The sequence below is a fragment of the Capricornis sumatraensis genome, chromosome 10 (genome assembly GCF_032405125.1).
Source record: "Capricornis sumatraensis isolate serow.1 chromosome 10, serow.2, whole genome shotgun sequence".
Lineage (NCBI taxonomy): Eukaryota > Metazoa > Chordata > Mammalia > Artiodactyla > Bovidae > Capricornis > Capricornis sumatraensis.
Genome location: NC_091078.1, coordinates 84,685,363 through 85,838,795, shown reverse-complemented (window position 1 = coordinate 85,838,795; position 1,153,433 = coordinate 84,685,363). Strand labels below are relative to the sequence as shown.

Sequence of the window (1,153,433 nt, the reverse complement as noted above, 5' to 3'; positions counted from 1 at the left end):
CTCTACAAGTAGAGTTGTGCAATTGAAAGAACATGTAGAGTCCCAAAGCCTAAAATATTAACTGTCTGGCCCTTTATTGAAACAGTTTGCAAACCCCTGAGATAGAAAAGAATCCACAGAAACAAAAGTAACAAACACACTTGGAAATGTTAATTCAAGTATGACTATAAAAACATATGCAAATAATGACTATAAAAAATCTCTAAAGGAATTTAACCTAATGGTAGTTGTCTGAGGCACCATACACTCTCCCAGCTTCACTGGGAGGTTCATTTTTCCAGCCTCAAGTAAGGCAGTGGTAAGTCAATCTCATCACAGGGATTTATCACATCTCAACTTGAGCAGCTGCCTTCCAACTCACATTCACAGAAAGGAAGCAACACAACATGTCCACTCCATATTCACTGCACAACTTGGTTCTTAAACAATAGGAGTTTAGTTCCAGCCATGGTTTCAAACCATTTTTGTTCATTTCCAACTATACTGTCTTCTCTAAATATTTTCTGGTTCACGTGCACATGATCAATTATGAAAATGAATTCCTGTAAATAGCCCAATCTGGGTAGATAATGAATTTACATCATCAAGTTCAATTTTTACAGTACAGGAAAAAATATTACTTTTCCTTTCCAGTCTTCAGGCTACAAGGTTGAAGGCTAGAGGGCACATGCTATATGAAACATCTCCAGTTTTTCAAATGTCTTGTGACAATACCTAATACTGATCTCCCTGCTTCTTTGTCATTTACTTGTGTACTGTCATCCTCAAATATTGGGTCATTTTAGACTTTTCAAAGGTGTAAGTCACAAGGTAATACTTAGGGCATACACCTTAACTTGAAGATGGCCTTCACCTTGTAAGATTAAAAAAAAAAAAAAAAATGTTGCACTTCAGTAGAAAACTAGGCATCATCTATAGCATACCCTTCCTAGCTGTCTGATTCTAGCCCTGTTCATGACCTTTGAACTACAGTGCACCACTTTGTAAGTTGTAAGTGACTGATAGATACATAAATTTTGTTCTGACAGTTAAATGTTTTAATTTACTTCCACCTCACTGTGGAAAACCAGTTTTATCTTGATCTGTGACTCACCTCAATATTGGTTTACTCTATAAACATTGGTCCTATTATAACTTTTCCTTTAATCCAGTTATAACATCTGCCCAGTTTCCTCATATCATATAAGCAAAATAAAATCTTTAGCACATCCTCATTTTTATACCTACATGAGAATATGTTTACCTTTTTCTGAAAATTATTTTTTAACACCCTAAAAGGTTGGTACGAACTCAGATTCATTTCAAATGCTACTTTTAAAAACTTCCAATTTTGAGTGATATTCACCTTAAAGGTGAATTTAGTTGTAATATTATATTAGTTAAAACCACACAGAAAAGTGAAATGTAATGAGGAATGTCTTTTTTGTCCCTTTCTACTGCTTTTGATGGAGAAGGATATGGCAACCCACTCCAGTAATCTTGCCTCAGAAATCCCATGGACAGAGGAGCCTGGCAGGCTATACAGTCCATGGGGTGGCAAAAGAGTCGGACATGACTTAGTTTTTTATGGGCTTCCCAGGTGGCTCAGTGGTAAAGAATCTGCCTGTCAATGCATAAGACATGGGTTCAATCCCTGGGCAGGAAGATCCCCTGGAGAAGGACATGGCAATCCACTCGAGCAGTCTTGCCTGGGAGATCCCATGGACAGAGGAGCCTGGTGGGCTACAGTCCATGGGGTTGCAAAAGAGTTGGATACAACTTGGTGACTAAACAATAAAAAATATCAGCTTTTGAACTGATATAAAATGAAAATTATGCAGAAGGGCAAGGAACAGGTGTTAGACAACAATTGTTCTGACATTTCTTACAACAATAAGGGAAACTTTATGCAGGACTACTGCAATACAGGAGAAAAACCAGCCTCAACTCCAAATACAGCAACGGCAGCTGGAGATTTATAGCCAAGGAGCAAAGTGAGGAGGTCAGCACGTAGAGAACCAGCAACAGGAAACATCAAGAGTAGGGAGATTCTGGCTAAACTGGCTTAACAGGGTTCATGATTAGGATAGGCCTAAGACCCAGATATCAAGGGTGGGAGACGAGAATCATCATCAGATATCACTTAGCAGGATTCTTGCTAAACCTGGGCTAGGGAGGTCAAAGACAGGATGGGGCCATGACCAAGAAGGCAGCTGAGAGAAGCCTCACTAAAGTCTAGTCAAGGAGAGAGTCTTCATCACAGGCAATTTTATAAGAGAACAATTAAACAATTTTTGTACTCAAGGAATTTACAGTGTAACAAAAGAGGGAAATAAATCACCTAACTTGGACACACTATCTTGGCTTTAATTTGAAATTAAATTTTATTCCCAGAAGGATCCACAGGTAAATAATTTCTTCAAAGAAACATGTAAAATAAGTCAAAAGCTGTTTCAAGCTCTGTAATCTTAAAGACTAAAATAATAATTGATATTATGCTAGCTTATAGATAGCATCACTGACTCATTGGACATAAATTTGAGTAAACTCCAGGAGATAGTGGAGGACAGAGGAGCCTGGCATGCTACAATCAGTGGGGTTACAAAGAGTCAGACATGACTTACTGACTAAAGAACAACAACAAACATGCCAACTTAAGTACATGATATGTCTAACCAAGGGTTTGATAAAATATACTGAAACAAAAACAAAGCATATGTTATTTATCCTACTTTTCATGTAGGCCAAAGATAACACTGTTGGCCACCAAATTCACCACCCCTGCCTGAAGAACAGGGTGGTTGTGGATATTTGTGAAACACAAACAACACTGTATCTATGAAATCAAACAACACTATATACTTTATTTATACAGAATGGCAACAGAGTTCTACAGGTTTTGTTTCTCAAAGTGTTCTCTGCCCCTGCAACCTGGGAGACTGCTAGGAATGCTAAATCAGAATCTGCACTGTAACAAGATCCCCAGATAAGTTTTATGCACATTAAAGTTTGAGAATCACCTACCTGGAACTGTGGGATAACATATTTAGCCCTAAAATTGCTACTGTTAGCACATCCCATCAATTACCCCTTTTTTATATAGGTGACTTCTTTTGAAACAAAGGAAGAGTGAGAAAAAAAAATTTTCAGGTAGCCTGCATTTTGAGCCTGGGGATGGAAGTTTCATGTTGATCACCCAGTCTTATAAAATCCAAGTCATGAGGAAAAGGGAGAAGTTGCAAACACAGGTAGACTATGCACTCTTAGAATTTTATTAGTGGAAGACTGAAAACATGTAAATTACACATACAGTGTATATACTCAGTACAGTAATGGCTGAGTAAGTTTGGATACAACTATACAAGAGAACATCATGAAAGCATTAAAGAGAATAAGATTGTTCTTGTACCATTACACAATGATCTAAGACGTGCAATATGCTAAGGTAATCTTAGCTTTAAAAATCCAAAACAAAGTAGTGCAGGGGCAGCACAGCACATACAGTGAGTTATCATTCATGCAAGGAAAAATATCTAAGTGTGCACATACATAGAACATTTCTGGAAAAACATAAGAGCACAGGATTTGCCTCCTAAAAAGCTGAGGCGTGAGAGACAGAAGTGGAGGTAGACTGACTTCCCATTGTGCATCTTATAACACTTTTTTAAAATTATGTGACTATATTATTCAATTTAAAAAAATGTTTATTCTGAGCATTGAAGAGTTCCTTAAAGGAGATACAGTCTCCTAAGGGAACACAGGAATCCTTTCTTTAGTTTCCTAGATAGGTGGTCATCTGTGTCCAGACACTTTAGGTGACAGTCTCTAGGCTGAGAACTCAAGTATCTAGAAGTCATTCCGACACTGAGCTAAAGCCCTAGAATGCTGCCCCGCCACCCCACGTCCCTATCCCTAACCCCTCTCCACCCTGGGCTGATGATAGTTCTCTGTAACACAGAGTAAGGTTCTTCCTCTTTCAGCTCCTAACAATATTTGCGTGAAGTTATTGTAGTTTTCCTGAATAAGAGGTCACAAATAAGAGTTGACAGGGCAGGCAGGCAATGTAAACGAGTAAATCAGGTCTAGACAAGACAACACAGGCAGCGCACCCCTTCACGTGGAGACAAGGATGTCTCCAGTGATGGGAGTGAGCCTCATGGCCAGGAGACTGGGAGAGGCAGCAACAGTTCTTCTCCAAGGAAAATAATGCCATGGAAGAAAGATGGCCGAATCTTGCCATATCTTCCCAGGATTTTAGAAACCAAAAAATGTATTTTAAATACCTGAAACTTTAAATACTGACAACTAAACTGATTATTTATAACACTGTGCAAACCAAACAAAATACATGTGCACTTGTGGCCTGCGGACCGCCAGTTTATCATGCATTCTGCCATCTCCCCTCCAGGCAGCACAAGAACGTCTCTTTTCATTAGATTCTGGTTGGATTTTATGGAAAAAAATAATCTCTTTCAAAAAATGTAGTCAGTTGTACTTTGATTTGGTTTGGCAATTTACTATCCAGCTAGATAATTCATTTGCCAGTAACTGTGCTTGCCTAAGGATTGAAAATAAACACTGTGTGTGTGTGTGTGTGTGTGTGTGTGTGTGTGTGTGTGTGTGTGGACTGTTCTAAAGACCTTTGATATTTATTATTGTCTTTGGTGTCAGGAACTGCAAGGTATTTTCCATGGACAGTATTTCACAGTTGAATATATGTGTACAGAGCCCATTATACTGCTGGGGTTTATTTGCAAAACATGATTTTCATTTCCCAACAAGCTTTCAGTGGAAGAACATTTCATAGAGGAAATACAAATTTCCTACCACGCTACCCTGTGAAAACCTAAAGAGACTATTAGGCTATAAAAAAGGAAATTGAGGGATAAATTTAACACTTAAAAGTGACTCTTTTAGCAGGAGGTTTGGGCACCCAGCCAGGTTAAGGAGAAGTAGCTTTATACACACATCATAATAGCAGCCAAATCTCTGATATTCACTACCCCTTGTTGAAGCCCAGTAACCACTGAGTCATCACAGCCAGTGTGTCCCTTCTAACTTGCCATCTGCTTATTGTCACAGTGTCCTCGACTCTTAACTGTAAAACTGTTTTCTCTAAACGAACGGCAATGGAAAACAGGACCCTAGCGGTTGAATCCTGACCAGTACCATTTGAGGAGGACCCCACAACCCTTGCATAAAGTTGATGGAGGTTGAGATGGGACCCACTACCAAAGGCTGGATGCAGATGAGTGGCTAAAGGAACTGCAATTACTAGAAAAGGTGCCAATGTACACCTTTCCCCAAAGATTCATGGACTCAGGACTGCATTGTTTATACTTTCTACTCTCCTTTAAGTAATGTAAAAACAAACTAGGAAACTCTAGAGCTCATGGTACATATAAAATACGCTTACATTGACTGTGACTTAACTCAAAAGTAAATACAACTAACAACTTTCTCAGAGTCTCAAACCCAAGGACTACCATGATAAAACAATTAAATTGTAATTCTGAGGAAGGAGACATTTAATTATAGATATTTATGTAAGTAAATATAATCCCTTTAAATTTCTAAACAAATAGGCATGTCATTAAATATAAAGCATCAGGAAAGGATTACAGAACCTGTACACTTGCATACATTGGCAAATATGAGCTATAGAGGGTTTGCTCCCGGGGGGGAAAAACCCTCAAAATTCTATCTTTACAGCCCAATGTTGGTTAACTTCCAAAGGAAAACACTTGATTTGGCATGTATTGTCTGTAGAAAGTGGATTTTTCGCATGATACAGTCATGCCAGATTTTGTGTTCTGTTAAGACACTGGTGTATCTTTCAGTCTTTTCTACTTGTTAATTTCAGGAGGTGATTTGCAAACATTTCTCAGAATATTTTGGTATTTTAAACACCTTGCAAATGTTCTGTCTATATAAATTAAGTGAACAATTAGGATGTCACCATACAATTCTATGCACCTACTTATAAAGGGATGCCTGAGAGGGTCCCGTTATCCAAAGTGGCCTATGTATCAGTTTTTCTAAAGCATTAGAGGTGGGAGTCAGACAGTTCCATCGAGTCCTGATGGAAAGCACTGTATGATCTTACAAAAACCACAAAAGCACATCTTTCTATGTTTCATTTCCTCACCTGTGAAATGTAACCTAGCAGACCCAGATACTAGCAGGCTGCTGTGAAACTCACAAGAAAGAATGACAAAACAATAAAGAACATGACAAAGATAAGATTACCTACTGTTATTGTGGGAGGAAGGCGAAAGAAAAACAAACCACTAAGGCATATAGAAACCTTACAGTCTCTTACACAAAGCACATCTTAAAAATGCAAGCAAAATAATTAAATGCAGTTTAAGCAACTTAAACGTATATTCTCTCTTGAAAAAAAGTGTCACGTGGATAAAATACATTCCTAACCCAGCACAAACTCTCCTAAAACCTCTCTCTGTCCCTCTCTGGCACTCTCATATCTTCTACCTGAGAGTGGCTTGACCCTTCCATCAAAGTCATTGAACAGTTCTAAATTTTTTTTTAATTATTAAATAACAAACACATAACAGGTACTATCAACTCAGTTTGATCTTACAACATAGGTAACTAATTAATCTACATTCCCAAACTAATGTGTTTGTGACGTCCCTTGAAAAAGCAGTAGCCAAGGTCTCCCTTCATCTTTCTATAAGCCAATTGGAGTTGACAAATACCAGTATCTCACAGTGTTCAACAAAGTGACTGGCAGGCAATAAATGTTTAGATAAGTGACAGATGTACAGAATGAAAAAGGTTGATTTTAGTTTTAGATTTCCTGAAACCTCGGTGCATTCTTGACCAAGGACTCAAGCTCCTACCTGAATAGCTATCTCCAGAGTCTGAACCACTGAGGTCCATGGTGATAAAAATAAAAAGTGTAGTTGAACTCGTCAAATAACAGATCAGCAACTCATGCCCCACTGATGGTGGGTCAGTGCTGCAATCATCTTATTCCAAAGATAGCATAAAGATTTACACAGATGTCAAGGCTACACGTTGCTCTGCTGCCAGGGAGCTTCCTGTGTGAGTCATACAAAGAAATCAACACCTCGGGAAACACAGCTTTCTGGAAAACATCAATACCTCTTCTTTTCATTAAAACATTTTTTAATGGCTCTTTCACTGCAATGACTTATTTTTAGAGGCCATGAATTCTGAAATTATTCTTTTTAAGAACAACCTTGAAAGCTTTATCGTTTATGAAACGTTCCTTTTGTCCAATTCACTTAAGAATCTGTAGTATGGGCTTCCCTGGTGGCTCAGTGGTAAAGACTCTGCCTTCGAAGGCAGAAGACCTGGGTCTGATCCTTGATCTGGGAAGATCTCACATGCCGAGAAGCAACAAAGCCCACGTACCACAGCTACTGAAGCCTGCATGCCTAGAGCCCGTGCTTCACAAGAGAAGCCACCACATGAGAAGCCTGCAGACCACAGCTAGAGAGTGGCCCCTGCTCGCCACAACTAGGGAAAGCCCACACAGCAACGAAGCCCCGGGACAGCCAAAATAAACAAATGAATTTTTTAAAAGATTCTGTAGTATCTACATTCTTGAAACTTGATTCCACAGCTTATTCCAACTAGGTGTCTTCTTTAGCTTTCCAGATACCATCTAACCATCTAATCATTCTCACTGACCCAGCAGCATATTTTGAATAGTCAGAGAAAGACTGACATGATGCTGATAAAGCTTTATCTTCAGGGCTCCAACTGCATGGACTCCAGGAATGCTGGGAGTCAGTGGTCTAGGCGGCAGGAGATACGAAGAAGCATTTTTATGCAAGCATTTCTGGTAAAGAGATCATGACAGAAAGGGAACCAAATCAGCTAACTGAACCACTGAAACAAGTACCTTGGTGTCTAATTTTGTATTCCTAATTTTCCTTGGGTACATGTATACGTATGGCTGAGTCCCTTTGCTGTCCACCTGAAACTATTACAACATTGTTAAACGGCTATACTCCAATACAAAATAAAAAGGATTTAAAAAATAAATTCTTTTTTTCTCTTTGTTTTCCAAATAATAATAATAATAGTTCTTCTTTTTCTTGAAGAAGACTCTACAAACTATATAAGCATCTGATCCCACAAAACCTGAATCTGCCCTATACAGAAGAGGGAATGTAAAAGTACTTCTCTATTTAGAACTCTCCATTGCTCAATCTGTAAAGAAAATCCTGATCTTCAAAAATGATAATAAATAAATAAAGGCAAGGGGATGGGAACAGGTGATTTTAAATGTACATCTTTAGGACTGCTGACTGCACTATGTATTTTCCAATACCAAAATATAAAATAAACCGAAATCTGCAGATCTTGGTCCCTTTGACATTTCTTCCCAACAACCTAAAACTTTCAGATGAATGGGTCATCTGGCTTCTGAAGTATGCATTATTACTGCTCCCCACAACATCAAGCCTAAGTGATTTCTTTTATGTTTAGACTCGTGAACATAAAAAGTAAACATTTCTCACATGACTGATAGGTTTGCCTTTAACAAAAACAGCCCTGGCCCCAAATTATTACGAAACAGATCAGCAGCCCCATTGGACTCTGAAGCAATGTATTTAGATAGTCCAACGCTACATTTTGTCAAAAAGCTCTGACAACCTAATAACCAGATTGTCATCAGACAGACATTGAAAAATGATGTGTGTTTGTTTCAGCATTAAAATGCTACTGCTTCCTGGAGCTTTTCTTTCCTTCAAAAAAAACTTTTTTTTAAAATCTGTGAGGGGTGCTTCCCATTGGTCTGGATGGTGTTTAAATGGGCCTGTTGTGCTTGAGGGAAGGAGGAGCGAGTTTTGTTTTTATTTAAAGTTTAACAAAGAACTGTACAGAAGACTACCAACTTGATTTGAATTATTTAAATTCTACGTGTTACGAGGAATGGTACAAAAGGCAATGTTTGTAACAGTACTAACTAGTATCTATTAAGCATAAATGTGTTGCTAGACACCATGTTTGTTCTCTGTCTTAACGGACTTCTTCCAACAACCATCAGTGAGAGGAGGAGGGGCTCGTGGAGGCTACAGAAGCCAGACTCCACCCCAATTCCGGTCTTAGCCATGGCAATGTACTGCTGAGAAGAAAGGGTTTAACTTGGTTTTTCTTTTAAACTTGGTTTTGATGAGAGTCGAGAGGGGTGCTGGGGTTGAGAGATGTTCTTTTCAAGAAAATTATTATATATTTGCCCTCCCAAAAGAAGGTTATCCAGTGCATAGTCTGAGATGTAAACCAATCCACACAACCCATAATATGACACTGGAAGAGAAAACGTTATAGATTCTTCACACAGATAAGCAATTAAAAACAAAAAGAAATATTAAGATATAGCCTTAGGTTTCAAAATACTATAGCTTCCATTTAATTAGTCAATTATGAGAAGTTATCCACTAACCTGTACAAGAATAAACCTTAGGGAGAACATTTCTTAGATGACCTTTGGAACCTTAATACCCAAAAAAATCTTACAGTTTTGTCTATTAGGATATAAATGTGTTATTCCATGTAAATTACTGTCAAATTTGCACGTGCAAACTGTGTGACTAAACTAGTCAGTAATAATTAAATGACACCAATTTTTTTCACAATGTATGAAAATACCCCAGACAATTTAAATACCCAGTCAACCAATCCAGCATTATAATTCTATGGAGCTTTAAATTTTCCAAAGTATTTTTCCATCCTATGGTTTCATGTGATACCCATGAGCCTATATTCTTTCCTAAGCATGAAAAAAAATTATTCCAAATTTATGAACATACATGGTAAGCAAAAGAAGCCATTATACAAAGAAGTCCATACTGTATGATTCCATTCCTATAAAATTCAAAACCATGGCAAAACCAAATTGTGATGTCAGAGTCAAGATAGTGGTGGCATGGTTGGAAGCAAGGAAGTAACTGGAAGATGGCATGTGAGGGTCATGTTCTACATCTTATTCTGAATGCTAGTTCCTTAAGTGTGATCACTGTGAAAATTCATGAAGATATATACTCTGGATTTGCAAGTATATAAATCCCGTGTGTTATATTTCTGTAAAAGGTTGACATGAAATCTTCCTTCAGCAGCTTGTCAGCTAGACCAGAAGAACAAACACATCAGGCAAGAAGGTGGGCAGTCTGAAAACACAAAGAAGTTTTTGCTGACTATGGAGCTGCTGCCAGAATGCTAAAACCTCTTAGCATTGCTTTCCCATGCAGTGTCAAACAGTTCATACAGCAATCCAGTGTATTAATTGCTGTGAATGAAAGTGAGAGGAAGCCCATAGTCAATTACACCTATGTTTGCTAAGATTTAGGCCTTTAATGGCTCAGTGGGCAACTCATAGCAATGAAGTGAACTTTGAAGTAACAGCTCACTAACAATTGCATTTAAATATAAACACTTGATACATTTTTAGAAACACCAGGGCTGATTAGGTTTATTTTACTTTAAAGTCTTAGATAATAAGATAAACAGATTTTTCATTTTCTTCTCTGTAAACAGTCAATTCATTAAATAGTAGGTTAAAACTTGCTTTCTTTTTCCATAAATATGAAATACAAAGACAATGGGAATCCTTCTTCCGTTTCTCTTACCCAAATCAGATGTCAGTTTTTAGGGAACATGGTTCTGAGCTCTGTTTTGCATGTCTTCCAAGACTAAATATCAAGGTTATGCTTAAATAGCTATCTAGATAAATCCAATGCTATTCCAAGAAGTAATAAGTAATCTGGTCAGAAAAGTCCCAAGCAATCTATTAGTTGATTCAGTTGCCCTATTTTTACTTAAAGCAGGGCTTCCAAGGTGGCTCAGCAGTAAAGAATCCTCCTGTCTATGCAGGAGATGCAGGTTCAATCCCTACATTGGGAAAAATCTCTAGGAGAAGGAAATGACAACCCACTCCAGTATTCTTTCCTGGGAAATTCTAGGGACAGAAGAAGGAGCCTGACAGGCTATAGTCCATGGGGTCGCAAAAAGTCGGACTGACTGTGCACGCATGCAGGGAGACCACAAGAACTATAGAACAGGGACCTTATCAATAATGTTAACAGCTATATGTCCAGCAGAATCGCAGACTGACACTGCATGATTCCATTCACCAGGCTTGATGCCAAGTGAAGGGTAATCAGTTACCATTTTAGGCTTAAGTTCCTTTAAGTTATCAGTGTAATATTTTTATAACATATATGCGTTTCAAGTAACTTTATTTCCACAATTTTTCAGTAATTTGGATTATTTTCCCTTACTCAAATATAAGTGAACAATACTAAGTTAAAGTAATATTCTTAGCTCTACCAAACAACTTTTGGTGACATAGCTATCTAAATTATCTGAAAGTAATTAATCGTTCTTTGCCAACAGAAAGGATCTGGGCCCCAAACTTTATAAAACCCCAACCAAGTAATGACCAAGAATGTCGATCTGTCTCTCGCTCATCAACTATCAGCAATCTTTAATAAATAAATAAACAAATACATACTGTGGAAATGTCAGTGTTTATCTCTACAAAAAGAATAAAGAATTACTTTGTATAGTAATAACCTCTCCCCTAGATTAGGAAAAAATGTTAAAACAGACCTTCAGGAATGAGCAATCTTTCTGATGCTTCCAGGAAGACCCGATCAAATAAACATCTTGTGGGACTGGAAAATCCAGAATCACAGGGCCAAAAGGAGCCACAATTTCACCTGACCAGTCCTGTATAGAACATCAGCAAGTTTCATTTAATTCCACTATTTTTTTCATTAAAAAAAAAAACAAGTATAATTGATTTACAATCCTCTACTAGCTTCAGGTACACAACAAAGTGATTCAGGTATATATATATGCATATATATGTGTAAATATGTACATACACATATATATTCTTTTTCAAATTCTTTTCCATTATAAGTTATTACAAGATATTGAATATTGTTCCCTGTGCTATACAGTAGGCCCTTGTTTATCTATTTTATATATAGTAGTATTTATATGCTAGCACAAAATTCATAATTTATCCCCCCTGCTTCCTATTCTGTTTGGTAATCACAAATTTGTTTTCTATGTTTGTGAGTCTATGTCTGTTTTGTAAATAAGTTCATTTGTATCATTCTTTAAGATTCCACATATAAGTGATGTCATATGATATTTGTCTTTCTCTAAGCTGCTTCACTTTGGAGAAGGCAATGGCACCCCACTCCAGTACTCTTGCCTGGAAAATCCCATGGGCAGAGGAGTCTGGTAGGCTGCAGTCCATGGGGTCGCGAAGAGTCAGACACGACTGAGTGACTTCACTTTCATGCATTGGAGAAGGAAATGGCAACCCACTCCAGTGTTCTTGCCTGGAGAATCCCAGGGACGGGGGAGCCTGGTGGGCTGCCATCTATGGGGTCGCACAGAGTCGGACACGACTGAAGCGACTTAGCAGCAGCAGCAAGCTGCTCCACTTAGTATAATCTCTAGGTCCATCCATGTTGCTGCAAATGGCATTATTTCACTCTTTTTGATGGCCAAGTAATATTCCACTGTGTATATGTGTGTGTGTGTGACACACACCATGTCTTCTTATCCATTTATCTGTCGATGTACATTTAGGTTACCTACACACACACACACACACACACACACACACACACACACACATATTACTCAGCCATCAAAAAGAATGAAATAAATGCCATTTGCAGCAAGATGGATGAACCTAGAGATTATCGTACTAAGTGAAGCAACTTAGCCATATTTTCGCTAATGTAAATAGTGCTGCTTATGAATACGGGGGTGCATGTATTTTTTTGAATTAGAGTTTTGGTCTTTTCTGGATATATGCCCAGGAGTGGAATTGTTGGATCATATGGTAACTCTACTTTTAGTATTCTAAGGAACCTCTATACTGTTCTCCATAGTGGATGCACTAATTTACTTTTCCACCAACAGTGTAAGCAGTTCCCTTTTCTCCACACCATCTCCAGCATTTATTGTTTGTGGACTTTTTCATGATAATTCCACTATTTAAGGCTGCTCTTATTCCCAAGTTCCCCACTCTCAGCTCTGCCTTAAGACAGACCCACTCAAACACCAAAAAACCCTACCAAGTAGTCTAATGCTAGCAAGCCATGGCACCCCACTCCAGTACTCTTGCCTGGAAAATCCCATGGATGGAGGAGCCTGGTGGGTTCCAGTCCATGGGGTCGCTAAGAGTTGGAAACGACTGGGCGACCTCACTTTCACTTTTCACTTTCATGCATTGGAGAAGGAAATGGCAACCCACTCCAGTGTTCTTGCCTGGAGAATCCCAGGGATGGGGGAGCCTGGTGGGCTGCTGTCTATGGGGTCGCACAGAGTCCGACATGACTGAGTAACTTAGCAGCAGCAGCAAGCCCCTGAATCCCACCATATTGGGTCCATTACAAATTACAGTCATTTGTACTCTATCATGGCTTAATTGTTATTTCAGAGAAAAATCTCTGTTTGGGCAATTTTTCCTGTCATTCAGAAAAACAGTTCAGGAATAAACTCAGGTGCCACTTTGGGTACGTGAAATAAACATTCTATTTCTATTCTATAATTTTATGGTTAGATAGTTTCTACTGTTCATTCTGCTGCTTTAGATACCATGTCTATTTTGTATACTCAAACCAGCATTGGTCCATGCACACATGAGCATTTAATGAAGAATCCTGTGACTACAAGCCTCATAGCTACACCAAAATGAATGCTACAGAGAAGGAATCACTTTCTCTGAAATGTAACCATTAACTAAAAGAGAAAAGCCTGGAGTGACACAAGTGATCTGTAACACAGGTGAATTACAATCCTGTAGCATGAAGCACAGAGAAGGCAATGGCACCCCACTTCAGTACACTTGCCTGGATAATCCCATGGACGGAGGAGCCTGGAAGGCTGCAGTCCATGGGGTTGCTGAGGGTCGGACACAACTGAGCAACTTCACCTTCACTTTTCACTTTCGTGCATTGGAGAAGGAAATGGCAACCCACTCCAGTGTTCTTGCCTGGAGAATCCCAGGGACAGGGGAGCCTGGTGGGCTGCCATCTGTGGGGTCGCTCAGAGTTGGACATGACTGAATTGACTTAGCGGCAGCACGAACCAAGTGGCCACCTAGAAGTGAGACTTCAGGAGTGTTCTCTCCACCCAGATCAATGCAGCTCTCTTCCTATGAGTTAAAGTCTGAAATGCAAATTCAGCCAGGGAACCTGTTCTAAAACTTCAGTCATTCACATACTCCTTTTGTGATTCTTAGATGACCTGTGAAGCAATATTCTGTCATTAATACAATATTTTTCTTTTAATCAATTTGATTTTGCCAAGCTCATTTTTTTGAAAGATAGTTTCATATCACCACTGTAAACATCCAGCATCACTTGTGTTTAGTCAATATCACTTGCCATCAATGGAAGAAAATCTAAGAAAAAGTAATGCAACTAATCAAAAATGTGTCCACTCACATATTATGTAAAATCACCTCATGTACCACATGAAATACTGTAATAAATTGGTCTAAATTCGCACTAAAGAGTAAATGAGTGATATCAGTGTTGTCAACACCCCTCTATCTTGTTTCTGATTAACGGAAGACAGATCACCAAAAAGAGGTAGGAAGGGCGCTAAGAATTCGAAGGAGAATGGGTGAAGGCTGGGTGCTTGGGGAAAAGTGGGGTGAATGCCCCAAGCTATGAGAAGTGAAGGGACAAACGAGCAGGCTGTGACCCACTCCCTAAGTATTTATTTCTGGGGCTGTCCCTGAATGTGTCATAAAGGAAGTCTGCTGTAGTATTCGACACGAAGGTCCTTCCTCCTCTTCTATGCACCATCTCTTTTAGACGTACAAGTCCGAGCTCTCAAATCACTCATCACAAAGAAATTGCATGCTGTTAATAGGTTTCTTCATTGTGGCTGACAATGCAGAACAAACGCCCATCCCTGTGCTGAAACCAAATTTCTGGAATACTAACAGGGGTTCCCAATAGGAGAAGACACATTAGGTAGAGGTCACCCCCAATAACTCCAGGAGGAAGCTCCTGAGTTCTGCTGCTTCTTGCCACATTCACCACAAAGGGCCATATATTCTTGCTCTGCCTGGATAGCCTCCTCTCCAATCAAATCCTCAACTCTCTGATTATTTTTCTGTTACTTTTAACACCTAACTCTCATTAAAGCAGATGGCCAATCTACAGAAAACTAAAGGGCATGAATCTGAATGAATCAATCATAATGAGTGAATAAAAGAATGTATGACTATAGACCAGCTTTGCAGAAAAGAACACTGCCTAAGACCTGTCACCAAATTATCTCAGCTTTGTCCAAAGTTACCAGGAAAAGAGCACGAAATCCATCAGTATGCCTTTTCAGAGAAAAGATAAGTTCTCCTTCCCTTACCCTAACTGGACAAAGATATACTACAGTTTCTCTCTTTTAAAGTCCTTTTGGAACCTTCCTGGTGGTCCAGTGGTTAGGACTTCCGGTTTACACTGCAGGGGACACAGGCTCGATCCCTTTTTGAGGAACTAAGATCCCACCTGCCACACAGTGTGGCCAAAAAGTAAAAAATAAATATTAAAAAAAAAACAAAGTGCCTCCTTTTCACAAGTTGTACAATCTTGGTCAAGTTACTTAACTTCTCTGATCTTCCATTCCTGCACCCATTAAATTCTGAAGAATAATATCTGCCCCATGAATTGCAGTAAAGATTAAATAAGAGAATTCAAGAAAAGTGACCTCCACATTGCCTGGAGTATATTGTAAGCTTAAATATGCGGGCTACATTTTTAGACTATATCACATACCATGATAAATATCAATGATAAATATCAATATCAATGGTGTGATGATTTCGTGTTGTTACAATGTAATACCCACATGCTTTCATTTACTGTCCTAGCATTAATATCTTCCCTGTTTGTCAGCATCACTGTTTTTAATGTTTATGTGGAGAATGAAACAGGATAGCAGTCTTATTGGTATCAAGGGCACCAAATCATGTGCCAAGAGTTCCTCATGAATACATTTATCTTACAAATTATTTACTTATTTGGCTGCTTTGGGCCTTAGTTGTGGCATGCAAACTCTTAGCTGCAGCATGTGGGATCTAGTTCCCTGACCCAGGGACTGAACCTGGACCCCTGCATTGGAAGCATGGAGTCTTAGCCACTGGACCTCCAAAGAAGTCCCCATGAATGCATCTTAACCAATATATCCTGGGTTGATGATGACCACAATTTATTCCCATTTTGAAGGCCCCTGCATTTTTTAGCTCTTTCTTGCTCTGAATCTCCTACCCATCTAATACTCATAGAACTTCCCTCATTTAAAATCAGAGGCATGAGCACCCGCAGCCACAGAAGGGGAGGTTTAGGATCTAACGCCTGTAGTGTTTTTCAGACAGAAAACACTCTCCCAATGCCTCTACCCAGGAGATGGTAAACTACTCTGACATCTCAGCTGTTGCCCCTCCAAGCAGATTCACACACCTCTCGGCTAACACCCCCATTGGGTAGCCATCGTATCATGTTTACAGTTATTCATTATGACTGACTATATACAAGTAGTGCCTTTGGTGTCAAACCGAATGGCCCTGAAGACCCTCAGTCCAAGACAGCTGGAAGATACAGACACACATTAAATAAGACACAGGCAGAAGAATCACATTCACTTCTTGGAGATGGAAGAGACTGAAGCGACCTGCTAAAGACCTCCAGGGCTCCCGGGTGGGGACATCCACAGCTAGCAGAGTGGGATCAAAAATCTAAGGTGCTTTGCTGTTAGACAGCTTGCCAGAACAGCTTCTGTGGGTGTCTGCAAGCAAGTATTGGCATGGAAATACACACGAACTGTTTTGCAGGGGAATCATCTCAAACCAGAAGGATCAATATGAATCTAAGTGCCAGGGCACATTCTTGCACCTCTAAGCTAATGCACACCTATGGCAACTGCAGGCACCTCTCTAGAAGATTCTTTCCAAGAACACAAAGGAGAAAAGTGCCCTTCACCATCTGTGATCATCTGAATCGAGAGTCTTTGTGTGTGGAGGGTGGGGGGAGGGATGTATTGGGGAGGGAATAATGATCTGAAGAGATGACCTCTAGTCCTCAGAATCCACCATAACGAACCCTCTGTGTTTAAAGGGGAGCTTGCATTTCCTCAAAAGGCATTTAGACAGAGTCACATACTTGGGAATGAATCTAAGAACTCTAGAAAGAGCAGCACATTTCCCCACTGATGCAGCTGTACTGAAAAATCAACCCATGGCTCAAGGGGAAATGAGAAAACACAACTGGTGATTTCAAGCACGGCATCCAGTCTTCACTTTTGTGATCCTTCAATTCTTGGTTCAGTTCTTAGTTCAAGTATACACAGACTTTTTTCTTTCCCTGAAGTAGGAAAAGGATTAAGTAGGCAGGACACTTTCAGAGTTCTGTGTAGCACACGTTCATAAGCTATCCTTCTGTAGCACTTATGGATTCATTCTGGAGTAGGGCTAAGCCGGAGCAAAGTAATTTGGCATGCTTGCATTTGCTTTATCAGGAGGAGCAAGTTCCAGTCTGCAGGGGCTGCCCTGACCTGAGTGGCAGAGAGGCTTCCTGGAACCCTGAGGGGGAATGCTGATTATTTTCCTTAAAAAGGATGCTCAAGCTGAGCCCTCTTCCTTGCAAAACAGCAAATGAGCACGCAAACCATCCTCAGGCAAGTGATGGCCTGGGGAAAAGGAGTGATCATTATCACACAGACTTAATTTCTGACCCACAATCACCTTGCAATATCTGCCCTGCTACACAACCTTGGATTTGGCATTCCAATCCATCCCAGCCGAAAGACTGCATCCAGCAGCAGATGGGCTTTCCAAATCTGTATATCCACTTCTTTTTTAAAAACAATTTTATTTATTTATTTATTTTGGCTGGGCTGGGACTTCGTTGCTGCTTGGGCTTTTCTCTAGCTGCAACGAGCAGGAGCTACTTTCTAGATGCAGTGCATGGCTTCTCATTGACGTGCCTTCTCTTTTTTCAGAGCAGAGGCTCTAGGGCTGCAGGCTCAGGAGCTGAGGTTCCTGGGCTCTGGAGCACAGGCTCAATAGTTGTGGTACACAGGCTTAGTTGTTTTGCACCAGGTGGGATCTTCCCAGATCTGGGAATGAACTGGTGTGTCCTGCATTGGCAGGTGGATTCTTTACCACTGAGCCACCAGAGAAGCCCTGTACATCCACTTCTATATGCTGTATCAACGTGCGGGAATACAGTGCAGTCCTTAGGGGTGATGTGGTAGAAGAATTTTTATTGTTCACAATACAATATTAAGTGGAAAAAGCAGTATGTACAATTTTTCCAAAAGATATATCTACATGGAGAACTGATTAGAAAGAAATATTCACAAACACCACAGGTGTCCACCTCCGAGCAGAAAGGTTATAAGAAGTTTCTATTTTCTTCTGTTTTGCTGATATGTTTTCCCAAATATTCTAAAATGTATTACCTTTATAAAATGAGTAAAGTAACTATAAAGTGATTTAAAGATATATTAATAGACTGGTGAGGGTGACATCACCAAGACGGCAACATAGGTTGTTCATGACATTGCTCTGCTGTTAAAGCAGAGGGTGGGACGGGGTGGAGGTGGGAGGGAGGCATAAGAGAGGATGGACATGTGTATGCATTCATGTTGTTGCTGGCAGAAACCAACACAACATTGCAAAACAATTATCCTCCAATAAAATATTTAAAAAAGAACACCTATTTAAGAATCAGACACCACTCAGAGAATCCTAGAACATGGCAGGGGTGAGGCTGAAGCACACTCCATGTACCACAGAGACCAATAGAGATTGCATTAGAAGGTAAGAGAAGTAGCTACACGTTGACCACATTGCCCCTCCCCTAGGTCAGCATAGCATCACGTGGAGAGGTCTCCCCTGAGTCTCCAGTTCCTCCAGTGTGAAGGTGAACACAGTGGATACAACCAGCATCCCAAGCATTGTGGATCACTTTACAGGAGCCTCTACTCAACCTCATACCATGGAAACTGCAGGAGAATCTTCGGGACTCAGTCAGTGGGACTCAGTCAGTGACTGTGATAGCGGTGGAAGAGGGGCTTGTAACAGCCAGCACAGAGATCGTGGCAGACCAAGTCCATACCTGCAATGCCCAAGTAGTAAATCCAGAGGCTCTGCCCATGTACAGACCAAGCAGAGAGCACACTCTGATCAGGGAACTCCCACAGAGTACAGATCTGTTGATCTTCAAATGAGGAATTCTACTAGCCCTAAAGCCCAGTTTGCCCACACCCAGACAAAGAACTGAATCACAGCCTCATCCACTGTGGAGAGCATCTTCTGGTCTCATCTGACCAGAAGGGCTGGAGAAAACTGCAAGCTGAGCAGCCCAGCTGTGCTCAAGCCAAGAGGCAGGCAAGGAGAGCTGACCCACCCCAGAGAAAAGCTAGTACCAGGCACAGAGCATTGCCATGCTATGGACAAGCAGGAGGATTAACTCACAGCCAAGGCTGCGGGTAGCTCACTGCCCCTCCCAGCCAAAGAGATGGTTTAGGAAATTGAGAGGAGCCTGGAGTGATCCCCTCCTGCTTCAAACCAGGCAAGGGATTTTGGCCACTTTGGAACATGGTATTCTGCTAAATCTGATCAGAAGAGCTAGAGGTAACTCTTGGAAGCTATGTAGCCCAGTAGCACTTGAGCCAAGAGGTAGCTAGAGCCAACAGTTTGCAGAGCAAAGCCAGTGGCCCTGTTCAGTCAGACAACTTGGGGTGCAGGTTAGCTCGAATTAACATGACAAAGAGCTCTAGCAGCTTTAGAGCTGCTTCTCCCACTGCACCCAGGCAGGAACTCTGATTCATATCTCTGCTCCTTGCTGAACACGGCCATTAGCCTCTCCAATCAGGGAATCTACCCAGGGCACACAGGAAGACGCAGAGCCCATTCAATAGCCCCACAAATACTGGTGCTAGCACAGCCCATGGCACCCCCCAGCTGCAGAGCAAAACTGGGGGCTTAAGCTGACCAAGGGTATATTTCACACTCTGGACTGATTCAGATGCCCAAACAATGAGCTGTACAGGCCCTGGGTCCTATCCTGCTACCCTGCCAGAGCAAGGAAGCAACTATTCAATAGTTGTGCCAACCGTCTATCTAGTAAGCCTGACCAGTGGATCCAGGCAACAGTGGAGACAAGCAGATAGCCTCACTTGGGTAAGAAACTAAGCCAGCAGTCCTATCCAACTGTTCTCAACCAGCTGTTCTCAGCTCATCCCCATTCCCATCCTCAGAGGTCAAACAGTTGCCCTGCCCCAAAATGGATCATAATAGTAGGTCCCAGCTGCCCAAGGACATCATTTGCAGACATACTCAGAAACCCAAATGGAGCTGACTGGTGAAAAACCGTCTGTGCCAAAGCAAGTCTGTAAAATCCAGAAAAGGAGTCTGATTACTCAAACAAGCAGATACTGACATAAAGAATTATGGATCAAGAAAACCAAATAAATATGACACCACCAGAATAATTTAAGAACAGCAAGATAAAAGAGAGAAGTTACATACAAAGGAACTTTCAAAAGATTATGGGCAGATTTATCAACAGAAATTTTTAGACCAACTAAAAAAATGGGATCACAAAATCAAAATATTGAAAGAAAATAACTGTCAACCAGGAATTCTATGTTCAGTGAAGCTGTCCTTCACAAAGGAGAAACACTTCCTAACAAATAAAAGTTCATTACCACCAATCCTGCCTTACAAGAAATGCTAAATGGAGTTCATTGAGTGGAAGTAAAAGAACACTAATTAACATCATAAAAACAAAGAAAGGTGGTATGAATCTCACTGGTGATGATAAATACAGTCACAGATTCTGGAAGTGATAGTGGTACATAATTCACTTAAAAACTTAAATTTAAAGTTTTTCTTTAAGGCAGTAAAAATAACCACAAGCATAATAAGCTGTTATTAGTTAGTATATAAAATGTGAAGGGGAAGAGAAGTAAAAGTGTAAAGTTCATGAATTCTACTCAGGTTAAATTGTTATCAGTTTAAAATAGGGTGCTATAAGTTTAAGATATTTCATCTAAGCCTTAAGGTAGTCACAAGGGAAAATCCCATAATAATCACAAAAAGGAACACAATAAAGAACTTAAAACATATTGATATCAAAGACACTAAAAAAAATCAGAATAAGAAACAAGGAACAATGAATCTACAAACCAACCAGAAAACAATAAACAAAATGGCAAGAGGTTCTTCAGTTCAGTCACTCAGTTGTATCCGACTCTTTGCGACCCCATGAATTGAAGCACGCAAGGCCTCCCTGTCCATCACCATCTCCCACAGTTCACTCAAACTCATGTCCATCGAGTCGGTGATGCCATCCAACCATCTCATCCTCTGTGGTCCCCTTCTCCTCCTACCCCCAATCCCTCCCAGAATCAGGGTCTTTTCTAATGAGTCAGTTCTTCACATGAGGTGGTCAAAGTATTGGAGTTTCAGCTTTAGCCTCAGTCCTTCAAATGAACACCCAGGACAGATTTCCTTTAGAATGGATCTCCTTATAGTCCAAGGGACTCTCAAGAGTCTTCAACACCACAGTTCAAAAGAATCAATTCTTCAGCGCTCAGCTTTCTTCACAGTCCAACTCTCACATCCATACATGACCAATGGAAAAACCATAGCCTTAACTAGATGGACCTTTGTGGGCAAAGTAATGTCTCTGCTTTTGAATATGCTGTCTAGCTTGGTCATAACTTTCCTTCCAAGGAGTAAGCGTCTTTTAATTACATGGCTGTGATCACCATCTGCAGTGATTTTGGAGCCCCTAAAAATAAAGTCTGTCACCGTTTCCACTGTTTCCCCATCTATTTGCCATGAAGTGATGGGACCACATGCCATTATCTTCGTTTTCTGAATGTTGAGCTTTAAGCCAACCTTTTCACCCTCCTCTTTCACTTTCATCAAGAGGCTTTGTAGTTCCTCTTCACTTTAGCCATAAAGGTAGTATTATCTGCATATCTGAGGTTATTGATATTTCTCCTGGCAATCCTGATAACAGCTTGTGCTTCTTCGAGCCCCACGTTTCTCAAGATATACTCTGCATAGAAGTTAAATAAGCAGGGTCACAATATACAGCCTTGACGTACTCCTTTTACTATTTGGAACCAGTCATTTTTCAATGTCCAGTTCTAACTGTTGCTTCCTGACCTGCATATTGATTTCTCAAGAGGCAGGTCAGGTGGTCTGGTATTCCCATCCCTCTCAGAATTTTCCACAGTTTATTGTGATCCACACAGTCAAAGGCTTTGGCATAGTCAATAAGGCAGAAATAGATGTTTTTCTGGAACTCTCTTGCTTTTTCCATGATCCAATGGATGTTGGCAATTTGATCTCTGGTTCCTCTGCCTTTTCTAAAACCAGCTTGAACATCTGGAAGTTCACGGTTCACATACTGCTGAAGCCTGGCTTGGAGAATTTTGAGCATTATTTTACTAGAGTGTGATATGAGTGCAATTGTGTGGTAGTTTGAGCATTCTTTGGCATTGCCTTTCTTTGGGATTGGAATGAAAACTGACCTTTTCCAGTCTTGTGGCCACTGCTGAGTTTTCCAAATGTGCTGGCATATTGAGTGCGGCACTTTCATAGCATCATCTTTCAGGATTTGAAATAGCTCAATAGGAATTCCATCACCTCCACTAGCTTTGTTTGTAGTGATGCTTTCTAAGGCCTACTTAACTTCACATTCCAAGATGTCTGGCTCTAGGTGAGTGATCACACCATCATGATTATCTGGGTTGTAAAGATCTTTTTTGTACAGTTCTTCTGTGTATTCTTGCCGCCTCTTGTTAATATCTTCTGCTTCTGTTAGGTCCATCCCATTTCTGTCCTTTATCAAGCCCATCTTTGCATGAAATGTTCCCTTGGTACCTCTAATTTTCTTGAAGAGATCTCTAGTCTTTCCCATTCTGTTGTTTTCCTCTATTTCTTTACATTGATCACTGAGGAAGGCTTTCTTATCTCTCCTTGATATTCTTTCAAACTCTGCATTCAGATGCTTATATCTTTCCTTTTTTCCTTTGCTTTTCACTTCTCTTCTTTTCACAGCTATTTGGGAGGCCTCCTTGGACAGCCATTTTGCTTTTTTGCATTTCTTTTCCATGGGGATGGTCTTGATCCCTGTCTCCTGTACAATGTTACAAACCTCCGTCCATAGTTCATCAGGCACTCTATCAGATCTAGTCCCTTAAATCTATTTCTCACTTCCACTGTATAATCATAAGGGATTTGATTTAGGTCGTACCTGAATGGTCTAGCGGTTTTCCCTACTTTCTTCAATTTAAGTCTGAATTTGGCAATAAGGAGCTCATGATCTGAGCCACAGTCAGCTCCTGGTCTTGTTTTTGCAGACGTATAGAGCTTCTCCATCTTTGGCTGCAAAAAATATAATCAATCTGATTTCGGTGTTGACCATCTGGTGATGTCCATGTGCAGAGTCTTCTCTTGCGTTGTTGGAAGAGGGTGTTTGCTATGACCAGTGGGTTCTCTTGGCAAAACTCTATTAGCCTCTGCCCTGCTTCATTCCGCATTCCAAGACCTAATTTGCCTGTTCCCCCAGGCAAATAGGTCAAAGGCTTTGGCATAGTCAATAAACTTATCAACAATTACTTTAAACATAAATGAATTAAATTCTCCAATTAAAAGACACAGAATGGCTGAATGGATAAAAAATAAGATCTAACAATATGATGCCTTCAAGAGGCTCACTTTAGCCTTTAAAACATTCATAGACTAAGAGTGGGGAAAAAAAAAAAAACAGAAAAAACATTTCAAGAAACTATAAAAAAGCAAAACAAAACAGAGATAGTTATACAGCTATCCCTCAGTATCCACAGGGAATTGGGTTCAGGACACTTGCAAGGATACCAAAATCCAAGGACACTTAAGTTCCTTATACAAAATGGCTTCAGTTCAGTTCAGTTCAGTCACTCAGTCGTGTCCAACTCTTTGCGACCCCATGGACTGCAGTACGCCAGGCCTCCCCATCCATCACCAACTCCCAGAGTTTACCCAAACTCATGTCCATTAAGTCAGTGATGCCATCCAACCATCTCATCCTCCGTCGTCCCCTTATCCCCCTGCCTTCAATCTTTCCCAGCATCAGGGTCTTTTCAAACGAGCCAGTTCTTCACATCAGGTAGCCAAAGTAATGGAGTTTCAGCTTCAACATCAGTCCTTCCAATGAATATTCAAGACTGATTTCCTACAGGATGGACTGGTTGGATCTCCCTGCAGTACAAGGGACTCTTAAGAACCTTCTCCAACATCACAGTCCAAAAGCATCAATTCTTTGGCATAAATAAAAATAACCCATTGTAAAATGGGTTAATAAAATGGCATAGTATTTGCATATTACCTACACACATCTTCCCATTTATTGATACTTTAAATCAATTCTAGATTACTTAAAATACCTAATACAATGTAAATGCTATGTAAATAATTGCTGCCACACAGCAAATTTCTTCCTGATTTCAATCTATACTATATAGCTAAAGTCACCAAAACAGTTGTTTTTATGGTATTGGCCATAAAAGTAGACCAATGGAGAAGAATTGAGAGCCCAGAAATAAATCCAAGCATATATGGAAAACTAATATTGATTTTGACAAGGGAGCCAAAAATACTCAATGGAAAAAACAGTCTCTTCAATAAATGCTGCCAGGATAATGCACATGTATAAAAATGAAAGTCAACCCATATCTTATACAATCCACAAAAATCAACTCAAAATGGACTTAAGACTTAGATGTAAAACCTGAAATAATGAAACTGCTAGAAGAAAACATAGGAACAAAGCTCCTTGACACGGGTTGTAATAATGATTTTTTAGATATGAAACCTAACGTATAAGCAACAAAATAAAAAATAAGCAAGTGAGAATATATATAAAAAAAATACTTCTGCACAGCAAAAGAAACCATCAAGAAAAGGGAAAACAACATACTGAATGGGAAAAACTATTCACAAACCAATATCTGATTAGGTTTAACATCCAAAATATATAAAACAGTCCATATAATTCAATTGCAAAAAAGTCAAACAAATCAATTAAAAAATGGGCAAAGGAACTGAACAGATATTTCTCCAAAGAAGAAATACAAAAGATCAATGGGTATGAAAAGATGTATGGCATTATTAATCATTAGGAAAGTGCAAATTAAAACCACAAGACATCACCTCACACATGTTAGAACGGACAATGTCAAAAGATGAACAATAACGCATGCTGACATGCATATAGAAAAAAAGGGTACACTTGGGTACTATTGGTGGGATTTTAAATTGGTATAACCATTATAGAAAACAGTATGAAGAAGCCTGAAAAAAAAATAAAAGGCAGAGTCGGACACGAGTGAGGACTGAACTGAACTGAACTTATGATGCAAGAATATTACTTTTAGAAATATATCCAAAGGAAATAAAAATACTAACTTGAAAATATATCTTCACCCTCATTTTCATAGCAGCATTATTTATAATATCCAAGACATGGTAACAATTTAAGTGCCCATCCATGGATATATGGTATATTTATACAATAAAATATTATTCAGTCATAAAAAAATAGAAAATCCTACCATTTGCAACACCATGGATAGACCTTGAAGGCATTATTGCTAATGAAATAAGTCAGAGAGAGAAATAAAAATGCTGTATGAGTTCAATTATATGTGCAATCTTAAAAAATATAAAACTCATAGAAATAGGGACCAGACTTGTGACTATTAGAGGTGACGGATTAGGGGAGAAGAGGAACTGGAGGATGATGGTCAAAGGTACAAACTTCCAGTTATAAGTTAGTACCAGAGATACAATGTACAACATGATGAACACAGATAACACTGCTGTACAATACATAGGAAAATTAAGAGAGTAAATCTTAAAGTTCTCATCACAAGGAGAATTTTTTCTTTTTTTTTTCTTTTTATTGAGAAGATATGTGTTACTGAACCTACTGTGATAATCATTTCAAAATATATGTAAATCAAAGCATCCTGCTTTATGCCTTAAACTTATCTGTGATGTCAATTGTTTTTAAATAAAACTGGGGAGGGGGGAAGATATAGACTGGCATTCTAAAAAGTGATTTTTATCCACAAAACAAAGAAGCATTCTCATTAAAATAATTTAACTGCCTTACACCATTGAGAAAAAGCTCTTATATATATTATCACTACTGCTAACTATCGGGTTACCATTTGAATGCAGATTTCCAAAGAATAGTAAGGAGAGATAAGAAAGCCTTCCTCAGTGATCAGTGCAAATGAAGGGAAACAATAAAATGGAAAGACTAGAGATCTCCTCAAGAAAATTAGAGAAACCAAGGGAACATTTCATGCAAAGATGGGCTTGATAAAGGACAGAAATGGGATGGACCTAACAGAAGCAGAAGATATTAAGAAGAGGCAGCAAGAATACACAGAAGAACTGTACAAAAAAGATCTTCACGACCCAGATAATCACAATGGTGTGATCACTCACCTAGACCCAGACATCCTGGAATGTGAAGTCAAGTGGGCCTTAGGAAGCATCACTACAAACAAAGCTAGTGGAGGTGACAGAATTCCAGTTGACCTGTTTCAAATCCTGAAAGATGATGCTGTGAACGTGCTGCACTCAATATGCCAACACATTTGGAAAACTCAGCAGTGGCCACAGGGCTAGAAAAGGTCAGTTTTCATTCCAATCCCAAAGAAAGGCAATGCCAAAGAATGTTCAAACTACCGCACGATTGCACTCATCTCACACACCAGTAAAGTAATGCTCAAAATTCTCCAAGCCAGGCTTCAACAATACATGAACCGTCAACTTCCAGATGTTTAAGCTGGTTTTAGAAAAGGCAGAGGAACCAGAGATCAAATTGCCAACATCCACTGGATCATACAAAAAGCAAGAGAGTTCCAGAAAAATATGTTTCTGCTTTATTGACTATGCCAAAGCCTTTGACTGTGTGGATCACAATAAACTGTGGAAAATTCTGAAAGAGATGGGAATACCAGACCACCTGAACTGCCTCTTGAGAAATCTGTATGCAGGTCAAGAAGTTAGAACTTCATTTAGAACTGGACATGGAACTAGACAACACAGGATGCTTGGGGCTGGTGCATGGGGATGATCCAGAGAGATGATACAGGGTGGGAGGTGGGAGGGGGGGTTCATGTTTGGGAACTCATGTACACCCGTGGCGGATTCATGTCAACGTATGGCAAAATCAATACAGTATTGTAAAGTAAAATAAAGTAAAAATAAAAATTTAAAGAAAAAAGAAAAAAAAAGACTCAACCATAAGCTGCCTACAGTGAACTCATTACAGATTTAAGAACATACATATACAAAAAAAAAAAGAACTGGACATGGAACAACAGACTGGTTCCAAATAGGGAAAGGAGTACGTCACGGCTGTATATTGTCACCTTGCTTATTTAACTTCTATGCAGAGTACATCATGACAAATGCTGGACTGGATGAAGCAACAGCTGGAATCAAGATTGCTAGAAGAAATACCAATAACCTCACACATGCAGATGACACCACCCTTATGGCAGAAAGTGAAGAGGAACTAAAGAGCTTCTTGATGAAAGTGAAAGAGGAGAGTGAAAATGTTGGCTTAAAGCTCAACATTCAGAAAACGAAGATCATGATATCCAGTCCCATCACTTCATGAGAAATAGATGGGGAAACAGTGGAAACAGTGTCAGACTTTATTTTGGGGGGTTCCAAAATCACTGCAGATGGTGACTGCAGCCATGAAATTAAAAGACACTTACTCCTTGTAAAGAAAGTTATGACCAAGCTAGACAGCATATTCAAAAGCAGAGACATTACTTTGCCAACAAAGGTCCATCTAGTCAGGGCTATGGTTTTTCCGGTAGTCAGGTATGGATGTGAGAGTTGGACTATAAAGAAAGCTGAGCGCCGAAGAATTGATTTTTTTGAACTGTGGTGTTGGAGAAGACATTTGGGAGTCCCTTAGACTGCAAGGAGTTCCAACCAGTCCATCCTAAAGGAGATCAGTCCTGGGTGTTCATTGGAAGCACTGATGCTAAAGGTGAAACTCCAAATCTTTGGCCACCTGATGCGAAGAGCTGACTCATTTGAAAAGACCCGGATGCTGGAAAAGATTGAAGGGAGGAGGAGAAGGGGACGACAGAGCATGAAATGGTTGGATGGCATGACCGACTCAATGGACATGAGTTTGGGTAAACTCCAGGAGTTGGTGATGAACAGGGAGGCCTGGCACCTGTGGTCCATGTGGTCACAAAGAGTTGGACATGACTGAGCGACTGGACTGGACTGAACTGAACTATTGGCTTGGCCAAAAAGTCCTCAGGTTTTCCATGTTACATGAAAACTTGAATGAAATTTTGACCAGCCCAATACTTCTTAAGTATGTGCTGTATGCAGTACTCTGCAGTAGGCGTCAGTGCTCAGCTAAATAACTCAGCTAGTAACTAAGTTATTTACACCACCAGGACTCTACCAGTGGTATTAAAATTGGAGAACCTAAAAAGCAGCATTTAACAGGAGTGTTAATCCATTCACCTGCCCTATATTCCACCTTCTTGGAAAATCTCTCCTAATCCCACTGAATAGGACTAAGTAGAACTAAGTAGGCAGCCAGTCAGGTGACCTTGTGCCCAGGACTCAAGGGACTCCATCAAAGGTGGGAATCTGACCTCAGCAAACCATTCAGATACCCTCCCCCAGGAAAGAGGAACTGGGATGTCGTAACTCCAGCCAGTCTCCACCACCCTCTTGAATGGGGCAGAGGGAGCTGCAGGGGCAGTCAGGGTGGATGGGACTATGCAGGGGACCAGCCAGTACACAGGGAGAAGCAGAGAAGAGAGGCTCTGCAGCTCCTCACACAGTCACTGCGCTTTAGGATACAGACGCTGAGACTCAGTATGGAGCAGACATGTGTATCCATTTATCTGTCCTGCTCCTGTTAACTGTTGAGGGTCAAGCACTTCCTGGCCCATTGCCTCAGGAAGCCCACCGTCCAGCCTGCCCTCAAATCATTAAGCTGTCCTGTGGTTTTACAGCAAGGGTCCTATCTTTCATTGTTTTGGGGTTTTTTTTTGCTGTTTGCTTTGTTTCTTGAAACTTCTCTGGTGGCTCAGATGGTAAAGCATCAGCCTATAATGTGGGAGACCCTGGTTCAATCCCTGGGTCAGGAAGATCTCCTGGAGAAGGAAATGGCAACCCACTCCAGTATTCCTACCTGGAAAATCCCATGGACAGAGGAGCATGATAGGCTACAGTCCATGGGGTCACAATGACTCGGACAATACTGAGCAACTTCACTTTCTTTCCTTGTTTCTTGAAAACAAATATAAACCCTCTTTCCCTGTTCTGTATGACTGATTGTCATACACACATACATACATATATATACATCCCCTTATTCTTCTTTCAGGTCTTAACTAAAATGTCATTAATTCAAAGAAGCCCTCCCAGATCACTCCATAGGAGGAGGTTTACTCTGTTTTGCCTTCTGTTGTTTCCTGTATAAGACTTAACATAATTTTTAATAATGCACGCATTGTTTATTTAATAGTTATGCTCGGTCTCCCTCCCTAGGGTGTAAACTCATCAGCAGGGACCATGTTTCTTACACTTCATACAGCACATTCCTGGCACACCACAGGAAGGCAGTGGGATTGAGTGCATAGCTTAGTCTCATACACAAGTACATATTCATTCATTTGATATACAGATAATTACTGCGCACTTAAAATTTGCAAGATTTGGCCCTTTCTCAACAAGGCAATAAAGAAGGGCAGTAGGTATATATGCAAAGACAGGAAACATCCACACTGCAGACATAGCTGAGGGTCTATTGAACAGCATCCCCTCGTCTACCTTACAGGTAAAACCCCAGTTTTATGGGGGTGTCATATCTCCACAAAGCCAAGTGCCTAGGAAAGATGAGATTATCCCACTCAGGAGTAAATCCTGATTAGTTGAAACCAGAAAATGGGTTATAGCTACTCAGATATCCACCCCTTTAGTCCCTAGGGCAGCCACTCAGGAAGAGTCAGGGCAGCTAGAATCCCCACCCACACCCTCAACACACACACACACACACACACACACACACACACACCTACACACACCCAGTCACCTCCAGCTATAAGCAGCCTATTCCATTTACTTAATGTTCTGACCAAATGTTATCATTTTCTATATGTACCATGCCATGAACAAACTTAGATTGGTAAGCACCAATCTAAAGCAATCAAGGTAATCCCATCCCACATGCCAGTGTCTGGAAGGAGTAGGTAGCTGCAGTCAGCCAAATGCAACCCGAGGAGAAGCCTGCTGGAGCGGTTACCAGAAAGGGCCCTTGCATTTAAAAAGGACAGACAGTCCTTTATAAGAACAGACAGTCTCTTATACCAGTGGATGGTACTGTATGGGAGATGGCTCCCCAAAATGAAGCAGCCATATTAGAACCATGAGGGCAGCGAGTCTGAGGACCAAGTCAATGCACTGAAGACGGCAGAGGAAAAAAATAAAGCAAGAAATGAAGGCTTTAAGGACATTGTTGAGCCGCTGAATTAACAAAACCTGAAACTGCCTCCCTCAGGATGTTTAGCTCCTTGAGAAAATTCATTTTGTTTATTCTGATGGGTTTTATTTTGTGTTCAAATGTAAGTGAGTAGAGAGGTTCACAAAATAACCGACAATGCTCAGCAATCTGTCAACAGCTGAGTGCTCAAAATCCTTCCCCTACTGCACAGTGACAACCATCAAAGGCACCCTGGTGGGTCCCCAGTTGCTTGGCACCAGGGAAAAGTGGATTGAGGTTGGATTCCAGACACTCAGAGTCAGCGTTCTGTAATGCCTTTCCATCAATCATGACATCCATGGGGCTCAGCAGGTAGACATGGAGAGTGTAGTTAGCATCTTTTTTTTAATTCCCTTATTGTTTAAACCCTTTTGAGTAGATTTTTTGATTATTTGCTGCCAAACCCATCTTCACCAATAAATCTAGCTTCATATAATTAGCAGCAAATTAATGTGACCTCCTTTGAGCAAATGCCTCTGGAGAAAATGGTCTAGAGATTCATAATTCTGCCCACATCCCTCCAAATCTTCAGATGATGGGTCTTAAGTGAACTTTTCCCCAAAAGGAAGACAACTGAGATGCCAGGGAAAGTATTAACCCCGTGATCCTCCGACACACTCTCTCCATCATGAGAGTCATAAAGCACTCCGCGAATGCTGACGCATCACCTTGTCTCAGTGGCAAATTTGGGGCAGCGTAATTTAAAGAGATCAATTTGTGCATTTTGTTATCCCTCCTGTGTATATTCTTCCCTTTCTCATCTCAAGAACTTCGACAGACTTTGCATTCTGCACTGGGGGCATGTCCGAAAGAAGAAAGCACTAGAAGAAGTATTCTCCAACCTTTAAAACTCCAACCTTCACTAGTTTTTTGTTGTTGTTTTTTTTTTCCCCAAAAGCCTAAATTCATGGTGCTAGATACCAGCAGAAAAGATAGGGATAAAGACAAATTTCGATTGTTCTGTTTCATTTAAACTGTTCTGTTTCCTTTGATCTTATTTCCATAAAATCAGACTTTCTCAAGACTGAGGAGAGGTTAGAGGTTTTCCAGTTCCTTCAAGTAGTGAAGGTTGGTACCCTGTTTCCTAACAGAAAGTCTAGAGAAGTGATAAGACCTTTCAGTGGGAATTGTGAGAGGATTCTGGGAAAATAAATACTGAAGCCCTGAAGACACAGTGAAAGATCCTGTGTCTGTGGCCTTTGCACTGACAGCAGGGTCACCTGATACTGCACAGAAAGAGCTTCCCAGGGTGCCCGGTGTGGACAAGAATTAGAAGGGCTTTTCCTGGCTGTTCTATGCAAGGGCAGACATGCAGCACTTCTGCATCAATGACACTAAGTGAGCCAAAACCCTAAACACTACTGATTAAAATTCATGCATGTAACATTCAAAACAATTTTTCAAAATTAAGCCTTTAACTCAGAATGCAAACTAGGTTTGTATTTTTAACTGGCTTGACATGTCATGAGCTCTCAAAGGACACCATTCTATCAGGCCAAGTTCAATGTATAACAAGTCCTGCTACCTTAAAAAAAGAAAATTAACTGTGACATAGACAGTTCCATAGCTGATGAATACTACAGAACATTTTCAAAATGTCCAAATACAAAGCAATAAAAGAATGCTTTTATTTTAATTTTTTCTAAATAATGCCACACCCACTCATGAGAAATGACTATATTTCCCTCAATGTGCCAGGAATTAATGAAAATTAAATATAGAGAAAAGAAGTGCCCTAGATGCAAGGCACTTTATATGGTTTGAGATTCCCAAATAACACAAAAGCATTTTCAAGTTACACATGGGATATGAAGTGAAAATGTTCTTGGAGAAAATCTTCTCTAATAATACTTACCTACTTCAGAGGGTGCTGGGAAGCTCTATTAACACTTTTAGATCTTCAAATAAAAGAACTGTAGAAATGCAAAGTATTATTATTATAGTTCTGAAATAATTTCACACCTAGGGATGAGAAAACCCCAGGCCGAATTTTACTGCTTCTCTCCTGCCAGATAAACAAGAAATGGCACAAGCATCAGGGAGATGGGGAGCATGGAAATCAAACAGAACAAAGACATAAAAAATTCTCCTTTATTTGAGCTCTGTATTTCTCCAGATGTCACTGTTGGGAACTCTCAGGAAAAAAAAAAAAAAAGGAGTCCCTTTAAGGTCAGGGTTAAGTACAGGTACAATATTCTCATGGCCATTATAACAGATAAAACAACAAACAGCTGAGCTGCAAAAATTACCCTGTCCACTTCTATGGGCACAGTTCCTCCCAGAGCACTTGCCAAACTTAAAAATGACTGGATAAACTGTTACCTGAATCACCCACCAGTGTGATCTCACCTAAGAGGTCAAAAAGCAGCTGCTTTTTTGGATACAGAATTTCTACTCAGCTACTGAGCTGCTAAGTCACTTCAGTCGTGTCCGACTCTGTGTGACCCCATAGACGGCAGCCCATTAGGCTCCTCTGTCCCTGGGATTCTCCAGGCAGGAATACTGGAGTGGGTTGCCATTTCCTTCTCCAATGCATGAAAGTGAAAAGTGAAAGTAAAGTTGCTTAGTCATGTCCAAATCTTAGCGACCCCATGGACTGCAGCCCACTAGGCTCCTCTGTCCCTGGGATTCTCCTGGCAAGAGTATTGGAGTGAGTTACCATTGCCTTCTCTGCAGCTACTGAGAGCACTGTGCAAAACTGTCATTTGTTGCTGCTGATGGAGGTGGTGGTGATGCTGGTGGAGATGGAGATGTTGATGATCATGACGGTAATGAAGGTGATTATGATAATGGCATGATTATACAACTGAAGTTCTCAAAACCTGATCAGTGGAATCAAATGGAATGTGTATTTTAAAAATACAGATTCTTGATCCCCTCCCCAGAACTACTGATTCTGAATCTCGGAAGCTAGAACTCGAGTCTGATTTTATTGGTTCAGGGTGGAGGGGTTTCTTGTTTTGTTTTTTTTTTAATGTAGCCATTAAGATAACAGCTGACCTGACAGTGTTTGTAAATAATGTCATGATTAGGAATGCAAGCTTTGTAGGCAGACTCAGTTCAGTTCAGTTGCTCAGTCGTGTCTGACTCTCTGCGACCCCATGGACTGCAGCACACCAGGCCTCCCTGTCCATCACCAACTCCCAGAATCTACCCAAACTCATGTCCATCGAGTCAGTGATGCCATCCAGTCATCTCATCCTCGGTCATCCCCTTCTCCTCCTGCCCCCAATCCCTCCTAGCATCAGGCTCTTTTCCAGTAAGTCAACTCTTCGCATGAGGTGGCCAAAGTACTGGAGCTTCAGCTTTAGCATCATTCCTTCCAAAGAAATCCCAGGGTTGATCTCCTTCAGAATGGACTGGTTGGATCTCCTTGCAGTCCAAGGGACTCTCAAGAGTCTTCTCCAACATCACAGTTCAAAAGCATCAATTCTTCGGCGCTCAGCTTTCTTTATAGTCAGTCCAACTCTCACATCCGTACATGACTACTGGAAAAACCATAGCCTTGACTAGACAGACCTCAGTTGGCAAAGTCTCTGCTTTTTAATATGCTATCTAGGTTGGTCAGAGTAGGTAGACTAGCTGGAGTCTAATTCCAAACCTAACACTTAATAGCTGTGTGACTCTAGGCAAAATACTTAAGACTTCCTCAGTTTCGACAACCATAAAACAGAAATGCCATTACTACCTACCTCATAAGGTAAGTATTGTTTTTAAAGCATATGTTAATTCCAAAGAAGATAAAAGGTTATATGTTAAAGAAGACATTACCAACTCTAAAAACATAACAATGTAAACATTATATTAATTTAAACAAAAAAATTGTAATATAATCATTTTAGGAGGCTGTAGTGACCAAAGGAGTGGAAGTGTCAAAGAGCTACTGCTAAACTTGTAATATCAGGGGAAAAACGTAAAAGCATGTTACTCAAAACAGAGAGAGAAATGCCAGAAGTATCAGAGTTTAAAGTTGCAATTTAGGGAAGTTAGAAGGGGGGGGTGTGGTTTTTCAATATTTGCTTTTTAGTGCTGTTTTATCCAAACGATGTAGGCATATTGCTACGATAAAAATAAAAACGGATTTTAAAAGATAATTCACCATGTGTACAAACATAATCCTGGGTATCTTTATATACTAGGAATAACATAGTTTTTCAATTTACCAAAACTTGCTTTTTAAAAAACTGATTGATATAATCCCTCCAACTGTACCACCAAAATGTCCAGTTCATAGTAAGTAAATATTTACTACGTCCCTGGCATACTGTAAGTCCTAGAAAGACATTTGTTGAATTGAATTGAGAATAGCAGAAAGAAATACAAAGAAGTTCCTTTGTGCTATCAAGGTCACATCAGGGTAAAGACAGCACCTTCACCTGGGGTAACTGGGGTGAATTTAATGAAGGGCGTGGGCAAGGTTAAGGGAAACCGAGAAGAGACAACCGGCAGCCGGAGGTTAGCAGAAATAAACTGTTCTCCCCCAGACTTAGAAGGGCAAAGGGAAGGAGCAAATGGTAGAAAGAGCTGCAGCTGCAGGCAGAAGCCAGGCCCTTGACAGGAACCCTGGTGGCCTTCCTTAGAGGAATATAGCCAGGGCTGCAAGGAAGGCAGAGGACAATATTTCAACCTTGCATTCTCGGATTTTCACCCTGTGCCTTCCACGGACTACTCGAGTGGAAAACCAGGGAGCATGGGAGCCTGGGGAATGCTGACAATAGAAGCTAACCTCCTGGGACACAGAGCCTTTCAGAGGAATGAGAACTGGAGGCACAGACAGAATTCCAGCACAAGCACTGTGCAGAGTTTTTTTTCTATTTTTCTTTTTTTATCCCCCCTCTTTCCTATTCAGTCTCATAAAATAAGCCTTCGAATTTTCAATGTTTAATAAATATATACCATAATAATCACAAAAATAATACATGGATATTACATAGCACTTTAGTTTCCTAAGCACTTTCACATATATTGTTATCCTGAGAAAAGCCCTATGCAGTAGATAGGATAAAGGTTATCCTATTTTACAGGTGAGGAAACTGAGACTGTAAAAAAAAATGTTGCGTTTCTTGACCAAAGTCATAAAGCAAGCAAGCGGCAGAGCCCAAACTAAACAGCATGTTTCCTAACACTTCGGCCAAGGTTCTTTCCACTACACAATGCTGCCATGCTATTTAATCACAGTAGGAATGCAAAATTGATGTTCCTGTGGAAAAAAATCATTAACCAAATTTGTTCTAGGCACCACACAGAACACAGGAGTAGTCAGCAAACAGGACTCAAGGGGAAATAGAGCAAACTTGTCCATTCCATTCTCGGGGAATCATGAGTAACATCAGAGACTTAAATAATTGAGTTTTCCATCACATTTTACACATCATTGAAAAGAAGGTATTCAGTAGGGCAAGAGAAGTGTTCAAAAGAGGAATAAAATTTCAGAGGAAAGTAGAAAAAGATATCTAAAGAGTTTTGTTTTGGGATGATGGGATAAGTAGAAGGAAATCACAGTCCCTTCACAATCTCCATGCCACAAAGAGATCTGGGCCCCAGAAACTGAAAGGATGACCTCCTTGCTTCTCACTTCCAACTCTCCCCCCACATATACACATATCCTTTGAGAGCTTGATAAACAGCCAAAAGTGATTTATTTTTACCAAATGTAAGAGTAGTGAAGAGTCCAGCAAAAGAGCTCATTTTTGAAATAATTGAGAACTCTTCACCTTATCTAATCTACTGCAAAATGTTCAGCTTTTTATACATGATGGAAGAAAGTAGTGACTGGTATTTTAATTGTAAACTTATAATCATGCCCCATTTATTCCAAATTTAACTCCCTAATGTGTAAAGTAGTCTATCACTTAATTCTGTGACTGCAAGCAACAGAAACCAAATGACTAATGTAAGAAGGATTACAGAAAGGAAATTTGAGGCTCAGCAAATCCATGAAAGAGTGGAAAATAAGGGTGGGAGACCATCAATGACCAAGACAGAAGTGGAAGCTAGGAAACGGGAATGGCTACAGTGGTCTCATGGGAGGTACTGTCAGGGCAGAATGCCCCCTGGGAGAAAGGAGAATCCTTTAGCTTAAGATTCTACTTCCAGAGAGGAAGCACCCATTTACCCAAGCTTGTGGTCATGCACCTATCCTGAGGCTGAATGTAGGGCCCTGAGTAAGGTCTCTGAGTACAGTTTCAATCAGTGCAATTATGTCAAAAGAAAATAAAATGTAGTTAAAAGGAGAAAACAAATACATCGAGAAACAAAAAGGGGAAGGAGCAAAGAAGTCATCTAAACTTACCAAGGCTTTCTTCAAAAATGCCTCCATGTAACTAGGTAGCAAAAGATCACTTGCTTCTTAAGACTATATTAGTTAGTAGCTGCCCACACACAGTCAAAGACAGTGTTTACCCTCATGTCTGCAAAACTTCAGCTTTTTACTTACAGAGGCCTCACTTGTCTTATTAACCAAAAGTTATCTTTTCACTCCACTCCTAAAGCCAAAGCAGAATTCACCCTTCTTTAGTTACAACATGATAGTTTTCAAAACGTTATCCTGACACTTCCAAAGAGAATAGACACCTCAAAACACATAAGGATGCAAATGATGATGATGATGACAGTAATATTCGCAAGAGTAGCAGCAGGTAATAGCTCTTGAGTACTTATCATGGACCAGGACCTGTTCCAAGCCCTCAACACATAATAATGCATTTAATCGCCACAACAGCTTTCGGAGTAAAATAGTATTATTATCCCCATTTCACAAACTAAGAAACTGAGACACAGAGCAAGTGAATAACTTGCACATGGTCCAATAACTCATGAAAGTCAAACCAGAACTAAATCTATGCCTGACTCCAGAATAGCAGAATAACAAAAGGTTTTCACTGAGAGTAGAGGAAATAAAACTATACCATTGTGAAAACATTTTCCAGGAAGAAAGAGAGCACCATAACTCTACCTAAAGATCGCAAGGTTCTGAAGGCTGCTACAGCATCACTAACTTCAACAATTTATGAGAATTTATTTCTAAAAGCTATCAAATATGGCTTTTTTCCAAGATGTGGCTCAATGGTCCAGAGATATGTAAGTTACACAGCCGAAAATAAGAATCATCTATATCTTAAGATATTTTTTTCTTCACTGGTGGCCAACCATTACAGAAAAGTCCCAAGCCAACTAGCTGTCATGCACTTGAGTTTAGTCATCCCAAAGCAAACAAACCCTCAAAACAGTATTTTTATAGTTTTGATTATTCAAAAGGGATTTTCTCCAATTTCCCTGTAAAATTGCCCTCAAAATAAACATTTAAAAATCAGCTCCAGAACTAGATTTGTCACAAAGTTAGGAATAACTTAAAGCATAAGGTAAATCAAAATGGCTTTTCCAACTTGAACTAAAGTGGTCATGGTCATGATTGCTGTAATAAAAATGACAGGAAAAAACCTATAATTGTCAAAAACATAATTGATGATGAAAACAAATGTAAAATTATGGCATATTTCACCCTGGCCACCAAAGACTCTTGATGAAACTGCAGCCCTATAATTCCCCAGAATGAATTCTTTAAATTAAAATACTTCATGCAGAACAGAAATTAAACAATGAATCAAAGAACAATGCTGTACAGAAGTATGCTTATAAATATACCTAGGAAAAAGGAAACGATTACATTTTTTCCATGTAAAAACCAACTTGATTGTAATGTTTCACAGGAGGCTGAGTAGGTACTTTCTCCATTGCTTTGAACTTGGAAGTTCATTTCCTGTAACTCACTTAGTGTCCACAGTGACTGCGAGGAATGAAATTAGCTACACCAAACTGGCTGGCTTTCTCCTTTCGACAAAACCAGCTCCTCTACACAACAGCACATCTGACTTTCATGATAAATCTCACGCAACCCAATTGAAATGCCACTTTGCATTTTATCTTAAATGCTTTATTCAGCCAGCTGGTTTTACTTAACTATTGACCAGAAGTGGTACAAGTGCATTCTTTTTCCATCTAGCATTAATCTTAGTAAACTTAGTGCCACTGGAATGTCTTAACTGCTGAGAAGAAAGCAGAAGTCAGCAAGCATACAATTGCATTTGGCCACCCTCAGCACATCATTTTATTTCCTCCTTCTCCCTTCTAACTATTGCTCAGCACTTTTGCCTGTGAGGGAGGACAAGCAGGTGGTTAAGGAAGTTGTCCTGTCAGCTATATCTTTAATCCGAGTGTTTAAATCTCTGAATAAAAGAAAAATCAATGTTGTAAAGGCAATGTTTGTCAAGGCCATGTAATAAATACACTTACCTTTACAGACTGTTCTCAATGGATTTCCCTTCTTTGCTGAGCTTCAAAGCTACAAAGAGATAAAAACGAAAGCACTGAGTTATCTGCGAGTAAAACAGCAAACATTTTCTCTCCATGTCTTTAAGTAGAATTTCCATATGCCATTTTACGTGACGCTAGCCAAATAAACCACTGATAATATTCGTGCCTCATACCTCCTGCACAAAAGGCCAATGAGAGACACAGTCGTAAACTGAAAACAGCACACACATCTACCCAGGATTGACTCACACAAACCTAGCCAAATCTACAGTCTAATCTTTTGGGGTGTGAACTCCTTAACAGAAGGGAGTGAACTTCTCAACAGAAGCCTTATAAAGTGAAGAAATGAAAATCAAATCAAACATTATGTAGCACACTTGATCTGACCAAGCATTTTGTATTCTTTAGCACCATCTTTCCTGCGCACACAATTTCCATTTCCCTGGAAGTTTTACTTGGAATAGCTTCTTCCATTTATATGAGGTGTATGTGTTAGTCACTCAGTCATGTCTGGCTTTTTGCAACTCCATGGACTGTAGCCCACGAGGCTCCAGTGTCCATGGGGTTTCTCCAGCAAGAACACTGGAGTGGGTAGCCATTTCCTCCTCCAGGGAATCTTCCCTACCCAAGGATCGAACCTCTATCTGTCTCCGGCATTGCATGCAGATTTTCTACCACTGAGCCATGCAAGGTGCATGGCCCTCCCAAACCAGACCTCACCACTTGCCTCTATGAGTGTATGTGTGCAAGCTTACACATACAATCCTCCTTTCTCAAGACAGAGTGTAGCCTTCTCTCAGGAGAGAGAAGCTCACAAAACAGAGTAAGCTACATTTGGCATTTTCAAATCAAATCTAGACATGTTAAATTAAGCTGCCAGTGACCAAAACAATGCACTAACTGCACACAAGTCAACATGATAAGAAAGGTGGTAAAGCATAGCTGCTAAACAGTAGCAAGAATTTAAGGTTTCGAGGGGCTGATTCTATAATGGTCCACCATTACTCATATGTTGATTCCATAATTAAAAATAAATGGCGGAGCTTCCCTGGTGGTGCAATTGTTAAGACTATGCCTTGCAATATCAAATACCGGTTCAATCCCTGGTCTGGGAAGATCCCACATGCTGCAGAACAACTAAGCCCATGCAGCATGACCACTGAGCCAGCCCTCTAGACCCTGCGAGCCACAGCTACTGAGTCCATGTGCTGCAACTACTGAAACCTGAGCAGCTACAGCCTGTGCTTTGAAACAAGAGAAGCCACCACAATGAGAAGCCTACACGTGACAAAGAGGAGCCCCTGCTCACTGCAACTAGAGAAAGCCCACACGCAGCAGCAAAGACCCACCATAGCCAAAAACTAAATAATTTGTTTTATTATTACAAATAAATAAATAAGTAAATGGTGACCTAGTTGCTAAGATTCTGAGCTCCCAGTGCAGGGGGCATGGTTCCATCCCTGGTCAGGGAAGTAGATCCCACACGCCACAGTTAAGAGTTTGCATGCTGCAACGAAAGACCCAGTGTAGCCAACTAAACAAACATGTTTTTAAAAGAGAGATCACTCTGTATTAAACAAAAATAGAATATGCCTATTTCTCTCATTTGTGTCTAGGTCCTAGCATCTCTCAAGGTGTAGCAATTGGGAACGGTCAACAATTCCATGGTTTTCTCATGTTTCTCTTTTTTGTCCTTCAGTGCCCTAGGTAACTGCTTCAGGCCCGACTGGGCTATTTCTCTTCACAGCCCCCATCAAACCACAGAACCCATCATCGCAGATGCATGACCACCAAAGAACAAGGCCAGACTTGGGGGCTATGATGTAAACTTTAGATTGTTAACGCAGGAGATAAGATGCCTCTACAGAACAACATCAAAATTTCTCCTTCCAGATACAGATGGTCAGCAAACACATGAAAAGATGCTCAATATTCCTATTAGAGAAATGCAAATCAAAACGACAATGATGTATAACCTCACACCAGTCAGAAAGGCCATCATTTAAAAAAATCTACAAACAATAAATACTGGAGAGGATTTGGAGAAAAGGGAAGTCTTTTGCGCTGTTGGGGGAATGTAATTTGATAACATTCATTATGGAAAACAGTATGGGGATTTCTTAAAATACTAGGAATAGAACTACCATATGCCCCAATAATCCCACTGCGGGGCATGTACCCTGATAAAACCACAACTGAAAGAGACACATCTACCCCAATATTCACTGCACAGTACTTTTTATAATAGCTAGGACAAGGAAGGAACCTAGATGTTCATCAACAGATGATGGATAGAGAAGCTGTGGTATATATATATATATATAATGGAATATTCCTCGGCCATAAAAAGGAAGGCATTTGAGTCAGTTCTAATGAGGTGGATGAACCTAGAGCCTATTCTATGGAGTGAAGTAAGTCAGAAAGAGAAAAACAAATATCATATATTAATGCATATACATGGAATCTAGAAAGATGGCACTGATGAACCTATTTTCAGGGCAGCAACGGAGATGAAGACATAGAGAACAGACTTATGGACACAGTGCAGGAAGAAAAGGGTGGGGCAAATGGAGAGAGTAGCATGGAAACATATATATTACGACATGTGAAATAGACAGCCAGTGGGAATTTGTTATATGACTCAGAAAACTCACAGTGGGGCTCTGTGACAACCTAGAGGGGTAGGAAAGGGAGGCAAGAAGCAGAGAGGTACCAGAGGGAGGGGACATATGTATACCTATGGCTGATTCATGTTGATGTATGGCAGAAACCAACACAATATTATAAACCAATTATCCTTCAATTAAAAATATTTTTAAAAAACTAAAAGAAAAAATTGTGGTACATATATACAACAGATTACTCAACTATAAAAAGAATGCATTTGGGTCAGCCCTAATGAGGTGGATGAACCTAGAGCCTATTGCACAGAGTGAGGTAAATCAGAAAGAGAAAGACAAATACTGTATATTAATGCATGTGTATGGAATCTAGAAAGATGGTACTAATAAGCCTATTTGCAGGGCAGCAATGAAGAGGCAGACACAGAGAACAGGCTTGTGGACACAGTAGGGGAAGGAGAGGATGGGATGACTAAAAAGAGTACCATGGAAATATATACACTGCCATATGTAAAATGGATAGCAAGTAGGAATTCGCTCTGTGACACAGGGAGTTCAACCCAGTGCTCTGTTACAATGTTGAGGGGTGGGATGGGGTAAGAGATGGGAGGGAGGTTCAAGAAGGAGGGGACAGATGCATACCTGTGGCTGAGTCATGTTGATACTTGATAGAAACCAGCACAAAATTGTAAAGCAATTATCCTTCCATAAAAAATTTTTTTTAATTTCTCCTTCCCCCTAGGCTATGTGGATTGAAATACTGTTGAAAGAAACATAATTTGTGGAAGACTAGATAAAACAAAATACTACATTCTGAAAAACCTGAGAGATTTATGGTCTAACACCACAGAGATTAAGCAGTACCCCTTTCTACTCCAACCACATAGAAATGCTTAACAAAGTACAGTATAGCTTAAAAGAAAGAGATAAGATCAATATGAAAAAAAAAGAGTGAAGATTTTCTAGTATGAAAGATATGAATCCTCTTGAAAAAAGCATACCAAGACCTCAACAAGCTAAGTGAAAGCAAATCTACAGGTAGATACAATAGAAGGAAACCATAGCACCAGAGATAGAAAGAAAGCCTTAAAGTGAACCAGTGAGAACAACCTGCCTCCCAGTTTCTGAGAAACCAGGCTCCACTTGCTTGAATACCTTGTCTTGAATAAAATGATCATAAATGGCAAAAAAAAAAAAAAAAAAGCATGGCAGCAGTGAAATAATGTGTCTTAAGTTCCAAAAGGAAAAAGTTCAGGGAAAACTCTATAGCATGCTAAACTGATTATCATTCAAGAATGACAGCTAGGTTATTTTTCCGAAAAATAAAAAGTTGTTTCCTGCTCACAGTAGTTTACTTTTGCTGAGAGGATACTAAAAGATATCCTTGAATAAGAAGGAATTGATCTCAGAAGGAAGGAAAGAGGAACAAAAAGCAATGCTCACCAAATTATACTAGCATGTATGGTGGTAAATCTAGTAAATTCAATAACAAATAATGGATATTGGATAATAATTAATAAGGACTGGTTGTTAACAAAAAAACAAACCTATAATAACAACCACTTTTAAGGGTTTTCAAATAAGATGAAATAAGCAAAGAATCTTCCTGTAGTGCAGGAGCCGCAGGAGACGTGGGTTTAATCACTGGGTAGGGAAGATCCCCTGGAGGAGGGCACGGCAACACACGCCAGTATTCTTGCCTGGAAAATCCCATGGACTGAGGAGCCTGGAGGGCTGCGGTCCATAGGGTCACAAAGAGTCGGACACTTCTAAAGTGACTGAACATGCACAAATGGTTGGCTAGAATTATATAGAACAAAGGAGCAGAGGATGAATTGTTTAGGAGGAAGACATTCTGCTTCAGTTGCTACAGATATGCATTAAGCCTACTGATGAACTTGTTGAGGAATATTGGCATTTCTTTCTCTGTGTACATAACCAAAGGCATCCTTTCATATATGCTCAAAGAGAAATGTTTAGATTATCAATGTTAGGATGCCAAGAGACAATGAAGACAATGGAAACATCTATCAACAGTACAGTGAATAAACATATTTACATTTGTACAGATTCTTACAATGGAATATTATACAGCTTTAAGAAATCAATGAACTAGTTACAGACATCAACATGTATGCCCTCAAAATTATGGTGTAAAAGAAAAGAAACATGTCACAGAAGACTGTATATATTATTCCACATATAAAATGTTCAAAAAGGCTAAAATAAATGCTATCTTGTTTTGAAATACAACATGAAAGTGGCAAAAAACTATGAAGAAAAGCAAGAGAATGAATGATGTATACAGAATTCAGGCTATATTTATCTTGAGAGCAAGATAAGAGTTTGTAAGGATGGAATTCTCTAACAGGATTCTGGAATGTGACAATGCTCTACTTCTTGGCTTGGGGAGTGGTATCTGGATGTTTGGCTTATTATTGTCTTTAAATTGCAGATATACATTTTCAAAAATTATTTTATATGCATATTATATTTCACAGTTTTAAAACACATAAGAGTAATCATCAAAAAAACAGAAACATTCAAACCAGTGAAGGGAACAATCTCTAGATAGAAAACACAACCAATTCTCTTTTTTTAGAAAATTGGAATAGAATGGGGAAAGAAGCAAAGGAAAGCACAGTAAATGGAAAACACAAATGTCAGGACCAGCCCAACAACGAACGGGCCTGTAAAATAAGTTTAAGCATGTCAGTAATCAGAGTAAGCAGCTTAAATGCATCTATTAAAATAATTTCTTTTCAAAATGAATGTTTAAAAACCTTGCGATCTGATGTTTGTAAGAAACACATCTAAAACAGATTTTGAAAGGAAAAGTATAGAAAACTATACACCAAGCAAATAGGAACTGAAAGAAAGTTGGTGGAAATTAGTTAATATTCGGCAAAGTACAAGTTAGCAATAATAGAATAGGTATTTGCATTGGCTATGTATTGATTCAGTTCAAACTACTTAAAATGACTTCATAATAATCATTTAATATCTATTATGGTTTCTAGGGAACAAGAATTCTGATGCTACAATGCCTGAGGCCTCAGGTGGAAGACCTGAAAAATGGGGCATGGAATCATCTGAAGGGTCATTCCCTCAAGCGTCAGCCAAGTGCTGAGGGTTAGCTGAGGCTGTAGCTGGGGCTATCAGGGGAATACCTCCGGTGGCCTCTACATGTGGCGTGAGTCTCATCACAAAACGGTGGCTGGGTTGAAGCTGTTACCACTATGGCAGTGTCCAGTTGCTGCCGCCTCCATGGTCCGCGACCCATGGAGATGGCCCTCCACTGCCATCTGTCACAGGGGGAGAGGGGATGGGGGAAGAGATTCACTGCTGCTTCAAGGCCTGGGTGCTTGAAAAGCTGCCACTGCTTCCCGTGGGCGGCTGTGACGAGGTCTAGAGTTCTGCGAGACACAGCCCTCGGTCTGTCCCTGGGCCCCTCAGCTCACCTGCCGGCAAGGTCAGGTTCTGGAAGGCCTTGGGGAGAAGGCAGAGACCCGCTGCCCACCACACTGTCCCGAGGACCACTGTCAGGCTGACTGAACAAGAACTCTGCCACGCTAACGGTCTCCCGCTAATGGTCACACAGAATGGTCTCGTGCAAACTGTCTCGCGATATTGGTCTTGCACCAAAAGTCCCATGCTAACAGCCTCTCACCCTCACAGCTTCATGCCAGCTCTACCCCTTTTACAATGTGAAGGTCACTGAGGAACTGAAATGAGAACTGTTTTGTGATCTGGGACAGAATTCAGTTTGGAATCGGTTAAGAAATAAGTGGAAATCATTAAAATGAAGACAGTGAGTAAGGACAGTATTAGGCATGTTCAGATGTGAAGGGGAGGAAAGAAAGTAGCATCTAGAAGACAAAGGACTCAAAGAGGGTTTCTCTGCACTGTCTGTAAACTGTACCCGCTGAGCAGGTGTCAACGTGATGGGAAGATCCAGTTGGGCTCAAGAGGCTGAAAGCAGAAGAGTGAGAAAGAATAGCTGATACAGAAGGCTCATTCCCAGAAAGGTAAGACCAGTCCCACGAGGTGGGACTGGTCTTAAAACAGAGCTTTGTTCTCACCTTAATCATATAGTGCCTCGTGGTAGACACGCATGCTTTCTTTTTTTTTAAGTTTTTTTTTTTTAATTTATTTTTGACTGCATTGGGTCTTAGCTATGGCACACAGAATCTTTAGTTATGACATGCGAAATCTTAGTCGTGCCGTATGGGATCTACTTCCTTGACCACAGATGGAACCTGGGCCCCCTGCATTGGAAGCAAGGAGTCTTAGCCACCAGACAACCAGGGAAGTCCCTATTGTCTTAAATTATTATTTTCTCATGTATTTATGTTTTATGATCTTAATTAATGTCTAAACTCTTTAAATAAAATCTATGGCTTTTATTGTTCAAGCAAACCTCACACTGCCTACCTAATCTGAGCCCCAGATTTTATACTAGCACTAGTCAGTCGGCCAATACTTGTTGAATAAACAAGTACAGTTGACCCTTGAACAAGTGTCTGAACTGCATCGGTCCATTTATACATGGATTTTTTTTTTTCAATAAGTATGTACTACAGTACTACATGATCCATGGTTATTGAATCCACAGAAACGCAGATACAGACACTCACAGAAGGCAGACAATAGTTATACACAAATATATACCGCTAGGTCTCCCTAACCCCTCCTTGTTCAAGAGTCACCTGCACAGTGGACTCCACAGTTTTTGTATATATCTCTGATACTCAAACATTTGTCCGTATACCTGTGCTAGATATCTGAAGTAGGACAGGTCAAGATCAGAAAACTTATTCTAGTGTCCAAAGTACTTATCCCTGGACAAAAGTCAAGCATATTTGCTCAAACTTGTCCTCTCTTTCCCATGTTTGTCTTGACCCCAAAATTCAAGGACCTAACCTTCTAACAACAGCCATGAGAACATTTTCACCTGCAGCTACAACGCCTTCTCCCATTTACACCTACTCCCACTCCCTTCCTATGTAATTTATCCCCATTTTGTTCTAGAGCAGGTGGACTCTGTAACCTTCATGTGACCTCCTGTAAGACACAGACTAGATTTAAATGGATCCAAACAGGTTTAGGGTTTGGCTGCTCCTGAAAGACATGATCATGGAGGCAGAGTGGCACAGGCCAGTAACACAACTGATTTATCTTAGTGGCTTTTCAGAGGATCAGTTCAGTTCAGTCGCTCAGTCGTGTCCAACTCTGTGACCCCATGAATCGCAGCACACCAGGCCTCCCTGTCCATCACCAACTCCCACAGTTCACTCAAACTCACGTCCATCGAGTCAGTGATGACATCCAGCCATCTCATCTTCTGTTGTCCCCTTCTCCTCCTGCCCCCAATCCCTCCCAGCATCAAAGTCTTTTCCAATGAGTCAACTCTTCACATGAGGTGGCCAAAGTACTGGAGTTTCAGCTTTAGCATTAGTCCTTCCAAAGAAATCCCAGAGCTGATCTCCTTTAGAATGGACTGGTTGGATCTCCTTGCAGTCCAAAGGACTCTCAAGAGTCTTCTCCAACACCACAGTTCAAAAGCATCAATTCTTCAGTGCTCAGCTTTCTTCACAGTCCAACTCTCACATCCATACATGACTACTGGAAAAACCATAGCCTTGACTAGACAGACCTTTGTTGGCAAACTAATGTCTTTGCTTTTGAATATGCTATCTAGGTTGGAGTAAGCGTCTTTTAATGCCATGGCTGCAATCACCATCTGTAGTGATTTTGGAGCCCAAAAAAGTAAAGTCTGACACTGTTTCCACTGTTTCCCCATCTATTTGCCATGAAGTGATGGGACCAGATGCCATGAATCTTCGTTTTCTGAATGTTAAGCTTTAAGCCAACTTTTTCACTTTCATCAATAGGCTTTTTAGTTTCTCTTCACTTTCTGCCATAAGGGTGGTGTCATCTGCATATCTGAGGTTATTGATGTTTCTCCAGCAGTCTTGATTCCAGCTTGTGCTTCTTCCAGTCCAGCATTTCTCATGATGTACTCTGCATACAAGTTAAATAAGCAGGGTGACAATGTACAGCCTTGACATACTTCTTTTCCTATTTGGAACCAGTCTGTTGTTCCATGTCCAGTTCTAACTGTTGCTTCCTGACCTGCATATAGGTTTCTCAAAAGGCAGGTCAGGTGGTCTGGTATTCCCATCTCTCTTTCAGAATTTTCCACAGTTTATTGTGATCCACACAGTCAAAGGTTTTGGCATAGTCAATAAAGCAGAAATAGATGTTTTTCTGGAACTCTCTTGGTTTTTCCATGATCCATAGCTGCCCAGGAAATCTTTATCACCACCAAGCCCCCTCACTGCATTATCCAGCCCCCAGCTCCCTTAAAAACTGATCTGAATTTAAAGAAACATTTTTCTCAAACATTAAAAAAAAAACCTTTTGTTTGTGATTTACCTTCCTACAATTAAAACCTATCTCTGGGAACCATCAGTTGCACCTTCCTTAAGGCAGCATTGCCTGGAACGGAGCAATTTGCCTTCACCATTGCATTCTGCAGTCCTCATATAACTCGACTGCCACATTAAGCGATTGGTTATCGACCTTTAAGTCTTTTAACAATTATGCACATACCTAAGAAAGAAGTCTGTTCACCCAAGAATGAAGACAAAGGAATAAATGAAGACAATGAATAAATTCAGCCCTGGTTTACGGTTCTCATGTTCAGTGAGCTGTTACTGCAGACAAATTATTGCAACATTCTTTCAAATGACAGTCAGTTTTCAACTAAGAGAAGATTCTTAAACCATTTTCTACATATTGGTGAAAACCAGGCAGTTGGAAAACATAGCCTTGGTTAAACTATCTGATGATAAATGATTATTTTAAACACATAGAGTTATTTGAGAATCTGCATACTGATTTAGCTCAATGGTAGATCAGTCGGGAAAGAATCTGCCTGCAATGCAGGCAGGAGACCCAGGTTCAATTCCTGGGTCCCCTGGAGAAAGAAATGGCAACCCACTCCAGTATTCTTGCTGGAAAATCCCATGGACAGAGGAGCCTGACGGGCTACAGTCCATGGGGTCACAAGAGTCAGACACAACTTAGTTACTAAATCACCATCTCATCATCACCATACTGATTTAACCTCACAAGAAACAGCAGAAAAGATCCCCAAAACCTGACACTTTTCAGATATATTCTCATAAGTTTTATTTCAATGTATATGTGTGTGTTTCTTATATTTTCAGAATTTGTGAAACTGATATATTTAGAGTTGAGAGGGGAGATCAGAACATTCCTTAGTTTTGGGGTTTTTTAAAAAAATATTTGTAGCTATTAATTTGACTATGTTGGGTCTTGCAGCTCTTGGGATCTTTTCAATTAACTATGGCTGCTCTGGGTCTTTGGTGCTTCTCATAGGCTTTCTGTAGTTGTGGCAAGTGGGGGCTACTTTCTAATTGCAGTGTGCATCATCGTGACTTCTCTCATTGCGGCTTGCAGGCTCTAGAGCACAAGCTCAGTAGTTGCGGTGTGTGGGCTTAGTTGCCTCAAGGCATGTGGGATCGTCCCAGATCAGGGATCGAACATGTGTCCCCTGCACTTGCAGGCAGATTCCTACCTCTGGACCACCAGAGAAGTCCAGCATCTGGGAACTTGCAACATTAGTTGCAACTTGTGGCATGCAAACACATAGTTGTGCCATGTGCAGGATCTTCCATCTTTGTTTGTGACATGTGGGAGCATACAGCATCTACAGTTGTGGCCTGCAGACTCTTAGCTGTACACAGGTTCTAGTTCCCTGACCAGAGATGGAACCCGGGCTCCCAGCAATGGGAGTGTGGAGTCTTAGCCTATGGACCACCAGGGAAGTCTCCATTCCTTAGTTTTGTCATTAACATGGATAACTGTCAATTCAGTTCAGTTCAGTCACTCAGTTGTGTCTGACTCTTTGCGACCTCATGAATCGCAGCACCCCAGGCCTCCCTGTCCATCACCAACTCCCGCAGTTCACTTAAACTCGAATCCATCGAGTTGGTGATGCCATCCAGCCACCTCATCCTCAGTCGTCCCCTTCTCCTCCTGCCCCCAATCCCTCCCAGCATCAAAAGTCTTTTCCAATGAGTCAACTCTTTGCATGAAGTGGCCAAAGTACTGGAGTTTCAGCTTTAGCATCATTCCTTCCAAAGAAATCCCAGGGCTGATCTCCTTTAGAATGAACTGGTTGGATCTCCATGCAGTCCAAGGGACTCTCAAGAGTCTTCTCCAACACCACAGTTCAAAAGCATCAATTCTTTGGCGCTCAGCTTTCTTCACAGTCCAACTCTCACATCCATACATGACCTCTGGAAAAACCACAGCCTTGACTAGACGGACCTTAGTCGGCAAAGTAATGTCTCTGCTTTTGAATATGCTATCTAGGTTGGTCATAACTTTCCTTCCAAGGAGTAAGCATCTTTTAATTTCATGGCTGCAGTCACCATCTGCAGTGATTTTGGAACTATTGTTATTTTCACAGATAACAATACTGTCAAAATGTACATGAAAGTTTTTCCATTAGATTCTAAGTTCAACAAAGGTACAGACCACATCTTTCATTTTGTCAGTACCTCATTTTTATCTTAAACAAAAGCACTGAATATAGTAACCTTTCATATGCAGCTGATACAGACCACACCTTTCATGTACCTTGTTGAATCCACATCCTCCAGGACAGTATCAAGCATGTAACACTTAAGGAAATTTGTTTTAAGAAATTATGTTTGTGTTATTATTAAAACTGAAAACTGATTGAAAATTCTTTAGTTTTTTATTTTTGTTCCCTTTTCTCATTTTCTCAATTTGTACTCTAGGCTTTTTTAAGGTGAAAAGGTATCTCTCTACAGAAGTCTATACTTCAATGGCCTGAGACACACACAAACATGTACACACAAAATATAACACAACTCATCCTCACTACACTTGTTCAATGCTGTAATATTTGCTAGGCATTGGAAAAATAAATTTGCTAAGTAGCATGAGCCCTGGAAAATCATTAGGTGACATCTGGGGAGCAGAATACCAATCAACCAATAATTAGCATCTTAACATTCAGAGAGTTCAAGACAAATCAAATTCCATGAGATCTCAGGGAGCATGACCCTGGCCAGGTTGGCGCCCTGGCTATGGGAAGTCACTGGATTTGTCTGACCACAAGACAGGGCTGGAGGTACCGTGGCTAGTCTAATCCTAGGAGGAGACACTCTGACAATGTGACATTTGCACAGGGATGCCCTAATGTGGCCTCAGTATGTTTTCTTAGAATGAGATGACATTTCAAGTCAAATAGCTCTGTTCCCAATAGCACAAACCCTTCCTGAACTCTAAGAACCTGAATTGGAGAAAAAGAGGTTCATCTCAGAGAGAAACTAAGGTTGTACAGAAGCAACGTTAAAATAATCAACTTTTAAGTAAGGTTAAACCAGACATTCAGTGTTTAGCCTCATTCATTATTATTCCATTTCATAGACCTCAAATGACCTTAGTCTTAAAAAACAGTTCTCATTTGAGCAAAACCCTATTCCTGAAGTATCCATACGGGATACTTTTCAATGAATACAGAATCTCATTACAAAATCATGCTACCAAGAAGTGTGGGGAGTGAGTGTCACTGCACCCCGTCTCGCCAGACCCCTGCTGCCTGCAACTGCTGTCCACATGCAAGTCCATCCAAGAATGTAGGGTCACTGCTGCTCCGACTGCCTCCTGCCTATCTAAGGTCACCTTTCCTACATGGCTGATTCATTCCAAAGGAAGAAACAGGTTAGAGAACACCAATTCCCCATTTGGTTTTTGCAGCTATCTATGTGACTTGGGGAACTCATCCTTTAAGAGCAATCCAAAATGGAGGGCCCTACCTCCAAACAGCCTGCCAGTCCTAGGGATAAAATGCTCTGCTTCCACCATGCGGCCTGCATGTGCCTGGTTTGCAAGCACTTCCACCCAAAGCCAGGGGTGGCTGTTCTGGCGGTCCCCACTCCACTCCACTGCAGGGTCAGGCAGCAGCTTGCCCTCCTCCTGGCTCCTGGCCCAAGGCCTGAATGGCCTGGCTACGTCACTGCCGAGAGGGAGTCTGGTTGTGCCCTCCTCTGAACTCTCCATCTGGAAGATTCTCTGGCCTCCTTCCCTCTCGTTTTTAATCTGACAGACACTGCTGGACCGGGAAACTCAGAGCAGACCAAAGTTCATCTTCTCTTCCCCGCTTCTCGGCTGGCATAATTGCAGGGGCAGAACAAGGTTGGCAGGGACCAGGATGCCAGGAATTAAATGAGGGTCCCTGACCACTGGACCACATTGGCCCTGCCTTCCAAAGTCTTAATTAGTCCTCTTCTGCTTGGCACACCCACTTGCCTTTGGAACCCAGAGAGGTAGCCGGGTAAGATGCCATGCTCACAGCAAGTATTCAACAAAATATTGGTTGAGAATGGTGGTCACAAATGCCTGCTGGCTCAGGGCTTTGCAGCAACAGTCAGTTTTGAGGTCTGGGCCCCAGTGGCAAGATTTCTGCTCCTCTTTCTAATGCATACAGTTCGAGCAGCAGTATTCTGAGTGATATTCAGTCACTAGCTCAATTTGGAAGCAAAATGATCTTAACAAACGATGGCAGACTTGACAGACAGGCTGTTGAGCCCGGGGACCAAAACAAAGGACAGAAAGAAAAAGAAAGGAAGGGTTGATGGTAAATGGAAGATAAGAAAATGAACACTGCAAAGAGAATTGAGCAGGATTACAGGGCAAGAGAGCTCAGTTCTACAAGTCTGAAATGAGCTGGAAACATAACAACAGACTCAGAGGCGGAAACAACAGGGTTGGGGGGAGTCACACAGAAAGGGGACAGAGCCCAGCAGCTTTTGGGAATTCTGACGTTGGGACACACTTGGGCTAGAGCAGTGGAAGATGCAACAGTAAGGAACATTTGAGAGGCTTCAAAAGACAATGACTCTTAATTCTGTCTTGTTTTGCCCCTCTTGAACTGTAGTGATACACCAAAATTTGCTATTTTTCTAAGAGGACCTTGACAGATACAATGGAAACTCTGAGTACATTTTTTCCCTCTGCATTCATTATCTCTGGCCCTTATCCACAGGCCTATTGCAGACTAAATTGGATTTTGGATCACTGGTACTGAGGCGCTGCAATTAATTAACAATAGAAACATAATATTTATATCCCAGCCTAACAACATCTGACATTTAAACTATTCTGCCAGTCGGGCAAATTCCATTCAACAAATTTTCATTTTAATGAACATGACAGGCCACAGTTTACATGACAGGCCAAGAAACAGAGCAGAGGTGATCTCTCAGCATGTGCTTTTAAGGCCTGGCCATGCTGCAGGAGAAACAGTGGGGGAAACTGTCAGAATAATAGAAAAACCAGATCCCCAGTTCTGCTCAGACACACCAAGGACACATGTCCCCGCAACAAAGATTCTGGTACGAAACTGTCCCGCGAGCTCAAAGTGAAACACCTATTGCCCCTGATGACCCAGTGGATGATTTTTCCTTCTTTGGGCTGTTGACATTTTCTTTGGGGTACTAAGCTCCTTCAGTCCTTCCTAATTCAAAAGTGATAAACGTTTTGCAAGGCAACTAGTAATGTGCAAAGTAACCAAGAGTTGGAACTGATGCAGCTTTTTCAGTTGGCACAAGACTGGCCTTCCTTATTTTGCCAGATGGTGTGTCTCAGTAAGTCCCCAATCCCTGACTCAAGCGAGGGACACTGTCAATATCATGCTGAAGCAGAGACTTCTTAAATGCTATCTTATTTTGCATTAAACTAACACCAAGAAGGCCTAACATTTTCTTCTTGCTGAAACTTTCATAGTTATAGAAGTTTTCATTTTCCTGTGACTCATTATTCAAGCAGACATAAGATGGTTTTTCACTGACTCATCTGTTTCTCATACCTTTTAAGCTTCTCTCTAATTGCCTTGCTCTCTCTACACTTTCCTTTATATCCACCATTTTGGGGTAGTGTATATGGGTTTGGAGAAATCCACACCATGTCACCTGACCAGTAATCCATAGCGGAGTAATAGGAGGTCAGGCTATGAGATCCAGTGTTTGCTATTGGTTTTCAGCAAATCTACATGGTTCTGTTGAGGATGGAAATTTCTCCTCAAGTGCACCAACAACAAATGTCAACAGGAGCCCTTCTTATTGGAAAGGTTGTATATTTCTATCTCACATATTTAAAACACTCTTTAACTCAGTTTTTACATCAATTTAAAATAACTGAAATAAAGTTTCACTTTAAAAGTAAAGACGTCTTTGGAATATGGATCTGGTTCCAATTTCAGCAAGTGAAGTAGCCATCTTCACAGTGATCTCTCTTCAAGCTATAACTCTGAATAGATACAAAATGATAACTATGTTCCATGTCACTTCTAGATATGGTCACGATATAGGAATATTAAGTCCTGAAAGGAGAACAGTGTTTTCATTATTATAACCAAATTTACAATCAGCAAGTTTCAATCAAGTCAACAACATATATGTAGTGTGTGGACACACACACGCAAATATGAGTTATAATAAAAATCAGGTTTTTTGAGTTCTTTACACACATCCCCTCATGTATAACACTATAGTACTGATATGAACTCAATTACATACTGAGGAAAGGATGATTAGAGTTACCTGGTTTTCCTAATAGGCAAAGTCCAAAGTCACAAGCAGTAAGTGGAAGAGGCGAGGTGCAAATCCAAGTCTGTCTCCCCCCACAGCCTGTACTCTACACAACCCAGTGGCATATGACGGCATCCGCAAGGGAGACAGCATGAAGGAATTGATTTCTTTTGGCAGTAGTCAAAATATCTTTAAAATATCAGGTATAAAACATTTTCAGTCCACCAGATGCTTATTTAATTTTGAAAAATCAATTTTTATGAAGCTGCTCTGAGAAGCAGTTTTGTGTTTGTTAATGCCTGATTATATTCTTGAAAAAGTAGAAGCTTAATGGCAAAAAAAAAAAAAATACATTTCTTAAAGTCAAGAAGAAAAACAAGATCCTAACCGGATTGAATTGATAATGTTTGACAGAACACAAATGAATAGAATCTGTAACTTTAACAGGGCTTTGCAGGAGGCATGTACTAAAACAGTCATATCAAATTCAGGACACAAAAGATTTAACATGCTTATTGCTGTAAACAAAGGCATTTGGTTAAATGAAAGTTCCATCAAAGCTTAATAACCAAATTCAAGTGAACACAAAGTAAGGGGTTATATACTTTCTGCGGTTTCAGTAATAGCTAATCTAATAATGGTAAATGGAGGGTTATTGTTGATTCTTTTGCCTCTGTTTCATAAATTAGATAAAGCAACCTGGCAGTTACAGTACTTTAGAGTTTTATTCGACTAAGTGATTTGAAAGCTATCTTGAAATATAACGAAGTCATGACGTGAATGACTGCTGAACTGTACTTTGTACATTAGTATTTTCGACCAGTGCTAAGTAAGAAGCTTCCTGGGAACTAAAACTATTCTACAGAGCTCTATTTGTATGTACAGGACCAACGATTTAGAAGGCAAAGCGTTGCTGACACAGTATTATCCGATATTCCATTGCACCAAGACCAAGCTTGTAAAACACAGACTAGAAGAGCAGTCAAGTGTTATTATTTCTTCTGATCCAAAACAGGAACAATAGAATTTCTCTGGTTAATGGTTTTTCATAGCACATTTCCAGTTTTCTACTATACTTTATTGATCTGGAATATTAAAATGGTTTTCTTCCCTGGCTGAAGAATACACAAAGCCTATGTCTTGCATCCAGTGGGAAATACTTCCAAAGGCCCATGGTGGTGGCATCTCAACAGGCGACTAAGGGATGGTAACATGAACCAAGGCATCTTCTTTACTGAAAAAATGTTCTGGTCGAAGCCTGGGCCTTTTGATCACAGAAAATGCTTCCCGAGCCTTTGCACTTGGAGGCGCGACAACCTGTGGTTCTGAGAACAGATGAGCTGCCCTTCACAAAAGCAGTCTATTTTCCTGCATTGTCCCCCTGTGCCCTGAAACGGTTACTTTCAATTACTCTGATAGCCCAGGAAGAAAAATATCCCTCTCTTCATATTTCATTCACATAATAAGAATCTGCAAGCTGTTCTGTATGACAGATGAGGACTGTGAGCTGAAGCAACTTGTTCCGCCTGTCAGCCTCCAAGAACCCACAGCAATGAGATACAATCGTGATGACATTACTAGAGAAGAAGTGGGTCAAATACATGGTCACTTTAAAACAGAATGTCAACTGTTCTTTCTACTTCAGTAATTTGATGCAGTGGTACCCAACCCCCACCCCCAAAAAAGAAAAAGGAAAATAGGAGCTCATTGCTATTAGCTTGGTGCGCGTGCGCACACACACACAAACACAAAGAAATGCAAATATTGTTAAAATTATTGTTTCACATAAGCCCTTAAATGACTTTTGTCAACATCAGTCAACAAAAATTCACTAAGCATCTCCTAAGGGCCAGACACTAATGTAGGGAAAGTGTTGAAAACAGACACAGCCCCTGCCTCATAGAGTTTACAGTCTGGGAGTAGACAAGTTGTAGCAAGGTGATTGAAACTGATGTAATGAAATTTGCAAATGAAGTACAAGGGGGCTTATAAAACAAGAACTAACAGTCTTACCAGTCAGAATAAGTTATCCTGTAGAAGAGACTTTTAAGCTAAGACCTCAGGTAGAAATGGTAGCCAAGTAAGGAGTGAGGGGGAGGCGTTCCAAGCAGAGGACTTTCTCTACAAAATGTTTCCTTTCAAAGAAACTGGGCTTCAAGAGGTAGAAGTATAATGGAGTAAATGAAGCCATGGAGTCCACCCCTGGGAATTATTATCTTTTTCTTGTTTTAACCTCTAGTTTAAAAAATTGATTAAAAGAAAAAAAATTAAAGCATTAGTATGCCTCTAGTATGCCTTGGTCCTATCTCATTATGTACAGGCGAAAGTTAGTCATAATGACATCTTCTTGCTGATCTAAATGTTATGGTGGATTTTACTTTAAAAAAAAAAATCTAATTTGTCTTGGTTAAAACCCATGGGTTATTTTTAAAAACATGTTTTGACAGCAGTGAAACTTGCAGCACATACAACACCGAGCATAAATCTGTCCAGGGTACAAGCACATGAAAATTAACACAAGTATTTGGTAAACGGGATTTAAAAAAAAAAACTCTAACCAACTTCAGGCCACAACAGGTAGAAACTGAGAAGAAAAAACTCTCTTCTCTAACACTTGGTCATGAAAATTCTGATTCATTCTTGCAAAAATTATACTGGATCATCACTCACATCTGTTAAAAAATACAACTGTTTTCCATGGATTGAACAAAATGGAATGGAGAGAAGCAATGCTTGCCCTTTCTACTAAACCCTAGAATCTGACTTTTGGACCATTTTTCTTTCTAAATTCAAAATCCATCCCCAGAATCCAAAATCAATAAAATTTGTGTTAGCATAACTGAGGCTGTATTTGGCCCTAAAAACTCAATGACTTAGTAAGTCTACTAGTACGGCAGAGTTTTCCTCTGTTTTTTTCTTTGTCTTTGGCTATTAACTACCAGAAATGACCTTTAGCACCTACTCTAAAGTAAATACAACCTAGAAGTACTTTAAAAAATATGGAGTACAAACCAGGAGAATTAATAGTCCCTTTCTACCCCATTGGACTTCCCTAGTGGCTCAGACAGTAAAGCGTCTGCCTAGTATGCAGGAGACCTGGGTCAGGAAGATCCTCTGGAGAAGGAAATGGCAACCCATTCCAGTACTCGGATGGAAAATCCCATGGACACAGAAGCGTGGTAGGCTACAGTCCATGGGGTTGCAAACAGTCGGACATGACTGAGTGACTTCAGTTCAGTTCAGTTCTACCCCATTACTTACATCTTGCCAAGAGTTCAGTCTGGAAGTCATGAAGAAGACTGACCAAATCAGAAAGTACCTACAGGATGGCAACCAGAACAGTGGGGCTTCTGAACTTCACATAAGGAACAACTGAAGTACCTGGGGAATATTCAGCCTGGAGAAAAGCAATAAGAGATATGAAAACTGCTTCCATAATTTCTATGGAAATTCAGTGTTTAAAGCCATTTCATTTTACTGAGCACTTCCTGTGTACAATGCAATAAAAAAACAACACTGAATGAATAAGCCTTAGTCCTTTACTACCATGTGGAATAGAAAATGGACTTTCTCTGTAGCATTTCACAGGATATGATCTAGCAAGGAAGAGTACAGATTCTGAAATCAGAGCCCTAGACTCAAAGCCTGTTGTGAGCTAAATGGTAGCCCCCCAAAGATACATCTCCATCAAATCTCTGGAGCCTGCAAGTGTTACCCATTTCAGAAAAAGAATTTTTGCAGATAGAGTTATGAATCTTGACATGAGGTCATTCTAGATTATCTGGGTGGGCTCTAAGAATAATGACTGGTGTTCTTGTAAGAGAAAGACAGAGATTTGAGACAGAAGAGGAGAGAAGATACAGAAAAGCGAAAGTGAAGGACATTTGTTATGGAGCCACAAGCCATAGGATGCTCAGAGCCATCTGAAGCAGGAAGAGGCAAGGAAGGGTTCTTCCCTAGAGCCTCTCAAGGGAGTATACAATACATCTGGCCTTCTGTAACAATGAATTCATTACAAAGCAACACAGGATATAATTTCCTATAGGAGCCATCATCCCTTGGATAAGAATGGAGGGGTTATTCTTTACCCAAACTAAAACATGAAAATATCTCACAATCACAACTAGGAGAGAAGGACAAACCAGCAGTTCTTCAAAGAGGATAAAACCTACCTGCGCAATTCCCTCCCCTCTTAGATAAGAATATTTCAGACACTGCCAACCACACCTGGGAGGCTAAGTCAAAATGTGCAGCTAGCCAGGCAGTAGGTTTAGGAAATTCAGATAAAGCTGCTTACTCCTATTTGTGGTCTAGCTGCAGGGCCAGAATAAAATGGTTCACTTGGGCCTGGTTTCCCTAAAAAGACACAGGTTTCAAATACACCTAGACAGGAGAACAGACAAATAAAACTATGGAATATTCACATAATGGAACATTAGACAGCAGTCAAACCAAATAAAGCAAGATACAGAACGGTGTGCTATTTTTGTGTAAGAAAGGAGGGGAAATAATTTATATACATATTTGTCTGAATGCATTAAAAAATACTGAAAGGATGCAAAAACCCCTAGTCAGTGGTTAACATATAAGAGAAATGGGGGACGACATGAGAGTATGGGGACAGGAACAAGAGTAAAATTTCACTTTATGCCTTTTGTTTAGGTTTTTGAATCAGACAAATATACTACCAACTCAAAAAAACAAAGGCCATTAAAAATAAGAAAGTAAAACAAGGTTATAACAACTCACGTTGCTGGTAGTAAGTAAAATAGTCCATTTGAAGAGGGCAGTTTCATAATATAAATCAAGGACCATAAAACTGGCATTTCCTTGGGCCCACTGATTTCACTTCTGAAAGGAATTTATCTAAGGATATAAGATTTGTGTACACATACACACACACAGATGTTCAATGCATATTATTTGTCACAGTTAAATTTTTTTTCAAATCTACATGTAAAATAATAGCAATTCATTGAAATAAATCATCAAACATTCAAACAAATGTGGGATATGCAGCTGTTAAAAATTATACTATAAAATACTGAGTGTAAAGACTACTCAGAGATACAGAAAAATAATATGCACAGTGTATTTTTTAAATTATTCATAGAATTTGCAGTGAAATCTTTAAACCATCTACCCAGTGCAATGCAGTGAGATAGATGCCAATTTTAAAAGCCAGTTATGAGGCAGTACATAAATTTAAAAATCCCACTTTTTGTGCATTTTTAACTAAACTAGAAAGATAAACACCAAAATGACAGCAGTGATTACTTCTGGATGGTAAGATTATAGGTGAAATATATTTTCTATAATGAACATATATTATTTCTGCAAAAAGAGAAAAAAGTACCACTTTCTAAAATCAGGCTAATAACTCACAGAATCAAAAATGTGTCTCATTCATCTGTCTCACACCCCTTCCCTGACTCCCAGAACACAAACATGATACCTGCCTCACCCACAGCCATCTTGTGACCATTTAGAAAAGACCAAGAACACTGCAAACACACTCTACTTAACATCTCTGAGCTGCTGAACTAAAGCCACAGCCACCACACATTTCTAAATTTATTTTCTGCTGCTAAGTCTGCTAAGCCACTTCAGTCATGTCCGACTCTGTGCGATCCCACAGATAGCAGCCCACCAGGCTCCGCCGTCCCTGGGGTTCTCCAGGCAAGAACACTGGAGTGGGTTGCCATTTCCTTCTCCAATGCATGAAAGTAAACAGTGAAAGTGAAGTCGCTCAGTCATGTCTGGCTCTTCGTGACCCCATGGACTGCAGCCTACCAGGCTCCTCCATCCATGGGATTTTCCAGGCAAGAGTACTGGAGTGGGTTGCCATTGCCTTCTCCAAATTTCTTTTATATATATATATATAATTTTTTTTATTTTTTCATTTGGCTACACTGGGTCTTAGTTGAGGCAGGAGGGATCTTTAGTTGTGGCATGTGAGAACACTTGGTTGCACCATGTGGGATCTAGCTCCCTGATTAGGGACTGAACCCAGTCCTCCTGCATTGCAAATAGTCTTAGCCACTGAACCATCACAGAAGCCCCCCAAATTTCTTATTTTGTGGAAGAAATAACTCCCTACTTTTTAAAGCCCCCATAAGTCAAGTTTTCTGTTACTTGCAGCTGAAAGAATTCAGAGCTGATGGTTAAAATATTAAATACAGGATATGTTAAGGCTGGTACCAGAAACCCAACATGTTTATTTTGATCATGAGTAGAATCTGAAGACTGATGTTGTTAATGTCCCACCAGCTTCCTGCTCCGTAGTTTTTTCTCTGAACTTCCTGGGAAACGGAGCCCAGGAGATGCTGTTAGTGGGGATTCTAGGTGCACAAGGGACCACTGCCTGCAGTGAAGCAAAACCAAATAGTTACTCCTACAGCTTACCATGTAACTCAGCATTTCCAATTCTGAGAATATATCTTAAGAAAAGAATCATAGATGTGACTACAAATATATGCAAATATTCTTCACTAACATACATCAAAGAGCTTCTCAGATGGCCCAGTGATTAAAAAATCATGCCTGCCAATTCAGATGTGGTTTCAATCCCTGTATCGGGAAGATCCCCTGCAGGAGGAAATGGCAACCCACTCCAGTATTCTTGCCTGGTCCCAAGGACAGAGGAAGCCTGGTGGGCTACAGTCCATGGAGTTGCAAAGAGGCAGACACGACTTCGTGACTAAACAACAACAACAAACTTATATTGGAAGCAGAGGTGGGGAAACCTACTGTTAAACAATTAGGGTAAGTTGCAGGTTCTAACAGAAAGAGTACTTCGTAATCATTACTGACATAGGAAAATGAACATCACAATACACTGATGAGTAAACAGATAACACAACAATATGTAACCTGTGATCTCAATTTAGAAAACTAACAGAAAAAATACACATATGCAATAAAAAAAAAGATGGGAAGGGTATTCATTAAAATATTGATAGTGGTATCATAAGGGGACAAAATGCCAATATTACTTTATTTTTTGAGCATTTTTGTCTTTTTTATTTTTGAAAATGAATTAATTTTCTTATGCAGTTGGTAAGAAAAGTTTTGGCTTTTAATTTTTTTTTCAAATAGCACCTTCTGATAGAATAATCTAGGCCCTCTGACCAAGATGCTGACCTCATCGACAGTAACTCTGTCTAGCATTTGTCTGCAGACCCAAAGGAGTTAACAAGAACAATTTATTTTTGTGTTTTAAAAATAGACTGATGCCAACAGCTGCAAGCTAAGCTACAGAAAGAGATAAAGAAATCTTGTTTCCAAGTGAATTTGCATTATATAAATGCAATATGTTTTAATTCCATAAATATAGTTTTGACGCTGCCAATTTGAGAAAAACATTGATGTTTCCTTAAATAAGTCTATTTCATATTGAAATTCATCCCCTTATATGAAATGGAATGATCCTGGAAATAATAAGAATGAATATTAATCTGCTATGTCATTGGTAAAAAGCAAGTCCATTTATATCCTTGTCTTGGTCCATCAGACTTCATTAATACAGAAAGAGTAGCCACCCGGCAGGTTTGACCTCTTGACTAGCTGAGGACTGGTAGAGCTCAAGCTCTCTCCCACGTCAAATGACATGGGTCCACGTGTCAGCACTACCACTTGCCAGCTGGGTGTCCTGAAGCATATATCTAACCTCTCTGTTTCAGTTTTCTCATCTGTAAAAAATAGAGAAGAGTATCTATTCCCTAGAGTTGCTGTGAGGATGAAATGAGAGAATCCCCACAAGGGCTTAGTTTAGGGTCTGGCCCATAGTAACCTGATAAAAAGTAAGGTCTCTTCTAACTAATATATGTCATCCCTATGTGGACATACATCATGGACCTGGAACATTAGTTTTTTCATTTTTCACTTTTAGCAAAATAATTCTTGTTAATTAATAGTGTAAATGGTTTAGCTCAAAAGGAAATACATAGACTTTAGGGGGGTAAAAAATCTCTTGCTTCATTTCTTCCGACTTTCCAGCTGTCATCCCAGAAGTATCATGTTCCACTATTTTAGTTGTCTTCTATTTCTCCATTTCTCCACTGTATATATATTACCTTTGTTCCCAGTTTTATTGAGAAGTAATTGATATATATCACTGTATGAATTTAAGGTGTACAGCATGGTGGTTTGATTTACATCTACTGTGAAATGATAACCATAAGTAGATTTAGTTAGCATTCATCATCTCATAAAAATACAATAAAAAGAAAAAAAGAAACAAATTTCTCCTTGCGATGAGAACTTAGTGTCTATTCTATTAAAAACCTTCCCATATACCATAGAGCTCTGCCAACTATAATCATCATGTTCTACATTACAACCCTAATTTTTATTGTACAATTGAAGTTTGTACCTTTGATAACGACAAATCTGATCTTTTCCTGTGAGTTTGGTGTAGGTTTGCAGTGGGGGAGAGGTGCAGCTTTCCTTTTTTCTTTTTTTAACATTCCACATGTAAATGAGATCATATAGGATTTGTCTCTGTCTGACTTTATTTCACTTCATATAATGCCTTCAAGATCCATTAATGTATCAGAAATGGTAGAATTTCTTCATTTTTTATGCCTGAATAATATTCCATTGTATTATAATACCACAATTTCTTTATCTATTCATCCACCAGTGGCCACTTTGGTTGTTTCCATATCTTGGCTATTATACATAATGCTGCTATGAACATGGGAATGTAGATTATCTTTTCCAATTAGTGTTTTTGTTTCCTGTGTATGTATATGGAACATTTGATGTTAAAGAGACTACAGCATCCAGGTTTAAGAGCTCATGCTGGATACATATAGCTTACTCCTAAGTACAGTTTTGACATTATTTATTTACTGTTCCCTGTGATAAATGAGATGCTTAGGGAAAACATGGAATCTTTTAGACAACTGGGAAATGTGCTTCAGCATGTGTATTAGAGAAGGTAATTACCCCCAATCACCTTTTCTTATCTAGTTCTTTTTTTAAGATATTGCAACTAACTTTTAAAAAAATGATAGCTAAAATAACTGCTACTATGTATCTGGTATTTTATACCAGGAAGCATCCCATGTGTTTTCATGTATTATCTCATTTAACACTCACAATTAACCAGTAAGATAGATTCTCTTATTATCTCTAATTTTTAGAAAGAAAAAACTGAACCATAAAGAGACAGGAAAGTGCTGAGTCAAGATATAAACATAATAATTACAGTAACAACATAATAACATAATAATAACATCAAAACAGCAGCATCATTAAATTCCTCAGCACTGAATGCTTTCACAATCATCTCCTATTTACAACAACCTTGTACTATTTCCATTTAGTGGATGAGAAAACTGAGTACTTAAGTAAATTAGCTAAGGCAAGATGCAGGTCTATCTGGCCCCAAAGAGTGCCTCGCCAGGCAAATGCCCCTTGGCAGAGGGTAGCGAGAAGGCTTATCAGATCCCTGAAGCTCTCCACCTGGTCACAGGATATTGGAGAGCCCAGGACTTCAGAATTATCAGATCCAAGTCCCTCACTTGAAAGGTGTGGAAAGGGAGGCCCAGAGAGAGAGAGGACAGAACTTGCATAAGGCAGTGAGAGAGCCAGAACTAAAACCCAGGTCTCCCAAACTCCACCAGGACTGTGTTTTTGTGGTGACGTGATGAGGCTCTCTCATGCTGAGTCAGCCAATCTCAGACACTGAAAGCAGGAAGGGGGGACCCTGACAGCTGCAGGGTGATGGCACCAGTCTGTCAACTCTCCCTCTGCTCCCTCCTGACCATGCAGGATGATGTACATGGTCCTGGCACATTCAGAACTAGATAGAGTAGAAAAGCAAAGCCAGGAGGCACCCTGGTGCCCTTCCATAATCTACCCAGAGCCAACTTCCCAACATGCTTCTCCTAAAATAGATAAAGATCAATGGAGAAGGATTGGCTCAGGCGTATCTAGGTCTCCCTTACAGACATAAAACATAACAAAGCCCAGGTCTTTGAATCAGCAAATCTCCTGAATTTTTTCTGACTAAATGCACATCTTTCCTAGTTTGTGTACTGGATAAAAACAAACTGCCTTACACAGAAATCTTAAAAAGAGACTTTTGGAGGTGCTGAATTAAAATTCATTCAGGATTATGTAATCGTTGAAATACAACAGTTGTTTGCTCTGCTTTGATTTCTAAGCTTTCCTTTGATGACAAATATTAATATTTATCATTTTTCTGATGTTGGGCTAATGAGAATCTTAAGTGTCTCACTTCTTAAGTGAGAAGGCATTTAAATATTACAGCATGGTAGATGTGTTTTCTAACTTACAGTTCTTTGTATTGAACATCAACCAGCATTTATTTTTTTGTGTGCTGAATTCTGGAGAGTTGTTCATCAACATTTTTGGTAAACCTTATATGGCCAGAACCGCTAGCCTCTCCATTTATTTCATTGCCAAATATGAGAATTCCCCCCAAAACACAATAAAATGAGAAACATCTAGCTATGACCTTCAAAGTGAAAACTAGGATAACTACTTGCCAGGAAGTAGACAGAGCAAAATTCGAGATTTAATGACAGTGCCCACGGGTAATTTATTGAGTGCTGACTACACATCAGGCACTGTGCAAGGCAGTTTTTATATCAGCACATCTCACTGAATCCTCACAAAAACTCTGAAGAGTTACGTAGTATTATCATCTTTGTTTTACAGAAAAATGAGACTCAGAGAGGTTGAGTACTTTGCTCAAGATTACACAGCTAATGAGAAGCAAAGCCAGCAGTCAGCGCTCAGAACCAGACAGTAGTCTCCTCTCCATACTCCCTCCCTATGAGCCCCTCCTTGACTCCCCAGCATTTGACAATTCCTATTATCTGTACAACATCAATGACCCATCTGTTTGGAGCAGCAGCCACAGCATGACCCAGACTTTCAGATCTTGATGGTAATGAGGAGCCAAAACTCATTCTGTCTACCATGGGCCGGGGGATAGGACCAATGAGGTCCCTGCCCTCGGGGAGCAAACTTTCTCAAGAGGGAAAAGAGACAATATTAACCCAATATACAAGGTGTAATCTCCAATAAAGAGAGGAAATGAATTTCTGTACACATTCAGAGAAATGATAAGAAGAACTTAAGTCTGAGACTGCTGTAGATTTTACTTACTGTACTCCCCATTCTGGTATGACCTAAATCAAATCCCTTATGATTATGCAGTGGAAGTGACAAACAGATTCAAGGGATTAGATCTGATAAGACAGAGAGCCTGAAGAACTATGGACGAAGGTTTGTGACATTGTACAAAAAAAAGTGATCAAGACCATCCCCAAGAAAAAGAAATGCAAAAAGGCAAAGTGGTTGTCTAATGAGACCTTACAAATAGTTGAGAAAAGAAGAGAAGTGAAAAGCAAAGGAGAAAAGGAAAGATATACCCATCTGAATGCAGAGTTCCAAACAATACCAAGAAGAAATAAGAAAGCCTTCCTCAGCCATCAATGCAAAGAAATAGAGGAAAACAACAGAACAGGAAAGACTATAGAGATCTCTTCAAGAAAATTAGAGATACCAAGGGAACATTTCATGCAAAGATGGGCTCGATAAAGGACAGAAATGGTAGGCACCTAACAGAAGCAGAAGATATTAAGAAGAGGTGGCAAGAATACACAGAAGAACTGTACAAAAGAGATCTCAATGACACAGATAATCATGATGGTATGATCACTCACCTAGAGCCAGACATCCTGGAATGCAAAGTCAAGTGGGCCTTAGGAAGCATCACTACAAACAAAGCTAGTGGAGGTGATGGAATTCCAGTTGAGCTGTTTCAAATCCTGAAAGATGACGCTGTGAAAGTGCTACACTCAATATGCCACCAAATCTGGAAAACTCAGCAGTAGCCACAGGACTGGAAAAGGTCAGTTTTCATTCCAATCCCAAAGAAAGGCAATGCCAAAGAATGTTCAAACTACTGCACAACTGCAATTATGATAGCAAAGTAATGCTCAAAATTCTCCAAGCCAGGGTCCGATAGTTCATGAACCGAGAACTTCCAGATGTCAAGCTACGTTTAGAAAAGGCAGAGGAACTAGAGATCAAATTGCCAACATCTGTTGGATCACAGAAAAAGCAAGAGAGTTCCATAAAAACAACTACTTTTGCCTTATTGACTACACCAAAGCCTTTGACTGTGTGGATCAAAACAAACTGTGGAAAATTCTGAGAGAGATGGGAATACCAGACCACCTGACCTGCCTCTTGAGAAATCTGTATGCAGGTCAAAAAGCAACAGCTAGAATCGGACATGGAACAATGGACTGGTTCCAAATTGGGAAAGGAGTACGACAAGGCTGTATATTGTCTTGATAAAAGTGAAAGAGGAAAGTAAAAAAGCTAGTTTAAAACTCAACATTCAAAAAACAAAGATCATGGCAGCCAGTCTCATCATTTGATGGCAAATATATGCAGAAACAATGGAAACAGTGACAGACTTTATTTTGGGGCGCTCCAAAATCACTGCAGATGCTGACTGCAGCCACAAAATTAAAAGACCCTTGCTCCTTAGAAGAAAAGCTATGACCAACCTAGATAGCATACTAAAAAGCAGAGACATTACTTTGTCGACAAAGGTCCATCCGATCAAAGCTATGGTTTTTCCAGTAGTCATGTATGGATGTGAGAGATGGATCATAAAGAAAGCTGAGCACCGAAGAACAGATGCTTTAGAGAAGCATGTGTTGGAGAAGGCTCTTGAGAGTCCCTTGGACTGCAAGGAGATCCAACCAGTCCATCCTAAAGGAAATCAGTCCTGAATATTCATTGGAAGGATTGATGCTGAAGCTGAAACCCCAATACTCGGGCCACCTGACGTGAAGAACTGACTCACTGGAAAAGACCCTGATGCTGGGAAAGATTGAAGGTGGGAGGAGAAGGGGACAACAGAGGATGAGATGGTTGGATGGCATCACTGACTCAACAGACATGAGTTTGAGTAAGTTCCGGGAGTTGTTGATGGACAGGGAAGCCTGGCGTGCTGCAGTCCATGGGCTCACAAAGAGCTGGACACGACTGTGCCACTGAACTGAACTGATACTCCCCATGCAACCAGGACTTGGCCAACCAGAGAAGGAATAGAGGATGGCCAAAAGTCATGTGGTTCAGTGCAAAGTACAACACTGAACTCCAAATTAGGGACCTGGTGTGCGTGTGTGCTAGTTGCTCCACTCGTGTCCGACTCTTTGTGACCCCATGGGCTGCAGCCCACCAGGCTCCTCTGTCCAGGGGATTCTCCAGGGAAGAGTACTGGAGTGGGTTTCCATGCCCTCCTCCAGGGGATCTTCCTGACCCAGGATTAAACCCAGGTCTCTTACGTCTTCTGCATTGGCAGGCAGGTTCTTTAACACTAGCACCACCTGGGAAGCCCAAGGACCTGACATGGACCACACACCCTGCACAGGGGCCACATGCTGAGGAGGCAGCATCAGCAAAATAGCCACGACTTGTGCCTTAATGGAGCTTACAGTTGAGAGGGAAGAGAGGCACTGATCAAAAATTGAGTTGAAATGAAAGATATAAAAATGTTTAAGAGGATATTCCTTCAAAGAAGACATATACAGATGGCCAACAGGCACATGAAAAGATGCTCAGCACTCCTAATTATTAGAGAAATGCAAATTAAAACTAAAATGAGGTATCCCCTCACACTGGCCAAATGGCAATCATCAAAAAGTCTACAAATAATAAATGCCGAAGAGGGTGTGGAGAAAAAAGAACTCTCCTACATTGTTGCTGGGAATGTAAATTGGTGCAGCCACTATTAAGAACAGTAGGGGGAATCCTTAAAAAGCTAAAAATAGAGTCACGATACAATCCAATAATTCCACTCTTGGGCATATATCCAAATAAAACTATAATTTAAAAAGATACACACACCCCTGTGTTCACAGCAGTACTGTGCACAACAGCCAAAACAAGGAAACAATCTAAGTGTTCATTGACAGATGAGTGGATGAAGAAGATGTGGTGCATATATGTAATGGAATACTGCTGCTGCTGCTGCTGCTGCTGCTAAGTTGTTTCAGTCGTGTCCGACTCTGTGCGACCCCATAGATGGCAGCCCACCAGGCTCTGCCATCCCTGGGATTCTCCAGGCAAGAACACTGGAGTGGGTTGCCATTTCCTTCCCCAATGCATGAAAGTGAAAAGTGAAAGTGAAGTTGCTCAGTCGTCTCCGACTCGTAGCAACCCCATGGACTGCAGCCTACCAGGCTCCTCTGTCCATGGGATTTTCCAGGCAAGAGCACTGGAGTGGGGTGCCATTGCCTTCTCCGGCAATGGAATACTACTCAGCCATAAAAGAGAATGAAACACTGTTATTTACAGCAGTACAGATGGATCTAGTCATTAAGTAAAGTAAGTCAGAAAGACAAATAGATAATATCACTTACATGTGGAATTTAAAATATGATATAAATGAACTTTCTGAAATAGAAGCACTCATAAACATTGAGAACAGACTTGTGGTTGTCAAGGGGGAGAGGATGTGGGAAAGGAGCGGAGTGGGAGTTTGGGGTTAGCAAATGCAAACTATTATACATAGAATGGATAGACAACAAGGTCCTACTGTATAGCATGGGGGACTATATTCAATATTCTGTGATAAACCATAATGAAAAAAATACAAAAAATATAATATAAATATATATATGAATGTAATTTAACTTATTTAACTAACATGCAGAGAAATCATGAGAAATGCTGGGCTGGATGAAGCACAAGCTGGAATGAAGATTGCCAGGAGAAATATCAATAACCTCAGATATGCAGATGACACCAGCCTTGTGGAAGAAAGCAAAGAAGAACTAAAGAGTCTCTTGATGAAAGTAAAAGAGGAGAGTGAAAAAGTTGGCTTAAAACTCAACATTCAGAAAACGAAGATCATGGCATCTGGTCCCATCACTTCATGGCAAACAAATGGGAAACAGTGGAAACAGTAACAGACTTTCTTTTGGGAGGCTCCAAAATCACTGCAGATGCTGACTGTAGCCATGAAATTAAAAGACACTTGCTCCTTGGAAGAAAAGCTATGACCAACCTAGACAGCATATTAAAAAGCAGAGACATTACTTTGCCAACAGAGGTCCATCTGATCAAAGCTATGGTTTTTCCAGTAGTCATGTATGGATGTGAGAGTTGGACTATAAGGAAATCTGAGCACCGAAGAACTGACGCTTTTGAACTGTGGTGTTGGAGAAGACTCTTGAGAGTCCCTTGGACTGCAAGGAGATCCAACCAGTCCATCCTAAAGGAAATCAGTCCTGAATATTCACTGGAAGGACTGATGCTGAAGCTGAAACACCAATACTCTGGCCACCTGATGTGAAGAACTGACTCACTGGAAAGACCCTGATGCTGGGAAAGATTGAAGGTGGGAGGAGAAGGGGACGACAGAGGATGAGATGGTTAGATGGCGTCACTGACTCAATGGACATGAGTTTGAGTAAGTTCCGGGAGTTGTTGATGGACAGGGAAGCCTGGCGTGCTGCAGTCCATGGGGTTGTGAAGAGCCAGACACAACTCAGAGACTGACTGAACTGAAGAATGTAATATTTATATATATAAATATTGTTACATTTTACCTACTTCCCAGGTGGTGCCAATGGTAAAGAATCTGATTGCTAATGCAGGAGACCTAAGAGACACGAGTTCAATCCCTGGGTTAGGAAGATCCCCTGAAGAAGGGAATGGCAACCCACTCCAGTATTCTTGCCTGGAGAATCCCATGGACAGAGGAGTCTGGTAGGTTACAGTCCATAGGGTCATAAACAGTCGGACACTATATATATATATATATATATATATATATATATATATATATATCTGAATCACTTTGCTGTAGAGCAGAAATAAACCTAACATTGTAAATCAACTCTATTTTAACTTAAAAAAATAGTATGGCAACACAGTGGAAGCTACAAGGATCTAGAACACTGCTATTCCAACTGTGACCCATGGTTCCACATCTGCAGCACCTGGGAGCTTAGCTAGAAGTGCAGAAGCTTCTGGCCAAACCATGCTTGCATATAATTCCAGGAAGGCCCTGACACACAAGAGTTGGACTCAGCTGTTCATCTGCAGTAGAAAGCCAAACAGAGCTAATTCCTCTGGGCCAGGGAGACCTTGGTCTGTTGCCTTGTTGGAAGTTCAAGAGATGCTTAGAGGAAGTGTTCTGTCCTGCAGACAGAGGCCAAGAGAGGGCCTCAGCTGCAGATTTATCTGTGGCCGCTGTCTACTGGCCTTGCTTTTACCCCCTCAGCTGGCAGAACCCAGCAACTGGGAGCCACCTGTTGTTTTTGTAGCCCCAGCATCACTTCCCTGTTGATGAAGGTATCAACACTTCACATTAATCAGGCCTCTCTGTGTGTAGAGCCATGTGAGCTGTGCCCAGCACAACCTCAGAGGCACCATCTACATACATATTTGTGGAATGAAAAACAACCTTCCCTTCCCCTCCTCCCAACCATCCTCTTGTTGATTTACCCCTTCCATCCCCTCCGCATCTGTTTCTCTTTCTCTCTCTGTATCCCTCTGTGTCTCTGTCTCTCTCTCCCGCTTTTCTCTGATCTCCTGCAAATTACTACCTCTTCCTGCACTAGGCTTGTTCCTGGAAGAGGTTGGACAGAGACTGACGGCACTTCAGGGTTTAGAGAAACAATCTTATTCTAGCAGGTTCTAGCCCCTTCCTCTGCCTGTCCTCAGGGCTCCAAGCACACACACAAAATCCAGCCTCAAGGCATCACTCAAGCATCTACTGACATGACCAAATAGGTTCTGTCCTGCAGTGGACGTGGAGGAAAATAGCAGTGAGTTTTTTGGTTTTTTTTTAACTGAAGACACACAAAGGAGACTTCACGTCTTGCAGAAAATAAAAATTTTGTTCTTATCACATAAAACAAACTTTAGCAATTAAATGACTGCAGACCATACTCTTCTCTAGCCTGTGCCCAACTAAAATATGCATGCAGTAAACCTCACGAGGAAGCACTGATACTTCAACATTATCTATGATGGGTTTTAGTTCCAAGAGCTGTGAGCCTGAGAAACTGAAAAATATACTGAATTTTAATGGAACTCTGATTGTTAATAAAAAGAAGTAAATCCATAATGAGGAACACTAGCAAATACAAAATGATTCAGAGTCTTTTAAGTTCCAGAATACAGTCAATGAATGCCTTTTGTGAACCTCTTAACCAGAATTTCTCAATTTTCTTTTATTTTCCTTCTTAGTTATCATTATAAGAAAACCTTAGGATACATGTAAATTCACCCAAAATATGTAATATTTAAATTGTATTAAACCCTCCAGCAAATCACTTTTCCCTTATTTTTCCCTCAAATTTAGAAAGAGCTTAGATTTTTTGGCCATCAAATTCAGAGTCAATTGCTGCAAGAAATATACTTCTTTGCCCATAAAGCTCAAATTTTTACAAATGATTGGAATAAGTTCAGCACTTCACATGTGAGACATGAGCAAAAACAGCAGAATTAAAGGAAGCCTATCTATTTCACCTAGTATTCAAAACATGATAAGGAAACATGGAGCAGGATACAAAATGTGGTTTTTTACTAGTAACACCAAGAATAAAACCAAAGCTGCCATGTACTGAATGCCAATTACTGTATCAAGCACAATAACCCTTTCCAGGGGTGACCTCATTCAAAATTTAAAACATGATTAAAGGAACAAATTATTACCCCCCATTTCACAGAGAATAAGGAAATTGAGGCTCAAAGAGATTAGGTCACTTCCCCCAATGTCACACAGCAAGTAAGTGATAAAACCAAGTTTAGAATCCAGGACTTCTGCTCTCTAGAGTCCATTCTCTTAATCACCACAGTCTCTCACCTAGAACACTGAACAGTCTCCTAAGTACCTGCTTGCTACTCAAAGTATAGTCCACGGACCAGCAGCATCAGCCTGTTAGAAACACTGAATGTCTGGCCCATTCCAGATCTGCTGAATCAGTCTCTGCATTTTAGAATTAGCAGGAGATTCAAATGCACATTAAAAAAACGCAGGCCTATCTGCTTTTCTCACATCAACTATGACCTCACACAAATTCATCATATATACTGCACCCAAACTCTTTAAAAAATAAATCAAATAATTTTATTTGTCCCCTTAAGATTTCCCTGGTAGCTCAACTGGTAAAGAATCCACCTGCGATGCAGAAGACCCCGCTTCCATTTCTGGGCTGGGAAGATCCCCTGGAGAAGGGATAGGCTACCCACTCAGGTATTCTTGGGCTTCCCTGGTGGCTCAGCTAGCAAAGAATCCTCCTGCAAAGAGGGAGACCTGGCTTCGATCCCTGGGTTGAGAAGATCCCCTGGAGAGGGAACTGCTACCCACTCGAGTATTCTGGCCTGAATGTGGACTGTTTAGTCCATGGGGTCACAAAAAGTCAGACACAACTGAATGACTTTAAAATATATATATATATATATGTTTAAATAGTCTCACAAATACCTTTGAATAAAGTCTGGAATTCTTTTACAATACAGGTAACTGGACTCTGCAAACTATCACCCATGCCTGCCTCTGCAGCCTCATCTCTCCCTTTCAATGATTTGTATTTCCCAAGCACAGAGACCTTTCTGCTCATCAAACCCCAACACACTCTATCCTCCTTCCTTCTCCCCTTCAAGTTCTTCACTGCTTAGGATATACAACCAGGATCACCTCTGTATCAGTAGCATTCAAGGCTGTATCTCCAATACACAGCAGTGCAGTGCCTGGCACAGAGCTAGAAGCAGGATACATGTGCTCAGTAATTACATTAAGATAACTCGACTGAGGGCCTTGACTGTTTCCTTCATTCCTCTTCTCTTTGCTCTTGCTATGATCTTCATTTGTTGGTGGTGCTTTAATATTTATATAATTGGATGCGCTGGGCCTTAGTTGCAGCACGTAGGATCTTTAGTTGCGGCATACAGGACTCTTAGTTGTGGCATGCGGGATCTAATTCCCTGAAAACCAGGGAGTAAACCCAGGCCCTTTGCACTGACAGTGTGGAATCTTAGTCACGGAACCCCCAGGGAAGTCCCCTATGATCCTCATTCTGTTTCTCCTTTCCTGTCCCCTATATCACCAGTTTTCTGGGACTTCCCTGGTGGTCCAGGGGTTAAATCTCTGTGTTTCCACTGCAGGGAGTGTCAGTTCAATGCCTAGTGGGGGAACTAAGATCCCACATGCTGCCTGGCCAAAAAGAAAAAGAGTAAACCCTTTCTCCGTCAGTAACCTCATGACTATTGAAGTTGTCAGCTTTAGAAAGCAGCACTGCCGTTGGCCATTGCCCTGGGCTTACTCATCAGCTAGATGACAACTGCTTCACTTTAACCCTGAGGCTCCTGAGATAGGCCCAGTCCTTTCTAGAAGTGGACACAAGGCCCCATTGACAGTCAGCCGCTTTTCAACCCAAGATTTCATATATAGATGAAACCAGAGATCAGGCACCTCTCAGCAGGCAATGCAGAGCCAAAAGCTTCACTATCTGCCTACACAAGAGAGTTTCACTGGGCTGACAAGATGGGTCATCAAGAGTTGCAGTTAACTACACTTTTTTTTCTAAAGATTTATTTATTTTTGGTTCTACCAGGTCTTTGCCGCTGCATGCAGGCTTTCTCTAGTTGTGGCTGGGGGGGGAGGGGGGGCCTACTCTTTGTTGCAATGCATGGGTTTCTCACTGCAGTGGCCTCTCTTGCTGTGGAACACAGGCGGTAGGCGCATGGCCTTCCGTGGTTGCAGGGGCTCAGTAACTGTGGCTCCTGGGCTCCCGAGCACTGGCTCAGTAGTTGTGGCACACAGGGCTTAGCTGCTCTGCGGCATGTGGGAACCTCAACAACCAGGAATCAAAGCCCTGCATTGGCAGGCAGATTCTCAACCACTAGACCACCAGGGAAGCCCTAACTTCATATTTTATATGTATTTGCCAAGCTTGCTACTCTAAGAAAACAAATGAGACACTTTTATCAAATAGGGATCTACCACTAGTTTAAATCTTGAGTAAATATATTTTCATAAACAACATTAATAATAACAAAAATAAGATCTATTCATCTATTGAACGCAAGCTATTGAGTGCCTGAAAATATACTCAAAGCTTTAAACACACTATCTTATTTAATCTTTATCATCACTTTATAAGGTACAAGTGCATATTATCCCTATTTTACAGAAGAGGAAACCAAAAGTTTAATAACATGCTGAAGAGGCAGGGCTGGGATTTGAATCAGAGGCCTTCAGACTACTCTCTGTGTTTTGCTATTTGAATCACTTTCTCATCTTAGAAGTCACAGACCTGGACATTCCCAAAGAAACAGTCCCTCAGAGGATGACCTCAAAGGCTGAAAATTTTCTCTGCAATGTAGACATTGAAAGCAACCTGCTACAGCTTATATTTCAAAGCTGCATTTCAACATTAAAAGAGAAAACTGAGATTCAAGGGGGAAATGTGAGAACAGAGCTCAAATGTGCTTATGAATGCAATTCCACAAATACTTTTTCAGTGTCTACCAGTGGTCAAGCAGTATGCTGGAAGATGATTGATCAGACTGTCATTTAGAAAAAAGCTGGTGGTACAGGGGTGATAAGCAGAACATGTCCCATAGTGACTGTCTCAGGAAGGTTTAGCCAGTAATTTTAAAAACTGCTGCTTTAATTTTTATATGTATTTATTAATATTTGGCTATGCATGGTCTTAGCTGTGGCAGGTGGCATCTTCGATCTCAGTTGTGGCATGCAAGATCTAGTTCCCTGACCAGGGGACGAACTCGGGCCCCCTGTTTTGGGAGCAGAGAATTTCAGCCACTGAACCACCAGAGAAGTCTCTAAAACTGCTACTTTATTATCTAATCATGCAGAAACCATCTTTCACACATGAGAGGTGAGAGTCACCTACTTTATTATCTGTGAATACATAACTGAAAGGACTAATGTGTCTTCTAAAACAAAAGTTTTGTATAATTCAAATAACTCGTGTTCATTTACGATCACCTGTGTTAAAGGATTAGATTTCAAATGTATGTGAATGCAAACACAATGTCAGATTTTGTTATCGTGTCTCAAAGGACAAAAGAGAAAAGAGTAACAGCCAAAACAAGATTAAATTCCCCAAATACAAAAGGAACATCCTGAAGCTGCATGTACATAAAAAGACAGGGACACAGAAACAGTTCCTAAAGCATTCCACCAAAAATTACAGGAACAAGGCAAGGCCAAGGGAACTAAGTAAAAGAAAGCGTGAGCCTAAAAGTTTACATCATACAGTACTATGGGGGCTTCCCTCATGGTCAGACAGTAAAGAATCTGCCTGCAATGCAGGAGACCCAGGTTTGATCCCTGGGTTGGGAAGATCCCCTGGCGAAGGAAATGGCAATCTATTCCAGTATTCTTCCTAGAGATTCCCATGGACAGAGGAGCCTGGCAGGCTACAGTCCATGGGATCGAAAAGAGTCAGACACGAATGAACGACTAATACCGCTACTACTACTACGGGACTCTGAGCCTGCAGGGTCCTGTCTCCTTGCACAGACAGAATATTTCTGACAAAGCCATGAGATGAGGACTCTGAAACATGATGTACCTCACTCTCCGCATTTTTTTTTACTTCCCTGATTTTTAAAATGAAAAAGTTAATTAGATTATAAGGTCATTCTAGCCCTACCCCTTAGCTACTTTTCATCCATGAGGCCCTATATCTAAAGAGAGATAAGCATATAAAAATACTCAAAAAACATTTACTGAATTAATGAAATATTACAACCTTACCAATAACAAGAGCGGGCACAAAGAGGGCCGAGAGGAGCTACTCCACGTTCAAGGGCAGGAGGGGCGGCCATGAAGAGGTACCCTTCGTCCAAGGTAAGGAGCAGCGGCTGCACTTTACTGGAGCAGCCGTGAAGAGATACCCGACGTCCAAGGTAAAAGAAACCCAAGTGAGATGGTAGGTGTTGCGAGAGGGCATCAGAAGTCAGACACACTGAAACCATAATCACAGAAAACTAGTCAATCTGATCACACGGACCACAGCCTTGTTTAACTCAATGAAACTAAGCCATGGGGTATGGGGCCACATTTCATTATAGGGGACTGGAATGCAAAAGTAGGAAGTCAAGAAACATCTGGGGTAACAGGCAAATTTGGCCTTGGAATATGGAAGGGAGCAGGGCAAAGGCTAATAGAGTTTTGCCAAGAAAACACACTGGTCATAGCAAACACCCTCTTCCAACAACACAAGAGAAGACTCTGCACATGGACATCACCAGATGGTCAACACCAAAATCAGATTGATTATATTCTTTGCAGCCAAATATGGAGAAGCTCTATACAGTCTGCAAAAACAAAACCGGGAGCTGACTGTGGCTCAGATCATGAACTCCTTATTGCTAAATTCAGACTTAAATTGAAGAAAGTAGAGAAAACCACTAGACCATTCAGGTATGACCTAAATCAAATCCCTTATAATTATACAGTGGAAGTAACAAACAGATTTAACGGACTAGATCTGATAGACAGAGTGCCTGATGAACTATGGACGGAGGTTTGTGACATTGTACAGGAGACAGGGATCAAGACCATCCCCATGGAAAAGAAATACAAAAAAGTAAAAAGGCTGTCTGGGAGGCCTTACAAATAGCTGTGAAAAGAAGAGAAGTGAAAAGCAAAAGAGAAAAGGAAAGATATAAGCATCTGAATGCAGAGTTCCAAAGAATAGCAAGGAGACATAAAAAGCCTTCCTCAGCCATCAATGCAAAGAAATAGAGGAAAACAACAGAACAGGAAAGACTAGAGATCTCTTCAAGAAAATTAGAGATACCAAGGAAACATTTCATGCAAAGATGGGCTCGATAAAGGACAGAAATGGAAGGCACCTAACAGAAGCAGAAGATATTCAGAAGAGGTGGCAAGAATACACAGAAGAACTGTACAAAAAAGATCTTCACAACCAAGATAATCACGATGGTATGATCACTACCTAGAGCCAGACATCCTGGAATATGAAGTCAAGCGGGCCTTAGAAAGTATCACTACGAACAAAGCTAGTGGAGGTGATGGAATTCCAGTTGAGCTATTTCAAATCCTGAAAGATGATGCTGTGAAAGTGCTGCATTCAATATGCCAGCAAATTTGCAAAACTCAGCAGTGGCCACAGGACTGGAAAAGGTCAGGTTTCATTCCAATCCCAAAGAAAGGCAATGCCAAAGAATGCTCAAAGTACCGCACAATTGCACTCATCTCACATGCTAGTAACCCACTCCAGTACTCTTGCCTGGAAAATCCCATGGAGGGAGGAGCCTGGTAGGCTACAGTCCATGGGGTTGCAAAGAGTCAAACACGACTGAGCGAAATCACTTTCACTTTCACATGCTAGTAAAGTAATGCTCAAAATTCTCCAAGCTAGGCTTCAGAAATACATGAACCGTGAACTTCCAGATGTTCAAGCTGGTTTTAGAAAAGGCAGTGGAACCAGAGATCAAATTCCCAACATCCGCTGGATCATGGAAAAAGCAAGAGTTCCAGAAAAACATCTATTTCTGCTTTATTGACTATGCCAAAGCCTTTGACTATGTGGATCACAATAAACTGTGGAAAATTCTGAAAGACAGATGGGAATACCAGACCACCTGACCTGCCTTTTGAGAAACCTATTTGCAAGTCAGGAAGCAACAGTTAGAACTGGACATGGAACAACAGACTGGTTCCAAATAGGAAAAGGAGTGTGTCAAGTCTGTATATTGTCACCCTGCTTATTTAACTTATGTGCAGAGTACATCATGAGAAACGCTGGACTGGAAGAAGCACAAGCTGGAATCAAGACTGCCGAGAGAAATATCAATAACCTCAGATATGCAGATGACACCACCCTTGTGACAGAAAGTGAAGAGGAACTAAAAAGCCTCTTGATGAAAGTGAAAGTGGAGAGGGAAAAAGTTGGCTTAAAGCTCAACATTCAGAAAACGAAGATCATGGCATCTGGTCCCATCACTTCATGGCAAATAGATGGGGAAACAGTGGAAACAGTGTCAGGCTTTATTTTGGGGGGTTCCAAAATCACTGCATATGGTGACTGCAGCCATGAAATTAAAAGACGCTTACTCCTTGGAAGAAAAGTTCTGACCAACCTAGGTAGCATATTCAAAAGCAGAGACATTACTTTGCCAACTAAAGTCTGTCTAGTCAAGGCTATGGTTTTTCCTGTGGTCATGTATGGATGTGAGAGTTGGACTGTGAAGAAAGCTGAGCGCCGAAGAATTGATGCTTTTGAACTATGGTGTTGAAGACGACTCTTGAGAGTCCCTTGGACTGCAAGGAGATCCAACCAGTCCATCCTAAGGAGATCAGTCCTAGGTGTTCATTGGAAGGACTGATGCTGAAGCTGAAACTCCAGTACCTGGCCCCCTCATGCAAAGTGTTGACTCACTGGAAAAGACTCTGATGCTGGGAGGGGTTGGGGGCAGGAGGAGAAGGGGACAACAGAGGATGAGATGGCTGGATGGCATCACCGACTTGATGGACATGAGTAAACTCCGGGAGTTGGTGTTGGACAGGGAGGCCTAGCGTGCTGCGATTCTTAGGGTCACAAAGAGTTGGACACCACTGAGCGACTGAACTGAACTGACCTGACCAATAATAAGAAACAAGACTTTAGAACAATCGGTACTGGTCTGTGGCCTAAAAGAACAAATTAGGAGAGAAACCATTATCTAAACATCTTCACATCTGGTGTTCCTGCTAGTTGACTGTTAGTAGAATGAAAATAATCCAGGACTTGGAAAGAAGACATTTAGGTCTAGTCTGATGTCCGACACAAACCGACTGTGTGACCTCTGGCAAACTGCTTTACTACCTGGGCCAGTTACCTGTTCTCTAAAATAAGGGTATTATAAAACTATTTATAGCTAACATTTGTGAAACGTGTACTATATGCCAGGAACTGTTCTAAGATTTTTGCCTCAGATAAATGAAGCGATACCATTTAGTGTCTAACTACAGAGACAACATGGTATAATGGAAAGATTCCAAATTCCATACTCTCAATGGATGGGCTCCCTGTACGTTTTTCTAAGCAGAGACTGTCAAGAAGACAGGGTTACAATGTTGGTACTTCTATTCACAAGCAAGAGGAGAAGGGGACAACAGAGGATAAGATGGTTGGTTGGCATTACCGACTCAACGCACATGAGTTTGAGCAAGTTCGGCAAGTTGGTGATGGATTGGGAAGCCTGGCACACTGCAGTTCATGGGTCCCCTGGGGTCGCAGAATCGGACACAACAGACTGAACTGAACTGATTCACTAGATGAGTTAACTTCGCCACGCTGCTTACTTTTCGTAGCCTTAGATTTCTAACATGGAAAATGCACATGCCAATGGCCGTTCCTCTCATATAGCTCTTGTGAAGATTAAACTATAATAACTAAAAATAATGTCTATTTATAAGACAGATATTACATTTTATTACTAGATGTGTGACCGCAATTCATCTTTGCAAGTATTTTTTACTCATCTACAAATGTAAGATATAGTATTCACTATTTGCAAACATGCATAATCCCTACCTAATATACTTAGAAGAGCGTATACAATAATCTCCTATACTTAGTACTTGGAAGAACGTAAACAATCAACAAAAACACATTTTTACTAAATCTTTCTCAATAGACTCGGCTCAAGATTGGCAGCCAAAAACGCAGCGCCAAGTGGAAGTTGTAGTTCCAAGTCAAGGAGCTGCTCCATGCAACGGCTGAAGTGACACTTCATCTACCAGGAGACACCTCACTCGCCAAATGGCAGGCTGCGAGGTGGAGTACCAGCCCTCCGGGAAGCAAGAAGAGGGACTGCAACTCCCAGAAGCCTCCGCGGTCCGGGCCACCGGCGAGAAGATGGAGCCAGAAAGTGGAGAGTTCAGGCACACCACCTTAACAGGCGCGAGCTGGGGCCGCCCGCGGTAGTCCGGGACCCGGCAAGTTACAGACCCTTTCTAAGACAACCTCTGGCCGTTTTTTGTGCTGGTTTCCAGCACGTTTTTCAGAGACCCACAGTAATAAAGCTGTAAGTTTGCAAGGGGCACGCTTTCACAGGCAAGAGACTTCATTTACATTTCAACTCCTTGGCAGCTCCTTAGGCCACTTGGGCAGGGAGCGTTGAGCTCCTTTTTCTTAGGTATGCACTGTGAGTGGCTGGTCATACCGCAAAAGCAGAATTTCATCCTAGGGAGGAGACTGCAAATCCAGCTCCAGTTTCACTGACCGACCTTTTTTCCCTTACATGAACATACCTTTAAAATCCCCACGTTTTCATACATTAAGCCATAAAAAGATGTAAGGAAGTCCAACAAAGTCCTGATTTTTCTCCTCCTATAATGAATTATTTTTTTGTGTTTCTTAAATACTAAATGTAAAACTATCTCCCAAAATACTGCCTGCCCTGTACCCTGCTCGGCTCTTCTCCTGGACACGTGTTCAAACCACCCCCTCTCCACCGTGGGAACCAAAAGCTGGGTGTTTTAACACTGACCCTTATCTGTTGCACCAGAAGGTCCTGGTTCTTAACAATGAAACTGAAAAACCATCTAAAGTGACCAGTGCCAACTACACCAGCACGGCCGGGAGCTGGGGCCTCCCTGGAACCGCTGGCGTGACCCCATGCCTCAGTTTACCCACTTATAAAATACAGCAGAAGAGGGGCAGGTTAGGATTAGGGCCGGTGCTCAGGAACAAGCCACGTAAAGCCTCGGTGACGTGGGAAGGTCCTCCGGACAGACCCCCACCACGTCCCAACTAGCTGCGAGGACCCAGTTAGACTCCGCCCCACTGGGCCGCCGGAGTAATGACCAGACGCGTGTGGAAACCCGGGCCTGCGCCACAGAAACGCTGTTCGACTTGGGCTTGCCCACAGCCCCTACCTTCCAAGATCTTGGCAGCTGAGAAGTAAAGGCAGAGGGAGGGAGCGCGGGCCAGGAACAGCGCCTGGGCTTGTGCCCACGGGGGTGGCTGCCTGACGTTCCCGGGAGCAGAGGGCAAAAAGTCCCGCGACTGGACAGAACAGAGCAGGGACTACAACTCCCAGATGCCTGTGCAGTATGGAAGGGACGCAAGATGGCTACCCGTCCCGGGACAGGGCCGCGGGCCAATAGGCGCAGAGCATGCGCCTACACCGGGCCAATCAAAAGCTATAGCAACAAAATCCCTGTTTAGGGGCCGGGAACACTGTCCCTCTCTGAAGAGAAGCTGAGGTGAGAGTCTCCTCATTAGGAGTTTCGTCATAGTTCACACAGTTTTTTTTTAACCAAATGTAAAAAGTAACATCATTGTTTAGGCTGTGCTATATTTTTGTTTCCTTCTTTCCTCCCCAATGCTTTCAACTTACTCCGCTCACTATTCCTCCTTGTCCGAATTTACTTTCACTTCCTCTCCTCATTCCGGATCTTTTTGATTCCTAAAGCCTTTTCTTTTGTTTCTCTCAGAACGCGGCCCTCAGTCCTTACTTTGATCCAGTTTACGAGTGAACTACGCCTTCCCTGGTATCTTAACTAAAATTGTACCACAGATCCCCTTGTCCATTCCTTTCTTCTTTTTGTATGTTATTTTTCTCCTTAGTTCTTGCCCTTAACCAAGCATTGTATATAATTTATCTTTTTTATCATCTTGTCCCCTAGAATGAGGGCTTCCCTGATAGCTCACTTGGTAAAGAATCCGCCTGCAATACAGGAGACTTCGGTTCTATTCCTGTGTCGGGAAGATCCGCTGGAGAAGGAATAAGCTACCCACTCCAGTATTCTTGGGCTTCCCTTGTGGCTCAGTTGGTGAAGAACCCGCTTGCAATGGGGGAGACCTGGCTTCGATCCCTGGGTTGGGAAGATCCCCTAGAGAAGGGAAAGGCTACCCACTCCAGTATTCTGGCCTGGAGAATTCCCTGGACCATAATCCATGGGATCCCAAAGAGTTGGATAGGACTGAGCAATTTTCACTCACTCAAGCCCTTAGAATGAAAGATCTGCTTTAGATTAGGCGCTTTTTCCTGATCATTGCACTGTTTATAGCACTGTTTTTACTAGAAGTATAAATACAGTATCAGAAATACATATAGTGTAACATTTTATATGTATTAAATTTATATAAATAACAATACAAATTGATATGTTTGTATACTATAAAATTTGTGTTATAATAATTTTATATATTATATATAACCACCCATACTATATATATTACACACAGTGTATATATATATATATATATAGTCCACACTCAGTAAATATATTTTGAGGAATTGAATTATTCTCTATTCTCGCTTGCTTTGGTACAGATAAATTTGTCTGTGACCATCGTGGGGCCCTTGTGCTTGCTCTATTTAAATTCAGAATCAATCTTTTCTGTGTATTCTGTGTCCAGTGCCGTGTAGGTACTGGAGAAAATGAATCATTCTCAGTTCCTAACCTTTAGATGCTCCTGGTCTAGTGGAGGATGAGAAACAAACTTGGCATTAAAATAAATGCAATTGAAACTTGCAGAACAGCTAAATAGTTTTCACACAGTCATTCAGTTCTTAAACAGGAACTAGGTCCTGGTCTCCAGACTATACGATGCTGCTTTTTATAGAGACCTCTTCTTTAATACTGCCTCCTTCCCTTTCCTCCCAGTCCTACTACCTAGGAAAAAGAGATTTTTGCCAGTCATCTTTTACATTTAAAAGAGAGAAACAAAGAGCAGTTACACTTGGACAAACACTTGGATTTGTCCCTGCTTTCTCTGACACCATTTTCTTTTCTACTTTTTTTTTTTTCCTCACTTTTTTTGTGGCCTGCTTCATTACATGCAGGTGATTACACCAGGTCTTAGATCTCTCATCCTTTCTGATGTTTGAACCCCACAGAGAGTAGCAAGGTGTCCTACAAAATGTCCTGGTGTGAAATACTGATGTCTTAGGAAGCTTGACTCAGAGACTGTCACAGTGGATTATGGTCAGTTTACAGAGTATCACACAGACACCATGGCCACATAAAATAATAGAGAATTGTGGGAAAACTATGTGAAATTGAAAACAATTACAGATAAACAACAGGAATGTGATCAATATGTGTACAGACTAATTTCTTGCATAGGGATTAAAACCCCTGTTCAGGCTTCCTAACCTAATCTTATGTTAATTTGGGATTGTTTCCTATAATATGACAGTTCTTTGTAGCTTTTATGAGCATAGGCTCAGCTCAGCAGTCCCAGCTTTTCTGAGGCTGATTGGCATGAGACATTTCAACACAAATGTCAGCAGCCAGACTAAACCTGGAAGAAATCACTGAACCATATGAAACTGGAAAGCTCAACAGCTAGACTCTTCTCCTGAGGAAGTATCAGCCTTTAATCATCGCATCTTCTACTTAGCTCCTGCTGCTGCTGCTAAGTCACTTCAGTCGTGTCCGACTGTGTGACCCCATGGACGGCAGCCCACCAGGCTACCCCATCCCTGGGATTCTCCAGGCAAGACCACTGGAGTAGGTTGCCATTTCCTTCTCCAATGCATGAAAGTGAAAAGTGAAAGTGAAGTCACACAGTCGTGTCCAACTCTTAGCGACCCCATGGACTGCAGCCTACCAGGCTCCTCCACCCATGAGATTTTCCAGGCAAGGGTACTGGAGTAGGGTCCCATTGCCTTCTCCTTCTCCTTAGCGATCAAATGCAAATATCACGAACAGACTTTGGATCTAAACAGTGATATCTAATAATTATTAAACCATTGTCAAGCAACCTAGTATGAACATATACATGTTCAGCTGTGGATCATGACCTTCAGCAGTACATTTACAAAAAACTTTAGGTATGGCACTTGCCTTGGAACCAAGACATCCAAGTGTCAAGACCGTCAGTGAGGTGATGACGATTTGATCTGTAGCTTCATTAATAATCACCTAGAGATGGCATCTTACTTTGTGTTCTCCCAACAGATATACCCTGAGAGAGGTGTTCAAGTCCAAGTAGTTTATTTAGGAAGTAATTGTAGGAAACACCAGTGAGAGAATAGAAAAGTGAAATGGGGAAGGGAAGACAGACAATAAGGTGTGCTATCAAGCATGTTACTGCTCAAGTGATCAGAGCTTAATCTTCCAGGAGAACTCTGGGAAATAATGTAGAATCCAGGCCTTACACTGAGCTTTCCCACCAAGGGGGCAAAGAACTGAGTTACTGGGTTGTTTAAATGACATCTTCCACCAGTAAATAATTAAGAGCTGTTTTCAGGGGCTGTGAAGTCCGTGGTTTCTTAGTCATACTGTACAAAAAGGGCAAATTTGCTCAGTGGCCTGAGGAAGCCAGAGATGCAGGTGCTGCCACATACTGATGGGGCACCAAAGCATACAGGTGGCTTTGGTTCACCACAAACTTTTGTCACTGAGACTAGCAGAATAAGAGTAATTCAAAATTAAATAAATACATATAAAAAGAACCAAACAAATGGACCAAAAAAAAAAAAAAAAACCCAAGCAGCCTATCACCTTGTATACCTCATCATGTGAGCAATTAAAATAGACAGTACTTTATAAACCCTCACTAAGACAGACAAAAACTACAGCAAAAACCTCTTTTACACTGGGAAAACTTTGCGGACTTAAGAAGAGGATTTAGAGGGACTAGGGTTTAGTAGAGAGAGGAGGAAGGAGATCAAGAAAAGGGAAAAAGAAATATTGCTGGAGACAATGCATTGTTTACTTCATGATATTGAAAAAGACACAAAGTTTTTGAAAAGTTAGCATTAAGTTCATAGGCTGTGTCACTAGACCTAAAAGACAGTTTTTTCCTCAGTTTTATTGAAATATCATTGACAGACATCACCATATAAATTTAAGGTTTACAGCATAATGGTCTGACTTACATTTATTGTGAAATGATCACCACAATATGTTCAGCTAACATTCATCTTCTCACTTAGATATAATAAAAATAAAGAAAAGAGGGAAAAAATTATCCTTGTGATTAGAACTCTTTATTTTACTTTCTCAACAACTTTGCTATATATCATACAATAGCATTAGCAGTAGTCATGTTCTACATTACAACTCTAGTACTAATTTATCTTGTGACTGAAAGTTTGTACCTTTTGAACATCTTCCTCCAGTTCCCCCTCTCCCAAACCCCTACCTGTAGTAGCTACAAATTTGATCTTTTTGTATGAATTTGGTGTGGGGTTTTTGTTGTTTGGGTTTTTTTTTTTTAGATTCCACATATAACTGAAATAATAGAGTTTTGCCTCCATCTGACTTATTTCACTCAGCATACTCCCCTCAAGGTCCATCCATGTTGTCACAAATAGTGTTTTCTTGTGTTTTTAATGATTGAATAATATTCCATTGTAGGTGTATCCATATATACATACGGATATGTATGTATATAAGAACTTTTTTATCTGTGTCTTCATTGATGAACACATAGATTGTTTCCATGTCTTGCCTATTGTAAATAATGCTGCTATGAACATGGGAATGCATATATCTTTTTTGAGTTAGTGTTTTCATTTCCTTTGGATACATTCCCAGAAGTAGAATTGCTGGATCATATGGTAGTTCAATTTTTAATTTTTTGAGGATCCTCCATACTGTCTTCCATATGGCTATACCAGTTTACAGTCCCACCAACAGTGCACAAGGGTTCTCTCATCACATCCTCCCCAGCATTTTTTACCTGTTGTCTTTTCGTTGATGGCCATTCTAAAAGGTATGAGGTGATACCTCATTGCGGTTGTGATTTGCATTTCCCTAATGACTAATGATGTTGAGCACCTATTCATGTATCTGTTGGCCTTTTGTATGTGTTCTTTGGAGAAATGTAGAGGACAATTTTATGAAAACTTTCTGTGGGTTGTGCCATAATAGCACTTCTTCATAGCAAGTATCATTACTTGAAATTACAGTCCCTATTTACTTGCCTTTCTGTTTATCATCTATCACCTCCAAATAGAATGTGAGCCTCTGAAGGCAAGAACTTTGTTTTTCGCTTATTCAATGGTAAGCAATCAATAAATATGCATAAAAGAATGACTATATTATTGCTACCAAAGCAAACAGGGTAAGTACTAGAAGGGCCCAACATTTGTATTGAGTTGGCCAAAAAGTTCGTTTGGCCAGCAAACTTTTTGGCCAACTCAAAACCACTCATTGCATTCAGCTAAGCCATAAAGTGAAGCGGTAAACGTAACCCAGCAATAACCTCTCATTATCACAAAGCTTAGGACCATTCTGATGTGTGAAAACCCTGGTCGTCACACACTCTTCTGCTTTAGTCAAACAGTCCAACAGCTCACAGGACCTACAAAGAAATCTTTACCATGAAAACAGAATTTCAGAACTGGAAAGTCCTAGAGGTCAAAGTGTTGAACCCCCTACGTAATTCATCTCAGCCATATATTGCAGTTATAATGCAGACTTTTGGACAAGAATCTTAGGGGTATTTTTTTAACTGGGAAAAAATCATATCTAATAGGAAAATATAGTATTGGAATAAAGAAAAATAATGCATTGTTTTTGTAATAAGAGTATAAAAAGGTTGGGAAACTCAGCTGTACTCAAATGTTCCTGCCTCCTTCACAAATTTCTCACCTCATAATCACTCAGCTTTTTGACTGCTATAAGAGAATTCTGATTGTTAATAAGAGCCACCTGAAAATTCTAAAATTTTCCCCTTTTTAAAAAATTCTCTCATCATATTTATCCAATTGTTGTTCTGTATTACATATATTCCTTGTTCATCAGATTTGTTCATCAGATATTTAGAGAGTAGTCTATTCCCTATAGTTAGTGAACATATGCATATTGTCTCCTTTTAACTATGCCTCATAAATAATCACATTTAATCCTTCTTACTGCCATCCTTTGCAATCATCTTCCACTTACCTAGAACATAAGGTGCATAAAACTAAGCTCAGTGTCCAAGCTGTGATCTCACTAGGGTGGCTCAGAGATAAGCTATGATTTTTCATCACTCTCCTTCAAGAAATTATGCCTCTAAACATATTCCCCTGGTTTCACTGCAGCTTTAAAGGCATTTCTTCATTCTAGAGGATAAAATCCACTGCAAGCATTTCTTAAAAAGTATATTTCCTTAGTAGAGAATTTACTTCAGAATGGGATACAACTTCAATTCAGCTTACTTGTTCATGGATTGAGTCACTGTGCAAGGGGCCAGGAATCAGCAGATAATCAGACGCAGTCCCTGGCGTTATACTTCATTGGAGGCCATAAACACATAAATAGGTGAGCACAGCAATGTGATACCATAGAAGTCAATACCAGAATGAATCAATCCTGCTACATACAATGGAGGAGAGAGGGAGTTCTAGGCAGAAGCAAAGGTAGCATATGGCAAGTGCCAGAGCTCAGACGGTAGATTCACCAGTCCCAAATCTAGAATGGAGTTAGGGCAATGGGGAAAGAGGCTGGAAGCGTCCCAAGGGTCAGCTTATGGGGCCTTGTAACTATTAAATAAATTGCTAGACTCGGAGGCAAAAGAAAAATTGAATTTGATAAATACTTATTGAGCACCTGCTGTATATCAGGCACTCTTCTAAGTGCTAGGGATGCAGTGGTAAATAAGTAATAAAAACATTTCCTACTCATATGGAACTTCTAGTGGAAAAGATAGACCATACACTAGTTAAAACAATTCATGATATGTCATAAATTTTGATTTTGTTTTAATGCTATGAAAAATAAGCAGTGTGAGGGACTAAATGATGGATGGCCTTCTCTTGGATAGGGTGGTCAGGAAGGCCCCATTGAAGAGCAGTCACTTGAACAAACATCTCAGTAAAGTGAGGAAGCCAACCAGGAGGGAATCTATGGAAGAATTCCAGGCAGAGGAATCAATGTAAAGGCCTTAAATGGGAACAAGCTTGACAGGGTGGAAAAAGAGCAGGGAGGCCCATGTGGCTGGAGGAAAATAAATGAGAGGAAAAGTCATGAGAGATGAGGTCAAAGGTCACAAGAAGCCAGACTGTGTAGACCATGGTAAGGTCTTCAGGGAAAATGTTGAACTATTTCATAAATATATTTGCCAGGTGGTATATATGGAATGATCTATTAATATAAACAAAAGGATTATGTGTTACAAAATTATCAAGATCCATAATCACTCATCTAAAATTCTGTGGACAGGTCAGTTTTGAAAATGATTTTTTTTGTTGTTGTTGTTATTTGAAAGGTGATATATGCTCATAGTCGGAGAAGGCAATGGCACCTCACTCCAGTACCCTTGCCTGGAAAATCCCATGGACAGAGGAGCCTGGAAGGCTGCAGTCCATGGGGTCGCTGAGGGTTGGACTTCACTTTCACTTTTCACTTTCATACATTGGAGAAGGAAATGGCAACCCACTCCAGTGTTCTTGCCTGGAGAATCCCAGGGACGGGGTAGCCTGGTGGGCTGCCGTCTATGGGGTCGCACAGAGTCGGACACTACTGAAGTGACTTAGAAGCAGCATATGCTCATAGTACCTAGTGTTTAACATTCCTGAAACAGTCTTGGGATAGGACCCTGTCATCAAACATTAATACTTCTGCAATGAAACACATACAGGATAAACAAACACTATAAGTACCCCCATTGGTTTTCAGCCCTTTTTGGAATTCAGAATTACAGATATATTGGATTGTGGATTTGTGCTTGCACGTGTATGGAAAACTGCTGCTGCTGCTGCTAAGTCGCTTCAGTTGTGTCCGACTCTGTGCAACCCCATAGACGACAGCCCACCAGGCTCCTCTGTCCACAAGATTCTCTAGGCAAGAATATTGGAGTGGGTTGCCATTTCCTTCTCCGGAAAACTTCTGAGAGCATCCCAAATGTCTTTGAATAATGATTGGAGCACTAAGACGGGATTGGTGGCATAAGTATCTTTTATTTACTTTATAATGTTTGTTTTGTGATTTCTGAAGTTTCTTTTTTAACCATACATTAGTTATATCATTGAAGTAATACTTGTTTAAATTAAAAATAAAATGTGGATGTTAATGTTTTTATTCATGTAGTTTTTGGGTAGTCAACAATATGGATGGCATGAATGGAAAATACTTTAAACAAAAATGTAATAGAAAAGATTTCAAATATACATTACAAAATTGCGTTTAAATTTGAGTATTTTAGTCATGACATTCAGCTTTTACTGTGTCCTCTGTATATGCTTTTCATATTTTCATCTTTTAAATATATTTATGGAGAGAATCATAGTATCAAGATGATTTTGTAAGGGATAGGAAAAACCTGTATTAAACATATTTTTTAAATTTATGGTAAATCATATTTCCTCATGTTTCAAGAAGTTTCTTCTGTTTCCATATAGAACATGGTCCATTCTCAGGACTTGTGGTTGTTTCTGTTTTGTTTTTAAAGCACATCTGTGGGGGTTTTTTCTGTTTTGATAACAGGATGTCATGCTTGTGATAAATACTTGCCTGAAAGAGATTTATAATGTACAAGCCCCTAAAATATTTAGACATTTTAAAATTGCAATTTGCAACCTCCCTATTTCCTACCACTCTCCCCCAACAAAAATTCAGAGAGATGTATTTAACAGAAGCCATGTTTCATGGTGAATGTTATTGGCTGTGTGGCTGAAAACTGTAATTAGCCATGCCTCACTGATTCATACATGAATCGTTTTGAGGTTTATTATTCCACTGGAATGTTAATGAACATGAATACAAAATACTCTGAGAGATTTTCTTTATATCTTTGTAAAGTACGTATGGTAAGGGGGAAAAATTATTTAAAATAATTAATGAAAAATATTTGATGTATATATATAACTAGATCCTTTATTTTTTGAATAGTAAATAAGACTGCATAATTTATTGAAGGCTCTTCTCTATGTACAATGACTTTACATACATTAATTAAAAAAACTTCAGGACCCCTACCATGTAAATGTTAATAAAACCCAGGAGTCCTAACTTTTCTGACCATCACTTTAGTTTCCAGATGAGACTCTAGCCAACTAAGATGGCTCTACGTCTTTGTCAACAAAATGTCCATGAAACCAACATTCAGAGTTCAGATGTCATTTATGAGTAGCATTCTCTCATGAACCTAGTTGAAAATAAAAGTAATTTAGGGAAAATGATATTTCAGCACTGCCTTAATCTAGGAGGGATTTTCTTATTGAGAAAATTAAACCAAACACAAACTGGAAGTATGACTTAACTGGGCCTGCTTCTGCATTTAGGGTCACCAAAGCATACTGTAAATGGAAATCAGATTGCTTTAGAATCCAAGAACAAACTCTACTTTTGACCTTTAGAAAGCTCATGATGTATATGCCCACAAAATAAACAAAATAATTTCAAAGTAAATTCGTTGAGTGCACCTGACCTTTGAAACAGAGCAGGTGATGTTAATCAGATTTGTACAACTTTAATCTAGCTCAGCCTCCATCTCTCCATGTAGTTTTTAAAATATAAAGAAGAGTCTCACAAAAGGGAATCTTTCAAATCAGAATAGATTAAAAAAATGGAACAGGATGTATGACCTTGCTTCCAACAATGAAGTACAATTCAGACATGTAAGCAAGTGAGCATTATGACTGCAAACCAATATACTATGCTCTTGAGGAAAAGTGACTTTTAAAAAATATTAACCTAAGAACACTGTAGGCAGTTCTCCATATTATGATAAAATGTGGTTTGAGTCTTGATGATGTATAAAGTACCTTTGGGGAATTTTGAGTTGAAAATGGCCTGCATATTTTAAAAAGGTGTTCCATCTGATCATTGCATCTGTTTTTCCCTATCCATATCATTTCTGCATTTTGGACCTCAAATGTTTGAGCAATGGCCTTTCTATATGTGAAGTAACTTGGTAGATGCATGCTTATCTTCCCAAGATTACCTCCTTTGAGTAATCAACCCTGGCCTGTAACACAGTAATCCTTCTCAATCCAAAGTGTCTCTGATGGGACTAACCACATGTGTTCCTTCCCAAAGGAGCAGGTGAAGGGGGTGTTCAGAGGAAACAAGCTTGGCCAAACAAGCTACTTGGCCACATGATTGGTTCAGAGATTTGCTATGGCCCAAGCAGAGCCAATTCCTTCAGACGTTTCATCAGAGACCATGAAAGATGGTCCCTCCTTTTGTTTGCTCACAAGTTATACCATATTTACTATGTGGGGCTACTGGCTATCTTGCCCACCTAGGAATTAAGTCAAACAGGGACACACAGAGATGAAGAGAGATGAAAAGAGCCCAGGTGGTATTGCATCCCAGACTCCATCTTTACCTGAAGCTACCCCTTCAATTTGCCAGTTAAATGAGACTTGTCTTATTTAAGTTGGTTTGTGTTAGCTTTTTGTTGCTTGTAGCCATAACTAATTCATAAAGTTCAGCTTATAGATAAATTCTTAAGCTAACCAGAAAAGGAAAGTGAAATGAAAAATAACCAGATTGCTTTAGAAAGTCAAGAAATCCAAACACATCAACCTCTGCTCTACCAGCACCAAAACTGTGCAAGAAACACAGTTTAGTCATCTGAAGAACTGGAGATATTTAGCCTAAAAATGAGAAGATTCAAAATAAATTTAAAAAATTAAAAATTTTTTCAAATAAATAAAAAGAGAAGACTCAAGATTTTCTTGCTGGGCTCAACCATGGGAAGATCTATTTTGTGAAAATGGAGTTGAATTCATTCAGTAGAGTTAAAACTCAGACCCACAAGTGCTTGTCACTGAGATAAATTTTCTATTCAACATGAGGGATAAATTTCTAACAATGAAAGTTATCATAGAAAACATAAGGTGACCCTCTACCAGCAACACCACTTCTTTTGCTAAATGAGTGGTCAGACAATGTGACATCTAAAATCTTGTCTAACTGTGACTCCCTGATTCAGTCAAAGTTTGGTCATGATGATTATATTTGTAATTTGTCATAAATCACCTCAACCTTTCAGCAAATCAAAAATATGAGTCAATTGTACAAAAGGAGGCATAGAGGAAGGAAAGCATCAGAGAAGATTTCCTTGAGGGGATGATACTTGCAGTTTTAAATACAAATGGGACTTGGTTTATATCACACAAACCATGAAACTATTTGCCCCTGTAATAGTTTACTTTAAAACATTAAATATATATATATATATATATATATATATATAATGACAATATATTAAAGAGTACTATTGTAAATAAATAATTTTCCATATCTTTTTCTTAAATTTTACTTACTTATTTTTATTTTTGTCTGTGCTAGGTATTCGTTGCTGCCTGGGCTTTTTTCTCTAGTTGTGGCTAGCGGGGCTGTTCTCTGGTTGTGGTGCTCAGGCTTCTCAACAGTTGTGACTCCCAGGGTCTAGAGCACAAACGCAATAGTTGTGGCGCACGGGCTTAGTTTCTATGCCGCATGTGAGGATCTTCCTAAACCAGCAATCGAAACCAGGTTTCATGAGTTGGCAGGTGGATTGGCAGAATCCACCACTGAGCCACCAAGGAAACCTGCCCGAGTCTTGAGTATGTTTTGAGGCCTATAGCTGCCTATAAATAAGCATTAACAAAGCAATTGTTTCTAAACCCTCTCAGCTGATGAATGTGAACTCCCTACTATTGCCCTTTACCATTCAACTTTGAGTAGAGTACCAGTGTTTTGAGTATTAGAAATTTATTTTTTATCCTCAAAAGCATCTTTGACATGCAGTGCTTAACTATACATAACCAAGTGACAGCGCCATGCTAAAATGCAAGTACTGAAGTTCAAGGTGCCTTCAAGAAGTGTTTGAGAAGACAGAATCAGGCAAATTGGGACTTACAGATATCTTTTTGGCACTGTGAAGGGAAGTGTAAACACAGCTGTAGCCAAGGAGTTTGAACAAAAGTTTTATGAAAGTTATTTAGAAGAAATTGTTATCAGAAGGCACACTGAGATTCAGGGGTTTTACAGAGAGCAGAAGTGTAGCTGCCATGTGAGGGGCTGGAACAGGTCTCCATGGGGACAGTGATAAGAAGGTCTAATACAGTGCTGATCACAGTAGCACACTTCCATTTTCAGAAATGGAACACTCTGTCCATCTCCTGCCTTCTCTCTAAAAAGGCTTTGTGAATGCTGTAAACCAAGAGGGGAAAGGCATTCAAGAAAGAATAGTGTGTGGAAAAGAAAAGAAATGTGAAGCAGGCATTTTAGAAAACTGTAAATGACTTAATTTTCCTCAGAGGAGGATATGGGAAAGAGGGTGAAAATGAGACTGGAAATGTAAGCAAAAGATTATTATGGAAGGGCTCATAAAATTCCCTAGACCAAGGACTTGACCTGCTAAAGGATGGGGGACCAGTGATTGGCCTTAGTATGCAAGAGATTCGATTAAGTTTGAATTTTAGAGATAAATCTTTCTAGCAGCACTGTGGGGTCTTAATTGGAATTGGGATATGGCTCCAGAAAGATCAGTGAGGAAGTCATTGTTAACAGTTAGACAATTTTTTGACCTGACAAATGACTAAATAATGATGATAATAATACTCACCCCAGTAGCATAATAAATGGGTAAACTTGCCAAAAGCTATTTGAAATATGCAAGTCAACTAAAAACTTTTTTCTTTGGATTAACCAAAAGATCATACCCTCTGACCCAATCATGCTATTTCCAGGAATTGACAGTTAAGAGAATAGAGGTACAGATAAAATTATATGCTCAGTGATGTTTCTTCCCACAGTTTTGTTTCTAAAAAATTAGAAATTATTTTAATGTTCAATAAAACAGCAATGGTTAAATAAATGAAATAAGTTACTGTCATTTAAAATGTTTCTAAAAATGTTCAATAACATGGATAATTGCCCAAGGAATACTATTAAATGAAAGTTCAGAGAACAAGATTAAATACATGGTATAAGCTCAGTCTTCAAAAAATTATATACATTTGAAAAATGAGAAACACATAAAACTGTAATTGCTGCTTATCCTCAGGTGGTGAAATTATTGATGATTTTCATTTTCAACTTTCTATCATTTTGTATCTTTGATATACTCTCATGAACATGTATTACTCTTGCAAACAAGTATAAGGTTGAATTGTTTGAAATCACCTTCTGGGGACTGAAGTGTGTCCCCTAACCCATTCATATGTTGAGATCCTACCCCTCAATAGATGATATTGTAACTCAGGTTTTCGAGAGATAATTAAGTTTAAAAAAGATCATAAAGGTGAGGTCTGCATGATGGGATTCAGTTCAATTCAGTTCAGTCTCTCAGTCATGTCCGACTCTGCGACCCCATGGACTGCAGCACACCAGGCTTCCCTGTCCATCACCAACTCCCTAAGTTCGCTCAAACTCATGTCCATCAAGGCAGTGATGCTATCCAACCATCTCATCTTCTGTCATCCCCTTCTCCTACTTTCAATCTTTCCCAGCATCCGGGTCTTTTCAAATGAGTCAGTTCTTCACATCAGGTGGCCAGAGTATTGGAGTTTCAGATTCAGCATCAGTCCTTCCAAACAATATTCAGGACTGATTTCCATTAGGATGGACTGGTTTGATCTTGCAGTCCAACGGACTGTCAAGAGTCTTCTCCAACACCACAGTTCAAAAGCATCAATTCTTTGGTGCTCAGCTTTCTTTATAGTCCAACTCTCACATCCATATATGACTACTGGAGAAACCATAGCTTTGACTAGATGGACTTTTGTCGGCAAAGTAGTGTCTCTGCTTTTTAATATGCTTTCTAGGTTGGTCATAGCTTTTTTTCCAAGGAACAAGTTTCTTTTAATTTCATGGCTGCACTCACCATCTGCAGTGACTTTGGAGCCCCCCGAAATAAAGTCTGTCACTATTTCCATTGTTTCCCTGTCTATTTGCCATGAAGTGATGGGACCAGATGCCATGATCTTAGTTTTCTGAATGTTGTGTTTTAAGCCAACTTTTTCATTTTTTGAATGTTAAGTTTCAAGCCAACTTTTTCACTTTCCTCTTTGACTTTCATCAAGAGGCTCTTTATTCTTCCTTGCTTTCTGCTATAAGGGTGGTGTCATCTGCGTATCTGAGGTTATTGATGTTTCTCCCGGAGATCCTGATTCCAGCTTGTGGTTCATCCAGGCCGGCATTTCACATGATGTACTCTGCATATAAGCTAAATAAGCAGAGGAGGGGACTTCCTAGTGCTCCTGTGGTTAAAACTTCATCTTTCAATGCAGGGGGTATGGGTTTGATTCCTGGCTGGAGATCCCACATACCTCTCAGCCAAAAAACCAAGACATAAAAAAAATGAAACAATATTGTAACAAACCCAATTAAGATTTTGGGGGAAAAAAAGGAGAAAAGGAAGAGACATCCCAATACTTTCTCTCTGCATGCACTCAGAGAAGAAGTCACGTGAGCAAGTGAGATTATGGCCACCTACAAGTCAGGAAGAGATCCTCACCGGAACCCAACCATTCTAATACCTTAATATTGGAATTCTAGCATCCAGAACTATAACAAAATGAACCACTATTGTTTAAGCCACTTAGTCTTTGGTATTTTGGTTATGGCCACTAAGTTGACGAATACACTGCTAAAACTGACTCCAGAAACTGGCAATGCCATATATGACTCAACCTACTTAAAAGAGAAATCAAACAAGAGATAGTCATTGAAAATGCCCTTGAAATGGATGCTAAGGGTCAGAACTAAAGCAATAACAATAAAGATGAAAATGGAAAGGATATTAAGATAATAGAATCTGTAACTTCATGATGGAGTAGTGTTAGTGAATAAGAAAGAACATCTAGAAAAAGAATCCAAAGCTTTTACACTAAGAAACTGGGTGATGGCAATGGTATTCAAGACAAGAAGTTTTCAGGAAAACCTGTTTGGGAACTAGCCTCTAAAATGCCCCACAGTAAGTCCATAAATCCAAAATAACTCTAAACAGTAGATCTCTAAACATGTAACAACTGATTAATCACATGAATGCTTGGACACATGACAGGAAAAAGAATGCAATGGACTGAATGTTTCTATCTCTCCAAAATTCATATATTGAAATCCTAACTCTCAGGAAGTGGGCCCTTTGGGAGGAAATTAGGGCATAAGGGTAGACCCCGCCTGATTGGGATTAGTGCCCTTATTCCAGAGACCTCTCTAGCCCTCTCTTTCCATCATGTAAGGCTACAAAAAGTTGGTAGTCTGCAGACTGGAAGAAAACCGTACAGGACCTGACCATACAGGCATGTAATCTTGGACTTACAGCCTCTAGAACTGTGTAAAATAAATTTCTGTTATTTATAAGCAACCCAGTTTATGACAGTTTGTTACAGCAGCCTGAACTAAGACACAGAAGATGTAATAAAGGGAATCAGTCCATTTAAGCCTGAGTATATAGACCATGATGTCTCATCTCTAGTATGGTACTAAAATAATCCTATAAATACATACACACACAAACACACACATTCCAGATTTTACAAAACTAACTCATATTCTTTTCACCCGAGGGCTCAATGAAAAATAGAAGGAATTTGTGAATTTCTGGAATACACAGTACGCCTGATGAGAATGAAATCAGAAAAGTCTGGGGTGTTCTTCAGAGATCACTTTATTAAAAATTAAAAAATGAAACTCTCACATTCTAGCCAAATGTAAGCAAAGGTTCACAAGAAACATTTCTGTCTCTGGATAAAACCACAAAAGCTAAGAAAGAAGAAGCAGGAAGGGCACCAAATTAATCCACTGCCCATCTAAGGAGGGATTGGATCTTGCAACTCTCTCATTTACTAAAGTCTAGTTTCATTTGCAGAGAAGGCACCCACTCCAGTACTCTTGCCTGGAAAATCCCATGGACGGAGAAGCCTGGTAGGCTGCACTCCATGGGGTCGCTAAGAGTCAACTGAGCGACTTCACTTTCACTTTTCACTTTGATGCATTGGAGAAGAAAATGGCAGCCCACTCCAGTGTGCTTGCCTGGAGAATCCCAGGGACAGGGTAGCCTGATGGGCTGCCGTCTATGGGTTTGCACAGAGTCGGACATGAATGAAGTGACTTAGCAGCAGCAGCAGTTTCATTTGACCTCTCTTCAGCCACCCAGCTCTCATAGAGCTTGGTTCAAAGACTACCTAATTAGGTACAACAAATAAGAACTTCCCTTCCAGAGTGTGACTGGTTTTTATTTTATATCATTTCATAATTCACTTTGATATTCCTTGTACTACTTCCATAAAATTTGCAGCTTTCAAATAATGGAAGGTAGTTAGCATTATCATATACATTCCATTTAACTAAATCATAGTTGGGCAGCTTTAACCTCTTTTAAAAAGAAATAGATTATCTTTGACCTTATATCTTAACTGTAATTAAGATATCATCTCCAGTGTTTTCCTCTAGCAAATCAATAAATAAAATATGAATTTATACAACAAATTCATTCATACTGAAAAATAAATAACAGTATTTTTCATCATTCTTTTGCAGTCAAACAGAAGGACTCCTGGCTGTGTGACCTTTAGAAAAACATTTAACCTTTCTATGATTTGGCTTTCTAATCTGTAGTAGGGCAATAGTTCCTGTTTTTAAGATTGTTTTGAGGACCAGTGAGATTATATGACTCTACAACACAAGTAGTAGTATCTGTAATATCTCTCAGGGATGAATAAAATTATTTGGATTTCCTTTTTCAAAAAGAGTTAATATTTCATTAGTGCCTCATCACCTAAAACCCTTATAAAAAATTTTTGTCTATTGAATTCTTTTTAGATTTTGAATTATGAGCAGCTACCAAGTTGCAGCTTCCCAAGATGCAGTGGACAGCACCATGATAGGAGGTGTACATAAATATACATGTGTGCACACGTGCATGACTATATATACATATACATACATTTGCATAGTATATTCAAAAGCAGAGACATTACTTTGCCGACTAAGGTCCGTCTAGTCAAGGCTATGGTTTTTCCAGTGGTCATGTATGCATGTGAGAGTTGGACTGTGAAGAAGACTGAGCGCCGAAGAATTGATGCTTTTGAACTGTGGTGTTGGAGAAGACTCTTGAGAGTCCCTTGGACTGCAAGGAGATCCAACCACTCCATTCTAAAGGAGATCAGCCCTGGGATTTCTTTGGGAGGAATGATGCTAAAGCTGAAACTCCAGTACTTTGGCCACCTCATCCAAAGAGTTGACTCATTGGAAAAGACTCTGATGCTGGGAGGGATTGGGGGCAGGAGGAAAAGGGGACGACAGAGGATGAGATGGCTGGATGGCATCACGGACTCGATGGAGGTGAGTCTGAGTGAACTTCAGGAGTTGGTGATGGACAGGGAGGCCTGGCGTGCTGCAATTCATGAGGTCGCAAGGAGTCGGACACAACTGAGCGACTGAACTGAACTGAACTGAAAAACACCACCAATGGAATGTGGTAAAGAAAGACAAATTTATACTGAGGCAGATTCGGTTCAGTTCTGTTCAGTCATTCAGTCTTGTCCAACTCTTTGCAACCCCATGGACTGCAGTACGCCAGGCCTCCCTGTCCATCACCAACTCCCAGAGTTTACCCAAACTCACGTCCATTGAATCAGTGATGCCATCCAACCATCTCATCCTCTGTTGTCCCCTTCTTCTCCTGCCTTCAATCTTTCCTAGCATCAGGGTCTTTTCAAATGAGTCAGTTCTTCACATCAGGTGGCCAAAGTATTGGAGTTTCAGCTTCAACATCAGTCCTTTCAACGAACATTCACGACTGATCTCCTTTAGGATGGACTGGTTGGATCTCCTTGCAGTCCAAGGGACTCTCAAGAGTCTTCTCAAACACCACAGCTCAAAAGCATCAATTCTTCAGCACTCAGATTTCTTTTTAGTCCAACTCTCAGATCCATACATGACTACTGGAAAAGCCATAGTCTTGACTAGATGGATCTTTGTTGGCAGTGTCTCTGCTTTTTAATATGCTGTCTAGGTTGATCATAACTTTCCTTCCAAGGAGTAAGTGTCTTTTAATTTCATGGCTGCAGTCACCATCTTCAGTGATTTTGGAGCCCAAAAAATAAAGTCTGCCACTGTTTCCCCATCTATTTGCCATGAAGTGATGGGACCGGATGCCATGATCTTCGTTTTCTGAATGTTGAGCTTTAAGCCAACTTTTTCACTCTCCTCTTTCACTTTCATCAAGAGGCCCTTTAGTTCTTCTTTGCTTTCTGCCATAAGGGTGGTGTCATCTGCATATCTGAGATACTGATATTTCTCCCAGCAATCTGGATTCCAGTTTGTGCTTCCTCCAGCCCAGTGTTTCTCATGATGTACTCTGCATAGAAGTTAAATAAGCAGGGTGACAATATACAGCCTTGATGTACTCCTTTTCCAATTTGGAACCAGTCTGTTGTTCCATGTCCAGTTCTAACTTGTTGCTTCCTGACCTGCATACAGATTTCTCAAGAGGCAGGTCAGGTGGTCTGGGATTCCCATCTCGTTCAGAATTTTCCACAGTTTGTTGTGATCCACACAGTCAAAGGCTTTAGCATAGTCAGATTACTTGTATATTTATCTATTTGGTTGTTCTGGTTTCAGGAAGACATGATTATTCCTGTACACAGTCATTGTTGTTGTTTAGTTGCTAGCTTGTGTCTGACTCTCTTTGTGACCCCATGGACTCACCAGTTCCTCTGTCCATAGGTTTTGCTAGGCAAAAATACTGGAGTGGGTTGCCATTTCCTTTTCCAGGGGATCTTCCTGACCCAGGGATTGAACCCAAGGCTCCTGCTGCGTCTCCTGCATTGCAGGTGGATTCTTTATCATTGAGCCACTGGGGAAGCCCTGTATACAGTCATAACTAAGAAAAAAATAAATAAATGGTTCCTCTGTGAGCTGCCCTTTCTGCTGCCAAAGCATCTATTGCAGACAGTTTATTCCTTTGCCTCTTCTCTTTACAGTCTTATTTCTCATTTCCCTGAAAGAGAGCTTGAGCTAAATTCATGAGGGGCAGAAGAGTGAACTAGGAGAGCTCAGGCTCTGAAGCCCCTTTGATTTGCCCTCAAAAACAAACACTGCTACTTCTAGCTATAAAACTGTGGCTAAGTTGCTGACTATCTGAGCTCAGTTTACCCTTTTGCAAAATGGAAATAAAGAGACAACTCATCTCCATACAATTATATTGAGTATTCAGTGCTATAACATGTGAAACACAGTGCCTAGCACACAGTAAGCCCTTAAGGAAAGGTGGTGTTGGTTGTTGCTTGAGAAAGGATATGGGCTCCAGCTGTTACAATGAATACCGAAGACCGAAATAGAACAAAGGTTTAATTAAACAAGACAGAATTGTATTTCTCCTCACACACAACTGACATGGAAACTCTGTGGCTCCTTTTTTTTTTTTTTTAAGGTGGAAATATACTTTTATTCAACATAGGTTCTTAATTGCTATTTTGTGAATTTATAAAATCTTAATCGGATTTTATAAATTTCAGCCTTTATACCCCTCCTTTATCTCTCTTTTTTAAAATTAATTCATTTATTTTAATTGGAGGCTAATTACGCTACAATATTGTGGTGGTCTGTGGCTCCTTTTGTCTTGTCTTTTTGCATAATGAAGCGGTAGCTTCCTTCTCTGAGTTCAAAACGGCCACTCCAGTTTCTGCCATCTTGTCCACATTTCACAAAGGGAAAGTGAAAAGAGGTTGGGTAGTCATGTGTTCATCTATTTTTCTAGCTATATATTTTTATGTAATAAAAAAGTGACATAGAACAACAATTAGCCATCTGTCATCGATTCTGTACCTTCATGACAAGCCATCATGAAGGGCACAGCCAAGATGGCTTGTCTCTTTGTTCCACAATGTCCAGAACCTCGTCTGGGAAGAATCAAATACTGAGGGTGAGTCAGTGGCTAAGGGATTTAGTCATCTCTAGGGCTTCCTAATTCCTATCTCTGACAGTGGATGCTGGCTACCAGCTGGGACCTCAGCTGAGGTTATTAGCCAGAACACCTCCATTTGGCTTCTCTTCGTGTCTTCTTGGGCTTCCCATGTGTATAGTTGCTGGGTTCTAAGAGAGAACAATTCAAAGAGAAACAGATGGAAGCTTCACCTTTTTTATGATCTAGCCTCAGGCATAAATAGCCACACTTCCGCTGCAGTCACAAACCTGCCCAAACTCAAGAGGGGGAACATAAACCCCACCTCTCAAAGGGCAGGGTGTCAAAGTCACAGTGAAATAAGATCCTAGAGATAGGAGATTGTAGTGATCATTTTTGGAAATACGGTCCGAGACACTCAGCCTGTGAATGACACAGCAACTTTATGGTAGTTATTATTTGTTCATTCATACTTTTAACTGATATTCTTTTGTATTTTTTAGCTGTGTCGGGTCTTAGTTGTGGCTTATGAGATCTTCCTTGCATCGTGCCAGATCTTTTACTGCAACACATGGACTCTAGTTGAGGTACGCAGGCTTAGTAGTTAAAGTGCATAGGCTTAGTTGCTCTGCCAGCATGTGGGATTTTAGTTCCCCAACCAGGGATCAAACCTACATCCCCTGCATTGCAAAGTGGAGCCTTAACCACTGGACCTCCAGTGGTTAAGTCCCTTAACTGATATTTTTTGGGTGCTCGCAATTGTGAGGCACTGTTCCAGGTTCTAGGGATACAGGATGAACAAAACTGAGTCCCTGCCCTCATGAGTAAATATATTCTAGTGGGAGAGACAGACAACGAAAAAATAGATATTAAACTGTTGAGTAGCAATGAATGCTACAAAGAAATTAAAACAGAGTGAAGGTATGGAAAATGACAGCATGTAATGTTATGTAGATAGTATGGTAAGAAAAGACTTTCTAAGGAAGTGATAGGTGAACAGGGACCTCAGTGGTTAGATGGACCAGCCATGCAAGAGCTGGAGAAGAAAATTCTAGGCAGAGGTAATTTCCCAAGTAAAGATTTGAGGTGGAATACATCTGGCTTCACATAACCCAGCAATGTACACATATACACATGTACTTCTCATAGTACACATAGCAGTGGAATATAAAGATTCTGTAGATGAGAGTCAGAGCCTACCAACAAGAAGGTTTTTTAAAAAGAAGCTCATTCTGGCCACTATGTGAGAGACTAAGCATGAAAGTAGAGGTTATTCTAGTAGTCCAAGCGAAAGGTGGGAGGGTCACCCTGGAGATGAGAAGTAGCAGCAGATTTGGAATCTATTTGAAAGGTAAGGGCAACAGGACTTATTGATGGATTGGGTGTGCAGTATGAAAGTTAGAGGAACATAGAGGATGACTATTAGGTTTGAGGCTCTGGTTTGCAATGGAAGTCTCCATAGCACATCAAAGCTAGAGGCAGTGTCATACAGTGGCAGTATCCTAAGCCTTCATACAGAGGCTCAAGGTCAAAGCAAAAAGATTGAGACAGCCCAGCAGTGACCTTAAGTTCCTTCTATTCCAACCAAGCAAGGTCAGAGCCAGCCACACACGCTGAAGTTTAGCCAGCAGAGGGAGGAACTAAGCCTCTTAGATGAGGAGAGAAGAAAGGAAGCAAAGGAGTGGGCCAGGAGTATGGAAGACTATTTTTGCAGTAGCAGTGGCACAAAGGAATCAGGCCACTCCCAGAGCAAAGCACAATGGAGCCCTGCAGAAATCAGGCCTGGTAATTCTCTCAGAATCATGGCCTTTGCTTCATTTATGCCAGGCACCCAGGGGCACTCCCTAAACACCATTGACCACAAAAGTGATGTTGTTGACTGGGCAGCACTGCCACTCATTTGACCAGTGATTTATGATCATTCAGCTGATTTCCCTCTCTGGTAATAGTCTTCAATTTTACTGCAAACACAATTAGGGCACACCAACACAAATGCTTTACCACCACAAAAATAGATCTTACCTCCCACTGGATACCTTTATGCACTAAACTTGTGGCTAACAGACCCACTATCAAAGTCCCGGGCAGTGTTCTCCTGCCTGCAGATGAAGATGGTTGTAGGAAAAGTCAATAGACTGAGGTCAGCCATACCAGTGTAGGATGGAATCTACATTTTCTTTTTTAGCGATCTTAGTCCATCTACTTCTTTCCCATCATTTTATTATAACCTCCTAATATATATATACATTTTTTTCTTTCATTTCAAATACCAAATCTCAACTGATCCAGAATGGCAGACTTCTTACTATTTTTGTGCTCTCTGTATGTCTTTCTCTTATGTTTCACACTCAAGTCAAATTGAGGGAAAAAGTTTGAAATTATATAGTTCTTTAAAGTCATAAAATTGAATCTTTTTTCCTTAGAATGTCTTTTTCCCCCTTTCCAGATTTCCTCCTAGTGTTTATCTCCTTGGTATGCTTATGCTTATGAAATGTTGTTTCTTTCTTTTTGGCTGCCCTGGATCTTCATTGCTGTGCGTAGGCCTTCTCTAGTTGCGGCCATCAGGGGCTGCTCTCTCTAGTTGTGGTGCTCAGGCGTCTCATTGCAGTGGCTCCCCGTGTTGCAGAGCACAGGCTCTAGAGCTTGGACTCAGTAGTTTGGGACCATGACCCAGTTGCTCCGCGGCATGTGAGAATCTTCCCAGACCAGAGATCAAACCTGTGTCCCCTTCATTGGCTGGCGGACTCTCAACCTCTGGACCACCAGGGAAGTCCCTGGAATGTTGTTCCTTGATGTCAAAACATTTTGCAGCTTAGATCCTACATATATCACTACCTTTCTTGACCAGCCATAACTGACAGAAAATAAAATAAGACAAGTGCAGATCCAAAAGGCTGGCTTCCCTTTGGGCTACAGTGCACCCACCCATTTCTACCCCAGGCCCCTTAATTCACACATAACCAGGGAAATCAACCTTCTAATAATAATTCCAGAATACATTTCAAACAAGAAAAGAACTGTGAATTCTCTAAATTTTAATATCTAGGGCCAAATGGGAAAAAAAATGGGGATAATCCAAATACTCTCAGTTGGCACTGCTAATCAATATTTGATTTATATTTCTTTGAGACATTTAAACCATAGATTTTCTTCCCTTCCTTTGAGATTTATCAACAAACTCTGCAAAACTACCCTATGTGTGACAAATAATCTCAACTATTTCTCCTGGATGGATGGTCTAAGCTTCACTAGTTCTCATTTAACTGTTTTCAGTTTATTTTTTAGATCAATAATTAAGGAATACCTATCTCATCAAAATTGGCTTATTAATATTTGTGAGTGAATAAATAGCTGATTGATTCTCTAAACTTAAGAGACTGAAAGCTTAGTGGTTTTCACAAATTGAGACTCTAATCCTTACCCTCGCCTGATTTCCCTCCTACCCTAGAAGTAACTCTTACCTGCTCTACTAGACTCTCATTGCCCTTTAAACCATATCTCAATTTACACATTAGTTGCATGTCACAATAATGGTAAACTAAGAAAGAAAACATAGAATCAAAGTACGATTTCCATAGTCTGTTGTAGTTTTTAAATATGTTCATAATGTTTCAGTTGGGATGGACTTGCGACTCACTTTCAACAAAGAAAATATGCACAGATGTCTGTGTGTGACTTTCTAGATCAGGTCATGAAAGTCATTGCCACTTCCACCTTGGATTACTTCCTTGGGAAGAGCCCAGTTGCCATGGCATAAAGTCACTCAAGCAGCCATGAAGAGTATTCCAAATGACAAGGAACCAAAGCTTCTTATGAACAGCCATGTAAATGCTCCATCTTGGAAATGAATCTTCCAGCCCCAGTCAAGCTTTCTAATGGCTGCAGCTCTGGACAGTGCCTTCATTGCACCATAATGAGAGACCATGAGCCAGAAGCACCCAGCAAAGCTGCTCCCTAATTTCTATCCCATAGAAACTATGAGATGATAAATATTTATTGTTTTAAGCTGATAAGTTTTGGGATAATTTGTTGTGCAGCAGTAGATGACTAATATACTGATTATTTCACTGATGCATTACCTCTTCCCTATTTGTTCATACATTCAGTTCAGTTCAGTTCAATTCAGTCACTCACTCGTGTCCAACTGTTTGCAACCCCACGAACTGCAGTATGCCAGGCCTCCCTGACCATCACCAATTCCTGGAGCTTGCTCAAACTCATGTCCATCGAGTCTGTGACGCCATCCAACCATCTCATCCTCTGTCGTCCCCTTCTCCTCCTGCCTTCAATCTTTCCCAGCATCAGGGTCTTTTCCAATGAGTTAGTTTTTTGCATCAGGTGGCCAAAGTATTGGAGTTTCAGCTTCAGCATCAGTCCTTCCAATGAATATTCAGGACTGATTTCCTTTAGGATGGACTGGCTGTATCTCCTTGCTGTCCAAAGGACTCTCAAGAACACCACAGTTCAAAAGCATCTATTCTTCAGTGCTCAGCTTTCTTTATAGTCCAACTCTTATATCCATGCATCTTATACTTACCTTTCTATAAGCTCCTCTAGTCATGACAGTTGACTATGGCACAGAATATCTGTGCAACATTTAATTGATTCAAAAATATATGCAAATCTGTATATTTGTCAAATTAGAAAAATGTCTTTTAAAATATTTATTTGGCTGTGCCAGGTTTTAGTTATGGCACCCAGGATCTTTGATCTTCCTCGTGGCATGCAGGATCTTTAGTAGTGGCATGCAAACTCTGAATTGCAGCTTATGGGATCTAGTTCCCCCACCAGAGATTGAACCCAGGCCCCCTGCATTGGGAGTGCAGAGTCTTAGCCAGTGAACCACTAGGGAAGTCCCCTAAAATATTTTTTAATTATCATCTCTCTGATAGAAAATCCTAATAATAATTATCGTTGTTCAGTAGCTCAGACGTGTCCAACTCTTTGCAACCCTATGGACTGCAGCAAGCCAGGCTATTGGCTATCAATGTGTCTGAGGCAATTATGTTATATTTATAAATACTATATAATTATACATTAGAAACTACATTATAATTTTATGTTATATGTTATTAAACTGTTATAAAATTATTTCATTTCACACTCATCACAGCCTTTGCAATTGGCGTCTTTATCCACATTTTATAGAGGAGAAAATTAAGTCTCAGAGAAGTTGAGAAACTCAACTGCTTAATAAATGACAAAGTTGAAACTCAAAATCATATCTTGGAAGACCACATTTTGTGCTCTTTTTTATGACCACCTGAAGATTCCTACTTTAAAATCTCCACCTGATGAAAGAGTAACCCATTACATATATGTGACTTTGAGTTTAAACACATACCTTATCAGACAAGGTTACTCACAGTCTTACAACAACACAATGATCAAGAGCCTAAATTATTATATTATTGTCTTCATCCAATTAGATTATTTTTGCATCCTTGTTAAAGAGTTTGAAAATATCAAATGAATGTAGGAACTGTTCCTCTTAGCTGCCCCCAAATTTACCTCTTGCAGGAAGGAAAATTCTTTTATACTTTAATGAGCTTACTGGTACCACTGTTAACCAATTTCATTTTCTATTACTCTCACATAGACTATTAAAATATTAGCAAGTTGTTGGGATAATTCAAACATCTATATCATGAATGGTAAAATAATGTTTCTTTAGAAATCTATCTCAATTTCTGAAATAAGCTATATGGAAATGCAGTAGAATATATGGATGTTTTTTCACCATCAAAATGATCCTTCAGTTAATGCTGCTCAAAACAAGAATAAAAGTTGAGATGCTGGTTAGAATATTTTTTTCTCAAACTACTCTATTTTTTTCACATCAAGACTGACAATTAGCAATGATTTCCTACGTTCACCATGTTCACTAGTGAATTGTTTTCTATCATTTCTAAAAGAAGTAACCCCAAATGAAGTATTTCTAGAGAGCTATATTATTGTGTTTGTTTTTCTAACTTCACATTTTTTAAATTGAATCAAAGACTAAAGGGATTTTTAAATTTTTTAACAATGGGTCTCATTGTCTTACATTTTTATTCATGCAGTTCTTCATACTAGCAGATTTTTTTCCTTTCATATTTTCAGTTTGACACTCCAGACTGTTCAATTTGTTGAAAGACAGCAGACTTAAGAAACACATTCATCTGTTTTTCTGAAACTGTGGAGCTCCTATAGTCTCCTTCTAAAATATGCATAATAAAAAGTACATTAGTATTTCTGGGAAATAAAAAAATTTCCAAGTTTAGCTATTAGAAAGTTTCTTCTGCATTTCTCAGTACAGAAAAAAAAAAAAATTTAGTAACTGGAAGATCAAACTAGGAAAACCCAGTTATTGTATAGTAAATCCCTCTACCATTTTACTTGCAACTGATCATTTAAGGACATGTACCATCTTACATCTTGCTCTGGATTATTTATATAAATGTCTATTTTCTTCTCCAGAACATTATAATCAGTGTATAAGCAGGGCTCTTCTTTCAGAAGTTTGGATTTTCTTTAGCTCCTAACTGATATGTAAAATTAAATATCTCTCAAATTAAAAAGATCTTTTTTAGACATTTAGCCCTGTAGGATTTCAGATGCAATGTTAACCAAAAAAAGAAATGGAATTGGCCTCTATGTAAAACTTTTGAAATTTGTTACTTACTCACCCATTCTTAAAAATTCTCTATGGTAGATTAAATTATTGGTTCCAGTTCTTCACTCTCCTGTGATAGAATTAACCACATAAGTGTACATGTCTCTTGTGTACATTTCTCTCCCACTGTGAGTGAAGCATGATTCTCTGCCGTGTTGATATTACATTTGGGTCATTGGCATACTTGCTTTTGCCAGCAAAACATTAGTGGGGGTCATAAATGTGGTCCCATAAAATTGGCTTGCTTCTTGCTATCCATCCATCGTGTGAGGAACATTCTAGGGGTAGATTCTGTTTCAGATAAGAAGAAGAGAAATGTGGAGTAAATTTGCACCCAATATGTAGATTGGAACCAAGGTCAGCTAACGCTGACCAAGCACAGCAGAACCTTAGCCAAATGTCAGTCCATGAGCAAAACAAAATTAAATGCTTCTATTATAAGCACTGAGATTTGGGATAGCTTGTTTCAAAGCACTATTATAGCAATAACTGTCTGTTACAGTATCATCCCATTAGTTATACTGTCTTCATTGAAAAGATTAATAAGTTAATACATTTCAGGCCCTCAGTAAGTATTGTTTGCTGTTATTCTGTCTAGCCCTAATATGAGTATAAGCAGTAAATTAAAAGACACCAAACCCCAAATGTGCAAAAGTATGTTGCCTGCTGCACTGCCCAAGTAGTACTATCCACTCATACTCATAATATGATGTAGTGCATGGCACAGCTAATATCAGAGACAAATGAATTTTATTACAGGATAATTGAGATGTAGTACAGAAAACAAAAATCTAAGTACAACCTCAACTACTGAGAAGCGACTTTCTTAAAATCACAAGCAAAAACATTTTGTAAGGGAAATAGAGTTAAAAGGTGGACATTGATATGACTTCATCTAAATATCAATTCAGCTTCAACAATCTGTCTACAATAAAGCAAAGAGTTAATTTCTACTCCTGCTGTGCCCAAAGATTTATCTCTATAGTTATCTCAGCATTATTTTAAAAGTGAAAATGTTGGAAACAACATAAATGTACAATAGGAAATTAATTAAATAAATTTTGATATAGATATAGGATGGTATAGTACAAAGCCTATTGTAGAAAAATGTTGCATAATATAGAAGCATACCCATTAACATTGCTTAAGTGAAAGAAAACTATAAAATGTTATTTGTGGTTTGATTCCAAATTTTTTAAAAAGCATATACTCAAAATGTGAAAAAAATGCTCAAGTTCATGCCTTTATGAAAAATTTAAATTATAACTAGATAAAGAACAATTTTCACTTATTGGATTTCCGAAGATCCAGCGGTCAGTAACATATTATGGAAGGTTAAGGGAGACGGTATGTTCATCCATTGCTCATGAGAGCTATAAATTGCTACAGTTTTTATAGAGGATAAGTTGGCAATATCTGTAAAAACTACAAGCATACCTCACCTATCTGAATTCTAGAAATTTATCCCTGAATACACTTTTATTATGTGCAAAGTGATGTATACAACAGGTATTATAGGTTGAATTGTGTCCCTCTCAAATTTTTCATATTAAAGTCCTAAATACACTACCTCAGAACATGACCTTATTTGGAGATAGGGTCCTTAGAAGGTAATGAAGTTAAAATGAGAGAATTAAGGTGGGTCCTAATTCATTATGGTGCACCCCTGGTGGCTCAGATGGTAAAGAATCTGCCTGCAGTGTGGGAAATTAGGGTTCAATCCCTGGGTTGAAAAGATCTGCTGGAGAAGGGAATGGCTACCCACTCCAGTATTCTTGTCTGGAGAACTACATGGAATAGAGGAGCCTGGCGGACTACAGTTCATGGGGTTGCAAAGAGTCAGACATGATTGAGCAATTAACACTAATCCATTACGACTGGTGCAAAAAGAGGAAATTTGAACACAGAGGCACAAATAGAAGGAGGATGATGTGCAGAGACATAGGGAAAGATGGGTATCTACCAGCCAAGGAGAGAGGCATGGAGCTAGATCCTTCTCTCAGAGCCTTCAGAAGGAACCAATACTGCCAGCACTTCAATTTTAGATTTCGAGCCTCAGAACTCTGAGATAATAGATTTCTATTGATAAGCCACCCAGTTCATGGTGCTTTGACCCAGCAGCCCTAGTAAGCTAATACACAAGATCACCCATTGTAGAATTACAAAAACAGAAGGTTGGAAACAAATAACCATTAATAGGGAACTGATTAAATAAATTATATATCTGCATTATATATTGAATCCTATACATTTTAAACAGAAGACATATTGTATTAATATGGAAATATCTCTAAGATAGATTATAAAATGAAAAAAACAAGGCACAGGACAATCTGAATATTAAGCTACTATTTGGGTTGGGAAGAAGAAAAATATATACATAAAGTTATTTAAATCTGCTTAAAGTATCTCTGTAAGAAGAAAGAACAGAGAACATTGGAGCCTCCATGGAAAGGAGCTAGAGAACTGAGGTTCTGAAGGAGGAAGATTTTAATTTTCTAACATTTTTATCTTTTGAATTTCGATCCATGAAACTGATTCAGATATAATCCATGTGTATGTGTGCATGTGTATACTACATTAGAGAAATTAATTGAAACATACAAGCATATAATCTTAAGACAGTGAGCTACAAAGGTTTTTAAAATTCTTTTTTTAATATGAATTTATTTATTTTAATTGGAGGTTAATTACTTTACAATATTGTATTGGTTTTGCCATGCATCAACATGAATCTGCCACAGGTATACACGTGTTCCCCAACCTGAACCCCCCTCCCTCCTCCCTCCCCGTACCATCCCTCTGGGTTGTCTTAGTGCACCAGCCCCAAGCATCCAGTATCATGCATCGAACCTGGACTGGCGATTTGTTTCATATATGATATTATACACGTTTCAATCCCATTCTCCAAAATTCTTGTCTTCTTTTTACTTAAAGTACTACCCTGGCAATTAGATAAATGACCATATTTTTAAAATACTATGTCACTTAAAAATAGGAACATAGAAACAATAAGAAGAGGACTGTTTTGTTTTGCTTTGCTTTTTAATCAATATGGTAGCTGGAAGTACACTAATACACGTACTTTAGGAAAAAACCTCCCAGCCATATTTTGGCTTGAGAAACAGAAAACAAAAACAAGATTAAATAATTGTCATGGTTATTGTAAATTCTACTTGTACTAAATCAAGGAGGATCTTTTTTTTCAATAGATACAAATACAACAACATAGCTTAATTCATTTGCTCAAAATACATAAAGTGAAAGTTGCTCAGTTGTATCCAACTCTTTACAACCCCATGTACTATACAGTCCATGGAATTCTCCAGGCCAGAATACTGAAGTGGGTAGCCTTTCCCCTCTTAGGGGATCTTCCCAACCCAGGGATCGAACCCAGGTCTCCTGCATTGTGGGCAGATTCTTTATCAGCTGAGCCACCAGAGAAGCCCAAGAATACTGGGGTGGGTAGCCTATCCCTTCTCCAGAGGATCTTCCCAAGCCTGGAATCAAACTGGGGTCTCCTGCATTGCAAGCAGATAAACCATTATTCATTAGGATGCCACTAAAGTAAAGCTGACATGCATATACTCTGTAATTTAGTCTACTTAGCACTACTTTTAACCTAATACTACAAGTGTAGTAGTAGTGAGAGTTGGACTATAAAGAAAGCTGAGTGCCGAAGAATTGATGCTTTTGAACTGTGGTATTGGGAAGACTCTTGAGAGTCCTTTGGACTGCAAGGAGATCCAACCAGTCAATCCTAAAGGAAATCAGTCCTGAATATTCATTGGAAGGACTGATGCTGAAGCTGAAACTCCAGTGCTTTGGCCACCTGATGCAAAGAACTGATTAATTGGAAAAGACCCTGATGCTGGGAAAGATTGAAGGCAGGAGGAGAAGGGGACGACAGAGGATGAGTTGGTTGGATGGTGTCACTGACTCGATGGACATGAGTTTGAGCAAGCTCCAGAAGTTGGTGACGGACTGGCGTGCTGGATTCCATGGGGTCACAAAGAGTCAGACACGACTGAGTGACTGAACTGACTGACTACAAGTGTGAAGAAATAGAAGTCTTACCTTATGTAAAATATATTAACAAACTGTATCATATCTGAAAGATTGTCTCTCAGAAGAAAGAAATAAAATTAAGGGCAGGTAGTTGAGCCCTTATCAGTTCATTAATGAACTAGCAAACTCTTCTGCATAATAGATAACACCACAGGGCCCACAGAGCTAAAGCCAGCTGTGATACTATTGTACATGGAGCAAAACAGCTCCCACAGGCACGCTCTAAGATAAACCGTGAAAAAGAAAACTCTGAATAATGTGAATTTTAATGTTGACTTTGAAAAGATTTCATTTTTCTATAGGATAATCTAGGTCAGCAATAGATCTTTACAGTTTTGCTAGTATTAAAGGTCTATAGAAGGAAACTGCTTATTTTAAAAAAAAACAAGATGGCACAATGTGTATTCTCTTGATTTTACAAAGCAGACAACATATCATTCATGGCCTCATATTTATCTTTAATATGCAGCTATTCAAAAATGAGGTAGTCCAAATGGGTTAGAAATAAAATCTTGTCAAACCCAGTAGAGAATTTACAGAACACTAGGTAAGATTGGTTTTGCATTACAGGTAGACTTAACATCCCAGTTTCTTGAGGCAGATCCAAATGCTTCTCAGTTCTTCTTGTCCCCCTATAGCAACTGGAATAAAACTTTTGGCTGTGTTTCAAACGAGAAGACACTTGCAGTGCCCTTTGTCATGGTTTTAAAACGTGTACAACTTTTTTGACACTCTTCCCTTAAGAGATGAGGGTCTGGGTCCCCTCCTCCGAATCTGCACTGCTCTTAGTGATGTTGTACCCACAAGAATGCTGGGGAAATAGTGCTGCACAATTCTGAGGGTAGGTCGAAAAGGCCACACAACTTCTGCTTTGTTTTCTTAGGATGCTCATTCTGGGAAAGTCAAGTGCCTTGTAAGAAATCTGACTACCTCTGAGATCACCATGCAGATGCCATGTGTAGGCAAACACAAGGTAGACAAACTTGCTGAGCTCCCAGGCAGTAGTCAACATCAACCGCAGCTGGGTGAATGAACCATCTTGGATGTCCTGCCCAGATATCTGTGTCCCAGCCAACACCTGACGTAATTACATGAGAGATCCCCAAATAATAGTTGCCCAACTCAAGCCTTCCCTATTTCCTGACTCACCCAGTAAATGAGCAAAATAAAATGATTGTTTTATGCTATTCAGTTTGGGGGAAATTTATTACAAGGCTGTAACAGTCAGTACTGCTTTACAAAAACTATGAAAAAAATAGATAATGGTTCAGCCTTTTAGTGTATATAAAATCTAGGATCTGTAATCAACCTTCATTCTCTAAAAACCAGTTGTGTCTTTCCAGCTCTGATACACCTGAGTTCTCAATATTCCATTGGTACTCAAATCTAGAGTTTAGACTGGACTAGAAAAGATTGGGCTGAGATGCCAATAACTTCAAGAACAATTGTTGGTCTCATTTACCAGCCAATAAAATCGATCATTCATGAAAGCTGAACAAATGCTACTTTTGCAAGAAATCAGCACAGAGGAAGCCATCGTTCAGGATATGCTCAAGGGTCTAAGAATATTGACTAGCTACAAATACCTCACTTGAGCAGAAACATTACTCTCATGTCTTTTCTTATCTCTTAACATTTTCCGTTCTCTATCTATATTATTCAAGGTCAAAATAAAGTTGGGAGGTTTTTTATTGGCCCCAAAGTATAGCCATTTCTAAGTATACAGGGCACATCTAGAGATGGCAGAGTTCATGATAAAATTTAGATAATGGCCCATGGTTCATCCATATAACTGATTGTTGAAGGACATTTAAAGCCCCAAACCTAGATTTATCCTGCATAAAAGTGGGATGGTTAGATAGATTCAGTGAGCTTCACTTCTCACTTGATTTGCCAGTGAAGCTAAGAACTTCCAGAGATGGGTGAGCATTTTTAAATGATAAATGACAGAGCACCTTGGCCACATCCATTTAGATAACCTCTATACAGCGCTAGAATGAACTTGGGCAAAATAGACTGAATTTTACAGTTCCGGGTCCAGTTCACTTATGACATTTGGCTCATCATAATGATAAATTTTCAAGCAGATAAGCAGAGGAGCCAAACCTGTGTCTCGGCTACAAAGCGATTTTAAGAATCTTCCCTGAGTTGTAATAATCTGTATGAATGATGTACTGCTTCAAAGATGTTCTGTTGCAAAGAAGATTCAGATTTCTTCTTTACAGACATTTTAATGATTTTCAATCACATAACCTCTTTTTTAGATCACTTTCTCTACATATAATATGAAATTCAAGTTATTGGTTAAAGAGCTTATTCAAAATTATTCAAAAAAAGAGGTTAAAATTACAAATCAGTTTGAGTAGTTTCAGTTTAGGAAACTTTCAGATAAAGAGCCCTGTGTGATACATGCTAAGTCGCTTCACTTGTGTCTCACTCACTATAGACTGTAGCCCACCAGGCTCCTCTGTCCATGGGTTCTTCCAGGCAAGAATACTGGTGTGGAATACATGCCCTCCTCCAGAGGATCTTCATGACCCAAGGATCAAAACTGTGTTTCTTTCATCTCCTGCATTGGCAGGCAGGTTCTTTAGCACTGAGAGAGCCATCTGAGAAACCAGGTGATGTGATATTTATTACCTGCTTACTGCCCTTAATAACTCATTTATTGATTGCCTATTGGATGTCCTTGATAACTGATGAAAGATGGACATATACTGTGTTTTCCTGACCTGCATTCACCTCTGCTTATACTGGCAACAGAACCCTTATTTTCACTGGGGGAAATTACCCTTTCTTCATTCATATGCCATACATTTTGCATGGCGTAGACCCTGCTCCATCCCCTCCATTTCCACATGTAGACATGTATATGAGCCAAGGCTTGCCAATCAGAATTTTGGGAGTAGTGAGGGTATCACAAGTGGTGAGTGATGAATAAACAGTTCCTTCAGAGGGGTAGACGCAGGTGAACACAGGATGAACTCCATGGAGTCTGGAATTCAGGGGAGGGTGTGGAAAAAGGTAAAGGATGGTGGCCTTGGCTGTCTGCTGAGGAGTTTGGAATATGTTCTGGGAGCCATATGACAGCTTTCAACAGGGAAGACAGGAGATGGTAGATGTGTTTTTGTAAAGTAACTCAGTCTGCATTGTGGAGAATGATTTTTAGGGGACCAAGATAGAATCAGGGCGACAGTTGGGGAGATAGCTGTAGTTGTCTCAGATGTGATCATTATGTGCTGAACCAAGGTTCTGATAATGGGGAGGAAGATAAGAAATGTTAAGGCGGGAAGAGCCGGCTGTGATTGACTGAGGAGAGAGGTGAGGGGAGGAAGAAGTACACACAGGCTGCTTAGTTACAAATCTTGAATTTGTTGTCAATCTCTTGGGGTGGGACTCATGTGTGGTTCTTTTCAGTATCTCTCATTTAGGAAGGGCTTGTTTGAATCCAATATAATGGGGTACTTAGGAGCCGAGATTCCCAAGCCAAACAGCCTGTGCTTGAATCCTAGCTCTGCCAGTTACTGACTGGGTGACTTATGCCTTTGATGCCTCAGTTTCCTCATCTGCAAAATGGAGGAGATACCAGTAGCTACTTCACAGATTAATTGTGCATATTGAAAGAGCTATTCCATGTGTAACACTTAGGACAGTTCTGGAACATAGCAAGTACTCTACGAGTATTACAGTTATTATTAATATAGTGTACTTATAATATGTGACTCAGTGGTAAAGAATCCACCTGCCAAGCAGGAGACATATATTTGATCCCTGGGTTGGGAAGATCCCCTGGAGAAGTAAATGGCAAGCTACTTCTGTATTCTTGCCTGGAAAATTCCATGGACAGAGGAGCCTGGTGGAGTATAGTCCATGGGGTCACAGAGTCAGACACGACTTAGTGACTAAACAGCAGCAGCATATTTTCAATAAATATTATAGTAACCAATTGACATTCTCCCCAAACACATATATTCCAGGGGAAAATAAAAAGATGTCTTTTGACATGATGTTTATCTTGGTTATCTGTTTCTTGGTGCTGAAAGTTACAAGTTACTTTCTGCATATATATGTATATATCTATTATTATTATTTTAACAAGAAAAAAATGACAGAATGAAAAAATAGCTGCTAACAGGCCAGAGTCAAATTGGGAAAAGCAAGAAGCCAGAAGGCAAAAGCTGAAGCACAAGCTATTTAATATCTTTATTAATGATCTGAAGCACAAAGTAAATTGTACATTATTCGTATTTGCAGAAAATCATAAACAGTGAAAAATAGATCAACAGTACAGAATAATCTAGAGACCTTGGAGAGGCACACACGTTTAAGTGTGATGAGTTCAATTTACAAAAACATAAAACAATACACTTTGGGGAAAATACAATGAAGCACAGACATAAACTGAGAATTCTTCTAAAGAGCAAAAAGGCTTAAGAGGATTTGGGATGAGAGTTGATAACAAATTCACAAGAGCTTACAATGTGCTGCTAGTAGCAGAAGAAAAGGCAGGGGAGGTAAATAGCAGAGGAGCAGTGTGAAATTACTGAAACTGAGAGAACAGAATAATACTATGCAATAATCTAAGTTATTCCAAATCTCCCCATGATTTTCCAATTTCTGGTTTAGAAAAGTTCCTAGCAATATATCCCTCACTATGAAAATGTATGTCTTCATCTCTGTATTCCTGAAATAGCAAGGGAACATAAAAAATAACCCTGAGCAAATGGAAATAAACAAGACTTTTCATAGTGGAAATAGGGCTCCCAGATAGTAATAAAACTTGTCCTTTACTTTAAGGAATTTGGATGAAAAATAATGTAGCACTATTAGAAGCTAGTTAGTGTCTACAAAGATGTAATTATTGCAGACATTGGGTTTTGCCATCATTATCTGTAAGGGAAAAATACATTGCCTTCATTTATTTATGTGGTCAGCAAATTTTATTGAGAAATAATATAAATTATAATGAAGCCAGATGTTGTACAGTGCACAGAGATCAAAAATGAATGAGATATAGTTCTTCTGCAAGAACCATGCCTTTCAAGCTGTTCATCGTAATCCTATGTGGTGAATCTACTGACAGACATACAGACAGGAAGGAATAAAGCTTTCAAACTGCATGGTGGGGACAGCAGCACGAAGCAAAGGTGGGAAATGCTCTAAGCAGCAGCAGGTCTGGGCTGAGAGATGTGAGAAGTCACACTGAAGAGCCACCAGGTCCTTAAGGAGTCACTGAAGAGTGTTAAGCCAGGAAGGATAAGAGGCAGTTTGGGGTTTTATGGGGGTCACTCTGCAGCCAGCACGGAGGCTGAATTTGAGAGAAACAGGTTTGGAGATAAATGACGTCTAAGATCCCATGTATCGGGTATTACAAGTAACATCTGGTGTTTTTACCTGTGCTGTGTCCATGAGTGGACACCTTCCTTTGGTAAGAGCTGCTGGATTTCCCTTGGGGAAGATCCTTCCCCAGTGGCTTCAGACTTGATGAGGACATGTGGGTGGAAGACTCAGGCTAGGCTGACCATACTCATCCTTTCTCTCCAGAATTTGAATCATGAGGCAAGGGACAAATGAACTGAAAACAAAGGGAATTTCTTTACCCTTACAGCAATGTCCTCACGAAATTTTTTTTTCTCTCCTATTTCCCCTGCACCCCCTTACTGCCTTTCTGTGCCCTTGCTGGCACCTCCATAGGCCTCAGCTTTTCCCCCTGGATTCTGAGACCCACTTCTTTTAAGTTTTTGGTTTCAGTTAGCCAAATTCCCATTATGTTACCTGCAACTAAAGGAGACAAACTAATAAAGGTCTGAGAAATAGTTAAAATAACCAGGGCACAGGGGCTCCCCTGAGGGCTCAGTGATGAAGAATTTGCCTGCCAATCTCTGACCTGGGAAGATTCCACGTGCCATGGAGCAAGTAAGCCTGTGTGCCGCAGCTACTGAGCCTGCACTCTGGAGCCTCGCAGCTGCAGCTCCTGGGCCCTTATGCCACAAGCTGAAGCTCGTGTGCCTAGAGCCTGTGCTCTACAGCAAGAGAAACCACCGCAATGAGAAGCCTGCACGTGGCAACTAGAGACTGGCCCCTGCTTGCTGCAACTGCAAAAAGCCCGTGAAGCAATGAAGAGCCAGCATAGGCAAACTTAAATAAACAAATAAAATTATTAAAAAAGGAAAAATAAGCAGGCCATACTTTCTATGTTTCAAACTATTCTTTATTAAGAAGTATGGCTAGAAATATATACATTATACATACATAGTTTTATATATATATATATACACACACATATATATATACATATATACTGGAGAAGGAAATGGCAATCCACTCCAGTATAATGCTTGGGAAATCCCATGGACAGAGGAGCCTGGAAGGCTACAGTCCATGGGGTCGCAAAGAGTCGGACACGAGTGAGTGACTGCACTTCACTTCACTTCGCTTCATACATATATATATATAGCTATATATAGAGTCTAAAAGAGTATGTACAGTTTCTAAAAGAGTATATATATATATATATATTTCTTTTTTTTAATTTCTGATAGAGTATATACCAAATTGCAAACATTACAAAGTTCTACAACTGGCAAAAAAAAAAAAAATAGCAAGCATTCATAAACTATTTCAAATGCATTATTCCAAAAAATTATTTGTGAAATTCCTGTTTTTAAGGCACAAAGTAATTTAACTTTCAAAGATATGGGTTTTCCCAGCTAGCATTAGAAAATGTTTAAAGCTCTACTCCAAATGCCTTAAAAGCATATTGAAGGGACATGTAAAATCAAGTCATGATATTAGAACTATTGAACAGTGGGCTCCCCAAGCATTTTCCCTTAGGGAAAATAGGTAGAGTACTTAAAATTATTTTTTCCATTAGGTATAGAAATGAATGAATTTGAAATTATTGAGTACCCAACATTGCAGCACAGAGGAATAATGTTCTGGAAGTCTTACTTAAATTACTGACATCAGATATTTGAAAATGAATGACTATGAAATCTGCCTACAGGTAAGACACCATGTATGCAATTATTCGTTCAATTTCAACTAGAGAGACGTGCTTTTAAAAGCTTAAAATGAAAAGTTTTTAAAATTACATTAGCCATTGTAAGTATAATTGTACAATCATGGACACAGGGCCCTTCTCTTTCTCTAATAATTGGATATTGTAAAGTGAAAGTCACCCCCGTCCAGGAGTTAAGTACCAGCAAAATATGTTACATCTGGCTATGCTCTTGTTTAAAAATCTTTAAGGATTCTCCATTTCCCTCAGAACTAGTTTACACTCTTTATATGTAACTTTCAAGGATGTCTGTCAATTAACAAGATCTTTCAAATCTTGAGCTGAGGCATTGACCAAAATGTGCTCAATCCTACCCTACTCTCTTGCCCCGGGATCCCTTTCCTGTGTGCTCTTCCCCCACTGCCACTGTTTCCATCTGTCTGTCTGCATAAAGCCAGTCAATCCTTTAAAGATCACCTTAGAGTTCATCTCCTCTACAAAGATCATTGCAGCCATCAAACCACTCTGATTTATTTTTCTTTAAGCTCTTCTTACCAATCACTGGCATGGATCAAACATCATTTTGTGTCACTATTTTTTCTTTGATCATATCATGTGACATGTAGGAACTTACTTCCCCCAACCAGGGATCGAACTGCTTTTGAGCACAGCATCTTAACCACTGGACTACCAGGGAAGTCTGCTATCTTTCTTGTTACATGTTCACCTATCACTTCCATGACTAGAGCATTTATTCATTCATCAAATATTGCCTGAATTCCTACTCTGTGCAGACGTGGTCCTTCATACAGAGAATCCAACAGTGAGCAAATAAGATATAGATACATATAATCTGGTTGGGGAGAGAGATGGGAATTGATCTTTTTTATTAAATAACCAAACAGTTGAGAAAGAATTTTATTGTACCCATGAAGATAACTCTAGCTTCAAGTGACAAAATCTTCACCTCAAACTGACAAAAACAGTTTGGACATTTGCCACGTCTCAGGGGACATTTGACAGTAGGGTGACTCCACCTGCTTGCAGATGTCTCATTGCTGCCTGCCTCTTTCTGTGGTCTCCATCCACAAGCTGGCAGGATAGCACGAGAGCAGAAGCTGTTGGAGGCAGCTCATTCTGGTCAGCAGAGGCAGAAAGATACTGTTTCCTCCTGAGTCCTCTCCTTAACAGCAAGAAACACTCCCCACAGCCACCTGGCACACATCCCTTTCCATTTCATGGTCCAAAACCTGGTTATGCACCCATTCCTTAACCAATCCTTGTCAAGGAGATTCACTACGAGATGGAAATAAGGTCATACTCACCTGAGTCACATAGGGAAGGGCAGATCCCTGAACAAAATTCAGGCTTTTTACTAAGGAAAAAGTTTTAAATAAATGGTGATTAGGTACCTATCTGTGCCTGATGCAACTATCTACCAACCACGACTCGGTGCCATGACAGGAGGAAACATGATGTCATGAGAATAGCACAGGAACAGGACATAGACTGAAGGACTGTGGAGTGAAGTGGTCAGATTCGCGAGAGATTCAGGAGGTGAAGTTGACAGGCCTCAGTGAATCGGACACCGTGGTAAGAAGGATAGCAGCTTCAGAGAAGATGACCTCCAGTCTTCTGGCTTGCACATACCTTGAATAAGTCAGATAGAACTGGGGCCTTTTCCCAAGCTAGAAAACACTGGAAGGAGACCAAGTTTGGAAAATAACTTTATTATTTTGTTGCATGTGTGTGCTTTATTATCCTTTGAGACATCCAGGAAATAATGTCCACAAAGCAGTCGGGTGTATGGGTTTGGAGTTAGGGGAGTGATCAGGCTGAAGAGGTAAATTTGTGAAACATCTGTTTGTAAGAGGTCATTGAAGCTGTGGGCATGAGTAAGATTTTCCAGACAAATAAAGTGAAGAGAGTAAAGGAGGTGACTCAGGACTGAGTGCTGAGGAGCCTCAACATTTAATGGCCAGAAATAAAAACAGCTGAAAGGGGGATAGAGAAGGAACTGCCGGAAGGTAATGCCCTACATGCCCTACACAGTACACGTATATCATATTTCTTGATTGACTATGGTTACTCTTTCCATTTAAACTCAATTAATGATCATCACAATTAGCACCTTTGAAAAGTACTGTTATTCTCAAATTATCTCCAGTGTACAATTTAGCACTTCATTTTACCCGTATGCATTACAGCTGTGTAGAACTGCACATCTCCTGCATGCTTCTGCTTATTTCCCAACCAGACAGTAAGCTCTCCATTGGCAGTGACCAGCTCTTATGTTTTATTTCCTTTGCTCTCAAGATCATAACACAATTTTCTTCCCACAGAGGACATTCAACAGATAATTAAATTAATTCTAACACATCCCATACGTTTATTTTTATTTTATTTTGTTTGGCCGTGCTGCACAGCAGGCAGAATCTTAGTTCTCCAACCAGAGATGAAAACTGTGCCCCATGCAGTGGAAGCGTGGGGTCTTAACCATTGGACCACCAGGGAAGTCCCTCTCGTACATTTATAATGTCCTTCATTCTAGGCTATGGAAAAGGCTTACTCTTCTTGTTCTGAGTTTAGTACCAGGCCTACCTGATGGTGCAGTATAAAGAACTAAGATAAGGAACCAACCAGTCTGTTTCTAATCCATACCCATCACATTCCCAATATCAAGATTATCAAAAGGCATTTTTTTTTTACTAACTATGCCTTTGCCATTTAATCTGCAGCTTCTCATTATTTTTCTAATAGAATGGTTAATAATTTACAAAGTACAAAAATGAAGATTGTGACTTCCAAGAAACATGACCCCTCCCTTTTTTAACTAGATAAGAATTGCTAATAACATTAGACTGCTGTCACTATTCTAATTTTATGCTCCTAAAATGCGTTAGAACTCATTTCTTCTCTGCCCCTTCAATGGCCAACTTTTCAAATTAATTTTAGAAACTCGATGGCCTCGACTGTAGGCCATCCCACTGTTAAGAAGCTGGGTCTTAAACACAACCTGTGGTCATTCAGTCAACATCTGTCCACTTTGGCATCTCCAGTGGAGACATAACAAAAGCAGTTGTCTCAGGAACCTTGGAATCATTTTAAGTAAAGCAACAGGAAAATCCCTATTCAAATGGGCAACATAAAAACATAAAAATGTCACTGTCTGAAGAGGGAAATTAAGAGGGAAATATTTTCACTCCAATCATCAGGAAAACAGAGGAGACATGGTAAGGTCAGCAGTGAAGAAGAGTTAGTGACCACTGCTAGCAGGTCTTGCCATGAAAATAGCCAAGCCAGAAACTCCAGAAGAGTTCTTGCCAAGTCTGTTGAAATTCCATAGCAATATCTCTGACAGTTTAAAGTAGGGGGGGGGGGGGAAACTGCCCCACATTTTCCTCATTTGTAAGGACACAAACACAGAAGTGCAGGGTGTGTTATAGATGCGTTGTTGTTGTTCACTCCCTAAGCCATGTCTCACTTTTGCGCCAGGCTACAGCACACCAGGCTCCTCTGACCTTCATTATCTCCCAGAGTTTGCTCAAATTCATGTCCATTGAGCCTGTGATGCCACCCAACCATCTCATCCTCTGCTGCCCCCTTCTCCTTTCACCTTCAATCTTTCCCAGCATCAGGGTCTGTTCCAATGAGTTGGCTCTTCGCATTGTGGCCAGAGTATTAGAACTTCAGCATCAGCCCTTCCAATGAATATTCAGGATTGACTTCCTGAATATAGACTGGTTTGATCTCCTTGCTGTCCAAGGAACTCTCAAGAGTCTTCTCTAGCACTACAATTCAAAAGCATCAATTCTTTGGCACTCAGCCTTCTTTATAGTTCAACTCTCACATCTATACACGACTACTGGAAAAACCATAGCTTTGACTATACCAGCCTTTGGTGACAAAGTAGTATCTCTGCTATTTAATACACAAAGTTTGTCATAGCTTTTCTGCCAGGAAGCCAGTGTCTTTTAATTTCATGAATGCTTTGTACCAACCTGTACATTTACCTGCTTCGTATCTTAAAGCTCTGTGCCCAGTAGGCCATCAGTTAGGCTGTCAATCAATCTGCACACCAATATTGAGAGCCTTCTGCAAGTCCATGTGGAGAAGAGGGAGGTGAGGCTGTGGAAGCAAGTTTTCCAATCTGGCGCCTTTCATTAAATTCCAGAGTCACTTGTCTTTGTCTCTGTATTAAAAGAAATGATTTCATGTCCAGTCCCTCCTTGAAAAAGTGACAGAACTCAACTATGCAATATTCATTAGGTCTTTTTGGCAATCCCATTAAGCTAATGGAAAATCAGGTACATTTATATGCAATTATTAGATATTGAAAAATTAGAAAATGTCCAACGTCTCTTTTTATAGCACACACATATTTCCAGGTTTCCCTCTAAGGTTGTGAAATAAACACATGCAGCTGAGACATGTCTGTTACCCACTGTAGAACTGGTAGGTTTTCAGTTTGCTGCATTTACCTGCCATGTGACAAGCAGTCAGTTAGAATTGCTTTTGTTGGTTTAACTTTCCTGTACTTTTTCAAGCAAAGCTATGCAATTACTAACCCCAAATTTACCCAAAGTAGGAGAAGGTTTGAGGGGTCGCCTGAAGTGGGGAACTGTGTTCCATTTCTATACTTCTTGTCATGGCCACCAAAAGGGCAGTGATTGAGAGACAGGTCTGCATTAGTGGTTAACAGTGCTCACCCTGGAGACACCTAGGTTCACCCAGGTGACTTAGAGGCATCTGCTTCATGTGTCTGAGCCTCAGCCTCTTTATCTGTAAAATGGAAATAATATTAGTGCGAGAGCCAGGCACATTAGCCTCAGGAACAAAAGTTAAGAGGATGCCCAAAACTCAGACATCAAGGAAAATCACATTTTAATCCAATATTTTAAGAAATCAAATTGAAAATCTACAACCACCTATTTTTTTTTACTTTATTTATTTTAATAGAAGGATAATCTCTTTACAATATTGTGTACAGCCACCTGTTTTGGTACATAAAGTTTTATTGAAACAAAGGCCAGCATTAGAGTCTAGCAAGTGAGTCAGGGTCATACAAGTCCAGGCTCAGTTCTGTCTTTATTTAAAATGTTGACATTTTGTTTAGCATGATTTGTAGACATGATTATGGGATTTTAAAATACTGTCTTAAAATATGATTTATCTCAGTTACTGTTTTTCGACAGTCACTCACTTGACTGTAGCCCCAGTTGTCACTAGTACCCACAGCCTGGTGTTACTGGAAAGACTGAATGAGACAGTGCCTCTAGATATTAGCTGTTGGCCGCTCTTGTGACCCCATCATTCTGTCCACCCCCCCCACTCCCAGTCCTCTTGGTCCACCCCAACTACAGTGCACAGGGTTCAGACGTGCTGACAACTCCCCACCTCAGGTGCCCGGTCTCTCTCCTTCTCTCTCTGAGGCTTCTCTCCCACAACAGGGGTGCTTACATAGCCTTGAGTGAGACATTCAGAGATGCCAGAAATTTAATGCCTCTGAAGGGAACCCTCAACCAATGAGAGCAGTTGGTTGGTGGACAAATAGGCCATGGGGACTTCCCTAACAGTTCAGTGGTTAAGACTCCATCCACATTTCCAATGCAGGGGGTGCTCGCTTGATCTCTGACCAGGGAGCTAAGATTCCACATGCTGTAAAATATGGCCAAAAACAAAAAAATAGGTCCTTCGTTATGTGGAGGTTTCTTCCTACAGGCTGTTGACAAGCAGGACTAGGATGAAACAAGTGAGGCACTCTCTGAGGAGCAAACGTTAAGGGGGTACCCCAAAACTCAGTGTCAGGATAGAGATTTTCTTTTTTTTTTATTGTTATAATTGACATATTAGTTTCCGGTATATAAATAATCATTCAGTATTTGTACACATCACAAAGTGATCACTGTAAGTCTAATTAATATCCCTCACCATGCATAGTTACAAAAAATTTTTTTCTTGTCATGAAAAGTTTTAAGACCTACTCTCCTAGCAACTTTCAATATGCCTTGCAGTGTTACTAACTGTACTATGCAGGACATTACATTCTCTGTCTTATTTTATAATTGGAAGTTTGTACCTTTTGACAGCCCTTCACTCTTTTTTCCCATCCCTCACCATCTCTGACAACCAACAATCTGTTCTCTGTGTCTATGAGCTTGATTTTGTTTGTTTGTGGTGGTGGTGGTTGTTTAGATTCTATATAAAAGTGAGATCATATCATATTTGTTTTTCTCTGTCTGACTTATAATGGTGAGATTTGTTTTTATGACTGAATAATATTCCATTGTATGAATATACCACAACTTCTTTATCCATTCACCCACTGATGGACCCTTAGATTGTGTTCATGTCTTGGGTACTTGCCAATTATGCAGCAATGAACATGGAAATATATATATCTTTACAAGTTAATGTTTTTGTTTTCTTTGGACAAATGGAAATTGTCCCAGAAATGGAATTGCTGCTTCCCAGGTGGTACTCGTGGTAAAGAACCCAGCTACCAATTCAGGAGACTTAAGAGACACTGGTTCAATCCCTGGGTTGAGAAGCTCCCTTGGTGGAGGGTAGGGCAACCCACTCCCTTATTCCTGCCTGGAGAATCCCATGGACAAAAGAGCCTGGAGGGCTACACTCCATGGAGTCGCAAAAAGTTGGACATGACTAAAGCAACTTGCCACATCCCGTGGTAGTTCTATTTTTAACTTTTTGAGGAAACTCCATATTTTCCATAGTGACTGTGCGAATTCACAATCCTACCAATAGTACACAAAGTTTCCCTTTTTTCCACATCCTTGCCAACACTTGGTATTTTCTTTTTGATAATAGCCATTCTAACGGGTGTAAAGTGATATTTCATTGTGGTTTTGACTTGCATTTCCCTGATTATTAGTAATGTTGAAAATATTTTCATCACCTATGTGTCTTCTTTGAATAGAAGTTTAAAAGATATTTGTTTATTTGGCTGTGCCAGGTCTTACTTGCAACATGCAGGATCTTTAGATGCAGCACACAAAATCTCACTTGGGGCATGTTAGATCTAGTTCCCTGGCCAGGGATCGAACCCAGGCCCCCTGCATTGGCAACTCAGAGTCTTAGACACTGGACCACCAGGAAAGTCCCCTTGAATAGAGTTTAATGCAATATTTAAAAAATAATGAACCATAATATTTAAGAACAGAAACTAAGATTGATTTGAGGTTGGTACAAGTCTTACACTCCACATCCTTTCATCTCAATCCTGAAAGGAGAGCTAGAAATTTAGAGTTTCAGAATTAATATAAGAAAGAAATGAGGAGAAATAATGAGAGAAAAACTAAGCTCCAACATGCCAGGGATTCTCTTCATTTTCCATTCCCAACATCATAACACATTTCCCTAACAACAAACTACTCATTACATATGAAAATTATGACTGCAGTGCTTTTGCAAAGCAGACAATGAGGTGAGATCAAACACATTTGGCCCCAAAAACAATTTTTCCCTTCAGCCAAAAATCCTTTTTTTACTTCCTTGATAAGAGAAGAAAACAAATTCACATACGTGAAGCAAATGAAAGGTCTCCATGTGTGTTTTAATTACTTAGTTTCTCCAATTCAACCTAGTTTTTAAAGAGAAGCCAAGTAGAGCCTGTCAAGAGCACGTATGGTTTGCGTAGTTCAGTGGATGTTGAAAGCTAACTCTTTTCTTGTTTATACTCAATGCCTGACAACTTAAGAAAATCTAAACATAAGACTTTCCTCTCCACAATCCTTCACAGTGGCACAGGATTTTAATATTTTTCTTGTTCTCACCAGTTTTACCTCACTCTGACATGGAGCCAAGTGCTTGGGAAAATCAGTGCTTTTGCTGCCAAGGGGGATTGGAAGGGCTGTCTGGAACAGAGATGCATGGGAAATGTAGTTTGTTTTATATTTACCTCTAAGATTTCCATAAAAAAACACATTAGCTTAAATAATCCTAGAGGGCTTGGAATGTAAAACATATGTCTTTGCTCTGTCAGAAGTGCAGCATCTTCGACTGCTTCTTGATCTTGGCACAGTTTCCTCGGAGAACCTACATTCATTCATGTAGCACCTCACTGAGCTCTTTCTATTCGACCTAAGACATAATCTTCCTTGCTTCTCCACTTGTTTTCCACTGCTGCTGCCTCTATGATTATGACACAACCAGCCAGCATTTCTTTCAACTCAGGATATTAGCTTCATCCTATTTGCATCTAAAATCTGAAGACGCATTCCCAGGAGAATCCATGCAGAAAGCACTGATGAAAGTCAATAATAAATAAGACTAGCTGTGATGGCCCACTAAATTCAGCAGTCCTCTGGTAAACTTCCTGAAAATAAATGCAGGTTGTAAAGGGGTGTTTTTTTCTCAAATAAATTTCAAAGTATTTTAGTCAAACACTCAGTAAGATATTAAAAGATGAGCAAGATTTGGTTTTTCTTCTTCAGCAAATATCATATCCTATTAAGCTACATTAACTTGGTATAAAATAAATCCTATTTTAATACAAGTTAGATATCAAAAACAAATCTTTTTTTTTAAGGAACTAGGAAATATGTTAACTAAAATGCTAACCACAGTGAAATACTCAAGTAAATGGATGTCGTATTGTCAAAATGCATAAAAGTTCAACACGCTTACCTAAACACAAATGTTGCCTCTGAAGAAAATATTAAACAATTATACACCTTGAAATCTAAGCCATTCTAGTGTAGTTGGAGTCATTTGTGGAGAAAACCAGTTGGAAAATTAGTCTTAAAAGCAAGTGTTAAATTAGTGTTATAAAAGTAAAATCTGAAACTGAAGAAATTGGCTAGATTTTTTTAGAAGATTGAACAAGCATGATCATATTGGAAAAACTTGTATTGGTTGCTTAGTTTTTGTCCTGTCAAAATTAGAATTTCCTTTAAACACTCTTGAAGTCTCTTGTGAATATTTTTCAAAATATATTAAGGGTGGATCAATCATATGGCTTCAGGAATGCCATATTCTGGTTAATTTAACCAGAAAATCTTTTTGCTCCAACGCTTACTGTTGAAATTCTTACTGAAATGCCTTTTTAAGGAAAGTGTACTAAGTTTCACCTTCCCTTGAGAATCTATCATCTTGGATGACTGAGCACCACACACAGCTCAGAAAGTGAAGCAAAGATTTGGTTGCACAGGTACAGATATCAGGGTCTATTTGGGGTTGAGGGGTGATGGTATAAGCCACTCATGCCCCCTACTCTCCCTCACCTTATTGAGATTTTAAAAGCCTGCCTGACCTATTTGCAGTCAGATTTTTTAAAGGCGGAAGTGGAGGGAGTACTGTATTAGTCAGGGTTCTCTAGAGAAACAGAACCAATAGAGAATGAACAGATGTAGTCTAAGAAGTTGGCTCCTATGGTTTTGAAGGCTGGCAAGTCCAAAATCTACATGGTAGTTAAGCAGGCTAGAGGCCCAGGGAAGAGCTGAAGTTGAAGCTTGAGTCTGGAGGCAGATTTCTGTCAAGGGAAATCAGTCAGTTTTAGGTAGGGCCCTCCCACAGTGCAAAGGGTAACCTGCTTTACTCAGTGTCTACTGGTGTAATTGTTAATCTCATCTAAAAATAACTTGAGGGCAATCTCTAGATTAGGGTTGGACCAAATACACTTGACCCTTGAACAACATAGGTTTGGACTGCATGGGTCCAGTTACATGCAGAAATTTTTTCAGTAAATATCCAGAGTTCTAGACAATCAAAGATTTGTTGAATCTGTGACTATTATGCAGATTAGCCAAGGGTTTTGTTTTTGTTTTCTTTTAATTAGCTGGTTTAACTATCTCTTTACAAGCCACAAAGCATTGATGATGTGCATGATGAGTGTTCTAATGTTCCATAGTTTTGCTCTGGAAATTTTGTGAGACATCTGGGAAGTGGTAGAAAGATATCCTGGTGCATAATAATAATTAGTAATAATTGAGTACTAAGATGATGCTGTGAAAGTGCTGCACTCCATATGCCAGCAAATTTGGAAAACTCAGCCATGGCCACAGGACTGGAAAAGGTCAGTTTTCATTCCAATCCCTAAAAAAGGCAATGTCAAAGACTGCTCAAACTACCGCACAATTGCACTCATCTCACACGCTAGTAAGGTAATGCTCAAAATTCTCCAAGCCAGGCTTCAACTGTACATGAACCATGAAATTCCAGATGTTCAAGGTGGATTTACAAAAGGCAGAGAAACCAGAGATCAAATTGCCAACATCCACTGGATCATTGGATCACAGAAAAAAGCAGGAGTTCCAGTAAAACATCTACTTCTGCTTTATTGACTATGACAAAGCCTTTGACTGTGTGGATCACAATAAACTGTGGAAAATTCTTAAAGAAATGGCAATAACAGACCACCTGACCTGCCTCTTGAGAAATCTGTATGCAGGTCAAGAAGCAACAGTTAGAACTGGACATGGAACAACAGACTGGTTCCAAACAGAAAAAGGAGTACGTCAAGGCTGTATATTGTCACCCTGCTTATTTAACTTATATGCAGAGTACATCATGAAAAACGCTGGGCTGGATGAAGCACAAGATGAAATCAAGATTGCTGGGAGAAATATCAATAACCTCAGATATGCAGATGACACCACCCTTATGGCAGAAAGCGAAGAAGAACTAAAGAGCCTCTTGATGAAAGTGAAAGAGGAGAGTGAAAAATTTGGCTTAAAGCTCAACATTCAGAAAACTAGGATCATGGCATCCGGTCCCATCACTTCATGGCAAATAGATGGGGAAACAATGGAAACAGTGACAGACTTTATTTTGGGGGGCTCCAAAATCACTGCAGATAGTGACATTACTTTGCTGACAAATATCCATCTAGTCAAAGCTATGGTTTTTTCAGTAGTCATGGATGGATGTGAGAGATGGACTATAAAGAAAGCTGAGCACTGAAGAACTGATGCTTTTGAACTGCAGTGTTGGAGAAGACTCTTGAGAGTCCCTTGGACTGCAAGGAGATCCAACCAATCAATCCTAAAGGAAATCAGTACTGAATATTCATTGGAAGGACTGATGCTGAAGCTGAAACTCCAATACTTTAGCCACCTAATGCAAAGAACCGACTCCTTGGAAAAGACCCTGATGCTGGGAAAGATTGAACGTGGGAGGAGAAGGGGATGACAGAGAATGAGATGGTTAGATGGCATCACTGTCTCGATGGACATGAGTTTGAGCAAGCTTCGGGAGTTGGTAATAGGCAGGGAAGCCTGGCGTGCTGCAGTCCATGGGGTCGCAAAGAGTCAGACACGACTGAGTGACTGAACTGGATTGAATTCAGTACACAAGGCACCTTCTGTGCATTACCTCATTTTATCTTTCTAACAACTCTCTGAAGTAGATAGTACTATATTTTCATTTCACAGATGAGAAAAGTAAGAACTAGGGAGGGAAAGATACCAGCCCATGCTCATCCAACAAGGAAGGGGCAAAACAGTGAGTCATAGTCAGGTCCACAGAATAGCAAAGTCCATGTTCTTATATACTGTACTCAATTGCATCTCTGTTTTCCTTCATTAATTCTCAAGTAGGTATTGATGGTGAACTATAAATAAACTGTGTGCTATTTGGACTACAAATAAATAGGAAATGACAAGCTGAGAAGTATTGCTGCTCTGTTCCCTTCCCCTCTCTCTTCTGCTTTCCCACTTAAGAAACCCAGCCAGGCCATCTACTGCATGCCGATTGTGTTGTCACTCCCTCATATATTTCCTTGAATGGTTGCTGGAAAGTAAAATGAAATCATCATTCGGGCACAGAAAGGCAATTTAAGTATAAACAGCCCAAATAGGCAATACTGATCAAGGGAGCTAAATGTAACATGTATAGCATGAAATACTGTACATGGGAGGGTTCAAAAGATGAAAAGCCATCATCCAAAGTCTAACTTGCACACAAATGAAAATCATTCTACTCCTTAAGTGTTCATGGAAGAGTGGATCAAGGGAATAATGCATTTATGCTCTCAAGAAGCTCAGACTCTTGTTGGAGAAATAAAAGTCTCCTGGATTAAACTGTTAAGGGAAAAAAAAATCATTCAGTCATAGTTCAGTACCAATAATAAGTGTTTCAGAGGTCTCTGGGTAAGAAAGGAAGTGTGATTAATAATTGGCCTCAGTCTTCTAGTTTCTCCAAGACAACCTTAAGTAAAGCTGGACTCCCACCAAGAGGTGATGGAAATCAGTTTGCTTTCAAAAGTGGCATATCTCTGCCAGAAACTTCAGGTCAATAAAGCACTGAGAACTTCCTGCTATGACTCTCCAAATGGTTGTCTTCTCAAGATTTGCCTCCACAAGCGGCACCCAAGGAAATAAAAGCAACCATGAGTGTCATCAACGTTAAATAATAATATGGCCAGGTTGGTGGTGGCGCTGGCTCTGGTCTCTAGGACCTGTGGGATTTGGACATAGACCAGGGCATCCTGCCACAGCTTCTAGATGGCCCATGAAGGCAGGGTCTGTGTCTGGTGCGCTCCTCTGCCCCCAGTGCCAGAGGCATTGCCTGGCATGCAGGGAGCTCTCAATAAATCAACCAAATGAATGAAGCTACCCAATCCAGTGGAAAACTAAAGACTAGTTTGGGGACAGTATCCACTTCTGTAGATTCTTCCTATGTCTTTATGATTCTCATTTGAAGCAGAGAGCCAGACTTTGGGCTTTCTTGTCTCAGGGGAGATCTGACGGCAGCAGCAATTCCTGTCTTGTGTGGAAACCCAAGGACACTGAAATGATTATTGTGGGTTTTCTGGAATTGGTGGAGAGGAGAGGGAAGCATTTCTCAGAGAAGATGGGGAAGAGGACAAATGCTGGGGATCCTTTGTTTAGTTGGGATATAAAGCCTAACCATGACAGCATTCTGGGAGCACTAAGATCTCAGAGAGTCCTACTCTGAGGTGCTTAAGCAGGCTGGAAGCCAGGTGCCCAGGTTCCACCTCTGCCCCAACTCTGGTGCCTTAGCCTGAGAAGGCCCTGCAGCATAATAGAATGGTACCCCATGCTCTCTTTAAGACCATGGGAGACCTTTGCACAGCATCCTTGGTACAGGGTGGTGGGAGGGGATATGAGGAAAAAAAGTGTTCTGGTAATAACTGAGGCTGAAATTGGACAAAATATGGCAAGATGAGAAAGCTTAAGCAAAGATTTAAGAAAATCATGAAATACAATCATTCTTCCACATGTGAGATTGTAGGTGGCAAGTCATGACTGACATAGTATACCAATTGCAAGCGTGTGTAAAGTCCCCAACTGCTGATGCACTTATCACTTGGTGAAGCCTGACAAGTTGATAAATATCACTTAGCAGGAAGCGCATCCATGCAGAACTGTGCTGGGGTGTGAGGATGCCAACATCAACTCTGCTGTGGGACAAGACTGACAGAGGGGCCTGGCTTCAGTCACACAGGACTCCAGTTTGGAGCCTCAGGGCAGGATACTCCACAGGAGGCCAAATCCAGCAGTTTCTTCAGCCCCTTCTTGCCTGACTACTCAAGTTGTACATCAACTCCCAAGGATTTAGACGTTCATTTTGGTGCTGGAATTTATGCTTCAGCATTGCAGCCATTCCACTGCCTAATGATTGGCACCTAATTAATGCTAATAATGAGGCTTCCTAGGCCTCTCAGTGGTAAAGAATCCACCTGCCAATGCAGGAGACACAGATTTGATTCTTGGGTTGGGAAGATCCCCTGGAGAAGCAAATGGAACCCACTCCAATATTCTTGCCTAGAAAATCCCATGGACAGGGGAGCCTGGCAGGCTACAGTCCATGGGGTCTCAAAGAGTTGGACACGACTTAGCAACTAAACAACAACAATAACAATTAGTGCTAATAATAGCAACACAACCAACAACAACAATGATGAAAGTAACAAAAACAATAATAGTGATAATATTGCTGAATTCATACTATTGCCAGGGAATGTACCCATCTCTTTACATGATCAGTCAGGTGAAAAACAAACAACAAGAAAACCCTCTTATGTTACCATTTTACAAAGGAGAGGATTAGTTTTATCTCCACTTTGAAGACCAAGAAATGGAGACTTTGAACTGCTTAAACTCCCCCAAGGTCCCAAATAAGCAGATAGAAAAGGCAGGATTATGATCCAGTCAGTCTGATTCCAGAGCTCCTGGTTTTAGTTACTACAGAAGATGCCTTTGCTTTAGTATGCAGTAATTAACAAATAAATAAATGCTAATGCTCAGAGATGACCCCAGGTTCAGTGTAATGTACTTTGCAAACTACAAAGATTGACACAGGCCAAACATGCCGTTTCCCCAGATTCCCCAGTTTCCCATGAAATGCTGGCAAGAAGGCAGTCACTATCCACCTTATCTCCCTGCCTCCAGGTAAACTTCCTTTGGTCTAAAGGAATACTATTCTCCATCCAGACATACACTGCAGCAACCAAGGGGGCGTTCTTCCTCCCGTGACCCAGACCACTCAGCTTTAGACATTTCCAAGAGGGGCTGGCGTGTGGGCTTGGGGTAGCTCCCCTGGGAAGACGTATCACATCTGCAGGAAGGAGGTAGTTTAAAGTGCAAAATATAACATTTTATATTAAAATACAAAAACTTCAGTATTATTTATTTATAAAAATATTTTTTGAAAAGTACAAATCACATACTGTTTTATAACATATCCTATGTGAAAGACCCTATGGAAAAGACTCTAATGCTGGGAAAGATTGAAGGCAAGAGGAGAAAGGGGTGGCAGAGAATAAGATGGTTAAATAATATGTCCATTCAACGGACATGAATTTGAGCAGACTCTGGGAGATAGTGGAGGACAGAGGAGCCTGGTGTGCTGCGGTCCATGGGGTCACAAAGTTAGTGACTGAACAACAACAAAAACAAGAGCTAACACCTCTATGAGGGGAGCCCTTATCTTAGTTTGGGTTTCCAAAGTAAGAATTTGTGTGAAAGTAAAGGAAATGGCAACCCAACCCAGTATTCTTTCCTGGGAAATCCCATGGACAGAGGAGCCTGCCGAGATACAGTCCATGGGGTCACAAACTGAGTCAACTCAGTTGGATGCAACTAAGCAACTAAACAACAAGGGAAGAGGAACCCTTATTTTAATTTGGGTTCCCAAACTCAGAATTTCTGGAAAGTGTTAAAGTATTCCATGACTAGTAGGTGTGGAGAGAGAAATGAGGAGGCAGAGTAGGGAAGGGAAGAAGAGGGAAGAAGATTGCTATATAAGCAAAGTCTCCACTCAAGGAGGTGGTTCGCCCCTCAGAGGAGCTCTGGAGATCATGTATGTCAGTGATTATCAAAGTGTGGTCCCCAGACCAGCAGCATCACCCAGAAATTTGTTACAAGGGCAAATTCTCAGGTCTGCACCCCAGACCTGCTAAATGAGAAACCCTGAGGTAGGACCAGCATGTTGGACTTTACCAAGCCCTCCTGGGATTGTGATGTAGGACACCTCAGAGTTGTCCTGATTAGGCAAGGGAGCCAAGAGTGTTTAGACCCCACAGCTGTCCATAATTAGTTCTGTGCTGGGTGGCCGGAGTGGAGGGAATGTTTAGTGGGAGAGAAAACCCACAAGCAGCGGGTGGCAAGAGATTTCAGAGAGACTCGGGGTTAGGGAGGTCCCGTCTTTTCAAATTGGTCAGTGAGGCAGTGTGACTTGCCCAAGACCACACAGTTGATCAGTGCCAAAGTCAAGATTCACGTCTACTTCCATCTGACATGAGAACCAGTCTTTTAATCAAAACACCACAGTGCTTTCAGAGGGCATGAATGAAAAAATTGATGGGCAGATACCACCGCATCAGCTCAGGGGCCCCTCTTCTCTCCCCCACCCCACCCCCACCTCTAGCTCTTTTCCTCAAGTAAACACTACGAATGAATCCGTCACTTAGGTTTAAACTATCAATGAAGTAAGTAAGTAAGTGTATCTACCGGCCTATCACCAATAAAGCTGCATTCCTTATTTAGAGTCTGCCATGGTCTCTACCCTAACAAATCGGTGAAGGCAGAAGAATTTTTTTCTTACTTTGGGAGTGTGAAAAAGACATTCTAAACACAATACCAGAAATAGAAAGGCTTGCCTTCTAGTCCTACCTGTAGTGGGACCTATTTATATCCTGATGAGAGGAAACATGTAAAATGAAGATTATATAAATTGGTTTTGCAAGTAATCCAATATAACTGCTTGGAAACAATCATGATCTGTGGAAGATTTTCTAAATAATAACTTTTATAGTGCTAATGTAGCAACAACCAAGGAAACTGGGAGAAGAGTTACTTCATAAATGTGAATTATTGATTGACAAACTGCCATGTAACATGTACTGCAATTTTTCTCAATTTGGGTTTCATAGGCACCCCAAGAGTTCATAGACTTTACATTGCAGTTCACATGTTACACAAGTATTTTATATTTTCACCTAAATTATGATCTAAATTGCAATGATGTTTCCTAAATGAAAGACAGTTTAATAGAATTAGATTCCAGTTTATTCGTGGTGTTTCTGTAGGCAGCGTCCCAAGATGTCCACCTCTATTTTCTAAACAGAGTCCATATAACACTCAAACATGGGAACCACTGTAGCTTAAACAATTGCTTCTCAAACTGTGGTCCCCGGATCATCAGCATTGGCATCTCTAGGGGATGATTAGGTATGTACAACTCAAGGCTTCCTCCTGCATCCACGAATCAGAGTCTGTACTGTGTTCCAACCCAGACAGTGCAGAGGTTAGATCCCAGCTCCAGCACTTAACAAAATTTTATTTAACCTTTTTCAGCCTGAGGCTGTAACTGAAGAATAACATAAAACCCTATTTCATAGGTTTGCTATGGGGACTAAATGAAAGAATGAACATAAAAGTGTCACTCATACAGTATAACCCAATACTCTCAATAAATACTAGCTATTGTATTTTCATCAAAACAATAAGAAAGAATAGAAAAATACTTTATCAGAAAAGTAACTTTCTATTTCAGCCAATAAAATGACGCATCTCCAACAATGCTTGTGGCTGACATTGCCTTCAGTGTTCAAAGAAGAAATGCTCACATTTCCTACTAATTTGTTAATGGATGATAGACTCAATATTGATTTGCTTAATGGCAACATGAAACCTAATAGCTTATCAAATTCTTTGTGTAGTGAAAGTAGATTTCCAGAAACAGCATTTAAGCTCTGCTTCATAGAATGCTCTTGTTTGATAGAGAAATGAAGATAGTAAATTGGAAGCTCTCTTACTGGCAAACTCACATTCACATGAAAACTCAGTCCAGACAATTCGTATTTACATCTTTGCTTCAAAACCCCTAACCCTAACCCTAACCCTAAAATAAGATAAAATATTGACTCATTTTAAAATATGACGTCAAGTCAGATTCAGTGTGACTGAAATTAAGCCACACAGACAGCCTCACCATGTCGTTATGGCAACTTCTCACACAACTTGTCCTTGTAGTCATTGAACAATTGCTAATTTCCTTGCTTTGTGAGGAAGCCTGTCTTGCTTTCTCAGAAGGCTCATCCTGGTAACAAAGGAAATTCTGTATGATGGTGATAGAAATGGTCACAATAGTAACTTTTGTAAGAATAGTATTTCATTTTTAGTCACACTTTGCATTTAAATTTGTTTTCTTCTTCAGCATGCCATTTGTGTTGGTGTTGGCTTCCAATAGCTCAGCTGACTTCAGCAGTAAAGGGCTTGGTTAGAACTTTGCTTCCTTTTCTAAAACCCAGGGTGATAAGAAAAAAAAAAATGAAAATATCTCTAACTAAAAAAGGATTTTAGACGAGTCTGTGATTAGAAGCTGAGCATCTTCAAAGCTGAGAGAGAAGCTTTCTCTTCTTTATATCCTTCAATCTAACCACCATGTTTACCGGATGAACAATGGAGAATCAGTGAAAATCTAGGTGCATGGGCTTTCCAGGTGGTGTAGTGGCGAAGAATCTGCCTGCCAATGCAGGAAATTCTAAGTGTATTTTGACATTATTTCCATCTTTTTCAGAGTGCATAACGATTATTTTAATATTTTACTTTTGCAGGGTTCCCCGGGAATAATTCACTAAATAAATTGGAAATGCTGAATGTAAAGGTAAAGATGTTTAACACAAACATCTTTACTCATCAAACACTAAAAAGTCTAAGGGTTTGTTCTAGATTAAAAGAAACCAAAGAGACATGGTAACTAAATATAATGTGGGATCTTCAGTTAAATCCTGGATTGGAAAAAAAAATGGTGGAGGGTGGGGGTTATGACCCAGAAAGGATATGACTGGGACAACTGGACAAATCTGCATATGTGCAAAACACTAGATGGTCTTAAATTAAGGTTAAATGTCCCAAATATATAGTCATTGCATATTGTCCATTATGGAGGAAAATTTCCTTGTTCTCAGAATATGACTGTTGAAGGATTTGTTACAATGTCTGCAGCCAATTCTCAAATGGTTCAGAAAAATTATGTATATATGCATATATACTTTACACATACACACATGCACACACATTTACACAAAGATGTATTACAGAAAAACAAAGAAAGGAAATGTGGCAAGGTGTTAACAACTGATGAATTTAGGTGAATAGGATAAAGTTGATTGTTCTACTACACTTACAGATTTTCTCTTAGAAACAAAAGGTAAGGGTGGGAAGTCCTTGATGGTGAAAAGCTTCAAATCTGTAGGGAGAGAAATGACCAAAAAAAAAAAAAAAAAGATTTGTGGAGACCAAAAGCATCCATATAAGGTGAGTCTCCATAGAGACTACATTAGATCCTAAATATATAGATTTTATTACAGAGATAAAAACACCTTAAAAATAACAGAACTAAAGTGCCATAATCTAAGACTTCTTATCGAAGCACCAGAAATAGTCAAATAGTCATTAAAGTCAAGAGAGAGGAATAGATATCTTGGACTTGTTTTCTTAGATAAGGAGTCCATAGACAGAGGACTGGCAAAGCCTTCAACCACTCATGTCAAGTGACTGACATCAATTGCATAACCTCTTGCAAAAATGCCTGCTGCTGCTGCTGCTGCTGCTGCTGCTAAGTCGCTTCAGTCGTGTCTGACTCTGTGCGACCCCATAGACGGCAGCCCACCAGGCTCCCCCATCCCTGGGATTCTCCAGGCAAGAACACTGGAGTGGGTTGCCATTTCCTTCTCCAATGCATAAAGGTGAAAAGAGAAAGTGAAGTCGCTCAGTCATGTCTGACTCTTAGCGACCCAGTGGACTGCAGCCTACCAGGCTCCTCCGTCCATGGGATTTTCCAGGCAAGAGTACTGGAGTGGGGTACCATTGCCTTCTCTGGCAAAAATGCCTAGTCCCATGCAATCACTAAACTTATGAGCTCATAAGCTTTCTAAACAGAAGATCCAATAAACCAATATTATTTCTCAAATTCATCTTAATAATGGATGTAAATCTGACAAATGCTTCTTCTATACATGTCTGTTCTTGTAAATTGTTTTCAGATTTAAAAAAATGATCAGTCTATTTCTTCTTTCAGTTACATTTTTCAAAAATCATTAATATGGCAATGTAATAGACTGGTAAAAGGTATGGGCTCTGAAGTCAGGCTCTCAGAGGTTGAAATTTACTAGCTATCAGATCTTTTAACCTGAATCTTCACATCCTCATCTGTAAAATGAGAAAGAGAAATACTTGGAATCTCACAGACTTCCTGTGCTAATTTAAAGTGATGCTTTGAGGACTTCTCTGGTGGCCCGCTGGTTAAGAATCCACCTGCTAATACAGGAGACATGGGTTCAACCCCGTCCAGGAAGGTTCTGCATGCTCCAGGCATCTAAGCCAGGGTGCCACAACTCCTGAGCCTGCACTCTAGAGCCTACAAGCCACAACTACCAAAGCCCAATGGTGCGGACTATAGGCTTTAGGAAGTGTGCTAGCCTCAGCTAGCATTTATAACTCATTTCAGTGTATCTACATTCACATATTTTCTAAACCAAAAGACAGGAATATTTAAGGGCTACACAGGGACCCTGGTGTTCCAGTGGTAAAGAATCTGCCTTCCAGTGCAGGGAACTTGAGTTCGATTCCTGGTCAGGGAACTAAAATCCCACATGCCTCAGGGCAACTAAGCCTGTGCACCACAGCTAGGGAAGCCTACAAGATGCAACATAGAGCCTGCACATTGCAATGAAGACCTAACAGGGAAAGAAAATAACGCTACACATAGCAGAATACCTTGCCTGTAGTAAAAAAGACTAATAAGAATACTAATTCATAATTATCTACCTGGCTGCCATATAGACTGGGGGAAACTACATAGGCTTTGGAGTTTTAGAAACCTGAGTTTAAATCTCTAATTGCTTCTCTTTAGAAACCTGAGTTTAAATCTCTAATTGCTTCTCTTTAGCTATGTGTTCTCTGGCAACTACTTAAGATCTTTCTGGTTCCATCTCCTCATCTGGAAAATAGGAATAATATCACCTTCCCTATACTGAGATGACAAACTATACATACAATGCCTGTCCCACTGCAGGCAATCAAGAAATAGAAACCATGATCATTCTCATTCTACCAGTCTACTGAGCAGAAAAGCTTATCCAGTAACAAGCATACCAAATTTTAATAATAAAAATATATCAGATAGTCTCAGATATAGTCCATAGCGACTGCAAGTGTTTATTAAAGATTTTAGTAACTGACTTTGTAAACACTGTAATTGTTTTGTTTTGCTTGGGCCAGTTTTTTAAGTGCACTCATCACAAGGGTATAGCTTGATCTACTTTTACAGAATGCATACATACACATCCATATACGCAACACCCAGGATCTTCATCCTATAGAACACATTCAGGATCTTCAGGACCTTTCCACTCATCCCCAGGGGTAACCACTACTCTGACTTCTGTCTCCACAGTTCAGTTTAGCCTCTTCTTGAAACACATAAATGTAATGGTACAATGTGTGCACTTTTTTTGTAGTAAACAGTATGTACCCTTTTGAAAAACATATTCGAATTCCCAGCATGTTTCTAATGAGGTATATTCCTGGGCTCTTCCCCTTTGTATTTTTATTTTTTTTACTTGTAATTGGAAACCCCTTGTCTTGGTTTCATATTCACTTGCTGTTTACTTTCAGATCAATTTTCTGGACATGCTTTGAAATTAATGGAATGCATCCAACCATCTTTCAGGAACTAAATGATAACTACTTGTGTTGTTCTGTTGAAAGGAACAACATGGGTGTGGGCATTCAAGTACATCCTCTAGAAAAAGAACACACAAGTGGCTTGTGGGTGCTATTATATAACCAACAGGCATATTCTGGTACACAAGGTTTAAAGAATAAATGTTTCCTTTTGGGGAAAGAAAAGCAAAAATCCAGTTGTGTAGAGTTTGGGAAAAAGGATACACAATATGAAGAAGATGTAACTCCAGGAGATGGCTGAAAGGAGATGACTTAGAGATGTGAAAGAAGCAAGAAATTATAGCAAAGCCTTCTAAATATAAAATAGGATGTTATGCCCAAGACAAACATAAAAGGCTACTTTTGTGAAACCAAGGTTGAGAACATATTATGAAAGATGCAAAGAATAGTGAATATGGAACTACTCTCTTGTCTCTGCCTTTAACACAAAGAATGAAGGAAGTAGGAGCTCAGCAAGATAAATATTAATGAGTCTCTGGGAGTATCAAGAAACGGAATTAATGAGAGGCAGGTAAAAGAATACTTATACAATTTAAATATTTATAAATCAGCAGAGCTGGATGAGATTCATTTGAACACATTCAACAAACTGACTAAGGCAGGACATACCTCCAGGACTAGTGTTTGTCATGGAGACTTATGTATCAGGGAAATTTAAGCAGGCTGATTTAGTGTTGGAGATAAAGCAGCCAACAGCAGATCCGGGAAAAGGTGGGCTAGTTAACGTATCCAAACTACCAGTCAAAACCTTAAATGAAACCATAAATCAGTCCATGAGCACCTTGAGGAAAATAACATAGTAAGTAATAGCCAGAGAGGTTCATAAAAAATAAAACCTGCCAAAGCAACTTAATCCAGTTTTGGATATGCTAAGAAATTTGGGGAAGGTAATGGATGTTACAGACGTCGTTTAGGGAGGCCCTGCAGATACCACCAGACCATTCATTTTGGACCCATATCGTTGATGCCATCGCTGTTGTTCTCACACTTCTCAGCCGTGAAAGGCGGTTTTACTTGCACGTTTAATATGTGGGGATAGGACTGTCATTTATTCCCTGTGACACCCCAGCATGGAATTTAGTTATTGAGTAAATGCAGTCTGTACCTAGAAGTACAAAGTAAATGCTACCTAAATGAGAATGAGAGATAGAGATAATACCGGGACAAACTGGACTGACATCTTTTGGAAGAATTGTGTATCGGTGGGGAGGAGGGGTGTGGTGTGTGGTGTGTGTCTGCAATTATCAGCATAACTGAGGCAAAACCAAATGTTTTTCTTTGAATTCTCATATCATTATAAAAAATATAAAAGAATGTGGAGAAAAGACTCTGTTAAAAAATGGGCAGATCTGATCATATCAGCAGGTCTTGTTGAAACCGAACACTGACTTCCCATTTCTCTTAGACCAAAATGCTTAGCCTGCCCAAAAGGTCTGCCTAGCTGGCCTGTACTTACCTCTCAGCCTTCCTCATTTCCCACTCCTCCTCCCCATCCTCCTCCTCCTCCTTCTGAGCTAGCCAGTTTCCCTGGCCATCTTTCAGTTCTTCCAAGGCAACATGTTATTCTTGCCTCTGGGCCTTTGCACAGGGTATCCCTTCTTTCATTTACTTATTCATTCTTCAGCTTTCTACCCAGATCTCACTTGGTGGATTGGGAAACTTTTTTAACGTCTCAGACCATGTGGTTCCCATTGTATTTTGCTCTGATAAAATTATATATCCTTCCCAGAAGTGGTGTTTTTTTGGGGAATGTTAATTTAATACTTATTTTCAATAATTAATATAGTCCTTCCCCACTAGACTATAAGCCCCACAAGAGGAGGGACTGACTAGGAGTTTTTTTCAAAATTGTATCCCTAAGACCTAGTATAGTATCACGCACAGTATCTGTGACCTGATAAAAGAAAAAAAAACTAAAAATATATACACAGAGGAGTTCCCTTCATAAACAGTTAACTAGAAAGAACATCTCTCCATCCTGAATATTATAATATTCTCCAGTCTTCTTTTCAAGTAGAATAATGGGGGAAAGTCTTTAATGAGGGTCTTGTTGACAGAGGTGTAAAAACACGAGGCCGTGAAAACTCAAATTGTTGAATTCTACATTTGCACATTATATTTACCTCTGATGTGTTCCAAAATTTCATTTCATGGTGATAATGAATCTGTGGGAAATTAGCATTCTATCGCTCTTCACATAAGAGTGTTAGTGAAGGTTTTCCAAGCCCCATATCATGCAGGAAACGAAATACTTTTCGGGTAACTAACTTTGTAACACATCCTTGCTGCTTCAACAGTCTTCATCTTTACACCTGGGAGGGATGGAAACCTAGAATTAGAGAGAGCCATCAAGCTGGAGACAACACTTTGTTCTAAAATCAATCACTGATGGGGAATTTTCTCTTTTTAAAATAACGCTTGGATTTGAGATTTTTAAAAAATATGAATTTGTAAGTTCATAAGTAATCAAATGACTGTATGTGAGGTTTTGATATAGTCAAGGTCGCCCAGAAATTAGTGATCCAGAGGAGACTAGAATTCAGCCTTCTAGATTCAGTCTACTGTTCTTTCACGAGTTCCTTCCTTCATTCAGCAAATGAGACCTGAAGGGCTCCCATGAGTCTGGCACTGTGCTAAGCACTGTGGAAACAGAGATGAAGGATCTTTCCTTGTAGAATTCAGTACTCTATGGAAGAAAGCAGGCAAGAAGGAATGATTTCGTACTGACAGCTGTGATAAATGCTGCTTGTAGCTGCATCGGCTGGAGCCCCAGGCTGAATGCTCTCAGTGCTTCTCTGACTTCAGCTGCGTCTGTGGTGGACAGCTCCAAGCCTGCTGGTGGCTTCCTGAGCAGGAGCTCGCTTAGCAGGGAGGGATGTGACCGCCCTGAAGGACAGCCCTCAAACAGAGGATGCTGCAAGTTGGTGGATGTATGTCCCATCCTTCAGAAGGAAAAATCTGAGAGGCATTCTACGCAGTGCTTCAGAGTCCCCTGGAGACTGAGCCTCAGAGTCCACAGCAATAACCAGTTCAATAATGTGCCTTTTCTGGCTTTTTGTCCATCCGTGGCTTGCTCTCTCCACTCCTGCTTCCCTAGATCACCTTCCAAACAAGCTCCCTGCACCCAAGCCTTTGTTTCAGGCTCTGCTTTTAGAGGAGTGGATGCCACCTCATAGTAACAGTGAATGAGCATGTGAACACGTTAGTGAATGCAGAGGAGGCACTAGGGCCAAGGTTGCAAACTGCAGCTTCTTTTGTTGGCTGTCCACAAGGTCACTGTCCACAGTGCATTGGTTTGTGTGTGTATGTGTGTGTGTGTGTGTAAACCTCCTTGAAGATCATGTTGTTAAGTGTTGGGTGTGGGGATGTACGATTGGAGCATCCGGGTCAGAGGTGAATTGCTCTCCTAAAGAAATAGATACATATGTGTGGGAGGAAGAAGATTCAGGAGCAAAGAAGGCTGGGCTGGCGCACCAGTAGCCGAGATGGGAAATGGACGGGGACAGAAACAGTGAGCAGAGGAGAGGGTATAAAGGATCTGGGTACTGAGGATTGCTTTTGGTAGGAGTGTTGTGGTATAAAATCCGCTGACCTCTCCCCAGGCATAGACTGGACACTGTGTGCCCCTGAAGCTGCCGGGACCAGGCACACAGGACAGGGTTGCAGAGTCACTTCTGTGACTCCACTCTGAGCTTGTGGGAATTACTGTTGCTTACAAGAATCCCTACCAAACAAACGACACTGAATGAGAAATCAGAGGACAAAGGTGGAATAAAATGTCTGGTGAGGGCTAGCATTCCTTAGGCTTTTTTGTGAAAACTAGTGCTTATTTGCAAGTCATGCCTTACAGGACTGGAATAAAGATTTAGCCTCAGGGAAGTACTCCCAATCAACTGAAACTGGATCTGGTCATTCCCCAGTGATGCTTTCTGTCATATTGAGATGCTATCTGCATTGGTGCCCCAGCACCCAGCGTGGTACCTGGCACACAGGTACTCAATATATATGTTTATGAAACACAACTGGAAGAAAAGGAGGAAGGGAAAGAATCAGTAGTTAAACAATTAATGCATCATCAATCAAAAGATTGATGGAACACTGGTGGAGACTCAGGAAACTCAGGATCGATGCCCTGAACCCAGGAAATCAAATCCTCTGAGGACAAAGGCAATAACATAATTAAGGATCTCCTTGAACCCTGCAGTTGGAGATGGCTATGGGGACTGAGGAGTCGGTGGAGGAAACACTGTTCCTGTGAAGAAGGTAGAGAGGTGATTTTTTTTTTCATTCAGAAAACATCAGTGCTCTCTTATTGGTAACGAGACATGGGCTTCTTTCCAGAGAGTGACAGAGATCCTTCCAGCAAATCTTGTTGTCTTTGATGTGAGCTCTGCCGAGAAAATACCTTCCGCTGAGCAAGGATGGGAGAGAAATTTGAAGAAGGTGTTTTATGTTCTCCTTGCGTCTTTGATGTACACAAAGGATTTAGTCCTGGAAGATGAAGACTTAATCCATTTTCTTCTTGCTGAGGAGAGCTTTGTTCCATGTTTCCCTGTTAGGTATGATCCTGGTGAGCAGGTGACAGATAATTATAGGATTTTCTCATTATCTAAGGAACCATTACACAAGTCCCCACAGGTAACAGGTTGCATAGAAAAGCAAAAGTCATTGTAACACAAAAAATATACTAATAAACTTATCATTTATAATAATACCTCTAACTAAAATATGCCCTGTCAGTTACAAATATCCATGTTACACTATAAATTCAAAGCAAATCAACAATGAAGACAATCTCAAACTCTTTTAAAAGATACAGTTTCATAAAGTCAATCAAGTGATCTGGGAGAAGCACTCCAAGTACAGGCAAAGCTTTTGTCAAACAACACATCAGCCTACTTAAACTAGTTACCATCTGGCAGGGGGAGGGGGGCGAGGGGGAGAAAAATAAAGGGGATGACATAATAGCACTTCAAAAAGAAAATAACTGAACAGCAGAAAACGATACCCTTGGGGAAACTGACAAACCCCAATATGTACCCCAGATGATCTCCATTATGAACTCATTGCACAACCTAAACATGAAGTGAAATGTCATTGAACTGTTATAAAATTTGTGTTGAAAATTATGCCCTCTACACTCCTGATTTATTCACCTTAAGCATTAGTTCATACTTGTGATTATAAACTTTAAAATTACTCGACATATTACAGTGGGTTTTAAAAAATTGTTTATTTATTTATTGGGCTGTGCCAGGTCTTAGTTGCGGCATGTGCGATCTAGTTCCCTGGTCTGGAAACTAGATTCCAGAAACCCCTTCTTCCTCCTGTAATGTGACCTCCTTAATCAAGTCCACCATTGTTTCTCACTTGGATTATTATTAATACAATCACCTCCTTTCGCTCCTGCCTCCTGGCTTGCCCTTCTCCAGTTCTTCCTCCTAGTTGTAGCCGGATGGCGGTTTCTAAAATACAAACATGAGGATGTCTCTCCTCTACTTGCAGTCCTTTTAGGTGGCCCATCTACCCACTGTGTGCATGTGTCTTAGCATATCTTGCAACGCCTTCATCCATCTCTTTCCAGCATCCTCAGCCCTTGTTCCAGTGCTGCTCTGCTCTTCATTTCAGCTTCTCATCATCTCTAATGTACTACTGTGCCACAGATCTGGCCATTCACAAGCCTAATGCCTACTTGGAGAAGGCAATGGCACCCCATTCCAGTAGTCTTGCCTGGAAAATCCCATTGACGGAGGAGCCTGGTAGGCTGCAGTCCATGGGGTTTCTAAAAGTCGGACACGACTGAGTGACTTCACTTTTACTTTTCACTTTTATACATTGGAGAAGGAAATGGCGACCCACTCCAGTGTTCTTGCCTGGAGAACCCCAGGGATGGGGGAGACTGGTGGGCTGCCATCTATGGGGTCGCACAGAGTTGGACATGACTGAAGTAACTTAGCAGCAGTAGCAATGCCTACTCAGTTTTCAGTTCTCACCTTAGAGATCAATTCCTTCAGGAAGCCTTCCCAGATGACTTGGGTCTGATGTGTCTCCCTTGTGGTCAGTCCCACAGCATCCTGCACTAACTGTACCAAAGCTCTTATGAAACAATATTACTGTCAGTAATGGATGAGGGCACTGGAACTGATACTTCAAGAATCTACAGCTCAGCATCTGGCCCAGAGTACACACCTTAGTCCTTGTGTGTGTGTGTGTGTGTGTGTGTATGTATGTGTGTTTGTTGCCCAGTTGTATCCGATTCTTTGTGACCCCATGCACTGTAGCTCACCAGGCTCCTATGTCCATGGAATTCTCCAGGCAAGAATACTGGAATGGGTTGTCATTCTCTTCTCCTGGGGATCTTTCTGACCCAGGAATCAGACTCTGCCACATTGCAGGCAGATTCTTTACCATCTGAGCCACCAGAGAAGCCCACTTTAGTCCTTAGTATATGCTTAATTAAAGGAATTAATGAAAAAGTGTAGCACCGAGCAAAGCAAAACAAAATTGACAGTGTCATGAAAGCAGTAAAGCCTTCCAATTAAACTGAGACATTTCCAAGTCTGGTAGGTAAATAATACGAAAGTTAAGACATCAAAACTCTTCCCAGAGGTCATTTCTGGGGAGTGTGACTGAGATAGCGCAAAAAGGGAATTTCGCCTTTTTACTTTATATACCTAACAGTTGATATTGCTATAAGAATGCATTACCAGTATAATAGTTTTTTTTAATAAATGCCCATAACCAAGTATTTACTGCTAGTTATTAAATAGCCTCTGATCTTCTTGTCGGACATGACTTAGAGACTAAACAACAACAACAAAATCTTCTTCTTGTTTTTTTGATCTTATTAGAGTTGATTTACAATATTGTGTTAATTTCAGGTGTACAGCCAAGTGATTCAGTTATACATATAAATGTATTTGTTCTTTTTCAGATTTTTTTTTTCTTGTATGGGTTATCACAGAATATTGAATAGAATTCCCTGTGCTTTACAATAGGTCCTTGTTGGTTATTTTATATATGATAGTGCATGTTCATTTATAAGTCTGTTTCTGTTTTTTAAATAAAAATTCATTTGTGTCATTGTTAAATTAGATTCCACATATAAGTGAGATCACAGGACATTTGCCTTTCTCTAACTTACTCCACTTAGTATGATCATCTCTAGGTCCTTCTGTGTTGCTGCAAATGACTTTCATTTTTTATGGTTGAGTAATATTCCATTGTGTATATATAACACATCTTCTTTATCAATTCCTTATCAATTCCTCTGTCAATGGACATTTAGGCTTCCATGTCTTGGCTATTGTAAAAATAGTGCTGCAATGAACATTGGGGCACACATATCTTTTCAGATTATGGTTTTCTCTAGATATATGTCCAGGAGTGGGATTGCTGGATCATACAGTAGCTTTTAGTTTTTTAGAGAACCTCTCTACTGTTCTTCACAGTGGCTGTACTGATTTGCATTCCCACCACCGGTGTAGGAGGGGTCCCTTTTCTCCATACCCTCTCCAGCATTTATGTTTGTAGACTTTTTGATGATGGCCTCCTCTTCTTAATTTGGATAGTTCCATTTGTTAAGCTTTTTTCTACAAAAAAAAAAAAAAACCTTTAAAATGAAAGCTATCCTAAAGAAATGACATGTTCTGAACAATTTTAGCTTACCTGTATAAGATGTTTATATAAAATCTTCACAATTTCTGCTTGTCATAGAAAGTTTTAGGATGTTCTGAATAATTATGCGTAATGAGAATATAATCTTGTTTCTTCAAGAGAGTGCAATTGACTTAGGGGGAAGAATATACATTTGGAGGGAAGGAACTTTTACTTTTCACTGTATTATTTTTCTGTACCACTATTCATTATTATCATCATTCTCTCCTATTCAAAAACTTTCTAAGAAGCTCCTATTACCTTTATAATAAAACAAAAACTAATTAAAAATTTTAAAGTGAAAGCATTTTATGAAGCTTTTAAAAAATACATTAATATTCTCGGCAACTTTGCAAGGTAGATATAATCATCATTTTAAAGATGAAGAAACTGAGACTACAAGAAGGTCTGTGACTTGTTTAAGGTCAAAGTGGTAATAAGGGGCAAACTGAGGACTCAACCCCAAATCTAATTTTAACGCCAAGATATAATTCTTTAAAAATGTAATATACTCTGTTTTCTTGTTTTATTAAATAAGTAAATAGTCGTTTGCTAGAGGATAAGTGTATTACTTTAGGGATGGGGAGAGATTTATTTCCTTAGTTTAAGGCAGTAGTAACGCTTAGGGATTCAAAATAAATGCTTTCCTTGACCAAGGTACCAAAGAGAAATCACATTAGCTGCCAAATTGAAAACAAATTTCCTCCTAACATTCTTATTAGTATCTTAAACCTTATCATATTTCCTAAATATTCTTTCTCATCTTTACCAACAACAAAGCCTTAGACATAAAGCCTTAAATAAAGAAAGCAATCAATATTGACTTCAAATTTGTTAAAGTATAAATGTGTGTGTTTTTATGCACATGTATGTGTGAATGTTTTCATACAAGTGTGTATTTGTATAGTGTAGAAAATACATATACCAGATGTTAACTGTTGTTATACTTGACTATTGAAATCATAAATGTTTTAATTTCTCTGGAATTTCCTGTATCTGTTAATTTGTCTAAAAACAGACAATTTACTAATTTGTAATAAGAAGGAAAAACAGTGGGGATTGTTACACAAGATAATGAGATTAATTATAGAGTCATAGTAACCATGTATACTGGCTCAGAAATAGACCAACTGACCAAAGAAACACAATACAAAGTGTAAAAATACACATAGAAATTTGATATATGAGAGGTGATATGGTAGCCATGTGGGATCAGGGGAGGAGGCAAGATAATTCAGTACATTGAACTGGAAAAAAAAAAAACACAGTTATCCATAATAGAAAAATATGATTTTGGATCCCTAACTCAAATCATACTCAAAAGTCAATTCCAGATAGAGTAAGGACTTAAACGCCAGAGGGAAACAGAAAAGACTGAGAGAAATTCTTAAATTAGATATAAAGAGTGCTAATCATAAAAGAAAAGACTGATAAGCTCAATTCCATTAAAACTAAGAACTTATGCTAAGATACCCTAAAGAAAGTGAAAAGACAAGTCATAAGCAGGGAGAAAATATCTGAAAAGATACAAATACCATATTAGTCAGGGTCCTCCAAGAAAAAGATGTGTGTACATATGAGGAGATTTATGACAGGAATTGGCTCACATGATTATGGCAGCTCAGAAGTCTCACAATCTGCCTTCTGCAAGCTGGAGACTCAGAAAGGCTGGTGCTGTAATTCAGTCTGTTCCTGAGGGCCTGAGTACCAGGAACTCAGATGTCTGAGAGCAGGAAATGATGGATGTCCCAATGCAAACAGAGAGCAAATTTTCTCTTTACATTTTTATTCTATCTAGTCCCTCAAAGGATTATGTGATGTTCATCCACCCAAAGAGGGTGAGCTTATACTCAGTGTATGCATTCACATGCTAATCTCTTACAAAAACACCCTCACAGACACACCCAGAAATATTTTATCAGCTATCCGTGAATCCTTTGGCCCAGTCAAGTTGACACATAAAATTAACTATCATAACGACCAACAGATTAGAGTAAAATACATATATATATATATATATATATCTCAAGTACTTCTCTACAAACCAATAGGAGAAAGCAAACAAATCAATAGAAAAGCAAGAGACATGAACAGACATCTCACAGAAGAGGAGACATTTACGGCCAATTAATACAAAAAGAGGCCATCGACCTTATTAGCAATCAGAAAATACAGATCAAGATCAAAATACCATTTTATACCTAAGAGCTTAAGAAAGGGGCTTCCCTGGTGGCTGCGGTGGTAGAGAACCTGCTTGCAATGCAGGAGACCCAGTTTCAATCCCTGGATGGGGAAGATCTCCTGGAGAAGGAAATTGCTTTAAAAAAAAGAAAACAAAAATACCAAGAGTAGGGGAGGATGCAAGTCAACAGGAAAGCTTACACATTCTGGTGGGAGTATACATTATTACAGTCACTTTGGAGAATAATTTCATATTATTTGGTGAAGCTGCACATTCATTTATCTCCAATCTAGCATTTCTACTCCTGAGTGTGAACTCCTGAGAGAAAATCCTCTTTATGTGCCCACGAAGATGTGTTTGAGAGGTCCACAAGAGAAGAACTCTTCATAACAGCAAAAAAAAAAAAGAAAAGAAAGAAAGAAAGAAAGGAAATGACTAAATTGCACACTGAGAAGAGAACAGGTAAAAGTAAGTATCTAACAGCCATCTGGCACATAGTAAACAATCAATAAATGGTGGCCTTTACCATTAGCCCTGAGTATCAGTTTCATCATGCTAAATACAGCAATCATAATACCTATTTTACAGTAACATATAAAGAATTAAATGAGAAACAGATGTAAATCCTTGGCACACAGATAGCATTTGACAAATGTTACTGCCTCCTTGTGGATCTGGGTGAAGTTCGGGAGCTATCAGCTTGGTAATGGAAGAGTGTGTATATGTGATGCTGCCCAGCAAGGCCTCCCCTTAGCAGGCTTCCAAGGCTGGCTGTTTTTGTCTTGAAGAAACATAGAGTATGCCTACTCCATGTCTGGAAAGCACCTTCTGACACGGTATTTTATACTATTGTTTCCATTGCACTGAGCCTTGAGCAGTAAGATGACTTGCCTCAGGTCATCCAGCTCAGAAGCAGATATGGATTTGAACTCACACTATCTGATCCTCAATACCAGCACCCTCTGTGTACTAAGTTGTTTCAGCCGTGTCTGACTCTGTGTGACCCTATGGTCTGTAGCCCGCCAGCTGTCCATGAGATTCTCCAGGCAAGAATACTGGAGGGAATTGCCATTTCCTTCTCCAGGGGATCCTCCCAACCCAGGGATTGAACCAAAATCTCTTACTTCTTCTCCTGCATTAGCAGGCAGGTTCTTTACCCCTAGTGCCACCTGGGGAGCCCATCAACACCCTCTACTGCTTTCCAAATGCTACCAGATCTCAACATCACCTCTAACAGAAAGGCAACATAATCTCAACTGGCAGGGATTCCAGAACCCTTCTTCCAGTTCCAGTTCCTGTCCCCACCTGAGGGGGAGAGTGTGTGTGTGTGTGTGTCTGTGTGTCTGTGTGTGTATGTCTGTGTGTGCGTGTGTGTGTCTGTCTGTCTGTCTATCTGTGCTGGGAAAGGGAGAAGACCCAGTCTTGACAACCAATGGGTGACCCTGGAGCAAATATCAGCTTGGAAGAGCAGAGGCTACAAATGGTTAATGGCATTATTCCCTGAAGGGCACCAGAAAGTCAAGTAAACCATTCTTGACCTTTCAGAAGCTATTATGAGGAAAACATAAAGAAACAATTCTGCGGGCTTAATGAAGGGATGCTGTGAAAAGTGTAATGGGCTATTTGTGAACATCTCAAAAGCATCATATAATTTGCCACAATTGGCAGTCTATTCTCCAGCAAGGCCAAGCAGTGTGTTGCTACTTTAGGCCCATAAGTGCCTTGGCAAAGCCAGGACCCCACCTCCATCCCTTCTCTAAAGCCCAGGGTGTCTATGATTTAATTTCCAAGGCTTAAACAGCAGCTGCTGAAACGAAATGTGGCACTGGCTCATTCATTTTCCCCAAGTGCTAAAATATGTTTTTTTGCTTCAAAATATGAGCCCTATTCTGGTTTTGGTATTTTTTTCCCACTACACACGCAGAGTTCTTCTTCTTTTTAAAGTTACATTTTCAAGCAATTAGTTTATTCTATTGACTCAGCTCTTCATGACTTTGGTGGAGGCTGGTAGAAGAGTGAAGTGGTAGAGTACTTCATTATTTTTAAAAATGGTTATTGGCCATGCTTGGCTCTCATATTTCATTTCCAATTTCATAAGGGCATTTAGTATGCAGAGTCTCTGAGTAAGACCATCAGCTGCCACATTAGCACAATGGCTCTTTGGAGTCATAACAGTCTACCACAGAAATGATCCGTGGATTATATAAACCTATAAGTTCCAATACACTTACAGTTTTTAACTCTTCTCCATTATTTATTCCTCGTTAGGCTTCCCCCTCCCTTTTTTCTGCTCTTAAATACAAATGCAAAATTAACATGCAAAACCAGGAAGAGATACACCCAAAGTATGTTTAACTAGAGCTGCTGCTGCTGCTGCTGCTGCTAAGTCGCTTTAGTCGTGTCCAACTCTGTGCGACCCCATAGACGGCAGCCCACCAGGCTCCCCCATCCCTGGGGTTCTCCAGGCAAGAACACTGGAGTGGGTTGCCATTTCCTTCTCCAATGCATGAAAGTGAAAAGTGAAAGTGAAGTCACTCAGTCGTGTCCGACTCTTAGCAACCCCATGGACTGCAGCCTATCAGGCTCCTCCATCCATGGGATTTTCCAGGCAAGAGTACTGGAGTGGGGTGCCATTGCCTTCTCCGTAACTAGAGCTAAGAGAAGGCTAAGAAAATGATTCTACAAAAGCAATAATTTTCAGTTAACCCTGACCTTCAGCCTATGTTATGCCCCAGCAGAGTTTCTGTTCACATTTCATATTGCCTCCCAAATAGAGGAATAGGTGACTTTGGATGCCAGGGTTTCTAGCTTTTTGTAGTCTGTTCCACAGTCTGGGAAACTGTTGTGTGACTTCAATAGGGTTCCTAAGTTGACTGTGAAAGATTTGAGTCTATTTCAGATTCCCAGCTGTTCTAAAACTGAGTGATAAAGGTAAGAAGCAAAACTGATAACTGTGTATTCCGATAACATGGGCATTTGTAATCAACTTACTTAAAAGGTTAAAAATGGTTATTGGCTGTGTTCAGTTTCCAGATAGAAAACTTGGTCTTAAGATGCCAGAGATCAGTGGGCAGAGAGCAAACTGAAATATTCTCAGTGGCTCGAGCTGGGCCAGGACTAGAGTCCAGGTTTGCTGAAGCCATAAACAAAGGCAACAAAGTGAATTTAATAACAGAAACATGTCCTGGACAACTGTCACTGCTCATATTTGATTTAGATAATTCTTTACCAGCGGTACAGCCTTGCCATTCACTTCTGACACCAGAGAATAGATTGTTTTCTTAGAAACAGAATATTCAAGTGAAAGATATTTTTAGACATCTGTAGAAGTGCATCCACCAGGAACAGAGGGTTGACCATCAACATTTTTCATCTCTCCCTGTCAAAATCCAATGAATGATAGTGAAAGAATGAACCCATAACCAAGACAAGCACAGAAAGGAGGCCATCAATGAATAAGGCACCTGGACAAATTTCTGATGGATGGGTTGAGGGTAGGAGGCTGTCGATGGACGAAGAAGGCGCAAGGGAGTCGCTACAGAGTTTGCCGGAAGAGACTCCGGAGAAAGGAGACATGACTTAGGGGAGCACTAAAGAAACCACAGTCAGGATGGGCTGAGTCAGCAGAGGCTGGGAATGAGAAAGAGGTTGACTAAAAAGGAGATCCAACCAGTCCATTCTGAAGGAGATCAGCCCTGGGATTTCTTTGGAAGGAATGATGCTAAAGCTGAAACTCCAGTACTTTGGCCACCTCATGCGAAGAGTTGACTCATTGGAAAAGACTCTGATGCTGGGAGGGACTGGGGGCAGGAGGAGAAGGGGACGACAGAGGATGAGATGGCTGGATGGCATCACGGACTCAATGGACGTGAGTCCGAGTGAACTCCGGGAGATGGTGATGGACAGGGAGGCCTGGCGTGCTGCGATTCATGGGGTCGCAAAGAGTCGGACACGTCTGAGCGACTGAACTGAACTGAACTGAACTGAAAAGTATTTTTGGAAGGACTGTTCCCATCGGCTCCCTCTCTCACTTTCCCCCTTCCCAATCCTGCTGCAAACAGAGCAGCACTAGGTTGATGGAGCAGTTGTGGCTCCCACACTCCCCTGCAAGTCCTCCCGTCCCCAAGCAAGCTCAGTGTTGCCCTCCTGCTGCCACTTTCCAACTGCAGTACTTTGCCCCCAGGCTGAAAAACTAGAGATTCTTATCTAAAGAAGCTGAATAACTGCCTAGAGAGGAAGAGATGCTTGGGCAGATGGAGGTCCTACATACAAAAGTTCCCTTTGACATTTGAGAACCTTAATTAGCATCCACGCCCACACTGCTGAATTCATTCTCTCCCTGAGGTGAAATCAGCCCAGCAAGAATCCTTGCCCTTATCCTCAGAGCTTCCAGGAAGCTTGTCCATTCAAAGGCTAACAGTACAGAGACCTACCCAGGCCACAGTCAGTAGTCATCCCTGAGGTCGTCATCAGTGTCATCACCACCATCAAACACTTATTCAACACTGACATCACTCTAAGATCAAAGTGTTAGTCACTCAGTCGTGTCCCACTCTTTGAAACCCCACGGACTATGGGAGCCCACTATGTTCCTGTGCATAGGATTCTCCAGGCAAGACTACTGGAATGGGTTGCCATGCCCTCCTTCAGAGGAATTTCCTGACTCAGGGATCGAACCCAGGTCTCCTGCATTGCAGGCGGATTCTTTACTGCTGAGCCACTGGAGAAGCCCGATAGAACTGTTGCAGTGTTGTTGTTGTTGTTGTTGTTTTTTAATGTGTGCTCCCTTAAAAAAATTAAATACAGAATTATCAAATGATCCAGCAACTGCACTTCTGAGTATATACCCAAAGGAACTGAAAGGAGGGGCTCGGGCAGATATTGGCACAGCCATGTTCACAGCAGCATTACTCACGATGGCTAAAGAGCAGAAACAATCCAAGTACTCATAGTCTGAAGAATGGAAAAATAGAATATGGTATACACATACAGTGGAATATTACTCAGCCTGATAAAGGCAGGACATTCTGGCATATGCTACAACCAGGATGAACCTTAAAAACATTACACTAATAGCCAGTCACAAAAGGACAAATATTGTATGACTCCACTCCCGTAAGGTACTAGTCAAATTCATATGCACAAAAAGTAGAATGGTGTTTGGCAGTGGCTGAGGGGTTGGGGGAATAAGGAGTCACTGTTTAATGGGTACAGAGTTTCATCTGGAGAAGATGAAGTTCTGGAGATGGATGGTGGTAATGCCTGAACAGCACTGTGAGTGTATTTAATACTACTGAATCATATACCTAAAAATGGTAAGAATGGCAAATTTTATGTTATATGTCTACCAATAAGAAACCTAACAACGAACCCACCCAAAATAATACAATTTGCTTTAAAATCATGTGGTGAGGGGAAAGGCTGAGGAATGTAAGGGAAATAGAGGGTGAGGGGTGGGAAGCTGACACAAGACTCTCCAAATACAAAATCACTGTTAACTGTGATGGTATATATGGGTGCATGATATGCGTATACTACTTTGCATATGCTTGAAGTTTTCCATGAAAGGAAAAAAAGTTCATTTCATTTGACACACTGTACGGTTTGCAGGATCGTAAGTTTCCTGATCACAGACTGAATTCACGCCTTTGGTAGTTAAAGCACAGAGTTCTAACCACTGGACAACCAGGGAATTCCCTTGAAAAATCTCATCCCAGTAGATAACAGGACAGTAGCTGTCATCGTATTTATTAAACTTTCAAAAAGAGACAGGGCCACGGAAGGAAGCTTTCCTCTCAGCCCATTCCACGATGCTCCTGAGAACATACCCAACTGCTCACCAGGAAGGATTTCACCCTCAGAGTCCCTTAGAGAACTCTCAGAACCTTTACTGTCAGCAGCTGCCCACCCAAGGTGATTTCAAGGGTTGGGAGAAATAAAAAGTATTTCCTTCTAGTGAACTATCATGCACAGAAAACTGTTTCATCCTGTAATATACAAAAAGGAAAATGGCAGAGAAGGTCCACATCAAGAATCTCACCTAAAAGGTGCATCTGCTTCATGTCATGGGACTCATCAACTCAACAACAACAACAAACCATATTTTAAACTATAAAAGTAAGGAATCCAGGTCGCTGTGAATGTATTGTTTCTGAGCTTTCTTTCACACACACACACGCATGCCATCTGCCTTGACCAAGCAATCACAATGAGTTGGGAACTGGTCACATAAGCAAATAGTGAACACTCTACTCATTGCTTCCTTTATTCATGTTTTAACAAGTATTTGCTGAGTACCATTGGTAATTAAGGCATAGTATCAATACTGGGTGCTAGATGATGTGCAGACCCACTCAGACCCTCAGAGTTGATATGAAGATCAATTGAACTAAAGACGTTTGAGATTGAACAGATCCAGAAAGAAGCCTTTATTTATTTAGCTGTGCCCATGAGGGATCTTTAGTTGTGGTATGCAAACTCTTGGTTGCAGCATGTAGGATCCAGTTCCCTGACTGGGGTAAGACCCAGAGCTTGAAGGTGGTGTCTTAGCCACTAGACAGACCACCAGGCAAGTCCCCAGAAAGAAACATATTTTGGACCCTTACTTACCTGATTAAAGGCAGACACTCCTGGAAATGAGGCTGTCATAAATACCCTTTGGGGCAGCTTCACTCTGAAGAAGGAAACAGAGCAGAATTGCCACAAATCTTCTCTTGGGGTGGTTTTTACTAACTAGAAAGAAGTGGGAGGTGAGTGCTTGCACCCGCATTAACAAACATAATCACAAATTTTCTATCTCCCATTTTGTTCTCCTAAAAGCCCATCTGTCTTTCCTAAAGAAAACTCATTTGTTCTTCCCATTAAATCTTTTGTCTCCCCTCCCTTTCCCATTATTCAGTAAATATATAAGTCCCTATCTTCGGCTGTTTGTTGAGTCACATTTTCTCTGTTAACTCCCATATCTATAACTGAATAAAAATCTGTCTTTTCTAATGCTAATCTCTGTCAGTTTAATTCACAGGCCCTCAACCACTGAATTTAAGAGGGCAGAGGAAAAGTTTTTCCTCCCTGACAGTGACAAAGACAGAAAAATTCTGGCTCTCATGGAAACTACATTCCGTCAGGGAATATACACAGAAGGAGCAAATGCACAAATATTTATTTACACTTTGTCATTATTGCCTGATCAAATAATGGGTCAGTTAAGAGTTGGATTCACCAGTTCTAATGAGGTGGATGAAACTGGAGCCTATTATACAAAATGAAGTAAGCCAGAAAGAAAAATACCAATACAGTATACTAACGCATATATGTGGAATTTAGAAAGATGGTAACGATAACCCTGTATGCAAGATAGCAAAAGAGACACAGATGTATAGAACAGTCTTTTGGACTCTGTGGGAGAGGGTAAGGGTGGGATGATTTGGGAGAATGGCATTGAAACATGTATAATATCATATGTGAAACAAATCGCCAGTCCAGGTTTGATGCATGATACAGGATGCTCAGGGCTGGTACAGTGGGATGACCCAGAGAGATGGGATGGGGAGGGAGATGGGAGGGGCGTTCATGGTGGGGAACACATGTACACCTGTGGCAGATTCATGTCAATGTATAGCAAAACCAATACAATATTGTAAAGTAAAGATAAAATAAAATAAAAAATGAAATCAGAAAAAAAAAAGAGTTGGATGCACCTGGTTAGCCTCAGTACAAGAGAACAATGTTAATACTGGAGTCTCTTCTGATCTGTTGTATATACGTACATCATCACACTAGGTGGTCTAGAAAAGCCTCTCCAAGGAATGATACTTAGGCTGAGTCCAAAAGCATGAAGAAAAAACAGTATTAGGAGATGTGAAGAGGAGCATCCCGAACAAACGGAGGAAAGGAAACTCACACAAGACATGGCAGTGTTTGTGTGTGTGGAGGAGTTCAGAATTTGTGAGGGTTACCACCGAAATCATGATTCTCTGTGATGGGTGAGGCATAGAGGGTGGGAGAAACTCACACTTACAGACAAGTAAAGAGAGATTTAAAGTTAAATTGAGAGTAAAGATGACAGAGAATATCCAAGATTAGGAGATCAAGTTAAGTATTAAACAGTAAATTCAACAAATAAGACCTGATGGTAGCTACAGACATCAATTAAAAAGTAGGGGACTTCCCTGACGGTCCAGTGATTAAGACTCCACGCTTCCAATGTAGGAGTTGTAAATTCGATCCCCTTACACCCCCTAAGTGGGGACTAAGATCCCACATGACTTGTGGTGCAGCATAAAAAAAATAGAAGTGGTAGCTATCTCACCCCATAGAAACTAGGGAGGGTTGAGAGTCTAGCAGGCAGGGAAGAGTCCTTATAATTGTTTTGGCCACTTCATCCCAAGGCCTTACAATTTCATCCTATAGTTGGCTCGAATCCTAAGGAGGGGCCAGATGAAGCTGAATCCACAGGCAGAAATATAAAGATCAGGTGCATTTATCAAGCCATGCAATATGGTTCACAAATATTTCACCCACTGTTGTGTTTTGGTTTTACTTTATAGGAAGAATATAGAAAGGCAGATTCACACATTAACTTCAGTACTCAAGAAAAATAATACTAAAAAGTAAAGTTTCATCAAATAAAGTCCTGATTTCCCCTGGAGACAGGCCCTAGAACCCTAGACTGTGGGCAGGGCTGCTTTATGCCATATATTTACATGCAGCATTGGAGGAAAGAGTCCACAAGAACACAACTCCATTGTTCCTAAAATCCGGTTCATAGTTGTTCAGTGAAGACTTGGGCTTACTTTTTCTAAAGGAGAATGAATTTTATGTCATCCTCCAGGAAATGCAATATTTAAAGTTAACCTTATCACAGGAGGAATTCCTGGAAAAATATAATAAAATCCAACAGTTGGTGGATTCAAGCTGGAGGTCACCCTAATTAACACAGTAAAGAGTAAATGGAATGCAAACAATCCTATTTCACACTAAACAATTCAACGTGGGGAATCATCTTAACATAATGACTCAAGGGTAGATTACATTCCCCCTTGCATAGGTACAGCCCCCATTGCCTACCAGCGAAGGCACTGATGCATATCCAGAAACAGTTTGAGACCTAGAGGCTGGTGAAATAAATTGTGTGAATCAATTTAAAATGCAGCCAGATGTTTTTTTTTACTCCAAAAATGAAAAGACAGGGGTGGGATGGGGGTGGGACTCCACAGAGCCCACATGTCAGAAGACTGAGGCATACCCAGTTTTAAAGTCAGCCATAAATTTGTGAACTTGACCTCTTTTCCTATCTTGCTATCTTTTTATTCTGTTTAAGGAATAAAGCATACCAATAAACTATTTCATTTTTAAGCATTTTGGGAGGCCTCTTAAGTTTAAAGCACTCAGGAAAACAGAGATGGACTGACCTGAATGCTGATGTCAAGAAGTTCAAAACTTGGCTAATGAGTGAAATGATCTGTATGTGTACAAGATTAAACAGGGAAACATTCAGAAAATAGTCACAGATGTGTGAATAAAGTTGCCTACGGGGATTTCATGGAAGCCATTATTGTAGTGAAAAACTACTCAGTAGAGAGTAGTTAAGAGTCATATTTTTTTAACCACTCCCTATTACCTTTTCTTTAGGCTGCACTGCCTGGCATGCAGGATCTTAGTTCCCGAGCCAGGGATTGAACCCTTACATCCGGTAGTGGAAGCACAGAATCTTAGTTTGCAGCTATTATATTAACGTAGGAAAAAACATTTAAGGACTGGAACACTGTTGATGAAATATTAAGTTTAAAAATAACTAACCAAATACTGTGTACACTGTACTCCATTTTTTAAAGAAAAAAATATTTTTGTTGACGCAGTCCAAACACAGGTTGGAAAAGAATTTCCCGACACATAGCACTTCAGAAGGGAGTGAGTTTATTTAAAACGAAGAGCAATGATAAGGTGGGCACTGCGAGCACAGTGGGCCAACTTCCTCACAGACCAGGGAGAGTCGACTTTTTGTGAGTTAATAGCCAATTTTTATAGCCTCAAGACAAAGAAAATTCCTCCCGGAAGCGTGGCATTAGGTGATTGGTTAGGGGGCTACAGCATGGTCACTGGAGTGGGCATCTTTGCCTAATCTGGAGTCAGGAAGCTTATTGGGGATGATCAGGGGCTTTTGGCAACAGTTACAAAGGGACTCAGTTAGCTTCAGAGGTGACTTTGGTTCTGGGCTCCACTTCTGTGGTCTTGGTACAAGGCTTCACACCTTGGCCTGGGGAAGGACTCAACAACTTTTACATTGGTTTCTTTGTACAAGGAAGAAACAAGTATTTATTTAGAGAATATTAACAATGCGTATCTTCTGGTGGTATCACTGAGTGGTTGTTTACTTTCTTTTCACTTTTTCATAAAATCATCTCTATTTTCTGCAATAAAAATACGTTATTTTTGATAACCAAAAAAGAAAAATCAGAGTTATAGGGACAGAAATACAACACAGAGGAATTTACAAGAGGGAGAAAATGTCAGCGTGTTTCAACAAGGATCGTCCCTAGTGGAGTTGCTTGAGCCAATAGAACGAGACCTAAGTTCAGTTCAGAAGAAAAGGTAAGTTCCAGTCTTAGATCAAAGAATGAAGAGGGGCGAGCTCTGGCTCTAGAGCACACGCAGGTAGGGCTGCTTTATAGAGGTCTTGTTCCCCAGGACGGGGCAAACTTCTTGTGGCTCGGCGCAGAGGAGGACACAGGCAGGCACCACTGTGCTGCTTGTGGTCCAGGTCACAGTGCCGCGCGCAGCGTCTCTGCACACAGCCTGCTGCCGCCATGTTGAACTGAGCGGTCTGTGGCTTCCGCACACAGCCGTCAGCTTGAGGGGTCGGCACAGCCGTTAAGCGCCAGGAGCTCTGGTCTGAAGTGCTGGGGCAACAAGGCCTCTGCATGTGGCCCCCTATGAGCTAGTGAAACTAGACTAAGCACAAAGGAAAAGAAAGAGGAAAAAATGTCAGATTTTATTTTGTTACCCAGATTCTACTTTTATTCCCCGGAAATTGTTAATGGGCTTTGCCAGTGACAAATCCCTCATCTGGCTTTCCTCCTGCTCCTCATTCTTGAGGGGCTCTGAAGGGGAGTGGTCTTCCGTAGCTGCTTCCTGCACTCACATGTTTCCTCAAGACTCTGGCATCTAGATCTATAGCATGTCTGCAGAGCACTCTGACGCTATGTTCACTGCCAGGCCCTTTATCTCCTGGTCACATCTCTGTTGTTTTCCAGAAGAGAAGCTTCAGATTAGAGAGAGGGTCGCAGAAGCAGTTAGTCAAGGGTGTCCCTTGTTGCCCAAGGTTCTCTCTCTGGAGTTTGGTGCTTGGTGGTGGGGGGGCAGGCGGGGTTGTCTCTTCACTTAAGTGCTATGCCCCCATGAGTGAACCCCAGCAGCTTCAGGACAGAACGGGTGATGGGATCACAAGTGGAGCCCATTCCATTCAGGAGTGAGCGGGTCTTGCTGGCTGATGGTTTGTCAGGTTTTTAGGTCTCAGGCTGGAAGCCATGTGGGGCCAGACTGGTGGGTGCCGGAGCACCTGGTGACCATATTCCGTGAGAGCTTCCATGGTTTCTTCTACCTGGAGGATATTCCTGAGTTGTTCCATTGCAACGGCTGTTCCTTCTCTTGGGCTTGGGTAATGGGCCTGCCACATAGGAGTTCAGAATGTCATCCACCTACTGATCTCTTAGGTCTTTTGCTTAAGCTTCCCCAAAGATGGTGTGGGAATTTTTGAACACTTGAGACAGGACTCTCCAGCAGTAGTTGTTTTCCTGTGTGTCTGACTCTTGCCTTTCAAAAGCCAAAATGTCTTGTCACGCTGGGCTAATGGAATACAGAAGACGATGTCTTTTTTTAAAGGTTTTTTTACTTATTTTCGGCTATGCTGGGTCTTCATGACTGCAAGAGGGCTTTCTCAAATTGTGGGCTTCTCATTGCGGTGGCTTCTCTTGTTGTGTGGCACAGGCTGTAGACACTTGGGCTTTAGTAGTTGTGGTACGTAGGCTCTGGAGCACAGGTTCAGTAGTTGTGGCACATGGGCTTAGTTGCTCCATAGCATGTGAGATTTTACCGGATGAGTGAACCTGTGTCCCCTGCATTGGCAGGTAGATTCTTAACCACTGGACCACCAAGGAAGCCCACAAAGGCATTTTTAAAATGTAACACAGAATACCAGGCCCCTGTGGACAGCAGAGCACCCTGTAGGGTGTAGATTGGATGTATATCCTCAGTGGCTTTCAGTACCATTCAGTATTCCCCACTGGGTTTCCCTACAGGGAGAATAAGGATATTACAGGCTGATTGCCATGGTCTGATAAGACCCTAATAGGGGCAGTGCCCAGCAAAGCCTCCTGATGGAGAAGGTACTGTTTTTTATTGGATCATGTATGTACTTCTCCAGTTACACAGATCAGAAGTGGTAAGTGGGATATGTACCTAGATAAGCCCTCCTTCTTCATTGGGAACCTGCCTCAAAAGGAGGTAGGTCCTTTGTACTTTCCCTAGTGGGTGTTGGACCCTGGCTGGTAATTAGTCCTGCTTTGTGTAGTTGATTAACTGGGCTATGGCAGAGGAGACTTGTATGGAGGGAATCCCTGGGGCCTGGGGCCTAGGTTGGGACACAGGAAGGAAGAGGGTAGGGAGGGAAGAGTAGGAGAAGGATTAATGAAGATATCAAGAAGGTTCTCAGGGGGAGGGTCAAGCACCAGTATTATTGCAGTGGAGGAGAGCCCAGATCCCTTTGGAAATTTTTTTTTTTGGTGTGCTGCACAGCATGTGGAATTTTAGTTCCCCAGGCAAGGATTGAACTCACAGCCCTTCCTTGCATTGGAAGTGTGGAGTCCTAATCACTGGGTTACCGGAGATGTCTGAGAAGGCCACTGTTCTAAGGCCATAAAAAACGACAGACATAGGGAAATTCATCCCGTTTTTTGTCTTTGGCATAGCAGATCCAACTGAAAACCGGTGTTTATTAGAGACCCATTGATGGATCAACTTTCTCCATCTCCAAGCCCCATACCGGGGCCAACTGGTAAAACATAGGAAGATAAAATGTTTTGGGGTTGAGGGTAATACTGGAAAAACTTCAGTTCTGCAGGATACACCCCAAGGGGCTATCCTTTTGTATTGTAGACATTTGGTTTCCCATACCTTAGATGTTCTATTTTTGATAGGTTTCCAACTACTGGTTGAGGGTGGGGGAAGCAAACGTGGTAAGATTTGGCCCAAATAAGAATTCAGGTTTGGGAAATTTGGAACCAGCCCCAAACTGTTAATGGATTCCTTGAAAGACCAATATAGGAAGCATCCAAATGTCAGGAACTCTGATGTAACTGGGGTCTTTCTTGAATGTATAATGGCACATGCTTGAGGTAGGCAGAATGTCCCACAGGAGGTGAGACAGGACTGCCTCTTGGCCAGAGCAGCTTAGCCACGTTAGTTCCTAATCTACTTGGTCTGTTAGTGGGTGGCACACATGTCAGAAATGGGGGTCTTCTCTTTCCTCCTTTTAGCCAAAAAGGAAGAGTTCATGGACTTCCTTGCGGTGAGAGCTAAAAGTATAAGGAATTCCCATGCGACACTCACCAGATCACTGGGGCAGCTGGTATTCTGTGTTGATAATGGGAGGTGTACCTGGGGAACTTTAACTGATAAAGAAAGGATCATCCCAGATAGGGAGAAGAGGTCAGACGGTGGTGTTTCCTGTTCTTGCCAGCAGCTCGCAGTGTTCCTGGAAGATGGGGTTCCTGGTCTTGCAACCAGCTCACAGGGCTCCCCAGCTCACTTCAGAGAAACCAACCTGACCAGAAGAGGTCAAGTCATGGGCAAACCTACCTTGGAAACATTTTGCATTCAAGTGTCCCCGGTGCCTTTTCTTCAACTCAAAGCCCGTGTCCTTGTTTTGTTTTGTCAGGCGGTCTTAATTACCTGGGATTTTCCCAGTCATCTCCTAGCTCACAGGTCTGGCCACTTTCCTTTACCAAACTGAAAGTGACTATGGAGAATGCTATTGTTGGCTCCTGGAGGTCTGCAAGGTGGGCAACAGGCCCTGACATGGCAACTAGTGCCTTGTACAGAGGACAGCACTACTGGTGAGGCAGAAGCAAGACTGCCATGGCTCCCTCACATCCATAGGTCCCATCATCCCCAGATCTTTTATCACTGGAAGGCCAGCCAGAGGCGGCAGGGAGACATGCCCGAGTTTCAGTCTCTGATCCCCAACGATGCCACAGGACGGGGGCTATGCTGTATGAAAACCACAGCCAGGTATCAGGTTGCTGGGCAGAGTTGTTCTGAATTTGGCTAAAGACTGTTGCTGTTTTCACCTGTCAGAGTGTGCTCAAAGACCAGAGGCAGTCATTCCCAACTGAACCTTCAAAGCCTACACCATCCATAGACTGGAGCCCTAAGCTCTAATGAGCCCAGAGCTAAGTGAATCGGTACAGATGAAAAAGCCATCTGGGTTGCCAAAAGTTGATCCTTTTGAGTCAGGTCCCAGGGTCCTCCTGCCTGGTGTCATTTGAACCAATAAAACGAGTCCAAGTTCCATTCAGAAGCAAAGCAAACTTTTATTCTTTGATGATCAAATCGAGAAGTGCAAGCTTGAGCTCAAGAGTACATGTTTTTTCCAAACGGCCGTTGGCAGGGCTGCTTCTTGGTGCTGCTGCTCATGGCTCCAGATCCAAATGCTAGGTGCAGCACCTCTGTGCTGGTCTGCCATTGCCATCTTAAAGTGCTGTGTACAGCGTTTCTGCACATAGTACCCCAAGTTTAAGTGTCAGGCGCAGCCATTTTGCATGAGGAACTCTGGTCTGAGGTGCTGGGTGCAGGCACCCTGTGAGTTAAGTGAAACTAGCTTAAGCACAAAGGAAAAGAAAGAAAAAAAGGTTAGACTTAATTTGATTTCCCGGATTCTATTTTAATTTCCTGGAAATCATTAAAGACCTTTGCCAGTGACAAGTTGAAATGGAACTGGGAATCAGGGGTGGAATTGAAGGATGTCATGTTGGAGCTGGTCAATGAAGGAGAGACAGAACTGAAGGCAAAATGTCCAAAGTTGATTTCTCTCACCAAATTTCCAACCACTCCTGTTTTGTGGCCTTACTATAGCAGTAAGTAGGCAGGGCCACCGTGCCACAACCATTAGAGAGCACCATCTACGTTGAGTCCATGTACATACTCCTCGAGTACAACCTATATAGCCCAGTGGAAAAATTGGCTCCTTTTAGAAGTTACGGTCCTTGCTCTTACATACAAGCAAAAAGCAAAAGAAATCCAGCCAGCCAGCCAGGGAAATTCCAGTCACTTTATTGGTCTAGATCTGTAGAGACTAGGAATCCACTAAGATGCCTCATGGGCATCAGGCAGAGACAGGCTTACTGGGTAGAATTCTGGACTAGTCTCCCCCAACCCCACTTCCATAGCTGCAGGGTTCTGAGCAAAATGAAACGTGAAATCCCTTCCCTTTCCAAAAACCAGGGGGGAAATGCAAGTTATTTGAAAAGACTCAGAATATACCACTGTAGCATAAATATAACTTTGAGCTGAAAACATCTGAGAATCAACAGATGCAGGAAGAGGTTTTATTTGTGCTCTCATTTTCTGTCTAAAACAGAGGCTTCCAAAAGAACTCAACTGCCAAAAACCCCCCTCCAAGGGACATGTCCTGTATCGGGGCAAACAGTGACTCCTGTCGACTTTAAGGAAAAATGCACATCGTCGAAGTTGTGAGTTTAACTTTTCTGCAGCTTTTACTGACAGCTATCACCTGGGAAACAGTCCCCCAGTAGCTCTGCTCCAAAGAGGCAGGGGAACAACCAGCTTACCTATGATTCTGGGCTAGTGAAAACATGCAGTCAAGCATTTTTCTCTGTAAAAGATTATGGCCAGTTACAAAAAACAGACATCTCAAGTTAATAATTTTAGTACTTTTGTACATATGGCAAGATGCACAAATCTGGGTTCATTAAAAATACTTCCTGAGATACACATCTAACTTTGTAAGGGGCTGGTCTTCTAAAACACAGAGCACCTCATCCTGTTTTTCATCCTAAATTCCTCTCAAGGGGCATTGTTGGTCAGCAACAGCAGTATATGATAACGTAATCCTGTAGAACTGGGTACAAGCAACCAGAACTCTTTGTTCTTCTTTGGTCTTCTCACCTCCTGTCACCAGGTGAGAAAGATGGCACTGGGGTAAGAAATTGTATAAGTAGGCTTTACAAAAGCAAAGCTTACCTTCTATTAATTTTCCCCCCTCCATATATTTCTCTGTGCCTACCATTTTCTGTCCCTTGAAATCCTAACCCTTTTCCTTGTAAAGATGGTATATACACCCCAAATTCTAGCCATTTCTTCATCATAGTTTTCTGTGCACTGTTGTATATGTATATGAATAAAGATCTGTCTTTCCTTTTGCTAGGTTAACCTGTCTTTTGTCAGTTTAATTTGCAGGCCTCCAAGCATTGAAGCTAACAGGGAAGATGAAAAGTTTTCCTCCCCCCCAACAATATTAAAATATAAAACTCTTTCTTTCTTCTTTGGCTTCTCTTTTGCTTTGTCATAGTGTCTTTAGTTGCTTTTTAGTGCTACTTTATATAAAGAAATTTAAAATTTAAATTATTAACATAAATTGTACCATTTACCTTTATATTGCACAGTGTAGTTTTAAGTGCAAATATAAGCGCATTTGTGCAAAAATCACTGAAATTATACAATTTATATTTTGTAGCTCATTCATGCATATGTATTTTATTCTTATAAGAACAATGGAAGAGCTGCACAAAACTAACTCAACTGTTTTATATTTTACTTCTTGATGTTCACATATTCTATTAATACCAATACTCTCTTCCATGACTTACGGATGACTAAGGCAAGACTGCTAAGAAAAACAACTATGGATTGCTCATCTTTCCCTTTCTTTTTCTGTAATTTTCAGTATAAGTGGTTGGCTGATACAGAGAAGTAACAAGAGAGGATATGTTAGGGTTCCTTGATCACTTAGGTCTCTTAGACTGCCACAGCCTTCTTTCAGAAGTAAGTTCTGTTTGAATGAAAAATGTGGCTTCAGCCTCTACTTAGTCATAGATGTAAACCACTCACCTTGTAATGGCTTTGAGCTCGCTGAACTCCCACACATCTCTGGTCCATCAGAATTCTGTGTTCATGTGGCATCATCTGACATTATATGCAAATGCATGGCAAGAAACTGAGGACCGTATATTGCACCTGTCTCCTCTGCTCATGTGTGCACCCTGCTGTCCCCGTGGACTTCACCTACAAAACATAAATTCAAATGTAAAATTATTAAGAATTTTCAGGGTGATTTCAGGGCCCAAGACATTTAAACCGCGGGCCCCTTTTGAACAGGGCAACCTCTATAACTGCACAACTACATGTGGCTAGTAGTTACCATGTTAGATAGTACAGGTCTACAATACATAAGGAATTCTTTCAATTCAATAACTCCTATTAGGTTCAATAGCTGCATTGGGAAGATCCTCTGGAGGAGGAAATGGCCACCCACTCCAATGTTCCTGAAGGGATAATCCCATGGACAGAGGAGCCTGACAGGCTATAGTTCATGGGGTTCCAAAGAGTTGGACATGAATGAGTGACTGAGCATGCACACAATGTCATTTCCCATAGGAAAATGGGTAAAGGATATGAATAGGCAATTTACATGAGAGAAAGTACTACTAAGATACAAAAAGATGTTCAAAATTATTACTAAATTCAAAAACTCAAATTAAATCCATGAGCCCAGAAAATCACAAAGTTGGACAATGCTAAGGGTTGGTGAGGGTACAGGTATAAGGTGTCGTCATTTGCTGGGGGTAGGGGAGGATGGACTAGTGCATACATTATGAACAGGGACTTAGTCAAATTAAATACATGAGAGCAATTAATTCTGCTGCTAGCTATTTATCCTAAAAAAACAGACATTTCTTTTTGTGTTGATTGTCTTCTCCACTTGACTGTAAGCTCCACTGAGAGCAGGGACTTTATTTAGGTCATCCAGCTCAAGTGGTAAAGAATATGCCTGCAATACAGGAGACACAGGAGACTAGGGTTCGATCCCTGGGTCAGGAGGATCCCCTCGAGGAAGAAATGCCAACCCACTCCAGTATTCTTGCCTGGGAAATCCCATGGACAGGAGAGCCTGGCAGGCTACAGACCATGGTGTCACAAAGAGTTGGACATGACTGTGTAATTGAGCGCACACACACTGTCAAGTCCAATGTAGAGATCAGGGCTGGCACACAGTAGATGCTCAATAAGTACTTGCAAAATGAATGAATGAATGCTGTAGTCATTACAGAAACCCAATGAAGCATGTGCTTTACAAATGAAGAAAATGAAGCTCAGAGCTACCGTCATGATTCCAACATCATATGTCCAGTTGGAGGCAGAGCTGGCATTAGCAGAAAGTCCCAAAGGCCTGCTCCCAGGCATCATCCATTCATTATTTCAACATTTCTTACTGCGTTTCTCAGGGAAAATCAGCCTACAAGTAACTGGAGAGAGCAACTGCACAATCACAATTTCAGGGTTTAAATTTGAGCCTTCTCAATATAGAAAGAGTCTACTATGTCAGGCTTCCCTCTAATGCCTTCCTGAGTTCTTGAGTGGTGCCTTTTCCAAGAGTTGCTACTTTTTTAAAAAGAAGAAAAAGGGATACAAGGAAAGGGAAAGATAGAAAGCTATATAATAGACTTTAGGTTTTAATTTTACTGCACATATTCAGCCGTTCAGAAACAAAACAGGCAGTCTCAGACAGAACCAATTCACAGCTTTATGTTACAGCTTTAATGTTAAAAAGGGTTAACATTTACCCACCAGCTTGTTTGCTTTTTGCCTTTCACTTTCTCTCTGTAGTTTTGTTGAGTTATCTTTTGAAAATAGTTTGAGTACTTGCTTCAGTTCTCAGCTCTTTTTGGCCATCCTTCCCTTGGCAGGTCGCACCTTATTTGGGTCTAAGTCCTCATTCTACACCTTCTCTCCACCCGCTATTTCATGAATTAAGTGTTCACTAAGTTTGTAGCAAAACAAATCCATCTGGAAATTGGCATTTATACGATGTGTTCCTAAAACTGCCGTTTATTATTCCTGGCGTGTGCGCGTGTGTAAAAAAACTCGGAATAATTTAAAGCAGGAAGCGCTGAAACGGCTGGGTGTGCGTCTAGAAGCTGGAATGCATGCCAGAAGGGGAGGGCATACACTGACAGCTCTAAAGGTTGAATGACTTCCGTTGGTATCAGGCATGCTAAATATTTGACCATTTTAACTAAACGCTGTTAGTCTGAACATGTTCTATCTTCTCTATTTACTAAAGGATTATTTTCCAATTGCAAAAAGGATTACAGTTATACCAAGTCAAAATACATAGCCTCTTTTCTTCATTAGTTAATTTATTTATACCCACCCTGCTTATGGCAAGAGGATTTGAAGTAGCTCAAACATGGTGTGATGGACTGGATTATCTGGGGAAGCATTCTTTTCCTATGCTGATTCCTACTTCCAAATGGACAGTAGTAGTAAAATTAATAACAAAATAATGATTCAGAATCACTAATATCTTCTGAGTGCCCATCATGTGCCAGGCTCTTTGCCAAGTACTTCCCATATATTTTCTCATGCAGTCCTCACAATGAACCAGGAGAAGACACTACTTTTGACTTCATTTCATTGATAATAAAATGAGGTTTAGAGAAATAGAGTGAGCAACAGCATTTATTATAATGCAAGTGATGAAGATGGGAATGAATGCAAGCCTGTTCCAGGAGGTTTCCTCCTTACCAGCCCTATTCAGTACAGTCCTGGTGGAAGATGTCCTGGCTGGAGGAGAAGTTCATAATCATTCACTTGAATCCAGGGGACCCTTACTGGCAGGTCAGAGGAGAAGGACAACTAAGGCTGGAGGCACAGAGACAAACTGTGTGGTTACCTCAACTTGCTCATATCCAGCGGGGGGAATGTAACAAGTTCCCAGACACAGTTTTCCCCAGGGAACCTCTCTGAGATTTTGAATAGTGAGCCCATCTATTATACTGACCAGTCTATCCCCTGGAACATTTGTGTTCAATAGGTATTTGTTAAATGAATGACTATACCACTGGGTTCACCAACTCAGAAAAGAAACCTTCTTAGGAGGTGAATTAATACCTTCAAGAATTAAAGAATGGAGCAGGAAGACAAGTGAATTTTCCTCTAGTAGACAACTTCTAAGAATAAATGTTTCATATTTCACTTTCTGTGGGTCAGAAGCATCCAACTAATGCCTGTATTCCAGACTCACAGAGAGTGTGAAATATGAAACATTTATTGTTTCAAACAGATAGGTTTCAGTATAATTTGTCATGCAGCAAAAAATAACTGACACTTTTCCTGATAACTTCGACAGTAAAGAATCTGCTTGCAGTGTAGGAGACGAGACGCAGGTTCAATCCCTGAGTCAGGAAGATCTGCTGGATATTTGCTGGAGAAGGGAATGGCAACGCACTCCAGTATTCCTGCCTACAGAATCCCATGGGTAGAGGAGCCTGGTGGGCTTCCCCAAGCATGGGCTTCCCTGGTGGCTCAGATGATAAAGAGCCTGCCTGCAGTGTGGGAGATCTGGGTTTGGTCCCTGGGTTGGGAAGATCCCTGGGAGAAGGAAATGGCAATCCACTCCAGTATCCTTGCCTGGAAAATTCCATGGATGGAGGAGCCTGGTGTATAGTCATGGGGTCGTAAAGAGTTGGACACGACTGAGCGACTTCACTTTCACTTTCCAATGTAACAGGACTATAAAAAGGAATTGAAGCTATGAAAATGGTATAAGACCATTTATAACTGACCTGTTTATTATTTCCTGGTTGATTTACCCAGAATAATTATCTGTAAACATCCTTACAACAGAAAGGGGCAATGTACTTATTTTAAGAGGCAACAAAAGGGAGGGGAGCCCTCAGGACCCTCAGTCCCATTCCACAGCCAGTCCTAGGAAGAAAGGACCCTTAAGAAAATGAACATGTCATCATAGCTTTGGAAAAAAAAGATAGCCAGGCATAGGGAGTATGTCCAAGAGTAACAATTGCTCTATGGAAAAATTCATCCTGGTTTCCAAATACTCTTTAACACTGAAGTTGGGTGACTTATCAACTGGATTAGGTTCAGCTATGTAAAACAGAAAGCTCTCAAGTAGCACAGGAAAATGATCTTGCTTCTCAGTTACCTAGAATTCTCACATAGGACGAGGTCATTTGCGGGCTGGTCTAGCAGCTCTGTGATGTCATGCAGGTCCAGTCTCCTCCCATTCATCCCTGAGGAGATGCCTAGACGGCAGCCTCACTCTCCCAGTCCAACATGGCTGTTTGATTTTTGTGTGTACATCGTTGTTCTTACAACAGGATGGAGGAAAGCGCAAGGAAGAGTATACTCATCCATTTCAACAGACCTCCTAGAGTCCCACATGACTCTTCTGTTTATTTCTTATTGGCCAGAACTTACTCACGTGGACGCGGACAGCTGTAAAGGAGGTAGTGAAATGTGTCCAGATAAACATCAAGATTCTGTTACTAAAAGCAAGGGGAGGCAAGCAGTAACCTTTGCTACAGGTAACAGGACTGTCAGAGCAGCAGATGGCCTGTTACTCCAAGATTTCTAGGATTTGACCCATCTCACATTTTCAGTTCTATCTCTCACCTTTAATTCTATTAAACAAGACTAGACACCACTCTCTTTGCCTTTCCCTCTTCATACGTCTGCCTTTGCTGGTGCTGCTGCTGGAGTCCCAGCCCCCACCATCCATATTCATCCAGCTCCACTGTCACTTCTCCTGTGATTCTTTTCTCAGTCCTCTCCCGCTTCTGAAAACTCACAGCACTGATTTGTACTTTTACCCACTTACTAGAGGAAATGAGTATTACCATGTGCTTTTCAACTACTAGATATTCTGTTAGGAATGCAAATATGAATTAGGTAAGGACCCCGCCATTGAGAGAATGTTTAATAGTCAATTGATAAATGTTTGCTAAATAACAAATGACTAATCTGCTTTGAAGCCTCATACTAAGACTTGATTATGTATGGTTTTCATAGTCATATGCATTATGAAGGATGAAATGTGGCCCATGTAGATCTAATTGAATAGGATTTCTTTAATACCTCCTGTGTGTTTGGTAATGTGTTTTGCACGTGACTCATCCATCCTACACTCACATGTTTAACAACAATGTGGCTGACATTGTGCAAGGTGCGTGGCATAAGAAGAAATGCCTGATCCTTTTCCCTTAGAAACTCAGGGAATAGATGAATAAACAGATTATTACAACCTGCTGCAATAAAGAACTAGGCTGGAGACACCTATGGAGTGATAACAATATGAAACCTAGCCTACAAGGGGCAAAAAGCCCCAATATGAAAGTGGCATTTAAATCTGAAAGATAACTAGAAAGTGGCCAAACTCAGAAGGAAAGGGTTGAGGTTGAACCCTCACTGCAGGGTTGAGGGAGCATCTCCTCCAAAGGCCCAGTGGTGAACAACAGAACATGGAGCATTTATGGTACAATAGCATGGCCCCAAATCAGGATTCCAGGCTGGAAACAATAGGAGATGAAGCTGGAGGTGTGTTAGGTAGACAGCTGTATAAAATCATAACAAACTGTATTTGATCTGAATAACAGTCACCCAAAGTGTGTCTTAAACAAAAAACTATATTTTTCTATTTAATTGTTTACTTTCTCTAGCTTTATTGAGGTATAACTGACAAATAATTCATATTTAAGGTATACAATGTGATGTCTTGACATACATATATTCTATGAAATGTTTACTGAAATCAAGTTAAATACCATATTCAACACCTTACACAGTCACCCTGGTTTTTGTTTTTTCTTTTTGATGAGAGCAATTAAGATATACAAAGCTGATAAATTTCAAACATACAATAAATACATTATTATCGACTATAATCACTCTGTTGTACATAAGATCCCCAGAACTTACTATCCTGCATATCTGAAGTTTCATATCCTTTGGCCAACTTTAAAAGTTTTGATTTTTTTTCCCCCTAGTACAATGACTCCCAGGTTAGGCAGTTTAGGACTGGTATAGAAGCATAATGGTGCCACAAGGGACTCAGGGCCCTTCTGTCACTCAGCACAGCATCCTTAGGACATACTTGACCCTTGTGGTCACAAGATGGCCATTCCACCTTCAGCATCTCCTCAACCACCAGAAACTAGGCAAGAAGCATGAAGCAATACTCCCTCAGAGCTCCCAGAAGGAACCAAGCTTGCTGACACCTTGACTTTGGACTTCTAAATTCCTGAAACGTGAGAGAATAAAGTTCTGCTGGCTGGACCACTGAGTCTGCGGTAATCTGTTACAGCAGCTAATACAAGACTTAAAGAAATGTTAAAGAGACTAAATCAACAAGACTGAGTGGGCATGAAAAAAGATTCCCTGCTTTCTGGTTTGACCAACTAGATAAATGGTGGTGCTTTTGCTGAGGTGAGAAACACAAGAGGAAGGTCAGAATCGGAAGCACAAAAAAAGGTTCAGCTATAGACAAGTTGCTTTGGAGATGCCTAAGGGACATGGAGGCGACAGGTCTGGGATGGAGACTAGATGCAGCACACCTGAAGCCATTAGAGCGGATCTTGCCTGCAAGCTGCCTAATACTTTTCCAGAGGGAAGAGACTTGCACACGTGAGGTGATTCAGGAACACCCGAGACAGTGTGTACTAAAATGCCCAAATGTGGAGCATAACTATTTCAGGAAGCCTGAATTAGGGAAAATTAATGTAAGGTGGAAAAAATGGCCCATGATTCTATACTAATGAGCAAGGTTGTTCCATTTTTATTATTAATTGGCACAAACGCACATTAGCCTCTGACCAAACAGGCTGTACCGACTCAAGAGGTTGGTTTTCATCACACGTGTGGATGCTCGCAGAATGTGAGAACCAGAGATGACATGCTGTTCACCCTCCTCCCCTCACAGATGGAAAAGCAGAGACTCAAGGAAAAGCACTTGCCGAAGTCAGTAAAGAGGATCAGATGAGATCCCAGCACAGGCTTGACCTCCACCCTGAAACTCACTTTAGAAAATGAATCGTGAAAATATCTGAAGGAAAATGATGCATGGTTTGATGTATAAAAGTCGAATGAGGAGGAAAATGAGCAGATGAAAATATTGTCAGGCTCCAGAGCCAAAAAGACCTGGTTTCAAACCCAAATGTAATCAGGGCCTATCTGTAAGAATGCTTTTGGTTTTGTTTGTTTGTTTTAATCATAAAGATAAGATGATTATTGGTTGGCACAACTGAATAAGCCCAGTGGCAGGGAAGACTTTGAGTGTGGTTTAAGCAGGGCTCCAATTTTGTTTCTGCTGCAAAGTTTTTCTCTGCCCTTTGCAGTTTCACTCTCAGACTAGTTCCCCACTGCAGCTGTACCTGACTGCATCTCACCGCCCAGAGCACACAGCCACTGTACAGTGGTACACTGAGAGCAGAGAGCAGGGGTGGTCCACACGTTAACTGTAGACACTTTTAAAACAGCAATGAAACCAATGAAATTGGATCTATTATTATCATTACAGTACAGAGGCACTTTGAGACAAGGTCAGTGATGAAATGTCCCTCCCACCTAAGCCAACTGCAACCACACCCAATGCATGGCACCCCAGTGTATCTGTGCCCCAGAATTTCCAACACAAATCAAGAAAGCCATACTCACTTGTCTAGATTAAACCACCTGCCTACTCCTAAACCCAACCATGGCCAATGAAAGTATGGGATGTGCTGACTGGCCTAGTGTAAGTTATAGGCTGATTCCTGAGATGGAATCAGCTTTCTCAAACTCCTAAAAGTTCCCAGTTGAAACCTGGAATGGGTGAGATAGGGAAAGATGAACAAAGGCTGGTGAAGAAGCCATCAGAAGTTCACTACACCTTGTGACCTTAAGAAAGGTCACGAGTCTCAAATATGTGCTAGATACTATCTTAAGAGCTGCACGTGTAGGTATCAATACATTCTAACCTAGGAGATAGCTATTCTGATTATCTGCATGTATCAATCAGAAGCCTAACAGAAAGCAAACAACAAGCTTAAGTTAAAGCACTTTGACAAGGGCTTATTTGCAGAGACTATTTACAAAGGTGTAGGCTGCGTGTGATCACGATGGTGTGATCACTCACCTAGAGCCAGACATTCTGGAATGAGAAGTCAAGTGGGCCTAAGGAAGCATCACTATGAACAAAGCTAGTGGAGGGGATAGAATTCCAGATGAGCGATTTCATATCCTAAAAGATGATGCTGTGAAAGTGCTGCACTCAATATGCCAGCATATCTGGGAAACACTGCAGTGGCCACAGGACTGGAAAAGGTCAGTTTTCATTCCAATCCCAAAGAAAGGCAATGCCAAAGAATGCTCAAACTACTGCAAAATTGCACTCATCTCACATGCTAGCAGAGTAATGCTCAAAATTCTCCAAGCCAGGCTTCAGCAATACATGAACCGTGAACTTCCTGATGATCATGCTGATTTTAGAAAAGGCAGAGGAACCAGAGATCAAATTGCCAACATCCATTGGATCATGGAAAAAGCAAGAAAGTTCCAGAAAAACATCTACTTCTGATTTATTGACTATGACAAAGCCTTTGACTGTGTGGATCCCAACAAACTGTGGAAAATTCTGAAAGAGATGGGAATACTAAATCACCTGACCTGCCTCCAGAGAAATCTGTATGCATGTCAAGAAGCAACAGTTAGAACTGGACATGAAACAATAGACTGGTTCCAAATCGGGAAAGGAGTGCGTCAAGGCTGTATATTGTCACCTTGCTTATTTAAATTATATGCAGAGTACATCATGACAAATGCTGGACTGGATGAAGCACAAGCTGGAATCAAGATTGCCGGGAGAAATATCAACAACCTCAGATATGCAGATGACACCACCCTTCAGAAAGCAAAGAGGCAGAAACCAAAGAACTAAAGAGCCTCTTGATGAAAGTGAAAGAGGAGAGTGAAAACGTTGGCTTAAAACATTCAGAAAACTAAGATCACCGCATCCGGTCCCATCACTTCATGGCAAATAGATGGGGAAACAGTGGAAACAGTGACAGAGTTTATTTTGGGGGGCTCCAAAATCACTGCAGATGGTGACTGCAGCCATGAAATTTAAAAGCTGCTTGCTCCTTGGAAGAAAAGTTATGCCAACCAAGACAGCATATTAAAAAGCAGAGACATTACTTTGCTGACAAAGGTCTGCCTAGTTAAAGCTATGGTTTTTCCAGGAGTCATGTATGGATGTGAGAGCTGAACTATAAAGAAAGCTGAGTGCTGAAGAATTGATGCTTTTGAACTGAGGTGTTGGAGCAGTCCCTTGGACAGCAAGGAGATCCAACAAGTCCATCCTAAAGGGAATTAGTCCTGAATATTCATTGGAAGGACTGATATTGAAGCTGAAACTCCAATACTTTGGCCACCTGATGTGAAGAACTGACTCCTTGAAAAAGCCCCTGATGCTTGGAAAGACTGAAGGTGGGAGGAGAAGGGGACGACAGAGGATGAGATGGTTGGATGGCATCACCGACTCAATGGACATGAATCTGAGTAAACTCTGGGAGATGGTGATGGACAGGGAAGCCTAGTGTGCTACAGTCCATGGGGTCGCAAAAAGTCGAACACGGCTGAGCGACTTAACTGAACTGAACTGAGGCTGTGTGTTAGACAAGGAAATGGCAACCCACTCCAGTATTCTTGCCTGGGAGATCCCTAGGACAGAGGAGCCTGGTGGGCTACAATACATGGAGTCACAAGAGTCAGACATGGTTTAGCAACTAAACAACAAAAACAACAAGTTGAGTGTAGAAAACTATGAAGGAGCAAGCCGGGACCTAAGAATAGGAGCAACAGAGTTGTCACCACCCTTAGGCCTACAGGGACAAGGGGAGGGAGAAGTTACCGGAAGCTGAAAAAGAGAGTAAGATGTAAAGAGATGGTCTCAGAAACTTGACAGAAGCCATGGCATTTGGCTAAGAAGACAGTTAACCCAAGGCAGGTTCACAGCAAGAGAACCTAGGAAAAGAATGCTCTCACCTCACTCCTCTTCCTCCCAGCTACGGTGGAGGCGGTGTGCTGGTCAATCTGAGCAGGAAGCATAGGGTGCCACAGCCTGCTGATGACAGCAGACAGTCTCCTGGAGTGGAAATCAGAGTAGAAAGGGTGGAGAGTAGATTTGGAGGGACAGAGGAAAAAGCATCCAACCCATTCCATTTTACAGATGAGGAAACTGAGACTGGAAAGTTCAAGTTACTTTTTGTGGTCCAGATTATATACTTTTTTTTTCTTTTTTCTAGCTTTACTGAGGAATACCTAACAAAGAAGAGCATATTCTTTTAATCACTATGCTACGTGATCTCTCCGAGCAAGTAAAAATCCAGGCAGAGTGCCATATACATAAAACATGCTTCACAGATGTTATTTTTCCACTTCATTTTAGCCTCCACTGGCAAAGAGAAACCACTGATAAAATCAGAGTGTCCAGATCTTCCGTACGCAGGGTGCTCCCCCCAGCAAATGAACTAAAGCTCCTTCCTAGGGAGTCAGCCCACATCTCGCAGTCCACACAGTCCCAAAGCACCAGGGAGGCCACAATATAAATGTAAAAGACATGCTGCTTTTCCTCTCTGCATTTCTAAACTAACTTGAATCACTGGCTGTACCACAAAAATAAATAAAAATGTGAGAGTTTGTGAACAGTTGCCATTCAAGGTGCAATTGATTTGTTACACAATGCACACAGTAACCAGAGGCACACAGACCAAGCAAACAGGGTGTCTGACAATGTGTGCAGACTCTGGCAAGCAGCGCCTGCACAGGCCCTCTCTAAGAAAATCAAAGCACTTGACTGGATTCTTCTTAATCCAATTCATGCTCTTGCTTCACTCTTGTCAGGAAGGTGGGTGGCAGACATTATTTATCATTCCAGTGTCACTAGTGGGCTCAGAGAGTGACATGATTTACCTATCATCAAAGGAGTTTTCAAAACAGCCTAACTCCATTTGACACATTCTTTTCAGCAAGCGAAATATGCTGTCGGTCCATACCTTGAATGTGTCAATATTATTTGTAAGTGACACCCACATCCCCATCCCATGTGATAGAGTTAGGTTAGTCACTTGAAAGAGTTGATAGGGAGGTTATTCAGAAAAGAGGAATGCTGGAAAATTTGTACCTTGGGGGCTATGCATCACACGGATGAGAGACTGATAATTATAATGCTGATACGTACAGGAGATGGCTGCAGGCAGGGAACCTCAAGTAAGTGTGTGTACGACCTCACTTAAGGCTCAAAAGCACCACAGGAAGGGTTAGTACTGTCTGTCTCATTTTACAGAACAGGAACATGAGTCCAAAGAGATTAAGTAACTTGCCTGGAGACAGGGTTGGATTCTTGGAGATGCAACTTTAGAAGGGCTCTACTGTAGACATCATGAAATTCCTAATAACTTCTAAACAAGGGGACCTGCATTTTTATTTTGACTTGCATTGTATTTACCAGGCCCTGCAAATAATGTAGCAGGCTCTGCTTGGAGGTATCTATCCTATAAATACCTACAAGTTGTCCCAGGAAGAGGGGAATGACGAGATGTTCAGGTCCCTGGCCTCACAAAGCTGCCATTCCAGCTTAAGATAACAAAGGAACAGCAAGATAATGACAGACGGTGATGACTGCTAAAAAGAAAGTAAATAGGTGGGGTGAGATAAAGTAAACGTGGATGGGTAGGTGCTACTTTATATAGGGTGATCACCTTTGGACAGGTAACACTTATTAATGAGACCTGAGACTGAGAAGGAGCTAGCCTGTCAGGACCCAGAGACAGGCTCAGAACAAGGAAGTGCAGGCAAGGGTAAGGACCAAAGGAGGCAGGAGTGGGGCATGTGTGGAGGGGTCCAGGAAGAGTCCTCAGGCACTTCACTTGTGTGATGGGAGTTGAAGTGTGGATAGTGAGAGGAGAGGTGCAAGTTGAAGTTAAGGATTAGGCAGAAATCATACCACAGGGGGCTTTTTAGGACAAGATTAGGAACTAGGATTTGAAGCTCCTGCACTGTGAGGTTAGCAAAGCATATATTAATCAAGGGCATGAGACTAGGTGATGCAATTTTAAGATCACGCAGGCTATTATGTGGAGAACAGATTGGAAGAGGGCAGGAAACCCAGAAGTAAATCACAGCTATAATCCACCACCACACAGCATGGCTTCCAACAGAACCAGTCAGAAGGCATGGGAGGATTTCAGCAAGGGCTCCAGAGAATCTACGTGAAACTGAGTCACATTTCATGTGCATCTGTGTGTACTTGCACTCACACATGCACACTTATAAGGCATCTGGAGAATCCATGTATAATTGATTCACATTTCATGTGTATAAAGATAAATTTTAAATAAAATGTTAAAAAAACAAAATATACACAAATATATCATATTCCAAATTTACATTCATTAATTTGTGAAGCTGGATTAACTCAAATTTGTATATAAACCTGAGATTTAAAATTCCTTTGCTATCTCTGCTTAGTAGAAGAGTCTCCTAAGATTACATGATGAGATAATTAACACCATCACTATTTAAAAACATTATTAAGTGCTTCCTAATACTGTACAACCAGAACAAAATAAATAGGATGCTGCTGGGACCAACAGAAAATTGCATCTCTTATCCAAATTTCGCAATTTCACATTTGGTGATCCCGAGCTTATCACTGGCTATTTTTAAAGAAAGGAAGATGCTATGTATTTAAAGGCATATACTTGTTTTGTATTCTTAAAGAATGATTTCTCTATTTAATGTTGACATAGCAAATGATAATGAATACTGACACATAAGGCAGATCCATTCCTAAAGTTGTGCATATATTCACTCATATAACCTGAAAATAGCGGAAAGATTCTATTATTAGCCCGCTTTTCATAGATGAAGAAATTGAACTATAGAGAACTTAACTCTTCATATTAATAACTGAATACAACGCTGCTTGTGTGTGCTCCGTCGCTCAAGTGTATCCAACTCTTTGTGACCCTGTGGACTGTAGCCTGACAGGCTCCTCTGTCCATGGTATGTTCAAGCAAGAATACTGAAGTGGGCTGCCTTTTCCTCCTCCAGGGGATCTTCCCGACCCGAGGATTAAATCTACATCTTCTGTGGCTATGACATTGGCAGGTGGATTCTTTACCACTGAGCCACCTGTGAAGCCCCAAATAACAAGGCTGCACTGCTTATAAGCAGTAGTTTCAGAAGAAACACCCAGGTAGTCCAGTTGTAGAGTTCATGCTGTAAAGTACAGGTTGGAAGATATGGGTGGTAAACTACAGCCCATAGGCCAAATCTGGTCCTCTGTTTTTGTAAATAAAATCTTATTGGAACAGCCACACTCACTGGTTTACAGGTTGTTCAAGCCTGTTGTAGCAAACCTGATTTCACTACACCAGCAGAGTTGGACTGTCACAGCAAAGATCATATGGTCCAAAAACCCTAAAATATTTACTACCTGGTCCTTTACAAGAAAAGTTTACTGAACCCTGCTCCAAACTACTGCATGTACTACTTGTCAGGCACTGTTCTAGTACCAGGGATGACACGCACATGGAACAAATGAGACTCCTGTTCTCATGGTGCTTATAATTATATAACGGATTTTGTAAGATTGTATGTGTGGGTGTGTGTGCATGCATGCGTGCACACACTTGTTTGTATATGGACACATGCAGGGGAGCAACAGTCTGCTGCTATAAATTTTGACCATCCAAATACAGATGATCCCTTACATTTTATGCCTTTGTTTTAAAAAAAAAATCTCATTTTATGCCTTTGTTTTAAAAAAAAATCTAGTAGTAGCAGAGCCTTGGGTGTCTTAGAATTGCTTTGAAAGCGAAAACAATTGATATCATTCTAGGGCCTTCTGTCACAGGCAAGTTACAAAGAGCATGGCTCTGACACAGCAGAGTAATTCTCATGTATAAAATACACCTGCCTATTAGAACTGTACAGCTGCCTTGTTCTTGACAAGTATGCCAATAAAAGGCTAATTAACAAAAACAAAGATTGCTAAAACTGATAAATGTTTATAATAACCAAATCTGAGCTTGCAACTGAAAAGGAAACCTGGCTAGTACTGGAGGAATTAAAATATTTCTCAATCAAAACTCTACCTGCAATATTTATTTTTTCTTTACACCCTTAGTAGACGCTATTAAGATTTTGTGATTGTCAACATTACCATGGCAACCTGTTTGAGAAGGGATGCAAAAAGATGCACTTAAGGCATCTCTATAGCTGATACTCACCAATAGTGCTCATCTTTGATTAAAAGGGTGAAGTACAAATTCTTGATGTAACCAGCATCCTATGCCAAAGAACTTGCTCTTTTTTTTTTTGGCAGATTATCAGATAATTAAGAATTTCATTGAATTCCTAATACGAGCTGAATCCTGGTAAAATTTCACACTTGTAATCAAAGTGTGGTGAAAATCCATCGTTAAAGAATAGTTTGCTGATCATATTATCATAATTGTTGATTGATAGATGACATTAACAGTCTAAACACAGATTTTCTTCTCTCTTTAAAAATGCATTCTTAATTCTAACATGTGTCCTTACCTCATGAATTTTGAAACCACTCATCTAGAATTTGTGATTCAAATTCAATCAGAATGCATTGAGTTCCTACCAGGTGCCTTCACAAGCATCTTTTATTGACTTCTCTCAGCTACACAACCATTCTTGGAAGTAGACATTCTCATATCTATTTTGTAGATGAGTAAATAGAAGCTCAGAGAGGCTAAGTAACTTGCTGAAGGTCACCCAGTGGGAGAAGGGCACAGCCAAGAGTCAAATACTACTCTGTTTATGATACGTTCAGGCCCAAGCTAATGTCTATCATTCCTTAGCAATGTTTTCTTAATAGACTGTAGATTATATATAGGACAGAGGAAAGGGCAATATTAAAATAAGTGAGACAATTATTTTCAAGAATCTCAAGCTCTTTAATATCTAACACCACTATTCAAATCCCTACATGTTTGATGATTATAAATAGTTCTCTTACTTCTTAAACCTTGAAACAAACTGCTGATTATTCTCCAGTCATCCCTTCAGACACACCCTCCTTCATTTTCCACCCTATTTCATGCTATGGGAGGCCTTTGTTACCCTCTAGCTTTCTTGTAGTTTCAGTCAATGGACAGCACCACAGAAGATCAAAGGACAGAAAGCAAGGGGTATTTATTCCCCTGCCTTCCTACAAGTTGGCAGTGGCTTCATTCCTTTGATAAATGTCAAGCACCTCCCAGGCCACTTTATCCTAGAGCTGCAGTTCTCACCAGATTTCAGCAGAAACTGTCTGCTTCTGTGTCTCCAGGCCTACAGGGTGACAGTACTTTCTTACCATTGCTATCCTGAGGTGCTTCACCACACCATCCCTTGTGAGTTTCCTTTAACCCAGCCTTTTATCAATAGTCCCTTCACTGAGTGCTATTCAATCAAGGCTCTTCAGGTGAGACCTTCGATTACTCATTTAAGATCTTTCCTCTTTTCTAAAATAAGCATTAATGCTATAAATTTTCCTCTCAGCACTGCTTTTGCTGTGTCCTACAAATTTGATATGAATTCTTTTATTCAGTTCAATGTTTTATTTCCCTTGAGGCATTCTTTTTCAACCACAGATTATTTAAAAGTGTGTTGGTTTAGTTTAAAATTGTTGGAAGATTTTTCTGTTATCTCTCTGATACTAGTTTTCTGTTCCATTTCTGGTCAAATACATTCCACATGGTTTCAGTGCTTTTAAATTTATTGAGTTTTGTTTCATGGCCCACGTATAGTTTATATTAGTATATGTACCATGAGCACTCAAAAACAATGTGTATTTTGCTTCGTTGGGTAGAGTGTTCTATGTATGTCAGTTAGATTACTGGTGAGTGGTGATGATGAGTTCTTCTTTTTTTTTTTTTGCCAACTCTTTCATTTATTTATTTATTTATTTATTTTTAAATCTTTAATTCTTACATGCGTTCCCAAACATGAACCCCCCTCCCACCTCCCTCCCCATAACATCTCTCTGGGTCATCCCCATGCACCAGCCCCAAGCATGCTGTATCCTGCGTCCGACATAGACTGGCGATTCGATTCTTACATGATAGTATACATGTTAGAATGCCATTCTCCCAAATCATCCCACCCTCTCCCTCTCCCTCTGAGTCCAAAATGATGATGAGTTCTTCATTCTTGCTGATTTTCTGTCAAGTTACTCTATCAATTTTCAGTTATAATCATGGATTTGTCCATTTCCTGTCTCAGCTCTATCATTTTTGTTTTGCTTATTGTGCATCTCTGTTGCTTTGGCACCTCAGTTATCACCTGGTGAGGATGGGGCTCAGTCCCTTAGTCCATCTTCGTAGGTGGGAATAAGGGTAGGACAGTAATTTTTTTCTGTACAGCAGCTGTCTTCTAAAAGTTTTTTCTCTTGCTAGGCTGCCCTTTTCCAGTCTTTAGGGTAAAGAAAGCAGGCTTTTGTTGGGGCTCATTTTGCCTGGACCCATTGGTCATTTCAAGTTGCCAGTTTCTTTGGCAGCCTGTCTGGGATGTGGGAGACAGAACAAACAAATGCACAAAACCCAGGAGGCTCACTGCCATGTTACTATTTGGGTCCTGAGGTCTCTAGTCAGTCTGCCTTTCACAGTATTCTTATATATTCTTTGTATTTGTAACATAATGCATGATAATAATGATTATACATATATGTAATTGACAATATATGTAGTTAGTATTTATAGAAATGTTAAATTACATTATTTTTAGGGTTTTTAGTTATACTAAGCAGAAGGAATAGGACAAAATATGTCTATTCCATCTTCCCTGAAGCAGAAGTCTTCAGGTCAGGTAGTTTGAAACAGAAAAGTTAATACAGGAAACTAATTACAAAAGGTTGGATGAACTAAAAAGCTAAACAGTGAATAAGGAGACCACCCAAAGATTTGCAACAGCAGAAAATGGCTTCTACCCTAGGACTAACAGTACACACACAGTACATGTTGTAATCAGAGCCGAAAAGTTGGAGCTGCCCAATGGGAGACTGGAACACAGAGGGGAAGGACTGTCCAACAGAGAGTCTGAAGGAGCTGGAGACCAGTTATGGACTACCCCCAACCTGAGGAAGAGACAGACGGTGAAAAAATACATTGGCTTCTCCCCTGACATCTCTTCCTCAGTCCCCTTCCAGTGCCTCCCAATGGCCAAAACAGCTGGAAGCCCCATGTCAGAGGAAATGTCATTTACAGAAGTTAGAAATCTTGGACACTGAGTAGAGAAGGGTGAGGCAGGGAGCAAATATGGAGGCAATAGATGCCTGGCAAAAAGATGAATAGTTATTTTAGAGCTGCCTTGGATCTGAAGTCAGCAATTCTTAAGTATGTGCTAATGGCAAGAACATAGTAAATATCTCAGAAGCTACAAGAATGTATTATTGGGTAGCCTGTGTGTGTCTGGAGGAGGAGGAAAACCAGCCTAACATACCCTAAAACATCCAAATGATTTCCTTAAAATCCATCCACTTTACTCTGGCTATAATGTCGTAGCCTGAAAGATAACCACAAATATTTATTCTTGTGACTATGCTGTTTTTAGACTCTGGTGTTCTGATAACTGGGGAAAAATAAGCACAAAGGTATTGCTGTGCCCACCTCAGTAATTATTCTTTATTCAGCTAGAAGGCTCGTGATGTGTTTTGTTTTTTCCATTCATTGGTGAAACTAACTACCTGCATGGTAGTTTCCATGCACTGAGATGATCTGAGAAGCTGGCTATGTTCCCCTTTCAGGTGGATACATGAACTTAAAAGGAGCACTAGAAAATGTTCTGTTTGAACAGGGAAAAGTTTAACAAATAGATGTTCCATGCCTATGAGTAGATCAACCCACAGGGAAGACCAACAGATTTTAGACGGACAACTACCACTGCATCAGTGGTGTTAATTTGGTGACAATCCATGTGAAATGTCTTGGAAAGGTTCTGGTAGAAAGTTTAATTCAGCACAGCCTATAAAGTTAGCAATGAAGAATGATGAGTGGAAGAACTTAAGCCAAATGTTGTAAAGAATGCATTCAAAGAACCCATTTTAATGAACAACTACTCAATCCATCTAAATTCTTATCCTTTCACTATATTTTGAGAATATATTTCTAAACCTGGAAGACTAAATCAACATTCCTATACAATTATTTTATAGCTCAGACTTGTTATACTCCTCTCAGCAGTGTGTGTGTGTGGAAGGGTTATGTAAAAGAACTTATGTATAGGACAAATAAGCTATCTCTGCTCTCACAAATGAGTAATTGCCTTGACTGTTTTTTCCCAATTAGTATAGCAACCTAGAGCTGACTGTACTAGTGTTAGAAGACCAGTACATAAATTATCCTTCAACTGTCATTCAAAACAAATATCAAGACAGAACTAAATATCAGGCAGGGGGAAAAAAAGCATGGTATGCATGGTTTAATAATAACATACAAGGATAGCCAGCACAGTACTTGAATAAGATGGAGGAGACAAAAGTCAATTAAAATCTTGGGACAGTTTTTGAGATTTGGAATATTAATTAGCAAAAGCTACAACAGAATACCGGCATACACAGGCACCCATTTTGAAATCTTGTTTGTAGTTCAAGAAGCCACTTTTTAAAGAGCACTTGAGAGACTGGAAAGATGCATCTAGAAAAGAAAGCAATTAAAATAATTCAGAACTGGAAGACTTTAGGTCAGCCTGGCACACGTAATACAAAAGGATATGGTGGTCAGCAGGGCATGACAGGAAAACTAGTAGGACAGCTATTTCTGTGGGACCCTGTAGTGTTTATTTTTTTCGGGCAAAAGCCACTTTAAAAACACAAATGTGAGAAAGTCCGTTACAAGCCTATAGTGTTGTAAACCATTATGAATTGCCTCCTTCAAGCATAAGTGAAAGAAAGGCCATTTCTGCTCTGGTTAAGCAAATCATATTTGTCCACAATAGGATTAGAGATGCCACAGACCGGGTAGTTTGGCTCTATTTCTGTGACAGGATGTCTACCCTGCAAAAATAAAAATAACTAACATCTTTCAAGAGCCTTCTGTATACCAGGAACTACAGTAAGCTTCTAAATGTGTCAGTCCTTCCAAAATGTAAACTACAGGAAGGCAGGGAAACTTGCTTGTTTTAAACATTATTTCACTCTTACAACCAGCACATAGTAGGAACTCAATATATATTTTATCAATGAATGGTGTTTTTTTTCAACAGTTAAATTTTTATGTGTTTATCACTTCTTTAATCAGGAAAAAATAAATTGTGGTTTACTACCTCTAGATAGCAGCCATGAAATCAAAAGACACTTAACTCCTTGGAAGTTATGACCAACCTAGATAGCATATTCACAAGCAGAGACTTTATTTTGCCAACAAACGTCTGTCTAGTCAAGGCTATGGTTTTTCCTGTGGTCATGTATGGATGTGAGAGTTGGACTGTGAAGAAGGCTGAGCACCGAAGAATTGATGCTTTTGAACTGTGGTGTTGGAGAAGACTCTTGAGAGTCCCTTGGACTGCAAGGAGATCCAACCAGTCCTTTCTAAAGGAGATCAGTCCTGGGTGTTCATTGGAAGGACTGATGCTGAGGTTGAAACTCCAATACTTTGGCCACCTGATGCAAAGAGTTGACTCATTGGAAAAGACCCTGATGCTGGGAGGAATTGGGGGCAGGAGGAGTAGGGGACGACAGAGGATGAGATGGCTGAATGGCATCACTGACTCGATGCACACGAGTTTGGGTGAACTCTAGGAGTTGGTAATGGACACGGAGGCCTGGCGTGCTGCGATTCTTGGGGTCACAAAGAGTCGGACACGACTGAGTGACTGAACTGAACCGACCTCTTGATAGTCATGCCTTTGTGTAAGTCTCTCTCCTTGAGGGTGGGCTGGATCAACTGGCTCACTTTTAACAAGAATACAATGAAAGCAATGGAATGTCACTTCTGAGATTAGCTTAGAAAATGACTCTGATTTCTGTCTTGTCCTCGACTGCTCTTTGACTTGCTTATTCTGATGGAAGCAAGCTGCCATGCTGTGAGTCACCCTACCAAAGGGTCCATGTGACAAGGAACTGAGGGAGGCCCTGCCAACAGCCAGTGAGGAAATGAGGCCATTAGTCCAGGGGCTCATGAGGAACTGGATTCTGTCACCAATGACATGGGAGAACTTGGAAGTAGACTCTCCAGCCTAAGTGGAGTCTAGAGATGACTGCAATGCTGGCCATGAAATCTTGTGAGACCCTGAGCCACAGTTACCCACCCAATCCATTCCTGAATATCTGACACACAGAAACTATGAGATAAAAAGCACTTGTTTTGAGCTGATAAGAATGCATAATTTATTACATAGCCATAGACAGCTAATACATAAATCTATAGAAAAACATCTTCTGTCACATTTTTCATTCCCCCCCCCAAGGCATTGTCATTATCTACTTTCTGCTCTTCATGAAATTACTTCTGTCTCTTAAAAATTAACCTGGCAATGTGATAACAGCTGCTCCTTCCATGACCATGGAGGCTGTAATACAACTGAATGTTTTCTTATTTTAATATGGTACCCTAGCATATTTACAAAGGGAGTTTTAAACAGTTCCTGGAAAACTATAATTAAATCAAAGTTTAGAAGCTACTTTAAAATCCATTAAGTTTATTCATTAAAACACTGTACATATCACAATGATACTAAGTGTTAAAATTGATCTTCAGCCTCCTTCCTATTGAAGTTAAAATGGGTTCTCCCTATCTAGTTCCATCTATGGTATAATGACATCCATCTGTTTTCTTTTTAATAGCCAGACAACAGCTGTACAAAAGAGTCCTAAGGATTCACACCAATTCACCATTCCATTCTAAATATAGTTAACACCCTCTTGTCTGGCGCCCAAATTCCAATAATATGTACACATTACAGCTAACTTGTGCATTGGCAATGTATAACCCCTTAAATTCTGTAAGATACATCTAATACTAAAATGAAATCATAGTAATATAACCTTTGAAACTGGAAGGGTCTTATGAGTTGTCATTACGAATAGAAATGAAATGAAATAGTTGCCATTATGAATAGAAATAAAATAGAAATTATTTTATTTCACTAATGTGGGTCTCTTATAATGTAGCTTTATCACAGGCCTTTTGCTTATCTCCCCGGACTGTAGATATTCTGTTTTATCCCCCAGGGACTACCTGATATACAGTAGAAACTCAGAAATATATGCCTAATGATTTAATACATGAACTCTACCATCATATCTTCATTCAAAGATATTTCAGCATGGTCTTAGCTCTCAATAATTGACAAGAAAGGGGAGGAAATACACAAATAACTATGATGTACTGAATAAAGCAGTAATAAGAACTGCTTTGGAAAGTATTCAAAATGATATTAGGAATTTATTAAAAACACAAATTCCTGGACCCCAGCCTCCAAGTGAATTTCTAATTTCATATGTGAGGGAGTTGCAAGCAAATTTTTCTTTCTTTTTTTTTCCCCCTAATGTTTATTTATTTGTTTGGCTTCATTGTGGGATCTTCAGTCTTTGTTGTGGCATGTGGGCTCAAGTTCTCTGACCAGGGATCAAACCTGGGCCCCCTGCATTGGGAGGGTGGAGTCTTAGCCACTGGCAAACTTTCCTTATAAAACAGCCATAAAATAAGTATTTGAGGCTTTGCCAGCCATATATTTCTGCTGCAGCTAATCAACGCTACTACTCTAGTGTGAAAATATCTGTAGACAACAGATAAGGGAACAAACATGCCCAGATTCCAATAAAACATTATATGTAGACACTGAAATCTGAATTTCAGAAATTTTTCACATCATATTGTTCTTTAATTTTTTTTAACCATTAAAAAAATATAATAACCATTCTTTGCTCCCGGACTGGCCATATTTGGCCTGCAGGCCATAATGGCAAACCCTTGGCACAGAAGAAAGAGCACAAACTCTGGAATCTTTGTGACCTAAGTTAGTATTCCAGCTCTGCGCCTTTCTAGCAGAGGACTTGGGCAAGCTACTTCCCCATATGCACTTGTCTCTTCACCTGAGAGATGAGAGACTTTAGTAATATCTACTTCATCCATAGGATGACAAGAAACTTGAAGACCAAAAAAAAAAAAAGAAAAGAGGCTAAAAGGCCTGTCTGCTAAAACAACAACTGTGCTACTTGAATTATCATAGTAAACATGTTTTCTTTTAACATGCCAATCAGAGAACTAATTTGGACATGGGATTTAATTAAATGCAGTTGGCTGCATCACTAATAAACTCCTCTCTCTTCATCACATTCTATTACACAGTAGTCACTTCTTTCTGGCATTTGTTATTGTAATGTGATGAGACCTCACCATAGCGTGTCATGGAGTGCACCAGGCAGCATCTTTTATTTTTATATGACTAGGTTTTAATGGGATTTTACAATTTAGCTCTAGGATGTCTAGCTTGCCAAATCATTCAGCAAATGCTAAGGAAATTGTCTTAACTAGCATACTGCAAGTAAATGGTTCAATTTAATACATCATAAAAATAATAAAAAGAGGAAAATAAAATGGATAGGAAAAAAATCATTTTGGAGAAAAGCCTAGTTTCCTACTGAATTAAGATGTTAAGAAACAAAGTTTATCTTTTATTTCTTCCATTTATAGAGGGAAAATCATTATAGCTACTGTGATCACGATTCCCTGCAAACCCCTCCCCTCCCAAAAGACACGTTCTTAGTATAATCACATTTACTTTACACCAGGCCTGACAAGTAGTCAGTCATCCAGCCTCTTTTCACCATCTTTCCCTGATAAAGAGAAGTCTTAAAGGAATGCTTTAACTCAAGAAAATGAATATCTAAATAACAGAACATTATGCATTAGACTACAAGCAAGTATGCAGTGGTGAGGGTAGTGAGACAGTACAGTTACAGTTAGAAAATAAGCCCACCTCTGTTATTTGTGGGACCCAGGGAAGGAGCGCAAATGGAGAACACATAGCATGTTGAAATATTTAGAAATTATAAATCAAGCAGCATCTCACCCAAAGTACTAGGCCCAATATCTAGGACTTGCCCTCCAGCCTGGATGTTAAAAGCCTGCTGGACTGTGTGATAGCACAGATATGCTGGGCAAGACAGGATGAAACCTAGACTTTGGTTCCCAGCTTGGACTTCTGAGTGGTAACTGGACTTAAACACCATTAGAACTGATGATCAGGTTCAGCAAAGTCACAGGATACAAGATCAATGTGTAAAAATCAATGATCTTTTGAGACACTAGCAATGAAAAATACAAAGCCAAAATTAAGAAAGCAATTCCATTCACAGTAGCATCAAAGATAAAATACTTAGACATAAACTTAATAAGTATCAAGTGTATACTCTTTAGGAAACATTTTTCAAAGAAATTAAAGAGGACCTAAATAAATGGAAAAGACATTCTATATTCAAGTATTAGTAAAGTAAATACTGTTAAGATAGTAATACTGTCTAACTTGAACAGATTCAATGCTATCCATATCAAAATCTCAGCTGGCCTTTTTGCAGAAATTGACACCTTGGTCCTACATTTCCCATGGAAATGAAAGGAACTCAGAATAGCTAAACCACCTTTGAAAAAAGAAGAGCAAATTGGAAGACTCAGTTCTCAATTTCAAAACTAACTATATAGCTGTAGTAATCAAGACACTGGTAACAGATGGACAGATGTATAAATCAATAAAATAGACTTAAAAATCCACAAGTGTAACCTCAATTGATTTATGGTCAGTTGATTTTTCACAGGAGTACCAAGACAATTCAATGGGGGATATACTTGTCTTCTCAACAAATGGTTTGGGGATAGTCACAAAGTAAAGAGTCACAATCCCTCCCAAAATGTGACTCAAAACGGATCACAGAACTAAATGTAAGAGGTATACTATGAAACTTTAAAAAAATATATAGAAGTAAATCTTTATGACTGTGTTAGGCAAAACCTTCTGAGATATTACATCAAAAGCACAAACAACAGAAGAAAAAAACAGATAAATTAGACTTCATAAAAGATTAAGACCATTTGTGCTTCAAAGGACACCATCAAGAAAATGATAAAACATGACTGAGAAAAAGATACTTGCAAATCATATATCTGATAAAGGACTTGTGTTTAGAATATATAAAGAGCGCTTACAAATCAATAATTGAAAAGTAACCCAATTTAGTAATGGGCAAAGATTTTGAAGAGACATTTCTCCCAAGAAAGTATACAAATGGCCAGTAAGCATTTGGAAAAATGCCCAATATCATTATTCATTAGGGAAATACAAATCAAAGCCATAATGAGATACCATTTCATACCCACTAGAATGGCTATAACCAAAAGACAGAAGAAAGATAATGTTGGAACCCTCAGACATTTCTGGTGTGAATATAAAATAATGCAACCACCATGGAAAATATTTGGCACTTCCTCAAAAAGTTAAACATGGAGTATCATGATGCAGAAATTCTACTCCAAGGAAGCCAAGAGAAGTAAAAATGCATAGACACACAAAAACTTGTACATGAACATTCACAGCAACATTATTGTTAATAGCCGAAAGGTGGAAACAACCCACATGTCCATTAACTGAAGAATGGACAATGGAATATATGTCAGTAAAAAGGAGTGACATAGCTGTATGTGCTATGACATGATGAGCCTTGAAAACATTACGTTAAGTGAAAGCAGTCACAAGATACCATATATTGTATGATTCCTGAAATAGGCAAAGCTCTAAGGACAAATAGTACATTAGAGACTGTCTAATGCTGAGGTGGTTGGGAGGAAATGGGGAGTGGCTGCTAATAGATACAGGTTTTGTTTTGGTGTGATGAAAATGTTCTAGAATTGGTTGTTGTGATGGTTACATAACTGTGAATACACTAAAAACCACTGAATTGTACATTTTAAATGGATGAGTTGTATGATATATGAATATATCTCAAAAAGTTGTTTTAAAAAAGCCCAAAATTATACCACCTGGTTATCTGAGGAACATGGTCCATCTAGATACCTGCTTATTTATGTATTCATTTGATCATCAGATGTTTATGATTGCCCACTATGTACAAAGTATGAGACTGGGACTTTGTGGGCAGGAAACTCTGGTCTTGCTCACCCCTGTCCCTGGTGTCTAGAACTGTGCCTAGAACAGAGACTGTGACTTTCTCCCAGCCCTCACCTCCCACACTTGCAAGATTTCAGTCTTGCATCCTCAAAGGTCATTCTCTTCCTTAGTTGCCATACATTCAACTGTTTACTCAACTTTCTTACAAGAGTGAAAAGAAAAAACAATCTTAGTGCCTGGATATTTGTCATATGTGGGATCTTTTAAAATTTGGTTCTTCTCTTGCTTGTGTCTAACAGTGGAAAACCATCAGAAACTTTGGGGGTGTCCACTACAGCACATGGGCAAGGCAGTCAAATAGTTACTGGACACTCAATAAACTTCTCTTTGTTTCTCAGAGAATGTGAAGGACTGGTAATGTCCTCCTCTCATTGGAAGGCTGAGCATCACCAAGTAGATTAGTTCACTTGACCCCCACACTACTCACCCAGGCCCATGAGTCAAGATCTCAATGTTCTTTAACTTAAATCCAAAGACAATCTCACCGATCTATGGTAGAAACCGGAAAACTTTTTCTTAAAAGGACAGACATCACACATTTTAATCTTGAGGGACACACATCTAGTCTGTGGCTGCTTTCCGCTACAACACAACTTAAACAAATGGGCGTGGCTGTGCTCCAATAAAATTTTACTTATAAAATCAAGCAAGGGCCCTAGCAGCCTAGTTTGCCAATTCTTGGTCTTGGGGAGCTCTGCACTACGTTAAAACCAATACTTCTAATGTGACAAGGTACACAGGTTCAGAAATCATCTGTAAACCACCTTGGTATTTTTCTCCTAACCTCCCTGGAGTGGAGGCAAGGCTTTGTATTTTGGAGAATTCAGAGCTGAAATCTTTGTTTTTAAAAACCTTCATATCACACAGCAATATAATGATGCTTATAATAATAGCTGTTATTTACTAAGTGCCAGGCACAATGGAAAGTAATCTTTAAGACAAATTAACTCATCCTCACCACAACCTTATGCAGTAGGATTTATTATCATTTCCATTAGCTAGGAAACTGAGGCTTAGGAAGGTCCAAGACAAAATAGCTCTGGAAAAAGTTGACAATTTCAGCCTGGGCAGAGCCTATGATTTTAACTACTACGCATACTGGAATGCGAGAACCTCACTGTGGCCCAGACATAGCTTTTCAAAAACTGAAGGGAAGGAAAGTAGCCTGATCCCTTTAGATAGCTGGATCCTCCTAAAATCAGGGAAATGGAAGGGCACATTAAAGATAAAGATGCCCCATATCCACACAAACCCATGGGTAAGCAAAAGCTTTGATGGGGTGAGTATACAGGACTGAGCATCAAGCTTAATGGTATTGAAAGATGGTATGAAGCTCCAATAGCTAAGTCTGGCATGGCAAAAGGGGATCTTCAGAGCTACCCTCCGTCAAATGAACCCAGGTTAGGGAAAAGTAGAACAGTCACTACTGACTGGTTTTTCTGGACACTCAAGTGCCTGGGACCATTTTCGAGCCCTGCAAAGAGGGCTGAAAACAATGCTGATTAGACATCATGCCAACTAGATTGCTGAGGTCTGAGTTAGACCCAGTGTAGTTGGGCAAACTACAGAAATACGTTTCCTTATAATGAAGGATCACAGAACAAATGCCCACTACAAAGTTTGGGGGTAATGAAGAGGAATAATAAAGAGATGTTATCTTGTGACTGAACAAAAAGTAGAAGGTTTAAGTTTCTTACATGAAGGAATCGAGTAGGTCACTGGAGGAATTAGCTTTGAGAGATGAGGTAAGGAGGTGATGTGAAGAACCTATTTCAATCTTTGTGAATCACACCAAGAAGTTACTCAACACTGTCCTTAGCACTCAGACCAAACTTGATTTCTGCTTCTGTGCTAGACAATATTAGAACCAAACTATAAATAAATCATTTGCTTCAACGAATACCTGCTCCTGAGAGATACGACTCAAGTAACTTACCAAGTCAAACATCGTGCTCATCAACATTTGCTTTAAAATTTCATCTTGTGCCCACCAACCCAAAATAAGTATCCCACAAAACTCAGCCCAATTCCAATCAGTTTCCACCATGCAAGTCTTGCCTTAAAATCATCCAGAGCTCTATAAAATAGTCTTCTCTGACCTTACCTTTCTAAGAAACTGGTAAGATTCTATGACAGTGTTCTCCCTACTACAGTAATTCTAATAAGTTAATTTTGCTTGATCAACAGATATTTCTGGTGGTCTGCTGAATCTTCAGTCAACGATCCAAAATGGATAAATTAAACAGTTGTAGGAAATGAATGTTGTTATATTTAGATATGGCGTCCCTGATAGCTCAATTGGTAAAGACTCTGCCTACAATAAAAGAATCACCAGCTCCATTCCTAGGTCAGGAAGATCCACTGCAAAAGGGACAGGCCACCCACTCCAGTATTCTGGCTTGGAGAATTCCATGGGCTGTATAGGACATGGGGGTCCCAAAGAATCAAACACAACTGAGAGACTTTCACTTCACTTTCATATTTAGATATATTGAAGTAATCGCTTAAAAACAGAAATGGCTAAAAGAGTAGTGAGGAAGAGTAGAGGAGGGGACAACGGCATTTCATGTTCAGTCTTTGATTTTTGAATTTGTTTCAACATGTGTGCATATTACTCTGATTGTTGTTGTTCAGTCACTTAGTTGTGTCCGACTCTTTACAACCCCATGGACTGCAGCACACCAGGCTTCCCTATCCTTCACCATCTCCAGAGTTTGCTCAAACTCATGTCTCTTGAGTAGGTGATGTCATTCGAACACCTCGTTCTCTGTCATCCCGTTCTCCTCCTGCCTTCAATCTTTCCCAGCAACAGGGTCTTTTCTGGTGAGTTGGCTCTTCACATCAGATAGCCAAAGTTTTGGAGCTTCAGCTCCAGCATCAGTCCTTCCTATGAATATTCAGGACTGATTTCCTTTAGGAGTGACTGGTTTGATCTCTCTGCAGTCCAAGGGACTCTCAAGAGTCTTCTCCAACACCACAGTTCGAAAACATCAATTCCTCAGTGCTCAGCCTTCTTTATGGTCCAACTCTCACATCCATACATGAGTACTGGAAAAATCATAGTTTTGATTATATGGACCTTAGGAGGCAAAGTAGTATCTCTTTTTTATAATATGCTGTCTAGGTTGGTTACAGCTTTTCTTCCAAGGAGCAAGCGTCTTTTAATTTCATGGCTGCTGTCACTGTCCACAGTGACTTTGGAGCACAAGAAAATAAAGTCTGTCACTGGTTCCATTGTTTCCCCATTCTATTCTGGACCAGATGCCATGATCTTCACTCTTTGAATGTTAAGTTTTAAGCCAGCTTTTTCACTCTCCTCTTTCACCTTCAACAAGAGTCTCTTTAGTTCCTCTTCACTTTCTGTCATAAGGGTGGTGTCATCTGCATATCTGAGGTTATTGATATTTCTCCCAGCAATCTTGATTACACCTTGAGCTTCATACAGCCTAGCATTTTGCATGAGGTACTCTGCATATAAGTTAAATAAGCAGGGTGACAATATACAGCCTTGACACACTCCTTTCCCGATTTGGAATCAGTCCATTGTTCCATGTCCAGGTCTAACCGTTGCTTCAGTTATTGTTGCTGCATACTGGTTTCGCAGGAGGCAGGTAAGGTGGTCTGGTATTCCCATCTCTTTCAGAATTTTCCAGTTTGTTGTGATCCACAGAGTCAAAGGCTTGCGCATAGTCAGTGAAGCAGTAGTAGATGTTTTTCTGGAATTCTCTTGCTTTTTCTATGATCCAACGGATCTTGGCAATTTGATCTCTCATTCCTCTGCCTTTTCTAAATCCAGCTTATACACCTGTAATTTCTCGGTTCACGTACTGTTGAAGCCTAGCTTGAAGGTTTCTGAGAATTACCTTGCTAGCATTAGCATGTGAATGAGTGCAATTGTGCAGCAGTTTGAACATTCTTTGGCATTGCCCTTCTTTGAGACTGGAATGAAAACTGACCTTTTCTAGTCCTATGGCCACTGCTGAGTTTTCCAAATTTGCTGGCATATTGAGTGAAATATTTTCACAGCATCATCCTTTAGGATCTGAAATACCTCAGCTGGAGTTCCATCACCTTCACTAGCTTTATTTGTAGTAATGTTTCCTTAAGGCTCACTTGACTTCACACCCCAGGATATCTGGCTCTAGGTGAGTGATTACACCATCATGGTGTATTCTTCCCACCTCTTCTTAATATCATCTGCTTCTGTTAGGTCCATACCATTTCTGTCCTTTATTGTGTCCATCTTTCCATGAAAATTCCCTTGGTATCTCTAATTTTCGTTAAGAGATCTGTAGTCTTTTCCATTCTCTCGTTTTCCTCTATTCTTTACATTGTTCACTTAGGAAGGCTTTCTTATCTCTCCTTGCTATTCTTTGAAACTCTGCATTCAGATGGGTATATCTTTCCCTTTTTCCTTTGCCTTTCACTTCTTTTCTCAGCTATTTGTAAAGCCTCCTCACACAACCATTTTGCCTCTGCATTTCTTTTTCTTGGGGATGGTTTTGGTCACTGCCTCCTATAAAATGTTACAAATCTCAAGCCATGGTTCTTCAGGCACTCTGTGTATCAGATCTAATCCTATGAATCTATTTGTCACTTCCACTGTATAATTATAAGGGATTTGATTTAGATCATACCAGAATGGTCTAGTGGTTTTCCCTACTTTCTTCAATTTAAGTCTGAATTTTGCAATAAGGAGTTCATGATCTGAGCCACAGTCAGCTCCCGGTCTTGTTTTTCCTGACTATAGAGCTTCTCCATCTCCAGCTGCAAAGAATATAATCAATGTGATTTCAGTATTGACCATCTAGTGATGTCCATGTGTAGAGTCTTCTCTTGTGTTGTTGAAAGAGGGTGTTTGCTATGACCGTGTGTTCTCTTGGAAAAATTCTTTTAGTCTTTGTCCTGCTTCATTTTGTACTCCAAGGCCAAACTTGCCTGTAACCCCAGGTATCTCTTGACTTCCTACTTTTGCATTCCAGTCCCCTATGAGAAGACATCATTTTGTCAACAAAGGTCCATCTAGTCAAGGCTATGGTTTTTCCTGTGGTCATGTATGGATGTAAGCGTTGGACTGTGAAGAAAGCTGAGCACCGAAGAATTGATGCTTTTGAACTGTGGTGTTGGAGAAGACTCTTGAGAGTCCCTTGGACTGCAAGGAGATCCAACCAATCCATCCTAAAGGAGATCAGTCTTGGGTGTTCATTGGAAGGACTGATGTTGAAGCTGAAACTCCAATACTCTGGCCACCTGATGTGAAGAGCTGACTCAATGGAAAAGACCCTATGCTGGGAAGGATTGAGGGCAAGGGGAGAAGGGGATGACAGAGGATGAGATGGTTGGATGGCCAACTCAATGGACATGGGTTTAGATGGACTCCAAGAGTTGGTGATGGACAGGGAGGCCTGGTGTGCTGTGGTTCATGGGGTCGCAAAGAGTTGGACATGACTGAGTGGCTGAACTGATGATGAAAAGGACATCTTTTTTTTTGGTGTTAGTTCTAGAAGCTCTTGTAGGTCTTCAAAGAACCATTCAATTTCCACACTTCAGCATTAGGGGTTGGAGCATAGACTTGCATTACTTTGATATTGAATAGTTTGCCTCAGAAATGAACCGAGATCATTCTGTCATTTTTGAGGTTGCACTCAAGTACTGCATTTGGGACTCTTGTTGACTATGAGGGCTACTCCATTTCTTCTAAGGGATTCTTGCCCATAGTTGTAGATATAATGGTCATCTGAATTAAATTCACCCATTCTAGTCTATCTTGGAGAAGGCAATGGCACCCCACTCCAGTACTCTTGCCTGGAAACTCCCATGGACGGAGGAGCCTGGTAGGCTGCAGTCCATGGGGTCGCTGAGAGTTGGACACAACTCAGTGACTTCACTTTCACTTTTCACTTTCATGCATTGGAGAAGGAAATGGCAACCCACTCCAGTGTTCTTTCCTGGAGAATCCCAGGGATGGCGGAGCCTGGTGGGCTGCCGTCTATGGGGTCACACAAAGTCAGACACGACTGAAGCGACTTAGCAGCAGCAGCAGAAGCAGTCTATCTTAGTTCGCTGATTCCTAAAATGTCAATGTTCACTCTTGCCATCTCCTGTTTGACCACTTCCAATTTACCTTGATTCATGGAGCTAACATTCCAGGTTCCTATGCAATTTTGTTCTTTACAGCATTGGACTTTACCTTCACCACCAGACACATCCACACCTGGGTGTTGTTTCCACTTTGGCTCAGCCTCTTCATTCCTTCTGGAGCTATATCTTTGCTCTTCTCCAACAGCATTTTGGGCACCTACCAACCTGGAGAATTCATCTTTCAATGTCATATCTCTTTACCTTCTCATACTGTTCATGGGGTTCTCAAGGCAAGAATGCTGAAATGGTTTGCCATTTCCTTCTCCAGTGGAACACGTTTTGTCGGAACTCTCCACTATGACCCATCTATCTTGGCTGGCCCTATAAGGAATGGCTCACAGTTTCACTGAGTTAGATAAGACTGTGATACACGTGATCAGTTTGGTGAGTTTTCTGTGACTGTGGTTTTTATTCTGTCTGCCCTCTGATGGATGAGCATCAGAAGCTTATAGAAACTTCCTGATGGGAAGGACTGGTTGTGGGGAAAACCAAGTCTTGCTCTGGTAGGCAAGGCCATACTCAGTAAATCTTTAATCGAATTTTCTGTTGATTGGGTGGGGCTATGTTCCCTCCCTGTAGTTTGGCCCTAGCATAAACTATGGTAGGGGTAATTATATATAAAAATATATAAAACCATTTAAAAATATTAGTAAACAGTAAAGCAGTGGCTAAGAGGCAATTTCCCTAACTTTTGTATAATATCAGGAGAGCTGGCATTCTTTGTTTTGAATTTAGCCCTGAAAACGTAATACTGAGCTAACAAATAAACATTACTAGTTTACACAAACATAAAAGTCAAATAAACATTACCTGTTACACAAACATAAAAGTCACAGTATGATAGGCATGTTTTACAGGCAGAGATGAGGCCAAGAAAATTGAAAAAGATAATTGAAAGAGTCCATATTACTCTTCATGTCTTGCAGTGGGACTTCCTAGGTATTATGTCTTATGAACTGATCTAAACAAGTTTGGGGCTGAGTCCCTCTTTGCCTGCCTGCTCTCAACAAGAAAATATCACAAAGGAAAAAGTCCTTTTTCTTGTAGGACAGACCATTTTCCTGAGCCCAAATTAGTTTTTAATCTTAAACCTGAGAGAGGAAATTACCTTTTTAGATTGGAAACTGCAATTTCTGCCTAGCTCCACTTTGAGTTTACATATGAAGTACATACTCTGCTATGAGATGGTATTGGGAAGGTTGATGGGAGAACTGAGAGGGAGTTATGGAAGTCATTTAAGTGATCTCAGCAGACCAAGTGCAAATACATTACAGTTCAAAGAATAAATATGTGTGTGAAAAACTTCCAAATTCCCTGCTACAAAAAGTCCCAATCTAGTACTTCACACATAGTGGGCACATCATAAATATTTGATGATTAAATGGATCAACAAAATGTTCTAAAAATTTAAGTCAGAAGATAATAAAATCACACTTAAGCACTAGAGTTTTCTAATCCTTTTAAAATTTATTTTTAAAGCTGGGAAAATATTCATTTCTGAGAAGCATCATAACACTCTTAGAGAGATACAAACTCCACACACAACTTTATTTAAATATATACACACACACATATATATATCTCACTCCATAAGAAGGAAAAATCTCTAATGCAACAATCCAAAATATTAACTGTAATTTCCTTTAGGATTAGACAGTATTTGTTTTTATATTTTTACTTTTCCATCTTTTAATTTTTCTATACCAAGCATACATTCTTTGAATAAGAAGGGAAAACTATTTTAAAAAGAAAAACATTTCTATCATAACTCTTCACTTAGCAATGGAACTAAAACCTTCAGAAACATACTGGATTGACAACTTTGCCTATCAACAATATGCTCAACACCACAAGACAACTTTTTTTTCCTCAAATTTTTTCTCTCCCTGGTGAGGAAGTTCCTAATTCACAGAAAAGGAACTTGCAACTCTTCCTCCAAGAAGAAACCAGAAAAGAAAAAAGCTCCATAGCACAGAATCCAGAAAACAATGAGGAGCTTGTCTAAGGCAGCATATACCTGACACAAGGGAGCTCTTCACACTCACAAAGGGTTGGCAACATTGTCAAATGATCTCTTGTTATTTTTATTTCATCTGTTCCCTAACTCATGAAACTCATAATAGTATATTTCATACCCAGTTTCTATAAAAAGAAACTTTCTTTAAAACATAAATGGTAGGTATCACAGAATAAACAGATGAGTGGGGTGCCATTGCCTTCGTTAGCAGCAGCAGCAGCAGCAACAATTACAAGAATAGCTAATGTTTCTGCGTGCCTGCTATGTTCCAGGCACCATGCCATCTACTGTGCACACCATGCATGCATTATTTCATTTAATCCTCAGTGCCATGAAATAGGTACTGTTATCTATCACATCTGGAGATGAGGAAACCCCAATAAGGAACTCACGCCAGATCACAATGCTGCATTAAGAGGAGTCTTCAAACCCAGGTCTAAGTCCATCTCATATTCCTAATGATTGAGTCTTAGTTATTTACTATTATTTTTCTCTTCTTGTACCACAAAAAAATTTTCAGAACATGATATTAGACATTTCTTTCCAAAAACTGAGAAGAAACACAAGGTTTAAGCAGTTAGCAACCTCTGTTTATCCATTTAGCCATGTTTTCTTCATTTTTTTTCCAAGAAAGTGATTCTTTGAGGGAAGGAAACATGCTAAAATTATTTTTTTTAATCTGAAAAAGTTAGCTGTAAAATGATATGTGATCATTTCCACATCATTTTTTGTCTTGTATTTTATAATGAAAAAAATACATGCCTTGGTATTTCCACCATTCTCAAGGCATCTGATATATAAAACTGTGTAGGCAGAAAAATACTCCTTCTGATGAATTTACTGCTTCAACGTGACATTTAGAATGTAACAGAAAGAATCAATAGGCATATACTCTTCTTGGGAGTCATAAACGTTTATTTAAACAAACTCAATGTTCCTTTTGTGTATATTCAACACATAAACAGCTTGAAATTGACTAGAAAAGGAACTATACTCTTAAAAATCTCAGATGAAATACTAGTGAATGGGAGAACGGTATGACAAGAGTAGCGTATATACACTGCGGGAGCATGAGTCTTTTCTGTCACCTGATATTTGTACAAATGCGGTAGGTCAGTTTTGGATAAAATGTTAGAGCAAAGAGCAGTAGTTCACAACCTCAGGGCCCTAAAGAAAAATTGAAACTCATTACCTCACATTTCAGGGAGTCTGCCTGCTCTGGCATCTGACAATCTATACTTGACAGGTGTCCCCCGGGATGGGGATGCAGGTGGCACATGATTCATACTTCCAGAAATACTGCTATGAATAAGAGCAAAATAAGAGCGTGGGCTCCAGAGGCAACTGTATCAGTCTGAACCATGGCTCCCCAGTCAGGCACAGAGTGTCCTTAGTCAAGCAGCTTAATCTCTCTAAACCTCAGTTTCTTCATCTGTGAAATGTGAGAACAGCAAGAGTATCGTCCATAGTTGTGAGAATTTTTTAAAAGATTGCACAATATCTTTATGTATCTATCTGTCTTGAGATACACACACACACACACACACACAAAGAGAGACAGCGAAGGGAAGAAATTTCCCATATTGCACAACAAAAAGTAAATGTTCAAGAACTGTATCTTGCTGATATTAAATTACTGTTTTAAAAGACAAAGCCCCAAAGCTCTAAAACCTCTCCTGTCACGCTCTTTACATTTCTCAATCTCTTCTCAGCGATACTGAGTCACCTTCATATTTTCTCTTAGTTAACTCTTCCATGAGTATTTGATTGTGAGGTGCTGGCATTTTGTAAAAGCACCATTAAGCATTCAAACAGTTCTTTCCATATTTTAAAATATTAGAACATCAGGACAATCTATGGCCCAATTTGGCCTTAGTTGGTACAATAATTGCAACTGGTCTCCCTGGATCCAATTATGCTATGAAAGTGAAAAATGAAAGTGAAATGAAGTCGCTCAGTCGTGTCCGACTCTTTGCAACCCCGTGGACTGTAGCCTACCAGGCTCCTCTGTCCATGGGATTTTCCAGGCAATAGTACTGGAGTGGATTGCCATTTCCTTCTCCATGGGATCTTCCCGACCCAGGGATTGAACCCGGGTCTCCTGCATTGTAGACAGACGCTTTACCGTCTGAGCCACCAGGGAAGTCCCAATTATGCTGTGAATAAAATAAATCCCAGAGCACGGAAAATTGATTAACTAGTTATCAAAGTACTGTGCAGATATTTTCTACCAAGATTATTCTATATATTGTTTGATTTGTAAAGGATACACATATGCACACAAGAATAGACACTCAACTGTTTCTTTCCGTTATCTTTGAATAATACAACAGCTGCACTTTCCATTTCTAAATCTTATAGAATTTTTGCCTAAAACATTTTGTTATAATTTGTATTATTCAGCAGAGAGGGTAAAAATATGTTTTAATTTTTATTGAAATTCAGGTTTCCAGGGGAATTTGTTTTTGACCTTTTTATTGATAATATTCATGCAATTAAATGCACAAATCTTAAGGGCACTGCTCAATGGATTCTAACCAAGTTAACACATTCCTGTAACCACTAGCGAGGCTGAGATTTAGAAAACCAACACCTCAGAAAGCTCCCTCTTACTTCTCTAAATCACTACCTTCCCCACAGTTCAGTTCAGTCGCTCAGTGGTGTCCAACTCTTTGCGACCCCATGGACTGCAGTATGCCAGGCTTCCCTGTCCATCACCAACACCCAGAGCTTGCTCGAACTCATGTCCATCCTGTACCTTCCCCATAGGTAACCACTATTCTGACCTCCATCACCAGTGATCAATTTCATTGGCTTTGGAACTTCAAATAAATGGAACCAGAGAGTGTGCATTTCCTCTACAACATTAAGTCTGTGAAATTCATTCATATTTTTGTTTCTAACAGTAGTTCATATTTTTATCATCAATATCTAGTGTTTCATTGTATAGCTGTGTCACAAGTTATCTATGGACATTTCTGTGTGGGGCCACTATGAGTAAAGGACTCTGAACATTCCTGTCCATGTTTATTTAGCACACACGTGTACTTAAACTGCTGGGTGGTAAGTTGGCTTACCTCCAGTCCTAGCTTACACTGTCAAAAAAAAAGTTTACAATGATGATCTTAACAATTGATACTCCCACTGACAGAATATGAGATTCCATTCACTCAGCCAGTTTTGCTATTGTCTGTCCTTTCCATTTTAGTTATGTTGGAGGATGTGTAGTGGTACTGCATTGAGGTTTTAATTTGTATTTTTCTCATAAGTGATTATATTGATCATCTTTTCTTGTCTGTATTGGACATTTCGATATTAGCTTTTTTTAAGTTCCAAGTTTTTGCTTATGTTTGTACTAAGCTGTCTACCTCTTTTAATTTTTAGAAACTTTTGGGGCAGTAAGGACAGCTTCAGATTTACAGAAAAGCTGATATGAGAAAGATGGAAAGTGATAGGATATGCAAACACTAACTAAAAGAAAGGTGTTTACCTGTAGCAGTGGTAGACAAAGTTTGATCCAAGAACTACTACTAGAGATAAAAAGGATCATTTCATAATGATTAAGAGACAATTCAAAAGGAGGATATAACAATGTCAAATTTGTTACAGCTAAAGTCATAGACTCAAATATACAAAAATGAAAACAGATATAAATAAAAGGAAAAATAGACAAATCCATAATCATCATAGAGATTTTAATACATTTTTCTCAGAGAATTTAGTAGAGATATAAAATATTTGAGTAATACAATTAACAAACTTGCCTGTGTGTGTATGTGTGTGTTGTATACCATGCACCAAACAAATGCAAATATACACATTCTTTTTCAGGTGTACATGGAGAGGGCAATGGCACCCCACTCCAGTACTCTTGCCTGGAAAATCTCATGGACGGAGGAGCCTGGGAGGCTGCAGTCCATGGGGTCGCTAAGAGTCGGGCACGACTGAGCGACTTCACTTTCACTTTTCACTTTCATGCACTGGAGAAGGAAATGGCAACCCACCCCAGTGTTCTTGCCTGGAGAATCCCAGGGATGGGGGAGCCTGGTGAGCTGCCGTCCATGGGGTCGCACAGAGTCGGACACAACTGAAGCAACTTAGCAGTAGCAGCAGCATGGAACATTTATTAAAATAAACCATCCACTGAGTCATAAAGCAAGTATTAACAAATGTCAGATTATTCCTTCTAAGACCCATAATCTCTATCCAATCATAAGGAAATTATCAAACTGAAATTCAGGGACCTTCTACAAAATACCAACAGATACTTCTCAAAACTGTGAAAGTTATAAAACCAAACAAAGAGGACTGAAAAATTGTATGGACCAGGGGAGACTAATGAGACATAATGACTAATTACAGTATGTTAGCCTGGTTTGGATGATGGAAGAGAAAAACAATAGTATAGTTCTTACATTTAAGGCATGTCTCTTGTAAGCAGTATATAGTGTTATTTTTTTAAATCCAATCTGACAATCTTTGCTTTTAAAAATGTCTCACTCATTTACAGTTGGCCAAAACGTTCATTTGGGTTCTCCTGTAAACTGAAATGAAGTCGCTCAGTCGTGTCCGACTCTTTGCGACCCCATGGACTGTAGCCTACCAGGCTCCTCTGTCCATGGGATTTTCCAGGCAATAGTACTGAAGTGGATTGCCATTTCCTTCTCCATGGGATCTTCCCGACCCAGGGATCGAACCCTGGTCTCCTGCATTGTAGACAGACGCTTTACCGTCTGAGCCCCCAGGGAAGTCCGTTCTTCTGTAAGGTGGTACAGAAAATGATAAAAATTTGGGAAAACCCAAGCGAACGTTTTGGCCAACTCAATATCTGCATTTAAATCTACTGCCTTACTATTTGCTTTCCGTTTGTCCCATCTCTTTTGTGTTCCTTTTTTTCTGCTTTCTTGCGTACTTTCTGATTATGCGAGTAATTTTTATCATTCCATTTTAATTTTTTAATCAGATTGTCATACATTTTTTTTGTTTGTTTAGTATTTACCCTAGATATTGCAACATATATCCAGGACTTATTAATCTACCTTAAATTAGTAACCATACCACTTCCTAGATAATGCAAGAATCTTACAACACTTCAATGACTAATACTCTTCTCCTACCTTTTGTGCTATTGTTGTCATGCATTTTAATTCTGCACATAGTTTAAAGCCACTGGACCTTATTGTTTTATAAAGCCAACATTTAGACTTTTAAATATGTATTTACTTATTTAGATATATTTATCTTTGCTGTTGCTCTTCATTCCTTCTTACATTTCCATCTAAGATCATTAACTTTCTGCTGAAAAATACCTACCTTGTAGTGATTATTTTAGTGTGGGTTTTCTAGTAACAATTTCTCTCCATTTTTATTTGAATGAAAATGTCTTTATTTTACCTTCATTTTTGAAGGATATTTTCACTGGGCATAGAATTTTTCTTTGGCAGTTATTTTCTTTCCGTTGTGTATATATACATCATTCTTTATCCACTGGCTTTCATCATTTCTTTTGAAAGGTCAATTGTCACTTTACTGTTGCTTTTTTAAAGGAAATTTATCTTAGATTTTCTGTTTATAGGTGTCATTACATTTTGCTGTGATACTTTGTATTTATTTTGTTCGAGGTTTATAGGGCTTGGTGAATTTGCAGTTTGTTATCTTTTTTTAGTTTTGAAAGATTTTGGCAAGTTTATCTTCAAAGATTTCTTCAGCTCCATTGCCCCTCTCTTTTATTTTCCATTCATTTTTATTCTCTGCACTTCTAATTTAGTATTTTCTATTTATTTATTTTCAGCTCACTAATTCTCTATTCTGCTGTGTCTAATCTGCAGTTAAACACATTTTTGACTTTTAATTATTTCTGCTTTAGAACTTTCATTTGGTAATACTTCCACAGATGCTAATTTTATGGTGGCAGTCTCTATTCTTTATCTACTTTCTTTAACTTAATAATCATATTTATTTCAAAATTTTATTTTTATTAACCACAATATCTGTATTACATATAGGCCTATTTTTCTTGTTATTTTTTTATTGCTTTTGTTTGTTTTTCTTGGCTGTGCCCTTGGCAATGAAAGCACAGAGTCCTAACCACTGGACCACCAGAGAATTCCATAAAAGCCTATTTCTACTGTCAATTTTTTTCTCTTAGCTTTTGTCATTTGGTCTTATTTCCTGGCATAGCTGGTAATTTTGGATTGAATGCTGACATTAGCATGAGTGATTTCAGAGACTATGGATGATGTTATATTTCTCCAGAGAATATTTTATTTTCTTCTGCCTGACAGGCAGGAAACCTTAATCCAAACAGAAACTGAAATAATTGGAGGTGGTGTTTAAGACTTTGTGAGGCCTCATCTATTACTAATTTACCTCTATCATCAGCTGTAATACTTCAGAGGGCTGTTTTAAAAGCTTGAGGAATTTACTGGGATATATTCTCCTTGGCAGTTTCTAAATTGTAATGTTTGTCTCTCCTTAGAATTAAAAGCTAAGATGGCCAAAAGTTGTGATTATTTTTTTAGTCCCTCGCAACTACTTTTTGGTGTTTCTTAGCCTCTCACTCCACTTATGCCCAGCTTAGGAATTCGCTAATTCCTTGAAGGGAAATTGCATAGAGAATTCTGGATCACTTCTCTGAAGTTCCCATTTCTTCAGATTTTTGGCTCCTTAAGTCTTGGCTATTTAAATAGCCCTGAAGTTAAGTTTGAGGTTCCCCATTCTAGTAATATTGCTATCTCTGCTTTCCCTATTTTGGTTTCCAAGTCCTGCAAGGCAAATAAACAAAGGTTCTAAAGGTAAAAGCATCAGTATATGTAGGACTCACCTTATGCTTTTCCCTTCTCTTTGAGATAATCACCCTTCAAGATTTAGGCACCTTTATTGTCTGATGGCTTCAAACAGCTGTTATGTTGAATTTTACTGAGATTTTATCACTGTTCTCAGTGGGAAGGGCAAACTAATGCTAGAGAATTTGGTTTCAGTTTACCTTACAACTAGCTCAACCACTAACAAAACTGAAGCCAACCTTTGAATAGGGTGATATCATATCCCAGTTTGTATGGGATGGTTCTGATTCATGGCTTTTATTCTGGAACAATGATTACTAGTGCCCCCTTTCATGTTCAAAAGTGTCCAGTATGTGCAGTAAATTATATGATCACTTTACCTTCAAAGGTGATTTTTATCAGTTTTCCTGCCTCCATTAAAATAACTATTAATTACTTATAAAAGAATGCCATATGACTAAACAATTAAAAAACAGAGATTTCATATGTATTGTTTGTATGTATCTTAGAATTAGCATTTCTTCTATTTACTTGTATGTCTGACACATCATTCTGAAGCCAAACAAACAAAAGGAATTTTTATTTTTAAAGATCAAGGAGATTTCCATAGACTGCATAATCAATCCCAATGTCTAAAACCATAACATCATGCATGTAGACATAAACATGCATATAAATACAATGTGTTCCTTTGCAAAAATCAACTCTTTTCCTGTATGTATAATTTTCATGGTCTTTCAGGACTAGAAGAAACCTCAAGATGACTGAACTCTGCCATATATTCCTTTTACAGAAAAAGACCCTGAGGTCCCAAAAGTTAGTTTAGGATGACCTAAATGATTTATCCAGCATCACAGGTATATTCTGAACTGTCTTGGCTCCTAATTCAAAGTAGTTCTCTCTATATACACTACTTAACCCAGTGTTTGTGTATCAGCAGAATCTTCCTGCTCCTGTAACAACCAATACCTCCCGTTCCTATATACCAGTATATAAGGATAAAAGGACTTGGGAATCCTTCCATGTTGGGATATAAAGGGCAATATTTGGATCTTTAATACTGAAATGTAAAGGGAAAAAGCTCTTTCTGTGAATTTTATAAAGTAACCATTTACATTTTATTCACTTAATGTTTGCCAGATTACCTACTGAGTAGTCCCCAAGGATTTGGAGTTGCAGATGGTTCATTAGGATTCTTCGTTTATTTCAAATAGAAGAATTCACAGAGTACATGATTTATTAGGTAGCTGCAGCAGACACATCTGGTGCCCTGAGTCACATCCACTTAGACTTATGCCTGATTTTAGCCAGGTTGGAGTAGGTAATTCAATGCAAGATTAGATCTGTTTCCCTGATAGCATCTCACCTACAGCCAAGACTGAGTATCCTTACTTTCTGTCCTATGACCCTCTTGGATGTTGGTGGGAGTTTTTGTACATGCGTGGAAACAGCAGGGGCAATCTTGACCAATGAACAGGAGTTAGTGAAGACTTAGTAAATAAACACTCCTGCCTGCAAACTACTGTAGACAATTCTGAGACTCATTCTTCTTAGGATGTTCATGTGCTTCTTAGGATGTTTCCATGGAATTAAGCCCTGTTGCCCAAATATCACCCTAATGTTTCTTTTTTCTTCTCTCCAATCTCATTCTTCCCGCTCCCTCATTCTTGCCCCCCTTCCTCAACATCACCTCTCAAATACATTCACTCACACATCTTTGTGTCAAAGCATGCTTTTGGAGGAACCCAAATTACATCATGTTCACACTCTATAAATTCTTCCACTTACAAAATCTCCCGATTTCAAACCCCTCTCAACTTCAGACTCACATGTGAAGACTACTCCTTAGCTCCTATTGCTATGCCATGTCTTCCTAGACAGTAAAGGATAACTATAATGAATGTGTTCTATTACACTGCCATCTAGTGGCAAGGATGAATCAAAACTCATGGCATCTAAGTGACCATCCTGTAAATATTAAACTTAAACTGGTAATTTCACATTATACAGGAAAGATAGATGTATTAAAGAGCAGGCAATCTTACAGTTCCATTGAAGGTCAAAAAGATAAATGTTTGTGACAGGGTATTAAAAGGTTGGGATAATTTTATGATATGTATGTAACACAAGCTAAAACACTGATAAAGATAATCAAATCTCATGCATGAAAAGGCAAAAGCTAATCGCCAACAAGGTCAGGCAGAGGTTTACCTCTGTGTTTTGATTTAGCTGAGCACAAAGCCATATTAAACATACAAAGTTGGTTCACACAGCATAGAAATCTGCCCCAACGGGCAGTGCTTAAGAGATCTCAGGACAGAAATGAGAAGTAACGCTAAATAATAATTACAATAATAACAATAAGAACAACAGCTACCATTTACGGAGTACTTGCTATGTTCCAGGCCCTATGCTAAACATTTAATCCATGTGGGCTCATTTAATTTTTACAACAGCCCTATAAGGTAGGTACTACTGATACCTTCATTTTTTAGATAAAGAAAAGTAGGCTCAGCATATTGGTGAAGTTCTCAAGGTCACATACCCAATAAAGAGCAGAAGGAGATTCAAACCTACTTGTGCCTGGCTACAAGGTCTGTTATTTTATCCAGTTCACATTTCACGCTGCATCAGAAATGATGACCAATTTTATGCCAAGTACATTGTGAGTGATTGTTATCAGTAACAACCCCCCCATTTTACAGATAGAGTGATGAAACAGTCATGGTTAAATATGTTGCCTTAGGCCACCTGGAAATCAGTGACCTGACTGAATTAAGATTCTTTGGTCATTAGACTCCAGTCAAAACATATATTCTTTCTCTTGACTGACTTCTGTCAGCAATTAATTTATATCCCTAAGCAAAAGATCTGATTGCCTTATCTTACATTGTGTAACTGAAAATGCCATTATTAGATAAGATACTCTACAGAACTATGGGAAAAAAATCTGTCCTAGAGAATTTAATTGTGTGCCATCTTCTGAAAGTGAGTTTCATAGTTCAACTAAGTTTTGGTAAATTAGAACTCAATGGTTACAATTTATGGTCCCAGTAATTCATCCTAACACAAGAATCAGGGATAAGATGGACTTATCATCAAAGGGCATATGGACCTTGATCATGACCGAAAATAGAATCTTCTTAGTTATATAGGCATGACTCACTGAAGAAAGAAGAAATATGCTTTTGGATTCTACTGAACAATCATTAGTACAACTTTGGGTAAGATATTTAACCTTTTGGGGCGTTAGTTTTTCTTCTTTGAAGAAGAAAAATGAAACTAGCTTCACAGAGTAGTGGCGGTGGTAAGGATTCAACCAAGAATAACATATGATACATGGTAAAATTTAAACAGCTTTTCTTTTCCATCCTTTCTTTCTTTCATAAGTATGTTTAAGTTGCTTATGAAAATAGTCTCAAAAAATGTTTTCTCTCTTCTTCCTTCCTCTGGTTCAAAGAAGAAAAGTTCTTCCAGCAATCTGAATAGTGTAAGGACCTAATAAATAAATACTTCTGAAATACTTGGACTTGCCAGTGGAGGAAAATTTAGCAATATCTAACAACTTATAAATGCAAATACTATTTGATCTAGCAATTCTACCTGTAGGAATCTATCCTACACATAAATGGTTTATATGCAAGGCTATTCACTGAAGCATTAATTTAAACAGCAAAATATTTGTTAAAATCTGAATGTCTATCAACAGAAGATTGTTTACATAAATTATGATACATGGTACATCAATACAGAGTATAATATGCAACTGGAAAAATATTACAGGATATACTTTTAAGTAAGAAAGCAAGGTATAGAACATTATGCATAATATATTACTACTGTATAAAAAGAGAAAATAAATACAAATTAGTATTTGTTTGCATGTGCACAAATTCTAAAAACACACCCCAAAAATTGTGGTTTCTAGTAAGCAAAGTGCAAGAAAACTAGATCCATGTATAGAAAGAAAGATTTCACTGTTTCACCTTTTTAAATCAGTGGCAAAATTTAATAAATTAACTACATTTAAAACATGTTTTGTTGGGCTTGTACCCACTTCCAAAAGCTAGTAAGATCTTAAAGTCTGCCTCCTTATCTCACATAGTTTATAATAGACAGATGAATAAACTGAGCCATAAACTACCAGATTTCCCCATAGTTTTTTTAAAAATGAGAATTTAGCAAGATTATAGAACATAAGGTCAATATATAAAAATTAATTGTATTATTCTATATTAGTGACAATTAAAATTTAAAATACTACTTGTAATAGCATAATAAACATAAACACTTATGAGTTTAAGGGAAAAAAAAGTACAACCTATACACTGAAAACAATACAACATTGCTGAGAGAAATTAAAGGCACAAATAAATGAAGAGACATACCATTTTCATGGATTAGAAGACTCAGTATTACTAAAATGTCAGTTCTCTTTAAATGAATCTAGATGCAACAATCCTGATCAAAATCTTATCAGGATTTCTCTTGTAGAAATAGACAAAGTAATTCTAACATTTATTTGGAATTTCAGAGTTTAGAATACATCTGTAAAAAGACTCAATTTAAGACTCTCATCTGATTTCAAGACTTACTGTAAACCTACTGTAATTAAGACACAAATAGCAAGATAATTCAATGGGGAGAAAAAAGGAGTTGTTTCAATCAACTATGCTGGATCAAAAGTATACTGTATGGGAAAAAAATGAAACTCGACATCTGCCTCACACTATATACAAAGTTTACTTGAATTTACTTGAAATGAAAGATAGACCTAAACATAAAACTAAATGATGATACTTTTAGAAAAAAAAAGTAGAATACCTTCACAAATACCTCATCTTTTGTGGTAGGCAAATATTTCTTAGATAAGATAATGGAAAAGCATTAATCATAAAAAAAATTAGTGAACTAAGCTATAACAAAATTTAAAACATAGCTCTTCAAAAGATCATGGAGAGAAACTGAAGAGGCAAACTCAGATTGAGTGAAAATATTTAATAAAGATCTCAAATGAAGAATAAAGTTATCAATGAACTGCATACTTTACTAAAATGATAAATTGTATGTTATGAATATTTTAACAATAAAAATGGCAAAACAAGGAGAATATATACAGCACTCTTAAATCGCAATAATAAAAAGATGCTCAACTTTATTAGTGACCAAGAAGATGTACGTTAAAAATCACAAAAAAATGCTATTCTACTCCTCACAGGATGGTTAAAATTAAAAAGATTGACAATACCAAGAGTCGACAAGGACACAGAATAACTGATACTTTCATACCTTGTTGCTGGGAATGCAAAATTGTACAATTTCATTATAAAAGAGTTTAGATGTCTCCTTAAATTTTAAATATGTACCTAAACCAAGTTTTCTCAGCCTCAACACTACTGAGATTTTGGGTCAGATGGTTCTTTGCTATGGGAGCTGTCCTGTGCCTTCCAAAATGTTTTGAAGTATTCCTGGCCTCTACTTGTCAGATGCTACTAGCACATCCACATTCATGACAAAAATGTCCCCAAACACTGTCAAATGTCCTCCAGAGTGCAAAATTGTCCCCAGCTGAAAACCACTTAGCTATTCTATGGCCAAGCCACTGAACAACTAGTTAATTACTGAAAAAAAAATACATCCAAAAAGAGACTTGTGCATAAAAATCCATATCATGTTTTCTCTTAATAACTAAAAAAATACAGAAATAATCCAAATGTCCCTTAACAGGTAAATGGATAAGCAAATTGTAATACATTCATTCATACAGTATACAAGTATCTGTTTGAGACTGTATTCTTAATTCTTTGGGGTGTATACTTGGAAGTGGAATTGCTAGGTTACACAGTAATTCTTTAACTTTTTGAGAAGTCTGCAATAACTTTCAAAAGTATAAAAGGATCTGAGATTTTTTAAAAGTTGAGAACTGCTGTCTTGGAACATTCCAGCTTTCCCTGAATAATTTCTGCTTGTATATTCAACATAAAGACAGGTATCATTTGCTGTGTTATGAGCCCCTCCTATGTGTAGCTTATGCATACCTTCATCTTGGCTCTTGGTATGCTATATTTTAATCACCTGTTAGCTCCACTCTCCCTCTCTAAACTATATACTCTTTAAGGCTGAGATTCAGGTCTCTTCTATTTGTGTGTATACCCAATGTCTGGAACGTAATAATGCACAAGAAGTATTTGCAATATATTTTTGAAGGAAATTAAAGATAATTATTTGAAATGTTCTATAGAAGAGGATTGATAAAGATTTCACTCATATGTCATCTCTAATTGCCTAGTAATGGCTGCCTGCAGGTCTGTTGAAAAGGATCCTGGGGTCATCTACAGGCTTAGCAGGAAGGAATGCAGAGACTAATTAGCAATGTTACGGAGATGTGGAAAAATTCATACTTACACTGGATGCTAAATCCCCTCTCAGTTCTAACATTCCATGCAGGAAAAGCAATTATTTTTGCCTTCAAATCTCATCCTTATTAATTTAGTCTAAAAATCTGATACCTCTTTTATTAGTAAATTAAATGTGACAATGTTGCAAAATCCACTAGATAAGAAACACAAATATTCCCTCTTCAGTCTGCATCCCTACCCCTGGATCCTGTCAAGATCAAAAGCCCCTTATAGAATTCTTCATAGATTTTTACAAATACATCAACACAATTTTATGATAATATGAGGTTGTTAGATTTGAAATGACTCATACTGCTTTCATCTGGGGACTCATTCCTTACCCAAGTAGCATTCGGAGAAAAATATATACAGCCTACATTTTCATTTTATTTCTAGTTTCATGTCTTTGGTTTTATTTATAAAAAGCTACACATTGCTAGAAAATGAAAATCATTCCACTGTATTATTACATTATTTCTTCAATCTCTTTTTGCAGATGGACAGCTATTTGAGTTAAAGAAATTACTGGCTAAGATTAGAAAAAATAATTATGACTTAGAAAGACTAAGAAGATACATTTGAATGGGGAGTCTGAAATCGTTATGGCCTCCATTTCAGGAAAAAAAGGTGGGGGGAGAAATCTATAAATTAAGTGTGGGTATATTATTATTCACATAGGTGACATGTGGATATATCATGGTATTAATTTAATGACACTGACCCAAAGATGTTACTCCCAGAAAGATCCTTTCATCTGTGCTGTTTAGATTTGTGCAAAGATGACTAGGCCTCAGAGAATGAGCAATGTACTTGTCTTAAACTCACCCTGTATGGTATAGAAACACTAAATGGGGAATTGAGAATTTCATGACAGTCTAAATGATGCTACCTTCATAAAGGAACAGAAATTTTTCTAGTTTCTTGAGGATAGAGAAAGAGCAGCAGGAATGAATGCTTTTTCCATATGCATATGTGTGCAGAAGAGCTAATAAACTATGACTGTGATACAAAACAATTTTGCAGCCCAGGCACAAAACAATACTACCTTGAATTTTACAGCACTTTTTGCTTTTTAAAAACATACTCACATCCATTCTTCATTTGATCCTCCCAAGAAACCTGTGAGGTAGGTAAGCCAAGTTTCATTATCTCCTAGATTTATCTAACACTCGTGCCACTACTACTTTATGATAGGGTTCATGCATCCAGAGAGAAGTAGTCCTTGCATTACAGCCATATTAACTGACTCAGAAGAATCAGAGAAATTAAGTAACAAGTATGAACATTATAAGGGACAGGGATGCTCTTTCTTAACTTGGAAGTTGACTTTCCCTTATAAATATTCTACTAGCAAAAATTAGCAATAAATACATTTGTTCTGGTGTATTGCAGTGGGGATTTCCACGCAAACCACAGGTGACTTGCCAGCACAGCACAGGGTGATAACTATATAAAAAGTAACACCCATGACTATGTGCAACCAAAGCACTGGCTATTTATTTCTTATCCTCTTTCTCTTTTTTCTTACTTAACCTTCTTTCTGGCCTTTAAAAGATCAAAATCTAAGAGAAGGAGCAGTTTAGGTAAGACAATGCGGTGAATAAAAATTGCCATCGTGTAGACAGAGCCCATGATTCTATTTAATGTAAAACTACTGTATGTATTATTTAGTCCATGCCTTATTAGAAATCAAATGAACAGCACTTATTTAATGCTAATAATGTAGCAGGCAGAGTAAAGAAATTTGCTTATAAAAACACTACCTAAAAGTTTGTTCTTCTATCACAGTGAAGAAAAGCATTTCTTTAGGAGTTGGAATAAAAAGAGGTTTTGGTCAACTGTGCTTATCAATATAGCCCGTTCACTTGTTTATCTCCAAAGCATTTCATCTCTGTGTGTAAAGTAGAGGGGGCCACTGCATCCAGAGGTCTCTGCTCTAGACCCCCAGGCTCTGACCCCCACAACTCCCTCTCAGCAAGTTCATATCTGAGATGAACGTGGCTAAGAGACTGTCCTCTATACTGGCTCTTAGAACCAAACTCAGTTTTTCCACTGATGGCTTATATTTTTGGGAGGCAATGAGAATGGTATGCAATCATATTATATAGTAAGACACAAAGTTAAATTTGACAATATTCCAGGAAGCCTTCATGAACTGTTGTTTTTACCTATAGGTGAAAATATCTAGCCAAAAGGTTTTCAGCTCCTCCATTATCTCCATCAGCTCAGGATGGTTAGACAGTGCTGTCTGGACACAGTGCAGCTAGAACTTTGTTTGTTGGCAGCAATTCACCCCTAAACAATGAGAGGGGAATGCTACTTTCTCTCCCTTCCTCACCCCGGCTATGTCTGGGATTTGTGTTCCAGCACCTCTCCTTTCTGACTTTAGAAAATAATTTATGTGGGCATGAGTTTCCTGATCTGTAAATGAGGATTCTGAAAGGCCCTGCCTCACAGGGGGTTGTGAAAATAAAATGAGGTCATCTTTAGAGCAGAGTGCCCAGAATGGTGTAAGTGCTCAATGTTAGAAGGGTACATTTACATAGTTAAAAACATAGTTTTTTTCGATCCTGACAGCAGGCAACCCTAGGAGAGGTGAAACTTGTTGTTGTTCAGTCACCTAGTCGTGTCCAACTCTTTACGACCCCATGAACTGTAGCATGCCAAACTGCACTGTCCCTCACCATCTCCCACAGTTTGCCCAAGTTCATGTTCATTGCATTGGTGATGCCGTCCAGTCATCTCATCCTCTGCCATCCTCTTCTCCTTCTGCCCTCAATCTTTCCCAGCATCAGGGACTTATTTTCTGACATCTTTTCAGACAGGGCCCAAGGTGGGTATGTATCTATAGTGTTGACTTCTGAAACCATGCTAAAATATAACACTGCTTTTTTACACCTTATGTAATAAATTCTTTCCTATTTCAATTTTCCATTGTACCTCACGTTCGCCTATATATCATTCTACACAACTGTCCTGTTCATTATTTTGTCCTATCTCAGAGAATGGGCATGTGAAGAATGGAGATATTTTACTTAATGTTAGTTTCTGCTACTCTACCTCCACAGAAGTTCTTACACTGATTGCCTAAGATTTCCATGGTGCCCATAACCAAAATATTTTTAGTCCTGACTTTTCTGGATCTATTTCTCCATTGCACCCAACCGACTACTTAGGGTTTCTTGAAACCTTCAAGAAGCTACTTTTAGCTAATACTCTTCCTACCTCCCTTCCAGCCACCAAATATTAGTACTACCACTGGGTAGCAGCTTAAAAGGAGGAAGTAGTTCTGTTTGTGCTGATGTAGATAAATTTCTAAAGTATCGCACAAACTTTTAAAAAGAGATATTTTCACTTATCATTAGCTTTCTATCTTTATTTTTATATAACCCAACCATGTATATTACTTTTGTGGGGCTGTTATGACAAAGAACCATAAATTGGGTGGATCCGCAATACACACATTTATTTTCTCATAGTTCTGGAGGCTGGAAGTCTGAGAGCAAGGTGTCAGCAGGGCTGGTTCCTTTGGGGAGGCTCTGGGGGAGAATCTCTTGCTCGCCATCTCCCTAGCTTCCAGCCTTGCTGTCAGTTCTTAGCATTCTTTGCCTTGTAGATCCAACACCCCAGTTTCTGCCTCTGTTGTCATATGGCATTCACCTCTGTGTGTGTCTGTGTCCAAATTTTTCCTTATCTTACAAAGACACCTGTGACTGTATTAGGATCTTCCCCGTCTGATCCCATGTGAATGAATACATCTTAACTTGATTAAACCTGCAGAGAACCTGTTTCCGATTAAAATCACATTCACAGGTCCTGGGGGTTAGGATTTCAATGTATCTTTCTGAAGAAAACAGTTCAACCCACAACGCTATGCTTAACTTTTAACTGGTTTAAATGTTAACAGAGGTAATCCAAGCAGTGGGTTTCTACAACTCATTTTCTTTTCTTCTGTGTCTTGTGTATTTTTCTTAATCTAATATTACATATATACACACAAATATTGATACCTACATATGCATGCATATATATTGACATAAAATAATTAGTACCTTGTAACTTTCTATCCTTGGGTCACCTGGGTCTCCATTCTTGGGTCAACTTCCTTTCTTTCTATTCACTCAGCAGTTTCATCCATTCTCATGAATTTAGTTCTGGCCTAAAAGATGCTTACTCCTTGTAAGGAAAGTTATGACCAACCTAGACAGCATATTCAAAAGCAGAGACATTACTTTGTCAACAAAGGTCCGTCTACTCAGGGCTATGGTTTTTCCTGTGGTCATGTATGGATGTGAGAGTTGGACTGTGAAGAAGGCTGAGCGCTGAAGAATTGATGCTTTTGTACTGTGGTGTTGGAGAAGACTCTTGAGAGTCCCTTGGACTGCAAGGAGATCCAACCAGTCCATCCTAAAGGAGATCAGTCTTGGGTGTTCATTGGAAGGACTGATGTTGAAGCTGAAACTCCAATACTCTGGCCACCTGATGCAAAGAGCTGACTCACTTGAAAAGACCCTAATGCTGGGAAAGATTGAGGGCAGGAGGAGAAGGGGACAACAGAGGATTAAATGGTTGGATGGCATCACTGACTCAATGGACACGGGTTTGCGCAGACTCCGGGAGTTGGTGATGGACAGGGAGTCCTAGCGTGCTGTGGTTCATGGGGTCGCAAAGAGTCGGACACAACTGAGCGACTGAACTGAACTGATGCACTAAAGACTCCCAAATCAATGTCTCTAGCGTTAAGAGTTTCAAATATGTATCATTTAATATGTCCACAACAAAATTATCACTGGCTTTTCCTTTCCCGTCCTCATTCTGCCCAAACCAGACACCAGTGAGTCTTTCCTGAGGCCTCCTTCTCCCTCAGCTCTCACATCCAATCGAGCACCACTCTGCTGGTCCTTTTTCACTGACATCTCTCAATCCAAGTGATCCTCTCCATCCAACTGCCATTGCCTAAGTCCAGGCACTCATGATTTCTTACCTGGGCTATGAAATAGCTTACTAACTGCTTCCCCTGCATCCAATTTTAACCCTTTAAATCCATCCCTTTCAGGGTAGGCAGAGTTAGCTGTACATGTGTGTATCAGGTGCTCAGTCGTCTGGCTAACTGCAACTCCTTGGTCTGTAGCCCGCCAGTCTCCTCTGTCCATGGGATTCTCCAGGCAAGAATACTGGAGTGGGTTGCCATGCCCTTCTCCAGGGACTCTTCCTGACCCAGGGGCTGAACCTGGGTTTCCTGCACTGCAGGCAGATTCTGTCCCATTTGAGCTACCCGGGAAGCGCCAGAGTTAGATATTTGAGATGCAAATTAGACTATATTGCTTTGCTGCTTAAAACCTGTGTCCTCTAGTTCCTGAGTCTGCACACAAGACTCTCCATCACTGTCCTGCCTATCCCTTCAGCCTTGTCTCTTGCTTCCTTGCTTTCAACCCTCACTACTAACATCAGATGGCTTGCTAATTCTGCTTCCCACTTCTCTGCTGTGCTAGCCCCTCTGACAATAAAGCCCATTCTTTCTCTTCAGGATGCATTCCAGGCATATCGTGTCTTCTGAGAAGCCTCTTTGAAACCCAGGTAAAGGAGTGTTCTTAGTATGTATGACCAGAGCACCCTGTGACATTGCTCTTTTAACCTCTCCCATATGTATTAAATGCCAAATTTTATGACTGTTTCTCTGACTGTAAGCAGAACAGTAAATGCCAATTATTTTCACCTAGTGTCTACAGTGCCTAGTCCAGTGCCTGGAATGAAGGAGAGGCTAAAGAAATGCTGGTTTAGTGAACAAAGGAAGGCATTTTACTATTCGTGAATTTCCATAAACTTGATTAACAAAGGAATAAATTACCATTTAGTTTTATGTTAATAACATCTCAAAACACTTAATTTATACACAACAGGGTCTCTTGACCTTGGTACTAGTGACATTTGGCTGGATAATACTTTGTTTTAAGAACTGTCCTAAGCATCACAGAATGTTTAGCAGAATCACTGGCCTCTACACACTAGATACCCATAGCTCCCCAATTCCTAGTTGTAACAATTAAAAACTATCCCCTAATATCCCCTGGTGGGAAAGGAGGGACAGAATTACCCCAGCTAAGAAGAACTAGTATAGATTGATATTTAGTATAGATCTTAAATTTTATAACATCTGTGAAGGCAGGATTTCCCATCACATTTTATTTGATCCCAAGGGATATTAATTATTCTTTGTAAGAGGAAATCTGCCATTGTTTATTATATGTTTTAAAAGGCATTTAAATCAACTCTATGTAAAACTTTAAAGCACTTTTCCAATATAATTACCATGTAAAAAGATGAGATCATATCACTTATTGTTCTATAAAAATATAGGTTTGCTTTAAAAAAAAAACATATATATGTGCTAATCCTCATTTGGAAAGGAAAGATGCTATCCTCTGGCTGTGAGAGAAGGAAGGAGAGAGAGAGAAACGGTATAAGGGAGAAGGTGAGGGAGAGGCTTGTTTTAATTCAAAATTCAGGGTTTTTTTTAATGTTAACTCCCAATTTCCTTTGCTCTCTGCATGATTCTAACCCACTGTTATTGACCAGTGTGGTCAACATTAAACAAAGAACAGTGAACTCGATTACACAGCCTAGTCAGGCAAAGGTCAATCCAATATTCCAATTGACAGAGTTTCCAATATTCACAGTATTCTACTATTCATAAACACCCTGAACATGAAAACTATATGAAAATAGTGTAGAAATTCTTTAAGGCAAGGGGAGCAGGAACTATATGCCCAGGAACTATAGATTTTTTTTTTAATGAGCCACAGATATGAGCTCTCTTCTCTGAAAGTTTATTGTCTAGTAGGTGGATATAAAAGTTAATGAAACAGTCACAATGATGGGGGTATAATTAGAAACTGAAAAAGTGCTATGAAGGAAAATAATTGAAGAACATGACCTGAACTTAAGGAAGTGACACAAGATCTAAAGAAGGAATCAAAGGAATTAACTAAAAGTGACAGAAGACAACCAGCTGCAGGTGGAGGGGAGAGCATGAGTAGCTGCCCTTGGCAGCAGGGAGCATTTTAGAATGCAAGAGAACAGAGGAGCCCGAGGGAGCTGGGGAGCTGGGCCAGGGCAGCCAGGTAGGGCCTACTGGGCCATGTCGAGGGTAGATAAGAGACAAAGGCCATCAACTGACGTAGATGAAACAAATCATTCTGCTGTGGTGTAGAGAATGTATTGGTAAAGCAGAGCGGAGAGGATGCGTGGAGACTGGCACCAGCATCTTACCAAATCACTATTTCTTAAAAGCTCAGGCAAAAAGAGTTCCAGTTTTACAGCATGGATGAGCCTTGAAAACATGATGCTGGACTTCCTTGGGGGTCCAGTGGATAGGAATCCGCCTGCCATTGCAGGGGCTGCGGGTTCAGTTCCTGGTCTGGGAGGATTTCACATGCCGCAGATCAGCTAAGCCCATGCACCAAGAGGCTGTGCTCCGCAGCAGGGAAAGCCACTGCAGTGAGAAGCTGACACTCTGCAACAAAGAGTAGCCCCTGCTGGCCACGAGAGAAAGCCTGCACACAGCAACAGAGACCCAGGGCCAGCAAAAATCAAGAAAACAAAATGCTAAGTGAAGAAAGCCAGTCACAAAAGGCCACACGTTGAATAACTCCATCTACACGAAATGTCTGCAATAGGTAAATCCATAGAGACGGAAAGATCAGTGGTTGTCAGGGGCTGGGGTGAGAAGGGACTAGAGCAGAATGCTAGTGGGTACCGAGTTTCTTTATGGGAAGATAAAAAATGTTTTAGAAATAGATAGTAACAATGGCTGCACAACTTTGCTAATATACTGAAAACCAATGAACTAAACATTTCATAAGGGTGAATTTTATGGCATGTGAATTATATCTCAAAGCTGTTAACCCCCCCCCAAAAAAAGCCCCTCTTATTATGTCATGGGAGAAAACAACTTCTATCTAAATCTCTAAGCAAAAACAAGGTAAAGAACTGACTTTTAAAAGTCTTTAATTTTAAAAACATGTTTTTTAAAATGCTTCTTGCATTCTAAAATTCAATGAGCCAAAATTTAACAATTATATTGAAAAAGGCATTTAAACAAGAATAGCTGATCAATGATTTAGAGAGAGAGCCCTGTAATTCCCAAAGAATAGTTTTTGTTTTTTTAATCTAAAAGCACCAGCCACTGGGAATTAGATCAACTGGAATTTTACTATTTTGTCAATTCAGTCAAATAGTGGATTTTAACTTTTAGCACGATTTTAATTTTCTACCCAGACAGCCACTTAGCAGATATGTGATATCAATCCTGATTTCCAACTTCAGCTTTCTGTATGAATTTAATGGGGGAAATAATTGTGCAAGAATGTGTTTTAAAACACAAATCTCAACTACCCTATTATTACATTTACAGCTGATTACCGTGTGAATTGCTTTTATGCTATGCTAGAATATCACTAATACTGTTCTTTTAAGAAGTACAGCATGAAGTAAAGGATGTATGCAACAGCCTCTAACAACAATGACACTGGCTGACACTTAGTTTTAAATTCACATTTACATTAAAATTATCATCTAGGAAAAAGTAATGTGTGGAGCATTTTCTACATCAGGACTCTTTTTGGTATATGTGAAAATCCAACTCAAAACAACACAGTGTATTGGAAATACAATACACTGACTTTCTTAACTGCAAAGTACAGTGGTGATGCTTCCATCACCACCGGCACAGCTGGATTCAGAGCTCCCAGGCTGGTTTTCTGACAGACTGGTTTCATTTTCAGACCCAAAGGTTGTCCCTCCTGATGGCAGGATGGGAGCAGCAGCTCCTCCCGACACTCTCCCGCATTCGTAAGAAAAGACTCACTGTGGCTGCCAGGTTCTAACTGAACCCTATCTTCAGTCTTGGACCAACACAGCAGGATGGAGTATGTTGACTGATTCAGGCCTGGGTCACACACACAGCCCTGCAGGACAGACTGACAATAGGGGAAGAATGAATCCTCTGTGGTGGGGCAGGGGAGACAGCAAGTATTGTTGCTAGAAAAAAGGACAATGGAGATTGGAACAGAAAATAACAAATGTCCCCTTAAAAGACGGGGACATTTCCAGTTAAAGATGGGCCAGCAGATAGGGCATGGGGAGGCAAACTGACAATGAGTTGGGAAGTACAGTGGACCCTTCTGAGGATATCTTCTCATTGGTGTCCCTCTCGGAGAATTTTTCCATTTGCCTCATGGTTTGAACCAGATTCTTCTATTTGCCTCTCCAGAGCCACGCTGCATCCTTCAAGCCCTGCTGTCTATTCCAGAAGCTTGAACTGAAAGGATGACAAAAAGAGTTTCTGGACCCTCTCTCTGACTTTTGGTTAGGGTTGGTAAGTGGGGAACACCCGCAAAAGATCTAAGGGAAGAAGGAAGGGGTCCTTTCAGTCTTGTTCTAACTTTCAACCAACCATCATAGCTCCTCCCCACCCCTATCTTCACGGAGATATAACTGAAACGCGACACTATGTAAGTTTAAGACGGACATGATGGTATGAAACACACATCTATATATCAAAATAATTACAATAAGGTTAGTTAACATATCCCTCACCTCACATAATTACCTTTGTGGTTCTGGTAGTGGTACTGAGAACATTTAAGATCTACTTTCAAGTATACAATATGGTATTATTAACCACTGCCACCTTGCTGTACATTTCATCCCCTTTTATGACTGCCCTCTATACTGAAACTTTTCTTCCTAGATCTGGTAACCACTCCCCAGGTTGTCCTTTTAGGCCTAGACATGATCAGGACTTCTAGAGTACTACATTATTTTTTATGAGTTTTCCTAAACCGTGCCCAAAGCTTTGAAAATGGTCCCATAATTAAACCCTCTTTGAATTATCACATTTGAGTGCACCATCTGTTTCCTGCTGGGACCCTGACAGATAAGTAATAAACATTGCAGCCATATTCCTTAATGCATGACCTCAATTTACATATTATTCTGAATTCTCACATTTGTTCAGTGAAATAGGCATTCTTAATCCTATTTGATCTATAAGGGAACAGAGGCTCAGAGAGGTTAAGTACCTTGACCAAGATCCCAAAGCTACTAAGGGACCCAACAGACACTAGTCTAATTTCTCATTCTGTATGTCCAAGATACATCATCTCTGGCCTGGATCATGACTTCCACTCTTTCCTTCTTATAGTCTTTCTCCTCACAGTAGCCAAACACCACCCATTAGATCTGCCAAGGCTGTTATCAAATGTCAATGAAATAACAAGCAATAGCAGTAAAGTGCCTTACAGATTTAATAAATTAGCTCACTGAATATATATGTATTTGTGCAGGGGTATATATGTATGAGTGTGTGTGTGTGTGTGTGTGTGAATGAGAGATTGATCCTCCAATCACTTTCAGAATCAGACTCCTTGAAGATGGAGGATGTGGAGGAGACTTTGGAGGAACTGATTCTAGGGATCCAATCCTTCTGTACTCAGCTCACCCATCATCTTCTCTTGGAAGTCTTTCTGATACCCCAGGAAGGGTAAGATAGCCACTCTATGCTCCCATAGTATTTATCCTACCCCAGCATTTATCCCATGTTAAATAATTATTATTTGCTTTCCTTCTTTTATCCCACATTCTGCTCCATTATAATTGCCCATGTGTTTATCTCTTTCCAGAGTACAAATTTCTAGAAGGCAAGAGTCATATCTATTATTTCTGTATCCCTAATGTCTGATATATACCTTTAGCTAGGTGCTAAATAGGTATCCGTTAAATGAGTGACAATATACTTCTGAATAAAACCCATGAGAAGGAGTTCCCCAAAATGGTCTGTCAGGGACAATATTGAAGGGATTCCCTCAAGAGGAAGAAGAGAAACTGTGACTGCTGAGATGACATCTAAACTCTAAAATTACATGATTCTGGATAATAGAGCTCCACAAATTACAGGAAACATGTTTCTTTCTAGGGGTAACAGTTAATAATTTTAAAACCACCTCATGTCATTTTTGCTAACATTGATCAAATAACAAAAGATAACTGTAAATAATAAAATCTAGTTTTTCACTGTTGAAGAAAAAGACTATAATGAAAAATCTGATGGAATTTTAATAAGATCTTTAATGTAGTTAACAGTATAACACCAATGTTAATTTCCTGGTTCTGATCACTACATTACAGTTATACAAGATATTAACACTAAGAGAAGCTGGGTGAGGGATAATGAAAACTTTTTAAAATTTTCCAAAATAAATTTAATTTATTTTTGACTGCACTAGGTCTTTGTTGCTGCACGTAGGCTTTCTCTAGTTCTGGAAAGCAGGGGCTACTCTCTAGTTGGGGTGCTCAAGCTTCTCATTGTGGTGGCTTCTCTTGCTGCAGAACACAAGCTCTGAGGCATGGATTTCAGTAGTTGCAGTTCAGTGGCCCTAGAGAGTAGGCTCAGTAGTTGAGGCACACGGGCTTCATTGCCCTGGGGCAGGTGGAATCTTCCCAGACCAGGGATTGAACTATGTCCCTTGCATTGGCAGGCAGATTTTTAACCACCGCTGGACCACCAGGGAAGTCCGAAACTTTTTTTGAACTATTCACAAAACTTTTCTCTAAGTCTAAAATAAGTTCAAAATTCAACTGTCTATGGTACATTCTTTTAAAGTCATACTCTAAGAATCTAACAAAGGTGATAAAATTTCACCAAGAAGTACATGGGGGTATAACACCTTAATAGCTTTCTGTGTTACTCAGAATGACAGAATTTTACAGTTTAAAATAAATCTTGGCAGTCCCAGTCCATTATTCGACTCTTGAGGGAACCCCCTCATTACTATCCCTGACAGCCTAAAGCCTTTGCTAAGATGTCTCCAAGGACAGCAGTGTGCCTCTATCCTAAAAATGAGTTACTGGAAGCACAGCTTGAATTGTTAGAAAGATCCTCCTCCTTTTACCCATCAAGGTGAAATTAGCCTCATGTTGATTCTCTGGACCCCACATGGTGATGACCAGATTCATGAAAACAGTCAGCATCATCCCACCTGTGGTTTTTCTTCTTCAAGTAAAACACCCCCAATCCCTCTCCAGATGATATAATGATGCTTTAACAGGGGCCACTGATGCTTTGATGTAGTCATTTCTAAACTTTTTTCTCAGCCACAGAACTCCTCATCAAAGAAATCCTCAGGTAGAAGTGAAAGTTGCTCAGTCATGTCCAACTCCTTGCAACCCCATGGACTGTAGCCTGCCAGGCTCCTTTGTCCATGGAATTCTCTAAGCAAGCCCCTCATGTAAAAGTCAGTATGTAAAACAGATAAAACTTCTCTGCTGAAGGTAGTAGGTGAGAAGACCAAGGGTTATCTGATCCTCTCACCCCTTCCCTTCCCTAGTGGTCCTTGAAGCACAACTGTTGGAACGTTTAAAACTTCCAGAATACATAACAAACTCTTCCTTAAACCAAAGGCACGAAAGAGCATGGGCGCCTCAGAAACCAAGGCAGGTGTGTAGGGAAGATGTTTTGAGTACATGCTTTCTATTGTCTCCAAGTTATACCACGTGGACAATCCCTGACTTACCTGTTGGGCCACAAGTGGTAATGATCATGATAATAAGAACTAAAAGTTTATATGTATTAACTGAAGAATCCTATGATGCAGATCTTAGGCATATCCCATGTTATAAATGAGAAAACAAAGGCATGACATAGGTAAACCAACTTATTCAGTAGAAGCGGTAGAACTGGATTTATAACCCATATCTCTCTGACTCTGAACTATGCGCTTAACTGCTGTATTCTGCCTCTCTGGAACAGAAATCTAAATGGATTATGGGACTCCAGCCTACTCATCTAGCATCCTTACCTATACAGCAGTCACTTTACAACCTGGAATCATCTTGGAGGGGATTCACTAGGGAATCCATTGTAAACACTCTACTCCTGACATCAAGCCTCTACAATATAATCCGTCTCCCTTGCTTCAGACATATTTCAGTTCTCAATTTAACAATATCACCTTGGAATCTGAGGTCTTGAGGATTAAGCATTTTGGAATGGTCGGTCCATACGTAAGGAAGGGTCATCTATAGATACTCTTAGGCTAATGCCCAGCAGAGAAATGGCTTGCAAGGAACCCAAGCATCCCGTGTAGTTCTGACCTATGGCTGTTTTATGCTTTTACACAGAGCAGATGCTTGGTGAGCCTCAGTATGCAGCCTTTCCTCCCCAAGTAAGAGCTGGGATGGTGTTCATTTGTTGTAAATGCCTTCCTGTGTTTCCTTTCGGTGGAAACCCCCTACCTTAACACTTCAGCATTTGGCGTTTGCATCATCAGACCTCACTTTCCAAGTTCCACCCCAGAGCACATAGTTGCCTGAGCCCAGATAATTAGCATACTAACAGTTCCATGTGATCCTAGCTAGACCAATAAGACTGAATATCAAGACGTGGGAACCATTGGAAAAACATGTCTTTTCCCTAGGACCTCTGAGTTAAGAGACTGCAAATCCAGCAGCCATCTTGTTACTGGGAGACCACCAGCTCAATGTTGAAACCAAAGAGAAGAAAGCAAAGTCAAGATATGAAACAGATTTCAGAAATCTTCACTTCAGATACCACATCCAGCTGTGCTTAGGGATGGACTCATTATACTTATGTGAACTAATAAATTCCCTTTGTAGCATAACCCATTCCAGTTGGAAGTATGACCTTTGAATTCTCTATAAGCCTCTCCTGCTCATCCTTTATAAAATTATAACCTTCACCATACTGTGGTGCTCCCTAAACCCCTTCCTACACTTATCTTTTTTCCTAAGCACTTATCTAATACACTACAAGCTTTACTTATTTGCCTCATTTATTTTCTGTCTCCCCAACTAAACTCCATAAAGGCAGAGCTTAGGCCTACTTGTTCATAGCTTACCTTGAATGGAATGATCCCAGAATATAGCAGGTACTCAATAAATATCAATGTTTGTGAAATGAGTGAGTGAGAGAACTTGGAAATCAGATAGTTCTAAATGGTTTATATGGAAATTCTCTTTGAGCATTATAAAGTCAGGATGGAAGCTTCCTCTGTGACCGAACATGAGGCAATTTCTCTTCTCATTTCAAATATATGTTTAATAAGCATGTACTGAGCACCTATCTAGCTCATCACTGTGCTAAAGTGAAGTCGCTCAGTCGTGTCCAACTCTTTGCGATCCCATGGGCTGTAACCTATCAGGCTCCTCTGTCCGTGAGATTTTCCAGGCAATAGAACTGGAGTGCATTGCCATTTCCTTCTCCAGGGGATCTTCCCAACCCAGGGATTGAATTCCCGTCTCCCGCAGACAGACGCTTTACCCTCTGAGCCACCAGGGAAGTCCACAAAGATAAATACAGTCCTTGCCCTCCAGTAGCTTTCAAAGTGATGCTACTGTCTTGCACAACAGCCAGTTGGGGAAGCACCAGCTTTCAAGTATGAACATCCTTCCAGGGGAAGGCAAGGTAGTCTCTGGCCTGCTCCTTCTCCCTCTCCTATGTTTATAGGGTGATCTACAAACTCAAAGTGAAGACTCACATATACCCCAGTCTGGAAACTGTGAGACAAGCACAGAAGGCAATGATACAGCTTAATTAAGGAGAGAAGAGGAGAAATAATAATAATAGAATCTCATCAAGAACAGTGGAACTGACGCTCCTCATGAGGACTGAACCGGACTGCTCTGGAATCTAAGACACCTTAGCCATCTGGTTATCTTGTGGTTTCCTCAGCGCTCCCTAGAGTTCTGCTGTTGGCATAACTCAGCCTTTCTTGGTCAGTCTTTGTTTCTCTTGGTTTGCTTGCTCTCACATTCACGCCCTCTTTCCCCTCTTCTTCCCTCCTCTTTTCTTTCCTCATTTGCTTCCTTTCTTCCCTTCCTCCTCCCTCTCACTCTCTTTTTCTTCCTTCCTTCCTTCACTTTGCTGAGTTATAACTGACATATTTAAAATTCACTTTGCTGAATTTTTATATATACACACATCTGTGAATTTATCATCACAATTAAAAGAGTGAACATATCTGTCATTCCTCAAATTTCCTAAATCTTTGCTTAATCCTCTTTGCCTCTCTCTACTTCCTCTCGCCACCCCCATGCAATTAATTGCTCACATGCAGTTTAGGTTGTAGTTTCTGAACTTTCTTATAAAAAGAATCATGCAGTATGTACTCATTTGCCTGGTTTCTTTTACTCAGCATACTTATTCTGAGATTCATCCATGACATTGCCTATAGCAATATTCCATTTCTTTTTCCCTGTGGCCTGACAGTATTCCACTACAGGGACATAACCACAGTTTTTTCATCCATTTACCTATTGATAGCTATTTGTATTGTTTTTAGTTATTTGACTAGTAATGAATAAGATTTCTATGAATATTTGTGTACAGTCTCTGTAGAAACACACATTTTCATTGTGATTCAGTAAATACCTGGGATTGAAACAGCTGAGTCTCATAGGAAGTGCATATTTAAACTGCTAAGAAACTGCTGCTGAACTCTTTTCCAAAATGGTTGTACCATTTTACATTCCCACCCAATGTATGGGAGTTCTAGTTGTTCCACACCCCCACCAACACTTGTTATGTCAATCTTTTCTTAACTTTAGCCATTCTAATCAGTGCGATGCTACTTACTTGTGGTTTTAATTTGCATTCTCTAGTGAATAATAATGTTGAGTATCTTTTCATGTGCTTAACTGCCATCTGTACATCTTCATTGCTGAAGTACACATTCAAATCTTTTGCCCACTTTATTAGATTATTTGTTTGCTTGTTGTGCTTTGAGAATTCTTTAGGTATTCTGGATATAAATTCTTTCCCATGTATGTGATTTGTTAATATCCTCTCCCACTCTGTGGTTTACTTTCTCATTCCTTTAAAATAGAAGAAAATCATAATTTGATGAAGTCCAATTTATTAATTTTATTATGGTTCATGCTTTTGATGTTATATCTAAAACATACACTGAACTCAAGGTCACAAGGTCCTCCTGCTTTCTCATAGAAATTTTACAGTTTTTGGTTTTACATTTAGATCTGTGGATCATTTTCAGTCAATTTTTGTATATAGTATGAGGTATGGATTGAGGTTTATTTTGTGGCACATGGATATACAATTGCTACGCAACAATTTGTTGGAAAAACTGTTCTTTCTCCATTGAACTGCCTTTTGAGGGGCCTTTGTCAGAAAGTCTATTAATCAGATATGCTTGGGTCAATTTCTAGAGTCTGTATTCTACTTCATTAATCTATTTATCTACCTTGGCTTCAATACCATACTGTCTTGATTATTATAGCTTTATAGTAAATCTTACAATCAGGTATGTTAGTTTAATTCTTTTTTTTTTTAATTTCTTTTGGCTCTTAAAACAATCTACTGGAATTTCAAATGGGATTACAAAGACTATAGTTTAATTTGGGGAGAATCAGCACTTTAATAATGAATCTTCCAATTCATGTAATGGATTCTCTCTTCATTTTTTGTGTATCACCTGTAGTTTCTCTCAGCAATGTTCTATAGTTTTCAGTATACAGATCTGGAACATCTTGTGTCAAATTTATCCCCTAAGTATTTTATTTTTCCAATGCTGTGTAAATAGCATTGTTTTTGTAATTTTAATTTCCAGTTGTTTTTTGCTAGAAGAATTTCTTTTTGCTTCATTTCTATTTAAAGCAGATCTTATAAAACCAAGCCATTTCTTAAGGCACTGGCCCAAGTTGTTGTCTGAGATGTGGAATGAACCCAGTCTAGTCAGCTACAGCTAAGAGTGCAGAGTCATATGGTACAGATTAGGTACATATCTTTGCTCACCTCAGGGATGGCCCAAGGTCACTGACCCTCAGCAGGATTGGCCCTTGATGAACCCATTCTATACCCTGTGTTAAATGATCACGAACAAATCAGTAAAATGATGAGATCTAAATGTTAATTCTGTCCTTTTAAATTTTGCACAGGAAACTTATATGGCTGTTTGGGAGGGCCAGCAAAAAAAAGAATCTTGCATTGGAATTCAAGTATTTATTTCTGTTGGCATCTCTAAATACAACCATATGGTCCTAGAGGCCAGAATGTTACAAATTCCACCTACTACAGGAAGATCTAAATTCCTAGGAGACCATATGTCTAATGATGTATCCCAGCCCCTTAATTTACACTCTCTTTTACCATAAACTCTGCTTTAACTGGTCTGCTAAGCTTAGAAGGCAGCAAAGTCCAAGGGATGCCCAGGGTAAATAGCAGGACTTAGAACTTTGTGACCATATGACTGCCCACTAAAAAAGGATATATTGAGCCAAATACAATTTTAAAGGAAGGCATTTTTAAGCCCAGTTTTCTTAGTGAATTATGTTTTTCAGCACATGCTTATGCCTTTTTTTTTTAATTCTCATGCATTCATTCATTTTTTCATTCAGCAGTTGTCCATGTAAAGCTAATGTGGATCTCAATGCTACAGTGGTGGTAGGGGTGGGAGGTAACACCAAGATTCATAATGCAGGATTCCTGTTTCTAGGTAGGAAAACACAGACCAGTACAACATGAATAAAGATACAAAATGGAATATTTGGCACTGTGATTTGTAAAATATAAGGCAGTATTCCAATGTCTGTTATTTCATAGCTCAGAAGCAAAGACAGGACTGTAGAGAGTTGAGAAAGGCCTTCTAGAGAATGAAGGGAGACATGATCTGGTTTAACAGATGCAGAGGAATTCCTTAACCAGGTGAGAGGAAAATGTCTACCCATTTCTCCAAAGAGCTCAGTGTATTGTGCTGGAGGAACACTGAGAAGAGAATGTGATAGAGGAATGTGATCAATCACATTTTCTAAAGATGGCCACACTCCTCATCATGAGACAGAATCTAATTCTCTCCTTGAATGTGAGTGGGCTTTTGTGACTGTTTCAACCAGTAGCAAATGGCAGACACAATACTACTTGGAAGATTCAGTCATAAAATTTCACATCTGCCCTTTTCACCAGAACACTCTTCCTAGAGCCCTGAGCTACTGTGGGAGAACTCCCACAGCCCTGAAGGTGCCATGCTATGAGGAGGCCCAGTCTACTTGATCCAAAGACTGCATGGAGAAACCCTGAGAAAGAAATGTCTAGCTGGCCCTCAGATGCTCCGGTTCCAGTCATCTCTGACTGCAACTGCATGAAACACTCTAAGCCAAACTGCCTAGCTGGGCCTTTCCCAAAGTACTGACCCCGAGAAACCATGACAAATAAAGAAACAGCTACTCTTGTTTTAAGCCACTAACTTTCAGGGTGATTAGTTACACTCAGTAGTAGATGATCAGAACAAGGAAGTAAGAAATGACGTGGCTGCTTTTAGTTTTTCTCCTTTCATATCAGATTTGGGCTGCCTGGGACTTGATAACAAGTCTGATTCCATAGTGCAAAAGAGGTAGTTAGAATATACCCAAGAGTAGAAGTAGTATCTAGATAACTGGTCAACAAGATGGTAGAGAAACAGGCTCTACAAAGCTTTGGGGACAAGACAGAACTAACACGGAAGCAGGTTGCTAAACTGAGAACCACAAGAGGGTCTCACACAGGAGGCAAAGGCAGAGACTCCACCACCCAAACCCATGACAAGACCACATGAAAATAAGCAAGTGAAGCTTGAAGAAGTAGATCTAGTTACAGGTTTCTCCCAGCAAGGGATACAGAATGATCTCAGAGCCTGGAGCGAGATGGGATCTTTGATACCACCTGTGTGGATTAGATGGGAGTCAGATCAGGGGAGGTGCCAATCATCCTGTTTCCAGTCAGCCCAGTTTAACTGCCTATCCCACTCTACCCTACTTCTCTACTTGGAGAAGGAAACGGCAACCCACCCACTCCAGTATTCTTGCCTGGAGAATCTCCATGGACAAAGGTGTCTGGAGGGTTACAGTCCATGGGGTCACAAAGAGTTGGACACAACTGAGTGACTAAGCATCACTCTACCCATCCTCCAGCAAAAGGAAAAAAAGAGGCCAGAAGACCAAGTAAGAAAGTAAGTCTAAGAAAAAAAAAGAAGGCAATATGCAAAAGGGGAAGATATTATGGATGGCATTCTGGTATAGCACACATCCAACAAAAAATCAAATTAGGGAACCTATATTAATTTGGCAACATGCATCAAAACATTTCAGGCAACATGCCTGAAAACATTTTTAAAAGACAGAATAGAATGCAAACATTTAAGTAACTGAAGAATGATCAATTTGATCAAATGTTTACAACAGCTACATTCACGCCTAAAAGGGGAACATCCAACAATCTAATTGTCCAAGAGATTAGCTAAATTGCAGAATAGTATGCAGTCTGTTTTGAAAATTATGTTATACAATATGAAAAATATTGTTTAGTGTAAAATTTTTCCTAAATAGCATGTTCTAGGCCTGTTCCTTTAAAGATGCTTGTACAAATTCCTCATACCAGTTGGTACTCAAGAAATATTGGTTCCCTAAATGAATTCTGTAATTTTCAGTACTGACCTATTACATGCCAGGCATGGTTTTATGTTCCCTCCACATGTAGATCTCTTTCACCTCCACATAATCCTAGGAAGTAGATACCATTACCAACCCTGTTTTGAATGGGTGAAAACAGTGGCAGAAGATTAAGAAATGTGCCCAGTAAACGGTAACACTGGGGCAGCTAGGGACACACAGTCTGGGCCCAAAATACAGTACTGTCTCTTAAGCTAGACAACTCCTAAAATAAGTGATCTTTGAAAAACCAAAATTTAGTTTTGTCCCCATCAAGACTTTACCCTCAATCATCAAGGAAAAAAAGTAATAATATTCACGAGGTCTCATGATTATTGGCAACAAATCTTTCAGAACTAAGGGCAGAGGGAATGGTAACCAAGATTCCCGCATTAAGAAGGAGAAGGTGGAGGGATCCAAGTATATTCATTATTTACATTTTTTTTCATTTTCTTCACTGGCCTGGGGAAATAGAGAAAGCAGAAGGAGAGAGGATAAAAAGGAAAGCAAATGTTACTAGGTACTTTGGAACCATTATACGGGAAAGATGTCAGTAAAAACATTTTAAATGCATTATCTTGGGGTCTTCTAGTTGCAGATTCATTTTATCTCCCTACTTATCTGTATGCATTTGTTTCAGCACCGATTACACTGGCGTAGACTGTCATAAATTAATTTCGGTCTGTTCAGGAAATGTTAAAAATCTTACCACCAAGAATTAAGATGAAATGAGAATAAAGAATCAGCTGATCACTGTCCCCTCAAGAGACTATCTCATGCTGTTTCTCAGTTGTTTCTAGACTCAGGTTAAGACCCCCAGCTGGAAAACAGGATTAGTGCTACATGCCCATTTGCTGCTTGAAATGGGGATGGCGCCAGCAAGTCGCTATTTCCCTCTCACACCTCCCCATTTCTCTGTCAGCATTGGGAATTGGGACTGACTTGAAGTGTGGGTGGTGGAGAGTGGGAAGTGTTAACCAAAATTCCCCCTCCCTCAACTTCGGCATGGCACTCATGCATGTATTATGCCACCTTAACGCTCTCCATATTGTCCAAGGGGAGAGCATATGGAGCCTCGCAATATATTTTATTTCATTTCTCCCTTCATTCTCACACTCAGAAAGAAACGGGTAAGGTTAGATAAAATTGCTACTTAATAAGGTGTTACTGAGTGTGTAATTGCTCCCAGAGTGTTTTTAGAGTGATATTCCGCCGGTAGGAGCCAAGTTTGCTATAAAGAATCTCACTAAACTGCCCAACGACTGCAATTCCATTCATTTGACGTTGAGGAACACACCAAAGATTAAGCAGTATCTTTTACTAAAATACTTTCCCTCCCACCTCATTTCAAACAGGTCAGCAAATTCAGAAGTTCAAGGTTTCGGTCCTTGAGTTGTGAGGGTACAGGTTCTGAAGTTAGTGCTAGAGAGACTTAACCTTCTTTCAAGCAGCAGAAATTTACTAGCAAGCACATGTGATCTTCAGCGGGGCTGCAGACAGAATCAAGGCACTGTATAATTTTTTCAGAGATTAAGAAATCTTAAAGATCATGATTGCATTCACGTGCCCTATTTCACAAAGTAGATCACCCAGATGGAAGTGGATGTTAGTTCTGCTGTTAACTTACTCCTCTTCCTATTTTCTCCCCAACAGAGGCATGGCAGACCAGGAACAATGTCGTGGTGGGCCGAGGGATGGGCATAGTCTGACTTGGCAGGTAGCCTTCTGCTTAAATTGACACAATTCTCACTCGGTATTAATGTTGCTCTTGATGAAAACCGTGCCAATTTTAGAACCTCAGAAAGGTTTTTAGTCCTTCCCCACCCCCACCACCACCCCCTTGTAGCTTTCAAGCCTTGTAGCTTTCAAGCCTTTCCTTCAAAGCTCTGTCTGGAGGGTGCCTGGTGGGGAGTGTCCAGGGCTCTCCATTCTCCTGTTGGACAGTCTTGGAGGTAGCGTAGAGCGACCCTAGAATCCCTGAGTTTTCGTTTCCTCTTGAAGGTGTCTAAATTGCAGAGCTCACATCAAGGTGTTCATTGGAGAAACACCGCCTGGGAAACGGCGGCTGTTTCCTCACTTCCGGTCATGGGACTTTCACTTCCGCAGGAGATAACGTTAGCTCTTCACGTCACGTTCACTTGCTTTCCCAGTGTCCTTTTCAGAGTGCTTTGGTCAGGAGTGCAGCAAAAGCAAGGAAACGCACTGGTTTACCTGCATGTCGAAGTTACGGAGTCTATGAGAAGCCTAAGCTTTTGTAGACTCCTGTCAATTTCTGGAGAGTGAGATAGATTTAGAAATGGGGACTACACCCCTGCCTCCCACAATCTTTCCAATCACTCTAAAGTCTTGGAGGAGCTTTTTTTTTTTTTCTGCTTTGGGAGTTTTCTCCAGAGCCTCCACTCTGTGGATTTTATTACTTTCATTTAACCTCCTTTGTTCTGTTGCTTTAGGTGAATTATTTTTGCTTATTTTTACAGTGTTAGTCCAGGCTATCAGGTCAGTTCAGTTCAGTCGCTCAGTCGCATCCGACTCTTTGCGACCCCATGAACCCCAGCATGCCAGGCCTCCCTGTCCATCATCAACTCCCAGAGTTCACTCGAACTCCTGTCCATCAAGTAGATGATGCCATCCAGCCATCTCATCCTCTGTCGTCCTCTTCTCCTCCTGCCCCCAATCCCTCCCAGCATCAGAGTCTTTTCCAAAGAGTCAACTCTTCGCATGAGGTGGCCAAAGTATTGGAGTTTCAGGTTTAGCATCAGTCCTTCCAATGAACAACCAGGACTGGTCTCCTTTAGGGGAGACTGGTTGGATCTCCTTGCAGTCCATGGGACTCTCAAGAGTCTTCTCCAACACCACAGTTCAAAAGCATCCATTCATCAGCACTTGGCTTTCTTCAAAGTCCAACTCTCACATCCATACATGACTACTGGAAAAACCATAGCCTTGACTAGACGGACGTTTGTTGGCAAAGTAATGTCTCTGCTTTTGAATATGCTATATAGGTTGATCATAACTTTCCTTCCAAGGAGTAAGCGTCTTTTAATTTCATGGCTGCAGTCACCATCTGCAGTGATTTTGGAGCCCAAAAAATAAAGTCTGACACTGTTTCTATTGTTTCCCCACCTATTTCCCATGAAGTGATGGGACCAGATGCCATGATCTTCGTTTTCTGAATGTTGAGCTTTAAGCCAACTTTTTCACTCTGCTCTTTCACTTTCATCAAGAGGCTTTTTAGTTCCTCTTCACTTTCTGCCATAAGGGTGGTGTCATCTGCATATCTGAGGTTATTGATATTTCTCTCAGCAATCTTGAGTCCAGCTTGTGCTTCTTCCAACCCAGCGTTTCTCATGATGTAACCTGCATATAAGTTAAATAAGCAGGGTGACAATATACAGCCTTGACGTACTCCTTTTCCTAACAGAAGCAGAAGATATTAAGAAGAGGTGGCAAGAATACACAGAAGAACTGTACAAAAAAGATCTTCACGACCAAGATAATCACGATGGTATGATCACTCACCTAGAGCCAGACATCCTGGAATGTGAATTCAAGTGGGCCTTAGCATCACTATGAACAAAGCTAGTGGAGGTGATAGAATTCCTATTGAGCTATTTCAAATCCTGAAAGATGATGCTGTGAAAGTGCTGCACTCAATATGCCAGCAAATTTGGAAAACTCAGCAATGGCCACGGGACTGGAAAAGGGCAGTTTTCATTCCAATCCCAAAGAAAGGCAATGCCAAAGAATGCTCAAACTACCACACAATTGCATTCATCTCACATGCTAGTAAAGTAATGCTCAAAATTCTCCAAGCTAGGCTTCAGCAATACATGAACTGTGAACTTCCAGATGTTCAAGCTGGTTTTAGAAAGGGCAGAGGAACCAGAGATCAAATTGCCAACATCCACTGGATCATGGAAAAAGCAAGAGAGTTCCAGAAAAACATCTATTTCTGCTTTATTGACTATGCCAAAGCCTGTGACTGTGTGGATCACAATAAACTGTGGAAAATTCTGAAAGAGATGGGAATACCAGACCACCTGACCTGCCTCTTGAGAAACCTATATGCAGGTCAGGAAGCAACAGTTAGAACTGGACATGGAACAACAGACTGGTTCCAAATAGGGAAAGGAGTACGTCAAGGCTGTATATTGTCACTCTGCATATTTAACTTCTATGCAGAGTACATCATGAGAAACGCTAGACTGGAAGAAGCACAAGCCAGAATCAAGATTGCCGAGAGACATATCAATAACCTCAGATATGCAGATGACACCACCCTTATGAGAGAAAGTGAAGAGGAACTAAAAAGCCTCTTGATGAAAGTGAAAGAGCAGAGTGAAAAAGTTGGCTTAAAGTTCAACATTCAGAAAACGAAGATCATGGCATCTGGTCCCATCACTTCATGGAAATATAAGGGGAAACAGTGAAAACCGTGTCAGACTTTATTTTTGGGGCTCCAAAGTCGCTGCAGATGGTGACTGCAGCCATGAAATTAAAAGACGCTTACTCCTTGGAAGGAAAGTTATGACCAACCTAGATAGTATATTCAAAAGCAGAGACATTACTTTGCCAACAAACGTCCGTCTAGTCAAGGCTATGGTTTTTCCAGTGGTCATGTATGGATGTGAGAGTTGCACTTTGAAGAAAGCTGAGTGCCGATGAATGGATGCTTTTGAACTGTGGTGTTGGAGAAGACTCTTGAGAGTCCCTTGGACTGCAAGGAGATCCAACCAGTCCAGTCTAAAGGCGATCAGCCCTGGGTGTTCTTTGGAAGGAATGATGCTAAAGCTGAAACTCCAGGACTTTGGCCACCTCATGCGAAGAGTTGACTCTTTGGAAAAGACTCTGATGCTGGGAGGGATTGGGGGCAGGAGGAGAAGGGGACGACAGAGGATGAGATGGCTGGATGGCATCACCGACTCAATGGACATGACTTTGGGTGAACTCCGGGAGTTGGTGGTGATGGACAGGGAGGCCTGGCATGCTGCAATTCATGGGGTTGCAAAGAGTCGGACACGACTGAGCAACTAAATTGAACTGAAGCTTTTTTTAAAATCCATGGAGCAAAAATTGGCCATATAGGTTCTGTAAGATAAAGCCCTTTGGGTGATCCTTAATTTTATTTTTTTCTGTTTTCTGAATGGTCTTACACCCAGTCCTCTGCCTATTTCACATCTTATAGTGTAGCTTGTACAGAAATAATCCTAGCACAATCAGAGTGGACAAACCATTCATTTCAGGCTGTAAAGAATAATGAAATTGTGTTGAGATAAAATCACCAGCTAAAGCTAAGATAGTATTTTTGACTGGAATATAATTGCTTTACAATGTTGTGTTAGTTTCTGGTGTTACAACAAAGTAAATGTGCATACATATATCAGCAATGTGCATACATATATCCACTCCCTCTTGAACCTTCTTCCACCCACCCACATTGACTGTGGTAGCTTCTTCTTCATCTGCATGGCCCAGATGACCAGTGAAATCTTTCCCCACAGTATAAATAATTTATTCATCTGGGGAGGTATTTTACCCACACTGATATTATAAGGACCATTTCCTTGCTCCACAAAGTAGAACCAGCTGGTCATTTCAAGCATCCATAGAAACTACAATGTAATTGCCTAATACAGAATGCCACATTATTGTATATAGAATGTACATTACATTCTTCACTAATATATATCATAATGCTTCTATAATATCTTTCCATGTAGAAGAGGTTAAGCCTGAAAATGACATAAAGAAATGAAAGCGAAAGCCACTCAGTTGTGTCCAGCTCTTTGCAACCCCATGGAATATACAATCCATGTAACTCTCCAGGCCAGAATACTGGAGTAGGTAGCCGTTTCCTTCTCCAGGGGATCTTCCCAAACCAGGGACTGAACCCAGGTCTCCCCCATTGCAAGTGCATTATTTACCACCTGAGCCACCAAGGACATAAAGATGTGGAAATAATCAAAATATTAATCAGTCACCACTCATTTCCTGAGTGGTAAAGGAGGATGATGTTGATACTGATTTTAAAAATAGCAATATCACATCTAGATATTTTATAGATACTTTTATAATTCAATTTTTAAAATTACTCTTATACATTCAGTTGACCATAACTCCAATCTTGCAACTCAAACAGTGCTTGAATACATGATTTGAAAGTAAGGAATTATTCAACTGTTCTATTCTTTCTACCCTTTGCCATGGAGTGTTGTGCTCTAAATTTTTTTTAAGTTTTTTCCAATTTCATGGATAAATCATAAATTATGCCAGGTATGATATAAAGAATATTGACCTTTTTTTTTGGTCACAACACACAGCTTGCTGAATCTTAGTTCCCCTGATCAGGAATTGAACTTGGACCACGGCAGTGAAAATACCAATTCCTAACCACTGAACCATCAGAAAATTCCCTAAAACTGACTTTAAAAGTAAAATATTTTGTGAATGCCCTAAACAAGTTGATTAGTTGGGTTTCAAAAAATTTAATGTATATGTAAGTATGCATATATAAATATGCATTCAATGTGTATGTTTGTATGGTCTTTACTCAACTGCTCCAGATGGTATGATATGGGTCCCTCTAAGATTTTTCTCTCTGATGATCAAACTGAGCCAGTAAATGTTTGATTAATTCCTATGGTGATCCCCACAAAGGGCAGTCACAGATAGACAAGATAGTTAAGGAGGGAACTGCTAGTTAAGGAGATTTTTTAAGGCTTAGAGTCTGGAGTGAAAAAGAAAAGAAAAGGATTAGCATCAAAAGAGAGTGAAAACCCAAAAGCACTGGTCTCAGTCTCTAGACATGCACAACAAAAATTCCCCCAAAAAACAAAAGAAAAAAACAAGAGTTGAAAATTCTTAAATGCAAAGACAAATAATAAAATGTTTCTTAACTACAGAGCAGCTTGAATATATTATAACTCAGGAAAATAATGAACTTATACGTCATAAATCAAACAGAACATATTCCTTAAGGCATGATGGATGGAAAACAATGGAATGAACTTATTAAAAAGTTCATTACAAAAACAGAAGTATTTCAATGGTAAACTGATTATACTTCCTGTTTATCACGTGATCTTCCCAAATGAAATAGATCTTGAAACACATTTTTCAAATGCTGAGATACTGATCTTCCTACATTAATGGAAAATGAAAAAAGAAAATATATCAATCAAGCCAAAACATTACATGACTTAATGTCTTAGGGACATAATGGAATTAGAAATAAGTCTGAAATTGAGGTGTCTGTCTTTAAGGGTTAGTATGCAAGATATTTATCTTTATCTTTTGTGTTTAAAAGATACCTGAGTTTAAAATTAAAGAGTTGGAAATAATCACATTTTTTGAAAATGGAAACCGCTTTTAAACAGTATGGGAATGGAGGAATATGTATTTGAGAGTTTATATACTATAAAATCAGAGAAGGCAATGGCAACCCACTCCAGTACTCTTGCCTGGAAAATCCCGTGGCCGGAGGAGCCTGGTAGGCTGCAGTCCATGGGGTTGCTAGGAGTTGGAAACGACTGAGAGACTTCACTTTCACTTTTCACTGTCATGCATTGGAGAAGGAAATGGCAATGCACTCCAATGTTCTTGCCTGGAGAATCCCAGGGATGGGGGAGCCTGGTGGGCTGCCGTCTATGGGGTCTCACCGAGTCGGACGCGACTGAAGGGACTTAGCAGCAGCAGCAGCAGCATACTATAAAATGGCACTAATTTGGATTAATGAGTATAAAGCTGGTCTAAATTAGTAAAATGTAACAGGAAAATATTTGAAAAGAAAATAAATGCTTTTCTAGTACATGCCCTTGAAATGAAAAAAATGGCTAACAAAGTACTGGGCCTGATATTAGAGCTAGTTTAATTGGTATATGAGACATGTTTGTAAATGTGCATTAATTGCTTCTTTTCACCTGTATTAATCAAGTTTTTACTAAGGTCCTTACTCAATGCCCACAAAATGCTGGGAAAGACATCAGTAAAATGTAAGAGAACTTTGTAAATCTGGCTTTCTTAGGGATGATTTATTGAGTAGCCCACCCAATCAGAGGGTCAAGTATTTACAAAATAGTCACAGACCCTCCCCCTAATATTAAAAAGAAGCTATTTCATAAGCTAATAAGATAATCATTGGCATTTGTTGCACATGTACTACCATTCAGTGGGACTTACAAGAACTGTTAGGGAGCAAACAGTCCCTGAAATATTTTCAGTCACTTGATGTCTTGGTGTCTTCTTCAACTACTGCTTGTATGCCTTTAGGAACAACCCTGCTCCATTCTAATTTACTGCTTACACTCTCCATTGTAATGGAAAACCGCATAGTTTCCCATTTTATTTCCATCTGAATCATTTTCATTACTTTAATCAAATCATGATTTAATTATTTACTGATAAGTTTGTTTTTATTTATTTTCAAAGTAATAATTATAATGATAACAACAGATATTCCTATATGATGCCAGCCTCTGTGTTAACCTTCTCTGATGAACATCTGACTTTTGTCTACAGGCATCCATTTCCTTTTCTTTTGAAAACAGCATCTAGATTTCACTTTGCTTGATTTAGGTGAGTGGACTTGTGATACAGGTTGGCCTTCTCAAAATATTCCATTTCCCCGATTACGGTCATTAGTCAGGGCTGAGCCAGACTGATCCAAGAGAATTGCTCCCTGTTTTGATGGAACTTTCTGGAGGGAGATGATCTCCTTCTACTATGATGACTAGCTATAAGAATAATAATGAAAACTGGGAAAGTTCTTTTGAAAGTGAAGCCAACACAGAAGAAAGCAAAAGCTAGATATGGAAAAAGAGGCTGAATCATGACAACATTAAGTCCTCTGGATTCAGCTATACCTGAAATCCACTCCTAGAGTTTTCAGTTATATGAGCCATTATAACCTCCTTTGGGCTTATGCCATTTTGGGTTCTGTTTCTGACTCTTGCAATTATAAATACCTGCTTAATAGACATTCTCTATTTCATTTGTTCTCTCATTGCCAGGAGAAGATGTTGTATCAATAATTCTCTGTATTTTAGGTATCAGAAATCTGAGCCTCACAGAGATTAGGAATTTTGCCCGTGACCCAGCCATTAAGTGATATAGTCATTGCTGCTGCTGCTGCTGCTGCTAAGTCACTTCTGTCGTGTCCGACTCTATGTGACCCCATAGACAGCAGCCCACCAGGCTCCCCCATCCCTGGGATTCTCCAGGCAAGAACACTGGAATGGGTTGCCATTTCCTTCTCCAATGCATGAAAGTGAAAAGTGAAAGTGAAGTCGCTCAGTCGTGTCCGACTCTTCGTGACCCCATGGACTGCAGCCTACCAGGCTCCTCTGCCCACGGGATTTTCCAGGCAAGTGTACTGGAGTGGGTTGCCATTGCCTTCTCCGGATGTAGTCGTTAGACAGACTCAAATCCATGAGTCATTAGATAGACTCAAATCCATGTCTATCTAACACCAGTATCCATGCTCTTAACCCCTGCAGCCATCTGCCTTCATGCTTCATTTATCTGTCTCTCCAGCATTTAACACAAGTTCTGACATATACTCAATGTTTTGTCAATGTTTTATAAGCTAGTTGGCATTAGAGGAGAGAGGAACAGACTTTCCTGACTAATGGACAAAGACATATAATAAAATAGCATGAAAGAAGGTAAATTGGAGAGTGGAAGATTTGAAGGAGTGGGAAATGTAAAAAGACAGATTAGACTATAGCAAAAAGTTTGGGAGAATTCCTGGAAACTGGCCCAGTTAAATCCTTAAAAAACAATTGATTCTCAAAAGTGTTTAAACGTTTACCCAAATTAGCTTATTTATCTGACTCATTTACTTTATAACCCCATATTTCATAGATAGTACAAAAAAACAATGGTTAAATTTGCCCAAATTCCTAACAAGTAAAATCAACATATTCTTCTCCATATTTAAGATAAGCTTTCCACTCTGTTACTGTGTTATGACATAGCTTTTTTTTTTAACCCACACTAGTTAATGATCTTGAAAGAACTTACTTTTTGCTCATGTTCCAAAGGCTGTGATGCTTATCTGAGAGCAAATCTCTCACAGAGTTGAAAGGGAACTCATCCCTCAGATATGCTCTGTGGAATTGTGTAGCAAGATAAGAAACAACCTCTTAAATGAACATGTCGACAGGTCTGTCCTAATTAAATAATACCCCATGTAGCCTCTGGCTTTATCATATCACCAAATGCACCACAAATATCACTTGCCCCAACATAAAGACAGATATTTGAGGACCAGCACTGTGACACTAGGGAAGAATGTACAGTGTGAGAATGGTTGCTAAATTATATCCATGTCATGGATCTCTGCCAAGGATGGCTGACAAGCCTCACCTGTCTGGTTCACTCATCCTTTGCAGGTCTGAGTCCATTAGCCAGATGATGGGGGAGTGAGACTAAAGCAAACTGAAGATATTAAGGGTCCATACATCCATGAAAATGGATAATTGCATGGAGATTCCATCCCAAATGATAGCCTGGGAGGCAAAGAACTCTTTGAAAAACTCCATAAATTGTCCTTATTATTTAGCATATGTAAAATATATGAGATCATACTAGTAGTTTCAACTCACTGAAGCTTGCTGTAGTCAAGCACTTTGCTAAGCATCCTGCATTCCTTATCCCACCCTCATGACTATCCAAGGGTTTGTTGCTGCTGTTAATCATGCAGATTCCAGAGCTAGGGAGGGTGAGGCTTAGTGAAGTCAGTAACTTATCCAAGGTCACACAATTCATAAGTGATGGGGTTAAGGTTCAGTTTTACAGCTGGCTGTCTCTAGAATGAGGATACTTTTTCATCAAATTATACAGCTCCTATGAGAGACTGCACAGAACATTAAAGATATCCTCTGGAACGTAATTTGCTTCAATTGCATTCCTTTTACTTTTTTTTGTTGTGGGCAAAATATACATAACCGATGCCTTATGTGTCTAGAACATGAATCATCAAACTTAACATTTGAAGGCCAAATCCAGCCCTCTACCTGTTTTTGTATGGCCTATGAGCTAAGTATGGCGTTTGCATTTTTATATGGTTGTAGAAAATTCAAGGGAATACTATTTCATGACACATGAAAATTATATGAAATTTTTATATAGTGTCCATAAATAAAATTTTGCTAGGAAGCAGCCACACTCACTCATTTACATCTCGTCTGTGGCTTCTTTCATGCTTCACCTGGAGAACTGAATAGCTGTGACAGAGACCATCACACACACAAAGCAGAAAATATTACTGTCTAGTATTTACAGAAAAGTTCACCGATTCCTGCTGTAAAGTCCGATCACCGCCAGCCTTGAACTGTTATGGGAGCCCCTCAAATTTAAGCTAATGAGAGTTCAATTTCTATTGCTTTCAACAAAGTGTTTCCCAAAAAATATCCTCTTGATGTGAAGGATGAGAAATATGCAAGTTAGAAGGACAAAGTGACTGGCTTGGTCATATAGTTGGTGGCAGAACTGAACCCTCTTAGCCCACTGCTGTATAGGCTGGCCTCGTGGTGTACACCTGTACAGTTGCCCAGGGTCCTCTCTCCTCTCGCTGAGACAGTTCTGCACTTGGATTAGTGTGCTGTTATCTTTTTAATTAATTGATTAAATTGGCTGGCTCAGGTCTTAGTTGTTGCATGTGTGATCTTAGTTGCAAAGTATGGGCTTAATTACCATGCAGCATGTGGGATCTTATTTCCCTCACTAGGGATCAAACCCACATTCCCTGCACTGGAAGGTGGATTCTTAACCACTAGACTGCAAGATGTCCCCGTGTTGTTGTCTTGATCTTGAGGTTCTTAATACATTTCAAATGAGGAGTCTTGCATTTCACACTTTATACTGGGCCTACAGATCATGTCATAATGCCACCCACACAGCCTTCCAAACCCTACAAATCTTACTGTTTCCTAATCCTAGTCTACATCCGCAGTATAATTTTCAATCACCTGAGCACATTCAAATTAGAGGAAGTCACAGTGTAATGCCTCTATGTTTTAATGCCAACATGGTTTATATATAGTTGAAAAAGCACATTTTCCTACCTTTATAAACCAAATTATATTTCTCCAGGATTCAAGTAAAATAGCTATACTTTGATTTTTCATGTGATTTAGTCATTCTCATCACCATCATTGTTTTGTATTTATTTTTGTATTTCACTTATACTCTGAGAGTGGTATGGCCCAAGAAATGGATTCAGTGATTCTACAAGTTCATAAACTGTAAATATGATTTCAAAAATCATGCCTGTTACAGAAGCATCTGTCTGCAGTGATACTTAAAACATTTATAAAGTGGTTAGATATCTCTGTAGCAGAGCAATGTGTGGGTCAAGGATTTTATACCACAGGGCAAATCACAAGGTTTATTTGCCTAGTCAAACCTAAATCCCTTGTCCAAAACAATTGGAGCCACACACACACACACACAAAATGAACCTAAGAAATATAAGAGAAAGAACAAGTTAAATTACACAGTATACAATATTGTCCTCCATCTTTTCAAACACTGGCCTACTCAGGCTATATTAGGTTTTTATGTTTCTCTTTCTCTCTCTCTCTCTCTTCTCTTTCTTTTCTTATCACTTTTTCAACTTTTACTTTACCAAAGTAATGTAGGATATTTTTTAAGTAAAGGTAAGGAAAAATAAGAACATAAAACCACCCATGGTCTTACTACCCAAAATAGCCATGGCTAACATCAACTTCTCCATTGCCAATGTTTTGAAGATGTCCTTTCTAATCAACTTTCTATACACACATAAAACTTTAGAAAATGAAATCTCACTGTATACACTATTAGGAATGGGCTTGTGAGCATTTCCCGATGTCTTCATTCTTCTTCATTGCCGTTTTAATGACTACACTGTACATCACTGTGATGGTTAATTTTATGTGTTAGCCTGTCTGGACTAAGGGGATGCCCAGAGAGCTGGCAAAACATTATTTCTGGGCCAGTCTGTGAGAGTGCTTCTGGAAGAGATTAGCATTTGCGTCAATGGGGTGAGTAAAGATCTGTGCTCTCCAGTGTGGTGGGCAACCATGCAATCTTCAAGGGCTCAAATAGAACAAAAAGATGGAGCAAGGGCAGATTTTCTCCTTCTCTTCTGAAGCTGACACATCCATCGTCCCCTGCCCTCAGACATCAGGGCGCCTGTATCCAGGGCTTTCAGCCTTGGATTGGGAGTTACATCATCCGCTCCCCTGGTTCCCAAACATTCTCCTTCAGACTAAATTATACCACCAGCCTTCCTGATTATGCAGCTTGAGATAACATATCATGGGGCTTCTCAGCCTCCATAATCCTGTGAGGCAAATCTGACAATAAGCTGCCTCTTACATATCCATATATACCCTACTGGTTCTGTTTCCCTGGAGAATCCTAATACAATCACTTATTTAACAAATACCCAATTGATGGACGTTAGGGTTGTTTCCAATTTTCAGCTATTCGAAACAGGACTGCAGTGTTTAGTACAGCACTAATAGCTGTATTGATAACTACACCCATGTTTCTTTTCTTCATTTCATGTGCTGGGCTGTGCTAAGTCGCTTCAGTCGTCTCTGATTCTTTGTGACCCGATGTTCTGTTGCTCACCGGGTTTCTCTGTCCATGGGATTCTCCAGGCAAGAATACTGCAGTGTGTTGCCATGCCCTCCTGCAGGAGATCTTCCCAACCTAGAGACCGAATCTGCGTCTCTTATGTCTCCTGTATTGGCAGGCAGATTCTTCACCACTAGCGCTACCTGGGAAGCCCCTTTGAAAGGTGAAGTCGCTCAGTCGTGTCCGACTCTTTGCGACCCCATGGACTGTAGCCTACCAGGCTCCTCTGTCCACCAGGGAAGCCCCTTTGTTTCATACTAAAGGCTGAAAGAAATGATCCTTAATCTATATAATCAAACAAGTTTTATTTTGGCAACACTATTGACAAAGTAGCTTGGATGAAAGTATATATTAATATAATACTAAACAGTTGCATAACATAGTGTCTACCTATAGTATTGGCTCAACAAATGGTGGCTGTTAAGAATGCCAAGGTGGAATTTCCTGGTGATCCAGTGGTTTAGGACTCCTCCCTTCCACTGCAGGGGCTGAGGGTTTGTTCCCTGGTCTGGGAACTGAGACCCTGTATGCAGTATGGTGCGTCAAAAAAAAAAAGCTCCAAAAATGAGTAACGTTTCTGACATCAAACTCAAAGAGCCACTTTCCTTAGCTGTCATATAAACTTTGACATAGCATTTTTTTTAAAGCAATTTGAATGGTTGTGTTAAATCATTCTTCAGGAAACAGGTTCCATTAATTTAGTACTTATATGAAAAAAAGATTTCCTTTGCCCAACCTATATTTCAGTATCCCACTCCTCCTGGTATTTCAAGATTAAGATGAGTTTATTCTTAACTCAAAGTACATATAAAACTTGTAAACTTACGGGGACATATTATATGCAAAACAGAGTTCACTATTGCTTTTTTTTTAATGGATTGTGATACTTTTAGAAAGAAAAATCCACTCACATCAATAGAAATTAATAAATGGGACTTAGGACTTTCACTTTTAGTGTGAAATATATCTAAAATATTTTATTATAACTAACAGATAACTTTAATTTTTTAATTGGATTAAGTATTGTTAGTAAGAGGGCTAAATGTCTTCCCTATGTGGTTCAATATCTTACAAAGGACTTGTGTCTTTTAGACTTTCAAGTAACCAGGCTTTCAACTTGGCAAATCTTCATTTAGATGTCAGCAAAGATTTTCTATAATCACAGGTTTTTGATGAATGTCTAAAATAATCATCCCTTTAGGCACAATAAGGACTAGTTTGGAGAGTACTATAGCTTAGTGCTCAGCTTGTGTGTGTGCATGCTAAGTTGCTTTAGTTGTGTTCAACTCTTTGCAACCCCATGGACTATAGCTCACCAGGCTCCTCTGTCCATGGGATTCTTGAGGCAAGAATACTAGAGTGGGTTGCCATGCCCTCCTCCAGGGGATCTTCCTGACCCAGAGATCAAACCCACGTCCCTTATGTCTCCTGCATTGGCAGGCAGGTTTTTACCACTAGAGCCACCTGGAAAGCCCAGTAGTGCTCAGCTTAGGTCCTCGTATGTAGGTAACAGTTAAATTTTTATTAATGAATGAATGAGTGACTCTATGTCACCAGGTAATGCCCTTGACCACTAACATCCTTTATTCCTTCTCTTTATTTATCATCACCATTGATTCATAACTTCCCTTGGTTCTCTCATCTATAAAATGGGAATAGTAATAGTGCTTTGCATAAATGTTGTGGGCATTCAGTCATGTCGTACATGTGAAGCACCTGCAGCAAGCTAGGTACTTGATAAGCCCTCAACAAATATTAGCTGTGTTTCATTAACAGTAGGACAGTCATCATCATTATCATTAACAGCAGCATCATCATCATTCTGGAATGCAAATGCCATCTGTCCTGCTCTCTCTTCAAGCAGGCTTGAGTCTTATTTTCTCTCTGAGAAGAAGGTTATTAGACTACAGTGGAGCTTCCAATACCTTCCCCACCTAAGGGCATGATGTGGAAGAGAGTCAGAATGTGAGAGCTGAAGGAGAAAGGGAGCCCATTATCTTGGGAAAAGCAACAAGTTCCAGAAAATCTTGGCCTAGTGTATGGGGAAAATGAACTTAGTAATTACAACTGTTATGAAACTTTCTGTTTTATAGAGCTACAGGCTAGAAGTGTACAATAAAACAACTCTGAAATATAAAAACATCACTTTGGGTGGACTGCCAAAGGATTATAGACATGACTTTTATATTGAGAGAGATTGTCTGGCATTGAATCGGAAGAACTATATGGTTTGAGCAGCAGAATATCAGTAGCTAGTTTAGGCTTAAATTTTAAAAAAATTGAAAGTGGCAAGTCAGTACAGCGTAAGCAAAACCTAAGAGATTTGTTATGTACAGTGTAAAGTAAGAGAGAGTTCTATAAACATCCAACTCTGGAGGAAAATGCTGGAGATTTTTATTTAAGCTATTTCTTTCAGCACACTGAAACTTTTCAAGGACTTAATTGATTTTTAGGGAGACATTTAACATTACAATCTGTAGGGGAATGTTCATCAAGTTAATTTAGGAGGGAATTTATCATAAAAGCTCATTTTTCTAATTATTGAGGGGAGAGTAAAAAAAGATTGCAGGTTGGAAAGAGACATGGCAGAGCCCAGTTTAAAAAAAAAAAAATCTCTGCAGTTTCCTAACCCAAAAGGAGAAAGAAAGCACAGAATTGTCCTTCATTGAAAGCCACACCTGTGAAAATTAATGAGAATATGGCATTGTTATGTCTGTGAACTACTGATATTTGATAGCACCTAGTTCAAAATGGAAATAAAAGCATGCACAAGTTTTAACCCATATTTGGGCAGCTTCCAGAATTTAGCTTGCTGTTCCCTCTCCTCAAGACAGTCTACTTGCCATTCAAGTTCTAAATTCATATTTGTAGCAACCATGGCCATTTCTTATCCACAAGAATGAAACATATACCAAATATACAGTAGGGTGGCGAAATGGAGTTATGCCTTGGGATTCTTAGAAGCCAAGTGTTTCGTTTAGTCAGGTAAATTATGAAACAGAGGAGGTTATCAGTACTAAAACTGAACACAAACAGTCCATCATTTCTCCCTGGAAATTTTCAAAATGGCTTTTGGCAATGAGTTACTCTATTCTAACAAAGAAGAGAGTCCTGGGCCTTGTAAATGATGTTAACCTGTAGACAGCCATCTTCAAGAAACAGACTTTCATAATACTAGCACATTTGAAATGTTATGATTGGAGTCTAGTCCACCTAGGGTGTTAAAAATAGAAGGCTTTTTATGTTACAATCTTGTATACTAAAATGTCCTACAACCAAACCTGTTTGACTGGAGATTCATCCATTGACTTCCCAGTCTTTCCAGAATGTCTGAATGACTGCTTGATTGCAGCTAATTAGCTCAGCTTCAGCCAGTACATATACACGTTTCCAGCCTAGACTCTTCTATCAGTGTTGGGGAGAAAATAAGAATTCTCTTTTTAAACTCTGACTAATCTTGCTGTCACCAACCTTACCTCCTTGTATCAATCCTACACAGTGCCTTTAGAGATACCTTTCTAAAATATAAATCTGATATTGTCAGGACTCTGTTTTAAAAATCTTTAGCGGCAAACCACTTTCTTACTGGATTAAGTCCAAAATCCTTATAATAACAATTTGTAAAAACCTATATTCTGGGCATTTTATAAACATTTCATTTAATAGCATAACAATTGCTGTATTTTTATAAACTACTAAGCAATGATTTTTTTAAATTTCTCTTTAATGATGTGCCCTGTGGCTTTTCATCTAATGAATAAATGGCTCTGGTTTTTCACGAGTGGAGCAGATACAGAGTAGAGCAGTGGTTTTCAACCAGGGATAATTCATCCCCCAGAGAATATGTAATGTTCAGACATTTTTGATCGCCACAACTGGGAAGCGGTGACTTGTCTCTAGTGAGTGGAGACTAAGGATGCTGCTCAATGTGCTACAATGCATAGGACAGCCCCCCACCCCTACCCAACAAAGTATTGCCCAGTGCAAAATGTGGTTAGTGTTGAGGCTGAGAAACCCTGGGCTAAAACAATAAAATATATTGCTCAGCTATGACCATGAAACTTGGGTTTGGAGTTTCATGCTACAAGGGTGGACCTTAGAGGCTGATGGGTGGATCCCTCTGGGAATTTCCCTTTGGTTCATTCAGCGATACAATGAACACTAAGGAAGGATTTGGGACTATATTGCACCAATACATATGGCACACCTGGTGGGTCAGAATCTCCAGATAAGTCAGGCAGGAAAAGAGGTCAGTGTGCCTGCCTGTTCAGTCCCTCAGATGTGTCTTGACTTTTTGTGACCCCATAGACTGTAGCCCACCAGGTTCCTCTGTCCATGGAATTTTTCAGGCAAGAATACTGGAGTGGGATGCTGTTTCCTTCTCCAGGGAAAGAGGTCAGAAGAGTTAGAAAAAAATTAGAATGGCAAAGGAGCATCTCATATGGGGGAGACTCCTCACTTAGCACAGTTAGGAGCATTCATTGCTGTAGGTTCTTATGAAAAACTTGGGGGAACTGAGAAGCCATCCCTCTGCGAGCATGCAGTGACAAATTCTGCTCTAGCTAATGGTCTGTTTCTACATTCTTTGCCATTTAAGATTCTTACATCATCCAACTTCATCTGTTGGTGTTTCCATTAATCACCATCTCTTTAGGACATGACGCACCAGTGAAACAATGATTTTTGGAAGCTAGGCTGAGTTGAGAAAGAAAAGGCAGTTCTAAAATCTCCTTTTAATGTATCAAAGATTAAGCTTTAACATCAGACTACACATTTTTAACACAAGCTATAGGAACCTGGAAATTATGATATGACATAAGGAAATTTCCCAGCAGCCCAGACAGGCAATGAGAATATTTTCATAATAGGGGAATCTGGAACTAATGTGGAGAAAGAGGAATGGAGGCCAGTGGTCAGGCACAAGGGTGACTTCCCTTCACGATCAAGAGCTTAGATGATTTGAGGGAAAGGCAGTAAAAATGCCAGATACAGGGTCACGAAGAGTCGGACACGATTGAGCGACCTCACTTTCACTTTTCATTTTCATGCATTGGAGAAGGAAATGGCAACCCACTCCAGTGTTCTTGCCTGGAGAATCCCAGGGACAGCGGAGCCTGGTGGGCTGTCGTCTATGGGGTCGCACAGAGTCGGACATGACTGAGGCGACTTAGCAGCAGCAGCAGCATTAGGTGGGAGCTGAAAGTTTCAGGGATTTGCAACCCACTTCCCTCTTGTCATTCTGGAAGATCATTTTCAGCATTCTTCTGACGAATGTACACCAGTGGAAGAGAAGAAGAAAAGCATGGCAAGGTGGTGGCAGAGATGGCATGGGAGGAATCCAGATGTGTCGCAGGCACCTGGTGAGGAATACAAAAGGATAACTAGATTATCCCTCCAGGCTGAGTCACAGCAGTTCAACGAGAGTTGACTTTATAGAAGAGGCTAGGAGCGGACAACCAGACCAGGCACTCAGATGCAGGATGTTGCTGAGGTTCAGGGGATCTGCATCAAGAAAGCCCACAGCAGCATAGGAAGGGAGGAACATACACCTAGGAAAACTAACCAAGAAAATAAGACACAAGTTTTACCATCTCTCAACTTCAATGACGGTTACCAAGTAGGACCAAGGAAATCTTCACAAACCCAACAAAGTCCTGGAAGGACCAGCCTTGTGGATTTGCAATCCAGGAGTCTGTCCATGGCAATGCGTGTGATACATATACACAGGCACCAGCTTAGGAGAAAGAGGAAGGAAGGTAATGTTTTGAGAGAACCAGAACTGAAAATCTACCCAAATGTCTAAGCAAAGGTAAGCAAATGGGCACTCAATTTTAGATAAATTATGGGAAATAAAGAAGCTATTTTCTTGGTATATCTAAATTATAGTAGTTAAAATGTTGATACTCATTTCAGTAGAAAGCTCTACAGATAGAATCATGAGGAAACTGGAGCACAAAAAAATAACCTAACTTGCCCCAGTTCACAGAACCGGTATGTGGAGGAGCTCTAACTCCAAAACAAAGGATATATCCACTGTGCCCCCCTTTAACATAGCATCTCAGCAGACCCTTGGCAGTCTGGCCTCATTTACCTCTACAATCTTCATAGCCCCTTTGTTTCAGTCATGGGATTATTTTCCAAAAAATGGCATGCATTTTCCTGCTTCATGCTTTTAAACAAGTTTTCCCTGCTGCTTTAATGGACTTCCAAGCTACCTTTTTTTTTCTTCCCCCTGTTGATTTTTTCTTCCATACAACTTGACACCTTTTGGTAGGTTTGAACCCTCTTCGTTGGCGAAAGGTGAAAAGTATTGAGAAACCTAGACAGCATATTAAACAGCAGAGACATCACTTTGCCGACAAAGTTCTGTCTAGTCAAAGCTATGGTTTTTCCAGTAGTCATGTGTGGATGTGAGAGTTGAACCATAAAGAAAGATGAGCTCTGAAGAACTGATGTTTTTGAACTGTGATGTTGGAGAAGACTCTTGAGAGTCCCTTGGACAGAAAGGAGATCAAAGCAGTCAATAAATCATAAAGGAAATCAGTCCTGAATATTCACTGGCAGGACTGATGCTGAAACTGTGAAGCTGCAAAACTTTGGCCACCTGATGCAAAGAACTGACTCACTGGAAAAGATCCTGATGCTGGGAAATATTGAAGGCAGGAGGAGAAAGGGAGAACAGAGGATGAGATGGTTGGATGGGATCACCGACTCGGTGGACACGAGTGTGAGCAAGCTCCAGGAGTTGGTGATGGACAGGGAAGCCTGGCGTGCTGCAGTCCATGGGCTCACAAAGAGTTAGACGCGACTGAGCGACCGAACTGAACTGATTGAGAAACAAGCTGACAAAACTTAGTTACCCAAGTCAGTTCCCAGAGAGGGCTGCTGTCTCACCCAGTTCAGTTTCCTCTGGGCAGAAGCTGCCATGTCAGCAGACAAGACCACCCACCTTGTTTTCAGCAGCTTCTGCCATATCAGCAGAGTCTGCAGACCTGGTGAGTTCTCAAGCTCAAAGAGGTGGATCAGTCATCCTGCTTAAAGCCCCACCATTCCTTTGACATTCATCCTTCTTCTGGATCACATGCCTCCTCAATTTCTCCCCTCCCCAGCTTTCCTTCACCATGAAACTAGCCAGCCCACCAACAATTCCTGTTTATCTGTTTGCACATGGCCTTTCTCCTTAGAGTGTCACTAATATGACATGAAAACCCCTCCAATCAGGCAATCAGAAGTGTGTCAGTCAAATCCTCTGCTTTACTTGGTTTATCTCCATCTGGCTCATCTCACTCTCATGGTCACAAGAATCTAGGCACCCCACGACCTCTTCTCCTACTGACCTTCATGAGGTCTTCCTACAGCTGCTTTGATCAACTCTTGTTCTGCTAAAGCCAATTAGGTTAGTACAACACTTTCCAATAGAACTTGCTATGGTGATGGAAAATTTTGTGTCTGAACTGTCCAGTATGGGACCCACTAGCCATATGTGGCCACTGAGCCTTTGAAAGATGGCTACTGTTATCAGAAAACTTATTTTTTTTACATTTTAATTAACTAGAAATGTAAATAGCCATCTGCAGCTGGTGACTACAAGACTGGACAAACACAAGATTGGAACATTCCTGTTTGACCAATGTAACGTAAAAAATATTTCCCAGTATATATTCAAAGCACTCATGATATATTTATATAGGCACTAACCAAATATATCTTACGTACTTAATACTTAACCTAAAATATTTTCCTTCCTCTGATACAGTAGATTTTCCTTTTCTTCAGTGATAGCTATCAGCTATTCAGTTCAGTTCAGTCGCTCAGTTGTGTCCGACTCTTTGTGACCCATGGACTGCAACACGCCAGGCCTCCCTGTCCATCACCAACTCCCGGAGTTTACCCAAACTCATGCCTATCAAGTCAGTGATCCCATCCAACCATCTCATCCTCTGTCGTCCCCTTCTCCTCCCACCTTCAAACTTTCCCAGCATCAGGGTCTTTTCCAATGAGTCAGCTCTTCGCATCAGGTGGCCAAAGTATTGGAGTTTCAGATTCAACATCAGTCCTTCAGATGAACACTCAGGACTGATCTCCTTTAGGATGGACTGGTTGGATCTCCTTGCAGTCCAAGGGACTCTCAAAAGTCTTCTCCAACACCACAGTTCAAAAGCATCAATTCTTTGGCACTCAGCTTTCTTTCTAATCCAACTCTCACATCCATACGTTCAATTCAGCTCAGTTCAGTTCAGTCGCTCAGTTGTGTCCGACTATTTGCAACCTCATGAATCGCAGCACGCCAGGCCTCCCTGTCCATCACCAAATCCTGGAGTTCACTCAGACTTGCGTCCATCGAGTCAGTGATGCCATCCAGCCATCTCATCCTCAGTCATCCCCTTCTCCTCCTGCCCCCAATCCCTCCCAGCATCAAAGTCTTTTCCAATGAGTCAACTCTTTGCATCAAGTGGCCAAAGCACTGGAGTTTCAGCTTTAGCATCATTCCTTCCAAAGAAATCCCAGAGTCGATCTCCTTCAGAATGGACTGGTTGGATCTCCTTGCAATCCAAGGGACTCTCAAGAGTCTTCTCCAACACCACAGTTCAAAAGCATCAATTCTTCGGCGCTCAGCCTTCTTCACAGTCCAACTCTCACATCCATACGTTACTACTGGAAAAACCATAGCCTTGACTAGACGGACCTTAGTCGGCAAAGTAATGTTTCTGCTTTTTAATATGCTGTCTAGGTTGGTCATAACTTTCCTTCCAAGGAGTAAGCATCTTTTAATTTCATGGCTATTATAAGTAAGCAAAAATTATCCCCTAAGCAAAGCTTCCCTGTCACCACTATAGAAGCAGTCATCACTCTGATACTCACACATCATTTTATGTGTACGTATCTATCACAGAACCCACCACAGTGTGTTAGATCAGTGTTTACATTTTGATTCCCCCCATCTCTAAGAGAATGTAAGAAATGACCTAATATGCTGTCCCATCCCTCTTGTTATAGGGCTTCCCTGGTGGTTCAGTGGTAAAGAATCCGATTACTAATGCAGGAAACAATGGATTCGATCCCTGGGTCGGGAAGATCCCCTAGAGAAGGAAATGCCAACCCCCTCCAGTATTCATTCTTGACAGAGGAGCCTGGCAGGCTACAATCCATGGCGTCTCAAAAGAGTCAGACAAGGCTTAGCAAGCAAACAACTCCTGTTAGAATGTGTTCTCTCAGAAAGAGGGGAGATGCTCTTTTATTCCTCTTGGATACACCAATACCTAGAACAAGAGTGGACATAGGAAACATAAACTGTCTGATGAGTAAATGAATGAAAAATAACTAAAGGCAAGATTGGTAGAAAGGTTACAACTATTTTTTTTGAATGAACACAGGAAGGATAAAATCTAGCTGGGGCAGAGATAATTAAAGTGTCATCTGTTTTATGTCTTTTTTTCTTCCACATTTCTTTTTATGGGAGTCACTGTGATCTATTTGAGAGATGATATAGAATTCTAATTGCCAATGAGAGCTCTGTGGAGGCCAGCATTAAACAGTACTTGAGTTGTCACTTAGCAAATGTTGGTAATAGATGGGAGACAACATGCCTGGTGGAACAGTTCTCACCACAGTTGTCATCTGCTACACACACCAACCCAAGACATTTCTCTGCAGACTTCTGAGTCACAGTTAATATACTGGAGTGTTGCCATCACTCCAGCCCCCTCTAATCCTTTTTTCGACACCACTTCGGTGGTCTTTTAAATGCAAGTGATAGTGGGTCATGTCCGTGATTAAAATCTACTGCTGCCCAAACTCCTTCACATGAGTTGCAAAACCCTGTGTGATCTGATACCCAACTCAGCTCTCTACCACTCTAGCCTTTTTTAGCCTCTTTGCCGAGTTCTTCTGGCCTCAGAGCATGTGATATTTCAGTTCATGCTCCCTAGAATTCTTTTCACTCTCTTTTTTGCCTAGTTATTGTCAGCTCGGACATCACATTTCTTGATGCCTGGACAAGGCTTATCATAAATCACACTTACCTCTCCATATTAAAAACACTCATCACTGATGGTTTTACATTTATTTGTGAGTATTTGATACAAGTCAGTCTCTACCCCCAAATGCTTAGATCCACAGAGACACGAGTATGTTCACTTTTGTGACCATGTGACTGTCTCTCTCCTAACACTGCCTAGCACAAAGTAGACACTCAGTAAATGTCTGTTTGATGAATTAATGAATGATTGATACAAAAAAACTCCCTTAAGAGCATAAACCCAACAACTAAATATTGTTAAAGATCATGACTCAAGTGCCTAAAGATCACAAAGGTTAGGTCCCTGATAAAGAAAAAAAAATACCAATCGTGGCCTGACTTTTTTTCTAGTAAAAGACAGTAATGACTCTCAGGCAAACGATAAGGTTCCAAGATCACTTAACAGATTCTATCTTATTCCAGGAAGTGACTCACCTCGGTGTGCATGCTAAGTCGCTTGATTTGTGTCCGACTTTTTGTGACCCCAAGAACTGTAGCCCACCCAGCTCCTCTGTCCATGGAATTTTCCAGGTAAGAATACTGGAGTAGGTTGCCATTTCCTACTCCAGGGGCGCTTCCCCACCCAGGGACTGAACCCACTTCTCTTCTGTCTCCTTCATTGGCAGACAGGTTCTTTACCACTAGTGACACCTGGAAGCTCTCACCTAGAGGTCACAAAATCAGCACACCACATCACCATCTACAGTGACCAGACAGATGCTTCCAGGGATAACTAGAAGCACTGATGTGAAAATATCCACAAATTTCCATTGTGGAATTTACTTCAGGGGTCAAGGATATGGACCTTTTAGCTTAAATGTTTCCTGATTGTTAAAACAAGAGAAATGGCAAATCCCACTCTTCACATTTTGCATCTGGTTTTGGATATACTATGAATTTTGTAAACATGCAGTAAAACACATTGATTACATACTGACAGTCACTCATTCACTCATTCATCAACTATTCAATGACTCATTAGTATTACCCAGCCATGGTAGAAACATAGGGACACTGTGTCTGGTCTCATGGTGCCTACACTCCAGTGGATGATAACAGCTAACATTTATTGGGCGAATGCTCTCATTCCAAGCACTGTGCTAAGAGCTTTACATGCATTACCTCATCTTAATGTTTCTGCAAATCATGTAAGTTAATATAATAGGCATTGTTTGTTTGTTTGTTTGAAGACTGCCTAGAATCCACAGTTCTTAACAGCCACTGTTTCTCTTGAGAAATTATTCTTCCCAGAGACATTCTCTAGTTGGGACCATTAGACAAAGGTGCCACCCACCCCAGCCAAGTGTCAAAATGTAACCCAGGCAAGTGCTCTAAACCAAGCAAGTGCTCCCTCCCTGGAATCTGAATATTGGGCAGGGAGAGAATGAGATGGAAATGGGCTGCATTCAAACCAGACTTCTGTGATCAAGACATAATTTGGGCTTCCTTCTTCTTAATGTCCTGTGCATGCTGCCTTTAAATCCATGATATCATCATAATTAACTATTTTTGCATAAGTTAGAGCCAGTTTCTGTTGCTTATAACTCAAGAACATTAGTTATCACTGAAAAGATGACAAGATGGGTTGAGAAATGTATCCAAGGTCACACAGCTGGAAAATGGTGGGGTTAGAAGAAGGCAATGGCACCGCACTTCCAGTACTCTTGCCTGGAAAATCCCATGGATAGAGGAGCCTGGTAGGCTGCAGTCCATGGGGTCGCTGAGAGTTGGACATGACTCAGTGACTTCACTTTCACTTTTCACTTTCATGCATTGGAGAAGGAAATGGCAACCGACTCCAGTGTTCTTGCCTGGAGAATCCCAGGGACGGCAGAGCCTGGTGGGCTGCCATCTCTGGGGTCACACAGAGTCGGACACGACTGAAGCAACTTAGCAGCAGCAGCAGCAGGACAGAAATAGAACGAGAACTCATGCAGACTGATTCTAGACTCATTCTTACTGGAAATGAAGATGCTGTCCATAGGTGCCATTGCTCGTAAGGTAAGTTCCAACAGTTTCTATGCTGTCCTGTCTTGATCGAGGTTTTATGAATGTACCACCATCAGCTCATAGTGAAGTCCCTGCCTCACATCCTTGTTTGAGTGTTTGAAGGGATTTCTAGAGCAGAACATGGAGGTTTCCTCTATGCAGTAGACTGGTGGACATTTGTGAACAGAACTAGCCAGAGTCTCCAAGACACCGACTCCTATCACTTCAAACTGGACCCAGCGGCAGATGAGCTGGCCACTGGCAGTTGGTAGTTTCCTCTGCATAGCACCCAAAGTGACCTTGGAACAGAATCAGCTACAGGTCTAAATGGAGCCTCCCTCTCCTTTCCCCTGTTCCCTAGCCAGAGGTTTATCAAGTTCTAGGGAGGAGAGAAACTCACTCCAAAAACATGCACCTAAAAGCCAGAAGTCTCTCTCTCTGAGTATTAAAGTCTTTGCTGCAGCTTCCAAAGTGAGTGAGTCAAGCCTGTGGGAAGGAAAAAGCCTTGGAGAACCAGCAAGGAGGCACAGGGGGAGGAATACCACCAAGCCAGGGTTATAATCCTGCCCCATGACCTTAAGGACCTTGTCAACTCATGAGAGGAGGAAACACATATAAATACGTTGTTGGAGTCCAGTGAAGAATCCAGGAGAATTTTTTTGGCTGTGTTGGTTGTGATTTCTCATGCATACAATAACAAGTTTCTGGCTTCCCTGGCACATATGCTTGAGCAATGTGTTGCTGTGTCTCTGACAGTTGGTGACATTTCCTTTGCAGTCAGTCAGCAAGATTCTTACAGAGGCTGTGTGTCCAATGAAGAAATCAACATCCTGAGTCCCATATTGGCTGTTAGTCATCATTTGTACCTCCATCCAAAACACATTCATTGAACACCTACTGTGTGCTCAGCCTAGGGAAAACAAAGATGGATCTGAAGCATTTCCTGCTCCCTCAAGGAGATGACACATGTACTTAAATAACTGTATTACACAGTGATGTTATTAACTAGAAAAACTGCAATTAACATTTAATTGTGCCAAGAACTACTCTAAAATATTTTGCATGCAATATTTCTTTTAACCTTCACAGTAGTTATGCTATTATACCATTTTATAGATGAGAAGTATGGAGAAAATGTGTAATTTCCCCAAGATCACACTAGTACAAAAAGAACAGGGGCAAAGTACTTCTGGATTACAGGGCAAAGATGTTAGTTACATAGAAGAGTAACAGGAAAATTTTGTAGTGAAGACAGTGTGTGAACTGGTCCTGAAACTCTATCATCTATTAAGCTGATCTTAAGGAAACATGATCATATTTCTATTGTGATTCTTACCCTCAACAATCATTGTTAACCTACATTCTGCATCTGAGAATTTCTTTTAAATCTGCTGGTACTGACAACAGACTTAACATGAAGGCTTTAGACTTATATTGATCTCTTTTTCAAAGCTTGAAAAAGTTCATTTTATTGTTCTGCTGTGTTTGAGATCTGAGAATTCAGTAAATTGATTAAAAAATTAACACAGAGTTAGAGGATCAATTGAAAACCTGATACTTTGATGGATTTATCAATTGGCCACAAGGCCATTCGATAATGAGAATCTTTCCACCAGGTGAGACTCTGGACATAAACCAATCCATCACTTCCAATTTAAAAATGAAAGAATGAAGACACATAGAAGTAAAAGAGACTTGTCCAAGGGTACACTCGGACTTTGTATAAGAGCCAGAACTGGCACCCTTGCCTTCTAATTTTTAATCCAGCATTCTTTTTTATTAAAAACAGTAGCTTAATTTACTGAAGTATAATTGAAAGACACAAAATCATATATTTTAAAGTGTACAATTTGATCCATTTTGACATGTGTATAACCTCTGAAACCATCACTAGAACAGACATAAATATTTTCATTGTCTTCAAAATTTTCCTTATGCCTCTTTATCCCTCCCTGTACCTCCATTCCCAGGCAACCAATGATCTACTCTCTATCACTGTAAGTTTTCTTTTTTGGGAATTTTATATAAATGGAACCATAAACTATGTACTTTTTTTTTTGGCTGGCTTCTTTTACACACATGGTTACTCTGAAATCCTTCCACACTGTGTGTGTGTCCATAGCTCATTCCTTTTCAGTGCTGAATAATATTCTATTATGTGACTATAATGCAATTGTTCAGCCATTCACCTGTTAATGTACACTTGGGTTGTTTTTGATTATGAGCTGTTGTAAATAAATTCATGGTAAATATTCCTGTACTTACATTCCTGCAAGTGTTTGTACGGACAGATGCAGTTATTTCTCTTGGACAAACACCTAGGAGTACGGTGGTTGAATCGTATGATAGCTGTATGTTTACCTTTTTCAGAAACTACCAAACTGCTTTCCAAAGTTGTACCATTTTACGTCCCCACCAACACTGCATGTGAGTTCTACTTGCTCCCCATCCTCTCCAACATGTAGTACCAATTTTCTCTTCAGTATTATTTTTACTAGCTGATAATGATTCCCATCACAGCTGATTAGTAAAGTCTTTAATGCTGCTCAAGTAGAGGAATACCTTTCAGTGTCTGAGTTCTGATGTGATTTTCTTACCCCCTCGCCCTTTTCTTTTCTCTCCTCATTGGTTTTGGTAGGATAGCCTTTGCTCAAGTTGAGAAAAAAAGAGTAGCTTTTTTTAGAGGAAAGGTCAATGTAAAAAAGAGAAAGCTCTGACCTTCTTAGAGGTGCTCCCCTTTGGTGAATATGAAAGCTTGCTCACTCCGCACACAGGAAGAACTTTCCATTACCACCAGACTAGAGCTAGGAAAAACTCACCGACCTGAGGCTAGGAGCCTAAAGGGTCCAATGAAGGGGAAAAAAAAGCAGGGAGACCAATGAGAAAGCTCTCCATATCCCAGTCCGGTAGGATCTTTACAGACCAAAAGGTAACCACCTCTTTCCTTCTGGACGTCTTCTCTTGGTTACCCCTGTAAGAAATCCGTAAATACCTAGCATTAGTTATTAAATCATAATAACTACTACTAAATTAGCAGAGACCTCATGTCAGGAACTGTACTAAGAATTTCTTTCTCAGAACAACCATGTGAGGTTGGTACTCCAAATCTTATTTGACATACGAGGAAAGTGAAACAGAGATGTTAAGTGACTTGTCCGTGACCGTCAACCTAGTAACTGAATAGAATTTGAACCTAGTTCTGACTGATTTCAGAACCCAAGTGCCTAACCACTCAACCACCTTTTTCAATGACTGAATATGGATGTTGTGAACATAAGTGAATAGTAAGTGAGTATGACCCCCCACTTCCAAGTCTAACCCTCAATGAGTTTATTCTGTGGTGTCATGGATTGATTGCAGGCTTTGCATGCCAAATATTCAAGGAATTTCTGCAATCCTTAAATGTGTGCCAAGAATAGGTCCTTCATGCTTTCTGAAAAATTCTGGAGGGAAGGGAAAATCCATATTTAGAACTTCGGTTACTAGCTGCATTGATCTTTTCTGCCTACTCATTCAAGCTCATACTTCAGAGATTGCTGTAGTTTTTTCCGCTCTGAGTACCCCTGCCCACAATGTTCAGTGATTCTCCACTTTTGATATATGTGTCTCACCTCCGGAGCTCGTTAAAAACAAAAATGTCAGGGCTTCACATTCTGAGATTCTCATTCCATAAGACAGGTTTTGAACACAGCATCAGTAGTTTCAACAAGCATCCTACCTAAAGAGAGAGGCAATTGTTACTTTGTAGCTGCCATTTTCCATTTCCTAACCTAAAATCAACCCAATTTTATTTGAGAGAATTACTTCTATGCTGGGCTTGATCCCAGTGAGAGGGTAAATCCAGGCACTCATTCTCATAGAAGCCAAACCTCTTTTCCCATCGGTTGGTTTTGCTAAGGAATTTTCAGGTAAACTAAGGTTAGCCAATCGTGTGGAGTCTCGCAAGACTTTGAATTTTCAGGGAAGAAAAAAAAAAGGAAACGTTGCGGCTCAACAAAGATGTCCTACTCCATCCAAGAGTTTCCTTGGACCTAACTTGTCCTTCATCCTACTTGCCCAAATATCTTTTCAACAAATATTTCCTGTTCAAGTTACCCAATCAGTTTCTGATGCTTGCAACTAAGGTGATACTCTGTTAGTAACACAACTTTCACAATGCAGGTTGTGAAAGAATTCACAGAAATATTAGCAAGAGGAGAAAAGAGAGTTTTTATTCACTTTCCAAGAGAAGAAAGGGACAAGACTCATAGAGTGGCATTTGCACTGAAAGAGGGGTTTGAGTCTTGTATTGAGCTTCAGAGGGCAAAATGCAGGAAAAGGGGGTGGGTTCATTTCTATTTTGGTCCACAGTAGTACTCAGCCTTGCTGTGTCTCTATAGCATGTCGTTTTTTGGAGAATAGACTTGCAGTCTACAGTAATTTTCTAGTCCATGAATGCCTGAAAGAGGCTTGATAGAGACTCTTGTGCTGTTCTATTTTGAACAATGTTAGATGCATTGACATGTGGGTGTTAGTCGCTCAGTCTTATCCAGCTCTTTGCAACCCCATGGACTGCAGCCCTCCAGGCCCGCTCTGTCCATGGGATTTTCCAGGCAAGAATACTGGAGTAGATTGCTGTTTCTTTCTCCAGAGGATTTTTCCGATCCAGGGATTGAACCCAGGTCTCCTACACTGGATGCAGATTCTTTCCCATTTGAGCCACCAGGGAAGCCCAGGGGTCTGCATATTCCATGATAACTCTGGAAAGGGAGCCAAAGACGCTTTGAGAAACAGGGCCTTCAATTTTTAGTACTTCTCTACTTGGTCATTTTGGAAAAGGGCCTGTAATCAGTTCTAACTATCTCTAGCCATCATTCCCACGTGAGTAAACTTGTCAAATCTTTTCAAAAACAAAAGGATACCCGGTGTTGACAATATTTTAATCTTTTTCTTTTGTTGTCTCTGTATATAGTGAGGATCCTTTTTTTTTCCTTTTGTCCTGTTCACTATTAAATAAGAACTCCAACATGCTGTTCTTAGGCTGACAAACTCACAATTACTCTTACTAGCTTTTCTCTGTTTGTGCACATCAGGAGCTGCTATGATCCTAAAAGCAGAGAAACTGAGTGGACATCTGACAAGCCACTAATTAGGTGGCTGGTGGTGTGTTGATGTAGGCCAGGACCTCTAGGAACTGACTGCAATGTGAAGATCCATAGGAAAGCATGGAAAACCAAAGGAGTCATGTTATTAGCAACTCTTCATGAAATGATGACATTCCAGTGATAACAATAGATGCTAATTGTTCCCCCAAAGGAAGTTTCTATGGTAATGAGCACATGGTCACAGATTTTTGGCTAAAGAGTTAGTCATTGCAGAACAAATTGTAGCTGAAAAGAATAAGGACTGTGACCCTCATTTCCTCCAGCTAAGGCGATCTTATGTACTTTTGTGTTATGTACTGTTGTTAACAAACTAGTTCCGGATGCCGCAGTTATCTTGCTCTTCAGAAGAATGAGCTTCTAGTGGGTTGTGGACCTCTGGGGTTTTAGCGAGGGGCGGGCAGGGTGTAATATTTCTTTATTTGGTAGTGCCAGGCCTTAGTTGCAGCACTGGAGATCTTCGATCTTCATTGTGGCATGTGGGATCTTTAGCTGTTAGTTCTGGCATGTGGGATCTAGTTTTCTGTTCAGGGATCTAACCCCCGCCCCCTGCATTGAGAGCACAGAATCTTAGCCACTGGACCACCAAGAAAGGCCCCTCCGGGGTTTTTGACTGGCCAACATCTTTATTTTTCCCCTTCTCTGAAAGTGACATCCAAATATGCTTCTGGGAGACTACCATTTGCCCATCATAGTCTGTATCTGTTCAATGAGGGTAACACCACCTCATCATTTCCAAGAATGGGAATAGAACCTAGGCCTGGCTAGTCAGGGCATTCCATTTCCCTGGCCAGAGTGACTGATCCAAGCTAGACAGTATGGCAGAAGACAGAACACTGCCCCTCTTAGGCTAGAGCCTTTGGGAAATGGTGCTTTCAGCTGAGTTCATTACGCTAGTTAGACCCAGGCCATTTTTGCCATCAGGAAGGGAGAGGCAATATCAGAATCAAATCAACTCAGAGAAAAGCGGAACCAGCAGACTGAGAAAGACATATTCCTGGTATCATTGTAGGAATCATTGAATCCAGCCATGACTGAAGTAGCTCTACCACTTGGAGTTTTCAACTATACCAGCCACCAAATTCCTTTTTAATTTTGCTTAAGTTATTTTTTGAATTGGGTTTCTGTCACTTGCAACTACAAAAACCTTGAGTAATTCACATGAGAAACAATATTTTGACGCCCCCCCCCCCAACCCCCGCCCAACTTTCTGAACTACTCTTTCTGGTCTAGGAGGAAAAGTAGCATAAGCATACGGGAAGGACAGGAAGCTCTTATAATTGAATTCTCCTGCTACAAACACGTTCCCACACATTTCCTAAGCTCTTCAGCAAAATCTTGTTTCCTTGCCTTCCTTCTGCACAATGTTTTCAAATTCAGAACATATGCTGAAACATTCCAAATGAACTTGACTTCTGCTGTTTCTCTCTCTTAATGAAAGCATTTCATTTTGTGTGAATGACTGGCCTCCTCGTCCCCTGATGCCTTTCTTCCGCTTGTGTTTTTCTGTAAGAAGCAAGAACAGCTTCCTATGAGGCCAAGGTCATTAAACCCACCATGGCCACCCAATACTTCAGGCAAAGTCTCCATCAGAGTGAGTCACAGAGAGAAGACTCAGAGAACACAGGTCAGGGTCACCTCCTTGTATCCATCCTAATGTGCACACTCCACTTCTTAATGCATTCACACCCTAGTGAGGGACACTAGATCTCTGATATATAATGGCTTTTCTGATGTGATGAGATGAACTAGTGAGTAGTCCAACATGCCTCATTAGTATGAAGTTATAAAGTCAGTTTGCAGGTTATCACCATTCTTGACCCCTCACAAGTAATTTATAGCCAAACCCTGTGATTTCTGTCAAGAAACTTAAAAGAGAAGCTCAGAATGCTTAAATGAAAACACAAGGGGACTTTCCTGGTGGTTGAGTGGCTAAGACTCCTCGGTCCCAATGCAGGGGGACTTGGGTTCAATCCCTGGTCAGGGAACTAGATCCCATCTGCAGCAAAACAAAGATCAAAGATCCTACACCTGCAACTAAGACCCAAATCAGTCAAGTAAAGAGATAAATATTAAAAAGAAAAAAGAAAAGAAAAAGAAAACACAGGGGATTTCCATACCACTGGACCATAGTTTACTTGGCCCAAAGAGCCTCTGCTTTACATCAGATCAGATCAGATCAGATCAGTCGCTCAGTCGTGTCCGATTCTTTGCAACCCTATGAATCGCAACACGCCAGGCCTCCCTGTCCATCATCATCTCCCGGAGTTCACTCAAACTCATGTCCATCGAGTCAGTGATGCCATCCAGCCATCTCATCTTCTGTCGTCCCCTTCTCTTCCTGCCCCCAATCCCTCCCAGCATCAGAGTCTTTTCCAATAAGTCAACTCTTCACATGAGGTGGCCAAAGTACTGGAGTTTCAGCTTTAGCATCATTCCTTCCAAAGAACACCCAGGGCTGATCTCCTTTAGAATGCAATGGTTGGATCTCTTGCAGTCCAAGGGACTCTCAAGAGTCCTCTCCAACACCACAGTTCAACAGCATCAATTCTTCAACTCTCAGCTTTCTTCACAGTCCAACTCTCACATCCATACATGACCACTGCTTTACATACATAACAAAAATAAAATCTAAAACCTTACGGAGAATGACTACAGATGAAGAAAAGATTGGGGGAATGTGAAAGAAAAAATAGTAAAATCTGGCAAAAACTGGACTGGGAATACAAAGAAAAAGACAAATTAGAAATCGTTCTGGAGTTTGTTGCTTAGGAAGCTAGTCATAAAGTAGAAAATAGCCATAAATTAGAGCTCACAAATTTAAAAGTATTGCTTTCATTTCTTTTACAAAAAGAATGCTGTTTTAATTGTAGAAATAGAAATTCCCTATAATCACACTGCCCAAAGACAAACACAATTAAAACTTCAGTGCATTTCTTTTTTTTTTTTTAATTGGGGTATAATTACTTTACGATGTTGTATTCGTTTCTGCTGTGCAACCATGTGAACCATCGATATGTATACATATATCCCCTTCCTCTGGAACCTCCCTCCTTCACCTCCCTCCATCCTTCCCCTCTAGGTCATCACGCAGCACCGAGCTGAGCTCTCTGTGCTATAGAGCAGCTTCCCACTAGTTAACTGTTTTATACATTGGGTAGTACATTTCTTTTATAACCAAACATACACACTGATTTAGAAAGCTATGATTATGTTAGCATTATTTATTACAACCTGTTTGTTTAAACATAATATTTTATGATCATTATTCCACATCATTAAAAATTCTAAATGCTACTTTTAAATTTTATTTCTTCAGTTAATTATTCAACATCTCAGATATTTGAAGAGGCATAAGGAACAATACCATGAGCACCCTATACCCACTCCCCAGCTTAAGAAATTAATTATTACAGACTCAGTTGAAGCTTTCTGTATAAACCTCTAGAGTAACATTCCTATCTTCTCTCCAGTAAGTAGGGAGTTTTTCTGGGTGCATAATGTTCCCTCATAGAAATGTATCATAGTCTATACATAATCAATGTATCATAATTAACCATTATTTTTCTTTAAAAGTTTTTAACTTTTTATTTTGTATTTGGGTATAGCCGATAAACACTGCTGTGATAGATTTAGATGAACAGTGAAGGGACTCAGCCATGTGTACATATATAGCCATCCTCCCCCAAACTCCCTTCCTATCCAGGCAGCTACACAACCTCGAGCAGAGCGTAATGTGCTGCACAGTAGGTCCTTGTTGATTATCCATTTTAAATATAGCAATGTGTAATGTCCATTCCATGGATGAGCCAAGAGATTGTCATATTGAGTGAAGTAAGTCATACAGAAAAGGAGAAATATTGTATGACATCCCTTATATGCAGACTCCAGAAAGAAATGATACAAATGAACTTATAAAACAAAAACAAACTCACAGTCTTAGAGAATGAATTTATGGTTGCCACTGCTAGAGAAAGAATGGGGGTAAGGGACAGTTAGGGAGTTTGGAATTAACCAGTTTTTTATTGCTGTTTTTCACAATTATGTATATTAGTGCAATGAACATCATTAAATATACATTTTTTACATACACATATCTCATTATTTCAGAGTTCTCAGGTGGCACTAGTAAAGAACCCACCTGCCGATGTAGGAGACATAAGAGATGCGAGTTCAGTCCCTCAGTTAAGAGGATCCCCTGGAAGAGGGCATCGCTACCCACTCCAGTATTCTTGCCTGGAGAACCCCATGGACAGAGGAGCCTGGTGGGCTACAGTCCGTGTGGTCACAGAGTCGAACACGACTGAAGTGACTTAGCACGCACACACGTGTGATTATTTCCTTAAGACAAATTTCTAGAAGTAAAATTGCTTTTGCCCAATAGTAAGAACATTTTGCTCCATATTGTTAAGTTGCCACCAAAAAAAGTTCGGACTAAGTACACCCCATCTCACCTGAGCATTGTATGAAAGAGCTTATGAGACAGCTGCACATGGAATATTGAGTAAGCATCATAAATTTTGTTTCTATACCATCTTTTTACCTGGTCTACAAAGTGTCTGTTTCTGGGCACAGATTCTATATGCAGCACTGGAGATACAGAAGTCAATAAAGGTCTGTCCGTTTAGCAGGGAACAGCACCGGAGTGCGAGGCAGATGTGGATGCTGGAGAGGCAGCCTAGCAAAGTGATTAGAGCACTACTTTGGCAGCCAGGCTTCCCACTTGGGCAAGTTATTCAGCTTCTCTGTGTCTCAGTTTACTTATCTATGAAATATAGGCACAACAAATCAAACCTGTCCAGTATAACCCATAAATCTAAGTCTGTAAGTGAAAGGGAGAGTCATTTCGTCGTGTCCGACTCTTGACGATCCCATGGACTATACAGTCCATGGAATTCTCCAGGCCAGAATACTGAGTGAGTAGCCTTTCCCTTCTCCGGGGATCTTCCCAACCCAGGGATTGAACCCAGATCTCCAACACTGCAGGCGGATTCTTTACCAACTGAGCTACAAGGGAAGTCCAAGAATACAGGAGTGGGTAGCCTATCCCTTCTCCAGCGGATCTTCCCAACCCAGGAGTCAAACCGGAGTCTCCTGCCTTGCAGGTGGATTATTTACCAATTGAGCTCTGAGAGAAGCCCCAATCTAAGTCTAGAAAGACACAATGCACAGTACCACTTGATTGAAATGCAGGGTTACTAATTCACGTACGGGGGTTTCCTGGGTGGTGCAGTAGTAAAGAATGTGCCTACCAGTGTAGGAGACATGGGTTCTTCCCTGGGTCAGGAAGAGCCGCTGGTGTAGGAAATAGCAACCCACTCCAGTATTCTTGCCTGGAAAATCTACGGACAGAGGAGCCTGGTGGGCTACAGTCCATGGAGTCCCAAAGAATTGGACACGACTGAGTGACTGAGCACACACGTACACAACTCACCTACATGCACAGCATCCTAGGAAAACGTAAGGGATTGAAAGGAAGGGCAGAGAAGCAAGTCAGAAAATAAAAACAAAGGGAAGATGGGCAGGAAGGACAGCAACAAGGTTTCTGCCCACGGCACAAAAACTCACTTACTCTCCTAAGTAAGGGGGCCCAGGAAATGCCCCACGACAGTTCTCCTGGGTCCCTGCCTGTGTGTCACCCCCAAAGCAGATTAGCTAAATGCTTCATCACTGTGATCCACTCTGCCTGCCTGAGGCTTCCTCTGAGCCGTGCAGAGGCAAGTTACTATAAGGGCTTTGGCTCCCATGAAGAGGAGTGTATACTCTGCTGACAAGAAGAAAGGAAAATATGCCCTCTCATTGCACGTCCAGTGTAATCTCCCACATACCATCACATAGAAAGAAAGCATGCTGAAGACAATATGCTGCATGTGATCACATGTATATACATATGAAACTATTATTCATTCATTCACACAGTAATTCCTTCAACAGTCTTTACTGAGGCCTTGTTACGTGCCAGGCCCTGTGCTCCCTGCAGAATATGGTCATTGTTGTAGGGGAGTTTCCATTCCAGTGGCTGAAACTGACAGCAATATCTTATATACTTGAGACCACTTGATTTTTTTAAATAACAATTAGGTATTACTGGACTAATGCAAACAATTTTTTTTTTCGCTTTTGGAATATGAATGGTCTGCAGCAGCTATTAAGACAGAGATAGAAGAAACAAAGGAAAGCACAAAACAAAGCAAGAAATAAACCAGATCATGGGGGTGAGAGAGAGGTTCAAGAGGGAGGGGATATTTGTATACCTGTGGCTGGTTCGTGTTGACATATGGCAGAAACCAACACAATACTGTAAAACAATTATCCTCCAACTGAAAATAAATAAAAATAACTAAATTTAAATAAATAAATAAACCAGGTCAAAGAATACTAGGAAAAAACCCACAGTTGAAAGGAAAGCAGGCAGTTTAGGAAGGACAGGGGATTAAAATGAATCTGCTGTTCAAAAGAATCTTGTTTAGTGATCTATTCTAGATAAGTAGTCAGTAAACTTTTTCTTTAAGGGGCTTGATAGTAAATATTTTAAGCTTTTCAGGCTACCCAGTTCTTGCTGAACTATTAATACTGTACTCAACTCTGTCATGGAAGGGTTGAAGCCAGTCAGCAACAATACATTGATGGATTGGCTTGGTTATGTTCCAAAAAATCTTTATGAATGAACATAGTGATTTGAATTTCATATGATTTTCACATGTCCTGAGACATATTTCTTCTTTGAATTTTTTAACCATTTAAAACTACAAAAAATCTTTCTTAATTCCTGAGGCAGATTTGGTCTATGGGCCATAGATTGTCATCTGCTGATTTAAACAATAGCCCATTCCATGGGTACTCCAAAATACTTTGACCAGATCCCCAGCTGGTGACATCTAGATCATTTCCATTTTTTCCCTATTACGTGCAGTGCTAGGATGAGCATCCTTATACATGTACCTTTTGCATCTTTGAGTGTGTAAATAACTATCTTCAGTCCCTGAATCCATGCCTGTGTCCCCAGCAGGAGCCCATTTGAAAAAATTATATGGGAGGGGTTCTTAAGACAGTCCTGCTGAGCTCCAAATGCTAAGGCTCATAATGGCTCTTTTATTCACTAACCTAATAATTCCATTTTTAAAGGGCTGTCAAACTGTCCAACATGAGTTATTTCCTGTGAAAACTGCTGCTCGTTTTCAGAAATCCATCGTCCTCAGTGTTTGTAGAATTGTCAAAATGGGCTTCACAGTTTCCTCCAGGAGGCTGTCAGAAGCTTCCTATGTCCACTCCCCAGTCCTCTCTGCCTCACTGAGACACCCCCTGCCCCCAGCGTCTCTCCCCAGGCTCCTCACCCTGCCTTCGTTTTAAACGTTCAGTCAGTTTGACACGCGATTACCCTCCCACTTGCACTGTGACTCAGACACTTGGATAGGTGTTTGGTACATTTGTAGATTTTTCCCCCCAACGATCCTCAACTTCTACTTATATATACACAGCAATCTCCATCGTGTCTACACAGTTTTCCGTTTTTTTCCCTTTGTTTAAATCACTTCCTGTTTTTTTTTTCCAAAAAGTTATATTTTAAAATTATTTTTGCAAAAGGAATACCAGCTTGTTGTAAGAAAAATAAATGCAAGCTCATTAAACTTCATAAAAGTGTTAGTCGCTCAGTCGTGTCCAACTCTCTGTGACCCCATGGACTGTAGCCCACCAGGTCCATGGAATTCTCTAGGCAAGAATACTGGAGTGGGTTGCTATTCCCTTCTCCAGGGGATCTTCCGGACACAGGGATTGAACCTGGGTCTCCTGCACTGCAGGCAGATTCTTTACCATTAGAGCCACCAAGGAAGCGCTCACCTTCATAAAATGGAATGTAAAATTTTTCCCTTCTCTGTCCCACCAATAACTCCCAACCCCAGAGGCAGCCATGATTCTCAGACAAACTGGGGCTTTAGCTGCATAACTCCTTATCTTTGTGAACTGAGACAAGTCACTTAACTTCTCTGAATCTTAAGGTCTTCATTTGTAAAAATAGGAGTGATAATTCCTATTAGCACAGATGGGAATCATACTTGTGAAGTTTAACCCGTAGTACAGTGCCTGACTGTAGAGAATGCTCAGGAAACAGTAGCTATGTTAGTATTCTTGATAGTTACAGCCTTACATTTCATTCCTCTGCAAATGTGGTCATAATTTTTCAACACAGCATCTGGTTTTTAATGCAGATGGTATCATTCTGTGTGTGTGTTTAAAACATTGTCAGTTAATTTATCTGGGACATCTATCTTTATTTTGGCTGCATCAGGTCTTAGTTGGGGCTCGCGGGATCGTTCTTTGCAATGCCTGAACTCTTTAGTTGTGGCCCGCAGCCTCAGCATTCTCGGTGCTTGGGCTTAGTTGCTCTGCAGCACGTGGGATCTTAGTTTCCCAACCAGGGATCACCCCAGCGTCCCCTGTATTGCAAGGTAGATTCTTAACCACTGGGACCACTAGGGAAGTTCCCTGGGACACCTATCTTAATCTTTTTAATACATTCTAGAATACCAATGCCTTGATATTCCATTACTTGCTTAATCATTCCATTATTGACAGTTATTTAGGCTTTCAAATTAGGTTCTCAGTGCTGAAAGGAACATTCTTGAACACAAAGGTTTGAGTTTCTATGGGAGTGTTTTCTCAGTGGAATCTCAAAAATGGAATTGTTGTGTCCATTTTTAATTTTTATAGTTATGACCCAAGGCAGTCATCTGTTTCGCTCCCAGAATATTTCCAGCTTTCTGCCTTCCAAGGCCTCATGGGGGCTGCACCTTCTGGTCCCTTAGCCAGTAGAAAAGCTATGCGACTTGATCAGTAAACTGTGAGTACAAGGGACACGTGTCATCACCATTCTATTGCCAGTCTGAAGCCTTGCAGGCATCCTTTATCTTCTGCCACAGTGACCAGCAATGTTCCAGATAGTGGCTGCTTCACCAGCCTGAGTCCTGTAGTGAGGACAGTGTGGACCAAAGCCTCAGCTCACTCACCAAGAACACACAGGATCAGTGAGGATAAACATGCGTTGTTTCAAACCACCATCATTTCGACTGTTGGTTACTATGTCATTATTTGATACACTGCCAAATTTCTCTCTGGAAAAGTTTTTTTTTTTCAATTTACACTCGTACATAAAGTAAGTAAAATAGTCTCATTACCATGTACTCCTTGTGCAATTTTTCTTAATTTTACCAATTTTCTCTTTTTGATTAGTCTTATTAGATATGAACCAAAAAAAGGGGGGGGTTAATGCCTTAGGCACTTACCAAAGCTTTATTAATTTCACCCCCTCCTTATTTGTTAGCAAATCCCTTTTTTTTTTCAAAACTACCCTACATGCTAATATGCAGCTAAAAGTCCTTTTCATACACTTTAATTCCCTTTTCCCTCCACATTGCCTAATTTCCTTTCTGACAGCCTCATCTTAAATTTGCTAGCCTTAACAAGTGCATATCCCATCCATATCTCTCCCCTACCACCTTGATTTTCACATGATATTTTTCCCCCCTAGAGAACTGAGGAGTCACTCTATTTTATATGTGACTGTCTTGAATGGTCCTTTTGAAAAATTCACTCTAACTCCATACCTCTTACCTTTATTCTTCATCAGTTCAGTTCAGTTCAGTTCAGTCGCTCAGTCATGTCTGACTCTTTGTGACCCCATGAATCGCAGCATACCAGGCCTCCCTGTCCATCACCAACTCCCGGAGTTCACCCAAACTCCTGTCCATCGAGTCGGTGATGCCATCCAGCCATCTCATCCTCTGCCGTCCCCTTCTCCTCCTGTCCCCAATCCCTCCCAGCATCAGAGTCTTTTCCAATGAGTCAACTATTCTTCATAAGGCGGAACAAATGTTAAGTGTGTATCCAGACCCTGGCCACTCTTTAAGAACCAGCTCAAATGCCACCTACTTCTTTAAGCCTCTCCTCTATCATCCCCAGCTCAAGGCAAGGACTCTCTCCTCGAAACACCCATGATTTTTCTATATCTCTTTCAGGTCACTCACTTTGTTGAACTGCAATTAGAAAAGTCTGCTGTGCGAACTGACCCTTCCTGTGTCCCTTTTGAAGCACATCATTCACTTACATGTAGCGTATTTTGCTATCACTGCATTACAAAGTGGCTTCATGGAGTAGCAGCTCTCACTGGGAGAGAGGGAAGGCAAGTAATCAAGACACAAGTGTGAAGCCAAGGTCTTCCAGAGAGGTATTTGGGAAAAGCCTAAAACTTTAAAATATGAATGCTCTCTCAAACTTCCAGGACATTCTTGTATTTGTCTCATGGAAATTGTTCTACTGATAAAATCCAGGAAGAGAAGAAACATAAGGTGTATTTTATAACCATTGGTGTCGAAACAAGTCTCCTCTGGGATGTGTCTATCTCTGGCTTGGGAGTATATAGTAACGGTGTGAACTTACTCAGGTCAATTTGCTTAAGTACAAACTACTAGGTTTATTTAATAGAATATAAGTTTCAGGAAGGGACATAATAGTTGTTCAGTAAGTAATTTTTTAATTGGAGTATAATTGCTTTACAATAGTGTGTTCGTTTCTGCTGTACAGCAAAGTGAATCAGCTATGTGTATATACATATTTCCTCTTTCTTGTACTTCCCTACCCTGCTATCACACTCCTCTAGGTCTTTGCAGAGCTTTGAGCCTGTTTTACGCGTGGTAGTGTATATATGACAATCCTACTCTCCCAATTTACCCTCTCCTTCCTGCGCTGTGTCCATGTATCCATTCTTTACATTCCTGCCCCGCAAACAGGCTCATCTGTACCATCTTTTTAGATTCCTTACATATGCGTTAATATACAATATCTGTTTTTCTATTCCTGACTTCACTCTGTATGACAGACTCTAGGTCCATCCGCATCACTACAAGCGACCCAATTTCCTTCCTTTTTATGGTGGAGTCATATTCCATCTTCTTTATCTGTCTATCTGTTGGTGGACATTTAGGTTGCTTCAGTATGTCTTTTAATAGTTAGAGGTAGGTAAGTATAAACTGCCTCCCCCAAACCTTGCTGCAATAAAAGTATATCCATTACTATGTTCAATCCCGCAGACATTTGTTAGATAAGTATTTATCAGCAAAGAGGCACAAAACAGTCAAATAATCTCTAACCTTGATAACATTCCTGCTCTCTGTTCTTTAATGTGTTCCAATCATTCTTTGCATGACAAATTATCTTGAGATAAACACAACGTCCTCAAGGAAAGATTCAGTAAGCTTCCTAGAATCATCAAGCAAGCAGAATCATCTCACTTAGTGGCTGGAGATAGGACCATATTAGAGTCAAACCACAGGCATCGTTTTGAAAGTTGGAGGATAAAAGACTCACTAGAGTTGTAGGTCTTCTTCATTTAAGATTGAGAAATATCTCTAAAACATTTTAGCCAGTCTACAGATCTTGAGCACCAGTCATTTTACTAGTGAAGACCCACTTCTAACATTGTTATACTAATTAATGAGACCTTTGGTATTGGTCAAGGATAAATATAGTTAAAGCACTTGTGATTAAATTCATCTGGAGTGCGGTCTTATGAAGAAATGAAAACTGGCCATCTCTGGAACACATTCCCAATCAGAGACTGACTGCCCCTAGGATGTAGCTTAAACTAATCAACCACATGCTTAGATCATGCTATTTCAGCTGACATAATGTAAAATCAATGACAGGCACCAAAACACAAGGGGTCACTCATGTCAGATTCTCAAGCACAGAAATTAGAGTGTTGAAACTCAGCTTCTGAAACCAGGAGGAGATGAACAATAGGCTCAGTAGGCACCTCTCTGTTTGTCTCTGGTCATATTAGCTTTTGTGACTGTGAAATAAAAAGGAGAATTTGATACACCAGGAGGACAGTGCTCCCGATAAATTGACTGTATATAATGGAAACAGCTAAGAGTGAGCCTCAGCTCTCCAGATTTCTCAGACTCTATCCCATATGTTTCTTCCCACCCCCACCACCCCATCTCATCGCAAACTCTGGAAGATTTCTAACACACAGCTCTAAAACTGGGGATAGAGGGCACTCGATGCTTCATTCCTTCTTCGTTTTCTGTGAGAAGGATATAAAGGAGAAAAAGACCTTCTCTTGGCCCTTCACCAGCCTGCTCCTTCTCACCCACGTGCGTCTCCTCTCCCCAGTACAGCTGTGAAGTTGATGTGGAAGCAGAGATGGAAGAAGTGGCTCTGGACAACCCTTACTCTCCTCCTCTCCCCTCATCGCGCCTCACAGTGAAGGATATACTCTTTACTTCCATGGTATTTTGTGCAACATCTTACTGGACCCCTAAAATTCCTCCACCAAGCCAAAGCTCAACATTTTAAGGTGCAAATGATTGCGCATGGCCTTTTATTTTTCCTTCAGTATTTACATAATGCCTTTTAAGTGTTTTTAAAATGTGTTTTAGGTCAGTGTTCATGGATAATAAAGTGTTGAGTGGTCAGGCTCTGAGCATGTGTCTAGATTTTTTACAATTCTTATGGAAATAATTTCCCATTATAAATCTTTGCACTGTGAGTTGCATGTTTCCCAAGATACAGCCTTGACATGTGATACAAACTCCCTGTCTTCTCAGGCAAGTCTTCTCTCCCCATCAGAGTGTAACAAGAGCAGAATCCACGCCTCGTTTTAGCTTTGTGTGTCCAGCTTCTAGATCAGTGTAGTGTAACACAGTAGGCCTTCAGTATGAATTTCTGGGCTTCCCTGGTGGCTCAGTGGTAAAGAATCTGCCTGCCAATGCAAGAGACTCAGATTCAAACCCTGATCCGGGAATTTCCCACATGCTGCGGGGCAACGAAGCCCATGCACCACAACCTGTGCTCGGGAGCCCAGGAGCTGCAACTGAAGAAGCCTGTGTGCCTAGAGCCCATGCTCTGCAACAAGAGAAGCCGCTGCACGAGGAGCCCCAGTCCCTGCTCTCCACAAGTAGAGCAAAGCCCACGCAGCAACGAAGACCCAGTACAGCCAAACATAAATTAATAAAATAGATAAAATTCCAAAAAACATGAATTTCTTGAGTAGGTGGATGGATACTTCTGTGATCATGAGCAATTGGGGGCTGTTTGTGTTTAGCTGGACTGTGATTCTGCGTATAGACTTACCTTTGTTCTGAAATTATTTTCATAGTTCAACATATTTAACTGTATCCTAAGTGCACATAGAAGTTTAGAAGTGTGGTTATTTTCTTTTTCTCCAATATTAATTCTACATTTTTATAGAAGTATGATAGGCATTATGCCAACCCTACATTATTTTTGCATAAAATTAATTCAGTGTAGTTGCCATTTTTTAAAAAGACTCCAAACTGTGAGGAGAATTGGTAGCTAAGCAATTTTATAACTAGAGGAAAACTTGGAGATTATTTAGTAATACTGGTTTACATCTATTGTGTACTGACTATAGTAGAAGGCTTTGTGCTAAATACCTTACAAGCAGGGTCTGATTTAATCCTTTTTCTTTTTGCCTCAGACTCCAAAACAGCACTATTACTGATAATATCCTTATTGAAAATGTTCATGATAAACTTTTGCATTACTTTTGGTTTTTAAAATATGGTATTAAACCATTATTTATCTTGACTGCTGAGTGTTTGGCATCCCCTTACATTTTGCACTCTATTCTTGGCAACAGCCTTAGAAGGTGAGGACTATTATTTCTCCCTTTAGAAATGAGAACCCTGGAAATCAGACTAGTTACACTCGCCCAAGGGTTACAGGTGCCAGTAATCGTGGAACCAAGATAGGAATCCACATGATCGAGACATATCAGCTTTCAGCCACATAATTTCACAGATGGGAATACTGAGAAGCAGAGAGACATAAGAATGCTTGGAGTCACTTGACAGCTCTGCCGTAGAGCTAAACTAGAGCCCAGAGTTCCTCACCTGTCACTGAAATATGGCATCATGAGCCATTCATTGCGGATGCATTGTACTTATTCTCTAGGCTGCACCAGGCTGTACAATTTATTCTGTCAGTAACTGTTTACTAAGCATCTCCTAGTTGCTGCACACTATTTACATGGTATAATGATGGCTGACTTCCTGGGCAAAGAAGCTAGGAAAAGGAAGTCTTGGAAGGTTTTGCCCATTACTAGGAAAAGGAAGTCTTAGAAGGCATTCATTTATTCATTCACTCTACTGTGTGATATACAGTGGAGTAAGATTCAAAATGTTCATTGACAAAGGACACAGATATACAACTGAAAATTTGGCATAAAGTATGATGGCATCACCAACTCAACGGACATGACTTTGGGCAAAGTCTCGGAGATAGTGAAGAACAGGGAAGCCTCACGTGCTGCAATCCTGGGGTCGCAGATTCGGACATAATTTAGCAACTCAACAACAACAAAATGATAGGCACCACCGTGGAAGGGTTCAAAAGTTCAGATTCTGTCCAGAATCTGCAGTTGAATAGCTTTAGTAAGTACCTTCAGAATTTAAAACACTGTGCTAATAAGATAAAGAGATTTACAGTTGACTTGAAGAAAAAGATCATATCTACACGTGTCCTGTATGTACCTGATCTCTAATTAGGTAGTTGACACTTTTAAGAATTCTTGTAGTTTATAGCACTTGCCTGTCATGCAGTCATTCATTCTTCCCTTCATTCATTAAGAATGTATAGTGTGCCTACCTATGCCAGCCATTTCTTTAGGTATTGGGGATACAAGCATGAATCAAATGGGCAGGGCCTCTGTTCTCAAGAAGTTTTATAAACAAAGAAACTAGCTTTGTATAACAATGAATACCCAGGGACTACCCTGGTGGTCCAGTGGTTTAGAATCCACCTTCCAATGCATGGGACATGGGTTCAATCCCTGGTCTGGGAACTATGATCCCACACACCACGGGCCCCCTAAACCCAAGCTTCACAACGAGAGAGCCCTTGCACTGCAACCACTGGACGTGCATGCTCTAGAGCCTGTGTGCCGTAACTAGGGAGAAGCCTCTGCACCACACTGAAAGACCTCGCACGCCACGACTGAGACCCAGTGCAGCCATATTAAAAAAAAAAAAAAGGCAATAAATACCTAAAATAAGGCAAAGAGACAGCGTGGCCAAGGAAGTCTTCTCCAGGCGTTGATGATTGAGCTGAGGCCCAAATAATAAGAAAGATCCATTCAGTGGTGACGTGGAGTAAGAGCGGAGGAAGCAGCAGATACAAAGACTAAGTAAGAATGAGCATGGCTATGCTAGCAGGAGGATGTGAGTCGCTTGGTCAAATGCAAATCTTTGTGACCCCATGGACTGTAGCCCACCAGGCTCCTCTGTCCGCGGGATTCTCCAGGCAAGAATCCTGGAATGGGTTGCCATTCCCTTCTCCAGCAAATCTTTCCGACCCAGGGATTGAACCCAGGTCTCCTGCATTGCAGGCGGATTCTTTACTGCCTGAGCCAACAAGGAAGCCCTTGGTAAGCACAAGGAGGAAGGCTGAAGATAAGGTAAAAAGATAGATAAGGACCAGACCACATGAGGCCTCATAGGCCACAGTAAGGACTTAAGATTTTAGTCAAATTTATCCATCTTATAACTATTCAACATCTACCCTCCAAACCAGAAAATAAGATCCCTGAGGACAGGGCTTTGTTCCTTTTGTTCTCCATGACATTCTCAACACTCAGAGTAAGAAATGGATAGAACTGGTACTCAAATTGTGTCATTCTGATTGAAATTGTAGACACATATTCCCCCACCCTTTAAATGTTTCTTTTGACTAATTTATTTTTAGCATTTTTTTTCTTCCCCTCAAATGCCAACTTGAATCATCATCTGTGTCTCCATGTGCAAAAATGATACAAGATAGATGGTAGTAGAGTAAATGTTCTCACTGAAACGTCTAAGCCTTAGCATTTGACTTAAGTAAGAAGATGTATGGTCTGCTCCAACATGAGGTTTTAAGAATCTAGTAAATATTCAACCTAGGTATAAAGGCTGGGCTGTTTGAGCCTAATGCAGTATGCATGATAGTCAATACTCACCTTAGAATTCCCCACCAGGCTGGATGAAAACTGCGTGGGAATCTTCTTCCTTTTACCTGCCCTGCTTCCTCCTCCTTTTTTTCACAGTTTTGATCCCTAGCAAACATCTTGTACGCAAAGCTCTATCTTAGCATCTGCTTCTGGAGAACCCAACTGGTGACATATTCCAAATGCTTGGGCCACTTCCTAGTACATGGATCATAAGCATTCAAAAACATTATTATTGTTATTATTATTGTTATTGGCCCTAATGAAGGCAAGAATAAAACTGCTTGCTTGTACTCAATATGATTTTTTACAACTGTACTGAGATTAAATATTTTCAGTGGCGTTACCAGGAATTTTGAATCTAATTCATCTTCGCTCTCTCTCTTTCTCAGAGTGCATGTGGATTCATTTATTTATTCTAAACCATGAGTGACTGCTATGGGCCACCCTCTGAGCTATGCCAGAAATGAGAATAATACAACCAGCCTTGCAAAGCATTTTAATTGGCCTCAACTAGACACTAAGGTGAGTGTGGGACTTACTGCCCTCAGTAAGTGATCTTTTAAATGTTGTTTATCCCTGAAACATGGACCCCAATGAGGAATGGAAAGGAAGCAGGGGCTCCACAGAATATGATAACAGTAAATTTTTCTACCTCTGTTGACACAAAGAGAAAAGTTACAGTCAGCCAAGATAGATGCATCTTTTACTGCCTCCCTTGGTTTTCTCTCAAGTTTATGCATAGAGGAAGCATATAATTCCCCAAGCAGATGGAAACTCTGGTTTCAACTATGGCGAAACTGATGAAGAATAACATGGAAATAGGAAAGAATATAGAAACACAGTGGAAAAAGAGAAAAAAAAAAACTCTTCAAAGACAACCAATTATTTCATTCGATCATTTCATAAGCATGCTGGATGCAAAGGCCAGCTATGATGCTGGGTGTAAGAGACACAGAAATAAGTAAGACAGCTCTTAGCCTCAAGAAACTCAAGGCTCTTAAGTAGACACTGAGACCTATACAGACTTACACTACAGAGAATAGAGCATTTCTAATGGGTGTTTGTGTAAGAGCATCACATATGCATGAATATAAGGTAACTTTTAATTTTCTCAAATGTTTATCCACCAAAATGAAGAGAGTTGACATGTATTTGAGTCCTTATCAAGTCTCTCAATATAGGACATGTGCTCAAATATTTTAATTTGAAGAACAAATTATTAAAACAGAACCAATTTCAACAATGTTGGTTTGGGTTGATTATGGAGGTCACCTGATAATGTTTTTTAAAACAAATTAAAAGACAGAGAAATTTAAGACAGATTTAGAAAGTATTCCTAAGTGTATAACTTCACAAATCCAAGAGTTATATTATTTATAAACAAGTCTTTGAGAGACCATTTTAGAAACTAATTCAGGACTTTGATTTCAGCAGGGCAGACACTAAATAAACAACACTGCTGAATGAAACGAGTAAAAAGCTGGATTAAAAATATAAAAACCATCTGTTTAAGTGCTTCGCTGGACTGGAATGGAAAGACAGATTCTCCAGAGGCCAAGAACAGAAAAGCAGGGTACCTGGGAGACGTTCTTCTGAGACTATAGACACTGATTTTTGGCAATGAAAACAGTTCAGAGTGAGTTCCTGAGGGGATGGGGCTGGGGGTATAGAGGGTTGCTAATTTGGTGTACCAGGTGAAGGTGTATAAAGTAGAGACCCAAACAGGTTGTACTTTCAGTGCAAGGAGCAAGGAGAAATAAACCTGTGTACTGAAAGGAATACAGAAGAAAACAGCTCTGGGTGAACAGGGAAAAAAGTTCCCCTGAGAGTCTGTAACTACAAGCCAGACTTCACCTGGGTTTGCAGTCTGAATTCTACCTGTGTGATCCAACAACACTTTCAGAATAAAATTTAACACAAAATAGGACAGGATAATTTAACAGCTGTGTCTTTTCATCCTTAAAACTACAATAATTTTTTAAAAAACATTCATTTTTATTACACAGGTACACTTAACAATCATATTTTTTTAAACAGAAAATGCAAAAAGAAAAAAAAAAACCATATGAACAGTTTTCAAGAAAAGCTATGCATTCATCTGAATGAATTAGAAATCATAGAGAGTTTTAAGGACAGCACCCAAAGGTAGCTATGACAGCAAGATGTTGAAAAGTAGCTTAACATAAAAAATGTCTGAACTATTTTCCTAACTCTCTTTTTTACTTTTTTTTTTCCCCTTTCATGTGAGAAAAATGAGATAAAACTTTGGGGGATATTTTGGAGCAAAGTGAAATGATGCTTCTTGTTAATTTGCTAAATTAATAAGAGTTCATACTTTTCTTTAATTATATCAATATTCAGGCTCACCAGAAATAATAATAGACTTATCTGGGCACTGGGGAAGCATTTAACACCAGGAATATCTCAAAAGCTTGTATAAGACAAATGAAGAAGAGGAAAAGAAGTTAGATCCCTACATGTATTCAGGTCACCAGGGATAATTAGTATAAAGGGAATAATTACCTTGACATATCCGTGTTTTCCTCTGATAATTGCACACTTTCAGATGTTCAAATTTGCTTTATTTGTTCAAAGAGAACCAGTGAAGGCCACAAAGCACATCATTTAAATAATCAGGCCCTGAATTTCATCCAAATGGATTTTTTTTTTGCCTCTATTACATGTTTTGCCCACCCTTCAATATTTTTTTACAGACATTCCTAATATATATAATTTCAAGTAATTCAGGCATCACCATAAATTTATCTATTGATGGACAATGAAATGAGGCTAATGTTCACCATTGCCTAAATAATTAGTAGCTCTATTCTGAGGACATTGCTTGGAAGTCTGGATGGAACTGTTTTAAATCCAAAATCAAGAGTCTCAGCATGATTCCATTCAAACTATAAAAACAGGTCTGTGCAGCATTTCATTAAACATAAAGATAGTTCTTTAATGAATTAATATTAATCTTATCTTTCTGATGGATGTCTTCAATAGGAAAAGCTAGAGCCCACCCTCTTAATTGGACTCTTTGTGTGTTTGCTCATTCGTGTAGAACTGTTTGCGACCCCATGAGCTGTAGCCCACCAGGCTCCTCTGTTCATGAGATTCTCCAGGCAAGAATACTGGAGTGGATTGGCATTTCCTCATCCAGGGGATCTTGCCGACCCAGGGATGAACCCACGTCTCCTGCATCTCCTGCATTAGCAGGTGGATTCCTTACTATGAGCACCACCTGGGAAGCCCTTTATCTCTAAGGCAGTCTAAAATAGGTTGGTGGATGACTGCTTTCTAACTAAAGCCAGACATCTGACCACACTCACCAAAACTTGCCAAAAGGTGTATTGCACTGCAGTCTAGGGAAGACCATGAAATGAACATGCCTTGAAACAGAGGCAGTTTGGAGAGAACATATTTTGGTTGCCTTATCCACGTACCTTCTAGCCTTCTCTCTTTAAAAACAAAAACAAACCCACAAACTTCTCAGTCATGAGATTTGTCTGGAATTGAACTCTCCTAAGAATCTAAAGACAGGCTGTTCAACCTGTGCTTGCTTCTCCTAGCTGGAGTGACTGGTTTTTTTTGGAGGAATTCTGAGAAAGAAGTGTCCTCTCTTTTCTGGAGAAGTTACTAAAATAATTTTTTCCCCTCTCTGCTAAAACAGAAGAGTGTGGGCTGTATCCCTGCTTCCAGCCTTTTGTGGACATCTTTAAATGAAAAGACTTCCCTGGCGGGCCAGTGGTTAAGACTCTGTACTTCAGTGTAAAGGGTCATGGGTTCAATCCCTGGTCTGGGGGCTAAGATCCCACATGCCGTGTGTCACGGCCAAGGAAATATGAAAGGAAAAGGGGGGAGCAGAAAGAAAGTGAAGATGGGAAGGACAATATGGAGAAAGAAAAAGAAACTAGGCCCCTAGTGATATGAGGGAACTACTAGAGCAATCTATACCTGAAGTTTGCACCACTACTCAACTTTTCAGTTAAACAAGCTGGTAAATCCCCTTTATTGTTTAAGCTAATGCAAATTGGGCTTTCTGTTACTTGCAACCAAATAAATGCAAGTAACAGATACTTGTAATTTAGCTAATTATTAACAGAAGCTGAAACCAGATTAGAAGAACCTTAAAAACCCACAGAGTTGAATAAAATTATCCGGATTCAAAGCTTAGACAGTGTAGGGTATTTGACTTGACAAGCAAATGTAGCCTGATTTTTAGAAAAGTTTACTTTATTACAATGAAAAGATTTTAACACTAGCATGTAGAAAAGTCTATTATTGCTTATAAAATGGCACATTTTGTTAAAACATTTTAGTTCACTGTGAAAAAAAGAGCTGAGGCTAATACCTCAGTCCATTCACTATGCATGGGCTGTGAAGAAGAAAAAGAACAAGCGTATAATTTCCTCTATCATCTCCATGGCAATTTGCAGTCTCCTTCATGAAATGTTTAATCCAAGAACACTATTTTGTTTTGTTTTTAAGAAGAAAGATAAGAATTCACAGAGATATTCTTTGAATAACCAAGATAAAACAAAAACTGGTTTTTTTTTTTTTTTTGGTTTTTTTGTCTGCTTCGTTTTTCCCTTTTCCTATTTAATACCACCAAAAAGTAGCAGATTTACAGGTTTCTTTGACATATCATATACCAGATTGTCTGGCCAACGTCTACCACCTGACCCCTTTTCTCTATCCACATGGTCACCACGCTGGATTCCTGGCAACTGTGGTTAGCCCTGCCCACTCTTGTTCAGTCACTCTGTCACATCCAGCTCTTTGAAACTCCATGCACTGCAGCAAGCCAGGCTTCCCTGTCCTTCCCCATCTCCCGGAGTTTGCTCAAACTCATATCTAGTGAATTGGTGATGCCATCCACCCATCTTCATCCTCTGTTGTCCCCTTGTTCTCCTGCCTTCAGTCTTTCCCAGCATCAGGGTCTTTTCCAGTGAGTCAGCTCTTTGCATCAGGTGGCAAAAGTATTGGAGCTTCAGCTTCATCATCAGTCCTTCCAATGAATAGTCAGGGTTGATTTCCTTTAGGATTGACTGTTTGATCTCCTTGCAGTCTAAGGGACTCTCAAGAGTCTTCTCCAACACTACAGTTCAAAAGCATCAATTCTTCAGCACTCACCCTTCTTTATGGTTCAGCTCTCACATCTGTATGTGACTACTGGAGAAACTGTAGCTTTCACTATACAAACCTTTGGGTTTAGTTTATTAGGCCTGAAATGTATGTCCATTGCAACAAGTCAAGGGCTTACCTTTAGAAATTTGACTTTGGAACTAAGAGAATGTCAAGTTAATTTCTTCACTGTGACTAATGCAGAAACCTATAAAATCAGTAGGACTGAGTGGTCATTCTTAACTATACAAACTGGAAAGTTAAGAAATCAAGTCTGCAGTCACATGTTGTATTAAGAAGAATCCAAAGAACAAACAGTTGCTGAGTGCTTAGTAAGTAGCAGGCTCTTTGATAAGTCCTTCACGTGCATCACTGCTTACTGCTAAGAATCACCTTTGAGGAAGCTGCTATTATGTCCATTTTGCAGGTGAGCTCACTGACTTAAGTAAACTGTTCAAGATCAGAGTTGTGTCAGAGCAAAGATTCAAACTCAATCTGTCAGAGCATTTGCTTTAAACCACCACACCCCTTCTCTCGTTCCATTTTGTCCGTTTCGGATGTGTCGCTCTCTTTGCATGCTATAAGAGTCACTCAGTATTTCTGTCATAAACTCTCCCATTTTCTTTAGTTTAACGTGGCTTCTGTTTTATGCAGCCAAAAATGTCTTAAGGAGCACATTAGTGATAATCAGACATCAAACATTTGTAGTTCCTAAGAAGTTGATAAACAGTGAGTAAACAGATAAATGAGCAAATTAATGTCTTATTACCAGAAATCCCGCTTCACTGCAGGCTACTGGACATTGTAATTTGTAACAACTTCAGACTCAGATTCTCTGATCAGTGCTTCTTATTTGTGCCCTGTACAGAACAGATGCTCCATCCCTGGGCATTTTGGTAGTAGGTGGATAATTTCCTGGAAATTAATCAAGTTCTTCATGTTCTTAAGAGGTGGCAGAGATGATGCCCTCCTCTGCAGTCTTGGCATTTTGAAGGACAGATGCAGGATTCAGTCAGTAGTTAGGATCCAGGAGGAAAAGACAGTTAGGTTAAATGTTTTAAAAATAAAACCATATTACTTATGACAAGGTTAACTCAAAGCTGAGAACCGAGCTTTGGAGGCAAGCAATTCTGATTATGAACTCCCACCATCTCCACCCCTAGGAGCTTTCTGACATTAGACAACTTTCTTAATGTTTCTCTAACTTTTATGCATTTTTAAACTATTGCTTTGGGAATTTAAAAAGTACCCCAAAAAAGAACAAAGAAAGAAATAATAATGAGCAATACTTACCCCAGAACTAATTGCCATTACATCTTGGCTTGGGGCTTCCCAGGTGGTGCTCGTGGTAAAGAACCTGCCTTCTAATACAGGAGATGCAAGAGATGGGGGTATGATCCCGGGGTTGAAAAGATCCTCTGGAATAGGAAATGGCAACCAAGTCCAGTATTCTGGCCTGGAAAATTCCATGGCCAGAGGAGCCTGGTGGGCTACAGTCCATAGGGTCGCAGAGAGTCAGACATAACTCAGCACATACACAAACAATCACACACGTCTTGGCTTACTTTCCCCCATTTTCCATGTTTGCTTTCTAGGTTAGTTGGTTGACTCAAGAAAAATCACAAAATGATGTTCACAAAGAATGATATGTGTTCAATATAAAGAATCCAAACAATGCAGGAAAAAAAGAAGAAAGTTTATTTTAATTACACTAAATTTCACCATCTAGAAATCATTATTATTTACATCAGGTGAACAATATTATGGAAATTTTTCTACGTGTGTACACTGAAAGGTTGGCTATATAGATAAATCATTTGAGAAATACTTTATTAAAATCAGATAGTTTCAATAGTTTTTAAATAAAATATTTGATTTTATTTGACTTCAATAGATTAAATTAACTAAGGGGACATTAGAGGAATTATTCTTATAATTTTTAACTTCTAATTTTCTTAGCTTAAAAGCCTCAAATTCCAGCTGATGCTTATGTAAATATCTCTACACTCCCTCACATTTACGTTTCCTAAATTTCAGAAGAAATAAGACCTTCAGATTGTCCCATGGTATTTTTTTTTAATTATGGCAAACTGTACATACCATTAAACTTACCATTTAAACCACTTTAAAGTATACAATTCAGTGGCATTTAATATAGTCACAATGTTGTACAACCACCACCTATTTCTAGTTATAAAATATTTTTATTACCTCAAAAAGAAAATCCTACAACCATTATACATCCACTCCCCACCCACCTCCCTCTAGGAGGAAGGATAGGCTCTCCCCAAAATATCTCAAGATAGTCATGGACACAGGAAAGTACAGGAGCCCCTTTCCTCAATATTACTGGTTAATAGGTAATTTAATAATTCAATCTGACAAATATTAACTCATTTGCTAAGTGGTCATTGTGAGCCAGGCACTGACTCTGCATTTCACACAATTCTCCTTGAATCCTCACCATAACCTTACAGTTCAGTAGGCACTATTATCATCCCTTTCAGGTTAGAAAACTGAGGCTCAGAATGGGCTTGCTTCTTCTCAGCAGGTGGCATAAGTAGTGTTTAAATACATCCTCAGTCTGATGCCAAACTCATGCTGAACTTCCCGAAAAAGCAAGTTTTCAAACACAATACAAAAATGAGTTCAGGAGAAGATGCCTCTGAGAAACTGATTTGAGTATATTGACAAGGAAGAAGTGAAATGAAATGTCGTTAACCCTGATACAACCAACCCATGAGCTTCACCAGAAGTTAGATGGTGCAGGTCAAATTGTATTATCTCCAAATACATAATACATGACCTAACAGTGTTCAATCTCATTTCTTTCCAACATGTTTCAACATAAATAAAAACAGATGTAATCATGCTATCTTTTAATCATTTAAGCCACATTCATGGACCGCTACTCTGTGCCAGGCACTGTGCTGGGCAGGTGACCCTTTTAAATCTGTTGAAAGATGATTTATCCCACATATTTAACTACTAGATATGCAGTAAGTCTCAGGAAGACCAGTTGTAAGGAGGACCACTGAATGTGCTGTAGTCACAGTTTTCTTTTGAGGGGCTTGGTAATTAGATACTAGGAATGAAATTAAAGAGGAATTTGAGTAAGTATTTAAAACTTTTTTCAGTATCTCCATCAATATTATTGTAATTTGATTAATCCTTATCCCTTTTCTAATGCGAAAATTAAATGTCAGCTAAGCCTAAGAATTTCACATAAAAAAAATCAAGTCAATATGGAACAATTCAAGCATGTTATCAGAATGAGACTACACATACAAGTTCTTACATCCTTGTTGTGGAAGGCAGAATAACAGCTCCCAAAGATGTCCACATGCTAGTCTGTGGAACCTGCATATATGCTATTTTGCACGGCAGAAAGGATTTGCAGATGCGATTAAGGGTCTTGAAACGGAAAGATTCTCCTGAATTATTCAGGTGGGCCCATAGTAATCACAGGTGTCTTCATTAAGAAGGAGACAGGCAAGTCAAAGAGAAAAGTACATAAGATGAGAAAAAGAGAGTTCCAAGTGATAAAGGGTCATAATTCAAGGACGCACACAGCCTCTAGAAACTGGAAAAGACAAGGAGATGGATTCTCCCCTATATTCTCTAGAAGGAAGGTAGCCCTGCCAACACCTTGATTTTAGTACACTGAGACTGATTGTGGATCTCCATATCTGTACTGTTTTAACTCACTTGATTTGTAGTAGTTTGTTACAGCACCACTAAAAAACTTGCAGACATACCTTTCTGAATCACGCGATGGTTAGCTTTTGTCTGACTGCAGTATAGTTGCTTTACCATGTTGTGTTCATTTCTATTGTACAGTAAAGTAGATCAGCTATACAAATACGTGCACCCCCTCTTTTCCGGATTTCCTTCCCATCTAGGTCACTACAGAGCACTGTGTAGAGTCCCCTCTGCTATACAGTAGGTTTTCATTAGTTATCTATTTTAGGCATAATAGTATGTATGTATGTCAGGCCCAATCTCCCAATTCATCCCAACCCACCTTTTTCTCCCTTTGGGATCCATAAGTTTGTTCTCTATTTTTGCTTTGCAAATAGGTCCTTCTGTACCGTTTTTCTAGATTCCATAATATGCATTAATATATGATATTTGTTTTTCTCTTCGACTTACTTCACTTTGTATGACAATCTGTAGGTCCATCCATGTCTCTGCAAATGGCACAGTTTCATTCCTTTTTATATATTCCACTCTATATATGTAGGGGTGGTTAGATGTTAAATTACGTCTGAATGTAAGATCATCATTTAAAGAAAGAAAAAAAGGTGTCTTTTCATACTAGTCTTTTTAAAATCTTGAGAAAATGAAATGCTCCCTTTGTGAAGGCAAAGGGAAAAGGAAGGCAGCATGGCACGAGGGGAAGCCTTACCTTTCAGAGAGCTTAGGACATTGTCTATAAAAATGGGGATACTATGAATTTAAAAGACTGCTATGAGTGTAACTCATACAAAATCTACACAAACCCCTACTATCTGGTCCAGTTTCAACACAGACTCATATTCAAAGAAACACAGATAAAAATCACAATTCAGAGCAACTAAAATCGTGATGCAAATTTTCAAGGAGATTATAAAGGAGAAAATTTATTAATAACTTCTCAAAAATCTATTCAAAAATCTGTAGCAGAGGCTCAGAAAATTCTCCTTTTTCTCTTCTACCCCCTAAAATTGTCCTCATCACCACTCTATCACCTGGTGACGCTCCCTCTCCCCTCCAGTTCTCAGTCCTTAAACACATACATCTGTATTTCTCAAGTAGGGACTGGGGTGCCACTAAACCCCTACGATGCATAGGACAGCCTCCAAAACAAAGAACCATTTGGCCCAAGACATCAAGGTGTCAAGGGTGTAGATGAGTCTCTCCATCTCTTGATTTTCTTTTCATTTTGGAACACCTGGACCCTGCACTACAGAGGTAGCTCCCTAACCAATGCAGCAGCCTTCCTCTTTTAGAAACAGGGGAAGGAAATCACCCACAATCTCTTATAATTCAATGTATTTTCTTTATCCCTATCCTGTAAGAATAAATTCAATAACATATATAAAGTTCCCCGCATGGTTGTTCAAACCATGGATGGTAATGGGTGCTCAGAAATTATTAGTTCCCAACCCTTTTCCAGAAAGGAATGGAGGATCCAATTTATTCTTAATATGGTGTCCCCAACATAATAGCATCTCCTTACTGTGTCCTCCCACCACAAAGTCACCTCAGATTTTTGAATATTTAAATTATAGACACTGCTCATCTGCTAAAAAGGAGTAATACATTCCCCAGGAGAATTATGTTTTAGAAATAAGAACATCAGAAAAACAGCAGAGAAGAGGATTACTGAAATCCTGTGTTCGGCTGCTGAATACCGAAGGCTTCAGTTAATGTTCCGATATTTAAAATAAACAAAAATTTTATCCAGTTGCAGTCACAATGCATAAGAAGGGAAATGATTTATACCTGTTTTCAAAAATGTCTCATTTTTATTGTGATGACCGTGAAGCTCTTAAAATTTGTCTGAATATATGGAATTTCAATTTGTATAGATTTTTTTACATTGAAATCATATACCATTGTAACTATTTTCCAGTGTACAGTGTAGTGGCATTGTGTGCAATCAATCACATCATTGGGTAAACATCAACATCATCTATGCTCAGAACTTTTTTCATCTTATAAAACTAAAACAATAAATCCCTACTTCCCCTCCCCCAGTCCTGGCAGTTACCATCCCATTTTCTGTCTCTATGAATTTCATTATTCTAGGTACCTCCTATAAATTGAATCATACAGTATTTGTCCTTTTATGACTGGTTTAATTTCACTTAATGTCCTCAAGTTTTATCTGTGTTGTAGCACGTGACAGGATTGCATGTATATACTACATTTTGTTTATCTATTCATTCATCAGTGGACACTTGGGTTGCTTCCACCTTTTGTCTATTGTGAATTATACTGCTAGGAATATGGCATATTTTTTTAAATGCATGTCACAACGATTGTGTTTATATTTGTACATGTTTAAGGAAAGTTAAGGAAAGTTATGACCAACCTAGACAGCATATTAAAAAGCAGAAACATTACTTTGCCAACAAAGGTCCGTCTAGTCAAGGCTATGGTTCTTCCAGTAGTCATGTACGGATGTGAGAGTTGGACTATAAAGAAAGCTGAGCACCAAAGAATTGATGCTTTTGAACTGTGGTATTGGAGAAGACTCTTGAGAGTCCCTTGGACTGCAAGGAGATCCAACTAGTCCATCCTAAAGGAAATCAGTCCTGAATATTCATTGGAAGAACTGATGCTGAAGCTGAAACTCCAATACTTTGGCCACCTGATGCAAAGAGCTGACTCATTTTGAAAAGACCCTGATGCTTGGAAAGATTGAAGGTAGGAGAAGGGGACGACAGAGGATGAGATGGTTGGATGGCTTCACCAACTCAATGGACATGAGTTTGGATGAACTCCAGGAGTTGGTGATGGACAGGGAAGCCTGGCATGCTGCGGTTCATGGGGTCTCAAAGAGTCGGACATGATTGAGCGACTGGACTGAAACTGAAACTGAAAACATGAAATTCAAGTTTTACTTTTACTGGCTGGTCAAATATTGCAACAAGTTAAGTTTTCTGAAACAAAATTAAATAAAACAGTGTCAACTAGAGATGACATAACTACAGTAAAGTCAAGAATATCTGTACAGTATTTTAAGGGTTAAAAGGATGGTGCTCTTTAGTGAGTGTGGCCACATGCAACTCTGGGTGAGTAACTTCATCTTCCAATAATAGTTTTCAGTTTTTATTGAGTAGTTACTAAACAGCAGATTTTTTCCAGAGTTTGTTGTGGTCCACACAATCAAAGGCTTTGGTATAGTCAATAAAGCAGAAGTAGATATTTTTCTGGAACTTTCTTGCTTTTTTGATGATCCAACAGATGTTGGCAATTTGATCTCTGTTTCCTCTGCCTTTTCCAAATCCAGCTTGAACATCTGGAAGTTCACAGTTCGCGTACAGTTGAAGCCTGAGTTGGAGAATTTTGAACATTACTTTACTAGCATGTGAGATGAGCGCAACTGTATGGTAGTTTGAGCATTCTTTGGCATTGCCTTTCTTTGGAATTGGAATGAAAACTGCTCTTTCCCAGTCCTGTGGCCACTGATGAGTTTTCCAAATTTGCTGGCATATTGAGCGTAGCACTTTCACAGCATCAACTTTTAGGATTTGAAATACTCAACTGGAATTCCATCACCTCCACTACCTTTGTTTGTAGTGATGCTTCCTAAGGCCCACTTGACTTCGCATTCCAGAATGTCTGGCTCTAGGTTGGTGATCACACTATGGTGATTATCTAGGTCGTGAAGATCTTTTCTGTATAGTTCTGTGTATTCTTGCCCCTTCTTTTTAATATCTTCTGCTTCTGTTAGGTCCACACCATTTCTGTTCTTTATTGTGCCTATCTTTGCATGAAATATTCCCTTGGTTTCTCTAATTTTCTTGAAGAGACCTCTAGACTTTCCCATTCTATTGTTTTCCTTTATTTCTTTGCACTGGTTGCTGAGGAAAGCTTTATTATCTCTCGTTGCTATTCTTTCAAACTCTACATTCAAATGGGTATATCTTTCCTTTTCTCCTTTGCCGTTCGCTTCTATTCTATTTACAGCTATTTGTAAGGCCTCTTCAGACAACAATTTTGCCTTTTTGCATTTCTTTTTCTTGGGGATGGTCTTGATCCCTGCCTCCTGTACAATGTCATGAACCTCCATACATAGTTGGCTTAAAGCTCAACATTCAGAAAACTAAGATCATGGCATCTGGTCCCATCACTTCATGGCAAATAGATGGGGCAACAGTGGAAACAGTGACAGACTTTATTTTCTGTCTGAAATCACTGCAGATGGTGACTGCAGCCCTGAAATTAAAAGATGCTTGCTTCTTGGAAGAAAAGTTACAACCAACCTAAATAGCATATTAAAAAGCAGAGACATTACTTTGCTAACAAAGCTCTCAAAGCTATTGTTTTTCTAGTAGTCATGTGTGGATGTGAGAGTTGGACTATAAAGAAAGTTGAGCACCAAAGAATTGATGCTTTTAAACTGTGGTGTTGGAGAAGACTCTTGAGAGTCCCTTGGACTGCAAGGAGATCCAACCAGTCCATCCTAAAGGAAATCAATCCTGAATATTCATTGGAAGGACTGATGCTGAAGCTGAAACTCCAATACTTTGGCCACCTGATGTGAAGAACTGACTCATTTGAAAAGACCCTGATGCTGAGAAAGATTGAAGGTAGGAGGAGAAGGGGATGACAGAGGATGAGATGGTTGGATGGCATCACTAACTCAATGGACATGAGTTTGAGTAAACTCCAGGAGCTGGCGATGGACAGGGAGGCCTGGCATCCTGCAGTCCATGGGGTCACAAAGAGTCTGACATGACTGAGTGACTGAACTAAACTGAAACAGCAGATGTTGAAATAGACACTGACATGCATTAACTCTTGAAATGATCATAACAGTGCTATGAGAAATACAGCATTATTATCCCCATTGTACTAAGCCTAGCAGTTGAGATAAGTAGAGCCATACTGCCTAGGTCTAAATCATAACTCCTTTACCTACCAGCTATAAAACCCTGGTTAAGGTAATTAACTGTGCACTAACGTCCTCAAAGGTAAGATAGAAATGATATTATTACTTTAATATGCTGTTATAAGGATTGAAACAATGCATGTGAATTCTTGTTTCAGGACCTTGCATGTATTTAGTACTCAATATATATTACATGTTAATATTTGCATCTACTCTTCATAGAGTGAGTACAGTATTTGCAACCTACTTTTTTTTTAATATTTTTTTTATTTTTTTTTAACCTACTCTTACTTTAGCTTAATCCAAACATAATTAAGAAATGTTGGGATTCTCAAGGTTGATATTTATGTCAAGCATTGGTCATCAAAGCTCTATGAAATTCTATTTTTGGAAAGCTCTATACCTTTGGATCTAACCTAACAAGGTTAGGTTTCATCGAACAATATCATGCCCTAATTCCCTCAACCCCATTCAACAGAAAGGAAACATGACCAGTGTATGTGTGCAGTGTTAGTCGCTAAGTCATGTCCAACTCTTTGCAACCCCATGGACTGTAGCCTGCCAGGCTCCTCTGTGCATGTAATTCTCTAGGCAAGAATACTGGAGTTGGTAGCCATTCCCTTCTCCAGAAGACCTTCCTGACCCAGGGATCAGACCCAGGTCTCCCACATTGAGGCAGATTCCTTACTGTCTGAATCAACTGATTGGATACATGTGCAAAATAAAACCTTTTCATAAGGATTGGATTCTGTTGAGTTAGTAAGCTACTCTTTGAAAAATAATTTCCACTCCCTCCAGCAAGAAATCCCTAGACACTTCCCTGGTGGTCCAGTGTCTAAGACTCCACGCTCCCAAAGCAGGGGTACTGGGTTCGATCTCTGGTCAGGTAACTAGATCCAACTTGCCACGACTAAGACCTGGCACAGCCAAATAAATTATTTGATTTTTTTTTAAAAGAAATCCCTAGATGGCCTCTGTACAGAGATGACTCTTGGTCAAGTGTATCAATGGTCAAATGCTTCCTATCTCTTCACCATTATGAATGAAAGAGCTGGCATATTGAAGTTTTGCTCACCAGAAGAGCATGCACAAAGCCTGCAACAGACGGATTTAACACCCTCTGACTTCCCGAATTCTAGGCCTTTTCATGTGCCATTTCATCCACCAGGCATATCCTTCCTTGCCGTGGAACTACTATCCATCTTTCAAGGCCCAGTTCCAACACCATGTTCCTCCATGAAATCTTCTAAAGCCTAGCAATTTGTAGGGTTCTTTCTCTGTTCAGCTGCAATAGTATTAATTCATGCATATCTATTGATCTTTATCATATACTTCCTTGCTTGATTTGCATATGTCTGTCTAGGAAACTTGCCTTTTTCATCTCCAGAATCCTCCTAGTGCTTAACTCGGCATGTTACAGATGCTCAACAAACATTGACTGGTGGATGCTATCTATAGACCATCTGCAGCTTGGTGCTACCTGTGAAATTGAATCTGGTAATTTAATGCATTTATCCCATTCATATACCCCACAGTCACCCTCTGAGTCACCGTTAGATTGATTTATTTTGAACAGATTATTTATTTTGGATTATTTTCACACTGTTTAAACCTCCTTGGTCAGAAAAATGTGAAAATGAGAAACGCAGAAAATCAGGAGCATCTTTGTTTCCCCAGATGGGAAAATCTTCTCACATTTGATTCAGTGCTATTTTTAATCACTTAAAGAATGGAAAAACAGACATCGACTGGATGACTTCAATAGTATGCTGTGAAGCTTCCTGAAGATAAATAATCAAAAAACAGATGATTTCAAAAGTCATTATGAATAATCTCAATGGACGCTGAACTGGGCCAGATGTCATTGCCAATAAACAAGTTTGCATAGGAAGACTGGTTGGAGATACTCAAACATGGACCAATACCAATTTGCAACTTCTGTGAAGAGAAAGTGGATGGCCTTTTGGATTTATCAAAGCTATTTATAAAGTCCATGAGGCTACGAATTAAGCATAAAGAATTAGGGAATTGGCAAGATATAAAAATCCATTGGCTGATGCTACCCAGAACTGAGGAGCTCACCTTAAGTGTTGAAAGGTGTCCCTCTACTTTACCTTGAAGGACTGAGTGATACATAATACTCAAGGAAGAAAGTCACACACAATCAAAGATGGGAATCATCAGCTTCACTATAAACCAAGATGTCAATTGGCAAGCAATATTTGTCATAAATAATTAAATCTAGAATTGGCTGAAGTCAGATTCCAAGTAATTCCTTAATGTAAAATCAAATTCACTGAATAACCTCCAGGGAACTTCCCCATGTGTTAGATGGAAATCAGAGTCCTGGGGTTTTGGACACAGCTCTTGGAAAGAAAACAAGCTGGCTACATTTCTGATGTTATCACCATAGAGTCCTGCCCACAATCTCAGTGGGTTAGATGCCCAATATTTCTATTTTTCTCAAGTTGAAATCGTATAAGTATCAAATGATCATTGTACTTTAACCAGTTCAGCATATTCTATTAAAGACATTTGTACTGGAACAGCTCATACAACTCAGCAACAACAACAAACAGATGACTGGGTTTCCCTGGTGGTTTAGTGGATAAGAACCCACCTGCCAATGCAGAGGACACGGGCTTGATCCCTAGTCCAGGATTATTCCACGTGCTGCGAGGCAACTAAGCCCATGCAACTACTGAGCCTGTGAGCCCCAGATGCTAGGCCTGCTTGCTCCAACTGCTAAAGCCTGTGCACTCTACAGCCTGTGCTTCACAACAAGAGAAGCCACTGCAATGAGAAGCCTCCCCACTACAACTAGAGAGTTGCCCCCACTTGCCACAATTAGAGAAAGCCTGAACACAGCACGGAAGACCCGGAATAGCCAAAAATAAATAAATAAATAAATACAATTAAAGTGGGCAGATTCTAAGAGATTTCTCCAATGCATCTACATTTAATTTAAATACTATTGTCAATTCCTATTAAAAAGAGGACAAATTTAAACTGGGATCATGTTGAATTTATAGATAGAGTGGTATGAATTGACATCCTAATAATATTTAATGTTACAACCCATGAACATGGTATTTGTATATCCATTTATTTAGGTCTTTAAAATATCAGCAATATTTTCATTGTAAAAGTCTTGGATAGCATTAGCAGATTTTCAAGAAGTTTGTGTTTAGGAGCACTACTGTACATGGAATTTAAATTTTATATTTTATTTGCAACCCTGGTGGCTCAGATGGTAAAGAATCTGCCTGCAAAGCAGCAGACCCACATTTGATCCATGAGTTGGGAAGATCCCCTAAAGAAGGAATTGGCTACCCACTCAAGCATTCTTGCCTGGAGAATCCTCATGGACAGAGGAGCCTGGCACAGTCTACTGGGTTGCAAAGAGTTGGATACAACTGAGTGACTAACATTTTCACTTCAGCAAATAAATGCCCCATTTGGTCATGATATCTGATCCTTTTTATATTGTTGCATTCAATTTGCTTATTTTTGGATAACAATTTTTGCATCAACACTTCTGAGGGATATTGATCTGTAACTTTTTTTTTAGTAATGTCTTTCTCGGGTTTGGCTATTAAGGTTATGCTGACCTCATAAAATGAGTAAGGACGTATTCTCTCCTCTCTTTCTTGAGAGAGATTGTGTAATAGTGGTTTTATATCTTCCCTAAGTGTTTGATACCATTCACCAGTGAAATCATCTGGGCTTAGGGAGTGTTTCATTTGTGGGAAGAACTTTGATAATATATTTCATTTCTCTAAGAGAAATAAAACTATCAAGAGTTTCTGTTTTGTCTTGTGTTAGTTTAGGTAAATTGTATTTTTCATAAAATTATCAGTTTCATCCAGCCTGTTGAATTTGTTGGCATTAAGTTTTTTATAATATTATATTATCCTTTTATTGCCTGTGGGATCTGTAACAAAAATATCTATTTAAATCCTGATGTTGGTGATTTGTGTTTTGTTTTTCCATTGATCATTCTAGCTAGGGCGTCATCAATTTTGTTGATCAATTTCAAGACTCAACTTCTTGATTGGTTAATTCTCCTTATTCTTTATCTGTTTTTATTTTACTGATCCCTTATCTTTTATTTTCCCCCTTTTGTAGTGTGTGTGTGTGCATGGGTGTGTTAGTCAGTCATGTCCAACTCTTTGTGACCCCATTGTCTGTCCATGGAATTCTTCAGGCAAGAATAATGGAGTGGGTTGCCATTCCCTTCTCCAGGGGATCTTCCTGACCCAGGGATTGAACCCAGATCTCCTGCATTGCAAGAAGATTCGTTACTGACTGAGATACCAAGGAAGATCCCCCTTTTTTCTTTAGTCTAGCTACTTGTAAATATATGATTTTTGGTCACTGATGAAAAGTGAAAGTGAAAGTCATATCCGACTCTGCAACCCCATGAACTACACAGTCCGTAGAATTCTCCACGCCAGAATACTGAAGTGATAGCTTTTCCCTTCTCCAAGGGATCTTCCCAACCCAGGGATCAAACCTAGGTCTCCCACATCACAGGCAGATTCTTTACCAGCTGAATCACAAGGGAAACACAAGAATGGTGGAATGGGTAGCCTATCCCTTATCCAGGGGATCTTCCCAACCCAGGAATCAAACCACGGTCTCCTAAATTGCAGGCAGATTCTTTACCAACTGAGCTATGAGGGAAGCCCTTTGGTCACTGATATAAACATTTAAAGTTTTATCTTTTCACCTAAATGCTGTTTTGGCTTCATCCTACAAATACCTGTTCAGTTCAGTTCAGTCGCTCAGTCATGTTCGACTCTTTGTGACCCCATGGACTGCAGCATGCCAGGCTTCCTTGTCCATCACCAACTCCTGGAGCTTACTCAAATTCATGTCCATTGAGTCGGTGATCCCATCCAACCATCTCATCCTCTGTCGTCCCCTTCTTCTCCTACCTTCAATCTTTCCCAGCATCAGGGTCTTTTCCAATGAGTCAGTTCTTTGCATAGGAGGCCAAAGTATTGGAGTTTCAGCTTCAGCATCAGTCCTTCAATGAATATTAAGGACTGATTTCCTTTAGGATGGACTGGTTAGATCTCCTTGCAATCCAAGGGACTTTCAAAAGTCTTCACGTCACAGTTCAAAAGTATCAATTCTTCGGTGCTCAGCTTTCTTTATAGTCCAACTCTCACATCCATACATGACTACTGGAAAAACCATAGCTTTGACTATACAGACCTTGGTCGGCAAAGTAATGTCTCTGCTTTTTAATATGCTGTCTAGGTTGGCCATAGCTTTTCTTTTAAGGAGCAAGCATCTTTTAATTTCAGGGCTGCAGTTACCATCTGCAGTGATTTTGTGCCCAGGAAAATAATGTTTCTCACTGTTTCCATTGTTTCCCCATCTATTTGCCATAAAGTGATGGGACTGGATGCCATGATCTTAGTTTTCTGAATGTTGAGTTTTAAGCCAACTTTTTCACTCTCTTCTTTCACTTTCATCAAGAGGCTCTTTAGTTCTTTGCTTTCTGCCCTAAGGGTGGTGTCATCTGCATATCTGAGGTTATTGATATTTCTCCCTGCAATCTTGATTCCAGCTTGTGCTTCATCCAGACAGTAACAAATACCTGTTACATGTTCTTTATCATATAGTTCAAAATATTTTCTACTTTTCTCTGTAATTTCTTCCTTGACTCATGAATTATTTAGAAGTATGCTGTTTAATTTTTGAATATTCAATATTTTCCTGATATTCTATTGTTATTAATTTTAAAATTAATTCCTCTGCAGTCAGAAAACATCTTTGCATGATTTAATTTCCTATACACTTATTGAGACTTGTTTTATGACCTAGCTTATGGTCTATTTTTAAGAAAGTATAGTGAGACCTTGAAAAGAATGTGTACTCAGCGTTTCCTTGTATATTCCTATTATTAATCAGACCAAGGTGGTTGGTAGTGTTGTTATTCTACATCTTTACTAAATATTTTGGTCTAGTTTTTGTTTCAGTTCTTGTGATAGAGTATTAAAAATTAGACCTATAGCTGTAAAATTATCTTTCTCCCTTTAATTCTGTCCTTGTTCCCTCATGTATTTTGAAGCATAGAAATAAGAAACAGCAGGATATAGTTAGGAAACCTTCATTCAAAGCTGGGTAAGGCTGGGCATGGAGCAATGTTAGAGCTATTAATTTTCATCTTTATTAAATAATGGTTGCATGGGTAGCAATAACAACATTAGCATGCTGTTCCCAGCTCAGCCTGTAAAACTTTATTACAATAAAAATAGTGTTATCAGGAGAATCTGCAGGCACTTCTGGAACAAAATAACATTAGATGGAGTTTAAATGAGATTCTTTATAGAAGATTATCTTAAAATGTATAAACACAAGTAGGAGTTATAATCATCATCATCATTATAAAATCATAGTCCTCTTCTATCCAATTCCATCCTAAAAAAGGTTATGTTCTATCAAGACTTTAGTATTCTTAAAGTTTATTAGAGCCATTTTAAAAACTCTGTAAAGAGTCATTATAGTGTTAGTCAAGAGGAGTTCTTTTCTATGGAAAAAAAAGGGGAGTGGAAGATAAAAATATTCTGAAAATTGCAAAAGGTACATTATATGAATATAATATTTGATAATAAATTAAATAAGTTTATACATAAGCATATGGAAAGCTGAGTAGGGTATACTGGTAAATTTTTTAAAACAGTTGTAGAACAATACATAATGTTGTTTTTTAAAAATTCATGTCTATAAATGCATATTTATATTTGTATAGGCCTAGATCAAGAATTAGGCTTTCCTGGTAGGTCAGCTGGTAAAGAATCCACCTGCAATGTGGGAGACCTGGGTTCGATCCCTGGGTTGGGAAGATCCCCTGGAGAAGGGAAAGTCTCCCCACTCTAGCATTCTGGAGAATTCCATGGACTGTATAGTTGGACATGACTGACTGACTTGCACAGATCAAAAATGAAGTTATTAATTGTGGGCAGCTCTGTGAAGGGGTCTTTTAGGATGGAAAACTGGCTGGGGTGCAAGGGGTGCGAATGAGAGAGGGGCACTTTTCCTTTTAATTTTGTGTTGTTTTATATTATTTGTATTCTTTATTACAGTGAACATGCATTGTTAAACAATATTTTTTATTTAAAGATTTGAACAAATCTTTATCCTGTGTCTCTCACTGACCACTCCATCCAACTAAGTCCTGATTCAATGTTGCTCTGACTAGGGAGCCCTATGTGTCTTACTCCATTATGCTTCTGTAGAACTTGTGACCCCCCTGAGCCAATTTAATTTAATTAATCTAATAAATGACAGCACAGGAGAAGGTTCTTTTAACAATTTAATTTAAATGGACCTAGGTTCTTTCCATCTTTCTGCTCTGCCATTTCCAGTGTATCAGTGAAAGGTATAAGAAAGCTGCTACAGTAGCAAAAAAGCAACAGTGTCAAAAAGCAGGAAGAAAGATTTCTTTCAATCATTTCTTTGTTCATCCCAGAAAATATCCCCAGAAAAAAATAATTTAATTTAAGCAATTTATTTGCACAAATAACAATTGATCAAAAAGGTGGAAAATATGCAAACATAAGTTAAATTTTCTAATATTAGGACAGAGCAGAATCTTGAATAAAAACAAAGAGGAATTCTTCAGTGAATTTACCTCTAAATTCCAAGGCTGGATAAGATTACTGGAGTATTTTTTTCAGAAGTACATGAAAATAATCTGCTCTGAAATTAATGAAAATTATACCTGTAACCTGTTTGTTTTATTGAATTTTTAATCAAACTTAAAAAAAATAAGCAAATACAGAGCTACCTCCTGAGCATTGCAGCAGAAAAGCAACCTTCTCCTGTGCTGTCATTTATTAGATTAATTAAATTAAATTGGCTCGGGGGGTCACAAATTCTACAGAAGCATAAAGGAGGAAGACACATAGGGCTCCCTAGTCAGAGCAACATTGAATCAGGATTTAGTTGGATGGAGTGGTCAGTGAAAGACACAGGATTTGCTTGCAGACTGTAGCATCTTTAAGCAAATTCATTTTATCCCAATAAGCTATGCCAGCCTGCTCAAGTATGGTCTATTAAAATGTAAAGTGATTAGATAACAAAAACTGCAATTACCACTGGGTCAAAAAGCAGACAGTTTTAGTTGCCGACCTGACAGCCATTTTCCTACCCTCTTTCTTGCCGGCAGAGCCTTCCTGTATTCCAAGAGAAGCTGAAAACCCAAATGTTTAATATCGGAGCCTCCTTGAAGTTAAGGTATATTGTGACACAGGCCTGTCCAGTAGGACTGAAAGGGCAATATTTTCTGAAATGAGGAAAGAAATGATTGAAATAAATCTTTCTTCCTGCTTTTTGACACTGTCGCTTTTTGCTACTGTAACAGCTTTCTTATACCTTTCACTGATACACTGGAAACGGCAGAGCAGAAAGATGGAAAGAACCTAGGTCCATAAATCAGCTAGAGAACTCCATCTTGAAATCACGTACTTCCATACTTCTATTTTGCTTTGGGAGATAGAGTAGTCTGTGGTCAGATCAGGTGTTGACCAGAAATTGGGGGCAAATAGGAAAGGTCAGGTGTTCTCCACCTCTTTGACACAGCTTAGAAAATGGCTACATTGTTGCAGCAGAGGTATCAGATATGTGAACAGGGAAAGCTCCTGAGTCATCCATTGCAGTCTAGGAAGGTACTGGAGACAAGGCAGCTGGAAATGGCAAATGAAATCCCCGCGGGGCAGCCGGCTTCCCATCCCAAGACAGGGTTGCATTTACAAGGGGGAATTGCATCTGTCAGGCCAATCAGGAATGAGATAACACCTACTTACCTGGTTGTTTAAAGCAGATGCCAGATCCATCCAATCTACCTCTGGGCAAGTCATTCTCTGTGCAGAATTTCTCACTGTTGTCGTCAAGACCACACATCCTCCATGGTTTCACTAAGAATCCTCACAGCCTTCTATGATCCCAAAGAGGTAACTCTGTACCTCTCTGTTACTCCCAGCTGATGGCTCTAACTCCTGGGCAATAATAATATAATAATGAAATAGCTAGCGTTTATGGAGCACTCATTCCATGCCAGATGATATTTTAAGTGCTTTAATGTGTGTGTCTGTGTGTGTATGTTCAGTCTCTCAGTCATGTCCGACTGTTTGCGACCCTATGGACCATAGCCCCCCAGGCTTCTCTGTCCCTGGATTTTCCAGGTGAGATCACTGGAGTAGGTTGCCATTTCCTTCTCCAGAGGATCTTCCCAACACAGGGACTGAACTCGCATCTCTTGCATCTCCTGCATTGGCTGGTGGATTATTTACCAGCTCACAATAATTCAATAAAAAGGATTCTATACATGTGAGGAAATTAAGGTGCTGAGTAACCTGCCCAGCTCATATTTAGTGGGTAGCAGAGCGGAGCTACAATCCCTGGCAGTTTGGCTCCAATGCCTGCATATCAAGCCCCTACACAAAACTGACTCATAGAAATAAGCCTGCTTCAGAAGGAAGAGGCGGAAATGAGGAATTAGTCCAAAGAACAGATGTGTAGAAGTGACAGTGTAGGAAGTCAGAGAGGCTCCAAGTGTAAGAAATAACACTGGAAAAAATGACTAACAGTGTGAGAGACTTTCCCCGTGTCACCAAATCATTCTAAGCGCAATCCTCCATATTCCCACTTTTGTCTGAAAAAGCAGAGAAGGCACCATTGTAGTCAAAATATCTCCCTCACCAGCTTGCCAAGGTCACCAACCTCTTCTCCCAAAACTCCTACTTTTATGCTGTCCATTACTTCATTACTCTTTGTTTAATAATGTATTTATCATCTGATAGACTTCAGGTGTAGGTTGCTGTTTTACTTATTGTTTTGGAGACACTAGACTGTGTCAAGGACTTGGTTTTAGTTTTCTTAAACACAAAGGAGCCACAACAGTGAGAAGATATATAAGAAATGTCCCTTTTTCCTAGTGTTTGTCTCACCTAAGCTCACAGTCAACATAACACTAGTCCCCAAACATTAACTCTCTCCAGCAACACCCATTCACATCCACTTTTCCCAGTGAGAATCCTGAAGCACCAAAGAGACTATATCAGAAGTGGTTTCAGTAGAACTTCCCTTAAGATAGTGATTGTCAGCACCAAGTACTGTTAGGATCACCTGGGGAGCTTTAAAAAAAAAAGGACAAACAGAGTGGATGCCAGTCCCAGGTCAATCACATCAGAATCTTTGGAAGAGGAACCAAATAAAAAGAGAGTCCAGAGATAAATACGGATAGAATTGAACAAGCCTGTACATTTCTAGTCAATTGATTTTTGACAAAGGTGCTGCTGCTGCTGCTGCTGCTAAGTCACTTCAGTCGTGTCCGACTCTGTGCGACCCCATAGACGGCAGCCCACCAGGCTCCCCCGTCCCTGGGATTCTCCAGGCAAGAACACTGGAGTGGGTGGCCATTTCCTTCTCCAATGCAGGAAAGTGAAAAGTGAAAGTGAACTCGCTCAGTCGTGTCCGACTCTTCGCGACCCCATGGACCACAGCCTACCAGGCTCCTCTGTCCATGGGATTTTCCAGGCAAGAGGACTGGAGTGGGTTGCCATCGCCTTCTCCGGACAAAGGTGCTAAGACCATTCAATGAAGAAAGAATGGTCTCTTCAAAAATTGATCCTGGTAAAAACTGATTACCCACATGCAAAAGAATTAAGTTGGACTTTTGACTCATACCATATACAAAAATGAACTCAAAATGAGTCAAAGACCTAAAGAGCTAAAACTATAAAACCTAGAAAAAACATAGGAGTAAATCTCCATGACTTTGGAGTTGACAGTGTTTTCTTAGATATGACACCAAGAGCAAAAGCAGCAAAAATAACCAAAAATAAACTGAACTTTATCAAAAGAGTGAGAAGACAACCCACAAAATGGGAGAAAATATTTGAAGATCATATATGTGACAGGAGTTTATTTAATGTCCAGAGTATATAAAGAATACTTATAAACTCAACAACAGAAGGACAAACAACCCAATTTAAAAATAGCAAAGGACTTGAAAAGATGTTTTCCAGACATACAAATGGCCAACAAGCACATAAAAAAAAATGCTCAATGTCATTAGTCATTAAAGTAATACAAATTAACACCTCAATGAGATCACATCCACTAGGTTGGTCACACCCTTAGAAAAGGAAAATAAATGTTGACAGGAATATGAGGAAATTGGAACACCTGTGCATTGTCATTGGGAATGTAAAATGCTATAGCCACTATGGAAGCCAGTTTGGTCCTTCCTCAGAAACTTAAACATAAAATTGCTACATAATCTAGCATTTGCAGTCCAAGGTATATACCCAAAGGAATTAAACACAGATATTCAAACTAATAGGAGAAGGCAATGGCAACCCACTCCAGTACTCTTGCCTGGAAAAATCTCATGGACAGAGGAGCCTGGTAGGCTGCAGTCCATGGGGTCGCTAGGAGTCGGACACGACTGAGCGACTTCACTCTCACTTTTCACTTTCATGCTCTGGAGAAGGAAATGGCCACCCACTCCAGTGTTCTTGCCTGGAGAATCCCAGGGACGGGGGAGCCTGGTGGGCTGCCGTCTATGGGGTCTCACAGAGTCGGACACGACTGAAGCGACTTAGCAGCAGCAGCATTCAAACTAATACTTATATGAGAATGATCACAGTACCACTGTTCATGGTAGCCAAGAGGTGGAAGGAACCCAATGTTCATCAACAGATGAATGCATAAACAAAATGGGAGCTGAATGTTCGGTGGAATATTACCCAGTTATAGGAAGGCATGAAGTACTGATGCATGCTGCAACAGATAATCTCAGAAACATACTAAATGAAAGAAGCTAGACACAAAAGAAATATCCAGAGCAAGCAGCTCCATAGAGACAGAGGGCAGACCAGTGGTTGACAGGAGCTGGGAATATGGTGGAATGGGGATTACCTGTTAAACGGGTACAGAGTTTCCTCCTGGGGTGATGAAAATGTTCTAGAACTAGATAGAGGAGACTGTTGCACAAGATTCTGAACATACTAAATTTGACTAAATTGCACACTTTAAAATAGTTAATGGTTAATTTTCTGTTGTATAAATTTTACCTCAATTTTTTTTTTGCAGAATTGATTAATGTCCAACAAAATCATAAAGTATACCCGTAATGGTCTTCTGTTCTACCAGATAGAATTTAATTTCATCTGGCTAAATCCTATCAGATAAAAATATACAAAATCTCTGCCTCCTATGAGTGATGAAATGTCCCTGACAGTGTAAAGTCAGTTTAAAACTGAAATAAACAACATTTAGGAACACCTTTCCTATTTCTAAATTTGAGATATTTTTTTGTTGACTTACATGTAGAGTTCACATTATCAGTTCAGACTTCACCTTAATGAGAGTTACTTTCACCTTTGGAAAGGGATGCCCTTTTTTTTTTTTTTTTTTTTAACTCAACTGGCCTCATTCGGGGCCTCCCCAATCAGTTAGAAATGTTGAACATACTGAAACTTGGAAGGGAAAATATTAGTATCCGGATAATTTTCCTCCCTAATTGCACTCATCTCACACGCCAGTGAAGTAATGCTCAAAATTCTCCAAGCCAGGCTTCAGCAGTACGTGAACCGTGAACTTCCTGATGTTAAAGCTGGTTTTAGAAAAGGCAGAGGAACCAGAGATCAAACTGCCAACATCCACTGAATCATGGAAAAAGCAAGAGTTCCATCTATAAATAAAAACATCTATTTCTGCTTTATTGACTATGGCAAAGCCTTTGACTGTGTGGATCACAATAAACTGTGGAAAATTCTGAAAGAGATGGGAATACCAGACCACCTGATCTGCCTCTTGAGAAACCTATATGCAGGTCAGGAAGCAACAGTTAGAACTGAACATGGAACAACAGAGTAGTTCCAAATAGGAAAAGGAGTACATCAAGGCTGTATATTGTCACCCTGCTTATTTAACTTCTATGCAGAGTACATCATGAGAAACGCTGGGCTGGAAGAAGCACAAGCTGGAATCAAGATTGCCGGGAGAAATATCAATAACCTCAGATATGCAGATGATACCACCATTATGGCAGAAAGTGAAGAAGAACTAAAGAGCCTCTTGATGAAAGTGAAAGAGGAGAGTGAAAAAGTTAGCTTAAACTTCAACATTCAGGAAACGAAGATCATGACATCTGGTCCCATCACTTCATGGGAAATAGATGGAGAAACAGTGGAAACAGGATCAGACTTTATTTTTGGGGGCTCCAAAATCACTGCAGATGGTGATTGCAGCCATGAAATTAAAAGACGCTTATTCCTTGGAAGGAAAGTTATGACCAACCTAGATAGCATATTCAAAAGCAGAGACATTACTTTGCCAACAAAGGTCCGTCTAGTCAAGGCTATGGTTTTTCCAGTGGTCATGTATGGATGTGAGAGTTGGACTGTGAAGAAGGCTGAGCGCCGAAGAATTGATGCTTTTGAACTGTGGTGTTGGAGAAGACTCTTGAGAGTCCCTTGGACTGCAAGGAGATCCAACTAGTCCATTCTGAAGGAGATCAACCCTGGGATTTCTTTGGAAGGAATGATGCTCAAGCTGAAACTCCAGTACTTTGGCCACCTCATGCGAAAAGTTGAATCATTGGAAAAGACTCTGATGCTGAGAGGGATTGAGGGCAGGAGGAGAAGGGGACGACCGAGGATGAGATGGCTGGATGGCATCACCGACTCAATGGACGTGAGTTTGAGGGAACTCCGGGAGATGGTGATGGACAGGGAGGCCTGGTGTGCTGTGGTTTATGAGGTCGCAAAGAGTCAACACGACTGAGCGACTGAACTGAACTGAACTGAACTGAAGGATTTTTTCATCATCTTTGGCTGCAAAGAATATAATCAGTCTGATTTCGGTGTTGACCATCTGGTGATGTCCATGTGTAGAGTCTTCTTTTGTGTTGTTTGAAGAGGGTGTTTGCTATGACCAGTGCATTCTCTTGGCAAAACTCTGTTAGCCTTTGACCTGCTTTGTTTTGTACTCCAAGGCCAAATTTGGCTGTTACTCCAGTTATCTCTTGACTTCCTACTTTTGCTTTCCAGTCCCCTATAATGAAAAGGACATCTTTTTCTGGTGTTAGTTCTAGAAGGTTTTGCAGGTCTTCCTAGACCTGTTCAACTTCAGCTTCTTCGGCTTTACTGATTGGGGCATAGACTTGAATTACTGTAATATTGAATGGTTTGCTTTGGAAATGAACAGAGATCATTCTATCATTTTTGAGACTGCATCCTAGTACTGCATTTCAGGCTCTCTTCTTGACTATGAGGGCTACTCCATTTCTCCTAAGGGATTTTTGCCCACAGTAGTAGATATAATGGTCATCTGAGTTAAATTCACCCATTCCAGTCCATCTTAGTTCGCCGATTCCTAGAATGTCGATATTCACTCTTTTCATCTCCTGTTTGACCACTTCCAATTTGCCTTGATTCATGGACCTAACATTCCAGGTTCCTATGCAATATTGCTCTTTACAGCATTGAACCTTGGTTCTATCACCAGTCCCATCCACAACTGGGTTTTGTTTTTGGTTTTGCTCCATGTACACATAAACACCAAACTTTGCAGACTTTTTTCTAAATTTCAGATGGCTTTATACTTCCAGAAAGGCATCCAGATAAAGAATTCCTCTTTTGGCTGCCCCAAGCCATCAGGAGTGGCCAAACAACCATTTTTAAATGTTCTGTGTGATCTGCCAAACTCATCTGTGGACAAAACCTTCAACATGTATCTTTCATCTTTTTGGAAAGATCTACAGAATATATAAAATTGCTCTCTTTATGGAGGTTCCTGAAATGAGGAAATAAAATTGTGAATGGGCAGGAGGAAGCATGAAAGAGGAAAACTTCATAGACTCACTTTTTGGAGCTGTTTCATTATTTTAACTAATAGCCAACTACTGTTAAAGGACATTTGTTTTTAAAAACTTATATATTTTGCTCCACAACATTTTTTCACTCAGTGTCACTCTTATGTACATAGATTACTGGCTAATGGAGTCTGGAACAGCTTTATTCAACACGCATTTTAGTTTTAAGCTGAAAACTCAGTGAGCTCTCCAGATCAACTTCTAACTGAAATTAATCTTCACTTTTTTCTTAGGTTGAGTACATTTATAGCCCTCTCTTCCCCTCCCACTTACAAACTCATTATTTTCATCTGCTAATTTACTTTTTAATTACTTATTTCTACCATACTATACAATTAGATTGAATGGTTCTTGACTTAGTAAACGTTGGACTATTTCAGAATGGTATATTTTCTTTTTGAGTCTAAAATTAAAAATAAGATTTACTTTGCATGCACCATTAAAGGTGATAAATCTTCCAGCTTCAGTTAAGAACATAGCAGCATCAAATGTCGTAGAAATTCTTTCTTTATGCCACTTATTTCATTTTGAAATTTAAAGTAGAAGTTAAGATCTTTTTAAAAAGGTCATGGAGTTGATGAACAGAGCTTCTGGAAAGATAAGGAAAGCTACAAAACCAGGGCTAGTAATCAGCTGCCATGCACCAGTACCCAGTGTGGGGTTTCACATAAAGTATCCCTTCTCTTTGGGCTTCCCAGGTGGCTGAGCGGTAACAAATCTGCCTGCCAACATAGGAGACGAAGGTTCGATCCTGGGTAGGGAAGATCCCCTGGAAAAGGAAACGGCAACTCACTCCGGTATTCTTGCCTGGGTAATTCCATGGACAGAGGAACCTGGCGGGCTATAGTCCGTGGGGTTGTAAAGAGTTGGACATGACTGAAGCAACTGAGCAGGCACATGTCCCTTCTCTTTGGGCAGGTGTCCATTCTAATTGATTAGGCATCTCCAGTTTCAATGCTGAAAATCCAACATCTTGGAAACCCTTTTAGTTCTGGGGAAACTGGGACAACTGTCACTCTAATGAACCATTTCAGCAAAACCCAACATTATTAATTTAAAAGCATCTCAAGTCAACATTTTGTATAAACAATTGACCCTCTTCAGGTTTGTAATACACACCAGAGATTTCTTTTTTAATACCAAAGACATATTTAAGACAAGAATGGAAATCACATGAGTATCATGTCAGAGAAGCCTGGTAGCAGAGAGACTAATTTGCATTGGCATTTGTAATGGAGAAAATTTACATATTACTTGTGAAATTAAAAATAAAGATTGTTTTCAGAGACAGATTTGGAAATATGCCTAAAAGTTGTTAATCTGTGAGGAGTACAGAATAGAATTTCTTCTGAAGCTGAGATGTGTTATTGTTTTAAAATTTGAATTGTATTGATTGGAGTAGATGTAAATTTACGTAGCAGAAAAGTTCAAAGGAACAAACAGAAAATGAGCAATGAAGCATCTTTCCTCCCACCCTTGTTTCCCAGCCATTCCACTGCCTAAACAATTGTTACTAATGTCTAACAATTGTCCAGAGATATTTTGTGCAAATATAAACAAGGAAATCGAATTTTTAGAGCATAAAATAATTACTGAAGATGAGATCAGAGCAGTGCAGAGATGCTGAGTTTGGAGTTGAAGGATAGGAGTTAGCCAAGTCGAAAAAGGCAAGGAAGAGCAAAAGAACAGCGTGTGTGAAGGGATAGAGTATGAAGTATCTTGGAGCACTTAGGGAACTGCAAGCCTTCAGGTGAGAGCTAAGGTACAAAAACAGGGGCAGCACTGAGAGATTAATCTGGAGAGCCTGCAAAGCTAACACAATTTTTTCATGATGAAAATATAATTTTCATTTTAAATGAATAAGAACCAAAGAAAAGCAGCTTAAGTCTTCAAGGCGGTGAGGGTGAGGGTCTTGATAGGCAGTTCTCCAAGTCCATTTTGTACAAACCTCTGGATGATATTTTAGATAGTTTGGAGGGGAAGGATATCTACGTTCAAGACCAAACTGAGTTTCTTCTGAGGCTGATATCCATCTCTGTTAAGTGAACCACCAGCAAAGCTTTGGCAACGGTAGACATCAGAGGGAATCATTTCAGCAAGGGCCTCTACTTACATGCAGAGTGCCTTGACAAACACTGTATATCCTTAAGAGTGTTGGAAAGTGCTGCTTTATACAGCTCCCATGAGCCCTGCCTCCCACAGTCTTAGCTCAACAGATGTCATAGCTGTGATCTTCTAGAAGGTGTTCTCTGTGACTGAAAGTCTCCATTTGAGAAGCTTAGGGGACACTATCCTCACTTGTGGCTTCCCTCTGCATGTCAATAGACTTCTGGCAACTGGAAACATGTTCCCAGTTACTGAGCCAACAAATAGGGACTCCTGTTCTAGAGAGAATGACTGGCACCATTGCATAGTAATTTCTAAGAAAAAAGAGAGTTGCCACAATGCAACGCAGGAATTGCTTAACCTGGCTCTTGAAAGTTAAAAGCACACAACACACAAACCCATAATTCAGAAAATTAAAAACACACAACACGCACAAACCCAGAATTCAGGGCACCAACTTTGATGTCGGAATGGAGAATGAGTAGTAACTGCGTATTTTTAAAAGAGCACCCCAGAGATTATAATGATCAGTCAGATTGGGGAGACTCCATCTATTAATTCAAAATGGGACACTCCTCAAACACTCTTTTGTTATCTTGGACTCATTCCAAACGAGCCTGATTGCACTGAGGGTGTTGAAAGGTATTTAATCACTTAGGTTGTGAGACTAACTTCTTGGCAATTTGGTAGTCTCCACAGCAGAGGAAATGGCCAGTGGAGAAAAACTCACTGGTGATGGGTCATTGAACTGTATTGGTGTACCTTAATACAGTAAATGTGTTCCAGAAAAAAGAGTGTATGAATCAAATTTTTATAAGTGGAATTTTTTTCAAGTGTACCACTACAAGACCTAAAGATTTAAAGGGATCATGTAGGGGCATTTTTCAAGTCAGTATTTTATTTTAAATTTAATACATGCTCATGTTTGTTTTTTTTTTTTTTAAAAAAAAAAAACCTCCCACTTACAGGAGAGAGGAAAATAATATGAAAAATAATATCACCCCTTTCTCTTCTTATTCTTCACAAATAGTCAGTTTTAATACTTTCTTGTTTTCTAGCCACTTTTGCTGCATATTTCAGTATGATTTTATAGAATATTTGCTTTTTAAAATTCACCTATATGTGATAAACTCCACTCCATGTTAAGACATAGAGAACCCCCTCATTCTTTCAACTGCTGAATGGATGTACTGTGTACAATCTATGTTAGTACTGCTCTACCTAGGGAAATTTGGGTGATTTTCCCTCTTTCTTCTCTTTCTCTTTCTCTGTCTCTCTCTGTCTCTCTCTCTCACACACACACATACACACAGAGCAATGCTCCAATAAATAGCCTTGCCCACATATGCAAGTATGTCTCTAGGATAATTACCAAATAAAACTGCTGAGTGAAAGAGCATGTACATTTTACATTTGGTAAATGTTTTCAAAATATATTCTTCAAAAGAATATACCCACTTCCCCTGCCATCAGCAGTGTATGGGTCCCTATGCTCCCCCTTCCTCTCCATTTTGTCAAATAGTTTCATCTAGGTCATTTCATTGGTGAAAAATAGTATCTCATTCTTACTTTACTAGTATTTATTTTAGTATGAGGGAAGATGAGTGTTTCTTCCTATTTTTACCGGCCACTTAGATCTCCCTCCAATCTTGGCCCCAGTCTATTGAGAATTCTTTTGCAAAGACTCATTTTTCAAAGTGATCCTTCAAGCACCATGATTTATTTCGCTTTAAGTTTCAGTCATCACAAATCAGCCTGAATAAGTCTTTTCCAATGGCTAACTGCACACAGGTCACTCTTATTTTGAAAAAGCCATTATTTGATCCTATTCACATCCCATTTCTCTCCTTTGCTTTGCTACCAAGAGGCTGGTTCTTATGTCCTCTCCATCAGTACCTTCCTCAGTCCCCAAGATCTGGTGTCTCTCCCCACCACTCTATTGAACGAGCTCTCTGGAAGTCACCAAGGGCTTCCTTATTGCTAAACCCACAAACTCTGCTCTATAATCATCCTCCTTCATTTGTAGAGGCACGTGGGTACTTCTCTGCTCCTTAACCTCTCTGGACCTCAAAGTCCTCAAGAGATACTGATAATACCCTTTCTGTCTTGGGTTTATTCAGAGGTTGAAATGAAAACATATTAATGTGCTTCATAAGCTATACAAAAACTACATAAATAAAAATTGCCATTATTGTTTGCCTGTGCCCCTGTGTTTTCCTTCATTGGCTTAGATGTTAAGAGAAGGCGGTCTACTGAGGCACTCCCCTAGATCCCTCTCCTGTTCCCCTCCTCCCTCTGATAAATTGACTTTTATTAAGCACCTACTGTGTGCCAGGCAGCATGCAGGATGCTGCGGAAACAGCACTAACCACTTATGGGAAACGTTCGGTTAAGTATTGACAATGTGCCAGTGCAGTTCTTAGAAGCCCATAGGGATAACAATGCTTAGTCCTTATATTAAGACTCAGAGTCAAGTATTATTTTACCTTTTTAAAAAAATTTTTAAAGATTTGTATTTCTTTCTTTATTTTTGGCTGTGCAGGACCTTTCTTGCTGCAAGGCCTTTGTCTCGTTGTGGGGAGTGTTGGCTACTCTAGCGGCAGTGCATGGCCTTCTCACTGCAGTGTGGGCTCTAGGAAGTGTGTACTCAGTAGTTGCAGCTGTGTGGACTCTAAAGCTCGTGCTTCAGTAGTTGTGGTGCACGGACTTAACGACACATTGCTATGTGGGACCTTCCCGGATCAGGGATCGAACACGTGTCCCCTGCACTGGCAGGCAGATTTACTGCACCACCAAGGAAGGCTCCTTACCTCTGTTTTAAAGTTAGGAGTCTGAGACCCAGAGAGGTTAAGCAACTTATCTGAAGCTACACAGCTAGTAAGTAGGGAAGTAAGGATTTAAATGCAAATCTCTATGGCTGCTCTGTATAATGGCCATTACCCTGCATCCTGTCTTATGTGGCTGTAGGTGGGTGAGATCATGTAAGTGTTTAATGAGATGATGTAGATGGGAATGAGATGTTGTTGTTCTTCAGTCATTAAATCGTGTCCAACTCTGTGACCCCATGGACTGCACCCCATGGACTGCAGCACACCAGGCTCCCCTGTCTTTCACTATCATCTCCTGGAGTTTGCTCTAACTCATGTCCATTGAGTTGGTGATGCTATCAAACCATCCCATCTTCTGCTGCCCTCTTCTCCTTTTGCCTTCAATCTTTCCCAGCATAAGGGTCTTTTCAAATAAGTCAGTTCTTCCCATCAGGTGGCCAAAATATTGGAACTTCAGCTTCAGCATCAGTCCTTCCAATGAATATTCAGTGTTGATTTCTTTTAGTATTGTTCGATCTCCTTGCAGTTCAAGGGACTCTCAAGAGTCTTCTTCAGTACCACAATTTGAAAACATCAGTTTTTTGACACTCAGCCTTCTTGATGGTCCAGCTCTTACACCTGTATCTGATGACTGGAAAAACCATAACTTAATTATATGGACCTTTGATGACAATGTGATGTCTCTACTTTTCAATATGCTGTCTAGGTTTGTCATAGCTTTTCTTCCAAGGAGCAAGCATCTTTTAATTTCGTGGCTGCAGTCACCATCAGCAGTGGTTTTGGAGCCCGAGAAAACAAAATCTGTCACTACTTCCACTTTTTCCCCATCTATTAATATTTGCCATGAAATGATCCAGCAGATGCCATTATCTTAGTTTGTTGAATGCTGAGTTTTAAGCCAGCTTTTTCACTCTTCTCTTTCACCCTCATCAAGAGGTTCTTTAGCTCCTCTTCACTTTCTGCCATTAGAGTGGTATCATCTGCCTATCCAAGGTTGTTGATATTTCTCCTGGTAATCTTGGTTCCAGCTTGTGATTCATCAAGCCTGGCATTTCACATGATGCACTCTGCATACAAGTTAAATATCAGGGTGACAATATACAGCCTTGTCATATTCCTTTCCCAATTTTGAAACAGTCCGTTGTTCCATGTCTGGTTCTAACTGTTGCTTCTTGACCTGCATACAGATTTCTCAGGAGGCAGGTAAGGTGGTCTGGTATTCCCATCTCTTTCAGAATTTTCCACAGTTTGTTGTGATCCAACAGTCAAAGGCTTTGTTGTTATTCAGTTGCTCAGTCTTGTCCGACTCTGTGACCCCATGGACTGCAGCACACCAGGCTTCTCTGTCTGCTTTAGCATAGTCAATGAAGCAGAAGTAGATGTTTTTCTGGTATTCTCTTGCTTTCCCTATAGTCCAACGAATGTTGGCAGCTTGATCTCTGGTTCCTCTGCCTATTCTAAACCCAGCTTGTACATCTGGAAGTTCTCAGTTCACATACTGCTGAAGCCTAGCTTGAAGGATTTTGAGCATAACCTTACTAGCATGCAAAATGAGCACAATTGTACGGTAGTTTGAACATTCTTTGGCACGGCCCTTCTTAGGGATTGGAATGGAAACTGACCTTTTCCAGTAGGTGCTAATGAAGGTAGACTCTTACTAGCAAGAATGTCTACACGGTTAATTCAAGCAAGAGCAGATCCCAGACAAGATTGGCAGAGGTGGTGTACAGGCCTGGGGTGGTTGGAGGGGAACTTTGACATTCCAGATGAGCATAACAGCCGCACTGCATGAAGACCAGCTTGGGCCACAGCCGTCACCTGTTTCCTTCTCTGCCACAGGAGTCCACGGTGATTCTGTCTCGTCCACTCATGTATTGACCTCTCACTGGAGGGAACAACAAAGGGCTCAGATGTCACACCACAGTCCCAAGTCCCAAGACAGGCTTTTGAATTAGGTGCCGGCAAGCAGAGAGAGCAGCCTGCTTTTTCGGGGGAGAAACTTAAGCACGTTTTGTGTGGATAGTATTCTTTTGAAGCAGGCACTCAGAACTAGGGACTCTGGGTCATTCTGCAGACTCATCTGCTAGGTCAAAGAGAGACAAAATTCACTGGCCAGCCTCCACTCCAAACAATGAAAAAACTACCTAGACATTGCTATACGGTTCTACCAAGGATACACAAGTTCTGTGGCACAGTAATCTGGGTGCCATTATGACAGTGACGGCTGTAGCCATTTCTCATTCAACCCTAAAACAGCATGAATTGTACAGCATGCTACTTTTTAATGCACCACCAAGAAAAAGGGCTTCCCAGGAGTCTTAGTGGTAAATAATCCACCTACCATTGCAGGAGACACAGGAGATGTGAGTTCTATCCTTCAGTCAGGAAGATCCCCTGGAAAAGGAAATGGCAACCTAGTCCAGTATTCTTACCTGGAGAATCCCATGGACAGAGGAGTCTGGTGGGCTGCAGTCCTTGGGGTCCCAAAGAGTTGGATACAACTGAGCATGCATGTCACAACTCAACAACCAAGAAAAAGCACTACTACTTAACTTGTTGTGTGCCACCGATTGTGAGATGCAGCCACATTTCTGAAAAGGTTAAAAATGGGGAAAAAACAATGTACGTGTAAGAACTGACAAAACTGGTAATAGTAAGAACAGCTAAAATGTTAGCAGGCATTCTGGCTGGGGAGTCTGGCAGGTGCTTTGGATAACTTATGTTATTGAATCTTCAGAAGCTTGTGAGGGAGGCCTTACACTTCCCCTTTCACAGGTGAGGACACCTTGTGAGGCTTGGAAACACCCACTTCACACACACCAGAACACAGCCATGGCGGAACCCAGACCCGTCCACACCCAAGCGCTCTTTCTGTTATCTCCCTCTGTCGGTTTGGAAAAGGTCAGTGCGTCCTTTGCAATGCCCAGCGGGCAACGTAGCATCTCTGAGACCAAGTTGGAGAATGAGTGGTGATGGGAACAGTGCCCAGAGCTGCCACCTGCCAAATGAGCCTGGGACGTGTGGCAGACGACACATGTGGCTTCCTGAATAGTTTCCCCAAGGTCGTCTAACACGAGAAAAGTTCCAGATGAGTTCTGCAATGTAGTTTACTAACAGGCCATGATTAATCTCAAGCAGTGACATAGTGAGGGCGACAGCGAGCACTATGGGTGGAAGGGACTCAGCCCCTCCTAATTTCACTTAGTGTAGCTGAATTCTGGAAGGCTAGGAGCATCCACAGACAAGCCGGGCTGGTCAGATAAAAAACAGAAGGAAGCACGCTCCTTTTGAACATGTTCTCTGAGACACTTCGAATGAATACCCTAAAAACAGTTGGCTATAATTGTTTGTCTCTATTATTAAATCTCCTACAAACTGATACTTTTGAATTGTGGTGCTGGAAAAGACTCTTGAGAGTCCCATCCCTTGGACTGCAAGGGGATCAAACCAGTCAATCCTAAAAAAAATCAACCCTGAATATTCATTGGAAAGACTGATACTGAAGCTGAAGCTCCAATAGTTTGGCCACCTGACGTGAAGAACTGACTCATTGAAAAAGACCCTGATGCTGGGAGAGATTGTGAGCAGGAGAAGGGGGCAACAGAGGATGAGATGGTTGGATAGCATCACTGACTCAATGGACATGAGTTTGAGCAAACTCTGGGAGATAGCGGAGGACAGGGAAGCCTGGTGTGCTGCAGTCCATGGGGTTGCAGTCAGTCATGACTTACCGACTAAACAACACCAACAACATTCTGAGCTCAACCTCTCCACATCCTTGCATGGAGCCCCTCATCCTCACTGTTATAGCTGAGGAAATGGACAAGAACAAAGTCATCTAAATAGCGGTCAATGGGAACTAAAAATCAGTTCCCCGGCTGCCCAGTCCCATTCAAGCCTGTTGGTCTCTAGAGAACAAAGAAAAAAAAAATGGCTGAATATTTTTGCGAGGGAAATCAGTTCCGTGATTAATAAGGGGCAGGAAGGCCCTCAGGCAACTCTCCCAACAGACCTAATCTTAGGGGTCCGCTGGGCAATCTCATTTAAATTGCTGGTGCTTGCACCCTCTCCTCCCCTGTGCTCTAAATCAAATTATCTAAGAATAGATCTAAAATTTGTATTTTTTTTTAAAGAGTGCCCTTGGTGATTCTTCTGAGCTGGATAGTTTGGAAAACCTTGCCCCGAGGGCAGTTCTTGTTTCAATAGTTGGCAGGTCATTGGAGCAGGGTTACCCTGGGTGGGCGAATAGATGGAATGCATACCAGTCCTCTGGACAAATGGAAAATGGAAAGTTGTTGATTCTTTTTTTTTTTCCAGTTTTATTTAGTGTTGTATTTTTGGCTGTGCTGGGTCTTTGTGGCTGTGCGTGGCTTTCTCTAGTTGCAGCGAGCAAGGTCTACTGTAGTTGCAGCGCACTGGCTTCTCAGGGCTGTGGGTTCCTTTGTTGCGGAGCACAGGTTCCAGGCACATGGGCTTCAGCTCACGGGCTCTGGAGCGTGGGCTCAGCCATTGCGGCACACAGGCTTAGTTGCCCTGCACCACGTGGGATCTTCCTGGACCAGAAATTGAACCCATGTCCCCTGCATTGGCAGGTGGATTCTTTACCACTAGACCACCAGGGGAAAATCCAGCTTGTTGTTACCATTATTTTCTCTTAAAAAAAAGTCTTCCAGCCAATAACCTGGACATGGGTGAGGATGAGTTGTACCGTTAAGTGGCTACAGCACAAAAAGAATATTCGACTGTGAATCAGGGACTGTTTTACTGGCTACCGTTACTCTTCATGAAAACACTTGGTAGTTGGTATGTTCTGTTATCCTTCCAATTTTACAGATGAGAATTCCAAAGCCCAAAGAGCCTCCTGGTGAGGAGTCAAGTGCGAACAAAGGAAATGGAAGCTGAAGAGATAGGAAGGAGTCTAAGCTTGAAACTGTCATTCAAGTAAATCCAGTTTCTGCTTGGAAATCTTATCTCAGGCTTTTTAAAAATCACTAGGCTTTGAGTTAAGAGGCATAAACCCTACTCTAAAGTAAATTAGCGTCCAACATGTCCTGCCATTTTAATTCACTTGAAAAAAAGTGACCAAAGCCCCAACATGACCAAATATTCTAAATTTTCTCCAGGTGTCACCTGATAATTTTTTTAATTGGCCCACTGCCTTATCATCCTTATTAATAAGGATGGAGAAGATATTCATTGCACTTCATCTATACCCATTTGTGGTTCTAATTGCAAACTTACAAGAAAACACTTCAACTTCTACACAAAGAACTTTAACTTCTATCCAGACAAGACTACTCCATCCTTCTGAGTGTTGTTAAAATAATTCCTTAGTTCTGTTGATTGAAATTCAGTGTGCAAAAGAATCCTTGTGCAGTTTGTCTAAAATGCACATTCCTGGACCCCAGATCCTGCAATTTTAATTCAATAGGTTAGGTTTCCAGTGAAGCCCAGAAATGTAATAATCAACTGCCCAGTTGAATCTCACAGTGAAGTGAAAAGTGAAAGTGTTAGTAACTCAGTGGTAACTGACTCTTTGCAGTTCCATAACTATAGCTCACCAGGCTCCTCTGTCCATGGAATTCTCCAGGCAAGAATACTGGGAGTGGGTTGCCATTCCCTTCTCCAGGGGATCTACCTTACCCAGAGATCAAACCTGGGTCTCCCGCATTGTAGGCAGACTCTTTACCATCTGAGCCACCAGGGAAGCCCACAGTGAGGGCCCATTTATGAGAGTCTGTGTTAGTAAAACTTGTTTGTAACTGCTTTCTACGCTTACTGTTTTCTTTCACTGCAAGGAAGCCTCTTTTTACATTCAACTCACAACATGTCAGAGGTGGCATGAGTTTGAAGAACAGGTGAATTACCAGCAGAGTGATTTATAAAGTGAAATAACTCCCTCATTTAGGCAAATCAGCTCCCCCTTGTGGAATATGTTCTATGGAGGTTCAGGCCTCATAAAGGAACCATAGGTCCTGTTCTGAGTTGATCCATACAATTCAACCACCAATATTCTTATGGTTATTGGACCTGGAATTCTGGGAAAGCCATTTGGTTTCCAGTGTCCTGTTCCAGCAGGACACTGGACTTCTTGCATCTGAGTTGATGCTTAGAGTTCCTGTTTCACTGATGGCATGAATAGAAATTAACTGAATTAGCCAGTCTCCAGTTTTCATTTGCACAAATTCACTTTGAATTTAATTCTGCAACGTCTGCCTTCCTCAGAACCCTCTCTTTTTAGAGGTATACTCCCTAGATAAACAAACCACCAACAAAAAGGTTTTCCCCTTGGCTATTTCCAAAGATAGATAAGCTAAAAGAATTTCATACAATAGGTTCCATCATTTCTCAAACCAGTATTTTTTTTCTAAAATCTCTTAATTCTATGATAATCTCTTGTAATGTGTGTTTGCTGTATTATTTAAGATTGTTCAATTCTGCAATGGAAAGTAAGAGAAGCAAATAAGGAGAAGAGATGAAACTAAACATAGAAGCAAGTAGTTTATGAGCTACATTAGATGTAGATAAATGAAGTAGAGGAATATACAAGCTAAACATGGACAGGAAGCGAGAGGAAAAATTGAGAGGCACCAGATATTCCTGCTATACACATAAGGACAAGATTTTTTTTAAGGGTATTGTGTAGGAAATTACACTGATGCAGTTGCCTCCAGGTACATGAATCATGCACTATTCAATCTGTGAGGTCTTAATTGCTTCTTATTAATGACACTCATCCTGGTTCCAGGGTTTCTGCCCCAAAATAGGCTTTCTGCTCCTCTGATTTTCTGGAGTACAGATGTTGACCAGGGGTACTTGCAGGCACCTCAGAGCAAGTGTGTGGCTTGTCCCTGGTACCTTTCATTTTAGGGTATTTTATTCAAACCTCACTTCTAGTTCTCATAAACACACCATTGCCAGGAAGACTGCTGTGGCAGAGACAGAGAGAGAAGGAGAGCGAGAGTAAGAGAGAAGGAACACGCAAACATGGTTTGAACCTTTCAGCTCTTGGGTTCCCTATATTATTATGTTAGTCTGTCCCATCTTGTCCCCCTTGCTTTGCAATGTGTTTTTTTTAATCTTTATTTTTACTTCTTTATTTATTTCGCTGCACTGGGTCTTAGTTGAGGCACATGGGATCTTCGATCTTCACTGCAGCAGGTGGGATCTTTCAGCTGTGGCATGCAAACTCATTAGTTGCATGTGGTATGCAAACTCTCGGTTGGGGCATGTGGGATCTAGTTCCCTGACAAGGGATCAAACCCAGGCCCCCTCCATTGGGAGCTCGGAATCTTAGCCACTGGACCACTGGGGGAGACCGTGCAAAGTGTGTTTTAAATTGCTTCAATAAGCCACATGATTTGAACATCTTACTTGGTATATAAGGCTTTTAGTTAAGTACTCTCTGAGTTAGCTTGCCTGGCAGTTTCTTTGGAGACTATCATTGCATCCAGGTCATTTCCCACAAACATCTGTTATTTTTATATTGTAACTTGTTTCCAAACATGTCAGTAGAGATAGTTAAGAGACATAAAGACAAAGGGGATTTCCCTGTCAGTCCACTGGTTAAGACTTCACCTTCCAGTGCAGGAGGTGTGGGTTCAATCCCTGGTGGAGGAACTAAGATCCCATATAACTCAGGGCCAAAAAACCAAAACGTAAAGCAGACACAATACTCTAACAAGTCCAGTAAAGACTTAAAAAAGACAAAAAAGTGTATGTGTTATCTATGTGCATTGCCCAAGGTGTGGTGAATTACCATACAAAGTACAGTAAGCAAGAATCCCCACTCAGTTGGCAAGGAAGGATCTTAATCAGGAAGCAACACACTGGAAAAACCCCTTCACCCAGAGCTTCAAATATCCCTAACTGAATCCACACCAGAAGTTTCATTAATTAACATAGGAGATGTTAAAAATAAGTTCTTGTGTGTGAAATGATGTGAAGTTGGCAGGAAATTTTGTACAGGCAATTCATTCTGGCGTGGATGAGGTATAATTATCTGGTGAGCCCAGAAGCCTACCGCCCCCTGAGTGACACCTGAAGTTTATAACTCAGTTCAGTTTTGTGTCACCTAGACTGACTTTCTGGAGGATTCTTTCATCCAATTCAGCTAGAAGGTTAGTCGATCCTGCCATTGCAACAAAGTCACATTTATCTCGGAATAAACCTTTCATGTGAAATGCTATTAATATCAATGGGCCTAAAATGACAAAGGACGGGGACTTTACTGACTTCAGAAGGCTCAATGTGTGATTATTTTGTTTCTACTTGTCTCCACCACAGAATTAGATATGAGGTTAGCCATCGTTTTTTTGTTCAGTCATATTGTCAGAAAGAATTAGAGCCCTCACCTACTCTAATTATTGAAGGTTACCAATATCCGTCAAAAAGAACACATGAATTGTGAACAACCAAATTGACAGGTTAATTTGAGGCATGTATTAGGGTGGCAGAGGATGAGATGGTTAGGTAGCATCACCAACTTGAATTTGCACATGAATTTGAGCAAACTCAGAGAGAGAGTGGAGGATGGAGGAGTCTGGCTTGCCACAGTCCCTGGCTCGCAGAGAGTCGGACACGTCTTGAACAATTGAACACCAACAAATTAGTTATCTAGTGCTATGTAACAAATTACCTCAAAACTTAGTGGCTTAAGAAAATAAGCATTTTATATCTTTCCGTTTCCATGGGTCAGGAATTCAAGAGTGGCTTAGCTAGGCAGTCTTGGCTCAGAGTCTCTTACTGAGGTTGTTGTCAAGATGTCAATCAAAACTGCAGTCACCTGGCTGAGTTTGGCAGGTCTGCTTCCAAGGTGGCTCACTCACACGCCTGGAAGGATGGGACTAGAGGGTGGCCTCTCTCCGTAGGAATCCTCGAGTGTCCTCAGGATATTGAGGATGCCTCTCCCAGAGTGGATGAGCCAAAAGACAGCAAGGTGACAATGACAATATCTCATACAATACAGACGTAGGAATCACACATATGGCCACTACCACATTCTATTCATTAGAAGTAAGTGATTAATGGTGCAGCACAGGAACTCTACTCAGTGCTCTGTAGAACCTAAATGGGAAAGAAATCCAATAGAGAGGGGATGTATGTACGCAGATAGCGGATTCACTTTGCTGTACAGTAGAAACGGACACGGCAGTGTAAAGTAACTATTTCCCAATTTAAAAAAGAAGTGAGTAAGTCTGTCCCACACTCAAGGGGAGGAGAATTCGTTTCTACCATTTATAGGAAGAAGTGCGAATTAACTTGTAGACTTATTTGAAAACCTCCACAAGGCACTTACTTGATCTTCATCTTTGCAAGTCTGATAGAGTTTGTTCTATCCATGTTCATACAATAAATATTTATCAAGCAATTACTGTGTGCCAGGTTTTGCCTTAGAAATTTGGAATACATCTCTAAACAAAGCAGATGAGGTAGGAGGTGGAGCAGGGTGGAGGAGACCACAAACCCATGTTTAAGGAAAGGGAGGTGACAAGTATCAGTTCAGTTCAGTTCACTCTCTCAGTCGTGTCCGACTCTTTGCAACCCCATGAATCGCAGCACGCCAGGCCTCCCTGTCCATCACCAACTCCCGGAGTTCACTCAGACTCAGATAAGAATATGTAATAGTTGTTGTTCAGTCACTCAGTCATGTCTGACTTTTGTGACCCCATGGAATGCAGCATGCCAGGCTTCTGTGACCTTCACCATCTCCCGGAGCTTGCTCAGACTCATGTCCCTCGAGTCAGTGATGCCATCCAACCATCTGGTCCTCTGTCATCCTCTTCTCCTCCTGCCCTCAATCTTTCCCAGGATCAGGGTCTTTGCAAATGAGTCGGCTCTTCACATCAGGTGGTTAAATTATTGGAGTTTCAGCTTCAGCATCCATCTTTCCAATGAATATTCAGGATTGATTTCCTTTAGGATTGATTGGCTTGATCTCCTTGCAGTCCAAGGGACTCTCAAGAATCTTCTCCAACACCACAGTTCAAAAGCATCAGGTTTTGGCGCTCAGCTTTCTTTATGGCTGAACTCTCACATCCATACCTGACTACTGGAAAAACCAACCAGGTTGGTCATAGCTTTTCTTCCAAGGAGCAAGTGTCTTTTAATATCATGGCTGCAGTCACCATCTGCAGTGATTTTGTGCCCAAGAAAATAATGTCTCTCACTGTTTCCATTGTTTCCTCATCTATTTGCCATGAAGTGATAGACCGGATGCCATGATCTTAGTTTTTTAAATGTTGAGTTTTAAGCCAGCTTTTTCACTCTTCTCTTTCACCTCCATCAAGAGGCTCTTTAGTTCCTCTTGATTTTCTGCCATAAGTGTGGTGTCATCTGAATATCCGAGGTTATTGATGTTTCTCCCGGCAATCTTGATTCCAGCTTGTGCTTCATCCAGCCTGGCATTTAACATGATGTACTTTGCATCTAAGTTAAATAACTAATCAGCATGACAACATATACCCTTGATATACTCCTTTCCCAGTTTTGAACCAGGTGATTGTTCCATGTCTAGTTCTAATAATTGCTTCTTTACTTGCATACAGATTTCTCAGGAGACAGGTAAGGTGGTCTGGTATTCCCATGTCTTTAAGAATTTTCCACAGTTTGTTGTGAGCCACACAGTCAAAGGCTTTAGTATAGTCAGTGAAGCAAAAGTAGATGTTTTTTTGTATTCTCTTTAATCTGATTCTGCTTTCTCTATGATCCAGTGGGTGTTGGCGATTTGATCTCTGGTTCCTCTGCCTTTTCTAAATCCAGTTTGAACATCTGAAAGTTTTCAGTTTACATACTGTTGAAGCCTAGCTTGAAGGATTTTGAGTATTACTTTGCTAGCAAGTGAAATGAGTGCAATTGTGTGGTAGTTTTAACATTCTTTGGCATTGCATTTCTTTGGGATTGGAATAAAAGCTGACCTTTTCCAGTCCTGTGACCACTGCTGAGTTTTCCAAATTTGCTCGCATATTGAGTGCAGCACTTTCACAGCATCATCTTTAAGGACTTAAAATAGCTCAGCTAGAATTTCATTGCCTCCACTAGCTTTTTCATAGTGATGCTTCCTAATGCCCACTTGACTTCACACTCCAAGATGTCTGGTTTTAGGTGAGTGATCACACCATCGAGGTTATCTGAGTCATGAAAATCATTTTTGTATAGTTCTTCTGTGTATTCTTGCCACCTCTTCTTGATATCTTCTGCTTCTGTTAGGTCCATACCATTTCTGTCCTTTATTGTGCTCATCTTTGCATGAAATGTTCCCTTGGTATCTCTAATTTTCGTGAAGAGATCTCTAGGTGTTCCCTTTCTATTGTTTTCCTCTATTTATTTGCATTGTTCACTTAGGAAGGCTTTCTTATCTCTCCTTGCCATTCTTTGGAACTTTGCATTCAGATGGGTATATCTTTTCTTTGCTCCTTTGCCTTTCACTTCTCTTCTTTTCTCTCTTTTCTATTTGTAAGCCCTCCTCAGACAACCATTTTGCCTTCTTGCATTTCTTTTTCTTGGGGATGGTTTTGGTCACTGTCTTCTGTACAATGTTATAAACCTCCATCCATAGTTCTTCAGACACTCTATCAGATCTAATCCTTTGAATCTATTTGTCACTTCCAGTGTATATCATAAGGGATTTGATTTAGGTCATACCTGAATGGCCAAGTGGTTTTTTCCCTTTCTTCAGTAAATTCTGAATTTTGCAATAAGGAGTTCATGATCTGAGCCACAGTCAGCTCCCGGTCTTATATTTTGACCATTTAGAGCGTCTCTATCTTCAGCTGCAAAGAATATAATCAGTCTGATTTCGGTGTTGACCATCTGGTGATGTCCACGTGAAGAGTCATCTTTTGTATTGTTGGAAGAGTGTTCACTATGACTAGTGTTGTTCTCTTGACAAAACTCTGTTAGCTTTTGCCCTGCTTCATTTTGTACTCCCTGGCCTAACTTGCCTGTAACTCCAGGTATCTCTATTTCTGCATTCCAGTCCCCTATGATGAAAAGGGCATGCTTTTTTGGTGTTAGTTCTAAAAGGTCTTATAGGTCTTCATAGAACCATTCAACTTCAGCTTCTTCAGCGTTACTGGTTGTGGCATAGACTTGGATTACTGTGATACTGAATGGTTTGCCTTGGAAACAAACCAAAGTCATCCTGTTGTTTTTGAGATTGCACCCAAGTACTGCATTTTGGACTCTTCTGTTGACTATGAGGGCTACTCCATTTCTTCTAAGGGATTCCTGCCCACAGTAGTAGATATAATGGTCATCTGAATTAAATTTTCCCATTCCCATCCATTTCAGTTCACTGATTCCCAAAATATCGATGTTCAGTCTTGCCATCTCCTGTTTGACCACTTCCAATTTACCTTCATGAACCTAACATTCTAGGCTCCTAATCAATATTGTTCTTTACAGCATCGGACTTTACTTTCTCCACCAGACACATCCACACCTGGGCATTGTTCTCCCTTTGACTCAGCTTCTTCATTCCTTCCATAGCTATTTTTCCACTCTTCTCCAGTAGCACATTAGGCACCTACTGACCTGAGGAGTTCATCTTTCACTGTCATATCCTTTTCATACTATTCATGGGGTTTTAAGGCAAGGATGCTGAAGTAGCTTGCCATTCCCGTATCTGGTGAATAACATTTTTTCATAACTCTCCACCATGACCCATCTGTCTTGGGAGCCCCTACATGTAGTGTAATAATAGGGATGGGTGAAATGGAGAATATGTAACCTATTAACAGAAGGCATTCTCTAACAAGTCACATGGGACAATATGCGCTCAGTCTACCCAGATCTTCTGATTTTTCAAGAGACAGTGAAAAATAAAGACCTGTGTATGAAATTTCCAGAGTTTTAATGTTAGTAAATCGTTCAAATGTTATCAAAACACTCTGAAGGACAAAAGTCAATGGACCTAATTCAACCACAGTTTGCCATTATACAATGTCTAAATGTTTACTAGAAAACAAAATTTCTGGATGACATGAGCAAAAGTAGGGATATGATACTGTTGCTGTTTAATCACTAAGTCATGCCCAACTGCTTTGTGACTCCATGAAGTGCAGCCCACCAGGCTCCTCTGTCCATGGGATTTCCCAGGCAAGAATAGTGGAGTGTGTTGTCATTCCTCCTCCAGGGGATCTTCCTATACCTGGCATATGGTAATTGCTTGATAGATTTTTATTGTATGAATGTGTATAGAACAAGTATCATTCGACTTGCGAACATGAAGATCAAGCAAGAAAGGACATGATAAGCAAGGTCTAAATGATAAAGTAGCACTTTAGCTAAGGTGGGGAAAGATGAGATGTTCATATATAAATCTCAAATAGACAGAAGTATTCACAGAAAGCTCTGCTGTCATCTTAGTGTTACTAATGGGCTTGTACACTAATAGATGCCTATATTTTTTAATGTTATAATGTTTTTAAGGCTTGCCACAAAAGTCTTCGAGAAATAGAGTAGGAAAAAATGGTATCTGGAAGAAATTGAAATCTTCTGCATTTCAATAATATGAATTTACAATCAACTTTATAATATTCTGGATAATTTTTGCCCTTTCCTTTTATTGAAAATAAAGCAATTATGGTATTTTTTAGAAATAGATGGAAATAGGGACTTCCCTGGTGGTCCAGTGGTTAATTGCTTCCAGTGCTGGGGTTGAGGCTTCAGTCCCTCGTTTGGGAACTAAGATCCCTGGTTTGGGAACTATGATCCCATGTGACTTGCAGCATGACCAAAAGTCAACAACAACAATAATAAAATATACCCCATGTAGTCAGCTAGAAGTAAGGACCATATACATTTCTCTGGTACTAGTTCTGAGTATAATATGTAATATTTCAATGAATAATGGATGAACAAGTGAAAACTGCCCTTTAAAAATAGATGAAATTAGAAGTAGATAAAGATATAGAGATACAGATATGTCCTAAACTCAGATTTAAATATGAGAGCTATTGGAAATTCTCTGGTGGTCCAGTGGTTAGGACTTAGCTGGGGGGTGGTTCAGTCCCTAAGATCCCAGAAGCCACAAGACATGGCTGAAAAAAATAAAAGAAATAAAAATAAGAGCCATTAATACTCTTGCATGATCAATGTCCTTGTCATTCTCTTCATCTCCAAAATTTATTCTGTTGTAAAATGCAGCTTACAATTAAGAAATCGAAATAATGATGTAGGATGTCTTGCTTTAACAATGTGAACTATGGAGCCAGTAAGATTTAATCTACCAGGATTTCAAATTTAAATAAGAAATCATTATGACTGACAGTCTGTAAATGAATCAGAGTGGGTGTGGATATTTGGTTTAGAAGGTGAAAGACATCTGCAGATATAATCACAGGATTAAAATCACGAGGGTATCAGTTAGAATTTGAGTTTTTAGCTGCAGTTTCTTGGTTCAATTTTAACCTTTAGGCAGATTGTTATATCTCTGTAAGTTTTTTATTTTTTAATTTGTAAAATGGAGATAATAAGGTGCACAATTCATCCCATTGGAGAGATAATGAGGTCAAGCAAGTAAAGTTCTGCCCATACTATCAATGTTCAAAAAGTGTTAGCTATGGCTATTGCTGGGCCGTTTGTCTTCCAGATGGCCGCCTCCTGGGAAGGAAATCAACCTGCCTTGTATAGCTCTTCCTTACCCTCAAAATCCACAGGATTCATTGTAGGACTCAATTTGGGCCAACAGCTGCTTTCTTCAAAGGCAGTTTAACATCACCAGGTGGGTGTTTGTTAAGCCCCTGAAAAATTGCCTTAATGGTCCTTGTACAGGTTCAAATCCTTGGAATTCTGTCTGTGACCTCTTCTCTCAGAAAGGGTAAATCACTTAAATTCTCAGCTTGTTTGCCTGGAGAAAAGAATAAAAAATCACTTCCCCAACTGTGATATTAATTAGTAGAAGTAAAGTGTTTGGAAATGCAGAATATGGTTAATTTTTAAAGGGTAAAACATAAATGTTAAGTCCAAAGGAATTTTATCATACTGTGGAAGGAATGTAACTGTTTTAACACTTTTTTTTTTTTTTTTCAGCAAAACATGGATGGCAATGATAATGCTTTACTTTTGGGAGTCAGGATTCATTTTGAGCAGAGCCAAGAAGAGCTTTGGAAGATGAGGCAAGTTTTTTTTAATTTATTAATTTCTTTGGCTGGGTTGGGTCTTAGTTACTGCACGCATATGGATCTTCATTGCATCATCTGAGATATTTCCTTGTGGCACATGGACTCTAGCTGTGGCCCTCAGGCTTAGTAGCTGTGGCGAATGGGCTTAGTTGCTCCAAGGCATGTGGGATCTCAGTTCCCTGACCAGGGATTGAACTTTTATCCCCTGCATTGCAAGGTGGATTCTTAACTGCTGGACCACCAGAGAAGTCTCAGGAGGCAAGTTTTTAAAAATTGGAGGGGAAAAAAAAAAGCACCAGGAATTTTACATGATTGCTTTCTCCATGAGATCCCTTTTGTAAAAGTGAATTTTTTTTTCCAGTTTCCAAAGATTCCCAGAACTGAATACCTCTAGTTTTTAATATGGGCATAATAGCACTCAAATTTCCTCTTTGTCACAAAGAGGCTCTCTGTTGAGTATTAAATTGCTCATTTTACTTGTGGAAGTGAGAGTCCCTGAGTCACCAAGTCAATGTAATACATTTTACGATCTGGTTTAGATTGGTGAGGTGTTCCAGAATAATGAATTGCTTAAAGAACTCTTTAGCCTTTCAAAATGGAGGCATTATCCATTCGACCAATAAAGTGCACAAAGAAATCCCGAATGAGGGAATCGTTGCCACGGCCAATGTAAAATAACTGTTGCTTATGAGCAAGAAAACTCATCTTTTTTATTTTTTATTATACCAGCCTTTAAAAATCCCTTGTGGAATACAAGAGCACTATTGTCCCCATTGACTGGAGGAAATCGGGGCTGTTGGGCTTGGTGACTTTTCCTGAGTCTGTGATGGAAGCTAATGAAAGAGCCAAAATTAGAATCACTAAGTTCCTGCACACTCTCCTTCGGCTGCCTCTCCTGAACCCCCACCACTCCTGGCAAAAGCACTTCACTTTACTGTTTCCTGTTGGGTTTTGGAGGAGTTCAGCCCCTCCCTGTTCTTTCTCCTTTTGTCTGACCTTCCTAAGACAGGAACATTCATCAAAATCCTCTCTCCAAATGATGTGGTTGACACTAACCACTTTCAGATTTACCATGAAGAACAGCCTGGGGGCACCCCAGTACTTGGTGGATTTGTTTCAGAGGGACAGTGTGCCTCCAAAAAGAGACAGATCATGATGAGAAGGGGTAGGGAATGGGTTCTATGAGAGAAGAATGAAATTAGTTGAGGAAAGGAAAATAAAATCTAAAGAAAGCCTGGAAGAGGAAGTATTAAGGAAAAAGAAACATAGTAACTGATGTTCTCTAGGGACTGGGAACAGAGCTGGAAATCAAAAGATTTAAATTGCAGGAAAGAGGTTAAAAGAGTAGGAAATGTTCGCTTTCCTGGCTCAGGGAAGAAAGCTGGATAACTTGATGACAATAATGCCATCATTAGGACGTAGAGAATTTGAATGCAATGCTGCCTGGGGCAAGGGGGCAGACTAAGTGGGTCTGTCGGGTTTGGTTAAGCCACAGGGTTTCAGGCAGTGCAAAAAGTTGAAAGATGAAAGTTGAGAGGCAAGCAGAGGCACAAGGATCTTGGTCAAATGCAGAGTCTGGTTTAGTACCCCTGAATGGGGCTTAAGCTTACATTTCTTTTTCTTTTGATTTGTTATTATTTATTTATTCGGCTGTGCCGGGACTTATTTGTGGCACTGCAGGATCTTCAATCTTCGTTGTAGCTTGCGGGATCCTTAGTGGCAGCATGTGAACTGTTAGTTTTGGTATGTGGGATCCAGTTCCCAAACCAGAGATCGAAGGCAGAAACCCTGTATTGGGAGTGTAAAGTCTTAACCACTGGACCATCAGGGAAGTCCCCAAGCCCACATTTCTAACAAGCTTCCAGAAGATGCTGTTGCTATGGGTCAGTGGGTCACATTTTGAATAGCAAAGCCCCAGGCTACACTGTTATATGGAAATATAATGGGAACCACGTATGTAATTTATGGTATTCTAGAAGCTATCTTATAAAAATAAAACAGAAATTAATATATTTTATTTAACCAAATTTATTAAAAATATATTTTAACATGAACTCAATATAAAATTATGATTTTTTTTTCTCTATTAAGTCTTTGGAACCTGATATATATTTCATATTGACAGAACATCTCAATTTGGACCAGCCACATATGCTGATGGCTTCTGTTTGGAGCAGTGCAGGTCTAGCCAACCTTAGCAAAAACTTAGCCAGTCCAAAAGCTGAGAAAAACTGTGCTTTCACCACCGGAACCCACTCAAGTAGGATCCAAGAATTCCCAGAGCCTTAATGAATTCCCTGCTATGGAACAGAAGTCCTCAAAATATGATTATTCAACAGGACAAGGTTAAAATACAGATTCTTTGGCTTTACCTCCAATTATTTTTTAAAAATCTTTTTATTATAAAAATGTTAACAGGGGATTCCCTGGCAGCCCAGTGGTTATCCTGCGCTTCCATTGCAGGGGATATGGGTTGGATCCCTGGTTGGGAAACTAAGATCTCCCATGCCACAGGGTATGGCCAAAAATTTTTTTCTTAAATATGAGCATCTGTACCCTGAAACAGAGAAACTGGAGTATCAGATGTCTTCCGCCTTTGTAATGCCACTGATGTGTCTGTTAGAGAAACTGGGTTGCCACTCCTTGACTTGGAGGGTTGCTTCCCTATGGCGTTATTTCGCTTGTCTTTCTATTACCCGCATTTCCTGAAAGCTGGCTTTCATTGCTGAAGAATTCATGAGATGTAGGTCCCAGAGATTCTAACTGGGGCAGAGGTTCTCACTCCTGGCTCCACATGGGAAACAACACAGAGCTTAAAAAATGTCATGTGCCAGGGTCCCTCACCTAGAGCTTCTAATGTAATTGGTATGGGGTATGGTCTGCACATAAGGCTTTTAAAAAGCTCCTGATGGTTTTAGTAGAGAAAGGGTGGAGAATCACTAGATGAGACTAAGTGGCTTGAAAAAGAGTCAAGGGCTCTGTAAAGATCTGGAAACAGGCCTTCTCTCCCTTTTCACTCACCTAAACAGCCTTGCAAGGTTAGCCTCAGAGACTGCTCAATGCTAAGAATTAGAGTCACCTGGGGAACTGAAACTACTCTGAATGTCCAGATTTCATGACCAGAGAATCTGATATAATTGTTCTAGGATGGGCTCTGGTATCCTTCAGGTATCCCCTACTTTAATGGTGATTTAATGTATAGCAAGCATTTAATTTAAATATTTCCCAGGATTTAATGGTTTTTCTAATATGTAGCAAGGTTTGAGATCTGAGACAGTGCTCCAATTGTAATGAGCATATCAATCAACTGAGGATTATGTTAAAATACAGATTCTGATTTTGCAAGTTTGGATGGATACCCAGGTTCTTCATTACTATTGAACCCCCAGGTTGTGTTGCTGCTGGGACCAGTTTGAGGAGCAAGGGTGTAGATGGAAAATGTCTACTATAGAACCAGAAAAAAACTGGCTTTGAACTCTGCTTTTGCAGCTTACTGTCTTGTGTGGCTTTTTAGTACTTCACCTCTGTGAGCCTTTTTCCTCATCTACGAAATTGGGTTCTATAATGATACCTACATTTACCCATCCCATGCCAGGTGTTCAGGAAACAGGACTCTCTTATACTGACTGATATCAGTAGCACAGGACCCTAGTTGGATGTTGAGTCTTTTTCCAAGCTCTTATCCACTGATGCTAGATCAGAAATCTGGGGAAGTTTGTTTGCTTTTCGATTGATCCTTTGTTTGAAATCCACACTAGATTTCACCAAGGACTCTTTTTAGACCTTTGCACATGCCATCCATTCATTGTGCCTGGAATACCCTTTCCCTGGTGGCTCAGATGGTAAAGAATCCCCCTGCAATGTAGGAGTCACAGGTTCAATCCGTGGGTGGGGAAGATCCCCTGGAGGAGGAAATGGCAACCCTCTGCAGTGTTCTTATGGAGTGCTTAGTAGGTGCCAGACAAAGTACAAAATGCTTATACATGATCTAATTTAGTCCTTATTCATGCTCAGTCATATCCACCTCTTAGCAACCCTGCCAGGCTCCTCTGTCCATGGGATTCTCCAGGCATGAGTACTGGAGTGGGTTGCCATTCCCTTCTCCGGGGGGACCTTCCCGACCCAGTGATTGAACCCGGGTCTCCTGAATTGCATGTAGAAGTTCTTTACCATCTGAGCCACCAAGGAAGTTTCATGGACAGAAGAGCCTGGCAGGCTGCAGTCCATGGAGCTGCAACAGGATCTGATATGACAGAGTGACTGAGCAAAGGGCTCGTATGAGGCCAGCATCCGTATTCCTCTCCTTGTTGCCAGGGTTTCTGCCTGGCAAAGTGGAATTTCAGGTTATCCATGGCCTGTCTCTTCACTTCTAGTCCTCCCTACCTTGGATTGGTTTCCCTCCCACTCTGCTTTCCCCAGCACTCTGGATGAATTGTCTTTATGTCACTATAAATCACAGCTGGCACCACTTATTTCTATGACTATGGTGAAATAAAACCCCTTTTCTCACCATCTCCCTGACTTGCCCCCACATCTGAATCTCAGCGGGTTCTTCATGCCACGATTTTCAGGGCTCAGAACACATGCCAAAAGGAAGGCATCTATCTTGAGTTTGAGGGAGAAAGCCTCCTGTTAACATCTTATGAACTACCAGTTCAGATTCTCCATTTTTAGCCCCATGGAACAATTTGGAACCCCATAAATGACATCACCATGTAAACTAAAGTAAAACCACCTCTTTCTCACACTTAGAAAAAAGTTTATACTTTTTTTCTGTTTTCTAAAGTTGACAGACCAGAAAATAAAAGTTTGCTGTGGCTTTCTGACTTTACAAATGTGTCTTCCAGAGGCTTTCAACATTGTTCTGAGTGTTAACAGTTCCCAGTGGAAACTGATTAACACCATTAATAGTCTTCCAGTTCAACAGCCCTCTCCTGTCTGAATGACTTTTAATATTTGTTTCTTTCCATGTGCTCCCCACTCAGGAGCCTGACTTCCTCTCAGTTTCAAGTTTTCATTGTGTCTTTTGAAGAATCAAATAAATTGAAAGACTTTTTATTTGTTTCCCAGTAGAGATGTCCTATGCTAAGTAAAGTGACTGAAAATGTATTTTCTTTTCAAATTAGAGGGGGAGGAAAAAATACTCTCCCTATCAGTATTTTCAAAGCAAACTATTTATTCACTGATTCAGTAAGCAATTATTGGATGTTTGCTGTGTTAAGAATGTTGTGCTGAGTGCTAGGGAGGGCACCTACAGAGATGAAAATAATGACAATAAAGTCTGTCTTGAAGGACCTGAAAATCTAGGAAGGGAGAGAAATCTACATATATGAGCACCTATAATATGAGCACAAAATGAAAGATGTTTCTCAGAGCGTTTGGAAGTCCCCTGAGATCTTCCGTGTACACTCTGTTCACAATGTAAATGTTAACCGCTGCGTTAGTTTTGTTTTGGTTTTAAGGGAGCCCTTCTACACTGGGGGTGGGAATGTAAGTTAGTGTAGCCACTATGGAAGAGAGTACGGAAGTTCCTCAGAAAACTAAACATGGAACTACCATATGATCCAGCAATCCCACTCCTGGGCATATACTTGGACAAAACTATAATTCAGAAAGATACTTGCCTCTCTGTATTAATAGGAGCACTGTTCACAATGGCCAAGACTTGGAAACAAGCTAAATGTCCCCTGGCAGGTGAATGGGAAACCACTGTGATTTAAGCACTTCCCTAACCTATGTCTTGGAGAAGGCAATGGCACCCCACTTGCCTGGAAAATCCCACGAATGGAGGAGCCTGGAAGTCTGCAGTCCATGGGGTTGCTGAGGGTCGGACACGACTGAGCGACTTCACTTTCACTTTTCACTTGCATGCATTGGAAAAGGAAATGGCAACCCACTCCAGTGTTCTTGCCTGCAGAATCCCAGGGATGGGGGAGCCTGGTGGGCTGCCATCTGTGGGGTCGCACAGAGTCGGACACGACTGAAGCGACTTAGCAGCAGCAGCAGCAACCTATGTCTCCTTGGCAGGGCTGTAAGGACTCTGAGGTCACAAGTCTTATTTCACTACCTCTCTGGTTTAAGCAGATTCTAAGGTGCTGGATGAAAGAACGGGGTGGGGGAGGAGAGAGCGTGCGCTAATGGCAGAGCGGGGACCTTAAGGGTAAGAAGTTGTTCCTGGGCTCCAGACATTCAACGCTTCTCTGGAGAGGGAGGTAAAATTTAAGTCAGATTTTCAAGTCTGGGAAGAATAAAACTGGCTAAAAATGAGGGAAAAGACACTCAGGCTTAAGAAATGATATGAGGAGAAGAATGGAGGCAGGAAAGTCAGGGCTCATCTGAGGAATAATTCCTGTTTGCTGCTCCTATTAAACCCAAGATAGAGACATTAAGAAATGTTAAGAGAGTGATTAAGAAGCAGAAACCCTCAGTAGCGGAATGCCAGTGACTGAGCTGGTAAAAAGCCTGGTGGCTATCCCTCTTTCATTCATTAACCCAACATGTTTAATTGTACATATTGAGCCCTAATTATATGCATGTTGTAGTCCATGTTCTGAGGGCTCAGCGGTGATCGATTCAGATTTGTGAGTTTCCTGCCTGCATAGGACTCATGCTCCACTGGAGTAAATAAACCAACAAAACCAGACACATATATCATATGCGCTAATTTACTGTGAAAGAGATAGTGTGCAGCGACAGAAAGAGACCAGTTTGATACGGTGGTCAGGGAATGACACTTTAGCAATGATTAACCTGGACCCCACAGCTGTTGTAAATTATGATTTTGGGTGGATAAAGTATTTCTTTTAATAACTTCAAAAAAAAGCCCAAGTCATTGTTTTTGGTTGCTTTTCCCAGCTCTCTGCTATTCCAATAACAGAGCAAAAAATTATCTCTTCTGAGAGCTTGAAGAAAAAAATGTCCAAACAATTGGCCCGTTCATTCTGTGGATCAACAAAATTCCTGTAGTGAAGAGGAATCCAGAAAATGGAATTTTCTTTAACCTTGTTTAATCCAGTTCTTCACTCTTCTGTCATGTATCTTTATGGCTCTTTTGCCCACCCAAACTGCTAATGTGGGAAGAAAGACACCTTCGTTACTGAGAACTCAGACATGATGGATGATGATGTAATGATTGATTTGCCGTTGCTGGAACACTGAGCTGTACATGTTAAAACCTCACTGGAGAGAAGCAAGATTAAACAAGAATGTGGCTATTAATGTGGTTCAGAGAAACATGAAATAATGTGCCTTTAGAGGCTTTTAATGCACAAACGTATAGTTTTAAAAACATACTCATAAATACTTAGTTATCAGTCATTCTATCACTCATGTATGCTACAAATACTACTGAGCACCTACTAAGTTGAAAAAAAAAATGTGTATGATGTTAGAATATAAAAAGAAAAACAAGACAGTAAGAACTTGGTTTCAAAGAATGCATGGCTTATAACTGAGGTATGGCATAGGCCCAGCAGTCCCCAACGTTTTTGGTAGCAGGATCCAGCTTCATGGAAGACAATTTTTCCAATGGACTAGTGGGCAGTGTGTGTGTGTGGGGGGGGGGGCACACATGTTGGGGAAGTGGTTTCTGGATGGCTCAAGTGTATTGCATTTATTGTATACTTTATTTCTATTATTGTTATATCAGTTCCACCTCAGATCATCAGGCATTACATCTTGGAGGCTGGGGACCCCTGACATAGACAACAGTGTATAGTATAATCCAAAATTAAAGAAATGCTGGATGGAAGACAGGTATCTATAATTTCTGCCTGTCTAGCATATATTCTCTGTATTTTAGTAATAGCAAGTTGATTTTTCTTCAGGGAGCAACAGCCCCCACATCCTCCATCCATGTGGACTGGATCAGTTTGGCTCTCACTTATCCTTATGCCCCTCATTGTTGTTGTCTCTCATTCTGATAGTAGTAGGCATATGACCTGGCTGAGCCAGTCAGCATATTCCATCTTTTGGCTGAAGGGTGGCTTGGTCCAAAAGTCCAGGAAGACAATGGACTCAAGTTGGTCAAATGCTAGTCACTTCCATCAAAGGGAAGGCCAAGCTTAGAATAAATCCAGCCTAGAATAAGAGAGACAAAAGCTGGAGAGTTCAGTTCAGTTCAGTCGCTCAGTCGTGTCCGACTCTTTGTGACCCCATGAATCGCAGCACGCCAGGCCTCCCTGTCCGTCACTAACTCCTGAAGTCCACCCAAACCCATGTCTGTTGAGTCGGTGAGCGACTTTCACTTTCTTTTCTTTGCTTGCATGGGAAATGAACACAAATGTATGGTAGTTTGAACATTCTTTGGCATTGCCCTTCTTTGGGACTGGAATGAAAACTACTCTTTTCAGTCCTCTGGCCACTGCTGAGTTTTCCAAATTTGCTGACATATTGAGTGCAGCCTTTTAGGATTTTAAATAGCTCACCTGGAATTCCATCATCTCCACTAGCTTTTTCATAGTAATGCTTCCCAAGGCTCACTTGACTTCATATTCCAGGATGTCAGGCTCTAGGTGAGTGACCACACCATAGTGGTTATCATGGTCATTACAACCATTTTTGTATAATTGTTCTGTGTGTTCTAACACCTCCTTTTAATATCTTCTGCTTCTGTTAGGTCCTTATCATTTCTGTCCTTTATTTGGCCCATCTTTGCATGAAATGGTCCCTTGATATCTCTGATTTTTTTGAAGAGTCCTCTAGTCTCTCCCATTCTGTTGTTTTCATCTACTTCTTTGCATTGTTCATTTAAGGTCTTCTTATCTCTCCTTGCTATTCTCTGAAACTCTTCATTCAGTTGGGTATATCTTTCCCTTTCTCCCTTATTTTCTCTTCTCTTCTTTTCTCACATATTTGTACAGCCTCCTCAGACAACACTTTGCCTTCCTGCATTTCTTTTTCTTGCAGACAGTTTTGGTCACCACCTCCTATACAATGTTACGAACCTCTGTCCATTGTTCTTCAGGCACTTTTGTACCAGATCTAATCCTTTGAACCTGTTCATCACCTCCACTGTATAATCATAAAGAATTTGATTTAGGTCATACCTGAATGGCCTAGTGGTTTTCCCAAGTTTCTTCAATTTAAGTCTGAACTTTGCAATTAGGAGCTAATGATCTGAGTCATAGTCAGCTCCAGGTCCTGTTTTTGCTGACTGTATAGAGCTTCTCCATCTTCGGCTGCAAAGAATATAATCAATCTGATTTCGGTATTGATCATTTGGAATGGCAACCCACTCCCATACCTTTGCCCGGAAAATCCCAAGGACGGAGGAGCCTGGTAGGCTACAGTCCATGGGGTTGCAGAGTCGGGCACTACTGAGCGATTTCACTTTTTCACTATGTGTAGAGTCATCTCTTGTATTATTGGAAGAGCGATTTGCTATGACCAGTGCGTTCTCTTGGCAAAACTCTGTTAACTTTTGCCCTGCTTCATTTTGTACTCCAAGGCCAAATGTGTCTGTGACTCCAGGTATCACTTGACTTTGTACTTTTGCATTCCAATCCCTACCAGCAACAGATGAGAGTTTCGTATGCCAGGCATCCTACCCACTACTAGGTACTGTCAATCTTTATTTTTTTTAAGTCATTTTAATAAGTATACAGTGATACCTTATTATAACCTAATTTTCATTTTCATAATGGATTATAGTGTTGAACAACTTTTTACATGTTTACTTGTCATGTATATATCCCTTTGGTGAAATGTCTATTCATTTGCTCATTTCTGCTTGTTTCCTTGTTGAGTTTTGAGAATTCTTTAAAAATCCTAGATACAAGTGTTTTGTTGGATATGTAATTTGCAAATATTTTCTCAGAATCTTTAGCTTGACTTTTCATTCTCTTAACAGTATCTTTTTTATCTTGATGACAAGTTTTTTATTTTGATAAAGTCTTAGTAACCATTTTTTCCTTTTTATGGACTGTGTTTTGGTGTCTTATTGAAGAACTCTTTGTCTAACTCAAGATGGAAAAGATTCTGACCTCTAAATTTTTTATTATTTTATGTTTTACCTATAGATTTATAACCCATTTTATTATTTTATTTTTTAATTCAAGTTTAGTTGATTTACAGTGCTGTGTTAATTACTTCTGTAATCAGCAAAGTGATTCAGTTATACATGGATACACTTTTTCTTTTTTTATATGCTTTTCCATTATAGTTTTTCATAGAATATTAAATATAGTTCTCTGTGCTAGGCAGTAGGACCTTGTTGTTTATCTATCCTATATTAAAAGCATACATTTACTATCCCCAATCTTCCACTCCAGCCCTCCCCTGATTTCCCCCCTCCCCCACAACAACCACCATTTTGTATTTATAAACCATTTTGAGTTAATTTTTGGTTAAGGTGTCAGGTTTAGACTGAGGACTTCTTTTTTTTATGCATATGGTTGTCCAATAGTTTCATTTCATTTGTTGAAAAAACTGTCTTTACTACTGACATTATAGTCTTTGCAGTTCTGTGAAAATCAATTTGCCATGCCGATGTAAGTCTATTTCTGGGATCTCTGTTCTATATATTTTACTCTTCTACGTATATATACCTCCACTGATATCATATTGCCTTGATTAGTGTAGTTTTATAGTACATCTAACAATCAAGCAATGTGTGAACTTCCAACTTTATTCTTCTTTTTCATAGTTACTTGCTTATTCTATTTCATTTTTTCCCCGTAAATTTAGAGCCACCTTGTCTGTATTTACAAAAAGTCCTGCTTGGATTTTGATTGGAGATGCATTAAATTAGTAGTCTGGGATTAAAATATACACACTACTATATATAAAACAGCTAACCAACAATGACCTATTGTATAGCATAGGGAGCTATACTCAGTGTCTTGTAGTAACCTATAATGGAAGAGAATGTAAAAATGAGAATACATATATTTTTTACATATATGTATAACTGAATCACTTCGCTGTACACTTGAAACTATCACAGTATTATAAATCAACTATGATTCAATAAAATGTTTTTTAAAATAAAAAATGTTAAAGAAATGCATTAAATTTATAGATTTGTTGAAAATTTACATCTTAACTGTAATGACTGTTTCAATCCATGAACATGATATGTCTCTCATTTATTCAGCTCTACTTTGATATCTTCCATCATCGGTTAGTTTTCAGCATACTAATCTTGCACATTTTGTTAGATTTATACCAAGGTATTTCATTTTCTTAGATGTATTGTAAATAAGTTTTTGAATATCAGTTTTCAGTTATTCACTGCTTATGTGAAAACATAAAAGTTAATTTTGTAGGTTGACCTTGTATCCTAGAACCTTTATAAATTGATTTATTAGCACCAGAAATTTTGTTGTAGACTCCTTGGGCTTCCCAGGTGGTGCTGGTGATAAAGAACCCACTTGCCAATTCAGGAGACATAAAAGACTCAGGTTCGATCCCTGGGTTGGGAAGATCCCCTGGAGTAGGGCGTGGAAACCCACCCCAATACTCTTGCCTGGAGAATCCTGTGGATAGAAGAGCCTGGCAGACAACTGCTGCTGCTAAGTCGCTTCAGTTGTGTCCGGCTCTGTGCAACCCCATAGACGGCAGCCCACCAGGCTCCCCCATCCCTGGGATTCTCCAGGCAAGAACAAACATGTCATTATCAAAATAGGGGAAGTTTTATTTCTTGCTTTCTCCTTTTTTGCCCTGTCTAAGGTGTCTAGGATAATGGTGAATAAGAGTGATGAGAGTGGATATCCTTGCCTTGCTGTGTGCCTTGAGGGCAAAGAATTTAGTCTCTTACAATTTATTCTTTAGTTGTTGATTTTTTGGTAGATGCTCTTTATCAGATTAAAGAGTTTCCCTTTTTCCCTAGTTTTATAAGAGTTGTTTTTTTTTATCATGAATGGTTGTTGAATTTTGTCAAATCCTATTTCTGCTTTAATTAATATCACCATGCAGTCTTCTTTAGTCTGTTAATAAGATGAAATATAATGACTGATTTTTCAAATATTGAATCAGTCTTGTATTCCTGGGATAAATTATACTTGAAAATGGTATATTATTCTTATTATACATTGCTGGACTCAATTTGCCAATAGTTTGAGTAAAGTCCCATTTTTTTGTTTAAGCCAATTTGAGTTGGGTTTCTGTAACTTATGAGTCCTGACTAGTATTTATAGTTTCAAACAAATACTGTGACAATTCCTAAGAAAGTACAATAATTGCTGAATGTTGTGAATAAGAAAGCTTACACAAAAGAGAAAAGTTCTCTCCTATTTCACAAGCAGTGAATATAGAAATTATACAGTAAAATTAAATCCCTGTGTAAGTTTCTACAGTTGTTTTAGTAAATATTCCTAGACTTACATCACAGTAGTAAATTGTTTCTAAAGTTTAGAAATAGCTTTATTTTTGAGATTATACGTGTAGTATATACAAGTTATAAGAAATTTAAACAGCAAAATGTAAAAAATAGTATATATAAATTACTTGCAATATTATATTATATTATCACATAACCACCTTAGTAAAATTTTGTATGTACTGTCTATAATGGTATTTATCAAACATTGCTGCAAATTAGAATCACCTAGGAAGTTTTGAAAATATTGACGTCTGTGATCTACCTGTAAAGATCAGGGCTGTTACTTCTGACTCAAGATTTTTGAAAACTCTTTCAGTGACTCTAATATGCAGCCAAGTTTGGCAAACACTGCTCTAGAACTTAGTTCTTATGTGTACCCAGTAACATATGCATGTGCTTGTTACTGTCTAAAAATGGAATCAGATATTCTTTAATGTTTGCAACTTATTTTTTAACAATTAAACATTATTTTCAGATAATTGTATACTGATACATAGTTATAACAAATAACAGAATTCCTCAAAGTATAAAACATAGTTTTACAGTATGACCCAACAATTCCATTCATTAATATATACCCAAGGGAATGAAAACATATGTCCACACAAAAATCTGTGTACAAATGCTCATGACAGCATTATTCATAATAGCTGAAAAGTAGAAATGACCCAAATAGCCATCAACTGATGACTGGATAATCAACCAATGAATGGATACAATATGGTATATCAAGAGAATGAAATAATATTCAGCCATAAAGAGAAACGAAGTACTGATATATGCTATAAGGCAGATGACCCTTAAAAACTTTATGCTAAGTGAAAAAGGCCACACACAAAAGGTCACATAGTGTATGGTTCCATTTATATGAAATAACCACAGCAGACAAATTCACAAGACAGAAAGCCCATTGGGGCTTGCAAGAAGCTAGAGAAGATAAGGTGATGGGGGATAGGGAGTAAGTGCTTAATAGGTATAGGGTTTCTTCTGAGGTTGATGAAAATCTTCTGGAATTAGATAGGAGTGATGGTTGAACAACCTTGTGAGTATACTAAAAGCCACTGAAGGTGACTTGCACATTTTGAATTTAAAAATTTATGATATGTGAATTATATCTCAATGAAGCTGCTGTTAAAAAGTAAAACAGAAAAATAATAATGTGAGGTCTCAGATATCCTTTACCCAGTTTCTCCCACTGGTAACATCTACTAAAACTATAATAATATAATATTAGAACCAGGATACTGATGGTGATACAGTCAGGATACAGAAAAATTCCATTTGCTATCTGTATATTCTCTTGGGTGAAATGTCTCTTCATTGCTTTTGTTCATTTTCTAATTGGTTTATTTGTTTTTACTCTGGAGTTTTGAGACACCTTTAAATATTTTAGATACTAGAGCTCTGTTGGATATATGGCGTGTAAATATTTTCTCTCACTCCGTACCTATCTTCTCAATCTCGTCTTATGAGTTTTCAGAGAGAAAACGTTTTAAATTTTTGATGAGGTCAAATTTAATCAACGTCTTTTTTTTTTTTTTGGATTTGGCTGTTGGTGTTGTTTCTAATAACTCTTTCCTTAGCCCTGAACTCTGAAGGTTTTCTCATTTTTCCTCTAAAATTTTATACTTTTATATTTCACACTTAAATCTATGATCCATTTTAATTAATTTTTGCAAATTATAAAGTTTAAGCATAGGTTTATTCTTTTTATAGATATATATAATTTTTTAATGGAGGTATAATTGATTCACAATCAATGTTGTGAATCAACTGGTGTATAGCAAAGTGATTCAGTTATACAATAACTACATTCTTTTTCAATATTGTTTTCCATTATGTTTATCACGGGATATTGAATATAGTTCCCTGTGCTATACAGTAGGATGTTGCTGTTTACCCATTCTATATATGTTAGTTTTTATCCACTAACCCCAAATTCCCACTCCACCCCTCCCTACCTCCCCCTTGGTAAACATAAGTCCATTCTCCGTGTCTGCAAGTCTGTGTCTTTGTTACTAGATAAGTTCATTTGTGTCCTACTTTAGTTATATTTACAATTAAATTAAATTTATTGACTTTAAATTTAATATTATATATATATGATTAAACTGTGGATATACAACTGCTCCAGCCTTTTGTTGAAAAGACTGTCCTTCCTCCGTTGAATCGCTTCTGCACATTTGTTAAATATATCCTAGTCTAATCCAGTAGAACTTTCTGCAGTGATGGGAATGTTCTACATCTGTACTCTACATTACAGTATATTCTATCCGTGTCTGCTAAGTCAATTTGGCTGAAAGAATGGTTCAAGTCTAATATTTCATTGTTGATTTTCTGTGTGGATGATCTGTCCATTGGTGATGGGGTAAATTGAAGTTTCCCACTATTATTGTATTGCGTGTTTCTCCCTTGAAATCTGTTAATATTTGCTCAACATATTTAGGTATGCTGATATTGGATGTGTATATCTTTATGATGGTTATTTCTCTTAATAAGTTGACTCCTTTGTAACTATATAATGCTCCTCTTTGTCTCTAATTACCTTTTTTTTGCTTAAAGTCTATGTTGTCTCAGTATAGCTACCTCCGCTTTCTTTTGATTTCCACTTGCATAAAATATCTTTTTCCATCCACTTACTTTGAGCCTATGTGTTTCCTTAAAGCTGCAGTGAGTCTTTTGTAAGTAGTACATAGACAGGTCTGCTTTTTTTTTTTTTTTAATCCATTAATCCAGTCTTTAGATTGGAGAATCCAATTCATTTACATTTACAGCAATTACTGATAAGTAAGGGTTTCCCTCATAGCTCAGTTGGTAAAGAAATGCAGGAAACCCAGGTTCAATTCCTGGGTCAGGAAGATCCCCTGGAGAAGGAAATGGCAACCCACTCTGGTATTCTTGCCTGGAGAATCCCATGGACAGAGGAGCCTGGCAGGCTACAGTTCATGTGGTCTCAAGAGTTGGACACGACTTAGTAACTGAACCACCATACCAAGGAGTTACTGCTTCCTGGAGAGATCAGCAGGTAAAGAATTAGCCTGCGACACAGGAGATGCAGGATTGACCCCTGGGTCGGGAGGATCCTCTGGAGGAGGGCATGGCAACCCACTCCAGCATTCTTGCCTGGGAAATCCCTTGGACAGAGAAGCCTGGCGGGCTATGGTTCATGGGGTCACAAAGAGTTAGAGGCGACTGAAGCAGCTGAGCATAGCACCTAGTCCTAATACCTAATCCTAGTATAAGGATTCTCTTCTCTTTACTGCTTGTGAATGTATTGTAGATTTTTGCTTTGTACAGTTACTGTGAAGCTTCCATGAAACATCCCATAGCTGTAATATAGTCTATTACACACTGGTAAGTACTTAATTTCAAACACATACAAAGACTCTACCCTTTTATTCCCTTGCCTTTTATTGTTTTTGTTTTTTTGGTTTGGGGGTTTAGTTTATTTCATTTTTTATGTCAAAATTTATTTCTTTCTGTATTGTGTATTCATGAAAAAATTATTATAGCTATGATTATATTTAATACTCTTTTCCTTTAACCTTTATACTAGGACTAGTTGGTTAACACTTCAGCAGATTGTAATATGATAGTATTCTGAATTTGACTGTATACTTACCTTTATCAGTATGTTGTATATTTTCATGTAACTAATTATCACCCTTCCGTTTCAGCTTAAAGAGTTTCCTGCAACATTTCTCTTAAGGCAGATCTAGTGTTCTTGCCTGGAGAATCCCAGGGACGGGGGAGCCTGGTGGGCTGCTGTCTATGGGGTCGCACAGAGTCGGACACGACTGAAGAGACTTAGCAGCAGTGGTGGTGAATTCTCTTAGCTTTAGTTTGTCTAAGAAAATCTTTCTGTCTTCTTTATCTCTGAAGGACAGCTTTGCTCATTAAGTACTCTTGGTTGTTTTTTTTAATTTTTTTCTTTCAAAACTTTGACTATATCAACTCACTCTGTTTCGATGTATAAGATTTATGTTGAGAAATCTGCTGGTAACCTTATGGGGGATCACTTTAAATTACAAGATTTTTTTCTCTTACTGCTTTAAAGATTCTTTTTTAAAAATATTTTACAATTTTATTATAATGTGTCTTGGACAAATTCTCTTCAAATTGATTTAGTTTGGTTTATTTGGTGACTTATGAAGTTCGTGAAGTTAGATATCCAAATCTCTGCCCAGATTTGGAAAACTCTCAGCCATTATTTCTTTAGGTAAGTTTTCTTTCTCCCTTTCCATCTGGAACTTCAATAATTTGCAGTTTGCTTCTTTTGCTAGTATCCCACATGTCATATAGGCGTTCTTCATTCTTTTGCATTTTTCCCTCTTTGCTTCCCAATGATTGGATGTCAATGTTCCTGTCTTCTGCCTCAGAGTCTTTATCCTGGCTTGATCTATTCTGATATTGATACACTCTGTCACAGTTTGAAGTTTTATTCATTCTATTCTTCAGCCCTGGAATTTCTGTTTGATTCTTTTTTTTTTTTTACAATTCCTATGTCTTTACTTCGTTATTGTTTTTCTGACTTCAGTGAATTATCTTTCTGTATTTCCTTGTAGCTCACTGAGTTTCTTTAAAATACCTATTTGAATTCTTTATCCAGTACCTTTCTGATCTCCATGTTTATGGCTTTGGTTATAAAAAGATTTTTGTGATTCTTTGAAGATTTCATGTTTCCTTGATCCTTCCAAGTTCCCTAATGTTTTTGTTTCTGTCTTTGCATTTCTAGTGGAAATGGCAACCCACTCCAGTACTCTTGCCTGGAAAAATCCCAGGGATGGAGAAGTCTGGTAGGCTACAGTCCATGGGGTTGCAAAGAGTCGGACATGACTGAGCGACTTCACTTTTGGATTTCTAGCAGGAGACACCTTCTCCAGTCTTTATTAATTACCCATTCCAGTGTGCCGCACTCATATATATATATATATATTTTTTTTTTTTTTCCTCCAGTGGTATGCTGTAACTTCTCCTCTGGAAGCATGAACTCTCATATAGGCTCTGTCATTCATGGGAGATTTTCCAAGTGTTTTCCAGGAGTTCCCAAATGTCGCTGAGAGGGGCTGAGGCGTGTTCACAGGCTACTTCAGTCACAGTCAGGATTGAGGCTGGACTATGTATTACCCAGTGCATGGCACCTGCCAGGTGCCTTGGTGTATAGTGCTGGATCCCACAACCCTTTTGTGGATGAATGCCAAATTTTTGTTGTTTCGGGGGACAAAAATGAGGGATATCTTATGTTGCCACTACAAATGTTTCTGTTTTTAAAAAATAAGTTTCTCATAGAAAAGTGCAAATGTGTTAGAAATGTAAAGAAGAAAATAAAAATCAGTGGTAATTTTACCAATCTAAGATAAACATTTAAAAGGTTGCAGTGTATTTTCTCCCGATCATTTTATATATATAAAGTGTCTTTGTAAACATCATTTAAATGGCTGTGCAGTAATCTATAGTAGGTGTTTCAACATACTGTTATATACAACTTGGATTATAAGTGTTTTTGCAAAGGATATCTTTGTAAATATTTTTGAGGCATTTATGGTTATCTCTGATTGTGTGTGTGTGTGTTTGAGTGTGTGCACTTTGTCACTCAGTCATGTCCAACTCTTTGCAACCCCATGAACAGTAGCCTGCCAGGTTCCTCTGTCCATGGTATTTTTCAGGCAAGAGGAGTGGAACCAGTTGCCATTTCCTACTCTAGGGGATCTTCTCGACCCAAGGATCTAACCAGAATCTCTTGCGTTTCTTGCATTGGCCAGTGTGTTCTTTACCATTGAGCCACCTGGGAAACCCTGTCTCTGATTATCTCTGTTTTAAGTGTTAGTTAGTTAGTTGCTCAGTCGTGCCCAACTCTTTGCGACCCGATGGACTGCAGCCCACCAGGGTTGCGTGAGATTTGTCCATGAGATTTTCCAGGCAAGGATACTGGAGTGGGTTGCCATTTCCTTCTCCGGGGATCTTCCCAACCCAGGGATCAAACCTCGGTCTCCTGCACTGCAGGCAGATTCTTTACTGACTGAGCTACCCTTGTAGCTCTAGCTCAGTCTGTTTTAAGGGTACTAAGTTTAATTTGGGGTCAAATAATATGAATGTTTTTGAGGCTTTTGATACACACTGACCATTTGTCTTTCAGAACATCTACAATTTGTCTTCCACTGATATATAGGAGTACCCTTTTCACTGCATGTTACCAAAATTTAGTATTATTAAGGAATACCTTATTTAAGAGCTCCCCTGGTGGCTCAGCAGTAAAGAATCTGCCAGCAATGCAGGAAATGCAGATTCAATCCATGGGTCAGAAAGGCAACCCACTCCAGTATTTTTGCCTGGAGAATCCCATGAACAGAAGAGCCTGGCAGGCTACAGTCCATGGGGTCGCAAAGAGGCCTATCCGACTAAATAGACTGAACACATACACACACACCTTTTTTAGACAAATGTTTGCTTATTTATTTGGCTGCACTAGGCCTTAGTTGCAGCAAGTGGGATCTTGTTGCACTCTGAGGGATCTAGTTTCCTGATCAGAATTGAACCCAGGTCCCTTGCCTTGGGAACCAGGAGTCTTACACTACTGGACCACTAGGGAAGTCCATATATATACATATATATATATATACATATAAAGGAACACTTTATATGTAAATTTTCTTCCTTGTTTGCTTTTTTAAGAGGTTGGGTTGCCAAGACATTTTGTAGGTCTGAAAAATCAGCCATTTCAGAAAAAAATAGGGATTCTTCTTCACTAATAGAAAAATATTAAACAGAAAAAACTTAACCCACTGCTTTCACATTATTTCTTATTTTTTTCTCAAATTGTCAAAAAGATTATTACAGCTGTATGAAAAATATTTTAGCGTTTAACACATTCAATGTCAAAGCATTATTATGAATAGCAGCATAATATTCCACTAAACAGGGAAATAATTATTTAATTGACCCCCCCTCCACAGTTGAACATTAATTTTTTTCTACTCTTTACCTGGAAATACTGTGATGAGGCTTCTTGTTCATGAATTGTTATCACCATCTCTGATTACTCTGGATCTATGATGTTTGTGAGTCATGTTATTATGATTTTTGGCTCTGACTCCTTTAGCATTTAGGTCTGGTAACTAGGTTTCAGAACTTATATCTGAGCCTAAGTTACTCCAGTGACCGAACTGCTTTAATCCCCAGCTCCTTGTTAGCCTCACATCAAAGTACCTAACCTCTCAATCCTTTACTTTTCATCTATAATTATTCCCATTGTTCCCTTAAAACAGGGATAATAATCTTTCCAATCTGAAAAGACTGTTGTCAAGAAGTTTCTTTTCTGACTATCCTTCTTTGTTCTTCTAATGTGATGGAAATCAAAAGGGAGCCCTGCCTCCTCCGTCACCAGGCTGGTCAAGTCCAGTACTTTGGTCCAGGCAGTTATGGGACCCAAGAGAAGGATATCAAACTATATCCAGGGGAATCAATATCGACACTGGGGAAGATCTTTTTTTGAGAACAGGAGTCACAGGAGCCAGTTAAGGAAATCAAAGTAAGGGAAAGCAGAACCAAGAGATCTTAAGCAGGTGCATGGAGGCATCACTGGAGCCCATGCATCCAGTCTAACCCAAAGTCTTGAGTTTGCAAGCAGTGTCAAATCGATAACTTCCTTTCTTGGCTCCAATTGACTTGTTTTAGGCTTCCTACTCACTAAAAAAAAAGAGCCTCATCAGTCATGTTTGCTGTTAGTATGAATCGGACTTCTGAAATAGTATATTAAACTAGCCCCACTACTTGTTTATTCTGTTTAGGCAGCTGGATATAGAGTTTTATGTAATAATGGATATCATTATTATTAGAGGACTTTGAGGTTTTTCTTTGTCAGGTTTTTCATAATAAGCAGTTATGCTAAGTCTAAATTTCTTTTCTCCTAAAATAAAACATCGCCTCAAAATGCAAAGTCAGAATGACTAGAATAGGTTTTCTGTACAGTTTTGCAAACATTCATTTGTGAGGTGGAAAATATGGTCACCACTGTGATTTGTCTACACATGAAAATCATTTAAGGGCTCTGTTTAGAGTTGCTGTAACAAAGCACCACAAATTGGGTTGCTTAAAACAACACAAATGTATTGTCTCAAAGTTCAGGAGGCTTGGAGTCCAATCAAAGTTTCGGCAGGGCCATGCTCCCTCTGAAACATGGAGGGGAAATCTTTCTTACCTCTTCCTAGTTTCTGGTATTTGCCATCAATCCTTGGTGTTCCTCAGCTTGTAGATGCCTCCCTCCAGTCACATGGCCATCTTCTTCCCATGTGTTTGCACATCATTTTCCCTCTGTGCCTATCTGTTGCTGTTGCTCAGTCATGTGTGACTCTTTGGGACCCCATGGACTGTAGCCCGCCAGGCTCCTCTGGCCATGGGATTTACCAGGCAAGAATACTGGATTGGGTAGTCATTCCCTTCTCCAGGGGATCTTCCCAACTAAGGGGTCGAACCCCCATCTCCTATGTCTCCTGCACTGGCAGGCAGATTCTTGACCACTGTGCCACCTGGGAAGCCTACTCCCCTCAAGGACTAGGGCCTGTTTCACCTTCCCCTGCATCCGGGCTTTTAGACTTGCTTTAACCAACAAAATGCTCTGGAAGGGACTTCCCTAGTGGTCCAGTGGCTAAGACTCTGCGCTCCCAATGCGGGGAGCCCAGGTTCAGTCCCTGGACATGGAATTAAATTCCTCACACCGCAAGTAAGCCCCAGCACAGCCAACTAAATAAATATTTTAAAAAAATGCTGTGGAAGTGATATAATGCCACTGCTAAGTCTAGATCTCAAGATGCCTTGCAGCTTCTACCTTCTGTCCCACTGGCCCGAGAGTTCTGTGTGAATAAGTCTGAGAGAGGTTACTGAAGACGTCATTGGCTGAGATCTGAGGGGCCTCAGCCAACAGCCACCACCAGTTGGCAGGCATGTGAGTGAGGCTATCTTGTCCTGTGCAGACCTAGTTGAGCCTCTGGAAGCTGGTGCCATAGCTGCATGTGTGACCTCAGACAAAACTAGCAGAGCTGCCTAGCTGAGCTCAGCCCAAATTACTGGCCTACAGGATCAAGAACAAACAGAATGGCTATTGTTTCAAGTGACTAAATTTTGGACTGATTTTTTTACACAAGAAAGACATGTTTGCTACTGTAGGTTGGGTGTCAGAAGCTCGAGTCTTCTGTTGTTTACTATCTCAATTACCTCAGGTAAATTACTTAATTCTAAGAGCTCCTGCTTCTTTCTCTATAAAAAAAATAAAATAAAATATGGATATTTCACTAATCTTTCGCCGTGACTCCCAGGTTTCAAGTTTTTATTTCCAATTGAATAAAAACCCAAATTAAATAGGTAAAAGGAATAAAATGAATTTAGCAGCTTAAGAAACTGAAAAGTCCAGCATCTGACCTAGGTTTAAGTAAGATTAACCCAAAGACACAAGTGATGATATCAGGGGTTTGTTGGCCCCTAGCACTCCCACACCCCACCCCACTTTCCTCTGCGTGTCAGCTTCACCGCAAGCAGGTTCTTCTCAAGCCTCCTTGCTTCTCGAGGCTGAAGTTCATCCAGCTTGGATAAACCCAGGAGGAAATTTGACTTTCATTGGACCAGGTAGAAACACATAGCCATATCTAAGTCAGTCAGGCCAGAAGGTTGAGATGGTCTAAACAGTCAAGCTGGGACAGGTGACGGGAGCCAGTGAGGTGGACAGGCAGCGGGTAGAGATGTGGGGAAGAAGGGGTCAGGCTTTCCAAGACCATATAGGAGATTAGCACAAAGGAAGCTGGAATGCATTTTTTAGAAGCAAAGAAATGGGAGCTGAGCAGGTAAAAAAATAACAAATGTTCACTCCTATTTTTAAAGCTTATTAAAAAGATAACAGTAAGAGTTTATGTTTATTAATTGCTTATTAGGAATCTGGCACTGCTCTAATTACTTTGTTCTGTTTAACTCCTTCTAATCTTCTCGATTTTAAGTGTAGGTGTAGTTATTATTCCCTGTTGACACATGAGGAAACTGAGGCACTCAAGTGATGAAAAGTTAAGTGGTTAAGTTGCCCATAGTCAAGCAGATGTAAGCATTAGAACCCAAACAGACTGGCTTGGGAGCTGTTGCCTTTAACTACCAATCAGTCTGTACTCAAAACAGGGGCTTTCCAACTGCTCTGGTGGTAGAGAATCCAGCTGCCAAGGCAGAAGACACAAGAGATGAGGATTCGATCCCTGGGTCAGGAGGATCGCTTGGAGGAGGAAATGGCAGCCCACTCCAGTATGCTTGCCTGGAAAATCCCATGGACAGAGGAGCTTGGAAGGTTACAGTCTGTGGGGTCGCAAAGAGTTGGACACAACTTGGTGACTGAAGATGCAATACTCAAAAGAGATCAACAGCACTATGATAGGAAGAATTCTAAGATGATCCTCAAGATTCTTACCCTTGGTATATAACCATCTTCTTATATGGGTGAGACCTGTGACTGTGAAAGGATAGTCACTCCTTAATTAGGTCACAAAGAGTTTGACACGAGTAAACAACAGCAACAAATACTAATTCTGTTTTCAATTTTTTTAAGGAGCCTCCATATGGTTCTCAGTAGTGGCTGTATCAATTTACATTTTCACCAACAGTGCAAGAGGGTTCCTTTTTCTCCACACCCTTTCCAGCATTTATTGTTTGTAGATTTTTAAACTAGTTCTGACAGGTGTGAGGTGATACCTCATTGTAGTTTTGATTTCCATTTCTAATGCAAATTGATTAGTTGAGCATCTTTTGATGTATTTAGTTATCATCTTTTCACGTGTTGGTTGGTCATCTGAACATCTTCGGAGAAATGTCTATTTAGGTCTTTCACCCATTGTTTGATTGGCTTGTTTGCTTTTTTGATATTGAGCTGCATGAGCTGTTTGTACATTTTGGAGATTAATCCTCTATCAGTTGCTTCATTTGCAAATATTTTCTCCCATTATGAGGGTTGTCTTCTCATTTTGTTTATGGTTTCCTTTACTGTATAAAAGCTTTAAAGTTTAATTAGGCCCCATTTGATTATTTTTGTTTTTATTTTAATTTCTCTAGGAGGTGGGTCAAAAAATATTTTGCTGCGATTTATGTCAAAGGGTATCCTGCCTATGTTTTCCTTTAGGAGGTTTATATATATTGTTTTACATTCAGGTATTTGATCCATTTTATTTTGGGGTTTGGTGTTAGGGAGTGTTCTAATTTCATTCTTTCACATGCAGCTGTCTAGTTTTCCCAGCACCACTTATCAAAGACGCTGTCTTTTCTTTATTGTCCTGTTGGTTTTAAACAGGTAAGATATTACATTGTTAGGGGGCCATGTGGCTGGGACCAGAATGCAGCTTCTAGCTGAGACATACTTCTAGCCAACAGCCAGCAAGAAAATAGGGACCTCTAAACAACTCAAGTCATAAAATGAAAGCAAGAAACTGAAATCTGTAAATAACGTGAATGAGTTTCGAAGAGGATCCTGAGCTCCAGAGGAGAACCCCTGGCCAACATCTTGATTTTATGCTAGGGAGACCTGGAACAGACGCACCCAGTTACGCTGTGGCCCAGCTTCTGATCTACAGAGCTGTGAGATAATAAATGGATGCTAGATTGTTTTAAGCCACTAAGTTTGGGAATAATTTATTACCCAAACCAGCACCTTCTCTCTGCAGCCTTATTTTCACATGGGGTAGATAAGCACTCCCAGGGCTGTTCACACCTTTGTTGGCACTCACAAGATCCTTCACACCAACCATCCTGGAGTGCTCACTGTGTGATGCAGCCCCTATCATCACCTGGGGGGAGGGGGTCGTAATCAGCAGGTGAGAGTCAGGTCCACTGCCTGTCATTTTGTGCCGCTAACACTTGATAGAATATCTGGTGTGTAGTTGGTTGTAGAATGAATGAAAAGGCTTCTCATGTGGTATGCCTGTAACATTCTATTTTATTATGGAAACTGATGGGGCCTGGGTCGTGGGCTGGTGCTTCCAAGAGCACTTTTTGGTATACTTCATTCTAGGGCCACCATAGTCATCAGCCCTGACCTAATTAAATATTAATTTTGATTGTAGGCCTTCTATATTGTAACAGTATTTCCCTACTCCAGAGTCATTCCTCCTCATCCCACATTTCAGTGTCTTCTCAAACCATCATTTTTTTGCCTTTTCACATCTATGGAGGCAGACAGACCTGAATATCTTAGCTTTGAAGGCCTAGCCTAGCCTAGAAGGCAATGGTGACCCACTCCAGGACTCTTGCCTGGAAAATCCCATGAACTGAGGGGCCTGTTTGTTAGGCTGCAGTCCCTGGGGTCCCTAAGAGTCAGACACGACTGAGCGACTTCACTTTCACTTTTCACTTTCATGCACTGGAGAAGGAAATGGCAACCTACTCCAGTGTTCTTGCCTGGAGAACCCCAGGGACAGGGGAGCCTGGTGGGCTGCCATCTATGGGGTCACACAGCGTCAGACACAACTGAAGCGACTTAGCGGCAGCAGCAGCAGCAGCTGGGGATCTGTTATTTTACTCCCCTGTGCATGGTTCCTTGTCTGCAATGGGGAGAATAATTCTTACTGCTGTAAGAACTGTTGTAGGGTTGTGAGGGAGTGAATCCTTACTTTGGAAGGTCCACACAGGTCATGGGCCTCCTCTTTTTGTTCATGGGTGTGTCCCCTTCCCTTCCTCAATAATTGCTCAATGAATTTATAGAATGAACAATTTAGAGAAAGAATTTAGCACAGTAGCTGGTAGATAGTAAGCATTCCACAACCGGCAGTTTTTATTGTTATTTTGCAGAGGAAAGTCACTTGGGTATGTCTATTCAGGTGTTCTGTCCTGATTCAAATTCCAGAGATTTCCCCATTTTATCACTCAGTTTTTAACGAGCTAGTCAGACACGCAGGGGTCCTACGCACCTCTCTGAAAACTCCTACTAACCAATGGACATACCTTAAATACAACACTCCCAAGAAAACTGACCCTCTCCGAGCATTTATGGGGGAGTCGGATTCGAACAAAACCAGGAAGGACCAAATGCCAAAGCAAACAAACGACTGATTCTCCACCCTGGGGGAGTGTTCACCCCCGTTTTGCTAAAGATAGAGCGCGGGCCCTCCCCGGGAACTTCCTGGCTTTTATTAGTTCGTAATCCCAAATGCAACTTTTCAAAGGTTTTTCTTCTGGAAGTGTGGGTGTGAAAGTGCTTCCCTAATAACATCTTGGGGGAGGCTCTGGAACATCTGTACATTTGAAAACCGAGCATCCGGTTGGGCTGTTTGGGTGGGTGGGGGACCCTGCGGGGTGGGCTGAAGCAGCAGGGGCAAGTTAAAAACAAGTCTAGATGGCGTTTAAAGAGAGGCAGAAAAATTAGGCAAAAATTACAAATGGCTAATTACTTTGGCTCAGTTACACGTTTAATCAAAAGCCCGCCTCCCCCACTTTAGCACCGGCGTTAAGAGGGGAAAATAGGGCGCTTAGAAGTCTAAGCGATAAGGATCTTTCTCTCCACGAACTAAAGGACAAAACTCATTACAGATAAGCCCTGTTCTCCCATTTCCCTCGGACGCCTCTCCACGATTGCTAAAGAGGTTGCCGCTCCCCGCGTAGCTGCCAGGAAATCGGTCCAGCCCCGGGGCGCAGCTTTCACCCAGCGAGGGGTAAGAGGCGCACTTCCTGCGGCCTCCCCGCCACCAGGCTGGAGTGCGGGAACCCTCCCTCCTCCCGTGAAGCGGCGAGTTGGGAAATCTCGGCCACTGATCAGCCGTGCCGTGGGGAAAGGGGGCGTGGGACTCGAAAGAGCTGGATCTTGCAAGCCTAGGCTCGGTATTCCTCCCCTCCCCCACCCCTCCCCAGTCGGGAACAAGGCCAATGGAAGCCCGAAAAGGGGGGAAAAAAATTAAATCGCAAAGCGGAGCCGGAGTGCAAAGGCCGCTCGGCTTTGTTTCCTGGCGGGGAATTCATCGGGCTGGGGGCGCGAGCAGGGGACGAGCAGGGCGCGCCCCGCCGTGGCGCTGCCAGGGCGAAGAAACCCAGCATGAAACCTTGCCTCCTTATAAACGCAGCCGGCCGCCCCTTCCTCTCCTCGGACCCGAGCCGGGGTCCCCCCGACTCTCGCCATCCGCGAGCAACGCAGACGGGGGCGGGGGGAGACCGAGCCAAGCCCGCTCAAAGAGTGGCGTCTTTAAGAGCTCGAGAGACGGGAAACAGGCAAAGACTCGCCAGCCCGCGAAAGCAGTCGTCCTCCTCCCTCTCTCCGAGACCCGACCAGAGCGGGTCCCCAGTCCCGAAACTGCCCCGGCCGGCTCAGCAGCGCGCGGGGAGAACCTAGCTGTGGGACGCCCGAGGAGGGAGCCCCGCGCTGCAGCTTTAAGAGCTCGCGGCGCGCGCACCCGCGACCGGCAGCCCGGCTGCGCGTCCCCGCGCGCCCACTGCTCGCGCGCCGCCGCCGCCGCCGCGCGTCCCCTGCTCGCTCGCTCGCCGGCTTTAAAGTCTCTGCCAGGATCCATGCTCACATGTTACTTCCTGTATGGAGGCATGGCTAGTTTCCAGCCCCGCGCTCCCCGATCCTCCCCAGCTCGCGCCAGAGCCACAACTTTCAGGAGCATGGACTGAAGGCGCCCTCGCCCTTGCGCCCCTCTGAGAGCCTTTGTGTTTTCCTCGGTTTCCTCCGGCTGTTCTATTTTGGGGGCTCTTCGCTCTCCCCCCGCCTCTACCCTCCCCTTCCCCGCTTGCAAACATGCCTCCTTCCTTCCCGGGGCCCTGGAAGGAGCTGCCTGCCTGAAGCCCGGAGACGCCGCGCCGCGCTCAGCCCCGCCGCCGCCCGCCGGCTCTCGGGCTCTGCTGCCGACTCAAGTTGGGGATCTTCGGCTACTCGCCGCCGCCGCCGGCGGTCTCTGCCTGCCCGGGGCTCCGGGCATCGCCGCCGCCCGCCGACTCCTCGCTCTGCCCGCTCGACTCGCTCCTTTTTGAACGTAAAGCAGCCCTTCTCCGCCGAGGATCGTCCGCAGCGTGGCTCCGCGTTCTCGGCCACTTTTTGAGATTTTCCGGGGGGCGCTCGGCGGCTTCCCAGATTCCAGAGGGGGACTCGGGCCGCCGAGCGCGGGGGCCCCGTAAAGCAGGCGAGCAGGCGAAGAGCCGGGGCATAGCGGAGGCTCACACCGAGGCAAGAACTTATTCAACAAGTTTAGCCCCCCCCCACCCCGCCTTCCTCTTTTCGATGTGCGTTTTCGGACATGCGGAGGTTACTGGAACCGTGTTGGTGGATTTTGTTCCTGAAAATCACCAGTTCCGTGCTCCATTATGTCGTGTGCTTCCCCGGTGAGTGCTGACCGCCGAGGGGACGCGGCCCTGGCCAGCGCGCGAGGGGGAAGCGGAGTTGCCGCTGGGGCATGGAGCTCAGGCGCCCGTCCCGGGGACCCCGGAGAGGGTTAAGTGGGGGTCGAGCACCCGGGGAGGAGAGAGGGATCCGCTCCGCTGACTCTGGCGGCGTAATTTAGGGAGGCTTGTGGTTGGGGAGGGTGGAAGCAAAGAGCTGGCCGGGGAGAGGAACGGGAGCCGCAGGGGTCTATTTCTCGCTCGGCTTTGGGGGCCTGGGGGATCCGGAGTCGGGAGAAGACTCGTTCCGCTGCTCCGCCACTGTGCAGGAGAGCTAGAGCTCTGAGGCTGTTGGGGATAGTGGGGCCATGGGGAGGATGCCTCTGTGGGTTTGTGGGGGCCCTGGGTGCGTTCCCCGCTCAGGCGAGGATTGAAGGAGCTCAGAAGGGGGGATTGCATTTGTTGCTCCACGACTCTTTGGAGGGGCTGATGTTCGTGGAGTGGAAGCTCGAGGCTGGCCGTGGAGGATTGGGGATGTCGGGAGCAGCCTGCGTTCGGGTCTCGGGGGTCAGGGACGACCTCAGCTCGGGGCTGGGGCGCGGGCTGCGCTTCGGTGCCGGCGCGAGGGAACCTTCCTGGCTCGGGGACCTGGGCGCGGTGGGAGAGCAGGGAGCAGGAGGTTTAGGGAGATCCGTGACTCCCCCATCCCGGGCCCGCGGCCCCCTTTGCTTGGCTGGGCTGCTCGGGTTGGGGGCGGGCGCGGGTCGGCGGCTGGGTTGCTGTTCGCTCCCGGGCGGATTTTTTTTCTGTCTCGCGTCTTGCCTACCTGCATCTTTGCCTTTTTGCAGGCTGTTAGCAGCTGGCGGACCCACACCCTCACCTTTCTGGTCGGGTTAAGATAGGAACACTGTTGACCACTGATGAAGATAATAAATCACCACACGCAGGGTGTGCGGCTCGGCGATCCTCCACTTCCAGCCCTCCATCGGCCGACCCGCCTTCTTCTTTCTGCTAGGGGAGGGCAGAGGCCAGCTGCCTCCCTCTTCCCTCTTGCAGCCCCCTTTACACCAGGCTGCAGCCTCGAGCTCCCCTGAATCTGTCCGACCCCCCTCTCCCTGGTGGAGGCCACGTCCCCTCTCCTAGTCGGGGAAAGGGTGGGAAGAAGGGGACCATTCATTTTTAATCCTTTGCTCTCCTAAGGACAAGGAAGCCCCCGTTTTTCTGCCTTTTCATCCACCAGCTCCTGGATATTCAGAGGTGGGGGTTATCCAGAAAAAAGGAACGTGCCCTCCCATGTTTATGGTCCCGCTGGTCACAGCCGCCTGTCCCCTGGTGGCCCGAGCGCAGATTTTGGTGCAGCGGGTCCCCCAGCTGCGTCGTGCGCCCTGGAGCAGGGTGCGGGCGCTCTTGCTTGCTCTCGGGGATTGGCAGCGAGGGTCTCCTTTGCAGGCAGGTGGGTGCCTCGAGGGGCAGAGAGGCAAAGCATGGTCTTGTTTCGGCACCCCGCTTTTCCCTTTGCGCATCCTCCTGTCCCTGGAACCGCACAGAACTCCTGCCACAGTCCTGAATCCCAGCTCGGATGCGGAGCCAGGATGTGTGTCCACACTCGACCCGAGGCCTGGGTTTGTCCACCAGGCTTCTGCCTCCACCGGGGGCTGGAGGCGGTTTTGACATTTACTCCTAAACATTCCCTCCACCACCACTCAGCATTTGTGTTAACCATTTGCCCCTTCTAGATTCTTCTTTGCCTTGGACTTGCCGGCAGAGTGGACTCAGGCGCATACACACTGGGGTTTAGCTTTGTAAGGGTCACGCTTAAATGGGGGCAGTGGGAAGCAGCCAGAGAGCAGCCTAGCAGCCTTGCGAAATACAAGGAATTTCTGATTCCACTTCTGGCGTTTACTTTACACTCGGGTGTACAGTCAGTGGGCCAGGCGGGATTTTTCTTTTTCCTGATGTCTGAGGAAGCCTAAAATCCAAAACTGGACCGCCAGTGATGCCGCCTGTTTCGAGCTGGGACAGTTTTCATCTTCCACATTTCCTATGCCTGCCCTCGCTGCGAGGTAAACAAAGAGCCCATTCCGTAGTCCGGGAGTCAAAGGGTGTCTAAAAGGGAAAGGGCAGCGGTGCCCGGGGAAGGAGTGTTGTGGTTTGGAAGAGTGCCGCCGGAGAGGGTGCAGCGGCAGGCTTTGCAATCAAAGTTAAAATGTCAGAGCCGGAGACGTCGGCTTTGGGGTTTCCTAAAGTGCCGCGACGCCGCTGGACCTCAGGGGGCGCCGCCGAGCCGCTTGTCAGGCTCCCGCCACCTCCGCCCGTCGGACTCGGCCGCCTCGGTGCGGTTGGGGCCGCGGTGGGAATGGGGCTGGGGCGCTCGGCTGGCAGCTGCAGATGCGCCTGGGAGCGGAGACGCGGTCTCAGCTCCGCCCTGCTGCTCCTGGGTGGCTCTAAACCGCCTAGGAGCGGTGGGGACCTGAGTTCGCTTTGGGACGCCCCCCTCAAACCTGGAAAGCGTTTGTCTGGTTGGTACCAGGGATAAAGATGCTTCTGGTTTGAGTTAGGGTCCTCCTTGTGACATGTTAACCAAAATCCCTTGTTATTTTGTGTTCCCTCTCAGAATCGCGCCAACTTTTCTGATAACGTTTTGTTCTCAGCTCCTGTTCAGGATACAGGGTAGCTGTGATTTGAAAATGTTTTGGAAACATCGTTCTGGCGTGAGTGTTTCTCCAGAAGAGGGGAAACAACGGTGTGGGAGCTGTGGGATCCGCATCACCCTTAGTGTTTCAAGTGATGTTTTCCACTTTGTGGAGCATAAGGGTTATTTACATGATGTAGTGCATAGTATCTTGTTTTCTGACATCTTAAAAAAAATACTCATATGGAAAATTTTATGAAAGTGGAGAAACTTAAGGGGCCCCTGAGAATCCTCTGTCCAGCTGTAACAATTGCAACTCAATTTTTGCTCTTCCATTACCCCCCTCCCCAAAACCCCATTATTTCAAATCTTATCCATAGTTCATATAGGCATTTGGTATATATGTCTAATCATTGGGAATTTAAGTTCATCTTACAGCATATACATTGTTACTTGAAAGGGTTAACATTTTGTGTATTTTATATTCTTAAGCTTTCAAAAGAAGCTTACAAAAAAATTTCTTCTAAATTGATTTCTCTTTCCACCCTCAGAGAGAAATCCTTCTCTATGATTCTGGTATGTTTTGTAGGATAATTACATCTAGGAGGCTGATATTGGAAATGTTTTAGATGGATAAGCTCTGCTGTGTACCTTGGATGTGTCAGAATCAGAGGGCCTGTGATTGATGTCTCGAGAGTCTCCCTCTGAGCTGGCTCTTGGTATATTTGCATGTACATGCTTTGGTCCTGGTGGCCATCCTTCATGGCCTTATTAGAAAGACACATAAGTAATATAAATCACCAGTCTTACTCTTGAGGGATGGAGTGAGAAGTCACGCACCTCCAACTCCTTTCCTAAAGTGTCTTGTTTGAAAACGAAGGATCTTTGTCTAGTCTTGAAACTGGGTCCCTTTGATGCCGTGATGGAATAAACTCTTTTGTTTCCTTCTAAACAGTGTTCATGTCACAGACTTGATGAAGTTAGAATATTAGTACAAATAGACATGACAGAAAGAAGTAGGGAAGTTGCTCTTGGTGGAGGCAGAAGGGTTATTGGGAAGGTTGGCTGAAATGAGAAAGAAAACTAACCAATTGTGAAGCTCTGGGCAATTCCCCTTAATTATGGACCCATTTTCACAGAATAAAAGATAATGTTGTTTACATGAGGCAGTACAGGGAATGCTGATATTTTAACACAGCTAAATAAAACAAAAACCCTTTCTGATTTCATCTTTCTATTTCTATTCTGAAAAACTCCCAAGTTTACGTGGTATAATCAGTTACATATCAGTGCACTAATTGAAATGAACCTTCTCGCCTCTCATGAAAGAGCATTTAAGATGCCCCAGAGCAATTGCTGTTAGAGATCTCCTCCTACTTCCTTTCTTTTCCTCATTTTCCTAGAAACTTCTTGACCACAAGGACAATCTGGACACGTCAGCCAGACCTAGGGTGAGGAAAGAAATTAAATGTTGCTGGTGCTTTGTTGCTTTTCCTATTTTCTTTTATGGTAAAATTAAAAAAGAAAACCTGAATACATAACATTCAACATTTTAGTTACAGCATGCAGGACAATGCAGTGTCATTTCTAAGCAGGATAAAGTGGTAATAGGGGTGTGCTTTCCGAGTTGCAAAACTGAAAAAAATTGTGATTAACGTTTTAATCCTAGGGCATATCTTTCTTAGAGTCACATTTCAAAAATTAGTTTATGTAAGCTCTTCCTATGCTTTGGTTATAGGTTGAGCATTATTAGGTGATGGGTGGTAATGACCTGAAACTTCATTTTTGATTGTCTGTGTAGAGAATGTGCCCGGCCTGCACTTCTCAGTTCTCTGTCTGAGCTTGATTTAGGCAAAGCTGGTAACTACTCAGGGAGGGCCTCGGGAAAGTGAGACTTCTTCTGAGAAGAGCCTGCCCCCAACAGGCAGTGAGAACTGCTTGTGGAATTCGGCGGCTGTTGCGGAACCAGAATGAGGCATTGGAACCAGAATGAGGTTGCCTGGGCACACATTAGGCCCTCAGTAAGTAATCCCAGATGATTAAATGATCTGATACCTTTGTTTGCCTGAGAAATGGGAGCGATCCTCTTGCTTGTATAAGGTCCAGGCCCAGAACTATGGCAGTGTTCTGTGCCCTCAGAAGATCAGATACACATGTGAAAAAAAGTTACCTGTTACAGACTGTGCTTTGACTCCTGAATGTTTTAGTTTCCATGGAGGAGAGCACACATCCTTCTACTCCACCATCTTGAACCACTCTTATTTTTGTGCAGTTGTAACCTAACAATCGCTTGAAAAATGATATATATTTTAAATACCCTGTTTACTTCTCCCTGCTTTTTTCCCTACAATTCCTTTTGATCTAAAATTTTCAAGACCAAGGATTTGTTTATGTCTTAAAAAAAAAGGAAAAAGGTCTGAAGGTAATGTAGGTGGATTTCATTTTCAAAAGTCTGTGATGACCGAAATATATAACAGGCAAGTTTGTGGGTTTTCTCCTCTGATGAGAAGGGCAGTGAGGTTTATCACCGACGGATGTGCAAGATTGCTTGAGGTAGCTAGAGGGCTCCGTGTGCAAGTCTCCTCCTGTAAGGACACCTCTAATCGGAAAGGCCATTTCCTTGGTATCATTCATAGCAAAATGTTTGGTGTTTTGACAGAAAAAATTTTGTATGTGAGTTGGCTTGTCGGGCCGTTGCAGGCTCGAAATTTCTTAGGACTACATACAGCACTTGATATGACTACTTTAAAAAACATTGTGAAAAGTGTTTTGAGGGCTGGTTAGGGGAGTGCCAGTCAGCTCACTGGGCTCTAGATGTGCCTGATTTCTCTTTTCGAAGCCCACTTAACTGAATTGGGTAGTGTTCCTGCTGAACTGCCCACTCCAGTATTCTTGGGCTTCCCTTGTGGCTCAGCTGGTAAAGAATCCGCCTGCAGTGTGGGAGACCTGGGTTCGATCCCTGGGTTGGGAAAATCCCCTGGAGAAGGGAAAGGCTACCCACTCCAGTATTCTGGCCTGGAGAATTCCATACATAGACTATACAGTCCATGGGATTGCAACGAGTTAGTCCCAACTGAGCGACTTTCCCTTTCCCTTTCATTTGGCTGCTGTACTTTGGGTGGACAATGGGAGGCAAGTTCCACATTGCAGGAGAATCACTGTGCTGTCTTATCTGCTTATGGAAAGGAGAAATCCCAGTTCAGTTGCTTAGTTGTGTCCGACTCTTTGCGAACCCATGGACTGAAGCACGCCAGGCTTCCCTGTCCATCACCCAACTTCTGGATCTTGCTCAAACTCATGTCCATTGAGTCGGTGATGCCATCCAACCATCTCATTCTCTGTCATCCCCTTCTCCTCCTGCCTTCAATTTTTCCCAGCATCAGGATCTTTTCCAATGAATTGGCTTGTCATATCAGGTGGTTAAAGTATTGGAGCTTCAGCTTCAGCATCAGTCCTTCCAATGACTATTCAGGACTGATTTTCTTTAGAATGGACTGGTTGGATCTCCTTGCTGTCCAAGGGACTCTCAAGAGTCTTCTCCAACACCACAGTTCAAAAGCATCAATTGTTTGATGCTCAGCTTTCTTTATGTTTCCATTCTCATATCCATACATGACTCCTGGAAAAACCATAGCTTTGACCAAACAGACCTTTGTTGGCAAAGTAATGTCTCTGCTCTTTAATATGCTGTCTAGGTTGGTCATAACTTTTCTTCCAAGGAGCAAGCGTCTTTTAATTTCATGGCTGGAGTCACTATCTGCAGTGATTTTGGAGCCCCCCAAAATAAAGTCTATCACTGTTTCCATTGTTTCCCCATCTATTGGCCATGAAGTGATGGGACCGGATGCCATGATCTTAGCTTTTTGAATGTTGTTAATAGTGTTTCTTTCCTTTCTAAACCAGGTAGCTATGGAAAGTTATTCAAAATACATCAGAATATCATCTCAAGCCAGTTGGTCTGTGCCATTACTGGCTGTACTGCTTTAGATGAGTCACTTAACCTCTCTGTACCTTGCTTTTTCCCCCCTCTCTTCTCTGCAAAATGGCATCGTGTGAGGACCCTGAATTCCAAGGTCTTCATGAGGCTTGAAATGAGCATGCTTGCCAAAGGACTTAGCTCTGTGCATGGTGAACAGCAAGTGCTCAATAAAGTAACCACGTTTATTTTTTGTGTATCAAAGAGAGTTGAGTAGGAATATAAATAAAGGAGAAAACAACTAAAAAAACCAACTGTATGTAAAAACAAAAACATTTTCAAAAATTTATACAAACTTGCATGATAAGTTTTGTGCCTGGATTTGCTCTTGAGGGCAAGCTAGGCTGGCACAGGGACATTTCATGTATAATTAGTAAAATGGTTAATGTTTTGAGGTTTAGAGAAATGAGGCCGCCTCTGTGAAGTCTAAGATACCTCCTTACTCCCACCTCAAAGGAGGTCTGTTCTTTGCTTGCTTAAAGATGAGACATGGTATCTGCAGGCTTAAAATGTACCATGTGAATCTTCCAGGTCCTTGTGTGGTGTTACGCATTGTAGAAACTGTTGCTTGGTCTTGCACCCTGGAATGCCCATTCCCCCTTTAAGGCCTCTGTGCTATGTGGTATTTAAGGAGAATGGATCTACCTGTGACTGTCATTTCTGGATTTTAGCTGTGTGCCACTACCGGAAAGCAAGCAGTAGTCTTTGGGTGTTGCTTTTATTTTGTATTTGAATGACACTTGATTCATGCCCTTGTCTCCATATCTTCATGGATTCAGACCTGCGGCATATATAAGAGAGAAGCATGCACTGTGTGTGCAAAACTCCTGCCCTCTAATCAGGTTTTTTCAGACAAATCAGCATGATGGTTTTCTGACCAAACAACAGAATACAATTTAATCTACTCAACTTAGCTATTTCAGGGCTGCCGCAAAGTGACACAGTTGGCTGCTGAAATTTAGCAACTAAGAAAGAAGCAATGAAAGCATAGTTCATGGAATATGTAACACTTCCATGTAAGAAAATAGAACAACTGGTCTTATTTTTGGGTCTGTGATACTGTTTTCTTAACGAGGAGGAGGAAACAGGTTGCCAACTGATACTGCAGTGGGTATACTTTTGAGGAATCCATATGAGCTATTAGATAAATCCAAGAGGTATTTGATTTCTGACACCATTTCAGCCACATGAATTTCACAGTGTACTTAAATCAGATAAACTCATCAGTGTGGAATAATTTGGATAGGAGACATAGCTGTTAGCCATTTACCAAATATAAAAGCATAATCCAGATTAATGAGGAAATGTCATTGACTTTTCAAGAGTCAAGTTAGTCACGAGTCATCAAAAGGATTTATTTTCAAAGCCATAGTTATTTATAACAAATGAGTTCTGTTCTTTTTCTTTTTTTAAATATCACTTTTCCTGAAGTGTTTTGATTCAATGAATGTGAAGGTTAAGAGCTGGCCATGGCCTTGGCTATGTCACTGGTTAGCTGGCATGTCACTATCCCACTGGGCAAATTCCTCAACATCCTGTTGAAGTGGGGTTGGGTGGTAGTGGGGATGTGTGAGTCCCAGTTATACACACCTCTTATTCAGGAAACTACACTAGGACCTCAGAGGTCCAGGTTGAAATTCTATGTTAATTCTATGTTATGTTGAGAAAATTGCCTCATTTTTTTAATCTCTAAAGTGGTGACATTGGTTATAACAGCCCATACTCACCAAGCACTTGCTGCTGTGTGTGAGTTTTTTATATTCCTTTAATCCCCTCTGGAAGAAACCATGAATATCCTCACTTAAAGATGAGGCAACTGAAACCAAAAGGAAGTTGTCCCTTGTTCAAGGTTACCTTTGTTCTTAGTGAGAGTAGCTAAAATATGTCTCTCTAATTGTCTCTCAGAATTATTTTGAATCAGAATGGTTTCTGTTCTTTTGGAAGATGTTTTTCCTAATTCCACAGGAAGGCAGATTAAAAGACCCAGCCTTTTGTATTTCATGCTACTGCTTTTCCTATAGAAGCCAAGTACCATAAACACTGGGTGAAATAAAGGTGTCTTCCTGTATTTGCTACAATTAAATAAGGAAGTAATGCAATTAGTATAGGATTTTATTTGGTTACATTGAAGAGATGACCTTTCAGCAAATTACTTTAGCTTCTGAATAAGCTGATAATAACTGTGCATAGAGTGAGTTTGTTGGTATTTTTTCTGATTCCTCTTCAAAAGGATCTAAATTGGTTTAGTTTATAATTCAAGAACTTTTGTTTGGGGTGTTAAAGATGGTTATGTTATAATAATGGGGTATTATTATCATCCCATCTGTCATTTAAATGTGGGCTGCAGGCTCAAGTTATGACTTCAGGAAAATGTCTAAGGGAAGTTGTACTTGGCTGGAGAAAGTTTGGGTTCTGGATTTTTCCTCTGGAGTTGAGAACTCACCATGGAAGCCTGCCAAGCCAGCTGTGGAATCTGGGCAAAGACCCTAGGTTTCTTTGGGGTCGTCTTCCTCACCCTTAAAGAAACATTCTTCTGGAATTTTAGGGATTGTTGATTCCACACTGGATGGTTTCAGAGGTTGTGACTTCTGTGCTATGCTCAAGTCCAATGCCCAGTCTATATTATAATGTGATTTGTCAGGGGTCCTTCTGGTTAGTTTTACTCTGACAGTTGGCTTTTTTAAGGCACTAAAAACCCTTTCATTATTTCTCAAACCCTGCTGCAGAATGTCCTGAGGGAATTAGCAAATGGGATAGTGAGTGGATCTTGGTTAATGAAATGCCTGTAAGCTGTTTTTCTTTTTTTTTTGAACAGGAAACCTCATTTCTCCTGGAGTCCTTGTTTAAAAAAAAAGATCGGAAGTTTGCTCATGCCGATGAAGTTATGCCTGGCTTTTAAAACTTACTGAATGTGATTTAGGATTGGGAGAGTGGTGGCAGGGTTCTTTATAAAATGAACCACCCAACCTAGTTCCAGAACGTGCTCTGGAAAAGAGAAGCGGAGAAGGGACAGTCATTTGGGTTATCTGGAGCTCTGCAGGGGGCATCTGGCATTTTTGGCTGTACTGTGTCGAAAAAAAGGTTGAATTAAAAATTGGAGCATTTCTCATTTATGTCATCAACAAGTGTGTCCTGAATACCTGCAGCACACCAGGCACTGGGGAGATAGTGGTGACGAAAACAAATGGAGAGTCCTGCCTTCATCGTGAAAAAATCTAGGTCAGTTCAGTTCAGTCGCTCAGTCGTGTCCGACTCTGCGACCCCATGATCGCAGCATGCCAGGCCTCCCTGTCCATCACCAACTCCCAGAGTTCACTCAGACTCGCGTTCGTTGAGTCCGTGATGCCATCCAGCCCTCTCATCCTTGGTCGTCCCCTTCTTCTCCTGCCCCTAATCCCTCCCAGCATCAGTCTTTTCCAATGAGTCAACTCTTCGCATGAGGTGGCCAAAGTACTGGAGTTTCAGCTTTAGCGTCATTCCTTCCAAAAAAATCCCAGGGTTGATCTCCTTCAGAATGGACTGGTTGGATCTCCTTGCAGTCCAAGGGACTCTCAAGAGTCTTCACAATTCAAAAGCATCAATTCTTTGGCGCTCAGCCTTCTTCACAGTCCAACTCTCACATCCATATGTGACTACTGGAAAAACCATATCCTTGACTAGACGGACCTTAGTCGGCAAAGTAATGTCTCTGCTTTTGAATAACTCCTGGAAAATCGGCAGGTACAGCAGCCTAGGGCACGTGTCTTCCTTCGAGACAGTAGTAAGCTGGAATTAAATAGTGGCTGCCCCTTGAGAGAGGGGCACTCACCTGGCCCGCAGTGGTTATTTACAATGCTCAGGTGATCCCTGGAGGTGTTTGCCACCAGCATGCCTGATTTCTAGATTTCTACCCGAGGGACACTCTTTTTTTTTTAAAAAAAAATCTTACTGCTTTTGCTTGTTTGGGGTTTTCTATTGCCCAGATTGGTTGTGTGTAAATATGTATGTGTGCACATGTGCTAGCGCGACGGAGCCCATCATTGGCTGAAGCCGTGTGTCATTCCTGTCTGCCTGAAGTTCAGCCGTCCCGGGTCTGTCCTTTTTCGGCTCTGCACGTAGGCTGCTACTTGGATGCTTCATCGTAATGTGGCAGATTTCCTGCTGATCTAAATCGCAGTTGGCTTGTTCAATTTAAAAAAAGTTACTTTTTTTTTTTTTTTTAACCAAAGTTTCACTTTGAAGAACTAGGGCCTTGGTTGCTTTGTTGTGACCAAACTACCCAAGACGGGGATGATACGGGAAGGCCGGTGACCACTACAGTGGAATGTGAGTAAAGTAATATTGGAGATGTCCCCTTCCCAAGGAGCTTAATTTTTTCACATAAAATCCCTGACCCAGTAATATTTTCATGTGTGACACCTATGTATGGATTTCTGATACATGACAGAAATATCAGGAATCTTAATTTTTCCAACAGCAACATAGGAAAACCTAGACTTTGGATGGAGTAGTGTGTGCTGCTTTTGATGTGAGCAGTTGGAAGGTTGAGAAGGTGATTTCTTCACCCTAATTCCAGCTCCTTTTGTCATTATAATATGCCATCTGTGTAAATTGTTCTCTTATGATTTAGAGCCTGATTAGATTCTGCTGTTTGCCCTCTGAGGGCAGGACTTACATCCTTCCTCTACCTACTGAATCCTCAGTGTCTAGGTGGTGGTAGTCATATTTGACTACTGATAAAAAAAGTGAAAGTGTTAGTCACTCAGTTGTGTTCAACTCTTTGTGATCCCATGGACTGTATGGTCATCTGACCATGGAATTTTCAAGGCAAGAATCCAGGAGTGGGTAGCACTCCAGGGCATCTTCGCAACCCAGGGATTGAACCTGGGTCTCCCATGTTGTGGGTGGATTCTTTACCATTTGAGCGGTCAGGGAAACTGAACAAAATTACAAAAATTAGAAAAATTGCAAAATTACAGGACGTTGTATAAGACAGTGACATCCTTGTATGTGCTTTCTAGAAATGTCACATTGTATCCTCTTAAAAGACACATTACTCAAAGCCAGTATCTTTATTAAGAGAATTCGGAATGTATATAATATATGTTGTCGTGGTGTCTGAAGTCCATCTTTGAAAACAGAAGCTAAATGTGTGCTTTCTGTTACTCATCACCAAGGTATTTATTGCTGAAAATGACATATTCTAATTAAAGGTCAAATGTCTTACATGGCAGCAGGACTAGGTTTTGATGGTCACAGATCTTTGGTTTTCTTCTCTTATGGACTGATTGAGGCTCAATTCTGTGAATCTGGTGTTCGTTTGCATCAGAAATGCCCTTGGCTGTAGGGTTGACCCAGAAGAATTAGGCAGTCTCGTTTCTGCTTGGGTTGTCCTGCTGACAGTGACCCTAGATCTGTGGAGGACAGCAGAGCTTCTGAGAGCCGAGTGTAATCTGTTGCTTGGGAATGGCTTTGGGCAGATTGATCTAGGAGAAGGACCAAACATGACCACTTGGGCTTGCTTGACAGGTACTGCTTGACTATCGTGTCAGTTACCCTTAATTAATCAGATGTTGACTGTGCATCATGTCATTCCAAATATGCTTAGGCAGAAGTTAAGTTTTCTAGAACACACTGCCAGTCGATGCCTGCCTTCTTTCATTCCTCTCCCAACTAGTTGTTTTCTCTTCTAAAACTAGTCATTTTCTCAGCTTACATGTGTGCAAGGGGCCATATGTGGAGGGTGTGGAAAATCACTTGACAGTTTTAGGCATCAGCCCCTCATTTTCTCAATTGGTCAATTTGTGCAGAAGCTGCTGAAATTGTTTTATGTGATGGAGGGTGGCTAAGTCTGGCAGGAGAGTTCTTCCTGAACACTTTTTAGGATGTGCTCTTTAAAAGAAAAACACCTCAGTTACTGCAGTGAATTATCCGACTTGAGGGAGCTGCTGGCTCCGGAGGTTTCTGCCTTTGCTCGAGATGCTGAGCGGAGGGAAAATTGATTTTTGGAGAATCTGGGGGAACTGTAAGCACTCTGACCAGATAAACAAAGCAGTTTGTGGAAATAACTCTCAGATGCCTGGGGACCTTTAATAGGATTTTGAGAAAATGAGACTTGAGATGGGTGGATTCAGATGAAAGAAGCCAGTGGCAAATGCATGTTCTTAGAATTGCACAGATCTGTCAGTCGGGTTAACTGGCTCAAGTTAGTGAATCTTAGTTTTGGCCTGTACTAACTTGGCCCTGAACCTACCTGATTGGTTTTCTCATCTGTAGAATGGGGATAATGAGAGTTTAAGTCTCCCAGAGTCCTTGTGAAGATGGAATGAAATTCTGTATGCAAAGCACCAGGAAAGCATTAAGCACATAGGACAGTATCAGTGGTACCTTTTTTTAGTAGCTCTTGGTTAAGATTTGTGAAAGAAGCACTTGCATTACTGTCAGTTAACCCCACGCAACCCTGAGAAAAGATAGGAGGGCTGGAGCTCGGGGAGAACAGAGATCCCCAGTTAATGAAGTAGCTCAACAGAATTGAACTTGGCTTTCTGGATGATATCATGTTCCTTCTCTGCTAGCAGAGTACGCAGTGGATGAATTAAGGTACACGTGGCCACTGAGGAGCATTGTCTGTTGACAGTCTCTGTTAGCTAGCATCTCTGTTAGCGTAGGCTGTTCACATCCGTGGGTAGGATGTACATACCTTGTGTATCTCTGTTAGTATGAGGCTATTCACATCCCCTGTGTGCGTACAGATGGAAACATTCAGTGGCAGTCTGTGTGTTTTTCTCTTTGCTGCCCTTGTGTTATTTTGTAGTTTTTTCTACACAGGGATTGCAAATTGACATGTGAGGCCCTTCATCTTTACCTGTAGCCATGGCAGATACTGCTCATTGATCACAGAACTCTTTCCTGCCTTTGCAAGGTTTAAAGGAGGGGACTTTAGTGCCGTCCCTGTGCTAATACCGAGACATGTTAGCCAACCTGTGAAAGTAGTATAAGCAAAGGCAGATGTAGGGAGCTTTTACATCCTTGCAAATATGTTTGCTGCTATATAAGCAATTTTAAAGCTATATAGCTATTTTGAAATTGACCCGAAAGAGCAGGTATTGATAGCAAGTACCTTGTGCAAAGGTTTTCTGATCCATGAAATTGATTTGGGCTTATATTTGACTCACATTCATTTATTCAGGGGAAAGGAAGTCCAATCTCTAGGTGGTGGTTACATCATATTCTAATGGCAAGCCTTACTAATGGAGATTTGGGGATCTAAAATTAGTTGCTTATTTTTCCTTTCTTCAAAGCCCAGAGGTTTTGCATCATATTATGGCTTTTGTAGGACTGTTTATATTCCAAAGCAACACCTTTCTGAATTCTTAGCTATTTAAGTAAGTGTTAAGTATGGCTTGGTGACAGCAGCTTTTAAAACTGTGACTGAATAAATGGATCCTTTCCCTCTGTTGTTTATACCTGGTAAAGTGTCTTGTATTTACTGTGAATACATTCATTGTTTCCTTTAGGGTAGCTTGTTTCTCAAAATTTGAGTGGTCCTCTGATCAGTATTGTTTCTGATAAGGAAATTGGAGAGTTAGGATAAAAGGCAAAAGGAATTCTTTTGTGAAGCTGACATCAGATAACTTTATGATGTTCTGAATGCACCAAGTATTAATACTTGGGTGACCCCAGGTGAGCCCGTATTTGTTTCCTGGGTGTGGATCTCCTCCCCAGAGATCCCTTCCAATGTTTAGTTGCACAGTCATGTCCAAGTCTTTTGCCACCCCTTTGGGCTGTAGCCCTCCAGGCTCATCTGTCCATGGGATTATCATTTCCTTCTCCAGGAGATCTTTCAGACGCAGGGATCAAACCTGCATCTCCCGCATTGGCAGATGGATTCTTTACCACTAAACCACTTGGGAAGCCTTCTACTGTTGTACAGCTCAGTTAAGTCGTATCCGACTCTTTGTGAGCCCATGGACTGCAGCACGCCAGGCCTCCCTGTCCATTACCAACTCCCAGAGGTCACTCAGACTCATGTCCATCGAGTCAGTGATGCCATCCAACCATCTCAGCTTCTGTCATCCCCTTCTCCTCCTGCCTTCAGTCTTTCCCAGCATCAGGGTCTTTTCCAATGAGTCGGTTCTTTGCATCAAGTGGCCAAAGTATTGGAGCTTCAGCATCAGTCCTGCAAATGAACTCTCAGGACTGATTTCCTTTAGGATGGACTGGTTGGATCTCCTTGTAGTCCAAAGGACTCTCGAGTCTTCTCCAACACCACAGTTCAAAAGCATCAGTTCTTTGGTGCTCAGCTTTCTTTATAGTCCAACTCTCACATCCATATAAGACTACTGGAAAAACCATAGCCTTGACTAAATGGACCTTTGTTGGCAAAGTAAAGTCTCTGCCTTTTAATATGCTGTCTAGGTTGGTCATAGCTTTTCTTCCAAGGAGCAAGCATCTTCTAATTTCATGGTCAACATCTGCAGTGACTTGGGAGCCCAGGAAAATAAAGTCTGTCACTGTATCCATTGTTTCCCCATCTATTTGCCATGAAGTGATGGGACCGGATGCCATGATCTTAGTTTTCTGAATGTTGAGTTTTAAGCCAACTTTTTCACTCTCCTCTTTCACTTTCATGAAGAGGCTCTTCAGTTCTTCTTCGCTTTCTGCCCTAAGGGTGGTGTCATCTGCGTATCTGAGGTTATTGATAGATCTCCCGGCAATCTTGATTCCAGCTTGCGCTTCATCCAGCCCGGCATTTCTCATGATGTACTCTGCATTATAAGTTAAATAAGCAGGGTGACAATATACAGCCTTGACATACTCCTTTCCCGATTTGGAACCGGTCTGTTGTTCCATGTCCAGTTCTAACTGTTGCTTCTTGACCTGCATACAGATTTCTCAGGAGGCAGGTCAGGTGGTCTGGTATTTCCATCTCTTGAAGAATTTTCCACAGTTTGTTGTGATCCACACAATCAAAAGCTTTGGTGTAGTCAATAAAGCAAAAGTAGACGTTTTTCTGGAACTCTCTTGCTTTTTCAATGATCCAGTGGATGTTGGCAATTTGATCTCTGGTTTCTCTGCCTTTTCTAAATCCAGCTTGAACATCTGGAAGTTCATGGTTCACATACTGTTGAAGCCTGACTTGGAGGATTTTGAACATTACTTTGCTAGCGTGTGAGATGAGTGCAATTGTGCGTTGTACTGTTGATCCTTAGCTAATTTAACAGTCTGTACAATTGAGCCTTTGCTAATTTACTGTGAAATGTCTGTGAAGCTGTGCCGTCCAGTATGGGGACCCCCCAGTCACATGTGGCCATCGAGCAGTTGAAATGTGAGTTGTCCAAATTGAGATGTGCTTTAAGTATAAAAAACACCTTGCATTTCAAAGATACATGAAACAAGTAGGTGTGTGCTTAGTTGCTCAGTCTTTGTGGGTCACGAAGATCCCCTGGAGAAGGGAACAACAACCCACTCCGATATTCTTGCCTGGAGAATCCCCATGGACGGAGGAGTCTGGCAAGGTGTAGTTTATGTGACCCCATGGACTGTAGCCTAGCAGGCTCATCTGTCCATGGGATTCTTCAGGCAAGATACTGGAGTGGGTTGTGTTTCTCTTCTCCAGGGGATCTTCCTGACCTAGAAATTGAACCTGGGTCTCCAGCATTGCAGATGGATTTTTTACCACCTGAACCACCAGGGAATCCCTGAAACAAGTATGTGTAATATTAAAATTTTACATTGTCTATTGAATGTTTTAGATATATAGGGTTAAAGGTACAACATTAAGATGAATATCACTGCCTTTTTATTGTTTCACATGACTATCATAAAATTTAAAATAATACATGTGGCTCCCATTCGTGGCTTGCACTGTCTTCATTGGATAGTGCTGGTCTAGGGTGCTCCTTCAGACTTTTCCTGACCTTTCACAAGAGCATGTCATAGCTGTAGTCCCTGTGTGACAGCAGTCACATCTTCCGTTCCTGCCCCTTGAAGCCACAGGCCCAAGAGAGACCTTTGTCATTGATAGAGTGTTTCCTTCTGAAAAGCACTGTCTCTAGGAAGCACTGGAGCCTGGGTGGTATCAGGATAGAGAGGGCTGGGGCTTTGTTTGCCTGACTGTGAAAGGGGGTAATAGTCCCTGCTCCGTGAGGTTGTTGAAGGAGTAATTGAGGTAAGTCACGGAATGCATTTGACACAGGCCTAGCAAACACAAAGCACTTGAAAATAATAGCCATTATCGTTTTAGCTCCTGAGTGGGCATTTAGCAGAGCTCCAGACTTCTGTGTCTCCCCTTTCTGGTTTCTAGCCGGTGATGCCCTGAGGGGCCTGTGGAGGGTTCCAAACAGGCCTGAATGCTTTTAAGATGCCAGCCTCTGCTACAGAGGGAATCTAGAACTGTATAGAGTTGAGCATTCTGATTGCATGCTTGCTCAGCAGTTCAAAAAGCAGAGGGGACCTTAGAGAGCTCTCGAGATTGCAGGGGTCCGCAGAAACTCCCTGATGAGACTGCTAATGGGTCACAGTGCCCATTCTCTTCTGCTGATTGGAGAAGCCATAGAATGCTTCCTCACACAGCCTCCCAGGCTCTTGCATTTACTCTCCTGGGTGTTCGGATTTACTGTGGCCCAAGTTCCCATTTTTAGCCAATCTCATACCAGATCCGAACACTGAACTCTGCATATTACCAGGGAGCGATCCAAGCTTTAACACAACTATGGAATTGTTGAGGTGGATTGGGTGGTGTCTCTGCATTAGTACAGTGTAGAGACTTCTAAACGTCCCTAGAGCTTGTTTGATTCCTTCTTCCAACAGACTGTTAAAGTGAGAGGCTCATATATGGATATGAGAGATGGACCATAAAGAAGGTTGAGCACCAAAGAATTGATGCTTTTGAGCTGTGGTTCTGGACACGACTCCTGAGAGTCCCTTGGACTGCAACGAGGTCAAACAAGTTGATCCTAGAGGAAAGCAACCCTTAATATTCATTGGAAGGACTGATGGCCGAAGCTGAAGTTCCAATATTTTGGCCACCTGATGCCAAGAGCTGACTCACTGGAAAAGACCCTGATGCTGGGAAAGGCTGAGGGCAGCAGGAGAAGAGGATGACAAAGGATGTGATGGTTGGATGGCATAATCGACTCAATGGACATGAGTTTTTGCAAACTTTGGGAGACAGTGAAGGACAGAAGCCTGGTGTGCTGCAGTCCATGGAGTCATAAAGAGTAGGACGTGACTGAGCTACTCTGAAGAAAAAACAAATTTGCCAACCTACTGCTTAATTTCGATGTGGAAAATAGGGTGAATGCAAGAAACTAACATACTTGTATCAGAAAGCTCAGGTCTGCCTACAACGGTTTCTAGCCAGGGTCCTGCATGTCCCTGCACATGTCCAGGACAAGAATTTGGGCAGGAGATGCTGCTGCTGGGGAGCAGAGCAAGCAGTGAGCTGGCTGGGAAAATCCATCCCCGTTTAACTTTTCTTTTGGGTTGTGGATGGGGCCACTTCCTTCCCAGGGGACGATGGGCATGGTGGACACATACCCTTTGGTGCAGCTGATAAGAACCTGGACTTCAGTTGTAAGTTTGTTTACGAGGGATAACCAAGGATGTTGAAATCTTCAAGCTAGGGTATTGAAGGGGTGTCAGTGGCTCCTCGGTCCCCACCCCCACCCCCTGCCCTGAGCTTGCCTTGGAAACCCAGGGGAGAGATGAGAGCAGCTGTATGTACCCACTGGGGAAGCGGAAGACAAGGAGCTCCCGATGGACCTTTTCAGTCTCTTCAGCAGAGCCAGATTTCAGGGTGACTCTTAAAGGCAAATAGCCCTCCAGGCCTTTCTGTCCACAGAGAGCTTTAGTGTTTCCCTTGCTGGATTAAGGCAAGTCTGTCCCTTTTCAGGGATGGTGTGATCGCCCGTGTGTGCCGCTGCTGACAGCTGCCCACTTCCTTGTCCTTTCCCTGGGTCTGGGAGTTTTATTCCTGGGTAGTATTTCCTGCTTCAAGCCCTGATTTCTTTTCTCTCTTTGTTTTTTGGCTGTGCTGGGTCTTCGTTGCTGCGCGGGCTTTTCTCTAGCTGGGGAGAGGGGGGCCACTCTTTGTTGCAGTGCGTGGCTTCTCCTTGCGGTGGCTTCTCTTGTTGCAGAGCATCGGCTCTAGGGCGCGTGGGCTTCAGCAGTTGTGGCCCTGCGGCTCTAGAGCACAGGCTTTACAGTTGTGGTGCACGGGCGTAGTTGGCTCTTCAGCATGCGTGATCTTCCTGGATCAGGGGTTGAACCCATGTCTCTTGCATTGGCAGGTGGATTCTTTACCACTGATCCCTCAGTCAAGCCCCAGGCCCTGATTTCTAGCATGAACACCCTTGTGCCCAGCCAATTTTCCAGGGAAGAGGGAGGGTATCTTGAAATTCTATTACTCCTGCAGATGTGTTTACTGTGTTGTTGTTGAGTTGCTAAGTAATGTCCGACTCTTTGCATCCCCGTGGGCTGGAGCATACCGGGCTTCCCTGTCCTTCGCCACCTCCTGGAGCTTGCTCAGACTCATGTCCATTGAGTCAGTGATGCTGAGTGTGGTACGGCCATTTATTGAGCAGCTGCTGCCAGCATGGTGAGCACCATGCTAGGGGCTGGACCCATCTAATTTCAGATTCATCCTTGTCCTTCCCAGATGAACACATGGAAGTTTGCTTAATTAAGAATCTTACCCAGCATCAGATACCTTTGAAAGTGGTGGAACCAGACTTCTGCCTCCAAAGCTAGCGATGTTTTTCCTAACAACCTGTTACTAATACTCAGATGGTAAAGAATCTGCCTGCAGTGTAGGAAATCCAGGTTTGATCTGTGGGTCAGGAAGATCCCTTGGAGAAGGGAAGAGCAACCCACTCCAGTATTCTTGCCTGGAGAATTCCATGGACACAGGAGCCTGGTGGGCTTCAGACCATTGAGTTGCAAAGAGTCAGATATGATTGAGGGACTAACACTTTCATTTTCACTGTTATTGATACTTATTCATACATAGATGAGTACCTCCACGCATATGAATTGCACTTACTGGATTGAACTCTGTGTAGTTTGAGACTGATATCTGAGTTCTGAAAAGGGGAAAGGCCAGGTGAGTGAGAACTGAAGGTCAAGTTGGACAGATGTCTTCATTCTGTCATTCTTGGCCACTGTATGGAATCCACTCTGTGTGTATTCTGACGGAAGGTGGGTGAAATGCTACATTGCATTTTAAACTCAATAAATGATAATGTGTGTTAATAGAAGTAAGGAAAAAAAGCCTTACTGGGTAAGTGTATTTTATTCCTATGGCTAAGAATAAAAAAATAAAAGGACTTAGAGACTATTCTTTTGGCCGCAGAAACCTTTCAGGAGTTCTTGGTAAGTTACCTTGGGTAACAGGATATAATTATACTTTCCATCTGCGGAGGGCATGTTTGCAAGTTAGTGTGTGATTTGTACTTAGTTTCTGGAGGTTTCTGAGTAGTTAGAAAAGTATTGTCTTAGATGGAGGTAAAGTATTTGTGCTTCCTTCATGGTTGTCTTACCCCAGAGCCTGGCAAACACATGTTCTCGTCCTCGATTGCTCCTGGGCTTCAGACTTCTGCCCAAATGTTTTTGTCCGGGATGTTTGGGGCACCATCTGTAGTCAAGGGAACCATCATTTAGTTGGGGGTGAAGTCTTAACTTTTGCTTCTTGACGGTGGGTCCTTTAAAAGCCTGAATAGGTGGACTCTGTGAATAATGAACTCGCCTCACTGAGTTCTCTGCCAGTTCTGTCCTAAAGGAGCTGTTGTAAATCTAGGCTCATCAATTCCCTGAGAGAAAGTTGCCAGGGTTTGTTTTTTCCCTGCTTTCTTTCTTGCCACACCTGTTAATTAGTTCCAGACACTAGCTAATCAGCAGGCAAGCGTGAAAGCTCAGGGGTGAGAAGGAAGGTCAGATCAGCTTTGTCTCCTTACCACCAAAGCCCTTGTTTTAATAGAAAGGTTTTTCAGTCTCCTTTCTCCTCTGCTCCTGCCTCGGTGTTTGAGTCATTTCTGAGTGCAGGGCTACAAACAGCTGTGGGGCTTTTTCCGCTGTGATGTAAGATTTGTGCTTAGCAGTTTGGGAGCACGTGGCCACAAGAATGTGAGCGGGAGAGAGCAGTGGCGAAGAATGCAGAGGGTAAATGAGAGCACCCAGAATTGTGTCTTTTATCTTGGCGGTTGCTGTGTGCCTATCTTTTTAACTGGGAATGCTATTGAATATATAAAATACTCAGGTATATTACAACATATGTATGTATGTGTGCGTGCTCAGTCATGTCCGACTCTTTGCGATCCCTGCCAGGCTTCACTGTCTATGGAATTCTCTAGGCAAAAATCCTGGAGTAGGTTGCCATTTCCTCCTCCAAGGGATCTTCCTGACCCAGGGATGAAACGCGCATTTCCTGCATCTCCTGCGTTGTAGGCAGATGCTTTCACATTGAGCCACAAGGGAAGCCTATATTATAGTATATCAGTGTTAAAAACCACAAGGGTATCAGTAGATTTAGGCAGAGTGATAAATTTTTTTTCAATACATTATCTCTCATCGCATTGGAATGACTCTGAGATGGATACTCCTTGTCTTGGAGGGCAGAGAGACAATAAGACATGGATCCATTTGGCCACGAAGGGAAAATGCAGCCAGGAAGTAGCATAATTTGAACCCAGCCAGCGTTTTCCTATGTTTGACAAGAATGGGATCAGTGTCGAATTAAACCATGTACTCCTGTGTCACTGAGATGCTGGGAAACAGAGGATGACCAGGCTCACTCTTGGGTGAAATCAGTGACTTCTGGACTTTACTGTTTTGAGTCCATAGATAAAAAAACGAAGGCCTGAGCTGTTCAGTGGGGCAGTATGTTTTTTAACTTCAAAAGGGGGGCATCCTCTTGCACGGTATTGCAAGGAAAGTTACAGGTTCAAGTCAAATGTAAATGGAAACTTCACATGTATAGATGTGCTTGGTGTTACGGGGGTTCTAAAAATGTGTGCAAATTGGGAAAATAAAGTGAAAGCCACTAAATCCATATGATAGAGCTCCGGAATACTGATTCAGTCCCTTAGTGTTCAGGAGCAATAGAGTAATGAGAATGATACCTTCCTGGTAGTAGGTACTTGAAAGCTTGGATACTATTTTATATATATACCAAGGGAACTGGTGAGCAGAGGCAGTAATGAGCTGGTGAAGGTGGTTGACTAGTGGGCCAAGTAATGCAGTTCTGGCACTCGGACTGGTTCTACCTTGGATCTTAGCTACTTCCTTATGGCATAAAACCATTAGTGACTGTCGTCTTCATTGTGGACACTGTTGAGATTTGAGAGGCTCTTAATGTTGGATGCGTTGACCGGACTTTGAATGCCAGGCTTAGGCATTTGGGCTTGAATTTGGTGGCGCTAGTGGTAACGAATCCACGTGCTAATGCAGGAGACCCAAGAGATGTGGGTGTGTTCCTTAAGTTGGAAAGATCTCCCGGATTAGGAAATGGCAACCTGCTCCAGAATTCTTGCTGTGAAGATTCCATGGACAGAGGAGACTGGTGGGCTACAGCCCTTGGGGCCACGAAGAGTTGGACACAACTGAGTGACTGAACAAACACCCATTGTTGTCTGGAGACCGTAAGTTAGCACATGGAACAGCTGAATGACTTTCTACGGTGTTCCTGTGTACTCAGACTGCAATGTCATCTTGCTTTGTCATGGACTGTCTTTGTGTCCTTTAGCCCCTATCTCTCCTTCTACAAGGTAGAATAATGATTGCTTTCTCATAGAGTTGATGTGAAAATTAAATGAGAATATAAGGCTCTGATCCTAGCAAGCACATGACTGTCATTAATTGTTATTTATCTATTTGTTTTTGTAGCGAAACACGTAAAGTATTTATTAGGAAGACAGAATACATGTGGGTAGACACAAGGGCTGGCTCAGAGAGAGAGAGTCGCCTTATTATTATTGTGCCCTTGTTTTTGCCTGCCCAGCATTCCTTTACCATTTCTTTCCCTCCTCTTTGGTTATTGATTCCTCCTCCATGGTCTTGAGGGGACCTTTTGCACATCAGGGAAATCCTGGATTTCCCTGGTGGCTCAGATAGTAAAGTGTCTGCCTACAATGTGGGAGACCCGGCTTCGATCCCTGGGTCGGGAAGATCCTCTGGAGAAAGAAATGGCAACCCACTCTAGTACTCTTGCCTGGAAAATCCCATGGACAGAGGAGCCTGGTAGGCTACAGTCCATGGGGTCACAAAGAGTCGGATACAACTGAGCGACTTCTCTTTTGCACTTCAAGGGGCTCTTGAGGTTCAGAAGCCAGGCTCGGCCAGTCATACCTTCTCGCCCTGGAATTGGACACTTGAGGCAAGTGACATGAAGATCTCTCTCTCAGTTCTCCTGCCTGAATCCCCTGAGCTACTCTGTTCCTTGCCTTTCAGAAGCTGAATTATTTGATGGTTGATTGGATTTTTTGAGATGTCCACTTCAGTTCAGTTGCTTAGTCGTGTCCTACTCTTTGCGACCCCGTGGACTGCAGCACAGCAGGCTTCCCTGTCCATCACCAACTCCCAGAGCTTACGCAGATTCATGTCTGTTGAGTCGGTGATGCCATCCAACCATCTCATCCTCTGTCGTCCCCTTCTCCTGCCTTCAATCCCTCCCAGCATCAGGGTCTTTTCAAATGAGTCAATTCTTCACATCAGGTGGCCAAAGTATTGGAGTTTCAGCCTTAGCGTCAGTCCTTCCAATGAATATTCAGGACTGATTTCCTTTAGGACTGACTGATTTGATCTCCTTGCAGTCCAATGGACTCTCGAGAGTTTTCCAGCACCACAGTTCAAAAGCATCAAATCCAGCACCACAGTTCAAAACCAATTCTTTGGCTTTCAACTTTCTTATAGTCCAACTCTCACATCCATACATGACCACTGGACTTGACTAGATGGACCTTTGTTGGCAAAGTAATGTCTCTGCTTTCTAATATGCTGTCTAGGTTGGTCATAGCTTTTCTTCCAAGGAGCAAGCATCTTTTAATTTCATGGCTTCAGTCACCATCTGCAGTGATTTGGGAGCCCAGGAAAATAAAGTCTGCCAGTGTTTCCACTGTTTCCCCATCTATTTGCCATGAAGTGATGGGACCGGATGCCATGATCTTAGTTTTCTGAATGTTGAGTTTTAAGCCAACTTTTTCACTTTCCTCTTTCACTTTCACAAAGAGGCTCTTTAGTTCTTCTTTGCTTTCTGCCCTAAGGGTGGTGTCATCTGCATATCTGAGGTTATTGATATTTCTCCCGGCAATCTTGATTCCAGCTTGCACTTCATGAGCCCAGCATTTCTCATGATGTACTCTGCATATAAGTTAAATAAGCAGGGTGACAATATACAGCCTTGACATACTCCTTTCCCGATTTGGAACCGGTCTGTTGTTCCATGTCCAGTTCTAACTGTTGCTTTTTGACCTGCATACAGATTTCTCAGGAGGCAGGTCAGGTGGTTTGGTATTCTCATCTCTTAAAGAATTTTCCACAGTTTATTGTGATCCACACAGTCAAAGGCTTTGGCATAGTCAATAAAGCAGAAGTAGATGTTTTTCTGAAACTCATTTGCGTTTTTGATGATCCAGTGGATATTGGCCAATTGATCTCTGGTTTCTCTGCCTTTTCTAAAACAAGCTTGAACATCTGGAAGTTCACGGTTCACATATTGCTGAAGCCTGGCTTGGAGAATTTTGAGCATTACTTTCCTAGCTTGTGAGATGAGTGCAATTGTGCGGTAGTTTGAGCATTCTTTGGCATTGCCTTTCTTTGGGATTGGAATGAAAACTGACCTTTTCCAGTCCTGTGGCCACTGCTGAGTTTTCCAAATTTGCTGGCATATTGAGTGTAGCACTTTCACAGCATCATCTTTCAGGATTTGAAAGAGCTAAACTGGAATTCCATCACCTCCGCTAGCTTTGTTTGTAGTGATGCTTCCTAAGACCCACCAGACTTCACATTCCAGAATGTCTGGCTCTAGGTGAGTGATCTAGGTGGTTTTCTGGGTCATGAAGATCTTTTTTGTATAGTTTTTCTGTGTATTCTTGCCATCTGTTCTTAATTTGTTCTGCTTCTGTTAGGTCCATACCATTTCTGTCCTTTATTGTGCCCATTTTTGCATAAAATGTTCCCTGGTATCTCTCATTTTCTTGAAGAGGTCTCTAGTCTTTCCCATTCTGTTTTCCTCTATTTCTTTGCACTGATCACTGAGGAAGGCTTTCTTATCTCTCCTTGCTATTCTCTGGAACTCTGCATTCAGACAGGTATATCTTTCCTTTTCTCCTTTGCCTTTTTCATTTTTTCTCTTCTCAGCTATTTGTAAGGAGATGTCCAAGAATCTTTTCATACATTGTTTTTCTGCTTATGTTAACCAAAGATTGATTTGGATCATTTTCAATCAAAGAACACCAGGATCAGCTAGAAAGTACATCAAAGGGAAGGTAACTAGGTACATGGAGAAGGACAGGAACCATCTTCCTTGCCTGCCAAAAATAGTCCTTTCATAATGGCTTCATTTCTCCCTTTGATTTTTCGAGTTCATTCATTTTGAGCTTTTTATCTCCAGGAATAGGAGGACTTTTATTTTGATGCAGAGGACAGCCTCTCGAGGAGACATGCTGATAACACTTAGCCTTAACTGCGTCTCTTGATTTTATTTGTAAATGAGAATCCTAAGGATCTGTAAGGAAATGAGTAAAACTTAATTGAACAACATTTAGAGCTGGAATTTAAAAAAATAATAAAAAGAGTCCATAATGGTAAGAGGCCCTGGAGGATGAGATGAATGGAAAACGGTGCATCTGGGTGTCTGTTCTGCCCGCACCTAATCCTGTCCATCACGTTTTAACTACAGCTGACACCGGAGGTTGGCCGAGTATCTGATGGCCTCTAGAGTTTGTCTCCTTTATCATATCTTGTCCTCACTCACGATTTCCTTTGCTGGCGTTATTGGACAGCAAGTGTTCCAGCCTAAATTAAAATCAATAGGAAGCAATTTCATTTGTTTTTAACTATGGAGACAAGCGCTTCCAGCAGAGTACTGTACTTCCAAGTAAAGTTCAGTTGTGTTTTGGTTTGGTTTTTTTTGCTTCTTTCTGGCTGGAGCCCAAAAGGCATTCCTTTTTCAGTGTGGGCTTTGCTAGTGTTGCCCTGCTTTGATTTAAGGCCTTGTTACCATCATCGTCTCTTTAAAACTGGGATTGTTGGCATCTGAATTACTTTTGTGTTTTATAGAGTCTTGGCAATCAAAGCGCCATTGGGTTTGTCCAGCTATTGCGTGGGAGCTTGTTAGAAATGTCATTCTTCACCCTCACCCTAGACTAATGAACTGGAATTTGTCTTCAGCAAGACCTGCAGGTGACTGGGGAGCACCTTGGAGTTTAAAGACTGCTCTCTGTTTGAATGAGAATGTTATTTTCATCTACTTGGCTTTCATTTTTTTTCTATAATAGAAACGTAATAAATGTTCATCGTAGAAAATAGAGGAATTCATAAAGGCACGTAGGAAAAAAAAGTCATCTGTAACTTCAACACATTTATTTAGTTGTTGGTCTACAGCCTTTTGGTGGGTTGTTGGTGTCATTTTGTGAAAGATATTAAAACATAATAAATTCAGCATAAAGCTTAATTCTTAGCAAATGAAAGATGAAGGTCCAAGTTCTCCTTTGGTCAAGGACAGGAGATTCTTAGTGAGAAAGAGCTTCTCCCTGATGCTGCTGCTGCTAAGTCGCATCAGTTGTGTCCGACTCTCTGTGACCCCATAGACGGTGGCCTACCAGGCTCCCCCGTCCCTGGGATTCTCCAGGCAAGAACACTGGAGTGGGTTATCATTTCCTTCTCCAGTGCATGAAAATGAAAAGTGAAAGTGAAGTTGCTCAGTCGTGTCCAACTCTTAGCAACCCCATGGACTGCAGCCTAGCAGGCTCCTCCGTCCATGGGATTTTCCAGGCAAGAGTACTGGAGTGGGGTGTCATTGCCTTCTCTATCTCTCCTCCCTAATCTGTATCATTTGTTAGGGACCTGCTGTGTGCCAAATACTGCTACCTGCCTGTGGGACCCATATGTGGGTAGTCAGAGAGTAAGATGATAATTAAGACACTGACTGGGCTTTTGAACCCTATCATGCATTTTCTGGACAGTTGAGACTATGGGAATTATTAATAAGGCTTACTTTTTGCTTCACTTTCCTCCTTTTAATTTTTTTTTGTCTTGTTTTGCTGCTGTGGATTTTGAATTATTTGCCAGTTTAATAGCTTTCATTAGGTGATAGATTCCTCTGATTGAGCAGACCTTTCCATCCGAAAATATCTAGGATTTGAAACTTAAGGTCAGGAAGGACAACTTCTCCAACGGGGGAGGGGGAAAAGGGTGGTTGTCTTGGCAGCGGAAGCTTGCTAATTACACTGCCAGTTGTAGTATCTATTTATGATGGAGGCACTGGAGACCCAATTAGCAGGTCATTCTCATGTGAGGGTTTTGGAATTGAACTCGATGTATGAAGATGGTATGGCAACCAGTGTGCAACTTCTCAGTGCTGGGGAACTGGGGATGGTTTCAGATCCTGTTGCCTGGGATTGCCACAGGTCACTGATGGGAAACAGAAGCTCTGCTGTTCCTTCTGTCTCTCTCAACCCACAGGTTCTAAAGTTGGGTTGTCTGCAGGGCCGCTAGTGTGAAAAAGTTACTACTCTTGAGAGAGGCTGCCTTCCCGGAAAGGAACTGGCCATGTGATGAGAGGAGGCCAGGAGAGTCGTGAGAATCAACAGACTGGAATTAAAGGAACGGGACCTGCTGGGGGACAGTCCTTCGGGACTGGGTTCCCATTTGTCTTGGGTGGGGTGGGGGTGGTAAGGGAAGGAGACTCCCTTCCCTGGAAGGAATCTACCTGGATTCTTTGACTAGTGTTATTAGGTAAATGGCAGGACATCAAGAGACAAGACTGGGTAACCTTTTTCTCTCCTTGTTTATTCCTTTATCATTTATGGGGCTAGGTATCCCCCAGGTAAGTCTGTTAGCTTCCACTCCTCCGCCAACAGGAGGGGTGTAGAAGGAATGAGACTGACCTGGTGGGTGCCCCAGGCAGAGCGGTTGTCTCTGATGGCCTCACTGTTAGGGCTTGAGGGTATTTTGACTTGTTCTTAGTCTTGTGAAGGGCTTCCCTGATAGCTTTCTTCGTAAAGAATCCGGCTGCAATGCAGGAGATCCTGATTCAATTCCTGGGTTGGGAAGATCCGTTGGAAAAGGGTAGGCTACCCACTCCAGTATTCTTGGGCTTCCTTGGTGGTTCAGCTGGTAAAGAATCCACCTGCAATGCGGGAGACCTGGGTTGGGACCATCCCCTGGAGAAAGGAAAGGCTACCCACTCCAGTCTTCTGGCTTGGAGAATTCCATGGACTGTATAGTCCATGGGGTTGCAAAGAGTCGGACATGACTGAGCAACTTTCACTTCACTTCAGTCTTGTGAAGACATGAGACACCGTCTTGATTTTAGCTGACTTATAGTTGTTAGCTGATTTATAGGAGTTGGTGATGGACAGGGAAGCCTGGCGTACTGCAGTCCATGGGGTTGCAAAGAGTCAGACATGACTGAGTGACTGAACTGAACTGATAGCCGTTTTTTGTTGTTGTTTAGTCACTAAGTCATGTCCAACTCTGTGACTCCATGGACTGCAGCATGCCTCACTTCCCTGTCCTTCACTGTCTCCTGGAGTTTGCTCCAGTTCATGTCCATCGAGTCGGTGATGCTATCTAACCATTTCATTCTTTGACGTCTTTTTCTCCTTTTGCCGTCAGTCTTTCCCAGCATCAGAGTCTTTTCCAGTGAGTCAGCTTTTTGCATCAAATGGCCAAAGTATTTTTTTACAGTATTTAATAAGTAAAAAAATTTGCAGTGTTAATGGCAAATGTCACCTTCCAAAGGCAAATTTTTGCCTTCTATTTTGTGAAATAGAAACAACAGAAAGCAAGTAAGCATGCTCTTTATATAAGGTCTTTAGACAGAGAACTTGCTGGAATCATTTATTCTTAGTCTTTATATTTTTAAATTTTGAAATGATTTCAGATTTCCCGAGAAGGTGCAAAAAATAGTACAAGGAATTTCTGTATCCCCTCTGCCCAGAGTATCCAAATATGAAATTTACCACAGGTACTTTCTCTTTATTTTCTTCTGGACAATTTGAGAGGAAATGGCAGATACATATTTATTTATATATATGTGTATATACACATACATGTATATGCATACATATGTGTCTGTGAGTGCTTAGTTGTTCTTTTTTTTTTTTCCTTCAAGTAGCCCAGTGCTGGAGACTCCTGCAACATCTAGGAGTTAACAGTTGTTGTTTAGTTGCAAAGTTGCGTCCGACTCTTTTGTAACCCCACTGACCGTAGCTCATCAGGCTCCTCTGTCCATGGAATTCTCCAGGCAAGAATATTGGAGTGGGTTGCCATTTCCTTCTCTGGGGGATCTTCCCAACCAAGGGATCCAACCCGCGTCTCCTGCGTTGTCAGGCCAGTTCTTTATTGCTGAGCTGCCAGGGAAGCTAGTTACATCTCTACAGACAGGAAAAACTTGTTATATGATGGGAGTCTCTCTACTTCGTAAGATTTCTTCTAATACAGGAGTCAGCAAACTGTAGACTGGGCCTGAATCAGACCTGCTCTTTGTTTTTGCCCAAGCCAGTGTGCCAAGAATGTTATTTTACATTTTTGAACTGTTGAAAAAAAATTAAAAAAATAATTTGAGACCTGAAAATACGTCATTCACATTAGAGGTCAGTAATTCATGTTTTATTGCAGCGTAACCACACTTGTGTGCTTACAAGCAGGAGTGTACTGTCTGACCTGCAGGCTTAAACTATTTCATGTGTATAATATATAAACTATGACCCATTAAAGCAAACGTTTGCCAGCTCCTCCCATAATACCACGTTATTAATGAAACTACCACTTGCTGAATAATATGTTCTGGGTCATGAACTTAGAGCTCTGCAGGTATTAATTTAACCCTCACCACAACCCCATGAGGGAGAGGTCGCCTAAGATACCTCCTTCCAGAATATGGTGTCCATCTAAAAATGAGAACCTTGGAGCTTTGAAGAGAGCAAAATTTTCCCTAGTTACATAGTGAGGTGAAGGGGCTGGGGTTTTGAAAGCAGCTGTTCTGCACCTTAGCCGTTTGGTGGTTCAGGCTCACTTTGGACTTGGAGAATTTGGGTGCTTACTGGGATGGGTTGGGTGTGGATGCAGGTAGCCTGGGCCACTAGACTGGTCTGTGCAGTCGGGATAGTCTTCCCCGTTGCTGTGTCTTTGGCATACTGGGCATGGGGCAACTGCTCGGTGTGAAAGGATGGATGAATGGATGGAGAGATGACGCCCAAACCCAGTCTGGAAAGCGGAAGTGGAATACGGGGCTATGGTCAGGGTCAGTCTTTAGACCAGCCAAGAACAGCCACTCTGCGGTGGGCTCGATGAGCGTCTCATAGCCTTAGGACATCTGAGGCAGGAAGTTGAGGAGGTAGTGAGAGATGAGGCTGGAGGCACCCAGGGTGTCAGACCTAAGGTTTCCTGCATATTCGAGTGAGTGGTGACCGAGGACAGCACAGTCCTTTGCTAATGCCTGGGTGTAGTCTCTGTTTCAAGGACTGGTTCTTTCTCAGGATGCTGACATCTTATGTTTCTGATAGAAATAATGGGCCAGGAACACGGAACATCTACTGTTGACTGTTGACACCCCTGTCCTTTATTTTTTTCTTAAAAAAAAAATTGCATATAATAACAGGTTCTTTCTTAGAACATTTCAGCCAAATCTTTAATCTGTTGACTACTTCTTATCCTGCCTTCCCAGAGTGTGAAGCTATTTTAATAGATTTACATATAGTTATAAAAATATATGGGCTTCCCAGGTGGCGCTAGTGGTAAAGAACCTGCCTACCAATGCAGGAGACATGAGAGACTTGGGTTTGATCCCTGGGTTGGAAAGATCCTCTGGGGGAGGGCATGGCAACCACTCCAGTATTGTTGCCTGGAGAATCCTATGGACAGAGGAGCTTGGCGAGCTGCAGTCATTTGGGTCACACAGAGTTGGACATGACTGAAATGACTTAGCATGCAGTCACACATGCAAGAATCTGCCTGTGATCCAGGAGAACCAAGTTCAGTCCCTGGGTTGGGAAGATCCCCTGGAGAAGGGAATGACAACCCACTCCAGTTCTCTTGCCTGGAGAATTCCATGGACAGAGGAGCCTGGCAGGCTACAATCCATGGGGTCACAAAGAGTCACACACGACTGAGCAACTAACCCTTTCACACACACTTACAAATATATAGATTCTTTTTACATAAATAATATATTGTATATATCATGCTGCTGCTTTTTGGAGGGATTCAGCAATGATTTAAAAAAATTTTTTTCATGGATGATGCCTGATAATTTTAACACCGTCCTGTTACTTGCAGTGTGGGATTCCATTGTTAAGAATGGGCTGCAGAGGTAATGAGGTACTTTCTTGCTGGTGGTCCCTGAAGTCACTTGACACAGAATAGGCTTTATGGATATCTCTTTGTGCACATGTGTCAGTATTGGCTTATGGTCAACACACAGAATTGGAAGTGCTGGGTCATAGGTTCGTAGAAATGCAAGTCTTGGTAAGTTCGTCCCTCCCCCTGGTCTTGGACACCCTAGGGTATGATTCTGTTTCTTTTTCTTTGTGGAGGTTGAGAGCGCAGGAAGATAAGCTTGCTGTGGTGTTTGCAGGCCGTGTGTGCAGGAGTCCAGGGCTGCCCCCTGTACTCCGTCATTGGCCTCTTGATGGATTTCTTCCCTCGGTTTGTTATGTTACACAGGTGTGTCACATTTGCCTGGGCATCCTTGCCTTCATGCCGACCTGTCTTAGCAAGAGGGGCCCAGAGGTGTCCACCTCCACGTCAGTGGTGTGAAAACTAGCTGAAGAGGCAGTAGAAAGAGGGGGAGGCCAGTGAGGGGTGTGGAGGAACTAGAAAGAAGCTGCAGGGGACAGGTTTTGAACTTGGCGGTGAACGCATGATCTGTTCCTCTTTAGAAATGCTGTGCCTGCTAAAGCACCAGGATACAGTTGTTGGTTGGGAGTGGTATATAGGCTTTGGAAATGGGTATCAAATTTTGTTTGAATCCTTTTTTTATGTTTAACCAGCTAAGGTAGTCATCCTGCTCTGAACCCGAGTTTCTGTGAGGATCCTTGAGAATTATTCCTCGAGGGTGAGATTCCAGAAGATAATGGATGTGAAGGGCCACGCGCAGTTGCCTAACATTTACTAAGTGCTAACTGTTAATTCTATGCTCAGTCCCAGTTACTGAGCTTGGTGCTGAGGTTAGAAAGGGTAACTAAGACTTGTAACTAAAGGAGCATATGCGAAGTTTTAAAAAAAATAATGAAAGTATTAGTCCCTTAGTTCCATCTGACTGTTTGCGACCCCATGGACTGTAGCCTGCCAGACTTCTCTGTCCATGGGATTCTCCAGGCAAGAATACTGGAGTGGGTAGCCAGTCCCTTCTCAAGGGAATCTTCCTGACCCAGATTGAACCCAGGTCTCCTTCATTACAGGTGGATTCTTTACTGTCTGACTCACCACAGTGAGCTCAAAAGAGGCAGAGAAACTGCTTGGAGTCCTCTGTTAGAGGCACTGGAGAGAAAAAACAAAACAAAGCATGACTGAATCTTCTCTCTCTCTGCAGCTTAAACTGTGGTAAAGCCAGTGGTTTCTGCAGCATACCAGTTTTTTTTTTTTTTAAAATGTGAAGCTTATACCTAACCAAAATGATTTTAAATTATTTTCTTAGTCATTGTAAGAAACACCCCTCTTGGGGGAAAGGAGATGGATCTGTCCCCTCTTGTGAACTGGGTACACAGGTTGTCTTTGAAAATCGCCTTCTCTTTGTCGGTACACCCCAATAAAGCTGCGGGGGGTGGTGGAGGAAAAGAAACCACCCTCGTACATCTTCTTGAAATCTGATTGGTTTGCTGTAGTCCCACAGTAGATGCTGGGCAGGCAGAACCAATATAGGATAGTTATTCTAGACAGTTCCAAATCTTAAGAGCCAAAGTGGTGGTGTTTGACCAGCAGCATCAACATCACCCAGGAACTTGCTAGAAATGCAGATTCTTAACAGTCTCAGCCTCCACTCTGGATCTGTTCTTAGCACAACTGCCCAAGTGATTCCTTAGCACATGGAAAGTTTGGAGAAGACGGGGCCACGTGGCCCCCATCTGTATGTTCCTTCTCTGCAGCATTTCCCCACATAACCATAGGCACCTCTGTCCCCCATCAGGACAGACACCGTTGAGATCCTAAAACTGTGTGTGTGTGCCAGGAAAGGCCCAACTGGGCTGAACTACTTTTAGGAAGCCCGGTACTTTCCTTCACTTTCCAAGGTGGCCCAATGGTAAAGAACTCATCTACCAATACAGGAGACGTAGGTTCAATCCCTGGGTTGAGAATGTTCCCTAGAGGAGGAAATGGCAACCCACAGCAGTAATCTTGCTTGGGGAATTTCATGGACAGAGAAGCCTGACAGTGTGTGGCCACAGTCCGTGAGGTCACAAATGAGTCAGACACAACTCAATGACCAAACAACAGCAATACGTTCCTCTAGCCCAGGAATCAGCATTTCCTTTGTCGACTAGATAAAAATAATTAAATTACCAAAAAAGGACAAAAGGTGGTCCTAACTGTTAAAAAAAGAGCTGTAGTGGCATAGGTTGCAATCACTGCTTCAGACTTAAAAGTCTACTCCTTAAAGGTAAGCTGTGTAACTGTGTAACTGTATATATATATATACAGTTGTCTTTCTTAGCTAAACAAAATGAAATGGGATTTTGAAAATTGGGGATAGATGAGTGAGGTCTTTATAATAGTCACTTGCATTTAATCACTTGCATTTACTCTTCAGTTCTTGTTCTTGCTCTCTTCATTTCCTTTCAGATGGAAGCATTTTTAATGAGATAAATTGGAAAAAGGGGGTCAGGGAAATGAAAAGACAGAAAAATTCTGCTGAGCTTGGTAGCTGTTCTCCGTTCTTAAAGTGCTTGAAAAGTAATATTTTGTTGCTACTAAATCCTATTAATAGCTAGCTGGTACTCATCAAGACCTCATTTCTTTCAACCTGGAAGGCAGTTGGAAAGATACACAGATCTGTGTATTATCACAGCAAACTAAGTCTCTCTTTTTCCCTTAATGACTTAGAGCTTCGGCAGCGGATAGACAGCTGAGTTTAAAAAATAGAATGCATCTCAGGGTGTTCACTGTGGCATGTAATAAAATGAGTATTGATAGAATTACTTAAAAAAGGTTTCGAAATTGGAATCTAAACTGTGTACCAGGCAGCTCTGATTCTCAACTGAGTCTCCAACCTGAATATTTGGATCAACAAGTCTTTGGGAGCCTATTCTCTGCCCAGCGCCGACTAATCAGAATGCTGTGGACCAAAATGGATTTAAACACAAAGAGAGGGTGAAAATGCTCATCCGGGAAGGGGGGGGGAAGGCGGGGATTACAGTGCACAGCCCTGCATCTCTACTGATGTGGGGTGCAGCTGTGGGCTGTTAGTGGCGAGAGCATCTCCTCCATTCTGAGCAGACCAAGTATGAATTTACTGGGTTAGCTGATGTGCTGCTGGCTCAAGTAAAGCAGCTCAGGCCCTAATGGTAGCGGTCAGACATGGCGAGTCCAGGCAGAAGGGAAGGGGCAGCAATTGCAAATGCTGCTTAGTTCAAGGGCCCGAGCTGCTTCCGAGGGCTGCCTGAGCACCCTTCTTCATTCACCACCTCCCTCATCCGAATCAATTATTTCTGTTAAAGCACACCCAGGAGTGGATGATGTTTCATATTTGTCAGGTGGAGTGTTCCTCAGTTTGGCAAATATTTGTTAAGTATCTACTTTGTGCTAGGTCCTTGGTGTAGCAGTTTAAGCCTCAAATCCACCATTTGGTTTGTCACGAGAGCACAGCCAACATCCATCAGCGCTTTGCATGCCTGTAATTTATACTATGGTAATAATCTGGCAGCCCTGCTTTCAAGCCCGACTCTTTATCAATAAAGCATGACAGAGAAATCTGCACAGTGTGTTTGGGGAAATAGCTTACAGGAAGAAACACGATGTTACAACAAAATTGGCCTGATCCAAGCATAGCTAAGGTCTGACATGGACAGGGAATGGTTACAGTTAATTAAATTTTTTTTTGTCGTTGTTAAATCATTTTTAATCTGTTGTGGGAAAATGGACGTTTTCCTTAATCCAGATGAAAAGTGAGAAAGTCTGTCAGTTTGCAGATGTTTGTCATTTAGTTCAAACACACAGATGATAGTCTGCAGATTTTGGTTTCCATCTGGACATGCTCCGTGTGCCTGAGTGCAGAGCACAGTGGTAACTTTGCACCTCCCTGGACAGAACTGAGCAAGGTGTCAGGTATTTCCTTTGTAGCCTGAACGTGCTTTGCCATCTGTGTTACGGTGGACGTTGGGATCAGTACAGTCATTAACGTGTGAAGAATTTTATTCATTGTTTTCTTACCTTTTGCCTATAGGGAGAACAGTCTGATTATATACTGTTACCGCTCAAAGAAATTAACTGAGTAAAACCATGGAAACTCTATCATGTCTTTCCTTACAATTGGGAGTGTGGCCTTAAAGTTTGGGTGTTCTCCATGCTGGGTCAACAATCTTGCAGGTCCAGGAAGGGGACCAGAACCTTTGGTAAATGGATATTTCTTATTGCTACTTGAGGGAACATGTAAGAGAATTTCATTTATAACTTGGTATTTTGGCCCTAAACCTTGACCCTTCTACTAAATGAAGTAATATCATATTCATAAGCTATTCAGTAGAAGGCAGAGCCCCATTTATATACACATACCAGCTCTGTAGCTCCTGGTGGACCTGTGTTTGAAGATTTCTGTATAGGATTAGATCTGAGTTTTAGTCTTGTATCAGTTTTGTAGGTTTGGGTAGCTGGTTTATATAATGAATAAGAAGTCTAGTTAATATTCGCCTCAAGGTAAAGGTTAGAAAATTTATTTAGTACCATTATATTCTTTAGCACAATCTGAAAATTAAAATATTTTTTAAAAGAAAGCATCTTTTCTTTTAATTTATGCACCTTCAAGGCAAAACCTAGGCAGGTGGACGATTCGTTTTGAAAACAAATCTGAACACTCTTCATGCGAATTGAGTATCAGCAGGTATGGCAAAAGGTATGATTTTTAGAACAATTTTCAGTAACTCTGGCCAAGAAACATCTCAAGAGAAAGTTTTCTTCAAAAGTTAGTGTGAAATGCTTGGGTTAAGGCAAAAATTCATCTCTGGTCTCTTCTTTCTTGAATTCCCCTAAAATTAATTTCAGCTTTGTTTTATCTCTGTATGTGAAGACACTGGATACCACATTTAGCTTAAAAATAAGTGGAATCTTGAAGTTCACATTACTTGTGTGATTGTGAAACAATATACACATTCATTTCTACAAGTTACTTTTGAAAAAAAAAACAAACTTACCAGTGGGTTTCAAACTTTTTTTAAAGCATAGAATACTTCCTTCAAATCTTATTGTTCTTGTTAAAGCACAGAATATGAAACACATAAAATGCCTTATTTATTTGGCTTATTTGCGAGGCTGCTCATGAGACCCTTGCCATCTTAGAGTTTACAATAGGTACTGTTTTTTTTTTTCTTTCTTTCTTTCCGACTGCATGGGCTTTCCTTTCTCTAGTTGTGGTGTTCGGGGGCTACTCTTTTGTTGTGATATGCAGGCTTAGTTCCTCATGGCATATGAAATCTTCCCAGACCAGGGATCGAACCTCTGTCCCCTACATTGGCAGGTGGATTCTCATCTACCACCAGGCAAGTCCCAGTATTTGTTTTTGATATAGGCCAGCCCTTCCCCCCCTTTTTTTTTTGATGAGGATAGTGAGGTCTGAGGTGTCCGAGACTCATTCAGATTAGTGAGTGAGTGGTAGAGGTGGGTTTGAACCTCACAACTCTTAGTTGCTATTCCTGATTATTTCCTCTGACAGATAGAAAGGATGATGAACAAAAATGATAATTGGACACATACAATTTCAGAGTCTCAGCTGTTTTTCAGAATTGAATAATTTTCTCAAGGGTTTTATGCCATTTAACTCAACTTGTAGTAACTATATAAGTGATTGATGTAAATGGTATAGAACATTTAATGTCAGTTTTCACTTTTCCCCTGCTCTTTTAGTGGTATGTTATTGCCAACTGCCTACCTTGTCTAAAGCAGCCAAGTTCATTTGTTAAAAGGTTTGATTTACTCTTTTCACCATGTCAAATCTGGTATTAGGTCATTGTCTTGAATTTAGAAAACTTGTTTTAACAGCTTATGTGTTGTTTGCTTATAGCATGTTTATTTAAAAGTATTAAAATGGACACATTTGCAAGGGCATTGGAGATCCTGTATGTCTTTGATAAATTTGCGAGCCATTTAATTGTTTTATTTTAGCCTTATAGTGATATTTATGTCAAAATGCATAGACAGAGTGCTTTGTGTTAGTAATTAGAGTCATTCTCCTAATATGAAACTTATCCCCTTAAAGCCTTTGGAACCATTATCTTGGAATATAAAACATAAAACATTATTCTAGCCTGGGAAATCCACTTAACGGGCACAGTTATTGCCATCGTTTGTTTTTCTTTACCAACTAAGATAGGCCTTTGGAACCAAGGGACATTGGCTATGGGAAGGACCACTGGCATGCAGTGAATAGAAATTTTACACATGCTTGTTTTGAAACTAGGCTACTTCTGTTCAAGGTTGACTGGTCTCAGTGGTAACAAGCTTAAAATGAAATAATGCCTTTTTACCAACACCGTCTTGATTCTTCTTGTATGGACTTCTTGAGCCAATGTAACACATAATGTAGAGCACAACAAGGAATCGATAAAGCCATTAAGCGGCTCACTGTCTGGCCAGGATTGTTGATGAATGGGTTTTCATTTCCCCTTGGGTGTTTTTATTCACCACGGGAAGAAAAGGAGCTGGCCAGCAAAGTAGAGAAATTGAGAACGGCTTTCCTTGCGTGAGGGGACAGTGCAGTTCGCGTCTCTGTCTGTCCCCTCGGAGACTCCTTTCTCTTACCTGTGAGCCAGGATATGGGTTGCTTATCGTGTGCTGCCCCCATCCTGTCCCTGACTTTAAGGTTTATCGGTGGATGATAGACTGGAGTTGTCAGACACACTCAGTAACTCGTGAATCAGTTAAATTGGTAACTTTGCTCAGAGTCATAAGACCAGGGCCCAAGAGCTTGGGTGCAATGGCCTGTTGTGGGACCACGGGAGAAAATGTCGGTTCGGTTGTCGTATTCGTTTGCTTGGGCTGTAGTAAACAGTATGGACGGCTTACACAGTAGAAATGTGTTGTCTCATTGGCTCGAAGTCCAAGATCAAAGGGTGGACGGCATTGGCTCGTTTTGAGGGCTGAGAGAAGAGTCTAGTTCCTGCCTCTCTCCTGCCTTCTGGTGGTTTGCTGGCAGTCTGACATTCCTTGGCTTGTAGGAGCACCACCCTGACCTCTCCCTTCGTGTTCGCATAGTGGTCTCCCTGTGTGGACAGTTCCCCTTTTTTATAAGGGTGATAATTGCATTGGATTAGGGTCCACCTCATGACTTCATATTTAAAAAAAAATCAATTTCTTTATCTTTAATTATTTTTGGTTGTGCTGGGACTTTGTGTCATGGACTTGGTTGCTCCGGCATGTGAGGTCTTCCTGGACCAGGGATTGGCCTGGTGTCCCCTGCATTGCAAGGTGAGTTTCTTAACCACTGGATCACCAGGGTAGCGCAATGACTTCGTCTTTAATTACTTCTGTGATGACTCTGTTGCTAGCTGAGCCCATATTCTGAGGTGCTGGGGAATTCGGTCCTGGGGTTGGACTGTATGAGTTTGGGGAACGCAGTTCAAGTGGTAACATGGCTGGTTTTATGTCTTTAAAATTACAAGTCAGAGTGGTTTCAGTCAAGCCATCTACAGATTGAAAATGAGTAAGCATACACTGTATTTCATGTTTTTTTCTAGGAAAAAAAAAACAGGTTTGACATAACCTGTGTTCCTTACTATAGCAAACAAATATATTCATGCATATGAAGCTAGTACAGACTTCATAATGGAATAGAATTCAGTAAACCCTGTAGATGAGCAGGAACTCTCTAGAATCTTCCCATCTGTTTTTTTTCTGGGTATCAAAAAGCATAATAGTTTGCATGAAGACTTTGATTTATTTATGCTCAGTAGGGGGGACAAATGTTGGTGTTATGCAATATGTGTACAATGTTATAACATGAAAACATGCTCTGCACTTTTCGGGTGATTTCAAGGAAATTGACAAGGATACTTCTGACTCTTGTTGAAACCTTGTACACTGACTTTTGAATGTAACCTCACTACCCTATCTGGTAATCCATGCTAATTAAGTGAAAGTTTGATCATGATGGGTGTTTTTTTGATTGGGGGTGCAAAAAATAGTCTTAAGGTCGAGTGTTTGCAAGTCTGCCATTAGCATTGGAACTTATTTTGCAAATAGGACAGGCAGCTCACTTGCCTGCATAATCCTGTTTGTGTCCCACAGTAGCCCCGTGAGGGTAGATACTGTAATGATTAAGCTGAGGCTCAAGCTGTCCAGGAGTTTCCCTGGTGGCTTAATGGTAAACAATCTGCCTGCAATGTGGGAGACTCAGGTTTGATCCCTGGGTCAGGAAGATTGCCTGGAAAAGGAAATGGCAACCCACTCCAGTTTTCTCCATGGAGAATCCCATGGACAGAGGAGCTTGGCAGGCTACTGTCTGTGGGGTCAAAGAAAGTTGGATACGACTGAGCGCCTAAGCATGCCTGCATGCTGTCCAAGATCAAGGGCCTTGGCAACAATGGTGGGATTCCAGCCAGGGGTGCAAGATGCACCAGGCTCATTGAACCCATGTCCCTCTGTGACTGTGTTAATGGGACATTCTTAGGCCTCTGTTTCAGGTCCCCCTCGCCTTTCGCCAGCCTGTGTGTGCCAGAGGGGCTGAAGCTGTATCCATCTTGCTCACTCATCAGAGCGCGTAGCTCGTAGCTGCTTTGGTGATGGATCACGGTGTTCAGAGCAGGGGAAGACCGGCTTCCTCATGGTGGCTTCAGTCAGGCATGCAGCTGTGTGGTAGAATCCTGGAGCATGCTTGGCTGGGGCTCGCGGCGGCTGCCTCGCATATACGGGCTTCTGATTTTCTCTGTGGGTCACACTAAATAGTCCATTGTTCATCAAGGAGAGGGGAAATTGATTTCGAATTACTCCTGTATTGGTTAAAACCCAAACTGCCATGAATGCTTTATGGGATCAGGGAGAAGATAGGCCCTGGGTTTTAGCGGCACTAAAACCTGCTTAATTAACCGAACACTGTGTATTACCATCCGACAGCAAGTGTGACTACTCTTCTGCAGAAGGGCTTGAATTAGAAGACCGAACTTCCGAGGGCCAGGAGTGGCTGAGGCCTGTGCGGGCGGAGGATTGATGCTTTGTGTGCTTCCCTTCTGCTCTGTGCCTCCTTGGCCTGGCGTCAGGAAGCTGCTTCTGCAACCTGGGGAGAACTGGTGCTGAAGGTCTCGGGAACTTTGTGAGCTCGTTATTAAACAGTCTTATAAAGCAAAACATTATGTAAAATTTACAACCAAATCATATTTACGAAGTAAAAAATACTGCTCAATTCATTATTTCAGTTTAAAATTGTATTTATTTATATTTTTTATTTTTGGCCGGGTTGGGTTGCTGTGAGGGTTTTTCCTCCAGCTGTGGAGGGCAGGGGCTACTCTCGCTGCGGTCCGTGGGCTTCTCATTGCCGTGTCTTCTCTTGTTGTGGAGCGCAGGCTCTAGGACACGAGGGCTTCAGTTGTTGAGGCTGCTGGGCTCTAGAGCACAGGCTCAGTAGTTGTGGTGCAGGGGCTGAGTTTTCCTGTGGCACGCGGGATCTGCCTGGATCAGGAATCGAACCTGAGCCTCCCTCATTGGCAGGCGAATTCTTTACCACGGAACCGCGCGCGAAGCTCCCCAAGTATTTGAATGCGTTTTACTGTTGTCTGTGCTCTTGAGCTGCTCTCTGGTGTATCTGTAGGTAGAGATGCTGTCTGATGATGTGCTGCTCTAGGTCTCTTTCCTCTTCACATTTAATGCTGCCGCGTGAGCAGGGTGAAATGAGTGTGGTGGGAATATTTACACGATGGTCATCAGCACATGCTACAGGGGAACACTCTATTGACATTTCAGCTGGAAAGGAAAGAAATTGACACGAAGTAGCTCAAGTGGATAGAAGAACGTACTGATGCCATACCGTAAGGGTATACCAGGTTCAGGCAAGGCTGGGTTCAGGTCCTCCACCCATGTATCAGGTCTCTCTTTTCCTTTTTAAACTACCCTTTTGGGGCAGTTCTTTTGATGTTGATAAATGGCCACCTTCAATCCCCCAACATCCACAGACTTTGTTGACATAGTGCTCCATATTGCTTTTTTTTTTCCCCAACAATGACAACAACAAAATTCTGTCCATGCTGCTTGTCATGTGAGATCCTAGTTCCCCAACCACTGCCCCCTGCATTAGAAGCATGGAGTCTTAACTACTGGACCACCAGGGAGATCTATTCTCTCTCTGTTTTTTAAATTAATTAATTTTTTTTATTGAAGGATAATTGCTTAATAGAATTTTGTTTTCTGTCAAACTCAACATGAATCAGCCATAGGTATACATATATCCTCTCCCTTTTGAACTTCCCTCCCATTTCTCTCCTCATCCCACCCCTCTAGGTTGATACAGAGCCCCTGTTTGAGTTTCCTGAGCCATACAGCGAATTCCCTTGGGCTATTTATTTTACATATGGTAAGTAGTCATGTATGGATGTGAGAGTTGGACTGTGAAGAAAGCTGAGCGCTGAAGAATTGATGCTTTTGAACTGTGGTGTTGGAGAAGAGTTTTGAGAGACCCTTGGACTGCAAGGAGATCCAACCAGTCCATTCTGAAGGAGATCAGTCCTGGGTGTTTGGAAGGAATGATGCTGAAGCTGAAACTCCAGTACTTTGGCCACCTCATGTGAAGAGTTGACTCATTGGAAAAGACTCTGATGCTGGGAGGGATTGTGGGCAGGAGGAGAAGGGGACGACCCAGGATGAGATGGCTGGATGGCATCACCAACTTGATGGACTTGAGTTTGAGTGAACTCTGGGAGATGGTGATGGACAGGGAGGCCTGGCGTGCTGCAGTTCATGGGGTCGCAAAGAGTTGGATATGACTGAGTGACTGAACTGAACTGAATGTAAGTTTCCATGGTACTCTTTCCATGCGTCTCACCCTCTCCTCCCCTCGCCCCATGTCCGTCAGTCTATTCTCTTTGTCTGTTTCTTCACTGCTGCCCTGTAAGGGAATTCTTTAGCACCATTTTTCTAGATTCTGTATATGTTAGAATACTATATTTATCTTCTTTTCCTGACTTACTTCTCTCTGTATACTAGGTTCTAGGTTCATCCACCTCATTAGAACTGACTGAAAGGTGTTCCTTTTTATGGCTGAGTAATAATCCATTGTGTATATATACTGCAGCTTCTTTATCCATTTGTCTGTTGATGGCCGTCTGTGTTGCTTCCATGTTCTGGCTATTGTAAATAGTGCTGCAGTGAACAATGGATACATGTGTCTTTTTGAATCTTCTCCATATTTTTACAGAGAAGAAATCTTCCTGAGCCTAGATACCATGTCTTACTCTTAATTATCAAGACCTGGGTCACATTTGGCTGGACTAATAACTGGACAGGCTCAGATAATGTCCTCACCACTGTGACTGAGGTAAAAGGTAACGCCCCTACCTTAGCCTGTTGGAATGGATTTCCCTTACAAAAGATGGGTCTTTACCAGTGGAAGAGAGAAGGAGCATTGAACAAGTGAAAGTTCTTCTTTGGACCCTGGAGTGACAGACACATCCTGAGTGAATGCCCCTGATAAAATTTCAGGGGTCTGGGCGTGGAATTTCTTATCCCTCCTTCCTTAGCACCTTTGCCAGTGAAACAGAAATGGTTTGGACAGCTGCCTGTGAAATACAAGCTTTGAGTAATGGGCAGTCCCTGGTAGGTTTTTATTTTTGTGTAAATCCTCCATCTACTTGACATGGGCCTCCTTTAAAGACTTATAAACACTGTCCTGAGAAAATGCCACATGAATTCAGAAGTCGGATCAAGCTATGTTCTTTGGGATTCATTAAAGCTGAAATGCCTGGGGCCAAATCCTAGCCAGATGGATCAAACGTTGCACCAAATCTGAGGCTGTACAGAGTGAAGCACACTGACGTGCTTGTTTCATAGGACTTTTCTTTGCCCTGAAAGGGCAGCTCCACAAACTCTTCAAATCTTACATGACTTTGTTTTCAGGGGGTCTGAGAATGTAGCTGGACATTTTTGATTAGGAACTTCTCTCTCATGCTTCTCCTTAGAATTAAATTCCCCGTGAGTCAGCCTGTCAGTTTAGTCGCTCAGTTGTGTCCAACTCTTTGCAACCCCATGGACTGCAGCACACCAGGCTTCCCTGTCCGTCACCAACTCCCAGAGCTTGCTCAAACTCATGTCCATTGAGTTGGTGATGCCATCCAACCATCTCATCCTCTGTCATCCCATTTTTCTCCTACCTTCAATCTTTGCCAGCATCAGGGTCTTTTCCAGTGAGTCAGTTCTTTGCATCAGGTGGCCAAAGTATTGGAGTGTCAGTTTCAGCATCAGTCGTTCCAATGAATATTCAGGACTGATTGCCTTTAAGATGGACTGGTTTGATCTCTTTGCAGTCCAAGGGACTCTCAAGAGTCTTCTCCAACACCACATTTCCAAAGCATCAATTCTTTGGTGCTCAGCTTTCTTTATGGTTCAGCTCTCAGTCAGTCAGTTCAGTCACTCAGTCATGTCTGATTCTTTGTGACCCGGTGAACCGCAGGATGTCCAGCTCTCATATCCATATATATTAGCCTAGAGGCAGACATTATTCCCCTTGATGAAGTCACATTTGAGGAGGGCCAACCTGGAAAGGAAGGGAAGAAGCTGGATTCTTGCTGATGTCTTTGAGCTGCTGAATCTACCTGAGGCCTGCCCTTCCAGTGGACTTTATGTGACATAATAAATTCTTCATTGTTAAATCAGTGCTGGTCAGGCTGAGAAGTTGACCAGGGAGAGGGCCTTAGTCCATTTGTAGACCCAGTGAACTGATGGTGATAAAGTAGGGCTCTAAGCACCCCCACCATCTTCCATGATGCTGGGCTGCGCTGTCAGTGATGGAGGGTTAGATGCTGAAAGAATGTCTTATACCTTTACTGTGATCCCTTGTTATTGGTTGCCTGGCTCTGTCTAGTGTTATCGAAATGATACTGCATTCTTTTGTTGAGAAGGATGAACTCAATGGGGAAGGGGGGCTTTGTCAGTTACACCCACCAAGGGGGAAGGAGGTTCAGAGTGAGAAGTGGGGAGCAACACTGTATGTTGGCCATGTGGTCAGATTCAGCCTGAACACGTTACTGAGGTCTTGGGCCTCTGTAGAGGGTTTCGTATAGATTAATATAATGAAACTATGACCTTTTCCATTTATGACAGTTATTCTTGAGGTTTATAAGCCTTCATGATGGAAAGAGCCTCACTCTTTACGAACCCATGGACTGTAGTCCTCCAGGCTCCTCTGTCCATGGAGTTCTTCAGGCAAGAATACTGGAGTGGGTTGCCATTTCCTTCTCCAGGGGATCTTCCTGACCCAAGCATCAAACCCGGGTCTCCTGAATTGCAGGCAGATTCTTTACTGTCTGAGCCACTGCTGCCTCCATACCCAAGGAATGACTGAGTTGTGTTTAATGTAATCTAGAAAGTTTCAGGCTCTTGGAACAGTGCAAAACAGAAAGAGGTCCCTATCTGATCTTTACTGTGAAGGAAAATTGGCTGGAAGCGTCCCCACCATCTCTAAACAGTTCAGATGTTTCTTTTTCCTTTTTCAAATAAGAAATAACATTGCATTTTATTTATTTATTTTAAAAAATACTTATTCATTTATTTGGCTGCACCAGGTCTTTGTTGCAGCATGCAAAACCTGGGCTCCCTGCATTGGGAATTCGGAGTCTTAGCCACTGGATTACCAGGAAAGTCCCTAACACTGCGTTTTAGAGAAAATGTTTTTTGTTATTTTTATCAGTTTATGTAGGTTATTCTCACAGTCTATTTCTAATTAGTTAAAAACTAAAGATAGTCCTTCTCCTTGTAATAATATAGGTAAGCCTGGTTATGCGCCGTGGATTTTCACATTTAAATGTTTTGTTCTGACCTGATGTGGAAATGCAGTGAGGTGTCCACTCCCATCTGTACTACCTGGTTTTGAATCCCGGTTCTGCCACCTGCTGGCTGTGGGAGCTTTGCAAATTGCTTAATTTCTTTTTGCCTCAGTTTCCTGATCCATAAAATAAAAGCAATTATAGTGCTGACCTTGTAGGGGTGTGCAGATTAGCAGTTTAATACATGAGCCCATTTAAAGTGTTTGGACCAGTGCCTGGGACACTGTCAGTGCTCCGTATATTTGGTACTAGCCATCATCACAATAATGATAATAAAATCTGCAAGACTGCTGCTACTGGCTGTATCATCAGGTTTCGTTAAGAGATTTTGAAAGACCTGAATCACTTGGTAGATGTAGTGTCGCTCTTTCTTAGATTACGAGTGATTTATCGCTGGATATAAAAAATTGCCCTGGGAAACAAGCATGGGAGAAAGAGTCCCCATAGGGCAGGGATGCTGGTCCACAGCCAGCAGTCCTCATAGCAGATGGATAAAGAGATTATGTACTGTGTTTGCCTAGGATGGATTTGGCTGTACTCAGGGTGATGGTAAGTACAGGAACTGATTGTTACTTAAGAGCTCAACACTAAAGCATGCAGCATTTAATAAAACAAACATTTGTCTGTTAAATGGCTGTTCCTTTCAAAGGTAGCTCATTCTCTCATTTTATTCACTTAAATGTTACTTACTCTCTTACCTTCTCATTCATTTTCTCTGGATGGCAAAAGCAGTATGAGTTTTTGAACAGAAATCCTAGTCACCTTGTAATAGTTAAAACATATGGGGTTGAGAGCTGACAAAACCTGGGTTCCAGGTCTGAAGACACATATTCTGCCATGATCTTGTGAGGACATTAGGCAGCCTCTCCTGGGCTCAGTCTCCTCATCTGTAAAATGGGGATAACCTGTCCTCAGAACCTTGATGTGCTCGTCAAATGGAATCCTGTATGTAAAGAGACTAGCGCAGTGCCTTCCTTGTTAATTTTTTTTTTTGAGCAAATAATTTAAATTTAATTTTTTCCCCCAAATACACTGAAGAATCATTCAGTGCTGCAGGCATTTGATGGCAGTCCTGGGCTGTAAGTCTGCCCATTCCTTTTCAACTTGTCCTGTGATGGCAGAACCGGTCATCTCACCTTTATTGTTTACTACGACCTCTGTGTTACCTTCAGAATAAAGGACCACACCGTCTTTTCTCGAGTCTGACCTCTGTTGTCACATTACCACTGCTGGATGTACCTTCTTTCTGAGCTCTGGTTTGCCTTTCTTGAGCGTGACCATCACCATGTCACCCACACCAGCAGCAGGAAGTCTGTTCAGCGTCCCTTGATCCCCTTCACAGAGATAATACACAGATTTTGGCTTCTGTGTTGTCAGCACAATTGATCATGGCCCCAGCCGGAAGACAGAAAAGTGTTAGTTGCTCAGTTGTGTCCGACTCTTTGTGACACCATGGATGATAGCCCTCCAGGCTCCTCTGTCCATGAGATTTTCCAGGCAAGAATACTGGAGTGGGTAGCCATTACCTTCTCCAGGAGATCTTCCTGACCCAGAGGTCAAACCCAGGTCTCCTACATTACAGGAAATTCTTTACCTGCAATGACAAACACTGGTCCACTGTCTTCTTTCTGCCTTCAAGCTAAGAATTATTATATTTTTTTAATGGTTAGGAAAAAGTCAAAAGAATAATATCTTGTAACGCAGGACAGGTTTACGTAGTTAAAATTTCAGTGTCTGTAAATAACATCTCATTGGAACCCTGTCATGCCTGATCACTGACGTATCTTCCTTGGTTACTTTCAAGCTACAAAGGAATGAGTAGGTACTGTTGCGATGCACAGCCTAGAAAGTAAAAAATCTCTACGTGGCTCGAATTTGCAGATGCCTGCCGTCTGAGCCACCAGGAAAGCCCCAAGGAAATTGGGAATTTTGCACCAGAGGACTCACCATGTCCTTGCTTTGACATCTTGAATGCCAGAAAGGGACAGAAAGTTTCCTTATCATTTAAAAATTTTATCTTTTCTGCCGCTTTATTTCAAACCACTGTCTTGCTACCAAATCAGCAAACTTAAAAGCTTTTCTGGTCGTTTTATGTACACTATGCCATATTTTGCTAAGTCTTTTGAGAAGGGAGCCTAGTTAGTGGGTAGAGAGCAGTGTTTCTTTCATATTTTTCTAGTTTGAAGCTGTTTTCCTCAAATCTGTGGGTGAATTACGGCAGGCATCCATAAACTCTGTCAAGAGCCAGGTAGAGGTGTTTGACTTTCTAGGTAGCGCAACGAAACTGTATCCACTCGTTTCCTTTGTAGCTTGAAAGTAACCAGGGAAGATATGTCAGTGATCAGGCATGACAGGGTTCCAATGAGATGTTATTTACAAACACTGAAGTTTGAATTCTGTAAACTTTTCCTGTGTTACAAGATGTTATTCTTTTGACTTTCTTAACCATTAAAAAAAAATAAAAACCATTCTTAGCTTGAAGACTATGAGAAAGGAGACAGTGAATCAGTGTTTGTCGACTCTAGCATTTAAGTTTTGATAAATCATTTTATAATGTATGCAGTGATAAGGGCTCTAGAGCTTGTCTGGCCAGCGTCTTGGAATCTGAAGCATCTTTCAGTAACATTTATGGTGATTCTGCAATTTAATCACTATTTTCTCCGATGGCCTTGGTCCAGAGTGAGGTGCCCGCCTGCTTCTGGTTCAGGGTACATGTGGCCTATTTCCAGTTAGGAAAGTTAGTGCTGTGAGCCTGGGTAGCTGCTGGGGATGAATGCCTGCCTGAAAAGTTGTTAACATCTCCACTGCTTTTGAAAGGAACTTCAGCTTTATGCATTCTCCAGCCTGTTTTGTTCCTTGTTTTTTTTTTTTTTTTCTTTCCCCCTCCTGTCTTCTCTACATTAAAGGTGCATTAGTGTATTCTCAGTGCAACACTTTAGAATTCTTGGAATGGGCAGTGAGCAGTTATATCCCATAATAGCAGGATAATCAATGGAAAGAGATAGATTGCCAGGTTGTAAATGATGTGAAAGAATTTGATGATATCAGCTTTGGGGGGAATGGGATCTTATTACTTGTTCTGAATTCTCTGGTTCCTGGAATTAATTTTTTTCTTTTTCTTTTGTATCTGTAATCATTTGATGGAACAGCCTTTGCTGTGAACCAGAGAATGACAAAGAACAGGTCAGCTGTCCTGCACACGCTCTCCTTTTCTCTCTATCTGCGCTTACCCTGTTATAATTTCAGATCTGGAATGTGGAATGCTGTTACTATAGCCATGGTCGGCACTGCAGAGTGGAATAGACTTAGGCTGTCAGAGTTGAAAGAACATTTATTCCTCCATATTCAAAAGTGAAGAAAATCACACCCTTCACACTAGGACACTCAAAAAATCTGGCAGCATTCTAGCAAATGCAGTTAACCAGCAATAGAAAGCGAAGGACTTTTTTTTCCCCCTCTCTCCCCGTTTTTAAGAGAAGTAGACTGTGTCTTTTACTTTTTGACTTAAAGCAGAGAGATAAAAAAATGCTAAAGATATATATATTTTAAGGCCTAAACCAGAGGCATTTTGGAGTCTTTTCATCTAGCAAATCCAACTTCCCTCTTTAAAGCAGAGCATCAGGATTGCTTCAATATTTAGGTATTAATATTCCCTTGTGGCTCAGTCAGCTCTTTGAAAATGAATTTCTCGGCAGTGCTGTCACAATTAAGGAAGACATGCTGAGGTGAAAGGGAATTTGTGTGTTTCTTAGATTGGAAGGATGTGTTGAGTCAAATGAACATTCCTTCAAGGTTAAATTATCTATTTAAAACCCTCCCAATTACAGTGCCAGGTATAATCTTTGATGAGATTCAGGCAGAACAGATGACTTAATCTGTGGGAGAGAGATTCTCTGTGTAAGGAAGAAAGCTGGGAGATCATAATGAAGTGGACATTGTTTATGATCAGGGGAAATAGTTGCATAGATTGAGCATGGTGTAGTCTCGGTAAACCGTGCGCCATTATTGGATCACTGAAGGCCTCATAATACAAAAGGAGGGGTGGGTTCTTTGTCCTGTTTTTTCTTTTTTTTTTTTTCTTTTAAGAATCAGGAGATGATCATCATCAGAAAAGCACCAGCAGTATACTGTGACCTGTATGCACTCTGACCCAAGGAACCAGGATGGTATATACAGTTTTGTTTAGAAGGTGGACTCATAACCTGGCTTTCTAGAACAATTATCCATGTCCTACTGGCTTTACCTCAAACATAAGTCTGGCCAGAGCTCTCTGTCTCGCTATGATATTGACCTGGTCTCGGCCACCATCCTGCCTAGGAGACAGCCTTCTAAGTGGTTGCCCTAGTTCAGAAGCATCTTCTGTGACACATGATAAACCGAGATTCTCACCTTTGTTCCTGCTTTCCCGTACATCATCTTGGACTCATCCTCATCCACTCCCTCCCTCCCTTCTTCCAGTTTTGTGGCTAGGATGGTCCTAAAGTTCTGGCTCCTTCCTGTCTCTGCATCCTAACAGTTAAGTTGCCTGGGGTTGCCTTCATGGTGTAATACTTAAGTATAGACCTTGGAGCCACACTTATAGGTTCAGATCCTGGTTGTGCTACTAACTAACCTGGATGAGTTACTGAAGCCTTTGTCACAGCTTCCTCATCTTTAAGTTGGGTGTAACACTAATTCTACTTGAAATACTTAATAAAAATTCTACATAAGGTGGTTGTGAGGAATAAATGAGTTAAAATGTGGAAAGCACTTAGCCCATTGCTTTGCACTCAGTAAGACTGCATAAGAGTTAGATGATGATACCATTTTCTTGTACAGTCAGCGTCATAATTGTCTTCTCTACCCCTACGATTTTTTGGTGTTTGGTCCTTTCATGTATATCTCAGCACAAGTGTCCTTTCTGAGTGACCTTCCCTATTCACTTTCTGAAAGTGCTCATGCCTTCCATAGCCACCTTGCAGTCTACCCATTACAGTTAAAAATTTTTTTTCAACCGTAGAAGAAAAGACAACCTATGGGATGGGAGAAAATATTTGCAAACAATGTAACTGTTAAGGGGTTAATTTGCAAAATATACAAACAGCTTACATAACTCAATATGAAAAAGCAAGCAGAGACTTGCCTGTTGGTGCAGTGAGTAAGAATCCGCCTGCCAATGCAGGGGACATGGGTTCGCTCCTTGGTTCTGAATGATTCCATGTGCCACAGAGCAGCTAAGCCAGTGTGTCATGATTTCTGAGTCCACACTCTGGAACTCCCAAGCCACAACTGCTGAAGCCCACGTGCTCTAGAGTCTGCTCTGCAACAAGGCAAACCACTGCAATGAGAAGCTTGCATAACACAATGAAGAGTAGCCCTCCACTCCTTGCTCCACGTAACCAGAGAAGGCGGGAGCAACAGTGAAGACCCAGCATAGCCAAAAATAAATAGACAATTAAATAAAAAACAGAATTCTAGTTAAAAAATGGACAGAAGATCTCAGTAGAGCCATTTCTCCGAAGAAGGATTAAAGGTAGTCAAGAGGCAGATGAAAAGATGCTCAACATCACTAATTATGAGAGAAATGCATAGCAACGGTCAGAATGTCTACAAACATTTGTTTATAGAATTTACTGTCTAGAAACAATAAATGCTGGAGAGAGTGTGGACAAAAGGGAACTCTCCTACACTGTTGGTGGGAAAGTAAATTGGTGCAAGCACTATGGAAAACAATGTAAAGGGTCTTTTAAAAACTAAAAGAGAGCTACCATGTGATCCAGCAATCCCATTCCTGGGCATCTATCTGTAAAAGACAAAAACTCTCATCCAAAAAGATGCATACACCCCAGTGTTCATAGCCACACGGACGACTAAGACTTGGAAGCAACCTAAATGTCCATCAACAGAAGAATGGATACAGAAGAAATGGTACATCTAAACAGTGGAATATTACGCAGCCATTAGAAGAATCAAATCTTGCCATTTGTAGCAGCGTGATGCAGCCAGAGAATATCATACTGAGTGGAATGAGTCAGACAAAGACAAATACTGTGTGATAGCACTTAAATGTGGAATTGTAAAAGAATACAAATGCATTTACTTACAAAATGAATGGCCTCATAGACATAGAAAACAAACTTAAGGTTACCAAAGGGAAGAGGGAGTCATGGGGGACATAGAGGATTAGCAGATACACACTCTGTATAAAATAGATACACAATGAGGATTTACTGTATAGCACTGGGAACGATATTCATTATGTTATAGTAACTTCAGTTGGAAAATCTGAAAAAGTGTATAAATAAGTTTGCTGTACACTTGAAACTAACACAATACTGTAAATTAATTGTGAAGTGAAGTGAAGTTGCTCAGTTGTGTCCCACTCTTTGCGACCCCATGGACTGTAGCCCATCAGGCTCCTCTGTCCATGGGATTTTCCAGGCAAGAGTGCTGGAGTGGGTTGCGATTTCCTTCTCCAGGGGATCTTCCCATCCCAGGAATCGAACCCAGGTCTCCCGCATTGCAGGCAGATGCTTTACCATCTGAGCCACCAGCAAAGCCCCCAAATTAATTATACTATAATTAAAAAAAAAAAAGGGCTTCCCTGGTAGTTCAGTGGTGAAGAGACACGGGTTCAATCTGTGATCCAGGAAGATCCCACGTGCTGTGCAGCAACTTAGCCTGTGAGTTTCAGCTATTGAGCCTGTGCTCTCCAGAGCCCAGAAGCTCCAACTACTGAAGCCTGAGTGCCTAGAGCCTTTGCTCTGCAACAAGGGAAGGCACCGCAATGGGAAGCCCACAGACCACAACTAGAGCGTAGCCCCTGTTCTCCACAACTAGAGAGTAGCCCCCACTCGCTAAAACTAGAGAAAAGGCCTCGCAGCAATGAAGACCCAGCATAGCCAAAAATAAATCAATACAAAATAAAAAAAAAAAGAAATTGCAACGAATAAAACTTACCCCCTGCAAACCAGTTTGAATTTATTGCCAGCCTCGTGCCGTCATCTCTGAATACTTGTATATATTTCCTAGATACAGGGATACTCTCTTGTAGTGCCACACTATGTCGATCACAACTGAGAAATTAACTTTGATACAGCATTGTCATTTAAATATCGGGCCTCATTCAAATGTGCCCAGATTCTCCCAATTAATAACAGAGCCATTTGAGATCATGTGCCAGCGTCCTTTATTTCTGGAAGATTCCTCAGGCTTTCTTGGACTTTTGTGATCACTATTTTGAAGTTAACAAACCAATAGTTTTGTAGACTGTCCATCAATTTGGGTTTATCTGAGGACTCTTCACCAGTAAATTTGGTTTATGTGTCAGGGCAGAAGTATCACTGAAATAATGCTGTGTTCCTTTCACCCAATCTTAATCAGGTGGCATGTGATTTCCTTATGTCCCTTTGCTGGTGATGTTGATAAAGACAACATCTTCCAGCCTTCTCTGTTGTAAAGTTACTCCCCACTGCCTTTAAAGTCTTTATTAAATTTATTACAGAATTGCTTCTGTTTTACATTTTGGTTCTTTCACTTCGAGACACGTGGAATCTGAGTTTCCTGACCAGAGAGTGAACCCATACCTCCTGCATTGGAAGGCAAAGCCCCAGCCACTGGACACCAGAGAAGTCTCTTTCCCCCACTTGAAGGCCATTCTCTTTTTAAACTTTCATACTGTTTTTTTATACATCAGTTGGAAGTCATGAATTTCTATTTCACTTAATGGGTTATAATCTGTTACTATCCTTATTCTGATGCTCACAATCCCCCCACATTTAGATAGTGGGTGTTGTTTCTAGCCAGCTCCTGTGTCCTTTTGACATGTGTTGCTATCATTATTTCAGTGCTTCCTTACTTTCTGGAACAAGAAGTTCTAGGTTTCTTTTGTTTGGCCAAGGTGTTGAGGAGCCATGGAGCTCTGATTCCTTTTAGAGGAGAATGAAATTGAGAAACCAAGAACTGGGCATTATATGGAGGTTCATTGCTCCTGAGATGTTACAGTTCCCAGACCCTCTTAGTGGACACAAATAGGGATTGTATAAGTCTGTGTATGTGGCGCTTCCCCCTTAGCACTACTGGTAAAGAACCTGCCTGCCAATGCATCAGACATAAGAGATACGGGTTTGATCCTTGGGTCAGGAAGGGCATGGCAACCCACTCCAGTATTCTTGCCTGGAGAATCCCATGGACAGAGGAGCCTTGTGGGCTACAGTCCATAGGGTCACAAAGAGTCAGACATGACTGAAGCAATTTAGCATGCATGCACAGTAGTCTTATCCATTCACACACACATTTATATCTATGTATTACTGGGTTTTTATGTATTAGGAATCACAAGTTCACTACCTCCAATTCCATTTTGACACCACATGGTTCAATTGAGTTTTCTCCTTTCTGTAACTCCCCTTCTCTGGCAGTGAGAAACTCAGAGTAACTTGAATATTGTTAGTTATTCAGTGACTTGCTCCCTCTGTTGGGCCACTGTTCCACACAAACATCCTTTTTAACTCTCAGATACCAATAGCCCATCCAAGTCCTTCACCCTACCCCTTTCGCTCACTCCCCTCTATCCTGCAGATCCAGAAGCCGCCTTCACTATACTTGGGCACCCCTTGTGAACAGATTGTACTTTTATGGAAAGAAAATGGTAGCTCTATCTCCTGGCAGAGAGCAGCCCTGTGCCGAGGTACTCAGCTTGGCACATGGAGGATGTGGGCTGCATTTCACTACTCTAGACTGACCTTTGTCTTGTACATCGAGTATCCAAGTTTATGTGGCTCTTGATGAGTCTCCTGCTGGGCTACACTGGATTGATCGATGGTGGGCTCCTAACCCACTGCTGTTATTCTCAGAGATTCACTGCTGTGTTGAACCAAGGAGATTTGAATATTGGAGGATGTTGGCTATTTGAGAAAGGAGTTTACTGGTAGCTGACTTCTTGCCTTTGGCCCTGGAAGACAAGAAAATTCCTAGAGGAACTGAGTGCCTGATCTCGTTTGTGTCTGAGGCTAGCTGCTTCCCTGTTTTGGTATTGAGTGACAGCCCCATGTTCTTACACTAAATTCACTCTTGAAGTTAAATTACCTCAATGCAAGTCTTAGGTCCAAGCCCCAAGTTAATGGACAGAGAAGTTCTCTGTGGAACTGCACAGACTGGCAAAGAACCTGGATGCAGGGGTGAACCATCCAGCCCACCATGAAGAGGTCAAATTGTTCGCCAAAGGCTAATCCATTAATAAGTGGCAGAGCTAGGAATCAAATGAGGTCTGTCCAATTAGGACGTCGGCATTTAATCACTTTTGTATTGCTTCTGGATATGAAAGTCAGGGACTTGATTTGCATGTGGGTTTATCAGTGTGTGCAGGCAGTTTAAAAGGGGATTGCTCTCCTTGCTCTCTCGTGCTCTGTTGTTTGTAGGAAGTTTACTTTCAAGAAGATAGCGTTAGTCAGATACAGACCTTCTTCCAAGAACCAGATGGCCTTCATTTCTTTCTTCCTGATTAGCTATAGAAAGCTAATTGTCCAACTGAGAGAGGCTTAATTTTACAGGCTTACATGGGAGGCGTGCTTACCGATTACAGCTTTTCACCCCTCTCTTGCCTTCCTTGCCTGAGGCTCTGCTCCAGCAGGGAAACCTGAAGCTAGTGTTAACGAATTTTGGAAGTTGGATTTTTAGAAAGAATCATCACATACTGGAAAGATATGAGAGCACTTCTCTTTAATTCTGTGGGTTAAAACCTGGCACGTGTTCTTCTGAGGCGGTCCATTCTGTGTCTTCTTTCATTCATTTGTCTCATTTTAAGTGGCTTCGACCGACGGCTGGAGTTTGTGAGGTGGTTTTCAGATAGTGTCTGCATGAATGTTCTGTAGCGAGAGGGTTGATTGTACTGGAGACCATATTAAGGAGTTGTAATATAAAAATTACACCAAATTATAAACATGCAGGGGCACCTTATTATAACTAATTGCTAAGCTTACAAAGAGGCCAAGTGGTGCTTGGTAAATCTTATTATTTAGTGTGGTGGAAAAACTGTTTTCCATCAGTGGAAATATTATACTGAAACATTATGCCTTTTATGCAGAGTAAAGATAGTAGTGGCTGGAATGCAGGATCAGCCATGTGCTGTGTGAAAGATGACAGGCTTAGAAAAACTATTTGTATTTCTGGGCAAATTGTCTTAACATAATCCTTATGCCTTTCTAATTTAAAATATGAAAGTTAAAGTTAATACTGAAGTTAATACATTAGGAAACTGGTAAAACAGTTAAGTCTCCCAAGCCTAGAATCTAGTGTGGGGCGTGTGTGTGTGTGTTGCTCACATAGGTATTGTGAATTCACATTGCATTCCCTTGTAAGGATTTGCCGTTTTTAATTAAGACTAAAACATGATGGGGTATTCTAAATGAGGCTTGATTATAATTGTAGATAGCAATTGAGCTTTTGGAAGCTGGTTTCTTTAACAGTTAAATAAAAATTGTCTTTTTTAGTATTGGTTTGTAGAAGTTCAGCAGTGGTTGGGGAGAAAAAAGCAACACTTTTACAAAACTCTTCATTTCCATTAAACTGAATCTCACAGTATATCCATCTTCTGTTAAGTGGGTTTGACTCTGAAAAAATTTTTCTGAGGGCTTTTCTTGAGAATTGATTAAATAAAAATTTTTGGCCAATAAAACTGTACTTTACGGGGATTTTCTGTTGTTGAATATGAAGAACTGTGACAGATATTTTCCAAGTGTTCTTCTCTGGATAGTTATTGATCCAGTGCAGTAATAAAGTGGCAGTTTTTTTTTTTTTTAATTTTAAGATAAAGAGAATCTTTCACTATTTGTTGACCTTTCAATTCAGTTCAGTTCAGTTCAGTCGCTCAGTAGTGTCCGACTCTTTGAGACCCCATGAATTGCAGCACGTCAGGCCTCCCTGTCCATCACCGTCTCCTGGAGTTCACTCAAACTCACGTCCATCGAGTTGGTGATGCCATCAAGCCATCTCATCCTCTGTCGTCCTCTTCTCCTCCTGCCCCCAATCCCTCCCAGCATCAGAGTCTTTCCCAATGAGTCAACTCTTCGCATGAGGTGGCCAAAGTACTGGAGTTTCAGCTTGAGCATCATTCCTTCCAAAGAAATCCCAGGGTTGATCTCCTTCAGAATGGACTAGTTGGATCTCCTTGCAGTCCAAGGGACTCTCAAGAGTCTTCTCCAACACCACAGTTCAAAAGCATCAATTCTTCAGTGCTCAGCTTTCTTCACAGTCCAACTCTCACATCCATACATGACTGTTGGAAAAACCATAGCCTTGACTAGTCAGACCTTTGTTGGCAAAGTAATGTCTCTGCTTTTGACTGTGCTATCTAGGTTGGTCATAACTTTCCTTCCAAGGAGTAAGCGTCTTTTAATTTCATGGCTGCAATCATCATCTGCAGTGATTTTGGAGCCTCCCGAAATAAAGTCTGACACTGTTTCCACTGTTTCCCCATCTATTTCCCATGAAGTGATGGGACCAGATGCCATGATCTTCGTTTTCTGAATGTTTTAAACCAACCTTTTCACTCTCCACTTTCACTTTCATCAAGAGGCTTTTTAGTTCCTCTTCACTTTCTGCCATAAGGGTGGTGTCATCTGCATATCTGAGGTTATTGATATTTCTCCCGGCAATCTTGATTCCAGCTTGTGCTTCTTCCAGCCCAGCGTTTCTCATGATGTACTCTGCATAGAAGTTAAATAAGCAGGGTGACAATATACAGCCTTGACGTACTCCTTTTCCTGTTTGGAAGCAGTCTGTTGTTCCATGTCCAGTTCTAACTGTTTCTTCCTGACCTGCATATAGGTTTCTGAAGAGGCAGGTCAGGTGGTCTGGTATTCCCATCTCTTTGAGAATTTTCCACAGTTTATTGTGATCCACATAGTCAAAGGCTTTGGCATAGTCAATAAAGCAAAAGTAGATGTTTTTCTGGAACTCTCTTGCTTTTTCCATGATCCAGCAGATGTTGGCAATTTGATCTCTGTTTCCTCTGCCTTTTCTAAAACAAGCTTGAACATCTGGAAGTTCATGGTTCACATAATGCTGAAGCCTGGCTTGGAGAATTTTGAGCATTACTTTACTAGCGTGTGAGATGAGTGCAGTTGTGCGGCAGTTTGAGCATTCTTTGGCATTTCCTTTCTTTGGGATTGGATTGAAAACTGCCCTTTTCCAGTCCTGTGGCCACTGCTGAGTTTTCCAAATTTGCTGGCATATTGAGTGCAGCACTTTCACAGCATCATCTTTCAGGATTTGAAATAGCTCAACTGGAATTCTATCACCTCCACTAGCTTTGTTTGTAGTGATGCTTTTTAAGGCCCACTTGACTTCACATTCCAGGATGTCTGGCTCTCGTTAACCTTTACTGATAAAAATTAGCTTAAGCTTCTTCTATTTGGTAGGCAAACTTGACATTGTTCAGTGTCCCAGAAAGGTTTTATAGTTGTGATAGACATTGCTTGAGTATGTAGTGGATTTTCATTTCTTGTTCCCAGTGTAACCAGGCATTCACAGTTTTGTTCCCCCCCACCTCCACCTTTTTCAAGGGGATGTTTGGTAATGCCTGGAAACGTTTTCAGTTGTCAGAACTGGGAGGTAGTGATACTGTCTTTTGCTTGGTTGAGGCTCAGGAACTGCTAAAGGTCCTGCAGTGTACAGGCCGGCCTCCCACAGGGAAGAATTATCTGGTGTAAAATGTCAGTAATGAGGCACTAAGCAGAAAACTTATCCTGCCTTTGTTTCCCACTGTCAAAATGGGTATGGATTTTCCACGGACCAGCTTTCCTGGTGGCTCAGATGGTAAAGAAGTTGGCTTCAACCAATGCAGGTGACCCGGGTTCAGTCCCTGGTTTGGCAGGATCCCCTGGAGAAGGACATGTCAACTCACTCCAGTATTCTTGGCTGGAGAATCCCATGGACAGAGGAGCCTGGGGGGCTGCAGTCCACGGGGTCACAAAGAGTTGGACACGACTGAGACACTCACACACACACTCCATCTTAACCTCCCAGTGCGGTGCCCGTGGGTAGTGCAGTAAAGTAAAGATGAATTGTTAAGAAATAGTGTTTTCTGGAAGAATTCAGCAAGGAAGTTGATGGGAGTGATGAAGCAGGTATGTGTGGCTTGGAGACAGCCAGAGTTTGTGTAACCAGCCTTGGGGGCAGTGGATTGCTTTTGTCTCCTCTTGGAAGTCTCCCTATATTAAAGTAGATGTCACCCTTAAATATTAACTTATACATGGTAGATTCATCAAAAGTTGATGATGAAAACATCCTAATAAACAACATTACACAACTGTGTTCCTCCTTCACAATGAATTCTGCCTAATGAAGATTGGCTGTGTATAGCCACCACTGCTTAATTTTGTTGCATTTTGTGTACACAGCTCAGAAAATTAAGAGACCAGAGAACTAGTCTTGAGCAGAATAATAACAAGACTTTCTTGAATGGCAGCACTTTTGATGTGTTTTTTTTTCTACCCCTGACATACGTGACTGGAGGAATAAGCGAGGAAGATGTCATGGGACTTATAAACAGCTGATAACAACAGGCTTCATTTACATTTTGTAGCTTGCCTAGCCCCCCCTGCTCCTTCAAGCACATGTGTAGGGAATTGAAATTGCAGTTTGCCTATTATGTGTTGGCAGTAATCTTTCCAAAAAAATTTTATGTTTCAAAATTAGGCAGCCAACAGCAGTAGCCAGTGATATATGGAGCTATTGATGTGAATTGAATTTGCAGAGGGAAAATGGGATTTGGTTGCAGTATGAACTCGTAATGAGGTGGCCCCACAGATTTGTAATGGTCAGCCATTGTTTGTGCCCAGAATCAGCTAGGAATCAAATACCTTTCAAAGGAAGACCGAAATAAACCTTGAGTTCTCTCACTCTCTCTCTTTTTAAAACTAGCTAATGGAGTGGTTCCAAAGTGATGTCACTTAGTTTGGCTCTTGAGGGCACAGGAAGTTAAGAAATTACCCTTTTAATAATAAGCATGTGGACCAGTGGTCTTCAGTGATCTCATTCATTGTCTTGTAAGAAAAAAATTGGACCCTTGCCCTCATTATGTGCATAGTCATTTTTCTCATTTATGTATATGTGTCGTTGCACTAAAACATTGTATAAGTTCAAAAATGTGAAACACTGTAACACATGAAGTAAAAACATTTATGGGAAGAGGTTGCATTTTTCTCATCCCCGAGGAATCATCTTACGTACCCCTGGGTGGCTGGCGCTGGAGACGAGAAGCGCTGGTATCGCCTTAGGTGGCGTTGTCAGTACTGGGGAAGATTGGGCTGCCTTCCTTCCATATTGCAGGCGTCTCGTTAAAATAAGTGACTTAATCTTGAAACTTTACTGTGATTGTGTGGTGTGAACTGCAGATGAAATTGGATTAATATTAAAGATTCAGAAGTGGTTCGCCTCCCCAGTTGCAGAGTGTGGAACAGAAATAGAGTAAGTCAGCTAAAGCTGACCTCATGTTTTAGCTGAATTCTGTGCCTTAGAAGTTTACCTCCTGATTTATCTCAGTTATTTTCCTTTTTTTTTTTTTCCTTTTGGTCCCTACCTCCCTAACTTCTTTCCTTTTTTTTTTTTTTTTTGGTGCTAGGGGAAACTGGGACACAGTAATTCCAAATATATTTCTTCTCTGAGAATCAATTAGATTTTGTAGGTTAAGAGTAGAGGGTTTGGGACTTCACAGGTGATCCAGTGGTTAAGACTGTGCACTCCACTGCACAGGACATGGGTTCAACCCCTGGTCAGGGAACTAAGATCCTGGATGCTGTGGATGCGGACAAAAAAAAAAAAAAGAAATAGGAGATTTCAAGTTAAAATAATTACAGCCAATGAATAGTGGATGTAAGAATTAATAGATTTACCCCTTAGTGAAAACTATGTTGCTTAGATGATTTTGGTGGGCAGGCTGGTAAATTCCTCTGATTCTCTGTTTCTTTATCTGTGAAGTGGGGATCATGGCTAACCCCTGTAGTTTTCTGTAGTGTTAAGTGAAGTGTGTGTGAAATAGCCAGCAAGGGCCTGGCATTAAGTAAATGCCCATTTATTTATGGTGTAATTATTCTCAGCAGTTCCTGTTCTTTTGGACTTCTTGGAAGTATTTCTCGAACGTCTTCACTCACTCTGACTAACACTGATTTCCCCGACCTCTGTCTGAGCTGTTAGACACCAAAATGACTAGTGCTACAGTGTAGCCGGGCACAGTTATCACATCATTCACGGAGGTGTTCTTTTCCTTTCCTTCTCCCCAGGTAAATTCAGTTTCTGGAGGGTGGAAACCAAGTCTTCACCTCACCTTTTCTTGCCTCCCTCCCCAGCACCAGGCTGAGTGAGTGATCTAGGAACTAGGAACTGTTAGTTGTGAGGTGAAAAGGCATGTGTGGAGTCAGGAGACCTTGCTTTTGTTTTTATCAGAAGACCTACTTTGGAATTAGAGAAAGTGAATGAGTTGTGGGGAGCTGAAAGAAGGATTTCAGAAAGGAGATTTTGCTAATTGCAATTAGTGCTGAGCAGAAGTTGGTACACTTCTGTAGTTTCCTGTTGTCAATCACATTGGATGATAATTTTTTTTTTTTTTTGCTATTATTTTTAAGTGACAGATTGCAGTACATATTTTAGGACCTGCCACCCATTTTGATATGGAAGATTATGTTGTTAGAATTTTAGACAGTGCAGGTAAAGAGCTAATTTTACTAAGTAACAGGGACTTGAGAATCTTGTAAATTGCTTTCCTCTTGCCACGGAAAGTGTTTTTCTCTGATTTATTATGCAAATTATGGCAAACCCTAGAACTGAGCAAAGTAAAAACTTTTCATGTCTTTTAGACTCTGTTTTCTGGTTTTGTTTGTTCTGTGACAGTCTTGCCTTCATAGGCAAGAAGTATAAACTGTGTGGACTACTGAACAAAGATAAAGGATAGTATATTTTGATTATTTCCAGTGAGCAACCAGCCTCTTAATGAATCAGATTAAGTGCCTCAGTCACTTTTTCTTTTACAAGTTGTCTTTAGGAAGGCGCATTTGTACCCTATGTGGAAGGCGCATTTTTACCCTATGTACAATAAAACCAAATTAGTATTTTGCTACTTTTATGAAAAGTGGTAATATTGTTTCCCTGTTAAAGAATTTCAGGCATCACCCCCCTGAAGCTGAGGGAGAGGCTAATTTTCCATGATGTATCTTAATATCAGGGAAATATCTCACATACATATCAAACTGATAGAAGGAGGTTTTCCTGATTGCCAGCAATGGGATGGATTCTGAAGGACTTAGTCAAAATTTGGCTTTGGACGGGCACTACAGGTTTATTCCCAGGATGAAGGAAAAATGCAATCACTGACTTGGGAACACCTGGAACCAGGACAGGGAGCTGATGACGAATGGGTCTTGGAAAGAATCGGCCCCTCCTGTGTCTTGTTTTTAGGGAAGATGCTCTGCTCAAGATTAAGATCCATTTCTCGGAGAGGTTCTGGTTCACTTGGCTGGGCAGGACAGAATGCCTGCATGGGTATTGCAGAGGAAAATTGGGGGATCATGGCAGACAGAAGGGGAAAAAGTAGAAACAGTGATGGATTTTATTTTCTTGGGTTCCAAAATCACTGTGGACGGTGCCTGCAGCCATGACATTATTAGGAAAATTAATAGAAGATAGTTACTCTTTGAAAGGAAAGCTATGACAAACCTAGACAAGCATATTAAAAAGCAGAGACATCACTTTGCTGGCAAAGGTCCATATAATCCAGGCTATAGTTTATCCAGTGATCCTGTATGGGTGTGAGAGAGAGTTGGATCATAAACAAGGCTGAGTGTTGAAGAATTGATGCTTTTGAATTGTGGTGCTGGAGAAGACTCTTGAAGAGTCCCTTGGACTGTAAGGATATCCAACCAGTCCATCCTAAAGGAAATCAGTCCTGAATATTCATTGGAAGGACTGATGCTGAAGCTGAAACTCCAGTATTTTGGTCATCTGATGCAAAGAGCTGACTCATTGGGAAAGACCCTGATGTCGGGAAAGCTTGAGGGCAGGAGGAGAAGGGGTCAACAGAGGATGAGAAAGTTAGATAGCATCACTGACTCAATGGACATGAATCTGAGCAGGAGATAGCGAAGGACAGGGGAGCCTGATGTACTGAACTCCATGGGGTTGCAAAGAGTCAGACACATTGAGCGACTGAACAACAACCTGGACAAGTGAGTGGAAAGGACCATGAGGTTAACTACAGCCTGAGATGTCTTTCTCTTAAGGTTATCCTCGCTGTGGCTACAGTCAGAGTGGATTGTCAAATGTTGGAACAGGAAGGGCTCCAAGCCCCTCAGGGGAATGAGTGGGTGACTTGTTCAGGGGGTGCTACTGCTGTGAGTGAGGCTCAGCTTAGTTTTTATTACCTTTACATCCAGCGTCAGGCTAAAGAATGTAGTTCCTGAGTAATGTTATCTAACATTGGGGAAGGAAACCTCTTTGAGTTAGCAGAGATTGACAAGGAAAGTGGATGGGATGCCTATAAATGCAAGCCTTCTATGATTGGAAAGGTGCAGTTAAAGAAGATGTGAAGAAAACTTCCAGTTACTGTTTGTAGAAGCCAAGAAGCCAAGTAAAGGACTACCTGCGAAAAGCTTCACCTGTTTGAGGATTATAAATATTACTTGACTAAACAAACATCCAAGGGATTAGTAGCCGGCAGGGTAGGTGTATTCCTAGATTTTACTGCCAAGCACTGAATGAAGCCTCTAGTATCGGGTAGGCCAAAAGTTAACTTGGGTTTTTCCGTAATGCGTGAGCAAACTTTTTTGCCAACCCGGTATTTATGCAGAAAACACTGATGTTTGAGGGCACATCTGAGGGACTCTTGGCCCTACAGCTTTCTTGGATACTCAGGAGTTCTCACTTTACCCAGAAACTCAAAAGGAGAGGTCGCTGAGCTCAGGAGCCACTTCTGGGATCCTCAAGTGACTCTTAACTCTTTGTCAGTTAGGACTACCCTTTCATAAGGTTTCGGGTTTTTGGAGAGTTGCAGTATAGCATGGTGGTTCCAGGGATGGTGCCGCTTAATGCTTGTGAACTTGGGCAAATTTCTAAGCTGCTAGGGCCTCTGATAGATTTGCTTTATCAAGATTCATTCTCTCCTTCCTTCTGATGGAATCTTTGTACCATTGGGGATTGCAGTAACCCTAATAAGAACCCTTCATTTCTTACCTTCCCCTGCCAATAAGGATGGTTGAATTACAAGTGGAAGTTATTTTTTGGGGTTTCCAGGAAAGTTGTTCTGAAGGGATTCATTCATTTGGGAAGTGTGTGCTTTTTGATATTTCATAGTTTGCATTCCTAATGTGAAATACAGATGTGATAGCTTGGAGTTGCAGCATCCGTTTTAAGACCATGAGGGAAAGGCCAAGGGAATTGCAGAGACTGAGATATCTTTCCCTGCAGGCCCCTACCTCCAGACTTGTTATATGAAATGACTCTAGTGGGTCTCTGATAGTAGCATCAGAATATAGTTCCTGCCTACTACACTGTGAGAATGTAAATTGGTGCAGACGCTGTGGAAAACTGTATGGAGGTTCCTCAAAAACTAAAAAATAAGAGTAGCTGTATGATCCTGCAGTCCTTTCTGGGCATATATCCAGCGAAAGCTGTATTTTGAAAAGATACATGCACCCCAGTGTTCATTGCTGCACTATTTACATAGCCGAGACATGTAAACAACCTTAATGTCCATTAACATAACAACGTGGTACATGTATACAAAGGAATACTATTCAACCATAAAAAGAATGAAATAATGCCACTTGCAGCAATATCTATGGACCTAGAGATTACCACACTAAATCAGAAAGAGAAAGACAAATAGCATATGATACCAATTATATGTAGCATCTAAGATATGACACAAATGAGCTTATCTATGAAATAGAAACAGAGTCACAGTTCTCCTTGACTAGGAGATGGCTGTCTTCTCTGTGTATGCATGTCTGTGTACAGATACCCCCTTTTTTATATAGACACCAGTCATAATGGATTAGGGCACTCTAAAGAACTCATTGTAACCTGATCACCTCTATAAAGATGCTGTCTCCAAATAAGGTCATTTTGTTAGGGACTGAGGATATATCCAGTATATCCTTTGTAGGGTGGGCATAATTCAGGTTATAACAGTACATGTGTAACGTGTTATCAGTTAGGTTTACAGTTTCTCACCCTTTTTCTGATAACAAAAACTTCAGCAAAAAAAATCAGATGTTATTTATGAGAAATTACCCCCAAGTGTCCTTTTTTTGCTAATGACTTTTAACTTATTTATTTCTAGATCCTGGAATCAGCAAGGGCTTCCAAATTCATTGTCGGTTTTGGGCAGTCGTTTGTTTGTTCTTTGGAGAAGGACATGGCACCCCACTCCAGTACTCTTGCCTGGAGAATCCCATGGATGGAGGAGCTTGGTGGGCTATAGTCCACGGGTCGCGAAGAGTCGGACACGACTGAGCGACTTCACTTTCACTTGTGTGTTCTTACAACTCTCTTGGATTTGGGTGTTCTCTTGGGTAGGTTGCAAGCTCATTACTGAGAAATACAGTAGTCTACTGTGCATCAGTCCAGAGATTTTGGAATTCCTTAGAATATTTAATTTTTAAATGTTTTCTTTCTTTATGTGGCTACACAGTATCTTTGGTGCTGTGTGCAGGCTTTCTCTAGTTGGAGCCAGGAGGGGCTACTCTTTAGTTGCTGTGCCTGGGCTTCTCATTGTGGTGGCTTCTCTTGTTGCTGAGCTTGGGCTTCAGTAGCTGTGGTGCGTGGGCTTAGTTGCCCCGTAGTATGTGGGATCTTCCCTGACTGGGAATTGAACCCATGTCCCCCTGCACTGGATTCTCAACCACCGGACCACCAGGCAAGTCCTAGAATAGAGTATTGATGTGGCTACAGTCATACACGTGGGCTGTTAGTGCTCTTGGTGAATTCATGTGACTGAGATGTCCCAGAATGTCATCTACTGTGTTTCAAAGTCTCGATGCCCCAGGCTACAGCATCTTTAACAATACCCGTGAACAACTCAGATTACGGTGAGTTCAGCAACAGAGGACCTGTTTAAATCCTATTCTGAGCATAATTATTTAAAAATGCTGAAGGTTCCACCATTGGAGAATTTCCTCAACTCTCTTTAAATCTGGAAGTAAGTTAAGCTAGTGTTCTTACAGCTGCTTTCTTTTCTTTGCAAATATTTTAAGCATTTACCTCTGGAGTGAAGCAGAGTACTTTATGTGTTACATAAATAATTTTCCTGTCCCAACAGGGTTTTTCTTTGAAGCTCACTTTTAGGTGACTTTACGTGTTTTCAGAGGGTTGTCTTCAAATAAAAGGCATAACTGAGCACAGCTGAATAGGAATCTAGAGTGGGATTCAAATATAAGGTAAAATTGATGACATCCATTATTGTTTTGTAGATGTTACTTTTATGGTGGCCTAGTTCTTCCTAAGGGCCTCCCAGGTGGCTCAATGGTAAAGAATCCACCTGACAATGCAGGAGATGCAGGTTTGATCCCTGGGTCTGGAAGGTCCCCTGGAGAAGGAAATGGCAATCCACTCTAGTATTCTTGCCTGGGAGATCCCATCAACAAAGGGGCCTGGTGGACTACAGTCCATGCGGCTGCAAAGAGTTGGACACATCTTAGCAACTAAACAGCAAGAGCAAAGTTCTCAATAAAGCCTTTTTAAAAAACACAAAGTGCATTTTTCAATGCTCTTAATTGTCCATGCTGACAGCAGCCCCAAAGAAGGGCTGCTCTTATCCCCTTCCTTACCATTTACAGTAGACATTGCTTATTTCTTGAAAATCTATTTTTACCTGCTGATTTGCCATTAAAAAGGGATTTTGTAACCTGAATTCCATTTTTAAAAATTTAACATAAAGTGTTACATTTTCCATATTGGCAGATTGTGGAATAGGTAGGTGACTTGAATGTGGTCTTTTTTTCATTGGGTGTTACTGTTCAAAATCTGTGTGTGCAAGGAACTGGGAAGGGTTTACGTGTGAGCAGGAAGATGATGATACTGGGGTTAGTTCTCGGCATCCCCCCAGTTACTAAGCTTCTCATACTAGGGAGCTCAGCCCGGGGAGGAAGACCGCCCCTCTTCAACTGATGTGCTATGTTTTGCTGCTGGGTGCCAATGTTCCAGCAATGTCAGGAGTAAAGACTTGGTGGAGGGGAGGAAGTCAGATTGACGAGACATTAAATTGTCAGTTTAATTTATATGATCCATCTCACCACTTACGATGTATTTTTGGAAAAAAAAAGAGTAAATGGAATCAGATCAAGCTTCTCCATCAGATGCTGAAGATAGAGCATGATGTAAAAGGGCAGACCTGGCATGCCATCAGCAAAACTCAGAATGAGGGAAATTTTATACTTTAAACCACCCACCTTCGTTCAGCAGATACTGGGTTGGCCAAAAAGTTCGTTCTGGTTCTCCTGTAAGGTGTTACAAAACACCCGAACAACCCTTTTCTCTAATTCAATATATTGAACAGTTTAGAGAGACAGAGAACCTTTGGATTAAAAGAGCTTAAAGGGACGTAGCAACCAAATGTAGTCTGTGAACTTTGGAAGTTAGATCCTGGCATACTCAAATCAATGTTAAACTTTTTCTTTTTTTGTTTTTTAAGATGGGGAAATTTGAATTAGATATTATCCTTATCATTTAGTGATAGATACTGAATTAGTTATGGGGGAAATTATGATATCTGGTACTTTGGCCATGTCATGCGAGGAGTTGACTCATTGGAAAAGACTCTGATGCTGGGAGGGATTGGGGGCACGAGGAGAAGGGGACGACAGAGGATGAGATGGCTGGATGGCATCACCAACTCGGTGGATGTGAGTCTGAATGAACTCCGGGAGATGGTGATGGACAGGGAGGCCTGGCGTGCTGCGATTCATGGGGTCGCAAAGAGTCGGACATGACTGAGCGACTGAACTGAACTGAACTGATGATGTCTGGAATTTGCTTCAAGTTTATCCACTTGGAGCAGGGAGTGGATCGAGGTAACAAGAAATAGGATTTTCAATATATGATAATCGTTGAAGGTAGGAGATAGGTATGTGGGGACTCTAATATTTTTGAATGTTTGAAATTTTCATAGCAAATAATTGAATCGTATGAATGACCTACCTGTCTTCTATTCTTCATGATGGCTGTTGACTTGATAAGACCTACTTCTTTTTAAGTTTTCTTGGGATAATGAATATTTTAATATATAACCTTTTCCCTCAAAGTAATCCAGATATAAATATGGTCACTAACTGCGGCAGCCCAGCCTCCAAAAATTGTCAGGTTTTGCTTAATGACCCATTTTCCTTCATTTGAACTCAGCCCTGTGGAATAACAGGAATGTTTTATTCATCAGACTTCACTTTTTATAAATTTTCAGATGGCTTGGTAGGAATTAGCAGGTGTTTAATTATCAATGGGAGGATTCTTTATTTGCTGAATGCAGTAGAAAGTCATTAAAAGAAGTTTGAAATATGGAAGAATCAAATGGGAGAACTTGGTGGGGGTAGGGGCTGAATAAATGTTCTCTTGCGTCCTGGGTTTATTAAGGTCAAATGAGGTGCGGCTTAATGTTTTGCAGCTTCATTGTAAACTGAGCCAAAAGGAAAGGTTTTCTGCCCTTTGGTCCAGCATTCCTGTGTGAAGAGAGCAACAGCTACAGTGGAACACTGCCAAAGTATTTTTTTTTTTCCTCGTGTCATACCTTAGACCTTACGTTAAGATGGTTGAGATAAGCCGGGATTTATGTACAGATTTACTCCCTTTCTCAGTGTTGAGGCATTATTTCCATTTTTCCATTTTCTTTCATGCTAAGTGGTTTTTTGTTGTTGTTGTTGCTCTTTTGTGTGTGTGTGAAGTACCCGCTGTGTAATCAGCTCTGGGCTAGGCACTGAAGAACAAAACAAACTGAAATCAGAGTTTTCTGCTCTTTTGTCTTAAGTTGGTTGTAAACTGTCTTTTGCACCTTCTCATCTCTCCCCATTGCCATTGCCTGCATTCTCTTGTCTTTGTTACTTTTCTCTTTTTCTGGCAACATTGCCCCTTCAGTTTGTAATGACTAAGTTTGTAATCCCTTATCTTAGTTTGTAATCCCCAAGGTGATGCTCAATTATTTGGATCTGGGATAAAGGCATGATTAAGTTGAAGCAGTTTAGAGTTGGGTGGGGAGCTAACATGTATGTGCTCTGAGCCTGTAGCAGGTACTGTCCAAAGAAATACCTCCTTTGTGCCATCCCCAAATCCTGCAAGTTTAAGAATCACTCGTTTTACAAGGAAGGAGAGGAAGCTCAGGCAGCCTGAGTGACTTGATCAGTCCTCATGACTCCTGAGTATCTCTGTTGGTCAGTGTGTCCTTGTCTGTGCAAAACGGTGCTTTTAACCAACTCGCCGTGTACGTTTCCCGGGGCGAAGGTGATGAGGGCAGTTTTTCAGTGAAACCTCAGCCTTTCGTTTTCTCTATGATGTTCCTTCATATTGATTCTGTATGAGAAGTTGAATGGCAGGGAGAGGGGTCAGGCTTCTGTGCTTTCACTTTGGACACCTGCATGAATTTCAGGTTGGCCTAAATTTGATGTTTAACTGAAATACCTTCTGGACAGAACAGGGGCACAGGAAGGACAGACAGACACCGGTGACTTGGGTACTGTAAAATAGATGGGCTAGCTGCTTGTTTGCAGCACTGCTTTGTCTCAACCAGAGAGTTGAAAGGGCCTCCATGATGAGATCTTTGTGAACATAGATGCTTATGAGCCTTAGGCATCGCAGAATAGCAGTATCTTCTTTTCAAAGAATTTTAAAAAATTATGTACTTTTAAGTTTCTTGGCTGCACCATGTAGCATGTGGGGCCTTAATTCACCAGCCAGGGATCGAATCCATGTCTCCTGCATTCGAAGCACTGAATTTTAACCACTGGACCACCAGAAAAGTCCAACAGTATCTTCTTAAGGCTTGCAACTGGTGATAAATTTTGTGGTCTCTGGTAAGAAGGAGATAAAAAGAGTAAAGTTTCCTGGAGATTGTTTTGAAGGCCTGGGGTGTTGTGAAGTGTAGTAAACAAATTCTAGTTGATCTAGGAGCTCTCTACATTAACCAGTGTTGTGAGTGTGCCATCTTCAACTTTGGGCTCCTTTTGCCTTCAAGACCTCTTCTGTCAGGCTGGTGAGGAGCATCGTGCCAGGAACGAAGCCTGGTGTTGGAGCAGAACGTTTGGAAACAGATGGAGACCAGCAATTTCAAGTAATGGACACTAAATCATCAAATTGGAGAAGTTACTCTAGCTGGGATGCTGTGCCCGAAGATGCCAAGCACAGGCTGATGACGGAGACGGGCGCTTAAGTAGTGTTTCTTGGCCACGGGGCAGCAGGAATTGGTCAGCTGGATGTGTGCTTTAAATGGATGGTGTTATTAAGGAAATAAAATGATGGGGAGAGAACTGGAGGCTTGCTTTCTGGATCTTACTCCAAATCTGTTCGATGGAGTTGTTGGCTGGAGCAGATTTTGAGAAAGTACTCATTTAGATAAAGAGGTTGTCATGCTCCTAGTCTGAAAGAGTTTACTTGAGCTAAGTCACTTAATATGAACAGATTCCACTGTGCTGGTAGTCCATGTTCCTATATGAATTAAAAAGCCACAGAGAAATAAAACTAACCTCTCTTCAGTGTTTTAGGTATTAACCTGCAGGATGTCTCTTTAGGAATATAGTATTCCATGCTTTCCTATGGTAGTGACTTTTTTTCCCAAGTCAAAGATTCTTTGTCTTGTCATCCACCCCCAGTCACAAAAAGGAAGTTACTGTCTTGGTTTTTTTTTTGGAGAGTTCTTTGCAGGGGGGTGGGGGGGGGAGAGTCTTTTAAAAGACTGATTCAGCGGAAGAAATTTTCCAACTCAGTTGACATTTTTTGCAATGTGTTTGTAGTTTGGCGTGGTTGAAAATATGTATCCTGTCAAGTTTCTTCAACAACAAGGGTAGGAAGAAATATTAGTGTGCTTTCCCCAAAGTGCTCTAGTAATTGTCCACTACTTAAGAAATGTATCTTTAACATGAGAAGAGGACATCTTGCCGTTTGTGATGACGTAGATGGACGGGCCTTGAGTGCATTATGCCAAGTGAGATAAGTCAAGCAGAAAGACAAGGACTGTGTGATATCTACCTGTATGTGGAATCTAAAAAAGCCCAAGTTAACAAAACAAAGATATCTGTCTAAAGGGAATTCCCTGGTGGTCTAGTGGTCGGGTTCTGTGCTTTCACTGCTGTGACCCAGGTTCAATCTCTGGTGAGGGAATTGATATCCTGAAAGCCACGTGGTCAAAAAAAAAAATCAGTAAAAACTCAAATTCTTTATCTCAGTTAGTAATCCCCTAAAGCAATAGTCTTGTGATATGGAGAAGGAAATGGCAACCCACTCCAGTGTTATTGCTTGGGAAATCCCACGGACCGAGGAGCCTGGCATGGGCTACGGTGTGAAAAAGAGACACAACTTAGCGACTAAGCATGAGTGCATAGAAGTACCTGTATCTCAACTTCCATGCAAGAAACCTAACTCACAGAAATGAAGCAACTTGCTTGTGGACACAGAAGTACTGATTATGCTCAGGTGTTAAGAACCAAGGACACAGAAACTATTTGTGTCAGTTCTTTCTCTGACTGAAATCTCCAACCACTGTGTTATCCTCGTGTTTATGATTCTGGCTTCCTTGTATTGTCTGGTTTCTAGACATTCCCCAGTGTTTCCTTTAGACTGGCTAAGTACTTAACTGTGAAATAAGTTATGAACATCAGATCAGGGATTTTATCGAAGATTTAAAACATCAGGTACCACAAACTTTTTGCCTCTTTATAGTCTAAATTAAAATCTAATGATTCTAGTTTTCTCTATCTAGAATGCTTATTTCACTTGTTTCTTTTGGAAATTTGTTAAAAGTTTTAATTGAAGCATAGCCTCCTCTGTGGATTCTTTTATGCTACCCTAAGATAAACAAGTTCTTATCCCCCATTGCACATGACTTCACTGAAACATAATTGTTCTAACAATTATTTTCCTGAAGTTTGTGAGTTCTGTGGAGTGTGAGAGGCCCTTTTTAATTTGCATAGCACAGTGGTTCTCAAACTTCAATATGCATCAGATTTATCCGGGACTCTTTAAACACAGATTGCTCACTCCCCCCATTCTCCCCACTCCTCTCCCACACCCCCGAGATTCTAACTCTGTAGGTCCCGGATGGGATGGTGTTTCTCATATCACTGTTGTTGTCTCTAGGCTGGTCTGGAATTTGAGAACTGCTCACCTACCAGCAGATACATAAAACTGTGTGAGATGAACACCTGGCTGTAGATGGATATTTATTCCTCATGTTGCTAATAAGTTTTCAGTATGAAAAGGATGAGCTATTAATAGTATTGATTAAATAGTATTGATTAATGAGCTATTAATAGTAATGATCAGGCATCATTCCTGCCCAGCGAGAAGGGACCTCAGGAGAGACTGGACGTTCACTGAGTTTCATCTTCATCTCCAGTCTTCCTGCCCCGCTCTTTCCAACTGAATAGAAAGAGTCTGACTCCTTGCAACCCAATGGACTGTAGCCCATTAGACTCCTCTGTCCATGGGATTTCCCAGGCAAAAACACTGGAATCGGTTGCCATTTTCTTCTCCAGGGGATCTTCCTGACCCAGAGGTCGAACCTGTGTCTCTTGTGTCTTCTGCATTGACAGGCAGATTCTTCACCACTAGCTCTACCTGGAAAGCCCAAGAAAGCAGAAAGATAGACTCCTAACTTAGGAAAGAGGAGCTTCAGCTTTCTGTGTCTTCTGCTTTGTGTCTGTAGGTACTTTGATGCGTCTGTCTGTTTGCATAATTTTGGTGGGGTGGATATCACTCAATAGGAACTGGATTTTAAACATTTTTTGGAAATCATTAGATTTAAAATAATTGTGCCTAATTATTTGGTGTTTTTCAATAAAATAACTTACATTTTGTATTATTAAAAAAATAAGTATAAAAACCACACTCATAAAAACAGAACAGTGGTTACCAGGAGATGAAGGTGGGGGGATAAGACAGATGTTTAAGGATACAAGCTTACAACAAGTAATAAATAAGCCCTGGAGATCTAATGTACTCTAGTGACTATAGACAGTATTTTGCTTAATCAACAAACTTGCCAAGATACTAGAACTTAATTATTCCTAAGATACTAGAACTTAATTATTCCAGCCACTAAAGAAGAGATAATTATGTAATGTGATAGAGGTGTTAATTAGCACTGCAATGATAGTCATATTACAACATATGTGTAACAAATTTATGTTTGTTCTACACCTTAAATTCACACAATGTTATATATCAAGTATGTTACAATTAAAAAAGATTATATCTTTAAGATTAACTGAAATCCAAATCTTGAAACTGTGGGGTAAGACCTATTATTGTCATTGAGGAATCAGAGCTAATGGTTCTTGTTTTACTAACTTGAAATTGAACAGTGATTAAAAAAGGGTAAATGAATAAGTCGCTAGCAAATTTTAATTCTCAGATTTGTTAAGTGAGTATAGTATTTTCAAAAAATTATGCTTGCTATACAGACAGATGTTGCCAAAGTTTTCAAAGTGCCCCCTTTTAAAAATTTTTGTTTGGTTGGTTGTGCTGGGTTTTAGTTTCAATGTGTGAGATCTAGTTCCCTGAGCAGGGATACAACCCAGGCCTCCTGCATTGGGAGCTCAGGGTCTTAACCTCTGGACCACCAAGGAAACCCTTTGTTTTTATAAATAGTTAGATTACTATCAGAGTCTTTATTCTACTAACATGTGATGCTTATTCAATAGAGAAAAGGAATATTGTAGACACATGGAAAGCATACCCTTGGTTTTTCAGTGATGTAGTTAGTGGTGGTATAGCTTTGAACAAGACATGAATCTGTCCTTGAAACAATTCATAGTCTGGTGACAAAGAAAGACAGGTAAATAATCAATTGCAATAAAGTGATACAGATGCTCTGCTTGTAGTCTAGAGTAGAAGCAGTAGAAATGAGTAATAGGGAGTTATCAGTTCTGCCAAAGTGAGATTTGAGTCAGCAATCTAACATCTAGAAGAGGTGATAAGATACATAGATAGCGCTTACAATATTGAAAAAAAGGTGATATGTTAAAAGAGGTAGACAATTAAAGTGCTCTGTTTTTCGAGAAAGAAAGTACTTTTGTTTTAGAGTAAGGATGCTTCAGTATGATTAATGATAATTTTGCTGTACTGTGCAGCAAATTTCAGTTGGTATCGAACTTTCAAAGTATTGCATTAGACAAAAAGTTCATTCAGATTTTTCTGTACCATTGTATGGAAAAACCCAAATGAACTGTTTGGCCAATCCAACATATCATCAGCTAGTTCCACAGAAAATCTGGGAGGCAGTTGAGATATATTAGATATTGGCCCAGAGAGGTAGGGTGACATACCGAGGGGTCACACAGCAGGTGATTACACAAGCCTGTGTTTGAGTTTACCATTTCTGACCTTTATTCCACAAAGAACCAGAGTTAGCACATCATGACTTCCATTGTTTTCCTCTCCCCTCCTTGCCCAGAGCTTCAGCGGATGAAGCTTTCACTCTGGATCTTGGCCTGTAAGGCTCCATATGATGTGCTCCTATTTTCTACTAGGACTAGCCTCGGACAAGTTCCCGAGGCCCTCCCCCCGCCCCCTCCCACCCCGACCCTGTGTTCTGGCTGTTTCAGGAACATACCAGGCTTGTTTCCACCACTGCGTTCTTTTTTATTTATTTATTTTTGGCTGTGCTGGGTCTTCTTGCTGCTAGGGCTTTTTTCTACTTGCGACACGCAGGGGCAACTTTCTAATTGCATTGGGGTGGGCTTCTCATTGTGGAGCACGGACTCTAGGGTGGGGGGCTTCAGTTCTTGTGTCTCGTGGGCTCAGGAGTTTTCACTCCAGGGCTCTAAGCAGTTGTGGTGCACGGGCTTAGTTGCTCTGCAGCGTGTGGAATCTTCCAGGACCAGGGATGGAACCGACATCTCCTGCATTGTAAGGCAGATCCTTTACGACTGAGCCACTAGGGAAGCCCCACCCCAGCATTCTTACACATGATTTTCTAGTTGCTTTGAAAACCAACTCCAACTGCCTTCTTGCTTTGGTTCGTTGTTAAAAAACCTCAGGGAGACTTCCTTGACCTGTGCATTTTAAAGCTCCCCCTAGCTTCTCATCAGCCTCATTCTCTGTTTTCTTAGCTACTTTTGTGACACTTAGCACTATCAGAAGTTTTAGTTTTCTGTTTATCTGTTGAATGTCTTATATTCCCAACTGGAATGTGAATTTCATAAAGTGGGGTGGCAGAAATTTTTTTTTTTTTGTTCACTGATGTTTCCCTTGTGGCTGGGATATAGGAAATACTTGGTAAGTGTTTACTGAATAAACAAGTCTTTCATTGCTGAGGGTATGATTGGAATAGTTTTCCAAGAGCCAGAAATGAGTAGCACTGAAGTGACTTTATAATTTTCTGGTTATAGATTGGAAATCTGGAGTTTAATCAGGATAAGTTTGATGTGAAACACAAACTTTTAATTTTCAATTGTTCATTACTGATGTATAGAACTATGATTGATTTTTGCATATTCATCTTGTATCCTCCCACCTTGTGGAACAGTTAGCTCTGATAGGTTTTTTTTGGTGGATTCCTTAGAATTTTCTGTATGCAGGATCATGACACCTGCAAATAGATAGTTTTGCTTCTTCCTTTCAAGTCTTGAAGGCTTTTTGTTTCTTTCTCTTGCCTAATTGCCCTGCTTAACACCTCCGTTGTAGAAGTGAATCACAGTGGCCCCCGGAATAGAAGTGGTTTGGGAGCAGACACTCTTACCTTGTTAGCATTGGTGGGAAAGCACACAGTTTTTGGAATATGATGTTCTCCGTGGGTTTTCCATAGACTTCCTGTATCAGTTTGAGGAAGTTCCCTTTTATTCCTCTTTTTGCCAAGTGCTTTTATTATGGAAGGGTGTTGGATTTTGTCCTATGATTTTTTCTGCAGAAAATTAAGCTTTTAGACTACAGCACTTCTTTTTAAAGCACCGCTTGTAAGATGCTTTCTTGACCCCCACTCAGCAGAGGTTTAGGAGTTTCCACGTTTCCTCCCGTGAGCGCCCTGTCTGGAACATCGTTTGTCACGGGCTGCACTGTCCGAGAATGATGCCTTGTGTTGCCCTCTGGGAGCAGTGCTAGTGATGAGATGTTTCCCTATATGTCTGGGAAACAAACTGCTGGACTGTGATGCCATATCCGATGTGCACGCGCTGCCACGTTTGTTTTTCGGGTGTGATACTGTCAAAGCACTGTTGAGTGAGTGGATTCCGAGCTGTTGATATAGTTCAGACCTTGGCAGTTCTCTAATCTCCTTGAAGCTTTAGTGTTTGATTGCGTTCGTTTGCCCTGCAAATAGTCAACGGTGTAAGTGATCTGAGAGAGAGAATATATCTAAAGCCTGTATTTATAATAGACAAGGTTCGACGGAGAGTGCAGGCCTTGTAAAACACACAGATGGACTTCCTGAACGAGTAATAAAGACTTAACTTCTACTTGATAGAGCCTGTCAAACAGCCATATTACAGGCGTGATTGGGTTGCATGAGACTACCATTCGTGATGGTAAAATAACATCCAGGAAAGTGAGTTGGTGAAAAAAACAAGCTGTCAAGCCTGAGCAAGAAGGAAAAAGGAGGATATCTGTATAACTGTGTCATGTTAATTTAGTAAGATCAATAGTTTGACATTAGTATTTTTGTTAGGAACATTCTACTGTCCAATATGATACTGTGTTTTCATTGCAGTATTAAAAAAGCACTAATATTTTTTAGAACTTTTGGATATATATTGGAAAAATATGTATATGTTGGGATCTCTGTTTAGGAGAGGGTCCCATCCCTTTTAATTAGTGAATGCTACTGGGTGGTATTTTTATTTTAGTTAGAAATTGTTATGTAGTTGATGTGGTGGTACTAAAAATATTGAGAGGTTATGGTGATGGCTCATAAGGTTAAAATTAAGTGAGATGCTCTGGGAAAAGCCTCATCATCATGTTGTTGGTTTTTACCAACTGTCCAGTCTTGATTTATGTTTTTATTGACTCCATTTTTTTCCCCCATGGAAGATACAGTTTCAGCTTGAATCCATTCTTTTTAAAATCAACTTAAAAAAAAATTTATATTTTAATTGGAGGAAATCCATTTTATAAAACAAAAAACTGAGTTTTGAGCTGATTGCTTCAGTAAGGTCATACTGTTAAATGGTGGAGTATGGGTGTGATTCCAGGCAGCTCCCTCGTGGCCCAGTGATAAAGAACCCATTTACCACTGCAGGAGATGCAAGAGACTTGGCGTTTGACTCCTGGGTAAAGAAGATTCCTGGAGAAGGAAATGGCAGCCCACTGCAATGTTCTTGCCTGAAAAAATCCCATGGACAGAGGAGCCTGGAGGGCTGCGTACAGTCCAGGGGGTATCAAAGAGTCAGACGTGACTGAGGGCATGCACGCACACACGCACGCACACACGCACACACACAGCTTGCCTCCACATTTAGTACTTAAAACAATTGTTTTTGTTGAAATATAGTTGATTAACAATGTTGTGTTAGTTAAAGATGTACAGCAAAATGATTCAGTTATACATATATAAATATATTTTTAACGTTCTCTTTTATTAGAGCTTGTTACAAGATAATGAGTGGTTCCCGTGTCATACAGTAGGTTCTTTTAGTTACCTGTTTCATATATAATAGTGTGTGTACTTCAATCTCAAACTGCTAATTTATCTTCTTCCCCTTCCCCTTTGGTAACCATAAGTTTGTTTTCTATATGTGTGACTCTTATTTCTTTCTTGTAAATAAGTTCATTTATATCATTTTATCAGTTTTTTCAATTCCACATAAAGGCAAAATCATACTATTTGTCTTTCTCTGCCTAATTTATTTTATCAATACAATAATCTCGAGGTCCATCCTTGTTGCTGCAAATGGTATTACTTCATTTTTTACAGCTGTATATGATATCCCTCTGTGTGTGTGTGTATGCGTGCCCGCCACATCTTCCTTATCCTTTCATCCACTTGCAAAAGTAAACTGAAAATGGATTAAACATTCAAATGTAAAACTGGACGCTATAAAACTCCTACATGTTTTGTACTTAAACATTCTTAATTCAGTGTCTAATTCTGCAATCACGTAGGTGTCATCCATGACAAATATTAGAATTTTAGTATTGTAGAGACAGTTTCTTCCGGCTTTCAGCCCACAGTTGAAATAAATACCTTTGGCTGTAGTCGGACTGAAATGTCCAGTAGTCCCTGCTTAAATTCTTTCAGTGCTGAAGAACTCACTACAGCATGTCGGTGATCTTTTTCACTGTTGTGAAGTTCTTTCTTACTCTGAGCCAATCTGAGTGTCGTTAGCTTTCTTAACAATTATAATATATTGCTGTCTCTATTTAAATTTATAGGCACCTAAATACTCCAGATTTTTTTCTTTTGGAGAGGGGTGTAGTTCAGCTATATTGACACAGAATTTATATGCCATGTAATTCACCCATCTAAACTGTTTTTCTTATATTTACACAGTTGTGTCACCACCGTTCCTTTTTTATTTTAGTTGCTCAGTCATGTCTGACTCTTTGTGACCCCGTGGACTGTAGTCTGACAGGTTCCTCTGTCCATGGAATTTTCCAGGCAAATGTACAGCAAAATGATTCAGGTATACATATATATATATATATATAATCAGAGAAGGCAATGGCACCCCACTCCAGTACTCTTGCCTGGAAAATCCCGTGGATGGAGGAGCCTGGTAGGCTGTAGTCCATGGGTCCCTAAGAGTCGGGCACAACTGAGCGACTTCACTTTCACTTTTCACTTTCATGCATTGGAGAAGGAAATGGCAACCCACTCCAGTGTTCTTGCCTGGAGAATCCCAGGGACGGGGGAGCCTGGTGGACTACCGTCTGTGGGGTCGCACAGAGTCAGACATGACTGAAGCAACTTACCAGCATACATATATAAATATATATGTATTTTTAACATTCTCTTATACTATAGTTTGTTACAAGGTAATGAGTATAGTTCCCTGTGTCATATAGTAGGTCCTTGTTACTTAGCTATTTTATATATAGTACTGTATAAAATACTACTGTAGCCATTCCATTCTCCAGGGGGTCTTCCTGACCCAGGGATCGAACCTGGGTCTCCCACATGGCTGCCCTACCAGGGAAGCCACCACTACAAGGTTCAATTTAAGAACATTTTCATCACCCTCAAAAGAAACCTTTCTTTTCACGTTTTCTCAGTCATCCCATCCTCATTTTCCCTTAATCCCTCCTAGCTCTAGGCAGCTGCTTATCTATTGTATTTTTATAAATTTGCCTATTCCAGACACTTCCTAAAAATGAAATCATAAATATGTGGCCTTTTGTCCCTGACTTTTTTCACATAGTAGAATGCTTTTCAGGGTTCATCTGTCTTGTTGCATGTATCAGAACTTTATTCCTTTTTACGGACAAATAATAGTCCACTCATGAATATACCATGTTATGTTTATCCATTCATCACTTGATGGGCATTTGAGTAGTTTTCACTGTTTGGCTGTTAAGAATCATGCCGGTATTAACGTTTGTTCCAGATGCTTTTTTGACTGAACTGTTCAGTCAAAAGTCTGTTCTCTTTATGTTTCTGGACTGCATTACTTATTGATCAATCTGAATACAGTATTTTATATGGTTAAAATCTCCTATTGTTGGTTTTTAGTCAGGTTCCACTTTGCTGGATTCTTTGACATTTTGGTTCTTTGATTGATTGTGTGATCTGTTCATTTCAACCTTGTATACTGTCCTTTAAATTTCCAGCCTTTGGCTTCATCCAAATTGTAGATCAAAATACTGTTCAGTGTGGGGTGGCTTCTCAGTCACGTGACTTGTTAGTGTGGAGGAGGTAACATCTCCAGCTACTGGTCTGTGTGCAAATAGGGAAACAAAAAAAATTATCTAGAAGACTATTTTTTAGTGGCATTGCACAACACATAGGATCTTACTTTCCCGATCTGTATCGAGCCTGGACCCCCTGCTTTGGAAGCATGGAGTCCTGACCACTGGACCACTATGGAAGTTATGGAACTGGTATTCTTTTATGCTAATATGAAGTATTTAAGGCTTTAAAAATGTCCTTTTATTTTTTCCAGCACCAAGTTGTTTTGATATGACAGGGTTATCTGTGCCAATTTCTTATATTGAGTTGTTGCCTATTCCAGCTCAGATGAGAATCTGAACCCTGACTCTCGCACCGTTTATTATCAGAATGACCTTGGGCAGGTTCCCTGAAGTTTACTTTGGTTTATTTTCTCATCTGGAAAGTGAGGCCAATAGGAGCACTTATTTTACAAGGTTACTGAATGAACCGCATGAAAGGATCCTTACCAGCTGTTCAGTGTGTGGGGGGCACGTTGGTAAGGGCTGTATTTCAGGGAATAAGATGAAGGGTAGAGAACTTTCTGTGGCTGTCCCAGTGTCAGAGCTGGAGCCACACAGATTAGGCAGGTCCTGTGGCTTGGGAGCCTCTTTCCCTTAGGGCTTCGGCTTCTGAAGGAAATGAAGCTGTTGGTGATTGTGGAGCACACACCTGTGGGCCTTCTGATTTCCTGGGAGTTGCTCAGATTCCAAGGCTTCCCAGGTGACTCAGTGCAAAAGAATCAGCCTGCCAGTGCAGGAGACACGGATTTGATCCGTGGGTTGGGGAGTTTCCCCTGGAGGAGGGCATGGCACCCCTCTCCAATATCTTGCCTAGAGGATCCCCATGGACAGAGGCGCCTGGCGGGCTGCAGTCCATGTGGTCACAAAGAGTTGAACATGCATGCACGCAATCCTGGTTTCCAGTGCTGTCCAGCATTTTTGTGTGTGTGTTTATCATTGTTGCCCTTGTGCTGCAAAGACGTCAGTCACATCTGAAACTCAGCTGATCACTATGTCCAGAAAAGTTCTGCACTAGAACACAGTCCAGGTTTGACTGAGGATCTTATCTGCTTGTGATGAGGATAAACCAGGATAGCCACTTTTTCATTCAAATCTGAAGTTGTTATTTATTCACACTGGAATAATCTTGTTAAGAAAACTGTATATAATCTGTGCATTATAATTGGATTTCAGTTATCACTTGGAGCTCTGACTCAGTCTTGTGGAATTTTAAGGACATAATTTAAAGAGGACATTCCTGGTTGCCTTTTAAAACGCACTTTCTTGTCCTGAGATTTGTCAAACCTTCAGCTGTAGTTTTGTGGTCCTAAATTACCATTTGTAGGTATTCATTTAGCCTGGTCCTTTGAGGGCTTAGAAAAACCAAAAAGCCTGAGGCATCTTTTTACTGATTCTCTTTAGATACTGTCATGGAAATGATTCTGAGTTTTTTTTTTTTGGTATCCAAGATTAAGATTATTTAAATTAATATCTGTATGTAGATGATTTCTTTCTGTTTAGTGAAATGTCAAAACTGTACAGAGAGTAGTATTTCTCAAATTTACATACAGACCCCTTATCAAAGGGGGAAATACTTTGCAAGAACCCTGTGAATTTATCCAAGCCCCACAAACAGAAGATGCTCGTTGTACGGCATTGAAATGTCTTTTGACTGCCATTTATCAGAGTTCTTGCTTGGTTTGATGTTCATAAATAGGGATGCTTTTTTTTTTTATTATCGTAGAACTAAAAATCCTTGAACTTGTTTTGAAAATATCCCAGTGGTCTTTCGACCCCGTTTTGAGAAACCTTGCCCCAGAGATGAGCCTTTTGATAGAAAGTGAGGGATCTGATTGTTTCCGGGAGATTGCAGGCTGTACATCCATGAAACTCTGGTTATAAGATGTATTCTTTTCTGTGATTTTGTAAACCAGAGGTTTTCAAGTTTGCAGGTAATTAAAACATAATTAAATGCATATATGTGTGTGTATAATATAAATAGGTATTTATCAATCTCAAATATCTGTCTTATCCACAGCCAGCATCCATGTTTTCTTTGAGTTCAGTTCAGTCGCTCAGTCGTGTCTGACTATTTTTGACCCCATGGACTGCAGCACAACAGGCTTCCCTGTCCATCACCAACTCCCAGAGCTTGCTCAAACTCATGTCCATCGAGTCGGTGATACCATCCAACCATCTCATCCTCTGTCGTCCCCTTCTCCTCCTGCCTTACATCTTTCCCAGCTTCAGAGTCTTTTCTTTACATACCTGATGGTCCTGTTGTACCATCCTTGGATTCTTTCCTGGCCCTTTGAGCTGCCCTGTTGCTCTGTTGCTTTCTGACACAGCTCTTTCCTTCGTACTTGCCTGGTTGAACTTGTGACTCTGAGGCTAATAGAGAGGAAAGAAATGGTGACTCAGCTCTGTGACCTTGTGAATGAGGTAACTGTTTTAGTTTCTTAGGGCACACCTGTTCTCTCGCAGATCTGGAAATGTGAAGTCAAAAGTCAAGGGGGCGGCAAGGTCCTGCTCTCTCTGAAGGGTCTCGAGGACAGTGTGTTGTTGGCCTCTTTCAGCTGCTGGTGGTTGCTGCATCCCTTGACTTGTTGCTACATCTCTGTCTCTGTGATCCTCCCCTGCCTTGGCTTCACTCTTACAAGATTACTTGTTAGGGCATTTAGGGCCCACCTGGATAATCTAGGATAAATACCTCTTCTCAAAATCCTTAATCACGTCATTTGCTAAGTAAAGTGATATTTACTCTTTGACCATGTGAGGTGACATTCCCAGGTTCTGGGCGTTACTGTGTGGATTTATCTTCTTGGTGGTGGGATAGTACTGTTCAGTCCACTTCTGTAAACCTGAAGCATTGGATTGTTTCTAGCTGACAAAAGCCACCACTGGTGTATATAATGAGTAAAGCGAAAGTGAAGTCGCTTAGTCGTGTCCAACTCTTTGCAACCCCATGGACTGTAGCCTACCAGGCTCCTCTGTCCATGGGATTTTCCAGGCAAGAGTAGTGGAGTGGATTGCCATTGCCTTCTCCAGGGAATCTTCCCGACCCAAGGATTGAACCCAGGTCTCCCACATTGCAGGCAGACTCTTTGCCCTCTAAGCCACCAGGGAAACCCTATATAATGAATAACCTGAAAGGATATATTATACAACACAGGCAATATAGCCAGTATTTTATAGTAACTATCAATAGAGTAGAAACTTTAAAAATTGTGAATCCCTATGCTGTATACCCGTAGCTTACATAATTTTGTACATAAACTATATTGCAATTTAAACAAATAAAAACAGCAAAAAAAAAAAAAAAAGGATCAGTGTACATTACTGGATGCTCAGTGGAAGAATATCACTCACTCTTGAGAACTGCCACTTTTCTTTCCATGGATCAGGGTGATGTGTTGGTTTCCTGTTGCATCATTTTCTGTTTTTTGTTCAGTAAAAACTTAGCATGTACCAGGCTCGGGGGTAGGCATGGGGGGATGCCCTTCAGAGCATTCGAGATGCTATGCCTGTCTTTAATTGGACCTGTATTCCTCTGGCGATGCTCAGTGTGTTGCCTCCTACCACTTGCCAGCCTTCCAGACATTTCTCTCACCCTGTCTTCCCTCTCAGAGTGTCCTGCCCACAGTCCACGATTGACAGCCTCGTTTCCCGGTTGAGCGCTTCACGTGAACATAAAAATTCATAGCAGCCTTAAGGGAGGAAATGAAGCTGAAGCGGTTGGTGGGCAAGGGACAGCCATCACTGTCTTGTCTCTTCCCCAGAATGAAAGCTACCCTCTGGAGAAATCAAGAGTTGGATCCGGGGTATATAACCTGGGTGTTTCCAACACTAAAAACAGGCCCTCTCTCTAGTGTGTGAGAGAGATGCGCTCATCGTCTTCATCCTCATTGTCATCTTCCTCATGTTCATTATTCTCTTCCTCCTGCGGAACACAACTTGTTGAGCATGTGTTGGGGTCAGACTCTGTTCTTTTTGTACAGTATCATATTGAATCCTCATATGACCCTGCAAAGGGGCTACTGTTACCCCATTCAACTAAGGAGGCAGACAAGGCTTAGAGGAAAGAAGTCACCTGTTGACGCTGCTTGTGATGCGTGTGTCTGCATTGTTCGCTTCACAGCCTGAGTTTTACCATTATACAGTCCTCCTTTTTGTTCATTTTGGATTTCAGGTTTTTAGGAAATGAATCTTAACACAGAAATAGGGCCTCCGTCTTTGGAGCTCCTTTCCTCCTCCTCCAATGCTTTAAGAGGGAAGGTGTTTGCAGATCAGAGAAGCTGATGGGTTGCATGGTGCCCCTTCACTGTGGCGGGGGGCGCTGAAGAAGATAGTGTGGAGATTGACAGGAGATCGGAGGAAAGCTCTGCCAACTTCAGCTGGAGAAGGTCCAGGCAGGTTTTCTGATTTCATGAAAATGAAGACTTATTTGCAGAGAGGAATCTGAAGCTTAGCTCTTTGGCCGTCTCCTTGGAGTATCCTGTTAGCTCTGAAATACCCCTGATTCTAGTGAAATGGATAAAATTCCTGTCTCCCTTCTTCATTTCCCTACCTTTTCTCAAATATGTAGAGAACACCCACCATAAAGCTTTATTCCTGCAACTGAGATAGGACAATGAATAGAGGCAGATGGAAACCTTTGCCCCTTTGAGTGCTTATGTGAACGTGTGTGTATGCTCAGTCCTGTCCAACTCTTTGCGACCCCCTGGACTGTAGCCTGCCAGGTTTCTCTGTCCATGGGATTTTCCAGGCAAGAAAACTGGAGTGGGTTGCCTTGTCCTACTCCAGGGGATCTCCCTGACCCAGGGATCCAACCTGGGTCTCTTGTGTCTCCCGCATTGGCAGACTGATTCTTTGCCACTGTGCCACTTGTGAGCTGCCTTTGTGTGCATGGTACAAAATGAAAACCTCAGGAGAGCAGGAAGCCACAGCATGTGGCTATCCTGTGGAAGTCAGGTGCATTGTGAGTGGTTGGTTAGCTAATAATTATGTATATTAATTTGATGAAGAGAGATCTTGCGAATGTTCATTCCTCTTTGCTTTCTTCTGTGCCACCCTTTTTCTTAATTTTTGAAGGAAAAGCACTGAGTTTGTTCTGACTTTCATTTAGGTAAATGTTTCCAGCTCATTTAAGGCTTACCATCGTTTCTGTTTTGACCTGCTCCAGATAGGCTTGTGGTTCTTGTTTAAAAGGATGGTCCTTTAGTATTTATATAGAAACTTAATCCGGTTTAGGAGTGTCAGCAGATGCCCCCTGAAATGTGACAGTGATTAAGAAAAACCATTTCTTTGTTTGGTTTGGGAGGAGTGGAGCCCAAATCTAGAGGCATACTCCTGGGCTATTAGAATTTTGTTGCTTATGCCTCTTGGAAAAATTAAAAGCAGGAAGTAAATTCTGCCTGCTGCAAAGAGCTGGGATTTAGGATGGATGGGTCTAATGTTTTGCATTTATATTTAATGGCTCGGGCCCCTTCCTGTGGGCTGGTGTACATGTAGCTAATGAATGCTTTCTGAGGAGACCTGGTGGACAGTAAGGAGGGCATGGCCAGCCTCCCCGTGGAAGCCCGAGAGAGGGATCCTGTGGGCTGGCCGCGGAAGCCAAGGTAGGCCTTACCTGTGGTGGTGTTTTCATGCTCCCCACTCGCCTGTATTGTTAGTTTATAGAAATCAAAGGAGCAAGGCAGAAGCCCGTGTGCTGACCCTGAGTTATTAAGTCTGCTCCTCTGGCCATGTTTCACAGCCTTGGAGCTGCCCTGCAGCCGCAGAACCTGACCCAGTGGCGGGGTGTGCGTTGTTCTTGCCTCGGGCCCGCCAGCCTCTCGATTTGTAAAGCCGTCGTTAAATTGCATTGCAACTGTGGATTCCATTTTTCTCATGTACAGTTTGTCACTTCTCTCTGCTCTGTTGCCCTCCTGCGAGGACTTTTCTCTGCTGGCCTCTGGGGATTTTCTGTGTGGTTCGTGATGCTTGTTTCCGATTCGGGGTGTAGCCCAGGGTCCTCTGAGGGTTCTGGCAGAGCCATGGAGCAGTGGGCTGTTTCCCAGAGCTGGACTCAGCTGGGCCCATGTCGGGGAGAGGTGGCCCCCCCATCCCTAGCACACGTCTGCACTGTGCTGCCGGGCACTGCGGAGAGTGAGTTCCATGTCGATTCCATGTGTGTGCCCTAGGCTGCCCTTTGAGCTGTGTGTAACCCGGCAGGACCCGCTGAGGCCGTCCTGAGACAGGCCCTTCCCTCATCCCCTCTGCTTTAGCTCCTCTCTGAAGTTCTTAGATCATAATATCAGGCACACATTTCCTGAGCTGTTTTACAGATGCTAAAACCCCCCCCCACCAAATGCAAGAGATAAACTATTTGATGACCTTGAGCCCCCAGACCTAGTGGAGACAAAGGATTGATCACGTTACTAGCCTCCTGTGACACCATCCACGAATCAGAGAATTGTGCACCGGCTGATCACAACCCTGGGCCCCTCACTTTGCCTTTAAATATGCTTTCCTGAAACTCATGTGAGAGTTTAGGCTTTTTGAGTATTAGCTGTCAGATTCCTTGTCCTGGTGAAAGTGAAAGTCGCTCAGTCATGTCCAACTCTTTGTGACCCCATGGATTATACAGTCCAAGGAATTCTCCAGGCCAGAATATTGGAGTGGGTAGCCTTTCTGTTCTCCAGGAGATCTTCCCAACCGAGGGATCAAACTCAGGTCTCCCACATTGCAGGCAGATTCTTTACCAGCTGAGCCGCAAGGGAAGCCCAAGAATACTGGAGTGGGTAGCCTGTCCCTTCTCCAGGGGATCTCCTGGTACGTTAGAATAAATGCTACACTTTCCTTCTCCACTACCCGGGGTCAGTAGGCTGGCTTTACTGTACTCAGGCGAGTAGACCCAAGTGACTTAAATTCAGGTATGTCCATCCTGACCTTTTGGGGAACGCTTTGAACTCCAGATTTGACTTGACGGTAATGAGGCTTTTGGTTGGAGCTTCTGATCCTTCTCGGTGTATTGGAAGCTTAGATATGCATGTATGTATGTATTTTAAAACTTAAGAATAGCTCCTAATATTGAGTAACCGAGTTGTGCTTGAGGGGATGTTTTTCTTCTATGAAATTGTTGTAGCTAAAAACAATGAATGATTCAGTAACAAAAATTGAGGATGGCCGTTTTGCATTCCACTTAGGAACGGACGGATCGAGGCATAGAGCATCAACGTGTAATATCATGGAGGGAACAGAATATGAGCCTTTAATAGTGGAACACATTAACCTCTTCAGAAGTACTCTTGGAATGCCCTGCTCCTCCTGCCATAAACAAAACACCTTGACCTGTTCAAGTGTCCCAACTACCAATTTCCAGGAATTAGAGAGGACTGAAAAACATGGTAAATGACACTGCAGGAATACAACAGGCAAATTCCAGACTAGCCAAGGATCTGGATTTTTTTAATGAAAAAATTGCAAGGGCAAATGAAGAGGAAAATCTGTAAAGATTTTAAAAAGACATATCAATGACTCTGGATAGACCTTACTTGAATCCTAATTCAAATGAATTAACTAGTAAAAACTAGGCATTAGAAATGGGACAGTATTAGGAAGCTATCTTTAAATTATTAGGGGGTGATAATAGTTCTGGTGTGTGTGTTTTTAAAAAGCCCTGTCTTTTAAATATTTTTGGATGAAATTATATAATGCAAATTTTTTTAGAGACTCTTTGTTGTGTGTGCTCACTCGTGCCCAACTCTTTGTGGCCCCATGAACGGTAGCCCACCAGGCTCCTCTATCCATGGAATTTACCAGGCAAGAATACTGGAGTGGATTGCCAATTCCTCCTCCAGGGGATCTTCCTGACCCAGGGATCAAACCCACAACTCCTGTGTCTCCTGCTTTGTAGATAGGTTCTTTACTGCTAGTGCCAACTGGGAAGCCCATAATTCAGGTAGGTTGCCAGTAATACTCAGGAGGGAATATTAGGTAGGCATTGTGGAACATGATTGGCTATGGGTTCATGGTCTGTGAGGCTGGGCCTTGAGTATATGGGGCTTCTATTTATCTCAGTGTTGGAAATTTTCCATAATTGGAAATAAAAAGACAGATATGCTAAGATCTCTCCAAAAAAGCTTTCCCTTGTATGAAAGCCATATGTGTTCATTTTAATAAATGCAGATAAAATCATCTATCTTTGGGTTAGTTGCTTTGAATATTTTTGTTTATTTGTATCTGTGTATGTGTCTAGGGTTTTCTTTTTTGGGTGAAAGTGAATACTGTTATCCTCCATTATAACCTGCTCTTTTAAGTGAATTGTTTATTTTCCATATTGTCCTAGGCCATTAAATACTGTTTAAAAACTTGGAAAATTGACTGTCAAGAAGTCTTTAATGCTTGCATTTAATCTTTAATGATGATTTTATGGAACAATTTTTTTATTGTTAAATAAATGATACTTAGGATTTTTGTATTATAATGAATGCTGTAATTAAAATTCTTCTAACTAAAACTGAGCACATATCTTTCTTTCCTTAAACAGATTCCTTGGAAGTGCTAAGGCAATATCCATCCATCCCCAGTGTTTCTGATAGCTTTTGCTTACATGCTTTGCATGTGAAGTGTTCTTAATTTTCTTCTGGGTAAATTTCTTTTTCCTTCCAGAATAGTAAGCTTCTTGAATTCAGGCCCCATATTTTCAGTATCCTTGTATCTTATAAACTTGTCTAGGTGTCCGTGAATATTCACACAACTACCTTTTCCCTGGATTTTCAAAAGAAACAGTATTCTTATTGGAGCCTGGCAAGGAAGCTGCCATTTCTGTTAGTTACAATTGGCCGTGTAGCACCTATGAAATGTACTGAATATTCAATATTTTCATCCAGCTAAAAGCAATGAGCCCCAGCCTATGCTCTCATATGTGTTCATCTGAAGGTAAAATTCCCTTTGTAAGAATGGAACTGGGCTGGAAGAAGCACAAGCTAGAATCAAGATTGCTGGGAAAAATATCAATAACCTCAGATATGCAGATGACACCACCCTTATGGCAGAAAGTGAAGAGGAACTAAAAAGCCTCTTGATGAATGTGAAAGAGGAGAGTGAAAAAGTTGGCTTAAACCTCAACATTCAGAAAATGAAGATCATGGCATCCGGTCCCAAATAGATGGGGAAACAGTGGAAAAGGTGTCAGACTTTATCTTTTGGGGGCTCCAAAATCACTGCAGATGGTGACGGCAGCCATGAAATTAAAAGACACTTACTCCTTGGAAGGAAAGTTTTGACCAACCTAGATAGCATATTCAAAAGCAGAGACATTACTTTGCCAACAAAGGTCCATCTAGTCAAGGCTATGGTTTTTCCAGTGGTCATGTATGGATGTGAGAGTTGGACTGTGAAGAAAGCTAAGCACCGAAGAATTGATGCTTTTGAACTGTGGTGTTGGAGAAGACTCTTGAGAGTCCCTTGGACTGCAAGGAGATCCAACCATTGCATTCTAAAGGAGATCAGTCCTGGTTGTTCTTTGGAAGCTGACATTCCAATACTTTGGCCACCTCATGTAAAGAGTTGACTCATTGGAAAAGACTGATGCTGGGAGGGATTGGGGGCAGGAGGAGAAGGGGACGACAGAGGATGAGATGGCTGGATGGCATCACCAACTCGATGGACCTGAGTTTGGTTGAACTCTGGGAGATGGTGATGGACAGGGAGGCCTGGCGTGCTGCGATTCATGGGGTCACAGAGTCGGATATGACTGAGCGACTGAACTGAACTGAAGAATGTGTGTTAATCGCTCAGTCGTGTCGACTCTTTGCGACCCTATGTACTGTAGCCTGCCAGGCTCCTCTGTCCATGGGATTCTCCAGGCAAGAATACTGAAGTGGGTTACCATTTCCTTCTCTAGGGGATCTTCCCAACCCAGGAATCGAACCCAGGTCTCCTGCATTACAGGCAGGTTCTTTACTCTCTGAGCCACCAGGGAAGCCCAAACTGAAGAATGGAATACTGAAAATGAAACTGCAAGATGACTCTCAGGCGCTCATATTTCATGCAGGTTTGGAAAAAGACTCACTGTTTCTAATTGCTTTGCCTTGGGTGGCTTGGTTGCAGCCAGCTGCTAGGGTTGTTTAGAGACTTTGTATAAACTTTTAGTTTGTGATGAGAGTTCTGCCCTTTGCATATCTCTGTTCTATTTTCTCCTTTTCTCACGCTGGTCTGAATGTCACGCTGGTCTGAATGTGGGCCTTGGTCATCCTGAGAAGGATGGATATGACATTGGTTTGTGTTTCCAAATTCCCCCCAAGAGCCTGTTCATTTCTCATCTCTGCAGAAGGGAACTTTAGTAACTGTAGAGTGAGATGTTTGGTTTGGACATGGGAGGGTGTTGAGAGAGGTTTTTTTTGTGCCTGTATACAACAGAAACATTATAGGAGGCTTATTTTATTTTTTAATTTTTATTTAACAAATATTAAGAAATTGTTTTTGACTGTTCTGGTCTTAGTTGTGGCAATGGGATAGTGATCTTTGTTGCGACTTGCAGGATCTTTTAGTTAAGACATTTGAACTCTTGGGTGCGGCCTGCGTGATCTAGATCCCTGACTAGGGATCGAACCCAGGCCCTCGGCCTTGGGATCATGGGGTCTTAGCCACTGGACCACCAAGGAAGTCCCATTTTAAAACATGAAAGGCAGTACTATCGAGAGATGAAGTCAGTCATTTAAAGTCACAGTACTGATGGTGAAAGCATGACCCCCAACCAAGCCTTTTGTGCAGGGAGCCCAGCAAACAGGGGGTCCTCAGGGCCCCTCCTTAGCCTTATAAACCCCTTGTTGTGGGTTCTGTCAGAAGCCTCAGAGGACAGTGGTGAACTCTAGCTTAGTGGTTAAAAGCAAAGGCCGTCGTGTACATAGAACTGAGTTTGGAAACTGGAGTGCCACGTGTAGTTTTGTGATTTTGACAAGACACATGAACCCGTGCCTCCGATTCCCCATATGTAAAATGGTGGATAAGAATTGGGCCCACCTCACAGGGTGCTTCTGAGGAGTAAATGAAATAATAAATGAAATACTGCGTGTGTTTGAAGTGATTAGAGGGATGCCTGGTATGTAATAATGGCTTTATAAATAATTATCGATACAGTGGCTTTCTGAGAAGCATTTAAGGCATCTGTTGTAGCACCGGGGACTGTAGTGGGCATATGCATGTTACATGGTCAGTCTCATTGTATTTTATGATACTTTAGTTTCCTCTTCCAGATCAGCTGGGACACCGATCCTGCCTGAGTTGACCATTTACACCCTGAAGAAAAAGATTAGGCTCCCAGTCCTCCCAACCCCGCCACCACCCTTGCCCTTCAGGCTCTGTGAAATCAAATCCATCATGTATACAGCACCTACCCTAACAGATAATCACAATCACATGTAAATTATGTTGTGCACCTACAGAGATTCAGCAGATGTGTGAATATTTAGTTATTAATAACTAATTGGGTGCTAATCATGTGCCCTGGAGTTCTTGGAGCTGATAAAGAGGTGTCACCTACTGTGTCAAGCCTCTGCTCAGCTCTGGAAAATCATTTTTGGCAGATGTGCTGAAGTTACCTTTGGGCTTTAAGTTTTGAATGTTGTCTCCCACAACTCTTGGTTTTATCTTTTTTTGGGGTTGTGGTGTCGTCCTTTGAAGTTGACGTGGCTTCCCACGAGCAGAAATTCCATGCCCCGTTTCTGAAGAGGAGGGTCGCTGATATGTGACCATAGTTTTTCATCTCTTAAGGAAAGAGAGGGACCCCATGAACTATGAGTCATCCCGGGGAAGAACGAAAAGCTACTGAAGGGAATTCAAGGACAATTCTAAAACCCAGTGGGTGTTGATGTATTTTGGGGAGATGACTATATTTGAAGGGCCTTGATCTTAGATCTTGTAAGATTTGGCTTCAGCACTGAGGATATCCATCTCATATATGCCCCACACCAACCTCATCCCGTCAGTAGTTCCACCTCCATCCCAGTTGGTAATAGTTTGGCCTTCATTAACTGGAAGTTAATGAAATCTTTCAGTTAGGAATCCTAGATGTGGAATATGATCCATGCTATCTTAAGGTTTATGGAACCATATAAAATGAAAGGATGCTGTGAATGAGATAATCTTTGAAAACACCACCTTCTCCCCCCCTTTGTCTTTCTTTACTTGCAAGCATTACGGGGCCTTTTTGCCTCCTGCTTTGTACAGACAAGATAGTCGTTTGTCTTAAAGTCAATCCAGGAGAGAAGACGGTGTTGCTTTATGGTTGACAGAACCTGTTTGCTGCTAGGAAGTTGTTAGAACATTAAGTCTGCCTGGTTTGCTCTGTCTTTTAAAATTAGTTTCATAAGCACACACACTTGAAGAGACTCCTGAACTTGAATATTGCCTTTCCTGTCTACCCAACTAAGAGCATTTAAAATAATCGAAGCATTTCTAGACTAAGGATAAAAAATGTAAAAGATATAAGGAAAAACTGAAAATGAAAGTACACAAATAGAAACCCAGGCTTAGCAAATATTGACAACAATTAACACCTCTTATTGGTCAAGTTGGCAGTAAACCCAGTGTTTGGGTTGAACCGCAGAAAATAATAACTACCTAGTTGGGTTGTGGTTGATGGTTTTGTCCACACTCCACATCCCTGTCCTCTGTTGTGTTTTTGGCTGCTTGCTCTCTGAGATCACTTTCTTGATTGGGCTTTCCCCATTCTATGAGTCCTGGTGCAGGCATAGTCTGTGTGATGCTCAAGTTTCCAGCCTCCCTTGCAGCTAGGGTGGGGACATGTAACCTGGACTCAACCAATGACATACAGCTATTCTGGACTTTGGATCTGTTGCTAGTTTTGCAGAGACGAAGTCACCAGTTTTGTCAGTGACTACAACGGTGGTGGCAGTGGAGGGGCCTAACTGACTTCACTGGTTTGGTTCCTGAGCTTGGTTATCTCTCTCTCACTTTAAAAAAATTTTCTTGGCACAGCATGTGGGGTCTCAGTTCTCCTACAGGGATCAAACCTGCACCCCTTGCATTGCAGGTGTGCATTGTAACCACCGGATTGCCAGGGAAGTCCCCGGAGCTTGGTTATTGAGCCTAGGGGTTGGCTTGTGTTTGTTTGTTGTTTTCTATAAAAGGCCTCCTAGTAAATATTTCAGGCTCTGTGGGACATACAATCTTTGTTACAGCTAATCAGTTCTGCTGTTACAGTATGAAAAGGACTGTAGACCTTGCATGGATTTGGCTGTAGTTTGCCAATCCCGAATCGTGCCTGCCCAGTGATCCTGGGAGATGAGCTACCTAATGCTTTCCATAAATTCTTTTTCTTAGATTGGAGTAGATTTATTTTGCTTGCCTCTAGGATATGCATTTTTACTTCCAGATTCCTTAGGTTTAATTTACTACGTGTAGGGGCTGTAAAATCCTACCTGCTTTACACAGACACAAATAGGACTGTCCTGTCTCCAAAGAGATGGCAGCTCTTTGAGAGTAAAATATGGCGCTCTCTCCTTATTCTCTGCAGTACCTAATTTAAATCTTAATTGGAAGTATTCTCTTTGCTCAAAGCTCTGGAGTTACGTATCCAGAAATGCTTCCATTCAAGCATTTTCCCCTGCAAGGGTCCTGGATACACAGTAGCCAGTCTTCCCTCAATGGTGCATTCTTTATAACTGTAGTATATCAAAACCAAGAAATGGACATTGTCACATCCACAAACCTTATTCAGACTTCACCAATTTACACGTACCCAGTTGTGTCTGTGGGGTGCGTGTGTATGTGTGGTTCTCTGCCTTTTTGTTTTTAATGGCTGCAGTGAGTCTTTTTTGCTGCTCATGGGCTTTTCCTAGTTGTGTTGAGTCAGGGCTGCTCTTCATTGCTGTGGGTGGGCTTTTCATCGCGGTCGCTTCTCTTGATGTGGAGCATGGGCTGTAGGGGCTTGGGCTTAAGTAGTTGCAGTACTCAGGCTAAGTAGTTGTGGGGCCTGGGCTTTGTTGCTCCGTGGCATGCAGCATCTTCCTGGACCAGGGACTGAACCTGTATCCCCTGTGTTGGCAAGCGGATTCTTAACTGCTGTACCACCAGGGAAGCCCAGTTCTTTGCTTTTTTTATGCGTAGAGTCATGTAATCATCACTACAAGTAAGGTATAAGACTGTTCCACCATCACAAAGATTCCTTCTGTTGCCCTTTACAACCACATGGAGCCCACCCTTGACTCCTGGCTCTCAGTTACCTATTGTCAGTTCAGTTCGGTTCAGTTCAGTCGCTCAGTCGTGTCCGACTCTTTGTGACCCCATGAATCGCAGCATGCCAGGCTTCCCTGTCCATCACCATCTCCCGGAGTTCACTCAGACTCACGTCCATCGAGTCCGTGATGCCATCCAGCCATCTCATCCTCTGTCGTCCCCTTCTCCTCCTGCCGCCAATCCCTCCCAGCATCAGAGTCTTTTCCAATGAGTCAACTCTTTGGATGAGGTGTCCGAAGTACTGGAGCTTCAGCTTTAGCATCATTCCTTCCAAAGAAATCTCAGGGTTGATCTCCTTCAGAATGGACTGGTTGGATCTTCTTGCAGGAGTCTTCTCCAACACCACAGTTCAAACGCATCAATTCTTTGGCACTCATCCTTCTTCACAGTCCAACTCTCACATCCATACATGACCACAGGAAAAAGCATAGCCTTGACTAGACGGACCTTAGTCAGCAAAGTAATGTCTCTGCTTTTGAATATACTATCTAGGTTGGTCATAATTTTTCTTCCAAGGAATAAGCGTCTTTTAATTTCATGGCTGCAGTCACCATCTGCAGTGATTTTGGAGCCCCAAAAAATAAAGTCTGACACTGTTTCTACTGTTTCCCCATCTATTTCCCATGAAGTGATGGGACCAGATGGCATGAACTTTGTTTTCTGAATGTTGAGCTTTAAGACAACTTTTTCACTCTCCTCTTTCACTTTCATCAAGAGGCTTTTTAGTTCCTCTTCACTTTCTGCCATAAGGTGGTGTCATCTGCATATGTGAGGTTATTGATATTTCTCCCAGCGATCACGTCAAGCATATTGGATGGATACAGTCATATAGTGTGTCACCTTTTGGAGCTGGCTGTTCACTCGGCAGTAATTCATCTGACTGCTAGGTTGCTGGTCCTTTTTTTCCCCCCCTTAGTGATATTCTGTGGTACAGATGGATGTAACTCAGTTTGTCCCATCATTCGTCTGTTGAAGGACATCTGGGTTTTTCTAGAATTGGAATATTGCAAACAAAGCTCCTATAGACGTAAGTTTACAGTTCGTTGGAGTTCAACCTAGTTGTTTGTTTCTTTGAGATAAATGCCTGAGAGTGCAATTGCTAGGTCAGGTGGTAAATGCATGTTCAGTTTTATACGAAACTGCCAAACTCTTAGAAGCGTGTGATAACTTGAATGGGCAGTTTTTGAAATGTTCTCTCTTTCGTTTTCCTCTCTTTCAAGCCATTATCTCAATTAATTTTCCCAAACAGTGATTGCAGTTCTCCTACATCACAGATATCATGCTAAGCACCGTAACTATCCTATCTTGTTTAATCCTCATAATAACTCTCCAAAGGAGGGTTGATACCATTACTTCTCTAGAGAGGGAAACTGAATCGGTGTGTGTAATTAACCTGTTCAAGTTCATCCATGTCATCAAGAGGCAGGTCCAGCAGCTCACATTCTGTCTTGGAGTCAGTGTTGTTAACCGCCTTGCTAGACTGCCTTCCTGCAGTGCACCAGATGCATTGAGATGTTCCCTTACAAAGTGTCCTGAAGCTCCTTATGGCCTTTGTGGTGCTGAGTTGCTTCAGTTGTCCCCGACTCTTTGTGGCCATATGGACTGTAGCCCGCCAGGCTCCTCTGTCCTTGGGATGCTCCAGGTACGCATACTGGAGTGGGTCGCCGTGCCCTCCTCCAGGGGATCTTCCTGCTCCAGGGGCTGAACCTGCATCTCTGGCATTGCCTCCTGTGTTGCTGGTGGATTCCGAGGTAAGCCTCGGATGGCTTACCACTGAGCCACTGAGGAAGCCCCGTGGCCTTTTTAGGGGTCCATTATAGCCTGCCCACCTACTGACACTCCCTCTCACCTATCCACGAATCCTCTGCCACTTTGGATTCTATTTGCCCTTTTGCTTTTGACGTAAATGACACCCAAGGCATTCCATTAGTTTGCAAGCGGAGGCTTAATGTTTGGCCTAACAGATCCTGCTACATGATCATTTGAGAAGGTCTTCACAGTGAAGTAGTGAAGAATTACTGTTAGATGTTGTAGTCAGGTACAGTGAGAATGAAGACTTTAAGAGATTCAAATAATCCCAATACACTCCTGCAGCTTGTAGGTTTATTTCCCATGTGATCCTGTTTTGTGCCCAAGCCCTCATATCTAGCTATCAGTACCTAAGCATAGAAGAGTCCCTGGCTTACCCAAGGAACCCATCTTTCCTTGAATGCCTTCATGTGTTTCAGACACAGTTCTAGGCTCCAAGGATCCAGCCAGAAGACACTTAGCCTGCCCCTCTCAGGGTGCACACATTCTCTCCACGAAGGAGCCATGGAAACTGAACAGTAAGAGAGTATCCAGGGAAAGAAGGAAATGCTCTCAATTGCTTATGGGATAGGAGACATTTTCTTCTGTAATGCACATGTTAAAATACCTAAATTCCTTTATCCTGAGAAAAAAGGCATTTCATTTTGTGCCAACAGCTAAACGCAGTTTTTTTTTTTTTTTTTAAATTGGGATGATCCTAGGCTAATGGACCAAGGGTATGCCTGCATCTCCTCTGTGTTCTGCTGCTCAGCACACACTACTGATCACCCATTTGGCTGCCATCTGGAATACACTGCTTCCAAAGAGAGGGGGTAGAAAATATTCTCTTAGGTTCTATTACACAGTATTGGAAGAAGAATGGCATATTGTCTGACTGTTTCTCCAGAGACTATCTTCATGTGCTCCTTGTGTATTTCAAACTCCAAGTAGGAAGAGTTGTGGTGGCCGTGGTGAGTGAGGCTTGGATAGTGCCTCTCCACGTTAAATTCTGGTCTTTGCTGAAGCAATAGACTGTCCTTTCCTTGAAGTTCCACAGCAAGCCCACAAGCTTAAGAAATGTGTGCAGGTTTAATATAGTATATATAATGATGCTAAGGACCAGTCAGATGTGAGTTTACTACCAAAGTTTAAAAAAAAAAATCTAGTGGCAACTTTGGTTTCCATTGGAACAAAAACTAGAGATGCCTTGTGCCAAAATGTAACACCAGGTTCTTTGGTTGTATCTTGAGTCCTCTCGAGTAGTTTGTCCTGTTTTATAGATTAGCAAAATGACTTAACATTTTAATTTTTCTGCTCAGGATCATATGGCTGGTGACAAGGCTTGTATGAATAACAGGTAGAGCTCTGGCTTGGAGTTTGGACCTTGCTTTGTGATGTCCTTAAGCTTGTTACTTCAACCAGCAGTTGATGTTCTGGCTCATCAAAAGCAGATTATAAATAAAGATCACTCTTTACAAAAAATAGCCCCCAAATCCTAATAAACGTGACACTGGGTTTTACTCCTAAACTTAGTGAGTGGCATCTCTGGTTTCTCATGATGTCTCCTTGTTCTTAATTCTCTCTTTTCTTCCCAAAAGAAAAAATAAAGCTTTTAAGCACCAAGGGTTACAGTGCTGCTGCTAAGTGCTGCTAAGTCGCTTCAGTCTTGTCCCCGACTCTGTGCGACCCCATAGACGGCAGCCCACTAGGCTCCCCCGTCCCTGGGATTCTCCAGGCAAGAACACTGGAGGGGGTTGCCATTTCCTTCTCCAATGCATAAAAGTGAAAAGTGAAAGTGAAGTTGCTCAGTCTTGTCTGACTCTTAGCGACCCCATGGACTGCAGCCTACCAGGCTGGAGTGGGTTGCCATTGCCTTCTCCGTTACAATGCCGAGCAGTTGTGTTTTTCCCAGTAGAAATGTAGTGGTGCAGAGTGAAAGTATGAGGGGCAGAGCTGCATGCTGCTGTTGAGAAATGATCTTTTGATGCATCTGAGTCATAAAACCCAATCAAGACAGTTAAGAGTGGAGGCTGCATATACCATAATCCTAAAAACGTTGAATGCCAGCGAAGGATTACGGTATTGGCCACTGCCACATCCCCGGGAACATCAGCTGGAATGTGTAACACAAGATTTTTGTCGAAAGAGACTAATGTTTGAAAAGTGTGGTGGAGAGTTCTGTGCAAAACTGCTGAGAAGCAGCCAAAAAAAAAAAAGGAGCTCATGAATGATTGAGCCCCGGCCAGGAGAAGGGGAATTTGGCACCTAATTTAACAGGATGTGATAGGTCTGCAACTGCTAGATGCGTCTGCAGTTTTCATGAGGAACACCGTGGGACCTCAGGGTGATGACTGTGCTAGCAAGAAGTTTCGTGTTTGAGCCCATGTGTTTCTAACCGGCAGTGTTCTTTGCTGCGGAATAAATGTTTCCAAGCACTAGTGTGAACATATAATCAAATTAACTAAACATCTCATCATCAAATATGCAGTCAAGTTTTATTCTAAAATTTATTAATGCCATCAATTTTTGCTGCTTTGTGTTGACTCTTGACTTGCAAATGCGCTTCTTTGTCAGATGTGTCCCTTTGCAAGGGACTTTCACCAGTGTTTGGCTTTATAGCTTGCTTTTTTAATTTACTCTGTGCTGTAAACTTAATTTTAACTACCAATAAAAGTTTTAGGAATCCTATTTACATCTGAACAATGATTCAGCAACTTGAACATATATTTTTTGCCGTGGAATTGTCTAGTAAAAAATTTATATGATTCAGCTCACTGTAATGACTTAGATGAGTTATACATTTATCTGTGTGTCTGTTTATATTTCTTTCCTAATTGCCTTATACTTTTAGGACCCTATTCATCAACCTCAATTATACAGGTGTATGTGGACAATCTCTTCCTCTCTTTTTATTTTTAAAGGAAAAACGCAATTTCTGTTTGCTTCCAGATGTGTGTGTTGGCTATAAGATAAAAATCCCAAAATATTTAGCAGACCATCTGGTGTCTTGATGTTGAGTTTATTAAGTCTTTGATTACTGATTTCTAGTCTTAACAGAGGTAATCTTACCCCCCTTTAGATTTCTACTTTAAAAAAGTTGTTTGTATTTTGTCCTATTGTTAATCTTTTTTTTAGAACTTTCATTAGCAGTTTTGGTGGTAGATAGTACACGCCTTGTTTATGTGTTGGTGCATTTCCTAGTTGATTGGTGATCGGATGTCTGAAAAGGCCCAATGAGGCTGGAGGATTAAGCTCATGGGACATAACTTTCTCGAGGAGATGGCACCTGGTCTGTATGGGAATCGACTTTCCCTGGATTCATTGGCATTGAGCTTGAAGCTAAGCAGTTTCCATTCACCCTCCTGTTGCAAGTTTGGGGGTATGTATGTTGAACTTCGTGGGTCACTTCTTAATGTCGAGGCTCTTGTGTATCTTGGACAGTGTTAAAAGCTTCATAAACATTATCCCCTGGAAGTCATATAAGAATTAAATGAATAGTGCTCTGATCCTCATTTTGCAAATACAGAGTGTGTTAGCTGTTGTCAGAGCTGATCTTCAAGTTCCGTGTGCCTGGCTTTGCAGTTGGAATTTTCTCTCCAGTGCAACTCCGTGTTCTCTTGGATGGGGCACGTGCTGAGCCCCAGCTCTGTGGTGTGGACAGTGGTTAAGGGGCCATAAAAGAACAGATGTTTCCCATCTCTGTCCTCGGTAAAACTTGCTCTGCTGGTAATGAAGCATTTTAAGGACAGTTAATAGTAATTTTTCTTTTCCTCTTTCTTTTTAGGATAGGCCTTTAGACTCCCAATAGAAAGATTTTCATCCTTAAAGTCTCAGATGGAGTTCCTTAACCTCGGCACCGTTGTTGTTGTTGGCTGTTGTTATTGTTTAGTCACTAAGTCATGTCTGACTCTTTGCAGCCCCATGGGCTATAGTCCGCCAGTCTTTCCTGTCCTTCACCATCTCCCGGAGTTTGCTCAAACTCATGTCCATTGAGTAAGTGATGCCATCCTACCAAGTCAGCCTCTGCCATTCTCTTCTCTTCCTGCCCTCAGTCTTTCCCAGCATCGGGGTCTTTTCTGAAGAGCCGGCTCTCCGCATCAGCACCACTGGGGTCCAGCAATTGTGTGTTGTGTGGAGCTGTCCTGCGCCTTGTGGGATTTTCAGCAGCATCTCTGGCCTCTACTCAGTTGATTCCTCTAACACTTCCCCTGCCCCTCAGATGGACACCAAAAGGATCTCCAGGCACTGCCAGGTGTCTCCTGGGGACAAATGCCCCCCATTGGGGAACCACTCTTCTAAAGGAACTGCCAGCTATTTGAAGGGTCAGAAGCCTGTTTTGGCAGCTGCAGAATCTTCCTGTCAAAGGAGGGGAGATTTAACGGCACAACCTCCACATGTCATGGAGGTAGGAATTATGTCAGCCAGCAAATTCGTATTCATGCTAGAACATTTTATAAATATGAGATAGGGGAAAGGCAATTTTTAAAAAGCACTTGTAAGTAAAACACAGAGGAACATTTAAGAAGTCATCTCACCAGCTAGAGAGAGCAGTGGCTTGGCGTTTTGCTCTTCATCTTGCTAGTGTTCTATCTGTACGTATTATGTCTGAGAAAGACATGGTCTCCAGACAGGCATAGAAGGGATATATTGTCCATGGTGTTTTGCTGTCTACTCTTTCACTTTATGTTGTGAACACTTCTCATTTCTTTTAAGTCTGCTTCTGCAGGAGGGTTTATAATGGATAGTACACCTTCTCAGCTATTGCTCGTCATTTTTAACAGCTGCAATAGTAATCCTCAGTTAACGGAACAATGTCTATCTTTCTGCTGGACATTTAATTTTTTTTTAGGGTTTTTTTTTTTCCTTGTTCCTAATAATGCTTTGCTTTATTCCCCAAGTGTTCATTTATAATGTTCTAGGTAGCAAGCATTCCTATTTTAGGTACCCAAGAGAGAACAAGTGAACAAAAACAACCTCTGCCCTGAAGGTTCTTACAGTCCAGCTGGTATCTGTAGCTCGCCATTGTACGTATCTTCCTTTGTTTGTTGGGGTTCACTGTGCCCTATGCTTTCTCCTCTATCTGTCTGTCGTCTCCCACTCCGATTTCCTTTGCTCTTCTGGACAGCAGCTTTGTAGTGTAAAGGCTCAGCCTCAGTGAAAGGAAAGCTGTAGAATCTGCTTGCTTGTGAGATTAGAATTAGCCTTGACTCAGACCGCTGCCGGTTTTTTAGTGAAATCCGCATGAGTCAGAATCTACGGGAAATAGCATGTGTATGCTTGGTTGACCGGGGGAGCTGTCAGGAAACATGTAATGCTAATTAAGGAATTTAGTCTGTTATTATTACACGGAGAGTGACTGAATGGTGTCTTTCTTGACCTGGTTTTCTTGGCTGGCCTTATGGGAAGCCCTGTGCAGCACGGGAGAGGCCTGATGAGGGTGTGAGGTTGCATGCCTTTCCTGAGTCTTTGACCTTGGCAAATAACTTAGACTCTTTGGGCCTCAGTTTACTCTTGTGCCTCTTAGAGTTGTTGCTAGATGTGGATCGGATGTGGGAGTTGCATTAGGAATGGGGTCTGGGAAGTGGTGATCACTCGAGGAAATGGAGACTGGTCTTGTTCCCATTGGACAGCATTTGGCATCACCCTGTGAGTACCTGCTGTGGACATGCTGTAGAGCAGATATTTGCCATTCTTTCTTCCTTTTTTTTTTTTTTAAATGAACTATTTTTTAAGTCTTTATTGAATTTTTTACAATGTTGTTTTGGTTTTTTTTTTGGCCTTGGGGCATGTGAGATCTTACCTCACCAAACAGATTGAACCCACACCCTCTGCATTGGAAGGTGACGTCTTAACCACTGGACCACTAGGAAAGTCCCTTGACATGCATTCTCATAGCAGATCAACATAGGTGGAATTCTGTCCATTTTTGCTTCATATATTTTGAGGCTCAGTTGTTAGTGAATATACATTTGTAACATCTTTCTGGTCTGTTGACCATTCTGTCCACGTGACCTAGGGCTTGGTTGGTTTTAACTTCCAGCTTCTGACAAGGCTTCCTCTCTGCTTTCTTATCCGCTTGTCTAGATGTGAGGCAGAAGGGACCCTGGTTGCCTAGTAATCCTGCAGGTGGGATGGTTAAGTCTCTGAGGCCCAGTTGGTCCTGAGTTTCACATGGCGTGTTGCTGTAGTTCAGTCACTTAGTTGTGTCTGACTCTTTGTGACGCCGTGGCCTGCAGCATGCCAGGCTGCCTTCTCTTTCCCCATCTCCCAGAGCTTGCTCAAACTCATGTCTGTTGAGTCAGTGATGCCATCCAACCATCTCATCCTCTGTCGTCCACTCTCCTCCTGACTTGAATCCCTCCCAGCATCAGGGTCTTTGCTAATCAGTCAGTCTTCGAATCAGGTGGCCAAAGTATTGGCGCTTCAGCATCAGTCCTTCCAGTGGATATTCAGGACTGATTTCCTTTAGGATGGACCGGTTGGATCGCCTTGCAGTCCAAGGGACTTTGAAGAGTCTTCTCTAGCCCCACAGTTCAAAATCGTCAATTCTTCGACGCATGGCATAGCACTGCCTTAAAGACTATTCTCTTTGCCTCCACTATTTCTCCTTATTTCATCTCTGATGCTCCTCTTACCAGCATTTCACCACATTTGTAAGTTACATTTTTTCACGTATTTGTTGACCTGTTTATGGATCTTCCTTTATCCTGTGGATTAATATAGGATTGACAGTATCCATTTTGTTCATTTCTATACTGTGTTTTCCTGTAACAGTGCCTGATACCAAGTAGGTGCTTGAAGATGTGATTGAGTGAATGCTATTATTGAAACATCTCAGTCAAGAAGGAATGTCAGTTCAACTCAACTGTTTCTCTTCATGGTGTGTTCAAGTTGATACATGCTAATGCCTGGGTACACAGTTTGGTTGTTTCGCTCTTACTGGTGGATGCCATTTATTTCATCAAAGGGTTTCCATCAGCATCCCACTCCTGATGCAAAAGGTGAGGTGACTCATAAGTGGTCCAAGTCTTGGGGATTAGGAAATGTAGGATTGAATTGCTTGTTTAACGTCTAGTTTATATATGAATAATTTAAGAGCTGATTGTTCCACAAAATTGGAAACCAGCAAGAATGCATTTTAAGGAACAAATCCTGTGGTAAATGGGTTTCCAGAGCAAAGAGGATGTAAGCTAGTGCCGATTACTTTAATGCTGGCCATTCCCCTTTGTTGACATTATTTTTAAAAATTAACTTTTAAGAGTTTCTTCTCCAGGTTCAACCTCGTAATAGTTCACCCAGATTTTGTTTGATGAATCTATTAGAAGTCAAATTCTTTGTGATTTTGAAACATTAATTTTATGTTTTAGATGGATTACCTGGATAGTGCTCAATATTCTTGTGTATTGAAGATATTTTCTTGTTTCTTTACTTTCTAGCCTCACAGACTTTATTTTTTTTTTCATCATTTTTTTGCTTTTTGAAGCACTGTTTTTACTTATTCTCCAGATATTATTTACAACCTACTTTATACCAGGCACCCAGGGTAGAACAGTGAACCAAACAGATCCTGCCCTCGTGGTGTGTATATTCTATTTAATAGTACAAGTTCACAGCTAGATCACTGTCTGTATCTTGGGTTTGTTTTCAGAGAATTCATTATGCCCTCTTCTCCCTTGGATGTGCTCTCTCCCTTTCCTCCAGCTTTTTTAGTTTAAAATGAAAACAGTTGGTTAAAAATGGAATGAATATAGGCGCCTTTGACGCAGTTATTCACAATGGTGCATTCGGATTTTCCCTTCTTAGAGAGTGTGGTTCACAGGGCTGCTCACAGTGCTGTGCGGGTCTCCTTGTCCTTAGGCCGATAGTCAGCGGTCAGCAGTAGAGATGCCTGTGCTTTGCTTTCTGAAAAGTGGGCGGCTGAGCAGCTGGGCTTTACTTGGCTCGGCCTTTCTGCTGTTGGTCCTGTGAGTGTGCACTTCCACAGTGGTTGCTGTGCTGTCCCGGGCACATACACTGGGTACCCACCCTGTGCATATCTCCATGAAGAAGATGTTTGGCAAATACAAAAACTCCAGGCTCTGTAATGGGATGGAAAAAGGACCTAACTTGCAGGGGCTGTGAAAGCTGCCAGGATAGGAATGTTCTATCCTGGACCAAGTAGATTACCAATGCCTGTGTCTTCAGAGCTGGTCTTGCAGTTGGACCTTGTGAGTCCAGATGGCCCCCGCAGGAAGGTGTCCCAGGGGAGTGACTACATGAAGTCTCAGGAACAAGTACAGGGTTATAGGAAGCATTGTGCTATCCTGATCAGGAGCTTGTACTGGCCCTACAGTCAGGTAGGGTTCTGCCATTACCTATTTTCTGTGACCTTGGCAAAGCTGGAGGACACTTTGAGCTCATGTTCTGTTTCTCCATCCCTCAATAGGGGTCTAAATGTCTAACTTAGCCATCCTGGTTCCTATTGCCCCCCAACCCACCCCCATCAGTCACACTTGTGATTTCAAGTTTTATTTATCATTTATAGCCAAGATAGGTGTTTCTTGTTGTTCTTGTTTATTTCTCCAGCTTGGATATAAATTCTTTGAGAGTCAGGGACTTTATTCACTTTTTTTTTTTTCGCTGCTCTATCCCAGCACCCAGCACGTAATAGATAAAATATTTGTAGAGGAAAGGAATGTTTGCTAAAGGCTTGTGGTCATTATGCTGTGTTCCTTGGCCCATGTTTCTTTGCTGCTTGCAAGAAAGGATCATCTTTAAGTAAGAACTCAGCCCATGTCTGTGTTTTAGACATGGATTCTGCCCATCATGTCCTTGGTGTTTAACTTCTGAGTCTGTCTTCAGACCAAGAATGTAACACTCATTCTCTTGGCCTGCTCTGGAGGGTGTCTTTGGGAGTAGTTGCTGACACTTCTCTGCATGAGTTCTGCTGTCTTTTCTCCTGCCACTGCCTCATCTCTTGTCTCTGTTTTTCTGACATTGCCCCACGGCCTGGCAGGGGCACCCTAGGACTCCTGCAGCTTCAGAGACCTGCTGATCCCTTACTTTTAAGGGTCCTGAGCTGCGACCTGATGAACATCAAAGGCAGAATGCTGGTGGGGTTTTTTTTTTTTTTCAACTCCACAGATGTCAGTTTGATTAGATGTTCTCAGGGCTTCATATAGGCATCAAAAATGTGTATTTTCTTTCATCAACAAAGGAAATGATTGTGCAAGTCCAAACAGTGCCTCTCAGTTGAGTACTTTCTAGTTCAATTTTCGATAGCTCTTGACCGACTGCATTCTGTTCTGTTGGAGAGGAAGATGGTTTGATGGTGCCGAGTACGTTTCTTAAAGTGAAACAGGCTTCGCAGATAGTTTCTCCAGGCAGTGGAGCATAGAAGAGAGGAGAGTTAGAAAATAAGGACCTGTGTCCTGATTTTGAGCAGTCGCACTCTCCAACTCCCCACCCTTCCTAAAAAAACCCCTCAAGCAGATAAACATTAAAAAAAAACCCCGCAAAACTTCTAAGTGTTAAATTCTTCCTCTGTCTGAAGAGTGGATAAGATTCTATATAGTTTGGCTACTAGATTTCATTTTGCATGTCCCTGGTGGTTAACAGGTACAGACTGCCTGGAACATTATGCTGAGAAGGATTCTGAAGTCATATCTGAAGTCATACCTGGATGTCATGTAAAATTTCTTAAAAAAATAAAAATAAAAAGGACAAAAACCAAGTTCATTTCATTGGAAGAACTGAATTGGCTTTTTAAATAAGGGGATAGATGTGAATTATAAGGGAGCATGTCGATATGGTGGAAACCATGAACAGAGTCTGAGAGAGAATGAAATTCTGGAAACATTAAGTAGATGAATGTTAACTTTCCTGACAGTTTCCTGATTGTTTTGGGGGTTTTAGGACAGGTGAAAGTTTGTGATTTCTAAAAGTACAACTGCGTTCTCAGTCGTGTCTGACTCTTTGTGACCCCATGGACTCTTATCCCGCCAGACTCCTCCGTCCATGTGATTTCCCAGGCAAGAATATTGGAGTGAGTTGCCATTTCTTCCTCCGGGGATCTTCCCACCCAGGGATTGAAGCCACATTTTCTGCATTGTCAGGCAGATGCTTTACCACTGAGCCACCTGAGAAGGCCTTTTCTAAAGAGTGCAGAGGCATTGTGTTATGTTGAGTTTCTTTTTTGACTGAGGTTAGATCTGAACTCAAAGCCTACTTAATCACTCTCTAAGAGGCCTTGGCACCCCACTCCAGTACTCTTGCCTGGAAAATCCCATGGACGGAGGAACCTGGTAGGCTGCAGTCCATGGGGTCCCTAAGAGTCGAAAATGACTGAGTGACTTCACTTTTCACTTTTCACTTTCATGCATGGAGAAGGAAATGGCAACCCACCCCATTGTTCTTTCCTGGAGCATCCCAGGGACGGGGGAGCCTGGTGGGCTGCCGTCTATGGGGTCACACAGAGTCGGACACGACTGAAGCGACTTAGCAGCAGTAAGAGGCCTTACATACAGAGGCCTGACATACAGCGGTGAGGAAGAGTGGTCAAAAATGTGCGCTCTGAAGCTGGATTGCCTAATGAATGTTCATGTACCTAGTGAGTGATCAAGTTATTTAACTGCCCTGTGCCTCAGTTTCCGCTTCATGAATATGGACAAAACAGGCATGCCTACCTAGTGTTCAGTTACAACCAAGTTCAGTTAGCTTGCTAGGCTCCTCTGTCCATGGAATTCTCCAGGCAAGAATACCGGAGTGGGTTGCCATTCTCTTCTCCAGGGAATCTTTCCAACCCAGGTCTCCCGCATTCCAGGCAGATTCTTTACCGTCTGAGCCACCAGGAAAGCCCACATTCGACCACATGTTGACAATAATGAGGATTATTGGACATAGGAAACTTAGAAGGATTCATTAAGCAGGTTTGAACATCCCCCCCCCCCACTTTTAAAAAAGCTAACTTGATTGCTGATACTATTCTGAAGTCTAACATTTTATTTATTTTTTGAAAGTTGGCCTTTTTTGTTTAAAGGAGTTATTTCTGGATGGAGGAGTTGCAGATCTTGACTTTGGTGAATATGTTATTTCTCTCCTAGTTTTTATATGCTCTTTCTTGTGCTTGTATATGTCTTATTTATCTGGCTGCCTGAGGCAGTTCAGAATATGTAAGTATTTATGCAGCTGAATATTTCTGAGAATTATGGCATCTTTGGTGAATAACTCTAGGCTGAGACATTTTATTATGCTATAAATATCAAACACTAGAAATTAAAAAGTAAGTTTATTTCATTTTTGTTTGTAAATCCTACCCCCTTTATTTTGCAGAAAATAAGAGACTTTGTTTGCAAATCACTTAGCTTTTATTGTCCTTTCTATAGAGTGAGTAAAAGGTAGATATCCATTTGTGCATAGATATCAGTATTCTTATGTAAAGAATTCAGTCTCAGACACTTAAAAACCCAGCACCTATGAAATAGTTCTGAAACATGACTGTGGAAAAGAGAATAATGGTTTAGGAGCAATGGTCTGTCATAAAAACCAATCTCTTTCAGTTTCTTTTCAAAACACCAATAATTTAAATTTTAATAAGTTTGGGCCTAAAGTCCCATTAAGGATGAACTTCTTTCCTTGTAATCATACACACCTCGGTGCAGCTAACTTTTAATGAGATCTACTTAGCAGACCAACCAAAAAAACCAATTCTAAACTTCTAGGTCTTAATTTCTGGTTAATAGGCTTGAGTTTTCCTGAAGCTCTAATTTATTCTCATCTTAGACAGGGTTATAAGTTTACAGTCATCTTAAAATATGTCCACAAATTCTTTGATATTCCTTGTTTCAGGAGCTGAAGTTAATTGTCTTCTTTTGAGTATGGACTGGACTTAATGACACGGTTCTAAGGAAAAGAATATAGGTGATAGTACCTTTATAGATTCAGTCTCTATAAAGAGACTTGGTTTCCTCAGTCACTCTCTCTGGGGGAAGCCACCTGCTCGAGCAGCCCTTAGGCTCATGTGCTGAGAAGCAGGCCTTCTGCTGAGCCATGTGAGTGTGGAAGTGCGTCCTCCATTCAAAGTCAGCTACTTACACTACAGCCTGGCTGACACCTCAACTGCAACCTCATGAGAGCTCCTGAGCCAGAGCCACCCCCACCCCTGCCTCAACTAAACTGCCCTGCAATCCATGACCCATAGAAATGTGATAGTGTTTGTTGTTAGAAGACATTCTGTCCCGGGATAATTTGTTACACAGCAGTAGATAGCTAATACAAGTTAATGGTTGGGCCACATAGATAAGAACAAGCAGTCATCACTGAATCCATAAGCAGATTCCTTTCCTTAGCATTCTCTTTAAATGGAAGCCAGCAATGGTGGGGACCCTGGGAAGGTCCTTTCGAGAGCTAGAGCTGAGATCGTTTTGGGGTCAGATTTAGTCCTTTGCACACACAACGAAGATCTCTTCCAATTGCAGTTTTTGATGATCTCCTGTCTAAGAGACGATGGTGGCTTGACACATCTGGCTGTCAGTCTGTAGGTAAACAAGGGAAGGCAGAGCAGGTGCTCTAGATGCAGAATACAAACATTGGCTTCTGGTTTATCTTGAAATCTCCAGTTGCTCCTGAAGTGATGCATTTATAGTTTTCAATCTCATTGGAAATAACTAGAATATTGACATTCCACTCAGACTTGAATTGTACTTGCCACCAAGAGCACAGTGTGTCTCTGTCATTAACTTCTGAACGTCTGCTGTCATGGAACATGGAATGGAGATAATCATGTGATTTTGAGCTGGTGATGTAATCTCTTTGAGCCTCCATCTTCTGCTCTGTGTAATGGGCATAACTAATTCCTATCTCACAAGGTTACTACAAGGTCTGGAGACCATGTGTTTAAAGCAGGTCTTGGAATGAATGGCCGACAGGAGGTGGGCATATATTTCTCAAAGTCCTCAGAATTAATTCTGGTTGTGTTGATCTGAGAATGAACGTGAAACTGTTCATGTTGCACTTTCTGCTTTGGCAGAATGAGTCTGGGTATTTTAGTTCCTTCAATTGTCAGTGATGAGCTCAGAAAGTGAATGGAAGGATTTGATTTCATATATGTATCATATTAAGTGGGTTATCACCAGGCTTCCACTCTCCAAGTTCCTTTCAGTGGAGCTGATGTCACACACCCTTCTCATTTCCAAGAAGATTAACATGGCAGCTCTGAGTCATAGTTATCCACAGGAAGGGACATTCCTGGGTCTCATTTATGGGACGACTGGGAGCTGAGCTGTCAATACTGATGGACCATCTCCTGTTCTTACACTCTTCAGTCCAAGAGGCTGCCCAGATAATTTTTCTTTCACTAATATTGTTTTAATCAAGTGACCTCGTAAAAATCTTGGATATTCAGTAAAAACAGTTCTCCTTTTTTGCTGTGAATAATACGAATGATAGTTTCAGTTTCAAGGTTAAAAAAAGGAAACGTGAAAAAATAGTAGGAATTGTCTGTCTAAAGGGTTATAAGAAGTTTAAGCAACTGGACATAGACTATTTTTGTGTTAGTGATGTTTGTTTTGGTACTTCTGGCGAATGACTTTCTGATAATTCTTAACACTACTATTAGTATCACGCCTGTTTGAATGGGGATTGTCATAGGGGGATTTGTATTTAATGTCAGATTTTTTTTCTTAGTATCTGTATATCTTATTGAACTACAGTTGACTTACAATGTTTTGGGTGCACAGCAAGACACCCCAAATTCATTATACATATACACATCATACTATTTTTGAAATTATTTTCCATTGTACGTCATTGCAAAATATTGACTATAGTTCCCAGTAATCCTTTGTTGCTTGTTGCATGTCTATTTTTTTTTAATTAGAAATCTAGCATCCTGTTCATATTAAATAAATCAAACAAGTGGAATCAAAATGTCCAATTTTTTAGTTAGAAAAAAATTGGTAAGTTTTCTAAAATATATATATTATACATACTATTCCCTGGTGGCTCATTTGGTAAAGAATCTACTTGCACTGTAGGAGACCCAGGTTCTATCCCTGGATGGGGAGAATCCCCTGGGGAAGGGTATGGCAACCCACTGCATTATTCTTGCTTGGGGAAGCCCATGGACAGAGGAGCCTAGTGGGCTATAGTCCCTAGGGTTGCAAAGAGTTGGACACGACTGAGCGACTAAGCATACAAATGCATGTATATTATTTATACATGTGTGTACAAAAGCTTTTCTACTATTCTTGATAAAGGCCTGGGAATGTCAGATTTTGTTCTCTGTGTGTGTGTGTGTGTGTGTGTGTGTGTGTGTGTGTGTGTGTGTTTTGTATCGCTGGCAGTGAGGTTAGGGGTGGAATTCTGAGGAAAGGAAATCTTGTGTAGTAGGTGGGGGTCATCTTGATTTGCGAGCTCTTAGCTTTGTACTGTTTCGAACTGGAGAACCTAGAAGAGGTAAGAAATGTGGATCCAAGAAATACATTGTCTGACCTTCCGCAATACTTGCCTTTCTCTGTGTTTTCACTGTCCTCTTCCTGGAAATGTGATTTTCAATCTACTGCAGAAAGCTAGAGAAATAGGTTTGTTTTAGCCAGTGGTTCTTTTATAAAGATGTGTGTACCTTTTATGGAAGCTCAGTTGCAAGTTTGGTCTGCATTCTGACTTTAAAAGTATAAAGCAAAGACACTGAGTTAAAACACACAAAGACATATTTAAAGGTTTTATTTTTCTAAAAATCAAATGTACAGATGAAGCTCTTTTACTGGGAATTTTATGTGTGAATTCAAGAAGTCCCCAGAATCACATCAAATAACATTATATTGGAAAGGATTGAAATCTGGTTCTTGAAGTCTCACTTTTCTTTGCGTTAGTGACTAATTACACAGGGAACCAGAGGCAGGTGGCTGTGTATCTTACTTGGTAAATAAAGAATGAGGTTAACCTCTCCACAATGCTGGTGAAGATTGAGTTTGAGCAGAAAATCCTATAAAAGAGAAGGAGCTGCAGAGTGTAATAAACTCGCAGGAGCTCAATAAAACCTCTGTTCGTCTTATGCTGGCTGGTCAAGATCAGGGCACCACTGCTGAGCTGTGGAAGGCTCCTTCCTTGTTCGAAGGTGATGAGTTTTCTCCCCTCCTGCTATCTGTCTGAATTACTTCTGGACCTGATGGAGATGGGGACTTTCTTTTGATAGCAGTTCAGAGACTCTGGATATCTTATTTCTCTGAAGTTAGACTTACCAGTCTTCATTTGCCAAATAATTTCCACTTATGCGAAGAGTGTGTAGTAAACCTGCCAAGGTTGTTTTCAGTTCTCTGCTGTTAGTTGCTTTGGGTCCCTGATTTCTGGAGGAGGCAGACCACCCTCACCCCTCTCTGTGCCATCTTTTCTGACGTCTGCCAGTGGGCTGAAGGGAAACCAACTTTGTAGAGTTGTTATGTAGGTGAAATGAAGTGATAAACACATTGTACTTGATAAGTGATTTCTACCATTATTGGTTTTCTCAAAGACAAAGCAGGGTTTCTCAACCTTAGCACCATCTTGGGCAGGATAATTCTTTGTTGTCATTGAGTACCATATGTACCATGGGATGCTGAGCAGCCTCGCTGATCTCTTTCCACTAGATTCTGGTTGGAACCTCCTTCCCCCTACTTGTGATACCAAAGATGTTTCCAGACAGATTTGGTTATGATCGCCTATGACAAGGTACTTTGGAAAGTCTGATGTCAGATTTTCCCCTTTGATCCAAAATGGTGTAGAAGTTGGAATGAATGGGGGACTTTCATTTACTATTACCTCCTGTATTTAGTGAAGAAATTCTGTAATGGTAATATGTACTCATTCATTCAATTGATGATTTAAAAGGTGATTTTATTAATACTTAAGCCAAGCTGTCTGCTACTTCCTCTTGCTTGAGTTCAACTAGCATTAATTGCTTTGGGGTGGACTTTGAAAATAATAGGAGTAATGCTCTCCTGTGACTCCAAATAGTACTAGAAAACTCAAATCCAAAGAGAATCATAAAAATCTTAAGAGTAAGTTGCAAAAGGTAACCTCATTCCCAACAAACTGAAAAAAAGTTAGTTTCGTTTGCCATTTTAACCTCCATAAATCTCTTTAAAAAATTTGTTTCTCAGAGGGATGAAGAGAAAATTTCCAACTTCTCCTAGAAAGTCTGGCATCTTTAACATAGGCATAGTAGAAATAAAAATATATGTATTTGGTACTGATTCTGGGATAAAGATATTAGTCACATTAAAAATAATGCTTATAGTGAACTTTATGGTACTTAATATGTACCAGCTTCTATTTCTGTATTAATTCTCTTCTGTATTATTCTCTCTTCTCAGAATAATCCTATGAGGTAGGTTCGGTCTTGGTGGCATCTCTCTCTGCATTTTATGGACAAGGAAACCAAAGCCAAAAAAAAGTAACTTGCCCACATTTACTTCATATTAAGTAAATGCCATATTAAGTGGCAGCTTATATCTTTAACCTCATTTCTATGAATTCTAAGACTTGATTCTCAAGACCTTGGGTTGGCAGATCACAGCCAGTGGGCAGACATCTGGCCCCCTGCTTATTTTTGTTCATAGCATTTCATTAACACAGCCATACTGTTTGTTGACTTGCTGTCTGTGGCTGTTGTCTTGCTACAGTGGTGAAGTTGAGTGGGTACGACAGAGGCCGTGTGGCCACCATCTGGGTTCTTTACAGAAAAAGTGTGCCCATTCCTGCACAAGATCAAGACCGTTCTCACCCACTGATGTGGTCCATAAGGGTAGGAAAATGAAAGAAATCATACTTCCGTTAACTTGTAAATAGGAGTTAGCTAACATTCATCTTATATATTGAAGGTCAAAGTATTTGGTGTCATTCTTAGAGTTATGGTGGATGTCAAAGTGTTTATAGGCTGCATCTCTTCTTCAGGGCATTCCCAGCAGTTCTTTCTGGGATAGGGGAAAGGAATACATAGAGTTAAATATGTGAAAAATGGAAGAGAGCTTGGCAAGACACATAGAGAGACACTTGTCAGTGAGTGTGTAATTAAGGCACTGCAGAAATGGGAATGGGTGTGGACAGAATTGCTTTACAAAATGGGCTTCAACTCCTTGCAAAATTTGAAAATCGCCCTCTTCAGGTTTCCATTCTTCTTCGGGCTTTTCTGCAAGAGCTTCAGAATAGAAACTGATGGCCTTTTTTTTTTTTTTTTTTTTTGTAAAGTAAATGGCAGCCTGAAGGGTGGATCTTTATAACACCATGGCTCAAGGTTGGGGGAGGGAGAGACAAGAAATGAGTGTCTTTTGTCAAATCAGAAATTATGCAAATTTTACAAAAAGTATTAGAGGAAATGTGTAAAGCTTTAATTGGTTTTATGGTTTTATCGCTTTCTTTAAAAGGTTACTTTGTGAGCATTACCCTCTGCTGAACATTGTAGACACTTCCTGAAGTTTAATGAGATCTTTTAGTAAAAGCAAAACAAATGTGACTCTTCAATATTTTCAAGAGACGATATTATTTTGGGCTAAAAGTATGTTACGGGAGGCTTCATTTACCAGGAGGATTCACTCCACCACACAAGCGCTTCGTTATCTGAAATTACTATGAGCTGCAGCAATAAGGCTTTCTGCTCACACCTAATTCACGGAATACTTATTTAGTATATATTAAATCAACGGTGGCCTAATTTTTTTGGCTCCTTTATTACGCTGACTTTTACTTAATGTAGAAATGCTTTATAATTATACTTCTGTCCCTTGGTAAAACTAACACTGTGCATTGCATTCTTATTATTGACAACTCCTCAGTGCTTGTGAGTGAAGGATTCTAGCCACTCTCTTGAATTGGATATTTGCAGTTTCTATTTATGGTTGGGGGGGGGACTCATCAAAACTGATCTTGTGTAGATCAAAACAGAAATAAAAGTGCAGAAAGGTTTGTTTCAGCGGAGATTTTTTCCTTTGCCTCCCTTCCTCTGGGATTGATGGATGGTGTTTGTAGTTCAGAGCTTGAGATGTTACGGGTCGCTCACTGAGACCCAGAATTGAGTCAGAAGGACCAGTTCCAAACAGAGTGGCGTGCTCGGGTGCTTGTCTCGTTACTGAGAGGCTGGGAGGAAAGCTCATAGTAACGACAGCACAGTGACACCTGCTGCCTGCCCGTGGCTGTCAGCGTCTTCAGGAACCTCCAGTCCTGCTCTTCTCACGCCCGTCACAGCCTGACCACCACAGTTAATTGCAGTTCTGTGTCTATTTCAGATAGTCAGTCTATTTAAAAGTTTACTAAGAGACCCCAGTACCTACAGTATACTGTTGAATGTATGAGTGTTTGGACGGTTTCTTCTTTGAATGAAGGAATTTGCTGCTTATAATCAATTACATCGTATAGGTTTATCACAACATTTTATAGAACATGTAACTTTTTTGAGGTATGTGCCCTTCATTGCTGCAAAAATTAGACAGACTGGCACAGATTGAGAAGAGACGTGTCATGTCCTGGCATCGCAGGTGACTGGTTGGCAATGAAGAGGTGGCAGGTGGGGCTGGGAGGTCCCACGGGCCAGAAGGTGTTTAGTCTGGGAATGAGTGCAGGGGTGTGCGGCCGCTCCTGCTGGCCAAGGGGCAGCTTGATAAGGTGCTTAAAGCCTTAGTCCTGGAGTCCAGCCGACCTAGGCTTCTGTCCCAAACCCAGCTCACTGGCTTGTTTGACCTTGGACAACTTTATTCAACTCCTTTCAGCATTAGTTTCTATTTCAGGCCATTTGGGCTGCTGTAACAAAAATATCATCAACCATGTGGCTTATGAACAAGTTCATTTCTCACAGTTCCGGAGGCTAGGAAGGCCAGGTTCAAGTTGCTCTGTGGCATATGGAATCTTCCTAGACCAGGGATCAAACCGGCATCCCCTGCAATTGCAAGGCAGATTCTTAATCCCTGGACCATCAGGAAAGCCTTGGGGTCTCAGTTTTAAGGGCACTAATTTCAGTGACGAGGGCTTTGCTCTCCTGGCTAAATCCTCCTCCTGGTTGTCCTGCTACCATCACTTTGGGGGTTAGGATTTCAATATAAGACTTTGGGGGGACACAAACACTTAGAGGATAGTCTCCTTGTCTCTTTGTTGGGGTTAAATACCTGCCTCATAAAGCATCTCGGGACGGTGTTACTAATGAAAAACTGTACGGGGTCTGCTTTGCAGTAAATGCTCTCTAAACGTTAGCTTTTTAAATTTGAAGGATTGGGACTCAAGTCTGTAGGTTTGTGGCTAATCTTCAAATACTTGGGAAGACCCACAAGGGGGTTGACTTATCCTAAAATCAAGTTCTTCTTGAAATTCAGGCCAGCAAGGTGTCATCTAAGGCTGCTAAAGAATTAACTCATTCTCAGTGGTCTCAAAATGTTACCATGGCTTTCAGATATACCAAAGTTATTCTTAAGAACACCTTGCTTGGGAGGAGTGCGTTTTGTAATATTTGTTTAAATTATTTTACAAAGCTTTGCGGACTTGTAATCTGTGTTCAAAACAGTATTATCTGCCCCCATATTGATCAGCATCACATCTTTTACTTGCTTATCTCTGCTTGCCATATGGTCAGAATCCAAAGCTAGACCTTGAGGAGACGCACTAACTCATTAACCTCTCTGACGTGAAATATAAACCTTCCTGAAGGGGACTGGCTGTGAGAGACAAGAGTATTTAAAATCTCTTTCCGAGTTCCTGAGTCTGCGTGTTCCTGAGTCCCAGTCAGAGGCATTAGCCTTAGGGCAAATTCTCATGCAGCAGGCACAGATTTGTGATGGGTGGGTCTATGCTGCCATTTAAAAATGGTTGCTTTGTTTTTTTGAGACCTAATTAAGTAGAACAGCAGAGAAGACCCTCTCCTTGACGTTTTTTGTTCTCATTGTGGTTATTGAAATCTCAGCCTTCTCTGGACTCGCCCTTACCTGGGGGAGATATGAAGGAAAAACACTGGAAAAGTGGAAGAATTGGGCCAGGTAAGGCAAGGTTCAGTTGACTCCAGCTGAGAACATGATGGTCTCCAGGCTGAAATGGGATCCTCAAGAGACTTAGATGTTCATGGGAAGCCATTTTTTTCTCAGTGATTTGACTATTGTTTGAGGTCTTAGAGTTTTCCTTCATGTGGGATGAAAGCTTTGCAGAGAACACTGTTTCTTAGAGCACCTCATGGTTTGAAGAATGAAAGTTATCAGTGGTGTCTGTGTACGTCACTCAGTTGCATCCTACTCCGTACGTAAAGCAAAGGTTGTCCCTGCTTCTAAAGCCAGTTCTTCCTACTTTCTCAAAGGAACTAAAATTTCTGTGGAGTCATGGCTTGGTCAAGGTTCTTTCTAAAACTCTGAATTTTGGGGTAAATAACCAAGAACTTGAATGATTCCATGGGATAAAATACTAGATGTGAGACTTTTCAAAGGTGGGATCCCATTGTGATATTTCAGCCTGCTAAATGAGGGCGATACATGATAAAAATGTTGCTATGTGGGCATGCTCAGTCATGTCAGACTCTTTGCAACCCCATGGACTGTAGCCCGCCATGCGCCTCTGTGCATGGGATTTTCTAGGAAAGAATACTAGAGCAGGTTGCCATTTCCTGCTGTAAGGGATCTTTCAAACCCAGGGACTGAACCGTCATCTCCTGTGTCTTCTACATTGGCAGGTGCATCCACTGAGCCATCTGGGATAATTCAGCATTGAGTGCAAACTTGGCTTTAGGTATCAGATTGAGTAGAAAGTAAAACCTTATGAGTGATCATCTTCTTAAATGTGGAACTCTGAAATAGCACTTGACTGGATGGGAAATGTTGACTTGAGTAGAACGATCTGGATACTGATTCCTATTACCTCCTCTTTCAGTGTTGGGTTTTACTATTACCTTATGTAGCTAAAGCCAGAATTTGTTGCTGTTGTTTCATTGCTAAGTTGCTAAGTCACGTGCAGCTCTTTTCAACTCCATGGACTGTAGTCCACCAGGCTCCTCCATCTATGGAATTTCCCAGGCAAAAATATTGACGTGGGTTGGCATTTCCTTCTCCAGAGAATCTTCCTGATCCTGGAATCGAACCCGAGTCTCCTTCACTGGCAGTAGATTCTTTACTGCTGACCTACCATGAAGTGTAAATGCATACTCTATTTTTCTTTTTTTAAAATTAATTTTTATTAGAATATAGTTGTTTTATGATGTTGGATTAGTTTCTGATGTACAGCAGAGTGAATCAATTATACATGTACCCACTGGTTTTTAGATTCTTTTTCCATATAGGTTCATATAGTATTAAGTACAGTTCCCCTGTGCTATACAGTAGGCTCTTATTAGTTACCAATTTTGTATACACTAGTGTGTATATGTCAGTCCCAATCCCCCAATTATCCCCCATCCTTTCCCCTCTGTAACTATAAATTTGTGACTCTCTTTCTGTTGTGTAAATAACATACACTATTTTTATGGAGTAGAGGTAGAAAGAGAAGAGTCCTCATTCTTCCAAAAAGTTAGATTGATGTGGTGCTGGTGTCTGTTTATTTAGCGCCTCTTTGTTGCACACCTGTTTGTTGAATTGGTTGCAAATAAATTTAAAATAATTTTATCTTGACCTTTAATTTCCTTTTTGCAGTTTCTCTGTCACCTTGTATGAAGTAGTTGGAGAAGTCCTGGAGTGTCTTTCAAACTCTGAATGGGAATGACTGTTTAGAAGCTGCCAGCTAGTGTCACTAGGTGATAATTCTCTGTGTGTGTGTCATGGTTACAGGCTGCTTTTTTTTTCCCCCCTCTAAAAGAACAATTATATTCAAGAAATTTTCTGGCACATTTAAAAACAGCTGGGTGAAAGTCATTTTAAATCCCCAAATCCAACACATTAGTTCTTTTATGCATTTAATTAAGCAGAAGTTAAAATAAATTAGAACAGAAGACATTCAGTGCTGATTGTTGAATCAACAAAGCAAGAAACAGCCTAGCATTACCCTACCACAGATGTCTGTCACTCAGCACTGTTGCCCTATAAATGTGCATCAACTCTTAACATTTTTTGAATAATGATTTCTTTTCTAGTAAAAACTGGCACGTGATGTATAGGAAGCAAGGTTATTTATACAAACTTCATGTCTGCATTTGCGTTCTTGCCTGCGTACATGCGGTTTTTTTTCCGCTTATAATACCTTTACATTGCTGGGTCCTTTTTGGGTAGGGGAGGGGGAGACTAACCTAGAATGGTAAGGTTTGGAAGACTTAGCAGATAAATAAGATATATCAGTACATTTGGATTATTATTAGTGGAGACGACTGCTGAGATTGTTTCCTTTTTAGTATTAAAATATTCTTAAGGACAAGATGAGTTTGAGTTTGAGTTTATAATGTAAGTACTGTATGATTGGTTCATTATAGGAGTAGTTGATTAAAAACACACCATCTGGAAACCTAGCCCTATATTCTCCTCACCCATAGCTATCAGTGTTACCATTTGGATGACATTTACTTTTTTTCCTAATATGTATGTACTTTTGACTTTTTAAAATACAAGATTATGCTTTATAAGCAGCCTTAAATTACCTTTTACCTCCATTTAGTAGAGTTTCACAGTTGATATGGTATCTGATATTGCCTTTCAAATAATTGAAGGGCACCATGAGGGTATGTCTAGTGTTTCTGCTGAAACAAGATTTAGGCTTGATTTTTCAAAAACTTTCTTCAGCTGGGTAATGGGTACATAAAGATTTTCCACAAATTTTGAGTTTTCTTTAATAAAATAACTTGTGTGTGTGTGTTAGTCATAAACATCTTCCCAGGTCTATAGATGAAGAGTGCTACCATTCATTCATTTGAACCACATGTGATACTGTTAACAGCATGGACCCTAATTTGTAGCATAGTTATAATGTAACCATCACTGACTTGTTAGATCACAGTTTTAGGGTCATTCTTGGAAATGGATGCAAACTTGTTTGGTCATTCTCTTAAGAATTTGTTGGTTAAAATCTTTTTTTTCATTAATCACCAAGGAATCTTAAGTTCTGATAACTATAAAGATGAGCACCAGAAATCTTTATTTAGAAAAGTTAATAAATTTATGTTCATTGAAAGGACTGATGCTGAGGCTGAAACTCCAATACTTTGGCCACCTCATGTGTAGAACATTGGAAAAGACTCTGATGCTGGGAGGGATTGGGGGCAGGAGGAGAAGGGGACGACAGAGGATGAGATGGCTGGATGGCATCACTGACTCCATGCACAAGAGTTTGGTTGAACTCTGGGAATTGGTGATGGACAGGAAGGCCTGGCGTGCTGCAATTCATGGGGTCGCAAAGAGTTGGACACGACTGAGCAACTAAACTGAACTGAACTGAACTTGTGTATACATGGGTGATTGAGAATTCAGAGTGAGGAATATCATGTATTCCATGAACCTCAAAGTTAATTTGGGTAAGAATATATTGTAGTGACTTTCCTGGTGGCTCAAACTGTGAAGAATCGGCCCCCAATGCAGGAGACCCTGGTTTGATCCCTGGGTCGGGAAGATCCCATAGAGGACATGGCAATCCACTCTGGTATTCTTGCCTGGGAAATCCCATGGACAGAGGAGCCTGGCAGGCTACCGTCCACGGGGTTGCAAAGAGTCAGACATGACTGAACAACTAAGAATGGCTGGTGGGCTGGTGGGTGAGAAGTCACCTTGCAAAGCAGAGGATGTGGGTTTGATTCCTGGTCAGGAAGCTAAGACCCTCCCATGCCCCAGGGCAACTAAGGTCACGAGGCACAACTAGAAAGAACCCTGCATGCCACAGCGAAGATTCCACCTGACACAGCTAAGACCTGACTCAGCCAAAAATAAATAAATATTATAAAAGGAATATTTATTACTACTTCATACATGAGCTTAAATATGGGACAGATTCTGTGCTATATATGGTACTTGTTCATCCAACTGAATCTTCACAGTGGTCTCAGAGGCAGTTTCTAGTCTAAGCATTTTTCAGATGAGAAAATGAAGCTTAAAGTGGTAAAGCAACCTGCTCAGTGAAGGCAACCCTGCTAAATACAGATGTTTGAACACTACGCGTGCATGCATGCCAAGTTGGTTCAGTCGTGTCCGACTCTGTGGGACGCTGTGGACTGTAGATTGCCAGTGTCCTCTATGCATGGGATTCTCCAGGCAAGAATACTGAGTGGGTTGCCATGCCCTCCTCCTGGGGATCTTTCCGATCCAGGGCTCGAACCTGCATCCCTTATGTCTGCTGCAAGGGCAGGCAGAATCTTTATCACTAGCGCCACCTGGGAAGCATGTAGTCAACCCGTTTAGTAGTCTGAATCAAAATCTCAGTGGATCTGTGGTGAAGGTTTGGTTGATGTGTATTTGCTTACTAATTATAATGTATGCAAATAGAGTGCCCTGGATGTTAGCCCTGGGATTACCTGTCTAAAAGTTTTTTTCGTATTCATGCCTCAGTTGCTAAATCTTACCCTCATTCCATTGTCATTCTCTCTTGATTTGGAATAAATCTGACTTCTAAAGTGCAGGGTCCCAGAGTGGTAAAGCAACTTGCTTGTGTGTTAGCAGTTTCTGAAAACTGGCAGCCCCCTTTGATGTGGAAGACCTAGGACAGACATCAGTTATAAACAGTGTTTATGATTACTGGGCCATGTGATGGGAGGGGAAGGGAAGTGACTGGCAGAGTTTTGAAAGGTAGCTTCTGTTCAGCAATTTCTCCGAATTAAAATTTATGAAGGTTGTTTGGGAAATTCAATACCCAGAGGTACAGACACCTTGTTTGGAAACATTGCTAGCAGTGCACAGGGCCTGAGCAGAGCCTCATGTAGAGCAAATGGGATGCTTAATCATCATTAGACATAGGGTGCAGGCCAACTGGTCCACTGGGGCTGTGGCTGGGAGTAGCTGAGTCCTCTTGAGCAGCTTCCAGTCATCGTTATGCCAAAGCCATGACCGCCCCAGAGCTGAACGAACATGGATGATACATGTAAAATACCTGTCTTTTTGAAAACCAGTAGCTGTGAAAACCGTTGAAAATACCTGACAGGGTAGCCTGGTGAGTTTTTAAAAATGGATGAAGGGGTAAATAAATGTTCATGTCTGCTCCAGGGAAGAAGTCATCAATGTGTGTTTTAAAATGATTGCTCAGTATTCTAGATCTTTACAAATAAAGTTGTCTGAGTGCACAGAGTGAGAGTCAAGAAAGGGAGGAGCCAGGTAGGATTAGAATTGTCAAGTACAGCCTGATGGGATTTCCCTGCATCCTCATCTTCATTTTGAAAGAAATTATGTCCGTTGTAGCTTTCCCCTTTTTCTTTGGGTCTCTGAGCTTTCTAGCTCAAGGTATCGTTCAACAAGAGGGACACCGCCGAAATAAAAAGTTCACTGACTCAGAACCCAAAGTGCATCTCCCATCTGGGCTTCCAAGTTTCTCACTTTGTCATCCCATGTTTTCAGAAAAAAATCTCCTGAGCTATTTTGCAATCCTGTTATAACCACGTGCCACCCCTAAGTTATGGATGCCTCTGAATGTCCACTCTTCAATACAAATCTCTGTATTAGATTTTTGTTTCCTTTTTCTTACTCATATACTTTTCTGGAATAGTGTCCTTCTTTTCTCCCCCTTTAATGAAGACAATCATCGCTAAGTTAAGTTTAAATGACTAGGAGAAGGAGAGAGATTTCACAAGGACCCGATACTCACCAGGCTGCGGTGGTTGTACAGTCTGATAGAAACACTGCAAGACTGTGCCATAGTCAAATTGCATACTCTGGAAAGCTTGCTGCCTTAGGGATGGACGTGTATGAAAAGTCCCAAACGGGTACATTAATTGATTTTGATTACATGACTCCAAAGCTTGAGCGTTTCAAACTGTTTTCAAGCTAATGGCTGCCGCATTTGGTAAGGGATCCAACTGTGCTTTGAGTTTATTATAAAAGGAGCTCTTGATAACTCATCAGGACGACAGGATGCGTGCTAGGTTTTTTGAGGAGTTGTTTAGTTTCAGTGGAGCTTGTATTGTTTTTCCTTAAAGGATTCTATACATTTTGCACCCCTGCCACCAGCCAAATGAGAGTGACTGTGGTTGGCACTCGAAGAACCTAACAGTGTGGTCGCAAAGTTTCCTCGTTCGATTCCAGCTCACTTCTGTAATCAGAGGTTCACTAGGTTTAATCGAATTCGATGGAAAGTTTAGGAAGATCCCCAGGAGAAGTAAAAATCCTTGACACTTTGCCCCCTTCATCTTGTCCCACTTTTCCTCAACTGCCCCACTCCTGGAACATGTTCTCAATTTCGATTGTCCCCTCAAGCAATGTACTAATTAGACATTACAGTTTCCCAGCCTCTCAATCCCAAAGCAAAACTGATGAACACAGCAAACCAAAGCATTCGGGCTAGAAAAGAACAAAGACGTGCCTGCTGCAGAGATTTGAAGCTGGAATCAATAGTGGGAACCTGAGTAGGGTGACCATATGTCCGGATAATGCCAGCTTGTCCTGGTGTCATCATTAACAGTCCCTCCTCTTCACACTCAAAGGCATCCTGTTTTAGCTAATTACTTGGTCATTGTAGGAAAGGGTGAGGGAGAGGGAATAGGCTGCCAGGGGGTGTATGGATGGGTCCTCATCTTGAGGGGGCGGTGTGTGGTGGTGGCTGGCACTCTATTGACCAGCACTGCCCTGGCTGGTTGTGTGCCCAGTGCTGCCCAGTTGAATCTCAAGAGAAGTCAGAAATCTGGATTTTTAGGGAAAGCTTTTAAAGCTTTTCAACTGTTGGCAATTATTTAGCTTTATAATTAATTTTCATTAATTAAAATTACTTTATAATAAACTGTGGGGCAGGCAAAATATGTGGGTGACCCATTGGCTGCTTTTGAAGAAAGTCCTCTATTTCCTTCAAAAACCGAAAGGCAAAGCAAAACTCAGGAAACCACAGACACAGGTGATAAAGAGGGAAAAAAGAAGACATGGATAGATACCAGCCTCTAATATGGGATTCATTGGTGAGCAGACTTTTCCCTTGCCTATTTCTGATCATTAGCTTCTGGTACAAAAGTGCTGGGTGGCAATGACTAGAGATGCAGGATGCTGTAGAATAATACTGGTACCCGCGTGGCTTTGGTGTCTATGTATAACCTGCTGGGTGGTGGAAATTTGTACATGGCACATGTCTGGTGCATCATGGAATGTGTTTAATGGGAAATAAGAGTGGAATAGAAATCATTATTTTTCAAATGTGGCCATGGCTTGTAGGTCATGAGTTTTTGTTTCTTTCCACAACGTGTTTTAGGTGAACAGCTTTGATTTTGTGTCCGGTTGAGTTAATCTCATATCTTTATGTTCTTAGGGGAAAAAACAAAAAAAAAGGCGTAGTAATGTCCTGGCATCCCTGAAGCCATTTCTGTCTTTGTGAAATAGGCGATTTAAGGTCTATCCCATCCTAAAAGCTTTTAGCCTGTGAAAAGCTTCTTTTCTTGCTTTTAAAACTTGTGCTCTCTGTTTAGAATAAATGGCATTCCTGGATCTGTTAAATAGGCAGTTAATAATGCCATAGAAGCTGCCCATTGTACAGCCAACTGTAAAACTTGCTCCGAAGGCAGGACATGTATTGGAATATTCTGTAATAATCAAATGCTGAAACATTACAATCAGCCGTGACCCTACAATCTGCATTCTTAATTGCAGTCTTCATTTACAGTGCAGTATTGATCTGCTTTTAGTAGTTTGTCCTGAAGGTTGACTGGATTTCGGTAATCTATTCATGTCAGAGTGCCTGCTAGGACCAGCTTTGATTCAGCTCCTTAGAGGCATCCTTGTCATAGGGATAAGTCTAGGTTTGTTTCACCTTGATGTATTTCCTAATATATGTTTCGTTCTCTGGATAGTTTTTCATTCCTCTTTTATAAAAGGTGGATTGTAAGCACTCATGCCCCGTGTGGTTTTTTTATTCACTTATGGCTGTGCTGAGTCTTCGTTGCTGCGTGAGCTTTTCTCTGCTTGTGGTGAGTGAGCGCCTCTCTCTAGTTGTGCTGCATGGGGTTCTCATTGTGGCGGCTTCTTGCGTTTCGGAGCACGCGCTCTCTAGCGGTGGGCTTCAGGGGTTGCGGCACACAAGCTCAGTAGTTACAGCTCGAGGGCCCCAGAGTGCTCAGACTTCAGTAATTGCCTTGGGCTCTAGCGGGCAAGCTCAATAGTTTGCACTAAACCTGGTGCACAGCTTTAGTCACTCTGCAGAGTGTGGAATCTTCCCAGGATTGAAGCCCTGTCCCCTGCAGTGGCAGGTGGATTCTTGTCCCCTGTACCACCATGGAAGTCTGAGTTTGTTGTTTTTTTAATGAGGCATAAATGAGCTAATTCATATAAAATGTTTGATATGAGAACATAATAGGCATCAAATAAATGGTAGCTGTTTTGATTTCTCTTACCCCAGATTTAACTTTCTTTCTTTTTTAAATCTTGAGTTTTGAGTTAATGATTTTGTTGACCAGTGAGGAGAGTTAAAAAAGTATGCTGATTTCATTTTCTTGATTATTGAGATATGAGCTCGTAATGAAAATAAGCAGAACATGTTAAGAAGAGGTGGCAAGAATACACAGAAGAACTGTACAAAAAAGATCTTCATGACCCAGATTCCTAGACATCTCGGAATGTGAAGTCAAGTGGGCCTTAAAAAGCATCAACATGAACAAAGCTAGTGGAGATGATGGAATTCCAGTTAAGCTATTTCCAGTCGTAAAAGATGGTGCTGTTAAAGTGCTGAACTCAATATGCCAGCAAATTTGGAAAACTCAGCAGTGGCCACAGGACTGGAAAAGGTCAGTTTTCATTCCAATCCCAAAGAAAGACAATGACAAAGAATATTCAAACTACCGCACAATTGCACTCTTCTCACACCCTAGCAAGTAATGCTCAAAATTCTCCAAGCCAGGCTTCAACAGTCCATAAACTGTGAACTTCCAGATGTTCAAGCTGCATTTAGAAAAGTCAGAGGAACCAGAGATCAAATTGCCAACATCTGCTGGATACACCAAAGCCTTTGACTATGTGGATCACAACAAACTTTGGAAAGTTCTTCAAGAGATGGGAATACCAGACCACTTGACCTGCTTCCTGAGAAATCTGTGTGCAGGTCAAGAAGCAACAGTTAAAACTGGATATGGAACAACAGACTGGTTCTAAATCGGGAAAGGAGTACGTCAAGGCTGCATATTTGTTACCCTGCTTATTTAACTTACGTGCAGAGTACATCATGCGAAATGTCAGGCTGGATGAAGCAAAAGCTGGAATCAAGATTGCCAGGAGAAATATCAATAACCTCAGATACGCAGATGACACCACTCTTAACGGCAGAAAGCAAAGTGGAACTAAGCCTCTTGATGAAAGTGAAAGAGGAGAATGAAAAAATTGGCTTAAAACTCAACATTCAAAAAACTAAGATCTTGGCATCCAGTCTCATCACTTCATGGCAAATAGATGGGAAAACAGTGGAAACAGTGAGAGACTTTATTTTGGGGGGCTTTGGGGCTCCAAAATCACTGCAGATGGTGACTGCAGCCATGAAATTAAAAGACACTTGCTCCTTGGAAGAAAAGCTATGACAACTTAGACGGCGTATTAAAAAGCAGAGACATTACTTTGCCAACAAAGGTCCATCTACTCAGAGCTATGGTTTTTCCAGTAGTTATGTATGGATGTGAGAGTTGGACTGTAAAGAAAGCTGAGCACCAAAGAATTGATGCTTTTGAACTGTGGTGTTGGAGAAAGCTCTTGAGAGTCCCTTGGACTACAAGGAGATCCAACCAGTCTCTTCTAAAGGAAATTAGTCCAGAATATTCACTGGAAGGACTGATGCTGAAGGTGAAGCTCCAATCCTTTGGCTACCTGATGAGAAGAACCGACTCATTGGAAAATACCCTGATGGTGGGAAAGTGAAGGTGGGAGGAGAAGGGGACCAAAGAGGATGAGATGGTTGGATGACATCACCAACTTGATGGATGTGAGTTTGAGCAAGCTCTGGGAGTTGGTGATGGACAGGAAAGCCTGGTGTGCTGCCATCCATGGGTTCACAATGAGTTGGACATGACTGAGAGACTGAACTGAATTGAATGAAAACAAATGCCATGAAATTTGAAGGATAATTGAAATTCAAATATAGACTGTGAATTAAGTTATGGCAATATTTAAATTTCCTGAATTTGATAGTTGTACTATAGTTATGTAAGAGAATGTGCCTATTCTTAAGAAATGTACTGATGTGTTTGGGGTTGAAGGGATATGATGCCTGCAGCTTGCTTTCAAATGGTTGAGGTAGAAAATGTGTATGTAGAGAATATGAAGCAGGTGCCGCTAAATGGTGACAATGATGGGTGTGGGTGAGGAATGTATAGGAGCTGTTTGTTCTATTCAAAGTAAAATTTTTTTTTTGAAACGGTGAGACGGTGAAAAAACATATAGCTGGAACTTATTCACCAGGTAAACCTACTGGTTCAATTAAGTTCTCTTAGAGCCTCCCATCCAAAAGTGGTTTCTACAGTGAACCCTTGTTTATCTTATATGTGATAGTGTATATCTGTTAATCCCTTACTCCCAATATGTCCCCACTTTCCCCCTTTCTCAGTTGTGTCTGATTCTTTGTGACCCCGTGGACTGTAGTCCACCAGGCTCCTCTTTATGGGATTTCCTAGGCAAGCACACTGGGGTGGGTTGCCATGCCCTTCTCCAGCGGATCATCCCGATCCAAGTATTGAACCCGAGGCTCCTACGTTGCAGGTGGATTCTTTACTTTCTGCGCTACAAAGGAAGCCCTCGCTTAGTATAATAATCTCTAGATCCATCCATGTTGCAGCAGATGGCATTGCTTCATTCTGTTTTATGGCTGTGTAGTATCCCATTGTGTTTTTATACACACACCCCTCCCCACATCTTTTTCCACAGCACAGGCAGCTATAGTCAATATCTTATAATAACCTTAATGGAAAAGATTCTGTAAAAGAATATATATGTATGTATAACTGAATCAAACGTTGCTGTTCACCAGAAAGTAACACAATATTGTAAATCAATTATACTTCGATAAGAAAAAAAAAAGTGAGTTCCTTCCTGTTAGAGCGTTTTCTGATCTGCTTTCCTTTCCTACCCTTCAATTCTTCACTCCCGGGTATGGTTATTTGAAAAGTGGAACTTCTTTGCCCAGTGGTTAATGTTCCTGCTGTTTCATTTCCAACTCCAAATCATAGTCTTTTGTTCCTGACATTATAATCATCACCACAAGTGGCTAATTGTGATGTCACAAACAGGGGATTATGACTCAAATGAGGAAGAAACAGCAGGGGCGGATTAATTTCTAAGCAACAAAGAAGATTCTGTTTGGTGCAAATGCCCCAGGGTAATAAAATTGAAAACCAGAAAAAGGCAAGAGGAAGACAAAGCTGAACATATGTGATCTATTAGCCAAATTGCCTTTGAGTGGAAAGCTTTTTTCCCCCTCTTCCCCTCCTTACTTAATTTTCCATGTGGTGTGAATAGCTCCTCTATGGCAGATAAATGGATTTGTTTTTAGGTCTAACGAAGCTCAAGGTGTCTTGCTGACTAATTACAGGGATGTCACACCTGGGCTGAAAAAGTAAGTCATTACGGAGCCATCGAGGTGTGTTTATTTTCTGTAAAGTGGAGTTGCTCTTTGCAGTCTGCATCGGAAAAGTCGGGCTATAAAGATGAATACAATGGCTTCAGACAGCTGGGCTGAGCATTGACAGCCTCCCCAATCTGGAAGCCCGGGCGCTTATGGCCACAGCAGAATCAAAAGGACACCCGTCGCTCAGGCTCAGGACAGTTTTCTGAATGGGTGACATGTAAATGAAGCGGTGATAACAGCTGTTGCTATGGATTGGCCTAGAATTAGTAGTCAATTCTCCGTGGAACTGTAATTTTCAGTTCCAAGTCAAGGATGTATTTTTTTCCCCTTTTAGGAAATGTGTGGTTCCCATGCTCTTTGGTTAACCAACATCCAAATTCTGCTGCAGATGACAGTTAACAGCTCCTTTATCCCTGGGGTTGTTTGGCTGTCTCAGGAGTACTCTTGAAATTTGCGGCCTTTTTAAAAACCATGGTTTCAGTAGCCAAACTAAACTGGAAATCCCTTTGAATTTTTTTTCTTCCCCCTCATCAGAGGACATCATGTTCCCTTCTCCCGTCTGTTATGGTCCGTTGCGCTCTTGGAGCCCTCTCTCCAGTTAGGACTTAACCCTCTTCTGAATTTTGGAAGCTTTCTTGAAAAACACCGAGGAAAGAGTTGAGGTTCTGGTTTGGCATCAAGTGAGCAAATAAACCCACATTTTAAAAACATGGTAAATTTAGTTACAAGAAAGACTTCCTGTTTGAGTCTAGGCATTTAATAATAACCTTGCTGCACAAAGTAGGAATTATGTGATTATTATCTTGGGGCTGTGATTAGAATATGTTGTTATGTTGGTGACGTTTACAAACGTCGTAACTTCATCCGTGGTTGAGATGAGACTGCTCCGTGGTACCAGCAGACACGGCATGACTTGGTCTTGTCCACACTGTTGTGACGTTCTCCGGGGTAGAACAGCCATGAGAAACCAGGCCTCCACTTGCCACTGTTTTCTCCTGACTTCTGCAGTGATTGGAGATGTTTTCTGGATTTTTCAGAGTAGCTCAAACAGAAGGGTTGCTTTCTGTCTTAGGAGGCCATGCCATCTCCCCTGATTCTCACGTGGGTGTGCGGTTGGGGTGTGGGGGCAGGGGTGGTTTTACCTGCTGTTTCCCGATTAGCATACTGTGGTCAGCGTGCGGGGCTGTGTCTGTGTGTGTCCTTCGGGAAGGGGCCGGCTGTTCTTTCAAGTGAACCTACGTTTAGTTTTGCCTTGGAGGATTTTGTTTGGAGCATTTAAGGCTCTTCAAAAATACAGTCATTTGAGTGTGGGTTTTCTGTGAGCCAGTAGTTACCCCACTCCAGAGACTTTAGGAAAAACACAGGAAACGTGTCCAAGTCCAGAGGGGCTCTCTCTGCACGTGACAGGAGCTTCCAGACCTGGTTCCTATTGTGGGAAGTCTCACACCAAGTACTGCAGGAAATGAAGAGTCACAAAAGTGGTGGCCTCCCATCCGGGAGTGTTCACAGGTCCGAGTGGGAACCCAAACTAGACCATGGGAAGCCTCTGAGAACAGGTTGAAAACAGAGTCACCAAATGTGGATTAATGTAGATTGCCTGTGTGAGTCCAGGGACTTGTGGATTTCAGTTTTTTTGAGAAGGATTCCTGGAGTAGCTGGGTTTGGGTGAGTGAAAGTGAAGTCGCTCAGTCATGTCTGACTCTTTGCGATCCCATGGACTGTAGCCTACCAGGCTCCTCCGTCCATGGGATTTTCCAGGCACGAGTACTGGAGTGGGTTGCCATTTCCTTCTCCAGAGGGTCTTCCTGATCCAAGGATCAAGCCTAGGTCTCCCGCATTGTAGGCAGACCCTTTACCGTCTGAGCCACCAGGGAAGTCCCAGGGTTTGGGTACCAAGTTTTTAAAGACTTTGCAGAAGACAGTGAAGATGGTCACGATCTATGTCACCAGAGGTGTGAGTTCCTTCTCTGCGGTTGACTGAGCCTGAGACACAGTATTTAACTTAAGTCTAGTCTTCTGGAGGTGATTCTCTCTTTCTCTCTCTCTCTCTACCCCTCCTCTCTCATTTTGTCTCTGTTTCCCTGTTTGTACTCCCTCTCGTTCTCCTTCTTGCACGCAAGAGTACCTGCCTCCCCCGTAAGGTGATTTTGATGATTACTTGGGCCATTGCCTGTGATGAGTTGGGCAGAGTGCCTGCACTTATTAATTGAGAATTTGGCATTATCGGTGGATGCAGAAAGTGGGCAAGATTGGGAAGCTGGCATGTATAAACAGGAGTGCTCATGAAGAAGGCTGAGACTGAGAGCCCTATTTTGGAGGGTGGGTTAGCTCGGCTAGAAAGGAAGATCTGATGAGGAAGGTGAGGAGGGTTTGGTGTAGATGGAGAGGGTACCCTTGATGAACCCAACAGGGTACCCTGTTCATGTCAGTTCAGGGGTGTAGACGCTGAGCTCCTGGTGCAAGGAGTTCACAGCGGGAGAGAGGGAGTTACTTTGCAACAGATAAAGGGACAGGAGGCAAGATTGAATAGGGAGAGCCTCCGAACTCACTGCAGACCTGACACAGTGCCAGCCCTCCCCATGGGAAACTCGGGAGAAAAGCTGGCTCACTGTTTATTACATGAGTACAGCTTTGGGTGGAAATGACCAAGCCCCAGTACCCCCACCCTCTGTAGCCCCTTGTCTTGGCCCCAAAGTTGCTTGGATCTTGAAGGCATCTTGCAGCTGAGTAGCAAGTTTTTCCTTGACAGGGTTTCCAAGTGGCAGGTGCCCCCTTCCCAATCCTCCCTGCTCACTGTAGCCACTCTGCCTATACTGGAGTCTCTGTTCTTAGTTTCCATCTTGTTTATCTCCTTCACAGGCTTTTATCATCAACTGTAATAAAAACTGTGTACACGTTATCTCTCCTACCAGAGTGTGGCCCCGTGCCTGTCTAACTGGTTGCCGGCACACCTTATGGGCACAGAGTGAGCATTTCTGGGCAGCCGGGCATTGAATGAGGTCAGGTGTCTTACTGCCATGCTCTCTGGGCTTGGAAGGATTACTTACCTGTGGTTGGACGCAGCCATTGGGAACTCTGGCTGAGCTTCATGGGGCCATGCTTTGTGGTTGTCTCGTTTAACCCTCCCTGCATTCCAGCATGGGGAGGGACCAGCTTGTAGTTGTTTAGTAGAAGGATACATGTGTGTGTGACCACTTTATGGAGGAGGAAACTGAGTTTAGAGAACTTAGATATTCAGACTCTCCAGGTCACTCAGCTTAGGAGTGGCAGAGGTGGGACTTCAGCTCTTTCTGCCCGCGAGTACTGTGATCTGCATTGCTCTGCTATCTTGAAGCAGCTGGGATTGGGAGTTAGTGGAAGGAAGTGAAGGAAGTTTTGGTCCACACCAGTCCCCTGAACCTCTCATTGTTCTCTATGCATGCATAGCTTTTTCGGATTGACCTCTGCTGGTGAGACTGTGGGGACTTGGGTAACCTCAGTTCTCACTGGCAGGGATTTGAGATTGGTATGGTTTCTGTGAAAGCATTAGGCTATATTCATCACCATTATACATACACATGACCTTTTATCGAGCAACTCTGCCCCCAGGTGCTTTTCCTGCATGTGATCTTCCACAAGTACAAAATGACTAATTCCAGGGTGATTCATTGTAGCAGTCTTTGGACTTGAAGAGGTTTAGAAACAACCCGATAGCCCATTACTAGGGGCTGTTTTAGAAAATTGTTGTTGTTTACTCTGTCAGTCATGTCTGACTTTTGCGACCCCGTGGACTAGGCTGTGAGGCTCCTCTGTCCATGGGATTTCTCAGGCAAGAATACTGGAGTGGGTTGCCATTTCCTCCTCCAGGAGATGTTCCTGATCCACAGACTGAATGCACGTCTCCTATACTGGCAGACGGATTCTTTACCGCTGTGCCACTGGGGAAGCTCGTTTTATTAAATTGTGGTAAGCTAAATAATGGCATATGTGTCGCTGTTGAAATCAGTTAAGTAGCTCTATATGAATGGATACATATGTTTATCCAAATACCCCTATCTTTATTTCCCTGCATATCTTGTTAATTGGTGCAGGGCTGGGGGATGGAGGGGGGAAGCAAGGTCCATAACAGTACCTGGATTAGGTTACTTTCCCCTAGCATCTTGGTAGTAGGTGTTGCCATGAGGGATGTATTGGAAGGAGGTGAGGGAAGAAGAGAACGTTTCCACTGTCGATTTTGACTTTGACTTTTTAAATATGTGTGTGTATGATCCATTCAAAAAACTTCAATTAAGAAATCTGCCCAAACTAACCCAAAATGAATTAGGTATTGACCATTAGGACTAAAAAGAAATCATATAAAGTTGATCAGTTAGACATTGACATAAAAGGAAAGCTCCCTTTATTTCCAGTTGAAGGAAAAGCATCATGGAGATTTTCACCAAATTTGGAGGAAATACTGGGAATAATTCCACTTGAAAATCTTTTTATCTGGCTTGTCTGGAATTTGCTCTGGGAGACCTTCAGTGGCACCTCAAACTGGAATGTAGCCATTTGCCAGGGTGCTCACAGACCCAGATTTGCAGTGGAGGATCATGTGCTGTCTGTGTTAGCTCTGTTCAAGATAACAATGGTTAATTCCGGGCTGGGTGGGGACCATCCAGATGTGTCTCTCAAGACCATAAATAGACTTTGGGGTGGACGTTAGGGAACCTCACCTGACCTGAGTAGAGGTGGCTTTGGGACCCTTTTAGTTTTTTTTTTTTTTTTTAATTTTAAAATTTCTTATTGAAGTGTAGTTAATTTATACGTATATATGGGGGGGGAGCTCATTGGAGCGACTGGTGTTGAAGCTGAAACTGCAATCCTTTGGCCATCTGTTGCGGAGAGCTGACTCATTTGAAAAGACCCTGACGTGGGAAAGATTGAGGGCAGGAGGAGAAGGGGACGACAGAGGATGAGATGGTTGGATGGCATCACCGACACAATGGACATGGGTTTGAGTGGACTCTGGGAGTTGTTGATGGACAGAGAGGCCTGGTGCGCTGTGGTTATGGGGTCGCAAAGAGTCAGACACGACTGAGTGACTGAACTGAACTGAACTGATGGGGCTTCCCTGGGAGTTCAGCTGGTAAAGAATCCTCCTGCAATGCAGGAGACCTCAGTTCAATTCCTAGGTTGGGAAGATCCCCTGGAGCAGGGCATTACAACCCACTCCAGTGTTCTTACCTGGAGAATCTCCATGGACAGAGGAGCCTGGCGGGCTACAGTCCATGGGGTTGAAAAGAGTCAGACACAACTAAATGACTGAGCACAGCACAGCGAAGCATGAAAGTGAAGTGAAGTCACTCAGTCGTGTCCGACTCTTTGCAACTCGTGAACTGTAGCCCACCAAGCTCCTCAGTCCATGGGATTCTCCAGGCAAGAGTACTGGAGTGTGTTGCCATTTCCTTCTCCAGCGAAGAATACATATCTATATATATAAAGGGAAGCCTGGCAGGCTGCAGTCCATGGGGTCACAAAGAATCAGACATGACTTGGCAACTGAACAACAACAAAACATACACAGACACACACAGACACACACAGACACACACACACACACGTGTGTGCTGCAGTCCATGGGGTCACAAAGAATCAGACATGACTTGGCAACTGAACAACAACAAAACATACACACACACACACACACACACGTGTGTGTGTGCTGCAGTCCATGGGGTCACAAAGAATCAGACATGACTTGGCAACTGAACAGCAACAAAACATACACACACACACACACACACACACACACGTGTGTGCTGCAGTCCATGGGGTCACAAAGAATCAGACATGACTTGGCAACTGAACAACAACAAAACATACATATATATATACACACACACACACACACATATACACACATATGTGTGTGCTGTAGTCCATGGGGTCACAAAGAATCAGACATGACTTGGCAACTGAACAACAACAATACACACACACACACACACTCATATGTGTGTGCTGCAGTCCATGGGGTTACAAAGAATCGGACATGACTTAGCATCTGAACAACAACAAAACATATATATACACACACACACACACACACACACATTCTTTTTATACTCTTTTCCATTATGGCTTATTATAGAATCTTGAATATATCCTATGTGCTATACAGTAGGAGCTTCTGTGTTCCATTCTATATGTAAAAGCTTACATCTGTTAATCCTAATCTCCCATGCTATCCCTCTCCCAGCCCCCTCCCCATTGGCATCCACCAGTCTGTACTCTGTGTGGGACCCTTTTGGAAGTTATTGGTTGATGTTACTTTTTCTCCCAAAGTGACTGCGATGAAAAGAAAATGAAATTGTGAACTTTCCTATTTATACAGAAGTATGAAAAAGAATGAGAAGTTAGGAAAGCGTGAATTATTTCTTAAGTAGGACTTCACAGCTTCATTGGTCATAGAAATCTTCTTATTAACACATTAGACAAATTCTTTAGAGGCCAATTTGCATTCACTTAGAGAAACATTTGCGGGGGTGGTGTATACTATGCAGCCATACCTGCTGCTTTTCGGGAAATCAATTTGTTAAATAGCTCTCAAACTATGACAGCTTTATGGTAGGATTATGACTTTTTTTGTTTCCATGTGTGCTCAAGGGCTAACAGAATAAGACAGTTTAATCACATACCATTATGTTGATAGGGGTGTGGGAAGCTCAGATGAGCCTCCAGAAGTGGAATTGGGTACCCGGCTTTTACAATCTGCTTCCTAGCAGGAGTGGCTGAAGTACAGCTCCTCGATAATTACATGGTTTGGGGATGTATCCACTGAGGCCCTTTTTCTAAGGGGGTCTGACCTTACTGAGCTGTGGCTGACATCAGCTTCTCTACCCAGAGCCCATGGAGGTGGTTTTCAGGGATCTTGTATTGCTGATGCCAGAACCTTAGCTTCTGTGTATCTGTGGGCGTGCTTAGTTGCTCAGTTGTGTCCGACTCTTTTGTGACCCCATGCACTCCAAGCCAGGCTTCAGCAGTACATGAACCGTGAACTTCAGATGTTCAAGCTGGTCTTAGAAAACGCAGAGGAACCAGAGATCAAATTTCCAACATCCGCTGGATCATGGAAAAAGCAAGAGAGTTCCAGAAAAACATCTACTTCTGCTTTATTGATTATGCCAAAGCCTTTGACTGTGTGGATCACAATAAACTGTGGAACATTCTGAAAGAGATGGGAATACCAGACCACCTGACCTGCCTCTTGAGAAATCTGTATGCAGTTCAGGAAGCAACAGTTAGAACGGGACGTGGAACAACAGACTGGTTCCAAACAGGAAAAGGAGTATTTCAGGGTTGTATATTGTCACCCTTCTTATTTAACTTATATGCAGAGTAATCCATATTTTCAGCCAGATTTGTATTATTTACTGGGGATTAGGCAAAGACCAGGATTTAGACCAATCTTGCCCTGGAAAATAGTTACCTGACCTCAGGTCACAAAAGGGCTATGTCCTGACCAACCTAGGAAGCAGGTCCCCAAGTGGCAACCTAGACTCTGTATCCAAGAGTTTGTCATCCCAGCTGGGGATCTTTGAGGAAAGAGAGCAGGTAAAGCATGTGCTCATCTGAGGCCCCGGATCCTTGGCCGCCTCCATCTTTCCAGTGACTCAGAGGCTCCCAGCCGTGAAAGTGGTCTTGACCTTTGTCAGTGATTAGCCCTGCAGTGGGGAAGGCCCTTTGTGTTTGCCTCTGGCCCGGGGCTCTTTGATGGATTTGTTATTCAGTTGCTCAGTCATGTCTGACTCTTTGAGATGCTATGGATTGCAGCATGTCAGACTTCGCTGTCTTTCACCATCTCCCAGAGCTTGCTCAAACTCATGTCTATTGAGTCAGTCATGCCATCCAACCATCTCATCCTCTGTCGTCCTGTTCTCCTCCTGCCTCAGTCTTTCCCAGGATCAGGGTCTTTTCCAGTGGATCGGCCCTTTGCCTCAGGTGGCCAAAGTATTGGAGCTTCAGCCTCAGCATCATTGTTGCCATCTGATCTGGCTGCTCACCGAAAGGGATGTGGGCAACTCCAGGTCCAGCCCTCCATTCCTAGTGTTTTCCTTGCCAAATGACATAACTTCTTACGTTTGCAGAATTCAGTTGTGAGTGGCCTTGTCAGCTGCTACTTTTGATTCGGTGTCCTTTTCCTTTTTCTGGGTCATAGCCTAGTAAATGGCAACATTGCCATAGCCCAGCTTTCTTTTTCTAGGTGGTTTTGTGTGAGGCTTGCCCATAGCAGAAATCTTAGGATGGGTTGACCTTGACTTTTGCCTGCAGAATTCATGAATTGTCCTACCTCGAATCTCAGTGCATCAGGGGAAATATCCTAACATGTTTGGTGTAACCTTTCACTTTACTGGGAGGACCAAGGTTGAGGGGGTTTGGCAGTGGACCCTGCCATGGGTTAAGGAGCCCGTGTTGGTACATTAGACCTTCCTCAGCCCTGGGATCCTGAGTCCTGTTTGAGGACTTTTATTACCATAATAATCCATCACCCTGGGCTTTATGTTCTAGGAATGAAAATTATATTTACCATTAGCCTTGGGAAAATATTTTGCAATTCACATTTGGAGCTCCTGTAACAAAGATCCCTAATGCCAGCCAGAAGTGATTTGATGATTGGAATAACCTATTTGGGGGAATGATTAATATAACTCTATCATCATCATCTATCTACCAATGATAATATAATATAACTCTATCATCATCTGTAATAAAGAGTTGAAACTCTGTATATATTCACACACGTGTGTACACACACACACACACACACACACACGCACACCATGACAGTTTGTTTACTCAATCTTAGAAAAACTCTAGAAGGATTTTCAGTAAGACTGCATGCATATTTATGATAGTTTGTGGCATACATGAAGTTCACTGTGGAGGGGCCATTGGGAAAGCACCACCCAATAAATAGATAATCAGCTTCCTCTAGGGCAGCTGGAAGGGAATGAGACTCAGTGGCGATGATGTTGACTGCCCAGCTGGGAAGACTGGATCTCTGTGATGTGATGCTGACACCATAGCATCCTTGGAAATTTAGGCACCAAAGCTGAAGTGTCAAGGGCAAATGTGAATGGCAGGCATTGGTTTTCATTGTATCTCCTTCTTTCAGGGGCATTTCTGTGTCGCATCAGAGATTTTAGGCTTTCTATTTATTGACAGTGAATAATTTTCTCAAGCAATGAAGGCGAACAGGCTAGTAACAATAATCACAGTGATGACAGAATAGAAGTCTGCCTCCTTGTAGAGTGTCCTTATTCCATCATTGAATTATTTGATCAGAGAATTTGAGGCTTTAACCAGCTTTTAATTATTTTTACTGGAAGGGTTTTAGGAGGATCAGTTTGTGTTCTGAAAAAAATCCTCCAGCTATTAAGTGGGGTTCGTAGAGTTAGAAATAGCGTTCTCTCAAATGCTTTGGATTGAAAGCACATCAGCAGAAGGATCATGAGCCAGGGAAGGGGCGCGCCTTCTGCTTGCCTGCTTCCTGCCTCCCTCTGGGCACTGTCCAAACCCTCCCCTGGGTTAGGAGATAAGGGAGAACTTTGCCAGGCTTTGTTCTGGCATTAGTCCCAATTGGGCAGGGGACTTCGCTTGTTGTGACAACTTGACCAACCTCTTATTGTTTGCACATGTGGTTTGGGTGGTTGCTGTTACTTTTTGTAAGTGCAGAGGTTCCTTGGTTCTTCCAGGCCACTAAAGCCAAGAAGGGAGACAGAGTGAGATGGCAGAAACCCATGAAGGGGCGGAGTCACATTCCCTTCTTAGTGTTTATTTCAGGGTAGCCCATCAACCTGTTCTCTCCAGGACAAGAGGCAATTGCTTCATCATCCCTGTGCTTGATGGGGACACATGGTACACACACCAGGTGTTTCAGGACCTTGTCGTTCTTGTTTTCCATCTCTTGGACATCTGATACATGCAAAGTGGAGGAAATGTGCAAAACAGTGGAAGGTGGGTTGAGCAAACACGAACAAAACCAGGCAGAGCCTGGGACCCTAAAACCACTCAGTGTGTCTTCACTCTTCAGGTCCACGAAATGTTGAATTGATGCTTCCTTCTCCTAATCACCACTCATAAGGCCAGCATTGTGCTGTTTATAGGTTACACATCTCAAGAGAAAACCATGCACTCACAGTTTGGTAGTTGACTCCAATTCTGTTTGAAATGCCCTTCAAAGCATTTGACCGGAAACAAAGCTCTTTGAGTTAGAACAACCCTCCGTCGGCTTTTTAGCTTCTGTCAGGGTTTTGCTAGGAACTATGTTTTTTAAAGGAGATTAATAGACAATATTCAGTGCCTAGCAGTTTTAGATTTCAGCACCATCTTCATCGAAAGCCATGTTAGTATTTTTTGTGTGTGTGACCTCAGATGAAACTGCTTAGAGAATGATTGATTTTTGTAGAGAATTGCTGTTTTTACATTGACAAAATAAAATCACTCTATCTGTCAATATAGGAATGATTAAATAAACTATGACACAACAAAAATGTGGAATATTAGGCACTTTCAGATGATATTAGTCTGTGTATACTGACTTGAAAAAATTATTGTATTGTTGGATGATAAAAGCAACTTGTACAATATAGAGTATAATCCTATTTGTGTTTTTGAAAGGGTTGTAAAGACCAGCCTATATATGTATATTTCTGTGGTTGTGTTTGTGTATGTATTTTAAACATATAGAAATTTCTGTGTATATATTTGTGTGTGTATTTGTAAACACTTAGCTGTAAACTAAACTGTGTTCTTTCAGAAACATGAAAGAGCACTGAGTAGAAGGGGACAAACGGTGTCCAGCATACTTCGTTTGGACCTATGTATTGTCCTGATGTTGCGCAGCAAGGATATATTTATTCACCATTGCTGTTGTTCAGTCGATAAATTGTGTCTGACTCTTTGTGACTCCTTGGACTATAGCATGCCAGACTCCTCTGGCCTCCACTATCTCCTGGAGTATGCTCAAATTCATGTCCATTCAGTCTGTGATGCCATCCAACCATCTCATCCTCTGCCACCTTCTTCTCCTTTTGCCTCCATTTTTTTTTTTCCCAGCATAAGAATCTCTTCATTGTGTCCCTTCTTCTCATCAGGTGGTCAAAGTATTGGAGCTTCAGCTTCAGCATCAGTCCTTCTAATGAATATTCAGGACTGATTTCCTTTAGGATCGACTAGTTTGATCTCTTTGCAGTCCAAGGGATTCTCAAGAGTCTTTTCCAGCACCACAGTTCAAAGGCTCCCTGAAAGCTCAGTGATAAAGAATCCTGTCAAACAGGAGAAGTAGATTTGATCCCAGGATCGGGAAGATCCCCTGGAGAAGGAAATGGCAGCCCACTCCAGAATTGTTGCCTGGGAAATCCCATGGACAGAGGAGGCCTGTAGGCCACAATCCATAAGGTTGCAAAGAGTTGGATGCAACTGAACAACAATATGTGTATATACTCAGTTCAGTTCAGTTGCTCAGTTGTGTCTGACTCTTTGTGACCCCGTGGACTGCAGCACGCCAGGCTTCTCTGTCCATCACAAACTCCCAGAGTTTACTGAAACTCCTGTCCATCGCATTGGTGATGCCATCCAACCATCTCATCCTCTGTCGTCCCCTTCTCCTCCTGTCTTCAATCTTTCCCAGCATCAGGGTCTTTTCCAGTGAGTCAGCTCTTTGCATCAGGTGGCCAAAGGATTGGAGTTTCAGGACTGATTTCCTTTAGAATGGACTGATTGGATCTCCTTGCAGTCCAAGGGATTCTCAAGAGTCTTCTCCAACACCACAGTTCAAAAGCATCAGTTCTTCAGCTCTCAGGTATCTTTATAGTCCAACTCTCACATCCACACATGACTACTGGAAAAACCATAGCTTTAACTAAACAGACCTTTGCTGGCATATGAATTCTGGAAAGTATCCCAACAAGACTAATGCTGTCAGTAGTTTGTCTTCGGTTACCATTTGGGTTCCCACCAAGAACAGAGAGAACACCAAGCATTTTGGGGTAATTTTAATACCCTGAAGGTCAGGTGGGGCTTTGCTAAGAACTGGTAGGCATTTTGGAATAATATTAATAAAGAGGAATAATCTTTGAAGCCCGACTTACAATGAATTTACTTGGGGGAACAGAAGTGGCATATTACTTCATGTACAGATTGAAATACTTTTTAGGTTATGAAGGCTACAGAAGATAAGAAAGATAAAGAATGAGCATTCCATTCTGTATTTATAGTTATTTTTCCTTTTGTACATTCTATTGCCAAACTGTGAATAATATATGATAAATAACAAATTTTCTTCTGCTCACATATAGTATCCTCTCTCTAAGGATTCAGCTGCCCTTCAGTATATATGGTGCTACTTAATGGTTTGATACAGAGGTTTGTGTTGTACATAAGTCACAAAATAACATTTTTAAAATTTGAAAAGATAGAGAACTGGCAGTTTGTAAGAAACAAGGGTGGTGCTAAAGATCATGCCCTACAGATTTGGACAAGTTATCGGTCAAGTTTCCCTTGTACAACTTGCGCTACATTCTTATAATAAGGTTTCAGCTGGAGGTTTTCAGCTCTGAGGTGTGATTTAAAAAAAAAATCACGTAACTGTATACAGTTGATGGAAGTATTACATGAAGTAGTGTACAACATAAGTACAGTTTATGACTGTGTTGTTGATAGCTGTTTACCTGCTGTTACTGTGGAAATGATCGGAAGTGAAAAATTCTTGGCAAATGTTAGCTACTTCTGTGTAAGCACATGTAAAACTTAAGAGTATGGTGTACATTTTATTCAGTATCTTCACAGTCCTTTCGTTAATCATTGTTTTTATAGCAATAGGATGTGAGACTAAGAATTTTTATTAATCGGTTGCTATTCCTTGGAATCAAAATGAAGAAAAGATTAACAGTGAAAGAATATTAAAAATGCAATTTGCTCATTTGTTACATTAGATGATTCAGTTTTATGGAGAGGTAGGCATTGCATTAATGTCCAACTATTTAGCATGATGTATAAATGATTAATATATGAGAAATTCTGAATTTAGCACCTGTCCAAAACTTGTTAGAATAAATGATTTTTATGTTTCCATTAGGTTTTGTGATGGGAAATAATATATTTTATGTTAGAGAATATTCAAATACTCCTGCTTATTACCCATGAGATGTCCTAAAAGTTGGCAGTGTATTCCTTATCTGCTAATATATTCTGAACTCTTATGGTGAAATGCCTAGGTAACGTGTTAGAATTGAATATATATTCATTATCTGTATTGTCTGTTAGCCAGGATCCAGTAGATTAAGCAGGCATTTTCTTTCCATTAAGTGGCTGGATTAGAGTGCTAATGAACCCCCAAAGAAAGTTGATCCTTGTCCTGGAAAGGTGGGCTGAAATATCCCAAGAAAAGAGACCGATGAGTAATCTTCTGCAGAACAAAGATATTAAAAACTGTCTGTGTTGGAGTTGGTGAGGGAGAGGGGGAAGACAACAGTGAAATCGGACTCTGCTCGGGCTCCTGGATGGAGAGGAGGTAAAGGAGGCAAGCTGTTCAAAAGTAAGTGAAGTGTGAATTGTGTAGGAAATGACGTGTGCTTGAAAATTCTTTCTGCTATAAGATGAATAAACTGTGAAGACCTATACATGTTTTCTGTCTCTTACACACACACACATACACACACACACACACACAAATACATATGTGAGTTCATGGATGTGTTAATCAGCTAGAAGGGGGAGTCCTTTCACAATGTATATGTGTATAAAATCACCATGATGTACACATTAAATATAATTTTACTTGTCAGTAATAGCTCAGTAAAGCTGAAATAAAAGAACTGCTAGGTAAATATAATTTTTCATGACCCTTACTCCAGCCTTTCCTGATTTGGTAGCTTGTGTTTTCTAGTCTCTTAATTTTTCATGTTCCTGACTCCAACCTTTCTTGATTTGGTAGCGTGTGTTTTCTAGTCTCTTCCTCTCCAAACTAGATATTTGAAAGGAAGGAGAGTGATTTTTCTTCTTTCCTACTAAAGTTGAATTCTATCATACTGTTTAACCATATATTATACCTTTCAGTTCAGTCCAATCACAATTAATATCGCTTTCAATAGTTAATATAAACATTTCTTAGAATGTGTTAAAAGCTGGAGAGGAGAAAAAATTAAATAGAAGATATTTATAGTTTTAGTCAACATCAATCCATTTTATACACATACACAGACATACAGACTTCTGCCTACATCTTTCTGATGACTAATTATACTCTTACATTCCAACTCCACTTTTTCTGATTTCACTTTTTCTTTCCTCTTCTGATCCAGAATCGACCAGAGTTGTTTTTTTTTTTTTTTTACTACCTTGGTGTTTGATATTTAGGAAAAAAATTAAAGCTGGTAAGGGATGATATAGGAATGGATTTTCTAAAATTCCCTTACATATTGACACTCTAGTGAGATAACTTATTATTGAGTGGCAAAGAACAACATGTTTGATAAAACATCAAATTAGTTAGACTGTGGATTAAAAGTACAGTTTACCCTCGAACAATGCAGGAGTTAGGGGTACTGACCTCCTCACCTCCACTGAACACGAGCGTATAACTTTGCAGTTGGCCCTGTGTTTACACAGTTCTCTGTATCCACAACTCCTCATTAGTGGACCATCTGTAGGTCCTGTAGCACTGTAGTATTTACTATTGAACAAAATCTACGTATAAGTGGACCCATGCTGTTCAAACCCATGGTTGTTCAGGGGTCAGCTGTATTCTTACTATGTACCTTCACTGGGCCTAGAACAGTGTCAGTGGAAATAGATACTTGGTTCTGTAATCTTTGAAAAACAGTCTGTAAGCTTCCACAGAAAGTGAAAAATACACATATGTGTTTGTATTTCCCACTTGTGGGAATGGTAGGAAATACACATTCCCACTTACGGGAATTTATCCTGTGATAAATAAACTTGCATATCTGTACCAAGATTTACGTTCATTGATAGTAAATGCAGCCATTTGGGGGATAGCATGAACCTTGAAACAGCCTGAATACGCATATTTGGGGTTGTTGCTTGTGACATACTTGTATATGGTGTGTTATATGTAGACATCTTGAAGCGAAGAGGTGACTGTGTACGTGTTGGTTTAGAATGATTTCTGATCTAGGTATGGAGTGAAGAACGGTCACGTGCAGGATTGGTATGATAGTCTAACTTTTTTTTTCTCAGTGAAGGTGTAGGAGAGAGGAACATTCTGGTTCTCTTATGTCTCTATCTTCATCTCTTTCTGTCTCTGTCTTCCACACACACAGGGTCTTTGGAAAGATGTGAAATAAATATTGAAGAATGGGGAGGGACTCCTGCTTTTCACTGTCTACTCGTTTGAACTATTTGGATTTCTGTTACTGCGTACTTTGGTTTTGCAAGTTTAAAGATAAACATTCTGGGGGGTGAACAAGATGACGGAGGGGTAGGTGGACGTGGAGTACGTCTCCCTCCATGGATACATCAGAAATACGCCTTCCGACGCAGAAGTGTGTGCAGAATGCCTGCTGAGAGCGGACAGGAGGAAGAGAATATAGAGAACCACGCGAAACTCGGTGGGAGGAAGGAACTAGAGGGGAAACCAGGAGTTGTCAGCAGCACTGGACCTTCCCTTGGCGGGTTGGGGAACTGAAGCAGGGGTCCAGTCCCCACATCAGGGCAGTTGTCAGAGTCAGAGGAGAAACATTTAAGGCTGAGAGTGAAGTAGCTGATCTGTGGCAGGCTAAATGGAATGAGAATCAGACAGTCCTTGCCGCAGCCATGCACACCCCGGACAGGGACCCCTGGAAGGCGCAGCTGCTGGGAAGCTGGAGTTTAGGGATTATGGAGCAATCCCAGGGCTAGGTCGCTGTGGAGCGACAGATCCAGGGATGTGAGGGAGGAGACTGTGGTGGGAAATGCCTGTGAAGGAAAGCCAGGCAGCCATGGAAGCAAGGGGATACTACTGGGTCACGTGTAGTGGGTGGGGCCATCACCGTAGCCCCTCTCTCTCCCCACATGCCAGCATTGGCAGCTGAACAGTAGAGAGGCTGGCCCATTCAATGCCTGATACACTGATCTACAGACCAGAACCCCACCCAGGGTGCTCCTTTAAGTGACTAATGCGCTCATCTGTGGAGTAAGACCCCAGCCGGGGGGCCCTTCTATGTGCCTGACACTCCGAACAATAGAGAAGGACCCCAGGCAAGGGTGCCCTCTAAATGCCTGAACGGGTAGAGCTACAGAGAAAGACTGGCCAAAGAGGCCTTCAGATCGCCAGCTACAAGAGGCTTGAAAAAAGACTCTGATAGGGCCATAACTCCTGCGGCAGAGGCAGTGCGTGTTCCTGCACACTTGGCGCTGCCAGGGTCCCCACAAGCCAAGCAGCGGTGCCACCTTCATGCTCAACTCTCCCTGGTGCAGAGCTGCCACAGGCAAAAACGTCTTTTGTCTGTGCATGCAGAGTTGCTTTGGTTGTGTCTGATTCCTTGCGACCCTGTAGACTGTGGCCTGCCAGCCTTCTCTGTCAGGGAGAGGAGTTCTCCAGGCAAGAATACGGGGGCGTATTGGCCAGTACTGGTTGCCATACCCTTCTAGAGCACTATATTTTGTGCAGCCCTAGCTGCCAGCTCCCCTGAGTGCCTAGTGTTGCCAGAACCCCTGCGACCCAAGCAGCTGCACCACCTCCACACTTGGCCTCACAGGAGCAAACCCTAGTCCTCCAGGGCAGCCTCAGGAGCAAACCCCAGTGGACGACTCACATGCAGAGGTGGAAATAAAACCACAATTGAAACTCAGGGGCAGTGTGACTAAGGAAGAAGATCCAAAACATTCCCACCATCTGTATAAGCTACAGATTAAATCCACATGATCAACTAGGCAGACTCTTGTCTATGGAATAAATAAGAGGTCATTGAGAGCTCCCACAAAAGAAAACTCACTAGTTCTGATAGCTGTGGACACCGGAGGCAAGAACACACAGGAGTAGGGCCAGATTAGAATCTGAGCTGCCCGCATAGCAGGTCTGGAGATCAGCATAGTGTTGGAGGGAATCTTAGGGAGGTGAGATGGATTGTGACTCTCAGAGAGGGAAAGGACTCTGACAGCAGTGACTCAAGAAAAACATTTATTATTCTTATGTTTTGACTTGTTCTGTAGATTCCTTTGTGATTTTTTCTTTTTTCCCCCACTTTCCCCCCTCTGTTGTAGTTGTTGATTTTATTGGCACTATGAAATCTAATTAAGCTTTTGAGCTTTTATTTTTTTCCTCAGTCACATTTTTTATTGTTGTTATAAACCTCTGCCCCTGTGTTGGGCTTTTGCAGTTCTGGGGAGTGTTCCTTCTTCTTCTTTTTTTTGAATTTTAGTTTTTAATTTTTTAAACCTATTATTATGTTTTCTACATTTATTTCTTTGTTTGCATTTTCTTCTGTTCTTTTCCCTTTGCAGCTACTCTTTATATAAATCTTCATCTGCCTCTATTTCAGTTTGCATCTCTATTCTTTCTTTTCCTCTCAACATATTTGTTAGTTTTATTTTCATTGCTTTATTTGTTTTCCAGTTTGTGCTTTAGTCAGTTTTGTTCTGGTAGATATAATTTTTGGTTTCCTTTGTTTGCCAGGTCAATCTATTGTACTTTATTTTTGTTGGACTGTTTTGACTTTACTTATTGCAGTATATGTATATGTGTATATTCAGTCACACTTTTTATTATTGTTAAAAACCTCTGTCTGTATGTTAGGCTTTCACAGTTATGTGGCGTTTTCCTGTTTTTTTTTTTTTTTTTTTCTTTCTCCTGTTTTTTTTCCTCTTTTTAAAATTTTAATTCTTTATACCTATCATACTTTTCTACATTTATTCCTTTCTTTGTCTTCCTACTGTTCTTCTCCCCCTTGCAGTTAATCTTTATTTTCTTTTTTTTTGCAGTTAATCTTTAATGTATATAAATCTTTACCTCTAACTTTGCATATGTATTCTTTCTTTCTTTTCTTTCCTTTCCTCTCAACATATTTGTTAATTTTGTTTTCGTTGCTTTATTCCTCACTTGGCACTTTGCTTTAGTTTTGTTTTCCACTTTGTGCTTTAGTCACTTTTGTTCTTAACTGGTAAATGTAATTTTCGATTTCCTTTGCTCACCGGGTCAATCTACTGTACTTTATTGTTGTTGGACTGTTTTGACTTTGCTCATGGGTGTATATGTATATATGTATGTTCCATTATTTTAATTATTATTTGCATGATTTTGTAACTACCATTTTTGGGGGGTTCATGTTTGGTTTTTGTTTTTGGATATTTGTTTTAATCTCACTTAATGCTGTAACAAACCACTTGTGGAATCTTCATTCCTGACCAGAGATCAAGCCCTGAGCCTTTGGAGCGGGAGCACTGACTCTAAGACCCTAGACTACCAGAGAACTAACCCTAGGGAGTATCAGATAGTGAGAACTCACACAAAGGAAACCACTTGAATACAAGACGTGGCATCACACAACCTCCAGTAGCACCCTGTGCAGGACGCCTCATCTAAACAACAAAGAAAACAAAAATACGAACCCAGTCTTCAGCAGACAGAACTATCACCTCACTCAGTCTTGCCCATCAGAGGAAAAACAAACAAACAAAAACTCAGCACAAATCTCACCCTATAGGAAGCTTACACAAACCACGGGACCAACCTTAGGAGGGCAGAAACCAAAAGGTTTGAATTCAACCTTGATTCTTGGGAAAAAGAGACCTCAGACACAATAAGTTGAAAAAAAATAATGAAAGGGCAGAGAAATACTACACAAATGAAGGAACAAAGTAGAAACAGAAGTCCAAATAAATGATGAGGAAACAGACAAACTACCTGAAAAAGAATTCAGAATAATCATAATAAAGATGATCAAAAACCTTGAAAACAAAAATGGAGAAAATGCAAGAATCAATTAACAAAGACCTAGAAGAATTAAAGAATAAACATACAGAGACAAACAACATAATTACGGAAATTAAAAATACTCTAGAAGGAATCAGTAGCAGAATATCTGAAGCAGAAGAACGAATCAGGGAGCTGGAAGATAAAATGGTGGAAATAACTTCTGAAGAGCAGAATAAAGTTAAAAGAATGAAGAGACCTGCGGATAATCTCAGCGACCTCTGGGATAATATCAAACACAACAACGTTCGAATCATAGGGGTGCCAGAAGAAGAAGAGAAAAGGAAAGGGTATGAGAAATTTTTTGAAGAGATTATAGTTGAAAATTTCCCCAACGTGGAAAAGGAAATAGTCAATCAAGTCCAAGAGTCACAAAGAGTCCCATACAGGATAAACCCAAGGAGATACCAAGACACATACTAATCAAACTAACAAAGACTAAAACACAAAGACTATTAAAAGCAGAAAGGGAGAAGCAACAAGTAACATACATGGAAACCCCATACGCTTAACAGCTGATCTTTCAGCAGAAACTTGGCAGGCCAGAAAGGAATGGCAGGATATATTTAAAGTACTGAAAAGGAAAAATCTACAACCAAGATCACTATACCTGGCAAGGATCTCATTCAGAATTGATGGAAAAATAAAAAACTTTACAGACAAGCAAAAGTTAAGAGAATTAAGTACCACCAAATCAGCTTTACAACAAATGTTAAAGGGACTTATACAGTCAAGAAATACTAAGGAAGAAAAAAAGATCTACAAAATCAACCCCAAACAATTAAGAAAATGGCAATAGGAACGTATATATCAATAATTACTTCAAATGTAAATGGATTTAATGCTTCAACCAAAAGACACAGACTGGCTGCATGGATACAAAAATAAGACCCATATATATGCTGTCTGCAAGAAACCCATTTCAGACCTAAAGACACATATAGGCTGAGAATGAGAGGATGGAAAAATATATTCCCATGCAAATGGGAAGCAAAAGACAGCTGGAGTAGCAATCCTCTTATCAGACAAAATAGACCTTAAAGTAAAGAAGATTACAAGAGATAAGGAAGGACACTACATAATGATCAAGGCCTCAATCCAAGAGGAAGACATAACAATTGTAAATATCTATGCACCCAACATAGGAGCACCTCGATACATAAGACAAACACTAACAGACATAAAAGGAGAAATTGACAGTAACACAGTAATAGTAGGAGGCTTTAATACCCCACTCACACCAATGGACAGATCATCAAAACAGAAAATTAGTAAGGAAAGACAAGTTTAAATGATTAGATGAGATGGATCTCATTGATATATTCAGGACAGTCCATCCAAATGCAGAAGAATACACCTTCTTCTCAAGTGCACATGGAACATTCTCCAGAATAGACCACATCTTGGATCACAAATCAAACCTCAGTAAATTTAAGAAAATTAAAATCGTCTCTCTTCTCTGACCACAGTGCTATGAGACTAGATATCAATTACAGGAAAAAAAACTAAGCAACACAGACACGTGGAGATTAAACAACACATTTCTAAATAACCAACAGGTTACTGAAGAAATCAAAAGGGAAATAAAAAAAATTTCTAGAAACAAATGACAATGAAAACGTGACAACTCAAAACCTATGGGATGCAGGAAAAGCAGCTCTAAGAGGGAAGTTTATAGCAATACAACCCTACCTTAAGAAACAAGAAAAACATTGAACAGACAACCTAACTTTACACCTAAAACAACTGGAAAAAGAACAGAAAACCCCCAAAGTTAGTAGAAGGAAAGAAATCATAAAGATCTGAGCAGAAATAAATGAAAAAAGAAATGAAAGAAACAATAGTAAAGATTAATTAAAGTAAAAGCTGGTTCTTTGAGAAGATAAAATTGACAAGCCTTTAGCCAGACTCATCAAGAAAAGAGAATTAAATCAACAAAATTAGAGATGAAAAAGGATGGGTTACAACAGATGATGCAGAAATACAAAGGATTATAAGACACTATTATGAACACTACATGGCAATAAAATGTATAACCTGGAAGAAATGAACAGATTCTTAGAAAAGTTCAATCTTGCAGGACTGAAACAGGAAGAAATAGAAATTATGAACAACCCAATTACAAGCTCTGAAATTGAAGCTGTGATCAAAAATCTCCAAAAAAACAAAAGCCCAAGACCAGATGGCTTCACAGGAAAATTCTATCAAACATTTAGAGAAGAGCTAATACCTATCCTTCTAAAACTCTTTGAAAAACTTGCAGAGGAAGGAACACTTCCAAACTCATCTACGAGGCCACCATCACCCTGATACCAAAACCAGACAAAGACAACACACAGAAAAAGAAAACTACAGGCCAGTATCACTGATGAACATAAATGCCAAAATCCTCAACAAAATTTTAGCAGAGAGAATTTGGAAACACATCAAAAAACTCATACACAATGATCAAGTTGGGTTTATTACAGGAATGCAAGGATTCTTCAATATATGCAACTCAATCAATGTGATACACCTTATTAACAAATTGAAAACTAAGAACCATATGACCATCTCCATGGGCCTTTGACAAAATTCCTAGATGTCCATCGACTGATGAATGGATAAAGAAGTAGTAGTACGTATACACAATGGAATATTAGTCAGCCATAAAAATGAACGAATTTGAGTCAGTGATGAAATGGATGAACTCAGAACCATTATACAGAGTGAAGTGAGTCAGAAAGAGAAAGATAAGTATCATATTCTAACACACATATGTGGAATATAGAAAAATGGTACCGAAGATTTTATTTACAGGGAAACAATGGAGAAATAGACATAAAGAATAGACTTACTGACGTGGGGAGAGGGGAGGAGACGGTGAGATGTATGGAAAGAGTAACTTGGAAACATATTACCATATGTAAAATAGATAGCCGATGGGAATTTGCTGTATGGCTTAGGAAACTCAAACGGGCTGTATCAGTCTCAAGGGGTGGGATGGGGCAGGAGATGGGAAGGAGGTTCAAAAGAGAATGGATATATGTAAACCTATCGCTGTTTCATGTTGAGGTTTGACAGAAAACAAAGTTCTGTAAAGCAAATATCCTTCAATATAAAAAAAAAAAAACCTTAAAAAAAATTCCTGCAATTGGCATGAGGCTTCCTGATATCTTAAAACTGTTATACTTTGTGGGTTCAGTTATATCCCATGCTCTGCTGCTTAATTTAGTTTCTAGGTCTCAATTTTCTTCCCTTGAGAAGGAGTGCCTCTGACTAAAGGATTTCTTTGTTCCTTTGTCATCTCTGAAATCCTGTGCCTTGTGGGGCCTCATTTACCCTCTGCATTTGAAACATTGCTTTCATATTTCAGATTAATAATACAGTATTATAGTAAATACACACTAAATTTAAGTACACATTAATAGATTCCTGGTTCAAAAACGGTAGTGAGAATGAGTGAATGAATATTATTTTGGCAAGATAGTTGGATATAGGGATTTAAGGAAACATTTTGTGAACGTTCTGTTGCCCCATCACTGTGGGGCTGAGTTGGTTGGAATATGAACACCGATTATTTTTGATGGAAAACATTCATTCGTTTTGGCTGTGCTGGGCTTTGGTTGCTGTGTGCGGACTTTATCTAGCTGGGGCTCCTCTCCAGCTGTGGTGCTTGGGCGTATTGCGGTGGCTTTTCCTAGAGCACGGGCTCTAGGACCCGTGAGCTTCAGGAGTTGTGGCTCATGGGCTCAGTCGTTGCAGCTCGCAGACTCTAGAGCGCAGGCTAAGTAGTTGTGGTACACAAGCTTAGTCGCTCGGCTGCCTGTGGGATCTTCCAGGACCAGGGATCGAACTGGTGCCCCCTGCATTGCCGCTGGTGCTGCTAAGTCGCTTCAGTTGTGTCCAACTCTGTGCAGCCCCATAGATGGCAGCCCACCAGGCTCCCCCATCCCTGGGATTCTCCAGGCAAGAACACTGGAGTGGGTTGCCATTTCCTTCTCCACCCTGCATTGCTAGGTGGATTCTAACCACTGGACCACCAGGGAAGTTCAAACATACAGCTTTTAAATTAAAACTTTGAGGGTCTTTAGAGGACAAGCCCCATCACATGGTTCTATTCATGTTGTAGAGTTTATAACTCCCTTAGTGCTTCTCTGGTTACGGTAAGCATTTTTTCTTGTTACTGTAGAGGGCTACACATTGACATCTTACGTGCATAGCCATTTAAAAAATTCAAACCACGTGCTCTATTCTTTTTTTAGCAGTAGAAGGAAATTTTGTTAACCTTGTTAACTGTGTGCTAAGTTGCTTAAGTTGTGTCTGACTCTTTGCCACCCTGTGACCTGTAGGGCACCAGACTCCTCTGTCCACAGGATTTCCCAGACAAGAATACTAGAGTTGGTTTCCATGCCCTCCTCCCGGTGATCTTCCAAATCCAAGGATCAAACCCGCGTCTGTCTCCTGCATTGGCAGGTGGGTTCTGTACCGCTAGCGTCACCTGGGAAGCCGAACCTTGTAAGTAGTCCTTCCCAAAAGTGTAGAAACAACATCTTATTCAAGGCCAATATTAAAACTTTCCCTCAGAGGTCAAGAATGGCAAAGGAGTCCTATTATCATCACCACTATGACTTCCTCCTTCTCCGAACTTTGCTGTGGTGTAATTGGTATACAAAAAAAAAAAAAAATCCATGGTCATTTCTAATGTGATACTGTTCTTCGTTTTAAAGGCTTTCTCACTGATGGGTTGTGTCGACCAAGAGACGCAGATGGTTGAAACCAAACGAAGACTTTTATTTCAGGGCATAGAAATTGCAGAGATACAGATTTGGGTAACATAAAAAAGAGTATTCTGGTGAAAAGAGTCACAAAGACTGTTCTGTCATAAAGTCGAGGAGTTATGAAGGTATTGCCACAACTTTGTTAGAGTTGTCTGGCCATGATTGTGATGGACTTTGACGCAAGAAAGGGAATATTTGTCCTTCAGGCATAGGCTGTCAGGAGTTACTTTAGGGTAAAGGTTCCAATAATTATCTGGAGTTCTAGAACATTGAGCAAATGTTCTGGATGCCTGTGTTACACAGTAGTGTTCAAAGTTTGCGTTTCCATTTAGGCTGAGATGTGCGTAAATCATGCTTCCTCAGTGACCTGCTGGTTCTGTGTTAGGGAACTCTCTCAGCAGTACTGATTCTCATTTTGATTTTCCTTTCACAAATGCATGGAGCCCCTGCCTTGTGTGTGTAGACTACGTAGGAAGCATGACTGGCATCCTGTGCTCTCTTCAATGGAAAAATATCTGTTCCTGGCTTTTGCTAGTGTAGGGCGGTGTACAAAAAAGAGTTATCTTTTTTTTTTTTTTCCTCCCTCAGAGAGTGTTTTGAAAAGCTAGCCTGTTTAGTGTTTTCATGCTTCACTTGTTCATGGTTGATCTTGGAGTCACACCTGGTTTTGAATACTGCCTGCTCCAGTGATACAGTCCTGTGATCTGAAAGTGCCTTCACCTCTGAGCTTTCCGTGTTTCATCTCTCTAGTGGGAGTGTGGCAATCTGCCTTCATGCCTTTGCTGGAAGGGTTGATGGGACCCATGGAAAGTGGTCGTGACACAGTGTTTGGCACATGGGATATGGGCACTTATGATTGATCAGCCATTGCTGCCGTCATTGTTATGGTCTGTGCGTGGGTTGGAAAAGCAGTTCCAGACATGAGACAGAATGAGAGAGGAATACAGGTTATTAGAGTGGGAGATACTCTTAGAACAGCAAGCCATCCCCTTTCGTGAACTAGTTGCTAATTTTTATAGCCTCAAGACAGGAAGGGTGGCATTAGGTGACTGGTTAGAATGCTCCGGGGGGGGGTGATAGCGTGGGTATTTTACCTCATGTGGGGTCCGGGAACAGGATGGTATAGATCCAGAGGCTCACAGCAGCAGTTGTTACGGAGCTCGGTCAGCCCTAGAGATTTTTGTCCCGTGCCCGTGGTTCAGGGCTCCACGCCTGTGACCTTGCAGTGCTGCTGCAGAGTCATCGTCATCGTCTTTTTCTGGAAAGGGCCAGGTAGAGGGTATTTTAGGCTTTGTGTGCCTTACTGTCTCAGCACAACTGCTGAACAGCCATGGATGATACCTCAGTGAATGGGTGTGACTGTGTCCTAGTATATTAAAAAGCAGAGACATTACTTTGCTGACAAAGGTCCATCTAGTCAGAGCTGTGGTTTTTCCAGTAGTCATGTATGGATATGAGTTGGACTGTAAATAAAGCTGAGCACCAAAGAATTGATGCTTTTGAACTGTATTGTTGGAGAAGACTCTTGAGAGTCCCTTGGACTTCATGGAGGTCAAACCAGTCAGTCCTAAAGGAAATCAGTCCTGAATATTCATTGGAAGGACTGATGCTGAAGCTGAAGCTCCAATCCTTTGGCCAACTGATGCAAAGAACTGACTCGTTGGCAAAGACCCTGATGCTGGGAAAGATTGAAGGCAGAAGGAGAAGGGGACGACGGAGGATGAGATGGTTGGATGGTATCACCAACTCAGTGGACATGAGTTTGAGCAAGCTCCGGGAGTTGGTGATGGACAGGGAAGCCTGGTGTACTGCAGTCCACGGGGTTGCAAAGAGTCAGACATGACTGAGCGACTGAACTGAACTCATGTCCTAGTAAAATTTTATTCATTAAGAACATTTATGAAACATTTATAAAAATAGACTGGATTTGGCTCATATATACTATGTAAACAGACGAAGCTGTTTGTCAGTAACACCTTACATACAAAAGCAGGCAGATTAAATTTGGCCCATGGGATGTGGTCTGCTGATCTTTTGTAGTAGTAGTTCTCAAACCTTTTATACTCAGGAGTCCTTTATAGACTTAAAAATTAAGGAGGACCCCTAAGAGCTTTTGTTAATGTGGGCTGTTCCTGTTGATATTTACTCTATTAACATTTTAAATTGAGCTATTTAAAAGTTATTAAGTCATGAAAATAACACCAATAAAACCATTGCATGTTGACATAATTTTCATGAAAAGCAACTATTTTCCAAAGCAAGAAATCTTACTGGGAAGAGTTTCACTGCTTTACATTTTTACAAATCTCTTTAATGTCTGACTCAATAGAAGACAGCTGGATTTCCGTTACTGCTTTTGCACTCAATCTGTTGTGATGTTCCAAGCCATATAGTTTCTGAGAAACTCACAGTCTATCTCCTGAAAGCATCTTGGGAACCTCAGGGGGCCATTTTGAGACCCCTTTGTTTCTTAAAGGATACTTTGAGAATCATTGTTCTATTGACATTGTTAAGAGGAATTAAATTAGGTATTACCTTATAAGCGCCAGCTGCTTTTACCTGTTATTTCCAAGTTCCTTTGTCATCTTGTTCTGAGCTGGAAGTGCAGGCTGCAGTGTTTTCCCCTTCTTCCTGTCACAGAAAGCATATTGAAGTCATGTGGTAAGAGTTTATGAAAGCGGGCTTGCTTTATTTTCTGAAATGATTGTCACCTTAGCTTAAATTGTCTGCTGCTGCAGCACAAGGGAATTTTACTACTGTAGAGAAACAAAAGCCTGCAGATAGTCTGAATTCATTGGAGTAAAAAGGAACAAAAGAGAGAAGCTTCCGAACAGGAAAAATGCCTCTGATGACAGAGAAGCCTCCAGGAATTATTTGCATAAAAGTGAAGCACTTGAAAAGCTCCCAAAAATTAAGGTTAAATACAAAAGGAGATTCAACCCTAGAATGGCTGCTTTTGAAAGTACTTTTCAGGATTTTCAAGAGCAAATGTTTTGTACTTTAATGTTGAGAACCCTTGAACTCTAGGGCAAAGACACCTGGAACTGTGGATTCTTTGGGGAAGAGAGTGTGTTTTCGTGGTCTTCTTGGGATTAATCCTTATTTAGTTAACTTGGAAAACCTCGGGAGTGTTCATATCTGTTTTGTCCGTATTCCTCTGTGCAGCCACTGCCACTCAAGGGTTTCCATTTGCTTGTAAGATTTGACTTTTGAACTAATAAGTTGACTCATGGGTTGCTAAAACCATTCTGTGAGATGTTAATATAATCCCTTAAATGTGAGATTTTCCTTGTAAAGGTAGAATTACTTTGTCCAGAGTAGTTTTTTTTTTTTTTTTCTTGGGTGTTTGGGAATAAAACTACAAATAAGCTGAGAATGTTCAACAGTGAAGTTGCTTGTAGCAATGACTAGACCGAAAAGATGATGAAAGTAATTCTGCACAGGGCTAAAAGCCTGTACCTAAATTGCCTTTTCCTTATATTTAGCTTAACTTTAAGGGAAATTTATAACTAAATTGGGCTCCATGAATTCCCTGGTTGCCTAATTTTATTACACATCATAACATATTTTTGTTTGACTTACCTCATATAGGCATTGATATTTGGGTGAGAATATGACTATGTATTCTGGAGATAGTGAATTTGACTGGCTTTAGAGGTTGAACTCTAGGGTGTCTGTTAAAAAAGGGAGGTGGGGCAATGAAACAATCCTCTGTTGTTCCAGAGTGTTCTCATTTTGGGTTTTCTCTTCTCAGTGTGGAAGGCTAAAATACCCTCATTTTCTCAGACTCTTTTAGCTGTATCACTTTCATTCTGTGTAGCCTCCCTTTCCCCATTTGTTACATCTGTTCCTTGTATTTGCCCTGCCTCTGTGAATGCTACATGGTGTGCTTTTATACTCCACGGGAAATACATGTAAAACACGCTAACAACTCTGATAGAAACAGCTGCACGTCCCCATTGTTAAAGCTACAGCCGCAAGCTTTGCCTCCAGCTGGGTCAAAAGGCCTTGCCATATAGGGAACCCCAGCAGGCAGCCACCCAGGGCAAACAGTGCAGGAGGGTAAGGCTCCTGGTGTTCTGGAAACGTGTGCAGTGGAAGATTTAGGCTGCTATCCGCCCCATCCTATCCCTGCCCTTCTCGTTTGCCCTTCAGTATGTTTACTGCTGGTTGCAAGTTTCATCCTGTGTGTTGATGGCGCCCTCCGCCATCAGACCATATGGGCTTTCTCCTCTGGTGATTAATGAGTCTGCTGCTGGGCAGTCTGATCTCTGGGGACTTGTTTCCTCATGGTCTTGTCAGAACATGCAGAATAGCAGCGTGAGACTTCTCACATTTGCACCTACTGCTAACAAGGTATCTGGCAATTCCTCAGCAGCAGCACCTTGATCGTAGGGTAGGAGCTGCAGTTGGAAGAGTCTGGTCTCATTTCAAAATTTCTGGTAGGTCTGAGTTGAAAGCGGCGCTGGTGATATTTTCTTATTTATGGTGTGTCTCTAGTTACATATAATTATCACAATAGTTTATCTATTCTGTTTTTGCTGAGTTTTGTTGTGAACCAAAAGATAGGGGTTTAAAAAAACCATAGCCCACATTCAGTGCTGCAGTATATTAATGACCTGAAATAAGTGCAGAAATATCTTTAAGAATTGTTATCTATCATCATAATGATGATAGAACTCATAGCAGCCTGTGTGTGCTGAGGGATCATGGTAAGATTTCACTCATCCTTACCCTGGTCACAGTTTTACCACCCCTTGATAAGAAAGGGAACTCTAAAACGTTATCTCCATTTTTGAGACTGGGAATTTGAGGCCCCGGAAGTTAAAATCTCGCTTTCAGTATCTGAGGTAGTAAGTAATAGCTAGATTTTTTCCTTTGTCCTTTTCTTAAACAATTAAAAGTTAGTTTTGCAATTCAATTAAAACATAGGTTGACATGCAAATCAATTTATATATTTATAGGCAAATTAATGCATTTGTATGCAGATATGCATTTGTAAGCAAATTGATTTATAACATGAATTATACTAATCATAATATTAATATTAGCATTATAGACAATATATTATAAATATGCACTGTGCTTAGTTGCTCAGTTGTGTCCCACTCTTTGCAACCCTGGCAGGCTCCTCTCTGTCCATGAGGATTCTCCAGGAAGAATACTGGAGTGGGTTGCCATGCCCTCCTCCAGGGGATCTTCCCAGCCCTGGGATCAAATACAGGTCTCCCGCATTGTAGGTGGATTCTTTTTATCATTTGAGCCAAGTATATAACATATAAAATAAATAAAAATATTAATTAAAGTATTTCTTGTATGTGTGCAGCACATTTGAAGTGTGTGGCTGGAGATATTCATATAGGTGAGTTACTGTTTTCACCTGAGTGGTCACCTTCCAGATGAGACCATTTTCAGCTCCCCAGCCGCAGCAGTCACTCCTTTTACCCCCAACAAAATACCTGCTGTTACTCACCATAGATAAGATATGATTGTTCTAGAACTGCAGACAAATGGAATCACACAGTATGTCCTCTTTGGTGTCTGACTTCTTTTGCTCAGTATAGTGCCTGTGAGTCATTCATGTTGTGTGGGATACTTTGTTTTCTTGTTGTTGTCATTGTTCAGTCATGCCTGACTCTTTGTGACCCCGTGGACCGAAGCACGCCAGGCTTCCCTGTCCTTCACCTTCTCCTGAAGTTTGCTCAAACTCATGTCCATTGAGTTGGTGATGCCGTCCAACCATCTCATCTTCTGTCACCTCATCTCATCCTGCCCTCAGTCTTGCTCCTGAGTTTTCATTTAATATGTGCATACATCACAGTTGACCTTTCCTGCTGGTAGACCTTTGGGTTCTTTCCAGTTTTTAGGAATCAACTACAAAGAACATTCTTGTAAATGCCCATCGGTGCACATTCAAAGGCAATTCCCTTGGGTTCCTGCTTTTGGGAATCATATGGTGGGTGCAGAGCTTGGATTTGAACCTTGGTCCTTTATCCTCAGAGGCATGTCAGTGTACCACTGCCCTTTGCTGGTGCCCATAGTTTAAAAATCTCCTGAGGTGATGGAGTTCTGATTGCTCTGGTGAAAGCTTGGTGAACTGGTCCTTGGAGATGTGGGAAGATGGTAATCTGTTGACTCCTCTCCTGTCTGCTGTTGCCACAATCTCACAAACTTGCACCAGACATAGGAATTTCTCCCCGCCAAGCAATTTATCCTGTTCTCTGCAGACACTAACTGGCTGTCCTACGATTTAATTCAGTCTGCTTGGAGATGGCATCAGATGCCACAGGATCAATGCTTAGTCCCACAAGCCAGGTCCTCCTTGCTCCACCACACACACACACACAGACACACACGTATCAGATGACAGGTGGGCCCCCAGGTTACCCAGAACTTCTGTCCAACTTGGCTACAAGATGGAGCTACTCACAACCCCTTCCTCTGATTTAATCATTTCCTATTTGATGCTTTCGAATTGTGGTCTTGAATTAAGACTCTTGAGAGTCCCTTGTCCAGCAAGGAGATCAAACCAGTCAATCCTAAAGGAAATCAACCCTGAATATCACTGGAAGGACTGATGCTGAAACTCCAGTACTTTGGCCACGTGATGGGAAGAACCAACTCATTGGAAAAGACCCTGATGCTGGGAAAGGTTGAAGGCAAGAGGGAAAACGGAAGACAGATGGTGAGATGGTTTGGAGGGCATCACCGACTCAATGGACATGATGAGTTGGAGCAAACTCCAGGAGATAGTGAAGGACAGGGAAGCGTGGCGTGCTGCAATCCATGGGGCTGAAAAGAGCTGGCGTGACTTAGTGACTGAACAACAACAGGAATGGCTCACAGAACTTGGGAAAAGATTTACTTACTAGATTTCTAGTTTTATTACAGAGGATGTATTAAAGCTTATAAATGGAGAGTCAGGTCAAGAGATACATAGGGTGTGGAAAGGTCCCAAGAATATGAACTTCTGTCCCTATTGAGTTTGGAGGCTTGTCACCTTCTTGGTACTTGGTTCCATCCTGGTTCACCAACCTGAAAGCTGTCTGCCTCCTCCTCTGGGGATTTTATTGAGGCTTACTAAAAAGTCGCCTCATTAACATAAGCTCAGGTGTGGTTGAAAGGGGCTGGTTATGAATAGCAAAACACTGCTTTCATCTTTATAGCTTTTATCACTTAGGAAATTCCAAGGGTTTTAGAGCTTAGTGTCAGGAACTGGGACAAAGACCAAACCTCTATTTGTTATTATAGGTCATAACATCACAGATGTTTCTTAGCAACTTGTGTTTGCCCCACTTTTACCAGACCATTAAACTGTTTATCATTTTCAGGTTTTTTTCAACCTGATGCTTTTTTTGTAAAATAAATAAGGAACACGGGAGGACAGCATCTTATAAGTATTGCTTGTTTAAAAAATGGTTTTGAAGTTTCAGTTATAATAATGTCCAACTCCACAAGATTAGAACTATGTAACTGTGTTTAACTAGACTGATGCTTTTTCTATTATGACTTTATTTTACTTAATAGTAAGCCTTCGTACTAAATGTTGAGTGATTCATATTCAGAAAGGAGAAATGATGTTTCTAAGATATTCCCTGATGCTGGGAAAGATTGAGGGCCAGAGGAGAAGGGGTCGTCAGAGGAAGAGATGGTTGGGTGCATCACTGACTCAATGGTCAGGAGTTTGAGCAAACTCCGGGAGATGGTGAAGGACAGGGAAGCCTGGTGCACTGCAGTCCATGGGGTCACAAGGAATTGGACATGACTGAGCGACGGAACAAAGGCAACAAGACATTCCACGGACTGGGGGACTTGACATCATCTATCGTATGCCTCCTTTTTGCCAGTTGCTTGTGTGGCCTTGTGAAAGCCACTTCCACTTCCTTTTAAAAATAAGATGTATGGAATTCTCTCTGAAGTATTTTTATGCATTTATTGTTGGCAGTGCTGGGTCGTTGTTCCTGCGCCAGCTTTTCTTTAGTTATGGAGGTGACAGTGAATACTCTTGGTTGCAACACATGGGCCTCTCTTTGCGGTAGCTTCTTTTATTGTGGAGCACGGGCTTAGTTGCTCCGAGGCATGTGGAATCTCTCCATTCAGGGTTCGAACCTGTGTCTCCTGCTTTGGCAGGTTAATTCTTTACCACTGAGCCACCAGGGAAGCCCCGAATGTATAGAATTCTTCACCTTGCCTTGGTGGTTCAGATCCCTTTGGTAATCTGAAGGGTGACTCTCTCCTTTGAAAACCAAATACGAATTTCTGTTAAATTTCATATGAACTTGTTCATGCATATTTGCTCAGGATTTCTTGATTATAAAGGATATTTCCAATTCTAATATTAGATGGAAGTTCACCTCTCTGCATTTGAAGGAGAAATCTTTTTTTTGTATCAGATTTTTTGCCTGGGGGATGCCAGTATATACTGTCATTACCAAAATGAAGATGATATTCCGTAGTCACCCAGTAACCAACGTGAACTGGATGCAGTCGTTGGTCCAGTCTCTGAGGACTACTACTCCGAGGCAGCCTTGTGCTGGGGTTGTGGAAAAGTAAATAAACCGTACTCCAATCCTGTCTCTCTGAGGATTCCTGTTGGAGTGGAAGGACCTGACTTGGTGAATGACTGCCTGGAGGTCAGACAGTGCCATAGTCAAGACCACAGGTTCTGGAGGTAGACACAGGTAGACCAGACTGGCATCTGTGATCTACACGGGCCCGTCATTTAACCCTCTCTATGCCTCAGTTTGTTAATCTGTTAAAGAGTATAATAACTCTACCCACCCATAAGGATGGTTGAGGCTTTACACGAATCCGTGCCGGGGGACCCACCCGTAGTCGTGTGACACTCTGGACCATATCGTCGTTCTGGAGCCACTGTCCTGCACGTTTTAGGATGATTCGCAGCATCGTTGGCCTCTCCTCACTAGGTTCCTTCATGTGTAGCAATCAGAAATGTCTTTAGGCATTGTCAGCTTTCCTGTGGGGTGCCTCTCCTCAATCCTTCGAGAACCACTAGTCTTCCCTTACAGGCCTCCCAGATGGCTTAGCAGAAAAGAGTCCACCTGTAATACAGGAGATGCGGGTTCGATCCCTGGGTTGGGAAGATCCCCTGGAGAAGGAAATGGCAACCCACTCCAATATTTTTGCCTGGGAGATCCTATGGACAGAGGAGACTAGCAGGCTACAGCCCTTGGGATCACAAAGGCTTAGTGATTAAACAACAACAGCAAAGTGTTCTGTTAAATTCCATTTTCTAAATACTTTGAAGAAATTATTAGTGACACTTCCTTTAAAGGAAAAACTCCTTTGAATAAGTCATAATTCCTTCCCTGATGCCGTCTTGATGGGAAACGAAAACAAAATGCTAACAAAGCCCAGTTAACAAAAGTCTGTTTGTAGCCTGCTGACTGAATTGTTGATGCACTCTATGAGATGAACCACATTGATTCAGGTGGGATTACTACCTACCTGCCTCTTGGAGAACAGTAGGTATCTCCTGGCGCCTGCTCCTGGCTGCTCTGTGTAATGTGATGGTTTCTGTGACCTGCCCGTTTGCAGCTCAGCCTCCTTGGCATCCTGCAGACAGGGTTTGTTCTTGTCCTGGCTCAGAACAGACCTCCTAAGTCACGATAGAGCCAGGCTACTTTGCTGAGAGCACTAACCTGTTGGGGGGTGTGGGCTGTGACAGGCAGCCGGTGAGCTTAGCTGACACACACAGCAAGGACTTGGGGTGACTGAGACACAAGCAGTGTTAACCACCACACACCCCAGAGGTATCAAAGTGTCTGGGCCACCTGGGGCTTGGAGTTGGTGAGGATGCCCGTGAATGGATGTGAGGAATAGGTGGAAATAACAGTGCTGAGAAAGTGCTTGGAAACTCAGGAGTGAAATAGCAGGTTCTGATGGGTTTTGGTTGTTGAGGGGGAGGGAGTCAGATGTCGGAAGATGCATGAGTAGATTCGGATTCTTTCTTTAATCACCCTTTTTTTGTTCAAGGATATTATTTGGTTTCTGGTTTTGGATTTTGTGGACCAATTTAAGGTAAAATTGGAAGACTGATGTAAAGTGACTAGTTTTTAAGATTGTTCAATAAGAATGTTTAAAGGGAAAAAAAAGTTACTATGTATTGTCATCAGCCTTGCACAAAGGAAAAAAATGTTTTGTCACCAAACAAGTATGAGGAACATGACTATAGAATAAAGAGTTGTTTCTGTTTATGTTTATGACCAACCTAGATAGTATATTCAAAAGCAGAGACATTACTTTGCCGACTAAGGTCCGTCTAGTCAAGGCTATGGTTTTTCCTGTGGTCATGTATGGATGTGAGAGTTGGACTGTGAAGAAAGCTAAGCGCCGAAGAATTGATGCGTTTGAACTGTGGTGTTGGAGAAGACTCTTGAGAGTCCCTTGGACTGCAAGGAGATCCAACCGGTCCATTCTGAAGGAGATCAGCCCTGGGATTTCTGTTGAAGGAATGATGCTAAAGCTGAAACTCCAGTACTTTGGCCACCTCTGAGAAGAGTTGACTCATTGGAAAAGACTGATGCTGGGAGGGATTGGGGGCAGGAGGAGAAGGGGACGACAGAGGATGAGATGGCTGGATGGCATCACGGACTCGATGGACGTGAGTCTGAGTGAACTCTGGGAGATGGTGATGGACAGGGAGGCCTGGTGTGCTGCGATTCATGGGGTCGCAAAGAGTCGGACACGACTGAGTGACTGAACTGAACTGAACTGTTTATGTTGAACAAATACAGGATTATGGAATGTTGCCAGCGGTCCTAACTTTTTCTTCCTCTACTTCGGCCAGGTAAAGATGTCATCGTGGACTGCTTCGTTTCTTTTACTGCCTGAAGAGGGGGACTGGTTTATTAATGAACCAGTGTTTTTTATTTGCCAGTCTTGGTGACGACGGGTGGTTGAGCAGAGGCTGTGTGGCGCCCAGTGTATTTGAACCAGCCTGGGTCAGGGCATTCATCTCTCATTTTCCCTGCCCTCCTCTCTCTGCCCTTGTCTTTGCCCTTTCTGGAGCTGCCCTGGCAAAACTGAAGCAATACACAAGCATCCCTCTGCATCCCAAGATGTGGCAAGTCTCTCTCTGCCTTTCGTTTCCCATTGTTCGTATGTACCCTCCGGGACAGGGGTGTTGCCAAGGAGCGAGTCCCCTGGTGTCCGCCCCACCCAGGTCTGGAGAGGGATGGCTGATTTGAAAGCCTAATGCAGTCAGGATTCAGTGCTTGTAGCCTGTTCACATTCTGAAATGCTTTGGGCACTGAGGCTTAAAGGAAAACTTACAGAGTTGGGGGTACCTATGACTTTAAAAAATCCATTAAAAAAAAAACTTGGGCGAATTACCAGGATGCAGCTGTGCGCTGACCCCTTGAACAAACGTCTAGTAGGAACTACCTCTGCAATCCTAACCAAGGCCCTGACCTGTTTTTTTTTTTATCGTAATTAATAATATGTAGTGATGTGGAATCTCTAAAGCTGTAAGCAATGGAAGACCCTAATTTCTAGCTTTGGATAATGAGCATAGAAACAACATAAACTCAGTTTCTTTCCTTGATTTTTTTTTTTTAGTTATTTGCGTGGCATGTGGGGTCTTTGTTTTCAAACCTGGGATTGAACCCCGGCTCCCTGCACTGGGGGGGGATAGAGTCTGAACCACTGGACCCCAGGGAAGTCCCTCTTTCTATTATTTTTATCTTTCTGTTTTTACCAGAGTATTAAAATTTTGATTTTTTTTTTTAGTTAAAAAAGTAATCTCTGAATAGTTCCCAGTTTAAAGAATACTAACAATAGACAAATACACCTGCCCAGCCCCTCCTAATTCCAGACACTTCTGAAAAATAAATATGAGTTTTGTGCCTACCCTGTGCTTTTACATTCGGAAAATACCTTATTTTCAATTACATAAATCATATATGTGTATTGTTAGACAATCTGTGTGTTTTCTCCACTTAATATATCTTTGAAATTTCAGAGGTCATTCTGTAAATAGTGTCCACGTCTTTCTTAACTGCCGCATTTTTTTCTACAGTATAGCTATTCCATGATTTATAGAGCACATAGCTGTTCAGAGTTGTATGCTACAAATAATGGTGCAGTAAAAAGATTGACTTAGTACATGCATCTTTGTGCACCTTTGTATTTTTATCTGTGATTAAACATACAGCAGATGAGCAGTTATTGCTGCTGCTGCTGCTGCTGAGTTGCTTCAGTCGTGTCCGACTCTGTGCGACCCCATAGACGGCAGCCCACCAGGCTCCCCTGTCCCTGGGATCCTCCAGGCAAGAACACTGGAGTGGGTTGCCATTTCCTTCTCCAATGCATGAAAATGAAAAGTGAAAGTGAAGTCGCTCAGTCGTGTCCGACTCTTAGCGACCCCATGGACTGCAGCCCACCAGGCTCTTCCATCCATGGGATTCTCCAGGCAAGAGTACTGGAGTGGGGTGCCATTGCCTTCTCTGGAGCTGTTATTAGGGGTATTTTAAATTTTTTAATGTATATTATACCTCCTCCAAAATGCTATGTCACCTTATGTTATTTCCATCAGCGATGACTGAGAAGATCATACTCCTTTCTCCATATTCTAGCCAAATGGTGATCAAAGTTTGTTATAAAATATTGAGTCACTGGGGTGTGGTGACTTGAATATTGTTGATCTGTAAGAATGAGGCGAGTGTTGTGGTTAGGTCATCACTTGAGCAGTGACCACCCCCCGCCACCTCCAGAAGTGGCTGTGTATCTACAGTGACACTTTCACACCCTAACAGGTAGACTGTTAATTCACCAAAACCTTGCTTTGTTGGATCTTTCCTAATGAGCTGGCTCTTAATTAAATGGAGCCGTCTGTTAAGTTTAAATCACAACAGAAACCAGTCTGAGTTTCTTAAAATGTTTTGGAAACATACTATTTTTCATGTGGTTACTTATAAATTGCGTTTGAGGGCCTTGCCCTAAGAATAAGAATCATACTTTGTAATGATTTTAGAAAGTGTCACTAAGTCTGGCCAGTTTGGATTCTTAATCTGTCAGAGAAAATAAACACCCGTGGTGAAACCATTGTACAAACAAAGTAGAAGGTAGGTTATTTCCTCAATAAGCCAGTGGATGGCTGGGCTGTTCTTGTTTCCATTTAGTGTTTTACTCTTTTCTGCAGCCTGATGGAGTCAGAGCTATCATGTTTCCCACTTTGCAGGCGAGTCCACCGAGGCAGACAGGAAGCAGCGTGCATGCTGGGGATACAGTTAGTAAGGGGTAAGCCAGACAAATGCATGTGATGAAAGTCTGCCTAATTCCAGCTCCTGACCAGGGATCAACAAATGTGACCCACCACCTGCTTTTGCACAGCCCACCAACTAGGAATGGGCTTTATATTTTTAAATGGTTGCATTTTAAGGGATTAAATAAATGCCTACATTGTCTTGATTTTGTCTCTTGTCCCGTAGAGCCTAAGATGTTTAATATTTAGCCCTTTACATGAAAATTTTGCAATTTCTTGACTATTAGTCCTTAACTTCCTAAGACTGAAAAGAAATACCTTCACTCAAGTGGGGAAGTTGGCTAAGCTAGTGGTTCTCAAATATTAGCATGGGTCAGAAGCACGTGGTGGGTACGGGGTGAGTTCTGACACAGATTTCTGGGCCTGTCCCTGAGATCTGCAGTGGGACTGCAGAAGTGGCATTCTAACCGCTTCCCAGGGGGTTGGACACTGCTGGGTGGACCACACTAGAAGCAATAAGCAAGGGGGACAGAGTGGAATTAGGGATATCGGCCGTGGAACTGTGAGAGGGTCTCAGCCCAGTTATTTGCAATTGTAGCCCCTCCAAATTAGGGCCCTAGGCTTGTAGACCAACAAAATGTACATTCAGCAAAGAAGGCTTCTGTGTTGAGGAGGAAAAAATTTAACCTGTGTTGGCAACAGCTGTCTGAAAGTGGAGATAGAACTTCAGAACGTCAACTTTTTCATTCATTTAATCGTAAATATTGAAGGTATATTTAAAAATCTTATTTAAGCTTCAGAACGTCAACTTTTTCATTCATTTAATTGTAAATATTGAAGATATATTTAAACACCTTATTTAAGTGATAATTGGTATCAATTAACTGATAATTTGCTATGTACTCTGCTCTGTACAGAACTTTTATAATAATCCTCTGCAGTTAGATGATAGTGTCGTCCTTTTAAAAGTAAGGAAGGACTTCCCTGGTGGTCTGCTGGTTAGGACTCTGTGTTTTCACTACTGAAGACGTTGGTTCGATCACTGTCAGGGAACTATGATCTCGCAAGCCATGCGGTGCGGCCAATATAAGATGTAAGAAGGAACTTCCTGTCACAGTTGTGTGGCACGTGGCCACAAATAGTTTAGACTCTTGTCTACGATACAGCTTTCTCCCCTGCATTCACCCTCCACCATGGCTACCACATGAGAACTCTATCTATCTCTTTTAGCTTACAAAAATGTTGTTCTGGAGGGTAAAAGGGCCCATTTGGCAAAATGTTGTTAGCATTATCTTTTTCTTAGAAAAAGCTTCTGTGACTACTGTAACTGTCATAATTATTTTTAAAACTTTGAATTATGGAAAACTCTTTACTAAGAGAAAATACACCATTCACTCACAGTTTGCAGATGTGACTATGTTGTCACTGTTTGTATGGTCAGGCCACTCATGATGGCTGTTCTCTTGCTCTCTGTCCATCCGTGATTGACCTTCCTGGGTACCTGCCACAGACCCCAGCTGGTGATTGTTCTTATCAAAGGGGTGGTGAGCTGCACGCTTCCTTACTGGTTTCCCTGGTAACAAATGAGCCCACCTGAAGTCAATGTCAGTTCCCTTCTAACTGGTAATCCAGCCTCCCCCTCCATCCCTCTGGGAGAGAAGACTGCCTCCATGTTCCCGCCGCTGTCTTGCACGAGGTGAGATGTCGCTTAGACATGTAAGCTCCCACATTCATTTAACTCCTTATGTTGCTGTTGCTGACTCTGGACTCTTTTCTTTGATCTTGAAGCTGGGCTAGCTAGGGCAGGACTTGTAGGCCTACGGGGTGCAGCCCAACACAGTTGTTTAAAAGATTTTTCTTTTTTAAAGAGTTAACACTAGAGAATTGTTAAATCCCTAAACATCTTTTCTCTTTCCTTTCCTACCCAAAATGATACCTGGTTTTGTGTATGCCTATTTACAGATAACTAGCCCCTCAGTCCGGAGAAGGCAATGGCAACTCACTCCAGTACTTTTGCCTGGCAAATCCCATGGACGGAGGAGCCTGGTAGGCTGCAGTCCGTGGGGTCGCTAGGAGCAACTTCACTTTCACTTTTCACTTTTATGCACTGGAGAAGGAAATGGCAACCCACTCCAGTGTTCTTGCCTGGAGAATCCCAGGGACGGGGGAGCCTGGTGGGCTGCCGTCTGTGGGGTCACACACGACTGAAGCGAGTTCGCAGCAGCAGCAGCAGCAGCAGCAGCCCCTCAGTCATGTCTGCCTCTTTGCAACCCCACGGACTGTAGCCCAGGCCAGAATATTGGAGTGGCCCTTTCCGTTCTCCAGGGGACCTTCCCAACTCAGGGGTTGAACCCATGTCTTCCTCATTGCAGGCAGATTATGTACTGTCTGAGCCACTGTGGAAGCCCATGCATACTTATATATGTAGCAGAACTAAAATGCAAGGGAAGTCATATGCTTCAGCATACGACTTTAGAGTTGGTTGTGTGTTGACAATTTATTGAGTAAATACTCTTGAGAAATTAGATGAGTCATGTTTTCTGATGTTCTGGGGATTTGAGGCCAGTGTATTTACAATCTTATACCAACTTCAGGAATTCCTGTCTGGCACCACAGATCCCCCTCTTTCATAATAATATTTTATTGTTGTGATTTTCTGGTGTCTTGCAAATTCCTAGAATGCATGTCTTTGGTTTTCGGATCTTTAAGTTCTTATCAGAATTTTGATAGATCCTTCGAAGCTACAAATATTTTGGCTCTCTGTGGGTTCCAGGCATTTTGCCAGACTGGGGAGGATACTGGAGAGAGTGAGAGATATGACTAACCCTCCCCCATCGAGCCTATATTCAGGTGTTTACAATTCTCTTCTCTGTTCCAACAATTTATTGTAGTATGAGTTTTCTAGAAATTAGTAATGAAAGTGTATTAGTCGCTCAGTTGTGTCCGACTCTGTAGCCCCTCCAGACTCCTCTGTCCATAGAATTCCTATAGCCCAGGAATACTGGAGTGCATAGCCGTTCAGCAGTACTTACAATCATTTCTGTGTGTGGCAGGCAGTGTCCCAGTTTTTGGTTCATAGAAGGTGGTCACCTTATCTATTATGTGGTAATGAGGCATCTACGCTCTTATTAAATGCCTTGCAAAAGTTATGTGCCCATTTCCCTTTGTTATTAGACATTGTGCTAATTGCATGGGTGATTTAAATGTTAAAAAGGCATTAAAGCATTTGTTGTAATAATTAACAAAGGATTGGTAGGTTACAAATGAATGATAATGCCATATTTTTAAAATACAGCATTATGTATCTCTGGAAAGTGGGATATGTTATGAAACATTAATATTCAAATGAGAGATTTGAACTGAACGCTCTCTAAAATCCTTTCCAGTAAGTTCTTTCTGGTGTTTGAAAGTAAGACCTCCACATGAATGGTGTCACACTTCTGAAAACCTCAAGGAGAGGCCACAGCCTGCCTTTTGAACCTTGAATAGTGGTCTAGAGATTGCTGATTCTCTTCTTTCTCAGAAATAGAAACTCTGTTTTTCTCAGGGAACACAAAGCTACATGGACTAAAGACCAGACTTCTGCTGTGGTAATTGCATGTGATTTTAATTTTGCTTTATTTGAATATAAGTGGAAATAACATGCAGTTTCCAGAAAGTTTCCTTAAAGGGAAGGAGGCAAGTCCTTCATATCTTCTTCTTTGCTGTTGGCTGGAATGTGGACATGATGGCTGGATATTGAGCAGTTTCTTAGGACCTTGAGGTTGGTATTTCAGGCAGAGTCACAAGATAGCAGTACAGGCGAGGCTGTATACACAGTGTTCTTGCAGAAGGGCCTCTGGCTGAGAAGTTGATTAAGAGCCTGAAGTTCATCCCAGACTCTGCTTCTCAAGGAGTGCACATGGGGAAAGGTTGGGCCTTCTCCTTTATACAAAAAGATCATGTGCTTAAAAATCTATGTACCTGCAGGACTACTTTCAACTGGAGGGGTACCTTTTTTCTAATTTATTCAGAGGTACCATAGGAGCCCTCTTACTATGGAGCGCCGCCTCATCTCCAGACCACCCTGTATGCCATTAATGGTAGACAGTAGTAATCCTGAGCTTGTTTAGCCTTTCTTGGACCATTGTACAGACATAGGAGCCCGCTGGGCTACAGTCCATGGGTTTGCAAAGAATCAGATACGACTGAGCAGCTGAGCAGCAGCAGCTTGTTCAGCCACTTTGTTTTGACATTTTCATTACTGGTGAAAGTGAAAGTAGCTCAGTTGCGTCTGACTCTTTGCAACTCCGTGGAATTCTCCAGGCCAGAATACTGGAGTGGAGAGCTGTTCCGTTCTCCAGCGGATCTTCCCGACCTGGGAATCGAACCAGAGTCTCCTGCACTGCAGGCAGATTCCTTACCAGCTGAGCTACCAGGGAAGCCCATTAGTGGTAGTTGGACCTCAATCTGGTCAGTAGATCACTGACTTTTTCTTTGATTTTTGGGGGGTCTATGTTTTGCTGATTTGTGAACAAAAGACACTACCTCTGGGCAATGTATGTTGATTGAAGTGTTTTGCTTTTTTTTTTTTTTTGATGGGGATATAATTGCTTTACAATGTTGTGTTAGTTTCTGCTGTGAACCATGTGGATCAGCTAAATGTATACATGCCTCCTCTTCCTCTTGAACCTCCCTCCCATACCTCTAGGCCATCACAGAGCACCAAGCTTAACTCCCTGTGCTCCATCCATCCACAGTTCCACAAATGACCCAGTTCCATTCCTTTTTATGGCTGAGTACTATTCCATTGTATATACATACCACATCTTTATCCATTCATTTGTCAGTGGGCATTTAGGTGGCTGATTGAAGTGCTTTGCAAGGTTATCAAGAGCCCACAGGATAGAGAGGCAGCTGAAATAATCAACACTGGCTGTGGACTGGGAGCAAAGAAGTTAGGGGAGGTTAGGAACTGAGTGCTGAAGGTTGGTGCCTGCAGGGCTGGGAGTCTGGTCAGAGGCGCAGCTCCTGTTGTCTGGGACAGTGAAGTACAGCCTGGCCTTTTCTCCTTCAGGAGCTCGTTCTTGATTCAGAGCTGCCATGAGAGCAGGGTGTCCATGTGTCAAGGTGTGCATCACGTGTCCTGGCTCTTTCCCTCTAGCTCTGTACTGGGCACATGCTCATCTGGGTCAACTATATATATAACTATATACCTACAGTGAAGGGCATGTACTTTCCCCAAAAAGAATTGAAGTTGCTGCTGAGCTGGGGGATGGATGATGCGTATCAAAAAGAAATAAAAGGCAAAAAGAAGAGAAAGAAGTAAAAGAAGATAGTGACAGTACGTGACCGCACCACCATGCGATCTGTAAAGCAATGGAATGTACACTGATTTCCCACCAAGAGTCTACTTTTCGGTATTTAATTTCCCACCCTCAGGAAGTGAGTGCTGAGTCTCTTTCTGTGTTCCTGTGTGATTGCCTGCTGTGCACAGCGTGCTGTGTCAGATACGAGGGGGATGTGATGACGTAACAGATGGAGAGGGTCCTCCCTGTGGTGATGTAGCCTTGGGCTCCCTAATATGCATTACGTAATGGCATCACATGGGTGGAGGGAAACTGTTACATGTAGGATGGATAGACAACAGGGTCCTTGCATATTCAGTATCCTGTGATAAACCATAATGGAAAAGAATATTTTAAAGGAATACATATATGTATGATGGAGTTACTTTGCTGTACATAAGAAATTAACACAACATTGTGATTCTACCATATACAATAAAATGAAAAAGCAGAATCACATGGAAACTGAGGAAATGGCTTTGCTGTCTTTGCTCCACTGCCACCTGCCACTCCCCTTCCCTTTAGAACTCTTTGGGGAATGGTTTGTTTGCTCTTTTCCCAGAAAAGGGGCTTCAGTCTCAACTCGTAAGAATCTAATGTCATCTTGAGCCCTGCGGAGGTATGTTTCTGGCCTCTGAAGTGCTATTTTGTGATAATTTTATGGTTTTTCTTTATGAATAATTTACCCGCAGAGTCCTAATATCTTTGGAAGCCAGTGAATTTTGGTGTTTATCAAGGAAATGTCTCAACCTGAAGAGAGAAATCAATTTCTTATTACAAAGCAAAGCAGAACGTATGAGGTCATCTACCCTATGGGAAAGCAGTATATCTTGCAAGTGTTATTTATTATTATTAAGTCAGGACCTCAAATTATTGTCCCTTCTTATAAAGACATTGTATGTTCATTAATCTCATTTGTGTCCTCACTGTTTACTCTCTATTTAGGATTATGAAGCATTTTATATTCACAGCATTTTAGGCCTGAAAGGCCAACTTGTGCTTAAACCATTTTGTAAAAATATTTGCCTAATCTTTTTATAAAAGTTCCCAAGAATGTTGACTCCATAACCTATCTTGGAGACTTCTTTGTCTCAAGCTCTTCTAGCCTTTGTTGCAAGAGATAAATGATACTCCTGTCCAATTTTCATAAATGTTTCTTGAAATCACGTGTTGTAAGAAGTTTTTATGCCTCTCAAACAGTCCAGTGTAGCTATTTTTCTCTTCCTCCTATTATTCATCTCTGAACGCCCAAAAAATAGTAGGAGTAGTAATAGTCATGGTTACAACTTACTGTCTCCTAAGCAATGCATAACCGTGACCATGGCCCAGTGAGATATAGTCTGTTGTTATTTCCATTTTATGGATGAGGAAACTAGGACCCAAGTTCCCTGGACCAAAGGTAAGAAGACCCAGAACTTGAGAGACCTCTGCCTCAAAACTAGTTCTCAGTTCAGTTCAGTTCAGTCGCTCAGTCGTGTCCAACTCTTTGCGACCCCATGAATTGCAGCACGCCAGGCCTCCCTGTCCATCAGCAACTCCCGGAGTTCACTCAGACTCAGCCCATTGAGTCCGTGATGCCATCCAGCCATCTCATCCTCTGTCGTCCCCTTCTCCTCCTGTCCCCAATCCCTCCCAGCATCAGTCTTTTCCAATGAGTCAACTCTTCGCATGAGGTGGCCAAAGTACTGGAGCTTCAGCTTTAGCATCATTCCTTCCCAAGAAATCCCAGGGCTGATCTCCTTCAGAATGGACTGGTTGGATCTCCTTGCAGTCCAAGGGACTCTCAAGAGTCTTTTCCAACACCACAGTTCAAATGCATCAATTCTTCAGCTCTCAGCCTTCTTCACAGTCCAACTCTCACATCCATCCATGACCACTAGAAAAACGATAGCCTTGACTAGACGGACCTTAGTCGGCAGAGTAATGTCTCTGCTTTTGAATATACTGTCTAGGCTGGTCATAACTTTTCTTCCAAGGAGTAAGTGTCTTTCAATTTCATGGCTGCAGTCACCATCTGCAGTGATTTTGGAGCCCCCAAAAATAAAGTCTGACACTGTTTCCACTGTTTCCCTATCTATTTCCCATGAAGTGATGGGACTGGATGCCATGATCTTCGTTTTTTGAATGTTGAGCTTTAAGCCAACTTTTTCACTCTCCTCTTTCACTTTCTTTTTTTTTTTTTTTAATTTTAAAATCTTTAATTCTTACATGTGTTCCCAATCCTCTTTCACTTTCATCAAGAGGCTTTTTAGTTCCTCTTCACTTTCTGCCATAAGGGTGGTGTCATCTGCATATCTGAGATGATTGATATTTCTCCCGGCAATCTTGATTCCAGCTTGTGTTTCTTCCAGTCCAGTGTTTCTCATGATGTACTCTGCATAGAAGTTAAATAAGCAGGGTGACAATATACAGCCTTGACGTACTCCTTTTCCTGTTTTGAACCATTCTGTTGTTCCATGTCCAGTTCTAACTGTTGCTTCCTGAACTGCATACAGATTTCTCAAGAGGCAGGTCAGGTGGTCTGGTATTCCCATCTCTTTCAGAATTTTCCACAGTTTATTGTGATCCACACAGTCAAAGGCTTTCGCATAGTCAATAAAGCAGAAAGAGATGTTTTTCTGGAACTCTCTTGCTTTTTCCATGATCCAGCGGATGTTGGCAATTTGACCTCTGGTTCCTCTGCCTTTTCTAAAACCAGCTTGAACATCTGAAAGTTCACAGTTCACGTATTGCTGAAGCCTGGCTTGGAGAATTTTGAGCATTACTTTACTAGCATGTGAGATGAGTGCAATTGTGTGGTAGTTTGAGGATTCTTTGGCATTGCCTTTCTTTGGGATTGGAATGAAAACTGCCCTTTTCCAGTCCTGTGGCCACTGCTGAGTTTTCCAAATTTGCGGGCATAGTGAGTGCAACACTTTCACAGCATCATCTTTCAGGATTTGAAATAGCTCAACTGGAATTCCATCAAGGTAAATCAAAATCACTCCTCTTTGTCATGAACAGTAAATTGTTACATACTTTACTTTTATGCTTGAAGGAGAAACATGCCTGTTATTGTAGGAAGTGGTTTGTAATTTTTTATAGGTATTAGAATATATTAAAGCTCTTGTTTGAATCAAAACACAATTCATAAAAAAGTAAGGCTCAGAGAACCATAACAGATTGATAAACTTCTTCATTTTCTTACTGTTTGTGTATTGCATTCAGGGAAGAGTTTGTTAATGACGTTACTTATTTTATTAAAAGATTCTTTTTGTATTCTTAACTGTGCTTCACTTTAGCCCTCTGCAGTGGTGGGTGTAGAAATGAATGGCAAAATGTCATGTAGGTTCTTATTGTGTGCTGGGAAAGGCAGAATTCCACATGTCATATCCACTTTAATGCATTTTTGGTTTTAGTGAGTTAAAATGGTGTGATGTCTTGATACCACCCTTTAGCTTTTAAATCCTGGGCATTTTTATATTTTTTATGAAGATTGAAATGGAAAGCAGGGAAGCTGGAAATTTTGCCAGTATCTCTGTTGCTCTGAAAGAAATCAGAAAAATTGGGTGTGTCCTGAATAGGAGCTTGGGGACGAGATTCGTGCTTAGTAACTTTTCTTTGGCAACTAGAAACCAGGTCCTTTGGAAGACAGAGGGCAATGACGTGGCTCAGAGATTTCTAGGACAGCTTGATGAGCTTGCCTAGGAGAGCTGGATTTTCTTTTTTCTTTTCTTTCTTTTAAAAGGCTGCATGGCCCAGCATGTAGGATCTTAGTTCCCCCACTGGGGATTGATTGTGCACCCCCTGCAGTGAAAGTGACCAGTTGTAACCACTGGACCCCCAGGGAAATCCTGAAAGCTGGAGTTTGCAGCAAGGTTTTGATGTCCTTTTGGCCCGCTGCTCTGTCCCTCTCATCCTGGTCCATTTGTAATAGAAACATGGAATTCAATACTATTGACTGGGAGCAGTTGTTGAATTGTGATGTGTGCAGTTAATTTGAAGCCTGGGTCTTAAGTTGAATGGGGATAAATAATCAACATTGAATGCTTACCTGTTACAGCTTTATTGGTTTTATAAATTGTCCCTAGTGAGCCCTCCTAAATGGTACAGACAGATACTAGCCATCAACCTGGCTTTACTGAAAATTCTAGAAATCCCTAAGCCTCATTTTAGGCAAAGATCTCTGTTTTAACTCTTGTAAAAGCTCTCATAAACGGCATGGATTCCATATATGTACTGTTATGTTGCTTTGCCTGCTGTTCAACCATAAAATCTTACCATGGAGAGAGACCAAGGGCAATTGAGTATGACTCATACACACTTTGGGGAAAGAATTTCTTTGTTCACTGATGTTGTATGTGACACTGGTGTTGTATATGAAAGTATAATCAAGGCAAGACTCTTGAATTAAAAGGAAAAGAGTCCCAGAGTTCTCAAGCATTCATCAAGGGGCCTTGACCTTGGCGTTGTGGGGGTGGCTGAGGTATGGAGGCCTTTTCCTACGAAAGCTGCTGGGGAGTGGTGTCCTCAAGAGCTCATGTCCTTTATGCTGCGTGGTTGCTATAGGCTCTTCTAGGTCTGTGTGATCCAGCTGTGGTGCACCCTGAGGTCAGGGCTTTGGTGGCAGGCTTGGTGTAGTGGTCAAGAAAGGGAACCACAAAGAGGTGCAATAAAACTCTACAGTGGTCCGTCTTTCTCCATTTTGTTTCCTTACCCTTTTTATCTTCTCATGCCATTTTCTCTTCAGAGTGGTTGTGTGTTCATCAAGTCTTGTTTCTGAACTGAGTCTGTGTGTGAGGCTTGGGGAAGGTGGAGCTAACAATTGAATTTCTCTTGATCATCACTTTTTTAGAAAAAAAAAAAAACTTTATTTATGATCATGCTGGATCTTAGTTGAGGCACACAGGATCTTTAGTTGTGGCATATGGTATCTAGTCCCCTAACCAGAGATAGAACCAGACCTCCTGTACTGGTAGCATGGAGGCTTAGCCAGTGGACCACCAGGGAAGACCCTCTCTGATCAGCACTTCAATGGATCTTTATTGAATGACAGAAAAGTGTTATGCGGGCAGGGAGAGCAGCAAGTTCTTTCTTTTTTGCTTCTCTTCTCTCTTGCATTCCTTCAAAAACTCCAAGATGTCTGTTGCTTCTTCATTATTGCAGTGCGTCTCCATTGGGGGTGATTTTGTACTCAGGGTACGTTTGGTGATGTCTGGAGACATTCTGGGTTGTTGTATCTCAGGGGGAGGGGCATGCTAAATCTAATGCTTCAAGGCTATCAATGCTGCTTAACATCACACAACACCCAGGACAGTCCCCAATGAAATATTAGCCTACCTCAAGTGTCGTAAGTGCCCAGATGGAGAAGCCCTGCTATACTGACACATCTCTCTGGCCAACGTATGGACCTGTCTTGCCTGGCACATGTTTCACTTGCTGGTTTATCTGTCTGAAGTATATCAAAATACATCAAACTGGTTTCCTAACCTAGTTTATCATGTTTGTTTTAATTTGGATTGCCAATCCTTTTCCTAGACAAGGCCAAACTAATCATTGCCCCCAAAGAATCACAATTTCTAAATTAGTGGGATCAGAATTAGAGGTCTTACTCCTTGAGAGTCATGCGAATTGTGAATCATCTTCAACAATCCACAGTGAACTTCTCCAGCATATTATGGGTTAGTGAGTAAGAGGAGAGATTTGGCGTTTCCAATGCTAGTCCAGCTGGAAGCTGTCATCACTTGGGTTCATCACTTATGTGCCAAGCCATGGACTTTGTTATATTTCTGGTCTCGCTTGCCCCACACCGTTTGTTCCATTGGCCTTCCCTTGGCTCTTAACTTCCTCCAGGAAGCCTTCTTTTCTTCCTCAAGTTTAGAGTCATGCCTCCTCCCATGCATCTGCCCTTTTGGTACCATGACTCTTGACTCCTTGGATCATGATGGCCTGTTGTCGACTTTGAGGGCCAGCCCCTGCTACCTAATTCCCTCCTGCCTGACACATAGTAGGGCCTCTGTAAATACTTGTGGAATGACTGAACGGAGGAAAACTGAAAGCTAGCAGTTTGCTTGGTTACAAAAAGAAGTGTAGAGGAAAAAAAATAAAAACTCAGAACCAGAAAACATGTGCTTTGGTGTTGGTTCTCTGATTCTCACTTATCAGACAAGTGGATAAATATGTGGGTTGAACGAAATGATTCTGAATGGGGAGGCTTTGTGTTTCTCGTGAGCACTCTCTTGTGTCCAGTGCTGTCACAATGAAAGTTGATCTGCATTATTAAAAAGCAAAAGGATGTCTGTGTATCTGGAATCACAGCAAGCAGAGTATTGTTTAAACATCAACTCAGATCTTGTCGCTCCTCTGAACGACACCCCTCTTCCAAGTGACAGTTCTTACCATGTGCGTCAAGCGTCTATGCCGCCTGGTCCCCAGCCCCTCTTTGACTCCCCCGCTCCGGCCCTTACTTCTCCACCTCACTCTGCTCCAGCCACACTGGCCTCACTCACTGATCATCATATGCCCCAAGCACCCTCCTACCTCAGTGTTTTGTAATTGCTTTTCCTTTGGCCTGGAATGATCTTTGCCAGTGAGCCCTGCATGGCTCTTCTGGACTACCTGTGGGTCTTTGTTTGGGTGTCCCATGTTGGGATTGAAGGCAAAAGGAGAAGAAGGCGGCAGAGGAGGACATGGTTGGATAGCATCACTGATTCAAGGGACATGAACTTGGGTGAACTCTCGGAGATGGTAAAGAACAGGAAGGCCTGACGTGCTGCAGTCCATGGCGTCAGTTGCAAAGAGTCAGACACGACTCAGCCACTAAACAACAGCAAGCCGTGCTTGGAAGGCCTTCTCTGGCCACTCCATCTCAAATTACAGCCACTCCCCAGTTGTTTTATTTCCTCTCTCTGATGTGCTTTTATCCTCTGAGCTTCTTTTGGCATTCTGTCTATTTAACTTATTTCTTATCTCTTCCTCTGTCCCCTCCACCTCCAACCTCCTTAGAGTACACGTGTCATGATTCCATTCATTTTTATTGAATGGCAGCAGGCAAATGTAAAAGTTTACATATTACAGTGAACTCAACATATGATCACAATCTGAATATACCCATATATATAACTAGCCACCAGTGACTCGGTGATAAAGAACCTGCCTGCCAATACGGGAGACACAGGTTTGATTCCTTGGTTGAGAATATCCCCTGGAGAAGGAAATGGCAGCCCACTTCAGTATTCTTGTCTGGGAAATCCCATGGACAGAGGAGCCTGGCGGGCTTCTGTCTACAGGGTTCTGAAAGAGTTGGACATGACTTAGCCACTAAGCGACAGCAGCAGCACAGAAAGCCCCATTCATTCCTCTTCCTAGTCACTTCTTTCCATTTTAAGGGCTACTGCCATCCTGAGTCCCTGGTAGGGACTTTTCACTGCTGTATCCATAGCACATGGCGGGCACAAAGTCAACAGTAGTTGGGTTTATTAAAACCACTGGGAGAGAAACCTGTATGTCTAGATTTCTAATGCTGGTCTCTAATTGTAGATTAATCTCAGTCATTGGAAAATGTAGTTAGAGGCTTTTGAAGTATCTGTTTGCCAGACACTGGCTACTATGACTTAGCCTATTAGATGTGTCACTTGTTTCTGCTGTGTTGGCCTTGATTATTTAAGTATTTTACCTGTGATCTCTGTAAGTTCACTCTTCCTGCTCGTAGTTTTAATTTACTGTCTATTCTGTTTGCTAGGCACTTAATCAGACATCTCTCTGGTGATTGTCTTACAGGATTATTTAACTTCTTCTGGCCTTTCAACTACATTGTAAATTCAGCCAAGCGTAATAAATTTGTACCAAAACTTGCCCTCTGGTCTTGATTCTTTCCTAGCTGAAATTATTGCACATTTCTGTTCCTGGTTACTGGCCACTATCTGGGACTCTGGGAGTGTGGGTTTCTCTTCCAGTTGGATGCCTGTGTTAGGATTGCAGCTACTGTAAAGTCATTAAAGATCAAAAAGAAAAGCAATATATTTTAGGACCAATTTTGTGTTTTTTTTAAAAACCATGTCCTGTGTACTTGATTCTCTTAATACTTACAGCACACTCCGACCCCTCTCCGCCGCCAGCCCATAGGGCTGTCCTGTAAGCAAGACCCAAGTATCACTTAGAATGCTCTCAGCCCCAAGTCAGGAGAGACTCAACCCTGAGCAGTGAGAAAATATAGAAAAATGTTACCATTCATACTGTATATCCAGAGGTGGTAGATTTCCAGGTAATCAATGGCCAGCCACTGTTCATTGTGAATGCAAATGGTTTCCATCTTTCTGCTCTGCCATCTGTTTTTTCCCCAGAGGTGTTCTTTTCGAGGTGGCAAAATGGAGCTGTAGAAAATCTGCCATCCAAACCCACAGATAGTGATAGGCCCGTTAGGCCCATGTTACCCAGAGTTGAGATATAGGGCAGCCTCTTTGAAGCTCACAGCTGAGTGGTGGAGGATGGACTCAGGCCAGTGAACCTGGGTTCTGACCTGGAGGAGGAAGAGGGGTGAGGAAGGTGGGGGACACATGGGCCTTCATCCCACTTGCTTGGATGAGAAGTGGGCATTTGGAGCATTTTTTTGGAGTGAACTCAAAAAGTAAAGAGTGAACAACTTCTGAATGAACCTGTTAGTGTGATAGTGTGATTGGGGAATTAATAACAGTAAATTCTTTAATATCTATTTTGGTTAACATTTAAAACTTAGATGTCTTAAAAAAAGGATTTAGTTTGCTATCTGGCACACCGATTCTTAGTATGTTAAGTGTGTGAAGGTGCTAGCCTGCAGATAGTAGCATTGTTTTAATTTAAATGATCTGGGGGATAGAAATGGGAATTTAAAGATTTGGGTACATTTTGAGGAGAACAAGAAAAATGAAAACTCTCATGGTCTCCTTGGTCCCCAACATACATTTTGCCTGATACGATTTCCTTACTTCCATGTGGAGTTATCAAAATCGGTTGGTTAAAAAGCAAAAAGTGTGGCCATCGTTAGATGATCTGTCAGACGTGTTCACACGCTAAACACAGAAGCATTCAGTTTTGAAATCACTGCAGGTTTACAGAACAGCGTAAAACCAGTACAGAGCGCTTATGTGTCTTCCTTACCAGGTTTCGTCCATCGGTTCAATCGTACATGATTATAGTTAAGTATCAAAAAGAGGAATTTGACCTTGGTACAAGGTGTGTATCTAGTTCTCTGCTATTTTATCAGTGCAGATTGCTGTAACCACTGCTGGAATAAGATACAGAATGATTGCATCATCACAGAGATCTTCTTTCCCTCCGTTGATAAGCACACAGTTGTCCTCCCCACTGTCCCCAGTCCACTAATCTGCTCTATGTCCGGAAGGCAGCTATGCTCACCGCTATACCACTGATGTCTGTGTTTGTAGTTCTGCGTGGTTTTGTCATTTTGAGAATGTTAACACGTCTGGAATTGTATAGAAGGGACCTTTTGAAATTGGCTTTCGTCACTCAGCATACTGTCCCCGATCACCTTCCAGGTTGTTGTGGGCAGTGATTTTTGAGCAGTATTCCTTCATGTGGATACACCCAAGTTTGTATAAACATTCACCTTTTACAGAAGATTTTTTTTTTTTTTGCCTAATTCCTGGTGGCTTCTGCACAAAGTCAATTATTAATAGGTGCATACTGATGTTTGTGGACATTAATTTTCACTTTTCTGGCCTTAATACACAACTACAAATGGTAAATATATTTATTTATATTTTAACAAAACTGGGAAACTGTTTTCTAACAATACCTGGACCATCCCATATCCCCACCTGCTGTGCGTGAGAGGTCTGTGGTTCCTGCATCCCCACCAGCTCTGAGTTGTCACTGTTTTTCATTTTAGCTTTTCCAGTAGGTATGCAGTGGTATCTCATCATGGCTGTAATTTGCATTTCCCTTATGGCTAATGGCATTGAATATCCTTTCATGCGCTCATTTGCTATCCTCTGGTGAAATATCTCTTTGTGTCCCTTGCTCACTTTCTAATTGGATTTTTTTTTTTTTTCCCTATTGGGTCTTGAGTGTCTGTATACATCCTCCAGATACTAGTCCCTTGTTCTATGTGGTTTGCAAAATATTTTTTCTCTGTCTGTTACCTGTCCTCATCATCCTTTCCACAAGCCCCTTAGAGCAGATGCTCTTAATTAATATTGAGGAAGGTTAACTTACTCATTTCTTTGAAGCCTACTTTTGATATCATATCTAAGAACTCTTCACTAAGCCCCAGGTCCAGAAGATCGTCTCTTATTCTACCCCCTAAAAAGTTTTATATTTTTTAATCTAGTGTTGAAATTTATGATCTGTTTTGAGTTAATGTTCGTACAAAGTATGAAATTTAGGTCAGTGTGATGCTTCTTTTTGTTCCACTTCCTCCTCCCTTTTCTTCCTTTCCTTCCTCCTCCTCCTCAATTCTCCCGCCTCCTATTTTCCTTTGTCATATGCACATCTAGTTTATTTCATGTTATTTTTTGAAAAAGACTGTGCCTCCTATATTGAATTACTTTTGCTCCTTTGTCAAAAACCATTGACTGCACGGTGCTGGTCTCTCTATGGGTTCTCTTTTCTGTTCCATTGATCTCTGTGTCTCTCTGTCTACTAATACCTCAGTATTGATTACTATGGCTGTGTAACCAGTCTTAAACTTGAGTGGACAGATTTCTCACACGTTTCTCCCCTCCGATGATTATAGTCTCTTGAAGATTTGATTCTCTGTCCTCCACCTTTTGCTTTTGTTGCCTGGATTGATCACTGTGATCAGCGCAGATGACTTCCGTGTGTCGGTCCCCCCAACCTCCCGGGAAGTCCTGACTTTAACGTGGCATATTTCATCCTGAGGGTTACTTCCAGTGGATTAGTGATGTCTGCTTACAGTCTGGGACACTTTGTTCTCTTTCTGGAATCCAGTTGTGCTGTGAAATGTGAGCACTGCCTGCCTTGCGTTTAGGATGGGCTCATGGAAGAGGCAACGCTGGGTGTTTGCCTTCTTGGTATCAAATAAGGCACTGTTGGATCTCAGCTGGAGAGGAGCCAAAAGTTTATGACTGTGGCTGAGGTGGGTGGTGGAGGGCAGGCCTTGCCCACACATTTAATCTAACCTAAATATTTCCAGTGAATCATCCTCCTCTATGACCTTGTAACATAAATCTGAGAGGAGCTGTAGTTCTTATCTTCAAACTGCAGCCAAGTTTCATTACTGTGGCGTATGTGTCGTGGCTTTGTCTTCCGGGCATCTGGTTGTCCTTTTGTCTGCTGTTTAAAATCCCTTTCAAGTGAATGGGATTCTCTGATATCTCTTGATTTCTGACTTGATGTTTTTACCCCCACCCCCACCATGGGTAGAGGTGTACATGGATTAATGGTTAAAAACCATTCGTTGTTAAAGTATAGCAAGAAAAGTTGGATGAGTAATTTTAACAGAAAGTACTATCTGATCTCATTTGTGTTAAGGGTTTTTGTATTGAAACTATACAGCCATTAAATAGAAAGAACCATCATATTGCTAAGCATGATTGTAAGTAGACAGTTTTCTACTTGGGATGAATAAGATGTTTGTAAGACCATTTTATAATCTATTAAAGGCTAGTGGTTGAATTCTGTTGTCTTTAAATTAGGATTGTTCATATTTATTTGCATGGCTAGAAATCTTCTCTATTAGACAGTCTTATTTTCCTTGAGATTCTGATATGTTAAGGTGTTCCACATACTAAGATTGGGGTGTAAAATTTAATTTTAATTTTCTGTGGCATGTTTCTATTTACAGTAGTTTGGAAATGGAAGAGAGGAAAGAGGCACTTGGAGTCCTAGCTACTCAGAAAAGTGGTTTAAGGCATTGCAGTATCAAATTATTATATTAATTTAAAAAATTAAAATCATGACTCTTACTCAAACAGAATTAACACATATAAAATTCAAATAGTTAATGAGATAGTAATATGGCCAAGCTGGTTGGAAGGGCATTTGGAAGCAGTATTTGTAGCTCACAGTGAAAATGTGATTGCTAGCTTTGATTCAATAGTAGTCAGTCTCCTACAGAGTTATAAAACCATAACCTGTTTCTCTTTCTTGAAACTGGTTCCCAATCTACAAGTTAATCTGTAACTTCACTGAGCCTGGTCTTTAATTGTAGTGAATAGCAAGTCAAACAATGATACCTTCCTGTAGAAATTGTAAATAATTTTGAGATGACTTTGTTAAATACAACTCCAGTGACATTGAAAGGACATGCTGCATTCTCTTTACCTTATTTCCACGTTTGGGATAATTTTTTCTCATCAGCTGTTTGTGAGGCACTGTCACACCATGGAGACGGGCAATGCCTGAGTTTTATTTACTTTACTCTAGTGTGGACGGCTAGTCCACCTGTCCTAAAGGTGAAGCCGTTTACAAGGTTGTAGTTGAACTGTTTGTGATATTTTCATTACTTTCCCCCTTTTCTGTTGACTTACAGTACTTTCAGTCTTATCCCTATCCTCACTTCCTTCTTTCACTCTGTTAGAAAGCATTCATGTCTTTCCTATTGACTTAGCTTATTCTTACTCTTAGAAGAATGGGTGATTGGAGAAGATTGAAGTATAGAGTCCTGAACGATTTACTTACTGTGCTGACCTGGACTTGGGCATGACTTTGTCATGTCCGTTTCACATATGTTACCTTGAGCACATCAGTTAACCTCTAAACCTCTGTTTTGGTCATCTAAAATGGGTTGAACAGTGGTGCTTACTTTGTAGGGATATTCTGATAATTGAAAGATGAAAGGATAAAAATCATGCTTAGCACAGTAGTATGTGTTTGATTAAGATGATGTCTAAGTTAGCTGTATACAGACATACATACGTATATTTTGGGGAGTAGCTTGTTGTTTTATACACTAGATGTTCCCTAGACGGTTTGCAAACTCACTCGCTTAAAAGCACCAGGGGGGCACACAGTAACTTACTGAAAATAAGACACGGGAGCAGGAACAATTGGCCTCCCAGCTGAGGGAAGATGAGTGATTGGTGGGGACTCTGGTGGAGAGTCCTGAAACTGTGTCTTGGGCCAGCTGTTGTCATATGGTTCTGTATGACTTGATATTAACGTTTTTAAACAGAGAAGTAGAGCTTGGATTGTCACATGTCCTTTCCCTTTTGTAAATGTTGGAACTGATCAGCATACATGAAACATTGAACATTGTGTTCTGGGCTGTATGTAGTGGGCCATCAGTTTGCCGTGTTTGCCTTTGGTTGCTTTAGATTATTCCACAAGAAAGGTAAAGTTGTTCACGGTAGACCATGTCACAATTTAAAGTGATCACAGCATTTTCCTAGTCTTCCTGCTTTTTTTTTTTATGAGACAGTTGTGTTTGGGTGGAGTCATGTGGCCCATTAGTGGTGGTACTTACAATTTTTATGAAAATAGGCTATATTTGTCCATATTCTTCCACTTAAGGGGTTATAAGGTTTAACACATACTCATTTTTGAAAGATTTGCCACACATTAAAAAAAAAAAAGGCATTGATTATTGAAACGGGTGGGAAAGAAACCAACACTGTAACAGTGGTTATGGCTATGTTTATTTTCTTTTTTATGGTTTTTAATGTACTCTCTTGTCTGTTTAATGTACTCTGCTCATTAATGTACTTTGCCTAATGTGCTTCTATGACAAATATGTATTGCTTTTATAATCAGAAAAAGCAATAAATGCTATTAAAAAAAGAATATATCATGGGAATGCCTTGACGTGTGATAATATGATTATTGATCAGTTTCATGGCCCCAAGATTGTTGCTAGAAAAGTAATGATTCATTATTTCATTTGCTCCCTGAAAATGATGGTGCATCTTATTGTGCTATTTAGGTATGCTTAGATGGGTCTTCCTAGGCCTGTGGTGATTTTGTTGCTGGAATGGGTTTGTGGTTACCGTGGGGCATGTAAGTTGCTGGACCTGCTCCTGGGCAGCTGGCCTGCAAGGGGAGACCGTCTGTTTTGGCAGAGCCAAGGGCTGTCCTACTGGGCTGTAGCCCACCAACTGTTGCAGCCACAGTGCCTCAGCTGTTGTGCTTTTTTACACACTGTTATTAGCCGTGCAGACCTTTATGGTTCAAACCAGGCCACATCTGTTGTCAGTCCCATGACCTTCAAAACCCAAAGCGGAAAGAAATGCAGAACACACTTTTTATCTGAAGCCTTTCTGCAGACATGTCAGTTAACAGGGCTTAGTTAAAAATATTTTTCTAAACTTATTTTGTAAAAGATTTTCATTTTCTTTGCCCTCTTTAGCAGTGGCTTTTTAAATTAATGATGATTTGAGCAAATTAGTACTCCTTACAGTGTGGTCTGTTGATCTCCTACACTTGATCCCACAAGGAGTTGGTTAAAATATTTATTTTGGAGCCTTACTGTAGACCAAGAGAATTGTGATCTTAGGGGTGTATTCCTTCACCAAAACTTTAAACCAGAGATTTGGACTTTCGGCTTCTCTGGTGGCTCAGACGGTAAAGAATCTGCCTGTAATGCGAGAGACCCGGATTTGATCCCTGGGTTGCAAAGATCTCCTGGAGAAGGGAAGGGCTACCCATTCCAGTATTCTTGCCTGGAGAATTCCATGGATAAGAGGAGGCTGGTGGGCTACAATCCATAGGGTCACAAAGAGTAAGATACAGCTGAGCGACTGACAGTTTTCACTTTGGGCTTTTAGGGTTGTGTGATCCCCAGGCAGCTCCTATTGTATCGAGGTAGGCATGAAGTTAGAAAGCCAACACCGAGATGCAGGCAACTGGGCACCTTCGGGAATACCGAGGCTTCTTAGAAAGTTTGCTTTTGGATGTGAGATTTTGGGAATGATCCTAAAGGCATGTGCTGTGCTTAGATGCTCACTCATGTCCAACTCTTTATGACCCCATGGACTGTAGCCTGCCAGACTCTTCCGTCCATGGGGATTCTCCAGGCAGGAATAATGGAGTGGGTTGCCATGCCCTCCAGGGGATCTTCCCAACCCAGGGATCAAACCCAGGTCTCCCTCATTGAGGGCGAATTCTTTACCAACTGAGCTACCAGGCAAATGCTGATGGTCCTTGCAGAAAGAGCAACTGTATTCCCAGGGTGAACATGGTGATTCATTAGTTACGTTTTCTGGAAATAGTAATGTCTGAATTGAAATTGTTCTCTTCTCTGTATATGCTCTGTGTCCTTTCAGCTTAGGTCTTCTGAAAAACAGAATGGTCCAAATGCCAAATTCTAGGATTTTTTCTTTTTTCCTATATTCTTCAGTGCCAAGGCATCAGACCTCCAGGCATATTCATGAGCCCTACATTTGCAAAGCTAGAGCAGTGCAGAAACCAGGGGACCAGATCGCTCTATAAAAATCCATCCTCCACAACATTCCATTGGGTTAGCTTCTTACCCAATAGAAGAGGGAAAAAAGAAGCAATTGAGTTCCTCTAATTTGTGGGACTGGGGTCGGTAGAGAGAAGGAAAAGGAGGGTTTCACCGAATGAGTCTAGGTCACCTTTTGTCTTAGGGGCAGGAGTGTTAGGAGGAAGTAAGCAACATGTTTCCAACAGTTTAGGTGGAGATTCATTTTATACAGTACATTCAAAATATCATTGTGAAATGTATCCCAAACAAAATACTAATGAGATGCTTTATAATAATTTTTTTCTTACTAAGCATTTGAAATCCTTTTGTGTGTTTTATAGCACAGCAGAGTTCAGGGTTGCCCCAGGTGACTCCTATATTTGACAGTATAGTTGGAAGGGTTTCTTCTCATCCCCAGTTCTCAGTTCAGATGTGAACATATGCCTTTGTGGAACATCCTATTTTTCTGTTGTAGCAAGAATGAGTTGTTTTCTCAGCAGTTGGTTGGTGTTAGGATAATGCCTTCCTGTGTAGGCTGTAGTGTTAGAATTCTCTTTGCAAGCTCTTGTAATAATTTTCAGGAATTATCACTTTTATCATAGTATTTTTAGTTGCAACTAGAGAGTTTTATAGGAGATTCTTTCAGTGTGAAATCTCTTAAAGGACAATAGAAAATACACTGTTTCTTCTGGGGGACACAGGTTGGGGCAACCTCAGTATCTTGAGGGGTCCTTGGAACAGAATGTGTAATATGAGAATGGACCCCAGGTTCAAAGGTCACTGTAGCAGTCCAAACATGTTCTGTGTTAATGTTTAGGTCTCTAATTTTTTTTTAAAAAAGGACTAAATATGCACCATCTATTTCCCTGTTACAGGCCCTCAGACTTTGTAGGGAGGTCTCAGTGGAGCTTCATTTTCCCTCTTCTGTCTCTTTAAAGTGTCTGGGTTTGAATTCCTCTCTCTGTCCTGTCCAGTGTAATGTGACTTTGACAAGGTTTTTAACAATTTTGTGCCTTGGGAACTAGAAAGCTGGGAGGATTTACCCCTCAAAGTTCTGGTGAAGATTAAATGAGATCATCCAGCTGAAGAATGTGGTACCTCCCAATACATAGTTAAGTATTAAAGAAATATTAACTATCTCAGCATCTTTATTAGTTATTTTTGTTAATTTTAGAGACACAACAGTGCAGGAGGAATTATAGGAATTTTTTTTTTTTTTGATGTTGAGATGTTAAAAAAATACTTCTTTCTGAAACATATTAACAACCTTTTTTTTTTTTTTTCTTCCACAGTATCTTTAGCTCCACTCCCCCATTCCATTACTGTTTTGTTCTGGGTTTAGCATCCTTCTACTCTCGGTAAAATGATTTTAATATGAACTCTCTGCTTATAGCATCTCTATTAAAGTCCGTTCTCCCATACTGAGTGAAGGGAAAAGTCCTTAATGCGTTTCACAAAGTCCTTTCTCGGAAACATTGATTCCTGAATAAAACCTGAGAGATCGTATATGATTTCTACATTGCCTAGAATATGCAGCCTTTTTGGTTCCATTGTGGGAAATATCAGAAAAATGGTTTGGCGACTGTGGGGTGGTACCAAAGGAAAACCTGAAGTTTCTGCCAGCTTCTAACCCCATCCATTTGTCTCACATTTTCACTTAATGCTCACTCACTGATTATGCAGAAATGATATTTAAGAGTGAATGTGTTTAATAAACCTCTGCAAGCAATATTTAAAGGAGTGTTTATTTTTCAAAATTCACTCAGGATTTCTGTAATCTTCAGGCCTGTAGTTCTGGTACATGGTTTGTACAAATTTGTTTCAGAGTGTTTTATGGCATATCTTTCTCATCTGCTGTCTAAAAATCAAAGGAACAGTTTGTTCCGTTCAATTTGCCTGATAGGAGAGCCTCCAAAGATATAAAGTTGCCTTTCGGCATCATTATATTAAAAAAAAATAAAGGAAACTGTCTTTTTATTCCCCCTCCTAACCCCACTTTGACTATATTGCAGAGTCATAAAAGGATTTACATTGAGAATTGAAATTGTCTCCTTGAAATTGATTTTATTCACCCTCTTGTATACAAATAGGAGAGGAGAACAGAACTGAACTTTCAATTTTGAACTTAACTCTTCTAAAGTCATAAAACTGCTTTTCCATTTGACTCTTAAAATAGATCTTGCAGTATAATTGGTCAGAGTCAGATGTTTTAGAAAAGGCGCAACCAAAAATGAAAACAAGAATAAAATTGCTTATTTAGTAGTTGCCAGTTGTTCATCAGAAACAGACTTTGGGTTAAATACTTCTTTTTCATAAAAAAGCAAAATGAGTCTTTTTCATACAATTAGTTGAAGCCGTTGCTTATAGAGCTAGTTAAAGCTGATTTAGGGATAAATGCTTTAGCCATCTTGATGGGATCTGATGAAAATTTCCATGTGGTTAGAGTTTTTAATTAAATCATTTTATTTAAGATTGTAATAGCCCTTTTAAATTATTTTCCTTGAGACTTGCTTTATGTTATTTGAAGTTAATAACTCCTCTTGAAGCAAAGCAGAATGCACAATATTTCTTCTGATGATTTCTTTCTGCAGTTGAGAACAAAGCAAACCACATTATTGCTGGAAAGGAAGTGAAGCTAATGCTTAATACAAATGGAGATAACAGAAATCACTTGAAGCCCTGGGATATTCCGAGTATCAACATTAAAGTGGTTGCCTGGGCAATACTACCCTATTGCTTGGGTAATTTTTTTCTCTTAAATTCCAGGGGCAGATCTACCTTAATTAAATCAAGCCTATGGAGAAGGAAATGGCAACCCGCTCCAGTATTCTTGCCTGGAGAATCCCATGGACAGAGAGGCTTGGTGGGCTACAGTCCACGGGTCGCAAAGAGTCGGACACGACTGAGTGACTTCACTTTCACTTTACTATGGAAGGTTTGATTCTCAGTATTTCAGGAAGTAGAAATGGTCCTGTGTATGGACTTAGAATAAAGAAGAGAGAAGTAAGTTGGCAATTTATTGCCCTACCAGTCACAAAGTATATTTGTCCCTGAAAACGTTTTTGTAACTATAGACATTCCTGGATAGTTACTAAGAACAAAATTTCTGTTCTTGTGCAAAGATGAACTTCAAAGTGATCCCACCATTAGTTGCCATCCATTACCGTGAAGTTCACCCCTACACCCCTGTCCCTGTCCCTGTGCTTCCTGCTGCTGCTACTGAGACGCTTCAGTCGTGTCCGACTCTGTGTGACCCCATAGACGGCAGCCCACCAGGCTCTGCAGTCCCTGGGATTCTCCAGGCAAGAACACTGGAGTGGGTTGCCATTGCTTTCTCCCCCTGTGCTCCCTAGCCTCCTGCTTTTGTATCTGTGATTTTTGTTGTTTTATATTGTTTATTGATTTGTTTTGCTGTTTAGATTTTATATGAGTGAAATCATAGTGTTTATCTTTTTCTACCTTATTTCACTTAGGATGATACCCTCAAAGCCCACCCATTTTGTTGCAAATGGCAAGACTTTCTTTTTCTTTAAGGCTATGTTATATTCCATCACCTTCCCAGGTGGTGATAGTGGTACAGAACCTGCCTGGAAATTGAGGAGATGCAAGAGATGCAGGTTGGATCTTTGGATTGGGAAGATCCCTCTGGTGTAGGAAATGGCAGCCTGCTCCAATATTCTTGCCTAGGAAATCCCATGGACGGAGGAGCCTGGTAGGCTGCAGTCCATGGGGTCGCTAAGAGTCGGACATGACTGAGCGACTTCACTTTCACTTTTCACTCTTATGCATTGGAGAAGGAAATGGCAGCCCACTCCAGTGTTCTTGCCTGGAGAATCCCAGGGACGGGGGAGCCTGGTGGGCTGCCGTCTATGGGGTCGCACAGAGTCGGACACGACTGAAGCGACTTAGCAGCAGCAGCAGCAGAGCGACTTAGCACACAGTCTTCCATGGTGTATCTGCTACATCTTCTTATCCATTTATCTATCAATGAACACTTAGCTTGTTTCCATACTTTGGCTGTTGAAAATAATACTGCAGTGGCCATAGCAGTACATATATCCTTTTAATTAGTGTTCTCTTATTCTTCGGATAAATACCCGGAAGTAGAATAACTGGATCATAGGTAGTTCTGTTTTTAATTTTTAGAGCAATCTCTGTACTAGTTTCTATAGTGGCTGCAGTTTCCAATTCCACATACAACGTAAGAGTTCCCTTTTCTCTACATCCTTGCCACCACTTGTGATTTGCTGTCTTTTGGATGACAGCATTCTGACAGGTGTGAGATGATATATCACTGTTGTTTTGATTTGCATTTCCCTGTTAGTGATGTTGAACATCTTTCCACCTTTTATCTGCCTCTTGACTATCTGTATGTCTTTGGGAAAAAGTCTCTTTGGCCTCTGCCCATGTTTTAAATTGGGTTCTTTTGTTGTTGTTGAGTTACATGAGCTCTTTATTTCTGATATTAATCTTTATTGAATACATCATTCACAAATATCTTCCCTCATTCATCTGGTTACCTCTTTGTTTCATGGATGCGTCCTTCACTGTGCGTAAGCTGTTTAATTTCATGTAGTCCCATCTGTTTATTTTTGCTTGTGTTTCTCTTGACTTTGGAGTCATAGCCCCTCCCTTTAAAAAAAAAATTCTTTAAGACCAATGTGAAGGGGATTACCGCCTCCGTTCGCTTGTAGGAATTGTATAGTTTCAGGTCTAATGTTCAAGTCTGCAATCCAGTTTGAGTTCACTGTTGTATATGGTGTAATATAGTGGCCTGTTTTAATTCTTTTGCATATGGCTGTCCAGTTTTCCCAGCACCATTTTTTTGAAGAGATTGTTCTTTCCCCATTGTATATCCTTGACTCTTTTGTTGTAAGTTAATTGTCCATATCTGTGTGGGTTTTTTCTGGGCTCTCTAGGGTTTCATTGATCTGTGTGTCTGCCTTTATGCCAATATAGAGGGTTTTTTTTTTTTGAGAATCATTTGGGGAGGCAGAGAGAAGCCAATTGGGCTCAAAGCCATATGCTTGTCCATGTTTAAATGATGATAAAATTGCTAAAAATATTAACCCACCTTCAATATCTATAGTAGGGCAGTGTATACCTCTGCAAGCATTATATATAGGCAGTTATATATAATTTTTTTTCTTATTAAGATACTGAGAATATAGTTATGCACTATTTGGCTCTAAAAGAAAATATAGTGATAATAAGTATTCTTACCTTCTTTCTTTTCCTCCATTGTGTTTGTAAATAGATGTTTCTGATTTGCCTCTAATTATCTTTTTGCTAATTGGACATGTAAAAGCAATTAATTGCTTGATTAAACTAGTGCAAATCCTAATTCAGGTGAAAAGGTGCAAAGGGGAAAATTGTAGAAAGTAATAGTAAAATAAAACTGAAAATAAACCAAGTAGGCTTTTGGTCAGGTGTATGTGAATATTAGGCTACTGTTTGTTTTAAGCTTTCTCTCCATGAACAACCCTTTCCCACCACCGCCCCCACCCTCGACACAGGTGCAAATGTACATTTTATGAATGATGTGTCTTCATTCACCCTGGGGGCCTAGGTGATGAGCCAGTGTTTTCTGCTCTTGCCAGTATCCCAGCCAGGGCAGAGTCACCTTTTCAAAGCATACATTGAGGAAAATGTTATACAGTTAGATTATGGTAATGGTTGCACAGCTCTGTAAATATACTAAGGCCCATTATGTATCAAGAAAGCTGTTTTAAAGGAAAGCACGTATGAGACATTGATTGCTTACTTGGAGTCTTTCATTGCTTTCCCAGACTGACTCAGAGCTAATCCTGCAGGGTCTTGGATGTGTTCCTCCTCCTCCTCCTCCCCCCTCCCACTCCCCCTCCCTCTCCCTCCTCCTCCCCCTCCTCCCCTTCCTCCTCCTCCTCCCCCTCCTCCCCTTCCTCCTCCCCCTCCCTCTCCCTCTCCCTCCTCCTCCCCACACCGGCTCACTGAGCTTCAGCCAGGCTGGCCTCCTTACGCCACCGTCTTTCCTGCCTCAGTATCCTCATCCATGCTCCCCCCGCCCCCCATCTTGACCTCTGTCCTCCCATATGGTGTATTAGTGCCTTCAACTAAAGTGATATCTCCTTTATTGATTGATCTTTTTACTTTCCTTCCCTACTAGTATTTTTCCTTATTGCATCATGCTTGTTTCACTTATTTTTTGTATTTGTTTTACCATGTACACAAATGATAGTTTATTTACGGATCGATTGAACCTGCTAGTGGAAAGAAAGCTTCAAGATGGTGGGGGTAATGTTCAGTTCAGTTCAGTTGCTCAGGCGTGTCCGACTCTTTGCTACCCCATGGACTGCAGCACGCCAGGCTTCCCTATATGGTGTGTGTTGTTGAGTTCCTTGGTGTTGTCGTATTCTGCCTTGGAAAGACCAGGGATACCTGCCTTACCATGTTTGCTAGAAATCTTCCTTTTGGCAAGAAAGGGTTAGGAGGTCGAGTGGGTATTTTGTTGCCTAGCAGTACAGAACTCTGGAGACATAGACAGCTGGGGGCCACGGGGTGGCTGGCCAGCCAGGATTTATGTAGTGCCTGTGACGTGGCCCCAGAGGCACCGGCTTCTGGGTTCACTAGGCTAGTCAGGTCTGACCACACTGTGACTGACTGGTGTCTAGGGGAAAGCTGTGTTGTGTCTGGAATGCCTCTGTATGTGACCCTGGAGCCCAGGGCCTGAGGGCTTGTGCCTTCAGTGTGTTTCTACCATCTTCTGTGGTCAGGAATTATCTTAGTGGGTATTTCTGTCACTGTGGAGCTTACTCTTTCCGAATTCTGGAAATGTGCATTATGGCACATTTTGCCAGACTTGATATGATGTGCCATAGTTTTACAGTGGGCACCCAACAATACTTGAGTTTTTTTCTTTGCCGGTTTCTTTTTGTTCTATGAAAAATGCCCATCTCACTGAATATTTTTCATTCAATATTTCATAGGGACTATATGTATATATATGCCTCAGCTATGTAAAAGGCCCAAGTTCTAAAGTTTATTCTTTGTTTCTCGGGGATACAAAGTTGTCAGGCAGTCCCAGCTATAAATTTTAAACAAAAGAAAATATGAATGAAGGAAATTTATTAATTAGTGTCTCAGTTTGTTTCCCTAACTGAAATTTAACTTTGTTTCTTTCTGCTTCAGTGTAAGAGACTTTCTTTTTACAGACAAATTGCCAATGTTTGTATAATTATAATTGGATATTTTCCACATCATGTTAGGAAAATCAGTCTACTTTTTTCTGGTGGAACTATCAGAACATGATTTTATCTCAGACAATTGGCAATAGTGGTGGGAAGAGTGGCTTTGACAAATTCTTTCTTTTGAAATTGTTAGGGTTTTAGTTTTCAGAGGCCCATGGAGAAACTGTATCACTTGTGATGCTTATTTAGTTTTGAGCAGGTGGAGTAACTATTAATTCACAGATGTTGTTATGAATCCTAAAACTCAGTTTTGTGAAGAATTGCTGTAGCGTAGGGTCAGTTATGCAGGCTTGAGAGGAATATCTGGTTCAAGGCTATCTGTTCACAACAAAAGTTACATGCCTTTTTTGAATAATTGTACCTAAGCCACAGCATTATTGGAAGAAGTATGTGAGTCACTATGTTGATGGTACTTTTAATAGTGTCTTTTTCATAGACAAAGACTGAGTTAGTAACTAACTTATTACTGAGTTAGGCCATGGGTGGAAAACGCAGATGCCTATAGAAACTAGATAAGAAATATACATCACCAATGGGACTGGATGGGGTCATGATTCTTCTCTGAAGACCTACTCACTGCTTATATAGCATATTTTTTTTCTGTTTGAGAACAAAGTTCAGATTTCTCATTAATAAATACAGATATTAGAGTCCTTTCTCAGACTTTCATGTTGACAAGTAGTTAAACACATGTATACACATACAGTGGGTGAAACAAAACATCTGAGTCCATGCCTGCATTCACCATGGTGGCCACCAGTTGGGATGGCTAAGCTGAATCTGCCAGTTCTGTTGATCACTAAGGATTCAAACAGGTGGCACAGTTGTAAAACGAGAAGTACAGATTTGTGGCAGTTGACATTATTACAATATTATCTATGTATGATCTTCCCAAGAATTTTGAAGAATCTAGAGACTTGATTCTTTGAGAACCAAGCAGTAGTAAAATGGATTGAGAGGGTTGCTTATTTCTGTATGATGTCTGAAGTCAGGAGGCCAGTTCTTTTTTAGGAGGGTGCCTCTGAGCAAGAGTGAACGGAGATATTTTTCAGATTTTCATCACACATGTGATGAGCCCCCATTTAAATCAGTTTAAGTGTACCTTTTCTCAGATCTACTGTGAAGTGTGTTTTTTTATTTCTGAACTTTTAAAAACTGACATAGTGGAGAGCAGATGAATCACTCTAGTTTTTTGGGTCTCTTTTAGCTCTGTCAGATTTAAAAAGAAAAAAATTCTTCCTTTTTTTAATCAGTGTTATTTTAGTGTAAAATATGGAAGAGAAGTTCATTATTTTGCCTCTCTACCTGTCTGAAGCCATTTTTACAAGCCTGTAAAAATGTTTTCTATTTCCTAGCCCTAGGATACTATATTGCTGTGTGATTTCTTCTTTCTTTGAACTGCCTTTGAGTTTTAGTAATCTGTTTTACTTAAAAATTTCATGGCTCTTTATTAGGTATCTCTATCACTTTAGATGATGAGAAATACTTTTTTTGTTATAGTTGGGACAGTAAGTACATTTGTATGTGATAAAATAGGTAATCTACTGTAATAGAATCTATTGTATTTGAGGTTAGCTCAGTATCACAAACAACTGGAGGGAACATTTGTAATGCAGTAGTTACAAAGGAATGCACTTTTTGATTCTACTTTTTGGAAAGCTCACTAAGTACTTTTCCTGCAATTAATTGAAATACAGTCACAAAAGGAGATGAGAGCCTGATGGAATATTTAATTACTTTAACTATAATTTGATACTTTTGCCCATTGTAGTCACAAAAAAGATAAAGATTTATTCATTTTAGACTATTGTGTGGGACTTAATGTTCTTAAATGCACTCTAAAATTTAGAGAAAATTATACTTGATAGAGATTACAGCATCCTTGAGGGATCTTTAATTTGTTTGTTGTATGAGCAGTTATAATAGATATAAACAGGCTGCTTAACTGCTTGTCTGCCATTCTGGAAATAGACATTCTGCATTTGAAAATGTGAGTGCTTATTACTAGTATTGTAGTGGGCTGCTTTTTGGCAGTAACTCTGACAGAGAACTAGGACTCTTAATATGAGAGCCATCCGTCCATCGTCCTAAGTAATTCTCATCCTGGCACTGGGGAACCAGAATTTCTTTGACGTTTTCATTTTTGGATGGAAGCTGACCAATTCTCCCAGGCTTCTAAGTCCCTTTGGAATTACCTAGAACTGGACATATAGTTAAGTGGAAATACCCTCAAGTGTCACTACACATTTTGGTTTGGATACAAGATATGTGACTGTGTTGTAGATGGAGTTTGGAGCTGTTCTCTTCATAAACAGACTCTGGTTTCCCCTTTACATAACTACCATCACACCCCCGTTCCCCTATATCATAACATTGCTGTGCTAAAGTGGACATTGTTATTCGTTTTGGTAAGATGAAACAGTAATGTGGAGGAAGAGTGTGGTCATTTTGAAAGACTTGGTGGCCACTGTTTTCCTTTCTTTGGAGGCACCTCTGACTTTCTTTCATTTTCACATATATAAATGCATGTGTAAATGGAATCCTTTTGTCAAAAACAGACATTAATTAACAGACTCTGTAATTTCTGTTTACACATTTGTGATTTTGAAAGAGAACATTATTTATCCATCCGTAACTATTTATTCGTATGTAGCTTCAGTGATCTTTCTCTCACAGGGAAACCTATGGAAAGACATCTATGTCAGGAACGTTATTTAATATGGTGTTAAATGAGCTGGTCTCTTTGTGTGAGAAATATTCAGCCAGCAAGTTAACATGGCTTGAAACTTTCTGTCCCCTCCCAAGTCAACAGTTCTGTAAAATACCGAGAGTAAAGAATCACACCAAATCCTTCTGAAGATATTGTTAAGGCAGATGGGATACACAGCTGCCTTTATATTCCCAGAATAAAAACATTTATTGTTACAAACTCTGTCCGGTGGCTCTGGGAAATTAAATCATGCACATAGGAAATCATTTTGTTGATATCTTCTGTGGTAGGTAAGCTCTTAGGATATTTTTGTAGGAAAGGATTGGGCCCTTGGGTCTGGAAACGTTTTTATCTTTTTCGCTTTAGGCTGGAAATGAGGTAGGCTCTGTAAAGTTGTGAGAGGTGATAGAGTTTATGAAGACTCCCTGATGAAAAGAGCTGTCACTCAGTCAGCTTTCTGCATAACAACCAACTTAAGATTCCCCCTGCTGAGTGAGACCTGGGAATCATTGGTTAGTTAACGCTCTTGGTTTTGAAATCTCTACTTTTATCCTGTCAGCATTGAGAGACACATTCTCCTGGATGATGGGAGTAGCTGGATTTTCCTTTTGTAAAATTGTCTTGTCATATTATTATACTATCCAGACTCTTGAAAGCTTTCCGAGTTTAATACTCCTCATGTCCAGGTTTGTTATCTGTGTGTGTGTGTGTTGGTTCAAGTGTCATCAGGCACAACCTCTTTGAAGAGGAGTGCATAGCAGTATATAGTGTTGGGCATTCTTTCTTTCTTCTCCACCTGTTATATCACTGTGAACCCAACCACTGCAAGCTCTTCTGAGCTTCTTGCTCTCAAATGACTTCACCTCCATAAACCACAGTGGGCTTGGTGCTGCAGAACTCAGAAGAATATGGAATATATGTTTGCATAATATCAACTCCTCCTTCTTAATAGTCACCTGATAACCATAGGCAGATTTACACTTCCTGTCTGTTCTAAGAAGTAAAACTGGATATTTTCATAAGCATGCACCATTTTTAATTGTGTAATTAAGTTGCTGACATAAGCAAGTAAGCAATTTCACATTAAGGTAAGGATCCGTAAAGGCATGCATTTACATAATTTAATTTTCTGCACAGAAGATATTGAAAATCAATAGCATGATTCATAACCTCACCATATCATTGCCATGCTGCCGTTGGTTGGCTGTTGGAGTTCAGAAGAGTGCAGAGAGTATTAAAATTGATTGAATTTGGTATGCTGAGTCTGTATCTTTACTTGGGAACCACAGATTGTTTCTTTTCGTAAATCTTTGCTCCTTGCCAATGAGACGTTAGGTTGCTTAATATACTCTGTATACAGTTTTTGACTGCTGTTCAAATAATTTTTAAAAGTTGCTTTTAGGGAGCACTTTGTCATATGATCAAAATACATTTGAAGAAGGGACTTGAAATTGTGTTTTCAGTTATGTGATACAAGTAATACATGATTATGTTATCATGAGGGGGAAAAATCACACACTACTGACATAGATAGAATAAAAGGAAATACTAAATATAGTTACCTTTAATGAATAGTTGCTGTGTTAAAAGAAATCTGGTGCTGGGGTGGTAAAGATCTTTGCCACCTGGTTCATTTCTGAGATGCTTCCTAAAAATTGCCTGTTAGATCCTCCAGCTAGTTCCTTCTGGCTTCATGTTTTAGATGTTTGCTCTTTCTGATAGGTGAGCAGTGATTAAAAAGCAAAACACTAGGGAAGAAGACAGTGTTTTTGCTTATGGCTCATGAAAGCACACATTAACACACACACACACACACACACACACACACACAGACTCTAGACTCGAACATAGACACCATTGGTTTTTCTGGTGTTTGTGTGTTCATTCAATTACTCCAGTCACTCATTACTGAGCGCATCCCATATATCAAGCTCTGTCGTGTGAGGTAGGTTGAGAGCCTCTTGTCTCAGGGACCTTGGCGCTCTTCATAGGTTATACAGCATGTCCATCCAAAGCAAGTCTTCCTGCTCATTCTCACCTTGCTGGGTTCAGCCTATGTCATTCGTCAGTACTTTGGGGTATGTGATGACCAAGTTAACCCACCTTCCGTGGCATGCCCTCGCCCTCTGTCACTTCTGGTCTGTTTGTCTTTATAAGCAAAGCCATGCCCCTTACTTTTGGCCCAAGCGAAACCCCCTTTAGACAGACAGTCCCACTGCCCAGAGCCGATGCCTTGCACTACCTTGGGATGTGTTTGGATGGCTAGGAAAATAACTGCACTTCGGGGAATGGGTTCTGTTACTTCACACAGTCAGGGGAGCATCTTCTGATGTGTACCTCCCTTGTGTCTTGAGTTGGACATATCTTTGTAGACGTGCTTTATCACTAATAGTTTAGTGGGCTTGGAGAGCTGCCGGGTGTGAGACCCTAAAACCTATGGCTTCTATGCAGTCAGTTAAAGAGTGTTGGGATTACCGTCTCCTTCTAAGTACTTGGCTAAAGTACTTAACCTGATGAAGCTTTGGACTCTAGCGCCACACTGCCGGCAGGATGGGTAATGCAACTGCTGGTGGGCTTTGTTCTCCTTTGCTGCTCCCTAATATTCTCAAAGGTTCTGAGAAATAAAGGGGCTTCCCAGGTGGCACTAGTGGTTAAGAAACTGCCTGCCAATGCAGGAAACACAGGAGATATGGGTTGATCCCTGAGTCAGGAAGATCCCTTGGAAGAGGAAATGGCAACCTACTCCAATATTCTTAGGGTTTCCCTGATATCTCAGTTGGTAAATAATCCATCTGCAATGCAGGAGACCAAGGGAAAGCCTACCCACTCTGGTATTCTTGGGCTTCCCTTGTGGCTCAGCTGGTAAAGAATGCTCCTGCAATGTGTGAGACCTGGGTTCAATCCCTGGGCTGGGAAGATCCCCTGGAGAAGGGAAAAGCTACCCACTCTAGTATTCTGGCCTGGAGAATTCCATGGATTGTAGAGTCCATGGGGTCACAAAGAGTCAGACACGACTGAGCAACTTCTACTTTTCACTTTCCAAATCCTGTCATGGACAGAGGAGCGTGGTGGGCTACAGTCCATAGGATCACATAGAGTCAGACATAACTGAATCGACTTAGCATGCACACATGCTTCATGTATGACTGACTGAGAAATAAAACACTTTCTAGCAAAAAAACACACACACACACACACACACACAAAATAACAACTGGGGATACTAGGTATGGAGACTATGATTTTAGTGGGTCTGGTATAAAGTGTATAAATTAATATCCTTGATAACCTCATTCCTCCTTTACTTTTATACCTGGTTCATTTGTTTGTGAGCATAATCTGGCTGGAACTCTGGTTCGGTTCAGATTTGTCTTAACTGCTCAGGGTGACGCCACACTGGTGTGATTCTTGCAGTAGGCTATTCATTTCTTTGGCCAGGTCTTTACTAAAATTAAGATAGGCCTATTTAACCTGGCAAGTTACAGGCTGTGAGCGTGAGTGGACAGTGTCACAATGAACAGGGCCTAACGTCCAGCTCTGCAGGGAGGTTTGTCATTCTTATCGCTGGTTGAAAAATAGAATAGCCTGGAAAATGTTTAGCAACAACAACAACAAATACTGCTATTTTGCTTCCACATCTTAGACTAAAGATGAATCTCTGGAGGCAGGGTCCAGTGCATAGGGTCTTTATTTTTTGTTCTGTTTTTAAAGCGGCTTGGGTTGAGAGAACTCTAGTCCAACAATAGCATTTTCTGCATGGAAAAATTGATTATTGGGTATTGTATCCTGTTTGAAGGTCACCAAGGTCATGTTAGTGACATTGGGGGAAAAGTAAGCATTGGTGGGTAATTGGTCATGTAACTATAAGCCTTCCAGGGGTTGATTTCAAATTGGCTTTGTCCTGATCTTCAATTTTTTCAACCAAATTGATCCATAGATTTTGCATTTTCTGGCTTGGTTTCCTTTTGAGCACCTTTGCTGATCCTGTGCTCGACCCTCAACCACCCCCAAGAGCCTTCAACTTTTGTCATAATACCTTCAGCAAGAGAGAGAAGACTCTCTGACTGGCTGGTGTCCCCATTCCCAAACATATATATCACTAAGCTAAACCTACCAGCCTCACAAGATTGGTATAAAGGATGATACCAGGTACTATGACTAAAGCATATTTTTCAGCTCTGGGCATGTGGTGCTTTTTAAATACCTGATAACATAGTCGAAATTTGTTGCAGTGTCTCTGTTTTTGGTAATCTCCAAACCCTACTCCACCGGCTAGGTCACAAGTCATGGATGGGACAGCCAGTCCTGTTGCCCTGGCAGCTCCGAAGGTGGGCTTTGTTTGACTTACTCTCCTGAATCACTGCAAACCATGCCCCTGGCCCCAGTGGTATGTATAGGAACGGGGGCACGGTTTTTACTCATTGTCCTCATGCAAAGAGGAAGGATTATTTGGGAGTAGTTATTTAGAGTGAATTAGCTCTAAGAACGGAGAAGGCAATGGCGCCCCACTCCAGTACTCTTGCCTGGAAAATCCCATGGACGGAGGAGCCTGGAAGGCTGCAGTCCATGGGGTCGCTGAGGGTCGGACACGACTGAGCGACTTCACTTTCACTTTTCACTTTCTTGCATTGGAGGAGGAATCGCAACCCACTCCAGTGTTCTTGCCTGGAGAATCCCAGGGATGGGGAAGCCTGGTGGGCTGCTGTCTGTGGGGTCGCACAGAGTCGGACATGAGTGAAGTGACTTAGCAGCAGCTCTAAGAAGTGTAGTAAACAGATACATAAAATGTCTCCCATATACACAGAAATAAGCTGAACAATTTAGGAAACTTTTTAATGGTTATTTGGCTATGTGGGTGAACCTCAGTTTCCCTATCTGTAAAATAGAGCTAAAAATAGCAACCTCATAGGGTCATTATGAAGATAACACAAGTTACTATGAATAGACCATGAAGTCAACCAACTAATTTGCTTTAGTGGAGGAAAGAAATAGATGAAGAGATGGGAAATTTTGTTTTTGATCCCTGGAAACTTAGAATGATCCACTTCCTAAGATTCTGAATGGCTCACCTGCAAGAGTGTAGGATGGATTAGATCATCCGTACCTAAACCGTCACCATTCTTATAAAATGGTTAGTACCTTAGGTTTTGACTCTGTCATTCAGGACCAAACAGTGGGCATACATGACGCCCGGTTTACTTTGCTGATGTGTGTTTGGATTTTATAAGATTCTCACTTCCCTCCAAAGGGCTTGTATTTGTGGAGTAGCTCTTGTTCAAGCTTTATTTCTTTTAAAGCCAGTCCTGGCAACTGACATGCAAGCATAAAGTATAATACTTACATATTTCCTGATTTTCCTTCATGACCATCACATTGTGGACAAAATTAATGCCATCATGATGAAATTATTATCACTACTCTGGCTAATTTGTAATAGAGACTGTATTGTGCTTTCCTGGTGCCTTCAGAATCTTAAACTGAATATATAGTTCCTCTAACCATTTTCCTTGCTTTTCAAAGGCACACTTGATTTTGTTTGGGTACATTTAAATATTAACACAGACAGCTGGGATGTATTGTTTGAAGTGTAGTTCCAATTCATTTTGGATTCTGGGCACCTGTGATACTTGTCTTCTGACACATCAGTGCAGTCAGGTGTGGGCTCACCACAGAAGAAATTTGCATCCATGAAGTGGTTGGGAGGGGAGGGCTTTGAACACTATAGCAGGCAGATGGAAGCTCTTGATAATGGGGTAGAAAATTGGATTCATTTTGAGTTTTCAAAGGAACGCATCATTAAACAGTGCTTCTTTTCTGAGCATTGCTGGCCTTGGAGGGTTTCAAGTTACATATCTTCAGATATAATAGGTGACTCTCTGGGATCCAGAGTTTGTGGAGGACTGGTTCTTAACCATGGGGTGGCGCCCAGGCCTGAGACTGTGCTGTGTTTGGATGGTAGAGGCCCGAGCTTTGCGGCATGCATGCTTATGTTGGATTCCTTGATCTGCTGCATACTCAGTGTCCCTGAGCGTTCATTCCTCCATCTATAAAAGAGATGGAATGACTCCTTGCTCAATGAATATTAAATAAGGCTGGAAGCATATTGCACCTAGGATATAGGCTTATACACACAGTTGGAGCCAAAACTGCGAGTTCCAGGTCTACTAGCTGTTAAAGTTACTCAACTACTCTTAAGCTTTATTTTGCTTATCAATAGAATGGGTTACTGAAACACTGCATCTGTTGCATGGTGGTGTGTTGCAAATTATATAAGATAATGCATGTAAAGGGTTTAGTGCACCTCGGGTTCATGGTACGGAGAAAAGTTTCACTGTAGTTTGGTCAGACGGTGAAGAATCTGCCTGCCGGTGCAGGAGACCAGGATTCAAACCCTGGGTCAAGAAGATCTTGGAGAAGTGAATGGCAACCCACTCCAGTATTCTTACCTGGAAATGCCCCCGAACAGAGGAGCCTGGCAGGCTACAATCTATGGGGTCGCGAAGAGTTGGACATGCCTGAGCGACCTAACACATAGTAGTATTAATGATGGTCCTTGTAATCTCTTGAGGTTCTCCTGTAGTTGTTCTTCTATGAAGTCAGGAAGTTCTATTCAGCTACCGCAAGGTCTGTGCTTCCAGGCGGTCACAGGGTTGTGTGCATTTGACACCACTCCCGTGTGCGGCAGGGTGACGGTTTTGACTCACTGTGCCTCTCCTGTCTTGCAGCGTTGACGGAGGGCTACGTGGGGACCCTGCACGAGAACAGACAGGGCAGCTCGGTGCAGGCACAGATCCGCAGGCGCAAGGCTTCCGGCGACCCATACTGGGCCTACTCGGGTAAGTTGCCTTGTTCCCATTGCGATCATACGGCCAGTTCACGTCCCATTACACTCAAAGGCACACTTTTAATCAGTTTCACACCTGATTTCTGTTTGTTCAAACCTTTTGTAGTTCCCTGAAAGTTGAAATATTCAAGCCTGTTTTTCCTCAAGGTGATAAACCTTAATTTATCTCTCCCACCTGTTTCCTCAACCACCTTTTCCCCTCAATTTGCATTTATTTCTGAACTTTACTTGTTAATGAGTTATTGTACCAAACTTGTAATTTTCCGAAAGACGTGGCCTTTTCTTGTCTCTTCCCAGAGGCTGTGATTTCAGAGAGCAGAAAATATAAGCTTTGTCTCGAGCTGCTAAATATCTGCTAAATATTGCAAAGCATCACGTATCAAAACGACCTATTATGCTTTAATCTAAGAAATGCAACTTTATTTTCTAATCAGATCTTGCTAGTTTTATATATTTCAGCCCACTGCGATATTTCTGTAGCTTTTTTCAAGTTTTGTTTTCACTTTTCGCCTTCGAGTCAGTGAAGAGAGAGTACATATTGTTACAACTCTGAATACTACTTTGGAAATAATTTTCTTAGATTTTAAGGGGCAGAAAAAAAAATCTGCAAGAATATACAGGCCTTTCTGGTTTATGCGTCTAACAACTATCAAAAAGAAGACGGGTGGATTGTTATTTCTAAAAGAGATTCTGATGCTCAAAAATATATGGGAGATGTATTTTTAGCTAATTAAGGAGCAATTCTTGAGCAAGATAGACCACTTTGGAAATCACTATAGCACTGAATAATTCAAAATTTTTTATGAAAGTGCTTGGAGGCACAGAGTATTAGTCTCAATAATAAATGTATGCATTTTCTGTGTTGTTGCTCATAGAACTGAAAGGTATTATTGTCATGATTATACCTTGGTCTTAAACCCTGAATTTCCACCTGCAAATCCTGTTAAGTTTATGTCAGTATAAAATTTATAGGCCTGATCTTTAATTACACCTTATCTATTGGCTTTTTGCATCCTTTTGTCTATTGATAAATCTCCTGCCCCTCCAGGGAGAATAGCCTATCTGTTTTGTTTTGCAAGAACAGATAGTGATTCTGAAGTCTTCCATCACACCCCATTCCTTGTGATTAGAATTATCTAATTAGAACTTTTTTGTCACCATTTCTGATAAATGAAGGAAATTGGGAGATGAAGGCTGAAATTACATATATATATATAGCTTCCTGCCAAGAAACCCAAAGAAAATTTATCATTTTGTTCTCTGTGTCTCTGATAGAAGTTAAGAAGAGGCATAAAGTGGCCTGATGTTTATAGTTCATCCATTTTGAAAATAATGCTGTTGGGAAATTGGAAATTATATGACATCAGCATGTACAGCTGCAGATGGCAGTGACTTTTCCCATTATTTAGTTAAGACTGGGCATAATTAGTAGTGTGGACTTGGGGTAGAGCAGTGGTTGATCCTCTTAACCCTGGGCTTGATGAATCTCCATTTTGTATTTCTGGAATGCATTGTGTCTGGATTTGAAAACTGCTTCTGTCGGTGGAAAAGCTCATAGTTTATCTTCATTGGGTTGGCATGCTCTTCATAAGAATCTGGTAGTCTTGGGCTTTGCAGGGCTGCAACCTCTGTTGCAGCTATTCAACTCTCGTCGTAGTGCAGAGGCAGCCATAGGTAGCTGGACAAACTTACCTGTGTCCTCACAGAAATTTATTTATGACAATGAAATTTGAATTTATTATAATTTTCATGTGTCAGGAAATCTTACATTTTAGTCTTTTTTCCCTCAACCTTTTAAAAATAGAGAAACCATTCTTACTTTGCAGGCTGTACTAAAATTGTTAGCTGGTTGGATAGGGTCCACAAGCTATAGTTTGTCAACCCTTGTTTTAGTTGAGCTTTTTTCTGGAGCCAGGATAAGGCAGTTATTTGAAGAATCCCTTAGAAGGGTATAGACTGGCTTAGAAGAACCACTGAAGTAACTTGCTAGGCATAATGGGAAAAACAAAAGTAAAAGGAGAAGAAAAGCATAAGAGAGTTACCAGTTGAGGTTGATAGTCATCTTCTGGAACATTCCATGGTATCAATGGTTATTTTCAGCCAAGTGGTGAAATATTGGTTTTCACGTCAAGAACTCTTAGGGTGTTCTTTGGCACTTGAACTGCCGAATGAAAGGTCATTATTTGCAGAGGGAAATGGTTTTGAATTGAGCAATAGTGAAATAGTCCACTTCATGAGAGAGGGGTTTAATGGTCCAGATGTTAACCTCATGACTGTAATTCACAAATTTGTATTAGTTCTTCCTAAGATAAGGCATTGTTATACTTTGGGCGGGGGGCGGTGTTGTGTGTGACAGTGTGAATTTTCAAGTCACGTATGTAGACTGTGGTTCAGATTAATATCTACCATTAATACCTCTTAATATCTTCATGATGTTGGGAAGGCATTTAACTGCTTGGAGCCTCAGTCTTCCCATCTTTGAAAAAGGAATAATTAATAGCACTTCCCTCATAAAGCTATTAATGGGAATGAAATGAGATGTGTGTGAAAAATTTAACAAATTCTGGGCATAAAGTGCCTAATGTTACTTTTTGCTGCTTTTCACACTATTAGTACTTTTGCTACTGGTGATACTGTTGTTATTGGAATTCTCTTTTGGGTGCTATGATTGTTACGGGGAGATCCCTAGGTAATACTTGGAGCTCAGCAAGCTAAATTATATTAGCCGTAATTCATAAGAGTCGCCCATTTGAGATTTGGGAGTGAAGGTTCAGCGAACAAACTATCCTCCCGTTCGGGGCTTGGCAGACTACAAACATCCACCTGTATTTGTGTGTACTTTTATTGGGACACAACCATATCCATTTTGTTGGCTATTGTTGATGGCTGCTTTCCTGTTAAGACTGCAGAGTTGAGTAGTTACCACACAGAACTTTGACCAAGAAGCCTAGACTATTATCAATTAGCCCTTTACGGAAAAGGTTTGCCAGCTCCTGATCACACTGGTGCAGCCTGGGGTTTTGAGCAGATGTTCAGTTCAGTTCAGTCGCTCAGTCGTGTCCAACTCTTTGCCACCCCATGAATCGCAGCATGCCTCTCTGTCCATCACCAACTCTCAGAGTTTACTCAAACTCGTGTCCATCGAGTCGGTGATGCCATCCAGCCATCTCATCCTCTGTCGTCCCCTTCTCCTCTTGCCCCTATGAGCAGATGTTAGCCTGACTCAGAAACAAAACTGTGTGGAGATTGGGAACATGTCTCTCTTTTTCTTCTGGCCTTGCATTTCCCTTGAGCTGAAATGTCCCCAGCAAATGTTCTAGTTAGCATTCTAGTGATCCTTGTGTTCCTGCTTTTGCAAAGTTCTGGGAAGAATACAGATGAGGAAGTGATATGTTTTAGGAGGTGGAACAGGGAGAGGAGTCAGTGTTGGTGGGCCTGGGGCCCCTGGGTTCTGGTGTCCTTCTTCATCATTAGGTTGCCTTTGGGTACAGGGTTGGGTTTGGTGAATGATGCTGATCTGGTTATTCTGGTAGCAGCCCACCCAGTCAGCCCACCGATCACTTGAGGAGAGTTACAGAAGTAGTTGAGCTGTGGAGAACTTGTTTTAAGGATATTGTCATGATCGTACTTCGTTAATAGTGTGACTTACCACGTTAGACTATCTAAGTGATTTCAATGTCACTGCATCATCTTGGATAATGTCTGCAACTGATTTATATTTGAAAATGATCAACAACCTTACTCATAGGCTTATCATATGATGCCACTGTGAACACCAGCAGCTTTAGGATAGAGGACTGTTTATTGAGGAGCCTGGAGACTGGTGTTTTAGTCCCATTGTGCCCATCTGAGGATAGACTGTCTCTCTGGTTCTTAGTTATTTCTACTCTAAAAAGGAGTGGTCATAATGTCTGAGTCTAGTGTGAAAACATCATGCATTGGAGAAATGAAACAGAACATAAATGTAAGATTATCATCATTAACTGTTAATGTAACTTCAAGATTGCTTTATATCTTTGGATATATTTTCTTTATACCAAGAACAGGAAAAAGGGGGGAACACCTTTTGGTGTAGTTCATACAGAATTACGCTGAGAAAAACAGTAACAATAATTTAGGTGTCTACTGGAAATATTAAAACACCTGCAATGCAGGAGACCTGGGTTCGATCCCTGGGTTGGGAAGATTCCCCTGGAGAAGGGAATGGCTACCCACTCCAGTATTCTGGCCTGGAGAAATCCATGGACTGTATAGTAGGAGTCTGACACGACTGAGCGACTTTCACTTTTTTTTACTTCTCTTCTATTAGTTTTCTTGACTAAAATACAGATATTTTTTCTGTGTTATTTGAGGTGATGACAGCTCATGAATTTTGGAGTTCACCCAGAACTTCTGTAAGTATTACACGAAAAGTAACACATGCTAGGTAGGTCATTGTTGCCGGAAAGGGAAATGAGAAACAAATTTGCAGCAAGTTCAAGTAGACATTTGAGGCATTTTTATAAAGCTTTCTGTTTCCTCTCCGCCCCCTCAAAGACTTAGGGAAAAACAGGTGGTGGGTTTCTCCTCCCATGCCGTTTTAATTTATCCTCCTTGGTGGTTTTCTTCATTTTTAATAATCTTTATCTCATGTTCTTTTTTGTGTAGATAGATTCTGTGAATCAATACAAGGGGGGAGCATTTCTCACTTTTAGAGGACTCCAAAATTGAGACATGCCATGACCAAAATTCCTTGCAAGAAGTGTCTGGTGCTGCACTAGGTGAAGGTCAAGCAGGATTGCTCTAAGAGGCATTCCTTCCTTGCCAGAAAACTGTGGGATGAGATTTCCAAGGGCCTTACTGATTGTCCTGGGGTTTGGTGACTTGCTCAGCTGTAAAATGGAGATGACAGGACATACCTTATATGGCTCTGAGAGCTAGCAGTAATATATGTAATCACCTGCTATGGCTGTTAATCACATGGCCGCCCCACTGCACTGTGCATATGAACATCTTGTTTTATACCATGCATGTGTGTGTATGTTTGTGTGTGAGAGAGAGAAGGAAAAAGGGAAGGGGAAGAGGCAGAGAGAGAGAGAGTTTTCCTGAGCTAAACGTAGAGTTTTTAAGGACAAAGATTATAGCTTATTATTCCTTGTTTTTCCTGCTGTGTGCCAGAATATCTCCTCTTGTATATATTTGGAACATATTTTTCAAGTAGGTGAATGCATGGATGGATAAATGAATTCATACCAGAGTCTGTGCTTGGTTGGGAACTCACTAAGGGGATCTTGCCATGAAATCCAGATAACTTAGTGGGTGATTTACAAAAGGTTTCACTGTTGGATCCTTTTAAGTAACGAGCTCCCCTGGTGAACTTAAGACATAATTAAATTCCTAAAATAACATTTCCATGCCTATTTTTAATAACATCTATACGGGGTAAAGCAAAATACACAAATGCCTGCCCAGGTCTGCTTCTGTCATTAGAAGAATGGAAGGCGCTGTGGATCCTTCCAGTGTACTGTTAATGTTGTCATATCGTGTGCCCCCCTCCTGACACCTCCTAGGAAGTCTCCTAAGGGAATCATTTCCCCGGAGACATTCCCTTTGCAGTAGAGACCTTCTGATCTGATGGGACCACACTGTTGAGATTGATTCTCGTTAAGTCCTGGCTCAAGGGTATGTCTACCTGACCCCACTCTCTTCACTGATCAGTTTCCTCTTTATTTTTGACAGTGAATTTCCCTCTTCTTTACAGTTCTCTAGTAATCTGTTTACAGTTTTAAAGTAGAAGTTATTGTGTGCCAGGTGTTGTGGTGTAGTGGGAGGGGCCAGAGAAATTCCTCAGAATGGCTCCTGGCAGGTTCCCTTAGAGATGGACAGGTGTTTTCCAGGACTGCAGAAGCCTGGAGGCATAAACAGCCTAGCCTTGACTGGGGAGCTGGAGTAGTACCTCAGTGGGTCTGGGGCGTGTGGTCAAGTGGAACAAGTTAAGGAATAATGCAGAGTATCGGAAGTAGACCAGGAGGGGTCTAACAGAATTCTCCTAGTGACCTAGAACATCTTTCTGAGGGACTCACTTAAGGATTTTATGGTGAAAATGATCTAAGTTGGTTTTATGTTTGAGTGAGACCTCAGGTTGTAGCATTAAGGATTGGTCAGCAGGGCAAGAGAGCAGAAACGGAGAGAAATGTTGAGGTTGTATCGTCAGGAATTTGAGATAAGAAAGAGCCCGTGGGAATTGATTACATTTTGTATATGAAAGAGAAAGCAAATGAATTGTCTGGGATGTTCCCCAGAATGATTGAAGAGGGCATTGCATTTAATTTAAATGAGTATGTGAGGAATGGTGGGTTGATTGTAAAGATAAATTTGGACTTGAACCTATTAAGACATGGTATAGTCTTTTGTTCATATTTCTTACACCCTTTAAACTTTATGTTCCTTGAGCAGAACCTTTGTCTGTAATTAATCTTTGTATCTCCCTGTTTCTACCTTAATGTTTTGAAATAGAAATAGTTTGTAGGACAAAGTACAAGCTATTTTTTCCTGTAGGTACTTGTTTTTTGTTTGTTTGTTTGTTTTTTTCTTTTTGCACTTGATCTGTGATTACAAGGATAGATAGAGTGAGAAAAAAACACATGTGGTCACACAGTAATCAGGACTTTATGTATAAAAGAGAAAAATGTGGTGCCATATGCCTAAGGTACCTTGAACATTTTTCAGTGAAGACTTTGGCTTTTTTCTCTTCCATTGTTTGAACGAAATTATTCTATTAACTTAGAGATGTGTTCTTTATCTTCTTCTTTTTAACTTTGTTCTAATCTGTGCTACTTGAGTGCGAACATTTCCTAGCATCTTCTTTCTGGAGGTGGTTTCACAAGTGTTTGTAAAGCTAACAGATGTTATTGTATGTTGTAAGAGGACATCAATAAACTCCTTAGGGTCCTTGTGACCCTTGGCAAAAGCGTATTAGAAGATAAAGTTTTATTCAGGGTTGGGTTGGTATCAAGTGCTGTGTAACAGTGATAAAAGTTTCAATTGTTGCTATGATGAGATGTTTAAAACATGGGTAAATGGAAGGCTGAAAGTTTGGGTTTTAAATCGGCCTTGAAGGTAGCAGGTTGATGGAGCCTTTTTTTAAGGACTCTGGCGTAATCTATGAAGATATTGAATGTTGATAGGCTTTGATCTAGCGCCTCTGCTTCTAGGAATTTGTCTTTCAGAAACACTTGTGTGTATCCCCAGTGTGCCACTGTGAGTGTAACAGCCTAAATAACCATCAGTGGGGACTTGGGTAATTTTAGTACATCCTTATCATGAAATGCTTAGTAAACATGTACCAATATGAATGAGGTTGAGCTACAAGATGTATAAAATAATTTGGGTAATAAGGTCTCATCAATAAATAGAACTGAGAAGTTGAGAGACTGTACACAAAGGTTGATTGTGATTATCAGTGAGAAATGATGGATGCTGCCTTTTTATATTTATATGTATATAATATAATATAGGATTATATCTGGAATATTTTATTATGCCAATACATCCATAATATTTCCTAAGATAATTCTTTTATAATAGATGGCTGAGTTTCATCAAATTTGGACAGCTTTCTTTGTAACTATTAATATTTCGAGGGGAGAGGAAGAAGAAAAAACTGCAAAGAAAGCCAGAAGGAAAGGAAAAGCCTTTTTTGTCTCTTTAATTGGCTATATCTGCATTTTTCAAGAGAAATATTTTCACTGGCATTTCAAATTTTATGAGATGCTGATATGAGCCATGCAGAAATTAATGCACTGATATTGATGCAGTTTGAACATCAAGATTTATTGTACAAAGCAGTAAATATTGATGCAGGCAGAGGTAAGGTCAATATTTGCTTTGATATAACATAAATCTTAACATTTAGTAATCTTTACATTTAGTGGGCCTACAGAAGGCATATAGAGAATTATCTATAAGTATGCATTTTGCATACCTGTGATGGATCAAAGTCAGACATCTTTTTCCCTGGTCATAAATTTGAAAGGATGATACTCTCTCCTTTAAAACTGGTATCTTTGGGGCAGGGGCCGGGTGAGTCTGAGTTAATAGAGGAACATGATTAATTTAAAGAGTCAAAGGAATAGCATACCTAGCCTTACACATGCCTAATAATTGGAGAGCCAGTGATTTGCAATGTGCTGTGTGATTTACTTAAAGGCTACTCATTTTCCTTTGTAAGCTAACAAAATGTACTCATTTATTATATACAATTTGATTCGTAAAACCCACTTTCTGACTGTATAAAAGAGAGGAACGTTTCTGTCATTCCCTTTGGGTATTGTTAAGTTCTGTTATGTGGAATTTCTTGGCAAATAAAATATTATTCATATATATCTTGCTGAGTAACATTTTATCGGATTTCCCTTACAATCATTAAGATGAACTACACTCTTATTCCTTATCTTGTCTCTTCTCTTGCTGAGGCGAGCCTTACAAAAGTAAGGGAAAGCTTACTCAATTTCATTAGCTTTTGAAATTTTATCAATAGTATTGCCATTACATGGCTGAAATCTCTACCGTGTGCCTAAAGAGAGCTATTCTATTTGTTTACATATAGACAGGAACTTAGTTTAAGCTCAAGTTTAATCTTGTGTTTGAGCAAAAGTGTTAAGTGATATATGGTTGTGTTGTGGTGAGTCCACCGTGAATATTGCTCCTGTCTGATACCCATGCAAAATGCTGTCTTTGGTCTTCAATAGTTTGTTAAGTGATCCTGAAATTAATCTCACTTCCATCTCTCAGCTGCTAATTTCCCATGACTCTATTTGAGATCAATAGCATTAAACATAGTACATCTTCTTGGTTTTCTTTCTTGCTATTAAAAGTTAACCTTTCCTCCATTTCAGTTATATTAAACTATGTATTTTATCATGTAATTAAGACTTTGTTTAGGTGAAAAAAAAAACCAAATCAGTAGTAGGTGTATCATGTGGAACCTTGCCTTTTTGACAAATGCTTTCTGGTAACTTTAGGAGTCCTTGCTTTTCGTTAATAATACTACAGTGTGTAATAAATAATGTTTTCCCTGAGTGTAGTATTAAATGTGATTTTTATGTCATGTGAAAAATGACTCTACTGTGTCATATGCTAAAGTACTTGACTTTAGCATAATAAAGTCATTTCTTCTTAAGTTCTCTATCAAGGAGAAACTCACAATTTAGTGCTAATAGGTCTATAATAATTGTCTGTCACTTGCCAATATCACTTTTTGAAAGAAACAGGTCTTGCCCAGGGCCTTCACCTGGAAGGGTATTTTAGAATTTGATCCTGTGACTTTCATTATATCCTGGTATCCCTAATTTATGAAAGGCTGTGCTAGTTTTCTGTTTTGGTGTGTTAAGTTTCCTGTTAATTACATATTTAAGATTTTATAAAAAGTTAGCCAGTTTAATGATAAAAGTCAGCAATTGTACAGCTGGGTGTTCCAATATCACAAAATAAGTCTTCGCTAGGAGATGTTATCACTATTTTGGAAGCATTGAAAAGCCTCTTATATGCCATACAATCAACATGCATCTCTGCTGAGAAAAAAAATCACGAAGGGTATAGAGATTCTTAAATTGGCTTAAAAATTTAGGAGATTATTTAGTGTCCTAATTTTAAGAAGTATAACTCTTTGTATGTCCTGGCTCTGGTACAGCCATGTAGATGATTAAAAATCCTAAAAACACACTGGCCCAATTCCCCTGAATTACCCCTTCATCTCTGCCTCAACCACTCCTGTTCTGGGACCTTAGGATTGAATACCTGCCCTCTACTGTCCATTGTTAGTGTTCATTGCCTCTGATTTGTTAAACATATTACATTATCATCCCTGCATCCATGATGGAGTGAATTTCAGACAGTGAATGTGTGGACTGTGGGCTGTTATATGTTATCCTCTGCAACCCACTTAATGAATTTTGGTTACCTTGAGATCTTCACTGAGTTTGGGAAGCCACTGGATCCAAATTTCCTGTTTGTGTTAATCCACATTCTCCCAGTCTGATGGCCACTCCCTGGGAGGAAAACGAGCTTCTTCTTGAAACTGCATGAAAATTTGCTGCTCCCAAAGGTAATCATTTAGTTGCTCTGTCCCAATTATTGTTGGCCTCTTTCCTTCCTGGAAACCAGTGTGTCTCTCTGCCACCCTTCCCCCTAGTTCCATGTGTTAGGACAGCACTCTTTCTTTGAGCAGGGTGTGCTTGCCATTAGTACATTTGGTATTGATTGGTTGTTGAGAAACTTTAGCAGGAAAATGAAATATGAGCCTGTAGTAACTAGACTCTATGATGAGTGTCTGCAAAGATGAGAGAAGCCATTTGTGGTGTGTTTCTGCTTCTGGGGCTCTCTGTGATAATGGGAGGTATTTTTTCCTCACTGTTGCGAAGTGCACAGTCCACACTCTCCTCTCGGGAAGTGATTTTGACACTTATTGAATGTCCTGTGGCTTTTATATTCTTACACCACCTCCTAATGAGCTATCTTTATAACATCCTTTTTTGTGTAAAGTTTGCCCTTTCTCTCACCATTCACTGGGGTGTGAAAAGGACGTTTCAACACTTATGGTCAGTTGGACCATGGACCTGCTGTGCCAGCAAGAACAAGTCAAGATTAGCTTCTTTTGTTCTGAGGATTCCTGGCTGGCAGTATTGCCAGGATTTCTCCCCAGTTCATAATGCAGTCATTTCCAGGGGCGTGTTTGTGTATAAGGATTTGCTTTTGTATCGCTTACCACGGTTTAGCATCTGGAAAAGACCTGCGGACTCTCCTGTCTTAATAGTAAGAGCAATGTATCTCTAAAGTTACGTGTCTAGAGGGCAGAGCACCTTTGTACTCTGCCATCTGTAAGGTACACTCCATGCTGTTTGTTATACTAACCAACCTTAGCTGGTAGAGTTGGTACTTTGAATCCCTTTCCTCATGGCTGTAATATGACTTGTGCAGTTGCGGAGGTCAAACGCTGAGGTATGACGTCCAGAGAAAGAGAAAGTATCCCTTTCCGATGTCTCTGTTTAAGAGCAAGTAAATTCTACCTCAGAGCACCCCGCACTTGGACTATCAACCCTTCCACCTCATTGGTCAGAACTGAATCACGTGTTCAAGATTCATCCAGTCACTGGCAAGAGAAATGGAGTTAGCTTGATTGGCTCAGACCAGTCAGTGTACCTAGAAGAAGCAGGGGGCATGCCTGGCAGTTGGCTGGTTAAGCACTTGGTGCTTGCTACCCTTGTTGTCCTTTCAGGTCTTAAAAGCTAAGTGATCTCATGGAACTTAAAGGAAAAGAGTTACAGGGAAGACATTTTTTTCCTTTTGAGCTGAGTTCTTGATTTCAGAAGTCTGAAGTGGTTGTAAATAAAGTAATAAGTTTCCATGAATCCGGGAATCTTTATAACATTCAGGGTTGTACTGTCTAGTTAATCCTGTTAACACTGGTTATACATGGCTGCTGCTGCTGCTAAGTCGCTTCAGTCGTGTCCGACTCTGTGCGACCCCATAAACGGCAGCCCACCAGGCTCTCCAGCCCCCGGATTCTCCAGGCAAGAACACTGGAGTGGGTTGCCATTTCCTTCTCCTTGGCTATTTCCATTTAAATTAATTAGAATCAAATGAAAAATCATACTAGTTGAAATTCAAATTCTTGGTAGCCACAAATGGCTAATGGCTACCTTTTTATACTGCTCAAGATACAGAATTTTTCCATCTTTGCACAAAAGACTTCTGGACAGTGCTGTTCAGAGGAGTTATACATTACAGGGAAGGCAGCAGTTAACATTTACTGAGTCTGTCTCAGGCACTGGGGGGAATTGCTTTGTCTCTGTTGACTGCTGTTCACATCAGCCCTCTGAGATACGCCCTTTTTACAGAAAGGAAAGTCTCTGTGGGGAAGTGGCTTCCCAAGGAGCAAGTTAGAGGCCTCTCCTGAGTAGTGACCCTTGTCTGCCTGTCCCACCCTCCTAGTCACTGGAGCTCAGTTTGAAAGTGGGACAATCTGATACTTGCATCCATTCCCCTAAGTGGAAAGCATTAGGTGCAGATGCTTATTTAAGATCTTCCTGAAAAACTTGGCATATGCTACAACTGTTCAAGATTGTTTCACTTTGTCGGTCTTGGGGAGTTCTAGCTCTTAAGCATGAATTTTGCCAAGAATCTGTATCTTTGCCTAAAATAAGAACTGACAGTGATTGACTTGTGTATGTGTGTGTGTGCTCTCCGGAGTTCAATGTATTGAATTTTTCACTGAAAGGGTGTTGCTCAAAAACTGGCCACAAGGCATGCTTAAGTCCAGGTTCTAGGGTCACAACAGAGAATAAAATACACAAAATTCCATTTTTACCTGGTGGAGACTGACAGTGTTACATGCACAAAATAATATGTAATCTCATCAAATAGTACTATAAAAAATACTCATAACTCCAGCAAAGGGAAGCGAGGCCTACATGGGGCATTCCTGAATCTGAGAAGCTTGTGTATGTCTGAAAAGCATGCATATGTCTTGGATCATACGCACATTTTTTCAGGAAGCTCTTAAATCCACATCTGTACTTAATGCGTTCCGTTTATGAGAATGGATGCCAGTATCAGGTTGTCCGATTTCCAAACTTGGCTCCAATGACTAGGAGGGTGGGGCCGGCAGACAGGTCATTGCCTGGGAGAGGCCTCTAGCTTGCTCCCCAGGAAGTAAGATAAGGCCAGCAAGATTCATGACCCGGAGAGAGGTGCTATTTCAGAAGGGGAAGCTGGAGAAGGTATCTGTGATGAGCTGGTATTAGAGGAGCAACCTTGTATGTGATGACCAAGGCAAGTAGATACTCAAGCCAGGCAATGAAGGCAGAAGCAAAGTGGAGAGAGCACGGAACTTGAAAGCTGACTCTGTTACCTTTAGTTGGGACTTACTCTAGAACTTCCAGTCGCCCAGGGTGCTGCTTAGTGTCTTACGATGCACAGCACAGTCCCCACAAGAAAGAGTTATCTGGCCCCAAATGTCATAGTGTCAAGGTTGAGAAACTGCATGTTGGAGGCTTGCCAGAGTTCCTTGCTTTCTTAAAGTCTTCCCCCACGATGCTATAAGAAAGAGTTGCCCCTTTCTAGCTAGCAACGGATCCATTTCCTGAACAGAGCAAGTATTCTATGATGAGCTTGTGGCAGGCTGTGTTGTGCAGATTTCCTAAGGCATTACAGGACCAGGTGAGTGGCATGTTGTTCAGCCCTCTCTGAAGACTGGAGAGGAGAAATAGAAAGCTTGACAAGTTGACCATTCTGGAAGTCTTTGCATGCAATCATAAAGGAATGCATCACCACTCTGGTTGTGGTGAAAAGCCCACATCTCATATTGTGTGGAGGCAATGAATGATAGCCAGGCTGCAATAAAGAGGTGATGAGATTGCTTTCATTATTACTGTTGTATTTTTGAGGTCCCTGGTGACTATTCCGTGTGCCAATCCTTTGACCTAAGAGGCTGTTATGAAATAATACCTATCTCAGTATTGCTAACCATGAAGGACCCTCCAGAATACCTGATCAAGCTGCTGTAGCATCATGAGAAAATTTAGTTACCTGGTGTGAACCGTGGTAAGTCACTTCAGAGTTGAGCAGGGCATAGCACACTTTCTTGGGCAATCACTTTTAACAAAGGGAGTGGAAAGGAAAATGGAGCTGTGAATGATGACAGACAGGTAATCATAAACCAGCTTTTTGTCAGATATCAGCAGCTAAGTATTTTACTTATGTACCTGTTTTAATAATGACCACAGGTTCCTCCTAGAATGGATTCCTTACCTTCTGTGTATGGCTTAAACAAAAAGTGTACTATATGTGGAGGGGATATAAGAGTGTGTAATGTGTTTGTACATGTCACGGTGCCCTTAACTTTCTATAGAGCACATGGTTATTATCTACTTGCTGTGTTCCAAGCCCTCTTGTTCATGTTTAGATATAAAGACAGATTCATGTGGTCACTGCCTCTAGGAGGTCAAAGTCTCTTTTCTTCTCTGTTTTGAAAATGAAATCCATTATCAGTTATAGTCAGTGACTTAGAAGGTTGAACATACTGACATTGAATATATTTATCCTGATATTTCTATGTTACTATAGAAGTATTACTCTCTACTGAGAGCTTGAAAAGGTGTAAGGTCATTCATACACCAGGGTGACCCAGAAATACTCTTTCTTTAAATTGGAATGATAACATCTTATGTAAGTATTTACATCTCCATTTAAATTGTGTTCAGACTTGCATTATTGCAGCTCCCTCCATCTCCAATTTAGGATTCAAATCCAGATGCCTATTTATGCTGAAGGTCATGTGAGAAGCACATGTCTCCCCAAAGAAAAGTTGGAATTATCATTGTCTTTTTCCTGCCCTGGATTCTCTCTCATATCCAAGACTGATTCCAAAGGACTTTGTCATTACTGTTGACAGGAGACTTTGTTTTTGGAATATTCTTTTACTCTCAGTTTTTTCTCCTAGATTTTTGAATCTAACAGCTCTGATTGATGCCAACTTTTCCAGGTCTCCATCTATATAGAAAAGGGGTAGATTTGGGATTTTCCAACCCTCTGGTGGAAATGCAGACTAAATTATAAAAAGATAGTATGCTTCTATTACAAATGTATTATTTAACATCACTATTATATTAAAATGTTTTTTCCAATTAGAAATGTTTAGTATGAAACAGCTGTTTATTATTAAAATTTTACTTAAGATAACCATACTCCATTTTTTAAAGTAAGTAGTCTTTTGTAGTAAGAAAGGAACACCATGCTCTTTTACACTATCTTTTTTTGGCTTATTCAGATACATCATGATTTCACTGTAGTAAATTATTTTTCCTAATTTCATCATGCAGATGATGACAAAATACATAGATTCTCAATTAAGTAATTTGTCTAAAGGTAGCTGCAACTGAGTGCTGCCCTTTGCAGAATATGTTTTACTGGATCTTAAGAGCATTTAAGATACCTTTTTTCATAGGAATTGCTTGACATTTACATATTTTAAGTGATTTTCATGAATCAAGTGCAGCTGTAATATAAAAGTTAGAAAATATACACTTTCAGGGTTCAAAGACACTTCAGTGGGTTGTAGAATGCTTAAAATACAAGTTCAGATGAATATTTGGTATTTGATTTTGAGTTCTCATTACAGAACAAAATAGATTTATGCAGTGAGGACAGGAAATATAATAATGAAAAATATATTAATTGATTTCAGATTTCTGTCTGTAAAGTCTTGGTCATAAATACAGTTATTAGAATCCATGTTTATGGTCTTGAATTTGATATAGAGAGAGTTATTCATCTGAAAAGCCAGCGGTCCCACCATTTATCACAATGGATTGTGAATTTATATTTCTGGAACTTACAGGTGTGATGTATGTCTCTTTTTGGTCAGGGCATTTACTGCAGGAATTAATTTTAGACATTGGGAGACTTATGACCATTTCAACTGTTAGTTACTTGAAGGTTTAAATAATTTTACTGATTTCTTGGTGTAGCCTTTTCGATAAGAGTTTCTGTGAACAAAGAGAGTGTCATCAGTATGGAATCGTTTGAGTGTCTCTGTGTTTCCTTCTGAACTGAGTTTCATTGTAAGCAGTCTTTGGCAGAGGGCCAAGTAAAGGTAATTGTTCAGAGAGTTTTACCAAGTCTATGCCACCTGTGTTCAGTAGGTGGTTAAGACTTTTTATGGCAGGAAAGTCCTGGTGGCAAGGAAGATCGGGAATCGCTGAGGTGAACATAGTAGGTATTTTTACTGCAGGATTTGTCATAACGTTTAATAATCCACTCTTACTAAAGAATTGGACACGTCTCCTTCATTGTGTACTCATACACTCCGTTAGGAAGGGAGGGGAAGACAAAAGAGGCAAAGGAGTCTGGGGTGGGGAGTATGTGGGTTAGAGATTGGCTCTCCTGAGCCAGATTATATTGGGAGAAAAAAGGAATAGCAGGTCCTCAGATTGAGACGGTAGAACACATTTCCATACATTGCCATGAGGAATGAGGCAATGTAGATTCGCTTTCAATTGAGAATCACTGCTGTGCTGTGCTTAGTCACTCAGCCGTGTCCGACTCTTTTCTACCCTATCGACTGTAGCCTTCCAGGCTCCTCTGTCCATGGGGTTCTCCAGGCAAGAATACTGGAGTGGGTTGCCATGCCCCTCTCCAAGGAATCTTTCCAACCCAAAGATCGAACCCAGGTCTCCCGCATTGCTGGTGGATTCTTTACTGTCTGAGCCACCAGGGAAGCCCAAGCATTAGCATTAGCAGTAAGTCACTTCAGTCGTGTCCTACTCTTCACAACCCCATGGACTGCAGCCCACCAGGCTCCTCCATCCATGGGATTTTCCAGGCAAGAGTACTGGAGTGGGGTGCCATTGCCTTCTCCTAGGGAAGCCCAAAACATAATGATAATAGGTCATAACAGAATAGCATATCATGGAATTTTTAGATGGCAAAATTGACTATGGTGTTTGACCTGACAAGCTTTTTAAGATAATTGTGAAAAGTTCCTTATTGCAAGTGGGTGATTTTAAGTATTTCTTACCTTTTTTGGGAGGGTGGGGTAACAAATGTGGCATGGATTTCATTTCCCTTTGATTTCTGCCATGTCAGCCTTGGAAAGCATGGATGAAATTGATTGTAACTCACACTGGAGACAAAGAACAATGATTGGTTGCCGAATTAATCCCTGGGTTGGAAAGAGCCCTTGGAGGACAGAGTGGCAACCCATTCTGTCCAGTTTTCTTGCCTGATAATCTCATGGACAGAGGAGCCTGGCTGGGCTGCAGTTCATGGGGTTGCAAAGACATGACTGATCATGCACACACACTTACATGTTCACCCCTGATCTGTATAGTTAAAAGATGTTGCCTGAATTCAATCACAAAAGTAGACAAGCCCATACTATTACTTATCCGAGTATGTTGGCCTGCCGCATATGCAGCCATGCATACATATACTTTTTGGTGGGTCTGATTGTGGGCCTAATTTTTTGGATGATTTTCTTAATTTTGCATACACTTTTTCCCCCTGCATATAATCTCATTCCATTCAGAACATCTCTAATTTCGGTGGAAATGGCTTCATAAAGAATTTAAAATGAGCTGTGATTTGAGATCTTCTTCTAAAAAAAAAAAAACCCGGAAATTAGATTTATCCAGGTTAGAATTTTATCTAGTATTATAGCTTAATAACTCTTAATATTTTCTAATTCATATGTGAATGCAATTAAAAGTTCGCTTTTTAATTTTGGGAGTGTAAAGGGAGCTTTTTAACTTTTCTTTTTGCCTACCAGAGCATCTTTTTTCTTGGCATGGACAGGAGTGCCCTCTGTCACACCTTTTTTTTTTTTTTTTAAACCTTTTGCCCTTGGGTCCTGGGGCTTTAAACTCTGTTGGCAGAATGTTCTCCCTTCCCCACTTACTTTCCGCTGGACCGTGAGGTTATCGTGCTCTCTGACTCGTTTCTCTCTTAAGACAGCTGCACCTCAGTATCGGCCGTGGTCCTCTTTACTTCTCCTACTTACGCCTTATATTTGGGGAGGTTGATGCAGGTGGGGAGCGAGTTCAGTGAAAAGAAAGTGAATTCTTTTCTCTCTTTTACACTGTACAATGCCTTTTTAAAAAAGCAGAACAAAGCGAAAATAAGATACATTATGATGAAACTCTGACACTTGACCATAATTAAGCTTTTAGTTCCCATCATGTTGAGTGGAGGCTGGAAAATCTGCCAAACCTCTTATTCTGTGTTCAGCTTAAGTTTGCTCTGGCACCTCAGAAGGAAGAAAAAAAGGGTTGCAGAAACTGGAGGATTTTATCTTATCCTTTAAAAAAAAAGCTTTGTGTGCTTTGAATGGCATATTAATTTCATATTCTGGTAGTTCTTTGAGTTTTCTTTAAACCATGCAAGCTGATCATATGTGACTTCTGTCTGTGTGTTAATGCACATTTAAAGATCCTTAAGGTGCTAGGGGTTAGTACTTGAATCCTTCAGTTTCCCTCATAACGTATTTTGTTTTTGCAGTTTAGTTACCATGGAGATGAGATATAAATCTAATACCAAAAATAATTATTGTACCTACACAACTCAATTTGCCACCTTGCCTGAGTTAGTGCGTTCTTTGCTACTTCAGTGAACTGTTTTTGGAACAATGTTAAAATGATACCATGTTCCTGTTTTCTCTCTTTCTCCATTTTCTTTCCTAAAGGATTGGGGTAGCTTGAGCAGATAGAAAAGCTGTGATAAATATTTTAACTTTCGTTCACACACACACACACACACACACACACACACACACACACACACGTGGTTTTCTTTTTTAAACATTTGATTTTTGGTAACATTCTGTTAATCTAGAATAGATAATTTATCTGGATCAATATATAAAAATTCACGTTAAAAAAAAAAGAACCTGATGGACTTCCCTAGTGGTCCAGTGGTTAAGAATTCACTTGGCCAAAGCAGGAGACATGGGTTCATTCCCCGGTCTGGGAAGATCCCACATGCCATGAGGCAGCTAAGGCTGTACGCCACAACTACCAAGCTGGTGTTCTAGAGCCTATGCTTTGCAACAAGAAAAGCCACCACAGTTAGAAACCTACGCACTGCAACTGGAGAAGTGACCCTTGCTGGCTACAAACAGAGAAAGCCTGTGCATAGCAATAAAGATCCAGCACAGTCAAAAATAAATAAATTTATTAAAAAAAAATCATATCATTCTATCATATAGAGGTAGACAGACCGTAAGTTATCTGAGCATTCCTCACTGATCAGCATTTGCATTGTATCCAGCTCTCTGACACCACCACAGTGCCCTAGTATTAATCCTGACGTGCTGATGCTTTTAGTTTTATAAAAGACGGTGTCAAAAATAGGGCTGCTGGATCAAGGAATATAGTATTATTTTTTTCCTGTGCCCTTTGGTACTTGGCTTTTAAGATTTGATTCTTTATCACAAAGAATGGAAGAAATGAGTGGAACAGCTCCATAATACAGAGGCTGAAAACAAATCGATCAACCATGAAAAAATTGCTTTTATTGGCAAACATCAGACGTTGGTTTGCAGAACAGGCGGTTGCTTGTCTTATCAAGTATATGTCTTGAGGGCTGGTATAGGATACTGTGGCAGGTATGTTTCTCTGGGGGAACTGAATCTATGCTATAAACTCTTTGAAAGAGTTTCCAGACAAATGTAGTCATGTGGAAACTATTCAGAAAAAAAGTGACAGAATCTTTACAATAACAATTACTTCGAATTAGAGACTTAGGAGAAATTTTATCAGATATGATATTTGAGACATTGAAGTGATCCAGTAGTTTGCTTGTTTTATTGTATGCTGTTCATAGCTTTGAAACTATTTTTTACTTGAGCTGAAGTTAAAGGAGGGAGAAATAGGAAAGATTAACCTATTAATCTTTTGATTAGTTCACCGACCTATTGATCAATGATAGCAAAGTAATAAAGAACTCCAGTTTGATAGAAACGGTGGCGAATTCCAGGGTTGCTGTTGATTTGGAAGTTTGATACATGTAGCCAAAAGGAGAGCCTTTGGATTGAAGGTGTTTATTGGGAAAATATTAATTTATTGAATATTACTTTTGTATATAGGTGTTTCAGGTGAATGATGTCTCTTAATTTCTTCCATAAGTCTGGAGGGGAGGGCATGGTTACTATGGTGACCTTTAGGTTTGAAAATCAAGGAACACAGAGTTAAGTAGCTCGCCCTTTGCGTGTGGCTTTATACTCAGATCCTAGAAAAGGGCTTATTAGCACATAGCAAAAATTTGGTCTATGAGATAAGAAAACTTCAAAGCTTCTACTTGTCTGTCCATGCCAGGCCTTGAGAGTGTCTAAGAGATTCCAGTCCTTCCCTAAGGTGGACCACACAGAACAGAGCAAAACATGACGCTAAAGGTTTTTTTTTCCCTCAAAACCTAGCTAATTTTCCAATGCAGAGTCTGAATGACTTTGACCAAGAGGTCTCCACAGTGTGAGACACTCATGCTAGTCTGGACAGTACACTGGGACAGGACCAGACAGCATCATTATTCATTTACATGCTTCAGCTAATCCTTTTTGCAGATAACAGTTCAGGTATATATAAATGTCTCACCTGGAGTCTGTTGCTGGCACTTGGAAATTTGGCTCTTTATGTAAGTAATCTTTATGTGAGAATCGGTGCTGGAGCTCTTGTGTGAGTCTCACCAGAGCAGCACCAGACCGCACCTGAGGCTCACCGGTTTTGTATTCATTACACTGGGTATGTCTTGACCACTCTCTTGGGAGGTTTCAATGTTAAAATCGTTGTTTCATAATCTGCGTCAATATAATCGACACCCGGAATGTTGCATGGGTTTGTGCAGGCAGCCAGCAGGGAATGAAGTGTGCCTGCCTGCTCGTGTCTGCTCCCTACTTCCTGTCCACAGGTGACTATTGAGCAACTCCTTAGGTTATTGTGAAATCACAGTCCTATAAAGGTTGTTAAAACAAGATTGAGATCAATGCCTTGGTGAGCCAGGGTTTGCACTGTATCTGATCTTGTCTTCTAGTGAAGAGTTTATTGTTTCATAATTGTCCGCCTTGTTCCAAGTTGGACTCCTTTTTGTGCCGTCTGTAGTTCTCAGTTCCCAGCAAGTGTCCTCTCTCCTCACCCCCAATTAATCATTTTGATCAACTTGTCATTATGTCTGATGCTTTTATACCTCAAAGAAAATTCTTTCAACTTTTTAACTTGCAAGACTGTAGGAAATCTTGTGAAACAGCATAGATATGGCTGCCTCATTTCCTGAACGTGTATGTGTCTTCTTAAAAGGAGGGACTTCCCAGTGGTAAAGAATCCACCTGCTAATGCAGGAGACGTTGGTTCGATTCCTGGATCGGGAAGATCCCCTGGACAACGAAATGGCAACCCACTCCAATATTCTTGCCTGGGAAATCCCATGGACAGAGGCACTTTGCAGGCTATAGTCAATGGAGTTTGAAAAGAGATGACTGAGCAACTCAACAACTTTTTAAAAATACTAAAATAGTGTTGCTAGAGAAATGTTTGGGAAATCTTCCTTTTGATAACTTAGCTGATATAAAAAGATAAGCTCAGTCTTATCAAAGGCTCACCAGCCTTAACAATAGCTTCACATATCTAGCTCATTTCTATGTAAAACAAACACTATAAGATCCTGGCTGAGTTGAAGGTTCTGATTGCAGTGTATTAGTTTGGTCTGGATCCCTACTGGGAGTGATGTGGAGGCCAAGAGATACTATTTGCTAAGGGAAAGTAGTATTAGACAGTACTGCATTAGTATTAGAAAATCAGAAAGAGTATTTTCTAATACTTTCAAACTACTAGAAAATAGTATTTGATGGTACTTCTGTCCTGTCTAAACGTACTTTTACCAGTTTTTTTCCCTTTCAGTGAATGAGAGTCATGAAATTGACTTACTTCTTTAAACAGTTAGACGATTTCTGTTAACCCCAAGTTCCCATTATGATTGGAATTTTAAATTTAGTGTTCTTGAAAAGGTTGTTACTGACACAGGTCCTTCCCCTGTTGCCAGAGGAGTAGAAATTCTAGGTATCCCTTGATGGTTATGGGAAGGACCAGTTGTGTCTGTTATTTTCTCTTGATCACACTAGCCCCTCAGACTTGAAACTCAGCAGCTACCGTTGAGAGGGAGCCAGGAAGCTACTTTCTGCCCTGGAACGTTACGAAGGGCTGCTCCACGTTTTTTCTATGCCACAAATCCTGTCCCTTTAGCTGGATGCTCCAGTTTTTTTGATGTTCTGTGGTTGTGATGATCTGTAGCCTTATATTTTGCCACTCTTTCCTGTACTTCATACTTCAGCACCAGCAGTATTTGCTGTTACTAAACTTTCTCTGATTTTTCTCTGCAGCTGAATCTTAATTTACACAGATTTTTGAATCTGGAATGGCTATTTTTATTGTCTCTTAAAATCTTTCCTGTCTTATGTGTTTCAAAAACCACTTCTTTGCCTAAATGTTGCCAGATTTTAAAATTTTGATCCAATTTGACCTAATGACTACATGCTTCTATAACTTTCCTTATTTATTATTTTTGACTGAGTTTTTAGCTAGTTATTGACTGGACTGCTTTGCTTTGCATACTTGTTTGTGAAGTTCTTGAGAGGCAAGCTTCAAGTTTCCTTCCTCTTTGAAAATTTGCTGGGCCTGGCTTGGTACCACACAGAGAGAAGTTCCTAAATAAATATTTCAAGGACCTTATTGAATTCGGGGTCTCTGTGGAACTCAGAAATAACATTTCTTCTAATCAATAAATAATAAAATATTTACTTGGCAGCTTTAATCTGTAAAGATACATATCAGTACTGTATAGTAGAATTCTTTTTGATGATGGAAATATTCTGTCCTGTGCTAACTAACACAGTAGCCAGTAACCAGATGTGGCCATGGAGCATGAGAAATTTGGCTAGTGTAACCCAGAAACAGAATTTTAAACTTAACTTAGTTTTAATTAACTTTAAATTTAAATAGCAGCTATTGGCTAGTGGCTACTATCTTGTACTGCACAGGCAGAGAAATATTTTAATTTGGGTCATTTCCTTTTTCATTTCAGCCATCTTTATTAAATACCTATTAGGTAATGCTTTTTCTAGACCATGAAGATACCAGGTACGTTTATTAATTCCAGGACTCAGGAAGCCCTTGGAATACTGCAGAGAAGCTGACAAGATCCCTTAGTCATTGATACAGGACACAGAGTGTGAAGCTGTCAAGATAGAATTGGGAGCATATAGAAGAGGGTGCTATAAATGTATGGATCATTTGTAGCTAAAATCAGGAAACTGTGGGCAGTACTGGAGAGGTCAAGGTGGGCATCACAGAGGAGGGTCGCTTGAAGTGAGCCTGTCTACTGGGACACCGGAAGAGTGCATTAGCAGTCTGTTTCTAGATGCTTGAAACATGGTAGATGTTCATCAAGCAACTGATTAACTGTATCCGAAGAAGACTCCCATCGAAGTCCTATTACTTCATTCTTTATCTCTAAGTTGTAGCACTTAAACTTCCAAGGCTTCAGGTACCAGGTGTACTTAGTTTGTATAGTTGACCCTTGGACAACCAAAGGTTTATCTGAGTATAATTTATAGTTGGTCTTCTGTGTCAGCGGTTCCTTTGCATGCGAGGATTCAACCAGCCATGGGACCATGTAGTTCATTTCCTATTGAAAAATGCTCACCTATAAGTAGACCTGGAACAGTTCCAACCACCATTCTATAGGGCCAACGGTAATTGAATCTTCAGTGTCTAACACAATGCCTGTCATGTGGAAGGGGCACAGGAAACTCATTCCTTCGCTGATTCACTCATTCGTCTATATGGCAAATACTTGATGGTCTGCTCCCGTCCAGGTGCTGGGGCCGCACTGGAGAGCATGACCCTTTTGGTCCCAGGTCCCATGAGACCCACTTTAGTGGGTTATTTGGGCAATAAATTCCTGAATATCAATAGATAAAAGTGCTCTACTGTAGCCATGAAGGAAATGAATGGGCTTGTGATAGACAGAAGCTATAGGTAGTCTATTTTACGTAGACAGTGAATGAAAATCTCCTAATCATATGATGCTTAGGGAGAAAGAATTCCAGGCTGAAAGAGCCAGTCCAACAAAGATCAGGTGGTGGGAGAAAGTGCATGGGTTGCTCTAGCATCGAAGACTGTGACACTGAGTAAAGTAAGGGAGATTGGCATCCTCTGAGTTGAGGCCCCAGAAGGAGCGAAGGAGACAGGCAGGAGCCAGATTTTACAAAATCTTCTAGGATGTATTACACAGAATGAATCCTAAGGAATCTGAGAAATCATTAAGGGTGGGCAGTATTTATATTTATTTCAAGAAGATTTATTTGCATACACACACACTCAAAAAGATAGAAGTGTGCAGAGTCTTAGTTGATCTTAAAATTTCCTGTACACTTGTGGTCACTTGCGTTGCTATTTTGAGGTAGCCTTCTCTTGGCCTTAGATGAAGATCCATTAAGAAACTGCACAGAGTTCTACATTGTCATGGGAGTGCTTGAAGCTAAGCAGACTGGGGGAACATCTGATGAATCCTTGGAGAAACAAAAATGGAGGACATAGTACTGCACAAGTAGGTTTTGACTCCTGATCTAATTTTAAGTGTTAGGAGAGGCAGTAATTGGCCAGAAGAGTGTGATTGTCCCTAATTGCCTACCTAATTACACATGCCAGTGTTGGGAGGTAAAGACCTGGTTCTTGTCACTATATGTCCCGGGTGACTTGTCCCTAGAGAGAGAAAACTAAACTATCTCCCAGGGATGAGCCTTTTTTAAGTCCTCCAGGCAGTGGGGATGCTGACAGGGGGAGCTGAGTGATGTACATTATGTAGAAGGACTTTGCAGGAAGGGAGACATGAGCCAGCTCAGAGAGGACCCATCCGGTCAAACCTTCTAGCTTTAGGAAGATTATGTAAGCCTTTGCCATAATCAGTAAAGTATGCCAAGAAGTTGAAGTAGCAGAGATGCTGTTGCATTCTGTTCATATTTCCTCTTCTCTTTTCCAGGCCCCCGTTTTTTGTTTTGTTTGCTTTCCTTTTTTGCATGCTGGCGTGCATTTCACCTGCTGGCACCTGCAGGTCTTTGCTTGAGGGTTCTCCAGGGCCATAGGAACCTGCACATGGCAGTTGGGGAGGGCTGGGGAAATCCATGCCCTGGAGCCAATAGCTTTCAGCCATTGATCGAGCAGATTTGAATAATACTCCCTGTCTCCCGGTTGTTTCCTGGGTCACCTCTCAAATGAAGTACTGCTACTTGAGTCTTGTCTTCAGGGTCTGTTTCTGGGGAATCCTAGGCTAAGAAGATATTAAGAAGAGTTGACACAACAACTTCATGGCCACAAAACTTCATTACCAGATAAGGAAGTCACATATGAAACCAAGGTTGCATTTCTCTGAAAAAGACAAAGTCAGGATTATTGTATAAAGTATAATCAGGTCATGAGAATTTACTGGAAATTAGTCATTTAATCAGTAGCTCTAGGTGATGCTTTTGAACTGTGGTGTTGAAGACCCTTGAGAGTCCCTTGGACTGCAAGGAGAGCCAACCAGTCTATCCTAAAGGAAATCAGTCCTGGGTGTTCATTGGAAGGATTGATGATGAAGCTGAAACTCCAGTACTTTGGCCACCTGATGCAAAGAGTTGACTCACTGGAAAAGACCCTGATGCTGGGAAAGATTGAGGGCAGGAGGAGAAGGGGACGACAGAGGATGAGATGGCTAGATGGCATCACTGACTCGGTGGACATGGGTTTGGGTGGACTCTGGGAGATGATGGACAGGGAGGCCTGGCGTGCTGCAGTCCATGGGGTTGCAAAGAGTTGGACACGACTGAGCGACTGAACTGAGCTGAACTGAAGTGCTTGGAGCTGCTTCTTGGTCCAGCCACTGAGGTGGTCATCACCGGTTGTATAAAGTCCACTTTTCGTTGCACATCACTGATCTGATCAATAAATGGTTCGTTATTGTTGCATAGAACGAAAAGGCACTTCAAAACGATCAGTTTTTTTTGATTTGCGATCAGTTCGTGTGACACCAGAGAAGGCAATGGCATCCCACTCCAGTACTCTTGCCTGGAAAATCCCATGGATGGAAGAGCCTGGTGGGCTGCAGTCCATGGGGTCGCGAAGAGTCAGACACGACTGAGCGACTTCACTTTCATGTTTCACTTTCATGCATGGAGAAGGAAATGGGAGCCCACTCCAGTGTTCTTGCCTGGAGAATCCCAGGGATGGGGGAGCCTGGTGGGCTGCCGTCTATGGGGTTGCACAGCGTTGGACACGACTGAAGTGACTTAGCAGCAGCTAGGTGATGACAGTTAGACTTTCCTTTGGCATTTTGCAGGAAGGACCGTTTTGTAAAGTAAAACTGGAAGATAGAATATTGAGTGGGAGGCAGGCAGACATTTAGGCACTTTGTGAAAACTTTGGGAGTGCTCCATGGAAGCTGTCGTGAGTGTCCTGTGTGACACAAGGCAGAGGCAAACTAGATTCTACTTCATTTGGTCTACAAATTGTGTGTCTGTCTTTAAACTAGTTTCTACTTTTTATTTAAAATTAAAAAAAAAATTTTTTTTCCCCCCACTGTGTGGCATATGGAATCTTAGTTCCCCAACTGGGGATTATCTATGACCCTTGCTGTGGAAGCACAGAGTCCTAACCACTGGACTGCCAGGGTATTCCTAGTTTTCCAACTTTTAAAAATTGGGGATTTTCATTTAAAAGGCCACTATTAATGTCTTCCTTCAATGAAAATCACAGTGCACACATTCTAAAAGGAACTGTAAAAGTGAGAATTTCTGGCCACATGGAGCCCTCATTCCTGCAGAGCTATAGTGCTTCTTTCTAGTCCCACCCTGCTGCTCAGCCGTTTCTTTCACTGGGCATTTTCCATTATCTGTCTGGTCTAGGGAGACAGTTGAATTTGCATCCAGCATCTGAGAATCTGTTTTCAGTTCATTCACTATTTGAAAAACTTAATTCTTAAGTCACTCCTGCAAATTAGCTTTCAATATGAAGATAAAAGATCTGTGAAATTAAAATGCATCTCTGTCCATCCTCTTTGTTTTAGAGAGCAATCTACTTAATGGTGTGATACTATGAGTTAATGTTAACGAAAACATTGGTTAGCTCAGAGCTGTCCCAGAACACCCCTCCAGAAGGAATGGAGAGGGATTTTTGTTATTATATAGCTCTTAGAATGTCTAACTTGGGTCTCTAGTTAGTTAATTTCAGCTGACTTCAGAGTGTCTGCCAAAAAGTTGAGGGAACGTATAGATATTAAAAGGGTTTGGATAGAAAAGGTTCTGTGATGACCTCTGTAGGGAGAAGGATGCTGTTGCTGTTACATACTGGGAAATTCATCATTGATTTCCTTCTACCTCCACTTAAAATGTTCATAAACCTTTAGGAGTGAAAGAGCCAGTGAAATGGACCCTGCATAGTGGTTTCTATAAAATTGGTTTACTTGTGTGTGCATTTCAGTTAAACCATTGAAGGATGACTGGGTTTATGAGCATTCAAAGTCTTGTTTTTTTCTAGGCATAAATGATAGGAAAAAAAAAAACCCTTGTAACTTCAGTTTGAGGATTGTCCTTTGAAAGATCATTGTTTCAAGTCCGTTGTATTTTCTGGAGACTGATGAACAACAGAGACCGTGGAACAACAGATTTGGGACACATGTCATTTCTTCTCCTGTTTTGGTCCCTTCACTGAAGAAAATTTTGTCTGTCATGATGATAGGCTTTTTACCAGCATGGTAACAAGATTTAGTTATAAATATACGCAAAGAGTTGATTTTCAACTGAATTGTGAGGAGTGTTGATTACTTCAGTTAACTGAATTTGTTAATAACTCTTCTTCCCATTTTTCTTAATAAATGTGATTTAAATCTGTCAGGGCTTCTGCTTATCAGCAGTTGACCAGTGGTGCCTCTGAGTGAATATAATTCCCGTTGTGAGCAAAGATGCTTACATCTTTGTAGGTAATTTGTAGAAGTGCTGTGTTAAAAGGGAAACATCCATTCCAGCATGACTTTTTAGGATTTGTACAGCAAGGAGCAAGGTCCTTCGTGCTTCCATCTTTCTTTCGCTTTCATTGAAACATTTTTGTAAATATTGTTATTTACTTGGCTGTGCCAGGTCTTGTCTGCGGTACGTGGGAGCTTTAGTTGTGGCACATAGGGTCTAGTTCCCTGACCAAGGATCAAACCTAGGCCCCCTGCTCTGGGAGCACAGAGTCTTAGCCACTGGGCCTCCGGGGAAGTCCCTAAAACTTGTTTTGCATTTGCTAAGTCAGGCATTGTTTATTTTCCAAACTATCACTAGGCTAATTTGACAAAACTATCAGTGCTAATTCAATGATAGATGATTACAGTGCTTTATGCACCAGTTGAATCATGTGTTAAATCAGTCAATAAATTGAGGGTGAACCATTAGCTAGGCCAGTGAACCCTGCCTTCCTACTCAGGTGGGATGGAAGATAGACATGAGACAAATGATGTCACCACACATTGATTTAGAGGAAGAGTTTGGTGTGTAGTTAAACAAGAGTGTAGGGTGAGCCAGAAACTGTAAAGTGTTAAGGAATAGAGAAAGCAGTGGTGGTAATTGAGGTAGGGTGGTCTAGAGGGACAAGGATCAAAGAGAATATTTAAGAAGAAGATGTAACCTAGTTGACCTGGGTCATCACAGAACTCTTGCTTGCCAGTATGATATTTCAGCTCAAGGTTATATCCAGGATGTGCCGTTTCTTCCTAGGGTAACCATTACATGAGTGTCGTTGTTTGTATCATTTTGTAATTCACTTAAAAAAAATATATATATATATATATATCATCCAGTTTGTGCTAACCACTGTGCTGGATCCTCAAGGACTTAATGGGTGTTCATTGTAGTTCAGGTGGGAGACACAGAGGACAATTCACATGTGATAAGTGCAGTACTATGAAAGTGTATATGGGGTTTGGAACTGAGCTAGAAATTGTCCTGAGGTATTAGATGGTGGACAAAGAAAATTTGTGGGTAAGAAGGTGATTCTTGTCCTCAGTCACAGGCAATAGCTAGAAGTCACCTGGCTGAGAAATATTGGATGAAGTGTGTTGGCGTTTGAGAATGAGATTGTTTTTAGTGGGATGGGACCTGTTTGCAGCAGATTTGATGCAGTGGACAAAGTGTGAGGAAGATGTGGAGATCAGAGCTGGCCAGGTTCACACTGGGGAGACGCAGCCATGCCCCAAGCCCTGGAGTGAATTTGAGGGCAGGCAGTGGAGGTCCACGAGCTTGGATTTCCAACCAGGAGCCTTCTTGTTGGGAGCCTTTTGTGCTGTGTCTGGAAATTTGAAATGGAGAACCAAGCACTGAATCTGTGCAGGAGATTGACTGGGTTAATTTGGGGGTGCTAGCAGGGTGTACTATTGGAAAAGTACAGCGGGCCATTGGCTATTTGAGCCTGAGGTTTGGCGTGCAATGAAGACTTGGGATTAGTTAAAATCATTGAAGGGTAATTTATAGAGCAACATTCCCTTTGATAAATACAGATTTTTAAGGAGCCGTTAATGGGAGAGAGACCTCAAAAGAGAAGGCTAGAGATGGTGAAACATGCATAGTGAGATTGGAGTGTTGAGTGAAGCACAGACTGTTTCAGAAATTTTAAGGAGGAGCCTTAATTGGTGCCACTGGGCCTGACTCACAGGAGTCTGCCTCCTTTACTGAGCACTTGACCTGCACGGCAAAGCTACATGATAGTTGGGGTGATGGTGGGGGTGGTGTTTATTGCTAAGTCGCTTCAGTCGTGTCCGACTCTTGTGTGACCCCATAGACAGCAGCCCAACAGGCTCCCCCGTCCCTGGGATTCTCCAGGCAAGAACACTGGAGTGGGTTGCCATTTCCTTCTCCAATGCAGGAAAGTGAAAAGTGAAAGTGAAGTCAACTCAGTCGTGTCTGACTCCTAGCGACCCCATGGACTGCAGCCCACCAGGCTCCTCCATCCATGGGATTTTACAGGCAAGAAATAGCTATTCTCTAACTAATAGTTTTCCAAATGTGTATCGTCGTAGATAAATGTTTTTGATTTTGCAAAGGCATATTTTTAACCTCAGAAATATGTCTCTGTGTGTGTGTGTGTGTGTGTGTGTAAAAGGTATCATAGGTTATTCCTGGAAAGGGTACCGTAAATAGAGAAACTGAGGCAGACTTACAAGTGGCCATCTGTGTTTTACCATTAGCTTTTATGAGGCACAAAACAGGTGTAAGTTTGTTGATCTTCATAGTTAATCATTTTTAAGTTTCTTGTGTATGGTACTGGGAAATTAGAAGCTTGATGGTATCATCCAGTGATCATGATCTGTTTCTTCTGCCCCACCCCCACCCCACCTTTGTTACATGTAGAAGCAAATACCATTAACAACCAAAATGACCCATTTGCTCTCATTATGAGATACAATTCTTTTCAAGAATTTTAGTATGCATATCCTTGACCTTTTCTTGGAATTAAAAATTATCTTGAAAATTTACCTATCCATCTGTAATTTCTGTGGTGTGCTCAAGAACAGCTTAATAGTCTGAAAACGGATGAATTTAAAATTAGAGAGTTGAAGGTCGTAACCCAGCAGTGATAACTCAGCTAATGAAATATTCATTTCCAACTAGGAAGTGGCACCGTATACCAACATGTTGTCACTGTCTGTCATTGTTACGTAGAGTGCAGGTATATTTATGCATTTATAAATAGCAGAGGGGAAAAAAAAAGAGGCTAATTACATGCAAAACTGTGATGGAAATTTTCAGGGCTGTGCTTCTAACAGGCAACTGCAAACCATTTTTCCAGGCCACGTTTATGAATTAAGTATAGGTTCTGCACATTAACCTCTGCTGTATTTGGTTTGCAGAATGATGTAATTAGACAGAGGACAATTCAGGAGATACACATGCTTTTTTAGGTCATATCCACACCAGGGGTTTGTTTATACAAGTGTAAAATGAAGTGCAAAATTTATCACTTACCTCAGAAATTTAAATGAGAAACCCTTTGGGTTGAATAATCTAGAAAATTGTAGAAGATATATATTTATATAATTAGCTTTACCAATTAGGAATGAATTTACTTTAGCAAAAATCAATGTAATTATCCAGATAATTCAAGCTAATTAAAGTCTTTCCCAAATCCTTAGATCTTCATTAGCTGCATATTTCTGGTAAAAGCAGATTTAGGGGTGTTAAATTAGCTTTATAATTTGTGTCAGTCTTGCTCTATTTTGAGGTAGACCTGGCTTCAGTTGATAGTGCCCTCTTGAACAACGGATGTTCTTCAGGGACAAGATACAGTGGGAAATATGAAACATTACCTATCACATCAGAAGCCTGCTTACCCTCATATTGATAAACCTTAGACTACAGCAGCATGTTTATATCAACATATACACAGACAGCAATAAAGAATTCATTAGAAGTCATATAAACAGGAGTGAACACATATGTAGTGTTGTGATAATATCCTAATGAACAGACTGTTTTACATACACACACACGAGCGTTCACTGGAAATGAACTCAACCTCATCTCACCCCTTCACACACACACACACACACACACACGAGCATTCACTGGAAATGAACTCAACCTCATCTCACCCCTACACACACACACACACACACACACACACACACACACACACACACACACACACACACACACACACACGAGCATTCACTGGAAATGAACTCAACCTCATCTCACCCCTTCTCTTTCTTTGATTTCTGTACTTCCCTTGGCCTGGTGGGAGCCTCCCCTTTCCCCTCATTGTAGCTACCCATTACCCTTTTCCTGTAGGCCCCTCTCTAAACTGACAGTGACAGCCAGCAGTTAGATTTATAAATAAATGCCACCTTAAATGGATGTCCTATATAGATTCCCAAATCGTATGTGCCTCTAGCCTTTTCTTTCCTTCCGCTGTGGAATTTCAGAAAACATACTTTTCCCCGGTTATCTGAGGGAGGTGGAGTAGGTGGTGTCAGATGTTCTCATCATCTTGGTTGCTCAGAAATTAAAAGAGGAAAATTTGCCTTGGGCAGTTGTTACTTTATTTTAGCTTCTGGAAATTTCATTTTGTTCTTTTTCTTCTGTCTCGTTTCCAGCTTCTAACATGAGAAGGGAACACAGCCGGTGGCTTGAGCTCACCTGGTGACCAGGAAGGCATAATACAACCACACTTAGTTCTGTACAATGTTTGGCTGTGGGCTGACCTGACAGCTGAGCCTTAGAAACGGTTTTGTTATCAGTTAGTCATTAGTTACGGTCCTTTCTCTTTGGAGAGCTTTAAGAAAAACTGTAAAATGACCATTTGGGTTTGTCATAATTGTAGGAATTCAAGGGTGATTGGAGAGTCAAGGTAGGGGAGATCTGGTAAAGAGGAAAGGCACGCACCCCATAGAGGGAGTGTTAGGGACAGGCAGGAGTATGAGTTTTGGAGGAAAGGGCTGCGTTTCCTTGCATGGTCCTTCTCTTTTTGTATTTGTAGCTAATGATTTTTATTTAAACATAAGGAATGACATCTGCCTATCAAGTTTTGGAATTATAATATATTTTGAAGGAATTATTCTCTGTCTTATTATGTCAATTTAGAATATGCTAAATCTGAGGGAAATTAGCATGTTGTCTCTGAAATGTCCCACTGGGAATAGAAGTTGCACACACTGTACCTGTGCTTAAATGACAGGGGAGAAAGATGTGCTGAGTTCTTCCTGAGTTACCACCGTGGTGATGTTCCATGTCTCACTGCTGGCTTTTCTAAGCAAAGTACAGTTTCAGCTTTTAACATATTTCCCTGAGGGGTAAATAGTAGGTAATCTGATGTGCTCCCCACCCCTGTCTTGCTTCTCCCTCCTTTTCTCTCCCCATAGTAACCACTAGGTTGTTCTCTATTTATATTCCTTATGTTTCCTCTTGATGATGAAAGTTAAGGAAAATGACTTTGGAAAGAAACTAGCAACGCGAAGAACTCTGTACAAGGAATATTGAATTCATGCTGTTACTCCCTTTTCTGCCTTTTTTCTGAGCGGACCTGATTTGGTCTGCTCAAAACATTTTCTCAGTTTGAGAAAACTTCTCTGTGTTTAGTTTCAGTGGATCAGTTACCTCCTCGGCGTTTGAAATGGTGGAGGTTCCTAGTGGTATCATTACTGTTTTCATCTGCAGTGATCTGTGGAGTAAAAGGTCCCTGTGAACACAGAACTGTGTGGACAGTAACCAGGTCACTGGGATCTGCTTTATTAGATGCTTCTGGGGGGCACATAATGACCCCATGGACTATAAATGTCTGCCTTTGCCTGTTCTGGACCTTAACCATCATTCCTTATTAGAAGCCTTTCATTTTGATGTGCTGGACCCAACGATATCATAGTGGTTCCTATGGAGTTGTTAAAGTCAATTTGTTCTTTGAAACTTCTTAAAAAGGCCGATTTATTGACTTGATGGGCTGTAAAGCTACTTCCATCTATGACAAGAATTAGAGTTTTAGGCAGGCATTCATGCCCACGATGGCTGTACCTTATTACCCAGTGGAGGCCTGTTAAAGTCTTGAATGTAGGCTGTTTATTCCCCCAAGGACACTGTCTGCACTGTTGTACTTGTTTCTTGAAGATGGTGCCTGGTGTGCGGAAGAGTACCAACAAGTGGGTCTGTCTGAGAAAAATAAAGATCTGTACTGGTTTAGTCGCTCAGTCATGTCCAACTGTTGTGACCCCCTGCCAGGCTCCTCTGTCCATGGGATTCTCCCGGTAAGAATACTGGAGTGGGTTGCCATTTCCTTCTCCAGGGGATCTTCCTGATCCATGAATCAAACCCGGGTCTCCTGCATTGCAGGTAGATTCTTTACCAACTGAGCTACAAGAGAAGCCCTAAAGATCTGTAGCAATAATCAAAGCAACTGAAGACAATAGCTCCCAGTTTCAGAGACTCCTGCTGCTTACTTCTTGTGTCTTAAGAATTGGCTTGTTGGCCAACTTCTTCCCTTTCCCAGTTTAATAGCTATTTATTCCCATGGTTCCAACTCTTTATTTTTCAGCATCAGAGGGTACAATCTTAGTATCAAGGCTGGGATTCACATTTCATGCCACTTACATTCATAATCAATATTTTTAACTGCAGAAATCAGAGTAGGTAGTGTTTCAGAGGGCACTGCTAGTACTGAGACAAAGTATTACAGTTTGTGATTTGGTAATACATGAACTGTTTTCAGAAATATATTACCTAATAAGATCTCATGTGAAGTGAAAGTTGCTCAGTCGTGTCCAACTCTTTGCAACTCCATATTCTCCAGGCCAGAGTACTGGAGTGGGTAGCCTTTCCCTTCTCCAGAGGATCTTCCCAACCCAGGGATCAAATTCAGGTCTCTTGCATTGCAGGAGGATTCTTTACCAACTGAGTCACAAGGGAAGGGAACAAGACTCCAGGTCATTTCAGCCAGCCTGGTACTTTCCAGATCTCATAGGAGGTCTGACAACTATGTTGATGTAGAAGTTGTCATGAATGCACATGACATTTTGAGATTCCTGCAGCAGCTGTCATGTGAATGGTTTCTGATGATATATTCTCAAGTAGGTACTGCTAAAAGTACTGTGGTTTTGCTTAGGTTTGTAAATGGAAAGAAATGCTTAATTCAATGACCAGTGTAATGTTGTTGAGAATAAAAACAATTGTTTTTTTCCTTCTGAGTTCTTACTGCAGGTTGTTCTAGACCAAGATCACAAACTTTTCCTGTAACGCCAACATGATAAATACTTTGGACTTTGTTGGGTATATAGCCACTGCCACAGCTACTCAGCTCTGCCTCGTGAAAGCAGCCAGAGGCAGTGCCTCAACCAGCGATCACGGCTGTGTTCCAAAAAGACTTGATTTAGACACACAGAGATCTGACCTTTGCCCCTGGCCATTGTTTGCTGCTCCTTTTCTGGAGGAAATTTCTTCTTGCCAAGACTCACTTATCACCTTTGGTGACAGATCCTCACTTTGGGCCTTAATCACTGATACTGCTGTGTTATGCACGTGACTTTCTTGTTGTTGCTGTTTGGGTGCTGTGTCCATCTTACATTTCTTTTGCACTACATTCAATTTAACGAACATATGCCTCAAGCCCTGCCGTCTCTGGTTTCTTAAAATACAAAAAGATGATGAAGACATACTCTCTGCTCTTACAGAACCTTAAACTAGTTGGGGAAATCAACACATAAATGGCTGACTTCAGTGTTATTATTGCTACAGTAGCTATGCATAAAATGTTACTGGGTCCATCAAGAGGACAAAAATTAATACCACATTTCTTCTTCAGGTGACTTCTCAGTCCCTGCACTCAGTCCTTTTTATAGGAAAGAGTTTTACCTTTTCATGGCCTGATGTATCGGAAAATCAATCTATATCTAAATGAATGTTTTATTTAAAAAGAGCAGAGAGTTTAGAAATCATAGGTGTCTAGATTATGGTCATGGAGGATTATTCACAGATAGTGATAACAGATTACTTTGGATATGCTTTGTTTCAGAAGAGTGGGTGTTAATTTTAGGTTTCTCTTTCCAATGAGGAGAGGTAAAGATGACATGTAAAACATAGTCCTCTAATCTGGGGGAGTGAATTTTGTGTGAAGAGTGCATTTCCACAGCTGGTGTATGCTACCTTGGTTAAGATCCTGTTCATCAGGTTATTCAGAGCTTCGCTTTGAGCAGCTCTTCCCTGTTCCTGTCAGGGTCTCTGTGGCCATTGGGTGTTTATCTGCTGGGTTTACTCCAGTGGATGGTGTTCACCCGAGTGTGAAGAGGTCACAGGCTACACCTGAGCTCTGTGGGGTAGACGTGCGATCACTTGGTGGGTTCTGTCCTGGGTGGCGGGTGGAGGATGACTGCCCTCGCCCTAGCTCACACCTAAAGTGCAGGAAGCCCGAGGACTGAGTGTTTTTCCATGGATCGAATAAGTCTTTATCCACTGAGGTTTGGGGATGTACTGCTGCGTGGTGGGCTAGTAGGATGTGTATGGTCAGGCCACTCGCGATGGCTGTTCTCTTGCCCTCTGTCCATTCCCTGCCTGACCAGTGCTTGCTTCACCTGTACTTAGGCATGTGACTGATCTTCCTAGGTACTTGCCCCAGGCCCCAGCTGTGGACTGTTCTTATCAAAGGGGTTGTGTGCCATGTGCACCTCCACTGGTTTCCGTGGTAGCTAATTTGCCCACCTGAAGTCAATGTCAGTTCCTTTATTACTGGTAATCCACCCTCCCCTTCACACTCCTGCTCTCCGTGTATTGCTCGAGGTAGGGTGTCGCTCCAGGACCTTGCTTCACACCTGTAAGCTCCCACATCCGTTTAACTGTTGATGTCTCTGTTGTTGACTCCAGGTTCTTCTTTGGCCTTTAAACGGCACAGGCACAAAGCTTGTAGACCCGCTGGCTGCAGCCCAACAAGTTGCTGGTTTCTTCCTTGCATTCTTTTTGTCACAAGCCCAGGGTCCATGTGAGAGCTAGCTTGTTCACAGCTATCCTAAGACCTTATTTATCATGAACTTGGAGTTGAATAAAAGGTGCTTTTGTCCAGTGGTTTGGTTTAAAATCACACTTGATGGCAAAACTCAGGCCAGAAGCTATTTTTCTGAAAACAACATTGAGTTTGTTTCAGCTTCAGGAGTTAGAATAAGAACTATTGTGGAGAACAGAATTGCTGCTGATATGTTACTGACCTTCATGGTTAGACTCTGGATCAAATATTTCTTCTAAAGTGATGAATATATAGTGTCTATACATGTGCGTGCATGCTAAGTCACCTCAGTAATGTCCAACTCTTGGGGACCCTATGAACTGTATCCTGCCGGGCTCCTCTGTCCATGGGGTTCTTCAGGCAAGAATACTGGAGTGGGTTGCCATGCCCTCCTCAGGGGGGTCTTCCCAGTCCAGGTGTTGGAATCCATGTCTGTTCTGTCTCCTGCATTGGCAGGCAAGTTCTTTACCACTAGCACCACCTAGGAGGCCCCATATGTTTACATGTATAAGTGACTAAATGCATCTGGAGTACTGGCCCCTTACAGCTACTTACTTTGCCATTGATGTCACACTTTCCTTCACTGAGACAACTTCTCAGCCTCTGAATGCCTTCCATCTCTAAACTACTTTGGCTTCTCTGATTTTTTTTTTTTTTTTGTAGTTCTTTTCCTGGAATTCAGTTTTTCATGTTGTGATTTAATTATTTTATGTAGGAAAGTATGTCCAAATAAGTCTTTCATCCCTTCCATAAATAGGTATAATGATTGATTTGTTAAGTCTCTGAATATCAATAAGATGCAGATCAGGTAAAATCTGATCTTTTGATCTGTCGTATATTACCAAAGGAATTCTTGGTTGAGATGAATTATAAATAATCACCACCTCTGTTTTCCTCTTACTGTATTAAGATAAGTCATGGGTCATCAGTTTAAAATAACAGTCCAGTCAAGTCCAATCAGTTGTTGTAAATTCACCTTGAAACAGGGAAAAGGAGTATGATGTGATGGGATTTTTGTTATTTGATTTTACTTATGTGCATGTATTTATGCAATTAATCCTGAGCTCTTAGATCTCTAGCTTTGGGGGTGGCTCTGAGGAGCCTGAAACCAACTTTTTTTAGTGGGCGGGATGAACAAAGTCAGCATTTACGTGGGATGCTTAGAATGTCTTGTTTCTTCGATTTGTAATTCAGGTTTGCTCCCACAGAGATTGGAGATGATTTCCTATTATAAAGAGTTCTTTGAGACATGTTCCAACCTTTGATTCCACATCATAAAATAGCTGGAGTAACTAAAACAGTCCTGTTGCATAGATAATCTGCTTGAGGCAGAGATTGGGCAGGTATTGGTAACAGTTTCAGGTTCTCAGGACAGCTTGATTAATAATAAATGTATCTGTATTCAGCGGTCATTCTGCAAACTGCAGGTCTGTGTGCTAGCTGTGATGTTAAGGCGTTCTCTCGTATTCAGGGGTAGTTACTACTGAATTTATTTTAATCTTATCCCATTTTTTGGATTTAGTTAATGATTTGCAGAGCTTTAAGAGAAGAAGAAAGCAGGAAAGTACATATTTAAATGCATCTTCATGAATAATAAGCGGGATCCTGAGTTCTAGAGGCTGGAGCGCCTCAGTCATTAGAGCTCATCTTCTGCTTGGGTTGCTGTGGCCTCATGGCACAGAGCTTTGCGGGGCCAGACTGATAGGATCTGTAGCCTTACAGTTGGTGCACTGTCACCAGAAGGGGCCCCAAGGACAGGGATGCTGAGCCCTAACCCTGTCCTCAGCCCTTGAGACTTTCTGGCTTCGCTCAGCCTTGAGCCTCCCGTTAGTGACCTCCTGTGGGCACACGCCATGTTTCTCGCAGATCTTGGCCCTTTCCCACCAATGAATTCAGGAATTTGCGTTCAGATCTCAGATGTGTTTTAAACATTCTCTTTAACTCTTTTCTCCATGAAACACTTTTCTCTGTTTTCTTCTCCCAGCCCACAGCTTACCATTCATTCATTAAATAGCATATTGAAAGAAAGGTGTTGAGTTGAGAATGGCACAAGAAACTAGTGGAGGAAAGGAGGGGGGGTTGAGTGGGCATCACTGTTGGCAGCATCTCAAGATCTGTCTCTCGTGGTCCAGTCTCCCTAGGTCCATTCCCTAGGTCCCCTCTCCATCCCACCCTCTACACAGTTCTAGTCTGGCTGTCCATCACATGGTTCAGAACAAGTGTGGGCCACTTAACTAGCCCAGTGGTAGTTGAGAGGTAGTTGAGACATGTTGTTCCAGCCTTTGCTACAACATTATCAGGAGGAGCCTGGTAGGCTGCAGTCCGTGGGGTTGCTAGGAGTCGGACACGACTGAGTGACTTCACTTTCACTTTTCACTTTCATGCATTGGAGAAGGAAATGGCAACCCACTCCAGTGTTCTTGCCTGGAGAGTCCCAGGGACGGGGGAGCCAGGTGGGCTGCCGTCTATGGGGTCGCTCAGAGTTGGACACGACTGAAGTGACTTAGCAGCAAGGAGCTAAAATGATTCTATTGCATAGATAATCTGCTTGAGACAGAGATTAGGCAGGTATTTGTAACAGTTTTGGATTCTTGGGACTACTTTATTCATATTAAATGTATTTTGTTCTGGTTGTATATCCCAGGCGAGACTGATAAGTGTCTCACTTTAGTTGGCTGGATGGACTCCTTACAAACAAGAGAGTTTATCTTCTTTTCATGTGTTTATTATCCAGAAGAGAGTGTGTTTCAGTTTTGGCTTCCTGAGGTCAGCTCCTTGGCCTGAAAATTACAAAGGAAATCTGCAGCCTCTTGAGCCAGCCATACCTGAAAGCTCATATCTTCAGGTTCCAATTTAAGTCAGTTAATTCCCCTTATCTCCTCTTTATCCACTTATATTCATGTCCCTTTCAATCAAAAGCTACCCAAGTATTATACTAGGGAGAGGGGCACACAGTCACTGATTAAAAAAACAACAACAACAACAAGCTGGTATTCCCAGCGCAGGACTTGAACCTGCAAATTGACAGGGGTCCAGGTTCAACTCGCTGGATGTGGTCTACTTGTCTTTGCTGTGGCAGCCACCATCACCACCACCCCACCCTTCTTTGCCAGTTTCCTTTTAGCTGAAAGGATCAAAATTAATTCCAAGTTTGGCCAGGTTGTAAAAAAGAAACTGTGAATCATGTACTCTGTTTCTCCCTGCTGTACAGAAATAAATACCTTTTTGATTATTCAATTGTAGCCAAACGGATGTTTTCCCATGGCACGTTGAAGTTGTTCCCACCAGATAATGTTTGTGGAGTGAACTGGTGGTCACGGAATGGTGACATCCTCCGCAGCGGGTAATGACCCAGTTTCTGTGTATCTGCTTAGTCCTGGAGACTCACTTTTGTCTTTCCTTTGCTCAAGGGCCTCATGGCTCTGTGAGCACAGAAGACGATTTTAGTTAAATGCTTTTATCTAAATAAATCCTATCTTTTTTTCTTTTTTCTACGACTTTCTACTGTTTTTTATACTCACCCCCATTTTACTATTTTAAAGAATCAGTAAAATTTATGATGATTAATTATTATGAACATGTCTTTGGGGTATCTTTTTTTAAAGGACATGTGAGTTTATTGTTAATTTTAAAATTTTCCTTGTCTTTATTTTTCTGTTGCCATCTGTTGGTTTAAATTTTCTCAGACTGTTTACAGTTCCAATTTTCCCTCCATACATTCTCTGGCATTTGGCCCTTCTTTCCTGACACAATAGGTCAGGTTTTCAAAAATCTGGCCCCTGTGTAACTTGACTTTGTCCGTAGTCAACACACTCCCTATGTGTTCTGAAGTCTTCCATCTCTTAGGTCTTTGAGCAGATGTTAACTGTTTAAATATTTTGTTGTTTGGGTGTAAAAAAATTGAAATGTAAGATGTCAGTGATAGCATGCTTTGCTTATACCCGAGCAGATTGCTGCCTTCAAATTAAGCACGCACACGTATTTAAAACATGGAGAATTCCCCTTATGCATTTTAACCATAATCTACAGGTTGTATACTCTGAAACATGAGTTATATCCATCAGGTTATAACGGAGATTTTGTTGCTCCCAGAGGATATCTAAAAAGTGGTTTATTTATTCTCTGAATTGGTTTATAACAATGGGCCTTTCCTGGTGATGAATTCAGACTTCCCCATGGGAATGAGAAAGGAATTTGGGTGTGGTTTATGCTCTGGTTTATATATTAGTGATGGTATTTGGTCATCACATGCATGGCTAAAATAAAAGAATAGTAAGTTAATGACGTATAGTCAACTGGGGATGCAGTATTGCCCTTGGTAGTGGTAATGGGTTGAGTAGGATCAGTGACTAGCTTCATGGTCTACTTGACACTGTGCGCAGGGTCCCATTGAATCCTCCAGACAGCTCGCGTGTGTTGATCCCTAGATGGCCCCATTTGAGCGATGAGAGAACTGAGGGTGAGAATGGTTAGCTGGTTTTCCTAGGTCATACAACCAAAAAATGGGGGACCTTGGGCTTTAGCCTGGGAGGTCTGAATCCAGTCTCTGCATTGCACTTCTGTGTGGTGTAGACTTGAAGAGCACCGGCTGTGAAGTTGAGGAGGACTTGGAGCCTCTCAGTCTTAGGTAAAGTAGATGGAAACAGTAGCTGCCTTCAAACTGAGGTTAAATGACAAAGTACAGATGCCTGACTGGTAAGTGCTCAGTAAATACTACTATTATCATTGTAATTAAGGCTATTGATTAGTATTGTCTATAGAAGTAGATATATATTGTGCCTCCTCCTGCCCTAACCCCACCCCACCATGATGTAGAGGCCTCAGGATAGTAAAAGTTCATTATAGCTTTGAGTGTAATCATATCTTCAGGTAGATAATGCATCACTACCTCTGTCGTACATGATCTATTAAAATATTGAACAGCAGTAGATTTCTCCTTAACTTTATTCAGATTTCGTCCTTGGCCTGTTCGCCACCAGCCAAAATGAGGAGAAATTTGTAGCTTGGTCCCTCAAGTTGAAGTGGGCATTAATATTAGCAAATTCCCTTTAATAATCACATTAAATTTGATGACCAGAGGGGACATCCTTCTAGCTTATAACTGAAAATAATGTCTCTGGGAGTTGAGGGAGCGTTTCCCAAATGTTCACCACTGAGCAAGATTAAAGAGACCAGAGACTGGGGCGCCCGCTGGCTGGTGTTATTAATCCAGTGATCCCCACGCAGGTAACTGGCTTTGGGTTTCTTGAGCATCAGTGGTCCTTTAATCTTCACTGCAGAAATAGAAAACAAGGTTGTAGAAACCTGTCTTGGAGCAAAGATTATTGATACTTTTTCCTCTTACATGACTCAAAACAAAAGAGGGCTGTGATAAATAGTGACTCTTGATTCTTGGGGTTATTGAAGAGGAATCATTAAATCCAGCAGTTTAGAGAGCTGATAGCTGCCCATTCGAGAGCCTGAATGGGTAGAACCTGGTTCCTTGGGGCAGATGAAGCTCAGAGAGAGTGAAGGCCTGTGTGGCCTCTGGGTGAGAAGTGAATGTTTGGCGAGGTGGCTGAATCCTCTCTCTTTGCAGTGCAAGCAAAGTGTTAGTTGGTCTAATCGGACTCTTTGAGACCCCATGGACTCCTTTGTTGCCCACCAGGCTCCTCTGTCCATGGGGATTCTCCAGGCAAGAAGACTGGAGTGGGTTGCTATGCCCTCCTCCAGGGGATCTTCCCAACCCAGGGATCAAACCTGCCTCTCCTGCGCTGCAGGCGGATCCTTTACCTCCCGAGCCCCCAGTGCAGCCCAGGTTAAATGTGAATTCTTAAGTGTGGCCCCTCCAGAGCACTCGTACCTCCGTCTGCCACTTTGTGTCGTTGCTATCACCTTGTTTATTGTTTCTGCCTCTTACTAGACACCAGGTAAGGACTTTGTCTCTCCACTGTCTACTCGGAATCACTACAGGGCCTGCTGACACTTTGTTCTCAAAAACGATTTGAATGCTGGCATCAGTGATTGGTTTACTTCATGATACCACTGTTTTCTCCCAGTTGGAGGGTTAATTTTTGGCCCCACCTTGATAAGTGTGGAAGATATCAGGGTGAAGGGCCATAGGAAAAGGCAGAAAGCACATCCCTGTTCTCTCAGGTTGTTAGAGACCGGGGATCACACATGTGTTCTTGTTACTCTCCGTGACTAACATGTCCATCATCAACTCTTTGAGCCTGATTTCCATTTTATCCCTGAATGGCAGAGATGATGTTTAACATGTTGCAGTCTTCACCTGAGGACTAAATGATGTCATGGATTTCATTGATGCTGAGGATTTTCCCCCTTCTTCTTCACCTTCATCACTGAAATCAGGATGTAATTTCCATCTAGTAGTGTTTGAAAACTATTGTCTAGGGCTTTTTTTTTTTTAACATTTGAACATCAGTGGAATTGGGATGGTATTCTCAACTTCATGAAATAAGGTAATTACTGGAGGTGTATAGCTGTTAGACCTGTAAATGTTTGTTTCCTTATCTTTGTCCTCAGTAACAAAGGAGACGAGAACATTGGTGCAAACATCACTGAGAAAGAAAGGCGCCTTCCTGTGGAAGGAGAAGCACAGGCCTGGGGACTGGGAGGCTGGTTCCTTTGCGGAATCAGCATTAGCTGTAGACGGTAGTCATTCCCCGTCCCTCTGCCCGGTTTTGTCAGGCAAGGATCTGGCTTTGTAAAGAGGTTCCCTCTGTAGTGCCGCTGTTTACCACTGGCTCGTTGGAGCTGTTTGTTCGGAGTTGTGAAGCCAAGCCCCAGGACTGCAGGCAGATGTCAGAGTTGCTCATTGCTGACTGCCGCGAGCCTGATGTGCAGAAGAGCACTTAAGAGCAGCCAGCATTTCCACTCCTGGGTTTCCTGGTCTTCAGCTTTAATTTGTAGTGTCACAAAGACAGAGAGAAGATGAGTGGGGCCCTGGGGCTTGAAGAAGGAGAAAATGAAGGAAGGTTGAAGGAAGAAAGGAAGGCGAGAAGAGAAAGAAAAGAAAAACAGGGCATATGGAATTTTTCCAGCATAAAGTACAAGAAGTCAGGAATTTGAGACTGTCTGCTCAATCTAAGCATGGAGTAGTTTGGTTGGGACACTCGGTTACTTACTTTTTTTTTTTTTTCTTAAAATATTTCTCTGCATTTTAACATTGAGATAATTGCATGAACTATTTCTTATAGGAATAAACTTTTATTGTCTTCTTTTTCTCAAATCTTACCCTGCCCAGTTTAGTTTGGGGCTTCGAAAGGGTTTACTGGCTGTGATGTGGGAAAGAAACGTTTCAGATGATTGTGAGAAGTAATGAACACAACTGGAAATGTACATTCTAACTCAACATTCTAGACCCCCTTCTCTCTCATAAATTCCCACCAAAATACTATATGTGACAGTAAATGACAACTAGTTAATTTTGGGGGGTAGTTAACAAAGGTTCATTAGGCGTTGAATATAATGTCAGGCATAAAATTACTGTGCCAACAAAGGTGCATATAAGTCAAAGCTATAGTTTTTCCAGTAGTTGTATATGCATGTGAGAGTTGGACCATAAAGAAGGCTGAGTGCTGAAGAACTGAAGCTTTTGAACTGTGGTGTTGGAGAAGACTCTTGAGAGTCCCTTGGACTGCAAGGAGATCCAACCAGTCCATCCTAAAGGAAATCAATCCAGAATATCCATTGGAAGAGCTGATGCTGAAGCTGAAGCTCTGATATTTTGGCCACCAGATGCAAAGAGCTGACTCATTCATTGGAAAAGATCCTGATGATGAGAAAGATTTAGGGCATGAGGAGAAGGGAAGACAGAGAATGAGATGGTTTGACGGTATCACCGACTCAATGGACGTGAGTTTGAGCAAACTCCAAGAGATAGTGAAGGACAGGGAGGCCTGGTGTGCTGTCATGCATGGGGTCACAAAGAGTCGGATACAACTGAGCAGCTAAACAACAACCACCACCATCAGTGTAGCGCTGGTTGAAATCATTTGCAACTTACTGCCCTTCCTCTGAGGCTTGTGTACAAAAGCTGGCCCAAGTGGGAGTTAAGAATTTTCAGTCCGCTTGCTTTTTAAAAAGCCTGTTCTTGGCCACCCTCCTAAGACTCTCAAAGTGTTGTTGCTTTAAAATTTTTTAATCTTTGAGTTTTAGCTTTGTATTGGAAAGGTCCCTTAAGGAAGGTTGTTTCTTTTCATTTTTAAAAGTGTTCAGTTGATAGTTGGCTCAAAAATAGCCAGTGTACTAACTCAAGGGTGGGGTCAAAGGACTGACTAGTGACTTAAATTACCAGCTTTTATGAATGAGTGACTAGAGAATGAAGCTGTCAGTAGAACAGTGTGGAAGCAGGATGGGTCTTACAGTGCCTGTTGATAAGGCAGTGCTGTGCAGTCACGCCAGCCTCTGCTCCTGAATACAGTTCCCCAGTCCAAGGACTGGAACTTTGGAGGATTTCTTGACTTGTATATACTTTTCTTCCAGGTTTTAGGGACACTGTTATCAGTCGCTAAGTAATGTCCAACTCTTTGCAGCCCCATGGACTGTAGCCTCCTAGGCTCCTCTTTCCATGGGCTGTTCCAGGCAAGAATACTGGAGTGGGTTGCCATTTCCTTCTCCCGGGGATCTTCCTGACCCAGGATTGAATCCATGTCTCCTACACTGGGAAGCTGATTCTTTACCACTGAGCCACCAGGGAAGCCCATTAGAGACATAAACAATTATAAACATGTTATTTTAGAATACTTTTAGGTTTAATGGAAACATTGAGAAAATCTCACAGGGTTCTCACGTACTCCATATCCAGTTTGCTGATAATATTGACCTGTTTATTTTATCATATTATTGAGCCAGAGTTGATCCCTTGTTACTAAACTCTCTACTTACTCATATTTCCTCACTTTTTACCTAGTGTCCTTTCCTGTTCTAGGGTCTCATCCAGGATATGGCAGTACACTTCGTTGTCATGTCTCCTGAGCTACTGCTGGGCTGTGACATTCTCTCTGACTTGCCTTGTTTCTGATGATCTTGACAGTTTTAAAGAGTACTTGTCAAGTACCTCATAGACTGTCCTTCAGTTTGGGTTTTTCTGGTGTTTTCCTCATGATTGGATTGGCGTTGCAGATTTTTGGGTGGTAGGTCACAGACGTAAAGTACCATTTTCATGACTTCATATCAAAAGTGCATTCTGTTAACACTGTGACTGTTGATGTTGGTGCTGTTCACTGGCAGTGTTTGTTAGGTTTCTTCACGGTAAATTTATCCTCCACCCCACTACACACACACGCACTATATTCTTTGGAGAGAATTCAGTCATGACTTTAAGGAGCTGGGTGTTTTGCTCTACCTTCTTGAGAGCTCCTTCTCCCCCTCCTGAAAAAATGTGTATTGATTAATAAGGAGTTAATTTGATTCTTAATTTGAGGGGTAGAATATTTCTTAATTTGGGAGGTGGTATCCTATTATAGTTAAGATGATCAAGCCAGACCAGTGGGATGTGAATTTCATCTCTGCTATTTCCTGCCTGTATAATAGGGGTACAAGGAGATCCAACCAGTCCATTCTGAAGGAGATCAGCCCTGGGATTTCTTTGGAAGGAATGATGCTAAAGCTCAAACTCCAGTACTTTGGCCACCTCATGCGAAGAGTTGACTCATTGGAAAAGACTTTGATGCTGGGAGGGATTGGGGGCAGGAGAAGAAGGGGACAACCAAGGATGAGATGTCTGGATGGCATCACTGACTCGATGGGCTGAGTCTGAGTGAACTCTGGGAGTTGGTGATGGACAGGGAGGCCTGGCGTGCTGCAATTCATGAGGTCGCAAAGAGTCGCACATGACTGAGCGACTGAACTGAACAGAAGTATAGAGACCACGAAATGAAATATTCTATGGTACAGTGCTTAGCCTGCTGCTGCTGCTGTCGCTTCACTCGTGTCTGACTCTGTGCGACCCCATAGACGGCAGCCCACCAGGCTCCCCCGTCCCTGGGATTCTCCAGGCAAGAACACTGGAGTGGGTTGCCATTTCCTTCTCCAATGCATGAACGTGAAAAGTGAAAGTGAAGTCCTGTCAGTCGTGTCCGACTCTAGTGACCATGGACTGCAGCCTGCCAGGTTCCTCCGACCATGGGATTTTCCAGGCAAGAGTACTGGAGTGGGGTGCCATTGCCTTCTCCATGCTTAGCCTAGGACATGGCAAATTCTTAATATGTATTGCTTAATAAATACCACTGTGATTATATAAACAAACTAGTTTCTACATGTCTGTTCTTAAATTGATTTTGATGTGTTTTTTCATAAAGGCAATTTTGTAGAAGGTGGTAGGATTTCTAGGTGAGTTGAAGACAGGTGACAGGCTGCTGCAGTCCCAGTTTCAAAGTTGAGAACAATCAAATAAGAAACCGTGGTTTAAAAATATCCTGAGCCCTGGTAGAAACTAGAGTTTTCAAGAGAAGGGGAGTAGGTGTCGAGACTACATAGACTCTCGGAGATGCGTCTCAGTGCCTTTGCTACTTTAGAGGTTGGTGTTTCTTGATGAGCAAGCCTCCAAAGCCTGAGAGTTCTCTGTGAGGTTGTCCCAGCTCTCTTTCCCGTCTCAGCTCTCTTTCCTGTCTCTCAAGATGGGTGTTTCAAGCTGGAGGAAGAAAGTAACATTTCCCCGAGGTGTTAGGATGCAGAGAGGACTGACCTGTGCTGTCAACATAACTCTGTAACAGTTCTTTTATGGAAGGAGAAAGATTAGAAGGAAACCAAAATGTGTTCAAAGTTCTATTTGAGAGGTTTCTAGGTGGGAGCCCCCGACCCTGCCCTGCAGGTTACAGTGTCCATCTAGGAAGTGACTTTCTGGTGAGGTACAGAGTGTGTGACGAGCTGTTCCTATAAACAGATGCACTGGCAGCCCATGGAGGTACTTGGGAGGTGGGAAATGGTTCCTGACTGCTTAACATAGTTTCAAGAGCATGTATATTTTCATGATACTTCCCAGTGGTCTGTACCTGGAGGGTATAAAAGTATGTGTGCGTGTCCTCAATCTCTCAGTCTTGTTCAATTCTTTGCAACCCCATGGACTGTAGTTTGCTACAGTCTGGATTTTCCAGGCAAGAATAATTTAGTGGGTTGTCATTTCTTCCTCCGGGGATCTTCGTCTCCCAAGGATGGAACTTGCGTATTTGTGTCTCCTGCATTGGCAGGTGAATTCTTTACCTCTCAGCCACCTGGGAAGCCCATAAACACCCATAGACCTTCCAGATACAGATCGCTGGGAAAGAAGGGGAGGAAGAGGAAGGCGTTGGTTTTAGGAATACTCCATTGACTAGTTAAAGCAGAAACTCAACCCAAGTCAGTTTCAACAGTAAAGGAAAAAGATAAACTTTGTTGTCCTCAGTTTTCATTGGTTCCAGCTGCTCAGGACCATGGCGAGAGATGCTGTCTATTTCTGTCTCTGGGCTCTGCCACCCACAGTGTCTGCCTCATCTTGATGCAGGCTCCCCATTGTAATGGCAGTGTTGCTGCCCACAGCAGCTGGTTATCTTAGGCTAAGTGAAGTGCATCTGCAACCTGGAAGGCTGGGTGTAACCTTGCAAATTAATTTTTAAACTATGAAAATGACCAGTAACACACAGAAGTCAAGAGAGTAATGTCCCAGCCCTCATACTCATTATGTAGCTTGGGTGGAATGGTTTTAATCATGAGGTCATGATTTGGATAGGGAAGGTGTGGCCAACCTCGACAAACTCCATCACCCAGACATGTTGAAATTGGTATCAGGAAGATGACCAGAGGGTGTGGAAGCCCACCACTGTGTTCCTTCCACAGACACTGGGTAAGGCCAGCCCCAAGATGTGTCAGGCGGGGTTTATTTAATAGTCATACATGGCGCTGCAGAGGGCATGGCCCCTGCTTTCTCTTCTTGTTCATGCATGCATGCTGGGGAAAGTTGACCATGTTTTCACTGTAGGGCTAGGTTTCTTTATCAGTAGGAATCAGTTATATACTTTCTGATGGAAGTTGACTAATCCAAATTCAATTATTAATTAAACCTCTTTTTCTGCCTCAGAAATGATATGGTTTGGGTGACTAATGATATGAGTCAACTGATGTAGCCCTTGATAGAAACTCCCGGTTTCTGATTCCATGACCATGTGGCTCTTTGGCGTGCCGCTTCCTAGGACATCACTTTCACAGAGGGAGGCATGCACATGGTCCTGGGATGAGGGAGGCCAGGTAGACTTGGAGAGTGATGGGGGACCATGGGATTGGAAACAGCCAGGCCCAGTCTAAAGATACTCATGTTTAGGTTTGCTCAAGACTCATGCTGGATATAAAAACGTATATGCGACTCAGTTCATATCACATGCCCTTGATGTATTCATCTTCCTCTTTATAGGGAACTGTTAATGATCTGGTCCCTGAGAAGGAGGCAAACTGGGCCTCACAGGCCAGATTCATCTGCCTGGTTTGCAAATAAAATGTCACTGGGACACAGCTGTACCCACTTGTTTTTATAGTGTCCATGCTGCTTTGGCACCACATACAGAGACAGAGTCTAAAATATTTACTGTTGGGCCCTGACAGTTTGCCAACTCCCATTGTAGAACAGCGCTTCTGTTAGGAATCTCATGGGAACCATAAATTGAGTCACACTTGTAATTTTTCTTTTTTCTTTTTTTTTAATATATATATATTTTCTAATTTTAAAATCTTTAATTCTTACATGTGTTCCCAAACATGAAACCCCCTCCCACCTCCCTCCCCATAACATCTCTGTGGGTCATCCCCATGCACCAGCCCCAAGCATGCTGTATCCTGCGTCAGACATAGACTGGCGATTCAATTCTTACATGATAGTATACATGATAGAATGCCATTCTCCCAAATCATCCCACCCTCTCCCTCTCTCTCTGAGTCCAAAAGTCCGTTATACACCACTGTGTCTTTTTTCCTGTCTTGCATACAGGGTCGTCTTTGCCATCTTTCTAAATTCCATATATATGTGTTAGTATACTGTATTGGTGTTTTTCTTTCTGGCTTACTTCACTCTGTATAATCGGCTCCAGTTTCATCCATCTCATCAGAACTGATTCAAATGAATTCTTTTTAACGGCTGAGTAATACTCCATTGTGTACGTGTACCAAAGCTTTCTTATCCATTCATCTGCTGATGGACATCTAGGTTGTTCACACTTGTAATTTAAATTTTCTAGTGACTTCATCCAGTTCAGTTGCTCAGTCGTGTCCGACTCTTTGCGACCCCATGGACGGCAGTGCGCCAGGCTTCCTTGTCCATCACCAGCTCCCGGAGTTCACCCAAACTCGTGTCCATTGAGTCGGTGATGCCATCCAACCATCTCATCCTCTGTCGTCCCCTTCTCCTCCTGCTCTCTATCTTTCCCAGCATCAGGGTCTTTGCCAATGAGTTAGCTCTTCGCATGAGGTGGCCAAAGTATTGGAGTTTCAGCTTCAACATCAGTCCTTCCAGTGAACACTTAGGACTGATCTCCTTTAGGATAGACTGGTGGAATCTCCTTGCAGTCCAAGTGACCTCATTAGAAAACTAAAAAAGAAAAAAAAGTGCAATTAAGTATAATAGTATATTTCATTCAACCCAGTATTTTCAAAGTACTATGATTTCAACATATGATTGATCAAAAAATTATCAGTGAGATGTTTTACATTCTTTTTCTTGCTAAGTCTTGGAAATCTAGTGTGTATCTAGCATTGTAATGACACCTCAGTTTGGACTAAGCCACATTTCAAGTGCCTAATCGGCCATAGGTGGCTCGCGGCCACCGTACTGGATAATGTGGTTCTAGAATGTATGTTGGAAGCCTGTCTCTGAGGGTGCTGCAACTCAACAGTACCTTTTCAATTTATGTTCATGTTTTATTGAACAGTTGACGAGGTGTTTTTCCTGCAAAGATTTTTCTTATTGCTTCCTGAATATTGCTTTTGTACAAGAACAGTGTGGCAATGTGAACATCCATTGGGTCAGCTTGGCTCTCTTCACTGGTGATATGATGTCTGGGAGTGGTTTCCTGGTGCTGGTAAGTCATTTCTTCCTCAAGAGGATTCAAAATATCTATTTGTCTTAGATCTTCTTGATCTGTTAGAATAATCACCAAGCATTTGGGAAGTTAACAGTAGCAACACCAGGGTCTTTTTCACTTCCTCTAGGATGGAACTGCCAGGTATGAAAAATCTGCCATGGCTGGATCCATTTACTGTATTAACCACTACCTTTCCCTTGGAGTTGATTCATGGTTCAGTGAGAAGTTCTGGAAAATGCATTGTGCAACCAAGACCACATTCATTCATGGAGAATTTGGAATACAGATTTGAAGAATAAGAACAGTGTCCAGGGCCCTTAGCAAAAAGTGTTCGGTCACTTAATTTCCCATGAACTTTCTGTAAGAACCTTGAACCTTGTCCCGTGTATTAGTTTTGTAGCATCTTACACACAAGAGAAGGGGAGTAGTGTTAATTATTCCTGGCCAACTCACTATAAAAGGTACCTTTGGATTACTCCCAGGTTGCCATTGCCATTAAAATTTTTTTTTAAATTTATTTACTTGGCAGCACCGGGTTTTAGTTGTGGCATGATATTTGTTGAGGCAAGTGGGATCTTTAGTTGTGCCGTGGAAACTCTTAGTTACAACACGTGGAATCTAGTTCCCTGGCCAGGGATTGAACCTGGTCCCGCTGCATTGAGAGAACTGAATCTTAGCCACTGGACCACCAGGGAAGTCCCACCATTGTCATTTGAGCTCTGATACATAAAGACTTGCTTCCTAGACTACATTTCTTATTAGGATTCTAACTTTGTGGTGCAGTCTCGGGTTAATGATTAGAACTAGATTAAGCATTCTCTTCATTGGGCTCTGAGTTCTGTCACCTGAATAACTCAGTTTGTTGGGCGGAGAGGGTAATCTCGTGTCCTAGTTGGATGTGGTTTGCGTTAATATCTCCCAACAGGTATTGCAACCATCTTTATCCCAGTGCTACCATGTGGTAGACTGTATTCAGCAACCTCTTCTGCCAAGGGGTTAAAATAAACCTGGTCATCAGTGCCTTTTGGTTGAAGGGTAGTTTAAAAGTGCTGATGGTCAGCTTTACTTTCTTGTATGCTCATTCTTTATTTTTACTGCAGGAATTACTGACTTTTTTTCTGTCTCTCAAAAAAATCTTTATTGATACATCAAAAAGATGAAAAGACATTGTCAATGTACTTTGACTTTTTCATTTCTTTGTGGCTTCCCTCTCCCCAACTTTTAAAAATAGGTCTCAAAGCATCAGGCATTTACCAGAGCAGCAGTTTTAAAGCCTAGAATCTCCCTCTTTCCTGATGTATGAAGGCTACGTACCTCTTGGCATTTGCCTTTTGGGGGGTTTCAGTTTTTTGTTAGCACACATTGTGAAGAGTTTGGCAGATCATTTAGGTAAAGATAGGTGTGTACTTTTGCCTGGAAAATCCCATGGACGGAGGAGCCTGGTGGGCTGCAGTCCATGGGGTCGCTAGGACACGACTGAGTGACTTTACTTTGACTTTTCACTTTCATGCATTGGAGAAGGAAATGGCAACTCACTCCAGTGTTCTTGCCTGGAGAATCCCAGGGACGGGGGAGCCTGGTGGGCTGCCGTCTCTGGGGTCACACAGAGTCAGACACGAGTGAAGCGACTTAGCAGCAGCAGCAGCAGCAGCAGCAGCAGTTGCTGTTTTTGGTACCCTGCGTACTTGGTGATGGTGGCAGAGGCATTGGATATCCACAGAGACTGGATGGACCTGCAAATGCTCCTCAGCAATGCTAGGAGTGGCCTAAGTAATGTTAAAAGGGACTATCCCGTTAGCTCTAAAGCCTTGGTTGTCAGCTGGGGCCATTTTCTGTCCAGGATGATGTTTGACAACGTCTAGAGACATTTCTGGTTGTTCCAACAGGGCTCGGGCTACCAGCCTCTAATGGATCGAGGCCTGAGATCCTATACAGCCACATGGTACAGTACAGCCTCCTGCAGCAAAGAAGCATCTGGCTTGAATTGTCCCTGGTGAGGAGGTTGAGAAGCCTGGCTATAAGGATGCTTTCTAGGGTCGAGCTGTGGCCTGTGTGTTTGTTTCTCCTCTGTTCTTCTGTTTCTTAAATATGCTAAAAAGTGAAAAGCCACCAACTATATCCATAATAAATTCCATCTTAAAGGAAATCCCAAGTCTACTTTTCCTGCAAAAAGGAGAGGAAAACACACACACACACACACACACACACACACACACACACACACACACACACACACACACACACACACACACACACACACACACACACACACACACACACACACACACACACACACACACACACACACACACACACACACACACACACACACACACACACGGCCCCATGGTACGAGTTACCCATGGATGATATTAAATCTTTCCCTCTGAGGGCTGTTTTCTGGGTTGCGGTAATTAACAGAGCCCAGAAGGTCATGAAGTCTCTTCTAAAGGGCGTCACAGATTTGGTCCCCAGATGAGCCACCCCACTAGGAAGTGTAATGGTAGAAGCTGCAATTATACCTCATGATGTATGTGTTTTCTATTTTCTAGAAGCAGTGTTCTCTAGTCATTTGTACTAAAGGAAAACTCATGCTTTTTTCATTTTAATGTGTGCTTTCTTGTGAATGGTAGGTGTTGGATAGCGAAAAGGGGGGGAAATGAATTTACAAATGTTACACTTTGCAAAGTGTGACATGACCTTTTGTTTTTACCTTGTGGAACTGTGTTTTCTATTAAGCCGTCAATCTTATTCTCTCTTTGCCATTTCAGAAGAGACCACAGACCATTTTGCAGATTTGGATGCATAGTGAGACTATTTGGTGGGATGATTGCTAAAGTTCTAGGATAGACTTTTGGACCTACTTTTTTTCTTTGAATGGACAAGTATCAAATGTGCTAAGTATGGTGTTATGTGCCTGCGTGTCTAGTAGGGTTTGCATTCATGGGACAGGGAAAACTTCAATGATACTTCAGCATTACCATTTTGTTCTTTGAGGAGGGAGGGAGGCAGGGAGAGAGAGAGCGAATCCAATTATAGCAAGAACACTTGATTGAATAATCTTGGAGTGGACTTTGTGGGCAATAGTGGTGTTGGGTAGAAACAAAGTTGGGTTTCTAAAGTTAGTGAATGTGTCCATCTGTCAGAACAAGTGCATGTGGGCAATCTCCTTCCAGAATAAATCAAAGCCTATTTGCAGCGGATGGGTTTAAGACTTTGTTTCTCCATCCTCCTCTTCCAAGTTCTAAATACATATGCCCTGTCTGTTCTGGGACTCATTTAAGATGCAACGAGTGGAAAATTGAATTTAATGATTAAGTCCCTTTGATTTCTGAGTCGTGGAAATTCTTGTGATTTTTGTGCTTTTGGATTTATAGTGCATCTTAATGAGTATCTCTTTTTTTTCCTCCTTAAATGATCTTAAAAATATGATTGAATAGTTAGTGGGTTGTGCTGGTTATGTTCATGGCCTAATGAAGGGAGAGGAGGTGAGAAAATAGTTTTCCATGAGCCCTGGCTGAATCAGAGAGTGGTAATTATTCTTCAAATACTAAAATAGAGTTTTGCTTATTAGAAGCATAAAACCAGCATCCACCATCTATCTGATTTTTGCTGTTGATGTAATTTTAGGAAATTGAATGAACCGAGATGGAAATTAGGTTTCATCCTCAGCAGCTTGTGTACCTTGAGTTCTATTAGGTTTAACAGGAGTTTTGCAGGTGGAGACACAGCGGGACCACAGCTTTTATCACTTCATAAAGAGAGAATACAGGATCATCCCCTTTATCTTGCTTTTAAAAATTCTTCTTTTTCTGCACCCAAGTTATTTATCACCTGCTTGGAGTGGACAATTCAGGATATTGTGTTTTGAAAAAGAAAAAGAGAAGCCATTCAAATTCCTGTTAAAATGAATGGCATGAGCTGTATATCACTTTCTAATTTCTGAGTCTCCTTATAAATCACAGAGAGAAAAAGGGCATTCTACCATGGGTCAGTGGGAAAATGGGAAATTTAATAGTTTGTCAAAGATTAATAAGAAAGGATTACTGCTTGGAGAGACCCTGACTTAGTAGTGAGCAAGTTCGTTTTGAAGTTCATCAAGCTCATAAGCAGATGGAGAGTTTAATTAAAGTTACTTGTCGTTACTCACGTTTGCTTCTCCTCAGGCCCTGGGACAGACGTGTGTTAACTGTGCCAGGGTCATTTTCAGAACTTAGGTTTGACCTCTAGAGGTGTGGGTTTTTCTTTTTATCCTCTTTCCATGCTTCTTGTCATGATTTAGGAGGTGGTGACTATCTCTTAATCTTGGTTACTTCTCTGTCACAGGTGTTAATCAATATAAGACCCGGAGGTTTTAAGTTTATTAATGTATTTTTAATTTATTTTTATTATTTTGTTTTATTTTAATTTTTATGGAGTATAGTCGCTTTACAGTGCTGTTAGTTTCTGCTGTATTGATAACAGACCAGATGTGTGTGTAAATATATGTGCGTGTGTACACGTATGTTTATATGTGTATATTTGAATGCTATTGGGATGATATTTACTCTTTCAAACTCTGAACCACATATTGAGGCTGTTCATACCGTTCTTACAAGCAAAGCTGTTTCTGTCTTTCGCTGCAAGCGGCTTAGAGAATGACTGTATCTGTGAGGACGCAGTTTTGATCTTGTGTGGAGCAAGGAGCACTCTGACATACGGTTCAGCAAAGGTGCACGGGCTTAGGTGGTCAGCACTTGCGGTGCTTCTATTAGCACCTGTTTATCAGATTATTGAAAGGCAAGCCTGCTTTCCTCAGAATCTGCTCCCTGAGTTTATGTAATCCTATCCAGGCAGCGTCCTGATATCCAAATACAATCAACTCTCAGCACGTGTTCCCGGAACTCAGAGTAGATTCTTCAGGGTCAGGGCTTTTGTGTGGATGTAACCAAATATGCAGGAGACATGATGACCTCTGTCAGGAGCTTTTCAAAACTGTAGTTGCTGGAGACAAAAGCCAAAAACAATAAGAGAATCCACTCATCGTTTTTTTTTTTTTCCCCTGCACAGCTATTTTCAAGCAAGTAAGGTACAAAAGTGTTAGTGGTTAAGGTGTAGAGTAGACTAGAATCCAGGAATCTCAAGTCTTGCACCCCTGGGGACCTTTGTAAGTGACACCCCTCCCTTATTCCATAACTATGAAATCTGTCCCCCCCCCCCGCACAAGCATCCCAGAAAATTTGTATGCAGGTGGTCCCTTGGTTTGATTTGGGAATCTGTAATACAGGTTATCAACCTTATCGTAACATTCTCTGGCAGGAATTGATTTCTTTGAATGTAAGTCATTTAAATTCCATAATGCGATATTGGATCTTAGAGCAGATTTAATTATGTAACACAGACTGCTGTTTTTCATGAGACACACAAAGTGAGGCCGACAATCTTTGGAACATACAGAACATTGAACACAGGTTTGTTGGCCTAGATAACATTGAATTAAACTCCACCCTTTCTTGCTCTCCCACACAGAAATTGGCTTCCCAGTGAAGGTTATCCTCAAATCCAAGCCTGTTATTCATATCTGGCCATGAAAAAGGCTTTTAAACTTGATTCCTCTCCAAATGGAGCTTTTTGATCCAAGTGGTTTGAGTTAGATCCTTTGTTATCTTAGTTAATGAAAACTGGAGTGTTAATATAATATTAAAGTTATTTCTTATGGAACCTCTTGGGTTTGAATTTTTTATTCCATTAGACATATAACCTTAGGCAGGTAACTCTACCTTGCCACACCTTGTTACCTCCCGATAGAGATGAGGGTAATAGAATTTGTAAAGATATCACAGGAATAAATAAAAGAATGTGTAAAGCATTATCTTCTGCATAGGAAAGACTCAATTAATGTCATCTCTTCTTACTATCCTGGGTGGCGGGGAGATTACAGAATGAATGTGTAGCTGATCAGATTGTAGTCAGGAGCTTGCAGCCTGAAATTCCATGTAAGGTATGGGTAAATTACCATAGTACAAGTAAGAAGGACTGAAGGCTATAAAGGGAAAAGAGAAAACTGATTGCATTTTTTGTCAGATTCAGTTCAGTTCAGTTGCTCAGTCATGTCCTACTCTTTGCGACCCCATGAACAACAGCACGCCAGGCCTCCCTGTTCGAACATCACCAACTCCCGGAGTTTATCCAAACTCGTGTCCATCGAGTTGGTGATGCCATCCAACCATCTCATCCTCTGTCGTCCCCTCCTCCTCCTGCCCTCAATCTTTCCCAGCATCAGGGTCTTTTCAAATGAGTCAGGTCTTCACATCAGGTGGCCAAAGTATTGGAGTTTCAGCTTCAACATCAGTCCTTCCAATGAACACCCAGGACTGATCTCCTTTAGGATGGACTGGTCAGATCTCCTTGCAGTCCAAGGGACTCTCAAGAGTCTTCTCCAACACCACAGTTCAAAAGCATCAATTCTTCAGTGCTCAGCTTTCTTCACAGTCCAACTCTCACATTCATACATGACTATTGGAAAAACCATAGCCTTGACTAGACGGACCTTTGTTGACAAAGTAATGTCTCTGCTTTTTAATATGCTGTCTAGATTGGTCATCAAGTTCTCTTTTTATCAAAGGAAAACACAATTGCTTATGGTTTTGCAACATCTTGTGAGAAGAGGTGACTTTCACCTTTGTGATGTGGCTTTTTGAGCTAAGCCCAGAGGGAGTGGTCTAAAGGAGTAGGATCATTAGAAAGATAAACTGGTTGTGGAAAGGATAGGATGTATTAGTGTCTGGCTTTCCTGGTGGCTCAGAGGATAAAGCGTCTGCCTGCAATGCGGGAGACCCGGTTCGATCCCTGGGTTGGGAAGATCCCCTGGAGAAGGAAATGGCAACCCACTCCAGTATTCTTGCCTGGAGAATCCAATGGACAGGGAAGCCTGGAGGGCTACAGTCCACAGGGTCGCAAAGAGTTGGACACGACTGAGCGACTTCACTTTCTCTTTCACATAGTAGGTACCCAGGAAACAATGGTTGAAAAGTATTGGGCTTTATGGAGAGAAACTTACATTGAGTTCTTGTCCTGTGATTTGTGTTATGGGTGTGATAACACTGACCACCTTGGGTTGTATGGAGTAAGTTAGTGAGTACTGTATGTAGCGTGTTTAGCAGGCCGTTTGGTGCATCATAAGCTCTCGGTACCAGTGGTTAGTCATACAGTTATTCCCAACTGATGTGAGGGGAAATAGACATCAGCTGGCAAGATGGATGTGCCCTGGATAATGAAGGCATTTTAATACTGACCTCAGGAGTTTAGGTTTTGTTCACTTGACAGTTGGGGACTAGGGAAGCATTTTGATCAAATGCAGAGACCTTGATGCTCTGTCCTCTCATGATTTCAATACAATGCCTGGGAGAATATCAGAAAAAGAACAGTTTCTTTCCACAGTTATCTTCCTGTCAGGAAGTCAGACCTTCTCCAGAAACCCCATTGAACATTCCACCTTGGGTCCCTTCTGCTTGAGATTGAATCTCCTGCCCATCTCATGGCTACAAAAGAGGTTCCTGGAATGTGGTGATGCAGCCAGTGGTATCTGCCCCAAATGGCATGTTGGAGCCCAAAAGTGTGCTCAGTAGGAGATGCAAGAGAAAGGAAGAAAATACCATTTATAAAGAGCATATGGGCAGTGGTAGAGGGTTGTGTAGAGTGCATTCAGGGGGAAAGTAGGCTATCCAGGAAGAAGTGGTCCACAGGCAGGAGAAATTTTGGATTTGAGTGCACAGCTGCAAGTATTGATCTGGAAATCATTCACTTGAAAGGTTACAAAGAAATACCAAGATTCCCAAAGAAGGAGAGATGAGAGAGGGATGGATGAAAAACAAATAATGAGCCAAAGGAAGTGATTTCTTTTTAGGCGGCTTCTCAAAGGCAGTGATGTTGCTAAAGGGAATCTTCACTTAATATTTGTAAAGAAAAAAAAGATTCCATTAGTCCCCAGTCTCCTTTGAGACACATAGCCTCAGTAAGAACAGTGATGTGCTAATTTTACAATCTGTGCTAGAAGACAAGTTTCTGGGTCTGGGGGCCCATTCCTAGACTCAGCTCTTTGGACGGATTTCTCCTGTCATCACCGTCTAGATAGAAATTCTGTTGTTGCCACTGTGGCCTCTTTACAGACCATACTGGCAAGTGGCAGAGCCGCTGAAACTAATTGGAATGAGTAGGCATTTAATATGATGAATTATAGGGAATTCAAGGACAAAGAAATTTAGTCACCAAGAAGGACTATAAATAGAACAGTTGAAGTTGCTTTTGTGGACTATATTACGTTAGGGTTCTATCACCAAGTGAACATCAGAGAGAGAGAGAATGAGGATCTGAATGGCACCTGTCAGCCAACGAATGGATTTTTCCTGCGTCCCACGTCCTCTTAAGCCTATTTCCATGTACCTGTGGTGGAAAATGAGAGGCTGTCAGCAGGAGGGCAAGCTCAGGTGAATTGTGCAGATCTGATTATTGTGTGTGGGCAGAACTGATTGTTGTGCAGACTGGATGCTCCCTTCCTATAACTGCCCTTGCAGCCCCTTGGCTGAGTGACTCTGCTCTGCCTCCAGGTAGGTGGACACTTTTCTGTCCCCTAGAATTTGGACTGGACTTTGTCCTGTGGGATATACTGGAAGCATGTGGGCAGAGGGCTTCCATGTCCTTGCATGATGTTTCTTGGTCTCTCTGCCCTGCCGCCTGCCTTAAGTGGACCATGACCCGGGTTGCTGCTGGTCCCACAATGAGAGATAGAGGGCATCCTGGCCCCGACCTTTAGCTTTATGCATCATGATGTCACCCAGTGTACCTGAACCCCAGTGATCAAGAAAGCAGCCTTTCTGTGGTCCACTGCCATGCTTCTTTTCCTTTTGGGGGAGTCACACAATATTATTAGAACAGAAGTGTGACCTGTTCAACAGCCAAGTTAACTCATAAAGTATCTGTTCTTTGTTCAGAAAACTGAGGAGCGGGCATGGTGAGCCATGTGGGAAAATGAATCCATCTCTTTCAAGGTCACGTAACCTGCTCTCTGTTTGACCGAAGCTGAATTCCAGTGAAGCCCCCGCGTCAATCACGCCTGTTTTCAGTACTGCAAGATGATCTGCTTTTCCATAAAACACAACTTTAGCTTTCATATTCTGATTAACAAAGGCTGGTATGCATTATTAGACTTAATTTAAAGGTATAATCGGCTGTGTCAGTCAGATAAGGAAAAAAATAGTGCCGTGGACCGTTTCCAAATTCCCGCAGGCTTTAGATATAAAAACTCCCTCCAGAGTGCTGCCAACACACCTTGCCTGTTATTACAGCTTGGGTGTTTTTTTGTTCCTCTGCCAGAACCAGAATACCATTAGGTTACAAATCAGATCTAACAGGTTAGATTATTGTTCATCTTGAGCGGTGTGCTTTCTCTCCATTAGTTGTGGCATAACAGAAGTAATTTAATTTATTATTAGGCCATCTTCAAAAGAAGCTTTTATTTCACAGTGTGCTCGAGGACATAGTGGCGAGAACCATGAGTGTTTCCTCAGTGTCTCGAGAGGGAGAAGTGCTAGCATAGAACAGATTTTAAAATGTTTGTGGTTTTGCAGGATGAAGAGATGTGTGTACCCTGATAGAGCACATCCTTGCTGCAAAGAACAGATTTCCTGGCAGCTTCTTTTTGGTGGTTTTAGTTTTGTTTGTTTGTTTTGTTTTTAGTGTCATAGCAATGACATTAGATTTACCGTCCTCGAGGTAATTGAGCAAGGGTTCCTGCCGTTCACTCATTCATTCGCTGTCAGTCCATTTGTTAGCCATTCAACAAATAACAAATATTTATTCTCCACCTTCATTCCAGGGCACGATCAATTTTCCTTTTGTACATAATCATCTGTCATACAAGGTTGAAGATTATTCAAAATGGATATGGACATTTTACAGTGCAATGAAAACTCACCAGTATTAACTCAGATTTGTTATTAGATTTCCTAAGCTTGTATATATTGCCTCGAAGAGCTGCTTTCTGCAGTAGAGGTTGAGGATTCTTCTACAAATAGGTGTCTTTGCTCACCAACTTAAACTCAGATTCAACATTAAATTTCCCAAGTTTTCAGGGAGCTCCTCAATTAGCTGCTTTCCACAGTACAGGGAAGCCTGGAGAGCTGCAGTCCATGGGGTTGCAAAGAGTTGGACATGACTGAGTGACTGAACCACAGCAACAAGAACAACCACGGTGCAGATTCTTACGAGGCATCGTGCATGCTAAGTCACTTCAGTCGTGTTTGAATCTTTGCGACCCCATGGCTTCTCTGTTCATGGGATTCTCCCGGCAAGAATACTGGAGTGGCTTGTCATTTCTTCCTCCAGAGGTTCTTCCTAAACCAGGGATCGAGCCCATATCTCTTACTTCTCCTTGGCAGGTAGATTCTTTTCCTCTAGTGCCACCTGGGAAGTCCCTAAGGGGCAGCCTCATCACCTAAATGGCTCTGGGTCTTCAAAGAAGTTCTGTGCCCTTGGGGCTCTGCTGATAATCCACCTTCTGTAGTCCTTCCCAAGTTGGTCAGAGCCTGGAGTTAAATGGGGTGATACAGATAAAAGTGTGGAAGTGTTTGAGGTCATTGAAGCTGATAAAAATGCTGTGAACAACTGTTTTGTTGGTTTGATGAATATTTAATGTGCACCTACTGGTTCAGATGCTGGATTCATTTAAATGTGCATACCTGTCTTATGGTCTTGAATGCCCCATGCCTTATGGAGAAATTTAAATTTTAAATCCAAAGATCAGTATTGTTACACTCACTGAATAATTGCTTAGATTACCTTAAGCAACTTTTCATCCATTATTGTTTAGCAAACACCAGGGTCTTGAGACACTAGGGCACGTTAGTATGGTTTGGGACATAATAAACCCTCTAGAATGAGGTATTGCGTGGGGCTCAACTTAATGGCACAGGATGGGGAACAAGGTTTTAGAAAGAGTGAGGAATAAAAGAACTAAAATGTGTGTGTGTGTGTGTGTGTGTGTGTGTCTGTGTGTGTCTGTGTGTGTCTGTGTCTGTGTACATGCTTACTTCTACTGATTCATTTTTCAGCTGTCTTAATTTTGAAGAGTTCTGGATGCCTTTAAAATAACAGTAGTAGTTGTATTTGAAGTGTTAATAGTCATTTATTGAACTAATACTGTGGTCCTGGCCCAGTGCTATACACTTTACGTGAACTATTATGTTTGATTTATCCCAACAATCTAATGATGAAGGGGCAGTTAATATTCTCACATGACAAAGTGTTTCTTTATGTCCCAAACATTTACATAATGTTTTAGTATGTGCCAAGCTTTCTCCTAAGTGCCTTTCAGGTATTACATTAATCCTTACAGAAATCTTCTGAGATATTATTTTTAAAGACAATGAAATTGAAGTGGAGAAAAGTTAAGGCACCACCTGTCCAAAGTTACAGTTAATAAATGATGGAGGAGGATTTGAACTTGGGCCTTCTGGCTGTAGAGTGGGCTCCTCAACCGTGTCCATCATTAACTAACCCAGCATGGACATCGCCCTGGGATTTGTTCTTGGACCATCTTGCAGGGGAGCTTGTATTCAGTGGTTGTTTAGCTGCTAAGTCGTGTTCGACTCTTGGTGACCCCGCGGACTGTAGCCCGCCAGGCTCCTCCATCCATGGGCTTTTCCAAGCAAGAATTCTGGAGTGGGTTGCCATTTCCTTCTCCAGAGGATATTCCTGACCCAGGGATTGAACCAGAGTCTCTTGCATTGTGGGTAGATTCTGTAGCCTGGAAAGAATTTGTATTCTATAGCCATTACAGTATTCCAACTCTTGTATAATAGAACAGATTCAAGGACGGACTTTGCTTGTTTTTTAACAGAAAGCAAATCTGAAATTCACCAAGAGAACTATGTCTAGTGGTAACTTTACTTCATTGAGATTTGATCTGCTGTGGTTCAGCCTCGCTTTAGTGGCCCCATATGTTTTTTTCACTTGGTTTTTGTTTATCCTTTAAGATCTGCTCTTAAAGTCTACTTAGACCTTAGGGAACTGTGAGTTATGTGGAAGGCTACTTAAAATTCTGTTAAGTTTGGTTTAGCTACCTAGGGTGTGTAGTCTTTTATGTATAAGCTAAAGGAAAAAGATGTACATATGTAAAAACTTACATACCCTTGTGGAGTATCTCTCTTCTTTTCTACTTCTGTCTTTTTTTCACACCATTATGTATTTATCTAGGATGATTGGAAGGGACTCTGGAAGATAAATTTCATTGCATGTATATTGCCAAGTGCTTTGTGTGCCTGATCTCATTACCCCAGGCAGCAACTCTGTGAAGGAGCTACAGTTTTTATCCCAGTTTTCTCTAGATGCTCAGACTTAGGCCAGTAGGGGAGGCAGGGTTCAAACTTACATTTGCCCAGCTCCAGATCTAGTATATATTCCCCTCTTGCAAGGCTATTTCAGACTCGAGTTCTGTGACCTGCCTCCTAGTTTGATTGTTAATGGCTTTTGGTTTCTCAAACTTAGTTTTATTATTAAAAGAAATCCCATTGCTTCTTTTTACTGGTTGTAATTCCATTTCTACTGCAGGATGGAGATGGGCATTACATTGCAGTGCAGATAACCATTTCCCAGTGCCATCTCTGATTCAAGCTAACAGGAGAATATGAGCTTATATTTTGTTAAGGTTTAGGAATTCAGATGATGGGGCCTCATTGTTTCACTGAGCAAAAAGGAGTTTATCAGTTCCGTATTGCCAGAGCTTGTTGAGAACCATATTGCTCTTTTGATCTTGGTCATTACCAGACAAGATGAACAATACTGTGGCTTTTATTAGGTTTGGAGAGGCCAATTCATCCATCCAACAAATACTTACAAAGCTCCTGTTACATGCTGGGCAGTGTTAACAGGCACTGCAGATACAGACGTGAACAAAGCAGATCACTTTTTTAATTTGCTTTGAATCATGACTAGTGCTTAGAAATTCTAGAATGTACATCTAATTATTTTATTATTTATTTAATTGCAGTTTGTTTCATAAAGATAAAGACTCTGCCCACAATGTGGGAGACCCAGGTTTGATCCCAGGGTCGGGAAGATCCCTGGAAAAGGGAATGGCAACCCACTCCAGTATTCTTGCCTGGAGATTTTCACAGATAGAGGACCCTGGCAGGCTATAGTCCATGGGACCGCAAAGAGTCAGACAGGACTGAGGGACTAATACTTTCACTTTCACACTTGCTTCAGAAACTCAGTGGTTACTGACCATCCTTAACCCCTGAAAATATTAATGCAAATGAAGATCATTCAGTAGCAGAACTCATGCCTTTAGTTTGCTAGTGTTCCTTGCCTGCAGTCAAATAACTTTTTAAAGTTTGTTACGAAATCTATAAAGATGACTTCAAGATTGTCTATTGAAGTTTTTACATTTATCTGGTGAGGAAATTGAGACCTAGGGATGTGGAGTTCAGATAGCAAGGTAGCTTTACTTTAGTTCAGAGGAGAAATTTTGACTTGTTGCTGTTTTGTGTCCTGAAAAGAATTCATAGTACCAGAAAAATGGCAGACTGTTAAGCTGTATCCCATGAAAGGTACAATATAGCTCTACTGGTTTTTAAGGTTTAGGAAGCCAATTATTCCTTGGACATCTCCCCAGAAAAATACTGTTGTGTGCCAGATCTCATTACCCCAGGCAGCAACCCTATCAGGGAGCAACAGTTATCATCCCAGTTTTCTAAAGATGCTAAGACTTAGGCCAATAATGGCAATAGAATTGAAACTCATGTTTGCCTAGCTCCAAATCCAGTACGTTTTCCCTCTTGCAAGGCTGCTTTAGACTCAGATTCTGTGTGCTCCTTGCTGGTTTGGTTGTGTATTCTATTTGTTTATATATTATTTTAAAATGGATTGAAGAGGGATATCGGTGCAGTTCAGTCCAGTCGCTCAGTCGTGTCCGACTCTTTGAGACCCCATGAATTGCAGCGTGCCAGGCCTCCCTGTCCATCACTAACTCCCGGAGTTCACTCAGAGTCACGTCCATCGAGTCAGTGATGCCATCCGGCCATCTCATCCTGGGTCGTCCCCTTCTCCTCCTGCCCCCAATCCCTCCCAGCATCAGAGTCTTTTCCAGTGAGTCAACTCTTCTCATGAGGTGGCCAAAGTACTGGAGTTTCAGCTTTAGCATCATTCCTTCCAAAGAAATCCCAGGGCTGACCTCCTTCAGAATGGACTGGTTGAATATCCTTGCAGTCCAAGGGACTCTCAAGAGTCTTCTCCAACACCACAGTTCAAAAGCATCAATTCTTCGGCACTCAGCCTTTGTCACAGTCCGACTCTCACATCCATACATGACCACTGGAAAAACGATAGCCTTGACTAGATGGACTTTAGTTGGCAAAGTAATGTCTCTGCTTTTGAATATACTATCTAGGTTGCTCATAACCTTTCTTCCAAGGAGTAAGCATCTTTTAATTTCACGGCTGCAGTCACCATCTGCAGTGATTTTGGAGCCCAAAAAATAAAGTCTGACACTGTTTCCCCATCTATTTCCCATGAAGTGATGGGACCAGATGCCATGATCTTCTTTTTCTGAGTGTTGAGCTTTAAGCCAACTTTTTCGCTCTCCTCTTTCTCTTTCATCAAGAGGCTTTTTAGTTCCTCTTCCCTTTCTGCCATAAGGGTGGTGTCATCTGCATATCTGAAGTTATTGGTATTTCTCCCGGCAATCTTGATTCCAACTGGTGTTTCTTCCAGTCCAGCGTTTCTCGTGATGTACTCTGCATAGAAGTTAAATAAGCAGGGTGACAATATAAAGCCTTGACGTAGTCCTTTTCCTATTTGGAACCAGTCTGTTGTTCCATGTCCAGTTCTAACTGTTGCTTCCTGGCCTGCATATAGGTTTCTGAGGAGGCAGGTCAGGTGGTCTGGTATTCCCATCTCTTTCAGAATTTTCTACAGTTTATTGTGATCCACACAGAAGAGGGATATAGATGGCTGGTTTTGGTGACTTTGGTGAGAGATGATGAAAAGTTTGGTTGAGAATGGCAATGGGATAAAGGGTAAGCAGGTTTGAAGGCTGATGTCTGTGTGCTGATTAGAACAGTTTCACTTGAAAATGTGAATGGAAATGGATATTTTTTTGGGGGATAATTTGTTCACAACATTAAATTTAATGCTCTAAAGTTTATTGGTAGGTACATAAAGATATTATTAGTTGATTCTCTTGTGTGTTTGTGTCTTTCATGATGAATTTACAAAGGGCCAATGATAATCTTAGAAAAACTTATTGCTAAATCTTTTAGGTTTAATCTCTAAAATAATTTTATGTTGAAAAGCAAAAAAATCATGGAAAACATGAGGAGGTGGGGGTCTTTGGTTTAGGGGAAATTGGTATATTTTAATGTACTTTTATTATCTATAAGAAATACTAAAAGTTTAATTGGTTGGTTTTCGACTCATTATAAATTGAGTTTCCAGTGAGTTCTGGGAAGTGATACCAGTGGTAAGAGTTTTTAAACCTCAAACTTCTCCATGAAAAAATTGCAGCAACTAGGAGAGCTAACATAGAAACCCACACACAATATTTGCTATAAAACTAGGATTTAAGGTATCTTCATTAGTCTCAGAGTATGTGTGGATGAGACAAAACAGTGATAGCTGTAAGACCTGTGTAGGAATTGGGCATGGAAGGGAGTGAATGATCCAAAATCCCCCAAGTCAGCTGCAGATCCCAAAGAAAAGTGTGATGAGCCCATAGGAATTACGTAGAAGAGCTGAGAGTTGTAACAGGCTCTCTAGTTCTAGGGCGAGTTCAAGGAGACTGGGAAACAGTAAGGTCTGGTAATCTCTCGGCTCTGTTACTTTATAAGCTAACATCCTGAATGTCCCTTCCAAGGTAAGAGTCAGCATCAAGGGAGAAGTGCTGGGAGTAGAGCCCAGATTGAATAAAATTGGGCAACGAGGGTCCAAGAGAAAGAGGGTTTCGGTAAATATGTGGGCATTGAAAAGATAGATCTGTAAAAGCAGAAGGTCACAGCTTTTGACTTTCGTTGTGACAACACTTCTGTTCATTTGAAGAAGAACACAGCTACAAACCCTTCAAATATTGGGGGATATTTATTTTATAGGAAAAAAAATGGGACGAGGATAATAACTCCATACAAAGTTATAGTTAAACAGAAAATAAGGAACAATACTCACAAGAGCTGAAAACTGTATACCTGATATTTTAAAACGGGACAAAGTATTTGCATGATGGAAGTGTGAAAGGTCATTAGAGAATCAAATGGTCTGAAAAGAAAGATGGGAGAGTTCATGAAAAAAGTACAGATAAAACTGATTTTTAGAAATTAAGAGAAAACTAGAAAAATACACAGGAGCAAGTAAACACAACAGTTTATATTTTGAGAAAAGTAGAAGACGAGATGAAATGTTTTAACAGTTAAACGAAAATATAGTAATGAAAAGAATTTAAGGAAATATTGTATAGAAACTACCTAAAGAAGAACCAAGTATGTATAACAGGAGACCTATAAGATGAGATTGAAATCAAACAGAAAAAAAGTAATATAAAAAAACCATTAGAAAACTTTATTGAAGAAAGGGTCCTTGAAGCTGTATATTGAAAGGGCTACTTTGTTCCCCATGAAATCGTCTCAAATCATCACTGAGACATAGTATAGTAAAAGTATGGCCTTTAATGCAAGGAAAACATACCTTTGAGCATGCAAGCAAAAAGACTTCATCACTATAAGGAAGAAAATTAGGTTCTCATGAGACTTTTTTTAACAGCAGTGCTTTATGCCAGATAAGCAATAGAACATCATAAATAAGATAATCATGGAAAGAAATGTGAACCATGGAATTTATAACTAACCAAGCAGATCTTCAAGTATAAACCAGCAGACATATTACTGTGACTGTGATAGAAATGAGGGAATATTATTCCCATGAGCTTTTCCTGGAAAGTTTAGTAAAGTCTTAGCTTCTTTGTGCTCCTTGGTTCAGACAACCTTAGAGCCTGAAGAAATGCTGATGAAATAAGTATACCCAGGTAACTAAATGGACTTCCTAGGTGGTGCAGTGGTAAAGAATTTGATCCCTGGGTCGGGAAGATCCCCTGGAGGAGGGCATGGCAATCCACTCCAATATTCTTGCCATGGACAGAGGAGCCTGGTGGGCCATAGTCCATGGGGTCTCAAAAAGTGGGACATGGTTGAGAGACTGAACATGCCCACACCGGTAACCAAATGGTCGGTAAAGAGCCTTTCTCTTTTAGAAGTACTTCAGATAATACATCACACTACTGCCTTTAAGATTACTAGAATTATAGTTTCCAGCGGATTCAGAGAGAATTGTGCCAGTAGTGATATAGTTTTGCCACCCCTGATAAATTTGCAGATGTAGGCAATGATCATTGAGGGCTTCTATCATTATAAATATGGGAACACCTAAACACAACGTACTTCTTGGTAGGTAGTTCAGTTCAGCTCAGTTGCTCAGTCGTGTCCGACTCTTTGCGACTCCATGAATCGCAGCACACCAGGCCTCCCTGTCCATCACCATCTCCCGGAGTTCACTCAGACTCATGTCCATCGAGTCAGTGATGCCATCCAGCCATCTCATCCTCTGTCGTCCACTTCTCCTCCTGCCCCCAATCACTCCCAGCATCAGAGTCGTTTCCAATGAGTCAACTCTTCTCATGAGGTGGCCAAAGTACTGGAGTTTCAGCTTTAGCATCATTCCTTCATCAGAAATCCCAGGGCTGATCTCCTTCAGAATGGACTGGTTGGATCTCCTTGCAGTCCAAGGGACTCTCAAGAGTCTTCTCCAACACCACAGTTCAGAAGCATCAATTCTTCGGCGCTCAGCCTTCGTCACAGTCCGACTCTCACATCCATACATGACCACTGGAAAAACCATAGCCTTGACTAGATGGACCTTAGTCGGCAAAGTAATGTCTCTGCTTTTGAATATGCTATATAGGTTGATCATAACATTTCTTCCAAGGAATAAGCGTCTTTTAATTTCGTGGCTGCAATCACCATCTGCAATGATTTTGGAGCCCCCGAAAATAAAGTCTGACACTGTTCCCACTGTTTCCCCATCTATTTCCCCTGAAGTGATGGGACTGGATGCCATGATCTTCTTTTTCTGAATGTTGAGCTTCAAGCCAACTTTTTCACTCTCCTCTTTCTCTTTCATCAAGAGGCTTTTTAGTTCCTCTTTCCTTTCTGCCATAAGGGTGGTGTCATCTGCATATCTGAGGTTGTTGATATTTCTCCCAGCAATCTTGATTCCAGCTTGTGCTTCTTCCAGTCCAGCGTTTCTCATGATGTAGTCTGCATAGAAGTTAAATAAGCAGGGTGACAATATACAGCCTTGACGTAGTCCTTTTCCTATTTGGAACCAGTCTGTTGTTCCATGTCCAGTTCTAACTGTTGCTTCCTGGCCTGCATACAGATTTCTCAAGAGGCAGGTTAGGTGGTCTGGTATTCCCATCTCTTTCAGAATTTTCCCCAGTTTATTGTGATCCACACAGTCAAAGGCTTTGGCATAGTCAGTAAAGCAGAAGTAGATGTTTTTCTGGAACTCTCTTGCTTTTTCCATGATCCAGTAGATGTTGGCAATTTGATCTCTGGTTCCTCTGCCTTTTCTATAACCAGCTTGAACATCAGGAAGTTCACGCTTCATGTATTGCTGAAGCCTGGCTTGGAGAATTTTGAGCATTACTTTGCTAGCATGTGAGATGAGTGCAATTGTGCGGTAGTTTGAGCATTCTTTGGCATTGCCTTTCTTTGGGATTGGAATGAAAACTGCCCTTTTCCAGTCCTGTGGCCACTGCTGAGTTTTCCAAATGTGCTGGCATATTGAGTGCAGCACTTTCACAGCATCATCTTTTCAGGATTTGAAATACCTCAATAGGAATTCCATCACCTCCACTAGCTTTGTTTGTAGTGATGCTTTGTAAGGCCCACTTGACTTCACATTCCAAAATGTCTGGCTCTAGATTAGTGATCACATCATCATGATTATCTGGGTCGTGAAGATCTTTTTTGTACAGTTCTTCCGTGTATTCTTGCCACCTCTTCTTAATATCTTCTGCTTCTGTTAGGTCCATCCCATTTCTGTCCTTGATCGAGCCCATCTTTGCATGAAATGTTCCCTTGGCATCTCTAATTTTCTTGAGGAGATCTCTAGTCTTTCCCATTCTGTTGTTTTCCTCTATTTCTTTGCATTGATTGCTGAAGAAGGCTTTCTTATCTCTTCTTGCTATTCTTTGGAACTCTGCATTCAGATACTTATATCTTTCCTTTTCTCCTTTGCTTTTCGCCTTTCTTCTTTTCTCAGCTATTAGTAAGGCCTCCCCAGACAGCCATTTTGCTTTTTTGCATTTCTTTTCCGTGAGGATGGTCTTGATCCCTGTCTCCTGTACAGTGTCATGAACCTCATTGCATAGTTCATCAGGCACTCTATCTATCAGATCTAGGCCCTTAAATCTATTTCTCACTTCCACTGTATAATCATCAGGGATTTGGTTTAGGTCATACCTGAATGGTCTAGCGGTTTTCCCTACCTTCTTTAATTTGAGTCTGAATTTGGTAATAAGGAGTTCATGATCTGAGCCACAGTCAGCTCCCAGTCTTCTTTTTGTTGACTGTATAGAGCTTCTCCATCTATGCTGCAAAGAATATAATCAATCTGATTTTGGTGTTGACCATCTGGTGATGTCCATGCGTAGAGTCTTCTCTTGTGTTGTTGCAAGAGGGTGTTTGCTATGACCAGTGCATTCTCTTGGCAAACCTCTATTAGTCTTTGCCCTGCTTCATTCCGTATTCCAAGACCAAATTTGCCTGTTACTCCAGGTGTTTCTTGACTTTCTCCTTTAGCATTCCAAATACAACTCTTATCAATGGAGTAGTCTTGCCAGAAATGAAGCTTTAGTGTGATCAAGCCTCTAGGTCTGTCATTTATAGAAAATAAATAGTGGTAACAAGTTAAATGACACCATGGGGATATAATGAGTAATACTGGCAAAATTCAGACCATGGAAACTTTACAAAAGACTTAAGTCTTAAAACATAGTGGGTAAAGGAGATAAAGGGGAACTTATAGGTTAAAAGAGATTTAGGATTGCCTCAGTTTATATATGGACCTTTTTTGGATCCTGGATCAATCCACCAAATTGTGAAACAGAGAAAAAGATCTATTGAAATTGGGAAAATGTGAATATAGGATTTTGTTTTGAATTGGTCACTCATATTTTTAAATATTTTACTATCTTTTGGCTTTTGTTAGTAGTAGTGAAAAAGAGTAAATTTTGCGGAAAAAGTCTGGGCAACCAGTTAGAGATTATAGGATTTTGGTAGATGTATTAGAGTGAACAGAATCAGTAGGATGCGTTTAAATCAAAGTTAAACCAGATAAATGAAAGTAGAAAGATTTTTTAATATAGGACTGGCTCACATGAATATAGAAGCTGAAATGTCCCATGAGACCCAGCAGAGCCTCTGGTATAAGCTCCATCTGAGTCTGAAGCCTTCAGAAGAGCAAAATCCCAGCTCAGCAGTCAGGAAGAGCTTGATTTCTTGTTCCTCGGCCTTTTTATTCTATTCAGGTCCTCAACAGCTTGGATGATGCTCACCCTCATTGAGGAGGGCCATCTGCTTTACTCAGTCTATGGATTTAAATGCTAATCTCATCTAGAAGCACCCTTATGGACACACCCAGAAAAAGTTTTTCACTAAATATCTGGGTAATCAACTTGAGATAAAACTAAAGCATTTTTATTTCTCATCCCTGTCGCTCCTTTTGTCCTTTTGGCTGTAGGTGATCACACAGTAATTCATTGGTGTTGAATCACTGTGGTCCTCAGAAAAGAAAAAGCAGGTTTTGCTATTCAGTAAATTGAATCTCCTGGTGCCTGGGGATCACTCCAGTATCAGCTCCAGTGTTCATCTTCAGGGGTCCATTTTTTGCACTTTCTCTGTTAAGGGAGTGGGAAATTGAATATGAGTGAAATTTCCTATATTTTGCACACCTTTTGGTGAACTTGATTACTTGTTACCTCTTGCACCTTTATAAGATATGTTTGTTTTGACTCACTGTGGACATATATGGGCTTACTCCTTTTTGTACACCGAGGATTTCAAATATTGTTTTCCTTAGTTTTTTAAGTTTTTTTTAATGTTTATTTCTTTATGGAAGTCTAGTTGATTTACATTGTTATGTTAGTTTCAGGTGTGTAGCAATGACTCAGTATTTTAGTTATACTCCATTTTAAAGTTTTTATGAAATACTGGCTCTATTGCCTGTGTTGTACAATATATCCTTGTAGCTTGTTTATATGTAATAGTTTGTACTTCTTAATCCCCTACTCTGTTTCTTTCCTCTCCACTTCCCTCTCGCCTCTGTCTGTTCTCTGTATTGTGAGTCTGCTTCTTTTTTGTTATATTCGTTCATTGGTTTTATTTTTTAGATTCCGTATATAAGTGATAACATGCGGTATTTGTCTTCTGTGTCTTTCTTAGAACTTTTAAATGCCATTTTGAATAGACTTTACATTTTGTCGTATTCATCTCAATGTTGGTTTTCTGTAGCTATTGAGGGCTACTTCTTCACCTTAAGAATCTTACATTCAGAAACAGTAACACTAATAACAAAATCATACTTGTTTCATTTTCATTTGTTCCCCCTAAGTTCTAAATTGCTTGCTCTTCTCAGATGGACAGAAAACCTGATAAGTTTTACATTTTTGACACTACTTAAGACTCTGGAAGGTCATATTTCTTTCATTTGGAACACCAGAAAACTGGAGATTAAGTGATAAGTGACTTGTTATGAATAAAATCTAAAGGGAGAGAGTTAGATTGAACCTAGGGCGACTCTAAAGAAGCATGCGAAGAGGGAGAGACAGAAATGTTAAAAAGTGTAAACTTTAAGGAATAGTGTGTTGTGAGCAAGTTGGTGAATGAGGGGCTTCCCAGATGATGCTCATTGTAAATGGGTTCGATCCGTGGGTGGGGAAGATCGGCTGGAGGAGGACATGGCAACTCACCCCAGTATTCTTGCATGGAGAATCCCGTTGGCAGAGGAGCCTGGAGGGCTACAGTCCATAGGATTGCCAGGGGTTGGACACAATGGAAGCAACTTAACACTCACCCTCATGTGAATTAGGAAAACTATAAGTGCTGACAGTACTAATGATCATAACGATAGATAACACTGTTCCTGGAAGGATGCTCAGACCTCCTGGATTTCATAGTACCTCTATCAGATCACCACCTTTATTTTCTCCATTTTGCAGATGAGTAAATGGAGGCACTAGGATTTATGTAAGTTGCACTGGGTAGGCTTAGCCAAGAGGTATGGGGCCATGACTCAGTAATGTTAATTCCTGTTACACGTCCTAGTGACTTTTCCAAATCCTTCTCCCAGGGATTAAGTGCCCCAGACAGGTTAAGCAACTTCCCTAAGCACTTAAGTTTCCATCAATGGCAGAGCCAAGAAAAGCTTGCTTGTTTTCTGACAGGGAAGCATTATTTTGACTTTTCTCAAATGAGTTTGCTTGTGGAATAGCTCCTTTAAGGCCACAGTCTTGTCTTCTCAGTACAGTTTCTTTGACTTCCTTGCCAGTTTGTTACTGTTCACCTCTTCACTTTCCATCTGAGTTCCCAAGTATGAAGTAAGTAACAGTTGGGTTTCACACAATAATTGCAAAAAATAAAAGGTAATTGGAAAGTAATCTGGCCTGTTGGGAATGCCGGCTTGACGTTGAAAAACTTTCGTTCTTGTCCCTGACTCGAGGCTTAACTTTCCTGGTAATGAGTAGTAATGTGTTGATGGTGTCCCTGAACTTTATTTGTGAAAACTCACCAATGCGAGCTCTCACAGCCAGCACTGGTGATGAATGTTCACAGCGACCTTCTGTAGAAAAGGAAAGAAGGAAATCTTTTCTGTTCTCACAGGAATCTTTCCTGTTTGGAAAAACCAGAGGGACAAAATAAATAAATAACTAAATGAGGCACTTGAAGGAAAGGAACTTCATTCTTGAGAAAGTTGTGTTTGTGAAAGTGCGAGTAGCCTAGAGATTTTCTTTCCAATTTAAGCACTGAGCAATTTTCCAATGTGAAGTCATTTTTCTTATGGCCAACAGTCGGGTATTTTTGGCACTGTTCATTGCTGCAGCGATCCTTACTCTTCTAGCTGTACACAGCAGGAGAATTTCCTCTATAACTGTGTCCTCAGACCTTCCCCCCCAAAAAAGGAGACAAGGAGAAAGGGAGTATTGGTTTTCGACAGATCCTTCCCATGGCTGAGGGTGTGTCTCTTCGGGGAAAGAGAACAAGGCTGCAGAGGGCAAGCTTCTGTACAACATTCTTTGTGCTACCTTTCCTGGTCAGGACTTCTCAAGGCATTTTATTATCCTTGGTCGAGTATGTTGTGCCTTATACTTGGTCCTATTTTGTGCACTTTGCTCCTCACAGTTTGGCTGTGTTTGGAGATGGATGGCATTAGAGGTAATGGTGAGTTGTAGAAGGGTTATTAATTAATGGAATCTTATTACTCAATGCAAAGGCAAGTAGAGCTTAACGGGCTATGCATTTCTGGTGTGAGAAGTATGTGCAATTAAAATAGAGTAAATTTGAGCTTAAGAAAAGTGATGGAAAACGTAAAAGTTGTCATTATTTATAATATTTTTATATTGTAGACAGCAAAACAAATACAGATACAACAAAACAAATTATAACCCCCTCTTCCTGAGAAAAACCCCTGATGATCATGAAGATAAAATTTACGTGGATTCAAAATGGAAGTAGAAATTGATGAAGCAGAACGTGTAGAAATATCTTTAGCTCTTAGATTTGTCTGTGCAGCCAATTTACTGATGATATATATCCGTGGGTTTAAAAAATATTTTTAATTTAATCTTATACTTTAAATTTAAGCTTAAGTGTGGTATAATTGACAAAACTGTAAGATACCAAGTATATGCTATGGCAATTTGATGTAATATATCAGCTTTTTAATGAGTCTAAAACATTGACACTTATGAGATTTGGGTCAGAGGACCATGAATTTTTTCTCAAACCAGACCAAGTATTCCTGTTGAGTAATTTGAAAATATCCCTGGACTTTTTTTGTAGCGAATACTTATTTCTTAAATGAATATGTTCATTCTGTCTGGGAATGGGAAGCGAGTTGAACTTTCATATTTTAGCTTCCTTGGCTGGCAAGATTGTACTTCATAAGACAGTAGGTAGCTTTCACCCACAAACAATATAGAGCCTTCTACCATGTAGAGCCTTCTACCACCAGGCTGCTCAAGTAGGACAGTTAAGTCAAAGCAAACCAAAATTTACACTGAAGATAGTTCCCCATGCAGTAGGGTAAACCTGGCTGCAAGTTCATTCCACTGTGAGAGTTTCCAGCGTCAATGGGATGCTTAAGTAAAATTGTAATTTCTCCACAATCAGTTGTGTACGAGATAACCTAAAACTCCTTTGATATGTTCATGCTCGTAAGCTATACAGTGTCTAGCTGGCGTACTTAAGACAGAGCCAGGACAGGAGGGGAGATATGCTTATATGCTCTTGGAGGTCTTATTTCATGAAGTATGGCCCAGAGTCTTCTCCTGAGGTATGAACAGTGACAGAATGGCAGACAGATGTCAACCTTCCAGAGCAGTGATCAGGAGACATTGTCCTCCAGCCCTGGCTCCCCAAGTGTCTGATCTGAGAATGATGTGTGAGAACAGTCAGAACCCTGAAGATGGACCAGGAGGCTTACTTCCATTGTTTCCAGGGTCTGGAGAGATTCTGGGGTGTTCACCCTTCTAAGCGTCTCAGCACTTTTAGAAATCATCAAATAAGAGAAACCCAATGAGGTTACTGTTTTCTCAGATTTTATTTTATAGCCCAGAAAGTTAAATGCTTCAAGTAGAAGGCTAGTCCAATGGAATATAGTATAAATGGGACAACTTCAGAAAAATGCAAATAGATCCTTATGGTCATCTAAGAGGTGGGTTTTCTTCTGTTCATGATCCATAGAAATAGTATAGTAAAGACTCGAATATACAGGGAAGCATGGACATTTAAGTATTTCATATATAATTATTTGGTTTTACAATATGTATTAAGAGTTAAAAGTGTTTCTTACATAGGAGACAATATCATGTGGTAGCTAAATTTCACAAAATTTGATTAAGACCAAGATTTGATCTCATATCTTCTATTCCTGATTCTATGATCTTGTTAATAAAATGAAGATAAAACTAAGAATTGTGTAAGATTCATAGAAATACTCTGTATATTGCTTAGTGTGCATGGCACATAGAGTGCTTAAAGTTTCTTGACCACCATTGTCATTAACAAGCGTCTGTATACTTTTCAGAGGATAAATAGGTTTCTGAAATTTTTAGAAAAATCTTAATTATTGATGAATGTAGTTTTTGGATGGCAGGGCCTGGAGAAGCTTCTTCGTTTATTTCTTTCTTGAAGATTCAGTTTGTATATGCTAAAAACATTCATCCCTTTTCTGTCAAAGGAACCTGTCTCCCCAATGATGAGTTGCATATGGTGAATATCAATGTATTGATATTCAAGATTTGAATACATTCAAATCTTGGAGGCACCAGAATATTAACCTGCAGTGATGCTAAGTGGATCTGACATGATCCTGACACGGAGGTCATTGATGATTAATGTAGGTCACAAGGGATCATGGGGAAATGCATTTGTCCTCTCACCCGACCCTCCCACCCCTGCAGATGTTTTTGACAGTAGGTTTGGGATCACCCGGTGTTATTTGGGCACATCTTCCAGAACTTAAGCATCTGATGTCTTTACTGTTTTCCCCCTTTCCACTATGGCTAAATGTTTCATGTTTATGTTAATGTCAGCCTGAACTTAAGTAAGATTCTTTTATGGTGATAAAAATACTTGTTATCCTATCACTTGTTTTTTCTCCCACCCTGTATAACCTTTTCTGTAAGCAAAGATGAGTGACTCCACATACCATCTATTTAGGTACCCTAGGTCTGAAGTCCCCAAGATACATGCTCAAATATGAAAGTTTCTGAACATGGAAATGTTAAGAAATTGGTCAGTTCAGTTCAGTTGCTCAGTCGTATCCAACTCTTTGCTACCCCATGGACTGCAGCACGCCAGGCCTCCCTGTCCGTCACGAACTCCTGCAGTTTACTCAAACTCATATCCATTCAGTCGGTGATATCATCATATGATTGCAAAACCTAACTTGTCCTGAAATTATTTGGTGACTGAAGTAGTAATTACTGTGCTTCAAGAAATGTTTTGAGCTCTACACCCCTGGGCAGATGATAGCACTACATGTCCCTGGTCTCTTCTGAGGTGGATGTGGTCCTGGAACAAGTAGAATTTCAGTAGATAGGAGCCCTGCTGCCTTAGGTGGAAACTTTATTAAGAACGAGTGAGGGAAGTGCAGAGACCTGAATGAGGATGGTGTTGAGCCTGGTCTTCCTCACTGGCATATGTGCAGCAGGAGTGAGAAAGCATTTTGTTGTTTGAAGTTTCTTTTTCAGAGAACTGCTTATTTCTTCAATATAAACTTACTCACCCTGAGAAAAATGGTGTCAAAAATAAGACTTCTATTTTTCGTCTTTTTTTTTTGCTATTTTTAATTGTAATATAACTGCTGCATAATTATTACTTAGTCTCTGCTATGCAACATCATAAATTAGCCATATGTGCACACATAGGTCCCCCCACCCCCCCACCATTATTTTTCGTCTTTAATACGAGTTTTGATTCCTAGTTCCCGCTGGAACCTTTCTGTGCTTTGTTGCTTCATGGCTCCTCTTCTCCCTCCACATCACATAGCAGGACAGAGGAAGGCAAATGGAATCTGGGTGCTAGTCTTACGGGTCCAGAAGTAGATATCTTCTTGGTCCCATCTAAGCACTGCAATTTTTTCCCATGGCTTCTTGACATACTGTGACATTCCTGATCTGTCCTTTAGTTCACAGAAATTTTCCTGGCTGTAGGAATAGTTTCTTGACATACATGTATATGTATGTGTGTATGTATATATATGCATGTGTATACATGTATGTGTGTATGTATATATATGCATGTGTATACATGTATGTGTGTATGTATATATATGCATGTATATATATGTATGTGTGTGTGTATATATTGATACACATGTGTATAAAATATTTTCATATCTGTCTGTCCAGAAGACTCTACCTTACCTGTCTCTTTCTCAGTATTAGATTACGCAGCTATCAAAATAATATTAATATCAAGTAGATAAAATGCAAAGATTTTGTCTTCTGAAACAATACCTTGTCACTGGTAGTTCTGTCGTTATAGAGCTAGTTTAGGGACCCAAGGAGATACTGTCTACTTAGTAGAATTATTTCAGAAACAGAGTTCATGCTGTGCTCATTTTACAGTACCTTAAAAACATCTTTATTAAGAGATAATAAGTAGTGTATTATCTCAGGTACTACTTGAAGAGAGATGTTGAGCCTTACTTTATTTGAAAGTATTAGGTGTTGTTCTTACCAGTGAACTATGTTTTTCCTTCAGTTGTTTCCTTAAATCAACTCATGATCCTTGGACCAAGTCAATTATCCTCAATTGGCTTGTGTTCCACGTACAATAATTAGTTTTGCTTTGCTGTGAATACTGAATCTCTGCTACATTTTTGCCAAGAGTATGTGAATTTACTCTTCTGTGTGCCTTTTCTCTGTGTATCGAGACACATTACATGGATTTTATACTGCAAGCATTTTTATGAAATAAAATAACTGTCATTCATATTTTAAAGGTTTAAAAGCCTAGGATTTGAAACAGGTAAGTCACTTTTCCATATGCAGCAATCAAACCTGGGTGACATGGTAGGAAACATATTTCATATATCTACCTGTCCATCCTTGCCCATAGCCACGTGTTGTGTAACTGGAGGTACCAGGCATAGTCGGTTGCATCTGGGAATACATAGATGAAGAAGATCTCTCTGTTCCATGGGGAGAATTCAGACTAGAGTGAAATGAGGTAGACAAGGTTTGCACAGTGCCTGACAGATAATTCGCACCAAATAGTGACCAAGTGAATTTCAACTCACAACAGCCAGTTGCCACACCCCTGATGTGTGTTTTATTTAGCCTCTCAAGGAGCCACTGTGTGAACCCAGAGGAGGGAGTGACTGTACACACACTGTTGGGGTGGGATGTGTTAGAAAGGCTTCGAGTAGAATGATACTGGAGTTGAGCCACTGGGAATCGGCTTGGTGAAGGCTTATGGGAGAGGGTGAGAAGTCTTGCCTGCAATGACAGCAGCTTGTGTGAAGGGCCCAGTGGCAAGGATTATGTGGAAAAAAAAAAAAGATAAACTGTGGTTATCACTTCCCTGAGGAATATCTTTATTTGGGCCAACATTTTTTGTATTTCTTTTGTTCCACTTGGTCGTGGGTGTAACATAGTTACTTATGTGACTGACTCTTAACTCAGAACAGGTCAAGGCTCAGAATGGACCATTTCTCCAGTCCTGTCAGGATTATGTTTAGTTAGTATCTGCTTGCATTGACACAGATATACGACCTTAGCCCATGCTTGTGTATGTGTGTGTGTGTGCGCGCTCGCATGTGCACATTTGACTGAGGAAAAACAGACTTGGTATGCTATACCAGTAAAGAAGACATTTGGTGTTTATTCAGACCCATTCACCCCAACAAAGGAGAAGATCTGTGGTATCCTACATAAAACTTGAGGCACTAAATAATATCAAGGGAGCCTTTCTGAGCCCTCCACGAAAAGTACATTAATGTCAAGGAAGTGTCGAGGAATTCCCAGAGAGCATTGTAGTTCAGTAATGACCACTATTTATCACAGATGTACACTCTGTTTGTTCACATCGGGTAATGAATGACCTTTCTGTCTCCATGGTCAGGGCCAACGGGCCTGTGTTGTCTCTGGTGCAGACTGGGGGCCGTTCTTCACACTTCACTTAGCCTACTGCTGCTTTGAGCCCTACCACCAGGGAAAATATTCCTCAGGCTTGAAGGATCATTCCAAAACAACGTCTCTGTGGGTTAATCACTTTAAAGGCCAATACTGCCTGACCCTCCCTACTGCCTCTGTCTCTGTCTTACAAACAGAGACACAGATTTGACTAGAGTTTGAATAAAGGCACTGGATAGTGTTGTCAAGAAGCGAGTCTTACCTCACCCCAGAAGTCTATGTCCAGCATGAATGACCCTTGCAGAGTTTGTTGTTTTATTTTGTCTGGCACAGTTGCCTGTAAAGATTTTCTTTTTCCGTTGAAAATTTTTATCCACCTTCAAAGGATAGGGCTGAAGTCCAGAAATTTGCTTAGTTAATTTAATTAGCTGGTTTGTCATGACCCTGAACTTGGAGAAAAAGGCACTTTTGCTTGTGACTTATTTGACTCTGTTGGTTATGCATACAACTAAGGAAGACCATTCCTTTCATTATAGTTTGATAAGTACATGACGGTATGGTTCAGAGAAGACAAAAATCTTTGCATGGGATGGTCATACAGTGCAGTGTGAAGATAGCATCTTTCTTATACAACAGTAATTGTCCCCAAGTGTTAGATTTGCCTCAAAGCGTGGTCAAATTTACTCATTTAAAAATGTATTTAAAAGCTGCTTCTGAGAAATGCTGTGATGTCACCTGGCATAACCCTGGAACACTGCCAGTTCTGAGAACCTGAGTAGCAAATCAAAAGTATCATATTTTTGGAAGCCTCAGATTGCTAGGCTTTGGAATTATATGCTGTGAGCTGTCTTTACTCTCTCTTAGTGAAGGATGCTATCGTCTTTTAGGTTAATAATGTTTAATTTAGTTGTGTGGCTATATTTCAAGTGTAAAACAGAAAAGAAAACATACATATTAAATATATGTGTCTGTACATTTTTAAAAAATGGAAAGTGGAGAGTCTTCTCTAGTATTGCTGATCCTTGACAGATTTGTTGACAATTTTGCTCTCTTTTTTTGACTGCATCGTTTAAAACTGGTATGGCTCTCCTCATCAGAAGCTAAGAGATAAGCTACATCATGGTTTGTCGAGCCAAAGTGAAATTTTTGCTTTGATTTTGCTTGGTGGCTTCCTTTCTGTTTTAAGATTCAATGAGAGCATTTAACGCAAATACTTCTAGTTCAGCCTTTGAAGCCTTACCTTTTCAGGCTGGTATTCCCAAGTTTTTGAAGCCTGTCAGGAGAGGGGAGGACATTTAGCTATAAAGTATATTTTTTAAATGATATGTATACTTAAAGCTGATGTAATACCATTTGTATATCTATCATATTTTAATGGAGATATCAAATTCATAATATTTCTAGCTGATGTTATAGACTTTTCCACTGAAATATATTAATAATATATGTAAAACATTTGCTTTACAAACTTTATGAGACAATAAAATACCCATTTATGATGAAGAGAAAGAATAAGATGATTAAGACATCTAGCAGTTAAATGAACAGTCTGTCATAAAACTTGCATAACATAATAGAGAATTTTTACCTATTAATATTGTAAGCCTATCACAAACAGAATGGGCCTTTGGTTGCACTTTTTATTTCAGGTGACATCTGCTTTTTACTCCATATCACTTCTCTTGCTTCATGCTCAACCCAGGTGAGAGTAAAGTCAGACCATTCATTCCTCTTTCATCAGTCTCATTCATCTGTTATCCTTTTGTGTTGTTAATCCAGTTGCTACATTTATCAATGTTTCCTACTTGGAAATATCAGGAATGGGTCAGTTGGGACAATGCCAGTGACCATTTAAACACAGACAAAGCACTACCAATTTTAGGGTGTTTTTTTGACCTTTTATGGGAGATGACAGTTTTGACACTTTTTCCTCATTGGAAAAAGGATAGATTTTTAATGGGAATTGTTGATTCTAACAGTGTGTATGTGTACATATAGTTACACACACAGAGACATACATTAACACTGATATGATGGATATTTATGGTGGTAGGATTTTTCTAATTGCTTAGGGTAGGAAAACTAAAAAACATTTATTGAAGGAGAAAAGAGGATAAACTCACTTTTAATTATTTATACCTGTTCCAGGTAGAGTTAAAAAAATGTAATATTTTAAAAGATATTTCCAGATGAAGAATTTATCCATTGATTTCTTATAAAGTATCCTAGAAAAAGTCAATCAAGAAATTCTATCTGCCAAAATAAATGTAATCATGGTGTTCAGCCTAACAAGAATTAGGAGGTTCTTTGCATGCACAATTCCATGCAAATGAATTCACATTTCCATCTCGCTGTACCGGGCATATTCTCTTCACAGCTGTGCTTTTAGTTTTGACATGGTGATAGAAGCGCCACTTTGAAAATTATTCGATTTGGAAATAGGGTTTGGAATTTGAGTTTCCTGCCTAAAATAATGTCTATTAAATTTTTTTTTTTATGTGCCAGGCATTGCTGAAAACCCCATGCCTGTCCTAACTCATATAAATCTGCTAGCAACCCAGAGGCAGGTTCTGTTACAATCTCCTTTTTGGTGAGAGAGTCTTCAGGCTTAGAGAGGGTGAACATTTGGTCTGGTGCTCATACAGCTGGTAAGAGACGGGTCTGAGTTTGAACCTAGGCTTTTCTGGCTTTAGAGGTCGCCCTGTAATCTGCTGCCTTCAGGGTTCAGGCCCTTAACTCGCATCATCTCTCCTGGTTCCCCCAGTGCCCTTATAGGTTAGGTGTTGTCTTCATTTTACAGCTAGAAAACTGGGATGCAGAGTAATTTCACTGGGTCCAGAGAGTTGGTGGTATTCTTATCTTCTCTATTTTCCTGTTTCTTCTTACGGGATGGGTGGAGTAGAACTGGGTGAGGTGTAGGTGGAGTGCCTTGATTGAAAGTTTTTAAGTGAATTCTGCACAGAGACAAAATATTCTATAGGGCATATACCGTAATAGCCATAGTTTTGCAGGGCAATTTGCTGCATCTATCAAAGTTAGGCACATCCTTTTGGTGTAGCACCTCGAGTTGAAAAATTGCAAAAGAAACTGCAAGAGCATTTACTAGCTTTTTACTGATTTAATCCAGTTTTTTCAGAAATTTAGGTTTTATTCTCAGATAGTGTTGGTGATGGTTCTACACTAATGCAGAGACCCTGCGAGGTTGTTTGCAACCCAGGTATGCGTCCTCCAGTGTGACTTCTATTCCCAACCCTTCTCTTACATCCCTGTGTACCTCTTGTCTTTAGCATGGCAGTGTTTTCCGTGCAACCTCATCTATAAAAAGATGGCTCTACCTAAATGTTAGGTATTATTATCCACAAGGTTATGGGTTTTCCTAATTTCTTACCTCCGTTCCTGGTTCAGTTAATAACTACTTGTAACCACCTATGATTAGTGAAGTGACTTCAGAAAGTAAGGAAACATTACAGATAGCTTATTATATCCTTTCTTTTAGCTTCTTTGTCAAAAAACGACATTTGCCTTGAAAGGAAATTATTTGTTATAGTATCTTCTTTTGACATGCTGCCTCTCTGAAGTCATTTTTTGACCAAAAACATCTGCAGTTAAAATTGTTTGGATGAGTTTTGATAAAAAATAAAAATCGGTCTTAGTGTCACCTGGAATATTTTTATTGTCAAGTTTGTTCCTGAAGATTTCTTTTTTGGTCTTAAGATGATTTCTTTTAAAAATATTCTCCCTGGTAGGCGGTCAGTTTAAAGTAAAGAACTTTCTTTACTGTTGAGCTTAATTTATTTAGAAATCTGATTCTGATACATGATGCTGAGTTTGGTTGCTCATCCTGAGAGTTTGAACAGTGGATATATCAGGAATCCAAGGCTCCCGGCTTGGGTGGTTTTATTTTAGCCAGATTGTAATTCCAAGCCTTAATTTGGAGGCTTACATATTTATATTTTGGGCTTTCTTTCCTACTAGCGTAACTTTTGCCTGTGTTTTCCATCATTAATTCAATTAAATATCATAGTCCACCATCATAACTATCAGGTCTACTGAAAGATTATTTGCCTTTGTGTTCAGAATTATCTTGAGAAGTTTGGCAGTTCCTTATCTCTATCGCATTGGGTGAGAGGCTTTCTGGCATTTGGTAGCCTTGTTGCTGTGATTCCACCTCAAAGTTTTCTTGGAAGAACAGGAGTGAGATTATTCCATCAGCTTCTGGTCAGCCCTTCCTGAATCTGATGTTCTGTGGTGGAGTCAATTTTCTCAGTGAGGCAAGTCACGTCATTGCCACCATCCAACTCCTTGAAGATCAGGCCTCAGTGGAGCTCGAACTCTACCTCAGTGGTTCTCAAAGTGATTTACCATCAGGATAACTTTGAGCATGTGTGAAAAGTACAGATACTCTGGCCCCACAGCAAGCTCTTTGGTTGTTTTCAAGCGTTGTTCTTAGATCTGTGACTGGAGTCCTTCCTGCCCAGTCTTCTCTCCTCTTTTCAAACCTTATTCTCTGTCTGTGACTATGAATCTTGTCTATCTCATCCACTAGCCACTGACCTTTCAGGTCGAGGCACTCCTGACTTCAGTTCAGTTCAGTTCACTTTAGTCCCTCAGTCGTGTCCGACTCTTTGCGACCCCGTGAATCGCAGCACGCCAGGCCTCCCTGTCCATCACCAACTCCCGGAGTTCACTCAAACTCACGTCCATCAAGTCAGTGATGCCATCCAGCCATCTCATCCTCGGTCGTCCCCTTCTCCTCCTGCCCCCAATCCCTCCCAGCATCAGAGTCTTTTCCAATGAGTCAACTCTTCGCATGAGGTGGCCAAAGTACTGGAGTTTCAGCTTTAGCATCATTCCTTCCAAAGAAATCCCAGGGTTGATCTCCTTCAGAATGGTCTGGTTGGATCTCCTTGCAGTCCAGAGGACTCTCAAGAGTCTTCTCTAACACCACAGTTCAAAAGCATCAATTCTCTGGCGCTCAGCTTTCTTCACAGTCCAACTCTCACATCCGTACATGACCACAGGAAAAACCATAGCCTTGACTAGATGGAAGTTTGTTGGCAAAGTAATGTCTCTGCTTTTGAATATGCTATCTAGGTTGGTCATAACTTTCCTTCCAAGGAGTAAGCGTCTTTTAATTTCATAGCTGCAGTCACCATCTGCAGTGATTTTGGAGCCCCCAAAAGTAAAGTCTGACGCTGTTTCCCCATCTATTTCCCATGAAGTGATGGGACCAGATGCCATGATGTTTGTTTTCTGAATGTTGAGCTTTAAGCCAACTTTTCACTCTCCTCTTTCACTTTCATCAAGAGGCTTTTTAGTTCCTCTTCCCTTTCTGCCATAAGGGTGGTGTTATCTGCATATCTGAGGTTATTGATATTTCTCCCAGCAATCTTGATTGCAGCTTGTGCTTCTTCCAGCCCAGCATTTCTCATGATGTACTCTGCATATAAGTTAAATAAGCAGGGTGACAATATAAAGCCTTAACGTAGTCCTTTTCCTATTTGCAACCAGTCTGTTGTTCCCTGTCCAGTTCTAACTGTTGCTTCCTGACCTGCATATAGGTTTCCCAAGAGGCAGGTCAAGTGGTCTGGAATTCCCTTCTCTTTCAGAATTTTCCACAGTTTATTGTGATCCACACAGTCAAAGGCTTTGGCATAGTCAGTAAAAGAGAAATAGATGTTTTTCTGGAACTCTCTTGCTTATTCTCCAAGCCAGGCTTTAGCAATATGTGAACCGTGAACTTCCAGATGTTCAAGCTGGTTTTAGAAAAGGCAGAGGAAGCAGAGATCAAATTGCCAACATCTGCTTTATCATCGAAAAAATACCCCTGACTTACCACCTTGTTTTTGACCATGTAGCACACTTGGAAATAAACGGCTGGAGGGAATGCAGATTGAGATTGTAATATTCTGAGTTGTAGGGTTGGTAATCAAGGGTGATAGACCTAATTCCAGAACAAGTCACTAGGTTTTCATCTCTCCTGCTGCTGCTAAGTCACTTCAGTCGTGTCCGACTCTGTGTGATCCCAGAGACGGCCGCCCACCAGGTCCCCCATCCCTGGGATTCTCCAGGCAAGAACACTGGAGTGGGTTGCCATTTCCTGACTGCCAGCCAACTTCATTAAGGTTAGTGATCCTAAGTAGGCATGTGTGTGCTCAGTCACTCAGTCATGTCTGGCTCTTTGTGACCTCCATGGAATGTACCCTGCCATGCTCCTCTGTCCATGGGATTTTCCAGGCAAGAATACTGGAGTGGGTTGCCATGCCCTCCTCCAGGGGATCTTCCTTATCCAGATATTGAACCTGCATTTTTTGCATCTCTTGGGTTGGCAGGCAGATTCTTTACCACTGTGCCACCTGGGAAGCCTGTTACTAAGTATTCAGTTCAGTTCAGTCACTCAGTCGTGTCTGACTCTTTGCGACCCCATGAATCGCAGCATGCCAGGCCTCCCTGTCCATCACCAGCTCCCAGAGTTTACCCAAACTCATGCTCATCTAGTCGGTGATGCCATCCAACCATCTTATCCTCTGTTGTCCCCTTTTCCTCCCGCCTTCAATCTTTCTCAGCATCAGGGTCTTTTCAGATGAGTTAGCTCTTCACATCAGGTGGCCAGAGTATTGGAGTTTCAGCTTGAGCATCAGTCCTTCCAATGAACACTCAGGACTGATCTCCCTTAGGATGGACTGATTGGATCTCCTTGCTGTCCAAGGGACTCGCAAGAGTCTTCTCCAATGCCATAGTTCTAAGTTTAGCAACGACTATTTATGACACTTATATTGTCTTCTAGACACCTTTTTAGTTTCCAATAATGAGTTCTTCAGTTTTGGGGAATCCACAAAAATAGGTGAGGAAACTGTACTCAGGTGCATTGGACGGCCATACCAAAATACCACAGATGAGGTGGCTTATACAACCGATTTTGTTTTCCCACAGTTTGGGAGACTGGAGGTCCAGGTTCAAGGTGTGGGTAGGTTTGGTTTCTCCTGAGGCCTTTGTCCTTGGCTCGCTGGCTGCTCTCTGCTCACTCTGTCCCCATACTTCTTTCATCTGTGTGCCTCTTCTCCTTATAGAGACACTAGTCCTGTTGGCTTGGGGCTCCGTTCTGATGACTGCATCCTTAATTACTTCTGTAAAGGCTCTGTCTCCAAACACTATGATGCGCTGGCTTAGGGCTTCAACTTATCAATGGTGGAACCTAAGGCTAAGTCACATCAGTCGTGTCCGACTCTGTGCGACCCCATAAATAGCAGCCCACCAGGCTCCCCAGTCAATGGTGGAGGGGCGGCCTAATTCAGTCCTTAACCCCAGGGGAGGTTAAATGACTGGCCTGAAATTCCAGATACTGTGAATGAGAGGGAACTGGACCAAGAAGTCAGAAATTTACCAGAAACCTTCTGGGAAATGTACCAGAAGCATTGTCTTCAACTTAGTGCGAAGCAGTTACTGTTGTACTGCTGGGAAGGTTGTACTGCTGGGTGGCCTTCATCCGATCCATTGAAGAGTTTTCTTTGTATTAAATGATTAATTCTAGAGGTTATAGCTGAGTGTAAATAAGGGCACCATAACTGCACAGGTGTATATGTGTGTCTGTATTTGGTCTGAAAGGTCCCTTTTTGATTGAATTACAAAATAACATTGTCAGATTTAACCTAGTGAGTTTTAGCATGCCATTGAGCTTTCCATGTTCTTGAATCAGTTAAACTGCTTCTGCAAGCTTGCCTAAAATGAATGGAGTGCCTCAAGTGTGGTATTCTGGCCTGCGTGGTGATTAAAACCAGGCTTTTCCTTTAAAACTCTACATAGGAGTTTATAACTGCAAATCCCTTAAGTAATAAAGTAATATACTTAAATATGCTGATATGGACTAAAACTTTTGAGGCAAACCAAGTTAGAAAAACTCTTTAAAAATAGCTGACCAAGTTTTATTTCAATAGCATCATCATATTTTATATCACGTGACTGATCAAAAAATTGAGAAATTGAGTATTCTTATGATTCTCCCTAAGGTTTTTCTTTTTCATTTGCTTTCTTCTGCTAAAACTGTCATTCGGAATTAGTTTTTGTCTTGTGTTTCTGTAAATAAAATTGATAGCGTGTTATTAGTGTCTTTGTTTCCAGAAATCTGAGAGATTGCATTTAAAAGGGAGCTATAGAAAACCTTAAGCTTTTCATGCTTAATGCTTAATGGGCTGGTCTTTTAAAAGTGAACAATAGTGTGAAGTTAGCACATATTAATTAAAATGTCTGAAAGACTAGTGCTTTATGAATTCAATAAAGACAGAGAGAAGGATGCAGGTTTCTGATTTATGTGTTACTACCAGAGAATTTTTAATGTAAGCAGATCTAAAACCAAGAAGGTCTATCTCTTGTATAAGATAATAACTTTCATTTACAGGTTTTAAAAAGCTGAATTGTGATACAAAACATCATTGTAAAGAGAAATAGGATTTTTTTGTTTCACAGGAAACTGTCCTTTTTATTAGTGGCAGGTGAAGCTTACCTGATGTGTTAACTATATTACATAGCTCTTGAGTTGATTATAGCTGAAAAATATTTGCAGTTCAATAGATCTAAGTTTGGCCTCTATAAAATGAAAGTCAGCCTCTTATTTCAGATGCCTTGGGCATGAGGATATTTTCCAGTTTCTTTAAAAACGTCCAGCTGCTCATGGAAGCCTCAGATCAGCATGGAAGATAAATGCAAAAACAAACTTAAGTAAAACAGTAAATATTCTTCAGCTGCCAGAAAGAGTGGAATTTCTAGGGTGTACCAGCTCCAAGAACTTTGGCCCAAAATGTAAACTGAGCTTGATCGAGTTGGGGCTTGAACTGAAAAGATAGGAATTTGGTTAATACAACTTTATAGAAGCAACATTACTTTTCTCATTTGAAACAACACCTTGAAAATATTTTTGATGACGTTTAAGGTTAGAGGTAATGAGTGCTCAATATAGAGAAGTGGAAAAGAAAGAAATACAGAGAAATAAAAAATGCCAATGAATTTTATTAAGGAAGAAGAAATGCTTTTGCCAGTTTGTGGATTGTTTTTGCAGCAGCTTTTTCCTACCAGGCACTCTTTCAGCTCCCAGCTCTTACACTTTCATCATTATAAAATCACCCTTCTCAAACATTTGGATTGTTTTGCAGTCCTAATGTGTCTTAGAGTTGTGTGTATTTTATGTGGTGCTATTTCTTTTTTCTCCCCAAAAAAGCTGCTATTAAAACGACTGAATTTCAGAATTCATGGAGTCTTGGAATTTAGGGAACAGAGCACACATATATTTATAGCCACACTTAAAATTTATGTGCATGTATATATTTCAATGTGTCCCTGCATTTTTATCCCTTGATATTGTGTATGTGCATTCCCTAGTAGTATTAAGGTCTTACCAACACTTTTAACAGCTCAGCATTATTACTTTGTATGATTGTGCATACAGTGATAAGATTCTGCTTTAGTCATTTAGGTTGCTTTTATAAAAGGTTAGACTTTTAAATGTAATTAATTTCCTTAAGGATGTTCTTTGTGAATTCTCTGTCTAAATATCCATGACCTGTTGTGTTGGCATTCCTCCAGGTACTGAATCTTTAAAGTTTAAAATACTAGGGGTTGTAAACTCGTGTTACCTAAAAGGTGAACATTGAATTATGACTTGGGCAAGTTTATCATATTTTAAGGCAACAAAAAATTAGGTTTTCATTTCTTAAACTAAGTAATTTAGTAAGTACGTAACGAGGACGATTGCTTTTTGTTATAAATAATGTCAGAATGTGAATTGTGTAACTATTTTTTGCTTTGGTCATGCTGATTTGAACGTGGGATAAAGAGTCTTTTATTGAGTAAAGAATTATTAATTGCATAATGCTGTCCCAGACACTTTGTAGGTGTGAGTGAATGAGAGAGTTATTTTTTTTTTAAGTTGCCATTGGAGGAGGGAAGAATGGTATTGAGATAAAGAATATGTTAGCAAACAGATATAGAAGATACAGATAATTTCAGATCGATGTTTCTGGTTTTTTCTTTTTTTTTTTAGGATACCTTTTATCTGTCCATTGAACATTTCGCTGAGTAGAACAAATAGGAAAATATTAAAAACATCCACTCATGCATTGCGACTGTTTAGAAGCTAAAACAAAAAACCTTAAAGAGGTATTTTATGTGTCTATAAGAGAATGCCATTATATTAAGGAGACAAAAGGAGAAGAGGGTGGCAGAGGATGACATGGTTAGGTAGCATCACCAACTCAATGGATATGAACTTGAGCAAACTCTGAGAGAGATTGGAGGACAAGGAGACCTGGCATGCTGCAGTCCATGGGATTGTAAAGAGTTGGACATGACCTAGCAACTGAACAATGACAACAACAACTTTTCTTTGTTTTTGCAAGTCAGCTGCTGGTTGAATGGACATGAGTTAAAATGAAAACTTCCAGTGCATGTTCTGGGAGGAGAAATTAAGATAGTTGCTTCCTCTCTAGTAATTTTAGTTTAATGGAGTTTCTTTCTTTGAAAAGAAAAAAGAAAAGATCTGTCTTGTAGATATAAAGCCATTACTGAGACTAATGAGGCGTTGAACTACAGGGTCGACTCTATTTTAAACCTTTTTATTGATTCCTTTTGACTGTCAAGTTAAAGGAGATGTGATTAAACTTAGCCCTCTTCACCACCACCCTCTTGCCCCCAAGATGTGTTTTCATGCTTAGGGAGTGGCACCAAGAGAAGAACAGTTGTGTGTTTCCATCCACTGGCAGTTTGCTAAGTGAAATTAAGAGACTGCTGTGGAGTAGTGAAGCTTCTTGGGTACCAGAAGCCCCGTAACCAAAGGACCAGAGTGGATGTGTGACATGGGGAAGGGAACTAACTCATTGTGGGTGGGACGCTCACTTTTCTTGCAGCTTCAGTGTGAGATTGACTTAGGAGCCATGGTCTACTTGAAAAGCTACTCTGAGGTCCTGGAGACAGCTGCTGCCAGAGCCCAGGGCAAATTCTAGAGGCATAGTTGGAGTGGGTCAAGTATTTTTTGTAGAATCAAGGAAGGCAAGTGTGGACTGCCAACAGACTCAAAGCCAAAGAGAGTTTAGCTAGGTGGAGGGGAAGGGGTGTCAGAGTCCGCAGGAAGGGTAGGACCAACAGTGAGCCTTTTGGGATGCTCAGAAATAGGCTGACTGCTTGCCAGGCTGGTGGTTTAGGAGCCTGGCCTAAGTGTCCAGTGTCAGGGTGGACAGAGGCATCCGTGGAAGACAGGGTAGATTGGGAACCCACATATTGGATTTCTTAAAATTAAAGCTAAAAATTAATGTGTGAATTCTATGCAATCCCAGTGAAAGTACCACCATGACTTTTTATAAAGATTGGCAGCCTATTCTTAAATTCATTGGAAACACACGGAATCAGAATAGCCAAAACAAATTTGAAAAGGAAGAAGAGTTAGAGGACTCAAACTACTTGATTTCAAAACTCTGTGTAGTGATTCAGTGATTAAAGCAGTGAGGCCCACAAAAACCTCATTGAGACTGACGCAGTTGGTAAAAACCGGAAGCAACTCAGTTGTCCATCAACTGGTGAGTAGAAACTTCGTGGTGTATTCATACAGAGAAATTCAGCTCAGCAGTAGAAAGGACCATGCTGTGAACACACGCAACAGCATGAATCTCAGAAACATCACGTGTGTGAAAGAAGCCAGACGTAAAAGACAGTATACTTCATGGTTCCCCTTTATAGAATTCTAGAATAATGGAAATCATTATTATAATGGAAATCATTTGGATAGTGTGCAGGTGTTAGGGAGAAAATTGACCACAAATGCATTAGAACATATTGGGTTATGGAAATGTATAACTTGATTGTGCTGCTGCTTATACAGTTGCCTTTTTTATTAAATAATCAAATTGTACACTTAAAGGGGTGAATCTTATTTTATGTAAATTATCCTTAAGTTGATATCAAATGAAAACGAGAGGTAGACAGACTTCCAAACTTTCCTCTTTGAATTTATCCCTGAAAGGAGGGTTTGGAAAAATGTTTCTTTGAATAGCTGTAAATTATTGATTTTCTAAGCTATCCATGGTATGAACATAAACTGCAATGTTGTTGTACTTTTCCTGTGATTTGTGGCCTTTTAGTGCCTGGAATTAATAACTTTGGGACCTTTTTTTTTTTTTTTTCCTAAGAAACATTCAACGTTTAGGTGATTTTCTGCTTCAGTACCTGGGGTATCAGGTGTTAGCGTCAACTAATAATGTATTTCACTGTAGCTCTGTTAGAGATTTTAGAGTAGTAAAGGCAAAATCGTTTCTAGTCAATGGAATCCTGCCGATGAAAGAAATACTTTTGGTTTGGTAATAAAAAAGAGGAAAATTGCCTTGGGGATAGATCTCATGGATTTGGGGAGGACTGAACAATTTGGGAACTGCCAAAGTTATTAAAATATCTTACATACAAGCACAATCAGCAGTTCAGCTTCTTCACCAAAACATTTCAGTTACTTTTCCCTACTGTAAGTTGTCTCAAAATACTCCCCGAAGGTAAATACTATTTCATATTCATTTATAATTCTCTCAGTTCCCATTTGTACATGGGGCTGTTCTAGGCCCTGCATGTATGTTTTGTTTATCTATTAGCTATTGCTTTGTCAGTACTAAATATAGAATGTACTTTCTATAATGAGATTGCTTCATATTTATTTTCCTTCTTTCAAATTGCTTAATGGTGCATGAGCTGTACATTTAACCTAGCCATTTCCAAACATTGGTGATAATGAAGGAATTGGAGGCTTATCGAAGTTTAAATGGACACATGCTGCCAAATTAGGTTTTCTTTGCAGAATAATTCAACATGAAACTGGTATAAAAGAGACTTTTACTCTAAAATGGAGAAGTGTTCTAAATTGTGCTGGAGGGACAGAGTCATAAGAAAGATTTCTTTAAATTTCATTTCATGAAATATAACTTAGATTTCCATTTGCATTGCAAAAGCTTGAGTATATCTTAATACAGTAGTGGTTCTAACAGGTTGTTCTATCATCCACAGACTAAAATTTGTTTTTAATGCATGCAAAGTTAGTCTTTCAAGTCTTGGTTCTCATGAACACACCCAGGCTCCTCCTGTCTTGTAGCTCAGCTTCCCCCTCTAGCTTGGAGCATTGTAGAGGCCAGTTCAAGAAGCTGTGCACATCACATTTGCTTTCTATCGTGCACATAGGTCAGTACTAATGAAGGAGTTTGGGAAATGCACTCGATTTGGATCCACAGGAAGAAAAGGAAACCAGGTTTATTGGAGCAGTGGATGTCTCTGCAGCATTTAAGTCAGTGCCCAGCACACACTGACATAAATTGGGTTACTTTAATGAGGACCCTGAGTATATTGCCTCTCTGGCTCTGGAATAAAAGTGACACAGAATGAAGGTAGATTTGGACCGTTTTCCCTTGAGTACATTTCTGGTACCGACAACAGTCAAGCATGAAGATTGAGCCAAGGAATGCTGCTCACCAGGCTGGTGCTAGGAAAGATTGAGGGCAGGAGCAGAAGGGGGTGATGGAGGATGAGATAGTTGGATGGCATCAGTGGCTCAGGGGACATGAATTTGAGCAAATATGGGAGATGATGAAGGTCAGGGAGGCCTGGCATGCTGTAGTCTATGAGGGTCACAAAGAGTCGGATAGGACTTAGCGATTGAATGACAACAACAGGCTGGTGAGAGAAAGTACAAGTGTATCTGTGTGTATGTGTGCATGTATGTGCTGCAGAGAATCTACTTCCTTGAAGCATGTGGCACTCTCTCTAGAAACAGTAAGAAATTTTACTGCTGGCAAGTGATGAACGCACACAGACTTGATGAATGTTTGGAGGGGCAGGTTGCTAACCTTGACTTATTTGAATTAAATGTGGCATAGAGTGTGATAGCATACTTAAAGACAGGCTTATTTATCTCTTGTCCTGTTCAATAGTACATTGTTTTCTGTAACACATTTGTCCAGAAAATTTAGAAACCACAATCCCATAAACAAAACATTAAACCTTTCATTGTTGGTTCATCCAGGGAATTCCATTCACAAGCGTCACGGTATTGGATGACGACCCAGGTTCTCTTGTTGTATGTTCCCACCATTTATACTGAGGATTGTTACGTACTATTTTGCCTAAAATTCTTAACTCTTAGGGCTCTGGTACAAAAATCTATATATTTCCTGTTTGTTTTATATCCTTTTATTGGTTAAATGATGTGTTAGGTTTGCCAGATCCAATGTAGGACATACTTATTGTTGTTGTTTAGTCACTAAGTCATGTTTGAGTTTTGTGATGCTGTGAACTGTAGCCCGCCAGACTCCTCTTTCCATGGGATTTCCCAGGCAAGAATACTGGAGTGGGTTGCCACTTCCTTCCTGGCCCTCGGATTGAACCTTGTCTCTAATGTTGGCAGGTGGATTCTTTACCACTGAGTCACCTGTAAACCCTAGGACATACTTCACAGAAGAATAAAAAAAAATCATTTGTCATTTATCAGAAGTTTAAATTTAACTGGTCATGTGTATTTTATTTGCTAAACCTGGCAAACTAGTTTCATCATATGATTTAAAAACAGATTTTAAGTGCTTTGACACTTTGGGGATAACTGAATTAAATATTGCAATACTGACATGTTAAGACTGAATAAACTTGGATAAGCCTGTATCTCATTTGTTTTCTTTGTTCCTAATTGTACTGCAATGCTTGTCACGTAGTAGGTGCTCAATATCCATTTCTTTTTTTAGAAATCATTTATTTTAATCGGAGGAGGATTACAGTATTGTGATGGTTTTGTGATCCATCAGCATGACTGATTAAGGAAAAAGTCCTTCATTCGTTTCTTTCTTTGAGGTTTCTAACACCTTCCCTGGTAGCCTGTTTTAATCGCCTTGTGGGTGGAGGTTGTTTCATATTGTTTGTGTTTGTTTTCAACTGTATGAGTGATTTGAAAGGCACCTCTGTACATAATGCACACGGACTGCATGCAAGGAGAGTTGCCAGTCAAGGGTGTTTAGTGGATGCATAACCACTGAGAGGGGATTTTTTTGGGAGAGCAGCTTGTGATTACCATGTGGAAGTGTAACACGGAGAATGTTAGACTATAGATGTGAACAGAAAACCTAACAGTGAGGACGATTAAACTGTGGGGTGGCCTCACAAGGCAAACTGCGGAGACTGTTGCTTTAGTCAGTTGGAGGCAGCGCCTCCAACTGGGAAGCTGTCTATTGATCTTATTATCTGGGGACTTGAAATAGGGTTTCAATTTTCCCCTTGAAAAGCCATGATGTTGTTTATTTATTTTTTTAAATCACATGCTTCATCTTTAAACTCTCATGCAAAAACCATTACTTGAGCTAAACCTTTCTTGCTAGAAATATCTTCAAGGAATACACTTGGCATAAGGATGTGTATTATAGAAGGTTAGAAAAAAGAGTGTTTTGGTGCTCTGTGTTAGATGGCAGGGGCTCTTGGCAAGGCGAATGCCTTTGGAACCTGTGAAAAACTTCGTGTAATATAGTCTTTTCCATTCTTTTTTACTGGTAAATTAGTGTATGTATTAATAGGTTGTATGAAATCATATGGCAGCCTGGTTCAGGGAGAGGGTTTGGGGATCCTAGCAGATGTGAGTTGAGAACTATTCTTTAGTTTTGTAACCTGAAGCAAACCGTTTAACCTTTGAAAGCCTCGGTTTGCTCATCTACTAAAGTAGGGACAATAATAGAAGTTAATGAAATTGAAGGAAGTCTGTATAATGCCGTACTCACTTCAGTGTCGAACATCTGAGAAATGCTGTAAAATTTTCAGTTGCCATGTTTTATTTATGCACATACTGTTCAAGAGATAATTATTGTTACATTGTTTAAGACCCAAAACTCCAAAAGCAAATGATTAATCCTTATAATAGCAATTAATATCTGAGTGATGCATTATCTTCCCATAAGAAACAGCTAGGAATACAGTCCTCAATGTAGCTGCTGTGTGTTCCAGGACAGTTTCAGAAGTTAAAGTGTAATGGAAGCAGCTGCTGTATCAGCACAAGGCATGGGCCTGTGTGAAGTAAGAAAATGCCACGTGTTAAATCAAGTCCTAACTTACAGGATCTGTGTCTTTGGACAAAGTACACATATTTACCCTCTGTAAAGTTGAAAGTGAAAGTTGCTTAGTTGGGTCTGACTCTTTGCAACCCCATGGACTAGACAGTCCATGGAATTCTCCAGGCCAGAATACTGGAGTGGGTAGCCTTTCCCTTCTCCAGGGGATCTTTGGAACGCAGGGATCGAATCCAGGTCTCCTGCATTGCAGGTAGATTCTTGCCCAGCTGAACCACAAGGGAAGCCCGACTCTAAAGTTAGGCTTGGGTAACTGGTGGTGATGGTACCTCCTATGCACTGAGCTTCACACAGTGCCTGGAATACAGTAAGCCATGCACGAGGTGAGTACAGTGAAAGAGAAGAAATATTCTGGGCCTATGCTGTCCAGTACAGTAGACCTAGTCACAAGTGACACGAATTAGAATGAAATAAAAGTAAGATCCTCAGAAAACCATACTTGGAAAAGACACATATATCCCAATGTTCATTGCAGCACTATTTACAATAGCCAGTACATGGAAGCAGCCTACATGTCAATCAGCAGAGGAATGGATAAAGAAGAGGTTGTACCTATATACAATGAAATATTACTCAGCTGTAAAAAAAAGAAGAGAGCGCCAGTTGTAGCAACATGGATGGACCTAGAGATGATCATACTGAGTGAAGTAAATCAGACATGGAAAGACAAATATCATATGCTATCCCTTATATGTGGAATCTAACATAAAGAGTACAAATTTACAAAACAGAAGTAGAGTTACAGATGTAGAAAGCAAACTTACGGTTACCAGGAGGTAAACAAGGGGGAGGGATAAATTGGGAGATTGGCACTGACATATGATGCACGACTATATATGGAATAGGTAGCTATTATTGATAGTAAGAGCCCACTGTATAGCACAGGAAGCTGTACTCAGTACTCTGAAATGACCTATATGGCAAAAAATAAAAAAACGAGGGTGTGTATGTGTGTGTGAGTCACTTTGCTGTCCAGTAGAAACTATCTTTGTAACAACATTGTAAATCAACTATACTCCAACAAAATTTAAAAAATAAAAAAAGATCCTCAGACTTTTGGTTTGAATTGCATTCTCTCCAGATTTATGTGTTGGGGTCCTACTTAACACCTCAAATGTACTTATTCGGCAATAGTCATTGCAGGTGTAATTAGTTAAAATGAGATTATAATGGAATAGGATGAGCCCTTAGTGCAGTGTGACTAGCTTCCTTATAAAAAAGAGGGATTTGGACACAAATGTATATATAGCGAGAATGCACGTGAACCTGAGGGCAGAAATTAGGGTGCTGCTTCTACAAGCCAAGCAACACTGAAGATGGCCTACACACCACTGGGAGCTAGGAGAGGTGCCTGGGAGAGGTTCTCCTCACAGACCTCATGAGGAATCCACCCTGTTTGCTCCTTGATTTCAGACTTCTAGCTTCTAGAATCATGAGGCAGTGAATTTTAGTTCTTTAAGCCAACTACTTTTTGTTGTTGTTGTTGGATCATAATTGCTTTACAGTGTTGCCCTTTGTTTCTGCTGTACAACACGGTGAATCAGCTGTATGTCTGCATACATGCCTTCTCTCCCCACCTGTCCAGGTCATTGCGGAGGTGGAGGTGAGCTGCCTGTGCTGTATGGCCGCCTCCCGCTCGGCATCTGTTCACAGGTGGTAGTGGATATATGTCACTGCTACTTTTCAATTTTTCCCATGCCCCACTTCCCCCTCTGTGTTCACATGTCCGCAGCCTTCTTTCTACCTCTGCATCTCTGTTCCAGCTCTGCAAACAGATTCATCTCTATCATTTTTCTAGAGTCTGTATATATGCTTAATGTGCAGTAAGACCACCCACTTTGTGATACTTTGCTACACTTGTCTCACTTGCCACTTCCAGGCACTGAGTAGGCACATGTGCCTACTGTATTGGATGGTGGAGACACCGAGCATTGCTGTCCTTACTGAAAGCACTCTTGGATAATACTCTTCAGGGGATTCCATGCTGTTCAAATTTTAAGTTAAAAAAAAAAATATGAAAGGTTGAATGAGTTATATGAAGTATGTTCCTTGTGCTAAAATTCAGGACAAAGCACGTGAGTGATGTAAAAGGTAAAAAAAACAAAAAAACAAAAAAAAAACCCACTCTTCTTAAATATGTGCTGGTCAGACAGCCAAGTATTCATGGGGACTTCCTGTTCTGGGGGAGATGGAGAAACCGGCCAAGGCAGCCTTGTCTTCTGTGCAGGATGAATTTCTGATTCTGCTTCCCTGGTTAAACTCTTACATAATTGCATTCTATATATAGAGCTTTCCTTTGTATCCAGCTCTATTTTCCCCCCTTGTTTTCTTCTGCAACTATATAAGTGTTTGCAAGATGCTTTGCATCTCTCTGTCCCCTGCTCCCCCAACCAATGAACTGTAAATAGGGCTTTTCGTCTCCCTGTCCTCCCCGCTCTCCAGTCCTCCCATGAGCTGTAAATAGACAGGACAGATGAGGGTTTGCTGCTCCAGTTTTCTAAGTGCTTCACCATGTGGAAGGGTCACGGAGTCCTTCCTAGTTCCCAGCCATGGCTGAGACATACTGTGAAATTTTCATGGCCCCTTTACTTTGGCTGTAGAGTGAGTGCCTGAGAACCTGTCTGGGGATGGGGCTGGCAGGGAAAAGCCTCCTTGGAGCAGAGGTGAAAACTTCCCTGTGGGCGCTGCCCTTCATCCTGGAGGGGATGTGAATTGGCTGGCAGTGGTTGTGACCTCTGGTGGGGCAGAGTCACCATCCTTTCTGCAGTCCGTGCCCTCTTTTCAGGAGGTTATACCTTGGATGCTGGGACAGCGCTGAAAGTCCTTGATCCAGGGAAAACAGTTTGTGTACCTGATCTCCCACCTGCTCCTTTCGACCCTGAAATGCCTCCTTTGGGAAACTTGGCCTTCAGTGAGTCAAGTGAGAAAGAGGCTGAGAAATGTTTGCATTTTTTTACCTTTTCAAGTTAAGGAAGGTCTTTTGAAAGTGAGGTGATACTTCAGTGTATTTTTAATATCCCTTTTATAACAACTAATGTCTTGAAAAATTATTTTGTCTTTTCATATTAGATTTGTTATTTCAGACCACTTTTCTCATAAGTTTTGTTAAGTTGAAGTCATTGCTATAATGAATATGGAATGCAAAGTAACACCCTTCCCTAAATAGCTCAGTATTCTCTTTCTTGGGTTGTTTTATACTCAATCTAATATTCTATTTATGGGAAAAAAAAGTGTGTGTGTGTTATAAAACCATCATCATGCCATAGTGTGTGCCAGGCATTCTGCTCAGCTCAAGGCATTTATTTTAACCTTTAGCAATAAATCTTCTAAAGAGGCAGCTATAATAATTGTCTTAAAACCAAGATGAGGAAACTGACATTTAGAGAAGTCTCATAACAGATAATAGGGCTTCCCCAGTGGCTCAGTGGTAAAGAACCCTCCTGCAGTACAGGAGATGTGGGTTCGATCTCTGGATCTGAAAGATTCCCTTTGAGGAGGGCATGGTAGCCCACTCCAGTATTCTTGCCTGGAGAACCCATGGACAGAGGAACCTGGTGAGCTACAGTTCATAGGGTTGCAAAGAGTTGGACATGAGTGAAGCAAGTGAGCACGCGTATACACATAACAGATCCACCCGCTGGCGATCAGCAGAAAGCTTATCTGACATCACAGCACAGCACCACCGCCCCCCACCCCCCGACCAGAGAGCTTGTGAACAAGCAACTCCATTAAGTATTGTTCAATTAAAAATTATGTTTGTTCTTGGAGTCTTTGGAGTACATGGGGACCTTTTGCAGTCGGGACAAGCCCATTTCCTTTCTCAGTGGGAAACACTCCCAAGTATTCCTCTTGAAACAAAAAACGCCAAGGATTATTTTTGCAGACTTCTGTAGAGTGGTTTTTGGACAACACCCTGGAACAGGAAACCACAGTTTCTCCTAAATTTGTACAGGATGGAAATAGATAACATTCTTTAGAAAACCACTGCCACAATTAGTGCTTTCAAATCAGCATAATGGTGGACGGTTCAGTTTATACATTTCTTACCTGAATAAAGTATTGGAACCTGCTGCATGAGAAATCCATGATTATTTTTCCAGAGCCTTATTTTATTAACTGGAAATGCAGCAAAAAGATAGGGGTAGTTGAGGGAAAGGAGTGTGGTATGATTTAAACTATTTGAAAGCTTTCCCTAGAAAATGGATTTGAAATAGAACAGGACGCTGTAGCATAACTGATGAGAACACAATTTGCTGTGACTTTCCTAATGCCCAGAAGCTGCTTATTGTTATTGAAAGGAATGAATGAACTCGATGAAATAGGAGGCCATGATGTGTGAGGGACATTTACACATTAAGCAAAGAAAAAAACGACTGTCTTTAGACACTGAATTTTTTTTTTTTTTAACGAAGATACAGTAGCCAAAACTGCATAAAACATACGGTTGGTATACTCAGGCTTCCCTGGTGGCTCAGCAGTAAGGAATCACCTACAATGCAGGAGACATGGTTCGACCCCTGGTTTGGGAAGATCCCCTGAAGGAGGACATGGCAATCTGCTCCAGTATTCTTGCCTAGGAAATCCCATGGACAGAGGAGCCTGGTGGCTTATAGTCCACGGGGGTCACAGAGTCAGACACACCTTAGCAGCTCAACAGCAACAGCAAGGTATACCCATGACAACTCCAGAAGTATTGGGGTTACTTAACTATCTAATCCCAAGTCTTCATGCCTAGAGTCATCTTTCCATAGTGGTTGAAACTCCTTTTACATTTTGAGTCTGTTTCTGCAAAGTTCTGATAGCTGAATTGAGCTTTTTCAGATTACTATACTTTTCTGATTAGTTTTTAATTGTTGTAAGCAACACATGGTTATATACTACTGACAAGAATGGAAATGACTTGCACATACTTCATTCCTTGATTCTTTCCCGAATCCCAGGCCTCCCTTTTTGTCCTTCCTCTGAAAAGCTATCACTTTTGTAAATACTGCTGTTTTGCTTTTAATGTGTTATTTGAATGTCTTCATATCTCTTTGGGAAATATTTAATATCTTTTTTTCTTTTAGCTGTGGAAGGTGTAATCTGTATGATTCTGTGTATGGTTGTGTAAATATTATGCTTTTAAAATCTGTCCCCCCTGTTTGTGCCTTTCATTTTTGCCCACATTGGTTCATATTTGCTTGCGTCATGTTTTAAATTGCTCCAGAGGTATTTCATTACTGTGGCTGTTTCCTGGTGGTTTATTTGCTTATCCATTGCTTGATGTTTACATTGTTTCTATTTTATTGACGTTAAGAAAGAAAATTGACTGAACATCTGTCTACCCTTCCCCCTTGTACACATGTGCTATTTTTTGGGGGGAGGCACATTTAAAATTTTAGTAAACACTGCAAAAATGAGACCACCACCTTTCAGCAATTTGGGGGGACTGTTTGCAAAGTGAAATGTGCCTTTGTGTGAAATAGGATGCATTTAAAAGTGGATCTCGGTTTTGCTTCCCTGTAAGATGCCTGTTAATGGAAGCTCCCATGGGTGCCTGCCGCTAGGTTTCTTAAGAGTGGACAGCATCTGTGAGCTCAGGTCCATGTAAGGTGGGCTTTTCACAGCGCAGACGGTTCCTCTCGCTCTTTCTGCTGCTCAGTGAGTGCAATGCCCTGGCTGCTGCCCATCTGCTCCATGCTGCCGCCACTGTGTCCACAAATAACAGAAAATTAACTTGGGCTGCATCGGTCAGTATTGCAAGCAACAGAAGTCTACTCTGGCTAAACTTAAAGATGGGCTTTATTGCAGAAAGATAGGGGACCTGGTGAAAATTCTGGCAAGGTGAAAAAGTCCCTCAAAAAGTAATTATTTGGGGGGATGAATCTGCTCTAGACTTACTCGCAATGTCTGTGTCTAAAAGACATTGGTTACATGATGGGCCTAGTGTAGGAGGTGTATATCCTGCTTGCATGGTCCATCAAGAGAAGACCTAGCTGGGAAAAAAAAAGTTAAAGCAGAAGGAAATCCATCTACTTTGAGCAAAAGGCAGAGAAGACAGATGCTCGGTGGCCAGAAAACATACTATCTGCTGCCATTGAATACGTTGACAAATATATTTTATAGCTTAAGTTATCAAAATTCAGTTTTCACATATAATACTTGTTTACTTGCATAGCTGGGGAACTGCTTGTTTGAAATAAACACTTTCAAAGAATTAGACTAAGATGAAGTGCATGTAACACATTTGAATTTTTAAATGACTGAGAACTGGCGTTAAGTGGCTTGGAATTATTAGGCTCTTTTTGATGGATCTGTGATTCTTTATTTAAAATGATAGAAAACAAATGTTCTGATTGGGATTCTGGTAGAGCTAGCATGCTCAGTTTGTTCTTTTCTTTTGTCCTTTGATGGCATAATTTTGAAAGTAAAAAAATTAGAAAGTATGGTTAAGAAATAATAATTTTAAATTGGAGCCACTTGATTGTCTATGATTGTGATTATGTAGATAGGATGACCCTCAGAAATGGTGAGGTAATAAATGTTAGTGCTTTGAAGTTATGAAGTTTTCAGGTAGTTTGTTAAATAACACTTGGTAGTGAATGTGGTACTGACACAATTGAGGCTATACTCTGGGTTGACGGGAACATTTCTGATTTTGGGACTCGATTTTAGAGAGTTTTAACAAAACCATCTGTGTTAACAGCCTTCTTTCTAAGATGTTTAAAAGAAAATACTAAATATTCTGTTTTCTCTCTCTGCCGCCACCATTTCCTAAATAATAACCTTTGAAAAGGAGCATTTTACATGTTGTCCACTGTGCTTTTCCAAGAGTTCTGACTTTCTCTTGTTCTGGTCAGTTCCAAAGGACTGTCCTGAGGATTGTTTTGACCTTTCTTGAGGGTCAGTCTTGGTGGATTTTCTTCCAAGCGTGCTGTACAGAGAGTAGAAGATGGGGCCAGAACCTTGGATAACAGTTTAAAACCTAAATTGCTGTGTGTGTGTGTGTGTGTGTGTGTGTGTGTGTGTGTGTGTGTGTGTTTCTTAGTTGCCCTACTAGGAGGACTGTACTAGTGTACTATGTATTATATGTGTGTGTGTGTGTGTGCTTATGTATACACACAGACATGTATGGCATTAACAATGTGTAGGCTTATCAAGAGCTATTCTTAGTGGACAGACATTGGTAAAGACATAAACCGGTCTTTTCCTGTATATAAGCATTTCCAGTGGGCAGACTTACCTGAGGTTTTAAACCAGGTGCCAGGTCAGAGTATTATTCTATGGAGAACCATATATCCTAACAATCTATGATGAGGAATGTGTAGAGAAGGGGAATAATGTCAGAGCAGTGGAGAGGGACTTGCTATATTTCTAGTTTCCAAAAAGAGCTGAAGGTATATCGGCTTTAGTGGTTAGTTGCTTGTTCATGTCCGAGTCTTTGTGACCCCATGGACTGTAGCCCATCAGGCTCTTCTGTCCATGGAATTCTCCAGGCAAGGAAACTGGAGAAGGGTTTCCATTCCCTTCTCCAGGCGATCTTCCCAACCCAATGATCAAACCCAGGTCTCCTGCATTCTAAGCAGATTATTTAGCGTCTGAGCCACCAGGGAAGCCCATATCTACCTTATGTATATCTTACACTTTAAAGATTATAAGATACTCCATTTGTTTTAGTCTTTCCCCACCCTTGCTGCGAATCAAATATTTGCATTAACTTTTCTAGTGAAGCTGGAGAGCTACTGGTTTATAGAGGTATGGATTTCCTTTTTTAAAGATGGCTATGATTTAGCTTTTTCTTATTTTCATTTCATTGGAAGGAGAGCACAGTTACTGTACGGTTCTCATGTTTGGTAACAAGGCATTCCTTGTCCATGTTGTGCCCAGATCCATGTTTAGGGCCCTAGAAAGACTGCTAAACTCTCTGGTCCGTACTGACATGAGCACCTAGGGGACGACAGTAGTAAGATGAAAAGCTTTCACCAGTGGACAGCTGAACTGTTTCTATTGTTCTTCTCTGCTGGGTTTTTGTTCCCTCCTCCCCCCGCTCCCCACTGGACTTCTGAGATTCATGGATTTTATGATCATGTTGTTGCAACTTACACATCAGTCTTTTGAAGTTAACCTCTTCCCTGTTTTCATGGTATAGATGGAGATGCTCTCGTCTTTCTAAAAACAACAGAATCTTGCCCAGGCCTGGTGGTTTTCAGAGTGTATCCTAGAATGCTCTGACTCTTTGGAGTCTTACAGAATCTTACTTCCTTTGTTTTGGTTTTCTATTTACAACTTCAAAACTCAGTTTGAAATAGCTTTAAGAAGTTCGTGTTAAAGTAGACCTGAGAGTTCTGTAATGTTTTACTCAGGGAACTACAGTAATTATGACAGGCGAGACCTTTTAAAAGTAAAGAACATACATAATTATAATAATTTCTTTTACTTCTCATGTTCTTGGTTTGAATAGTGCTTCAAGCCTCACAAAGGGATCTTGCTGAGGCTAAAAGCCTTGGGTTGTTTGAACAGTGTCTGGCAGGGGGTTCGTAGAGAACCTGGGGCAGAATTGACAAGTATTAAACCAAAGAAGGTTGGAGGGGAGACACTTACTGGATCTTCGGGTGTTATAGAGCCTGGGGTTGGGGTTACTGTTAGTTATAGGTAAACAAATATCTAAATATCCTTCTGGGCTCACCTGGGTTTCCACCTCTTTCTGCTCCTAGAAGAACTTACAAAGTTCCTTTCCTCCCGTAACTGTTTCCTTGGTTGCTTCAATATCTGCTGGTGGAGGTTCTAGTGACCACAGTCTCTCTACTTCCACAGAACTTGAAGATCAAGAATTTTTAAATTGTGAAAATTCCATTCCTTGATAGTCTTAACGGTTAGGACTACATGATTTCATTGAGGGTGTAGGTTCAATCCCTGGTCAGGGAACTAAGATTCTGCAAGCTATGTTGTGCACCGCACCCCCCCACCCCACCCCAAATACCTAGAAGAGTTTTTAAATTGAAAAATACATATAACATAAAATTTACCATTTAAGCAATTTAAAATTGTGCAGTTCAGGGGCTTAGTTCTTTCATGGTGTGGTATAGCCAGCACCATTATCTAGTTCCAGAACTTTTTCATCACCACAAATGAAAACTGCTTACCTATTAAGCATTCATTCTCCATTTCCTCCTCCCCCCAGCTCCTGCCAGCCACTGACTGACTTTTCAAGAAATGTTGAAGGTAATTGAAAATTAAAAACATTCATCTTTTTAAGCTACAGCATAAGAACTGGCCCAAAGAACAAATCTGAAGTGAATCCCACAGTGTGACCCACAATTTCAGTTTTCTTTTTACCACTCTTCTTGTGCCACCCCAATCACAGTGCTAAACATTTTGGAATGTGTTTTCACAGTGTTTGTTTGTTTGTTTGTTTTTAATAGCCTTCACACACATGTATTCACATATCTTTGATTCATTTCCTTATTGCTTATGCATATGGGATTGTAGTATACACATTTCTCTGCAGCTATCTTTATATAGGGGCTTCCCTGGTGGTTCAGACAGTAAAGAATCAGCCAGCAACGTGGGAGACCTGACTTTGATACCTGGGTTTGGAAGATCCCCAGGAAGAAGGCATGGCAACCCACTCCAGTTTTCTTGCCTGAAGCACGCCCAAGGACAGAGGAGCCTGGCCGCAGTCCATGGGGTCACAAAGAGTCAGACACAACTGAGTGACTGAGCACAGCAGCATATATATATTATGAACATCTCTCCAGTCTGTTGCGAGCAGCTCTAACTCATTCACTTTGCAGCTCTGTAATATTTCATAGTTTGGATCATCCATAAATTACTCAATCATGCTGCTCTTCGTGGCCCTTTGAAGATTCAGTAATTAATTTAAAGAAAGTCTTGTGAGAAGGGCTGGGCAATTGCAATTAGCCCTTTTTGTATATAAAGAGACTAAACCTCAGAGAGAGATTAAATTATTTAAGTCACAGACATATTACTGCTCTATGACGTGATTACTCAAAGTAAGGTCTTAAGAATCTAATTGCAGTGAGTTTTCTCCATAATTGCATGCTGTTCCTTTATTTTTTTGAAGATAATGCCCCTTTCCATTGGACATTTATTTTCTGGTGAATTCCCATCCTACTCTCCTATTCTTCTGTGTGGCTAGTCTTTCTTCTTTATCTGCATAGCCTTAGTCATTTAGTATTTAGCAGTTCTGCAGTTGAAGTGCAAAGTACCTTATTACTCTAGAAATGCTATATTGTAACATCTTACTTAGAATTAGAATTAAAAGACTCTTTAAAGATTCCTTAAGGAATGTTATATAATTGAAGGAAATGGACCCAGAGAGCTTATGTGACTTTGAGTTCATGCAGCTCTTCAGTGACGAAGGCGAGACTTGAACTCAGTCCTCCTGAAATCATATCTCATCATGGATATCTGTAGCATCTCCCACGCCAGTTCCATGGACTGGAGCACCGCATAAGAAAAGTTGAGACTTTGATCAGTTAATGATGCCTGCCATGAAGGGGAGAGGAGACGACCAGCTGTGGTAGACATGCCATACACTGTGCCCCAGCATGCCATACTGACAAGGATGATTCTTAAGTATGGCTTGAGAATTGAGAACCCTTATTACATGTCAAGGGTTCCAAGAGTCAGCTTCGGAGACCAATCACAAAGTCAAGTTGAGGTCTTATTCCTTACATGGATTTTGGATCAGTTGGCCAACATGTGCTTTAGTGTGTGTGTGTGTTTTAATGAGTATTTGAATTATAAATTGGTCATGGGTGGTGTTATCATATCTTTCTACTAGTCTTGACAAGAGTAATGTAATTCCTAATATTTTAACCACTATTAATTACTATATTGCTGTTGAATGTTGAATTTGTGAAATTGGCTTTTTTATTTTTTGTTCTGCCGTCATATATGGCCTTCTTTTGACTTTGGAAGAAAGGATATACTGGTTGTAATTAAATCTGGGTGTCTAAACATCAGTGCTATGGGTATTGAGACTGGGTAATTCTCCCTTGTGAGGGGGTGTCCTGTGCAGTGTAGGATGCTTTACCAGCATCCCCAGCTTCTACCTACTAGAAGCCAGTATCCTCACACCTCAGTCTTAACAACTGTGTGTCTCTCCAGACATTGACAGATTCCTCCGGGAAAAAGATCACCCCTGTATGATAGCCACGGAGTTAAACTGATTCATGCTTGAAGTGGGTTGTAATACATTTTTTAAAAGGTTAGTTTCTCTGTAGCCCATTTGTATTTCAGGTGTGGGAAGTGACAGGAAAGAAGGAAGGAAAATAAAGACTCATTATCTTGAAAAAGACAGTAGGATGCTTTGCTTCCCTGTAGAAAGAAATAGGAAATCTTCAAATACAGAAGCTCGTTTTGTAACAATAGGTGGCACACTACTACCAAGAGCTGCTGCAGAGAGTTCATGGAGAAGATAGGTGAATGAGTAAATATATTTCAGTCCATTTTTATTAGTATCACCAACTCCTTTTATTTCTTTCCAAAGGATATGCAACTTTAGCAGTGCTTCTGCAGCTGAATTTATTCTTGGAAATGAATACAAATTGGCCACTGAGTGGGAAAAGAACAACCTATAATAATATAGTATTTATAATAAAAAGATTGTATCATCATGGTAGTCAACCAAATTAGCTTTGATACGTCAGGTATCTTCTCAGTGTGGTATAGAAAAAGACATTTTTTGTCTTCCCTATGAGATTAGGTATTTTGTCCAATTTTTGAAACAGATAAATGAAGGTTTACTCACTTTTAGCACTTTTAGTTAAGCTCACTAATATAATACATGGCTTCTGTTGAAAACATGTCATGAGATGCCAGTTGGGGTTAGCTGAGTTGTGGCAGCCTAATGCCTCTTTTATACTGGTGAAATAGCCTTAACTTTTAATTATGATGCTTTTGTGTGTAATTGGATCCGACTGTAAATTCAATTTTAAAGATAATAACCATGGTGTGTACATTTTGCATGATAGACTAGCTCATTACACACTTCCTTTTAATAAACTGTCCACTAATAAATTTAAGAATAACGACTGTCCTTCTTTGCCTGGTTTAGCAAACATGACTTTCATTGTTTTGTATATACAGGTCGTGATGAGAAAATAAGAAAGTAGAGACAAAAAATTTCTTGAACTAATACTGAAATTTTTATGGTTGTGTCTTATGACTCGCTTAAGGGTTGGTTTTTAAAAACTTGAAGTGAAGCAGGTTAATCTAATGGAGGCTCTTAGAAAGAGCAATAGCTTTCTTCTGCAAAATAATTAAGTATATTTTAACATGAACTTTATAGCTCCTGGGATCTTAGTTCTCTAGCCCCTAAGCAGTGAAAGTGTTGAACCCTAACCACTGAATGGGTAGAGAATTCCCAGTATTAAAGTTTTGAAGATTTAAAGATGCTTGGGAATTGTTGATCATCAGAATTGATCATTTATTATGCACCCACTATGTGCCAGGCATTAAGGCCTTCGGGGCATTGTCTCACTGTAATCCATATAATAATTTTGTAGGAATGTGGAAGTTGAGACACAGGGAAAATTATTAAATAGCTCCTGTTACAGTGTTATCTGAATCACAGACCTGAGATTCAAACCAGGTCTGATTTAAAATTACCTTTTATCTTAAATCATGGAATATCACATAAGGAAAAATCAGAATCATCATGAAATAAAATTATACTTCTTCCCATAGCTCTGTCCTATATACATCTGATGTAAGGAGAGCTTCTTGCTTGTAGCCCTGGTAAGGAATCCATAGTTTTGGTTGCTAGGAGTTTGCTTGTCAACCAATGAAGTGGTCGCTGGTCAAGACTCTTGTTTTGTTTGTTTGTTTTAAATAAGGGGAATAAGTTAAGAATGGGAAGCTGGTGAATGACAGGCACTTGGAAACAGTTGTAAGAACTAATGACCTGAACCCAACAACAGCTTATCTTACATCCTTAGTTTTGATCAATAGAGCACATCATTTGTTAACTAGCATATCATTTTTTAAAAAATGTGAACCATTTTTAAAGTCTTCATTGAATTGTTTTGAATATTATTTTGTTTCTACATTTTGGTGTTTTTTTTTTTTTTGGCTGCAAGATATTTGGGATCCTAGTATCCAAAGTAGGGATCAAACTAGCCACCCCTTGCATTGGAAGGCAAAGTCTCAATCACTGGATCACCAGGGAAGTCCCACGTTTCCTTTTAAAATTTAATAAACTCTGGAAAGACACTGAGGTTTTCTAATTTGTACATCAATCCATAAAATCATGCATGATTGCTTTGTCATGTTACTAAAGACAGTGAGATAATAGAGGAGGAAACATTCTATGCTTGTTTCTGAATGAAAAGTTGTGCCTCAAGGTAAGGATGCAAAATTGAAATCGTTGATATGAGTGATGTCAACTCATAATGAGTTGATATCAGTGCTAGACTGAGAAGGAAATCCTTTTCTTAAATTTTAACATGTCCCCCAGTCATACTTTATTTTGCTGACAGTTGCTCTTGTCCTTTTCTGCTGCCAAAGACTCTTAGATGATTCCTTCTTTGCCTTTAGTAAAGGGTGGGGGAAAGGCTTTTTTTTTCCCCGTCTAGGATATAGAGGTACAGCTAATTTTTTAAATAAAAAATTTTGAGGTAACTGATACTTCATGTACAGTTGTCTTTCTAGTTTCTTGCATTGGTGACATTTTGCAGAATTAATGTGTAATTGTACACCCAGGACATTGAAATTGGTAACAATCCACCTGTCACATTTAGTGCTAAGATTTTATTGTATTCATTTGTGTGTGTGTGCGTGCATGTATGTGTACAATGTGCATTAATGTGTGTGCATATTAAAATCCTACATGATTCTATCACCTTTGTAGGTTTATGTATACACCACCGCAGTCAACAGTTCCAACCCCGCAAGGATCCCTGGTGTTGCCCTTTTATACCCACACCTACCTTCTTCCTAGTCTCCAGTCCCTATCCACCTCTAATACAGCTCCATTTCCAAAGTTTTGAACATTTTCAAAATGTTATGTGAATAGAATCATACAATAAATCACCTTTTGTTTGGTATTGGCTTTTTCTACTTCAGTCTGCCTTTGTAGTGAGTCACCCCAATTGCCGTATATCAATAAGTGGTTTCTTCTTATTGCCAACTGAAGAAAATGTGAACTGCTATTTTAAAATGGTCCTTTAGAAAACCAGCTTTTGTTATGATAGTTTCAGTGACATAAGGTGTCAAGTACAGACTGTCTGCTATAATTGTCATTCTCCAGAGCAGCTTTTATTTAGCCCCCCAAATTGGCACAGACATCACTCTTCAAAGCTTGTATCAAACTGGGGGCCCACAAACAAAACCCTGCGAAGATGCTGATCAAAGACACCAGTGTAGGAGTCAGTCCTTGAGGGCAGAAAATGCTGTCTGCCTTTGACTTTCTTGCCACGGTGCTTTTCTTGGAGTCTTGTCCTTTGTCTTCAAAGCTTTGGAGAAATGCTCCACATAAAAGAAAATGATGCAGGGGCCAACAAAGGGGCTTGCCTTTGTTGTTGTTTTTGTGGAAGGTATTGTTTTCTGCTATTGGCAAAGTAATTTTCATCTCTAGGTGAGCCCAGGTCAGTTGCAGTGATTTTCACAAGCCTTAAAAGAAGGCACAGACTTAAAAGAAGGCACAGAGTGGTGTTAATTAGAGGTGGCCGGAAGCTCCATCACCTTGGCGTTCCTTCTGAAGACTGGGGCACTCCTCGGCAGTCCTGGCAGTTAGTGCATGCCAATGCCAGTGGGTTTTATCACACTATTTAGGTTTCTGCCATGTATCCTTATGATTGGAATGCACTAATGGTTTTGACATCCTTTGTCTGCATGTACAGTCATGTCTCTTTGTGACCTCGTGCATTGTAGCCTGCCAGGTTCCTCTGTCCATGGAGTTTTCCAGGCAAGAATACTGGAGTGGGTCGCGGTTTCCTCCTGCAGGGGATCTTCCCTATCCAGGGATCGAACCCACATCTCTCGCATCTCCTGCCTTGACAGGTTGTATTTTTTACTACTGAGCCACCTGAGAGGCCCAGATCTATTATGTGCTGTCAGATTAGATTGAAAGAATCTTCTAGGGGCAGAATTAAGATAAGACGTAAGCAGAGCCTGATGGGGTTTTTATACTTTGTATTATCATATAATAAATGTCGTGGAAACTTTTTGACATCGTCACCTAGAAGAATGGTCTTTCTTGAACTTTGGCTAAGGAGCCCTAATTGGTATTAAAAGGTCGTTGGTAATAATGTGAGTGTTTCCCAGACTCTTATTTTTTGTTGGTTTATTCATTCATTCATTGACTTTTGGCCACTTCGCTGCTTCCACAATTGTAGTTCTCCGACCAGGAATTGAACCTGGGCCCATGGCAGTGAAAGTGCCAAGTCCTCCCCACTGCACCACCAAGGAATTCCCTCCCAGACTTTTGAAAGAGTACAGTTGCATTTTGCTCGTTAAAACCTGTTGCAAAGCATTTCCCTCCTGTTGGCTTGGTTCTTATCTGCCATCAGGCCAATTTGTATTTTAGGAAATACTCCAGGTATCTTATTGGAGAGTTTTAATTCCTGCAATTATGTGATCCATATGTGATCCTATATGGCATTTAACCTGTTGAAATCTTATTTGCCTCAAGTTTAAAATAAAAGACTAGATTTCACTGGCTGACCCCTAAACTCCTCTTCAGTTCTAGCAGTGAAAGTAAATCTGTGGGTATAAAGTAGAAGACCTACTGGCCTTCTCTGCATTGAAGGTGATGAGACGATATGGTTGCCTGAAGTTCTCTATGGAAGCCAGTCCCGTCAGGTTGCCGGTGCTCAGGTTCAGACACGGGGTGGACATGTCTGATGATGAGTTCAGAGCGACCTGCTGCTGTGGCTGCACCTTTCCTCACCCCTCTCCTGCCTCAACTGTGCATCTGCCGTGGTGATGTCACGGAGAGCTTTGAGGTGGTGGGCATGTAGGTGTCCACTGTAAAAGTACTTCCAGTTTTGTATGTTTGAACACTCTCAAAATAATAGGAAGGGGGAGAAAAACGTAGTGGGAATTTTATTGCTGTAACTTTGGGACCAAAGCAGAGTGTGTATTTAGGCACAGGTCCTAGTAGCATAGACTTAATTCCTGGCTGTGGCAGGCTCATCAGGGCTCACCTCTGGAGTGACAGGTGTCTCCAGGGCAAGGATGTGTAGTGGGCGAAGGATGTCTCCACGTTCCCTGTGTCTCCTCTGCCAATCTGCTGTGTAAGGCAGCGCATCCCAGTTTCCCATTGTGGGGCTCCAGAACGCCTGTGTTACCTTGAGCAACACGACTGTGGGGCCCCACGATAGGCCTCAGCTCCTGCTTGCTCTTTTCAAGCCTTGGGGTGAGTCCCCCCTGCCCTGGGATGGGAGGGGGGTCATCATTAAATTCTGAACACGTCATTTAAACATTTAAAAGAAAGGTCAGATTTATATAGATAGTGAACCCCAATTCAACTGTTCTCCACTTTCACTAGAAGAGAGTTCAGTAAGAATATTACCTGGAATGAACCTCAGAGGTGCCTTACATGTTTAGCAGAACTCATTCATCTACACCAGCTCTGAAGAGGTTGTCCAAGGTTATGTGCATGCTGGTTAAGAAAAACAGCAGTAAGATCCAGGTAGCTCCGGGTCCCAACCCTAGGTCGTGCTCTCCCTAAGTTAATGGAACTTTAGACAAATCAGTTAACTCCTTTGCATCCCTCATTCTTCTCTGTTGTAAAGTGGGGAGAATAAAATCACTTACCACGTGGGACTTTTATGAGAACAAAACCAAACAGCCCTCCCTGTGGCACCTGTCATTGATAAGGATCAGTGCATGTTAGCTAGGGTGGTAGAATTCTTCCTGCCACATAATTACAGCCTATTCTTTCATATTACTCCTTCGTTTACTCACCCAGGACTTCAGTGCGGTAGCCCAGAAGACGAAAGTGTTCCACTGTCTCACAGCACTGTTGGGACTTGGCCTTGTGATGCTGATCTCTAAAGATGTCCGTCTTTGTCTGTCCATCAGTCAATGGATCACGCCCCCCCTGACACCTAACTGCCGGGCGTGGAGACCCTCAGTCTTTTAATGCCACTTAATTGTAAGCAAATCAGTTACCCTGAGCATCTCGGGGATTCAGGGGGAATTAAGGCAAATCCCAGGGGGATTAGGGAACCAGAGTCATTTGCTTGTCACTTGATTTTGCTCTAAAAATCTATCAAGTTCAGCTTTGTGTAGTGAACTGAGTTTGTTTCAGCTCTTGATTTTTCACCTTGTAGCTGTAATTTTCTGGCTGCCATTGCCCTCTTAAAATCTGGTTCAGCGGTCACCTGGAGTGTTCAATAACCCAAACGTTTTAAGGTTTTCTCTTCAACATCTGTGCTCTGCAAATTGAGAGGAGACGACAGATTCGAAATACACTCTGAAGGAGACTCCAGGATCCAGCTCCTTGTAACATGCAGTGTTGGTTTCCTGATCTTCCTCGATTGCTCCCCGATGTTCCTCTCCATACTATCTCAGTGGTTCTGCAGAAGGTGTCTTGTGAGGTTTCAGTGTCTTGGAAGGGCCATTTGTGTCAGCTTGCCAGTGTCAAATTGTCATTCCCTTGCCGCCCCCCTGCCGCCACCCCAGCTCTGTCCTCTCCAGTCTACAGGTTCATAGCTGTGTCCAGGTATCCAGAGACCATGGATCATTTTTGCTGATCACTGGGGATGATGATGCTTTTTGTCCTGAAGCAAGCTGGGGAAGTGCACCATGTATGTGACCAGTGAGTCTGTGGGGTCAAAAACAGTACAGCTTAGAATGCCGTCATTCAGTGTCCGTTCTCAACCCTGTTACACAACCAGCGCCGCAACAGTGATGTTAAGAATAAAGCAGCTACCAGTTAGACAGCTACATTGTTCTCATCTTCTCTAAAAGTCACTTGAGGAGAGTACTCTTACTTCTCTCCTTTTCTAGAATCCCAGGGATGGGAGCCTGGTGGGCTGCCATCTATGGGGTCACAGAGTCGGACACAACTGGAGTGACTTAGCAGCAGCAGCAGCAGCTGAAAAAAACTGAGTGTTAGAGGTTTCAGTCTGAAGCACATACCTACTGAGTGGTGAAGCCAAGATGCAAACTCAGACCACCTCTGCCTAGTGTCAAGTGGGTACTGACTGTGCGCCATCCCCTTACTCTCTGCAGTGGAGTAAGTGGGGCAAGGTTTCTTCCTGCTCCAGATGGCCTCTTACCTGATCATCATAAAATCATCCTGTGTTGGCCTAGGGCACCCCCCCTCCCCCGTGCTGGCAGGGCAGGTGGCAACACGCTGCTTGTACTCCCATGAGCAAGGCAAAGCATGTTTGCCTTCTCATTAACTAAGTTCTCCTACTTTGCTATATCTGCACCATGTGCCACTGGGGCCAGATCTCTGAGCTGAGCCCATTACCCCAGGGATAAAGTATATCTCCTCAGACGGCCATGTAGCCAGGACAGCCACAGAAGGCTTGGGGTGTTGTGCTGGGGTTAAAGTCAGTGGAGTTCAGTCAGTGCTGATCCAGGCTTCCTTTGCCGGACAGAGGGACTCTGGTTTGTCCATAGGTCTAATCTTCAGCCTTTTATGGCCAGTATAAGAATATGGTGACCTCTGATGGGGCTGCTTGTCAGGGGGTTCATCTATCCCTGCTTCCATGTACAATGGGTAACTCATGCAGCGCCATTCGCCTTACATCCAGGAACAGGCTGAATTTGCTCTGTCCACTCTTTAGAAACACTGCCTCCTGTTGCTGTCACTGGCTATTAGTTTATTATTTGACTCTTTCTATTAAACATCTGTACTTCCTTTCCCCACTCCTGATACATGTGAAGATGCATTCTTCATTTTGTTCCTGGTCATACACACTTTTTGGCACTTGACTCTGATTGCTTTCGGTAACTCTCATGTCAGAGAGAGGCAGAAGGTGGTGGTTTAGTAATTGGAAGGCTTTTAACCCATCCTGTCCAGGCTGGTGAGATTGAGACAGGGGCTAAGGACTAGAAGGAGGAAGGGCAAGCACATCCCCATCTTAGAACACCTGGCTGGAAGTTAGCACAGAGAAGTGAGCATTGCTCCTTCCTGTAAAAATTACACTTCACAGGGTTTTCCCCTTTTCGGAACTGGGTGCTGTTTTATCCTACTGGAGACGTGTCTATGGGAAGAGAGACTACAGCAGCACTGGGGCCCAGGTCATATGAGGCTTGGATGTGGGTCATAGGAGGCTTGTTGGCTGGGTGGAACATCAGCCTCCTAGCCAGGCGTCATGCTTTGTCAGATTGCCCAGGATTGGGACAGCAGCCCTACCAGATGGCCTCCTGGCCCCAGAATTTCCTTCTGGAACCCGTCAGGGTGTTCTTGTCACTGTGATTCAGCAGCAGCAGGCTTGATGGTGCCCCCGCCGGGGGCCTGGCATGGCTTCTCCCCGCTGCTGCCCGCAGCTCGCCTCCATGGCCAAGGAGTGGCTGCACGTGGAGACATACCAGCGGCCCCCGTTGAGCTGACTTGGTTGCCTGAAGTGAGAATGGTTAAATGGGTAACTGATGGAAGGAAAGCCAGGGGAGGCATGTCCCTGCTGGGTAGCTGGTTCACTGTGAGGGGATGTGTGTATGTAGCAGGCGCGGAAATGGGTGACCTTTGCAGAACGTGAGCCTGTCCCCTTCTCTTCTTTCCCTCCCTTTTGTTTCATAATAATAACTTTCATTCTTCACTGCTTTTTATGAACCATACACTATAGCTCTTTTCATCCATTACTCACTTGATCTTTTCATGACTGATCTTCCTAGTAAAACTAGGGAATCGGGTCATTTTGGGGAGTGACAGAAGTGGGCCTTGGGTGGGTCTAACTCCCTGACAATTCAGGCCATTATGCTGCGGCTCTTCCCCATCTCGCTGTGACCCCTCTCCCCCTCCCTTCCTCAGGGGTCTCCCTGGAGCATGCATCCTATATCAGGCTGCTGATGGAGCTCATAGAGATAGGGGAAATAGCCCTGCTCTTAGTGCATGTGTGTGTGTGCTCAGCTGTGTGTGACTCTTGGTGACCCCATGGACTGTAGACCACCAGTTTCCTGTGTCCATGGAGTTTTCTAGGCAAGAATATCGGAGCAGATTGCCATTTCCTACTCCAGGGGATCTTCTCAATCCAGGGATCTAACCCTCCCCTCTTCCATCTCCTGCATTGGCAGGTGGATTCTTTACCACTGTGCCACTTGGGAAGCCCTTTTAAAAAAACTCACAGTTAACTTGTCATAGGACAAACACATGCTTCTGACCCTTTGAAGATGAGACTGTGTGGGGCTCATTGATGAGCTCCTGCCTGAGCCTGGGGCCTAGAGGTGGGTTATAAAGTTTGAGCCCAGTGCTCTGTCTTCCACTGAGAGTCTGAGCCCTTGTGGCCTTGCTGGACTGAGCACCTTTTCCCCAGCAGCCTAGAGCATGAGATATAGGAGTGGTTGCCTTCTTCTGTGACTGTCCTGTGGGTGTGGTTGAACAAGTAGGGTTGGCTAGTACACCCCTGTTTTTAAGATCTCCTGTTCTACTTAAGCTTCCTCCTTCTGCCCTACCCCCAAATAGTCCCTTCACCAAGGAGAAGAGAGGGTACATGTCTTGAGAGACCCAGGTTTGTGCCAGGCTCTGGGTTAGACATGCAAATCGTTAGTTATCTCATATGATCCTTACACAGACTCTGTGCAGTGAGTCATGTTCTGTCTTACCTGATGATGAAAGAACCCCAAGATCAGGGATTGTCAGGTATCTTTTATGTAACTTCTTTGCCCACAGTCCTCCTGGGATTCCTTTCCTTTCTCAGAATTGATTCCACAATCCCTAAGTTTTAGAAGAAAAGGCCTTCTGTGGGCTTACCCCTGGTGGGCTTGCTGATTTTGCTTCTTTCTGGTCGCCCCCCACCAGCCCCCTGCACCCTGGCCTCCCCGCTATCTTCTTGGCCTCCTGGGCTCCCCTACCCCGGGCCTTGGATTTCACTGCCCCCTCTTGCCTTCCTCTCCCTCTCCTTTCTCCTCTTCCCACCTTCTGGGCTGTCTCACCTCTCCCTGTTACGTTTTTGCTGTGTGAGTTTGATTCTGAAGGTTTTGTTGGGCAAAGTGAACACATTTGGCATGTAGAATTTCCCTGAGGCTAATTTGTAACAAAATTATTAGTAAAGCTATGGGGCTTTTTTGGTGGTTTGAGTAAGCACAAGTAAGGCCAGCAATTCAAGGTCAAGGTCAAATGCTGTGTCTTGCAGTTTTTGAAGTTTCTAGGGCCAGGCTCTCTAGATCTCATGTTAGTTTGAATTCCTTTGGTCACTGGTCTTTGTACCTGAAATAGCCTCATATTTAATTCAGCAGGCACATTTATAACAAGGTCTTATTTGATGACTTGCTTAGAATTTTTTTAGATTTTAGCAGGATTGTAGAATCGCTGGCTTTGAAGTTGGTTATCTCTAGGAACATTTTTGGTAAATTAAGCCTATTCTCTCTGTGGCTTCCCTGTTTTGCTTACCCTGAGGAGGGTGGAGTTTGGTAGTCCGATGGCTTTTTCTGCTGTGGGTTTTATTTTTGCTCTGATGTACCTGTTATTGGGCTCCAGTAACTCCTGGGCTCCAAACTCACTGCGGATGGTGACTGCAGCCATGAAATTAAAAGATGCTTGCTCCTTGGAAGAAAAACTGTGACCAACCTAGACAGCATATACAAAAGCAGAGACATTACTTTGCCAACAAAGGTCCATCTAGTCAAAGCTATGGTTTTTCCAGTAGTCATGTATGCAGGTGAGAGTTGGATCATAAAGAAAGCTGAGCACCAAAGAAATGATGCTTTTGAACTGTGGTGTTAGAGAAGACTCTTGAGAGTCCCTTGGACAAGAAGGAGATCCAACCAGTCCATCCTAAAGGAAATCAACCCTGAATATTCATTGGAAGGACTGATGCTGAAGCCGAAGCTCCCGTTCTTTGGCCACCTGATGCAAAGAACTGACTCATTGGAAAGGACCCTGATGCTGGGAAAGATTGAAGGCAGGAGAAGGGGAAGACAGAGGACGAGATGGTTGGATGGCATCACAGACTCAATGGACTTGAGTTTGAGCAAACTCCGGGAGATGGTGAAGGATAGGGAAGCATGGAGTGCTGCAGTCCACAGGCTCGCAAAGAGTCAGATGCAATTGAGCAACTAAACAACAAGAACATGCGTTGTATAAAGTGAACTCACTTCCACTGTTCAGCAATGATACATGTGCTGAGATGCAGGTTGCAACCACGCGGGTGGGTGCAAAGACAGTTTCTGGTCCCTCATAAGGATTCCCTTGTACCTCTTCCTTACCTATAAACTCCCCTCTCCCTGAGGGAAGCACTCTTCTCATTTTTGTGGCCATTGATGACTTTTGCCTGTTCTTGATCTTCCTACAAATGGAATCATACCATATGTACTCTATGTTTCGGGTGTTCTTTCTTCGTGTCTGTGAGATTTGTCCGTGTTGTTACTTATACTTATGTAGTCTGGTGTCTCATTTCCTTTGTCCTATTTTATTGCATCTTTCTACCACGGTTTACCTATCTGTGCTTCTTGTTGATGGGCACCTGGACTGTTCCAGTTTATGACTACAATTAATAGATCCGTTGTGAACTTAAGTTTGCTTGGTGAGTGTCTGCATTTTTATTTCTCTTGATATGTAAATTAGTATCAGTCTTCTCTGATAGCTCAGTTGGTAAAGAATCTGCTTGCAGTACAGGAGATCCTGGTTCAGTTCCTGGGTTGGGAAGATCTGCTGGAGAAGGGATAGGCTACCCACTCCAGTATTCTTGAGCTTCCCTTGGGGATCAGCTGGTAAAGAATCAGCGGAAATAGTTTTATCCAGGTGTGTGCATATTACAACTTCTACAGTTTAAAACACTTAAATATGTAGTTCTAAAAGTTAAATACAAGTAACTTTAAATGAGGGAGCAGACTACATGTTGTGTATTGTCTTATTTAATTTAAAAGTTATAATTTAAGATCATCCAAGCAATTGTATATGTGAAATACAGAATTCTCAGCATTGTCCTTTGTATCATTTTAGGAAAAAAGTGTCTATATATGCTATTGTATAAATACCATTGTTTTCTTGCCTTTTGCTGGAAATACATGAAAATAGTTTTAATACACAATATACTTTACTGACTGAGATTTCCATTGTTAAGTGGAGAAAATGATTCTTACTTCTCAGTTTTGTGACAGTGCTGTACAAACTGCAAAGTTCTTTTGAAATGTTAGTTAAAATAGAATTGTAAAAATTAACAATAACCAGGTCGTGTGTGCCTTACATCGTGAAATCAATTAATACAATAAGATCCCTTAATGAATATGTCTATGAAATTCATTTTAAAACATTGCTGTTTAGAAATCAGCAGTGAAGTAGAGTTACAGATGACGTTCAAAGCAGAGGTTTTAGGAAAAGAAGGGAATAGTTTGTTCAGGTAGTCAGTCTCTGTGTACGTCAGTTTCCTGGCTTCTAGAATGGAGGGTTGTTAAGTAGAGCATCTTGAAGGTCCCTTCAGGCCTGCAGTTTCTTCCTGCTTTCTTTTGTTGTTAAAAAGCATAAAATTGCTGACTCTGAACTGGGTGCTTGATTCTAGTAGGGAGAATACCATCCTCTGGGCCCAGTTGGATGAAGGGATGGATCATTTGACAGAATCTGTAGTGACTTCCATGAAATGAAGAAAGTTTGACTGCTTAAAAAATATTTGCTCTGTCTCTCTTGCCAGGACTGGGCTGTCATGTTCGGATCTGTTGGGTTCCAGCTAAGTTACCTTAAAAGTGACAGGTTTGCACGGGGGAAAGGGGAGAGGCCTGTTTCTCTCTGACTTTACGTTTTAGAATTCATCTTGGGTCCCGCTAACCGATCGATTCTAGGGTAGGAGTCGCAGTCATCAGGGCAGTCAGTTCTGGGAGTCACCGAGGCCTTTTAGAATCGCAGCTCCCAAGCAACACTGCTGGCTTGCGGTCCATTTTGAAGGAGATAAATGACTGTTTCTCACTTTCCTTTCTGTGTCTCAGCACAGCTGTTTAACTTTAAAGGCCACTGGCATTCAGATTGCAGAGATCTGTATTTTATACCTGAGTGTTTTCACCCAGCGTTTCTAATGCCCAGCTCAAAGCTCTCAACAGCTGAAAATACCGCATCACTCTGTAACCAATAAGCAGACAGCGAATTCTTGGATCACAGAGCTTTCTCCATATATTTCATTTACTGTTGGAACCTCAGTAAGAGAAAAACTGGTCAAAAGGTCTGGCTATGGAGTAGACTGAGCCAAAGAAACACACTTCCTGTGGAAGTAGCATGCACTTGCACTAAGTCCAGTCTCTGTACTGAAGTGGGTGTTTGAAACGCAGTGTCGTTGATTTGGGAGTTAGGATGAGTTGCTTTTGTAGTGTTTGGCTCCGTGACTTGCTGGCCTTATGATCTTGGACAAATTCCTTATTCATTGTGAGCCCCGATTTCTCCATCTATAAAATGATATCACACTTAGTGTTGAGGCTGGTTTGGTGATTGTATCAGTGCTTGGCTGGTCTGGCCCTTCCTTCGTGCTCACTTAGCATATGGCCCAATCATCCGTGAGGTGTACCATTGTATATGTGTGGTGGTGGTAATTTAGTCTTTAGATCTTGTCTGACTCTTTGCGACCTCTTGGACGGTAGCCCGCCAAGCTCCTCTGTCCATGGGATTTCTGAGGCAAGAATAATGGACTGGGTAGCATTCCCTTCTCCAGGGAAGGCCCCGTATATGTGTGAAGGGTCACAACAGTTTTTTCTCAGTGAGCTGGGCCAGGGTGTATGTGAGCCTTCTGCGCATCTAGACTGTGTGTTCCCAGAGGAATCCAAAGGTCATGGCGGAAACAGAATACCCAGCTTGGTAAAACAGCTATGTTTGGAAAGAAAGAGATTTTCCCTGATATTGTGTTTCTCATTTGCAGTTCCATCTTTAGAAAATCTGAGGAATTTGTTTTGAATCAGAACCATCCATCTCTGGAATGACAAAGAGTTAAAGAGGGAAGTAATTGAATTGCCAAATGTGGCTTGGGTTTTCCTCCCCTTTCAAGACAGGCATTGGCTGGGAGCAAATGGATTCCACCATTTGGGGAAGTTCTTCAGTCAAGTTGAAGATTTCTCTGCTTTTTGATCAAAAAATTCCATTTGTAGCTGAGAAAAACTCTTCATAAGTAGCCTGGGTGACATGTCAAATACTCAGCACAATTTGTGATGCAGAAAACTGGCTACAACCTCCAATGACTTTCACCATGCAATTGGTGAATTCATGTGTTACATTCATACCTTGGGGGACCAGGCAGCTGCTGAAATGAGTAAATAAGATGCATAGGTCAACATGAATAAACTTTTAGCTTTAGCTTTACCTGTAATATTTCATTTCCTTAATGTTAAAGCAAATACTATGGAGAAGGAAGTGGCAACCCAGTCCAGTATTCTTGCCTGGGAAGTCCCATGAACAGAGGAGCCTTGCAAGTTATGGTCCATGGGGGTCCATAAGAGTTGGACACAACTTAACAACTAAACAACAAAACATCAAAAGTAAATATACTGAAACATTGAATCCTGTTTAAATAGTGGTAGCAATATGGCCATCAGTTATATTTTTTTCTGAACATGAGAAACATTTTTCAACTTTAGGTAGCTGGTAGAAAAAGAAAAGTACTGTAGAATGGCTTTGGGGTTGCATTTGGCATTTATTTCATGTTATAAAATATTATTTCCTTCAGGAAAGTAAATCGGTAATGTGTGGTATAGTGATGAATGTGGGTGTATGTTTATGGGAGCGCCGAAGGAAGGTAGGGTTTTCCACCTCATTTCTCTTACTTATCAGGAAGACGTTTTTACCGATTAGCTCTCTAACGTGACTAAGAGTGAATGACATTTCCGAAGGCAGTGTAGATGAGCAGCTAAGTGATCAGGCCGCCGAGCCAGCTTTTCTGGGTTCGCGGCCGTTCCCACCCCTCCTGACTGCGCGGTGAGAGGAGAGAGCCTCAGTCGTCTTCTGCCCTGCTGCCTCTCTGTCAAACAATGTCCAGGAGAGCGGTGGGTCGAGAATGGGATTATTTCTGTTGATTCAAATCCCAGACAGCGTTTGACACAGTAGAAATGTCAGCTGTTTCTGGTACTATGGGTTTTGGTGGGAAAAGGCACTCTACCACCAGCTGTAGACCCTAGCAATGAAAGCTGTGGATCGGACCGTCCCCGGCACAGGAATGCAGAACAGCGCCCTGAGTCTGCGCCTTTTTCTCCGTCATCTGCTCACCTTGGCAGCTCAGGCGCTCCCCGGCCAGTGTCATCAACAAGGGCCGTCCCCCGTTTTCTATCTGTTTCAGGCCTTGAGATGTGGGCTTGGCCTGGCGGCCTGTGCTGTTTTCTCTCCACCAACTTTGGGGGAGCTTATCTCCTCAAGTTTGACTGGGTCTCATCACAAGTTTTTCTTCCCAGGATTTTATCTACCTTATGCAGACTGGTTTTCAGTGTCCTGATGTGTTCTGTATTTACTATCTCCAGGCTAATTTCACATTTATAGGGACTTACAGGATGGGGGTGCTTTGGGGGCCAGAGAGGTAAATTGTCTTCCTTTTCACCTAAATATCCACCATACTTTTTTCTTTTTCTCCCTTTCCCTTTTCCCCCTACCTTTTTCTTTGACTATCCCAAGACTTTAAGAAGTGTAGGAATCAGTAGGAATAAAAAGTCGTTGCCTTTAGAAATTTTCCTTCCTCTTTTCCTTCTGCCACGTGCCCTTATCTAAAGAAGGGAGATTCACAGTGGATAAAGATCTCACAAAATCTCTTGCTCTGGGTTTTGATCCCTCTTCTGATTTTCTTCCTCTCTTTTCAGTGTATAGAAATCATATGCCAAAGCACAAGACCGGCTTAGAATACGGAGTGTTTGTAGAGGCTGCAGCCATCTTTCTCGGCATCCTGTTTCAGCAACTGACACTTGAAGAAGTGGTTCCCATTGATACCACGCAGGGAAGCGCTTCAGAAGGCCTCTGGGATTGCCTGGGGATGGTGTCAGGAGTACTTGAGTGCCATCTGTGAGGCAAAAGGCTTTGAGAGAGAGAGGATCCTCCTTTAAAAGAATTATAATGTTTTTAATGATAACTACACCGTCTACTTGGTTAATCAGTAAAAGTCTATCTCTGTAAAAGAGGGGAACTGGGAAGTGTTTCAAAGGAAGGTTACCTAGTGTCTCGAAAGAAGTGTTGGCTCCGTATTTGTGTTTTGGTGTTTGGATAGTTAGTGATTCAGACATCTATCAGGTGGAGGGTTCCCTGCTTGGAGGTGTGCCGCAGTGATAAGCACACGTTTCATAGACTGGCATCAAGCCTTTGCCAAGGGGCTTTCTATTCCTTTCTAGGGATGTAACCATCTCCTTGCAGAGATGGTTGACTTTTTTTCCACTCCCTCCATGTGCCTAAAATCAGGGTGAAGTAGGGCCGGATGCCCCCTTGATACAAAGAACCAACCCAATGTGAGGGACATGAGTGGTGATGGGGAAGCTTTACAACTGAAATCCATTTCCTACTTTTTTGAAGTCTTAACCATGATTCAGTAAAAGCAGTTTCTCTCTCTCTCAAAAAAGAAAAAAAGGGCATTACAGATAATGCTAATAAATGTGAGCATTTAATACCCAATATCAGTGAAAGATTCTCTTACAATTAGAAACAGTAATCAGGAAGGCTATACTATTAATTCTATGGTATTCGTGCCAAAAATGCATAATGTCACTCCAGTCCTGGGATGGTGTCAGATACCCCAGACTGAGGGACATGCTGTGGATCAAGATTCTTCTGTTGAGATGGTGCGAGATCAGGGAAGACGGAGAAACCGTTAGAGACGGGAGGAGACTAAGGAGATATTACTGAATGCAGTATGGGATTCTAGAACTAGAAAAGATATGAATGAAAACCTGGAACATTTCATGTAAGGTCTGTCTTTCAGTTCCTTGTGTCTTGCCAATGTTAATTTTCTGGTTTTGATCATTGGAATGTGGTTATATAAGATGACATTTGGGGAAGCTGAGTGAGGGAAATGTTACTATTTTTGCAACTTTTCTATAGTTCTAAAATCTGTTCAGTGTAAATTGGTTGCTTTCAAAAGCAGTAATTATTGTCTAGAGTGAAACAAGTTAAATAGTTTCTGTTGTTTGCTCATCCAAATATAGTTTAAATGCCATTTCATATAAATAGTTCACAAATGTGTTAGTTTTATGAACTATAAAACCATGGAAGTATCAGTTCCAAATATTAAATGGCGATTTTTTTTTTTTTTTACAGTGGGGTACATTAGGAAACTTCCTGTGTTTAGTACTTGGAATGTAAAAAAAATTATAGAAGTAACAGGCTTAGTGTGAAAAATTAAATAATGAAAAGTAGAAACAAGTGTTCTTAATTCCTTTTTCCACTCTGCCTTACTTACAGCTCACACCTCCCTTTGTTAAAAGTGAGGTACAGATTCAGGATTTGAAGTTCACCAGTGTCTGTCTAGGTAATATGTATTAGATAGAATGTGATCACATTGTCAAAGCCTTTCTATAACTTACCTTCCTCTGCTCCCACCTAACCGTAATTCATGGCTTTCTTCAATACCCGTATTTCTACCTTATGTCATTTATTTTCTGTCAAGTAGTACTTCTTTTGCATTTTTTATAATAATGTGTTTTGTTCAGTCGGTAAGTCATGTCCAACTCTTTGAGACCCCATGGGCTATAGCATGCCAGACTTGCCTCTCCTCCACTATCTCCTGGAGTTCCTTCAAACTCATGTTCACTGGTTCAGATAATAATGTGTCCGACTACTTACTTATTGGAATTTCAGCTGTCTTCCAGTTATATTCATGAAGTGTTAACATCTCTTCCTCTCTGTGTATTCTAATTTTTTTTAATATTAAGAAAGGTAGCTTTTAATTCAGGCCTACATTTTTATATCAGAAAGAATTTTTATATCAGAAAGAAAGTCTGGGTCTTTGCCTTATGCAATCTTTGTATTCCTTTTTTAAACTTCTTTTGTATCTGAAGTGTATCTAAAATGTAAATTCCTAGACATCAAATGCCTGGATCCAAATATAAGAACATTTTCCATTCAGTCTACCAAGAAGAAAAGGCATATTTAAATTATGTGATTCTTAGCTTTTATGTAATTTTAGTTCAGTGTGGACCCAGAAGCACAGAAGCATGACTTTGTATCTTTATTGCTATTCCCTAAGTATTGAGGTTGTGAATGTTCTGCATCAGTGGATGGGTATTTGACAATGCTAACCTGGCCCTCAGAAGTTAATTTTGTGTTTTTGAACTTTGGTACAAATGCTTAGGTCCCCAGGAGGGGGTTAATATGTAAACTGCAGAGAAACCACACAGGTGCCTAATTTTGGTTGTTTTGTAGCTTATCATTAAGCCAGAAATGAGGAGGAAACAGCTGACCAAACAGCTTGCAGAAATTTATCACCTTTGAGTGTTTGATAAAAATACACTAAATTAGAATAATGTTCAGTAGTTGTGTGTAGGCCTTGGTAGTAAAAGCATTAATTGTTCAATTGCATGTCAGAAACACACTCGGGGGATGTTAATGTGTTTACATATGGAAACTTCTGATGCAGTGGGACAGAAACAATGAAAACAATGGCAGCTAGGAGAGAGTGTAGAGTGAATGCTAGTTGGTGAAATAAAATACCTCTCCGTTTCCAAAATATTTGAACATTGAGCAAGCTGTGTGTTTGTGGAATTTATTGGATTAGCAGTGACAACGTTTAACATGAGGAGGGCCTTTATTTTGAATATAGAACACTGGAATAATTACTGAAAGTACAGTAAATGTCCCGCTCATTCTTTCGGTTTAATCTGAACATAATTAGCTCCTTGCACAATAGAGTATTTAATTTGAAACACTGCCAAGGCTTATTAAGTGAGAGAAGTACTTCCTGAGATCTCTGTTGTTAAATTTGGGACTTTCTGTAGGAGATAATTTGCACCCGAAGTGTCAGGGTATCAGAATTGTTGCACATATTCTGGCATTTATCACCAAAACTCACTGAAACACTTAACATTTTCAGTTTTATTGATGGAGCCTTTTATGAATATTGGCGAATTTGCTGCATCTCATGGAAAGAAATTAATTTTGGGAGACCTGACAAGCCTGAGTGATAGATCCCTTTGCCCTGGAGAGCCTTCTTCATTCCGTGACTTGGGTAGTGATGATGAGCCAGTAGAATTTCATTTTTTTTTTTTCCTGCTTTCGGTTCTCTTTAATGGTTCATTATAGAGTCAGTCATATTATAGGAAATACAATATGTGAACACCAGTTTTCTTTGATTTGCATTTCTCGTTTTGTTGTTACTTGACATTTTCCCTGGACTTGTAAAGCACAACAGAATTATCCTGCATTTTGAAGTTGGAGTGCAAGACATTTAGTTGCCTTGTCAGTTTGCAGACGTATCCAGTGACATGGTTTCACCAGCAATGCCTGTTATTCTCTAAGATCACCAACCTGTGTATCAGAATTCCTTGGTCTTTTCAACTACTGCCATGTAGTCTTAGAAAAAAGTCTAATTAGGGTTATAAAAACTGCAAAGTAGCCAGTGTAGGTTCACCACGAATAAAGCCTGTGGAATTTACCTCATTTCCTATTTTGATAGGAAAGAAAGCAAACATCTGAAGATTTCTTATGAAAATCATTGGAAAATGTGGTGTTTACATGGGCTTCCCTGGTGGCTCAGAGGTTAAAGCGTCTGCCTCCAATGCGGGAGACCTGGGTTCGATCCCTGGGTCGGGAAGATCCCCTGGAGAAGGAAATGGCAACCCACTCCAGTACTCTTGCCTGGAGAATCCCGTGGACTGAGGAGCCTGGCGGGCTGCAGTCCACGGGGTCACAAAGAGTCGGACACGACTGAGTGACTTTACTTACTTACTTTACTTACATGGTGAGCAAACCATTTGAACCTTGATCAATAAGGCGATTAAAACGTTAAAGGACAGCTTTCTTTGTAGGCTTCTAGGCTGTCTGTCTCTGTGTCTTCAGAATTAGTTCCAATTCAAACACTGGCGTAACTTAAAGTCTGATGTGTGAACAGGGGATGCCTGTCATTTTACTTAGGCCTTTAATTGCTTTTTATGATTTCATTGTAGTTTTCAATGCAGTGGTCTTATACTTGAGTAAATTTATTCTGAGAAATTTTGTTCTTTTTCCTGTTCTCAATTTCATTTTTGGACTGTTCATTTCCAGGGTATAGTTTTATATATTTATCTTCACTCATTTATTGGCTCTAATCATTTCTGGTGGTTTTCTTTGAAATCATCTATATGTAAGATTGTATCTTCCGTGACTGGAGGTAGTTTTACTACTTCCTTTATGATCTAGATGCATTTTATTTCTTCTCTTGTATTCTTGCCTTGGCTAGAACTTCTGGTACAGCATAGAATAACAGTGGTAAGATTGGCCATCATTGGCTTCCTTAGGTATTTTAAGGTGTGTTTTTTTTTTGCTTCCCAGATTGTTTATATAATCTTACATGGTATTTTTATAATTCTTCATGTTAGAATGAAACAAACTCAAAATAATTTATAGTTGAGGATGTAGAAGACTGAACTGGAGGTTGTTTTCACTGTAGCGTACCACCTTTTTCTGGACTTTACCTGTTCTATGTTCATGTAAAAGTTGACCTGGTGATGATTCTGGTGATAGTCTAATTTTTTGTATGTCTTCATTGTATTGTACTGTAAAAAAGGAGCATCACACTCTCTGGCTTTATTAATAGAATGGTCACATCAGGCATACTAATCAGGATTTAAATATTCATCTAGTCAGCAAATGTTTATTGCATGCTTACCAAATCCCAGGCATGATCGATATTCCGGAGAAATAGCAGTTCGTAAGAAGCTTAGAGGCTGTTTGCTGGAGGCAGGCTGATTAACAAATTGATCGGTGTAAAATGTGTTTTGTCTGTTTGTCCCCTCCTCACCCACCACCTTTTCTAGAATTTTTATTTTCAGGTGCCTTCAGGAAAGGCCGTATGGCATGGTGAGAAGGTATAAAAGAATGTATTGTGAGGAAGAGCCAGCAGCATCAGAAAATGATTGCCTGCTGTTTAGCCCAGAATCTTGGGATGTGGGTGAGGAGAGAATGAAGTTACATAATAATGGTTGCAAGTATTTGTCCTCTGGACGCAGGAACATACTGATGAGCTTTCAGACTGGTGGCCAATGGGTGGACGTTAAAGTGAGAGAGATTTTAGTCTCTTTAAATAAGGAGATATCCACTGGGTCAGTGTCTCTTTGGCTGCAGCCAGTTAGATGGGTAGCCACTGACTGCTTTAGATAGAGCATGCTTTTTCTCCCCTACAGTTCTTCCATTCCTTATTCTCTCCTTTTGGCATGTCTCACTCATTGGATACCTTCTTGGCATCCTTGTCATGTTGTTTTACAAGGAGATTTTTCTAGCTGTTCAAATGATCCGTGGGCAGAATAGGGAGGAATTCAGTGGCAGTAAGAGTAATAGCCTCTTTTCAAAAGAATATTTTAGTTACCATTTTTCTTGGAAATATAGAGTTGACTAGATTGATTATTTTAGGTGTGGAGTACTTCGCTCAAATACTTACATACAACACCCTTACTCCCCAGTATACATAAGTGGAGAGAGAATTTTAATCCAGATCTGTATCCTCTTGGCTTTCATTTGCTTAGATAGCTCCCAATGGACACAGAAAGTCACTGGTTCTGATAATCCTTGGAGATCTGCATTCCTCTATAGTAGTCTTCCTCAGCCTCAGCATTATTGAATGTTGCTGGTATTGTTCAGTCGCTCAGTCATGTTGGACTCATTGTGACCCCATGGACTGCAGCACACCAGGCTTCCCTGTCCTTCATCATCTCCTGGAGTTTGCTCAAACTCATGTCCATTGAGTGAGTGATGCCTTCCAATCATCTCGTCCTCTACTGTCTCCTCCTCCTGCCTTCAATCTTTCCCAGCATCAGGGTCTTTTCTAATGAGTCAGCTCTTTGCATCAGGTGGCCAAAGTATTGGAGCTTCAACTTCAGTGTCCGTCTGTCCAATGAATGTTCAGGGTTGATTTCCTTTAGGATTGACTGGTTGGATCTTGTTGCAGTCCAAGGGACTCTCGAGGGTCTTCTCCAACATCACACTTCAAAAGCATCAATTCTTCATGTTGACATTTGGGTCCATGTAATTCACTGATTGGGCTTCTCTGTTGGCTCAGGGGTAAAGCATCCGCCTGCCAATGCAGGAGATGTGGGTTTGATTCCTGGGTCAAGAAGATCCCCTGGAGAAGGGCATGGCAACCCACTCCAGTATTCTTGCCTGGAAAATTCTCTGGACAGAGGAGCCTGGCAGGCCACCGTCCATAATGTCACAAAGAATTGGACACTACAGAGCGATTAAGCACACACAGACACAATTCACTGATTGGAGTGGAGGCTGTCCTCTGTACTGTAGGATGTTTAGCATCATTGGTGACCGTTGACCCACTAGATGCCAGTATTTCTTTGCTCCTCAAGTCATGATAATCCAAATGCTTCCAGACATTGCAAGGGTTCCCAGGGGCCAGAGATGGCTGGGACGTCAAAATCGGCCCTGGTGGAGAACCACTGGGTCTATATTAGTGCCGAGGTCCAGCCTCAGCAGAGTCCAGGGATATCCTCAGGATGGACGACGTCAGCGAATGAAGAAAGATAGATATAGAGATAAAGAAAGCGACACGGGGTGACCAAGCTTCTTCGAGTGAGGCCCATTACTTTATTCTTCTCGGGGCTTTTATTTTCTGAGTTATACATACAGCAAGGTGAAAAAAATGCAGAGTCAACTCAACATTCCATCAGTAATAACTTTTGTCAATATCAGGTTCCTTCTTGTAAGAGTCTTATTCTCTGTACATCATCTTCTGTTCCGGAGGCCTGTTGATATTCCATGACCTTGTTTTGATAAAGGTTGGTCAGCCAGAACACCAGAACAATGATTTTCCCTTAAAGTGTTTCTTCTTAAATTCTTAGCCTGTGTCACCCTTAAGTACAGAGTTACATTTTTATGGCGCAAAGATTTAGCAGGTTACAGCAAAGAAAGAACTTATTAACTCAAAGTCTAATGTTGCTAATGCTAAGGCTATTACTTGCCTCTTCTACATCCTGACTGTATGCACTCCCAGGAACACAATGGATAAGGGATGTGAGAACTTGGCAGCAAGCATTGCATAGGCTCAACAATGTTGCAAGAGTCTGGATAAAGCTGTCAAGTAAGCTAGAATGCTAACAGGGGGTTTGAAACACTCCTTTCATGCCCAGGAGATTTAGAAACTAAAGCCCTAAGTTAACTCTTTCCAGAAAAATGTGGTCGAGGAAGCCCCCTGTTAATGTCAGAGGAGTTGATGAAAGGCATAAAATAGTAAGACAGACAGATTCTGATTTGGGGTAGATGCTCGAGCAATTTCAGGAGGTCCCTTGAGTCCTGATCTCGCCTCTGCCCGTCAGGCCTCTTCCTCATGACCTTTGCCATGGGTGGGATTCTCCACGCTGGCTCCCGGCATATTAGTTTAGTTACGACTTTGCAGTCTTTACTACCCAGTTGAGGATATTTATAGTTTTTAGTGATGAAGCGTCAACTTTAGTAAAAGACTGATGGTGGGTTTCATTCCTCCATGATTTATTTTTAAAATGGATTTTAGTAATACCTTTCTCATAGGACTCATGAGAGTAAATACAGACAGAGCACATGGTGTAGAACTTGGAAACAGAGAACAAACACTATAATAGATGGTTTTATTAGTGTGTTTATTTCTAATTTGTGTGTGTGTGTGTGTATAAGCAATTTCTAAACATTCTTGTAACTCCTTTGAAAGAAATGTTTATTTCAGGGTTTTAATCTTCATTCGTGCTACCCACTCCTATGAAATATATTCTTAAAACCTCCTACCTCCACCCCCAGTCAACATGCAGATAACAATAGGCACATATAAAAGAATACTGCTTCCCCCCTGCTGGGAGTAAGGACTTCGTGTGATGGGAAATTCCACATTTGATTGACCCCCAGCTATGTGGCACTGGTACCGATACTGTCCCTCCTTCTCAATGAAGTACATGCCAAATCTTTCATTTCCTGGGAACATAAGCTGGGAGCAATTTTCCGAATGGAAAATTTGTTTGGCATTTTGAAACATAATTAAAGAGCATCTGGGTAACTCATAAATTGTGGGTCAGTCAACTGCATGTATTATTTCCACAGTGCCAGTGACTGGCTGGCTGGAAAGCTCTTTCCCCTGAACTTAATGGCTTGCTTAGATGGATTTGCTTTCTGCAAGGCTAGGTTTGTTAAATCGCTTTATACCCTTTGGGAGGCCGAAATGTCCTGGAAACTGTGCTGTCCTGATATGACATGCTTTGAAACTACTCGAATGCATTTACTGTGGCATCCTAATTGAGTTAGGTAGATGAGTCATGCATCTCGTATATAGACGTAGGTTTGACTTGATCCGATCTTGGTGACACAGCATGAAGTGTAAGGGCTTTCAAGCTGTGTGCTACTTGTCTCTCTTTTTTTTTTTTCGAAAGAGTTTACAAGCCCCACACATTCCCATGGACGGCAAAGTTCGTAAATTGTGGATTCACGTGCTTCCCTGGTGGTTCAGCGGTAAAGGAGCCCACCTGCAATTCAGGAGATATAGCAGGAGATGAGGTTTTGATTCCCCTGGGGGATGAAATGGCAGCCTGCTGTGGTATTCTTGCCTGGGAAGTCCCATGGACAGCCCTAGGGGTTGCAAAGAAGTCATACATGACTTAGCAACTAAACAATAGTAAAAAGAATTGTATGTCTAAATACCTTCCCGCTCACACTGGTTGACATCTTGGTTTTCAGAGCGTTTCCTCTCTGGATTCATGGTGCTCTGGGTTTCCCTCTGTTGGAATCCCTGTTAGTGTTGTAATGGCCTGTTCACTTGCTTGTCTTTCCCGTGGTTGTTGGGAATAGTTGTGTTCGCCTGTTTCTGTGTCACGTGTGTACGCACAGGAGGTGTTTGCTGATTACAGGGATGACCCAGGCTCCTCTGTCTCTCCCTCCTAAATCTGTTCCAGTGGTTGGCCTCTGACTTCCATTTCATCTGCTGCCATCTCAGGCCTCTGCCTTTGTGGCTGGGCAGCTTCAGGAGATGCTTGATCATCACCATAAGGCCAGGCTTCCTCTGAGCAGATAAAACTCACTTTATAACTTTCAGTCTTCTGAACTTGTCTTAAAGGCTGTTCATATACATGGGAGGTCACCAGGTCATCCTTGGAAATTCATTGGGACAGAGGTTTTGAGGCTGGACCAACAGTTGTATCCTTCTTGAGGATCAAAAAAAAATTAAAAAAAATTTACTTGTATAAAGTTAATAGAACCTTTTGGGTAAAAAAAAAAGGAAGAAAAATGATATGAAACTTACATGCTGAATTATATTTCCTGTTTCCTGTCTTCTAAGCAAGTCACCCCTCAGCTTCTCTCTGTTCTCATTAATGTGTCAGACTGTCGGCCACCCGTCTCCTGGCAGGGCTTCCTGGGCTCCCAGTTCTTCTTTTAGTAATTCAGCAGTCACCTTGTTTCCAAAAAAAGGAATTAAGGTGGTTTACAGGGTAAGGGTCAATAAACATTTCATAGGGACAAAACCCAATATCTTTGAGGGTTAGTACATAAAATACAGCCAGAGATTATGTCAATATAAAAATACATGTTATAAAGTTTGAGATACCTGTTACAGGTACATATGTATACATAGATACCTGTTACAGGTTACTGGACTTAGCTTGTTATATTCTCAGTAATATTCTTACTGCCTTCAGTTTTTGGTGCTTTGCTTTTGGTGATTCATGTGGCAGAAGACAGTGACAGTGCCTGACATCTTCTGGACACTTGCAGCTCCATCTCTCCTCTTGCCTTCCCTAAATCGTTTTGGGAGTTGCACGTTTTTTTCTCCTGCCCTCCTCCTCTCATTCCCCTTTTCAAACTGACCTATATGATTGATAAATTGCTATATGTGTTACCCAATCAAATGCAGTAAGAGACAGAATATTGATTTAGTAACTGAGTTAAAATCGGTGTTTTTCACTTGCTACGAAGGCATATGATGTGTCAGCTGCATGTAATCAGCTTTAAGGTTATAAAATGCTGGATCTGCCCTAGAATTGAGTCTAGGGGGCAGACTGCAAAAGATAAGAAATGAATTAATTAAACCAGGGGTCCCCAACTTCTGGAGTCTAATACCTGATGGTCTGAGGTGGAGCTGATGTAATAATAATAGAAATAAAGTGCACGGTAAATATAATGCGCTTGAATCATCCCCAAACCATGCTCCCTCACCTCTTAGCGGAAAAGTTGTCTTCCTTGAAATTGGTCCCTATTGCCAAAACGTTTGGGGCTGTTTGCATTAAATGGTTGGAGATTGTGGTGAGACCTCTGGAGTAAGAGTTCTGAGAGTTGGTCTGTCTTGAACAGAGGTTGTAGAAGGTCTTTTCACAATGCATATAAGCTGAACCATGAGGTGGGCGTGTTGTCTCTGGCAGAGAGAGAGAGAGCAGTTTACACAAAGGCCTCTATCCGGCCTGGCAGTAGCTTGATAAGTTTAAAGAACTGAGGAATGTCTATGTAATCGGAGTAGTAATTTAAATGTTTTTGGAAAATTCAACATTGTCTTTAAAGAAATGCACTTTTTGTGTCTGAGGGCCCTACTCTCTTTTTGGTTTGAAAAATCAGGTGTTTGTTTATATAAGGCCACACGGTGCTTCAAGATTCCCACATGCCACTTCTACTAAACTCTAAGGCAGTGATCTTCACATTTGATTCCTGACAGATTTTAAATGCCCCTAGCAAAAGAAAACCCGAGGGAAAAGCATGGTTAAAGTTTGGGAAAGAGGGAAGCTCAAGTTTAATCGGAAGACCTGCTCTTCTGCCCAGAGCCGCTTATGAGATCTGTCCTGCATTGGTAGTTGGTAAATAATCTTGACAAGGGTGCTTGCTTTCATTGTCGGCTGGAGCAAAATGTCATTTATTTCCATCTGCCAATTTGAAAACCACGCTCTTTTATGAAAATACAAGCAGATGAGGTGCACAGGGGGGATTTTTGCTATCTTTTCAACCGATCTGTAAATTTCATAGATCAGATAACACCATAAACTGTGACAGTTTTGCTTAAAACCAGCAAAAACTTATCCGAAGTTTTGCCTGTAAAATCTCTATCCTACCGTACTGTTTCTGAAAACAGTTGTATGGGTTTCTTTTCAATATGGTAGAATATTTGGAACATACTCCAACTGATTACCTGTTCTCCTGCCACCAAGGGCTGGCCATCATTGGTGTGTTTTTTTCCTAGTTTCTTTTTCCGTACATGCATATTTACATGAATTTATGTAAGAACTCATGCGTGTGCAGTCTTATTATCCTTTCTTGTTATCTTTTCACCCAGCTTTGAGATAAAGATCAGGTATCAGATCAAAACTGTTTAATCAAAAGCAATGCTGATAGGATGTCACCATTTGTATCTGCGGTCAGTGGAGCATCTCTATACTTCACATTAAGTGCACGTCTTAGGACCATGAGGAGATGAGGCATGCAAGGAAGAGCTAGACAACACTACAGGAATATGTCGCATGTTTCACACCACTTAGAGAAAGAGAATAAAATGAATAAGCTATCCTCAAAGTTAGAGACCCTGTAAAACAGTCGACTCTACTTCCTTGTCAGTATACAAGTTACTTCTCCTTTTGCAGGAGAGTCATTGGTGAGGGGATGTGATGGAGAAATTGCTACTCTTTTATAGGGAAAGAGCGTAAAACTATTTAAGTTCAGTTCAGTTGCTCAGTTGTATCTGACTCTTTGCGACACCATGGACTGCAGCACACCAGGCCTCCCTGTCCATCACCAACTCCCGGAGTTTGCTCAAACTCATGTCCATTGTGTTCGTGATGCCATCCAACCTTCTCATCCTCTGTTGTCCCCTTCTCCTCCTGCCTTCAATCTATTTAAAGATATACATAAAGGTCCATCTAGTCAAGGCTATGGTTTTTCCAGTGGTCATGTATGGATGTGAGAGTTGGACTATAAAGAAAGCTGAGCGCCAAAGAATTGATGCTTTAGAATTGTGGTGTCGGAGAAGACTCTTGAGAGTCCCTTGGACTGCAAGGAGATCCAACCAGTCCATCCTAAAGGAAATCAGTCCTGGGTGTTCATTGGAAGGACTGATGTTGAAGCTGAACCTCCAATACTTTGACCATCTGGTGCGAAGAGCTGACTCATTGGCAAAGACCTTGATGCTGGGAAAGATTGAAGGTGAGAGGAGAAGGGAATGACATAGGATGAGATGGTTGGATGGCATCATCGATTCAATGGACATGAGTTTGGGTAAACTCTGGGAGTTGGTGATGGATAGGGAAGTCTGGCATGCTGCAGTTCATGGGGTCACAGAGTTGGACACGACTGAGCGACTGAACTGAATTGATAAAAGTAAGCATTTCCTGACTTTCCTGGTGGTTCAGACTCTGAAGTGTTCAGCGCAGGGGGCATGGGTTCAATCCCTGGTTGGGGAAGTTTCACATGCTGTGCAGTGTGGCAAGAAAAAAAATGAGTAAGCATTTCCTCTTGGAATTTTCCAGTTTTAATGTCATATTTAATGATTATCTAATAGTTCATTTACTTACCGGCATTTTGACAATACCTTTTTATGTTACTTTTGTTTTATTTAATTTTTTTTTTTTTGAAATCCAAAGGAAACCATTGCCAAAAAAAAAAAACCATTCCCTGGAATAAACAGGAGAGTGATCAGAAACACTTACATCTGATGTTGGTTGCTCCACATCTTGGGTGCCTGCTAGAGCCCACCTGTAGGTGTTTGGATCCCCAAGAATGAAAGAGGGAAAGGTAGACAACTTGAATCACATAAACAGAAAGTGTGTAGATTATTTGACAAGAAGACATGTGCTTGGGGGAATATTTCCTGGTTAGTCATGAACCACAATCATCTTGTGCTTTATTAACTACCCTTTCTATTTTCTGTTTCTTTTCAGATTTGTGTTTTATAATCTTCCAAATAGAAGGGTTTTATTTTCTGCTTAATTGAGTGTAAGCAATTGATTACATGTTTGCTTCATAGACTCTGAGTGTTGTGGTATTTTTCTGCCATTAGAGAATTGATCAGGAAGAGGACTGGACTTCTCTTTCTTTTTTTTCAAGTGAAGCTTTGATGAGGGATGAAGTCCAGCAGCGCTCAGTGTTCATGGATGATCAAGCAACGCAATGAAGCATCTTTCGTGCTCTGCTAATAATAATAAAGAAAAAAAAACAAACACCTCTCCAACTCCACTTTTCTGATTGTCTTCCACTTAAACATTATCTGGAAATACTATTTTTAAAGTATAAATAACCATAGCATCTTATTTTTTGGTGCCATCTTTAATACCCATTTCAGCCTGCTAAGACAAATTCAGCCCTTTCTGAAGGGATGTAAAGAAAGTGAAAACAGATCTGCAGGATGAAACTCTGCTGTGATTTCTAAACTGCTGGCAGTCTTTTCTTCACCCTAACCAAGAGTCATTAAACCAATTTTAACAAGACATCTAGACACAGTGAAAGACACACGCTAAGAAGAAAGAGTCCAGCAAAACTTTAGAAGATTTTCTCACTGAGAGATTTCCCAATGCATGGTTTACAAACATGTCCCAGTCTTGAAGTGTACTCGGATTTCTTAAGGCAAAGAGAGACTAAAAACACACTCACCAGAAGGGACATTTACTTACCAATTAATGAAATTGTGAGGACTGTGTATGTGAGCTGCTGTTTAACCTTTTGTTGGATTTAGGGGTGGCTTTGAGCTATAATAGCATTACATGGTTGAACTCCTGCTGTTTTGCAAATTGTAAGCCAAGTGTTACCAAGCTTTAATTATGGATGATTGCTTTTAGTAAGCCAAAGAGAGAGAAAAGGGGGAAAAGAGTGAAGAGTTAAATCATCCATGTTTATTTAGGCCAGAAAAAGAGGTCCTCAGAGTATCTTAGCATATATTTTCCACTCTTAAACAAAAATTAATATACTACTTATCTAAATATTGCTGAGGTCACATTCCTGGAAATGCAAAGATTTTAAAGGAACATTACTCAATCTAATTTTTCATAGGAACAATGATGTAGATTGAATTAAAGAGTTCTGTAGATTATCAAAATGGATTGATGTAAAATCAAATCAGGGATATGTGTTAATAAAACAGAAGCAAACAGTCAGAGATACAGAAGGTATGTGTCTTGTAACTGGGTAATCATTTGCATCTTTTTCTGTGCCCTTGAGAGTTTTGGGTGGGGGAGACCTTTTCTTGTTTTTGTTTTTAAATCATTTCAGTCTTCAAAGAAGTTGCAACAACTGTGGAAAACCGTTTTTGTATCTCTGGTCCAGATTAACCAGTTTTTTTTTTTAATCATTTTTTCCCTCTGTATGACACTGTGTGTATGTATGTATTTTATATAACTAACAATATGCCCAATTAGTTACAAATAATTTATTATTTATATCCTAGGAATAAGAATGTTTTCTTACACACCAATAGTAAATTATCTAAATCAGGAAAATTTGGTGTTGCTACAACAGTATTAGGTTTCCTGGTGGCTCAGCGGTAAAGAATCTGCCTGCCAATGCAACCCACGTTTGATCCCTGGATCAGAAAGATCCCCTGGAGGAGGAAATGACAACGCACTCCAATATTCTTGCCTGGGAAATCCCATGGACAGGGGAACCTGGCGGGCTACAGCCCATGGGGTCACAAAAGAGTCGCGCGCGACTTAGCAACTAAACAGCAAGCATGACACTATTACATAAAGTCACTGTCCGTGGTCAGATTGTACTGTTTGCCCCTATTACGTCCTTTATGACTGTTTGCTCTCCAATACAGAATCATACATTGCCCTTTTTTGTCATGTCCCTTTAGTCTCCTTTAACCTGGAGCAGATGAGGTTGACATCTTGAAGAGCATAGACTAGCTATTTTTCAGAGTATCACTCAAATTAGATTTCCCCCAGTGTTTCCTTTGATTGTATTTAGGTCATGCACCTAAGGCAGGAATTATCTTAGGTTATGCTGTGTTTTTTCAGTGCGTGTCGTCACAACAGATGGTGATGTGGATTTTCAACATTTAAGATGAAATCTTGTGTCCACCAGATTTCTGAACTTTAAAACTACTCCTTTCCTGAGTTATTTGTCAAATGATACTTTGCAGCTGTATTAATATGCTATTTTTCATCAAATGTTTCCTATTAGTTTTAATATCCATTGATAATTGCTGATACTACTATGAAAATGGCCAAATGGTGGTGGTTTCTAACTCTGCGATTCCTTTGTATTTCTTTCTCTGTGTTAGTTGGCATTCTACTAAAAGGAAGTACTTTCTTCCCCAGTTATTCCCCACCCACTGATGTTTATCATTAGGGCTCATACATTATTTCTTTATTGAATGGGATGTAATCTATTCCTGTGATTATTTTGGTGCTGAAATTGATTGTTCCAGATTTGACCAGTGCGATCGCTTTAAGCTGATGCCTGTATCATTTGTCTGTGTCCATATTGTGTCTGATTTGATTAGGAAAGTTGAAATTTCACACAGTAGAGGCGTATTTCTATACGATGTGAAGACTTAACCTTTATCGTGTTGTCCTGTTCTACCAGTATTTTACTTTGTGAGTTCAAAAGGCTGTTATTATTTCTGGTGTGTATGTTGGAGTCGTTAGCTGATTTAGACATTAGCATCTACTTAGAGTTAATTAATGTTGTCTTAAAGTGGAATTTTCCAGTAAGTGGATGATTCTTATGAGGATGGCAACATGCTCTGGCCCAGAAGTCAGTCATGCCCTGCTCAAGTATTTCCATAATGAACTGCAGATGTGACTGTGTGTGTATTTCCTTCTTGTTGTTTTAATATTTAGCTTATTTCCCTCGTCACTTCTGCAGCAGACCCAGATTCATAATCTAGATTTAATTAAAACACAGAGACTTCTAATACAGAGGCATACCTGCAGACAAGTTACAGAAGTGATGTCTGAGAAGCCGAATTGGGAGGATTCTCTCTGAAACATGTGGCAGGCATCATTTCAGCAAGCGAGCTGCTGAGGTGCCGGCAAAGCCTGAGATTTTGCACATAACTATTCTCATACTTTCTGAAGAAAGATATTTTCAGTTTCTCCCACTTCAGCTTTTCTGCAGGGTGTATGGGGCCAGCTGTTGCATTCTTTTTAGTAGCAGAGTATGATTTATTTTGCTGTCTGAAGGTCAGACTTGAAACTCAATTACTATCTTTGAGGTATTTATTGGATGGGAAATAATCCATGGCTTGATATTTAAGGTTAACCAGATTGCCCAATTTAACCATAGAAACAACGTAGCAAAGCATGTCATCATTTCTGTTCTTTTGATTATTCTTTTCTGCCTTTTCAGTGAATACCTGTCTTAGCGTGTTGGATGAGCCAAGCATTCAGCATTTTTCTACCCAAGGTGATGGTTGATAGGGGTACTTATGGGGGTTTGTGGCCTTTTCATTGTAAGGTTTTGTCAATTTTTAAGCCCTAACTCAGTAGCTCTGCAGTCTTTGAGCTAAGACATCTGGAAGCTTTACCAACAGTGAAATTACAGGCATTCCTTGAAATAGTTGTGTTACTCTGCTTCATCCTTTTTTGTTCCAAATGTGCAGAGGGTTGAAATCCAGTCTTCATGAACTCTTGCATTTGAGAAAGGGTATTTGGTATAAAAATGGGCTTTTACTGCTGACTTGGACTCAAACCCTGTTTTAGCCATTGAGTTTCTGACAGAAGACATAGCTAACATCAGCATGAGGAAACACGAGGGTGTTTTTGCAAATTGTGTTTGCACTATCTGTACTTTACATCAGTGTAAAATACCTCTTTGTTTTATAATTAGTTGTGTCCTTTTGCAGAGTTTGACCAGTTTAATATCATGACATTTGTTATTGAAAATTCAATATTTTTATGGATAGAAGCTGTTGACTTCCAGTTTCTGTTCTATCTGTTTTAAAACATATAAAGGCTAATCTCCCTGTGGCTTTTCTCATCCTTCATTCCACTGTGCATTTGATCTCAGCTGGCTCAGGTCTACCCCCTAAGCAATCTTTTTCTTCTATTCTGAATGACAGGAGTCTACATGGGTTTTTTAATGTGCAAACAGTTTACTTTTTGTCTTACAGTAGGAAAGGCAGGTCTTCAGGCTAAAGTCTTAGTCATTTTTTGGTTAAGTCAACTTGGCAATGCCCTAATGATGGTGAACAGATACATGATTTAGAGAATGAAGATCTAGGTCAAGAAATGTTCGTATGTAGATGTCTATATTCTGGAAAGAGCATGGGGTAACTGAGAGCAGTGGAGAGAACCAGAAGTTGGTTTTAAAGTGGAAAAGGCATATTCATCTGGAATCTTAGGGAGATGGTTCTAGTACAGGCCAGTATGATTTGTAAGCCAACGATTTATACATCTGGTACTTTTTTACCTTACTATGCAAAACACTGACTTTTTCACTTTAATGAAAATTGTTGATATAAGATGTTCACCCATGTAAGTGTCAATCCTTCTGCAAGCTAGCACTTTTTAAAGTACACTTGTGTGACTTCTCTAAAATCATTTTTATTTTTTGGCATAAATGAATTTAGCTGAGTTTTCAAATAATTTCATAGTAGTCTCTATGAAAATAATAATAGCTTTGTTTTACTGGTTGTGAATAATGTGCTCAGCGCTGTGCTGTTTTTAAGAGATAAATTTATTGAATCCTTCCAATAGCTTTGTGAAGTAGTATTGTTATCTCCATTTTACAGGTGAGAAAATAAGTCTCAGAGAGCTCAAGGAACATTTTCCAATCTGTCCAGTTAGTCAAAGTAGAAGAAATTTTAGATGTCCATTTATCACCCTGTGTGATTGCAACGCTGACGGAGCTGAACCCTGTTGTTCGTTATCAACATCTACATGCTTCATTTAGTGGGATAAAACATTAAGCTCTGTTCAGTTTTTAATAAGATGATCTTAAGGATTTAAGCTGGCAAGTAACTAGGAGAAGATATAATACAGAATAAGAATCAGACCTGATGTGTTCAAGGCATCCATTCTCAGTTTCTAAGGTAGCAAGGCAGCAGATGTAGTTGCATTTAGACTGTTAGTTTGATGGGTGGCACATTGCTATCGCCACCTGCTGATGAAGTGCAGATGCGTCCTGCTGGGAGCTGTATGCTGCAGGGGCATGGGGAGGGAAGTTCTAACTGGAGTGCTCAGAGTGTGGAAAATTTAAGAACTTACTGAGGTTTTAGGTAGCATGTTTTGGGAAAGGGTATGTGTCTACAAGCTGCTGAAAGACGTTCTAGTAGATGCTTGGAAGAATCAAGAGCTACAAAAGGCCAAGGTTGTAAGATTCAAATTCCTTTGCTAATAAGCATAATAATAGCATCATTGATTACCAGCTAGTATTCAACTGCATACGTAATAACAAATTAGATCCTCGTAAGAACCCCACAAGGTAGGTACTTTGGTTACCTATTTTCAACAGTTGAGTAAATAAGACCCAGAATGGTTAGATTATACCAACTGTACCTGGAAGAACCATAACCTGGCTTTGGTGCTTGAGTTCTTAACCAAGTTTCTGGGTTCAGCCGCCTTGGTGGTTTGATGTTTTTGCTAAGATCCACTTGAAGACTGGATGGTATTTCCTGTAACAGGAAGGTTTTCCTTCATCCGATTAGTTACCCTGTTGCATTTTTAAGTCTTAAGATAGAAACATTTCTTTTTAAACCTTGAAGGAGCTGTGCCTGTGTGTTCACCATTTTATTCTTAGTATCCAGCGTTGCCAGTCCCTCAGTGGCGCGTGATAAATATTTGTTTGCCAGACTTTGAATTCTGAGCTGAGGCATCTAGTTTGCATCGTTAGGGTCCAAAATAAGCATTTTATTTATATAGACAACTCTTTAGGAATGTAACTGCAAAACTTTTAGTCTCAAGTGTTCTGAACTGCTTTGATCATAGAAAAGGTGTTTGTCTCATAATGTTATCCCTTATATAAGAATATTAGTGAAGTGAGTTACGTGGCTGATAAAGATGCTTAGTGGGGTTTTTCACAGAGAAAGCAAATGACACTAAGTATATGTAATGAGAAATGGGCAGCTCTTACTGAGTACTGGAAGAGAGGAAACTAAGCTTAAAAAGTAATCCGATTTATCTTGAAAAAGACGAGGAATCAGAAGTGGTTGACATTGTTGGTAGCTAAGAAATAAAAAGATAGTGGGGTGAGAAAGGGAGAAAACTCATTAGCAGTAACAAATATGGTTTCTTTGACACTCCATATCTTATTTATTTTCCTAAGAGCTCTTAGAAAGAAGAATATCTATGTTCCTTTCCATGTAATAACTGAGACAGCAAACATATTTTGGAGAAGGCATGGCACCCGACTCCAATACTCTTGCCTGGAAAATCCATGGACAGAGGAGCGTGGTAGGCTGAAGTCCATGGAGTCACTAAGAGTCGGACACGACTGAGCAACTTCACTTTCACTTTTCACTTTCATGCATTGGAGAAGGAAATGACAACCCACTCCAGTGTTCTTGCCTGGAGAATCCCAGGGACGGGGGAGCCTGGTGGGCTGCCATCTGTGGGTCGCACAGAGTCGGACACGACTGAAGCGATTTAGCAGCAGCAGCAGCAAACATATTTATCCAATGTCACTCAGATATTACAGGGCAAACCTGGAATTTCAACTTGGGCTTTGTGGCTTGAGAATCAATGTTGTTAAAATAATGGTCAAAAAGAGCATCATCTTCTTGGAGTTGAATCAGAAGATGGAGGACTAAGAACCACCTTTGTCCTGGAGGTCACCTCCACTTGATAGCTCTAAGTTATTGGCTATAAATAGCTCTAAATATTTGTCCCCTTATTTTACATTGTATGTGAGTATTCCTCTGGTTAGACCCAGTTCTAGTATCCCTCTATGTCAAGGAGTTTAACCTCAGCACCAATAACATTTGGCCCCCATTATTCTTGGTTTGTGGGGGCTGCCGTTACCCTGCAGAGCGTGCAGCGCGTCCGCGGCTGCCCCTCCCCAGGGGCCAGTAGCACAGCCAGCCCCGCCCTGCTCCCCAGCTGTGATGACAGAAATGTCTTCAGATTACTATCTGAAGGAGAGACCAGTGAATTGTAAGCAATTGCTTAAACAGGGTCCTGTGACTTCCATGTGTATAAAGTCACTTGATAGCTTCTTCACTGTGATTCTTTTTGAGCACTACTGTGATTTAGTTGGTCCGGGCAGGAACTAAGGAAACTGCAGTGATTTATGTGGGTTAGTTCTTGATCCTGTGTTTGGAGGAAGTGCCCCCAAAGAGTTGACTCATGTCCTTTCCTACAAGCCATTTGTGCCTCCAGAGTGTAGTACCTTTGTGGGTATCTAAATGCTTTTCTCCCTGTCCTTTTAATCTTCCTTAGATCTGCCGGCCTGTCTTGCCGCTGATTAAGTTTACAGTTCAGCTAATGATTTGCTTCAAATTCTCCAGCTTATAAAATTGCATGCCGTGCATATAAATGTGTAGGATTTTGATCTTACGAACTGAATAGCAGTTATCGGCATATCTTAACACAGAGGAGGCCACCTTTTTACTTTGAAAATACCACCAGAAGGACGTTTTATGTTAGGAAGTCAACTTTGGTGTTCCTAAATATCTGTTTGTGGGGCTTTCTTGGTAGCAGTTCACGGCAAAATTTTAGTATGAATAGAGGTTGAGACCATTGATGAAAATGAGACCTGGGATTCAGTGATGTGCTGTGACTCACCTCCTGTGGCTGCAGATAAGCAAGAGTTGCTTCTTTGGGTGACTTCTGTTAGTATCTAGTATTCAGTATTCTGCTAGCTAAATCTCAATAGAAAGAGTGTTGTATTGGAAGTGATCCTCCGCCTTTAAAGGGAGTCCTTGGCTTTTCAAAACACACTTTGGGCTTGGCTTTGATGAATTTTAAAGTGATACGCTTCAGGTTTCTCAGTCTATATCCTTTTAAAAAATTTAAGCCTGTATCTTTTTTTTTTTTTTTATTAAAATTTCTTTTGAGATTGAAGAGTCACATGCCGTTGTACAGAATAATACAGGGACCTCTTCCATCTTTCAGTTGCTTCTCCAAAAGGTAACATTTTACAAAACTGTAGCATATCACAGAGTGTTGACATTTTATCATGTGTGTGTGTGTGTTCTGTACAGTTTTATCATCTGTTTAGGTTTATGTATCCACCACCATAGTCAAGATGCTGAAGAGTTTCAACACCATTAAGATGTCTGGTGTTTCCCTTTTATCAACCACACCCAGCTCCCTCTTACCTCCTGCCCCAATTGCTGGAAACCGCTGATCTGTCCTCCATTTTAAAAAACTTTATCACTTCAAAAGTTATATAATTGGAGTCATTGGAGTGTAAGCTAGGGATCAGCTTTTTTCACTCATTAATTTGGTGGGATATACAAGTTGTGTGCATCGGTAGTTTATCTCTTTTTTACTGCTGAGTAGTGTTCTTAGATCGGAGAAGGCAGTGGCACCCCACTCCAGTACTCTTGCCTGGAAAATCCATGGACGGAGGAGCCTGGTGGGCTGCAGTCCATGGGGTCGCGAAGAGTCGGACGCAACTGAGCGACTTCACTTCCACTTTTCACTTTCATGCATTGGAGAAGGAAATGGCAACCCACTCCAGTACTCTTGCCTGGAGAATCCCAGGGACAGGGGAGCCTGGTGGGCTGCCGTCTCTGGGGTCACACAGAGTCGGACATGACTGGAGCGAGTTAGCAGCAGCAGCAGCAGCAGCAGCAGCAGTGTTCTTAGATAGGGGTGTTCCAGTTTAACCTGTTACTTGGCAGGTTATCTGGGCTTGTTATAGTTTCTGCTATAAACTGCTGTGCTTATTCCTGTACATGTTTTTGTGTGAACCTGTATTTTCATTTTTCTGCGATAAATGTTCCACGTCTGCAATTGCTGGCTTGTATGGTCATCACGTGTAGTTTCATAAGGAACTGGTGAATGGCTTTCTAGAGGGACTGCACCATTTTACAGTCTTTACAGCCCTGCACATTCTTTACATTCTTTATGAGTGATCCGGTTTTTCCTGCGTCCTTGCAAGTTTTGCATTGTCCCTGTGTTCCATCTTATCATTCTAATAGGTGTGTCGTGATCAGTGTGGTTTTCATTTGCATTTCTCTGATGGAAGATGATGTAGGTCATCATTTGCTGTGCTTGTCTTCCATCCTGGATAGTGTCTTCAGTGCAGTATCTTTTCATGTCTTCTTCCCAATTTCTTTTCTAATTGGCCTTTTTTTTTTTCTTTTTACTTTGAATTTTGAGAGTTCTTTATGTATTCTAAATATTAGTCCTTTGTTAGATTTGTGATTTGTAAATATTTTTCCCAGTCTGTATCTTGGCTTTTTATCCCCTTTGTATGGGTTTTCCTTCATAGAGCGAAAGTTTTTATTAACTTTGATTAGCTCTAGTATAGCAGCCCTTTATCTATCTATCTATTAATTTATTTATTTATTTTTCAGCCCTTTTTTAAAATGAATCATACTTTTGATTTCAAGTCCAGTAACTCTTTGCTTAGTCCTCGATCCCAAAGATTTTCTTGTATTTTCTTAAAAGTTTTAGCATTTTACCTTTAGGCCTGTGATCCATTTTGAATGAAATTTTGTATAAGATGAGGGGTTTCGATCACTATGCCTTTTTTTTTTTTTGCCAACAGGTGTCTAGCTTTAGCAGATAGTGCATCTGAAAACACCATACTTGCTTAATTCTAAGTCTTTGTTGAAAGGAGTCGAATGTCTTCGTGTGGGCCTATTTCTGGGTCCTCTCTTCTGTCCCACTGATGTATGTATCTGTCTTTCCCCAGTGCCACACAGTCTTGATCTCTGTGACTATATAGTATGTCTTAATATCAGGCAGAGTGATTCTTCCCTTTTTATTCTTCTTTGTCAAGACTGGTTTAGCTCTTCTAGGGCTTCTGCCCTTCCATATGAATGTTACAATAAGCTTGTTTATGTCTACAGAAACTTTGCTGGGAGTTTTATAGGGATTTCATTAGCGCTATAGATCAGTGTGTGGAGAATTGGCAGTTTTACTATGTTGTGTCATACAGTCTTGTGAACACAGTGTGTCTCCATTTGGTTAGGTTTTCTTTGATTTCTTTCAGTGCCATTGGAATTGTCAGCATACAGACCCTGGACATGTTTTGTCCAGAGTGTACCTAAGTATTTTATTTACTTTGGGATAATTGTAAATGGTATTATGTGCGTTTCTGTTTGCTGTGTTAGTATATAGAACTGTGTTGTATTTTTCTGTGCTGTTTTTTTTTTTTCCTGAAACCTGACTGAATTCACTTATTTCTAAGATGTCTTCTTTTGTATAATCTTTGAGCTTTTCTATATGGGTAGTCATCTCATCTTCAAATGGAGGTAGTTTTCTTTCTTCATGTTCTTTCTGTCTTTCCTTCTTTTTTGTGCATTATTTTAGCAGCTAGAACTTGGTACCATGATATTTTAGCAGCTAAAAGTTGCATTATCTTGAGTTGCCTTGGTGTCAGTTTTAGAATAAATATGTTCAGTTCTTCATCCTAACTTCCTTATTTTTTGGTAGATGCTGTGTATTACATTGGGGTAATTCCCCTCTATTTCTAAGTTCCTGAGTTTTTATCATAAATGCATATTTAATTTTGTCATGCCTTTTCTATGGCAGTGAATATGATCACATGATTTTTTTTTTTTTGGTTTAAGTTGATTCCATGGCCTATATATATATATATTTACTTACTTATTTTTTTGATATTCAGTTTCACACTTATTTTCATGACATCAGGCTTCAGAAAGGAAAGTCACGAAGCCTACATCTTTGTCAGCGTTGCACAGAGATACACTTGCTTTGTTGTTTGCCTTTGTGCCTCTTCTAATTCTGTCTTCATCTTGTTCTGACTTTATCTTTGTTTCTCTTGTCATATTTATTCAAGTTACGCTTCAGATAGTCCAGGCCAGAAAAGTTGAAGGAGGGTACTGTTAGCTTGAGACATCTGAATCATCTGAGTCCGTATTTAAAGCTAGCCTTTCTGATTTCACCCTGAAAATGAGTGTGACAGGTTTCACAGCATTGTTTCTTCCAGCCATTGCACTTCTTCACTATGTGATTTTCCCGTGGTTTAACAAACAACAACAAAGAAAAAGAAAAAGTGGTTGTGTTGTTTCTCGGGTTTGGTTTGAACCTGAAATCTGGAATTGATATTGGTATGTCCTGGGGCAACTTGTTTAGCCTCTTACGATTTTTTGAAATCTGTGAAATGGTGCCATCTCTCACATGGTAGGTTTAATGAAATGATGGAAGTCACTTGTGCTGCCTGGTGCTGAGGAACCTTGTATGCTCACTTGAAATGGTGCTGAGTTCTGGTCACAGTGTGTTTGCTGTACGTGGAATTGGTGAATAATTCTAGCAGGGAGGAAGAATGAATAGGAGAGGTGGTCACAGAATGAATGCTGAAACGTAATTGCTCCTTTTATCAGGTCAGAGGCTCCTAAGGGACATTTTTTCAGGATAAAAGCCAAAATACTTGAAACAGTTGTTTTGAGAGGGAACGTGTTGAAGGCATGTGACTTGAAAGTGATTTCTAATGCCTTGGCTTCTTGAGAGGGAGCTGCCAGTTTCTGCTTTGGCCAGGTCTCAAAGTGGAGGTGTGGTGCTAGTGGTAAAGAAGAGACGCAGGTTCAATTCCTGGGTTGGGAAGAGCCCCTGGAGGAGGGCCTGGAAACCCGCTCCAGTATTTTTACTTGGAAAATTCTATGGACAGAGAAGCCTGGTGGGCTACAGCCCGCAGGGTGGCAAAGAGTCGGACACGACTGAAATGACTTAGCATGCACGCACAACTTGATTATGATGGTGCTGATGGTTCTCAGCTGCTTTGCAGGATGAAGGGGTGAACCTTCCCAAAGAACCACCAACAGTGGTTCCCAAACTAGGTTGCCCTGCAGACTCATCTGGGGAACACCTGTTCCATGAACAGGTTTTCAGAATCTGCTTGCTGGATTCTTTAGGAAGTAGGTTTGGAGGAGGGCCCAGGATGCTTCATGTACTACTTGAGACAAAGATCCTCAAAAATTATGAAAGAAAATTAAAAGAAGGAGGATGAGAACCACTGGGATGACATCATCATTAGACATTTAGCAGTTGTCATAGCTTGGTAAGTTCCATTACCAATTTTGTGTGCAATCCTAGGAAAACCGCTTAACCTTTTTGTATCTTTCTTTTTCTAAATTAATTATTTGGCTTCACTGGTTCTTAGTTTTCAGCACATGAGATCAAATTCCCTGACCAGGGATTGAACTTACGGCCCCTCCATTGGGAGCATGTAGTCTTAGCCACTGAACCACCAGGGAAGTTCCCTTTTGTAACTAGTGTTTTGAAAGAGGAGGCATGAGGGATAAAACTTCAATTTACTTTACATGGTTGTTGTAAAGAATAACTTGAAAAAACAAACAGACAAACTGGAAAGCGCTTTGCAAATAGGAATTGTTCTATACATGCATTTTGAAAGAAATGTAATTTTCTAACATAGTTTTAAACACAGTCTTGTCAAGTGCATCAGCTCAGATTATAAGTATCCAGTGACATGGTATCACGGTGGCCAGAACCCAAAGTTTAGAGACATCAAGGAAACAGCACAAGGTGGTGATGTCTTCCTTTATTTGTTTTGTCATTAAAAAATAATGCTGATGCCAACCTCTAAAGTTCACATTATCCCTTCTGGCTTGTTTTGTATTTAAATAGGCCCCTCCCACCAATTTGAGAATTTAATTGGAAAAATAAATGACTTCTGTGATTGCTGCTGTCATGTTCCTCCTCCCTTCCCCAGTCTCTCAATTAAAGGCTTGCTCCCCCATCACAGACACATCTGTGGGTCTGCTAGACGTCTATAAATGGGGGCAGTGTCTTTGCAGTGTTGGCAGAGACGCTCTTGGTCCTGTCCCCTGATGCAAGGTGTGTTCTCCTGTCGTTCATTCATCCTCGTAGGAGAGCCTGAAAGTGCTCCCCGGCAAATATGCCCCCGCGCTTTCCCCACACCACCCCTTTCTCTGATAGTAAGGCAGTGGAAGCTCATCAGTGCAGAGAAGCAGAAGTTACACCTGGGATTTACAGATTGTAAACTCATTTTCCACCCCCAGAATTGCTGGCAGAGTTGTTGAGGTTACATCCGATGTCAGACGGGTTAGATAGGAATATCCGTAGGAACTCAGAACACATTGTTTTAGACATTTATCTCTATATTCATGTCCTGTAGTTTTAAAAAGAAATGTAGGTGGCAGTATAGAATAGTTGCCTTGAGATTGGACTGGCCAGTCCCAAGAGATGTCACCTCACCAAACGTCCTTTACCTCCTCTTTAATCTGGGAAGGCTCCCAGTAATTATCTCACAGAAATGTTGTGAAGATCAATGGAAATAAGCATAGAAATTTCTTCTTTGGAGGCTTGGCGCGTATTAAGTGTTGCACATTGCCAAGAAGGCCTATCGGCTGATAAATGCAGTGGTCCCTTATAGGAGTACAAAGTACGAGCATGTGGATCTCAGAGGTCGGATTGGTCTGCATTGAAATATTGTTAAACCCAGGAACCAACAAATGTATCTTATGTGTATTTTTTCCATTTTTACAATACTTTCTCTTGAATTATAGTTTGAACGTGGGGGATGTGTGTTTGCGGTTGTCAGTACAGATGGAAACCACACAAGAGTGATGCTGTTGTATGGATTTTTTTCACATTGTGTTTATAGGCCAGTGAGCATGAAGGCTGGATGGGGAAGTGAAGAGCTGCCTCTTATTTTTGACTTTTCTTGTCAAAAACGTTATCACATGGCTGTCCAATCAATGGATGTCTCTGTCGATAGTTGATGTTAGGAAAGTGTTATCAGTTGCTCCCTTTGGGTGCAATATATATTCAGATCAGGTAGAATTAGAAGGAAGAAAACTTTAGAAAGCAGAGCTTGAGCTCCCTTGCAGAAGGTAAATCTGCAGGGTAGGTGTACAGTCTGTGTGCTCCCCAGTTTCTACTGGAGACCCCTCAACCTGCAGAGACGTGGTCTCCTGTTGCACTGTCCCTTGAGACTGCAGCAAGTGTGAATAGCGGCCCAGAATCTCAGTCCAGGAAGCTTAGAGACTTTTCACACTGCCTTGCAGATAAACCAGTTTGCCACCTGTTCTCCCACGGTGACCACCTGCTACCACGGTCTAAACCATCCTGTTTTAGACATATTCAGTGTCCACTTTGCTGGAATACCTTCTCTTTCTTTTATGTTTTAACATGGATATCATTGCCAGATATTTGCTTCATTAAAAGAGCAAAAAGAATCTACTTAATAAAAAAAATGACATTTAAAAATAATACTGTGTCATAGGTATGATCACCCAGTTTTAATGCCTTTCTTTCTCATTGGAGATTTTTCTCTTGTGATGAAACATGACAATAAAGAGCAAATTGAAGGGATAGTTAAGTAGTTTGGATGGTCATGTACACACTACTGTATTTAAAATGGACAACTAATAAGCAGCTACTGTAGAGCACAGGGAGCTCTGCTCAAAGTTATGTGGCAGCCTGGATGGGAAGGGAGATGGGGGGAGAATTGGGTACATGTATATGTATAGCTGAGTCCCTTCACTGTGCACCTGAAACCATCACAACATTGTTACTCAGCTATATCCCAATGCAAAATAAAAAGTTAAAAATGTAGAGCAAAGTAGATAACAAGGTACTGTATTCTTCTATCAGCTTGGCTTGGAAAGAGTGAACAGGTTCACGCTGGTTGGTTGGTTATCACCCAGTATGAGTTGCCCTCGTCTCTCCCACCATGAGGCACACCAGGTGCAGACCTGGGAGCTTGCTCTTGAGGTCTGGGGAGAGCTTCCCTGTGTTTTCTCGTGGGCTGATGAGAACTGAGAAAGATGGCACGGCAGTCAGGGTAGCTGTGGAGAATCTTTGTGCCTGCTTGGAGGGAAGCATGTGGTCAGAGAATAGACAGAGAAAAGCTTTTCATAGTGTGGCTGTTGACTCATTACTGACTGGGTGAGTTTTGCACTATGCTTATTTCCATTGATCTAACACCTGTGGCCTGCAGTGGATGTACGTGAATATTGAGACACTCTGGTGAATAACATTTGGAAAACAGAAAATGTATTAAGATATCTCTGGTCAATAACGTGTTAATACTGCAGCGCTGAGAAGCATAGTGCTGAGTAGCACATGCCTGGACATGTCTAGACCCAAGAGAGCAAAGTTAAATTCATGGAGCCTTAGTTTCTATCACCTGTACCTTGGGATTTACTAATCCTTTTATTGTTTCATCAAATTGGTCATTAACTATACTTATATTTATCCACTTAGGTTTATCCACTGTTTGTAAAACTTAACCATTCTTTTATGTACCACTAAGAAGGAAATCTCACTACTAATTTACCTATGACATATTGCAGTGAGTGGGTTTTCCTGGTAGCTCAGATGGTGAAGAATCCACCTTCAGCGTTGGAGACCAAAGTTCGATCCCTGGGTTGGGAAGATCCCCTGGAGAAGGAAATGGCAACCCACTCCAGTATTCTTGCCTGAAAAATTCCATGTACAGAGGAGCCTGGCAGGCTACAGTCCATGGGAAAGAGTCAGACACGACTGAGCAACTAAGCACACGTTGCTAAGGATACTGTCAATTCTAGAATCTGTCCTGATTTCAGGGAGATAGGGTGTGAGTTCTCGAATGTGTAAGGAATCATATCACAAATTTGTAAGGACCATAATAGTTAAGACATTGCTCGTACGTTACCAGTATTAACACATAGGGAGCGCTCAGTCATCATTAACTTACTGCTGTGTCCCAGTGGGGTTTTCTTCCTAATCGGTAAATCTTTTTTGAGTGTATAATACATGTCTGGTGTGTTCTTTGTATTTAGCACATATCAGTGAACAAAGTAGACATATATCTTACTAATGGTGCAGCTTGCAGTCTACCTTGTGGGCAAAAAAGGACCCTCTACCTCCTTAGTAAGCAGCATCGTTGACCCCAAGCTAAGCTCCCCTTTTCCACCAGAAAGAGCTGCTTTTCTTGGCCATAACCTTATGGTTGAATGTGTGTGTCAGTAGCATGTATACATACAACATCTGCCAAGCTCTTTACAGTTTTGTTACCTTCCAGCATCTTCTGTGTACCTCGCCATCTGGACACCTTATCTCTTACACAAACCAGACCATGCCCCAGCTCTCTCCTTTTCCCCTTGCTCTTTGTCCCTCCATCTTGCCCTTAGCCATGGACATGCAAGTTGCCTAGCAGTCCCAGAAGCTACCTCTTCCCCTAAGCCTTTGCTAGTCCATCCATTTGAATGCAGTTTATCTTCGTAGACTTTCCCCCTGTAGTTCTGTGCCCTTGTTTCTGTGATGGTACCCCCTGCATGTAATACAATAGCCACACAGATACAGGTTGCTTTAAGAAGCCCAGTGAAAAACAGTTACACCCCAGAGGTACGTGTTTTTGTTAACGCACATCAGCAAGTCACACCGAATTACACCGATGAATATTCTCTGGTTTCACCAAATGAAGTCCACGGCCTTCCGATTGGGTCATATGGCAGTCCTGCGCTGACTCAATTATTTTTATATTTTATTAACAGGAAGCATGTCATTAAAATCTGAAGGCCCTCTGCCACCCCTTTCCTTTTTATATGTATGTGTTCTGTCTTCTCACATTTCTGGACTAACTTAAACTTGTCATCTGGAAAGACGGATGTCATTCAGGTACTGGCAGCAAGAGTAGCTTCTGTAATAGTCTTTTTCACATCTGGTTGTTCAGTTTCTCCTGCTGGTGCTGAGAGAATCTGATGATCTTTGGATATTCCCCGTCCCACCCCCACCCCCACCGGCCCATACCCAGGACAGATCCAGCCCGGGCCGCTCTCTGCCTCCGCACCGGCAGAACCTCATTCTGTTCTTCCTCGTCTTCAGCACCCAAGTGCAGCTGTGGGACTTCCTCAGCCTCAGACCTGCCAGTCCCCGCCACTTGAAACTAGGCCTTGCTGTGATTTTAAGTCTCCATCCAGAAGGAGCTGAGTAGGTTGTTTTTTTTTTTTTTTCTCCTCTACCCCACCCCCTGCCCGCTCCCACCACCACCCTGCAGGATTCAAGAGACTGTAAAAGTCTCATGAAAAGGAAAAATTTTGTGCCAAGAGAAAGAAGTGCAAACACCCTCTGTTTTCTGCCTCTAAAAGCAGGGCCTGTGGTTTCCGCTGTGTGTTTTTTTTTTTAATGTCATTTGACTAACCATTTCCCTACAGGCCCAAGCAAATGTGGGCAGTGCTAATGCAGCCTCCCAGGATCCTTTGAGACTTACTGTGATACAGTGTTTTGCCGTTTGCAGCATGACTATAGATTGCCTCTTTTATAGGATTTAAAACCTTCCTGTCAGATGCCCACAGGCCTCTGGCTCATATCTACCTAGTTTTGTGGTCAGCTTTCTAACTCTTACATAATCGCCAAGCATACAGCTGGGGTTTTCACTGCATTTAGATTGTTACTCAGAATTTAATGTAGTCTTTTTAAAAAAGCCAACCCCTAGGTGGTTTACAAAGGTGTAAATCCAGTCTGTAAAAGACAGGAAAGGCATATATATGAGTATAGTTGGCATTTAAATGTATATGTATATATAGGCATTTCACATACGTATGTATTTGCAGTTGACAAAAATCAACCTCATAATTTTACACTTGGTTTTCATCTCAGGCAAGTAGATTGTTAAATATTACCAAAGTATAAAGTGATCTTTGATTTTAATCAGAAAGACTTTCTTTTTGATGCTCAAGAGCAAAGTTGTAAACGGGTGGAAAATTGTGCATTTGGTTCCTGCTGTCTACCTTTCCCCGCACTTTGATGAAGGAAGGGCTTTTATCAGCGCTAGGAAGACCTCAAAGAAGCCCCCCCTCCCTTTTTTTTTTCCTTAAAGGAAAAGATTCCTCCCTGCTCAAAAGGTGCTGTACTATACATAATTGAAAATCAGATGTAATCATTTGAAGAGGATTTGGGTAGTCTGACTGCAATGACCCCTATAGTATATGTTACAGTCATGTATATGTTACTCGATGAGAGCTAAGCTGGGCATGTCTACTTCATTAGGGTCAACTGAGGTTAGAGAAGTATAGGGGCTTGCCTATGATCATAAGGCCGGTACCCTGTGAACCCAGGACTCCAAGATTAATTTCTGCTCCTTTAAATAGTCTTACCATGTACTTTCCAGGAGACACATTAGAATCTTCTGTCCAAGCACATGTCTGGTGACTGTTTAGTTCTTTTAGGATCGCTTCCCCTTCTGTCTTCTGATTCTGTTCAGTCCTCAGGATTCTTTGTCTGCCTTCCAAACTTAATTTCCCAGATTGAACTTTCCTCTTCTCAGGATGTAGGTGGTTCTTTAAGTAACATTTGCTTGCCATAGTTTCCTAGTTCAACCATTTCTTTGTCATACACTTAACATTAATCCCCAGAACTCAAGTGTCTTAAGTGAATCTTGGAGAATCTTTTCCAAGCTTTGGCATTTATCTGAATGAAAGATCTATACATTCTGAAATGAAACCTACAGAATTCAGATATTTGCCCAATTGTAGTTGATTTTCAGTCTTGCTCTTGTGGGATAAACAGAGGTACTATTAGGGAACTTTCAGTGCTGTCAGTAGAAGTTAAAGAAAGAACCAATAATTCTTTACTCTTTTCAGTGTCCATTTGACTTTCCAAATACTTGTCTAGAAGAAGTGAAACATATTTAATATTTGAATACTCACTTCAGATAGTCTTTGTGTTTTCAGGAAGCAAATCCTCTGTGTTTTGGAGGAAATATGCTCTTCAGAAAGAACCGTGTGAATATTAATTTTCTCATTAATGTGTTTAATTTTAGAGAGCCCTAAATGTACTTAGCTTTATTTCTTAAGTTTTCATTTAGCTTCAAGGTTGCATGTGTTATCATTAGAGTTGGAAAGAATTTTTCTTTATCATGGAGAAAGTAAAGTTTTAGAGAAACTAAATCATATTTGAAGAAAACATTTTAGTTCCTGAAATTTTTATATCATGAGATTGTATTCATAGTAGTCAACCTATTTGAGTTAGGTTTTTAAAGGTCTGACTACTGTTACTTCTGGCTTAAACATTTTAAGAAAAGTGTTGAGCTTTCTTTTTGGAAAGAGCTCTGTTTTTCTCCCTTAATAGGAAACAGAATTGACTGATCCACTAAGTGATGTGATTGCACGTTTGAGTTGGACAATTGAAAACACAAAGTTTGAAATTATACAGCATTTTCTTGAGCAGTTGTTTTGGGGGTAGCCTTTTCTGTTTCGGTATGCTCCTGCCTTCTCAGTTGTCTTCTCTTCTTTCATATGAATGGCCTTCCATAATCAATACTCATTACAGAATATGCCTGGTTTGTATTGTTGCTGAGAAAAGCTTAAGAGTGAGTCTCAAAGATTCATTTTAAACCCAGCCACTGGAAAGACTTAATCCTAGATTAATCCTACAAGTATTTCCTTTTTCTCTGTGCTCAAGGAGGTGAAAGTGAAAGTCACTCAGTCCTGTCTGACTCTTTGCGACCCATGGACTGTATAGTTCATGGGGTTCTCCAGGCCAGAATACTGGAGTGTGTAGCCTATCCCTTCTCCAGCGGATCTTCCCGACCCAGGAATTGAACCGGGGTCTCCTGCGTTGCAGGAAGATTCTTTACCAGTGGATCTGTCTTCCTAGCAGAGCCCGATTTACCTTCCTAATTCTTCTCAGCATTGCTCTGCACGCTGGCTCCCTGCTGAGATGAAACCTGCATGTCATCTTTGAATGCGTGTATCTTTATTGTAGGTCATTTTATTAGGCAAAACTCTCCTGAAGGGAAGCGCAAAAAATTACTCTATTCTACAAATTTATATTTCCAGTTTGGATGGCTACTCCAAACACCAGGTAGAACCGTAAGCCAAGTGCAGATCAAAGCTCCTGTAATTAGAACACAGATGATCACGCTCCACCTTGGAAAATCCTGAGCTGCTCTGATTTTATCTGAAATCAGACTTGTCTCTGGAACTGCTTTCTCAATTGTAGTAAAAGCTAAAGAACTTGTTTCCTTTCTAAGTGTTCAACAGGGACAGGTTCGAATCCATATTTAAAATCAGTATCCTAGAAATGGAAATCTAGTAATGATACATATGTTCGGGAGGGTCACAGGGTGCATTTGACCCCAATCCTGGGTATAAACTTTGGAAGGCATGGTTAGAATCGTGAGTAATTTAGGATCAGCAGTTCAATCCTGTATAATTTAGTGACTCAGCACAGTAATAAACCCTGGACCCTTCTGCTTCTGTGTTTCTTCTCTGCAGGAATTAAGGGCAGATAGGAAGAAAGCAAACATGAATTAATTTGATTTTTATGTGCTTAAGCAGACATAATGAGAATCTGTTGGTGAGGCAGAAGTTACCACCAATCTACATAAAAATGAATAATACTGACATTAAAAGACAGAGCATTAATTATGTTGCTGTGGTTGCAGACTTAAATCATTTCAGGGGCTCGTGCTTACACACAGGGCCCCAAGTCCCTGAATGCTGGACATTGTGTGAAAACTGACAAGGCAGGGGCCCTGAAACATTGCCCTGCAATGTGACACCCCATGAAACGTGACATGGGCTGTTCCTTTCCTTAACTCTCCTTGGCACTTAATACCATCTTTTCTCAGAAACTCTAAAAAGGCTTTTGTGTTTTCGAAGAGTAATATTGAAATGGCTTTTCCCACCCCTTTTGAATAACCAGGTACTTTTAATAGCAAGGCTATTCTTGGCATCAGTCCTTGGCCGATTTTGTGATAATTTTTTGAGCGTGTTGGAGCTCACATACTCTGCGAAAAATCAGAGATCAGTTACCAGATATTTCAGATTTCCTGTTATGAAGTCAAGGAAATGATACAAGTTACGTAAATATTTTCTGGGACCATAAGGGAACTGTTCTCTCAGGCTAAATGTACCCTTTCTAGCAAGCTAATATGAATCTCTGTCAGCTCAGGTTTTTACATTTTTAGTACTGGGCAGTTTAGATGTGAAAGGTAGTACAGTCATTTAAAAAAACCTTGAATTGGTAAGATTTAGTAGAAAAATACAGTTGGTAATATTGGTACCATGATATTTATCACTGGAAAATATTAAAGTTAATTTCAAAATAATTTAGAAATTTAACTTGTAAAATTTGGGCCTAAGATTCAGAAGGCATCAAATACTTAATGTTGTGTTATCATACTCAGTTTGTGAAAAGATCCTACATGTTATATTCGTTATTTTTTTCCCTTCATTCTGATTGCATTTTTTCTTTTCCAGAGAACCTCACTAGTAATGGTTTTAATTCACCTGCATGTTTTGTGTTTAGAACTCAATTTGTTATTGTGCGGTTTCAATCAATGCCAGCTTTGAAAATTTCTCTCCACTGTTTTATGTGTTCATTGCTTTCGATTGTTGTGCAGTGTTCCATGCATCCATCCACCCCATTCTGCTTACCCATTCCTACAGGAAAAGGCCCCTTGGTTGTCTGTAACTTGTGTTTTTCATTCACAGTGCTCCCATGAGGATCTTTATACCTGTTGCCTTATGGACCTTTTATGTGTAAAGATGTGTATGTGTAGAGGTGCATGGCAACACTGACTCCGATGGACATGAGTTTGAGCAAACTCCAGGAGTTGATGAAAGACGGGGAAGCCTGGTGTGCTGCAGTCCATGGGGTTGCAAAGAGTCGGACATGACTGAGTGACTGAACGTGTGTGTCTGTGTGTGTGTGTCTGTGTGTACTTCCCTGATGGCTCAGCAGGTAAAGAATCTGCCTCCAGTGCAGGAGACATGGGTTTGATTCCTGGATGGGACAGATCCCCTGGAGGAGGGAAATGGCTATATGTGTGTGTGTGCATGTTTGTGCGTTTGTGTATTCATCCATCCAAAATGGGCTTCTTGAGTTTTACCATTGACTTTGGTTATTACCGAATTTCACCACAGTCTACTTGGTCCTTAGCTAAAATGACCACGCTGCTGCTGCTGCTTACTCACTTCAGCTGTGTCTGACTTTGTGTGACCCTATGGACTGCAGCACACCAGCCTTCTCTGTCCGTGGGATTCTTTAGGCATGAGGACTGGAATGGGTTGCCATGCCCGCCTCCAGGGGATCTTCCTGACCCAGGGATTGAACCCGGGTCTCATTCACTGCGGTGGGATTCCTTACTGTCTGAGCCACCAGGGAAGCCCCCCAGAATGGTCATATCACTCTATTATGCTTTCATCCTTTGTATCTGGAATTCAGTGCGTGTACCAGTTACTTGCCTGATTTTCTAATGGTTACCAACCCAGTGGGTATGAAATGGTAACTCATTCTTTTACTTCTACCTTCCTTGTGTTGCTCTTGAGGTTGAACATAATTTTATATCTTTAACCATTGCATTTTCCCCTCTTGGAAATTGCTTGCTTAAATCTATTTCTATTTTGAATGTTGTGTTTCTCTTCCTTTTCTTGGAGTAGTTACTGTATTTTCTTGACTGTGTTGAAGAAGCTGAACACGAACTCATTCCTGCAGGACTTGGGGCTGACTTTGTGACTGCAAGATACCCCTGAGATTAATCCGAGCCTTTCTTTTTGCCTTGAACAACCTCAGGTCTTGCTCCTCCTGTGCCCCCGCTCCTTCCATAAGCGACTGCCTCCCTGCAGCGCAGCCCAGCCGAAGTGAGCAAACCCTGTCAGGTCCCTGCTTTGCTGAAAAGCTCCAGTGGCTCCCCTTGGCTTTTAGGGGAAAGGTCTGCATCTTGGCTGGGTCTCAGTGTCCCCCCTTGTTTAATCCTTGAGTCTGGTCATCCCCTATGCCTTGTTCGCAGCCCCAAGAGGCTACTTCCTTACCCTTCCAGGGACTTCTCCGGCCCCACCTACTGTGCCCCGTGCTCTCACTGTTGAGCTGTTGCGCCTTAATAAGGACTCCTCCCGATTTCTCACTTCATCTCCAGGAAAGCCCTCCTGTATCCTCATACGAGGCGAGGTCTCTCCGAGTTCCCCCATGGCAGCCTCTGCTTTCTTCTTTGAAACTCCTTCTATACCTGTGATATCTAATCCTTTTTCTGCTTGAAGACAAAAGGATGAGGACAGAGGCATTTGGGAATTTGATGAGGTCAGTACCTGTGTCTTTGTTCTTTCCTGTTGTTTCCCAAGCATCTAACTTAGCACCTGAGACACGGAAGTGCAATTAATCTTAGTTGATACGGGAATAAAAATGGATGCACATTAAATGCAAATTTCTTGACTCTGGCTTTGTGACTCATTTTCACTAGACATTTGGATGGATTTATCCATTTGAGCCTTCTTTCAAGGCTACCTTTTACATTTACGATATAAAATACCTTTAATTGCATTTTCCTTGCTGATCGAATATGTTTACTTAAATACATTTCTCTGTTATTAACACTAGCTATAGGTTGAATTTTCAGTAGGGTTGTGTGTGCTGAGTATTAGCTTAAGTACCGTCACATAGGGTGCTGCTGTGTCGTGGTTTGTATAATTGTTCCGCTATTTTGAAGCATTAGGTTGTCTTCAATTTCATTACTCTATAATGAAATATAATATTTCTTGGTATAAATTAATGTCTTTTTTCCCCGAGTTATTTCTTTGGAATTACTGCTTTTGAACAGCTCTTATTAAAGGCTGCTTGATCATTAAGAAAGATTGAAGTTGGTTTCATTGCCAGGCACTGTGTACCTGTTTATCTAGAGCTCCACCAAAATTGAGTTTTATAATTTCATTGTATTTTAATACCTCTGAAGTGTAACTCTAAAGCTGTTTCAATTTACATTTCTTTCTCTCCTGGTAAATCTGTACGTTTTCCACCAGGATGATTTACACCCTCTCTTTCCTCTATTTAAATTGTTGGTATGCATCCTTTGATGTCCTCCCAAAGTAATCAAATCTCTCCTTTCTGTGAGTGGCGAAAGGTACAGGTAGTCAGGACCCCATCCTGATTTCTGTGTTTTAGAGTGTTTTTGGAACCTTGCAGGTATATTTCTAAGAATATTCTCTGATACTTTTCAAAAATATGTAACAATATACAGTCAGCTTTGGAATATGCTCCTTCTTTATGAATAATTCCCATTTAAATATAGTCATGGCCCCTTAGCACTGCTAAAACTAAACCCAAACAATAGGGCTTCTGTTCATTTGGGTTAGAAATTTTCCCCTGAAAAGATCGAAATTCATATATCAGAGAGTGTGTTTTCTTGGTTCCCTTTTAAATGTAAAAATTATTTATGGATTTGCATTCCATAGTATCTCAGCATCATTTAGAATTAGGCTTTGCTTACTGAACTCAAACTGCAAAGTTTCACTTAAGCATGACTCAATTACCCTTTAATGTATCAAAAAAAAAAAGGGCAAAGAAAAAAATCCATCGGAATTTGTCATTATGATTGATTCTGGTGCACAGAAGACTGGCAGTCTTTTCCAAAACTTTCATGGTTGTTTTTTTGATCTTTGCCTTTTTGTTTGATATACTTGAATAATCTGCATAGTTTTGATATTTAATTCCCCTTTTTCTTGTCAATTGGGAGCTAGGTTTGGGAGGTTGGCATTTCTTTATTCTCCATGCAGTTGGGGGTTTCTTCTAAAGCATTTAAATTATGCAGAGCCTAGAGTTATTCCAAGAGTGGTTTGCTAGGGTATTTTGGGTTACCGGGAGGAAACGGACTACGTGGATTTGAAACAAGTCATAGCTTGATGGCTAGGTTTGAAGTTACTTTTTTTTCCCCCACCATTTAAAAATATTTCTTTTTCTTCTAGTTTCTTTTCTCTTTACTGATTTCTCTCAGGCTGAAAATAACATGGACTTTTACATGTGAAAGAAGGGCTGTCGTTGACAGCTGGGCAGGATGGTCACTGTACAGGAGCAGTGCCCAAGGGCAGATGAGGGCCACATTTCAGAGCAAGGGGCACTTTCCCCTACCTCATACAAATATACTGTGTGAAGGTAGAGCCACCCTACAGATACGTGACTTCAGCAGTTGCTAAAAGAGTTTTCTGGGTATTTCTATCAGGGTTTCTTTTCCTTTGTCTTTTTGCAGTCTTGCTTTCATGATCCTCCAAGAAGGGATACCCAGTGGTCTGGACCTTTTTTGTTGGTTTTTCTGTTTATAGCATATTCCTCAGTAAGTTAACACCTTGGCTAGATTCTTGTTGTCCTGTTCATCTAAGTTCAAATCAGTGTCCTCCATTATGTTACTAACCTTTGAGGGAATGCTCTCAGCTGTCAGTTCTTTCCAGCGCTTTCTCGTCACCACTGGGAATGTCTGGTTTTTTTCAAAGCCATGTAAAATGAGAGGTATGGTCTTATGAGAAAAGCTCAGCTCTCAGAGATTAGCCCAAAAGTTCAGCCCTCAGAGATTAGCCCAAGTCTGATAGTGTTTCCTTTTGTGTCTGTGCTATAACAGAAAGAAAACTTCCTCCTTTTCCAGGCTAATTGGGTGTATTTCACAGTGGGAGCACAAAGGCTCCGGTTTATTCCCTCTCTGAATAGAAACTGGAGTGGTGGAGCTGCCTTGCTTCTCATCGGAGGCATTTCAGTCCCCATCTTCAGTGGACCAGGTCTCAGGCAGATGGTTCTGTCACAGATGTTAGATCAGAAATCGGATGAAGGTCAAGATAAAGATGCCACTGATACCTGGCTTTTAAAGTCCTCTGACCCACTTTTCTTGTGTTGGAAGGAGTTCATTTTACTTGACGTATATTTCTTTGTGATTTTGCGTTGGAATCAGATATAAGGTTCATTGATGTTCTTGAAGATGAGTCTTTTACTCTAAGACCCAGTTCAAATCAGTGCCTCCAGGGATTTGAGATTTCTGCTCCTTGCTCATTTTATAGGCCCATGTTGGGGACGCTTGGCTCTGTTCAGCAGTTCGTTGCCATCTGGTTGTCATCATTGTCGAGGTTTCTTTTCCTGCTGTAAAGACAGCCGTGTAGGAGGGAGGTATCTGCCCATCCCCTTGTTTTCCTGTTTAAGCATCTGATAGTATTCTTCCTAAGTCAGAACCAGCTTTATCATCATGAGTAAAGATGTTGTTCTGAAATGACATGAGTGTCTTTTTTCTTCGAAGTGAACTACCTGCCTGATTTTATTAGCTCAATCTTCTTCCTAGCTTAATACCAAGTGAAAGATGGATTCTCAAGAAAAGATGTGTTACCTTAATATTTAAATGAGTTATACAAAGATAGGGCTTCCCTAGTGACTCATACTGTAAAGAATCTGCCTGAAATGTGGGAGGCTTGGGTTCGATCTCTGGGTCGGGAAGATCTTCTGGAGAAGGGAATGGCTTCCCACTCCAATATTGTTGCCTGGAGAATTCCATGGACAGAGGAGCCTTGAGAGCTGCAGTCCATGGGATTGCAAAGATTTGGACATGACTGAGCAACTGACAGTAGAGAGATAAGGAAATGTGTATGTGTATGTATATGTACACATACAAATACACCCAAAAAATTGCCACCTTTGCCCTGAAGAGGAGGAGCAAAAGGGTGGGGAAGAAGAAGCAGGCTTTATAAGGGATTCATTTTGGTTTCATTAAACATGACTAGATTAACTCTTTTAAAATGAGAATCTGTTTCTTACAAAATAATTTTTATGTGGGCAGAATTTTAAAATGCATTTTACGATAAAGAGCTCTATAGATTAACCCTGCCTTCCCTGCCCTTGCAGCGTGTTCTGAAGGAAGGCAGTCTTTCTCAACCACTTGGTTTGTTCTGTGTTTACAGATTATTTCAGAATATCTCTCATTTTTCTCTTGTTGGCTGGAGCATGGCAGTGGTGAGGGAGTTGAACTGAAATCCTGATTAATGTATTTATGTTTCTTTACCGTTCTTAGCAAGAGATGGCTTCTACTTGCAGGAAGGCGTTGTTCTGTAAATAGAGCTGCGGAATATATCTTATTTGTCATCATCTTATTATTCCTTGGCCTGTTTCTAGAGATTAGCACAGCAAAGTTTGTGAATCCTTCTTCAGAAGCTATAGTTTTGGACTTTGCTGAGTGAGGCTTAATAGGAACTCCCCAACCCCAGCCCCGCAAGTTCAGGGAGTGTTATTTTTCAGATAGGCTGGAAATTGAAATTAATTTTTCAACGAGAGCACTACATCTTAGGAGATGTTATTAGAGTTTACCAAGCTTCATTCATATTATCATTTGATTTAAAGTCAGATACCTGAAACTGAATGTAGCACATGGGAAAGAATCTGCCTGCCAGTACCGGAGACAAAAGAGGTGGGAGTTCGATTGCTGGGTTGGGAAGATCCCCTGGTGTGGGAAATGGAAACCCACTCCAATATTCTTGCCTGGAAAATTCCATGGACAGGAGCCTGGTAGGCTACAGTCCATGGGATTGCAAACAGTCAGACATGACTAGGCGAGTGCACACAGACACACACACAAATCTGAATAATATAGGAAATGCCACATAGTGACTCTGAATTTAAAGTGGCTTAGGTTGCTTTCACAGCTCCTAAGAGAACAGCACAGCCCATTCTTGAATGAACGTGACTAGGTTTGTGTGACTTAGCACATATAAGGGGAAAATTGTCAAACTATTCAACTGTTGATTCTTCTGAATGGAATATATACAGAAAGCACTGTTCAGTCAGATAGGAATATTATGGCACTTCAGTCCCTCCGCCTGAGTTGAATCAGTTGCATTTGACATGGAAGAGATTTTAATTAACCCTTTAGTCAGGAAACTGAAGGAACGTTCTCTCTTGAGCCATTAAAAGCTGGCTCTGTATTTTTTGTTGTTGTTGTTGGCGTTTGTAAATTGAGTTTTTACCATGACCTAGACTTCCTGTGGGCTCTGTGTAGAGAGCCATAGTATTTCATGAAAATATAGCTTGATTCAGGACTAGGGAAGTGTTGGAAATCATTTTAGTTCGAAGATTATTATAGTTATAAATTGATTTTGAAAATCCTAATTTTAGTGCTAAGTGGCACCCTAGAGACCATCTATTTTGACCTCCCCGTCCAGTGTTTTTTATAAATAAATTCTACAGGAGAAGCCATGGCAGAACTGTGCTGAGAAGAAAATCTCCTGTTCAAATCAGGCACCTTCTTTTGTGTCCTGTAACATGAAATAGTGATCATTTAGGTTCCAGAGGGAGTTCTGTACTTGTTGTCTAGTTATTTCTCTTTAAATCTGTTTTGGGAGAAAACTCCCATGTAATTGCTAGTATATGTTTCTGTAGATAATATATACATTACACATCTGTATCTATACTGTACATTTTAATCACTAGCTTATGTTAGGCTCCATACATGTGTAGAATCCCTGTGTATATTTAAATCTTCATCCTAGTCTGGGGCAGTGTAGACACTTTTATCATGCCCATTTTTTTAAATGAAGAAACTGAAGTATAGAAGTATTAAGTAACTTGCCTTGGCATGTGATGGATCGATTTCCATTCCAAATCTCAAGCTTTTAAACACTAATTTTAAACCTCTAGCCAATACCCTCATGAGTTTAAACATGCTGAAATTTAAAAATTTAAGTCTAAAAATGTTTTTAAAATCTTAAAATGTGATGTGAAAATAACAGAACCCAGAGTGATGGTGAAGGACGTCCTTCCCTGTGGAAAATCTTTCCTTGTGTTCTGAGCCATTCGTTCTCCGTTTAAGCCTTTGACCTGTCTTTGCCCTTGTGACGCTATGGAATCAGCCATCCGGGCTGATGGCAGATGTGTTTGGGGTCAAGGTGGCAGCCGATGCTTTCTGGGGCTCCTGCAGCTGTGCAGACAGTCTGAATCTGCGGTGGAGGTCTGCCAAGTTAGATGCGCGAGGCTCCTCCTTATGCTTCAGGAACTTACACTTTGTACAAACCTCCTGCCCTGCAGCGGCTCACATCAGTGCATTGCTATGTCAGGCTGAATAATTCGCAGCATTTAGCACTTAAATTGGCTCATTGCAGACAATCCAATTAGAATAAAGTCTATTATCGTTTGGGTACCTTGGAATGAAATGGAGTGTTTAAGGGATGAGCATGCCACGTTGCCTGGCAGTCGCTCTGTGCCCAACTCATCTTCTTCGTCTTGCAGGTTCTCTGCGTCTGGCTAGAATGACACCCTGCCTTGGTGTGAGCCATGTATGAAGTCTGGTAACACACTTTCCTCCTACAAACTTTCTCTGGATATGTTAATATTGGGAGGATCCTGAGAGCTCCACAAACACCTCTTCAAATAGCGGTTATGTGCATCTTGCTCACAAGGGCTGTTTAATTAAGGATGCTTTTCAGATTGAAGTCTAGAACCCAAACAGATATTGATCCAGGAGGTTATCACACCCTGAGAAAAGATATAATGCAGTGTTAGTGATCAGTAAAATTGAGGCAGGAAAATTTTGAGTAATAAGCAGTTTATAGCAGCAGTTCCGACCTTTTTGGCACCAGGGACCGGTTTTGTGGAAGACAGTTTTTCCATAGACGGGGCTGGGGGTGGTTTTGGGATGATTCAAGCACTTACATTTAATTGTGCATGTTATTTCTATTAGTATTATATCAACTCCACCTCAGATCATCAGGCACTGTATTCAGGTGGTTGGGGACCCCTGGTTTATAGAACTCTTGTATTTCCCCTCCTATATAGCTTGGCCAGTGATGAATGAGAAGCAGGGAAGCAATGAGTAGAGGCAGTGTGCTGGAGATATGATTCAAGAAAGAAGCTTGACAGAAAGTCTTTGCATTGGGTGCAGAGAGAAGGATGGTTTCTACGTATGCTGGTCGGTTTGTGGGCAGAAATTTTGATGTCAACATCAAAGGGCAGTGCGTTGTTGGGAGACTCACTTGGAAAGAAAAGTTGTTCCTAAATGATGTGAGGACACAGATGTGTTTCTACTCATCAGGTTACAAATGAGGATGAAGTCAATATTTGACTGGAGATAAATATTTTTATTAATGTATTTATATTTAATTACCCTCAGATGCATCATGGTACTCCTAAAAAACCTGGATTTGACATTCAGCTCTATCGTTTTTTAGTTGTGTGATGTACCAGCTAGAGAGATAGCAGTGACTCTTTCCCAGCTTCATCTAATAAGGAGTATAACATCCCTCTGAACAAAGAATAGAGAAGATAGGAAATAGTATGTAACTACTGTATGCCTTTAGTAAAATCTGCAAACGTCTGTCTGTTTCAGCTGTGAACTCAGAAATTACATGGACAAGGAAGATGTCTGAAATAGAGTCCTCTGCCCCTTTAAGGTTTTGAAAAGGCTGTACTTGAATTAGTCACCATGAATGGATTGGAGGGCAGGAGCGGGAAATGCCCTGCCATCCCCTGAATATGGCTGTGATTTAAACCATCTCTCTCTACCTCTCCTTTCTTTTTGTCTAACATATACTTTATATCGCTGGCCAACTGATTCTCATTGATTTCCTTTATACTGTGAGTCAAAAAGCTACCTCATTCCCTGGGGAAAGCCCAGTTCTCTAAATATCCTTTTATCCTTCTGTAAATGCTGTTAATGACTTCTTGAGGAGAACTCTATGGCTATGAGAATGGGACTGGGAAATTTTGCAGTCTGCTCCCACACTATAATAGGTGAGTTGGTTTTTCACTTGGTCCCCAGTGGTGGAAATGCTCCCGAAAGGTCAGGGCATTGGTGCTTGTAATTCTTGTGATCCCCTGCTTTTGAAATTACAGACTTGAACCAGAAGGGTGCTGTCCTTGGTAACCAAGGCTTTGGAGCTGCAAAGGGAGTGTTTTTAAAGGAAGTCTGGTTGACAGATAATCACTTCTCTTGCTGCATTCCAGGTGCTGTGTGGAAGGGATTGGAAAGAAATGCAGATGTGACTGGTTGCGTGTGGTCACTTGGGAGAGTACTGTAGGCCTTTCCAAAGGAAGGGATGTAATAGAAATAGCAGGACACCTAGAGAGTGGTTAAATGGTTAGTTTTAGTGTATGCCGCAGCAGCTAGAAAGCCAATAAAGAACCAGATCATACCCAAATTTCACTTATTCATGGACCTAGGTAGAGTGAGGTGAAGTCGCTCAGTCGTGTCCGACTCTTTGCGACCCCGTGGACGGTAACCTACTAGGCTTCTCCATCCATGGGATTCTCCAGGCAAGAATACTGGAGTGGATTGCCATTTCCTTCTCCAGGGGATCTTCCCAACCCAGGGATCGAACCCAGGTCTCCCGCATTGGAGAAAGACGCTTTAACCTCTGAGCCACCAGGGAAGCCCCTACTTACTCACTATTCAACTGTCATATTAATTAAAGAGGCCATGAGACTGAGGTGGGGCTGATGCCCTAGTGGCCTGTGTAGCAAACCCAAAGCCAAACCTGCACATGCCTCAGGGTTATGAAATTGACACTTAACACCAACCAATCACAAACAACTTGCTGGGCTTCAGCCAATCAGTAATTTCCTTATTTTGTTTCTACTTTTTCTCTATGAAAGCCTCTCCTCAGCTCCTGCCAGTAAATATTGTCCTATCTGAGTTGACTTTTGATTAAATAAACTCTTAAAATTTTTTTAATGCTTCAATTTATCTTTGAACACTACCCACCTTATAAGAAGCAACCTTAAAAAAGAAACTGTTTGCCATGCAGCACGTGGGATCTTAGTTCCCTGACCGGGGGTCTAACCTGTACCTCCTGCATTGGCAGAGCTGGATCTTAACTATTGGGCCACCAGGGGGATCCAGGAGAGCAACTTTTTTGAATAAAATGTTGTTACCCTTGGGACTTCCCTGGTGACCCAGTGGCTGAAACTCAGCACTCCCAGTGCAGGGGGCTCAGGTTTGATCCCTAGTCAGGGAACTAGATCCCACGTGCTGCAGCTGGAGTGTGAACGAGTAAGTATGGAGGGAGTAAGTGTGCGTGTCATTGTCCTGGGACCCAAGGAGAACCCTTCTTTGGAACAGACTCACTAGCCTGCTCTTACTCTTTGCTGTCTGGAGCACGTTTCCCTCTTCACCCTGTACCCCGACCTTCACCGCAGGGCACGGAACTTTCTCTTTCACTCAGTTCTTGTCTCTGTTCAAACTTCACCTTCCCAGGAAGGCCTGCCCATAAGCCCCCGTCGGACAGCACTCCTGTCTGCTCTGCGTCATTTTCTGCACTTCCTTTAATTGTCTTCAGAGAAATGATCCCGCCAGGCATTTTTACCATGTTCCACTCTTAGGACTTAACCCTTTGAACCACATTTTCTTAGTGCCTAGAGTTTAGTGGGAACTAATTACATTTATTCGTTACCTAAAGCTGACACATCAGCTCAGTCCATTTCATAAACTTGAGCCCTTTAAGACACTTTCTTTCTTTCCCCTAAACATCACAGTAACATCAAGTAATTTATGTTTTACTCTTAACCAGCTTTCAGGTTTCTAGGCATTACTATACCCCTTTCCTTCACAAATTATAAAACTAGTACAATTGTGGGAAATGAATGGGATCCAGTTACGCTGTACTTAAAACCACTTGTATTTCTTTTGCCTAGTATGTGGTTTTTAAACTAGCTAAAAACCCGTAGTATTTGTTCTGTCTTCACCTCCCTTCATTAAAAGCCCTGATTCAATTTTGGTGTTGAGAAGGAACAAAATCCAGGCCCATCCCAGTGCTTCTGCCCCTCAGCACCAGGGCCGAGCATGGACCTGGTAAGGGGGGCACAGTGGACATCCACCCAAGACAGGGAAATGACGATTATGAGGAACTATGAGTGTAGTACTCTTGCCTGGGAAATCCCATTGGTGGAGGAGCCTGGTAGGCTGCAGTCCATAGGGTCGCGAAGAGTTGGACACGAATGAGTGACTTCACTTTCACTTTTCACTTTCATCCATTGGAGAAGGAAATGGCAATCCACTCCAGTGTTCTTGCCTGGAGAATCCCAGGGATGGGGGAGCCTGGTGGGCTGCCGTCTACGGGGTCGCACAGAGTTGGACACGACTGAAGTGACTTAGCAGCAAACATCACAAAACTAAGCTTGTGTCTTGAAGGTGCTTAGGTTGTGACTCTGACCTGTGTAATGAGAAATAAAGGCTTTAGAGCAGTGCTAGCAGTGGGCTCAAAGATACATGATATTTGCTGTTCCTGGGTATTTCTTTACTTGCCGAGTGAAGCTGCCAACCTTATCCCCAAAGGAAAGGCCTCATATCGAAATTGTCTATTTCTTATTCACATTTCTTTGAGGAAGAATATTGAGACATAGCCTGGCATAGATTAATGATCCACTATATATTACTGAGACAGGTGGGACAAATTGGGAGAGTAACGTTGACGTATATATACCACCATGTATAAAATAGATAGCTGGTGAGTAGCTCAGGGAGTTTACCTCCATGCTCTGTGATGACCTTAGAGGGGTGGGATTGGGAGGTGGGAGGGGGGCTCGGGAGGAAGTGGATATATATATCCTTACAGCTGATTCATGTTGTCCAGTAGAAACAAACAAGACTGTAAAACATCTATACTCCAATTAAAAAAACCCAACTATATATAACTTTGTAGGCACAGGTATATAATACAGGGTAGGGGAGACTCCTTTTTGATAATGTCAACAGTGTGTAGGGAAAGATAGAAGTAAAATTTTTAAAAGATAAAGGTTGCTAGGTAATGTATTTCAATGATTTCTATGTGTTCTTTACTTTAAAAACACCAACAATGATATATCGCTACCATCTATTGAGTATTCACCTCAACAAATGTGTAAGAGAAGTGTTAGTATTATGTCTATTTTTTGGATTAGAAAACTGAGGCCAAATTATTTCCCCCCATCCCTAAAGCAGGAACTCTAGCCAAGTTCCAGCTCTATACTGCATGGTTTTTTGTTGTCGTTTTTTTTCCTTCTTCATCATTGTGCTATTAGGCTACAAAAATACAGTAAAAGGAATGTATCAACTGCTAATTCTGTCAAAAAAACTCGTCATCTTCGAAAATAACTAGTAAGCATCCATTTCCATCATAGCATTTTGCAACAAGATACTTCTCTCATAATGTTCAGGGTTCTCTGTAGGATATCCTCTGGTAGCTCTTTTGCTGTAGGAAGCTGGGCCTTTTATCATCCTGGGGTCTCCTACTTCTTTTTCCTTTTCTTCCTTTATTCAAAATTTATGTTTCCTCTTGGGCTCACAGAAGGCCGCCCACTATTGTGTGTTCTCTCTGCTGTGGACTCAAGTTGGCTGGAGAGCAGGCCGTCCATCCTGCTGTTGGCCGAAGGACTGGCGATCATGCAAATTCTGACCTGGACTTCCAGGCCCCGGGCTGTATTACTTCTGGATACAGTGAGTCCGGATTTGGCAGCCCCATTCTGTCCTGCCTGTAACCGATCGGAGAGGAAGGAAGTGGTATTTGTGGAGGATGAAAGGCAGGTTATTGCTATTAATAGGAGGTTATATTAAGAACTGTCATTTTTAGCATAGTCTAAACACTGAATATTGAGCCAGAGAAAGGAGCACAAACTTGCAGATATCTTGATTAAAACATTGGAGCTTAATTACAAATTTCACAACTCATTGTGCAGCCCCTATGGGCCTGGTACTGTGCTCAGAACTGGCAGATAGTAGTAAACAAGATAGCTAAGGAGTGTATTGTCCAACAGGGGAGGAGGCTATTGCAGCAGTCACGCTGGTGAAATGCAGGATGGCATGAAGCATATGGGGAGTTGATTTAACGATCTAGGCCAGGGGTCAGCAAACTTCTTCCGAAGAGGGCCTGGTTATAAACACTTGAGGCTTGGAGAGCCATATGGCCTCTGCTGCAACTTCTCATCTTTGTCACTGAGGCATAAACCTAACCATAAACAGTAGATGGATGGGCATGGTTCTGCTCTAATAAAACTTTATTTACAAAAACAGATGGCAGTCTGTATTTGGCCTGTGGCTCATAGCTTTATTCTGTGGTCTTCTGTACATGCCCTTTCACCTCTGTCCTTGGCCTTCAGATGGTTCCCTCGGCCCCCTGTAGCCCAGACTCACATGGCAGAGGCTGCCGCAGGAGCGAAGCTGGGAGGGAAGTCCAGCTGACTTCCCCATAAAAATCATTGGCTCAAGCTGGACCTTGTGCCTACCCTACACCTGTTTCTATCAGAGAGGACTCCAGTTCCTGGGACTGGGTTGGCTCCAGCCTGACTCAGCCCTCAGGTTAATTAGGTTGCCGCTCTTTGATAAGACAGAGAAGGCTGCCCGTAGGGAGCCCACAGTGTTTCCATAGTTACCGAGCTCTTGGCGCTATGCACAGCTTGATCTTTGGACCAAGGGCATGGGCATCTCCTGGAAACTTGTTGGAACTGCAAGACTTGGCACCCCACCCAGAATCAGAATAGAAACTGCTTTAAAACAAGAGTCTCAGGTGGTTTGCAGACACTTTCAAGTTGGAGAGGGTCTCAGGGTCATTTTGAGGCCTCAAAAAAGGCCATTTTGAGGATGGTTAAACCAAGAATGGGCGATGGAGTGGAATGAGTGGTTGTGGTTGGTGAATCTCACCTTGGCTCCCGAATAAGCACCTGAATTGTGCTCTTATAATTCCAGTTTGTAACGTTATTCTGCATTTAAACTCTTGGTACTTTTTATGGTGTTCAGTGTTGAAAGTGGACTACAGTTATTTAGAGGACCTATCTCATTCCTTCTCCCCAGGAAGTCCTAGCAGTGTTCATGGTGGTATCGGATTGAAAATAAAAACAAAGTGGAGAGAATAAAGCAAGATTTGTAGACATTGTCATTGCTTCTGTTTTGACCCACGTTATAGTGCACATAGGTGACATGCCGTGTCTAGCTTTTATCTTGAAAATAATTTGCCATCTTTCATGACAGGTCACTGCATGAATTCATATGACCATCAAGTGTCTGGATTCTATTTTTGATGACAGGAAGCTCCACAGTTAAGCAGCCGAATTGCATTTCAGGATTCTGTTTCTATTTTTTGTTCTGTTCGTTTGATCTTTTCCATCAGTAGGCACGTTAGCTTCCCAGGCATGAAGAAAAAAAAATTGATTTTTTTTCTAGCTTTCTTCTATTGAAAATGCTGAGAGTTTCCCCAGGAAATTAAAGCCTGCCTAACTGGAAATATGGCTGGCCTCCTGGTACATCTGTCGGATCCGGACAGCAGGTCTGTGCCTGTTGTCATTTTTGTAAGACTCGCCCCACATTTTAAGGCAGAACTCTCAACTGACCCTTGGAATTCCATTAGCCAGTGTGTTTTGGGAGCTCGGTGTGGGCAGAGGCCTACTGAAGACTGTCTTTGCCAAGCGGGCAAATCTCCCACTTGGGTGTTTGGAGAAGGGTTATATCCTGTACCGTTGAAGCAGGATGAACTTGGCCATGAGTGTCAGCCAGAAGCCCTCTATCCCATTTATGCGGCAGTGCTGGCTGGGTTCTGAGAAGTACATGATTTCATTGGGGAACTGGCTGTGGTTTGCTGCTAACCATCTGAGTCTGCAAAATGATGCCTTTTTAGCATGACCGGACAAAATAACCCTGGGGCTGTATTTGGTGTGGTTTGTCTGTTAGGTTTAAAAGCTCAATATAGGATTTCCTTGCTTTATAAAATTGAGGCCTCCTTTAAAGTTGTGTCATTTCTATGGTTTATAAATCGGATTATCTTCTTCTTGTACTGGCGGTCGTTTACATTTAATAGAAACAGGAGATAAGATTCGTCTATAAAGATCTCAGAATTATTTGGTTAAGTTGGGTGTTTTCACTTCTCGAAGTGCAGGGTACTTGTACTCAAAATGAAGGGGCCTGGGAGGTCGTGGGAGAGGGCTCTTTCAGAAGCCCTCTGTACCTTGGGTGTTCTTTCTCTGTCAGCCACCCATCTGGTTCTGATGGAGAGTTTTCCATGTAGTTGTGGAGGAAGATAAATGAGCCAGGTGATAGATTACTAGCCATTCTTCTGCTGCTGTAAGGAGTTATGAGGCGAGAGGTTAAGTGACACAGCTCATTTCTCAATGGAGGACAACGCAGAGGTGCATAGCTCACTCTTAACGCCTCCACCCCGCTGCTTATGCTGTTGACTCTTGACTCTCTTTCCCCTGAGAGCATACCCCCAGAAACCTTGCAGGCATGCTGACATAGCATGCCTGGTCTGCCCTTCTCTAAGGCAGCTCCGCCATGAGAGCTCAGGAAAACCAGAGGTGGCAACAGGCATGTAGACGTAAACCACACGGGATGCGACCATTTTCCATCTCAATTGAACACAGGCTGAAACCCAGTCATATTTTCCAAATTAAACTTGTCATTTTGCCTCCTTGACCCTTTTGTTTTTTTTTTAATCCCTGACTTTCTATTGGGCAGATTACATTACAGGGATTTATTGAAAGAAAAATTGTAGCAGGTGTCAGACTGCAAGAGGAGGGAATTTATTTATCTTTCAGAAATGGGACCAATGTTTCCTAGACCCAGTTACTGAAGTTTCTGAGCTTTTACACGATAGGATGTTGTTTGGTGGTCTCCATAAAATGTAAGCTTTTTTTTTTTAATCACCCCTGTGATAATAAGAGTGGGAGACCAAGACACTGGTGGTTTCTCTCTTTCTTTCTTTCTTTTTTTCATTTTAGTTTTCCCTTCTGTTTAAAAAGTTTTAGATGTGTTTTACAGATTACAAAGATGTTGGAGATAAGGAGGCTGAAAATGCCTTATCTCTTTTCAAGCTTGATATGTTTTTATAAGGGTATCAACTGTATTGTGACAATCTTCAGATGTAATCAAGTGACATTTAAGTATAAAACAGTATGATTGCAGTAGTGCAGTCTTCTCAGTTAAAGGTGATTTTCTTGTTTCTTTCTTGCCCTGCTGAAGACATTTGGCACTGGTGACATTTGTGGTTATCAGAATAGGGAGGGATGTTGCTGCTGGCACTTTGTGGGTAGAGGCTGGAGATGCTGCCTAAAGTCCTACAGTGCACAGGACAGGACCCCCCCCCCCCCCACACACACACCAGCGAGTTAATGTGGCCAGAAATAAGAATGCTGCTGCTATTGAGAAACCTTGCGGTGTCATAACCAAAACCGAATGCTCTGTCTCTGAGCTTTCGTTCTTCAGGTGACATTTGGGACATTACCAAAAGCATGTCCGGAATGCCACACATCACAGGGAAAAAGCATTGCTTTCTACCATAATAAGCATGAGACTTCTGAGCCTCATTGTCTCGTAGAGCTTGTTCTCTCTTTAGGGAAGGCAGACTGAGATTTTTTCCTTTTACGTTACACATTCCTGGTGTATTGTGAAGCCTTATGTTTAAGTTTTTTAAAATAACATTGGTTTACAAAGGTGGACTTTGCAAGATTTCTTTGGCCATATTCTGTTAATTCAGTGATTTCCCAACGAACCCATGCTTAGTTCTCGGGTTCGTTTCCCATACTGGAAGTCAGCATTTCATTGCAGAGAGAACACGCTATGCTGGTTCCATATGCTTTTCATCATGAGCGTCTTCTGAGAAAAGCCCATTAATTGAGCCAAATTGTCCTCTGGATGTGGGTTTTTCAGTGTGGATCCCTGCCCAAAAGGTTATGAATTGAATTGTTCTGCCCATTGCAGTTGTGACCTGAGATGAACAAAAGTGCATTTGAAAAATGAGGCACAGGTTGTTGTTCAGTCATTACATGAGCCCCATGTCTTCAGACTCTATACAGGTATCATGGCTACTCCAGCCCTTCGGCTGCAGTGTCTGAGGAGAAAGATGGGTGGGTTCTTTGCAAAGTGACGTCCTTTTGACCTTGAACAGCATTGACGTTTTCATACGTACAGTTTGAACTGCCTGATTTTTATTTTCTTTCGGTATGTATCCTATGGGAGCAGATTCATGTATCCCAGTTTCTACTCAATAAAAGGGCATTGAGTTATCAGTAATAGAATATCAACTTGTAATTAAAGTTTTGCCCTTTCTTGCTCTGGGTGCATAGATATTGACACATTTATGATAGAATAACAGACAGTGTGGTATTTTTTTTAACGCCTACAAATTGCTTTTAATTCCCCATGATCTGGTTGACAATTGCCAGTGTAAGTATTTATAGAGAGAGATAAAGAGGGAGCTACCTACACTGTATCTATAAATACAGCCGAACACACAAAAAGTGATGGTGACAGCCATCTTGGCTGTATCAGATGTGTGTGTTTTCAAGATTTCAGTGTAGATCTGTATTTATATAAATTAATTTTCATGTTTTGTATGAGTTTTTACTTTTAAGGGTGACTTTGGAAGAAAATTTGACTTGTGACACCAGAAAATTAGTTGCAACAAATTTCATCTGGAAGAATGCTTGTGATTTTTGGATGATCAAAGTTTTGGCTCTTTCTGTGTGTGTGTGTGTGTGTCTGTGTCTGTGTGTGTGTGTGTGTGTCTGTGTCTGTCTGTCTCTCTGTTTCTATCTCCCTCTCTCTTCTCAGGAGTGTCGTGAAGAATTACTAGCCCTTAGTTCACTTTGGGGTATAGGATTGGATGTTACCAGTTACTTTTGACTTTTGACTTACTCCTAACAACTATTTTCCTTGTCAGATGGCTAGAGAAAAATTCTAAACAAGACTGGAGGAAGAATGCTACAGGGTTTCTGAAAATCAAATCACCTCAAAACTCTGAATGGACCGTGGCCTGTGATTCTTTTTGTGTGGGGCTGGACATCATCTCTGGATGTTGCAAAATTTAAGTTAAGTTATAAGGGTCATAGTGCTGTTGAACCACTGCAGATGGGACCTATAAGAGAAGGCGTGCCGTCTTCATGCATTGCTGGGAAAGGATCCGAAGTCTCTGGGTACCCAGTGAATCTTGCCATCTGGCTCCCGCCATACCCCCTCCCCACCGACTTAGCCTCCCATTACCGGGTCTTTGCTCTCCATCTCTCGAAGTTGCTGCTCCTGGCTCTTGCCAGTTGAATTTCTTCTCACCCTCAGCATCTTCTTTTAAAGGCTCGTTCCTTGTAGCTGTAGTCACGTCAGTATTATTATTTTTTACAGTTCTGTATCAGGAATGTAAATTCTGTGAAGGAAGTTATTGTGCTTGCCTGGTCCCATCCTCTATCCCTCCGACTTCATGGAGTGAGCACTCCTTAAAAATCTAGTAAACAGATAGATACAATTTTCCCCCAGATTATTTACATCATAATGATGTTAACGTTTAAAGGAGTACACATCCGGGAATTCCCCGGTGATCCAGTGGTTGGTGCTGTGTGCTTTCATTGCTGAGGTCCTGAGTTCAATCCTGGTTGGGGAAGTAAGAGCCTCTAAGCCATCTAGTGCAGCCAAAACAAACAAACAAAGCAAAAAAAAAAAAAGGAGCAGACATCCATTTTTCTGGAGTCTTGCTTGACAGTGTTTGATAACTAGACTATTGTTAAGCACAATTTGGGCTTCCCAGGTGGCTCAGTGGTAAAGAATCAGCCTGCCAAGCAGGAGACGTAGGTTTGATTCTTTGATGGGGAAGATCCCCTGGAGAAGGGAATGGCTTCCCGCTCCAATATGCTTGCCTGCAGAAGTCCATGGATGGGGGAGCCTGGCGGGCTACAATTCCATGGGGTCCCAAAGAGTTGGCCACCACCGAGTGACTAAATTACAAAATCACAAATTCCTGTTTCATCCCATTTAATGCTGGGAGGGGATGGCATGTCCCCAGACACTAGGTTTCTTCCCTACTTAGTTCTGCCCACTGTGCCCTCCACGCTGTTCCTCTGGAGTAACGTTCAGCTCACTAGATCTTTTGGAAAGCCTGCGATGTGCCTGGCTCGAGCTGGGTTGTTGCTCCAAGTACAGGTCCTGCCTCTTCTTAGAGCTGCCTTCCCAGCCACCTCATGACCAGGCTGCGTCCTCATTTCCCTTGGCCCAGGGAGGACAGTGTTTAAGTTTATGTTCCCCCTTGATTGCATTTTTCGGGAGCACCAAAGCAGCGATGGAGTCAGCGCTGTGTACTTTGTAGTATAATCCCCCCTCACCCCGACCAAAAACCAAAACCAAAGACCATGCCAGGAGATTGCAGAGAGATGACTGTGATGGGATTTCCCTGGTGTTCTGGTGCTTAGGAATCCGCACTTCCACTGTAGGGGGCGCAGGATCCACCCCTGGTCAGGAAACTAAGAACTAGCATGCTGCGTGAAGCATCCAAAGAAAAACGAGTGATGATCCTGTAAATTCTACTCAGTGTTTCGCTCCCTGTAGGTTCTTGAGTGAATACCGTAACAACCTCATGGTGTTCTGTTCTTAGCGCCAAAGGGAAACCTTTCAGCCTAACATTTAAAAATTCTTGAATCATGGCTCATCTATGTTGCTGTCCTTTCTTATCAATTAGCAACATTTATTTTATCTTAAATATGGCAATTGTTCTTCATTTGCATTTTTCATGTTTCACTGTGTGTTTTTGCTATCTGGAACACATTTTTTTGTGTGGAAAGCATTTCCTCTGCCGAAACCTGCTTCTTCCTTTTAAATGAATAACATCAGAATTACTCTCCAGGTCAATTAAAAAGCTATTGCTAAGTGGCTGTAAGATGGGGTCTACAGATGTGGGGCTGGCTTGCTCCGTTTTTTATTTTTTTTTAATCTGATAGTTTGGTAAAGCTTTGTTGGCCTGGGAACTGCATCTCTGGATTGGATATTGCATAAATTCTTGTTCCACAGCACCGCATGGAATTATCCCAATGTGGGCATTGGTGTTGAACACAGCCGACCATAAAATTCCATTTTGTTTCTGTTGCATAAACATAGGATCACAAATAGTGTGATTATTTCTGGCAGCCTCAGGCATCTTAGCTAGGAGGAGGATGTAGGAAAATATGAAGCCTTAAATGTATTATGAGCTTCCCAGCATGAGCTGACCAAGTGCCTTTGGCACTAGCCTTTAAAAGGGTCAAGTAGAAAAACATCTAATCCCCATCATTTGCTGAGTTCTGACCGTGCAAGGCACTGTTTTCATGGTTCATTTGCCTTATCACAGCTGGTCCTCACCATAGTACTGTGTTAGATTCGTATTTTATAACTGAGGGGATGGCGGCCCAGAGAGGTCAAGAGACTACTTACAAAAATTGTATGGAAGGAGAAAGAGGTAGGATTTTAATCCATGTTCTTTGACTCCAGAATTTACAGAGCCACAAATGCGATGCAGCAGTCTTGGTCACAACGTTAGAACTAGTTGACTTGTCTCGCCATTTCTTTGATCGTTATTGACTTTCTCTTGGAGATTTCCGGGGGTATCGTGCCCTGTTCTTTTCCTCGTCCCAGTATCTTCTGAGAGGCAGGCGGTCTCTCAGGCCGAGGGGGAAATCTCATCTTGACCAGATCAGAGTTGGAAGCAACCCCCTCACTTGCTGTCTTTCTTTATGTTTATAGAAGCTAATATACAGGATGGTTATGCCGTCTGTCTGGAGAGCGGACTGCCAATTAGGAAACCCATATGGCTAAGGATTTGTGGTCAGACAAGCAGAAGTGTTTGAGCAGAGCCTCTGCTGCAATTCTATGATTGGGGTTCCAGAAACAAATAAATATCTGCAGGAAGGTCGGTCAAGGATGATAAATACCTCACACGGGGGAGTTAGGAGACCAGAGGTGGCTGGAGCCCTAGCCTATATGGTAGGATGAGTGCTCCTTTTAAGTTAATAAAGTAACAAAGACAAAATTTTTAAAACACCCTAGCAGATCTGAATGTTGCTAAGATCCAAGTTCATGCTTTCTGCAGAAATAATGTTGGCCTGTGAAGTCAGAGACCTTGTCTTTTTTTAACCTTTTTTGCTCACAGTTACGAATTGTACACGGTACTCATTAACTTCATCGTGAATAAATTGTAAGCTTTAGTTTCCTCATCTGTCAAATGCCCATCCAGACTAACAGTTTGCAGCGCAGGATTGTTGAGGGGATAAACTGTATGTAGTACACTTTGCTTATCATGTCCTGTGAACGTAAATGATAGCTCAAATGTTGGCTTTTAGTAGTAGTTGCCACTCATTGATTATTGCTTCCTACCACATCACTCCTTGCTTTACGTGCTAGCAAATAAGCTTGTGGAAGAAGTCATCTGAGTCCATCCAGCTAGGATTTCCTTTGACAGTGGTCATTGTCACCCATCTCCTGCAGCTCTTTTAGTCCCATTGTTTCCCTCCATTTTGGAGGGTATTTTTCAGACTCTGTATCTCACCCATAGTAGTAAGATAATCTAAGAGATTTCCCTCTTGTCTCAGTGATGCCCGTGTTGTTTTTCTTTGGCATTTATATCAAACATGTAATCAGTAGATCAGCTAGTTTGAAAATAGTCTCCACTGTAGAAAATCACCCCATTAGATATCTGTGCCATCAAGCCCAGGGAAAAGCAAATTTCCTCTCTGCAAGTTAACCACATGTGGGTCAGCCTGGGGTCCCATCTCTCACTCCTGCACCTGTGTTTTCGTGCCTGAATATTTTATGGACTCAAACATGCAGTTATAATTACCTCGCTTGTGAGAACATTTAGCTTGTTCTACTGGGTGTTTTGAGTCTCACTGATGGGGGAAATGTATGCAAGTTACATATCCTCGTTAGAGCTTAAAAAAAAAAAAGGTATCAATCTTAAACACAGCTTTCATCACATTAAGTTCTATATATGTATATATATGTGTGCATGTATATGTATTTATATAAATTAGAATCTCTGACATTACATATTCTGCTGAATATTCTGAATGCCCCTTGAGAGGGATGTTTAGGTAATTTACAGACTAAATTATGTTCTTGCATTTGCTCTGAAACTTGAATTTTCTAGTACTGGTCTGTCATTCACAAAATCACAGTGTCTTTTCTAGGCATCTGTATTTGGATTTTTGTTCATCTGTTATAACAGTAGCCCTAGTAGCAGTGATTTAAACAGTCTAGTGGATTTCACTCTCATGGAATAGTCTGTGTGTGTGCTAAGTCACTTCAGTCGTGTCCGACTCTTTGCGACCCTATGGCCTGTAGCCCACCAGGCTCCTCTGTCCTCGGGATTCTCCAGGCATTAATACTGGAGTGAGTTGCCATGCCCTCCTCCATGATGGAATAGTCTACACCCAAGCAGTTGAATGTTGATACGGTGAAAGTGTCGGAGACCCAGGCTGCATCTCTAGTAAGTCTCATGATCTCAGGTGGTTGCCCCAGCTCCTGCCCTGCCATTGTATCTGTCCTCCAGCCAGCTGGAGGGTGTGTAGGGGGAAAAGAAGGTCTGAAGTGTACATGCTGCTTTCACTCTAGTCCTGGTGATCATCCTTGCAAATACATTCCTAGCTGCATAGGATGCTGGGAAAGGTAGTCATGAGCTTGGCTGGCCACCTGCCCAGGTAAAACGTAGGAGATCTATTACTCATTTCTTTCAATTAAGTTGACTTCTCTAAGCTTCTCACTCAGCCTATTGAGTGACATGATTGCTGGCACGTCATCCATGCATGTATTGCTTGAATGAATGAATAACATGGAGCCCAGAGCCCACCTCATTTTTGGAACTTCCTGTGTGGATTTCCACGCAAATCTCTTCCATCTCCTTTTTGTCGCTCTTTCTATTCCAGGGTTTTATAGAATGACTCCATCCCCCATCCCACGTATGTGTCTTTACTTGGTTTAAAGACAACTGCCAAGTGCAACTCCCCCCCTCCTCCAGGCCCAGCACCCACATTTCTTTTAGCTGTTACACATTTTTGTAAGCATTTCCTGAGGTCCTTCCGCCATCCTTGTCTCTCACCTCCGAGTACATTCCAGTTTTGCTCATTTCTCATTTAAAAGTGTGATCTACAGAATGGAGCACAGCTTCTCAGCTTTGCAAGTAACAGATGGACAGAAAGCGGTCTGTTTCATGTGCTTTTGATGGACACCCTGTCTTCTCCAAATTCTTGACTGCTGCTTCTTTCCATGTGGCTCAGGGTGGCAGAGATATGTATGTGCGTTCATACCCACCCACACACGCGACCCTGCCAGAAATACACATTACGTAACCTCCATAGCACATGGAGGCAATGAACTTGCTGGACCCTTCTCTAGAGGCTGGAAGAAGCACCATTTAAGCACTGCAGAGAGTTTGGGCATAAAAGCGGCTTGCTCAGTGGTGCTTTCCATATCACTTTTAGTGTAATCATACTGGTGTAGGGTTTTTGCTGCTGATTTTGTTTCCTTTTTCCTGCCCTCATTCTTACATGCTCTCACATTTTCAATTTCTTAATGTTTTGATTTCTGCATATTTGCGGAATGTCTCGATTGTAAAGAGTTGCTCTTTATGTATATCTTAAGATTATATTACTATCTGCCACTCCCACCTAACCCTGAGTAAGACCTGGACTTTGGTCTAGGCATTTCGTTTGGAATATTTAGTAACCTCCTAGTGGAAGGGGTAGCATTTCCATTCTCTTAGAGAAAACTCAGCCTAAGCAAGGCAAATACCAGCCCAGTTTTTTTTTTTTTTTTCCTTCAGAGATGAGATTCAGTACCAGGAGGTCTGATTCTAGACCTCATGCTTTTGATGATCATTAAGCTCCACTGTATTCACTTGCAGCTTTGGAGCTTCGCTTTTACCAGGGCACCCCATGGCTGGCATACTAGTTCACTGCATATTAAAGAAATGATAAATGAACGCCAGACAACAGTCGCAGCAACCCTTGCTCTTCCTTGGTGAGTGTACCTGAGCACGTACACACGTGCATGTACCCACCAGTGAAAACAGAACTGAGCCTGGTTTACTGGAGATATGAAGGAGGACCGGACTGAGGAGCTATGTGTTAAAAAGGCCTTATTTCCATGGCAGCTACATTGCTACAACCACATCTCTCTGCTCTTCCTTAACATGTCTTTATGAAATAAGGATAGTCACATTTGGCCATTTTTAACACTGTGAGCGAACTAAAATGGACTGGACTGGGTGACTTTAACTCAGATAACCATTATATCTACTACTGCGGGCAGGAATCCCTCAGAAGAAATGGAGTAGCCATCATGGTCAACAAAAGAGTCTGAAATGCAGTACTTAGATGCAATCTCAAAAACGACAGAATGATCTCTGTTCATTTCCAAGGCAAACCATTCAATATCACAGTTATCCAAGTCTGTGCCCCAACCAGTAACACTGAAGAAGCTGAAGTTGAACGGTTCTGTGAAGACCTACAAGACCTTTTAGAACTAACATCCAAAAAAGATGTCCTTTTCATTATAGGGGACTGGAATGCAAAAGTAGGAAGTCAGGAAACACCTGGGGTAATGGGCAAATTTGGCCTTGGAATACAGAGTGAAGCAGGGCAAAGGCTAATAGAGTTTTGCCAAGAGAACACACTGGTCATAGCAAACACCCTCTTCCAACAACACAAGAGAAGACTCTACACATGGACATCACCAGATGGTCAACACCGAAATCAGATTGATTATATTCTTTGCAGTCAAAGATGGAGAAGCTCTATACAGTCAGCAAAAACAAGACCAGGAGCTGACTGTGGCTCAGATCATGAACTCCTTATTGCTAAATTCAGACTTAAATTGAAGAAAGTAGGCAAAACCACCAGACCATTCAGGTATGACCTAAATCAAATCCCTTATGATTATACAGTGGAAGTGAGAAATAGATTTAAGGGCCTAGATCTGATAGATAGAGTCCCTGATGAACTATGGAATGAGATTCGTGACATTGTGCAGGAGACAGGGTTCAAGACCATCCCCATGGAAAAGAATGCAAAAAGGCAAAATGGCTGTCTGGGGAGGCCTTACAAATAGTTGTGGAAAGAAGAGAAGCAAAAAGCAAAGGAGAAAAGGAAAGATATAAGCATCTGAATGCAGAGTTCCAAAGAATAGCAAGGAGAGATAAGAAAGCCTTCCTCAGTGATCAATGCAAAGAAATAGAGGAAAACAACAGAATGGGAAAGACTAGAGATCTCTTCAAGAAAAGTAGAGATACCAAGGGAACATTTCATGCAAGGATGGACTTGATAAAGGACAGAAGTGGTCTGGACCTAACAGAAGCAGAAGATATTAAGAAGAGGTGGCAAGAATACACAGAAGAACTGTACAAAAAAGATCTTCATGACCAAGATAATCACAATGGTGTGATCACTCACCTAGAGCCAGACATCCTGGAATGTGAAGTCAAGTAGGCCTTAGAAAGCATCACTACGAACAAAGCTAGTGGAGGTGATGGATTCCAGTTGAGTTATTTCAAATCCTGAAAGATGATGCTGTGAAAGTGCTGCACTCAATATGCCAGCAAATTTGGAAAACTCAGCAGTGGCCACAGGACTGGAAGAGATCAGTTTTCATTCCAATTCCAAAGAAAGGCAATGCCAAAGAATGCTCAAACTACTGCACAGTTGCACGCATCTCACATGCTAGTAAAATAATGCTCAAAATTCTCCAAGTCAGGCTTCAGCAATACATGAACCATGAACTCCTTGATGTTCAAGCTGGTTTTAGAAAAGGCAGAGGAACGAGAGATCCAATTGCCAACATCCGCTGGATCATGGGAAAAGCAAGAGAGTTCCAGAAAAACATCTATTTATGCTTTATGTGGATCACACTAAACTGTCGGAAATTCTTCAAGAGATGGGAATACCAAACCACCTGACCTGCCTCTTGAGAAACCTATATGCAGGTCAGGAAGCAAGAGTTAGAACTGGACATGGAACAACAGACTGTTTTCAAATAGGAAAGGGAGTACATCAAGCCTTTATATTGTCACCCTGCTTATTTAACTTATATGCAGAGTACATCATGAGAAATGCTGGGCTGGAAGAAGCACAAGCTGGAATCAAGATTGCCAGGAGAAATATCAATCACCTCAGATATGCAGATGACACCACCCTTATGGCAGAAAGGGAAGAGGAACTGAAAAGCCTCTTGATGAAAGTGAAAGAGGAGAGTGAAAAAGTTGTCTTAAAGCTCAACATTCAGAAAACAAAGATCATGGCATCTGGTCCCATCACTTAATGAGAAATAGATGTGGAAACAATGTCAGACTTTATTTTGGGGGCCTTCAAAATCACTGCAGATGGTGACTGCAGCCATGAAATTAAAAGACGCTTACTTCTTGGAAGGAAAGTTATGACCAACCTAGATAGCATATTCAAAAGCAGAGACATTACTTTGCCAACAAAGGTCCGTCTAGTCAAGGCTGTGATTTTTCCACTGGTCATGTATGGATGCCAGAGTTGGACTATAAAGAAAGCTGAGTGCCAAAGAATTGATGCTTTTGAACTGTGGTGTTGGAGAAGACTCTTGAGAGTCGCTTGGACTGCAAGGAGATCCAACCAGTTCATTCTGAAGGAGATCAGCCCTGGGTGTTTTTTGGAAGGAATGATGCTGAAGCTGAAACTCCAGTACTTTGGCCACCTTATGAGAAGAGTTGACTCATTGGAAAAGACTCTGATGTTGGGAGGGATTGGAGGCAGGAGAAGGAGATGACCAAGGATGAGATGGCTGGATGGCATCACTGACTCGATGGACATGAGTTTGGGTGAACTCCGAGAGTTGGTGTTGGACAGGGAGGCCTGGCGTGCTGTGATTCATGGGGTCGCAAAGAGTTGGACACAACTGAGCAACTGAACTGAAGTGAACACTGTGATGGCTCTGAGTTATCTCTCAGAGCTCTAAATTCTTAAAGTGGAAGTCGTGTAGTTTATAGCCAACTCGTGAAGAGTATTACCAAAAGCGATAATGGGGAGGGAATACCTTCTGTGCTTTTTTGTACCGTCTTCTCTAAAGACAGAACATTGTTGCCCCCGTCACTTCGATGAGATACCCAATCAAAAGAAAGTGCTCAGCATTTCAGCTGCAAATGTGTTTCCTTGAAAGATGGAGGACTTCTAGTCTATGAAGTTCAGCTCAGTCGTGTCCTACTCTTTACAAACCCATGGACTAAGGCATGCCAGGCCTCCCTGTCCATCACCAACCCCTGGAACTTAGTCAAACTCATGTCCACATCGTCGGTGACGCCATCCAACCATCTCATCCTCTGTCATACCCTTCTCCTCCCGCCTTCAATCTTTCCCAGTATCAGAGTCTTTTCCAATGAGTCAGTTCTTCATTTCAGGTGGCCAAAGTATTGGAGGTTCAGTCTTTCCAATGAATATTAGTCTTTCCAATGAATATTCAGGACTGATTTCCTTTAGGGTGGACTGGTTGGATCTCCTTGCAGTCCAAGGGACTCTCAAGAGTCTTTTCCAACACCACATTTCAAAAGCATCAGTTCTTCGGCACTCAGCTTTCTTTACTGTCCAGTCATCCATGCATGACTACTGTATATAGCTTTGACTGGATGGGCTTTTATTGACAAAGTAATGTCTTTGCTTTATAATATGATTTCTAAGTTGGTCATAGCTTTTCTTCCAAGGAGCTGTTAACTTTATGGCTGCAGTCACCATCTGCAGTGATTTTGGAGCCCCCGAAAATAAAGTCTGTCACTGTTTCCATTGTTTCCCCATCTATTTGCCTATGAAAGTGACTGCCTTTTTGAGAGTCAGCAAGTGGAGGGATTCAATATGGCTGCAGATTTGGCTTTCCTGCCAGTTCACTTTAAGAAGGAATTGCCATCCATTTCACTTTGACTCTGGTTTCACCAATGTTGCAAACCGTCTTTCTGAATACCAAGGGTGCTCCGACAGGACACACTGCTTTCTCCCATCACAGACATTTTGCACTACAGTCCTTATCAACTAAACCCAGAGTCTTACCCAAACCACCCTTAGATACTGGTTGTCAGATACAGTGTCTTCGAAACGATTTGAAATATCCTTCTCCTTACTGAGAATTTAAAGCTGATTGAGTTCTGTTCTTTAAAACAAATGCTGCTGCTGCTAAATCGCTTCAGTCGTGTCCGACTCTGTGCGACCCCACAGACGGCAGCCCATTGGGCTCCGCCATCCCTGGGATTCTCCAGGCAAGAACACTGGAGTGGGTTGCCATTTCCTTCTCCAATGCATGAAAGTGAAAAGTGAAAGTGAAGTCGCTCAGTCGTGTCTGACTCAGTGACCCCATGGACTGCAGCCTACCAGCCTCCTCCGCCCGTGGGAGTTTCCAGGCAAGAGTACTGGAGTGGGATGCCATTGCCTTCTCCAAAACAAATGCTTAGAACCGTAAACCCAATTTACCTTTGATGAATGTAGCTGAAAAAGCCCCCCTTTATGAGTTCTCTGTTCAGATCTGTGTAACTTGGAAACTTGGAGAAATTTTCACAGCTTTTTGCTTATTTTAGAGGCAAGAAACATGCAGTCAGAGTGATCACATTTTTAGATTCATAACAGGTGACAGCAAACAGAGAGCTGCTGGTGCCACATCCAAGTCCCAACTCCGGGATATTTATTAACATTTTGAGCAAAGTCTTAAAATTATCTGTTAGGCACAATTTTTCACCCTTTCTGACAGATTAGTGGTGCTGCCAAGAAGCTTTTAAGCTGTAAATGAGAAGAAAAGACAACCTGCATTTGATCTTGACTTTGTTTTCTTCCTCGTCTTTGAATTATCTTTGAATAGTCATTGGCTGTGGGTGCTTTTATTGAAATTTAAGACTATAGTACTATCTTTTACTTCTGGGTGGACTTAAGATTCCCCACTGTTCTAAGGCTGCATTTGAAGTTCTCTATCTTACCTTGATAAAGGTTTTAAAAGTATTCTTCATTTTAATCTAAATTTCTTCTCTCTGTAGTTAGCCAAGTCTGAGTGGCTCGTGCTAAGAAGGATTTTTTAAATGTTTGTTTGTTTTCTTAGGTGTATTTTCCCTCTTTCTAGGTCTCCTTTTTTTTTCTAACTTCCAAAATTTTCTCCATATTTGCTTAGATAACCATGTGGTCTGCGTATATAAACTTGTGTGTGTATCCGTAAAGCTTGAAAATGGGTTTTAAGAAAGTATTTACATAGTCTTACCCTGTGAATTAGAGACTTTCTGATCTAGAAAAGAACTTAGGGTATGTCTCATCTATTTCCCTGGAGTTTTATGTAAATTGAAATTTATTATGAATCAAGTTCTGTTTTAGGTATTCTTAAGGAATCTATAAATGCCAGTAGAGAAGGGAAATTGATTTAGCATTCGGGATGTGATGAATATCATCGTGTTTGAAATGTGTAAGTGCTCTCCTTATATTGACTATATTTTCCTAATAACCTTTCAGAAGTGCTGGCTAATGAAAGCTGTTGCCAGTTCCTTGTTTAGGGTGCGGTCAGAGTTTAAAATGGAAAATGATAGTTTTTATTATCATGGTCTGTTTTTCTAGAAAAAACAAACAGGTTGATATTCTGGGATGAGAAGAGATGGTAGCATGGCTTCACGTTTTCATCATTCAATATCTGGGTGTTGCTGGCGTCCAGATTCATGTTTTGGGCACGAAAAGCTTCATGTGTGGCTTTGTGTTCCCACTGTGTTTCTGCGAATGGAACGTCAATTCAGACATCAACAACAATTACTTGAAGTGGCCCGCTCCAATTCAGTGTAGATGTGTCATTTCGGTTACTACACATGGAAATTACCAAGACTAGTTGCAAACCAGAAATTGGTACTGCTGCCTTGTGCATACTCGCCATCTTTGCAGTGGTTTGAATACTGTGCAGACTAGACCAAATTGGGTGTCTCACTGGCAGTGTGTTTTGGATGGGTCCTTTTTGCACAAACTAAGGAAGTTTTAAAAATAAAACCTTGTTTTCTGGTGTAGACACCTTGTAGTTATACGGGGATTGCAGTGCTCTGTGTAATAGGGTGACATCAGACGACTCCAAACAAACCTTAGATAAGCTCCTTTCCTCCAATAAGTCTTACAAGAGGGTGCTTACATAGCACAATTGAGTAAATATGTGCAGAACTCATAAAAAGTCAAACGTGATTGAACCTAAAGAAAAAGCCAATGCTTAATGAAATTGCAGTGTGAAGCTGCACTGCTTAATCTAGCCTCAGAGCAAAATGCCAGGCAAAATACACAGAAATTTCCTAAGACTTTATATGATTTCTTTGAGTTCTCTGCATGTAAAAGAAGTAAGGTACTTCATTTTAGAGAAAGTAATCCATACTCTGTTCCTGAAATCACAGTCTTCCAGTTTTTATTAATAATAAACTAGTAATACTTTTTATTAATAAAGTGTTTTGTATTAATAGTTTTTATTAATAAAATGTTTTGAGAGATTTGCTTAACTTCTCATGCTTTAAGATGAGGGTCCAAGTCTTACTGACTTTTATTTAGAAATAATAATTGTCTGTTTTGGAATGTTAAATAGCAACCTCCAGCTTGCTGTTTGATGAAGAGTTGGAGTTTCTGCTCCATGTGCTTCCCTCTGACCACAGTGCACATGGTTGGTGTCCACATGATAGATGTGGAAATAGAACAAAGGAAAATGCTGGACACATATTGAATTGAATGAAATCTGGACTGGGTCCACATCTTGTCTTCATCACCAACTTGTTTTTAATGTGGTTGTGTTGCTTAATTCCTCTCTACTCCCTGTAGCTCTAAAAGAACACGAGTCATTTTATAGGAAAATACTGCTTACCTAGGTGGCACAGTGGTAAAAAAAAATCCGTCTGCCAGTATAGAAGATGCAAGAGATGCAGGTTTGATCACTGGTTCGGGAAGATCCCCTGGAGAAGGACATGGCAACCCACTCCAGTACTCTTGCCTGGAGAATCCCATGGACAGAGGCACCTGGCGGGCTACAGTCCATGGGGTCACAAAGATTTGGACATGATTGAGCACACACAGTGCACTGAGGAGATAAATCATTTAGGTGGTGGTTTGGTAGGGCACCAATTGAAAGGTTACACATGAATGAATGAAGTTTGAATGACATTGGACTTCAGAACTTCTAGTTGCAAAACTTTAGGAATACTGTGAAAGCAGTTCTGAGATTTCGTTCTCATCAGTTGGTGGCTTCTGCCCTAATTGTCACTGTACCTGATTTGGCATTTGCTCATATACATCTTGTGAGTCTTTACAGTTTTATTATATTGATAGAATTCTACATTTTTCTCCAGAAGAGACCAAATTTTATTATTATTATTATTTTTTATTGTGTTCTCTGGATTGCTAATTGCTGTATATGGTGTGAAACATATGTGGTCCATTGGAAGCAATTTTGCACTTGAGGTTGGACAGATTGGCATCCTAGTCCCAACAGAAGCCTTTGGTGCTACTTGAGCAAATTGACAGCTCAGCACATTCATCATGTATGACACGGGGAAAGAAAAGTCTTCAAAACTGTTGAGTGGGTCAAAGATGACAACCCACTATGACTCTGTAGGAACCGTTTTCTGGTAACTCCCTAACACATCATTCATATAAAGGGCTTAGCCTCATTTCTGAAAAATAAAACTTTATAATTTTAAAAATAGAAGAAAAAGAAGCTAGTGATTTAGGGGTGCCATAAAATAACACTTTGTACTGAAATGATCGCTTAAATTTAGCCAACAATCATTCCCCACCCCCCCACACCCTTTTTTTTTCTTTTTTCGAATAGTTTCTAAATTGTCCATCTTGGACATATAGGGCTCTTAGTGTGAATCATACTTTAGTTAATACTTTGTTTTCAAATAAATGTTTGATGTGTTATCCCACAGGTAAAAACAGATTTTTATTTTCTGAAATAATCATAGTACTTTGCTTGCATCATGAGAAATATTAGAGCCAAGTTGGTACTCTTCTCTTTACCTGGACATGTGCTATCATGTTTCATGTGATAACAGGATAGGTCAGGTCCCCATCTTTACCTGCTGAGCTCTGAGTAAGAGGCCACCAACTTAATGGTTATTTGTCACCACACATGTGGTGTTGTTTTCCAGGTAACAGGACTAAGAAGTGAAATACCTGTGTTTTTTATCTCCTGTTTAGTATTTGCCATGACCCTCTTCACTTCATGGTCATTTTAGTCATTTTGATTTTGCAGATGTTATTAGCAGAGAAAAATCAGGTTCAGCTTTATGCTACGTATCTCATTCAACCACTCAGTCTTTGAAATACATAATGATTATTATCATTATTTCACTTTAAGAGATTAAGAATTAAGGCTCAGAGAATATTGTGAATGAGCCTGAATTTACTCAGCTCTAAAATAGAAGAGTCAGACAGTTAATTTTTTGTTTCTGCCACGCCAGGAAAACTCTTCCCCCCATCTTGAACCAAAGAAATGGTCAAGGGAAACAGTTATTCTCCAATTAAAAATCAGTTTTTAAAGAATGGTCAGTTTTTATTTAAATGTTAAAAATAACCCAGAAAGCATTGCTTCTTTATTAACTTTGTTTTTTAAAAAAACAATCCTTGGTATGGAAATGTGACTTTCTCCATAAAGTCTTTGGGACTTTCTTCCCAAAGCTAAATGAGGATGGGAAATAAATGGTGAAATCTCTTTGGAATAGACATTTCAGATTTTAAAGCTATTGTTTGCTAGTCGGGAGAAGGGCAGTCTTCATCACTGGAAGAAGGAAACTGGTACACAGATTTTTGTCATGTGGCTGAGAGTGGATCTGCTCGCCAGATGCAGAATGTTGTCTTTGCCTTGCAACTAGCTATACCAATGGGTCACATGTGTATAGGTCATTGTGTTTTCGTTTCAAGTTTTCACCCCCCCTGCCCTGGTGTTAACGTACCAGATGTGCAGAAGAATCCCCATATAAAATGTAGATACCTTAAAAAATAATTATTTGTAGTATGAAGAGAATTGAATTTGGGAATGGGGTTTGGGAGGTTTTGGGCCTAATAACCATATCCTACTTGGGATTTGGGTATATCATTTTATTGTACTAAGCCTGCTTTCTGAACATGATAATAAAAATGTGTAATATTGGGTTGGACAGAAAGTTCTTTTGGGTTTTTCCTAACCAGCTTACAAGACCTGAATGAACATTCTGGCCAACCCAAGGTTATAGTCCTTCCCTTGTAGGGTTACAAGGCAATACTAAGGACCACAAAGCAGTACATAATTGTATTTATTTCTGGCCATACTGGGTCTTTGCTGTGCGGGCTTTTTTCTAGTTGCAGTACATGAGCTTCTCATTGTGGTGGCTTCTCTTGCTGCAGGGTGTGGGCTCTAGGGCGTGCAGACTTGAGTAACTGCAGCACATGGGCTCCGTAGTTGTAGCTCCCAGGCTCTAGAGCACAGACAGGCTCAGTAGCTGTGGCACATGACCCCACTGGCTCTGCAGCATGTGGGATCCTCCCAGATCAGGGATGCAAACGTCTCCTTCATTGGCGGATTCTTTACCACTGAGCCACCAGGGAAACCCCAATAGATTCTTAATAAAACATATTTTCCTCATGTCATTGATTTGCCACCGCCATCGTCATGCCCTAAAATATTTCATTGTCTTGATGGAATACTTGGAAATTTTTCATACCAGTCACTTTGTGGGTCCTCCTAAACAAAGCCTGAATGAAATGAGAAGACATACACTCTCAGAGGATTGGGTAGCTGCTATTTAGCTCATTGGGTGGAAATGATCACCAGTCACCAAAAGTGGAAAACAGAAAAAACCAAGAAGAGTTTTGGGGGCAGTCTCAAAGGTGCGATTATGCATTGTATTTCCCCCTTGTTCACATTTCATACATCGATCAACGGCTGTATGTCTGGAATGCAGCAGCAGACAAAATATCATGTTTCATCGGTAATAGCAAAGTTTCACCTGAGCATTGCTGACATTTTGTGGCTTCTGTCCTGTGCTTCGTAGGATGTTTCACAACACCCTTGGCCTCTACCCACTTGCCAGTAGTATCACCTCCCAGTTGTGACAGTCACATCTCTCCAGACATTGTCCAGATGTCCCCTGGAGAATAGAAACGCCCCTGCTGGACAGCTGCTGAGTTTCATGATTCACGCTTTTCATGTACTAGTCATCCTGTCATGGGGATGCATCTTAAACAAGTTATGTCCGACCCTCTGTAAGTAGTTGGCAGGGGTGATTCCTCGTGGTGTGTGGATGGAATTGTGTGATGGATGAACCCAGTGCTTCGGCAGCAGCATCTTTTCCTCTCACCCCATTCTCAGAGCTCATGGTCTCCTGGCTGCAGTAGAAGTCTGGAGACTAGACTAGGTGAATTGAAGTTCCTCTCAGTTTGAACTCTGTGACTTTTTCACAGACTGACTCTCCCTTTTCCAAAGGGTCAGACACACAACGATCAATTGTCTGTCCAGCCCTTTGAATTCATCAGGGAAGATGCCTGAGATAGTTGTCAGGCTCTATATTGCCCAAGTATAATCCTGAAAAATTGTTTTTCAGCATATTCCTGTGAAATGTCATAGATTGAATCTGGTTTAAATCCAGTCACAAGTTGGATCTGGTCTAAATATTTTTTTAAGTGCATGATGTTGCATTTATGTGTGTGATTTTAGCTACTGAATGAAAACTTTTGGGGACCCAGATAAGATGGCCAACTGTGATCTCCCCTCCACACCCACTTCTCCCTCCACCCCCTGCTGAAATCCCCATGGTGTTAAAGCTGTTTTGTAAAGTGCTCCCTGAGTTCTGTCCTACAGACAGAAGTGAGTAGACTGAGAAAAAGAGTAATTATGTTTCTTCTCTAATTCACTGTTCTCATCTGTGAAACATCCCGGCAGTGGATAACAAAGGGCAGAGCTGACTTTGTGACCGTTAAACAGACTGTCAGTACATGTTTCAAGCCATACAGTCTTGGCTGACAAATTGTAAGCAAAGTACCAGAAACATTCTAGTTTAGTAGCAACCCCTGTATTCTATCACAAACATCTGATGACTTACCTGATCCCGCTGACAGGGAAGGCCCTTGGAAGAAAAACTTTAAATTGAGGCACATCTGGGAAATTGTGGAAACTGACCTGAGCCACAAACGGTTCGTCTACATGTTTCTCTGGGAAACTATGATGGTAGACGATAAGCATACATTTACTTACTTTCTATGTGTTTATTTATTTGGCTGTGCTGGGTCTTAGTTGCACCATGTGGAATCTTTATCTTAATTCTAGCACTCGGGACACTCAGTCTTCCTTGTGACATGTGAACTCTTACTTGCAGCTTGTGGGATCTAGGTCCGTGACCAGGGATCAAACCTTGGCCACCTGTATTGGGAGTGCAGAGTCTTAGCCACTGGACCACCAGGGAAATTCCATTTATTTTCTCTATTCAAGTAGTGTTGCTAAATTCTTAAAGTTTGCAAGAGTTACTGTTTGTGGAGCACCTAATGTTTACCCAGACGCTGTCCTGAGAACTCTGAATATAGAATTAACACTTACAGCATCCATAAGGCTAGTCTCATCAGTAGGTCGACCTGATCCCCAATTCTGTCTCAGAGATGAGGGATGTGAAACTCAGAAACGTGATGTGGCTTTCCCAAGCTCTACACGTAATAAACATCACCGTTGAAATGGTTTCTGGCCTCTCTTGCCAGGTTTTTTGATGGAGCCATTCACACTGTTTGTACTCTCGTCTCTCCCCTTTGTACCCAACCATAAAGTGTTACTTGGAACATTGGACTTGTGATTCGGTTACTGAATATTCAGACAGCACCAAATTAAGAGCTCATTTCACTGGAAGATTTTTAAGACACAGGGGAAGATTAGTATTTCGTGTCTGCTTTGTCCAATCCTAAAGTCAGCTCCACCCTCAGTATCAGCAAATGAAATTATATGAGATAACAAGTTTGAGATTGTCTGTCTGTCAGATGTATCAACAAGGCTGTGCTCTGAGTCAGTTCACAACTGGCTGGAGCTGAGAAACAAAATACAGTTTTTCATGTGATAAATAAAAATGTTAATTCCGGCTCTGCCTCAGAGGTTTGGAGTGGGGAATAGAAAAGGATTTCACATAGGGAGCGAGAAAGATTTAATTTAGAAATGATTTCATACAGATCTCGGTTATAATTAAAAAGAATGAAGGGAGAGTGTCAGGCCCTCAAGCCCACACTTTTTGGGGATGTGTTTTACAGGGAGTCTACTTCTCTCTCCAGACATCTCCCTATTGCAGGGATATCTGTGCATTTTCATCCAGATGGGAAATTTATCTGCAACTAAGACAAGTACAGGTATATTCCATTGCTATGCATTTAGCTCTGTCTCAATTTTATAATTGAGAGGCCAAAAATACCTTGCTCAGTAATTAGTATCGCTTACTGCATCCGCGTGCTGTTTTGGCACTGCTGTCTTCTGTTGCAGAGACGTGAAGACATCTGTTTACTTTCAACTCTGGAAGACCTTTTCAAGCACAGGAAATATGTAGGACACGAGCTTTCTGAGGTTGAGTGCCTTTCGGTACCTCATCTCTTCTAGAACATTTCTACCAAATTATTGAAAATGAGTGCAAACATTGGAACAAATTTAGACATGGTATGATGAGAAATGACAGCTTCTAATAAAGGAAAGCGTGTTCATCTAAAAATCTCTTTTGGGGGGAGGTGTGATCTGGTTAAGTCAGGCAGGGTTTCAGAGGTTTCCAGCAGAGATTTAGTCCTTTAAAGAAAAGGCTCAGGTTTCTTTTTTAACAAAGGCACCAAAGAGGGCTGACTGGGATGATGGCGCTTTTATTAGCGGTGATAATTAGTCCAGCTTAATTATGTCAGCAATTGGGGTTTTGATCCCCTGCTAATTTGTGGGCCTGTAGAAGGAGATAAACTTTTGCAGACTAAAGGTCAGTTTTGCAGCTGGCCTGTGTAATGAGCATCTCTTCAAAGCATATAGAATGATTGTTTAAAAATCCACAACAATTTCCAAAACTGCCTTACAGCACAGAGTGAACAGTTCTTGATTTGTTTGTGAGGAATTACAGATAAAATGTACAGGATACCAGGGATGGATTGATTTGAGTGGGAGGGTTCTGACCAACAATGCCTGGGCAGTGGAGGATGAGAGATTGAGATCAAGTGCGAAGAGGTTCTTAGTGAAGGAATTTGGGTGATAATTAGAGAATCTGCAGATTTGGGAGGGCCCAAATGAAGGTGAGAGGAGGTACATGTATCCTTTTGGACTTGTTCAGGAGTGTGTAACAGAAAATCCAGGACATACTTCACTGGAGCAAAAATGGCATGTATTGATTAAAGTAACTGGAACGTTCGGGACTGGGTCTGAGTGGGTTGAGATTCATTTAGCTTGAATGTGTCTTTATGCCTCTCCTGGCGTGGCTTTCTTTGTGGTGGCCCCTGGCCTCCATAGGCTTAAATCATCCTAATGGCTTGCAATGGCAGTGTCACGAGAACTTGTTTCTCTGCTGTTCCATGCAAAGCCCTTGGACTCCTGCGTCTGGAGGGATGTGTCTAGTTACCAGCTTTGGATATCTGTCTGCCTACTTTTTCAGAGGACATCAGGCTTTGGTTGCCTTTTTCGAGAAACACTGAGTATGGATTAAGGAGATAGTTGCCCAAAAGGAAAGATGAGTGTGTCATCAGAAGGGGAGGAATTGATGCAGGCTGCATCTGAACACCAGCCATTTTGTAGGGAATCAAAGAAGAAACTGCGGTCTGATCATTCATTCATTCACTCATCCTTTCAACACATACTTATTGGGCACCTATCATGGCCAGGCATCATTCTAGGCGCCCAGAGTCTAGTGATGCACAAAACTCTCCTAAATCCTTTTCTTTGTAGAGCTTATTACATTTTCATGCTGTTGTTGGAAGAGGCAGGAATGGAGTATGTTCTCCAGATATGGAGTGGTGGTTGCTATAGATACAGTAAAGGGCAGAGGGATTGACTGCTTCTCAAGTGGCCAAAATAATCAAGGAAACAGGAGATGGGGTGTATTAGAGACAAGGAAAGAAAGGATGGAGAGATGATTGAATGCTGCCAAAAAGGAGGCTGACATCGGATACCTCGAGTATTTTATACAGCACAGAGGGATTTAGCATAAGTGTGTGAAGAGCCCCTTTGTTAATTGGGAGTGAGAGTTAATGTATTTACCTTTGAGGAGGCAGTCATGATACTGTGTTATTTTAGATACTTTGCCTGCCCTGGAAGAAGCACCAAGTTGATGATCTAATAGCTTGTTACTGCAGTTAATGTCTATGATTATCTTTGTCACAGTGGGAATATAGCTGTCAGGAAAAGAGAAAGGCATTTCTTGTTCACTTTCAGTAAGGGAGCTCAACTTGCTAACACTCCAAAGAAGATGCAAAGGTAGTTCCTGAAATATATAAGCAAAATCATGCCCTGGGGCATTAACATGTGGTGGTTTTTAATGGGAATGCCCAAAGGATCTCACTAATGACCTGATTTTCCCCCCTCAGTGGTCTTTTTTGTTTAAGAGTCTGACACAAGGACTTAATAGCAGCAACAGAATGAGTGTGATGGGGGCTTTTTATAACTGAGAAAAGAATCAGATTTAAATGAGCAGGTGGAAGAATAAAAAGAAGACAGTTTTGCTTGTTGATGGTAACAGAATGAGACTTCTGTAGCTGTTTATTTTTTGAGAAATGTACAAATATGAAGGGTCTGATACAGGCTGATAAGGATAGGAACATCAGAAATCAAGTCTGTGGAGGAGAATTAGGTATGGGTATCTTTGAGGGGGAGAAACCATAGTTCAGGTGAGGCTTTGAGTAACTTGAACCTTGTGCCTCTTGCTTCCCAAGAGCCTGGAGTATCTTACTTTACGCTCAGCTCACCCTGCCTGGAAATCAGTATTTTCCTAATGGTACATGTGAGCTTCCCTGGTGCCTCAGCTGGTAAAGAATCTGCCTGCAATGTGCTGCAAAGACTCTGCATGGGTTCGATCCCTGGGCTGGGAAGATCCCCTGGAGAAGGGAACAGCTACCCACTCCAGTATTCTGGCCTGGAGAATTCCAAGGACTGTATATTCCATGGGGTTGCAAAGGGTAGAAAACGAGGAATTTGCAATGGAGAGAGGTTATGGAGCTAAGTTTCCACTGGTGACAAATGGCAGTTCAGACAGAGAAGGTCAGGACATTTCTTCTTCCTAAGCCTTTGGGTTTTAGCCACTGCCCTGAATTTCTGAAAGCATCTGGTAAAGTTTGCAAAGGTGATCAGGTCCCGGCCTCTAAGAATTCCCTGAATGACTCTGCATGGTCAGAAAGATAAAGTCTCAAATTGCTTCACCTGGATGACAGAGTTCTGGCTGAACCTGCTCCATCATGTGGTCCCCACCTCTGCACAAAATCGTCCACTCCTTCCTGACCTCCGTTTTGTTCCCACCTCCTTCTATTTCCAAATTATTGCCATCTTGTTTGCTGCTATGCCCTGCACTTTTGCTTTCAGCTCTGTTATGAGAAGGATGCCTCCAGTTGTATTTTTCTGTATTCTTCACTGTGGGAGTTTTAGGGGTATTCCAGTCTTGCAGAAGTTGTATCTTGTTATTTTTTTTCCACATAGTAGATATTTGATGAAGTGAATCTGGAAAGAAAAGATATATGGTAGATTTGAGAGGGTTTGTAATTGTTGGTATTTCTTCTCAGACTAAAGCCCCAAGAAGAATTTTAGGAGCAACAATCTTGCTTTAAATGGTTTTTTATTAATATTAAAAAAAAATCAACTCTGGGTTATTTTTGTATGTTTGTATCAGGAACCGATTACATTTACTTTCTTGTGCTCCTAGTAATTGGATGAAAAAAATCTTCATTCACCTGAGAAATCTTGATGCGTACCTGAACTGGCTGATTGAATCCTTCCAGTTATTTCACCGTGTTTATGCTTGCAGTGAAAATGTGAGATTGGATATTTTTAGGTCCTTAGGTTTAAATCGTTAATATTAGGAATCAAACCTGGAAAGAGAGCTCAGGTGATACATGACATGCTATGTTCATAAACATTTTCATGTTGATAAATACCATGTCCTGAGATAAACCATGGGGGCTTAGCAATAATTCTTTGTCTTGTGGTATAAACAAGGAGTTCTGGAATAGGTGAACCCAGGAGTCTCCAAGCCATATCATTTTTCCCTTCCAATGGACTAGTTTTGTGAAACTTGCAGGTGCTTAGATCCAGATAAAAACTAATTTTCTTCAGTAGTAGAAGAGGTCATAGATTGTCCCACTAATCATTGCACACCCATGCAGAATTTAGGAATGTTTTTGTCTTTTTCAGCTAGTTCTCATTTTATCTTTTCTATTAGAAAAGAATTTTCTTTCCTCCCAGTTGAACTCTTTCTGCTAGTTACTAGAATCAGAAGTGCCAAATCACGTCTAATCCAGTCTGTCCACTGTTTTCTATGAGCCCTTTCCTGTCACTATTGAGGAAGGGCAATGCTGTTTTCTAGTGACCAGGGAAGCCCTTCAAGCTGAAGCTTCTCGCGGTCGTGGTTTTGTAATAATCCTAGCTCTTCAAGAGTGGCTTCATATTCCCATTTCTTTAGCCTCTGTTGACCATATCTTCGTGCTGTTTTGGAAATCGATTCTTTCACAGGCTATTGTAGACTTCACATCAAGGCTGTATTTTTCTTCAGGCAGCCTTTTCAGAAACACTGTTCATCTTCGTGTGGTGGTTAGGAATTCTTCACCTGCGTAGATCTGGATCATTGGCAGCAGGATGTATTCCAGTCTACCTTCTTTGATCTTCCAGAGAGGACCCCAAATATTCCTGGGTATATGCAGTGTCTGGCTGTAAGGGAGTCTTCACACCGTGTTCACAGGTGAAGGTGCAAGGATTTCTTCTTGGCAACAGGAGAGTAACTACTGGTTTTGTAGGAAATGCTGAAAGCCGTTACTGTGTTGCTGATGGGGTTGTTGATCTGTTCCATGACTCAAGCCCAAATCAAAAATGCCAGAGTTAGAATGCTGCCATTCCTTGGACCTCCGAAGTGGACACAGGTCCTGCTCGGCAGCATTAGGGAGAATAGTAACCCCAGGATCCGTGGAGACCACTGCTGACCTTGTGGGCCCACCTTGGCACTTGACCCATCAGCCAGGATTTTAAAGCTTTTGTGACAGTTTTGCTTTGAGCAATACAGGAGGACTCTGCGCAGTTTTATGGCCTGGGAATGCACAGAAGTCTGGAGCAGCTGTTAAAGGTGGAACTGTGACCACGCGACTCCTATGTTGACAGCCTTTCAAGTGATTTTTCCTTCAGTCCAAGGATCCATTCCAACGGTGGCTTTTCTCTGTGACGTCACCCTGCCTGCCTCCCTTGCCATGCATTGGTACACAGTTTCCCCTGGGAGCCCTTCATCGCCATCTAAGTCTGCTGGAAGGTCTTTTCCCTCCTTCCAGCCTTTCCTCTCCACTGTCACCTGGTTAGAGTCTAACTCAGCATCAAGGCTCGGCTTAAATTACTTCTCTCACTTGCCGTCAAATCAGAGCGTTTTGCTCGTTCTCCCAACACCCTACATTGTTGTTCCACTACTGATGGTCAAGGTTTGCTTGAGAGGGGCAAAAACGGAAGGAAAAGAGATACTGATGTAGGGATTCAGGCCAAAGGGAGGGAAAGGCTTGTCCTTGTTGACTTTGGTCTTTGGTAATTAAAAACCTGGGCTTCACTTGAAAAGGCTATACTATATGATTCCAGCTATGTAACTATATGATTCCAGCTATGTAACATTATGGAAAAGACACAGCTATACAAACAGTAAAAAAAATAGACCAGGGGTTAGTGGTTGGGGTAGGGATGAATACTTGGACCACAGAGATCTTTTAAAATTTGTTTATTTGGCTGTGCCGGGTCTTAGTTGTGGTCTGCAGAATCTTCGATATTTAGTGGTGGCATGTGAACTCTTAGCTGCCACATGTGGGATCTAGTTCCATCATCAAGGATAAAACCTGGCTTCCCTTCATTGCGAGCATGGGGTATTAGCCTAGTGGACCACCTCTCCCAGGGCAGAGAGGACTTTTAGGGGAGTGAAAACATTCTGTGTACTACTGTAATGATGGATACGTGTTATTATACATTTTTCCAGTGTGAAATTTGTGCACATTTATTTACGGGTGATGGTAGTGTGGACAGAGTAGTCCGAACAGGCAAGGGTGTGGAATCAATCATAGGGTCCCTGACTCTCTGGACTGGGAAAAGCTATGAATACCATCTGCTCCCATCACCTCGATGTACTGTGTAAGGTGAAATGATAGATAAAAGCAGAGTTGGCTCGTAGAGCTTTTCTATTTAATGAAGTAAGCAATAGGGACCTGCAAGAGATTCATGCGAGAGACATTTCTTACAACCCTGAAAAATGGCACTGTTTGGCAGGCAAGATTGGAGAGGGGAGCCCAGACTCAAGAGAGGCAACGGGGAGAATTTTAAGATGGAAGATTTTTCAGAGGCTGACACTCATAAGATACTTCCCTTTATCCCTTATGAAATCCAAAACTATACCCATTATTCTTTCTTGAGCTCAGATATAGCAGAGGTCCACTGGAAATATTTTGTGGTGAAATGATGGGAATTCTGCTGCGTAAAGTAGAAGGATCAGGGGACGTTCAGGGGAGGACATCTCAATGAAGTGTGGGGCTGAGGGCTGAACAAATCAGATGGGGAAGGAGATGCTGAAGAGAAATCAATTCCAGTAAAAAGGGATGCACGTGTCAGACTTTGATTGAACAACACCAACATATCCTGGGAAACTGCCCTAATAATGATCTGATCGAATCATCTTGTGATACACTGCACTGTTATAATCATAGAGTATCACTTCAATTTAATGACCATGCGTAATGACATCTCTCAGCAGTTAATCTAACATTAACCCCCATCCTAGGTCTTAGATATAAGCTGTAGTTTAGGCTGAAAACATGATGGATAAGAATTACTGACTGTTCTGGACTTATGTATATGTATCATGTCATTGAACTTTATTGTTATTATTTTTTCTAGTTCCATCTTTTTCAAATCTTTATCACTGAGAGCCAGTCTTTATTATTTGTGACTCAGTAGGCTGTTAGATGTTTTTTAACTAGAAAGTGTTAATGACCATTTTTTTTATGAGAAGTAAATGTTGTATAAATTGAATTTTAATGTTCTCATTGTCCCAGAGGAAGATGAAAACCATTAGCTAATGATATGGTAATGTTCACATTGTTTTTAATTTTAAAATAATATTTATAACCTGTAATACTATGCTGTCTCATTTTGGATTTAGAAAAAATTTATGAACATCTACGTATATGTATGTGAATTAGGCACCAGGAAGAAGACGGCTTAAAAGAATAACTATAGTTTAAATCTATTTATATGTATGTTTGGAACTTGAACAATATAGCTCTCTGGCTAGAAGCCTACCTGCTCAATTATGACTAAATGTCAGATTCCCCTACAGTTACCCATTATTAAAAATATGCTGGTCTTAAATTTACTTTGGCAGGGGAATGTACCTGTTAGTTATCATACTGTGTTACTCTGGGGAATTCAAGATAGGTATTATGTTTCAGTTCCACTGAAATAATAGCATTTGCAGGCACACACACATCTGTGTGTATATACAAATGTGCTTGAGAAAGTTCTCCTTTAACAATAGCTGATGTTAGTATTGTCTGAAGATGAATATGCTTTGCTTTATGTCACTGTGGAATATCCCAGAATTCTTGTTTTTTTCTTCATTCCTAAAATAGGTAACACAATATAATATGTTATGCTCATTAAAGAACAAAATTTCAGTTTCTGAGACAGAGTTGCCAAGTTCATTATTTCTTTGGAAAGGAATAAATACCCTCTCTTAGTTTAACCTGCTGAATGAAAGTATATGAATTTAATGAAATGTATTTATTAAAAAATTGAATTTTCTGCCTTGCAGTTATCTTGTATGTCTTTAGTTCTAACAGACATGTGATGACCATCTGCCCAAAAGTGCCATGAGGAATTATGTTTAATTTTTGTTCAATTAATTATTTACATTGATTCTATCCTCCTGGCACCCAGCTTTCATACAAGTACACATCAACATTCATGCTCACCATGTGCTCAGACATTTGTTCCAAAGGAAAAGGAAGAAATGGAACAAGAGACAAGGTTTGATACTGATAGTGCAGCTATATGCAGAATGAACTCAGAACCCTTCTTGCTGCAACTTTTGGTTTGACTTACCATCTGTGTCTTTCAGTGTCACTATTTATTGAGGAAATATTTAATGAGGATCCAGTAGATCACAGTCTAGTTAATTTCAAGTGATCTAAAAAGGCTGGTCATTTGCCAGTTTCTATTCTAAAAATGAGTTGAATATTCAACTCAATGGATGCATCAGGCCCTAAATCTAGAGATGAAATGTAGGGAAATGAAATAACCTAAGGATGATGTAGTGTGGCAAAAAGGACTGTTACTGGTCTGTTAAAATGAAAGAATATTCTAAGAAAGACTCCCACATCCATATATTGAGCTTTTTGTCACCATTGAAAGAGGAAGAAGGCTTGCCTTTATCTTCAGAGGCATCTCAGGCAGGACATAGGGACAATTCTGACCAGACTAACAGTGTGACACCCAGGCGGGGGTTTTAGTTATCGGCTATTTAGCTGTCTGTCTTTGTCCTGGAATAGAGAGCGAGTGAGTTCTAAGTCGCTTCGGTTGTGTCCGACTCTGCGGCTCCATGGACCGTAGCCCACCAGGCTTTGTGCGTGGGATTCTGTAGGCAAGAACACTTGAGTGGGTTGCCGTGTCATTCTGCAGAGGATCTTCCCAGCCCAGGAACTGAACTGTTGTCTCTTGCACCTCCTACATTGGCAGGTGGGTTCTTTACCACCAGTAAGTACCACGTGGGAAGGCCCCCTCGAGTAGTACCTCAGTGCACCTGTCCTTCCTCCTAAACATTGACTAATGAAATTGCTTTGTGTCATTGCCATTTCTATGATTCGCTTCCTTTATTCTGTTAACTTGTTTAAGGTAAATGGGAAGTTGGGTTGGAAACCTGTTAGTATTCCACATTAATATTACCTCCAAGTCTGTCCCTCATATCACTGAATTACTACAAATAAAAACTGGTAGTGTGATGTATGTTGTTTGTCTATAAATATCACCTGAAACAGAGAGCAAATAAAGCCGTGTATGTTTAACTGGGAAGAGTTGAAAATTAATGCGAAATTAAAATATTGTCACACAGATTAGTAGAGGCATCCTCACAGTCAGTCAGTCTCTGATGCCTTTCCCTTTACTGTGAACACTGAATAATAATTATTTTATGAAGGCAGTGCATTGTAAATATTTATAAACAGAAATGTAAAACAGTGAGACCACAGTGAATAAATTATTTTGAAATATTTTAAAATCCAGTTTTTATATGCTTTTTTAGTAAAAATTATTCATGGTGATCAATATTTCTTTCTCACTTGCCATCTGCTCTGCTTCTTTGGCTGTGCAGTTGTAGGTGAATGATGCACTGTGCCGTATAATGCACTCCACCAATTTATTGACTTGGATGCTGCATTTTTACGGAGAGCATGCAAACATGTAATTGCTGAACATAAGTCTTCTGGGGTGGGTAATTGCCAATTCTTCCCCATCCCTGGGAACAATTAGGTAATCATTACATTTGCCATGAAATGCCTGTCTCCTCTCTTAGTGCAGGTGGCAGTCAGTAGCTTCTCTATTAGGAAGGTGGAAGAAATTCACTCCTCATTTTCCTAGAATGCACAGGCATGGTCCAAAAGAATTGTATGTATTGGTGTGTTGCAGGCAATTTTTATATTTTTCCTGTTGCATCTGTTTGTGAAGAGGCCCCATTTTCATGCAATTCCATTTTCATTGATTTTCAGCAGCCAGTTTTGCACTATTGAAAATCACTCCCGCCTGAAAGCCTCAGATAGGGTCTTTGGGCTAGAACAATGGCACTTAGGTGGTTTGGCCACCTCTTTCTTAATCTGAAAGCAGATGTCTGTAGCCAGTTTAATAGTGTGTGACTCTTGTTCTTTACTTTTTTTATCTGAGGATTTGCCTTAATGAGGTTTATGGGTTTTGCTGGTTTGTTGGATACACTTTCCATTCCCCCAAGCAAACCATTGTAGGCTTTATTATTATTATTTTTATTTCTGCCTGCCATTGGGCTGGCTTCTAATTTTTAAGGAATTTTCTTGAATCTGGTAAAATAATAGCAACACAGTGATGTGGCCTGTGTTTTCAGACAGATGAGGATCAACAATTTTTTATACTTCCTCTCCATCATTGAAGCCATCATTGATTCTCGTAGTTTAAATAACTAGCCCTCTTTTGGATCCTTCCATAGTTATGGATTATTTTTTCCCCCTGTTACCTTCTTCCATGAGCCTGCCCTGCAAAAGTTGCCATATTTATGACCATCTCCCTACTGCATGTCAAAGTTTTCTGAGGCAGGAACTGACTCTCATTCATCTTTGCTTTGCTCTGCAGAACACAGAATACGTGCTTGATAATTGTGTGTTAAATTGGAGATGGTCAGATTTTCTAGACTGAATGCCCCCCAAATCCTCATTGTACCAGTCAAGGATCACTGGGTGGGATGAATGAAAACCCACATCCACTGTCTTTGGGCAAAGGCAGGGGTTTATTTGGAGGATTCAGGGGCTTCCCTCAGACACAGGACTGGACAGTAGATTTGGCCAGGACTCAGGATGGAATCCCATGGATAGAGGAGCCAGGAGGGCTATAATCAATGGGGTCACAAGAGTCGGACACGAGTTAGCGACTAAACCACCACCACCACCACAGGATGAAACAGAGACCATTTATGGGAAAGCCCGGCCAACTCCATTCTCTATCTGTATGTGGGTATCTCTTGAACTGGTGGTGTTGCTGTTTCGTGATCTCAGCCTCTATGGAGTTCTGTCTCTATAGTTCTTTTTCCCTTCCTGGACCAGTGGAGCGCAGAATAATCTTACTCTTCTTACAATTTTTAGAGAAATACACAGAGGCGTTACTTTGCCAACAAAGGTCCATCTAGTCAAGGCTATGGTTTTTCCAGTAATCATGTGTGGATGTGAGAGCTGGACTATAAAGAAAGCCGAGTGCCGAAAAATGGATGCTTTTCAACTGTGGTGTTGGAGAAGACTCTTGAGAGTCCCTTGGACTGCAAGGAATTCCAACAAGTCCATCCTAAAGGAAATCAGTCCTGAATACTCACTGGAAGGACTGATGTTGAAGCTGAAATTCCAGTCCTTTGGCCACCTGATGTGAAGAGCTGACTCATTTGAAAAGACCCTGATGCTGGGAAAGATTGAAGGCAGGAGGAGAAGGGGACGACAGTGGATGGTATGGTTGGATGGCATCACCGACTCAATGGACATGAGTTTGAGTGAACTCCAGGAGTTGGTGATACACAGGGAGGCCTGGCGTGCTGCAGGCCATGGGGTCGCAAAGAGTCGGACGCGACTGAGCAACTGCACTAACAGTTCCTTCGTTTCACATCTGTTTTCTGCCCATCCCTTCCCTGCTCCCCAGCTCTCCATGCTGCTCTGAGGTTTGTCTTCTGCATCACAGCTTCTGTTGGCACTCTTCCACTTGTCCGGAATACTGCTCCCTCATCTTTTGTATAGAAGATTTGTCTATTTATCCATTTATGGCTGTGCTGGGTCCTCGCCACTGCACACAGGCTTTCTCTCTAGTTGTGGTATGCGGGCTTCTCATTGCAGCAGCTTGTCATACTGTGGAGCGTGGGCCCTGGAGCATGTGGGCTTCAGTAGTTGTGACTTCCGGGCTCCAGAGCACAGGCTCAGTCATTGTGGTGTACGGGCTCTGTTAATCCCGTGGCATGTAGGATCTTCTCGGATCAGGGATCAAACGTGTGTTCCTCGCATTGGCAGGCCAACCCTTCATCACTGAACCACCAGGGAAGCCCCACTTCCTTGTCTTTACTTGTCCATCCAGGCTCAGCTTAAATGTCACCTCCTGAAGAGGCCCTGTATTATGTAAATTCTCCCCACCCCAAGAGTTTTACTTCACATTCAATAATTTCAGATTCTTTCTCATAAGGTGCATTTACATATGGGTATGCTTGGTGACTTGTCCTATGCCTTTCTCCCCTGCTGGAAAGCAAGCTCTTGAAGGCCTAGGCCATCTCTGCCTTGTGCAGCTTGGGTCCCAGTGTTTGGCATGCACTGGGCGCCCCATAGACGTGGCTTTAACCTGTGCTTGTCTAGCTGTCATCCATCTCTCAGAGGTATGACACAGCCTCTTCTAGAACAACTGAAACTGAACTGTGCATCAGGCCATTGGTATCAGGGTGATAAATTCCCTGTTTGTGTAGTCAGCTGCCCTGCCACGAATACAGCACTCTGTAATGTGCATAATAGAATCATTTAGCTTTTGGGGTTGTTTTTCTGCATCATTTGATAAAGTCATAAACTTAAGTTATGAAGTCAACTCTAGAGACTAAGTCTAAGTAAAACAGATCAATGGGATCTGTCTCAGGAGCCAGAAATTTAATACACTCCACTTGACAGCCAACTAGAGTCATTGTTTTTGCTTCCCAAATGCAGGGCTAATCGTCCAGATATGACAAGGGTGGTTTGTATTTCTGCTGAGCAAAGTAAGCAGTTTCGTCTTCCTTGCTTCTGGGTCAGAGGATGAGATGGTTTGGGCCTTCTGGTCTTGCTGGTGAGAAATAACCACTTGGTAGTACGACTTGGGGGGTTTATGAGTCCCTGTGTTTCTGATTCAGGTTGCCAAGTATCCCAGCTTCTGAACTCTTAGAATTAAGGGCAGCTAGTGGTGTGGTTTGCCCACTACAGACTGGGTTCAAATCCCAGCCCCTCCACTAATCAGCTTTGTTATCTGCAGCAAATAATTTAATTTATCAGCCTCCTTCCTTCTTTTATAAGACAGGGATAGCAATAACACTGTCTGTGCAGGGATCTAGTTACAGATTCAGACGATTGGTACCGTCAACACAAAATTAGCAGTTGAGTGTTGTGTAAGCTTTGACATCACCACCAGCATCATCTCTCAGAAAGATCCTTAAAAGGAGGCACAGATAATACCTGGAAGGAGGCCAGGAGGTACAGGGTGATACTGAAATGGGTATAAACATTATCTTGGGAAAGATAAATATTTATAAATAGGAGTTCGTTTATTACTCACTGCTTTTAATTTATCTTCACCTGTTGTTTCTGAATGATGCCTTTAGGGGTTGATTGTGGGGACAGACCTGCGCGCCATTGTCCCTCAGCTGCAGGGATCCCTTATGGCTGAGATACACGTGGTCATCTTAAAATCCAACAAGTCCCTTGACTGTGTAGAGCAAAAGGAAACCATTTTATGTCACTTTATTCCCCACATCAGACTGGGTTCTTTTTCCTTGGGGGAAGTGTGACTTGATGCTTTGTTTTGTCCCCTAAATGTTAATAATCACTTTTAGGCACATCTTTTCTCAAGGGTTAGACACTCTTGGTTGAAGTTTTGTTCTGCACACTATTTTAAAGATAAACATTTAATGGGAAAAGTCAGTCTTGCTTGAAAGGTATGAAAGTTTTTCTGGGTCTCCCTCATTTAGTTTCAACAATGGGCTGGAGCTGAATGGAAGCTGGTCTGTTGAGATTGGTCTCAAAGTGTGGTTCCTGGACTAGCATCACCTGGGAACTTGTTTAGGAAAAAGAAAAAGAAAAAAGAGTACATTTCCAGATTCCTGCCCAAGGCTTCTAAGTTTGAAATTCTGAGACTCTTTTCTGTTCTGGTAATGTCCATAGAACTAGAGTTTGAGCAGCATTATTTAACTTGTGACCTGATATTTTCCACAGTCCTCCGTCTTCTCTGTTATACACCCAGCTTTACTCCCTGCATTAAATGATCTCCCTTGTACCTAGAGGTATTTTTGTCTGGGGACTGGTTTGGCTTATAGAGTTTGGTTGCCTTGTGGGCTGATTTACATTCAACTTCAAACAGATCTGACACCTTAAGCTTTTCAGTCCCCTGAGCTTCTCTAAGCCTGAGTACGAATTTCATGGTGAGAGGGATTTATCTCTAAGAGTCTGTTTAACGTTGTGGAAGACTGTTGACAGCTGTGTTCACTCTCAAGACAAGATCTGGATAATAGACTGCCTAAACACAGTATATTAATTTTATTCTTTCAGATAGAAGAGAATCAGTTCTTCCCAAGTACCCTGGAGAGCTGGGGTTTGGATAAGGTACAGTTGGTTGGGATATTTCAGCTTTGCTCCTTAAACTGCAAGGCTTAAATGAATACTTTTAACGTCTCTGAGCACAGCTTTGCTCATCTGTGAAATGGGTATAATACAATCAATATCAAATGGTGAGAATTCAGTAGTATGCATACAGGAAATGTCTTTAATTCAAGGTTCATTTTTTATGTTCACCATCAAGCTCTTTATAGTCAGAATTGGTGAACTTATTTCTCGATTAATCAATAAGCCATATATTTCATAAATCCTACATGACTCATTTTTGTTGATGTGTTTTGAATGCTTACTTGGTACTGGGCACTGTTCTAGAAGCTAGGATAACACAGGAAACTAACTGTTGAGACAAGATCCGTGCATTTATGGTGCTTCCAACTTGGAGATGGAGGGAAAAGACAATAAACAAGCATAAAAATAAATGAATGTTGTGATTTTACTTATGCTCTCAAATAGCATTGTTTACAGTGCTTTAGCAACAGTAGCTCGTTCAAAGTATCCAGGAAAGGATAACTTGCCAGGAATCAACCATGTGGCATCTGCTTTGGAAGGAGCAGACCACAACAGTTACTGTGTGATCTTTTCAGGAATGTAAAACTAAGTTCATGAGACGGAGCAGACACTTTCATTCTGTCATCATAACGTGGGTCGGAGACTTTCCCAACAATATCGCCAAGATGGCTTCATAAACAGAAACTGTGACTTAGAGAGGGTGAGATTCATCAGTAGTCATCACTGAGGTGTAAAGTGGTGAATGAGGTGGGAAACACCCAGGGGAAGAGTCTTTTTGTACATTTCGAGAATTTCTTGAATGGTCCTCCCCATAGTGTCCACTCCTGGGCAACACTGTCCTTTGTATTTATTGTGGGGTTATGAGTTAATGGTCACTGCATGTGCTTAGTTGGAGATCAAAACCCCATGTCCAGTGTTGCTAAATTCCAGACATCTGAGCTGCCTTTCACTGTAGGAGAAAATGATAACGACCTCCTCCAGATTTCTCCAGGCGCCTCTGCAGCCGATAATTCTCTATTCATGTGTCTCCTCATCTTTATTGCCTCAGCCTCTTTTCTCCACACTTTATTGTGGTTTCTTTGTCTGTCTTGCTGTCTCATGGCTTTACACACGTGGCTCAGCCTGATCTTGAGGCTTTATTCTCTCTGCTTTTTTAAAAAAGACTTTTTGCTGGTTTGCTGGGTAGTTCCAACCCTCACTATTGTCATTTGATCACCTATCCTTTGATTGCCCTCGACTTTCAGAGGAAAATGCAGTCTAGATTAGTGTCTCACAGAATTATTTGGCCTTTCAAAGAAAAAAAAATTCAAAATGAGATAACTGTGTAGTTTGTAAGGAGTCTAGACCATGCACAATGTTCATTTGACACTCTTCGAAGGGACCTGTATTGATGAGTAGAGAATGTATGAGTTGTTTGGATGTAGGTTCCGTCTTAAGTATCTGCAGAGAGAAAGTTTTACTTTTGCACGGTTATGTTGGGGGCCTGCTGTGTGTTCCATATTGGATATTAATAATGTTCTGGGAAAAGACCCTGATGCTGCGAAAGATTGAAGGCAAGAGGAGAAGGGGATGACAGAGGACAAGATGGTTGGATGGCATCATGGACTCGATGGACATGAGTTTGAGCAGGCTCCGGGAGATGGTGAACGGCAGGGAAGCCGGGTGTGCTGCAGTCCATGGGGTCACAAAAAGTGCGACGCCATTGAACAATAACAACAGATGCTCCGGGTACTAATAGTTAATACTTCACATGTCATATGCTCAATGTTGGCAAGGCATCATTTTAAGAATTTTGCTTCATTATAGCACTGTGAGTTAGGTATTGTAACCTTTCCCATTTTACAAATAAGAGAACTGAAGTGCAGAGAAGTTAAGTCACTTGCTCGAGGTCATTTACCTATCAAGTGGCAAAGTTCAGATTTGATTGTCTAGCTCTAGAATTCATGATCTTTACCCTTAGGTTATGCATGGCTTCTTTTCTTTTTCTTTTTTATAATAACTTTATTTTATTTTTTAAATTAATTAATTTATTTATTTCACTTTATAATATTGTATTGGTTTTGCCATACATTGACTTGAATCCGCCATGGGTGTACATGTGTTCCCCATCCTGAACCCCCCTCCCACCTCCCTCCCCATCCCACCCCTCTGGGTCATCCCTGTGCACCAGCCCCAAGCACCCTGTATCATGCGTCGAACCTGGACTGGTGATTTGTTTCATATATGATAATTTACATGTTTCAGTGCCATTCTCCTATATCATCCCACACTCGCCCTCTCCCACAGAGTCCAAAAGACTATTGAACACATCTGTGTCTCTTTTGCTGTCTCACATACGGGTTTATCGTTACCATCTTTCTAAATTCCATATATATGCATTAGTATACTGAATTGGCGTTTTTCTTCCTGGCTTATTTCCCTCTGTATAATAGGCTCCAGTTTCATCTACCTCATTAGAACTGATTCAAATGTATTCTTTTTAATGGCTGAGTAATACTCCATTGTGTATATGTACCATAGCTTTCTTATCCATTCATCTGCTGATGGACATCTAGGTTGTTTCCATGTCCTGGCTATTATTGAAGTGTTAATGTTAGTTGCTCAGTCCTGTCTGATTCTTTGTGACCTCATGGACTGTAGCCCTCCAGGCTCTTCTGTCCATAGAATTCTCCAGGCAACAGTACTGAAGTGGGTGGCCATTTCCTTCTCCAGGGGATCTTCCAACCCAGGTACTGAACCCGGGGCTCCTGCATTGCGAGCAGATTCTTTACTCTGAGCCTACAGGAATGTTCTTTGCTTATTGAACTTGTCATCTATTTGAACCTATCCCATACAGTTTTATTTCCAGGACTCTAAGTATACCTTTCTTCCATAACAGAAGCAAGTTGTTGTTCCAGCTCTGCATTGCCATAGGTTCCAGATTAACAGAGTTCAAAGAGATTTAACCATAGTTATCATGCCGCCCCAGCTGACATATGACTTCCGTGTCAACACGGTCTTCCATATTGAGTGACACTTACATGTGATACTTGGTTATCGAGTTTAAGTCAGGAAGCAGCTTGCATGCTTAACTACCTGCTGCTGAATTTTCCAATGCCATAGCATGTATCAGAGCCAGTGGAGCATTGCGAGTTAATTACCTGTATGCACAGCGGGCAGTGCTGCAGATGGGCAGCCCCCAGTGATAGGAAGATGAGAGACATTACTTGAGATAGCTGACACTGGGCTGTTAATGAGTCATCTTGATGAGATGGGGCATGTCAAGAGGGCTAGGTATGCCTTGTTCTGATGCAGTGTTGAGCCTGTGAACCGATGTTTTAAGTAGGTGTGCTGATGTGAGGTTGACTTCTGGCGGCACTCGTACACTTGTATGACCGGTGTTTATAATGCCGCTTGCAATGCCACGTCAATTCCATATGAAGAAATGTGTTCCGAGCAATAGAGCTTCTGATTTAGTTTCCACTCATCTATTAGTTTGTTTCTCACTTTATTCCATCAAGAAGGATTTACTAGGTGCCTGTTATGTGCCAGATGCTTTTACTCTCCTCTTGGGAATAATGAGGAGCAGAATGGGCAGGTGGCTCTAGAATTTTTATATAAGGTTCAGCCACTACAGCCTGGGCGGAAGTTGGAGCTATTGGAGTTTGTCTTGCAGTAATCGTATGGCAGGCACTGTGCTTTTATTTAGCTCGTATGTTTGTTTTTTAAACAAACATTTGTTGTTCGTTTGTTTCGCTGTGCCGGATCTTAGGTGCCCATAGGCATGAGGAATCTTTAGTTGTGGCATAGACTCTTTCAGCTGTGCCATGGGGGAATCTAGTTCCCTGACGAGGGATCAAAGTTGGGTTCCCTATACTGAGAGCACAGAGTCTTAGCCACTGGACCAGCAGGGAAATCCCAGCTTGTCTGTTTATTTAGGTGATCTCAGAGAGGTCCACATGCAGAGGCCTCTTGTAGCTATTTGTGAAGGCTGCCGTGACACTTAACAGTCGGGTTGGTGGGAGGCTGGAGTTGTTATGAATAATATAGGCTTAAATTCTTTTAGGAGAATGAATGAAATTTAAGATCAGCAGTCCCAAAGGAAAGGAATGTGATTTTTCTGCAGTTTATGACCAAGTAAACTGACCTAGAAATGGGCACCAAGGACGAATTCCTTGAATAAAGTCTCTTGAGCTATAATTTTTACATGCGACCCAGAGGCTAGGCCTGCGCTGGCCACTAGGGCACTGGACAGCAGCTCTACCACAGTGTCTTGGCTAACCTGTATCCACATTGCTGGTGGTGAAATGGGTCTGTCATGGGGACTTCTGATTGCCTGTGATTTGATTTCTCACATTGAACTGTTAAAGCCTTTTTAATAGACTAGGCAGAATGGAGTGTTAAAAATCTCTGTGAGAAAAATTTTATTACTACTCATTTTATCAGTAAGACCTTCAATTCATCTCAGCGTTTTCAGCTCCCTAATCTTTGCTCTACTTGTCAGCAGTGGTAGGAAATATTAACCCACCATAGGAATGGTCTCAAGCCTTGTTTCAAATGTTAGTAATGCATCAACACCCTAAGCTGCATTTTAGATGTCTAAATTCATTCCCTCATTGGGAAGAGAAAGTAGATCGTTTAAACACAAAAACGGACTAATGATAATTGATAATCATGACCTTCTGATCAGACACAGTGCCATTCTCCTGAATTTAGTGCAGGTGAGTGCTGCACTAAACTTAAACTTCGCTGCTTGAGACAAATGATTTCCATGTTAATTAAGGGAGCCATGTTTGTCTCTGACTAATGTTATAGAAAAATGTTCTTGGAGTGGAGTTCATGGATCAAAGTCAATGGATGTTTTTAAAGATGCTTCTGTAAAAGGGTGCGTGTATTTTGTGAATACATAGGTATTTACGTGTATATAAATGGCTTTTAGATTTTCTCTAGTGAGCATGTCAAAGAAGTATTTCAAATAGCAATAAAAATGCTATATGACTAACATTCAATATAATATCGTGGTCTTCTTGGAGAATGTTTATGTTAATGTTTCAAGTGTGCCTTATTGGAAGTTGAATTTGAATGAGGAGAAATTGTGCCACGAAGATACCTTTTTCTTTCATGAAATAACTGTTTCTAGCATAAAGCTAAGTGGTTGATGCCATTTTGATCCTGTGAAAGTACTACATTTAGCTAATAAAATGTCCTGGACCCTTAAATGTAAAGTGTGTTATTTTATCAAAGCTTTGTGTTTTTTCGTAGAGTCGTGATGGATAGTTAATTTCACATTGTTTTTCTGCTTTTCAGTATCATTTCTCTTGCTGAATGGCCTTCCCAGCTATGTTTTAGAGCTATGTTATATTCCACCAAATGATTACAGCCTCTCATTGTTGGGCCAGGAAGTTTGTTCTTCCTTTTAGCAGTACGAATCAGGAGATGAAGTCTATCTATGCAGATCACCCTCTTCTTTTATTAAACTGGGTGTTCCTGGATTCTTAGATTCCCACATAAAGACCCACTAGATTTAAATGTGAAGGTTGTGAAGGCATTAAATACATATTGTAAGAATTCTGTCCAAAATATATGTGGTGCCTCTGGCATTGTCTGAGGGTACCTCTAGCCTCGTACTCTTGATTAGTGGTAGCTTTCCATTGTGAGAAGATCTGTTTGATAAAGGTTCTGACCATGATAAAACCAAGGTGCTACCATTTCTGAGTTGCCTTTGGGCTGTTCACTGAAGCCCTCTTCCCCGTTGAATGGGAAATGAGGAAGGCTATGGTGAAGGATTATGATGTGGCAATGGCACCCCACTCCAGTACTCTTGCCTGGAAAATCCCATGGACGGAGGAGCCTGGTAGGCTGTAGTCCATGGGGTCGCTAAGAGATGGATACAACTGAGCGACTTCACTTTCACGCATTGGAGAAGGAAATGGAAGCCCACTCCAGTGTTCTTGCCTGGAAAATCCCATGGACGGAAGAGCCTGGTAGGCTGCGGTCCATGGGGTCGCTAAGAATCAGACAAGACTGAGCGACTTCACTTTCACTTCTCTTTCATCGATTGGAAAAGGAAATGGCAGCCCACTCCAGTGTTCTTGCCTGGAGAATCCCAGGGACAGGGGAGCCTGGTGGGCTGCCATCTGTGGGGTCGCACAGAGTCGGGCACGACTGAAGTGACTTAGCAGTAGCAGTGGCAGTACTTCCTAGGATCAGTGGTGCTCTTTAAGGGGATTATACAAAGTAAATGTGTGGTAACAATTAATCCACCTTAAAGAACATGTGATAAGAGGGCAGCAGGGGATGAGATGACTAGACAGCATCATTGACTCAGGGGACGTGGATTTGATGAAACTCCAGGAGATAATGGAGGACAGAAGAGCCTGGCATGCTAGCATGCAGTCCATGAAGTTGCAAAGAGTTGAACATGACTCAGCAACTGAATAAGAACAACAAATGAACGTGTGCAGGGTAATTAGTTCCATGCTGCTAAGTCACTTCAGTCGTGTCCGACTCTGTGTGACCCCATAGACGGCAGCCCACTAGGCTCCTCTGTCCCTTGTCCCTGGGATCCTCCAGGCAAGAATACTGGAGTGGGTTGCCATTTCCTTCTCCAGTTAGTTCCATAGCATACCCTCATTTAAACCCTTAATTTCTTCTGAGACATGGTGTCTGCTCCACACATTTTATCAAAAAGCAGATGTCATGTATGACTGAGTACAAATGAGTCATAGATTCACTGGGATTTGTATTCCTACCCAATGTGACTTGTTCATGCATCAGTTTCCACATCTGTATAATGGAAACGCAGCTATATTTGACACAGGGTGGGGTGAGGAGTAAAATGAAATGTTGCAGGCTGATTGTCTGGTTGAGTGAATGGTTCACTGCTAGCAGCAGCCGGGTAGTATTAATGTATCTATTGTGGCAGTGGTTGTAGGCGCAAGAATGTGTTTTCTATTGAGACAGAAAACTTTATCCCTCCACAGAGTTCCAGTATACCTGGATGCAGAGCTCAGTAAAAATGAGCCCTGGGGTGGGGGGGCGGGGAGAAACACCCTTGAATGTGATATTTGCATCAATGAATGCGTGATGGGGACAGTAAATGATTATCAATGTGTTATGAGAAGGTTAATTATTCTTGCAGAATTCTAATTATTTCCACAAAACAACAGTTTGGCACACAGGAGTCCAGTACTGAATTGTGTGATTCAAGTTACCTTTCTCAGCAAAAGCATCAGGAAGATGGGAAAAGCTTCTTTTAGAGGGGCAGGTCATGGGCAGATTGGTTAGTGGAGGGTATTCAGAAAATACAGTGAGGAGGTGAGATGAGTCTGTGCTTCACAAACTACAGCGCGTAGATTGATCATCCCACAAATAGGCTGCAGGCTCAATGTCCTTCGTTTCCTCCGGCTTGTGTGTGCTTCGGGGACCCTGGTGAGCACATCTGGCCATTCAGGACTGAGATGTGTGGCACTGTCTACCTGCACGGCCAGCCTGGGGAGCTGAGCACCTGGCCCAGCATGCCTCGTGACTCTGATGGGGGTAGAGAAATACCTGGATGATGTTTTTCCCCTTGAAACACTGCAGTGGGGATATGGAACTCACCCATGTGCCTTCTCTGTGATATGTGTAACATCGATTTATTTACATGAGTGTGCAAATTAATATGAAATCAGGGAGGTTGTTTTTGAGATATTTCAAAGTAAGCATGGGATAATTGGGAAGCTGTTCTATCTCAAGCCATAGATAGATTCCTGTTGTTTCGTTTTAGCATGGATAATCATTCATTTGTCTTTAGCCATAAATTTCTTGAGCAGGTTAATGAAGCGCTGAAATGCCACTTTTTTTTGGAATTGTGTGAGGTATATCTCCCAGTTGTTCATGTTTATAATGTCAATTCAGGTTACCTTGATTCATTGGAACAGAATATTTGGGTGACTTTTGGGATGGTGTTGAGAAACTACATCTCCCATGAGGAAAAGGAAAGAATGATTTTAATTCCTTTGTAACCTCTGCCTTCTGTCTGTGTTTTAGAGTTGGGGAAAAGACCATTCTCAAGGAATTTTCCTTTCTCCCTTGTCTTAAAAAATAAAGAAATGCAGGAGACAGGAAGGAACATCTCTGTTTAAAGAGGCCTGAAGAAAACAAAGTTGCCTTATCTTCAAAATTGGTTTTACTATTTGCTACTTTTTGGAAGCCAGTTTAATAGCTTCATCTGCTGTGAATAGTAATACTTGAAAGATACCCAATGTGTTTTGCTTGTGAATTTTAGTTGTTAATGTGTAACAAATTATCTATAAATATGCAAGGGAAAAAAACACCTTTGGGATTAGAAAGAGTTGTTTGACATAACTAATAATGGTAGATCAGTTTAGTTGCTCAGTCATCTCCAAGTCTTTGGGACCCCATGGACTGCAGCATGCCAGGCTTCCCTGCCCATTACCAATTCCTGGAGCATACACAAACTCATGTCCATCGTGTCAGTGATGCCATCCAAACATCTCATCTTCTGTCGTCCCCTTCTCCCACCTTCAATCTTTCCCAGCATCAGTGTCTTTTCCAAGGAGTCAGTTCTTCCCATCAGATGGCCAAAGTATTAGAGTTTCAGCTTCAGCATCAGTCCTTCCAGTGAATATTCAGGACTAATTTCCTTTAGGATGGACTGGTCAGATCTCCTTGCAGTCCAAGGGACTCTGAAGAGTCTTCTCCAACACCACAGTTTAAAAGCATCAATTCTTAGGTGCTTAGCTCTCGTTATAGTCCAGCTCTCACATCTATGTATGACTGCTGGAAAAACCATAGCTTTGACTGGACAGACCTTTGTTGTGAAAGTATGTCTTTGACATTAAAAATGTCTCTGCTTTTTAATATGCTGTCTAGATTGGTCATAGCTTTTCTTCTTTTAATTTCATGGCTGCAATCACCATCTGCAGTGATTGTGGAGGCCCCCAAAATAGTTTCTCACTGTTTCCATTGTTTCCCCATCTATTTGCCATGAAGTGATGGGACTGGATGCCATGATCTTCATTTTCTGAATGTTGAGTTTTAAGCCAACTTTTTCATTCTCTTGTTTCACTTTCATCAAGAGGCTCTTTAGTTCTTCACTTTCTGCCATAAAAGCGATGTCATCTGCATATCTGATGTTCTTGATATTTCTCCCAGCAATCTCGATTCTAGCTTGTGCTTCATCCACCCCAGCATTTTACATGATGTACTCTGCATAAAAGTTAAATAAGCAGGGTGATAATATACAGCCTTGATGTACTCCTTTCCCTATTTGGAACCAGTCTGGTTTTCTGTGTCCAGTTCTAACTGTTGCTTCTTGACCTGCTTATAGATTTTTTAGGAGGCAGGTCAGGTGATCTGATATTCCCATCTCTTGAAGAATTTTCCAGTTGGTTTATGCCCTCTGATGGATAAGGATAAGAGGCCTATAGAATTTTCCTCATGGGAGAGACTAACTGAGGGGGAACTGGGCCATGCTCAGTACATCTTTAATCCAATTTTCTGTTGATGGGCGGGGCTGTGTTCCCTCCCTGTTGTTTGACCTGAGGCCCAGCTATGGTGGAGTTAATGAAGATAGTGGTGACCTCCTTCAAAAGGCCCCATGCCTGCACTGCCCTGGACCCTGCAGCAGGCCACCATCAACCCGTGCCTTCACTGTTGACTCCTGGACACTCGCGGGCAAGTCTGTCAGTCTCTTGTGGGTCACTGCTCCTTTCTCCTGAATCCTGGTGCACAGGGTTCTTTCTGTGCCCTCCAAGAGTCTGTTTCCCCAGTTCTGGAATTGAACCGGGGTCTTCTGCATTGCAGGCAGATTCTTTAGCAGCTGAGCTACCAGGGAAGCCCAAGGTGGATTAATAGTGGTTTCTTAATTGTAATTTTTTAAGGTGGATGTTCAGTATTTATTTTAAACTCTCCCTGAAAATTCTAGTTTCTGAATCTGGATCTTAAAGTCATATTTATTTCTTGCCTTTGAACTTGATAGGGCTGAAATCGCAGGTTTGGAAGAAAACACAAAGGAAAGGAATTTGATCCAAGTTAGTTCAAATATAAGAACTTCTACCTGCAACTTAGACTGTATAAGAACTCTTACCTCCCACTTAGGCTAAATTTAAGTATTCAAAAACTCTAAGGTAAAAAGTCCTATATTGATTAACTTTTTATTTTCTGTCCCTTGATTAGTTCATTAAAGTGTCAAGGTGGCTTGAATGTTAGTGAATAATAGTTTCAAGGAGCACTTGATTTCCTAAAGTGTAGGTTGCTAACTATAAACTCCTGATCATGGGAAGTCATAGCCGGGCAAAACTGAGCAAAGAATAGTTGAGGAACCAGGTCCCACTGGGAATATATCCAACCATTCAGTGAAGATCTTTTCCCCATTTGATAGAGGTAATGTTAGGAATTCAGTGTTTTTATGGTAATTTCCCATATGTATTACCCATCTTTCTGGTTAAAGAACAGGATTCAAATTCTGCTCATCTTCCATCAATTTCAGTGATCTGGGTACTGTATATGAACGAAAAAGAAATCAGCATTTTGAAACAAAAGGAAATTGTAGATTGATGAGTACCAGTAGTTCATGAACAGGTTACTTCATATTCAGTGTTCCTAGAAGTTTGATTGTGTTGTATAATACAACAAGGGAGATGTCACGGAGGTGACAATTAAAACTTCCAATTAAAACTTCCACTCCAAATCATTTGCTATAATGGAAGTGATGTGAAACTGATTTGTGGTGGTTATTGTAATAAATTTACAGCGTTATGCAACCAATAGTCATTGAACTGTATGCTTGAAATGGTTGAAGTTAAGCATATATGTTATATACCTCCATAAAATTGTTTAAAAACTCTATTGTAAACTAAGACTACATGGTTGTTGATATTTGTCAGGCTATTTCTTGACCTGTGTATATATAGCAAGGCACCTAACGTGTTTCCCTGTCCTTGTAGAGTTTGTATTTCAGAGGGAATGGTGAATAGACAACAGACAGTAAATAAATGAAATAAGTATGTTACAATATGAGAAAATAAGTGCAATGGATGAAAAGATAAAAAAGAGCACATAGGCATGAAGGATGCAGTTTGAGTGGCAGGACTTTGAAAATAATGACACGAGTTACGATCTCAAGAAGGTGAGGGGTTACTTGTTACCTTAGATAGGACAGCAGTAAATCCTTGACATGTTCAAGGGACAGCCAGGTGGCCTGTGTGGCTTTCATAGAGTCAGTGCGGAGAGAAGTGGAAGCTGTGATCAGGAAGGTAATTGGGGGCAGGGAGCAGATGTGTGTGGTCTTGCAGACTGTTTTCCAGGTCTCAGGCTATTCCCTCTCAATGTCAGAGGATGCTATTGCAGGATTTTAAGCAACCAAGTCACATGATTGGGCTTATGTTTTAGTAAGATCACTGGCTGCTGGGTTGATACTAGAGCAATGAGACACTGTGGAAGACAGCTATAGCAGTCCCTAGGAGAGGTGACAGTGACTTGGACCAGAGTGGTAGCAGGTGAAAATGAGCAGAAGTAGTCAGCTTCTGGATCTCTGTGAAGGGTAGAGGTTAGCATTTTGCTGCTGAATCTGTTGAATACTATCAAGAAGGAATGAGGAAAGACATCAAGGATTTGCCATGAGCATTGAAGGATGCTTGTAAAATAGTACAGACCACATTGTGCCAAGTTTAGGATAGAGGAAAGCTCTGGAAACTTTTAGGTTTATGCTTGTAATACATGAGATGGGTTCAAGACATGGGTTTTGTGATCAGTTGTCCCCAAGGGGCTGCAGCTTCTGCTGCGCGTCTCATGAGGGATTGGAACAGTAGCCATCCCAGCTTGCAGGGAAGTGTTAGGCTGAGGTTAACAGAGATTCCTTTATCCACCCCTACTCTCAGATTTACCCATGCCCATTGGGGTGCAGGACCTTTCGCATTATCAAGAACTTCAGGGCAGGAGCAGTGCAGGTATTAGGCTTTACTGCTATTGGCTTTGATCGTGTGTAAACAGCCAGTGGAGTAGTTATTTGATTTCCCTTGCTATCATGGAATTATTTCTCTTTGGGATCTCACCCAAGGGTGGAAACAGCCCTAATAACACATATTGCAAAGCAAATTCAGAATGGAATATTAAGTATAGTACTTTAAGTGATCCTTAGAACCACAGTAGTTTAGGGGTTTGGTCTTGTGATCTAGTAAACATGGTTAAGAGATGGCTGCTTAAAGAACTAGTCTTTTCTTTTGGAAAGTTTTTTTCCTTATTTTTCTGATGTAGGTGTTTTTGGAGGAATTTGGAGAGAAAATTTAGTGCTAATAAATGAAAACCACCTCTTTTACCTAGATATTCAAAAGGTCTACATTCCTTCCTTAGAAGGTGGTCCCACAGTTGACTCTATAAAGCTTGCAAAAAGAATGAAAGCTGATTACAGCACATTCCTCCTCTTTGTCCAACGTCTTCTGAAAATGATAATTTTTTATTAAGTCTTTGCCTGCATTAGCAACTTTATCTGCAAGAAAGGGACTTCTAAAATGCTAATTAAAGAGCTTGTTTTTCACAACCAAGAGCCTATTGTTTTGGAAATCACTAAAACATTCTCTCTGGAATGTAAGGTCCTGAAGTAAAAAATTCCCACTAAATCCATCATGATGGTGGCCAGAACTCCACTTAAGCTTGTATTGTTCATGGTCAGAGTTCTAAAAGTGCAAAAGGAAAAATGTATGTTCTGTCTCCTGCTTAATCCCAAGCTGTGGATCCTAAATTCAGTTTCTTATTAGTCATATTTCTTAGGCATCTTGCCAAATACAATTCTTCATTCAGTTCTCTGAAAAAACAGTTTCTCCTCTCTTTTTCGTTAAGCATTTTATATGAATAGAAAGTCCCGATGTAACTGTGAAATTGTGCTCTGTCTTCTTAATAATGTACCTCAAATGTAATCAGAAGGAAGTTTTGGTTTTTTTTTCTCATGGTATTACCAGTACTAAATCACCTATTGAAGAATTACAAGACCAACACTGCACATCACACCTTATGCCAAAGTTTGTTCATTTCATGCACATGTGTAACGCAGTTATTTGCTTTGATACCTTTAAAAGTATCCTTTAAAGTGAACTGATAATGTTTTAAAAAACTTTTATTACCTGAAATTGGGTAGCCCCTCTTTAATATGCATAGGTATGTGATTTTTCTTTCAGATACTCATGTAATTTGCCCATCTGTTATTCCTTCAGTCTTAATCTCTCAGTGTTCATGGCATTAGTCTTCTCAGGTTTAGTAGGGGAATTCTGGGATGTTAGACCTTTCTGTGACCATGGTTGCTTACTTACTTCATTTCCCTAATCAGCCTGCCTAGCTTTGGGCCCCACCTACAGACACATGGTTTTTACTGAAAAATGTTAGTACTTTGATAATGGAATTTTCTTTGCTGACTATGAAGAACCAAGGTCAAAGCTACTAGCAGGCTATTCAAAATTTATGGAGCAGATTTTTGGACCTGGACACATAATCTGAGTTGAAGTTGACCTCTAGATTTGGCTAACATCAGAACTGTCTAGAAGTATCCACCTATTCAACTATTACTATAGGAGAATATTTAAAGAGTTGTCTGTCGAGCCATATAAGTTTGACTTCTGGCTCCCATTACTTACTAAATGGATTGACCTAAATACCAGATAAATAAACCTTTCTAGGTGTAGTATCTTCATCCATAAAATGAAGATAGTATTGTCAGGAGCAAATAAGATAATCCATGGATTCTGATAACTTGTCAGTGGCCTATAAATGTTAATATATAAAGAATGCATCTGAAATGGGGGTTAAAAGCTGCTTACTAGAGGGATCATTTTGAGCAGATTAGAATACCCTCTGATCTTCCTCATAATTTTGGGTTGGCCAAAAAGTTTGTTTGGACTATTTTATAACACCCTACAGAAAAGCCTGAATGAATGCTTTGGCCAACCCAGTATATAATAGGATAATAAGGATAATAGTGAAGTTTATTGCTTACATTAGATTTCAGGAGATGATTCTTGAAAAGCACAATGTCTTTTGTGACAGTATCAGTTCTTAATACTGTTCCTGGCTATTTTCTGAATTCTCAAAACAGTTTCCTTGATCCCGCTCTGTAAGGTGCTGATATGAGAGCTCAGAAATATCAGTTTTGTTTTATTTTTTAAACTTTTTATTTTATCTTGGAGTATAGCTGGTTGAGAATATTGTGATAGTTTCAGGTGGACAGCAAAGGGACTCAGCCATCTTTCTCCCCCAAACCCCCTCCCATTCAGGCTGCCATGTAACACTGAGCAGAGTTCCACGTGCTATACAGTAGGTCCTTCTTGGTTATCCATTTTAAGTATAGCAGCATATACCCGTAGAAATACAGGTTATATTTATTTCTTAAAAATTTTAATTGCAAGATAGTTGCTTTACAGTATTGTGCTGGTTTCTGCCATACATCAGCATGACTCAACCACAGGTATTCAAGTGAAGTATATGTATTATTTTTAACAAAATTTTATTTTTAATGAAATTTTCTGGTTATCAAGTCCATCTCTGGGCTTTGGGTCATCATTTTGTAATCACTGTTTCTATCATTCTTGGCCATCAGTGGGCTATCACTCCCTGCTACTTAAATCCTGAAATGAAAGTGTGTTTCACCTGAAGATAAATTCCTTGCTGTTTTTCCTGTACACTTTTGGTTTTCACAGTGACCACTTTCTTTGCTGCCAATATAAATAGATCCCATCTGTCCCTCCTACATTTGTCCCTCCTTGGATTTGTTTCTTCCTCATCACTGATCAGTTTAGTCCCTAAAAGTGTAATAAGTAAGTAAGTAAGTGAAGTCACTCAGTCATCTCCAACTCTTGCAACCCCATGGACTGTAGCCTACAATGCTCCTCCGTCCATGGGATTATCCAGGCAAGAGTACTGGAGTGGGTTGCGATTTCCTTCTCCAGTAGTGATTCCTAAAATTGATGAGATTTTCATCAGGAATCTTACTTTGATCACAAATTCCTGGCAGAATGAGCAACAGAGTTGGCCATTTTGTCATCTCACTGATTTGCTCTTTTTGTATATTCCCATTCTGTGCCCCATTTCTGCAACCCTTAGTTATCCACTGCCTGCTCTTCCTAGGATGGGTCACAAGGGTGAGGAAATTAAAGTATGTCCTGCCCTCAAAGCACTGTGTGCTGATATTTGCAGGAAAGGTCTTTGTTAGCACCCCTACCTCTTTAAAGCTCTGCTATGTGTTGAACACATTGCTGAATTTTCAGGCACAACCAACACAGGCATCTGTATTTCAGAGAAAAGCCTTGACATCCTATCTCTTGATATTCTTAGAGTTAAGATGGAGAAATGAGGATTCATGGTAGACTGAAAAAATCTTCCCAGGGAATTCTGGATAATACACCACTGTAATGATGGAGAGTTCTATCTTGGGCCCTGGCCTTTTGAGCATTTTTATCATTGACTTGACAAAGGAGATGGATTTATTAAATTTGTGACTGGCATGTTATTGGGAGGCCTACGTCTCAAATTAGATGACAAAATCAGGATCTCCCCAGCTCCTGTGAGGCAGGAATGATGGCTGAAAATTCAGTAGGATGTAGGAGAGAAGCAACAGGCAGTGCAGCCAAAATGAAGAGTTACAGTTGTGCAGCTGCTGCTGCTGCTAAGTCGTCGCTTCAGTCGTGTCCGACTCTGTGCGACCCCATAGATGGCAGCCCACCAGGCTCCTCTGTCCCTGGGATTCTCCAGGCAAGAGTAGTGGAGTAGGGTGCCATTGCCTTCCCCACTTGAGAGTGTACTGCTGCTGCTGTTGCTAAGTCACTTCAGTCATGTCCGACTCTGTGTGACCCCATGGATGGCAGCCCACCCGGCTCCCCCGTCCCTGGGATTCTCCAGGCAAGAACACTGGAGTGGGTTGCCATTTCCTTCTCCATAGTTGTGCAGACTTGGGTTCAAATCATAGCCTCAAGTACTTGCACTCCAAGTAAGTGAATCTCAGTTTTCCTTTTGTAATAATGGGTATACTAGTGGTATTATTAGTATATTAGTATTATGATGGAATAATGGGAGATAAACTGGAATAATGGAGGATAAAATGGATTGATAGTAGAATGATGAAAACAGTTATTCCAAAATGATGACTGAAAGACCAGTACTGGACTTGATGACTAGAAAACTTCATTAAAAGTGAAACCCATATTCCTGCAGGTATGCACTGCTATATTTACAGTGGATAATCCTCATATACCATAGGGTTTTCCTATGGGTTAATGACATAAAATTCAGAGAAGGCATTGGCACCTAACTCTAGTACTCTTGCCTGGAAAACCCTATGGATGGAGGAGCCTGGTAGGCTGCAGTCCATGTGGTCGCTAAGAGTCGGACACGACTGAGCGACTTCACTTTCGCTTTTCATTTTCATGCATTGGAGAAGGAAATGGCAACCCACTCCAGTGTTCTTGCCTGGAGAATCCCAGGGACAGGGGAGGCTGGTGGGCTGCCTGCCGTCTATGGGGTCGCACAGAGTCGGACACAACTGAAGCAACTTAGCAGCAGCAGCAGCAATGACGTAAAATTACAGTGAGGAACGTATGACTTCTCAGTAGTATTGGCTTTTTAAATAGCTGCCTCGGTTTAAAGTTAAAATAGAAGTTCTACTTTCACATGGATCTGACTCAGCAGTCACATGAGAAAGACCTGTGGAGCACTCAAAGCCTTGCTCTAGGACAACCCAGAGGGATGGGATGGGGAGGGAGGTGGGAGAGGGGTTTAGGATGGGGGCACACATGTGGACCCGTGGCTGATCCATGTTGATGTGTGGCAAAAACCACCACAATATTGTAAAGTAATTATCCTCCAATTAAAATAAATGAAGTCATACAAAAAGAAAAAGACTTGAGGATCTGTTTTGCCTACAGAATTCTTCAATCTTTTTCTTCTCAACCTTATTTTCTGTTACTGCCGACTGCCTAATTAGATATTTTTACAAGAGAGTTTTTGTAAAACACTGTCTTTTGTAGTAGTTAGTACTGTGTCAGCTCATAGTAATGTTTGTGACTTTTTTCATTGTTCTCAGAAAAGCTTCCTTGATCCCACTCTTGAAAGTGCTGCTATGGGAGCTCAGAAAAATGGATTTTATTTTTAATGAGGTTTTAGATATTTTCCCCCTAATCAGCCCTTAACATGTGAACATTATGGATAACATCCCCTTAATCACCTCCATCTGATTATGCATATACATACATGCCTGTGCTTTAAAGATGAAAATAGTAGTTTATTTTCCCACAGAGAACAAACTTTTACCCTACTGGGGTCCCTGTTAGAATGATACCGTCATGTTATAAGACCCCAGGACTTCCAGAGTCCTTCAAGAATATTCTTAGGTCAAAATCTCAGAAGTGTGTCCAAAATTAAAAAAAAAAAAAAAAGAAATTTTTTTTTTGTTGTTGTTGTTAAATAAAGCACTACATGTATCCTCAAAATAAATATCTTTTATTCATGTGCAAGTACTTTATTTGATGTTCACTACTTGGGTGTTCATTTCAGCCTTCCACACACATTCATGTATGTGCATCTTTTGATTCCCATCCTGGAGCTAACCACCATTTACAGTTTAGCAAGCTTCTTTGTAATCTTTGTTTTTTGTCTCTGGTTTTAATTTTATTTAACTTTTTTCTGTACATGATCTGATATACTTCTATAGTATTTGCTGTGTAATATTACCACTGAATGATATCAGGTACTCCTCCATGCATGTTAATTTTCTGTGTGTTCTTAAGTTTAACTTTCAAATAGGTTAGTGAAAAATATCCTGTTCTTATTTCCCCTTCATTTACTAGGATTATGCTTTCTGAAATATGCTTCCAGGGGTATTTTATATACCTACAGTAAGAATATATGTGTATACATATATAGTTACATATATGATCATTTATTTTCTCATTTTTTAAAACATAAGCCCACCTGGACCCTCTGTCCATGAAATTCTCCAGTAAGAATCCTGGAGTGGATTGCCATGCCCTCCTCCAGGGGTCTTCCTGACCCAGGGATCCAAGCTGTGTCTCTTAGGTCTCCTGCTTGTCAAGCAGGTTCTTTACCACTAGCGCCACCTGGGAAGCCCCTAACTAACCTTAACCTTAACTTGTATGAATACAAGTATACCTGAAGAATTAACACTAGGCTTAAAGGAGTGCACATTTTTCCTTTCAATGTACATGTGTGTACTAAGTTGCTTCAGTCATTTCTGACTCTCTGCAACCTTATGAACTACATATAGCCTGCCAGAATCCTCTGTCCATGGGATTCTCCAGGCAAGAATACTGGAGTGGATTGCCATTTCCTTCTCTGGGGGATCTTCCCAACCCAGGGATTGAATTCACATATCTTGCATCTCTTGCATTGGCAGGGGTGTTCTTTACCACTGGCACCTTTTGGGAAGCCGTTTCCTTTAAACACTTGTTATCCAATTTTCTTTTATGAAGGTTGTTTCAGTCTCTCTGTGGCATAAATAAATATACTTATTCAAACACATCAGTGTATATTCAAACATCTTGGTGTTTATAGATTGAGTGAGTAAAAGAATGCATCTATGCAATTTTAATTTGTGTTTCTTAGTATTAGTGTGGCAGAGCAGCTTTTCTTGTGTTAAGGGGCCATTTGTGTTTTCCTTTTTTATTTCAACTGTTGATTCATATCTGTTGCCCATTTTTATGTCCGGTTTTGGGTTTATCAGTTTCTAGAATCCCTTGGTGTAATAAAGACATTTTCCTTTTTGTGGTTTGAATTGCAGATGGTTTTGCAGATCATTTGTTTTTAGTTGTTTCTTATGGTGCATTCTGCTATCAGAAAATTAAATATTTCTTTAATAAATTTGATTTTATTAGTCTTCCTGATGCTTAGGATTTTACGTATGTAGAAATACTTTTCCTACTTCAGACTTCCTCACAACTGCTTCTTGTACTTTTACTTATTTTAAATATTTAACACTTGTAACCATTGGGAATTTATCTGAGAATAGGATTTGTCTACTTTTGAACTCTTAAATATGAAAGTGGTTTGCTTAGCAAGGCCCTACTGTTGGGTATTTACATTATTGCCAGTTTTTTCACTTTGTAAACAGAAGGCTAGATGGTAAATATTTTAGAGGGTTTATTTTTTTGTCTCTCTTAAGATTTTAACTCTGGAGTTACAGTCTGGGAAAAACCATGGATAATACATATGTGAATGGCTGTGGCTGTGTTCCAATAAACCTTTATTTACGAAACCAGGGGGTGGGCTATATGTGCCGCACATGCCCTAGTTTGCGAACTCTTTGTTTCATAGTACGGGTTATTCCCGTATATCTAAAATTGACTCCATGCTCTGTCACTATGTCAGGGCAAGTTTCTTGGCTTCTGAGCTTCAATTTCTTAACCCGAGAAACAGAAACATATATACTTGAGACAAGTTTTTTTAAAGGCTCAAAGAAGATAAACTATAACATGTTTCATCACGATGCCTGGCACAAAGTGACTATTCTCCAAATGGATTCTCCTTAATGATGTCATTTGATGGCTGTATACTATTAAATATCGCTCAGTCATTTTTAGTCGGGCTGGGACTAGAGTGTCAAAAAAACTCAGTAATCAAGAGACATTACATTTTAATGCAATATTTGCGATTGTTGGTTTTCCCTTTTGCCTCAGACTCCAATAGGATTTTGTATAGGACTTTGTTAATAATATCTTTATTTTTTGAAATATTCTGCTCATCATAGGTTTTTTTTTTTTTTTTTTTTTTTGGCATTCACTTCAAACTTTAAAATACTTCATTGGAATATTTTCTATTTTGGTAAGTGAGTTTGGGTGAGTGCTTCACCTTAATACTGGTCCTTTTGATACTTATTTATTGAGTGCCTTCTGTGTACTGCGTGAACCAAGTAGTCAAGTATTTAACATCATGGAGGTTATTTTCTCACGAACTGTATACTCGAAAGAAATGCACGGGGTCAAGGAAATACAGCTTGGATGAGAAGACTATTTTAAATAGCTAAGTTAGCAGAGTGTCCTGTGATTTGATGCACTGAAAGGAGTTAATGTTCTTTTTTTCTCTGTTGCTTCTGCTGATTTCTCCGGGTTTTCCTTATAGATCCCCTTCACTGGATGTTACCCACACTATAAATTGGTTGAAATAGAGGAGAGTGTAAGTTGAAGTGAACTCTTCACAGTGTGTCACAGAGGCACAGAATCCATCATGTTGTTTTGGCGTCACCTCATAAATGTGGCACTTTACGTCTAGACATTTCCCCGGATGGCACTCAATAGTTAATACATTTTGGAGCATACATTCCTCCTTTTATAGTTGTTGCAGGAAGGGTGTGAATCATCCTGTCTCTACCCTCTGAAGTGCTTCCCAGACCCACACACCCCCTCCACCCCAGCTCAGCTGTTGAGTGAACACCTCATAAAATGATTTTTAATTCCTTGTTCTTTTCCTCTCAGCCCTTATATCATGGGGTTGGTCTGTACACTCTTAGCCCTTGCAAACACCAAACTCCTAAAATGTGTCTGGAAATGTTTCCCTGTTACTTCTCATGATGGGGATTTCTCATAAGCTGAAGTAGTTTCTGTTCTACAACACAGTATGAGACTAGGTACTTACTGTAGAGAGAAATGGTGTGAAAAAGGCCTTCCACTCAAAGACAGGAAGTTCCAGCACTGTCTGAGCCAGACTGAACTAGATCCTAATTGTCTGTCTTGTTTGCCCCGCCCTGAGATGAAATTGTGACCTTTGGGAATCAAGCGCGGTCACCTTGGCAGGTCTTCCCTAGGTAGTGACTTGCGTTGTGTCTTGTCTCTGAGGCTGAGGACTTCAGAGAGAGGCATCTGGTCCCATTAAGTCAGGGATTCCTGTCCCATGACCTCTGTTTTACCCATTGTGAATTTATAGTCAGGGACTTCAGGACCTGTTCCCTCTTCTTTTGTCTAAATGAGATCTTAAAAGCCTTACCCAAATTTATCCTCTCCTCTAGGGAGAGAGGAAAGGAAGGAAGGGGAATCCGGAGATGTTATCCTTATACATTCCATCCAGCATGTGTTCCTGATTTTTATCTTTATAATTTGACATTTTCTTCCTAGTGATGAATGGGGAAAGCGCTGAGTGATTTAACTGTTGGTATTTTCAAACTAACATTCTGATTATCTCCTATATTTCTTCCATCACAAATAGCAGAAAGCCTAATCAAGAAGTTTTGACTACAAAGACACTTAAAATTGAGAAGTCTAGAGATCAAATTTGAATCTCAGCATTTGTTTGGTCAGGTCCTACCCCTTCTCCTCACCACCTGCCTTTTTCCCTGTCAGCTTTGGCCTCCTCCTCATTCCTCGCCTCTTCTCTGCTCCCATTCAAGGAGGAGGTAGGTTGTTCCCTCAGACTCAGAACAAAAATCTGGAGCCTGGTTTTGAATGTTGTTGTTCGGTCGCTGAGTCGTGTCTGACTTTTTGTGACCCGATGGACTGCAGCATACCAGGTTTCCCTGCCCTTCAGTATCTCCTGGAATTTGCTCAGAGTCTTGTCCATTGAGTCAGCAATGCTGTCTAACCATTTCATCCTCTGCTGTCCCCTTCTCCTTTTTCTTTCAGTCTCTCCCAGCACCAGGGTCTTTTCCAGTGAGTCAGCTCTTTGTATCAGGTGGCCAGAGTATTGGAGCTTCAGCTTTAGCATCAGTCTTTCCAATGAATCTTCAGAGTTTATTTCTTTAAGGATTAATTGGTTTGGTCTCCTTGCAGTCCAAGGGGAGAGTCTCAAGAGTCTTTTCTAGCACCACACTTCAAAAGCATCAATTATTCATGCTCACCCATCTTTATGATTCACCTCTCACATCTGTTTATGACTACTGGAAAAGCCATAGATTTGAATATACAGACCTTTGTCGCCAAAGGTTACATTGAATCCTATCAATTCAGTTCAGTTTTGTCATGTGCAACTCTTTGCAACTCCATGGAATGTAGCACGCCAGGCTTCCCTGTCCATCACCAACTCCCAGAGCTTGCTCAAACTCATGTGCTTTGAGTCAGTGATGCCATCCAGCCATCTCATCTTCTGTCGTCCCCTTCTCCTCCTGCCTTCAATCTTTCCGAGCATCAGGGACTTTTCCAATGAGTCAGTTCTTTGCATCAGGTGGCCAAAGTATTAGCGTTTCAGCTTCAGCATCAGTCCCGATGAATATTCAGGACTGATTTTCTTCAGGATTGACTGGTATGATCTCCTTGCAGTCCAAGGGACTCTCAAGAGTCTTCTCTAAACCTCCCACCTAAAACATTTCCTCTGAGCAGGAAAATCCCCTCTCCTCAGTGGTTTAGTCCTGGATTAATACTCCTTCCTGAGTCAGTCTTTTGTCAAGGACAATGGAATTAAACTAATGGCCAGATGAGCAATCAGGTGCTATTTTTGGAGCCCTGGAGCAGGGTCACATCATCCAGAATTTAATTTTGGTTGTGGTTTCCAGGTGAAAGTACAGATAATCATGCTTACCGAGCACTATTAGTACGTGCCATGTACTGGCGGATGCACTCTGTAATTATTTGTGTAATCCTCACCAGATCTGTGGTTACTTTCAGGACTGTATACAGTGAGAGTGAATGTTAGCTAAAATGTCAAGAAAATTTAATATGCCTGTTTGATTCTTTCAGGTGTTACAGGAAGTATTCTTGTAACATTTAGAACTCTTTGGAGTTTTAGAGATGATCTGGAGATCAGCAACATGAATGCTTTTTAGTCCTTTTTCCATTTTTCATGTATACAGTGTTTAACTTACAACACGTAGTTAGCTACCAGGGGTGGAAAATGCAGAATAATCATAAGTTAAGTCACATAAACTTTTTAAATTAAAAAATAGAACAGTTTAAATACGTGTTTTAGATTTGGGAGAAAAAACATTAATTATACTGTTAGGTTAAAAAATACATTATTTTTGGATTGTTGCTGTTGGTTAAAAGTAGACACCAAGATGCCTGGATCAAGGTAATGCTTTTAATGTAAATTCCTTGAGGGAGGCATTAATAAGCATATTTGACTAGTAACAACATATAACATGTATATTAGTTTTGTTTTTAATTAGATTTAGACAGAATTCATTATTTTTAATGGCTTTTCATTAGTGAATAGAAACCATTATTTGGATATATTAGTAAAATAAATTCAAGGTGTATGCTTATTTTCTGCAAAGAATCTCTTATGTATTTAAAGAAACCATTGTTTGGAATAGACATTTGAAAGTCTTTGCTTTTAGACACAAGTATGATTTATATGCTCTAAAGATAGCATTTTTGTCTCTTTTTCTCAGCTCAGGTATTACTAGTGAACTACATTGAAGTGAGATGGTTTGCTTACACTATAGAAAAGTCGTATTGCTAACCAGTTATATTTGCTCCTCTTAGTTTTTCAAGTAATATTGTTGGAGATGTGGAGGGGGTTGAGATGTGTCTCTCAGATTTTTATTTTTCTTTGAACACATTAGCTTAGTTTGGGTTCAGAATTTATGCATGTCAACTGAGTTCTTTGAGTTAAATACGCCTTAAAGAAGCAGTGCAGATTAAGCAGGATCTAAGATGTGAACCCAGATTTACAGTATTTGCCATTATTTTCACAACCTAGTTCTTTGAGTTAAATATGCCTTAAAGAAGCAGTGCAGATTAAGCAGGATCTCAGACGCGAACCCAGATTTACAGTATTTGCCATTATTTTCACATGGGGAATTGTCTGCCTTAAACAGGCCAGTTGGAATTAATCTCCAGTTGTGTGATTTATTTACCCTCCTGTAGAAATACGTTTTCTTGGTGCTAGTCTACTGCATTGTAAGGATCTCAAAATGAGAAAATAGAGTGACTTGTTAATGGTGCACCGTGGAGGTAGAGGTGGGTTCTTTTCATGCACAAGCCATAAATTAAGCTAATAATGTTTTTCCTTAGCTATAATTTGTCCAACTTTTGAAGATTTTTATGTAACCTTAAATAATGAAATATCCTTTAGGCCACCTCTCTTTTCCTTTGGCATTGCTCTGTGCAAATTTCTTTCTTACAAAGAGGGTATGACAATAAGCACAGCATTATCTGTAAATCAGTATCCATCTCCTTCATCCACTAGAGCTACCCCCAAATATGTAACAGTAAAGTCAGTAAAATCTAGATATTAAAATGTAGCCCACTTAACAACACTTAGGTTTTATTTGCTTTCTGTGAGTTTCGTAAATATGTCTTCCTCTTTCTTCCAGCCTTTATTCAGAGCTCATGGGTTTTCTGACTAATTTCCATGTTTGGTTCCATTATTCAGTCTCAAATACCACATTGCAGTTTTGGTCTTGGCTCCTAAATCTTCTTTGGTTTGTGACAGTTTTTTATTGTCTTTCCTTGCTTGTCATTATCTCAAGGTTTTTTAAGGACTATTGGCCATGTGTTTTGTAGAATGTTCCATTCCTCAGTATGGGTGTGTCTGATGTCTTCCTCGTCATGGGGGTTATGGATTTTTAAAAAAGAATCCATTATCCAGAGAGATGATATGGAGTGGGAGGTGGGAGGAGGTTTCAGGGTTGGGAACTCATGTACACCCATGGCAGATTCATGTCAATCTATGGCAAAACCAATACAGTATTGTAAAGTAAAAGTAAAAATAAAAATTAAAAAAATAATAAATAAAAATAAACAAAAATCCAAGAGTGGTTCTGTACCCTTCTTACCACATCCTGTCAGGATGTGCATGATAACCCGTGATACCGAAGGTGGGTTTGACCTCCATCACTTGGCTGAGGTGCTCTTTACCAGGCTTCTCCATTGAGAAGTTGCCTTTCCCCCGCTTTTCTGCCTTATTCTTGGGAAGCTAGTCCCTAAATGCAGCAGGTGCTAGGATTAAACTTCACCTCCTGAAGGGATCAGCTGTACTTCTGACTCTTGTCCTCTGCCCATGTGGGAAGCACTTCAGTTCAGTTCAGTTGCTCAGTCGTGTCCGACTCTTCGTGACCCCATGAATCGCAGCATGCCAGGCCTCCCTGTCCATCACCAACTCCCGGAGTTCACTCAGACTCACGTCCCTCGAGTCAGTGATGCCATCCAGCCGTCTCATCCTCTGTTGTCTCTCTCTCCTCCTGCCTCCAATCCCTCCCAGCATCAGAGTCTTTTCCAGTGAGTCAACTCTTTACATCAGGTGGCCAGAGTACCGGAGTTTCAGCTTCAGCATCACTCCCTCCAGAGATATCCCAGGCTGATCTCCTTCAGAATGGACTGGATCTCCTTGCAGTCCAAGGGGCCTGGTAAATTTCTCTCCACTTCTGATGTAAATTTCTCTCCTTCAGGTGTCTCTCCTCTCTCCCTGTGTAGCGCTTAATGCCCGCCTACCGTAGTCCTTGCTTGAGTGCACGGTTATTTCCTTCATTATATATGGTCAGGTTCTTGAGGAGGGATTGCTGTGTATTTTATAACACAGTAACAGTGCCAATAATCACACCAACCACCATGCACCGAGTTTCTATTGTTTTTTTCTTACACTGAGTATCTTCTGTGGCTTATCTCATCTGATCCTCATAACCAGCCTTTGAGGTCTGATCACTGATGTTCCCCGTTTGTTGGACAGATGAGCTGACAGATGAGCTTACAGAGGCATCCGTCGCATCTCCACCCCTCAACCACCATTTCTTAGCACTGAGCCTGGTACTGAGCATTTGTTGAGTCAGTATTGAAGTGACTTTGTTGATGAAGTAATGAGCAAGACTTGTTTCCTCCTTGATTGACCTTTGATTAGAGAGCTCTGCTAAAGCGTAGAAAAAATGAGCATCTTAAGAATAATCGGTTCCCAAAAGGTTTAGAAAGCAAAGTTTTATCACATTCCTTTCTTTTAAAAAACCTTAATTGCCGTTGGTGGACTTGTTAAGTTTGCACATAGGTTCTATCCTGCACATCATGTCTTTGCTGATAACACTGTATCACTGTTCAGATTTGTGTAATGTCTTAATGAAGAAATGAGTGTTTACTTTGAGAGCTGACATCTTGAGTCCAGGAAATGAAGACTTAGGAAGAAATCAGCAGATAGAAGTGTAAAATTAAAACCACAGTAATGACAGAGAACATGTCATGAGAAGACAGACCTATGGAAGATTGCTTAATGTCATCTTCCAATTTATGTATTTGTGGTAAAAATATGTATACTAGGAGCTCATTGTCTATACAGTTCTATGTAGACAGTAGAATGAAGTCAAACAATGTAGAGAAGGAACCTGTTCTCATAGAGTAGTGAGCTGGTGGGGAAGCCAGACAGTAAAGAGTAAATAATTACACTGATGATCAGATGTCCTTAGGAAAACAAGAACCCATTGCCAGGAGAATACAGACCCCTGTGCATTTCTCACGAAAGCCTCCTTGGCAAGGGGATATTTACACTGAGGTCAAAACCTTCAGCCAGGAGTTTCAGATGTATGCATTGAATTTATTAAAAGGAAAATACTGGGAATTCCCTGGCAGCCCAGTGACTAAGACTCCGCACATCTACTGCATGGGGCATGGGTTCGAGCCCTGGTCAGGGAATTAAGATCTCCCTTGTGTCCAGCCAAAAAAAAAAGAAAATATTTCTCATTCTAGATTGAGGGAAAGTCACTGTTAAATTCCCTTGGTACTAATATGTTGGCAGTATGTCTCAATGAGATCTAATTCATACTAGACTCTTAACAGGTGAACAGGGAGTTGCTCTTGGCAGCCAAGCTACCCTGCGGTTTCTACCTCTGAGCCCCATGCCTCCCCTTTTTTGAGAAGATAGCCTTGCATATTAGATGGTCATGTCGGGGTTGGTCCAGCTGTTAAAATGCAGATATTCTGAGAAAGAGTCAATAAGAGGAAACAACAATGCACGTGACTTTTTCTTCTTATTTTAGATGGGTAATCCCAGACCTGAGAGAGGAAGGTGAAGGTGAAGGTGAAGTCACTTAGTCGTGTCCGACTCTTTGCGACCCCGTGGACTGTAGCCTACCAGACAAGAATACTGGAGTGGGTTACCATTTCCCTCTCCAGCGGATCTTCCCGACCCAGGGATCGAACCCAGGTCTTCTGCATTGGAGGCAGATGCTTTAACCTTTGAGCCACCAGGGAAGCCCAAGAGAGGAGGCTTCTTGCTAATTGTTTTCCCTCCTTCAAAACTAGGTTTCAGTTAACCACAGTGGTTTTGTTTTGTTTTGAGTCATGTTTTTAGCTTAAAGGCATTTACTCATAGTTTTGAAAAACAAAGCATTCAATGCTTTGAGACTTGTGCATCTGGAAATGATTAATGATATAATTCTCAGTCCTTTATAAAGTGTCTGAACACTGAAGAGATTTATACAGTGTGGAACGGCAGTGGTGCTTCAGCGTGAGAATAGGTAATCGATACCTGCAAGCTTGGAAAAAGTGTTCTATTTCCTCCACTAATGACATAAGGGGTTTTTGCAAAGCAAGGGTGTCTGGAGCATGAAACACTCCAAAGAAGAATTAATTTAAAATCTGAAGTGGAAGATCAGTTTCAATTAAAATTGCACTTGAGCATATATTGGGTAGAAGTGTGAAAGCAAGCATGGTAGTTGGCTTAAATCTTCAGATTGTTACCAGTGAACAAATGAATCTCACTGATATGAACCCTGATTATATTTTTATAGAGTGCTAACTTATATTTCACCCATGTCTGGCAGGTTATGAGAAATAATGTGAATGGCAAGTATCTATCAGAGATTACAGAGTATTTTTTTTTAATTAGTGGGATAACTACCAGGTGTCTAGGTGTTTTTACAAATGATGGCTTGTGTTCTTAGTTCTTTGGAGTCACGTGTGTTAGAATTGATTTTTTACCATGCATTCTTTTTCCATTGAGTGTAATTTTATTGTAGTAGTGAGTTTCTGAAAGACATTGTATACATACATACACACACACAGTATTCTAACACTTCAGTTTCCATATTTCCAACATACAGGCCCAGTTGTAGCTTAGCCAGAATTAACATGGTGCTCAGCTATCAAATACATCAACGGCACTTTATTCATAGGAATCTTTTTGGTATGTGGAAGAAAATCTAGAGCAAATAGGATATTTGCAGCCATTCCTGTCCGCTTTCCTCTCCTTTTTTTCTTCAAGTATATTGATGCAAGGTGAAACATACGCAAATGCACATTCTGTTCCTTCGTGACTCATCTCACTCAGTCTTAGGGAATTTGACCAAGAGGTGACATGGCATGAGGAAACAGCCCTTGACAGTTCCTAATGTAGCTGGACTCGTACAGTAAAGCAAGTGGTGATGCTAACTTTTGGCACTTACAAGTAATTTTGAAATGTGACCTGCGGTCGCTGAACCTCTGCCCATCAGTGAACGTGTTCTTTCTGGTAGTCTTTTATCTTAGTCTTTGGGATATGGATTAGGGAAAAGGACCCAGGAATAGAGTGAGGCTGAGCTCTTTGCCAGACAGCAAGCATTTGAATCATTTTGGGGGCAGCTTTGTCAGTTACTCTTGCAGCCGTGAAGCTTCCATTACTGTGACTGAAAAGGTTTTTTGTGGTCACCCCTTTGTTCATGGGACCCCTATTTGTATCTGCTGTGAGCTGTATCAGACTTAGTTGCTGCTGCTGCTGCTAAGTCACTTCAGTCATGTCCGACTGTGCGACCCCATAGACGGCAGCCCACCAGGCTTCCCCGTCCCTGGGATTCTCCAGGCAAGAACACTGGAGTGGGTTGCCTTTTCCTTCTCCAATGCATGAAAGTAAAAAGTGAAAGTGAAGTTGCTCAGTCGTGTCTGACTCTTTGCGACGCCATGGACTGCAGCCCACCAGGCTCCTCTGCCCATGAGATTCTCCAGGCAAGAGTACTGGAGTGGGGTGCCATTGCCTTCTCCAGTATCAGACTTAGGGGAATGGGGAAATCCATGGTCAGTGAGTGTGTGGTGGGTGTTGGGCACAGGTGTGGACTCTTACTTGGTAGCAGGGAGACCTAAGATGTCCTCCTGTCTTCCATCATGCAAGGCTAAGTATGGAATGAGGCAGAAAGGAATGGGTTCATGGATGAGTTTATCACCTAAAGTTACTTTGGCCATTCATCCACTTTTACTTGATATGTGAAGAAATTTAAAGCTAAAAAAATCCTGCTAGGAATACAAGTATGTATATATGTTTATTTATACACAAACTAAACTGTATTGATTGAGAAGTCTAAGTTTTATCTTCTAATTATTATGCAGTTATTATATGCTGCTATATATAAAACAGAATTAAGAAGGACCTATGGTATAGCACTGGGAACTACTCAATATTCTGTAATGACCTCTGTGCAAAAAGAATTTGAGAAAGAATATGTATATATATATATAATTGAATCAATTTGCAGTATACCTGAAATTAACACAACATTATACATCAACTGTACTCCAATATAAAATGAAAAATTGGAAAAAGTATACCTTTTAGACCTCTTCTATATCTGGTTTTCAAACAAAAAATGTATCTTAATCTCTCTAGTAAATGATTTTTTTTCTAGTTGACTACTTCTGCTTTGTCATGTCACAAAGCTTGTAAAAATTTCTCTCCTTATATCTGCTTGATCATCAGGGTTATGCATGATAGCTGCATTCTCTTTGTCTATTTCTGTGGCATATGTCCCTCCGAAATCTTTATTTATATGAATGTTGAGCCCAGTCCTAAGGTAGTTTTATATCTCCATCTCCTATGAAAGAGGAGCTGAATGAGAAGTGGGTGCCTTAATACATACATGTTCAAACTGGCTACACTGAAAAATCTCACAATTAGCCAAAGGAAAACCATATCCTATTGACTACATTGTTTGTGGTGACTCTCATCCAGTGTTGTGTTGCTTTTAATTTTTTTTCCAGTTCAGAAATTCCTAGAAACATAACAAAAAGTTGTGTTTCATATAATGTTCACAATAGCAGAACATGTTAAATTGATAAAGGTGTTTTCTTGTGAATAAATGCTATTTATTTTAGGAAAAATATTTTTAAAACAATTATTTTAATGTGAATAACTCTTGACAACCCTTCTGCTCAATTTTCTTAATTGGGTAACAGAAAAAAACGAGCAAATATTTGGTTACAAATCAAGAAGCAAAACTGTCTGAAGTAACATTTTTTATTTACATTTTCTTGCCCTTCGGAGCAAGTGGCTTGGGCTGATAGCTTTCCAAGGCACTAACATTGTTAGGGTGGGTTTACATAGGAGAATGTATCTTGGCAGATGACGTGCTTGACTTTTGTGTGTCTTATTCATTCCATCCATGTCCTTTGAGCCACAGGAGTTGAAATCTTATTTTCTCTTAACAGGTGCCTACGGTCCTGAGTACTGGGTCACGTCCAGTGTCAGCTGTGGGGGCCATCAGCAGTCGCCTATAGACATTTCAGACCAGCATGCACGTGTCAGTGAAGAGTACCAGGACTTGCAACTCGATGGCTTCGACAGCGAGTCTTCTAACAAAACCTGGATGAAAAACACAGGGAAAACAGGTACAGCATCTTCTTTACCTGTCTGCAGGCCAGCATGAAAAGTTTCTGGTGTCTCTGGTCTGTACCTTAACCATGACTTGCTGCTTTAGCTGTGCACGTTCCTATAAACGTACAGCTGAGTGAGAGCTCTGGATTTGATCCTCGGTTTAAGAACCGCTGCTTGCTTTACTAGCTGTGTGATTTTGGGCAAACTGCCTAACCACTTTGTGCTTACAGATTTTTTTTTTTTCAGTGTGATAGGGAGGCAATGGCACCCCACTCCAGTACTCTTGCCTGGAAACTCCCATGGGCGGAGGAGCCTGGAAGGCTGCCGTCCATGGGGTCACTGAGGATCGGACATGACTGAGCAACTTCACTTTCACTTTTCACTTTCATGCATTGGAGAAGGAAATGGCAACCCACTCCAGTATTCTTGCCTGGAGAATCCCAGGGACGGTGGAGCCTGGTGGGCTGCTGTCTATGGGATCACACAGGGTCGGACACGACTGAAGTGACTTAGCAGCAGCAGGGTAAAAATATAAAGATAAAAACGTATATGGATAATGAAATTGTATCAATCTCATAGAATTGTAAAGATTTGAGTGGGTCAGTCCATGTAAATTATATAGAATGAACTTTGAGACCTCTGTTTTAGTATGGGGACCACTAGCCATATGTTAGCTATATTTAAATTTAAATTAATTAAAGCTCTGTAAGATTAAAATTTATTCCATGTACAGTTTTGTTTTTGTTTCCTGCCTTCTTAGGGTGTCTGTCTGCAATGTTGGAAAGCAGAGGAGACACACGTTCAGATCTTTGTATTTTGGGGATAAAGATAGGGTTACCTTTATTTTTTTCAGCTTTGTTAAGATATAGGGCTTCTCAGATGGCGCTAGTGGTAAAGAATCCACCTGCCAGTGCAGGAAATGCAAGAGACATGTATTAGATCACTGGGTCAGGAAGGTCCCTGGAGTCAGAAATAGCAACCCACTATAGTATTCTTGCCTGGAAAATTCCCTGGACAGGGAAGCCTGGCAGGATATAATCCATGGGGCTGCAAAGAGTCAGACACAACTGAGTGCCTGAGCACACATTAAGATATAATTGGCATATAACGTTTTGCCATTTCATTTTATTGGTCATTTCTTTTGCAGTGCAGAGCTTTTTATTTTGGTGAGTCTCATTTGTTTGGTTTTCTTTTGTCGCTTGTTCTCTTAACGTCATATCCAAATTATCATTGACATGACCAATGTCAAGGAGCTTTCTCCCCAGGTTTTCTTGTGGGAGTTTTATAGTTTCAGGTCTTACGTTTATGTCTTTAATCCATTTCAAGTTACTTTTCATGAGGGATGTGAGGTCCAGCTTCATTCTTATATGTGAATGTCTCATTTTTCCAGCACCATTTATTGATGAGGCTATCCTTTTCCCGTTGAGTATTCTTGGCTCTTTTTGTCAATTATGAGCAAATATTCCTATGCGTGGGTTTATTTCTTAGAATCTAGATTTTATTTCATTGGTTGATGTGTTTATTTTTATTCCAGTTCCATACCGTTCTGATTATCTTAGCTTTGGAGTATCACTCGAAATCAAGAAGTATAATGCCTCCAGCTTTGTTCTTCTTTCTAAGGATTCCTTTTCTTATTCAGTGTCTTTGGTGGTTTCATAGGAATTCTAGGATGGTTTTAACTTATTCTGTGAAAAACATTGGAATTTTGATAGGAATTTCAAAGAACCTATAGATCTCTTTTGGCAGTATTGTACTAGCCCCGTTTCATATGTTCAGTAGCCATGTATAGCTAATGGCTACCATAACAGGCCACACGGTCAGAGAACATTCTGTCATTACAGAAATTTCTACTAGACATCACCATGCCAAATGCACAGATGGAAATGCATTTCTTATCTCCCTTGAGAATTTGATTTGTTAATATTTGTTTTGTATTATAATACAGATGAACTCTGTCTTATCCCTTTGTGTATCAGACCAGCAGTTTGATCCTCCGGCTTCATTTTACCTACCTCACCTTTCACTTAGGGTCCATGAGTATGAAATACCACATTTTCAGAATTGCTAATGCAAAATACTTCCCTCTTAATCACTACCATGCAAATAACAATTACAGATTGTTGATGGAAGTAGCAGAGATTGCCTTGCTCTGCCCCACTGTTTGATTTGAAAATAAATGCCTGGGTTTTATATTACATTTGTGCCTAGTGTTAACTGGGATTCTGTGGTGCTAAAGGTATTTTTTATCTTATTTTTCTACTTTTATAACCCAACCCATTAAAACTGACTCACTCTCTCTCTCTCTTTGAAATGATCCCTTTGTAACCAAGGATGTCAGTACAGAGCACTCTTAGCAATCCCTCCAGGAGCCTTGGCTGCCTGAAGCCCTCATGCGAAGCTAAAATGACTTCATTATCTGTCTTTTGGTCCCATTCATGTTGTGGGTCATTGAGTTGCCTTAAAAGAAAAAAAACATCTAAGTGGCTGCACGTACAACTTTAGGGCTCTATTTTCTTTCTCTGAACCAGCATTTTTCAGAGATTTTTTTGTGGCTGATTGCTTTGGGTTGGTCTGACTTGATCTTAGAATTGTTTTCCACTCAACACAGTGGTTCCTGGCTTCGAGCTCTTTTTCATAATGTCCCCATAAACAGGTCTTCGCATTATAGCAGGCTACCTTCTCCTTTACCTCGATTCATCCATTTGAGCATTTGCTCAGGACAAACTTGTATACTGGTGATATTATTTGTACACACCTTTTCACCTGCACCTTTCTACTCCCCGAGTTTAGATGGTGTGTTTATAGTTACAATTCAGATTTTTTCTAACAGTAGCTCTGCTTTGTATTTCAAATGTGAGTATCCTTTGGAGATCTGTGATGGGAATATTACTCTACAGACAGTCTGAATGTGGTGGACGAGAGCTTTGCTATGCTGGGGTAATCAGATCTGGGGGTTGAGTGCCACCTTGGTGCCACATTCCGGAAGCCTGCCAAAGGCAATTTGCTGGGCTCTGTGATATGGTTTTCTACTTGACTTGCAACGCTTGACAGCCTTCTGCAAAGATAACATGTTTCAGTGACAGCTTTCAGCTTGGTATCTCCAATGACAGGTTTTAGACAAGTGTAGGGTTCACTCAATGCAAGTTGATTCATGACCTTGGTCTTCTAGAAGCTGATTATCAATCTCTGTCACTCTCCGGGCCTCCAGAGTGACCACAAGTTGTTGCCTGTCTGTGGGCGCATGCGCCTGACTTTAGAGCACAGCCATCCAAATATGAATGCATCTGTCTCTGAAATTCAGAAGCACGGCTTTCTGAGAAGCCGAAATAAATCTTTGTTATTTCTCAAACTGTGCTTATGACTTCAAAATTTATGACATCATGCTAGAGAGGCTAATAGCCCATAGATAACCAATCTAACATGATTCCGCAGAAGTGATTTTTTTTTTTTAAGTACCAACCATTAAAAAACAATTATTTATTTATTTTAATTGGAGGCTATTATAATACTGTGGTGATTTTTGCAATACATTGACATGAATCGGCCACGGGTGTACCTGTGACCCCCATCCTGAACTCCCCTCCCACATCTGTCCCCTTCCTATCCCTCTGGGTTGTCCCAGTTCACCAGGTTTGAGTGCCCCGTTTCATACATCAAACTTGAACTGGTCATCTATTTCACATATGGTAATATACATGTTTCACCGCTCTTCTCTCAAATCATCCCACCCTCATCTTCTCCCACAGAGTCCAAAAGTCTGTTCTTTTTAATCTGTGTCTCATTTGCTTTCTTGCATATAAGGTCATCGTTACCATCTTTCTAAATTCCATATATATGTGTTAATATACTGTATTGGTGTTTTTCTTTCTGACTTACTTCACTGTGTAGAATAGGCTCCAGTTTCATCCACCTCATTAGAACTGATTCAAATGTGTTCTTTTTAATAGCCGAGTAATATTCTATTGTGAATATGTATCACAACTTTCTTATCCGTTTGTCTGCGGATGGACATCTAGGTTGCTTCCAGGTCCTAGCTATTGTAAACAGTGCTGCAATGAACATTGAGGTATGCAGTGTTAAATGTAAACATCAAGTTGTATCTTCAGTTCTCTTAAAAGAGTTTCAATGTATGTTTCTCTAGAAACTTGGGTGCTGGAAAACCTGTCCTTTTTTTTTTAATATTTATGAACCTAGGAACAGCTTTATTCTCCTGTTCTTAAAATGCCAGATAAGTTCAAAAATATTCCAGCATTTTTAGAGAAATGAGGGTCCATTTGCTTTGTCTATGTCTGGATCATATAAACTGAGTTGAACACAGTACAAATACAGGGCAGGATGCTGTGTATCTGAATTAACTGTGGGAGTTGATAATACCAGCAGTGAATAGTGTTGATAGGCAAGCTGGATAATGTTAGTTTAAAAAAGTGCATATCATTGTACTTTAGTTTTAAAAGATTTGACCATTTGGGGAAACTGAATAAAGGGGACACAGGACCTCTGTATTATTTCTTAGAACTACGCATGGATCTACAGTTATCAGGAAGATTTAAAAAAAAGTATATTATAAGCCACATTGTCTGTGTTATCATCATTCATTTTGGATCTAACTTTCTTGCCTAGATGCCAAAAAAACCTTATTTTTCTTCAGTCATTAATTTTTGAGCCCCAAAAGTCTTTTCTTGAAACTTGCACTTCTACAAAATAAACTCAGGAAGAGCTACTTCTTTTTTCTGTTGGAAATTTACAGGTCACTTATCTGTAAAATAGACTGTGTTTTGGATATTAAAATATGAATACAGAAAGTTAATATTTAAAGCGGCCTGTTACATACAGACAGTAACTTTCCCATAAAACAGTTTTAATGTTCGTATCTGTCTTAACCTGTGAATAGGATCATATATCCAATCGAGCATAATCAATAGAGCAATGTGGTTGTCTGTAGTCCACTTCTCGAAAGTTGTCTAAAATACCTTTAGAAGACAGATAACATCTCTCTGTTTCTTTCCGAACAGCCCTAACTCTCTATCGTGCCAGTTCTCATTTGATTTCGTCTAAAGTTATTTCCCTTTCTTTCATTTTTGTAGAATGAAAAGATAATGCATTCAGTAAGAACATTTCAAGAAAATCTTACTGTTCCTAGCATTTGCTTCTAAATAAATGATTGGAATTTAAGATGTAGATAGTGGTTCTGGTGTATGTTAATAAGCCATGATCTCCTGTGAGTTTTAACTATTTGGAAGGTGTTTATTTTTCCACCTCTTTTTCTGTTACCTTACACTAAGGACAAACAGTAAATACATTTGCCAAAATGCACATTACTCCTATTGTCACACTTCATATTGATTTGCTCTATTTTTCCTTTGCCTACATTCTTTCTTATTTGTCTACGTATACCTGACATAGAGGATTAAAAAAGTAGCTGTTAATAAAAGTCGATCAACAATTGGGAAAGTCTGCATAGATAAATTGTGGAGGAACCATGTCCTAATATGTTGCTGAGCCCATATAATTCAGACAAAGATCAGGAGACAGTTGCATCTACTCTATTTCACCTAGTCCTTGGAGCTTTTATGATAAAGCAGTTCCATAAAAACCTACAGACTTAAACTAAGTCTCAATGAACAGTCTCACTGCAGCCTGGTAGAAAGAGAAAAATATACTGTCTTAAAAACAACCTCAGTCATTTCCACATGCTGGTTCCGTGGCTGAGCATGTCACCCCAGCTCAGTACGAGGAGCATTTGACACTGCTTCTCTTTTTGCTCACCTGGTAAGCCCCACTCCACCCCAGCCAAGCGAGTGTCTGACCAGAAAGGACACTCTACGTTCATTGCAGTTGCCGCTTGATCAACTGCTGCCTCCATGGTGCCCTGAAGAGTCAGGGTTGTGAGCAAGGTTGGTGGAGAAACTGACGCCAGCCTTACTGAGAGCCATCATGGGCTGCTTACAGGATTTCCAGTGGTGATTTTCATGATGCTTGATTTCTGGCCAAATTCACGGGCTTCAGTGCTCAGCCCTCACTCAGGAGGGAGTTCCATAGTTTCAGCATGACTGTCCAGGTATCACACGCATAGAAAAGCCTTTAACAGGTCTGAGATTGGTGGAATATTCTAGGAATTCTCTGTGTGCTTGTCTTCTTGACTCTCACTGTTTGCGCTTCCTCTTCTGTTACTATTGTGTACTTCTTTTACTAATCTATTTCTGCCTGTTCATGAGTATATCTCCACATGCTTTCGATTTTTGTGGTTTCGCCCTCTCCCATCTTTTCTCTCACATCTCCCTGAATTTCCCCTCTCCTGTAACAAGACTGGCTCTTGCCTGTTGGTCTGTCTTTACTCCCAGCTCCTAACTTTGTCCCCTTTCTCTCCCTTCTTCCTGTTGTCCTTATAGCTAGTCGCAGATGAGAACCACGGTTTGAAAAGGGGTTTTGCTTACTCTGTGTACGGAGTAGAGTGTCCAGCATTGATGGTGAAAATCTAAGTGTGTCCTCATTTCAATAAAACCTCTATTCCTGGCATATTGATGTAGGATAGGTTTTTGGAACAAGTGAAAATACAGTGATCTCCCAAGTCCATGTTCTTAGGGTTTCCAGTTTGGCTTGATAAGAAACCACTACTTATTTTTATTCTATCATCCACAGCCTATTGCAGTGGTATTGCATTCACCTTATCTTAGTGATCCTTGATAGGTACTGAAGAGGGACTGGCACTGGAACTTTCCCCCTAGATCACATTTTCTTCTTCAAGCTGTGAGTTTTATTTATGCCGTTAATGAATTGGTCGTTTTGCTCACAAAGAGGCTGCCAAGCTTTCTGGTTAGAAGCAGAGCATCAGCCAAGTAGACAGATGTTTGAAAGCATCTGGGTGTTCAGCAGCATTGACACTGGGCCTGCCCAACCCTGTCTTTGTCATACCCCCTGCAGCACCTCTGGTTAGCTCAAGGTTGCCCAAAAAAGAAAATTTAAGTGTAATTAAGAAAAAATTTCGTTCTTCTTTGGGGGATGCTAAATGTGCTTTGGCTTTTCATTTTAAAAATTTTCCTATTTGAAATATCCAGATCCCTTATTATTTAGCCATTAAAAAGAGTGAGATAATGCCATCTGTAGCAACGTGGATGGACCTAGAGATTGTCATACTGAGTGAAGTAAGTCAGAGAGAGAAGGGGAAATATCATATGACATCCTTTATATGTGAAATTTAAAAAGAAATTACACAAAGGAACTTACTTACAAAACAGAAACAGACTCACAGACTTGGAGAATGAACTTATGGTTGCGGGGGAGAGGGATAGTTAGGGAGTTGGGGATGAACATGTAAACATTGCTATATTGTAAATGGATAACCAGCAGGGACCTACTGTATAACACAGAGAAATCTGCTCAGTGTTATACAGCAGCCTGGATGGGAAGGGAATTTGGGGGAGAACAGATACATGTGTATGTACGGCTGAGTGCCTTCACTGTTCATCTGAAATTATCCAATATTGTTAGTTGGCTATACTCCGATACAACATAAAAAGTTTTTCAAAAATCAAATATCCAGATTCTTGGATTCTTGTCAGCCTGTTAGCTTTCAGTCTGAACCCTGAAATTCCAGTTGGAGCTATTTCCCCAGGTCTCTCTTTGCAAGACACACTGCAAGCTCTGTTTCCTGCCTGCCAAGCTCCACATCCTTTCTGTTATTCCCCCAGCCCTAGCCCTCGCTCAGGTAGTAGCAGCTATCTTCTGGGTAAACTGAAGCTTAATTTACCAATTACAGAATGGGCAAACCAGCGCTTTGTTATATAACTAGACTCATGTAGATTTTGAACTTGGAGGATAATTTTTAAAGCCCACTTTGCTATTTTAGGGCATAGAACCTTCTACTGGGTTGTCATCCAACATAGTTTATGATTAAAGGGTCAACTATTCTGCCTTGTCCATCTTGCTTAGTTTCAGTTCAGTCACTCAGTTGTGTCCAACCCTGCAACCCCATGGACTGCAGCACCCCAGGCCTCTCTGCCCATTGCCGTCTCCCAGAGTTTTCTCAAACTCATGTCCATTGAGTCGGTGATGCCATCCAACCATCTCATCCTGTGTCGTCCCCTTTTCCTCCCACCTTCAATCTTTCCCAGCATCAGGGTCTTTTCTAATGGGTCAGTTCTTTGCATCAGGTGCTGGGACCTGTTTTCCCCACCAACTATACACTCTGAGGGCGGGAGATAATACCTCATTTAAAATCTTTCCTTTTCTTCCCAGTAGGTACAGGTACATATTAGATAAATTAAATGCTGGTGCCTATAGGGAAGTCAGTAGAAGGTTAGCACTTGAGCTTGTGTGTGTTGATTTCCAGACCAGGGAGTTTCTCTTTTGACCAGGAGCCCCAAAGCATTCCCTGATGCACACTGGAATTGTGGGTGGTTGGAGGTCTCAGCACTAATGATCCAATAATGGTAGTCTTTCCCCATCTTGTAGTGTTGAAAGCTGGTTGACAAGTGGTGGAGGTAAGATACTGAGGGGCTTATTTTCCTTTTCACATCAATTTTTTAAAAACTTTTGGCATCTGATGCTACTTAGTCAAATTTTAGTGAGAATACTTGCTTTGCTACTGCTGCTGCTAGGTCGCTTCAGTCATGTCCAACTCTGTGCGACCCCATAGACAGTAGCCCGCCAGGCTCCCCTGTCCCTGGGATTCTCCAGGCAAGAACACTGGAGTGGGTTGCCATTTCCTTCTCCAATGGATGAAAGTGAAAATAGGCCAGCATTATTTAGACACGTTGAGTATAATTTATTAACCGTTAATGGATGTCCTGCAAAGAATGCAGCGAATGCCTGGTCCTCAGTCACCCCGTCACATTCAGAAAGTAATTCCTTGTCCATGGTGTGACTCGTATGTCTCCCCTGCCCCTATACAGAGCATTTTTGCATTATGGGGAGCCCTGGACACAGGGGGAATCTATGAAAGCTGTGGATCCTCTTCCTGGAAGAACTGTTCTAAACAGTAGTTATACAATGCTGTCTATTTTTAAAATATAATCTTGAGGTATTCAGTATTATGATCTGACATCTGTATACACTACAAGCTGATCAGCACCCCAAGTCTCATTACCATCAGTCACCGTACAGTTGATCCCCTCCACACATTTCACCCAGCCCTGGTAACTGCTCCTCTGATCTCTGTATCAATGAGTTTATTTTCATTTTAGTTTTCTCATTTTTTTTGTTTAGTTTCCAGACATAACTGAAACAATGCACATGTGTCTTTCTCCTTCTGGCTTATTTCACTTAGAGTAATATCTTCAAAGTCTATCCATGTTGTTGCAAATGGCAAATGTCTTTCTTTTTCGTGGCTGAGTAGTATTCCATTGTGTCTACATACACCACGTCGTCTTTATCTGTTCATCTCTCTGTGAGGCCTTAGGTTGTTTCTATATCATGGCTGTTTTAAACATAGAGGTTCACATACCTTTTCAAATTAGTTTTCATGTGCTTTGGATAAATGCCCCAGTGGAATAAGTAGGTCAAATGACAGTTTTGTTCTTACTTATTCTTACTGTTTTCTATAGTGAAAAAATCCCCACCCGCAGTGCCCAAAGTTTCTCCTTTCTCCACACCAGTGCCAACACTTACTTCTTGTCTTTTTGGTGCTAGCCATTGTAGCAGGTGCCAGGTGATTTGCACTGTGATTTTGTTTTGCGTCTTCCGATTAATTAGTCATGTTGGACATCTTTTCACGTGCCTGTTGGCCATCTGTATGTCTTCTCTGGAAAAATGTCTACTTAGGTCCTGTACCTAATTTTCAGTCGGATTGTTTGTCTTGTGGTCATTGAATTCTGTGAGTTCTTTGTATTCATCCCTTAGTGGGTATACACATTGCAAGCACCTTCTCCCCTTTAATAGGTTGCCTTTTCCTTTCTTTTAAATCGTGTTTCCTTTTTTGAAAGCTGTGTGTTTATTTGTTGTACGGCTGCACTGTGTCTTCATTGCTGTGGAGCACCCTTCTGGAGTTGCAGCTAGTGGGAGCTGCTCTCTCGCTGCGGCGTGGGGGCTTCTCACTGCAGGGGCTTCTCCTGTCATAGAGCACAGCCTCGAGGCGCAAGGACTTCGTTAGCTGTGACTGCCGGGCTCTAGGGCACAGTTTCAGTAGTTGTGGGATACAGGGTTAGTTGCTCTGCGGCATGCGGGATCTTCCAAGAATGGGGATTGAACCTGTGCCCCCTGCATTGGCAGGCGGATTCCTAACCAATGAGCCAGCCAGGGAAGCCCCTGCCTTTTCATTTTGATGGTGGTTTCTTTCTCTGTGCAGAAGCTTTTCACTTTGATATATCCCCATTTATTTTTGCTTTTGTTTTTCTTGTCTTTATAGTCAGATCCAGAAAAGGAGTAAGACCCGTGTCAAAGAGTTGACCACCTATGTTTTCTTCTAGGAAGTTTATGATTTCGATCTTATATTCAGGTCTTTAATTCATTTTGAGTTAATTTTTGCATATGATATGAAATGGTAGTGTTCATTCTTTTGTATGTGACTGCCGAGTTTTCCCAACACCATGTGTTGAAAAGTCTATCCTCTCTCCATCATATGTTTTTTGCTCCTTGTAAATTAATTGCCCATATATGTATGGATTTATTTCTGGGTGCTTACAATGCCATCTTCACGCCGTAATGTGGTGAATGAATTACTCTTCTGGGCATTCACCCTATGTCAACTATTGTGACCCCACAACAAACTTGTGAAGTTGCTGTTGTATTATTCCAGTTTTAAGAATAGGAACTGAAGCACCCAGAATTGCAGTAACTTTGTCAAAACTGGATAGTGGCAGATCTAGGTCTGAAATCCAGACCCAAGTGGCTCCAGAGTCCAACTCCATTTGTGTCCCCATGCTCAGAATTTTACTTCCTATTTTAGGAGGGCCTAGATGCCCAAATCTGTGAGTAGCTGTTGCTATGGACTTTGGACTCCAGGTTAAGGATTCTGAATTTGAAACCTGTAGCTTCTTCCACATCCTCCATCATTCTGCTTTGACTTCATCAAAATCCATGTTAGCAGTTGAACAGCCAGAGGGACTCGTTCTGTAAAGTCCACTCCTGGGTAACTTACCTGCCTCCTCATCCTCTTCTAGCCCATCTTTCTCCAGTCTTTAGTTGTTGTTTGCTACCTTCTTAAATGTCGCCTTACCCAGATTCACTTTTTTGTGCCATTGTTTTAAAATTTAAATTAAAATGTACTTGTTTATTATTATCATAGTTTCATTTACCTGTCCTACTATATTACTTTTTTTTCAGTTGACTCCCTTCATTTTAATTAAAATGAATTGATTTTAAAACAAAACATTTTATCAACACCTTAATGCAAAAACCCGTGCTATTTGACATGTGATAGACGTATGTAAAAAATTATGTCTATATGCTGTGAAAGTAAATCAAAGGTACCAGTGTTATTATGTTCTAGCTTAAATACATCTGGTAAAAGGGGGAAATGAATGAGTATCATTTGAAGTGTGGAGTGCATATTAGACATCCAATTGAGATTATCTTTTCCATTGATAAGCCCAAAAGGATAAAAATAATGGAAATATGTTTTTTACTCGATGCTATAGTAAATTCAAAGGAGCTACTCAGCACTTAACATCTCAAGTATTTGGGCCACATCTGCCTTTGCTGTTTGTTGTTTCTGCTCAAGGACACAGTTTTGTTTTGTGGGAAAAACAATATTGCTTTAGAGTGGAACTCTGTCTGAAAGTGAAAGTACAGGTGTGGTCACCCATCTGAGCTGTATATAGTTTGACAATAACCCACATTGACCGTGCACTTGCTGAATTGCTGGCGCTGTGTTCAGCGCTTGCTGTGTGTGATTTCCTTCAAACATCAAAACAGCCTCACCAGGTAGGCATTGTTAATGCCATTTGAGTAATGATGGAAACCGAGACACAGGGAAGTCAGATAACTTGCCCAAGGTCTCCCAGCTTTTAAGTGGCAGAACAAGATTCTCTCCCAGGTCTGTCCGTCCTCTGAGCTCGAGGCTCTTAGCACATTCTGTGCTCCGCAGCAACTGCCTTTGGTACATTTTGTTGTGAAGCAGAGCTGTGTTATCTGTGGTCGGCAGAAACTTGTTGCATGGTAGCTGGGCAAGTTGTCTCTTCCCAGTGTTCCATGAAAACAAGAATGTCAGCCGTAAGCTGCTTTCGGGAGGTGGGGGCAGTACGTGCTTGTAGCATGCTGTGTTCTCTAGTGAGAGATACTGTAAAATGAAAAATGAGATTAGTGTTTCAGGTTGTACGGTTGCCTAATTATGCTTTTAATTATTCATGTAAAACAAGTAAAATGACCCCTGACAGGGACATAAATGATTTAGGTAAAATCAAATATTTATAAGATGCTGCTGAGTCCCTGGATGTATTGTAACAGATGCACTCCAAATGCTTTGCCTCCGTCCTTTGGATGCAAAATGGTATGTATAGAATCTGTAACCGGCTGAGAGTCATCAGCAGTGCTTAGGACACTACTGAGCTAATTCGTAGGTATTTTGGCTTTGGCACACAGGTTCAAAATAATAGTTTGTCTTCTAAAATATATTATATCCTAGAGATCACCCACTCCTGTGTCCTTGCCTGGAGGATCACAGGGACAGGAGAGCTTGGTGGGCTGCCGTCTATGGGGTCGCATAGAGTTGGATACGACTGAAGCGACTTAGCAGTAGCAGCAACAAAGATCACCAAATGACAACCCCCTACTGCTTGTTCTTACGTTTTTTTAATGGTTGAGCAAATTTAAAAAATAAAAAAGAATATTCCATAACCTGTGAAAATTATATCCAAATTATAGTATGGATAAGTTTTTATTGGAACAAAGCCTCACCTGTGAGCATTTATTTACTGTGTTTCGCTGCTTCTGTGTTATGAACACTGTTAAGTAATTGAAACAGGAGCCATAGGACCCACCAATCCTTCAGTATGTCTTATCTTAACCTTTTACAGAAGAAGTTGGCCAACCCTTCTTCTAAACCATGATAACAGAAATAAAGGTGGAACAATGCTGTAGCATATTCAGCCTAAGAAACACTTTTATTTCATCTTATCCTTTAATCTCCGTTCTACTAATTGAATATTTTTCAGAAGTTGGAGGAAAACTGCCTTTTGAATGCAGTAAAAAGGGATTTACACCAACAGGTTTCCTTCACTTGCTTTTAGTGCTCCAAATATAGAGAAGTGCAGAAACTAATTATACTTGTTTTAGAAATGGGTCATTAGTTTAGTCCCTATCTTTTATGGAGACCTAATTTTCATGCAGGATTTCTCTCTAAGACTCGAACTGGGATCTCTTTAGGAAGAGCAGATGATGAGGATATGAAAGGTTTTCCCTGCCTTAAAAAAGCTTAGCTTTTGATCACAAACCATTTAATATATTGGTTGGAACTTAATGTGTATTTAGCAGCCAATAAGTGTTTGAATGAATGAATTCAGTTCAAACAACAAGGAAGGGGAAATATGTGACTTACAAAATAAAATCTTTTTTATCCATTTGAGTATTACGTTCCTTTTAGAAAAATATTTTTTCTGCTAGTATAAGTCCGTGTTTTTTGTTCTTGATTTTTCTTTTCCAGGTTTTAAGGAAGAGAGATGTGGTTTTGAAATTTATTATTTGAATTGATTGACCTTTTTTCAGATGGCCTAAGCAAAAGTTTCTTAGAATTAAAAAAAATAGTAACCTACTAAACTGCAGTTATTTGAGTGACTTAATGAGAATTTTGACTGCACTTTCCTGTACACCATCAGTTCAGTTCAGTTTAGTCGCTCAGTCATGTCCTACTCTTTGCGACCACATGAATTGCAGCACGTCAGGCCTCCCTGTCCATCACCAACTCTGGAGTTCACTCAGACTGACGTCCATCGAGTCCGTGATGCCATCCAGCCATCTCATCCTTGGTCACCCCCTTCTCTTCCTGCCCCCAATCCCTCCCAGCATCAAAGTCTTTTCCAATGAGTCAACTCTTCGCATGAGGTGGCCAAAGTACTGGAGTTTGAGCTTTAGCATCATTCCTTCCAAAGAAATCCCAGGGTTGATCTCCTTCAGAATGGACTGGTTGGATCTCCTTGCAGTCCAAGGGACTCTCAAAAGTCTTCTCCAACACCACAGTTCAGAAGCATCAATTCTCCGGCACTCAGCTTTCTTCACAGTCCAACTCTCACATCCATACATGACTACTGGAAAAACCATAGCCTTGACTAGACGGACCTTTGTTGGCAAAGTAATGTCTCTGCTTTTGAATATGCTATCTAGGTTGGTCATACCTTTTCTTCCAAGGAGTAAGCATCTTTTAATTTGATGGCTGCAGTCACCATCTGCAGTGATTTTGGAGCCCCCCAAAATAAAGTCTAACACTGTTTCCACTGTTTCTCCATCTATTTGCCATGAAGTGATGGGACCGGATGCCATGATCTTCATTTTCTGAATGTTGAGCTTTAAGCCAACTTTTTCACTCTCCTCTTTCACTTTAATCAAGAGGCTTTTTAGTTCCTCTTCCCTTTCTGCCATAAGGGTGGTGTCATCTGCATATCTGAGGTGATTGATATTTCTCCCGGCAATCTTGATTCCAGCTTGTGTTTCTTCCAGTCCAGCGTTCCTCATGATGTCCTCTGCATATAAGTTAAATAAGCAGGGTGACAATATACAGCCTTGACGTACTCCTTTTCCTATTTGGAACCAATCTGTTGTTCCATGTCCAGTTCTAACTGTTGCTTCCTGACCTGCATACAGATTCCTCAAGAGGCAGGTCAGGTGGTCTGGTATTCCCATCTCTTTCAGAATTTTCCACAGTTTCTTGTGATCCACACAGTCAAAGGCTTTGACATAGTCAATAAAGCAGAAATAGATGTTTTTCTGGAACTCTCTTGCTTTTTCCATGATCCAGCAGATGTTGGCAATATGATCTCTGGTTCCTCTGCCTTTTCTAAAACCAGCTTGAACATCAGGAAGTTCACGCTTCACGTATTGCTGAAGCCTGGCTTGGAGAATTTTGAGCATTACTTTACTAGCTGGCTGTCTTCCCTTTATTTTTGCCTTAATATTGGTTTCTTGTCGCTAAGTCGTGTCCAACTCTTTATAATGCAATAGACTGTAGGCCACCAGGCTTCTCTGTCCATGGGACTTCCCAGACGAGGATGCTGGAATGGGTTGCCATTTCTTCATCCAGAGGATCTTCCTGACCCAGGGATTCAACCTGGATCTCCTGCATTGGCAGATGGATTTTCTACTGCTGAAAAGCCCACCTTAGTATTTGTAGACCCTGCAAGTTTTATTACCTGATATGTTGCTTAAGTTTTGTGATTGAAGAAACATGTCTTTTGCATCTGGCTTATGTGTATTTCCCGTCTGATTCCAGAGTGAATCTTTCAGCAGGTGAAAGAAGGGAAAGTGTGAGTCACTCAGTTGTGTCTGATTCTGCGATCCCATGGTCTGTAGCCTGCCAGGCTCCTCTGTCCATGGGATTCTCCTGGCAAAAATACTGCAGTGGTTTGCCGTTTCCTTCCCTGGGGGATCTTTCCAACCCAAGGATCGAACCCGGGTCTCCTGCACTGCAGGCAGATTCCTTACCATCTGAGCCACTAGGGAAGCCCTTGAAATCAGTGTTTAAGAAAGAGAAATAATTTTGATCATCAAGCAGATTTAGGAGGCCTGATTCAATGTAACTTACTCTGTCATTGTCTGTGGTTTGTGGGTTTTTTTTTTTTTTTTTTCTTTTCTTTTCCAACTATGAAATGAATAAATTCTGAGACCATTCCCTGGGTATTTTCAGGAGTTAGAGTCAACTGACTCTTGAGAACTTTCTTCACCTAGAATGTGCTAATGTATGCAAACTGATGTTTTTGGTTTGCCTTTTACCAGGTACACGAGGAAATAATTCACATCATATAACCATGAGCTTCATCCACCAGAAGATATCTTTTAAGTTTGGTTTGGAAACTCATTGTTCACCTCTGCACCCTATTTTTCACAGTTGCCATCCTGCTGAAAGACGACTATTTTGTCAGCGGTGCTGGCCTGCCTGGCAGATTCAAAGCTGAGAAGGTGGAGTTTCACTGGGGCCACAGCAATGGCTCTGCAGGCTCTGAACACAGTGTCAACGGCAGGCGGTTTCCCGTGGAGGTGAGTGCAACCTGAGATTTCAGGGACAGCCGTGTCTTGGGCCTTGGCGTTAACAGAGTGCTTTGTCTTTATCCCCCAGACATTTTGCTAGTGAAACTTGTACCATTCTTTCCTTGTGCCTGGAAATCCTACATATACAGCATGACAGAGGAATAGCTGTTCTCAAATTTCTCATCTTTGTTTAATGGGTGCAGCATATAGAAGTTACAAACATTGTGGTCTGAGTCGACTTAAACCTTTGGTGGATGATTTCAAACCCTTGGTTTCATTTGACATGATTTCTTCTCCCTGTCCATTTCTGAAACCCTGCTTTCTAAAAGTGAAACTCTGTCTTCGTTTTGACATTTTACAAAAGCGAAGAGGTAGTTTATATGTGAACGGGAGTCTCAAAACCATCTCTCAACAGGGAAGATGCTTGAAAGGTTTGTGTGCTGCTGAAGAAGATGCTGTGACCACTGGTCATATGACTCACTGTTACCTTTTTGGGATCGATGGTGTCATTTTGCCTCCTCTGTCTGTTTTCTCAGAGATCCATGCAGACGGAAGGGTGGGTGCGGTAGGTCATGTGTATCCTTTGGGTGAGAGAGGGAAGGAGCAGTTCTCCAAGCTCGTGTTTTAATCTTGGTGGGGACAACGCATCTGCTCTATTGCTAGCCTCATTTTTTTATATCTTTAATCACAGTCAGGATGTAAATATTCCTCCCTTCGGACAAGCATATTTGTTGATTATTTGGATGCCCACATGGTAAGCTTTACAAATTTGTGAAAGAAGTAGGTAGGCTTGTACCCCGGCCTGTGACTGAACTCAAAACATGGAATGACAACTCTCTTCGTTGTTTTATGACTTGAGTAAGTCATGACCTACTTGGGTCATCTGATGAATACTTTCAGTCCTTCTCCATAGAGAAAAGATATAAATGTGTACACACGTATTTGCACGTAATCTGTAGGGTTTTGTCACTCACCCTCACTCCTCAAGCCCATTCATGGGCCTTTTAGGTAACTTTGAAGCTTAGGTGAAAAATCCCTACAAGAGGTGGAGATGAATAGTATTTCTTTGCTGATACATGTTTATGTTCACATACTGGTTTGTCTCTTTTCCATGATTGCTGGAGAAACCAGAGATCACCATTCTGAGAAAGTGCTGCGTATTTGTTGTTGTTGTTGTTGAGCTGATGAACTCACAGTATTAAAAATTCTTTCTGCATTAACATTCCTCTATCATGGGACTTCCTGTCCTAGTCACATTAATGTTATGCCTTATGAGTAGACTTTCTACTTAATGGGCTCTTTTTCTCCTTTTATGTTGAATGAATCATTTCTTAGAAATCGTAGCTTGATTTGTACTTGGAAAACTTGATTCCTAGAAGCCAAGTTGCATCCGGTTTTGAAGTTTGGGGTTTCTCTTTTGTTCCTGTTGGCCATTTCGCATTGGCAGTGTAGCTGAAGGGAAAGTTTCTGTCCAGCTAGGTTTGCTCTAAAGCTTCTTTATCTTAGAATCAGCCTGCCATTTGTCTAATTAATGTTGATCTGGACAAAAGACCTGTACTTGAAAGTTTGGGAAACTTAATTTGGCAGCTGGCTTGGAAAAGACAAACTCTGAAAGAAAAAAAACTGGAAACGCCTGCCTCATGCTGAAATCACATTTCCTAGTGCCTATCTCCTCCTTCTGTTTGATTCTGGAAAGATGAATAGACTAGATACATATTCTTTTCAAAATTTATTGCTTTAAATGAATTTTTTTTTAACTCAAAAAGGGCCATGAAATTTAGAAACTAATTAGAAATGGCAGCTACAATGCCCAGACTGTTTGACCAAGCTCTTTGAATTTATTTCTTCTCAGTAATGTCAGATGGTAAGCTGCCTATAGTAATTGGGTGCTTCATTGAAACCCATCTGGTTCCTAACTTGTTTTTCTTTTTAATGTGATAAATATGTTAAATTACTTAGTGGTTGTAGTTGAAGGAACTTGAATTTCAGAGATCAAAGGTAACGGGATCAAATTTAGTTGTAAAATATGCACAGAAATGTTGCTCAGTTTTGCACAAGAATTAAATTGCTTTGAGCTCTTGATTAACACTAGTTCTTCCTGAGATTTTTACACTGTTTGAACATCTCAGGCTTGGTTTATATCTTCCCACATAACTACACTGCTTTTCAAGAGGTTAGAAAGAAAGGGAGAAAATCATAATGTACCACATGGTAATTTATCAGCATTGGGGATATTATTGGTCTTTTATAGAGAGCCAGAAAAGGAAGAGCCATTGTGGGCGATTGGGCTGGGATTGGTCAAATACACCGTTGATTCTCCACTGGAGATAGCATCCTCCCCTGCAGAGGACATTAGGCATTTTCCGGGGACACTTGTGGTTGTCACCGTTGTGGGCAGTGGTGTGCTACGAGCATCTAGTGGGCAGAGGCCAGGGATGATGCTAAACATCCCAATTCATAGGACAGCCCCACTGTCACTCTTGGGAGACTCTCAGGACGAGAAAGCTGTGTGTGTAGTGGAATCCAGCCTTCCTTTCTTTGTGTGGCATCATTTTAAGTAGATTTGACTAAAGAAGCCTCATGGCAGAGTTGTTCCATCCTCCTGCAGTTTTTAGAGATTAAATTGCCTCTCTTGCCTCCTGGGTCAGAGTCTTGCCGGTCCTGGTTCCTTTAGATTCCATTTGGGATAAAGTCATGACCTTGAGTGTTTCCTGTTTCCTCAGTTGCCTCGGCCCCAGCGCTACAGGTTGGATTTTAAGTTTATGCCCCATGAGATTCTGGATCTGCTCCCTCAGGGTAAACTGCTACAAACCCAACCTTGGATGTTTTGGTGCTTCCCAGGAATTCTTTGAGGTCATCTGCAACAACTTTGTACACATTCAGAAATTAAGCCTCTCCGTGTTTTCCTGGCTGAAATCCTGGCCTCAGCCTTGTCGTTCCTGCGCTTAAAAACATCCAGCCTAACAGAAGAAATAAATGTCCTTGTTAAAACAAAACAAAAGCCTTTCAATAGTGGCATTCTTTACAGCTCTGTTAAAATTAGAAAAGAAAGTCAAAATCAGATGATGAGGCTAGGGAGACTAGACCCACTTTGGGCCCTCAGATGTACTCACCTCCTAGTATTCAGCTTTATCTCTTGTCTAGAAGCAGATTTGTCTGGAGTGCCTTCTGTCATGTGGATGCTGGGTTACAACAAAGAGGCAGAGAGCCCTTTCATCGAGATAATTATACTCGAGTCACGACACAGATATTGACCAAACACTCACATATATGAGTTTGTAATATTGGTTGTGAAACAGTCTCTGAAGGAGAAGGGCATTTTGTCAGGAGATGGAAGACATCAGTGGAGACAGGTATTTATTAAGAGGGAAGAGATTAATTGGAGCCTGCCCAAAGAACAGAGGTGTGCAGAGTCCCTGAGACAGGTAATACTTAGTTGCTTACAGGTACCTTTAAGCAATTAAGAGAGATCAAGTTGGGGTTTTGATAGGATAATACCCTCCCCCCAAACAATGTTCACTCACTAATTTCTGAAACCTGTGAACTTATTTGTTACTTTGTCCAGAAAAGGGACTTTGCAGATGTGATGAAGTATCCTTAAAGTCAGAAGGTTTAAAATATTCTTATGATTAGAACAGGGGTTCTGTTTGAGTTTTTCCATGGTACTCCACTTTATCTGTCCAGTCAGTTATCTGTGATGGCCCTGTCTGAATATTCTCCCTACTCCATACTCATTCCCTGTTTTAAATAAAGGTTCATGTAGCACTAATAGGAATTGAATCATGCCGTGTTTTCGCTAATAACTGAAGTTGGAGTTGATGCAAAGAGAAACCTCCAGATGAAACCCTCTGAGAGCTCCATTAAGGTGGAGGTTCATTGCATGCTTATTTTCTGAGGTAATTAAAATCGTGTTTATTACAATAAGAGATCATGGGAATTGTTGATTCAGACTTATCGGTGCTTTATGAGTTGAAGTCTTCAATAAGCTTAAATGATCCAAATTGATTGTGTGTGCCCTTTCCAGTGAAACTCACAGCTGGTTCACTTCAGTTCAGTTTAGAGCATCTTAGCAAGTGAGTAGAAGCAAAGACATTTTTCCTAATCCATACCGTGCACACGCTACCATATGGCGCAGGTCTGCAGTGCCTTAGCTGAATCTCTTGAGGCCAGATGTTTTAGAATTCAGTATCTTTTTTAGAAAGGCATGATGGTGCATATGCCATTTATATTTACAGAAGACACATAGTGGGGTCTGGGACTATACCCCTTGAATGCATTTATATTTCTGCAGCATACAGATGAATATTCACACAAGTAGGAAATATCAAGATTCTAAATAGCTTCACATCTCTCCACCTCCGATTTTACTACTGAATTAGTTTTGTACCAAAATTATAAATATCGATAATAACAACTTTGATCTTGGAAGCTTTTGAGGTTTCGTAGTCACTGATAAAGGATTTATGGACCCACATTTTAAAAACTGGTCCACAGTGTGGCACTGGTTTATGTTCTAAAGAGTGTAGGTTATTTCCACCCATGAGACAAGCACACACTAAATTCCTTGTCCCCCTGATGGGCTGTGTGTGTCTGGGTACCCCTCTCATCCTGCTCCCTGCTCTGCTCGGCCATGATACCATACAACATTCTTAATCAAAGTTAGGTTTTGTCCAGGGGGCAAGAAGGTGCTAGTGTTAGCCTGACCTTAGTGTGTGATTCAGTCCCATTTTAACGTTCTATTTTTGCCTGCATTCTCCTCCAGTATCCATGTCTCTAGATGTGTAACCTGGACCTACTGTGTATTCATTCTTGTCTGCCCAACACCTACTTTTGTGCTTAGAGTCAGCCTGATGATTTTCCTTTCATTTTGTGAAATGCATCTTGCTCTTCCAGTGCTTCTGTCCTATTCTGGTTGGATAGTTGACTTACCTTAAACCCCTAGGTTATGTCCAGGTAACTCACATCTGCCTTCCTTCTCCCAGGTAAGATGCTAAAAGCAACCTCAAGTGATGACAAGAAAAACAGTGACATAATGTACAAGTAAAATGAATCCTAGTTAAGATTTTGGAGACATTGGAACCCAGATTCTCGAGTTCTAACATTGCACTTCAGTCGGGGCACTTAGCATCCCGGAAGCTCAGCCGTGCCATCTGTAAGATGGGTGTGATAAGAGTACACTCGTGCTCTTGTGACACCACAGAGGCCTCACACTCTGTCACCGTCTCTCCACTCATAGAAGCATGGCAGCTACTGCATAACTTAGATGTGGACCAGTCCAGCCGGGATTCGAACTGCCACATGGAGTCCTAGCTACAAGCATGATATTCTAGAAGAGGACTAAGTGGGCTGAAGGCAATTTGCCCATTACTCTTGTATGAATTTCTTTTTTTATGCTGGAAATAAAGGTTGACATATGAAATGCCTTCTTGAAGACTTACTGTATGCAATGGCATTGCAAAGGCTATTAGAAGTCATCCATTGAGGAAATGTGTTAGAAAAGTGAAAGTGAAGTCGCTTAGTCGTGTCCAACTCTTTTTGACCCCATGGACTGTAGCCTACCTGGCTCGTCTGTCCATGGAATTTTCTAGGCAGGAGTACTGGCGTCAATTGCCATTTCCTTCTCCAGGGGATCTTCCCGACCCAGGGATCAAACACGGGTCTCCCACATTGCAGGCAGACACTTTACTGCCTGAGCTACCAGGGAAGTGGAAATGTGTTTACCTTTGTTTAAATTGGTATTTTTCTGAACTTAATAACTACCGTCTCCCTCCTTTGTTCGTGTAAGTTAGGCATATCACTCTTTCGGAAATGAGGTTCATAACTTTCTCCTCTCCTCCCTCAGTCCATATTCCTTGTAAGAAGTTGAGTCCTCTTCAAATAAATATTTTCAGAGGACAGACAGGATGATTTGGATTTCTGTCATGTTGAAAACTATAAAACCGGCAAGGCTTGTTCACAGAACAGTTGTTTAGTGTCTTTATAAAGTCGATGCTATCTTGCTTTGTCATTACAGAAAACTATCATTAGGAGATTGAGACATTTTCTACTAAAAATAATTTTTGCAGTACCATCCTTTTTCTTTGGCCTTGCCTTGTTCTTGACGTAAACTCCTGCAGTTGTTACAGGTTCTTGGAACAGTTGCGTTGTAGGCAGAGCTTCCTCAGTAGGTGGAGCTCAGGAGAGGGCCTGGTTTCCTCGTCTTGCCCCATCCTGGAACACAGAAGGTGTTCAAGAAATTGTTACCTGTGTTGGCTCTTCGGCGATGTGTCCAGTCCTGGTTTTCGTTAGTGGCTTCCATCACATGGCAAGGGAATTGGTTGGACTTTAAGTAATGACTTGATTGAAATAAGGATTCCATGAAATATTTAATTTCCATCTGGATGGTTTTTTTTTTTTTGGAATGCGTATGTCCCATGTTAGTTGGGCTTCTTTCCCTGGTGGCTCTGCAGTAAAGAATCTGCCTGCCAGTGCAGGAGATAGAGGTTCGATCCTTTGGTTGGGAAGATCTCCTGGAGAAAGAAATGGCAACTCACCCAGTATCCTTGTCTGGGAAATCCCACGGACAGAGGAGCCTGGCGGGCTAGTCCATGGTGTCGCAGAAGAGTCAGACATGACTGAGTGACTGTGCAGACATGCACACCTGTGTTCATGAAGAAGAACATTGAAGGAGGCCCCAGGACTTAATGCTTATCCCCAAGGACAGAGGAGCCCGGCCGGCTATAGTCCACGGGGTCGCAAAGAGTCGACACGACTGAGCGATTGAGTACACACAGTAGCTAAAGTGTGCTCCGTGGAGAAGCTCCGGCGTGGCTGTACAGAGCCGGAGAGTGGACTTTGTGAGATGGAAGCAGTCTCGGTCCCCTATGTGAAGGTGTCCGTGGTGCCCAACAGTCCTCACCACGCACTGTCATCGTGAGATCTGAACGTGACTCAGGGCTGCCTGATGCTGTGTCGCTGCCATGTGGGGTCTGGCAGCTGGGTGCCCCGCACTGAAAAGCTCAGACAAGCAAAGGACACTCTGTGAAAAGCACCTTGGTTAAATTGAAAACATTCTCAGTATAGAAACATGAAGACTTCGTGATGGGGGTCGGGGAGGGTGGCATGGACAACCAAAAAAAAAGACTTAGGGAGGCCATGATGGTGTCAGACATGGGGCTGCTGTTACCGAGTCAGGTCCTTGGACTCGTGATTCAGTAGAAAGTGATAAGGCCACGGGTGGAATTTAAGCATCGCTTCACTGGAAATTAGTGCTGAGGGAACCTGAGGAGGTTGGGCTGGTTCTGTGAAACGGGTGAGGGTAAGGGCAGATTGGTGGGCCAGGCTGGAGGGTTGGCTTCGGTGGTGGTCTGCCTCGCCCTGGGTGCTGCTGCACACAGGGACCACACCTTGCTTTTGCTCTTGCCTCTCAGCAATGGCAGTTTGGTGTTTGGCCCTTTGGTATCTTACTGTTAATAATTGTTACAATTGGGACTGCTGCATTCATGCAGTTCTTTTCATTTTTTTTTTTAAATTTTTTATTTCTGGCTGCACTGGATCTTCTTGCTGCATGTGGGCTTTCCCTAATCGTGGGGAGCAGGGTCTCGTCTGCTGTGGTGCACGGGCTTCTCATTGCTGTGACTTCGCTTATTGCAGACCTTGGGCTCTAGACCTTGTGGGCTCAGTAGTCGCTGCACACAGGATTAGTTGCTTTGTAGCACTTGGGGTTGTCCCAGACCAGGGATCAAATCCCTGTCTCCTGCATTGACAGGTGGATTCTTAACCACTGGAAGTCCCTGGCTATTTTTAGACCCTTACAGTTTCTCTGTATTTTGTTGCTTGAGGAGACATTTGTCCAAGTGTAAGCACTGAAGCTAAGGGTCCCAGGTTCCAACCTGTCTCACTGGTAGTTATGATTGTGTAACAGCGATACTATGGACACCATTTAATAAATGTTACTTGTGTCTAGAATGTTTCAGGTGTTTAATTTTCTTATGTGCCTTATGAAGGCGGTGCTCTCATAATAACCATCTTACACAGGGCACAACTGACCTTCTGGGACGCTAAATGGCTTAGCTGAGGTTTACTGTTAGTACTCCGAAATCTTGGTTCCAATAATGACCATTCATTTTACTGGATAAGTTATTTCACTATTTTTCTTATCGTCACTTTAGGTTGTTTTTAGTATCACCAGTAGAAATAGTTTTGTTGACATCATAACCACTGTTTATTATATAACAGGAGAAAAAAAATCAAATAACTTAAAATGTCCAAAGATGATTGAACCAGCAGTAGAACATAGAGGTAAAAAAAAGAAAAAAAAGAGAGAAGTGAACAGAAAATGCCATCAGCTCCTTGCCTAGAGATATCTGTAGCAAGCACTACATGTTTTATCTGGCTTTACCACTTTAGTCTATTCTTTATCATGTAGAGAGCAACACTGTCTGATAGAAAGTATAATATCGCCTTACACTGTAATTTAAAATTTGGGGGGGCTACTTTAAAAGAGGTAAAAAGTGTTTTAATTTTATTTTAATAATTCATTTTATTTTCTATAATTTATATAATAATCACTGTTACAATTTTAATTATCTATTATTTTCACCAAATTATTTAAAAATTTTGGGCTTCCCAGGCAACACTAGTGGTCAAGAATCCACTTGCCAATGTAGGAGATGCAGGTTCAATCCCTGGGTCAGGAAGATCCCCTGGAAAAGGGATAGGGCTACCCGCTCCAGCATTCTTGCCTGGAGAATTCCACTGACCAAGTAGCCTGGTGGGCTACAGTCCATGGGGCTGCAATGAGTAAACTTTTACTATTTCAACATGTCGTTGTTTTCCAGTTGCTCAATAGTGTCCGATTCTTTGCGACCCTATGGACTGTAGCACACCAGGCTTTTCCTTCCCTGTCTCCTGGAGCTTGCTCAAACTCATGTCCATTGAGTTGGTGATACCATCCAACCATCCCATCCTCTGTTGTCCCCTTCTCCCCCTGCCTTCAGTCTTTCCCAGCATCAGAGTCTTTTCCAATAAGTTGGCTCTTTTCATCAGGTAGCCAGAGTATTGGAGGTTTAGCATCAGTTCTTCGAATGAATATTCAGAGTTGATCTCCTTTAGGATTGACTTGTTTGATCTCATTGCCCTCAAAGGGACTCTCAGGAGTCTTCTCCAATACCACAGTTAGAAAGCATCAATTCTTTGGCACTCAGCCTTCTTTATGGTCCAACTCTCACAGCAGAACATCACTACTGGAAAAACCATAGCTTTGACTATACAGACCTTTGTCGGCCAAATGACGTCTCTGCTTTTTCATATGCAGTCTAGGTTTGTCATAGCTTTTTCTTCCAAGGAGCAAGCATCTTTTAATTTCATGGCTGTAGTCACCATCTGCAGTGATTTTGGAGCCCGAGGAAATAAAGTCTGTCACTGTTTCCAGTGTTACCCCTCCTCTTTGCCATAAAGTGACGGGACTGGATGCTGTGATCTTCATTTTTGACTGTTGAGTTTTAAGCCAGCTTTTTCACTCTCCTCTTTCACTTTCATCAAGCGGCTCTTTAGTTCTTCTTTGCTTTCTACCATAAGTGTGGTGTCATCTGCATATCTGAGGTGATTGATATTTCTCCCGGCAATCTTGATTCCAGCTTGTGCTTCATCCAGCCTGGCATTTCCCATGATATACTCTGCATAGAAGTTAAATAAGCAGGGTGGCAATATACAGCCTTGATGTATTCCTTTCCCAATTTGGAACTAGTCTGTTCCATGTCTGGTTTTAACTGTTGCTTTTTGACCTGCATACAGATTTCCCAGGAGGCAGGTATGGTGGACTGGTATTCCCATCTCTTGAAGAATTTTCCACAGTTTGTTGTGATCTATACAGTCAAAGGCTTTGGTGTAGTCAATGGAGCAGAAGTAGATGCTTCTCTGGAATTCTCTAGCTTTTTCTGTGAGCCAGTGATTGTTGGCAATGTGATAGCTGGTTCCTCTGCCTTTTCTAAATCCGGTTTGTATATCTGGAAGTTCTTGGTTCATGTACTGTTGAAGCCTGGCTTGGAGGATTTCAACATGTAATCATGATTAAAAGCTGAGATATTTCACATTCTTTTTTTTTTTTTAATCGATGTGTATTTTACATTTAAGAGATCCTCTCAAGTCAGACTGGTTGCATTTCAGAGGCTCAGTTCAGTTCAGTTCAGTCGCTCAGTCGTGTCCGACTCTTTGCGACCCCATGAAGCGCAGCATGCCAGGCCTCCCTGTCCATCACCAACTCCCGGAGTTCACTCAGACTCATGATCCACATATAGCTTGTGGCTACTGTACCTACAATGTAAAAGAGTTGATGGCACCAGACCTCGATAGCAAAATATAGAAAATAAACTGGGGTTTCCCTGGTAGCTCAGCTGGTAAAGAATCCATCCTCCTACAATGCTGGAGACACCAGTTTGATCCCTGGGTTGGGAAGATCCCCTGGAGAAGGGATAGGCTACCCACTCCTGTATTCTTGGGCTTCCCTGGTGGCACACCTGGTAAAGAATCTGCTTGCAATGCAGAAGACCTGGGTTTGATCCCTGAGTTAGGAAGATACTCTGGAGAAGGGAACAACTTCCCACTCCACGGTTGTTGCCTGGAGAATCCCATGGACAGAGAAGCCTGGTGGGCTATAATCCATGGGGTCTGAGAGAGTCGGACAGGAATGAAGCAACTTAAAACAGCACACACAGTTAATAAACTAGCCAAAAGAGTAGCAGGGATTCTTTAAGAGGAATCTTTGTGCTGAATTTCTGGTAATTTTTGCACTTCTGCTCTCCCAACAATAAAACAGACTCTGTAGTTCACTTCTGTGTTGGGATCTGAGTTGGTTGTCGAGAAGCCTTCCCCTGGATGTGATATAGGATTTCTTTTGTTCCTTTATAGACTTTCAGGTCTTTTCCCATTGTTTAATTTTACAACATTCATTCCTGGGGCTATGAGCACTATTCTTCTCAGAATCCATTTCCAGGCTGAGGAAGTCCAATAAAGCTTACTGGGGAGACCTTTGTGCCCTGGGGGCAGGGATGGACCTCAGGCAGCCAGATTGGTTGCATTGTAAGTTCAGGTCAAGCGCGATTTATGGACACTGGACTCAGAAACACATACCATCACAGACGGACACCACCATCACTTTTTTTTTTATCCTGTCAAAATTTGAGCAGGAAGGTTTCAAGTCATCTTAAATCTAAAGCCTTTAGCTAGTTCTTTAGTGTCAGCATCTCTCACAAAGGACAGTCGGAAACATTTATAAGGAATAGAAAGAAGTCAGGATTGAAAGAAAGTCGGTTTCCTCCCTCCCCTTAAAGTCCCTGGCATAGAATTTCATTGCATCCCTCTTTAATGAGATGGGAGCAGATCCGTACAGCTTCCTGCTCCAATTGCATGGCCTGGCACCCTGTCTGTGCAGCAGAGATACCAGTCTGGGTACATTTCCTGTGATGTACTGAGGCCAGCTGGGCAAAGTCACCAAAACCCCATTTTAGTTAAAAATGCAAAATTTTATCTCCTGAGTGTTTGAGGATGTCTTAGAAGACTGGGCTGTAAAACTCAGGTTAATACATGAAAGATACTTGGGTTAATAGTAAAATACCTTCTAAATCCCAGCCCTTTCTATTCAGACTGAGCTTCGGTTTTTTAATTTCCCTATTAAAACCTTTACTGCTTCGGTTAATAAAGTTCAACATTGATGGAATCTTCTTAATATATGCTTCGGTGTTGGCCATTCTCTGGTCAAGAAAAGCTCAGGGTGAGGAAAAAGGAAAACTCATCCTGTGATTTTCTGACATTGCTCATGCTGCCTCTGACTTTAATTTTGCCTGTCTCTATCTCCCTGTCTCTTTCTTTTTTCTTTTCTTGTTTTTCATCACTTATTTATGTTTATTTTTCTGGCCAATATGGGCTGAAATATCATAAGTATACATAGGCAGTGCCCTTGGGAAAATATGCCCTTGGTCTATTTTCTAGATTGTTATTGTTTCATTGCTAAGTCGTGTCTGACTCTCTGTGACCCCATGGACTGCAGCATGCCAGGCTTCCCTGCCCTTCACCATCTCCCAGAGTTTTCTCAAACTCGTATGCATTGAGTTGGTGATGCCATCCAACCACCTCTTCCTCTGTCACCCCTTTCCTTCTTGTTAGTGGGTCTAAATGTATAAAAAGTGATCTGTGGTCAGACAGATGTAGGAAATCCTGCTTGATATATCTTCCTCTTATATTAATAGCTTGAGGGTAAGCTAATATGGTAATACTTGAGGAATATTTCAGTAGAGTAGCCTGCTTAATTTTCATCTGACTTGGACTTTCCTGAGCTCAGGTGAGCACAGAACTCCTCTTATTTATGCCTTCTGATAAACTAATGAGGAGAAGAATAAATACTTGGAGACATGCAATGTCACATAGTTCCAAGGACAGCTCCTTCTGACATCTAGCTGCTCGCTATATAAACGTTTAAATAACTTCCTTTATGTTTCTAAATTATCACAAGTATTTGCTTGTTAAGTTAGCGGACAGAGCCTTCTCTACATGGACCAGAAAATGCCCTGGCCTCAAGGAACCTTTATTTTAGCAGGTGCTATGGCCCTGAGACAGAAGCTTGCCTCTCCTGCTTGAGCAAGCAAGGGGGCAGAGTGATAGGAACAAAGTCAGCAAAATAATCAAGGTCTTGATGGTATGACCTCTCGTGGACTGTGTGCAGCTACATGGCTTTATCTCTAGGTGAGTAACCAGAGGAGCAACATTATCTGGCTTATATTCGAGAAGGATCTTTGTGGCTGCACTTGAGTGTAGGGAACACAAGTCAGAAGATGGTTGTAGTATTCCAAGAGAGAGTATCCTAGCATGTGTGTGCCATAGATGGCACCAGTAGGAAGAGGCTGAATTTTGTTTGAGGCTGAATTCTATTTGATGGAAGAATATGTTAATCAAGGGAGATATAATATTGCTGTTATCTCAGGAGAAAAAATTTGTATGTCTTGATTAGGAGGAAAAAAAGACAATTTGAGGAGAGAAAAACTGTGGATCAGTCACTAGTCTGTAGGATTTTCTTGTATTTAATTTAGCTTTTAAATATGCTTTTATATCTTTCTTGAATGTTTTATTGTATTCAAATGGTATTTGCATAATAGGTGTTACATACCAGTTTTGAGTACATACTGTTCAGTTCAGTTCAGTCGCTCAGTCGTGTCCAACTCTTTGTGACCCCATGGACTGCAGCATGCCAGGCCTCCCTGTCGATCACCAAGTGCTGGAGTTTAACCAAACTCATGTCCGTTGAATCAGTGATGCCATCCAACCATCTCATCCTCTGTCGTCCCCTTCTCCTCCTGCCTTCAATCTTTCCCAGCATCAGGGTCTTTTCCAATGAGTCACTTCTTTGCATCAGTTGGCCAAAGTGCTGGAGTTTCAGCTTTAGCATCAGTCCTTCCAATGAATATTCAGGACTGATGTTTAGGATTGACTGATTTGATCTCCTTGCAGTCCAGGGGACTCTTAAGTGTCTTCTCCAACACCACAGTTCAAAAGCATCAATTTTTTGGCACTTAGCTTTCTTTATAGTCCAACTCTCACGTCCATATATGACTACTGGAAAAACCATAACTTTGACGAGATGGACCTTTGTTGGCAAAGTAATGTCCCTGCTTTTTAAAATGCTGTCTAGGTTGATTATAACTTTTCTCCCTTTAATTTCATGGCTGCAGTCACCATCTGCAGTGATTTTGGAGCCCCCAAAAATAGTTTCTCACTGTTTCCACCGTTATCCCAACTATTTGCCATGAAGTGATGGGACCGGATGCCATGATCTTCGTTTTCTGAATGTTGAGCTTTAAGCCAACTCTTTCACTCTCCTCTTTAACTTTCATCAAGAGGCTTTTTAGTTCCTCTTCACTTTCTTCCATAAGCATGGTATCACCTGCATATGTGAGGTTATTGATATTTTCCCCAGCAATCTTGATTCCAGCTTGTGCTTCATCCAGTCCAGCATTTCTCATGATGTACTCTGTATAGAAGTTAAATAAGCAGGGTGACAGTATACAGCCTTGACGTATTCCTTTCCCTGTTTGGAACCAGTCTGGTTTTCCGGGTCCAGTTCTAACTGTTGTTTCCTGGCTTGCATATAGGTTTCTCAAGAGGCAGGTCAGGTGGTCTGGTATTCCCATCTCTTGAAGAATTTTCCACAGTTTATTGTGATCCACACAGTCAAAGGCTTTGACATAGTCAACAAAGCAGAAATAGATGTTTTTCTGGAACTCTCTTGCTTTTTTGATGATCCAGCAGATTGTTGGCAATTTGATCTCTGGTTCCTCTGTCTTTTCTAAATCCAGCTTGAACATCTGGAAGTTCACGATTCACGTACTGTTGAAGCCTGGCTTGGAAAATTTTGAGCATTACTTTACTAGCTTGTGAGATGAGTGCGATTGTGCGGTAGTCTGAGCATTCTTTGGCATTGCCTTTCTTTGATATTGGAATGAAAACTGCCCTTTTCCAGTCCTATGGCCACTGCTGAGTTTTCTAAATTTGCTGGCGTATTGAGTGTAGCACTTTCACAGTATCATCTTCCAGGATTTGAAATAGCTCAACTGGAATTCCGTCACCTCCACTAGCTTTGTTTGTAGTGATGCTTCCTAAGTATATTCGTAAGTATATACTGTTCAGTTGAGTTCAGTCGCTCAGTCGTGTTCGACTCTTTGTGACCCCATGAATTGTAGCACGCCAGGCCTCTCTGTCCATCACCAACTCCCAGAGTTCACTCAAACTCATGTCCATCGAGTCCGTGATGCCATCCAGCCATCTCATCCTCTGTCGTCCCCTTCTCCTCCTGCCCCCAATCTCTCCCAGCATCAGAGTCTTGTTCAGTGAGTCAACTCTGCATGAGGTGACCAAAGTACTGGAGTTTCAGCTTTAGCATTATTCCTTCCAAAGAACACCCAGGACTGATCTCCTTTAGAATCGACTGGTTGATTCTCCTTGCAGTCCAAGGGACTCTCAAGAGTCTTCTCCAAACCACAGTTCAAAAGCATCAATTCTTTGGTGCTCAGCTTTCTTCACAGTCTAACTCTCACATCCATACATGACCACAGGAAAAACCATAGCCTTGACTAGATGGACCTTTGTTGGCAAAGGAATGCTTTTGAATATGCTATCTAGGTACTATTAGGTATACACTAAGGAAGAACACAGCATAGAGAAATGATTAAAGATGACAAGGATGTGAAACAAACCCCATCCTGGAAGGCTGCCTTTGAATTAGATGCGGAGTGCTGCAGCAGAACTGGAACATTCTACGAGTATGTTCGATATTCCCCGTTCCCCTTATTATGTGCAAATCCACTCCTTCTATGTGGCCGCAGATCCTTAATCCATCTGTGTATTGTCTTTGCCACTGTTTGCACCCAGGTTTCAGCCATCCACATCTCTGACTTTGACCATTGCTGTAATTTCTTCTAAGGTCTGTCCTGCCCATCCACCCCTCTCCATAAACAATCCACTCCTTATTCAGTATCGACAGTTTTACATCCTTGAATTGCGTTACATTTTTTCTTTAAAATCTTCCAGTGGTTTCTGATCCCATGTTGAACAAATCCCCCAATCCTGCCTCGCCTTACAGACTCCCACTTCATCTGGCTGCTACCCTCCTGACCCCTCTGCTTTCACTGGCTGCGTCCTCAGTGGAGAATATTCCCTCCCTGATTATCCCTTTTCCTTGCTCATTCCTTCCCTAATCCTACCCGTTGCAACTACCATTGCCTCCTTACTCCCCTCCCAACTCAGCCACTTTCTTTCCTATTAACCCAGTTTCATTTTCTTCATAACGCCTATCACTTTTTGAAATTGGTTATTGATTTGTTTACTTGTTGATTAACTTACCACCTCCCCCACCCCTGTATGCGGCATGTAAGCTTCTGGAGGAGAGAGGAGTCTGTCTTAGTCACTGCTTCATCTTCAGGCCCATGGATACAATGGCATAAAAGGTTGAGCAGAGGACATATTAAGCAACCAACTCCTCATATTGTATCTTCATCTTGTCCTCTCAGTGACTTCAGGGTGAGGAAACTCTAATCCCTGAGAATAAAAAGTTACAATTCATTCCTATAAAGGACATACAAAGAAGCAAATCCTACCCTCCCCTGGCAGACTGCCTCTTGTGTTAAGGATGTGAAAGACCCAAATGAATTAGTTACTCCCCAATAAACACGTTCATTCCGTTGCCTCATGCTGCTAGGCTGAGGTCTAGTCATACAGCTTGGAAAAAATGATCTTTGTAAGGTCTCTTCTGCCAGAGTGGGGCTCTTATATTAACAACCATTGCATGTACATATCAGGATAGATTGTTCCAATTAGTCAGTGAGGTCCAGGTTTTTGAGAGCTGTTAATATGTACATGAGCAATTACTGTAGCAGAGTTAAAAATGCGTGCCTTTGGGAATTGTAGATTGAGATTATCAGTTTCATTCATGAACTAAAGCAGGACCTCTGAGAATTAAGTGTAGCATTTCTCCACCAACTTATTTGCTAGAAGGTTCTCCTGTATCCACACACAAGAATTACGAGGTTGCCAGTTCCCCTCCCCTGCCTCACTCTCACCCGCATCCTAGACCAGTGCCTTCCTCTGTATTTGTCTATAACTAGACACTGTGTTGAGCATTAGGAGATTTCGTGGTGAACAAGATAAACAAGCCCCTTGACTTCAGGCCACCTGAGAGACCAGCAGAGAGAATCTCAACTGGTATTTACATTAAAATCAAGGCAGCATTTTTTAATTTTCCTAAACCAAGTTCAAGTGGTTTCCACTCATTCCTAATTAATGGTAAGTGAAGGAAAAAAAAATTAAAAATGCTTCATTGATTGGTATTTTGACATTGCAGTAAAATGCCGCGTATTCCTCCTGTGGGCACCATACTCTCCCCTGTGCTGAGATGCTCACGTACTCTGTCTCCTTTGTAGAGTTTACTAGAATCCTGTGATGGAAGCCAGCACTGGATTTGGAGTTAAAAAAAGAAAATGATTTGTAGATCCTGGGGGTGATACAGCCTCTTTTAAGAAGGCCAGTCTCTTTGAATGATTGTGAATCGCCAAGTTTATCTTAAGGTTTGGTGTCTCAAATTCTTCTGAGTTCAAGTATTGCTGCCTCTTCAAATGCTAATATAAGGGAAGAGCAATATATATATGACAGTTTTATCTCTTGAACACAGGAAAGGAACTGAACATATCCTGCTTCAGAGGTAGCTCAAAAAGAATAAGATGCAAAAGAGGGCCTTCCCTGGTGGTCCAGTTGTTAAGACTCCTCGCTTCCAATGCAGGGGAGGCGGGTTTGATTACTGGTCAGGGGACTAAGATCCCACATGCTACGCTGTGCTACCAACATAAAAGATGCAAAGGAAGTCAACTCTGAGTGAGCAAAGGTGGACAAGGCTTGATACAGTGGTTCCCGTGGGAGAAGGAACGTCTGGATTGGATATATGAATGGGGGTGTGGATTGGAGAGAAAGTGAAAGTTGCTCAGTCGTGTCCGACTCTTTGCGATCCGATGGTCTTCTCCAGGCCAGAATACTGGAGTGGGTTGCCTTTCCCTTTTCCAGAGGATCTTTCCAACCCAGGGATCGAACCCAGGTCCCCGGCATTGCAGGCAGATTCTTTACCAGGTGTGCCACCAGGGAAGCCCAAGAATACTGGAGTGGGTAGCCTATCCCTTCTCCAGGGGATCTTCCTGACCCAGGAATTGAACTAGGATCTCCTGCATTACGGAGAAGACAATGGCAACCTACTCCAGTACTCTTGCCTGGAAAATCCCATGGATGGAGGAGCCTGGTAGGCTGCAGTCCATGGGGTCGCTAAGAGTCAGACGTGACTAAGCGACTTCCCTTTCACTTTTCACTTTCATGCATTGGAGAAGGAAATGGCAACCCACTCCAGTGTTCTTGCCTGGAGAATCCCAGGGGCGGGGGTGCCTGGTGGGCTGACATCTTTGGGGTCGCACAGAGTCAGACACGACTGAAGCGACTTAGCAGCAGCAGCAGCAGCAGCAGCAGCAGCAGCAGCATTGCAAGTGGGTTATTTACCAGCTGAGCTACCAGGGAAGGATTGGAGAGAGGAGGCCTTCAAGCCAGCAGTGATTAGGCCTGGCCATCAGTGAGCCAGCCGCGCCTGGAGAGCAGATGATCTGACTGAACAGTGGGGTGTGCTGAGTGTAAGAGTGTCTCGATATTTGTGGACGGAGTCTCACTGAGTCTCATTGGGAGCCCAGAATGGAACCAAGACCAATAGAACTGAGCCTACTAAAGAAACTGGTTATAGCTCAGGCACAGCACGCAAGCCAGGAGCAGGTACCTACCATAGCTGCTTCTGTATCACATAATTCAGGGGGGATTTTTCAACATCTAATTTTCTCAGTCCCTCCAGGGAACTTCTGAGTCAGATGTTGAGAAGTAAAAGCTACCGTCCCAAGTTCTGCCATCAAAAACTGCACCTGGGATGGTAAAGATGGTTAACTTTGCCAAAAGTACTTCCTGTGTATACTTAGAGTGTTCTTCACATATTATGTCATTCAGTAATCACGTATTAAAAATATCCTTCTATGAAAACAGCAGTTAATAGCAAGTATCTCTATTTTTCTGGTAAGAAAAATGAGGTTAGAGAGGTCCTGAGACACATCTCAGTGTTTCCTGAAGTTGTCTTGGTAGAAATCATCTACGAAGGCTAATAGTCTGAGTTAAATGCTATTTTCTACTGATCACAGAATGATCCCTGTTAACATCTGGATCTGTTTCCTTCCAATATTTAGCAGGAGGGTGAGAAAAGATATAACTATGGTCAGTATGAAAGTGAATACAATCATCACCTGCTTTATAACTTCACATATTGTGAACATTTTCCAGGTTTTGAAATATTTTTCACTCCTTCAAAAATTTTAATTTTCTTGTCATTGCTGCTGTCTACCAATTTTTCATAATTAATACATTTTACTTTAAGATCTGGGGGAGAAAATAAGCAGAACAATGAATCTAATTTAATGTCATTTCTGAGACCTATTTTTTCCTAAGCAGAAACAAGTACAAAGGCGGCATATTGAAAACATAAGTATTTTTTCTTAATATGCAAATAGTTTTGTAGTTTTTTGATTTTCGAAGTAATATATGTTCATTATAAAGTAACCCAAGCAATAGACTAGTTAAGAAGAAAGGGCGTGTTTTTCTGGCAAACACGTAGCACTCTTTAAAAATGCCAATATAATGTGCATAGTTTTATAGGCTCATTTCCCCTTTTAGATGAAAGAAGTCGCCCATTGACAGTAAGTAGCTCTCTACATCATGCTAGTTAAACGTTGCCTAGCTTGGGTTCTGAGGAAGAATATTGGAGTTCAGATCTCATCACTGCCATTTGGTAGCTTTGTGACTTTGGGGAATCTACTTAATCCACTCCTCTATCTGTAAACCAACATTTAGTACTACTATCTATCTGATGAGGATTTTTGGAGGAATTAAAAGTACTATATTTATAAAATACTTGTTTTAGTGTTGCACAGTAGGATGATAGATAAATGTTTGCCTGTCCATGGTGTGAATGTGGCATTAATTAGTTTAGCAATGCTTTGTTGATGGAACTTTTGGCTCTTTCCAGTTTTCCCTGTTAGAACCATCACAACTATTTAAAAGCATGTGTTTGAGATTAACTCAGGTTCTCTAGCGACCAGCTATGTGACATGAATGTGAAAGACTGGAATTGTCCTAAATGCTATTTGGCTTGTTGACATTTGAGAATATAAAGCAACATGAGTCAGAACTTTTGGCTTTTTCAAAAGAAGCTGAAAGTCTCTGGTTGAAAAGGCCCAAATCTCTGCATTTATGTGGATGCTACGCTGTTTATGTAAAATGTACTCTCTTGGTCTTCACAACTTACTGGTGGGCTAGAATTGATCAGTTGAATTTCATTTGCAGGATGTTTACTCTCAAAGATCAAATTCCTTGTGTTACAGCTCACTCTGCCTTTACCTTCATGAAATAAGAATATTTAGGATGTTATAGGAAAAGCTGGATCTTGGCTCCCTAACCAGGGACTGAACCTGCACCCCCTGCATTGGAAGGCAAAGTCTTAACCACTGGACTGCCAGGGAAGTCCCTATGTGATTTTTTTTAATGGATGGCTTCCTTCAGACTCTAGTATTGTCTTCTGATTCTTTTTCTGACCCTCACCCCTGAAAGAGTGAAGAATTTGGAAAGAAACCAAGATTTTTTATAGGACATTTGTTTTTTTGCTTTCTTACATTTAGAATATATAAAGCTTGCATAGTTTTATTCATAACTTCATTAGTAGTCTCATGAATTTTCTAAAGTTTTGAATACTCACAGTGAAGGCAGACATGAGTGGCTCTTCTGCCACCATCCAATGGACAAGGACCATCATTTTCTCATTAATTTCTATACTCTCAGCACCAAGCACAGAACACGGGACATCATTGGTGACCTATGTAAATTTTTTGTAAAGTTAAAGAATGGATCCATTGCTCTTTATCTTAGTTAATACATACAAGGAGTCTTCCAGTGCAGGTTCACTAGAACTAGCTTATAAAACCCGTCTTTTAGTCAAAGCTAGTTCTTGATGCACCCAGCATCAGTGCCAGTCGGGATTGTGTTTTGACATAGTGAGTGTCAGGTACAATGCTTGTCGCCTTCTCTTGGCTCAACGAGGATGGAAAGTTGAGCAGGTCATACTCAACCGGCTTTGTTCAACATGAGTAGATTATAGAGTGAACGATGGAGAAGAGGACGGGCAAAGAGCTGGAATTTGAATAGGAGGTTTTGACATGTCTAATGTTCTTATGAATGGGGATGCAACCTTGGTTTTTGGTGCTAAGTAGAAAGATTGGCTATAGAATTGATAGAGTCTTGGATGGATTCGTAAGTTGATTTGCTAAGAACTAGAATGATAGACCTTTTTGGTCTGAAATTCACCTAGCAGCAGCTTAAGATAACAAACCTAGTGTCACTAGTACTTCAGAGGCATTTTGTACATTAGCTATAAGTGGCTTTTCTGTAGAACTATTATTTCTACAGAAATACAAGCTAGTATTTTCCTTAATAAAAATAGGTAACTGATTTCTTGGTGACATATTGCTTATCTGAAACGCTTTATTTTTCCTGGCTGTTCTTTTTTGAAAATATGTTCTTTAACCTTCTCATTGCATATTTATTAAAATTATATGATAAATTCAAATGAAAAGGAACTCATTACTTAGTAAGATACTTCACTAATTAATTAAATTTAACCTACACAGGCTGCAGTTAAATTTTACTGATACATATGTTTTGGTTAAATTACCTGTTCTAAATAGTTTAATAAAATAGGAAAAAGCAATAGTACCTATTATCTGTTCAGTGAATTAAACCTTTTTATTATATTTACCTGAAGGTAAATATGTAACCCTGAATCAGCCTCAGTAATAATATATTAATAAGCAGATACTGAGGTTTTTATCTTTATGGTCCTATTGAAATTATCAAGAAATCAGAATTTTCCTTGGCTAGAGATGGGATTGATCAAAAATAGATTTATGATGACATTTATGTCAACTGTCCGTTAGCACCAGTACTACAAATATATATATTTCCTCAGTGTGTAGCTTTTTGGAAATTTCACCCAAAGCCCTCCCTCTTTTCCAGTTCTCTGTACATCTTCTTGATAGGATTTCAATAACCATTTTTATTTTAAAGTTATTAGTATGTGGTCCATGTGGTTCAGAATATTTCTTATTGCTATGCATTTATCCAAGTATTATTTTAAAATAGGTATTACTTTTCTCTCTTCATCATCCTTATTTACTTCTGTGTATAAATATATTTTAAAGAAAATAATTTCCAGCCTAGGTTACCTAATATAACTTAATTTTCTGAATTATAGAAGTATCCAAAATCTGCCCTTTTTTCTTTTTGTTTCTTTCTTTTTTTCTTTTACTAATATGGAAGCCCAGAGAGGCAGAGTGTTTTGAGATCCCAGGAACAACTTTGGCAGTGCCGAGACTTGAATATGAAAAGGTTAAAACATAGGGTCCTAGTTTATGGTAAATTTAAAGAAGGTGCTAGTTTCTATAGTGTTTTAGAATATAGTAAATGCTGAAAAAATAATTGTTTTATAAAATACTAAATTGTGTTATGAATCATATTCCTCATTGGAAATATTTAAATCTTCATTGAAAAGCAGATTTATCTGAGGTCATATCATAATTGCCTTCACAGATATGAAGAGGTTCAAGGAAGTCTAGCTTTGGTCATTACTGGAAAGATGAATGAAATGAGGTTACTTAGAGAGTGTCTGTGCAGTGTTACCAGTGCTTTCTAGACACTCACTGTTATCTTTTTCCATGTCTTTTTCATCTTAATTCAGTACACTTGGTTTAGCTCAACCTGGTGGTGGTAATGAATTGAGCTTTTTTTAATATCAAGTCACTGCTACTGATTCCCATCTCTTCACTTTTCCATAATGTGATTAATTTTGGTAATAGTTATAATAAAAGTTCACTTTATTATCTTTTGGGTGTTTTAGTACTAGAAAAATGCCAGCTAACATCTAAAAAACATTTGACTCTGTTACTATCATTACCTGTTTTGTTTTTCCATTCCATCAAACTTAGGAAAACAATGCTAAAGTCTGAATGAAGCACTAGATTTAAAAAAAGAGAAAAAGACACCTCAATATACTTTTAAGCAGAAATGGAATGAAAAGTAGACCAAATTAGAGTTGATCAGAATTTCATCAGCTGCTTGTGGATTTTCTAGCTGTTTACTTCGCTGTGGAATCTTTTGACAATTTCATTGCTTGTTACCCTTTATATCAAGTGAGTATTTGAAGAAAGTGAAAAGTTTTGGGTTCAAGTCTTTGCTTTCTAACCCCTAACATGTTCTCTGATAGGTAAAGGTTGATAGTTAATGAATGGATTTAAACTTCATAGATCTGATAAATGCTTTAGATTTGAATTCATGCTACTGGGTTTAGCATCATAAACAGGGCTTTATTTTGTGTAATTCATTGTGAGATTTTCTTATTTCTCAGTGTCAGATAATGGGAAATTATTTTCCATATTTTCAGTAATAATCTGTTTTTAAAAACAGATTGCTACCTTTGTCATTTAGACCTCACTAGAGCAATATCCTTCTGTGCATTGTTGTTCAATCGCTAAGTCCTGTCCAAGTCATTGCGACCCATGGACTGCAGCATGCCAGGCTTCCCTATCCTTCATTATCTCCCAGAGTTTGCTCAAACTCATGTCCATTGTGTTGGTGATGCTATCTAACTATCAGATCCTCTGTCACTCCCTTCTCCTTCCCACAGTCTTGCAGCATCACGGTCTTTTCTAGTAAGTTAGCTGTTTGCATCAGGTGGCCAAAGTATTGAAGCTTCAGCATCAGTCCTTCCGATGAATATTCAATTCAAGGTTGATTTTCTTTAGAATTGACTGGTTTGATCTTATAGTCCAAAGGACTCTCAAGACTCTTCTCTGGCACTACAACTCAAAATCATCTATTCTTCAATGCTCAGCCTTCTTTGTGGTCAAGCTCTCACATCTGTACATGACTGCCGGAAAAACCATAGCTTTGACTGTACAGCAGTCAAAGTGTTTGTCAGCAAAGTGATATCTCTGCTTTTTAATATGGTGAGTTAGTCATAGCTTTTTCCCCCCAAGGAGCAAGTGCCTTAATTTCATGGCTGCAATCACCATCTGCAGTGATTTTGGAGCTGAAGAAAAGAAAATCTGTCACTGCTTCCATTGTTTCCCCTTCTATTTGCCATGAAGTGATGGGGCTGGATGCCATGATCTTAGTTTTTTGAATGTTGAGTTTCAAGTCAGTTCTTATACTCTTTTTTTCACACTCAAGAGGCTCTTTAGTTTCTTTTCTTTTTCTGCCATAGAGTGTTATCATCTGCATATCTGAGATTGATATTTCTTCCGACAATCTTGATTCCAGCTTGTGAGTCATTAAGCCCAGCATTTTACATGATGTATTCTTGCATATAAGTTAAAATAGCAAGGTGACAGTATACAGCCTTGACATACTCCTTTCCCAATTTTGAACCAGTCTGTTGTTCCATGTCTGATTCTAATTGTTGCTTCTTCTTCTTTTTTTTTTTTTTTTTTACTTTATTTTACTTTACAATACTGTATTGGTTTTGCCATACATCAACATGAATCCACCACAGGTGTACATGAGTTCCCAATCCTGAACCCCCCTCCTACCTCCTTCCCCATACCATCTCTCTGAGTCATCCCAGTGTACCAGCCCCAAGCATCCTGTATCCTGCATCAAACCTAGACTGGCGATTCATTTCTTACATGATATTATACATGTTTCAATGCCATTCTCCCAAATCATCCCACCCTCTCCCTCTCCCACAGAGTCCAAACGTCTGTTCTATACATCTGTGTCTCTTTTGCTGTCTCGCGTACAGGGTTATCGTTACCATCTTTCTAAATTCCATATATATGTGTTAGTATACTGTATTGGTGTTTTTCTTTCTGGCTTACTTCACTCTGTATAATCAGCTCCAGTTTCATCCATCTCATTAGAACTGATTCAAATGTATTCTTTTTAATGGCTGAGTTGCTCTTGACCTGCATTCAGGTTTCTCAGGAGATAGGTAAGCTGGTCTGATATTCCCATCTCTTTAGGAATTTTCCACTGTTTGTTGTGATCCATATACTCAAAGACTTTAGTGTAGTCAATGAAGCAGAAGTAAATGTTTTTCTGGAATTCCCTTGCTTTCTCTATGATCCAGCGGATGTTGGCAATGTGGTCTCTGATTCCTCTGCCTTTTCTAAACCCAGCTCTGGAAGTTCTGGGTTCACTTAGTGCTGAAACCTAGCTTGAAGAATTTTGAGTATAACTTTGCTAGCATGTGAAATGAACACAATTGTAACAGTAGTTTGAGCATTCTTTGGCATTCTCCTTCTTTGGCATTGGAAGGAAAACTGACCTTTTCCAGTCCTGTGGCCTTTGCTGAGTTTTCCAAATTTGCTGACATTAAGTATAGCACTTTCACAGCATCATCTTTTAGGATTTTAAGTGGCCCTGCTGAAATTCCATCACCTCCACTATTTTTTAATAGTAATGCTTCCTCTAAGGCCCACCTGACTTCACACTCCAAGATGTCTGGGTCTAGGTGAGTGACCATTCCATCATGATTATCCAAGTCATTAAGATCTTTTTTTTTATAGTTCTGTGTAGTCTTGCCACCTCTTCTTAGTCTCTTCTTCTCTGCTAGGTCCTTACCATATGAGAGTTATCCTTGTGAAGTATAAAAGCTATGATTGTGGCTCCAGTTAGAAGGGAGACATTTATGTAATAGGTTGGGAGGTAGACCAGAAGGCTTTCAATATGTGGGCAGTGAAGTCAGTTAAACACTATAAAAGGGAGCAGGATGAAGCACTAGAAATTTTTAATATGTGATGTCTTAGCTGTCACGCTGCACCTCTGCTTAAGAGAAAAACTTATTATAAAAAAATTACAGGTCTGAATGTGTATATATAGCAACAAACATATTGTTAATGCAGATGTACTGTTACTATGGGGAACCTTGTTTTACGTTTCGCTTTGGTGTTTGAAAATTCAGCTTTGCAACCTTGGCAGAAAGACTGGGACTCGGGAATGTTTGGTGTTTGTGTTTTTCTACCTATAACTATTTTTTAGGAATTCTCAGTTCAGTACAGTGGAAAATCATTTTTTAGTTCTTTTCATGACTGTTTTTCCTTTGTTTTAGTAACCAAATTTTCATCTGTATTTGAGTTGATATGACCTGAGTTTAAGACTTCAGAAGGGATCCAAGGTTTTGTTCTGTTGACAAACATGAAATGTAGCTGTTCTCAAGCAATTTTTTTCTTCTTTGAATTCTTTCCAGTTGATGTCAGTTATTCTACTGGGTTTTCTCTTGAGTATCTACCTATCCTTAAAGATCATCCAGTTTCAAAACAGCTCCGTTTTGAACTAATGGAAAAAAAGCATAAATGTTTTAGCATAAAGACACAATAAAAACTAATCTGATTTGAAAACATTGTTGGATAGGCTATGTGTAGACTTCAATGATAACCTGACTAAATCTAATCAGAGTTGTAAGAGAAAACCCTAAGCAGTGTCCTCATCAATATTGGTGTTTAAAAGGCAAAATCGTTTTTATATTCTTTTTTATATTTTACTGATACATTTCTAAACACAAGTTTTCCAAAAAGTTAATAAAAATTGCAGTGCTTTATTGCCATGATGCTTAAATGATTTCTTTTTCAATAAAGTGTATGTTATTAAAGAGAAAAATGATTTTGTAACCCATGCATTAAGAGATGCAGTGCCATCTGTCTTAAGGCTTGGTAATCAATGATGTAAGTGAGGCTAGTTTATTTGTCATAGATTTACTGGTGTCACTGCATAAATAGCCATAATGGAATTGATCTCTTAGGGCGAAGCAGCGTTTATCACATACAAGGGTTTGATGATAACTGTATTAAACATTGGCCTTTGATTATTAGGCTTCCCTGGTGGCTCAGATGGTAAAGAATCTGTCTGCAGTGTGGGACACCTGGGCTTAATCCCTGGGTTTGAAGATCCCCAAGAGAAGGTAATAGCTGCGCATTCCAGTGTTCTTGCCTGGGAAATCCCATGGACATAGGAGCCTGGCGGGCTACAGTCCATGGGTTCGCAAAGAATCAGACATGACTTGGTGACTAACACTTTGATTATTCTTAATCTTTCTTCGATACAGAGGTTCCAGAACTTTATGGTTATAGGTTGAAAATGCACATTTTTTACATTAACTACTAGTCTTTAATACTACTTCCTAGACACGTCCTTATGTTGCATGTCTCTGGACTTTTCTATACCTCAGTGAAGTGCTGTGGTTACCCTTACCATGGCCATCTCCATTGTGTTCATTTCAGAGGCACAAAGAATGGGGTGGTGAGCAAGTGTATAATATTTGAACTCAGACGTGTGTGCCTGGGTTTCAGGAGTGCCTTCATTCCTACTTGTTTGACCTGAGCAAGTGACTTGATTTCTGCAAGCCTCTGGTTTCTCATTTTAAAAATGGATATGGGAATTTCCCTGGTGGTCCAGCGGCTAGGTCTCAGCGCTTTCACTCAGGGACTGGGTTCAAATTATAAGCTGGGGAGCTCTGATCTTGCACGCCTAGCTGTGCTGTCAGTTAAAAAAAAAAAGATATGAAAATCCTACTTATAAGATTGTTATACAAAACAAAGCAAATATGTATTGATCATACTTGGCAGAGTGCCTCACATAGGGGCAAAGTGAAAAGTGAAAGTAGCTCAGTCGTGTCCAACTCTTTTCGACCCCATTGACTATACAATCCGTGGAATTCTCCAAGCCAGGATACTGGAGTGGGTAGTCATTCCCTTCTCCGGGGGATCTTCCCAACCCAGGGATCTAACCCAGGTCTCCCACATTGCAGGTGGATTCTTTACCAGCTGAGCTACCAGGGAAGCCCCAGAACATAGGGACAAATAAATGGTAAAAATTCTTAATATTGTTATTACTACTACTACTATTATTATTATCTGCTCTTATTATTTCTACTACTGAGTCAAAACAAGACTTATCACAGTAATCATTTTGAGGCCACATATGTATTTTATTCTCCTGAGAAAAAAGGGAAAAAAAAGTAACTATTTTATTCCATTTTCCTGTGGTGTAGTGTTTTTTTACCATATGTGGCTATTTAATAGGGTACATTGGGGATGACTCTCATTGTGTTCATCCAAAATTGTTTCTCTGAAAGAGATTTAAAAAAAAAATCACCAGTGAATAAAGCAGAAAAGGCCTCCCTTCTGTGCAGATCTAGGTCTGGAGAACACTGTGAGGACAAGGGAACCTGTGTTCCATCCACTGCTCCCAGAGCAGTCCTGCCTAAACTGGCCTCCACAGTCTACTCTTTATTCTGGTCCTGGAAGGTGACTGACTGGCAGCTTCACTCCTGTTTGCTGGCCCCCGTGTGCCTCCTGCCACCCCTACCCCCTTTGCTGCAAAATGCAATTCCTGCCCAGCGAGCTTGTATCTGAGGGCACTGTCTCCTCAGACCCCAGTGAGCAGTCAGACTGAACATTGAAGATGTTCCAGGATCCTGGCTGAAAGCAAGTGTCTGCTTGAAAATAATCTGTCCCTTACCTGAAAAGGCCTCTTTCCCATGCTAAACCTAATTTCTCCAAATATTTTTGACTGCTGACTCCTATTTTAAGCCAGGCAGCTGACAAAAATTTGCCTGTAGGCTAGCTTCATCAGACTGTAACCTAGTCTGAGGCCCAGCCAAAGAAAGAAACTTCTTTCACAGGAGAGATTTTCAAATCTGTCAAAACGTGTGCCTCGGGTCCCGTGTGAATTTATTCTTTTAAAGGGATTTGCTAAATAAGAACCCAGGAAATATGTGCGTGCGTTTATAGGACAAGGCCAGTGGTTAGAAGAGAGGCACATTTTTGTGTTTCGGTAAGTAATTTTCCTTGTTATAATAAAAAATCACATCCCTTGTTGGAAATCTGGTCAGTACCCGAATGCTCCAGGCAAGTGTTTTCAACTCGTGATTATTTATTCCCCGGATCTGTTTAAATGTGCTATGTGTGAATCAGCCCAGCCTGCATTTAAGGTTTGAAAAATGTTCTTTAGGATTCCTTGGTATCAAAGCATCCATTAATTACTGAAAGGATAAGCTAGTGGTTTACGGGAAGTCGAAATCTGCGTGGCTTTTTGTTCTGACGGGGTGAAACAGAGTCTTCCAGAGAAAGCAAAACCACTTTTTAAATTATCCTTTTAATATCCTCTTGAAAGAGACATATTTTTCAGTTATAAAGAATTTTTTCAAAATGATCTTTCTGTAGTGACATCCATGTTATACTGGAAAATATTCCTGTGTTTCTGGCAATGATACACTAATTACTGCCTTTACATTTTTAATGGCATAATTTGTCATATTCTAGGAGGGAAGTGACTCCGACTCCAAACAGGTGAAATGCATGACCAAACACGTTACACAGTATGTGGTTTCATCAAATCCTGTTTTTAATTCAGTGAGAAGAAAATTGTTTAGTTCATCAGAGGAACAGGAGTGCCAAGGTAGTATGATTGCATTTCCAAATATGCACATACCTTACTATCCATTGTCAAATTTTGTCATGATAGTCTAATATACTGCTTGGGAGCTTCAGAAAAAGGAAGACCTGTCACAGTTTGAAAGGAAAACATTGTCATAGATGGTAGTTCTGTTAGTACTCATGGGTTGCATAGAACAGAAACCTACTGAAGTCAAGTTAAACATAAAAGGATAGTTTATTATAAATACATAGGAGTGTCTCATGGAATTCAAGGGCACAGATGTGACTAGAAAGCAGTGGGACTTCTGCTTTGTGTCTCCATGGTTTCTTGTGTATCTTCTGCTGTGAGCAGGCTCTCTGCCTCTGTGACACATTCTGGTTCTTGATACTTCCTGAGTTTGTGGATGATGGGTTGATACTCACCCATAATCCTTTGGGCCTACCACCAGAGACCCAGAAATGACAACGTGATTGGTCCAGTTGGGTCAGGAGGTCCATACCTTTTCTAAATCTCAAGGGGTAGTAGTCTTGCAGTAACTGTGCCTCATCTGAACTCGGTCTAGCAAGCGTGACTGACCTGGGTCTGTGTTAGAGTCAACCAGGAGACACTGCTTATCATTTCATTCTCACAGATCCATCTCCCATCTTCAGAAGCTTCAAGCTAGCCTCCTTAGAACAGAAGAGAAAGATATCTATTATTTAAAGACGAACTCATTATCGAAAGGTTACCAGGGATGTCCTAGCTGCAATTCACATTCCTAGCACGCCCTTAAGAACTGCTAAAACATTAGGTATTATTTATGGACGAGTCAGAATAGCAGCATGTCCTCTGAAGGGATGCCTAGGTTATTTATTTATTAATTTATCTGTCTCCATCTGAAAACTTACCATCTGGATGTTGTCCACATTGAAGAAACACATAAATTAAAATCTAAGGCAAATTGACTACAACATGGGTGACCTTGAAACCCCTCCCATGCCAGCCAGCCATTTCTTGTTCTGATTGCACTGAAAGGAAGGAGAAAAGAGGAGAAATACATATACACAGATTTGTCTGCTCCTGTTTATTCGGTGGGATCAGATCTTCCTTCTTAAGACCCTGCGTTTACTTTAAACTTTGTATTATAGATGATGATAAAATATGAAGTATGAATACCACACTAAGGTAACACTCTGGCAACAACACAATGCCTCTTCTCTTGCCTGGCCCCCCTTCCCCCTTCACAAGGCATTGTCCAATCTGATTTTCCATTCTGCATTTCTGGCTCTGCTTGAATGACTGCATAAATTGCTTTTATGATTATCCTTAAGGTCTGTGAAAGAATACAAGTTTGATGAGTAAATACATTGTTTACAATGCTTCTATCATTTCTGTATTCTGAGCTGCTCGCTTTTAAATTGCATGAGGTTTTTAGGGAAATCATGTGTATCCAAACACAGGTTTTAACTTTTTGCAGCTATGTGTGGTACATAGAGAAACAGTTCTTAAATGATGGAAGGGGATGTGCTGCCAGTCCAGTGGTTAAGACTTTGCCTTCCAAAGCAGGGGATGAGGGTTTAGTCCCTGCTGGGGAAGCTAAGAACCCACATACCTCATGGCCAAAAAATCGAAACAAAAGCAATATAGCAACAAATTCATTAAAGGCTTTAAGCATGGCCCACATAGAAAAATAAGAATAAAATAAAGTGATGAAAGAATTTTCCCTCTGTTTTTAAACATACGTCACTTTCTTCATTTCTTAAAGTCCATTTAGACATATTATCCCCCCAAAAAAGCTTAGTTTATTAAAAAACTGTTTTTGTTGTTACTGATACTTGTATGAGAACTTAATTTCACTCTCAGTGTCAAAATTCTCATCAATTAATTAACTGTAAGAACAGTCTAATTGAAATATTTCTTTAGGGAAATGTTAGGGGTAGGTAAGAGGACAAAATATACATAAAACTAATTGACATTTTTCAATAGATGGTACATTTCTATAAATCAGAACTTTCAGCCTAGGGATTTATTGTGGAATTGTGGTTAAATGGGGATTAGTCAGCTTGAGCATGTTTCATAATGATGAGTAGAAGGAATTGGGTTTTTACTAGAAATGCCATCATTGATCAGTCAGTTGACTTTCAAATTAGTCTTGAGGAGGCATAGGTCTTTGAGTGGTGGTGGTGGGGTCAAACATCATAAAATCCAGTTTGGGATACAAGACACCATCCTGAACAGTTAATGTGTAGCAAACGGGGTGAAATAAAGAATTTTGTCTGCATTGCAGACAAACCCAAGGAAAAGATGTGAGTGTCTGTAGGGGGAGTAATTGTGCAAAAATCTGAACAGGACAAGGAACTGTCATTGACTTCTTTTCAGGTGAAGGCTACTTGACCTGTGGAATGGGGCAGTAATTTAGACTGAATCCCACTGCCTTGGTGATAGTCCGCGAAGGGGCACGGAGCACTGACTGACCAGGGCAGAGCTAGTACTGGTTGTTGTTCAGTTGCTCGGCCATGTCCAGATTTTTTGTGACCCCCATGGACTGTAGTCTGCCATGCTCCTCTGTCCATGGGACTTTCCAGGCAAGAATACTGGAGTGGACTCCCGTCTCCTTCTCCGGGGGATCTTCCAGCCCAGTGACCGAACCCGTGTCTCCTGCATGGGCAGCCAGTCCTTTGCCACTGAGCCACGAGGGAAGCCCCGGCAGAAGTGGAGTGAGTGAAAGCCGCTCATTTCGTGTCCAACTCTTTGCAATCCCGTGGACTATACAGTTCTTGGAATTCTCCAGGCCAGAATACTGGAGTGGGTAGCCTTTCCCTTCTCCAGGGGAGCTTCCCAACCCAGGGATCGAACCCAGGTCTCCTGCATTGAGGGTAGATTCTTTACCCGCTGAGCCACAAGGGAGGCCCAGTACTGGAATGGGTAGCCTGTCCCTTCTCCAGCGGATCTTTCCAACCCAGAAATGGAACTGGGGTCTCCTGCATTGCAGGCAGATTCTGTACCAACCGAGCTATCAGGGAAGCGCTGGAAGATATAATACTCATTAATAATTGTACTTAAAAACCAACAGGTGACCTATGGTGAAAGAAAATGACCTGAGTCATCATCTAGCCTAGAAGCTCAGAGACTCTTTCCTGAGAGGACTTACATATTTCCTTGAAACCTGAAGAATGTAGAATAATCGGTGAAGGGAATCTGGGGAAAGGGAGGTTGTAGGCAAAGGGAAGAACAAGTGAAGGCTGAGAGTTTAGGGAGAGAATGACATACATGAGGGGAAAAGTCTAGGACAGCTAGTTGAGTGGACAGAGTCACAACGTGTTAAGAAAGAAGCCTAGAGATGCCAACACAGGGATTTGACATTAGTGAATTTGGATTATATCCTAAGGAAAATGGAAATTCTTTAAAGTGCTCTGAAGGAGGAGAGTGGTGTGATCAGAGTTATCTCTTAGGTAGCGACTAGGACTCTGGCGTGAACGCTGCACTGCAGAGTGAGGTCCCCTGGGGAGACTCCGGAGTGGAAGAGGCACATGATGGTGGATCTAACTGGAGGCAGAGGCCTGGAAGGAAGTGGGTTGATTGGAGCGCTGTTTGGGAAGTGAGGTTGACAAGTCTTGGTGTTGGATGTGGAGAGAAAATAGATGATGTCAGTGTTTAGGTTTGCACGTGTGAGTCCAAGACAGTGCTCTATTGAAACCATGGGCCCTATGGAAGGGGTGGGATGTGTTCTGGTCTAGAGTCACAAGGTGTATTCGACTGGATGTGTCTAAGAAACCAGTTGGTTAGATGGATCTGCCACTCAGGATACAAGTCTGAACCAGAAATAAAGATTCGAGAGGCATTTGCACACATGTGGAAGTGAATGGCTTGGTGCTGATGAGTGTGACAAAGAGGCCATTAGGTTAGATGAGAACCAGTCTTCCCAAGCCACCAGCCTTTAGGACACACCTAAGGGAAGAGGTACCTTCAGAGGGGACAGAGATGTATTGGCCCAAGAAGTCAGCAGAAAACCTGAGCATACAGATATAGCTAGGGACAGACACATTTGTTCTGAGTGTCAGGTGGGAGAAAACTGGGATGGAATTCAGTTACAGGAACACTTAGTGGTGACCCCCACCCCGCCCCCAAACAGTTGCTTTAGATTTAATCAATATGGATTTAAACAGAAATATTCAGTGTATCATTTGCTGAACCAACCTGAATAGTGAATACACAATTACAGGAAAGGCTAAGGGTCCCAGTGGCTACAGTGGCAACACCGATGGACCCTTTGTGGCCAAGGAAGGAATGAAGCAACGGGGCTCTTTTGGAGAGTATTCCAATTTCACAAAAGTATTGAAGGAAGGAGGGAAGCAACAAATCTGATTTAGTGAAGACATTCTCCTTGACAGCAGGATTTACTCCTGGGTTATAAATTTGCCATGATCGAGACTAAAATGCAGTGAAAGTTAAATTTCACCTATATCTCATTCAACGCCTAACGTGATTTAAATGACAAGATTTCAAAAGTGACATGTAGCCTTGGATCTAAATATATTTTTTATGGCTGGAAATCTTAATTTCAGATCAGTGAAAAATCATGACGCCTCTTCATGTGTAAGAGACTTAAAGAGTGGAGCATTAGGCCAGTGCAGATGGTTTTGTCAAGCAGAACTATTAATGCTAAGGGGAGTCAGATGGCAGAATTTGCACAGGCTTATCTATAAATTCGCTCCTGCCCTGCAAGATAATATTGAAATGGTTGAATGACCGACCTGGTTCTAAGATAGAGACACGATGAGTTCATCTTGTTTTAACCTCACATTGGATGTTCAATTTGCCCATGACATGCTGGTGCAGATATCCTATATAAAAAGTATTACATGTGTGTGACCCCCGTTCCTGCCTCCCAGCCCAGCTGCATCTGGAAATAGTTTTTCTCTTATTATTTCCGCTCCAGTTTCAATGGCCTTTTTCCTTCCAAGGGGTTTGCTTCTTTCTGCCTCAGGACCTTTGGACTTTCTTCTCTCCTGCTTCCCCCTTTAAAAATCTCCATTCACCTTGTCACTCTTGGTGGACGCCTTTTCTCTCACTTCCTTCTTGAGTTATAAGGTCCCTATTATTTATTAATTTTTATTATTATTATTTTTAACCATGCCACATTGCGTGTGGAATCTTTAGTTCCCCAACCAGGGATTGACCCTGCTTGCTGTACATTGGTAGCACAGAGCCTTAACCACTGGACCGCCAGGGAGATGCAGGTGCTTGTTATTTACTCTCATTGTCCCCTGAGCTTTTGTGAGTGGTGGCACATTAGGGAGAGAGGGAACAAGGGAGAAAATTTGGTAACAGCCAACCCTGACTTCTCTTGACATTTTCATGACCCTTTTTGTTAGCTAATGATTTTCATAGAGAAGATGATATTATGAGTCAGTGTTTATTGGGTGCTCATTGCATGCTGAGCATAGGGATTATCTGAATTTTTACAGGAACCCTTCAGTGTTGGTACTCTCTTCCTGCATGCTATATGGGGAAACTGAGGCACAAAGAGGGTGCGTCTCCCAGCTAGTAATAGTACCGAGTGGCATTTCAGACCTTGGCGTGGCTTCCTCAATGAGGTCTGATGGTGGAGTTTTTCTTTTTAAAGGCAGCTACTCTCAGCCGTGTGCTGAGTCACTCAGTAGGATGTCTTTTAAGCCCCTCTCTCTTCTGGTGTTTTGAGCTCTTCAAAGTTACTCTTATTTAGCAGTCCATTACAATTCTCTGTCCGTTAGACTGCTCTGTTGTGATGGTGACTAACCCAGTCAAGTGACTGAGACAAAGAAATTCCAGCAGTCAGCGCCCCCTCCCCTGAAAGAAAGTTTAAAAATATCCATCCCAACAGAAGAAAACTATGAATGATTTTAAAATAAATAAGATCAACACCATGTCTTTGCTGGGTTTTGCAGATGATGGTGTGCGGTGGACTTGTCACTGGAGATGCTAGTTCGATAAATGTAATGGGAGCAATCTCACTCTATTACTTTTAAATTAACTTACTCTGTGTGGTTGTCCTTGTCCGTGGCTCACTCTTGGGGAGTGGGGCGGTACCATATTGATTCAACTGATGGATGAGAATATTAAGCGTTCACAGGCAGTTATGAGGGACCGGCATCGCGGCCTCCACCGTGTGCAGACCCCTCGCTTCTGAGTAAGTCAGTGCCGCTGGATAACAGAACAACCCGGGGGGTAGACTTCAAGTTGAAAGCTTAACATTAACACTTTGGTTGCACCTTGAAAATGACAATTTTGAGACTCTGCATTTGGGGGCTGTTTTCTGTTTAAGTACAGGTCGAAGCTAGAACAAAGTGACGTGAATTCCTGGTCATCAGGCAAAACTGATATTTCATGATCTTCCCAGCACCTGAAAACAAGAAGATAGCTCCTCCAAACATAAAAGCCAATCAAGACAGTTCGGCTTTCATGCCCAGAGAAATGGCCAGGGTGGGGTGGGTGAGATGGTGTTAAGGTTCTTCCAAGACATTGCAGAGTAATTGTAACAGTAACACATTAAAGTGTCAGGAGGGGAGCTGATTAATTGAATTTGCCTTCATTTTTCTCATCTATTTGCTTTTGGTCCTGTCTTCACTGTCCTCTATTTAAAAAAAATAATCCAAATTGTCCTGCTTTGCCCAGTCCCCAGCATTCTCTCTGAAGTCTTTTATTATTGCAAAGCGACATATGTGAAACCTTGCCACTGACATTCATAGACGTATAATCCTGCTCCTTCAATTGCTTTATTAATGCCTTGGCTTTTAGCATAGAAGCCAGCACATTGAAAACCACAGAAAATTTCTGATGATGACAGTGACATTTGTCATTCTCTAATGGAGGAGTGGTAGCTTCCAGGTGGAAAGCTGGGGAGTGCATTCAATGCAAAATTCCTCCTTTTAAATGCATTCCTTACTGAGAGTAGCTGTTCTCTCCCACTGGAGTATTCTTAAGCCTCACACAGTTGTAGGTGCATGTCTGACAAATTGGTGGGAGCACTGTTAATAACTTTTAACTATTGATTTTATGGGTGAAGAATTGATGCCATGTTAACACATTATTGACTGGGGTATTTGTGCAGAAACCAACGCCTATGGCTAGGGATTTGTTACGTAAGTGAATATTGAAACACTGTAGTCAGTAATGTTCACGGGACAAAAGACACATTAATATGTGTCCGGTCAATAAGTTGTTAGTTCAGTGATGTATCTAACATATTATAAGTGCTTCCTGTGTGTCAGATACCATTATATACACTTGGGATATGTCAGTAAATAGATAAAAATTCTTTTGTCCTACATTCTAGCAAAGGGTAGGCAGACCAAAAACAAACAAACAAACATGAATTATCATATGTTAGAAGGTGTTAAGTATTAAATTTGGGGAGACAATAGAGTAAGTAATGCAAGTTCATTGAGCCAGGGACTTGTTCCTGCTTGGGAGTTACAGCTTAAGAGGCATCATTGAGAAATTGACATTTAGGCAGAGGCCCTGAGGGAAGTGAATCTGATAGGTATCTCAGAACTCTTACAAGGAATTCCAGATTATATGGGCAAAAAATTTAAAAAAAATCCACATTGGAAAGTAATATATCCTGGGTCACTAGAACCTGAAAATCTTTTCCCTTTTTTCCTTTTCAACTTGAATTCTCTTTTCTTCTGTCCAAGCCCTGGCATTATTTGGGGACAGTGGCCCACCCTCTGCCCTCCGCCCCACTGACAGGAATAGGATGAAATCCTGAGAATTCAGAATGTGACCTTGGTGTGTGACATTCACAGATTGTCAGGAAATCCATTCAAGAGTTAAACAGATGGGAAGGGGTGTTGGCTTCAGGCATGCTTTTGCCTCACTTTTATTGGCGTTTACTGTGATTCACTGACCTGATTCAGTTCTAATGGTTCATTTATACATGCAGCTTATTGGGAAGGAAAAAGATAAAAATGTCCCCAGAGCAGTTTTACTGAGATTTTGGTCCAAAAAAAGAAACAGTGTAAATAAACAGCAAGAAAAGCCTTGTGCTCTGGAACAAGCGAGAGACAAATGCAGGGTAATTTGTACCATCCTCTGATTAAATGGCCATGAGCAAATCCTGGAGCCTCCAGGGCATCTCCTTTTCTCTTGGCTGGGCAGTGAACGGGCTTCCCAGGTGGTGCTCATGGTAAAGAATCTGCCTGCCAATGCAGGAGACTCAGGAGATGCAAGATCTCTGGCTTGAGCAGATCCCCTGGAGGAAGAAATGGCAACCCACTCCAGTATTCTTGCCTGGAAAAGTCCGTGGACAGGGGAGCCTAGCAGGCCACAGTCCATGGGATCGCAGAGTCAGAAATGACTGAGAGACTGCGCATACATGGGCACAGCTCAGCACTGAGATAACTCAGGCTCAGTTGCTACTACTCCCCAGCACTCTTAGTACCATACCCAAGCCAGTTACTATCCTTATCTAATAATCTGAGTGCATTATCTAATCTCTCAGTAATCTCATTAAAGCAGTGCTTTATTTTTCCCCCCCTTTTTTATAGCTTTTATTTTATTTTGGTCACAGCTTTATTGAAATATAACTCACATACCATAACAATTCACAAATTTAGAGTGTATAAACTCAATGATATTTAGTATATTCAGAGTTGTGCAACCAGTTAAGTATTCGGGCAAAAATGGGTATGATGTATGGATACATGCTCTAACATTGATGAACCAGATACTAAGAGAAAGAAGTCAGTTGCAAAATACCATGTATTTTGAGATTCTGTTCAGATTAATTGTTCAGAATAGGCAAATCTACAGAGGAATGCATTTTTTTAATCCTCAGTTTATAGATGGATTTGGTGTGGAAATGCGGACAGCTAGGCACCGTAGGTCAGGCAAGAATACATTCAGTTATATCCAGTTAAATCCTTTTTATTGACATGATGCTAGACAATAGTGTTCATGGAATTGGTCTCTTGATGTTCTGCTTCTTGATTGGCTGATGTAACTTCTCAAGCCCTCCTCTTCTCTTACCTTTCATCTACCTCTCCTTGCTGGTGTGTCCTTTTTACACAGATGACCCTCTCCTTCCTCTAAAAGTCTGATGAGTTTGGAGCTCTTTTTTGGAGGGGTGGGGCGAAGGCTACCATGCTGCTTACAGGATCTTATTTCCCCAGCCAGGGAATGAACTCAAGGCCCTGGCAGTGAAAGTACCGAATCCTAACCACTGGGCAACCAAGGAATTCCCATGTAACTCTTTATAATGTTGGTCACCTTTGCCCACTGTAATTTTCTCATAGTGTTTCTGGAAAATCTTAATTCCTTTTGCTGACTACAAATGTATATGGAGAAAGACCAGTACATGCATTATTTTTTTTTTCTTTGTAGCTACGGGTAGTGCCTGGCAGAACTCAGTATGTACTTGTTGAATGTACCTAGATCCTCTTTCAGAAGTGTTTGTCCAGGGTCTGCTATGTGTCAGGTAGTGCTTGGGAGCAAGGGCTCTCAATGCAGCACCACTGACGTTGGGCATGGTGATTCTCTCCCGTGAGGGGCCATCCTGTGATCCGAAGGAAGTTAGGTAATGTCCCTGGCCTTAACTCAGTAGGTACCAGTAGCACCTCTTGCAAATTTTGACAATTAAGTGCCCCCAGCTTTGCCATAAGGACAGAATCACTCCCTAGTTGAGGCACCTGTGGTCTGGATGGTCAGTTTACACAGACCTGCTCTCGTGTGCCAAAATTAAACTTTTCATCTCCAGTCCAACTTTTCATTTATCTGGAAACTGTTCCAGGTGGAACAGTTGTGGCTGAGTGTCTTAGTCAGTTTGGGCTGTCATAAACAAATACCAGAGACTGGGTGGCATAGACAACAGACATTTATTTTTCACAGTTCAGAAGGCTGGGACATCCAAGGGCAAGGTAAGGTTTGTTCTGCAACCTCGTCTCTTGGTTTCTAGGCAGAAGCCATTTCAGTCAGTGCTCATAGGGCCTCTTCTTTATGCACTTGGGGATAGAGAGAACAAGCTGTCTGGTGTCATCTTACAAGGGCACTAATCTTACTATGAGAGCCCCACCGTCATGTCAGCATTTAATGCTGATTACCTCCCAAAGGCCCGTCTCCAAATCCCCTCATATTAGGAGTTAGGGCATCAACATGTGAATCTGGGGGAGACAGACCATCAGTCCACAGCCCTGAGCCTCAGTATGTTGAAAGGATAAAGAAAGAGCATGAAGTCAAATAGATAAAAGTACATTCATGTTCCAGCTTATTTAGACATGTTATTTAACCTTTCTTAGCCTATTTCCTGACCTGCTATTAAAAAATGGGGATAAAATGATTTGCTTCATGGGTTTGTTTTGGAGATTAAATGAAACAATCTAAAGGGTCTCATTTTTACTAGGAAAGAGGTATTTGGTCTGTTCTCTCCTAAAGTCTCCTCATACATGCCCTGGGTGGGTGATGAAGGCCTACTTTCAAATTTCAAAATACATACTAGCATTTTTTTTTGTAGTTTGTAGCATTTGGTGTAGCCCTTGCATAGCATTTTATTCAGTTCAGTTCAGTTGCTCGGTTGTGTCTGGACTCTTTGCGACTCCATGCAAAGTGTATTATAATGTATGCAGTGAAAAATTATGCTTTATTTCTTGGTCACCATAATTGTTACACAAATAAATGGGACAGAGAGAGAGTGATAGAGAAAGAAGGAGTGCTTAAATGTATTACTTAAGTAAAATAAAAAAATACATATATACACATACATATATATATATACACATATGCAAAAAAGAAACTTCTGTAAAGTTTCTTACCATATCTGTAAGAAACAGTGCTTTCATGCAATAGGGGAAAAATCCATTTTCCTCTAATAAAGCTGTGGAAATAAGATGAGTAATAGAAACGTGACAACATAGGGTGTTTTCCAAATACTCTGGTGTTTGTCCCACATTTTCTTTCACTTCAGGCAGATCATGGCCTTGTACACAAATAATGAACTTCAGAGCCATTTTTAGTAGATATGAAGAGAGTCTGTGTACAGAACTGTTGTTTGCCATCCTAAGGAATTAATTTCGTAGACAATGGCTAAACAAATGTGGCTGTATGTTGGTCTCAGAATACATTTCGGGCGATCCGCTATGCAGGGACTCCTACAGCTCTTGAGCCTTTAAATGTACTTTATAATCGTCTCTGTCTGCTGCCAGCACAGCTGTAAACACTTGGCTCCTTTGCTCTATAATAGTTAACAGCACTTGCCTTTTTTTACCCAGCATTAGAACAGGACTAATCATTAAGTATGTTTAATAAAAAGTATCTTCCCAGCCTCCAAGTGACTCTATGTGTTAAATATTTTAAAAAGTTACTGCACTCAGTGAGACACTCTTGACATTAAATAGATTTAATAAGAAATTGTTGGTTTCTGATGGTTTTCAGTCTTAAGTATTTTTTATAGGTAGTTACTTTTCCAGCTGACAGCCAGCTCCAAGTCTTCAATATTTAAAAAGTTGCTTTTATAGCTGCTTTGGTGCGTCTGTGTAGAAAACATAACGTGAGCATTGCCTCTAAATTTTGAAAGACTCCCCTTAATGAACATAAGAAGAAAGCATTTTCATTTTCTAAGTAGGTTTATATTTCATACACCAAAGGAGATTCCAAGTTGCACAAATTGGAGACAGTTTCCCCCCAAATATCAGTTTCGTGTCTTGTAAGATGCCACACAAAGCGGCACACTTGAAGAAATGTATTTATCTAGCGTTGAGTACCTATGGGGAATGTGCTGTGGGTGATGATTAAGGCATATAATTTTGTTTCCCATGGAAGACATCGCAGATAAGTTAATCTGTCTTCACAGAGTTTATTCCAACTTGCACATGCTTCTTGTGAGTAGATATTTAAGGGGGAACACAGGGCAGTCAAGTATAGGAATTCAGATCTTACTCAATGATTGCAGAGAAAGCTGGGCCCACTCCTTGGATTCTGTTTTGAGAGCTTCATCCTAGGCCTTTATAGTGTTCAACTCAAAGTTAGGATGAACTCTTTACAGAGCATTGTTGCTAAGTCGCTAAGCCATGTCTGACTCTTCGTGACCCCTTGGATTGTAGCCTGCCAGGCTCTTCTGTCTATGGGGTTCTCAGGCAAGAATACTGGAGTGGGTTGCCATTTCTTTCTCCAGGGGATCTTCTTGGATCAGGGATCAAACCTGTGTCTCCTGCATTGTCAGGCAGATTCTTTACCACCGAGCCACCTGGGAAGCCCCATGTTCATAGTAGTTGTCAATAATTTTGTCAGCTTTGAGATGGGTTAGCTGACTTCAGCTAAACCCTGGGGTTGATCTGTTGCAGGAGGCAAGTGTAGAGAGTAGACATAGGGGATGGTGATGGATAGAGTGAGCTTTGAGATCTAAGTGTCCACTTTGCTGAGTGTGTTTGGGTCAAGGCACTTAACCCCTCAGTATGTCAGCCTATTGCTTTGTAATATGTGAATAATGGTATCTGATTCTTGTGGGTTTTGTGAGAATTAAATTAGCTGATGCATACTGAGATTTTCTATTCAGCATTGACAATATATTGTATTTGTTATTTACTGTTTTATATTGTGTTTTTGCCATTGAATTGCAGAGTTCATTCTTTGCAGCCATGCTTCACAAAAACACTGACCTGTAGACTTAGGAGCCTCTTCAGTGCCAAATATGATCACTCCGGTACACACAACTTTGTCACTTTCCTTATAGGACTTGACAAACATCAGTATATTTTCCCACATGTGAGCAGATTGGTGTCAGAAGTTTAGGATGATACCATGTGTGAATTCTAGGGATATATGGGATGCTCACCCTGAAATTAACAAAGGTCTGAGAATGTCTCTGGACATCTTCCCCATTGTGAAAGTTGCTCAGTCGTGTCCGACTCTTTGCGACCCCATGGGCTGTACAATCCATAGAATTCTCCAGGCCAGAATACTGGAGTGGGTAGCTTTTTCCTTCTCCAGGGGCTCTTCCCAACCCAGGAATCAAACCCAGGTCTCCCGCATTAAGGGCGGATTCTTTACCAGCTGAGCCACAAGGGAAGCCTTCCCCTTTGTAACTCAAGGAAATTCTCCAAAATCTCTTCCCTCCGATGAAAGATGTGACCCCTTTTTCTTCATGTTCATATTTCTCCTACTTTGCTTAGAATTGGCCTTTTTGTCATTTTCCCCAACATCTGACACTCTAGGATGTTCTCCTGGACTAATGTGGTGAGCTAAAAAGATCTCCTCATATCTGCCTCCAAAATCTTTCACTGGACCTTTGTGCTCAGATGTGATGTGGTGAATATGGAGATGGTACCTCCCTTGTGTTGACAGTTATCATGTGATTGGTATGATGCTAAGTACTTGAGCTCATAGTCTCTTTCATTCTGTATCATCACCATCCCTCCTGAATGGGCAGGCTTTAGTTTACCCAGGGCTTTAACCCAGGAAGTGGTGAGCTCATATTAGAACACAGACCCTACTTTAGCTTCTGTTGGGGGCGGGGGTGGCGGCAGTCACTAAAAATCCTTCTGGAGCTCCTAGGATTAGGGGTAAGCTCAAATTTAGGCAAAGTTGACCTTGAACTTCCCCGCCAGCTTTGGAGGTAGAGTCATGAACAAGGTTTCCAGCACTACCGTGGCCTCTCCTAAAGCCGTGTCCAGGGGCCGGCATGGAATAAACCTGGGCTTTGGAGGTGGGATCTCAAAGACCATTTGTCTTCAGAACAAGTCCACGGTGGCTCACCGTTCATATTTTCAAGACCAGTGATTTCTACAGTCTGTCCTTATGCTGAAAACCATGCTGTGTTTAGCCTTTGAGATCATTTAACAATGATTCCAGGTCTTGAGCTCCCGTTCTATATAAATGATCTGTAAACATGATGTTCCTTTGCCCTTGCCCAAAACTTCCTTCCTACTACTCCCCCACCTCACGGAGCCAGTCTTAACTATTGCTTTTCCTCTGGGTCTGGCCTTAATTGCTTCTTCTTTACACCTCTTACCTTCAGCTTCCTATCTGGTACCTCTCTTCCCTGGTGTTCTTCTCCTCTCGTGGCCTCCTTCACATTTTGTTGGAAGTGCTCATTTCCTCCTTGTCTTTCTCAGAGATCATGAGCTTCCTGGTGATGCTAAGTCTTGTGGCATCTGTTCATCCCTGTGTGCTTAGCATTTAGCACCTGCCTTGCTGCTGCTGCTGTGTCGCTTCAGTCGTGTCCGACTCTGTGCAACCCCATAGACGGCAGCCCACCAGGCTCCCTCGTCCCTGGGATTCTCCAGGCAAGAATACTGGAGTGGGTTGCCATTTCCTTCTCCAATGCATGAAAGTGAAAAGTGAAAGTGAAGTCGCTCAGTCGTGTCCGACTCTTAGCGACCCCATGGACTGCAGCCTACCAGGCTCCTCCATCCATGGGATTTTCCAGGCAAGAGTACTGGAGTGGGGTGCCATTGCCTTCCCCACGCACCTGCCTTGGCTTAGTCAGTATCAGTTGCCTGTTTGAATGAATTCATGTCACATTTGCACCTGAGAACCACTTCAAGGAGTGTGGAATTAAGGAAATGGCATTGTGACTTTTTATCTTTTGACCTGCATCTTAAAAGGATCAAATTCTGCAGTTACATACAAGCCATCATAGTGTAGTAAAAATACTTTTCTTGTTGGAAGATGCCCTTCAAGGGTACACTTTGTTTCTAAGGAATATGTGAAGGAATTTATTGGACTAGATGTAGATAATAAGTTCATCAGTTTGAAATGTTCGCTTTTAAAAGACAGAAGGCATAAGGAAAGGCAAAACTCGTTTTCCTCTTCTATTTAATTTCATCACATAAAAATTATCTCAACAAATAAAAGGAAGCCCAATATGTTTTTCCATTAGGCTTCTCTGTTTATTTTGTAGAATCAGCTCTATGGATGTACCTCCAGTGTTTTGTCATCTAGCATGCAATATTGTTTATTTTCATATCCTATTTTCTCTCTCCAGCAGCACATCAAGACTTTTTAAATCAACATTCAATTATCACCAAATGACTTTTCTGCCTGTTTTGGAATGATTTTAATGTGGCAGTGTTTATTTTATTAAAGAGTTTTTATATCTACCTTGGGATAATGCAATTAAAATTTTTCCTTTTACACAATCTCTACAGAACCCTTTGCATGAGAGAATAAAGACAATAGAGAAGGAAAATGGTTTTGGTTTATTTTAAAAGGGCAGTTAAGATGTCCTCTGTTTTTAAAAGTCTTTTTTTGGCCCTCTGTCTAAAACAGCCTATCAGTGGATTATATCATGCACTTAAGATTTAAAGCATCTTGATGTAGGTATCCAAAAACAAGCTTTAGTCATGGCTCAAGTTCTTAAGTTCTGCCAGCTTTATTATTGGGATCGTGATAGCCTCCTGTGGGTTTCAAAAAAAGTAAAAGACCCAACCCTTGTCCAAGGGATAGTATAATTTCAATAGAAAGAAACTACATGAAGGAGAAAAAATAGTCTTAGAAAAGAAGTTTTGAAATCGCCATCAGAAGCTATTAGAAGCTATTAGAAGCTATTAGAAAACAAGACAGCTTTTCTTGGCCAGTACAGATGGGTAACACCCAACAAAGAACTCGAAGCAGCCAGAATAGTTACGATGGACATTGCCAGTTTTCTTGGATAAAGGCACTTGGAGGCTCATTTGCTCCCAATAAGAATGGAGCCGGGGAATCCCCTGGTGGTCCTGTGGTTAGGACTCCACACTTCCACCACAGGGGCATGGGTTCCATCCCTGGTTGGGGAACTAAGATCTGGCATAATACAGTCCAAATAAATCAGTAAATATATAATCAATTAATTAAAAATTATCATGGAGCCAGCACCCTCTACTCTGGCACGAGCCCATCCCATTGTCTTCTCTTCTCTCTCTGAAGCCTTTTTCCCAGAATCTGATCATGAATGCACGTCCTCAGCTCTGCTCCTTACTAGCTGGGCACTACTGAGCAAGTCATATAGCTTCTCTGTGCTCAGTTTCCCCGTTTTTAACATCAAGGGAAACAGAGACACTTGAGATCACTGTAGGATCAAATGAACTGTCACATTTAAATCAATTAGTTCAGCATTGGCCACACGGTAAATACTCCCAAAATCTTAGCCATGGCTATTAATAAAAAATAGAAATAATCAATGACATATATTATGCAGCCATATTGTCATTGTTGTTAATATCTCTCTAATCTCATATATGTCATTGCTCAGCCCAAATGCCAGCTCATCCATTAAGCTTTCCCTCTTCACCCACTGGAATTAATTATCCTTTTGTATTTTATACTTTTTATGTATGTTTATTATAGTCCTTAATACTTGATGGATTTTGTTAGCAATGTCCTAGAAACTTGGGACCATTTCTTATGCATCCTTTTAATCAAGCCTAACCATAGTAATTATTTGAAATTAAACAGCATTGTGGTAGAGTGAAGGATAAAAGATTGTGACCTGCATGAGTGTTTTAGATGGCTTTCAGTGCAAGACTAGGGAAGGGATAGTATTGTGAGATGAAGGCAGCTATTTCCTGAAACTCAGAAGAGTTGCTCTGGAGGCTAGCTACCTTCACTGAGCTGTGTGTTTGGATATTTGCCTAGATTTCAGCTGTTGCTTTTCAAATGATGCAAACTCTGTCCTAGGTCGAATATTCATTATGCAATTCAAGAAGAAGTTTCCCCCAGATGGAAAGCCTTGAATTATTGATGCAGTGTTTATCTCTGAGTTTACTTCCCATCACAACCAATTAAGGCTATTTGGTTTCATTAAAAATAGCATTTTCTCATTTGGGGAAACATGTTATCTGAAAGAAATTTAAATTTACCCAGTTGGAAGCTTCAAAGCTAGTGTCAAGTTAGCCGTACAGCCGTTAGCCAAGAAACAAAAAAAGGAAACATGCATTTTTCTCTTCACTAGACTGTTTTTTTTTCTTCCCTAATTCTTTAAGATTTGAATTACATAAATCCATTCTCATTTTGTCCAGTTTTTAGATTTAAATCTCTGCAAATCAGAAATATGTAAATGGCACAGGTAAGTATATTGCATTCACCCTGAAAACTGCTGTTTTCTATACCATGTCAAGTGCTGTTAATATGAGTTATGATAGTTTAATACATGGAGAATGGTATCAGTCACTTAGCACTTATCATTCTCCAGTCATTACCTTGAGTAAAATGTGTTTGGTCTTCTCTTCGTAGGTCATGATCTGTTTAACTTGTGATTCTGAGCTCCTCCCTCTCCCAAGATCTAGCAGTATTCCATGAAAAGCCATATTGAAGCTTTAACTTCTGTAATTCAGATTTTGCATTCATTCATAGATAACCATATTTGAAATGAGGCTGAGTTACACTTTGGAAGGGCCAAGAGGAGCACAGCAGTAAGGCCCAAAACTTTAGTGACCATTTGGCCAGATCGTCTCCAGGACACTGCTCCACCTGGGCCACCAAAGGCTCAGATTTTTCATCAGGATGCAGTTGATTCCCATGACTTGCTCTGCTCCCTTGCCCTCTGCTCATGCAGTGGTTACATGAAGCAGCATCTCACCATCGTGTTGTCACGGAACGCCCTAACTGTCAGCTGTGGGATGTTCCAGTTAGCTCTCCCGGCTACTCTCTTTGCACTCAACCTTCTGCAAAAGGCCAGTTATTTTAGGTAAGAATGGAAGTAGAGTAAAGCTCAAGTTGGATGATGTTGGTGATTAATATCAGGCCGTCTCCCACAAAGATTATCTAGTGGTGCCCTGTCCGTGAAGGTACACGTGAGATGAACCCTACAGGATTTCTTCAGTTAACCTCACTTCCATGTGACTACCCATTTTCTCTTTCTTTAGGGCGGGTAACAGTAGTATGTAAAATGGAGGAATAACAGATACCTTCTTTGTATACCTCTTAAGCCCATGCTAGTCCTCACTAACTGATCCTAGAATTCTTTCCCCTGAGTCTGATAGGATTTCCTAATCTTTATCCAAGATCAGAGCTGAGCCACCGCCATGCTAGACTAAAACCATTTGCTACCTTCAACTAATTTAAGTCTTTCTTCCCTATGTCCAGCTTGGGGAAACTTTCTGTCTATTACGTGCTGATTTATTTTGAAATCAGGCTTTCAGAATTCATGTATCACCTCCAATTTGGAATAGTCACATTTTCCCATGCAAAATCATTTTATGATTTCATTCATAGGAAGAATACTCAAAAAAAAAAAAAACAACAACACCTTTTGGGAGGATTATTCTTCAGTTTACTGGTAGATATTTGCTATTTATCTGGTTGTTTTGACTCTTCCTTAAAGGATGTCATATGCATTGGAAAATATGCTAGTAATAACCACTTCCCTTTAGTGGTACTTACTGAGTACAAGATTGCGTGCTGAGCTAATGACAAATATTATGTCATTTAATTCTCACAAATGAGTGCTGAGTAGGCACTATTACCACCCCATTATTACAGATGATATAAATGGGATGTGGACAGGGTAATTTGCCCATGCACATAAGTACCAGAGCTACAAGTAGTGCTCAGAATTAGAACCCATATCTGCTGGATTTGCAAGTTTCATCTCAAAGTTAAATCAGTCTTTCTGTTTAACACGTTCGGTGTGACACAACCCCGTTTACTTCTATGTAGTTGCCCTTTTCTGAATTTGAAAGTAGCTTCTAGAGTGCAGGAGTGATTGTCATTTCTTGGTTCACAACTTCCTGTTGTTTATACAGTATCCCCGGATGTCTTGCTCACAGTTCCAGACTTGCATGAAGTTCAAGTTTTATGTAAGACTTCTGTACTCCATTCAGCTGTCACCTTATGTAACATGCATTTGCCCTTGTCTTTAATGGTGGTGTCAGTGCTGAGTTCTTCAGAGATAGTACATGCCTCAGGATGGTAGGACCCCTTCGTCCCAGATGTAAATCATTCCAGCAGAGGCCTTTGAGTTCATAAATGCAGTAAGCTTTTTCTCTTTTCCTACCCTTCCTGCTCCCTCCCCTGCCTTCTTAAAACAGATTTCAGGTTTAGATTTACAGAAATACAAAAAGCCAGCATGGTTGTTTAGCACCAGTCTGCAGTTAAAACAGTGGGATGCATAACTAACTTCACTCATTTTTTTTTTAGTGTGCATTAGTAACCTGACACTCCATTAATTACTATATTTCATGTTGGGAGGCTAAACTTACTTTTCATAGCAGCCTGCTGAAAGTAAGACAATTACCTCTGCAAGCCATCTAAGAGTGTTTCATATTTAATATAGCATGTTAAGAAAATCTGCTCCATGGAGAAAGGAGGGTAAATTATATACTGATAATAAAAAACCTGCTTTAAAAGGTAAATTTTAAAAGGAAAGAATGTGGAAATGGATGTTGCTCTGTCCCAGCAGGCAGGATCTATACAAGTCAGAAGAAAACTAGTCTGGTTCAGGTAGGTGGTTGTAACCTGCCTCTTTGGCGATTTGTGGCTTTTCTTCTACTTGGCTTTAACTCAAAGGCAGTGAGGGTGGCCGGTACCAAAACAGTCTAGAGCACATCCTTATTTCTCCCGAGATACAGACTTTGTGACCTCTCAGCATAGATGAGATAGGTAGAAAGGAAATCCTTTGTCTGTCGATGGAAAACTGCAGAAGCTATTAATCACCTCTTGTAAAGTCGAGATGCAGGAAAACACTGTGATGTTATCATCAGAAAGAGCAACCTTTTATATACGTTTACATCTTATTTACCTCCCAGTTTTTCTTAGTCCCTTGATCATATGTAGACTAAAAATGAATGAGACAATGTATTAAAACATTGTGACTGTCTTTAGAAGATGTTTGTGGTCCTTTATTCTTCATCTGGAATCATACAAGTTACCTGCACCACATAACTGCTGTATCATCACTTTTTAATTTGCTCTGTAAAGGCGAGCATGTTCTTTTTCCCCCTCCCGCAAGGAGCAAAGTCAGAGAATATGTATAATTCAAAAACTGGTCCAGTGAAGGCACATAATTTTCATTTAATTAAGGACTGTGAATAAAGGAAGTTTGAGATAAGGTTGAACAGGTGGCCAGCTGCCTGTTTCTCTCTCTGGCCCTTTCAAAAGGGACACAATGTATAACTGAGGATTTTGTGAACTGAATGAGGAAATATTAGAAAAGGAGAAACGACTTTGACACAAATTTGAAGATGATCGCCTTGAGAAAGAGTGAGTAGGTAAAGATCCTGAAAAGTATTTTCTTAAAACCAGAATCTGGGAAAAGAAAGTGTTCCCATTGTTCTCCTTTTGTATCCTTCAACTAAAGCTTGACTCAAACTATTTCCTGTCCATTTGAGATCTAGGTAATACAAGCTATGGGTATGCTCTTTTAAGGTTTTAACCCAGGTTACGCAAGCCTCTCTTGCTTTTGAAAATGAGTTGTGGTGTATAGTTTTTCAATTTCCAGATAAATTAATAGGTATGTAGCCTTTTGACATACTGAGTAGAGAAAATTTGTTCCGAAATAATTTTGAAAGTCCCAGTTTGGTAAAAATATTTTCCACTGGATGTATTTGCATGGCAGTACACATGTAATGGAAGTTTACTCTGAAATGTGCTATTGCTTCCTGTAATCAAATGCGTTTTCACTTTTCGAGTGATGTGTAGGATTTTCATTGTTTTGTGCCCATTAACATCATCAGCTGAAATGGAACAGTTCGGTAAGTTGCAAATGACGCTGAGAGGTAATTTTTGAACTTGCCTAAGTTTGGACTACCATAACATGTTGATGTGAAAAGCTTTCAAGGGAAATGTACATGTAAAACGTTTTGAGTTCTGCAAAATTCAGCCTATATGATAAGTCAGAGGGAATTCCAAGCAGGCAAGAAAATTATTTCTGAGCTGTAGAGATGAATTCGGAGGAAAATTAAAATTTGTTGGTTGAAGTAAAGTGGTGTTAAAAAGTAAAAATGACCTCTGGCTCTTACAGTTAAAATAACATGCTTTAAAATATCTTTTAAGAGGGATGATATGGGGAGGGAGGTGGGAGCAGGGTTCAAGATGGGAAACACATGTACACCCATGGCAGATTCATGCTGATATATGGCAAAACCAATACAATATTGTAAAGTAAGTAGCCTCCAATTAAAATAAATAAATTTATATAAAAAATATCTTTTAAACTCCTTAACAATTCATATGTGATTATATTATGAAATCCTGCTTAAGTTTTTCTGGATCATGATGATCTAAAATACTTACAGGTAGATGCAAGTTTTTTTGTTCATGTGTGTACATGCATATATACATATGAACACAGAGTCAGGTTCTATATGTTATAAACAAAATGTTATTCATGCAGTGTTATGCTTTGATTATTCAATTTACTTGCCTTTATGATTAAATAAAAAGGAACTTTCATGTGGCTCTCATATACACACACACACACTCTCTCTCTCTCTCTCTCTCTCTCTCTCTCTCTCTCTCTCTCTCTCTCTCTCTGACGTGCTTGTGTGCCCAGTTGTGTCCGACTGAGCAGATACTGAGAGTGTCTGGCTCTGAGACTCCATGGACTGTAACTCGCCAGGTTCCTCTTTCCATGCATTTTACAGGCAAGAATACTGGAGTGGGTTGCCGTGCCCTCCTCCAGGGGATCTTCCTGACCCAGAGATCCAACTCGCAGCTCCTTCCTTGGCAGGTGGACTCTTTACCATTTGAGCCACCTATCTATCTATCTATATAAGAGAGAGCAAGCACCACACTGTGCAGCTTTAGTTCCCTGATCAGGAATCAAACGCACGTCCCCTGCAGTAGAAGCATGGAGTCCTAACCATTCTATCACCATGGAACTCCCTTATGTCATTTTCTATAGAATCTCTCTCACTTGTTTCTCCCAGACCTTGAAAAACATCCAAAAATGGTGTTAAACTGGGGAAATATTAGAAATAATGGAAGACATGACTAAATTGACAGCAGGAAGATTGTTAAAGATGCCTGTGGATTCAAGAGTTAAGCTTGTTGAGCATTTCAGTGGACATCAGTAGTATCAAAAAAGGATAATGACTAAATATGAAAATAGTTAAAGAAAAAAAGAGATTCCTGGAGATTATCATACTAAGTGAAGTGAGTGAGACAGAGGAAAACAAATATATGATATCGCTTATATGTGGCATCTAAAAAAATGACTTAGATCAATTTATTCATAAAACAGGAATTGACTCATAGACATAGAAAACAAACTTATGGTTACCAAAGGGGAAGGTGGGGAGGGATAACTTAGGAGTTTGGCTCTAGGTTCATCCACATCATTAGGACCAACTCAAATGCATTCCTTTTTATAGCTGAGTAATATTGCACTGTGTATCTGTACCACAACTTCTTTAACCATTCATCTGTTGATGGACATCTAGGTTGCTTCCGTGTCCTAGGTCTTGTAAACAGTGCTGCAGCGAACATTGGGATACACGTGTCTTTTTCAATTATGGTTTCCTCAGGGTATATGCCCAGTAATGTGACTGCTGAGTCATATGGTAATTTTGTTGCTAGTTTTTTAAGGAACCTGGAGCCTATTATACAAAGTGAAGTAAGTCAGAATGAGAAATACTGTATATTAACACATATATATGGATACACACACATATATATATATATACACACATGCATATATATGGAATCTATAAAGATGATACTGATGAATCTATCTATAGGGCAGCAGTGGAGATAGAGACATAGAGAACAGACTTTGGGGAACAGTGTGGGGAGAGAGAAGGTGGGATGATTTGAGAGAGTAGCAGTGAAACATATCCATTGCCATATGTGGGAATTTGCTGTATGATGCAGGGAAGCCAAAGCTAGAGGGGTGGGATGGTGAGGGAGGTGGGAGGGAGAGGACATATGTATGCCTGTGGCCGATTCATGCTGATATATGGCAGAAACCATCACTATATTGTGAAGTAGTTATCTTCTAATTAGAAATAAAGTAAAAGACTGTAAAAAAATTAGGAGTTTGGGATTAAAATTATATACTACTATATATAAAATAATCCACAAATACCTACTGTATAGCACAGGGAACTCTGCTCAGTATTCTATAATAACTAGGTTATTACAGAATGGGAAAAGAGTTTGAAAAAGAATAGATATATGTATATGTATAACTGAATCACTTTGCTGTACACCTAACACAACGTTGTAAATCAACTATATTTCAATATTTTTTTTAAAATAGAAAAATGGCAAAACAAAGAAACCAAAAAATGGATTAAACTGTTCAGCTTCTAGCCACTCTGAGGCTTTGTGTACTAAAATAAACATATATCCTCAATAGAAAAATAAAGTTCAACAGGTAAAGCACAATAGAGACATGTAGAAAATAATAGAAACAGACATAGCAGGGGCTTGAGAGACAGCCCAGTGACCTTGTGTTTTTATGAAAATTGAGGGACATTCCTACTAAGTGGTTTTCACCATTGTGTTAGTATTGCTTTGGTTAGGAACTACAGAATTCATTCCCATTTAGCTTAAGAAAATTATGGGGATTTAATGGCTCACTTCTCGATGGACATGAGTTTGAGTGAACTCCGGGAGTTGGTGATGGACAGGGAGGCCTGACGTGCTGCGATTCATGGGGTTGCAAAGAGTCGGACACGACTGAGCGACTGAACTGAACTGAACTGAACTGAACTGAACAGAATGGCTCACTTAACTGAAGAATCCAGAGGTGGGATTGATGTATCGCAGTGAAGACAAATGGCCACCATGAAGCTGTTCTGTTGCCTAGCTCCTCCTTTCAGGCAGGCTGACTCCTGAGGTTGCCTCCTTCAGCTCCAGCATACCCTCCTAGGTTCGCACCAAATGTGAAATCCTCTCTGAGTATTTCCTGGAAAGTTCCCACCCCCGCTCTGCCACTAATTTTTCCTGCGTCTGAGTGGATCACATTTCCATTCCTCTAGCCTGGGTGTGTTTCTTCTAAAGATAGGGAAGAGGGGTATCCAAAGAAAGTTAGAACTTGGTTACCAGAGGCAAGGGTCACACCTCCTAGCATCTTGAAGGTAGCACTTCGAGCTACCTCCGGGCAGAACTGAGGCTCTCCTCAGGCTCCTGACTGTATCAGACTGCCATTCTTTCCATTGAGACCATTAATCCAAAACATATTTGAGTGTCATACACAAGCAAGATATAGAAAGTAGCAAGAGTATCATTGCCAAATTGATTCCAGTTTGGATTGGAGAGGCACTAGGACACTGATGTCCAATGTTGTTTGCCATGGGGCTTGTCTGGCACGGCTACCCTGGACCTAGGAAATCAGAATCTCTGGCACGGGAGCCTAGAAATGTGCTTTTTCAGTGAGCCTCCTGATGACACTGATAAGCAGCCAGTTTGGAGAACTATTGTGCTAGGAAGAAGTGCTCTAAATATGAATACATGTCTCTCTAAGGGTCATTTGTGGATTATTTCTGTCATACGTGCAAATCAAGCTGGAATTTCTCAAAGTTAGGAGTATGGAGTTCCTGATTTGGAATTAGCATGTTAGACTCTTCAGTTTCCAAGGGCCCCTGCATGCGTCCTCAGCCACTCAGTTATGTCTGACTGCAACCCCATAGACAGTAGCCTGCCAGGCTCCTCTGTCAGTGGGATTTCCCAGGCAAGAATACTAGATTAGGTTGCCATTGCCTTGTCCAGTGGTTCTTCCCAACCCGGGAATCTAACCTGCATCTCCTGCATTGGCAGGTGGATTCTTTATCCCTGAGCCACCTAGCAAGGCCCTTCAAGGACTCCTACTCTACACGTATTGGAATTTCTATTCTTGAGTTCAGGAATCTGTATTTTCTTTAAGCTTCCCTGGGGAATTTGAATACATGATAAAGCTATTCCCCCAAGTGGGTTGTGCAACACTGACCCATTGAGGCTGAGAAAGAGTGTGTGTTATTTTTATTTTTGTCAGTTAAAAGAAAGCTTTACTAATAATTGATATATCCATGGCAGCTGGCACCCTCACGTGGTCTCTGTGGCAGGTATCCAATGGAAAGAATAGGAATGCCAGAATACATGAGCATTCAATTGCTTTCACCATATTGCAATCAGTTGTATTTTATGTATGCCTGTATAAGTGAATCTATGTGTTAATATTATGTTTGTAACTGAATCCCTACTCCCAAAATAGGCAAATGGCTTAATCAGCATGCTGTCAGCCTTCTTACAGATAAAAATTAAGATCTAATCAGATCTGACATGAAAGCTATAAATTATCAAGACAGTTTGATATCTGCTTTTTTGTCCCTTATCATTAGCCATCAACCTCACGTGAAATATATTTTGTTAAGTATTACTAAATGGTATGGTTGTATAATATTTTGAAATAGTGTTTGTTTCACCCTTACCGCATTCATTTTAAAAATTTCTACCTTTGTGTTTTAGAATGAGAGCATCGTGTTTAGTACAGTAATGTAAATATATAAGTTATCAGTAAACAAAAGTATTAGGAAAGCCAGCACACACAAAATTTCTATCAGTGGGCTAGGCACATGACCTAAAAAATAGAAACCACTGCTTTGTAAAAAATGAAGAGCTAATCTTTAGAGCTCTGGCTCCCGTATCATGGTAGATTTGATCAGCCTTTCATTTCCTTATTGCTTGACTTTAAAATAAAACTGCCATTTAGTATTAGATTTAAACCATAAGGAAAATAACTCCTCTGTCTTCACATGTTCATAAATTGCCTTCACTCCGTCAGATTTATTTACATATTTCTTTGCTCTATTGGTAGAACAGAGGGAGATGCCCGGAGTAGCCAGATCAGCTCATATAACACGTTAATTTTTAAAGTGTTCTTTAGATCAGAGTCTCTTAAATTCATTGGATTTTCCAGTTGCAGTACCATTTGACAAATGCTGTGTTCATTTGCGTTCCCTCTGGCTTTGAAATTTTTTTTCTAAGGGTGCATCAAACTCTTGACAGATACTTGAGTGTCATTTTTCTGGGTTTAATATAGATGTTATTCATATTTATAAATGTAATTGCTCTCCAAAGGAAATCAGTAATTTGTAGGCGATTATCTGTATTTCAAACTTCACTGCCTTGCTTTTACTACATGGGAAACTTCTGTAACTGGTGCTTAATATTCTGAAGGCACGAGTTGTTTGCTGTCAGAAAGGTAAGCGTGACTTGTGTTTCACACCTGTGGTGTGCTCAAAAGGATGCAGTGAGCTATATTCAGGGTTCTTCACTGGCTCTCCAGAGAATGGTGTCCATTCTGAGATTTCTTCTCATTTAAATGTAAACAGAAGTCTCAACATCCCTGATACTCTCCCTCAACTGCACACTTTTAAAGGGTCTGGAGGCTCAACCTGGCTGTTAGATAATTTGGCTTCCCAGCTCTGCCAAGAAAGCTGTTCATACGGTGCTGAATTTTAAAATTTTTCTATTGTGCTATAACATACCTGTAGTCAAGCTGTCATATAATAAGTGTGCAGCTTGGTGGATTTCACCAAGAGTCGGACACGACTGAGCGACTGAATGAATGAAATGAAATACCCACGTAGGGTTTCCCTGGTGGCTCAGTGGTAAAGAACCTGCCTCCCAATGCAGGTGACGAGGGTTCAATGCCTGGATAGGGAAGATCCCCTGGAGGAGGAAATAGCAACCCACGGAAATCCCGTGGACAGAGGATCCTGGCAGGCTATACCCTGGCAGGGTTGTGAAAGAGTCAGATACAACTTAGTGACTAAACAACCACCACCACCAGGTAACTACCATCCACAACAAGATATTAAACTTTTCCATCACTCTTAACATCTGCCGAGTGTCTCTTCCTGGTTGGTAACCTGGTCCTCGCCCAGAAGGGCTCTTTCAGGAGGTTCCCTGGTGGCTCAGATGGTAAAAAATCTGCCTGCAATGCAGGAGACCTGAGCTCGATCCCTGGGTCAGAAAGATTCTCTAGAGAAAGGGAATGGCTTCCTGCTCCAGTGATTTTACCTGGAAAATTCCATGGACAGAGGAGTCTGGTGGGCTGCAGTCTATGGAGTCGGAAAGAATCAGATATGACTGAATGACTAACAGTTTAGCTTTCTGCTGACTTTGGGCCTTTCTGTCCCCTTTTGTCCGTTCATGACCAAAGTTAATTGCTGCTGATACCCTAGTGCTTGCTGGGTTAGAAGAGTATTATTGGTACACTAAACTTCTATAGTTTCTATAGTGCTGAACCAGGGAAAAGCCCTGTCTGCCTTCAGAATCTTCTCGTGGGCTTTCAGTAGTATGGATGGTGTTCATTATTAGTTAGCTAGTAATTTGAATTGTAATTTTATCTTCTCTCTCCAGTTGTTTCTCAGTGCACATGCCACCAGCTCAGAGTAGCTTGTTAAGATATTAGTGTCTGCAAATTCAGTTGTACCAATCAATCAATGTCATGAGCTTGCGGATGGTACTGGGGGCCTCCAGGCAGAGAGATGTGGGCCAGAAGAATCTGGAAAGTTTGCCGTTCTTCTGGGTGTCTCTTGACTTCACCTGGTTACTCAGGAAGACTAAGGAGGAAGGGGCAAGGTTAAAAGCAGAGATCGAGACAGCTGCCTAGCCACTTATCTCTTTGGGACATTAGAATTTCTTCAGGTTTATGAAAATGGAACCAAAATGGGAATCCCTATTATGTTTGTCCCAGGTGGCTCACTGGTAAAGAACCCTCCTGCAATGCAGGAGATACCAGTTCAATCCCTGAGTCAGGAAGATCCCCTGGAGGAGGAAATGGCAACCCACTGCCGTATTTAAGAGCCTGAGTGAGAAGTCCCGTGGACAGAGGAGCCTGGTGTGCTGCCGTCCAAGGGGTCACGAAGAGTTGGACAATACTGAGCGCGAGCACACACGCACCCATTATGTTTGTACCTTTTAAAGTATCACAGTTCACAGTCTTAACAGAACTGCATTATTTTTTTAATTTTTTAAACATGTGATGACACATGACAGGGGATTCAAAGATGAAAAAGACGCAGTTTCTTACTGTTTGATTCTCAGACTGGAGAGTCATGTATTTTGCCAAATCAGTGTCTAGATGACCTTTCCAGTCTGAATTGGACACAGAAAGTCATCCCTGCCTCTGGAGTTCTGAGGGGAGGCTGGCGTATTTCTTAAGATATACTTTACATAGCAGGTAACACTTAATTTGAATCTTGAAAGATAATGAGTAGAAGTTTTCCAGGTAAAATTACATCTCGAACTTTCCTGATTCTGGTGGTTCTGAATTGATACCCTCACATCATACATTGTTATTATGGTTAATATTGTAATTAAGGCCCAATTATGTTTCAAGAATTAGCGGAATTGAGTCCATGCTTTCACTGCATTGCAGAATTTAAAGCAGTAATTAATATAGGACTATTATTATAGCATTACACTTGTTTTAAAGATGACATCATACTTCTTTACATTTTGGATGAGAATTGCAAAATGATTTGGGGAAAAAAGAAGATGAAGGTGCCATAGAAATGAAGCTTCACCGGTTCCAGTCACTGATGGTGGGCGTTCTAATGTGAGAAGAGTTCCTGCCTCTTGAGCATCTAACATGGGCTAGTCACTGGGCTTTGTCACATGTGCATTTCACAGCAGCCTCAAGAACTGGATACTATTAAGTTTAATGCCACTTAACAGATACTGAAAGCTGAGACATATGCAAAATTCCCTGTATTTGGTTTTCTAGGGTTGCTTTAACAAAGTATGGGGAAGTGGGTGAGCTTTAAAGAATAGAGATTTGCTGTTTCTCACTTCTGGAAGCTAAAAGTTTGAGATCAAGGTGTCAGCAGGGTTGGTTCCTTCTGAGCGTTTTTGAAAGAGAATCCGGTCTGTGGTTCCCTGTTGGCTTCTGCCGACTTGCTGGCCATGTGTGGTATTCTGTGACTTACAAATGCGTTATCCCCTTCCCCTTCACAAGGCATTCTCCCTGTGTGTGTCTTCATGTCCAGATATTTTCCTTTTTATTAGGACACAATCTTACTGGTTTGGAACCCATCCTCATGACTGCATCTTCCCTTGTTTGTGGGCAAAGACCCCTTTTCCAAATAAGGTAACATTCACAGGTAGGATTTAGCATTACAGCATCATTTTTTTTAAAGACTGTTATTTACTTGTTCGATGGCTGTGCTGGGTCATTGCAGCACACGGGCTTTCTCCAGTTGTGGCAAGCAGATGATACTCTCTAGTTTTTCGAAGGCTTCTCATTGCAGTGGTGTCTCCCGTTGAGGACTGTGTGTCAGTACTTGTGGTGCATGGGCTTAGTTGCTCTGTGGCATGTGGGATCATGAAACAGTTCCAACATGGAGTCAGAATTGGCTCTTCCTTGTGACAATCTTCGTTCCCTGGCCAGGGATCAAACCCATGTCTCCTGCATTGGAAGGCAGATTCGTAACCACTGGACCCCCAGGGAAGTCCCCACAACATCTTTTCAGCCCATAGCTTTACATGAGTTCACCCAGGTGGAGTGCAGTAGAGACAGTAATCCACCTCGAGTTCACATCGGCTGTGCAGCCCAAGGCTCTGACTGCCTCATCATCATGCATTAGCCCCAGTGTTTGTACCCAAGTGCATCATGTGCTTCTTAACTCGGCAGTCAGTAGGCAAACAGCATGATGTGAACATCTTGTCCAGACATGATTGATTTGGGAATAGCCAGGGGAAGAAATGTTAGTCCAGTCATCTTGAAATTGGAAATTTTTGATCCATCTTCTATGTATGAGGAGCCTCTGAGCCATTGTCCACTGAGTCTGAATAGAACAGAGAAAGTCAACCTTATCAGAGAAACTTACCGGACATTGTGGGCTGGATAATTCTCTTTCGCCTCATGTGCATTGTGAACTGTTTACTAGCATTCTAAGCCTCTACCTGGGCTTCCCAGGTCACGCAGTGGTGAGGAATCCACCTGCAGTACAGGGGATTCAGGTTCAGTCCCTAGGTTGGGGAGATCTTTGGAGGAAGGAGATGGCAAATCACTCCAGTATCCTGCCTAGGAAATCCCATGGACAGCGGAGGCTGGTGGGGCATCGTCCAAGGGATTGCAAAGAGTTGAACACAACTTAGTGACTCAGCAACAGTGCAAGCCTGCACCTATGACAGGTCAGTAGCACCTGAGCCACAGTGTGTCAGTCTGAAATATCTGCAGACATTGCCAAGTGTCCCCGGGAGAGCAGCATCACCCCCATTTGAGAATCAGTGGTCTACCAAGGGAGGAGTAGCATTATGGATAAATGACGCTGGCCTGGCACTTGCTGTGTCGTGCCTAGACTTCATCTTTATTTAAAGTGGTCGCTGGTGGAGAGCATAGGGAAGACAGCTATTTTTGCTCAATTTACTCAATGGTCTGTGCTGTCCATGGACATGAGAAGGAAGACGACAGGCAGGATGGAGAGTTGAAGACCCAGTGCACATTGAACATGCTCACTGAACAGTATGATGATTTTTCAAGCAAGCGGGTCATTTTGGAATAAATTTAAGATTAAAAAATAAGGGTCTTTCATCTGAACACAAGGGGTCATCCACATTTTTAGAAAAACGCAAATGATTCTGATGGCAGGCCTGAAGTTAATGTTTTTTCCTTACTATTTTGGGAGATATTTGCAATTAAGATCAGCGTTTTGATGGGCCTTCTGTCTTAGAGGGAGGGCTAGTAAACCCTGGTCATACTTACAGGACAGTTTGTGAGTTTTTTCTGCGTATTTATGGTAAGAAGCCACAGCTGTTCTCAGCTGAACACAGGAGTGTTCTTGGGAAATTCTGACTTAAGGTTCATCTCTTCCTTCACCCTCCCATTTCCTCTGTTTTCTCCTGTTCAAGAAGATGGAGAGGCTTCTCGGGTGGCTCAGCGGTAAGGAGTCTGCCTGCTAGTGCGGGAGGCATGGATTCGTTCTCTAATGTGGGAAGATCCCACATGCCCCACGTGGGGCAAGTAAGCCCACGTGCCACAGCTATGGCGCCTGTGCCCTAGAGCCCAGACACCGCGACTGCTGAAGCCCGCGAGCCCTAGAACACGTGGTCTTCAACAAGAGAAGCCACTGCGGTGAAGCCTGCAGACTGCAACGAGAGAGTAGCCCCTGCTCACTGCAACTAGAGAAAATCCAGCATAGCCAATAAATAAATAAAATTATTTTTTGAAAGAAGAGGAAGATGGAGAACTATAACTCTTCTTTTAGGAGAAATGCTTCTTTGTGGGTTGCTTTGCCAGGGTAGCCAGAGAACCCTGTTTCCCAAGATGTGTTGGGGTATCTACACCCCAGGTTGTTGCCAGGCCCCCACATCTGTCGGTGTGTTTTCTCTCGTCCCCCAACTGTTAACATGGTTGTGTACACTGGTAACAGTTCACAAAACTGGAAAAGGAGCTCAGAGCGTCACTGCCAGGAAAGCCAATTCACAAAGATAACTGTGCCAGAACAGGGCCCGAAGAGGTTCACAGCTCCGAGAGCCCCCAGTGCTGATGGCCTGGAAGCCCAGTAGAATGGCTCTATAGAAGGCAGAAATCCATCTGCTGTGCAGTTAATGTTCCAAAAAGGTAATGCCCAGGAGCTCCAGATGGGTGTTTACATGCTGTTTAAGACTCAGAAAATTCAGAGAGCTGTATGTAATACACCATCCTGTGCTCGCAGACTGAGAACAAAAAACGGTGTTTCCATGCAGCACAAATAGACAATCATGGGGAGGAATCCGTGGGTAGGAATCATTGAGCCAGCATGTTAAAAATACTTGAGGTGTAGGTGTTTGAAGAAATAACAGAGCCCGATATTCCAACCTTTAGACAAGGACATGTGCTGTTGCATTAAGGTGGAATACAGTGGGCTTCCCAAGTGGCGCAGGGGTAAAGAATCCCCCTGCCATTGTAGGTTCGATTCATGGGCTCAGAAGATCCCATGGAGAAGGAAATGGCAACCCACTCCAGTATTCTTGCCTGGAGAATCTTCTGGACAGAGGAGCCTGGTGGGCGGTAGTCCATAGGGGTTGCAAAAGTGTCAGACATGACTTACTGACTAAACAATGGTGCTGTGAATAAAAATATACCCGTCTACCAGTGACCCCTTTAAATACAAAAATGCATGTGTGACTGTATTTCCCTGAGCATGCAAATCCCTATGGACCCAGCCTTTAGAAACAGGATGGAAGATTCTGTTTACCTAGCCATGTTTCTTTAATGTGGGTTGTCTGGTACAACTCCATCCCTAACCTCTACTTAGTAACTATGGAAGCAAGCTAAGTTACCTTACAGTGAAGAGACCTTGATGACCAATGACATTTGGATGCATGTTCAGTTTATTTGGGTCTGTTCTTGAATTCTGAATCCTTCCCCTCTCCCCGATTTTGTTAGTGTCGAGTCCTCTGACCGCCGCTGGTTCTTGTTCTTGGCTTATGTGTGTGGCCCTGGGTAGTTTCTGTACCAAGTAGGTGAAGACTGGGCTTGTGCTGGGCTGCAGTGCATGCCTAGCTGCTGATGGGTAGCATGACTCTACTAGGCAGTAAGGACCAGGGTGGATTCAGGGTGCTCACAGCATCTCACAGATTGGACAGAACTTGAATTGGAAGCAAAGCAGTTGTTGAGACAAAGTACATCCATGCTCCCTGAAGAAAGAAAATAGAGTCCTGGTGATCAGAGCTGATTCAAGTTGAGATCTTCCAGTGAGGCTTTTTGCTGTTGGGTGTGCTCTGTGCTGTGGCCATGAGTGGTCATCACACCAGGAAGAGTCAAGGACTGCTCAGTAGAACCGCCTTTGATGGGCTGAAGTGAATAGTCCTCCAGCATTTGATGGGTCCCATGGGGCACATCCAAGGTGTCTGATCTGTTGGGGAGCAGCAAGGCTGGGTTCCCAACTGCTCGCCAGCTGTTCCTGGAAGCAGTTTCTACACTTTTCTGCGTCTCCCCTTTCCTGTCTCTAAAATGAGGACAGCAGCAGCACCTCCCTGTTGGGGTTGTCATGACAGAAAAAGTTCCCCAATTTTTTGTAAAGCACATGGCCCAGTGGCTGTTTCATAAGTGGAGCACACAAAAGTATGGATGATGACTCTGAGACGTGTCTCACATCCCTGTTTCTTAGGACCTCGTCCCATCTACCTCCTAGCAATCATCTTGAAAATAACTCAGAAGGGTGCCTCTAAAGGCTCCAAACACTCTTACAAACCCCCATCATCCATAAAAAAAAAAAGCCAGGGAACGAGAACTCACTGATCTTCCAGCTGTCACCCTTTTAAGAATGTGGACTGAAGCCTGGTGGCAAAGAGAGGACTTGCTTTAAAGCATCGTAGAATCTCTTGTTTAAAATGAGCTGAAAAGCCATCTGGTTAGAAGAACGAATCTCTCTCTGCTAGTGGATGTCAGGAGATGGTTACTCTTATTTGAGGGTAGTGACCAGATGGAAACACATGGGGCTTCTTGGGTCCAGAAGTGTTGCATGAGTGCTCACTCTGAAACTTCACCAAGGTTACTTACAAGTGCATTTACTCTGGGCAGTGTTCTATATGAATGTCAGTACTTGGTAAAATTTGATGATGCATCTTGTCCTCTCTCTGTTGTTTGATTCCTGTTTAAGTCTTTGTTGTTGCTGTTTTTTGTTTACCAAATACTTACAGAAGAAAGTTTTCTCTTTGAAACGATCTTTCAGCAGTACTGAACATATGAAGTAAAAATGGAATCCATTCTGTCATCCCCATCTCTGCATATTTAGTTCTCAGAGGTGACCATAGTTGTGCTTCTTATAGATTGTTCCAGTGTTTTCTTCTTCCTCACTGTTGGTATTTCTGTGTTTTTTCCCTTTACTTGAACAATCAGATGATTTTCTACATAGTGTTCCGTAACTTCAGTGTTTGACTTAACGGTATATCCATGGGCATCTTTGCGTGTCGGATATAGAATGAGCATCATTCTTTTTAAGAGCTGCATAATATTCCACAGTTTGCTCCCAATTTATTGAGTCCTTTTCTCATGGATTGACAATGAAAGTATCTACATTTTTTAATAGAAGTATAGTTGCTTTACAGGGTTGTGTTTCTGCTATTCAATGAAGGGAATCGGCTGTATGGACACACTCATCTGCTCCCTTTTGGACCTTCCTCCCTCCCCACCACTCTAGGTCATTGCCGGGCTGAGTGGCCTGTGCTATAGAGCAGCTTCCCAGTGCCTGCTGCACACACGATGGTGACTGTATGTCAGTGCTGACCTCACAGCTCGTCTTCCCTTCCCTTCTCCTGCTGTGTCCAACGCCTGTTCTCTATTCCTGCCCTGCAGACATGCTCATCTGTACCATCTTGCTAAATTCCATCCATATGCATTAATATACAGTATTTGTTTTTCCCTCTCTTACTTTCTTTACCCTGTATGACAGACTCTCAGTCCATCCATATCTCTATGAATGACCCAATTTCATTCTGTTTAAATTGAGTAATATTCTAGTTCAGTTCAGTCACTCATTCGTATCTCACTCTTTGCGACCCCATGAACTGTAGCACGCCAGGCCTCCCTGTCCGTCACTAACTCCTCGAGTTCACCCAGACTCATGTCCATCGAGTCGGTGATGCCATCCAGCCATCTCATCCTCTGTCATCCCCCTTCTGCTCCTGCCCCCAACCCATCCCAGCATCAGAGTCTTTTCCAATGAGTCAACTCTTCACAAGAGGTGGTCAAAGTACTGGAGTTTCAGCCTCAGCGTCAGTCCTTCTAATGAACACCCAGGACTGATCTCCTTTAGGATGGACTAGTTGGATCTCCTTGCAGTCCAAGGGACTCTCAAGAGTCTTCTCCAACACCACAGTTCAAAAGCATCAATTCTTCGGCACTCAGCTTTCTTCACAGTCCAACTCTCACACCCATACATGACCACTGGAAAAACCGTAGCCTTGACTAGGCGGACCTTTGTTGGCAAAGTAGCGTCTCTGCTTTTGAATATGCTATCTAGGTTGCTCATAACTTTCCTTCCAAGAAGTAAGCATCTTTTAATTTCATGGCTGCAACCACCATCTGCAGTGATTTTGGAGCCCCCAAAAATAAAGTATGACACTGTTTCCACTGTTTCCCCATCTATTTCCTATGAAGTGATGGAACCAGATGCCATGATGTTAGTTTTCTGAATGCTGAGCTTTAAGCCAACTGTTTCACTCTCCTCTTTCACTTTTGCAAGAGGCTTTTTAGTTCCTCTTCACTTTCTGCCATAAGGGTGGTATCATCTGCATATCTGAGGTTATTGATATTTCTCCCAGCAGTCTGGATTCCAGCTTGTGCTTCTTCCAGCCCAGCGTTTCTCATGATGTACTCTGCATATAAGTTAAATAAGCAGGGTGACAATATACAGCCTTGACATATTCCTTTTCCTATTTGAAACCAGTCTGTTGTTCCATGTCCAGTCCTAACTGTTGCTTCCTGACCTGCATATAGATTTCTCAAGAGGCAGGTCAGCTGGTCTGGTATTCCCATCTCTTTCAGAATTTTCCACAGTTTATTGTGATCCACACAGTCAAAGGCTTTGGCATAGTTAATAAAACAGAAATAGATGGTTTTCTGGAACTCTCTTGCTTTTTCCATGATCCAGCAGATGTTGGCAATTTGATGTCTGGTTCCTCTGCCTTTTCTAAAACCAGCTTGAACATCTGGAAGTTCATGATTCACGTATTGCTGAAGCCTGGCTTGGAGAATTTTGAGCATTACTTTACTAGCACGTGCTGCTGCTGCTGCTAAGTCACTTCAATTGTGTCTGACTCTGTGTGACCCCATAGATGGCAGCCCACCAGGCTCCCCCCACCGTCCCTGGGATTCTCCAGGCAAGAACACTGGAGTGGGTTGCCACTTCCTTCTCCAATGCATGAAAGTGAAAAGTGAAAGGGAAGTCACTCAGTCGTGTCTGACTCTTTGCGACCCCATGGACCGCAGCCTACTAGGCTTCTCTGTCCATGGGATTTTCCAGGCAAGAGTACTGGAGTGGGGTGCCATCGCCTTCTCTGACTAGCGTGTGAGATGAGTGCAATTGTGCGGTAGTTTGAGCATCCTTTGGCATTGCCTTTCTTTGGGATCGGAATGAAAACTGACCTTTTCCAGTCCTGTGGCCACTGCTGAGTTTTCCAAATTTGGGGGCATATTGAGTGCAGCACTTTCAAGCATCATCTTTTAGGATTTGAAATAGCTCAACTGGAATTCTATCACCTCCACTAGCTTTGTTCGTAGTAATGCTTTCTAAGGCCCACTTGACTTCACATTCCAAGATGTCTGGCTCTAGGTGAGTGATCACAGCATCGTGATTATCTTGGTCATGAAGATCTTTTTTGTACAGTTCTTCTATGTGTTCTTGCCACCTCTTCTTAGTATCTTCTGCTTCTGTTATGTCTGTACCATTTCTGTCCTTTATCGAGCCCATCTTTGCATGAAATGTTCCCTTGGTATGTCTAATTTTCTTGAAGAGATCTCTAGTCTTTCCCATTCTGTTGTTTTCCTCTATTTCTTTGCAGTGATTGCTGAGGAAGGCTTTCTTATCTCTCCTTGCTATTCTTTGGAACTCTGCATTCAGATGCTTATATCTTTCCTTTTCTCCTTTGCTTTTCGCTTCTCTTCTTTTCACAGCTATTTGGCAGGCCTCCCCAGACAGCCATTTTGCTTTTTGCATTTCTTTTCCATGGGGATGGTCTTGATCTCTGTCTCCTGTACAATGTTACGAACCTCAGTCCATAGTTCATCAGGCACTCTATCTATCAGATCTAGTCCCTTAAATCTATTTCTCACTTCCATTGTATATATATACCCCATATCTTCTTTATCTATTCATTTGTCAGTGGGCATGTAGGTTACTTCCATGTCCTTGTTAGTATAAATAGTGTGGCAGTGATCACTGGGGTACATGTGTCTGTGTGAATTATGGTTTTCTCAGGGTATACACCCAGTAGTGGGATTGCCGGGCCATATGACAGTCCCATTTTTAATTTTTTAAGAAACCTCCAAACTGTTCTTCATAGCAGTTGTACCAATTTATATACCCACCAACAGTGCAAAGGGCTTCCCTTTTCGCTACATCCTCTCCAGCATTTACTGCTTGTAGATTTTTTTGCTGATAATCATTCTTACTGGTGTGAGGTGAAACCTCGTTGTAGTTTTGGTTTGCATTTCTCTAATAATGAATGGTGTTGAACATCTTTTCATGTTTTTGTTGGCCATCTTTACGTCGTCTTTGGAGAAATGTCTTATGTCTTATTTGCCACCCATTTTTTTGATTGCCTTGTTTGTTTTTTTGATGTTGAGCTGCATGAGCTGTTTGTATATTTTGGAGATACATATTTTTGTCCATCTCTGTCAATTGCCTTTTTTGCAGATATTTTTTTTCCATTCTGAGGGTTGTCTTCTTCTTGTTTATGGTTTCCTTTGCTGTGCAGAAGCTTTTCAATTTAATTGGGTCCCATTTGATTATTTTTGTTTTTATTTTCAGTACTGTAGGAGATGGGTCAAAAAAGATCTTCCTGTGTGTTATGTCATAGGATGTTTTTCTTATGTTCCCCTCTAAGACTTTTATAGTGTCCTATCCTAGCTTTAGGTCTTTGATCCAGTTTGAGTTTATTTTTATGTATGATATTAGGTAGTATTCTAATTTTTTTCTTTTACATGTAGCTGTCCAGTTTTCCCAGCACCAAGTATTTTGCTGTTATCAATCAGGCTTCTTGAACTCCATGAATCTCCCTAGTAACATACACAGCACTGCTTGAATCCCAACTAAGACAGCCAGTTTTTTGCTCCTTTTGATTTTAAAGTACCTTCTTCATTAAGATTTTGGGGTGGAGTTCTGTGGGGAAGAGTCTCTTTGGTGGCTGAATCTCAGATGTGGAGATAATGAATAAAGCTTCCTGGATAGACTGCTGGGTGTGTTCACTGTTACATTATGTATTATAAATTCAAGACAAGTGAAACAAGCATTGAGGCATGGTTACACTTAATGTATACTCTCTCTGGATGTGTTCTGGTGTTAGCTCATCAGAGTGGGGCCTGAATGGAGCCAATCAGTAACATGATTATTGACTGACACTATCTCCTGTAGACTCGTGGCTTCTTCAAGACATAGCTTTGATATTTTGTTGTTTTTGTCCCATCCTTTAAACTCTGTCTTTTTTCCAAATTATGAACAGTTCCCTGCAGAGATGTAGCTATCAGAATCTCAAGATGTTCTCATTAATGGGGTTATTAACCCCCTTGCAAACCAGCAAGACATTCCCTGGCTTGGACTCAAAACCTGGAAAACATTGCCTGGCTTTCTCTTAATATTGAGATAACTAGTTGACTGCCTGAAAGTGCTAATTTCTTTTTTCCTTTACAATGCAGTACCTGATAAAATGTCCGGATAGAGGAACCGGTTGTTATTTGATAAAACAAGTTTCTTAGAATATTAATGTTAGCATCTAGTTGGCGATATATAGGTGTTCACAGTAATAGTCTTCGACTTTGCTCTTATGTTTGAAACTTCTTCATAAAAATATGTTGGGAGGGGGAAGGAGTATGGAACAGAATGGGAAATGAGAAACTGTAATCAATAGAGGTCTTGGCTCTAAAATCATACAGTCATTGAACTTAGTAGTAGCGAGCTGAACAGAGACATGTATTTTTTAAAAGGATTTTCATGTAATAATTATCATAACCATAGTAATAATGAGGAAGAAGATATTAATATCATCCATAGGTTTTGTGATATTTAATCCTAACATCAAACCAGTACACTTACCGTCAGTCATCAAACCTCTTTTTAAGTCATCATTGTTGAAATTAACCTAATAACATCGTATCAGTTGTTCATATTTAGAAACTGGGATCTAGAGACTATTAAGCGATTTGCCTCCGATTTTAACACAAGATGAGTCAGAGCTTGAACTGGAACTTAGATGTTCTAATCATATGTGTGTTACTCCATCATATGTTTGCTCTGATTATAAGATTTTGAAATTCAAAATCATACTCTGGGGAATTCGCGGAAAGGAGGATCATTCAGCAAGACTATCATGAACGACGATCAAAGCACTGTTGGTGGCAGAGCTCTGTCCTCATTACCACCGAGGCCTTCAACCATTTCCTAAAAGCTTCTCCCTAAATCACTGCTCTCAGGTTGTACTCAGTCCATCAGCAGAGCCAGTGCTTTGCCCAGCTTTGGGCAGCCTTGCTTTCCTCCTTAATTTGCTGGTGTTTTCCTGACCAAATACCCAGTCTGTGAGCATTAGTACTTTGTGTTTACTAGGTGTGCACACTGTAATTTTATGGCCAGGTAGGTGGGAAACTATTAGTCTAAATAAATATACTTTTCAACAGAGCAGCTGTGTTAAGTGAATTGAATAGTCTTTGTAGGTCAGAAACAGTAGCTCTATCTTTTTTTTTTTTTCCCCCTTCCTCCTTTGGAGTGTTACTGAACTTGAATCGTCATGTTTCACTGCAGGCAGAAATAAATGAAGAGTGGATAGTGTCAGAGTGAAGTCAGGAATAGAGCAGGATCATAGCCTGTGTGATGCTGTGCTCTCTGTCGCTAGGAGCTGATGGATTCACTCCTTTGGAGCACTTTGCTGATAACACACATTTTCTGAGTTTGGTCCCCCAAATGAATCCATTAGCTTCACCTTCCCCCTCTGCCGTAGTGATGGGGATTTTGATTTTGTTCTTTTATTTTTTGATTTTTCCCTTTCCTTTCCCTCCTTTTAAGGAACCCCTCCTCCCCACAACACAGAGAAACTATTATATAGAAACAGCAAGTATTTTAAACCATTGGAATAGAGCAAACTACCTTCCTTGGCCCCAAACCAATCCAAGTCCCCTCTCTAGAGAAAACCACTGTTATTAGTTGGTGTTACTTTCCAGAGCCTTTTCTTTCCTTCCTTTTGTATATCTGTGCAGATGCTTTTTGTTATTATTCAGTTGCTGAGTTGTGTCAGACTCTTTGTGACCCCGTGGACTACAGCACGCCAGGATTCCCTCGGCTTCACCATCTCCCAGAGCTTGCTCAAACTCATGTCCATTGAGTGAGTGATGCCATCCAACCATCTCATCTTCTGTTGTCCCCTTCTCCTCCTGCCTTCAATCTTTCCCTGCATCAGGGTCTTTTCCTGTGAGTCAGCTCCTTGCATCAGGTATCCAAAGTATTGGAGCTTCAGCAGTAGTCCTTCCAGTGAATATTCAGGGTTGATTGCCTTTAGGATTCACTGATGCAGATAGATACACAACAAATATTTTGTTGTGGGGCTTTTTAAAAATCAAATGTGTATATACCCTGCATCTTGACTTTCTTCATTACTAATACATCTTCAAGAAGTTTAAATGTCAGTGCCTACTTGTGAATTTCTTTTCTCCACCCCATTGTTTATCTTATCAGTTCTTCTATTTATAATGCATGTGAATTTTTTTCCCCAGTGTATATGGGACAGATATATCTACTTGTCTGTCTGTCTTTGTATTTGCTACACTTCTGGCAAATCTTAAATTTTCTTAGTCGAGAGCCTCCTCAAATCATAAAAAAGGAAAATCATTAGAAAAAAATGAATTAAGGTTCTCACTTTTACTGATTATCAGGAAAATTAAAAAATGAAAACAGGAATGTTCACCCAATGTGTAAAAAATAAGGATCCGCCAATCCATTGTTACCAGTGGTTTAGTGAGATGGAATTCTTTTCCATTACTGCTAGAATATAGAAGGTGTGTACCCTTTTCAGGGGAAAATTTGAACCACTTCTACGGATCTGTCTTATAGAAAAGATTTTGTGCTCATAGAAGCATATTTACATATTTTTTATCAGTGATTTTTACCCTTTCTGGCTTGTAGGACCTGTGAAGATTTTGCTGAAAGCCATTGACCACGTGGCAATCAGGACTGAAAATGTGGTAATAGGTATAACCATAAGAGTTTATCTGATGAAAAGAGGTAGACAGTGTCTGGTGCACACACATACAACCGTTGGCAGTATTCCGAGGGATGTGCAGAACCCCAGTTTATAGCTTCATAAATTGGTGCCCCCCGCCACCAGTTATCTACCCAAAGCTGTTGCCTATAAGGGAGACTTAAAAATCAGAAAGAGTTTAAATAGAGCAAGGCAGTGTATGTCCTCCTGTGCAAGAAATAACCGCCTTACATTTATTCTTTCCACAGTCATTTAATGAGTAACTACTGTGTGCTTGGTCCTGGGGCCAGTACTGCCCAGTGGGAGAGGTCCCAACACATCGGACCTGGGAGAGTCCATTATAAGGACAGCTCATGTCCTGTGCTCAGGCGCTCAGTCATGTCTGACTCTTTGTGACCCTGTGGACTGTAGCCTGCCAGGCTCCTCTTGTCCATGGGACTCTCCAGGCAAGAATACTGGAGTGGTTTACCATCCCCTCTTCCAGGGGATCTTCCCAACCCAGCAATCAAACTCGATCAAACTCAGGACTCTTAAGTCTCCTGCATTGGCAGATGGATCCTTTACCACTAGCGCCACCCTTCACTAAAATTAAACAGAAGATCTGAGTCGCAGAGAGCTGTTTTAAGGAGCAGACGTTCTAGTTTGATTGACCCAGCTAATCTAAAAAAATGCCTCCTATGGAGATTACCCTTAGAACATAAGAGGGTGAGGTTTTGATTTATAGAAGTCTAAAAAGCTTTGGAAAGCATTCATATTGTCTCGCATGTCCTTCCTCAGACATGTTTTGCATAAACCTGTTTCTTAGGGAGAGCTTAATTTGGCAACATTTAGCTGCAAAGGGCAAAATGCAGTTTTCTGGGTAAAAGTGCACAGCTTCTCTTTATGTAGAAGCTTTCTGGCAGACTTTTCGCTGGGAGAAAAGGAGGAAAACAACTAACTCTATACCTGTGTTAGTTTTATTTAGCTTGATTGCAGATTCATGGCGTCATCATTTCCCCAGAACCTATTGGGGGGTAGAAAGTACAATATCAGAAATGAGGACAGAACCGTAATGGGAATTCTGGGTGAGTCAGTAACAAATAAACTGTATTTCAGGTTTCTTGTATTTCAAAATGGGAGACGTATTGCTGATTCCTCGTTGGTTTTGAATGATTTATAACCTTTTATTTGTGGTTGAGTGTCGCAGTCTATGTTGTCATGGAAATTCTATTGAATTTATAGGTCCATTTATCCAAAATGATTTTCCAGACTTCATTTCATGGTGAATCATGTGGCTGTTATTCCCAAGTACAAAGCAATTTCTAAAAAGTTTCACATTACAAAGAGCACAAACACTGAGGTGGTTATTTTCCTGTTTTTGAAATACAAATGAGTTCCAGATGCACCTAGGGCTCCCCACCCCCTCCACTGTGTCCAGGGCGTTAAGCTCCACTGCATTTCAGAACCAGGCTTAGGTACAAAATAGCAAGCAAGCATAGGTTGTTTTAATAGAAAAGAAGGTTATTACAGTCACTGCAGTAGGTGAAAGAGGTCTTAAGTTACTGGTTTATGGGTAAGGGCAAGACCCTGGAAGCTTTGAGCCCCATTACATCAGACTTGTTCCTCGTCCCTGTAAGTTCAGTAGTAGGAAAGACAAAGAAAATCAAAGAGCTTTCCCATAGTCGTTGACTAGACTTCCTGTGGCAGAGTGTGTAGACATGATTTGTGCACGTCAGCACCATTGACATTTTAGGCTAGATAATTAGTTGCTTTGGCGAGGGGTATCCTATGCATTGTAGGGTGTTTAGAAACTTCGCTGGCCTCTACCCAGTATATGCCAGCAGGAGCATCTGACCCCAAGTGACACCAACCACAGATGTCCTCAGACATTGACAGATGTCCCCGGGGGTCCAGAAATCAGCCTGTTTGAGAATACTACCCTAGAAGCTTTGTACCAAGATCCTAGCAATAGCTAATAGGTCATGTTCATGGCTTATGGGAATTCTGTCAGGATGATCTACCAAGAGGATTTTTAAAGTTTGGGCTCTGGGTTTGAATCCTGGCTTTATTTCTTCACAGAGAAGACATAATATCTCAGCCTGAAATTCCTTTTGTTAAAAATGGGGAGAATAATACTACTTTCCCTGGTGGCTCAGCTAGTAAAGAATCCACCTGCAGTGTTGGAGACATGGGTTCTATCCCAGGGTTGGAAAGATCCCCTGGAGAAAGGAAAGGCTACCCACTCCAGTATTCTGGCCTGGAGAATTCCATGGACTGTATGTATAGTCCATGAAGTTGCAAAGAGTCAGATACAACTGAGCAACTTTCACTCACTCACTCACCCTCCATATATGCCAAAGATTGAAGGGATGAATTCATGTCAAGTATTGTAAAGAGTTGGATACGATACATTTAAGTAGCCCTCTGCTGCTGCCTCTTGGCTTCATTCTGCAGCGTCTCCCTCAAGGGGAAGGGTGGAAAGAAGCAGAGCTGGGCCCATGTCACTGTTATTTGGTCCTAGGCAGGTGTGATTCTGCACACACTTCGGTCATCCACCCTAATTTGCTCTTGGAAGCAAATCAGTTCTCTGCGGCCATACCCTCCTGTTGAAATCAGCCTCTGTTGCATGGAATGGGTACAGAACAGGGAAACAACGTCACCCTGCTCCTTTATTATAGGAGGAGACTATATTTTGTTTATCCCAGTTGGAAAATTACAGCTATTTCACTAATTTTATTTCTTTTTCTTTCTTTAAAGTGGACCACTGTTTTGAAATCTTTATTGAATTCATTATAGTATTACTTCTGTTTTATATTTTTGGTTTTTTTGGCCGCAAGGTTTGTGGGATCTTAGCTTCTGAACCAGGGATCAATCCTGCACCCCCTGCATTGGAAGGTGAAGTCTTAACCACTGGAACCCCCAGGGAGGTCCCTAATTTTATTTCTTTATTATTGAAATATTTATATATAGAGAGAAATTCACAGATGATCAGTGTGCGGCTGAATGAATTTTCACGCTCTTGGAACCAGGCCCCAGATCAAGAGAAAGCACTTTCTCACTGGCTTCTCCCCAGGACCCCTCTTCCAGTTACCACCCACTGGGTGTTGGCTTGTAACTGCAAGAGTTTTTCCTGATTTTGTACTTCATTGTAGCAGGATCACAGAGTATATCCTTTCTGTTAAAAGAGAAAAAGAATCGGGTTTATTTGTCTCAGCGTGGTTTGCATTGGTGAGGTGCATTCATGCTCTTACCATTGTTGTGTGTTCTATTACGTAGTCCATTATTGGCTGGCATCTGGGTAATGCCCAATTTGGGGTTATTGAAAACAACCCGTGCACTAACATATTTGGGTTTTTCCTTTTTCCCCCCATTAGCTAATTTTTAAAGACAAACGATTCATTAGGGGGCCTATTATATGTCAGCTATTGTAGGAAGCACTTTACTTACTTTATTTAATCCTCAATGTAGCCCAATGACTTGTTTCTGATCCTCAGTTTCCTGCTAAGCTGCTAAGATTCAGAGAGGGTGACTAACGTCATCTGGGTCACACAGCTAGAAAATGGGAGAGCTTCAACTTTCTGGAGTCCATGATAAGATCGGGACCAACTGTAGCCAGATGCTTAACCTCCCTCATTTGTGTCCAAACTTAACGCTGAACTTTTAAGAAATAGCTCACGAATCACACGTAGTAAATCCTTCGCTGATGGAAGCAAGAGGCTGAGGTTTTCCCTAGCAGGAAACAGCTGAAAAAGTTAAATGTTTATTTGACTAATCAGATGCAGAAATTAAAAAAAAAAAAAACTAATAAAGACACAACGGCATAAACAAGTTAAACACAAGAGACTTTTGAAAGGGATTCCTTGATACCCAATTGCATAGGAGTCATGCCACTACGGTACACGTGGGGTTCTTCTCCAAAAATTTGGATTCCTGCTGTTCATAGTTGAAGATAATTCCATATAACAGGGCAGGGGGGAAAAGGGAAATAATTAAGGATTGGTGCACTCCATGGTTAATGATATTTTATAAAGCAAATGCTTCAGAATGTCTATTTAAATGCTGCCTTGCCTCTAAAGATGTTGAATGCCATCTATTCTTTGGGTCAGGTTTCTTCTAAAAATATTCTTCAAATGAAGGCTGTGTGAAGCCCCCACACAGGTTTCTTTGCTACACCTTGTGGCATGACTCATTGGGATTGTTGGCTGGTCCGTGGAAACAATTTATTTTCACCTTAATTTGCATCTCTTTCCTGGTTTAAAGAAAAGTAATAAAGATACATAGTAATAAAAACTGAGGGCTATGGAGTTTCTTCTTACTTTTTCCAAGCATGCGAGTAGTTTTTCTTTATGACAACCATCCCATGAGGGAAGTATTACCTCTGTTTGACAGAAGGGGACACTGAGCCTGAGAGACCTCAGGCGTCTTCTGTATACAAATCAGGACTGATTCTGTGGCCCATGTCTGGTTTTCATTTTATATCACCCAGTTGTGTTGTCTGTCAGTTTCACGGATCTTTTCCTGTAGGTTGCAAGAGTGTGAACTGGGTTGTTAACAGGGCCTACATTCTCCAGGGGAGAACTTTGTTAGAAAGAGACGAATGAAGAGGATAAAGCTCAGAACTCAAAGAAACTCAGAAAGGAATGAAGTTACAGAACCGTTTTATAAGGTGAAGCACAGAGACATATAGATATATCCGGATACATTTTGCTTAAGATTAGTAGTAACATTTAGGGTTGTATTAGTGAGAGTTCACCAGAGAAGTGAGACCAATATGAGAGAGACAGACTGAGCTTTTAAAGAAGTGCTTGTGCCTCAGTTGTGGAGTTGGGCAAGTATGAAATATGCAGAGCAGGCTGGAAATTTCAGCCCTGATGAAGAGTTGTGTTGAAGAGTTGATGTTGCAGGCTGAAGACTGGAAGGCTGGAAACTCAGGCAGAATTTCTCTGTGGCATTCTGGAGGCAGAATTCCTACCTCTTGCTCCAGGTTTCAAATGATTGGATGTGGCTCCCACAGTATGGAGAGTCTAGTGATATAAACAGTAATCACATTTAAAACAATACCTTCAGCCCTGGGATTTCTTTGGAAGGAATGATACTAAAGCTGAAACTCCAGTACTTTGGCCACTTCATGCGAAGAGTTGACTCACTGGAAAAGACTCTGAGGCTGGGAGGGATTGGGGGCAGGAGGAGAAGGGGACGACAGAGGATGAGATGGCTGGATGGCATCACTGACTCGATGGACGTGAGTCTGAGTGAACTCTGGGAGTTGGTGATGGACAGGGAGGCCTGGCGTGCTGCGATTCATGGGGTCGCAAAGAGTCGGACACGACTGAGTGACTGAACTGAACTGAGCTTCACAGCAACACGTGGAATACTGTTGGACCAAACAAGTGGGCAGCATAGCCAGGGCAAAGTCGACACATTAAAATTAACCCTCACAGGGGATAAAAATAAAATCATGATGCTTTAAAAAAAGTAACTGGGAGTAAAGACTGTTGATTGATACAAAAGAAAATACCTATATCATAGTTCTGAACTCAGAGTATTCCTTATAAAGTATACATAGTGGGTATTTATAATTTTTCTCCACACTTTAGGTGACTAGATTTTCTTTTGTTGGATCCTTAAAATTTCAGGCTAGAGTTGCTTGGTAGAAAACAGTTTGAAATGCCTTGCAGATTAGAGAGAAAGGAATGTTGCCGGTGTTTAGCAGAACCATACCTGGTTCCACTTAGTCATTTCATAAGGATTTGGGGTTATATTTGCACCTTCTTAACATTTTCTCCAGCAATTTTAAGTCCATTCATTCTCTTAATATCCTTATCTCTCTTTGCTACTCATCTGACTGTATAATTTATTCCTGGAAATAACAAGAACCTCAGTGCAATGATTGTGACTTTATCATTTGACTGGCCTTGCTTCCAGTCATCCAGAGCCCCCACTCATTGTATTCATTCCACGAATGAGTTAATGGTATTCACAAAAACAGCACTGTTCAAGACAAAGTCTTTAAGCAGGCAGCCTTCCTCCCCTCATCAGTCTTCCTGTCTGATGGCAGTGGCAGAATGAAGGAATTGTTGAATATGTGTGATCTGGCTCTTCAGTTGTTAAGGTCCAGCATAATCTGAAAATAAAGTTAGAGTAAGAACTTGTTATCCTAAACTTGGTGACATCCTCATTTGCAAATCATCCAGCAAGTAGAAGCAGCAGATCATTAACTATGTTTGGATTTTTTCTTTGTCTTTACTACACATTTTTGTCCTTGGGTGACTTTTTTGTCCACTACTGTGCTCTCAACTGGCTGGCTACATGGTAGCCCCAAACATGATCAGAAAACTACATTTCACCTCTTCAGTCCTGTTATGTACTGCCTCCTCGGTGACTTTTAATTCTGCTGTTGCCCTTTTCATCGCCATCTTTATCTCATCGTGTTTATGTCTCATGTGTTCTTTTCCTGAAGCTTTTCCTATGTGTTCTTCTGTTCTATTAAAGACGAACAACAGTATCCTGGAAGTGTCTAATGAATCTACCAGTATATTGCCTGTCCTCTGGACTGTCTGCATGCCGTTTCCTTAATTCATCATGAATTTTTCTTGGTTCATGTATGTGGGAGGGGTGCACATTGGAGAAATACGTGTTCTGAGAGGAAATTAAAATGTAGAGCTTTCTGAATCACCAAGGAAAGTTCTGTTGGGTTTCCCACTCTTGCATTGGGATCATTTCCTCTTGCTGTCATTACAACAGGGATGTGAGAGCTGATTTAAACAAACAGCTACAACATTAGAAAATAGGAAGTCCAACTTCAGCAAAATCTCCCCCCTCCACCTGGTCCAGTCCCTGTATTATTCTATATTCATTTAATATATGCCTCCCATGACCCTGAACCATTTACTATCTTATGCTTTATTGTGGTACATTTCCATATGACTCAACTTGAATCTAATCATGAGAAACTATGAAATTGACCCCATTTCTACTTAGTAACTGGCCTGCATCCTTCAAACTACCAAAAAAAGAAAAAGGCTGAGTAACTGTCCCAAATGAAAGTTGGGGGTTGGAGGGGTCATTATAAAGACATGGCAACTGAATGCAGTTTGGTCCTCTATTAGATTCCTGGACCAAGATACAAATAATGATCTATAATGGACTTTATTTGGGCACTTGCCAAATGTTGAAAATGGACTATGAATATGATTAATACTATTATATCAAAGTAAAGCTTGCTAATTTTAATAATTTTACTGTGGATGTATAAAAGAATATTCTTATTCTTAGAAACAGTACACTTAAGTATGTATTGGTAAAGGGGCATATTTTCTCCTGCTTATTATTTAATGATTCAGGGGAAATGTTTGTGGGGAGAGAGGAAACATGCAGATAAGGTAAAATATAAATAATTGGTGGTCCGGGCAAAGGCTATAGGGAACACTTAATAGATTTCTTTATTTTCCAGTTTCTCAGATCTTTTCTTCAGCTTCTGTTCACCATGTTTCTTCAGAGGGAGGATTTCTATGCAGTCAGCATCACTTCAGTTCACATGATTGGAAAGAACACACTTCGGGGAAGGCTGAAGGAATGGTCCGAACACAGCGCTTGCAAACAGATGTACAAAATGGATGGGCTACTCAAAATGCTCAGTAGCTACCATGACCGTTCCCAAAATGTTTTTGTAAAATAAGTTTCCAGACTATGCGGGGATTTGTCTCATCAACGGTAACAACAAAATAATTTAAAGTCCAATCCCTCAGCAAAACTCCATCTACTTACTTTCACATTGAAGATATCTTTAAAAGTTAACAAAATTCAGTAGACTACAACTTGAGAAAGATATTGATGGCAAGGGAAATTGATATTTCAGACCTATGGCTGCTGTTCTCTTTATGAGACATTTTATTATCCTGATGGGTGGAGCCATGATTCAAAGACATTTTCTAAAAATGAATTTCCTCACCCAGTTGTAAATGAAAATACCCTTGAAGAGGTTTGAAAGTATTTTGTATCACACACTATTCAGGTGATGCATTAAACAATGCTGCCCCTGCTCCTGGACTGAAGAATAAGGAAACCTTGTGTGAATTTACTTCATCTGAGGGTCTAGGTTTTAAAAGGAAAGTGAAGTGTAATTTTCTGAATATACTTGTGCAGAGTTTCTTTCTTGGTTTAGTCTCATTGTCCCCAGAGCAATTCACCCAGTATTCAACTATTTTAATCTGCACCTCATTGAATGCATTTTTCTCAGAGTAAATTCATGATGTCTGTAGCTGTCCAGACGTAAAGGTAACACATTTGTAAGTGGGTGGTGCTAGCGTCAATGGAAATTCACAGTCTAAGGAGAACAATTCTGCATAAGAAAGAATAATCTCCAAAAGAATCTACCATCCTCCAGTTTACTTGGGTGTCTGACTTTTCCTAGAAAGTGTCCTGATTTGGGCTCCCTGATCACACCCTTCAGGGGAAAAAAACGTCAGCTTGTTCATAACGTGTGGGTGAATTCGGTCAGCCGGACTCTTCACGTTTGACCTGTATTTCAGCTAGTCTGTCTGACTTCCCTTTTCCCACTGGGTAGTTACCATTTAACATCAAGTCTCCATATTCCATCTGGGGTGTGGTTGTTCAGAAAATAGCATCATGTCATTTGGGAAAGTGGAAAAATAAAGGTCATAGACGAGAACCAATGATAGCAGGAGTCTTGATTTTCTGTGAGGAGGAGGAGTGATTCAAGAAGATTCAGTGGAATTATACTGCAGTTAGAAATCTGAAGATGCCTGCCAGGTGTTACTGTGATGGTGATGGGCTTTGTGGACCTGAAAGGTCCAAGCATAGTGCACACACTGGGTACCACACTGACATGTTTAATCCCCACACTCATCTTACCAAGGGTAAGAATGTGATTATATACATAAGGAATGATGCTTAGAAATTAGCTTACTTGCCTGAGATCTCACATGCAAGTAAATGAGGAAGCTGGAGTTAGGGGCCCAGATCTTTTATTCTTATCTCATATGTAGTCTCTCAAGAACACTCTGTGATCTGTTATTGTTCTCTGAATTGTATTAGATATCAAGGAATGTTCAGGCATTCAAATTGTGTAATGATTTTAAGTTGATTTACCGTAAAGGATGAGAAGCCCTTGCCAAACGTCAGAGAAGGTATTCAAGGTTGGGATGAGAGTACCTGGATTTTGCACTCAACAGTGTTTTTGTCTTAAACAAGTGAGCATCAAGTTTATGAAGCACTTTCTTCATGTGTAACTGAGTGTAGTCCTTTCTGACCAGCCTTCACAGGGATTGTTAGATGGATTAAGTGAGATCAGGAATGGGATGCCTTTTTGCAAACTGTGAAATCCAGAGTATTATTATCATCATTACCATTAAATTTTTGTGGATTGACTAAAATAGCCCATATTGGCTATTTCTTAAAGCTGAGAGCCCCCATCAAATTCTTATCATTAAAATGATACTTGTCTATAAAGACGTGTCCATTTAAGCCTTTAAAATTTTAACTTGTGGACTGAATCTCACAGCCTTGGTTTTCTACCTTAGCTTGTTTTAACTCCATTAAAATCTGGCTTCTTAGTAGGGACTGTTCATCATGGCATGAGTATTAGGTAATAATATGTTGGGTGTTATTTTTGTGTGTGACCTAAAGTCATCATAGTTAGGTGAAAAGACACGTGTTTTATTGATATCTACTGAAGTGGGGATAGAATGATAAAATGTCTAGGGTTTGCTGTCAAATACTTTAGCAAAGAGAAATAGAGATAGATGAATATATTGGTCAAAATCTTATTATGTTGGGGAATCTGAGTACACTGTACTATTCTCTCTACTTCTCCATAGGTTTTCCTAGTATATTCTCCTAATGTTTTTTATTGTTCTTTTTACAGATGCAGATTTTCTTTTACAATCCAGATGATTTTGACAGCTTTCAAACCGCCATTTCTGAAAACAGAATAATCGGAGCTATGGCTATATTTTTTCAAGTAAGTTAACAATGGCTCAAGTACTTCAACCAGAGTTCTTTGAGTATTTTTTTTTTAATTCACCGAATTGTTCCATGTTTAATGAATGCATCTGTTTTCTAGTTCACACCTGTCTAAATGAAAGATATTTCATATTGTCTAATGTGTGATTTAAAATGTAAATAAGTATGTTTAGAAACATAATGAAAAATTTTGCATGAATTATTCTGATTTTATTGCTACTTGACTGGTGCACAGATTGAAGAACACATTTATCATCTAAGTTACTTCACTCCTGAAGCGTTTTGAACAGGTTCCTTCAGCATATTAAGAAGCTGATGTTTAAAAAAAGGTGGTTTTCTTTGGAGCAACTTTAAAATTTGACATTACTTGCAAGTAGATTAATAAATCGCATCAGTCATTTCTCTAAAGAGACTTCATTTCTCCCTCCTCGTTCCCCTCCAGAAATCCCCATGGTAACTAAAATTCTTATTGAGACTGTTTCCAAGTTAGTATGTTTATGATCTCCCAGACTCATTTTCTCTTTTTTGTTGTATTTGTATTAAGGAGTTTTCCTGGCTCATGTGTTGGTTCCATATCTAGAAGTGAAACATTGCATCCTTCCATAGATAATGCTGTCCAGGCTTCTTAGTGTTAATCAGTGGGTGTCTTAACCAAGTAGCCTAGAGGAGACCTGGTGCTTTTTTTGTGTGGGAAGGTAATCTGAGTAGGAGGTGTATGGCTTGTCTTTCAGTCTTGCAATTTGCCTAAAGACCACTTAACAAGTGTTCCTTTTACCAGTGAGTCATCATGGGGAAATTATGTCTTTCTGACAACTCAGAGGAACATTAAAGACATCAGAACCTTCTTCAATATGTGTCTTTAACCTCCGCCTTTTGAGGCAAGCTTCTTTGTCATTGAGATGGAGCCACTCTTGTGTGGAGTGTGTTAATTTCACTGCCCTTTTTAGTGAGTGACACGGAATGGACAGTTCTCTGTACTGTTTGTCTCTCTCTCTTAATACCCCTCTCCCTTTCTTTTCTTGGATAAAGGCTCAAAGGGGATGTGATTTTTGAAAAATTGAAAAGCCTTATATCCTATCCAAACTTCCGAAACAATAAGAGTGGCGTTCCACAGCATTGGTTATGACACTAATTTTCATACTAAGGTTTCTGACCTAGTAGTGCGCCATGAAGTCATTTCAGTGAGTCTTGACCAACATTTTTAAAATAAATAGAATAATACAGAACAGAAACTATTCAAGTGTACCACACATAGTAAGGGTAAATAATTTCTTTGAACTTGGTTTTTCATTGCTCATACACAGACATGCAAGCAATTGGGTCATTATATGAAATGTGTTTCTCATTGTGGGTGATACTGAAATATTTTGAAATTTTTTGTTTACACTGTGTTTTATGATAATCTCCTCTTTGTTCCTACTGTTTTCCCAGGCATTTCTTCCCCTGATTATTTTCATGAATCACAGTAGAGCGTAGTGTTTTAAAAGCTTATTCGGTAGAGTCAAAAATACGTGCATTTGAATCTCATCTTTTCCACTTAACTGCATAATGGTGATGTAGTTGTTTAAACTTTTTATTTTTTGACCACAACGTGTGGCTGACAGCATCTTAGTTCTCTGACCAGGGATCAAACCTATGCATTAGGCATTGAAAGCACTGAGGCCTACCCCTGGACCACTAGGGAATTTCTAAAGTTTTCAACCACAGCGTTGTGATCTGTGAAATGAGGATGGCAACTTGTACATCATCAAGACTGTAGTCTTTAAATGAAGTCCCTAGTGTGGGTTTTGGCACATAGTAGAAATTTGGTAAATGCCAAACAAAATATGTACCCATATCCAGCCACTTCTGTTTCATGAGATGGAGACCCCATGGTGTATGTGTCTTCTGTGCATAAACAGAGGTCTATTCTGGGCACAGCCCTGCTAGCAATTGAGGTGGGTTCTGTCATAACCCCTTCTGCATCTAAACTGTGATAGATTTGTTTTTGGCATAACTGAGGCTACTTGAACTTCTCAGACTGTTTGTATGTGTGAGCGTGCTCTGAGTCATGTTCAATTCTTTGCAGCCCCTTGAATTGTAGCCCATCAGACTTCTCTGTCCATGGAATTTTCCAGGCTAGAAAACTGGGGTGGGTTGCCATTTCCTCCTCGGGGTCTTCGTGACCCAGGGGTCAAACCTGTGTCTCTTGCGTCTCTTGCATTGGCAGGCAGATTCTTTACACTGTGCCTCCCGGGAAGCCCTTGCACTTACATAGTTATCCTTCCTTTTTATCACTCTCCTCTTAGCACACTGTTTTTCGTATTGCTGGATCTCTACCCCTGCAGCCCTGCCTTCATACCTACCCTTTCCTCCTTTTCTGTCATGCCCACCCATGCCTCACCCAACCCAGTTCTATTAATACTTTATAGGTCACCTTTTTTTATAGGAAAATAAAGTTTTAAAATGTTATTTATGAGTACTAGAAAGTCTATTTCACAGCATGCTCTACCCAAAAGGCTTCTATTTTTCCAGCTCTAGAAAGTCTTCTTAAATATAAGACCAATTAGAGTATGGGCAGGAGAGGCACATAGGTTTAAAAACCAGCAAAAGACCTCAGTGTGAAATCTAGGTTTGGATTTTTCAAGTATTTCCAGGACTCAAGTGCTCGTTCACATACAAAGAAATATAATGTGTATTTCATCTGGTTAGTCCTCTAAGTTTTGGCTTGCTGTCCCATAGACACAAAATAGAGGACAGATAATACAAAATAGAATAGTTGGTTGTTTTTTTTTAGATAGCAGCTGCGTGGGCCTGCTTTCTTTGTTTTCCTTGTAAGTCCACGTGTACATTTATACATCTGAGTTCACACTATGTCATTGCAGTGGAAAGACGATTTATTGCTATTTTAATTTGGCAGTCTTTTTAGAACCTGTATTTTGAGATCTTTGTGTTTTGAATCTTTCTAATAAGAATGCTTGATTTGAGACTTTGGTATTTCTCCCCCAGGTAAGGAAATCTTGTGTACATTTCCAAATTCAAACCTAGTACCTTCCATTTTGGTCTTAAAGAAGTATTTATCATTCTCTCAGGAATGATTTGATGACATGTATGGTATCACTATGTTAAATAGATGTGATAAGTGTAGTCACCTCCTGCCCACTAGAAGTGGATCATAGTCCCATGTGATAATGGCTCGAAAGAGGTCTCCTACTCATGAATTGGCTGTACTCTGCTCTGGTGCCCATAAATGCAAGGATTCATTGCTGAGAATCACAGGATATGAATGACCTACAAGTGCGTGTCTAGGCAAGGCTAAGTTCTGTGTTAATGCTGTGGCTTTGACGCCAGCTTACTCCACACGCTAGAATAATTTTCCCAACAATTTCAATTTTTCATTATCTGTGTTTCTTTTTTTCCCCCTGACCCTCTGCCTGTTACTCCCAGGAGTTTTGGCTCTCTTACTGCCTTTGCTGTGGTTTGCAAAACACCAAGGCACACACACACTTAGCAGACACATGGTCGACCAGGGAACATATTGGCTGAGCACAGGTGGTCCTGTTGTAGCTCATGGAAATAATGATGGATGCTCCATCGTGCTTACAGTCATTTTCTTCAGTTAAACATGGAATATTTCACATAAGATTTCCTGATGATGATGTAACAATTGAGATCTGAGTAGTGACTGTCTCCTTTGGAGGGGGTGTGAATTTCCATGGTAATAACCCATTCTCTAAGCAGTTTCCATGACTTCACTGTCAGCATGACCTTGATTTCATGACCCCAACCTGGGCCCCAGTAACTTTGAATAGTGCCTGACATCCTTTGGTTGCAGACAGAATTGAAGGTCAGTCTCAATGTTGAAATGGAGTGAGGCAGGTTTCCCCTGAGTGCTTTGTGTGAACACCAGTAAAGGAAGGATCGCTTCCAGGGACAGAGCAGAGCAAATCGTGACAGCCCCACAAGGTTTTACGCTTTTGGGCCCACACAGTGCTAAAAGGCGCATTCATTTCATAGATAACTACTGCTGAGTGGAATGGTACAGTTTTCCAACAAATGTTACTAAATGCATCTGGAGAAAGAACACCCCTTTTCCAGTTCACACACCTTTGAGCTAGTGGCCCTCTGGAAGATAAAGAAGAAAGGAAGGGTCAAGTTTGATTTTAAAGGATTTTTTAAATAAAATAGGGTAAAATAAAAAATAGGCGAGGCATGAAGATACTTGTTAAATCACTAAGAGAATAAATAGATGTTTGTTTAGCTACAACAAAAATGTTGTAGTAGATGTTTATTAGTACAAAAAATAAGTATTTTCTGTTTAATCTTATCTATTAGCCTGTTTTGAAGTCCTATAGAAATGTAAAAAGCCAGAAGTCATCAAAATGCTCCTTTAATGTATTCTCGTATTTGGATAACACACTGATTGGGTTATCTCTTTAAAGAAGAAGGATGAAAGCCTGTGTTTGTAGGACGGTTGAAATGACAGTGGACTGATTAGGCAATTTGTTGATGATACTGTGTTTTGAAAATAACTCAAAAAGGTTTAATTAATTTTGATGTAAAGTTACAAATCTTCCTTGACAAGTTGAGGTTTCCTCCTGGTAAACATTGTAAATTTAAAACGTAGCAAGTTGAAAATGCATTTAATACACCTAACTTACTGAACGTCGAACCATCATAGCTTGGCCCAGCCTACCTTAAACATGCTTAGTATGCTTACATTAGCCAATGGTTGAACCTGTTTATCTTAACACAAAGCCTGTTATTGTTAACAAAAAGTATAACACAGCATGAAGTTTTCATTGTCTCGTGGAATTTACTGAATACTGAAAGGGAAAAAAGGAAGGGTCATCTGATACAGAAAGGTTGTATATGTATTGGTTATTTACCCTGTGATCATGTGACTGACAGGAAGCTGTGGCTCACTGCCTTGCCTATCATCAGAAGACAGTTTATCTTACCATCTCACTAGCCTGGGAAAAGACCAAAATTCAAAATGAGGTGTATCACTTTCACAGCGTCATCAAATCAAAATTATAAGTTGGGGACTCTCTGTATAGAGCAGAGACTGCTCAATTCTCAGAGTGACCTTCTGTTTAACTTGACCTGTATTGCTTTTTAGATCAAGAATCTTCTATCATCGCCCTTGAAATTGGGTTCTGGTTTGATTTTTCGTTCTTGCAATCTGTTTCTTCATCATTTCTCTTTGAACTGTTTCCTCCATCATCCCCATGAGCATCAAAATGCCTTTGAACCATGCAACCGTCTTAATGACTTTCAATCTGTTGCTTATAGAAGTTTGGGATTCCCAAGCTTGTAAAATTTTGATTTTATACGTTTGATTTTTGTGTTTTTTTTTTTTCCTTTTGAGGAAGCCCATGATTATCTTTGAATATGTGATGGCGAAGGAGTCTCATTTGTATTGCTACCCAGTTGCCATTGTTATTTAAATGCCAGAAATTTTATTTGTATTTCCTGATTCTATTGAACTTCAGAATTATAAATGCATGATTCTTTAAAAGCATCTATATTTATATTTAGAAACTTTTCTCAGGTGGTTTTCTTTTCAACTTCTTTGTTAGACCTTGTTGGGTGTAATCACTTCTGAATCTTTGCATCAGACACAAAGAAAATTTTTACTGTGTTTGCATCCAGGGGCCCAATCAATAGCATGTTTCTTATAGATTTAAGAAATAAGTTGATGTATTTATAGGTTGTCTTATAGTACTTCTTTTTCACAGCCTGTCTTAAGCAACTCCATTGAAGCTTTTTTAATTTAATACTAGCTCCTACTTCTTCCGGGAGCATTGAGCCCCTTTGCACAAGTATTTTTTTTTTTCCTATTCAAATTTCTATCCACAAACTGACTGCTGTCATTGGATTTTTGCTAAGTTCTGTTGCTCATGCATTTGGGTCTTCCTCACTCTGTCCTAGGAGAAGGCAATGGCACCCCACTCTAGTACTCTTGCCCGGAAAATCCCATGGACAGAGAAGCCTGGTAGGCTGCAGTCCATGAGGTCGTGAAGAGTCTGACATGACTGAGCGACTTCCCTTTCACTTTTCACTTTCATGCACTGGAGAAGGACATGGCAACCCACTCCAGTGTTCTTGCCTGGAGAATCCCAGTGATGGTGGAGCCTGGTGGGCTGCCCTCTCTGGGGTCGCACAGAGTCAGACACGACTGAAGCGACTTAGCAGCACTCTGTCCTTCCTTCATAGTTGAAAGCAAACTTCAAAACTCAAATGTTTCCAGAGTTGCTAACCCATTCTTTATATCACTCAGTGGTGCAGACTGCTTAATTATTTTTCTCCATCTGGAGAGGCTTAGTAATTAAATGAAATGGCAGCACCTGGGATTATTTATAGACGTCAAGAAGGCAGGAGAAGTTCTTGATGACTCATCCAGGGCTGGCAAGGAAGGCTTTTTCTCCACTTCCCTGGGTCTCCCCCCACCAAAGGAGCTGTGATTTGTCCTTCCTCTGACGCAATGCTTCTCTTACCGCTCCATCTCCCAGTCACGCTCTGATATCAGTCGGCTTCTTCTGACTTTGTACTGTGAATTCACGGAGGACTGGGAGCCTCTGCTTACTCATCAAGTGCACCTCTTGTGGGTGACTCCCATTGTGACTTGGTGGTGCAAGTACTTAGGTGAATTCGGTGCAAACATATTCAGGCTGTCTTGACTGGAAAGGCGCACGCAATAGCCTGGTAGTGGAGAAGTGATTAGAAGCAGGCATTAGGGAGTGTTGTTTGGTTACTCAGTTGTGTCCGACTCTTTTGCAACCCCATGGACTGTAGCCCACCAGGCTCCTCTGTCCATGGAATTTTCTGGGTAAGAATATTGGAGTGGGTTGCCTTTTCCTTCTCAGGGGAATCTTTGCTTCTCAGGGATCAAACCCACATCTCCTTCTTGGCAAGTGGATTCTTTACTACTGAGTCACCTGAGAAGCCCATGAGGGAGTGTAAGACCTGAAAATACTGGACTACAGTCTTGGAGGTGGATGTCTGTGTCCGGTTCCTCTGCTTCCTGTCCCACCATCAACCTTTCTCTAGCCCTCGCATCAATGTCTTGACCTCACTTGTTGCTCAGGATATTTGTAGTGGATAGGACTAAGTTACAGGAAGCCTTTTAGGATCCCACCACAAGACTGATGATGTGGGTTTTGGAAAAGCATGTGCCTAGGTAACTGCGTAAGCTTCAGCTGAAAAAGGTGATGGTTTTACAGAAGTGTAAGGCTTTTGAAATGGTGAAGGACGCTGAGGATTCTCAGACTGCTGATCCATTGAGGAGGCAGTTCTAATCTGAGACTCCACTGGGTCTAACATTGCTCTCAACTGTATCTCTGCTTATGCATGTATTTGGGAAAAGCATCAGGGCTTGAAACTTCTTAAAAGGTACAGTGCATTCAGAGGCCTTAAAGGAGTGTGTTAGTGCCAAGAATAGCTGGATATATCTGTGTCTTTGTTCTTATAAAGTTTCCCACAGGAAATTCCCTGGCAGTTCAGTGATGAGGACTCTACTTCCATAGTAGGCGGATGGGTAGGTATTCCATTCCGTGGTCGGGGAACTAAGACCCTGCAGGCAGTGTCATGGCCAATTAAAAAAAATAATAATAATAAGTTTCCCACTGAAATGATTTTATCTCAGCAGATGATGGGTTGAGAGAGAGGCTTTCTTGGATTGTTTAGCTCTTTTTTCATTCTACCATGACTCTTTTTCTGGCGCATTTCCTTCCTAGGGTTGGTTTCTTTGTATTCCACTTCATCTGTATGTATGTCCTTTTTCTTGCTCTTGCTGTATCTCTGCTGTGCTGACTCATTTTAGTCCTTCTGCTGTATGTTAAGCTCCTTCTTCCTGCCTTTCTTCATTAACATGGTGAAGGTATCCTCAGAACTGTAGCTTGCCCTCGAAGTAGTTAGGTAACTGTAAGCTTTGAAAAGAGGTGGCCTTTGAATCCTTGCTTCACCAGTAGCATCATTTTTCCATTGGGAGGTAGGGGAAGACAGATCAAATTAAGTAGATAAAGTATCGAGAAAAGAGTACAAGAATTATGTCTTTATATATCTGGTATAATTTCACAATGATAAATATTTAATTATAAGAGTATGGATTTCCTATTTGTGAGTTTTAGAACTGGATGTTCCTCCATTTTTCATTTTCCTCCCATTTTTCTACAAAGCACAACACCAGTATAAACCACCCTTTTTTATTTATGGTGACCTAAAGTCACCTTTTCAGTTTATTTATTTTTTTAACCATCTTGAGAAATGGTTTTTCTTTTTTAATGAACGGCACATTTTCTATCATGGCTATAGATAATTTTCTTTTTTTTTTTCCTTAACTTATGACTGGACCTGTGGGCAAGGTGAAATGAATGCCTCTACTCCATAGAATGAAGGGAGAAGGAAGGGAGCAGAGAAAGAGAAACAAGGAGAAAAGGAAGGAGTGAGAAGGAAAGGAAGGAAAAAAATATTAAACCCGCTACCAAACACCCAGCAAAAAAAAAAAATCTAAGAACTATTTTTGAGTCAGAGACTGAGTGAATTTGTGTCAGGGACTCGTGATGGATTTTTACAACTTCTTCCTTAGACTGCTTTTGGGAATAATTGAAGGAAACTAATATGATTGCTAATTGATCCCTTTCCAGTTGCTGCTGTTTGAATATCATCCTTCTCACATTTTCCACATCCTTTGTTTTATCCAGCTATAAGTTCAGTTCTTTCACTACATTGCCTAGAAGTGTAATTTCAGAATGTTTTGGGCTAATTAAGAGACTTTTTTTTTTAAATATACACGCAAGAATTAAAATACATATGTTCCAATTAAACTATTTTAACAGCTAATTGATTTCACAAGACCTACCATTACGTGAAGGCCAGAGTCATCGTTAATGTTCAGGTGCAATCGTGGAATAGATGTGTGGATGTACAACATTGCATTTATGCCCTGTGAGGTGTTTTCAGTACATCTCCTGTCTGCAAATGGCCTGTAATTCAAATTTCCTCTTAGTGGACATTATGGAGGACTATAATTGGCAAAGCATTACATAATTAAGAAACTTTGAAAGAGACCATGTGAAAATCTTCTTTAATTAAATATTGCACTTCAAGGACAGTCACCAAGTTCTTTGCCTTTGTACATCACTAAATGACAGTTTAGATTCTACCATTTACTTTAGAATTTAGATGTTTTGACCAGTCACCGAATCTGATTGTCGTAGTCTCAGATGAAACACTGGGAACTCTATAGTGATCCCATTAAAATGACAGAAGAGAGACTGGCTTCTGAGAGTGAAGTGGTTGGCCATGGTCCCGTAGCTCTTTGAAATCTACTAAGCTAAGAATTCTAGTTTTGTTACTGTGAATCCAGTTGTCTGATTTTTCTTAAGCTCTGATTTCCCTGAAGTAGATGTGCATACTTTAACTATTAATAATTAGATCTCTTGGGACAACTCTACACACAAAGTATCTTGCATCCCAAGGTTAGAAGTGAGTGACAACTCCCTTCTTTTCCTTCTCTTTCCTCTAGGTAAACTAGTTGAAAAGATGCTTCTAAATAGAATGCAATCACTTCTAATAAAAGTTAATGTTTATCACAGACTTAATTCATGTGCTCTTTACTGAGGACCCCCCCCCAAGGTATTATTGTATCCATTTTACTGATGTACAAGGTGAGGCATGGAACTTTTTTCAGTGTAAATTACTCAACATCGTATCAGCCAATAAATGTTGGAGCCAGTATTTCAACAGCAGTAGGGTATCTCCAGGGTCTTGCTCTTTGTGTAAAACTGAATCAGAAAATTTGGCTGTTCTGTTGGAGAGGGTAGAGAAAGAAGTGTATATCATTGGTACCAGTTATTATATATGTATATGTGCTTCGGAGCCTCTCTTAATTTTTCTGGTACCCGAAAGGTATTTTCTCATAACTTAAAATTTTTTCCTTACTCTTTTTGCCCATAATTAAAACCTTTGATCTCATTCTGAATTCCCTTAGACCCTGTGCAAGTAATTAGTTTATAGATTTGATGACAGCTTTTTTTCTTCTGCCTTTTCCCTTTTGTGAAAAGGCTATAAAGGGAATTGAATGAATGGTATGGTTAGATAAGGATACTGTGAGTGAACAGGGTTAAGATTTGAACAGTCATTTATTAACTATTTTAATGGCAGTGATTCTTTGAGGGAGGGGTGCAGGGGGTTTTCCCCCCAGAGGACCTGAAACCATGTCTGGCGACACTTCAGTTTGTCCCATTGGGGTAGTGGTGCTACTGGCATCTAGTGGACAGAAGCCAGGGATGCTGCTCAGAATTCTGCAATGCACAAGAGAGCCCTTCACAACACAGTTTGATCTGGCCCAAATGTCAGCGCTCACATTGAGAAACCCAGCTTTGCATGAGGACACCAGAGGGTTTCGCTCTCAGTAGATGTGGGCTATCCAGGCTGCTTGGGTTATTCTGCTAGCTGATGGCTGTAAGAATAACTAAATCATCCCATGCCTGAGACGTCCCCTAGGACTCTGGTCAACCAGGGTTTGACTGGATTCTAAGATAAGACTTAAAGGCTTAGATGCCTGTTTGCAGGGAAGGAATGAACACACAGATATAGACAACGGGCTTGTGGACACAGTGGTGGAAGGAAAGAGTGGGATGAACGGAGAAAATAGCATCAACATATATACACTACCGTGTGTAAAATGTATAGTGAGTAGTCACTGTATAACATGGGGAACCCAGCCTGGTGCTCTGTGCTGAAATGTGGGGAAGGGAGGGAGGCTCACAAGGGAGGGGATATATGTACAATTATGACTGATTTGTGTTGTTGGTGGGGCAAAAACCAACCCAACACTGTAGAGCAATTTGAATCAACCCTGCTTCTAGGTATTCCAACCTCATCTCAGCCCCTAGAAATTAAAGAACCCAGGGGAAATGTGTTCCCAGGCACTGCAATGATTTGTGAAACAAGCACCAATTTAATAGTACATTCACTTAGACCTAGAAAAGTAAACAAAGGTTAAGAGCATGTGCAAATGCCTTTGAACTAGACTTCAGTGGGAGCTGGTTTGAAAAACTGAGAGATCAAGGAAGCTCCCTCGGTGTAGGCTGTAGGAGACTGTGTCTCCGTGAATCACAGGATGCTCTTGTTCCCACGGTCCCTGCACTTTCCTAGGGGAGGATTTTAAAGCTGTTAACGCTGGTTTTATTTCAGAGGTCTGATACGGCTTCTCTCAAAAGGATTTGACCCTTTGGCCGTCTTGGCATTGTCTCAGAGGAGTGAGGAACCGTCTTGAGCTGGATGAATCCGATTGTTACTCACCTGTGGTGCTGCTGCATTGAGTTGCCCAAATGAGAAGCTTGCAATTCTGAGTTCAGGGTTTACATGAAAACTACTGTTGGTTTTCTTTGTCTGTAGGATCTTAATATATATGATACAAGTGCGCTTGTCTGAAGCCCAGAGCTTTTGTTCTCTGTGTGCTCTAGATGAGGCTTACCTGTCTTCTGTTAATATTTTTGGTTCATGGAATGTGCTGAATCTTCATTGCTGCACAGGCTTTCTCTAGCTGCAGACGGCAGGGGCTCCTCTCTGGTTGAGGCGCGCTGGCTTGTCTTGTTGTAAAGCATGGGCTTTAGGTGCGAGGACTTCGGTTGTCGTAGCATGTGGGCTCAGTAGTGCTTCGTGGGCCTAGTTGCCCCCGGCACGTGGGATCTTCCCGGACTGGGGAACAAACTGGTGTCCTCTGCATTGCAACGCAGATTCTTAATCACTGGAGCACCGGAGGAGCCCTATCTTTTTTTAAAATTTTTAGTATTTATTTGGCTGCACTGGGTCTTATTTGCAGTATATGGAATCTTTAGTTGCAGCACGTGGGATCTAGTTCCTTGACTAGGGACTGAACCCGGGCCTCCCCGAATCAGGAAAGTGGAGCCTTAGCCACTGGACCACCAGGGAAATTCTCATATCTGCCTTACTTGAGCATACCTTTGACCCATACTCCCAAAGCACTTGCCTGGTACCCCACAGGGATTCAATGTAAAGACAAACTGTTTTGCACAGCTCTTCTTAGTTGGTTGAAATTCAGCTATTTTTCCATGATGTGGTAACAAATGAAGAAGAAACTTAGTTTTATTTATATGAGACTTATCCTCATTTCTGTAGTATCCACTTCTTCCTGTGTCATCTTGATCTTGGTAATACCATCTGGCCAACTGTGATATTTTTCAGGAATGTGGTCCTGTGGTTTGTGAGAGAAACTATTTGGAGAACTTCCATAATACTTTAACCCTCCTATCTTTCACTTGCAACAAGTAAGCACCCAAATGTGATATAGTAAAACACACAGTATTTGGGGTGTCTATTATTTTTTTATTGAAGTATAGTTGATTTACAATGTTGTGTTAATTTCTGCTGTACAGCAAAGTGAATCAGTCTTACGTACACATATATCCACTCTTTTTTAGATTCTTTTCCCTGATAGGCCATTGCAGAGCACCAAGTACAGTTCCCTCTGCTGTACAATAGGTTCTTATTAGTTACCTGTTTTGTATACAGTAGTGTGTATGTGTCAATCCCAGTGTCCCCCTTATCTACAGGCAACTGTGATTTTGTTTCCTACATTTGTAACTTATTTCTATTTTGTAGATCACTTCATTTGTATTCTTTTTTTTAGATTCCACATATAAGCAATATCACATGATACTTGTCTTCGTCTGACTTTCTCACTTAGTGTGAAAGTCTCTAGGTCCATCCATGTTGCTGCAAATGGCATTATTTCATTCTTTTTTTTTTTTTAATGGCTGAGTGACATTCCCCTTGTTTCTTTATTAGGACTGCCTAGCTGTCTCTTGCGGAGAAGGCAATGGCACCCCACTCCAGTACTCTTGCCTGGAAGATCCCATGGACGGAGGAGCCTGCTAGGCTGCAGTCCATGGGGTCACTAGGAGTTGGACACGACTGAACGACTTCACTGTCACTTTTCACGTTCATGCATTGGAGAAGGAAATGGCAACCCACTCCAGTGTTCTTGCCTGGAGAATCCCAGGGACGAGAGAGCCTGGTAGGCTGCCTTCTATGGGGTCACAAAGAGTCGGAGACGACTGAGGCGACTTAGCAGCAACGGCAGCAGCAGCTGTCTTTTGAGAAAGATATTAGCATTGAATTCCTCTGCTTTGGGTTTTGTGGGAGTCCTAAACATACCTATACATTGACTTGCCTGAACACATGTATATAGCAGATTCTATTTTTCTCAGTCCTTTGAGTTCTCTGAATATGTATTAAGTTATATGATTTTTATGTTCATGCAAATTTGTAGGTTGCTGCATATAAAATCATAGATTTAATTAATTTAGATCTCACTTATTTGGCATCTGGATTTGTCCAAAGTTGAGGTAAGCTGAAACTTACTTAAGAAAGCATTAATTAGACACATAAGTATTATAGATTGCATTGCAGTGAGAGGAACTGCTCAATCTGTGTGTATCAACTGAATATTATCTAGCAATTTTATGTAGTATTCATTTGATACCAATCTTTTGGTTCTAACAGAGAACTCTTATATATCATATAAATGGATTTGGTGAGGAGCACTCCTAAAATCACATCAGTGTGAGCCACATATAATGAAATAAAAACCTCTGTCTCTAGAGACCTCTTCATGGACCTCAGCCTTATTGTGGCAAAGGAGCTTGAGCCATAAAAAAGGCTGATAAAGAAGGTGAGCACCAAAGAATTGAGGCTTTCGAATTGTAGTGCTGGAGAAGGCTCTTGAGAGTCCCTTGGGCTGCAAGGAGATCAAACCAGTCAATCCTAAAAGATATCAACCCTGAATATTCATTGGAAGGACTGATGCTGAAGCTGAAGCTCCAGTGCTTTGGCCACCTTATGCGTAGAGCCGAGTCATTGGGAAAGACCTTGATGGTGGGAAAGATTGAAGGCAAAAGAAGAAGGGGGCAAAAAAAAAAAGAAGGGGGCAGCAGAGGATAAGATGGTTAGATAGCATTACTGACTCAATGCCTGTACATTTGAGCAAACTCTGGGAGATACTGGAGGACAGAGGAGCCTAGTGTGTTACAGTTCATGGGATGGCAAAGAGTCAGGCACGACTTAGTGACTGAACAGCAACAATTTCTAAAGTGATACCCAGTTTAGACTCTTAGATAATTCCATTCCGGAGTCTTTTATCTGTATCTGTGAGGTCTTACTTGACTTTCTGGAGGGTTTTCCCAAGCAGCTTGGCGTCCTTGAGCACCATTCTGATAAGGTTTCAATGAATTATTTCTGTTTTTAGGCACCTCTCCAACGGTGGCTGCCAGGCACTAGCTCTTTTTTTTTTTTGAGTACTGATTATCAGGTTTAGTGCCAGATGTCTCAGAAATGCAAGCAGCTAACTAACACACGGTCAATTACTAGATCGTTCAGGAAAGGAAACGAATGCCTAGGGCCACATCTGAACTTGGCAACCTGGCTACCCTCCTTTTTTCTTAAATGGCAGTCAACCTAAAGCTTTGGTTCCTCTCTGTTTTATGTTGTACAGGTGAAAGATGTCCTCATCCCATTAAAGTACTTCGGACGGGTAAAATTCCAAGACTTCTAAAAAAGAATTACAATTTCCAATTCTCTATGAATATAAACAAACAAAAAATAAACGCAGCAGGTGGCAGTTGTGGATCCTGGTCAAGAGACTGTTCTGCCAAGCATTGTGCATGCATTATCTCTTATAATGCTCCTGCCAGTCCTCTGAGAAGGAGCTTCTGATTCCAGAACTTTTCTCCGATGTTTAGATTTCCTTTGATTGTGAAATCAATGTTTAGGAAAAAATTTTTGGTAAGGATTGGCATTTTGGAATGATAATTCTATCCTGAAATTTAGATTTTCCCCTCACTGGCCTACTCATTTGGACAAAGCTATTCCTTCTCTCGCTGCCTCAATTTCTTTGTCCATAAAATGGAGACAGTGCTATCCTGTTGATTTGTTATGAGCTTCAAATAAAATCGTGTCTAGGAAAGTGCTATGGAGCAGAATTTGAACTGCTCTATAAAATTCGTAATATTTCAATGACTATAAGTAGGTAATCATTTACATGATATTGATAATGAGTAACAACTGGAGTCCAGATGCTAAAATAAAAGGGAATACTGTGTTCTTTTTTTAAGAAGACTTTTCATTTTGTACTGGGGTGTAGCCAATTAACAATGCTGTGGTAGTTTCAGGTGAACAGTGAAGGGACTCAGCCATACATATACATGTATCCATTCTCCCCTCAAGCCCCCCTCCAATCCAAGCTGCCAGATAACATTTAGCAGAGTACCCTGTGCTATGCAGTAGGTCCTTTTTGGTTAAGCATTTTAAATGTAGCAGGGTGTACACGTCTGTCCCAAACTCCCTAACTGTCCACTCCCCTCATCCTTCCCTCCCTGCTCCCCAGCAACCATAGATTTGTTTATTCTCTAGTCTGTGAGTCTGTTTCTCTTTTATAAAGTGAGTTCGTTTGTATCATTTCTAAAAGGGAGTACTCTGAATGATTGCTTCCCTGTACCCTGAAGCCTGGCCCAGAATAGATGAGTTAAAATAATCATACTGCTTTGGGCACATCAAGTATATGCATCTTCCCAGGCTCCTTGTGTTTGGTGGAGGGTGCTTGAGCTCTCTGATTACCTCGACTGTGAGACAAGGTTCTGAAGTCTAAGTGTTGTTATTGGTGCTGTAATTCAGGAGGAGGTAACCAGATTCAAATTTCTTCAAGGAGCATCTACACCTCTCTCTTACTCCTTTAAAGAGGAGCTAAAGTAATTACTCCCAACACCTGGGATGGTGAAATAAATATTAATTTAATTGGAGCAGCTAGTCAGCTGGGGGAGAAACAAGGAACACATTGATATGGGCCCAGATACCTGCACATGGTGTGTGTGGGGTCCTCCTTGGAAGTCAGAGGACCCCCATCAGCTCTGCCCCCAACTGACTGCTGAATTCCTAGTCGTGAATTTCACTCCAGTGTCAAAGATGTAAACCAGGTATCCTTTATGTGGCCTTATTTGTGCTGGAAATGTGTCCTCTCTTTGGAGATCCTTTATTATTGTCTGCTTGGTTAGAGACAGTGCCAGCAGTAATGATGTGATTGCTGGAGGCTTCTTAATACTATGGCATGAGAATGATTGTGCTGGCAATCTGTTTCATCCATCCCCATGGTCACTGTGCTCCATTCATTGGGTTGTGAGTGGGAGGTGCTCGTCATCTGCGTTTTGCGGCTCTAACTCTCTGTTCCTCCTTGTCCAAGGGGATATGATCAGCCCATACACATGTCCCTCTCTCCTCTCCTGTGGCTGTTCCATTGCCTTCTTTGATTATTCCCTTTGCAAAGCTGCAGAGTCCACATGGTGTCCCATATACTGTGGGCAGCATGGTGTCCAGAGAATTGAATAGGCTGTGGACCCTGTCATGTGTTATCAAGGACACGACTCCGTGCATACACACATGGATGTGTGTGCACACACACACACACACACACACACACACACGTAAGCTCTTTAAGACAAGAACTTTTCTCTGTTTGCTGTTACAATCTCACTGCTTACCACAGACGTATTGTGCTGTGCTCACAGTCACTCAGTTGGGTCTGAGTCTTTCTGATACCATAGACTGTGGCTCGCCAGGCTCCTCTGTTCATGGGGTTCTCAGGCAAGAATACTGGAGAGGGTTACCATGCCCTTCTCCAGGGTATCTTCCCCACCCAGGGAGCGAACCCACATCTCTTGGGTCTCCTGCATTGGCGGGCAGATTCTTTACCACCAGTGCCCCCTGGGAAGCCCTCAGAGGTACTGAACACAAGCAGAAGTCACTACTTGAGAGAGTCTGCTTGATGAAGCAAAGAGACTCTGGATTTCTCTGGCTTGATTCAGTCCTAGTCCAACTCATCAGTAGTTGTAAACTTCAGTCAGTAGTTGTAAATTTCACCTTTCTGCCTCTCTGTTTTCTCATCTGGACAATGGAACACATGAAAAGAGACCTACCTTTCAGGATTGCCGTGAGGACTGTGTTCGTGAAAACAGATGGAATGAGCATGTGTGTGGTGCAGAGTAGGTTCTCAGTAAATGTGAGCTTCTGTTGTAATCTAGGCAGTAGCAGGTATCATCATTTATGCAGTGACAAAAACCGGTCACCGAGGGCTGCGGTCATGTGGAAGGAAGAGTAAAGAACCCACATTGTGTGAGAGAGGAAAGGCGTTGTCCCCTGCATTGGGGTCATGACTTCTTATCTGCGGTTTGTTCTTGCTCTTCCTCGCCAAGCTCAGGGACTAGCAGGAGCAAAGAAGCTTGTCCTCCCCAGTGACTGCCCAGTGGGATCACTGAAAGAGCTGTGAATCTCCTGGTATTTGGGGCCCCCTCCCAGGATTTAGATGTCATTGGTCTGGGCGGTGGTCTGAGCAGCAGTCTTTCTCCCTGCCCTTGGCCCTGCCCTTGCTCGTGTGTAATTCTTAGATGCAGTGCGCAGCCAGTAACTGGCTCTCAGGACTCCCTTGCGTGCATGCTCCGTCTCTTCAGTCTGACTCTTTGCAATCCTATAGACTATAGCCCGCCAGTCTCCTCTTGCCACGGAACTCTCCAGGCAGAAATACTGGAGTGGGTTGCCATGCCCTCCTCCAGGGGATCTTTCTGATCGAACCCTCATCTCCAGCTGCTTCTGCAGTGCTGGAGAATTCTTTACCGCTGAGCCGCTGGTCAAGTCTCTGGGACTCCCTTGGGTCCCCTGAATTGTCCTCCCTACCATCCACCTCCCCCCACCCCCCGCATTCCTGCTTAGGCAGCTAATGATTCATTGGGGCCTTACTTGACAGTCTCCTTAACAGGGCATGTTCTCTGCTGATGACACCCCAACTCTCATAACCCAGGGTAGCACCAGTCCCACATACATTGTGTTCTCAGTTTATAATGAACAGTTTCAGGAAGTGTTGTCGTCTGTGGGTGACTCCACCTTATCCTGTTACCCAGGATGGCAATAATCTCCTAGGTGTAGAGGAGACTAGTCGTCTCTCCTACCTCCTAGTTTGTGCCAGAAGAAATTCAGGTGTAAGAGTTGTTAGCGATGAGGCGGATAGAAGGAGACTGCAACTGAGGATCAGATGAGTCTACAAGCTTCTCCCCACCTGGAGAGGATGAGTAGGCAGAGCAAGGCCAAGCTGATGCATTAACCCAGGCGCAAGGTCTTGGGACTGTTGTCTTGGGCTGGCTGCTCAAAGCTGGAGACCAGAAGCCCAGCCTTCCCCTCTGGCCAGGGTGTAGCTGTAGGAACTGGGAAGACAGTGTAGGAAAAACAGCTGAGCTTGTTTTTCTTCAAATAGTTGTATTTAGGGGGGCTTCCCTGACTTGGGCAGGCTTCCCTGGTAACTCAGACAACAAGGAATCCACCTGCAATGTGGGAGATCCGGATTAGATCCCTAGGTCAGAACGATCCCACGGAGAAGGAAATGGAAACCCACTCCAGTATTCTTGCCTGGAGTATTCCATGGACAGAGGAGCCTGGCAGGCTACAGTCTTAAAAGATCGCAGAGTCGGACATGACTGAGTGACTAAGACTTTCGCATCTTTCCCTAACTTAGACAGGGGCTTATAGAGGGGAACTAGAAGCAGAGTTCCAAGGAACAGAGTTGCTCCCCAGGCCCTTCTGGATAAATCCATGTTGGGACAGATCCCCATTTCTGGCGAGCCCGGAGGAAATGGAGAAGAGAATAGAGCTAGGGTGCATTTTGTGTCTTCATCCTCCAGCTTACTGTCTGTTACTGATCACATTAGGGAGGAAAGTCCTATGTTTGTCTGGCCAATCCATACCTGTTATTTTCTTTGATGCTCAGACTTGTGCAGTAAGAACTTGCATCCCTGACTGACAAATGAGACTAAGGAACAGACAGTTTGTAACTTGCCCTGAGTCACACAAATGTTAACAGAAAACGGTGGGATCAGAACCTATTCTTCCTGCTCTGGAGGCTTTTCCTGTCTTGCCAACCTCAGTTGGATCCGTTCCTACCATCCTGGAAACACTACCTCCCTGCTTTTTCTTCCCAGGAGTGTGGACCTGGGGTGAGGCCAGTTCCTCAACGTGTTTCTGCTCAGCCCTCGAGGTGGGCTCTGTGGTGATAGCACTCAGGACATCAGCGATGAGAACTTTCAGGAAAAGACTTTATTGGGGAAACTTATATTTTGGAGTCACTGCTGCCAGCAGCTCTCTTAACATTTGGAAGATGCTCAGGCTGGAGAGCTATGTGTTTTCCACTACCTGCTTCCAAAGCACATGATTTTAATTGGCTACCCGTGGAACTTCACTGCGAGCCCATTGACATTGGGTTTTTATGCTTGTTGCAATGCAGCTTCCCGAGTGTGGTTGCTTCAGTGGAAGATTATGGATGTTCTCTGCTCAGATATCCCAGGCACTGGCAGCACCTGCTCCAGATCTCGGGAGCCGAGCCAGACCTCCCCCGAGCCCAATGTCCCCACTGAGGCTGTGTCCAGGGCTGATGCTGAGAAGTCAGCTCAGGCCGTGGGCCAAGAAAGGTGTTTGAGTTGGGAGACTTGGGGAGGCTCCAGGAGTTCTCAGTTGCCTGTCAGACCCCTCGGTGCTGCTGAAACTTTCTGGAAGCCCAGAAGCAGTCCTCCTCACATCTGGGCTGTGGTCTGCCAACAGGCTTTTCTTTTTCGACATTTCTGGATCAGAAGGGCTGTGACCTGCTACAGAGGGGCACTTCCATCCACAGGCTCCCTTAGCCTAGAGGAACGAAAGTCCACCTTCAGTGTGTTCATCTCCCAGAACAGCCCCACCGTAATCACCTTCTCCTCTCCAGCTTTACACTCAATGAAGTGCTGCACAGCGTTCTTCTGTCGGGAGAATGTGTAAAATCAGCCCAGATTCCCGGCAAAGTACCGTTCCTTCAATTACATCCTTGTTATAAAAGCTTCATTTAAAAATTCTTGGGCCGTAAAGCAAAGCGAGAGAGCAGCGTTTACCATCGCGAGTTGCTAAGTAGACAGTCTTGGTGTCAGAGGGCACTCTGGTAGGCAGCGATGCTATCAGTTCTCGGGCATTTCAAAGCCACACCCCTGTGTGGCCTCCAGTGAAGCAAAGGAAGGATGCTCTACAAAGAGGTTCCTGCAGCTTGTCCTGGATGTCACCTCACTGGCGACTTCCAAGGCTTTTCCGGCTATAAAAGGTAGTCTTGGGAGACATCCCTGATGGTTGAGTGGTTAAGAATCTGCCTTCCAATGCAGGGGACTTGGGTTTGACCCCTGGTCTGGAAACTAAGATTCCCCATACCATGGGGCAACTAAGCCCACGAGCCACAACTAGAGAAACCAGCATGCCGCAAGAGCCTGTGTGCAGTGACTAAGACCCAGCAAGGCCAGAAAAATGTTCTTTAAGGCAGTATTGGAACGTTACACCAGTACAGTGGGTCATGTGCTATCCTGAGTTCTCAGTGGAAGAAGCGTGTTGTCTAGACCTTTCCAGCGCGTGTATATAGAATAAGCTGATCTCTTTCAGTGTTCACTAAATATCCCTCATAGCCCAGCAAGGGCCAGGTGCTCTGCTGGACATCAGGCCTGCCTTAGTTAGGACACACCCATGTGGCTCTGGTCCTTGTGGACATCGCAGTCTGTTAGCAAAATAGATATTAATCACATAAATGTGCTTTGGATGCAGGGTTAAACTTGTGTTGAACTCAGTGAAGGAAAGAGACATTCAGTGCTTTGAGAGCATGTCATGAGGTCCAGGCCCCATCTGGGGTCAGAAGAGGCTTCCTGAAGAAGATGTGATTGCCCAGAATTTCACTAGGTAAGAAGCTTCAAGGGAATAGTGCCCATGGCCCCAAGGCAGGAGAACAGAATGCCAGTAGACCTGAAGGGAAACCACAAGGCAGGCAGCTGGACCCCACGAAGCCAGAAGGCCATCTCCTCTGGGGTTTTATCCAGGGGAGCCATTGAGAAACTGGCTGGGTGGGGAGACTAACTTGTTAGCCTTGTGGAGCCAATTAGGAAAGCTGTGTTTGGGGGACAAGCTGGAGAGAAATGCAAGGAGGAGGCACTGTCATCTGTTTGTTACAAAGAAAAGAGATGGCAGTGGCTGGGGCCTGGGGAAAAATGATCCCTTTCTATTACCAAGATTGTAGGAATTTTATGTTCTTATGTAGGAGGAAGAAAATTAGTTTCAGGCTCTGGGAGAGTGCATTTGAAGCAACTTGGTGATGAATGAAAAGAGTACTTCTAGGGTAGGAAAGCAGGTCAGAGGGGTTTTATGAACGCTGCTCACGATCAAGTTTGTAGTAACATCCTCATTGTTGTTTGGAGGCCGGCAATTTTTCTACATTCACTTTTCACTGATTGTTGTGTTGGATGTTTTTTTTTCCTGTTCTGTGTATTTCTTGTTTTATGTGCATTGTGCAATGGTATTGAATGGGCCTTCTGTCTTCGTCAGGTTCCATTTTAATTTTGGAGAGCTGGACAAGGGTGTGATTATTATCAGTTCGTGTATGCATTTCGCCATGCCCTGTCTGCAAATACAGGCTGACTGCTTTCCATTGTGAAAAATGAATTTCGCAGCCGTGTTGTTAAACCCGTAAGCCTGTAGATCGAACTTCATGGGAATTTCATTAGTGTGTTTCTGCAAATAGTCTTCGGATGTCTAATACATAAAAATTAGGGATGTCATTCAGAATGACATGTTAGCTCTTCACCCTCTGTTAAATGACGGATGACCGGACTGAAGCTTCATTATAATTATCAGAATAAAAGAGCAAATGAAGTGAATGGTCCCAGGCCTTTTAATCCCAATCAGACTTTATACTCTGTTACAGGTTACAGTTCCAAAACCTTCCATTTTGGTTTTGTCAATAGCACAGAAGGATTTTTAAACAAACACAGTTTACTAGCTCATTTTAAAAACACAAACAAAGAGCTTTCCATCTTAAAAGTGAAATGATAGAGCTGAGCTGCCTGAAGATAACTCCATTAGTAACCCACTGTCAGAAACAGCAGGAAGCCCCCTAAGGAAATCAACCCTGAATATTCATTGGGAGGACTGATGCTGAAGCTGCGATATTTTGGCTACCTGATGCGAAGAGCCAACTCATTGGAAAAGATGCTGGGAAAGATTGAGAGCAGGAGGAGAAGGGGGCGGCAGAGGATTAGATGGTTAGATAAGCATCACTGACTCAGTGGACATGAATTTGAGCAAACCCTAGGAGATAGTGAAGGACAGAGGAGCCTGACGTGCTGCAGTCCATGGAATCGCAAAGACTTGGACATGACTCAGTGGCTGAACAACAACAAGAAGCAGAGGGTGAACTCAGATTCTCTTTGAACCTGGTTGCCTTGTTCCACTTAGTCCTGTGAAGGAGATACTGGTTGTAAAACATAATGGCACAGAATTGAGTTACTAAAGGATGGCCTTCCTGGTTCCTTTATAAAGATCTTGCTCATGTCATCTTCCAGCTGAGAAGTGAGAATATGATTCCTATTAAATGCTGTTCAGGATGTTCTGCCAAAGTGATATTGCTTCAAACCTGGGGCTGGTCCAGCAAATGAAAACCTAAATAAACTCCACAAGAGCACCCAGTGTTCTTTGAAGGACTCCTGGCCTGAGTGTTTCCACATAAATAAATGAACCCTGGGTGAGTAATGTTGCATTTTTGACATGCTGTTGTTATTGATCTATAAGTACAAATTAGAAGGTCATGTTCTTTTAGCAGCAAAAGCGAACCCCCTCCACATTCCTTTCCCCAGTTAAAGGTACCATAGCAGAGTAGGATCTTTTTTTATTTTTTTTGAAGTATAATAATCTATAATGTTCTGCCAGCCTCTCCTATACAGCAGAGTGACTCAGTTATGTACATGTAGACATGCTTTTCAAAATATTCTTTTCTGTTGCGCTTTATCCCAGGGTATGGAATATAGTTTCCTACTGTATAGTAGGATGTTGTTGTTGATCCATTCTGTATACAACAGTTTATATCTGCTAAGCTCAGAGTCCTAGTTCTTCCCTTAAAAACAAGTTTTCTAGATGACATCGCTTGTATGAAATAAACTGCACTCTGTTTTGGGTACTGTTGGTATCTAGAGTGCTCGGAAAATAGACCTTTCAAGAAACCTAACAGTCCCATAATTAACTTCACTATATTTTGGGTATTAAATAATAATGAACATCATATTATATCTTCAATAAATAATAAATATGGACTAATATGGCCAGAAAATATCTAAAAACTAGAAATTCATTTTCCTAGAGGATCTTTTCTATGCAATTTCTATTCTACTATGCACTATTCTAAACCTAAGTTAAACTACATTCACTCATTTTTAATACAGAGAAGTGGTGTTGATTTTCCTCTTCAGTCTTCTTTTAATTTTTCTGTTATTTTGTTAGGTACAGAAAGTATATTATTTATGTTTTTATAACTATTTAAATGGATGACAGGCATAGCCAAATATTCATCTCATGAAGAACTCTCTAGAAGAGGCATTTGTGATTCTCAAAAGCACTTTTGGTTAAAAAAAATTTTGTTTTTTTTTTTTTCAGTGTACAGTATAAAGCTAGGAAATTAACTTCAGTCATGAAAATAAGCAGTAAATATCTCAGAACAATAATTACTGTCGTCATACCTTTCCAGGTTCAAGTGATCACTATTTGGAGATTTACTAATCCTGATTAGAGATTATCTTCATAAAAGATAATAAGCTTTTGAGAGATTACAGGGCTAATTGATTTAAAAAACCACAACAAATATTTTAGTACCAATTCACCTTTCTACAGAGCATGACAATTTATCACCAGTCTTTACTTATATTGTTTGGTTCTTAAGTTGGTAGATATGGCGTGGTGGATCCCCTCACACCCTTCATTCTGGCCCCAGCTTTTCCTCTGGTCATTTTCTTAGCAGGTTTTTGGAAAGAAATGTAGGAGCTCAGGTGATGTGCTCAAGGTCACAGAGTTAAAACTAGCACCCAGACCTTTGGCTTTTATGCTGTCTCCTTTTCTGCCTTCCCGGAAAGCTGATGTTTCTATAACTGTTGGCCTTCTCTTAGGTTCCATGGATGGATAGGTTAAAATAATATTCTGGAAGCCATGCCAAGTGTCTTTGTATATAGTCTCAGGAAAATAGCAATCTTTGATAGTTCCTAACCTTCCATGCTGATATCTCATCCCTAACAAATGGTAAAACTGAACTGGATGCTTCAACTCAAAGGGCTGCAGCTGCAGAATGTGTTCTGACTTTAGTAGGGATGGCTGAATTAAGATATAAGATGTCTTAGAAACAAAAGTGCTCATCTAAATGTCACTGGACAAACAACTCCCAAAATGATGAATTTGTATGCAAAGGTAGAATTTAGACTTGTTTGAGACAGGAGGTGGTTCTGATTGCCACCAGTCTACACATACAGCTGTGTTTTCTGATTTACTCGTAAAATTCCCATGTAATATTCCTAACACATGATGTCACCAGTGCTATAAAATGTGTTCACATGTGCGTGGAAAATTTGGAAGGACGAGTGACCCAGTTTCCAGCACTGGTGACCTGTGTGATGGGAGTTTGTGAGGTTTAGTCCTGGTCTAGTCTTTTCTGTATCTTCTAAAGAACTTGCGATATTTTTGTTCTTAGAACATAATGCAGTTTTAAATTTTTTTACTTATTTACTTATTTTTAGCTGTACTGGCTCTTCATGGCTGCACTTGGGCTTTTTCTAGTTGCGGTAAGTGAGGCTACTCTCTAGCTGTGATGCACAGGCTTTAGAACGTGTGGGCTCAGTAACTGAGGCACATGGGCCTAGTTGCTCCACTGGACCAGGACTTGAACCCTTGTCCCCCTGCTTTGGCAGGTGGATTCTTAACCTCTGGACCACCAAGGAAGTCTATAATGCAGTGTTACATAAGTGAGTACATAGAAGCCTCCTTTTTGTCTCCCAGAGTCTCCTTGCCACTGGGTGAAAAGCCATCCTATGCTGTCATATCCATGTGTTCATTTCTGAGCAGTCAAACCACAGAGGTTAGGTCTCCTCTACCATGACGTGCATTACCTCAGTCAGAGAGCGTGTCTGCCCATATACCAAGCAAGTTTGCCTAGACATTTCTCTGCTTTTCAATCATAAGCAAAAATTCAAGGGGCACTTGGGAATGTCTGATCTGAATACTGGATCTCTCGGTTCCCATCTCATAACTTTTTAGGTGATTTGGCTAAATGCATGGGCATTTTAGCCATGGGATGAATACTAGTGAAGATCTCGTAGAATGAATAATGGGAAGCATTTTTCAGTGGGGCACTATTTCCATTGAGCGATGGACAGATGGGTTGTTTATGCTCTTTCAGATCCAGCCTGGTTTTTGTTTTTGTTGTTCTTTTGCTGGTGAAAAGTAGAGCCAGAGTTCTTTTGTTTCTTTGTTTTTTTACTCTCTCTGCTAAGCCATATTTAAATGTTTTCCTCTGTCAACTAATTTGCAGTAATAAAGTAGCACCCCAAATGCTAAAGGGATCTATTAAAAGCGCTTTGAAAGAGTCCCATTCATTTAAGAATACATATGAAAATATTTACCAAGAAAATATGATTGAGGATTTCCTTCAACATATTTGGAAGAAGATAAGGATGTAAATGAAAAGATCGGTCATGAAGCATAGTGATGAGGACACAGAGGCTCATTAGAGGACTCTTTCTATTTTTGTTTATGTTGAAAAATTATCATCATAAAAGAGTGAAGCAGACTTCACTGCCATCTTAGCAATTCTATTGCATCATGGAAAACAACACATTCAGTTTGAAAGGCAAACGTTCAGGGAAGTCACATAGAACTTTAATCTGTAAGATGCCAAAACAAACCACTGAAATGTGATAAATTCTGACAGTCTATCACACTGTTTGCATACAAGGCTCAACCGTGCCAAAGAATAATTGACTGTTTTTCCAGTTCAACTAATCTTATGAGAATAGTTTTAATGAATTTTTATATATGTTCAGGTTGTACTTTTGAACTATAAGCCTTTTAGAACCTCTTACTCCTATCTTACCTGTGGACTTTATAAAAGTATCTGAAATGTTCACCTTTTTAAAAGATATTTTTAAAATTATTTTTCATATTGGTGTGTAGGTGATTAACAGTGTTGTGTTAGTTTCAGATGTACAACAGAGTGATTCAGTTGCATGTACATAGACGTGTATCTGTGTTTACTTAGGTTTCAGACTCTCCGCCTCCACGCCCCTCTGTGTGCTTCTTCTAAAGTGGTAGCACTTGTCCCTTGTCATTCTTGTCCAGACCTTGGCAGTGGATCTCTAATTACCTGTGAATAAAATCCAGATGTTCTAGTCTGGCCCAAACTTACCCCTGCAAATGGGCTTTTTTTCTCCTACCAGCCATTTCTTACAAATGGAACCACACAGGCACAAGAGAATAGGCTATTTTAAAACCCCTGAAATTTGTTTCTGAACAATTTCTGAAATATTTGAGTGAAATTGTACTCCCACTGAGTACATAGCAGTGCTTCTGTCACACCATACACACATAAATAGTAAGTATTATTATCTTTCAAAGTACCTGCCTGCAAAATAAATCTTTTTCTTACAACTGTCACTGAAGATGGACCTTTTTCAGATTTTCATTGAGATTCATTTTTTTTTTCAATTTAATGTGTATTTATGTCCCTATCTATTGTATTATTAATATATTCTATAGTAATATTTTACAGCCGAATAAAGGTTCATTATTTGTTCTCAAAAGTAGATTTTTTGAGAGGTCCTTGTGTGTGACCCATTTCTCATCCTCTGTATCTGGTCTTGAGCTCAGTGCCGGGTGGGTACTTAAATATCTGTTTTCCTGGTGGCTCAGACAGTAATGAATCCACTTGTCAATGCAGGAGACCAGAATTCGATCCCTCGGTTGGGAATATCCCCTGGAGAAAAAGGCTTGGTTACCTACTCCATTATTCTTGCTTGGAGAATCCCATGGACAGAGGAGCCTGGTGGGCCACAGTCTATGAGGCCACAAAGAGTCAGACATGACTGAGCCACTAACACTTTCACTGTCTCTATTCATTTGTTAACATCTTTCTTCTGGAAGTGAGAAGAATAGAATGGGGTTTATTAGGGGTTTGAATGTCTTTAATACTCCTCGGTAGGAAGTATTTTTTATCACTACAACTGAGAGGTGGCCAGTGGAGGGGGTCTGAGAGGGCAGTGGCTATAACTCAGGAAGAATTGCCCTTATGATTCTGAGCTTTGTTTCCCTTACCAGGAGCCTTGTGTAGGCAAAGGGAGTGTTCCGTGCTGCAACTTGAACGTTGGTCCTTTTACATGACACTTAGCAGTAACATCTCTCGCGCTCATGCCATCACCTAAATCAAAGACTTAGAATGATTGACAAGTTTTGATAAGACTTCTTTAGCTTGATGCTCTAGATTATTTTAGTGACTTTTTAAAACCCATTTCTCGATGTTGGTGCTAAAAATTAGAAGTCACATCATCATCTTTTTGTTGTGTCTTATGATCCCATCTTTGCTAGTATTCTACTTCCCCTCTGTCCTCTGTGATTTTTAGTCCTATAAAAATTTTTTAATAAGCATTTTCTCATAAATTCTGTTTCTCACCACATTTCCTTTGTTTTGTAATACTAGCTTTGAACACTCAGCCTAAAGACTCTGGTCTTTCTACAGCATGCTTGGACTCTTTTATGACATGGGGAAGCCAGCCTTCTGCATGCTGGCTGTGCTGAATAGATGTTCATTAACTCAAAGTCTTAATGAGACTCTGTAGCCCTCAACTCTCACCAGCTCCCCGCCAGCTACAGTGTTAAGCAGGGTTTTGCCCGTCTCATCCCACACATGTCTACACTGGATTCTTCTAGAGGAATATAATAAGAGTGATACACTTCAAACACCGGAGATCCCAGTCTCATGTTTAAAAAAATCTTTCATGTTCCCCTGGTCTGAGATGTTCCTAGTCAGGCTAGCCCTAGAAAGGACTATTTAATTACCCCCTAGTTTTTTCCCTCTCCCCAGTTCCCATGAAGAAATTCAAGCCTATAATGTTTTCTTCTTTTTTCATTTTGATATCATTTTGTGACAGATGGTGAATAAAAGCAGTGAGCCCAGGCCAGGTGGCAGAGGGTCTGTGTCTGCATTTTGATGACACCTGTCACTGGAGAATCCAGGAACATAGACAGTAATACTGTCTGGGGACAAAGGCAGTTGAAGTAGGCAGCCTGGGAAGCCCACCAGCTGAAGAGCTGTATTGGGGTCCCAACAGCTTAGGTAATTTTGATGTGATTTTGTAGTCAGATCCAAATTTGTAAACAGCCTGCATGATGCAAGAGTTGCTCATCATTTGAATCATGTTTTCTCTTATGTAATTTTCTTACAGTCAGGTGTAGTATCCTGTTGCAATAAAATCATCAATGAAAGAGAAATGCAGTCAGCTTTGTGCCATTGCTTCTAATGAACCAACGTTGTTACTAGTTCAGGTTCTACAGTGTTGGGTATAGTTTGGTTCTCCAGCCTAGCTTCTCTGAACTATGCTTTGGCAGAGAGTAAGTTGCAGTTTTGCCCCTAGACATATCTGTTGTCAAGTCAGCATGTCATTTTCAAGTCAGCTGGACTATCCAACCTAAAAGGTTCCTCTTACAAAGTTCTGTTCCTAACTTCTTGCCGAGCTAATATTCTGGAAGGTAGCATGGAAACGGAAGAGCTGACGACTTTGAACTCTTGCCATTATACCCTTTTCTAACATAAGGGAGGAAAGGAAGAGGATGCTTAAGTTTTCTCTGTAATCAGCTATGTCTTTTTATCGACCTCTAAGTACTCTGTGATTCCCTGTTCCTCTGTCTCTTTATCTCAAATCATTTTTATGTATGTATAATTTTAGCTACTTAACACTCTCCTGAATGTCACCAACAGTGCATTCTAAGACTCTCAAATTATAACAAAGCTTTCCCAACTTGACCTGGTAAAACGGATTCAGCATGGCTCTGTACTCTGACCATAGTAGGGGAAAGAGTAAGCTGTGCCTGATTTTGAATCTGAAGGAAGTGATGTGACTTACTTGTCTCATAAGAGTTATTTGTATGGTTTCCTCTGCTTCAAAGCACACATCACACTGGAGCCTATGCTTTCTTTAAAAAATATTTTTTAAAAAAATTCTTGGCTGCACTGAGTCTTTTTGGCTGTGTGCAGGCTTTTTCTAGTTGTAGCTAGTGGGGGCTACTTTCTAGTTGTGGTGCTGCGGTTTCTTATTGTGAACTAAAGGCTCCGGGCTTCAGTGGTTGTTCTGTGCAGACTTAGTTGTTCCACTGAAAGTATAATCTTTCTGGACCATGGATCAAACCCGAGTTTGCTGCTTTGTAACGTGGATTCTTAACTGAGGGGCCACCAGGGAAGCCTAGGACTACAGTTTCTGCTACACAGAAGGGAGCCCTATGTGCTTTACTTCCTATTGAATTACAAAATGCACCTTTATGGCAACAGTACTTTGGAATATTTTTATTCCAAATAATTTTTTTCATTATTATAAATGGCAGAAGGACATGGCTGTGGTGCCCTGTCACCTAACTCATGGACTCATGGTGAAATGACAGTATGAGAGAGCATGGCTTTCCTTTCATCCTGTGCTACCATGATGTGCAACTTACTGTCTTCATTTGCTTTTTTGTCTGAACCAAATATGAGATTGAGGCATGAAATCCTACAGTGCTGGAAGTTCCAGAATCACATTCTAATAGCCAGAATTAAAGAATTAAGTTGGACCTCTACATGCTACTGAGAAGTCCGACCTAAAGGGCTTTCGGTCCTTTGCCTTGTTTTCTGGAAATCGACTTTCCCTGGGTCAATTATCTTGGCTTTCACCAATTGCTGATTCACTCATTCACTTAGTAAACTACATGAAATGGATAGTATGCACCAGGCACTGTTAAGATTTTTTCACGACAGTGTCAGTGTTTAGTGGAGAATAAGAGTGCTGGTTGTGTTTATGACATCAAGAACCGTTTTTAAAAATTATTTATTTACTTATTATGCTTGTCTGCGCCGAATCTTTGTTGCTGTGCTTGGGCTTTCTCCAGTTGCAGCAAGCAGTGGCTACTCTTCATGGAGTTGCTCTGGCTTCTCCTTGTGGTGGCTTGTCTTGTTATAGGAACGCAGAGTCTAGACCGTGTGGGCTCAGTAGTTGTCACACACAGGCTTAGTTGCCCAGTGGCAGGTGGGGTCTCTTCGGACTAGGGATTGAACCCAGGTTCCTTCATTGGCAGGTGGATTCTTAACCTCTGGACCACCAGGGAAGTCCTACAACCATTTATAATGGTGGACGTGAGCACATTTCTCTGCTTCTTCGTTAGACTTGCTTTTGATGGAGAACAGAATTCACTTAAACACTCCATTGGGAAAAGTCCTTCCAAACAGTTCTTGTGAGAGTGAAATCTAGAACCATTTGCCACACCACTTGTGATCATGGGTCCAGAATAGTAGAGCATAATGTATTTTTTTTAACCTAGAAAATCTACTGCTAGAAGTTTATCCTAGGGAAATTAACATGGATATGTACCTAGCCATAAAGATGTTCATTCAGACTTAAAAAAAATCATAGTAGTGAAAGTTTAAAATAACCCATGTGTCCAGTAGTGGGATGGGTTACATGTGTTATGGTCTATCTGTGCAGCCACTAAAAGTGATGTTGAAGAATAGTGAAACTTTTTTTTTTTTTTTTTTTACATATACTTTTCATACATTTGGGAAGCATAGAGGGGGCACCTGGGAATTTAGCTTCACTGTTGATGGTTTGGTGACTATTGGAAAGTGACTTAATATCTGGTATAAGCCTGAATTCTTCCTTATCCTTAAAGTGGTAATACTTTATCAGTTAAGTAGTATCATTGTGAAAATTAATGAGATAATTTACCTAAAGTGCTTTTAGCATGGTGCTATGCTGTATTCATTTTTTTCAGTCATGTCAGACTCTTTGTGACGCTGTGGATTGTAGCCCACCAGGCTCCTCAGTCTGTGCGGATTCCCCAGGAGAGAATAGTGGAGTACGTTGTCAAACCCTCCTCCAGGTGATCTTCCCAACCCAGTTATCAAACTCATGTCTCCTGCATTGCAGGCGGATGCTTTACCCACTGAGCCACCTGGGAAGCCCTGTAGCACAGTACTTAGCATTTAATACACGTTAAGAAATAGTTATTTAACTAGAGTTTTAAGGGAAAACACCTTAATTAAAGAAGTGTGGTCATTTGGGGCTTATGAGTACCTGCATTTTACACCAAAAGATGTGGGAACTTTATTGTTAGTAGAACTGGGAGGATCCAACAATTTCCCACAGATATTTATGGCTGGAGTTTCACTAAGACAAAAGAACATGATTTAGTTGTCATCAGTGGGAAAATTCATTGTATTTCTAGGGCATGTGTATTAGCAGCAGTGGCCGAATAGCTATATTAAATGTTCTGGTGTGTGATTTGGGTTAATTACTGTCATAGTTTTATTAGGCTTTGACATGACTTTTTTCCCCCAGGAAATAAAACATGAGGAAATTCAGGATTGGTGTTAACTGTCTTGCTGCAAATGAATTTCTAATATAGACAACTGAAATCAACAGCTATAAAACCACACTGTCCATGAGGAGGTGAAGATTTCCTACTTTAATGTTGAAAGCCTCTTTCTGATTTTCACTTCCCCTTGAATATGTGATGGGCTTCCCTGGTGGCTCAGATGGTAAAGAATCTGCCTGCCTGCAGGAGACCCGGGTTCGATCCCTGGGTTGGGAAGATGCCCTGGAGAAGGGAATGGCAACCCACTCCAGTGTTCTTGCCTGGAGAATCCCATGGACAGAGGAGCCTGGCGGGCTGTGGACCATGGGGTCACAAAGAGTTGGATACAACTGAGAGACTAACACTTAAATATGTGTAGTACATTCTGGAGAGAGGTATAGTGAAGTTGCCTCTGAGCAAGTAAGAAAAGAACTAGACTCGATGCCTTATAATAACCTATAATGGAAAAGAATCTGAAAGATATATAGATATATGTATATATAAAATCTGAATCATTTTACTGTACACCTCAAACTAACACAGCATTGTACTATAATAAAAAAAAATTCTTTAAAGAAAATACCTTAAAGGGGCATAGAGTAGAGCCTCTATCTAGGTGGATTCAGTATTTCCGATTTAGGACAGCTGGTCCTGAAACCTTTGAAGGATGACGCAGAACCCTAGACATGTGTTTTGGATCATCAGGAACTATAAACTTACCTAGTAGCAAGTTGTCTGTTGTTCACACTGCACCTTGGATCGTGGGCTCTTCTCCGTTTTCTTTCTTGAAACGTTGTGTATTGTCGGCTGCACTCGGTGGGCTCTTCTCCGTTTTCTTCCTTGAACGTTGTGTATTGTCAGCTGCACGCGGTCTTTGTTTTTGTGCCCAGGCTTTTCTCTAGTCGGGGTGAGCGGGGTTACTCTTCATTGTGGTGCTCTGGCTGTTACTGCAGGGCACAGGTTCTAGGTGCTTGGGCTTCAGTAGTTACAGTCCACTGGCTTAGTTGCCTGGTAGCATGTGGGATCCTCCTGGACCTGGAATCAAACCCATGTTTCCTGCACTGGCAGGCAGATTCGTAACCACTGGACGACCAGGGAAGTCCCTTCAATTGTCTTCATCTGTTAAGTGAATCCTGTACTATGTGATTTATTAGGATACAGCAGTGAGCATGGCAGATGCAATTCTGGCCTTCATGTGAGAATTTCTAGTACAATTAGTTTCTGTAGTAATAGTCACAAATGTCAGGATTATTGCTACCTTTCTTATCAATGTCAAAGTTATATCACAAAAAACTGATCTTTATTATCATATATTTAAAATACAATTCCCAAATTTGCTTTTCATGGTCACCCAACTGAATCTGAGTATTATATAAAATTGTAAAAATATATTTTGCCCAGGTAAAATTATATCCTCTATTCCAAAACTGAGAAGGAGGTGATGCAGGCAGATTTTCTACCACTTCTGTGGTTTTGCCATCAAGAACACAGTTGGAAATCTAGAGAGGGGAAGGGAGGGTATCCCTGACTCACAGTGGGTATTTTTTTCTTTTTTAACATTAGCTGTACTCGAGCATCAGGGTGAGTTAGCCTGTTGGTGGACTGTCTCGGCAGATAACACACAACAAGCAGGGAAGTACTGAGAAGCCTCACTCAGACAGGAGTCAGATCAGTGTGGGTAGAGCTCCATTAGGGATGCACTGGCTGATTGTTGTCTTTCTTGGGGTCGTGATTCTTCTCTGATCCTGGTGCTGATTTCATTTGGTCCCCTGTGACTCTGAGAGACCTCACAGATGTCTTTAGTAAAGCCGTGTTTTCCCTAAAAGCAGATCCCTGATCTGCTTCCTGGAACGTAGCTCTTTGCAATGTAACCGTTTTGTGTTGAAGAAGATCTTTTTGATTTAGTTCATAGCACTGAATATTTTTGGGTGTACAGCTTATGCCCACTCTCCTGTCTCAGGGTTCATATGGTTTTATGAGAAGAGTATAAAAATTGATAGTCATGTAAGAACTTTATTGAAAAGAAGAATGGTAGCTGTCTGTTTCCTTGATTATCTTCACTAGAAATGTCAATGTCAGGCTACTCTCAGCATTAAGAACTTGATTTCCTGTATTGAACCATGATCTCTCTCACCTGTAAATTAGAGGTGTTCAAGATGTTCCCATTAATATTGAGAGCAGGAGAAATGTGAAACAGCCAGTTGTAGAAATGGAAATTACAGGCATATGGTTGGTTATATCTCACTGTTCACAATGGACATGCCTGTGATGGATTATGTCTCAATAAAAGTTTTGTCAATAGAATTAGATTATTAAGTGCATCATGGGAGCTTGCTGTTCCAACCATTTGTATGGTAAATTATTTATACCATGTAGCATACTCCCGTAAAATGATTAATCACCTCCAAATTTCAGTTGCAATTTTATGTCCCCCATGTTTTCATAAAAAGGAGACTTCTGGGCCAGAAAAGGTATACTGATATGCCTGCAGCATTAAAAATCTATATGAAATACTGTTACAATGTATACTGTGATGATAAAGGCAGCTTTTTATAATTCAACCAAAATGTTTCTAACTCTCAGGCAGTAACCTAATAACTTGAAGAAATGTTTGTTTCAGCTTTATATAACATTATATAAAACGGATTAAGACTTCTCTGGAGATAATTTTCCATGTGAATTGAGTTTTGAGTAATATATGATACATATAGTAAGTTGTCTTGGCTTACCCTGTAATGAAGAAAAAATGCAAAATATATTTTCTGTTGTCTGAACACAGATATTTCCTCCAGCAGCTGGTAAACAAACCAGTGTCCTGGTCAAAGATAAAACACTGCAAACATTTATGTGTTTATTTGTTCATTCATTGATTACAAATTCATTGAGCAGGCACAGGCACTGTACCAAGAGCTTGTGCTCTGCTGAGTCTCTGCCATTGTATCCAACTCTTTGTGACCCCATGGACTTTTCTGTGACCCACCAGGCTCCACTGTCCATCAGATGCTCCGGGCAAGAATATAGGAGTGGGCTGCCATGCTCGTCTCCAGGGGATCTTCCCAACCCAGGGATTGAACGTGAATCTCAAGTCTTCTGCACTGGCAGTCAGATTCTTTACCCCTCGTGCCACATTACTCTTTCCCAATTATATTACAGAGAGAGACTTTTTAATCAGCATTTTATAAAATTTTTGGCATCTGCTGATGAATCCATGGAAGTTTCTAGCTTCTCAGTCAAAGTCTTTTAACAGTGAGCCGTTTTTCGGCTCTCAGTTATAAATTCACCCTTCTTTGCCTATTGTGATATTTGAGCTAAGCCCTGTAAACATTTCTCCTTCAGTAGCTCGTGCAGCGGTGGATTTTGTCGATAGAGGGAGCCAGGGCCCACCGCTTTCCCCTCCTGGGGAGTGGGAGGCAGCTGGGGAGCAAGAGGGCGGCTCTGTGGCTCTCTTCTTAGCAGCTCTCACAGCAGCTCCAGCCCACACCTTCCAGCGCGTTTCTTCACCACTAGGTGGGCTGCTCCTTAGATCAACCGCAGCCCACTTGATTCCTCAGCAGTGTGTCTGTACTATGCTGTGCTCTTTGGTTCTGCGAGCCACCATCTAACAAACCATTCATCTGAGGCTGTCCAGCTGACTCTCGCTTCTCTGCTAACCAGTGAGCCAGTGTCCTGGACCGTTGCTAGCACACACTAGCAGGCTACCTGCTGTGAGTTCCAGACCATGTTCCTGTGGCATCCACGCCCTCCGCAAGAAGGTCTCGGTGCCAGCCTTCTGAGTTCTTCATTTCCTCCTTGCCCACTCTCTATCTGTTCTAAAGTTAGTGGCTACTTTCTGCATTTGTTTCTCCTGTTCCCTTTAGAGTCCTTTCTCTTCCCCCAACCCTGCCTCCACCCTCCCTCTTTTTGGGAGTTAACCATCTTTTAGTTGATAGTGATTCTTTATATTAAATTTTCCCTATTCAGATTACCAACGTGGTTTCTGTCTCCTGAATGGACCTTGACTGAAAGGAAAGGGACCAGCAAAAAGCCTCCTGCAAAAAGAATTACTTGCTATTAAACTGCCAGCTCATGACCAGTACTGTAGTTTCTTTGACCTTCTTTGATATTTCTGCTTAATGCCTAATTTTATTTTAGTGTGGCTTACATCAGACATTCCAGAATCAGGTGCTGAATATTCCCACCAGTATCGCTCTTCTGAGTATGAAACCGGTAAATACCCTTTTATGCGTTTATAGTATGAAGGCATTTATCCACTCAGCAGAGATTTATTTAGCAGCGCTGGCATACTTGGCAGTGGAGTAGGTGCTTAAAAAAGGCATGATACTCAGGCCCTGCCTTGCAAGTTTGTCAGGAAGACAGGACCTGGGTGTGTGAAAAGTTAACCAACAAAGCAATAGCGTTCGCATTAGCATTTGTATTGCTTCATATTTCTAAACTAAGTAATGTTACAGAACAGCAGTATTCTGTTCTGTACAATCCATTCACATTGCTAAGCGTGTGAGCATTCATTTGTCTTTTCAATTGTTTCCTGTTTTCTCTACATCCACAGGACTTGCTGGGAGGAGTTTTAGGGGTTGCAAATTGGTAGGTCCTCTGTAGCCAATGAAAATAGTTTATGACACTAGATCTTTGAAACGGTGTCTGAATATGCACACTTTGGGACTTCAGGAAACATTTCTTTTACTGTATAAATTACTGGAAGCCAGCTCTGCAGGATGAGGCAGGAGTGCTGGGTGGGATCTCATTGGTTTGGGGAGTGTGGAGCTCTGTGTGAAGTGATTCTACTTTTGAAGCCTTTATGCAGACAAGATACATGAAGCCAGATTGGTAGTCTGGTATCCTGTCAGAGATCCACACTCTGCAGAGTAATATTTAAGATGTTCCCTTCCCAGAATTGTTCTAGTGAGTCCCTTGAGTGGAATGGTGTGCTCTTCTCTGTGCAGTTCTTGCAGAGAAGTTAAAGCACACAGGCAATACCTTTGCAGTCTGCAGCTCTGAACCATTGCTGAAGGTGGTGCTCTGAAATTAACTCAATCAGCCCTCCCTGGCATACATCCTTCAGAGCACTAGTCTTGGAAGATGCTCGGCCTTGACTGAAACCTAGGAAATGTTTTCTAGTCTAGAATATCCTTCCCCTCTCAGAGACAGTTCAGTTTTCACATCATAAGCACTCTCTGATAAGTCCAGAAATGAAAGGAACCCATCATTTTCCAACATGGTATTCCTTAAATATTGCTTGCCCTTTTGTTTTTCCTCTTAAATGTCTGATGTCCCACCAAGGTTTTCTTTTCCCTATGTGAATTTGGGAACTTGGCCATTTTTTGCATATCTTTCTTTAAAGAAGCTTTCACCTAGCTCTGTGTGTGTGTGTGTGTGTGTGTGTGTGTGTGTGTGTGTATGTATACCGTATGGCTTTTTAAGAAAATGTTTGCTGATTGATTGATTGATTTTGCTTGATTTCTTTGGCTGCACCGGGACTTAGTAGCGGCATACAGGGTCTGCAGTCTTCATTGTAGCACACAGAATCTTTAGTTGTGGCATATGGAATCTAGTTACCTGAGCAGGGATTGAATCCAGGCCCCCTGCATTGACAGCACAAAATCCTAGCCAGTGGCCACCAGGGAAGTCCCCTCATCTGGCTTTTTAAAAGATGTTCCATGGTCCCTACCACCCTTAAGACTTTGAAGGATTGGGTAAATGGCCTTGGGGCTAGAAGGGAAACGTGCATATGGGAAAGAGAAATTACAACAATGTAGGCAATGCCTTAGGATATACCAGCAAGACCTCTCTACCACCTATTTGTAGGTGTGTGTTGGTAGTCCTGATGTAGTTGCTAAGTTGTGTCTGACACCTGTGACCCCATGGACTGTGACTTTTGGCCAAAACCACTTTTTCCCTCCAGGCCTTAGTTTTTGAATCTGTTACATGAGAGTGAAGATTTGTTCTTCATAGGGTTGTTGAGAGCAAAGTGACATAATGACCACAGAGTGCTAGGTGTACTGCGAGATACATTGTAACCTCAGTAGATACTGTTTTTATGTTGAAAAAGAACAGACTGTGGCCAGTATTTGGGAGTGGTTCTCTGCAGATCCTTCCTGGATGTGAGAGAAAATCATTTTGAACTAGGTTGGCAGAGGTTCTGCTGGTAAAATGGAAGAGACTGTAACTGTCACCAGGCTAAGCGAGGTACATTACCGTGTCACTGAGATGGGTGCATCTGTGTGTGGGGGGTGCTGATATCTGTGAAGAGGGACCCTTGAGGAACAAGCAAGAAAAACAGCAGCTCCCATGGCAATTGCTCCTCCAGATGGGCATCGCATGTCTACACTGGTCCCATCTGCTCAATGGCTCTTCCAGCAGTCAGTTTAGGGTGCATTTGTTTAGGTCTTCTCTACTTTTCACTGTAAACTATGTCACCTCAAACCCTATCCCAGGTCAGAGAACCACATACATCACAATTCGTAGGTGAAAAATAACGATTCCTGTCCAAGAGCTGATTTCACTCTTGGCCTGTTTGGGGAAACAGCAGCTAATGCTCTGCAAATCATTGTCTTGTTTTCCTTGCCCGGGTCAGGGGGAGGCTGGGCTCGCTTTAGTCCATTGATATATTCAGGAACGGCATCTTCTGTCCCCAGCCAGGTCCACGTGGGAGGAAAGAGGGATTATAGATGAGTGGTGCAGAAATGTGACCTGTTGTCAGTCACCCAAAAATCATGCTGTGGTTTTACAACCCCTGACCATGTGTCAGAATGACTCCATTTGGTCAGAAAGAACCAAAATGGAATATTGGTTCTATTGGAAACCAAAACAGCACTGCTGCTACCACTTACCCTAGGCTGTCTTTGCCAAAACACTTGCTTGCCATAATATAGGCATATATGAAGTTTTTCATTTATCCTTTATATATCTGATATAAACACACCAAATTTGAAATGTATGCAAATCAGGATCACAAAATGCACATATCAAGTTTGATGAATATACAAATCTATCAAAGTCGGTATCTACATATATATCAACATTCAAATACAGTGTTTTTCCAGAATATGAACAGATTTTTTTTCTAGTTCTAAAAAGAATCATGTTGTACAAATTTCAAGCAGCATGAGGTTCCATTAATGAAAAGGGGAAAATGGTATGCCCTTGATCCTAAGCTCCAGAGAGAATTGCTGATGTTTGCTCTATCTGCCATCTTAAGTTTTAAGAACATTTGTAAACAAGCCTCTCCCAAAGAGGATGAAATTCTACTGCAAAGTGGTTTTTACCCTAATAATATGTCATAGCCATGTCTTGATGCTGGAAGACACATGTTTTCCTTATCCTTTTTAAGCTTCATAGTGTTACACTGAATGGCAATACCATAATCCATTTAACCAGTTAGCTATTAATGGATTTTTTTAGTTGTTTCCAATATAATGAACAACATCAAAGTGTTGTATTCATATCTTTCTGCCTTTTCTCCAGGTATTCAAGTTTGTTTTTTTTCCTTAGAAGATTCCCTGGGTCACTGAATGTGCCCAGGATTCCTTTTGAAAAGGTGTGACCAGATTATAACACTCCAAGAAGCATGCCGTGCTCCTTTGATAAGTTTCTTGTCAACATGAGGCATTTTTGATTTGATTTTCCAAGTATATTGTATATATTGTACTATTGTTATACAGAAATAACCAGTGTTGGAGTTACTTACTTAAAGCAAGAGTGATTGCATCTGTTTTCATGACAGCAGTAAGAGGTTACTCACAAGGCTGTTGTGCTATTACTGAACTTCATTCTTCCCCCTTTGTATTTGTGTAGCCTAGGTACTTCATATGCCTCCACTATTTAAGTTACGTAAGAAAGTCAGTAGGAAACTTTTGACTAGAAATGAAAGAAATGTTGACCTATAAACATACTAATATAAAAAGTAACTTTTTTAAGCCAAAATAAATATTGCAGTTTACTCAGTTGGGCTAGTATTAGTGACCATAGCTTTGCTAAAATGGGATTGAACTGAATGCTTCCATTGTACAGAGGCACAGAGCTTTTGGATTTTCAGGTCATCAAGAAAATACAGATTTTTCAGCCATCTTGTTTGTCTCCTCTCTTTATCGTCCTACCTCCCAATTATTCCTTACCCCAGTGGTCTAACTTCCAGCCAGGCAGAATTTTTATCTCTCTCTGTTTTCCTAGGAGGTGGTATACATATCTAAAATTCATAGATAAACATTCTCTTGGTTTATCATCTCAATACTAATGCAATTGACCAAAGATCACAAAGAAAAAATTTCCTTTCCCTCAGGAGATTATAAAGAATGTTTATCTTTGACACAGACTCTCAACTAAGATTTTGTTTTGTAGTTTTGAATATCAACAGATTTTCAAAGGGTTGGGAATCAAAAGTAGGTGGGTTGATGATGGAGCAAAGACTGTGAAACTCATGTCTGCTCTTCACTGAACCCAAGCAAGAGAAATTATTATTTTATTATTATCTCTTTATTATGTAAGAATTTCAACTTAGATTGTGGAGTGTGATTGTGCCAGGCAAAGTACTCATGGTTCTAAGGCACGTTCCTTTAGTGGGAGACAATGTAAGTGAAAGAGTTGTTCAAAAATAAGCTTACTCTGGGACTTTCTTGCAGGGCCAGTGGTTAAGACTCTGAGCTTCCAATGCAGGGGTAAGGGATTCAATCCCTGGTTGGGAAACTAAGGTCCCACATGCCATATAGCATGGCCAGATATTTTTTAAAAAATTTTAGAATAAGAATGATAAAATATTTTTTAAAAATAATCTTGCTATGATGTTTTTGTCAATCAGTTATACTGAAAACAACTTTTCCAAATATTGTATATATTGTACTATTGTTATATAGAAATAACCAGTGTTGGAGTTGCTTCCTTAAAGCATGAATGATTGCATCTGTTTTCATGACAGCAGTAAGAGGTTACTGATGATTCACTTCGAAGTTGAAGGCATTGAGTCTCAAGGTTAAGGGACTTGCCCAAGTCAGCCAGGTAGCCTAAACTCCAAAGTTCTACCCAACTCTCGTTGTAGTCCCTGAGCTTGACAGGAATGCTCTCCTGACCGCCAAGGTCAAGGCACTGATTGAGAATCTTGACCTAGATACCATTTGAACAAAGGTCAAAGTCAGTGTCATTTCTATGCTCCTTACTTTCCTGAAATGTTGTACCCTACCCTGATGTGCTTTCTAGACTGAAAACCTTTCCATAAACTGCCTGAAATTGGTGATGGTTTATATGACAGAGAAATAATTGCCCACTGAAACAACAGAGTATTGGATAAGTAAGGAATGGTATGATTAATATGATTAAATTCTCTGTAGTAGGGAATAACAGCAAACTACTGCTCCGTGGAACTTGGGTGAATCGCACAGATACAGTGATGAGTGAAAGCAGGTAAAAGAAGAGACTGGTGTGTAATTCCATTACTGTACATGTGTGATACGGGGCTGCCTGCTGGGAGGCAGTCATAAAAGAGCCCTCCGCAGTACTGGAAATACCTGTCTTCATTTGGACTGAGATGTGTCTCTATGTCTGTGAAAATCCATACAGCTGTGCACTTACGATCTGTGTACTTTACCATTTTATGTTATATCTCAATTAAAAATCAACCTTAAAAAGTAAATCACAGCACTCATTTCATCCAGGGCCCCAGTGTCTGTGAAGGGTGAATTAATCTCTGGACCTTTGCATCTCAGAGTTGATGCCTAATGAGACCTCTTACTGGCATCCAACTTATGTGTGGATCGGTTATCTGACAACCTTGAGAAGCTTTAAAATACTTCTGAAGTTTATGCATCACTCCACCCATATCCTGAAGTGCGTGTACAGCATTCACGAGGGAACTCTCAGGTAGGCCCTCGCTTCTGGTGACACCTGGCAAGGATACAAATACCCTGAGACTCTGGGTTTGTGAGACTTTTGTCACCCGTTTATAATTCCAAAGGACCAGCTTTAATCACAAGACTTACATTTGAAGCAACGTGATGGACCTAGAGATTGTCATACTGAGTGAAGTAAGTCAGACAGAGAAGGAGAAATACCATATGACATTTCTGACGTGCAAAGGCTAGAAAGAAATGAAACAAATGAACTTACAAAAGAGAAACAGACCCACAGACTTAGAGAACAAACTTGTGATTGCCAGCAGAGGTAGGAGGGGAGCGATAGTTAAGGAGATTGGGATGGATGTGTACACAGTGCTATATCTAAAATGGATTACCAACAGGGACCTACTGCGTAGCATGGGAAAGTGCTCAGCGTTCTGCAGCAGCCTGGGTAGGAGGGGAGGTTGAGGGAGATCGGATACAGGCATATGTATGGCTGAGTCCCTTCACTGATCACCAGAATCTATCACAGCATTGTTATTCGGCTGTACACCAATACAAAATAAAACATTAACAAAAAAAATTTACTAAGGCTTAGATTGTTTTGGAGAAGGCAGTAGCTTTTACAAAGATTTTATCTGAAGTTTAAGAAAGCTGGAGTGCCTAAAGGGGACCTCTGCAAGTTCACTGACAGACTGCTTTCCGTGGCTCATTCTCCACGCTGTTCTGCGAACAGAATTATTGCATTGCGCCTCACGTCACAGTGTGGAACTCTGCAGATTTAACGTTCGAAAACAACCCTCACATTTCTCAGTGCACTCGTAGCCTTTGGAATTACTTTAGCAGTGATACCAAGATCTGAGTAACACCACCTGTGAAACCTGTCTCTAGATTGTGGGTGATTTTCATGTAGTGTTTACAGATAGACAGAGTTCCTCTACGACATCAGAAAACTGGGGCAGTTTTATACCATCATTGGAAGCCTCCCTACCTGGAAGTTGAACCTTTTGTAACAACCATCCATCAGTCAGTCATTCCCCCAAAGACTTTGTAACGGCTTCCCGATGCAGTGCCTCTTCAAATAAAACAAAAGTCAAAGTCTTGTCGACATAGTCTAATACTGTAACTGCTAATACTCGTATCTTATAACTCCCAGGCTGTGAGGACATTAGAGATAGATATTTTTCATTCTTTCCTTTCTTTTTGCTTTTGTTCATCTGATAGATGTATCCGCAGTCAAATGTATTCTAGCTCAATCATTGGCAGTTACCAGATGCTTAGTAAATATTTGTTGAATGTATGCGTTACTGAGTGAATTAATGAATGAGTATAGTTAGATAGTTGAAGGGATGAAGTTTATTGCTTATTTATTATTCAGAATTTATTTAGTTCATATATACTTGACACTTTGTGAAGTATTTTATGTAGATGATCTCATTTGACTGTTTCAATAGCTCTGTTAAGAAAACACCGTCAGTATCTCCCTTTCATAGATCCAGGAAACTGATGCTTAAGGGAAGTTAAATAATTTATTTGTGCAAAGCTGGGCTTCTTTAACTTTCTATAAAGGGCTAGATAGTAAATATTTTTGGCTTTTCAGGTCATGAAGTATTGTGCCAACTGTTCCTTGCTGTCTTACACTGCAAAAGCAGCCATGGGCAGTATGTAAACCGATGGGCAGGGTTGTGTTACAATAAAACTTTATTTACAAACATAGATTGTGGGAGTGTCCCAATGGCTGTATTTTGCTGATCAGTTGGAGTTTGCTGACCCCTGTCACATCTCATCAGTGAGGGCACTTTGATTTGAACCAAAGCAACATGACTCTGAAGACCATGTATAATTAGGAGTAAATTGCAATCTGTTAAAAAAGTGGGAAACTTGCTTTAGCTGTCCTTTACTGATTCTCCTCTCCCTCCCATTATCATTGCTATTGAATTTTGGTTTTTTGATTTTAGCTTTCAAAACCTCCTTCAAAGAAAATAAAATGAAAGCCCTTCTCAGTGAAATGTCTGATTAAGTCACTTAACTTCAGGTCACACAGCCAACATACAACCAGGACTTGAATCAGAAATCCCAGAGTTCTCTCAGCTCTCTAGATACCCTGGCTAAAGTTTCCTTTAAACTCTTTCTCCCTTTTTTCTTTCTCCTTCTAAACCTCTTCAATAGCTACCTATTTTGCTTTTTTTAAAACAGACATTGTTAGTGCCTATTCTATGCAGGCACCAAAATGAAGCTGGTAATAGAAAATCAAATTAAAGAATGCATTAACCGGATTTTCAGAAACGGGGACCAGATTGAAGTAGAAAGGCATTTATTTGGGGTTTGCTGGGACTGTAGCCTGAGAGACATAGATTTATGGAACACTTGACTTGTGTTCCACTGGGCTAGAAAATGAGGATTTTAAAGGCAAAAAACATCACAAGGTTATAGTTAGTTACATGAGTTGTTAATCAAGAATTATAACTGGAGCTGGCAAGAAGTAAGGGTGCTTGTTAAGCAAGGGTTGGCTAGGGTCTGAAATGGTTCATAGTTAAAAGGAGAGACCTTGAGACCAGCAGGTTGCAGCTGCCAGGTGTTCTGAATAGGCCTGGTGGTGTCCATTGGTCTGGCACAGTTCAGAGAAAGTTTAAATTCTCAGTGGTGCAGTGATGTGTCTTGAGACCAGATTCTCAAAGAGCCCCGCTCCACTTTTGCATGCCTGAACTGTGGTTATTCCATTATAATCTCAATTTGTCATTGAAAGTATGAGCCCTGCCTTCAGGGAGACAGTCGGGAGAACAGTTAGAAAATAGATGTTTAAATAGGTCATTAAAGTAAAGTAGAAAGTGCTATGAGAGAGCAGGTGTTATAGGTGATACCTTGGTCACACATGGAGGGGATGAGGATCTCTGACCTGCTTGAATTTCTTGGACCCTTCATCCTAGATTGGCTCTGATGCACTGACCACCTGGGCTATACCTTGACCTTCAGGTACTGACAGGCAGAGAGATTGGTGCTTGCAGGGAGCTAAGCAGAGTGATGGTTAATATATATAGGATGGGCCAGTTTGGATGGGCACTCAGGGAAGGTTTCTTGATAAAATCAGACTTAACCAAGGTCTGAAAAGTGAGAACTGTCCTGTATAGAGCTGAATGAGGGACATTCTCAGCCAAGGATCAGTGGGGCAAAGGCCTGGAGGCAGTGAAATATTCAGGGTATTTGAAGAAGAGGAAGGAGGCCAATGAGGCTGGACTGTAGTACACCATGGGAATAAGAATTAAGACTTTGCAGGAAGAATCTATAGGTGGCCTTGACCCAGATCCTGGTGAACTTCCAAGCAGGGCTGTGTTGTCGTTGGATTTACTTTTTAAAAGATGATTCAGGGAAATTCCCTGGCAGTCCAGTGGTTAGGACTACATGCTTCCACTGCAGAGGGCACAGGGTCAGTCTCTGTTGGGAGAACTCAGATTGTACAAGACAAACTAAAAATAATAATGAGTAATAGATAATTCTAACTCAGTGACTCTCAGAATCACCTAGAGAGCTTTTAAATACCCAGAAGCTCAGACCGCAGCTCAGGTCAATCAGAACAGCTGTTGTTGTCTGTTTCTGTTCTTCTCTGAAGAACTGATTAGAAGTGATAGCAGTAGGCTGCCAGGGGAGAACCATTGGTGTAACTGCTCTACAGAGAAGGACTGCCTGGAGGGTACAGTAAAGAAATCAGGGAAATCAGTCAGTGTTTGCTTAGGTTCAGGGTGCTGGTGGCCTGGGCTAGAGTGAGAATGGAGGAGGTGGAGAAAGGTGGACCAACTGAAGTCATTTTTAGGAGATGGAGTTTTCTGGACTTTCTGATGTATCATAATAGGTATGGAAAGAAAGGGAGGAGTCAAAATAATTCCCAGTTGTGGCAATTAGTCTACTGGGTTGAAAGATACCATTTTATTGCAATGGAATTTTGACATGAAAGTGAAAGGGTCGTGATCGACTGAATTTAGCTTCAGTTCAGTTCAGTTGCTCAGTCGTGTCCAACTCTTTGCAAACCCATGGACTGCAGCATGCCAGGCTTCCCTGTCCATCACCAACTCCCAGACCTTACTCAAACTCATGTCTGTTGAGTAGGTAATGCCATCCAACCATCTCATCCTCTGCCACCCCCTTCTCCTCCTACCTTCAGTCTTTCCCAGCATCAGGGTCTTTTCCAGGGAGTCCATTCTTCCATCAGGTTGCCAAAGTATTGGAGCTTCAGCATCAGTCCTTGCAGTGACTATTCAGGACTGATTTCCTTTAGGATGGACTGGTTGGATCTCCTTGCAGTCCAAGGGGCTCTCAGGAGTCTTCTCCAACACCACAATTCAAAAGCATCAATTCTTTGATGCTTAGCTTTCTTTATAGTTCAGCTCTCACATCCATACATGACTACTGGAAAAACCATAGCTTTGACTACACAGACTGTTGTTGCCTTTTTAATAAGCTGTCTAGGTTGGTCATAGCTTCTCTTCCAAGAAACAGGTGTCTTTTAATTTCATGGCTGCAGCTTCCCTGGTAGCTCATCTGGTAAAGAATCTGCCTGCAATGCAGGAGACTCCGGTTCGATTCCTGGGTTGGGAAGATCCATTGCAGAAGGGATAGCTACCCACTCTAGTATTCTTGGGCTTCCCTGGTGGCTCAGATGGTGAAGAATCCGCCTGCAATGCAGGAGAGCTGGGTTCTGTCCCTGGGTTGGGAAGATCCCCTGGAGAAGGGAATTTAGCTTGGAATTGCCCAAACTGTTGGTCTGTCTGTAACCCAAAGTAGAGTCATATTTGTATCTTTGTGTATGTTTGTGTGTGCCTGGTCATGGTACCTCTTTTGGGGGAAAGTGAGGCTATATCTGCTTTTGTAAAGAATGTTGGATATATTAGTCAGTGTGCTAAACATTAATTTAATCCCCTTCACCACACTCTGAAGTTATGGGGGAATAGTCTTATTTTACTCGTGAGGAAACTGAGGCACAGTGAGGTTAAAATTAACTTTCCCACGAGCATAAGTCCCATTGAACAACTAAGCACTTAGTTCAGTTGGTAAAGAGTCTGCTTACAATGCAAGAGACCCGGCCTCAATTCCTGGTTTGGAATGATCCCCTAGAGAAGGAAATGGCAATCTGCTCCAGTATTCTTGCCTGGAGAATCCCATGGACAAAGGAGCCTGCCAGGCTACAGTCCATGGGGTCGCAAGAGTCGGATGACTTAGCGACTAAACCACCACCACCAGCACCACGAGCATACGGCTATTAAGTGGAAGAGTTAAGTTTGAATCCTGGGTCTGCCAACCTAGTTTCCAAAACTCTATGCTTAGTCACAGCACTAGTCTTAGAAACCCAAGTTGCTGTTTCGGGTAAGTTCATGACATTCAACTACAGGAGACCTATTTGCATTGTTTTTAAGGAGTTTTATTCTCAGGCTATTGTCAACAGCTGTTTGTATAAAATAAGCTTCATCTTGGTTAAATTTTACCTGTACTTACCCCACTGGGGCCATTTTCTTCAACTGAGATGCTGGAGGAATTCAAGAATCCTGAAGTACTGTTGCTTAAATAAGTAGACTACATGCTCTGTGAGGAAGTCATCTTATTGTCTCAAAGGAGAGAAAGTTGGCTCAGTGAGGCAATGATTGCTGCAAACAAACTTTCTGGTTTTCCCTTTTGTTCTGCTACAAATGGCACGTTCTATCAATCAAGGCCTGCTGGGAAAGATTTTTGTCTTTCCTTGTTGCAGTTTAATTTTATCCTCTGCTGAACTCAGGTGCATTTTAAATACAAAGCCCGAACTGTTCAGTTACTATTCATCTGTGTCCTCCTTGAGATGGGGCTGGCTTTTGTTGAAGAGGTTATCAGTTACTTAGAGGGAATTTCTTTAATTTATGGATTTGAAGACGTTCGTCCACTTAAATAATTTTCTTGTATCCCCCACCAAAATGTCGTTTAGTGAAGGCTCTTGAATCAGACACTTGACAGCTTTAACACTGTCTGCTGAAAACAGTTTTCATCAGTTTATTGGTGGACAAAGTGGGATGTTTAGAACAGTTCAGGGGTTGATTGTAGACGGCCGTGACAAGGGGCAGGCGCCTTAGAGCGACAGGCCCCGAAGCCCTCCCGGGGCCATGTGGTTTGGAATAGGAAATGCCCTGTGAAGCATTGCTTGGGAGAGTGGATTGATACTTAATCAATCTTCAGAGACGACACTATAGGAGCAGTCATTCAGTGCTCCAAACAAAGCACAAAGTAGAAATACCCCCTCCGAAAGAAAAAGAGAAAAAACGCATCCGGATGTGTAATTAGCTTGCACTTGGCTTGCTTGCCATGACTTGGAAACAGCAGCTGCTCAGGCCCACGTGTTTCACTGTGCACCTTGCCCAGGAGCAGGTTTCATCAAGAAGGCATTAGTTTTTGTGCTGCCATTTAGTGGTTTCTATGTTTGTTTAAACAAAAGAGCTACTGAAAACTGTTGGCTCACAATGTGTTATCAATGACTGTTGACACTGTTTAAGAATTGCTGATTATTATTATTTTTTTTTTTTACCACATTTTCCTGGTTAGAACTTAGATTCTAAACATATTGCGTCCCCTTAAACTCGCAAGCTGTGGTGTAACGTAGCAGCTTAGGTCTAAAAGGGATAAGGGTTTACTTAGAAGGGTGGAAGCTGCCTTTTAATAGTTGATGCAGGGTGAGGACAGTGGGGAAGTGTGGATTCTTTAAGGAATCCTGGGCGCTTCACCCCATCTATGTGAATTTTTTTTTCTTTCTTTTTTTTTTATAAATTTTTACTTTATTTTACTTTGCAATACTGTATTGGTTTCGACGTACATTGACCTGAATCCACCACGGGTGTACATGCGATCCCAACATGAACCCCCCTCCCACCTCCCTCCCCACAACATCCCTCTGGGTCATCCCCGTGCACCAGCCCCAAGCATGCTGTATCCTGCATCGGACATAGACTGGTGATTCGATTCTTACATGATAGTATACATGTTTCAATGCCATTCTCCCAAATCATCCCACCCTCTCCCTCTCCCTCTGAGTCCCAAAGTCCACTATACACATCTGTGTCTTTTTTGCTGTCTTGCATACAGGGTCATCATTGCCATCTTTCTAAATTCCATATATATGTGTTAGTATACTGTATTGATGTTTTTCTTTCTGGCTTACTTCACTCTGTATAATTGGCTCCAGTTTCATCCATCTCAACAGAACTGATTCAAATGTATTCTTTTTAACAGCTGAGTAATACTCCATTGTGTATATGTACCACAGCTTTCTTATCCATTCATCTGCTGATGGACATCTAGGTTGTTTCCATGTCCTGGCTATTATAAACAGTGCTGCGATGAACATTGGGGTACATGTGTCTCTTTCAATTCTGGTTTCCTTGGTGTGTATGCCCAGCAGTGGGATTGCTGGGTCATATGGCAGTTCTATTTGCAATTTTTTAAGGAATCTCCACACTGTTTTCCATAGTGGTTGCACTAGTTTGCATTCCCACCAACAGTGTAGGAGGGTTCCCTTTTCTCCACACCCTCTCCAGCATTTATTGCTTGCAGATTTTTGGATCGCAGACATTCTGACTGGTCATCTATGTGAACTTGAGCTAGACTCTCTGCTCTGAAAGGATAAGCGCCATGCTTTGTCCAGGATCATATCCCAGTGCCCTGCTCTTGACATGTGCATATCTACTGCTGTATCACAAATTACTAGAAGCTCAGAGGCTAAACCAACACACGCTTGCCATCTCAGTTTCTATGAGCCTTCTGCTTCGTGGTTTCTCAGAAGCCTGCAGTCAGGATGTCAGCCGGGCAGGTGTCTCATCTGAAAGTTCAGCTGGGGAAGGATCCATTCCGCCCTCACTGTTGTTGGCAGAATTCACTTCTTCCAGGGCTGTTTTCCTGAGGACCTCGGTTTCCTGCAGCTGCTTGCCACACCTGCCCCTCTAGCATGGCTGTGTTCTTCACAGCTGAGTAGGGACTGGTAAAAGTCTGCTAGCAAGATGGAGATGAGAATCCCTTGTTGCCTAATCATAGAAGTGACTTCCCTTTGCTTTTGTCTCATTCTACTGTTGTAAAAATATACAGTAAGACCCCTACAATGTTCAAAAATGCAAACATGCCACTGCATGCCCGCTGTCATACTCTGCTGTTGTCATTTTCAAGGTATAGTACTGTAAGATTGAGGCTTCCCCAGTGGTTCAGTGGTAAAGAATCTGCCTGCTAATATAGGAGTTGCAGGTTCGATCCCTGGCTTGAGAAGATCCCCTGGAGAAGGAAATGGCAACCTCCTCTTCTGTTCTTACCTGAAGAATCTCATGGATAGAGCATCCTGACAGGAGCCTGATAGGGGACTATCCCTGGGGTCACAAAGTCAGACACGACTTAGCCACTAAACAACTACAACTGTAAGATTAAAAATATTTTCTTTTGTGTGTGTGTGTTTGTTATGTATTGTTTGTAAAGTATTATAAACCTGTTACAGTTCAGTACTATATAGCTGATGGTGTTAGTTGGGTACCTAGGCTAACTTTGTTGGACTTATGAACAAATTGGATTTGAAAACATACTCTCGAAACAGAACTAGCTTGTATATAGGGGACTTCCTGTAGGCCACTTGATCAGCCCGGCCTCAGAGAGCGGAGACTTGTAGGGTCTGAATACCTGGAGTGGGGACCATTGGGAGATTCGTTAAGAGTCAGCCTGTCACAGCATACAACAGGCACTCAGTGAGTGTGTGTTGAGTGAATGAGCGTAAGAGCTGGGTTCTTAGGATTTGAGCTGAAGAGATCCTATCATTCCCCGCCCACCCCCGCCACCCTGCCATTACATATGTAACTATAAGATGAGCAAGGTTTGTTTTAGTAATTTATATATGATACCTGTGTGATATTTATATAGTCTTCCCCATCCTTCATAATGCCATTTGGATCTTTGGTTACTGGACTTAAAGTTTATCCAGAATGATGACCTGACCTACTCCTAAGGAGGAATCTCTTCAAGGAAAGGATCATATGCTTTGTCTCCTTAAGTTTTTCTTGCTGCATATGTGGTGGGGATTTAAAACAGTCCCTACATCCTGCTTCCTGGATTCTGAGGCTCTTGTAAATGGACTGCCCTGAGCAGCTTTTTGCTTCAAGGGAATGGAAAAGCAAGGGTGAGAGTTCACATTTCATGTTTTAGTTGAAGTCACTTGCTACATGTGGAGACAGCCCTGCTTTCTCCCCCAAGCCTCTGATATTGTTGGAGCTTTTCAGTGCATGGCAGGATTATGAACAAGAGAAAGTCAACATTGTCCAGCATTGCGATACCAAATCAAGAGAAACTTGCTGGCAAGGCACTGAACCTGAAATAAGCTTCTCTTGCCCCAGGCTTCTCTCTTTTTTTTTTTTTTTTTAATTTCAAAGGTCCTGAGAACATCTGTGTGAAACAGTAGCTTAAGACTCTGGGTCATACTTTGCTGGATTGGAATTTCTCTTTTGCTTCTTCCCAGTACAACAGCAGCCTTTACATTGAGAAGACTGGCAGGGGTAGGACTGGCGGGCTCAGAGACCCTGTCTTGAACTGCTGTGAAGCCCTCCCCACTATCTTCTTGGCTTTGAAACGCAATGCATTAAAAAGACAAAGAAGGACAAAAACCACCATGTGGGCCCCTGTGGAAGTCCCATTTGCCAGGTGCCCCCGTCTGCCCACTCCCTCGCTTTCTTCTGCTTTGGCTTTGAAACTGAGAGTTGAGTGAGTCCACAGCTAGAGGAAATGGCACTGTAGACCGAGCCCAGGGCAGTTTGATTCTCATGAAAATGAGAAATCGCCTATATTGACAGTAGGCATGCTTGCTGCTGGCAAGATCTGCAGTCATACAGATTCGCTCCTGGGCCTCCCTGTCACCCTGCCGGGTTGGCTTTTCCAGTAATAGACTCCTCCAAGCCAAGTCTGACAATTAAGTGGTAAACCCTCTGGTGAGCTGGGGAGGTGGGAGCAGAGGGATAGAGAGTGGTCAGTTTAAGCAGACCAAGAGCTTTAACTTTATTTCATCTGTAGCCTTCTCTGGCCATGCATCTCAGTTCTCTGGAGATGAATAACTTGTGAATTGACTAGTCTCCATGAATATTATGAATTAACAGGAAGTAAGCCCGTGTCCATGCTCAAGGGCCACTGGAAGTGAGGAGGGTGAATTTTATTAGCATTTATGATTGTGTTGCTTTCTCATATTAATCCCTTCCCATGGCTGAGGAGTTAGGAATTTTCTCATCTGCTGATGGAAACCAGTCCCAGGAGTGTGTCCTGTCAAGTGCTGGAAAATAGATGATGATACAGGGCCATGACCTTTCTCTCTGACAGGAAGTCTTCTTTCTCTGGTGAGACACCTCTGTGATGTTTTGCATATCTATTAGATTAGGCTTAACTATGATGCTGGAAATTTTTGATGTGAAGTTAATCCAAGCCTCCTGCTTAGGAATTCATACTTGGTTCCTTGCCACTACTTGATCAGGAGACTAAAATCATTCATTTCAGAAGTCCTGCAGCCTTTCAGAGCTCTTCTTCATCAGCCACGACTCCTTCTGGCTTGTGTCTCTGTTTTCTCCTTGACTTTATTCTGTGGCAGTGTGGGGTGTTAAATGCGCTTGAATACCTCTGATTCTACTTTTTGCAATCCCACCGCATCAGTGAGAGTCCAGAGAGAATCAGAGCAAATAGAAAATGTTATTGTGATGTCAAAAGAGAAAAAGAAATTTCTACCTTAGAAACTGAGAGTATAGGGTGTACAAGAAGAGAAGTCATATTTGTGAGTATTAAAAAGGAGAGTCAAGAAAACAATGATGTTTTCAACATAGATCAGTGTTATATAGATCAATATACTTCAATATAGATCAGCATTGTTTCAACAGTGTCAGTAGTTTGATGCTCTTATCTTCTTGAACGTAGATAGATTCTGAAATTATTGACAAGCATTTAATTTATTAATGGCTTCTCTGTTGGCTCAGATGGTCAAGAACCTGCCTGCAGTGTCAGAGACCCGGGTTCGATCCCTAGGTCGGTAAGATCCCCTGGAAAAGGGAATGGTAACCCATTCTAGTATTCTTGCCTGGATTATCCCATGGACATAGGAGCTGGGTGGGCTGCAGTCCATGGGCTTGCAAAAGAGTTGGATACAACTCTTTATTAATAAAGGGGTGTGGTCAGTGCTCTGCCTCTGAGGCTTAACTTGGAATGCAGTTTTGTAAAAATAGCCCAGTCATGAATGGTTTTTGTCAGGAACGTCTTGAGAGCAGCTTGAACTAAACCCTGGTGAGTGGTACCCAAGGTGCTGGAGCCAGAATGGAAGAAGCTGCAGCGTCCTTGCTGTGTGGCCCTTTAAGTGATAGCTGTGGGTGAAGAGAAGAATCAGATCTGAAATCAGCCTGCCCTTCTCTTGATAAACACTTTAGCTTCTGAGTTCACAGTTACCTGCTAACCATCATTGTGGATGGATCATCATTGCTGCAATTCAGGATGTGCAGAGCCTCTGGTCCTGCTGTTTGTCACTTTCCCTCATAGTTGTGGTTAATGGGGTAGCCATTCGCCCTCAGCAGGCATAAATCCTTTTTCCCACATGAGGGTATTGGCTGGATATGACGTTTATAGGACTAACGGAGCAGCTGGCGATGTCGGATTCAAGGCAACTAGGTTGTCTTGGCCATCCTATTCAGCAGATGGCCAGGACTTGATAGATTGAAGATTATTAGGATCCAAGTCAAGGGCTACATGGCACAGTGGATGGAAAAAGTAAATGGCAGCTCATCTCTGAATGCAGACACACGCAGTCTGGCAGGGCCTGTCTACTTCCATGTCATTTTGCTTCCAGCAGGAATAAATGGATGTCTGCCTGTAGAGCCTAGATTATAGAGAGACATCTCTGGAGATTATCGATAACTTAGTTACTTAATTGACAGCTGGCTGAATCCTTACAGCTATAATTTAGAAAGAAAATTTTGTGAAGTTTAGGTGTCATCTGTGTTTATATAAATTTGCCCTTTTACCCAAACCTACATGTCATGGTTTCCTATATTGTTGATATCCTTATATCCAAAGACAACTTGAAAGCTTTAATTCAGAGCCCTCTGTTGCGTCAGCGTGCTATCCTTTTGAAGATGACTAACGCCGTGAAAGCTGCTCTGAATTGGAAGTGCCCGAAGCGACCTTATGCAAGGAGAGCAGGAAAGGACTGCTCTCCGGGAAAGCGGTGTCTATTTCTCCTCGTCCATTCTAGGCTCATTTGTGCAATTGCTGCCTTCTCCATATTACTGCATAACTTCTTTGACTCTAAAGTGGAAGGAAGCAAATTTCAAAAGCAAGGAAAACTCCTCGTGTGGTTTTAGCGGGAGCGGCATATTACAAAATGGAATGGATGTCAAATAAATTTGCATCTTTTGAAAATTGAACTCAAGGAGGTATTATTGCTTTTAGAGCCAAGTGCATTAAGAAGTGTCAGGGATAAGATGGCTGGTGTTTGACATTCATTTACATTTGAGTGTTTGGGTCAGGTTGTTACCCAGTCCTATGCAGCCCACATGAATGGTTGCATTTGGACTCAGCATTATATTCCAAGCTTCATACATTGCATTCTCATAACGTGATGAGATTGGGGATTTCCCTGGTGATCTGGTGGCTAAGACTCTGAGCTCCTAATCAGGAGGCCTGGTTCAATCCATGGTCAAGAAACTAGATCCTACATGTCAACAAGTGAAAGATCCTGCCTGCCACAGCTAAGCCCTGGTGCAACCAAATAAATAAATAAAATTGAAAAAAAATTAAATTTATCATTAAAAAAACCATGAGATTGTATCCCCATGTCACAGATGAAGGCACTGAAGCTCTAAGATTTCCATCTTCCCCCATCTCTTGGCCTCTTCTATCCTGGGCAGAGATCAGAAGTTACCTCGTACACCTTCTCTGAAGGCATATTTCAGAGCTTCCCAAATTGCTAAGCTAATGTCTCTGAATTTTTTTTGAGTGGCACATTGCTTGAAGCAGTGAGTGGATGGGATTATTTGTTAGGCTTATGCCTTCTGGAACAAACCCACGTATTAATATGCTCTTAGGATTCTAATCCTGATTTTTAAATCCAAGACATGAACTGGAAAGTAGGTTCTGTATTATTAGTAAGTTACTTTGACCATCCAGTAATCTTCATTTTTCTCCCTCTTTCTGTCCATCTTCTAAACCTCAACCATATAAACCAGCAATAGAGGCTGTGTAGGTAAATGGACATTGTAGAAGCCTTTTCATTTTCAGCATTGCTTAGAATCTAGGGTCAGGCTCTTGAGCCTGAATGAGACCAGTCTTGAGTAATCAAACACAGAGTTAGTGGAGTCAGAAGCAACCAGAAATTGAAGGTGGATTAGGGTCCCAGATAATTTTCTTTTTTCATGGGCTACAACATTATTGATGGATGTAAGTCACAGGGGATTAGAACACTTTCTTTGAAGTTTCACATCATCTGATAAGGCTAAATGCATTAAAGGGTTCCCCTGAGTACAGAACATACCCCTATTATTGGGATCAAAAATCAGAGTATCCAGGGGACATTCCTGGTGGTCCAATGGTTAAGACCCCATGCTTCCAGTGCAGAGGGTGCAGGGTCCATCCCTGGTTAGGGCACCAAGATCCCACATTATGCAGGGTGTGGCCAAAAAATAGAAGAAAAAAAATCAGAGTATCTGTTAAATGTTGCCACAGTGGAAGAGGGGTAACACCATTTTGTAGAAGCACAGGAGTTGATCAGGTTGATGGTAAATGTTGTGTCTTGTGATGTGAGATCTCATTGAGAAACCATCCAGATAAGCCATAAATAGGCAAAGTGTATTAATTAAGAAAATGGTTGGTATCATAGCCTACCCCCCATCTTCCACCTCTGTACACAGTCATGAAACTCAGGTAAATGTTGCTCTTTAGTAAATGATCCCAGTTAGTTAAAACAACAATCATCTTGTTACTTTCTGATTCCCTAGATGAGCTGGTTGGTGATTCTGGTCAAGGCCAGCTTGGCTGGTCTCTGCAGACTGCAGGTGGTCCTTCTAAGGCTGGATGGTCTCAAATAGACTTACTCTGCTGTCTGCCCATTGGCCTCTGTCTAGGATGGCTTCAGCTGAGACTGTGCGTGTCCGTTCCTGTGGTCTCTTGACCTCTCTTGTTTCTAGCCTGGCGTTCCTCACCTGGGGGTTTCCAGATTTCAAAGATTAACAAGACAGTATAAACCCTTGCACCCGAGTGCCTATATAAGCCTCTCTCTGCATCATGCCTGCTGATGTCTTTTTGGCCAAAGCAAATGTGGTCAAGCCCAGTTTCAAAGAGTAGAGAAATTGATCTGCGCTCTTGATGAGAGGAGTAGAAAACCACCTTTCCAAGGTGTGTGTGACAGTGAAGGCAGGAGTTGGTGGCCATTTGCCATTTTCCACATGCGTTAGAATAACTTTGAGTAGTTGAACTGGCATTAACATGTCCAGCAGCCTGAATCTGGACAAGGGAGAAGGGGACCATGTTTTTGTCTCTAACTTCAATTTGATACGAGGTGTTTGTCTGGAGTCTTGCTTTATTCTATCACTCTTAAAGTTTGGCCATTCACTGATAGACTCTCTTATCTTGCGTTCTTGAATTGTGTTTCCATTTTGGTTAAGTTTTTAAAATGTTTGATTAGTCTATGCTGTGGTGCGATTATGGTTTTTTTTTTCATTGTGTGGTGTTCCGTGGATGTTTGCCTTTCAGGAATGTCTTGTTCTACGACCAGTGTATTAAACCCCTGGTTTGAGCTTCCTCTCAGGCTATTTTGGAGGTAACACTCATGACAGCTTCCGGAATTCTACCACTGTGCTCTGATACAGTGATCCCTTTTTTTTTTTTTTAATACTTGTAGTCTTTTTGATGTAGCACCAAATTCCACCTCATTTTATTGGTCTATAAACATAACCCCATACACAGTGACAACTGTGTTTGAATTTAGTCGTAACTCAGGGCTCCAGACGTTAATATGTAATCACTGTTAACTCAGAGCATCCATTCTGCATTTCTGTCTCAACGTAATGCATGGCTGGAATCATGGGCTAGTTAATTCCTTGCATTTTTCTGAATGTTATTGGATGTTTAGAGCAGCCCTGCCTCTACCCCCTTGATGCTCATAGCCCCACCTCCTCTACCCTTACTCATAACAACCAACAGTGTCTGCAGACATGATTACATGGCCCCTGGGTGGGAATGGGGAGATAGGTAAAAATGCCTCCAGTTGAACCACTGCTGAGGCAGAAGAGAGAAAGACATTGTGAAGTATGACTTCTATTAGAGAGCAAACTAGGATTGGCAACCAGACAAGCAGAATTGTAAGGGAGGAAGAGGTGCACTCATTTTTTCGGTCACCTTAAAATTTAACCTATGATGGCCCCGGATTCCCCTGGACTAACCAGGAAACATCAAGTTGGATCTTGCTACATGTTGAAAGGTTCATCAATATCTTAACTTTATTATGTTAGAAGTGGCTTAAATATAAATAACATCCCTGAAACAATGAGAAGTTTCAGGAGATACACTAGGCATAGATTATGGATTTGGAGAAACTCAGTTGGAAGAAGTTCAGTATACACAAAAGCAGAGAAAATCATATCATGGCCCTTCTGATTCAAATGCCCTAAGATCCTAAATGTGATTAATGGCCAGTCCTGATGCGTTTGTACCCTGCTTGCTTCCCCTGCTACCCATTGCTGAATTCTTTGGAAGCAAAGATCATTTCATTTGTTGCTATTTGAATATGTGTCTCAAAGAAAGAACTTAAAAACCAAAATTATAACATGCTGGTAAAATTTTAATCTTTTGGAAAAGAGAAGATTGAGAGTTATGCTAAGCAGTATCAGAAGTTAAGGGGAAAGTATTTGAGTCAGGATCAAAGAAGCTTGACATTTGAGGGGATTAAAAACTCCAGGAGGAGGAGAAGGGCTGTTCCCTGGTGGTTTAATGATTAGGATTGGCGCTTCCACTGCTGTGGCCTGCATTCAGTCCTTGGTCTGCGAACTGAAATATCCGGCAAACTGCAACACGGCCAAAATTTTAAAAAGAAAGAAAGGGAAAAAAAAAAGAAAGCTCCAGGGGGGAATCAAGGTTGGAGACACTGTCTCTTTGAGCTCCTTTCCTCTCTATATTTGCCCTGCCTGAGTGACTCTTAGAAATGCCTCTTTGAGCATAAGTTAAGGCACATGGGACTGGGATCCTTAAAAAGGAGAGAAGGCTGGCAGGGAACAAATCCATTTTCAAAAAAGAAGAGAAAAAAAATCACAAAAAGGTATTGAAATATTCGGTCAGTGATGGATTGGTCTCTGATGACTTTCAATGACTCTTTAGTCGGTTGGGGTCTACTTTTAATAAAACAAAGCAAGGGGAAAGTCTGCATGCTTTTTAAGATCTTGCTGGGACAACAGTGTTTCTCTCCTGTTCTGATGTATTCTGAGAAGTTTCTCTCTTTTGATTTAGCCTTCCTCACTTGATTTTATGATGTCATAAATCTCCTGTGTTTGGTGAGAGGCATGGTGTATGTGAGACCCAAGCAGCTTGCTTGATAACATCCCCCCTCCCCCTTCTCTTTAGAAGATTAAACTGAGACTGTTGTGTCTGATGCCAGAACAGATTTAACCAATCATGTTTCCTTTACATATAGGTCAGTCCAAGGGACAATTCTGCACTGGATCCTATTATCCACGGGTTGAAGGGCGTCGTCCATCACGGTAAGGCAGCTGCGTACACTTCCCTTTTTCTGGAGTGGGGAGGGCTAAGGTCTCCACCTGAAGGAGTGGGTTATCTTGCAGAGGACGGAGCGTGACACCTATTCCTCATGCCCTGATGGTGAAGGGCATGAGAGCCATTATTTGATGGGTAAAGAGCACACCCATTTATTACCTGCAAATGGATCTGGGTTAACAGTAAGCCATTTGTTTCTCTTCAGGTACCACTCAGAATGCATATGTTATAAATCAGAACCTCTTAAGAGGTACCATTCATACACACTGAACCTGCCACCTGCCTCATAGCTATCCTAAATTGATTCCCTTTTCAAGTAACTTTTCATTTATGAATTTCTTGATTTGCCTCTGAGATTTTAGGGAATAAGTTTAAGTAACCCTGACAAGTCATTAAACTTTGCTGCATGTGAACAAGTACCATCAGCTACTGGAATGGAAAATGCTGGGCCGTGTTCTGTGCAGCAGACATGTCTTATCCTCAAGCATAAGACTGGGAGAGAAAGTAAGATAGATGGGTTCTGTCTTACCCAACCTTTTTTTATTGGAGGAATTTCCCTGCAACTTTATTATTGGCGATGCATCATTACCTATGACATCAGGATCATCTAATTTCAAAAGTACCCTGTCACGGGGAGGTGTGGAGTCGAGAAGTAATGTAATGATTTGCAAAGTTTTAATAATCTAATTAGAATTCCAAAGACATTGACAGAAGTAGCATTAGTAACCATAATAAATCTCCCTTTCATCTCCACGGCTGTGATAAAACATCTTCACAGCTTTCTGGGAGGGTGTCTTTCCACATTAGCCAACTCTGCCGAGCTTAACAAACATTTTACCTACTTTCTCTCAGGGAAACAAAACCAGTTTTCAGTGTTCAGTGGAAGCAAGTAGGATTTGGGATTAATTCTTCTGCTCTTAGACCCGTTCAATCGTATAGCAGGTAACAAGAATAAACCTAGTCAATGTAGAAAAGTAAGATGACTTGAAAACACCCCATTGAGGTTTTCACTGTTGGAAATTTCCATTGTTTCTCCATTTCCAAAGAAATCCCCTCACGCAAAATTGGGAAGTAGGTGGTACAGACAGTTCCCTTAGGGAGCGAAACGCTTTTGCCAACTCTTAGGCTGTCTGCCCCTTGGTGACATGATGTTGAGAGCAGCATAGGAGGTGGAGGATAGCAATATAGGAAGAGATTTGCGTTGTACTCTGAACAGTTTCAAAAATGCACAGGATGTTGGTGTCATGGGCAACATGCTGTGTTCTCTGAGCTCTTTCTCAGAGGGTGCCCTAGAAATCTCCATTGATGAAACAGCTTCTTGAAATTCCAGCCCATCGTGTAGATGATAAGTTTGGGGGGTTCAAATGTACTGAATGATGGACAGGCCTTCCTTCCCCCTGGCTCTTCTTGTTATAATGCAATCACCCCACAAGGAATTCTAGAATCTTTAAAACAGGTACCTCTTCTCCAGCCTAAGAGGAGATGCTCCGTCAGCTGCGGCACTTGAATGTGTCTGTGGCATCTGGCGTTGTTTCCACAGTGATCAGTGAAGGAGATTCCATCTGTAAGAGAGGAGCAGTAGGCGTCCTTTAGTCCCTAAGCCCCCAGATCTCAGCAAACGCACTGCATTGCGATCATTTGGTTCATGAGCTGCATGCTGGCATGATTGTGTTATCCTTCTTCATTCTCCACAATTACCCTCTAAGAGGCTGTTATGTGTAGGGATGTGGTACCTGTTCTGGCAGGGATGCCCACGATGTGGTTTCAACTGTACTCCTAATTGAAAAGTCAGAGTAGACCTGCGAAAAATAGCTGCAAAGAAGTTCAGTTCTTCTTCTTCTTTTTTTTTTTAATTTTTAGAACTCAGCATTCATGTCAGTGTAACTCAGAAGTCATTATCCCCTGGAGGGGTGGACAGATTTCTTCTTTAACACACAAGGGAATGTGTTTCTTTTGTCTCTTAAAATCTAGAAATGTACCTTTTTTAACTTTTTATTTTGTATTGGGGTATAGCCGATTAACAGTGCTGTGATCGTTTCAGGTGAACAGCTAAAGGACTCAGCCATACGTATACATGTATCTATTTTTCCCCAAATCTGTTTATTAATCGTTGATATTTGATGAAGGCTTGAACATTCCTATTTGTGAGTGTGTTTGGTTCAACTTGAGTCTTCTGGTCAAAGGCTGCTCTTGATTTGGGCACACATGGCTGGCGTAGCCCTAGGGCTCCCTTGAATTATTCATCATGCCCAGTTATGGAACTCAGATCAAGGTTTCTAGTGTTTGGCTTTTATCCTGATTATGTTAAGTAACATATACCACAAAGGGCACCCAGACGTGTGCCAAGCTGAAGTGAGGAATTGCAAAGTCACTTCTGCAAACAGAGTGACCTAGTCTGGGAGGGAGTCCCAGCCATTCTGGGAGAGGATGCCTTCCATGTTCCAGCACAGGCCTCATCAGGGCCTTCTTGTGGGTGGAGAGTGTGGGCTTTGGAGCCAGACTGGCCTTGGTGGGGATCTCGGCTTTGCCACTCCCTAGCTGGCTCAACAGCTGCCTCTTGAGCCCCTCTGAGAAGGTTCACTTGTTTATTCCACAGGAGTGTTGCACGCCCACTCAGTCTGATTGCTGGACTGATGCACTGGTGAAGACAGACCCAGGCCAGCCCTCAGGGACCCAGGAGGAGATGAATGCCACCCCCTCTCGCCCTAGTCTGCCCAGACTGTCACCCCTTCTAGTCTTTGCATCTGCTGTTTCTGTTTCCTCTGCCAGATAAGTTCAGCTCAGAACCCCAGGTGTCTTCCTCTAATTATTTCAGGTCCTGGTTCAGATCTTGCTTCCTCAAACAATTCTTCCTTTATCCTCCCCAGCTCCCCACCGGCTCCCCACTCCCATCATTCCTTGTCATTTCACCTTAGGTTTCTTCCTTTGAAGCTCTTAAAGGTATCTGAAATTATGTTGTGTATTTATTCCTGTGTGAGTGTGTTCAGTCGCTCAGTTGTGTCTGACTCTTTGCAGCCCTGTAGACTGTAGGCCCCCAGGCAGGAATACTGGAGTGGGTTGCCATGCCCTCCTCCAGGGCGTCGTCTTCACCCAGAGGTCGAGCCATCATCTCTTGTACCTCCTGCATTGGCAGGTGGGTTCTTTACCACGGAGCCACCGGGGAAGCCCGTTTACCCGTGTATTACCTCCTAAAGTATAAGCTTCATGGGAGCAGAACCCATGTGTATTTAACAGCTAATAGATCCTCAGGAATGTTAGCCAAAAGAGAGAATCAAGTAAAGATGCAAATAGGTGAAAAATATAAAAGTGGAAAAAGAAGAGGTGGAACTAAAGGCTGCTCAGGCTTTGCTTTCATTGGGAAGAGAAAGAAGTAGGATAATGTCTTAGAAACTTGATTTTGCCCGCTGTTCCTGGGCCATGGTTGACTCTCGTTTTGATAACTCCCATCACTTCTGTCATTCTTCCAAAAGAGAAGAAACATCTGAAATTGGTTAAAAAAAAAAAAACTGCTCTTGGAACTAGAAGTGTTTTGAGCTGAAGGTCCTATGAGGGATTTGAATGCTCTGTTAATGTGGTGAGACATAAATAATCATGCCCTTCACAGAGTGTCTGGCTTGGGCACGATGATAGAGACATGCACCAAGAAGAAATCAATACGGATTTCTGTTCCAGTTCACCACTGTCTTTTATTTCGTCAGCTCTGGGAGTCTTATCTTAGAATATTAATTTCTCATTAAGTGATTTTTTTTCAATAGGAAGAATCTTACATATTCCTCCAGCTGAAATGGCAGTGAGGAATCTGGTTCCACTAGCCAACCATTGTCCTTTGGTCACTCGAGTCCCCTGTGAAGCAGATGAAAGATTGGATTTCAAGGGGAAGAGACTGCCTAGGAAGGATAAAGAGGAGAGGGAGCAGAAGTGGGTGGGGAGAGTGTTAGAACCCCAACAAAGGTCTGACACCTCCAAAGAGAGGGAAGCTAGGAGGACTGGCTGAAAGCATCTCTAAGGAAGTTTTGGCTGGGCCCTTGGAGAACCCCAGAGACAAGGCTGCCCGTAAAAGGAGTCCTCTATGTGGTCACTGACTAGAGCATCCTAACACGACCGGTCTCCCTGGAGGCACAGAGGCTGACAAGCCTCCTCACAGCAGCTTGTCTCTAGAAGGAAGATCTTAGGGGTTCCCCCATGACTGGTCCAGCCATTCACGTTTTCCTTCCAAACACGTTCTCCTGATCACCTTGCCAAAAAGTTGATGACTTGGGCCTCTCACTTTTCAAATGCGCAGAGCTTCTTACAGGCACTGCTTGCTCCTTTTGTGCGCACTTATTAAGCACCTAATCTAAGTACACCATGAAGCCATGCATAGAGAGAGAGCACAGCTGAGTTTATAGACAGTCAGGAGAGATATAAGGTTAAATATGGAATTATAGACTTTACTCAGACTTGGGATTACAGAGCAGGCATCTCAGACAAAATGACCCTTGAGACCTAAAGAGTGCGTAAACATTGTCCAGGCTGAGAAGGGAGCCTAAGGTTTCAAGCAGCACCAGCATAGAGGTGGCATGTTTGAGAGCCTGAGCTCCGAAATCTGGCTTCTCTCATGCTGGGGAGAGATACCTGGAAACCTCTTGGCAGTGGAAAGTACACTCTCTTAAGGGTTCATTTTTCTATGTAAATTGTGATTTTTACAAACTTGAGAGGCGTGAAGAAATAGAATGAAGAGAGGTGATTTGCCATTGATTTTGATCCTGTCTATCTCTTGAGCCACAGATTGAAGCACTAAACTGTATCTAATCAGAGAATTTATTTACACTACCACTAGCATCTGCTGGAAAGGAAAGAAATTGTGAATCATATTCATAGCACTGATTCAGTCATTCACAATGCTTTTTGTGTGTAAGAACCAGGACTTGTGAGCAGCCACGCCTGGTAGAAATAATTAGTTTCAAAGAATTTAGTCTAATTCTAATTTTTTCAAAACCCATTAAAAAAATAAACTTTTATGTGAATTGGTATAAAAGCCTGAATTAGTATAAAAATATACCAATTCCTGTGTAAGTATTTTGTACCCGATTGACCAGTGCTAAGAAATAGACATTGTATAATCTTTCAGTGAAAAGGGATGTATTATTTTTCTTTCAATTTTTAGATTGCCTGCTTTCTATTCTTTTTCATAATATCTACCCAAAGGAAATCCAGCAGACTCTACATACACCTCATCTAGAATGCTGTCGGGCATCAGAAGACAAGCCATTCCCTCCTGTCCATCATCCAAGAAAGATTTGAGTTTTGTGAAGGAATTTTGAGAGTAGCGATAGTTTAATTGGTGACCTTTGACTGTTGTCTTTTTTTTTTTTTTGACATTCATTTTTATTTACTTATGTGTCTGGCTGTACTGTGTCTTAGTTGAAGCATGCAGCATCTTTTATTGTGACATGCAGTACCTTGGTTGTGGCGCGTGGGGTCTAGTTCCCTGACCAGGAACTGAACGTTGCGTTGGGAGTGCAGAGTCTTGGCCACTGCACCAGCAGGGAAGTCCTGAGCTTTGACCGTCTGTTTCTCTTTTGTCATCCCCTTGCTCTTTGTGATTTCTTCTTCCACTGAATGTACTACTTTAATGAGCAGGAAGGTATCATCCTCATTTACCGGAAACGTGAGGAAGACAGAAATTGCCTCAGACATTAGGCAGAACAAGATGGCTCTTCTCTCAGTCTTCCCTTCCCGCACACTTCTGAGAAAGTTATCACTGAAAGTGCGCATACATTATCACCTGACTTTCTATTGGTGTCACACAATGGGCTCCCACAGGCTTTACTTGTTAAAACTCAGCACAGTGGAAGTTGAGTCTATGAAAGATCAAAACTTTCTTTGCAGAACACCTCCCCTAACTGACTAGTTTATTCACTGGGCTCACTTAGAGGGTATTTTTAGCTCGTCTTCTCCCTTGCTCTGGGATACTCATCATCCACTCACCAGGTCTATGGAAAAAGTCCAAGAATAGCTAGACTCAATCTAGGCACCTTGCAGAAAGGGAAGTGATGACATAAATCCTGCAGATCTATGTGACTGCCAGCCAAGGGTTTTCATTCAGTGCTGAGATCTGGTGTGTCTGTGTCTGTTCTGTTCTCCATATCCCACCTGCGAGGATTGAAGTGTCCATGATCGACACTAACCCGGAAGAGACTCCAGTCATGAAACAATCTGAATTCCTTCTAAAGAGGTGGGTAGGCTTTGCCTTGTCAACTGCCACTGCCACAGATAGACTATTAAAAAAAAAAAAAAAAACTAGCCCTGAGCACAGCACTGTTGACATTCCAGGAGAGGTACTGTGGGGACTGCAGATGGTGCAGCCTTTCCAAAGGCTGTGTAGCCTTACCCGCTGAGCCAGCAGTTCCACATGTAGGTATATACCCAGGAGAAATGGCCACAGAAGCACTTGTACACAGGAGCTTTGTCTATAATGGCCCCCAAGTGTAAACAGCCCAGATGTCCTAGAGGAGCCTAGATATACAAGGTTTGGTCTGGTCATAATGAGGGAATAGTCTACAGCGATGTAAAATGATGAACTTGATTCACACAAAAATGAAAGAGCATGTGCTGCATGGTTCTGTTTATGTAGAGTAAATAGAAGCTTGGTAGTAAGAGGCAGAATAGCGGGGTAAAGGCGTACATACACTGAATGAGAAAGGACCCAAAGAAATCTCCCGGGCAATAACAGTGTTACAGATCTGGAAAATGATTAGATGTCATAAGTATAATATAAACATTTACCATACTGTCCCCTTAGATTCGTGCATTTGACTATTTACAAACTAAAGAATAGCACATGTATTGTATGTTTATTTCTCAAAGATTTTAAATTCACAAAGATCAAAAATAATCTGGCAACATGTACCAGGTAGTCAGATATTAAAAGTCCTGACCATATCAAGTGTTGGCAAGGATTTGAATGCCAGGAATTCTCAGGTCCCCTGGAAATGGTTTGGCAGTGTCTAGTCGAATTGCTTGAGTAGTTGCACCGCTGCGTGTGTCCCCTAGAAAAACTCAGATAAAAGCACACCATGAGCTGTGTATGAGAATGTGGCGTTCATTGTTTTTCCTGACTGCCAAAACCCAGAAGTGCCTCTGATGCCTATTGTTAGCAAGCTGGATAAATACGATGAAGTATGGTCACACAACGAAACAATTCACCCCAGTGAAAAACGTGTGGAACCTTGCGGCTCTCGCCAGCATGGGCACATCTGAAAACCATAAGGTGATGCAGGAGCCCGAAGAATGTACTGGATGTTTAAAAAAAAAAAAAAGGTGGGGGTGGGGAATCAGAAACCAACACAACATTGTAAAGCAGTTTTCTACCAATTAAAAAATAAAACTTTAGAAAAAAGAAAGGGAAGACCTGGTGTTTTGGAGTGCACATGTCGGTGGTGAAAGTGTAAGAAAAGGAAATAGTGAATATTTAAAAGCAAAGGGTGGTGGTTACTTTCTTGGGGTGGGGAGGGAGAATGAGGAGGACCCCACCCTGGGAGGGGTGGCAGGTCTCTTCATGTTCAGAGTGGTGGTCAGGCCAGGGTTCGCTTTAGGATTATTGGTCAGCAGGACATTTATGTCTGTGTACCTTTCTGCATGTGTGCTAAATTTCACCATCAGAGAAGACACTGATGAGCATTAGAAAGTCAGAGATTCAGGCAGTGCTTTATTCAGGGACATATCAAGTACCAAGTGGCCTCACACCAAACAGACAGACAGCGTTTTTGTTTTTATAAACTTTTTATCATAAGTACCCCTGACATGTAGTTTATTCTCTCTACAAATTGATTGCAAGACCCAGGAAAGAACTATGGCTATCTTGGGACTGTATCATTAAGTGATGACTTTGGAAGCCAATAGTTCCTTGTGGAATTTAGAAAAAAGAAATCAGAAACCAAGGGGATGAGGTAGCAGGTGACAGGTTTGAAAACAGAAACTCCTCACTGCTAATGTGCTGGTACATGCTGGCTCTGCACCAGGTCAGGATGTAATTTGCCCTGCAGCCATCACTAAATCCTCTGGACACCCTCTGAGATACAACTCTCACGTGCCCCATTACATAGGAAGGCAAGGAAAGCAGACAGTACCTGGGAGACTTGAACCAAGGTCTTCGTGACTTCAGACTGCCTCTTGTTACTCCCAGGCCATCTCCTGCCCTGTTCTTGGCCAGGGTTACCATTTGCTTCTTTTAGTTGATTGAAGCCCATTATATAGACTTGTTGAAGGGGCAAGTGAAGAAATACTTGAGGACCATATTCTCATCATCACTCCAACACCGTTTTGATTATCCTTGAAGCAAAGAGCTTAGCCTGAACTTAATGGCTGAATCTCCTGAAAATATCTTGCATGGACTTTGGAAGAAGACATCCTAGCACAAGGAACATTGGTAGCAAAGTATACTATTAGTCGGAAATGTCTGTCTGTATTATTATAATCCAGCAGCAAGGAAATGGAGGAGAGATGAATTGATGTGATTTGAGGGGGTCTTGCCTGTTTTGTGTAAGTGAACTTTGAACCCCTTTGATCATAGTGTCCATCCATCAAATGCTTAATAAGTGCTAGTTTGGGTGTTGAGGGCAAAATGATCAACTAGATGTCCTCTGCTTTGGGAAAAATTTTAATCTCATGAGGATTTTTTTTTTTTTTTGGTTCTTACCATTCTTGTTGTTTAAGGTCAAAGAGATTATTATTTGACCGCAGAGTCATCTCATGTGTTCACATGACTATAGTTGGCACTTTGAAAGGAATTTTTATTTTAAAAAAAATTTGCTTATGGGATAATTTTAGAGAAATGGAATTTTGTTATTTTTCATTTGAAATTTGACTCTTCCAGAACATTACTGAACAAGGATTCTAGACCAAGGCTATAGAGTTCAGATTGTCATAGATTTGAATGCTGGCTCTGAAGCTTGGGAGCAGTGTGATTCTGTTCAAATCGTTGGTTCTCTTTGTCCCTGAGGTTTCACCTGGGGACATGGTGATTATGAAAGTATCTGCCTCGTATTAATGATAAATGCTTTAAGACAGGGAAAGTACTGAGAAGGAAGGGTGGCTGGCATGTGTCCACTGTCCTTGAAATCAGAGGTCAGGAAATACAATCTGTGGGCCAGATCTGGCCCACTGCCTTGTTTTTGTAAGTAAAGTTTTATTGGAACACAGCCACACCCATTCATTTACTTACTGTCTATGACTAGGGCTTCCCTGGTTGCTTAGATGATAAAGAGTCTACCTGCAGTGCAAGAGACCCAGGTTCAATCCCTGGGTCTGGAAGATCCCCTGGAGAAGGGAATAGAAACTCACTCCAGTATTCTTGCCTGGAGAATCCCATGGACAGAGAAGCCTGGTGGGCTACATACAGTTCCTGAGGTCACAAAGAGTCTGACACAACCTGAGAAGTAACACTTTCATGACTGTTTTTACACTATAATGGCAGAGTTTTGTAACAGAGAGACTCTTTGGCCTGCAGAGTGTTAAATATTTACTTACTCGCTGGTTCTTTACAGAAAAAATGTGTCAACCCTGCCTTGTCTAAATGGGACCTATTCTGGGTCTACTAATAGTGTTGCTTCATGGCAGTGGTATGTGCATTACTTACCATTTGATACACTCTACAGACATGGGCTTCAGTTTAGATTTTGCCCAAATTGCTACATCATCCAAATATATTTCAGTGGAATTAAAGGGGGTTCTGTTTTAATGTTAACCTTCCAGAAAGAAATCATTCAAATTTTCTCCCTTTTGAAGGGAAAAACCAGTGCTCTATTGTTTACAGGCCACTGATAGTTTTGAACATCTTAACACGTGACAAAATTTCCCCTTTGAAGTTTATGTTTCCAGCATCTAATTACATGGAACTTTCCTGAAGTGTGCTATAAATACCCAGCACCCTGCTCTGGACTAATTGGCTCACGTCTGTTGCGGATCCGGGAAGGGCAGATGCTTATCTGAACCCGCTTTGATCTCAAAATCTTCTAGAAACAGGCCCACTTCAGCCATTTCCACAGTTTCCTGGACTTAGGTGTGTCAGAACCACCACCATAGATGTGGGCTACTTCCATGTCTTTTCTTAGCCAAAGCCAGGAAATGGGATGCTGTGGGCTTTTATCACTAGTAACGCTGTTAACAATCATTGAGACAGAAAAAGCCTTCAGAAGTGATTCCTTTTAGGTTAGATTTGAATTTGGAGGCTCCTTCTCATTTAGCCAGCCTTCTTTATCAATATGTCATCATGAGAACAGGACTGTGGGACCCCAGGGAAATGCCCTTTTCCTGGTTGTTTTACTGGTGTGGAGAGCAAAGAGACAGTTTTCAGACGTCTCCACTGTGTCCTGCAGAAGCACTTGGTCAAGTGCTTGGGGCTCCCTGGGGTGACTTTGCTACCCTAGTCTGTGCACGTCACCTTGGTGTAGTAGAGGCAAGGTCATGTCATGGCCAAGAGCGGACGCTCTGGGTTTGAGTTTCCGTTCTGCTTTTGAGTAGTTGTACAGCCTGCACAAATCACTTCATCTCTTTGTGTTTAAATGTTCTTAGCCATGTAAAGTGGTAATAGTAACACCACTTACTGGTTTGTCTCGCGGAGCCAGTGACTTACTGTACATACTTGTGCCTGGGACACGGTCAGCATCCAGTGTCAACAGTTTTCACTGCCCTCCCCCACCCCTAGCGACAAGTTACTATTGTTACTTGGGTATTTTTTCGTTTTTTAATTGATTTATTTTTTATTTGTCTGCACTGGGTCCTAGCTGCAGCACTGGGATCTTCAGTCTTCATTGCAGCATGCAGGATATTTAGTTGCAGCAGGTGAACTCTTGAGTTGCGGCACATGGGACCTAGTTCTCTGACCAGGGATGGAAGCTGGGCCCCCTGCATTGGGACTCTGGAGTCTTAGCCACTGGGCCAACGGGGAAGTCCCTGTTGTTACTTGTTGATGTGGGTATGATGGAGACCATGAGGTGAGAGGAAATGATTGTGGATCTCTGTGAGTTCTGCCCCATCACCACCTGGCTATTGAAATAGAATGTGTGTTGCTTGACTTAGTTGGGTCATTCCAAAATCAAATTAGTGAGGGAGAAAATACTCACAAATGTGACTGGGGATAGCCGGTCCCTTCGAGGTGAGGGCATAGGGGAGTGGACCAGGAACCAGAAAGAGGCTGAAAGGAAGAAAGGGGAACCTTTTATCTGTTAACCTCTTGCTGTGTGCTGAGCTGTACCTGGATGTTTTAAACATAGAGTGTCATTTAATCTCAACAGGAGCCCAGGGAGATATGAATTCTGAACCCATGGTACAGATGGGTAAACTGAGCCTCATAGAGCTGTCTCATTTGTCCCAGCTCATGGCAGTGAAACAGTGATTTGAACCCATTGGTTTTAGACTCAGATTCATTCTGCTGGACCAGTTTTCATTTCCATCCTCGACTGTCTACCTAATTATTGTCAAAATCACTTAACTCTGGGTTTCTGCCTAGGTTTCTCCCCTGTGAATTAGGTCATTAACTGAATGTCGAAAAGAATATACACACCGTGTCAGTTATGGCCACCAGAACCGTGTCAGGGAGAGAGGCAGGCAGTGAAACTGTTCACTGGTAACATTGGGTCTTTGTCACTATATAACTGTATAATCTGTGTCGTGTGCCTTCTATTTGTTGATGGGACTCTGTGCTCTTTGGGTAGTTTCTCTTTGGAAATCTTAATGTCAGCATGTGCTTCACTTCAACGTCAGTCTTTAAATCAAAATATCACATTTGGCCATCTCAAGCTGCCATTAAACTCAAGGGGGTTAGATGTCTTTGAACCTGCGTAAAGTGGCTGTTAACCTTGGAGGGCCACCCTAGGTCCTTGAATTCAGGAGTCTGATTATCAGGTGAGCACTCTCCTGCTTAAGCCGCCCTTGCTCAGACCCTGCAGTAAGATGCCATCGTGGGAACTTCTCAGGTTTTCTCAGACCACGTCCATGGTGAAGGCCAAGGGGCATGTATTAAATTCTCTGCCCACTGGCAGAGACTTTCAGAGGCAGAAATAAGCTCCACACATCTCTGAGTTACCATTTAGTTTGCTCCATTTACATTTGAATAGGATTGCTTGTCCCCATCCCTTCTAAACACCCTACCCTTCACAAAGGAGCAAGTGTCAGTGAACTTGCTCAGTAAAAGGATTGATGGCAAAATCTTTTAGGTTCTGCCGGCCATCCATTGTGTGCTGCAACAACTCACCTGCCCAGTTTTAGCCAGAAAGCAGCCATAGGCAATGGCATGGCCGTGCTCCAGTAAAACTTTATTCACAAAAGCAGGTTCTAGAGAGGATTTGGCCTCGGGGCACAGTTTCCCTACTTCTGAATTAGAGCTCCTTAGTGACTTGCTTTGGTCAATGTTTTCAGCCCTGTGTAGTGGGCTTTTTCTCTTAGTTACTGTCCTGGGCCCCGGGGATACAGTAAGGAGCCACAGTCTTGGTATAATATAGTTTCCGTTTGCTTTTAAAAAAAAAAAAAAGGCTACTGTTAACTAATTACACAGATTGTATAGCTATGACCATTGTTTAATTAGCAACTTGTTGCCTTTATTAATGACTTTTGAAGTAATGGTTCATCTCACGATTGATGGTGACACGGCTATGAAGAAATCTAGGATTTATTGGTTATTTAAAATACACCAGCTGCTGTGTTTGTTCCTTCATTCTCTTTTCACAGTGATTGGGCATCTGCTCTGTTCTGGGCAGTGTTTTAGTTGCTGGATGTACAGGGTACCCAAAAAAGATGCGGTATTTTTCTCTTGTGGAATTATCCAACTCTTGAGAAGAGACCAACAGTAAATAAGTAAACACAGGAAGGAAAAGATAACAGAAAGGTGAGGAAGAAGGTGATGGTCAACACGGGAGAGGGTGGAGAGAAGTTGGGCTGCAGAGTTAGATCCTAGAGGGCCTCATGGCTGTGATGAGAAGCGTGGATTTTACTGTAAATGAAATGAGAAGACACTGGAGGATTCTGAGCTGGGCAGCGTCAGGATTAGATTTATGTCCACAAGGTTAAATGAGTTCTTCAGTCTTCAGGGAGATTTCTTCACCGGATCATATTTGTATCCGCTGCAGGCAAGGTGCCCAGAGACATGGAATCAGGTAGTAGAGAAGGATACCCAGCCTCCCTCGCACTTCTCTGTGTGATCTTAGGTCAGTTGCTTTCCCTCTCCGGACCTCATTTTCTTTATTTGTACATGGAATACAACTAGCATCCTTTGAAACTCTTCAGAACCCCGCAGTTCTCTGTGGTTCTGGGGTGACTCCTCAGGGACCCCCTTTGTGTAACCTCAGTGTGGTACTTGTTCCTTAAAGTCATCTGTCATGAAGCCTTGCCGAAGCTACACCTTGAAAATGGTCCAGCTCCACTTGGTTGCCCCATCTTTGCCATTTTATCCTCCTTTTTTTTTTTTTTTTAATCCTCCTTAGAGATGAGAGATGGCATGTCTGATAGTCACCATCCAGTCAGATGGAGCAAGCTTCATTTCTTATATTTAGATCATGAAATGAGTTCCTTGAGTCCCTCTGCCACCATCATTAATTACAATGTAATGCTCTCTAACCTCCGTGGGGGCTTCTAGGTGCCAAGCTCCTGAAGTCCTGGAGTTCTGGCCCTCAGGCTCTTTCTCCCCATTATGAGTTCCCATTTTTTGTTTTTGTTCGGCAGGCCCTTCTGTCACCAGCTTGTCTGACCCATCGCCCCTCCCAGATCACACAGTCCATGTGTGCCTAGTCCAGGCTTCACCCAGAGCTGCTGACTTAAGTTGAGTGTTTTGGCCTCTTCACAATTTTTAGCCATATTCCAGGTTATCCTTAACCAGCAACTGATTTTTTTTTTTCTCCCCCTCCTTGAGTTGTCAGATTTGGGCTCTTGAACTTTTCTTCAGTTTTCCTTTTCCTCTGCTTCACTTCATCACACACCAGGCAGAACCACTTTGCAGTGGCCTTTCTCTCTGCCCGGAATGTCCTCCCCAGGTAGGCACATGGCTCATTTCCATCTTCAGGTTTTTCAGTCAGAGGCTTCCATCTCAAGGGGTCTGTGCTTAAAACCCCATTTGCAGGACAATAGTCAGAGAGAGTCATGTGATTGAGAAATGGGTCATTCAAATATAACTAAGTTGTTGGCAGCTGAATTTGGTCTCAAACCCAGCCATGAATAGAGCAGTGAAAAAAATGTTCCAGGCAGAGTGGAGAGGCAGTGCAAAGACCCTGGGGTGAAAGGATCATGGAGTAGCCAGAGGTCCGTGTGGTTTAGCCTAAGGGTCAGAAAGCAGCAGAGGATGAGACTGCAGAAGGCAGAGGAGCCCACTGACACAGTCCTCACAAAAACTGACTCTCAAGTGTGGTCAGCATTATTAAATATGCAGAATCTCAGTCCCCATTCCCAAGCCCACTGGCTCAGAATCTACAGTATAACAGGCATCCCAGGTGATTTGCATACACATTGGTTTTCAGCAGCCCTATCATAAATCTCCCATTTAGCGTCACCTAATCCCCAGTTTTTGCCCAGTGTCATTCTCTCCCTGCCTTTCCCTGTATGAAGCAGAAGGCCAGTCCTACCCCAGTGATTATAAGCTTTTAGGGAAAAATTAATAGCTTTTCCTTAGAAAAAGTTTTGGAAAACACTGAAGAAACCAGTCCTTGGGCTAAATATTGAAGTTTGGGCTTTCTGTTCTTAGTCTATTTTATATACGTCCCTGAAATTGGTTGAGTTCTTGTTTTGAGGATTTTCTTCCCATTGACACCATCACATTCTGTCCATACTCTTTATAGCGCAGTGCCCTGTTAATTGGGGTGTGTGCCTATGTTTTCAGTATAATTCCGTAGGCCTTGATTAGTGCATAGGTCTCCTCTCTGTGTTGATTGTTCAGCATATTTTATAAAGGCTTTCTTTTTTCCTATATAACCAAAGCACTGAAAATATTAGGTTATTAACACACTGAAAAATGCAATCAATCAGATGATTATCATCTAATGTTTTAATGATCACATTTTTAATCCAATTATGCATGTTTGAATCTTTCAAATTTTCTTTAATTAAAGATTGCCTCCTGGCACTGCTATCAGAAATAAGAAATTGAACAGAATTGAGCCAGATATAATTTAATGTTGAAAGGAAACTGCAAGGATAACTGGGCCTCTCTGCATTTAATGGTTGACCATGACTTTAAAGCCCTCATACAAAATTTTCTAATTGATAAGAAAAATTTAATCATCTCCGGATATACTCCGTTTGCATTCAAATAAGGTATTTCTTTTTCTAAATAAACCTCCCCTAACTGATTATTCATATTGTCGTTCAAAATGCTTAAAAATGAAAAAGACAGAGTTGGGTGAAATGTAGACTACTTAATACAGTGTGTATTTAATAAAAAAGTCATACATTATTCATTTTTGCAATTTGAATAACTTTGAATTTAGCATCCCTGTTCCTCATCTTTTTCTTTGATGAACAATTAATTATTAAAATATAATATTGTCTGCATACAGCACTGGGATCCTTGAAAGTGGAATATGAGATTCATTCCTTTTCAATTCTTTTATCTAGTAATGCACAGTACCTGCTTATTATGGTATAATGGAATGAATGGTGGGATAAGCAGAGTGTTTCAAATATTTTTCTCAACTAGTTAAGTGTCTGGGACAGCAATGTTTCAAATTCAAATTACTAATTAGGATAAAAGTTGGAGGCAGAGTGTCCTGATCTGGATGGCTTTAGAGTCAAACTCCCCTTTATAATAGGATTCATTGTAACAAGTACTTATCTCTGCTTATTCTGTGCTTTCCTACGCCCTTAGCTAATGTTGATTCTGGTGGCTCAGATGGTAAAGCATCTGTCTACAATGCTGAAGACCCAGATTCGATCCTTGGATCAGAAAGATCCCCTGGAGAAGGAAATGGCAACCCACTCCAGTACTATTGCCTGAAAAATCCCATGGACAGAGGAGCCTGGTAGGCTACAGTCCATGGGGTCGCAAAGAGTCCACTGAGCAACTCCACTTTAACTAATGTTGATTCATGTAATACTGTCCTGATAAGATAAGCCTTCAGATGAGTCACTGTTATAAACCCATTTTACAGATGAGGAAACAGTTGCAGAAAGATTAAAGTAACTTGTCTTAGGCAGGCCTTTAGGTAGATTGGGCTTCTCTGGTGGCTCAGAGGTGAAAGCATCTGCCTGGAATGCGGGAGACCTGGGTTCGATCCCTGGGTAGGGAAGATTCCCTGGAGAAGGAAATGACAGTATTCTTGCCTGGAGAATCCCATGGATAGAGGGGCCTGGTGGGCTACAGTCCACGGGTCGCAAAGAGCCAGACATGACTGAGAGACTCTAGGTGGGTGTTAGGTAGACTAATTAGGTTTCAATTCCAGAAGCCTAGCTTTAGCAGTCCATCCATTTATAAGATGTATATTTATTAAGATTGTCTTAGTGAGGGAGTGTAAATTTTTAGATGAAAAGTGCATTCTTCTTTATTTCCAATGGCTATACTCAGAACTCTCGATCTTGAGTCCAGCCAGTTAAGTGTCTTGTGGCCTGTGAGAGCTTTCTGGGCAGTGCCAGAAATATTGGCTACCATTTCTAAAGTTGTTTCTAACAGTTAAGCATTATGAGTGCCCCCATCTTGCCAGTGGAGCACTATGGGACTGAGCAGAAAATGGAATTTTCAGAAATAGCAGTAATAATTAATGTTTGAGTTGAACTTAGAAAACTCAAGGGAAAAAGAAAACACCTTGAGAGTTAATTCTGTAATGTATGTTCATAGAAGAAATCCTCGTTAATGATGGAGGCCCCTGAAAAGTTGCCTGGCACACCCCCGCTTCTTGCTGTGGCTCTAGGATGACTTTCTAACACAACCCCCCTCCACCCTCCAATGCTTGGCTTGAAATTGGGAGTGGGCACAGTGTGGCCCAAGGACCAAGTCCGTGTCACTGTTTTTGTGTGGCTCCTGAGCTAAGAATTGTTCTCATATGTGAACCCTAATTAAGCACAATCTTATTCCTGCCTTCTCCCCAGTCCTAAAGAATTCCATTCTTCCCATTAGTAGATGTATATTTTTTAAACCATCCTCAGTTGTTATTAGCATTTGGAACATCATTAATAAAGTCGTGGGAATGTGTTTGTTATATAGCTACCTATGTAACATCTTTGGTTTTGCCTCTTGGCCTGCAGTACCTAAAATATTACTCTCTGGCACTTTCTAGGAAACATTTGCTAGTCCCTGGCTTAAAACACAAACTAATCTCGGCTGCAAGCCACTGTGCTAATAAGAATGTCATGTTTATTAGTCTGATTAATTGTCACTCCTGAGGGGTAAGTAGCCTCAGTTTTTCCATTTTACAGATAAGGGAAGTAGCTCAGAGAGGTTAAGAGCCTTTCCTAAGGTCACATAGCTATTGAATATTAGTTGATTCTGAAGCTCATGCTAGAGCTTTGGCAAAGAAAATTGTAACCTACAGTGCTCGGACTGATGGAGACTATATCAGACATGCTGTGCCTTTAAGGCACTAGTAATTCTGTTTAAAAAAAAAAACACATACAGAAACATTCAAGGAAGTACATGGCTAAGTATAGGCTTAGTAGTTTAGAGGAATGATAATAATAGTAATAATACAAGGAGTAAGAATTAGAGTGAGAATCATATCTGTCGTTTACGAGATGTTTAGTCTGTTCCCAGCTCTTTCTGAACTCCATTCTCATACTGATTGATTTAATCTTCACAACAGCCTGGGAAGGTTTAGTAACTAAGATCACACAGTTCACAGGTGGAAGAGTTGGGATCTGAACCCAGTAGAATGAGAATCTGCTCATTTCACCAGTTTCTGTAGGAATGGAGAAATGAAGGTACTGCTGAAGTTTTCAGCGTTTGGTGATATTTGCTGCTCACAGACTTAACTTTCTGATTCTCAGTGGTATCTTTGAAGAAAGAGTCCAGTCCCAGCCTCTGTGTTCTCCTTAAGTTTTGACCTTGGGTTCATTAATCCTCTTTGGTCTCCTATTTTCCCAGCTGTAAAATTGAAGAATGGGACTAGATGGGTGGTTTTCAAAGTGTCCCTGGGGTTTCCAGCTCAGCTTCCACCTTGATGGCTGCACTCTGGCTGTTGATTTGCCTGGCTCCTGTGTAAGATGGGGTTTGCAGAAAGGGTTCTTGGGTTCCCGAAACCAGCGACCCAGGGAGGTCTAACAGTAGTGACAGTGTGGTAACAATGAGTACTGAAGCCCCTCCCTTTTTTGTCCCCATCACTAGGTCTAACTGTCCCACCACTCATCTTACTGCACCTTTTTTAAAAAAAAAAACTAAATTTTAGGTGCTTTGCAATGTTTTGTTAGTTTTTGTTGTAGAGCAAAGTGAATCGTCTAAAGTGAAGTGAAGTCGCTCAGTCGTGTCCAACTCTTTGCGACTCCATGGACTGTAGCCTACCAGGCTCCTCTGTCCGTGGGATTTTCCAGGCAGTAGTCCTGGAGTGGATTGCCATTTCCTTCTACAGGGGATCTTCCCAACCCAGGGATCGAACCCAGGTCTCCCACATTGTAGACAGACGCTTTACTGTCTGAGCCTCCAGGGAAGTCCGAACTGTCTATGTATATGCCTATATCCCCTCTTTTTTGGATTTCCTTCCCATTTAGGTCACCACAGCGCACTGAGTTCCCTGAGCTGTAGGGTAGGTTCTCTTCTAATGAATTAAACTGGAAGCTGTGTCTGAAGCCCTTTGGTTGGTTTAGAACAGAGAAACACTGCTGTATTTGTAGCAGTGGTCCTGCCTACAGTTCCCATCAGTCCTTGCCGAATTTAAGAGCCCATACAGGAATGTATATGAGAGTCCCGATTCCCTTGAAATAGTGTTCCCTTTTGAAATTCACCCACCTCTGATTGGCACGGCAGGTTTTTCTGACTTATCTGTCTATATTCTTTAAAGCCACAGCCTCTTCCCAGAGTGGGTACTTTCGATGAAGGCTTTGCTACCCTGGGCTTACAGGGATTGTCCTGTCACTACCTGTCTGCATCCAGCATGCTTAACTGCAACCCTAATGTTAGGTCAGGCCCCTCGGGGAAAACTCGGAAGATTTTCCTGTCCTTCAGTTTAGAGCCCTTGATCCTCAGGCAGGTTGGTGTTATGCCAGGTTTACCTACAACACTGTGGAAGAATGAAGGTGGCAGTTTTTGATGCCAGACCCTGTGCACACTGTATTGCATGGGGCTTTGTATTGACTATTTGCACAGCCCAGGAAGTCCAGAAGCAGCAAGCAGAGGCCAAAAGGGTCCTTCTTCCCAGCCAAGCCAGTCCTGGCCAAGCACACTAACAGAATTTCCCTTATCATTAGGTGGCTGGTAACCAGGTTAAATTAAAGCCTAGACTTGCCAGCGGGTAGAGGGGTGACTCTGTTATTTCCAGCCTTTTATCCCACAGAAATTGCTTTTGTCGTTTTGATTATAGCACCCTATGATGCATTTGTTAGTTAACATTTAATTTTCCCCTTTAAAAAATGAACTGAAAACCTCTGCAGAATCAGCCAAAGTTTCTGAGCCTCATGAATAACTGCTGGTGCTTTAGTCTTCACTAGTGACCTGGGGCTTATTGATTTAACCTCTCTGTGCCTTAAGTTCTACATCTGGAAAATTGGAATATTAAAAGTACATACTCTAAAGGTTTCTAAAGGGAAAGGGCGTGATGGTGGCCTAAGACAAATGAAAGCCTGAATTCCAAACTCTGCTACATGGGTGTACACGACAGCACTGGAGATGGTAATAATAATCCCATGATGTCATGCTTCATGGGACTGTCTTTAAGTATTAAATAAATCAGTCTTTGCAAAACTCTTAGAACAGGGCCTGGCACATACAGTAAGTGTTGTTTAAATGTCTGTGGTGTGCTGTGCTAAGTCACTTCAGTCGTGTCCAATTCTGTGCAACCCTATGGACCACCAGGCTCCTTTGTCCATGTGATTCTCCGGGCAAGAATACAGAAGTGGGTTGCTGTGCTCTCCTCCAGAGCATCTTCCCAATCCAGAAATCGAACTCTCCATCTCTTAGGTCTCCTGTATTGAAAGGCAGGTTCTTTACCACTAGCGCCACCTGGGAAGCCAGTTTAAATGTCTGCAACATGTAAATACTCAGAAGAGTGCTTGGTATATAGTAAAAGTGAAATAAATACTAGGTTTTGTTCAACAAATCTCTACCAAAAAGAAATTTTCATTTTCATTAGTTGATCTCTGTTGGTTTTTTGACTTAACCCTCAGTTACATAGACCTCTTAAGTCTAAGGATAACACATTTGCCCAAATACCTGTGTACCGGTTGTTCTAAAGGAAAAGGAGGGAGAAGGTGTGAGGCTGGAAAGAGTGTTCCTATAAGTCACAGGAGTGTCCATGCAGTTACCTGGAGCCTTGCAGTTCCCAAGAAGTGTCCAGGGGTGCTTGTGGAGGAGGCCATCAAGGAGCTAAGGCAACCTGTTAGCAGGACTGGGCTTCCCAGGTGGCTCAATGGTAAAGATCCGCCTGTCAGTGCAGGAGACGCAGGTGATGAGGGTTTGATCCCTGAGGTGGGAAGGTCACCTGGAGAAGAAATGGCAACTAAGTCCAGTATTCTTGCCTGTAAAATCCCATGGACAGAGGATCCTGGTGGGCCACAGTCCATAGGGTCACAAAAGAGTCAGACATGATTTAGTGACTAGACAACAGTAACCTTAGTATAGCCCTAAAAGGATTGAGGAATTCCTAAAAGGAATTCCAGACTAGTCGTTTGAATAGCCAGGTGGAGATCACAACCTTCTCTGACCTATGAGAGAAGCTAGATGATCTACTGTGTCTAATGGGGAGAGTTATAATATAGTCCCCTAATCTCTTGTATTGTTCCTTCCTGCCTCAGGACCTTTGCACATGCTCTTCACGCAGCTTAAAATGCTCTTCTTTTCCTGTTCAGTATTCACCTAGTTAACTTTAGCTTCTTTAGCTGAATCAGAATTGTGCAAGCTCTGGTGTCAAGGTGCCTGGGCTCATATCCCAGCTCTGCAACACAGGAACTGAGCTCTTCTCTCGCTTGTTTTCCTCATAGAGTTATTGTGCAATATCAGTGCTGGGTCTCAACTTAAATGGCATTTCCACTACCTAAGAGAACACCCCTCCACTTTTGTAAAAAGAAGAAGCCTATTTTCTGGGCCATCATTTTATAAATTCAGGGCCGTACCTTGGTTTGATTTCACTTTGATTTGAGTAAGCCTTGGATGAAGCCATACTGAAACTGTTATCAACTTTGGAGTTGCAGTTTATTGTTGCCGTAGTTTCCTTTTCCTACTTCATCTCATGGGTGTCCTAGAGTTTGTTCACCTGATTATTAGTTCATAAGTAGTAGATGGAAAGGGGGTCTATGATGCAACAAGGGTGGGTATAACTGAATCACTTTGCTGTACCCCTGCGATTAACACAACATTGTAAGTCAACTATATTTCAATAAATAATTAAAAAATTAAAACAGACATTAAAAATGGACTTAGCACAACTCTGCTATATTTAAAATGGGTAACCAACAAGGACCTACTGTATAGCACAGGGAACTCTGCTCAGTGTTATGTGGCAGCCTGGATAGGAAGGGCGTTTGGGGGAGAAAGGATACATGTATATGTATGGCTGAGCCCCTTTGCTGTTCACCTGAAACTCACAACACTGTTAAATCAGCTGCACCCCCCAATGTAAAATAAAAAGTTAATTAGAAAGACTTAGTTAAAAAGATATAAAATATCTCATTAATAATTTTAACTGTGATTAAATATTGAAATAATATTTAAAATACAGTGGATTAATAAAAATTTATGAAAGCTTAAAAAAAGTTGGAAAGGAATGAGGTAAACAAAACCACGTCTGTTTCTTTTCTGCTGGGCTCAATGGCGCGGCTGTGCTAATGTTTTGTCTGTTTCCTGGGGAAAGAGAGAGGGTTGCATGTTGCCCGGTGCTGTTCGCCATGGAACCTGTTTTTCATGAAACACAGCGCTGTGCGAAGTCTCAGAACACACCCTGGGAGACGCTGCTTTATTTTCCATGGCTCTCCCACCACCAAATGCTAGTGCTTCTCAGGATGTAAACAAACACAAGACTCATGACGCGGCACCCGATGCCGAGGGTTTTGACTGTGTGTCTGCCGTGTAGCAGGACTTAACCACTGTGCTTTTCTTTTCCCTCTTCTCCCAAACAGAGAAAGAGACCTTTCTGGATCCTTTCATCCTCCGGGACCTCCTGCCTGCATCCCTGGGGAGCTATTACAGGTACACAGGTTCTCTGACGACCCCACCGTGTAGCGAGATTGTGGAGTGGATAGTGTTCCGGAGGCCCGTCCCCATCTCTTACCACCAGGTAGCTACTGAGCCCCCAGAGGGCTTCCATACTTAACTTGTTTTGTGTTGACTTAACCTGATGACGTTGCTAGAGTATAACCAGGATAACGATTTTGTTTTTTGGTATCCTTTGCTTCTCACTGATTCTTTACATATTTTTGCACCCGAGAATTGCAAAATATAAGACATGCTTGCTCAGCCACAAATGAACTTAGTTGAAGAGAATAGCAGGCATGAAAGCGGATATCTTGTAAGTATTCAGCCTTGAGCCGATAAAAGCCACCCTCTGTGATGATGAGACCTTATGCCAGGAACTGTTGAGCTCTTTATATGCGTTAACTCATTTAGTCTTCATGAGCAGTCTTAGGAGGTAGGTGCTGTTCGTACCTTCATTTTACAGAAGAGACACAACAGAAGTGAAGTGATCTGCCAAGGTCACACAGCCAGCTGCGAGGCCAGGATGTCTGACCCCAAGGTCATGCTCTGAGCTACTAAACCTCCCCAAAGTTCAGAAAAGAGAAATTGGTATACATGAAGAAATGAAAGAAAAAAATGCCACCAATGGAGCTCTTTCTGTGTGATAGGCATTTTACATGCAATCAATTTCGTTGCAAAACAACCCTGAGGGTTAGGTATATTGCACACAGGTGTACAGATAAGGAAAACATGGAGAGGTTGGATAACATGCTCAGGGGTTCATGGTCAATGAAGGTTGCAGCCAGAAAAACAAGCTTGAGTTTGTCTAATTGCAAACCCGTGTTGGCAACCCCTACATTGAACTGTGTCTCTCTGAGTGTGACCTGGCAGATGTCATAGTCTGGTGGGCTAAGGCTGAACTCTTAACTGTGGGTAGGAATTTGGTGAAATGGGGATGAGATTGGGGGGAAATATTAGAGAAAGAGGAGCCACCAGAGGGTGAGAGGTCTTGACATCACCTCACCCCATGAAGATTAATAGATGGAAGGGGGAAAGAGAGGGGAAATATTGTTTTTGATGAAAAATGCAATGTGTATGGCAACCCATTCCAGTGTTCTTGCCTGGAGAATCCCAGGGACGAGGGAGCCTGGTGGGCTGCCATCTATGGGGTCGCACAGAGTCGGACACGACTGAAGTGACTTAGCAGCAGCAGCAGCAATGTGTATTGCAGTAAAAGAAGAGTAGATTTCTACTCCATGATTTCATAAAATAGGACCAAGAACGACTGGTAGGATTTGTAAGACCATGCGTGGATTGGAGCCGTTGACTCAGGACTGTTTGAAAAATGGAACATTAATATCAGAGACATCCATACAAATGCATCCTTAAAGTGGGTCAGCTCGGGTTGAAGCTAATGTAGACGAAGGGGGATGTTTTCAAATTGCATGATAAATTAATATAACAGAAGAAGACAGGGGCAACAAGATTAAGAACCTGGCTGGCATGGGAATTTCATGCCCAGAGATTTTCATAACAAGGGCAGAGAGTACAGAAAAGGGAGTGGGAGAAATAGAATTGGATGGTGTCCTGGTCAGGGCTGTTTGGGGTATCAGAAACAGTAACTCACTTCAGAGGGAATATTTGAAGGAAACCAGAGTAGGGACATCCTGAGATGAAGACATCATGACCAGGACTGTTACTAGCAAGTGAGGCACTAGAGTTTTACTCTCTTTTAGGGACCAGCTCTTACATCTTAAGAGTTTCTGCCACAGCTTTGTGACTCTGTCCTTTTGCAAAACTCTGGTGCCATCTCTCTCTCCCAGTTTGAGTATGGTTTTCTTTGGAGGGGATTGGAGCCCAATATGGTTTGTTGTTCATCTGCTAAGTTGTGTCCAGCTCTTTGCAACCCCATGAACAGCAACACACCAGGCTTCCCTGTCCTTCGCAGTCTTCCAGAGTTGGCTTAAACTCATGTCCATTGAGTTGGTGATGCCATCCAATCATCCTCTGTTGCCCCCTCCTCCTTCTCCCCTCAGTCTTTGTCAGCATCAGGGTCTTTTTCGAGTTGACTGTTCACATCAACTGCCAAAGTATTGGAGCTTCAGCTTCAGCATCAGCCCTTTCAATGAACATTCAGGGTTGGTTTCCTTTAGGATTGACTGGTTTGTTTTCCTGCCGTCTAAGCAACTCTGAGGAGTCTTCTCCAGCACCACCCAGCTGCTGGGTCTGGGTCTTGTGTCAAGTATTTGGGAAGATAGATCTGAGTAGAAGTTGGCCAACAGCAAGTTGGATGGCCTTGGTCTTGTGTCCATTTCTTCATAAATCAGCAGAGGTGCTGGTTGTGTCCTGAGACATCAGTGTTTGTTGCCATTCTGGGCAGGGAGGGAGGTGGGAAGGGAGCAGATTATCTAGCAGGACCTATGTGAAGGAGAGAGACCCTACTGGAAACAGTAGGTGCTGTGTGACCAGGGGAAACAGGTTAATTTGGCCTTACTACAGTTGGCAGACATTTTACTTTCAGATTTTTCTTTTTTTCCTTTTAATTCCATTGTCATGAAAAAAGAAGGACTAGCAATTTGGTTGCTGAACAGGATCTGCTGGCTTTAAGGAGATAATGAAATATAAAACAAATTTTCTTCCTCATGGTGAGGCCAGCATTGTTTTATTAAAATGTAAGAAAACTGCAGTCCAAATATTTATATCCTCAAGGTTCGGGGCGGGGGACAGAGCTTTGAAAAGGGACCCTTTTTGTCGATTAAGATAAATGCTTTTGTCTTCAAAGATATAAAGGCTTGAGATAATGAGGTTAGAAAATTCAAGTTTGGCTTTTTTTGTTTTGTTTTTTTTTGGAGAGTGCCGTGTGAGACGGAGGCATAGAGGGGTAATTGTTTGGCTGAGGTGAAATAGACCTTTAACACATACTGGGTTTTATTGCAGTTTGGTGAATCTTAAACAAAAGACAGAGTTTTAGGCTTGGATGTCTTGTCAAGTATTTGTCAATAAGAAGCATTTTGACATTTGGGAACTGGGTATCTTAAAAAGTGCTCTGTTAACATCTTTTTATGCTTCTACTCTGCTACTCATACTCTCAAAGAGAAATAATGAAAGAGTTTTTTTTTCCCCCTGAGATTTTTCAGTATATGACCTCTCTGTAGGTACTATTGATTCGAGAGAATAGTGATGAAATAAAGTAGTCATACTGGCTCCCCAGTTTCTTGCCTCTGAGCCGCCTTTAGATAATGCTTCACTTGCAGAAAGCACAGCTTCATATGTCCTTTCCTGTTTCCCAAGGGAGGAAGCAACTCATTTTCATGTGGCCGCCCTGGTTCCTTGCTGGAGAGCTGAGTGGAGGTCACCGCCGTGTCAGTCCTCAGACAGGAAAGTGTTAGCCATCCAAGTATTATCGTTTCAGCCCTTCCCACCTTGAGCCTGCCAACATTCTTTCTGTAGTTAGCACAGAATGTTCATTTCAGAAAGGCAAATGGCCAATTCAGAGAAGACAAGTAGACAGAATTCCATGTCTGCTTCTGTCAGGGGAAAAAAAAAAAGCTTTCCTAGTCATTCATCCTTCCTCTTCTCCAAAGGCTCTTCTCTTCTACAGGGTGGGGACCTGTCAGCCGTGAAAAGGAGAGCAGGTTCACGCTAAAATAGAGTGCTGAGCCCTCCTGTTGACTTGTACGATGTGGATGTCTTTCTGAGTAAATATGAGCCTCTTTTGTGGGTTTCCTTGGACATTCAAACCAACCCTGTAGCCAGTGAGCTCTAACACTGGCTTCTGTGATAATCTAGATTTGAATGTGGTATAGGTAATGAAATCACGTTGGTTGGCTTGTTGATCAGCAGTCAGCATGGCTTTGTGGCTCCACTCAGGTCGACTGTAAATATCAGGCAAAAATCCATCCATGATTTTGTCACCCAAACAGAACGGCAGTACCCTCAGTCTGGTGTAGGAGGCCAGAGGAGCAGGGACTATAGCACATTGAGATGGGTCCTGCCTCGTATTCATGATCAGTCAGGGAACATGACGACTTTTAGTCTACTGTCTACGATGTGTTTCATTCTCCAGCAGTGGCTGTCAGATGGTGATACTTTGGCCATCGGCAGCTATCCCAACCTTCACTTTCCAAGGCTGTTGGCTTCTATAGTTTGAAATATGATACTGCATATAATCTCTCTGAGCATCAGTTTTGTTGAAGCGCTTTTTGGAGGTTCTATCAAAAAGACGAGTTTATTTGTTTTATTTGCATGACTTCTAAAAAATTGAAGTTTGTTGATTTTTCATTGGAGTTCATAGTTGATTTACAATATTGTGCTAGTTTCAGATGTACAGCAAAGTGCTTCAGTTATATATATATTTTTTCCAGATTATTTTCCATTATAGGTTATTACAAGAGGTCCAGTATTGTTCTCTGTGTTACATAGTAAATCCTGTTACGTGCCTGGCTATGTGCAGTAGTTGGTTAATCCTGTACTCTAATTTATCCTTCTACGCCAATTTTTCTCTTTGGTAACCATAAGTTTTGTTGTCTATGTCTATAAGTCTATTTCTGCTTTGTATATATATTCATTTGTATTATTTTTTATATTCCACATATAAGTCATATCATCTAATGTTTGTGACTTCATTTAGCATGATATTCTCTAGGTCCATCTATACCATTGCAAATGGCAATATTTCATTCTTTTATATGGCTGAGTAATACTCCATTGTGTGTATGTGAAGGGGGGGCACAGCTTAAACTGGTCATCTATTAATGGGCATTTGGGTTGCTTCCATGACTTGGCTATTGTAAATAGTGTTACTATGAACATTGGGGTGCATGTGTCTTTTCAAATTCGTTTTTGTCTTTTCCAGATATATTCCCAAGAGTGGGAACGCTAGATCATATAGTAGCTCTAGTTTTAGTATTTTGAGGAACCTCCATGCTGTTTTCCACAGTGGCTGCACCAATTTACACTTACACCAATAGTGTAAGAAGGTTCCCTTTTCTCCACACCCTCTTCAGCATTTATTATTTGTAGACATGTTGATAATAGCTATTCTTAGCAGTGTGAGGTGATACTTCATTGTAGTTTAAATTTGCATGTCTATAATAAGTAACAACATTGAGCATCTTTCAAGTCTTCATTGGCGAAATGTCTGTTTAGGTCTTCTACTCATTTTTTGATTGGGTCATTTGTTTTTTTGATGTCGAGTTGTATATTTTGGAAATTAACCCTTTGTCAGGCACATTGTTTCCAAATATTTTCTCCCATTTCATAGGTTGTGCTTTTGCTTCATTGATGGTTTCCTTTGCTATGCAAAAGCTTTTAAGTTTAATTAGATTCCATTTGTTTACTTTTGCTTTTATTTATTTTGCTTTGGGAAAGTGACCTAAGAAAACATTGCTACAATTAATGTCCAAAAATGTTTTGCCTATTTTCTCTTCCAGGAATTTTATGGTGTTATGTCTTATATTTAAGTCTTTAAGCCTTTTGAGTTTATTTTTGTGCATTGTGTGAGGGTGTGTCCTAACTTCAGTGATTTACATGCAGCTGTCCAGCTTTTCCCAACACTAGTTGCTGAAGAGATTTTCTTTTCCCCTTTATTTATTTCTGCTTCCTTTGTTGTAGATTAATTGACCATTGACATATGGGTTTACTTTTGGGCTCTCTCATCTGTTCTGTTGATCCATACATCTGTTTTTATCCCAATAGCATGCTGTTTTGATTATTGTAGCTTTGTAATATTGTCTTAAGTCTGGGAGGGTAATGCTTCCAGCTTTGATTTCTTACCCCCACCCCTCCAGGATTATTTTAAGAATATAGGGTCTTATGTAGTTCCATATAAACTTTAGGAATATTTGTTCTAGTTCTGTGAAAAATGTCATGGGTTATTTGATAGGGATCATGTTAAATCTATAGATTGCTCTGGGTAATCTGGCCATTTAAACATTACTTCTTCCAGTCCATAAGCAAGGGATATCTTTCTGTTTCTTTGGGTCTTCAGTTTCCCTTATCTGTGTCTTATAGTTCTCAGCATATAGGTCTTTCACCTAACGATTAGGTTTATTCCTAGATATTTTGTTTTCTGATGCAGTTTTAAAATGGATTTTTTTTTTAAACTTTCTGGCATTTCACTGTTAGTGTAAACAAATAAAAGATTTCTGAATATTAATCTTGTATCCTTGTACTTTGCTGAATTCGTGTATTAGTTTTAATAGTGTGTATGTAGGGTCTTTAAGTGACATGACTTTTAAAAATTGCAACCAATATTGTCCCTGTCATAAAGAGTAGAGCAACTCTTTTGAATTAAGACCATGTTCCATATGGAGCCAAACTGTTGCCTTTTTGGCTATATTCTTCATCCAAGTTAATCAATTACCCTACTAACTCTGCCTCAACTTTCATCTGTAAAATGGAAATAATAATAATAATACCTACTTTATGGAGTCATTATAGACATTCATTGATGGAGGGCATGTAGGATATGCTCAAGACTAGTGCCTGGCACCACAGGAAGTACTTGGAGATATTAGGTGGGTTGCTTTGTTGCCTTTTTTTTTAAATTGCTGAAACCACTCAGACAGCACTGTCCAGCAGCAACAAACAAGCCACATATATCATTTTAAATTTTCTGATAGCCACACTAAAATATTTAAAGATAAACAGGTGAAATTAATTTTAATAATATGTTTTATTTAACCTCATGTATCCAAAATACTATCATTTCAATGTGTAGGACTAGCCACACTTCCAGCGGAATGGCCATGTGTGACTGCTGATGGTTGGGCCTCTCATATTTATCTCAAGGCCGTAACAACTGATGAATCACGTAATTCAAAAAGTTTCTATCCAACACTACACAACGTGCAGTGATTTGAATAAAGACTTTCCTTTAATAGTGAGTGAAGATGCTACTTTAGCCCATAACAGGTAGGTTTCATTGTTAAATTATGGTTAAATCTTCTTTCTGTAGAAGGCCTTTCTATAATCACCTTCACCCAAAACTGTCCATAGCTGCAGAGAGAGAGCACAGCCTGCAGACATGGAACATTCTCAGATTTTAGTTTTATAGCCATGGTTCAATAAGTAAAACTGTGAATGCTCCAGGCTACTGGGAATTTCATATTCCCTCATTATTATCTTGTTTACTCATGCGGCAGCCAAGCCATACATACCTCTTAAATGTATGACAAAACTCACGTCCCCATGACCTTAGGTGCAACATTATAGATCACAATGTTTACCCTGGAGTTTATTATTATTCTTATAATAAGAAGAATAATTATTATTAGACAAAGCCAGAGTCGTCTGGCTTTGTCTAATTGCCATTCTATATACAGCCTATAAAATATCGTGCACATCAGCCTTTCCGTGGTCAGTAATGACATTACTTTTGATTTTCTCTCATTTGCCCCCTTCAACCATGATAGTCCTTTCCCACATCTAATGGACCAGATCTTACAAACAGTATGAATAGTTTTCAAATTTCCTTTGACTCGAACTGACAGATTAAAAACTAATTATTCTCTGTAATATTTTTACAATAAAAACTTAAGTTGAATTGATTTATATACACTTCCAGCCAGCACATTTGCAATTCAAGGTTAAAATTGTTCTTGAAACAGCACCAGTTAAAATGCAATTACAACTCCCCAAGCAGGGATAAAAGAAGGAAATGTTTTACATGTTCACTTCAAAAGTTAAAAAGTCAATTTAATATTACAGAAATAAAAACTTTCATTTATTTTCCCTAAATGATAAAGAGTTTGTTAATTATATTCAAGGTAAATCCAAGTGTGTTTATTACGTGCCTCTGGAAGAGAATAAGGGAAAGAAAAGTACAGGCTCTGTGAGGTGAATTCTCTTTTCTCTTTGCACCTCCTGTCTTGTTCATAGTTCCTGATTCTTCCTGTGTTGGGTTGTAGGCTCTGTCTTTCCAGAGTGCAGAAAGATGTGAATAGATGTATATTGCCAGTAGTGAAATGGCAGTAGTGGGTGCGCTGCATGGTAGGGTCTTTGGAAGGCAGCTAAAAGGAATGGTTTAGGGTCGTCTGTACTAACATCAAATTCCATTTGTCCACTACAGTATTGCTCTTTCAGTGAATAATACTGAAGCCCTGTTACTCATGTGGCACAAAGTAAGTGAAAGTGTGAAAACCAGAGTCACGTAGACCTAGGCTTCTAATCCTCACTTCACCTCTCACTTTCTGTGTGATTCTGAGCAAGTGACTTAATGTCTCTAAGCCCAAGTTCCTGCTCAGTCAAAACAGTATAATACAAAACAATAAAAAACAATAATACCGCCAACAGTACTGGACTTACATGAGGATTAAGTAGGAGAAAGCAGATAACATTCTTAGCACATTGTGCCTAATCAACACTCAGTAAATGTTAGTTTCTAGTGTTAGTGATATCATAATAATATTATGAATAATGTCACTGTAACGGTATTATTTTGAGCCAAGACTAAGTTAGCAAAACAGTGTTTATGAAGTGCTTGACAAAGGTACCTGGCACATAATAAGTTTGATAAGATGCAAATATTCATGATACATATACATAGACACATTATAATGACATTATACATTAACTACGTATGTACTGTTTACTATATATATGTATAACGTACATTGTTGATATATATGTCTATATATACTATAAGAAAGAAAAGGAAAAAGAAGCTGCCGAGAACTTCTTATGGTTGTTGTAAGCTTAGCACACAGTCATAGTTACTACATTCTTCACAAAATAATAATAGTAATGACAGGTGGCACAGGGGTAAAGAATCCACCTGCCAGTACAGGAGACGCAGAGGACTTGGGTTTGATCCCTGGGTTGTGAAGATTCCCTGAAGGAGAAAATGGCAACCCACTCCAGTATTCTTGCCTGAAGAATCCTATGCACAGAGGATCCTGGTGAGCTACAGCCCGTGGTGTCGCAGAAGAGCCAGACACAACTTATGCCCTGATGCGTGCACGAATGACAGTAATATTTACTGAGTACCTTTTCTGTGTCGGGAATTATTCCAGGCAGGAAAATGCTTACCAATAATACCTGTCTAAAGGTGTTGGACCAAGGTACATTTGAGAAGGATCTTGTGTACCTTTTAGAAGGATCCCTGTGTTAGCTAGATCTAGAAGAATGTAGTTAACTAGGTCTAGAAGAACTGAACAGTTTACACACCAAATGTGTGGACCAATCAGAGGCCGGAGAGACGCAGCTTTGCAGTTTGTTCTATGTCTGGCGCTTTACATAGGGCTGCCTTGTTGCCCAACTCTTTGAGGCACCTTCCTATCATCGCCTGCCCTGTGAATAGCGTCCCATGGAATCCAGCAAAGTCAGGGTCCTGGTGGTGGCCAGGGTTACCTTTAGCAACTGTGGGTTTCAAGGCAAGGCTAAGGACTGAGGGACAACACGCAGCAGCTGTGTGATGAGCTGCAGAAGTTGTCTGGTCCAGATGACCGCTGACCTCCTGCCCAAGTGAAAAATATAGGTTCCCCTTGCCAGTCTGGAGACCATGGACGCTTCCACTCAATGGCCAAGCATGCCCGTCACCAGCAGGAGAGGCCACTGACAGTTTTTATCCAGCTGAGAGGAGTGACAGGGTTTTAGTAAACGCTGCCAATACCGAAGGACATTTGATGAGCCTGCTAAGCTTGTCCTCCTTTTTTCCTCTTCTATGCGACTGTCAAGAGAAGCTATGATCCAGGTGACAATATAATATCACCCAGGTCATCAGTTCACTCTCAGAACCATCGCATCCTTCCTTTGAAATCTTCAGGCAAGTTGAGTTAATGACAAGGATGTGGCTGAGCTTTTAAGCCATTGCATGTCATTAAACTGTAAGAGCAATTTGAGCAAAATCACTGCTGTGTTGAAATCAGAACCTGCCTCTTTTTACAGTTACATGACTAATTCTTTCCTGAGGCATCAGAAATAAACTTTTCAGGAGTACTAAAAGAGAGCTGTGAAAGAAGCAAGTATTCGAGAGAATAAACAAACCTTGAAGTCACATTGCTGAGGGTCTCCCAGGCCATCCTTTCCTGGCATCCCAGAGATGAAAGTATTTGATGACAGATGGCTGTCCCTTCTGAAAAATTTCTGGTCTAACTTGCTAGGTATGACAGCCCACTCTTCTTTAAAAAAAAAAAAAATCACCCTGAAGTTAAGGAATTCCTTCCTCTATTCAACTCACGTCTCTTAAGGCTTTAATGCAAATCGATTTTCTCTTATTTGGCCTTCTCTGGACGTGGATAAGGGCTGGTCATCATCTTTCACATACAAGGCCTTTAATCAAATTACTCCTTACTCGCCTTTTCTTCAGGCGAAACAATTCCTCTTCCTTTAACCTTTCCGCACGGGATTGCGCGCCTTCCCTTTCATCATGTTGGTTGGTCTTTCCCTTGACTGCCTCCAGAAGGTCTTTGTTAATTCCTTTCATGTAATTTTTAGGAGTTATTTTCTCTGAGAAAATCCCGAAAGCTCCTCTCACTTTGAGACGCTTGCAGTTCTGATCTTTGTCGTCTCTACCAAGTGTGTGCACCTTGCTAGGTTGAGCTGATTTTTTCCCTTTCAGCACCTCCAATTATTTTCATCTGAATAGGCCACCTGTGGACAGAGTGAACAGTCCAGTTTTCTTAATTATTCTGCTTTTATGGCCTTTGTCCCTTCATGATACATAAACAGGGGCCATCACAAGGAAGAATGGAAGAAAGACAAATTCTGAATAGCAACCACGTGAGTTGTTCGAAGTTCTATGAATTGTAGAGAACTTGAATAAAAGGAGAATAACAGGCTACTTTGGCGTGAAAGGCCACCCTGTTTCTATTCCCTTGAGGAAAAAGCAGAAAAGGTTTCATGGTTTATTATCACTCTCCATGTGCAGGAGAATTGGGAGAGGAGGTGGAAGGATGAGTGAATCTGCATACTTCAATGATTTTTCTTGACGGTGTAAATTCAGTGCCTTTTCATGCAAACAGAGGAGTTTCAGACTGTAAGCCAGTCATTTTCTGTCATTCTGTGAGGCTGTTAGAGAACCACTGGGGTTTGTTCCAAGCTTCAAGACGTCCATCCGGAAATCCCGGTCCTAATTCTCTTATTATCCATTGGCTTAACCACCTCCTGGTCCTGTTAAGTTTAGGGAAGCCACTCCATCTCATCTTGGGAAGCGGCTTTCTATTTTCCCTTGTAATCCTCTCCACTTAGGTCACCACAGAGCATTGAGTACAGTTCCCTGTGGAGATGCTCGTTAGTTACCTGTTTTATACATAGTAGTATATATATGTCTCCCAATTTCCCAGTTCATCCCACTGCCACCCTCTACCCATTGCTGTTCATACATGTGTTCTCTACCTGTGTCTCTATTTCTGCTTTCCAAATAGGTTCATCTGTACTATTTTTATAGATTCCATACGACCTTTTTTATGCTATGCAGAATGTTGAGGGCCATAAAGAATCCTTTTTGATAGTATAAATAAGATCCTGGAGTCCTGAATTTTTCTTTGATTTCCCCTGAAAGTGTAGACAGCAGTCTTGAGGAAAATGTTTCCTAGTAATATTAATAATAATGACACCTAATCTTTACTACGGGCTTACTGGCTGCTTCATAGATTTTAATCTTTTTAACAACCTTAAGAAAGGCAGTACTAGTATCGTATCCATTTTATAGATGAGGAAACCTGTGTTACAGAAAGCTTGAATAATTTGCCTATGATTACCCATCTGATAAATGTTGAACTTCAGTAGTTTAACCTGCACATCATGGGCTTGTCAACTTTGTAACTTAGTAACTGCTGAACTGTATCCCTAGTATATAAGAAGGTACTTAGTAAGAATTTTTGATAAATTGCAAATATTTCTAAAGTTCTTCTGTTCTTGGAACTGTTTTAATGACCACGTGTGGATAATCTCATTTACTGCTGACCCAAACCCTATCCGGTCGATGTTGCAGTAATTCTCACCATTTTACCAAGGAAGATTTGAAGCTCAAGAGAAGTTAAACAACTTTCTCAGGGTCACAGAGTGGTTGAGCCATGGAGCTAGAATTCCCACCCAGGAAGTCTGAGTCTCAAACTTACCAGTTTCACTATGTAACTCTGTGCTGCTTCCTGTAATAGGGAAATTCTTGCCAGGCGTTGGGGTAGGGATGGCTGGGGGTTGCTGCAGAAAGACCCGGCCTCTTGTCTGAGACACAAGCTCCAAGAGTTCTAAGCACCTTCCAATGAAGTGTTTTCCTTTTCAGTTGACAGAAGAGAATCCGCAGCTGGATAAGCCCACTGGCAGTGATTCCAGCCGGCAGCCTGTGTCTGGCTGAGTCTGTCCACTCGACTTTGGGCACCTCCCAGCACCTTTTGTTCTCATCACCCCTCCTGGGTTTGGACCATGTAGCCTTCTAACCAAATTTCTTTTTTCTCCTTTCCTCTGGTTCTATGTTCAGCTCGAGGCTTTTTATTCCATCTTCACCACGGAGCAGCAAGACCACGTCAAGTCGGTGGAGTATCTGAGAAATAACTTCCGGCCACAGCAGGGCCTGAATAACAGGGTGGTGTACAAGTCTGCCGTTCGTGACGCCTGGAACCACGACATGACAGACTTCTTAGAAAACCCACTGGGGACGGAAGCCTCTAAAGGTACATTTGGATTCAGTGCCCTTGCCCAGAGGAAGATTTCCTTATCATAAATTACTTTAAGTGAAAAGGAGTTCGGAACCAGCCAAGAATTGGAACTTGGCATTAAAAGCATGTTTCTCTGCTAAAAGAGACTTGTCTGGGTGATAAATAGAAGCATTTGTGGGAATAACTTCAGTTAAATAGATATGTTCAGAATTGCCCTTTTGACTAGCGAAATATCAGTCCTTCTCTCTGTAATTTGACCTTGTAGTGTCAGCACTAAACTCGTTGATGTGTTAAAGCTTTTTGGTGTCTTACTTTTTAACTGTTTCCCTGCTGCAATCAGGTGTTTGTCTCTGAGCTCAAACATCAGGACCTCAGACTTGCTTTCAACACCCCAGTCTTCAGCTTTCTTACTAACTTCCATACTAGGCAAGAAGTACCCCTCCAGCTCTCCACCTCCACCAGACATCACGTAACCTTTTAGATCTATTGTTTAACAGTTCAACTCCCAGATCTGAAAAACATAAGTTTCATAACTTGCTTGTGTCCTAATCTTTTTCCATTTCTCCTTTCTCATGGGAAATGGTCATGAATTTCTCTCCCAGGAAATTGGAAAGTCTGATTCTACCCTCAGCCCAGCCTTCAAGCTCTGTGATTTGTCATAAAATCACAGAGCTCAGGAAACTCTTGGAGGAATAAGGCTTGTCAAAGACCCAGTATTTGGAAGGGAGGAAGGAAAAAGAAGGTATTTCCTTTGGGTTTGAAGAGATGGGTCTTTCCCAAATCAGTTCTCTCCTTTGAAATAGTGAGCTTGGGTAATGTGGGAAGCATTTGTCATTTATTGACGTTGACAGTAGACTGTGGTATTTTTAGCGTCGTGAGTTATATGCAAGGGCTTTATTTCAGGAGTGTTCATACCCCTCCCTCCAATAAAAGGGACCAGTTTACTGGCATATGACCTTTATAGGAACAAGGGGAGTGAGTTGATATTCCAGAAATAACTGCATTGATGTGCCCCTTGATGATAAGAATGAGCCCATTTTCCAGGCTCATGTATCTGCAAAGGAGCTAAAAGAAGAGGAAAGGGAGTTTTAACGATGTGATCATCTCCTTCCTGTCGGTGTAGTTCTGTCAGAGGATGGTGCGAAGAAGCTAGTCTGGCCAGATTCCATCAAGACATAATTGAGAATCAACTAATTTGGGGCTGACACTTTGTCAAGGGCATCATTTATCAACTGGGAACAGCAGGAAGGTTGAGAAGCACGCAAACCTGTAAAATATCTTGGATTGGACTGGCATGAAGAACCTCATTTGGCCTTATTTTTTTTTTTTCAATCCAAGATAAAAATAAAGCAAAAGGCCAAACTGTAAAGCTTTCTCCCAAGAGAACATGATTAGGGAAAGGAGGACTCTTAGGGCTGACTATGTTGCAAGAGGTGGGACATTTGCAGGATGGGGAATTTATATCACAAGTGAGTATAGGATCTGGTAGCTTGGAAATGCTGACGTTATGACAGTTACAAAGTTCTTTCCTAATAAATGGGCTTGACCATCTGATATACCAGCTGTGCAGAGAGGGTGCATAGTCCTTCTTACCCAAGGAAATTAGAGAGGAACTGGTTTCCATTGTGTTAAATTGTCAGAGTGGGCGGTATCCTCCACCGAATGGGCTTTCTTTGATTTTGAGCAGAACCAAGCACCCATCCTTAGGTAGAGGGAATCAGTTCTTCATCTTCCAAGGTTACAGTGATCATGGTGTGCATCCATTGCTGACTCTTAAGATGTTTGAATATTAAAATGTTTTGTGATCTTTCTAGAGACAGAGATATAGACACAGTCTTCTTTATTTTTTTAGCATAGTGTTGGAGTATAAGCTACAGAAAAGTGCACACACAGTATGCATACAGCTTGATAACTTTTCAGAAACTGAATATACTTGAGTGACACACACCCAGATCCAGAAACTAACATCACATCAGCTTCCCAAAGCACATTGCTCTCCCCATTCCTAGTCACTGCCCATTCCCAAGGATAACCGTGATCATAGTCTTGCCTCCTGATCGATTTCATATAAATAGAATCAGTTCACCAAGTTCTTGTGTGTGTCTTGCTTCTGTTGCTTTACACTGCTTTGAAGAGTCACCTGTGCTATTTCACGTAGTTGTAGTTTGTCCTTGTGGCTGAATTTCAGTGTCTGACTGTACCTGAATTTACCCATTTTAATATACATGAAGTTGTAGATTTATTTTCATGTTTTGGTAATTATGAAAGTTGTTATTTTTTTTTTCTAATTATTTGTTTGGCTGTGCCGGGTCTTGGCTGCTAAACATGGAATCTTTTCAGTTATGGCCTGGGAACCCTTAACTGAAGCATGTTGGGACCTAGTTCCCTGACCAGGGATCAAACCCGGGTCTCCTGCATTGGAAGCATGGAGTCCTAGCCATCAGGGAAGTTCTTGAACATGCCTTTTAACCAACATGTGGACACGTCTCTGTTGGTTATGCACCCTGTAGTAAAATGACTACAGCCTAAAGGATACATGTATGTTTGGATCTGATTAGATACTGGCCAGTTTCCCAGAATGACTGTATGTACTACTTTACAATTCTGTCAGTGATGTAAGAAAGTGTTCTTTTTTTTTTTTACGCATTTTTCAAGGCCTAATTTACATATCATAAAGTTCAGGTGTAGTGAATGTGCAATTCAGTGATTTTTATCAAACTTACAGTTGTGCAGGCATCACCACATCCTCTCTTAGAGCATTCTCTTCACCCCAGCGAGTTCCTTCATGCCTGTTCGCAGTCAGTTCTTTCTCCTAACCTCAACTCTGCTCTTGACTTCAGGGTTTTAGGACTTATCCATGTTGTAGATCAGTAGCTCATTTCTTTTTACTGCTGAATAGTATCCCTGTTTGAGTTTTTAAAATAACAGCTTTATTGAGATTTAATTCGCATGCCGTATAGTTTATTCTTTTACAGTGTACCCTTCAGTGGTATTCTGTATTCACAAAGCTATGTGATCATCACAAGTATCAACTTCAGGACTTTTTGTCACCCCCCAAAAGAAATTCCATCCCTCTTAGCAGTCACTCCTTTTTCTCCCATGCCTGCTTCCTGCCCAGGCCCAGGAAACCAGTAATGTGCTTTTTGTCTGTATGGAGTTTCCTGTTAGGGGGATTGCACATAAATGGAACCCTCCAATACTTGACTTTTTTGTCTCTGGCTTTTTTGACTTAGCATCATATTTTCAAGATTTATCCATATTTGCATACGTGTCAATTTCATTTCATTTTATGAACAAACTATACATCATTGTATGGATATACCACATTTTGCTTATCCATTTGTCAATTGATAGATCCTGCTTTTGGCTCATTATGAATATCGCTGCTTTGAACATTCATGTTCACATTTTTGTGCGGATGAATGTTATCATTTCTCTTGGACATAAGCCTAGGAGTAGAATTGCTGCGTCATAGGGTAACTCTGTGTTTTCCTTGTTTTTAAGAACTGCCGAACAGTTTTCCCAAAGCAGCTGTACCAGTCTCCATGCCTGTCAGCATCGTGTGAAGGTTCTGATTTCTCCACATCTTCACCAACACTTGCTATGTATCTTTTTTGTTGTAGTCATCTTAATGGATATGAAATAGTATCTCTTTCTAGTTTTGATTTGCATTTTCCTGATGACTACTGATGTGTCTGGTCTTTTTTTAATATTTATGTGTTTATTTACTTGGCTGTGCCAGGTCTTGGTTGTGGCACACTGGATGTTTTTAGTTGCAGCATGTGGTATCTGGAGTTGTTGCATGCCAGTTCTTTTAGTTGCAGCGTGTGAGCTCTTTAACTGCAGTGTATGGGACCTAGTTCCCCAACCAGGGATCGAACCCAGGCCCCTTACATTGGGAGCGCAGAGTCAGCCACTGGACCACCAGGGAACTTTCTTCCCTATTGCATTTAAATGATATTTCTGTTTGTTTTAAATATCATACAACCATGGTCCACATGACGAAATGCTCCTCCTTGTATCCCCCACAAGAAAACTCAGATATTTCCATGGCACCAAAGGCTGAAAGCCAGCCACCAGTGCTCGCAATTATCAGGAAGCCTGGAGGGCTTGGATTATCAAGCTTAGTGACCTGAGTGGAGAAGAGCGGATACAAAGGAAGATCCCATTATTTATTTATCTTTGGCTGTGCCAGGTCTTCATCGCTGTGTGGGCTTTCCTCCAGTTGTGGCAAGTGGGGGCTGCTGTGTAGCTGCAGTGTATGGGATTCTCATTGCAGTGGCTTCTCTAGAGAGAAGTGGGAGCAAAATCTCTAGGGCATGTGGGCTTCTATAGTTGCAGCTCCAGGGGTTTAGAGTGTACACTCAATAGTTGTGATACTTGGACTTAGTTGCTCTGTGGAATGTAGAATCTTCTTGAATTAGGGATCGAACCCATGTCTCCTACACTGGCAGGTGGATTCTTTACCACTGAGTCACCAGGGAAACCCAGTAAGCTTTTTGAATCTAGGACCAGGTATTGGGCCATGTGATCTCTTGTTGCAACTACTCAGCTCTGCCTCTGTAGCATCAAGGCAGCTGTAGACGGCACATAAATGAGTAGGTGTAGAAAATGTCTTCTAATAAAACTTTATTTGTAATAAGAGGCAGCAGTCCAGATTTAGCCACGGAACAGTAGTTTACATACCCCTGCTCTCGGGGATGGCTCAGACTTAGATGGAGAAATCCAGTCTTAGGCATGTTTGAAGGTATTTTCATGGTGGCCATGACTGTGAAAGTGTCCATGGCTTGGTTCTGCCTTTCCAAGACACTGCAAGAGGTTTATTAGCTTGGTAACCATTCACTGACCAGTCCACCCTAAGATCTGCTCATCTGCCACTCCAGATGTATAAGCAGAGCCTCAGGAGACTGAGCCCCACCTCCCTCTTTCGCTGGCTGTGATCATTAACTGGTGTTCACTGAGCAGCACCGTGGAGGCTGCCTGAGTTAAGGTGCCCCCATCCTGCCCTTCGGTCAGGATGATCCGACATACTGGAACAGAAAAAGCAGAATCAAGCTTTCAGACCCGAGCAGGAGATGCATGGCTGCACTTGACACCCAAAGAGGGGGGAAAAGTCATCTAATCTTGTATTGATGCCTGAGACAGACTTAGAATGGATATCATCTGTTAAAAAATATAAAGCTCTAGTTTCCAGGAAATGGAAACAATATTTAGGCTCAGTGATTATTCACGGGACATTCAAGTCACCACTCTGCCCTTTGTCAGTAAATAACTTGGATAGACTTTCAGATTTAATGGGCTGTCATTTTAGTTCCTCTTAACACATCCCGAACGCGTGGAAGAGCACGTCGGTGATTAAGTGCTGAATACTGTCTATTGTGAAGACTTTTGGAACACCGAACAGAGAAAAATAACTTTGCTTCCAACAACATGAAACATATGGTTTATTAATGTAATGAAACCTGTTCAAACCACAGTGGGATCAAAACCACTTGATCTGATAATGTGATTTGATGGCTTAATTAAAGTGACATTGTATAATGTAATGAAAGCAAAGGAAGAGGACAGTGAGCTGCCCGGGTCCCACCCAGTCTCCTAAAGCCACTGCCACGGTTTTTGGAGAATGATTTTTGCTTTGTTTTTGCTGATGGAGGAATCTCTTTGTTAGCTATATTTTTAGTGCTAAAGATTGCTTCCTATCTTGGTTAAAAGGCAGTTTTTAAGGACATATACCAATGTGAGAATGCCTAAGTAACTAGCCTAATTTAAATCAGAACACACTGAGAAAGAGCATCCCGTTTTCCACCCAAATTAGCAAACAACGAAGTAAATCCATGGTTGCTTTTCAAAAGAGTTTGACATTGAAATCATGGTTTTCTGCTATTTTGGGAGAAAATATTAATGTTGTTCTATTTTCAGTTTGATCATTTTCACTCACCAGATTAATGAGCTTGAATCAGTTTATCTTCATAAAAGAAATTCTGATATGAGCACTTAATTCCTTTGTAGGCAGCTGTGCTCCCAGAAACTCTTCCCAAAAGTTACCTTAGTACTTCTAGAAAGTTTCAGCATAGAGAAGTATAAGGAAAATAACATTTAAATGCAGCCCCTTAGAAGATTGTTACCTGTCTTCTTTAAAAAGTGGCTTGCCTGGTAACTCAGGTGATAAACAATCTGCCTGCAATGAAGGAGACCCCAGTTCATTTCCTTTGTTGGGAAGATCCACTGGAGAAGAGATAGGTTACCCACTCCAGCATTCTTGGGCTTCCTTGGTAGCTCAGCTGGGAATGAATCTGCCCACAATGTGGGAGACCTGGGTTCAATCCCTGGGTTGGGAAGATTGGAGAAGAGAACAGCTACACACTCCAGTATTCTGCCGTGTAGAATTCCATGGATGTATATAGTCCGTGGGGTCACAAAGAGTTGGACATGACTGAGCGACTTTCACTTTCACTTTTCTTTAAAAAGTAACTATTGCTAGCTGTTACTTTTTATTCTTGGAAGTGATTAAGAAAGAAGTAAAAAGAAAAAAAAAATAAGGCTGGTTTTTTAAGACTCTCCAGCATCCTGGGTTCTCATACTTTTTTTTTTCTTTTTGTTTAATTGGAGGGAAATTCCTGTTCTGTTGTTCTTAGTGGCTCAGTTGTGTCTGACTCTTTGTGACCCCATGGACTGTAGCCCACCAGGCTTCTCTGTCCATGGGGATTCTCCAGGCAAGAATGCTAGAGTAGGTTGCCATGCTCATCTTGAAAGTGATTAAGAAAGAAGTTAAAAAAAAAAATACAGCTGGTTTTTTAAGACTGTCCAACATCCTGGCTTCTCATACTTTTTTTCTTTTCTTTTTAATTGGAGGATAATTACTTTACAATATTACGGGTTTTGCCATACGTCAACATGAATCAGCCATAGATCTACACGTGTCCCCTCCCTCTTGATCTCCCCTCCCACCGCCTGCCCACGCCACCCCCTAGGTTGTCCCAGAGCACTGGCTTTGGTTCCCTGTGTCATACATCAAACAACCACTGGATGTCTACTTTACATATGGTAATGTATATGTTTCAATGCTGTTCTCTCAGATTCTGGGTTCTCATGCTGTTGAAGGTCATACCATGTTCTATCAAACACTTTTTCATGCTCAGATATCCCATGATGATTAATTTTATGTGACTAGGTAGAGAGTTGGTAAAAGTTTCCTTTGATTGGTTGGCATAAAGTTGACACTTGACATTTACCATAGCTTTAACTACTTTGGGCTCATGTTTGTAGGCAGTGAATTTCTTTTCATGTCTCAGGCAACTTCATCTACAATGAAGAGCTTTCTCTAGGAGCTGTGCCTGCTGCACCTATGGTTACGTAGGGGTTTTCATGGACCAGATTCTATACTGGCCTTTTCCATTCATATTTGTTTTATTGAATCCTCAAAACAGCCTTTGTCAAGATTCACATTCATTTATCAAATATTTGTTGAGCATCTACTGTGAACAAGTATTAGGTACTAGACATAAGGCTGAACAAGGGACAAGAGTCTCTTATGGAGGTTAAGTTTTAAGGGGAAGAAAGAAACGAACAGGTCAACCAATGATAAAGCTCCGGTATTCTTCTGCAGATCAAATTGGGTGGTTTGCTAGGAGTGGCAGAGTGTAGTGAGGCCGTGGGGAAGCAAGCTTCCCTTGATAGAGTGGTTGTTCCATCACTCAGTTGTGTCTAACTCTGTGACTCCATGGACTGCAGCACCCCAGGCTTCCCGGTCCTTCACTGTCTCCCACAGTTTGCATGTCCATTGAGTCGGTGATGGCATCCAACCATCTCATCCTCTGTCATCCCCTTCTCCTCCTGCCCTTCAGTCTTTCCCAGCATCATGGTCTTTTCCAACGAGTCGGCTCTTTGCATCAGGAGGCCAAAATATTACAACTTCATCTTCAGCATCAGTCCTTTCAATCAATGTTCAGGGTTGATTTTCTTTAGAATTGACTGGTTTGATCTCCTTGCATTCCAAGGGACTCTCAAGAGTCTTCTCTAGCACCACAGTTTGAAAGCATCAATTCTTCAGCACTCAGCCTTCTCTATGGTCCAACTGGTGGGCTAGTCTACAAAGTTCTGAGAGGGGAAAGTCCTTTGCAAAGGCCCTGCCTGAGGCATAGGAACCAGTGAAGGTGAGATCTTGAAAGACCTTCCTTGGTAAGGGAAGAGTTAAGACTATGTTCCTATAACCATGGGATGCCTTTGAAGGGTGCTAAGCAGGGCTGTGGAACCATCTGACCAGGTTTTTAAACCCATCATTGACTGTTAGGTGAGAAATGTTTGCAGAGGACATGGGGTGAAATTGGCAAGACAGCTGGAGGCTGATAGAAATACTCCTCCTGGCAGGATGACATTGCTTGGATGAGGACAATCCGGATGAAGGTAAAAGTTGTCTGTTAGGGTTGCATTTTGTTGTAGAGTCTCTAATATTTACTAACACTTTGGATGGAGGGTTGGTGGGGGCAAGCAAAGAGAGAAATGCAGTGTTACTGTTTAACAGATGAGGTATCTGAGATTCCGAGAGAACAGGTGGTCATCCAGAGCCTCCCAGCAAAGGCAGTAGAACTGAGACGTGAACCCAGATCCCTTTGTGTTCAGATACAGTGTTCTTTATATTTCACGAGGGACTGCCAGCTCCCCTATGGATCAGCAAGCAGTGGCCTCTGTTTTTAAATGTCATCAGGTGGCTTGAGCAGCACAGTTTATTACTCTTTCTCTGAATGAAGGAGCTTTAAAACTAAACGTCCTTGCGGCAATCAGATACCCTTCCTAAAGATCAAGTTTATCTTCCTGAAAGGCATCACTGGACTCTCTTTATCTGCTTGGCTTACTTTTGACAGGTTATCTTAAGTCCTCAAGGCAGGGGCTGCTGAGGCCTTGATCACAGGGTTGCTCCCAGGGAGGGTCAGTGAACCCACTTGATGGGGATGGTAGAGCCTCCTAGACTGAGGATTTTGTGCATCTTTGAATCAACAGGACCTGACCATTCCTAAACATAAGCAAACAGTTACTGTTCGTTGAATGAATGAATGGGGAGACAATATAAGGCCGGTGGGTAAGAATGTAGATTTTGAAGTCAAGCACATCTGGACTCAAATTCCAGACCAGTCGTTTACTCCTACATGTCTTTGCTCTGGTAAATATCTAAGCCTCCGTTTCCTTTCTGTAGCATGGAGCTAATAATCACATTTCCTTCCCTGACTTTTACGTGAGACAGTGTAACTCGGCCCAGATACTGTCAAGGCATTGGTACCTTTTTGTAGCACTTCTCAACATCGAAATTTTACATTCACTTGTGTGTTTTTTTCCCCTAATACCTAGCTCTCCCACTACCTTGCAAGCTCCATAAGTGGTAAAATTGTTCTTTTGTTTTGTGTTGCTTTTTCTTTGTTAGAGAGTGGGTGCAGTGCTCACTGTTAGCTCCACAGGAAATGCTGGAATGGATGGATGGAGCGAATCTGTACATGCCAGGTGGCCAGGAGTAAAAGAATGCTTGCTACAAGAATTGGCACAATTGAGGCATTTATAATCTAGCCCAGACTAGGTGCTGTAACGGGGGGAGCTAGGCCAGGCACTTGGAGTAGCATTCCGCACCTCTCCCAGGCTTCCCCAGTGCTTCCATGATAAAGAATCCACCTGCAGTGCAGGAGACACAGGAGACGTGTGTTCAGATCCCTGGGTCAGGAAGATCCCCTGAAGGAGGAAATAACAACTCACTCCAGTATTCTTGCCTGGAGAATCCCACAGACCGAGGAACCTGGCAGGCTTTAGTCCATTGGATCACGTAGAGTCGGACACAACTTAGCCAGTGAGCACTTCACACCGTTCCCAGGACCTGAAATCAGAAAAGCCTCTAAGATTTGGAAAGGCATGAAAACACCATGTAAAGAAGGCTTTCCTCTCAGTCCCAAGGAACAACCATGCTACTCAACTCCTCCACCACTGCCAAAAGCAGAGGGAAGGAGGCCCCAAATGAGTCAGACGCTGGTGTCAGGGTGCTCCCTGGCAGATCCGCTTTATGGCTTGGGAGCTGCTGAGCTGATACTGGCACCAGACGCCAGCAGCCGTCTGTCATTTTCACACTTTATCGATATCCGCTAATTACTGAATCCTCTGTCTCCAGGCAGGTAGGCATAGTTTCACCTTCAGGGCCGACATAATCACCCTCTTACAGCTTCAGCTTTTCCCTGCCCTCTAGAAAAAACCTTCCGTGACATTGGGTTTGTCTGTGTGGGTGCTATGGTGCTTGCGAACCACAGCCTGGAAGTTAATAAAGGCCACCAGCATCCTTCCTTCCAGAGCGACGTACTTCCCCTTTCTGTCACTAACTAGTGGTTCACAGCCCAAGAAGCAGGAGGCACCGAGATGCCTGCGTGCGTCCCCGCGGAGTCATGCGAGGAGGGTAGCTGGGAGACGGATGATTTATCTGCTCCATTCTTCATTCATTCTTCCATGAGCAGACACAGGCTCCTTGAGGTTGATTTTTCTTTGGGTGCAAGGAACGCGGCCAGAACCCTTGGCTTTCTGAGGGCATAAGCAGCGCTGTCACACCCCAGCGCCTGAGACTGTGTGTAAAGGCACAGGGTGGGAGCCCATGATGAGGCCTCTGGAATCTTTTTTTTTTTCTCTCTCTTAAAAAGAAAAAAAAAAAAAAAAACGTACCTATTTATTTGGCTGCACTAGGTCTTAGGTGCCACCCGGGGTGTTTTAGTTGTGGCATGTGGCATCTAGTCCCCTGACCAGGGATCCAGCCTGGGCTCCCTGCATTGGGAATGCAGAGTCTTAGTCACCAGGCCACCAGGGAAGTCCCCATCTTTTCCTCTTTCTTTCCAAGCACAGCCAGGTGTCATCACAGTTCCTGGCTTCACTCCTGGGTCCTCTCAGGACTGGTTTTGTGATTCCAGAGCACTGGTTTGGACCCACACGAGCGTCTTGGACCATGTCACATGTACGACTGTGGTAGAGAAGGTGCTGTCTGCCCATTGATACTGAGTGCTAACAGGTGTTGTCTATCAAGTGCACAGAGCCCCATGGTTTCCATGCAAAAAACGGCTTCTGAGAAGAGAGGAGCCTTCTCCACAAGGAGTATACTGAGCATCTCAAACTGTTGGTTTTCGCCATTCAGCTAGAAGCCCAGCTCCTTGGAGCATATGGATCTGTGTGCCCAGGGGTGGGGAGGGGGTAGCTAGGAGGCAGAAGTGGGGCTGTTGTTCCCAAATGCTGTGCAGGTGAGTTCCCCCCTGGGGCCCACTAGGAGCACTGCTTGATCACATCCTGGTCTCTCCCATGTAAGTGCCATTTCTGATCTCTTGGGTCCTCCTACCCAAGGCCAGGAGGGTCTGCTTGAGGCCAGTCCTCAGTGGAAGACCCTGGACCAGACCAGAGAGGGCCATCCTTACCAAATGACCTGTTGGTACAGGTGCCACATCTCGGGATTGAAACAAGGTTGGAATTCAACCAGTGGAGCACATCCAGTGGCTTCCTTGAGGCAAAACAAGAAACGCAGGTGGCCAGAAATCAGATTCAGAGCTAGTAACGTGAATGTGAGGTGAGAGCCAGAACACTCCTTTTAGATATAGTCGGTACCTGAGTGATCCCTAATTCTAAGCGGAAAAGTACTTTAAGGACCAAGTTCAAGCAAAGGAGTAAAGCACTGTGACTTGCAGAGTCATAGTCATCTAGAATCAAAGATTTAAATAAAAGCCTGGCTAAGCACATCACTAGTTAATCTGTTGACATGGCCATTGGGATCACTTAAAAAAGATAGCTCATGGGATCTTAGATCGTGAGTGGTGTTTAGAAAAGTCTCCCAATACTGAGGACAGCTTTTGTTGTTCAGTCGCTAAGTTCTGTCTGCCTCTTTGCGACCCCATGGACTGCAGCACAACAGGCTTTCCTCTTCTTCCCCATCTCCCAGAGTTTGTGCAAACTCATGTCCATTGAGTCAGTGATTCTCTCCAACCATCTCATCCTCTGTTGCCTGCTTCTCCTCTTGCCCTCAGTTTTTCTCAGCATCAGCATCTTTTCCAATGAGTCCACTGTTTCTTCATGATAAACGAGACCGTAACATCATGTCAGCCGTGGAAACTAGGAGACTAGTCAAGAGAAGGCCCAGTTTCAGTCTCAGGGCACTGGGCATTTGCCCACTTCAGGCGTGCACCCTGCTTTCTGGTACCGACCCTCCGTTGCAACCCATAACTTAGAGCAAGACTGCAGGTGAAGTTAAGAGGTATCATGGAGAAACGATGCTTGTGCTCAGTTAAAGTGGGATAGGTCCACTGTGCCCTTTTGGCCGACAAGCACAGCATGTTAATGTTGGGACGGAGGGAAGGGCTCTCGGGCACATGGAATCCAGCCTTGCACCCAGGGTCTGAGAGGCAGCTCTTCTTAGGCAGGACTGGGATGATGCGTCACTCTGAACTTGGCCACCTCCCTTAGCGGCAGGCTGAACAATGCTGTTTCCTGCACAGGACAGAGGTACCTCCCCTGGCCTTTAGCTCTCAGAGGAAGACGGATATCATGCAGACACAAAGACTCCAAGGAAGAGGGAGAGGTCCGGATGAGCAGAATGTGGGAAAGTCAAACCCGAGTGTTTGGAGGACTGTGGCTGCTGCTGCTGCTGCTGCTGTGTGTGTGTGTGTGTGTGTGTGTGTGTGTTTTAATATTTATTTACTCGTTTACTTAGCTGTGCCAGGTCTTAGCTACAGTGCATGGAATCTTCAGTCTTTTTTATGGCATGCAGGATCTCTTTTTATTTGTGGTGTGCAGAATATTTAATTGAGGCATGTGGAATCTCATTCCCTGACGAGGACTCAAACCTGGGCCCCCTCCATTGGTCACTTGGAGTCTTGGCCACTGAACCACCAGGGAAGTCCCCTGATGTGTTTGGAGCCTATGACTCCATCATATGCACCGTGGAGACATCCGATGAGATGAGAAAGTTTTCCGGTTTTCTGTCTTCCATGGTGTTTGGTCGGACAAGACTGAGTGACTGAACTGAACTGAACTGATGGTATTTGGCACACAGCTTCTGGTACTCAATTGTTGACCAAAAAACAGAATTGTATTAATGCACCAAAGCTTGTTCATGGGAATAGAGAGAATGTCATTGGGTGATGTAGAAAAGAACCCCAAGGGTGTGTCAGGAAAACTGCGTTCTCCCTCCAGGGTAGGTTCTCCACTTCCTGGGTGTTTCTCCTTTACCTTTTAGGTAGAATCCTTCATTCCTGGTCACCAAATGTAGGGGCAGGGGTTTCCCTACAACAAGTAATTCTCTGCAGCACCAGCTGAGTGTCCTACCATGTAACCCAGCTCTCACACTGCCTGGCCTCTGGCCCACAAGACCACTCCCACCCCACTTCAGATGCCAGCCACCAGGGAGCAGATTCCCAAATTACCCATAACTTCTGTCTGATTTGGTTACAAACTGGAGGTTTGCATAGTTTTCTCCTCTGCTTTGATTAATTTGCTAGAGAGGCTCACAGAACTGAGGGAGCTATGTCTGCCAGTTTTTTGAAAGGTGTGACGAAGGTGACAGATGGACAGAGGTGAAGGGACACATGGGGTGAGGTCTGAGCAGGTCCCCAGCACAGGACCTTCCATCACTGCTGTTGGGTCTGTTCACCCTCCCAGGGTATGGCTGTGTTTTCCTCTATGTTTGAAGAAAACAAAACTGCTAACTTGAAAAAGATAAATCCACACTTGTGTTCATTGGATTATTTACAAATGCCCAAGATACGGAGACAACCTAAGTGACCATTGATTGTTGCTGTTCAGCAACAAAAAGTCGTGTCCAACTGTGACTTCATGGATTGTAGCACACTAGGCTCTTCTTTCCTCCACCATCTCCCAGAGTTTGCTCAAACTCATGTCTATTGAGTCGGTGATACTATCCAACCATCTCATCCTCTGTTGCCTGCTTCTCCTCCTGCCTTCAATTTTTCCCAGCATCAGGGTCTTTTCCAATCAGTTGGCTCTTCACATGAGGTGGCCAAAGTATTGGAGCTTCAGCTTCAGCATCAGTCCTTTCCATGAATATTCAGGGTCGATTTCCTTTAGGATAGACTTGTTTGATCTCCTTGCTATCCAAGGGACTCACAAGAGTCTTCTCTAGCACCCCAATTCAAGATGAATGGATAAAGAAAATGTGGTGTGTGCACACACACACACACATACACACACATATATATATATATATATAAAATAATGGAATAGTATTCTACTGTATCAGGACTGGAAAAGGTCAGTTTTTATTCAAATCCAAAAGAAAGGCAATGCCAAAGAATGCTCAAACTACCGCACAATTGCACTCATCTCACACACTAGTAAAGTAATGCTCAAAATTCTCCAAGCCAGGCTTCAGCAATACGTGAACCGTGAACTCCCTAATGTTCAAGCTGGTTTTAGAAAAGGCAGAGGAACCAGAGATCCAATTGCAAACATCTGCTGGATCATGGAAAAAGGAAGAGAGTTCCAGAAAAACATCTCTTTCTGCTTTATTGACTATGCCAAAGCCTTTGACTGTGTGGATCACAACAAACTGTGGAAAATTCTGAAAGAGATGGGAATACCAGACCACCTGACCTGCCTCTTGAGAAACCTATATGCAGGTCAGGAAGCAACAGTTAGGACTGGACATGGAACAACAGACTGGTTCCAAATAGGAAAAGGAGTACGTCAAGGCTGTATATTGTCACCCTGCTTATGTAACTTATATGCAGAGTACATCATGAGAAACGGTGGGCTGGAGGAAGCACAAGCTGGAATCAAGATTGCCAGGAGAAATATCAATAACCTCATATATGCAGATGACACCACCCTTATGGCAGAAAGTAAGGAAGACCTAAAGAGCCTCTTGATGAAAGTGAAAGAGGAGAGTGAAAAAGTTGGCTTAAAGCTCAACATTCAGAAAACAAAGATCATGGCATTTGGTCCCATCACTTCATGGCAAATAGATGAGGAAAGAATGGACACAGTGGCTGACTTTATTTTCCTGGGCTACAAAATCACTGCAGATGGTGACTGCAGCCATGAAATTAAAAGACACTTACTCCTTGGAAGGAAAGTTATGACCAACCTAGACAGCATATTAACAAGCAGAGACATTACTTTGCCAACAAAGGTCCATCTAGTCAAGGCTATGGTTTTTCAAGTGGTCACGTATGGATGTGAGAGTTGGACTACAAAGAAGGCTGAGTGCTGAAGAATTGATGCTTTTGAACTGTGGTGTTGGAGAAGACTCTTTTGAGAGTCCCTTGGAGTGCAAGGAGATCCAACCAGTCCATCCTAAAGGAGATCAGTCCTGGCTGTTCATTGGAGGGACTGATGTTAAAGCTGAAACTCCAATACTTTGGCCACCTGATGAGAAGAGCTAACTCATCTGAAAAGACCGTGATGCTGGGAAGGATTGAGGGCAGGAGGAGAAAGGGACGAAAGAGGATGAGATGGCTGGATGGCATCACCAAGTAGATGAACATGGGTTTAGGTGGACTCCGGGAGTTGGTGGTGGACAGGGAGGCCTGGTGTGCTGCGGTTCATAGGGTCACAAAGAGTCAGACACGACTGAGCGACTGAACTGAACTGAAGTGATTCTGCTGTAGAAAAGAAGGAAATGTTGCCAGTTGCAACAGCATGGGTGAACTTTCAAGGGCTTCCCAGATGGCGCTAATGGTTAGAAAACCCACCTGCCAATGCAGGAGATGTAAGTTAGCTGGGTTCTATCCCTGGGTCTGGAAGATCCCCTGGAGGAGAGTATGACAACCCACTGCAGTATCCTTACGTGGAGAATCCCAGGGACAGAGGAGCATAGTGGGCTTTGGTCCATAGGGTCACAAAAAGTCGGACACGACTAAAGCGACTTAGCACAGATGCAGGGGTGGACTTTGAAGGTATTATGCTAAGAGAAATAAGTCAGACAAAGATAAATACCATATGATCTCATTTATATGTGAAAACAAAAACCAAGGACATAGATACAGGGAACTGACAGGGGTAAGGTTTAGGGGTGGGGAAAAGAAGTGACCTAGTTTTTGTTTGTTTTGTTTTTTGGTTTGAATAAATTGAATGATTTTGAAAGGAAATTTTTGAAAAGAGTAAGAGATGTTTCTGGTATCACTTGGGAAATGACAAATTTTTAGGAGCTGTGTGCCAGGAACCCATGGCAAAGACCAATATATATATTTTCTATTGTAACAGGTTAGAGTTTGCATGATTTAAGACAGCATAGATTTAAAACTTGAAAACAGAGTTGTCCTCATGCTTGGGGAAACTTGGAGTCTCCCACATCTTGAGAAAGTGGTCCTTGAGTCAGAGCTGCCAAGGATGGACTCAGCTTTACACACTTTCTTCCTTTGAGACCTGGGTCTCCACCATCCTCCTCCTCATTCTCTGCTTGCCTAGTCATGCTAGTATTCTTCCCAATTTTCCCACCTCAGGGACTTTGGACAAACTCTTTTTCTGTCTTCCATATGTAAGTTTCCTTCCTTCCTGCTCATATTATAAACGCCTAATCATTGTTCAGATTTCAGTTCAAGTATCACTGTGCTCGGTAAGCTTTTCCTAACCAGTCTCTCAAATCTAGGTCAGAGTTCTTTATTAAACCATTTTACAGAGTGACTATGACATTTTACTTAAAAGCATGTAATCACATACTCCTTACTGCTGGGAGTATTTAACCTTTTTGATGCCATGGACTCTAAGCCATCGGGTGAATCCCATAGACTTCTCATTACTGATGGTTTTCGATCGATTACTGAAGAAGCCAATTTTCTTCAGATAATATGAAAGTAATTTTTAATTGTAATGTAATAATTGATCTGTTTCTTGATGAAGACATTCAATTATAAAACCTAGCAGCAGATCTAATAACCATTATAATTTCAAAATAATAATGAACATAAAGGAAAATTTGAAGTATTAGCAGTAACTGCAATCAAATAGGAATATATCTGATTTCTCTTGGTGATGTCACACAGTTTCTGCTGACTACTGCAGTTTCCAACATTGGAAATATAAGGAAACGCTAAATTGTAGTTAGAGATTAGCAAAAATAAAAGTGTATTTTTTTCCGATCCAAGTTAACACATTCCTGTGGATTCTATCCAGAGCCCCTAAGGAACCCCAAATTAAGAAGCCAGTTTTAGCTGGGGTAAAGCAGTTAATGTCAGTTTCCCCTCTGGGCTGTAATCTCCAGATGATCAGAGACCATGTCATCTTGTATTCACGTTCATCCCTAGTTCCTTGCCGTACAGTAGACGCTTAAAAAATATTTAACAGTTGCCAGGTCTTGGAGCATCCTTCCAACACAGCAGCCAGTGTGTGCTTGCACGTTTCATAGATTTATTCCTGATGCTTCCACTTAAGCTTTATCCCAACTCCACTTGGTGTGTACAGAACCGAAGGAGTCTGACTCCAGAGTGACAAAGTGAGTGAATGACCTTCTTGAATCTCAGACTCTAAAACAGAGGTAATGATGGAACCAGCAGCCCCACAGAATGACCTGAGGATGTGCTAATGTAATTTGTGAAATGCACAAACTCAGCCCAGAACCAGGCTCCTCTGATAGGACTCGTGACTGTTGCAATGTTGTCACAGAACAGCGCAAGCAAAGGCCCTGGGGTGGGCACCCTGCTCTACCACTCCTGTTTCCAGCCTCCACATGGTGACTTGAGGGGATCACAAGCTTAGTTTGTATTTCTGATGGAGGGGAACTGTACTTGGGCTGTGCCCGGTCTTAGAAGGCCTCGAAGGAGTTGGAGGCTATGCTGGAAATTGTCAAGAGATGCACACTCTTATCTGTCATTGAGAACAAAGAAAACCAGAAAGAACGGGTGGGAAGAAAGCGTTTTGCATAGAGTATTGTTAACCACGGGGCTTTCCACTTAGCTCAGTGGCAAAGAATCCGCCTGCCAGTGCAGGAGACACAAGTTCAGTCCCTAGGTCGGGAAGATCCCCTGGAGAAGAAAATGGCAGTCCGCTCCAGTATTCCTGCCTGGGAAATACCATGGACAGAGGAGCCTGGCGGGCTACAGTCCATGGAGTCAGACACGACTTAGCAACTAAACGATAACCAGGGAGGAGGCACAGACCTGAGGCTGGAGCGGGGATGTATTATGTCTTCTGTATGGGACGTTTTCCACCTTTCAAGCCCTTTGAATGACCCTCCTGACCTCTTCAGTAGCGTCTTGCAGATGGGAGAACAGACATGGGAGGTGTTTATGGATAGACTGTGTATTGTAACTGCACCTATCTCCTTGGTATGACATACGGCAGGCTGGGGCCAGTTCTGAGTCTTCCTCCCACCCAGGGTGCACAGCCCAGCCCAGTGGCTTGATCTCTCTGAATGCCAGTGTCTTCATTCATCTTTCGGGGAGAGGGTGGCCCTATGGACCGTCTGCGAGGAAGGCACGGTGCCTGACCCCTGGCAGGTGCTTGGCAGCTCCATCTAGGTAAGAGTTCGGGTGTTGTCCTTCCCCCCAATGCCAGGGCTGGGACCCTGCTTTGACCCAGTTCTGGCACTTCGCGCATGCGGTTTCCCTTTCAGGAGCTCTTAGGCAGTGTTGGGGGAGGTGACACCCCACCCACCCAGAGTACCACGATGCCAGGTTTGAAGTCCTACACTATCAGCTTTGGGGGACTTTGTGTTTACCCAGACCTTTTTGATACAGCCCTTCAGAAACAGAAATCCTTCCCCGAGGCCATATCTTTGGAAATTTTCCCTAAAGCGCTCCACATTCGAAGGTTCTTGAGCTAGGCCAGGCGAGAAAGCAGTGACAGGCATTAGGCGGTCTGAGGCCAGGCTGGTGCTGAGAAGTTCCCACCTGCTCACGAGGACCCGCTGCCTCCCCCGCGGTCCTCCGCTGGGTCCATGTGATATCATCCCCGCCCGGTCCCCACTTCACAGGAGACAGCAGTCTCTTGTCCATTGACAAGCTCCGGGAGAGAGCGGATGGCCCCAATCGCTGGTTAGAGCCGTGCTGTTCATTTGACGCCAGATCAATAATTGCCTGTTACCTCAGGTGCAAAACTCGAAGGGTCTGGTGCCGGGTGGAGGCCCCCAGGGATGATTTCAAATCCAAATCATGTAAGGCACTTGGAACTTACACTGGCTTTCACATTGAAAGCCTGCTATTAGTTTATCTCTAAGGCCCCAAATGGAGAGGAGGTGGGAGGGGGAATCTCTCATATATTTGTGGAACCACCAAGAAAATATCCCTGACGTTGATTGAGAATCAGAGGACCTTGGGTGCTCGGCTAGAAGCCTCTTCATTATGTAATGAGGGCTGGGATCATAATTAAAGGTGGTTTAGAAGGAAGGCAGGGATTCTCGGAGCCAGCGCCCAGCATCAGCCAAGATGCCTGTGAAATGCAATCAGACTCCAGTGGGAAGGTAATCAGGCCCCCACAAGGGGAGGCTGATGTCAGGAGTACCTCATGGGGGATGTTTGTTCAGAGAGCTGGGTGTGGTGCCTCCCACCTGGTTAAAAGGCTTTGATTTTGTGCAAAAGGATGTATCAGGATTGGCCGACGCCCTGTGGTAGGTGTAGTTGTGACGGTCATCGTCAAGGGCATTGGACACCTGCTTCCTGCCTAGGGCGAGGCAGCTGTGAGTGAAGGCAAAGGAGGGCGGTGGGAACTGCGGCAAATACGAGGGCACAGCCCCATTTGAAGGTGGAGCTCTGGGAAACCACTGCTGTGTGTGGATGCAGACCCAACTGAAAAGCCGGTTTTACATGTAAAATATACCAGTTTTTAACAACTTACTGACCAGAGATGTGTTAATACGTCTCTTGTTACCCAAATGTTATTGGCCAGAGTGTTTCAGTATTCGCTTACATAACAAATCACCAGCCACAGGTGTGGCTGCTGCTGCTGCTAAGTCGCTTCAGTCGTGTCAGACTCTGTGCAGCCGCATAGACAGCAGCCCACCAGGCTCCCCCGTCCCTGGGATTCTCAAGGCAAGAACACTGGAGTGGGTTGCCATTTCCTTCTCCAATGCATGAAACTGAAGAGTGAAACTGAAGTCTCTCAGTCGTTTCCGATTCTTAGTGACCCCATGGACTGCAGCCTACCAGGCTCCTGCGTCCGTGGGATTTTCTAGGCAAGAGTACTGGAGTGGGGTGCCATGTTAGTTTCTGCAAAAATCCCCTGCTCAGTAATCCCCATGTGGGCCTGGTGGTTTGTTCTTGCATGTGCTGCTGAGCCTCGGGCCCTCAGGTTCTGGCTGAGCCACAGTGTCCTCTGTGATCTTTACCCCCAATCCTGTGAGGAGGGTATTGCCAGGTACCAGCCACCCATTTCACAGATGACAACACAGGGGTCTCTGTGAGTCTGGCTCCAGAGTCCACGCTTGCTTCATTATACCAGCTCTTCTAAGCTGTCCCTTCTGTGATGTACCTCAGTGCCAGTCCCTGCTGTGATGTACCTCAGTGCCACTTTTATCTGATTAATAGTTGGAATTTTGACGGAGGTGTTGTAGGAAGGAAGGGTGTGCGTTCCTGAACAGGCCAGCAAAGTGTGGAAGCACAAGGCCAGAGCGTCAGGGAGACTGGGTGGAGCTGGCCCGAGAGGAGCCCATGAGGAGGACGTGAAGGCGGTGAGGCTGGAGACATCAGAGCGGCCACGTCACAGGGGACCTGTGGGCCAGGGCGAGACCAGGGAATCAAATCCATCCATGCCGCTCATTCAGCCCACATTTATAGGGAGCCCACTGGGTGCCAGGCTCAGATCTAGTACCGAGGAAAGTGCAGTGAACAGGACAGAAGTGTGCAGCCTCCTCGTGGAGCTCACATTCTAGCAGTGAAGTGTCGTTACTCATTGCAGGCAGTCCACGAGGTCAGTGGTACCAAGCACACGAGGATCTCAGCTCTGGGCTGGGTAGGGGGCAGAATGCAGTGCAGAGAACACAGATGCAGTCAGTATAGTTGGATGGCATCACCAACTCAACGGACATGAGTTTGAGCACACTCCAGGAGATAGTGAAGGACATGGAAGGCTGGTGTGCTGCAGCCCATGGGGTTGCAAAGAGTTGGACACGACTTGGGCACGGAATCACAAAACGTGTTTCAAACAAAGATTAGGCCTCCCTTTAGCTTCTGTGTGTGGCATCAACAAACCATTGATCCACAGGCCAAAACTCTTCCCACCAGCACCTTTTGTGCACCCAGGAATTGAGAGTGGTGTTTATATGTTAAACAGTTGAAGAAAATCAAGAACGATTTCATGGCACATGAAAATGGTATGAAATGGAAACGCAGGGTCCATAACCAGTTTCACTGGAGCACGTACATGCCCGTCACATACAGATGAGCTGGGCTGCTTCTGTGCTTCAAAGGCGGAGCTGCGTAGTCGTGACAGAGACCACGTGGCTGGGGAAGTCATGCCCACTTACTGTCCTGCCCTTCACGGGGCAAGTGTGCCCACTCCTGTCCTAAGTCCTCCCCGTGATCTGCAAGTGCTTCCTCCCAGTCTGGCCCAGAACATCCACCGTCTCAGGGAGGAGGAGAGCAGAAGGGCAATTCCTGCCCCACCTGGTCTTCCCTTACGCTTAGCTGGGGGTCCTCAGCCTGCAGGCCCCTGACCTTCTGCTTCCTTGTATAACCTTTGACAAGCATGCATCTTTGGAGGCCCCTTCAGTTATGGCTCAGATCGTAAAAAATCCATCTGCAATGCAGGAAACCAGGGTTCAATCCAGGGGTCAGGGAGATCCCCTGTAGAAGGGAATGGCAACCCACTCCAGTATTCTTGCCTAGAAAATATGACAGAGGAGCCTGGAGGGCTGTAGTCCATGGGATCACAAAGAGTTGGACACGGGTGAGCACCTAACATTTTTTTCAGTTACTGAATTCTCCCCATGGCATGTGGTCCCATTAGAGTGAGGCTAGACCTGCCTGTTTCGTGAACTTAAAGCAATATTTTCTAGCCCTTTAAGACAGTGGAATTCTATACTGTCATCAAAACAGTCATACCAGATTCTTTTTTAAATATATATATATATTTATTTATTTGCCTATGCTGGTCTTAGTTACAGCATTCAAACTCTTAGTTGTGGCATGTGGGATCTAGTTCCCTGAGCAGGTATCAAACCCAGTCCCCCTGATTGGGAGTGTGGATAGATCTTAGCCACTGGGTCACCAGGGAAGTCCCCCACGTTCTGCTTGATAAGACAATATTTCTATGACTTAAAACAACAAGAAACTCACTCATAGAGCCACAATGCATTATATCCCATTTATGTCAAATTGTATGTATGTGTTTTTGCAAATGTACGAAGATGTTGGATCCCCAGAAAGTTAACAGTTATCTCTGGATACTGAGATTATGGGTGATATTTTTAAAACTTTCTTCTTACTTTTTTGGATGACTTTGGTTGCTTTTTAAAAACATTAGCATGAATCATCTTAATCAGTAAAGAAAAAGCCAGCTATTTTAATTTCAAAGAACAAATAAGAAGAATGGTTGCATCCGCCTGTGGGTGATAGAATTATTTATGTGGTTGTGATGTAACTGGTAGAGACACATGCATTCCCATACGGCTCATCCCTAATTGGATCGTCAGAATAAAGGAGATAAGTAAGAACATGGGAGAAAGTGAGGAAAGATCTAGAAGTCAGAAAATCTGACATGGTCGTCATTGGAGGGGACTCAGTCTTCCCAATATATAAATTTCCTTGGTTCGTTATTGGTATTTGGATAGATCGGAAAGTAGATCTTTTCCTGGTTCGCCCCTGCCCGTCCCCCAACTCTAGAGAAACTAAGCCACTTAGGGTATTTTTTTTTAATGAAGTGTTGGCGCCACCTAGTGTCAGAACCCTGTCATCTCACCCCCTTGTCTCCGGAGGAGCCGACCATCACATTCATTGTTTGATGTCTCTGCTCTGGTGGCATTTGTGCAGCAGGCAGTGAAATGCCTCCTGGGGTTCTTCAGGGCATTGGAGATGCCTCATTAATTTATCCCTTCCTACCTGTCTCAGTTGCACAAAACGAATCTGTCCGACTGAAGCAGGGTTTGGCAGTTGAAGAGCAAAAAAGGATGCCTCCTTGTCAAAACCAATCTCCACTTTTCTCTAGCAGCTGGCTCCTTAAAGCCCGTCCCTGCTTTTCTGGCAGGAAAGCCATCTTCCCCAAGGCCGCCTTGGGCTTGGGGCTCTCATGTGACAAATAGGGGACTCTGGCTCGTGTGGGCTGCTTGGCTTGTAGTTGGCCTCCCGGGAGAAACCAACACCAAGCTCCAGTCCTCCAGGGCCACCTCCCTCCTGCTTGCCACTGCACAGCGTTGTCCTCCCTCGCTCCCTCGCCCCCATGACCCTCCTTGTCCAGCACGTCATCGCCTTTGCCTATTTGCTCTAGAACCCGATCCTGTACTCCTTTTCTCTCCCAGCTCGACAAGCACCCCCACTGTCTGCAGCACCTCCTCCCAGGCCTCTCTTCTCCTCCCTGAGCTCAGCTGAAGCTCCAGGGACCTTTGTGAAGTGCCCACCTGCCTGTGTGGTTCTGTGGTTCAGATCTTTCCCGTGGCTTCTGACTGCTGTAGGGTAAAGGCTGGAATTTCCCTCTGGGCATGTGAGGCCTCCTGCCTTGTTTCCTGCACCCCAAGCCAGCAGCCTGTCTTTGATTCCCCCAGGCCCTCTGCCTCCTGAGGTCGCTTGGCCCACCCTCCCCTCCTCCCCTGACTCCCACACAGTGAGTGTCCACTCAGTCCTCAGTTGGATGTGTCTTCTTCAAATGGGGCCTTCCCTGGACTGCGTAGCATGAGTCAAATCTCCCGAGAAAGTGCTTGGAAAATGCAGCACAGCTCTGCTCCCCTTACCCACCCCATCCCAGGGTAACAGTAACTCCATACATGTCATTCTTTGGTGAATCACTGTCTCCCCCCTTTAGACCAGCAGTTCTCAGTCAGGGATGGTTCGCCACCCTGGGGACGTTTGGCAATATTTGGGGACATTTGTGCTTGTTTTAACTTGGCAGGAGGGATACTGGCATCAAGTGGGTAGGGGCCAGGATGCTGCTAAACATCATACAGGGCACATGGCAGCCCCCAGAAGCAGAGAATCGTCTGGCCCAAGAAGCCAGTGGATTACTCAGCTATAAAAAGGAAGGCATTTGAGTCAGTTCTAACGAGGTAGATGAGCCTAGGGCCTATAATACGGAGGGAAGTAGGTCAGAAAAAGGAAGATAAATATTATATATTGATGAATACATGTGGAATCTAGAAAGATACTATGTTGATCCTATGTGCAGGACAGCAAGGAGACACAGATGTGAAAAACAGATTCTTGGACTCGGGGAGAAGAAGGTGGGATGATTTGAGAGAATAGCAGTGAAATTTGTGCTTCCCTGGTGGCTCAGACAGTAAAGAATCTGACTGGCATGCCGGAGACCTGAGTTTGATCTCTGGGTTAAGAAGATCCCCTGGGGGAGGGCATAGCAACCCACTCCAGTATTCTTGCCTAGAGAATCCCCATGGACAGAAGAGCCTGGCGGGCTGCAGTCCATGGGGTCGCAGAGTCGGACACAAGTGAGCAACCAAGCACAGCACAGCACATTCATGTTACCGTATGTAAAATAAATAGCCAGGGCGAGTTTGATGCATGACTCAGGGCTCCGAAAGCCAGCGCTCTGTGACAGCCTGGAGGAGCGGGCTGGGGAGGGAGGGGGAGAGGGGCTCAGGATGGAGGGGACACATATATGCCTGAGGCCTGTTCATACTGATGTATGGCAAAAGCCATCCCAATATTATAAAGTAATTTTCTTCCAATTAAAATAAATAATAAACTCAAAAATGTCTTTCGAGAAAAAGAAAAACCCTGCCTCAGAGTGGAAGCCCCATGGAGGCAGGAACCATGGCCACTGGGAAGGAGGTCGTCTGGAGAGCCAAAATGCCATTTAAAGGCTGACTCAGCACTCTCGGCCCTTAAATGGGCTTGTCTGTAGACAGGTACAGAACCACCGCATCCCTTCAGAACTACCAGCCAGAAGGAATAAGTGGGAGGATTAGCCTGACTTTTCCTTGTGCTCTACCTACATCAGAATAGTTATACAGAGTCCCCCTGCTCCTAAGAGAGTCATCCTGACCTTTTGTGCATTTGCTTTAAAAATGATTTGAAGTCCTATTTTTAATTGTATTTGTTTACACTCTGGTCTATTTACAGTAAAATTTGATCTACTATTTTTAGTTGAGACATTCCACAAGTCAAACAGCCTTGGTTTCTAACAAAAATTTTGTTGTGGAAGCAAAGGCCAGATGACTAGGCAAGATTAAAAGAGGTTAACGCATCATAACAGCTGAGTCTAAGCTGTGATGTGGGGGGAAAGGGTTGTAGACAACCTTTTGGAGACAAGTGGGGAAATTGGAATGTGCACGCTATGTCAGATAATATCAAGTTAGTGTTTATTTTCTTAGGTACGAGAGTAGTCAGCTTGGGCTGCTATATCACACACCATAGCCTGGGTGTCTTAAAACAGCAGAAGTTTATTTCTCACAGCTCTGGGGGCTGGGGGTCTGACATCAAGTGCGGGGCTCACTCTCTGGTGAGGACTTGCTTCCTGATGCACAGGCGGCCATCTTCTCGCTGTGTTGTCATGTGGGGAAGGGGTGAGGGAGCTCCCTGGGGTCTTATCGGGACCTTCATCCCACTCTCAGAGGCTCCACCCTCAGGATCTACTTGTCTCCCCACGCTCGACCTCCTGTTACCATCTCGTTGGACATTAGGTTTCAGCACATGAATTTAGGGGCACACAGGTACTCGGATCCTCGTCATTACAGGATGTCCTTATTCTTGGGAGATACAGACCCAAGTATTAAGGAGTGAAGTTCAGAATGTATATAGCTTGTTTTCAGGGATAAAGCAGGAAAGTGTTGTGTTGTGTGTATGTTGTGTGTCTGTGTGTGGTGTGTGTCTGTGTGTGGTATGTGTGGTGTGTGTGTGGTGTGTGGTGTGTGTGTGTGGTGTGTGTGTGGTGTGTGTCTGTGTGTGCTGTGTCTGTGTGTGGTGTGTGTCTTGTGTGGTGTCTGTGGGGTGTGTCTGTGGTGTGTGTCTGTGTGTGTTGTGTGTCTGTGTAGAGTGTGTGTTGTGTGTCTGTATGTGGGGTGTGGTGTGTCTATGTGTGGTGTGTCTGTGTGTGGTGTGTGTGTGTGTGGTGCCTGTGTGGTGTGTCTGTGTGTGGTGTGTCTGTGGTGTGTGTCTCTGTGTGGTGTGTCTCTGTGTGTGGTGTGTGTGTGGTGTGTGTCTGTGTGTGTAGTGTGTGTGTGGTGTGTGTCTTTGTGTGGTGTGTGTGTGTACAGAAGGAGGAGGAGAGAGGGAAAACAGGGAAATGTTAGCAGGGAAAATATTGGCAGGGGGAGGCTCTAAGTGGCGGGAGTGTGGGCACTCTCCGTCTTCCCGCACTGTTGTTTCGCGGCTGTGGCCTTCAGGAGTGCGGGGCATGGGGCCCGGGGTGCCGCCAGGCGCTGAGCTCGGCCGTGTGTGTCCAGTCTGCAGCTCCCCGCCCGTCCACATGAAAGTGCAGCCGCTGAACCAGACCGCACTGCAGGTGTCCTGGAGTCAGCCGGAGACCATCTACCACCCGCCCATCATGAACTACATGGTGTCCTACAGCTGGACCAAGAACGAGGACGAGAAGGAGAAGACGTTCACCAAGGACAGTGACAAGGACTTGGTAAGACTGCCTTGTTCTGAGTCGGGGCATCCAGGGCAATGAGGGGGGCCCCCGTGCATCTCCGGCCGCCCCAGGCCGCCTTCCAGGTGAAGCAGGTACTGCCACGGATAGCGCTGCAGCGCCTGCTTGGGCTCCATCCCACCCTTAAACTTGCCGGCCACACTGCCAGGAAGAGTTAATCTGTTTGTAGTTAAGCCCTTCAAAACTGACTGCTTTTTCTTTAATTATTTAAAAAGAGACGTCAGAAAGCCTCCAGGAAGCCCTCATCATGTGATAGTGTTAGCGTAAATGCTAAGTGCGTTACAGTTAACCGTACAGCGGGGCCGCCACGGTGTGAGCACTGTCAGTGCTCGCTGTTATCATTACTGCAGTTATTCCCCCTCTGCCTTCCTCCTCCCCACCTCTCCTCCCCTCACCCCGACCAGGCAACCCTCTGCAGTCCCCACCGCTCCCTTCTGTCACATTTCATCTGCCTCACGCCTTCTACCTGCGAGACCTCGGCAACCACACCATTTTTAACCACAGTTCTCAGGCTCTCAGACCCTGTAATACCTGACTTCACTTTTGAGCTACATGTGCCCAATTCCGTGTTTCATCTTAGATGTGCATAAATATTTAGTGGCCAGCCCCCAACAAGGCCCTTGAGAACAGATGTTTGCAGAAGCCAAGTCTTCTTCCCCTAGAAAAGCAATCACTCCAACAAGCGCTGGTCTTTACATCTTTGCCCGGAAACTCAAAGCGACACATTTGGGTTTGAAAGCCTGGCGTTTATTGTTAATCAAAAGAAGTCTTTGGGATAATGAAGCCCATCATTGTATATGTACATGAAAAATGTAATAGCACCGAGTGGGATTCTTAATGACTGTTACTGCTTTTTTTCTTCCCAATACAGAGTCCCCAGGGCCCGTTCAATCACTTACAGAGTAATACTTTCCGTATTGCTTCAAATGACGATTCTTTTACTTCATTTCCATTTATATTTTCAATTTCCCCACTAGACGTTGTTATCTGGGTCACATTAGGGAATGGTGAGCTTCAAGAAATCAGAGAGGAATCTGTTGAAAGGCACCCAAGGTTGTGATGTGTTTTAACCTTTTCTCTTGTCAGGACCCGAAGTCCGGGAGGGAGGTTTTTCTTTCTGAGCTGAAGGGGCTTGCATTAATCAGCAGAAACTAGCTAGGCGCTTATTCGGTTTCTTATACTAAGTGGGAGATAATTAAACATGCAAAGATGAATAGATACTAGCTCAGAGTGAATTCTAATAAATCCCTGCTTAGAGGAAGCGAAGATTTTTGCTCTGCACAGAAGACGAGGTCACAGGTTTAGAGACTGAGGCATTAATGAGTTTCAGAGAAAGAGAGAGATGTAGAGAAAAACATGCTTTGACAGCAAGTTTTTTATAAGGATTTCTAGGGGTGGTTCTTTTCTTTGGGGACACACAAAATTAATTTTCTTAATTCCTCAAGAAGTTGAGAGTGCTGACTTAATGGCAGCAAAGCTTTTCTCCAATTTAGGATTCTTGTGGCCCAGAAACATTCCCCAAGCATTTTCCTGGCTTTTGCCAGCATCCCCCTGACACACACCCCCTCACTGCCAACCTGGGGAACAGGTGGTGTTGCCTGCCTTTTCCAAAAGGTAGGCTGAAAGTGAAATAACAGGACCTTAACCTCCCGCTCTACCCAGGAATACATTTGCTAGGCAGCAGGCAGCAGGCATGGCCACAGTAACTTGTTAATGCCTCTGCAGAGGTTTTCAATAGCTACCTTGGGGGAAACCCACTCAGCGGTTAAGCTCCCAGAGCTGCTTTCTGGACCTGGCCCAGAATTCAGTGACGAGACATTTCATCATCAGGGAGTCTTTAAAAATCAGTTGCTTTTGCTACTTGTTTCTTTGGGTAAGCAAGCCCTGCCAACTTTTTAGGCATTTTCCATTTTCTGATTTTTAAAAGTCTCTTGGAGTAAAGCTTTGCAGGATGGGGATCTGGATTTGGCTCCTGACCTGGGACCAGGGATTGGGAAACTTTTCTCTTGAAAGAGTCAGAGAGTTAAGATATTAGGTTTTAAGGCATCTGTGGGCAACTACTCAACTCTACCACTGAAGGGTGAAAGCTGCCACAGCAATAGGGAAATGAATGGGTGTGGCCGTGTGCCAATAAAACTTTATTTACAGAAAACAAACAGCTGGCCAGACTGGGGCTGTGGGCTGTCACTTGCCAACCCCTGTGTTAGACCAGGGGCATGGTTTCTATTGTGTGGTGAGGACTACCAATCAAGGCTTGCTTGACCTCTATTGTATGGCAATCACAAGAACCCTGCGAGGGAAATCTTACTCTCTCCACTTAACAGCTGGAGGGAGCAGAGGCCAAAAGACATTGAGCAGCTGACTCAGAATCACAGAGCTGGTGAGTGGCATGACACAGGTAGATCTCTTGTCCTCTGACTTCTGGTCAGGCATTCTTCCAGCTTCATGCCTTGTGTTATCCAAGGTCAAGGTACAACAGTGCCTTTAAACTGCAAAGAAACAGTAACACAGAGACTTCGTTGTGGCTTCTCTAAACTCTGCATGGCCCCGGAAATTCAGTACACTTGATGATTCTAGATGGTAAATCATTATCGTTTGCAAGGTAGAGCAGTTTTGATAGAAGTCCCAGCCTCATGGGTACAAACAGGGCTGAAGGCACGCTCCAAGACGGAGTCCAGCATCTACTCTACTTATTTTTGTGTTGAGAATGTATTCCCAGGTGAGGTTGCTTCTGAATGCTTGTTCCTTTCAGAGTGAGCCTTTGGTCAGTGAGGAAGCACCGTTTTTTGCTGGGCTTTGCATGGTACCCAGAAACCTACATGTGATGCTTAACAGTCTTTTACATTTGGCTTTAGTCCTGTCCTTTCCTCACCCTGCAGAAAGCCACCATCAGCCACGTCTCACCCGACAGCCTTTACCTGTTCCGGGTCCAGGCCGTGTGTCGCAACGACATGAGGAGTGACTTCAGCCAGACCATGCTCTTCCAAGGTGAGGAGCTGGCCTTCTCGTCTGCCCTGAGCCCTTCTCCTTTGGGCTTTGTCTTTTTTCCTGTTCCGGTACTTACACATGAGACTACAAACCTGGCCTCTAAACATCAGTGTGGGTTTTTGCAGTCACACCTGAAAAGCCTAGGCCGTTTTGGCCTGTCTTTTAGGTAGGAGGTTTCACAGGCAAGAGGAGGGGAAGAAGGGTGAAGTGATTATTTTTAAAAATTAACGTTATTTTCCAACCGTGGAGATCCGAGCATGTGTCTGCTACTGTATCAGATCATAGAATCGTCTCCTAGCCACGGGGAGGAGTGCTGTCTTTGGATTTCCAGCATGATCCAGTTAGCTGATTTAGGGTCTAGTGGAATGTTTCAGGTCAGCTTTGGGGCATGGCAAGAGGAGAATTCACTTTGGTGAAGAATTTAAAGGAGCTCTTAAAAACTTTGTCATCAAGATGTCATTAAAGATGTCATCTTTAAATGGAATATTTTTTAAACCAAAATCAGTGTAAAACATGAACAGCAACAAAAAATCAAAACTTTGCGTGAAGACAGGATATTCTCTGTCTTACTTGCCCCACGGTCATCTCAGTCCTGGTTCCAGTAAAACTTGATTGACAAAAATTGGCAGCTGGCCTGTGGGCTGTAGTTGGCAGACCTAGTTTTGTGAAGTGCACTAAGACCAGTGTGGAGGGAGCAACCAGGGCATCAGGCTTTGCTCTCCCTTTCTGATGTCCTCCCTGGGAAGGTTCTTTACTTCCTGGATCCTCAGTTTCAGAGACACAAACCAGGCCAATGCTTCTTCACATTTGTAAGTTATGTATCTGGGTTGAAGACTTTGGACATTTTCCCTAGAAAATGCCAGAAGTTTGCGCATTGCAGCTTCCAGGGTCTCAGAAACCTGTAGACCATAGATCCGGCTTCACTGTCTGGAATCCTGTGAAAAATGCATTCACGGGCCCCCCCCCAGACTAATCATCTCGGAATCTCAGAGGATGAAGCCCAGGAATCTGAATTTGAACCAGATGGTTCAGGTACCAGGCATGCAATGAGAGATGGAGAAGTTGCTGACTCGGAGCCGGGGCATGACATGAGGGCCCCAAGTTGAATCTTGGCTGCCACGTGATCTTTCTCTGACTCTGAAAATGTTGACTAATGTGTCTAAGCTGCAATTTCACAGTCTGAAGGTGGTAGTTAGGAGAGTACTGCCCTCATGGGGCCTTTGTCAAGTGACAGGGTGATTCATGTTACATAATTAGCACAGAGCCTAGAACCAATGCTCACTATCCCCTTAGTGTGAGGCTTAGTATAAAAGGTAGTATGTGATGAACCCAGAGTAGGAACCCCTGCAGCTGAGATTCCCTCCAAGGATCCCTTCTAGCTTTTCAGGTTTGCCTCTAGTATTGAAAGAGCCTTTGCTGACATTCACCTCAGCTCATCCTTCCGTTTAAACTACTTGAAATTAACATGGCTGTATTTTTTTCATGAGTACATCGCTCTCACCGTGTGTCCACCTGAATGCACGGGCCCATCTGCTTGTGTTGAGGACAGTCCACAGGCCAAGGCCAGGTCTGTCTGGGCCAGCCCATGGGAGACAGGAGGGGAAGCCAGGGCGCACGCTTGCTGAGGCCAGAGCCCGGCAACTTGGGCACATAAATCATGATTAGGCCGCCCATGCGCTCTAACTAGGAACCTGGAATCTGCAAAACCGCCTTTCCTGATTAATAGGCCCCTGAGCTCACTGGCTTCTGCACAGACTTTGAAAAATGATATGTTTGTAATATAATGCAGTTCCCAAAAGCCTCGTCAGCTGTAAATTCTGAGCACGGAATAGTTAAAATGTCTGATCACAGTGACTCCTTAAAGACGGCAGTGCCTCCTTTGCCTGAAGACTTCCCTTGCTCAGGGGTGGACATGCATTCACTCATTCTCTGTATCAGTGTTTGTCCCTGCATGTTGACCAAGGGACATACAGTGGCCTTGGGATCTTCCCTGCATCTTCCAGTGGGCGGTGGAAAAATCAACTCTGCAGGTCATCTAGCGCCTTTTCTGGTGAACCAGCTAGGAGCTTGTGAGCAGTAGAGGCCAAAGTTCAAGACAGATCAACTTAAGAGTTCAGTGTTAAAAGGGAAAGAAATAAACTTAGGGAATTTCATGGGCACTTTGTTAAGAATAATTAGGTTTCCCCTTGATAAAGTTTGCCTCTGACTTGGCAGCATGAGAAAGACGTGGAATATTTTCATTATTATAATAAATAACACGGGTTTCCCCGGTGGCTCAGTGGTAAAGAATCCGCCTGCAGTGCAGGAGATGCAGGACACGCAGGTTTCATCCCTGGGTTGGGAAGATTCCCTGAAAGAGGAAATGGCAACCCACTCCAGTGTTCTTGCCTGGAACATCCCATGGACACAGGAGCCTGGCGGGCTGTGGTCCAAGGGGTCACAAAGTCAGACACAACTGAAGCGACAAAGCACAGCACAGCACGTAGTAAATAACACGATATTTATGTCCTGTATAACATCATAAATAAGTTACGCTTACCTTACTGTAGTAAGTATGATAATAATAATAGTGATCATTGTGTGTGGAGCAGCTCCTAGTTACAGAGCATTTGGCCCTAAGTCATCTCATCTGACCTCGTGGCAGCTTGTAATGCAGACTTTATTTTCTAGAGGGAGAAACGATGTTCTGAGCAATTGAGTAACTTGCCCCCCACCAAAAAAAATCATTTGATTACAAAGCAGAGTCCAGTTTCTTATTCCAAAGCCCAGTCATTTATACACAACGACAAACCACCTCTAAAGCATAAATATTATCCTGTATCCTGGGTCTTCAACAAACAGCTCAAAAGATTGATTGCCAAGTATTCAAAAGTTTTTTTGCAGGTCTCAACAATCATGCAAAATAAGGGCTTGTAAGCCTTCTCTTTGAGCCACAGACCCATCAGGCAGCCTGGCCAACCCATCAGATCCTCTCTCAGAATGGTTTAAAATAAATAATTAAAATACATAGGAAAGGAAACCAATTACACTTAGATACAGTTGTCAAAATATTTTAAACACGCAAATCGGCAACGTAGTCATTGCTGCACTTCTTTTATGAAAGTATTCAATGACAAGTGGTAGGTCTGTTAGCGATGGTGATTTCTGAGTAGCAATGAACATAAATGATACTTCAGAATAGCCCCAGCGACCGTAAGGCAGCAGGAAAATATCCCATTTCAATCTTAGACAGAGACACGGGATGGTCCTGCTAAATAGAGCTGAGATTCCAAGCTGCTGCTCCTCTTGCAAGAAGAAGCTACATCTCCCTGACAGCTCAGTGGAGACATGTCTCTCTTTCTCCCACTATCCCTGAATTCTACCAGGCCGATGGACTGGTGATCTGAAAGGCCCTGTAGAAGCTTCCTAGTCATCACAACTAGCACTGACCCCAGTGCGAATTGTTCAAGATCAATGAAAACAGCCACAGTGATGGAGTGGCCACTGAGTTTGTTGGCCTTAAATTAAGGCCTTTGTAAAGGGCAGGAAAAGCAGATCTCTTAGGAAGCTTTCTTCCTGTGTTAACAAAGGGAGGTGTGTATACCTGTCTGAGGCAGCACAGTATTGATCCTGAAGCAGCTCACTGATGGTGGGAGGTTATATTTAGTGCCAGGCAAGGACTGTTTGCTTCCTGGGCTGCCTCATCTGACCTGGTTGTATTGACGTGTAGATCAGTCTATTCCCCACAGTTGTCTCTTGACACGTTTCACTTTCCAGCTGAGCAAAGTGAATATATCGTTAAGTTGGGGGTTGCAAATGTAGACGTCCTGTGGCCCAGCAGGGAACCACATACAAATGAGGCGGGACCATCATGGAAAATTGGAGAGGTTCCCTTTGAAAGGGGGTGATGGACACTTAGCCCCTGCCAAATGTGCCCTGCAGGAAGGTGAACTTACTTTTGCCAAAAATTGCGATTTTTTTCAGGATGAGCAGGAAATTGGGATTTTCAGGTTAAAGCTGCTGTTTAAAATGTTGACAATGAATTCATTGTTTTGTTTTGTTTTGTTTTGTTTTTCAAAAAGCTTGCAGGGCAAATAAAAAATAGTTCCAGTACTTGCCCCACTTCTAATTTAGGTAAAAACTCCAGCAGATACAATGTTATTTATTTGGGAATTTAGTGGGTTTTTTGCACCTTTTTCAATGCCATGTATGTATGGGAAGCAAATGTTTATTTTATATAGGACTATTGTTTTTGAGATCAGCGCAAAAAGTGAGTCTGACAGATAGATTACAGTTCTTACATTTTTTAAGGAAGAGATAAAAAGTACTAATTTAAGGTAAACTGTAATAAGTTTAGGATGCATATTATAGTCCCTGAAAGGATAATATAAGACATTATCACCAAAAAAAAAAGACAATAGAGAGTAACAATGGAATAATATGAAGTTCAAAAATAGACAGAATGTTGACAAAGGTCAGAGCGGTCGTGAGAACACCTCTATGGAGGCATGTACAAACCTGCTGGGGTGCTGGAGAATGTCTGTGTTTTAATATGAGGGCGAGTTATACAGCAGTAAAGATTAATTTGACTCTACACTGAAGATTTGTGCATTTTGCTGTTATGTAAGTTTTATCTTAACTAAGAAAATGATGACAATTTTGTAAAGTTTTAAACTAAGAGCTTAAGACAAGAGTCGGAAACTATGACCCACAGATATGGCCAGATACGACCATCTGCGTGTTTTTTGATGACTCACAAACTGAGATGGGTTTCACATTTTTTGATAGTTAGGGGGAAAAAAATAAAGAATTTATAACATGTAAAAATTATGTTTTTCAGATTTGTGTAGGTAAGTACAGTTTTGTTGGAACAACAAGAAAGTTCTGCTATTTACAGTATAATTTCTTTGCTTCTCAGCTAATACCACTCGAATATTCCAAGGGACCAGAATTGTCAAAACAGGAGTGGTAAGTAGAGAATATTATTGCTTTGTCATGGCTGGTTGGTAATTTGCATGCGTTTAGAACTGTCACCACAAGGTGGCAGTATGATGTTGTCAAACTGCTCAATGAGACCTAGTTAAAATACTGAATAAATTATACACTCGGTATAATTCAGTACAATGCATTATTTTAAAAAGCCTTGCAACAGAGTTAAGCCAGCAGTGTTATACTGTATTGTTTTTGTCAAGATAAAAATTTTTGATGGTTTATAATTTGTGAGATCATAGGATGTAAGAATGCAAAGGAGTAGGGACAGGCTAAGATTGAAAGGTTGTTATTTGACTAAAGTTATATGAATTTGCCCATGCTGGAGCCTCAGTATCTATGTTTTCTCCTTTCTAGTACAACTAATAATTGTAATAATAATTGCAGTGTTCATAATAACAAATCCTACAATATATTGAGTTTTTCCTGGGTTTCAGGCACAGAGTATTAGTTTATTTACCCCTCACAGCATCCCACAAGTTTGGTATTACTATGACTCCCATTTTATGGATGAGGAAGCTGAGGCTCAGTGAGTTAATGTGCCCAGCATCTCCCAGAGAGCAAGTGAGGCATCATGCTCAAGCCAGACTGTCTGACTGCTCTGTCTCCAGTGCCTTATCGTGGGTGGCACCTGGCATTTCATTCACCAACTTCAAAACTCAGCGTTTGCTAACTTGATCATCATTTAAACTACAGACTTTTCGAACTGAAACTTGATGAGACAGTGGTGAAATCTAAGTGGTTCTGGCTGTATTACTTTTAACTACATAAATGATGGGATGGAATTCTGGATTCTGCATGTGAGGTTTCAAGGACTAAAATAAGTCAGAGCAGCACTTATTTTTGTAAGATACTGTGTGCAAATACAGTCCCTCCATGAAGCCTCATTTAGTAGGATGGGAAGAATGAGCTGAGACTTGTAGCTAGTCAGCTGCACCTCTGCCCCTTAACTTCTCTGTGCCCCATTTTCCTCACCTCTAAAGTAGGGTGATGTTCACGTGTGTCCCCAGGAGAGCCTGGGATGCCCAGGCACTCAGTTGGAGCTTTTTAAATGGGACTCTTACTGTCATCTATACAAGCATGTATTTCGCTATGATTAAATCTGGAGGGTCTGAAATCAGATATGGCAGGTGTACAGCACCCGACCCAGGGATGCGGGTGTAAACCGGTTCCCGAGGCCTGCAGCGTAGAGCGCAGCCCGACTTCTGACCTGGCCACTGCAGACATGTACCGGCCACTGTCCTCTGTCCATTCACTTCCTCGCTTTCAGATGTGCAGCCGCGTCCTGGAGAGCTACTGTAGACCTCAGGGCTGCGAGATGTCCACAAGGGACACAGTGAATGCAAAAGCTCCTGCCCCCTCCAGTGTCACCCCAGCAGCACGTCACCATCCGGTGTTGCCGCTGTATTGCTTATTTGACGTTTGCCTTTCAGACAGGGTTTCCCAGGTGTGTAGAGAACCCAACAGGAAGAATGCTGCTTACTTTTTTGCCACTTAGCCTCCTCCTCCTGAGCAATATCAGTGAAAAGTTGAAGTTGGGTTTGATATGTAGATTACAAATTTTAAGTAATTATAAAAACATGAAGAGCGGTGACGGTCAGCCACGGATGGCCTGTTGTCAGCTTTGGCACCAGCCTTTGGGAGACCCTGAGAATAAAGGTGAAGATGAGTGGAAGCCCTTGGAGGGTCGCATCCAGGGCCTGGTTCCCAATCCCAGTGACTGACACTCTGCTTTCTCTTCCTCCCTCCCTTCCCCCCACCTCCCTGGGCAACCCCTTCAAGCCCACAGCATCGCCGGCCTCTTCGGCGGACATGGCCCCCATCAGCTCAGGCTCTTCCACCTGGACATCCTCCGGCATCCCCTTCTCCTTTGTCTCCATGGCGACTGGGATGGGCCCATCGTCCAGCGGCAGCCAGGCGACCGTGGCCTCGGTGGTCACCAGCACACTCCTGGCCGGCCTGGGCTTCAGCGGCGGCGGCATCTCCTCCTTCCCCAGCACCGTGTGGCCCACGCGCCTGCCCACGGCCGCCTCTGCCAGCAAGCAGGCCAGCAGACCCGTCCTGGCCACGACCGAGGCCTTGGCCAGCCCGGGCGCTGACGGCGATTCGGCGCCCAGCAAGGACGGCGAGGGCGCGGAGGAGAGCGAAAAGGACGAGAAGAGCGAAAGCGAGGACGGCGAGCGGGAGCACGAGGAGGAAGGCGAGAAGGACTCCGAGAAGAAGGAGCGGAGCGGGGTGACCCACGCCCCGCGGGCGCGCAACCACACCCAGCCCACCGCCGCGCCCTCGGCCCCCGGCACCGCTGCCCAGGAGGGCGCGCATCAGACTACATCCGGGCGCGAGCGGGCCCGCACTGCCATCCCCACCGCCCGACCCCAGGACGCGCTGGACCCCCACTCGGTCACCCCCACCCAAGTGCCCCCCACAGTCACAGAGGAGCAGGACGAAGACAGTGATCCCGCGAGGCCCGAGGTGCCATCCAGGAAGCCTGTGCCCCCAGGGGACCGGTTTCCTGAGGATAGCAGGTTCATCACTGTTAACCCAGGTAAGCGGCCGGCCCTCCCCTGAGCCCTCAAGCTGATGTGAACAGTCTTACCCTTGAAGAAATATTTGAGGGTAGAGAGTGAAGATCCAGAGAGTGCTTAGTATTCCTGGAATTGTGTGCGTGTGTGTGTCTCTTTCTGTTTTCTTCTGATAAAAATCACCTCTTCTATTAAAGTGGCTGGATTAAGTGTTGCCTTCATACTTGCTTCCTAGTAAAGTCAACTTGCCTCAGAGTAACTCCAGGCACTTCGGCCATACTATGAAGTACATGATGGAAAAAGGCATCCGTCTTAAGAGATGTATTCTTTCAGATTTGTTTGCTTAGGCTCTTCCCCAGCCCCTGTGTTTCTGGGCTGCCTGATCGGTGCCAGTCGGTGGCCAGGGTGCTGACTGAGGTGAGCTTGTTGCTGCAGCTTGAAGCTCACAGGGTAAAAGAGGAGCCCGAACCAGAGAAGTTAGGAAACAGGTTGGAAAGCAAGCAAGCAAATCCATGGGCAAGTCAGAAACGTAGCTAATGGTTGTTGGAGACTGTGAATGGTCATAGTAAAGGAAAAAAATAGGGTGATATGAAAGAAAATAATCAGGAAGAGGGCAGGGAGCTATTTTAACCACCAAGGGCCACTTGGGGGAAGTAACTTTATATTAAAACTACAAGGGTGAGAAGCTCCAGCGTGGGGAGAACTGGGATTCGCTCATCCCAGCCTACGAAATAGTGCCCCATTTGCTCTGAATTGTGCTTTTTATGGATGATGACTCCAGGGCACAGCTGGTCTACCCTCCACGAGGAGGACATGATGGCCATCTTCCTAGCCAGGGGTGATTTTGTGGCTCTGTCCTATGCTCATATCTTATTGAAACATCCTGTTAGTTTTTACAAGGGAGTCCTGAACATGAGGGGTTGTTATTGTTGTGGGGGTTTTCTTAATAAGAAAGTCTCTCTTTTGCCAGACTACAAGATGTTTAGTAACAATTTTTTTTCTTTCTTTTTTTTTTTTTTTTTGCGTCTAAGCTGTTGTGGAGTTATAAGAGTGCAAAAAAAAAAAAAGCAACTGGTAAATATTTATTTGCTTTTGCACTTGTAAACATTAAAATTCATCTAAAGCTGAGACCTCGTATGTTAAGATACAACTTAGAATAAATTTTCATGTTTTGAATTACATTGCTCCTTAAAGATGGTATGGACTCATGTTTTGAAGTGTGGGTCTACTGTGGGTGCTGCTCACTTTGTCCCAGTTTTAGGGGAAAGTGCAGAGTAGCCCTCTAAGAATTGAGTAAAGGAAGTATCAAGCCACTTGGGAAGCTGTTTGCAGCTCTTCCTGCAAGAGCAGTGACATTCCCTACAGGAACTGATGTGAAAAAGCTGGATTTCTTGGATTTGGAGATACTAAAAGAGATATTTTTGGAGTAACCACTGAATCCCAGGCGCTGGACTAGGCGTTGGGAATAGACTCTAGAGCTAGTCAGGCTTGTGTTCTCCTGAGGTTTATGTTCTAATGGAAAAGCTTGAGAGTGTTCCAGTAAATAGATGCATTAACATCAAGTGCTGGAGTTGGGGTCAGGGACAGTTTTCATTCAGTGGTCAAGGAAGGACGTTTGAGTGGAGACCCCGGTGGTGAGAAGGAGCTAGCTAGGCAGTGATTCATGGAAGAACATTCTGGGCAGGTCCAGAGACCCTAAAGTGGGGCTAACTTGGATCAGTCAGGGAGCCATCAGAGGGCCAGTGTGTCTGGACCCCCGAGATCAGGGATGCAGAATGAGTTAGAGCAGAGCTCAGTTCAGAAAGGGGCTTGTCAGCCATGCTGAGGCTTGAGTTCTAAGCACTGTGGAAAACCAGCAGTGGATTTCCCCAGCAGAGTTACTCATCTGATGAACTTTTTCAGAAGGTCATTTCCACCTCTTTGTGGACGTTTAGGGAGGCAGGAATGGACACAGGCAGTTGAGTTAGGAGGTGATGACTGAGGCAGCTTGGACCAGTGTGGTTTCTCCACAGACGAGCAGTGGACCTGGAATTGATTTTCAGGCTTGAACAGTTTCGCTTGCAGACTAGGGGCTCTGGCAAAGTAGCCTTCCCAGCTGGCTCCTCTTAAACATTTCTTTGTCCACACTCCTGAAAAGCTCTCCAAGCAAAGAGCTTGAAGCTTTGGCAGTTTGAGAGACTGGTGAGGGTGGGGGCCCGGGATTCAGTCCAGGTGAGCGGAAATGAGTCCTTGCAGTGGCAGTCAAGTTGCTGATTCCAGGGAGAGGGGAGCAGAAACACTTGGTAAATCCTGTGGAGGCTTCTGCCTTCGGGTGCAGGACCTGTGAGTCTCCAGCTTCAACCCTGCATGCATCTTGAGTGTCCACGATCTTGGCAGAGTAGTTTGTGGAGTCAGATTCTTCTAGGAGGCTCTGCCCTTTATTCTCACAGGGTCCTCAGGCCAGTCTTTCCACTCAGCAGCCTCACCTGTAAGGTGGGTATAACTAGAGCCCTTAGTGCTGAAGGAGGTGCAGATAAACAGAGTCACCCTTCTTGTCAGTGACACGGGAAGAGGAGCTTCACGCAGCCTGAGGTCCACAGGACAGCAAGAGCGACTATGAGGCAGCCCCTTGCAGCTCTCCAGCAGTCATCCTGGGACTTTGAAAAGCAGGAGGAGACTGTGGTCCCCAACGATCTGGCCCTAGAAACACTCTCCAGAAACTCCAGTCTGTCCCCAACACTGGTAAAGCAGAGCTTCTAACCTTTCCACCTTCATCTCGATGGGAGCGTCCACTTCTTCCCAAAGTCAGAGGGATCTTCCTTTAGAATTTCAGGTAGCTCCAATTTGAGAGTGGTGGTGGGGCTTGGTTAAGCCAGAGATGAACAAACGTTTTCTGCAAACAGCCAAAGAGTGGACATTTCCAGCTTTGTGGACTGTAAGTCTTTGTTGCAACTGTACCTCTTTGCAAGGGGGCATGTAAGCAGCCTGAAACACCCCACAAATGGGCTAACGTGATTTGAGTTCTGGTAAAACTCAGTTTTCAAAAACAGGCAGTGGGCCTGATTTGATCAGCAGGCTATCATTTGCTGACCCCTGTGGCTTTACACAGAAATGTGTATGTGTGTTGCTCAGTCGTGTCTGACTCTTTGTGACCCTGTGGACTGGAGCACACCAGGCCTCCCTGTCCCTCACTGTCTCCCGGAATTAGCCCATTGCCCATTTGCCCATCACGTCCATTGAGTCAGTGATGCTGTCCAGCCACCTCATCCTCTACCACCCTCTTCTCCTTGTGCCTTCAGATACTTTGGCCACCTAAAGGCCAGCTGACTCACTTGAAAAGACCCTGATGCTAGGCAAGATTGAAGGCAAATGTATGTGTGCCCGTTGGTTAATAAAAGGTATAAGTAACTTGAGGGTAAAACCCCACATTGTGCATGACCCCCAAGATCTCACTTTGCCTCGATCCATCTTCCTTTTCTCCATCTGTCTCCTCCAGCTTGGTGTTTATTTTTTTAAACGAAATTCCCATCGTTTTAATGTTAGTGGCGACTTCTTTTAAAGACTCTGGATGTACATTTGTGTAAATCTGTTCCACATTTATTTTTTCTTCGTGTTAAAAACAATTCTTCCAAAAAAAAAAAAAAACAATTCTTCCAGTCAATATTTAGTCTCTTCAAAAAAAGCATCGTTAAACAAATTGTGTTATTTTTTTACCAGCATCTCCAAAAGGCTTATTTAAATCTCCTTGATGTTTGATAACATCTTTTCAAAAAATCTATGACTAGTATCTTCAGTATTAACTCGCAGGGAAGAAGAGAGAACGATTCTCTAGAAGAAAGGGGCCAGTTCAGACACATGCAGAAATCAGGCAGGTAACGGCCAGGGTCCCTCCCTCAGCAGCCACGGCCCAGATGTGGTGAAGACACCCCCAGAGGCCAGTTGATGCAATACAGTGTTCTTGGGGTACACAGCATGCCCCGGCAGTAGCATCTCAGGGTGGGCGCAGTCTACAAACTCATCATTTAATGCTGAGGTTTTTCCCTTTTTCTTTCCTTATATCTGGGAAACTCCTTTTTCAGACTGCATCTTGCTCAGAACCCCATTATGTAACCACTCATTCACCGAAAGCTGGCTGAGTGCCTCCTCCAGTTCAGGGGTCGGGAGAGTAGAGTCTCCAGACCAGATCTTGCCTTTGACTGACTTTGGTCCTAACCCTGAGCTAGAAATGGGCTTCCCAGTTGGTCCAGTGGTAAAGAATCCACCTGTAATGCAGGAGACTGAGGTTTGATCTGTGGATTGGGAAGATTCCCTGGAGGAGGGCATGGCAACCCACTCCAGTATTCTTGCTTGGAGAATTCCGTGGACAGAGGGACCTGGCAGGCTACAGTCCATGGGATCACAAAGAATCAAAAGGACATGACTGAAGCAGCTGAGCACGCTCATAAATCTGCAGCACACTCAGTTGGTCAGAGACTTGGGGCTGCTCTTCTGCTCTGACTCAGAGTCGAGGGTGCTAAGCTCCAGTCACCTCTCTGCTTTGGGCAAACCTTGAGTACCTCTTGGGAACACTTAGGCTCTAAGGAAGCCCAGCTTGAAAATCTTTACTTCTAGAAACAGTTGCATCACTGCTTAATATTTGTTCCATGCTGGTGATGTGGGTACTAAAAGCCAAAATGTGATGTCGCTTATCCTACATAACCCCAGGCGGCCTCTGCTGTCTTTGTGGCCCTTAAACCAGTGGGGAAACGAGGCGTGCATGCTAAGTTGCTTCAGTCGTATCCAACTCTTTGCAACCGTATAGACTGTACCCCACTAGACTTCTGTGTCCATTCTCCAGGCAAGAAGACCGGAGTGAATTGCCATTCCCTCCCCTAAGGGATCTTCCCAACCCAGGGATTGAACTGATGGTGTCTCTTAAATCTCCTGCATTGGCAGGCAGCTTCTCTACCACTAGCGTCACCTGGGAGGCCTGGGGAAACCAAGGCTCAAAGGTTAAGGAATTTGCCTGAGCAAGACGTGGCGAGACAGGGGGTCAGACACAGGCCCAGAACCCACCTGGTGCTGCTGGCTTCCTGCCCTTGGGGCTTATTTGCCAAGTGGGCAAATAATTCAAATGAATTATTAATTATTAAGTGAATATTTGAATGTGTCCTTGTAAAAAGAAACCATTTTTTCACTTTTGGCACAAACTCTCAAGGTCACCTAGAGATGAGCTTGTTCCCTTTCCTCACAGGGCAATATCTGGAAACGTTTTCGGTTATCATGACTGAGGCAGGGCCTGCTCCTAACATGTAATGGGAAGAGATCAAGGATGCTGCTGAACATCCTCCAAGGCACAGACCAGTCCCACAACAAAGAATTTCTTAGTCCAAAATGTCCATAGTGCCATGGTGGAGAAACTCAGATTTATAGGTTAACATAAAGTTCCTTTTCAAAGATGTTTACTTGGGAGGAAACAATAGGAGGTAATTTAAGGTCAGAAATAAGTAGCAATACAGGTTCATGAATATAGAGCAGACGTTATGACTGTGAAATTCAGCCGGGGTTTATGGAGCGGGGGAGAGGCTTTATGCTTTGGTTGGTTGGTTGGTTGGTTGGTTGGTTGGTTGGTGTTTTGGCTCTGCTGGGTCTTAGTTGCAGTGTGTGGGATCTGCAGCCTTTCTTGTGGCGTGCAGAACGTTTAGTGGTGGCATGCACACGCTTAGTTGTGGCATGTGGGATATAGTTCCCTGACTGGGGGGTCGAACCTGGGCCCCCTGCACTGGGTGCAGAGTCCTAGCCACTGGCCCACCAGGGAGGTCCCTGCATGCTTTAGTTACAGTAAATCAGACCAGGATTTTGTATGGACTGTCATCGCAGTTTTCAGCCTTCCTGCTTTTGTTGCTCAGGCTCCTGTTGTGGGGAGAACTTTTCTACGTCATATGGCTTGCCCTGGCTCCTGACTGGGATTTTACTGCAAGTGTTGAGAAGAACTAGCTTGGGTGCCCTGAAGGCAGCAGTGTGGTTTAGTTTCCTCCTAGAAAGTGTCTGGGTCCTTGGAAGTTTCTGTCCGTCACTGAGTGATCTTGAAATAGGACAGATTGTATACCTCTTGATGTAGGAAACCAGACCTCACCGAGAACAAGCAGATTTCCAGAGAGGCTGGAGCAAAGGATTCCGGTTGTAAGGGGCTGTGTGTCTGGCATGAGTCCTGATTAATGGCAGAGACACATGATGTTCTAGTGAAGCATCTATGGTGGTGATTTCCAGTAGGTCGGGACCCAGGACCTGCCGTGTTTATGGAACCTGAAATAAATTGGGATTTATCAAGTGCCTTCATTGTTCCAATGCCTTATTGAAATACAGGTGACACTTGCATTGATTTGAGTCTGAGCTCTGTGAGAAATGGTAAGGGGGCTTATTGAGGACAACTCCTAGTGGTGATATAAATGGAGAGACAGGATGGATGCTCTAAATCAAGCTCAGACGTGGTCATGGGAACATGAAACCCATGTCCCGTTGTAGGAGAATATATGTATTTGTGACTCACAGTCATGTCTCTTTTCAACAGCAGTTTAGCTAATACCAGGGCTTCAGAAAATAAAGACAAGTTTTGTGGCCCTATAAAAAAGCAGCTTTCTTTTTACTTCACAGCTGTTAGGGATGCTAGCGCAAGACTCAAAAAACAAAATAGAAAACAACAAGTGTTGTTGAGGATGTGGCAAAATGAAGACTTTTGTGCCCTGTTGAGGGGAATGTGAAATGGTGCAGCCACTTAGGAAACAGTATGGAAGTTCTTAATAGAATTAAAAATAGAATTGCCGTATGACCCAGGAATCCTGTTCCTGGGTATTTACCCGAAAGGATTGAAAGTTGGGTCTTGAAGAGAGATTTGAACTGTCATGTTTGTAGCAGTGTTATTTATAGTGGCCAAGTTTCCAAGGAATGAAAGCAAGCCACGTGTCCAGTGACTGATGAACAGATAAACAAAATGTGGTATATACCCAGAGTGGAATGCCATTCAGTTTTAAAAGGGAAGGAAACTCTGTCACAGGGCTATAGCATAGATGAACCTTGAGCCTGTCACAACACACACACACACACACACACACACACGTACGTGCGCACGCGTGCACAAGCACACACGCACACGCACACACACGCGCGAGTCCACTCACATGAGTTACCTAGAGTAGTCAGGTCATACAGAAAGTTGAATGGTGGTTGCTAGGGGCTGGGGCTGATGGGAATTGTCGTTTTATCAGTACAGAGTTGCAATTTTATAAATGAAAAACAGATTCTTTGAAATCGGTTGAGCAACACTGTGATGTGCTTAACTCTACTGAACTGTACTCCTGGAGATGGTAAAGATGGTAACTTTTATGTGTGTTTTACCACTATTTTTTTTTTTTAACTAGCACCTTAATTCATAGCTGCAGCTGGTTTTGAAGGAGTAGCATTATCCAAACGAACAGAGTCTAGTTTTTTGTGACTTAAACCCAGCTATAGATTTTGAGTGTGCAGGTTGTCCTGCTTTCAGTCTCCCTTGAAATGTGACCAAATCCACCTTTGCCCAGCCCCTGAGAGTGGCCTGTCAGGATCCAAGCCCCTTTCAGTATTGACCATGTCGAGGTTCTTGTCCCGAAGCAGAAGTTGAGCCCTTCCTGCAGGGTAGGAGGCGTCCTCTACGGGTCCGTCTGATATTTCCCTGCCTGTAGCATTTATAGTACATTGTACTCCGTTTTTATTTGCTTCTACTGGGATGAGAGCCAAGCCAGTAAAAGGCAAACAGCATTAATTCAGTGATGACATATGCCACTGAAAACTGTTTTTCTTTTCTTTCTTTCTTTTTTTTTTTTTTTTTTTTGAGAAAGCAGAATGGAGGCAGTTTACTCAGATTCTTGTGGATGCTGAAATAAAAGAGGAAGATTCTGTGGGGAGGTCATTCACCTTCCCCCACCCTCTGCACACAAATGCTCAAAGAAGATTATGTACTAGTATTTTGCTCTACATTTCCACTGGAAGATGTTTCTGAAACTGGATCATTCTCTGAGTCCCAGGCCTACCTGGCCGGACATCTTCTGACCCTCCTAGCGGCCCCTCATCTGCACATCACATCCATGGGAGGAGAAGGGGCATAAGTCGATACCCCCTTCCCATTTTTATCCTTTTACACAGAACAGCAAGATGCAGCCCTGGAACGAGTATGAACAGGTTCTAGGTGCACAAAGGGGAATGGTCCATGCTGTAAAGATGGAGCAGCAATCTGAGTCACTTCTCATTGGTTGAAAACTAAAATCACTTTCAGGATAAAAGCTGAATTGGAAAAGCTGCCTGGTAGAGCCTCTCTCTTGAGTCATTAGTGTTTTCAGAATCCTGGTCAGGAGTTCTATTAAACCATGATTCTTCCTTTTGATGATAAGGCTTTTGTAAAAGCCCCAGGTGTGTGTGCGTGTGTGTGCGTTCCTGCTGCTTCCTTGGGTCAGAGTGCCATACTACAGATTGAAATTCGACTGGCCAGAGGGAGCTGGCCGCTGGACTCAGGGATAAAGAAAGCAGGTCTTATGTTGCGTCTAGGGGGCAGTGAGGACTGTGGCAAGCCAGTGAGCCATAGTTTGTCTTAGAGTGTATGCTCCTTGCTTCCAGCTGATGTGTGCCATCTGGGAATTCAGAACTGTGATATGGGAGATTTTGGGTAGTTGTTTTTTTAAATTTATTTTTGATTTTTATTTTTTGCTGAACTCTATTGTTTATGAAATCTTGGCACCTACCTCACAATTTAATTAATAATTCCCAGGGGAAGGGTGCCAACCCACACGTCTGTGGGCTGCCAGTTCACATTGCCCATGGCAGGCTGGAATGGCCGGGCTGGTCCTGCTAGTAAAACCAAACCAACTGGACAGATCAGAGATGGAGGCAAGAAGGCGCTGTGCTAACCCAGCGGTCCTGCACTTGTCTTGGTGTCAGGGTTCGTGCAAACTCTCCTGGAGCTGGGCAGCCTGGCTCTGCTGGACCATTCAGGAGGTAGCTGGGTTACAAGTGAAGCTCTAAGTACAAGTAAGCTGCTCCTGACTGTTCTGTTGTTCAGTTACTGAGTCATGTCTGACTCTTTGCAACTTCACCGACTACAGCATGTCAGACCTCCCTCTCCTTCGCTGTCTCCCAGAGTTTGCTTACATTCATGTCCATCCAACCATCTCATCTTCTATCGTTCCCTTCTCCTCCTACCTTTGATCTTTCCCAGCATCAGGGTATTTTCTACTCCTAACAGTTGGGAGCATCTAAGTTTATCACAGTCAGCGGTGTCGCCTGGTTGAAAGGAAGAGAAGAAACGAATGTCCCCTGGACGCAGGTACTGGGCTGAATGCCTGACTGCTCAGGGCCAGCTTTCTGGGGATGCGACCTTTGCAGTTACACAGCCCTGTGCTCAGAAGGCCCTGTGTTTGCATTTATGTTCTGCATCAGCTCTTGAAACTCTTCAGTAATTTTTGAAAAAGAGGCCCCATGATTTCCTTCTGCATCTAGCATAGTCTGCTTTGCGTAGGTTATCTGATTCCCCTACGTCCCTCAAGAGGTGAGCATTGTCATCTGTTTTCCCTTGATAGAGGAGCGACCAGAGAGGCTCAGAGACAGTCACTTACCCCAAGTCACAGGGTGAAAAAGGCATGAGGCAGGATGTGTAGTCAGAATTTGCTATCCTGGAGGACAGGATCTTGGTTTCTCGGAAAAGTCAGTAGTATGTTCTAGTGTTTGGGGCCTTGGCGTGGGGAAGATTGTTGGGAGAACAGGGGCAGGGGAGGAAGAGTGTAGACCTAGCTCAGGTGGCAGGCTACGTGTTCCTGGTTAGTTTCTAGTAGTTGACTGTTTGATGGCACTTTCTCCTTTGAGGGCCCGCTGGGCCATACCTCGAGCCAGGCACCAGGACAAGTGTTTCTTCCTAAAGCACGGCAAGAAGCTCTAGTCTTAGGACAGACTTTGAGGTTTTGGCTCTTCACTGGTGGTCACCTCACAGGCTGCCCCCACTGCCGATGCCCCCAGAACCCACCTGCGGTTCTGTGTGATTGCCACGCGAGCCCTCGTATATTACAGGGGGATTCAGATTCTGCAGACACCTGACGAGTGCTCTCCATCTGCCTGGTGCTATGCTAGGGTGCTGAAGAGGGAGAGGATGGTGGTGGTGATGATGGTCATCACAGTTGATAATGTTAAGTAGGTGCTTATGGGTGCCAGGCAACATGCTAAGGGTTTTATTGAATTAACTCATGTAATCGTCACACCCCCCTCCCACCCCACTGTAGTGGGAAGTATCATTATTTCCATTTACAGATGGCAAAACTCATGCCCAAAGAGCTTAAGTAACTCCCCAAGTGTCACGTGACTAGGAAGAGACAGAGCTTTATTACTGTTCTATACGGAGACCATCAGCCTGCTCTGGGGGACCTTACAGTAAGTAATAAGAGAGCACCTGAAATTACATGTGCCGTGAGGAAAGTGCATGATGACAACCACCGTGGCGAGGATTAGAGGATTTATTTAGTTTTTGCTCAATGCCGGGTACACCTCTAAGCATTCTGCTTGTGTCTTGAGTTTTCCCGCCACATCAGGGAAATAAGTTCTTGTCTCCCCATTTTATAAATAAAGAACTCCAGGCCCCAAGTGATGCAAGTTATCAGTTAGAGGTCATGTAGAAAGTGGGAGAGTCAGGGTTCAAACCTGTAATCTCTACTGCACCTTCCGGAGAGCACAGTCTGAGGGTCTGGGGAGACTTCACAGAGAAGGTGATCCCTGCGCCTGAGCCAGGACTGAGGGATCAGGACCTTCCAGGGACAGGATGGAGCAGTGTTCCCGGGCAGTGAGCTCAGCAGGGTCAGAGGTTGAGAGGCAGGATCATGGCCCAGCTGGTCACTGGATGGGTGGATGTGGCTGGAACCCATTGCAGCGGAGGCGCGTAGCAGTAGAGGATGGGGTGGGGAGGCCCACTCAGGGAGGACCTTGCTGTCCCCAAGGGCAGGACAGGATTCCTCAGGAGAAGATGCACATGACTGCGTGGCCATGGAGTGGAATTCCAGGCTCCTGGTACCGTGAAGACAAAGCGGGACTCTGAGTTTTAACATGCAGTCAGCTTTGTTGTGCCCAAGTGGAAATCCAGCATCACTCCTATTTTTGCCTGGCTTTTACGTAAACGACCTAGGCAGATCCCAGTGCCTGTCATTAGTCCAGGCGAAGACCAAACTGCTGTCAAAATAATCCTTAGATTTTGTTCTCTCACTGCCAGCTGTTGCTGGTCTGAGTTTTCTTCCACAAATGCCGCCATTCAAGGGGCTGTCTTGAGAGGGACTTGAGATACGTTTACTCCCTCAACCTCTCAAAAAAAAAAAGTGCTCACACGGGTGTGATGAAATGTTAGAAACAGCTCCATTGTGAAATCTGAGGGAGTTTTGGGCGAGGGTCGTTCTCAGTGATTTGAGGACGAGCAGGACGTGGACTTTGCCTTCTGCCTCCTCCCCACCCCTGCCTAACCATGCAGTAGCCCAGACAGGAAGACTCTTCTGTGAGAAGGAAAGGAGAGAAATAAAACATTGGGTATGCCTGGGCTTCCCAGGGTGGAAAGTGAGTTCGCTGGTTGTAAGGCGTTTATGTCAGCCCTCCTGCCATGTTTTCCATTAAGGGCACCATCCTGGCTGAGATTCCCCACCACCAGCCACATAATCACCTGGCTGGGCTGCCCCCTGCTGGAGCCCTGCAAAATTTTCATTTGCAGCTTGGATTCTTTCTGCGGCTGGTGACCAGAGCTTACGATGAAAGCATGATATTGAGGGAGAGATTGTACATCTGACACTTGTCTGTCTCTGCTTACAGTCTTGCAGGACATGTCCTGTGGCCTAAAACCGGTTCCTTTAATCCAGCCTACAAACCCTGGCTGATGGGGCCTCCAGCTCTCCATTTTGGAACCCCCCTTCATCCTCATACCCCCCTACTTCAGTCCTCTCTCTCCAGAACACATCCGTGCTTGCTCTTGACCTGGCTAACTCATCTTCATCATCCTTCAGCTGCCATCTGAACATCAGGAAGCACCCCCCCCCGCCGAATCCCTAGGCTGAGACCACTGTTCCCCTGGACCCCGTGTGCTGCCTGTGGCATCACTTTCATTTATTCCAATTGCTTGTTCATGAGTCTGCTCCTCTCCCTTCAAATTCCCACCCCACAGACACAGAGTTGTTCCTGTCTGATGTCTTCTTGCCTCCGCATCCCGTCTCACCATGCCTGGCACGCAGTCAGGACTTGTCAGATAGATGCCTAACGGAAGCCTCTGGGGCATGCTATCACAAGAAATGGGCTAGCATGGTTAGGGATGCTCTTTATAAACCTCCGTTTGCCCTGCTGAAGTTTTTCATCAGAGTATGCGTGCCTCTGTCTTGTCACCTGAGAGCTGGGCGTACATCTGGTCCCGCCTGTGCATGAAACAAAGGAGGGGATCAGGGTCAACTACATTTGAGGAAACCCAGTAAAAAGGCTGTAGCCCATTTCTTCCTCACTCCAGGTCTTGCCTCTTTAATAATCTGCCCCCAGGGCTAATTATCTCTTTCCTGCTCAGCCCACCTCCTCTCTCCTGGAAACCCAGCCTGATTAGCCCTTCACGTAGTCCATCCAGCTCAGGGGTGCTCGGGGCTGGCTGAACGCTGGCCTCATTTCTGCAGAGCAGGAGGAATCCTTGCTGAGCCCTGCAGCCAGCGGTGGAGGTGTCTGTGGGCTTCTCCCTGCGATCAGGGAACCTTTGCTTTCTCACACGTGTGTCTCCTGACCGTCTCTGTGCTCCTGGGCTCTTCCCAACCCCACGCCACCCTCTGAGCTTCCTGTGGACCACCTGGAGATTTCCAGGCATCAACCCCACTGTTTGTAGACTAGGTTCTCACCTGAGTCTGCTGGGAACTTGTGAAGATCCTTGGGACCTGAGAGAGAGGAGGAGGAGCTGCTGGGGTAAGAGGTGCTAGCCGACCCGAGAGAATCCTAGTAATTCCGCAAGCTTCCCCTCTTAACGCCACCCCCGCCGCTGCCGCCGCGGCTGGCTACTGTTGAGTGGCTGATGTGTGCTGGGAGCAGAGAGAGATGTGGCTGCCTCTCTGAGAGCCTTTAGAAGGATTGGGATAAGGGGGCAGGTGGGAAATGGGATCAAAGGAAAAGCTTTCGAACCAGATTTGAGGGAAAACGGGTTCTCGGGGGATCTGGGTGGTGGGAGCTGATGGGCGGGAGGAACCTGGGTGCTTCTGCAGGGGTGTGCTTGAGTCCTGCTCCTTCCCCTTGGCTGGGAGACAGAGGGATCCACTCTTGGACAGTTGTCTCACCAGGACTGTTAGGGAGGGTGGTTTCCCACAGCAGGACTAGAGGAGGGGGTAATGGATGCTAAGCAAAGAAATATACACCCGATCAGTCACAGAAGGTTGTCTTAGTGAAACCCATCTTTCCCTCCTTCCCTCCTGCCCTGGCAAACCTACCAGGCTCCCCTGTCCATTTTCTAGAAGCGGGCTCAGTGCTCCTTTCAGACCCAAGCGTATTTCTTCAGTATATCCAGAGGCCACTCAGGGTCAGTAGCGTTCTCAGAGCGAGGCTGGGTCTCTGGCATTGGCTCAAGTCTTTTCGAAGACATCTTGACTCTTATCTTTAAACCCATCCCACTGGTGATGACGGGGTGCAGCCTGCAGAACAGGCCCTGCTTGGCTTGGGCCTCCCCAGGAAACGGCGAGGACAGTGGTTTCCCCCTCATCACTGGGCAGCCCTGTTCTCCAGAAACACCCAGAAGTGGAGCAGAGCTCTCCGGCACAGTGGGGCTCTCCTGGCCCCTGCGCTCGGCTCGCCTCTGCCCTCTGACTGGCACGGTTTCTCTTTGCAGCAGAGAAGAACACCTCTGGGATGATAAGCCGGCCTTCCCCCGGGAGGATGGAGTGGATCATCCCTCTGATTGTGGTATCAGCCTTGACCTTCGTGTGCCTCATCCTTCTCATTGCTGTGCTCGTTTACTGGAGGTGAGTTGCCAGGCAGCCCTGGCGTGGGGCTCGGGTTCCGCTGTCAGCACGTGCCCATAAGAGGGGTTTAACCAAGGGGAGGGGACGCCCACGGCCTCTTCACTTAGAAAGGTAAGGTGGCTGCGGTGCTTCTAGTGTTACCACCTGGGAGACCTGCTTTATCTGCAAGAAACTGGTGATACAGAGCCGCTGTTGAGATTAAGGCACCCATGATGAGCTCCTAGAATTTAGTGCCAAAGAGGCTTTTGCTCAAAAATCAGGGAGATGCGAGTTCCAATACCAGCCCTGCTACTTGCTGGCTACAAATCCCATTTCTCACTTTGAGCTTTAGTTTCTGAACCTGCAAAATGAGTTAATAAGTTTCCGAGCTTTCCCAGTTTCTCTGAGACCATGCTCCACTTTGTCATTACCACATAATAGCTCCTCTTGACCTTAAATTTTTTTTCATAGCCTTTTACTGAAAATTCAGTGATGGAACATTTATCATATTCTGTGGCATTTAATGCTCATAAAGATGGCTGATGGTAAGTCATCCTTATACCAGCATCATCCTTGAACTGGTTCTCACTGCTTCCCAAGGGAAGCCTATTTGAAGCTTCTATTTAAAAGTTGTCTGTTTTTTCAGCTCCACACTGTCAGCCAGTTTAACTGAGTGAGATAGGCTGGCCCACTTGGTTGCCCTGGCAGGCTTCACCTCTCAAACTGATGTAGGAAGCTTCTGCCCTTTAACAAGTTTCATCAATAATGGACAGGCGTCATGTTTCCCTCCCTTCTTTCCATTCATTTGATGAATTTTGAGCCCCTGTTGTGTGCCAGACAGTCTTCTCTCATGGAGGTCACATTTTAGTAGAGGAGACGGGATAAATAAAGCAAACAAGATGATGTTAAGTGTACAGTGAGAAAAGTCAGTCTGGAAGGTGGAGGGGGATGCTGAGGCTTTAGGGTGAATGGTCAGAGTGGTGGTGGTGGTGGTTGCTTGGTTGCTAGGTCATCTCTGACTCTCTGCGAGCCCATGACTGTAACCCTCCAGGTGCCTCTGTCCATGGGATTTCCAAGGCAAGAATACTGGAGTGGGTTGCAGTTTCCTTCTCCAGGGGATCTTCCCAACCCAGGGATCAAACCTTCATCTCCTCTTGGCAGGCAGGTTCTTTACCACTGAGCCACCTGGGAAGCCCTCAGTGTGGTTAAAGAAGGCCTACCTAGTAAGGGGTATTTGTCCAAAGGAGTCAAACGGGCTCCATCTAGGGCAGGTTCCAAGCAGAGGAAATTGCATGTGTAAAGGCCCTGAGGCAGGAATGTGCCTGCTGTGTTCCAGGAAGAGCCAAGAGCTGTGGCTGGAGCAGATGAGTGTGGGGAGAGAGTGTAGGACAGGGTATCAGGAAGAAACAGGATAAAGGGGAGTTGGTCATGGACAGCTTTGTGGACACTCCAGACCGCTGGAACACATTGCCTTTTACCATGACGGAAGGAGTGTTTGGTAGAGAAGTCTTGTGATTCAGGATCCCTTGGCTGTGTTACAAAGACCACTGAAAAGGAGCTGGGGCAGAGGCAGAGAGGCCAGCTAGGGGACTACGGACTTGTCCAAGAAGGAGTAATGCTGGCTCGGCTGAGGGCAGCCATGCAGGTTGTGAACTGACGGACTGTAGACACATCCTGAAGGTGGGATCAACAGAATCTGTGAACAGATGGTGTCCCTGGGTCTGTTCTCAATCGGAAAGGTCAAGGGAATAAGGAAGGGTTCATCTGAGGGCTTCCGCTGCTGTCTAAGGGTAACCATGGTGTTGTTCGCGCTATAGTCCAGCTAGGTGATAGCGGACGTTGTGTTTCAGGGTGAGCCTAGGAATGCTAGACTCGGGTCCCTGTCACCCTTTCTCTGAGACATGATGGTTTGCAAACAGATACTCTCTGGAGCCCACTGGTACATCGGATGCTACCTCACATGGGTTAAACTGAGCCTAGAGGTAACAAAAGGTCTGCACGCCCTCCTCTTGTCTCTGCTTGGTGCTGTGTGGTTTTAGTTGCAGACTATCCGCAAGAAGGAGCAGAGAGGACCCACTGCTGCCCCAGGCTTGGTAACCCTAGCAGCTCCAGTGTGAAAAAGTTCCTGTTCCCAGTAGTTCTAGCACAAACCTCAGTGTTATTTCTGCTTGGCCCACCTTGGTTCTCTGCCTCCCTGATAAGGGTCATGCCGGCCACTGAGGACCCTGGCTATTTGGTCAAGCAGATGTGGATACCAGGCTGACCAGACAGACATGCTGATGGCAAGCTGCTTACAGGAAGGGGCTGTGCAGTGTTGTCAAGAGAGCTTTTAAGGTCCTTCCATTCAAGATGTATTTCCCCATGAGAAATTCATACTGTGTATACTTTTGAAAAACTCAGTGAGTCTGAATTGCACATACATATTGTTTAAAATATGTTTATAACGTTTTGTACATGTTATTTACATGTTAGTTAGTTACTATTAGTTGCTCAGTCGCATCCAACTCTTTGTGACCCCATGGACTATAGCCTGCCAGTTTCCTCTCTCCATGGGATTCTCCAGGCAAGACTACTGAAGACGGTTGTCATTCCCTTCTTCAGGGGATCTTCCTGGCCCAGGGATCAAACCCAGGTCTCCTGCATTGCAGGCAGATTCTTTATCATCTGAGCCACTAGAGAAGCTGATATACATATTACATGTGTGTATTCAAAGCTTGCCTTAAAGTAACGAGAGGTTTAAACCTCCTTCAGTAGATACTGCCTATGAGTTGAGGTGTTTTTTGTTGTTTTGGAGGGGGGATTTTTTTGTTTGTTGTTGTTGTTAACAATTTTATTTATTTACTTTTGGCTGTGCTGGGTCTTTGCTGCTGTGCAGGCATTTCTTTTGTTGCGGCTACTGGGAGTCACGCTCTAGATGCAGTTCGGAGGCTTCTCACTGCTGTGGCTTCCCTTACCGTGGAGCACAAGCTCTAAGCACGCAGGCTTCAGTGGCTGCACATGGACTCAGTGGTGGCTCCCAGGCTCTAGAGCGCCAGCTCAATAGCTGTGGTGCACGGGCTTAGTTGCTCTGCAGCCCGTGGGATCTTCCCAGATCAGGGATCAGACCTGTTGTCCTGCACTAACAGGCAGATTCTTTACCACTGAGCCACCAGGAAAGCCCTGCCTGTGAGTTTTTTCCAAACTCCTAACATGCCAGTACACAGGACTGAGTGCAAAGGAGAAACTTCTTTCAGAACAAGCAAAGTGAAATTGGATTAGCATCAGGACAGATGAGTTGGCCAAACATGAGAACAGCCTACAGGGAACAAGGATCTTTTTTTTTCTCTTTTTTCAGATTTTTTTTTTTTTCTTTATTATGAACATGAGAGATGTGTTGGGAGAGTACGCAGAGAAAATGCATACATGCTGAAGGGATGGGTGTTCCCCTCCAGCGATGTGGTTTTGAAGCTAAAACAACAGTACGCCTCTCCTGCCTTTGAGGCACCGTGAGAGCAGATGGTTGGCAAGCAGGCTTGACATAAGTAGAGCACAGAGGCAGATCAGAGCCTCCTGGAGTGTTCCCTCAGGTGGCAGGCCTGATGCTGAGGTTTCAAACCAACTCGCCATGGTGGCGGTTTGCATAACTGAGGACTGAGTCTTCGCAGCTATTGCTGTGGTTTCTGCGTGTTCACTGAGTCTGAACTGCATGGCCCAGAAGTGTAACCCTTCACTCCCATTGGCCAGACATGGTCACACAGCCCCAGGAACATGGGAGAAGTGGGAGAGTATGCGGGTATTCGTGGAGCACCATCAGAAGTGTCCTCAAATGTTGGCATTATTGGGCTGAGTATGTTTCTTGAAAAGGACACCTTTGGAGGCCAAATACTAGTTTTGTTAACAACCTTTGGCCAAAACTGAAAAATACAGGGTGGGAAGCCCAGGTGGCTCAGTGGTAAAGAACCCGTGTGCAGTGCAGGAGAAACGGGAGACGTCCGTTCCATCCCTGGGTTGGAAAGATCCCCTAGAGAAGGAAGGAAATGGCTCCCCACTCTAGTATTCTTGCCTAGGAAATCCCATGGACAGAGGAACCTGGTGGGCATGGAGTCTCAAAGAGTCAGACCACAACTTAGTGACTAAACCAGCAAAAAGTATAGGTGGAGACCTCATATATTTTTGTTCCACTGGAAGGTGTACAGAGGTCCATTGGGGACCATCTGAGCAGTATTTTTACAGGTATCAACATGGGTTTGTGGGAGAAATTTGTTATGAAACTTAGTTGGCTGAGATGTTACTAGTAGCTCTCTCTCAAATTCCCCTTGCCAGGGTCTGCCTTGAAGAGATGTAGTCAAATCCCTAACAATGCAAAAGTTGCTGCAAAGCTAGAAATAAACATGCAGAGCATTTGGGAACAAGGGACAGAGTGGTGGGGCGGCTAATAAGGATAAACTCGAGGAAAATCTTGCTTCCTTTTACAAATAGTGCCCTGTGTGTGCCTTTTAAATAGTGCAGCCCATGTCAGCATGCGACTGTGCAGAGCTGTAGTCGTTGGTGTTGAAATGAAGGAGGAGAAATCAATTCTATACTTTTTAAGCTGTGCCATTTTGGCTCTGTTCCTCCAGACAGTAACAAAATGCACCTTTTGAGCGACTACAGTCACAAAGTACATTGCAAGAGCTCTAGCCCCCGTCTCACCAAGACAAGCTGTTTATATGGCACTAATGTGCTGCCGTTCCTGAAAAGATTGGAGCAGCCAGCTGCTGCCACTCAGAAACAAGAGGAAATTTTGGAGACGGTTTCTTTGCAATTTGCATCACTTAAGGCTGATGCTGGGGAAAGAGCTGCATACAGGACCTCCAGACCATACGCTAGGGCACATATCTTGTTCGTTTATTATCTTGTTTCATGGAATAGCTTAATACTGCGTAAGTAAGACATTAGTGTCCCCTTAGAATTGTCAGGATTGGGAAAATATTTTTAATTTTTTTTTCCTGTAACCTTGAAGAAAATTGCTTTGAAGGTAGCTGTTCTCTCTCTGATGAGCAAAGAAAGTCTTACCCCTGAAATGGCTTCATACATCTTAAGGTCTAAACAGCCAAGAGTCTTTTACTGAGTATTCAGCAAATCACACATGTGCTACATGGATTGCATTACCGCCTAATTAGACATTAAAATCCTAGGAATTATTACATCCATTTTGCAGATCAGAAAACTGAGGCTTGGTGAAATCATAAGTGAGAGCATTCATCTCTAGTGGCTCCTGGATTTGAACCCAGCAAATGTGACTTCAGGTGGCACGGTGATAAAGAATCTGCCTGCCAACGCAGGAGATGCAAGAGATACAGGTTCAATCCCTAGTCGGGAAGATCCCCTGGAGTAGGAAGTGGCAACCCACTTCCGTATTCTTGCCTGGAGAATCCCACAGACAGAGGAGCCTGGAGGGCTGCAGTCCATGGGATCGCAAAGAGTCGGACACGACTGAGCAACTGAGAACACACAGCACAATGTGACTTCATTGCCCACTATGTGATTCGTTACTTTATTTTGTCTAGATGAGGAGTAGCTTGTCTGGAGGCATTCTCTTCCTTCCAGAGTCTGTTTTCATAGCTCCTTTGCTTGTTGAAAAGATCTTATGATTCGGGGTTGCCAAAGTCGCAAAGGAGAAAAATTGAGGACCTGCCCTATTTTCAGGTGTTTAAGAAGCAGACTAGATTTTGATGCTGAGTAATCCTACCTACCTGTCCTATTCTTAGTCCCAGCTAATCAGTGCTATCTTACCTGATGACAAATTGAGCATCTCATTGACCATAACTGTAGCTTGGGAGAGAACTTTCCAGAAGTGTAAAAACAGCTTTACTTCTCAGATGCAGAGAGAGCTGAGCTAAGTACAGAGACTCCGAAGCAGCAAACTGAAAAGCCTTAAGTGGGAAATGTAAAAAGTAACCCCCGTTGGTTGAAGTTTGGTAGTAGAAGGATTTCACTTTCTGGTCTGAGAAATCCACATCCCTCTTGAGCACACAACTGAGCCGTCTGTAAATTCCATGGTACATCAGTCCACACCAGTTTAGCTTCATAGGCAGGTGGAGAAAGGTCTCTCTTTTTACTCTCATCTTTAGACTCCCAGAAATTTTGCCCTCTGTCGGTGCCTCCACATTTAGAATGCTGTTCGTGAAAGCAAGTGTGTTTCGTTGACACGCAATTTTTCTCTCTCCTAGATGTTCAGGGGGAGACAGTGTAATAAATAGGAAGGGACATAAACCGCAAATGTGTGTGGGGTTTGAGCTGGCATGGCAGAGGCTCTGGCAAACAGACAGATGCACGTGAGGTCAAGTGTGGGCATGTGCCACATCCTTCTTGCTGGAGAGACGGTTGGCCACGTGTGCCCAGCAGAGCTCGGGTCCCTCCTGGATTCCACAGTAGCAGCAGTGACACTTAGAGCACTGTGAGCCGTGTGCAGGCTCTCCGCCCATCTGCTGTAGCAGCGGGTGCTTCCAAGCCTGCTCACCAATCACTGGATTTGGTTTAGACGTTTGTCTCCCACCCCCATCCCAGGAAGGTCACAAAGGAGCTGGGGCAATAGCAATGATTCCTCCCGTGCGTGACTGTGAACAAGCTAGCGAGGAGGAAGCATGATAATAATGTCACGATAATAATATTATTATTAAATAATAATAATAAGCACAGTAATAATAAGTTACAGCAGCCAATAGTGGTGAATTAGCACAAAGCAAACGTGACATGACTTAATCCTCCCAGCAGCCGCGGGTGTTGGCCATTGTATTGGAGACTGTTCTTCCTTCCTGTTGGAGGAAACAGTGTCCACAGAGGGAATGGACTTGCCCAGGATCACAAGCTAGTACCTTTGAGAAGTGCAATTGACCTTTTTTTTTTTTCGGCTGTGCCATGCAGCATGTGATTCTTAGTTCCCTGACCAGGGATTGAACCCATGCTCCCTGAGGGGGAAGTGTGGCTGGAGTCTTAACCATTGGACCACGAGGGAAGTCCCTACAGTTTGAACAACGCAGGTTTGAACTGCAAGGATCGACTTATACTTGGAGTTTTTTCTAGTAGTCAGCACTGCAGGAGTATGCAGTCTGGTGTTTGGTTGAATCCATGGAATCACAGATGTCGAGGAACTGTGGATACAGAGGGCCAAGGACATTGCATGCAGATTTTTGACTGTGCAGAATGTTGGCACCCTTATCTCCATGTTCAAGGGTCAGCTGTACTCAAACCTAGGCCTTTGTTTTGTTTTGTTCACCTAAAAGACCCTTTACAGGTGGCTCATGTATTCCTTCCTTCCTTTCATTTATTCAAAGACATTTCTTAAGCATCTGGTTTGTGTCAGGCACTGGAGATACGGCGAGAAGATAGAGGTCCTGCATCAAGGAGTGTGTAAGGGGTCTTCCCTGGTGGCTCTGTGGTAGGGAATCCGCCTGCCAATGCAGGAGACACAAGTTTGATCCCCAGTCGAAGATCCCACGTGCCTTGGAGCAACTAAGCCGATGCACCACAGTTATTAAGCCTGTGCTCAATAAATAAAGTTATTGAGCCCAGGAACCCCAACAACCCCATGTCTTGCAGCTACTGAGGCCCACATGCCCTGGGGCCCTTGCTCTGAAGCAGGAGAAGCCACTGCAATAGGAAGCCTGCACACCCCAGCTAGAACCTAGCTCCAGCTTGCTGCAACTAAAGAAAAAGCCCACGTAGCAACAGAGACCTGGCATAGCCAAAAATAAATGAATAATTACATTTTTTTTTTAAGTGCGTAGATTAACAGAATAGATAAGCATTTAGAAAAAGGTTGTCCCAAGTAGAGGTTACAAATTGGTGCCCTGTTGTACTGGTTTCGTGTAGCTGGCTTCTTTTTTTTAGAAACGAGAATTTCTTTGAAAATGGGAAGATTTTGCTTAAAACTCCCACTGTCTGGATTCTCGTGAGATCACTGTTCTCATACTCTGTCATGGCACTGGTGGGCTGCACAGACCTGACTGTGGTCCCCTGCTGACTGGTCTGCCCATCTCTGCCCTGCCCTCATATGTGCATTCCCAAGGTCAGTGGTGATGAAGGGAAGCTGTGCTCCCGGAGGTACTTGACCATCGCCAGAGCTGGGCAAAAGGGAGTCAGGGAAGGCTTCCTGGAGGAGATGGTTGGCTCTGATTTTCATAGAACTGAGAAGGATAGATGTTCAGGGTGGAGGAAACTGTGTGAGCTGATAGAGCAGCATGTGTTCTTGTTGTGTTTGATACTCCTCGAGGAAAAACACACTTCCTCTTTGCAAAATAAAGTCCACTTTCACGGGCACCCTCAGATTCTTTTTAAGGGAATCTGGGGCATGTACAAAGGCCCTGGGTCAGTCTGAGCTGCTCTTCTGCATCTCATGTGAGGGAGGGAATGAGGATCAAAAGACAGGTTTATGTGCAACTTTTCTCAAGTCTGGAAAAAGCCAAGCTTCCAAGTCGTAATTTTTGGTGGCTTTGTGCAATCACCTTTATCATTTTGGAAACAAACTGCCCTCAGGGCCACCTGTATTCCAAGCATCATTTTTTTTCTTTTTTAATCCGGTAACTGCTCATGTCACTCATCTCTGTCCAAAACATGGACTTGTAGCCATAGTTCAAGAAGGTGTTAATGTAATCATTAGGAATAATTGTTGCAATCCAGCTCTTCAAAGCCTGACAGTGTGTGGAGCCAGTGGGGAGAAGAAAGCGCATTTCCTGATGCTGAAACATGGCTTGCCTCTGAGGATTTTTTTCTAATGACTTGCTGGTGTCTTGCTCTGAGATGCTAAAAGGCATGGGGGTGGGGAGCCTTTAGAGACCCCAGCTGTTCATGAAGATGGTCACCTATTTTTTTTCTTTCTTTCTTTTCTCTGGACAGCTGTGTGCAGGGGAATCTGGGTCACGTGGCAGATCCCAGGCAACTTTTTGCTCAATAACTGTTTCCCAAGTGGCTACTCAGGGCCCTTTCAGAATTCAGGAGAGCCATCCGTTGTTATAGTAACCAGCCCCCCTGCTGTCGAGTTGGCCCTGAGATGCCAGCCGAAGCTCTTGGAACCAGGGAACACGTAGTCACTTAGAAAAAAGCAGGGAGAGACTCACCACTAAAGACTGCCATTTATGCACTGTGATCCTTAAGAGACAGGACTGATTCTGTGAAGAAGTGAATGGATCCGTTTTTCAACCACGCTCGCTTTGCAGGAAAGGGAAACTCCTAGACATATTCAGTGTCTGTTACATCCCCGGTGCCTTTCTTTGGATTTCTCAGAATGAAGAGTCCTGTCTCCCAGGGTTGATGAGGTCTGCCTTGTCAGGTTTCTCAGGTAGCCCCCTCGATTATTTGGGATATTAGTTTTGTAGCATTTGCTTCTCAGCGGAGTGTTGTCAGTTTACAGGGTGGGAGTTTGAAGCGCCTGCGATTGTGTGTGAGGAGAAACTGCGGAGATAGCCGGCTCGGCTCCAAAATTCCTGAAAGAGTGAGTCTGGCAGAATTCAGAGTAGGGCTAAGGGTTGAGAAGAAGTCTAAATATTTTAGGAAGCTGCAAATTTCAAGTTCTTATGAAAATTTGCAAAAACACTCCCAACACACTCGTGATTCCCTGGGATTGATGTTGGTAGCCGCGCTGCATGTGAGAGAGAGAGGTTTTGAGGACAGTTGTTGCAATTCCACAGTGTGCTCAGTAGAGGGAGACAAGAAGTTCTGATTTATAGCACCTTCCCCCCTCCACTACTTCTTAATCATTTTCCCAAGTTTTGACTTAGCCCTCATTTGGTTTCGGCACCAAGCACTTTTACCCACCATCGAGGCTATTAATTATCAACATAAAGGAAATCTTGTGTTGATGGAGAAGAAAAAACTAACAGCTACGCATTAGAGAAAGTCCATTCCGAGAAGAAGACAATCAGAAGTTCGCAAGTGTTCTTTGAAATCACATCCTGAATGCAGAGTTCTGCATGAGATTAAGAAGAACTTCCAGAAAGGAGAACGTTTCCATATCCGTGTTAGTCTCTACTGTCCTACAGAGTTGAGAAAGAAAATCCTTTCGATGTGAAATCCTATACCCCAGGTGGTTTGGGGGTTGCATATAATTAAAGCAACGCTTCTCGGGGTGGGCACAGTGCATCTTTTCAAATGCTAGAGCCAAGCCTCCAGTGCTCTGCTTATTTAAGTATTAAGAGGAAATTCAACGTCAGACCCAGTGTATTCTAGTCACCTGTCCACTGCTGCCCCACCCCACCCCAGCTGCCCGTGTCTGAGCTGCCCTCGTGTGATCCCACCCCCTGCACTGGGAATCAAAGCGTCTTTCCAGAGAGGAGTGACATGCATGGGGAAAAGACCAAGCCCCAGAGCAGTCTCATGGCACCAGTTTCAGAGAAATCTGTGGCAGAGCTGAGGTTCAAATGGTACCCAACCTGTTCCTGCCAAATTGTGTTTATCCCAGTGGTGTTTTAAGCCACCCTGTTTGCCAGGGGAGCTTGTCAAAGATGGGAGGCTCATCAGAAGCTGTTACTGGGTCGGTGGTATCCTTACCTTCTGATCACACTGGGGTTGATAACATATTTCTAGTATCTTAAAGACAGCTTTTAAGAGCAGAATTTCCCTTTTTGCATTTCTTACCTCAGTTTTGAAAAAACCTTAAGAAGCCCAGTTATCTTTGTGGGTAAACCCTTCTCTTTGGAGCATGCCCCCTGCAAGGTCCAGTGGTGGGGTTGGTCTGTGCGAAACGGGAGGGAGGGGTGGCCAATTGAAAGTACTGTCTTCTACACCTGTTCTCTTCTGTTTTTTGTCCATTTAGAGGGTGTAACAAAATAAAGTCCAAGGGCTTTCCCAGACGTTTCCGTGAAGTGCCTTCTTCTGGGGAGAGAGGAGAGAAGGGGAGCAGGTGAGGGGCAGTCAAGCTGAAGGTGGGGAGGGGGTCTCTTTGGCCGGGACTGGCTTGCCGGATTTTTGTTCTGTTGCCATGGGGAGTCAAGCCCTCCGGACAGCACAGCGCTGAAACTCACCTGTTCTACCCCAGCTCCCAAAAGGATGGCTTGCAAACATCAGTGTGGCTGGCGGGTAGCTGGTAGCAATGCCAGTATGTCCCACGTGTGCTTGCTTTGCTTGATTTTGCCATTGGAGGGGGATGTTTTTTATTTCTAGGATGGGGATATTTTATGTTTATATGTTTGTATGTCTGTTGCATCCCTTTTCTTTCTGAAATTTCAGATGTTTGCATGTTGGAGAGCTGTAAAAACACTTTATGCATGCATTTAGCCTTGTGAGTGAAAAGTATCTTGTAGAAACCTAAATTTGTCAATGAGTTAAAGGAGAAGGGCTGGAAGAGAAGAGAGAAATAAATGGGGTTACAGCATTTTTTTTCCATAAGAAGGCTAAAATTCAAATGAATACAAGAGTTTTTGATGGCTTGAGTACTTAAAAAAATTATTGTCCTGGAGATTTATAATAAACCTTTAGCACTCAGGATTATATAATCAATCACCACACGTAAGCCCTTGATACTTTCTGTAAGGCTTATCTAGGCAAATTCTACTTAAGATGGTAATTAATGCTTTAATATTAAATGGCCTCTTAGAATAATTCACTAATCAACGTTTCGTTGTTAGTAGCCCCTTGTTCCGTTTCAACAAACCAGTTTATTGAATTGATATTTGACTTTTTGCATGAACTTATTTGTCTCCATTGGTTGTGGGTAAAACAGATGATGAGATGAAATTGTAGCTGATGCACCCACTATAATTGGGGATAGCTGTGAGATCTAGGAAGGTATAGTATGAGAACTGTGGAAGATCAATGACAGATTCTATGATCTATCTTCTTTGAAGCTGAACGGTGCAATTTTGGGCTTTTAGAGAAAGGCAGTGACTGCTAACTGGTAATGCAATGATTCTTTCTATCGTCTCTTTTTCCTTATTGAAGTCTTAAATTTTGAATCCCATTTTCAACACTTCAAGAGTAAAAATTGAAATAGAAACCCTTCTGTATACGTTTTAGATTCAAAGATCTAGTCTTAAGAGAAAGACCTGGGACCTCACTTAAATGACCAACTTTCATGCCCAGTTCATTATAAATATAATGTAGTTTTGACTCTTAACACTTTAAAAAGCCATCATTACCTTGTGAATGGCACAAAGATAAATGCCCATCCAGTTTCTAAGTCCTTTCCAGACGCAGTGCCACAGCCAGGTGGACTGTTACTAGCTCTGATTTTTGTACTTGGCCCCGAATGAGGGAGTGGGCTCGTTAGAGAGGCTATGTTTTGTTATAAAGCACTCAGTCCCTCTGGTATCTTCTCTACCTCTGAGTGCCAGAAGCTTGGGGGAAGAACAGTTTTATGTAGGTCTAGAAGTTTCCCGAGGACTATCTTGGGAAACTGCAAGTATTTATAGAATTCACCTACTTGTGAATCATAGTTTTGACTTTACTTTTCTTTTTAATAGTGTAGCAGCTAAGACAGACCTTGGCTCAGGGAATAGTAGCTTCTAACTGCAGCTCTGCCTCTTTGTGACTCTATGACCTTGAGTTACTTACCTAAGCTCTCTGAACCTCAATGGACTCCTCCAGAAAATGGGTCTGTGATGGTTCCTTGTAGTGGAGTTGTGAGGAGTAAATGTAATATGTATGAAATACTGACTGTGTGAGATCTATTACACTGTTAGAAGACAAGGAGATCGAGGCTCTGAGAAGTTATTTGTTAGGGCCACGCTGCTCAGGTGACCCAGTGGGGACGGCCCTCTCTGTTGTCTGAGTCCTGAGTGATGACCTTTCTCACACCCCCACGTGCTGCGCTGACCACTCCCTGGTGAAGACCTGGGCCCCATTCTGACCTGATCTGCAAGTTTCTGCTCTTCCTCCCTGTGGCTACCCCACCGTACTCTCTCTCTCCCAGGCTGCTGCAAGAAGCTGCCCTTCCATCAGCCCCTCTGGCTCCCACCTTGTCTCCCTTGATAACCTCACTGGCCTTAACACTCCTCCTCCTCATTTGTGGTTGAGAGGGCCCCGGGCAGTCCCAGAGTGGACACCACTGCCAATGCAGGACCAAGGCTGTTAGAAGTCATTGTTAATGATACCCTACCGAAAGGAGAAGAAAAAGCAGTAAAAATCAGATCCAAGTATTTCCTTTTTCAAACAAATTGTAGGTTTAAATTTGGAATAGGTAATCATTGACATGGTTCAGAAAGCAAAACGTATAAAATTATATTTACCCTGAGATCACTGTCTCTTCACCCAAACACCCACCTGTTTCCTGCCCCGTTGTAGACAGGTAACCATTCACTTGAGTTCAGTTTAGTCGCTCAGTCGTGTCCGAATCTTTGTGACCCCAGGACTGCAGCACGCCAGGCTTCCCTGTCCATCACCAACTCCCAGAGCTTGCTTGAACTCATGTCCATCATGTCCATCAGAGATGCCATCCAACCGTCTCATCCTCTGTCACCCCCTTCTCCTCCTGCCTTCAACCTTCCCCAGCATCAGGGTCTTTTCCAATGAGTCAGTTCTTAACATCAGGTGGCCAAAGTATTGGTGGAAAAGCCATAGCTTTGACTGCCTGGACCTTTGTCAGTAAAGTAATATCTCTGGTTTTTAATATGCAGTCTAGGTTGGTCATAGCTTTTCTTCCAAGGAATAAGTATCTTTTACTTTCATGGCTGTGGTCTCCATCTGCAGACATTTTCGAACCCAGGAAAATAGTCTCTCACTGTTACTGTTTCCCCATCTATTTGCCATGAAGTGGTGGGACTGGATGCCATGACCTTAGTCTTCAGCTTTTTCATCTCCTTTTTCACTTTCATCAAGAGGCTCTTTAGATCCTCTTCACTTTCTGATATAAGGGTGTTGTCATCTGCATATCTGAGGTTATTGATATTTCTCCCGGCAATCTTGATTCCAGCTTGTGCTTCATGTAGCCCGCATTTCGCATGATGTACTCTGCATATAAGTTAAATAAGCAAGGTGACAATATACGGTTTTGACATATTCCTTTCCCAGTTTAGAATGAGTCTATTGTTGCATGTCCGGTTCTAACTGTTGGTTCTTGACCTGCATATAGATTTCTCAGGAGGCAGGTGAGGTGGTCCGATATTCCTATCTCTTGAAGAATTTCCCACAGTTTGTTGTGGTCCACATAGTCAAAGGCTTTGGCATAGTCAGTAAAGCAGAAATAGATGTTTATTTGGAACTCTCTTGCTATGGATCTCTCTTGTTCTATGATCTAACAGATGTTGGCAATTTGATCTCTGGTTCCTCTGCGTTTTCTAAATCCAGATTGAACATCTGGAAGTTCTCGGCTCACATACTGTTGAAACCTGGCTTGGGGAATTTTGAGCATTACTTTGCTAGCGTGTGAAAAGAGTGCGGTTGTGCAGTAGTTTTAACATCAATTTGTGCAGTAGTTTGGCATTGCCTTTCTTTGGGTTTGGAGTGAAAACTGACCTTTTCCAGTCCTGTGGTCACTGCTGAGTTTTCCAAATTTGCTGGCATATTGAGTGTAGCACTTTAACAGCATCATCTCTCAGGGTCTGAAATAGTTCAATTGGAATTCCATCACTTCCACTAGCTTTGTTCGTTTCGGTGCTTCCTAAGGCCCACTTGACTTTACAATCCAGGATGCCTGGCTCTAGGTGAGTGATTACACCATCGCGGTTATATGGGTCATTAAGATCTTTGTTGTATAGTTCTTCTGTATATTCTTGCCACCTCTTTTTAATATTGTCTGCTTCTGTTAGGTCCATACCATTTCTGTCCTTTATCGAGCCCATCTTTGCATGAAATGTTCCCTTGGTATCTCTAATTTTCTTGAAGAGATCTCTAGTCTTTCCCATTCTATTGTTTTCCTCTATTCTTTGCATTGATCACTGAAGAATGCTTTCTTATCTCTCCTTGCTATTCTCTGGAACACTGCTTTCAGATGGGTATATCTTTCATTTTCTCCTTTGCCTTTAGCTTCTCTTCTTTTCTCAGCTATTTGTAAGGCCATCTCAGACAATTACTTGGCCTTTTTGCGTTTATTTTTCCTGGGGATGGTCTTGATTGCTGAAGCTCTGTCCATAGTTCTTCAGGTACTCTGTCTATCAGATCTAATCCCTTGAATCTATCTGTCACTTCTACAATATAATCATAAGGGATTTCATTTCGGTCATACCTGAATGGTCTAGTGGTTTTGCCTACTTTCTTCAATTTAAGTCTGAATTTGGCAATAAGGAGTTCATGATCTGAGCCACAGTCAGCTCCCAGCCTTGTTTTTGCTGACTGTATAGAGCTTCTCCATCTTCAGCTACAAAGAATATAATCAATCTGATTTGGGTATTGACCATCTGGTGATAACCATGTGTAGAGTCTTCTCTTGTGTTGTTGGAAGAGTGTGTTTGCTATGACCAGTGCATTCTCTTGGCAAAACTCTGTTAGCCTTTGCCCTGCTTCATTTTGTACTCCAAGGCCAAACTTGACTATTACTCCAGGTATCTCTTGACATCCTACTTTTGCATTCCAGTCCCCTATGATGAAAAGGACATCTTTTTGGGGTGTTACTTCTAAAAGGTCTTGTAGGTCATCATAGAACCGTTCAGCTTCTTTGGCATTATTGATTGGGGCATAGACTTGGATTACTGTGATATTGAACGGTTTGCCTTGGAAACGAACTGAAATCATTCTGTCGTTTTTGAGATTGCACCCAAGTACTGCATTTTCGACTCTCTTGTTTCGGCTACTCTGTTTCTTCTAAGGGATTCTTGCCCACAGTAGTAGATATAATGGTCATCTGAGTTAAACTCCCATTCCAATCCACTTTAGTTCGTTGATTCCTATAATGTCGATGTTGACTCTTGCCCTCTTCTCTTTGACCACTTCCAATTTACCTTGATTCATGGACCTAATATTCCAGGTTCCTATGCAGTATTGCTCTTTACAGCATTGGACTTTACTTCCATCACCTGTCGCATCCATAACTGGGTGTTGGTTTTGTTTGGGCTCCATCTCTTCATTCTTTCTGGAGTTATTTCTCCACTTTTCTCCAGTATCATATTGGACACCTACTGACCTGGTGAGTTCCTCTTTCAGTGTCCTATCTTTTCGCCTTTTCATACTGTTCATGGTTACCATTAGTACTAGTTGGTTGTCTGCTCTCAGAGATGGTTATATATGTGTGTGCGTGTGTTTCTGTGTGTGTGGATATATATGAATTTATTCAGTATATTCCTTTGTCTGCTTTTACAGAGCAGAATACTGCATATGCTATCAGCAACCTTTGTTTCACATAACATGATTTTTTTCTCTATGCATATGTAGTTCTCATTCCTTTTTACAGAAGCACAATGTTTTCTTTTTTTTGGTATAGTTGTGTTGTGATTTATTGTACCATTCCCCTGTGGCTGTCATTTTGGTTGCTTCCAAGTCTTATGACTGACAGTAGTGTGATGAATAACTTGATATGTTCTTTTGCAAGTTGATAGGTCTATTTCTAGTATAAATTCAAGAAATTGGCTGTATTCTGAGCTACATGCATTCATAACTTTGATAGTGCCCGTTTGCCCTCCCCAGGGGACATCAAGGTGGGCTTCTACCAGCAATGTGTGAGCCTGCCTGTTTACCTACAGCTTCTCCAGCACAGCGTGTTGTCAGACTTTGGTATTTTTGCTAACTTCACAGGTGGAAAGGAAAAATGTGTCTTAGTGTATTTTATAAAAAGGTTACATATCTTTCCTATGGCTCTGCCACTTGTATTTTTTTTTACTATACATTGTTGATCTTTTGCTCATTCTTTCTTTGCATTGTTGGTCTTTTTCTAATCAAGAGAGAGACCTCTTGTCAGCAATACAGGTTGCAAATGTATTTTCCCAGTCTGTACATTGCCTTTTAACTGTGTTTATGCTCCTTCTTTGATGTTGATATAATCAGATTTATCCATAAAGTCTTTTTTTGGTTTCTGAGTTTTGAATTCTCATTAGAAAGTCTTTCCCCCAACTGAGGTTACTTTTTTTTTTTTTTAAGGTACTTTTATGGCTTCAAATGTTAATGTGGAATTCTTAAATCACTTGGAATGAAACCTGACTGATAGTGTGATGTCTGAATCGTTTTTTTCCCCCAGATGGTCCCAAATATTTTAAAAGTACTACAATCTGGGGCTGTTTAGTGGAGAGGCACATAACACCTCAGTCGATCCTTAAAATAGCTCTTACAGCAAAAACCTGACGGACTTAGTTCAGTCACTATGTTCATGAAATAAGTACTTGGCAAAGGTTTTTACCGGGCCACTTTATGATATAGATACTCAGTCATACATGCAATAAATGAAATGAGAATTTGCATTTACTAGCTCCTGCCTGAAATAAGTTGGACTGTCCTGTCCCTGTTAACCCTTCCAGTCAGTAGGGTGTTGTGTCAGTCTCTTGCAACAGTGGGAAAGATAAGGTGAAGAGTTCCTGAAGCCTCAGTTCAGAAATTGGGAACATGCAGACCAGGGCACTAGCTGAACAGGAGTGGACTTGAGGCCCTCTTTCTGAGTTAACAGCCAGGAGTGTGGTGAGGACTGTCTAGTGCTCACTGTCTTAAAACCAGCTGGAATGTACACATTGCCCTGTTCAGGTTCTGGTCTTGTCAAAATATGGTTCATGAAATTACCTTTCCTCTCATATCTCCCAGAAAGCGTAACTAGTACTCAAGGGTGTCTGCAGGGGTCTCTGGGAAAACTCTAATGTCAAGCCTGGAAGTTTGCTCCTGCTTCTCTGCGTATTATTTGTTAATTTTCTCCCACTTTCCTAAGATGTTAATTGCAGGCAGTTTGTATCCTCCAATAAAATTCTCACTGCAGAAATGAGAGTCTTGTCCCTTCCAGCTGTAACCAGAGCTGGATGGGACATCTCTCCTATCCATGTGAGATCCAAACTATTTCCAAACATTTTCTCCTTATTTAATATGTTTGCCCTGTCACCCTGCCCACCCATCATTTCCAAAACAATTTTGTTCGCTTTTTCTCTTCCTTTCTCCCATCATCTCCTCCTCACAGCAGACAAGCACCACTGATCCAGGGTATGACAATCATGTGTCCTGGGATGCCTGGGAGCACCCTCGTGTGGATTATGCCATTAGATTATGCCCACAAGGATATTAGTATTTATCAGATCTCAGCATCCCTTTGAAGGTTTAAAGAATATGCAAATAAGAAGCGCAGGTCTGAATTCCTTTTTTTCTAGAAGATGCCTTCCTGAAGAGATACTCTGAGTATAAACTGAATTTTCCAGTGTGATTTCAGATGCAATAAAGGGAACTTAACATGAGTGAGTGGTTGCACATGAAAGCATCTCAGCTGAGAACTGACACGGGACTGCTTTCCAAGCGGGACCCCTGCGTTACTTCTAGCAGACCCTCCTCTTGGAGGAAAAAGCCCATCAACTCCCACAGCCTTTCCCTTCTGTTATTGTCTTTGTCGATTCGATTTCTTAAGAAATCGAATTTTGCCATAATAAATCAATCCGTGTCTTTTTAACACAGCCCTCAATCATCTTCCTCGAAGGCACATGAACGTGTTCCCACTTTCTGTTTATAAGTGACTCTTATTCATACACAGTTTACTACAGCAGTTCCATTTACAAAAGTAAATATTAACATGATTTCTGTGCTTGACAGCATGAGAATAAATGAGAGTATTAGCAAGCATGCCACCATGATGTTAGGTGAGGGCAGTATACAGATCGGTTAAGATTACTTAATTAATATTCAGCAGCATCTCAGCCACCTGCCTGTTCTAGCCTCCAATTAGCATTTTGAGCTGCACACCATAGACAAACTCCTTGTCACTCCAGTGTGATTACAGAGCCATTGAACTGAATTTGAAGACAGTGACTTGGTTCCTAATCCCTGTGTATCAGTATTTGATAGTTTCATAATCATGGGCTTCCCTGATAGCTCAGTTGGTAAAGAGTCTGCCTGCAATGCAGGAGACATTGGTTCAATTCCTGGGTCGGGAAGATCCCCTGGAGAAGGGATAGGCTATCCACTCCAGTATTCTGGCCTTGAGAATTCCATGTATAGTCCATGGGGTTGCAAAGAGTCAGACACAACTGAGCGGCTTCCACTTTCACTTCCATAATCCCAGGTTTCCATAGGAGTCTGCATATTGTCCTGCGGCCCTACTGTCACCCATGCCCCATCAGTTACAGTGATGCTGAGGGAAGTGTTACCATAAGCCAAGAACCCTGGATGAGAACAGGGTCTCATCTCAAGCTCGCCAGAGATGTCCAGTTTGACCCAGGTGTCTAGAGGCTTCAGAAAGTCTCCTGTAAGCAGATCCAGATGCCTGCCGTCGGCAACAGTGGGCAGTGGAGTTTCAGACAGCTACAAGATAGAGTCTTCCTGGACTGGAGGTCAGCACTTAGCTTTTGAAAAGTATCTTGCATCTAAATTATTCTCAGCTTCCTGTTAGAGGGGCAGAAAGAGATCTGAGTAAGGAAATTGTGAGGATGTGTCAGAGGCTTATACCCAGGAAAACAGGAGGAGCAGAAAGGAAAGCCTTTCTGCAGAAGACTGGTCCTTCTGGGTGATTCTTGCAAAGAAATGAGAGGCCAGGAGGGAGAACCTAGAGGGCTCCTGCTTATCTCTGTAGTTGGCTACGTTTTGTTTGAATAGGAAGCCTCTGTAGCTTGAGTCTTATTTATTAACAGCGGGCACCACTAGAGCAGCTGGGTGTGTGTGTGGAGTGGGGGTGTTTTCATTGTCAAGAGGGCCAATTAAACACCCCGGTCTGTCCTATGCTGGCAGCATGCGTGTTCCCATGGGGAGCTCTGGGGACTGGTGTTGATGGCTTTCGCATCTCAGTCCGTATCTGCTACAACTTGACTGGAAGATGTCCTTGGTACATAGGCTGTGCTGTCTCAAGAGTAGGATTTTTGATTTCTGAAAAAGTCTCTCTGCAAAGTGTCTGCCTGACTTGAAAGAATGGAAAATTGTTTTTAGAAATTTCAGTCTAACACCCATTGTTCGTGACTGTAAGCTGAAAACATCTATGGGTTTTTAAAAGCCCGGCTGATCCATACATACATACCCAGTCCTGCCACGAGGCCTTCAGACCCTGGATGGGTTCTGGGCCCCAGGCAGTGGGGTGTGGTCTTGAAACCAAGGAGCTTCTAGCCAGGATCTATGTGCATCTGACCACATGGAGAGGAATGTAGGGCATCATCCTCTTGACTTCTAGTCAAAGCTTGCTTATACATCTTAAAACACAGGAGCCCATGTTGGTTTTCTCAGAAGAGATGAATGAATGGAGAGTAGTACAGAAAGCCTGTTTCCACTTAGCTACCTAGAGCTTCCTGTAAGATGCACATAGTGGACCACCTTTGGTCAAGAAAGGAGGCGGTTGGCTTGTATTCAGGGACTGTGTTGTATGAGATGTGTGTACCTTTCTGTGTCAGACTTCAAGGTGAGAGGCTTAGGGAAAGTGGGACCCACAGACTCACGTCTTCTGTTTCATTTTCATTCTGATCCAGCTCCCACTTGAGTTGAACTGAGGAAAAGTCTCTCCTGCCAACTTGGAATGCCTCTTCATTGCGTCCATCCGGGAGCATTCAGTGAACGTGTGGTGGAACTCTTTATTGTGGTACTTGCTTCCTAGGGGTGGGTTTTAGAAAGCCCTCTAACTCGACTGATTTTCATTGTTCAAGGACAGTTGTTCCAAGGACGCTTGGAATTGAGGACATCAGAACATCATGACCTAGTTGACAGTCAAGTTCGTATCTATAACTGGAATTCCTTCACGGAAACTAAAATTTATTTTGCTGGCAGACAAGCAGAGCCAGAAAGCCACAAAGGTGGCTTAAAAGGTAGCGGTAGGAGGAACAACTTTCATTTGAGAAATCTGATTTTTTTCTGTGCTCTGAAACTTGTTTTCCATACAGTGGCAGCACGCTTGGTCTCTCTTAGAGAATTCCGTCCTATGTCTGGGAACTTAGGTTCTCACAGAAACAAAGCAGAAGACCTTCCATGGTTTTGTTCAAGCTTTGTGCAATCCAGGTTTTCTTTCTGTGTTTGAGATGAGTTATGTTAACATCCTTGAATTCTTACTCCAGTTTCATTTTCTCATACAGGACCCTTTGAATTCTAGAGTCTTCACTGGGCATTTTTAAGGTGCCTGCCACCCAGGATTGTTTTATTTCTTTAGGGCTTTCTTAGGGCCTAGAGACTCTCGGGAACCATTTTCTCTCTTGCAGTGGTCCTTCACCAGAGACAATCACACCCGAATTTGGGGATAATTTTTGCAGAAGACACAGATCTGTGTACCCACCCTGGGCCTGCCCAGCTAGAATCGCCAGTCAGGGTTAGTTGGGGGAAAAAAAGGATCAGTTTTCAAGTTCTTAAACCAGACATGATGGGAGGGGCAGAGAAAAAGGAAAGTAAGAAAAGGGGGAAGAGGCGAATACAAAATTTATGGTGAGTATCCAGGAGACGGTGATTTGTAGTTAAACTTAAAAATGTTTATTTTTTTTTCCTATTCCAAACACAATTGACTATTTCCCTGTTGGAGATACTGACAGAAACAAATGCTCAGTGTGAAGAAATAAGGTTATAGGATGGCTCTTGATCCAAAGAATCTGTTTCCTTCAAGGAGAGATGTTAGAGTCAGTAACTTGAAGGAGAGTTGAACCTAAATAGAACTTTGAAATTGCACACTTGGTGACACACTGAGGCATCTTCAGAAGTTTTATCTCTGTTTTCCTGAGTTCAGAATTAGAGACAATACTGCCTCTTGGAACACATCACAATTTAGATATTTAGAGGCATTAAAACTCACACTTTCTTTTCATCTTGTCCAAAATCTCTTGCCTTTACTTTTTTAATTCCTGGATACTACTGAAGGTTTAAAGAAAAAAAAAAAGAAGCAAAAAAACCCCAAAAACATCTCATGAGCCTTCTCTGAGATGAGCAAGTCAAATAAAATGTCGTGGGGTGATGACTCTGAACCAGCCACTTTTCTTAGGTATGAAACCCACAGTGTAGAATTTGTACCCAGAGAAGATTCATCTCCACGTGGTCAATGGTAGTGGAAAGGAGGCCACAACCCAGCAAAATTACCAGTCTCTTGACTTCTCTAGTGGCTCAGATGGTAAAGTAAGTATCTACAGTGTGAGAGACCCAGGTTCAATCCCTGGGTTGGGAAGATCCCCTGGAGAAGAAAATGGCAATCTGCTGGGAGCCAGCGTGGAGAATCCCACCCATGGCAAAGGTCATGAGGAAGAGGCCTGACGGGCAAAGGCGAGATCAAGACTCAAGGGACCCCCTCAACTTGCTCGAGCATCTACCCCCGAACCAGAATCTGTCTGTCTTCTTAGTTTATGTCTTTCACCAGCTCTTCTGACATTAGCAGGGGTCTGTCCCTGACCAAAAGAGTTAACATTGGGCTTTAGTTTCTAAATCTCCTGGGCATGAAAGGAGTGTTTCACACCCTCTGTTAGCATTCTAGCTTACATGGCAGCTTTATCCAGACTCTTGCAACATTGATGAGCCTATGCAATGCTTGCTGCCAAGTTCTTACATCCCTTATCCATTGTGTTCCTGGGAGTGTCTCTTTCTTTCACCCTGAACAAGGCGCCACTTGCCGAGGTTCAGCCTCAGCAGAGTCCAGGGATATCCTCAGGATGGATGACGTCGGCGAATGAAGAAAGATAGATAAAGAGATAAAGAAAGAGACACGGGGTGACCAAGCTTCTTCGAGCGAGGCCCATTTACTTTATTCTTCTTGGGGCTTTTATACCCTGAGTTATACATACAGCAAGGTGAAAAAATGCAGAGTCAACTCAACATTCCATCAGTAATAACTTTTATCAATATCAGGTTCCTTCCTGCAAAAGTCTTATTTTTTGTACATCATCTTTTATTCCGGAGGCCTGTTGATATTCCATGACCTCCTTTTGATAAAGGTTGGTCAGCCGGGACATCAGAACAATGATTTTCCCTTGAAGTGTTTCCTCTTAAATTCTTAGCCTGCATCACCCTTAAAGTACAGAGTTACATTCTTATGGAGCAAAGATTCAGCAGGTGACAGCAAAGAAAGAACTTATTAACTCAAAGTCTAATGTTGCTAATGCTAAGGCTATTACTTGCTTCTTCTACATCCTAACTGTATGCACTCCCAGGAACACAATGGATAAGGGATGTGAGAACTTGGCAGCAAGCATTGCATAGGCTCATCAATGTTGCAAGAGTCTGGATAAAGCTGCCATGTAAGCTAGAATGCTAACAGAGGGTGTGAAACACTCCTTTCATGCCCAGGAGATTTAGAAACTAAAGCCCAGTGTTAACTCTTTTGGTCAGGGACAGACCCCTGCTAATGTCAGAAGAGCTGGTGAAAGACATAAACTAAGAAGACAGACAGATTCTGGTTCGGGGGTAGATGCTCGAGCAAGTTGAGGGGGTCCCTTGAGTCTTGATCTCGCCTTTGCCCGTCAGGCCTCTTCCTCATGACCTTTGCCATGGGTGGGATTCTCCACGCTGGCTCCCAGCAGCAGTCCACTCCAGTATATTGCCTGGAAAATCCCATGGACAGAGGAGCCTGGAAGGCTACAGTCTATGGGGTCGCAAAGAGTCGGATACGACTGAGCGACTTCACTTCACTTGACCAAAGTAGACTCCCCCATCAACGGTTATTCAAGAAATAAGAAGTTAAACATCTAACAGTGTAGTGTGTCCATAAAGTGGAGAAGTAAGCAGACTGAGGATGTCAGTTCATATTTGTTATCAAGGAGATATGTATAATATGATCTCCTTTTGTTGAAACTGTCTGCCTGTCGGTATGTGGATGAGATTACAGCAGTAGCCCCTGATGGCGCTCCTTGCTCCGTTCTTGCTGCCCTGTACTCCATTCGTCATGTAGCAGCCAGAGCACGTGCTTTGAAGGGGATGCGTGAGAACGTTCCAGTCTGTGGATTAAAGCCTTCTGTGGGCTTTTCATTGCTCACAGATGCTAACAAAGTTTATGGCCTTGGATCTGGCATGACCTGCCTCTTGCCCACCTCTCTGGGTCTCCTTCTTTCCCTGCTCTTAAGTCTGCCTTCCTTTCAGTTCCAGCAGTGGATAAGCTCACTGTGTGCTGAGGCTCTTTAACCAGCTCCTGGATCTGCCTGGAATGGTCTTCCCTGCACCTTCCCATGACCCTTCCTCCTCAATCACGTGTCAGCTCTGAGGCCACCTCCTCAGGGAGGACCCCTCCCTCACCTCCCCCCTCAGTTAGCACCACCTCATCCTGTTGTATTTTGTTCATAGCTCTTGACGCTTTGAAACTGTTTGTTTACTTGTTTGTGGTTGATTTCCCCGAAAGAACATAAGCACCACTAGGGCGAGACCTTCTCTGTCTTTTGTTTGTTGTTCTGCTCCCAGTTTGTCATTGTCAGTGATCAAAGAACAGTCACTAGATGAGGGAAAGTGTGCAATGATACACCCCGAAATAGCACCAGTGACGATTACTAAGAGAAGGATGAGGGTAACTTGGATTCTTTTTCTCCTGTTTTTCATTTGTATCAATAGTTCCTAATTTTTAATTACTCAAATGCTTAGCCAGGCTTAAGGAGGTGTTTTTAAAGCTCCCAGAAAGAGAATGTGTTCTCTGCATGCACCATACTAAGCACTGAGTGCTGGATAAATGTTCACCGGGTCCACTGAAACCTTTTTTCCGAGGGAAGACGTTTGCCACCGAGTTCTGTAGTTGGGTGGCCACCCGAGTCCGTGTGACCTGCCTCAGGGTGCGGATGTAGTGACCTCGGTCCCCGAGTTTCTGACCTTCATCCCCAGGGTGTGCTCTTCTCTGGCAATCCCAGAGTCCTTTGCTCCAGGGAAAATCCATTATAAACAGCCACATTTGGAGCATGTGATATGCTTCAGTCCACGCTACTTTTTCCAAAGAGGATATGGAGCCTCTGGCCTCACGTGTAACTGAGGGTCTGGGTGAACCGTCTGCCTGTTTTCTTCCAGGAAAAGAACCTGCCATGTCAATTCATGCTTTCCAAGTCGTTTGATGTTAACAGTTACTTGGCCAATGCTGATTGTTTTGACTAATACTTTATATTTTAGAAACCTTATCAGGTAGCATAATTATGGTCTTAGAATAGTTAATTCTTTGTTGTGTGGTATCTTTTTTGCACTTTTCCCCCCCTTTGTGCATAGTTCAAATCTGAGCTGGTAAACTGGGCCATTCGTTTCACTATCATACAGTACTTTTTTGGGCTACTAAATACTTCAGTGGTCCAGTATCTTAAGAAAAATAGATACTCCTCACCTATGGCAGTGGGTGGTTACAGTTTTAGGTGGTTGGCAAAGTCTCATCCTCTGTGTTTTAACTCTAAGGTTGCATTCTGGAAATCTGTGTAAACTGGGGACAGGGACATGGGAGGTGGCAGGGATGGAGAAATAGAAAATTTGATGAAGAGCTTGGAAACAAAGAAACTATTACGTGAAATCACAAAATCATGGTTTTTTCTTTTCACATGTATCTGCTTCATTTCACATGCAGTAGAAGATCCTGTCACTACTGTAGCCCTAAAATATTTTGTACGTTTCATGTCCTTGTAGCTTAAGTCAGACTGACTGTTCCTTCCAAATTTAGGGGTAGACAGCTAGACGGTGAGTGGTGAAAATGTGTTCTATTATTTATACTACAAATGCCAGGCAGTTCATAGGAAAAAACTATTGTTCAGTGCTCTGCAAGAGCAGTCCCGTGAGATGTGTGCCAGGAGAGGGAGTGATTTATGTTCCGGAGCCCCTCATGGCAGGGAGCAGCTCTCCAGACTGCTTCCATAGCCGTGCCTGGGCGTGCAGTTGGTTAGAACTACTTCCTGTCTGAACACAGGCGCCACTGAAAGGAAAACACTTCCCAATGGGATGTGTGATCCTTCTTGATTGTGTGTAGTTATAACAGCTCCGTGCAAACCTACAGTTCCAGTAATCTGCAGAACTCAGAGGCTTCCTCACTCCCACCAAGATCTCCTGTACTCTCTGAGGTTCTCTGGTATTTCCTCTTCCCCCCAAATCCCTCTGCTTTGGCTTCGTAGAAACAGGAAACACCCAACAGAATCATTGCAAGAGTACTTGCGATCAGGTGAGCCAAGACAACTCCAAAGAAAAGTTGACTTACTCCCGTGGTAGGGATACCCATCGGCTACCCCTGAAAAAGTGGAGCTCTAATTGGGTTTACCCGGGGCTCTTGGGAGACGCCAGAGGAGTGGCCTGGGTCCCTGGGACCCCAAGCACCAGAAGGCTGCCGCCTGCTTGTCTCAAAGACCCAGCAGTGGGGCCAGCTATTGTGAAGCCCCTCTGCCAGATGAACAGGGACCCGTCTCTGGTCACAATAGCCATTCACGCTGAGCAGCCTCATTAAATATTCAGCCGGTGCTTCCGGCAGCTCATTAGGGCCGCAGTGAGCAGTGACGTGGCTGCGGGAACACCGAGGGCCGGCCAGCGGCAGCAGGCAGAGGCTGAGCGAGCCGCCGATGGCTTTTCTGCTCCCGGCCTGTCCAGTGATGACCAGTGTCTGCTCCCTGCTTTGTCTCAAGTCCAGGTAAAAATCAAACAGAACCCCTGACATATAGACGACACTCGACAGCGTTGGGTGCTGGTCTCTGACGTGATCTGGCTAGGGTGCTTGCCCCTGGAAGCCCTCTGACCCCCTTCAGGAGCTGTCTGGGGCCCGGGGTGGGGCCTCCGCTGAGTGCTAACAGTGAGGTACTGTTGTGTGCTTGGGCCGTTCCATGACTGCATTTGGGAGGGTTCGAGGTGTCGTTTGAACTTGGTGCTGAGAGTTTACAATAGCGAATAATTCTTCCTCTGGAGCAGGTTGAATTGGGGAAGATTGTGAGCTAATCCTTGCAGTTTATACAGCGAGTTTCCTCAGTTCATGCCAACTTTTCATGTGTCTGAGTGGCTCATGACTAAGTCGTGTCCCTTTTATCTCTCAGGATGGGTATAGTGTAAAAAAAAGTGGATATTCTTCAGCGGCGGGGCGGGGTGGGGGGGCGGTCCTTCCAATCGGCTGGACATTGTCCTGTATCTTGTTCCTTTCCCGTGGGTGTGTACTCAGTGCTGGGTGAAATAGAAAGCTGGGGCAGTCTGAAAGAAAAACTGAAAGATGGTGAACTCAGACAAAGTGTGTTTCTCTTCTCTCACTGTTTGCTTTTCTCTTTCCTGCACAGAAAATGTTTTCAGACGGCTCATTTCTATGTGGAAGATAGCAGTTCACCTCGGGTGGTCCCCAATGAAAGTATTCCAATCATTCCTATTCTGGGTAAGTAAGACACGACTCCTGTTTCCAGTGGGCTAATGGTTTTTCTTTTTTTGTTCTCAGTGTTATGTGACGGCCATGACCAGATATAATTTTTCTAGTCTTTTCCAGCTCGCCTGGTCTAAGAGAGCCTTAACTAAGGGTAATTTAATGAGATCTTTGCTCCTTTACATCTCTTCCATGTAATGAAATCATCTTTCAGAGAACAGATGACTATGAGTTCACATAATATAGAGTCTCATGAAGAAAGGGAAGAAAGAGTAGAAAAAAGGGGAAAACATACTTATGTACTTGCAGTCTACTTGGACTCGATTTTGTTATGACAGGCAATGTGTGCTTGCTTTTAAAAAAAAAATTGAAATACTGTTATATATTTTAAAGTTTTATTCTAAGATTCCTTACTCTGAAAATAATTACATGATGGTTGAAAGTTTTCGTACTCAGGCTCTTTGTAAGGGGGTCTAGAACGATGTTCTTGGTCTGGTATCTGTTTCATTTGTCCTTGATACAAGTAGGAAGTGCTCAGGTGCTGTTGGGGTAGGGATTGGTGAAAAGCGTTAGTCACTCAGTCATGTCCGACTCTTTATGAAATCATGGCCCATAGCCTTCCAGCCTCCTCTGTCCTTGGAATTCTCCAGGCAAGAATACTGCAGTGGGTAGCCATCCCCTTCTCTGGGGATGTTCCCGACCCAGGGATCAAACCCAGGTCTCCTGCATTGCAGGCAGGACTCTAGTAAATCTTAGCTGATGCCACAGATGTGAGAAGTTCATTAGTGGCTTAGCTCTGGTAGATGGTGTGAGTGATTTGAAGGTGGCCCCCATCGTTTTTTGGGTTTCTTTGGTGGCTCAGATGGTAAAGAATCTGCCCGCAATGTGGGAGACCCAAGTTTGATCCCTGGGTCAGGAAGATGCTTGGAGAAGGGAATGGCTACGCACCTCCGATATTCTTGCCTGGAGAATTCCATGGACAGAGGAACCTGGTGGGCTACAGTCCATGGGGTTGCAAAGAGTCAGACACAACTGAGCCACTAACACTCACTTCTTTACTTTTCCATCGTTTTTATTTGGTGTCCCCTTCCTGTTGTGCCAGAATCAAACGTTCTTCCTCTGGGTTGCATTCTGCACTTGGAAACACGTATTTTCAGATATCTTATACATTCATCCTTTTGTATTTTATAATGGAGTAGTATAGCCTATTAACAATGTTGTCACGGTTTCAGGTATACGATAAAGCGATTCAGCCAGACATAATACATGTCTCCATTCTCCCCTAAACTCCCCTCCCACCCAGGCTGCCAGGTAACACTGAGCAGAGTTCCCTGTGCTATACAGTAGGTCCTTGCTGGCAATCTGTTTTATTTAAATATTTATTTTACTCATTAGTCTGCACTGGGTTTTAGTTGTTGGATCTTTAGTTGACATATGGGATCTAGTTCCCTGACCAGGAGTTGAACCCGGGCCGCCTGCATTGGGGGCATAAAGTCTTAACCAGTGGACCACCAGGGAAGTCCCAGTTATCCATTTTACTTAAAGCAATGTGTACGCGGATCCTCTTGACATCATTCTTTTGTAAGCAGAGGTGCCATCTCCTACTCCCCTGCAGACCTGGATCCCAGCTGTCTGCCTCATTCTCTAGAATGGTTTTCTTCACCATCTAGTACACCATACATTTCACTTGGTTTGTGGTCTCCCCCAACTACAATGAGAGCTTCCTAAAGGCAAATGGATGTCATCTTAGTGCAAGAATAAATACCTGGCACATGGTAGGGATTCTCGAACTCTCTGGATGAATGATGAATATGAGCAAAGCTTCCTTACAGTTCTTTCAAGACCTTTGCTATGAGGCTCAGAGATGCAGTACTTTTCTGAGTCCCCGGAAGGAATGCTACTGTTGTCTGCACGTCCTCTCTAGATATGGTTGTGGTTGGGGACTGCTTTGGCCCTGTATGTCTCTCTATGTTAAGACATTAGATATTGCTGGAATTGGCCATGTTCTCGCCATTCTGCGAGCTTCTCTCATTAAAGCTTGTCACACAGCAAAGAGAGGGTAGCAGAAAAGTCTCTGGGTAAGTCCCCCACTGGGTCATTCTGTGGCTGCCAAACAGTTCCCATACAGATGGGTAGGTTTTGTGTTACGTTTGTTCTTCTCCACTAACCCTCACCCTTTATTACGTTCTTTGCCTTTTGAGAGGAGGCAGACAGGAACCAGCCCCCCATCCCCATGGAATAAGTTTTGTTGACTCTACCGCATTTGTGCAGCAGTGCGTGTATAATCATTTTCCTCTCGCATCACCTAGAATTATGTGTTGACCTCTGGAAAATGCCTGGGGCCTCTCCCCTCTGAATTGATTCAGCCAACAAACACAGCTGTTGGGTAGCTGTGCAATTGAAATCCATTTTAAAAGGTTAAGTGGGGAGAGATACTTCTTGCACTGTCTTTGCATTTTTAGTTTCTTTCCCCCTGGATGGGGAATCAGAAAGCCAAGGATCTCAGCCTGCCTCCACCATGAAACCTAGGTCAATGACTTGACCTCTCTGAGCCTAGTTTCCAGAATCTGCAAAGTGAGCAGGAAATTAAAGATTGGATGAAGTGGTATGTGTCAGGGCAGTTTGGAAAGATTCATGGAAGCCAGAGTTGTCAGCTTTGGATATCTCCTTCCCAAATCGTGGTATCCTTCTTCCCAGCATCTATAGACAGCAAGCATTTTCACAATCCCCAAGTTAAAACTGTCCCAAACACAGATCCACATACACTGGGTGCAGCCAGCTTCACCGCGTTCTTGGGCTTGGATTTTAGGACTTGTAGTTTCCCTGGGATCCTCAGAAAATGCCATCAGTTGTGGCTGCTTTGCCACACCTCTAAGTAGGTGTCTTAGACCAGAAATGCTCTTTGAATGTTCTCTGCTTCATTTCCAAGCAACAAATAAAAAACTCACAGTCCAACAACATACCTATTTAAATGTGAGATTCTCACTCACTGAAGGTAGAAATATGTGGAAGGAACAATTCCATGGCATAAGATTCTCCACTAACTGAGAAATCCATGGAATCCAGTTGAATCTTCCTTGGTGTAGTAGATGCATCCTTTTTTTGAAATAAGATATTTAATATAGGTCCCTGTGCTATATAGTAAATCTTTGTTGCTTACCTAGTTGATTAATGTTTTGGCCATGCCGCAAGGCATGTGGGGTCTTAGTTCCCCAACCAGGGATCGAACCCTTGCCCTGTGCATTGCAAGTGAAGTGTCCTAACCATTGGACTGCTAGGGAAATCCTAGTAGACACATCCCCTCGATGAGTTGTGACACATTTGTGAGAATGAATGACTTGAAATGCTGTAGTGTTAGAGGACTTAGCTGGTGAAACCAAACGTGAGGCTGCTCTTCTAGTGTTTCCTCAGGTTTTTATAGATAGCAGTCGCCTTCTGTGGGGGTGTGCCTAGACAGAAAACTTATTTCACCCTTCACTGAGAAGTTACCTTATATGACCTTTCTTTAAAAATCTTTCAACCAGATCACAATCCCTTGTTTTTTTTAAAACTACAGAGTCCTATTTACTAAATTTGTAACATAGTTTATAATTTCATTGTAATGATCCATGATTGTATTTATTCTTAAGGTTTCTTCCAGTTATTACAGGATGGTTGTCTTGCATAAGAAAAAGCAATGTAAGGAAAACATGAATTTCTAAAATATCACCAGTTTTTTTAAACTCTATTAAGTTTCAGCACAATTTTTCTTTAACTGAGACCTCCTTAGTATCCTGTTAAATGATTTACCTTAGGAATTATCTAATTTTTAAAATTTTTTTTAATGTGGACCAGTTTTACAGTCTTCATTGAATTTGTTACAGCACTGCTTCTGTTTCATGTCTTGGTTTTTTGGCCGTGAGGCATATGGGATCTCAAGTCCCCAAATGGATCAAATCTGTACCTCCTGCATTGGAAGGCGAAATCTTAACCATTGGACTGCCAGGGAAGTTCCTCTAATTGTTTTTATGTCTAAAAATAGTAGGATATTTATTGAATTAATACGGACTACTTACCCTGCCCACTGGATTTCACTCATTCTTTGTCCATATTCGAAACCTAAGAAGAAGACTTCTAGGCCCTAGATGTATCAACTTCAGTTATTTCATCATTTGAATCCCTCACTTTCTATCACTGATTTTTCGAAAAAGATATTTCCAGACAATGACCAGTAAGCTGAACCATTACACAGTTTTGAAGTGTGGGCAACAGAGTGAGACTGAAAATTCAGCTACTGAACTGTTGTAGAGTCCCTAAGTCATCATTATAACAGGTGTAACATACTCTGATCCAAGAACTTACTTTGCACTTAGCCTTCCTCAGAAAATATCATCATCATCTGATCAATACTATGTGGTTTATGTTTTTTTTTTTTTCCCAGCATCAATTTTAGGGAAAGTGGTACAGTCCATACCCCCATTTCACAGATGAAGAAACCGAGGCTGAGAGACATCCTTTAATTTGCCTGAGGTTGCATGGATAAATGGCGGGCTAGCATTGGAATTCTATGTGTGACAGATGCTTAGAAATGGCTCTGCCACCTCTTGGCATATTCCTCTGACAGTTCTGATATCTGAGGATTTCAGTCTCATTTGGATTTTGCTTCCTTAAATCAAGGCTTGTATCTTCAAATACATGTGACTGTTCTCTTAAAATTTTTTTCTGGATATTCTTCTTTGAGTAGCACTGACCACTTGCTTTTCCACTAAATTCCCCTTCATCCTCCATGAGAGCATTTCATCATTCTTCTGTTGAAGTTTCTTCCATATCCAAAAAAAAAAAAACCAAACCAAAACTCTCCTCCTTGTTTCCTAGTCATCTTTATTCTTTTCTCTCCTAAGAAGACTCTCCGCACCACCACCAATATCGCCATTCCCTACCAAGTAGGAATTTGAAATTGATTGATTGATTGATTTTATGCTCCAGGTCTTAGTTGCCACACATGGGGTCTTCACTCCTTATTAGGGCATACTGACTCTTCTGATTGTGGCATGCAAGCTCTTAGTTTCGGCATGTGGAGTCTAATTCCCTGACCAGGAATTGAACCTGCGCCCCCTGCATTGGGACCGCAGAGTCTTAACCACGGGGCTGCTAGGGAAATCCCGGGGCTGTATGATTTAAATGACTTGGAGAACAGCTCAAAAACATGTTGAATTTTGAATAAATTTAGACTCTAAATCACCAATTTTTGGGTGATTCTGCTGTGGTTCATATTCACAGATAAACAGCTCTGATCTCGAAATCCCAAAGCGTTTTAAGTAGAACCAGCAAGTTACACTGGCTCTTAAAAAAATATTATAAAATAGACGAAAGGTTAAGGAAAGCTTTGCTAACCTTTTGATACTCATCTCTTGGAGATAGATGCTTACAGGAACCTTTGAGGAAATTTGAGTTATCAGATTTACTAGCTCTAACTGAAATTTAGCAATTTAGACTCTTCATAGTGTCCTGGTTTAATTGGCAAAGATAGTGCTGTAAGAAGGAAGACTTTTTTTTTCACCTAAATCCTGTACAGTGTGGAAATTGTAAACCCAATATGGCAGCGAAGGTTGGTTAGCCAAGCGTATGAGAGAGAACTCCTTATGCAAACATTTTACCAGACAGTTCCAATCACTAGAGAAGTGATGTCAATTCTTTTATTAGGATTTTTTTTTTAAATTCATTCATTTCTTTGGCTGTGCTGGGTCTTAGTTGCGGCATGTGGGATCTTGAGTTACAAAATCCAGGATCTTTAGTTGTGGCATACAGACTCTAGTTCCCTAACCAAGGATTGAACCCGGGTCCCCTGCATTGGGAGCAAAGAGTCTTAGCCACTGGACCACCAGGATAGTCCCTATCAGGAAATTTTTTTAATTGTGAAATCTGCTATGTGTATAATGCTTGAGAAAAGTATGCAGTCTTCTTCCAGATAAGTTAAATTGTGACTTCTTCAGGAGAATGAAAGGGGCTTTGACTCTTCATACATCCCACTAATCACTTTTCAAAATCAAATGTTCCATGCTCACTGGTCTCCCATTGTTACTCTGGGAAGATAAAGCACAGTTGAATGTTAAGACCTAGCTATCAGCCCCGTTCTGGTAGTCTGTCTTCTAAGATATTGAAGTAGTCACAAACTTCTGTCCTTTAAGACCACCATCATCATCATTATTTTGGCCACGCTGTGCAGCTTGCAAGATTTTAGTTCCCCAACCAGTGATTGAACCCACGCCATGGCAGTTGATCCATATTATTATTAAATTGATATTATTATTATTAATATCTGCAAGTATTTTTAAAAAATCTACTGTTTCCGTCTTTGGGGTAATCTTTTGAAACACCAAGCTTGCGTTATATCTTCACTGCAGTTATTAATGAATTACATTTTCACTCTAATTTTTAATGAAACATTATATATAATATGTCATCTGCAAATTATATTCAGTGTATTATGCCACTTATTCTTTTAGACTTTCATCATATGTAGCTTTTTAAAATTAGAACTCAGCTCATTGAATTAGCCTGTTTATAGAGCATGTTGAAAGGGCTTTTCCAAATGTGCCTACTGTCAAACACAAATGTCCTTATAAATGTTTTTCTCTGGAAACTAGAAAATCTAACTTTCTAACAAGAACATTACAAAACAAAATGTTGCTGCTAACCAGTAGTTTAGAAATCCAGAAATGATTCGTCCCTTTCCCGCAGTTAAAACACATCTTAATAATTTGAAGGTCACTGGCTTCCGCAGGGTGTCAGCACATAAAGGGATTTTAAACATGCAGTTTAAAACCCTTGGGATTAAACCAACCTTGTTGGCATATTTTATTTATACAGAGATTATCTCCAAAGGAGATTCATTGGTCTTTCGACTATAATGAAGCCGTTTCTTTATTGACTTCATTGTGTCATAAATGAAAAGAGATTTCTTTTTTATGGCAGGAAATAAAATGTCCTCATCTCCACAGCACTCCTTGCATCCTAAGAGTCTGATTTAGATAAAAATCTATTGTGTCCTAAATCAGGAGCTAAAACATCTCAGTAATCGTATTTGCTATTTGCTTTATCTTCTTAAGTTGACACAGGTATTACCAAGCACAGAGAGAGGCCTGAACTTGGCTTCTGAGATGAGAGGCTGATCCCTCCTCAGAAAGGAAGGAGACTGTTCTCAACATTAAGGTCTGTCCACTACAGGGCTGGTTAGCAGTCCGTGAAAACAGCCCAGTCATGGGGCTTGGGGTCAGGAAGATGCCTGAGTATGACTGAACTGGACCCAAGTACTAGGCTCTCCCTACCCTCATATCGATTTTGTTGGGATTTGGAACAGGGTTGAAGGAAATGCTAAGTGTTAAATGAAGTTTGCACAGATTGGCCTCAGTAAGTGACTGAAGGGCTTCTGGAATCTTCATGGTAAATTTATATGTATACCCACAGCCTGCCAGAGTAAACAAGCAGCAATAATTTTCTGAAAACAGACCTTAGGCCAGTCAACCCTACGGCTAAGCTTCTTGGAAGGCAGGAAGGTAAATACCATGGTGTTTTATTTACCTGGCATCTTCAGGGTGACCAGAATATCAGTGTGAATTTTCCAGGTAAACCAGAGTTTACCTATGAAGCCAAAATGATTCATTTTAGCCCATTTTTGTTGGAGAACTTCTTTAACACGTATTGTATGCTTTTCTGCCCTCTCACTGTATATGTTCAGTTTAAGACCTAGAGAGGTCACATTAAGGCCCAAGAAGCCAGCTTTGGGGTCAGCCTGGCCCAGCCAATTGATGGCAGTGGACCTTGGCCAGGTTCTTTGTTTCTCCTAGCCCCCAGATCATAGGATCTCGCATGCATAGCGATTCTCACCTCATAGTAAATCACAGCTTTACTATGATTTACTATGGCACTTACTAAATGCCAAGCTCTCTGGTAAGTACTTATGTTTTCCAGTTTGTTCTGCATAGCTCTCTGAATTAGCTGGTTCTGATTCCCAATTAGATGAGGAACTACAGTCACAGAGAGGTAAGGTCCTGTATCACCAGGCTGATTGATTCTGGCTTTTTCCATTTACACCACTATCTCTGGGTACCTGATGCACAGGAAGCATTCTGGCCGCAGTGGCAGGTGAGAATAAGGGCTACACAGTTACACCGAGTTGCAGTCTAAAGACCCTACCACCCTGCAGCGTGCTAGGCGAGGCCCTCTGCAGCGCCCCCCTGTGGTGGATGTTCAGGGACCACCTCAGGTGCTGATCTTTTTTCTTTGCCATTTCAAAGGAAAAATTACTGAGTTTTTCCTTTTGGTTTATCTGTTGTTCCTTAATACTAAGAGTCTGCAAATTTAGCATGGGTGAGTTTTCTCTAACGGAATGAGTCTGAGCATGCAAGCACAACAGAGATATAACCACAGATTTTAGAAGCAACTTTTCTTTTTTTTCTTTCTGTTTTTATTGAAGTATAGTTGATTCACAATGTTGTGCTAGTTTCTGGTGTACAGCAAAGTGATTCAGTTATATAGACACACCCATGTATATGTATTCATTTTCATGTTCTTTTCCATTATAGTTTATTGCAAGATATTGAATATAGTTCCCTGTGCTATATAGTAGGGGCTTACTGCTTACCCCTTCTATATATAGTAGTGTATATATGTCAGTCCCAAACTCCTGATTTATCCCTCCTCCGTTCACTTCCCGCTTTGGTAACTGCATGTTTGTTTTCTGTCTTGTGACTCTGTGTCCATTTTATAAATAAATTTGTTTGTATCACATTTTAGATTCTACGTGTAAATAATATCATATGGTGTTTGTCTTTTTCTTTCTGACTTCCTTCAGTCAGTATGACAGTCTCTAGGTCCATCCATGTTGCTGCAGATGACAAAATTTTATTATTTGTTATGGTTAAGCTGTATTCCCATTGTGGGGGGGGTGTGTGTGTGTATATATATATATATATATATATTACCGTTATCTTCTTCATTCATTTGTCAGTGGACACTTAGTTTGTAAAAGCAACTTTTCTTTATGTTCACATGCATTTTTCTCTATTTTTTGCAGTTTTGCATTTGAGGTCAACATTAACCAGCTCTTTCCTCCCTCTTGGAATCTCTCACGTTCATACTTTGCTTTCAGCGGAGGTTCAGCCTCTTAAAATGCTCTGCTTTTGATCCATATGAACCAGAAACTAATTTCAGGCTTGATCAGAAGTGGTACATAAGGATGTTTTGTTGTGGACTGACCAAAATAAAGGACCTCTTATGTGCTGGATTTAATTCCAACCACAAAAGGCTAAAATCTTGGAACAAAGTATAAATAATGTTATTTAAGACCAACAAGCCCACTTTTCCTGAGCCTTAACTAACTGTATCAAATATTTTGTAACAGGGTAATGTAGTGGTGATAGTACTTATCCCATTTTTGCCTTATTTAAACCTTTGGTATCTGAAAGCTCTATACTTAAAAATACTGGCACAAAATTATACTGTGTAGAAACATTTTATCAGATTAACAGACACGCTCTGCCTAATTGCTTGCTTTCCCTTGCAACTGTGTTCCGAGAATGAAGGCGGTGTGTCCCATCACATGGAAGCACAGGCTTTGGGCTTAATACACCAGGATTCGAATGTCAGCTCTGCTGCTTAGTAATGGCGTCGCTTTGGACAAGTTGCCTCAGGTTCCTTACGTGTAAATTGAAGACAACGGCATCCTCTGCGCCTAGTCCTTGTGAAGATAAGTGTATGCAAAAGGCTGAGCATAATCCCTGGCAGTCAGTAAGGGCTTGCTTCACATTTCTTTCAACTCTGTCATTAGACATTTCACTGTGTCATAGTAATCCAACGTCTAACCTGTGGTCAGTGAAACCATCTTTGTTTTTGTTTAAATCGTTTATTTATTTGTCTGTGCCAGGTCTTAATTACAGCACGTAGGATCTTCATTTGTGGCATGGGAACTCTTAGCTGTGGCATACGGGATCTAGCTCCCTGACTCGCCCAGGGATGGAACCTGTGCCCTCTGCACTGGGGGATGCTGAGTCTTAGCCACTGGACCACCAAGGAAGTCCCAAGGCATCTTTACTTTGATTCCAGCTCTTTTCCTCTTCTTCATGTCCCTCCCTGTTCACCAAGTTATCAAACCCATCCGTTTTAAGACACTGCCAGTCTTCACCTTGTCACTTCACATGGTCCTTGCTCTCACTTTCTTATGTTCAGCAGAACACATGTTGCCCTTGAGCAGACACCATCTCGCTAATATCTGGCTGAGTCCTAGGTGCTCACTAAACACCTCTTCCAGTGGTTTCCCCTTCACTGTGACCTAGACGACAGCCACTCTCTCCCACCAGAAGCACTCTTTGCCTGGCTCTCCAGCCAGCCGCCACCGCCATGCTCCAGGCTTCAGTCCATCTTTCCAAGCTTGTGTTTTCAACTCTTAAGATGAGTATTGAAAGCAGTGCCTATCTCTTAGGGATGTTGGGAGGAATGAGTGCTTGTAAACACATGTAAAGGGCACAGAAGGTGCCTGGTCCATAGTGCTGCTGATAGTTGTGACATTTGTTAATGAAACTCGGCTGTATAGGTGGAAATAACATCTCACAGATGGGTATCTTCTTGTAACACAGGCTTTCTGCAGATATAAACTGAGCAGATCAGGTCTACAATGCTGTCCTAATTGCTTGGCCTTCTGGCTAGTTAGAGTAATTTTATAATTATCTGGCTCATGTTGAGAGAAATTTAATAGGAAACCAGTGTAAGAGGAAAACTATTAGACCTTCTAATTAGCTTCAGCCTTATATTTATCTTAATATCGAAGGAAAAAAGATTTACGACCCTTCAGTTTCATTTATGTTGATTGAAAGACAAAAATGTGTTATCTGGGTGGTCACTATACCATGCGTGTTTGTGTGTGTGTATATATCTTTCTGTTTGGTTGTTTGGTAGTTTTGTGACGTTACTGGTGGTGCTTGGAAACCTAGAGGATTGTGATTAGACTTCTTTGGATAAGTAACCAAATTTGAGAGACTAGTGAGTCATGTATTTCCATATGCAGTTCTCGAACTGAGCTCTGCTGGGTCTTGCTGCTTCTAACCGTGGGAGGAATGGACCGACTGATTTATAGGCATGTGTAGTGTTAGCTTAGATAGTGTAGTTGAGCATTTTGTAGGAAAAAATAATAAATTGTTAACCTTAAAGTGATTTTTTTTTTTTTTTTAGTGATTCAAGCAGGACTCTGCCCTTTAAAACACTGTGGTATGTACCTTGGAGTAAAATAACTCTGAAGCTGAACTACAGTCTTATTTTGAACTAGAGTCCCTGTACTTAATCATGGCATGCGTGCCTGCTAAGTCGCTTCAGTTGTGTCTGACTCTTTGTGACCCCATGGACTGTAGCCTGCCAGGCTTATCTGTCCGTGAGATTCTCCAGGCAAGAATACTGGAGTGGGTTGCCATACCCTCCTCCAGGGAATCTTTCCAACCCAGATTTGGAACCCACATCTCTTGATATCTTCTGCATTGGCAGGAGGGTTCTTAACCACTAATGCTACCTGGGAGTCCATGTACTTAATCATGGCACCTGAAGTTTATTGGGGATTTCCAGTTCTAAACTATCATTACAGAATAAATGTTGCCCTCAACCTATTACACTATTTTTTTTAACCTTATTTTGTACTGGGGTATAGGTAAAGAATTCACCTGCAGTGCAGGAGACGCAAGTTCCATCCCTGGGCGGGAAGATCCCCTGGAGGAGGAAATGGCAACCCACTCCAGTATTCTTGCCTGGAATATCCCATGGATGGAGGAGCCTGCTGGGTTACAGTCCATGGGGTCTCAAAGAGTCAGACATGACTGAAGTGACTGGACACAAGTGCACATAGCCAATTAACAGTTTCGTGATAGTTTCAGGTAGGTGCAAGGGGACTCAGGCACACAACCTATAAACTATTAACCATGTCACTCCACTCTTGGAAACAGTGTCTTTCATGAAATGTCTTTCATTTCAAAACAGGAGAAAAGTGTTGCCTGCAGTCTGTAGGCTGGAGTGTTTGTGGGGCCAGGTTGTGTCCCATCTTATTTATGTCGCCTCTTGTTCAAAGATGAGTTTATTCTTGGGTTAACCTCTTAGATACACTCTAGTTTTGTACACATTAGCCTTTTCTCTACTTAAGATCTTTTCTTTGCCACTTGATCTTTATTATAGAATTTGCTTACTTCTAAACATTTTAAGTGAAGTGATCAGATAATTTGGGAAATTTTTCTTGAACTGTGCATTCTGCTAAATATTCCGGGGAAACATTTTGGCTCAGCTCACTTTGTTAATGCCGGTTACATCATTATGGGCGCTATAGATTTCTTGGGCGTGCAAAATGATTGCATATTCATGAACATCTTCAATCCTGAAATATTTGTAAATAACTTGGCAATTTTTTTTTTCATAAGGAGGCCTGTTAAAATGATTAGGTCTTTAATGGTTCACACAGAAAGAATTGGTACTTACAAAGCACCCCCTATTTGATAAGTCACATTTCTTCGCTAGGCAGTTTGGATTACGAACGTTTATAAGTCACCTTCCTTAAAGTATATGAGAGACGCTTCTTTTCCTCTTAGGAATGATTCAAGTTTGAAAATGTCAATAGATGCAAAAAGCCACCCTTAGAGCTTTGCTCTCTCGAAAGAAAGTCGAGAAGGAATGACATAGTCAATGTTAGCTGTCACCAGATGAAGAGAAATCAGATTGTCAAGCCTGGATCTCTAACACTCTTGCCAAAGTAGGACCTCATTTACACATACAGATCTTCATACCCTTTGCTAAGAAAAGCATCTGTGGCAGTTTAGATGTTTGTGCGTTTGCCAAAGATCTTTCACTCTGAATAAAGTAAATGTCATGTCTGTTGTTTATCTCAAATTCAGCAGAGTATTTTTAAAAGGAAATATTTGTGGGGGAGGGGCGAGGGAAGGAGAGAAGGGGGAGGTCGGGCAGCTCCAGTGGGTGGGGTGTGGCCGTCCTCAAGGTGCAGAGCAGAGATGAGTAAATCAGCGTAAAACGCGCACAAGGCTCACGAACTGAAAACGTCCTTTTGAAGTGACAGCATTACAAATAAATTGGAATGTGGAGTCTTCCCGAATTTGTACCTAGTTCTGTCAACACCAAAAGAAAATCCAGTTAATTCCATCAAACTGGTTGTTTGGCATTGTGTAGACACAGCTGTCTCGCACGAAAATTGTGAACACGTAAACGTAGATGGCAGTGTACCCAAAGCCAGCTGGTTCAATGGCACCTGTCTGGGACTGTCTGTGATTGTGTATAAAGATTGCATAGACTTCAAAGATCAGAAACAGAACTGAGTTGTTCCAACTTCAAGCTGGACCCCACTGAACAGCAAATTCTTGAAAAACCTGGGTCGTGATAACATTTCTTAACAAACAAGTACACTTGGTAAATTCAATTTTAGTTAAAAGTATGATGTGGTGCTTTAAGTATGTAAATTTCCTTGAATATGAAAACTAAAGGTAATTCTTTATAGACCATTTTAAAAACCATACTTAGCTGTTCAGTTCAGTTCAGTTCAGTCGCTCAGTCGACTCTTTGCAACCCCATGAATTGCAGCACGCTAGGCCTCCCTGTCCATCACCTACTCCTGGAGTTTACTCAAACTCATGTCCATCGAGTCGGTGATGCCATCCAGCCATCTCATCCTCTCTCGTCTCCTTCTCCTCCTGCCCCCAATCCCTCCCAGCATCAGAGTGTTTTCCAATAAGCATTCAAAAATCATAATGAGACCCTAATGTCAAGTAAATCCAGAGAAGGCATTTTTCTGAAAGATGTCTATTTCCGGTAATACAATTATATCACTCTTTGTAGAAATCAAACACCTGTCTTCAGGAATTCCCTTATTGGTGTCATTTGTTTCTGAAAGAAATCTATGTGACTCTGAATATTATTTTATTCCTACAGATGACATGGAAGCCATTCCTGTCAAACAGTTTGTGAAACACATCGGTGAGCTCTATTCTAATAACCAGCACGGGTTCTCCGAGGATTTTGAGGTATGCTTTAAAACTGGACGTTCTTTCCAGAAAGCTAACTCTTCTTTTACAGGGATTTGTTTGTAAACTTGAAATGAATGTATCTCGAGCATCACAAAAGCAGTCACTGAGGAAAGTGGGGACTGGCTGTCTTTTCCTTACACTGAGAGTTCTCACGGGCCTTCCTTTCCCAGTACAAGTGAGTAAAGAGAGTTGGCTGCACACTTGCTGAACATGCACTTCTGTGAGAGAACAGACTCAGTGGCAGGAAAGAGGCAGACTCGGATTCTGCCTCCTGCATTCTCACTGGGACAGCGGTCATCATGCAGAGGACAGGCTCCAAACGCCACATCCGTTCTGGGAGGCACACGGTGCAGGGGAGACCACAGGATGTCAGTCTGAGGAGTCAGATGCCGGCTCCACCAGGCATGATCGTTCTGGAGTCAGTCATTTCACCTCTGATCCCCAGTTTCCTCATTTTTTATGATTTTCTTTATTTATGTGGCTGTGCTGGGTCTTTGCAGCTTCACAGGCTTTCTCTCACTATGGGGAGCAGGGGTCCCTTTCTAGTTGCGATACATCGGCTTCTTATTGTGACAACTTCTGGTTTTGCAGAGGACAAGCTCTAGGGTGTGCGGGCTTCGGTCTGTGCAGCTCCCAGGCGCTGAAGCACAGGCTCAGTAGCTGTGGCACACAGGCTTTAGCTATTCCATGGCACGGGGGACCTTCCCAGACCAGGGATCGAGCCCATGTCTTCTACACTGGCAGGCGGATTCTTCACCACCCAGCCACCAGGGAAGCCCCCCCCCCCCCGCCCTTCATTTTTGAAAATAGCAGTGACATCCTACCCCAACCATGTTGGCAGAAATGAATGATGAACATCCAGGAGAGTGCTGGGTTAACAGTTGCTGCTGCTAAGGCACTTCAGTTGTGTCTGACTGTGCACGACCCTATGGACCGCAACCCACCAGGCTCCTCCATCCATGAGATTTTCCAGGCAAGAGTACTGGAGTGGGCTGCCATTGCTTTCTCTGTTAACAGTTAAGCCCTTGCAAAAGTGGATTGTTCTTGTTTTCGCAATTCTTAAGCCCTGGAGAGGAGACACGGGTGAGCAGAGCCTCCTGATTTTGAGAGCTGGTGTGTAGGGAACAAGGAAGGTAGAGAGCAGCGCGCACCGCCCTGCCAGCTCCGGGTCCCGCGCCAGCTCGGCAGTGACAGGGTGTCAATGAGGAGCTATTAAACAGACTGCCCTTTTCTTCACTGAGGCGCTTCACTGAGGCACATCTCTGGCAGCACGAGTGGTGCTGAGGGGGCCAAGTTTTCGTGGCGGCTCAGCTGTCTTCTAGCTTTGTGGGTAAGTCAGTTCCTTTCTGTCTCATTTCTCCTTTAAAATGGAAATGATGCCGAGGGTGCTAACCTGCCCACCTCTTTTCACAAAATTGGTCCGGGGGCTCACTTGGAATAATGGAAGGGAAGCCCTTGGAGATCACCTAGGAGCCATACGGCTGGGAGGCTCAATTATTTTCGCACAGAGGAAGAGAGAGAAAAAAGAAGACCAGAAGCCCTGTTTCTATGCAAATTGGGGAGTCCCTGAAGGCCATCCTAAAGGCAATTATATTGACAACTTGTTTTAAACGAAGTCCCTCTCCTAGCTTTTTGGTTCTTTGTTTTATTTCTGGAGCAGAAGCAGAGCAAAGGTGGTAGAGAGAAGGACCCCTCTGATGTATTCTGCAGAGTCATATGTTTCCTGGAAAAAGCGAAAACACACGTCCAGTGCTTAATGCGGCTATTAGATGCTGGCCCCAAAAAAGGTGCCTGTCCAAGTACAGAGCACATGGTGTGAAGTCAGACATTTTGCATTCATGAGGACAGCACATGTGTGGGGTGTTCGAGTGATTTAGTTCAATTGACTGTTGGCTGGATGACTGAGCAAGAATATTGAGGCATTTAACAATGTTGATGGTATTCCGGACAAACATTCATCCTCTCGAGACGAGAATTTGATCAGGATGATCAAATGCAGCTCCAGTTTCTCAATTATTTATGATTTGAGACCCCAGTGCTATTCATCACAGCTGGTTTTGACACCATTTAATTATTCAAAATAATCAGCTACACCTCTGTAAACTGGCTCTGACTTAAAATGGGCTTCACTGCATCAAAATCATGCCTCTTAACAAATCCTGGGCATCTGCACCCTATTTCTGGCCTAAAAAAAAAAATTACTGCGTCTGTAGCTTTTGTCACCTATATTGAAGTCTGTAGCTTATCACCTGGTATGTTTGGGACTGGAAGAGGGAGGGCACGAGAAGGGTGGCTTTGTTCTATCATTGTTATTTCACAGTCTGTGCTGGTTTGAAAGGTTTCAAGTCAGGGCTCTTCACCCTAGCAAGAACATCCTTTCTTCCAAAAAGAATAGTAAGACATTCATGCAGAGAAGGAAATGAGACAGTAGGAAAGCCTACTACTATACTGTCAGTCTTCTAATTTAGGAGAAATTTGAAGTATTTTAAAACGGTAGTGCTCCTTTTGCATAGCTCTGCTAAAAAAGACAACGGTAATAGTATCTTTAACAAACTATCAAGGCTGGATTTTTTGGCTGTACCACACAGCTTGATCTCCATTCCCTGACCAGGGACTGAACCCAAGTGCTCAGCAGCCCTGAACAGTGGACCACGAGGAGATTCCCTTATCAAGGCTATTTTATAGCCAAGAGATAGTCATAGACTGTAAAAAAATAATAATGATAATAAGGTCAGGACAAGAGATTTTGTGTAATTCAACAAGAATAAAACAAAACCCTCATCCTGTTAAGAGAGTAGAAACCTCAACTCCAGATTTCTGGGTCCTTTTATGTGGAATAATTACAGCTGGTGTCTGCTTGGCACCATTGCTCAGATTATTTCACTCATTCCTCAGAAATAACCCCTGTGAGCTGTGAGCTGTTTTGTCCCCATTTTGCAGATGAGGAAGACTGAGGCATTGGTTAGTTCAGTAATGAAGTGGCAGCAGTAGGACCACTTTCTGATCAGTAAGACCAAAGCTTTCGGATTCAAGCCCACATGTTTAACCCTAAGGCCATCCAGACTCTTCATTTAACTAAGTAGTGTCCTATAGTGAGGAGAATTAACCAAGATGATCAGTGATTGTCTAAAACTGATCATGCAGCTGATGGACCAGTAAATTCCTTGGCAAAAAAAGTAGGAGAGGGAGGTTAGAATAAAGGAGCTACCCCACCCCCCTCCCCGTCCCACAGCTAAGAATACTAGGAGCCCAATACATGATCTTCATGGTCTAGATCCTTCCCAAAGGGCTGAGAATCTGACTTACAAAAATCTTACGTAACTTCTGAATAGAGGCCTGAAATTAGTCCAAGAACGAATGTTAAGATTATAGAGAAAACCACTTAACAGTTATTATTTGCCCATGTTGTTATTCAGTTGCTCAGTCATGTCTGACTCTGTGCCCCCATGGACTGCAGCATACCAGGCTTCCCTGTCCTTCACTATCTCCCAGAGATTGCTCAGATTCATGTCTGTTGAGCCCATGATGCCATCCAACCATCTCATTCTCTGTCGTCCCCTTCTCCTCTTGCCCTCAATCTTTCCCAGTATCAGGGTCTTTTCCAATTTGCCCATGAAAAGGCATTGAAGCCAGTCATTCTACAGTTACTGAGTACCTGCTATTCTCTGGATGTTTTATAAGGCACAAAGATGGATTGGACAGAGAACTTGCCCTCAGAGAGTTCATTCTGGTTGGGGGAGACCAGAGTGAACACAGCTAATGCAGAAAGAGGTCAAAGCAAAAGAAGTGCCAATCCAGGAATGAAGTTCTGCCAGGGAAGCAGAGGAGAAAGGCTGCTAGGAATTTTGATTGGGTTTTTCTGCGAAACTTCTATTATTGCCCCATTTTGTTTTCAGATCATGGAGGGAAATGGAAAAAAAAAATGGTGAATACCTGTCATATGTTCAGAACTTTGCTGCTTAAGGAGAATGAGAAATGATCTGCTGGTAATTTTGAGTCTTTGTCTAGAGGTGATGCTGAATGCAAGCTTTTTGTCCTTGTCAGATAAATTTTGGAGGCTGTTAAAAAGCTGGAGACATTATACCTCTAGCAGATTTTGCAGTCCCTGGAAATAGCATCAATCCTGGTGTCAGGATAGTGTTCAGTCCCTATTCCCTTGACTACCTTAGCTGACTTCAGCCTCACTCTTCCCCCGCCTCCCAGGTCATAATCAAGGAGTCTTCCAGAGGCTCGGTGCTAGCAAATAATCTTTCAAAATCAGCGGAGCTTCAAGGCCCTGTGGGTCAGCAGAATTAATAGGCAGAGGTCAGGAGCATCACAGGCTTAAAAGTGGAGTGCAGAGATGAGGCCAGAGGTCCAATACCCCCTTGATACGATCCTTTGGGGGATCAAGTCTGTTAAAATGAACTCCAGCTCAGCTGAATTTGGGCCCGTTGGTCATACTACATCAAGAGAACAACGCTTTGTCCACCCGAGCCCAGGCACCAAGGGGCCAGTGGCCACAATGGCCTTAGGTAAGATGCAGAGTTCCCTTGTTGCTGATGACACATACTAGGGAGTTCCTGACAGAGGCAGAAAACTGCAGAAAGAAGGCTGCCTGCAGGTTGGCAGTTTCCTCAGCCTCAGTGACAAAATGCCAGTGTGGGCCTTACATGACCCGAAGGAAAACTTTGCAAACCCTTATCATGAAAGAAATCCTAGGTGATGAAGCTGCGGTTTTTAAGTTGAGGCTCTTAAGAAGAGTGAGGGAAAAAGTACGTTAGCCAAGTTGTACAGGAAAAAATAATTCTGTTTTATAGACCAGCTGCAGGATGATAGACATTGGGATAGTTTCTTCAGAGATGGGTTGATTTTCCGGAGGGTAAGGCAGACACTTGAGATAAGGACATGTGGATTTAGAGGGGCATGAAGAGCAGCACAGGCTTTCCTGAATAAGGAAAATTGCGGTGAAGCAGAGAGTAGGAGGTCGTACAGGCTGTTCAAAGGGCACCGAGTTAAAACTGTCCGGCGTTGGAAAGGAAGAGGTACATAGGTGGGGGCCCTGAAAGCCTGACCCGGGGATTTGGAATCTCTCTAAGAGATGTCTGAACAAGAAAAGAACATAGGTAAACAACCTTTGAAGAAAACCAGTGTGGCCGTAGTGGTCGCCTGAGCGGAGAGGAGGAGAGGCCGGAAGATGGTGTGACCAGTACCTGGTGAGGGCCAGCTCTGTGTCCAAATTCAGCAAGCACTGCGCTGTGGTCCTGACTTATCCTCATGCAGGACAGGCCCCTGAACATAGATGGGGGTGGTCTGAGCTCAGATACTAAGGCTGTTATACACACTCGGCCTAACCCTTGGTCACCAGGTCCAAAATATTTCCTTCTCAGCTTGCTTCACTGTGAAGCTGAGTAACCTGAAAGATTTCTAGATCTGTTTCGGCTTTTTTTTTTTTTTTTTTTTTTTCCAATTAAGCTTCTGAATGGGAGGACAGGAAGTCAGCATGTGCCTTTGGACAGCCTCTTCCATCTACAGCTCCAGGCAGCAGATGATGCAGCCCGTATCATCTCCGAAGGATTCTGTATCTGTCAACTTGTACTTTTCTTTTTTTTCTCTTTTGGTTCATTTTTTGAAGTTATGCTTTGTTGTAGATCCCTTGTTTTCAGTTGACTCTTCTTGGTGGTGGTATGTCCTGGTTATTTGCATAGTATTCATTTTGAGAATTCCAGCCCTGTTATAGAGACAGTAAAGTGCAAACAAGCTTAAATCTTCAACTTTTTATTTGGGTACTGACTAAGTAACTGCACTATACACATTCTATTGGCCAGTGTCACTTCAAAGGGTCTTAACACCTATTAAAATCACATTAACTTTGAAATGCCAGTTCAGCTGGAGAAAAAGCACTCCAGGATCGGATGATATTATCAGCATCTAAATGAACCAGGCGGTACTGCAAGGAATTACAGATGACATTATTACCCACAAGACAAAATCAGAAGGCCGTAGGCCAACCCCTTGGGTTCTCGTAAAATCAGATGTAGCATTATTTATGGCCATTCTTTGTTTTCTGTCATTCATGTAATTGGAAAAGTGAAATAGAGGTGACAGATCAGATTAAGGGTTTTAGAGAGCGCAGAGTTTGATTGGCCATATTGAATGGCCGCTTTAAACAGTGCAGACAGCTGCTCCCACACAGGCTCCGCCAATTGCATTAGACTGTAACAGAGGCCCCACCTCAGTCCAGTGAGTGTGGTCAGAGTCACACAATGGGGAAAAAAAATATCAATAAGGCAAATCTCCAACTAAAGTATTCAAAGCTGAAATCTCAGCACAAGATATCTGAACAGCTCAGCCCAGAAGAGGTACATGCCAAAGGTATGACCTTCAGAACCCAGGAACCAAAGCATGTCAGCTTATTTCACAGATTTGTGTACAGGCTGAATTAATGTCTTCCGGAATACAAATCCATTTTCAAAGGTTTTCTGCCCCTGAAACTGTTCAGAAGAGTACGCCTTCGGCTTTCAAGGCAATCCTGAATGGCAGATATTCTGAGTACGGCTACCATTGCTCCTGTTCCTAGAGATGTTAAAACAGCAGACTCATTAAATTATGCTCACATTTTATGTCTGTTTCAGAGAAAACAGCCAAAGGCACCCTTCAGGCCTTTTTAAACCAGCATTCAGCAAACTGTAGGTTATAAACCATTTTAGATAGAACAGCAGGTTTCAGAGTTTATCACATTTAGTAAAAGTAAAAAAAGCTAACACACGGTCATGAAATACACACGTTGTCCAGAGACATGTGTTGAACTAATGGATGTGGCTTTTCTCTCTCTCTCTTTCCTTCCTTCCTTCTCTCTCTCCCTTTTTTTTTTAAATATGTAATTTTGTGCATTTATTTTCGGCAGTGCTAGGTCTTCATTGCTGCGCGGGCTTTTCTGCAGTTGCAGTGAGCCAGGGCTTCGCTGCAGTGCTCTTGCTTCTCTTGGTGTGGTTGCTGGGCTCTAGAGCCCAGTAGGCGTGTGCACGGGCTTAGTGGCTCCGTGGCACCTGGGATCCTCCCAGACCAGGGATCAAAGCCATGTCTCCTGCATTGGCAGGCAGATTCTTTACCACGGAGCCATCTGGGAAGCCCCCTGTTTTTCTTCCTTTTGTTCTTTCTCATTCTTCCTTCCCCCGGGAATGCCTCCAATTCTGAAAAATTGTGTGTACATCCTCCAGGAATCAGGTGTCTGTGAGTATGGTTCTGAATATTTAGTGACCTGTTGTTTTTTGCCTTGGTTTTTTGATCATGGTTAGCCTCTCCTGAGTACTTTGTGAATATAAAAGACACCTGGTTCCTGATAGGTTTCATTGTGCATGATGAACATGCTGTGGACATCATCTGTACTTGCTGTGCAGGTCCTTTGTGCAGAAAAGTCTGCACACTCGTAAACTCAGTTACATCTGTCACATGTGAAAGGTTTTTCCTGATCCCCTCATGTCCCTTTGCCCTGCTCTTTGTCGCAGCTGTACACTCCAAATGACTTCCTTTATTAGTTAGCACCAGTGGTTTCTTGGGATTTGAAGCATATGATGTCGAAAAATTTGGCTTTTTTAACAATCTTTTATTGGGCTAATGGATAATGTTTCTATCCATGGCAAAGGTAATAGCAGAGGAGATTTGCTTCTCCCATGGCTGTTTTTATAAAGAAGGATCATGTAAGTAAAATTAGAGTTAAAAATTAGTGCATCAGAGCCATATATGGGTAAGTCAGATATGACAGTTTTTAGGTTCTAGGGGGAGCCTGGTGGGCTGCCGTCTATGGGGTCGCACAGAGTCAGACACAACTGAAGCGACTTAGCAGCAGCAACAGCAGTGTCATTTCAGGGCTTCCCAGGTATTGCTGGTGATAAAGAACCTGCTTGCCAGTTCAGGAGACATAAGAGATGTGGGTTCGATCCATGGGTCAGAAAGATCCCCTGGAGGTGAGCATGGCAACCCTTTCCAGTATTCTTGGCATGGAGAATCCCACAGACAGAGGAGCCTCGTGGGCTACAATCCATGGGGTCACAAAGAGATACGACTGAGGCAACTTAGCACACACACACTGTCATTTCAGGGCTGAGAATAGTCACTTGGTAGTGTGTTATAAAACAAGGCTGTGAGGACCATAATATAAGCATATTGCAAATCATGGTGGAGATGATTCTTCTGTCTGGAATATTCCTGTTCATCTTTTTAAGACCCAGGTGAATTATCTCCCATCTAAACCTTCATCTGTGTTCCTATCCATTTCTTCAGGCCTCTCTTCTCCTAATCACACTTGACTATTATCATGTTTTTTATGTTTTTCTCACCCATCTGACTGCAGCATATTCAAAAAGAGACACTTATTTCTGTAATCCCCATGCCTAGGTCAGATCTGGAATAAAATGGATGGTTGATGAATTAGTAAAGAATGAAATCCTTTTATTTTGTTTTCATCCTTCATACATCTGTTATGAATATGTTAGTATTCATTTCTGAAGTTGAGTTTGGGGAGGTGATGGTGGCCAGTGACTGGGGAGTGAGTAAAGGCTCTGGGCTTTTGGATGTTTGTAGTTTCTTGCTTTCAGCTGTTGTTCAGCATCTAAAAGCATGTCTAAAATTCTTGGTAACCTCCCTGTATATTTCCTTCTCTAGGAAGTCCAGCGCTGCACGGCTGATATGAACATCACTGCAGAACATTCCAATCATCCAGATAACAAGCACAAAAACAGATACATCAATATTTTAGCATGTGAGTAATAAACTTTAAACTATCTTCAACTGCAAGGAAATGAAATCTTCCTGCTGGGTATGAGCTGAAATGCAAGCAGTTGACATCAGGATGCCAAGAGGACATTACACTTGCAAGTTAACCTCTCATTGGCCCGTCTTCTTCAACAATGTGTAAGAAGAAGTGGGGACATCCTCTGCCCCCTTAGTGTTTCATGAAGCTGCCAGATCTTTGTTGTCATAATCAGGCGATCAAAGGAAATGTTCTGAGCTTTACTGTTTTTACATGAAGTGATTTCATATCCAGTGTTGGGAACCAAAGTTTGTCACGTGGCTAGCCTAACATTGTTTTTAACCAGTGAAAGCCAAGCCTTTTAATGCAAATGGAAATACTGAGAGCTGAATCGAGGAAGCTGAATTTCAGAGCAGTCTTTCAAAGAGTAGGTAATTGGTTTATTCCAGTCCTTGTGGCCTATGTGTTTAGTCCTGTCCAAAACATTTCCAGGGCCATGAGTACCCTGGAAGTTTAGGAGCAAATAAATAAGAGTTCTTACAGAGCCTCAAGGCTGCTAGGAGGACAGGCCACTTTTCACAGACACTGAGACTTGACTCACTGGCTGAAAATATTCACTTCGATATTAAGGGCAGGAGCACAGATGTTTATGGTTAACATACATACAGTTTCATGTAATAGTGTTTAAAGTTACACACTGCTGTAGACAGATTTTTAATAATACTTTAGTGAGATACAATTTATATAACATACAAAATTCACCCATTTTAAAGATAATTTGATTTTAAATTTAATTTCAGTGGTTTTTTATAGTCAAAGAGTTGTACAACCGTCACCACTATCTAATTTTAGAATATTTTAATCACCTCAACATGAAACCCCTTATCCATGAGCAGTCACTTCTAATTCTTCCTGCTCCCAAGTCCCTAAAAACCACATATTTACTTTCTTTCTCTGTGTATTTGCCTATTCTGTGTATTTCATCTAAATGGAATTATACTATACGTGCCCTTTGTGTCTAGATGCTTCTCCTCAGCATGATGTTGTTAAAAGGTACACATGGCGTTGTTTTTATGCCTGAATAATACTTCACAGTATAGATAGACCATATTTTGTTTATTCATTTCTAATTTGGTGGACATTTGTTTCTACTTTCTGTCATTAATAATACTGCTATGAACATTGGTGTATAAGGTTTTATATAGACATCTATTTTCAGTTCCCTGGGGATATATCCTTAGGAATAGAATACCTAGGTCTTATGGTAACTTTATGTTTAATATTTTGAGGAACTGCCCAACTGTTTACCAAAGTGGCTGCACCATTTTACATTCTCAGCAGCAATATATGCAGGTTGTAAGGTTTCCACATCCTTGCCAACACTTGTTACTTTGTATTTTTTTTTTCTGATAATAGCCATCATAATGAGCCTAAAGTGGTGTCTCACTGTAGTTTCACTTTTGATTGGCATTTCCCAGTGATTAGTGATGTTGAACGTTTTTTTCCTGTGTCTATTGTCCACCTTTCTGTCCTTTTTAGAGAAATGTCTATTTAGATCCTTTGCTCATTTTTATATTTGTTTACTCATCTTTCTATTGTTGAATTCTGTATACATTATAGATACAAATATCTTACATATATAATTTGCAAATATTTTATTACATTCGCTGTGTCATCTTTTCACTTCCTTGATAATGTCCTTTGAGGTACCAACTTTTAAAACTTCGGTGAAACCTGTTTTTTTTTTTTTGTTTGCTGTGCTCTTGTTGTCATATGTAATGAACCAATGCCTAATCCAAGATCATAAATATATACCTCTTTTGTTTTTTTTTTGTCAGCATCTTCTGGTCTTAGCTCTTACATCTAGGTCTTTGACCCGTTTGCGTTAATTTTTGTATACAGTGTGAGGTAGGGGTCTAGCTTCATTCTTCTGTATGTTAATATCCAGTGGTCTCAGCACCATTTTTGATAAGTTTCTTCTTTTTCCCCGTAATGAATTGTCTTAAGCACTCCACAGAAAGTCAGCTGACTGTAAGTGTGAGGGTTTATTTCCATGCTTTCATTTCTTTTCCGCTGATCTGTGTGTCTGTCTTTATGTCAGTGCCACACTATCTTGATTACTGATTGACCATGGCTTTGTAGTAAGTTTTGAAATTAGAAACTGTGAATGCTTCAACTTCGGTCTTCTTTGTTAAGATTCTTTTGGCTATTTTGGATCCTTTGTTTTTCATATGAATTTCAGGATCTCCCTGTTACTACAAAAAGTACAGCTGGAATTTTAATAGAGATTATGTTCATTCTGTAGACTGATACAGGGAACACTGCCATATTAACAGAATTAGGTCTGCCAATTTATGAAGATAGGGCATCTCTCCATTTATGTAGGTCATCTTTTATTTCTTTCAGCAATGTCTTATGATCTGTGTGTTACAAGTATTAAGCTTTTGTTAAATATATTTCTCAGTATATTACTCTTTTGCATGGAATTGTTTACTTGGTGTTTTCAGACTGTGGATAGAAATGTGATTGATTTTTGTATGCTGACCTTATATCTTACCAACTGGACTGAACTTATTTATTAGTTCTAACAGTTGTTTAACACTTATTTCTTATCTTTTTGGTCATAGCCGTTCTAACAGGTGTGAGATGTACATTTCCCTGAAGATTGGTGGTGGTTGAGCTCCTTTTCATGTGCCCATTGGCCATCTATATATCTGCTTTGGGAACATATATATTTAGGTCCTCTGCCTGTGTTTTAATTGATTGCTGGTTTTGCTAGCTGTTGATTTGTATATCGAGTTGTTTTTATATTTTGGTTATCAACCCCTTATCAGATATATGATTTATAAGTACTTTCTCCCATTCAGTAAAGCTTCCTTTTTCTTTTGTTGATGCTTTCTTTTGCCATACAGAAGCTTTTTAGTTTGAAGTGGTCCCACATGTTTATTTTTGCTTTTGTTGCTTTTGGTGTCAGAATGAAAAAGAATCACTGCCAAGACCAATGTCAAGGAGCTTTCTTCTGTTTTCTCCCAGGAGTTTTATGATTTCAGGCCTTAAATTCAGTTTCAATCCATTTTGACTTAATTTTTACATATGTTGTAATATAGTAATCTAGTTTCATTCTTGTGCATATGACTGCCCATTTTTCCCAGCCCCACTTATTGAAGAGACTGTCCTTTCCCCATCATGTGTTCTTGGCTTGTTTGTCACAAATAAATTGATTGTATATGTGTGGGTTTATTTCTGGACTCTCTAATCTGTTTCATTGATATATGTGTCTGTCTTTATGCAAGTACTTTTCAAATTATTATAGCTTTATAATATAATTTGAAACCAGGGGTGTGATACCTCCAGCCTTGTCCTTCTTTCTCAAGATTGCTTTGGCTGTTTGAGTTCTTTTATGGTTCCATACACATTTTAGGATTGTGCTATCTCTGTGGAAAGTAGCACTGGAATTTTGATAGGGATTGCACCGAATCTGTAGATTGATTTGGGTAATATGGACATGTTAACAATAGTAATTCTTCTAGTCCATCCATGAGCATAGCATATCTTTCCATTTATTCATGTCTTCAGCTTCTTTTTCAGTGTTTTACAGTTTTCAACATACAGGTCTTTCACCTCCGTAGATGAGTTTATTCCTAGGTATTTTCTTCTTTTTGAAACAATGATAAATGGGACTCTTTTCTCAATTTATCCTTCTGATAATTCATTCTTAGTGTATAGAAATTCAGTAGGTTTCTGTATGTTGACTTTGTATGTTACAACTTTACTAAATTCATTTATTAGTTCTAACAGTTTGTTCATGGAGTCTTTCATGGTTTTTTCTACATACAATGTCATGTCATCTGCAAATGGTGACAGTTTTACTTCTTCCTTTCAGTTTGGATGTTTTTCATTTCTTTTTCTTGCCTAAATGCTCTGGCTAGGACTTCCAGTACCATGACAAATAAAAATGGCAAGAATAGACATCCTTGTCTTGTTCCCAATCTTAGAGGGAAAACTTTCAACTTTTCATCATTGAGTATAATGTTAGCTATGGGTTTGTCTTATATGACCTTAAGGTACAACCTCATGTCATCTGTGAGTGTAGTTTTACTTCTAGAAAAAGTTTTAAAAGAACTAAAAGTCATTTTTTAGTAAGAGTATTTGTTTCAGTTATCTGAGAGAAGGAGAAAAGGAGAACAAGAAAGAAGAGTCAAACTTTTCTCACCAGTCTTTGGATGGATTACTCGGGCAGCATTTGTTGACCAACTCAGTCAAGGCTCACCTTCCTGAGACTGTGAGGAATTGTCCATCTACAGACCTCATTTCTAATCATAGAAGTCAGGCAGAGATATACACACATATATGCCTTACATATGTCCACATCACTCTCCACCATGGTAACCTCTACTTCTAGTGACCTCACTGCCTTAGCTAAAAGTATGTGGCAAAGAGGAAGTCAGAGCAACTCTGTGTGATGTGCTCAAGGGTCATCATATTTTGCCAGAAAACCACCATTTCTGGTTGGATGTGTTTGTACTTTCACAAGTTTACTTGAGGTATAATGTTCACAAATTCAAATTAGGTGTTTTATTTTCACAGTTCAGAGAGTTAGGTTTTGGTACTGTCTCGGCTACCTCGTCAGATTCTGGGCACATAACCCATCACTTTGGTCTTCCCCTATATCAATGCTTTCATATAGCAGAGAATAGCATGGAAGTGTCATGGAACAAGTAGAATTAGTCCATGAATGTGCTGGATACACAATATAGGAAGAGCCTTTTCTCATGGAACCATCACAGCTTTCAAAGCAGACGTGTATGCCACCTCCGGTATTTATCTTTTTTAGCCGGTCTTTTACCTTTTTGATTGACTATGAAGGACACAGCTTGAGTGTGTGTTCTTATTTGTCAGTCTGTGAAATAACAATATAATGCTACAAAGAGTTTGAATCCAGATGCCTTAAGAGAATATTTTCACGTGGGGCCCCTGTTTAGATTCAACAGGCAGCCCCTGTTTAGATTCACTGCGTCTGTGCGTTTCTCAGCACAAAAGCAGTTCAGAGTTCAAGAAAGTGGAGGGCTTTTCAGAAGTGCATGATGTAGTCTGAGGTCAGTAATGTCCACGCTAATCCACTCATTGGACTTCCTTTCGAACTAGCCTTTTATGATCATGATTATAAATAGAAATGTAAATCAGCTTTTCCCATTCTCTTTCTAGCTAGGGGGAAAAAAAAAGTATGACCTCAGCTTTCTTCTGTTTGTTACCTTATAAATACAAACTCCTTCTGTTGGACAACCAGAGGCATATATCAGCACTCACCCTTTGTTCATAGGCAAAGGTTAAGTGGGTCTTGAATCTGATCATGGACTTCAGATGCCTGCATTGAGATTACTCTGAGAAGCAAGCTTCCGTTCCCTCAGTTACTCAGGGTCTGCTGGGGTGGTGGGGAGTCCAGCTGAGTGGCATCTCCTAAAAATTGATGTTCTGGACTTGAGATAATAATCACCTTTTTATATCTATCAATGGAGAGGGGATGGAACAGAGGTAATCAAAGATCTTGGAAACTCGTTTTAAAATGTAGGATAAGGGAATTTCAGAGGGCTGCATCTTGAATCATTTTACATGAACTAATAAGGACCACTATTTGCATTTCTTGCATATCAGCACTCACAGCTCAGAGCATGTGGTGGAAGTCTCTCCGTGATATGGAGAGGGGTCCCAATGCTGAAGCTTTGGTGTTTTAGTGGTTCGTCCGCCAGAAGCTTTTCCAGGGCCCTCTGGGAGATGCCACATTGCCTCTCTGCTTTGTTGTGTGCTTCAGAATGCTGCTAGTTTTTGAATCATACATTTTGGTTTTGCTTTTTTTGCTTTCTTACCCTCTATAGATGATCACAGTAGAGTGAAGTTAAGACCTTTACCAGGAAAAGACTCTAAGCACAGCGACTACATTAACGCAAACTATGTCGATGTAAGTCAGAAATGTTTTCCTAAACTTGTTTCTGATAAATGAAGAGTGCTGCTGAGACGGTTGAATGTGTTTCCGTACTGCACAGAGCTTTCATGAAAAACACAGACTACTCAGTATGGAAGGCGCTTGAATTATTAACCGGTCTGTGGCACTGCTTTCATCTCACTGTGTGCTGTGTCATCTTTGAAGGGTTACAACAAAGCGAAAGCCTACATCGCCACCCAGGGACCGTTAAAGTCCACGTTTGAAGATTTCTGGAGGATGATTTGGGAACAAAACACTGGAATCATTGTCATGATTACGAACCTTGTGGAAAAAGGAAGAGTAAGAACTTTTACTCATGTACCTGCATTCAAAAAATTACTTGTGGAGTGTCTGCTGTAGGGCAGAAACTTGATAAGGCCAGACGAGTTAGAGAAATGAGAAGTGTCCACCATGCCAGGAAAGTGGTCACTTACCAGAGTGGATTCAACATGATGATCAAGGTGAACAGGGTATCTTTAGGTGTTAATCTGTCTTTCTCAAATAGATTAACAATACATTTATAAAAGTCTTTAAAAAAAGATGAATAAGGTATTAATTAGGAGGATGCTGCAAAATGCGTGGACATATTCCATAGTACAGATAACTTTTTAAAGAGCTAATGTTTGAGGTGAGATTTAAGCAATGAAAGAGAAGGCAGAAGAGTCACACAGATGTGGAAAGAGAAGGAAGGACATTCTAAGTACAGGGGAAGAAAGACAAAAGTAGGGACAGTGGAAGAAACGCACTATATATTCGAGGAGCTACTAGTAGTTCAAATCCAGGGGAGTAAAGACTGCTTAAACACCTCGACCATCTCTAAGAGAATCTTTTTTTAAGATGGTGAGTCATAGTTTAACTTTGCTGGATTTTGAACTTACATTGCTGCTAAGTCACTTCAGTCGTGTCTGACTCTGTGCAACCCCATAGACTGCAGCCCACCAGGCTCCTCCGTCCCTGAGATTCTCCAGGCAAGAATACTGGAGTGGGTTGCCATTTCCTTCTCCAATGCATGAAAGTGAAAAGTAAAGTGAAGTCTCTCAGTCATGTCTGACTCTTAGTGACCCCATGGACTGCAGCCCACCAGGCTCCTCCATCCAAGGGATTTTCCAGGCAAGAGTACTGGAGTGGGTTGCCACTGCCTTCTCCTTGAACTTACATTAGATATTAATTAATTAATGGAATGGAATAGAATAAGGTTCCAGGCTGTAGTCCCTTACTCAGAATCACTACTGCCTCACTTTGTGGAGTCAAAATTGGTGACCAGTTGTTAACACACAGGCTCTCACAGTTAGAAGAGACTTTCCTTTTTTCTCCCCTTCGTGTATTTAGCCACATATGGTATGGCATATCGGATCTTAGTTCCCCAATGAGGGATCCTACCTGCACCCCTGCATTGCAAGTGCAGAGTGGTAACCACTGGTCCACCAGGGAAGTCCCGCAAGAGACTTACTTTTACCTGTGAATGCAGGCCAACCTCCCAAGTGATACTCAGACTTCCTTGGTAACATATCCTACCCACATTTCGTATGGGTCAAATATACAGGGCTTTTCTTAGACCCCCTTTAAAGTACATCATGAGATGCAGGATGGTCACAAATACTAGGCCCAGTCCTCAAATGATCTAGCCCACACGTGTCCCAAGATTAACCTCTGCAGGGGTTGCAGCTGCCTGCAAGGACTTCAGCCCATTCATTCCTGATTGAGTCAGCCACATGGTGAGAGTACCTGTGTTTCAACAGTGCTATTTGAAACCACATTACCAACAGTGGCATTGTGGTATCGATTGTAGTTATAATTTACAACTTTTTTAATTTATCTTTTTTTGCAGCGAAAATGTGATCAGTATTGGCCCACAGAGAACAGTGAGGAGTATGGAAACATTATTGTCACCCTGAAGAGCACAAAAGTACATGCCTGCTATACTGTTCGTCGTTTCTCAGTCAGAAATACAAAAGTGAAAAAGGTATTGAAGGGGTTGGGTGGGCTGCCAGGGCGTCTCTTTTTAAACTAGTATGAAAATCACTGTGCGACCAAGGCCAACTCTCATAACCAACTTTTTTTTTTTTTTTAAGTATTTTTGAAACGTTTTTTCACAACTCTTTTGATTGACATCAGTGTATGGTGTGAAAGATACTGGCAAAGCACATAATAGAATTTAACTGGCCTGACTGAGTTCTTTAATCTCCTCATGAAAGAGGCTTCATTTGGAGTGGGGGGAGGGACAAAAGGTCCTCTGAGGTTTTGGTAGCCAGCAAATATGGCAGCATCTGTTTGGTAATTTAGCTTTTTAAATCTAATTTTCTGACAGCTTTAAAGCATTGTTTCCCAAAGTGTGTCCCAAGGAATACTAGCCCTGCAATATGCTTGCAAAACTCAAAGTGTGCAAAATGAGTGCTAAATGAGCCTGAATTCCCCCTTAAAAATTTACAAGGAAAACAAGTACCCAGAGTGCCAGGGTTAGGAAACCAATGTAACTCTGTCATGTTTCCTAATGTGATTTAACAGTAAAGAACACTCACCATCCTGAGAATCACCCTTGTGGAAATGGCACGTTCTGGTTTTCTCAGTTTCTCTTGTTGAAAATCCAGTGTCCCATTGAGACTCACAGATCACTCTAGCAGTCCTAGGAACTCAGGACAGATGCTCATTAGGACAGTGTGGAGTGTTACTCACTCTCTGGAGGCTTAGGTGGGCAGCTGGTTCCTCATTTATTTTTCTAGGCTTGGACATCTTTGGGAATGTGATAAAACTGTCTGCCTCTTGCCCCAGAAGAATTCACGTTTACTCAGGTTTTTGTACACCATTTCAGTGGCTCTAAAGCCCATTCATGGTCCAAGGTTAACAGTCCTTTCCATGTGTAGCTTTCTTCCCCAGAATGGCAGAAGTATTATATATATAGATCAGTAGCACTGTCTTTATCTATGTTCTCTACACCAGAGCTGTTAGTTGGTTCAGGCTGACCAATAACCAGTTTATGTTCATGAAGTATAAGTTTTCCATTAGGCATGGAAACACCTCAGGTATTTAAATGTGGCCCACTTACTCTTATTTTAGAAATGGCTTAAGTCAGAGGAGGATGTCAAATAGGAATGTCTGGCGTTTTGCACACTGACAGTAGGAACTGAAAATGAGGAAGGAAAAGGAGAGGTAACTGGAGAATTAATAATCAAGGACATCCAAGCATGGAGCCAAGCACCCTACAGTGTTCAGTGTCAACAGATTAATGACCCTGAATCACCAAAAACATTTGTAAATTTTACAAGTATTGGTAATAATAGTAATAAAGAACACATCTCAGAAACGGATCTATTTGAAGAAGATTGTCAACCAAAGTGGTTGAAATGTAAAAAGTTCAGCCACTTACAGGAAAACAACTCTAAAAAATTCATTTTGAAAGGGACAGATAAATTGACTGTTGCTTTGGACTCTGGAGGTTCAGAAGGATCTTCCCCACACTTCCTGGAGGTTGCACAGCACACGCCTTGCAGCCCCTAAAGGATCAGCCTGGACAGTGGAGAAAGAATGGGAGTCCTGGCGCACAGTCAGAGGAGCTGGGGCAGGAAGTCAGGAAATGGAAGTTGTTGTTTGTATAGTTGCTAAGTAGTTCCTTAGTTATGTCTGACTCTTTGCGACCCCATGGACTGCAGCCTGCCAGGCTCCTCTGTCCATGGGATTTCCCGGGCAAGGATACTGGAGCAGGTTGCCTTTTCCTTCTCCAGGGGATCTTCCTGACCTAGAGATAGAACCTCGTGTCTCCTGCACTGGCAGGTGGATTCTTCACTGCTGAGCCATCAGGGAAGCACCTAGGAAATAGAAATCTTGTAGGCAAATTACTGAGCTCTTTGGATAGCAGATCCAGAAAAATGAAATATGAAACATTCATTCTTGGTGCAGAAGGTAACCATATTCTCTTCTATGAAGTATCTGCGCCATCTCATCCAGCTGGGTCATGTCCTCATTTGTGGCCAGAGAGGATATCAGCAGTTAGGGCGAATGAGAACAGAGGTTGGGATTCCTGCTGTCCTTACAGCATCTTCATCTAGAATGCCCACTGTTGGCTTAAAGACGTGCTTTCTTGCCTTTCTCTTAGGGGCAGAAGGGAAACCCCAAGGGGCGGCAGAACGAACGGGTAGTGATCCAGTACCACTACACGCAATGGCCCGACATGGGGGTTCCGGAGTACGCCCTCCCAGTGCTGACCTTCGTGAGGAGGTCCTCGGCAGCCCGCACGCCGGAGATGGGCCCTGTGCTGGTGCACTGCAGGTGAGGACCCACCCGACTGGGGAGGGCAGGGGCTGTGGGCCTGCCGCTGCTTTGTTTGACAGCGAACTAGAGTCTTCCACCCCAAACTGGGACCACTGAGACTTGTGGAGTTACAGGAGGTCACTATAGTCCTCTAACAGTAAGAAAGCAGCTGCTGCTTGTGAGGGTGAAACAGAATGAACTCTTAGAGGATGAGTCTCCAGTTTTTATAACACCATCTCATTATTGATAAAATCCAGTGTTATTTTGTAAGGCAATTGTTGGTAGCTCCTAATATATAAAAACCTTAAACACAAGTTTAGAACTTCCCACACTAGAAACTTTGAGGGTTTTTTTTTTTTTTGGTTTGGTTTTTAATTTTTATTGAAGTATAGTTGCTTTAGAGGGTTTGTTAGTTTTTGCTGTACAGCAAAGTAAATCAGTTATATGTATACATACATCCCTTGTTTTTTGGATTTCCTTTCCATTTAGGTCACCACAGAACATTGAGGAGCTTTTTGAATTGAGTTTTTGAATATGGCTTTTCTGTAGGGTTTCTCCAAAAATTAGTATTTATTTTCTGGGTGAAAGGCTTTGAGCTTATAGGTACTATATAAAATACCTTTGTAAAGCACATAAAAAGCCTGTTTTCCCTTCTAAACTACCGTAAACAACCTTAGTAAATAGTAACATTAATGCTCAGTTGTGTCCAGCTCTACGACCCCATACCCTCTGGGCTCCTCTGCCCATGGGGTTTCTCAAGCAAGAATACTGGAGTTGGGTTGCCATTTCCTTCTCCAGGGGAATTTCCCCAACCCAGGGATCGAACCCATGTCTCTTGTGTCTCCTGCATTGGCAGGCAGATTCTTTACACTGAGCCACCTGGAAATCAACCTCAGCTGGTTGTTTAAAAATGCCTTTACTATATTTATTTATTTATTGAAGGATAATTGCTTTGCAGAATTTTGTTGTTTTCTGTGAAACCTCAACATGAGTCAGCCATAGGTATACATATATCCCCTCCCTTTTGAACTTCCCTCCCATCTCCCACCCGATCCCACCCCTCTAGGCTGATACAGAGCCCCTGTTCAAGTTTCCTGAGCCATACTGGATTGCTTGGCTTTGGCGTTCAGACAGATGTTGCTGCTTCTGTGATGTATCTTACACGGCTGCACAGCTTCCTTGGCTCTTCTTTGGGGCGGCTCCCCTAATAGGTGCCCACAGAGCAGCAGGAGTTGGAGCCTGTCTTCTGTTTAGAGTGCCTCGAGAACTCTCCATTTTTGCTAATCCATTTACAATCAGTAAAATAGAAGAGAGTCTACCAGAGAGCTTGTGTATCAGCAGAGTTGTGTCAGACGGGAAACCTTCTAGGGGGGTGGGAGCGGAGATTCTGCCAAAGAGAAGTTTGTTGTTCAATATGGCAGAACTCGGGTCTCCCTAGGATGTTTTGTTTCTCTGAAATAACAGTTAGGATGTGGGATTAAAGAGGGTGGCTTTTCCAGGTGCACTCTTCCTAGTCCACCTCTGGATTATGAAAGGAAAGTATCCTTTTCAACAGGGACTTTTGCAATACTGAGCCCACCAGGCTCAAAGCAGAAAGGTGGGCAGAAAGCCCATATGTTGAAAGGACGATGGGCTCCCCCACAACCGCTGCGGGAGCAGGAGAGCCAGGTGATGCCTCTGCGGGAGTGGTTCTGGTGTGGGCACGTGGCTGCCAGGAGGGATGCCTTGGGCTCCCTGGCATCATGGACTTAGATCCTTTTGCTTGAGCTACAAGGAAGGCCAAGGAAGCTCGTATGTCGCTTATATATATTTTATTTAAGTATACATAGTCTCTCTTTTTATACAAGGAATGAAGTAGTCTTCCCTCCTCATCAAGACTCAAGAGGGAGGAAGGATCCTCTTGTCGTTTGTGGATGCTCTCCATTCATCATAACCTGCGCCGGGTCCCTCGAACAGCAGGGTTATTTCTCAGGGCCGTAGAGATGCGGAGGGTGGTTTCTGCAGTTTGTGCCAGGGCTGAGCAGCAGGGGTGCTCGCTGAGCGTCTGCCTTTCTTCCAGCGCTGGTGTGGGCAGGACAGGCACCTACATCGTCATTGACAGCATGCTGCAACAGATAAAAGACAAAAGCACAGTCAACGTCCTGGGATTCCTGAAGCATATCAGGACTCAGCGCAACTACCTCGTCCAGACTGAGGTGAGGAGACACTGTGCGGCCCCCGTGGGGTCTCCGTGCGCTGGAACGGAAGGGTGAGGAGCGTCAGCAGACAGGGCTGGGAGGAAGCTACAGGGGTTTGGATTGGAAGGTGTCCTGACGAGGCTATCTGCTTGTTCCCCACTTTTGTGTGGATGTGAAATGGAGCTGGGACACTGTCCCTAGTGCTGTGTATTCGTTGATCTGGGAGTTAAACATTGTCTGGCCCGAGAGGATGGTTGTAAAGCCCTCCAGTGAACACGCGTTTCCCCACTGCGTGTTTGGAGCATGGTGTGGCGTACAGAACCGACGTCAGTGCAGTCCCTGCCCTCAAGCCGCTTCTGGCGCGTTAGGAAGTGAGTGCTGAGGGAATCACGGAGAGGTCCCTGCCAGGGGAAGAGCGCCTTGAAGGTAGATTTCCTGCAGGAAACAGGTGGTATCTCGTCACAGCTCACCTCGGTGACCGTCATGTCCTCTGCCTTTTAGGAGCAGTACATTTTCATCCACGATGCCTTGTTGGAAGCCATTCTTGGAAAGGAGACGGAAGTGTCTTCCAGTCAGCTGCACAGTTACGTTAACAGCATCCTCATACCAGGAGTAGGAGGCAAGACGCGACTGGAAAAACAGTTCAAGGTACTGCTTTGAATACATTTCTTTGGGCAGAAAGCAAGGAGGTAAAGAAATGCCTTGAGTTTAGGGCTCCATGTCCTTTTTGCATGACTGTTTAGACTGAGATGGATTACTTTGTGTACTCCTGAGATGTAATACATGGGAAAATCAAGCTGCGACTTGTTTGTAAGTGTCTTGAGTAGACAGTGCCGTGCTATATTTTCTTCTGTGCAGTTTACAACTTTATTTGAACATAAACACTTGCCCCTGGCCACAATGACATAATATGTTGTTAGTTGTTCCAATAAAAAAAAAAAAAATCCCCTGTATTCTTTCTGACCTAATTTATCATACCCTTATGAAGAACGGCAATTTGTTGACATTATCTTGAAAGCTGAGCTCTGTGAAAGACTATCCCAGTAGATGATTTAGAAACTAAAAAAGACTTACTAAGCAATACTAGAAAAAAGGTTAATTTTTCCTAAATGGGGTTTTCTTTCTCTTTGATAGGGGCACAAGGTGTGAAGACAGTTAGGGTTATATGGAATTGAGTGAAATAAGGTGAAGAGAGAGACTATAAGAACTATTAAAGTAATTAAGGTCAGAGCAGCTTAGCCATCTCAAAAGTACTGGATGCCTCCTATTTAGCAGTCTCTCATTAGACTTTAAAAATCTGTCTTTTTTGCACATTGTTCTATTTCTCATTTTGTGTCAAGATAAAAAGAATGAGATGAATCGCTGCAGTTTTCATTTTCATGGTCAAACTTTCCATAGACACTGAAACCTTCCTTTGAATCTCAGCTGAAGAAATGAGACTGTCAAGCAAGTGATAACAAGTGATATGAAATGAAAAATGATTAATTTCACCAGGTTCAGTCCTAACAACTTTATATTTCCAGGTCTCTTTTATAATGTCCTACCCACTCTAAAAACCATTAAGTTAATTAATAGTGAGGACATAGTGTCTTATTTTGAATGTTGAAAATGAACTCTTTAAAAATTAATATTTCTTTTGTTAAAAAAATTATTTTTTATTGGGGCATAGCCAGTTAACAATGTTGTGATAGTTTAAGGTGGACAGCAAAGGGACTCAGCCATATACAGACATGTATCCGTTCTCCCCCCAAACTCCCCTCCCATCGAGGCTGCCACATAGCATTGAGCAGAGTTCCCTGTGTTCTACAGTACCTCCTTATTGGTTATCCATTTTAAATATAGCAGTGTGGAGTACCAGTATTTTTAAAATTCTGCCGTTTGTTCCTGAAACATTTGTTTATACCTTGTTTTAAAAAATTCATCAAAGGAGATCGGGTTGTTTGTTCTTTTACAGGTATAGAACTTACCTAGAAAGAAAACACAAGAAACAGAAACTCAGGCTGCCTCCAGGGCCCTGGACGGTGTAGCTGTAAAGCAGGTAGAGCAGGAGAGCATTCCCATACATTCTAGTAGAGAGTGCATGGGAAAGTCCACATTAATTCAGTAAATCCAAAGAAGTCATTCAGTAAATCCACATTATTCAATAAATATTGCTCACATGGAGCCTGCCGTCAAGAAACCTAAGGCCTAAAAGTAAGTGAAACAAGACGCACTCCACCGAGACAGTTGAGAAAAGTACCACCAGTCAGACACAAAGTGTTCTTAGGGTGCAGAAATGTTCAAAAGTCATCAGTTATCTGATTATTGGCATTTTTGCCAGATCTTCAAGCAGATGCTCTCAGTTATAGCTTTGTTTTTGTTCTGTTGTCTTTCCAAGCTTTATTGAGATAGAATTCTAAGTTCAGGGGACACAAGGTATGATTTGATGTTTATGTGCATACTGGAAAATGTTTGCCACAGTAAGTTAACACATGCACAGATATAGTCCTTTGAGTGAGGACGAAAATGTTGCTTTTCTTTCAGCTGGTCACACAGTGCAATGCAAAATATGTGGAATGCTTCAGTGCTCAGAAAGAGTGCAACAAAGAAAAAAACCGAAACTCTTCAGTCGTGCCATGTAAGATCTTAACAGCTGTTCGACTTGACTGTGTTTTCCTTTCCTTGAGATTTTGTGTGTTCGGTAAAGAGGCAACCACCACCATGGGGAAAAGTTATGCTTAGGACAAATAGAACAGATGGGAGGGGCAGCTGTCAGCACCAGGAAGTTGCTGTGTCTATGGGACAAGAAATCTAGCTTCAAGTTCACCTCGAGATTGAAGAGTGAGGCTATTTCCACCATGTCTTAGCTTAAAACCCTAAAAAGAAAGGTAAAGTCATTGTCACTGTGGCATGTATGCTCTCTTAAAATAGAAAGTCCTGGTTTAATCTGTCCAACTGGAACTACAATTATAAATTATCCTGTCAACTGAGACCAAGACACTTGATAGGTGGTGACCATCGTGTAAGTAACTTGGGACTCAGCAGAGGATATTGTGTGTATGCTGTAGAAACAGACATAGGGAATCAGTGGAGAGATTCTCTTGATTGAAAAAGGCCAAGATTTTCTAAGCGCTTCCTGAACAGAAAGATAGAGATAAGGGGATGCAGAAGAGCAGAGTGCAATATGTTGGTCTAATTATAGGAACATCAAACTGGGGTCAACAGTGACCTCAACTCCTCTTTCGTCTCTAGCTTCTTCGTGACCTGCTGAGAAAGTGTCTCCCACAGTTGCATGCTATTCGCATAATGCCTGCGTCCCTCTGGGCACGTGCAGATGGACGTGTAAAGTTTCCTTTTACATTCAGTCTTAGCTGATAATGCTTTAGCTTGGTTAACAGCATAGGTAAGTCTTAAAAAGAAACAGGAGCCAAGGGACTCTATGGCTCATCAGGTAACTCTGAGAAGGTGCTGTTGATGGTGTGTGGGTAACCAAGGCAAATGTGTTTGGTTTTTTTTTTTGTCATAGCTGAACGTGCTCGAGTGGGTCTTGCACCATTGCCTGGAATGAAAGGAACAGACTACATTAATGCTTCTTATATCATGGTGAGAGTCAACAGTTACTTATACGTAAAGCCGATTACACTAAACGGTGCTAAAGAGCAGACACCACCTATGTGGCTATTCAAATACTTTCTCAATGTATAATGTCAAAATTTGAGAGATTTCTGCATCTGGAAACCTTTAACAAAGAATACCTAATCCATGAGGACACAAAAATGCTTAAGAAACAAGCTTGTTAAGGAAGTGATCCTCTTATTGATTTCACCCATCTAGTCTTGGAATAAATGTTGAAATGACTGTTAAGTAAAAACAGCAGGGGGAATGAGAAGTGAATAGGACACAGAGAGAAAACTGTCTCTACGTGTTAGCAGAAGTACGTCTAAAAATTAGCCAAGTGCACTGAAAGCCTCTTTGGATTGTTTCAGTGAGGTTAGCACCATGCTGGTCTTATTTCATGAATGTGTTTTACTACCGTGGAGTTAGAATAAGGCACTCATAATCGCTGGTTCTTCATCTTCCTAACTAAAGGGCTATTACAGGAGCAATGAGTTTATTATAACCCAGCACCCTCTGCCGCACACCACCAAGGATTTCTGGAGGATGATTTGGGACCACAATGCACAGATCATTGTCATGCTGCCGGACAACCAGAGCTTGGTGAGTGAGGCACGCCTGCTCTGCATTCACGGGCCTGTGAGGCCGCACGCATTCATGACCTTGCAGTAGGGCTGTAGTGTCTGCACGCGCTGGGGAGGGAATGTAGACTGCTCATTTCATAGGTCTGCTCCAATCCTTGATTTCTGATTCCTAGTGGTAGAACCCCTCAACTCTACTGTACACGGTAGATGACAGAAGGTTTTGGAAAAAACTTCTGTTTCCAACCTCACTAGTGTTTGAACTGACACTGATCTCTTAGTTGCTACATGTCACTGTTGAAAACCAAATGAGCAGTGGTCAACATGTATTGATTATATGACCTTGTTTTTACATGTATTAGCTCATTAAATCATTTCTACAACTTGATGACGTAGGTACTGTCTTCACCTCCTTTAGGAGCTGAGAAAACTGAGGGACCTAGTTTGTGCAGGGGCATATACAAATAATTATGGCCATGATTTGAGTCACTTGTCTTATTTTGTTACTGTCTATGTCCAACTCCACATTACAGAAATGTTTCCCAGCCAAAAAAACAAAAATCAGTATCAAAAGTACTAATAACGTATCATCATTTACCCCTCATTCCATAGGCAAGCCAGATCTGTTACAGGGAAGGAGAAAAGGAGAGGCTTTTTTCTTGGAAATTAACGGTGCTTTTTAAAGACCTTGACTAAGCTACTAATTCTTTCTCCTCCCTTTAGTCCTTCCCTATTGAGGTCTCCAGATTTCCCAGGTGGATCAGAGGTAAAGAATCCACCTGCCAATGCAGGAGACCTGGGTTGGGAAGATCCCCTGGAGAAGGAACTGGCAACCCACTCCAGTAGTCTTGCCTGGGAAATCCCATGCACAGAGGAGCCTGGCGGGCTACAGTCCAGGGGGTCACAAAGAATCAGACACGACTTAGCAACTAAACAATAACTGAGGTCTGTAAGACCCTAGAGGAGAAGGGTGAGCACATTTATGAAAACAAGTTTAAGTCTTACCGCTGCACTTTCATTGCCTGAAGTTTTCAATCAGTTGGGTCTTCGGAAGTTACTATGAGGACATGGAAGCACACAGACTAAAAACAAAAACAAAAATGATCTGCTTCCTTGAGTGTCAAGAGTAGTGAGTTTTTTAATCAGGAAAGAACAGCATGTGATTGAACCCCTAGTCTTGATGACATGCGTTTGACTGTGTGCCCAGTCAGTAGGAACTTCACTTTGTCGCTTTCTGCTCCAGCTTCAGAATACCAAGACTGCTTCTGTGTGATAGAATGGCAACAGAGTTGAGAATCTTAAGCTAAAAACTGGAGTGTAAATTTTCAAATTAGCTGGCAATAGGGGTCTATTCTGTTTGGCATATGGAAATTGGAGGCATTTAGGGTTGTTAAAACGTGCATTTGTTGGATGAGTCAGTGTTTTGTTATCCTCACTGAACAGAGGACAGCCACTGAAAGCGGCTCTACCCACAAGCTCATTTGCATGGGCAGGCACGTGGGAGCCTGGATCCAGTGAGTCTGCTGTGCGGACAGTGAGGCTGCAGGGCCAGGCCTGCCACTTCCGGGTCTCGGGCCGTGGAGGCGATGCTGGAATCCTGTACATCCGCGCTCATAGCTCAGAGGTGGAAAGTCAGATGTAGTGTTTCCTAAGGGCTTTCCTGCTGGCTGAGTCGATAAAGAATCTGCCTGCAATCCAGAAGACCTGGGTTCGATCCCTGGGTCAGGAAGATCCCCTGGATGAGCAAATGGCAACCCACTCCAGTATTCTTGCCTGGAGAATCCCATGGACAGAGGAGCCTGGTGGGCTACAGCCCATGGGGTCGCAAGGAGTCAGACATGATAATGTCTCTGCATTTTTTTTTGCTTTGTTATTTATCACTACTGTAACTCTACAAGACCATGATTCTGTGGATGGCCCAAAAGTCACTGTGGCCAAGGCATCTTTGCCTTATCCATCAGCAAAATACCCATGAGACCAGAGCTCCTACTGAAGTCAGTAGCATTGTTTCTTTGTAATAGTCTGTCAAGTTGAGGCATTATTCCCTAGTTTACTGTCTTGTGTTCAAAACTATTTTTCTGCCTTTCTTCCACCATTTTGTTAGTTGCTCTGCTGTGGGATTTGTGACCCCGTGGACTATAGCCCACCAGGCTACTCTGTCCATGGGGTTCTCCAGGCAAGAAGACCTGAGTGGGTTGCCATTACTAACTCCTTTTGGCAGTTGGTAGGCCAGTTAGAAAATTTCTAATTCATATTATCATCATAATAGTTACTTGGGGTATATAGTTTTATTATTCCCATTTTTCCAACATGGAAATTAAGGCCTAGTCAGATTATTCAGGGGCATATCCCGTCCTATGCTTAATCTGTGTATTTGGTCAAATTTAGAGGCCTTGTTCATCATTATGTCTTTGCTGCTGTTTTAGTTGCTTAGTGGTGTCTGAGTTTGTAACCCTATGGACTGTAGCCAGCCAGGCTCCTCTGTGCAGGGGATTTCTCAGGCAAGAACACTGGAGTGGGTTGCCATTCCCTTCTCCAGGGGATCTTCCCAAACCAGGGATCAAACCCATGTTTCCTGCATTGCAAGTGTCTTCTTTACCACTCATCCACCAGGATACCTGTTAAAAGGGTCCTAATTCCATATCCTAGGGCACAGTGTATTAAAATCCAAGACAGTTACAGACTTCTTTTGTATAGACTAAACCCGATTGCTAATCTGTTTCCCCTTATGCTGAGCTTTAAAAATAAAAATGTACTTGGCAATAAGCTATATTGAAACTTGAAAGGGTGATAAGTCTTATTGGACTGTTGGCTCATTTCTAATGCAACAATGTAAGATTAAACAAAACCTTGCTTTGAACATTATTCAGAATTATTTCTGACTTCACTAGTATAGTGTCTAGGCTTTTTCAGGAAAATGCCCATAGAAATCTATATATTACATGCAAACTGTAATTTGCCATTTGAACTGATGAGAAAAAGGAGATGAGGCTCATCATAATGATTGGATTTCTCAGTCTCCAACCTAGGCAATGGTTATCTTTTTCTTAGGCCTTCATAGTTTTCAGGGGAAGAATTCAAGTATCAAGCCTGAATATTGTATTAGTTTCAGATGTACAGCTTAGTGATTCAGTTATTTCTTCTGATTCTTTTCCATTACAGGTTATTACAAGATATTTGAATATTGCTCCCTGAGCTGTAAATTGTTATTGCTTATCTATTTTATGTACTGTAGTTTCTGTTACTGAATATTTATGTTTAATCTTAAAATAGATAAACATTTAAAGCTTGCCTGATTCAAGACTGAAAGACGTGAAGTCTTAACATTGACAGTTTAACGTCCCTTTAACAAAGCACCTTATACTTATAGCCAGCCTGCTTATTTATGGACCTGTCTGAGCTTTGTAGATGAAAACTGTCTTCCCTCACTGGTATATTAAGAAAAGTACATAAGATAATGTTTACAAAAAGTCTTTTGGAAAATGCTAGTCAACTGTAGAACTCTTAATAACATAATCCATAGAACAACCATTAGCATATCTTAATTGCACTAAGCCACTGTGAAATAATAAAATGGATAGGATAGGAGATCGTATCTTCTTTTTTATTCTCACACTTACCATTACACAGCATTTCTCAGCTAGGGGTTAGACATCCCCTACAGAAGGAGCCTTTTTGGTTGGTTGAGTAACACAGATGAGAGGTGCCAAAAAATAGTGATTGTGTTTTACAATAAAATACAATAACCACTGACCTCAGCATGATGCAATATGCGTATATCAATAATTCTATGAACCCAACTTAAAAGATGATCTGGGAATCATGGGAAATTGCAAACATAAGAAATTGGTAAGAAAATTCAAGAACGAATGGTTGACAGCCCTGCAGAAGAATTTTTTTCTTTTTTTCTTTGGTGCCTGTAGGCTGAAGATGAGTTTGTGTACTGGCCCAGTCGAGAAGAATCCATGAACTGTGAGGCCTTTACCGTCACCCTTATCAGCAAAGACAGACTGTGCCTCTCTAATGAAGAGCAAATTATCATCCATGACTTTATCCTTGAAGCTACACAGGTAACCTCAACCTCAGGTCCTTGGTAACAGCTGTACCTAGGTCCTGGGTGATTCTAAGTCACAGTGAAGTAATCTACCACCCTGAGGACAGGCCCAGGCAGGCGTCTTGAGTATGACCTAATTTTAAATGTGCACACTTCCTTTTTTGCTGCCTTCAAGTATTTGCTTTTTCCAGGTGGAAGGATGAAATGTAGCAGTTCCTTGGATTGAGCATGCATACAAATAGGCTTGTTGACCTGATTATAAGAACAATATACTAGAGCTCTATAGTTACTTTGCCATCAGAAATGTAAGCCTTAGAAAATAATATGTTGCAGGGGTAATAATATTAAGACTATACATTTAAAAAAATACACATTTTGATGAGTAATTAACTATCTTTCTATGGAGCGGTTAAGAGGGGAGTTATCTTATTTAGTAAATTAAATACTGGTGTCCTTTCCCCTTTCTTGTTTTTATCTTTATAGATAAGATAGAATAGGATATAAAGTCTCTTATAGTTTGTTGTCCCTTAAAATGTTTGCCTGAACAGGATTCTATTTCACTGTGATAACCTCATTTGTTGCTTCCCTGGTGGCCTAGCAGTAAAGAATCTGCCTGCAGGGCAGGAGACACAGATTCAATCACTGGGACAGGAAGCTCCCCTGGAGAAGGAAATGGCAACCCACTCCAGTATTCTTGCCTGGGAAATCCCATGGACAGAGGAGCAGGACTATAGTTCATGGCATCAGAAAGGATTCGGACACAACTGTAGCAACTACAGTACCACACCACCAACCTCGTTTGTTAACTGTCAGGCAGAGACCTCCCTAGTACTTTCCTCCTTAGAGCAGGTTGGGTCTCCTGGCAATCATGGCGGTCTTCAGTGGTCTGTACTATGTGCTAGCAAGTCCCAGTTGTTAAGACTGTAGATGGGGTGAAGTGAAGGGTGACCTGTGACTCGTGTCATGCTGGTTGCAGGATGACTATGTCCTCGAAGTCCGACATTTCCAGTGCCCCAAGTGGCCCAACCCGGACGCCCCCATCAGCAGTACTTTTGAGCTCATCAACGTCATCAAGGAAGAGGCCTTGACAAGGGACGGCCCCACCATTGTGCATGATGAGTATGTACCAGGTTTTTTCCATTTTCCTGTTGCACTGTGATAGGAGGAGGGAGGAGGGAGAGACTCACAAGCCCTTTCTCTGCGGGCGACAATTCCAGGGTATTTCTAATGTGCACATGTCATGGTTTCTACTGGGTACATGCGGTTTCTAGTGTGCACCGGTGTAAAATGTTGTGCGTTTTAGTTTGTCAGAGGCTTCAGGTTCTGCTATAGGGTTCATCTTTCTAGACAGTACTGTGTATTAGCCTACCGCAATATATCTGCATGCTTTCCTAGGTTTTCTGTTTCAGTAATGCAAACTAGACAGTAATGTACATGTTTACATTTATATTAATTTAATGTCATAGTTTATATTATCTTTAAATCCTTACACTGATTTTCAACAAACACTAGGTAGAAAACCTTTTAAAATATGTTTAGTTGATTAGTAATCATAAAGTTAACTCTTAATAATATTTATAGTTTACATTGTGTTTTGAAGTTTACCGTCTCTGGTGGTTTAAAGGTAAAGCATGATTTGCTTCTAGCTCAAAGCTGCTAGGTGTCTGAATGGAGTTCAGACCCCGCATACTCTCACTTTAATGAGAGGGACAGGGTCCTAGATATACCTAATGGTGTGTGAATATCTGGAGTCAGACTTCATAGCTGGGACTTGACCTGCCAGACAGTGGCAGATGGTTTCAAATCTCACAAGCCTCTAGCCCAGGTTCCACGGTAGGTAGCTTCCTTAGTCAGCACGTTGTTAGGCATTTACTATTAAATTACCACCCCCTCTGCTAGAGTAGATACTAATATATTTCACAGTGAAGCTTATAAAATAAGCCTTTGCTTTGAACTGTTGCGGTCAGAGGAAATGAGACTTCTGGCGGAGGTCAGTACTGTCACCAGTTTGAAGCAAGCCACATGACTGGCTCCTTCCAAGGAGTCTGATGGTCTTTTTAAAACAGTGACTATTTCAGAATGTTAGCCTGCCTCTTAATTAGATTAAGAAGAACTAAGAGGCTACAGTCTATGGTGTCCCAAGAGTTGGACACAAGTTAGCAACTAAACCACCACCAGTAAGTAAGATCCCTGGAAATGTGACAACCAGCAGTAGTGTTTAAATGACACAGACGGCTTCAGAATAACTAGGTACCTGCTCCTAGTCTAAGCAACTGTAGGATATGCAGTTATAGCAGAAAGTGAGGACTGCTTCTAGAGTCTCCCTCCTCCCCACTAATCTGGGTTAGCTTTTCAAATACCTTCTGGATTTTACCAGCTTTTAGCAATTCAGGCCAAATTCTAATGTTGCTGCCTGCCTGGTTTTGTTGTGGATTTTGCGGTACTAATAGTACTCCAAGGATCTCCCCTTAACTCAGGAATGCAGCTGATCTTATATTAGAGAACGGAGAAAGGGGAAAGAAAGTACAATTTTAACAGAACTGTTTGATTCATTCATCTATATACAGCTTTGGGGTGGATTGTCTTAGGCAGTGATTTTCATTTTACACTACATGCTGTATATGTTACCTCTGGACTTAATCAGATACAGCTTGTTCTTAGGTCTAAATAAGAAAAGAGCAAGTTAATCCTACACTAGTGCATCTTCACATGTTACGTAGGTGAGCTGGATGAAAAGCCCCTAACGATCAAGTGTTCATTCATTTACCCACCATCTTTAAGAGAGAAGTGAGTCCATTAAAATTATTTTTCTACATTACTTGAGCAAATTTGAAGTTTTTAAGTAGTTGCTAGCTCTAGTACATCACTCTGAATGCCAGTTACCTTTCAGTTTCCATCTTACCTTTTGCACCTCTAAATATCCCTTCCTGCTAGCCTACAGACACCTCAAGTCTAGTATCTGTAGGTCCAAACTCAGCCTCCCGTCCTGCTCCCATCCACTTAGTTGTACAAACCAGAAAGACATCAAAGTCCTTCTTTGTGCCTCCTCACTTCCATGTATCATTGGGCCCCAGAGCTTGCAGATGCTTCGCAGGCTTTCAGTACACTTTCCAAATCCTTCTGCAGCCTGGTTGAAGTCTACTCTGCCCCAGCTATCATCCCAGTCCTCCTGTCTTCTCATTCAACACACACCTCAAAAGGCACGCTCTTTGAAACTGTCTCTAATTCATCCCAGAGGTGATCATTCACAGACAACACATCTTTACCAGTGCCATTCCTGTTTATCAGATCCGCTTCTCAGCGCTTGTTTACATGACTGTCAGCCCCACACTGCAGAGACCAGCAGTGTGAACTCATTTGTCCCATTCTCCATAGAGTGAAGTCCCATGCCTGACACACAGTGGGCAGTAGAAAAATACTGATATGAGTTGGTACCGTGTTTCAAGTTAGGATGACTTACCCATTATTCAGGATATGTGCTTATATATGAACTTTGCCCGGAGAGCCTTGTTTTTGTTTTGGTTATTGTTATTTTACCTGCTTACATTTATCTGTGGACTATAAAGCCAATTTACAAAGTTTTAAAAACTCTGTCAAAAAATAGGTGGGGGGAGGCTTGGAAAGGCCTGGCTGCTTCCACTGACCGAGAGTTAACTTCTAGCGCACAAACTCTGTGCTCTCTGCCTGGTCCTCACAGCTGTGTGCCAGGTGAATGGAGTTTCTAGATAAAACGATCTTTAGGGGTAAAACTTCCTCAACGAAAAGTACACTCGTTCAGTTTGAGCCCAGGCATAGGTTAAAGGCAAACCATTTTGTTCTCAGCTTCCTATGTTCTGCTCATGACAGTCCTATCCAGAGGCTGATCTGTATCATTACTGTCAAATGGTAAACACAGAGCCTATTTTCCTAAGAAGAGTGTGGAACACAGTCATGGTTCTTACACCGTTTTATGAGACAGTAGTAGCTTAGACCTTCACTTACAGAACCAAAAGGCTGGTTTCTTGTGTGAATCTACCACCCTGTTGCATGCCAGAGTGGGCTGCTTTCATTCAGCAGTTCTCAGAGTGGGATCTGAGGGTCCCTGATTAGGAAGGGCAGCGGGATGGTCTCTTGGATCACCTTCCAGGTGATCCAGGCAGGCACAACAGTTTTCAGAATAATACGAAGATACTGGTAGCCTTGTTCACTCTTATTCTGTCTTGAGTGTACAGAGGAGTTTCTCAGAGTGACCTGACCCAGGTGACATCCCCACTCTGACAGCGAAGGGAATGTGTGCTTGCATGGTGGTGTGTTTCAATGTTTTCTCAGCTCTAATGTCTGATACAGTAAAGACTGATAGCTAACAGCCAAATAAGAAAAAGCTCTTTTAGGGGGTTTTCAATAATTGTTAATTTTGACCTGAGATGGTCTATAGCAAATGCTTCTGAAATATATGGACTGCTTTCTGAACCAGCTGTTGTAAAGACACCCCCCTCAAGTTAGAACTAATTGAGTCCTTCTTTTAATCCTCAAAATCACCCCATGAGGGGAGTAATTTTAGGATCCACTCTTCCTGTGTGAGGAAATCAGGGCTGCAAAGGTAGGTCCTAGGGCCTGTGTGCACATGTATCTGGTTAGCAAGGATCAGAGCCAGAACCAGCTACTAATGTGTAAGGTCCATGATAAGGTGAAAACATAGGACCCCCTTGCTCAAAAATTATTACCAGTAAAGCATTTCCAGTTAAAGAAACAATTCTGTTTACCATCAAATTAAAAAGAATAAAATACCTAGGAATAAACCTACCTAAGGAGGCAAATTTAAGTGACTAGATGTGATTGATAGAGTGCCTGATGAACTATGGAATGAGGTTCGTGACATTGTACAGGAGACAGGGATCAAGACCATCCCCATGGAAATGAAATGCAAAAAAGCAAAATGGCTGTCTGGGGAGGACTTACTAATAGCTGAGAAAAGAAGAAGAAAGGCGAAAAGCAAAGGAGAAAAGGAAAGATATACCCATTTGAATGCAGAGTTCCAAAGAATAGCAAGGAGAGATAAGAAAGCCTTCCTCAGCGATCACTGCAAAGAAATAGAGGAAAACAACAGAATGGGGAAGACTAGAGATCTCTTCAAGAAAGTTAGAGATACCAAGGGAACATTTCATGCAAAGATGGGCTCAATAAAGGACAGAAATGGTATGGACCTGACAGAAGCAGAAGATAACCTAATGGAAGCAGAAGATATTAAGAAGAGGTGGCAAGAATACACAGAAGAACTGTACAAAAAAGATCTTCATGACCAAGATAATCACAATGGTGGTATCACTCATCTAGAGCCAGACATCCTGGAATGTGAAGTCAAGTGGGCCTTAGAAAGCATCACTACAAACAAAGCCAGTGGAGGTGATGGAATTCCAGTTGAGCTCTTTCAAATCCTGAAAGATGATTCTTAAAAGTGCTGCACTCAATATGCCAGCAAATTTGGAAAACTCAGCAGTGGCCACAGGACTGGAAAAGGTCAGTTTTCATTCCAATCCAAAAGAAAGGCAATGCCAAAGGATATTCAAACTACCGCACAACTGCACTCATCTCTCACACCAGTAAAGTAATGCTCAAAATTCTCCAAGCCAGACTTCAGCAATACCTGAACTGTGAACTTCCAGATGTTCAAGCTGGTTTTAGAAAACGCAGAGGAACCAGAGATCCAACTGCCACCATCCGCTGGATCATGGAAAAAGCAAGAGTGTTCCAGAAAAACATCTATTTCTGCTTTATTGACTATGCCAAAGCCTTTGACTGTGTGGATCACAATAAACTTGGAAAACTCTGAAAGAGATGGGAACACCAGACCACCTGACCTGCCTCTTGAGAAACCTATATGTAGGTCAGGAAGCAACAGTTAGAACTGAACATGGAACAACAGACTGGTTCCAAATAGGAGAAGGAGTACGTCAAGGCTGTATATTGTCACCCTGCTTATGTAACTTATATGCAGAGTACATCCTGAGAAACACTGGGCTTGAGGAAGCACAAGCTGGAATCAAGATTGCCAGGAGAAATATCAATAACCTCAGATATGCAGATGACACTACCCTTATGGCAGAAAGTGAAGGGGAACTAAAAAGCCTCTTGATGAAAGTGAAAGAGGAGAGCGAAAAAGTTGGCCTAAAGCTCACCATTCAGAAAACGAAGATCATGGCATCTGGTCCCATCACTTCATGGCAAATAGATAGGGAAACAGTGTCAGACTTTATTTTTTGGGGCTCCAAAATCACTGGAGATGGTGACTGTAGCCATGAAATTAAAAGACACTCCTTGGGGTGGCTCAGAGGATAAACATCTGCTTGCATTGTGGGAGACCTGGGTTCAATCCTGGGGTCAGGAAGATCCCCTGGAGAAGGAAATGGCAACCCACTCCAATATTCTCACCTGGAAAATCTCATGGATGGAAGAGCCTGGTAGGCTCCAGTCCATGGGGTTGCAGAGAGTCAGACACGACTGAGCAACTTCACTTTCACTCACTCCTTGGAAGGAAAGTTATGACCAACCTACATAGCATATTGAAAAGCAGAGACATTACTTTGCCAACAAAGGTCCGTCTACTCAAGGCTATGGTTTTTCCGGTGGTCATGTATGGATGTGAGAGTTGGACCGTGAAGAAAGCTGAGTGCTGAAGAATTGATGCTTTTGAACTGTGGCATTGGAGAAGACTCTTGAGAGTCCCTTGGACTGCAAGGAGATCCAACCAGTCCATCCTAACGGAGATCAGTCCTGGGTGTTCATTGGAAGGACTGATGATGCTAAAGCTGAAACTCCAATACTTTGGACACCTCATGTGAAGAGTTGACTCACTGGAAAAGACTCTGATGCTGGGAGGGATTGGGGGCAGGAGGAGAAGGGGACGACAGAGGATGAGATGGCTGGATGGCATCACCGACTCGATGGACGTGAGTCTGAGTGAACTCCGGGAGTTGGTGATGGACAGGGAGGCCTGGTGTGCTGCGATTCATGGGGTCGCAAAGAGTCAGACACGACTGAGCAACTGAACTGAAGGAGGCGAAAGGCCTGCACTCTGAAAACTATTAAGAAAGAACTTAAAGACAATAGCAACAGATGGAGAGGGATAACAATATCGATGCTTCCAATCCAAGAACGTGTTAAAATATACCACCCAGGTTAATCTACAGATTCGGTGACTCCCTATCAGATTACTAATGGCATTTTCATAGAACTAGAACACGAGAGTTTTTAATTTGTATGGAAACACAGAAGATTCCAAATAACCAAAGCAAGCCTGATAAAGAAAAAAGAAGCTGGAGGAATCAGGCTTCCTGACTTCAGACTATACTACAAGCGACAGAAATACAGACCAATGGAACAGGATACAAAGTCCAGAAATAAACCCATGCACTTAAGGTCAGTTAGCCTACAACAAAGGAGGCAAGAATATACAATGGAGCAAAAACAGTCTCTTCACTAAGTGGTGCTGGGAAAACTGGACACCTACATTTAAAAGAATGAAATCAGAGCATTCTCTAACACCATACACACAGACATCACCAAATGGTCAGTACCAAAATCAGACTGATTATATTCTTTGCAGCGAAAGATGGAGAAACTGTATACAGTCAGCAAAAACAAGACCGGGAACTGACTGTGGCTCAGATTATGAACTCCTTATTGCCAAATTCAGACTCAAATTGAAGAACATAAGGAAAACCACTAGGCCATTCAGGTCTGACCTAAATCAAATCTCTTAAGATTAGACATTGAAAAAGTGAAAGTTGCTCAGTCATGTCGAACTTCGCAACTCCATGAACTGTACAGTCCATGGAATTCTCCAGGCCAGAATACTGGAGTGGGTAGCCTATCCCTTCTCCAGGGGATCTTCCTGACCCAGGGATCAAACTCGGGGCTCCTGCATTGCAGGTGGATTCTTTACAGGTGAGCTACCAGGGAAACCCAATGATTATACAGTGGAAGTGACAAATAGAATCAAGGGATTAGATCTGACAAATTGCCAGAAGAACCATGGACAGAGGTTCGTAACATTGTACAGGAGGTAGTGATCAAAACCTTTCCCAAGAAAAAGAAATGCAAAAAGGCAAAATGGTTGTCTGAAGAGGTTTACAAATAGCTGAGAAAAGAAACAGTCATGTGTAAATGTGACAGCTGGACCATAAAGAAGGCTGAGCACCAAAGTAGTGATGCTTTTGAACTGTGGTTTTGGAGTAGACTCTCGAGAGTCCCTTTCACTACAAGATCAAACCAGTCAATCCTAAAGGTAACCAACCCTGAATATTCTTTGGAAGGACTGATGCTGAAGCTCCAATACTTTGGCCACCTGATGCAAAGAGCCAACTCATTTGAAAAGACCCTGGTGCTGGGAACGATTGAAGGCAGGAGAAGGAGGGAACGATAGAGGACGAGATGGTTGGATGACATCACCGACTCGATGGACATGAGTCTGAACAAACTCTGGGAGACAGTGAAGGACAGGGAAGCCTGGCTGCTCCAGCCCATGGGTCACAAAGAGTCGGACATGACTGAGCAGCTGAACACCGGCTAACACCATACACAAAAATAACTCTGAATGAATTAAAAACCTAAAGGCAAGACCAGACTCTGTGAAGTTCTTAGAAGAAAACATAGACCACCACTCAGAACAACCCTGACGTAAGTCACAGCAGTATCTGTTTTGATCCATCTCCTATATAATGGAAATAAGAAACACATGAGACCTAATTAAACTCAAAAGCTTTTCCACAAACAAAGGAAACCACAGACAACAAAAAGACAGCCCCCAGAATGGGAGAAAATACTTGCAACTCTGTAACCAACTAGGGATTAGTCTCCAATATACACACAGCTCATGCAGCTCAACATCCTAAAACAAACAACCCAGACAAAAAGTGGGAGAAGACCTAAACAGACATTTCTCAAAGGAGACACACAGATGACCAGCAGACACATGGAAAGATGCTCAGCACCGCTCATTATTAGAGAAATGCAAATCAAAGGCACAGTTAGAATAACTGTGTCACACCAGTCAGAATAACTTGCCTTTATTTTCTCATCCACTTCCAAAAGTCTTACAGGCTTGAGTTGCCATTATTCCAGGATTAATGTATATTCAAGCTTTAACTCTGTTTTCCTTCCTGCCGTAATGATTTTGAAAGGAAGCTTCACTTCCTTCATAGTGACAGGGTTTTTACCCCTGCATTGCCATCTCGGTTATGATTTTTAAAACATCGCATAAGCAAAAAACAACAATAATGGTAATTATATGAAGTAGTTGCTTTCAGCAATAATTATATGAAGTAGTAAAAAGTGTAATTAAGTGGCAAAAGGCCATAGGTATTATACATACTGATGATAGAAGGAACCCCAGTGTCTCTTCAAATGAATATAGACAGAGCCACTTAAAAATATTACTGTATATTGGGAAATTGCTTTTAATTGTTTGAAGCATTGACAGAGGAAGATGAGAATACATTGTAACAGCTAAGAGTTAAAGCACTGTTACTCTCAAGGGGGCCCTTTAAGAAAGTGGCAAACTACCAAACCAGTGAATTTATATACTATTCTTGTATTAGCTAAGTTATAAATTACCTGTGTCACTTTTCCACCAGGTCTCTGTAATGTGAAGTGCAAATACATGAGACTTGACAAACCTCCTTTAATCCTGCTGAATTCCTAAACTTCTAAAAGAGAATGGCCTTTTTCAGTCTTTCAAGACTGATACTTCAAAGTATCTGTGCATTTGATTTGATTTGACCTAGTTTCTAGTCATGTTTAAAGTCTTATTTTGTAGGACTTTCCTTTTATTTAGATACTTATTGAAGAGTGGCTAAGTATTAAGGAAAGACAACCCAGGCAAAGGGCAGAGTAATCCCACATGGAGCGCACAGTGCATAATAAAGCACGTAATACCTGACTTTCCTAACTGATGGCTAAGGTTAGCTTGAAAGGGAGAAGGAAAAAAGATCCTAACAGTTTCACTAGAACAAATTAAGCAGAGATTAAAAGGTTAAATGTTGAAAAACATTAATACAAATGATTGGGGTGGAGGAGGTGGGAAATCCTAGCCATGCTACAATGAGAAGGTAAACTCAGTTCATTTTAGAATCTGAAGAAAGACAGCATAATGAACAAGAAAAAATAATACAGTGAATCAGAGTTAAGAGAGCAGTCATCATTCAAAAGATTTAATGAAATGAATCAGAAACACTGATTATGAAATTGGAACAAATTAGAGGCTAATAAATGGAAAGGATAAGAGACGGGCTAGTAGTAGAATGGACAAAACTGCAATTAGACTCAGATATGGAAGTCAGATACAGAAGTTCTGACATCGATCTAAGGGACGATCTATGGAGAGAGAGACGAAAGAGGAAGAAAAAAAGCTGAGAAAAAATCATGGCCTGAAGAGTCTGTAATAACTGAATAAAGGGATGAGATATTAAAATGAATTATCAGGATACAAGGATACAAAGAATAGTAACATTCAGAGAAAAGATCTGAAAACCACAGTTAACAAGGCTGGTCCAGTAGTGGCCTATAACGGTATGTGCCCCCATCAACAGAGGGATGGATAAAGTGGGACACATCCACAGTGGAATACTACGCCTGCATTAAAAAGAGTGAAACAGTGTCATTGCAGCAAGATGGATGGACCTAGAGAACATCATACTAAGTGAAGTGAGTCAGAGAAAGACAGATACCATATGGCATCACTTATCTGTGGGATTTAAAATACGGCGCAGATGCACCTACCTGCAAAGCAGAAGCAGACTCACACATACAGAGGTCAGACGTGTGCTCGCGAAGCGGGAGAAGGGGCGTGGGGGGGTAGATGGGGAGCTTGGGGTCTGTGGATGCAACCTATTATACAGAGGACAGATAAACCACATGGTCCTATTGTATATTGCACAGGGGGCTTTCTGGCATAAACTCTCATGGAAAAGAGTAGAAAAAAAAAGAATGTATACATGTGTTGAACTGAGTCACGTTGCTATACAGCAGAGATTGTAACATTATAAGTCAACTATATTTCTAAAGTTCTATTTTTTTAATGTAAACACTTCTAAATTAAATACATAAATGTTAAAGTCTGTACCCAAGAGAAGGACATTCCAAGTATAGGGGCGAGAAAGACAAAAGCAGGGACAGTGGAAGAAACGCCGTATATAGTTGAGGAGCTACTAGTAGTTCAGACTGGGGGGGTGTAAAGACTGCTTAAACACCTCGACCATCACTGCGAGTCTCTTCAGATGATGAGTCACATTTAAACTTCATTGGATTTTGAACTTACAGTAGTAGTTGTCCCTTTAAGCTGGAATAAGGATCCAGGCTACGGTCCATTACTCAGACTCAGTACTGCCCCACATTGACCATGGAGTCAAATTGATGACCAATTTGTAACACAGAGGCTCTGATAGTTACTTTCAAAACCTAACAGGATACACACTCAGAGGGGGAAAAAAATGTATGTATCTATATATACATATATATATCCATATATTGGAGAAAATATTAAAAAAAAGAACAACTAAGCTTTCAACTGGAGAACCCAGAAAAAGAACTAAATAAATCCACAAAATGTACTAAGAAGAACAAATAGTAATGAAATGGAGGCAAGGATGAAAGTGAAAGTGAAGTCATGCCCGACTCTCTGCTGCCCCATGGACTGTAGCCCACCAGACTCCTCCATCCATGGAATTTTCCAGGCAAGAGTACTGGAGTGGGTTGCCATTTCCTTCTCCAGGGGATCTTCCTGACCCAAGGATCAAACCTGGGTCTCCCGCAATGCAGGCAGATGCTTTACCATCTGAGCCACCTGGGAAGCAGATCAACTTTATTGCTTAAATTTTATTAACAAGAGATACAACTCTGGAAAATGGTGAAAAAAGCGGAGAAGGCATAATTTACCATTGGGGAAGGAAAAATAGTCTCCCACTTAACCTGTAATCCTCAAATGTTTTAAAAATTGTTAACTGTGATAAGATGATGTTTATTTTTAAAGTCCATATCTTTTGAAATTTTACACAGATTTATTAATGGATAAAAAATCTGGGGTTTGCTTCAAAACACATGTGGCGGAAATAGGCACGAAACGCAAGCAGCTGCAAGCTGATGATTGTTGTAGTTTAGTGACAGAGCCATGAGGGTTACTATACTTTGTATTTTGCTAACAGGTTAAAAATCGTATAAATGTTTTAAAAGAAATGAAATAAACATTTTAAACTATTTATAGTGCTATACCAATAAATTGTTAAGCCTACCTAACCATAATAAACGATACTCAGGGAACATATGGTACTTACCAGTCTCTGATCTGAGCCCCCAATGTGTATCAGCTGCAGCAAAAAAAATCTCGTCTCCCAAGCTATGACCCCAGTTACTTACCTGGATGTACATTGTTTATTCAACCTCAAAATGGGGATGCTAATAGTACCTGGATTTTTCTGAGGATTAAAATCATTGGCACATGTAAAGTACTTACAAGCCTGGTATTTACAGTTTTCAACCTGTCTAGGCCCACTGCGTTTTGACCAGGCTACACTTGTAGCACACATGTCACCTTGATTAAGAAAACAGACAAAGCTAACACCAGAATGGAAGGGAACAGTGTAAGCCATTGTTACTTACTTGAATACAGGTACAAAGATCTGAAGAAAATGCTGTCAAATAAAACCCAGTGTGTTATATTGAAAGAATTACATACATCATTTAAAAAGATTTCTCCCAGAAATACAGAGCTAGTTAAATGGTACCAAAAAACTGTTCTCAGTGAATTCAGGACTTTAGGAACTTTTTTTATAGATGTTTGAAAACATACAATAAAATGACACGCATTCATTATCCCCATCCCCAAAAGAAAACACTCTTAAGCAAACTTAAAGTCAAAAGCATTCTCTTTAACTTGTTAAATGTTATTTCTCAGATGCCTATAGAAATACTTTTATTTAATATTAAGTAGATGCTTTACCATAACACAATATGGTAACTCTTCACAGTGTCAGAATGGAAGACTATTGATATCCTATCCAATGCAGTAAAAGCAAAAGATGTAAGAGGTATAAAAGAAAGACATAATTGGCATTATTGGCGGATGATGGTGTAGCCAACTAACCTGGAGAATCCACAGATTGTTAGAACTTAAAAAAAGTTCTAGAATCTACAGATTATTAGAACTTAAAAAAAAGTTCTACGTGGCTGAATACAAGTTCAACATGTGGAAAAATCAATAACTTCCCTATATATAGCCACTGAAACCAAACACTGATGTCCTAAAGAGAGGCCATTCTTTGGAATAACAGGAACTACCTAGGAATCACCCTAAAATGACATTGGGGAAGACTATACAGAAAACTGGACTTTCCTGGTGGCTCAGTGGTAAAGAACCTGCCTGCCAGTGTAGGCGACACCAGAGACGGGGGTTTGATCGCTGGGTCAGAAAGATCCCCTGAAGAAGGAAATGGCAGTATTCTTGCCTGGAGAATCCCACGGATGGAAGAGCCTGGTCAACTATAATCCATGGGGTCCCAAAAGAGTCAGACACGACTTAGCAACTAAACAACAATATGCAGAAAACTGTAAAATCTAATGGAAAACTATAAAAGACCTGAGCAAATGGAAAGAAAGATATCTTCATGAACAGAAAAGCTCAAAAAGAGGTTTATTTCCTCAGATCTACTTAAGATATTCAGTGCAGCCTAACCAAAATCCCAACAACTGTGTATATTCCTTGACAGTCCAGTATCAGTTAATATAAGGTAGAATGGGATGAGGTAGGAGGGTAGACGTGGAAATGAGTGTACAAGTGAAAAATGCGAATACATACGTCTGAAGCCCTAAAAGTGAAACAGTAACTGTACTGCTAGCAGCCAAGACTATTGTATAAACCTGCTTCATCAAGTGTCAAGACTACTAAAAACCTAAGGGAATTTAAGCAACTGTGGGGAAATACAGTATCAAAAAACAGACAAGCAGATTAAAGGGCCAAACCAGAGAGTTCAGAACTAGGCCTGTGTATATGAGAATTTGGCAAATTATTAAAAAGGCAGCCTAAATCGATGAGGAAAGAGGAGACTGTTCACTATAACATGCTGGCACCAGTGGTTATCTGTTGGAAAAATGACTAAAATGAGACCCCTGCCTTACATCAAAACAAGAATAAGATTCCAATGAATTCAACAATTAAATGTAATGAGGTAGGAAATTGTAGGAGAATATGTCTTAAATACCGGGGTCAAGAAAGCATTTTGAAATGGCCTGATGAAAAGACCTGCTACCCTTTCTAAGCCTTTTTCGTGCCTGTGTGTGAAGCAAACAGAAACATATTTTTCCAAGAATTTTATAGAAGGTGGTCATACTTGGAAAGTTCCACTTCCATGCCAGAAATAATTACTAAATATGAAACTCAATGTGAAAATTTTCTGACTGCCTTTTGGGCCATAGATTTCCATTTTTATTCAGATTCTGAAAGTTCAGTTTAGCCATTTGGAATTTAAAAAATAATTTTTTTTCCAGAGCTTTTTGCCTCTTTCTACTTATCTCATAGCCTCCAGTTAAAATCCTCATATTATTTTTCCTATCATATCACCCAACTCCTCCCTCACGTCAAATCTTATTGCCCTCGCAAGTCTAATTTTGAACTTTTCAAATTAGACATCAAGTGAAACAACTGATAAACCAGTCTCAAAAGAGGCCACGTTATGAACAAGTGTCACCTTTATGCTAACCTTAAAATCTCTTGTCAGCATTTCATTCATTTTTGTGTTCTAGAATAGGTATCAATACAGGCTCCCTAGCGTCTACAGAAATACGTGATGGTGACTTCATTCCAGTATATTCAGTCTTTTAGTGATTCTGCAATAGCTTTTTCTTTTGTTGCCCCCAAGGTATGGCGCGGTTTCAGCAGGAATGCTGTGTGCTCTTACCACCTTGTCCCAGCAACTGGAGAATGAAAATGCCGTGGATGTTTTCCAGGTTGCAAAAATGATCAATCTGATGAGGCCTGGAGTATTTACAGACATTGTAAGTACTGTGCTTCTTTGCAAAACCTGTACAACATCAGTTGAAACTCAGCCTCACCCTGTACAACAGTAGTTCTCAACGGGGGTGAGGGTGGAGTAATTTTGCCCCCTAGGGGATGTTGGGCAATGTCGGAGACCCTTTTTATGATCACCACTGGGGATGGGGTTAAGTGAGTGGAGCCCAGGGACACTGTTAAACATACCACAACACCTGAGATGGCCCTCTGCAATAAAGGATTCTCTGGCCCACAAGAAGTGCTGAGCAAACAAACTCTGCTTTCTAGAGTATGTCGTGTTTTCTGAAGATAAAGTACAGATTTCTTATTATCTTAGTGGACCATTCCAAGGTAAGAGATGCAAAGGACACAAACCAGGTGTCGGTTTTGATCATAACAGATTCCACAGATGATTTTGTAAGTTTCTTCAGGAGCATAGACATATATTCCCATGTCTCTAGTGTATTTTTCAGTTAGATTTTTAATCAGTACTTTTACCTGCAATGAAATGAGATGAAGCTGTTCTTCGGCTCCAAAACCATCTTCCTCTCGTTTTCCAGGAACAGTACCAGTTTGTCTACAAAGCGATGCTCAGCTTGGTCAGCACTAAAGAGAATGGAAATGGCCCCATGACAGTGGACAGAAATGGCGCCGCTCTCACTGCGGACGAGTCGGACCCTGCCGAGAGCATGGAGTCGCTGGTGTGACTGGAATCGTGAAAGAGTGCTTCATTTGTAAACCTTCTGAAGACTGAGAACTTTCTTGAGGCCTTTTTTTTGCCAGACTCTAGGTCTAGGTTATATGATAACCCAGTTACTTTTTTACACTGATAAAAGTTTTGATATTTATTTTTTGCCATTTTATGTCTTAATGGTATCCTACTGAGCATTTGCACCTCTGTTCATTTCCCACAGTGAAACGCGGTTTTACCTAGTTTGCACTATCTGATCAGTGTTACTGCCTATAATCTGATACTACAGCAAACCCTGACGTGACATTCCACGACACCATACATGCTACTTTTTAATTCAGTATAGTGAAGGTCTTTGTTATGACAGTGACTCTTGATTTTTTTTTTTTTTAATTATTACTCTTGCTAAAGCAGCTGCATCCTCCTAGCAGGCAATGCTGTCCTTTTCCTCTATCCTCTCCTATTTTTTAAGGCACTGCTCAGTACTTCTGTATGCCTTCTGGGTTTTAATGGAGTGGATGAGCGCTGTTTTCTTTTAAAGAATAGCGGCGGGGGGGCTACTCTGAAGGCCTGTCCATGTCATGGCCTTGAGAGAGTCCCATTTGTGATGGTGAAGGTGTCCATTAAGAAACAAGAAGGTTGAAGAGTCATCTGATGTGAACATCACTTCCTAGTTTCAAAGTTATATTCCTAGCTTTAAAAAATGCCCAACTGTGTCAAAATAAAGGATATCTCTGTATTACAGTTTTCACAGTAGCTATGTGGACAGTGTGTGTTATTTCCATTTGACTCTCTGAAATAGTTACATCCCTGCCCCCCAAATCAGGGCCATCTTTTACAAAAGAGAGATGGCAGTATTTTACGTAACTCCAGTTATGAAATCCTTTAGTGAGTCTTCATTAATGCCTCATGGTTTATAATTTCATACCTCTTGGCAGGTGGAATAATGCAAATCTTGGCAGGTGTATAATTTTGAAAGTAGTCCTAATATTCCTATTACTCATATAGCAATCTAATAAAAACTACCTATAGAGTTAACATTCTTACATTCTTTTCTTTCCTTTCTTTTTGGCCAAATATTTCATGATAAAGCTCGTTAACTACATGTATTCTTCTACTTTAACTGAAAATATTGTATTTATTAATTAGCAAAAAGTCTTGGGACTATCTAGGTTCCTCCACATGGAGAAATCTGAAATTGGGAGAGAGAATTAGAATCTTGAGTGACAGGTTAACAGTGACATTTTCAAAGAGTTCTTAACAGTAGGAGACAGCTTTGTATGCTTTTGTGTATTTTAGCCTCAAAAACAGGTCACTTCAGTAAAAGAGACTGCTCATAGGGACACAGAGCCCAAGGAGGCAATTTCCCAGAGCCACATTCACCCTGCCATCCATCATGGGGAAATCAGGAGCATTCACAAGAAATTTCAGTTCAGCAAGTTAGAAAGATAAGCTACTTACTGAGATCTGTTTCTTCTGGTGCATATTTGCTTTTGACGGGTGACTTCTGTCAGAAGTTAAGCCATCACCAGGACTGAGCCTGGGAAGAGGAAAAGGGTTTTGGTTAATTTTTTTATGTCAATAAACATCAACCAACAGGTCACACTGGCTGTGACCATACTTTCTGGCTAGGCATTAAAACGTCCGTGATAAGCAGCACGGAGACTCTGTTTGTCCTGAGTTGATTTTCTATGAAGTTTGTCAGAGCAGAGCTCAAAGGACCAAAGCTGCTGAGGCCTCCTGGCCTGGGATTTCTAACACACGGGCCAGGTCAACCAAGTTTTCATAAACAACATAACTTGCCAGGATTCATCTCATCTTCTCATCGCACAGATTGAGCCACACAGGGTAGTCCACTATTCACGGACTGTGAGCGCTTGCTTGAGAAAATGTGCACAGGAGAGCCCAACCGTGAGTGGTGGAGAACACAGACTCGTTCACCGTCCCTCCACTCCCATCAGAGGTGACGTGCGGAGCCTCTTCCTAACACTTGAGGGAGAATCGTGACCTCACCAACACTACCGCCACGGGCTGGCTGAGGGAGACCAGGAAGGGGAAGATTTCAGCACGGTTTCACCTCCGCATGGCAAGAGCTAGGTCATTAGTCCATTACGGAGCTCACTTTAGCGGTAGAGTGTTGACATGAGCTGACTCTCCTCAGTGGATGGCACAGTGGACCTGACTTTCAGAAGCAACATGCAGGTTGGGGCTTGTGGTCCCTCTAATTTTTTCAGGACACGTGGCAAGTATTCCCTTCTGTGCTATTGTTGAGTCACGGTCGTGTCCGACACTTCGTAACCCCGTAGAATGCAGCCCGCCAGGCTTCCCTGTGCTTCACTTTCTGTGCTATTACAGAGGGCCCAATTCATGGACATTCATACCCTCCAATTCTGTGACCGTCTCTTCCATGGGTATCAAAATCATGATAAGAGAGAGAAATAGGTTGGAGATAAAACAGAAACGTCACAAGGATGGCTTAGAATTTCTCTGTGAGCATTCGAGTGTCTGTAGTGGGCCTGAACCAGTCTACAAACGCTAACCCACTGAATCACAAGCAATTGCGGTTTGCCCATCTTGCCAAAATGGTCCAAACACACTTTGTGGAGGATAGTTATAGTCAGCAGTTCCTCCCTTTGACTGTAGAGTGTATCCTATTATTCTTCATATGGCATTGGCAAATATACGCTTGTATCTTTGCAGAGGCAAAGAGTTTCAAAGATGGTGTTTTCTTTGAGACAGAAGCACATTGCTTAACTAAATAACAAGGTTATTAGCCCATGCACTCAGGAGGAAAGGAAATAGCTACTGCAAATTACTGTGTGCTGCTATAAAAATAAGCTTTTAGAGTGTATGAGTTCTAGGTAAGCAGAAGGCACACATTCAAAATGAACTGCAAAGGTCAGGACACGTGGCCATGCTGGACATCAGAGAAAACACACCTCACTGCGCCGAGAACTTTCCTGCATCTGAAAGTCACAATACTTTCATACTTTAAAAGAAAGTTTCCTTCTGAAATTCAAGATGATTAAGATGAGGTGAATCACTTTTCCTAATTTTTATGCCTTGGAGCTTTCAGAGTCGATTTCAAATTGAAAAGTCCAGCAAGGTCAGAGATGTTTATGGCATTTAGGGTCTGGAGGCTGTAGGTGTTAGCCCAGAGTGACATATCAAAATCAACAGATAACCTTAATTATTTTATAATGACAGCACAACTGCCTTGTTATGAATTTTCTTAAACGCATATATACTGTATTTAAAACTTAAAATATAGATACCAATTTACCAAAGACACATACTAATTGTAAGCAAAAAAATGTTAAAGAAACCCAAACTCATCATAATTTAGGAAATAATAATCAAAAACGTAGTTTGTCTTAAGAATCTAGCAAGTTATACTGGAAAATACATTTCCAACTCCAAGTCCTAAAGTTTATGTTCAAATGGTGCCAGTGAATTTTTATATGAAGGGAAAATGCCTGCTTTTTTTTTTTGAAACAGCTGTAATCTCACTTGCCCCTTTGCGCTTGCCCATAGCTGCCATCTAACATACAATTTTGGCTTCACTTATCTCTAGAAAGAAGGCATGCGACAAACTGGAAGGAGTTGTAAGAATGGTATTTGGCCTCTACTTTGTCTTAGCTGTTAAACTGTTTTTAGTATTTTTGTTAAATATTTGCAAAGGGAAGCATTTTCTACAGAGGATAATTAATTTCAAGAAAAATAATCTTGAGTTTTAAGAAATAAAACATCTCCAGAAAAGGAGACAAACGATTTTATAAAGTGTCGCAACTCTCCAACATTTGGGGTAGTGACTCCTTTTTTGTTAGGACATTTGAAACTAGCAAGTAGCCATCGTTTCTTAAAAAAAGAAAAAAAAAATTCAGCCTTTGTGTGGATGGATTCATGTTTCTTTCACTTCATTTTGAAATAGCGAAAATCATTAAAACTGTAAATATTTTGTTGCTTGGATAAGCATCTTCTGGGAACTTTGTATCTATGGTATATAATCATAGAATTTTATATTTTCATATAAAGCTAATTTTTTTCTAGTTTCAATTCTGTCATAGTTTTTTTTTTTTTTTTCCTTTGTGGTGGATATGTGAATTCAACTTTCTGTGTATTGAAGTAGCAAGAACCATCTTTGCATTCCAAAAGAATCCAACATGTGTTATTTCTTTGAGGCAGTGATTGTGACAGTTGGGTTTTCTTTTTTAATTTCATTGACCGTTTGTGCAATAGGAATTAGACATAATTAGTCACACTGAATACATTTGTTGCATTGACCCATTTGGATAAAGTGCTGTTTTTGTTTTTTTTAATTTGTTCGGGGGGAGGGGTTTTGTAACCTGAAATTTTTCCCTTTTTTCTTCTGTTTAAAAGTATATCAAATCATTCTATTATAGTGTTATTTAATATGTAAATTGTATTGCTATACATAAAATAAAGTATGGTTTTTGATGTATTCATTAGTGCTGAGCATTTCTAAGAAAATACCTACATCCAATAATATCAGATTACTCGTTTCTTTTAATGGGTCACGTTTATACACACAGACCCTTGGTCTTAGTTTTCATGGTAGTAAATCATTATTAGGAGTCATCTTCACAGAGGCAGAAAACCACAGAAATGTCTTTTCTGAGTTCTTCCTCCTTTAAAGAGTAAACTATTATTTCACCGGCATGTCAGATGAAACTGTGCTCACTTTATGAACCTCCTGCTAAATTATAAGTAGAATTATTGTCTTATCCAGTGTATCAAATAGATTTGGAGCAACTCCTCCCTCTAAATATTTACTTTGTAGAGTGAGAGACATTTGTTGGCAAGACTTTGGGAGGATCTATGAAATACATACATAAGATCCTGTAACTCCTTCTACTGAGCGACATTTTGCCATCTCCAAACACAAGTCGCCAACTGGGCAGCTTGGGTCCACCATTCTCTGAACTTTGAGCAGCACTACAGGAATTCAACTCATCGCTGTGGCTCCAATTTTTCTTTCCAGCAAGATAAAGAACTGATAGTTCACTCTCCAAAAGTAACTGGGAATTTGACAAACAGCATATTAATCCTTCTTGTACCTACTTCAACCCCTCAGTACAAAAGAATGGAACTCTACTGCTGTAACCCTTTGTCTGTGTGCTCAGTTGCCCCATCATGTCTGACTCTCTGACGCTATGGACCTGCAGCCTGCCAGTCCATGGGATTTTCCAACCAAGGACACCAAAGTGGGTCGCCATTTCCTTCTCCAGGGGATCTTCCCGGCCAAGGGATCAAACCCCCATCTCCTGCATCTCCAGCACTGGCAGGTGGATTCTTTCCCACTAGCGCCACCTGGGAAGCCTGGTCTTCCTCAAACACCCACAGGGACTCAATCCTCTCTATCACAGAGTACATGAGTGGTCACAAATTGTTGACCTGTAGATCATATTCCCTCCACATATTGAGGCCATCATCTTTATCACAGTTATTAGTTTCTAACATCTAAAAAGTGAAAACTTTTACAGTAAGATTCAGATTTCAAGCTCTTTTAGAAAACGTGCATGGTTGAAATCCCAGGCTCCTGTTCTCACTTGGGCGTCAAGACCTGCAGAGGAGGAGTTGTCGCCCCTTCAGGTGAGGCGTGTTCTCTCCAGTTCACCACAGTCTCCGCCTGTCCCACCACGTCGACCTGCCCATCACCAGTCTACCTTGCCTGGATCCTCCGAGCAGCTGCCCATGAATTTTCAGACCATCGTCTGCCTCAGGCTGGTAAACCATCAACCAAAAGGAGCAGCAGAAGGATTTATACTGGTCTTCCATCATTAAAATACTAGGAAGCCAGCAAGGGGCAAAGAGGCAGGAGGTATGACTGTTCAAAATAATTAGCAAATCTATTCTCTACTCCATGGCTTTCAAAGGAAATAAACCAAGACAAGAAAACTTCTTTTTTGTTACAAAGAATGGGGCAAAGAAACGAGTGCAAAAGCCACTGGTTCAAAACCCCATTTTCAAACAGGTTAGACTGTTGAGCACATGAAGATTTAGAAACCAGTCACTACTAACCAAGCCTGGATTCACAGACAGAATTAAAAGTACTGTTTTTACATTTCTGCCTGTTTTGGTGAAATAACATAAAGGTACTAGAAAATGATAGGAACTAGAAATCAAGAACCAACAAGGTAAAACTGACTTTTGGGATCATGAAGTTTGGCCACAGTTTATTAGGATCTAACAACTGTGTTTGAACTGGCATGTTGGAGAAGACTCTTGAGAGTCCCTTGGACTGCAAGGAGATCCAACCAGTCCATCCTAAAGGAAGTCAGTCCTGAATATTCATTGGAAGGACTGATGTTGAAGCTGAAACTCCAATACTTTGGCCACCTGATGGGAAGAGCTGACTCATTTGAAAAGACCCTGATGCTGAGAAAGATTGAAGGCAGGAGGAGAAGGGGATAACAGAGAATGAGATGGTTGGATGGCATCACCAACTCGATGGACATGAGTTTAAGCTCCGGGAGTTGGTGATGGACAGGGAAGCCTGGCGTGCTGCAGTCCATGGGGTTGCAAAGACTCAGACACGACTGAGCGACTGAACTGAACTGAAAAAGAGAAACGGATGTTTTCCTCGCAGGACTGCTACAAGGAGTGAATGAGAAGTTCTTGAGAAAGTCAGTGAATACTAACTTACATACCTAGCCTATAAGTTTGCTTTAATTTTAAAAAATTGCTTAGCAGACCTTTCTTCAACCATGAAATACAAAGTCAACTACCTTTGCTTACCCAACTAACAGTAGTGGTGAGGAATTACCTTCACTGGTAAGGAAGCTGAGCACTTCAAACCAGATCCAAGAGGGATAATGCGGACAGAACTGGACGGCGCGCATGACCCACACAGCCTACGTCCAGAATCGGGAGTGGCAGAACAGATAGATGGTCACGATGCCCAAGCCCGAGTGTCTCAGCCTCTAATGGCTGAAATCTCCATTCCAAGGAAGTTTACTGTTTTCTTAGGAACAAGCTTTGTAATTTCAGAAGAGTGACGCCAAAAGCTTCGTATTTGTTAACCTCCAACACCAAGGGCAGATTACTGTGTGGCACTATTTAAAAAAATGAATGCTGTCTCCACCTCTGGTGACACTGCCCTCCCTCAACCCTCAGGCCTACACATGAGTATACTTAGTGGTAATTCCTTTTTTATCTTCTTAACTCCCCACTGCTTTCAGTTTATCACTGTCATCATCAACCATCGTGTCTCCTCACCCCAGACCTATGCAGCCTCTGACGATCCTACTGTGAAGGGGTGACCATAAATTAGAGGCCTTTCCTTTCTCTTTACCAGATTCTTAAAGCCTATAAACCACATTATTCCAGAGTATCTGATTATATATACAAGATAATCTGTCCCTCTGCCAAAGCTCTACTGAATAAATAGGAATAAATAATTAGAATACATAATGAGTGTATTTGACCTCTTGGCATATTTCACTGTAATTGTTTTAAAAGTACAACTTTACCTCTTTCTGTTCACATGTATACATATATATATATGTCATTAATATATATACACACAAACACATATGAATAAAAACTGGAATTGTTACTATCTGATAATTCAGAGAAGCTGATAGGGAAGATTTTTTAATCTCTGTATTTTTCTGCAACTTTAGAACTTCACAAAAAGGTTATCAGGGAAAAAAAGATTACTTTCTATCTCACTGAAGAGAACATCTCATACTGTTCAACCTAAGTTCTCTCTTATATGAATATATCCTCCTGGAGGGAAGACAGTCTGGGAAATAATTCTAAGAAATTAAAAAAATATTGATGCCTCATGCTTTAATTTTAAAAGTCTTGAGAGTTTATAATTTTATTCACAACACTTTAAATCTGATTTCAGTATTAAATACACTTGAATTCCATGAAAAAACTGAATTAAAAACACATATCCAATTACTTATGTCTCAAAATTGAACTTCTAAAAATAATATGAGATGAGCTGTTACAATAGGATATTGGGTATGAAACACCATTTTTCATAGAAAGATGCATAATAACCATGCAAAATTAAAATGAACTTAGTAGGATTGATTGTTTCTCAAGACACCTTTTGGTGGGACAAAACTCTCAACAGTGCTTAAGAATATTTGAACTATATTAAAAAATATATATTTGAACTGTATTTTTTGTTGGGCTACTGCAACAAGTTGCATAGGATTCGTTACTTCTAAGTTTTAACCAAACCAGTAATCAACTGTTCCCGACTAGAAAAAGCATGTGCTATTGGCAGTTTTACTCTTGCTTTTTCAATACTTTCTGTGGGTGCGGACATGAGAGCACCCAGGCCATGCTTTTCTAAAACCATCCCCAGACTTTCAAGAATTATCCCAGGAATTTTAATGGACAAAAGATCTTTTTTTAAACACACCTCCCACAGTAAAGAAAATAAAAATAAACATAAACAAACGGGACCTAAGGAAACTTAAAACCTGCTGCACAGCAAAGGAAACCATCATCAGGACAAAAAGACAAGCCTCAGAATAAGAGAAAGTATTTGCAAACAAGCAATGAAAATGGGGTTAATCTTGAAAATTCACAAAGAGATCATACAGCTCAACACCGAAAAAAACAATCCCCCAAAAATACAGGCAGAAGACCCAAACACATTCATCCAGAGAAGACATAACGGCCAAGAAGTATATGAGAAAACGCTCAGTATCACTGATTACTACAAACACACGCATGAAACTGCACTGATGTATTCACCTAACAAGGATCAGAATGGCCATCATCAGAAATTCTGTGAACAATAAATGCTACAGAAAGTTTGGAGGAAGAAACAGATCCTACAAAGTCTTAACGTAAATTGGGAACAGCCAAAACACAGAATACTATGGATGTTCCTTTAAAAATTGCAAACTGACCTATCACATGACTCTATCATACCACCTGGGGGCAGATATTCGAAGAAAACCATACTTACAAAAAAATACACGCTGCCTGCTAGTCCCTTCAGTCATATCCGGCTCCTTGTGATGCCATGGACTGCAGCCCGCCAGGCCCCTCTGTCCATGGGATTCTCCAGGCAGGAATACTGGAGTGGACCACCACGCCCTCCTCCGGGGGATCTTCCCGACCCAGGGATCAAACCCACATCTTTTATGTCTCCTGCACGGGCAGGCAGGTTCTTCACCACGAGCACCACCTGGGAAGCCCCCACACACAAAAAATACATGTACCACCAATTTTCCCTGCAGCACCGTTCACAATAGCCAGGATGCTGAAGCTAAACAAAGCACCAACAAAAGGATGCGTGAAGAGGTGGGGCACATATACACCGCAGAGCGTGCCGCAGGCGAAAGTGAGAAACGGCCTGCGGTGAGAAACAGATGTAAGGGCCTAGATCTGATAGACAGACTGCCTGATGAACTATGGACGGAGGTTCGTGACACTGTACAGGAGGCAGGGAGCAAGACCATCCCGAGAAAAAGAAATGCAAAAAAGCAAAATGGCTGTCTGGGGAGGATTTACTAATAGCTGAGAAAAGAAGAAAGGCAAAAAGGAAAGATATACTCATTTGAATGCAGAGCTCCAAAGAATAGCAAGGAGAGATAAGAAAGCCTTCCTCAGCGATCAATACAAAGAAATAGAGGAAAACAATAGAATGGGAAAGACGAGAGATCTCTTCAAGAAAATTAGAGATACCAAGGGAACATTTCATGCAAAGATGGGCTCGATAAAGGACAGAAATGGGATGGACCTAACAGAAGCAGAAGATATTAAGAAGAGGTGGCAAGAATACACAGAAGAACTGTACAGAAAAGAGCTTCACGACCAAGATAATCACGATGGTGTGATCACTCACCTAGAGCCAGACATCCTGGAATGTGAAGTCAAGTGGGCCTTAGGAAGCATCACTACGAACAAAGCTAGTGGAGGTGATGGCATTCCAGTTGAGCTATTTCAAATCCTGAAAGATGATGCTGTGAAAGTGCTGCACTCAATATGCCAGCACATTTGGAAAACTCAGCAGTGGCCACAGGACTGGAAAAGGTCAGTTTACATTCCAGTCCCAAAGAAAGGCAATGTCAAAGAATGCTCAAACTACCACACAATTGTACTCATCTCACATGCTAGTAAAGTAATGCTCAAAATTCTCCAGGCCAGGCTTCAGCAATACATGAACCATGAACTTCCAGATGTTCAAGCTGGTTTTCGAAAAGGCAGAGGAACCAGAGATCCAACTGCCAACATCTGCTGGATCATGGAAAAAGCAAGAGACCGTCAGAAATACATCTACTTCTGTTTACTGACTATGCCAAAGCCTTCAACTGTGTGGATCACAATAAACTGTGGAAAATTCTGAAAGAGATGGGAATACCAGACCACCTGACCTGCCTCTTCAGAAACCTGTATGCAGGTCAGGAAGCAATAGTTAGAACTGGACACAGAACAACAGACTGGTTCCAAATAGGAAAAGGAGTACGTCAAGGCTGTATATTGTCACCCTGCTTATTTAACTTCTATGCAGAGTACATCAAGAGAAACGCTGGGCTGCAGGAAGCACAAGCTGGAATCAAGATTGCCAGGAGAAATATCAATAACCTCAGATATGCACCACCCTTAGCACTACCCTTATGGCAGAAAGTGAAGAGGAACTAAAGAGTCTCTTGATGAAGGTGAAAGAGGAGAGTGAAAAAGTTGGCTTAAAGCTCAACATTCAGAAAACGAAGATCATGGCATCTGGTCCCATCACTTCATGGGAAATAGATGGGGAAACAGTGGAAACAGCAGCTGACTTTATTTTTCTGGGCTCCAAAACCACTGCAAATGGTGACTGCAGCCTCAAAAAAGACGCTTGCTCCTTGGAAGTAAAGTTATGACCAACCTAGACAGCATATTAAAAAGCCGAGACATTACTTTGCCAACAAAGGTCCATCTAGTCAAGGCTATGGTTTTTCCAGTAGTCATGTACAGATATGAGAGTTGGACTGTGAAGAAAGCTGAGCGCCAAAGAATTGATGCTTTTGAACTGTGGTGTTGGAGAAGACTCTTGAGAGTCCTATGGACTGCAAGGAGATCCAACCAGTCCATCCTAACGGAGATCAGTCCTGGGTGTTCTTTGGAAGGACTGATGCTAAAGCTGAAACTCCAATACTTTGGTGACCTCATGCGAGGAGTTGACTCATTGGAAAAGATTCTGATGCTGGGAGGGATTGGGGGCAGGAGGAGAAGGGGACGACAGAGGATGAGATGGCTGGATGGCATCACGGACTCGATGGACATGAGTCTGAGTGAACTCCGGGAGTTGGTGATGGACAGGGAGGCCTGGCGTGCTGCGAGTCATGGGGTCGCAAAGAGTCAGACACGACTGAGCAACTGAACTGAACAATTTTTAAAGGCCAGCAGTATTCTCCTCAGGCTGGGTGACCTGGACTGCTTGCACACCCCTGGATCCTGAGCAGCCTCGAGCCTCAGGGCGGTGCTGGGTTGGCCTGAGGGAGCTGCAGAGGACGTGCCAGCAAAGGAGGCCCCTTGGGTCTGGAGTGACTGGTTCCTCTGACGGGACCCCAATCTTTAGATTCTGGTGAGCCCTCCAGGAGCACATCCATGCCTAGGGCACTTTAAAAAATGATGGACCCCATGGGCAGGGAGAGCTCTGAAATGACACCTGGTCTCCAAGTCTCCCCAGCCCTGGCATATTCCACTCTCATCTACAGCTCTGCACGGAGACTTTCTCAAGGGCTCCAGATGCATGAGGAACCCAAGCGGGGCATGAAGAAGTGCTGCCGCCCTGTGGCCATTTCATGTAACTACAATTTGAATACAGCAGCTTGTGGGCAATTCAAACTCACGAGGCCTGTGGGGCTGGAAAGGACACCTGCCCTCAGGCAATAGCCTGGGTTTGCTAACCAGAAAGCAACTCAAAACAGGGTAAGACTTAAGACACCAATCTCAAGGGGTCAACTGTAACACACCCTGTCTTTGTCTCCATTACCCCTGTGTCCCTCTCTCTCTTTGAAAAACAAACAAAAAACCCAGAGGAGAGGATGCTCTAACTGCTAATTATTAAAGAATGGCAAATCAGAACTAACATGAGGTTATCAACTCCCACTGCTCAGAATGGGCATCCTCGGAATGTCTACAGGCAGTAAAAGTGGGAGAAGGAATGGGGAAACTGAACCCTCCTAACCTATTTTTAGGAACGTAAATTGGTAACAGCCAGGAAAAAGGACACTATGGAGGTTCCTTAAAATACTTTAAATTGGGCGATCTCAGGCCCTGGCATTTTCACTCCTGGGCCTCCACTTGATGAGAAACCATAATATGAATGGACACGTGCTCCCCGTGGTTCACTGTAGCACTGTTTACCCTGCATGAGACACGGAAGAGTCAAGCCATTCACCAACAGACTGATGGATACAGGATGTGCGGCACATGGATATGTACACCGTGGAATACGCGGCAGCCACAGGAAAGAGTGAAAGGATACACCATGGGAGGATCGCACTAAGCGAAAGAAGCCAGAAAGAAAATGCCAGGAGGCCTATGATATCACTTTTGGTAGAATCTAAAAACTGATACCAAACAATGCATTTACAGAGAAACAGCCTCAGAGTCATAGAAAACAAACCTCTGGTTAGCAAAGGTGAGAGCTGGTGTAGAGGGGGACATCTTACGGGCGAGGGTGACCATATGCGCAGAAATACACATGCAGAACACAGTCAACAAGACCTCCTATAGAGCACGGGGAACTCAAGACTTTGTGATTACGCACTGATACGGAAACCAAAGAAGGACACATGTATGCATATGCCTGACTGAATCAGGGGTTTTCCAGGATACTGTAAATCCAATGGGTTCCAGTATACAATAAAAATTAACATGCAAAAATTTTTAAATTACCAGCAGTATTCTCGCGCCTGGGTGACATGAGCTGCACACACACCCCTGGATGCCTAACCAGCCTCCGATCCCAAGGTGGGTCTGGGTTGGCCCGAGGGAGCTGGGGAGGATGTTCCAGCAAAGAAACTCCTCTTGGACCTGGACTGATTGGTCCCCGGTGGATGGGACCCCAATCTTCAGATTCAGGTGGGCCTTCCAGGAGCACATTCATGCGTAGGGCACCGAAAAAAAAAGATGTATCCACTGGGAAGCAAGAGTTTTGAAATGTCACCTGGTCTCCAAGTCTCCCCAGCCCTGGCACTCTCCACTCTAATCCACGACCTCGCAAGGGGACTTTCTCTAGGGCTCCAGTTGCTGCAGGAATTCAAGTGGGGCATGAAGAAGTGCTGCCGCCTTGTGGACATTTCCTGTACCTACAAGTTGAATACAGGTGCCCGTTAATACAAACTCAGAAGGCCTGTGGGGCTGGAAAGGACAGCAGCCTTCAGTCAATGTCCTGGGTTTGCTTTACAAAATAAATAAATAAAGCAACTCAAACGAGAAACCAGGACAACCTTAAGAGATCAGTCTCAAGGGATCAACTTTAACACACACTGATTTTTGCCTCCTCCTCTCCTGTCCTCTCTTTCTCTTTAAAAGAAGAAAAAATACCAAATCAGCAGAAAAAAGGAGCTCTACATTGCTCATTATTAGAGAATGGCAAATCAAAATTATCACGAGGTATCCCCTCACTGGTCAGAATGGTTATGCTCGAAAGACTATGATAATAATTGTGGGAGAGCGCTTGAAGAAAACAAAAGGCTCCTACCCTGTTTTGGGAAATGTAAATTGGTAATTTACACGTCCCAGATAAAGGACACTATGGAGGTTCCTTACAATACTTTAAATTGGGCTGTACTTATTCAGGCACTCAGTCCTGTCTGACTCTCTGACGCCCTGGACCGCAGCACAGGACCTGGCATTCTCACTGCTGGGCCCCCACTCAGATAGTAAACATAATATGACCCAACACATGCTCCCCGAGGCTCAAGCAGAACTATGTAACTGCGCAAGACAGGTGAGCAAGCAAATGCCCACTGACAGACTGTGGCTACAGCAGACACGGTGCGTATATGTATTCACACCAGGACTTCCCAGGCGCTGCTAGTGGTAAAGAACCCAACTGCTCGTGCAGGAAACAGAAGAGCTCAACCCCTGGGTGGGAAGACCCCCTGGAGGAAGTCATGGCGACCCACTCCAGTATTCTTGCCTGGGAAATCCCACAGAGGAGCCTGGCGGGCTACAGGCCATTGTGTCACAAAGAGTCAGAGGCGAATGAAGTGACTCAGCATAGCACATGTCAGCCACAGGAAAGTATTGAAAGAATGCCTTTTGAAGCAACAGGGATACACCCACCGGGTGATGATCATACTAAGGAAGGAGGCCAGAGAGAGAAGTCCGGGTAGCCTGTGATATCACTTTTGGTACAATCTAAAAATAGGTCACAAACAACTCATTTACAAAACAGACACAGCCTCACAGTCCTCGAAAACAACCCTCTGGTTACCAAAGGAGAACGGGGAGGTGAGAGGGAGGCATATCTTAGGGGGAGAAGATGAGCATATGCAGCAACATACATACAGAACATGATCCTCAAGACCTGCTTCAGAGCACAGGGAACTCTGCTCGACACTCTGTGAGGATCTGTATTGGAAAGGAAACCAAAGAATGCACAATTCATTTGCATACCTGAATCAGGGGTTTCACAGGACACTGGGTTTCATTACACAATAAAAATTAATATGAACTATTTTTAAAATGTCAGGAGTATATTCCTCAGGCCTGGGTGACCTGAGAGGCGGTCACATCCCTGGATCCTGAGCAGCCTTGGGTCTCAAGGCAGGACTGGGTTGGCCTGAGGGAGCTGGGACGTGCCAGCAAAGGAGGCCCCACTGGACCTGGAATGATTGGCCCTCTGGGGATGGGAGTCCGATCTCCAGATCCAGACAGGCCCTCCTAGATCTTACCCGCTTCTAGAGAACCTAAAAAAATGATGGACCTGATGGGCACGAAGAGCTTTGCAGCGCCACCTGATCTCCAAGTCTCCCGGCGGTGGAGCTCCCACCAGCAGCCTCCTCCTACAGAGTCTCCCCACCTAAGTACCACAGCACTCTCAGTGGCAGTTGGGGAGGGCTTGGAATTTCTCTGAGTGCCGCAGCAGAAGGGGAGAAAGTCATGAGACACGAGCCCTGGCACATTCCACCGTTACCTACAACCCTGCCGCAGGACTTTCTCTGGGGCTCCTGTTGCCTAAGGAACCCAAGGCGGGGGTAGGAAGAAGTGCTGCCACCTTGGGGACATTTCCTGGAACTACAACCAGAATCCTGGGGCAGGGGCGTTTCAAATCCACAGGGCTTGCTGGGCTGGGAAGGACACCTCCCCTCAGACAATGTCCTCCGGTTGCTAATGAAACAACTCAAAATAGGGCTAGCCTTAAGAGATTAATCACACGGGATCAACTTTACCACACACTGATCTTTGTCTCTGTCCTTCCTGCCCTCTTTCTCTCTCTCTCTCTCAAAAAAGGTGGGGGCTGGGCAATCAACACAGGAAAGGATGCTTTACGTCACTCATTATCGGAGAACAAAATCCAAAATCATGAGGTATCACCTCTCCCTGGTCAGAACGGCCACCCTCAAAGGACTACAGACGGTGAAAGTGGGAGAGGGCGTGAAGAAGGTGGAAGGCGCCTACCCTGCTTCGGGGAATGTAAATTGGTAACAGCCAGGATAAAGGACACTACAGAGGTTCATTATCACCGAGGCGATGGACGTGAGTTTGGGTGAACTCCGGGAGTTGGTGATGGACAGGGAGGCCTGGCGTGCTGCGGTTCACGGGGTCGCAAAGAGTCGGACACGACTGAGCAACTCAACTGAACTGAAATACTTTACACTGGGCTACCACGGGACCCGGCATTCTCACTCCTCGGACTCCGCTCAGAGAGTAAACATAATATGAACTGACACTTGCTCCCCAAGTTTCAAGTAGAAGTGTCTACAGTGAACGAGATAGGTGAGCAACCAAAACGTCCACCGACAGACTGATGGATACAGCAGCTGTGGCGCATGAATATGTGCACCACGGAAAATGCCTCTCCCGTTGAGAAGAATGAAAGAACGCCTTTTGCAGCAACGTGGACATACCACGTGATGATCATACTATGTGAAGGAAGCCAGAGAGAAAAGGGTGGGTAGCATAGGATATCACTTTTAGGTAGAATCTAAAAATCGAAACCAAACAACTCCTTTATGGACCAGAAACAGGCGCACGGTCTTAGAAAACTATCCTCTGATTACCGAAAGGGAAAGGTGGGGCGGAGGGAGGCATACTTTAGAGGGTGAAGATGAACACGTACACAATCACACACGCAGAGAACAGAATCGACGAGACCTACTGGAGAGCACAGGGAACTCTGCTCAACCCCCTGCGATAATCTACACGGAATGGGAAGATGAAGGAGAATACATATATGCTTATGTAAACTGAATCAGCGGTTTTCCAGGGCACCGTAAAACCACTGGATTCCATTATAAAATAAAAAATAACATGCAAGGATTTTAAAGTACCAGTGGTATTCCCCTCAGGACCTGGGTGATGCGCGGAGATCCCAGGAGCCTGAGCAGCCTCGGGTCTCAAGGCAGGACTGGGTTGGACAGGGGGACCTGGGAGGTTGTGCCAGCAAAGGAGCCCACGCCTGGACCTGGAGTGATTGACCCCTTGTGGATGGGACCCCAATCTCCAGACCCAGGCAGGCCCTCCAAGAGCTCATCCATGGCTCGCAACTCCATGGACTGTAGACCGCCAGGTTCCTCTGTCCGTGGGATTCTCCAGGCAAAAATACTGGAGTACTTTGCCATTCCCTTCCTCAGGGGATCTTCCTGACCCAGGGATTAAACCCAGGTCTCCCACATTGCAGGCAAATTCTTTACTGTCTGATCCACCAGGGGAGCCCCAACCCCTCCCAGGCCAAGAAACGGTGGTCCCGCTGGGCAGGAAGAACTTTGACAGGCCATCTGGTCTTCAAGCTTCCTGGTGGCGGGGCTCCCGCCTGTAGCCTCCTTCCCCACGGTCACCCCACATAAGTACCACAGCACCTTCCGCAGGGCAGTGTGGGGAGCGCTCGGGATTTCTCTGAGCAGTGCAAGGAAAAGGGGTGAAGTCATGAGATGGGAGCCCTGGCAAACTGCGCGCTCGTCCACAACCTGCAATGGGACTTTCTCTAGGGCTCCCATTGCGGGAGGAATTTAAGTGGGGCGTGAAGAAGTGCTGCCGCCTAGTGGAAATCGCCTGTAACTACAACTTGAATACAGGTTTTTCCAGTGGTCACGTATGGATGTGAGAGTTGGACTGTGAAGAAGGCTGAGCGCCGAAGAATTGATGCTTTTGAACTGTGGTGTTGGAGAAGACTCTTGAGAGTCCCTTGGACTGCAAGGAGATCCAACCAGTCCATTCTGAAGGAGATCAGCCCTGGGATTTCTTTGGAGGGAATGATGCTGAAGCTGAAACTCCAATACTTTGGCCACCTCATGCGAAGCGTTGAGTCACTGGAAAAGACTCTGATGCTGGGAGGGATTGGGGGCAGGAGGAGAAGGGGCGACAGGATGAGATGGCTGGATGGCTTCACTGACTCGATGGACATGAGTGTGAGTGAACTCCGGGAGTTGGTGATGGACAGGGAGGCCTGGTGTGCTGCGATTCATGGGGTCGGAAAGAGTTGGACATGACTGAGCAACTGAACTGAACTGAAGGGCAATTCAATATGCCAGTGATTTTGAAAACTCAGCAGAGGCCAGAGAACTGGAAAACGTCAGCTTTCATTCCAATCCCCAAAAAGGGCAGTGCCAAAGAATGTCCAAACTGTCATACAGTTGTACTCATTTCACACACTAGCAAGGTAATGCTCAAAATCCTCCAAGCCAGTCTTCAACAGTACATGAACTGAGAACTTCCAGAGGTTAAAGCTGGATTCATAAAAGGCAGAGGAACCAGAGATCAAATTGCCAACATCCACTGGATCATGGAAAAAGCAAGCAAATTCCAGAAAAACATCTACTTCTGCTTCATTGACTATGCTAAATCTTTGACTGTGTGGATCACAACAAACTGTGTAAAATCCTTAAAAAGACGGCAATACCAGACCACCTTACCTGCCTTCTGAGAAATCTGCATGCAGGTCAGAAAGCAACAGTTAGAACCAGACATGGAACAATGGAGTGGTTCCAAATTGGGAAAGGAGTATGTCAAGGCTATATATTGTCACCTGCTTATTTAACTTATAAGCATAGTATATCATGCGAAATGCTAGGCGGATGAAGCTCAAGCTGGAATCAAGACTGCTGGGAGAAATATCAATAACCTCAGACACGCAGATGATACCACCCTTATAGAAGAAAGTGAGAGGAACTGAAGAGCCTCTCGATGACAGTGAAAGAGGAGAGTGAAAAGCTGGCTTAAAGCTCAACATTCAGAAAACTATGATCATGGCATCCAGTCCCATCGCTTCAGGGCAAATAGATGGGGAAACAATGGAAACAGTGACAGACTATTTTATTGGGCTCCAAAATTACTGTGGACAGTGCAGCCACTGAAATTAAATTTAGTGGTGCAGCCATGAAATTAAAAGACACTTGTCCCTTGGGAGAAAAGTATGGCAAACCTAGAGAGTATATTAAAAAGCAGAGATTTTACTTTGCCAACAAAGGTCTGTATAGTCAAAGCTAGGGTTTTTCCAGTAGTTATGTACAGATGTGAGAATTGGATCATGAAGAAGGCTGAGCGCCAAAGAACTGATGCTTCTGAACCGTGGTGTTGGAGCAGACTCTTGAGAGTCCCTTGGACAGCAATGAGATCAAAGCAGTCCATCCTAAAGGAAAGTATCCCTGAATAGTTATTGGAAGGACTGATGCTGAAGCTGAAACTCCAATACTTTTGCCATCTGATGTGAAGCTGAAACTCCAATACTTTTGCCATCTGATGTGAAGAGCTGACTCACTGGAAAAGACCCTGATTCTGGAAAAAACCGAAGGCAGGAGGGGAAGGGGACAAAAGAGGACGAAATGGTTGGATGGCATCACTGACTCAACGGACATGAGTTTGAGCCAACTCTGGGAGATGGTGAAGGACAGGGAAGTTTGGCGTGCTGTGGTCCACGGGGTTGCAGAGTCAGACATGACGAAGGGACTGAACAACAGGCAATTCAAATTAACAAGGCAATTTAAGGGGCTGGAAAGGACACTTGCCCTCAGGTAATGCCCTGGCATTATTAACAAAGAGCCAAATCACACCAGGGCAACCTTAAGAGCCTGATCAGAAGTGGTCAACTTTAACACACACTGGTTTTTGTCTCAGTTCTTCCTGCCCTCTATTTCTAAAAAAAAAAAAAAGAAAGAAAGAAATCAACACAAGAAAGAATGTTCTACATCGCTCACTATTAGAGAATGGCAAATCAAAATTATCATGAGGTATCATCTCTCACTATTCAGAATGGCCATTCTCAAAATGACTTTGGACAGGAAGAGTGGGAAAAGGCTTGAGGAAGATGGAAGGCTCCTACACTGTTTTGGGGATTGTAAATTGTTAACAGCCAGGATAAAGAACACTGTTGTTGCTGTTCAATCACTCAGTTGTGTCCGATTCTTTAAGACCCCATAGACTGCAGCACACCCGGCTTCCCTATCCTTCACCATCTCCCGGAGCTTGCTCAAACTCATGTCCATTGAGTTGGTGATCCCATCCAACCATCTCATCCTCCGTCATCCCCTTCTCCTCCTGCCTTCGGTCTCTCCAAATAAAGGGACTTTTCCAATGAGTCAGCTCTGCACATCAGGTGGCCAAAGTATTGGAGCTTCAGCATTAGTCTTTCCAATGACTATTCAGGGTTACTTTCCTTTAGGACGGACTGGTTGGATCTCCTTGTAGTCCAAGGGACTCTCAAGAGTCTTCTCCAACACCACAGTTCAAAAGCATGAGTTCTTCGGCACTCAGCCTTCTTTATGATCCAACTCTCACATCCATATGTAACTATGAAGAACCATAGCTTTCACTAGATGGACCTTTGTTAGTAAAGTAATGTCTCTTCTTTTTAATATGCTGTCTAGGTTGGTCATAGCTTTTTCCCTAAGGAACAAGCATATTTCAATTTCATGGCTGCAGTCACCATCTGCAATGATTTCAGAGCCCAAAAAAATAGTCTCTGTTCCCTGGTGGCTCAGATGGTAAGGCATCTGCCTACAATGTGGGAGACCCGGGTTCAATCACTGGATTGGGAAGATCTCCTGGAGAAGGAAATGGCAGCCAGCTCTACTACTCTTGCCTGGAAAATTCCATGGACAGAGGAGCCTAGTAGGCTACAGTCCATGGGGTCGCAAAGAGTCGGACACGACTGAGCAACTTCAATGTCAATGTCCCTTGTTTACCCATCTATTTGCCATGAAGTGATGGGACCAGATGCCATGATCTTAGTTTTTGGAATGTTGAGTTTTAAGCCAGCTTTTTCACTCTCCTCTTTCACCTTCATCAAGAGGCTGTTTAGTTCCAATTTGCTTTCTGCCATAAGGGTGGTATAACTGCATATCTGAGGTTATTGATATTTCTCCCTGCAACCGATTCCAGTTTGTGCTTCATTCAGCCCAGCATTTCACATGATATACTCTGCATACAAGTTAAATAAGTAGGGTAGCAATATACAGCCTTGATGTACTCCTTTTCCAATTCTGACCTAGTACGTTGTTCCATGTCTGGTTCTAACTGTAGCTTCTGGACCTGCATAAACATTTCACTGGAGGCAAGTAAGGTGGTCTGGTATTCTCATCTCTTTAAGAATTTTCCAGCTTGTTGTGATTCACACAGTCAAAGGCTGTAGCATATTCAATGAAGCAGTAGATATGGTGTTTTTGTTTTTTTTTTTAATTCCCTTGCTTTTTCTGTGATCCGACACATGTTGGCAATTTGATCTCTGGATCCTCTGCCTTTTCTGAATCCAGACTGAAAATCTGTAAGTTCTCAGTTCATGTACTGTTGAAGCCTAGCTTGGAGAAGTTTAAGCATTACTTTGCTAGCAGGTGAAATGAGTGCAACTGTGCGGTAGTTTGAACATTCTTTGCACTGCCCTTTGTTGGGACTGGAATGAAAACTGACCTTTTCCAGGCCTGTGGCCACTGCTGAGTTTTCCAAATTTGCTGGCATATTGAGTGAAGCACTTTCACAGCATCATCTTTCAGGATTTGAAATAGCTCAACTGGAATTCCATCACCTCCACTAGCTTTGTTCATAGTGATGCTTCCTAAGGCCCACTTGACTTTGCTTTCCAGGATGTCTGGCTCTAGGTGAGTGATCACACCATCGTGATTATCTGGGTCATGAAGATCTTTTTCATGTAGATCTTCTGTGTATTCTTGCCACCTCTTCTTAATATCTTCTGCTTCTATTAGGTCCATACCATTTTTGTCCTTTATTGTGCTCATCTTTGCATGAAATGTTCCCCTGGTATCTCTAACTGGAGATTCCTTAAAATACGTTACATTGGGGTACCACAGGACCTGGCATTCTCATTCCGTGGCCACCCCTCGGATAGTAAACATAATATGAATTGACACACGCTCCACAAGGTTCAGGTAGGAGTATTTCCAATGGATGAGATAGGTGAGCAACCAAAACATCCACTGGCAGACGGATGGATACAGAAGATATGGCACAGACATGTACTATATGTGCCATGGAATATGACTCAGCCATTGGAAAGAACGCAAGAATGCCTTCTGCAGCAACATGGATTCACCAGGTGATGATCTCAAAGAGTGAAGGAAGCCAGAGGGAAAAGGCTGGGTAGCCAATGATGTCACTTCTGGGTAGAATCTAAAAGTCAATGCCAACCACTCATTTATGGACCAGAAACAGCCTCCTAGTCCTAGAAAGCAATGCTCTGACTACCAAAGGGGAGATGAGGGGCAGAGGCAGGCATATCTTAGGGGAAGATGACCATATACACATGAACATGCGTAAAGAACACAATGAACAAGACCTACTGGAGAGCACAGGGAACTCTACACACTGTGATAGCCTGTATGGGACCCGAAACCAAAGAATCACACACACATGAATACACATAACTGAATCAGGGGTTCTGCAAGATACTCTAAATCCACAGGATGCCATTATACGATAAAAATTAACATGCAAAATTTAAAAAATCGGCAATGGTATTCCTCTCAGGCCTGAGTGACCTGGGCTGCGTGCACATCCCTGGAGCCTGAGCCGTCTCGGGTCCCAAGATGGGAGTGGATTGGCCGGAGGTAGCTCAGGAGGATGTACCAGGAAAGGAACCCCTCTCGGCCCGAGTGACTGGTTCCTGTGGATGGGACCCCAATCTCCAGATCCAGTCGGGCCCTCCTAGAGCTCATCCACACCTAGAAAACCTAAAAAACGGTGAATTACTACTAACTGCCTATGGTATACGCCTGAAACCTCGGTGACCTGGCCTCTTGCACATCCCTCGACCCTGAGCAGCAGTGGGTCCCTAGGCTGGACGGCACTGAATCAGAGGGTGTTAGGGAGGACAGATCAGCAAAGGAGTTGCCCTTTGGAGGAGGAGTCCCTTATGGCCTGTGGATGAGACCCCAATCTCCAGATCTAGGCGGGCCCTCCTAGAGTTCATCCATGCCTGCTACTGCTGCTGCTAAGTCGCTTCAGTCGTGTCTGACTCTGTGCGACCCCTTAGACGGCAGCCCACCAGGCTCCCCAATCTCTGGGATTCTCTAGGCAAGAATACTGGAGTGGGTTGCCATGTCCTTCTCCAATGCATGAAAGTGAAAAGTGAAAGTGAAGTTGCTCAGTCGTGTCCGACTCTTAGCGACCCCATGGACTGCAGCCTACCAGGCTCCTCCATCCACGAGATTTTCCAGGCAAGAGTACTAAATGGGGTGCCATTGCCTTCTCCATCATCCATGCCTAGGGCACCCCTCAAAACGGTGGATCCATGGGGCAAAAAGAACTTTCAAAAGGCACCTGGTCTCCAAGCCTCCCAGTGAGGGGTTCCCACCAGCAGCTTCCTTCCTTGGAGTTGCCCCATCTAAGTACCACTGCACCCTGAGAGAGACTTCACGGAGACCTTGCGATTTCTCTGGGGGGAGGGGGAAGGGGAGGGGGAAGAAGTCATGAGACACCAGCCTTGGCACAGATTCTTTACCAGCTGAGCTACCAGGGAAGCCCAAGCCTCAGCACATTCCACTGCAACTTACAACCTTGCAATGGGGACATTCTCTAGGGCCACCTTGTTACCCTAGTGGGACAGGAAAAGGTGCTGCCGCCTTGTGGACATTTCCCATAAGTACAACTTAAATAACAGTGCCTGCAGGCAATTCAAATTCACAAGGTGGGCCCTCAGGCAGAGTCCTGGGTATGTTAACAAAGTGAAGTCGCTCAGTCATGCCCGACTCTTTGCGACCCCAAGGTCTGTAGCCTACCATGGATGGACTGAATCCATCCATGGGATTCTCCAGGCAAGAATACTGGAGTGGGTTGCCATTTCCTTCTCCAGGGGATCTTCCCAACCCAGGGATCAAACCCGCGTCGCCCACATTGCAGGCAGATGCTAACAAAAAGGCGACTCAAAACAGGGCGAGCCTTAAGAGACCAATCTCAAGGAGAAAACTTTAATGCACACTGTCTTTTGCCTCCATTTCCCTTGCCCTCTCTTTCTCTCTGAAAAAATAAAAATAAATAAATAAATTGACGCAGGAAAGGATGCTCTAGATTGTAAATTATTAGAGGACGGCAAATCAAAACCACCATGAGTTATCACTTGCTACTGCTCAGAATGGGCATCCTCAAAATGCCTGCAGGCAGCCAAAGTGGGAGAAGGCATAGGAAATAGAACCCTCCTCAGTTCATCAGTTGCTCAGTCGTGTCCGACTCTTTGCAACCACATGGACTGCAGCACGCCAGGCTTGTTGTTGTCCATCACCAACCCCCAGAGCTTGCTCAAACTAATGTCCATTGAGTCGGTGATGCCATCCAACTATCACACCCTCAGTCGTCCCCTTCTCCTCCTGCCCTCAATCTTTCCCAGCATCAGGGCCTTTTCCAAGGAGAACCCTCCTACCCTGCTTCTAAGAATGTAAATTGGTAACAGCCAGGGAAAAGGACTATGGAGGTTCCTTAAAGTACTTTATAATGGGCTACCTCAGGACCTGGCATTCTCACTCGATGAGAAACCATAATATGAATCAACACGTGTTCCACACGGTTCATTGTAGCACTGTTTATCCTGCATGAGACGTGGAAGAATCCAACTGCTCACCAACAGACTGAAGGATATGGAAGATGTGGTGCATACGTGTAATATATATGATATGGAATATACCATCGAACAGAAAGAAAGAATGTCTTCTGCAGCAACATGAATACACCTGGTGATGAGCATACTAAATGAAGGAAGACAAAAAAAAAAAAAAAAAGAAGGCCAGGTAGCCTACGATATCACTAACGAGTAGGATCGAAAAGTCAATACCAAACAACTCATTTATACCAGAAACAGCCTCACAATCTTACAAAACAAACCTCTGGTTACCAAAGGGGACGGTGGGGCAGAGCGAGGCATACCTTGTGGGGTGAAGATGAACGCATACACAGGGAGACACACCCAGAACACAATCGACAGGACCTCCTGTGGAGCACAGGGAACTCTGCTCAACCCTGTGACCACCTACATGGCGAAGAAACGGAAGGGGACACGTACATGCAGCTGCATACCTCAGCCAGGGGCTTGAGTTCACTATATAGCAAAAAACTAACATGCAGATGTTTAGAAAATGCCAGCGGCATCCCTCTCAGGCCTTGGTGACCTGGACTTTTTCCTGGAGCCTGAGCGGCCTTGAGTCCCAAGCACCCCAAGACTGGGTTGGCCTCAGGAGCTGGGGAGGGTGTGCCCGCAAAGAAACTCCTCTTGGACCTGGAGGGATTGGTCCCCTGTGGATGGGACCCCAACCTTCAGATTCAGGTGGGCCTTCCAGGAGCACACTCACGCGTAGGGCACTGAAAAAAACATGTGCCCGCTGGGAAGGAAGAGCTTTGAAATGTCACCTGGTCTCCAAGTCTCAGCCCTGGCACTTTCCACTCTAACCTGCCGTTCAGCAGGGGGACTTTCTCTAGGGCTCAGTTGCAGGAGGAATTCAGGCAGGGGGCATGAAGAAGTGCTGTCGCCTTGTGGACATTTCCTGTAACTACAACTTGAACGTAGGTGCCTGTGGGAAATACAAACTCACATGGCCTGTGGGGCTGCAAAGGTCACTGCTCTCAGGCAATGTCCTGGGTTTGCTTAAAAGAGAAAAAAAAAAAGCGATTCAAATCAGGGCAACCTTAAGAGATCAATCTCAAGGGGTCAACTTTAACACAGACTGATCTTTGCCTCTGTCCCCCCTGCCCTCTTTCTCTCTAAAAGAAGAAAAAAACCAAGCCAACGAAGGAAAGGATGCTCTACATTCCTCATTACTGAGCTTCCCTGGTGGCTCAGGTGGTAAAGCGTCTGCCTGCAATCCGGAAGACCCGGGTTCGATCCCTGGGTTGGGAAGATCTCTTGGAGAAGGAAATGGCAACCCATTCTGAATGGCAAATCAAAACTGTCATGAAGTACCATCTCTCACTGGTCAGAACAGTCACCTTCAAAACGACCAGGACAATCGGGGGGAGAGGGCTTGAAAAAGAGGGAAGGCCTCTACCCTGTTTGGGGGAATGTAAACTGGTGACAGCCCAGATAAAGGGGAGGTTCCTTAAAATACTCTAAACTGGGCTACCACAGGACCTGGCACTCTCACTCCTCGGCCTCCGCTTGGATGGTAAACATAAACATGATATGAATCCACACACGTTCCACAAGGTTCACGTTGAAGGATTTACACTAGATGGGTAGGTAAGCAGCCAAAAATGCCCACTGATAGACTGATGGATACAGAAGGCATGGCACATATTAATACATGTAACATGCAATATGCCTCAGCCATAGTAAAGAAGGAAACAGTGCCTTTTTCAGCAAGACGGGGATACACCGGGTGATGATCATACTAAGTGAAGAAAGAGAGAGAGGAGGCTGGGTGGCCTATGACATCACTTCTGGGTAGAATCTAAAAATCAGTACCGAACAACTCATTTATGGACCAGAAATAGCCTCAGAGTCATAGAAAAGAAACCTCTCGTTACCTAAAAGGCACGGTGGGGTGGAGGGAGCATAGCTTAGGGGGTGAAATGACCATGTGCACAGTAACACACACAGAAAACATAATCAATAAGCTCTACTCAACTCTCTGTGATAACCTATATAAGAAAGGAAACCGAAGAAGAATGCACACATGCCTAAGTGTGACTGAACCTCGGATTTTACAGGACACTGTAAATCCACTGGATTCCATTAAACAATAAAAATTAACATGAAAAATTAAAAAAAATATCAACAGCATTTCCCTCAGGCCTGGGTAACCTGGGATGAGGTCACATCCCTGGAGCCTAAGCAGCCTCGTCCCAAGGATCCCAGGGCTGGGTTGAACTGAAGGAGCTGGGGAGGATGTGCCAAGGAAAGTAACCCCCCCTGCCTTGGACCTGGACTGACTGGTCCCTGTGGATGGGACACCAATCTGCAGATCCAGGTGAGCCCTCTTAGAGCTCCCCCGCGCTTAGGGCACCCAAAAAACGCTGGACCTGCTGGGCATGGAGAGCTGCAATGTCACCTGGTCTCCAAGTCTCCCGGTAGTGAGGTTCCCACCAGCAGCCTCCTTCCACAGAGTCACCCCACCTAAGTACCACAGCAACTCAGGAGCAGAGTTCAGGGAGACCTGGGTATTTCTCTGGGAGGCAGGGAGGGGGAATGGGGAAGAGTCATGAGACACCAGCCTTGGGACATTACACTCTAATGACAACCTTGCAAGGGGAACTTTCTCCAGGGTTGCCCTAGGAACCCTGGTGGGGCATCAAGAGGTGCTGCCACCTTGTGGGTGTTTCCCATAACTACAACTTCAACACCAGTGCCTGTGGGCTATTCAAATTTACAAGGCCGGTGGGGCTGGACAGGACGCCTGCCCTCAGGAAGTCTCCTGGGTTTACTAACAAAAATGCAACTCAAAACAGGGTGAGCATTAAGAGACCAATCTCAAGAGGTCAACTTTAACACTACAGTCTTTTCCCCCGACAGCTCTTTCTCTCTCTTTAAAAAATGAAGAAGAAAAAAAAATCAACACAGGAAAGGACGCTGTACACTGCTAATTATTAGACAATGGCAAATCAAAACTACCATGAGCTATCACCTCCCACTGCTCAGAATGGTCATCACAGAACGCCTACAAGCAGTACAAGTGGGAGAGAGTGTGGAGAAAATGGAACTCTTCCACCCTGATTTTAGGAATGTAAATGGTTGACAACCAGGATAAAGAACACTATAAGAGAAAGTATCCGACTATGTGTGACCCCATGGACTATAAAGTCCATGGAATTCTTCAGGCCAGAATACTGGAGTGGGTAGCCTTTCCCTTCTCCAGGAGATCTTCCCAACCCAGGGATCGAACCATTGCAGGCGGTCTTCCCCATTGCAGGCGGATTCTTTACCAGCTGAGCCACAAGGGAAGCCCAAAGGACACTATGGAGGTTCCTTAAAATACTTTAAATTGGGCTACCACAGGACCTGACATGCTCACTCCTGGGCCTCAACTCAATGAGAGATCGTAAGAATCAACACATGCTCCACAAGTTTCAAGTACAAGTATTTACACTGAACGAGATCAGTGAGTAACCAAAATGTCCACCGACAGACTAACGGACACAGAAGATGTGGCATATGGCTGTGTGCACGATGGAATGTGCCTCAGCCACAGAGAAGAATGAACGATGCCTTCTGCAGTGACATGGATACACCGGGTGATGATCACACTGTGTGAAGGAAGCCAGAGAGAAAAGGCCGGAAGCCTATGATAGTACTTCTGGGTAAAATCTAAAAATCAATACCAAACAACTCATTTACGTACGAGAAACAGGCTCAGAATTGTAGTAAACAAACCTCTGGTTACTAAAGGGGAAAGCTGGGGGCAAGGGAGGCATACTTTACGGGGTGAAGATGACCGTATGCACAGTAGCGTACGTTAGCACATAATAAGATCTCCTGTAGAGCACAGGGAACTCACACTTTGTAATCACCTACATGGAAAGGAAACCAAAGAATATATATGTGCATATTTATAACTGAATCGGGGGGGTTTAAAAGACACTGTGAATCCACTGGATTCCCCTGTACAATAAAAATTAACATACAAAATGCTTAAAGTGTCAACAGTTACTTCCCTCATTCTGGGTGAGCTAGGATCCAGTCACATCCCTGGAGCCTGAGCAGCTTTGGGTCCCAAGGTGGGAGTGGGTTGGCCTGAGGGAGCTGGGCAGGATCTGCCAACCTTGGACCTGGAGTGACTGGTCCCCTGTGGATGGAACCCCAATCTCCAGATCCAGGTAGGCCCTCCAGGAGCTCATCTATGCCTCAGTTCAGTTCAGTCACTCAGTTGTGTCCAACTCTTTGCGATCCCATGAACTGCAGCACGCCAGGCCTCCCTGTCCATCACCAACTCCTGGAGTTCACGCAGACTCACGTCCATCAAGTCAGTGATGCCATCCAGCCATCTCATCCTCTGTCGTCCCCTTCTCTTCCTGGCCCCAATCCCTCCCAGTGTCAGAGTCTTTTCCAATGAGTCAACTCTTCTCATGAGGTGGCCAAAGTACTGGAGTTTCAGCTTTACCATCATTCCTTCCAAAGAAATCCCAGGGTTGATCTTCAGAATGGACTGGTTGGATCTCCTTGCAGTCCAAGGGACTCTCAAGAGTCTTCTCCAACACCACAGTTCAAACGCATCAATTCTTCGGTGCTCAGCCTTCTTCACAGTCCAACTCTCACACCCATACATGACCACAGGAAAAACCACAGACTTGACTAGACGGACCTTAGTCAGCAACGTAATCTCTCTGCTTTTGAATATGCTATCTAGGTTGGTCATAACTTTTCTTCCAAGGAGTAAGCGTCTTTTAATTTCATGGCTGCAATCACCATCTGCAGTGATTTTGGAGCCCAAAAAAGTAAAGTTAGCCACTGTTTCCACTGTTTCCCCATCTATTTCCCATGAAGTGATGGGACCAGATGCCATGATCTTTGTTTTCTGAATGTTGGCTTTAAGCCAACTTTTTCGCTGTCCACTTTCACTTTCACCAAGAGGCTTTTTAGCTCTTCACTTTCTACCATAAGGGTGGTGTCATCTGTATATCTGAGGTTATTGATATATTTCCCAGCAGTCTTGATTCCAGCTTGTGTTTCTTCCAGTCCAGCGTTTCTCATGATGTACTCTGCATATAAGTTAAATAAGCAGGGTGACAATATACAGCCTTGACGTACTCCTTTTCCTATTTGGAACCAGTCTGTTGTTCCATGTCCAGTTCTAACTGTTGCTTCCTGACCTGCATAAAGATTTCTTAAGAGGCAGGTATGCCTAGGAGCACCTAAAAAATGGTGGACCTAAGGGCATGAAGAGCTATGAAACGGGACCTGGTCTCCAAACCTCCCAGTGGCGGGATTCCCACCAGCAGCCTCCTTCCACTGAGTCACCCCATCTAAGCTCACAGCAACCTCAGGAGCACAGTGTGGATAGACCTTGGGATTTCTCTAGGGATTCCAGGGGAAAGGGAAGAAGTCATCAGACATGAGGTCTGTGACATTCCATCTAATCTACAGGTCTGCTAGGGGAGTTTCTCTCTAGGGCTCCAGCTGCCTGAAGAACTCAAGGGGGGCATGAAGAAGTGTGCCGCCTGTGAACAGTTCCCATAACGACAGCTTAAATACCAGGCTGCAGCTGTTCAGTCACTTAAGTCACGGCTGACTGTCTGCAACCCCATGGACTGCAGCACGCCAGGTTTCCCTGTCCTTCACTATCTCCCAGAGTTTGCTCACACTCATGTCCACTGAGTCGATGATGCCATCCGACCATCTCATCCTCTGGGCAATTCAAATTCATAAGACCTGGGGGGCTGGAAAGGACACCTACCCTCAGGCAATGTCCCAGGTTTGCAACAAACAAGCAACTGAAAACAGGGCTAGACCTAAGAGACCATCTCAAGGAGTCAACACACCGATTTTTGTCTCTGTACTTCCTGGACCCTGGTTCCAAAGCTAAATCTTCTTTGGAGATCAAGAATCCAACACTGTTCACCGTAAGCTATCATCTGTGTGTGTGTATACATATAGGTGTGTATGCGTATACGTATCTATATATAAACATATATTTATATGCACACACACATACAGCTTGAGATGTGACTCAGTCATGAAAAAAATGACAGAATGTCTCTCCCAGTAACATAGCTGGACCCAGAGGTTATCATACTAACTGATGTAAGTCAGAGAACGGCAAATATCTTATGACATCAGTCATACGTGATTTCTAAGTTAAAAAAAAATGATACAAATGAACTAACGTACAGAACAGAGGGATTCACACATATGGAAAACAAACTTCTGGTTCTGAAGGGGAAATGGTTTTGGAGGCACGGTGTGGGTGGGTGTGGGGATAAATTAAGAGCTTGGGATCAAGATCCTCTCACTAGTCAATACGGGCTAGATAATCACCAAGGGCCTCCTTCTACAGCAGCAGGAGATCTACTCAATATTCTTCAATCACCTATAAGCATAAGGTTATCAGAAAGATGGGGACCTATATGTGTATAACTGAATCACTCCACTGTACACCTGAAAGAAACACAACATTGTAAATCAACTATACTTCAGTGTTTTCTCAAGTTAAAAGTAATAAAAAGAAAACAAAAATAAAGCCAAGAAAGACCATGAAACAACCTTTTTTCTGTTTGTTTTTTTGCAGTGCCATGGGGTGTGTGAGATCTCAGGTCCCTGACCAGGGATGGAACAGATAACTCCTGTAATGGAGGCACCAAGTCTGAAGCACTGGGCCACCAGGGAAGTCCCAGAACAGAGTATTTTTCTCAGTCAAGTCAGTTTTCTCCACATTTTTTTTTTCAGGAAAACACACCTCTTTTGAAAGACAGGATTTTCCTGAACATCTCTGGATAAGGCTCACTCTACTTAAAACTGTCCCTAGGAATGATTTCAAAATTTAAATACGAATACTTGTTCAGTTGCTAGGTCATGTCAGACTCTTTGTAACCCCATGCCAGGCTTTCTTGTCCTACACTATCTCCCTCTTTTAAACAATTAAGCCAGAAATAACTGAATTTCTTTTCAGCCATCTAGGGATTAAAAAGTGTTATACTTTTGCGCTTCCAAGCAATACCTCAGACTCCAGTAGACCTGTTAATTCTACTCTCTTGGAAATCTTTACAATGTGCATTTAAAACCTTTTTAAAATTAAGTTTAGGTTATTCACTTTATCAGTCACTTTTGAGAATTAAATTTTGTAAGTTTCAGAATGAAAGTGGATACTCGGTTCTTTCGAGTCTAAAAAGCATGAGAAAATTAGTTCACAAAGCCTAATAAAAAGCTCAGGATACTATTTAAAGATTTATTGTCCAAACTGTACCTTTATTTGCATGTTTAATAAATATATATCTTCCCCCACACACACATAGTGGTTTATCCATCATTTCAGGTCATTATTTCAGAGATGAGAGAAAATACTATCTTTGAAAAGATGTGAACCGGAAATTCAAAGAATAAATCAGAACTAAAATATACCTGTGCCTTACATGTGGTAATTAAAACATACCACAGCCTTGCTGTGAAGGAAACTTTAGTCCATGAGATCGAACTATGTTCTAAATTACCCAAATTCTGTTTATTTTTTTACCACATGGAACAAGACTATGTGTGATACAGTGCAATAAAATAGATCTGCTTTACCACGACCCCCGCTCAAAAAAGAGCCCTTGCATGCCGCAGTGGCGCTCGGCTCTGAGAGCACGTTCATATGCATTTTTCCATTGGGCCCTCACAAGCATCCGGTGACGCTGAGAGAGGGCGATGTTTCCTCTGCCTGGTCAGTGAAGAAACCGAGTTCTTAAGCGGGAAATCTGGAGCTAGAAGCCCTGTTTTCTGACTCGGCGACCTGGCTGTTTTACCACGCCACCTCTGTGGCAAATATCAGGGCCCGGTTCCTCAATAGTTCTGTTGTGAAGGTCAGACTCTTTCGTTTTATTCACAACGTAAACTGGGTTAACATTTGTAGAAGGTCTGCGATAGGAAAATGAACTATTTTTACACCTCTTCTGTGTGTGTCATGTTTAAGGCTGACCTACTGTTAGCCAAGGTAGAAATGTTATAAGGATATAGTTCTGTACAGCAAAGTTGGCACAGGAATAAATGAATATAAATTACATTTTTTTTTCTTCACAGAACTTTCTGTAAAGTCTCATAAGTACTATCAACAGACTATGTTTAAACCATCAATGAAAATAAAATGATGGCTTAAAAAAACTGAAAAACATTCCCAGATGTCAGAAAAAAACTTGTCTTACACCAACAGATTAAGAAATTCACAGGGAAAACTAGATTACAACAGAAACTACAAGAATATCTTGATTTCAACAATGCTGAAATACTTTAACAATTTAACATATCTTCTGTGGTATGTCTACTGAGAATTATTTCTCTACCAAGAACTTATATACTGAAATGTGAAACAAAAAAATTATATAAATAAGTATTTACTCTTATTTCCCTA

General features: G+C 41.6%; 1 protein-coding gene across 2 annotated transcripts; it reads left to right on the top strand.

Annotated features, from left to right (window-relative positions):
* The first annotated feature begins 355,852 nt into the window (after positions 1-355,852).
* PTPRG (protein tyrosine phosphatase receptor type G) lies at positions 355,853-1,121,600 on the top strand. 2 transcript variants are annotated; one of them, XM_068983185.1, is made up of 30 exons: positions 355,853-355,949; positions 556,855-556,965; positions 794,355-794,534; positions 810,491-810,639; positions 890,312-890,407; positions 948,409-948,475; positions 970,704-970,861; positions 983,180-983,372; positions 1,009,849-1,010,033; positions 1,012,934-1,013,042; positions 1,017,940-1,017,989; positions 1,019,793-1,020,555; positions 1,034,379-1,034,511; positions 1,045,262-1,045,348; positions 1,061,628-1,061,719; positions 1,075,649-1,075,740; positions 1,084,387-1,084,483; positions 1,090,348-1,090,430; positions 1,090,620-1,090,754; positions 1,092,283-1,092,417; positions 1,094,545-1,094,717; positions 1,096,759-1,096,894; positions 1,097,378-1,097,524; positions 1,099,400-1,099,493; positions 1,100,382-1,100,458; positions 1,100,945-1,101,073; positions 1,104,975-1,105,121; positions 1,106,082-1,106,224; positions 1,119,991-1,120,126; positions 1,120,682-1,121,600. In XM_068983185.1, exons 1-30 carry the CDS (start codon positions 355,865-355,867, stop codon positions 1,120,826-1,120,828), a joined length of 4,329 nt encoding a protein of 1,442 aa, XP_068839286.1. In that variant the 5' UTR covers positions 355,853-355,864; the 3' UTR covers positions 1,120,829-1,121,600. The 2 variants fall into 2 exon arrangements, with proteins under 2 accessions (XP_068839286.1, XP_068839287.1); XM_068983186.1 differs by lacking the exon at positions 1,045,262-1,045,348.
* The last annotated feature ends 31,833 nt before the right edge of the window (positions 1,121,601-1,153,433 follow it).

Excerpts from the sequence above, each read along its gene's own strand:
- PTPRG (XM_068983185.1), top strand. The coding sequence starts at position 355,865 with ATGCGGAGGTTACTGGAACCGTGTTGGTGGATTTTGTTCCTGAAAATC. Across the intron at positions 983,373-1,009,848 it reads GGGGACGGAAGCCTCTAAAG|TCTGCAGCTCCCCGCCCGTC; the intron begins GTACATTTGGAT and ends GTGTGTGTCCAG. Across the intron at positions 1,106,225-1,119,990 it reads CCCACCATTGTGCATGATGA|GTATGGCGCGGTTTCAGCAG; the intron begins GTATGTACCAGG and ends GTTGCCCCCAAG.